The following is a 1,053,920-nucleotide window of genomic DNA, read 5'->3' on the forward strand; positions in this document are numbered from 1 at the left end:
ACCACTTTATTGTAGATAGAGATTTACAAAACAAAAACCCTGAGAAAAATAATAAATTTCTTGGGAAAAGACAAAGATAAAAAGAGATATATTTAGAAATCCAAACTATTGTTAAGTAAAAAGTTAAGCTAAGGAAAGATTAAAGAACATGTCAACTTCTACATGTCTGAACAGTCTTTCCTCAATAAAAAATGTTTTCCTAGGCACCAAAAAGAATGCAGGGCAGGTGTCAAAAGGTGGAATGTGGCAAAGTGTAGGTGCTGCCACGGGAAGGGATCGATTTCCACCTGTCCAGAATGAGCATTGTGTGGCACCAGCAGTGCTATTTTCTGGGGGTACGCAGTACTCCCCCCCAAAAAAATGTTAAAGGTGTGTTATGAAGTAACAACTTCATGGTGAGTACCAGCACTTTTTTTTAAACCTTTTTTAAAAAAAACAACAACAACATTGGGCACCAGCAATTGTGCCAGTTTTTCAACCTAAAGCAGATCCAATCCAGCCCAATGACAACATTTGCATGGCTGTGGTCCTCCAAAACTAGGCCAGAGACCCCCCATTGCTGAATGTTTGCCTAAGAGTGATTTCAGTGGATGGAGTGGAAGTGACTGTGTCTTTTGCCAAAAGGAAGCATTGGGACAGACACAAGGTGAGGTCATGTCAGCCCATTTCTCATTTTTAACTAGGGCAGAGTTCTTCTTTTAAATCCTTACTCCTAAACCAAGCTTTTTCATTTCTCCAAATATTTTGAATGTTTACCATTCCAGAACAGAGGGCACTAGCATGGTGTCCTCCAAATTTTGTTTGATTGTGGCTCCCAGCAGCCATCTGGAAGCCCATTGAATCCACCAGCCTCTGAAGAGGTCCTCTGTTTTTGCCAAGTGGAGAAGCTGCTGATTGCCAAAATCTCAACAGGAAGTAATCTGAACATGACAAAGGACTGGTGGCCATGTCCCCCACTTTCATATCACCCTCTTCCTGCCCAGTTGAGAAAACAAAGTCCAGAAGGTGGCCTCTCACATGCCTTGGGATGGTGACATGTTGGGACAGCCCCATGACCATCGTGGCAGCCATGTGTCAGGGAATTGGCAGAGGAGGAATTGTGGAGACCACCTCCTCAGCTTGATCCTTCTAGAAAAGAGGAAGACAGTTAAGAAGTACAACAGGGGTTTGAGGGAGGTCACAGTTTAGATGCAGATTAGGGGGAAAGTTATGAAATAATGGGATAGGAGGAGGAGGAAGAGGAAGTACCAGGGGGTGACAGCTGATGGACACAGTGTCTTTAGAAAGCATTCCAGACCCTGCCTCCCAGAACCTAGCAAGCCTTGAAAGTAGGGGAGCAAAGGGCTCAAAGGCAGAGGGCGCTTGTCAGCACCCATAGAGATGACGAATGAGGAAGTGGGAGAGACATGGAGGGTGGAGATTCTCTTGAGACAATGCCATTTTCCAAGAGGCTGGGTTCCAAATCCTCTCTGTAAATACTGAAGAAAAAGCCGATGGTAAGAAGCATTTTCTTGTATTTGTATGTTCCTGGCAACCAGCCATGAGAGTTGCTGGTACCCAACTGAGACCTTGTTTGATTATAGCTCCCAGCAGCCATCTGGAAGCCCCGGCCTCTGCCAACAGGAAGTGATCTGAACTTGACAAGGGACTGATGTCAATGTCCCACACTTTCAGATCACCCTCTTCCTGCCCAGTTCAGAAAACAAGGTCCAGAGTGTGGCCTGTCACATGCATTGGAATGATGATATGCTGGGACAGCCCCATGGTCATTATGGCAGCCATGAAGTCCTGAGCCACCCCAGAAACAGTTGCCTCAACATGGATGATGAAGTCCCCCAAGCCAACATTGTGAGAGTCCTCTACACCACCTCTGAGACCAGCTCTGTCAACTGAGGCAGGGAGACTGCTGGGCAGTAAACCATCACAGTCCCTAATCTGTCCAGACTGCCCAATGCCAGAAACACACATTTTATTTTTTTAAGAATATATATTTTATTAAAGTTTATATATAAAAAATTACAAAACTTCACATATTTTCCCATTTTCTAACCAAACCAATACTTTTATATAGATACAATAAAAACCTAGAAAGGTGGGGGGAGGGGAGAGAGAGAGAGAAGGAAGAAGAAAAACATTTTAAAAAATAGAAAAGAGAGGGGGAAAATAAGATTCAGAAAGATACTGAAGAAGCTGGTCTCTAAGGTGCTAATGGGAGGAATTTTTTTATTTTGTTTTGACTACGGCAGACCAACACGGCTACCTACCTGTAACTAAAACTAAAATCAGGTAACCTTTAAACAAGATCCCAACCAAAATGCTTTTAATACAGACCAAAGGAAAGATGGATAATCTCTCTCTCTCCGTTTATTTTTTTGCCGTCAGGTACTCCTTTGTGTTCAGTTCGGGCTTCAGTATAATAATGTAGCACTTGGGCATGAAGATGCAGCCCAGAAGCCCAGCACTGGAGGCCAACATAGAGAAGATCTGCACGGCTACCATGTATTTCCCCTTGGTGCTCAGGTAGGTGGGCACAAAGGACACCCAAACACTGCAGAAGACCAGCATGCTGAAGGTGATCAGCTTGGCTTCATTGAAGGCCCCAGGCAGCTTCCTGGCTAGGAAAGCCACCGTGAGGCAGATGGCAGCCAGGAAGCCCATGTAGCCGAGGGCAGCGTAAAACATGGCAACAGACCCTTCATTGCATTGCAAGATTATCACTCCAGGTAAGGAGCTCATGTCAGAGTTTGGGAATGGAGGAGAAAGTCCCAGCCAGGTGGTGCAGATGACAACTTGGACAGTGGAACAGGAAATGACAATGGAGTTGGCCAGACTCTTCCCCAGCCATTTCCTCAGTCTGTTCCCTGGCTTGGTGGCCAAGAAGGCCAACACCACAGTGATGGTTTTTGCCAACACTGAAGAGATGGCAGATGAGAAGACAATGCTGAAGACCGTTTGTCGGAGAAGACAGGTGACTTTCCTTGGCCGGCCGATGAAGAGGAAAGAGGACAAAAAGCAGAGCAGGAGGGAGAAGAGGAGGATGTAGGAGAGGTCTCTGTTGTTGGCCTTGACTAGGGGAGTTTCATTGTATTTCATGAATATTACCAAAATGCAGCCTGTGGTTGAAGATAAGAGTAGGGCAAAGGAAGCCAGGAGTTTCCCCAAATAATCTTCATAGGACAAGAAGTTAGTTGCTTTGGGGACACAATGATCTTGCTCCTTGTTTGGATGCTGATCTTCTGGACATTTGGTGCATTCATTGGCATCTGCACAGAGTAAGAGAGACTTCAGTATACTGACATTAGGCATACACCTATACCAGTCTGAATGCTGTTACAACTGTGGGGAATGGTTGGCATATGGGAGAGATCAAGAAAGAACGCTGTGTTCACTGGTAGAGAACTTTCAACCCATGGCTTCTTTCCACTGGCGTTGTGTCCTACCTTCCTGAGTGGAGATTGTCCCTTCTGAGCAGGGAGCACAGTCATAGCAGCACGGAGGTTTCCCTTCCTGAATCTTCTTGGCATATCCAGGGCAACAGCTCTTTGTGCATCTTGCATGAGGCGTGGTCTGGAAATCAATAGAAAGAGCAGCATCAAAGCTACGGATTGTTGAGTTCTGGAAGCATTATCATTATTGTTGTTGTTCATACCCAACCCATCTAGCTGGGTTTCCCCAGGCACTCTGAGCAGTTTCTAGCACATATACAAATATAACAAAGCGTGAAACTTTATTATATTCTTAAATATAATAAAGCATCTTTACTTCCAATGGCCCACAGTGAGCCCAGACCCAATTAGGAGTGATTTCTTTTTTGCTTTTCGTAGAGCAGCATGGCTGTGAAATCTCTTTAGTGTTTCTGCTTCTTCCCTTTAACATTGATATACTACAGTTTTTGACACATACAGACAATCCAGGCAACATGTGAATTGAACCAGCAACAATAAAAAAATTCCTACAAATGGGGCACTAAAACAACTCCTGACACAGTTGTGTTGTGCAGTTGAGAAATAAGACTGGACTGACTGATTTTTGCCTTGCTTGAAAGGCTAAATGGCATTGTTGAGGTTGGGATGAAGGCTGCACCTAGTGCAAAAATTGGCACCTCGTTTGCTCGTGAGGCATATCTGCACTTCCCATTTTCATTTTAGGAAGCTTTCCAGGCTAGATAATATATATATATTACAGCTGTTCATTCTGTAATTCATTTTATAAGTCTCTTATTCATTGTCAAATTTTATACATGCTTATTCAAGAGTGAGATCCAATCAGCGCAATGGGATTTAGCTCCAGGGAAGTGTCCATGATTGCAATAAAAGCCTCATATATACTTTTTTTTTTAAAGAATATTTTTTTATTAACCGACCAATCACATCAAATCAAACCAAATTACATAAATTCCAAATTACACAGCCGAATTTTAAATTTTTGTTGGGGGTACCCATATTTCAAGTTCCGAAGGGATCCAATCAACTTCTTGCTTCTTACTGCTGTTTTAATGTCCACAAATCTAAGCTTATGATGTTCACAGTACTATCCAGTCCTTTCTTATTATTTTTCCACATCTCTTGTTCTTATTTTCTCTTTGTGACCTCTGATAGTCTCCGCAAGCTGGTTAGAACAGTTTGTAATCCTGCGTGGATTTTTTTTTTTTTTATCCAGTAGCCATATCCAGACGTTTTCCATATAACATCACTTCCATACATCAAAACAGTCTTAGCATCATTAATCTTCACCAATCTGCCTCCTTCCTCAAAACCTCTGAGGAGATTCACTAGGAATGCAGTCTGAAAACAAGTCCATTCTTCCTCCCGGCTATAAATCCTTTGGCAAGATGGCGACTCCAAATTAATTGCTGAGCCATTCCCAAAAGCTCTTATTGCTTCTCGGTCTCCATAAAGCATACTTTTGGTTAAAGTTTATCTCCACACAGACCTTAATCATCCTGCTTGGGTCAGTTCAACCGATAATTCTAATGAGGAGGGGTTCTTGTAAATCACATAGAAGGAAAGTAAAAAAGTCCCCCCCCCCATTCAGCCCCGTTGTCAACATATCCCACCTTTGGTGTATCTTCATCGTAAAATATTCCTGTTTCTCCAGCCTGTCGTCTTCTTTTGCAGAGGTCACTTAAATTAGCAGACTTCACTCCCCTTCTTCACTTGAAATATGTGCATTTGCTTCTTTTGTAATTAATTATTCCAAATTGCTGCAACTAGTGCGCGATCAGAGACAGCGTCCAGGAGAGCCGAGGTCCACATGGGGGCATTCTGCCTAGGGCCCTCACCCCTTCTTTCGAATTAGGGGATGATTTATGGGCACAGCAGGCAAGGGCAGTGTTCCCCATTTCCTTGGGGCAACAAGGGAGGCTGCCTACTCCCATAACAGCCTCTTAATTACCCCGTGTGGGTCGGAGAGATGGTATTGTCGGCCATCTTCCAATGCACCCCCTAGTGGCCCCCCGCCTCATATATACTTTCAACTAGCTATTAGAGTGTAACAGAAATCATAATATTAAAAAAGCACAAAACATTTCTCCTACCTTCTTCCACAGCGTGGGCCATACTATTGTTTCTGGACTAATAGTGAACTTTAGATTTGAGGACTCCTGTCTCTCTATGCTCCCAATCTTCACACTAGCATGAGATTTATTAGGGAACAACACCCAATTCACAATATCAAAGTCAACGGCCAGTGCCCCATTCTCATCCAAGTACTGTCCATCAGTTGAAGTATTAGAAGACAGATGGACTTCTTTCAAGAATGAATGAAGCTAGAAAAACAGAGAAAACCACGTTGGATGGCATCCATTAGAAAAGACTGGTTATGATTCTGAGAAATTATGTAAAGAATAGTCATCATGGATTTAGTACATGTGGAACAGAAAGCTCTAAGAAGGATGGAGTCATCTTTCTACTATAGGATCAACAACATCGTAACAGGGCGGCCCCATTGCTAAAACCTAGACCGCTTCCAAGACAGTCTCTATCCCAAAACCACTCAAAGACAGCCTCAAAGTAGAATCATACCCACCCAATCTCGTTAATAAACCAAACTACAAGATATTCACATCAATCTTGGCTAACTGTCTAAAAATTTCCCTACACAAGTTAATACCATCAGACCACACTGGCTGTGTCCCAGGTTGCGATATGACAGACCCCATCAGGAAACTACTGAATCTGATTGAACACAGCAAGGTAACTAGACTCTGACTGACAGTTAGGTTCCTAGACATCTTCTAGGCTTTTGATTGCTTAGAATGGAAATACCTACTTTTTTTAAAAAAAATGTTTATTGGATTTTCACAAATTATAAAAACACAAACAATACACAATACAAACATACACACACACACACAAACATGTATAATTTCAAATCCTTCTTTTCTTAAAACTTACTTCACCGACTTCCCCATACCTCCCCTTTCTGTATCCCAATTCCCAAGTTTGTTTCAGCAAATCCTCCCCCTTAATTTTATTTAATTTTTCCTTATTCTTTTCTTTTACTTAATCTTTTACAGCTGTAATCCCCTATTTTTTGTAACCGCAACATTTTAGCACTCATTAATTTTACAATACTTCTTAAGATAAATTTTGAATTTCATCCAGTCTTCTTCCGCCGTCTCTTTCCCCTGGTCTCGGATTCTTAGAATGGAAATACCTACTAGCCATACTAACTAATATGAAATTTGGTCCCAACTTCTTACAAACCCTCAAGCAAATATGCTCCTGAGCCCCAGCAAAATGCAGGACTAACGGTCTGGACTCTAACACCATAACAATCCAAAGAGGCACAAAACCAGGATGCCCACTGTCTCCCTTCCTATTCATCCTGGCTCTGGAACGTCTAGCTATCCGAATCCGAGCAGCCACAGACATCAAGGGAATGGAAATAATTTAAAGGCAGAACCTTTAAATTAGGGCTCTTTGCATACAACCTGATGGTCACAACACCAGACCCCATAAACACAGCAACCACCCTAATCTGAGAACTCAACATGTTTGCAATGGCATTGGGCCTACAAGTAAACGTTGCAAAATCTGAGGCTATGTGTTTCAACACCCACATCCACACCCAAAAAGAATTTGCCAACATCACCAAGATAAAACTTTGGCACACCAAGTTCAGATACCTAGAAACCCCAACAAACTATACCTCCACAATTACAACCCCGTGTGGTGACAAATCAACAGAGACTTGAGGTAATGGAACAACACCAAATTCACCTTCTCAGACAAAGATAGCCATGATCAAAATTATCACCCTTCCAAAATTAACCTACTGATTCCAAACCCTCCCAATTTGGATTCAATCTGGAAACAGCCTTACAGTGGTGCCCAGCAAAACGAATGCCTCGCAAGACGGAAAACTCGCTAGACGAAAGAGTTTTCCGTTTTGGAGGTGCTTCGCAAAACGAATTTCCTATGGGCTTGCTTCGCAAGACGACAATGTCTTGCGAGTTCCTGCTGGTTTTTTTCCCTTCCCCCTCCCTTTTTCTAAGCCGCTAAGATGCTTATCAGATGATCCGATCAGCAGATAAGCCGCTAAAAGCCGCTAATAGCGCTAATAGCGCTAATCCGCTAATCCGTCAATGGGCTTGCTTCGCAAGACGAAAAAACCACTAGACGAAGAGAATCACAGAACGGATTCTTTTCGTCTTGCGAGGCACCACTGTATTAGAAAAACTAACCAATAAACTGAAATTGACATGGGGACAAATAGAAGAAGATACCTTCACCCCAGTATGGTTCCCCTTTAACATATACACAGCCCAACAAGACAACAAGAATCTGCCAACAGCATACGAATCAATCTGACTAACCTGATCCAAATACACACACACACACACACACACACACACACACCACTCACACAAAAAACAAATCTCACTACAGACAACCAGCCATAACCAGCCACACCCTATGCCACCCCCAAACATCTGTCACCTCCAAGGAAATACAAGTGAATTGTAAGAGAACCTATACAAGTGACGCTGGCAGAAAACCTCAAACATGCACTAAGTAGAAGAATAGAAACCTAGCCACCCTGCCCCACCCCACTCACCATTCCTCCTCCCCCTCTGCCCCCCCATTTCTTCCTAACTTAACTTGTATGCAACACTAATGTCTGACAACAAATGAAATTGACCTGTAGAAAACACAACTTGAAAAAAGGGACAATGTACGTATTTTATAAACCAATAAATCTTATACAGTGTGTGTGTGTGTGTGTAATATATATATATATATATAAAGTGAGAGGCCATACCTGCCATGGCTGTAGACTTTGAAGTTCCATCTCGTTTCCTCCACCCACCATCAACCCCAGAACTGGCCCTACTAAACATCTTCCCACTCACATTATAAAGAGCTCATAACCCACCTATTCTCAGCAGCCAGAAGCATCATAGCCAGATACTGGAGAGACCTGTCAGGAGTAAGAAGACCCCTTCACCCCGGTATCGTTCCCCTTTATTATATAAATAGCCCAACAAGTCAACAAGAATCCGCCAACAGCATAAGAATCAATCTGGCTAACTTGATCTAAAAATGCACACACACACACCACACTACAGCCAACCAACCACAACCAACCACACCCTAAGCCACGCCCAACCTCTCTCACCACCAAGTAAATACAACAAGCAAATAGTAAGAGAGCCTATACGAGTGACACTGACACAAAACCCCAAACATACACTAAGTAGAAGAATAGAAACATAACCACCCCACCCTACTCACCATTCCTCCTCCTCCTCTTTCCCCCTCCTTTCTTCCTCTCTTTCTCTTCTCTTTGGTGATCACTCATAGCCGAGTAAGATTGTCTTCCATAAACACAATGCTTGTTTATAAAGCTATTGTACTACCAACCTTTCTTCCTAACCTAACCCTGTATGTAACACTAATGTCTCACAACAAATGAAACTGATCTGTAGAAAACACAACTTGAAAAAAGAGACAATGCATGTATTTTTGTAAACTAAGAAATTGTGTGTGTGTGTGTGTGTGTATACAGACGCGGGTGGCACTGTGGTCTAAACCACTGAGCATCGGAAGGTCGGCGGTTCAAAATCCCCACAATGGAGTGAGCTCCTGTTGCTTTGTCCAAGGTCCTGCCAACCTAGCAGTTGAAAAGCACGCCAGTACAGGTAGATAAATAGGTACTGCTGTGGCAGAAAAGTAAACGGTGTTTCCATGCACTCTGGTTTCTGTCACGGTGTTCCGTTGTGCCAGAAGTGGTTTAGTCATGCTGGCCACTTGACTTGGAAAGCTGTCTGTGGACAAACATTGGCTCCCTTGGCCTGAAAGCGAGATGAGCGCCGCAACCCCATAGTTGCCTTTCACTGGACTTAACCGTCCAGGGGTCCTTTACCTTTTACCTTATACAGTAGAACCTCTACCACCTCTACTTGGGCCTGATCCAAGTCGCGACCACGGCAAACCTGGAAGTAAGCACCGGGTTTGCCACAATTCGCACGCACGCAGAAGTATATATATATATCGAGAGGCTATACCTGCCATGGCTGTAGCCTTTGAAGTTCCATCTTTTCGCCTCCTCCCACCATCAACCTCTGCTTTGATCTGGATGAATAAGCTGCATTCAAGGCCTGAGCCACAACTTGGACACTATTGTAAGTGATATAACTGTCTTGGGAGTGGATCCCTTCGATCTCCTTCTGGGGCAGCAGCATCTGATTCTCCTTCTCCCTGCATCTTTCCCAACTCCTCACAGATAAGGGATGCTTTAAATATGAACATACAAATGCATTTCGCCAAGAAGCAGAAGCTATTGGTTCATAGTAGTCCTTTTTTGCTCCCTTACTGGTCTTCATTACAAAGGACAAAGAACCATGGGCATATCGGAAGGCTTCCGTCTCATAAAACAAGATGTTGTCCTGACGACCGGTGGTGATCCAGACCTTCCCCCCAGTTTGTGTCCTTTCAAAGAAAGATTGTACCTCCATGATAGCATAAAATCCATCCTGAGAATCTGTATAGTAAACAAATACATTGACTTGTCTCCACATGGCAGATGGCTCATGAGGGAACCACAGGGAGGTTTTCCATTGTACTCTTTCTGTGAAGGCAGCACAAATTTCCCTTTTGTTCATCAGAGGTGTCAAGGTGCTCAGGAACTTTTCTCCATTGTCATTGTCTGAAGCAAAGAGGCCGACCCATGTCCATCTGAAGTGCAGGAGGAGTTCCACCACCCCCTGGTTCTGAGCTTCTTCATTTGGGGCCATTGAGTTGACAAAAGGGGACTGTTTTTTATCATGAAGAACAAAGCCAGAACTGAACTGGTGAAAGAAGGGAAAGAGACCAATGCTTTGCTTTTCAGGACAAATTTAATTATCAACAACAACCTTATTTGAAATAAACTATTTTTATTTTATTTTAGCAATGTATTCCACTTAACTGCCCAGTCCCTAAGCAGTTAAGAAAGAGTCGATAGGGAAAAAACCCAGGAAGGTACATCTATTAAACCAAATTTCAATTAAAATGCCTGCAGGAATAATAATAATAAATCTTCATCAGGCTGCATAAGGTCAATAAAGATGAGTCATAATGGATCAGGTTACCTCTGGAGTAATATTGTGGCTAAAAACATTAATAAAGGTATTGTACTAACTCAACTCTAACTCTTTCATTTGGCAAGATGTAGTTGTCCAAACATAATATTTTGTTAGATAGAGCTTCTGCAAGTTGTATTTTATCAATACTGGGGCACGATCAGCATAAGTCATTGGGTGGATTTCAGTTTCACTCATTTTTTCTACTGGGAATAAAGTAATTGTTGAAAATCTCTATGGATATATGAATTGTGGACATGAGAATAGAAAGAGAGGTCTTTATCAGTAGGATGGTAGACTCTCCAAATATCTATAAAGCCATTTTCTTCCACTGATGTTTTATCATGTTTTTAATATTCTGTTTGGAGCTGCTCAGAGTGGCTTTTGAAACCCAGCCAGATTGGCGGGGTATAAATAAAATAATAATAATAATAATAATAATAATAATAATAATAATAATAATAATAATAGTTATTTTAAAGGTATTGGCTATGTTGCCTTGCTTTAGATCATAGATGAAATCATACCATTGAAACATCTCCCAAGTATATATCCACCTTTAGCATTCCACCTTTTTATTACATTATTTGTAGATTTGGGGGGGAAATGGTTATTTATTGTTTTGTAAATGCATATTGAAGAAGATCTGTATTGAAACTGTTGTACATTTAGCATTAAGTTCCTTTCTTACTAACATTTTGCTCAATTTACTTCTTAAAATAGTTATATTATCCTCAGTATAACTTGTAGGTTCATGAAATGGCAAATGACTTGAAGCCCATTCTTACTTGTGGGATCTTGTAGATGCCCAACATGCCTGCAATGTGCCTGGAGATGTCGGATTCACCCCGTTCAAGAACAGCCAGTAATGTTTTCTGCCTTCCACAGGTGTAGTTTGGGATATTGATTTTCCCACCAGCAAGCAGATCTGTCAGGGCATCAGAAGTGGTTCTTCCATCAAAATGGGTCTCATAGATGCTGTAGCCCAGGGTGATGTTGGGTAGGAGCCTGGAGTTATGATTGACATCCTGAACAGCCAGCAAGAAGCTAAGAATTTGCCATTCCCTTTTAGTCACAAAACTGCGAAAAGAATTATGTCACATATTCATGTTAGATTCAGTGAAATTGAGAGTCACATTCTTTTTTGTATAAATCAAAGCCAATGGGAAAGGAGCCCAGTAAGTAGGGCAAAGAGCAGCAATGTCCACAAGTATCTTTGCAGGAGAGAAGAATGGAGAAAAAACCAGGACACAAATCAGCCCCCTGAACCCACCACCAGCTCCAGTGGCAGAGGTGCCAACAGCATTTTATTCTGTGAACTGGCCTGAGATCTTAGGGTGAATGGCAGTATATAAATTAATTGAATAAATAAATAAATAAATAAAAACTTGTACTTAAGAATGAGGAAGATGGCTGCGCATATGACATTTTAGGAGGAGCCAGGGAACAGAGCCAAACACAGTTGCCGATGGCTCCTCATTTCTCACGCTCAACACTTCCGGTCTGAGATGTCCATAAATAATGCTAAACTGCAAACAATGCTAATCTGTGTGAACAAAAATCATGGCTAATTGCGTAATATTGTATCTGCTACCTTATTTTACTCCTAATCTTGAAGAGGCTTAATTATGAGCAACTTAAATACCAGAACCCCCTTCATGGATCACTGCCTTGCTGTGGCGAAGGGGCTTGAATAACTCAGAGAAGCTATGAGCTATGCCATGCAGGGCCACCCAAGATGGACAGGTCATAGTGGAGAGTGATCCACCTGAAGCAGGAACCAGCAAGCCACTTCAGTATCCTTGCCAAGAAAACAGGTTTAAGGATTTAGATTTGGTGGACAGAATGCCTGAAGAACTATGGATGGAGGCTCGTAACATTATACAGGAGGCAGCAATGAAAACCATCCCAATGAAAAGGAAATGCAAGAAAGCAAAGTGGCTGTCCAACGAGACCTTACAAATAGCGGGGGAGAGAAGGCAAGCAAAATGCAAGGGAGATAGTGAAAGATACAGGAAATTGAATGCAGATTTCCAAAGAATAGCAAGGAGAGACAAGAAGGCCTTCTTAAGCGAGCAATGCAAAGAAATAGAGGAAAACAACAGAATGGGAAGAATCAGAGATCTGTTCAAGAAAATTGGAGATATGAAAGGAACATTTCGTACAAAGATTACCATAATAAAGGAAAAAGTGGTAAGAACCTGACAGAAGCAGAAGAGGTGGCAAGAGATCCTGATGGACTATTTGGATTACAATGTAGTTCTGCTGGGAGATATGAACGGAGTGGTATCTACATATATGGATAAGGCACAAAAACAGGTAGTCACCAAGGATGGTAGACTACCGAAGACCTTTTTTGAGATGACAGACAATTTGGATCTAGTGGACATTTGGAGAATAAAGAACCCCTTGGCTAAGGAGGGAACCTTCTTTTCTGAAGCCAAGATGACATGGACTAGAATTGACCAAATATGGGTAACTAGAGGAATGGCACCAAAGACTACGAAAGTGGAAATCTGCCCAAAAACCTGCTCCAACCACAATGCCGTTAAGATGGAGATGAAACTAATATCAACTGGCTCCTTCAGATGGAGGATGAATGGCACCTTATTTAGAGATGAAGAAGTTTTAAAGAAGGCACAAAAAACCTTGAGAGACTATTTTGAGATAAATATGAACACCGATGTGAAAAAAGAGTAATCTGGGACGCTAGTAAGGCAGTTATGAGAGGGTTCTTGATACAACAGAATACATTTAAAAAGAGAATCCAGAATGAGAAGAAGGAAAAAAATTTGGAGAAAATAAAAGAAGGTGAAAAAAATTTGAGAGTAAAACCCAAATCGCAGGAGATTTTGAGAGAAATAAAGCTATACCAAGTGCAACTTATGAAAATGATGAATCAAGAGATTGAGTGGAAAATTAAACAAATGAGGCAAAAGACATTTGAGTCAGCTAACAAATGTGGGAAATTGTTGGCTTGGCAAATGAAAAAAAGACAAAAACAAAATACAATTACAAACTTAGAAGTGGAAGGAAGGAATATATAGAACCCAGTGGAGATCAGAAATTGTTTCCAGGGGTACTTTAAACAACTATATACACAAGGAACACAGAGAGAAATAGACAGATTTTTGAAGAAAAATGGATTACAAAAAATCTCTCAAGAAAATAAATTAATGTTGAGTTATAAAATAACTGAACAGGAGATAGAAGGTGCCATTCAGAATATGCAATTGGGTAAATCTCCAGGACCGGATGGACTGACTTCTAGATACTACAGATCTTTAAAGGAATGGTTATTGCAACCTCTGAAAGAAGTCTGTAATGAAATAATGCAGGGGCAAATGGCACCAGAGTCGTGGAAGGAAGCATATATTACACTTGAACCGAAAACAGAGACTGAAAAGACTCAGCTTAAGAACTACCGTCCCATATCACTGCTTAATGTGGATTACAAAAATTTTGCAGACATTTTAGCAAAAAGATTAAAAAAAGTGTTAGTGGAAGAGATACATAAAGACCAAGCAGGTTTTCTCCCAGGAAGACATCTCTCTGATAATGTGAGAAATATAATTAACATTATAGAGAAATTGCAAGAGAATATAAACACTAAGGCAGTTTTGATATTTGTGGATGCGGAGAAAGCCTTTGACAATATTTCTTGGACTTTTATGAAAAAGAACTTACAAGGTATGGGGGTAGGCCAAGGTTTTGAAAATGGTATAAGTGCAATATACTCAGAACAAAAGGCAAAATTAATTGTGAATAATGTGGTGACGGAAGAATTTAAAATAGAAAAAGGAACACGACAAGGTTGTCCAATTTCCCCATTGCTTTTTATATCGGTTCTGAAGGTTTTGCTCAACATGATCAGAAGGGACCAGTTGGTTGAAGGTGTACGGGTCGGAGCTAGACAGTACAAACTGAGAGCTTTTGCAGACGACTTAGTATTGACTTTACAGGAGCCAGAATCTAGTACTAAAAGGGTTTTGGAACTGATTCAAGAATTTGGTCAGGTCGCTGGGTTTAAACTGAATAAGTTAAAAACCAAGGTTTTAGAGAAAAACTTAACACAAACCGAGAGAGAGATGTTTCAGAATATGACAGGGTTAACATTGGTCAAGAAAGTTAAATACCTGGGGATCAATATGACAGCAAAAAATGGGAACTTATTTAAAGATAACTATGAAAAATGCTGGGGTGAAGTGAAAAAAGATCTAGAAATATGGTCAAATTTGAAACTTTCTTTGCTGGGCCATATCACAGCTATAAAAATGAATGTATTGCCGAGAATGTTGTTTTTGTTTCAGGCATTGCAAATTGTGGATAGGATGGATTGTTTCAAGAAGTGGCAGAGAGATATTTCTAGATTTGTCTGGCAGGGCAAGAAGCCTAGAATAAAATTTAAAATATTAACGGATGCAAAGGAAGGATTTGCCCTGCCAGACTTTAAACTTTATTATGAATCAGCAGCTTTCTGCTGATTGAAAGAATGGCTACTTCATGAAAACACAGAAATTTTGGATTTGGAAGGTTTTAATAATGTATTTGGATGGCATGCATATCTATGGTACGATAAGGTCAAAGCGCATAAAGCATTTAAAAACCATATTGTTAGGAAAGCATTGTTTAATGTTTGGGGTAAGGTACAAGGATCTACTGGAAAATAAAACCCCAAGGTGGCTGTCACCGATGGAAGCGAAAGCTCAGAAAAAGCTCAATATAGAGGCTAAATGGCCGAAATATTGGGAAATTTTGGAACAAGATGGAGATAGATTAAAATTGCACAGTTTTGAGTAACTAAAGAACAAAGTGCGAGATTGGCTCCATTATTATCAGATAATGGAAGCATATAATCTGGACAAGAAAATTGGCTTCCAGGTGGAAAAATCAAAATTAGAAACAGAATTGCTAGAACCCAAAATTAAGAATTTGTCAAGGATGTATAACTTGCTGTTGAAATGGAATACACAGGATGAAACGGTTAAATCTGCTATGATAAAATGGGCACAAGATGTTGGTCATAATATTATGTTCGCTGACTGGGAACAGTTGTGGAACACCGGTATGAAATTTACGGCATGCATTGCCTTAAGAGAGAATATTATGAAAATGATTTATAGGTGGTACATGACCCCGGTCAAGCTTGCAAAAATTCATCATTTGCCCGATAACAAATGTTGGAAATGTAAAGAAAATGAAGGTACATTCTTTCACCTTTGGTGGACGTGCCCAAGGATTAAGGCTTTCTGGGGAGACGATATATAATGAATTGAAAAAGGTATTTAAATATACCTTCATGAAGAAACCAGAGGCCTTTCTTCTAGGCATAGTTGACCAATCGGTGTTAAAGAAGGACAGAACTTTCTTTTTGTACGCCACAACAGCAGCAAGAATACTTATTGCAAAAAACTGGAAGACACAAGATCTACCCACTCTGGAAGAATGGCAGATGAAGGTGGTGGATTACATGGAATTAGCAGAAATGACTGGCAGGATCCGAGACCAGGGGGAGGAGTCAGTGGAAGAAGACTGGAAGAAATTTAAAGATTATTTACAGAGACATTGTAAAATTAATGAATTTTAGAATAATGTTGGATCGAAATTAAGTGGTTTCTAGCTGTAATGGGTTAAAAGGATATGAAAAAATGGGTTTATATAAAAGTAAAATTTCCAGATTATAACAATTTAAGAATAAGGATTTGGGTAGAATAAAGAGGAAAACAAATTACTGAGCTAATAAATTGAATTGGAATACAAAAAAGAGAGGTATGAGGAGGTCCGAGAAACAAGTAAATGGAAAATAATGTGATGAAAAGATTGATTGTTTTTAACAATTCTTATTCTGTATTTTTTTTCTCTTTTTGTTTTATTTTTTGTAATGTAAATTTTTTAATAAAAATCTTATATATATATAAAAGAACCTGACAGAAGCAGAAGACATCAAGAAGAGGTGGCAAGAATACACAGAAGAATTATACCAGAAAGATATGGAGGTCTCATACAGCCCAGGTAGTGTGGTTGCTGACCTTGAGCCAGACATCCTGGAGAGTGAAGTCAAATGGGCCTTAGAAAGCATTGCCAATAACAAGGCCAGTGGAAGTGATGATATTCCAGCTGAACTATTTAAAATTTTAAAAGATGATGCTGTTAAGGTGCTACACTCAATATGCCAGCAAGTGTGGAAAACTCAGCAGTGGCCAGAGGATTGGAGAAGATCAGTCTACATCCCAATCCCAAAGAAGGGCAGTGCCAAAGAATGCTCCAACTACCGCACAATTGCACTCATTTCCCACGCTAGCAAGGTTATGCTTAAAATTCTACAAGGTAGGCTCAAGCAGTATGTGGACCGAGAACTCCCAGAAGTGCAAGCTGTATTTAGAAGAAGCAGAGGAACTAGAGACCAAATTGCAAACATGCGCTGGATTATGGAAAAAGCTAGAGTTTCAGAAAGACATCTACTTCTGCTTCATTGACTATGCAAAAGCCTTTGACTGTGTCGACCACAGCAACTATGGCAAGTTCTTAAAGAAATGCGAGTGCCTGATCACCTCATCTGTCTCCTGAGAAATCTCTATGTGGGACAAGAAGCTACAGTTAGAACTGGATATGGAACAACTGATTGGTTCAAAATTGGGAAAGGAGTACGGCAAGGCTGTATATTGTCTCCCTGCAACACTGGCAACATATGAACAGACAGCTTATAGACACAGACTTTCTTGGTATAAATGCAATAGTATTTGGAATGTGTTTACACAGAATATATTAGGTTATTGCATGGTATTGTAACAATATTTTTACTCTTTTTTCATTCTTACTCACTTTTTTCCTCATTTCTTTCTCACCCTATCTTTTTATAAATCAAATGCTTCTAATGCTTTTTTCAATAAAATCTCTGACACTCAGCAGCTTTTCATGGCTTAGAATCCTCCACCCCACGAGGGCCGGGAATATTGGGGAAGCCTGGCTCCGCTTTGTCCAGTGGTCAGTAGCTACCACTGTATCTAAGGTCTTCTCCAGGCATTATATATCTCACAAACATTGCTTCCCATTAAATGGTTGGCATGTTTGGAATCAAAGCATGAGAAGAGCACCTGCCTAAGCATACTAGAGAGCTACAGTTTTCAGTTGCAAAGATTACTTTAATAATAATAATAAATTTTATTTATACCCTGCCCTCCCCAGCCAAGACCAGGCTCAGGGCAGCTAACACCAGGTATAAAAACAATTGATTAAAATACAACTTAAAAACAAGATTAAAATACAACATTAACATACAGCCTCGTTTCAGTAGAAACTCAAATCAAAAACTTTTTGGGGATGAAAACGTCAAATTTTCACCAAGGCCAACTATCCAGACTGGTCCTAGGTGGGCCAGAAAAAATAGCCAGGGAAGTCCCCAAATAGAGTTCCATCACAGAAGGAGAAAAGAAAAAAGGAAAGAGGGGAAGGGGATCAAGTTGATTCCAAGCCAAAGGCCAGGCGGAACAACTCTGTCTTACAGACCCTGCGGAAATCAGATCCTTTGTGCCTATCACTGTACCCAGCTATAAAAGACAAGCCTGCCTTTCAACCTTCACTTCTGTGATTGAGAGAACCAATCTCCCGTTCATCTCCAGGTGGGGGTAGTGGCTCAGTTCTGGGGCACTAATTCATAAACTTCTAGAAGATTTTATTGGGTTGAGAGTGGGAGAACTCCACAGTTTTCATGCCAAGAAATGCTCCAAGGTTCCATGAGACACAATGAAAGAATGATTATCATTTGGCAAACTACAGAAAACCTGCAACAGGCACACCCCATAGACCTCCATTGACCTCTAGGAGCCCATAGACCTCCAGGAGCGACCCACCCTAGCTTCAGTCACTTTCATCTCAGAGGGCCTGACCAGGTGCATCATGAGACCAGGAGTGTAGCAGAAACACATCAATACATTACTCACGCAGAAACCCAGTTCAAGGGGGTGTTGTAGAAGGTGAAGGGGTACTGCTCTCCAATGGTTTTTGCAGATACTAATGCACTAATGAGATGGTTTCCTGGCCTGTAAAAATTCGAAACGTAACTGACATCCTTGATCAGATTCAGTGAGCATTTTGCCTTCTGCTGCATCCCGTAGGTTACAAGAGGGAGCAACAAGAGCAGTGTTATCATTCTGAATCCACCTGCTACACGTCCCTTCTGACTGTTCCTCTCAGCTCCATAGCCAGCTTTTCACAAGAAGCCTAAACTCCTGTAAAGACATTTCCAGCTCTGGCTCCCGAGACAAAGAGGAAAGGATATAGCTGAGGGGTAGAGCATTGGTTTGCACCCAAAAAGTGCCAGGCTCAACCTCTCCTAACTGTTCCTAACTGTTCCAGGTAGGGCTGAGGAGCTGTTACCAGTCAGTAGATAGTACTAAGCTAGAAGGCGGCTTCCTATATTCTGATTAAGCTACACAAGGACTTATCTCCTACATCCTTTTCACCTGACCTTGACTGCAAGGACTCTGTGGCACACAAAATATTTTATATATCAAACTTTTCAGGCACGGTGGAGTAAATAACCTCTTGCTGCTCTTGATTGTGAAGTTTGTGTTATTGTTCCTAAAGGCAACATTTGAAGGGTGTTCATGGGGGACAAAAATAGATCACTGTGGTTCTGATAATTATAAGGGAAGAAAGGTCTCCTCTGGGAGCAGGTGCAGAGCAGGAGAAAAACATGTTGACTCAAGAAACTGACAAGATTCAAGGAGGTAGAAAGTTGAGTTTGGCTGAACATGATTGACAACAAAAATGCCCTGAAGCTGGATCAGGCGAAGGGCCTATAAAGTCCAGCATCCTCTTCTCAAAATGGACAGCCAGTTGCCCCAATGGGAAGCCCACAAGAAAGGGGTCAGTGCAGCAGCCCTTTCCCTACATGGGATTCCCTATATGGGATTCAGAGTCTTCCTGCCTCAAACAGTGGAGGGAGGCCATATTCATAAGGGCTAGTAGCTGTTTATAGCCTTATCCACCTCCATGATGTGGCCTAAATTACTATTTTTATTTTAAACAAAATTCACATACCACTTTATTGTAGATAGAGGTTTACAAAAAATAATTCAAGAAGAATAATAAATTTCTGGGGAAAAGACGATAAAAACAGATATATTTAGAAATCCAAACTATTGTTAAGTAAAAAGTTAAGCTAAAGAAAGATTAAAGAACATGTGAACTGTTACATGTCTACATAGTCTATTAAGGTTTACAGAGAAAAATACAAAATTTATATACTTTCCACTCTTTAAACCAAACGAAGACTTTTATATAGGTACAGTAAAAACACAGAAAGGTGTGTGTGTGGGAGAGAGAGAGAGAGAGAGAGAGAGAGAGAGAGAGAGAGAGAATCTCTAAACCTATAAACAAAACTTATCTTCAAACCTCAAATCCAGATGTCATTATTTCAATTTCTTTTTCATGCAAAAAGTCTATGAGAGGTTTCCGGTCTTTAGAAATGTTAACAATGGCTTTCTCTGATTCAACATGTCAATTTTGCCAGCTCAGCTAAACCCTTTAGAATTAACAGCCATTATTCCATTGTTGGCAATGATGTTTCCTTGCATCTTGGTGCATATAAAAGTCTCGCAGTCTTGATCATATATTGTAACAAAGGAGAACACATATTGTAGATACTCCCCAACTGGACAGAGAGCTTGGAGACAGAGATGGGATCTCTTTAGACGCAGCTACTCCCCCTCCCCTACCCTCAGGCCTGCCCTGATGCTGCACTGAATAACCAGGTGGGCAAGGCTGGGTAAGACCAACTCCAGCCTGTTCACTCATCCAAGCAGGTCTCTGTGCTATAGATACAAGCAGCCTCACCCTCCCTCTCTCCCTCCCTCTCCCCCCTCTCCCTCCCCCTCCCTCCTTGCCTCCCTCCCTCCCTCTCTCTGTTTATTTTTTTGCCGTCAGGTACTCCTTCGTGTTCAGTTCGGGCTTCAGTATAATAATGTAGCACTTGGGCATGAAGATGCAGCCCAGAAGCCCAGCACTGGAAGCCAAGATAGAGAAGACCTGCACGGCTACCATGTATTTTCCCTTGGTGCTCAGGTAGGTGGGCACAAAGGACACCCAAACACTGCAGAAGACCAGCATGCTGAAGGTGATCAGCTTGGCTTCATTGAAGGCCCCAGGCAGTTTCCTGGCTAGGAAAGCCACTGTGAAGCAGATGGCAGCCAGGAAGCCCATGTAGCCGAGGGCAGCATAAAACATGGCCACAGACCCTTCATTGCATTGCAAGATGATCTCGCCAGGTAAGGAGCTCATGTCAGAGTTTGGGAATGGAGGAGAAAGTAGCAGCCAGGTGATGCAGATGACAACTTGGACAGTGGAACAGGAAATGACAATGGAGTTGGCCAGACTCTTGCCCAGCCATTTCCTCAGCCTGCTCCCAGGCTTGGTGGCCAGGAAGGCCAACACCACAGTGATAGTTTTTGCCAACACAGAAGAGACGGCAGATGAAAAGACAATGCTGAAGACCGTTTGTCGGAGAAGACAGGTGACTTTCCTTGGCCGGCCGATGAAGAGGAAAGAGGACAAAAAGCAGAGCAGGAGAGAGAAGAGGAGGATGTAGGAGAGGTCCCTGTTGTTGGCTTTGACTAGGGGAGTTTCATTGTATTTCATGAATAGTCCCAAAACAAAGCCTGTGGTTGAAGACAAGAGTAGGGCAAAGGAAGGCAGGAGGATCCCTAAATATTCTTCATAGGACAAGAAGTTGATTGCTTTGGGAACACATAGATCTTGCTCCTTGTTTGGATGCTGATCTTCTGGACATTTGGTGCATTCATTGGCATCTGCACAGAGAAAGAGAGACTTCAGTATGCTAACATTAGTCATACACCTAGGGCAGTCTTACAATTGTGGGGAATGATTTGCATATGGGAGAGATTAAGAAATAATAATAATAATAATACCCCACCCATCTGGCTGGGTTTCCCCAGCCACTCTGGGCGGCTTCCAACAAAACACTAAATTACAATAACCTATTAAACATTAAAAGCTTCCCTAAACAGGGCTGCCTTCAGATGTTTTCTAAAAGTTTGGTAGTTATTTTTCTCTTTGACATCTGGTGGGAGGGCATTCCACAGGGCGGGTGCCACCACTGAGAAGGCCCTCTGCCTGGTTCCCTGTAACTTGGCTTCTTGCAGTTAGGGAACCACCAGAAGGTCCTTGGCGCTGGATCTCAGTGTCCGGGCAGAACGATGGAGGTGGAGACGCTCCTTCAGGTATACTGTATTCTCTAGTAGAGAACCTTCTATCCATGGCTTCTTTCCACTGGCGTTGTGTCCTACCTTCCTGAGTGGAGATTGTCCCTTCTGAGCAGGGAGCACAGTCATAGCAGCATGGGGGTTTCCCTTCCTGAATCTTCTTGGCACATCCAGGGCAACAGCTCTTGGTGCATCTTGCATGTGGCGTGGTCTGGAAATAAATAGAAGGAACAGCATTGAGGAAATGGATTGTTCAGTATTGGAAGGATCCCTGGAATAACACTAATACTAACAATAAAATAATATCTATACCCTAACCATCTGGCTGGGTTACCCCAGCCACACTGGGCAGCTTCCCACACAGATCAAAATATAATAAAGCGTGAAACATTAAAAGCATCTTTACTTCCAATTGCCCAAAGTGAGCCCAGGCCCAATTAGGAGTGATTTCTTTTTTGCTTTCTGTAGAGCAGAATGGCTGTGAAATCTCTTTAGTGTTTCTGCTTCTTCCCTTTAACATTGATATACTACAGTTTTCGACACATACAGACAATCCAGGCAACATGTGAATTGAACCAGCCATTTCTACAAAATGGGGCACTAAAACAACTCCTGACACTGTTGCCATCGCACCTGCTATGTGTTGGTGCAGTTGTGAAATAAGGCTGGACTGACTGATTTCTGCTTTGCTTCCAAGGCAAAATGGCATTGTTGAGGTTGGCATGAAGGCTGCAGAACTTGGCACCTAGTTTGCTCGTGAGGCATATCTGCACTTCCCATTTTCATTTTAGGAGGCTTTCCAGGCTCGATAAAATATATATATTACAGCTGTTCATTTTGTAATTCATTTTGTAAGCCTCTTATTCATTGTCAGATTTTATACATGCTTATTCAACAGTGAGATCCATTAAGCTCATTATCTCCAAGGAAGTGTCCATGACTGCAATAAAAGCCTCATATGTAATGTTCAACAAGCTGTTAGAATGTAGAATATACCATAGATATTAAAAAGGCATCTAACATTTCTCCTACCTTCTTCCACAGCGTGGGCCATACTATTGTTTCTGGACTAATAGTGAACTTTAGATTTGAGGACTCCTGTCTCTCTATGCTCCCAATCTTCACACTAGCATGAGATTTATTAGGGAACAACACCCAATTCACAATATCAAAGTCAACGGCCAGTGCCCCATTCTCATCCAAGTACTGTCCGTCAGTTGAAGTATTAGAAGACAGATGGACTTCTTTCAAGAATGAATGAAGCTAGAAAGACAGAGAAAACCACGTTGGATGGCATCCATTAGAAAAGACCGGTTATGATTCTGAGAAATTATGCAAAGAATGGTCATCATGGATTTAATATATGTGGAACAGAAAGCTCTAAGAAGGATGGAGTCATCTTTCTACTATAGGATCAACAACATCATAACAGGGCGGCCTCATTGCTGAAACCTAGACCACCTCCAAGATAGTCTCTATCCCAAAGCCACTCAAGGTAAAGGTAAAGGGACCCCTGACCATTAGGTCCAGTCGTGACCGACTCTGGGGTTGCGCACTCATCTCGCTGTATAGGCCGAGGGAGCCGGCGTTTGTCAGCACACAGCTTCCGGGTCATGTGGCCAGCATGACTAATCTGCTTCTGGCAAACCACAGCAGCAAACGGTAACACCGTTTACCTTCCCGCCGGAGTGGTAACTATTTATCTACTTGCACTTTGACGTGCTTTCGTACTGCTAGGTGGGCAGGAGCTGTGGGAGGAGCTTATCAGAGCTAGCAGGGCAGCAGCTGAAGAAGGTGTAAAAAGGTTTTTCTTGTGTGTGTGTTTCTTTGTGGCTGATTAGCTGCTCTCCCTGTGCAAAGGTCAGAGGGGGCAGGGTTTCTGTTGAGGCAGGTGATTAGCTGTGGGAGGAGCTTATCAGAGCTAGCAGGGCAGTTTGATCCATCTTTTAGATTTAGGGGAGCTAGTCTCAAACGTTTGTTGGGGGAGACCTAGGTTTTTTTGGGGGGGAGTTATTTGTCCTGTCCATGCTTTTTGTGATGGAGGACCGCTGTAGCCACCCCCAACGACACGTTCTCAAGATGAAGGGGGAGGGAACAGCTGCAGTCGCCTGCGGTTCCTGCGCAATGTTTGCCATCTTGCCAAAGGTTGCAGGCAGCTTTACCTGCAGCAATTGCATGTTGATTGCCCTCTTAAAAGACAAAGTCCAGCAACAGGAGGAACGTGTAGCTATGCTCCAAAGAATTAGAGAGCTGGAGCTCTTCTTGGAAGCAACAGAGCACACCGTCTCCACCAAGGAGGAGACAGGGGACTCCCCTGAGAAGGAGGCTAGTTCACCAACACAGGAGCAAGATATATGGAGAAACGTGACTCAAAGAAGTAGGAGGCCCAGGGTTCGCTCTGATTGTTTAGAAATACACAATCGCTTTGAGGTCCTCTCCCCTAGCATGGAAGACGAAGAGCAGACTCCATTTGAGGATCTCTCCCTCATTACAGTCAATCAGGTATATGAAGACGAGCAGCAAAGTCAGTCCTCAGGGAATGTGCAGGCGACCTTGGAACGGACAGCTCACGGAAGAACCCTGACCAAACCTAAGAGGAGGCGTGTAATGGTGATAGGGGATTCCCTACTGAGGGGAACAGAAGCAGTGATCTGTGGGCCTGACAAGATGTCTCGGGAGGTGTGCTGTCTCCCCAGGGCTATGATCCAAGATGTAACTGAACGACTGCAAGGAATCATAAAACCCACTGACAAATACCCCTTCCTCTTGGTTCATGTGGGAACCAATGACACTGCAAGCAATAGCCTCCAGAAGATCAAAAGAGACTACGAGGCTCTGGGCAGGAAATTGAAGCAATTAAATGCACAAATTGTCATCTCATCTGTCCTCCCAGTTGAACGACGTGGCCCAGGGAGAGAGGGGGAAATAGCGGAAGTGAACAGCTGGCTTCGCAAATGGTGTAAACAGGAACGGTTTGGATTCTTAGATCACAGACTGCAGTTTCTTGAAGATGGACTTCTGGCAAGCGATGGGCTGCACCTCACAACGGTTGGGAGAAATGTTTTTGCCAAAAATCTCAGAAACCTCATCAGGAGGGCTTTAAACTGACTAATGTGGGGGAGGGAGACAGTGCTCCTGAAGGTAGGAGTCTATCAATTGATGAAGATGATCATCCAAATGTCATAGACCAAATGGAGCAAACAGCACGCAGACCTAGTGGTGGGAGGAAAAAATCCTTAAATAAGAGTCACGGGGGAATGATTAATGGACTTCAATGTCTGTACACTAATGCGCAAAGCATGGGAAATAAACAAGATGAGCTTGAGCTCTTGGTACAGCAAACTAAATATGACATAATAGGCATCACTGAAACCTGGTGGGATAAGTCCCACGACTGGAATGTAATAATGGAGGGATACAATCTATTTCAGAGAAACAGACCAGACAAGAAAGGAGGAGGAGTGGCGTTATATGTCAGGGATGTGTATACCTGTGAAGAGATCCAAGATTTAGAACCTCAAAGCCAAAGTGAGAGCATTTGGGTCAAAATTAAGGGAGAGAAGAATAACAGTGACCTCATAGTGGGACTTTACTATAGATCCCCAAGCTAAACGGAGGACATAGATGATGCCTTCCTGGAACAGATGGCCAAGCATGCAAAAGGAAGGGAGATAGTAGTAATGGGGGACTTCAATTACCCGGATATTTGTTGGATGTCAAACTCAGCCAAGAGTATAAGGTCAAACAGATTCCTCACTGGCCTTGCAGACAACTTCATTGTCCAGAAAGTGGGAGAAGCAACAAGAGGAACAGCCATTTTAGATCTGGTCCTAACCAATGTTGATGACCTGGTTAGTGGGGTAGAAGTGGAAGGATCATTAGGCGCGAGTGATCATGCTCTTCTGAAGTTTACTATACAGCGGAAAGGAGCAGCCAAGCATACTAGGACTCAATTTCTTGACTTTAAGAAAGCCGACTTCATAAAACTTAGGGAAGTGCTGGGTGAGATCCCATGGACAGTAATACTAAAAGGAAAGGGAGCTCATGATGGCTGGGAGTTTGTTAAGAGGGAGATAGTAAAAGCACAACGTCAGGCAATACCAATGAGACGGAAACATGGAAGGTGCCTAAAGAAGCCAGGGTGGCTATCTAAAGAACTTTTAACTGAGTTAAGATTAAAAAAGGATGTGTACAAAAAATGGAAAAGGGGGGAAACCACCAAAGAGGAATTCAAACAAATAGCCAGCACGTGTAGACACAAAGTCAGAAAAGCTAAAGCACAGAATGAACTCAGGCTTGCTAGAGAGGTTAAAAGCAACAAAAAAGGCTTTTATGGGTATGTCTGTAGCAAACAGACATATAATTCTGTATATCCTAGAAGACAAGATGAAACAATGGATACACCTGGAGACATAATCAAAAATATCTCCACCACTGCATACCTATTCCTCCCAATCAAACTACAGTGGAACCTCTACTTATGGACGTAATCAGTTCTGGAGGTCCGTCCATAAGAGGATCCGGGCCAATGGGAAAAGCACTGTTGTGCACAGGCATATTCGGTGGCACCACACTTCTGCGCATGCACAAATTGCGGCTAACCCGGTATTTACTTCTGGGTTTGCCGCAGTCGCAACTTGGATCGGGCCCAAGTGGAGGCAGTGGTAAGTAGAGGTTCTACTGTGAGGAAAATCCCCACAATACTAAACAGGTTCACACAGACCATGCTTAAAGCATGGAAGGAAGAAGCAGGTAAACTGTCCCCAACCCTGTCACCATTAATCCCCCTGGCTCACCACCCACTATTTCACCATGCAGCACAAAACCTCCAGATAAAAGCCTGGCAAACCAAAGGCCACATAATCCCGCATAATCCAGTATATCCTAGAAGATGAGATGAAACAATGGGTACACCTGGGGAGACACGATTGTAAATACCCCCATCTGTGGACAAACGCCTGAAAGGGAGATGAGTGCCGCAACCCCATAGTTGCCTTTCACTGGACTTAACCGTCCAGGGGTCCTTTACCTTTTACCTTATACAGTAGAACCTCTACTTACAACCGCCACTACTTGGGCCTGATCCCACGCGACCACGGCAAACCTGGAAGTAAATACCGGGTTTGCAGCTATTTGCGCACGTGCAGAAGTATATATATATCGAGAGGCTATACCTGCCATGGCTGTAGCCTTTGAAGTTCCATCTTGTCTCCTCCACCCACCATCAACCTCTGCTTTGATCTGGATGAATAGGCTGCATTCAAGGCCTGAGCCACAACTTGGACACTATAGTAAGTGATATAACTGTCTTGGGAGTGGATCCCTTCGATCTCCTTCTGGGGCAGCAGCATCTGATTCTCCTTCTCCCTGCATCTTTCCCAACTCCTCACAGATAAGGGATGCTTTGAATATGAACATACAAATGCTTTTCGCCAAGAAGCAGAAGCTCTTGGCTCATAGTAGTCCTTTTTTGCCCCCTTTTTGGTCTTCATTACAAAGGACAATGAACCATGGGCATATCGGAAGGCGTCAGTCTCATAAAACAATATGTTGTCTGGAAAACATGTGGTGATCCAAACTTTCCCCCCGGTTTGTGTCCTTTCAAAGAAAGATTGCACCTCTATGATGACAAAAAATCCATCCTGAGAGTCTGTGTAGTAAACAAATACATTGACCTGTCTCCACATGGCAGATGGCTCATGAGAAAACCACAAGGATGTTTTCTGTTGTACTCTTTCGGTGAAGGCAACACAAATTTCCCTTTTGCTCATCAGAGGTGTCAAGGTGCTCAAGAACTTTTCTCCATTGCCATTGTCTGAAGCAAAGAGGCCGACCCATGTCCATCTGAAGTGCAGGAGGAGTTGGACAAGCCCATTGTACATACTTTCTTCATTTGGGACCATTGAGCTGACAAAAGGGGACTGTTTTTTATCATGAAGAACAAAGCCAGAACTGAGCTGGAGAGATAAGGGAAAGAGATGGGTACCTTGCTTTTCTGAACAAAGATTAGATGACAACCTCTTAAGAAAGAGTCAAAAGGAAAAAAACCAAAGAAGGTACATCTATTAAACTAAAATAATGATAACAAGTCTTTATGAGGCCTCATAAGGTAAATAGAGAAGGGCCTTGTATGAGCTCAACTGGAAGGGAGTTATATAAAATTGTACCCACAATAATATGCACAAAGGTCATGTTGGAAACGAACTGTGCATCCGAGCCACTGGGGACCCCAAACCGTGATTCATCCTTAAAGCTCAGTGATTCAGGAGGATCCTAATGGATCAGGTGGTTCTTAACTATTCTGGACCCCAATAGTTAAGCACCTCTTAAAGAAATGCAAGGAACTTGAACCTAGCTCTGTAGCACAAGGGCAGACAGGGCAAATTTAGAGCACTGGTGTTAAATGCTGCCAATAGCCTGCTCCTGTCAGTGGTCTAGCTGTAGAATTTTGCTTCCCTTGCTGCCTCTAGACCAGTCCAGGGGTAGCCCTATATACAGCGCTTTGCACTAATCAGGTCTTGAGGGTCACCATGTACAAACTATCCCAAAGTACCAACTTGTTATTGTGTATGGAGTCCAACCCCATCCAGAACAATTGTATTGAGCGTCAATCCATTCTTTGAAGCTCCTGCTGAGATTCATGGTCAACCCTATGTCAGATAAATAACCTACTAGAACAGCTTTTTAATGTGTATATGATTTTATACTATTCTATTTTGTTCTGAGCTTTTAAATTTTGTAATTAGTGCTTTTATTAGTGCTTAAGGTTAATGCTGCCTCATCTCTAACTCTTTCCATTGGCAAGACATAGTTGTCCAAACATAATATTTTGTCAGATCGAGCTTCTGCAAGTTGTATTTTATCAATATTGGGGCATAATCAGCATAAGTCATTGAGTGGATTTCAGTTTCAGTCATTTTTGCTACTGGGAATGAAGTAATCCCTATGGATATATGAATTGTGGACATGAGAATAGAAAGTGAGGTCTTTATCAGTAGGATGGTAGAATCTCAAAATACCTATTAAGCTATTTTCTGCCATTACTTTTTTAAACACCTTGGCTAGATTGCGTTGTTTGAGATATGTCAATCATAGATGAAATCATACCATTGAAGAAGAAGAAGGAGAAGAAGAAGAGGAGGAGGAGGAGGAGGAGTTTGGATTTGATATCCTGCCTTTCACTCCCTTTAAGGAGTCTCAAAGCGGCTAACATTCTCCTTTCCCTTCCTCCCCCACAACAAACACTCTGTGGGGTGAGTGGGGCTGAGAGACTTCAGAGAAGTGTGACTAGCCGGAGGTCACCCAGCAGCTGCATGTGGAGGAGCGGAGACGCGAACCCGGTTCCCCAGATTACAAGACTACCGCTTTTAACCACTACACCACACTGGCTCTCAAAGTCACCTCCTAGTATTATTTCACCTTTAGCATGGCTTTTTATTACATTATTTGTAGATTTATGGGGGGGATTGGTTATTTATTGGTGCTTAAATGCATATTGAATGATATTTATATTGAAGCAGTTGTACATTTAGAATTATGTCCCTTTCTTCCTATCATTTTGCTCATCTTATTTGTTAGAATAGTTATATTAACATCAGCAAAACTTGTTGTTTCATGAGATGTGCCTGACTTGAAGCCCATTCTTACTTGTGGGATTTTGTAGATGCCCAACATGCCTGCAATGTGCATGGAGATGTCGGATTCACCGTGTTCAAGAACAGCCAGTAACCTTTTCTGCCTCCCACAGGTGTAGTTTGGGATATTGATTTTCCCACCAGCAAGCAGATCTGTCAGGGCATCAGAAGTTGTTCTTCCATCAAAATGGGTCTCATAGATGCTGTAGCCCAGGGTGATGTTGGGTAGGAGCCTGGAGTTATGATTGACATCCTGAACTGCCAGCAAGAAGCTAAGGATTTGCCATCCCCTTTTATTCACATAACTGCAGAAAGAAAATGCCACATAGTCATTGTCAGGGGTTCAGGGACAGAGGCACAGGTGAGGGGGGAGACGGAGAGCGATGGGGAAGAATCCCAGGACAGTGAGGAAGAGGATGACAATGACTTGAGGTCTTCCATGAGTCTCTCAAGTGAATCGGAGGATTCCCAGAAGGGGGCGCCCCTGGTCAAGCCAAGGGGGGGTCACAGGGGGGACTTGCCAGGAGCAGGGAAGCAGCAGGGAAACCCCGAGTGGGAGTGGGAGATCGGGGCCGGCTTCCCAGCAGGAACGGAGTGAAGAGGGTGGAGTTCCCAGTGTGACACACGGAGCAGAGCAGGAAGGAGACAGGGGAAGGAGATCGGGGCAGGACGTCCTGCCGGAAGGGGCGGAGAATAGTACAGGGAGTAGTGTAAAAGTCAAGAGGAAGGTCAGGGGTAGCGAACGCGCGCCAAGTTCAAATGTGGAGGCGCGCGGAAATGCAGAGAGCCCGGAGGAGGAGCCTGGTCCCAAAGCACGAAGGAGGGGGGAACAGGCATCTGAGGAATCCGCGTCAGGAGAAAGCAGGAGGGAAGGAACCCAGGGGGGCAGAAAGACCCTGCGGAAAAGGAAGGACAGGAAGAGGTGGTCTAGCACAAGCCTCTTAAGCTGGTGTAGAGGCGGGACAGATTCAGAGGGGACTTCAAACGTCTAAGGCTAAGAGACGCGGGGCTGCACGCCTCGGTTGTGGAACCAATAATGAACTGCAATAAACATCCTTGTATATAAGAAGAGCTTGGCGTTGGTCTTTTGTGAGCTGAGACCTGAGGCAGCCTCTGACAGTCATGTTTGATTTAGTGAATTTGAAAGTCGCATTCTTTTTTGTATAAATCAAAGCAAATAGGATAGAAGCCCAGTAAGTACGGTATCTTTGCAGGATAGAATGGAGAAAAAACCATTATAATCTCTAATACTAAACTGCAAGCAAAAATCATGTTTAATTGGGTAAATATCCTCCCTGCTGCCTTATTTTACTCCAAATTTTGAAGAGGTTTAATTATGAGCAACATAAATACAGTAGTGCCTCCGGTTGCAGACGGGATCCGTTCCGGAGCTCTGGTCAGATCCCGAGGTTTCTGCATCTGAAGGGATTGTTTCTGCGCATGCGCATGCATTGGTAGAGCGCTTCTGTGCATGCGCGCATGGCAAAAACCCAGAAATATACTTCCGGGTTTGCCGCTGGAACTTATTTGAATCCCACAGCCCTAAAATAGCTTAAGGAGACTCTTAAACTGATGCAGCAAGAGTTGGTTGTGATAAAACACAATACTACACAAGCTTCTTCCCTGCCTCCATTGCATCTGGAGAAAACAGCAGCAGGTGACACTTGCAGGTGGGTTGCAATGTAATGGAACCACCTCCACCACTGGGACCTTGTGAGGACCTCAATATCTCCTTGCAATGATTTCACAAAGTTTTTTTGCAGATTTCATTTTGTTAACTACAGAAAATGTGCAACAGCCACACCCCCAAAGACCTCCAGGATCCCATTGATCTCCAGCAGAGACCAACCCTAGGTTCAGTCACTTTTATCTCAGAGGGGCTGATCCAGGTGGATCCAGGGAACTGAAATGAAGCAGAAACACATCAATACATTACTCACGCATTAACCCTGTTAAAGGGGGTGCTGTTGAAGGTGAAGGGTAAACGATCTCCAATGAATCTTGAAGATACAATTCCACCAATGAGATGGTTTCCTGGCCTGTAAAAATTCACAGCATAATTGAAATCCCTGATCAGATTCAGTGAGCATTTGGCCTTCTGCTGCATCCCGTAGGTCACAAGAGGGAGCAACAAGAGCAGTGTTACCATTCTGAACCCACCAGCTACACTTCCTTTCTGATTGTTCCTCTCAACTCCACAGCCAGCTAATCAGAAGAAGCCTAAACTCTTGCAAAGATGGGTCCAGCTCCAGCTTCAGAGACAAAGAGGAAAGGATATAATGGAGTGTTAGAGCACTTGTTTGCACCCAAAAGTGCCAGGTTCAACCTCACCCAACTGTTCCAGGTAGGGCTGAGGATGTCCTCTACTTGGAGAGCTGCCACCAGTCAATAGATAGTACTAAGCTAGAAGGCGGCTTCCTATATTCTGATTAAGCTACACAAGGACTTATCCCCTATACCCTTTCACCTGACGTATATCTTGACTGCAAGGCCTCTGTGGCACACAAGATATTTTATATATCTAACTTCTCAGGCACGGTGGAGTAAATAACCTCCTACTGCTTTTGATTTTGATGTCTGGGTTATTGTTCCCAAAGGCAGCATTCGAAGGGTGTTCATGGGGGATAAGAAGAGATCACTGTGGTTCTGATAATTGTAAGGGGAAGAAAGGTCTTCTCTGGGAGCAGGTGCAGAGCAGGAGAAAAACATGTTGACTCAAGAGACTGACAAGGTACAAATCGGGAGAAAGTTGAGTTTGGCTGAACATGATTGACATCAGAAGAGCCCTAAAACTGGATCAGGTGAAGAGTCCATAAAGTCCAGCATCCTCTTCTCAAAATGGACAGCCCCAAAGGGAAGGCCACTAGCAGGGGGGTCAGTGCAACAGCCCTTTCCCTAAATGTGATGCCCAACAACTGGCACTCAGAGTCTTCCTGCCTCAAACAGTGGAGGGGGGTCATATTCATAAGGGCTATTAGCTGTTTATAGCCTTATCCACCTCCATGATGTGGCCTAAATATCTATTTTTTTCAGTTAATCCTTAAACAAGATCCCAATCCAAAATTTTGTTTAGCAGCCTCGGTTTTTGTAAAAAAAATTCCTTCCAGTAGCACCTTAAAGACCAACTAAGTTAGTTCTTGGTATGAGCTTTCGTGTGCATGCACACTTCTTCAGATACACTGAAACAGAAGTTGCCAGATCCTTCTATATAGTGAGAAGGTGGGGAGGGGTGTTACTCAGAAGGGTGGTGGGAATGGGAGATAGGCAGATAGCTGAGAGAGCCTCTTGACGACTCTTAACGACTGTAATAGGTCTTACAGGAAAAGGCAAGGGGTGGGAAGGTGAGAAATGGCTTAGTTATGTATAGTGAGATAAGAATCCAATGTCTTTGTTCAGCCCGGGTCTTTTCATGGTTTTAAGTTTGGTAATGAGTTGTAATTCAGCAGCTTCTCTTTCCAGTCTATTTCTGAAATTCCTTTGTAGTAAAACAGCTACTTTGAGATCTTGTATAGAATGTCCTGGGAGATTGAAGTGTTCTCCTACTGGTTTTCAGACCCTTCATTGCATTGCAAGATGATCTCGCCAGGTAAGGAGCTCATGTCAGAGTCTGGGAATGGGGGAGAAAGTCCCAGCCAGGTGATGCAGATGACAACTTGGACAGTGGAACAGGAAATGACAATAGAGTTGGCCAGATGTCGGGTTTTGTAGTTGGAGTCAGCCAGGACCCGTCCCTCCTCAGGCCATGTGGAAAAAGGCCTGTAAGGCAGGGAGCAGGTCTTCTGGGACTCAAAGCTGTGAGATAGTTGAGGAAAAGAAAGGGCATCATTTTTGTGACCATAAGATGTATATAATTTCTCATTTAAAAATTGAATTTATTTGTGATCCCATCAGATTTTGTTATACTCATTGGTCATTAATTGCTGGGCCAAATTATCATATTGGGTTAATAAAATAAAATAAAATCTAGCTGCTAAGGCCTGTAAGGCAGGGAGCAGGTCTTCCAGGACTCAGAGCCATGAGACAGTTGAGGAATAGAAAGGGCAGAGTGACTAAAGTGAGAAGGCAGTGATGCTGAAAGGTAAAACATCAACTGAGCAAAGTGAATGAGGTGTCATACTCAGAGGAAAATGGCAGTTTTAAACAACTGAACTCCTGAACTCCCTAGAGAAACACAAAAATTCAGCATCACCTGTTGAAAATGATTAACAATGCTTTTAATGCAGACCAAAGGAAAGATGGTGGGACAGTGTTCTCGAAGCTACCAGCATGAGTTTGACCAAACTGCGGGAGGCAGTGGAAGACAGGAGTGCCTGGCGTGCTCTGGTCCAGGGGGTCACGAAGAGTCAGACACGACTAAATGACTAAACAACAACAAAAAGAAAAATGGATTATCTCTCTCACTCTCTCTGTTTATTTTTTTGCCATCAGGTACTCCTTCGTGTTCAGTTCGGGCTTCAGTATAATAATGTAGCACTTGGGCATGAAGATGCAGCCCAGAAGCCCAGCACTGGAAGCCAAGATAGAGAAGACCTGCACAGCCACCATGTACTTCCCCTTGGTGCTCAGGTAGGTGGGCACAAAGGACACCCAAACACTGCAGAAGACCAGCATGCTGAAGGTAATCAGCTTGGCTTCATTGAAGGCCCCAGGCAGATTCCTGGCTAGGAAAGCCACCGTGAAGCAGATGGCCGCCAGGAAACCCATGTAGCCGAGGGCAGCGTAAAACATAGCAACAGACCCTTCATTGCATTGCAAGATGATCTCGCCAGGTAAGGAGCTCATGTCAGAGTCTGGGAATGGGGGAGAAAGTCCCAGCCAGGTGATGCAGATGACAACTTGGACAGTGGAACAGGAAATGACAATAGAGTTGGCCAGACTCTTCCCCAGCCATTTCCTCAGCCTGTTCCCTGGCTTGGTGGCCAAGAAGGCCAACACCACAGTGATGGTTTTTGCCAACACAGAAGAGACGGCAGATGAGAAGATGATGCTGAAGACCATTTGTCGGAGAAGACAGGTGACTTTCCTTGGCCGACTGATGAAGAGGAAAGAGGACAAAAAGGAGAACAGAAGGGAGAAGAGGAGGATGTAAGTGAGGTCTCTGTTGTTGGCTTTGACTAGGGGAGTTTCATTGTATTTCATGAATAGTCCCAAAACAAAACCTGTGGTTGAAGATAAGAGTAGGGCAACGGAAGCCAGGAGGATCCCCAGATATTCTTCATAGGACAAGAAGGTGATTGCTTTGGGGACACATTGATCGCGGTCCTTGTTTGGATACTGATCTTCTGGACATCTGATGCATTCGTTGGCATCTGCACAGAGTAAAAGAGACTTCAGTATGCTAACATAAGTCATACACCTACAGCAGTCTGGATGCTGTTACAATTGTGCAAAATTGTTGGCATATGGGAGAGATCAAGAAAGAACGCTGTGTTCACTGGTAGAGAACCTTCTATCCATGGCTTCTTTCCACTGGTGTCGTGTCCTACCTTCCTGAGTGGAGATTGTCCCTTCTGAGCAGGGAGCACAGTCATAGCAGCATGGAGGCTTCCCTTCCTGAATCTTCTTGGCATATCCAGGGCTACAGCTCTTTGTGCATCTTGCATGAGGCGTGGTCTGGAAATAAATAGAAGGAGGAGCAGCATCGAGGCTTTAGGAAATGGATTGTTGAGTTTTGGGGAGATTATCATTGTTGTTGTTGTTGTTGTTTATACCCCACCCATCTAGCTGGGTTACCCCAGTCACTCTGGGCAGCTTCCAAAATATAATAAAGTGTGAAACATTAAAAGCATCTTTACTTCCAATGGCCCAAAGTGAGCTCAGGCCAATTTAGAAGTGATCCCTTTTTTGCCATACTGTAGAGCAGCATGGCTGTGAAATCTCTTTAGTTTTTCTGCTTCTTCCCTTTAACACTTTTCTGTACATACATACAATCCAGGCAGCATGAAATATATGAGGAACAAGAGCTTAACGGCAATGCTAGGATCAAAATAAGAAAAAACATGAGAATTGAACCAGCCATCATAAAAAAACTCCTACAAAATGGAGCACTAAAACAACTCCTGATACAGTTCCCATCACATCTGCTATGTGTTTGTACAGTTGTGAAATACAGCTGGACTGACTGACTTCTGCTTTGATTCAAAGGCTAAATGGTGTTGTTGAGGTTGGCATGAAGGCTGCAGAACTTGACACCTAGTTTTCTCGTGAGGCATATCTGCACTTCCCATTTTCATTTTAGGAAGCTTTCCCAGCTGGATGAATAAATATTTATTACAGCTGTTCATTTTGTAATTCATTTTGTAAGCCTCATTCATTGTCAGACTTTATACATGCTTATTCAACAGTGAGATCCATTAAGCTCATTATCTCCAAGGAAGTTTCCATGACTGCAATAAAAGCCTCATACGTAATGTTCAACAAGCTGTTAGAATGTAGAATATACCATAGATATTAAAGAGGCATGTAACATTTCTCCTACTTTCTTACACAATGTGGGCCATACAGTACTATTGATTCTGGGTTAATGGTGAACTTTCTAACCTTTTTTATAGCACCAGTCTTAAAGGAAACTATATAAAATTGCTATAAGGTAAAAAAAGAAAAAGTTAAAGAAAAGAACCCCTGGATGGTTAAGTCCAGTCAAATTCAACTTTGGGGTGTGGCGCTCATCTCTGCTTTCAGGCCGAGGGAGCCGATGTTTGTTCCAAGTCATATGGCCAGCATGTCTAAACGACGTCTAGTGCAGGGAAGACTGTGACAAGATCCAGAGTGCACAGAAACATGGTTTACCTTCCCGCCACAGTGATACTTATTTATCTACTGGCACTGGGAAGCTTTCAAACTGCTAATGTTCAACAAGCTGTTAGAGTATAGCAGGAATCAGAGATATTAAAAAGGCACATAACATTTATCCTACCTTCTTACTCAGCGTGGGCCATACTATTGCCTCTGGATTAATGATGAACTTTAGATTTGAGGACTTCTGTCTCTCTATGCTCCCAATTTTCACACTAGAATGAGAATTATTAGGAAACAGCACCCAATTCACAATATCAAAGTCAATGGCCAGTGCCCCATTCTCATCCAAGTACTGTGCATCAGCTGAAGTATTGGAAGACAGATGGACTTCTTTCAAGAATGAATGAAGCTAGAATAACAGAGAAAACCACGTTGGATGGCATATATTAGTAAAGACTTATTAACTGGTAATGTATGTAAAGAATGGTCATAATGGATTTAGTAAAGGTGGAACACAAAAGTCTAAGAAGGGTGGAGTCATCTTTCTACTACAGGATCCTGTTTTCTATAGCATCAATCTTAAAGGAAAGTATATAAAGAATGATATAAGGTTTTTTAAAAAGGTAAAAGACCCCTGGAAGGTTAATTCCAATCAAATTTGACTTTGGGGTGTGGCGCTCATCTCCACTTTCAGGCCAAGGGAGCTGACATTGTCCACAGAGAGCAAGATGGCTATACAATGGCATCAGGACCTGGAAGTCACAGATTATAAAGACATTTGGAGGAGGAAATCATTGGTTGGATATTCCTTCACTTGGCATATGGGGACATGGCTGCTGTGCACACATGAGAAGAAAATGGGATGTCCCAGTTTTTCCGAAACACCTGTAGAGTATGTTCCTATTATGATTATTCCGGAGTTGGAAAATAAATCACAATCTTCAAAAGTGGGAGGCCATTTCTGTAATCTACCCCCCCCACTCTTTAACCCATATCTAATTCTACCCTTCCTTCCCCACCCATCACACTTTATGTTAGCGCAACTTAATAGGTTTGATAGACAGTACAAGGTGAGAGACACAGGTCAACCCAGACGGATTGGCATGGAATCATCCTATAAAGTAGATAAGCAAGATGGCTAGCTTAAAAGCAATTACAGTGGTGCCCCGCAAGACGAACGCCTCACAAGACGGAAAACCCGCTAGACGAAAGGGTTTTCCGTTTTGGAGGCGCTTCACAAAACGAATTTCCCTATGGGGTTGCTTCGCAAGACGAAAAAATCTTGCGCGTCCCCGCGGGTTTTTTCCGCTCCCCCCCTTTTCCTAAGCCGCCTATCAGCTGTTCCACTGAAAAACCCACTTAACAGCTGATCACGGAAAGCCGCTAGACCGCTGTAGCGCTAATCCACTAGGCTGTCAATGGGCTTGCTTCGCAAGACAAAAAAACCGCTAGACGAAGAGAATCGCGGAACGGATTCTTTTCGTCTTGCGAGGCACCACTGTACATTAAATGTGAGGGGGTTGGGAAACCCTATGAAAAGAAAACGCATCACCTCGTATGTGAACACCATGAAACCACACATTCCTTTCCTACAGGAAATACACAATCCACCGAAAAGAAGCAAACTCCTGGGTGATCCCTGCTTCAGTCAACAATGGATTGCACCTGGTTCAGGAAAGGCCCACAAAGTAGCCATAATACTCAGTAGAGACCTGAACGTCAAAGCCACGACAGTGCTAAAAAACAAAAGAGGCAGATTCATTTTTGCTAAAGGGACACTAGATAGCAAAACTAAACTGACAATTGGCTCCATATATGCCCCAAACACAAAGCAACTAGAGTTCATCCAAAAAACCTAAACAAATTCCTTTCCTTCTCCAAAGGGGAAGCAATCCTGGTAGGTGACCTCAACCTAAATATGAGAGGCATCTTTCTGAAAAACACCCACCCTACATCCCCATGGGCAACCTTCCTCTGAAGGCAACCCCAAACATTTAGGGACTCTTGCAAATTGCTACAGATTCCATCCTGGGTGCCACGGCACAGTGTGCAGACTAGATAGCATTCTGCTCACACTAGGTCTGATCCCCTTAGTTGGATCAGTGAACAAAGGCAGCATTAAAATCACAGATCCTGCCCCAGTAGAATTTGCCCTTAATATATGAGAAGAAACACAAACCACCCCATCATGGCCCTTCAGTCCCATCCTAACCACAAATGAGCTAATTAGAGGGAGTCTCACAAAAAACACTCCAAAACTACTACCAAAGAAAATGATGTAGACAATATAACCTTCGGGATGCAATAAAAGCGGTCACAAGAGGAGCCTGCATAAAAGAGAAAGCATCCCTTAAAAAAAAACCCTCTTCAAATATTAGCAAAAGAGAACAAGACATAATGGGCCTCTCATCACGCTACAAACAAACTGGAGCTAAAACCCCGCCCCCTTCCTTAAACCTATACCCCAAACATACACTAAGTAGAAGAATAGAAACATAACCACCCCACCCTACTCACCACTCCTCCTCCCCCTCTTCTCCCCCTTATTTCTTCCTAACCTAACTTATATGCTACACTAATGTCTCACAACAAATGAAATTGATCTGTAGAAAACACAACTTGAAAAAAGGAAAATGCACTTATTTTGTAAACTAAGAAATTTTATACAGTGTGCTTATATGAGTGTGTGTGTGTGTGTGTCTATTATATATCTATCTATATCTATATCATCTCTATCTCTATCTCTATCTCTATCTCTATCTCTATCTCTATCACGCTAGAGGCCATACCTGCCATGGCTGTAGACTTTGAAGCTCCATCTTGTCTCCTCCACCCACCATCAACCTCTGCTTTGATCTGGATGAATAGGCTGCATTCAAGGCTTGAGCCACAACTTGGACACTGTAGTAAGTGATATAACTGTCTTGGGAGTGGATCCCTTCGATCTCCTCCTGGGGAAGCAATGTCTCCTTCTCCCTGCATCTTTCCCAACTCCTCACGGATAAAGCATGCTCTGAATATGAACATTCATATGCGTTCCACCAAGAAGCAGAAGCTATTGGCTCATAGTAGTCCTTTTTTGCCCTTTGTTTGGTCTTTATTACAAAAGACAAAGAACCATGGGCATATCGGAAGGCCTCCGTCTCATAAAACAAGATGGTGTCCTGAAGGCCTGTGGTGATCCAGACTTTCCCCCCAGTTTGTGTCCTTTCAAAGAAAGACTGTACCTCTATGATGACAAAAAATCCATCCTGAGTATCTGTGTAGTAAACAAATACATTGACTTGTCTCCACATGGCAGATGGTTCATGAGAGAACCACATGGAAGTTTTCCGTTGTACTCTTTCGGTGAAGGCAACACAAATTTCGCTTTTGCTCATCAGAGGTGTCAAAGTGCTCAAGAACTTTTCTCCATTGCCATTGTCTGAAGCAAAGAGGCCGACCCATGTCCATCTGAAGTGCAGGAGGAGTTGGACCACCCCATCGTACTGAGCGTCTTCATTTGGGGCCATTGAGTTGACAAAAGGAGACTGTTTTTTATCATGAAGAACGAAGCCAGAACTGAGCTGGTGAGAGAAGGGAAAGAGACCGATGCTTTGCTTTTCAGGACAAATTTAATTATCAACCTCAACCTTATTTGAAATATAGTATTTTAATTTTATTTTAGCAATGTATAAACCACTTAAAAGCTTTGTGATTACAGAGGACCATACCTCAGCACCTTCGTTTAGCAAAGGAAGTGTTCTATATGATTCAGCTGGTTTAGGTCCATTTGCTAGGAATAGGTACATTTATAGCTTCTAAACTCTAGGAGGTTTTTGGGGGGTGGAAGATTTGTAGATAATTGTTGTATTAACTTGTTATTTTATTAGTGGAAAGTTTATATAGGTTGCTTTCATTTATCAATGAATAAATTATGCTTTGTACCTGTTCCTCGGTGACTTATTACTCTAAGAGTAAGACTTTGACGCAGGTGGCGCTGTGGGTTAAACCACAGAGCCTAGGACTTGCCGATCAGAAGGTCGGCGGTTCGAATCCCTGTGACGGGGTGAGCTCCCGTTGCTCAGTCCCAGCTCCTGCCAACCTAGCAGTTTGAAAGCACGTCAAAGTGCAAGTAGATAAATAGGAACCGCTCCGGCGGGAAGGTAAACGGCGTTTCCGTGCGCTGCTCTGGTTCACCAGAAGCGTCTTAGTCATACTGGCTACATGACCCGGAAGCTGTACGCTGGCTCCCTCGGCCAATAAAGCAAGATGAGCGCTGCAACCCCAGAATCTGTTAGGTATTCAAGGAAGATAGAGTTCTTTTGATGTTGCCCAGCCTGGCTGCCACTGCTATAACAGACTCAGCTTACCAGCTGTCCACCATTTCGGTTCTCACCAGCTGCCAAGCTGCCAGGAAACAGCAAGAGCTGTTTACATCAGATGTCTCACAGCGTGAGAAAGGAAGTGTGAGTCACTTCTCAGACTGTCTTCAGCGTAACTGGGGTGGAGTTACGTTCGTCCCTTCCGCTTCTGGACTGAAGCAGTGTTGAGTCGTAGTACTCACAGGGTGGGCTGTTTGAGACAGCCAGCCAAGCGTGTTGTTTTGTATGCAGTTTAATAAAGTAGATGAAATCTACGAACTGCCTATTCCTTCTGATGTTTTGTGCAGAAGGGAATTAGTGTGCTTTTCTCATAAGAGCGAAGTTGCTTAATTATCGGTCTCTCTGGACTGAAGGAGGATTCCTGAACGGCAGCCAGAGGATGACCACTGGAGTAATCGCCCTGGAGTGCTTCGGGATGCTGGCAGTGGTCCCGGGCGGGTGATAATCCAACAGCAACTTCCACCGGCCGCAGAGCTGCCTGAATGGTGGTGACTGGTGCAGCAGCAGCCTGGCACCTTCCTGCAGCTGTGCTGCCACAGAATGAGGAGGAAGTGCTTCCACCAGGGCTGGTAGTAGGATGGGCCCACAGCCATGGGGGCAGGAGAAAAGGTGTGCCCTCCTCACACACTTGCTATAGAAGCCAAGACTGGGGGCGGGGCTGTAGTGCAAGTACTGTGTACCAGTGAGCACCACTAGAAAAAAGTTTGCTATTTCTAAGGAAGTAGTTAATTTTTATGTCTTATACATACAATTAAGATTCTTGCTTGCCTATATTATAGCTGATATGAAAGTAATTTAGATGGCTATTTTCAAACCACCATTGTGGTATGCCTGAGTCAATGCATTGTCTTCCATTTTTCAGTCTGAAGTCTTTGGTATAACAATCTTATTTCATTTCTCCATTGACCCCGGACCTGGTCTTTGCTTATTAACTTTTTTTAAAAAATGATTTTTTCTGAATTAAATATTTCTCTTTTGGGGTAAACATTTTCCATTTTTCAGATATTTTTTGAATCAATATTGCACAACTATAGGTTTCTTCTGCATCCCAGCTTACTGGCCAGGTTACCTCTAGAGTAATATTTTGGCTCATTTCTAACTCTTTCAATTGGCAAGACGTAGTTGTCCAAACATAATAATTTGTCATATCGAGTTTCTGCAAGTTGTATCTTTAGCAATATTGAGGCATAATCAGCATAAGTCATTGGGTGGATTTCAGTTTTAGGCATCTTTGCTACTGGGCATGAAGCAATGAGAGAAAATCTCTATGGAAATATGAATTGTAGACATGAGAATAGAAAGTGAGATCTTTATCATTAGGATAGCAGATTCTCCAAATATCTATCAAGCTATTTCCTTCCATTATTCTATTAAAGGGATTGGCTAGATGGCCTTGCTTGAGATCTGTCAACCATAGATGAAATCATACCATGAAATCAAGTATTATTCCACCTTTAGCATGGCTTTTTATTACATTATTTGTAGATTTGGGGGGGGAAATGGTTATTTATTGTTTTGTAAATGCATATTGAAGAAGATCTATATTGAAACAGTGGTACATTTAGCATTACGTTCCTTTCTTACTATCATTTTGCTCAATTTATTTAATAAAATAGTTATAGTATCCTCAGCATAATTTGTTGTTTTGTGAGATGACAAATGTCAGGTGTGCCCATTCTTACTTGTGGGATTTTGTAGATGCCCAACATGCCTGCAATGTGCATGGAGATGTCGGATTCACCCCGTTCAAGAACAGCCAGTAACGTTTTCTGCCTTCCACAGGTGTAGTTTGGGATATTGATTTTCCCACCGGCAAGCAGATCTGTCAGGGCATCAGAAGTTGTTCTTCCATCAAAATGGGTCTCATAGATGCTGTAGCCCAGGGTGATGTTGGGAAGGAGCCTGGGGTTATGATTGACATCCTGAACGGCCAGCAAGAAGCTAAGAATTTGCCATCCCCTCTTATTCACAGAGCTGCAAAAAGAATTATGCCACATAGTCGTGTTCGATTCAGTGAAATTGAAAGTCACATTCTTTTTTTTTTGTAAATCAAACCCAAAGGTAAAGGAGCCCAGTAAGCAGAGAACAGTGGGGCAATGCCCATGGTATCTTTGCAGGAGAGGAGAATGGAGAAAAAACCAGGACACAAACCAGCCCCCTGAACCCACCACCAGCTCCAGTGGCAGAGGCTCCAACTGTATTTTATTCTCTGAACTGCCCTGAGATTTTAGGATGAATGGCAGCATATACCGTATTTTTCGCCCCATAAGGCGCACCGGCCCATAAGACGCACCTAGTTTTTTGGGGGGGAAATAAAGGGGAAAAAAATTATTTCCCCCCCAGGTGCGCTGCGCTACACCAGGAGCTTGGGGCGTGCGGAGCTCAGCGCGCCCCAAGCTTCTGCGTGCGCGCAAGCAGTCCGCTAGCCCTGGGAGAGCTGCGCGGCTCTCCCAAGGCTAGCGGACTGCTTGCGCGCACCTAGAAGCACAGGCTGCCGCCCCAAGCCTCGCGCACCCAGTGGGACCTCCTGCCGGGAGCGCGAGGCTTGCTGACACTCGCACGAAGCAGGGGAAGCCCTCCGGAGGGCTCCCCGTGCTTCGGGCGACAGGCTGCCGCCCCAAGCCTCGTGCACCCGGTGGGACCTCCTGCCGGGTGCGCGAGGCTTGCAGACACTCGCCCGAAGCAGGGGGAGCCCTCCGGAGGGCTCCCCGTGCTTCGGGCGACAGGCTGCCGCCCCAAGCCTCGCGCACCCGGTGGGACCTCCTGCCGGGCGCGCGAGGCTTGCAGGCATTCGCCCCATAAGACGCACCCCGATTTCCCCTTCATTTTTGGAGGGGAAAAAGTGCGTCTTATGGGGCGAAAAATACGGTAAGTTTAATAAGTAAATACAGAAAAACTTACGCCTAAGATTGAGGAGGACGGTTTCACATATGACATCACACACATGACATCACATGACATCGCATGACGTTTTGGGAGGAGCCAGGGAATGGAGCCAAACACAGTTGCTGATAGCTCCTCATTTCTGAGACTCGACACTTCCGGTCTTAGATGGCTCCATGAGCAGTTACTCTCTTCTCCTCTCCCTGCTAAATATCTTAAGGATTTCTAAAATACTTCTAGTATACTAAACTCTTAAAAATACATCTCTATGAAGCTGCTGGGAGAAACCATTGGGGGTTTGGGCTGGGTGTTCATCAGTATGCAAATTATACTCAGCTCTACCTCTCATTTAAATCGGAACCAATGAAAGCAGTGAATGTCCTGTGTGAGTGTCTGGTGGTGGTTGGAGGATGGATGACGGCTAACAGATTGAGGTTGAATCCTGACAAGGCAGAAGAACTGCTTTGGGGGGACAGGGGCTGGGCAGATGTGGGTCTTGGTCCTGAATGGGGTAACTGTGTCCCTGAAGGACCAGGTGTGCAGCCTGGGAGACTCAACAGCCTTCAAGGGCTTAGAATCCTCCACTCCACGGGCTCAGGGAAGATTTGGGAAGCCTGGCTCAACTTTGTCCAGTGGTTAGTAGCTACCACTGTATCTAAGGTCTTCTCCAGGCATTATATATCTCACAAACATTGCTTCCCATTAAATGGTTGGCATGTTTGGAATCAAAGCTTGAGAAGAGCACCTGCCTAAGCATAGTAGAGAGTTACAGTTTTCAGTTGCATAGATTGCTTTGTGCCTGGGGAAAATAATTGTGCATTGAACATTGTGTTCCCCATCTATCATTGCACCCAGCTATAAAGGACAAGCCTGCCTTTCAACATTCACTTTTCTGAGTGAGAGAAGCAATCTCCCGTTCATCTCCAGGTGAGGGTAGTGGCTCAGTCCTGGGGCCAGAAGATTTTATTGGGTTGAGAGCGGGAGAACTCCACAGTTTTCATGCCAAGAAATACTCCAAGGTTCCATGAGACACAATGAAAGAATGAATGTCATTTGCTAAGTACAGAAAACCTGCAACAGGCATACCCTATAGACCTCCAGGGCCCCAAAGATCCCCAAGAGAGACCCACCCTAACTTCAGTCATTTTCATCTCAGAGGGGCTCACCCACGTGCATCAAGTGCATTGAGTGTAGAAGAAACGCATCAATATATTACTCACGCATCAACAAAGTTAAAAGGGGTTTTGGAGAAGGTGAAGGACAAACGATTTCCAATGAATTTTGAAGATACGATTCCACTAATGAGATGGTCTCCTGGCCTGTAATAATTCACAGCATAATTGACATCCCTGATCAGATTCAGTGAGCATTTTGCCTTCTGCTGCATCCCGTAGGTCACAAGAGGGAGCAACAAGAGCAGTGTTACCATTCTGAATCCACCAGCTACACGTCCCTTCTGACTGTTCCTCTCAACTCCACAGTCAGCTAATCAGAAGAAGCCTAAACTATTGCAAAGACATGTCCAGCTCCAGCTTCAGAGACAAAGAAGACATGATATAATGGAGTGGTAGAGCACTCGTTTGCACCCAAAAGTGCCAGGTTCAACCTCACCCAACTGTTCCAGGTAGGGCTGAGGATGTCCTCTACCTGGAGAGCTGCCACCAGTCAGTAGATAGTACTAAGCTAGAAGGCGGCTTCCTATGTTCTGATTAAGCTACACAAGGACTTATCCCCTATACCCTTTCACCTGACGTATATCTTGACTGCAAGGCCTCTGTGGCATACAAGATATTTTATATATCTAACTTCTCAGACACGGTGGAGTAAATAAACTCCGGCTGCTTTTGATCATGATGTTTGTGCTATTGTTCCCAAAGGCAGCATTTGAAGGGTGTTCATGGGGGATAAGAAGAGATCACTGTGGTTCTGATAATTGTAAGGGGAAGAAAGGTCTCCTCTGGGAGCAGGTGCAGAGCAGGAGAAAAACATGTTGACTCAAGAGACTGACAAGGTACAAATCGGGAGAAAGTTGAGTTTGGCTGAACATGATTGACACCAGAAGAGCCCTAAAACTGGATCAGGTGAGGGGCCCATAAAGTCCAGCATCCTCTTCTCAAAATGGACAACCAGTTGCCCCAAAGGGAAGGCCACTAGCAGGGGGGTCAGTGCAGCAGCCCTTTCCCTAAATGTGATGCCCAACAACTGGCACTCAGAGTCTTCCTGCCTCAAACAGTGGAGGGAGGCCATATTCATAAGGGCTAGTAGCTGTTTATAGCCTTATCCACCTCCATGATGTGGCCTAAATATCTATTTTTTAAAAAAACAAAATTCATGTACTACTTTCTTGTACAAAACCCCCCCACAAGAATAATGATAAATTTATTGGGAAAAGATAAGATAAAAAAGATCTATTTGGAAATCCAAAATATAATTAAGTAAAAAGTTAAGCCAAAAATAGATTAAATAACATGTCAACTGCTACACATCTAAACAGATTTCCCTCAATAAAAATTGTTTTCCCAGGCATCAAAAAGAATACAGAGAGTGTGTCAAAAGGCGGAATGTGGCAAAGTGTAGGTGCTGCCACAGGAAGGGATCAATTTACCCCTGTCCAGAATGAGCATTGTGTGGCACCAGCAGTGCTTTTTTCTGGGGGTACTCAAGGGTGCGCAGTACTCCCCCCACCCCAAACAACTTCATGGTGAGTGCAAGCACCTTCTTTTCTTTCTTTAAAAAAAAGCCCTGGGCACCAACAATTATGCCAGTTTTTCAAACTAAAGCAGATGAGTGAATATATAGGGAAGATGACAATTCCTCGAATCAACTCTTCCCAAAGTGTTAGGAGCGTCCGTAAAACCTTGAGCTTGGCTCAGTAACAAAGGAGCCACCACTGAAGATCTCAGAGCAGAGTTGTAATCGGCTGATGAAGTCCCAATCCAGCCCAATGACCATCTCTGCATGGTTGTGGTCCTCCAACGCCAGGCCAGGGGCACCCCCCTCCCACTGCCAAGTGTTGGCCTAAGAGTGATTTCAGTGGATGGCGTGGAAGTGACTGTGTCTTGTGCCAAAGTGGAGCATTGGGACAGGCACGAGGTGAGGTCATGTCAGTCTGCTTCTCATTTTTAACTAGGGCAGAGTTCTTCTTTTAAATCTGTACTCCAAAGACAAACTTTTTCACTTCTCCAAATGTTTTTCATTCTAGAATAGGGGTCACAAACATGGTGTCCTTCAGATTTTGTTTGATTATAGCTCCCAGCAGCCATCTGGAAACCCCTGCCTCTGCCAAACAGAAAAGCTGCTGATAGCCTCGTTTTCAATTGGAAGTCATGTGAACTTGACAAGGGACTGATGTCAATGTCCCCCACTTTCAGATCACCCTCTTCCTGCCCAGTTGAGAAAACAAGGTCCAGCTGGGCAAAGGATGTAGGTTATAATATACCATTTAATTTATGGGAGAAGTTATGGAAAGGGGATTTAAAATTTATGGCTTGCTGTTCACTGAAAGAAAACTACATGAAGATGATGTATTATTGGTATTTGAGTCTGGTAAAATTAGCAAAAGTGTATAAAAGTATATAAAATGTATGTCGGAAACATAAGGACAAGGGAGGTACTTTTCATCATATGTGTTGGTCTTGCAGAATAGTAAAAGACTTCTTGGAAATAATATACAGTACAATGAATTAAAAAATATTTAAAATAACTTTTGCCAAAAAAAAACAAAACACCAGAAGCCTTTTTACTTGGATTAACAGGAGAAGAATTACCAAGGGACTTAAAAGGATTATTCATGTATGCAACAACAGCTGCAATAATGCGGCTTGTCCAGAACTGGAAAGAAGAGAAGGTACCAACAAAAGAAGAATGGATAACTAAGATGATGGACTATGCCAAAATGGCAAAGATGACCATGAAGATCAGATACCAAGATGAAGAAAAGTTCCATCAGGAATGGAAGAAATTTATAGACTATCTTAAAGACCACTGAGTTAGCAGGTTTGATATAACATTTATGAAAGTGTATAATCTAAAATCAGGGAAAATATGAGGGAAAACAAATAGTTTGGAGAAATATAATTAGATGCAAGAAACTGGGGGAGAGGGTTGGAAACCATGGGAGGGATGGGCGGAAGCCTATATGGTATTTTTGGAAAAGTTTTGAGTATATAAAATATTGTTTGAAATTTATTTTTTATGTGTGTGTGTGTGTGTGTGTGTGTGTGTGTGTGTGTGAGAGAGAGAGAGAGAGAGAGAGAGAGAGAGAGAGAGAGAGAGAGAACAAGGTCCAGAGTGTGGCCTGTAACATGCGTTGGGATGGTGATATGTTGGGACAGCCCCATGGTCATTGTGGCAGCCATGAAGTCCTGAGCCACCCCAGAACAAGTTGCCTCAACATGGATGCTGAAGTCCCCCCCCCCAAACCAACAGTCTGGGAGTCCTCTGCACCACCTCTGAGACCAGCTCTGTCAACTGAGGCAGGGAGACTGCTGGGCAGTGTGGTGGGTGGTAAACCAGCCAGTCCCTAATCTGTCCAGACTGCCCAATGCCAGAAACACACATTTTATTTTTTAAGAATATATATATATATATGTTTCTAGAGATAAATACAAAATTTATATACTTTCCAATTTTTTTACTTAACCAAGACTTTTATATAGATACAATAGAAACACAGAAAGGTGTGTGTGAGGGAGGGAGAGGGGGGGGGAGAGAACAAACATATTAAAATAAGATTCACAAAGCAAAGAACTTCCAATTCTTCAGCTGTCCACTATATATAAGCAATACTCACTTTGTCCAATTCACAATAACACCCCACAAAGCTACTTTCCGTAAACTAACATTATCTTCAACCCTCAAATCCAGATGTCATAATTTCTTTTTCTTTTTCACGCAAAATGTCTATGAAAGGTTTCCAATCTTTAACAAATGTTAACAATGGCTTTTCTCTGATTGAACATGTCAATTTCACCATCTCAGCTAAACCCATTACCTTTAACAGCCATTATTCCATTGCTGGCGATGATGTTTCCTTGCATCTTTGTGCATATAAAAGTCTCGCAGTCGTGTTCATATATTGTAACAAAGGAGAAGACATATTGTAGATACTCCCCCAACTGGACAGAGAACTTGGAGAAAGAGATGGGATCTCTTTAGACGCAGCTACTCCCCCTCCCCGACCCTCAGGTCTGCCCTGATGCTGCACCGAATAATCAGGTGGGCACAGCTGGGTACGACCAACTCCTGCCTGTTCACTCATCCAAGCAAGTCTCTGTGCTATAGATATAATCGGCCTCCTCATCCACAATCAAACCATAGAAGCAACAACAAACCCCCTCCCACAAATTAAAATCAGTTAACCTTTAAACAAGATCCCAACCCAAAATTCCGTTCAGCAGCCTCAGCTTTTGTAGTTGGAGTCAGTCAGGACCCCTCCCTCCTCAGGTCAGGTGGGGAAAGGCCTGTAAGGCAGGGAGCAGGTCTTCCAGGACTCAGAGCCATGAGACAGTTGAGGAATAGAAAGGGCAGAGTGTCTAAAGTGAGAAGGCAGTGATGCTGAAAGGTAAAACATCGACTGAGCAAAGTGAATGAGGTGTCATACTGAGAGGAAAATGGCAGTTTTAAACAACTGAACTCCTGAACTCCCTAGAGAAACGCAAAAATTCAGCATCACCTGTTGAAAATGAATAACAATGCTTTTAATACAGACCAAAGGAAAGATGGATAATCTCTCTCACTCTCTCTGTTTAGTTTTTTGCTGTCAGGTACTCCTTTGTGTTGAGTTTGGGCTTCAGTATAATAATGTAGCACTTGGGCATGAAGATACAGCCCAGAAGCCCAGCACTGGAAGCCAAGATAGAGAAGACCTGCACGGCTACCATGTATTTCCCCTTGGTGCTCAGGTAGGTGGGCACAAAGGACACCCAAACACTGCAGAAGACCAGCATGCTGAAGGTGATCAGCTTGGCTTCATTGAAGGCCCCAGGCAGATTCCTGGCTAGGAAAGCCACTGTGAGGCAGATGGCAGCAAGGAAGCCCATGTAGCCGAGAGCAGCGTAAAACATGGCAACAGACCCTTCATTGCATTGCAAGATTATCACTCCAGGTTGGGAGCTCATGTCAGAGTCTGGGAATGGGGGAGAAAGTCCCAGCCAGGTGATGCAGATGACAACTTGGACAGTGGAACAGGAAATGACAATGGAGTTGGTCAGACTCTTGCCCAGCCATTTCCTCAGCCTGTTTCCTGGCTTGGTGGCCAAGAAGGCCAACACCACAGTGATGGTTTTTGCCAACACAGAAGAGACGGCAGATGAGAAGACAATGCTGAAGACCGTTTGTCGGAGAAGACAGGTGACTTTCCTTGGCCGGCCGATGAAGAGGAAAGAGGACAAAAAGCAGAGCAGGAGGGAGAAGAGGAGGATGTAGGAGAGGTCTCTGTTGTTGGCCTTGACTAGGGGAGTTTCATTATATTTCATGAATATTCCCAAAATAAAGCCTGTGATTGAGGATAATAGTAGGGCAAAGGAAGCCAGGAGGATCCCCAAATATTCTTCATAGGACAAGAAGTTGATTGCTTTGGGGACACATTGATCGCGGTTCTTGTTTGGATGCTGTTCTTCTGGACATTTGATGCATTCGTTGGCATCTGCACAGAGTAAAAGAGACTTCAGTATGCTAACATAAGTCATACACCTACAGCAGTCTGGATGCTGTTACAATTGTGCAAAATTATTGGCATATGGGAGAGATCAAGAAAGAGCACTGTGTTCACTGGTAGAGAAGTTTCAATCCATGGATTCATCCCCCCAAAAAAGGAAAAACAAAATAGAAATGCCTTCATAGGAGTTGTGGAAGAGTAATCTAAGATTTACTGCTTGTTATACTTTAAAATAAAATTATATGAAGATGATTTATATATAGTATATATCAAAAGGACAAAAAAGCTGGCCAAAATGTATTAAACTAAGTATGTGTTGGAAGTGCAAAATGTGGCGGACTTGCAAAAAGGCTAAGGGTACTGGGGAAAGATATATGAGATTTTAATAATGTTTCAGCTGATGGGGAGGAGCTGATGATTCCCTATAAACCTGAAGCTTTGTTAAAGGAATTATTCCAAAAAACCTGGTTAACTTATTTATGCACTCAATGATGGGAGCATGAAAAATATTGCATGCCCAAAGGAAGATTGGCTTTTGAAAAAGATGGAGTATTTGGAACTGGCAAGAATGACAGAAAAGATCAGAGACCAAAATGACAAAAAAAAACCCACACCCTTTAAATAATCAGTAAAATGTTTCCAGTCTTAAAGAACTGCTTTAGCAAGATGAAAATGCAAGGAGGACATGAAATATGAGCAACAGTGTGAATTACTATGACATATAGGTTAACAAATACGGATGTACTGAATAGTATAGGTGAAATATCCAGCATTTAAGGGTAAATATGGAAACCATGGAGAAGGAGGATGGGAAGGCAACAGATAAAGTAACTTACATGTGTATCTGAAGAAGTGTGCATGCACACGAAAGCTCATACCAAGAACTAACTTAGTTGGTCTTTAAGGTGCTACTGGAAGGAATTTTTTTATTTTGACTATGGCAGACCAACACGGCTACCTATCTGTAAAAGTAACTTACAGTTTATGTTAAAATAGGTAAAGATTTCTTTTCTGTGGAAAAATTAATAAATAATCTTTTTAAACAAAAAGTTTTCTCTGTGAAATGTTTCCTAGTTGCTTCTATTGAGAGCACACAGGGAATGGCAAAGCAATTTTTGTCAGTTGTGTCGGTGGGGCTTCAAAGGTAAAATTGGAAGCTTAAGCAAGGCAGACGGTCTTCCACCCTTTATCTGAAGGGTGGTGCATGCATATATTGCTGAAGGAGGCGGGAACAGTTTCCATCTAGTGGAAACTGCTTCCTCCGGTTGTTGCTCTTTGATCCTCCGAAAACCAAGCAAAAGGACAGCCTTCCGGCTGGAGGAATGGCAGACTCAAATACCCACTGCTGGTGCTCCTGCAAGCCAAGATAATTAAGCAGTGGTGAGAGGTGATCAGCATATAAATGAGAAACCAGAGAGGCATTCCATTCATGAGGCATTCCGTTCATGGTGTTCCATCACAAACACGATTGTTCAGGCTGGCTCAGATATTTACCCCACCCTCCCATTGATGGCCCTTTCCAATGATGTAATGTCCTACCTTCCTGAGTGGAGATGGTCCCTTCTGAGCAGGGAGCACAGTCATAGCAGCACGGGGGCTTCCCTTCCTGAATCTGCTTGGCACATCCTGGGTGGCAGCTCTCTGTGCATCTTGCATGAGGCGTGGCCTGGAAATGAAGAGAAGGAGCATTGAGGATAAAGCATTAGGAAATGGATTGTTGAGTTTGGGAAGGATCCAGGAAAAGGCATCTTTACTTCCAATTGTGATTCCTTTTTCTTTTTTGTAGAGCAGCATGGCCATGAAAACTCATTAGAGTATCTGCTGCTTTCCTTTAACATGAATGCCTCCTTTTTCTATACATACAGATGATCGAGGCAGCATGAAAGATGCAAAGAACAAGAGCCTAACTTCATGATCTTTGAAGAAGCAATCATAAAACACTCCCACAAAATGCAGCACTCAAACAATCCTGATAAAGCTGCCATCACATCTGCTACTGGTTTATGCAGTTGTGCTTAAATATGAGTGGGGTCCATTAAGCTCAATGGGACTTGGCTCCAGGAAGTGTCTAGGACAGTGTTTCCCAACCACTGTTCCGCGGCACACTAGTGTGCCGCGAGATGTTGCCTGGTGTGCCGCGGGAAAAATTAAAAAATTCGAAAGATTTTTTTTTAAGTCAAATTTTCGATTGGGGCGCCGTCAGTAGATGGCCCCTGGGGTTCCCTCCCTCCCTCCCGCTCTGCGCCTCCCTCCTCCTCCTCCTCCTCCGGGGAGGCCCTTCCTGGCTCTCGGCCAAGGCTTGGCGGCTGCCACTCACTCACTCGCTCGCCCACCCGTCCCTCCATCCCTGCACCCGGCCTCTCCCCCTCCGTCCCCGGCGCGGGGGCTGCCAGGATCCATAGTCCCCTCGCCCTTGGGCTCTGCGCCCGCGCGGGGTGCGCAAACTACATTTCCCAGCGTGGCCTGGCGGGCCGGGCGTTTTGTTTGAAGCGCTCTTCTCCCAGCCATGGAATGAGCGCAGCGGCGGCGGCCGGGCGGGCAGGGGCTCTTCCGCGCAGACCCCACACAGCCTGCCTGCGCCCCCGCGGAGATCGGGCGGCAGGATGGAGCCCGGGGATCCCCGCGGAGGCGGAGCAGCGGAGGCGGAGGCTGCCCCCCAGGTAGGGCTGCGTCGGGGGTTTTTTATTTTTGCAATGCTGCATCCGCGCCCGAGGGGACGCATCGGACCGCGGGGAGACCCCTTGGCGGGCGTGCAAGGCAATGCATGCGTGCAGACGTTGCATGGAGTGCAGTGCAATGCAATGGCAACACGGCGCCCTGCATGCATGCATGCAACTTCCACCGGCGCTCCGGACTTGGCAGGTGAGGGGGGTCCCCAGTGGGCGGCAGAGAGAGCCGGGAGGGCGAAGGGGAGCCGGGGGGGAGCAGCGCTGCTCCCCGAGCCGAGCCCGGGGGGAAACTTCGGCGTCGTTGCGCCGGGTGTTGGAAGCGGAGGCTGGCGGGGGCCCCTCACCTGCAAAACCTGGTCGCCTCTCATATATTTCGTGCATTGCATTCATCGCCCGCTTTCTCCTCCAAGGAGCTCCCGGGGGCGCGCGTGGTTCTCCCCGTGTTATCCTCGCAACAACAGCCCTGCGAGGTGGGTCAGGCGAGTGGCCCAAGGGAGCACCCAGGGATTGTCCTGGCCAGGTGGGGTGATTTGAACCCTGCTCTCTGCCCGGTCTTCGTTCTCATTTAGCCCCCACATGTGCATGACTGTGCATGACTGAGGTTTTCCCCCCTCGTCTTGGCTATGGTGTGAGTCTGTGCTGTTAATTAATGGGGTTCTGCCTTCGGAGAAGATGAGCCAGCCCTCAAGGAGGTGATTATGTAATTTGCTAGCAATTCATGTCCCTCCCAGCGTGACGCTGCGCGCTGACGTCACGGGGCTGTAATGGTGGTGTGCCTCGAGATTTTTTTCATGAAACAAGTGTGCCTTTGCCCAAAAAAGGTTGGGAAACACTGGTCTAGGATTGCAATGAAAGCCTCATATGTACTGTTCAACTAGCTATTAGAGTGTAGCAGAAATCACATACTGTATATTTAAAGGTTAAATAAATTTATCCTACCTTCTTAAACACCGTGGGCCATACAGTTCCTTCCGAGTTAATGGTGAACTTTATATTTGAGGACTTCTGTCTCTCTATGCTCCCAATCTTCACACTAGCATGCGAATTATTTGGAAACAGCACCCAATTCACAATATCAAAGTCAATGGCCAGTGCCCCATTCTCATCCAAATACTGTCCATCAGCTGAAGTATCAGAAGACAGATTGACTCCTTTCAAGAATGAATGAAGCTAGAACAGAGGAAACTCCAGCTCTGAGATAATGTGAAACCACTTTGGATAATTCATCCTTGCTGTGTCTGCACCCTGATCTCTTTTGAATAAGGGCCAATACATCTTTCATCTGGGCTCCTAGGGACTATGATGCACGCTAAAGTCCCCTCATTTGGCTTCAACATTTAGTCAAAGACCAAAGTCAGTATTATTGCATATATTGGAAAAGACAGGTAATGGTTTTGGGAAATTTAGTGAAAAAAATTGTCAATATGGATTTATTAAAGGTGGAACACAATGTTGTTCAAGGGATGGATTCCAATTTCTACTACAGGGTCTCTTTTTCTAAAGGAAACTATGAAAATGTCGATCCAGTTGCATTAGGGCTCTGGTAGTCATAGATTATACGGAAGTTTGGAGGTAGAAAAAAATTGGTTGGATATTCCTTCCATTTATCATAGGGCTCCCTCAGAGCAAAGCAATTTTGGAGCTCTGTGGATGAATTTGTAACACAAAAGTTTGTAAATGTATTGATGTCTAATGATAATCCAGAATGGTAGTGTTTGAATCTCTGAATTTAATTCCCTCATGTTTTCTGAGTTAGGTCTAGTTTTAGACTGCTTATTAAATTTTGTAAAACAACCAGCCCCATCTTCATTTTACATCCAGATTCTCCTGAGTGGAGATATGAGAGCCATCTTCCAGTATCTGAAGGGCTGTCACATGGAAGATGGAGCAAACTTGGTTTCTCCTGCTCAGGAGGGTAGGACTCGAACCCATGGCTTCAAGTTACAAGAAAGGGGATTCTGGCCAAAGTAAAAACTTTCTGATGGTAAGAGCTATTTGATAATGGAATGGACTCTGTCAGAAAGTGGTGGAATCTCCTTCCTTGGATATTTTAAGGCAGCGGTTGGATGGCCATCTGTCATGGACGCTTTAGTTGGGATCCCTGCATTGAAGAAGGTTGGACTAGATGATGTCTGGGGTCCCTTCCAATTCTACAATTCTGTTACTCTATTATTCTACGTTTTTGACCTTTCAAAACTGCATTTGGTGATTTTTTTGAATTCCCAAGAAATGTAGTGTACAAAGCTGCTAATAATTATTATTATTCATATTATTTATTTTTAAAAAATTACTGTATTTTTTCATCTATAAGACTAGGGTTTTTTTTTACCAAAAAATTAGGTTTCAAAGTGGGGCTCGTCTTAAACACGGGTAGTGCTGAGGGGTGTTTTCTTAATTTGGAGTCCCCTCAAATAGTGGGCGTCTTATACATGGGGGCATCTTATAGATGGAAAAATACAGGAGTTGCTTTATCTTGCCCAGGGTACCCAAAGTGACTTACCAACAAACCAACAAACCCCCAATCTCTGTTAAGGCTTTATAAATGGAAACCAACACTTTGAATTGGGCCCAGAAACCAATTGGCAGCCAGTGTGGTTGGACCATTGCTCCAACCATCTAGCCCTGGTGAGTAACCTGTCTGCTGACTCTGACACCAGCTGAAGTTTCTGCACTGTCTTCAGAGGCAGCCCTGTGTGTAACACATGGTTGTGATCTAAGTAATCTAAAATAGGTAGATAACTGCAGACTCAGACCAATGGTCCAAACAGCTCTACGGTGCTCTCTATGTTGTGACGCCTGCCAATTTGTGGCTGGTACTTTTGTATGCCGGAATGTCACACTGGTTTTGTGGCTCTGAGGCATGAGAGGGCCATTTCTGTTGTTTGCTCCCCATCGTTCCAGTTTCTCCTTGCCTTATGAGTCTCTGGGAGGCAGGACTCTGGTAGGTTTCTGCCAGCAGGTGAAAACAATGTTATTGGATTATTTAAACATATGATCTGTTCATTGCATTTCAATGTGTTCCTGGAAACTGCCCTCAGGTATGATGAAGAGTGGCTTATACATTTGCAGAAATGTGTAGAAAGAAATGAATAAAATACACTGCCACAATGCTTGATTCTGACTGCGGGATAATGGGCAGAAAGGCATAATGGACTTGGTAGAACATCTGCTTTGAATGCAAAAGGCCACAGATTGAATCTCCAGTTGGGCTGGGAAATATTCCCTTTCAGAAACTCTGGAGAACCACAGGCAGGCAGTCAACGTGGAAAATACTAAGCTAGATAGATCAATGCTCTGCTTTGATGTAAGGCAGATTCCTATGTTCCTATCAGGATCATTCCAGAGCTGTGTTAATAAATCACAATCTTCAAAAGCGAGAGGCCATACCTGCCATGGCTGCAGACTTTGACGTTCCATCTCGTCTCCTCCACCCACCATCAACCTCTGCTTTGATCTGGATGAATAGGCTGCATTCAAGGCCTGAGCCACGACTTGGACAATGTAGTAAGTGATATAACTGTCTTGGGAGTGGATCCCATCAATCATCTCCTGCCTTGGCATCTTCAGATGCTCCTTCTCCCTACATTTTTCCCAACTCCTCACAGACAAGGGTTGCTCTGAATATGAACATGTAAATGCTTTCTGCCAAGAAGCAGTAGGTATTGGTTCATAGTGGCCAATTCTCCTGCTTTTTTTGGTCTTTATTACAAAGGACAAAGAACCATGGGCATGCCGGAAGGCTTCCGTCTCATATGACATGATTGTGTCCTGAAGACCTGTGGTGATCCAGACTTTCCCCCCGGTTTGTGTCCTTTCAAAGAAAGATTGTACCTCTACGATGACAAAAAATCCATACTGAGATTCTGCATAGTAAACAAATACATTGACTTGTCTCCACAAGGGAGATGGTTCATGAGGAAACCACAAGGAAGTTTTCCGTTGTACTCTTTCGGTGAAGGCAACACAAATTTCCCTATTGCTCATTTTAGGCGTCAAAGTGCTCAGGAACTTTTCTCCATTGCCGTTGTCTGAAGCAAAGAGGCCCACCCATGTCCATCTGAAGTGCAGGAGGAGTTGGACCACCCCATCGTACAGAGCTTCTTCATTTGGGGCCATCCGGTTGACAAAAGGGGACTGTTTTTTATCATGAAGAACAAAGCCAGAACTGAGCTGGAGAGATAAGGGAAAGAGATGGGTACTTTGCTTTTCTGAACAAAGATTAGATGACAACCTCAACCGTATTTGAAATAAAGTGTTTTTATTTTATTTTAGCAATGTATAGACAACTTAACTGCAGTAGTCACTAAGACATAAGGGAGAGAGAGACTGATGCTTTGCTTTTCAGGACAAAGATTGGATACTTCTATGTGAAAGAAGATGACAAATTTAATTATCATCATCTAACTTATTTGAAATGAAACATTTTATTTCTCTTTAAGCTATGTACATACCACTTAACTGCAATAGTTTGTAAGCAGTTAAGAAAGAGTCAATGGGGGGGGGACGGACCAAGGATCCAGTTCTCATTCTGGCCAATCAGATGCATGTGGGAAACACCAAGCAGTAGCTGAAAACAATAGCACTCTCTGCTCTTGTGTTTTCCAGAAACTGTGGTGACAGGAGCATGGTCATCATGGCCAGTAGCCAATGATAGCCTTCTCCTCCTCCATGAATTTGCCCAATCCCCTTTTAAAGTCGTCCAAGTTAGTGTCCATTGCTGCTACCTGTGGACAACAAGCTCCATCGTTTAATTATGAGTATATATGTAAAATTGGGATTTCTTTCTTGCCCCCCATCTGCAACACTTCATACTCATTTACACTTGCCATTTTGACCCCCTTTCTCTGAGTTTGGAGCATTTTCCACAATTTATTTATTAAAACATTTCTATATGCTTTCTCCTTCATGAAAAGCAGTGTTTCAAAGTGGTGTACATTATAAAGTAAGGAATAAAACCAGTTACATTATCCTTAGCATTACTTTTTTTTTCATGGGGAGGAAGATGTCAGGTATGCCTCACGTGAAGCCCATTCTTACCTGTGGGATTTTGTAGATGCCCAACATGCCTGCAATGTGCATGGAGATGTCGGATTCACCCCGTTCAAGAACAGCTAGCAGTTTTCTCCGCCTTCCACAGCTGTAGTTTGGGATATTGATTCTCCCACCAGCAAGCAGATCTGTCAGGGCATCTGAAGTCATTCTTCCATCAAAATTGGTCTCGTAGATGCTGTAGCCCAGGGTGATGTTGGCTAAGAGCCTGGGGTTTTTATTGACATCGTGAATGGCAAGCAAGAAGGTAAGAATTTGCAATCCCCTGCTATCTGTCTCACTGCATAAATAATGGTGTCACATTGTCACGTCCATTCAGTGAAATTGATAGTCACATTATTATTATTTTTATCAATCAAAGCAAATGAGAAAGGAGCCCAGCAAGTAGGGCACAGTGGGGCAGTGTCCGCACTATCCTTGCAAGAGAGGAGAATGGAGAAAAACACAAATCTGGCCCTATGTGGTGACCTACTTGGTTGTCCTACCAGGTCTGGTGGTTGTGTGCCCTGTGACCTCACAGTTCCCTAGGGTGATGAATAACCAGTCAAGACAGCAGCATATAGTTTTTGGGTTCAGCTCGGCCACAATTTTATTGGTTACAGATGTGAATGGTTTGGCATCAGTATTGAGTGAAGTCAATTATTCCAGCCGAGCACATCTGCAGGGAGTGCATCTGGGGGTAAACCACATCTTGGGGGTGGGGGCTACATCAAATAGAGGCATTGCTATTCTTCTAGAAAAAGAGGTGCCAGAACACCTCCCTTGTTTTCTTATAATGGCAAAGGCACCCACCTGAGAGATGCCAGAACTGAGTTCCAGTGACTTCTGGCTGCAAAAAAAGCCCTGAATAGGAGTATCCACCCCCAGGGGTCCCCCTTGAAAGAGTGCTATGACCTAGACGCTGCCTGGGTGTCGGACAGAAGCCACTCCTTTTGGATCCCTTCAAAGGGAAACCCTTAACCAAGGAGGGGCAAACAGGGGCTACAACCTCCCCTCCAGAGCCACAGGCAGCATTGCACTTGCCTAAGCATAGAAGGCTGTATATTGTACGACAAGGCTGTATATTGTCTCCCTGCTTATTTAACTTATATGCAGAATTCATCACGCGAAAGGCTGGGCTGGATGAATCCCAAGCCAGAATTAAGATTGCCAGAAGAAATATCAACAACCTCAGATATGCAGATGACACAACCTTGATGGCAGAAAGTGAGGAGGAATTAAAGAACCTTTTAATGAGGGTGAAAGAGGAGAGTGCAAAATATGGTCTGAAGCTCAACATCAAAAAAACGAAGATCATGACCACTGGTTCCATCACCTCCTGGCAAATAGAAGGGGAAGAAATGGAGGCAGTGAGAGATTTTACTTTCTTGGGCTCCATGATCACTGCAGATGGTGACAGCAGCCACGAAATTAAAAGACGCCTGCTTCATGGGAGAAAAGCAATGACAAACCTAGACAGCATCTTAAAAAGCAGAGACATCACCTTGCCAACAAAGGTCCGTATAGTTAAAGCCATGGTTTTCCCAGTAGTGATGTATGGAAGTGAGAGCTGGACCATAAAGAAGGCTGATCGCCGAAGAATGGATGCTTTTGAATTATGATGCTGGAGGAGACCCTTGAGAGCCCCATGGACTGCAAGAAGATCAAACCTATCCATTCTTAAGGAAATCTGCCCTGAGTGTTCACTGGAAGGACAGATCGTGAAGCTGAGGCTCCAATACTTTGGCCACCTCATGAGAAGAGAAGACTCCCTGGAATGTTGGGAAAGATGGAGGGCACAAGGAGAAGGGAACGACAGAGGACAAGATGGTTGGACAGTGTTCTCGAAGCTACCAGCATGAGTTTGACCAAACTGCGGGAAGCAGTGGAAGACAGGAGTGCCTGGCGTGCTCTGGTCCATGGGGTCACGAAGAGTTGGACACGACTGAACAACTAAATAACAACAACAAATAGGGTAAGATAGAATGTCAAGGATAGATAGGTTGGGGAAGTCCACAAACAATTAGATAGGAGAGGATGGATGGATGAAAACAAGTGTATCCAAATGTAACCAAAAAATGCATAAATAAGTAAAACAATAAAGGAATCAGAAACACATCAGTACATTACTCACGCATCAACCCAGATAAACGGGCTCTTGTCAAATGTAAAGGGAAATTGATCTCCAATGAATCTTGAAGATATGACTCCACTAAGGAGATGGCCTCCTGGCCTGTAAAAATTCACAGCATAATTTGTATCCCTGAGCAGGTTCAGTGGGCATTTTGCCTTATGCTCCATCCCACAGGTTACAAGAGGGAGCAACAGGAGCAGTGTTATCATTCTGAATGTGCCTGCTACACTTCCCTTCCAACTGTTTCTCCATAACCAGCTAATCAGAAGAAACCTAAACTCTTGCTGGACAGAGGTTGCTGGGACTTGTCCAGTGAACCAAAGAGGAAGGGCCATAGCTCAGTGGTAGAGCATTTCTTTTCCAGCCATAACGTGCCGGGTTTAACCTCTGCTAACTGCTCCAGGTAGGACTGAGGATGTCCTCTACCTGGAGAGCTTACAGTCAGTAGATAGTACTAAGCTAGAAGGCAGGTTCCTATGTTCTGATTAAGCTACACAAGGACTTATCCCCTAACCCTTTCACCTGACGTATATCTTGACTGCAAGGACTCTGTGGCACACAATATATTTTATATATCTAACTTCTCAGGCACAGTGGAGTAAATAACCTCCTGCTGCTCTTGATTGTGAGGTTTGTGTTATTGTTCCCAAAGGCAGCATTCAAAGCGTATGCAAGAGAGATAATAATAGATCACTGTGGTTCTGATAATTGTAAGGGGAAGAAAGGTCTCCTCTAGAAGCAGGTGCAGAGCAAGAGAAAAACATGTTGACTCAAGAGACTGACAAGGTACAAATCTGGAGAAAGTTGAGTTTGGCTGAACATGATTGACATCAGAAGAGCCCTGAAACTGGATCAGGCAAAGGGACCATAAAGTCCAGCATCCTCTTCTCAAAATGGACAACCAGTTGCCCCAAAGGGAAGAATGTTAAGATAATGCAGGATAGGAAATAATCTGGCATTAGTAACTTAGTGGAAAGTTGCATGAAAACAAGTGAACTATAAGAACAAAATTGAAGCTTTGATTAATATTATGTCAGATTTAAATTTCTAAATATTTGATAATAAAGTTTAAAATTGGTGACATAATATTTGTAAACTACAGAATAAGATTTGAAAGAAGGCGAAGAATTGCTGAATATAACTCCATAAATGGGAACGCAGGAAAGGGAGATGTGAGGAAGTCCAAAAGAAAAGTTATGGAAATTTGGTCTTACTTGTCAGGGGTACAGGGACAGAGGCACAGGGAAGGCAGGAAATGGAGAGCGATGGAGAGGAATCCCAGGACAGCGAGGAAGAGGATGGCAATGACGCAAGGGATTCCATGAGTCTCTCCAGCGAATCAGAGGATTCCCAGAAGGAGGCGCCTGTGGTCAGGGCAAGGGGAGCCCCAGGGGGAAAGTGTCAGGAGCGGGGGGCCAGCAGGGGACCCCAAAGCGGCAGCTGGGAGTCAGGGCCGGCTTCCCCACCAGAGCGCAGCGAGGGGGGGGAGGTTCCAGTGTGTCAGGGGAAACAGCTCCGGCAGCAGAGAAGGAGGAGGGGTCAGAGCAAGCCATTCTCCCGGAAGGGGAGGAGGGCAGTGAGGGGAGTAGCATAACTGTCAAAAGGAAGGTTAGAGGTTGGGCGCGCGTGCCAAGTTCAAATGAGGAGGTGCGCGGAAGAACAGGGAGCCCGGAGGAGGAGCCAGGTCCCAAAGCCCGCAGGAGGGGGGAAGAGCAGTCTGGGGATTCCGCGTCAGGGGAATCCAGGAGGGGCGGAACCCCAGCGGGCAGAAAGACCCTGCGGAAAAGGAAGGAGAGAAAGAGGTGGAGAAGCGTAAGCCTCTTAAACTGGTGTAGGGGAGGGACTGATTCAGAGGGGACTTCAACGGTCTAAGGTTAACAGACGTGGGGGCTGCACGCCTCGGTTGTGGAACTAACTATGAACTGCAATAAACATCCTTGTATATAAGAAGAACTTGGCGTTGGTCTTTTGTGAGCTGAGACCTGAGGCAGCCCTGACATTACTGAAATTTAATTATGTTATTTGTTTTGTGTCTATTTTTCTTTTTGTATGTTGGTGATGGTGTTTTATGTGTTTGGTGATGTATTGTTTAAAACTTTTAATAAATATTATTAAAAACAAAAAACAAAACAAAGGGAAGCCCACAAGGAAGGGGTCAGTGCAGCAGCCCTTTCCCTACAAGTGATGCCCAACAACTGGAACTCAGAGTCTTCCTGCCTCAAACAGTGGAGGGGGGTCATATCCATAAGGACTAGTTTCTGTTACTATCCTTAGCCACCTCCATGACTTGACCTAAACCTCTATTTTTATTTGAAATAAAATTCCCATACCACTTCATTGTAGACAGAGGTTTACAAATTTAAATAGTTAAATAATAAAAAAAAAGTTAAGCTAAAGATGGATAAATGGCTAGCAAAGGGAAAGCTGGGTTTGGCCTATCCTTAAGCATTTTTAGAACAGGAGTCACCAACATGATGCCCTTCAGATTTTGTTTAGGATTTAAATGTATTAACTTGATCCATGTCATAGATCCCCTGCGTAGCCCTATATAATCCAATACAGGCTATAAAAAGCCCATTCTAAACGATCAAAGGCTTTCTCTGCATAAAAAATAATAATATGCCATATAGTTGTTTCACTTTATTGGTAACATGAATGAAATGTAGAACCTTACATATGTTTCAAGAGAGTTTATGTCCCATAATAAATCCAGTTTGATCTGCTATATATTTATGTATTACTATATTTAATCTACTTGCTAGAATTGTGAAACAAAGCCCTGATTCAGCAATGCTGTAAGACAGTACGGCTGGACATTATATTTTTAAATATGTGATCACTATTCTAGCCATTTGCCATGTTTTAGGAAAAACAGTTCTTAGCATAATTTATTTAATGTCACTTTCAAAGATTACTCTAATTCATTCAATAATTTTTCATATTACTTGGCTATGAAACCATCCAGTCTGGGGGTTTCATTGCCTTTTAACACATTAACCATTCTGCAGAGTTTAGGGAGCATTGTAAGAGATTGGAGCTTATCACAAAGAGATTGGGTTAGACATTGTGTTTTTATTATTTTTAGATATAAAAAGGCTTCAATAGCATCTTTTTTGTGACAATCAGATGTATATGATTTCTTATTTTAAAAAATTAATTCATTTGTGATCCCATCAGATCTTGTTATCCTCTTTGGTCTTTAATTGTTGAAAGTATATAAGTGTGTGTTTGTGTAAAAATGTGCTAACAATTTGCCAGCTTTGTTCCCTTTTTCAAATAAACACTGTCTTACAACCTTAGCTTTTTCTATCTTTCTGAGCAAATATTAAGAGATTACTTTCTAAGTAGCTCTGATTTTCTATAATTATTTTAAGAGCAGCTAGTTAAAGGTTTTTAACAAATTCTAGTTTTTCAATTTCAACCTCATCATTCAGTGCTTTCTCCCTTGGTGTGTCCCCCCCAAAAATATGAAGCTTTTGAATTATTTGACCTCTCATTATTGCCATTGAAGTCTCCCATAAAGTATGTTTATCAGCTCTACAAAATTATTAATATTCTCTTAATATAGATGCCAGGTCGTGTGTAACATTTTCATTTTGTAATATAAAATTATCAATATGCCAGCAATTTTTGTTGTGGTTGTCCATGGCTTGTCCTTTCTATAATAATCAGAGCATGGCATGAAAACTCAACATCACCTGCTGAAAAGGACTGACAATACCTTGTTTACAGACAAATGGAAGGACAAATGATTTCACACAGAGACTCTCTCTCTCTCTATATATATTTAGTTTAGTCTTTTGCTGTCAGGTGCTCCTTCTTGTTCAGATCAGGTCTTAGCATAATAATGTAGCACTTGGGCATGAAGATACAGCCCAGAAGCCCAGCACTGGAAGCCAAGATAGAGAAGACCTGCACAGCTACCATATACTTCCCCTTGGTGCTCAGGTAGGTGGGCACAAAGGACACCCAAACACTGCAGAAGACCAGCATGCTGAAGGTGATCAGCTTGGCTTCATTGAAAGCCCCAGGCAGATTCCTGGCTAGGAAAGCCACCATGAAGCAGATGGCAGCCAGGAAGCCCATGTAGCCGAGAGCAATGTAAAACATGGCCACAGACCCTTCGGTGCACTTCAGGATGATCTCTCCAGGCTGGGAGCTCATGTCCGAGTCTGGGAACGGTGGAGAGATCCCCAGCCAGGTGATGCAGATGACAACTTGGACAGTGGAACAGGAAATGACAATGGAGTTGGCCAGACTCTTCCCCAGCCGTTTCCTCAGCCTGTTCCCTGGCTTGGTGGCCAAGAAAGCCAGAACCACAGTGATGGTTTTTGCCAAGACAGAAGAGACAGCAGATGAGAAGACAATGCTGAAGACCATTTGTTGGAGAAGACAGGTTGTTTTCCTTGGCTTACCAATGAAGAGGAAGGAGGACAAAATGGAGAGGAGGATGGAGATGAGGAGGATGTAAGAAAGGTTCCTGTTGTTGGCTTTGACTAGGGGAGTTTCACTGTATTTCATGAATATTCCCAAAATAAAGCCTGTGGCTGAGGATAAGAGTAGGGTAAAGGTAGCCAGGATGATCCCCAAATGCCCTTCATAGGCTAGGAAGGTGATCATCTTGGGAACGCATTGATCATGGTCCTTGTTTGGATGTTCCTCTTCCAGACATTTGGTGCAGTGGCTTGCATCTGAGGAAGAGAAAATTGAAACTGTCCAGAGGTGCATCGGGAGTCTTCATTGCACATCTTTCTCGGCATACTGGGGACACATCTCTTTACCTTGGGCTTTGACAGGTAAAGTATTTTGTGGGAGGTGATTTAAAAACAAGGGCAAAGCAAGAACCCTATTCAGAGACTGAGTGCGGCTGGGGCAACCCAGTTAAATGGGAGACATACAGTGGTACCTCGGTTTAAGAACTTAATTCTTTCTGGAGGTCCGTTCTTAACCTGAAACTGTTCTTAACCTGAATCACCACTTTAGCTAATGGGGCCTCCCGCTGCTGCCGTGCCACTGGAGCACAATTTATGTTCTTATCCTGAAGCAAAGTTCTTAACCCGAGGTAATATTTCTGGGTTAGCAGAGTCTGTAACCTGAAGCGTATGTAACCCAAGGTACCACTGTATAATAAATTAATGGTGGTGATGATGAAATACCTCTCAGTCCCTCCCAGAGTCTGTCTCTGAATGAATCTCTGCCCTCTGACCTTGATAAGGAGTCACCCACCTTTTCGAGTAGAGATTCTCCCTTCTGCACATGGGGAACAAGCATAGCAGCAAACTGGTTTTCCTTCTTCAACTGCCTTAGCATATCCAGGGCGACAGCTTTCAGTACATCTGGAGTGAGGGACAGCCTAAATGGTAACACAAGAAGGTGCAGTGAGGGGAAAGTGTTAGGAGTATACTGTACAGTGGTACCTCTGAATGAGAACAGGATCTGTTCTGGAGCCATGTTCGCATCCTGAACTGAACACAACCTGCGTCTGCGATTCGCTGCTTCCGCACATGCACGTGACGTCATTTTGAGCATCTGCGCATGCATGAGTGGCGAAACCTGGAAGTAACGCATTCCTCACTGAGCTCCACTCAACCCCAAGGCCATTTTCTTTTGATGCATACTATTTTGGTGTGTTTGTTTGCTTGTTTCTACATTTATTATTCCTCTTTTCTATGTCTTAGGGTCTTGCTAGATTCAACGTGCTGCCTTATTGCAGGGCAGATATGTGGGTATACCATATGGGCAGCGAGTCTGATAGAGGTGGAAACCGTCTCTCATATCTTGCTACGATGTTGTTTTTATGAGGCTGTACGCTCGGCCTTTATCATCCCTGTTATACAGAAAATTCCAAGTGGGTCTGAACCTCAATGCTTAAAATCCCTGATAGAGAATAAGGATCCAGAGATCATGCTAAGGGTGGCCAAATTTTGCACGGCTGCCATAAAACTCAGGGAACAAGCTGTGCTACTACAAAGACTAGTGCCTTAGATGCAAACCCTAGATACTATATTTTAGAGACTAAGACCTAAACCACAATTCTAATGGCTGTTATATTCACATTGTTTATTGTTGTATTCGATTGCAAATTCAAACTTAATTCTATTGTGTTTTATGTTTGCTTAGTACGGTATGTGAATCTGGTCTGGGACTGTAATAAACTTCATTTCATTTCATATGTCTTAGGGCTCATCCACACTTCCACTTCTCCTGTGTTTTCTTCTGCTTGTACCATTCCTTCTAGGCATGGGTCTGAGAAGATTTTTCTCTGCCCCACCCCTTTCCTTGAGAAAAAGGTGCTGTTTACCACTGAGAATCAGAGCGAAATCAATCCTCAGAAAACCCAACTGGCGTTTGTTACGATTCAGCAGTAAAGAATGGGTTTCGAAATGGAAAAACAACAACTCCTCTCATACCTGTGCCTAGGAAGCACAGGTCTAGCAGACGTGTGGAGGAGCTCTTATTGTCCTCAAGGTAAAGGACAAAAGGCACAAAATCCAAATCCAGGAATAAGAGCAACTGCAAAACAAAACTTGGGTGATGAACAACTATCTCAATGGGATGCACTTTTGTGGATTGATCCTTATCGTGTATTTATATGGTGGGCTAACATTTCATAGTTCTGTAGGGCGGGGGGTTACATGATGGGTAATTTAACATGGTGGACAGCCAGTGAGAATGGAAACCAAACACTGTTCCTTTTCAAAAGCAATGGCACTGCCTACTCTAAACAAAAAAATTCCTTCCAGTAGCACCTTAAAGACCAACTAAGTTAGTTCTTGGTATGAGCTTTCGTGTGCAAGCACACTTCTTCAGATACACTGAAACAGAAGTTGCCAGATCCTTCTATATAGTGAGAAGGTGGGGAGGGGTATTACTCAGAAGGGTGGTGGGAATGGGTGATTGGCAGATAGCTAAGATGAGCTTGTTGACGACTCTTAACGACTGCAATAGGTCTTACAGGAAAAAGCAAGGGGTGAGAAGGTGAGAAATGGCTTTGTCATGTATAATGAGATAAGAATCCAATGTCTTTGTTCAGGCCAGGTCTCTCCATTGTTTTAAGTTTGGTAATGAGTTGTAATTCAGCAGCTTCTCTTTCCAGTCTATTTCTGAAATTCCTTTGTAGTAAAACAGCTACTTTGAGATCTTGTATAGAATGTCCTGGGAGATTGAAGTGTTCTCCTACTGGTTTCTCTGTCTTGTGATTCTTGATGTCAGATTTGTGTCCGTTTATTCTTTGGCGTAAGGTTTGGCCTGTTTGTCCAATATAGAGAGCTGAAGGACACTGTTGGCATTTGATGGCATACACAATGTTTCGTGTGCTTGCACACGAAAACTCATACCAAGAACTAACTTAGTTGGTCTTCAAGGTGCTACTGGAAGGAATTTTTTTGTTTTGACTATGGCAGACCAACACGGCTACCTATCTGTAACTGCCTACTCTGTTGCTGAAGGAGCTGTCCAGCACCCTGAATAGCAGAGTGGTCAAGGTATCAGAGCTGAGCCAGGCTGGTGAGGGAACCTTCTGAGGTGCTGGGCCAATGGCTAACTGCTGTTGCTGTCAACTCTGAATTTCCACATTCCCAAATGGAATGTGGTTAATCCATGTCCCTTTCATGGATACAAAGCTCACTGTATGAACGGGAGACCCCTTTGTTTTTGTTTTAAAAAATTTTAATACTTTCATTTTGCTTTACCACACATACAGATACATTTGACGAACCAAAATTACAAAAGAAAAATCCTTAATAATAATGATGATGAAAAAAGCTTAAAAAAGCTACAAAAAATATCAAAGCACATGGCATAGAACATAAGCCATTATGGGAAAGAAAAAAGAAAAAGGAAAACAGAAAGGAGGAGGAGGAGAAAAAAAGAGAGAAGAAAAAAAAGAGGAAGCTGAGCCAAAACACAAGAAGGCTCATCTATTGCATGCTTCCATCAAGGTCACAACAGATCATTATTCTTATCAATTCTCTATATCTGCATTCCATAGAAATGGGAGACCCCTTTGATGCTGCTCCCATGTGGCACACTATTCTGTAAGTCTTGCTCCCTGGTAAGTGTTTAAAAGTTTGCAATCAAGTCCCATTTGCAGTCTTCAACAAATTGCTACATCTTAACAGGTGCCACATCAAATAAAGTATCCCCTACCTTTTTAAACCGTTGGGGCCAGGTAATAGCTTTGGGGTTAATCTTGAACTTTATGTCAGCGGATGTCTCTCTCTCTACACTCCCAACTTTCACTCTGGCGCGAGACATGTTGGGAAACATCACCCAGTTCACAATATCATAACTGCCAGGCAGCTCCCCATTCTCGTTCAAATACAGTTCACCCACTGAGGTATTAGAAAACTGGATTGCTCTCAAGAAAGGGTGAAGCTGGAATGACAAGGAAAGCACCAGGATATAGAAAGCATATTAGACCTCTCAGCCCTGCTCCCTTTGAGCTCCCATGAAGTTTGGCAAGTGTAAAACTCAGCTAGTGTATCTGAAGAAGTGTGCATGCACACGAAAGCTCATACCAAGAACTAACTTAGTTGGTCTTTAAGGTGCTACTGGAAGGAATTTTTTTATTTTGACTCAGCTAGTGTATATGCCATAATGAGTATCTGGGCTTTTAGTGTTCTTTGGGGCAAGAATGGTAAATGTGGTCTCAACAGCTGTGTTACTCAATTTTTAGAAAACAATTTAAGAGCAACACACATTTAGCTGAACAAAAGCAGTGCTGACTGCAACAATCAAAGGACGAAACAGAAATTTCCGCCTCCTTACACTCCTTACACTCCATGGTCATATAGACATTGATTTAGAAGCATTTCCAATAATTTAACAATATCTTCCTGGAAAAACATTTTTGCTTCAACAACTTTCCCCCGCATGATGAAAAGCTCTCTGTCTTAGACGGCCTTCTTGTATTATGTTTTATTCTACCCTCAGTTGTTTTGCATTTTTTTTCTAAAACCAACCACCCTGCCGTCTTTTGACAAAGAGCAGTATATAAGCATTTAAACAGAAATAACTCAATATAAAATGAGTACATTTCAACATTGTGTCACCAGGAGGCCTCTGTGCCTGCTGCATCTATGTTCTATGGGACATGGGTGGTGCTGTGGTCTAAACCACTGAGCCTCTTGGGCTTGCCAATTGGAAGGTCGGCGGTTCGAATCCCCGCGACAAGGTGAGCTCCCATTGCTCTGTCCCTGCTCCTGCCAACCTAGCAGTTCGAAAGCATGCCAATGCAAGTAGATAAATAGGTACTGCTGCAGTGGGAATGTAAACAGCATTTCCGTGCGCTCTGGTTTCCGTCATAGTGTTCTGTTGCACCAGAAGCAGTTTAGCCCTGCTGGCCACGTGACCTGGAAAGCTGTCTGTGGACAAACGCCAGCTCCCTTGGCCTGAAAGTGAGATGAGCACTGCAACCCCGTAGTCGCCTTTGACTGGACTTAACTGTCCAGGGATCACCAATTGCATTTGCCTTACAAATGGACATTTCCCTCCCCTCACTCCCGAATGTCGGAAAATGTCCAGTCGTTGCCGACTCTGGGTTTGTGGTGCTCATCTCGCTTTACTGGCCAAGGAAGCCAGCGTACAGCTTCCAGGTCATGTGGCCAGCATGACTAAGCCGCTTCTGGCGAACCAGAGCAGCGCACGGAAATGCCGTTTACCTTCCCGCCTCAGCAGTACCTGTTTATCTACTTGCACTTTGAGGTGCTTTTGAACTGCTAGGTTGGCAGGAGCAGGGACCGAGCAACGGGAGCTCACCGCAACGCAGGGATTCGAACCGCCGACCTTCTGATCCGCAAGTCCTAGTAATAAAGTTAGTGCCCTTCATTTATTCCCACAAGTGCCAATGCTGGAGACACTACTAAGTTAGATTCTACGGTTTGGAAAGTGCATTTCAGTTTGAAAAGAGGGAAAGGAAATACCTGCCATGGCTGCAGCCTTTGATGTCCCAACCTGTCTCCCCCATCCCCCATCAGCATCCATTTTGATCTCGACGAACGTGCAGCATGTAAAGCGTGTGCCACGGCCTGGACATGGAAGTAAGTGCTGTAGCTGTCTTGGGAGAGGGCCCTCTCCAGCTCCTCCCTGGGCAGAGGCTCCAGCTGCTGCTGCTGCTCCTTCTCTGTGCATCTTATCTGACCTTTCACAGACAAGGCGTGCTTTGAATACGAGCAACGATCTGATTCATCCCAAAACTGATAAAGAAGATAGGAATATGGCCCATAGTAGTCATGTGTGGTCCTTTTGGGGGTCTTAATTATAAAGGAGAAAGAACCATGGATGTACTGAAAACCTTTGCCTTGCAATACCATGTTGATGTCCTGAAAACCTGTTGTGATCCAGACCCTTGCTCCAACTTGTTCCCAAATCCTTCTTTGTAGTGTGATGATTGCCACCCATCCCATCCGCGTGTTTTCATAGTAAACAAACACACTGACTTGCCTCCATATGGCAAAGGGTACCCCGGATACGAACCCTTCATAGAGAGTGCCTTCTGTTAGTCGTTTTGTGAAGGCAACACAGATTCCACTCTGGATCATCAGAGATGTCAGGGCATTCATGAACCTCTCTCCATTCTCATTGTCTGGCGCAATGAGGCCAATCCACGTCCATCCAAAATGCAGGAGCAGCTTGACAATCCCCCGGTACTGGGAATCTTCTTTGGGGAGCAACCGGTAGACAAAAGGGAACTGGGATTTGTCATCCAGAGCCTGAGCATTGAAGCCGTAACTGATCTAGTGAGGAAAGGAAGAGATTCGTGCTTTGCTTTGGTCTCAGGATAAGAACCAGACATTTATTAACCTGAAATGATTAGTATTGGTCTGAAACATCAAGGGGTGGGATGCCAGGTGGGCAGAGACTGGGTTTGGGAGCCCTGGATCCAATCTGCAGCATTTTAACTTAGTTTTGGATGTCCTGCCTAGATTTCCCTGGAGAGAAAGTGGAATTTCATGCCTATGAATTTCTATTCTGTCCCTCCCTGCTGCCCCTTCACACCTGTGGTACTTTGTAGATGCTTGACATGATGGAAATGTGTTTGGAAATCACAGAATTGGCCCCTTCAAGAACAGCCAGCAGGTTATCATTCCCTTTTCCACAGGTGTAGTTTGGGATGTTGCTTTTCCCACCTGAAAGCAGGTTTAGCATGGCATCGGACGTTATCATTGCATTGAATAAGCTCTCATAGAGGTTGTAGCCCAGGGTGATGTTGGGTAAGAGCCTGGGGTCCCTGTTGATCTCCTGGATGGTGAACAAGAAGGACAAGATGTGCCAGTACATCCTACCTGAGAAACTGAAATAAATAAATACTTTTTAAAAAATGTGAAACAACTGTTCATCATTCAGCGACTATACAGTTGTTTTGATTCTCCCACATAATGGCCTGTACATCTGCTGTGAGGACTGAGAAAAGTCATATCCTTCTTGCAATATGAAAAACCCACTTGCCACTTAACAATAAAAGTAAGGAAATGAACACGCCATCACAGAAGGGAAAGAAACACACAGCCTAAAGGGACTAAGAAACTGAGGATATCCCTTGTAATTAGGAGCATCTAGAGTAAGGTTACCAGACATCCCCATTTCCCGGGGGCAGTCCCCGGATTTACAAATCAGTCCCCATACAAAATCCATTGAAGTTGAAAAGTGTCCTAGATTCATTGAAAAAAATCTGGTGACCTTAATCTAGATTGCAATTGAGGAAGCACCAAAACCATCAATACAACTTTACTTATGAACAAAGCTTAGTAGGTTGAAGTTGTTGTTTTGTGGTTGGTTGTTGTTCAAAAAACTGAATAGTTACTTCTCAAATTTTGGAGATTTGACACTGGTAATGAGGAGGTCCTATGACTTCCTGGCTTGATTTTTAAAAAATAAATTATTATTCATTTTGGCACTTCCGCCAAAAATGTCTCCCAGAGCAGGTTTAAAATGTCACTGTTACAAGGGCTCATCGCTGAAAAATACACGACACAAAAGCAAAAGGTCTCAGGAGGCAGGATGGAAATCTAGGAGGGATTTTTGCATGAGTTGCTGGGCCAGGAAGAAACCTATGTGTACCCAGAGAGAGAGAGAGAGAGAGAGAGAGAGAGAGAGAGAGAGAGAGAGAAGTTCTGACATCTGTTTGCCTTTAGGAAATTGCATGACTTGGGTGACACCCTCGCTTCAGTGCATAATTTTGCTTGCATTCTTCAACACTGCATCATAGCAGCTAGAACATCTTCCCAGGGCTGACAAAGGGAACTAGAAAATAGGACAGGCATCTTGGGAACCTGTGCCCCCACTGCAATTGTTGCTGGTCTCCCATAAGCCCCCAGCCAGCATGGCCAATGGCCCAGGATGACAGCCCAGCAACATTTGGGTGGTCCTCAGCCTTGATCCAGGGACAATTTCTGTTGTAAATTGGAGACGCATAACTTCCATCAGCATATAATGACTTACCGGTCAAAGCTGGTTACTGGGAGCCGAGAAAAGTCGTATAAGTTTTGCTTAAAAGGATATTGTGGAGATATGATCCCGCTAATGAGGAAATCTCCAGGCCGGTAGTAACTCCAAGCTTCTTCTTCTATGCTCAGATTCAAGGGGCATTTTGCCTTCAGGTTCCCACACACTCCGTGGGGTATCAATAGCAGAACCAGCAGAACCAGCAGAACCAGCAAGGGTACCATTCTGGCTCTGCCCCCTGCACCTGTCTCTCCTCCGGTGCCAGCTAATCAGAAGATGGCGAGAACTCTTGCAAGGCCAAACCCACAGCGGCTTCACCCCTACAGGGGCATCCAGCTTCAAGCAGACACATCCGTCCCTTTCACCTGCTCTGTGTCTCCTCAGTTTGTGTCTCACACAGGAGAGACGTTGTGCACCAACTCCCCACCCTCCCCCTGGAAGAACGCAACGGATAACCTCACGATGGCCTTTAATTCCAATGTCTAGGCGATCTCCAGAAATCTCTCTCGAGCTTTGGCAAGAATAAATCACTATGATTTTGATGTAATTATAATTAGGAGGGAAGCTCATCTCCACAACATCCTGAAATCATTGTGGCAGGTGCAGCACTGGAGGAAAATATGTTTGTGAGGGATTACAGATGCGGCTCCAAATTTGGCATGGGTTGTGTGTGAGAGAGTGTTTTGCCCAAACTTTGGTGACAAGAGCATTAGAAAAGCAGTGCACCTGGGTCAGTCCAAACAGCCAGTGGAGGGTTGTCCATATGAGCAAGGGGGGCACTGCCCAACCAACCTGTCTGCCTCCACCCTGTTTCCTGCCTCCTTTCTTACAAACAGCCCAGGTGATGGTCCTCGCTATCAGCTCCCACCTCCTCCTTAGTCTCCGTGTTGCCCTTGCAGAACTCAGCAAGGGAGGATGGCGAGAACAAAACCAGAATCGGTTGGTTCTGTCTGTTCCTGGCTCTGGTTCCAGTTATCTGCTGTGGTGCCATCTACTGTTGGGCTCCCTGCCTTCTGCCCTACCAGCCACAATGGAGTCAGAGTAGGACCTTGGAGGGAGGGTGAGATGGGAAAGGGATTCTTCTCTTTCCTTCACACGCTGGACCACCTCCCCTTGAGTTGGCTAGGAAGCATGCTGTGTGGTAGAGGAAGGCAGAGACATGTCACGTGGTGAATGGTACACCTGCCTGGTACACCAAAGCCACGTTTCTTGGGGAAGTTGGGAAGGTAGTGCCAAAGTAGCCATTTTGCCCTGTGTGGAAGGGTCAAAGCACAGTACCTACTTTTGCATGTGGAAGGTCCCAGGCTCTGTCCCTAGCATCTGGGAGAGAGCCTAGTCTGAAATCCTGGGTGGCTGCTGCCATTCAGGAAAGACAATGCTAGGCTTGATGGGCCAATGGCCTGACTTAATATAAGGCAGTTTTATACATGATGGTGCTGCTGTTCTGGGCTTTGTAGAAAAATTGAGGTCTAAAAAGGTGCATTAATCCAAAATTTGTGTTGTGCAGTGGTTAACGTGTTACGCTAGGGCTTGGGAGAAGAGGACTTAAATCTCCATACTGGGGATTTAAGGGCCAGACACTGTACCTCAGCCTAACATACCTCACAGGGATGTTCTTGTTGTGAGGAACAAGTGGGAGGAGGGGAACCATATAGGTCACCCTGAGTCCCTTAGAGGAAAGGGAATATAGGTGCAGCCAGGAGAGATCCCAGCCACAACTGGCAACTGAAGGAGCTGAACTGCTCAGGACCGCTACTTTAAATGGCTCAGGACCACAATGCCTAAAGGACCACCTCTCTCCATATGAACCTACCTGGACCCAGAGATCATCCTCTGAGGCCCTTCTCCGTGTGCCTCCTCCTCGAGAGCTCTGGAGGGTGACAACACAAGAACAGGCCTTCTCTGCAGTGGCTCCCTGTTTGTCGGATGCTCTCCCCAGGGAGGTTAGCCTGGTGCTTTCATTATACACCTTTAGGCACCAGACAAAAAACATTCTTTGGCTGACTGACATCTGATGCCCTTTTAAATGTGTTGTGGGAGAGGGGTTTGCTGGTTTGCTGTGGTTGTTATTTCTACTATGTGTTCTGCCGTTTTTATACTGTAATGTTATGTTGTGAACCCCCCTGGGCCACGGAAGAATCCAGAGCCCAGAAGGAATCATGGAGAGAAACAGGTTGGCTGTGACTGGAGCATTCAACACCCCGATTCATGGGGGTCCAGAGAGTTTTGGGACTGGAGGCATATATTTAGGAATGACAGAAACTGTTGCGGGCAGCGCAAGATACACATTTCACTGGTGGTGCTCAGAACACTCCCTCCCACAAAAGACTACACATGCAACACATATTTACATTCAAAACACAAAGAATGAATTCCCACGATTTAGGGAGGTAAAGAAAAAGACACTTAAAATGTGTATGCAGTCACACACACTACAAATGAGACACAGGCAACACCCTTCCAAAATGGGCAAAATCCCCCAGCCACACAACCCACCCAAACTATCCCCCCCCCCCACTGTGGGCTGGGCAGGGGTACTTGGCAGCAACTACAGGTGTGTGAGAGGCAGGAGATGTCCCTGGGTTGAAAGCACCACAAGCCCTTCACCTGGTTCGCCTCTCAGTGTTTCAGCTGGGCCTGACTCTGGGGTGCATGAGCTACTATTGCATTGCACACACCACAGATTGTTGTGGGGCCTGAGGAGGCTGCGAAGGTTGCCTTTGGCTGCTGCCTGCCTGTGGCGTCACAAAAGAAAAGGCAAGTGAGTGGATAGAGAGGTGGGCTGGTGAGGGCAGAGTTTTGAGAAATTGAAGGATAAAGTGCGGGATTGGTTACACTATGGTCAGATTAGGGAGGTTTTTAATAAGGACAAAAAAAACAGTCTTCCAGGTGGAAAAATCGAAACTAGAAACAGAACTGTTAGAACCAAAAACTAAGGTACTTTCAAGAATGTATAACTGGCTGTTAAAATGGAACACTCAGGATGAAACGGTTAAATCAGCCATGATAAAATGGGCGCAAGACATTGGCTATAATATTATGTTTGCTGACTGGGAACGATTGTGGACCATCGGTGTGAAATTCACGGCATGTAATGCCTTGAAAGAAAATATTATGAAAATGATTTACAGGTGGTACATGACCCCAATCAAGCTGGCAAAAATATATCATTTGCCAGACAATAAGTGTTGGAAATGTAAAGAAACTGAAGGAACATTCTTTCACCTTTGGTGGACGTGCCCAAAGGTTAAGGCCTTCTGGGAAATGATCTATAATGAACTAAAAAAGGTATTTAAATATACCTTCCTGAAGAAACCAGAGGCCTTCCTCTTGGGCATTGTCGGCCAAATGGTGCCAAAGAAGGACAGAACTTTCTTGATGTATGCGACAACAGCTGCAAGAATACTTATTGCAAAGTACTGGAAGACAGAAGATTTGCCCACTCTGGAAGAATGGCAGATGCAACTGATAGACTACATGGAATTGGCAGAAATGACTGGCAGAATCCGAGACCTGGGAGAAGAGATAGTGGAAGAGGACTGGAAGAAATTTAAAGACTATTTGCAAAAATATTGTAAACTGTATGAATGTTAGAATGATGCAGGATATGAAGATAACATGGCATTGGTGACATATTTGAGAGGAGTATGCAAAATTGGTTTATAAGAGCAAAGTTGAAATTTGAACAATATTATGTCAAGCTCAAATAATATAAAGGGGATAAATTTGGAGACATAATAGTTGAAATGTATAATATAAAATAAGATTTGAAAGAAGGTGAAGTTTTGCTGAATAAGATCTTGCAAATGAGAACACAGAAAAGGGAGATGTGAGGGAGTCAAGAAAGAGGGTTATGGAAATAATACTTAAGAAATTGAATCTTTTTTTTTCTTTTTTTATGCCTTTTTTATGCTTTTTCTCTGTTTTTTTGTATGTTTTGTATGTTTTTCTTGTATTGACTGTGATGGTGTTTTTTTTTCTTTGGTTGTGAATGTGAAGTTGGTTATATTGTTTAAAACCTTTAATAAATATTTTATGAAAAAAAAGAGAGAGGTGGGCTGGTGGGGGCAGAGGTGGGAGGAGAGAGGAGGGGGCTGATCTATTGGCTGCTGCCTGCCTGGGCAAGGGAAAAGAGGTAAAGGACAAGTTTCAGAATTCTATGATAATTTGAGAAAAAGCCCAGCTAGGTGATTTGTCCAGCTTAAAATCAGTGTGGGAATATGATTTAATAACAAATACTGACGATTCCACCAGAAAAGGGCTGTGGTTGGCAAGTATATTTCTGTTGGCAAATATTAGAAAACTCTCACACGAAATGTGGCATAGATGGTATGGGACATATATAGCCCAATTAGCACATTATTACATCAGCTGTAATAAGTCCTATGTGTTGCCATGGCTGTGATACTAAAGGGACCTACTTTCATCTATGGTGGAAGTGACCAAACATTCAAACATTCTGGTCCCTGATTCACACAGAACTATTAGCAATACATAGAAACTTTGCACCGGAGCGTTCTTTTTTAACATCGTTTCAAGGTACAAATAAAGATTTAACGTCCAAACAATTTATCACCTTCTCAGTATTTGCAGCTTAGATGAACTTTCGTACAGCACTGGAAGGAACTCACCAACTTGAATATGTAAATGTGGTACAAGACAGCAGAGAATATTGCAATTGGGGGGGATTTACATCAAATTTAAGACTAGTTCAAGGTAAAGCACGGCCACAGGACTTCTTTTCGGTGTGGTGGGGCTTCATGGAATATGCTAATGACAAAAAATCTATGTTATTTAATGCCACATAGAAATGTCTGGTTGTCATAAAAATCCTCTTAGGTTATTGTTTTGCTTAGCAAAAGGTTTGGTCCTTTTTCTCTCTTTTCTTCTACCTTATTCCTACCCTCATTTTCCTCAACTTGGGTTTTTTAAGTAGTGTATGTTTTATCAGGTCACAGCAAACCTACAGCAAACAATATGAAACGACATACAATACATCAGCATTGAAAAAATGTGCTGTTGCCTTTTGTATTTAGTTGGATATTTTGGAAAAATTATATGGGAAGCTAATTTTAAAAACCCATTATTTTTTTAAAAGCACCCCTTTTGGCCCTAAATGTTTTCCTCCAGTGTAGATAAATGGGGTTCTATTTAGCTAACGTTTACTCAGAGTAGACCCATTAAAATAAATGGACCTAAGAAAGTTATGGTCATTAGTGTCCATGAGTCTTCTTAGAGTAAAAGCTAGTTGAATACAACTCATGGTTTGTGCTAACTGAAACATTTTCTGCAGACAATGATTTGAAGTCCCGTAAGGTTCTCCTTATCCCAATCCTTAGCAAGATGATTGTATTCAAGGCGATGGTGCAGGGCAAGACAAACTCAAGGAAATGGAAGATTGTGAATCAGTTCTGTCTGCAGGTTCAGTTTCCATTTCTTCTGCGTTCACCTCGATGACCATGATCTCTTCCTTGATGGCAACTGCCTTTTCGGGAGGAACATAACCAGATGTGGAAGGCAAGGCTTCGAGATCAGAAGGGCTGTCTTTTGGTTCCCTGTGAAAAGGATCGTGGCCTGTGGGCTGCTTTGCCTCCCTCTGGTTTTTGTCATGGAGAAACGTATAGGGCTCCATTAATTCGTCAAGCATCAATTCTGTGTTTAGAGCACATTCGAAGTTGTTGTCATATTCCCCCGTCACAGACAGTAAGCCACCTTGCAGCGCCAACATCTGAGTTAGCGTCTTCATGCCAATAACTTTCTGTTCCTTTTCCTTGCCCTCACCCTTTTCCCTCTTCCCGCCAAAGCACTGCTCATCGAGCTGAATCAGCTCCTCGTTTGTAAGGCGTTCCGTGCGACTCGCAAGCACCTCTCGCACGTCCTTCTCATCCACACCCTCAAAGCCAGCCTGTGCTGCCAGGTCCACAATAGTCTTATGTGCAGCGGGCAAGTCCTTCGCCAGCGCTCTGTGATCACGAACATACTTGGGGCATAAGCTTTTCCAGGCAGCATTTAGAGTCTCTTTCGTAACCATCGACCAAGCTGTAGCAATGAAATCCACAGCCTTCCTTATGTTGAATTCTTTCCAAATGTCAACGAGGCTTCTGCTGTTGTCTTCGGCACTCTTCGTGACCATGTGTTTCATGACAAGCTGCAGATAGTAAGCCTTGAATTTGTCGGTCACTCCTTGGTCCATAGGCTGCAATGACGAAGTCGTGTTGGCAGGCAGAAACAGAACACGGACATTGTCGGAATAATCGTGGCTGCTGACAGGGTGGCCAGGGGCGTTGTCCAGCAGGAGAAGCACTTTGTTGTCCAGGTTGCTCTCCTGACAATAGTCAGCCGCAAAAGGAGAAAAGTAGCTCCTGATATAGTTGCTGAAAACTTCGCGGGTGACCCATGCCTTTTTGTTGGAACGCCACAAAATGGGCAGAGTTGATTTGGGGATCCCCTTCAGCGCCCTGGGGTTCTCTGAGTGGTACACAAGCAGGGGTTTTAGCTTCACATCACCCTCTAGATTACCCCCCAGCAGCAGCGTCAGGCGGTCCTTTGAAACCTTGGGCCCCGGCACCTTTGTCTCCTGGATGGAGATGCACGTCCGAGACGGCATGCGCTTCCAAAACAGCCCCGTTTCATCCATGTTGAAGATCTGCTTCGGGTGGTACCCGCCTTCCTCAATGATTTCCTGGAAATGTGTGGGGTAGGTTGATGCGACCGCAGTGTCAGCAGTAGCTACCTCTCCCCTTAGCTTAACGTTGTGAAGGTACGCCCTCCTCTTGAATCTGTCAAACCACCCCTTGCTCGCCTTGAACCCCATGCCTACAGCACTCGCATCCCCCTTCTCCGCCTTCTTCCTCTTCAGATCCTCAAACAAGGACAGCGCTTTCTCCTGAATGAGGAGGAAGGACAATGGGGCGCCCCGATCGCCGTGACAGTCAATCCACTGAACCAGCAGCCTCTCCAGAGTTTCGTAAATTTCTGCTCGCCCTGTTGTCACCTTGGTTAACTTTTCGCTCTGCAGATTTTCAGCGCTTGCTTTTATCCTCTCGCGGTTGTTGAATATGGTACGGACTGTAGACTTTGACAAGCCCATGGCTAAAGAAATGTCTTTGTTTCGCTCCCCGCGCTCTGCACGTTCCACCACCTCCAGCTTGACCTTCAGTGTGTGGGCTGTTCTAGCCCTCCTGCTCCTGGCCATGATGGCCAGTTTTTTCTCAGCTTTCTTCCTTTCTTTCAGGGACTTCCCAGTACACCTGAAGCACTTTCCACACATCGCACATTTATCTGGTTTCTCTTTTGTGTGAGTTCCTAGAGGTTTAGCAAGTGATCTGCTATCGCCAAGGCTCTTTCCGCACTCGGCACATACATATGGCTTCCACCCTGAATGTATTCTTTCATTACTAAAATTCCCACTGGTGCACAAGGTCTTTCCGCAAGCTATGCATTTATATGGTTTCTCCCCCTTGTGGATTATTTCATGTGTAGCAAGGTCTCCTCCATTGCTGAAGCTCTTTCCACACTCAACACATGTGTACGGTTTCTCCCCGGTCTGGATACTTATATTATTTTGACAATGTTGCTTATCCGGACTGATGATTTTGGGTCCCCTTTGGTTTCCAAATGTCTCTTTCCACATTCCGTACTCCGCAGATGATTGCACGTAATTCTCGCTGGACTGACCACCTTCTGCTTGGGAAACAAAAGGAAAAGGAAATCCTGTTAGGATGGCAAGGCAGAAACCAACAACCTCATCAGGGACAAGCCCAATCAGCTGCTTCTCTTTTATATGCATGCAAGGCCCACCCCCCCAAACCCACTTACAGGCACCAGCTCCCCTTCAGATCTTTCTGTATAGGGATAGAAGGTCTCAGTAGGGATTCTGACCCCTTTTCAAAAGGACACTGTTAGAATCGCGGAAGGAAGAATGCATTCAATGCACAGATCCTGAAAATAGGAAGGTGTCTTATACTGAGTGAGTTCATTGGTCCACAGCCAACAGTTCTCCAGGGTTTCAGGCAGCAGACCCACCGAGACAACCTGGAGATGCTGGAGACCAAACCTGGGAATTTCTATCTGGAAAGCAGAAGCTAATCTACTTTATTTACATATAATACACTCGGAGCATTCTGACTTAGCTCCTTCCTCTTTCTCATCAGACAGCAAAGAGGAAAAGACCAAAGTACAATAGTCCTACATCACGGAACATATTAACATCAAAACATCTTGTTTCTGTCACTTCCCACCCTGTGGAATGAAAACATACACTGTCATGTGATAGAAAACAATCCCATGACTGCAAACACGGAGCAAGAATCCTAACAGGGTCATCTAGTCCAACCCCTTGTCAGGGAAAGGTCTGGAGATGAGGACTGGGGAATGAATTCACAGGCAGATCAGCTCCTCTCAGAAGAGGAGGGGGGAGATTGGCTCGCTCCTTGCATCCAGCGTTTTCAGAAGCAGAGAGAGATACAGACGCAGAACACATTCCCCAGGAGTTGCCTAGCTACGAGATAATGAGAGACGAGAAGGATCAGCTAGCAGATACGTCATTGGAGAGTGTGGGGGGACCCCCCCTCCCCAAAATCTAGGAGGTCTGATCATATCAGAGAAGGCAGAGAGGGGGAGGAACTTCCCGTTGGCGCTCAGGATGTTGCTGGGGAAGTGCAAGGGAGGAGTCAGGCTAGCCTTGCGGAGAGATGTGTGTTTTGTGCTTGCAGCATGATGCTGTAATAAAAGGACTATAAGTCTATGAACTGCTCATTAATTCTTATCTGTGAAGTTACCGAAGAAGAAGAAGAGGAGTTTGGATTTGATATCCCGCTTTATCACTACCCGAAGGAGTCTCAAAGTGGCTCACATTCTCCTTTCCCTTCCTCCCCCACAACAAACACTCTGTGGGGTGAGTGGGGCTGAGAGACTTCAGAGAAGTGTGACTGGCCCAAGGTCACCCAGCAGCTGCATGTGGAGGAGCGGAGATGCAAACCCGGTTCCCCAGATTATGAGTCTACCACTCTTAACCACTACACCACACTGGCTCACACTGGAAGAGGAGTACTCTCCACGCCTGACACCCTGCAAGTTTGCGTTTAGTTTGAGTTGGATGTGAAGCAGGACTAGTTCAGTACCGTGGGAGCAGAAGTATAGTAGCCATTCTTGTCGTTGTACAGTCATACCTTGGGTTACAAACGCTTCAGGTTGTGTTTTTTCAGGTTATGGAAGCGTCAAAACCCGGAAGTACCGGAATGAGTTACTTCTGGGTTTTGGCATCATGCGTGCGCTAAATTGCGCTTCGCGCATGTGCAGCAGCACCGAATCGCAACCCGCGCATGCGCAGACGCGGCGCTGCAGGTTGTGAATGCTGCGGGTTGTGGAAGTGCCTCCCACATGGATCATGTTTGCAACCCAAGCGTGCACTGTAATAAACAAACAAATAAATGAAGACTGAAGCTATACCCTATAGAGGGGCCCCAAGCGTCATGTTGCAAAACACCTTATTTACAACTAAAAAGCCCCTGAGAGGCGGCCACCCAACCGCTGTTTAAAAACCTCCAAAGAATGAGGGTCCACCACCCCATCTCCAAACATTCCGCTATGCTTGGCTATGCTAGGGCAGGAGAATTCTGGAAAATGTTATCTGTGGTGGCCGCAGAAATAAAGGGGGTTAGCGAAACACGCATTAAGAAACCCAGCTCATGGCTTCACAGGTGGTGAAGGGTTTTTTGGTGTAGTGCCAAAGAGTGGGGGGGTGGACCCTCCCCCACTATTACCCTACATAGGTTTGCCTCAAACACCAGAAGACAGCTAAGAGTGATCCTTACCTAGAAAGCTCAGGTTCCCACAAATCTCCTCCATGACTTCCTTGTGCAGAGCTCTCTGGCCCAGATCCAACAGTGCCCACTCCTCCTCCGTGAAATGCACGGCCACCTCCTCAAAGGTCACTGGGCTCTGAAAGAAGAAAGAATAACCTATTTGCCCCCTGCCACACACACAGGTAACAGCAATTCCAAGCAAAGGCTTCCTACTGGGCAGGTGTGGAAGGATCAAAAGGGGAACCCAGAGACATCCAGCCTGCCCCTGCCTCCAATCTCTCGAACCGTTCTCCTCTTACCTGATCCGGGGGCTTGGTAAGAACTGCTTCTGCTCCATCCCAAAGAGGAAAAGGGCTGGAAGGACGCTCCAGGGTCATTTTGCCACCTGGGAGGGACACAAAAATGATGGCATGATGAGGCTGCCCTTGAGACTGACCCAGAAACTCCAGCGGGTGCAGAATGCTGCGGTGAGACTCCTTACGGGGTCCTCGCCACGGGATCACGTTCACCGGGGCTCTACCAGCTGCACTGGCTCCTGGTGGAGAACAGGGTCAGGTTTAAGGTGCGGGTTTTAACCTTTAAAGCCCTATACAGCCTAGGACCCTCGTACCTACAGGACCGTCTCTCCTGGTATGTCCCACGGAGGACCTTACGGTCTTCAAACAAGAACATCTTGGAGGTCCCGGGCCACAGGGAGGTTAGGCTTGCCTCAACCAGAGCCAGGGCTCTTTTGGCAGTGGCCCCAATCTGGTGGAACACTCTGTCACAAGAGACCAGGGCCCTGCGGGACTTGACATCTTTCCGCAGGGCCTGCAAGACAGAGCTGTTCCACCAGGCCTTTGGACAAGGCACAGCCTGATTCTCTCCTTTGGTAATCCTCACAGAACTCTAGCCCAATGGTTGTCATTAATTTGATTTTGAATTGATTTTAGAATGTATTTTAATTAACTGACTGTGATTTTATGTAAATTGTGCTGTTTTTACTGTTGTTAGCCACTCTGAGCCCGGCTTCGGCTGAGGAGGGCGGGATATAAAATTATTATTATTATTATTATTATTATTATTATTAACCCTGTTAGCTGCCCATTCGAGGTGCTGAACCTTAGTAGCAAAGGCCCTCAATGGCCATTGCTAGCCTTCTTCTGAAGAGTAGACAGATTTGAGAGACAATGAAGTGACCTCTGCAAGACGCAAGCCTGGGCAGTGTGTGGTGGTCCGGGGCTACCTAGATAAGACTGATGTGGTCCAAGCGAAAGCAGAGCAAGACTTTGGGCACCAGCTTGGCTGCAGGAGTTGCTGGAAGGAGGCGGACAAGGCGCCATCCAACCACCCTAGGGGCTGCCCCCAGGAGGATCTGCTCCACAAGAAACCAAACCATGGAAGAAACACATTCTCATCCAGACACCTTTGACAGTTCAGCACCTGGTGAGAAAAACAACCCTTCCTCCTCACATCACAGCTTTGCTTCCTTTCAAAGCGATGGATTGGAGCTAAATAAGGTGTGTGTGTTTTTTAAGCTCCAGTCCATCTCCTTGAGTGGAAGCAAAGCTTTTGTAGATGAGCACATCTTCATAAACCGTGGGAGGAGATGGAGTCAAATGTTTCTGCCCCGCCCATAGCTGCCAACCTTCCCTTTTTTTGCGGGAAATTCCCTTATTCCAGTGCCGCTTCCCGCTGCTTCCCGCTGCCCTCCCGGATTGTTAGATATCCCGTAGACTGTCCCCAGGACAGGCAAGGCTGCTGATCCCTTATTTTCAAATTTGAAAGTTGACAGCTAAGGCCCCGCCACCCAGCTCCAGGGGAACAGGGAGAGCAATTGGCACATCTGAGAGATTCAAGATCACCTGTGGACCCTCACCTGGCGAGGCAGCTCCTACGTCACCCTCCAGCACAATCCACCTAAACTGTGGCCTCTGCATGGGACCCAGGATATCCTCCTCTGCCTCGAGAGGACCTCTGGCCACTTCTCTCCACCCCTCCACCTGAAATAATAAATAATAATAATAATAAATTTTATTCATACCCTGCCCTCCCTGGCCACAGCCGGGCTCAGGGCGGCTAACAACAGTAATATTACAGTAAAAACATAATAGGAAGAAGAAGAAAAAACCAATTTAAAATGCAGGTTAAAATGCAATTTAAAATGCAGCCCCATCAAAACCATAAGGGGAGGGACACATAAGGGTCAGACTGAGTCCAAACCAAAGGCCAGGCAGAACAGCTCTGTCTTGCAGGCACTGTGGAAAGATGTCAAGTTCTGCAGTTCCACCAAGTCAGGGCCAGTGCTGAAAAGGCCCTGGCCTTAGTTGCGACCATTAGTTGCGAGGCATTAGAAGAGGAAAGAGGCAGGGAAAGGGAGGGCAAAAGGTGTGGATTTCAGAATCCTATGGCTCATGCCATCCACCTGTCAGGGAATGGACTGAAGAGGAGGAGGAATGGTGGAGATCACCCAACCCTTCTCCTGTAGCTTCCAGAGAAGAAGATGGCAGCATTGAATTACAGCAGGGTTTTGAGGAAGATCACAGCACAGAGGCAGACGAACAAACGAGTTGGGAGGTGATAGGAGAAGTGGGAAGGGAGACAGAGCCAGCTGACACATTGTCACTGGACAACATAGCTGATCCCCCGTCCCCTAGAACTCGGCGTTCATTAAGAGCGCAAGAACAAAGGGCACAGAGACAGCTGACCACTGAAGACACCGTAGAAACAGATGCTGTTGCTAGAAAGGGAAGGGGGTGGAGCTCAGTGTGAGCAATGTTGGGAATCTGAGTACGTGCAGCTACTCACACAGTCAATTAGGGTTTGGCAGACAGCCAAGACAATGTGAAGAAGTCTGCCTGGTGATACAGAGGCATGGAGACAGCTCCATGATTGGTCAAGCTCTCTCCCGGGAATAATGATTAATGCCCTACTAACTAGAATGTGTGCTAGTACGTGTTTGAGAGTCGGAGTTGGAGGTTGAGAGTTGTGAGTTGTGCATGAGAGAGTTAGTTAAAGATCCGTGTTCTGTTCTGCTCCTGTAAATAGTCCACTGTATAGAATAAACACCTAACTACAAGTTCCTGGTTCCTGCTTCGTCCATCCTGTCTGCAGCCAAGTTGCCAATTGCTTTTGTGAACTCTGCGTTTACTCTGCTAGGTCTGGCTAAGGTCCTGCAACTAGTCAGAAAGTTGCGAAACACCAATAGGTTTTGCCAATAAGCAACGCCATTATTGAGGAATGACTGGATTTCTTTGTCTCTCACCATGATGGCTGAATAAACTCCCTTCTTCTTGCTGCCATCGGGGGAGGGAGAGAAATCCTCAAGCCTAACCCCACCTTTTGGCCCTGCAAGGATTAAACAGCTCTCACCTGCTTCTTCTCCTCCTGCTTCTTCCCCTCCGCCTGGCTCAGGAGGAAGCCTTCTGCCAGGGCCACCGCCTGGGAACTGGTCTCCGCTCCGCACTCCCTGACCCAGTTCTCCATCTCTGGGGGGAGGACAGCCAGGAACTGCTCCAGAACCACCAGGTCCAGCATCTGGGCCTTGGTGTGGCTTTTTGGCTTCAGCCACTGGCGGCAAAGACTGTGGAGTCGGCTGCAAACCTCTCGGGGCCCCTCAGCCTCCTGGTAGCCAAACTCCCTGAAGCACTGGCGCTGAGCGTCTGGGTTGGCAGTGTCCTCATCGAGGGTCTTCTGTTGTGCCCTTTCCCAGAAGTCCCCGCTGCTCCCAGCTTGGGTTAAATGGGGTCCTTTTCCTGCCTCAGGTCCAGCTAACCATCTTTGTTCTCTTCCATCTTTGTTCTCTTCCATCTTTGTTCTCTGCAGTAGCTGAGCTTCCAAGAAGACCTGAAGAATAAGAACATTTGTTTGTTCGTTTTAGATATTTCTACGTTGTCATTTGCCCAAACGCCCCCAGCTTAGCACACAATTAAAACATCGGAACCGTATTTGACAAATGCATAAAGGTAATACAGGAATGAATCAACAAAGTTGTAAAATTCAACACCTATCCTCTGTGCTATTTAACATCTATGTGAAACCACTGGGAGGGGTCATCCGGAGGTTTGGAGTACGCTGTCAGCAGTCTGCTGATGACCCTGAGGTCTTGCCTTGGTAATGGACTGGAAGAGAGCCAACAAATCAAACTTCAATCCAGAAAAGATTGAGGCAGTGTTAGTGGGCGGTTACTTGAACCGGATGGGTGGGAGGTGACCTGCTCTTGATGGGGTTACCCTCCCTCTGAAGGAGCGGGTTGGTAGCTTGGGGGTCCTCCTGGATCCTAAACTGCCTCAGTCCAGTATACCTGAAGGAGCGTCTCCACACCCATCGTTCTGCCCAGACACTGAGGTCCAGTGCCGAGGGCTTTCTGGCGGTTCCCTCCCTGCAAGAAGTGAGGTTACAGGGAAGCAGGCAGAGGGCCTTCTCAGTAGTGGTACCTGCCCTGTGGAACGCCCTCCCACCAGATGTCAAAGAGAAAAACAACTACCAGACTTTTAGAAGACATCTGAAGGCAGCCCTGTTTAGGGAAGCTTTTAATGTTTAATAGGTTATTGTATTTTAATATTCTGTTGGAAGCCACCCAGAGTGGCTGGGGGTAACCCAGCCAGATGGGCAGGGTATAAATAAATTATTATTATTATTATTATTATTATTATTATTATTATTATTATTATTATTCTGTTGCTCGAGGCTCAGGTGGCCTCAGTGGCCCGGAGTGCCTTCCATCATCTTCGGCTGGTGGCCCAGCTACGCCTCTATCTGGACAGGGATAGCCTAACTACTGTTGTCTATGCTCTGGTAACCTCAAGGTTAGATTACTGCAATGCGTTATACGTAGGGATTCCTTTGAAGACGGTTCGGAAACTTCAGCTGGTGCAAAATCCAGCAGCCAGGTTGCTCGCCAGAGCAAGACGGTTTGAGTATAGCCTTACACCGATCCTGGTCCGACTGCACTGGCTACCAATTAGTTTCTGGACACAATTCCAAGTGCAAGTTTTGACTTATAAAGCCTTAAATGGCTCAGGAGTACAATGCCTCGAGGACCACCTCTCTCCCTGTGAACTGGCCCGGACACTAATATAACCTTCTGAGGCCCTTCTTCATGTGCCTCCTCCTCCAGAGGTCCAGAGGGTGGCAACACAAGAAAGGGCCTTTTCTGCAGTGGCCCCCCATTTGTGGAATGCTCTCCTCGGGGAGCTTCAGCTGGTGCCTTCACTGTACATATTTAGGCGCCAGGCAAAACTTTTCTCTACTACCAGGCTTTGGGCTCATTAACAGTCTGTTAATGGGCCTGTTCTGTTCTTATTATATATTTTGTGTGTGTGGGTGTGTGTTGTGTTTTATGCCTTGAGATCTTTGGATAAAGGGTGGTATACGATTGTTGTTATTGTTAACACCTGCAGACATCAGTAAACAGTTACCTGGAAAATGAAAGAGGCAGACAATTCAGTTCTGAAGAGCTCAGAGCGCTTGGTGTTGTGAAGTATTTGGCTTTTTAAAGCAGAAATAAGGGAAGGCAGAATAGCAGGTTGGGGGGCGTGATTCAGTGGAGAAGACGGCAGGGACTTCTGAGCACAGGATCGAGAGTGATAGGCAGAATTCTATCAGCAAAACTAACGCCATATAAAACTCGCATCTTGCAGAAGTTGTACCCATAACTCTCAAGGTGTGGGGGCATAGCTGACAACTTCTCCCTCTTCTTGTGAGGAATCCTATTCGGAATAAGGGAATTTCCCTTAAAAAAAGGAAAACGTTGACAGCTGAGGGGTGGGGGAGGTAACAAAACATATCAATAAGGGAAATGAGGGGAAAGAAAAGTTAGGTAAATCTGCTTAATCTTTGCCTTGGGCTCACATTGTTTTGTTTAAGGGAAAGAGCGAGCTCACATAAAAATTGAGATTCATAGCTAGGCCAAAAAAGAGACGAAAACAGATTAAAGGATGAAGCCGGCTTGGTCTTCTTAAACTGGTGTCCTCACGCAGAGTTGTTTTGAGCCCAGTCATATTGGAGACTATCGAAAAGACATGCTTTGAGTATCTGTATAAATGCTTTGAATATTTTTATATGCTTTTGAGCTCGCTTGCCTTTCTTTTTGTTATGCCTCCATTCACCGTTCAGATCTTTGCATCCAAATCCCCCCCCCTTTGCACCTCCCTCCCTGGCCCCGGGACGCCCCTCGAGCCCAAGTTGCGGGGAAGTGGGATTGGGGGAGAGCAGCTGTCACTCACCTCATCCAGGGATGCAACCCGTGGGAAGATCTTTTCTTTCTTTCCCACATGCAAAGCGCAGAGAGGAGAGGAATTGAATCTTGCAAAGCTCAGCTGCTCCTCTCCTCCTCCTCCCCCCCCAGCTGCCTCTCTGGGCATCCGGCCGCCCCTTTCTCAGTGGCTTTCCCCCCACCCCGCCTTTATTTATTTTTTGCAAAGGAAATGCACGCCCCCCCAAGGGTTAAAAGCAATTGCTCGCAGCCCTAGAGAGGTTCCTGGGGATAGTCACTTCCTCCTCCCAAATCTTGGTGGGAAAGGGAGGGGTGTGGGTGGGTGCGATTTGCAGGAAATCCTGCAGTGCTGGTGGGGGTTTCTCAAGGCGGGGGGGGGGGGGAAAGCAAAGGGAGATCATGGAATGAGTTGCATGGGGCACGGAGGGGTCATCTAGCCCAACCCCCTGTGGTGCAGAGATCACAGCTAGATCATACATGACCCAACCGCTGCTTAAAAGTCTCCCGTGAAGGACAGGGCAGCCACGTCGGAGGCTGGAGCCTAGGAAGTCTGCCTTATGCTGAGACCTATTGCCTGCACTGACTGGCAGCAGCAGCAGCTCTCCCAAGATTTCAGATGAGGGGTGCTTAAAGTCCTGAGCAGGCTCTGTCTGCCCAGGACGCAAGTGAAGCAGGTAGAAGGCGGCACTGCCACCCTAAAATAAGTATACGGTGTGGACATGGCCACAGTTAAAAAATAAAAGACAGGGAGAAAGAGTTCGGCCCTGGCAAGGGAGCAGAGAGGGAGGTGGAAGGAGGGCTCTTGGTTGTGAATGGTAGAGTTGGAAGGGGTCCCCAGGGTCACCTGGAATGCAGGTGTCACAGTTAAAGAACCCCCGACAGATGGACAGCCAACCCTGTTTTTACAAAACCTCTGATGAAGGAGCCCTTGGAACAATTTTGCCCTTCTGCCAAGTCGCAGGAATCATAGAATCATAGAATTATAGAGTTGAAAGAGACCACAAGGGCCATCGAGTCCAACCCCCCTGCCAAGCAGGAAACACCATCAGAGCACTCCTGACATATGGTTGTCAAGCCTCTGCTTAAAGACCTCCAAAGTAGGAGACTCCACCACACTCCTTGGCAGCAAATTCCACTGTCAAACAGCTCTTACTGTCAGGAAGTTCTTCCTAATGTTTAGGTGGAATCTTCTTTCTTGTAGTTTGGATCCATTGCTCCGTGTCCGCTTCTCTGGAGCAGCAGAAAACAACCTTTCTCCCTCCTCTATATGATATCCTTTTATATATTTGAACATGGCTATCATATCACCCCTTAACCTCCTCTTCTCCAGGCTAAACATGCCCAGCTCCCTTAGCCGTTCCTCATAAGGCATCGTTTCCTCATAAGGCATCATTTCCTCATAAGGCATCTGAATCAGATGCAGCCCACGGTGCGATTTTCATAGAATCAAATATTCGGGGAGTTAGAAGGGGGACACAAAGTGGTCATCTAGTCTGAACCCCGGCAGGGCCGGAATCACAGGTCATTTTGCATTCTAAACTCGACTGGCATTTCTGTTCTCTCCTCCCACCAACCAGCCCCTTCCAAAGCATTCATTCCATTCTTTGCTCCCTCACTCCTATTAGGAGTGAATAAAAACAAACTTTTAAGGATTGCAAACCCCAATGGAAAAAAAAAGTGCAGCTGAAGATTTTAAAAGCTCAAACTGCTATTATCATTTATGTTTTGAAAGTGGGGGAAGTAAGCCTGTTGCTGTCACAGTTTGAGGTCTTGTGCTTTCCCCTGTGTTTTAGGCCAGTTTAACAGTAGATGCTTCAGTGCCACACAAGCACACATAGCTTACCGCAAATATAGGAACTCTAACCCCTCTTAATTAGTGAGTATGCTTCCCTCAGGCAGAAGTACAAACTTCTGCTAAGATGGAAAAAACAGAAAGCAGAAAAACATGCTTGGAATATCTCAATAAAGGCCCCCCGCCTCCCTCTTCTGGCGTACAACGTTAGGCCTGCTGGAGAATGCTTGCAATGTGTGTACTATCGGACTCAATGAATGGATGCAATATTCTCATTCTCTCTATCAAGGGCAGGATAGTAAGGTCAACCAAATAACAGAATCTTTGGGAAACTTTCCAGACTGGCCTCCAGTATCTATAACCAAGGTCAAGAACCTTCTTTCAGTTAAAAAATAATAAAGCACCCAGCATAGACTATTTGCCCCCAGAACCGTTGAAATCTTACATCGGTTGGTGGGCTTCCCTGCCGGCGGTAATATTCTCATTTATCGATTCATCCAGGTTATCTCCTGAAGGTATGCTGTGGTCATCCCTTTATTCAAAAAGGGCCTTCCATCCGATCTGGCTAGTTATAGACCAATTAGTTTGCTACCTGTAATTAGCAAATTATATGCACAGCATCTTTACCATAAGCTAGTTGATTGGATAACCTGATAGAGCTATTCTTGCCAAAGAGCAAGCAGGATAAGATAAGTATGTTAAGAAACCAAGTGGTGTGCTATATGTAGCTTTCATTGATCTGAAAGCTGCATTCGATTCAGTCTCTCGAGAAAGTCTGTGGGATAAGATGAACTCTTCAAGTATAGATAAAAGATTATTGTTATTGATTAAATGTCTATATAAAAACTGCTGAAAGTGCATTGCTCTACAAATGGGCAGCTCACAGGATCTGTACTGTAGCCTTTCTAGGCCTTTTTAACCATGGGTAGGAAAGCGTTGCACCTGGGCAGGGACGAAAAGAGTCAAACGACACCAAGGGGTTAAATCCAGAGAAAGAGCTTTATTCTGCCATTGGGGGGGGGGGCAGAGGACCTGTGTGATGGATTCACAAAAACAGGCTGCAGAAAAAACATTTTACAGCAGGTTTTTATCCTTTTTCCCAACCCCCCTTTTTCCCTCTCCCCCTTCACAGAATTGCATAGAAAATGTTTCGCTCTTGTTCCCTGGCTCTGCTCCCGGAAGAGTTTGCAACAATCTAAAGGTGCTTGGACAAGGTCAGCTAGCCTGAGAAGCAAAAGACATTGTTCTCTACCTTTGTTACATAGAAAGATGCTGAGCTAAAAGCTTTTAGCCTTAGATAGAGAAAAAAACTTTGAGAAGTGCAGTTTGAAAAGTGTTTGAGGCTTTGAGGCCTGGCTGGGGCGGGGGGGGGGGGGATTCACAGTTTTTTAGGGTAAGCTAACTGTTCCCCTTCAGTACCAGCCACAAAGGGAGTTAAGCAAGGTTGTATCCTAGCTCCCACACTGTTTAATTTATGTATAAATGATATTGTTCAGAGTTTAACATCTCCAGAGTATCATGCCTCAAAATTGGCCACAAAAGCCATCTCTGTATTACTATTGGATGGATTTCCCCCTAAATTGATTTTTGAATTCTGAATTTATTGTTACTCATGTTTTATACTGTATTTTATGCTGGTTTTTGTTGCATCAATTAAGTGTTTTAAATTTGTTGTTAGCAGCCCTGAGCCCGGTTTTCTGAACCAGGAAAGGCGGGGTATAAAAAAAATGTATTATTTATTATTATACGCAGATGATGTGGTACTTTTATCCCAAACAAAAGTAGGCCTAAAAAGATGGATGAGGGCATTCTCAGGATACTGCCAAAGAGAACAGCTGGCTGTCAATTGCAAGAAAACTAAAGTTTCAAGAAAGGATAGTCACGTTGATGCTGATTGGTCTGGGACGGAATGCATCAAGACCCTGATTGGCCAGCAAAGAAAAGGGAGTTGACTGACAGCTGGCAGAAACAGTGACAGTTGGGAATGTCAGTTGGTGAGGGAAGGTGTGAGGAAAGAGCGCTGAGAGGAAGCTGAGGGCTGGATATGAAGCTGCCATTAGGGCCAGGAAAGGGGAGCTGGCAGTTGTGCCAGGCCGAGGCTGCCCTGCTTTTTTTGAAAAGCCTTCAAAACAGTTTTTTCAGAAATTGGTTAAGCTAGCCAAGCAGCCAGAAGTACAACCGGAGGAGCTTTGGGGGGCGGTCAGAGGCAGGAGAACCAGGGGAGTTGGCCCCAGGGAGTTGGCACCTATGGCCAGAGGCAGATTGTCCCCAGTAGCTAAACCGGGTTGTGAGCATATATGGCCAAGGTGGAGTTTTAGGGTCTTTGGCCTGAGGTAAATTTGCCTTCTAGAGGCTGCTGTCAGCAACTGCTATTGAGTCCAGTCCACAGAAACTGTCACTGAGCACATCAAAAGCCGCCAAGTCAGTATCAGTGTACTCTGGATGGCATTAATGTGCCTTTAAAAAACAGTCTTAGTTAATGGTTCGTTCTCTCCAGTGTTAGCTGGATATAATAGATTTGGCCACTGCGAGAACAGGATGCTGGCCTGATCCAGCAGGGTTTATTAAAAGGTGGGACCGAAGGAAACTTTTTTGTGGTGATAGTTGAGGGAACAGTTTTCCACACAGAAGAAGCGGAGGAGTTTGGATTTGATTTCCCGCTTTATCACTACCCGAAGGAGTCTCAAAGCGGCTAACATTCTCCTTTCCCTTCCTCCCCCACAACAAACACTCTGTGAGGTGAGTGGGGCTGAGAGACTTCAAAGAAGTGTGACTGGCCCAAGGTCACCCAGCAGCTGCATGTGGAGGAGCGGAGACGCGAACCCGGTTCCCCAGATTACGAGTCCACCGCTCTTAGCCAGTGCACCACAGTGGCTCTCTGGGTGGTCATTTGAAGGCCTTGTGGGCTGTAGGCCCCTGAAGTTTGTCCCCATATGCCAGACCTGACTGCAACACAGAGCCAGTGAAGTAATTCTTCCTCAGAGTGTGGAGTTTGAGACCTTTCACATTAGGAAGGGCTCTTCTAGATGGATCCGCCCCCCTCCCGGTGAGTGAGGGAGATGGTGTCAACAAAACCGTATCTCTTTACCCATTCTAGTTAATTCTCACAAATAATTTCTCCAAGTCTTCCTGGGACTTTGGAGAGCTTAGAGGACTCCCTCAGTGAAGGAGGTGAGGACAGGTGACCCCACCTAGACCCGAAGTCACCCCCCCCCAACCAGGCCTCAAAACTGTCCAAAATTCCTTTCTCTCTTCTAAAAATCCACAGCTAAAGTTTTCCTCACAAGATGCTGTGGCAAAGGCAAACCGTTACTTTTATCAGTACAAGAAGGCTTCAAAAGGCTAATGAATAGGCTCTGTCATTGCCAAGAATACTCAGACCTGAGAACTGACTCTTATCTCATTCGGTTGTCACATCTTGAACATGCTGAACCGATCCCCCTTTGAAAGCTTCTCATCCCCCTTTCCTGGGAAGAGTCCAAAAGAGTCCCAAGACAGGAGCTTTCTATTCATGCTCAGGAAACCCATCATGGGGCAGGACTCCTGAGGGGAGGAGAAAGGGGAGGGAACTGAAGAGGAATATATACTCTGTGCAAATGGCTGTGAACTCGTGCTTTTTCTCTGAAACTATTCCTTGAGTGTCTGTTGGCTCCCATTTCCCTCTCCCGGGCGCAAAACTCTTTTCACCCGAGGCTAAAAAGGCTACATCAGAAGGTGGACTCTTCTTCCTCGAAGGTTTTTTAACGGAGGTTGGCTAGCCACCTGTCAGAGATTCTTCAATCCCTGCATTGCAGGGGGTTGGACTAGATGTACCTTATGCACTCTGATTCTATGGATTGTAGGCCACCACGTCTGGTGTGGCCTATGCCAGGGTTGGATTTGCCTGGAGCCTCCTATTTTTTGCATTATTGATGGCTGTAGCATCAAAGCCACATCCTGCAAGCTTCTGTTTGATGTACATCTGTACTCAGGCACTGTTTTCAGGTTCTGGAAAGCAGGAACGGATACGGAACGCCCAGACACCCCACAAGAATCCTGGGACTCCTCAAACCCAAACAAGAAAGCAGCGACTCCAAAATTAGCTAAATGTGTTTTAATGTGCGTTGACTACAAAAGGCAGGGCACAGTCAGAATTCCAGGCCAATGGAAAGAAATAGTTTCCATCAAATGTGTGTGTGTGTGTGTGTATATATATATATCATAATAATTTTTAATAAAAAAACTAAGGCACAGGGGAAATAAAAGGAAGCTTCATGCAAACCAGTCAAGAAATAATAACAGGACCCAGTAAGGCATAAAAACATGCATTATAGCAGCCTCCCTCAGAGGTTTTTGGACTGCAATGGGCGTACTAGTGTGCAGCTGTTAGGTGCTGTAGTCCAAAATCACCTGAAGGGTGCCATAGGCTATAATATACCCAAGTAAATAAATGTGGGGCCTACTCTTTTTTTTTCCCCCAGAAGGGTGACAGCTACCGGCATCAGTCTGTGTCTGCATTGATGTCTGGTTTATTTTAAGAAGTCTGCATATTTAAATAGCTTGATCCTTTTCCACACCTCAAATATTTATTTGGGGGAACTAGGAGGGAGCCTCTTGGGAGTCCCATGGACTGCAAGAAGATCAAACCTATCCATTCTGAAGGAAATCAGCCCTGAGTGCTCACTGGAAGGACAGATCCTGAAGCTGAGGTTCCAATACTTTGGCCACCTCATGAGAAGAGAAGACGCCCTGGAAAAGTCCCTGATGTTGGGAAAGATGGAGGGCGCAAGGAGAAGGGGACGACAGAGGACGAGATGGTGGGACAGTGTTCTCGAAGCTACCAGCTTGAGTTTGACCAAACTGCGGGAGGCAGTGGAAGACAGGAGTGCCTGGTGTGCTCTGGTCCATGGGGTCCCGAAGAGTCGGACACGACTAAACGACTAAACAACAACAGGAGGAGCCTCTGCTATGTGGATTCCTCAATGACTAACAAGGGGTGATTCAGCAGCATCTCAGGGGTGACATACTGGCTCTCCTGGGCGAATTCTCTGATAGGACGCAAGACCGATACCCCTTCTGAAGGCATCTCAACGTTCCAGGAAATTATGGGGTTCCCCGCCCCGACGTGAATCCTCTGGTGCCTGTTTAGATCGGCTTTCCTATAGAACCTCTTCCCGCATTCCAGGCACTGGTACGGCTTCTCTCCCGTGTGGATTCTCTGATGGGAAGTGAGGTCCGTCTGCTGGCGGAAGTACTTCCCGCACTCCAGGCACTGGTAAGGTTTTTCGCCGGTGTGGATGCTCTGGTGGCAAGTCAGGTTCTTCTTCTGGCTGAAGCTCTTCCCGCACTCCAGGCACTTGTACCGCTTCTCCCCGGTGTGGATTCTTTGGTGGGTGAGGAGGTTGGACTTGTCGTAGAAGCTCTTCCCGCAGTGGGAGCACATGAAGGGCCTCTCCCCCGTGTGGATTCTCTGGTGGGACGTGTAGCTCGTGATCTGGCTGAAGCTCTTCCCGCACACCAAGCATTTGTACGGCTTCTCGCCGGTGTGGACTCTTTGGTGCCTGGTGAGGTGCGGCTTGTCGTAGAAGCCCTTCCCGCAGTACGAGCAGACGTAGGGCTTCTCCCCCGTGTGGATCCTCTGGTGAGAGGTGAGGCCGAAGCTCTGGTGGAAGCTCTTTCCACACACCAAGCACTGGTATGGCTTCTCGCCCGTGTGGATTCTTTGGTGGATAGCGAGACTCGATTTGTCGTAGAAGCCCTTTCCGCACTCGGCACATTTGTACGGCCGCTCCCCCGTATGGATCCTCTGATGCGACGCAAGGTTTGCACGCTGGGTGAAGCTCTTGCCGCATTCCGGGCATTTAAACGGCTTCTCTCCCGTGTGGATTCGCCAGTGAACGTTAAGGTCTGATTTGTGACTGAACCCTTTCCCGCACACCGGGCAGACGTTCCTCTTTGCTCCTTTCTGCTTTTCTTGCTGAATAGGAACTTTGGGGAAGCTGCTGCCCTGCCAATTAACTGATTCGTTCATCCACACCTCCAGCTGATTCTGCTCCTGATTTTTTGGCCCTTCGTGATTCCTGATTTCCTCTTCTGTCTCTTGATACTTGCTCCTTTCCAACGACTCTCTGGATGGTCCCTCCTCATCCTTACTGGGCCACCCATCACCTTCTGGAATAAAGGAGAGGAGCCTGGTTAGAAAGGGCGGAAAGCTGATATATAATGAACTGAAGAAAATGTTTAAAATGACATTTGTAAAAAAACCAGAAGTGTTTCTGTTAGGGACTGTAGGACAAGACCTGCCAAGGAAAATAAAGAATTTGTTTATGTATGCTACAACAGCGGCAAGAGTCTTGAAAGCACAAGGATGGAAGAATGAGGAAACCCTGACAAAAGAACTGTGGCAAGAGAAATTGATGAACTATGCAGAACTGGCTAAACTGGCATACAAACTGCGAGATAAGGACAACTGTGACTTCAAAGAAGAATGGGAACTTTTTACAAATTATCTAAAAAGACAACAAAATGAACTGGACTCCTTGGCAGGTTTTGAATAAACATACACAAATTTATTGATGGTTAATATAGTAGATAGATAAATATAAGGATTTATATAATTTTACAGTATGCAGAGAACAATATGTGCTGAGAAATCAGAGAGAGGAGCTGAGGGAAGTCTTGGGGGGGGAAGGGTTTGTTGGGGAAGTGGGGGGAAAGGGGAAAAATAATGAATATGATATGTTTTGATATTTTGTTATGTTGAAATTGTTAATAAAAATTTTTTAAAAAGAAAAGAAATGGCGGGAAGCTTTTCATCAAACCAAATTCACTCCCATAGAGAAGAGGCTGCACATATGTGGTTTAGTCAAGGCACATCAGGTTTATCCAAACCAATGGATTCAAGGTACAGTGGTACCTCTGGATACGCTAGAAAGGAGATTCCGACTAAACCTCAGGAAGAACTTTCTGACAGTAAAAGTGCTTTGACTGTGGTCCTTGGGAGGTTTTTAAGTAGAAGTTGGATGGCCAACTGTCAGGGATGCTTTGGCTGAGATTCCTGCACTGCTGGGGGTTGGACTAGAGGACCCTCGGGGTCCTTTCCAACATTCAAGCTTCCTCAAATGAATCCTGGGAACCGTAGCTTATCAAGGGTGCTGGCAACTGTAACTCTGTCTGAATGGAACGGCTGTTCTCAGGATTCGAGGGAAGTCCTGTGCTTTGAATGTGTGTTTTGAATGCACGTTTTTAATGGATCTGCCCTTAGAGGTGTTGTGTATAATTCAACAGAAGTGGGTTCCTAGACTGGGCTCCCTTCTTTATCATTTAATAAAATTATCTCTTTAAACTAAAATTATTGCTTTACTAAAATGAGAAGTACATTGCCATGCAACACATAGTTGAACTATGGGGCTTCTTCCCACAGGAGGCAGTGATGCCCATCAATGTGGATGGCTTTATGGAGGTAAGGGCTATCAATGGCTACTTGCCATGTTGCTGCTGCTTCTAAGTACTAGTTGCTGGAAACAGCAGAGGCTACCTAAACTCGGAGCAAAGATTGATCCTTAAAGTGAATTCTTAATTCACCATTTTAACTAATTATTTGAATCTTCCTTGAACTGCATTTATTGTACACAGATTATAGACTTATGCACTCAGGGCAATACGGAAACTGCTGAAGTAAAATAATAATATGAAATCCTTTACCCAGCAAGGCCACATTCCGGGAATTCTCCAGCATGACTTCTCTGTACAATGTTCTTTGGCCCGGGTCCAGCAGAGACCACTCATCCTCGGTGAAACACACAGCCACCTCCTCAAAGGACAGGGGACCCTGGAAGAAGAAGAGGAGGAGGAGGAAGAACATGATGTTCCCCTATTAACAGGCAAGTCAAAGAATAATGGTAGTCCTTCACTCCCAAATGAGGAGAGAGATGTTTGATGTGTGCAGGGAAAGGTAATTTCCCTACAGGGGCAATTTAATATAATATTTTTTAAAAAATTGTGCTTTTCCAATAATAAATGCTGGTGTCAAAGCAGTTCATTAATAATAATAATAATAATAATAATAATAATAATAATAATAGTAATAATAATAATAATAATAATAATAATAATAATAATAATAATAATATTTATACCCCCACCCATCTGGCTGGGTTTTCCCAGCCACTCTGGGCGGCTCCCAACAAAATAATAAAAACATGTTAAAACATCAAACATTAAAAACTGGGACATGAAGATGGCAGGTAGCCTATTATAATGCACATCAATCTCTGACTTTTGTCTTCTGGGTTTCTGGGGGTTTTCCCCGTTGTTATTCTGTCTCTCACAGCTACAGTAAACCTACCATTAAAATTATGGACTGGTCATTTCTTTGTCAGAGGGCAAACGGGCAAATTTAGCAGGGGATCAAATACTTTCCCCCCTCACTATACACACACAGTTTTGATATCAATCAGTCTCTCCCTGCCTTGCAAATCTTTTTCAATGATCCTTTCCTTACCTGAGCCGGCTGCACAGCAGCTGCTTCTGCTCCGCCGTTAAGAGACATTTCAGGGGGTGGCGGTGATGTCATCCTGTTCCCTGTGAAGAGGTGGTGGAGGCAAAATGTGGAAAGCAGTAGTACGTCAGCAAACTGTGGGTGAATTCCAGGCCCCCACAAGAGGAGAAGGGGAGCTGGACTTTATCCTGGGAACTTTGCACCCATAAGTGTCAACTTTTCCCTTTTCTTGCAAGGAATCCTATTCGCGATAAGGGAAATGTTGACAGCTAGGTGTACCCCCACCAAGAAGGAATCCTCCCTTACCCGGTAACATGTTCCATGGACGATCCTCTTGGTTGATTACCCCAAATAACGGGACCTGACAGGTACTGGGCAGGCCAAACTCTGCCTTGGGGGAATCGATGATCACTTCCAACACCTGAAACAGAAGGATCCCATGCAGGGAAATGGGGAGGAGTTGAGAGAAGCAATACCGATCGAGGGACAGATTCACGCCTCCCTCCCCATAGTCTCTGCAAAACCCTGCTGAAATCAATGGGGCAGGCAGAATGTCTGGGCCTCCCCACCCAGCGCATCGTGGATAACTATCTGGCAATCCATGGTGGCCATGCTCTGCTCTCCACGGTTGCAGCCAGCAGGGCTTCTGAAAACCAGCTGTTGGAAACCTCAGGGGTTAAGAGGGCTCTCGTGCCCGTGTCCTGCTTGCAGGTTTGCCACAGGCAAAGTCAGATGGCCTTGTCTGACCAGCGGAACAATCGGCCTCTAGAGGTAGTGAAATCTCTCCATTGCAAGGAACTACATGTCAAAATACAACCCTTCCTTTTAATTTGGAAATCCGCCATGATGGAATAAGACCGAGCTACAGAGTTATAAATAGTCATAGCGGGAGGTGAGCCCTTAATATGTCATTATATTTGTATTTCAAGTCTGATTTGGTCAATCTCCCCTGGAAAGGCTAATGTTTGATGCAACCGGTCAGGGGAAATTCATGAGCAGACACCTTGAATTGTTTCATCGGAACTGAGAGAAGATGGCGGCTGCCAGCAGCGAAAAGACTTTTGGATTGATTCGGCAGAAATACCAGCGTGTGGGGAGATGCTGCACGGACAGAGGGGTATCATACACATAAAACCCACACAGAAACACATCATTTTACTTCGACTCACTTGTGGAAACAACTCAGAGGCAGTGAAAGAAGGAAAACAACAGGAAGATTTAAAGGAACTATTAGAAATGACTATCAAAAGCAGCAGAGATATGAGATAATCAGAGCCCCCCCCCCCGAATTCGAAGCGTGGGAAGCCCCAACAAAAAAATTATAATTCGGCAGAATATTTGGATTATTTTATATGTATAATTTGGAATATTTAATGTGACCTGATTGGATTGTTAAAATGGAAAACCTAATAAAAATGAATTAAAAAACAAAAAACAACCCCTCCTTAGGTACAATCCCAGCTCCCTAGAACTGTCAGGGTGTTCAACTTTCTCACCTGCTCCTCTTCCTGCTTTCTGTCTTCCTCCCGACTCAGAAGGAAACCTTCGGCCAGGGCCACCGCTTGGGAACTGGTCTCTGGCCCACACTCCCTGACCCAGTTCTCCATCTCCGGGGGGAGGACAGCCAGGAACTGCTCCAGGATCACTAGGTCCAGCATCTGGGCCTTCGAGTGCCTTTCTGGCTTCAGCCACTGGCGGCAGAGACGGTGGAGTCGAGTGCAGGTCACGCGGGGGCCCTCGGCCTCCTGGTAGCGGAAACGCCTGAAGCGCCGGCAGAGAGTGTTTGAACTCACTGCTCCTTCATCCAGGATCTTCTGTTCTCTTCTTTTTTGGAATTCCCCAGAGTTCTCAGCCAAAAATGAGCCAGGGCCTTTTCCTGATGCCTCCCTTGCTGGGCCTGGAAGACCCATTTTACCTCCGACATCCATCTCAGCTCCCTTCCAGACCAAAAAGTCCTTTTGCTGCAAAGTTCCTTCCATTCCCAGGACAAAGGTTTTTTTGAAGAGGCCCCTGATTAGTCTCAAAAGACCTAAAAGGGTGCAATCCTATATGCGTTCACCTGGGAGTGGAGTCCTGTTGAAATCAGCAGGGCTTACGTCTGAGTAGACGCACGCAGGAAATGCACTGCTGGTCTACAGGCAAGCAGGTGAGTTTTAGGCAAAACAGGAGGTTTTCAGCAGTCAGTTCAAGATTCTCCCTTTGGAAAAGAAAATAAGAACGAGAGATTGTGTCACATATCGATGTACTGTTGTATTCACTCACTCATAAATATTCCCTTTGCATTGCTGGGGGTTGGAACAGATGACAATTGGGGTCCCTTCAAACTCTACAGTTCTATTATTAGAACGTGGCCACCGTGGCTGGTAGCCATTGACAACCCTCTCTACAAATTTATTCAATTCTCTTTTAACTCTATGCAAGTTGGTGTCTACTTCTTCCTGTGGGAGGGAGTTCCACAGTTTAACTCTGGGCTGTGTGAAAAGGGGCTTCCTTTTATCTGCCCCGGATCTCCCAACATTCACCTTCATTGGACGCCCACGAGTTGCTGGTGTTATGAGAGAGGATGAACTTGTTCTCTCCTTTCCCACTTTCTCACCCGTTTATAAACTTCTATCACGTCTCCTCCGACTCGCCTTTTCCCCAGACTAAAAAGTCCCAAAGGCTGCAACCTTTCCTTACGTCGCTCCATCCCCTTGAACATTTGAGCTGCCTTTTTCTGAACCTTTCCCAACTCTGCGATCTCCTTTTGAAGGTGAGACATGACCAGAACCATACACAGGATTACAAACACGGTCACACCATATATCTGTACAATGGCAAGTCCACTTAGAAGAAAGTGTCTTGTACAATTGCTTCTAGACCGCCCTGAGAGTCCTACCACCAATTTAACAGGTCAGTAACTGGATTTTTTAAAAAATTGCTATTACATTTCTACCCCACCTTTTCTCCAAAGAGCTCAAGGGGATGTACACACTTTGCCCCCTCTCAATTTTTTCGTACGGAGCCCCCAGTCGTCTCGCGGACTATTGACCCATACACCACTAATCCTCTGCCGCCAACCAGGTCTTCCCCGGTAAATCACTTAGTCTCAGTCAGGTTCTCAAGTTAACCAAGAAGAGTGTAGTTTATTGCAGACACAAACAAACTTTAACTGCATTCCAAACGCAGTGGTGCCTCGCAAGATGAAATTAATTCGTTCCGCGAGTTTTTTCGTCTTGCGGAGCACGGTGTTGGAAAAGTTTTGGAAAAGCTTCAAAAATCACCAAAGTCTTCAAAAACCTCAAAAAAGGCTACCACACCGCGTTCTATGAGTTGCTCCTCGAAGTCAAGTCGCAACTGTATTAACGGTTTTAAGAAAAAGGAAACAAACTTGCAAGACGTTTCCGTCTTGCGAAGCAAGCCCATAGGGAAAATCGTCTTGCAAAGCAACTCAAAAAACCAAAAACCCTTTCGTTTTGCGAGTTTTCCGTCTTGCGAGGTACCACTGTATTTTATCCTGTCTCTATCTCTTCTACCTACCCTCACACAAGAACCAACTGCACTAACTGTCTCTCTGTTTCCAACTGCCTGCCAACTGCTTTTCCCAACCAACCAACCCACTAAAACCAGCCTGCGCTAAGCCCTTTTATAAACAGGTAGGCTCCGCCTCCAGCTTTCCTATTGGTCTACATATTAACCCTTTCTCTCCCCCTGTACAGACATTTTCAAACAAACGGGCAAATGCCACACCTCACCACAACCCTGCGGCGTAGGTCAGCCTGACCGACCCAAAGTCACCCAGTGGGCTTCGTGGGTGAGCAGGGATTCGAATCCTGATCTCCCATGTCCTGGTCTGGCACACTAACCACTACTCTGCGCTGCCTCTCAGGCAGTGCGGTGTGAGCACTCCCCCAAGTCCAAGAAAATTGTTTATACAGTGGGACCTTGGTTCTGAAATGACTTGGTTCCCAAACACCAAAAACCCAGAAGTAAGTGTTACGGTTTTCGAACATTTTTCGGAAGCTGAACGTCCAATGTGGCTGTCGGCTATTGTTTCCGGGGCGCATGCACCAGTTTTGAGGCTTTTCCGGTTAATTTGTTTTTGTGACTGCGTGGAACCCAGTTCAGCTACTGAACGATTGATTGTGTGACTGCGGAAATGGATAAAAGCAATCATCAGGTAAGGGGGAAAAGTAATTTTAACTTATTGTATTGTATTGTAAAATTTGTATAAGGAAAATAATAATTTATTTTCTACGAACATGAGTTTGACCAAACTGCGGGAGCTTAGACCAAACTGGCGTGCTCTGGTCCATGGGGTCACGACTAAACAACAACAACAACTAAGAGCTGTTTGAAGGAGGAACGGGCTAACTCTCTTTCGCCCACATGCCAGGGATTCCTCGCCTGGGATTCCCGCGGGGGGTTGGACTGGATAGCCCCTGGGGGTCCCTTCCAGCTCTGTGGGCGGTTTAAAACACGCAAAGGAGGAGGCGCCCTGCAAAGCGGGTCCTTCCCCCAAAGGCTTGCCTGGCAGAGTGGCCTTGTCATGGAGGGAGGGGGGCTTCGGCGAGACGGGGGCGTCTCTTTTCCCGGGAAGGGGGGGGAGCTGGGAAGACTTTCCCCTTTCTCAACTTGCTTCCCAAAGAACCCTTCCCCCCCCTCCCGCCTCAACCCGACAAAACCCCCCCATCATTTCCACCCCCCTCTAAAAAAAAACCCCACATTGCAAACTCACCCGAGACCCCACCCACCTCTTCCTTCCTCTCTATCTCTCTGAGTTGGGGAGGGAGGAGGGCAGGGGAGTGAAGGGAGGAAGTGACGTAACCCTATCTCATTTCCTCCTCTTCCTCCCCCCCCAACCCTCTCTAGGACTTTGCAGCACGTGGCTTTAACCCTTGCAGGGGCGAGCAGCAAGTGGCGCCGCTGCAAATTACCCTCATTTTGTGCTTTTGCTGGTAGCTTTTTTTGTGGGGGTGGGGAGGTGCAAGCCAAGGGTTACGCCGGCTTTTTCTAAAACTTTTCCACCGGCCTGGGTGCCCCGAAAGCCTTATTCAGAACAGCGATATGCAAGAGAATATCACGAGGAGATTTAAGAGCAGCAGCAGCAGCAATTAATTGCATATTTGTGCCAAATCCAATTTAAATTATTTCGCTTAATTCAACAAAAGTGATGAACTACCACTGTTCAGTAGTGGAAGACGACAATGTGATTTTATGTGAACTGTGTTGCTTTTATTGTTGTTGTCCGCTCTGAGCCAGGCTTCGGCTGGGGAGGGCGGGATATAAATAAAATTTTATTTTTATTTATTTATTTTTTATTATTATTTTATTTATTTTATTATTATTATTATTATTATTATTATTATAACAACAGGAGACTGATAGTGAGATATAGTGGGGTAAGGTCTGGGGTATGCCATGTACAGAAAAGGCTTGCAGGACATGGAATTCTCTTGTCCGGTAGGACTAAGCCGGAAGCCTTTGATAAGTTTTGGAGATATATCATTTAATATAGTAACAGGGTACAGCTGCCACACACCTTGAAAGCAGCCTCGGTAGACGCATGGAATATGTGATAACAGTGTCACTGATATTATTTATGCTTCCTGTTTTGCCATGGATGTAGCCAGGGGTGGGTGGGGAGGTACAGGGACGTAGGAAGTGGGGGACAGAGGAGGCGGTGCGCCCCGGGTGCCACTCTTGGGGGGGGTGACAAGATGGCCCCTGCCTCCCCCCAGCTGTAGAGCGGCCAAAGGCGCACGGTGTCCATATGTGCTGCCTCTCGCACAGCAACCGGACAGGCTGCCGCATATTCGCACTCCATAAGGGATGCCACACATGCGCAGTCCGTACAGGATGCCACTCGCATGGCAGCCTGTATGGTCGCTGTGCGCGAGTGGCATCCTGTACAGAGTGTGCATGTGCGGCATCCCATATGGTCGCTGCACATACACAGTCCATACAGGATGCCGCACATGCGCACTCTGTACGGGATGCCCTGCCCTGGGTGTAATAGAGGGTTCCTCCACCACTGGGGAGGCAGCTCCCTCTCCTAAATCAAGTAAAAATAAATAAAAATGCTCAACTAAAAGTAGAAAATGCAAAAAGATTTTGACATATTTTTCTGAGCACCTAGGGTCAAAAGAAAGTAATATAAAACAACTGTTGTTGAGACATTTCATTCTGAATCTGCTAGACAAGAGTCAGAGAGAGGATGAAAACAGGTGGTTATCCTGCCTTGCCCCACTCCAATATCCTGGTTATGCCTTTCCCGCTTTTTCTGTTCTCGTTTCTTATGTTCCTAGCACCGGTGCCAGGCTATTTTGCACCCTAGGCAAGGCTAACTACTTGCGCGCACACACACACCCCACCCCCAAAATTTGCTAACTTCAGTTTTCAGAATCAGGTGTCTTGCAGCGAGTAGATGAAGAGCACAAAACTTGAAATTGCCAAGTTTATTTTAAATTGCCAGTGTAAGTAGCACAGCAAATACCAAAGAAAATGTTCCAGCGCACAGATCATTTGGAATAACCTTGCAAACTGTGGTGTTAAAATTCAAGGCACTGAAAAAGTTTCCATTTCAGGCACATCAAAATCTCACTCGACGTGCCTGTTCCTTTGCAGATTTTGTCTCCAATTCCTTCAGATCCAGCGCTGATGCTGTGTGTGCGTGTTCAACAGATACAATTGCCAAGCTGAATAATCTCTTTAGCAACAATGTTTTTATAAGTTTGAGCGTTGAGAAACTTGAGTTCAAAATACACAAGAAAAGTAAAACGTTGCCTGAAATTTGTAAGCTGTAACAAAAAACTAACCTGTAACTCAGCCCTCCCCAGCCTGGTGCCATCCAGATGTTTGGGACTACAAGTCCCATCAGACCCTCTTCTTGGGTCCATCTCAGCATCTCTTCCTGGGATGAGGAACGGAGGAGGGCAAAGTGGTGGCCCAAGGAAGAGCTTTCACTGCCAGCTCCTCTTGCCTGCCTGGCCTCAAAGTAGGTTGGGGACAGCGTCAGACTTAGGGTGGTGCAGATGATTCCCCAGCCACTCTTGGCAGCTCCTAACAGAATACAGTCATACCTCGGGTTACAGACCCTTCAGGTTGCGTTTTTTCGGGTTAGGTAAAGGTAAAGGTACCCCTGCCCGTACGGGTCAGTCGTGTCTGACTCTAGGGTTGTGCGCCCATCTCACTTAAGAGGCCGGGGCCAGCGCTGTCCGGAGACACTTCCGGGTCACATGGCCAGCGTGACAAAGCTGCTCTGGCGAGCCAGCACCAGCGCAGCACACGGAAACGGCCGTTTACCTTCCCGCTAGAAAGCGGTACCTATTTATCTACTTGCACTTTTAGGGGTGCTTTCAAACTTCTAGGTGGGCAGGAGCTGGGACCGAACGACGGGAGCTTACCCAGCCGCGGTGATTCGAACCGCCAACCATGCGATCGGCAAGCCCTAGGCGCTGAGGATTTACCCACAGCGCCACCCACGTCCCTTTTTCAGGTTATGGACCGCCAAAACCTGGAAGTACTGGAATGGGTTACTTCCGGGTTTCGGCGGCTGCACATGTACAGAAGTGCTAAATCGCACTTTGCGCATGCGCAGAAGCGCCGAATCGCAACCTGTGTGAGTGCAGACACGCCATTGCAGGTTTCGAATGCTGCGGGTTGTGAATATGCATCCCGTATGGATCACGTTCGCAACCTGAGCATCCACTGTATTAAAAGCACGATAAATACATCAAACATTTAAAACTTCCCTAAACAGGAAAATATATATATATATAAAATATATGCAGTGATACCTCGGGTTAAGTACTTAATTCGTTACGGAGGTCTGTTCTTAACCTGAAACTGTTCTTAACCTGTAGCACCACTTTAGCTAATGGGGCCTCCTGCTGCCACCTCTGTGTGATTTCTGTTCTTATCCTGAAGCAAAGTTCTTAACTCAAGGTACTATTTCTGGGTTTGCGGAGTCTGTAACCTGAAGGCATGTAACCCAAGGTACCACTGTAAACCTATATTTATTTGGGCAGCCCAGGGCCTCCATACACACTGGTAGGCCACTTAGGGGCTGCCAACACAACAGTTGGGCTTCACCCCTGGAGGCGTACTCCATTGTCTCTTGAGACAGGCGGAGGCCAACAACAACAATTTATTTGTGTGCCTACTCAAAGTTAGGCCCTGGCCAGACGGGTGATTGAGTTGCCACAACTATGACATGGTGCACTTGAGAGCATGGGCAGAGTGAAATGGGGAGGAGATCGGTGCCTGTTGAGGAGATCTACTTAAAAAAACAACTGTACCAAAAGGAATTATTGTGAAATAGGAAATATTTTTTTGGGGGGGGGTGTCAAATTTTGCCTCCCTCCCTTCAGGTTCCGTATTGCCAAAGTCTGCTCCTGCTTGGGGTGCCATGGTGGGCAGCCGTGGCAGAGCAGAGAAATCCTTGCCAATGAAAAAGCACCCTGGTAAAATGGGCAAAGATCTATAAAAAATATTCAGACCTTTGTTGGAGATGTGAAGCGGAAGTGGGAACAATGCACCATATGTGGTGGGGGTGTAAGGCGATTAAACAGTTTTGGACCAAGATACATGAAGCGTTGAAAAGAATATTTAAGAGCACAATTCTCAAAAAACCAGGAACATATCTGTTAAGCTTAATGACCAACGATATCCCCAAAGATAAAAAGAACATATTCCTCTATGTGACAGCAGCAGCTAGATTACTAGTGGCAAAAAACTAGAAAACAGGAAAAATACCAGAATTATCAGAATGGTGAATTAAGATCTGTGGATTTATGGAGATGGCAAAATTAATGGCCTCCATTAGGGGCTGCCCCAAGCAAAAAAATTAAGAGAGAGTGGGAGTGTGTTGAGATATATATGAAAAAATATGGATATGGAAATTGAGTTTAACATAAACATGAAAGGAAAGACTCGCAAGGATACAAGATGATATTATAAAGGATATGGCTATTAAGTATAAATAACCGCTAACACAGCAAGAAACAATAATACAATTGCCAATAAGATCTCACATGGGGGAGGGGAAGTCGGGAGTGGGGGAGGGACGTAGAGGGTGGTACTTGGAAAATTATTGGGGGGGGGAGAAGGGAAAAATATAAAAAGCACCCTGGCGAACAGACCGTTGTGGAGTGAAACATCCTCAGGCAGGAGCAGGAACAGGATAGAAAGTTATTTTGGGCATTGTAGGGGTGGAGTGTGTATGTGAGAGAGAGGGGGGGGGGAGAGAACTAGAAGTGTCCTTTAACCCAAGAGGCTGCTAGGGTTTCCCCTCTCACTTCCATAGGGGTCTCCTCAATTACCAGGTCCAGTGTCTGAGATGTGCAGAGGGAACAGGGTGCTGGTTAGAGAGCTGCCCCCTTTTTGGGGTGGGTGGGGTGGCCTTCTTCCTAAGTCCCCAGGGTCAACCAAGATGTGTATTGGTGGGTGCAGGGATGACCCCCACCAGCTGTCGTTCTTCTGCTGTGGTGGGAAGGTAAATGGCGTTTCCGTCCGCTCTGGCTTCCGTCACGGTTTAGCCATGCTGGCTACATGACCCGGAAAGCTGTCTGTGGGCAAACGGCGGCTCCCTCGGCCTGAAAGCAGAGAGCAGTTCTGTACCCCATAGTCAGATTCAACAGGACTTAACCACCCAGGGATCCTTTACCTTTACCTTTTACCTCCACTAAAAACCCATGAAGGGACTCACACTGCTTCTGGGGAAGAGCCCAGAGCTCTCAACTTTCCACCAGTCGAACATGATTATCATGAACCTGTTACAGTGGTACTGTAACGTGATCCGTTCCGGAGGCCCGTTCGCAACATGATAAGAGCACAACCCACAGCGGCGCATCTGCGCATGCACGATGGTGACTCGCTGCTTCTGCGCATGCCGTCATTTTGCGCATCTGCGCATGCGGCGAAACCCGGAAGTAACCCTTTCCAGTACTTCTGGGTCGCCGCGAGACGTAACCTGAAAGAACGTAACATGAGGTATGACTGTATAACAGAGCGCTAGTGAGATGGACCCCTGCCCAATATTCTTGTTTTATTTATTAGACAATTAATTTGTGAAATATTAACAATATAAGAGGGCTTCAAGATTACACTCTGCATATAAGATGCTCTGAGTCTTCCTTGTTCCTTTATTGCAACTACAATGGGAGTAATGCAGCTGTTCCTATCATACTAATCTCACCAGCCCTGCTTCCAACTCTCTCCACCAAAGACCAAAATCCATCTGTCTCTCATCCCATCCCACCACCAGCACTCCAGATTCACACTCTCCCCCTTCCTAACATTACATTGCATCTTATATTATACCTACTATTGTAAGACGTTATCTGCACGTTTTAAATATGCTGTAAGCTGCCCAGAGTAATAATAGAAATAGTAATAGTAATAGTAATAATAATAATAATAATAATAATTAATAATAATTACATACAAGTTTATATACAAATACCAGAACATCACATAGACTTCTATGCATTTAACATTTAAAGGTAAAGCCGCGGTGCAGTCGCGGACGACTCTGGGGTTGCGGCGCTCATCTCGCTCTATAGGCCGAGGGAGTTGGCGTTTGTCCAAAGGCAGCTTCCGGGTCATGTGGCCAGCATGACTAAGCCACTTCTGGTGAACCAGAGCAGCGCAAGGAAATGCCATTTACCTTCCCACCAGAGCGGTACCTACTTATCTACTTGCACTTTGACGTGCTTTCGAACTGCAAGGTTGGCAGGAGCAGGGATCAAGCAACCGGAGCTCGCCCCATCGCGGGGATTCAAACCGTCAACCTTCTGATCAGCAAGCCCTAGGCTCTGTGGTTTAGACCACAGCGCCACCTGTGACCCACCATTAAATAAATAACATTTATTTCCCCCTAATTAGGTTCAATGATGTGAAGAAGAGTGAACTCTAAGGGAAACATGTTTTATACTCCAGACATCTAAATGATTTCGCGCCTCTGAGTGTCTGTTGATGTTTTCTAAGTGTCCCACTATAAGCGAAGCTCCTTCCGCATTCCATACATTTGAATGGTTTCCCCCCTCTGTGAGTCCATTGATATTTTCACAGTGTTCCACCAACAGTTAAGATTTGTCCACACTCTGTTTTTAAAGGGTTTTCTCCCTATGTGGATGGTTTCTTTCCCATGTGAGTTTGTTTATGTTGTCCAAGGTTTCTTTTTTGACTGAAGGTCTTTCCACATTCCATACATTTAAATGGTTTTCCCCCTGTGTGAGTTTGTTGATGTTCTCCAATATTTCCAGTATCAGGGAAGTTTTTTCCACATTTCAATGGTTTTTCCCTTGTGTGAGTCCGTTGGTGTTGTCTGAATGTTGAATTAAACGTGAAGCTTTTCCCACAATCCACGCATTTAAATGGTTTATCCCCGGTGTGAGTTCGTTGATGTTCTCTAAGGTTTCCCTTCTGACTGAAGCTCTTTCCACACTCTGTACATTTAAATGGTTTCTCCCCTGTGTGAGTCCGCTGGTGTTTTCTAAGTGTCCCACTTTCAATGAAGCTCTTCCCGCACTCCATACATTTAAATGGTTTCTCCCCCGTGTGGATCTGTTGATGTTTTCTAAGTGTCCCACTTTCACCGAAGCTCTTTCCACACTCCATGCATTTAAAGGGTTTCTCCCCTGTGTGAGTTCGTTGGTGTTGTCTTAGGTTTCCATTCTGACTGAAGCTCTTTCCGCACTCCAAACATTTAAATGGTTTAACCCCTGTGTGAATTCGTTTATGTTTTCTAAGATTTCCACTGTAAGTGAACTGCTTTCCACACTCCATGCATTTAAATGGTTTCTTCCCTGTGTGAGTCTGCTGATCTGCTGTAAGGAAGCCCTGCAGAATTCTGACTTTCTTCTCCATCGCCTGCTTTAGAGTGCAGGAAAATAGAATCCTGTAGGTGTTTTAAGGAACAGAACAAAGGAATGTGACACAAATCAAGTGCAATTAGCATATTGTCTTATTTTAACATCTTATACATCCCCCCGCATCCTCCCTATGTCCCACATGTTTAGAAAATGAAAAGGAGATTAATGTTAAATAATAGTAATGCATCATCAACTTTTCACAATCCTTATGAAAACAGCATGATCTTAGAAAATGGTTTGCTGCGGAATAGCCTTTTTAAGGAAAGTAGTTCCTCACAGGTAAGTGAGCCGCTTTCTGCCCCCTATTTCTCAGCTTCAGCGTTCCTAATGCAATTTTTCATCCTCTGCCTTGCATGATAATCCTCCATCTCCTGGGCCACATTTTAACCCCTTTATCCCCTAGATGTTTATTAATCACCTGCACAGTCCCTTTCACCTCAGTACAGTGGCACCTCTCGTTGCGAACGGGATCTGTTCTGGAGCCCCGTTCGCAGCATGAGCAGAACGCAACCTGCGTCTGCATGCGTCGCGATTTGCTGCTTCTGCGAATGTGCGTGGTGTCATTTTGAGTGCATGCGGTGAAACCCGGAAGTAACCCTTTCCGGTACTTCCGGGTCACCGTGGGATGCCACCTGAAAAGATGTAACCTAAACCGAACGTGACAAGAGGTATGACTGTAGGCCCATAGTAACCATCTTGGGATACCCAGGTCTGAGTCACTTCTAGGGACTGTGGTATGGGTCTGTCAGCGAAATAGTGGTAAGGGTTGGTGCCTGGAGACGGCTAAATGAGTGCTCAGGAAGGAAAATGTTCTTGGATCTGAACCGCTCCTTATCAGCCTTGCATTGCACGGGAAGAGCTGGAAATGCAGAAGGAAAGCAGGTTTCAATTTAGAGAATCTGAAACTGAAACACCCACCCCAATTGTTGTTTATAATTATGATGTGCCACCTGATCTCATGTTCATCTTGTGACACTGGAATATCCCAGTGGAAATTCTCTGTGCAGGCCTCTCTCACGTTCCTTTCTCCTTTGGAGTGGGTGGTCAAGGATTTCTGGATGTACCACCTATGCTTCAATGGGGAATATGTATGGCACTGAAAAACCTCGATATTAAATGTCAATATAAAGAGCCCCCGTGGAACATGTGTCCTCTGTATCCATGGGGCCTCTTTTAAAGGACTCACCGTGTATAACTGTACTTAATGGAAACTTCAACCTTGGATATATAGGATTGATTCATTCATGGGATGAAGCTGTTAACTGTTATTTCTGGAGGCACAAATTTATTCCTAATCTATCTTAAATACATTGATAGTATTATGTCACTGGGTGGTGGGGCAGGGGTAGTACCTCTCGTGGGGGACATATAGGGCTCCTTCGGTCCCCACCCGGCACTCAGCTCTCTCCGGTGGGCCCTAGAAGCTGGCAGCATGCAACAGCGGACACAACCCAGGGAATAGTTTTGACCGGCTGGCTAAACCTGTTGAGGATAGTCAATGGGTCTCAAACCCTCAGGGAGTTAGGGCCTTCCGCTGTATGTGAAGACAGGTTCTGGTGGATTTAGCGGATGACACCAAGCGTGGATCCAACAGTCAAGAAATTGGTTTCTGCACATTATTCCAGGTACACTCCAACCAACAGCACACATTCCCTAATCCTGAAACCATTTAAGCCCTGAGGCTACTGCCTTGTGAACCACCCACCATTTCAGTAGCAGTCCTTCAGTTCCCAGCTATTTTACTCCCCCTCCCCCCTACGGAGGAATTATTCATCTGAATCCCAGGGGCTGGGAGTCCTGAGTGGGGAGACAGCTGTTGGCCCTGCTGGGGGGTTTCTCCTTGGCTGGTTCTTGTGAGAAGAGGATGCTGGACGAGGTGGGCCCTGATCCTAATCCAGCAGGACTTTTCTTATGCTCCCACAAACTGAAACGAGACCTACAAAGATACAGTCTCCCAGGCAAGAGGAAGGACATACCTCTCAATTGGTCCAGGAAAAAGATCTCTGTATTTTTCTGTTTCAAGCGAGGTGTTGATTGCAGATTTGCAGACCAGAGTCTCTCCTGTTCGGAATGAGTAAAACGGAAGTGCCATTTATGTCACTGTAAAAGTATTCTGTTGAAGAAAGTTATAACAAAGTAGCTGGTGTCCCGTTAAGAGCTAATAAAAGTATGATGGTCTCAGCATTTGTGGGCTGCAGGCTGAGGATGTGGACCAGGAAAGCTCACGCCACCATTAACCTGCAAGTCTCTTTGTAGATTTTGCATAGTTATTTTGGAATTCCTACCGCAATATCGGCTCATGAAAAGTTACGGATGGAGAAACTTACACGGTTGCTGTAAACTATCACCCCACACACAAACTCTCACTCACACACAGTCTGTAAATTTGGCAAGTTCCCAACCCTTTCCTATAATACTGGCAATTCCAGGCCTGCAGATGCACATCCGTGGGTGTAGAGCCTCCAGTCACAGGCATTGTCTATCATGGAAATGCCCCAGACTGGGACGGATTGTGGATCTTTGTATGCTGATAGATTATATGTCCGTTAGTAACCCACTCTGACATTGCCTACAAAAAATAAAACTAATGCTTTCAGGATATACTTACGGATAAACCCTGAAAACCTTTCTATAGCATCCTTCCCCCATATTCCTGGATTGGTATATATACATCATCAGCACCACCACCAATTAACCAACTTTTTCTCCTTTCTATAGCATCCTTCTCCCATATTCCTCGATTGGTATATATACAGCAGCAGCAGCAGCACTATCATCGATTAACCAAGCAGTGGAATGGGAGCCTGAGAGAGAGGAAGAGGTATCTGGCTACTTCCTGGGCGGGGCTTCCAGAAGCAAAGAGCCGCTTTGGAGAAGGCCTTCTCCTCCCTCCTCCCCCTCAGGACCTTCCAGCTTTTTCTCTCTTCTCCTCTCCAAGGTGGACCAAGGGTTTGACTATTTGGAAAACTCAGCAGTGATGTTTCCTTCCAATTTGCATTTTCTAAACATAGCACTTCAACAAGATTATCAATTTTTGCAGTTTGATGAACCAGAAAAGATCCATTTTTGCCCTTCTCAATTTGCATGGATAAGTAATTTTTAGCTATGCCTAATTCCACCACTAAGCCAAACATCCTGGAGAGTGAAGTCAAATGGGCCTTAGAAAGCACTGCAAATAACAAGGTCAGTGGAAGTGATGGTATTCCAACTGAACTATTTACAATTTAAAAAGATGATGCTGTTAAGGTGCTACATTCCATATGTCAGCAAATTTGGAAAACTCAGCAGTGGCCAGAAGATTGGAGAAGATCAGTCTATATCCCAATCCCAAAGAAGCGCAGTGCCAAAGAATGCTCCAACCACCACACAATTGCACTCATTTCACATGCTAGCAAGGTTATGCTTAAAATTCTACAAGGCAGGCTTAAGCAGTATGTGGACCGAGAACTCCCAGAAGTGCAAGCTGGATTTAGAAGAGGCAGAGGAACCAGAAACCAAATTGCAAACATGCGCTGGATTATGGAGAAAGCTAGAGAGTTCCAGAAAGACATCTAATTCTGCTTCATTGAATATGCAAAAGCCTTTGACTGTGTCAACCACAGCAAACTATGGCAAATTCTTAAAGAAATGGGAGTGCCTGATCACCTCATCTGTCTCCTGAGAAATCTCTATGTGGGACAAGAAGCTACAGTTAGAACTGGATATGGAACAACTGATTGGTTCAAAATTGGGAAAGGAGTACGACAAGGCTGTATATTGTCTCCCTGGTTATTTAACTTATATGCAGAATTCATCATGCGAAAGGCTGGGCTGGATGAATCCCAAACCGGAATAAAGATTGCCGGAAGAAATATCAACAACCTCAGATATGCAGATGACACAACCTTGATGGCAGAAAGTGAGGAGGAATTAAAGAACCTTTTAATGAGGGTGAGAGGAGAGCGCAAAATATGGTCTGAAGCTCAACATCAAAAAAACGAAGATCATGGCCACTGGGCCCATCACCTCCTGGCAAATAGAAGGGGAAGAAATGGAGGCAATGAGAGATTTTACTTTCTTGGGCTCCATGATCACTGCAGATGGTAACAGCAGTCATGAAATTAAAAGATGCCTGCTTCTTGGGAGAAAAGCAATGACAAACCTAGACAGCATCTTAAAAAGTAGAGACATCACCTTGCCAACAAAGGTCCGTATAGTTAAAGCCATGGTTTTCCCAGTAGTGATGTATGGAAGTGAGAGCTGGACCATAAGGAAGGCTGATCGCCGAAGAATGGATGCTTTTGAATTATGGTGCAGGAGGAGACTCTTGAGAGTCCCATGGACTGCAAGAAGATCAAACCTATCCATTCTTCAGGAAATCAGCCCTGAGTGCTCACTGGAAGGACAGATCCTGAAGCTGAGGCTCCAATACTTTGGCCACCTCATGAGAAGAGAAGACTCCCTGGAAAAGACACTGATGTTGGGAAAGATGGAGGGCACAAGGAGAAGGAGACGACAGAGGACGAGATGGTTGGACAGTGTTCTCGGAGCTACCAGCATGAGTTTGACCAAACTGCGGGAGGCAGTGGAAGACAGGAGTGCCTGGCGTGCTCTGGTCCATGGGGTCACGAAGAGTCGGACACGACTAAACACAACAATGCAGCTTCCAGGGAGGAAAGAATGGGGGAATCAGTAGACCCCCCCTTTATCAGGCATCTCCCTCTGGTCAATTTGAACGAGTGGGCAGAAGGGAGAAGCCAAGACAGACCCACCACCAGAGATTCCTCTTCCAGCGCCCAAGGATGGAGACATCTCTCCAAAAGGAAGAGTCTCTCTCCTTTCCTCCCTCACCCTCCCTCTCTGCTCGGCTGGCCTTCTATCCCCCAGGGATGCTGCCATTCCTCCCTCAGCCCCACAGTATCCTCTGCCCTCCTCCCTCCGTCCCACAGTCTCCCCTGCGCCCAGAATCCCCCTTGGCACTGCTCACCCCTCTCCCGGGCGCACCAACCTCTCCATCCGGAGGAGCCTCCCAAGACGGACAGGGAGGCGGGAGAGGGGGGGGTCTCTATCCAGGCCTATTTCACTTCCTTTAACCCTTTCGTGGCCTCCACCTCTCCCTCAAGGCGCAGGAGCTTTTTTACGGGGAGGGGTGAAACTAGGCTGGATTTCCCCCAAGTCAAAGACCCGATTGGAGACATTTGCGTCCCCACAAAGACATCCTCAACGGCGCCCTGCTGGAGGCGTCACCTGGTGCAACCCCCCCCCCCCGTATAGCCCACCCCCATAGCTATGGCTCTGTTTCCGGGAGGGGTCTCTGTCTTTTCCTCTCTACCTTCCCCCTAAATCGCCCCCTTTCCCACGCAGCGTCTTTACCTCTTTGTCCTCTCTGGACCTCCGCCTCCCTTGCTCGCTGTTCCGGTGTCCTTCCCCGCAATATAAAGCGGAGTGGGGGGGGGGTGAGGGGAATCAGTCAACCCACACCCCTCCTCCCCTTCGGGAAACCTCCCACTTTTCACTTTGCCCCCCCTGGAAACTTCCGACCTATAGACACTTCGGGTTCCTTGTCGCAGGCGCGCGCCTCTAGAGCTACGTTCGCAGAGCAGCCCCTGCCTGTGTTGGGATGGAAACAGGAAGAGATGGCGCTGCCTTTGGCCTCCTGCTCTTGGGGCTCCGTCGGGAAAGGGCCCCCTCCTCCTCCCCCCAAGTCGCCTCTCTCCCCACAGCGGAATGTATAGAATGTGGGGTGGAAAGTCGAAATGGGGGCGGGAGCGGGTGGCTTCCTATTCCTGTGTGAGCTGATGGATTTATGTTTCCCTCCACAGCAGGGTGGCAGCTGCACACTTATTTTTTCCTTATTTACTTTTGTTATTGTATCATTTCAATAGAGTTAAGTTGAGGGTCTTACGGAGACTCTTCCTGGCTCCTCAAAAAGGCCAGAAGAACAGGAAAGGCAGAATCCATGTCTGCTTAAGACTGGGCTAGGTAAAAGGGAGGCAGTAATAAGACGCAGGGGCCGTGCTGATTTATTACAATTATTTGTATAGTTTAAATAATATACGTATATACGTATGTGTGACTATTATTGTTTATTTACACGATGAAACATCAACATAAAAATCTTCCCTAAGCTGGGTTGCCTTCATAAATATATATCAATATTTATTTGTTTTCCAATGATTGTTTTTCCTATGTCTTTAGCAGTTGTCTTCAGGGGCACAGTTACCCGTTTCAGGACCAGGAATTCTCCAATCTTGCCTGCCCCATCCCCCAAAATAGTACATCTGTCTTGTCAGGATTCAACCTCAATCCGTTAGCCGCTATATATCCTCCAACTGCCTCCAGACACTCACACAGGACTTTCACCACCTTCACTGGTTCCGATTTGAAAGAGAGGTAGAACTGGGTATCATCCACATATTGATGAACACCCATCCCACCCCCTTGAAGATCTCTCCCAGCAGCATGTGGAAGAGGATGGAACCCTGTGGCACCCCACAAGTGAGAGCCCAGGGGTCCAACACTCATCCCCCAACACCACCTTCTGGAGAAAGGAGCGGACCCACTGCACAACAGTGCCACCAGCTCCCAGCTCCTCTACACATTCCAGGAGGTTGTTGTGGTCAATGGTATTAAAGGCCTCTGAGAAATCCAGCAGAACTTTTTATTGAGGGCGAAAGAGGAGAGCGCAAAAATATGGTCTGAAGCTCAACATCAAAAAAACAAAGATCATGGCCACTGGTCCCATCACCTCCTGGCAAATAGAAGGGGGAGAAACGGAGGCAGTGAGAGATTTTACTTTCTTGGGCTCCATGATCACTGCAGATGGTGACAGCAGCCACAAAATTAAAAGACGCCTGCTTCTTGGTAGAAAAGCAATGACAAACCTAGACAGCATCTTAAAAAGTAGAGACATCACCTTGCCAACAAAGGTCCTTATAGTTAAAGCCATGGTTTTCCCAGTAGTGATGTATGGAAGTGAGAGCTGGACCATAAAGAAGGCTGATGGCCGAAGAATTGATGCTTTTGAATTATGGTGCTGGAGGAGACTCTTGAGAGTCCCATGGACTGCAAGAAGAACAAACCTCTCCATTCTTCAGGAAATCAGCCCTGAGTGCTCACTGGAAGGACAGATCCTGAAGCTAAGGCTCCAATACTTTCGCCACCTCATGAGAAGAGAAGACTCCCTGGAAAAGACCCTGATGTTGGGAAAGATGGAGGGCACAAGGAGAAGGGGACAACAGAGCGCAAGATGGTTGGACAGTGTTCTCAAAGCTACCAGCATGAGTCTGACCAAACTGCGGGAGGCAGTGGAAGACAGAAGTGCCTGGCGTGCTCTGGTCCATGGGGTCACGAAGAGTTGGACACGACTAAACGACTAAACAACAACAACATTCCTGGCCCCTCTCCTTCTGTCTCTGAGCTAAGATTGGTATCTGCTGCTTGCTCTCTGTTCTCTGAAGCTATGCCACTCGGCTGCCCCTCCTCCCTCTCCCATTCCAGTGTCCTTATCTCCCGTTGCCTGCTTGGATTCCCAGCCTCTGTCAGCTCCGGAACGAAGATGACACCTAACAATGCTTAATGTTAATGCTAAAGTAAAGCCGGCCTTTCAGGGATCAAATTGTGAACTGAAAGGTGAGTAAAATTTTTGTTACTTTTTAAGGAAAGACTCTTGTGTCTTTTAAGAGGGATAAAAGGGGACACGAGGAATAATCCACCTGGGCAAGGCAGATTGGATGACTTAACTAAAGAGATTCAAATGAATCTGCAAACTATCTTCCTGCTATATTGTGGGGAAACTGCTCTGCTACATCACTCACCAGCGTGAGTGAAGGAAGAATATCACTTATTCAACATATCCATTCCTACTATCCTTAACATTCCCACAGTTGTCCCTTAGCATTCCAAGTTTGGACCTGCCTGAACATGTTTCCACATAATCATCATCCGTATGGTTTCTCCACTGTGTCTGTTATTTGGGGGATAATGGGCTAGGAGCTTACAGTGAAGCATTTAACACACACCTGTGCCACCGCCGGGCACAAATTTATTTAAAGAAAAGCATCGTTGCAAGCTTGGGGGAGCTATTCAGGCACACCCAGGTCAGAAGAACACAGGCATTTATCCTCCCCCCGGGGGCAAATGTCCCTCCTCTGTCCTCCAATTGGCTGGAGGGTGGCGTAGAGGTTACAGCCTATCAGACCGCCCAATTATACCCGATGCCCATCCCTTATTGCCCTTATTTGGTCCAAGCCCCACCCCCAGAATTTACCTATTGACAAAAGCAGCACACGCAGAGCTGCCCTAGTTTTGTGTGTTAACCACTGTGGGTTCCAATTGCAAGCATAATCAAGTTTCATATCTTATAAAGCTAAAAAGGCAAACCACATTTAGACTACCACTTTGTTCCAATCACGGGTGCAAGCAGGCTTCATATGTGGGTCCCAGCTACAAGCTATATGATGCCACCAGAGGTCATGTTTTATTTCAACACTTCACCCTTGACGTAGCCCAAAATGAGGAAGTGCAGTAACACATTTAATTCGTACAATATAAACTATATACAAGGGTTTCAAGACTACCATCTGCATGTAGGAAGATGCTTTCAGATTTCTGTGTCTTAATTGTTCCTTTATTGCAATTATAGCAATGGTAGTGATGCGACTCTTCGTATATTAAACAACTGTACATCCAAAGCAACACAAAAAGTCTCACACTCCACTTTTCACAACTCTCACATCCCAAATTCAAACATGAACATTTCCTCTTTTTTAAAAATAATATTTATTAAAGTTTTAAACAATACAATAGAGAAAAGAGACAACAACAGAAAAACAGAAAAAATAAAAACAATTAGACAAAAAATACACACACACACACACAAAATACAACGAACCTTCCATAACTTAACTTTTATTTGCTTGTTTCTTTGACCTCCTCACACCTCCCTTTTTTGTATTCTACTTCAATTAGCTATTTCAGCAAATCCTTTCCATCTTTCCCATATTTTTTCCATTAATTTATCTTAATATAACTTTACCTTTCCTTCTTTCCTTCAACAATCTATTTTTACTTAAATCCTTTATAATATTCTGCTAAAGTCACATAACTTCATTCCAGCCTCCTTCTAACATTCCTTAATTTTACTATATTTCTGTAAATAAACTTTAAATTTCTTCCAATCTTCTTCCACCAACTCTTCTCCCTGGTCTCAGATTCTGCCAGTCATTTCCGCCATTTCCATGAGGTCCATCACCTTCATCTGCCATTCTTCCCGAGTGGGTAGATCTTGTGTCTTCCAATACTTTGCGATGAGTATTCTTGCTGCTGTTGTGGCATACATAAAGAAAGTTCTGTCCTTCTTTGGCACCAATTGGCCGACCATGCCCAGGAGGAAGGCCTCTGGTTTCTTCAGAAAAGTATATTTAAATACCTTTTTTATTTCATTACAGATCATTTCCCAGAAGGTCTTGATCCTTGGGCATGTCCACCAAAGGTGAAAGAATGTACCTTCAGTCTCTTTACATTTCCAACATTTATTATCAGACAAGTGGTAAATTTTTGCAAGCTTGACTGGTGTCATGTACCACCTATAGATCATTTTCATTATATTCTCTCTTAAGGCACTACATGCCGTGAATTTGATACCTGTGGTACATAACTGTTCCCAGTCAGCCATCATAATATTATGTCCAACATCCTGTGCCCATTTAATCATAGCTGATTTCACCGTCTCATCCTGGGTGTTCCATTTCAACAGCAAGTTATACATTCTTGACAAATTCTTACTTTTGGGGTCTAACAGCTGTGTTTCCAATTTTGATTTTTCCACCTGAAAACCAATTTTTTTATCCAGATTATATGCCTCCATTATTTGATAATAATGGAGCCAATCACACATTTTGTTTTTTAATAATAATAATAATAATAAATTTTATTTATATCCCGCCCTCCCCAGCCGAAGCCGGGCTCAGGGCGGCTAACAACACTAAAACAATGCAACATTTTAGTTTTTCAAAACTCTGTAGTTTCAATCTATCTCCCTCTTGTTCCAATATTTCCCAATATTTCGGCCATTTGGCCTCCATATTGAGTTTTTTCTGAGCCTTCGCTTCCATTGGAGACAGCCACCTTGGAGTTTTATTTTCAAGCAAATCCTTATATCTTGTCCAAACATTAAACAAAGCTTTCCTGACAATATGATTTTTAAATGCTTTATGTGCTTTGACCTTATCATACCACAAATATGCATGCCATCGAAATACATTATTGAAACCTTCTAAGTCCAGCACGTCAGTGTTTTCAAGAAGCAACCATTCTCCCAGCCAGCAAAAAGCGGCTGATTCATAATAAAGTTTAAAGTCTGGCAGGGCAAATCCACCTCTTTCTTTAGCATCTGTTAATATCTTAAATTTTATTTGAGGTTTCTTGCCCTGCCAGACAAATCTAGAAATATCTCTCTGCCACTTCTTGAAACAATCCATTTTATCAATAATTTGCAATGCTTGAAACAAAAACAGCATTCTAGGCAATACATTCATTTTTATCGCAGCAATTCGGCCCAGCATTGATAACTTCAATTTGACCATATTTCTAAATCCTTTTTCACTTCCGTCCAACATTTTTCATAGTTATCCTTAAATTCACATTTTTAGCTGTCATATTAACCCCTAACTATTTCACTTTCTTAACCAATGTTAATCCTGTCTCTTTCTGGAACCTCTCTCTCTCAATCCCTGTTAGGTTTTTCTCTAGCACCTTAGTTTTCATTTTGTTCAGCTTAAAACCTGCTACCTGGCCAAATTCTTGAATTACTTCCAGTACTCTTTTAGCACTAGACTCTGGCTCCTGTAATGTCAATACCAAATCATCAGCAAATGCTTTCAACTTGTACTGTTTAGCTCCGACTTGTATACCTTTAACCAATTGGTCCCTTCTAATCATATTTAAAAGGACCTCCAGGACCGATATGAAAAGCAATGGAGAGATTGGGCAACCTTGTCATGTTCCTTTCTCTATCTTAAATTCTTCTGTCACTACATTGTTCACAATTAACTTAGCCTTTTGTTCTGAATAAATTGCACCTATACCATTTTCAAACCCTTGACCAACCCCCATCCCTTGTAGATTTTTCTTCATGAAGCTCCAAGAAATGTTGTCAAAGGTTTTCTCCGCGTCCACAAATATAAGAACTGCTTTAGTGTTGATATTCACTTGTAATTTCTCTTAAAATATTAATTATGTTCCTTGTATTGTCAGACAAATGTCTGCCTGGGAGAAAGCCCGCTTGATCTTTATGAATTTCTTCTGCTAACACCTTTTTTAATCCTTTAGCCAAAATATCTGCAAAAATTTTATAATCCACATTGAGCAAAGATATGGGGCAGTAGTTCTTAAGCTGTGTCTTTTCAGATTCTATTTTCGGTATAAGTGTAATATTCCTTCCACGACTCTGGTGCCCTTTTCCCTTCCAATATTGCATTACAGACTTCCTTTAAAGGTTGTACTAGCCATTCTTTCATGGATCTATAATATCTTGAAGTCAAACCATCTAATTGCATGTTCTGAATGGCCCCTTCTACCTCCTGATCCGTTATTTTGTAGTTCAACATTAACTTGTTTTCTTGAGAGATTTTTTGTAATCCAATTATTTTCAAAAAGCAGTCAATGTCTATTTCTTTCTGCGTCTCCTGTGTATATAGTTGTTTAAAATACCTCTGGAAGCACTTTCTTATCTCCACTGGATTCTGTATATTCTTTCCTTCCACTTCCAAGTTTGTAATAGTATTGAGTTTTTGTCTTTTTTTCATTTGCCAAGCCAGCAGTATCCCGCATTTATTTGCCGATTCAAACGTCTTTTGTCTCATCTGTTTAATTTTCCATTCAATTTCCTGATTCATCAATTTTGTATATTGTACTTGGTATAGCTTTATCTCTTTCAGGATCTCCTGCGACTTTGGTTTCACTCTCAATTTCTTTTCTCCTTCCTTTATTTTCTCCAGAATTTTATCTTTTTTCTCATTTTGGAGTCTCTTCTTGATTGCATTCTGTTGTATCAAGAAACCTATCATAACCGCTTTGCTTGCGTCCCAAATTACTCTTTTTTTTCAACCGTAGTGTTCATATTTATCTCGAAATAGTCTCTCAAGACTTTTTGGGCCTTCTTGGTCACTTCTTCATTTCTAAACAAAGTGTCATTCATCCTCCATCTAAAGGAACCAATTGGTGTTAGTTTCATTTCCATCTTCACAGCATTATGGTCGGAACAAGTTTTAGGGCAAATTTCCACTTTTCTGATCTTTGGAGCCAGCCCTCTAGTTGCCCAGATTTGGTCAATTCTTGTCCATGTCATTTTAGCCTCAGAGAAGAAAGTTCCCTCTCTTCCCAGAGGGTTCTTCAATCTCCAAGTGTCAATTAAGTCCAAATTGTCAGTCATGTCAAAGAAAGTTTTTGGTAATCTTCCATCCTTGGTGACTACCTGTCTCTGTGCCTTATCCATATTTGTAGAAACCACTCCATTCATGTCCCCCATCAAAATTATATTGTAATCCATATAGTCCAACAGAGTCTCATGCAGCTTCTTAAAGAATTCCGATTTTCCCTCATTTGGTGCATAAATGCCTACAATTAGAAATTTCTCTCCTTGTGATTGAATTTCAATTGCCACAAGACTTCCTTGATCGTCTTTAAATATAAATTTCGGTGATAGGCTCTCCTTTGCATAGATTACTACTCCTCTTTTTTTAACTTTGTCTGATGAAATAAATTCTTGTCCCAATCTTTTATTACTCAGAATTTTCCTATGTAGCCTAGTCACACGTGTTTCTTGTAGGCAAATCAAGTCCAATTGTTCCTTTTTCAATAAATGAAAGACTCTGCGTCTTTTCTCGGGATAGTTACAACCATTAATGTTCCAGCTTAATATTTGCAGTGCCATGATGTGGTTACTTTGATTTTCCTCCAAGTGCACCCTGTAGTTGCTCTTCTTCTGTTGGTTTCACTAAATTGTCCAGTCCATAGGATAGGTTTGCTACATCCAGTATTGGTGATCCTTTTTCCAGCGCTTTTTGTTCTAGTCCTCTATCAAGTGGTCTTCTGTCCGATACTCTTGGCTTTTGCCCCAGCTCCTTCTGTAAATCGTCTCCGTGCTTGTCCAAAAATTTAGCTTTATCTTCCACTGATTTTATCTTTATCTTCTTTCCTCTGAAATTGAAGGATAGGCCTTGGGGGAATTCCCACCTGAAGTTGATTTTGTTCTTTTTCAATAAGCCAAACAGGTCACTGTAGTCCAACCTAAGATCCAAAAGATATTTCGGAATGTCCTTAAAGATCTCCACTCTTGACTAGTATTACCAGAGGGTTCTGATAGTGCCAGCCCAAAATTTTGTCTCTCTCTTCTTTAGATCGGAGGGTAATCAAACAATCTCTTATTCTATTCTTCTCTTTCCTCCCTACTCTTCCGAGTCTAAAGGCACTCACAATTTTAAAATCATCTTGATCCAATTGCAAGTCCCAAAAATCAGCAAATTCCTGAGTAAGAAAGTCTATCAAACTGTCCTTCTCCACCTCCACATGAACATTTCCAATCTCTCCACCAAAGACCAAAAACCATGTGACACTCAGCCCACCATTATTCACCACCAGCTCTCCAGATGACACACTCCTCCCTAACATTACACTGCATCTTGTATTCTACTATTTTAAGATGTTACCCGCATTACTTTCCGTACTCCTTACATTTAAAGCGTTCCACCCATGTGAATTTGTAGATGAATTTTATAGTGCCCACTTCGACTGAAGCTCTTTCCACACTCTGTACATTTAAATGGTTTCTCCCCTGAGTTTGATGATGTGTTCTAAGGTTTTCACTTCAACTGAAGCTCTTTCCACACTCTATGCAGTCAAATGGTTTTTCCCGTGTGTTCGTTGATGTCGTTTACAGTGTCCACTATGACTGAAGCTCTTTCCACACTCTATACATTCAAATGGTTTTTCCCCTGTGTGAGTTCGTTGATGTTGTCTTAAGTGTCCACTTTGACTGAAGCTCTTCCCACACTCTATACATTTAAATGGTTTCTCCCCTGTGTGAGTTCGCTGATGTTTTCTAAGGGTTTCACTTAGATTGAAGCTCTTTCCACACTCTATACATTTAAATGGTTTTTCCCCTGTGTGAGTTTGATGATGTAGTCGAAGTTTCCCACTATCAGCGAAGCTCTTTCCACACTCTATACATTCAAATGGTTTTTCCCCTGTATGAGTTCGCTGATGTACTTTATAATGCCCACTTTTATTGAAACTTTTACCACACTGCATACATTTAAACGGTTTCTCCCCTGTGTGAGTTTGATGATGTTGTTGAAGTTTCTCACTTTGACTGAAGCTCTTTCCACACTCTATACATTTAAATGGTTTCTCCACTGTGTGAGTTCGTTGATGTAGTCTATAATGTCCACTTTGACTGAAGCTCTTTCCACACTCTATACATTTAAATGGTTTTTCCCCTGTATGAGTTCGCTGATGTACTTTATAGTGTCCACTTTTCTTGAAACTTTTACCACACTGCATACATTTAAACGGTTTCTCCCCTGTGTGAGTTCGATGATGTTGTTGAAGTTTCTCACTTTGACTGAAGCTCTTTCCACACTCTATACATTTAAATGGTTTCTCCACTGTGTGAGTTCGTTGATGTAGTCTATAGTTTCCACTTTGAGTGAAGCTCTTTCCACACTCTATACATTTAAATGGTTTTTCCCCTGTATGAGTTCGCTGATGTACTTTATAGTGTCCACTTTTCTTGAAACTTTTACCACACTGCATACATTTAAACGGTTTCTCCCCTGTGTGAGTTCGATGATGTTGTTGAAGTTTCTCACTTTGACTGAAGCTCTTTCCACACTCTATACATTTAAATGGTTTCTCCACTGTGTGAGTTCGTTGATGTAGTCTATAGTTTCCACTTTGAGTGAAGCTCTTTCCACACTCTATACATTTAAATGGTTTTTCCCCTGTATGAGTTCGCTGATGTACTTTATAGTGTCCACTTTTCTTGAAACTTTTACCACACTGCATACATTTAAACGGTTTCTCCCCTGTGTGAGTTCGATGATGTTGTTGAAGTTTCTCACTTTGACTGAAACTCTTTCCACACTCTATACATTTAAATGGTTTCTCCACTGTGTGAGTTCGTTGATGTAGTCTATAATGTCCACTTTGACTGAAGCTCTTTCCACACTCTATACATTTAAATGGTTTTTCCCCTGTGTGAGTTCGTTGATGTTCTCTATAGTGTCCACTATCACTGAAGCTCTTTCCACACTCCATGCATCTGAATGGTTTCTCCCCTGTGTGAGTTAGATGATGCCGTCGAAGTTTCCAACTATTAGAGAAGCTCTTTCCACACTCTATACATCTGAATGGTTTCTCCCCTGTGTGAGTTCGCTGATGTATTCTAAGGTTTCCCCTTAGACTGAAGCTCTTTCCACACTCTATACATTCAAATGGTTTTTCCCCTGTGTGAGTTCGTTGATGTTGTCTTAAGTGTCCCCTTTGACTGAAGCTCTTTCCACACTCTATACATTCAAATGGTTTCTCCCCTGTGTGAGTTCGATGATGTCGTCGAAGTTTCCCACTATGAGAGAAGCTCTTTCCACACTCTATACATTCAAATGGTTTCTTCGTTATTCCTTTTGAATTTACAGATGGCCCCCCAGAATTATTGCCTGATTTCTCCATCGTCTGCTTCAGAGTGCAGGGAGACAAAATCCTGTTGGTGTTTCAAGGGAGAGAACAAAGGAATATGACACACATCAAGTTCAATTACCACTCATTCCAATTAATATTTATAATTATGATGTGCCACCTGACCTCGTTCCCGTTTTCTGACACTGGACTATCCTAGTGTAAATTCTCTGCCCAGGCCTCTCTCACTGTCTTTTCTCCATTTGCCTCACTCCTGGACGTACCTCCTCTATTTCAATGCGGAATCTGTGTCACACTGAAGAAGCTCAATATTAAACATCAATATATAACTGTACTTAATGGAAACTTCAGCCTCCCATATTTAGCACTGATTCATTCATAGGATGAAGCTATTAGTTTTATTGCTGGAGACACAAATTTATTCCTGAGATATCAAATACATTAATAATATTATGTCATGGGGTGTTGGGGCTGGGATAGTACCTCTCGTGGGAGACATATAGGGCTCCTTCTGGGATGATTGGTCCACCATTAATCCCCAACCTGTACTCTCACCTGTGGGTCCTAGAAGCTGTCAGCATGCAACAGCACACACAACCCAGGAAAAGCTTTGACAGGCCATCTAAACCAGTTGAGGATAATTGATGGGTCTCAATCCCTTGATGAGTCGGGGACTTTCACTGCATGCGATGACAGGCTCTGGCACACTGAGCAGATGAGACCAATAGTGTCTCCAATGGTCAAGCAGGTGGTTTCTGCAAGTGCCGTAGAGGGAAGTGAGGGGCTCATCAACCTGGGAAGGGAGGCCAAGCAGCAGAAGGAAAACTCTGATCCTAAACCTCTTCAGCCTTGCGTGAATATCTTCAGGAAAAGAAGAGGCTAAGCAGTAAACCCTACACGAATCGGGAGTGGAGTCCTTAAGACGATTGTGTTGGAGTGTTGTGGGTATCAAGGAGTGAACACTATGCTAAGTGGAAATGCTGACTCAGTTTCATGTGGTGAGTCAGCATCCCAAGAGATGGTCTATAGCCAGCTTGTATACAGAGGTATGCTTGACTTCACACTGGCTTCTCCCCCCCGTATGTAGGAAGGCTGATTTGTGGAACTTTATGATGCTGCAGGACTGCAGCTGGAATAAAGCTCTCCTTGCTACACAGCTGGACTCCTGAGTGCTTTATATGGAGCTTCTATCGGTCCAAATACATTGCAACATGTTGGGTGGAGTCCTTGTACACCTCCTTCCGGTAACTCCTGGGGCCAAGCTGGGGCCAAAAATATTGCTCTGCTTCCCTTTGGACCATATCAAGAAGGTTGAGAAGGTAGGGCTGCCATAGGTCTGCTCCCCCCCCCCCCCAGGAATCGAGGAGGATTTTCACAAGATCGGCAAAAGGTCCACCCAGATGTATGGCAAGGCGGCTGTTTCTTGTGAGGAGAACCAGAACTTACAGGGTTAAACAGTTCTATGTGACCGTCTCACATCTTGAGGCCTGGTTTTGTTCACATACGGGAATCTTTCTTTGCGTGTGAGTTACTTTCGCTTTTAGCTGTTGAGCCGGAGGGAATGTCCGCCCGATCTCCGGGGTGATTTATGATGGTTTTTCTGAACATAATAAAGCCTTTTTAGATTAAGCAATAAGCCTGTGTACAGACTGGGATTTATCACCCACACAAGGCAAAACCGCTGCTGCAATACTCCATTACATTCCGAAGATTTCTATGGTGGGAAACATCAGGAAAGCTCAAAAGCTGTTTTTTGGGGGGAGAATTTGTATTTTTAAAAAGCCCAACAACTCTGTCCGGATTTTTGCATTTTTAAACAGGGCCACCCTGCTGGAGAAGATGGCCTTGTCGTGTAGGCAGCCCAGGACCTCCACACACACTGCCCTGTATTCTGCAGGGGTCACGTCTGTGCTTCTAACACCCCTGTTTGACTTCAACCTCATGGAGACTCTACATTGTGTCTCGAGGCAGATGGATGTCAACAAAAGGGGGTGGAAGGACAGAATCTGACTTTTGAGAGAGGAGGTGCAGTCAGAGATGCTTCCACCAGAAGAGAGCCTGAGGGGGGAAACCACCATTAGATGACATTTAGGATCCCTGCCTCCATTTCTCAGCCTGAATTGTAACTCAGAATATTGATTCTGAACTCAGTTCAGAACCTTCAGATCTATCCTCTGGTTGGCCGTCTTCTGGAATATAAACCAGACCTCTTTGAGGGTATCATCCAGACCTTCATTTAGTGTGGGCACCTTGGATTTGGAGTCTAGGTATCAATCATAATCCCTGAAAACATGTCTCAGTGACCCTTGGTATCTATACCCACCCGGACCTCCCAAGTGAGTCTGAGCTCCTAGAGGAACCATCTATGGTGAGGTGCGACACCTCTGGCCCTCCAGATGTGGTTGGACTCAAAGCACCATCAGCCCAAGCAAGGATGGCCAACGACCAGGGATGATGGGAGTTCTACTGGAACAACATCTGGAGGGACACACTTTCTCCATCTTCCTCCTTTTCTGAAAAAGCTAAATATCTGTATTGTTCCCTCCTTCCTCCGTGATGTGTAACATCTTCCTGATACACTCCAAGCAACTACACACATTCCCTAATCCTGCACCATTTACTTCCTGAGGCTGCTCCATTGTGTCCACCTTCTCAGAACCACCCACCATTTCAGTAGCAGTCCTTCAGTTCCCAGCTATTAGTCCCCCCACCCTACGGAGGAATTATTCATCTGAATCCCAGGGGCTGGGAGTCCTGAGTGGGGAGACAGTTGTTGGCCCTGCTGGGGGGGGGGTTCTCCTTGCCTGGTCCTTGCGAGAAGAGGATGATGGACGAGGTGGGCCCTGATCCTAATACAGCAGGACTTTTCTCATGTTCCCACAAACTGAAACAAGACCTACAAAGATACAGTCTCCCAGGCAAGAGGAACGACATACCTCTCAAAGTCTCTGGATTTTTCTGTTTCAAGGAAGAAGTTGAGCTCAGACTTGCAGATCAGATTCTCTCCTGTGCGGAATAAGTAAAATGGAAGTGCCATTTACATCACTGGAAAAGTATTCAATAATGTGTTGAAGAAAGTATAACAAAGTAGCTGGTGTCCCATTAAGTGCTAATAAAAGTATTATGGCCTCAGCATTTGTGGGCTCCAGGCTGAGGGTGTGAACTGTGGAGCAGGAAGACTCGCAATCTCCATTATCCTGAGAGTCTCTTTGTAGATTTTGCATAATTATTTTGGAATTCCTACCGCAATATCGGTTCATGAAAAGTTACGGATGGAGTAAATTACACGGTTGCTGTAAACTATCATCCCAAACACAAACTCTCACTCACATACTGTCTGTAAATTTGGCAATCTCACACCCATTGCCTATAATACTGGCAATTCCAGGCCTGCAGATGCACAGCCCAGGGTGTAGAGCCTCCAGCCACAGGTATTGTCTACCGTGGAAATGCCCGAGATTGGGGCGGATTATGGATCTTTGGATGCTGATAGATTGTATCTCAGTTTGTAACCCACTCTGACATTGCCTACAAAAAATAAAAGTACAGTGGTACCCCGCTAGATGAATGCCCCGCTAAACGAAAAGCGCGCAAGACGAAAGGGCTTTCCGATTTTTTTTTCTGCTTCGCAAGATGAATTTTTCTATGGGGTTGTCTTGCAAAACGAAATTTTTTGGGGGGTCTTGCGTTTATTTTGTCTTTTCTGAAAGCCGCTAAGCCGCTTATCTGCAAATTGCCGCTTATCCGCTAATAGCCGCTAAGCCGCTTATCTGTCAATTACCGCTTATCCGCTAAGCCTTTGATAGCGGTGCTCCGCAAGACGAAAAACCCTGCAAGATGAAGACACCCACAGAACAGATTAATTTCATCTTGCGGGGCACCACTGTAATAGAAATGCCTTCTGGATATACTTATATATAAACCCTGAAAGCCTTTCTATAGCATCCTTCTCCCATATTCCTAGATTGGTATATATACATCATCAGCACCACCACCATCGATTAACCATGCAGTGGAAACACTTAAGAATGGGAGCCAGAGAGAGAGGCAGAGGTATCTGGCTACTTCCTGGGCGGGGCTTCCAGAAGCAAAGAGCCGCTTTGGAGAAGGCCTTCTCCTCCCTCCTCCCCCTCAGGACCTTCCAGCTTTTTCTCTCTTCTCCTCTCCAAGGTGGACCAAGGGTTTGACTATTTGGAAAACTCAGCAGTGGCCAGAGGATTAGAGAAGATCAGTCTACATCCCAATCCCAAAGAAGGGCCGTGCCAAAGAATGCTCCAACTACCGCACAATTGCACTCATTTCACATGCTAGCAAGGTTATGCTTAAAATGCTACAAGGCAGGCTTAAGCAGTATGTGGACCGAGAACTCCCAGAAATGCAAGCTGGATTTAGAAGAGGCAGAGGAACCAGAGACCAAATTGCAAACATGCACTGGATTATGGAGAAAGCTAGAGAGTTCCAGAAAGACATCTACTTCTGCTTCATTGACCAATCAAAAGCCTTTGACTGTGTCGACCACAGCAAACTATGGCAAGTTTTTAAAGAAATGGGAGTGCCTGATCACCTCATCTGTCTCCTGAGAAATCTCTATGTGGGACAAGAAGCTACAGTTAGAACTGGATATGGAACAACTGATTGGTTCAAAATTGGGAAAGGAGTACAAGGCTGTTTGTTGTCTCCCTGCTTATTTAACTTATATGCAGAATTCATCATGCGAAAGGCTGGGCTGGATGAATCCCAAACCAGAATTAAGATTGCCGGAAGAATTATCAACCACCTCATATATGCAAATGACACAACTTTGATGGCAGAAAGTGAGGAGGAATTAAAGAACCTTTTAATGAGGGTGAAAGAGGAGAGCGCAAAATATGGTTTGAAGCTCAACATCAAAAAGAAGATCATGGCCACTGGTCCCATCACCTCCTGGCAAATAGAGTTGGTCACGACTAAACAACAATAACAGCAATGCAGCCGAGGATCAGTGGGGAGAGGACTGAGCTTCCCGGGAGGAAAGGGTGAGGAAAATCAGTGGACCCCCCCCCCCCTTATCAGACCCACCACCGGAGATTCCTCCTCCTGCGCCCAAGGATGGAGACATCTCTCCAAAAGGAAGAGTCTTCCTCCCTCCCTCTCTGCTCGGCTGGCCTCCTATCCCCCAGGGATGCTGCCATTCCTCCCTCAGCCCCCCATCTTCCTCTGCCCTCCTCCCTCCGTCCCACAGTCTCCCCTGTGCCCAGAAAGCCCCTTGGCACCGCTCACCCCTCGCCCTCTGCGCCGCATCTCTCCCGGGGCGCCAACCTCTCCATCCGGAGGGGCCTCCCAAGACGGAGATGGGGGGGAGAGGGGGGGTCTCTATCCAGGCCTATTTCACTTCCTTTAACCCTTCCGTGGCCTCCATCTCTCCATCAAGGCGCAGGAGCTTTTTTGCAGGCAGGGGTGAAACTAGGCTGTATTTCCCCCGAGTCAAAGACCCGATTGGAGACATTTGCGTCCCCACAAAGACATCCTCAACGGCGCCCTGCTGGAGGCGTCACCTGGTGAACCGCCCCCCCCCCCCGTCTAGCCCACCCCCATAGCTATGGCTCTGTTTCCGGGTCCTTTGGGCCCCCTGGAAACTTCCGACCTATAGACACTTCGGGTTCCTTGTCGCAGGCGCGCGCCTCTAGAGCTACGTTGGCAGAGCAGCCCCTGCCTGTGTGGGGATGGAAACAGGAAGAGATGGCGCTGCCTTTGGCCTCCTGCTCTTGGGGCTCCGTCGGGAAATGGCCCCCTCCTCCCCCCAAGTCGCCTCTCTCCCCACAGCGGAGAGTGGAAATGGGGGCGGGAGCGGGTGACCTCCTATTTAGGTATGAGCTGATGGATTTATGTTTCCCTCCACAGCAGGGTGGCAGCTGCACACTTATTTTTCCTTATTTACTTTTGTTATTGCATCATTTTAATAGAGTTAAGTTGAGGGTCTTACGGAGACTCTTCCTGGCTCCTCAAAAAGGCCAGAAGAACAGGAAAGGCATAATCCATGTCTGCTGAAGACTGGGGTAGGTAATAAGGAGGCAGTAATAAGACGCAGGAGCCGTGCTGATTTATTACAATTATTTGTGTATATATATATATGTATGTGTGACTATTATTATATATTTATCTATTTATTATTTATACCATGCCCATCTGCCTTGATTTCCCCAGCCACTTTGGGTGGCTCCCAACTGAATATTAAAAACACAATGAAACATCAACATAAAAATCTTCCCTAAGCTGGGCTGCCTTCATAAATATATATCAATATTTATTTGTTTTCCAATGATTGTTTTTCCTATGTCTTTAGCAGTTGTCTTCCAAAAAGAGATGGAAACCCAGGTTTGTGAAACCCTTGTGTACACAGTGGTCTGCTTGCAGGAAGACTCCCCAGAAGCATGACTGAAGAATTAGTTCAATATTATTATTATTATTATTATTATTATTATTATTATTATTAACCCCAGCCATTCTGGATGGCTTCCAACAGAATATTAAAAATACATGAAAACATCCATCATTAAAACCTTCCTTAAACAGAGCTGCCTTCAGATGTCTTCTAAACATCAGGTAGTTGTTTATTTCTTTGATATATGATGGGAGCGTGTTCCACAGAGCGGGCGCCACTACTGAGACGGCCCTCTGCCTGGTTGCCTGTAACTTCGCTTCTCACAGTGAGGGAACCGCCAGAAGGCCCTCGGAGCTGGACCTCATTGTCCTGGCAAAACGATGGGGGTGGAGATGCTCCTTCAGCTCTACTGGGCTGAGGCCGCTTAGGGTTTAAAGGTCAGCACCAACACTTTGAATTGTGCTCGAAAAAATACTGGGAGCCAGTGTAGGTCTTTGTTATGTGGTCTTGGCCGCTCCCAGTCACCTGTCTAGCTGTCGCATTCTGGATTAGTTGTCGTTTCCAGGTCACCTTCAAAGGTAGCCCCACGGAGAGCGCATTGCAGTAGTCCAAGCGGGAGATAACTGGAGCATGCACCACTCTGGAGAGACAGTCTGCAGGCAGGTAGGGTCTCAGCCTGCATACCAGAGGCAGCTGGTAGACACTGCCATGGACACAGAATTGACCTGTGCCTCCATGCACAGCTGTGAGTCCAAAATGACTCCCAGGCTGCACACCTGGTCCTTCAGGGGCACAGTTACCCCTTTCAGGACCAGGAATTCTCCAATCTTGCCTGCCCCGTCCCCCAAAACAGTACATCTGTCTTGTCAGGATTCAACCTCAATCCGTTAGCCGCTATATATCCTGCAACTGCCTCCAGACACTCACACAGGACTTTCACCACCTTCACTGGTTCCGATTTGAAAGAGAGGTAGAACTGGGTATCATCCACATATTGATGAACACCCATCCCACCCCCTTGAAGATCTCTCCCAGCAGCATGTGGAAGAGGATGGAACCCTGTCACACCCCACAAGTGAGAGCCCAGGGGTCCAACACTCATCCCCCAACACCACCTTTTGGATACGACCCAGGAGAAAGGAGCGGACTCACTGCATAACACTGCCGCCAGCTCCCAGTTCCTCTACACGTTCCAGGAGGTTGTTGTGGTCAATGGTATTAATGGCCTCAGAGAAATCCAGCAGAACTTTTTATTGAGGGTGAAAGAAGAGAGCAAAACAATATGGTCTGAAGCTCAACATCAAAAAAACGAAGATCATGACCACTGGTCCCATCATCTCCTGGCAAATAGAAGGGGAAGAAATGGAGGCAGTGAGAGATTTTACTTTCTTGGGCTCCATAATCACTGCAGATGGTGACAGCAGCCACAAAATTAAAAGATGCCTGCTTCTTGGGAGAAAAGCAATGACAAACCTGGACAGCATCTTAAAAAGTAAAGGCATCACCTTTCCGACAAAGGTCCGCATAGTAAAAGCTATGGTTTTCCTAGTAGTAATGTATGTAAGTGAGAGCTGGACCATAAAGAAGGCTGATCGCCCAAGAATGGATGCTTTTGAATTATGGTGCTGGAGGAGACACTTGAAAGTCCCATGGACTGCAAGAAGATCAAACCTATCCATTTTTAAGGAAATCAGCCCTGAGTGCTCACTGGAAGGACAGATTGTGAAGCTGAGGCTCCAATACTTTGGCCACCTCATGAGAAGAGAAGACTCCCTGGAAAAGACCCTGATGTTGGGAAAGATGGAGGGCACAAGGAGAAGGGGGCGACAGAGGACGAGATGGTTGGATAGTGTTCTCAAAGCTACCAGCATGAGTTTGACAAAAGTGCGGGAGGCAGTGGAAGACAGGAGTGCCTGGCGTGCTTTGGTCCAGGGGGTCACGAAGAGTTGGACACAACTAAATGACTAAACAACAACAACATTCCTGGCCTCTCTCCTTCTGTCCCTGAGCTAAGATTGGTATCTGCCGCTTGCTCTCTGTTCTCTGAAGCTATGCCACTCGGCTGCCCCTCCTCCCTCTCCCATTCCAGTGTCCTTATCTCCCTTTGCCTGCTTTAGATTCCCAGCCTCTGTCAGCTCCGGAACGAAGATGACACCTAACAATGCTTAATGCAGTGTTTCCCAACCTTTTTTGGGCAAAGGCACACTTGTTTCATGAAAAAAATCTCGAGGCACACCATCATTAGAAAATGTTTAAAAAATTAACTCTGTGCCTATATTGACTATATATAAAGTAACTCTCTTTAATAGGAATCAAATAAACACAAAGATAGTATTTTATAATTACTTTATTATGAAATAGTAAGTAAACAGAAATATGAAAAATTATAAAATACTTTATTCAGTGCGCAACCTGGGCCTGTTTGGCTGAAAGTAATGCAAAATGGATTAATCCATTCCAGACATTTAAAAACAACCCTTAAAACAGCAATTTAACATGAATTTTACTATCGATAAAGACCATTGATCCATAAAATGAAAGCAATAAACAATGTACTGCAGTCACACAATCAGTCAATCAATCAGTCACAAAAACAAAACAAAAAAGTCAGAAAGACAAAAATGCAAAATAAACAGCAAAAGCAGACAGACCGCAAAACAGAAGCATGGCACGCAAAATGGAGCACGTTTGGCTTCTGAAAAATGTTCGCAAACCAGAACACCTGTGGCCCACCGCCTTCCATAACCAGTCTTCAGCTTCCTTGCCTATAGCGGGGGGGGGGGGGGGAATTAGTTTCGGTCAATAACGACTGGAATCGAGCTGCGTGGCTGCTTTGCTTGCAATTCCCAACCGCACTCCTTGCAAAGAGGTGGGCCGGCCATGCAATTTAAAGGAGATGGAATCCCAGCCCGCGCCCCTGCCCCGCGCAGTCCAGTCTCGAGGCGCGCCCACCTGCCCGCCGGCAGCGAAGCAGTGAGCGGGCCTCCTGCGCCGTCCGCCTGCGGCTCGGGCGCTCCTATAACAGCGGGTGCCGGTAACGTTTCGGGAAGCGGTGCTTCGCCACAGTTGGCCGGCCTAGGAAGAGGCCCCGGTAGACCCGGGCTTCGGCTCCCTGCTGGACCATCTCCAGCCCCGCCATGGGCGGAACAGCCGCTGCCTCGGACTCGGCGCCGCCCGCGCTCCCCTCAGCCAGCACAGCCGCCATCTTGGACGCCAACGGCCGCTCTATCCGAGGAGGAATGCGCCTGCGCCTTTCCTCGAGAATTCTTACGTACGGCGCGGGATCGGCGAGTTGGGCCGGCGGAAACAGCCGAGTCCGGAATCTGCACTTGCCGAAAACAGCCGAGACCCGAATCTGCACTTGCCGGAAACAGCCGAGACCCGAATCTGAACCTGGCAGACTTCGCAATCCATTTGCTTCCTAGCCTCTTGCCGCCCGACTCGCCCACCTCCCTCCCACGGCACAGCAGGCAACGTCTCGCGGCACACTAGTGTGCCGCGGAACACCGGTTGGGAAACACTGGCTTAATGTTAATGCTTAATGTTAATGCTAAAGTAAAGCCGGCCTTTCAGGGATCAAATTGTGAACTGAAATGTGAGTAAAATTTTTGTTACTCTTTAAGGAAAGACTCTTGTGTCTTTTAAGAGGGATAAAAGGGGACACGAGGAATAATCCACCTGGGCAAGGCAGATTGGATGACTTAACTAAAGAGATTCAAATGAATCTGCAAACTATCTTCCTGCTATATTGAGGGGAAACTGCTCTGCTACATCACTCACCAGCGTGAGTGAAGGAAGAATATCACTTATTCAACATATCCATTCCTACTATCCTTAACATTCCCACAGTTGTCCCTTAGCATTCCAAGTTTTGGACCTGCCTGAACATCTTTCCACATAATCATCATCCGTATGGTTTCTCCACTGTGTCTGTTATTTGGGGATAATGGGCTAGGAGCTTACAGTGAAGCATTTAACACACACCTGTGCCACCGCCGGGCACAAGTTTATTTAAAGAAAAGCATCGTTGCAAGCTTGGGGGAGCTATTCAGGCACACCCAGGTCAGAAGAACACAGGCATTTATCCTCCCCCCAGGGGCAAATGTCCCTCCTCTGTCCTCCAATTGGCTGGAGGGTGGCGTAGAGGTTACAGCCTATCAGACCGCCCAATTATACCCGATGACCATCCTGTATTGCCCTTATTTGGTCAAAGCCCCACCCCCAGAATTTACCTATTGACAAAAGCAGCACACCAAAAGCTGCCCTAGTTTTGTGTGTTAAGCACTGTGGGTTCCAATTGCAAGTATAATCAAGTTTCATATCTTATAAAGCTAAAAAGGCAAACCACATTTAGACTACCACTTTGTTCCAATCACGGGTGCAAGCAGGCTTCGTATCTGGGTCCCGGCTACAAGCTATATGATGCCACCAGAGATAATGTTTTATTTCAACACTTCACCCTTGACGTAGCCAAAATGAGGAAGTGCAGTAACATATTTAATTCGTACAATATAAACAATATACAGTGTTACCCCGCAAAACGAACGCCTCGCAAGACGGAAAACCCGCTAGACGAAAGGGTTTTCCGTTTTGGAGGCGCTTCGCAAAACGAATTTCCCTATGGGCTTGCTTCGCAAGACGACAGCCCATAGGGAAATCTCTGGGACAGCGGGGAAACGCAGCGCGTCTTCCCCACTGTCCTCGGACCTCCTCCGAAGCCTGGCGGCGGGGCGGGGACACCTCCTCCCGCCGCCGTGGGGCTTCGGAAGGCTCCTCCGAAGCCGGGCGGCGGGGAGGGAACACCTCCCGCCGCCGCGGGGCTTCGGAATGATGCTCCAAAGCTGGGCGGCGGGGAGGGAACACCTCCCACCGCCGCGGGGCTTCAGAACGACGCTCCGAAGCCGGGCAGCGGGGAGGGAACACCTCCCGCCGCCGCGGGGCTTCGGAACGACGCTCCGAAGCCGGGCGGCGGGGCGGGAAGTCCTCCCGCCGCCCGGCTTTGAAACGAAACTCCGAAGCCGGGCGGCGGGGCAGGAACGCCTTCTCCCGCCGCCCGGCTTCGGATGGCTTTCCTGAAGACTTGGGGTGGGAGGAGGGTTTTCCTTCCCACCGCCAACATTCAGAACGCTGTTCTGAATGCTGGCGGTGGGGAGGAAAAACCCTCCTCCCACGCAAGCCCCGGGAACAGAGGGAAAGTGCTGTGCGCCTTTCCCTCTGTTCCCGTACCTGTCCTGAAGGCTTGCGGTGGGGAGAAAAGCCCTTCTCCGCACCGCCAGCCTGGCAAGCGGTTTCCCTAGGAACGCATTTGTCAGGGGCTCAGGAGCAGAGGGACAGGAAAGGGAGGAAATAGAGAGCGAGGGGGAGGAATCCGAAGGAAATGTTAGCGATGACAGCGGTCCGAGGTCTCTGAGTCTCTCCAGCGAATCGGAGGATTCACAGAAAGGGGCTCCCATGGTCAGAGCAAGGGGGTTGCCTAGGGGGACACCCCAGGAAGAAGGGGCCAGAGGGGACTCAGAGAGCAGCAGTTGGAAATCAGGACCAGCTTCTCCACCAGAGCGCAGTAGGGGGGAGGAGTCCCAGGTATCGGGATCAGGCGGCTCACCGCCAGCGGGAGGACATGAGTCAGGATTGGCCACGCCTCCATCGGAGAGCGAGGAAACGGTCAAAAGGAAGGTCGGAGACTGGGCGCGCGCGCCAAGTTCAAATGTACAAGAGGGCGGCGCAGTTGGCAGCCCGGATAGGGAGCTAGGTCCTAAAGCCCGCCGAAAGGAGGGAGAAGAGTCAGGGGGGTCAGCGTCAGAAGAGTCCAGGAAGGAAGGGACCCCGGGGGGTAGAAGGACCCAGAGGAGAAAGGAGAGACGGAAGAGGTGGAGTAAGGTTAGAGTCTTAAACTGGTGTACAGGGGGTGGAGACTCAGATGGAGCTTCGCCGGTCTAGCTTCTAGACGTAGAGCTGCGCGCTGCAGCTTGAAAATGGAAACTGTACTTAATAAAGACTTTTGTACGTTACTACCAGCTAGCGTTGGTCCTCTGTGAGCTGGGACCTGGAGGCAGTTCTGACAGCATTAATTGATTTTCAATGCATTCCTATGGGAAACTGTGCTTCGCAAGACGAAAAACTCGCAAGAAGAAAAAACTTGCGGAACGAATTAATTTCGTCTTGCGAGGCACCACTGTACAAGGGTTTCAAGACTACCATCTGCATGTAGGAAGATGCTTTCAGATTTGTGTCTTAATTGTTCCTTTATTGCAATTATAACAATGGTAGTGATGCGACTCTTCGTATATTAAACAACTGTACATCCAAAGCAACACAAAAAGTCTCACACTCCACTTTTCACAACTCTCACACCCCAAATTCAAACATGAACATTTCCAATCTCTCCACCAAAGACCAAAAACCATGTGACACTCAGCCCACCATTATTCACCACCAGCTCTCCAGATGACACACCCCTCCCTAACATTACACTGCATCTTGTATTCTACTATTTTAAGATGTTACCCGCATTACTTTCCGTACTCCTTACATTTAAAGCGTTTCACCCATGTGAATTTGTAGATGAATTTTATAGTGCCCACTTTGACTGAAGCTCTTTCCACACACTGTACATTTAAATGGTTTCTCCCCTGTGTGTTTGATGATGTACTCTATGTAGCTATTTGGATTGGAGCCTGGCACACTTCCTTGCGCCGCTCTGCTCTCTCCTTCAGCTACTTGTAGCAGAGTAATCGTCGCAGCAGGAGAAATCTGTTGCCCTCTGTGTGTGGGTAATAACTCAAGCTGGACGCAGGCTGTCTTTCTTATCTCCAACAGTCTTTATTCGTGTAGAAAAAACATCATAAATTCAGACCCGGTGATGGAGCGCTCATCTTGCTTTCTCACCGCCAGTGAACGGAACAACAAAGAACAAAGACACACAGAGAAACACTCCCCTCTGTGGACAAAGCCACGCCTCAGAATGTGAGACGTCACTCAGAACTTCTTAACCCTGTAAGTTCTGATTCTCTCCACATTCTGAGGCGTGGCTTTGTCCACAGAGGGGAGTGTTTCTCTGTCTTGCATTCTGAGGGAAACTGTGAACACACATTTACAGACCTCTGAGAGTTCAACCCCTTTTTCATTGCCTTTCGCCCCTTTCTGACATCTTTTCCAGGCAACTGTTGAACCTCCTCACAACTCACAGGTTCGCACTGTGCGAAACCAACCCACGCAGTGGTGACCTGAAACCTCTCAGGTGGAACTCCCTTTGTTGCGCGAGTGGACCGTCTGAGTACAAACTCAGAAGCTCCGTCTGACCCACTGGGGCCAGCAAGTGTGTCTTCCACATCAGATGACTCCCCCTCTGACTTACTGTGAGCCTTCTGCATTCTGCCAACAGGAGATGAAGGCTCACTCTTGGGCTCTCTTTTAACCACCTGTGGAGACGCCCAATCCTGTTTTTGACCCTGGTCATCGACCTGGTCTTCATCATCAGGTTCAGCTTCTGGCTCTCCCTCATCCTCAGAATCAGACAGACATTCTGAGAGAACGTCAGGATTCACATGGATCCTTGACCAACTATCCTGTTCACAAAACTCAGCATGTTTACTGATCAGAAGCTGTCTGATCACCTTCTGGATATGCAAACCTCCACCCCTTTGTTGCAGGTTCATATCCACAGAAGATCATTTTCTGGGACCTCGGGCCACCCTCCTTCTGTTGAGCCTTTGGTACAGGCACCCAGGCTTTCGTACCAAATACATGGAAGAAATGCACTTTCGGTTTCTCTCCATGGAGCACATAATACGGGGTTTCACCTACTACTGAATTGTAGGACCTGTTCATCGTAAAATTCACCATTTTCATCGACTCCCCCCAAAAGCTTTGAGGCAAACCAGAGTCACATAGTAGAATCTCTGTTGCTTGAACCAGAGCTCTACTCCTAAGCTCTGTCACTCCCCTCTCCTGAGGAGAAGTAGCACCCGTCTCCTTGTGACGTATCCCTTTCTGGCGAAAGAATTTCTGCAGAGCAGACCCAATAAACTCTGCGCATCTGTCACTTTTGAACCCCTGCACCTTGGTGGAGAACCGTAGTTCTACCTCTGCCACCCAGTCTTTGATCAGTTGCGTTGCATCTTCTTTCATTTTCAGCGGATAACACCAGGTAACTCTGCTAAAATCATCCTGCAGTGTCAGCACATGTCTGGCCCCGCCCAGACTTGGCTTTGGCATGGGCCCAAAAAGGTCTGTGTGCACTAGCTCAAAAGGTTTCGTGGTTACCCTCTCCACCCTGGGATAACTGCACCTTTTTACCTTTGCTTTCCTGCATGCCCTGCAATTTAGGGATTTGCCACATTCTTTAATTTTGCAACCTTTAGTGCACTCCAGCAACACCTGGATATCTTCCCAAGAACTATGTGACATGTTCTTGTGCCACACGCAAGCACATGAAACATGAGTGGGAATGGTTGCACACGTCGCCTGTGCATTCTAAATGTTCCCCTTACCCTCCAGAGGTGTCTACAGAACAAAGAGGTTGTTCTGCCCTTTTGCAACACTGACCAGTTGCTTCCCCCCTCTGGAAATTGTACAGACATTGTTTTCAAAGCACACCTTATACCCCTCCTGTAAGAGACAAGGGACAGATAAAAGACAATGTTTTATCTCTGGTGCCACGTAGACTTCCAGCTCCGCCTGCAAGACAGAAACATAAACATTTCCCACGTTAGACAAGGGCTCTTTTGACCCATCAACAAATACAACTGTTTTCCCAGCTGAAACAGCTCTGCAGTTCCACATCTCGACACCAGGTGTCGCTGTTATCAGATGCCGACTCGCTCCAGAGTCAATTATCCAGCGCATCACTCTGTCCTCACTAGAGTAGTCCTCAAGCGTTGCCATGGAGGCAGTTAGCTGATAAGCGCCGTCTTCACTCTGAGTCATGTCCTCTCTGCGCTTTCCCATGCCTGCCTCCTCTTCTAGACTGGTTGCCATGGAAACCTGGCTGATTCCCATGGGAAGCGACCTTGGAAGCATCCTGCCCAGCCTCCCTGGCTCTCTGGGGGCAGGAGCGACGCAGATGGTCAGGAGAATTGCAAACAAAGCAGCGACGAGTGGAAAAACACTGGGGTGAGCTTCCAGCTGGCTTGGCTTCCGGGCTCGCTCTGCCAGCCCCGCCCCCTCTGAAATGGCGTTCCTCCTCATCACACACAGTGGAAAATTTTCCAAACTTGCTTTTGGGCTTCTCTGCCCCCCCAACTCTGCCAACAGCTATCCTTGAGGCTGTAACATCAGGGCATTCATGGCTTTTCACCCGGCTCTGGCCTTCTGCTGAGCTTTCACATAAATGCCTCAGCACTTTCCAAGCATCATAAGCCGACTCAACGCCCTCCAAATGAGGCAGCAACTTAGCGTGTATGCTTGCTCTCAACATGCAGAGCTCATCTTTCTCTCTCTGCTCTCTGTCCAACAGTTCTGCATCTCCAGCAGCAACTGGCTCTTTCTGGGCTATGCTCCAAAGCCCTGTGGCTAAAAACCACCCTCTCACTTTTCTGGCCCAGGTATGCCATGACTGGGTAGTGAGCTTTTCAAACGGTACTTCAAACACCTCCTGGCCATCTGCCATCTTCTCCCCGGGGCCCAGTGTACTCACGTAAACAGTAGCAGCTCTCCAGCACCCGGCTCAGCAGATCAGCTCCTCCCAGCGAGCTCCATTGCCTTCAAACGGTAGGCAGGACTCCAGCTGGCCTCCAGCGTCTTCAGCTTGCCTCCACACACACCGGCACGTTCTTGGCAACAGATTCAAAGTGTTTGCTGACCACCCATGACCTGTAGCTATTTGGATTGGAGCCTGGCACACTTCCTTGTGCCGCTCTGCTCTCTCCTTCAGCTACTTGTAGCAGAGTAATCGTCGCAGCAGGAGAAATCTGTTGCCCTCTGTGTGTGGGTAATAACTCAAGCTGGACGCAGGCTGTCTTTCTTATCTCCAACAGTCTTTATTCGTCTAGAAAAAACATCATAAATTCAGACCCGGTGATAGAGCGCTCATCTTGCTTTCTCACCGCCAGTGAACGGAACAACAAAGAACAAAGACACACAGAGAAACACTCCCCTCTGTGGACAAAGCCACGCCTCAGAATGTGAGACGTCACTCAGAACTTCTTAACCCTGTAAGTTCTGATTCTCTCCACACTCTATAGTGTCCACTATCACTGAAGCTCTTTTCACACACTATACATTTAAATGGTTTCTTCCCTGTGTTAGTTAGATGATGTCGTCGAAGTTTCTCACTTTGACTGAAGCTCTTTTCATACTCCACAATACGCAGTGCACTAGAATCTGAAGGTTACGTTTACAGTATGAAAAGAAACTAATTGCTAATGAAATGATTGTATTTCAATATGTTCCAGGTGACAATCAAATTGCAGACATTTTTACTAACGCTCTTCCAAAGGTTACACATGAAAGACATGTACAAAATATGCTTTATGTTTTTGTTGCACAATAATGAACCGCAGGGGAAATGTTGAATGGCCACTTTAAAATGTGAAAGTTCATTATTGTTTCACATGTCTTGAAGGGCCAGAGCCAGGGCAAATAACGAGACCCGGTCTTGCAGCTGTGAAACATAACAGGTGCTGCTGAGTTGTGTTAATCAAGCTGTGTCAGCATTTGGGCATAGTATATGATGAGCAGCAACTAGCTCCCTCATTACCCTGGGGGATGGGTTGGTGGTTGGGTCGGGTTTGTTGTTGATGTATTTAGTGTATAAGGAGTTTTTGTTTTCGTTATTAAAACTTTGTTTAAGTTATTTTTGAGTCCCTTTTTAATGCATGGTCCCCCCAGCAAGCTCTCTGCAGCGCTACTAAACAGCAAATAGCAAAGAGTTTTCACTTCAACTGAAGCTCCTTCCACACTCTATACATTCAAATGGTTTTTCCAGTGTGTTCGTTGATGTCGTTTACAGTGTCCACTATGATTGAAGCTCTTTCCACACTCTATACATTCAAATGGTTTTTCCCCTGTGTGAGTTCGCTGATGTTGTCTTAAGTGTCCACTTTGACTGAAGGTTTTCCCACACTGCATACAATTAAATGGTTTCTCCCCTGTGTGAATTCGCTGATGTTTTCTAAGGGTTTCACTGAGACTGAAGCTCTTTCCACACTCTATACATTTAAATGGTTTTTCCCCTGTGTGAGTTCGCTGATGTTTTTTAAGGGTTTCACTTAGACTGAAGCTCTTTCCACACTCCAAACATTTAAATAGTTTTTCTCCTGTGTGAGTTTGATGATGTAGTCGAAGTTTCTCACTATCACTGAAGCTCTTTTCATACTCCATGCCTCTGAATGGTTTCTCCCCTGTGTGAGTTCGCTGATGTATTCTAAGGTTTCCCCTTTGACTGAAGCTCTTTCCACACTCTATACATTCAAATGGTTTTTCCCCTGTGTGAGTTCGTTGGTGTAGTCGAAGTTTCCCACTATCAGCAAAGCTCTTTCCACACTCTATACATTCAAATGGTTTTTCCCCTGTGTGAGTTCGCTGATGTACTTTATAGTGTCCACTTTTATTGAAACTTTTACCACACTGCATACATTTAAACAGTTTCTCCCCTGTGTGAGCTTGATGATGTTGTTGAAGTTTCTTACTTTGACTGAAGCTCTTTCCACACTCTATACATTTAAATGGTTTCTCCACTGTGTGAGTTCGTTGATGTAGTCTATAGTGTCCACTTTGACTGAAGCTCTTTCCACACTCTATACATTTAAATGGTTTTTCCCCTGTGTGAGTTCGTTGATGTACTCTATAGTGTCCATTATCACGGAATCTCTTTCCACACTCTATACATTTAAATGGTTTTTCCCCTGTGTGAGTTAGATGATGTTGTCGAAGTTTCCAACTATTAGAGAAGCTCTTTCCACACTCTATACATGTGAATAGTTTCTCCCCTGTGTGAGTTCGCTGATGTATTCTAAGGTTTCCCCTTTGACTGAAACTCTTTCCACACTCTATACATTCAAATGGTTTCTCCCCTGTGTGAGTTCGTTGATGTTGTCTTAAGTGTCCCCTTTGACTGAAGCTCTTTCCACACTCTATACATTCAAATGGTTTCTCCCCTGTGTGAGTTCTATGATGTAGTCGAAGTTTCCAACTATCACTGAAGCTCTTTCCACACTCTATACATTCAAATGGTTTCTTTGTTATTCCTTTTGAATTTACAGATGGTCCCCCAGAACGCTTGCCTGTCTTCTCCATCGTCTGCTTCAGAGTGCAGGGAGACAAAATCCTGTTGGGGTTTCAAGGGAGAGAACAAAGGAATATGACACACATCAAGTTCAATTGGCACTCATCCCAATTAGTATTTATAATTATTATGCGCCACCTGACCTCGTTCCCATTTTCTGACACTGGACTATCCTAGTGTAAATTCTCTGCCCAGGCCTCTCTCACTGTCCTTTCTCCATTTGCCTCACTCCTGGACGTACCTCCTCTATTTCAATGCGGAATCTGTGTCACACTGAAGAAGCTCGATATTAAACATCAATATATAACTGTACTTAATGGAAACTTCAGCCTTGGATATTTAGCACTGATTCATTCATGGGATGAAGCTGTTAGTTTTATTGGTGGAGACACAAATTTATTCCTGAGACATCAAATACATTAATAGTATTATGTCATGGGGTGTTGGGGCTGGGGTAGTACCTCTCTTGGGGGACATATAGGGCTCCTTCTGGGGTAATTGGTTCACCATTAATCCCCAACCTGTACTCAGCTCTCATCTGTGGGTCCTAGAAGCTGTCAGCATGCAAAAGCTGACACAAGCCAGGAAAAGCTTTGACAGGCCAACTAAACCAGTTGATGATAATTGATGGGTCTCAATCCCTTGGTGAGTCGGGGACTTTCACTGCATGCGATGACAGGTTCTGGCACATTGAGCAGATGAGGCCAATAGTGAGTCCAATGGTCAAGCAGATGATTTATGCAAGTGCTGTAGAGGGAATTAAGGGGATCATCAACCTGGGAAAGGAGGCCAAGCAGTAGAAGGAAAACTCTGATCCTAAACCTCCAGCTCTGCTGTCTCAAGCTTCAGATGAAAGCAGCAAACATCCAAAGGAATAAGAAAAGACTTTAAAATGCTTACAGGATATATTTATCCTGGGAAAATTGTAATAAAGGTAAAGAAAATTCGGATGCTGAGGGATGTAAAAAGGGAGTCCATCCCTGCGGCGGTGAGAAAATGGTGCAGAGATTAAAGTCACAAGATCAAAGAAAGAAGTGAAAGTTCCTGCTGAGTGAGTACAAAACAAAACAATGTACTGAGGCAAAGGACATTTTGAAACAAGTTATTAGAGAAGAGTTAAAAAGAAGGACTTTGTAAACTTTTATTGGGAATATTTTTGAGGTGGAGGAAAAGTAACACTCCAGGTCTGAAAAGGCTTCAAGCAGAAAGGGGGGGGAGGGAGGGAGAACCCATAAAGTCTTCAGAGACTGCAATAAATCCTTTTACAACATCGTTTATCTTTGACTAAAACCATCTGCTTGTGGAGGTTTCAAGGTTGCATTTGTGGTTTTTCTGCTACGTCCTTGCCGACCAAAGCCTGGAGAAAGAGAAAGAGAGTTTATTACTTATCCCTTCTTTGATATATTAGACCGGCAAAGGGGAGAAAGAGATTGAATTTTAGGTGAAGAAGAAACAGACTTGGCAGTCTTATTTTTTGTGGACCGTTAAGTTCTTAATTATTAGAAACGTTGCCACAACCATAAGCACTTTAAAGGCTGTGCTGCTATCATTCACTGCAATTTTCCCCAGGAAAAAACAACCCCACTCCCCTCCTGAAACTTGGCTGTTTGATACAGTCCCCTTCCTGAACTTTTTTTGCGGATTAAGCCAGCAAGAGGCTAGAAAAAACTGAGTTTGGAGTAAAGGGAGGGTCTGTTCCCTAGTATCTGATAATTCTACATCTCCTTGTGGATTAAGCCAGCAAGTGGCTAGAAATAAAGACTGAACTGGGATACAAGAATAAAAAGTGCTTCCTGTATTTACACTCTGGTGGATTCGGCCAACAAGTGGTTGAAGACCAGAGGAAACTTCATCAAAGGACTGACTTGTCAAGTTGCAGAAGAGCAGAAGAAGAGGACCTCTGATGGACTTTGAGTTGGACTAATATTTAAAGTAGATATGTACTATTGACACTGGTGTAACCTGAATTAGGAACAAAAAGAGATAAAAAGTGAAAGTCATTGTGGGGGGTGGAGGAAAACCGAGGGTGACACCTGGAGGCATAGAGTGAAATTGCAAGCAAGGATTATATTTTATACTGCTTATCTTTATTCTGGACCACATCACATTACTTTTGGACCACATCACAGGTTGAATCATATACCCCCCTGGTGGACAGAATATTTTCCTGCAGTAATTAATCTAAAATGGCAGGGGGAAATGGGAGAAAAATTGGGAGGGGGAAACCAGGAGAAAGGAAAATTTCCAGACAGGAAGAGATCAAGGATTTGGATATTTTGTGATTAAAAATAAAGGAAGAATTTAAACAAAATGAACAACATATGGAGAACAAATTAGGAGAAGTACAGGAAACGTTGGATAAGAAAATAGAGGGAGTGGGAGGAGAACTTTCAAATAAAATTTAAGATTTGACAGATCCAAGACGATTGAGGAATCAACGAAAAGTATTCAAAAAGAAGTCAAAGAAAATAAGAGAGAGATGGAGAAAATCAAGGATGAAGTAGTAGATTTAAATAAAACACAGGAGCAGGTCTGGGACAGTTTAGCTCTATTGGAGATGCGTCAGAAACAACTTAATTAGAGGCGTAGGTGAGGAAATGAATGAAAATATAAAGATAAAAATGATCCAAGGAATTGGCAAGATGGATGGATATGAAAGAAGAAGAAATTGAATGCACAGTTGAGAATGTATTTAGAATAAAAGTAAGATCTTTAAAGGCTAAATAAAAAAAACTACCAGGCGACTGTCTAATGATTTTTAATTCATTAGATATGAGAAACACAATCTTGAGAATGAGTTACCAAAATAAATTGGTAATCGATGGTAGGCCAATTATCATCTTTAAAGAAATTCCCACTAGATTTTTACGAAAGAGGGTCGGATACAAACCATTAGTGAGTTTGTTGAAGAGAAATGGAATACAACATAGGTGGGAATTCCCCGAGGGGATTTCTTTTTATTATAAAGATAAAAGATTTAGGCTAACTGATATTCAAGAGGTAAAGAAATTCTCAAGGAGATATGAGAGAGAGTTGGGAAAGTTGGAAGGAGATAGAGCTGTTCACAGACCTGGGGGAAAGGAGACTGACTCAGAGGAAGAAAGAAGGAAGGAAGGAAGGAAGGAAGGAAGGAAGGAAGGAAGAAAGAGGAAGAGGAGGAAGTAGAGGACAAAGAGGAAGAGGAAGAGGAGGAGGAAGTGAACCTTGGGGACAGAACCTCCCAAATTTGAATATAATTCATAGCTGAGAACTAAATACGTAAAAATGACTTTGAAACTGTTAACATGGAATATGAATGGATTAAATGAGAAATCTAAGAGAAATAAAGTTGAAAACGTTTTGAAGAAAAAATATCTTGATGTAATTTTTTTACAAGAAACCCATGTAGCTAAAAAACATAAACATATTCTGAAAAACAAAAGGTTGGGTACAAAATTTATTAATTCAAATGTTAACACAAAAAGAGGGTGGTGTTATATATTAAAGAGAAATGGGAGCCTAAATTTATTTTTAAGGATGAAGAAGGGAGAATAATTGTAGTCCAAATTACTTACCAGGGGGAGAAAATCAGTGTGGTTGGGATTTGTGCGCCAAATACAAATAAGGGGGAATTTTACAGGAAGCTGGAAGAAAGACGGATAGAAACTGTTGATCAAAAGATAATACTAATGGGAGATTGCAATGGTGTGGTGATGCCAGAAGTAGATAAATCAAGAAAAAAGAAAAAGTTTAAGCAAGGCAAGCTACCAGGGACTTTTTTTGATCTTGTTGATAATCTTGACCTAATAGACATTTGGAGACTTAAGCACCCAATCACAAAACAATTTACTTTCTTCTCTGAGCCACATCAAAGCTGGGGAAAAACAGATTATATCTGGATTTCAAGGGATATAGCTCCAAGAATAGCAAAAAGTGAGATACTACCATGAACATTATCAGATCACAACCCTATGATTTTAGAACTAAGAAGTAAAGAACAACATTCATTCAGATGGAGGATGAACGAAAATCTTTCTGAGAATCAAGAAGTGATTGAAAAAGCAAAAGAGACTTTAAAAGAATATTTTAAATGGAATTTATATAAAGAAACAAGTTTGGACATAGTTTGAGACGGGAGTAAAGCTGTCATGAGAGGCTTCTTAATACAGCAAAATAGTTATAGGAAAAAGTTGAGAGAAAAGAAAAAAGAAGAAATTTTGGCTCAGTTGGTAGAGTGTGAAAGGAAACTAACAATAAAACCTAAAGATGAACAGATAAAGCAAACAATTAAAATGCTACAAACTAAATTTTCAATATTGGTAAATCAAGAAGTCGAATGGAAAATAAAATTTATGAGACAGAAATTTTTTGAATCAGCTAATAATGCAGGGAGACTCCTCGCATGGCAACTAAGAAAAAAAACAAAACCAGAATACGATAAATAAAAGGAGGAGAACATCAAATAGAAGATCTGAGAGAAATAAAGAAGATCTTCCAGGAAATTTACAAAGAATTATATAAGAAAGAGAACGAAGAAGCAAGAAAAATAGGAAAGTATTTAAAAGATCATAAAGGGAAACAAATAACAGCTGAAGAAAGGGAGAAATTAAATAAATCAACAACAGCAGAAGAGATTCAAATTGCAAAAAGATGAAAGTAGGTAAAGCTCCATGAATAAGTGTTGGGAAAGCATTGGAGGAATTAGAGGAATTTGGTAAGCTATCAGGATTTAAACTAAGCAAAACAAAGACAAAAATGATGGTTAAGAACATGGATAGAAAAGAGACAGAACAGCTGGAACAAAAGTGCAGAATTAATGTGGTGAAAAAAGTAAAATATTTAGGGATTTGGCTAATGACAAAAAACATCAATTTATTTAGTGACAATTATACCCCAGTATGGAAAGGAATTAAAAGAGACTTGGATATTTGGAATAGATTAAAGTTATCCTGGAGCAGAAGAACGGCAGCAATTAAAATTAACATTCTACCGAAGATGCTGTTTCTCTTTCAAACGATTCCTGTTATTAAAGGGTCGTCTCAGTTTCGGGACTGGCTAGAAGTCTTATCAAGATTCATATGGCAAGGGAAGAGACCCAGGATAAAATTTCAACTATTGACTGACAGGAAGGAGAGAGGAGGATTTTCACTACCAAATTTGAAATTATATTATGAGGTGTCTTGCTTGTGCTGGATAAAAGAATGGATAGTTTTGAAAAATACTGATTTGTTGGATCTTGAAGAGTATAATAATAAATACGGGTGGCACTCCTATCTATGGTATAATGTGAAAATACATAAAGGTTTTACAAACCATATTTTTAGGGGTGCCCTGTATGATGTATGGGACAAGAACAAAAACCTACTAGAAAGAACCACACCCTGGTGGTTATCCCCAACAGATGTGTTAACAATAAAAAAAGGAAATATGGAGGGAAAGAGAGTAACTTATGAAGATATATTAGTGAAAACGGAGAATGGTGGAAATTAAGACCATATGAGAATATAACAGATGGCTTTATGGGATGGCTACAGTATCAGCAGGAGAAATGGTTTGTTAAAAGAGGATTCAAAAATGGGATTCTGTGAGAAAAAGTCCAAATACCAGATAGAAATTTTGGAGGGCAGAACAAAACTCTTGTCTAAAATGTATCATTACTTGCTGGAATGGGACACTAAGGATGAGTTAACAAAAGAAGTCATGATAAAGTGGGCGGTCTTTACGATAAATGGGTAAGATTATGGAACGAAGGTATGAAGTCTACAGCGTGCTCCAGCTTAGGAGAAAATTTAGGAAAATGATGTACCGGTGGTATATCACCCCAGTTAAATTGGCAAAAATGTACAAATCGAGCAATAAAGCCTATTGGAAATGTAAACTAAAGGATGGGGATCTCTACCACATGTGGTGGGCATGTGATAAGATGAAAAAGTTTTGGGATCTAATATATAATGAACTGAAGAAACTTTTAAAGTATATATTCCCTAAAAAACCAGAGGCTTTCCTATTAGGGATAATAGGGGAGGAGGTGAAAAAGGAGGATCGTAAACTATTTCAATATGCTACGGCTGCAGCTAGGATCCTCGTGGCTCAAAAGTGGAAATTACAGGAGACCCCAACAGTAATGGAGTGGCAGACTAAATTTTTTGAGTATACAGAATTAGCTAAAATGACTTATAAAATTCGAGACCAAAATGGACAAAGATTGAAGAAGAGTGGGGTATATTTCTTGCATATATAAGAATTAACTGTAGAAGTCTAAATACTGTAGCAAGGTTAACATAAATCCTGTGATGTGTATAGAAGGTAAATAAGAATCTGCAAGAGAAGATATAAAGTAAGAAAACCGAAGCAGGGAAGGAAGGAAGTCTGGGTGTGAACTTGCGCAGTGTAAATAAGACGACATAAAAAGATGGCTGTAAAAGATTAAGTTGTATTTATGTTTGTGAAAAATCAATTAAAAGATCCTAAACCTCTGCTGCCTTGCGTGAATATCTGACTCAGTTTCATGTGGGGGGTCAGCATCCCAAGAGATGGTCTATAGCCAGCTATGTCGAGGGCCTGCTCGACATCCGAAGAAATCAGTCTCACACCAAGATTGGATTCAATGAGCCTAATAACCAGCCTTTTTTTTGCACAGCAAAAAATACATCCTCTCTACCTCCAGCCCAACGTTTGTTCTGCCTGGTACTCGAAAAAGTAACAACCTCAAGAATGCAACCTTGTTCCAAGCCAGCAGACAAAGAGAGTACTATCCTACGTGAGCCAATCATTTAGGACTGCACGAGCTATTCACGCGCTGTTCATGCTCCAAGGATGCTTTTAGCTATAAAATCACCCTGCAATAAGAGGAAGAACTTTGCTCATGCTCTTATGTACAAGCAATCATTTTCCCACACAGCTAGTATACAGAGGTATGCTTGACTTCTCCACAATGGCTTCTCCCCCTGTATGTAGGAAGGCTGATTTATGGTACTTTATGATGCTGCAGGACTGCAGCTGGAATAAAGCCCTCCTTGCAACACAGCTGGACTCCTGAGTGCTTTATATGGAGCTTCTATTGGTCCAAATACATTGCAACATGTTGGGTGGAGTCCTTGTACTCCTCCTTCCGGTAGCTCCTGTGGCCAAGCTGGGGCCAAAAATATTGCTCTACTTCCCTTTGGACCATATCAAGAAGGTTGAGAAGGTAGGGCTGCCATAGGTCTGTTCCCCCCGGGAATCGAGGAGGATTTTCACAAGATCGGCAAAAGGTCCACCCAGACGTTTCTTGTGAGGAGAACCAGAACTTACAGGGTTCTACGGTGAGGTGGGGCACCTCTGGCCCTCCAGATGTGGCTGGACTCAAAGCACCATCAGCCCAAGCAAGGATGGCCAACGACCAGGGATGATGGGAGTTCTACTGGAACAACACCAGGAGGGACACACTTTCTCCATCTTCCTCCTCCTCTGAAAACGCTAAATATCTGTATTGTTTCCTCCTTCCTCCGTGATGTGTAACATCTTCTGATACACTCCAACCAACTGCACACATTCCCTAATCCTGCACCATTTACTTCCTGAGGCAGCTCCATTGTGTCCACCTCCTCAGAACCACCCACCATTTCAGTAGCAGTCCTTCAGTTCCCAGCTATTAGTCCCCCTCCCCTACGGAGGAATTATTCATCTGAATCCCAGGGGCTGGGAGTCCTGAGTGGGGAGACAGCTGTTGGCCCTGCTGGGGGGTTTCTCCTTGGCTGGTCCTTGTGAGAAGAGGATGCTGGATGAGGTGGGCCCTGATCCTAATCCAGCAGGACTTTTCTCATGTTCCCACAAACTGAAATGAGACCTACAAGATACCGTCTCCAGGCAAGAGGAAGGACTTACCTCTCAAAGTTTCTGTATTTTTCTGTCTCAAGGAAGGAGTTGAGCTCAGACTTGCAGATCAGATTCTCTCCTGTGCGGAATGAGTAAAATGAAAGTGCTATTTACGTCACTGGAAAAGTATTCAAAAATATTCATGTGTTGAAGAAAGTCTAACAAAGTAGCTGGTGTCCCGTTAAGGGCTAATAAAAGGTTTATGGCCTCAGCATTTGTGGGCTGCAGGCTGAGGATGTGAACTGTGGACCAGGAAGACTCACAATCTCCATTATCCTGAGAGTCTCTTTGTAGATTTTGCGTAGTTATTTTGGAATTCCTACTGCAATGTCGGTTCATGAAAAGTTACGGATGGAGAAAATTACACGGTTGCTGTAAACTATCATCCCAAACACAAACTCTCACTCACATACTGTCTGTAAATTTGGCAAGTTCCCAACCCTTTCCTGTAATACTGGCAATTCCAGGCCTGCAGATGCACATCCCTGGGTGTAGAGCCTCCAGCCACAGGCATTGTCTATCATGGAAATGCCCCAGACTGGGGCGGATTGTGGATCTTTGGATGCTGATAGATTGTATCTCCGTTTGTAACCCACTCTGACATTGCCTACAAAAAATAAAAGTAATACAATTGCTTTCAGGATATACTTACCGATAAACCCTGAAAACCTTTTTGTAGCATCCTTCCCCCATATTCCTGGCTCCCTCAGCACCACCACCATCAATTAACCATGCAGAGGAAACACTTAAGGATGGGAGCCTGAGAGAGAGGAATAGGTCTCTGGCTACTTCCTGGGCGGGGCTTCCAGAAGCAAAGAGCTGCTTTGGAGAAGGCCTCCTCCTCCCTCCTCCCTCCCAGGACCTTCCAGCTTTTTCTCTCTTCTGCTCTCCAAGGTGGACCAACGGTTTGACTTGGTATAATGCAGCCCACAGCCAGCCATGCAGTAGCTTTCGAGGATCAGTGCGGAGAGGATGTTGCTTCCATGGGGGAAATGTGGGGGAATCAGTGGAAAAACCCCCACCATCAGGGACAACTCTCTCTCTCCGGTTGACTTGAAGAAGTGGCAGATTCCTGGGCAGGAGGGAGAAGCCAAGGCAGACCCACCACCGGAGATTCCTCCTCCAGCACCCAAGGACGGAGACATCTCTCCAAAAGGAAGTGTCTCTCTCTCTCCCCCCCTCTCTGCTCGGCTGGGCTTCTATCTCCCAGGGATGCTCCCCAAGTTCCCCTGCCCCCTCCGTCCCACAGTCTCCCCTGCGCCCAGAGACCCCCTTGGCACCGCTCACCCCTCGCCCTCTGCGCCGAATCTCTCCCGGGCGCACCAACCTCTCCTCCCTCCGTCCCACTCTCCATCCGGAGGGGCCTCCCGAGGCGGGGGGGGGGGTGTCTCTATCCAGGGCTATTTCCCTTCCTTTAACCCTTTCGTGGACTCCGTCTTTCCCTCAAGGCGCAGGAGTACTTCGAGGGATTCCTGCCAGGGGGGAACGGCAGAGGGCGTCATGTTTGGGTCCTGGGATCAAATCCAGGGCTGCTTGGGAACGGGGGGCTTCGTGGGGACCCCCTTGGTGGGCATCACGTTTCAGTTAGGACAAGAGAGCCCAGGGGGTGCAGGGCAGTTCAGCCTCGCTTGAGCCCCCGGGGGAAAGAGACGCGTGTGGAGGGGAGGGCGCTGCAAAGGAGAGGGCAGCTGGATTGCATGGATCGGGGGCCTTGAGCACCTCCTGGACCCCCAGGAAAAAAGAAATATGGGGGGGGCTCCAAAGGAGATCCTGCCACGCAATCCCTGCAGGTGTTGGGCCCCCCCTTCGCAGCAGGATTGCGGGGATCGGAGCCCCTGCTTATGAGGCCCAGGAGAGGGGCTTTTTTGCGGGCAGGGGTGAAACTAGGCTGGATTTCCCCCGAGTCAAAGACCCAACTGGAGACATTTGCGTCCCCACAAAGACATCCTCAACGGCGCCCTGCTGGAGGCGCCACATGGTGCAAAAAAACAACCACCCCCGCCTGGCCACCCCCATAGCTATGGCTCTGTTTGCAGGAGGGGTCTCTGTCTTTTCCTCTTTACCTCCCCCCTAAATCGCCCCCTTTCCCCACGCAGCGTCTTTACCTCTTTGTCCTCTCTGGACCTCCGCCTCCCTTGCTCGCTGTTCCGGGTTCCTTCCCCGCAATATAAAGCGGAGTGGGGGGTGAGGGGAATTAGTCAACCCACACCCCTCCTCCCCTTCCCCTCCCACTTTCCACTTTGGGCCCCCTGGAAACTTCCGACCTATAGACACTTCGGGTTCCTTGTCGCAGGCGCGCGCCTCTAGAGCTACGTTGGCAGAGCAGCCCCTGCCTGTGTGGGGATGGAAACCGGAAGAGATGGCGCTGCCTTTGGCCTCCTGCTCTTGGGGCTCCGTCGGGAAATGGCCCCCTCCTCCCCCCAAGTCGCCTCTCTCCCCACAGCGGAGAGTGGAAATGGGGGCGGGAGCGGGGGGCTTCCTATTTGTGTGCGAGATGATGGATGGATGTTTCCCTCCACAGCAGGGTGGCAGCTGCACACTTATTCTTTCCTTATTTACTTTTGTTGTTGTATCATTTCAATAGAGTTAAGTTGAGGGTCTTACGGAGACTCTTCCTGGCTCCTCAAAAAGGCCAGAAGAACAGGAAAGGCATAATCCATGTCTGCTGAAGATTGGCATAGGTAATAAGGAGGCAGTAATAAGACGCAGGGGCTGTGCTGATTTATTACAATTATTTGTATAGTTTAAATAATATACATATATATGTATGTGTGACTATTATTATTTATTTCTCTATTTATTATTTATACCCTGCCCATCTGCCTGGGTTTCCCCAGCCACTTTGGGTGGCTCCCAACCAAATATTAAAAACACGATAAAACATCTTCCCTAAACTGGGCTGCCTTCATAAATATATATCAATATTTATCTGTTTTCCAATGATTGTTTTTCCTATATCTTTAGCAGTTGTCTTCCAAAAAGAGATGGAAACCCAGGTTTGTGAAACCCTTGTGTACACAGTGGTCTGCTTGCAGGAAGACTCCCCAAAAGCATGATTGAAGAATTAGTTCATCATCATCATCATCATCATTATTATTATTCCCAGCCATTCTGGATGCCTTCCAACAGAATATTAAAAATACATGAAAACATCAATCATTAAAACCTTCCTTAAACAGAGCTGCCTTCAGATGTCTTCTAAACGTCAGATGGTTGTTTATTTCTTTGATATATGATGGGAGGGCTTTCCACAGAGCGGGCGCCAGTACTGAGACGGCCCTCTGCCTGGTTGCCTGTAACTTCGCTTCTCACAGTGAGGGAACCGCCAGAAGGCCCTCGGAGCTGGATCTCATTGTCCTGGCAAAACGATGAGGGTGGAGATGCTCCTTCAGGTCTACTGGGCCAAGGTCGTTTAGGGTTTAAAGGTCAGCACCAACACTTTGAATTGTGCTCAAAAACATACTGGGAGCCAGTGCAGGTCTTTCAAGACTGGTGTTGTTATGTGGTCTTGGCCGCTCCCAGTCACCTGTCTAGCTGCAGCATTCTGGATTAGTTGTCGTTTCCAGGTCACCTTCAAAGGTAGCCCCACGGAGAGCGCGTTGCAGTAGTCCAAGCGGGAGATAACTAGAGCATGCCCCACTATGGAGAGACAGTCTGCGGGCAGGTAGGGTCTCAGCCTGCATACCAGAGGCAGCTGGTAGACACTGCCATGGACACAGAATTGACCTGTGCCTCCATGCACAGCTGTGAGTCCAAAATGACTCCCAGGCTGCACACCTGGTTCTTCAGGGGCACAGTTACCCCTTTCAGGACCAGGAATTCTCCAATCTTGCCTGCCCCGTCCCCCAAAACAGGGCATCTGTCTTGTCAGGATTCAACCTCAATCCGTTAGCCGCCATATATCCTCCAACCGCCTCCAGGCACTCACACAGGACTTTCACCACCTTCACTGGTTCCGATTTGAAAGAGAGGTAGAACTGGGTCTAGATCTCTCCCAGCAGCATGTGGAAGAGGATGGAACCCTGTGGCACCCCACAAGTGAGAGCCCAGGGGTCCAACACTCATCCCCCAAGACCACCTTCTGGATACGACCCAGGAGAAAGGAGCGGACCCACTGCATAACAGTGCCGCCAGCTCCCAGCTCCTCTACATGTTCCAGGAGGTTGTTGTGGTCAATGGTATTAAAGGCCTCTGAGAAATCCAGCATAACTTTTTAATGAGGGTGAAAGAGGAGAGCGCAAAAATATGGTCCGAACCTCAACATCAAAAAGAAGATCATGGCCTCTGCTTCCATCACTGCCTGGCAAATAGAAGGGGAAGAAATGGAGGCAGTGAGAGATTTTACTTTCCTGATCTCCATGATCACTGCATATGGTGACAGCAGCCACAAAATTAAAAGACGCCTGCTTCTTGGGAGAAAAGCAATGACAAACCTGGACAGCATCTTAAAAAGTAAAGGCATCACCTTGCCAACAAATGTCTGTATAGTAAAACCTATGGTTTTCCCAGTAGTGATGTATGGAAGTGAGAGCTGGACCATCAAGAAGGCTGATCGCCAAAGAATTGATGCTTTTGAATTCTGGTGCTGGAGGAGACTCTTGAGAGTCCCATGGACTGCAAGAAGATCCAACCTCTCCATTCTGAAGGAAATCAGCCCTGAGTGCTCACTGGAAGGACAGATCCTGAAGCTAAGGCTCCAATACTTTGGCCACCTCATGAGAAGACACCCTGGGAAAGACCCTGATGTTGGGAAAGATGGAGAGCACAAGGAGAAGGGGACGGCAGAGGACGAGATGGTTGGACAGTGTTCTCGAAGCTACCAACATGAGTCTGACCAAACTGCAGGAGGCCGTGGAAGACAGGAGTGCCTGGCGTGCTCTGGTGCATGGGGTCACGCAGAGTCAGACACACCGAAACAAAAAAAATTGTGAAACGCCCCCTGAGGAGGTTCCCCTGGAAGAGACAATTGTCTATACCAGAGTTCAACATGAGGGTCAAGCTGGAGAAACAACTGTAACTTGTTTCTAAGCTTGAAAGGGGGGAATGTGGCAAGGCCACCGGGAAGAGTTTACCTTTGTGCCTTATGTATCCTAACAGTAATGGCTTGGCTCTCGCACAGACGCAAGACACCGACAGTTATTATCTCAAGGTTTATTGCTCAAACACATAAATCACTCTGGAGTTCCTTCACTCCGTGTCTGACTCCAAGTTTGCAGTTGCCAAGTTTAAACTCCGCCCCTTCCTCTTCTTCCAACAGAGGAAAAAACCCTTTCGCTTCTGCACTTCTTTTTTATAATAATTTTTATTAAGTTTTCCATTTAACAATCCAATCAAATCACATTAATTGTTCCAAATTATACCAATACATATTACATAATCCTGAATTTTTTGTTGGGGGTCCCCATGTTTCGAGCTCGGTAAGGGTCCAATCATCTCATATTTCTACTGCTTTTGCTGTTCACAAATCCCATCTTCCAGTCTTCTTGTTGTTATCATTTTTCTTCTTAATAGCCTCTGAGTTGTTTCTGCAGGCGAGTTAAACCAAACATTGTTATGTTTCTGTGTGAACTTTGTAAGGCTCTCCTTAAATCACCACACGCTGATCCAACAGTCCTGTTCGAGCGGCAGGCGCCATTTTAGTCTGTTCTGACGTAATAAAGTCTTACGCGTCTGCTCATTAATTTTCCCAGACCAGTTGGACCATAAATCAGTCTTTCCAGGGGAGGGTTTGCTGACTCAAAGACACAATCCAAACATGTTAACAAAGCAATGGCTCACCTCCCCCTTCTGACTATCAGTCTCGCAACTTAGTCTGTCTCATAATGGTGGATCCCGGTTAAGTGCGTCATCAGAGAGCCTTTCATTTTCTTCATACCTTCTAAAAAGGAAATCCTTTAGTTAATATTTTTGTTTCCACACAGTTGTTTTCCCATCTCGCTTGCTATCAGTCATATGACGGTTCTTCTAGGGGAGGGTTTGTTAGGCAGTATCGTAAATAAAAGAAGAGGCTCCCCCCCCCTTTCGGTTCCGTTTTTACATACCAACATAGCTGTAATTCTTAGAAGTAATCTGCTGTTCAGTTCATTCCCATCGCTTTTAACTTCTCAGTGGCTGGCTTAATTAGCAGTTAAAATATCCTTTCCTTCGCTCAAAACATGTGCATTTACTTTTTATATCCAATTGTTAATCTTAAGTAATGCAACCAGCGTCGCTCTCAGAAGTAGCTTCAGGGAGATCCAGAGCTCACTCGAGGGCTTTCCGTCCAGTGCCCCCACCCCCTCCTTCTTTTGAACTCAGAGGTGATTTATGGGCAACCGCGGGCGAGGCAGCATCTTCTCATCCCCTGGGAAGAAATCGGGAGGCTGATATACTCCCATAATCAGCCCCTAAACTACCTCGTGTGAGCCGGAGAGATGGTATTGTCGGCCATCTTCCCAGGCGCCCCTAGCGGCCCCCCGCCTCCGCTCTTTTCCCCTCCTCTCACTGACCTTTTTGCACCTTCGAGTTTTGGGGCTAGCTATTCCTGGCCCCTCTCCTTCTGTCTCTGAGCTAAGATTGGTATCTGCTGCTTGCTCTCTGTTCTCTGAAGCTATGCCACTCGGCTGCCCCTCCTCCCTCTCCCATTCCAGTGTCCTTATCTCCCTTTGCCTGCTTGGATTCCCAGCCTCTGTGAGCTCCGGAACGAAGATGACACCTAACAATGCTTAATGTTAATGCTTAATGTTAATGCTAAAGTAAAGCCGGCCTTTCAGGGATCAAACTGTGAACTGAAAGGTGAGTATTTTTTTTATTATTTTTTAAGGAAAGACTCTTTTCTCTTTTAGGAGGGATAAAAGGGGACACGAGGAATAATCCACCTGGGCAAGCCAGATTGGATGACTTACCTAAAGAGATTCAAATGAATCTGCAAACTATCTTCCTGCTATATTCAGGGGAAACTGCTCTGCTACATCACTCACTAGCATGAGTGAAGGAAGGATATCACTTATTCAACATATCCTTTCCTACTATCCTTAACATTCCCACAGTTGTCCCTTAGCATTATAAGTTTGGGACCTGCCTGAACATCTTTCCACATAATCATCATCCGTATGGTTTCTCCCCTGTGTCTGTTATTTGGGGGATAATTGGCTAGGAGCTTACAGTGAAGCATTTAACACACACCTGTGCCACCGCCGGGCACATTGCTGCCAGAGGCTCTGATGGTGCCCACTCTGCTCTATGTGAGGAATAAAACACTGGCTCCTAAAGCTGAAAGGCCTAGGAGCCTTTCATATAAATTCTGAGCCCATTGGTGAAATAGTAAAATTTATTTAAAGAAAAACATTGTTGCAAGCATGGGGGAGCTATTCAGGCACACCCAGGTCAGAACAACACAGGCGTTTAACTTCCCCCCGGGGTAAATGTCCCTCCTGTAACCTGGCGCAGAGGTTACAGCCTATCAGACCGCCCGATCATACCTGATGCCCATCCCTTATTGCCCTTATTTGGTCAAAGCCCCACCCCCAGAATTTACCTATTGACAAAAGCAGCACACCGAAAGCTGCCCTAGTTTTGTGTGTTAACCACTATGGGTTCCAATTGCAAACATAAGTGAGTTTCATATCTTATAAAGCTAAAAAGGCAAAACACATTTAGACTACCACTTTGTTCCAATCACGGGTGCAAGCAGGCTTCGTATCTGGGTCCCAGCTACAAGCTATATGATGCCACCAGAGATAATGTTTTATTTCAACACTTCAACCTTGACGTAGCCAAAAATGAGGAAGTGCAGTAACACATTTAATTCGTACAATATAAACTATATACAAGGATTTCAAGACTACCATCTGCATGTAAGAAGATGCTTTCAGATTTCTGTCTTAATTGTTCCTTATTGCAATTATAACAATGGGAGTGATGCGACTCTTCGTATATTAAACAACTGTACATCCAAAGCAACACAAAAAGTCTCACACTCCACTTTTCACAACTCTCGCATCCCAACTTCAAACATGAACATTTCCAATCTCTCCACCAAAGACCAAAAAATCATGTGACTCTCAGCCCACCATTATTCACCACCAGCTCTCCAGATGACACCCCCTCCCTAACATTACATTGCATCTTGTATTCTACTATTTTAAGATGTTACCTGCATTACTTTCCGTACTCCTTACATTTAAAGGGTTTCACCCATGTGAAATTGATGTATTTTATAGTGTCCACTTTGACTGAAACTCTTTCCACACTCTGTACATTTAAATGGTTTCTCCCCTGTGTGAGTTCGCTGATGTATTCTAAGGTTTCTTTGGCTATTAAATCCTGCTGTCCAGTCAGCGCTTCCCTGTGTAGCTCTGCTGGGGGGCTGACCTGGGCAGGAAAGCAGAGTCGCAGCGGTCCTGCAGTCCGTGTGAGATAGAGGGATAAATCAAGTCCAGAGACAGTTCGTTGCCATCTCTAAAAAGTGTTTATTTACAAGCCATAAATCAGTCTCATTCCATCAGAGCTTTCCGGCATCTTTCCCGTGCTAAAAGCACACACAGTCTCTCTTGCAGTGTCTCTCAGTCTAGAGTGAAACCAACTCTCACAGACAAAGACAGACAAAGCCTGTGACGTACGGCCCTGCTTCAGGCCCCTCCCAGATACAGGTCACCAAGGAGTTTTAACCCTGTAAACTCCAAACTCCATAGTTTCCACTTCAACTGAAGCTCTTTCCACACTCTATACATTCAAATGGTTTTTCCCGTGTGAGTTCGTTGATGTAGTTTACAGTGTCCACTTTGATTGAAGCTCTTTCCACACACTATGCATTTAAATGGTTTCTCCCCTGTGTGAGTTCGATGATGTAGTTTATAGTGTCCACTTTGATTGAAGGTTTTCCCACACTGCATACATTTAAATGGTTTCTCCCGTGTGAGTTCGATGATGTATTCTAAGGTTTCCACTTCGACTGAAGCTCTTTCCACACTCTATACATTCAAATGGTTTTTCCCCTGTGTGAGTTCGATGATGTATTCGAAGATGTCCTCTATGAGTGAAGCTCTTTCCACACTCTATACATTCAAATGGTTTCTCCCCTGTGTGGGTTCGATGATGTAGGTGAAGTTTCCCACTTTCACGGAAGCTCTTTCCACACTCCATACAACTGAATGGTTTCTCCCCTGTGTGAGTTCGCTGATGTATTCTAAGGCTTGAACTATGACTGAAGCTTTTCCCACACTCCAAACATTTAAATGGTTTTTCCCCTGTGTGAGTTCGATGATGTAGTCGAAGATGTCCTCTATGGGTGAAGCTCTTTCCACACTCTATACAGTCAAATGGTTTCTCCCCTGTGTGAGTTTGTTGATGTAGTCTATAGTTTCCACTATGATTGAAACTTTTCCCACACTGCATACATTTAAATGGTTTCTGCCCTGCGTGGGTTCGATGATGTTGTTGAAATTTCTCACTTTGACTGAAGCTCCTTCCACACTCTATACATTTAAATGGTTTCTCCACTGTGTGAGTTTGTTGATGTAGTCTATAGTGTCCACTTTGACTGAAGCTCTTTCCACACTCTACACATTTAAATGGTTTTTCCCCAGTGTGAGTTTGTTGATGTTGTCTTAAGTTTCCCCTTTGACTGAAGGTTTTCCCACACTGCATACATTTAAATGGTTTCTCCCCTGTGTGAGTTCGATGATGTAGTCGAAGTTTCCCACCACGAGAGAAGCTCTTTCCACACTCTATACATTTAAATGGTTTCTCCCCTGTGTGAGTTCGATGATGTAGGCGAAGTTTCCCACTTTCACTGAAGCTCTTTCCACACTCCATACATATGAATGGTTTCTCCCCTGTGTGAGTTCGCTGATGTATTCTAAAGTTTCCCCTTCGACTGAAGCTCTTTCCACACTCTATACATTCAAATGGTTTTTCCCCTGTGTGAGTTCGTTGATGTAGTCTTAAGTGTCCGCTTTGACTGAAGGTCTTCCCACACTGCATACATTTAAATGGTTTCTCCCCTGTGTGAGTTCGATGATGTATTGTAAGGGTTTCACTTCGATTGAAGCTCTTTCCACACTCTATACATTTAAATGGTTTCTCCCCTATGTGAGCTCGATGATGTAGTCGAAGTTTCCCACTATGAGCGTAGCTCTTTCCACACTCTATACATTTAAATGGTTTCTCCCCTGTGTGAGTTCGATGATGTATTCTAAGGTTTTCACTTCGAATGAAGCTCTTTCCACACTCTATACATTCAAATAGTTTCTTCGTTAATCCTTTTGAATTTACAGATGGCACCCCAGAACTCTTGCCTGACTTCTCCATCGTCTGCTTCAGAGTGCAGGGAGACAAAATCCTGTTGGTGTTTCAAGGGAGAGAACAAAGGAATATGACACACATCAAGTTCAATTGGCACTCATCCCAATTAGTATTTATAATTATGATGTGCCACCTGATCTCGTTCCCGTTTTCTGACACTGGACTATCCTAGTGTAAATTCTCTGCCCAGGCCTCTCTCACTGTCCTTTCTCCATTTGCCTCACTCCTGGACGTACCTCCTCTATTTCAATGCGGAATCTGTGTCACACTGAAGAAGCTCGATATTAAACATCAATATATAAGTGCACTTAATGGAAACTTCAGCCTTGGACATTTAGCATTGATTCATTCATGGGGTGAAGCTGTTAGTTTTATTGCTGGAGACACAAATTTATTCCTGAGATATCAAATACATTAATAGTATTATGTCATGGGGTGTTGGGGCTGGGATAGTACCTCTTGTGGGGGACATATAGGGCTCCTTCTGGGATGATTGGTCCACCATTAATCCCCAACCTGTACTCAGCTCTCACCTGTGGGTCCTAGACGCTGTCAGCATGCAACAGCACACACAACCCAGGAAAAGCTTTGACAGGCCAACTAAACCAGTTAAGGATAATTGATGGGTCTCAATCCCTTGGTGAGATGGGGACTTTCACTGCATGTGATGACAGGCTCTGGCACATTGAGCAGACGAGACCAATAGTGACTCCAATGGTTAAGCGGGTGGTTTATGCAAGTGCCGTAGAGGGAACTGAGGGGCTCATCAACCTGGGAAGGGAGGCCAAGAAGCAGAAGAAAAACTCTGATCCTAAACCTCTGCAGACTTGCATGAATATCTTCAGGAAAAGAAGAGGCTAAGCAGTAAACCCTACACAAATCGGGAGTGCCGTCCTTAAGACGATTGTGTTGGAGTGTTGTGGGTATCAAGGAGTTAACACTATGCTAAGTAGAAATGCTGACTCAGTTCCATGTGGTGAGTCAGCATCCCAAGAGATGGTGTGCTGCCTAATTGGTCTATAGCCAGCTTGTATACAGAGGTATGCTTGACTTCTCCACAATGGCTTCTCCCCCGTATGTAGGAAGGCTGATTTATGGTACTTTATGATGCTGCAGGACTGCAGTTGGAATAAAGCCCTCCTTGCAACACAGCTGGACTCCTGAGCGCTTTATATGGAGCTTCTATCGGTCCAAATACATTGCAAGATGTTGGATGGAGTCCTTGTATGCCTCCTTCCGGTAACTCCTGGGGCCAAGCTGGGGCCAAAAATATTGCTCTGCTTCCCTTTGGACCATATCAAGAAGGTTGAGAAGGTTGAGATAGGTCTGCTCCCCCCCGGGAATCGAGGAGGATTTTCACAAGATCGGCAAAAGGTCCACCTAGACGTCTGGCAAGGCTGCCGTTTCTTGTGAGGAGAACCAGAACTTACAGGGTTAAACAGTTCTGTGTGACCGTCTCACATCTTGAGGCCTGGTTTTGTTCACATACGGGAATCTTTCTTTGCGTGTTAGTTACTTTTGCTTTTAGCTGTTGAGCCGGAGAGAATGTCCGCCCAATCTCCGGGGTGATTTATGATGGTTTTTCTGTACATAATAAAGCCTTTTTAGATTAGGCAAGAAGCCTGTGTACAGACTGGGATTTATCACCCACACAAGGCAAAACCGCTGCTCCATTACATTCCGAAGATTTCTATGGTGGGAAACATCAGGAAAGCTCAAAATCTGCTTCTTTTGGGGAGAATTTGTATTTTTAGAAAGCTCAACAACTCTGTCCGGATTTTTGCATTTTTAAATGGGGCCACCCTGCTGGAGAAGATGGCCTTGTCGTGTAGGCAGCCCAGGACATCCACACACACTGCCCTGTATTCTGCGGGGGTCACGTCTGTGCTTCTAACACCCCTGTTTGACTTCAACCTCATGGAGACTCTACATTGTGTCTCGAGGCAGATGGATGTCAACAAAAGGGGGTGGAAGGACAGAATCTGACTTTTGAGAGAGGAGGTGCAGTCAGAGATGCTTCCACCAGAAGAGAGCGTGAGGGGGGAAACCATCGTTAGATGACATTTAGGATCCCTGCCTCCATTTCTCAGCCTGAATCGTAACTCAGAATCTCGATTCTGAACTCAGTTCAGAACCTTCAGATCTATCCTCTGGTTGGCCGTCTTCTGGAATATAAACCAGACCCCTTTGAGGGTATCATCAAAACCTTCATTTAGTGTGGGCACCTTGGATTTGGAGTCTAGGTATCAATCATAATCCCTGAAAACGTGTCTCAGTGACCCTTGGTATCTATACCCACCCGGACCTCCCAAGTGAGTCTGAGCTCCTAGAGGAACCATCTATGGTGAGGTGCGACACCTCTGGCACTCCAGATGTGGTTGGACTCAAAGTGCCATCAGCCCAAGCAAGGATGGCCAACGACCAGGGATGATGGGAGTTCTACTGGAACAGCATCTGGAGGGACACACTTTCTCCATCTTCCTCCTCCTCTGAAAAAGCTAAATATCTGTATTGTTTCCCCCTTCCTCCGTGATGTGTAACATCTTCCTGATACACTCCAACCAACTGCACACATTCCCTAATCCTGCACCATTTACTTCCTGAGGCGGCTCCATTGTGTCCACCTTCTCAGAACCACCCACCATTTCAGTAGCAGTCCTTCAGTTCCCAGCTATTACTCCCCCTCCCCCTACGGAGGAATTATTCATCTGAATCCGAGGGGCTGGGAGTCCTGAGTGGGGAGACAGTTGTTGGCCCTCCTGGGGGGTTTCTCTTTGGCTGGTCCTTGTGAGAAGAGGATGATGGACGAGGTGGGCCCTGATCCTAATACAGCAGGACTTTTCTCATGTTCCCACAAAATGAAACGAGACCTACAAGATACAGTCTGCCAGGCAAGAGGAAGGACATACCTCTCAAAGTCTCTGCATTTTTCTGTTTCAAGGAAGAAGTTGAGCGCAGACTTGCTGATCAGATTCTCTCCTGTGTGGAATGAGTAAAATGGAAGTGCTATTTACGTCACTGGAAAAGTATTCAAAAATATTCATGTGTTGAAAAAAGTCTAACAAAGTAGCTGGTGTCCCATTAAGGGCTAATAAAAGGTTTATGGTCTCAGCATTTGTGGGCTGCAGGCTGAGGATGTGAACTGTGGACCAGGAAGACTCGCAATCTCCATTATCCTGAGAGTCTCTTTGTAGATTTTGCATAATTATTTTGGAATTCCTACCGCAATATCGGTTCTTGAAAAGTTACGGATGGAGAAACTTACACAGTTGCTGTAAACTATCACCCCCCACACAAACTCACTCACATACAGTCTGTAAATTTGGCAAGTTCCCAACCCTTTCCTGTAATACTGGCAATTCCAGGCCTGCAGATGCACATCCCTGGGTGTAGAGCCTTCAGCCACAGGCATTGTCTATCATGGAAATGCCCCAGACTGGGGCGGATTATGGATCTTTGGATGCTGATAGATTGTATCTCAGTTTGTAACCCACTCTGACATTGCCTACAAAAAATAAAAGTAATAGAAATGCTTTCAGGATATACTTACCAATAAACCCTGAAAACCTTTTTGTAGCATCCTTCCCCCATATTCCTGGATTGGTATATATACATCATCAGCACCAGCACCATCGATTAACCATGCAGAGGAAACACTTAAGAATGGGAGCCTGAGAGAGAGGCAGAGGTATCTGGCTACTTCCTGGGCGGGGCTTCCAGAAGCAAAGAGCCGCTTTGGAGAAGGCCTCCTCCTCCCTCCTCCCTCTCAGGACCTTCAACCTTTTTCTCTCTTCTGCTCTCCAAGGTGGACCAAGGGTTTGACTTGGTATAATGCAGCCCACAGCCACCAATGCAGTAGCTTGAGAGGATCAGTGGGGAGAGGATTGAGCTTCCATGGGGGGAAAGGTGGGGGAATCAGTGGAAAGAACCCCACCATCAGGGACAACTCTCTCTCTCGGGTCGACTTGAAGGAGTGGCAGATTCCTGGGCAGGAGGGAGAAGCCAAGGCAGACCCACCACCGGAGATTCCTCCTCCAGCGCCCAAGGATGGAGACATCTCTCCAAAAGGAAGAGTCTTCCTCCCTCCCTCTCTGCTCGGCTGGCCTCCTATCCCCCAGGGATGCTGCCATTCCTCCCTCAGCCCCCCAACTTCCTCTGCCCACCTCCCTCCGTCCCACAGTCTCCCCTGCGCCCAGAGACCCCCTTGGCATCGCTCACCCCTCGCCCTCTGCGCCGCATCTCTCCCGGGCGCGCCAACCTCTCCATCCGGAGGGGCCTCCCAAGACGGAGATGGGGGGGGTCTCTATCCAGGCCTATTTCACTTCCTTTAACCCTTTCGTGGCCTCCGTCTCTCCCTCAAGGCGCAGGGATTCCTGCCAGGGGGGAACGGCAAAGGGCGGGGGGGCGTCGTGTTTGGGTCCTGGGTTCAAATCCAAGGCTGCTTGGGGACGGGGGTCTTCGTGGGGACCCCCTTGTTGGGCATCACGTTTCAGTTCAGGCAAGAGAGCCCGGGGGGGGGGGTGCAGGGCAGTTCAGCCTCGCTTGAGCCCCCGGGGAAAAGAGACGCGTGTGGAGGGGGGGGCGCTGCAAAGGAGAGGGCAGCTGGATTGCATGGATCGGGGGCCTTGAGCACCTCCTGGACCCCCAGGAAAAAGAAACATGGGTGGTGGTGGGGGGCTCCAAAGGAGATCCTGCCACGCAATCCCTGCAGGTGTTGGGCCCCCCCCTTCGCAGCAGGATTGCGGGGATCGGAGCCCCTCCTTATGAGGCCCAGGAGGGGGGCTTTTTTGCGGGCAGGGGTGAAACTAGGCTGTATTTCCCCCGAGTCAAAGACCCAACTGGAGACATTTGCGTCCCCACAAAGACATCCTCAACGGCGCCCTGCTGGAGGCGCCACCTGGTGCAAAGAAACAACCCCCCCCCCCGGCTAGCCCACCCCCATAGCTATGGCTCTGTTTGCAGGAGGGGTCTCTGTCTTTCCCTCTTCCCCCTAAATCGCCCCCTTTCCCACGCAGCCTCTTTACCTCTTTGTCCTCTCTGGACCTCCGCCTCCCTTGCTCGCTCTTCCGGGTTCCTTCCCCGCAATAGAAAGCGGAGTAGGGGGGGTGAGGGGAATTAGTCAACCCACACCCCTCCTCCCCTTCGGAAAACCTCCCACTTTCCGCTTTGGGCCCCCTGGAAACTTCCGACCTAGAGACACTTCGGGTTCCTTGTCGCAGGCGCGCGCCTCTAGAGCTACGTTGGCAGAGCAGCCCCTGCCTGTCTTGGGATGGAGACAGGAAGAGATGGCGCTGCCTTTGGCCTCCTGCTCTTGAGGCTCCGTCGGGAAATGGCCCCCCCTCCCCCCAAGTCGCCTCTCTCCCCACAGCGGAGAGTGGAAATGGGGGCGGGAGCGGGGGGCTTCCTATTTGTGTGTGAGATGATGGATGGATGTTTCCCTCCACAGCAGGGTGGCAGCTGCACACTTATTCTTTCCTTATTTACTTTTGTTATTTTATCATTTCAATAGAGTTAAGTTGAGGGTCTTACGGAGACTCTTCCTGGCTCCTCAAAAAGGCCAGAAGAACAGGAAAGGCATAATCCATGTCTGCTGAAGATTGGCATAGGTAATAGGGAGGCAGTAATAAGACGCAGGGGCCGTGCTGATTTATTACAATTATTTGTATAGTTTAAATAATATACGTATATACGTATGTGTGACTATTATTGTTTATTTACACGATGAAACATCAACATAAAAATCTTCCCTAAGCTGGGTTGCCTTCATAAATATATATCAATATTTATTTGTTTTCCAGTGATTGTTTTTCCTATGTCTTTAGCAGTTGTCTTCCAAAAAGAGATGGAAACCCAGGTTTGTGAAACCCTTGTGTACACAGTGGTCTGCTTGCAGGAAGACTCTCCAGAAGCAGGACTGAAGGATTAGTTCAAAATTAGTATTTTTTATTATTATTATTAACCCCAGCCATTCTGGGTGGCTTCCAACAAAATATTAAAAATACATGAAAACTTCAATCATTAAAACCTTCCTTAAACAGAGCTGCCTTCAGATGTCTTCTAAATGTCAGATAGTTGTTTATTTATTTGATACATGATGGGAGGGCTTTCCACAGAGTGGGCGCCAATACTGAGACGGCCCTCTGCCTGGCTCCCTGTAACTTCGCTTCTCACAGTGAGGGAACCGCCAGAAGGCCCTCGGAGCTGGACCTCATTGTCCAGGCAAAATGATGGGGGTGGAGATGCTCCTTCAAGTCTACTGGGCTGAGGCCGTTTAGGGTTCAAAGGTCAGTACCAACACTTTGAATGGTGCTCGAAAACATACTGGGAGCCAATGTAGGTCTTTCAAGACTGGTGCTGTTATGTGGTCTTGGCCGCTTCCAGTCAACTGTCTAGCTGCCGCATTCTGGATTAGTTGTCGTTTCCAGGTCACCTTCAAAGGTAGCCCCACATAAAGCGCATTGCAGTAGTCCAAGCGGGAGATAACTAGAGCATGCACCACTCTGGCGAGACAGTCTGGGGGCAGGTAGGGTCTCAGCCTACATACCAGATGCAGCTGGTAGACACTGCCATGGACACAGAATTGACGTGTGCCTCCATGCACACCTGTGAGTCCAAAATGACTCCCAGGCTGCACACCTGGTCCTTCAGGGGCACAGTTACCCCTTTCAGGACCAGGAATTCTCCAATCTTGCCTGGAATGTCCCACCAAAACAGTGCATCTGTCTTGTCAGGATTCAACCTCAATCCGTTAGCCGCCATACATCCTCCAACCGCCTCCAGGCACTCACACAGGACTTTTTTTTATAAATATATTTATTGAAAAACATTTTTTGAATATAAGCAAAAATAAAAAATAAACATACAAAATAATAAGCAATTAAAAACACACATTAATTTTCAATAACATAACTTCCATACCCTTATTTTCTCCGACCTCCTACTTCCCTTCTTTGTATTCCAGTTCAATTTGTTAATTCAGCAAATCCTTACCATTAAACTTTTACCCATTTTATACTCCTTTTTTCATAATAAAAAATTCCTTCCAGTAGCACCTTAAAGACCAACTAAGTTAGTTCTTGGTATGAGCTTTCGTGTGCATGCACACTTCTTCAGATACACTGAAATAGAAGTTGCCAGATCCTTCTATATAGTGAGAAGGTGGGGAGGGGTGTTACTCAGAAGGATGGTGGGAATGGGAGATAGGCAGATAGCTGGGAGAGCCTGTTGACGACTCTTAACGACTGTAATAGGTCTTACAGGAAAAGGCAAGGGGTGGGAAGGTGAGAAATGGTTTAGTTATGTATAGTGAGATAAGAATCCAATGTCTTTGTTAAGCCCAGGTCTTTTCATGGTTTTAAGTTTGGTAATGAGTTGTAATTCAGCAGCTTCTCTTTCCAGTCTATTTCTGAAATTCCTTTGTAGTAAAACAGCTACTTTGAGATCTTGTATAGAATGCCCTGGGAGATTGAAGTGTTCTCCTACTGGTTTCTCTGTTCTGTGATTCTTGATGTCAGATTTATGTCCGTTTATTCTTTGGCGTAAGGTTTGGCCTGTTTGTCCAATATAGAGAGCTGAAGGACACTGTTGGCATTTGATGGCATACACAATGTTAGACGATGAGCAATTAAATAGTCCCGAGATGGTATGTGTGATGTTGTTGGGGCCAGTAATGGTGTTGTCCGGGTGTATGTGGCAGCAAAGTTGGCATCTGGGTTTATTGCAGGCTCTGGTGCCAGTGTCTGTGTTAAGTCTGGTTGTAGTATTATTGTGGGTTAGGAGTTGTTTAAGATTGGGTGGCTGTCTGTAGGCAATGAAAGGTCTTCCTCCCAGAGCTTGAGAAAGAGAACTGTCATTGTCCAGGAGAGGTTGTAGATCTCTGATGATGCGTTGTACTGTTTTAACTTGGGAGCTGTATGTGATGACTAGAGGTGTTCTGTTATTTTCTTTTTTGGGTCTGTCTTGCAGCAAGTTCTCTCTGGGTATCAGTCTGGCTCTGTTGATCTGTTGTCTAACTTCATCTGCTGGGTATTTTAGTTCTGAGAAGGTTTGCTGTAGATCCCTTAGGTGAGAGTCTCTGTCTGTAGAATTGGAACAGATGCGGCTGTAACGTAGTGCCTGGCTATATACAATGGACTGTTTGGTATGTTTGGGATGGTAGCTAGAGGCATGTAGATATGTTTGTCGGTCAGTTGGTTTGCGGTATAAGGTGGTGTCTATGCGCCCATCCTGTATTTTTATAGTAGTGTCCAAAAAATGTATTTCTTGCATAGATTGATTCATTGTAAGGTTGATTGTGGGGTGAAAATCATTAAATTTCTGGTGAAAGGTGTCCAGGGTCTGTTGACCATGTGTCCAGATGATAAAAATATCATCAATGTATCGCAGGTACAAGAGAGGTTTGAGTGGGTAGGAGTTCAGGAAACGTTGTTCTAAATCTGCCATGAAGATGTTGGCATACTGTGGGGCCATGCGGGTGCCCATTGCTGTGCCGCTGATCTGAAGAAACAGGTCATCACCGAATTTGAAGTTGTTGTGGGTAAGGACAAATTGGCAGAGTTTGGTGGCAAGGTCCGCTGTGGTTTTATCTGATATGGTGTTCCTTATGGCTTGTAAACCATCGTTGTGTGGGATGTTGGTGTACAGAGATTCCACATCCATAGTAGCTAGTATAGTGTTGTTGGGAAGATTATTTAAAGATTGTATTTTCCTCAGAAAATCTGTGGTGTCACGTACATAGCTGGGAGCATTGATGGCATATGGTTTCAGAACAGAGTCCATATAACCGGAGACACCCACTGTAACAGTGCCAATACCTGAAATGATGGGGCGTCCTGGATTTCCTGGTTTGTGTATTTTGGGTAGAAGATAGAAAGTTCCTGGTCGAGGTTCTGTTGGTGTGTTGGTGAGGATCTGTTCTTGGATGTGTGGGGGTAGCTCCTTAACAATCTTGTTTAGTTCTTTCTTGTATTCTTGTGTGGGGTCTGAGTCCAATTTTGTGTAAAAGGCGGTATTGGAAAGTTGTTTGTGAGCCTCCTGAATGTAGTCAGTTTTGTTCATGATGACGACAGCTCCACCTTTGTCTGCTTCTTTAATTATAATGTCTGGGTTGTTTCTGAGATTATTTATGGCTCTCCTTTCAGCATGGTTTAGATTTTGTTGTAAGTGATGGTGTTTTCTGGTCACATCTGTTTGGATTCTGTGGCGGAAGCAGTCAATGTACAAGTCCAGTGTGGTATTGCGTCCCTCAGGAGGGGTCCATGTGGAGTCCCTGTTCTGAAACCATATGCCATCAATGCTCCCAGCTATGTACGTGACACCACAGATTTTCTGAGGAAAATACAATCTTTAAATAATCTTCCCAACAACACTATACTAGCTACTATGGATGTGGAATCTCTGTACACCAACATCCCACACAACGATGGTTTACAAGCCATAAGGAACACCATATCAGATAAAACCACAGCGGACCTTGCCACCAAACTCTGCCAATTTGTCCTTACCCACAACAACTTCAAATTCGGTGATGACCTGTTTCTTCAGATCAGCGGCACAGCAATGGGCACCCGCATGGCCCCACAGTATGCCAACATCTTCATGGCAGATTTAGAACAACGTTTCCTGAACTCCTACCCACTCAAACCTCTCTTGTACCTGCGATACATTGATGATATTTTTATCATCTGGACACATGGTCAACAGACCCTGGACACCTTTCACCAGAAATTTAATGATTTTCACCCCACAATCAACCTTACAATGAATCAATCTATGCAAGAAATACATTTTTTGGACACTACTATAAAAATACAGGATGGGCGCATAGACACCACCTTATACCGCAAACCAACTGACCGACAAACATATCTACATGCCTCTAGCTACCATCCCAAACATACCAAACAGTCCATTGTATATAGCCAGGCACTACGTTACAGCCGCATCTGTTCCAATTCTACAGACAGAGACTCTCACCTAAGGGATCTACAGCAAACCTTCTCAGAACTAAAATACCCAGCAGATGAAGTTAGACAACAGATCAACAGAGCCAGACTGATACCCAGAGAGAACTTGCTGCAAGACAGACCCAAAAAAGAAAATAACAGAACACCTCTAGTCATCACATACAGCTCCCAAGTTAAAACAGTACAACGCATCATCAGAGATCTACAACCTCTCCTGGACAATGACAGTTCTCTTTCTCAAGCTCTGGGAGGAAGACCTTTCATTGCCTACAGACAGCCACCCAATCTTAAACAACTCCTAACCCACAATAATACTACAACCAGACTTAACACAGACACTGGCACCAGAGCCTGCAATAAACCCAGATGCCAACTTTGCTGCCACATACACCCGGACAACACCATTACTGGCCCCAACAACATCACACATACCATCTCGGGACTATTTAATTGCTCATCGTCTAACATTGTGTATGCCATCAAATGCCAACAGTGTCCTTCAGCTCTCTATATTGGACAAACAGGCCAAACCTTACGCCAAAGAATAAACGGACATAAATCTGACATCAAGAATCACAGAACAGAGAAACCAGTAGGAGAACACTTCAATCTCCCAGGGCATTCTATACAAGATCTCAAAGTAGCTGTTTTACTACAAAGGAATTTCAGAAATAGACTGGAAAGAGAAGCTGCTGAATTACAACTCATTACCAAACTTAAAACCATGAAAAGACCTGGGCTTAACAAAGACATTGGATTCTTATCTCACTATACATAACTAAACCATTTCTCACCTTCCCACCCCTTGCCTTTTCCTGTAAGACCTATTACAGTCGTTAAGAGTCGTCAACAGGCTCTCCCAGCTATCTGCCTATCTCCCATTCCCACCATCCTTCTGAGTAACACCCCTCCCCACCTTCTCACTATATAGAAGGATCTGGCAACTTCTATTTCAGTGTATCTGAAGAAGTGTGCATGCACACGAAAGCTCATACCAAGAACTAACTTAGTTGGTCTTTAAGGTGCTACTGGAAGGAATTTTTTATTTTGACTATGGCAGACCAACACGGCTACCTATCTACTCCTTTTTTCATATCTCCTAAAGCATTACAGCTGGAAACCGCTTAGTTTCTATCCAACATCTTTCTAACATTCATTAATTTTACAGTATTTCTTTAAATAGTCTTTAAATTTCTTCCAGTCTTCTTTCACCGACTCTTCTCCCTGGTCTCGGATTCTGCCAGTCATCTCAGCCAATTCCATGTAGTCGATCACCTTCATCTGCCATTCTTCCATAGTGGGTAGATCTTGTGTCTTCCAATACTTAGCGATTAGTATTCTTGCTGCTGTTGTAGCATACATAAAAAAGTTCTGTCCTTCTTTTGCACCAGTTGGCTGACAATGCCCAGGAGAAAGGCCTCTGGTTTCTTCAAGAAGGTATATTTAAATACCTTTTTCAATTCATTATATATCATTTCCCAGAAAGCCTTAATCCTAGGGCACGTCCACCAAAGGTGAAAAAATGTACCTTCAGTTTTCTTACATTTCCAACATTTACTATCGGGTAAATGATAGATTTTTGCAAGCTTGACTGGGGTCATGTACCACCTGTATATCATTTTCATAATATTCTCTCTTAAGGCATTACATGCCGTAAACTTCATACCTGTGGTCCATAACTGTTCCCAGTCAGCAAAAATATTATATCCAACATCTTGTGCCCATTTAATCATAGCAGATTTCACCGTTTCATCCTGAGTATTCCATTTCAACAGCAAGTTATATATTCTTGACAGATTCTTAGTTTTGGGATCTAACAGTTCTGTTTCTAATTTTGACTTTTCCACCTGGAAGCCAATTTTCTTATCCAAATTATATACCTCCATTATCTGATAATAATGGAGCCAGTCTTTCACTTTATCCTTTAATTTTTCAAAACTCTGCAATTTCAATTTATCTCCTTCTTGCTCCAAAATCTCACAATATGTCGCCATTTGGCCTCCATATTGAGCCTTTTCAAAGCTTTTCTTCCATTGGTAACAGCCACCTTGGGGTTTTATTTTCCAACAAATCTTTATATCTTATCCAAATGTTAAACAAAGCTTTCCTGACAATATGATTTTTAAATGCTTTATGGGCTTTGACCTTGTCATACCACAAGTATGCATGCCATCCAAATACATTGTTAAAACCTTCTAAATCCAAAATGTCTGTGTTTTCAAGAAGTAGCCATTCCTTCAACCAGCAAAACGCTGCTGATTCATAATAAAGTTTCAAGTCTGGCAGGGCAAATCCACCTCTTTTCTTTGCATCTGTTAGTATTTTAAATTTTATTCTAGGCTTCTTGCCCTGCCAGACAAATCTAGAAATATCTTTCTGCTCCTTCTTAAAACAGTCCATCTTGTCCACAATTTGCAATGTCTGAAATAAAAACAACATTCTCGGCAATACATTCATTTTTATCGCAGCAATTCGGCCCAACAGTGAAAGCTTCAAATTTAGCCAAATTTCTAAATCTTTTTTCACTTCCGTCCAACATTTTTCATAGTTATCTTTAAACAAATTCCCATTTTTGGCTGTCATATTAATTCCCAAATATTTCACTTTTTTTACCACAGTTAGTCCTGTCTCATTCTGAAATCTATCTCTTTCAATCGGTGTTAATTTTTTCTCTAAAACATTGGTTTTTAACTTATTTAGTTTAAAACCTGCCACTTGACCAAATTCCTGAATTAATTCTAAAACCCTCTTGGTACTGGATTCTGGCTCCTGTAGCGTCAATACTAAGTCATCTGCAAATGCTCTCAGTTTATATTGTTTAGCTCCGACCTGTATACCTTTAACCAACCGGTCCCTTCTAATCATATTTAGCAAGACCTCCAGGACCGATATGAAAAGCAATGGGGAGATTGGGCACCCCTGTCGTGTCCCTTTTTCTATTCTAAATTCTTCCGTAACCACGTTATTTACAATTAGTTTAGCCTTTTGTTCAGAGTATATTGCACCTATACCATTTTCAAAACCTTGGCCCACCCCCATCCCATGTAGGTTCTTCTTCATAAAATTCCACTGGCCTTGTTATTTGCAGTGCTTTCTAAGGCCCATTTGACTTCACTCTGCAGGATGTCTGGCTCAGGGTCTCCAGGATGTCTGGCTCAAGTGGTGGAATTAGGCATAGCTAAAAATTACTTATCCATGCAAATTGAGAAGGGCAAAAATTGATCTTTCCTGGTTCATCAAACTGCAAAAATTGATGATCTTGTTGAAATGCTATGTTTAGAAAATGCAAATGGGAAGGAAACACCTATGGTGTGTGGTTTCACCTTTACAGGTGAAGATAAGCCATTTCCTAACAAAACTTTGTATTGTTCAGCTATAGGCAAGCTAAATTTCATTCAAAGAATCTCAAGACCAGATATAACTTATGATTTTCACTTTCTGGCAAAATTTGTGGAAAAGCCCACAACGTCCCTTTTTAATGCATGGTCTCCCCAGCAAGCTCTCTGCAGCGCTACTAAACAGCAAATAGCAAAGAGTTTTCACTTCAACTGAAGCTCCTTCCACACTCCATACATTCAAATGGTTTTTCCCATGTGTGTTCGTTGATGTCGTTTACAGTGCCCACTTTGACTGAAGCTCTTTCCACACTCTATACATTCAAATGGTTTTTCCCCTGTGTGAGTTCGCTGATGTTCTCTTAAGTGTCCCCTTTGACTGAAGGTTTTCCCACACTGCATACAATTAAATGGTTTCTCCCCTGTGTGAGTTCGCTGATGTTTTCTAAGGGTTTCACTTAGACTGAAGCTCTTTCCACACTCTATACATTTAAATGGTTTTCCCCCTGTGTGAGTTCGTTGATGTTGTCTATATTGTCCACTTTGACTGAAGCTCTTTCCACACTCTATACATTTGAATGGTTTTTCCCCTGTGTGAGTTCGTTGATGTAGTCGAAGTTTCCCACTATGAGCGAAGCTCTTTCCACACTCTATACATTCAAATGGTTTTTCCCCTGTATGAGTTCGCTGATGTTCTCTATAGTGTCCACTTTTATTGAAACTTTTCCCACACTCTATACATTTAAATGGTTTCTCCCCTGTATGAGTTCGATGATGTTGTTGAAGTTTCTCACTTTGGCTGAAGCTCTTTCCACACTCTATACATTTAAATGCTTTCTCCACTGTGTGAGTTTGTTGATGTAGTCTATAGTGTCCACTTTGACTGAAGCTCTTTCCACACTCTATACATTTAAATGGTTTTTCCCCTGTGTGAGTTAGATTATGTCGTCGAAGTTTCCCACTGTGAGAGAAGCTCTTTCCACACTCGATGCATCCGAATGGTTTCTCCCCTGTGTGAGTTAGATGATGTCGTTGAAGTTTCCCACTATTAGAGAAGCTCTTTCCACACTCTATACATTTAAATGGTTTCTCCCCTGTGTGAGTTCGATGATGTAGTCGAAGTTTCCCACTATCACTGAAGCTCTTTCCACACTCCATGCATCTGAATGGTTTCTCCCCTGTGTGAGTTCGCTGATGTATTCTAAGGTTTCCCCTTTGACTGAAGCCCTTTCCACACTCTATACATTCAAATGGTTTCTCACCTGTGTGAGTTCGTTGATGTAGTCTTAAGTGTCCGCTTTGACTGAAGGTTTTCCCACACTCTATACATTTAAATGGTTTCTCCCCTGTGTGAGTTCGCTGATGTATTCTAAGAGTTTCACTTCGATTGAAGCTCTTTCCACACTCTATACATTTTAATGGTTTCCCCCCTGTGTGAGCTCGATGATGTACTCTAAGGGTTTGACTTCGACTGAAGCTCTTTCCACACTCTATACATTCAAATGGTTTCTTCGTTATTCCTTTTGAATTTAAAGATGGCCCCCCAGAACTCTTGCCTGTCTTCTCCATCGTCTGCTTCAGAGTGCGGGGAGACAAAATCCTGTTGGTGTTTCAAGGGAGAGAACAAAGGAATATGACACACATCAAGTTCAATTGTCACTCATCCCAATTAGTATTTATAATTATGATGTGACACCTGATCTTGTGCCCGTTTTCTGTCACAGGACTATCCTAGTGTAAATTCTCTGCCCAGGCCTCTCTCACTGTCCTTTCTCCATTTGCATCACTCCTGGACTTACCTCCTCTATTTCTATGCAGAATCTGTGTCACACTGAAGAAGCTCAATATTAAACATCAATATATAACTGTACTTAATGGAAACTTCAGACTTCCATATTTAGCACTGACTCATTCATAGGATGAAGCTGTTAGTTTTATTGCTGGAGACACAAATTTATTTCTGATCTATCAAATACATTAATAGTATTATGTCATGGGGTGTTGGGGCTGGGATAGTACCTCTCGTGGGGGACATATAGGGCTCCTTCTGGGGTGATTGGTCCACCATTAATCCCCAACCTGTACTCAGCTCTCACCTGTGGGTCCTAGAAGCTGTCAGCATGCAAAAGCAGACACAAGCCAGGAAAAGCTTTGACAGGCCAACTAAACCAGTTGAGGATAATTGATGGGTCTCAATCCCTTGGTGAGACGGGGACTTTCACTGCATGTGATGACAGGCTCTGGCACATTGAGCAGACAAGACCAATAGTGAGTCCAACAGTCAAGCAGATGATTTATGCAAGTGCCGTAGAGGGAAGTGAGGGGCTCCTCAACCTGGGAAGGGAGGCCAAGCAGTAGAAGGAAAACTCTGATCCTAAACCTCCAGCTGTGCTGTCTCAAGCTTCAGATGACATTAGCAAACATCCAAAGGAATAAGAAAAGAATTTTAAACGCTTACAGGATATATTTATCCTGTGAAAATTGCAATTCTAGTAAAGAAAATTCGGATGCTGTGGGATGTAAAAAGGGAGTCCGTCCCTGCAGCGGTGAGAAAATGGTGCAGAGATTAAAGTCACAAGGACAAAGAAGGAAGTGAAAGCTCCTGCTGAATGAGTACAAAACAAAACAATGTACTGAGGCAAAGGGCATTTTGAAACAAGTTATTAGAGAAGAGTTAAAAAGAAGGACTTTGTAAACTTTTCTTGGGAATATTTTTGAGGTGGATGAAAAGTAACACTCCAGGTCTGAAAAGGCTTCGAGCAGAAAGGGAGGAAAAGGGAGGGAGAACCCATAAAGTCTTCAGAGACTGCAATAAATCCTTTTACAACATCGTTTATCTTTGACTAAAACCATCTGCTTGTGGAGGTTTCAAGGTTGCATTTGTGGTTTTTCTGCTACGCCCTTGCCGGTAAAAGACAGGAGAAAGAGAAAGAGAGTTTATTACTTATCCCTTCTTTGATATGTTAGACCGGCAAAGGGGAGAAAGAGATTGAATTTTAGGTGAAGAAGAAACAGACTTGGCAGTCTTATTTTATGTGGACCTTTAAGTTCTTAATTATTAGAAATGTTGCCACACCCATAAGCACTTTAAAGGTTGTGTTGCTATCATTCACTGCAATTTTCCCCAGGAAAAACAACCCCACTCCCCTCCTGAAACTTGGCTGTTTGATACAGTCCCCTTCCTGAACTTTTTTTGCGTATTAAGCCAGCAAGAGGCTAGAAAAAACTGAGTTTGGAGTAAAGTGAGGGTCTGTTCCCTAGTATATGATAATTCTACATCTCCTTGTGGATTAAGCCAGCAAGTGGCTAGAAATAAAGACTGAACTGGGATACAAGAATAAAAAGTGCTTCCTGTATTTACACTCTGGTGGATTCGGCCAACAAGTGGTTGAACACCAGTGGAAACTTCATCAAAGGACTGACTTGTCAAGTTGCAGAAGAGCAGAAGAAGAGGACCTCTGATGGACTTTGAGTTGGACTAATATTTAAAGTAGTTATGTACTACTGACACTGGTGTAACCTGAATTAGGAACAAAAAGAGATAAAAAGTGAAAGTCATTGTGGGGGGTGGAGGAAAACCGAGGGTGACACCTAGAGTAATAGAGTGAAATTGCAAGCAAGGATTATATTTTATACTGCTTATCTTTACTCTGTTGGCTCTTTTGGACCACATCACAGGTTGAATCATCTACCCCCCCCCCCGGTGGACAGAATATTTTACTGCAGTAATTAATCTAAAATGGCAGGGGGAAATGGGGAAAAAATTGGGGGGGAACCAGGAGAAAGGAAAATTTCCAGACAGGAAGAGATCAAGGATTTGGATATTTTGTGGTTAAAAATAAAGGAAGAATTTAAACAAAATGAACAACATATGGAGAAAAAATTAGGAGAAGTACAGGAAACGTTGGATAAGAAAATAGAGGGAGTGGTAGGAGAAATTTCAAATAAAATTAAAGATTTGACAGTTAGATCCAAGACGACTGAGGAATCAACGAAAAGGATTCAAAAAGAAGTCAAAGAAAATAAGAGAGAGATGGAGAAAATCAAGGATGAAGTAGTAGATTTAAATAAAACACAGGAGCAGGTCTGGGACAGTTTAGCTCTATTGGAGATGCGTCAGAAACAACTTAATTTGAAATTTAGAGGTGTAGGTGAGAAAATGAATGAAAATATAAAGATAAAAATGATCAAGGAATTGGCAAGATGGATGGATATGAAAGAAGAAGAAATTAAATACACAGTTGAGAACGTATTTAGAATAAAAGTAAGATCTTTAAAGGCTAAATCAAAAAAACTACCAGGCGACTGTCTAATGATTTTTAATTCATTAGATATGAGAAACGCAATCTTGAGAATGAGTTACCAAAATAAATTGGTAATCGATGGTAGGCCAATTATCATCTTTAAAGAAATTCCCACTAGATTTTTAGGAAAGAGGGTTGGATACAAACCATTAGTGAGTTTGTTGAAGAGAAATGGAATACAACATAGGTGGGAATTCCCCGAGGGGATTTCTTTTTATTATAAAGATAAAAGATTTAGGCTAACTGATATTCAAGAGGTAAAGAAATTCTCAAGGAGATATGAGAGAGAGTTGGGAAAGTTGGAAGGAGATAGAGCTGTTCACAGACCTGGGGGAAAGGAGATTGACTCAGAGGAAGAAAGAAGGAAGAAGAAAAAAAGAAAGAGAGGAAGAGGAAGAAAAAGAGGAAGGAGAAAAGGAGGAAGTAGAGGACGAAGAGGAAGAGGAAGTGAACCTTGGGGACAAAACCACCCGAATTTGAATTTAATTCATAGCTGAGAACTAAATATGTAAAAATGACTTTGAAACTGTTAACGTGGAATGTGAATGGATTAAATGAGAAATCTAAGAGAAATAAAGTTGAAAACGTTTTGAATAAAAAAAATCTTGATGTAATTTGTTTACAAGAAACCCATGTAGCTAAAAAACATAAACATATTCTGAAAAACAAAAGGTTGGGTACGGAATTTATTAATTCAAATGTTAACATGAAAAGAGGTGTGGTGTTATATATTAAAGAGAAATGGGAGCCTAAATTATTTTTTAAGGATGAAGAAGGGAGAATAATTGTAGTCCAAATTAATTACCAGGGGGAGAAAATCAGTGTGGTTGGGATTTATGTGCCAAATACAAATAAGGGGGAATTTTACAGGAAGCTGGAAGACTGATGGAAACCGTTGATCAAAAGATAATACTAATGGGAGATTGCAATGGTGTGGTGATGCCAGAAGTACATAAATCAAGAAAAAAGAAAAAGTTTAAGCAAGGCAAGCTACCAAGGACTTTTTTTGATCTTGTTGATAATCTTGACCTAATAGACATTTGGAGACTTAAGCACCCAACCACAAAACAATTTACTTTCTTCTCTGAGCCACATCAAAGCTGGGGGGAAAAAAGATTATATCTGGATTTCAAGGGATATAGCTCCAAGAATAGCAAAAAGTGAGATACTACCATGAACATTATCAGATCACAACCCTATGATTTTAGAACTAAGAAGTAAAGAACAACATTCATTCAGATGGAGGATGAACGAAAATCTTTCTGAGAATCAAGAAGTGATTGAAAAAGCAAAAGAGACTTTAAAAGAATATTTTAAATGGAATTTATATAAAGAAACAAGTTTGGACATAGTTTGAGATGGGAGTAAAGCTGTCATGAGAGGCTTCTTAATACAGCAAAATAGTTATAGGAAAAAGTTGAGAGAAAAGAAAAAAGAAGAAATTTTGGCTCAGTTGGTAGAGTGTGAAAGGAAACTAACAATAAAACCTAAAGATGAACAGATAAAGCAAACAATTAAAATGCTACAAACTAAATTTTCAATATTGGTAAATCAAGAAGTCGAATGGAAAATAAAATTTATGAGACAGAAATTTATTGACGCAGAAAAAGCATTTGACAATGTGTCGTGGCAATTTTTATTGAAAAGTATGGAAGCAATGGGGGTGGAAGGTTCATTTATGAAGGGCATAGAAGCAATCTATTCTAATCAGACTGCCAAATTAATTGTAAATAATACTCTGACAGAGTCTTTTGACATTATGAAAGGCACGAGACAGGGATGCCCTTTGTCTCTGTTGCTGTTCATAATGGTCTTAGAGGTATTAGCAGATAAGTTACGAAAATCACCAGAAATACGAGGAATAAAAATTGGAACAAAGGAATTTAAACAGAAGGCCTATGCCGATGATCTTGTATTATCTTTAGAGGAACCACGAATAAGTGTTGGGAAAGCATTGGAGGAATTAGAGGAATTTGGTAAGCTATCAGGATTTAAACTAAACAAAACAAAGACAAAAATGATGGTTAAGAACATGGATAGAAAAGAGACAGAACAGCTGGAACAAAAGTGCGGAATTAATGTGGTGAAAAAAGTAAAATATTTAGTGATTTGGCTAACGACAAAAAACATCAACTTATTTAGTGACAATTATACCCCAGTATGGAAAGGGATTAAAAGAGACTTGGATATTTGGAATAGATTAAAGTTATCCTGGAGCGGAAGAATGGCAGCGATTAAAATTAACATTCTACCGAAGATGCTGTTTCTCTTTCAAACGATTCCTGTTATTAAAGGGTCGTCTCAGTTTCGGGATTGGCAAGAAGTCTTATCAAGATTCATATGGCAAGGGAAGAGACCCAGGATAAAATTTCAACTATTGACTGACAGGAAGGAGAGAGGAGTATTTTCACTACCAAATTTGAAAATAAAATTATGAGGCGTCTTGCTTGTGCTGGATAAAAGAATGGATAATTTTAAAAAATACTGATTTGTTGGATCTTGAAGGGTATAATAATAGATACAGGTGGCACTCCTATCTATGGTATAATGTGAAAATACATAAAGGTTTTACAAACCATATTTTTAGGGGTGCCCGATAGATGTGTTAACAATAAAAAAAAAAAATATGGAGGGAAAGAGAGTAACTTATGAAGATATATTAGTGAAAACGGAGAATGGGTGGAAATTAAGACCATATGAGAATATAACAGATGGATTTACGGGATGGCTACAATATCACCAGGTGAAATGGTTTGTTAAAAGAGGATAAAAAAATGGGATTCTGTGAGAAAAAGTCCAAATACCAGATAAAAATTTTGGAGGGCAGAACAAAACTCTTGTCTAAAATGTATCATTACTTGCTGGAATGGGACACTAAGGATGAGTTAACAAAAGAAGTCATGATAAAGTGGGCGGTCTTTACGATAAATGGGTAAGATTATGGAACAAAGGTATAAAGTTTACAGCGTGCTCCAGCTTAAGAGAAAATTTAGGAAAAATGATGTACCGGTGGTATATCACCCCAGTTAAATTGGCAAAAATGTACAAATCGAGCAATAAAGCCTATTGGAAATGTAAACTAAAGGATGGGGATCTCTACCACATGCGGTGGGCATATGATAAGATGAAAAAGTTTTGGGATCTAATATATAATGAACTGAAGAAACTTTTTAAGTATATATTCCCTAAAAAACCGTAGGCTTTCCTATTAGGGATAATAGGGGAGGAGGTGAAAAAGGAGGATCGTAAACTATTTCAATATGCTACGGCTGCAGCTAGGATCCTCGTGGCTCAAAAGTGGAAATTACAGGAGACCCCAACAGTAATGGAGTGGCAGACTAAATTTTTTGAGTATACAGAATTAGCTAAAATGACTTAAAACATTCGAGACCAAAAAGGGACAAAGTTTGAAGAAGAGTGGGGTAAATTTCTTGCATATATAAGAATTAACTGTAGAAGTCTAAATACTGTAGCAAGGTTAACATAAATCCTGTGATGTGTATAGAAGGTAAATAAGAATCTGCAAGAGAAGATATAAAGTAAGAAAACCGAAGCAGGGAAGGAAGGAAGTCTGTGTGTGAACTTGCGCAGTGTAAATAAGACGACATAAAAAGATGACTGTAAAAGATTAAGTTGTATTTATGTTTGTGAAAAATCAATTAAAAGATCCTAAACGTCTGCTGCCTTGCGTGAATATCTTCAGGAAAAGAAGAAGCTAAGAAGTAAACCCTACACGAATCGGGAGTGGAGTCCTTAAGATGATTGTGTTGGAGTGTTGTGGGTATCAAGGAGTTAACACTATGCTAAGTGGAAATGCTGACTCAGTTTCATGTGGGGCGTCAGCATCCCAAGAGATGGTCTATAGCCAGCTAGTATACAGAGGTATGCTTGACTTCTCCACACTGGCTTCTCCCCTGTATGTAGGAAGGCTGATTTGTGGAACTTTATGATGCTGCAGGACTGCAGCTGGAATAAAGCCCTCCTTGCAACACAGCTGGACTCCTGAGTGCTTTATATGGAGCTTCTATCGGTCCAAATACATTGCAACATGTTGGGTGGAGTCCTTGTATGCCTCCTTCCGGTAACTCCTGGGGCCAAAGATATTGCTCTGCTTCCCTTTGGACCATATCAAGAAGGTTGAGAAGGTAGGGCTGCCATAGGTCTGTCCCCCCCCCCCCCCGGGAATCGAGGAGGATTTTCACAAGATCGGCAAAAGGTCCACCCAGACGTATGGCAAGGCTGCCGTTTCTTGTGAGGAGAACCAGAACTTACAGGGTTCTACGGTGAGGTGGGGCACCTCTGGCCCTCCAGATGTGGCTGGACTCAAAGCACCATCAGCCCAAGCAAGGGTGGCCAACGACCAGGGATGACAGGAGTTCTACTGGAACAACACCTGGAGGGACACACTTTCTCCATCTTCCTCCTCCTCTGAAAACGCTAAATATCTGTATTGTTTCCTCCTTCCTCCGTGATGTGTAACATCTTCCTGATACACTCCAAGCAACTGCACACATTCCCTAATCCTGCACCATTTACTTCCTGAGGCTGCTCCATTGTGTCCACCTTCTCAGAACCTCCCACCATTTCAGTAGCAGTCCTTCAGTTCCCAGCTATTAGTCCCCCTCCCCCTACGGAGGAATTATTCATCTGAATCCCAGGGGCTGGGAGTCCTGAGTGGGGAGACGGCTGTTGGCCCTGCTGGGGGGTTTCTCTTTGGCTGGTCCTTGTGAGAAGAGGATGATGGACGAGGTGGGCCCTGATCCTAATACAGCAGGACTTTTCTCATGTTCCCACAAACTGAAATGAGACCTACAAGATACCGTCTCCCAGGCAAGAGGAAGGACTTACCTCTCAAAGTCTCTGCATTTTTCTGTTTCAAGGAAGAAGTTGAGCTCAGACTTGCAGATCAGATTCTCTCCTGTGTGGAATGAGTAAAATGGAAGTGCTATTTACGTGACTGGAAAAGTATTCAAAAATATTCATGTGTTGAAGAAAGTTTAACAAAGTAGCTGATGTCCCATTAAGGGCTAATAAAAGTATTATGGCCTCAGCATTTGTGGGCTGCAGGCTGAGGATGTGAACTGTGGAGCAGGAAGACTCGCAATCTCCATTATCCAGAGAGTCTCTTTGTAGATTTCGGAATTCCTACAGCAATATCGGTTCATGAAAAGTTACGGATGGAGTAAATTACACGGTTGCTGTAAACTATCACCTCACACACAAACTCTCACTCACACACAGTCTGTAAATTTGGCAAGTTCCCAACCCTTTCCTGTAATACTGGCAATTCCAGGCCTGCAGATGCACATCCCTGGGTGTAGAGCCTCCAGCCACAGGCATTGTCTATCATGGAAATGCCCGAGACTGGGGCGGCTTATGGATCTTTGGATGCTGATAGATTGTATCTCAGTTTGTAACCCACTCTGACATTGCCTACAAAAAATAAAAGTACAGTGGTACCCCACTAGACGAATGCCCCGCTAAACGAAAAGCGTGCAAGACGAAAGGGCTTTCCGGTTTTTTTTCCGCTTCGCAAGACGAATTTTTCTATGGGGTTGTCTCACAAAACGAAATTTTTTTCGGGGTCTTGGGTTGTTGTTTTTTGCCTTTTCTGAAAGCCGCTAAGCCGCTTATCTGCAAATTGCCGCTTATCCGCTAATCCGCTAATAGCCGCTTATCTGTCAATTACCGCTTATCCGCTAAGCCTTTGATAGCGGTGCTCCGCAAGACGAAAAACCCTGCAAGACGATGACACCCACAGAACAGATTAATTTCGTCTTGCGGGGCACCACTGTAATAGAAATGCCTTCTGGATATACTTATATATAAACCCTGAAAGCCTTTCTATAGCACCCTTCTCCCATATTCCTAGATTGGTATATATACATCATCAGCACCACCACCATCGATTAACCATGCAGTAGAAACACTTAAGTATGGGAGCCTGAGAGAGAGGAAGAGGTATCTGGCTACTTCCTGGGCGGGGCTTCCAGAAGCAAAGAGCTGCTTTGGAGAAGGCCTTCTCCTCCCTCCTCCCCCTCAGGACCTTCCAGCTTTTTCTCTCTTCTCCTCTCCAAGGTGGACCAAGGGTTTGACTATTTGGAAAACTCAGCAGTGGCCAGAGGATTAGAGAAGATCAGTCTACATCCCAATCCCAAAGAAGGGCCGTGCCAAAGAATGCTCCAACTACCGCACAATTGCACTCATTTCACATGCTAGCAAGGTTATGCTTAAAATGCTACAAGGCAGGCTTAAGCAGTATGTGGACCGAGAACTCCCAGAAATGCAAGCTGGATTTAGAAGAGGCAGAGGAACCAGAGACCAAATTGCAAACATGCACTGGATTATGGAGAAAGCTAGAGAGTTCCAGAAAGACATCTACTTCTGCTTCATTGACCAATCAAAAGCCTTTGACTGTGTCGACCACAGCAAACTATGGCAAGTTTTTAAAGAAATGGGAGTACCTGATCACCTCATCTGTCTCCTGAGAAATCTCTATGTGGGACAAGAAGCTACAGTTAGAACTGGATATGGAACAACTGATTGGTTCAAAATTGGGAAAGGAGTACAAGGCTGTTTGTTGTCTCCCTGCTTATTTAACTTATATGCAGAATTCATCATGCGAAAGGCTGGGCTGGATGAATCCCAAACCAGAATTAAGATTGCCGGAAGAATTATCAACCACCTCAGATATGCAAATGACACAACTTTGATGGCAGAAAGTGAGGAGGAATTAAAGAACCTTTTAATGAGGGTGAAAGAGGAGAGCGCAAAATATGGTCTGAAGCTCAACATCAAAAAGAAGATCATGGCCACTGGTCCCATCACCTCCTGGCAAATAGAGTTGGACACGACTAAACAACAATAACAGCAATGCAGCCGAGGATCAGTGGAGAGAGGACTGAGCTTCCAGGGAGGAAAGGGAGAGGGAATCAGTAGGACCCCCCCCCCTTATCAGACCCACCACCAGAAATTCCTCCTCCAGCGCCCAAGGATGGAGACATCTCTCCAAAAGGAAGCGTCTCTCTCCTTTCCTCCCCCCCTCTCTCTGCTCTGCTGGCCTTCTATCCCCCAGGGATGCTGCCATTCCTCCCTCATCCCCCCAACTTCCTCTGCCCACCCCCCTCCGCCCCACAGTCTCCCCTGCGCCCAGAAATCCCCTTGGCACCGCTTACCCCTCTCCCGGGCGCACCAACCTCTCCATCCGGAGGGGCCTCCCAAGACGGGCAGGGAGGCGGGAGAGGGGGGGTCTCTATCCAGGCCTATTTCACTTCCTTTAACCCTTTCGTGGCCTCCATCTCTCCATCAAGGCGCAGGAGCTTTTTTGCAGGCAGGGGTGAAACTAGGCTGTATTTCCCCCGAGTCAAAGACCCGATTGGAGACATTTGCGTCCCCACAAAGACATCCTCAATGGCGCCCTGCTGGAGGCGTCACCTGCTGAACCGCCCCCCCCCCCGTCTAGCCCACCCCCATAGCTGTGGCTCTGTTTCCGGGTCCTTTGGGCCCCCTGGAAACTTCCGACCTATAGACACTTCGGGTTCCTTGTCGCAGGCGCGCGCCTCTAGAGCTACGTTGGCAGAGCAGCCCCTGCCTGTGTGGGGATGGAAACAGGAAGAGATGGCGCTGCCTTTGGCCTCCTGCTCTTGGGGCTCCGTCGGGAAATGGCCCCCTCCTCCCCCCAAGTCGCCTCTCTCCCCACAGCGGAGAGTGGAAATGGGGGCGGGAGCGGGTGACTTCCTATTTAGGTATGAGCTGATGGATTCATGTTTCCCTCCACATCAGGGTGGCAGCTCCACACTTATTTTTCCTTATTTACTTTTGTTATTGTATCATTTTAATAGAGTTAAGTTGAGGGTCTTACGGAGACTCTTCCTGGCTCCTCAAAAAGGCCAGAAGAACAGGAAAGGCATAATCCATGTCTACTTAAGACTAGCATAGGTAATAAGGAGGCAGTAATAAGACGCAGGAGCCGTGCTGATTTATTACAATTATTTGTGTATATATATATATATATGTATGTATGTGTGACTATTATTATATATTTATCTATTTATTATTTATACCATGCCCATCTGCCTTGATTTCCCCAGCCACTTTGGGTGGCTCCCAACTGAATATTAAAAACACGATGGAACATCAACATAAAAATCTTCCCTAAGCTGGGTTGCCTTCATAAATATATATCAATATTTATTTGTTTTCCAATGATTGTTTTTCCTATGTCTTTAGCAGTTGTCTTCCAAAAAGAGATGGAAACCCTGGTTTGTGAAACCCTTGTGTACACAGTGGTCTGCTTGCAGGAAGACTCCCCAGAAGCAGAACTGAAGAATTAGTTCAATATTATTATTATTATTATTATTATTATTATTATTATTATTAACCCCAGCCATTCTGGATGGCTTCCAACAGAATATTAAAAATACATGAAAACATCCATCATTAAAACCTTCCTTAAACAGAGCTGCCTTCAGATGTCTTCTAAACATCAGGTAGTTGTTTATTTCTTTGATATATGATGGAAGCGTGTTCCACAGAGCGGGCGCCACTACTGAGACGGCCCTCTGCCTAGTTGCCTGTAACTTCGCTTCTCACAGTGAGGGAACCGCCAGAAGGCCCTCGGAGCTGGACCTCATTGTCCTGGCAAAACGATGGGGGTGGAGATGCTCCTTCAAGTCTACTGGGCTGAGGCCGCTTAGGGTTTAAAGGTCAGTACCAACACTTTGAATTGTGCTCGAAAACATACTGGGAGCCAGTGTAGGTCTTTGTTATGTGGTCTTGGCCGCTCCCAGTCACCTGTCTAGCTGTCGCATTCTGGATTAGTTGTCGTTTCCAGGTCACCTTCAAAGGTAGCCCCACGTAGAGCGCATTGCAGTAGTCCAAGGAGGAGATAACTAGAGCATGCACCACTCTGGAGAGACAGTCTGCAGGCAGGTAGGGTCTCAGCCTGCATACCAGAGGCAGCTGGTAGACACTGCCATGGACACAGAATTGACCTGTGCCTCCATGCACAGCTGTGAGTCCAAAATGACTCCCAGGCTGCACACCTGGTCCTTCAGGGGCACAGTTACCCCTTTCAGGACCAGGAATTCTCCAATCTTGCCTGCCCCGTCCCCCAAAACAGTACATCTATCTTGTCAGGATTCAACCTCAATCCGTTAGCCGCTATATATCCTGCAACTGCCTCCAGACACTCACACAGGACTTTCACCACCTTCACTGGTTCCGATTTGAAAGAGAGGTAGAACTGGGTATCATCCACATATTGATGAACACCCACCCCACCCCCTTGAAGATCTCTCCCAGCAGCATGTGGAAGAGGATGGAACCCTGTCACACCCCACAAGTGAGAGCCCAGGGGTCCAACACTCATCCCCCAACACCACCTTTTGGATACGACCCAGGAGAAAGGAGCGGACTCACTGCATAACACTGCCGCCAGCTCCCAGTTCCTCTACACGTTCCAGGAGGTTGTTGTGGTCAATGGTATTAATGGCCTCAGAGAAATCCAGCAGAACTTTTTATTGAGGGTGAAAGAAGAGAGCGAAACAATATGGTCTGAAGCTCAACATCAAAAAAACGAAGATCATGACCACTGGTCCCATCACCTCCTGGCAAATAGAAGGGGAAGAAATGGAGGCAGTGAGAGATTTTACTTTCTTGGGCTCCATAATCACTGCAGATGGTGACAGCAGCCACAAAATTAAAAGATGCCTGCTTCTTGGGAGAAAAGCAATGACAAACCTGGACAGCATCTTAAAAAGTAAAGGCATCACCTTTCCGACAAAGGTCCGTATAGTAAAAGCTATGGTTTTCCTAGTAGTAATGTATGGAAGTGAGAGCTGGACCATAAAGAAGGCTGATCGCCCAAGAATGGATGCTTCTGAATTATGGTGCTGGAGGAGACTTGAAAGTCCCATGGACTGCAAGAAGATCAAACCTATCCATTCTTAAGGAAATCAGCCCTGAGTGCTCACTGGAAGGACAGATCGTGAAGCTGAGGCTCCAATACTTTGGCCACCTCATGAGAAGAGAAGACTCCCTGGAAAAGACCCTGATGTTGGGAAAGATGGAGGGCACAAGGAGAAGGGGGCGACAGAGGACGAGATGGTTGGATAGTGTTCTCGAAGCTACCAACATGAGTTTGACAAAAGTGCGGGAGGCAGTGGAAGACAGGAGTGCCTGGCGTGCTTTGGTCCAGGGGGTCACGAAGAGTTGGACACAACTAAACGACTAAACAACAACAACATTCCTGGCCTCTCTCCTTCTGTCCCTGAGCTAAGATTGGTATCTGCTGCTTGCTCTCTGTTCTCTGAAGCTATGCCACTCGGCTGCCCCTCCTCCCTCTCCCATTCCAGTGTCCTTATCTCCCTTTGCCTGCTTTAGATTCCCAGCCTCGTCAGCTCCGGAACGAAGATGACACCTAACAATGCTTAATGTTAATGCTTAATGTTAATGCTAAAGTAAAGCCGGCCTTTCAGGGATCAAACTGTGAACTGAAATGTGAGTAAAATTTTTGTTACTCTTTAAGGAAAGACTCTTGTGTCTTTTAAGAGGGATAAAAGGGGACACGAGGAATAATCCACCTGGGCAAGGCAGATTGGATGACTTAACTAAAGAGATTCAAATGAATCTGCAAACTATCTTCCTGCTATATTGAGGGGAAACTGCTCTGCTACATCACTCACCAGCGTGAGTGAAGGAAGAATATCACTTATTCAACATATCCATTCCTACTATCCTTAACATTCCCACAGTTGTCCCTTAGCATTCCAAGTTTGGACCTGCCTGAACATGTTTCCACATAATCATCATCCGTATGGTTTCTCCACTGTGTCTGTTATTTGGGGATAATGGGCTAGGAGCTTACAGTGAAGCATTTAACACACACCTGTGCCACCGCCGGGCACAAATTTATTTAAAGAAAAGCATCGTTGCAAGCTTGGGGGAGCTATTCAGGCACACCCAGGTCAGAAGAACACAGGCATTTATCCTCCCCCCGGGGGCAAATGTCCCTCCTCTGTCCTCCAATTGGCTGGAGGGTGGCGTAGAGGTTACAGCCTATCAGACCGCCCAATTATACCCGATGCCCATCCTGTATTGTCCTTATTTGGTCAAAGCCCCACCCCCAGAATTTACCTATTGACAAAAGCAGCACACGCAGAGCTGCCCTAGTTTTGTGTGTTAAGCACTGTGGGTTCCAATTGCAAGCATAATCAAGTTTCATATCTTATAAAGCTAAAAAGGCAAACCACATTTAGACTACCACTTTGTTCCAATCACGGGTGCAAGCAGGCTTCATATGTGGGTCCCAGCTACAAGCTATATGATGCCACCAGAGATAATGTTTTATTTCAACACTTCACCCTTGACGTAGCCAAAATGAGGAAGTGCAGTAACATATTTAATTCGTACAATATAAACAATATACAGTGTTACCCCGCAAAACGAACGCCTCGCAAGACGGAAAACCCGCTAGACGAAAGGGTTTTCCGTTTTGGAGGTGCTTCGCAAAACGAATTTCCCTATGGGCTTGCTTCGCAAGACGACAGCCCATAGGGAAATCTCTGGGACAGCGGGGAAGCGCAGCGCGTCTTCCCCACTGTCCTCGGACCTCCTCCGAAGCCTGCGGCGGGGCGGGGACACCTCCTCCCGCCGCCGTGGGGCTTCGGAAGGCTCCTCCGAAGCCGGGCGGCGGGGAGGGAACACCTCCCGCCGCCGCGGGGCTTCGGAACGATGCTCCAAAGCCGGGCGGCGGGGAGGGAACACCTCCCGCCGCCGCGGGGCTTCAGAACGACGCTCCGAAGCCGGGCGGCGGGGAGGGAACACCTCCCGCCCTTCGGAACGACGCTCCAAAGCCGGGAGGCGGGGAGGGAACACCTCCTGCCGCCGCGGGGCTTCGGAACAAAGCTCTGAAGCCGGGCGGCGGGGCGGGAAGTCCTCCTCCCGCCGCCCGGCTTTGGAACGAAGCTCCGAAGCCGGGCGGCGGGGCGGGAACGCCTTCTCCCGCTGCCCGGCTTCGGATGGCTTTCCTGAAGACTTGGGGTGGGAGGAGGGTTTTCCTTCCCACTGCCAACATTCAGAACGCTGTTCTGAATGCTGGCGGTGGGGAGGAAAAACCCTCCTCCCACGCAAGCCCCGGGAACAGAAGGAAAGCGCTGTGCGCCTTTCCCTCTGTTCCCGTACCTGTCCTGAAGGCTTGCGGTGGGGAGAAAAGCCCTTCTCCGCACCGCCAGCCTGGCAAGCGGTTTCCCTAGGAACGCATTTGTCAGGGGCTCAGGAGCAGAGGGACAGGAAAGGGAGGAAATAGAGAGCGAGGGGGAGGAATCCGAAGGAAATGTTAGCGATGACAGCGGTCCGAGGTCTCTGAGTCTCTCCAGCGAATCGGAGGATTCACAGAAAGGGGCTCCCATGGTCAGAGCAAGGGGGTTGCCTAGGGGGACACCCCAGGAAGAAGGGGCCAGAGGGGACTCAGAGAGCAGCAGTTGGAAATCAGGACCAGCTTCTCCACCAGAGCGCAGTAGGGGGGAGGAGTCCCAGGTATCGGGATCAGGCGGCTCACCGCCAGCGGGAGGACATGAGTCAGGATTGGCCACGCCTCCATCGGAGAGCGAGGAAACGGTCAAGAGAAAGGTCGGAGACTGGGTGCGCGCGCCAAGTTCAAATGTACAAGAGGGCGGCGCAGTTGGCAGCCCGGATAGGGAGCCAGGTCCTAAAGCCCGCCGAAAGGAGGGAGAAGAGTCAGGGGGGTCGGCGTCAGAAGAGTCCAGGAAGGAAGGGACCCCGGGGGGTAGAAGACCCAGAGGAGAAAGGAGAGACGGAAGAGGTGGAGTAAGGTTAGAGTCTTAAACTGGTGTACAGGGGGTGGAGACTCAGATGGAGCTTCGCCGGTCTAGCTTCTAGACGTAGAGCTGCGCGCTGTGGCTTGAAAATGGAAACTGTACTTAAATAAAGACTTTTGTACGTTACTACCGGCTAGCGTTGGTCCTCTGTGAGCTGGGACCTGGAGGCAGTTCTGACAGTAAGCTCCATCTCACCAGTTTTTTTCACCAAAAACCTCGCAACGTGAGTGGACGCAGCGAGGGAAGAAGATTGGTGCTTCGCGAGCTCACAAAAGTCAGGCAAGATGACTACCGAACAGCAAATAGCAGCCCTACAAAATGCAGTGACACAACTCAACGCGGAGATAATCGCATCCAGGAAGAGGGAAGACGAAGCGGCTGCCGCCTGCAGGGATCTCCAAGCCAGGTTGGAAGTGCTTACTAAGCAGGGGCAACCGGGACCCAAATCAGAGGGGATTGGGCTGGGGAGACGAGGAGGCAGCCTTGTATCTCATTTCGATGGGAATTTACAGCAGTACCCCAACTTCCGAGCAGACGTGCTGTTTGCGCTGCAACTGCTGGATAAAGACTTTAGAGATGAGCAAGAGAAGGTGGGGTTTATCTTATCTCATTTGCATGGAGACGCTAAAGCGTGGCTGCGCAATCTGTGGAGAGATAAGGATCCGGCGCTCCGAAGTGCGGATGCATTCATTAAAGCGATGGATTCCTGTTTTTTATCAAATATAGACATTGATATCGCTAGGAAAGACATACATGGGCTGAAACAAGGGAGAGCCAGTGTAAGGCAGTATCATTCACGCTTTTTTGCATTGGTCAATGCGCTGGGATGGGAGAAAGACTCTGCTCCAGTCAGAGACCTTTTTTGGGAAGGATTGAATGCAAATGTGAAAGACGAAATTGCAAGGGGGGAGAGACCCCAGAGCACTCAGGAAGTGGTCCAGCTAATTGAGGGCCATAAATCAATTAGCGGGAGTCACGTCTGATAACAAATGTCACAGGTTATGGGTGACCTACATCATCGCTTGTAAAACTGTCACGGGAGCTGTGAAATCTGCGGTGTCGAGCAGAGACGGCAGGAGACGCAAGCAAGCAAGCAAGCTGGAAAACGCAGAGATTTGCCTGTGTTGCTGTGGAGCCAAGAGCAAGGTACCGTTTCTCCACGGAGCTGAGGAGCCGGAGGAGCTGGTGCGTTTGTAAGTACAGCTTGGGGCCCCTTGGGAGAACGGGAGGAGATGGCAGAGAGCCAGGATGTACCGGTGGAAAAGCTCACTCTAAAGAGTTGGCCAACCTGGAGGCAAAGAATAAAGGGGTGGTTCCTGGTCCATGGGCTTTGGGAAGCAAGCCAGAGGGAGCCACTACCACCACCACCCAGCGCTAAAGCGGCTGGAGACGTTGCAGGCTGTGAGGCTGCGTTGCCTGAAGATAGCCAGCAGAAAATGCAAAGAGAGCTGGAGATGCTCAAGGCATGCGTTGATGCATCACTGAGACCCCACTTAGAGGGTGTGAAATCAGCGTGGGCTGCCTGGAATATACTGAAGGGTTTGTGTCAAGCTTCAGCGGGAGGCCAGAGCCCTGCAGACGCTGGTCTAGAAGCCCCTATTCCCCAATCAGCCTCAAGGAGTGCTGGTGCGCAGATCGGGGGGGCCAAGAGTTCCAAAGGCGAGTTTAAAGGACTTTCAACTTGTGCTGAAGAGAAGAGCAGCTTCAGAGGGGGCGAGGCTGGTGGGAGGCGCCGTTCCAGAAGGAGGAAGGCCAAGCCAGCTGGGAGCCCCGGGCAGTGTTTTTCCACTGGAGTTCAACGTCTGCGTGGCAGTTGCCCCCACCGGAGTACACAGGCGCGGCAGGATGTTGTCAAGGACACTTTTCATGGGAGCCAGTCGGGTTTCCATGGCAACAGGCCTGGGAAGGCAGGCAGGCGTAGAGCTGAACCAGGTGGTCGTGGTAAACAACACGAGTCTTATCAAGTCTCTGCGAGCATGGCTTTGTTCGAAGACGGCCGTGTGGAAAATTCCAAGTTTCGTTTTGTTATTGACTCTGCAGCTAATCGCAATTTGATTCCAGAGACACCTGCTGTCGAGAGGTGGAACTGCACGGCAATTCCTGCCGGGAAATCTGTACTGTTTGCAAATGGACAGAAAGGAAATTTGACTAACGTTGTAAATCTGCATTTTCGTATTTTACAGGAAACGCTGGAGTGTTGTACCGTTCCTGGGATGAACCACTGTCTTTTATCTGTGCCTTATTTACTGAAAAAGGGATTTATGGTTTGTTTTCAGAATGATGTGTGCACAATCTCCAAAGGAGGGAGGATGCTTGCCAAGGTTAAAAAGGGGCAGAATGATCTCTTCATTCTTAAAACGTCTCTGGAGGGTGAGGGGAAGGTTGAGAAAGCACAAGCCCTGTGTGCTGAAATTCCCGCTCATGTGCAATGTGCCCATATTTGGCATGCTAGGACGGCTCATAGTTCAGTAGAAGAACTACAGGTGCTGCCGGAAGTTTCTAAAGGGTGTAAGATTTTAGAATGTGGACATGCTGTAAGTTGTGAAACTTGCAAGCTGGCAAAGGTAAAAGGATGCAGTTATCCAAAAGTTGAGAGGACAACCACTAGGCCTTTTGAACAAATTCACGTAGATTTGTGGGGTCCTGTAAAAGAACCAAGTCTGGGAGGGTCGAGGTTTCTGCTCTCGATGCAGGATAATTTTACACAGAATTCCTGGACACACGGTCTCAAATCCAAGGGTGATGCAGCACAGCTGATCAAACGTTGGATTGAGGAGGTGGAAGTAAGGTTTTCCACCAAAGTGCAAGCTGTCACAAGTGACAGGGGAGCTGAGTTTACAGGTTCTGCTTTGCAGAAGTACTTTCGCAAGAAAGGGATACGTCACACAGTGACTTCACCCAATCAGAGGGGGGAGGCAGAGCTCAAGTGTCAGGCTCTGGTTAAAACTGCACAGGTGTTGCTGAAAGATTCTGGGTTACCTCCAAGGTTTTGGCTGGAGGCAATCAAGTATGTGAGCTTCACCTGGAATCGGACCTACAATTCCATGGTAGGGGACACACCGTTTGGGCTGTTGCATGGCAGGAAACCCCAGATTCATTTTTTGCGTATGTTTGGGTCACGTGCATCTGTGTCAGTACCTGCTGCTTTGCAGGGGCCAGATGGATCCAAGTGCCGGAAAATGATCTTCTGTGGGTATGAGCCAACAGCGAGTGCATGGAGGTTTGCATTTCCATCAGGTGATCAGAGTAAGTTACTGATCAGCAAGCACGCTGAGTTCTATGAGCAGGATGAAAAGTCAAAACCTGCTGACAAGCGTGATGTTCTTTCAGAATGTCTTTCTGATTCAGAACAGGAAGATTCTGAGGGGGAGGAAGAAGAAACTGAGTCTGAAGATGACGATCAGGTAACTGACCAAAGTCAGGAACAGGAGGAGATATCTGTAATTTCTCCACAGGTTAAGAGAACACCCAAAAGCGAGCCCAGTTCTCCTGTGAGTGTAATGGAGAGGATTCGAAAACGTTTTAAGTCAGAGGGGGAATCCCGTGAGGCTGAGGACACAGGTCCTGGTGGCAGTGAGTCAGAGGTAACATCTGAGTTTGTGCCCAGAAGGTCTAGTCGCTCAACAAAGGGCATTCCGCCGGAAAGGTACCAAGCGACAAGTGCGTGGGCCTGGTTCGCACAGTGTGATTCTGGGAGTGTTGAAGGGGTTCAACAGGTGCCTGGGAAAGATGCTGGGAAGGAGCACAAGGCAAAGGGAAAGGTGTTGAACTCAAAAGGGTCTTGTCAGAAGGTGCGGCAAAGGGGGGTGTTGGAGCTGGAACTTAACGAGTTAAGTTCTTCCCATGATGCCACACCATTCTGACGTCAATTTTGGAAGCCTGGGAGGAGCTTGGGCAAAGATTGCCAGTCCCACTCTGTGTTCCGTGGGGAAAAGACGCAGTTTTGGCATGGCTGCAAATAGTCCTGGAAATTCCTGAGAAATGTTGGAATAAAAGCTGTAAATAGGCAAACTGGACTCTATGTGTGTTTGTCTGGAAACCAAGACACGTGACAGTTTACACCGCTGTGCAAAACTCTGCTATGGCGTGACTGAGAGTTCGGAGCAGAGCGTGCCGCAAGGGAAGTGTGCCGGGCTGTGAAAAGCTAATTGAGGGCCATAAATCAATTAGCGGGAGTCACGTCTGATAACAAATGTCACAGAGGGCGCTGACGGTCGGGGTGCGTCTGGAAGAACGTCCATGGAGCAAAGAAGAAGGGCGTTGGGGACGCACGCCAGCGAGAGTGCCCGCCCTCTTGCCCAGGGATGCAGCGTGTGCGCAATCCACGCCTCCGCTGGGAGGAGGAGAGGAACCGATGGAGATTGGAGGTGCCAGGGCTCAGTCAGCAACCAGAGCCTTAACACCGGGAGCAGTCAAAGCGAAGCCTCCTAGAGGGAACAGGAAGTGCTACATCTGCGACAGTGCTCAGCACATGGCGAAAGAGTGTCCCCAGAGGCTCCACAAGCACACTGCAGCCTCCGCAACAGTAACGGAAGCAACTCAACAGAGAGAACCACAGCAGGGAAACGACAGAGTCTGGCTGGAGGCAGAGGCACTGGGGCCCAGCCAGACGAGTCAGTGAAGCAGTCCCCAGAAATTTTGCAGCCCACAGACCCCCTCCCGCCCAAACCAGTGGTGCAGCTCACCGCATCGCTCCAGCTACCCAATGGACTCACAATGGAAGTGCCAATTACCATTGACTCTGGCAGTAACACAGACTTTATAGGACTGGAGTTCATTCAACAACACAACATAGCGCTACTGCCAGCCACGCTGCCCCTGAAGGTTGTCACGGTGGATGGCAGGGAATTGCTGGGGGGGCAGGTGGTGCAGCAAACGCCACCGATGGTGATGCAAACTGGGAATCACCAGGAAGTCATCAGCTTCAATGTCACCCAACTGTCGGACACGCCTGTAGTATTGGGCATGAGTTGGCTGCACAGGCACAGCCCAGCATTGGCTTGGTACCAGCACCAACTGACTTTCGGCTCCTCCTACTGTGCGGAACATTGCATTATGCCTAGCCCAGAAGGGGAAGAGGATGACCCGCAGCTACAATTGGGCACGCTGCAAGCAGTGCCCCTCAAGTACGCAGAGTTTTTGGAGGTTTTCTGCGAGAAGGAAGCGGACAAGCTACCTCCCCACAGGTCCCATGACTGCAAGATTGACCTCCTGCCGGGGGCGACGCTGCCGACCGGGAAACTGTATTCCATGTCTGAAGACGAACTGCAGGAACTCAGGGAGTTCATAGATCACAACTTGAAGCACGGTTTCATCCGGGAGTCGAAGGCAGTGGGGGGCAGTCCCGTATTCTTTGTGAAGAAAAAGGACACGCCCCAAAAAAGGCTTGTGGTGGACTATCAAATTTTGAACTCGAAAACCAAGCCCTCGGCCTTCCCCATGCCCAAGATAGACGACCTGCTCGCGACGGTGAGGAAAGGACGCGTTTTCACCAAGTTGGATCTGCGAGGGGCGTACAACCTGATTCGCATACGGGAGGGTGACGAGTGGAAGACGGCCATGTTCACGCCCCTGGGCACCTATGAATACAGAGTTATGCCCTTCGGATTACAAAATGGTTCACACTGTTTTCAAGCCTTCATGCATCATGTGTTGGCAGGACTCCTCTACAAGAAGTGCGTCTGCTTCCTGGACGACATCCTGATATTTTCAGCATCGCAAGAGGCTCACAAGAGAGACATCAAGGAAGTTCTGCAGAGACTGCAGGAGCACAGACTGTACGCCAAGCTGGAGAAGTGCCAGTTCGACATGACGGAGGTGGATTTCCTGGGCTACAAATTGTCGGACAAGGGGCTCGCCATGGACAGCGCCAAGGTTCGCTCAGTATTGGACTGGAAGAGCCCGCGCAATCGGAAGGAGGTCCAGCGGTTTGTCGGCTTTGCCAACTTTTACCGCAAGTTCATCAAGGGGTTCGCTATGCAGACGGCGGCCATTACCGACATGCTCAGCTCCAAGAAGAAGAAGTTCATCTGGACGGAGCAAGCGGAGCAGTCCTTTCAGAAACTCAAGCGTCTCTTCTCGTCCGAAGAGCAACTACTGCATGTGAATCCCAGCAGACCGATGAGGGTTGAAACGGACGCCTCAGACAGGGCCGTGGGAGCAGTCCTGTTGCAGCAAGACCCGCATGGGGACTGGAGACCGTGCGCCTTCTACTCCAGGAAGCTCAGCAAGTCAGAGCAAAACTACACCATCTGGGACAGGGAGTTGCTAGCTATTCATGCAGCATTCAAGGCGTGGCGGCACTTCCTTATCGGAGCCAAACACACAGTGCAGGTCCGCACAGACCATAAGAACCTGGAGTACTGGCGCACGGCAAGGTTCCTGAACCAGAGGCACATACGATGGGCAGAGTTCTTTGCGGACTTTGACTTCAGGATAGAGTACATCCCAGGCGACAACAACGTCATGGCGGATGCACTGTCCAGGAAGCCGCAATACCTCGAGGAGGCAGCACCGTCGGCGGCCAAGCACATTTTCGCACCGAAAGCGTGGGCGTGCGCTTCGGCAACCGTGGACCTGGATGCCGTACGTCGCGCGCTGCAGGAGGACCCCTTCGCACAAGCCAAGATGGAGGAGGTGCACAGGGGCAAGGCGAAGGATGACGAGTTCCAGATACGCGACGGATTACTCATCCGCAAGGGGGCACTCTACGTACCGGGAGACGACCTCCGTGCGAAGGTACTGCAGCAGTTGCACGACGCACCTACCACCGGGCACTTTGGCAAAGAGAAGACTGTAGAATTAGTAGCCAGAGATTTTTGGTGGCCCAAGATGCGGGGGGAAGTCGCGGATTACGTCTCGAGGTGCAACACCTGCCAAAGGGCCAAGTCAGTGCACAAACCGCCGGCGGGACTGCTGGAACCGCTGCAGACACCGCTCGAACCGTGGGAGAGGGTGGCCCTGGACTTTGTCACGGATCTGCCCAGCTCGAGGGGCAAGACAGCAGTGCTAATGGTGGTGGACATGTTCACCAAAATGGCACACTTCATTCCGTGCGCGAAGGTGGCCACGGCGGAACAGACCGCCAAACTGTTCATAGACCACGTGTTCAGGGTTCACGGTCTACCAAGGTCTATCCTGTCCGACCGGGGGCGACAGTTCATCTCGAACTTCTGGCAGAAGCTGATGGGCATCCTGAACGTCAAGATCAATCTAGCGTCGGCGAGACACCCGCAGACCAACGGACAAGCGGAGCGGGTCAACGCCATCATGCAGCAGTACCTGAGATGCTACGCAAATCAGCAGCCTGCAACATGGGTGGACTACCTGCCACTCGCCGAGTTCGCTTACAACAATACGAAGCACGTGTCCACGGGGGTGACACCGTTCTTCGCCAACAACGGGAGGCATCCCAGAACCTTCCCGGGATTAGAGAGAGTGGGGGAGGGGGAGCCACAGGCAGCGGAAGCCTTAGCGTCAGAGTTGCAGGAGGTCCACGAACAGCTTCGGAGGCAGTTAGAACTAGCAAAGCACGCATACAAACTGCAGGCTGACAGACACAGAAGAGTTGGGGAAGACATACAGGTGGGAGACTGGGTTTGGTTAGCAGCTCAGGCAGTGCCGGCCAGATCGTTAGCGAAGAAGAAGCTCGGACATAAGCAACTAGGGCCTTACCAAGTCCAGGCACAGGTCAATCCAGTGGCCTTCCGGTTGACACTTCCGGAGGGATCCAGAATGCACCCGGTTTTCCATAGATCAGTGCTCACGCCCTACAAAGCACCTCACAGATTTCAGGAGCCAGGCACGGCACCAGACCCGCTCAGAGAAACGCCCACAAAGGGGGGTCGCCAAAGGGGGAGCACATCAACGAGGTCACAGAGATTTTAGACTCGAGATGGGGGGAAGAGGGAGTAGAATATCTCCTCGCCAGAGAAGGTACCCCGGCCAGTGCCAACAGTTGGGTGCCGGACTATGCCTTGGAGGAACCTCTGCTCAAAGACGAATTTCATGCCCTTTTCCCACACAGGCCCATGCCAGCCGAGTATTTCGATGACTGGCTTTTCACACCCACACTTTCAACCAGCACATTCCAGGGGTTCGCCTCGGACGAGGAACCGGCTCCAGACACACGCTCTCCGGAGGGATCACCCTCGGGGTCTGCCTCTGACCGCTCTTATTGGTGGGACGATCAACCAGAGGAGCAGTGGCGCAGGAAGTGGCTGGGGGGTCCTTGGCAGGCAACACCCTCAGAGGAGAACGGGGGAGAGACGGACATAGACGTGTTGGGGGAGGACGTTGGGTTCGAGCACGGAGGCAGAGAGATGGAGGCAGAGGAGATCGACGTCGGCGAGAGCACGGAGAACGAGCCGGACTTATCCGGCTGGATGTACGACACGGGGGACGAACTGTATCCGGCACTCACCCCCACAACGACGGAGCACCCAGTACCCACACCGGAAGGAGGGGAGGGGGGCTTCGAGGGGGGGATGGATGTCAGGGGCTCAGGAGCAGAGGGACAGGAAAGGGAGGAAATAGAGAGCGAGGGGGAGGAATCCGAAGGAAATGTTAGCGATGACAGCGGTCCGAGGTCTCTGAGTCTCTCCAGCGAATCGGAGGATTCACAGAAAGGGGCTCCCATGGTCAGAGCAAGGGGGTTGCCTAGGGGGACACCCCAGGAAGAAGGGGCCAGAGGGGACTCAGAGAGCAGCAGTTGGAAATCAGGACCAGCTTCTCCACCAGAGCGCAGTAGGGGGGAGGAGTCCCAGGTATCGGGATCAGGCGGCTCACCGCCAGCGGGAGGACATGAGTCAGGATTGGCCACGCCTCCATCGGAGAGCGAGGAAATGGTCAAAAGAAAGGTCGGAGACTGGGCGCGTGCGCCAAGTTCAAATGTACATGAGGGCGGCGCAGTTGGCAGCCCGGATAGGGAGCCAGGTCCTAAAGCCCGCCGAAAGGAGGGAGAAGAGTCAGGGGGGTCAGCGTCAGAAGAGTCCAGGAAGGAAGGGACCCCGGGGGGTAGAAGACCCAGAGGAGAAAGGAGAGACGGAAGAGGTGGAGTAAGGTTAGAGTCTTAAACTGGTGTACAGGGGGTGGAGACTCAGATGGAGCTTCGCCGGTCTAGCTTCTAGACGTAGAGCTGCGCGCTGCGGCTTGAAAATGGAAACTGTACTTAAATAAAGACTTTTGTACGTTACTACCGGCTAGCGTTGGTCCTCTGTGAGCTGGGACCTGGAGGCAGCTCTGACAGCATTAATTGATTTTCAATGCATTCCTATGGGAAACTGTGCTTCGCAAGACGAAAAACTCGCAAGAAGAAAAAACTTGCGGAACGAATTAATTTCGTCTTGCGAGGCACCACTGTACAAGGGTTTCAAGACTACCATCTGCATGTAGGAAGATGCTTTCAGATTTGTGTCTTAATTGTTCCTTTATTGCAATTATAACAATGGTAGTGATGCGACTCTTCGTATATTAAACAACTGTACAACCAAAGCAACACAAAAAGTCTCACACTCCACTTTTCACAACTCTCACATCCCAAATTCAAACATGAACATTTCCAATCTCTCTACCAAAGACCAAAAACCATGTGACACTCAGCCCACCATTATTCACCACCAGCTCTCCAGATGACACACCCCTCCCTAACATTACACTGCATCTTGTATTCTACTATTTTAAGATGTTACCTGCATTACTTTCCGTACTCCTTACATTTAAAGCGTTTCACCCATGTGAATTTGTAGACGAATTTTATAGTGCCCACTTTGACTGAAGCTCTTTCCACACACTGTACATTTAAATGGTTTCTCCCCTGTGTGTTTGATGATGTACTCTATGTAGCTATTTGGATTGGAGCCTGGCACACTTCCTTGCACCGCTCTGCTCTCTCCTTCAGCTACTTGTAGCAGAGTAATCGTCGCAGCAGGAGAAATCTGTTGCCCTCTGTGTGTGGGTAATAACTCAAGCTGGACGCAGGCTGTCTTTCTTATCTCCAACAGTCTTTATTCGTCTAGAAAAAACATCATAAATTCAGACCCGGTGATGGAGCGCTCATCTTGCTTTCTCACCGCCAGTGAACGGAACAACAAAGAACAAAGACACACAGAGAAACACTCCCCTCTGTGGACAAAGCCACGCCTCAGAATGTGAGACGTCACTCAGAACTTCTTAACCCTGTAAGTTCTGATTCTCTCCACATTCTGAGGCGTGGCTTTGTCCACAGAGGGGAGTGTTTCTCTGTCTTGCATTCTGAGGGAAACTGTGAACACACATTTACAGACCTCTGAGAGTTCAACCCCTTTTTCATTGCCTTTCGCCCCTTCCTGACATCTTTTCCAGGCAACTGTTGAACCTCCTCACAACTCACAGGTTCGCACTGTGCGAAACCAACCCATGCAGTGGTGACCTGAAACCTCTCAGGTGGAACTCCCTTTGTTGCGCGAGTGGACCGTCCGAGTACAAAATCAGAAGCTCCGTCTGACCCACTGGGGCCAGCAAGTGTGTCTTCCACATCAGATGACTCCCCCTCTGACTTACTGCGCCTGTGAGCCTTCTGCATTCTGCCAACAGGAGATGAAGGCTCACTCTTGGGCTCTCTTTTAACCACCTGTGGAGACGCCCAATCCTGTTTTTGACCCTGGTCATCGACCTGGTCTTCATCATCAGGTTCAGCTTCTGGCTCTCCCTCATCCTCAGAATCAGACAGACATTCTGAGAGAACGTCAGGATTCACATGGATCCTTGACCAACTATCCTGTTCACAAAACTCAGCATGTTTACTGATCAGAAGCTTAGTCTGATCACCTTCTGGATATGCAAACCTCCACCCCTTTGTTGCAGGTTCATATCCACAGAAGATCATTTTCTGGGACCTCGGGCCACCCTCCTTCTGTTGAGCCTTTGGTACAGGCACCCAGGCTTTCGTACCAAATACATGGAAGAAATGCACTTTCGGTTTCTCTCCATGGAGCACATAATACGGGGTTTCACCTACTACTGAATTGTAGGACCTGTTCATCGTAAAATTCACCATTTTCATCGACTCCCCCCAAAAGCTTTGAGGCAAACCAGAGTCACATAGTAGAATCTCTGTTGCTTGAACCAGAGCTCTACTCCTAAGCTCTGTCACTCCCCTCTCCTGAGGAGAAGTAGCACCCATCTCCTTGTGACGTATCCCTTTCTGGCGAAAGAATTTCTGCAGAGCAGACCCAATAAACTCTGCGCATCTGTCACTTTTGAACCCCTGCACCTTGGTGGAGAACCGTAGTTCTACTTCTGCCACCCAGTCTTTGATCAGTTGCGTTGCATCTTCTTTCATTTTCAGCGGATAACACCAGGTAACTCTGCTAAAATCATCCTGCAGTGTCAGCACATGTCTGGCCCCGCCCAGACTTGGCTTTGGCATGGGCCCAAAAAGGTCTGTGTGCACTAGCTCAAAAGGTTTCGTGGTTACCCTCTCCACCCTGGGATAACTGCACCTTTTTACCTTTGCTTTCCTGCATGCCCTGCAATTTAGGGATTTGCCACATTCTTTAATTTTGCAACCTTTAGTGCACTCCGGCAACACCTGGATATCTTCCCAAGAACTATGTGACATGTTCTTGTGCCACACGCAAGCACATGAAACATGAGTGGGAATGGTTGCACACGTTGCCTGTGCATTCTAAATGTTCCCCTTACCCTCCAGAGGTGTCTACAGAACAAAGAGGTTGTTCTGCCCTTTTGCAACACTGACCAGTTGCTTCCCCCCTCTAGAAATTGTACAGACATTGTTTTCAAAGCACACCTTATACCCCTCCTGTAAGAGACAAGGGACAGATAAAAGACAATGTTTTATCTCTGGTGCCACGTAGACTTCCAGCTCCGCCTGCAAGACAGAAACATAAACATTTCCCACGTTAGACAAGGGCTCTTTTGACCCATCAACAAATACAACTGTTTTCCCAGCTGAAACAGCTCTGCAGTTCCACATCTCGACACCAGGTGTCGCTGTTATCAGATGCCGACTCGCTCCAGAGTCAATTATCCAGCGCATCACTCTGTCCTCACTAGAGTAGTCCTCAAGCGTTGCCATGGAGGCAGTTAGCTGATAAGCGCCGTCTTCACTCTGAGTCATGTCCTCTCTGCGCTTTCCCATGCCTGCCTCCTCTTCTAGACTGGTTGCCATGGAAACCTGGCTGATTCCCATGGGAAGCGACCTTGGAAGCATCCTGCCCAGCCTCCCTGGCTCTCTGGGGGCAGGAGCGACGAAGATGGTCAGGAGAATTGCAAACAAAGCAGCGACGAGTGGAAAAACACTGGGGTGAGCTTCCAGCTGGCTTGGCTTCCGGGCTCGCTCTGCCAGCCCCGCCCCCTCTGAAATGGCGTTCCTCCTCATCACACACAGTGGAAAATTTTCCAAACTTGCTTTTGGGCTTCTCTGCCCCCCCAACTCTGCCAACAGCTATCCTTGAGGCTGTAACATCAGGGCATTCATGGCTTTTCACCCGGCTCTGGCCTTCTGCTGAGCTTTCACATAAATGCCTCAGCACTTTCCAAGCATCATAAGCCGACTCAACGCCCTCCAAATGAGGCAGCAACTTAGCGTGTATGCTTGCTCTCAACATGCAGAGCTCATCTTTCTCTCTCTGCTCTCTGTCCAACAGTTCTGCATCTCCAGCAGCAACTGGCTCTTTCTGGGCTATGCTCCAAAGCCCTGTGGCTAAAAACCACCCTCTCACTTTTCTGGCCCAGGTATGCCATGACTGGGTAGTGAGCTTTTCAAACGGTACTTCAAACACCTCCTGGCCATCTGCCATCTTCTCCCCGGGGCCCAGTGTACTCACGTAAACAGTAGCAGCTCTCCAGCACCCGGCTCAGCAGATCAGCTCCTCCCAGCGAGCTCCATTGCCTTCAAACGGTAGGCAGGACTCCAGCTGGCCTCCAGCGTCTTCAGCTTGCCTCCACACACACCGGCATGTTCTTGGCAACAGATTCAAAGTGTTTGCTGACCACCCATGACCTGTAGCTATTTGGATTGGAGCCTGGCACACTTCCTTGCGCCGCTCTGCTCTCTCCTTCAGCTACTTGTAGCAGAGTAATCGTCGCAGCAGGAGAAATCTGTTGCCCTCTGTGTGTGGGTAATAACTCAAGCTGGACGCAGGCTGTCTTTCTTATCTCCAACAGTCTTTATTCGTCTAGAAAAAACATCATAAATTCAGACCCGGTGATAGAGCGCTCATCTTGCTTTCTCACCGCCAGTGAACGGAACAACAAAGAACAAAGACACACAGAGAAACACTCCCCTCTGTGGACAAAGCCACGCCTCAGAATGTGAGACGTCACTCAGAACTTCTTAACCCTGTAAGTTCTGATTCTCTCCACACTCTATAGTGTCCACTATCACTGAAGCTCTTTTCACACACTATACATTTAAATGGTTTCTTCCCTGTGTTAGTTAGATGATGTCGTCGAAGTTTCTCACTTTGACTGAAGCTCTTTTCATACTCCACAATACGCAGTGCACTAGAATCTGAAGGTTACGTTTACAGTATGAAAAGAAACTAATTGCTAATGAAATGATTGTATTTCAATATGTTCCAGGTGACAATCAAATTGCAGACATTTTTACTAACGCTCTTCCAAAGGTTACACATGAAAGACATGTACAAAATATGCTTTATGTTTTTGTTGCACAATAATGAACCGCAGGGGAAATGTTGAATGGCCACTTTAAAATGTGAAAGTTCATTATTGTTTCACAAGTTTAAAATGTGAAAGTTCATTATTGTTTCACATGTCTTGAAGGGCCAGAGCCAGGGCAAATAACGAGACCCGGTCTTGCAGCTGTGAAACATAACAGGTGCTGCTGAGTTGTGTTAATCAAGCTGTGTCAGCATTTGGGCATAGTATATGATGAGCAGCAACTAGCTCCCTCATTACCCTGGGGGATGGGTTGGTGGTTGGGTCGGGTTTGTTGTTGATGTATTTAGTGTATAAGGAGTTTTTGTTTTCGTTATTAAAACTTTGTTTAAGTTATTTTTGAGTCCCTTTTTAATGCATGGTCCCCCCAGCAAGCTCTCTGCAGCGCTACTAAACAGCAAATAGCAAAGAGTTTTCACTTCAACTGAAGCTCCTTCCACACTCTATACATTCAAATGTTTTTTCCAGTGTGTTCGTTGATGTCGTTTACAGTGTCCACTATGATTGAAGCTCTTTCCACACTCTATACATTCAAATGGTTTTTCCCCTGTGTGAGTTCGCTGATGTTGTCTTAAGTGTCCACTTTGACTGAAGGTTTTCCCACACTGCATACAATTAAATGGTTTCTCCCCTGTGTGAATTCGCTGATGTTTTCTAAGGGTTTCACTGAGACTGAAGCTCTTTCCACACTCTATACATTTAAATGGTTTTTCCCCTGTGTGAGTTCGCTGATGTTTTTTAAGGGTTTCACTTAGACTGAAGCTCTTTCCACACTCCAAACATTTAAATAGTTTTTCCCCTGTGTGAGTTTGATGATGTAGTCGAAGTTTCTCACTATCACTGAAGCTCTTTTCATACTCCATGCCTCTGAATGGTTTCTCCCCTGTGTGAGTTCGCTGATGTATTCTAAGGTTTCCCCTTTGACTGAAGCTCTTTCCACACTCTATACATTCAAATGGTTTTTCCCCTGTGTGAGTTCGTTGGTGTAGTCGAAGTTTCCCACTATCAGCAAAGCTCTTTCCACACTCTATACATTCAAATGGTTTTTCCCCTGTGTGAGTTCGCTGATGTACTTTATAGTGTCCACTTTTATTTAAACTTTTACCACACTGCATACATTTAAACAGTTTCTCCCCTGTGTGAGCTTGATGATGTTGTTGAAGTTTCTTACTTTGACTGAAGCTCTTTCCACACTCTATACATTTAAATGGTTTCTCCACTGTGTGAGTTCGTTGATGTAGTCTATAGTGTCCACTTTGACTGAAGCTCTTTCCACACTCTATACATTTAAATGGTTTTTCCCCTGTGTGAGTTCGTTGATGTACTCTATAGTGTCCATTATCACGGAATCTCTTTCCACACTCTATACATTTAAATGGTTTTTCCCCTGTGTGAGTTAGATGATGTTGTCGAAGTTTCCAACTATTAGAGAAGCTCTTTCCACACTCTATACATGTGAATAGTTTCTCCCCTGTGTGAGTTCGCTGATGTATTCTAAGGTTTCCCCTTTGACTGAAACTCTTTCCACACTCTATACATTCAAATGGTTTCTCCCCTGTGTGAGTTCGTTGATGTTGTCTTAAGTGTCCCCTTTGACTGAAGCTCTTTCCACACTCTATACATTCAAATGGTTTCTCCCCTGTGTGAGTTCTATGATGTAGTCGAAGTTTCCAACTATCACTGAAGCTCTTTCCACACTCTATACATTCAAATGGTTTCTTTGTTATTCCTTTTGAATTTACAGATGGTCCCCCAGAACGCTTGCCTGTCTTCTCCATCGTCTGCTTCAGAGTGCAGGGAGACAAAATCCTGTTGGGGTTTCAAGGGAGAGAACAAAGGAATATGACACACATCAAGTTCAATTGGCACTCATCCCAATTAGTATTTATAATTATTATGCGCCACCTGACCTCGTTCCCATTTTCTGACACTGGACTATCCTAGTGTAAATTCTCTGCCCAGGCCTCTCTCACTGTCCTTTCTCCATTTGCCTCACTCCTGGACGTACCTCCTCTATTTCAATGCGGAATCTGTGTCACACTGAAGAAGCTCGATATTAAACATCAATATATAACTGTACTTAATGGAAACTTCAGCCTTGGATATTTAGCACTGATTCATTCATGGGATGAAGCTGTTAGTTTTATTGGTGGAGACACAAATTTATTCCTGAGACATCAAATACATTAATAGTATTATGTCATGGGGTGTTGGGGCTGGGGTAGTACCTCTCTTGGGGGACATATAGGGCTCCTTCTGGGGTAATTGGTTCACCATTAATCCCCAACCTGTACTCAGCTCTCATCTGTGGGTCCTAGAAGCTGTCAGCATGCAAAAGCTGACACAAGCCAGGAAAAGCTTTGACAGGCCAACTAAACCAGTTGATGATAATTGATGGGTCTCAATCCCTTGGTGAGTCGGGGACTTTCACTGCATGCGATGACAGGTTCTGGCACATTGAGCAGATGAGGCCAATAGTGAGTCCAATGGTCAAGCAGATGATTTATGCAAGTGCTGTAGAGGGAAGTAAGGGGATCATCAACCTGGGAAAGGAGGCCAAGCAGTAGAAGGAAAACTCTGATCCTAAACCTCCAGCTCTGCTGTCTCAAGCTTCAGATGAAAGCAGCAAACATCCAAAGGAATAAGAAAAGAATTTAAAATGCTTACAGGATATATTTATCCTGGGAAAATTGTAATAAAGGTAAAGAAAATTCGGATGCTGAGGGATGTAAAAAGGGAGTCCATCCCTGCGGCGGTGAGAAAATGGTGCAGAGATTAAAGTCACAAGATCAAAGAAAGAAGTGAAAGTTCCTGCTGAGTGAGTACAAAACAAAACAATGTACTGAGGCAAAGGACATTTTGAAACAAGTTATTAGAGAAGAGTTAAAAAGAAGGACTTTGTAAACTTTTATTGGGAATATTTTTGAGGTGGAGGAAAAGTAACACTCCAGGTCTGAAAAGGCTTCAAGCAGAAAGGGGGGGGAGGGAGGGAGAACCCATAAAGTCTTCAGAGACTGCAATAAATCCTTTTACAACATCGTTTATCTTTGACTAAAACCATCTGCTTGTGGAGGTTTCAAGGTTGCATTTGTGGTTTTTCTGCTACGTCCTTGCCGACCAAAGCCTGGAGAAAGAGAAAGAGAGTTTATTACTTATCCCTTCTTTGATATATTAGACCGGCAAAGGGGAGAAAGAGATTGAATTTTAGGTGAAGAAGAAACAGACTTGGCAGTCTTATTTTTTGTGGACCGTTAAGTTCTTAATTATTAGAAACGTTGCCACAACCATAAGCACTTTAAAGGCTGTGCTGCTATCATTCACTGCAATTTTCCCCAGGAAAAAACAACCCCACTCCCCTCCTGAAACTTGGCTGTTTGATACAGTCCCCTTCCTGAACTTTTTTTGCGGATTAAGCCAGCAAGAGGCTAGGAAAAAACTCAGTTTGGAGTAAAGGGAGGGTCTGTTCCCTAGTATCTGATAATTCTACATCTCCTTGTGGATTAAGCCAGCAAGTGGCTAGAAATAAAGACTGAACTGGGATACAAGAATAAAAAGTGCTTCCTGTATTTACACTCTGGTGGATTCGGCCAACAAGTGGTTGAAGACCAGAGGAAACTTCATCAAAGGACTGACTTGTCAAGTTGCAGAAGAGCAGAAGAAGAGGACCTCTGATGGACTTTGAGTTGGACTAATATTTAAAGTAGATATGTACTATTGACACTGGTGTAACCTGAATTAGGAACAAAAAGAGATAAAAAGTGAAAGTCATTGTGGGGGGTGGAGGAAAACCGAGGGTGACACCTGGAGGCATAGAGTGAAATTGCAAGCAAGGATTATATTTTATACTGCTTATCTTTATTCTGGACCACATCACATTACTTTTGGACCACATCACAGGTTGAATCATATACCCCCCTGGTGGACAGAATATTTTACTGCAGTAATTAATCTAAAATGGCAGGGGGAAATGGGAGAAAAATTGGGAGGGGGAAACCAGGAGAAAGGAAAATTTCCAGACAGGAAGAGATCAAGGATTTGGATATTTTGTGATTAAAAATAAAGGAAGAATTTAAACAAAATGAACAACATATGGAGAACAAATTAGGAGAAGTACAGGAAACGTTGGATAAGAAAATAGAGGGAGTGGGAGGAGAACTTTCAAATAAAATTTAAGATTTGACAGATCCAAGACGATTGAGGAATCAACGAAAAGTATTCAAAAAGAAGTCAAAGAAAATAAGAGAGAGATGGAGAAAATCAAGGATGAAGTAGTAGATTTAAATAAAACACAGGAGCAGGTCTGGGACAGTTTAGCTCTATTGGAGATGCGTCAGAAACAACTTAATTTGAAATTTAGAGGTGTAGGTGAGAAAATGAATGAAAATATAAAGATAAAAATGATCAAGGAATTGGCAAGATGGATGGATATGAAAGAAGAAGAAATTGAATGCACAGTTGAGAATGTATTTAGAATAAAAGTAAGATCTTTAAAGGCTAAATAAAAAAAACTACCAGGCGACTGTCTAATGATTGTTAATTCATTAGATATGAGAAACACAATCTTGAGAATGAGTTACCAAAATAAATTGGTAATCGATGGTAGGCCAATTATCATCTTTAAAGAAATTCCCACTAGATTTTTACGAAAGAGGGTCGGATACAAACCATTAGTGAGTTTGTTGAAGAGAAATGGAATACAACATAGGTGGGAATTCCCCGAGGGGATTTCTTTTTATTATAAAGATAAAAGATTTAGGCTAACTGATATTCAAGAGGTAAAGAAATTCTCAAGGAGATATGAGAGAGAGTTGGGAAAGTTGGAAGGAGATAGAGCTGTTCACAGACCTGGGGGAAAGGAGACTGACTCAGAGGAAGAAAGAAGGAAGGAAGGAAGGAAGGAAGGAAGGAAGGAAGGAAGGAAGAAAGAGGAAGAGGAGGAAGTAGAGGACAAAGAGGAAGAGGAAGAGGAGGAGGAAGTGAACCTTGGGGACAGAACCTCCCAAATTTGAATATAATTCATAGCTGAGAACTAAATACGTAAAAATGACTTTGAAACTGTTAACATGGAATATGAATGGATTAAATGAGAAATCTAAGAGAAATAAAGTTGAAAACGTTTTGAAGAAAAAATATCTTGATGTAATTTTTTTACAAGAAACCCATGTAGCTAAAAAACATAAACATATTCTGAAAAACAAAAGGTTGGGTACAAAATTTATTAATTCAAATGTTAACACAAAAAGAGGGTGGTGTTATATATTAAAGAGAAATGGGAGCCTAAATTTATTTTTAAGGATGAAGAAGGGAGAATAATTGTAGTCCAAATTACTTACCAGGGGGAGAAAATCAGTGTGGTTGGGATTTATGCGCCAAATACAAATAAGGGGGAATTTTACAGGAAGCTGGAAGAAAGACGGATAGAAACTGTTGATCAAAAGATAATACTAATGGGAGATTGCAATGGTGTGGTGATGCCAGAAGTAGATAGATCAAGAAAAAAGAAAAAGTTTAAGCAAGGCAAGCTACCAAGGACTTTTTTTGATCTTGTTGATAATCTTGACCTAATAGACATTTGGAGACTTAAGCACCCAACCACAAAACAATTTACTTTCTTCTCTGAGCCACATCAAAGCTGGGGAAAAACAGATTATATCTGGATTTCAAGGGATATAGCTCCAAGAATAGCAAAAAGTGAGATACTACCATGAACATTATCAGATCACAACCCTATGATTTTAGAACTAAGAAGTAAAGAACAACATTCATTCAGATGGAGGATGAACGAAAATCTTTCTGAGAATCAAGAAGTGATTGAAAAAGCAAAAGAGACTTTAAAAGAATATTTTAAATGGAATTTATATAAAGAAACAAGTTTGGACATAGTTTGGGACGGGAGTAAAGCTGTCATGAGAGGCTTCTTAATACAGCAAAATAGTTATAGGAAAAAGTTGAGAGAAAAGAAAAAAGAAGAAATTTTGGCTCAGTTGGTAGAGTGTGAAAGGAAACTAACAATAAAACCTAAAGATGAACAGATAAAGCAAACAATTAAAATGCTACAAACTAAATTTTCAATATTGGTAAATCAAGAAGTCGAATGGAAAATAAAATTTATGAGACAGAAATTTTTTGAATCAGCTAATAATGCAGGGAGACTCCTCGCATGGCAACTAAGAAAAAAAACAAAACCAGAATACGATAAATAAAAGGAGGAGAACATCAAATAGAAGATCTGAGAGAAATAAAGAAGATCTTCCAGGAAATTTACAAAGAATTATATAAGAAAGAGAATGAAGAAGCAAGAAAAATAGGAAAGTATTTAAAAGATCATAAAGGGAAACAAATAACAGCTGAAGAAAGGGAGAAATTAAATAAATCAACAACAGCAGAAGAGATTCAAATTGCAAAAAGATGAAAGTAGGTAAAGCTCCACGAATAAGTGTTGGGAAAGCATTGGAGGAATTAGAGGAATTTGGTAAGCTATCAGGATTTAAACTAAGCAAAACAAAGACAAAAATGATGGTTAAGAACATGGATAGAAAAGAGACAGAACAGCTGGAACAAAAGTGCAGAATTAATGTGGTGAAAAAAGTAAAATATTTAGGGATTTGGCTAATGACAAAAAACATCAATTTATTTAGTGACAATTATACCCCAGTATGGAAAGGAATTAAAAGAGACTTGGATATTTGGAATAGATTAAAGTTATCCTGGAGCAGAAGAACGGCAGCAATTAAAATTAACATTCTACCGAAGATGCTGTTTCTCTTTCAAACGATTCCTGTTATTAAAGGGTCGTCTCAGTTTCGGGACTGGCTAGAAGTCTTATCAAAATTCATATGGCAAGGGAAGAGACCCAGGATAAAATTTCAACTATTGACTGACAGGAAGGAGAGAGGAGGATTTTCACTACCAAATTTGAAATTATATTATGAGGTGTCTTGCTTGTGCTGGATAAAAGAATGGATAGTTTTGAAAAATACTGATTTGTTGGATCTTGAAGAGTATAATAATAGATACGGGTGGCACTCCTATCTATGGTATAATGTGAAAATACATAAAGGTTTTACAAACCATATTTTTAGGGGTGCCCTGTATGATGTATGGGACAAGAACAAAAACCTACTAAAAAGAACCACACCCTGGTGGTTATCCCCAACAGATGTGTTAACAATAAAAAAAGGAAATATGGAGGGAAAGAGAGTAACTTATGAAGATATATTAGTGAAAACGGAGAATGGTGGAAATTAAGACCATATGAGAATATAACAGATGGCTTTATGGGATGGCTACAGTATCAGCAGGAGAAATGGTTTGTTAAAAGAGGATTCAAAAATGGGATTCTGTGAGAAAAAGTCCAAATACCAGATAGAAATTTTGGAGGGCAGAACAAAACTCTTGTCTAAAATGTATCATTACTTGCTGGAATGGGACACTAAGGATGAGTTAACAAAAGAAGTCATGATAAAGTGGGCGGTCTTTACGATAAATGGGTAAGATTATGGAACGAAGGTATGAAGTTTACAGCGTGCTCCAGCTTAGGAGAAAATTTAGGAAAATGATGTACCGGTGGTATATAACCCCAGTTAAATTGGCAAAAATGTACAAATCGAGCAATAAAGCCTATTGGAAATGTAAACTAAAGGATGGGGATCTCTACCACATGTGGTGGGCATGTGATAAGATGAAAAAGTTTTGGGATCTAATATATAATGAACTGAAGAAACTTTTAAAGTATATATTCCCTAAAAAACCAGAGGCTTTCCTATTAGGGATAATAGGGGAGGAGGTGAAAAAGGAGGATCGTAAACTATTTCAATATGCTACGGCTGCAGCTAGGATCCTCGTGGCTCAAAAGTGGAAATTACAGGAGACCCCAACAGTAATGGAGTGGCAGACTAAATTTTTTGAGTATACAGAATTAGCTAAAATGACTTATAAAATTCGAGACCAAAAAGGGACAAAGATTCAAGAAGAGTGGGGTAAATTTATTGCATATATAAGAATTAACTGTAGAAGTCTAAATACTGTAGCAAGGTTAACATAAATCCTGTGATGTGTATAGAAGGTAAATAAGAATCTGCAAGAGAAGATATAAACTAAGAAAACCGAAGCAGGGAAGGAAGGAAGTCTGGGTGTGAACTTGCGCAGTGTAAATAAGACGACATAAAAAGATGGCTGTAAAAGATTAAGTTGTATTTATGTTTGTGAAAAATCAATTAAAAGATCCTAAACCTCTGCTGCCTTGCGTGAATATCTGACTCAGTTTCATGTGGGGGGTCAGCATCCCAAGAGATGGTCTATAGCCAGCTATGTCGAGGGCCTGCTCGACATCCGAAGAAATCAGTCTCACACCAAGATTGGATTCAATGAGCCTAATAACCAGCCTTTTTTGTGCACAGCAAAAAATACATCCTCTCTACCTCCAGCCCAACGTTTGTTCTGCCTGGTACTCGAAAAAGTAACAACCTCAAGAATGCAACCTTGTTCCAAGCCAGCAGACAAAGAGAGTACTATCCTACGTGAGCCAATCATTTAGGACTGCACAAGCTATTCACGCGCTGTTCATGCTCCAAGGATGCTTTTAGCTATAAAATCACCCTGCAATAAGAGGAAGAACTTTGCTCATGCTCTTATGTACAAGCAATCATTTTCCCACACAGCTAGTATACAGAGGTATGCTTGACTTCTCCACAATGGCTTCTCCCCCTGTATGTAGGAAGGCTGATTTATGGTACTTTATGATGCTGCAGGACTGCAGCTGGAATAAAGCCCTCCTTGCAACACAGCTGGACTCCTGAGTGCTTTATATGGAGCTTCTATTGGTCCAAATACATTGCAACATGTTGGGTGGAGTCCTTGTACTCCTCCTTCCGGTAGCTCCTGTGGCCAAGCTGGGGCCAAAAATATTGCTCTACTTCCCTTTGGACCATATCAAGAAGGTTGAGAAGGTAGGGCTGCCATAGGTCTGTTCCCCCCGGGAATCGAGGAGGATTTTCACAAGATCGGCAAAAGGTCCACCCAGACGTTTCTTGTGAGGAGAACCAGAACTTACAGGGTTCTACGGTGAGGTGGGGCACCTCTGGCCCTCCAGATGTGGCTGGACTCAAAGCACCATCAGCCCAAGCAAGGATGGCCAACGACCAGGGATGATGGGAGTTCTACTGGAACAACACCAGGAGGGACACACTTTCTCCATCTTCCTCCTCCTCTGAAAACGCTAAATATCTGTATTGTTTCCTCCTTCCTCCGTGATGTGTAACATCTTCTGATACACTCCAACCAACTGCACACATTCCCTAATCCTGCACCATTTACTTCCTGAGGCAGCTCCATTGTGTCCACCTCCTCAGAACCACCCACCATTTCAGTAGCAGTCCTTCAGTTCCCAGCTATTAGTCCCCCTCCCCTACGGAGGAATTATTCATCTGAATCCCAGGGGCTGGGAGTCCTGAGTGGGGAGACAGCTGTTGGCCCTGCTGGGGGGTTTCTCCTTGGCTGGTCCTTGTGAGAAGAGGATGCTGGATGAGGTGGGCCCTGATCCTAATCCAGCAGGACTTTTCTCATGTTCCCACAAACTGAAATGAGACCTACAAAGATACCGTCTCCCAGGCAAGAGGAAGGACTTACCTCTCAAAGTCTCTGCATTTTTCTGTTTCAAGGAAGAAGTTGAGCTCAGACTTGCAGATCAGATTCTCTCCTGTGCGGAATGAGTAAAATGGAAGTGCTATTTACGTCACTGGAAAAGTATTCAAAAATATTCATGTGTTGAAGAAAGTCTAACAAAGTAGCTGGTGTCCCGTTAAGGGCTAATAAAAGGTTTATGGCCTCAGCATTTGTGGGCTGCAGGCTGAGGATGTGAACTGTGGACCAGGAAGACTCACAATCTCCATTATCCTGAGAGTCTCTTTGTAGATTTTGCGTAGTTATTTTGGAATTCCTACTGCAATGTCGGTTCATGAAAAGTTACGGATGGAGAAAATTACACGGTTGCTGTAAACTATCATCCCAAACACAAACTCTCACTCACATACTGTCTGTAAATTTGGCAAGTTCCCAACCCTTTCCTGTAATACTGGCAATTCCAGGCCTGCAGATGCACATCCCTGGGTGTAGAGCCTCCAGCCACAGGCATTGTCTATCATGGAAATGCCCCAGACTGGGGCGGATTGTGGATCTTTGGATGCTGATAGATTGTATCTCCGTTTGTAACCCACTCTGACATTGCCTACAAAAAATAAAAGTAATACAATTGCTTTCAGGATATACTTACCGATAAACCCTGAAAACCTTTTTGTAGCATCCTTCCCCCATATTCCTGGCTCCCTCAGCACCACCACCATCAATTAACCATGCAGAGGAAACACTTAAGGATGGGAGCCTGAGAGAGAGGAATAGGTCTCTGGCTACTTCCTGGGCGGGGCTTCCAGAAGCAAAGAGCTGCTTTGGAGAAGGCCTCCTCCTCCCTCCTCCCTCCCAGGACCTTCCAGCTTTTTCTCTCTTCTGCTCTCCAAGGTGGACCAACGGTTTGACTTGGTATAATGCAGCCCACAGCCAGCCATGCAGTAGCTTTCGAGGATCAGTGCGGAGAGGATGTTGCTTCCATGGGGGAAATGTGGGGGAATCAGTGGAAAAACCCCCACCATCAGGGACAACTCTCTCTCTCCGGTTGACTTGAAGAAGTGGCAGATTCCTGGGCAGGAGGGAGAAGCCAAGGCAGACCCACCACCGGAGATTCCTCCTCCAGCACCCAAGGACGGAGACATCTCTCCAAAAGGAAGTGTCTCTCTCTCTCCCCCCCTCTCTGCTCGGCTGGGCTTCTATCTCCCAGGGATGCTCCCCAAGTTCCCCTGCCCCCTCCGTCCCACAGTCTCCCCTGCGCCCAGAGACCCCCTTGGCACCGCTCACCCCTCGCCCTCTGCGCCGAATCTCTCCCGGGCGCACCAACCTCTCCTCCCTCCGTCCCACTCTCCATCCGGAGGGGCCTCCCGAGGCGGGGGGGGGGTGTCTCTATCCAGGGCTATTTCCCTTCCTTTAACCCTTTCGTGGACTCCGTCTTTCCCTCAAGGCGCAGGAGTACTTCGAGGGATTCCTGCCAGGGGGGAACGGCAGAGGGCGTCATGTTTGGGTCCTGGGATCAAATCCAGGGCTGCTTGGGAACGGGGGGCTTCGTGGGGACCCCCTTGTTGGGCATCACGTTTCAGTTCAGGCAAGAGAGCCCGGGGGTGCGGGGCAGTTTAGCGTCGTTTGAGCCCCCGGGGGAAAGAGACGCGTGTGGAGGGGAGGGCGCTGCAAAGGAGAGGGCAGCTGGATTGCATGGATCGGGGGCCTTGAGCACCTCCTGGACCCCCAGGGAAAAGAAACATGAGTGGTGGGGAGGGGCCGTAAGGAGATCCTGCCACGCAATCCCTGCAGGTGTTGGGCCCCCCCTTCGCAGCAGGATTGCGGGGATCGGAGCCCCTGCTTATGAGGCCCAGGAGGGGGGCTTTTTTGCGGGCAGGGGGGAAACTAGGCTGGATTTCCCCCGAGTCAAAGACCCGATTGGGGACATTTGCGTCCCCACAAAGACATCCTCAACGGCGCCCTGCTGGAGGCGCCACATGGTGCAAAAAAACAACCACCCCCGGCTAGCCCACCCCCATAGCTATGGCTCTGTTTGCAGGAGGGGTCTCTGTCTTTTCCTCTCTACCTTCCCCCTAAATCGCCCCCTTTCCCACGCAGCCTCTTTACCTCTTTGTCCTCTCTGGACCTCCGCCTCCCTTGCTCGCTGTTCCGGGTTCCTTCCCCCGCAATAGAAAGCGGAGTAGGGGGGGTGAGGGGAATTAGTCAACCCACACCCCTCCTCCCCTTCGGGAAACCTCCCACTTTCCACTTTGGGCCCCCTGGAAACTTCCGACCTATAGACACTTCGGGTTCCTTGTCGCAGGCGCGCGCCTCTAGAGCTACGTTCGCAGAGCAGCCCCTGCCTGTGTTGGGATGGAGACAGGAAGAGATGGCGCTGCCTTTGGCCTCCTGCTCTTGGGGCTCCGTCGGGAAATGGCCCCCTCCTCCCCCCAAGTCGCCTCTCTCCCCACAGCGGAGAGTGGAAATGGGGGCGGGAGCGGGTGACTTCCTATTTGGGTATGAGCTGATGGATTTATGTTTCCCTCCACAGCAGGGTGGCAGCTGCACACTTATTTTTTCCTTATTTACAGTACTTTTGTTATTTTATCATTTCAATAGAGTTAAGTTGAGGGTCTTACGGAGACTCTTCCTGGCTCCTCAAAAAGTCCAGAAGAACAGGAAAGGCATAATCCATGTCTGCTGAAGACTGGGGTAGGTAATAAGGAGGCAGTAATAAGACGCAGGGGCCGTGCTGATTTATTACAATTATTTGTATAGTTTAAATAATATACCTATATACGTATGTGTGACTATTATTATTTATTTACACGATGAAACATCATCATAAAAATCTTCCCTAAGCTGGGTTGCCTTCATAAATATATATCAATATTTATTTGTTTTCCAATGATTGTTTTTCCTATGTCTTTAGCAGTTGTCTTCCAAAAAGAGATGGAAACCCAGGTTTGTGAAACCCTTGTGTACACAGTGGTCTGCTTGCAGGAAGACTCTCCAGAAGCATGACTGAAGAATTAGTTCAATATTATTATTATTAACCCCAGCCATTCTGGATGGCTTCCAACAGAATATTAAAAATACATGAAAACATCAATCATTAAAACCTTCCTTAAACAGAGCTGCCTTCAGATGTCTTCTAAATGTCAGATAGTTGTTTATTTATTTGATACATGATGGGAGTGCTTTCCACAGAGCGGGCGCCACTACTGAGACGGCCCTCTGCCTGGCTCCCTGTAACTTCACTTCTCACAGTGAGGGAACCGCCAGAAGGCCCTCGGAGCTGGACCTCATTGTCCAGGCAAAATGATGGGGGTGGAGATGCTCCTTCAAGTCTACTGGGCTGAGGCCGCTTAGGGTTTAAAGGTCAGTACCAACACTTTGAATGGTGCTCGAAAACATACTGGGAGCCAATGTAGGTCTTTCAAGACTGGTGTTGTTATGTGGTCTTGGCCGCTTCCAGTCAACTGTCTAGCTGCCGCATTCTGGATTAGTTGTCGTTTCCAGGTCACCTTCAAAGGTAGCCCCACGTAGAGCGCATTGCTCTCTACACTGCCATGGACACAGAATTGACGTGTGCCTCCAGGGACAGCTGCGAGTCCAAAATGACTCCCAGGCTGCACACCTGGTCCTTCAGGGGCACAGTTACCCCTTTCAGGACCAGGAATTATCCAATCTTGCCTGCCCTGTCCCCCCAAAACAGTGCATCTGTCTTGTCAGGATTCAACCTCAATCCATTAGCCGCCATACATCCTCCAACCGCCTCCAGGCACTCACACAGGACTTTCACCACCTTCACTGGTTCCGATTTGAAAGAGAGGTGGAACTGGGTATCATCCGCATATTGATGAACACCCAGCCCACCCCCTTGAAGATCTCTCCCAGCGGCTTCGTATTGATGTTAAAAAGCATGTGGAAGAGGACTGAACCCTGTGGCACCCCACAAGTGAGAGCCCAGAGGTCCAACACTCATCCCCCAACACCACCTTCCGGATACGACCCAGGACAAAGGAGAAGACCCACTGCATAACAGTGCTGCCTGCTCCCAGCTCCTCTACACGGTCCAGGAGGTTGTTGTGCTCAATGGTATTAAAGGCCCCTGAGAAATCCAGCAGAACTAGGAAACAGCTGTCACATTTGTACCTAGCCCACCAGAGATCATCAACCACCGCAATCAAGGCACTTTCAGTCCCATAGTGAGGCCTGAATCCCGATTGGAAGGGATCCAAATGGTCCGCATCCTCCAGGTGTGCCTGGAGTTCTTCCACAACCACCCGCTCACTCACCTTGTCCAAGAATGGAAGATTTGAGCAGGATCTTCCCCTAAACCCAAAGGAAGAAGAAGCCCTGGGGCTGCCACATGGTGCCTCTGAGCGAAAATAGGCTCACGAGGAGACTTCTCTGGTACCTGCAGCCCCTCCTTCCCCGTCTCAAAGTAGAATTAGAAAAAGTCTTTTCATTATTCAATTGCAGTATGAAGAAAGCACTGTGGGAGTTAAGTTGTGGGTGAACATATCAGACGACACAGCGATTCTTCAAACAGCTCTTGTTTATTCACAGGCCAGAACAGAACTGAACTGAAGGGTTCAGCCAGCCTGCTTATATTCAGCTCCAGTACAACGCAACTGTAACCATTTTCTCTAACTATCCAATCACTGAACATCATTTTCAATCCCTTAGTTGCATATGTGGACCTGAGTGAAAACTATCTACAGTACATAACACTGGGTGTGTTTGTGCCATGGATGGCATGGTAAGAGTTAACTTTCCCCTTATACGTGGACCCTCCCTTGACCCTATTAGGTGCAAAGGATGCTTCCTGTCTGTGCCTTAAGTCCAGTTGCAAAGGTGGGGAGAGGATTTCCATCCTCAATGCCCAGAGGTAGCTGGTAGTTCATGTGGGATGTAATCCATTGGAACAGTCCAATGCAACATTCCTTGTTTCCTGAGAGTGGGCACAGGCAGGGGGAGGTTACCCCAGTCAGTGTAAATTCCTGTTCCACTGGTCTGGAGCATCCTCCCCCTGGGAGATGGGCGTGGCCCTGGCTGACTCCATAAAAGAGCCAAATCGCGCAGCCATTTTCTCTCTCTTGCTGCCATGCTCCTCTCCTGCAGCCATTTTCTTATCTTAATGTAATTTGGCTGGAATTAAGATTGCCAGAAGAAATCTCAACAACCTCACATATGCAGATGACACAACCTTGATGGCAGAAAGTGAGGAGGAATTAAAGAACCTTTTAATGAGGGTGAAAGAGGAGAGCGCAAAATATAGTCTGAAGCTCAACATCAAAAAGACGAAGATCATGGCCACTGGTTCCATCACCTAGCAAATAAAAGGGGGAGAAATGGAGGCAGTGAGAGATTTTACTTTCTTGGGCTCCATGATCACTGCAGATGGTGACAGCACCCACGAAATTAAAAGACGCCTGCTCCTTGAGAGAAAAGCAGGAGATTGCATATACGATAGAAAACACTTTTAGAATAAAAATAAGGTCCAAACAAGTAGCGATATACGTCAAAGAAAAATGGGAACCCAAATTGATTTGTAAAGATGATGAAGGTAGGATTTTGGGGGTACAAATTAATTTCCAGGGTGAAAAACTTAACGTGATAAACATATATGCCCCAAACCTGAATAAACTGGAATTTTTTAAGAAACTGGAACAAATATTACTAGAGTTAGAGTGTAACAAGATGATATTATTGGGAGATTTTAATGGAGTGCCGGCACCAGAAATTGACAGACAAACAGAAAGGAAAAAACCACATAAGAGCTGGGGCAGAATTGATCAAATCTGGGTCTCAAGAGAACTTACATTAAGAACTCTAAAATGTGAAATTCAACCGAGAACCCTCTCTGATCACAATTCGATAATGTTGGAAATAAAAGGTGTATCACAGAGCGGGTTCAGATGGAGAATGAATGAATATTTATTGGAGAATGAAGAAGTCATTGAAAAGGCCAAAGCTACTTTAAAAGATTATTTCAATTTGAATCTTAATAAAGAAACAAGTATAGATGTAGTCTGGGATGCTAGTAAAGCGGTCCTAAGAGGTTTTTTTATTCAGCAAAATAGCTATAAGAGGAAAGTAAGAGAACAAAAGAAAGGAAATTCTTAGTTAGTTAAGAGAATGCGAGAAAAAATTAATAGCAAATCCGAAAGACGAACAAAATATACAAATAACAAAAATATTACAAACACAGTATTCAATGCTAACAAGTCAAGAAATTGAATGGAAAATTAAGTTAATGAAACAAAAATACTTCGAATCAGCTAACAAAACAGGTAAATTATTAGCTTGTCAATTGTGAAGAAGGCAAAAACAAAATGTGATAAATAAGATAAAAATGGAGGAGCAATTGATAGAAGACCCAAAAGAAATACAGGAAAATTTCCTCAAATTTTATAAAAAGGTAGAGGAAGAAATAATCCGAATAGAAAAATACTTAGAAGACTGCAGCGGGAAGACTATAACAGAGGAAGAAAGAACCCAACTAAATAAACCCATAAAAGTAGAAGAGGTCCAGGATGCGATAAGAAAGATGAAATTAGGAAAAGCCCCGGGACCGGATGGCTTGTCAGCTAAATATTATAAAGTATTAGAAAATCAATTAACACCAGTGCTATATGACATTATGAATAATATATTGAGAGGAGGAAGGATACCAGAAACATGGAAAGAGGCCTACATCATGATGATCCCTAAACCCGATACGGATGGCAAGTAGACTCAAAAGATGTCTAGCAAATCTAATTCATAAGGATCAAGCAGGATTCCTTCCAAATAGGTTACTCAAAGACAATGTAAGGCATACCATAAATATCATTGAATATTTGGAGTGTAAGAATGAAGTACCTGCGGCGCTGATTTTTATCGATGCGGAGAAGGCATTCGACAATGTCTCATGGCCGTTCCTACTAAAAAGCATGGAGAAAGCAGGGCTAGAGGGTGAATTTATGGAAGGAATAAAAGCAATCTATACGAATCAATCTGCCAAATTGATTATAAACAACAATTTAACAAATTCATTTAAAATTGAAAAAGGAACAAGACAAGGTTGCCCTCTATTCCTGCTTTTATTCATTATGGTATTAGAGGTAATTACGAACAAAATAAGAGCAACACCAGAGATTCGAGGGATCAAAGTAGGAAGGAAAGAACACAAACTAAAAGCGTATGCAGACGATTTGATGTTATCCCTAGAAGAGCCGCAAAAAAGCGTCAGTAAGGCTCTGGAAATATTAGAAGAATATGACAAACTATCCGGTTTTAAATTGAATAAATCAAAGACAAAAATGCTGACTAAAAATCTGGGAAAAGATGAAAGAGAAAAATTAAGAGATACAGAATGGAATCAAGGTGGCTAAAATAATAAAATATCTAGGAATTTGGCTAACTACAAAAAATATAAACTTAATTCAGGATAATTACTTGACAACATGGAAGGAAATTAAAAAAGCTCTAGATACGTGGAACAGAGTGAAACTTTCGTGGCCGGGAAGGATGGTGGCAATAAAAATGAACATACTCCCAAGAATGTTATTCTTGTTCCAAAACATCCCTGTGATTAGAGGTTCCACAATGTTTAAGGATTGGCAAAAAACTCTTTCGAAATTTATATGGCAAGGGAAAAGACCGAGAATTAGATTCAAATTACTCACAGATCGAAAAGAAAGAGGGGGATTCTCGGTGCCAAATCTGAAATTATACTTCGAGGCCTCCTGCCTTTGTTGGATCAAAGATTGGATTAATTTGGAAAACACCGACCTCTTAGACCTAGAAGGTTTCAACAATAGGTTCGGTTGGCACGCCTACTTGTGGCTAAATAAAGAAAAGGTACATAAATGATTTTCAAGTCATATTATTAGAGGGCCACTATATGAAGTTTGGGAGAAAAATTAAAAACTTTTAGAATGGAAGACGCCCTGGTGGTTATCACCAATTGACATTTGAACAACCAAAAAAGCAAATATGGAAGGAGAAAGATTGACCTACGAAGACTTACTGATAAGATCAGATAATAACGAGTTTAAAAAAAAATTTAAATACACTTTCCCTAAAAGACCAGAGGCCTTCCTAGTAGGAATAATTGGGGATGAAATTAAAAAAGAAGATAAAACAGTATTCCAATATTCGACAGTAGCGGCTAGAATATTAATTGCACAAAATTGGAAAAGTCCAAATACCCCAATGGTCAGAGATTGGCAAACAAAATTATTTGAATATGTTGAATTAGCAAAAATGACGCAAAAAAATTAGAAACTAAAAAAATACAAAGTTTATTAGCGATTGGAATAAATTTATGGTATATATTGAAGGAAACTATAGAAACTTAAAAACTACAGCAGGTCTGATATAAATCTTATGATGCGCAAACCATTTACAACTCTTAGCTGCAGAAAAAAGAAAGAATTTTTATCAAGAAGCCCGAAATCGGGAGGGAAGGAGGTCAATACGTGTGTAGAGGAAAGATCTAAATATCCAAAGATATAAAGATTTAAGGAGTAAGACAAGGAACTGTAATGGAAATTGATGCTATTTTTGTGTTATGTATGGATATTTTTTCTTTTTTTCCCTTTCTTTTTTCTGTAACTGTTGTTTTGTTTTTTCTTTTGGTTATTTAAGTGAAATTCAATAAAAAGAAATTAAAAAAAACAAAGGCTTTTGCATATTCAATGAAGCAGAATTAGATGTCTTTCTGGAGCTCTCTAGCTTTCTCCATAATCCAGCGCATGTTTGCAATTTGGTCTCTGGTTCCTCTGCCTCTTCTAAATGCAGCTTGCATTTCTGGGAGTTCTCGGTCCACATACTGCTTAAGCCTGCCTTGTAGAATTTTAAGCATAACCTTGCTCGCGTGTGAAATGAGTGCAATTGTGCGGTAGTTGGAGCATTCTTTGGCACTGCCCTTCTTTGGGATTGGGATGTAGAGTGTTCTCCAATCCTCAGGCCACTGCTGAGTTTTCCAAACTTGCTGGCATATTGAGTGTAGCACCTTAACAGCATCATCTTTTAAAATTACCTCTCCTTTAAATCAGAACCAGTGAAGGCGGTGAAGGTCCTGTGTGAGTGTCTGAAGGCTGTTGGAGGATGGATGGCGGCTAACAGATTGAGGTTGAATCCTGACAAGACAGAAGTACTGTTTTTGGGGGACGGGGCAGGCGGGTGTGGGGGATTCCTTGGTCCTGAATGGGGTAACTGTGCCCCTGAAGGACCAGGTGCGCAGCCTGGGAGTCATTTTGGACTCACAGCTGTCCGTAGAAGCGCAGGTTAATTCTGTGTCCAGGGCAGCTGTCTACCAGCTCCACCTGGTACGCAGGCTAAGACCCTACCTGCCCGCGGACTGTCTTGCCAGAGTGGTGCATGCTCTAGTTATCTCCCGCTAAGACTACCGCAACACGCTCTACGTGGGGCTACCTTTGAAGGTGACCCAGAAACTGCAATTAATCCAGAATGCGGCAGCTAGACTGGTGACTGGGAGTGGCCGCCGGGACCAGATAACACCAGTTCTGAGAGATCTGCATTGGCTCCCAGCACGTTTCCGAGCACAATTAAAAGTGTTGGTGCTGACCTTTAAAGCCCTAAACGGCCTCGGTCCAGTATACCTGAAGGAGCGTCTCCACCCCCATCGTTCAGTCCAGACACTGAGATCCAGCACCGAGGGCCTTCTGGCGGTTCCCTCATTGCAAGGTTACAGGGAACCAGGCAGAGAGCCTTCTCGGTAGTGGCGCCTGCCCTGTGGAACGCCCTCCCAGCAGATGTCAAAGCAATAAACAACTATTTTACTTTTAAAAGTCATCTGAGGGCAGCCCTCTTTAGGGAAGTTTTTAATGTTTGATGCTTTACTGTTTTTAATATTCAGTTGGAAGCCGCCCAGAGTGGCTGGGGAAACCCAGCCAGATGGGCAGGGTATAAATAATAAATTGTTGTTGTTGTTGTTGTTGTTGTTGTTGTTGTTATTAATAGTTCAGCTGGAATAGCATCACTTCCATTGGCCTTGTTATTTGCAGTGCTTTCTAAGGCCCATTTGACTTCACTCTACAGGATGTCTGGCTCAGGGTCTCCAGGATGTCTGGCTCAAGTGGTGGAATTAGGCATAGCTAAAAATTGAGAATGCAAATTGAGAAGGGCAAAAATGGATCTTTCCTGGTTCATCAAACTGCAAAAATTGATGATCATGTTGAAATGCTATGTTTAGAAAATGTAAATGGGAAGGAAATGCCTATGGTGTGTGGTTTCCCCTTTACAGGTGAAGATAAGCCATTTCCTAACCAAACTTTGTATCATTCTGCTATAGGCAAGCTAAATTTCATTCAAAGAATCTCAAGACCAGATATAACTTATGCTTTTCACTTTCTGGCAAAATTTGTGGAAAAGCCCACTACGCAATGTTTCTCTGCTCTTAAGAGAGTGGTAATGTACCTTAAACATACCAAACATTATAGGTTGCAGTTTACAAGTATTGACAAAGGTTTTGAAATTTTCTGCGATGCATCTCATGCAGTGGAACAAAATAGTTGCAGGGGTGTGTCTGGTATGGTGTTTTGTTATAACGGTTGTCCATTTGAATGGAGGTCCCAGACACAAACTATTATTTGTCTCTCCACAACAGAGAATGAATTATGTGCATGCGTTCAGGCCACTCGTGATATAGAATGGTATCTGCAAGTATTTGCTGACCTACAGATGCAAGTAACACTACCAGTAAACGTTTACCTTGATTCCCAGAGTGGACTCGCTATCCTGTGTTCAGAGACCAATATGCAGCGCACTAGAGTCTTAAGGTTACGTTTACAGTTTGTAAAGAAACTAATTGCTGATGAAATGATTGTATTTCAGTATGTTCCAGGTGACATTCAAATGGCAGACATTTTTACTAAAGCTCTTCCAAAGGTTACACATGAAAGACATGTAGAAAATATGCTTTATGTTTTTGTTCCACAATAATGAACCGCAGGAGAAATGTTGAATGGTCACTTTAAAATGTGAAGGTTCATTATTGTTTCACAAGTTCTGTATGTCTTTAAGGGTCAGAGCCAGGGCAAATAACGAGACCCAGTCTTACAGCTGTGAAACATAGCAGGTGCTGCTGAGGTGTGTTAATCAAGCTGTGTCAGCATTTGGGTATAGTATATAATGAGCAGCAACCAGCTCCCTCATTACCCTGGGGGATGGGTCGGTGGTTGGGTCTGGTTTGTTGTTGATGTATTTAGCGTACAAGGAGTTTTTGTTTTTGTTATTAAAACCTTGTTTAAGTTATTTTTGAGTCCCTTTTAAATGCATGGTCTCCCCAGCAAGCTCTCTGCAGCGCTACTAAACAGCAAATAGCAAAGAGTTTTCACTTCAACTGAAGCTCCTTCCACACTCTATACATTCAAATGGTTTTTCCCATGTGTGTTCGTTGATGTCGTTTACAGTGTCCACTTTGACTGAAGCTCTTTCCACACTCTATGCATTCAAATGGTTTTTCACTTGTGTGAGTTCGTTGATGTTCTCTTAAGTGTCCCCTTTGACTGAAGGTTTTCCCACACTGCATACAATTAAATGGTTTTTCCCCTGTGTGAGTTCGCTGATGTTTTCTAAGGGTTTCACTTAGACTGAAGCTCTTTCCACACTCTGTACATTTAAATGGTTTTTCTCCTGTGTGAGTTCGTTGATGTTGTCTATATTGTCCACTTTGACTGAAGCCCTTTCCACACTCTATACATTTAAATGGTTTTTCCCCTGTGTGAGTTCGCTGATGTTTTCTAAGGGTTTCACTTAGACTGAAGCTCTTTCCACACTCTATACATTTGAATGGTTTCTCCCCTGTGTGAGTTCGTTGATGTAGTCGAAGTTTCCCACTATGAGCGAAGCTCTTTCCACACTCTATACATTCAAATGGTTTTTCCCCTGTATGAGTTTGATGATGTTGTTGAAGTTTCTCACTTTGACTGAAGCTCTTTCCACACTCTATACATTTAAATGCTTTCTCCACTGTGTGAGTTCGTTGATGTAGTCTATAGTGTCCACTTTGACTGAAGCTCTTTCCACACTCTATACATTTAAATGGTTTCTCCCCTGTGTGAGTTTGATGGTGTAGTCGAAGTTTCCCACTATCACTGAAGCTCTTTCCACACTCCATGCATCTGAATGGTTTCTCCCCTGTGTGAGTTCGCTGATGTATTCTAAGGTTTCCCCTTTGACTGAAGCTCTTTCCACACTCTATACATTCAAATGGTTTCTCACCTGAGTGAGTTAGAGTATGTCGTCGAAGTTTCCCACTATTAGAGAAGCTCTTTCCACACTCCATGCATCTGAATGGTTTCTCCCCTGTGTGAGTTAGATGATGTCGTTGAAGTTTCCCACTATTAGAGAAGCTCTTTCCACACTCTATACATTTAAATGGTTTCTCCCCTGTGTGAGTTCGATGATGTAGTCGAAGTTTCCAACTATCACTGAAGCTCTTTCCACACTCCATGCATCTGAATGGTTTCTCCCCTGTGTGAGTTCGCTGATGTAGTCTTAAGTGTCCGCTTTGACTGAAGCTCTTTCCACACTCTATACATTCAAATGGTTTCTCACCTGTGTGAGTTCGTTGATGTAGTCTTAAGTGTCCGCTTTGACTGAAGGTTTTCCCACACTGCATACATTTAAATGGTTTCTCCCCTGTGTGAGTTCGATGATGTATTGTAAGGGTTTCACTTCGATTGAAGCTCTTTCCACACTCTATACATTCAAATGGTTTCTTCGTTATTCCTTTTGAATTTACAGATGGCCCCCCAGAACTCTTGCCTGTCTTCTCCATTGTCTGCTTCAGAGTGCAGGGAGACAAAATCCTGTTGGTGTTTCAAGGGAGAGAAGAAAGGAAGATGATACACATCAAGTTCAATTGGCAGTCATCCCAATTAGTATTTATAATTATGATGTGCCACCAGATCTCGTGCCCGTTTTCTGACACAGGGCTATCCTAGTGTAAATTCTCTGCCTAGCCCTCTCTCACTGTCCTTTCTCCATTTGCATCACTCCTGGACGTACCTCCTCTATTTCAAAGCGGAATCTGTGTCACACTGAAGAAGCTTGATATTAAACATCAATATATAACTGCACTTAATGGAAACTTCAGCCTTGGATAATTAGCATTGATTCATTCATGGCATGAAGCTGTTAGTTTTATTGCTGGAGACACAAATTTATTTCTGATCTATCAAATAGATTAATAGTATTATGTCATGGGGTGTTGGGGCTGGGATAGTACCTCTCGTGGGGGACATATAGGGCTTCTTCTGGGGTGATTGGTCCACCATTAATCCCCAACCTGTACTCAGCTCTCACCTGTGGGTCCTAGACGCTGTCAGCATGCAACAGCAGACACAACCCAGGAAAAGCTTCAGCAGGCCATCTAAACCAGTTGAGGATAATTGATGGGACTCAATCCCTTGATGAGTCGGGGACTTTCACTGCATGCGATGACAGGCTCTGGCACAATGAGCAGACGAGACCAATAGTGTCTCCAATGGTCAAGCAGGTGGTTTCTGCAAGTGCCGTAGAGGGAAGTGAGGGGCTCATCAACCTGGGAAGGGAGGCCAAGCAGCAGAAGGAAAACTCTGATCCTAAACCTCTGCTGCCTTGCGTGAATATCTTCAGGAAAAGAAGAGGCTAAGAAGTAAACGTTACACAAATCGGGAGTGGAGTCCTTAAGATGATTGTGTTGGAGTGTTGTGGGTATCAAGGAGTGAACACTAAGCTAAGTGGAAATGCTGACTCAGTTTCATGTGGTGAGTCAGCATCCCAAGAGATGGGGCCCTGCCTGTCTATAGCCAGCTAGTATACAGAGGTATGCTTGACTTCTCCACACTGGCTTCTCCCCTGTATGTAGGAAGGCTGATTTATGGTACTTTATGATGCTGCAGGACTGCAGCTGGAATAAAGCCCTCCTTGAATCAAAGAATCATAGAGTTGGAACAGACCACAAGGGCCATTGAGTCCAACCCCCTGCCAAGCAGGAAACGAAATACAGCTGGACTCCTGAGTGCTTTATATGGAGCTTCTATCGGTCCTAATACATTGCAAGATGTTGGATGGAGTCCTTGTACGCCTCCTCCGGTAACTTCTGTGGCCAAGCTGGGGCCAAAAATATTGCTCTGCTTCCCTTTGGACCATATCAAGAAGGTTGAGAAGGTAGGGCTGCCATAGGTCTGTCCCCCCCCCCCCCAGGAATTGAGGAGGATTTTCACAAGTTCGGCAAAACGTCCACCCAGACGTATGGCAAGGCTGCCGTTTCTTGTGAGGAGAACCAGAAATTACAGGGTTAAACAGTTCTGTATGACGTCTCACATCCTGAGACATTCCTTTACAAATATTTTCTCCCAGTCCGATTTCTTCCATTAATTTTTTCATAAATTTCCAGGACACCTCAAAAGCTTTTTCAGCGTCCAGCAACATAATAGCTGCTGGTTTATCAATTTTAATATCCAAATATTCTAATACATTAATCACACATCTCATGTTGGATTGCATAAATCGTCCGGGAAGAAATCCAGTTTGATCTTTATGAATTATCGCTTTCAGCACCATTTTTAATCTATTTGCAAGAATGTCTGCAAATATCTTGTAATCGTTATTTAGCAGTGCAATGGGTCTGTAATTGGCCATGTTTGAGGCATCTGTTCCCTGTTTGTGGATAAGAGTAATAAAGCTGTCCTTCCAGGTTTTCGGTAGCTTTCCAGTTGCCAGATTATTCATTAGGTCTTTCATGGGAAGAAATAATGCTTGTTCTAACTTTTTATAGTAATTAGCTGGGAGACCATCTGGGCCCAGTGTCTTTCCTAATTTTGATCTCTGTATAGCTTGTTGCACCTCCATAGCTGTTATTGGTGAATTCAAGATTTCAGTATTATTGGTAGTTTATTTCTGCCCAAATAATCAATTATTTTTTCTAGAGTCTCTGGACCTTCGTTATATAGTTTTCCGAAATAACTAGCAAAAGTTTTACTAATTTCCTTCGGTTCTTGAATCCATTTGTCTTTAATTTTAATTTTATTGATAATTCTATCTTCCTTTTTCTTCTCTAATTGCCAGGCCAGAAGTTTGCCAGGTTTATTTGCAAACTCAAAATTTCTATGTTGCAACCATTTTATCTTCCATTCTGTCTCATTTGGTGCATAAACTCCAATAACTATCACTTTTTCATTATTGATCTTAACTTCTATAATCACTGTTTGACCTTTTTCATCATTGTAAAGCAGTTTTGGCTCCAGCTGAGGTTTTACATAGATTACCACCCCTCTCTTTTTTTCTTTACTTGATGCAATAAACTCAAGCCCCAATCTTTTTTTTATGAATACTCTTTTATGTTTTTCCGCTGCATGGGTTTCTTACAGACAGATTAGATCATATTTTTGCTTTACCAGAATATGTTCCACCTTGTTCCTTTTTGATTTTTCATTTAAACCCTTTACGTTCCAAGTAATAAATTTATAATCCATACTTTATTTCTTATGATACGTGAACGGATTAATAAAAAATAATAAATAAATAAATTTACACATTCAAGGTCTCAGTATACGTTTAATAAATTCCCTTCTTAGCTCTGTCTCCTAACTCTCAACTGCTTATTCAATTTCCTCTGATTCTCCCAACAATTGCCTTTTCCCTCCGAGCTCTTTCCGGTACTTTCTCCAGAACTTGTCCGCATTTAATGCCAACAAGCACTTTAAAGAAAAGGGAGATGCCTTCAGGGTACTCCCACGTATAGTCCACTGCCTTTGCCTTTAGTGCCTCGGCTAGAGGTTTGTAAGATTCTCTCTTTTTTATCAATTGATTTGGAATAATCTTGTGGACAATAATATCATTTCCTTCCGACTTGAATTTCTTCTTGTTGCTAGCTTGTAAAATTCTATTTCTGAAATCCATAGAGTTAAAAGAGACCAAACAGTCAGCCGGCCAGTTATTTGCTTTTGCTGCATTAGATTTGACTCTAAATGCTTTTTCTATTTTTTGTGTTACTTCTGCTTCTTCTAGGTCTAACCAAGCTGCTAGCTCTTTTGAGATTTTTTTCTCAATTATTTCCTCTGCGTCCTCTGTTCTTCCTCTGAATCTTAGGGTATTCTCCCTTCTCTGAATTTGCAACATCACAATAGAGTCCAAAGTTGAATCTTGCTGCTTCTGCAATAGAAGCCGTAGCAGTAAAACGGAAAAATACTCAGGAAAGCTGGCCAACATATAAAACACTTCTAAAAAATGAAGATAACCAAATAAAATTTAAAAACTTTGAGGAAATAAGAGAACACATCTCAGACTGGTTCCAATACCATCAGTTATTTGAAAAATTTAAATCTGACAAACAAAAGGGGTTCTCAACAGAAATTTCCCGATTCGAATCTGATCTTGTAAATTCTAAAAGAAAAACTCTTTCCAAAACTTATCAACTCCTTCTTGACTGGACAGTCAAGGAGGAGGAGGTAACAGTGGCAATGGTGAGGTGGTCCCAGGATTTTGGCCATTCAATAACCATGGCCCAATGGGAAAAATTATGGAAGATCAATTGGAAATTCACAAATTGTTACACGATTAGAGAGAACTTTCAAAAAATGCAACATCAATGTTATCTAACACCATGGAAACTTTCAAAAATGTATAAAAATGTGTCAAGTAATTGTTGGAGATGCGGTGAATCAGGAACATTCTACCATATGTGGTGGACATGTAGGAAAATACAGGTATTCTGGGAGAGTATCCATGTAGAACTGCAAGAAATGCTAAAGATCTCTTTCAATAAAAAACCAGAGGCCTACCTCCTGGGAATAACAGATTTGGCTATTCCACAAAAGAGAAAGGGTATCTTTTTATATGCAACGGTGGTAGCAAGAGTTTTGATTGCAGCAAAATGGAAGAGTAATGAAATCCCCTCTATACAAGATTGGATCCAAAAGCTGACAGAATATGCCGAATTAGATGGTTTATCAGAAAAAAATAAAGAATAAATCAAAACAGGAATTTGTTTCAAAATGGGAGGTTTTCAAAGATTATCTGAAAAATAAATACAGTAGTTTAAATTCTGTTGCAGCATTCGAGGAACTTCAGTAATGCTTGCAAGGTAGATATAAGAAATTAGATTTATTGAGAATAAGTTTAATTATGATAAAAGTGTGTACTGGCAAAAAGTAATATGAATTTGAAATATGGAATAGACGGGAGGTTGGGTCTTTAGTGTTAAGACCATTAGATGTTTTATTGTTTGCTAAGAAAATTATGTGTATATGGTTATTTTTGTAATTTGTGTGTAATATGGTATTTGTGTGTGTGTGTGTGTTTTCTTGTTGTATAAATAAAAAACTTTTTTTAAAAAAGGATCCCTGACTCCATTTTTCAGCCTGAATTGTAACTCAGAATCTCGATTGTAACTCAGTTCAGAACCTTCAGATCTATCCTCTGGTTGGCCATCTTCTGGAATATAAGCCAGACCTCATTAAGGGTATCATCCAGACCTTCATTTAGTGTGGGCACCTTGGATTTGGAGTATAGGTATTAATCATAATCCCTGAAAACATGTCTCACACCCACCTGGACCTCCCAAGTGAGTCTGAGCCTCTAGAGGAATCCTCTATGCTGCGGTGGGCACCTCTGGCCCTCCAGATGTGGTTGGACTCAAAGTACCGTCAGCCCAAGCAAGGATGGCCAATGTCCAGGGATGATGGGAGTTCTACTGGAACAACATCTGGAGGGACACACTTTCTCCATCTTCTAAAAAAGCTAAATATCTGTATTGTTTCCTCCTTCCTCCATAATGTGTAACATCTTCTGATACACTCCAAGCAACTACACACATTCCCTAATCCTGCACCATTTACTTCCTGAGGCTGCTCCATTGTGTCCACCTTCTCAGAACCACCCACCATTTCAGTAGCACTCCTTCAGTTCCCAGCTATTAGTCCCCCTCCCCCTACGGAGGAATTATTCATCTGAATCCCAGGGGCTGGGAGTCCTGAGAGGGAAGACAGTTGTTGGCCCTTGTGAGAAGAGGATGATGGACGAGGTGGGCCCTGATCCTAATACAGCAGGACAAAATTAAACGAGACCTACAAAGATACAGTCTCCCAGGCAAGAGGAACGACATACCTCTCAAAGTCTCTGTATTTTTCTGTTTCAAAGAAGGAGTTGAGCTCAGACTTGCAGATCAGTGTCTCTCCTGTGCGGAATAAGTAAAACGGAAGTGCTATTTACGTCACTGGAAAAGTATTCAAAAATATTCATGTGTTGAAGAAAGTCTAACAAAGTAGCTGGTGTCCCGTTAAGAGCTTATAAAAGTATTATGATCTCAGCATTTGTGGGCTGCTGGCTGAGGATGTGGACTGTGGAGCAGGAATACTCGCAATCTCCATTATCCTGAGAGTCTCTTTGTAGGTTTTGCATAGTTATTTTGGAATTCCTACCGCAATATCGGCTCTTAAAAAGTTACGGATGGAGAAAATTACATGGTTGCTGTAAACGATCATCCAACACACACTCACTCACATACAGTCTCTAATTTTGGCAAGCTCCTGTAATACTGGCAATTCCAGGCCTGCAGATGCACAGCGCTGAGTGTAGAGCTTCCAGCCACAGGTATTGTCTATCATGGAAATGCCCCAGACTGGGACGGATTATGGATCTTTGGATGCTGATAGATTGTATCTCACTCTGACATTGCCTACAATAAATAAAAGTAATAGAAATGCCTTCAGGATATACTTATATATAAACCCTGAAAGCCTTTCTATAGCATCCTTCTCCCACATTCCTGGATTGGTATATATACATCATCAGCACCACCGATTAACCATGCAGTGGAAAGGATTATCTTTTAAAGAAAAATGGAACCCCAAATTGTTGTTTAAAGATGAGGAAGGGAGGTACACTGCAGTTGAAATTACGGCACAAGGCGATAAATTTCTTTTTCTGGGAATTTATGCACCAAATGATGGCAAAGTGGAATTTTTAAAGAATCTGGACTTAAAACTCATGGATTACAAACTGATTTTAATGGGAGACCTGAATGGAGTAGCATCAGCATTAATGGATAAAACACGGGGTCAGAAAAATCCAAGTTCCGGCAGACTACCAAAGATTTTCTTTGATATGATTGATAAATACGATTTGTGGGATATATGGAGGCTACGAAATCCAATGGAGAGAGATTTCACTTTTTTATCAAATTCAAATCAACCTTTCTCTCCGAATCGACTATTTATGGATATCCAGAGATTTGGTTCCTAAGGTTACTAAAACAGAAATTTGCCCTAAGACTTGCTCAGATCATAATGCAGTGGTTTTGCAGATGAAATTATACCTGCAGGGTTCCTTTAGATGGAGGATGAATGATGAGTTGTTGAGGAATGAACAGATGATTAGTAAGGCCCAAAAGACTCTTAAAGATTATTTTGAACTAAATATGAACACAGAGGTTGAAACAAGAGTCATTTGGGATGCAAGTAAGGCAGTAATGAGAGGTTCCCTCATACAACAGAATTCGATAAGGAAAAAGATACAGAATGAGAAAAAAGAGAAAATTCTGTCTCAAATAAAAGACAAAGAGTTTAAGATTAATTCCAAAGAGTCAACAGATTCCAAAAGAAATTAAAAGCATTGCCGATTCAATTTTCTCAAATTATTAACCAGGAAATAGAATGGAAAATTAAAATGATGAAACAGGAAAATTTTGAATCTGCGAATAAATGTGGAAAATTGTTGGCTTGGCAATTAAAAAAGAGACAGAAGCAAAGTACTATTACAAACATTGTATCTGATGGAAAATCTATGGAAAACCCTGCAGATATAAGTAAATGTTTTCAGAAATACCTTAAACAGCTGTATAAAAAAGGTAAAGAAGATAAGGATAAAATTGAGCAATTTCTTGCGGTGAATGAAATGCAGAAAATTCCCGAGGATAAAAGGTTCCTACTAAATGGCATGATCACAAGACAGGTTGAGATGGCAATAAATAAGATGCAGTTAGGCAAAGCCCCGGGACCGGATGGTCTTTCTGCAAAAATATTATAAAATATTGAAAGATTGGCTAATTCAACCATTGGCAGATGTGTGTAATAAGATTTTAAGAGGGGACAAAGCTCCCGAAACCTGGAAAGATGCATTTATCACTCTGATTCCAAAAATAGACCAAGATAGATCTGATGTAAAAAATTATAGACCAAGTTCATTACTTAATGTGGACTATAAAATCTTCACAAACATTTTGGCCAATAGATTAAAAAAGGTTCTATCTAATTATATACATAAGAACCAGGCAGGATTTCTGCCTGGGAGACATATGAAAGATAACATTAGAAATATAATTGATATAATAGAAAGGTTGGAAGTGAAAAGAAATTGTAAAGCAATGTTAATGTTTACTGATGCTGAAAAGGCCTTTGATAATGTTTCTTGGTTATTTATGATGAAAAACATAGAAAGAATTGAGGTTGGCCAGGAATTTTTAAATGGTATCAATGCGATCTATTTTGAACAAAAACCAAAAATCATAGTTAATAATGTGGTCTCAGAGGAAATCAGAATTGAGAAAGGAACCAGGCAAGGGTGCCCACTTTCCCCTCTGCTATTTATTTCTGTTCTGGAGGTTTTGTTAAACATGTTGAGGAAAGAGGAGGAGGTTAAAGGCATTGTAGTAGGATCCAAGCAATATAAATTAAAAGCCTTTGCTGATGACTTGGTTTTAACTTTACAAGATCCAGAAACCAGTGCAGTAAAAGCACTGGAGCTGATTCAAGAGTTTGGGCAGGTAGCAGGATTTAATTAAAAACCAAAGTTTTAGGGGGAAAAACTTAGATAATGAGGAAAGAAAAAACCTTTTTGAAAGGACAGGCCTTGTTTCTATGAAAAAGTTAAATATTTGGGTGTGAACTTATCGGTAAAGAGTTTGAATCTTTATAAAGATAACTATGAAAAATTATGGAATGAAATCAAGAGAGATCTTGAGATATGGTCAAACCTAAAACTTTCATTGATTGGCCGAATATCGGTGGTTAAGATGAATGTATTGCCGAAGATGCTGTTTTTATTTCAAGTTTTACCAATCATTGATAATGTTAAATGTTTTAAAGAATGGCAGAAGGCATTGTCTAAATTTATCTGGCAGGGGGAAAAACCTAGAATTAAATATAAATTACTTACAGATATAAAAGAAAGAGGGGGCTCCAAAATCAAAAGAAGTTTTAAGAGAAATAAAACTTTACCAAGTACAATACACAAAATTGATAAACCAAGAAATTGAATGGAAAATTAAACAGATGAAACAAAGATCATTTGAATCGGCGAATAAATGTGGGAAGCTGCTGGCATGGCAGCTGAAGAAGAGACAAAAATTGAACTTTGTTACCAATCTGGAGGTTGAAGGAGAATGTATTCAGAAACCAGAAGAAATTAGAAAGTGTTTCCAGAGATACTTTAAAAAGTTGTACACCCAAGGACCACAAGCAGAGATGGAAATAAAGAATTTCTTAAAAAGACATGGCCTGCAAAAGTTAACACAAGACAAACAAACAGCCCTGAACTATAGAATAACACAACAGGAAATTGAAAGAGCCATTCAGAATATGCAAATAGGCAAATCCCCAGGCCCGGATGGGCTTACCTCCAAATATTATAAGACACTGATGGAATATTTGACACAGCCATTAATGGAGGTATGCAATCAGATTATGGAAGGGAAGGGGGCACCTGAATCGTGGAAAGAAGCATTCATCACTCTGATACCAAAATTGGAATCTGAAAAGACTCAACTTAAAAATTATCGCCCCATCTCACTCCTAAATGTGGATTACAAAATTTTTGCCGATATCTTAGCAAACAGACTGAAAAAAGTTTTGAATGAAGTAATTCATAAGGACCAAGCAGGCTTTCTCCCTGGCAGGCATTTGTCTGATAATACCAGGAATATTATTGATGTTTTGGAGTTACTACAGACAAATATGAATACGAAAGCAGTTCTGATTTTTATAGACGCGGAGAAGGCCTTTGACAATATATCTTGGAAATTTATGAAGAAAAATTTGGAAGGGATGGGAGTGGGAGGGGCGTTTCAAAATGGTATCGAAGCAATCTATTCAGAACAAAAGGCTAAATTGATAGTAAATGGTGTGGTGACAGAGGAGTTTAAAATTGAAAAAGGGACACGACAGGGGTGCCCCCTATCACCCTTGCTATTTATCTCTGTCCTGGAGGTGTTGCTGAACTTGATTAGGAGGGATCAGCTGGTGGAAGGAATACAGGTCGGAGAAAAGCAATACAAACTTAAGGCCTTTGCAGACGATTTGGTTTTGACACTACAGGAGCCAGAAACCAGTACAAAAAGAGCTTTAGAACTAATTTCTGAGTTTGGTCGGGTGGCGGGATTCAAGTTGAACAAACAAAAAACTAAGGTTTTGGCAAAAAACTTGACATCTTCAGAAATAGATGGGTTCCAGAAGGAAACAGAATTAAATGTGGTTACAAAAGTGAAATACCTGGGGGTTAATCTGACTGGGAGAAATTTGAATTTATTTAAGGATAATTATGAAAAATGCTGGTCGGAAATTAAAAAGGATCTAGAAATCTGGTCAAGATTGAAACTCTCCTTGTCGGGAAGAATTGCAGCAGTAAAGATGAATGTATTGCCAAGAATGTTGTTTTTGTTTCAAACCCTTCAGATCGTGGACAGAGTGGAATGTTTTGGAAAGTGGCAGAGAGATATCACGAAGTTTGTCTGGCAGGGCAAAAAGCCCCGAATAAAATTTAAGATTTTAACAGATGCAAAGGAAAGAGGGGGGTTTGCCCTGCCGGACTTAAGACTGTATTATGAAGCTGCATCTCTCTGCTGGATGAAAGATTGGTTTCTGTTAGAAAACACTGATGTCCTAGATCTGGAAGGGCATAGTAATGCCTATGGGTGGCATGCATATCTGTGGTACGACAAGGCAAAGTCTCATAAATTGTTTAAAAACCATATTGTCAGGAAAGCTCTATTTATTGTCTGGACTAAATACAAGGACTTATTTGAAAGTAAGACCCCGAGGTGGTTATCACCGACGGAGGCTAAGGCCATAAAATTACGTAATATGGAGAGTGGCTGGTTGAAATATTGTGAGATAATTGAAAGAGATGGTGATACTTGGAGGTTGCAGAGTTTTGAAAAATTGAAAGGAAAGGTGCGAGACTGGTTCCATTATGCCCAAATTTTAGAGACTTTTAAAAAAGACAAAAAAATTGGTTTCCAGGTGGAAAAATCAAAATTAGAGACAGAATTACTTGAACCCAAGACGAAAGTGCTTTCAAGAATGTATAACTTGCTGCTTAAGTGGAATACTCAAGATGAGATAGTCAAATCAGCTATGATAAAATGGGCACAAGACATTGGGTACAACATTATGTCTGAAGACTGGGAAAGGTTGTGGACCACCGGTATGAAATTCACGGCATGTAGTGCCTTAAAGGAAAACATTATGAAAATGGTATACAGGTGGTACATGACCCCAGTCAAACTCGCAAAGATATATCATTTGTCTGATAATAAATGTTGGAAATGCAAGGAGGCTGAAGGAACTTTTTTTCACCTCTGGTGGACATGCCCGAGGGTGAAGGCTTTTTGGGAAATGATTTATAATGAGTTGAAAAAGGTGTTTAAATACACCTTTCACAAGAAACCAGAGGCCTTCCTCCTGGGCATTGTGGGCCAGAGAGTGTTAAAAAAAGATAGAACTTTCTTTTTATATGCAACCACAGCAGCAAGAATCCTTATAGCCAAATACTGGAAGGCACAGGAGTTACCCACGCTGGAAGAATGGCATTCGCAGCTGATCGACTACATGGAATTAGCCGAAATGACAGGCAGAATCCGAGATCTGGGAGAAGATGCAGTGGAAGAGGACTGGAAAAGATTTAAGGACTATTTACAAAAACATTATAAGTTATATGAATGTTGAGAATTTGCTAAGTGCCCTGGAAAAACATGCTTCAGTATTGAAATTGGTAAATGATGGAAATTAAGTTAAAGATTTAGAAATGCATAAATTGTGGATTATATAACTAAATGAAAACACAAAAACATTTGAAATAAGGTATTAATTTGCTGTTTATTTTTATATATATTTTTTTTGTAAAGAAAGCAGGGGATGGAGGACGTGGGGAAGTCTGGTTGATTATGAAAATTGATGTGAAAAAGTGAACTTCTTTTTTCTTTCTATACTTTCTTTCTTTTCTGTAAAATCGCTTTTGTTGTGTCATTGATGATGTATTTTTACCCTGGAAAAAAGCAAATAAAAAATTATTATAAAAAAAAATAAAAGAAAGAGGGGGCTTTTCCCTACCAGATTTGAAGATATACTTTGAAGCTGCCGCATTCTGCTGGATCAAGGATTGGATTCAATTAGAGAATGACGATGTGTTAGACTTGGAGGGATTGGGTAATCGTTTTGGATGGAATGCGTATCTATGGTATGACAAGGTAAAGGCCCACAGTGGTTTTAAGAATCATGTAACTAGAAAGGCATTATACAATGTATGGACTAGATTCTTAGTAAGAAAAACACCAAAATGGATTTCACCAATGGAAGCACAGGCCCCAAAAAAGTTAAATATGGAAAACAAATGGTGGAGGTATTCAGATTTGTTGTTAGAGAATCAGGAAGGCTTTAAATTAAAACCTTTTGAACAAATTAAAGATAAAGTGAATTGGTTGCAATATTATCAAATTAACGAATTATATAAGATGGATAAGAGAAATGGTTTTGCAACAGAAAAAACCAAATTGGAAACAGAGTTGTTAGATACTAATGATAAGAATATGTCTAAAATGTACAGTTTGTTGTTGGAGTGGCATACAAAGGATGAACAAGTTAAATCGGTTATGATTGATAGGGCAAGGGATGTGGGACATAACATAATGATGGAGGACTGGGAGAGGCTATGGAGGAAAGGGGTTAAGTTTGCTGCATGTACGATGTTAAAGGAAAACATTATGAAGATGATGTATAGATGGTACTTGACCCCTGTAAAACTAGCAAAGATTTATCACAAAAGTGATAACCTTTGTTGGAAATGTAAAGAAAAAGAAGGTACTTTTTTCCATATGTGGTGGACTTGTCCCAAGGTGAAAGACTTCTGGGAGAAGATATATAACGAACTGAAAAAAAATGTTGAAATATACATTTATTAAGAAACCAGAGGCCTTTCTCCTTGGAATAACAGGTTTAGAATTGCCCAAGAAAGATGTTAAATTATTTCTGTATGCCACAACAAACGCTCGAATATTACTTGCTAAAAATTGGAAAACACAAGAACTACCAACAGTGGAAGATTTGGCAGATGAAGATGATGGACTTTTTGGAGCTAGCTGACCTGACTGGAAGAATCCACGACCAGAAAGAAGAGGAGTTTCAAGAGGACTGGAGGAAATTTAAGGACAATTTGAACAAATATTGTTATTGTATTGTATAAAAAATTAGAAATTACTTGAAAGAAACAAATAGGCCTAGGATAAGTTAAGTTATAATTAAATAAATAGGATTTAGAATGTTAAGAAAAGTGAATAAGATGACTATAATTGGAAATTGTTTTAGTCTAATAAGGATATTGGAAAGCTGTTACTGTTAAATTACAAGGAAACTCAGAAGGGAGGGACTTGAGGAAGTCAATTAAGATGTTTAAAAAGTTGGATTTGGGAAGAATTACGTTTGTTTTTATTGTATATTTGTTTATTGTTACAGATAGGTAGCCGTGTTGGTCTGCCATAGTCAAAATAAAAAAATTCCTTCCAGTAGCACCTTAAAGACCAACTAAGTTAGTTCTTGGTATGAGCTTTCGTGTGCATGCATGGTATCTGAAGAAGTGTGCATGCACACGAAAGCTCATACCAAGAACTAACTTAGTTGGTCTTTAAGGTGCTACTGGAAGGAATTTTTTTATATTTGTTTATTGTTCTCCCTTTCCTTTCCTCCCCCCTTTTTTGTTTGTTTGTTTTTGTGTATCATTTTGCTTTGTGGTTTGTGTTATTATGATGGAAAACTTAATAAAAATTTATTTTAAAAAGAAGAAGAAATACTTAAGAAAGGGAGCCTGAGAGAGAGGAAGAGGTATCTGGCTACTTCCTGGGCGGGGCTTCCAGAAGCAAAGAGCCGCTTTGGAGAAGGCCTTCTCCTCCCTCCTCCCTCCTAGGACCTTCCAGCTTTTTCTCTCTTCTGCTCTCCAAGGTGGACCAACGGTTTGACTTGGTATAATGCAGCCCACAGCCATCAATGCAGTAGCTTGAGAGGACCAGTGGGGAGAGGATTGAGCTTCCATGGGGGGAAAGGTGGGGGAATCAGTGGAAAGAACCCCACCATCAGGGACAACTCTCTCTCTCTCTGGTCGACTTGAAGGAGTGGCAGATTCCTGGGCAGGAGGGAGAAGCCAAGGCAGACCCACCACCGGAGATTCCTCCTCCAGCGCCCAAGGATGGAGACATCTCTCCAAAAGGAAGAGTCTTCCTCCCTCCCTCTCTGCTCGGCTGGCCTTCTATCCCCCAGGGATGCTGCCATTCCTCCCTCAGCCCCCCATCTTCCTCTGCCCTCCTCCCTCCGTCCCACAGTCTCCCCTGCGCCCAGAAAGCCCCTTGGCACCGCTCACCCCTCGCCCTCTGCGCCGCATCTCTCCCGGGCGCGCCAACCTCTCCATCCGGAGGGGCCTCCCAAGACGGAGATGGGGGGGGGAGAGGGGGGGTCTCTATCCAGGCCTATTTCACTTCCTTTAACCCTTTCGTGGCCTCCATCTCTCCCTCAAGGCGCAGGGATTCCTGCCAGGGGGAAACGGCAGAGGGCGGGGGGCGTCGTGTTTGGGTCCTGGGTTCAAATCCAGGGCTGCTTGGGGACGGGGGGGCTTCGTGGGGACCCCCTTGATGGGCATCACGTTTCAGTTCAGGCAAGAGAGCCCGGGGGGTGCAGGGCAGTTCAGCCTCGCTTGAGCCCCCGGGGGAAAGAGACGCGTGTGGAGGGGAGGGCGCTGCAAAGCAGAGGGCAGCTGGATTGCATGGATCGGGGGCCTTGAGCACCTCCTGGACCCCCAGGGAAAAGAAACATGGGTGGGGGGGAGGGGCCGTAAGGAGATCCTGCCACGCAATCCCTGCAGGTGTTGGGCCCCCCCTTCGCAGCACGATTGCGGGGATCGGAGCCCCTCCTTATGAGGCCCAGGAGGGGGGCTTTTTTGCGGGCAGGGGGGAAACTAGGCTGGATTTCCCCCGAGTCAAAGACCCGATTGGGGACATTTGCATCCCCACAAAGACATCCTCAACGGCGCCCTGCTGGAGGCGCCACCTGGTGCAAAAAGCCAACCCCCCCCCCGGCTAGCCCACCCCCATAGCTATGGCTCTGTTTGCAGGAGGGGTCTCTGTCTTTCCCTCTCCCCCCTAAATCGCCCCCTTTCCCACGCAGCCTCTTTACCTCTTTGGCCTCTCTGGACCTCCGCCTCCCTTGCTCGCTGTTCCGGGTTCCTTCCCCGCAATAGAAAGCGGAGTAGGGGGGGGTGAGGGGAACTAGTCAACCCACACCCCTCCTCCCCTTCGGGAAACCTCCCCCTTTCCACTTTGCCCCCCCCCCTGGAAACTTCCGACCTATAGACACTTCGGGTTCCTTGTCGCAGGCGCGCGCCTCTAGAGCTACGTTGGCAGAGCAGCCCCTGCCTGTGTTGGGATGGAGACAGGAAGAGATGGCGCTGCCTTTGGCCTCCTGCTCTTGGGGCTCCGTCGGGAAATGGCCCCCTCCTCCCCCCAAGTCGCCTCTCTCCCCACAGCGGAGAGTGGAAATGGGGGCGGGAGCGGGGGGCTTCCTATTTGTGTGCGAGATGATGGATGGATGTTTCCCTCCACAGCAGGGTGGCAGCTCCACACTTATTCTTTCCTTATTTACAGTACTTTTGTTATTGTATCATTTCAATAGAGTTAAGTTGAGGGTCTTACGGAGACTCTTCCTGGCTCCTCAAAAAGGCCAGAAGAACAGGAAAGGCATAATCCATGTCTGCTGAAGACTGGGCTAGGTAACAGGGAGGCAGTAATAAGACGCAGGGGCCGTGCTGATTTATTACAATTATTTGTATAGTTTAAATAATATACGTATATACAGTGGTGCCTCGCAAGACGAAATTAATTCGTTCCACAATTCTCTTCGTCTTGCGGTTTTTTCGTCTTGCGATGCACGGTTTCCCATAGGAATGCATTGAAAATCAATTAATGCGTTCCTAGGGAAACCACCTTCAGGCCAGACTGTCCCCGGACCTCTTCTGAAGGCTGGGGGGGGGGACAAGGGCTTTTCTTCCCACCCCCAGCATTTTAAAAAACCCTGGGACAGCGGAGGACTTCTCCGCTGTGCAGGGCTATCTTAAAATGCTGGCGGGCGGCATTTTAAAATCGCCCCGGACAGCGGAGGACTTCTCCGCTGTCCGGGGCGATTTAAAAGCCCCTGGGAAGGCAGGCAGGGGGGACAAAGACTTTCGCCCCCTGCCCGCCTTCAGAAGGTGTTCCCGCCCCCCGCCCCACTTAGGAACAGCTTTCCGAAGTGGGGCGGCTGGGGCAGGTGCCCCGCCCCCCCTCCCCACTTCGGAACAGCTTTCCGAAGTGGGGCGGCGGGGCCAGGTGTCCCCCCCCCGCCCCACTTCGGAACAGCTTTCCGAAGTGGGGCGGCGGGGCCAGGTGTCCCCGCCCCCCCTCCCCACTTCGGAACAGCTTTCCGAAGTGGGGCGGCGGGGCCAGGTGTCCCCGCCCCCCCTCCCCACTTCGGAACAGCTTTCCGAAGTGGGGCGGCGGGGCCAGGTGTCCCCGCCCCCCCTCCCCACTTCGGAACAGCTTTCCGAAGTGGGGCGGCGGGGCCAGGTGTCCCCGCCCCCCTCCCCACTTCGGAACAGCTTTCCGAAGTGGGGCGGCGGGGCCAGGTGTCCCCGCCCCCCCTCCCCACTTCGGAACAGCTTTCCGAAGTGGGGCGGCGGGGCCAGGTGTCCCCGCCCCCCTCCCCACTTCGGAACAGCTTTCCGAAGTGGGGCGGCGGGGCCAGGTGTCCCCGCCCCCCCTCCCCACTTCGGAACAGCTTTCCGAAGTGGGGCGGCGGGGCCAGGTGTCCCCGCCCCCCCTCCCCACTTCGGAACAGCTTTCCGAAGTGGGGCGGCGGGGGCAGGTGTCCCCGCCCCCCCGCCCCACTTCGGAACAGCTTTCCGAAGTGGGGCGGCGGGGCCAGGTGTCCCCGCCCCCCTCCCCACTTCGGAACAGCGTTTTAAAATGCTGGGGGTCGGGAGCGAAGCGCTGCCGACCCCCAGCATTTTAAAATCTCCCCGTGTCCCGGGGAGATTTTAAAATGCTGAAACATCAACATAAAAATCTTCCCTAAGCTGGGTTGCCTTCATAAATATATATCAATATTTATTTGTTTTCCAATGATTGTTTTTCCTATGTCTTTAGCAGTTGTCTTCCAAAAAGCGTGGAAACCCAGGTTTGTGAAACCCTTGTGTACACAGTGGTCTGCTTGCAGGAAGACTCCCCAAAAGCACAATTGAAGAATTAGTTCAATATTATTATTATTATTATTATTATTATTATTATTATTATTATTAACCCCAGCCATTCTGGGTGGCTTCCAACAGAATATTAAAAAATACATTAAAAAATAAATCATTAAAACCTTCCTTAAACAGAGGTGCCTTCAGATGTCTTCTAAACGTCAGATAGTTGTTTATTTATTTGATATATGATGGGAGTGCTTTCCACAGAGCGGGCGCCACTACTGAGACGGCCCTCTGCCTGGTTGCCTGTAACCTCGCTTCTCACAGTGAGGGAACCGCCAGAAGGCCCTCAGAGCTGGACCTCATTGTCCAGGCAAAATGATGGGGGTGGAGATGCTCCTTCAAGTCTACTGGGCTGAGGCCGTTTAGGGTTTAAAGGTCAGTACCAACACTTTGAATGGTGCTCGAAAACATACTGGGAGCCAATGTAGGTCTTTCAAGACTGGTGTTGTTATGTGGTCTTGGCCGCTTCCAGTCAACTGTCTAGCTGCCGCATTCTGGATTAGTTGTCGTTTCCAGGTCACCTTCAAAGGTAGCCCCACGTAGAGCGCATTGCAGTAGTCCAAGGAGGAGATAACTAGAGCATGCACCACTCTGGAGAGACAGTCTGCGGGCAGGTAGGGTCTCAGCCTACATACCAGATGCAGCTGGTAGACACTGCCATGGACACAGAATTGACGTGTGCCTCCAGGGACAGCTGTGAGTCCAAAATGACTCCCAGGCTGCACACCTGGTCCTTCAGGGGCACAGTTACCCCTTTCAGGACCAGGAATTCTCCAATCTTGCCTGCCCTGTCCCCCCAAAACAGTGCATCTGTCTTGTCAGGATTCAACCTCAATCCGTTAGCTGCCATACATCCTCCAACCGCCTCCAGGCACTCACACAGGACTTTCACCACTTCCACTGGTTCCAATTTGAAAGAGAGGTGGAACTGGGTATCATCCACATATTGATGAACACCCAGCCCACCCCCTTGAAGATCTCTCCCAGCGGCTTCATATTGATGTTAAAAAGCATGTGGAAGAGGACGGAACGCTGTGGCACCCACAAGTGAGAGCCCCGAGGTCCAACACTCATCCCCCAACACCACCTTCTGGATACGACCCAGGAAAAAGGAGAAGACCCACTGCATAACAGTGCTGCCAGCTCCCAGCTCCTCTACATGGTCCAGGAGGTTGTCGTGCTCAATGGTATTAAAGGCCTCTGAGAAATCCAGCAGAACTAGGAAACAGCTCTCACATTTGTACCTAGCCCACCAGAGATCATCGACCAGCACAATCAAGGCAGTTTCAGTCCCATGGTGAGGCCTGAATCCCGATTGGAAGGGATCCAAATGGTCCGCATCCTCCAGGTGTGCCTGGAGTTCTTCCACAACCACCCGCTCACTCACCTTGTCCAAGAATGGAAGATTTGAGCAGGATCTTCCCCCATACCCAAAGGAAGCAGAAGCCCTGGGGCTGCCACATGGTGCCTCTGAGTGAAAATAGTCTCACGAGGAGACTTCTCTGGTACCTGCAGCCCCTCCTTCCCCGTCTCAGAAGTAGAATTAGAAAAAGTCTTTTCATTATTCAATTGCAGTATGAAGAAAGCACTGTGGGAGTTAAGTTGTGGGTGAACATATCAGACGACACAGCGATTCTTCAAACAGCTCTTGTTTATTCACAGGCCAGAACAGAACTGAACTGAAGGGTTCAGCCAGCCTGCTTATATTCAGCTCCAGTACAACGCAACTGTAACCATGTTCTCTAACTATCCAATCACTGAACATCACTTTCAATCCCTTAGTTGCATATGTGGACCTGAGTGAAAACTATCTACAGTGAGAACTTCAGTACATAACACCGGGTGTGTTTGTGCCATGGATGGCATGGTAAGAGTTAACTTTCCCCTTATACGTGGACCCTCCCTTGACCCTATTAGGTGCAAAGGATGCTTCCTGTCTGTGCCTTAAGTCCATTTGCAAAGGTGGGGAGAGGATTTCCATCCTCAATGCCCAGAGGTAGCTGGTAGTTCATGTGGGATGTAATCCATTGGAACAGTCCAATGCAACATTCCTTGTTTCCCGAGAGTGGGCACAGGCAGGGGGAGGTTACCCCAGTCAGTGTAAATTCCTGTTCCACTGGTCTGGAGCATCCTCCCCCTGGGAGATGGGCGTGGCCCTGGCTGACTCCATAAAAGAGCCAAATCGCGCAGCCATTTTCTCTCTCTTGCTGCCATGCTCCTCTCCTGCAGCCATCTTCTTATCTTAATGTAATTTGGCTGGAATTAAGATTGCCAGAAGAAATCTCAACAACCTCAGATATGCAGATGACACAACCTTGATGGCAGAAAGTGAGGAGGAATTAAAGAACCTTTTAATGAGGGTGAAAGAGGAGAGCGCAAAATATGGTCTGAAGCTCAACATCAAAAAGACGAAGATCGTGGCCACTGGTTCCATCACCTCCTGGCAAATAGAAGGGGGAGAAATGGAGGCAGTGAGAGATTTTACTTTCTTGGGCTCCATGATCACTGCAGATGGTGACAGCAGCCACGAAATTAAAAGACGCCTGCTCCTTGGGAGAAAAGCAAGAGATTGCATATACAATAGAAAACGCTTTTAGAATAAAAATAAGGTCCAAACAAGTAAAATCAAAAAAGGTTCTAGGAGATTGTTTAGTCATATTCAACTCGATAGAGATGGAAAATACAATATTGAGACTAAGTTACCAAAAGAAATTAATAGTTGAAGGAAGACCAATTATCATCTTTAAAAAAATACCAACCAGACTCCTACGCAAAAGAGAAGGATATAAACAGCTAGTAAGTGTTCTAAAAAGAACGGCATACAACATAGATGGGAGTTCCCGCAAGGGATCTCCTTTTTCTATAAAGATAACAGATTTAAGATCACTGAGATTCAAGAAGTGAGCAAATTTCTGCACAGATATGAGAAAGATCTTGGAAAAGTAGAGGAGAGATATGGAGGAAGAAATGGAGACCTAGAGGAGAGAAGAAGAAGAAGAGAGAAAGGAAAAGAACAGGAAGATAAGAGAGGGAAGGAAGAAGTGTATGAAGAAGAAGAGGGAGTAGTGGAAGAAGAAGAGGAGGAGGAGGAGGAGGATACAGAAAACAAAACCACTCAAATTTAAATTATTAGTTGCTTGTAGATTGGAAAGTAAACATAACAATGAATCTGAAAATTTTGTCATGGAATGTGAACGGGATGAATGAAAAAACCAAAAGGAATAAAATTGTGAATGCCCTGAAAAGAAAGAATCTGGATTTAATCTGTATACAGGAGACACATGTGACCAAAAAGCACAAACATATTTTGATAAACAAAAAACTTGGGGTTGAGTTTATAAATTCTATTGCGGGGGGGGGGGGAGAGGGGTAGCGATATACGTCAAAGAAAAATGGGAACCCAAATTGATTTGTAAAGATGATGAAGGTAGGATTTTAATGGAGTGCCGGGACCAGAAATTGACAGACAAACAGAAAGGAAAAAATGTAACCAAGGGAAACTGCCAAGATCCTTTAATAACTTGGAGGAAAATTTGAATTTAGTAGACATCTGGAAACACAAACACCCAATAGAGAAGCAATTCACCTTTTTTTCAGAACCACATAAGAGCTGGGGCAGAATTGATCAAATCTGGGTCTCATTAGGAACTCTAAAATGTGAAATTCAACCGAGAACCCTCTCTGATCACAATTTGATAATGTTGGAAATAAAAGGTGTATCACAGAGCGGGTTCATATGGAGAATGAATGAATATTAAGAGAATGCGAGAAAAAATTAATAGCAAATCTGAAAGACGAACAAAATATACAAATAACAAAAATATTACAAACTCAGTATTCAATGCTAACAAGTCAAGAAATTGAATGGAAAATTAAGTTAGTGAAACAAAAATACTTCGAATCAGCTAACAAAACAGGTAAATTATTAGCTTGGCAATTGTGAAGAAGGCAAAAACAAAATGTGATAAATAAGATAAAAATGGAGGAGCAATTGATAGAAGACCCAAAAGAAATACAGGAAAATTTCCTCAATTATTATGAGAAATTGTATAAAAAGGTAGAGGAAGAAATAATCCGAATAGAGAAATACTTAGAAGACTGCAGCGGGAAGACTATAACAGAGGAAGAAAGAACCCAATTAAATAAACCCATAATGGCAGAAGAGGTCCAGGATGCGATAAGAAAGATGAAATTAGGAAAAGCCCCAGGACCGGATGGCTTGTCAGCTAAATATTATAAAGTATTAGAAAATCAATTAACACCAGTGCTATATGACATTATGAATAATATATTGAGAGGAGGAAGGATACCAGAAACATGGAAAGAGACCTACCTCACGATGATCCCTAAACCCGATACGGACAAACTTAATATTAAAAACTATAGGCCCATATCATTATTAAATAACGATTACAAAACCTTCACAGAGGTAATGGCAAGTAGACTCAAAAGATGTCTAGCAAATCTAATTCATAAGGATCAAGCAGGATTCCTTCCAAATAGGTTACTCAAAGACAATGTAAGGCATACCATAAATATCATTGAATATTTGGAGTGTAAGAATGAAGTACCGTATTTTGCGCCCCATAAGACGCTCCGGCCCATAAGATGCACCTAGTTTTTTGGGGGGGAAATAAAGGGAAAAAAATTTATTTTTCCCCCCAGGTGCGGGGCTGGAAGAACCAGGTCGGGGAACAGTGGGAAGGCACGCTCTGCCTCCCCGCTGTCCCCCGAGCTTGTGGGGCTGGCGATGGGGAGAAGTGCACCAGTCCCAGGAGGGCAGGCAGCTCTGCGCCGCCATCCCGAGCGGGACAGGACTTAGCGCCCCGCTCGGGATGGCGGCGCAGAGCTGCGCTGGTCCCAGGACCGCAGGCAGCTCTGCACGGCCACCGGGAGCGGGGCGGAGCTTCTCCCCGGGCTCCCGGTGGCCGGGCAGAGCTGCGCTGGTCCCAGGACCGCAGGCAGCTTTGCGCGGCCATCTGGAGCGGGGAGGGCTTCTCCCCCGGCTCCCAGTGGCCGCGCAGAGCTGCGCTGGTCCCGGGACTGCAGGCAGCTCTGCGCAACCCTCGGAGCCGGTCTCCGGAGGGTTGCGCAGAGCTTCCTGAAGCCTGGAGAGTGAGACGGGTCGGTGCGCACCAACCCCCCTCGCTCTCCAGGCTTCAGCAAAAGCCTGCATTCACCCCATAAGACGCAGGCACATTTCCCCTTCATTTTTGGAGGGGAAAAAGTGCGTCTTATGGGGCGAAAAATACGGTACCTGCGGCGCTGATTTTTATCGATGCGGAGAAGGCATTTGACAATGTCTCATGGCCGTTCCTACTAAAAAGCATGGAGAAAGCAGGGCTAGAGGGTGAATTTATGGAAGGAATAAATGCAATCTATACGAATCAATCTGCCAAATTGATTATAAACAACAATTTAACAAATTCATTTAAAATTGAAAAAGGAACAAGACAAGGTTGCCCTCTATTCCTGCTTTTATTCATTATGGTATTAGAGCAGTGTTTCCCAACCTTTTTTGGGCAAAGGCACACTTGTTTCATGAAAAAAATCTCGAGGCACACCACCATTACAGCCCCGTGACGTCAGCGCGCAGCGTCACGCCGGGAGGGACATGAATTGATAGCAAATTACATAATCACCTCCTTGAGGGCTGGCTCATCTTCTCCGAAGGCAGAACCCCATTAATTAACAGCACAGACTCACACCATAGCCAAGACGAGGGGGGAAAACCTCAGTCATGCACAGTCATGCACATGTGGGGGCTAAATGAGGACGAAGACCGGGCAGAGAGCAGGGTTCAAATCACCCCACCTGGCCAGGACAATCCCTCGGTGCTCCCTTGGGCCACTCGCCTGACCCACCTCGCAGGGCTGTTGTTGCGAGGATAACACGGGGAGAACCACGCGCCCCCCCCCCAGGAGCTCCTTGGAGGAGAAAGCGGGCGATGAATGCAATGCACGAAATATATGAGAGGCGACCAGGTTTTGCAGGTGAGGGGGCCCCTCCAGCCTCCGCTTCCAACACCCGGCGCAACGACGCCAAAGTTTCCCCCCGGGCTCGGCTCGGGGAGCAGCGCTGTTCCCCCCGGCTCCCCTTCGCCCTCCCGGCTCTCTCTGCCGCCCACTGGGGACCCCCCTCACCTGCCAAGTCCGGAGCGCTGGTGGAAGTTGCATGCATGCATGCAGGGCGCCGCGTTGCCATTGCATTGCACTGCACTCCATGCAACGCCTGCACGCATGCATTGCCTTGCACGCCCGCCAAGGGGTCTCCCCGCGGTCCGATGCGTCCCCTCCGGCGCGGATGCAGCATTGCAAAAATAAAAAACCCCCGACGCAGCCCTACCTGGGGGGCAGCCTCCGCCTCCGCCGCTCCGCCTCCGCGGGGATCCCTGGGCTCCATCCTGCCGCCCGATCTCCGCAGGGGCGCAGGCAGGCTGCGCAGGGTCTGCGCGGAAGAGCCCCTGCCCGCCCGGCCGCCGCCGCCACGCTCATTCCATGGCCGGGAGAAGAGCGCTTCAAACAAAACGCCCGGCCCGCCAGGCCACGCTGGGAAACGTAGTTTGCGCACCCCGCGCGGGCGCGGAGCCCAAGGGCGAGGGGACTACGGATCCCGGCAGCCCCCGCGCCGGGGACGGAGGGGGAGAGGCCGGGTGCAGGGATGGAGGGACGGGTGGGCGAGCGAGTGAGTGAGTGAGTGGCAGCCGCCAAGCCTTGGCCGAGAGCCAGGAAGGGCCTCCCCGGAGGAGGAGGGAGGCGCAGAGCGGGAGGGAGGGAGGGAACCCCAGGGGTCATCTAGTGACGGCGCCCCAATCGAAAATTTGACTTAAAAAAAAAATCTTTCGAATTTTTTAATTTTTCCCGCGGCACACCAGGCAACATCTCGCGGCACACTAGTGTGCCGCGGAACAGTGGTTGGGAAACACTGTATTAGAGGTAATTACAAACAAAATAAGAGCAACACCAGAGATTCAAGGGATCAAAGTAGGAACGAAAGAACACAAACTAAAAGCGTATGCAGACGATTTGATGTTCCCCCCTAGAAGAGCCGCAAAAAAGTGTCAGTAAGGCCCTGGAAATATTCGAAGAATATGGCAAACTATCCGGTTTTAAATTGAATAAATCAAAGACAAAAATGCTGACTAAAAATATGGGAAGAGATGAAAGAAGAAGAAGAAGAAGAAGAGTTTGGATTTGATATCCCGCCTTTCACTCCCCTTCAGGAGTCTCAAAGCGGCTAACAATCTCCTTTTCCTTCCTCCCCCACAACAAACACTCTGTGAGGTGAGTGGGGCTGAGAGACTTCAAAGAAGTGTGACTGGCCCAAGGTCACCCAGCAGCTGCAAGTGGAGGAGCGGAGACGCGAACCCGGTTACCCAGATTACGTGACTACCGCTCTTAACCACTACACCACACTGGAAAGAGAAAAATTAGAGATGCAGAATGGAATCAAGGTGGCTAAAAAAATAAAATATCTAGGAATCTGGCTAACTACAAAAAATATAAACTTAATTCAGGATAATTACTTGACAACATGGAAGGAAATTAAAAAAGATCTAGATATGTGGAACCAGAGTGAAACTTTCGTGGTCAGGAAGGATGGTGGCAATAAAAATGAACATACTCCCAAGAATGTTATTCTTGTTCCAAAACATCCCTGTGATTAGAGGTTCCACAATGTTTAAGGATTGGCAGAAAACTCTTTCGAAATTTATATGGCAAGGGAAAAGACCAAGAATTAGATTCAAATTACTCAGATCGAAAAGAAAGAGGGGGATTCTCGGTGCCAAATTTGAAATTATACTTCGAGGCCTCCTGCCTTTGTTGGATCAAAGATTGGATTAATTTGGGAAACACCGACCTCTTAGACCTAGAAGGTTTCAACAATAGGTTCGGTTGGCACGCCTACTTGTGGCTAAATAAAGAAAAGGTACATAAAGGGTTTTCAAGTCATATTATTAGAGGGCCACTATATGAAGTTTGAGAGAAAAATTAAAAACTTTTAGAATGGAAGACCAATTGACATTTTAACAACCAAAAAAGCAAATATGGAAGGAGAAAGATTGACCTACAAAGACCTACTGATAAGATCAGAAAGTGGCTGGAAATTGAGAACATATGAAGAGCTGAAAGACAAATTAACAGGCTGGCTGCAGTATCATCAAATATACGCAATATGAATGGAAGACAAAAAAGTAGGGATAAGTGAGAAAAAAATCTAAATTTCAAATAGAAATAATTGAAGGCAAAACCAAGTTATTATCCAAAATGTATGATATATTATTGGAATGGGACACTAAAGATGAAGAAATAAAGGAGGTTATGACAAAATGGGCAATGGATTTGGGATACAATATAGAATATGAAAAGTAGTCGAAATTATGGAGTTATGGAATGAAATTCACGGCAAGCGTCACGCTTAGAGAAAATTTAGAAAAAAAGATGTATAGGTGGTACATCACACCAGCAAAATTAGGAAAAATGTACAAAACAGGAAATAAGACCTGCTGGAAGTGTAAAATTAAAGAAGGCAATTTCTACCATATGTGGTGGACTTGCGAGGAAATGAAGAAATTTTGGGACCTGATTTATAACGAGTTAAAAAAAATATTTAAATACACTTTCCCTAAAAGACCAGAGGCCTTCCTATTAGGAATAATTGGGGATGAAATTAAAAAAGAAGATAAAACAGTATTCCAATATTCGACAGTAGCGGCTAGAATATTAATTGCACAAAATTGGAAAAGTCCAAATACCCCAACGGTCAGAGATTGGCAAACAAAATTATTTGAATATGTTGAATTAGCAAAAATGACGCAAAAAATTAGAAAATAAAGAAATACAAAGTTTATTAGCAATTGGAATAAATTTATGGTATATATTGAAGGAAACTATAGAAACTTAAAATCTACAGCAGGTCTGATATAAATCTTATGATGCATTAACAACTCTTAGCTGCAGAAAAAAGAAAGAATTTTTATCAAGAAGCCCGAAATCGGGAGGGAAGGAGGTCAATACGTGTGTAGAGGAAAGATCTAAATATCTAAAGATATAAAGATTCAAGGAGTAAGACAAGGAACCGTAACGGAAATTGATGCTATTTTTGTTTTATGTATGGATATTTTTTCTTTTTTTCCTTTCTTTTTTCTGTAACTGTTGTTTTGTTTTTTCTTTTGATTATTTAAGTGAAATTCAATAAAAAGAAATAAAAAAACAACAAAGGCTTTTGCATATTCAATGAAGCAGAATTAGATGTCTTTCTGGAGCTCTCTAGCTTTCTCCATAATCCAGGGCATGTTTGCAATTTGGTCTCTGGTTCCTCTGCCTCTTCTAAATGCAGCTTGCACTTCTGGGAGTTCTCGGTCCACATACTGCTTAAGCCTGCCTTGTAGAATTTTAATCATAACCTTGCTAGCGTGTGAAATGAGTGCAATTGTGCGGTAGTTGGAGCATTCTTTGGCACTGCCCTTCTTTGGGATTGGGATGTAGAGTGTTCTCCAATCTTCTGGCCACTGCTGAGTTTTCCAAACTTGCTGGCATATTGAGTGTAGCACCTTAACAGCATCATCTTTTAAAATTACCTCTCCTTTAAATCAGAACCAGTGAAGGCGGTGAAGGTCCTGTGTGAGTGCCTGGAGGCTGTTGGAGGATGGATGGCGGCTAACAGATTGAGGTTGAATCCTGACAAGACAGAAGTACTGTTTTTGGGGGACAGGGGGCGGGTGGGTGTGGGGGATTCCTTGGTCCTGAATGAGGTAACTGTGCCCCTGAAGGACCAGGTGCGCAGCCTGGGAGTCATTTTGGACTCACAGCTGTCCGTAGAAGCACAGGTTAATTCTGTGTCCAGGGCAGCGGTCTACCAGCTCCACCTGGTACGCAGGCTAAGACCCTACCTGCCCGCGGACTGTCTTGCCAGAGTGGTGCATGCTCTAGTTATCTCCCGCTTGGACTACTACAACGCGCTCTATGTGAGGCTACCAATTAATCCAGAATGCGGCAGCTAGACTGGTGACTGGGAGTGGCCGCCGGGACCACATAACACCGGTTCTGAGAGATCTGCATTGGCTCCCAGTACGTTTCCGAGCACAATTCAAAGTGTCGGTGCTGTCCTTTAAAGCCCTAAACAGCCTCGGTCCAGTATACCTGAAGGAGCGTCTCCACCCCCATTGTTCAGCCCGGACACTGAGATCCAGCACCGAGGGCCTTCTGGCGGTTCCCTGATTGCGAGGTTACAGGGAACCAGGCAGAGGGCCTTCTCGGTAGTGGCGCCTGCCCTGTGGAACGCCCTCCCAGCATATGTCAAAGCAATAAACAACTATTTTACTTTTAAAAGTCATCTGAGGGCAGCCCTCTTTAGGGAAGTTTTTAATGTTTGATGGTGTACTGTTTTTAATATTCAGTTGGAAGCCACCCAGAGTGGCTGGGGAAACCCAGCCAGATGGGCGGGGTATAAATAATAAATTATTATTATTATTATTATTATTATTATTATTATTATTATTATTAATTTTAAATAGTTCTGCTGGAATAGCATCACTTCCATTGGCCTTGTTATTTGCAGTGCTTTCTAAGGCCCATTTGACTTCACTCTACAGGATGTCTGGCTCAGGGTCTCCAGGATGTCTGGCTCAAGTGGTGGAATTAGGCATAGCTAAAAATTACTTATCCATGCAAATTGAGAAGGGCAAAAATGGATCTTTCCTGGTTCATCAAACTGCAAAAATTGATGATCTTGTTGAAATGCTATGTTTAGAAAATGCAAATGGGAAGGAAATGCCTATGGTGTGTGCTTTCCCCTTTACAGGTGAAGATAAGCCATTTCCTAACAAAACTTTGTATTGTTCAGCTATAGGCAAGCTAAATTTCACTCAAAGAATCTCAAGACCAGATATAACTTATGCTTTTCACTTTCTGGCAAAATTTGTGGAAAAGCCCACAACAGAATGTTTCTCTGCTCTTAAGAGAGTGGTAATGTACCTTAAACATACCAAACATTATAGGTTGCAGTTTACAAGTATTGACAAAGGTTTTGAAATTTTCTGCGATGCATCTCATGCAATGGCACAAAATAATTGCAGGGGTGTGTCTGGTATGGTGTTTTGTTATAATGGTTGTCCATTTGAATGGAGGTCCCAGACACAAACCATTATTTGTCTCTCCACAACAGAGAATGAATTATGTGCATGCGTTCAGGCCACTCGTGATATAGAATGGTATCTGCAAGTATTTGCCGACCTACAGATGAAAGTAACACTACCAGTAAAAGTTTACCTTGATTCCCAGAGTGGACTCGCTATCCTATGTTCAGAGACCAATACGCAGCGCACTAGAGTCTTAAGGTTACGTTTACAGTTTGTAAAGAAACTAATTGCTGATGAAATGATTGTATTTCAGTATGTTCCAGGTGACAATCAAATTGCAGACATTTTTACTAAAGCTCTTCCAAAGGTTTCACATGAAAGACATGTACAAAATATGCTTTATGTTTTTGTTCCACAATAATGAACCGCAGGAGAAATGTTGAATGGTCACTTTAAAATGTGAAGGTTCATTATTGTTTCACAAGTTCTGTATGTCTTTAAGGGCCAGAGCCAAGGCAAATGACGAGACCCAGTCTTACAGCTGTGAAACATAGCAGGTGCTGCTGAGGTGTGTTAATCAAGCTGTGTCAGCATTTGGGCATAGTATATAAGGAGCAGCAACTAGCTCCCTCATTATCCTGGGGGATGGGTTGGTGGTTGGGTCTGGTTTGTTGTTGATGTATTTAGCGTACAAGGAGTTTTTGTTTTTGTTATTAAAAACTTGTTTAAGTTATTTTTGAGTCCCTTTTTAATGCATGGTCTCCCCAGCAAGCTCTCTGCAGCGCTACTAAACAGCAAATAGCAAAGAGTTTTCACTTCAACTGAAGCTCCTTCCACACTCTATACATTCAAATGGTTTTTCCCATGTGTGTTCGTTGATGTCGTTTACATTGTCCACTTTGACTGAAGCTCTTTCCACACTCTATACATTCAAATGGTTTTTCCCCTGTGTGAGTTCGTTGATGTTCTCTTAAGTGTCCCCTTTGACTGAAGGTTTTCCCACACTGCATACAATTAAATGGTTTCTCCCCTGTGTGAGTTCGCTGATGTTTTCTAAGGTCTCCACTCTGACTGAAGCTCTTTCCACACTCTATACATTTAAATGGTTTTTCTCCTGTGTGAGTTCGTTGATGTTGTCTATATTGTCCACTTTGACTGAAGCTCTTTCCACACTCTATACATTTGAATGGTTTTTCCCCTGTGTGAGTTCGCTGATGTTCTCTATAGTGTCCACTTGTATTGAAACTTTTCCCACACTCTATACATTTAAATGGTTTCTCCCCTGTGTGAGTTTGCTGATGTTTTCTAAGGGTTTCACTTAGACTGAAGCTCTTTCCACACTCTATACATTTAAATGGTTTTTCCCCTGTGTGAGTTCGCTGATGTTCTCTATAGTGTCCACTTTGACTGAAGCTCTTTCCACACTCTATACATTTGAATGGTTTTTCCCCTGTGTGAGTTCGCTGATGTTCTCTATAGTGTCCACTTTTATTGAAACTTTTCCCACACTCTATACATTTAAATGGTTTCTCCCCTGTATGAGTTCGATGATGTTGTTGAAGTTTCTCACTTTGACTGAAGCTCTTTCCACACTCTATACATTTAAATGCTTTCTCCACTGTGTGAGTTCGTTGATGCAGTCTATAGTGTCCACTTTGACTGAAGCTCTTTCCACACTCTATACATTTAAATGGTTTTTCCCCTGTGTGAGTTTGTTGATGTCGTCGAAGTTTCCCACTATTAGAGAAGCTCTTTCCACACTCTATACATCTGAATGGTTTCTCCCCTGTGTGAGTTAGATGATGTCCTCGAAGTTTCCCACTATTAGAGAAGCTCTTTCCACACTCTATACATCTGAATGGTTTCTCCCCTGTGTGAGTTCGCTGATGTATTCTAAGGTTTGCCCTTAGACTGAAGCTCTTTCCACACTCTATACATTCAAATGGTTTTTCCCCTGTGTGAGTTCGTTGATGTCGTCTTAAGTTTTCCCTTTGACTGAAGCTCTTTCCACACTCTATACATTCAAATGGTTTCTCCCCTGTGTGAGTTCGATGATGTAGTCGAAGTTTCTCACTTTGACTGAAGCTCTTTCCACACTCTATACATTCAAATGGTTTCTCACCTGTGTGAGTTCGTTGATGTTGTCTTAAGTGTCCCCTTTGACTGAAGCTCTTTCCACACTCTATACATTCAAATGGTTTCTCCCCTGTGTGAGTTCGATGATGTAGTCGAAGTTTCTCACTTTGACTGAAGCTCTTTCCACACTCTATACATTCAAATGGTTTCTCACCTGTGTGAGTTCGTTGATGTTGTCTTAAGTGTCCCCTTTGACTGAAGCTCTTTCCACACTCTATACATTTAAATGGTTTCTCCCCTGTGTGAGTTCGATGATGTTGTTGAAGTTTCTCACTTTGACTGAAGCTCTTTCCACACTCTATACATTCAAATGGTTTCTTCATTATTCCTTTTGAATTTACAGATGGCCCCCCAGAACTCTTGCCTGTCTTCTCCATCGTCTGCCTCAGAGTGCAGGGAGACAAAATCCTGTTGGTGTTTCAAGGGAGAGAACAAAGGAATATGACACACATCAAGTTCAATTAGCAGTCATCCCAATTAGTATTTATAATTATGATGTGCCACCAGATCTCGTTCCCATTTTCTGACACAGGACTATCCTAGTGTAAATTCTCTGCCCAGGCCTCTCTCACTGTCCTTTCTCCATTTGCCTCACTCCTGGACGTACCTCCTCTATTTCAAGGCGGAATCTGTGTCACACTGAAGAAGGTCGATATTAAACATCAATATATAACTGCACTTAATGGAAACTTCAGCCTTGGATATTTAGCACTGATTCATTCATAGGATGAAGCTGTTACTTTTATTGCTGGAGACACAAATTTATTTCTGATCTATCAAATACATTAATAGTATTATGTCATGGGGTGTTGGGGCTGTGGAGTTTGGAGCTGACAGGGTTAAAACTCCATGGTGTCCTGTATCTGGGAGGAGCTTGACGCAGAGAAGCACGTCACAGTCTGTGTCACTCTCCAGACTTGCTTTCAATTCTGGCTGAGACGCAGCTCAGCTTGGAGGCTGTGTGTGTGTGCTTTTGGAGCACAGTGAGAAATGTCGGAAGTTTCTGATGGATTTACTGCTTTGTAAATAAACGCTTCTAGAGATAAGAACCAAACTGTCTTTGGACTTGATTTATCCCTCATCTCACACGGACGCAGGACCGCTGCTACTCTGCTCTCCTGCCAGGTCAGCTCCCTAACAGAGACGCACAGGGAAGCCTGACTGGACGCAGGATTTATTTACGCAAAAGCATAGGTTATGGAAGTTCCGCGTTTCCTGACAAGTGTGAGAAGGGAGGAAGACTGCCAGCGTTATGTCGCTGAAAGCTCCTGCCAGGAAGGGCAGTGAGGAATGCTGGAGAGCGGAGCCAAAAGCCAGGAAAGACGGCTGTTTCAGAGGTCCAGCTTGCTGGCAAACGTGTGAGTACGCTTAAAGCCCTGGTGGGTGGAAGATGGCTGCTGCTGACTTCTGGGGGCAGCGCGAACGGCAATGGCGGTCCTCTTTACTTTGTGAAGAGGAAGCTCCTGCAGAAACGGGTCGTCTGCTACGGCGAAGCGGAGACCCAGCTCGGAAAACCACAGGCAGCGTTAGCCTGTGGCCGTGGGACTTGGCGGGCACCGGGAGCGCCCCCTGAAACGTCAAAGGAACCCCGTAAGGGGCTCCGGAGCGTGAAAGGGCTGGCGCGGTGCTGTGAGTCGATCGCTCTTTCTGAGGAGTGAAGCCGCTAAGCTGCTGTCGGTGAGCGCTGACCCTTTTCCTGGGACCATTCGGCTCTAAAGGAAACTTCCCGTGAGTAAGTGAAGCTTAATTATCGGGTCCAAATTTGAAATTTGGCACTGCGGGAGACGCAACCAGGAAGTCCGTCTCCCGGCTCTGCTTAAAGATCAAAGCAAAGACAGAAACTTCTAATGCCTTTGAATTTGAGATCTTTAAAAGGAAATAATCTTGGCAACAACTGAACTGTTTTACACCTTTTATGTTTGCGGACTTTACCTTATACTGGTGGATATTCCTTTTAACCTTTTTTCCTCTTCCTCTATGGATTTATAAAACTTTCTTTTTCAAGAAACCCAGGCAGCCGGGCTGCCAGACTATTGGAATTTTGGACTGACTGTCTTTGTTACATTGGACTGTTACATTGCATTGCAGCTGATTTGTTATATTGAAACTGGCACTTTCTAGAGACATTGTGACTAACCTGAGACCAACTCTGCTAAGGCTAAAAAAACTGGAGGACTTTTTGAGACTTTGAAGCTGTCTGATACCGTCACTAACTTGTAAAGGCATGTGGATTAATTTGGAATCTTTGCATGAACAACAACTTTTTTCTTTGTAGGATATATTTAAACTCCCCCTAGAGGAGCTTTGAAAGTCTACAACTACCGGGGGTTGTTTTTCTCTTATTTGGGGACTTGTGGATTCCCACGGGAATTGCAATTTGACTGACTTTGAATCATAGACAGAAGTGGAATGAGTGGAACTGGGAGAACAAGATCAGCTAAAACTAGATCACAACTAGCTACCCTAATCTCACAATTGCGCAGATCATCTGTTCCCACTATTTCTGCGGCACAGGAGGAAGAGACAGAGCAAGCTAGGCTGGAGGGAATGGCCGCAGGTGGGGACATAACTTCATTATTGGAAAAAATCTATGAAAAATTGGAAGGCCTGAGTAACCAAGTGACTAAACAATCTTCTAAAATTGACCAAAATACAGTTAGTATTAATCATCTGACTCAACAAGTTGCTTTAAATGCACAATCAATTGGGAAACTTTTGGAAGCCACTACAGAAAATCGTAAACTAGCCGAGGAGGCAAAACAGAAAGCAGAGGCCGTGCATGAGGAAGTAAAACCTATGTGCAAACAGATTGATGAGCACCAAGCATACCTGTCTATGATAGATTTAAAAAGCAAGGAGAATAATCTGAGGCTGAGATCAGTTCCAGAACTTGAAAAAGGAGATTTAACTGAATATTTGACAAAAGAATTCACTGAATATTGGTCTTTGGAAGAAGATAAGGACTTTAAAATTGTAAGTGCATTCAGACTTGGAAAAGGAGGGAGGAAAGGCAAGTTCAGAGACTGCCTGATCTCTCTCAGAACAAAGGCAGAGAGAGACAAGATACTGAGTGCACATTTTCAAAAGACACTTGAAATTCAGGATTTGAAAGTGGAAATTTACAAGGATATCCCTAAACACTAACTGGATCTCAGATCTAGCTACGGAGATCTGGCGAAATTATTGAGAAGCAACGGAATTGCATTCAGGTGGGAGTTCCCCCAGGGACTTTCCTTCACCTTTAGGGGTAAGAAAGTTAAAATCAAGACAGTGGATGACAAATAAAAATTCTTGAACGACCACGGAGAAGACCTTCAGAAAGGGATCGGAGGGGAACTTGGAGCCTTAGGACATGAACTATCAAGTTTGACACCTACACCTCAGGGTACTGACGAATTGGAAGTGATACCACCCCAGGTGAAAGAATAAATAGCCCAACATGTCTCTGCAACTTCTAAGTTGGAACATTCATGGTTTCAACTCTCCAGAGAAAAGAAGGAAGATTTTTCATTTATTAAAAAAGGAACAATTGGACATTATCTGTTTACAGGAAACACACGTGATTAGGCTGCACAGGAAGGTGCTAATCAACAAGAGACTAGGCCAAGAATTTATATCATCTGACAGAGTGAAAAAGAGAGGAGTTGTGATTTATGCAAAAGAAGGCCTATCACCTAAATTTCTTTTTAAAGATGAGCAAGGAAGAATTTTGGCTATTGAAATTCAAACACAAGGAGAAAATTTTTTGATTTGGGGGATTTATGCACCAAATGAGGGGAAATCGGAATTCTACAAGAAGCTGCATGATATAATGTTGGACTACATGGACTATAACAACATCATTATGATGGGCGACATGAATGGGGTGGTATCTACGAACATGGATAAAGCACAAAGCCAAAGTATGACAAAAGAAGGCAGACTACCAAAGACTTTCTTTGAATTAACTGACAATATGGATCTAATTGACATCTGGAGAACAAAGAACCCCTTAGGAAGAGAGGGGACATTCTTTTCTGAAGCCAAAATGACATGGACAAGAATCGACCAAATATGGATAACTAGAGGTCTGGCACCCAAGATTAGAAAGGTGGAAATCTGCCCAAAAACCTGCTCCGACCACAATGCAGTAAAGATGGAAATGAGACTAATTTCAACTGGTTCCTTCAGATGGAAGATGAATGACACCTTATTAAGAGACCAGGAGATAGTTAAGAAGGCCCAAAAGAATTTGCGTGATTATTTTGAAATAATTTTGAAAACTACAGTTGAAAAAGAGTAATCTGGGATGCAAGCAAGGCAGTCATGAAGGGGTTTCTGATACAACAGAATGCGGTAAAGAAAAGAGCTTTGAATGAGAAAAAAGATAAGATTTTGGAAAAAATAAAAGAAGGAGAGAAAAAACTAAGATCGAAACCAAAGTCACAGGAGATCTTGAGAGAAATTAAACTCTATCAAGCACAATATACAAAACTGATAAACCAGGAAGTTGAATGGAAAATTAAACAAATGAGACAAAGGACTTTTGAATCGGCAAATAAATGTGGGAAACTGCTAGCATGGCAGTTGAAAAAAAGACAGAAATTGAATACAGTTACTAACTTAGAGATTGAAGGGAGAAACATTCAGAACCCTGTGGAGATCAGAAAATGCTTCCAGAGATATTTTAAACAACCTTATACCCAAGGGCCGCAAAAGGAGATTGAGATAGATCAATTTTTAAGAAACAACGGATTATCAGAACTATCCCAAGAAAACAAGACAATATTGAATTACAAAATAACAGAACAAGAGATTGAAGGTGCCATTCAGAACATGCAATTGGGTAAATCTCCAGGGCCGGATGGGTTAACCTCCAAGTATTATAGGACTTTGAAGGACTATTTGATTCAACCACTGAAGGAGGTTTGTAACGAGATTATGGAGGGGAAGAAGGCACCGAAGTCGTGGAAAGAAGCTTTCATCACACTTATACCTAAATCTGAAACTGAAACTGAAAAGACACAACTACCGCCCCATTTCCCTTTTAAATGTGGATTACAAAATTTTTGCAGATATTTTAGCTAACAGACTAAAGAAAGTGTTAAATGAAGTGATTCATAAAGACCAGGCAGGCTTTCTCCCAGGCAGACATTTGTTGATAACACAAGGAACATTATTGACATTTTGGAACTATTACAAATGAACACTAATACAAAAGCAGTACTGATCTTTATTGATGCAGAGAAAGCCTTTGATAATATTTCTTGGATTTTTATGAAGAAAAATCTTAAAGGGATGGGAGTGGGACGGGGGTTTGAAAATGGTATAGATGGAATTTATTCAGAACAAAAAGCAAAATTGATAGTTAACAATGTGGTGACAGGAGAGTTTAAAATTGAGAAAGGAACACGACAGGGTTGCCCTATCTCTCCACTGCTATTTATTTCGGTCCTGGAGGTGCTCTTGAACATGATCAGAAGGGACAGGTTGATTGAAGGAATTCAGGTCGGAGCTAAACAATATAAATTAAAGGCTTTTGCAGATGACCTGGTTTTGACACTACAGGAGCCATAATCTAGTACAAAAAGAGTTTTAGAATTGATTCAAGAATTTGGTCGGGTGGCGGGATTTAAATTAAATAAACAAAAAACTAAGGTTTTGGAGAAAAACTTGACAACTACGGAAAAAGAAAGGTTTCAGAAGGAGACAGAGTTAAACGTGGTTAAAAAGGTGAAATATCTAGGGGTGAACATAACGGCTAAAAATTTGAACTTATTTAAAGATAACTATGAAAAATGCTGGTCAGAATTCAAAAAAGATTTAGAAATTTGGTGAAAATTGAAGCTTTCCTTGTTGGGTCGAATTGCCGCTATAGAAATGAATGTATTGCCAAAAATGTTGTTTTTGTTCCAGACTCTACAGATTGTGGACAAGATGGATTGTTTCAAGAGGTGGCAGAGAGACATCTCTAAGTTTGTCTGGCAGGGCAAAAAGCCCAGAATAAAATTTAAAATACTCACTGATGCTAAAGAAAGAGGGGGGTTTGCCCTGCCAGACCTGAAACTGTATTATGAAGCAGCAGCCTTCTGCTGGTTGAAAGATTGGCTACTTCTAGAGAACACTGACACTTTGGATTTGGAAGGGTTTAACAATGTGTTTGGATGGCATGCATTATTTGTGGTACGACAAGGTTAAAGCTCATAAAGCATTTAAGAACCATATTGTCAGGAAAGCAATATTTAATGTCTGGACAAGATATAAAGATTTATTGGAAAATAAGACCCCAAGGTGGTTGTCACCAATGGAAGCTAAGGCTCAGAAAAGACTCAATATGGAGGCCAACTGGCCAAAATATTGGGAGATATTAGAAAATGATGGAGACACTTGGAGATTGCAGAGTTTTGATAAACTAAAAGATAAAGTGTGAGATTGGTTACACTACTGCCAGATCAGGGAGGTCTTTAATGAGGACAAAAAAACAGGTTTCCAGGTGGAAAAATTGAAACTGGAAACAGAAGTGTTAGAACCTAAAACTAAGGTACTATCAAGAATGTATAACTTGTTGTTAAAATGGAACACTCAGGATGAAACCGTTAAATCAGCTATGATAAAGTGGGCTCAAGATATTGGTTATAACATTATATTTGCTGACTGGGAACGGTTATGGACCACCGGAGTAAGGTTCACGGCATGTAATGCCTTGAAAGAAAACATGATGAAAATGATATATAGGTGGTACATGACCCCAGTCAAGCTTGCAAAAATATACCATTTGCCAGACAATAAGTGTTGGAAATGTAAAGAAACTGAGGGAACATTCTTCCAACTTTGGTGGACATGCCCTAGGGTTAAGGCTTTCTGGGAAATGATATATAATGAATTGAAAAGGGTATTTAAATATACCTTTCCTAAGAAACCAGAGGCCTTCCTTTGGGGCATTGTTGGCCAAATGGTGTTAAAAAAGGATAGAAATCTTTTCATGTATGCAGTAACAGCAGCAAGAATACTTATTGCAAAGCACTGGAAGACTCAAGATTTACCCACCCTGGAAGAATGGCAGATGCAAATGATAGACTATATGGAACTGGCAGAGATGACTGGCAGAATCCGAGACCTGGGAGAAGAGCTGGTGGAAGAGGACTGGAAGAAATTTAAAGACTATCTGCAAAAGTACTGCAAACTGTATGAATGTTAGAATGTTGCGGGGTATAAAGACAACGGGGTATTAGTGATTCAGCTGAATGTAAAAAAGGTTATCAGAACAGAGGTGAAGTCAGAACAACATTATGTCAAACCTAAACAAAATGAAAAATGGGGAAAAATTGGAGACATAATAGTGGAAAGGTATAATATGAAATACGATTTTTTTAAAAAAGGTGAGGTATTGCTGAACAAAACCTTGTAAAAGGGGAATGCAGAAAAGGGAGATGTGAGGGAGTCTGGAAAGAAGATTATGAGAATAACATCTGAGAAAATGGTTTTTTCTTTTTTATGTCTTTTTATGTACTTTTTCTCTTTGGTTTTTTTGGTTTTTTTCTGATTTTTGAGGGGTGTTTTTTCTTTTTTCTTACTGTGTATTGTGAAGTCTGTTTTATTATTCGAAACTTTAATAAATATCTTTTTTTAAAAAAAAGGAAGATGGCTGCTGCTCAGCCACAGCAAGGCCAAGACAGCTACCCCGGTGAAAGACTGAATGGGGCCAATTGGGAGGCCTGGAGCAAGCGCATGTATTATTGGCTGGAGGGAAATCAGCTGTGGGAATGCACCCAGGCCGATTCAGTCCTTGCCCAGCCCAGTGAGAAGTCTGCAGGAGCAGTGGAAGCTTGTGAAGCAGACGTGGCTGATGCTCTGGAGAAAGAGCAAAGGGTGCTAGCCATTTTAAGGGCCAGCGTTGAGGCTTGGCTGTTGCCAAAGCTGCAAGGGAGGAAGCCCGAGTCACATGGCGGGCACTGAAGACGGCATGTCAGGCCACAGTGGGAGCTAGAAGATGCCCAGACAGAGCACTAAGCCCAGAGGGGGTTGGGACTGTTCCTGGAAGCTGTTGCAATGCTTCAACACGTCTGTGTGATGGTCCGGGAGAGGGGCTAAGAGCTGGGAAGAGGAAGGCAGTTGCAGTCCGTTCCTCAGGAAGCTATGCACCCAGGAGTGGGGGTGCAGGCCGTTCCAAGAGCTCTGGGAAAGCCAAAGTCTCCAAGACTTGTTTGTGCTCTGAGGCAAAGTCCAACAGCAAAGGGCATTGTTCTGCAGAGGCGATGGAATGCAAGGTCAGCCACCTGCTAAAGCAGATCAGCAACAGTTACCAGACGGCGGAGCCGCAGAGAACACCGTTGGGTGTAGGTTCAAGGCATGTGACAGATACCTAGATTGTCAAGCCTGTAAGCAATCGAAGGTCACAACATGCACATACCCCAGGTCAGAGAGGAGAACCAGCAAACCCTTTGAGCTTGTGCATGCAGATTTATCAGGGCCCATGCCAACACCTTCTTTAGCTGGGTTGAAATGGGTTTTGGTTCTGATTGACGATTTTTCAAAGCATTCTTGGGTTTTCTCGCTTAAACAGAAATCAGAGGCAGCTGCACTGATCAGAGATTGGATCACAGCGGTAGAGCTACGGTTCTCTACCAGGGTGGTTTCCTTTCAATCTGATCGCGGGGGGGGGGGGGGGAGTTCACAGGTTCTGCGCTGCAATCATTTTTCAGGCAGAAGGGTATCAGTCATCGACTGACGGCCCCCCACTCTCCGCAACAGAATGGGGTTGCAGAGAGAAAGTTTCGCACGCTACAGGAAGCTGCAAACGCTATGTTGGCAGACTTGGGTTTGCCACAGCGCTTTTGGGCTGAGAGTTATAAGACAGCATGTTTTCTGCAGAACAGGGTGTACAATTCCAGTGTAGGCAACACACCATATTTCTTACTGCATGGGAAGAAACCGAAAGTGCACTTTCTGCACGTTTTCGGCTGCCAGGCTTGGGTTCTCATTCCAAAGGCCATGCACAGAAAGGGTGAGCCAAGATCTAGGAAGATGATCTTTGTAGGCTATGAGCCGGGTTCAAAAGCGTGGTGTTTTGCATACCCTACTGGCAACCAGTCTAAGCTGCTCATTAGCGGCAGTGCTGAGTTTTGCGAGCAGAGTGGGTGGAAACGTCTTCACGGGAACCCGGATGTTCTTTTAGACTCAGATGAGGAAGAGGAGGAGGACGAGGCTGAACCTGTTGCTGAGGTGCACGGTCTACAGCCACAGAGTCCAGAGCCGGGATCTCCAAGGGAGAGGCTCCATATCTCTCCAAAAGGGAGTCCCAGGACCCCTCCACAGGTCTCTGTCAAGTCTGAGCCAAGGAGTGAGCCATCCTCGCCTGCAGAGCCAGTTGTGAGGCCTAAAAGGCGCAGCAGGTCAGAGGGGGAGGTTTCTGACACAGGGGATGGTGTGGCTGATCCAGATGAATCAGGTGCAGTTCCAGAATTCACGCTGAGCAGGTCAGCAAGATCAACGAAAGGAAAGCCACCTGAAAGGTATGAAGCCACTAGTGTCTGGGTTGGTGTGGCTAGGTGTGAACCTGAATCCTTTTGAGGATGTTCAGAAGTTGCCTCAGGAAGAAGCTAGCAAATGGTGTGAGGCAATGCAGAAGGAGATGAACTCAATGGAGTCTCTTGGTGTGTTCTCACTCACTCAGCTGCCGGCTAAAAAGCAAGCTGTCAGCTGCAGATGGGTTTATCGACTTAAACCCACAGAAATGGGAGAACCACAGTATAAAGCGAGTTTGGTGGCCCGAGGATTCACACAGAAGGGTGTCCACTTCACGGAGGTCTATTCGCCGACCTCGAGAGAGGAGACTTTGAGAACGCTTTTGGCGATAGCAGCACAGAGAGGTTGGAAGGTGAACCATTTTGATGTAGATGTCGCCTACCTGAACTCAGGTCTCCAGGAGGAGTTGTACATGCTTCCTCCTCCAGGGTTTGAAGTCAGTGAGCCAGGCGTAGTGTGGCGGTTGCACAAATCCATCTATGGATTACGCCAATCTGCCAGGAATTGGAAGATGTGTCTACATGAAGCCTTAGAAGAGCTAGGTTTTAAGAGATCTCTTGCAGACAGTTGTCTTTACATTAGAGATTCAGGCTTGAAACAGCAAGTGGTTCAGGTGTTTGTTGATGATATCTTGATCATGGCACAGACAGGTGAACAGGTGGAGAAGTTTGCTAAAGAGCTTGGAAAGTGGTTCAAGCTAAAGCAGCTTGGAGATGTCAAGTCCTATTTAGGCGTAGAGATCACAAGAGCAAGTGATGGAAGCTTTTTGCTTCGCCAGAAAGGTAAGATTGAACAGTTGCTTGAGAAGTTCAGGATGTCTGATTGTGCAGGTGCCAGATCACCCTGGAGGCTGGATACGTGAAGGAGTGTCAGCAAGTAGAACGCGTGGTGTTTGAAAATACTGAACTCTTTCAGTCAGCTCTGGGTAGTCTGTTGTATCTGTCACAGTGGAGCAGACCAGACATAGCATTCGCTGTCAATCTGCTCAGTAGAGAGGCTTCAAGTCCTAGTGTGCAGGCCTGGAATGGTATTAAGCGGGTGCTACGTTACCTGCAAGATACCAAAGACTTTTGCCTCAAGATGTCAGCTGAGGGTGGTGTCAAGCTGACTGTGTGGGTGGATTCGAGTTGGGCTAACCTTGAGGACCGCAAATCAGTGTCAGGTTTAGTGGTGAAGTTTGGGGACTCAGTAGTTGGGTGGAGGTCCCGGAAGCAAAGTCTCATAGCGCTTTCATCTACTGAAGCTGAGTTCAGTGCGCTATCAGAGGTTTGCAGAGAGCTGGAGTTCTATGTGTGTTTGGTCGAAGAAATCTGTGGAGAGAATTGTCTGCCCGTTGTGGTGCATGAAGACAATCAACCAATGCCTCAAATTGGCCGAGACGGGGCAGTTCAAGGCGAGGACCAAACATTTGGACATACGTTTCCAGAATGTATGTCAGAGCGTTCATGAGGGGCTAGTTGCTCTGAAATACTGTCCCTCAACCAAGAACCTCGCTGATGGTTTCACAAAACCATTAACCTTCCAGAAGCACGAGGGGTTCTGTGAGGGTCTGTGTATGGGGAAAGCATTGTTGGCTATTGTCCCCAGATGCAGGACAAGAGGGGGTGTGGAGTTTGGAACTGACAGGTTTAAAACTCCGTGGGGTCCTGTATCTGGGAGGAGCTTGGCGCAGAGAAGCACGTCACAGTATGTGTCACTCTCCAGACTTGCTTTCGATTCTGGCTGAGACGCAGCTCAGCTTGGAGGCTGTGTGTGTGTGCTTTTGGAGCACAGTGAGAAATGTCGGAAGTTTCTGATGGATTTACTGCTTTGTAAATAAACGCTTCTAGAGATAAGAACCGAACTGTCTTTGGACTTGATTTATCCCTCATCTCACACGGACGCAGGACCGCTGCTACTCTGCTCTCCTGCCAGGTCAGCTCCCTAACAGAGACGCACAGGGAAGCCTGACTGGACACAGGATTTATTTACGCAAAAGCATAGTACCTCTCGTGGAAGACATATAAGGCTCCTTCTGGGGTGATTGATCCACCATTAATCCCCAACCTGTACTCTCACCTGTGGGTCCTAGACGCTATCAGCATGCAACAGCAGACACAACCCAGGAAAAGCTTCGACAGGTCAACTAAACCAGTTGAGGATAATTGATGGGTCTCAATCCCTTGGTGAGTCGGGGACTTTCACTGCATGCGATGACAGACTCTGGCACATTGAGCAGACGAGACCAATAGTGACTCCAACAGCCAAGCAGGTGATTTATGCAAGTGCCGTAGAGGGAACTGAGGGGCTCATCAACCTGGGAAGGGAGGCCAAGCAGTAGAAGAAAAACTCTGATCCTAAACCTCTGCAGGCTTGCATGAATATCTTCAGGAAAAGAAGAGGCTAAGCAGTAAACCCTACAAGAATCGGAGTGACGTCCTTAAGACAATTGTGTTGGAGTGTTGTGGGTATCAAGGAGTGGAAATGCTGACTCAGTTTCATGTGGGGAGTCAGCATCCCAAGCGATGGTCTATAGCCAGCTAGTATACAGAGGTATGCTTGACTTCTCCACACTGGCTTCTCCCCTGTATGTAGGAAGGCTGATTTGTGGAACTTTATGATGCTGCAGGACTGCAGCTGGAATAAAGCCCTCCTTGCAACACAGCTGGACTCCTGAGTGCTTTATATGGAGCTTCTATCAGTCCAAATACATTGCAACATGTTGGGTGGAGTCCTTGTATGCCTCCTTCCGGTAACTCCTGGGGCCAAAGATATTGCTCTGCTTCCCTTTGGACCATATCAAGAAGGTTGAGAAGGTAGGGCTGCCATAGGTCTGTCCCCCCCCCCCGGGAATTGAGCGTTTAAAATAGCGTCCAGGAGGATTTTCACAAGATCGGCAAAAGGTCCACCCAGACGTATGGCAAGGCTGCCGTTTCTTGTGAGGAGAACCAGAACTTACAGGGTTAAACAGTTCTGTGTGACGTCTCACATCCTGAGGCCTGGTTTTGTTCACATACGGGAATCTTTCTTTGCGTGTGAGTTACTTTCGCTTTTAGCTGTTGAGCCGGAGAGAATGTCCGCCCGATCTCTGGGGTGATTTATGATGTTTTTTCTGTACATAATAAAGCCTTCTTAGATTATGCAAGAGGCCTGTGTACAGACTGGGATTTATGACCCACACAAGGCAAAACCGCTGGTGCGATACTCTGCTTGGAGCCAGGAAGAGAGCGTGAGGCTCAAGTCAGCACAGGGAAGCTGTGCCCGACTCCATTACATTCCGAAGATTTCTATGGTGGGAAACATCAGGAAAGCTCAAAAGCTGCTTCTTTTGGGGAGAATTTGTATTTTTAGAAAGCTCAACAACTCTGTCCGGATTTTTGCATTTTTAAACGGGGGCACCCTGCTGGAGAAGATGTTCTTGTCGTGCAGGCAGCCCAGGACCTCCACACACACTGCCCTGTATTCTCCGGGGGTCACGTCTGTGCTTCTAACACCCCTGTTTGACTTCAACCTCATGGAGACTCTACATTGTGTCTCGAGGCAGATGGATGTCAACAAAAGGGGGTGGAAGGACAGAATGTGACTTTTGAGAGAGGAGGTGCAGTCAGAGATGCTTCCGCCAGAAGAGAGCCTGAGGGGGGAAACCACCTTTAGATGACATTTAGGATCCCTGCCTCCATTTCTCAGCCTGAATTGTAACTCAGAATCTCGATTGTAACTCAGTTCAGAACCTTCAGATCTATCCTCTGGTTGGCCGTCTTCTGGAATATAAACCAGACCTCTTTGAGGGTATCATCCAGACCTTCATTTAGTGTGGGCACCTTGGATTTGGAGTCTAGGTATCAATCATAATCCCTGAAAACGTGTCTCCATAACCCTTGGTATCTATACCCACCCGGACCTCCCAAGTGAGTCTGAGCTCCTAGAGGAACCATCTATGGTGAGGTGCGACACCTCTGGCCCTCCAGATGTGGCTGGACTCAAAGTGCCATCAGCCCAAGCAAGGATGGCAAATGTCCAGGGATGATGGGAGTTCTACTGGAAAAACATCTGGAGGGACACACTTTCTCCATCTTCCTCCTTTTCTGAAAAAGCTAAATATCTGTATTGTTTCCTCCTTACTCCGTGATGTGTAACATCTTCCTGATACACTCCAAGCAACTGCACACATTCCCTAATCCTGCACCATTTACCTCCTGAGGCGGCTCCATTGTGTCCACCTTCTCAGAACCACCCACCATTTCAGTAGCAGTCCTTCAGTTCCCAGCTATTACTCCCCCTCCCCTACGGAGGAATTATTCATCTGAATCCCAGGGGCTGGGAGTCCTGAGTGGGGAGACAGCTGTCGGCCCTGCTGGGGGGGGGGGGTCTCCTTGGCTGGTCCTTGTGAGAAGAGGATGGTGGACGAGGTGGGCCCTGATCCTACTCCAGCAGGACATTTCTCATGTTCCCACAAAATGAAACGAGACCTACAAGATACCGTCTCCCAGGCAAGAGGAAGGACTTACCTCTCAAAGTCTCTTTATTTTTCTGTTTCAAAGAAGGAGTTGAGCTCAGACTTGCAGATCAGATTCTCTCCTGTGCGGAATAAGTAAAATGGAAGTGCTATTTACGTCACTGGAAAAGTATTCAAAAATATTCATGTGTTGAAGAAAGTCTAACAAAGTAGCTGGTGTCCCATTAAGGGCTAATAAAAGGTTTATGGTCTCAGCATTTGTGGGCTGCAGGCTGAGGGTGTGAACTGTGGACCAGGAAGACTTGCAATCTCCATTATCCTGAGAGTCTCTTTGTAGATTTTGCATAATTATTTTGGAATTCCTACCGCAATATCGGTTCATGAAAAGTTACGGATGGAGTAAATTACACGGTTGCTGTAAACTATCATCCCAAACACAAACTCTCACTCACATACTGTCTGTAAATTTGGCAATCTCACACCCCTTGCCTATAATACTGGCAATTCCAGGCCTGCAGATGCACAGCCCTGGGTGTAGAGCCTCCAGCCACAGGTATTGTCTACCGTGGAAATGCCCGAGACTGGGGCGGATTATGGATCTTTGGGTGCTGATAGATTGTATCTCAGTTTGTAACCCACTCTGACATTGCCTACAAAAAAAAAAGTACAGTGGTACCCCGCTAGATGAATGCCCCGCTAAACGAAAAACGCGCAAGACGAAAGGGCTCTCTGATTTTTTTTCTGCTTCGCAAGATGAATTTTTCTATGGGGTTGTCTCGCGAAACGAAAATTTTTGGGGTGTCTTGCGTTTATTTTGCCTTTTCTGAAAGCCGCTAAGCCGCTTATCTGTCAATTACCGCTCATCCGCTAAGCCTTTGATAGCGGTGCTCCACAAGACGAAAAACCCTGCAAGATGAAGACACCCACAGAACAGATTAATTTCGTCTTGAGGGGCACCACTGTAATAGAAATGCCTTCTGGATATACTTATATATAAACCCTGAAAGCCTTTCTATAGCATCCTTCTCCCATATTCCTAGATTGGTATATATACATCATCAGCACCACCACCATCGATTAACCATGCAGTGGAAACACTTAAGAATGGGAGCCTGAGAGAGAGGAAGAGGTATCTGGCTACTTCCTGGGAGGGGCTTCCAGAAGCAAAGAGCCGCTTTGGAGAAGGCCTTCTCCTCCCTCCTCGCCCTCAGGACCTTCCAGCTTTTTCTCTCTTCTCCTCTCCAAGGTGGACCAAGGGTTTGACTATTTGGAAAACTCAGCAGTGGCCAGAGGATTGGAAAAGAACAGTCTGCATCCCAATCCCAAAGAAGGGCCGTGCCAAAGAATGCTCCAACTACCGCACAATTGCACTCATTTCACACGCTATCAAGGTTATGCTTAAAATTCTACAAGGAAGGCTCAAGCAGTATGTGGACCGAGAACTCCCAGAAGTGCAAGCTGGATTTAGAAGAGGCAGAGGAACCAGAGACCAAATTGAAAACATGCACTGGATTATGGAGAAAGCTAGAGAGTTCCAGAAAGACATCTACTTCTGCTTCATTGACTATGCAAAAGCCTTTGACTGTGTCGACCACAGCAACTATGGCAAGTTGGAGTACTGTGTCCAGTTCTGGGCACCACAATTCAAGAAGGACACTGACAAACTGGAACGTGTCCAGAGGAGGGCAACCAAAATGGTCAAAGGCCTGGAAACGATGTCTTAGGAGGAACGGCTAAGGGAGCTGGGCATGTTTAGCCTGGAGAAGAGGAGGTTAAGGGGTGATATGATAGCCATGTTCAAATATATAAAAGGATGTCACATAGAGGAGGGAGAAAGGTTGTTTTCTGCTGCTCCAGAGAAGCGGACACGGAGCAATGGATCCAAACTACAAGAAAGAAGATTCCACCTAAACATTAGGAAGAACTTCCTGACAGTCAGAGCTGTTCGACAGTGGAATTTGCTACCAAGGAGTGTGGTGGAGTCTCCTACTTTGGAGGTCTTTAAGCAGAGGCTTGACAACCATATGTCAGGAGTGCTCTGATGGTGTTTCCTGCTTGGCAGGGAGTTGGACTCGATGGCCCTTGTGGTCTCTTCCAGCTCTATGATTCTATGATTCTATGAAGTTTTTAAAGAAATGGGAGTGCCTGATCACCTCATTTGTCTCCTGAGAAATCTCTACGTGGGACAAGAAGCTACAGTTAGAACTGGATATGGAACAACTGATTGGTTCAAAATTGGGAAAGGAGTACGGCAAGGCTGTATATTGTCTCCCTGCTTATTTAACTTATATGCAGAATTCATCATGCAAAAGGCTGGGCTGGATGAATCCCAAACCGGAATTAAGATTGCCGGAAGAATTATCAGCCACCTCGGATATGCAAATAACACAACCTTGATGGCAGAACGTGAGGAGGAATTAAAGAACCTTTTAATGAGGGTGAAAGAGGAGAGTGCAAAATATGCTCTGAAGCTCAACATCAAAAAAACCAAGATCATGGCCACTGGTCCCATCACCTCCTGGCAAACAGAGTCGGACACGACTAAACAACAATAACAGCAATGCAGCCAAGGATCAGTGGGGAGAGGACTGAGCTTCCAGGGAGGAAAGGGTGGGGGAATCAGTGGACCCCCCCCCTTATCAGGCAGAGTGGGCAGAAGGGAGAAGACCCACCACCGGAGATTCCTCCTCCAGCGCCCAAGGATGGAGACATTTCTCCAAAAGGAAGAGTCTTCCTCCCTCCCTCTCTGCTCGGCTGGCCTCCTATCCCCCAGGGATGCTGCCATTCCTCCCTCAGCCCCCCATCTTCCTCTGCCCTCCGTCCCACAGTCTCCCCTGCGCCCGGAAACCCCCTTGGCATCGCTCACCCCTCGGCCTCTGCGCCGCATCTCTCCCGGGCGCGCCAACCTCTCCATCCGGAGGGGCCTCCCGAGGGGGGGGGGGTCTCTATCCAGGCCTATTTCACTTCCTTTAACCCTTTCGTGGCCTCCATGTCTCCCTCAAGGCGCAGGGATTCCTGCCAGCAGGAAACGGCAGAGGGCGGGGGGCGTCGTGTTTGGGTCCTGGGATCAAATCCAGGGCTGCTTGGGGACGGGGGTCTTCGTGGGGACCCCCTTGGTGGGCATCACGTTTCAGTTCAGACAGGAGAGCCCGGGGGGGGGGTGCAGGGCAGTTCAGCGTCGCTTGAGCCCCCGGGGGAAAGAGACGCGTGTGGAGGGGAGGGCACTGGAAAGGAGAGGGCAGCTGGATTGCATGGATCGGGGACATTGAGCCCCTCCTGGACCCCCAGGAAAAAGAAACATGGGGGGGAGGGGCTCCAAAGGAGATCCTGCCAAGCAATCCCTGCAGGTGTTGGGCCCCCCCCCCCCTTCGCAGCAGGATTGCGGGGATCGGAGCCCCTGCTTATGAGGCCCAGGAGGGGGGCTTTTTTGCGGGCAGGGGGGAAACTAGGCTGGATTTCCCCCGAGTCAAAGACCCAACTGGAGACATTTGCGTCCCCACAAAGACATCCTCAACGGCGCCCTGTTGGAGGCGGCACCTGGTGCAAAAAACCAACCCCCCCCCCCGCCTGGCCACCCCCATAGCTATGGCTCTGTTTGCAGGAGGGGTCTCTGTCTTTCCCTCTTCCCCCTAAATCGCCCCCTTTCCCACGCAGCCTCTTTACCTCTTTGGCCTCTCTGGACCTCCGCCTCCCTTGCTCGCTGTTCCGGGTTCCTTCCCCGCAATAGAAAGCGGAGTAGGGGGGGGGAGAGGGGAACCAGTCAACCCCCACCCCTCCTCCCCTTCGGGAAACCTCCCCCTTTCCACTTTGCCCCCCCCCCTGGAAACTTCCGACCTAGAGACACTTCGGGTTCCTTGTCGCAGGCGCGCGCCTCTAGAGCTACGTTGGCAGAGCAGCCCCTGCCTGTCTTGGGATGGAAAGAGGAAGAGATGGCGCTGCCTTTGGCCTCCTGCTCTTGGGGCTCCGTCGGGAAATGGCCCCCTCCTCCCCCCAAGTCGCCTCTCTCCCCACAGCCGAGAGTGGAAATGGGGGCGGGAGCGGGGGGCTTCCTATTTGTGTGTGAGCTGATGGATGGATGGTTCCCTCCACAGCAGGGTGGCAGCTGCACACTTATTCTTTCCTTATTTACTTTCGTTATTGTATCATTTCAATAGAGTTAAGTTGAGGGTCTTACGGAGACTCTTCCTGGCTCCTCAAAAAGGCCAGAAGAACAGGAAAGGCATAATCCATGTCTGCTGAAGACTGGGCTAGGTAATAAGGAGGCAGTAATAAGACGCAGGGGCCGTGCTGATTTATTACAATTATTTGTATAGTTTAAATAATATACGTATATACGTATGTGTGACTATTATTGTTTATTTACACGATGAAACATCAACATAAAAATCTTCCCTAAGCTGGGTTGCCTTCATAAATATATATCAATATTTATTTGTTTTCCAATGATTGTTTTTCCTATGTCTTTAGCAGTTGTCTTCCAAAGAGTGGAAACCCAGGTTTGTGAAACCCTTTTGTACACAGTGGTCTGCTTGCAGGAAGACTCCCCAAAAGCAGGACTGAAGAATTAGTTCAAAATTATTATTATTATTATTAACCCCAGCCATTCTGGGTGGCTTCCAACAGAATATTAAAAAATACATTAAAAAATAAATCATTAAAACCTTCCTTAAACAGAGCTGCCTTCAGATGTCTTCTAAACGTCAGATAGTTGTTTATTTATTTGATATATGATGGGAGGGCTTTCCACAGAGCGGGCGCCACTACTGAGACGGCCCTCTGCCTGGTTGCCTGTAACTTCGCTTCTCACACCGCCAGAAGGCCCTCGGAGCTGGACCTCATTGTCCAGGCAAAATGATGGGGGTGGAGATGCTCCTTCAAGTCTACTGGGCTGAGGCCTTTAAGGGTTTAAAGGTCAGCACCAACACCTTGAATTGTGCTCGAAAACATACTGGGAGCCAGTGCAGGTCTTTCAAGACTGGTGTTGTTATGTGGTCTTGGCCGCTCCCAGTCACCTGTCTAGCTGCAGCATTCTGGATTAGTTGTCGTTTCCAGGTTACCTTCAAAGGTAGCCCCACGGAGAGCGCGTTGCAGTAGTCCAAGCGGGAGATAACTAGAGCATGCCCCACTATGGAGAGACAGTCTGCGGGCAGGTAGGGTCTCAGCCTGAATACCAGAGGCAGCTGGTAGACACTGCCCTGGACACAGAATTGACCTGTGCCTCCATGCACAGCTGTGAGTCCAAAATGACTCCCAGGCTGCACACCTGGTTCTTCAGGGGCACAGTTACCCCTTTCAGGACCAGGAATTCTCCAATCTTGCCTGCCCCGTCCCCCAAAACAGGGCATCTGTCTTGTCAGGATTCAACCTCAATCCGTTAGCCGCCATATATCCTCCAACCGCCTCCAGGCACTCACACAGGACTTTCACCACCTTCACTGGTTCCGATTTGAAAGAGAGGTAGAACTGGGTCTAGATCTCTCCCAGCAGCATGTGGAAGAGGATGGAACCCTGTGGCACCCCACAAGTGAGAGCCCAGGGGTCCAACACTCATCCCCCAAGACCACCTTCTGGATACGACCCAGGAGAAAGGAGCGGACCCACTGCATAACAGTGCCGCCAGCTCCCAGCTCCTCTACATGTTCCAGGAGGTTGTTGTGGTCAATGGTATTAAAGGCCTCTGAGAAATCCAGCATAACTTTTTATTGAGGGTGAAAGAGGAGAGCGCAAAAATATGGTCCGAACCTCAACATCAAAAAGAAGATCATGGCCTCTGCTTCCATCACTGCCTGGCAAATAGAAGGGGAAGAAATGGAGGCAGTGAGAGATTTTACTTTCCTGATCTCCATGATCACTGCATATGGTGACAGCAGCCACAAAATTAAAAGACGCCTGCTTCTTGGGAGAAAAGCAATGACAAACCTGGACAGCATCTTAAAAAGTAAAGGCATCACCTTGCCAACAAAGGTCCGTATAGTAAAACCTATGGTTTTCCCAGTAGTGATGTATGGAAGTGAGAGCTGGACCATCAAGAAGGCTGATCGCCAAAGAATTGATGCTTTTGAATTCTGGTGCTGGAGGAGACTCTTGAGAGTCCCATGGACTGCAAGAAGATCCAACCTCTCCATTCTGAAGGAAATCAGCCCTGAGTGCTCACTGGAAGGACAGATCCTGAAGCTAAGGCTCCAATACTTTGGCCACCTCATGAGAAGACACCCTGGGAAAGACCCTGATGTTGGGAAGGATTGAGAGCACAAGGAGAAGGGGACGGCAGAGGACGAGATGGTTGGACAGTGTTCTCGAAGCTACCAACATGAGTCTGACCAAACTGCAGGAGGCCGTGGAAGACAGGAGTGCCTGGCGTGCTCTGGTGCATGGGGTCACGCAGAGTCAGACACACCGAAACAAAAAAAATTGTGAAACGCCCCCTGAGGAGGTTCCCCTGGAAGAGACAATTGTCTATACCAGAGTTCAACATGAAGGTCAAGCTGAAGAAACAACTGTAACTTGTTTCTAAGCTTGAAAGGGGGGAATGTGGCAAGGCCACCGGGAAGAGTTTACCTTTGTGCCTTATGTATCCTAACAGTAATGGCTTGGCTCTCGCACAGACGCAAGACACCGACAGTTATTATCTCAAGGTTTATTGCTCAAACACATAAATCACTCTGGAGTTCCTTCACTCCGTGTCTGACTCCAAGTTTGCAGTTGCCGAGTTTAAACTCCGCCCCTTCCTCTTCTTCCAACAGAGGAAAAAACCCTTTCGCTTCTGCACTTCTTTTTTATAATAATTTTTATTAAGTTTTCCATTTAACAATCCAATCAAATCACATTAATTGTTCCAAATTATACCAATACATATTACATAATCCTGAATTTTTTGTTGGGGGTTCCCATGTTTCGAGCTCGGTAAGGGTCCAATCATCTCATATTTCTACTGCTTTTGCTGTTCACAAATCCCATCTTCCAGTCTTCTTGTTGTTATCATTTTTCTTCTTAATAGCCTCTGAGTTGTTTCTGCAGGCGAGTTAAACCAAACATTGTTATGTTTCTGTGTGAACTTTGTAAGGCTCTCCTTAAATCACCACACGCTGATCCAACAGTCCTGTTCGAGCGGAAGGCGCCATTTTAGTCTGTTCTGACGTAATAAAGTCTTACGCGTCTGCTCATTAATTTTCCCAGACCAGTTGGACCATAAATCAGTCTTTCCAGGGGAGGGTTTGCTGACTCAAAGACACAATCCAAACATGTTAACAAAGCAATGGCTCACCTCCCCCTTCTGACTATCAGTCTCGCAACTTAGTCTGTCTCATAATGGTGGATCCCGGTTAAGTGCGTCATCAGAGAGCCTTTCATTTTCTTCATACCTTCTAAAAAGGAAATCCTTTAGTTAATATTTTTGTTTCCACACAGTTGTTTTCCCATCTCGCTTGCTATCAGTCATATGACGGTTCTTCTAGGGGAGGGTTTGTTAGGCAGTATCGTAAATAAAAGAAGAGGCTCCCCCCCCCTTTCGGTTCCGTTTTTACATACCAACATAGCTGTAATTCTTAGAAGTAATCTGCTGTTCAGTTCATTCCCATCGCTTTTAACTTCTCAGTGGCTGGCTTAATTAGCAGTTAAAATATCCTTTCCTTCGCTCAAAACATGTGCATTTACTTTTTATATCCAATTGTTAATCTTAAGTAATGCAACCAGCGTCGCTCTCAGAAGTAGCTTCAGGGAGATCCAGAGCTCACTCGAGGGCTTTCCGTCCAGTGCCCCCACCCCCTCCTTCTTTTGAACTCAGAGGTGATTTATGGGCAACCGCGGGCGAGGCAGCATCTTCTCATCCCCTGGGAAGAAATCGGGAGGCTGATGTACTCCCATAATCAGCCCCTAAACTACCTCGTGTGAGCCGGAGAGATGGTATTGTCGGCCATCTTCCCAGGCGCCCCTAGCGGCCCCCCGCTTCCGCTCTTTTCCCCTCCTCTCACTGACCTTTTTGCGCCTTCGAGTTTTGGGGCTAGCTATTCCTGGCCCCTCTCCTTCTGTCTCTGAGCTAAGATTGGTATCTGCTGCTTGCTCTCTGTTCTCTGAAGCTATGCCACTCGGCTGCCCCTCCTCCCTCTCCCATTCCAGTGTCCTTATCTCCCTTTGCCTGCTTGGATTCCCAGCCTCTGTCAGCTCCGGAACGAAGATGACACCTAACAATGCTTAATGTTAATGCTAAAGTAAAGCCGGCCTTTCAGGGATCAAACTGTGAACTGAAAGGTGAGTATTTTTATTATTATTTTTTAAGGAAAGACTCTTTTCTCTTTTAGGAGGGATAAAAGGGGACACGAGGAATAATCCACCTGGGCAAGCCAGATTGGATGACTTACCTAAAGAGATTCAAATGAATCTGCAAACTATCTCCCTGCTATATTCAGGGGAAACTGCTCTGCTACATCACTCACTAGCATGAGTGAAGGAAGGATATCACTTATTCAACATATCCTTTCCTACTATCCTTAACATTCCCACAGTTGTCCCTTAGCATTATAAGTTTGGGACCTGCCTGAACATCTTTCCACATAATCATCATCCGTATGGTTTCTCCCCTGTGTCTGTTATTTGGGGGATAATTGGCTAGGAGCTTACAGTGAAGCATTTAACACACACCTGTGCCACCGCCGGGCACATTGCTGCCAGAGGCTCTGATGGTGCCCACTCTGCTCTATGTGAGGAATAAAACACTGGCTCCTAAAGCTGAAAGGCCTAGGAGCCTTTCATATAAATTCTGAGCCCATTGGTGAAATAGTAAAATTTATTTAAAGAAAAACATTGTTGCAAGCATGGGGGAGCTATTCAGGCACACCCAGGTCAGAACAACACAGGCGTTTAACCTCCCCCCGGGGTAAATGTCCCTCCTGTAACCTGGCGCAGAGGTTACAGCCTATCAGACCGCCCGATCATACCTGATGCCCATCCCTTATTGCCCTTATTTGGTCAAAGCCCCACCCCCAGAATTTACCTATTGACAAAAGCAGCACACCGAAAGCTGCCCTAGTTTTGTGTGTTAACCACTATGGGTTCCAATTGCAAACATAAGTGAGTTTCATATCTTATAAAGCTAAAAAGGCAAAACACATTTAGACTACCACTTTGTTCCAATCACGGGTGCAAGCAGGCTTCGTATCTGGGTCCCAGCTACAAGCTATATGATGCCACCAGAGATAATGTTTTATTTCAACACTTCAACCCTGACGTAGCCAAAAATGAGGAAGTGCAGTAACACATTTAATTCGTACAATATAAACTATATACAAGGATTTCAAGACTACCATCTGCATGTAAGAAGATGCTTTCAGATTTCTGTCTTAATTGTTCCTTATTGCAATTATAACAATGGGAGTGATGCGACTCTTCGTATATTAAACAACTGTACATCCAAAGCAACACAAAAAGTCTCACACTCCACTTTTCACAACTCTCGCATCCCAACTTCAAACATGAACATTTCCAATCTCTCCACCAAAGACCAAAAAATCATGTGACTCTCAGCCCACCATTATTCACCACCAGCTCTCCAGATGACACCCCCTCCCTAACATTACATTGCATCTTGTATTCTACTATTTTAAGATGTTACCTGCATTACTTTCCGTACTCCTTACATTTAAAGGGTTTCACCCATGTGAAATTGATGTATTTTATAGTGTCCACTTTGACTGAAACTCTTTCCACACTCTGTACATTTAAATGGTTTCTCCCCTGTGTGAGTTCGCTGATGTATTCTAAGGTTTCTTTGGCTATTAAATCCTGCTGTCCAGTCAGCGCTTCCCTGTGTAGCTCTGCTGGGGGGCTGACCTGGGCAGGAAAGCAGAGTCGCAGCGGTCCTGCAGTCAGTGTGAGATAGAGGGATAAATCAAGTCCAGAGACAGTTCGTTGCCATCTCTAAAAAGTGTTTATTTACAAGCCATAAATCAGTCTCATTCCATCAGAGCTTTCCGGCATCTTTCCCGTGCTAAAAGCACACACAGTCTCTCTTGCAGTGTCTCTCAGTCTAGAGTGAAACCAACTCTCACAGACAAAGACAGACAAAGCCTGTGACGTACGGCCCTGCTTCAGGCCCCTCCCAGATACAGGTCACCAAGGAGTTTTAACCCTGTAAACTCCAAACTCCATAGTTTCCACTTCAACTGAAGCTCTTTCCACAGTCTATACATTCAAATGGTTTTTCCCGTGTGAGTTCGTTGATGTAGTTTACAGTGTCCACTTTGATTGAAGCTCTTTCCACACACTATGCATTTAAATGGTTTCTCCCCTGTGTGAGTTCGATGATGTAGTTTATAGTGTCCACTTTGATTGAAGGTTTTCCCACACTGCATACATTTAAATGGTTTCTCCCGTGTGAGTTCGATGATGTATTCTAAGGTTTCCACTTCGACTGAAGCTCTTTCCACACTCTATACATTCAAATGGTTTTTCCCCTGTGTGAGTTCGATGATGTATTCGAAGATGTCCTCTATGAGTGAAGCTCTTTCCACACTCTATACATTCAAATGGTTTCTCCCCTGTGTGGGTTCGATGATGTAGGTGAAGTTTCCCACTTTCACGGAAGCTCTTTCCACACTCCATACAACTGAATGGTTTCTCCCCTGTGTGAGTTCGCTGATGTATTCTAAGGCTTGAACTATGACTGAAGCTTTTCCCACACTCCAAACATTTAAATGGTTTTTCCCCTGTGTGAGTTCGATGATGTAGTCGAAGATGTCCTCTATGGGTGAAGCTCTTTCCACACTCTATACAGTCAAATGGTTTCTCCCCTGTGTGAGTTTGTTGATGTAGTCTATAGTTTCCACTATGATTGAAACTTTTCCCACACTGCATACATTTAAATGGTTTCTGCCCTGCGTGGGTTCGATGATGTTGTTGAAATTTCTCACTTTGACTGAAGCTCCTTCCACACTCTATACATTTAAATGGTTTCTCCACTGTGTGAGTTTGTTGATGTAGTCTATAGTGTCCACTTTGACTGAAGCTCTTTCCACACTCTACACATTTAAATGGTTTTTCCCCAGTGTGAGTTTGTTGATGTTGTCTTAAGTTTCCCCTTTGACTGAAGGTTTTCCCACACTGCATACATTTAAATGGTTTCTCCCCTGTGTGAGTTCGATGATGTAGTCGAAGTTTCCCACCACGAGAGAAGCTCTTTCCACACTCTATACATTTAAATGGTTTCTCCCCTGTGTGAGTTCGATGATGTAGGCGAAGTTTCCCACTTTCACTGAAGCTCTTTCCACACTCCATACATATGAATGGTTTCTCCCCTGTGTGAGTTCGCTGATGTATTCTAAAGTTTCCCCTTCGACTGAAGCTCTTTCCACACTCTATACATTCAAATGGTTTTTCCCCTGTGTGAGTTCGTTGATGTAGTCTTAAGTGTCCGCTTTGACTGAAGGTCTTCCCACACTGCATACATTTAAATGGTTTCTCCCCTGTGTGAGTTCGATGATGTATTGTAAGGGTTTCACTTCGATTGAAGCTCTTTCCACACTCTATACATTTAAATGGTTTCTCCCCTATGTGAGCTCGATGATGTAGTCGAAGTTTCCCACTATGAGCGTAGCTCTTTCCACACTCTATACATTTAAATGGTTTCTCCCCTGTGTGAGTTCGATGATGTATTCTAAGGTTTTCACTTCGAATGAAGCTCTTTCCACACTCTATACATTCAAATAGTTTCTTCGTTAATCCTTTTGAATTTACAGATGGCACCCCAGAACTCTTGCCTGACTTCTCCATCGTCTGCTTCAGAGTGCAGGGAGACAAAATCCTGTTGGTGTTTCAAGGGAGAGAACAAAGGAATATGACACACATCAAGTTCAATTGGCACTCATCCCAATTAGTATTTATAATTATGATGTGCCACCTGATCTCGTTCCCGTTTTCTGACACTGGACTATCCTAGTGTAAATTCTCTGCCCAGGCCTCTCTCACTGTCCTTTCTCCATTTGCCTCACTCCTGGACGTACCTCCTCTATTTCAATGCGGAATCTGTGTCACACTGAAGAAGCTCGATATTAAACATCAATATATAAGTGCACTTAATGGAAACTTCAGCCTTGGACATTTAGCATTGATTCATTCATGGGGTGAAGCTGTTAGTTTTATTGCTGGAGACACAAATTTATTCCTGAGATATCAAATACATTAATAGTATTATGTCATGGGGTGTTGGGGCTGGGATAGTACCTCTTGTGGGGGACATATAGGGCTCCTTCTGGGATGATTGGTCCACCATTAATCCCCAACCTGTACTCAGCTCTCACCTGTGGGTCCTAGACGCTGTCAGCATGCAACAGCACACACAACCCAGGAAAAGCTTTGACAGGCCAACTAAACCAGTTAAGGATAATTGATGGGTCTCAATCCCTTGGTGAGATGGGGACTTTCACTGCATGTGATGACAGGCTCTGGCACATTGAGCAGACGAGACCAATAGTGACTCCAATGGTTAAGCGGGTGGTTTATGCAAGTGCCGTAGAGGGAACTGAGGGGCACCTCAACCTGGGAAGGGAGGCCAAGAAGCAGAAGAAAAACTCTGATCCTAAACCTCTGCAGACTTGCATGAATATCTTCAGGAAAAGAAGAGGCTAAGCAGTAAACCCTACACAAATCGGGAGTGACGTCCTTAAGACGATTGTGTTGGAGTGTTGTGGGTATCAAGGAGTTAACACTATGCTAAGTAGAAATGCTGACTCAGTTCCATGTGGTGAGTCAGCATCCCAAGAGATGGTGCGCTGCCTAATTGGTCTATAGCCAGCTTGTATACAGAGGTATGCTTGACTTCTCCACAATGGCTTCTCCCCCGTATGTAGGAAGGCTGATTTATGGTACTTTATGATGCTGCAGGACTGCAGCTGAAATAAAGCCCTCCTTGCAACACAGCTGCACTCCTGAGTTCTTTATATGGAGCTTCTATCGGTCCTAATACATTGCAAGATGTTGGATGGAGTCCTTGTACGCCTGCTTCCGGTAACTTCTGGGGCCAAGCTGGGGCCAAAAATATTGCTCTGCTTCCCTTTGGACCATATCAAGAAGGTTGAGAAGTTTGAGATAGGTCTGCTCCCCCCCGGGAATCGAGGAGGATTTTCACAAGATCGGCAAAAGGTCCACCTAGACGTCTGGCAAGGCTGCCGTTTCTTGTGAGTAGAACCAGAACTTACAGGGTTAAACAGTTCTGTGTGACCGTCTCACATCTTGAGGCCTGGTTTTGTTCACATACGGGAATCTTTCTTTGCGTGTGAGTTACTTTCGCTTTTAGCTGTTGAGCCGGAGAGAATGTCCGCCCAATCTCCGGGGTGATTTATGATGGTTTTTCTGTACATAATAAAGCCTTTTTAGATTAGGCAAGAAGCCTGTGTACAGACTGGGATTTATCACCCACACAAGGCAAAACCGCTGCTCCATTACATTCCGAAGATTTCTATGGTGGGAAACATCAGGAAAGCTCAAAATCTGCTTCTTTTGGGGAGAATTTGTATTTTTAGAAAGCTCAACAACTCTGTCCGGATTTTTGCATTTTTAAATGGGGCCACCCTGCTGGAGAAGATGGCCTTGTCGTGTAGGCAGCCCAGGACATCCACACACACTGCCCTGTATTCTGCGGGGGTCACGTCTGTGCTTCTAACACCCCTGTTTGACTTCAACCTCATGGAGACTCTACATTGTGTCTCGAGGCAGATGGATGTCAACAAAAGGGGGTGGAAGGACAGAATCTGACTTTTGAGAGAGGAGGTGCAGTCAGAGATGCTTCCACCAGAAGAGAGCGTGAGGGGGGAAACCATCGTTAGATGACATTTAGGATCCCTGCCTCCATTTCTCAGCCTGAATCGTAACTCAGAATCTCGATTCTGAACTCAGTTCAGAACCTTCAGATCTATCCTCTGGTTGGCCGTCTTCTGGAATATAAACCAGACCCCTTTGAGGGTATCATCAAAACCTTCATTTACTGTGGGCACCTTGGATTTGGAGTCTAGGTATCAATCATAATCCCTGAAAACGTGACCCTTGGTATCTATACCCACCCGGACCTCCCAAGTGAGTCTGAGCTCCTAGAGGAACCATCTATGGTGAGGTGCGACACCTCTGGCACTCCAGATGTGGTTGGACTCAAAGTGCCATCAGCCCAAGCAAGGATGGCCAACGACCAGGGATGATGGGAGTTCTACTGGAACAGCATCTGGAGGGACACACTTTCTCCATCTTCCTCCTCCTCTGAAAAAGCTAAATATCTGTATTGTTTCCCCCTTCCTCCGTGATGTGTAACATCTTCCTGATACACTCCAACCAACTGCACACATTCCCTAATCCTGCACCATTTACTTCCTGAGGCGGCTCCATTGTGTCCACCTTCTCAGAACCACCCACCATTTCAGTAGCAGTCCTTCAGTTCCCAGCTATTACTCCCCCTCCCCCTACGGAGGAATTATTCATCTGAATCCGAGGGGCTGGGAGTCCTGAGTGGGGAGACAGTTGTTGGCCCTCCTGGGGGGTTTCTCTTTGGCTGGTCCTTGTGAGAAGAGGATGATGGACGAGGTGGGCCCTGATCCTAATACAGCAGGACTTTTCTCATGTTCCCACAAAATGAAACGAGACCTACAAGATACAGTCTGCCAGGCAAGAGGAAGGACATACCTCTCAAAGTCTCTGCATTTTTCTGTTTCAAGGAAGAAGTTGAGCGCAGACTTGCTGATCAGATTCTCTCCTGTGTGGAATGAGTAAAATGGAAGTGCTATTTACGTCACTGGAAAAGTATTCAAAAATATTCATGTGTTGAAAAAAGTCTAACAAAGTAGCTGGTGTCCCATTAAGGGCTAATAAAAGGTTTATGGTCTCAGCATTTGTGGGCTGCAGGCTGAGGATGTGAACTGTGGACCAGGAAGACTCGCAATCTCCATTATCCTGAGAGTCTCTTTGTAGATTTTGCATAATTATTTTGGAATTCCTACCGCAATATCGGTTCTTGAAAAGTTACGGATGGAGAAACTTACACAGTTGCTGTAAACTATCACCCCCCACACAAACTCACTCACATACAGTCTGTAAATTTGGCAAGTTCCCAACCCTTTCCTGTAATACTGGCAATTCCAGGCCTGCAGATGCACATCCCTGGGTGTAGAGCCTTCAGCCACAGGCATTGTCTATCATGGAAATGCCCCAGACTGGGGCGGATTATGGATCTTTGGATGCTGATAGATTGTATCTCAGTTTGTAACCCACTCTGACATTGCCTACAAAAAATAAAAGTAATAGAAATGCTTTCAGGATATACTTACCAATAAACCCTGAAAACCTTTTTGTAGCATCCTTCCCCCATATTCCTGGATTGGTATATATACATCATCAGCACCAGCACCATCGATTAACCATGCAGAGGAAACACTTAAGAATGGGAGCCTGAGAGAGAGGCAGAGGTATCTGGCTACTTCCTGGGTTGGGCTTCCAGAAGCAAAGAGCCGCTTTGGAGAAGGCCTCCTCCTCCCTCCTCCCTCTCAGGACCTTCCACCTTTTTCTCTCTTCTGCTCTCCAAGGTGGACCAAGGGTTTGACTTGGTATAATGCAGCCCACAGCCACCAATGCAGTAGCTTGAGAGGATCAGTGGGGAGAGGATTGAGCTTCCATGGGGGGAAAGGTGGGGGAATCAGTGGAAAGAACCCCACCATCAGGGACAACTCTCTCTCGGGTCGACTTGAAGGAGTGGCAGATTCCTGGGCAGGAGGGAGAAGCCAAGGCAGACCCACCACCCGAGATTCCTCCTCCAGCGCCCAAGGATGGAGACATCTCTCCAAAAGGAAGAGTCTTCCTCCCTCCCTCTCTCCTCGGCTGGCCTCCTATCCCCCAGGGATGCTGCCATTCCTCCCTCAGCCCCCCATCTTCCTCTGCCTTCCTCCCTCCATCCCACAGTCTCCCCTGTGCCCAGAAAGCCCCTTGGCACCAACCTCTCTATCCGGAGGGGCCTCCCAAGACGGGCAGGGAGGCGGGAGAGGGCGGGGGTCTCTATCCAGGCCTATTTCACTTCCTTTAACCCTTTCGTGGCCTCCGTCTCTCCCTCAAGGCGCAGGGATTCCTGCCAGGGGGGAACGGCAAAGGGCGGGGGGGCGTCGTGTTTGGGTCCTGGGTTCAAATCCAGGGCTGCTTGGGGACGGGGGTCTTCGTGGGGACCCCCTTGGTGGGCATCACGTTTCAGTTCAGGCAAGAGAGCCCGGGGGGGGGGGTGCAGGGCAGTTCAGCCTCGCTTGAGCCCCCGGGGGAAAGAGACGCGTGTGGAGGGGAGGGCGCTGCAAAGCAGAGGGCAGCTGGATTGCATGGATCGGGGGCCTTGAGCACCTCCTGGACCCCCAGGAAAAAGAAACATGGGTGGTGGTGGGGGGCCCCAAAGGAGATCCTGCCACGCAATCCCTGCAGGTGTTGGGCCCCCCCTTCGCAGCAGGATTGCGGGGATCGGAGCCCCTGCTTATGAGGCCCAGGAGAGGGGCTTTTTTGCGGGCAGGGGGGAAAAACTAGGCTGGATTTTCCCCCCCGAGTCAAAGACCCAACTGGAGACATTTGCGTCCCCACAAAGACATCCTCAACGGCGCCCTGCTGGAGGCGCCACCTGGTGCAAAAAGCCAACCCCCCCCCCCGGCTAGCCCACCCCCATAGCTATGGCTCTGTTTCCGGGAGGGGTCTCTGTCTCTTCCTCTCTACCTTCCCCCTAAATCGCCCCCTTTCCCACGCAGCCTCTTTACCTCTTTGGCCTCTCTGGACCTCCGCCTCCCTTGCTCGCTGTTCCGGGTTCCTTCCCCGCAATAGAAAGCGGAGTAGGGGGGTGAGGGGAAGTAGTCAACCCACACCCCTCCTCCCCTTCGGGAAACCTCCCCCTTTCCACTTTGCCCCCCCCCCTGGAAACTTCCGACCTATAGACACTTCGGGTTCCTTGTCGCAGGCGCGCGCCTCTAGAGCTACGTTGGCAGAGCAGCCCCTGCCTGTGTTGGGATGGAAAGAGGAAGAGATGGCGCTGCCTTTGGCCTCCTGCTCTTGGGGCTCCGTCGGGAAATGGCCCCCCCTCCCCCCAAGTCGCCTCTCTCCCCACAGCCGAGAGTGGAAATGGGGGCGGGAGCGGGTGGCTTCCTATTTGTGTGTGAGCTGATGGATTGATGTTTCCCTCCACAGCAGGGTGGCAGCTGCACACTTATTTCCCCTTATTTACTTTTGTTATTGTATCATTTCAATAGAGTTAAGTTGAGGGTCTTACGGAGACTCTTCCTGGCTCCTCAAAAAGGCCAGAAGAAGAGGAAAGGCATAATCCATGTCTGCTTAAGACTGGGCTAGGTAAAAGGGAGGCAGTAATAAGACGCAGGGGCCATACTGATTTATTACAATTATTTGTATAGTTTAAATAATATACGTATATAAGTATGTGTGACTATTATTGTTTATTTACACGATGAAACATCAACATAAAAATCTTCCCTAAGCTGGGTTGCCTTCATAAATATATATCAATATTTATTTGTTTTCCAGTGATTGTTTTTCCTATGTCTTTAGCAGTTGTCTTCCAAAAAGAGTGGAAACCCAGGTTTGTGAAACCCTTGTGTACACAGTGGTCTGCTTGCAGGAAGACTCTCCAGAAGCACAATTGAAGAATTTGTTCATTATTATTATTATTATTATTATTATTATTATTATTATTATTAACCCCAGCCATTCTGGGTGGCTTCCAACAAAATATTTAAAATACATGAAAACTTCAATCATTAAAACCTTCCTTAAACAGAGCTGCCTTCAGATGTCTTCTAAATGTCAGATAGTTGTTTATTTATTTGATACATGATGGGAGGGCTTTCCACAGAGCGGGCGCCAATACTGAGACGGCCCTCTGCCTGGCTCCCTGTAACTTCGCTTCTCACAGTGAGGGAACCGCCAGAAGGCCCTCAGAGCTGGACCTCATTGTCCAGGCAAAATGATGGGGGTGGAGATGCTCCTTCAAGTCTACTGGGCTGAGGCCGTTTAGGGTTCAAAGGTCAGTACCAACACTTTGAATGGTGCTCGAAAACATACTGGGAGCCAATGTAGGTCTTTCAAGACTGGTGCTGTTATGTGGTCTTGGCCGCTTCCAGTCAACTGTCTAGCTGCCGCATTCTGGATTAGTTGTCGTTTCCAGGTCACCTTCAAAGGTAGCCCCACGTAGAGCGCATTGCAGTAGTCCAAGGAGGAGATAACTAGAGCATGCACCACTCTGGAGAGACAGTCTGCGGGCAGGTAGGGTCTCAGCCTGCATACCAGAGGCAGCTGGTAGACACTGCCCTGGACACAGAATTGACCTGTGCCTCCATGCACAGCTGTGAGTCCAAAATGACTCCCAGGCTGCACACCTGGTCCTTCAGGGGCACAGTTACCCCTTTCAGGACCAGGAATTCTCCAATCTTGCCTGGAATGTCCCACCAAAACAGTGCATCTGTCTTGTCAGGATTCAACCTCAATCCGTTAGCCGCCATACATCCTCCAACCGCCTCCAGGCACTCACACAGGACTTTTTTTTATAAATATATTTATTGAAAAACATTTTTTGAATATAAGCAAAAATAAAAAATAAACATACAAAATAATAAGCAATTAAAAACACACATTAATTTTCAATAACATAACTTCCATACCCTTATTTTCTCCGACCTCCTACTTCCCTTCTTTGTATTCCAGTTCAATTTGTTAATTCAGCAAATCCTTACCATTAAACTTTTACCCATTTTATACTCCTTTTTTCATATCTCCTAAAGCATTACAGCTGGAAACCGCTTAGTTTCTATCCAACATCTTTCTAACATTCATTAATTTTACAGTATTTCTTTAAATAGTCTTTAAATTTCTTCCAGTCTTCTTTCACCGACTCTTCTCCCTGGTCTCGGATTCTGCCAGTCATCTCAGCCAATTCCATGTAGTCGATCACCTTCATCTGCCATTCTTCCATAGTGGGTAGATCTTGTGTCTTCCAATACTTAGCGATTAGTATTCTTGCTGCTGTTGTAGCATACATAAAAAAGTTCTGTCCTTCTTTTGCACCAGTTGGCTGACAATGCCCAGGAGAAAGGCCTCTGGTTTCTTCAAGAAGGTATATTTAAATACCTTTTTCAATTCATTATATATCATTTCCCAGAAAGCCTTAATCCTAGGGCACGTCCACCAAAGGTGAAAAAATGTACCTTCAGTTTTCTTACATTTCCAACATTTACTATCGGGTAAATGATAGATTTTTGCAAGCTTGACTGGGGTCATGTACCACCTGTATATCATTTTCATAATATTCTCTCTTAAGGCATTACATGCCGTAAACTTCATACCTGTGGTCCATAACTGTTCCCAGTCAGCAAAAATATTATATCCAACATCTTGTGCCCATTTAATCATAGCAGATTTCACCGTTTCATCCTGAGTATTCCATTTCAACAGCAAGTTATATATTCTTGACAGATTCTTAGTTTTGGGATCTAACAGTTCTGTTTCTAATTTTGACTTTTCCACCTGGAAGCCAATTTTCTTATCCAAATTATATACCTCCATTATCTGATAATAATGGAGCCAGTCTTTCACTTTATCCTTTAATTTTTCAAAACTCTGCAATTTCAATTTATCTCCTTCTTGCTCCAAAATCTCACAATATGTCGCCATTTGGCCTCCATATTGAGCCTTTTCAAAGCTTTTCTTCCATTGGTAACAGCCACCTTGGGGTTTTATTTTCCAACAAATCTTTATATCTTATCCAAATGTTAAACAAAGCTTTCCTGACAATATGATTTTTAAATGCTTTATGGGCTTTGACCTTGTCATACCACAAGTATGCATGCCATCCAAATACATTGTTAAAACCTTCTAAATCCAAAATGTCTGTGTTTTCAAGAAGTAGCCATTCCTTCAACCAGCAAAACACTGCTGATTCATAATAAAGTTTCAAGTCTGGCAGGGCAAATCCACCTCTTTTCTTTGCATCTGTTAGTATTTTAAATTTTATTCTAGGCTTCTTGCCCTGCCAGACAAATCTAGAAATATCTTTCTGCCCCTTCTTAAAACAGTCCATCTTGTCCACAATTTGCAATGTCTGAAATAAAAACAACATTCTCGGCAATACATTCATTTTTATCGCAGCAATTCGGCCCAACAGTGAAAGCTTCAAATTTAGCCAAATTTCTAAATCTTTTTTCACTTCCGTCCAACATTTTTCATAGTTATCTTTAAACAAATTCCCATTTTTGGCTGTCATATTAATTCCCAAATATTTCACTTTTTTTACCACAGTTAGTCCTGTCTCATTCTGAAATCTATCTCTTTCAATCGGTGTTAATTTTTTCTCTAAAACATTGGTTTTTAACTTATTTAGTTTAAAACCTGCCACTTGACCAAATTCCTGAATTAATTCTAAAACCCTCTTGGTACTGGATTCTGGCTCCTGTAGCGTCAATACTAAGTCATCTGCAAATGCTCTCAGTTTATATTGTTTAGCTCCGACCTGTATACCTTTAACCAACTGGTCCCTTCTAATCATATTTAGCAAGACCTCCAGGACCGATATGAAAAGCAATGGGGAGATTGGGCACCCCTGTCGTGTCCCTTTTTCTATTCTAAATTCTTCCGTAACCACGTTATTTACAATTAGTTTAGCCTTTTGTTCAGAGTATATTGCACCTATACCATTTTCAAAACCTTGGCCCACCCCCATCCCATGTAGGTTCTTCTTCATAAAATTCCACTGGCCTTGTTTTTGCAGTGCTTTCTAAGGCCCATTTGACTTCACTCTGCAGGATGTCTGGCTCAGGGTCTCCAGGATGTCTGGCTCAAGTGGTGGAATTAGGCATAGCTAAAAATTACTTATCCATGCAAATTGAGAAGGGCAAAAATTGATCTTTCCTGGTTCATCAAACTGCAAAAATTGATGATCTTGTTGAAATGCTATGTTTAGAAAATGCAAATGGGAAGGAAACACCTATGGTGTGTGGTTTCACCTTTACAGGTGAAGATAAGCCATTTCCTAACAAAACTTTGTATTGTTCAGCTATAGGCAAGCTAAATTTCATTCAAAGAATCTCAAGACCAGATATAACTTATGCTTTTCACTTTCTGGCAAAATTTGTGGAAAAGCCCACAACGTCCCTTTTTAATGCATGGTCTCCCCAGCAAGCTCTCTGCAGCGCTACTAAACAGCAAATAGCAAAGAGTTTTCACTTCAACTGAAGCTCCTTCCACACTCCATACATTCAAATGGTTTTTCCCATGTGTGTTCGTTGATGTCGTTTACAGTGCCCACTTTGACTGAAGCTCTTTCCACACTCTATACATTCAAATGGTTTTTCCCCTGTGTGAGTTCGTTGATGTTCTCTTAAGTGTCCCCTTTGACTGAAGGTTTTCCCACACTGCATACAATTAAATGGTTTCTCCCCTGTGTGAGTTCGCTGATGTTTTCTAAGGGTTTCACTTAGACTGAAGCTCTTTCCACACTCTATACATTTAAATGGTTTTCCCCCTGTGTGAGTTCGTTGATGTTGTCTATATTGTCCACTTTGACTGAAGCTCTTTCCACACTCTATACATTTGAATGGTTTTTCCCCTGTGTGAGTTCGTTGATGTAGTCGAAGTTTCCCACTATGAGCGAAGCTCTTTCCACACTCTATACATTCAAATGGTTTTTCCCCTGTATGAGTTCGCTGATGTTCTCTATAGTGTCCACTTTTATTGAAACTTTTCCCACACTCTATACATTTAAATGGTTTCTCCCCTGTATGAGTTCGATGATGTTGTTGAAGTTTCTCACTTTGGCTGAAGCTCTTTCCACACTCTATACATTTAAATGCTTTCTCCACTGTGTGAGTTTGTTGATGTAGTCTATAGTGTCCACTTTGACTGAAGCTCTTTCCACACTCTATACATTTAAATGGTTTTTCCCCTGTGTGAGTTAGATTATGTCGTCGAAGTTTCCCACTGTGAGAGAAGCTCTTTCCACACTCGATGCATCCGAATGGTTTCTCCCCTGTGTGAGTTAGATGATGTCGTTGAAGTTTCCCACTATTAGAGAAGCTCTTTCCACACTCTATACATTTAAATGGTTTCTCCCCTGTGTGAGTTCGATGATGTAGTCGAAGTTTCCCACTATCACTGAAGCTCTTTCCACACTCCATGCATCTGAATGGTTTCTCCCCTGTGTGAGTTCGCTGATGTATTCTAAGGTTTCCCCTTTGACTGAAGCCCTTTCCACACTCTATACATTCAAATGGTTTCTCACCTGTGTGAGTTCGTTGATGTAGTCTTAAGTGTCCGCTTTGACTGAAGGTTTTCCCACACTCTATACATTTAAATGGTTTCTCCCCTGTGTGAGTTCGCTGATGTATTCTAAGAGTTTCACTTCGATTGAAGCTCTTTCCACACTCTATACATTTTAATGGTTTCCCCCCTGTGTGAGCTCGATGATGTACTCTAAGGGTTTGACTTCGACTGAAGCTCTTTCCACACTCTATACATTCAAATGGTTTCTTCGTTATTCCTTTTGAATTTAAAGATGGCCCCCCAGAACTCTTGCCTGTCTTCTCCATCGTCTGCTTCAGAGTGCGGGGAGACAAAATCCTGTTGGTGTTTCAAGGGAGAGAACAAAGGAATATGACACACATCAAGTTCAATTGGCACTCATCCCAATTAGTATTTATAATTATGATGTGACACCTGATCTTGTGCCCGTTTTCTGTCACAGGACTATCCTAGTGTAAATTCTCTGCCCAGGCCTCTCTCACTGTCCTTTCTCCATTTGCATCACTCCTGGACTTACCTCCTCTATTTCTATGCGGAATCTGTGTCACACTGAAGAAGCTCAATATTAAACATCAATATATAACTGTACTTAATGGAAACTTCAGACTTCCATATTTAGCACTGACTCATTCATAGGATGAAGCTATTAGTTTTATTGCTGGAGACACAAATTTATTCCTGAGATATCAAATACATTAATAGTATTATGTCATGGGGTGTTGGGGCTGGGATAGTACCTCTCGTGGGGGACATATAGGGCTCCTTCTGGGGTGATTGGTCCACCATTAATCCCCAACCTGTACTCAGCTCTCACCTGTGGGTCCTAGAAGCTGTCAGCATGCAAAAGCAGACACAAGCCAGGAAAAGCTTTGACAGGCCAACTAAACCAGTTGAGGATAATTGATGGGTCTCAATCCCTTGGTGAGACGGGGACTTTCACTGCATGTGATGACAGGCTCTGGCACATTGAGCAGACAAGACCAATAGTGAGTCCAACAGTCAAGCAGATGATTTATGCAAGTGCCGTAGAGGGAAGTGAGGGGCTCCTCAACCTGGGAAGGGAGGCCAAGCTGTAGAAGGAAAACTCTGATCCTAAACCTCCAGCTGTGCTGTCTCAAGCTTCAGATGACATTAGCAAACATCCAAAGGAATAAGAAAAGAATTTTAAACGCTTACAGGATATATTTATCCTGTGAAAATTGCAATTCTAGTAAAGAAAATTCGGATGCTGTGGGATGTAAAAAGGGAGTCCGTCCCTGCAGCGGTGAGAAAATGGTGCAGAGATTAAAGTCACAAGGACAAAGAAGGAAGTGAAAGCTCCTGCTGAATGAGTACAAAACAAAACAATGTACTGAGGCAAAGGGCATTTTGAAACAAGTTATTAGAGAAGAGTTAAAAAGAAGGACTTTGTAAACTTTTCTTGGGAATATTTTTGAGGTGGATGAAAAGTAACACTCCAGGTCTGAAAAGGCTTCGAGCAGAAAGGGAGGAAAAGGGAGGGAGAACCCATAAAGTCTTCAGAGACTGCAATAAATCCTTTTACAACATCGTTTATCTTTGACTAAAACCATCTGCTTGTGGAGGTTTCAAGGTTGCATTTGTGGTTTTTCTGCTACGCCCTTGCCGGTAAAAGACAGGAGAAAGAGAAAGAGAGTTTATTACTTATCCCTTCTTTGATATGTTAGACCGGCAAAGGGGAGAAAGAGATTGAATTTTAGGTGAAGAAGAAACAGACTTGGCAGTCTTATTTTATGTGGACCTTTAAGTTCTTAATTATTAGAAATGTTGCCACACCCATAAGCACTTTAAAGGTTGTGTTGCTATCATTCACTGCAATTTTCCCCAGGAAAAACAACCCCACTCCCCTCCTGAAACTTGGCTGTTTGATACAGTCCCCTTCCTGAACTTTTTTTGCGTATTAAGCCAGCAAGAGGCTAGAAAAAACTGAGTTTGGAGTAAAGTGAGGGTCTGTTCCCTAGTATATGATAATTCTACATCTCCTTGTGGATTAAGCCAGCAAGTGGCTAGAAATAAAGACTGAACTGGGATACAAGAATAAAAAGTGCTTCCTGTATTTACACTCTGGTGGATTCGGCCAACAAGTGGTTGAACACCAGTGGAAACTTCATCAAAGGACTGACTTGTCAAGTTGCAGAAGAGCAGAAGAAGAGGACCTCTGATGGACTTTGAGTTGGACTAATATTTAAAGTAGTTATGTACTACTGACACTGGTGTAACCTGAATTAGGAACAAAAAGAGATAAAAAGTGAAAGTCATTGTGGGGGGTGGAGGAAAACCGAGGGTGACACCTAGAGTAATAGAGTGAAATTGCAAGCAAGGATTATATTTTATACTGCTTATCTTTACTCTGTTGGCTCTTTTGGACCACATCACAGGTTGAATCATCTACCCCCCCCCCCGGTGGACAGAATATTTTACTGCAGTAATTAATCTAAAATGGCAGGGGGAAATGGGGAAAAAATTGGGGGGGAACCAGGAGAAAGGAAAATTTCCAGACAGGAAGAGATCAAGGATTTGGATATTTTGTGGTTAAAAAGAAAGGAAGAATTTAAACAAAATGAACAACATATGGAGAAAAAATTAGGAGAAGTACAGGAAACGTTGGATAAGAAAATAGAGGGAGTGGTAGGAGAAATTTCAAATAAAATTAAAGATTTGACAGTTAGATCCAAGACGACTGAGGAATCAACGAAAAGGATTCAAAAAGAAGTCAAAGAAAATAAAAGAGAGATGGAGAAAATCAAGGATGAAGTAGTAGATTTAAATAAAACACAGGAGCAGGTCTGGGACAGTTTAGCTCTATTGGAGATGCGTCAGAAACAACTTAATTTGAAATTTAGAGGCGTAGGTGAGAAAATGAATGAAAATATAAAGATAAAAATGATCAAGGAATTGGCAGGATGGATGGATATGAAAGAAGAAGAAATTAAATACACAGTTGAGAACGTATTTAGAATAAAAGTAAGATCTTTAAAGGCTAAATCAAAAAAACTACCAGGCGACTGTCTAATGATTTTTAATTCATTAGATATGAGAAACGCAATCTTGAGAATGAGTTACCAAAATAAATTGGTAATCGATGGTAGGCCAATTATCATCTTTAAAGAAATTCCCACTAGATTTTTAGGAAAGAGGGTTGGATACAAACCATTAGTGAGTTTGTTGAAGAGAAATGGAATACAACATAGGTGGGAATTCCCCGAGGGGATTTCTTTTTATTATAAAGATAAAAGATTTAGGCTAACTGATATTCAAGAGGTAAAGAAATTCTCCAGGAGATATGAGAGGGAGTTGGGAAAGTTGGAAGGAGATAGAGCTGTTCACAGACCTGGGGGAAAGGAGATTGACTCAGAGGAAGGAAGAAGGAAGAAGAAAAAAAGAAAGAGAGGAAGAGGAAGAAAAAGAGGAAGGAGAAAAGGAGGAAGTAGAGGACGAAGAGGAAGAGGAAGTGAACCTTGGGGACAAAACCACCCGAATTTGAATTTAATTCATAGCTGAGAACTAAATATGTAAAAATGACTTTGAAACTGTTAACGTGGAATGTGAATGGATTAAATGAGAAATCTAAGAGAAATAAAGTTGAAAACGTTTTGAATAAAAAAAATCTTGATGTAATTTGTTTACAAGAAACCCATGTAGCTAAAAAACATAAACATATTCTGAAAAACAAAAGGTTGGGTACGGAATTTATTAATTCAAATGTTAACATGAAAAGAGGTGTGGTGTTATATATTAAAGAGAAATGGGAGCCTAAATTATTTTTTAAGGATGAAGAAGGGAGAATAATTGTAGTCCAAATTAATTACCAGGGGGAGAAAATCAGTGTGGTTGGGATTTATGCGCCAAATACAAATAAGGGGGAATTTTACAGGAAGCTGGAAGAAAGACTGATAGAAACTGTTGATCAAAAGATAATACTAATGGGAGATTGCAATGGTGTGGTGATGCCAGAAGTAGATAGATCAAGAAAAAAGAAAAAGTTTAAGCAAGGCAAGATACCAAGGACTTTCTTTGATCTTGTCGATAATCTTGACCTAATAGACATTTGGAGACTTAAGCACCCAATCACAAAACAATTTACTTTCTTCTCTGAGCCACATCAAAGCTGGGGAAAAACAGATTATATCTGGATTTCAAGGGCTCCAAGAATAGCGAAAAGTGAGATACTACCATGAACATTATCAGATCATAACCCTATGATTTTAGAACTAAGAAGAACAAAATTCATTCAGATGGAGGATGAATGAAAATCTTTTTGAGAATCAAGAAGTGATTGAAAAAGCAAAAGAGACTTTAAAAGAATATTTTAAATGGAATTTATATAAAGAAACAAGTTTGGACATAGTTTGGGACGCGAGTAAAGCTGTCATGAGAGGCTGCTTGATACAGCAAAATAGTTATAGGAAAAAGTTGAGAGAAAAGAAAAAAGAAGAAATTTTGGCTCAGTTGGTAGAGTGTGAAAGGAAACTAACAATAAAACCTAAAGATGAACAGATAAAGCAAACAATTAAAATGCTACAAACTCAATTTTCAATATTGGTAAATCAAGAAGTCGAATGGAAAATAAAATTTATGAGACAGAAATTTTTTGAATCAGCTAATAATGCAGGGAAACTCCTCGCATGGCAACTAAGAAAAAAACAAAACCAGAATACGATAAATAAAATAAAAGGAGGAGAACATCAAATAGAAGATCCGAGAGAAATAAAGATCTTCCAGGAATTTTACAAAGAATTATATAAGAAATAGAATGAAGAAGCAAGAAAAATAGGAAAGTATTTAAAAGATCATAAAGGGAAACAAATAACAGCTGAAGAAAGAGAGCAATGAAATAAATCAACAACAACAGAAGAGATTCAAATTGTGAAAAGATGAAAGTAGGTAAAGCTCCAGGTCCGGATGGACTTTCTACTAAATATTACCCTAATTCCCAAACAAGAAACTGATAGGTTAAACATCAAGAACTAGAGGCCGATATCATTGTTGAATAACGATTATAAGCTGTTCACAGAAATACTGGCAAGTAGATTGAAAAGAAGCTTGAAAGAGTTTATTCACAAAGATCAAGTGGGCTTTCTTCCTGACCGACAACTTAAAGACAATGTAAGACACCTTGTAAATGTAATAGAATATTTGGAAGTTAGAAATGAAGTACCAGCGGCGTTAATATTTATTGACGCAGAAAAAGCATTTGACAATGTGTCGTGGCAATTTTTATTGAAAAGTATGGAAGCAATGGGGGTGGAAGGTTCATTTATGAAGGACATAGAAGCAATCTATTCTAATCAGACTGCCAAATTAATTGTAAATAATACTCTGACAGAGTCTTTTGACATTATGAAAGGCACGAGACAGGGATGCCCTTTGTCTCTGTTGCTGTTCATAATGGTCTTAGAGGTATTAGCAGATAAGTTACGAAAATCACCAGAAATACGAGGAATAAAAATTGGAACAAAGGAATTTAAACAGAAGGCCTATGCCGATGATCTTGTATTATCTTTAGAGGAACCACGAATAAGTGTTGGGAAAGCATTGGAGGAATTAGAGGAATTTGGTAAGCTATCAGGATTTAAACTAAACAAAACAAAGACAAAAATGATGGTTAAGAACATGGATAGAAAAGAGACAGAACAGCTGGAACAAAAGTGCGGAATTAATGTGGTGAAAAAAGTAAAATATTTAGTGATTTGGCTAACGACAAAAAACATCAACTTATTTAGTGACAATTATACCCCAGTATGGAAAGGGATTAAAAGAGACTTGGATATTTGGAATAGATTAAAGTTATCCTGGAGCGGAAGAATGGCAGCGATTAAAATTAACATTCTACCGAAGATGCTGTTTCTCTTTCAAACGATTCCTGTTATTAAAGGGTCGTCTCAGTTTCGGGATTGGCAAGAAGTCTTATCAAGATTCATATGGCAAGGGAAGAGACCCAGGATAAAATTTCAACTATTGACTGACAGGAAGGAGAGAGGAGGATTTTCACTACCAAATTTGAAATTATATTATGAGGTGTCTTGCTTGTGCTGGATAAAAGAATGGATAATTTTAAAAAATACTGATTTGTTGGATCTTGAAGGGTATAATAATAGATACGGGTGGCACTCCTATCTATGGTATAATGTGAAAATACATAAAGGTTTTACAAACCATATTTTTAGGGGTGCCCGATAGATGTGTTAACAATAAAAAAAAAATATGGAGGGAAAGAGAGTAACTTATGAAGATATATTAGTGAAAACGGAGAATGGGTGGAAATTAAGACCATATGAGAATATAACAGATGGATTTACGGGATGGCTACAATATCACCAGGTGAAATGGTTTGTTAAAAGAGGATAAAAAAATGGGATTCTGTGAGAAAAAGTCCAAATACCAGATAAAAATTTTGGAGGGCAGAACAAAACTCTTGTCTAAAATGTATCATTACTTCCTGGAATGGGACACTAAGGATGAGTTAACAAAAGAAGTCATGATAAAGTGGGCGGTCTTTACGATAAATGGGTAAGATTATGGAACAAAGGTATAAAGTTTACAGCGTGCTCCAGCTTAAGAGAAAATTTAGGAAAAATGATGTACCGGTGGTATATCACCCCAGTTAAATTGGCAAAAATGTACAAATCGAGCAATAAAGCCTATTGGAAATGTAAACTAAAGGATGGGGATCTCTACCACATGCGGTGGGCATATGATAAGATGAAAAAGTTTTGGGATCTAATATATAATGAACTGAAGAAACTTTTTAAGTATATATTCCCTAAAAAACCGTAGGCTTTCCTATTAGGGATAATAGGGGAGGAGGTGAAAAAGGAGGATCGTAAACTATTTCAATATGCTACGGCTGCAGCTAGGATCCTCGTGGCTCAAAAGTGGAAATTACAGGAGACCCCAACAGTAATGGAGTGGCAGACTAAATTTTTTGAGTATACAGAATTAGCTAAAATGACTTAAAACATTCGAGACCAAAAAGGGACAAAGTTTGAAGAAGAGTGGGGTAAATTTCTTGCATATATAAGAATTAACTGTAGAAGTCTAAATACTGTAGCAAGGTTAACATAAATCCTGTGATGTGTATAGAAGGTAAATAAGAATCTGCAAGAGAAGATATAAAGTAAGAAAACCGAAGCAGGGAAGGAAGGAAGTCTGTGTGTGAACTTGCGCAGTGTAAATAAGACGACATAAAAAGATGACTGTAAAAGATTAAGTTGTATTTATGTTTGTGAAAAATCAATTAAAAGATCCTAAACCTCTGCTGCCTTGCGTGAATATCTTCAGGAAAAGAAGAAGCTAAGAAGTAAACCCTACACGAATCGGGAGTGGAGTCCTTAAGATGATTGTGTTGGAGTGTTGTGGGTATCAAGGAGTTAACACTATGCTAAGTGGAAATGCTGACTCAGTTTCATGTGGGGCGTCAGCATCCCAAGAGATGGTCTATAGCCAGCTAGTATACAGAGGTATGCTTGACTTCTCCACACTGGCTTCTCCCCTGTATGTAGGAAGGCTGATTTGTGGAACTTTATGATGCTGCAGGACTGCAGCTGGAATAAAGCCCTCCTTGCAACACAGCTGGACTCCTGAGTGCTTTATATGGAGCTTCTATCGGTCCAAATACATTGCAACATGTTGGGTGGAGTCCTTGTATGCCTCCTTCCGGTAACTCCTGGGGCCAAAGATATTGCTCTGCTTCCCTTTGGACCATATCAAGAAGGTTGAGAAGGTAGGGCTGCCATAGGTCTGTCCCCCCCCCCCGGGAATCGAGGAGGATTTTCACAAGATCGGCAAAAGGTCCACCCAGACGTATGGCAAGGCTGCCGTTTCTTGTGAGGAGAACCAGAACTTACAGGGTTCTACGGTGAGGTGGGGCACCTCTGGCCCTCCAGATGTGGCTGGACTCAAAGCACCATCAGCCCAAGCAAGGATGGCCAACGACCAGGGATGACGGGAATTCTACTGGAACAACACCTGGAGGGACACACTTTCTCCATCTTCCTCCTCCTCTGAAAACGCTAAATATCTGTATTGTTCCCTCCTTCCTCCGTGATGTGTAACATCTTCCTGATACACTCCAAGCAACTGCACACATTCCCTAATCCTGCACCATTTACTTCCTGAGGCTGCTCCATTGTGTCCACCTTCTCAGAACCACCCACCATTTCAGTAGCACTCCTTCAGTTCCCAGCTATTACTCTCCCTCCCCTACGGAGGAATTATTCATCTGAATCCTAGGGGCTGGGAGTCCTGAGTGGGGAGACAGTTGTTGGCCCTGCTGGGGGGGGGGGTTCTCCTTGCCTGGTCCTTGTGAGAAGAGGATGATGGACGAGGTGGGCCCTGATCCTAATCCAGCAGGACTTTTCTCATGTTCCCACAAACTGAAACGAGACCTACAAGATACAGTCTGCCAGGCAAGAGGAAGGACATACCTCTCAAAGTCTCTGTATTTTTCTGTCTCAAGGAAGAAGTTGAGCTCAGACTTGCAGATCAGATTCTCTCCTGTGCGGAATGAGTAAAATGGAAGTGCTATTTACGTCACTGGAAAAGTATTCAAAAATATTCATGTGTTGAAGAAAGTCTAACAAAGTAGCTGGTGTCCCATTAAGGGCTAATAAAAGGTTTATGGTCTCAGCATTTGTGGGCTGCAGGCTGAGGATGTGGACTGTGGACCAGGAAGACTCGCAATCTCCATTATCCTGAGAGTCTCTTTGTAGATTTTGCATAGTTATTTTAGAATTCCTATCGCAATATCGGTTCATGAAAAGTTACGGATGGAGAAACTTACACGGTTGCTGTAAACTATCACCCCACACACAAACTCACTCACATACAGTCTGTAAATTTGGCAAGTTCCCAACCCTTTCCTGTAATACTGGCAATTCCAGGCTTGCAGATGCACAGCCCTGGGAGTAGAGCCTCCAGCCACAGGCATCGTCTATCATGGAAATGCCCCAGACTGGGGCGGATTATGGATCTTTGGATGCTGATAGATTGTATCTCCGTTTGTAACCCACTCTGACATTGCCTACAAAAAATAAAAGTAATAGAAATGCTTTCAGGATATACTTACCGATAAACCCTGAAAACCTTTTTGTAGCATCCTTCTCCCATATTCCTTGATTGGTATATATACAGTGGTGCCCCGCAAGAAGAATGCCTCGCAAGACAAAAAACTCGCTAGACGAAAGGTTTTTCCGTTCGCGATTTGCCTCGCAAGACGAATTTCCCCTATGGGCTTGCTTCGCAAGACGAAAACGTCTCGCGACTTTTTTTCTTTGACTAAAAACAAATACATGTTTTGTTTACAAAGTTAATTTATTTTCCCTTAAATTTTCGAACTGCTCTTTACAGTATGTGTGACTTTAAAGAGCAGTTAATAAACTGTTGTTGTACCAAATTTGGCTTTGTTTGGACTTTTTTTGACCATAGGAACGCATTAATTGATTTTCAATGCATTCCTATGGGATTTCGTGCTTCGCAAGACGAAAAATTCGTTAGACAACAAAAATTGCGGAACGAATTAATTTCGTCTTGCGGGGCACCACTGTACATCATCAGCACCACCACCATCAATTAACCATGCAGAGGAAACACTGAAGACTGGGAGCCTGAGAGAGAGGGAAAAGTCTCTGGCTACTTCCTGGGCGGGGCTTCCAGAAGCAAAGAGCCGCTTTGGAGAAGGCCTCCTCCTCCCTCCTCCCTCTCAGGACCTTCCAGCTTTTTCTCTCTTCTGCTCTCCAAGGTGGACCAAGGGTTTGACTTGGTATAATGCAGCCCACAGCCATCAATGCAGTAGCTTTCGAGGACCAGTGGGGAGAGGATTGAGCTTCCATGGGGGGAAAGGTGGGGGAATCAGTGGAAAGAACCCCACCATCAGGGACAACTCTCTCTCTCTCTGGTCGACTTGAAGGAGTGGCAGATTCCTGGGCAGGAGGGAGAAGCCAAGGCAGACCCACCACCCGAGATTCCTCCTCCAGCGCCCAAGGATGGAGACATCTCTCCAAAAGGAAGAGTCTTCCTCCCTCCCTCTCTGCTCGGCTGGCCTTCTATCCCCCAGGGATGCTGCCATTCCTCCCTCAGCCCCCCATCTTCCTCTGCTCTCCTCCCTCCATCCCACTCTCCATCCGGAGGGGCCTCCCAAGACGGAGATGGGGGGGGTCTCTATCCAGGCCGATTTCACTTCCTTTAACCCTTTCGTGGCCTCCGTCTCTCCCTCAAGGCGCAGGGATTCCTGCCAGGGGGGGAACGGCAGAGGGCGGGGGGCGTCATGTTTGGGTCCTGGGATCAAATCCAACCCTGCTTGGGGACGGGGGTCTTCGTGGGGACCCCCTTGGTGGGCATCACGTTTCAGTTCAGGCAAGAGAGCCCGGGGGGGGTGCAGGGCAGTTCAGCCTCGCTTGAGCCCCCGGGGGAAAGAGACGCGTGTGGAGGGGAGGGCGCTGCAAAGGAGAGGGCAGCTGGATTGCATGGATCGGGGGCCTTGAGCACCTCCTGGACCCCCAGGAAAAAGAAACATGGGTGGTGGTGGGGGGGCCCCAAAGGAGATCCTGCCACGCAATCCCTGCAGGTGTTGGGCCCCCCCTTCGCAGCAGGATTGCGGGGATCGGAGCCCCTGCTTATGAGGCCCAGGAGAGGGGCTTTTTTGCGGGCAGGGGGGAAAAACTAGGCTGGATTTCCCCCCCGAGTCAAAGACCCAACTGGAGACATTTGCGTCCCCACAAAGACATCCTCAACGGCGCCCTGCTGGAGGCGCCACCTGGTGCAAAAAGCCAACCCCCCCCCCGGCTAGCCCACCCCCATAGCTATGGCTCTGTTTCCGGGAGGGGTCTCTGTCTTTCCCTCTCCCCCCTAAATCGCCCCCTTTCCCACGCAGCCTCTTTACCTCTTTGGCCTCTCTGGACCTCCGCCTCCCTTGCTCGCTGTTCCGGGTTCCCTCCCCGCAATAGAAAGCGGAGTGGGGGGGGGTGAGGGGAACTAGTCAACCCACACCCCTCCTCCCCTTCGGGAAACCTCCCCCTTTCCACTTTGCCCCCCCCCCGGAAACTGCAGGCGCGCGCCTCTAGAGCTACGTTGGCAGAGCAGCCCCTGCCTGTGTTGGGATGGAGACAGGAAGAGATGGCGCTGCCTTTGGCCTCCTGCTCTTGGGGCTCCGTCGGGAAATGGCCCCCTCCTCCTCCCCCCAAGTCGCCTCTCTCCCCACAGCGGAGAGTGGAAATGGGGGCGGGGGCGGGTGGCTTCCTATTTGTGTACGAGATGATGGATTTATGTTTCCCTCCACAGCAGGGTGGCAGCTGCACACTTATTTTTTCCTTATTTACAGTACTTTTGTTATTGTATCATTTCAATAGAGTTAAAATAAAAAATTCCTTCCAGTAGCACCTTAAAGACTGTTAAGTCGTGGGTTGACATAGCAGCCGGCACAGCGATTTCTTCAAGTAGCTCTTTATTATGGTAAGCTGGAATAGAACTGACTGCGAACAGCTCAGCCGGCCTGTATTTATAGGCAGCCGGCTGTCAACATTGTAACCACAACAGCCCAGAGTTCCCGCCTAAAATAACTGCCGCGGACCTGAGTGAAAACTATCTACAGACCTGAGTGAAAACTATATACAGTATCCCCCTGTTGGCCCAGGTGAAACTACACTACATAACACCCCTCCCCACCGAGATAAGGCGTTAGTTACAATCGTAATGGTTTCCTTATATACAGCACTACGCGTAATGGTTCAATTAAGCACAAAAGCATATCGGGTACATTTCCCATACTTAGACCAACAGTGATACCTGTCCAACAACATAGTCCTTTAAATAAGTTGGGCGCTTGGAAACTCTGCCAGACCGCCGGGGACTGGTAGCCAAGTCCGGAGGGCCACACAGTTCTCGCTGAGGCTGTGGTGCGACCCTAGGTGGCGTTGGAACCAACTCCCCTGGATCCGCTGCTGTGGGTGGAGCCTCCGCAAGTGGAGTGGTCTGAGTCTGTTCTGAAACGGCTTAGTTCGGCTCCACGCTGGCAGTTTGCGAGGGAGGTGTAGGTGGGGCCTCGCCATCTGTATGTGTCTCTTCTGGAGCCGCAAGCGCAGTTGGGGGCACCTCGGTAGTGTCCAAGTCCCCAACCCTGCGCCTAAGCTGGTCTATGTGCCGTCGCCACAAGCGTCCGTCTTCGAGTGCCACCTGGTACGAGCGAGGTCCAGTGACTCCCACTACTGTGGCTGGCACCCAAGGGATGTCCCCCACATAGTTCCGGGCAAAGACCTGGTTCCCTGGGACAAATGACCGTGGTGCGTTGGCACTGCCTGGGGGTTCAGCCACGGCAAAGTCTGGGTGTAGCCGGTCGAGCGGTGACCTGAGGCGGCGGCCCATAAGCAGTTCAGCAGGACTCCTCCCTGTGGCCGCATGAGGGGTGATGTGTTGCACGAACAAGTATTCGGCGACCCGCTCATGCCAGTCTCCCCGGTCCAGGCGCGCCAGTGCCTCTTTTGTCGAGCGCACCATTCTTTCCGCTTGCCCGTTGCTGGATGGATGAAAGGGTGCCGTTAGGGCATGGCGGATGCCCAGTCCCAAAAGATACCGCTCAAACGTGCCTGACGTGAACTGCGGTCCGTTGTCAGAGACAAGGACATCAGGACACCCATGCGTTGCAAACAGGCCTCGCAGCACCCGGATGACAGCTTCGGTAGTGGTGGAGGGCATCAGGGCGACCTCCAGCCATTTGGAATAGGCGTCCACCACTACCATAAAGGTCCGGCCGTGAAAGGGGCCAGCCAGATCGATGTGCACCCTCGACCAGGGTGTCTTTGGCGTCTCCCAGGTGTGTCCCTTAGCTGCCGGTGGTGCAGGCCTCGACTCCTGGCACGCTTGACAGGCGGACACCCAGGCAGTGATGGCATCATCCATATTAGGCCACCAGACGTAACACCGAGCCAACGCCTTCATTTTGACAATTCCCGGGTGGCCAACGTGCAGAGCCTCCAGGACGCGCTGACGGAGTCCCTGGGGAATCACGACGCGGTCTCCCCACAGCAGGCAGCCGCGATGAGCTGAGAGTTCATGTTGTCTGGTTGCGAAGGGCTGGAACATAACAAAGACCAACTAAGTTAGTTCTTGGTATGAGCTTTCGTGTGCATGCACACTTCTTCAGATACAGTGTGCATGCACACGAAAGCTCATACCAAGAACTAACTTAGTTGGTCTTTAAGGTGCTACTGGAAGGAATTTTTTATTTTGACTATGGCAGACCAACACGGCTACCTATCTACTACTGGATCAATAGAGTTAAGTTGAGAGTCTTACGGAGACTCTTCCTGGCTCCTCAAAAAGGCCAGAAGAACAGGAAAGGCATAATCCATGTCTGCTTAAGACTGGGCTAGGTAACAGGGAGGCAGTAATAAGACGCAGGGGCCATACTGATTTATTACAATTATTTGTATAGTTTAAATAATATACGTATATACGTATGTGTGACTATTATTGTTTATTTACACGATGAAACATCAACATAAAAATCTTCCCTAAGCTGGGTTGCCTTCATAAATATATATCAATATTTATTTGTTTTCCAATGATTGTTTTTCCTATGTCTTTAGCAGTTGTCTTCCAAAAAGAGTGGAAACCCAGGTTTGTGAAACCCTTGTGTACACAGTGGTCTGCTTGCAGGAAGACTCTCCAGAAGCATGACTGAAGAATTAGTTCAATATTATTATTATTAACCCCAGCCATTCTGGATGGCTTCCAACAGAATATTAAAAATACATGAAAACATCAATCATTAAAACCTTCCTTAAACAGAGCTGCCTTCAGATGTCTCTAAATGTCAGATAGTTGTTTATTTATTTGATACATGATGGGAGTGCTTTCCACAGAGCGGGCGCCACTACTGAGACGGCCCTCTGCCTGGCTCCCTGTAACTTCGCTTCTCACAGTGAGGGAACCGCCAGAAGGCCCTCAGAGCTGGACCTCATTGTCCAGGCAAAATGATGGGGGTGGAGATGCTCCTTCAAGTCTACTGGGCTGAGGCCGTTTAGGGTTTAAAGGTCAGTACCAACACTTTGAATGGTGCTCGAAAACATACTGGGAGCCAATGTAGGTCTTTCAAGACTGGTGTTGTTATGTGGTCTTGGCCGCTTCCAGTCAACTGTCTAGCTGCCGCATTCTGGATTAGTTGTCGTTTCCAGGTCACCTTCAAAGGTAGCCCCACGTAGAGCGCATTGCAGTAGTCCAAGCGGGAGATAACTAGAGCATGCACCACTCTGGAGAGACAGTCTGCGGGCAGGTAGGGTCTCAGCCTACATACCAGAGGCAGCTGGTAGACACTGCCATGGACACAGAATTGACATGTGCCTCCAGGGACAGCTGTGAGTCCAAAATGACTCCCAGGCTGCACACCTGGTCCTTCAGGGGCACAGTTACCCCTTTCAGGACCAGGAATTATCCAATCTTGCCTGCCCTGTCCCCCCAAAACAGTGCATCTGTCTTGTCAGGATTCAACCTCAATCCATTAGCCGCCATACATCCTCCAACCGCCTCCAGGCACTCACACAGGACTTTCACCACCTTCACTGGTTCCGATTTGAAAGAGAGGTGGAACTGGGTATCATCCGCATATTGATGAACACCCAGCCCACCCCCTTGAAGATGTCTCCCAGCGGCTTCATATTGATGTTAAAAAGCATGTGGAAGAGGACGGAACCCTGTGGCACCCCACAAGTGAGAGCCCCGAGGTCCAACACTCATCCCCCAACACCACCTTCTGGATACGACCCAGGACAAAGGAGAAGACCCATTGCATAACAGTGCTGCCAGCTCCCAGCTCCTCTACACGGTCCAGGAGGTTGTCGTGCTCAATGGTATTAAAGGCCCCTGAGAAATCCAGCAGAACTAGGAAACAGCTCTCACATTTGTACCTAGCCCACCAGAGATCATCAACCAGCGCAATCAAGGCAGTTTCAGTCCCATAGTGATGCCTGAATCCCGATTGGAAGGGATCCAAATGGTCTGCATCCTCCAGGTGTGCCTGGAGTTCTTCCACAACCACCCGCTCACTCACCTTGTCCAAGAATGGAAGATTTGAGCAGGATCTTCCCCTAAACCCAAAGGAAGAAGCAGCCCTGGGGCTGCCACATGGTGCCTCTGAGCGAAAATAGGCTCACGAGGAGACTTCTCTGGTACCTGCAGCCCCTCCTTCCCCGTCTCAAAGTAGAATTAGAAAAAGTCTTTTCATTATTCAATTGCAGTATGAAGAAAGCACTGTGGGAGTTAAGTTGTGGGTGAACATATCAGACGACACAGCGATTCTTCAAACAGCTCTTGTTTATTCACAGGCCAGAACATGCTTCCTGTCTGTGCCTTAAGTCCAGTTGCAAAGGTGGGGAGAGGATTTCCATCCTCAATGCCCAGAGGTAGCTGGTAGTTCATGTGGGATGTAATCCATTGGAACAGTCCAATGCAACATTCCTTGTTTCCCGAGAGTGGGCACAGGCAGGGGGAGGTTACCCCAGTCAGTGTAAATTCCTGTTCCACTGGTCTGGAGCATCCTCCCCCTGGGAGATGGGCGTGGCCCTGGCTGACTCCATAAAAGAGCCAAATCGCGCAGCCATTTTCTCTCTCTTGCTGCCATGCTGCCCAGGAAGACTCCCTGAGTGAGTGCTTGTGGGCCCTGCTCTTGCCACTTACCATCTGGCTTGGGGCGGGGCCTGGGGCCTCATAAGGACTGTGTGCTGCTCGCGGCCTGCTGCCCAGGAGGACTCCCTGAGTGAGTGCTTGAGGGCCCTGCTCTTGCCACTTACCATCTGGCTTGGGGCGGGGCCTGGGGCCTCATAAGGACTGCGTGCTGCTTGCGGCCTGCTGCCCAGGAGGACTCCCCTGAGTGAGTGCTTGAGGGCCCTGCTCTTGCCACTTACCATCTGGCTTGGGGCGGGGCCTGGGGCCTCATAAGGACTGCGTGCTGCTTGCGGCCTGCTGCCCAGGAAGACTCCCTGAGTGAGTGCTTGAGGGCCCTGCTCTTGCCACTTACCATCTGGCTTGGGGCGGGGCCTGGGGCCTCATAAGGACTGTGTGCTGCTTGCGGCCTGCTGCCCAGGAGGACTCCCCTGAGTGAGTGCTTGAGGGCCCTGCTCTTGCCACTTACCATCTGGCCTGGGGCGGGGCCTGGGGCCTCATAAGGACTGTGTGCTGCTTGCGGCCTGCTGCCCAGGAAGACTCCCTGAGTGAGTGCCTGAGGGCCCTGCTCTTGCCACTTACCATCTGGCTTGGGGCGGGGCCTGGGGCCTCATAAGGACTGTGTGCTGCTTGCGGCCTGCTGCCCAGGAGGACTCCCCTGAGTGAGTGCTTGAGGGCCCTGCTCTTGCCACTTACCATCTGGCTTGGGGCGGGGCCTGGGGCCTCATAAGGACTGTGTGCTGCTTGCGGCCTGCTGCCCAGGAAGACTCCCTGAGTGAGTGCCTGAGGGCCCTGCTCTTGCCACTTACCATCTGGCTTGGGGCGGGGCCTGGGGCCTCATAAGGACTGCGTGCTGCTTGCGGCCTGCTGCCCAGGAAGACTCCCTGAGTGAGTGCTTGAGGGCCCTGCTCTTGCCACTTACCATCTGGCCTGGGGCGGGGCCTGGGGCCTCATAAGGACTGCGTGTGGCTTGCTGCCTGCTGCCCAGGAAGACTCCCTGAGTGAGTGCTTGAGGGCCCTGCTCTTGCCACTTACCATCTGGCTTGGGGCGGGGCCTGGGGCCTCATAAGGACTGTGTGCTGCTTGCGGCCTGCTGCCCAGGAGGACTCCCCTGAGTGAGTGCTTGAGGGCCCTGCTCTTGCCACTTACCATCTGGCTTGGGGCGGGGCCTGGGGCCTCATAAGGACTGTGTGCTGCTTGCGGCCTGCTGCCCAGGAGGACTCCCCTGAGTGAGTGCTTGAGGGCCCTGCTCTTGCCACTTACCATCTGGCTTGGGGCGGGGCCTGGGGCCTCATAAGGACTGCGTGCTGCTTGCGGCCTGCTGCCCAGGAAGACTCCCTGAGTGAGTGCCTGAGGGCCCTGCTCTTGCCACTTACCATCTGGCTTGGGGCGGGGCCTGGGGCCTCATAAGGACTGCGTGCTGCTTGCGGCCTGCTGCCCAGGAAGACTCCCTGAGTGAGTGCTTGAGGGCCCTGCTCTTGCCACTTACCATCTGGCCTGGGGCGGGGCCTGGGGCCTCATAAGGACTGCGTGTGGCTTGCTGCCTGCTGCCCAGGAAGACTCCCTGAGTGAGTGCCTGAGGGCCCTGCTCTTGCCACTTACCATCTGGCTTGGGGCGGGGCCTGGGGCCTCATAAGGACTGCGTGCTGCTTGCGGCCTGCTGCCCAGGAAGACTCCGTGAGTGAGTGCTTGAGGGCCCTGCTCCTTCCTGCCACTTACCATCTGGCCTGGGGCGGGGCCTGGGGCCTCATAAGGACTGCGTGCGGCTTGCTGCCTGCTGCCCAGGAAGACTCCGTGAGTGAGTGCTTGAGGGCCCTGCTCCTCCCAGCCACTTACCACCTGGCCCAGGGCGGGGCCTGACAGGCCTCACTAGGACAGTTGTTACTGCCGGAGAGGCACAGAGTGTTTTTAAAATGTTTAAAAAAAATTTTTTCTGGATTTTTTGTATGTGGGGGGTGGGATTGATGTTTGGTTGGGCTTGGGGAATTATTATTTTTTTATTCTGATGTTTTTGTAATTTTTATATTTTTTGTTTGTATTGTTTTATTGGTTTTGTTTGTTTGTTTAAGGTGTTATTTTGTTTTTAGGGGGAGGGGGCAGGGCTGCCGGGGAGTGGGCCCCAGCCCACAAAATGGCTGGGGCATGTTCCACAGGGGGGGATGCACTGGGACAACTGATCTCAGTGATCACGGGTAGGAGGAGGAGTTACGCTAAGACCAGACCATGTCATTACAGAGGAGGCAGGTTTAGTCGTTGTCTGAGGACTATCCCTGCCTCCGGGTCTGGTCCTGTCCGGACGGATACTAGAATCAGCAAGGGATACCCACATGGCCTGAAGGTGCTGCTGTGCAATGCCAGGTCAATGATTCAGAAGACCACTGCCATCCATGACTTGATCATGGATGGAGGATTTGACCTGGCTTGTGTAACAGAGACTTGGTTGGATGAAGCAGATGGGCCTGTTCTTGCCGCTGCTTGTCCACCAGGTTTCTCTTACGCACAGCAACCCAGGTCATGCGGGCGGGGAGGGGGGGTTGCAGTGATTTTTAGGAAGTCATTAGTTTGCACCAGGTGTCCTATTGGGAAGACCCAGTTTTCTGAGTGCATGTTCTGGAAGTTGGGCAATAGGGGCAGTACAGGATTCCTTTTGGTGTACCGACCTCCCCGCTGCGCCAAGGATTCCCTGCCCGAGCTGCTTCAGGTCATGGCGGATGTTCTCCTGGAGACACCTAGCTTGGTCGTCCTAGGGGATTTTAACATCCATGCCGACACGACCTTACAAGGGGCCGCTCGGGACTTCGTGGAAAGCATGGCCTCCATGGGGCTGTCCCTGAATAAGTCTGGCCCAACCCATAGCCGCGGACATGCCTTGGACCTGGTGTTTACTGTTAAGTTGTGGGTTGACATAGCAGCCGGCACAGCGATTTCTTCAAGTAGCTCTTTATTATGGTAAGCTGGAATAGAACTGAACTGCGAACAGCTCAGCCGGCCTGTATTTATAGGCAGCCGGCTGTCAACATTGTAACCACAACTGCCCAGAGTTCCCGCCTAAAATAACTGCCGCGGACCTGAGTGAAAACTATCTACAGACCTGAGTGAAAACTATATACAGTATCCCCCTGTTGGCCCAGGGTGAAACTACACTACATAACACCCCTCCCCACCGAGATAAGGCGTTAGTTACAATCGTAATGGTTTCCTTATATACAGCACTACGCGTAATGGTTCAATTAAGCACAAAAGCATATCGGTTACATTTCCATACTTAGACCAACAGTGATACCTGTCCAACAACATAGTCCTTTAAATAAGTTGGGCGCTTGGAAACTCTGCCAGACCGCCGGGGACTGGTAGCCAAGTCCGGAGGGCCACACAGTTCTCGCTGAGGCTGTGGTGCGACCCTAGGTGGCGTTGGAACCCACTCCCCTGGATCCGCTGCTGTGGGTGGAGCCTCCGCAAGTGGAGTGGTCTGAGTCTGTTCTGAAACGGCTTGGTTCGGCTCCACGCTGGCAGTTTGCGAGGGAGGTGTAGGTGGGGCCTCGCCATCTGTACGTGTCTCTTCTGGAGCCGCAAGCGCAGTTGGGGGCACCTCGGTAGTGTCCAAGTCCCCAACCCTGCGCCTAAGCTGGTCTATGTGCCGTCGCCACAAGCGTCCGTCTTCGAGTGCCACCTGGTACGAGCGAGGTCCAGTGACTCCCACTACTGTGGCTGGCACCCAAGGGATGTCCCCCACATAGTTCCGGGCAAAGACCTGGTTTCCTGGGACAAATGACCGTGGTGCGTTGGCACTGCCTGGGGGTTCAGCCACGGCAAAGTCTGGGTGTAGCCGGTCGAGCGGTGACCTGAGGCGGCGGCCCATAAGCAGTTCAGCAGGACTCCTCCCTGTGGCCGCATGAGGGGTGATGTGTTGCACGAACAAGTATTCGGCGACCCGCTCATGCCAGTCTCCCCGGTCCAGGCGCGCCAGTGCCTCTTTTGTCGAGCGCACCATTCTTTCCGCTTGCCCGTTGCTGGATGGATGAAAGGGTGCCGTTAGGGCATGGCGGATGCCCAGTCCCAAAAGATACCGCTCAAACGTGCCTGACGTGAACTGCGGTCCGTTGTCAGAGACAAGGACATCAGGACACCCATGCGTTGCAAACAGGCCTCGCAGCACCCGGAGGACAGCTTCGGTAGTGGTGGAGGGCATCAGGGCGACCTCCAGCCATTTGGAATAGGCGTCCACCACTACCATAAAGGTTCGGCCTTGAAAGGGGCCAGCCAGATCGATGTGCACCCTCGACCAGGGTGTCTTTGGCGTCTCCCAGGTGTGTCCCTTAGCTGCCGGTGGTGCAGGCCTCGACTCCTGGCACGCTTGACAGGCGGACACCCAGGCAGTGATGGCATCGTCCATATTAGGCCACCAGACGTAACACCGAGCCAACGCCTTCATTTTGACAATTCCCGGGTGGCCAACGTGCAGAGCCTCCAGGACGCGCTGACGGAGTCCCTGGGGAATCACGACGCGGTCTCCCCACAGCAGGCAGCCGCGATGAGCTGAGAGTTCATGTTGTCTGGTTGCGAAGGGCTGGAACTCCGATGCAAAAGGCCCTTGTGGCCACCCCCTCCACACCCAGTTGAGCACCCGGCTGATGGTGCGATCCTGGGCAGATGCGGAGGCCACAGTGGCAGCCGATACAGGCGCTGCCGGAAGATCCTCAATCAGAAGGAGCGATGAAGCTGGAGCCGGGTCTTCCACAAATGCTGGAAGAGGGCAACGGCTGAGGGCGTCGGCATGGCCCATCGATTTCCCCGGGCGATGGATGAGCCGGTAGTGGTAGGCAGCCAGGAAAGCAGTCCATCGCAGCATGCGTGGTGAGAGGACCGGTGGAGTTGGACGATCACCGGCGAGGAGGCCCAGGAGTGGCTTGTGGTCAGTGATGAGGTCAAAAGTCCTGCCATAGAGGTATTCATGGAACCTCTTCACTCCAGCCACAAGTGCCAATGCCTCCTTGTCGAGCTGGCTGTAATTCCGTTCCGTCGGAGATAGTGTCCTGGAAAAGTAGGCGAGCGGTGCTTCTCTTCCATCTGGAAAACGGTGACTAAGGACAGCACCGATGCCAAAAGGTGAGGCGTCGCAGGCAAGGACCAGCGGCCTGGATTCACTGTACTGTACCAGCACACTGTCTGAAGAAAGGAGAGCCTTGACCGCGTTGAAGGCCGCCGTCTCCCGATGACCCCAGGCCCAAGGCGTCTTAGTGCTAAGGAGTCGGTGAAGAGGCTCAGCCACTGTGGCTTTGTGGGGCAGGAACATGTTATAAAAGTTCAGCAGCCCCAGGAATGCCTGCAACTCCGTTTTGTTCTTTGGGGTGGGGGCCTGCTGGATAGCGCGGATCTTGGATGTGGTTGGATGAAGACCGGAGGCATCGATAAGATAGCCCAGGAACTCTACCTGTGGAACGGCGATCTGGCACTTCTCCCTCTTTACCTTGAGCCCGGCCTCCTGGAACCTGGTCAGCACGGCACGGAGGCGCTCGAACAGCTGCTGGTGTGAGTCTGCAGACACCAAGACGTCATCAAAATATGGTACCACGCCCGGAAGCCCTTGCAGGAGACGCTCCATAAGGCTTTGGAAGATGCCAGGAGCCACACTCACCCCGAACTGCAACCGGCGGCAACGGAATGCCCCCCGGTGGGTGACGATCGTCTGGGCTTCAGCAGTGGCATCATCGACTGGCAGTTGTTGATAGGCTTGGGCAAGGTCCAGCTTAGCGAAGACCTTACCCTCACCCAGGGAATGCAGCAGGTGTTGGACAACAGGAACCGGATAAGCGTGCTGCTGAAGTGCCTTGTTGATCGTGCACTTGTAGTCAGCGCAGATTCTCACCGACCCATCTGGCTTGACAGGCGTGACGATGGGGGTTTCCCACTTTGCGTGGTCAACCGGCTCCAAAACTCCTTGGGCGATCAGTTTGTCCAGTTGTTCGTCCACCTTAGCCTTGAGAGCAAAGGGAACCCGGCGTGGCTTTAGCTTGATGGGGGCGACTTGTGGATCAAGGCTAAAGGAGATGGGCGTACCTGTATATTGGCCCAAGGTGCCGTCAAAAACCTCGGCAAAGTCTTTGACCAGACCCTCAGTCTCTGCGTTAGAGATGCAGTTGATGCCGGTGACTTCCAGGCCGAGGGCATCAAACCAGTCTAGCCCTAGGAGGCTTGGCCGCTGACCTTCGACCACCACCAACCGGAGCAGGCCCGAAAAATCCTTGAAGGCGATCCGGAACCGGCCAACGCCTACCACGGGAATGTCGTTTCCCTGGTAGTCTCTCAGGTGTACGCGGTGAGAGTCGAGTTGCCTTTTGGACACTCTGGGTACCAGTCTTTTGATGGTGCTCCATGACACGATGGACAGGGCAGACCCGGTGTCGATCTCCATGTCACATGGAGCTCCTTCAATGAGCACCGTGACGTTCAGCTTGCGTCGCGTAGGTGAGTCGGTTTGGCCAATCGTGGTTCCAGACGGGCAGCGGCAGTTGGTGAGAGCGAAACAACTTTCCTTGGCAGACTGGAGTGAAGACTTGGACTTGCGAGTCGATGAAGGGGGGGTGTCAGACGGAGCCGATCGGCAGACCTTAGCGATGTGGCCCCTTCTGGAACACTTCCTACAGATGGCGTCTCTGAATCGACACTTGGCACGGGAATGGTTGCCTCCGCAGCCAGCACATTCCGGTTGGCCCTTGGACTTCTGTTGGAACTTCCTGCGCTCCCGCTTTGTCTGGTGCACGTCATCGTCTTCACTGGAGGATGCCTCCTCACTGCTGGCCTCTTCATGATGCACCGGAACTGGCTCCCTAGCAAGATGCGGGCTGCTGGACTTGCGGATCTCCTGGGCGGAGCGTTCAGCAGCTTCTGAGGCCACAGCCTCCTCAATGGCTTTCTGTAGCGTGAGGTCTGGCTTGGCTAGGAGGCGCCGTTGCAGATGGATGTCCCGGACCCCGCAGACGATTCGATCCATCAGGGCATCGTCTAAGTCTCGGAACTCACAGTGCATTGCAGCCTGTCGCAGGGCGGTGGTGTAGTTGTTGATTGACTCCCCCTCTGCCTGGTTCCGGTGGTAGAACGCATGGCAGGCAGCAATCTTGGACGGCTTTGGTGCGTAGTGGTTGCGGAGCTTCTCTTGGATCGTGTCCCATGGTGTTGCCTGGACTGCTTCAGGCGCAACCAACGCTCGGGCCGTCTCAAACACCTCAGGCCCACAGAGGCTGAGGAATAGGCCCCGCTTCCGATCCTTTGATACTGCTGTCAGCTCGTTGGCTTGGAGGTAGCAGTCGAACCGAGCGAGGTAGGAGTCCCATGATTCAGAGGCTGGCGCAAACGGCGGTAGAGGCACAAGTGAAGCCATGATTCCGATGCCGGCGTGAAGGGCGATGGATGGAACACAGTGCTCTAGCCAGAACAGTCAGCTCTGAATTGGTTCTGCCCAGTGATTTCGCTCAGTGATTTCGCTCTGTGATTCAGCTCAGTGATTCAGCTCAGTTCAGAGGCTGGCCGCATCTGGCTGTGCTCTGATGTCCATCTATCCCATCCTCATCGCCAGTGTTAAGTTGTGGGTTGACATAGCAGCCGGCACAGCGATTTCTTCAAGTAGCTCTTTATTATGGTAAGCTGGAATAGAACTGAACTGCGAACAGCTCAGCCGGCCTGTATTTATAGGCAGCCGGCTGTCAACATTGTAACCACAACTGCCCAGAGTTCCCGCCTAAAATAACTGCCGCGGACCTGAGTGAAAACTATCTACAGACCTGAGTGAAAACTATATACAGTATCCCCCTGTTGGCCCAGGGTGAAACTACACTACATAACATTTACCTCTATGGATGTTGGTGATCTGACACTAAGTAAAAGCGAAACGAAAGAAGTGCCATGGTCAGATCACTTCCTGGTGCAACTGGACTTCTCTGCGACCCATCCCCTCTGCAGGGAGGTGGGACCAATTCGGATGGTCCGCCCCCGCCACTTAATGGATCCAAATGGTTTCCAGAAAGTGGTAGGGGATGCTTTATCCCATGTTGATGGCCTTTCAGCTGATTCCCTGGTGGCCCGCTGGAATGTGGAGTTAACCAGGGCTATTGACTGTTTGGCTCCGAAGCGCCCTCTCCGATTGCATGGAGCCCGGACAGCCCCGTGGTTTTCCACGGATCTGAGGGCAATGAAACAATCGTTGAGACGGCTAGAGCGCCGGTGGCGGAGAACTCATTCCGAATCTGACCGGACACAGGTTAGAGCTCAACGTCGAGCCTACCAAGTGGCGATAGCGACGGCGAAGAAGAATTTCTTCACCGCCTCTATTGCATCTGCAGAAAACAGCAGCAGGAGACTTTTTCAGGTGGTTCACAATTTAGCGGAACCACCTGCAACATCGGGGCCCAGTACGGGCCACATGTTCTCCTGCAATGATTTTGCAAAGTTTTTTGCAGATAAAATCGCTCAGATTCGGGAAGAAGTAGACTCCACCGTGAGAGCAGGGCCGGGGCGGGAGAGTGCAAGAGTTCTGTCTGGTCAAGTTGAGTGGGATCAATTCCAATCTGTTACCTCCGAGGATGTGGACAGGCTGCTTGGACGAGTGAAACCAACCACCTGTCTCCTGGATCCTTGCCCATCCTGGCTAATAAAAGCAAGCCGGGAAGGGCTGGGCGATGGGCTTCGTGGGGTGGTGAATGCTTCCCTCCGTGAGGGAGCCTTCCCAGACCCGCTGAAATAGGCGGTTATTAAACCGCTTCTTAAAAAACCATCTTTAGATGCGGCCACGATGGCCAACTATCGCCCAGTCTCAAATCTTCCATTCCTGGGCAAGGTGATTGAGCGAGCGGTTGCCGAACAACTCCAGGCACGCCTGGAAGAAGCGGACCATTTGGATCCCTTCCAGTCGGGATTCAGGCCTCATCATGGGACTGAAACTGCCTTGGTCGCACTGGTTGATGATCTCCGGCGGGCTAGGGACAAAGGTGAGAGCTGTTTCCTAGTTCTGCTGGATCTCTCAGCGGCGTTCGATACCATCGACCATAGCATCCTTCTGGACCGTCTTGAGGGGCTGGGAGCTGGGGGCACTGTTATACAGTGGTTCCGCTCCTTCCTCCTGGGCCGTGTTCAGAAAGTGGTGGTGGGGGATGAGTGTTCAGACCCCTGGGCTCTCACTTGTGGGGTGCCTCAGGGTTCTGTCCTCTCCCCCATGCTTTTCAACATCTACATGCGGCCGCTGGGAGAGATCATCAGGAGGTTTGGGCTGGGTGTTCATCAGTATGCGGATGATACCCAGCTCTACCTCTCTTTTAAATCAGAACCAGTGAAGGCGGTGAAGGTCCTGTGTGAGTGTCTGGAGGCGGTTGGAGGATGGATGGCGGCTAACAGATTGAGGTTGAATCCTGACAAGACAGAAGTACTGTTCTTGGGGGACAGAAGGCGGGCAGGTGTGGAGGATTCCCTGGTCCTGAATGGGGTAACTGTGCCCCTGAAGGACCAGGTGCGCAGCCTGGGAGTCATTTTGGACTCACAGCTGTCCATGGAGGCACAGGTCAAATCTGTGTCCAGGGCAGCTGTTTACCAGCTCCATCTGGTACGTAGGCTGAGACCCTATCTGCCTGCGGACTGTCTCGCCAGAGTGGTGCATGCTCTGGTTATCTCCCGCTTGGACTACTGCAATGCACTCTACGTGGGGCTACCTTTGAAGGTGACTCGGAAACTACAACTAATCCAGAATGCGGCAGCTAGACTGGTGACTGGGAGCGGCCGCCGAGACCATATAACACCGGTCTTGAAAGACCTGCATTGGCTCCCAGTACGTTTCCGAGCACAATTCAAAGTGTTGGTGCTGACCTTTAAAGCCCTAAACGGCCACGGTCCAGTATACCTGAAGGAGCGTCTCCACCCCCATCATTCTGCCCGGACGCTGAGGTCCAGCGCCGAGGGCCTTCTGGCGGTTCCCTCATTGCGAGAAGCAAAGCTACAGGGAACCAGGCAGAGGGCCTTCTCGGTAGTGGCGCCCGCCCTGTGGAACACCCTTCCAGCAGATGTCAAGGCGATAAACAACTACCTGACATTCAGGAGACATCTTAAGGCAGCCCTGTTCAGGGAAGTTTTTAACATGTGATATTTTATTGTATTTTTGGTTTTTATGGAAGCCGCCCAGGGTGGCTGGGGAGGCCCAGCCAGATGGGCGGGGTATAAATAATAAATTATTATTATTATTATTATTATTATTATTATGCTCCTCTCCTGCAGCCATCTTCTTATCTTAATGTAATTTGGCTGGAATTAAGATTGCCAGAAGAAATCTCAACAACTTCACATATGCAGATGACACAACCTTGATGGCAGAAAGTGAGGAGGAATTAAAGAACCTTTTAATGAGGGTGAAAGAGGAGAGCGCAAAATATGGTCTGAAGCTCAACATCAAAAAGACGAAGATCATGGCCACTGGTTCCATCACCTAGCAAATAGAAGGGGGAGAAATGGAGGCAGTGAGAGATTTTACTTTCTTGGGCTCCATGATCACTGCAGATGGTGACAGCAGCCACGAAATTAAAAGACGCCTGCTCCTTGGGAGAAAAGCAAGAGATTGCATATACGATAGAAAACGCTTTTAGAATAAAAATAAGGTCCAAACAAGTAAAATCAAAAAAGGTTCTAGGAGATTGTTTAGTCATATTCAACTCGATAGAGATGAAAAATACAATATTGAGAGTAAGTTACCAAAAGAAATTAATAATTGAAGGAAGACCAATTATCATCTTTAAAGAAATACCAACCAGACTCCTACGCAAAAGAGAAGGATATAAACAGCTAGTAAGTGTTCTAAAAAAGAACGGCATACAACATAGATGGGAGTTCCCGCAAGGGATCTCCTTTTTCTATAAAGATAAAAGATTTAAGATCACTGAGATTCAAGAAGTGAGCAAATTTCTGCGCAGATATGAGAAAGATCTTGGAAAAGTAGAGGAGAGATATGGAGGAAGAAATGGAGACCTAGAGGAGAGAAGAAGAAGAGAGAAAGGAAAAGAACAGGAAGATAAGGGAGGGAAGGAAGAAGTGGATGAAGAGGAAGAGGGAGTAGTGGAAGAAGAAGAAGAGGAGGAGGAGGAAGATACAGAAAACAAAACCACTCAAATTTAAATTATTAGTTGCTTGTAGATTGGAAAGTAAACATAACAATGAATCTGAAAATTTTGTCATGGAATGTGAACAGTGTGAATGAAAAAACCAAAAGGAATAAAATTGTGAATGCCCTGAAAAGAAAGAATCTGGATTTAATCAGTATACAGGAGACACACGTGACCAAAAAGCACAAACATATTTTGATAAACAAAAAACTTGGGGTTGAGTTTATAAATTCTATTGCGGGGGGGGGGGGAGAGGAGTAGCGATATACGTCAAAGAAAAATGGGAACCCAAATTGATTTGTAAAGATGATGAAGGTAGGATTTTGGGGGTACAAATTAATTTCCAGGGTGAAAAACTTAACGTGATAAACATATATGCCCCGAACCTGAATAAACTGGAATTTTTTAAGAAACTGGAACAAATATTACTAGAGTTAGAGTGTAACAAGATGATATTATTGGGAGATTTTAAAGGAGTGCCGGCACCAGAAATTGACAGACAAACAGAAAGGAAAAAACCACATAAGAGCTGGGGCAGAATTGATCAAATCTGGGTCTCAAGAGAACTTACATTAAGAACTCTAAAATGTGAAATTCAACCGAGAACCCTCTCTGATCACAATTCGATAATGTTGGAAATAAAAGGTGTATCACAGAGCGGGTTCAGATGGAGAATGAATGAATATTTATTGGAGAATGAAGAAGTCATTGAAAAGGCCAAAGCCACTTTAAAAGATTATTTCAATTTGAATCTTAATAAAGAAACAAGTATAGATGTAGTCTGGGATGCTAGTAAAGCGGTCCTAAGAGGTTTTTTTATTCAGCAAAATAGCTATAAGAGGAAAGTAAGAGAACAAAAGAAAGGAAATTCTTAGTTAAGAGAATGCGAGAAAAAATTAATAGCAAATCCGAAAGACGAACAAAATATACAAATAACAAAAATATTACAAAGACAGTATTCAATGCTAACAAGTCAAGAAATTGAATGGAAAATTAAGTTAATGAAACAAAAATACTTCGAATCAGCTAACAAAACAGGTAAATTATTAGCTTGTCAATTGTGAAGAAGGCAAAAACAAAATGTGATAAATAAGATAAAAATGGAGGAGCAATTGATAGAAGACCCAAAAGAAATACAGGAAAATTTCCTCAAATTTTATGAGAAATTGTATAAAAAGGTAGTGGAAGAAATAATCCGAATAGAAAAATACTTAGAAGACTGCAGCGGGAAGACTATAACAGAGGAAGAAAGAACCCAACTAAATAAACCCATAAAAGTAGAAGAGGTCCAGGATGCGATAAGAAAGATGAAATTAGGAAAAGCCCCGGGACCGGATGGCTTGTCAGCTAAATATTATAAAGTATTAGAAAATCAATTAACACCAGTGCTATATGACATTATGAATAATATATTGAGAGGAGGAAGGATACCAGAAACATGGAAAGAGGCCTACATCATGATGATCCCTAAACCCGATACAGACAAACTTAATATTAAAAACTATAGGCTCATATCATTATTAAATAACGATTACAAAATCTTCGCAGAGGTAATGGCAAGTAGACTCAAAAGATGTCTAGCAAATCTAATTCATAAGGATCAAGCAGGATTCCTTCCAAATAGGTTACTCAAAGACAATGTAAGGCATACCATAAATATCATTGAATATTTGGAGTGTAAGAATGAAGTACCTGCGGCGCTGATTTTTATCGATGCGGAGAAGGCATTCGACAATGTCTCATGGCCGTTCCTACTAAAAAGCATGGAGAAAGCAGGGCTAGAGGGTGAATTTATGGAAGGAATAAAAGCAATCTATACGAATCAATCTGCCAAATTGATTATAAACAACAATTTAACAAATTCATTTAAAATTGAAAAAGGAACAAGACAAGGTTGCCCTCTATTCCTGCTTTTATTCATTATGGTATTAGAGGTAATTACGAACAAAATAAGAGCAACACCAGAGATTCGAGGGATCAAAGTAGGAACGAAAGAACACAAACTAAAAGCGTATGCAGACGATTTGATGTTATCCCTAGAAGAGCCGCAAAAAAGCGTCAGTAAGGCTCTGGAACTATTAGAAGAATATGGCAAACTATCCGCTTTTAAATTGAATAAATCAAAGACAAAAATGCTGACTAAAAATCTGGGAAAAGATGAAAGAGAAAAATTAAGAGATACAGAATGGAATCAAGGTGGCTAAAATAATAAAATATCTAGGAATTTGGCTAACTACAAAAAATATAAACTTAATTCAGGATAATTACTTGACAACATGGAAGGAAATTAAAAAAGATCTAGATACGTGGAACAGAGTGAAACTTTCGTGGTCGGGAAGGATGGTGGCAATAAAAATGAACATACTCCCAAGAATGTTATTCTTGTTCCAAAACATCCCTGTGATTAGAGGTTCCACAATGTTTAAGGATTGGCAGAAAACTCTTTCGAAATTTATATGGCAAGGGCAAAGACCGAGAATTAGATTCAAATTATTCACAGATCGAAAAGAAAGAGGGGGATTCTCGGTGCCAAATCTGAAATTATACTTCGAGGCCTCCTGCCTTTGTTGGATCAAAGATTGGATTAATTTGGAAAACACTGACCTCTTAGACCTAGAACAGGGGTCTGCAACCCGTGGCTCCGGAGCCGCATGTGGCTCTTTTACACCTTTGCTGCGGCTCCGGGGCGGATACTAGCGAGGGGAGAAGGCGCATTGTGCGCCCCAACACCTCCCCACTGTGGCGGGCACTGTTCTGGCTGTGACGTCGCATGGGGGCGGTGCGTGCGTTAGTCATGCACTGTCCTGACGTCACCTTCCCGCCCGCTGTCAGATCGCGGCTCTGGAGATATATTTGTTTTAAATGTTGCAATGGTTTTGCGGCTCCCAGGTGTTTTTTTTCCTTCAGAAACGGGTCCAAGTGGCTCTTTTTGTCTTAAAGGTTGCAGACCCCTGACCTAGAAGGTTTCAACAATAGGTTCGGTTGGCACGCCTACTTGTGGCTAAATAAAGAAAAGGTACATAAAGGATTTTCAAGTCATATTATTAGAGGGCCACTATATGAAGTTTGGGAGAAAAATAAAAAACTTTTAGAATGGAAGACGCCCTGGTGGTTATCACCAATTGACATTTTAACAACCAAAAAAGCAAATATGGAAGGAGAAAGATTGACCTACGAAGACTTACTGATAAGATCAGATAATAACGAGTTAAAAAAAAAAATTAAATACACTTTCCCTAAAAGACCAGAGGCCTTCCTAGTAGGAATAATTGGGGATGAAATTAAAAAAGAAGATAAAACAGTATTCCAATATTCGACAGTAGCGGCTAGAATATTAATTGCACAAAATTGGAAAAGTCCAAATACCCCAATGGTCAGAGATTGGCAAACAAAATTATTTGAATATGTTGAATTAGCAAAAATGACGCAAAAAAATTAGAAACTAAAAAAATACAAAGTTTATTAGCGATTGGAATAAATTTATGGTATATATTGAAGGAAACTATAGAAACTTAAAAACTACAGCAGGTCTGATATAAATCTTATGATGCACAAACCATTTACAACTCTTAGCTGCAGAAAAAAGAAAGAATTTTTATCAAGAAGCCCGAAATCGGGAGGGAAGGTGGTCAATACGTGTGTAGAGGAAAGATCTAAATATCCAAAGATATAAAGATTCAAGGAGTAAGACAAGGAACTGTAATGGAAATTGATGCTATTTTTGTGTTATGTATGGATATTTTTTCTTTTTTTCTCTTTCTTTTTTCTGTAACTGTTGTTTTGTTTTTTCTTTTGGTTATTTAAGTGAAATTCAATAAAAAGAAATTAAAAAAAACAAAGGCTTTTGCATATTCAATGAAGCAGAATTAGATGTCTTTCTGGAGCTCTCTAGCTTTCTCCATAATCCAGCGCATGTTTGCAATTTGGTCTCTGGTTCCTCTGCCTCTTCTAAATCCAGCTTGCACTTCTGGGAGTTCTCGGTCCACATACTGCTTAAGCCTGCCTTGTAGAATTTTAAGCATAACCTTGCTCGCGTGTGAAATGAGTGCAATTGTGCGGTAGTTGGAGCATTCTTTGGCACTGCCCTTCTTTGGGATTGGGATGTAGAGTGTTCTCCAATCCTCAGGCCACTGCTGAGTTTTCCAAACTTGCTGGCATATTGAGTGTAGCACCTTAACAGCATCATCTTTTAAAATTACCTCTCCTTTAAATCAGAACCAGTGAAGGCGGTGAAGGTCCTGTGTGAGTGTCTGAAGGCTGTTGGAGGATGGATGGCGGCTAACAGATTGAGGTTGAATCCTGACAAGACAGAAGTACTGTTTTTGGGGGACAGGGGGCAGGCGGGTGTGGGGGATTCCTTGGTCCTGAATGGGGTAACTGTGCCCCTGAAGGACCAGGTGCGCAGCCTGGGAGTCATTTTGGACTCACAGCTGTCCGTAGAAGCACAGGTTAATTCTGTGTCCAGGGCAGCTGTCTACCAGCTCCATCTGGTACGCAGGCTAAGACCCTACCTGCCCGCGGACCGTCTTGCCAGAGTGGTGCATGCTCTAGTTATCTCCCGCTTGGACTACTGCAACACGCTCTACGTGAGGCTACCTTTGAAGATGACCCGGAAACTGCAATTAATCCAGAATGTGGCAGCTAGACTGGTGACTGGGAGTGGCCGCCGGGACCACATAACACCGGTTCTGAGAGATCTGCATTGACTCCCAGTACGTTTCCGAGCACAATTCAAAGTGTTGGTGCTGAAGGAGCATCTCCACCCCCATCGTTCAGCCAGGACACTGAGATCCAGCACCGAGGGCCTTCTGGCGGTTCCGTCATTGCGAGAAGTAAGGTTACAGGGAACCAGGCAGAGGGCCTTCTCGGTAGTGGCGCCTGCCCTGTGGAACGCCCTCCCAGCAAATGTCAAAGCAATAAACAACTATTTTACTTTTAAAAGTCATCTGAGGGCAGCCCTCTTTAGGGCAGTTTTTAATGTTTGATGCTGTACTGTTTTTAATATTCAGTTGGAAGCCACCCAGAGTGGCTGGGGAAACCCAGCCAGATGGGCGGGGTATAAATAAATTATTATTATTATTATTATTATTATTATTATTATTATTATTATTATTATTATTATTATTATTATTATTATTATTTTAAATAGTTCAGCTGGAATAGCATCACTTCCATTGGCCTTGTTATTTGCAGTGCTTTCTAAGGCCCATTAGACTTCACTCTACAGCAGTGTTTCCCAAACGTTTTTGGGCAACGGCACACCTGTTTACCGGAAAAAAATCTCGCGGCACACCACCATTAAAGCCCCGCCCCCGTGATGTCATTCGGGGAGCCAGCGGCCCGGGCCTGAGCTGGAGAAGGAGAGGCGGTGCTTTTCGGCACAAGGCAATCGGCCTGGAATTGTTTCCCGCGCGCTGCGAAAGGGAACAGCTGCGGTCGCGCGAACCCTCCGGCGCTGGGAGGGGAAAGGGCGGAGTCGCAGAGCACCAGCTGGCCGAGCGGTTGCGCGCAGCGTTGCGCTTTTGGAGAGCGTGCGGCTGCTGCTAGGGGATCCGGGGACGTGAGCAGGCCTGGCCCGACCCGGGTTGAAGGAGGACAAGCTGGCAGCGCGCCAAGTGAGTTCGGTTGCGCGCGACGGCCCCCGCTCCCCCCACCCCCGCCGGATCCTCGCCGCCGCCGCCTCTCGCCCGCCTCCCTCCCACGGCACACCAGCCGATGTCTCACGGCACAGTAGTGTGCCGCGGAACACCGGTTGGGAAACACTGCTCTACAGGATGTCTGGCTCAGGGTCTCCAGGATGTCTGGCTCAAGTGGTGGAATTAGGCATAGCTAAAAATTACTTATCCATGCAAATTGAGAAGGGCAAAAATGGATCTTTCCTGGTTCATCAAACTGCAAAAATTGATGATCTTGTTGAAATGCTATGTTTAGAAAATGCAAATGGGAAGGAAACGCCTATGGTGTGTGGTTTCCCCTTTACAGGTGAAGATAAGCCATTTCCTAACCAAACTTTGTATCATTCTGCTATAGGCAAGCTAAATTTCATTCAAAGAATCTCAAGACCAGATATAACTTATGTTTTTCACTTTCTGGCAAAATTGGTGGAAAAGCCCACTACGCAATGTTTCTCTGCTCTTAAGAGAGTGGTAATGTACCTTAAACATACCAAACATTATAGGTTGCAGTTTACAAGTATTGACAAAGGTTTTGAAATTTTCTGCGATGCATCTCATGCAGTGTAACAAAATAATTGCAGGGGTGTGCCTGGTATGGTGTTTTGTTATAATGGTTGTCCATTTGAATGGAGGTCCCAAACACAAACCATTATTTGTCTCTCCACAACAGAGAATGAATTATGTGCATGCGTTCAGGCCACTCGTGATATAGAATGGTATCTGCAAGTATTTGCTGACCTACAGATGCAAGTAACACTACCAGTAAATGTTTACCTTGATTCCCAGAGTGGACTCGCTATCCTGTGTTCAGAGACCAGTATGCAGCGCACTAGAGTCTTAAGGTTACGTTTACAGTTTGTAAAGAAACTAATTGCTGATGAAATAATTGTATTTCAGTATGTTCCAGGTGACAATCAAATTGCAGACATTTTTACTAAAGCTCTTCCAAAGGTTACACATGAAAGACATGTACAAAATATGCTTTATGTTTTTGTTCCACAATAATGAACCGCAGGAGAAATGTTGAATGGTCACTTTAAAATGTGAAGGTTCATTATTGTTTCACAAGTTGTGTATTTCTTTAAGGGTCAGAGCCAGGGCAAATAACGAGACCCAGCCTTACAGCTGTGAAACATAGCAGGTGCTACTGAGGTGTGTTAATCAAGCTGTGTCAGCATTTGGGTATAGTATATAATGAGCAGCAACTAGCTCCCTCATTACCCTGGGGGATGGGTCGGTGGTTGGGTCTGGTTTGTTGTTGATGTATTTAGTGTACAAGGAGTTTTTGTTCTTGTTATTAAAACCTTGTTTAAGTTATTTTTGAGTCCCTTTTTAATGCATGGTCTCCCCAGCAAGCTCTCTGCAGCACTACTAAACAGCAAATAGCAAAGAGTTTTCACTTCAACTGAAGCTCCTTCCACACTCTATACATTCAAATGGTTTTTCCCATGTGTGTTCGTTGATGTCGTTTACAGTGTCCACTTTGACTGAAGCTCTTTCCACACTCTATACATTCAAATGGTTTTTCCCCTGTGTGAGTTCGTTGATGTTCTCTTAAGTGTCCCCTTTGACTGAAGGTTTTCCCACACTGCATACAATTAAATGGTTTCTCCCCTGTGTGAGTTCGCTTATGTTTTCTAAGGGTTTCATTTAGACTGAAGCTCTTTCCACACTCTATACATTTAAATGGTTTTTCCCCTGTGTGAGTTCGTTGATGTCGTCTATATTGTCCAATTTGACTGAAGCTCTTTCCACACTCTATACATTTAAATGGTTTTTCCCCTGTGTGAGTTCGCTGATGTTTTCTAAGGGTTTCACTTAGACTGAAGCTCTTTCCACACTCTATACATTCAAATGGTTTCTCACCTGAGTGAGTTAGATGATGTCGTTGAAGTTTCCCACTATTAGAGAAGCTCTTTCCACACTCTATACATTCAAATGGTTTTTCCCCTGTATGAGTTTGATGATGATGTTGAAGTTTCTCACTTTGACTGAAGCTCTTTCCACACTCTATACATTTAAATGCTTTCTCCACTGTGTGAGTTCGTTGATGTAGTCTATAGTGTCCACTTTGACTGAAGCTCTTTCCACACTCTATACATTTAAATGGCTTCTCCCCTGTGTGAGTTTGATGGTGTAGTCGAAGTTTCCCACTATCACTGAAGCTCTTTCCACACTCCATGCATCTGAATGGTTTCTCCCCTGTGTGAGTTCGCTGATGTATTCTAAGGTTTCCCCTTTGACTGAAGCTCTTTCCACACTCTATACATTCAAATGGTTTCTCACCTGAGTGAGTTAGAGTATGTCGTCGAAGTTTCCCACTATCACTGAAGCTCTTTCCACACTCCATGCATCTGAATGGTTTCTCCCCTGTGTGTGTTAGATGATGTCGTTGAAGTTTCCCACTATTAGAGAAGCTCTTTCCACACTCTATACATTTAAATGGTTTCTCCCCTGTGTGAGTTCGATGATGTAGTCGAAGTTTCCCACTATCACTGAAGCTCTTTCCACACTCCATGCATCTGAATGGTTTCTCCCCTGTGTGAGTTCGCTGATGTATTCTAAGGTTTCCCCTTTGAGTGAAGCTCTTTCCACACTCTATACATTCAAATGGTTTCTCACCTGTGTGAGTTCGTTGATGTAGTCTTAAGTGTCCGCTTTGACTGAAGGTTTTCCCACACTGCATACATTTAAATGGTTTCTCCCCTGTGTGAGTTTGATGATGTTTTCTAAGGGTTTCACTTCGATTGAAGCTCTTTCCACACTCTATACATTCAAATGGTTTCTTCGTTATTCCTTTTGAATTTACAGATGGCACCCCAGAACTCTTGCCTGTCTTCTCCATCGTCTGCTTCAGAGTGCAGGGAGACAAAATCCTGTTGGTGTTTCAAGGGAGAGAACAAAGGAAGATGATACACATCAAGTTCAATTGGCAGTCATCCCAATTAGTATTTATAATTATGATGTGCCACCAGATCTCGTGCCCATTTTCTGACACAGGACTATCCTAGTGTAAATTCTCTGCCTAGGCCTCTCTCACTGTCCTTTCTCCATTTGCATCACTCCTGGACGTACCTCCTCTATTTCAAAGCGGAATCTGTGTCACACTGAAGAAGCTCGATATTAAACATCAATATATAACTGTACTTAATGGAAACTTCAGCCTTGGATATTTAGCATTGATTCATTCATGGGATGAAGCTGTTAGTTTTATTGCTGGAGACACAAATTTATTTCTGATCTATCAAATACATTAATAGTATTATGTCATGGGGTGTTGGGGCTGGGATAGTACCTTTCGTGAGGGACATATAGGGCTCCTTCTGGGGCGATTGGTCCACCATTAATCCCCAACCTGTACTCAGCTCTCACCTGTGGGTCCTAGACGCTGTCAGCATGCAAAAGCAGACACAACCCAGGAAAAGCTTCGACAGGCCAACTAAACCAGTTGAGGATAATTGATGGGTCTCAATCCCTTGGTGAGTCGGGGACTTTCACTGCATGGGATGACAGGCTCTGGCACAATGAGCAGACGAGACCAATAGTGTCTCCAATGGTAAAGCAGGTGGTTTATGCAAGTGCCGTAGAGGGAAGTGAGGGGCTCATCAACCTGGGAAGGGAGGCCAAGCAGCAGAAGGAAAACTCTGATCCTAAACCTCTGCTGCCTTGCGTGAATATCTTCAGGAAAAGAAGAGGCTAAGAAGTAAACGCTACACAAATCGGGAGTGGAGTCCTTAAGATGATTGTGTTGGAGTGTTGTGGGTATCAAGGAGTGAACACTAAGCTAAGTGGAAATGCTGACTCAGTTTCATGTGGTGAGTCAGCATCCCAAGAGATGGGGCGCTGCCTAAGTGGTCTACAGCCAGCTAGTATACAGAGGTATGCTTAACTTCTCCACACTGGCTTCTCCCCTGTATGTAGGAAGGCTGATTTATGGTACTTTATGATGCTGCAGGACTGCAGCTGGAATAAAGCCCTCCTTGAATCATAGAATCATAGAGTTGGAAGAGACCACAAGGGCCATCGAGTCCAACCCCCTGCTAAGCAGGAAACAAAATACAGTTGGACTCCTGAGTGCTTTATATGGAGCTTCTATTGGTCCAAATACATTGCAACATGTTGGATGGAGTCTTTGTACGCCTCCTTCCGCTAACTCCTGTGGCCAAGCTGGGGCCAAAAATATTGCTCTGCTTCCCTTTGGACCATATCAAGAAGGTTGAGAAGGTAGGGCTGCCATAGGTCTGTCCCCCCTCCCGGGAATCGAGGAGGATTTTCACAAGATCGGCAAAAGGTCCACCCAGACGTATGGCAAGGCTGCCGTTTCTTGTGAGGAGAACCAGAACTTACAGGGTTAAACTGTTCTGTATGACGTCTCACATCCTGAGGCCTGGTTTTATTCACATACGTGAGTTACTTTCGCTTTTAGCTGTTGAGCCGGAGAGAATGTCCGCCCGATCTCTGGGGTGATTTATGATGTTTTTTCTGTACATAATAAAGCAGATAAAGCAAGAAACCTGTGTACAGACTAGGATTTATCACCCACACAAGGCAAAACCGCTGCTGCGATACTCTGCTTGGAGCCAGGAAGAGAGCTTGAGGGTCAAGCTGGCACAGGGAAGCGTGCCAGACTCCATTACATTCCGAAGATTTCTATGGTGGGAAAGATCAGGAAAGCTCAAAAGCTGCTTCTTTTGGGGAGAATTTGTATTTTTAGAAAGCTCGACAACTCTGTCCAGATTTTTGCATTTTTAAATGGGGCCACCCTGCTGGAGAAGATGGCCTTGTCGTGTAGGGAGCCCAGGACCTCCATACACACTGCCCTGTATTCTGCGGGGGTCACGTCTGTGCTTCTAACACCCCTGTTTGACTTCAACCTCATGGAGACTCTACATTGTGTCTCGAGGCAGATGGATGTCAACAAAAGGGGGTGGAAGGAAAGAATCTGATTTTTAAGAGAGGAGGTGCAGTCAGAGATGCTTCCACCAGAAGAGATTGTGAGGGGGAAAACCATCTTTAGATGACATTTAGGATCCCTGCCTCCTATTGGAGAAGTCCACCACGGGACTTTAGATTCCATCAGGTCTTTATATTTTTCCCATACAGCAAAGAGTGATTTTCTTATTATATGGTTGGTAAATTTTTTTATGAATTTTCGCTTTTCCATATATCAGGTAGGCGTGCCATCCCCAACGGTTGTCAAAACCTTCCAGGTCCAAGAGGTCCGGATCCTGCAACGTGCACCAATCTTTTAGCCAGGTGAAACAGGCTGCCTCGTAGTAAAGTTTTAAGTCTGGTAGGGAAAAGCCTCCTTTCTCTTTTATGTCTATTAAGATCAGGTGTTTAATCCTAGGTTTCTTCCCTTCCCACAGGAATTTGGAAATTTCTCTTTGCCATATCCTAAGACAACCTGCTTCGCCCAGTATTGGAATAATTTGAAATAAAAAGATTAACTTTGGAAGCACATTCATCTTTATAATGGAAATCCTACCCAGAAATGTTAATTTTAGTTTACTCCAGGTTACAAAGTTTTTTCTAATCTCTAACCAAGTTTTGGTGTAATTATCCTGAAATAAGTTTATGTTCTTGGGGGTGATCCAAATACCCAAGTATTTCACTTCTGAGGAGATTTTCAGGCCCGATATTTTTTCTAAGCATTTTTGTTTTTGTTATATTCAGCTTAAAGCCTGCCACTTCTCCAAATTCTATAATCAATTCCAGCACTCTTTTCAGACTTTCTTTAGGGGTTTCAGTCATAACAAGTAAATCCGCAAAAGCTTTAATTTTATATGTTTTGTTTCCCAGAGTGATGACTTTAACAAGCTGATCCTTTCTTATCTGATTGTTCAAGACTTCCATCACCAAGATAAATATTAGTGGTGACAGTGGGCAGCCCTGTCTGGTTCCCTTGTTTATTTTGCACTCCTCAGTAATTCTTCCGTCGATTATCAATTTTGCATATTGTTCTGAATAGATGGCATTTATTCCTTCACAAATATTTTCTCCCAGTCCGATTTCTTCCATTAATTTTTTCATAAATTTCCAGGACACGTCAAAAGCTTTTTCAGCGTCCACCAACATAATAGCTGCTGGTTTATCAATTTTAATATCCAAATATTCTAATACATTAATCACACATCTCATGTTGGATTGCATAAATCGTCCGGGAAGAAATCCGGTTTGATCTTTATGAATTATCTCTTTCAGCACCATTTTTAATCTATTTGCAAGAATGTCTGCAAATATCTTGTAATCGTTATTTAGCAGTGCAATGGGTCTGTAATTGGCCATGTTTGAGGCATCTGTTCCCTGTTTGTGGATAAGAGTAATAAAGCTGTCCTTCCAGGTTTTCGGTAGCTTTCCAGTTGCCAGATTATTCATTAGGTCTTTCATGGGAAGAAATAATGCTTGTTCTAACTTTTTATAGTAATTAGCTGGGAGACCATCTGGGCCCAGTGTCTTTCCTAATTTTGATCTCTGTATAGCTTGTTGCACCTCCATAGCTGTTATTAGTGAGTTCAAGATTTCAGTATTATTGGTAGTTTATTTCTGCCCAAATAATCAAATATTTTTTCTAGAGTCTCTGGACCTTCTTTATATAGTTTTCCGAAAAAACTAGCAAAGGTTTTACTAATTTCCTTCGGTTCTTGAATCCATTTGTCTTTAATTTTAATTTTATTGATAATTCTATCTTCCTTTTTCTTCTTTAATTGCCAGGCCAGAAGTTTGCCAGGTTTATTTGCAAACTCAAAATTTCTATGTCGCAACCATTTTATCTTCCATTCTGTCTCTCCGTTTATTATCATGGAGAATTGCGTCTGTAAAATTTTTATATTTTGCTTAATTAGTTCATCATCTGATTTTTGGAAAAGGATCCTTTCCTTTTTTCTAATTTCCTCCCAAATCTCCATTTTCTTCTTCTCCTTTATTTTCCTTTGGAATGCGTTTTGTTGGATAAAGAAGCCTCTTATGACGGCTTTACCCGCGTCTCAAACCGTCTCTAGATCTACTCCTTGATTTAAATTAAACTTAAAATATTCTTCTAAGATTTGCTTGGCCTTCTGTACAGTTTTTTCATCGTTTAACATACTCTCATTAAGTTGCCACCTTTTAATCTTTTCTTCTTTTCCTTTAAAGTTAACCCAGACTGTGCTATGATCTGAAATTGTCCTTGGATGGATTTCTGCTTTTGTAATATTATTTAATAAATCCTTTGTTGTCCAGATCGTGTCGTTTCGTCCCGCCGATTTATGTGGCTCTGAATAGTGTGTAAATTCTTTCTCTGTTGGATTCTTAAACCTCCAAGCGTCAAACAAATTCAGGAGTTCTATTAATTGGAAAAATGTAGTTGGGAGTTTGTTCTGCCTCTTTTTCTTCTTCTTTATTGTTCTGTCCATGTTTGGATTGACTACTCCATTAAAATCTCCTAATAATATAATTTCTCCCCCTAGATATTCTATGACTTTTTCTTCCAAGAATTGATAGAATTTGGATTTTCTTTCATTTGGTGCATAAACTCCAATAACTATCACTTTTTCATTATTGATCTTAACTTCTATAATCACTGTTCAACCTTTTTCATCATTGTAAAGCAGTTTTGGCTCCAGCTGAGGTTTTACATAGATTACCACCCTTCTCTTTTTTTCTTTACTTGATGCAATAAACTCAAGCCCCAATCTTTTGTTTATTAATACTCTTTTATGTTTTTCCGTTACATGGGTTTCTTGCAGACAGATTAGATCATATTTTTGCTTTACCAGAATATGTTCCACCTTGTTCCTTTTTGATTTTTCATTTAAACCATTTACGTTCCAAGTAATAAATTTATAATCCATACTTTATTTCTTATGATACGTGAACGGATTAATAAAAAATAATAAATAAATAAATTTACACATTCAAGGTCTCAGTATACGTTTAATAAATTCCCTTCTTAGATCTGTCTCCTAACTCTCAACTGTTTGTTCAATTTCCTCTGATTCTCCCAACAATTGCCTTTTCCCTCCGAGCTCTTTCCGGTACTTTCTCCAGAACTTGTCCGCATCTAATGCCAACAAGCACTTTAAAGAAAAGGGAGATGCCTTCAGGGTACTCCCATGTATAGTCCACTGCCTTTGCCTTTAGTGCCTCGGCTAGAGGTTTGTAAGCTTCTCTCTTTTTTATCAATTGATTTGGAATAATCTTGTGGACAATAATATCGTTTCCTTCCGACTTGAATTTCTTCTTGTTGCTAGCTTGTAAAATTCTATTTCTGAAATCCATAGAGTTAAAAGAGACCAAACAGTCAGCCGGCCAGTTATTTGCTTTTGCTGCATTAGATTTGACTCTAAATGCTTTTTCTATTTTTTGTGTTACTTCTGCTTCTTCTAGGTCTAACCAAGCTGCTAGCTCTTTTGAGATTTTTTTCTCAATTATTTCCTCTGCGTCCTCTGTTATTCCTCTGAATCTTAGGGTATTCTCCCTTCTCTGAATTTGCAACATCGCAATATAGTCCAAAGTTGAATCTTGCTGCTTCTGCAATAGAAGCCGTAGCAGTAAAACGGAAAAATACTCAGGAAAGCTGGCCAACATATAAAACACTTCTAAAAAATGAAGATAACCAAATAAAATTTAAAAACTTTGAGGAAATAAGAGAACACATCTCAGACTGGTTCCAATACCATCAGTTATTTGAAAAATTTAAATCTGACAAACAAAAGGGGTTCTCAACAGAAATTTCCCGATTCGAATCTGATCTTGTAAGTTCTAAAAGAAAATCTCTTTCCAAAACTTATCGACTCCTTCTTGACTGGACAGTCAAGAAGGAGGAGGTAACAGTGGCAATGGTGAGGTGGTCCCAGGATTTTGGCCATTCAATCACCATGGCCCAATGGGAAAATTTATGGAAGATCAATTGGAAATTCACAAATTGTTACACGATTAGAGAGAACTTTCAAAAAATGCAACATCAATGGTATCTAACACCATGGAAACTTTCAAAAATGTATAAAAATGTGTGAAGTAATTGTTGGAGATGCGGTGAATCAGGAACATTCTACCATATGTGGTGGACATGTAGGAAAATACAGGTATTCTGGGAGAGTATCCATGTAGAACTGCAAGAAATGCTAAAGATCTCTTTCAATAAAAAACCAGAGGCCTACCTCCTGGGAATAACAGATTTGGCTATTCCACAAAAGAGGAAGGGTATCTTTTTATATGCGACGGCGGTAGCAAGAGTTTTGCAAGAGCAAAATGGAAGAGTAATGAAATCCCCTCTATACAAGATTGGATCCAAAAGCTGACAGAATATGCCGAATTAGATGGTTTAGCAGAAAAAATAAAGAATAAATCAAAACAGGAATTTGTTTCAAAATGGGAGGTTTTCAAAGATTATCTGAAAAATAAATATAGTAGTTTAAATTCTGTTGCAGCATTCGAGGAACTTCAGTAATACTTGCAAGGTAGATATAAGAAATTAGATTTATTGAGAATAAGTTTAATTATGATAAAAGTGCGTACTGGCAAAAAGTAATATGAATTTGAAATATGGAATAGATGGGAGGTTGGGTCTTTAGTGTTAAGACCAATAGATGTTTTATTGTTTGCTAAGAAAATTATGTGTATATGGTTATTTTTGTAATTTGTGTGTAATTTGGTATTTGTGTGTTTTTTCTTGTTGTATAAATAAAAAACTTTTTTTAAAAAAGGATCCCTGACTCCATTTTTCAGCCTGAATTGTAACTCAGAATCTCGATTGTAACTCAGTTCAGAACCTTCAGATCTATCCTCTGGTTGGCCGTCTTCTGGAATATAAGCCAGACCTAATTGAGGGCATCATCCAGACCTTCATTTAGTGTGGGCACCTTGGATTTGGAGTCTAGGTATCAATCATAATCCCTGAAAACATGTCTCACACCCACCTGGATCTCCCAAGTGAGTCTGAGCCTCTAGAGGAATCCTCTATGCTGCGGTGGGCACCTCTGGCCCTCCAGATGTGGTTGGACTCAAAGTACCGTCAGCCCAAGCAAGGATGGCCAATGGCCAGGGATGATGGGAGTTCTACTGGAACAACATCTGGAGGGACACACTTTCTCCATCTTCTAAAAAAGCTAAATATCTGTATTGTTTCCTCCTTCCTCCGTGATGTGTAACATCTTCCTGATACACTCCAACCAACTACACACATTCCCTAATCCTGCACAATTTACTTCCTGAGGCTGCTCCATTGTGTCCACCTTCTCAGAACCACCCACCATTTCAGTAGCACTCCTTCAGTTCCCAGCTATTACTCCCCCTCCCCCCTACGGAGGAATTATTCATCTGAATCCCAGGGGCTGGGAGTCCTGAGAGGGAAGACAGTTGTTGGCCCTGCTGGGGGGGAGGTTCTCCTTGGCTGGTCCTTGTGAGAAGAGGATGCTGGACGAGGTGGGCCCTGATCCTAATCCAGCAGGACTTTTCTCATGTTCCTGCAAACTGAAACGAGACCTACAAGATACAGTCTCCCAGGCAAGAGGAACGACATACCTTTCAAAGTCTCTGTATTTTTCTGATTCAAGGAAGGAGTTGAGCTCAGACTTGCAGATCAGTGTCTCTCCTGTGCGGAATAAGTAAAACCGAAGTGCTATTTACGTCACTGGAAAAGTATTCAAAAATATTCATGTGTTGAAGAAAGTATAACAAAGTAGCTGATGTCCCGTTAAGAGCTTATAAAAGTATTATGGTCTCAGCATTTGTGGGCTGCAGGCTGAGGATGTGGACTGTGGAGCAGGAATACTCGCAATCTCCATTATCCTGAGAGCCTCTTTGTAGGTTTTGCATAGTTATTTTGGAATTCCTACCGCAATATCGGCTCATGAAAAGTTACAGATGGAGAAAATTACACGGTTGCTGTAAACGATCATCCCACACGCAAACTCTCACTCACATACAGTCTCTATAAAAAAATTCCTTCCAGTAGCACCTTAAAGACCAACTAAGTTAGTTCTTGGTATGAGCTTTCGTGTGCATGCACACTTCTTCAGATACACTGAAACAGAAGTTGGCAGATCCTTCTATATAGTGAGAAGGTGGGGAGGGGTATTACTCAGAAGGGTGGTGGGAATGGGAGATAGGCAGATAGCTGGGATAGCTGCATGCACACGAAAGCTCATACCAAGAACTAACTTAGTTGGTCTTTAAGGTGCTACTGGAAGGAATTTTTTTATTTTGACTATGGCAGACCAACACGGCTACCTATCTGTAACTGATACAGTCTCTAATTTTGGCAAGCTCCTGTAATACTGGCAATTCCAGGCCTGCAGATGCACAGCGCTGAGTGTAGAGCCTCCAGCCACAGGTATTGTCTATCATGGAAATGCCCCAGACTGGGATGGATTATGGATCTTTGGATGCTGATAGATCGTATCTCACTCTGACATTGCCTACAATAAAAAAAAGTAATAGAAATGCCTTCAGGATATACTTATATATAAGCCCTGAAAGCCTTTCTATAGCATCCTTCTCCCACATTCCTGGATTGGTATATACACATCATCAGCACCACCAGCACCTCTGATTAACCATGCAGTGGAAAGGATTATTTTTTAAATTTCAAGGAAGGAAACAAAGAATAACAACTGTCGGAGAGAAAGAAAGATTTTTGGAGAAAAACGCAAAAGAGCTTGGACTGGAAAGTTCTTCTTCATTAGGAGCAGGGGCAGTGGGCCCCTAACAAATCAGGATGTCTTTGAAAATCTACTCCTGGAATGTGAATGGTCTAAATTCGCGTTTTAAGAAGAATCAAGTTTATCACGTACTGGCAAGACAGAATTTGGACATAATTTGTCTACAAGAAACACATGTTACAAGGCTTCATAGGAAAATTCTCCAAAATAAGAAACTTGAGCAGGAATTTATTTCATCCGACAAAGTGAAAAAAAGAGGTGTGTTTTTTTATGTTAAAGAAAAATGGAACCCCAAATTGTTGTTTAAAGATGAGGAAGGGAGGTACACGGCAGTTGAAATTACGCCACAAGGCGATAAATTTCTTTTGCTGGGAATTTATGCACCAAATGATGGCAAAGTGGAATTTTTTAAGAATCTGGACTTAAAACTCATGGATTACAAATTGATTTTAATGGGAGACCTGAATGGAGTAGCATCAGCATTAATGGATAAAACACAGGGTCAGAAAAATCCAAGTTCCGGCAGACTACCAAAGATTTTCTTTGATATGATTGATAAATACGATTTGTGGGATATATGGAGGCTACGAAATCCAATGGAGAGAGATTTCACTTTTTTATCAAATTCAAATCAATCTTTCTCCCGAATCGACTATTTATGGATATCCAGAGATTTGGTTCCTAAGGTTACTAAAACAGAAATTTGCCCTAAGACTTGCTCAGATCATAATGCAGTGGTTTTGCAGATGAAATTATACCTGCAGGGTTCCTTTAGATGGAGGATGAATGATGAGTTGTTGAGGAATGAACAGATGATTAGTAAGGCCCAAAAGACTCTTAAAGATTATTTTGAACTAAATATGAACACAGAGGTTGAAACAAGAGTCATTTGGGATGCAAGTAAGGCAGTAATGAGAGGTTTCCTCATACAACAGAATTTGATAAGGGAAAAGATACAGAATGAGAAAAAGGAGAAAATTCTGTCTCAAATAAAAGACAAAGAGAAGAGTTTAAGATTAATGCCAAAGAGTCAACAGATTCCAAAAGAAATTAAAGCATTGCCGATTCAATTTTCTCAAATTATTAACCAGGAAATAGAATGGAAAATTAAAATGATGAAACAGAAAAATTTTGAATCTGCGAATAAATGTGGGAAATTGTTGGCTTGGCAATTAAAAAAGAGACAGAAGCAAAGTACTATTACAAACGTTGTATCTGATGGAAAATCTATGGAAAACCCTGCAGATATAAGAAAATGTTTTCAGAAATACTTTAAACAGCTGTATAAAAAAGGTAAAGAAGATAAGGATAAAATTGAGCAATTTCTTGCGGCAAATGAAATGCAGAAAATTCCCTAGGATAAAAGGTTCCTACTAAATGGCATGATCACAAGACAGGTTGAGATGGCAATAAATAAGATGCAGTTAGGCAAAGCCCCGGGACCAGATGGTCTTTCTGCAAAAATATTATAAAATATTGAAAGATTGGCTAATTCAACCATTGGCAGATGTGTGTAATAAGATTTTAAGAGGGGACAAAGCTCCCGAAACCTGGAAAGATGCATTTATCACTCTGATTCCAAAAATAGACCAAGATAGATCTGATGTAAAAAATTATAGACCAATCTCATTACTTAATGTGGACTATAAAATCTTCGCAAACATTTTGGCCAATAGATTAAAAAAGGTTCTATCAAATTATATACATAAGAACCAGGCAGGATTTCTGCCTGGGAGACATACGAAAGATAACATTAGAAATATAATTGATATAATAGAAAGGTTGGAAGTGAAAATAAATTGTAAAGCAATGTTAATGTTTACTGATGCTGAAAAGGCCTTTGATAATGTTTCTTGGTTATTTATGATGAAAAACCTAGAAAGAATTGAGGTTGGCCAGGAATTTTTAAATGGTATCAATGCGATCTATTTTGAACAAAAACCAAAAATCAAAGTTAATAATGTGGTCTCAGAGGAAATCAGAATTGAGAAAGGAACCAGGCAAGGGTGCCCACTTTCCCCTCTGCTATTTATTTCTGTTCTGGATGTTTTGCTAAACATGTTGAGGAAAGAGGAGGAGGTTAAAGGCATTGTAGTAGGATCCAAGCAATATAAATTAAAAGCCTTTGCTGATGACTTGGTTTTAACTTTACAAGATCCAGAAACCAGTGCAGTAAAAGCACTGGAGCTGATTCAAGAGTTTGGGCAGGTAGCAGGATTTAAATTAAAAACCAAAGTTTTAGGGGGAAAACTTAGATAATGAAGAAAGAAAAAACCTTTTTGAAAGGACAGGCCTTGTTTCTGTGAAAAAGTTAAATATTTGGGTGTGAACTTATCGGTAAAGAGTTTGAATCTTTATAAAGATAACTATGAAAAATTATGGAATGAAATCAAGAGAGATCTTGAGATATGGTCAAACCTAAAACTTTCATTGATTGGCCGAATATCGGTGGTTAAGATGAATGTATTGCCGAAGATGCTGTTTTTATTTCAAGTTTTACCAATCATTGATAATGTTAAATGTTTTAAAGAATGGCAGAAGGCATTGTCTAAATTTATCTGGCAGGGGGGAAAACCTAGAATTAAATATAAATTACTTACAGATATAAAAGAAAGAGGGGGCTTTTCCCTACCAGATTTGAAGATATACTTTGAAGCTGCCGCATTCTGCTGGATCAAGGATTGGATTCAATTAGAGAATGATGATGTGTTAGACTTGGAGGGATTGGATAATCGTTTTGGATGGAATGCATATCTATGGTATGACAAGGTAAAGGCCCACAGTGGTTTTAAGAATCATGTAACTAGAAAGGCATTATACAATGTATGGACTAGACTCTTAGTAAGAAAAACACCAAAATGGATTTCACCAATGGAAGCACAGGCCCCAAAAAAGTTAAATATGGAAAACAAATGGTGGAGGTATTCAGATTTGTTGTTAGAGAATCAGGAAGGCTTTAAATTAAAACCTTTTGAACAAATTAAAGATAAAGTGAATTGGTTGCAATATTATCAAATTAACGAATTATAGAAGATGGATAAGAGAAATGGTTTTGCAACAGAAAAAACCAAATTGGAAACGGAGTTGTTAGATACTAATGATAAGAATATGTCTAAAATGTACAGTTTGTTGTTGGAGTGGCATACAAAGGATGAACAAGTTAAATCGGTTATGATTGAGTGGGCAAGGGATGTGGGACATAACATAATGATGGAGGACTGGGAGAGGCTATGGAGGAAAGGGGTTAAGTTCACTGCATGTACGATGTTAAAGGAAAACATTATGAAGATGATGTATAGATGGTACTTGACCCCTGTAAAACTAGCAAAGATTTATCACAAAAGTGATAACCTTTGTTGGAAATGTAAAGAAAAAGAAGGTACTTTTTTCCATATGTGGTGGACTTGTCCCAAGGTGAAAGACTTCTGGGAGAAGATATATAACGAACTGAAAAAAAATGTTGAAATATACATTTATTAAGAAACCAGAGGCCTTTCTCCTTGGAATAACAGGTTTAGAATTGCCCAAGAAAGATGTTAAATTATTTCTGTATGCCACAACGAACGCTTGAATATTACTTGCTAAAAATTGGAAAACACAAGAACTACCAACAGTGGAAGATTTGGCAGATGAAGATGATGGACTTTTTGGAGCTAGCTGACCTGACTGGAAGAATCCACGACCAGAAAGAAGAGGAGTTTCAAGAGGACTGGAGGAAATTTAAGGACAATTTGAACAAATATTGTAATTGTATTGTATAAAAAATTAGAAATTACTTGAAAGAAACAAATAGGCCTAGGATAAGTTAAGTTATAATTAAATAAATGGGATTTAGAATGTTAAGAAAAGTGAATAAGATGACTATAATTTGAAATTGTTTTAGTTTAATAAGGATATTGGAAAGCTGTTACTTTTAAATTACAAGGAAACTCAGAAGGGAGGGACTTGAGGAAGTCAATTAAGATGTTTAAAAAGTTGGATTTGGGAAGAATTACGTTTGTTTTTATTGTATATTTGTTTATTGTTCCCCCTTTCCTTTCTTTTTTTTCCTCCCCCCCTTTTTTGTTTGTTTTTGTGTATCATTTTGCTTTGTGGTTTGTGTTATTATGATGGAAAACTTAATAAAAATTTATTTTAAAAAGAAGAAGAAATACTTAAGAAAGGGAGCCTGAGAGAGAGAGGAAGAGGTATCTGGCTACTTCCTGGGCGGGGCTTCCAGAAGCCAAGAGCTGCTTTGGAGAAGGCCTCCTCCTCCCTCCTCCCTCCCAGGACCTTCCAGCTTTTTCTCTCTTCTGCTCTCCAAGGTGGACCAAGGGTTTGACTTGGTATAATGCAGCCCACAGCCAGCCATGCAGTAGCTTTCGAGGATCAGTGCGGAGAGGATTGAGCTTCCATGGGGGAAAAGGTGGGGGAATCAGTGGAAAAAAACCCACCATCAGGGACAACTCTCTCTATCTCTGGTCGACTTGAAGGAGCGGCAGATTCCTGGGCAGGAGGGAGAAGCCAAGGCAGACCCACCACCGGAGATTCCTCCTCCAGCGCCCAAGGATGGAGACATCTCTCCAAAAGGAAGAGTCTTCCTCCCTCCCTCCCTCCCTCTCTGCTCGGCTGGCCTCCTATCCCCCAGGGATGCTGCCATTCCTCCCTCAGCCCCCCAGTATCCTCTGCCCACCTACCTCCGTCCCACAGTCTCCCCTGCGCCCAGAAACCCCCTTGGCACGGCTCACCCCTCGCCCTCTGCGCCGAATCTCTCCCGGGCGCGCCAACCACTCCATCCGGAGGGGCCTCGCAAGACGGGCAGGGAGGCGGGAGAGGGAGGGGGGGGTCTCTATCCAGGCCTATTTCACTTCCTTCAACCCTTTCATGGACTCCGCTCCTGCGCTTTGAGGGATTCCGGCCAGGCGGGGAACGGCAGAGAGCGGGGCGCGTCATGTTTGGGTCCTGGGATCAAATCCAGGGGGGACCCCCTTGGTGGGCATCACATTTCCGTTCTCGCGAAGGCGCCCAAGGGGTGCAGGGCTGCCGAGAATCGCTTGAGCCCCCGGGGGAAAGAGACGCGTGTGGAGGGGAGGGCGCTGCAAAGGAGAGGGCAGCTGGATTGCATGGATCGGGGGCCTTGAGCACCTCCTGGACCCCCAGGAAAAAGAAACATGGGTGGGGGGGCTCCAAAGGAGATCCTGCCACGCAATCCCTGCAGGTGTTGCCCCCCCCCCTTCGCAGCAGGATTGCGGGGATCGGAGCCCCTCCTTATGAGGCCCAGGAGGGGGGCTTTTTTGCGGGCAGGGGGGAAACTAGGCTGGATTTCCCCCGAGTCAAAGACCCGATTGGGGACATTTGCGTCCCCACAAAGACATCCTCAACGGCGCCCTGCTGGAGGCGCCACCTGGTGCAAAAAACCAACCCCCCCCCGGCTAGCCCACCCCGATAGCTATGGCTCTGTTTCCGGGAGGGGTCTCTGTCTTTCCCTCTCCCCCCTAAATCGCCCCTTTCCCACGCAGCCTCTTTACCTCTTTGTCCTCTCTGGCCCTCCGCCTCCCCTGCTCGCTGTTCCGGGTTCCTTCCCCGCAATAGAAAGCGGAGTAGGGGGGGGAGAGGGGAACCAGTCAACCCACACCCCTCCTCCCCTTCGGGAAACCTCCCCCTTTCCCCTTTGCCCCCCCCCCGGAAACTTCCGACCTAGAGACACTTCGGGTTCCTTGTCGCAGGCGCGCGCCTCTAGAGCTCCGTTGGCAGAGCAGCCCCTGCCTGTGTTGGGATGGAGACAGGAAGAGATGGCGCTGCCTTTGGCCTCCTGCTCTTGGGGCTCCGTCGGGAAATGGCCCCCTCCTCCCCCCAAGTCGCCTCTCTCCCCACAGCCGAGAGTGGAAATGGGGGCGGGAGCGGGGGGCTTCCTATTTGTGTGCGAGATGATGGATGGATGTTTCCCTCCACAGCAGGGTGGCAGCTCCACACTTATTCTTTCCTTCTTTACTTTCGTTATTGTATCATTTCAATAGAGTTAAGTTGAGGGTCTTACGGAGACTCTTCCTGGCTCCTCAAAAAGGCCAGAAGAACAGGAAAGGCATAATCCATGTCTGCTGAAGATTGGCATAGGTAATAAGGAGGCAGTAATAAGACGCAGGGGCCGTGCTGATTTATTACAATTATTTGTATAGTTTAAATAATATACGTATATACGTATGTGTGACTATTATTGTTTATTTACACGATGAAACATCAACATAAAAATCTTCCCTAAGCTGGGTTGCCTTCATAAATATATATCAATATTTATTTGTTTTCCAATGATTGTTTTTCCTATGTCTTTAGCAGTTGTCTTCCAAAGAGTGGAAACCCAGGTTTGTGAAACCCTTGTGTACACAGTGGTCTGCTTGCAGGAAGACTCCCCAAAAGCAGGACTGAAGAATTAGTTCAAAATTATTATTATTATTATTAACCCCAGCCATTCTGGGTGGCTTCCAACAGAATATTAAAAATACATGAAAACATCAATCATTAAAACCTTCCTTAAACAGAGCTGCCTTCAGATGTCTTCTAAACGTCAGATGGTTGTTTATTTCTTTGATATATGATGGGAGGGCTTTCCACAGAGCGGGCGCCAGTACTGAGATGGCCCTCTGCCCGGTTCTCTGTAACTTCGCTTCTCACAGTGAGGGAACCGCCAGAAGGCCCTCGGAGCTGGACCTCATTTAAAAGCCCCTGGGAAGGCAGGCAGGGGGGACAAAGACTTTCGCCCCCTGCCCGCCTTCAGAAGGTGTTCCCGCCCCCCGCCCCACTTCGGAACAGCTTTCCGAAGTGGGGCGGCGGGGCCAGGTGTCCCCGCCCCCCCGCCCCACTTCGGAACAGCTTTCCGAAGTGGGGCGGCGGGGCCAGGTGTCCCCGCCCCCCTCCCCACTTCGGAACAGCTTTCCGAAGTGGGGCGGCGGGGCCGGGTGTCCCCGCCCCCCGCCCCACTTCGGAACAGCTTTCCGAAGTGGGGCGGCGGGGCCGGGTGTCCCCGCCCCCCTCCCCACTTCGGAACAGCTTTCCGAAGTGGGGCGGCGGGGGCAGGTGTCCCCGCCCCCCGCCCCACTTCGGAACAGCTTTCCGAAGTGGGGCGGCGGGGCCAGGTGTCCCCGCCCCACCGCCCCACTTCGGAACAGCTTTCCGAAGTGGGGCGGCGGGGCCAGGTGTCCCCGCCCCCCCTCCCCACTTCGGAACAGCGTTTTAAAATGCTGGGGGTCGGGAGCGAAGCGCTGCCGAACCCCAGCATTTTAAAATCTCCCCGTGTCCCGGGGAGATTTTAAAATGCTGAAACATCAACATAAAAATCTTCCCTAAGCTGGGTTGCCTTCATAAATATATATCAATATTTATTTGTTTTCCAATGATTGTTTTTCCTATGTCTTTAGCAGTTGTCTTCCAAATAGCGTGGAAACCCAGGTTTGTGAAACCCTTGTGTACACAGTGGTCTGCTTGCAGGAAGACTCCCCAAAAGCACAATTGAAGAATTAGTTCAATATTATTATTATTATTATTATTATTATTATTATTATTATTATTATTAACCCCAGCCATTCTGGGTGGCTTCCAACAGAATATTAAAAAATACATTAAAAAATAAATCATTAAAACCTTCCTTAAACAGAGGCGCCTTCAGATGTCTTCTAAACGTCAGATAGTTGTTTATTTATTTGATACATGATGGGAGGGCTTTCCACAGAGTGGGCGCCACTACTGAGACGGCCCTCTGCCTGGTTGCCTGTAACCTCGCTTCTCACAGTGAGGGAACCGCCAGAAGGCCCTCAGAGCTGGACCTCATTGTCCAGGCAAAATGATGGGGGTGGAGATGCTCCTTCAAGTCTACTGGGCTGAGGCCGTTTAGGGTTTAAAGGTCAGTAGCAACACTTTGAATGGTGCTCGAAAACATACTGGGAGCCAATGTAGGTCTTTCAAGACTGGTGTTGTTATGTGGTCTTGGCCGCTTCCAGTCAACTGTCGTTTCCAGGTCACCTTCAAAGGTAGCCCCACGTAGAGCGCATTGCAGTAGTCCAAGGAGGAGATAACTAGAGCATGCACCACTCTGGAGAGACAGTCTGCGGGCAGGTAGGGTCTCAGCCTACATACCAGATGCAGCTGGTAGACACTGCCATGGACACAGAATTGACGTGTGCCTCCAGGGACAGCTGTGAGTCCAAAATGACTCCCAGGCTGCACACCTGGTCCTTCAGGGGCACAGTTACCCCTTTCAGGACCAGGAATTCTCCAATCTTGCCTGCCCTGTCCCCCCAAAACAGGGCATCTGTCTTGTCAGGATTCAACCTCAATCCGTTAGCTGCCATACATCCTCCAACCGCCTCCAGGCACTCACACAGGACTTTCACCACTTCCACTGGTTCCAATTTGAAAGAGAGGTGGAACTGGGTATCATCCACATATTGATGAACACCCAGCCCACCCCCTTGAAGATCTCTCCCAGCGGCTTCATATTGATGTTAAAAAGCATGTGGAAGAGGACGGAACGCTGTGGCACCCACAAGTGAGAGCCCCGAGGTCCAACACTCATCCCCCAACACCACCTTCTGGATACGACCCAGGAAAAAGGAGAAGACCCACTGCATAACAGTGCTGCCAGCTCCCAGCTCCTCTACATGGTCCAGGAGGTTGTCGTGCTCAATGGTATTAAAGGCCTCTGAGAAATCCAGCAGAACTAGGAAACAGCTCTCACATTTGTACCTAGCCCACCAGAGATCATCGACCAGCACAATCAAGGCAGTTTCAGTCCCATAGTGAGGCCTGAATCCCAATTGGAAGAGATCCAAATGGTCCGCATCCTCCAGGTGTGCCTGGAGTTCTTCCACAACCACCCGCTCACTCACCTTGTCCAAGAATGGAAGATTTGAGCAGGATCTTCCCCCATACCCAAAGGAAGCAGAAGCCCTGGGGCTGCCACATGGTGCCTCTGAGCAAAAATAGGCTCACGAGGAGACTTCTCTGGTACCTGCAGCCCCTCCTTCCCCGTCTCAGAAGTAGAATTAGAAAAAGTCTTTTCATTATTCAATTGCAGTATGAAGAAAGCACTGTGGGAGTTAAGTTGTGGGTGAACATATCAGACGACACAGCGATTCTTCAAACAGCTCTTGTTTATTCACAGGCCAGAACAGAACTGAACTGAAGGGTTCAGCCAGCCTGCTTATATTCAGCTCCAGTACAACGCAACTGTAACCATGTTCTCTAACTATCCAATCACTGAACATCACTTTCAATCCCTTAGTTGCATATGTGGACCTGAGTGAAAACTATCTACAGTGAGAACTTCAGTACATAACACCGGGTGTGTTTGTGCCATGGATGGCATGGTAAGAGTTAACTTTCCCCTTATACGTGGACCCTCCCTTGACCCTATTAGGTGCAAAGGATGCTTCCTGTCTGTGCCTTAAGTCCATTTGCAAAGGTGGGGAGAGGATTTCCATCCTCAATGCCCAGAGGTAGCTGGTAGTTCATGTGGGATGTAATCCATTGGAACAGTCCAATGCAACATTCCTTGTTTCCCGAGAGTGGGCACAGGCAGGGGGAGGTTACCCCAGTCAGTGTAAATTCCTGTTCCACTGGTCTGGAGCATCCTCCCCCTGGGAGATGGGCGTGGCCCTGGCTGACTCCATAAAAGAGCCAAATCGCGCAGCCATTTTCTCTCTCTTGCTGCCATGCTCCTCTCCTGCAGCCATCTTCTTATCTTAATGTAATTTGGCTGGAATTAAGATTGCCAGAAGAAATCTCAACAACCTCAGATATGCAGATGACACAACCTTGATGGCAGAAAGTGAGGAGGAATTAAAGAACCTTTTAATGAGGGTGAAAGAGGAGAGCGCAAAATATGGTCTGAAGCTCAACATCAAAAAGACGAAGATCGTGGCCACTGGTTCCATCACCTCCTGGCAAATAGAAGGGGGAGAAATGGAGGCAGTGAGAGATTTTACTTTCTTGGGCTCCATGATCACTGCAGATGGTGACAGCAGCCACGAAATTAAAAGACGCCTGCTCCTTGGGAGAAAAGCAAGAGATTGCATATACAATAGAAAACGCTTTTAGAATAAAAATAAGGTCCAAACAAGTAAAATCAAAAAAGGTTCTAGGAGATTGTTTAGTCATATTCAACTCGATAGAGATGGAAAATACAATATTGAGACTAAGTTACCAAAAGAAATTAATAGTTGAAGGAAGACCAATTATCATCTTTAAAAAAATACCAACCAGACTCCTACGCAAAAGAGAAGGATATAAACAGCTAGTAAGTGTTCTAAAAAGAACGGCATACAACATAGATGGGAGTTCCCGCAAGGGATCTCCTTTTTCTATAAAGATAACAGATTTAAGATCACTGAGATTCAAGAAGTGAGCAAATTTCTGCACAGATATGAGAAAGATCTTGGAAAAGTAGAGGAGAGATATGGAGGAAGAAATGGAGACCTAGAGGAGAGAAGAAGAAGAAGAGAGAAAGGAAAAGAACAGGAAGATAAGAGAGGGAAGGAAGAAGTGTATGAAGAAGAAGAGGGAGTAGTGGAAGAAGAAGAGGAGGAGGAGGAGGAGGATACAGAAAACAAAACCACTCAAATTTAAATTATTAGTTGCTTGTAGATTGGAAAGTAAACATAACAATGAATCTGAAAATTTTGTCATGGAATGTGAACGGGATGAATGAAAAAACCAAAAGGAATAAAATTGTGAATGCCCTGAAAAGAAAGAATCTGGATTTAATCTGTATACAGGAGACACATGTGACCAAAAAGCACAAACATATTTTGATAAACAAAAAACTTGGGGTTGAGTTTATAAATTCTATTGCGGGGGGGGGGGGAAGAGGGGTAGCGATATACGTCAAAGAAAAATGGGAACCCAAATTGATTTGTAAAGATGATGAAGGTAGGATTTTAATGGAGTGCCGGGACCAGAAATTGACAGACAAACAGAAAGGAAAAAATGTAACCAAGGGAAACTGCCAAGATCCTTTAATAACTTGGAGGAAAATTTGAATTTAGTAGACATCTGGAAACACAAACACCCAATAGAGAAGCAATTCACCTTTTTTTCAGAACCACATAAGAGCTGGGGCAGAATTGATCAAATCTGGGTCTCATTAGGAACTCTAAAATGTGAAATTCAACCGAGAACCCTCTCTGATCACAATTTGATAATGTTGGAAATAAAAGGTGTATCACAGAGCGGGTTCATATGGAGAATGAATGAATATTAAGAGAATGCGAGAAAAAATTAATAGCAAATCTGAAAGACGAACAAAATATACAAATAACAAAAATATTACAAACTCAGTATTCAATGCTAACAAGTCAAGAAATTGAATGGAAAATTAAGTTAGTGAAACAAAAATACTTCGAATCAGCTAACAAAACAGGTAAATTATTAGCTTGGCAATTGTGAAGAAGGCAAAAACAAAATGTGATAAATAAGATAAAAATGGAGGAGCAATTGATAGAAGACCCAAAAGAAATACAGGAAAATTTCCTCAATTATTATGAGAAATTGTATAAAAAGGTAGAGGAAGAAATAATCCGAATAGAGAAATACTTAGAAGACTGCAGCGGGAAGACTATAACAGAGGAAGAAAGAACCCAATTAAATAAACCCATAATGGCAGAAGAGGTCCAGGATGCGATAAGAAAGATGAAATTAGGAAAAGCCCCAGGACCGGATGGCTTGTCAGCTAAATATTATAAAGTATTAGAAAATCAATTAACACCAGTGCTATATGACATTATGAATAATATATTGAGAGGAGGAAGGATACCAGAAACATGGAAAGAGACCTACCTCACGATGATCCCTAAACCCGATACGGACAAACTTAATATTAAAAACTATAGGCCCATATCATTATTAAATAACGATTACAAAACCTTCACAGAGGTAATGGCAAGTAGACTCAAAAGATGTCTAGCAAATCTAATTCATAAGGATCAAGCAGGATTCCTTCCAAATAGGTTACTCAAAGACAATGTAAGGCATACCATAAATATCATTGAATATTTGGAGTGTAAGAATGAAGTACCGTATTTTGCGCCCCATAAGACGCTCCGGCCCATAAGATGCACCTAGTTTTTTGGGGGGGAAATAAAGGGAAAAAAATTTATTTTTCCCCCCAGGTGCGGGGCTGGAAGAACCAGGTCGGGGAACAGTGGGAAGGCACGCTCTGCCTCCCCGCTGTCCCCCGAGCTTGTGGGGCTGGCGATGGGGAGAAGTGCACCAGTCCCAGGAGGGCAGGCAGCTCTGCGCCGCCATCCCGAGCGGGACAGGACTTAGCGCCCCGCTCGGGATGGCGGCGCAGAGCTGCGCTGGTCCCAGGACCGCAGGCAGCTCTGCACGGCCACCGGGAGCGGGGCGGAGCTTCTCCCCGGGCTCCCGGTGGCCGGGCAGAGCTGCGCTGGTCCCAGGACCGCAGGCAGCTTTGCGCGGTCATCTGGAGCGGGGAGGGCTTCTCCCCCGGCTCCCAGTGGCCGCGCAGAGCTGCGCTGGTCCCGGGACTGCAGGCAGCTCTGCGCAACCCTCGGAGCCGGTCTCCGGAGGGTTGCGCAGAGCTTCCTGAAGCCTGGAGAGCGAGACGGGTCGGTGCGCACCAACCCCCCTCGCTCTCCAGGCTTCAGCAAAAGCCTGCATTCACCCCATAAGACGCAGGCACATTTCCCCTTCATTTTTGGAGGGGAAAAAGTGCGTCTTATGGGGCGAAAAATACAGTACCTGCGGCGCTGATTTTTATCGATGCGGAGAAGGCATTCGACAATGTCTCATGGCCGTTCCTACTAAAAAGCATGGAGAAAGCAGGGCTAGAGGGTGAATTTATGGAAGGAATAAATGCAATCTATACGAATCAATCTGCCAAATTGATTATAAACAACAATTTAACAAATTCATTTAAAATTGAAAAAGGAACAAGACAAGGTTGCCCTCTATTCCTGCTTTTATTCATTATGGTATTAGAGGTAATTACAAACAAAATAAGAGCAACACCAGAGATTCAAGGGATCAAAGTAGGAACGAAAGAACACAATCTAAAAGCGTATGCAGACGATTTGATGTTCCCCCCTAGAAGAGCCGCAAAAAAGTGTCAGTAAGGCCCTGGAAATATTCGAAGAATATGGCAAACTATCTGGTTTTAAATTGAATAAATCAAAGACAAAAATGCTGACTAAAAATATGGGAAGAGATGAAAGAAGAAGAAGAAGAAGAAGAAGAGTTTGGATTTGATATCCCGCCTTTCACTCCCCTTCAGGAGTCTCAAAGCGGCTAACAATCTCCTTTTCCTTCCTCCCCCACAACAAACACTCTGTGAGGTGAGTGGGGCTGAGAGACTTCAAAGAAGTGTGACTGGCCCAAGGTCACCCAGCAGCTGCAAGTGGAGGAGCGGAGACGCGAACCCGGTTACCCAGATTACGTGACTACCGCTCTTAACCACTACACCACACTGGAAAGAGAAAAATTAGAGATGCAGAATGGAATCAAGGTGGCTAAAAAAATAAAATATCTAGGAATCTGGCTAACTACAAAAAATATAAACTTAATTCAGGATAATTACTTGACAACATGGAAGGAAATTAAAAAAGATCTAGATATGTGGAACCAGAGTGAAACATTCGTGGTCAGGAAGGATGGTGGCAATAAAAATGAACATACTCCCAAGAATGTTATTCTTGTTCCAAAACATCCCTGTGATTAGAGGTTCCACAATGTTTAAGGATTGGCAGAAAACTCTTTCGAAATTTATATGGCAAGGGAAAAGACCAAGAATTAGATTCAAATTACTCAGATCGAAAAGAAAGAGGGGGATTCTCGGTGCCAAATTTGAAATTATACTTCGAGGCCTCCTGCCTTTGTTGGATCAAAGATTGGATTAATTTGGGAAACACCGACCTCTTAGACCTAGAAGGTTTCAACAATAGGTTCGGTTGGCACGCCTACTTGTGGCTAAATAAAGAAAAGGTACATAAAGGGTTTTCAAGTCATATTATTAGAGGGCCACTATATGAAGTTTGAGAGAAAAATAAAAAGCTTTTAGAATGGAAGACCAATTGACATTTTAACAACCAAAAAAGCAAATATGGAAGGAGAAAGATTGACCTACAAAGACCTACTGATAAGATCAGAAAGTGGCTGGAAATTGAGAACATATGAAGAGCTGAAAGACAAATTAACAGGCTGGCTGCAGTATCATCAAATATACGCAATATGAATGGAAGACAAAAAAGTAGGGATAAGTGAGAAAAAAATCTAAATTTCAAATAGAAATAATTGAAGGCAAAACCAAGTTATTATCCAAAATGTATGATATATTATTGGAATGGGACACTAAAGATGAAGAAATAAAGGAGGTTATGACAAAATGGGCAATGGATTTGGGATACAATATAGAATATGAAAAGTAGTCGAAATTATGGAGTTATGGAATGAAATTCACGGCAAGCGTCACGCTTAGAGAAAATTTAGAAAAAAAGATGTATAGGTGGTACATCACACCAGCAAAATTAGGAAAAATGTACAAAACAGGAAATAAGACCTGCTGGAAGTGTAAAATTAAAGAAGGCAATTTCTACCATATGTGGTGGACTTGCGAGGAAATGAAGAAATTTTGGGACCTGATTTATAACGAGTTAAAAAAAATATTTAAATACACTTTCCCTAAAAGACCAGAGGCCTTCCTATTAGGAATAATTGGGGATGAAATTAAAAAAGAAGATAAAACAGTATTCCAATATTCGACAGTAGCGGCTAGAATATTAATTGCACAAAATTGGAAAAGTCCAAATACCCCAACGGTCAGAGATTGGCAAACAAAATTATTTGAATATGTTGAATTAGCAAAAATGACGCAAAAAATTAGAAAATAAAGAAATACAAAGTTTATTAGCAATTGGAATAAATTTATGGTATATATTGAAGGAAACTATAGAAACTTAAAATCTACAGCAGGTCTGATATAAATCTTATGATGCATTAACAACTCTTAGCTGCAGAAAAAAGAAAGAATTTTTATCAAGAAGCCCGAAATCGGGAGGGAAGGAGGTCAATACGTGTGTAGAGGAAAGATCTAAATATCTAAAGATATAAAGATTCAAGGAGTAAGACAAGGAACCGTAACGGAAATTGATGCTATTTTTGTTTTATGTATGGATATTTTTTCTTTTTTTCCTTTCTTTTTTCTGTAACTGTTGTTTTGTTTTTTCTTTTGATTATTTAAGTGAAATTCAATAAAAAGAAATAAAAAAACAACAAAGGCTTTTGCATATTCAATGAAGCAGAATTAGATGTCTTTCTGGAGCTCTCTAGCTTTCTCCATAATCCAGGGCATGTTTGCAATTTGGTCTCTGGTTCCTCTGCCTCTTCTAAATGCAGCTTGCACTTCTGGGAGTTCTCGGTCCACATACTGCTTAAGCCTGCCTTGTAGAATTTTAATCATAACCTTGCTAGCGTGTGAAATGAGTGCAATTGTGCGGTAGTTGGAGCATTCTTTGGCACTGCCCTTCTTTGGGATTGGGATGTAGAGTGTTCTCCAATCTTCTGGCCACTGCTGAGTTTTCCAAACTTGCTGGCATATTGAGTGTAGCACCTTAACAGCATCATCTTTTAAAATTACCTCTCCTTTAAATCAGAACCAGTGAAGGCGGTGAAGGTCCTGTGTGAGTGCCTGGAGGCTGTTGGAGGATGGATGGCGGCTAACAGATTGAGGTTGAATCCTGACAAGACAGAAGTACTGTTTTTGGGGGACAGGGGGCGGGTGGGTGTGGGGGATTCCTTGGTCCTGAATGAGGTAACTGTGCCCCTGAAGGACCAGGTGCGCAGCCTGGGAGTCATTTTGGACTCACAGCTGTCCGTAGAAGCACAGGTTAATTCTGTGTCCAGGGCAGCGGTCTACCAGCTCCACCTGGTACGCAGGCTAAGACCCTACCTGCCCGCGGACTGTCTTGCCAGAGTGGTGCATGCTCTAGTTATCTCCCGCTTGGACTACTACAACGCGCTCTATGTGAGGCTACCAATTAATCCAGAATGCGGCAGCTAGACTGGTGACTGGGAGTGGCCGCCGGGACCACATAACACCGGTTCTGAGAGATCTGCATTGGCTCCCAGTACGTTTCCGAGCACAATTCAAAGTGTCGGTGCTGTCCTTTAAAGCCCTAAACAGCCTCGGTCCAGTATACCTGAAGGAGCGTCTCCACCCCCATTGTTCAGCCCGGACACTGAGATCCAGCACCGAGGGCCTTCTGGCGGTTCCCTGATTGCGAGGTTACAGGGAACCAGGCAGAGGGCCTTCTCGGTAGTGGCGCCTGCCCTGTGGAACGCCCTCCCAGCATATGTCAAAGCAATAAACAACTATTTTACTTTTAAAAGTCATCTGAGGGCAGCCCTCTTTAGGGAAGTTTTTAATGTTTGATGGTGTACTGTTTTTAATATTCAGTTGGAAGCCACCCAGAGTGGCTGGGGAAACCCAGCCAGATGGGCGGGGTATAAATAATAAATTATTATTATTATTATTATTATTATTATTATTATTATTATTATTATTAATTTTAAATAGTTCTGCTGGAATAGCATCACTTCCATTGGCCTTGTTATTTGCAGTGCTTTCTAAGGCCCATTTGACTTCACTCTACAGGATGTCTGGCTCAGGGTCTCCAGGATGTCTGGCTCAAGTGGTGGAATTAGGCATAGCTAAAAATTACTTATCCATGCAAATTGAGAAGGGCAAAAATGGATCTTTCCTGGTTCATCAAACTGCAAAAATTGATGATCTTGTTGAAATGCTATGTTTAGAAAATGCAAATGGGAAGGAAATGCCTATGGTGTGTGCTTTCCCCTTTACAGGTGAAGATAAGCCATTTCCTAACAAAACTTTGTATTGTTCAGCTATAGGCAAGCTAAATTTCACTCAAAGAATCTCAAGACCAGATATAACTTATGCTTTTCACTTTCTGGCAAAATTTGTGGAAAAGCCCACAACAGAATGTTTCTCTGCTCTTAAGAGAGTGGTAATGTACCTTAAACATACCAAACATTATAGGTTGCAGTTTACAAGTATTGACAAAGGTTTTGAAATTTTCTGCGATGCATCTCATGCAATGGCACAAAATAATTGCAGGGGTGTGTCTGGTATGGTGTTTTGTTATAATGGTTGTCCATTTGAATGGAGGTCCCAGACACAAACCATTATTTGTCTCTCCACAACAGAGAATGAATTATGTGCATGCGTTCAGGCCACTCGTGATATAGAATGGTATCTGCAAGTATTTGCCGACCTACAGATGAAAGTAACACTACCAGTAAAAGTTTACCTTGATTCCCAGAGTGGACTCGCTATCCTATGTTCAGAGACCAATACGCAGCGCACTAGAGTCTTAAGGTTACGTTTACAGTTTGTAAAGAAACTAATTGCTGATGAAATGATTGTATTTCAGTATGTTCCAGGTGACAATCAAATTGCAGACATTTTTACTAAAGCTCTTCCAAAGGTTTCACATGAAAGACATGTACAAAATATGCTTTATGTTTTTGTTCCACAATAATGAACCGCAGGAGAAATGTTGAATGGTCACTTTAAAATGTGAAGGTTCATTATTGTTTCACAAGTTCTGTATGTCTTTAAGGGCCAGAGCCAAGGCAAATGACGAGACCCAGTCTTACAGCTGTGAAACATAGCAGGTGCTGCTGAGGTGTGTTAATCAAGCTGTGTCAGCATTTGGGCATAGTATATAAGGAGCAGCAACTAGCTCCCTCATTATCCTGGGGGATGGGTTGGTGGTTGGGTCTGGTTTGTTGTTGATGTATTTAGCGTACAAGGAGTTTTTGTTTTTGTTATTAAAAACTTGTTTAAGTTATTTTTGAGTCCCTTTTTAATGCATGGTCTCCCCAGCAAGCTCTCTGCAGCGCTACTAAACAGCAAATAGCAAAGAGTTTTCACTTCAACTGAAGCTCCTTCCACACTCTATACATTCAAATGGTTTTTCCCATGTGTGTTCGTTGATGTCGTTTACATTGTCCACTTTGACTGAAGCTCTTTCCACACTCTATACATTCAAATGGTTTTTCCCCTGTGTGAGTTCGTTGATGTTCTCTTAAGTGTCCCCTTTGACTGAAGGTTTTCCCACACTGCATACAATTAAATGGTTTCTCCCCTGTGTGAGTTCGCTGATGTTTTCTAAGGTCTCCACTCTGACTGAAGCTCTTTCCACACTCTATACATTTAAATGGTTTTTCTCCTGTGTGAGTTCGTTGATGTTGTCTATATTGTCCACTTTGACTGAAGCTCTTTCCACACTCTATACATTTGAATGGTTTTTCCCCTGTGTGAGTTCGCTGATGTTCTCTATAGTGTCCACTTGTATTGAAACTTTTCCCACACTCTATACATTTAAATGGTTTCTCCCCTGTGTGAGTTTGCTGATGTTTTCTAAGGGTTTCACTTAGACTGAAGCTCTTTCCACACTCTATACATTTAAATGGTTTTTCCCCTGTGTGAGTTCGCTGATGTTCTCTATAGTGTCCACTTTGACTGAAGCTCTTTCCACACTCTATACATTTGAATGGTTTTTCCCCTGTGTGAGTTCGCTGATGTTCTCTATAGTGTCCACTTTTATTGAAACTTTTCCCACACTCTATACATTTAAATGGTTTCTCCCCTGTATGAGTTCGATGATGTTGTTGAAGTTTCTCACTTTGACTGAAGCTCTTTCCACACTCTATACATTTAAATGCTTTCTCCACTGTGTGAGTTCGTTGATGCAGTCTATAGTGTCCACTTTGACTGAAGCTCTTTCCACACTCTATACATTTAAATGGTTTTTCCCCTGTGTGAGTTTGTTGATGTCGTCGAAGTTTCCCACTATTAGAGAAGCTCTTTCCACACTCTATACATCTGAATGGTTTCTCCCCTGTGTGAGTTAGATGATGTCCTCGAAGTTTCCCACTATTAGAGAAGCTCTTTCCACACTCTATACATCTGAATGGTTTCTCCCCTGTGTGAGTTCGCTGATGTATTCTAAGGTTTGCCCTTAGACTGAAGCTCTTTCCACACTCTATACATTCAAATGGTTTTTCCCCTGTGTGAGTTCGTTGATGTCGTCTTAAGTTTTCCCTTTGACTGAAGCTCTTTCCACACTCTATACATTCAAATGGTTTCTCCCCTGTGTGAGTTCGATGATGTAGTCGAAGTTTCTCACTTTGACTGAAGCTCTTTCCACACTCTATACATTCAAATGGTTTCTCACCTGTGTGAGTTCGTTGATGTTGTCTTAAGTGTCCCCTTTGACTGAAGCTCTTTCCACACTCTATACATTCAAATGGTTTCTCCCCTGTGTGAGTTCGATGATGTAGTCGAAGTTTCTCACTTTGACTGAAGCTCTTTCCACACTCTATACATTCAAATGGTTTCTCACCTGTGTGAGTTCGTTGATGTTGTCTTAAGTGTCCCCTTTGACTGAAGCTCTTTCCACACTCTATACATTTAAATGGTTTCTCCCCTGTGTGAGTTCGATGATGTTGTTGAAGTTTCTCACTTTGACTGAAGCTCTTTCCACACTCTATACATTCAAATGGTTTCTTCATTATTCCTTTTGAATTTACAGATGGCCCCCCAGAACTCTTGCCTGTCTTCTCCATCGTCTGCCTCAGAGTGCAGGGAGACAAAATCCTGTTGGTGTTTCAAGGGAGAGAACAAAGGAATATGACACACATCAAGTTCAATTAGCAGTCATCCCAATTAGTATTTATAATTATGATGTGCCACCAGATCTCGTTCCCATTTTCTGACACAGGACTATCCTAGTGTAAATTCTCTGCCCAGGCCTCTCTCACTGTCCTTTCTCCATTTGCCTCACTCCTGGACGTACCTCCTCTATTTCAAGGCGGAATCTGTGTCACACTGAAGAAGGTCGATATTAAACATCAATATATAACTGCACTTAATGGAAACTTCAGCCTTGGATATTTAGCACTGATTCATTCATAGGATGAAGCTGTTACTTTTATTGCTGGAGACACAAATTTATTTCTGATCTATCAAATACATTAATAGTATTATGTCATGGGGTGTTGGGGCTGTGGAGTTTGGAGCTGACAGGGTTAAAACTCCATGGTGTCCTGTATCTGGGAGGAGCTTGACGCAGAGAAGCACGTCACAGTCTGTGTCACTCTCCAGACTTGCTTTCAATTCTGGCTGAGACGCAGCTCAGCTTGGAGGCTGTGTGTGTGTGCTTTTGGAGCACAGTGAGAAATGTCGGAAGTTTCTGATGGATTTACTGCTTTGTAAATAAACGCTTCTAGAGATAAGAACCAAACTGTCTTTGGACTTGATTTATCCCTCATCTCACACGGACGCAGGACCGCTGCTACTCTGCTCTCCTGCCAGGTCAGCTCCCTAACAGAGACGCACAGGGAAGCCTGACTGGACGCAGGATTTATTTACGCAAAAGCATAGGTTATGGAAGTTCCGCGTTTCCTGACAAGTGTGAGAAGGGAGGAAGACTGCCAGCGTTATGTCGCTGAAAGCTCCTGCCAGGAAGGGCAGTGAGGAATGCTGGAGAGCGGAGCCAAAAGCCAGGAAAGACGGCTGTTTCAGAGGTCCAGCTTGCTGGCAAACGTGTGAGTACGCTTAAAGCCCTGGTGGGTGGAAGATGGCTGCTGCTGACTTCTGGGGGCAGCGCGAACGGCAATGGCGGTCCTCTTTACTTTGTGAAGAGGAAGCTCCTGCAGAAACGGGTCGTCTGCTACGGCGAAGCGGAGACCCAGCTCGGAAAACCACAGGCAGCGTTAGCCTGTGGCCGTGGGACTTGGCGGGCACCGGGAGCGCCCCCTGAAACGTCAAAGGAACCCCGTAAGGGGCTCCGGAGCGTGAAAGGGCTGGCGCGGTGCTGTGAGTCGATCGCTCTTTCTGAGGAGTGAAGCCGCTAAGCTGCTGTCGGTGAGCGCTGACCCTTTTCCTGGGACCATTCGGCTCTAAAGGAAACTTCCCGTGAGTAAGTGAAGCTTAATTATCGGGTCCAAATTTGAAATTTGGCACTGCGGGAGACGCAACCAGGAAGTCCGTCTCCCGGCTCTGCTTAAAGATCAAAGCAAAGACAGAAACTTCTAATGCCTTTGAATTTGAGATCTTTAAAAGGAAATAATCTTGGCAACAACTGAACTGTTTTACACCTTTTATGTTTGCGGACTTTACCTTATACTGGTGGATATTCCTTTTAACCTTTTTTCCTCTTCCTCTATGGATTTATAAAACTTTCTTTTTCAAGAAACCCAGGCAGCCGGGCTGCCAGACTATTGGAATTTTGGACTGACTGTCTTTGTTACATTGGACTGTTACATTGCATTGCAGCTGATTTGTTATATTGAAACTGGCACTTTCTAGAGACATTGTGACTAACCTGAGACCAACTCTGCTAAGGCTAAAAAAACTGGAGGACTTTTTGAGACTTTGAAGCTGTCTGATACCGTCACTAACTTGTAAAGGCATGTGGATTAATTTGGAATCTTTGCATGAACAACAACTTTTTTCTTTGTAGGATATATTTAAACTCCCCCTAGAGGAGCTTTGAAAGTCTACAACTACCGGGGGTTGTTTTTCTCTTATTTGGGGACTTGTGGATTCCCACGGGAATTGCAATTTGACTGACTTTGAATCATAGACAGAAGTGGAATGAGTGGAACTGGGAGAACAAGATCAGCTAAAACTAGATCACAACTAGCTACCCTAATCTCACAATTGCGCAGATCATCTGTTCCCACTATTTCTGCGGCACAGGAGGAAGAGACAGAGCAAGCTAGGCTGGAGGGAATGGCCGCAGGTGGGGACATAACTTCATTATTGGAAAAAATCTATGAAAAATTGGAAGGCCTGAGTAACCAAGTGACTAAACAATCTTCTAAAATTGACCAAAATACAGTTAGTATTAATCATCTGACTCAACAAGTTGCTTTAAATGCACAATCAATTGGGAAACTTTTGGAAGCCACTACAGAAAATCGTAAACTAGCCGAGGAGGCAAAACAGAAAGCAGAGGCCGTGCATGAGGAAGTAAAACCTATGTGCAAACAGATTGATGAGCACCAAGCATACCTGTCTATGATAGATTTAAAAAGCAAGGAGAATAATCTGAGGCTGAGATCAGTTCCAGAACTTGAAAAAGGAGATTTAACTGAATATTTGACAAAAGAATTCACTGAATATTGGTCTTTGGAAGAAGATAAGGACTTTAAAATTGTAAGTGCATTCAGACTTGGAAAAGGAGGGAGGAAAGGCAAGTTCAGAGACTGCCTGATCTCTCTCAGAACAAAGGCAGAGAGAGACAAGATACTGAGTGCACATTTTCAAAAGACACTTGAAATTCAGGATTTGAAAGTGGAAATTTACAAGGATATCCCTAAACACTAACTGGATCTCAGATCTAGCTACGGAGATCTGGCGAAATTATTGAGAAGCAACGGAATTGCATTCAGGTGGGAGTTCCCCCAGGGACTTTCCTTCACCTTTAGGGGTAAGAAAGTTAAAATCAAGACAGTGGATGACAAATAAAAATTCTTGAACGACCACGGAGAAGACCTTCAGAAAGGGATCGGAGGGGAACTTGGAGCCTTAGGACATGAACTATCAAGTTTGACACCTACACCTCAGGGTACTGACGAATTGGAAGTGATACCACCCCAGGTGAAAGAATAAATAGCCCAACATGTCTCTGCAACTTCTAAGTTGGAACATTCATGGTTTCAACTCTCCAGAGAAAAGAAGGAAGATTTTTCATTTATTAAAAAAGGAACAATTGGACATTATCTGTTTACAGGAAACACACGTGATTAGGCTGCACAGGAAGGTGCTAATCAACAAGAGACTAGGCCAAGAATTTATATCATCTGACAGAGTGAAAAAGAGAGGAGTTGTGATTTATGCAAAAGAAGGCCTATCACCTAAATTTCTTTTTAAAGATGAGCAAGGAAGAATTTTGGCTATTGAAATTCAAACACAAGGAGAAAATTTTTTGATTTGGGGGATTTATGCACCAAATGAGGGGAAATCGGAATTCTACAAGAAGCTGCATGATATAATGTTGGACTACATGGACTATAACAACATCATTATGATGGGCGACATGAATGGGGTGGTATCTACGAACATGGATAAAGCACAAAGCCAAAGTATGACAAAAGAAGGCAGACTACCAAAGACTTTCTTTGAATTAACTGACAATATGGATCTAATTGACATCTGGAGAACAAAGAACCCCTTAGGAAGAGAGGGGACATTCTTTTCTGAAGCCAAAATGACATGGACAAGAATCGACCAAATATGGATAACTAGAGGTCTGGCACCCAAGATTAGAAAGGTGGAAATCTGCCCAAAAACCTGCTCCGACCACAATGCAGTAAAGATGGAAATGAGACTAATTTCAACTGGTTCCTTCAGATGGAAGATGAATGACACCTTATTAAGAGACCAGGAGATAGTTAAGAAGGCCCAAAAGAATTTGCGTGATTATTTTGAAATAAATTTGAAAACTACAGTTGAAAAAGAGTAATCTGGGATGCAAGCAAGGCAGTCATGAAGGGGTTTCTGATACAACAGAATGCGGTAAAGAAAAGAGCTTTGAATGAGAAAAAAGATAAGATTTTGGAAAAAATAAAAGAAGGAGAGAAAAAACTAAGATCGAAACCAAAGTCACAGGAGATCTTGAGAGAAATTAAACTCTATCAAGCACAATATACAAAACTGATAAACCAGGAAGTTGAATGGAAAATTAAACAAATGAGACAAAGGACTTTTGAATCGGCAAATAAATGTGGGAAACTGCTAGCATGGCAGTTGAAAAAAAGACAGAAATTGAATACAGTTACTAACTTAGAGATTGAAGGGAGAAACATTCAGAACCCTGTGGAGATCAGAAAATGCTTCCAGAGATATTTTAAACAACCTTATACCCAAGGGCCGCAAAAGGAGATTGAGATAGATCAATTTTTAAGAAACAACGGATTATCAGAACTATCCCAAGAAAACAAGACAATATTGAATTACAAAATAACAGAACAAGAGATTGAAGGTGCCATTCAGAACATGCAATTGGGTAAATCTCCAGGGCCGGATGGGTTAACCTCCAAGTATTATAGGACTTTGAAGGACTATTTGATTCAACCACTGAAGGAGGTTTGTAACGAGATTATGGAGGGGAAGAAGGCACCGAAGTCGTGGAAAGAAGCTTTCATCACACTTATACCTAAATCTGAAACTGAAACTGAAAAGACACAACTACCGCCCCATTTCCCTTTTAAATGTGGATTACAAAATTTTTGCAGATATTTTAGCTAACAGACTAAAGAAAGTGTTAAATGAAGTGATTCATAAAGACCAGGCAGGCTTTCTCCCAGGCAGACATTTGTTGATAACACAAGGAACATTATTGACATTTTGGAACTATTACAAATGAACACTAATACAAAAGCAGTACTGATCTTTATTGATGCAGAGAAAGCCTTTGATAATATTTCTTGGATTTTTATGAAGAAAAATCTTAAAGGGATGGGAGTGGGACGGGGGTTTGAAAATGGTATAGATGGAATTTATTCAGAACAAAAAGCAAAATTGATAGTTAACAATGTGGTGACAGGAGAGTTTAAAATTGAGAAAGGAACACGACAGGGTTGCCCTATCTCTCCACTGCTATTTATTTCGGTCCTGGAGGTGCTCTTGAACATGATCAGAAGGGACAGGTTGATTGAAGGAATTCAGGTCGGAGCTAAACAATATAAATTAAAGGCTTTTGCAGATGACCTGGTTTTGACACTACAGGAGCCATAATCTAGTACAAAAAGAGTTTTAGAATTGATTCAAGAATTTGGTCGGGTGGCGGGATTTAAATTAAATAAACAAAAAACTAAGGTTTTGGAGAAAAACTTGACAACTACGGAAAAAGAAAGGTTTCAGAAGGAGACAGAGTTAAACGTGGTTAAAAAGGTGAAATATCTAGGGGTGAACATAACGGCTAAAAATTTGAACTTATTTAAAGATAACTATGAAAAATGCTGGTCAGAATTCAAAAAAGATTTAGAAATTTGGTGAAAATTGAAGCTTTCCTTGTTGGGTCGAATTGCCGCTATAGAAATGAATGTATTGCCAAAAATGTTGTTTTTGTTCCAGACTCTACAGATTGTGGACAAGATGGATTGTTTCAAGAGGTGGCAGAGAGACATCTCTAAGTTTGTCTGGCAGGGCAAAAAGCCCAGAATAAAATTTAAAATACTCACTGATGCTAAAGAAAGAGGGGGGTTTGCCCTGCCAGACCTGAAACTGTATTATGAAGCAGCAGCCTTCTGCTGGTTGAAAGATTGGCTACTTCTAGAGAACACTGACACTTTGGATTTGGAAGGGTTTAACAATGTGTTTGGATGGCATGCATTATTTGTGGTACGACAAGGTTAAAGCTCATAAAGCATTTAAGAACCATATTGTCAGGAAAGCAATATTTAATGTCTGGACAAGATATAAAGATTTATTGGAAAATAAGACCCCAAGGTGGTTGTCACCAATGGAAGCTAAGGCTCAGAAAAGACTCAATATGGAGGCCAACTGGCCAAAATATTGGGAGATATTAGAAAATGATGGAGACACTTGGAGATTGCAGAGTTTTGATAAACTAAAAGATAAAGTGTGAGATTGGTTACACTACTGCCAGATCAGGGAGGTCTTTAATGAGGACAAAAAAACAGGTTTCCAGGTGGAAAAATTGAAACTGGAAACAGAAGTGTTAGAACCTAAAACTAAGGTACTATCAAGAATGTATAACTTGTTGTTAAAATGGAACACTCAGGATGAAACCGTTAAATCAGCTATGATAAAGTGGGCTCAAGATATTGGTTATAACATTATATTTGCTGACTGGGAACGGTTATGGACCACCGGAGTAAGGTTCACGGCATGTAATGCCTTGAAAGAAAACATGATGAAAATGATATATAGGTGGTACATGACCCCAGTCAAGCTTGCAAAAATATACCATTTGCCAGACAATAAGTGTTGGAAATGTAAAGAAACTGAGGGAACATTCTTCCAACTTTGGTGGACATGCCCTAGGGTTAAGGCTTTCTGGGAAATGATATATAATGAATTGAAAAGGGTATTTAAATATACCTTTCCTAAGAAACCAGAGGCCTTCCTTTGGGGCATTGTTGGCCAAATGGTGTTAAAAAAAGATAGAAATCTTTTCATGTATGCAGTAACAGCAGCAAGAATACTTACTGCAAAGCACTGGAAGACTCAAGATTTACCCACCCTGGAAGAATGGCAGATGCAAATGATAGACTATATGGAACTGGCAGAGATGACTGGCAGAATCCGAGACCTGGGAGAAGAGCTGGTGGAAGAGGACTGGAAGAAATTTAAAGACTATCTGCAAAAGTACTGCAAACTGTATGAATGTTAGAATGTTGCGGGGTATAAAGACAACGGGGTATTAGTGATTCAGCTGAATGTAAAAAAGGTTATCAGAACAGAGGTGAAGTCAGAACAACATTATGTCAAACCTAAACAAAATGAAAAATGGGGAAAAATTGGAGACATAATAGTGGAAAGGTATAATATGAAATACGATTTTTTTAAAAAAGGTGAGGTATTGCTGAACAAAACCTTGTAAAAGGGGAATGCAGAAAAGGGAGATGTGAGGGAGTCTGGAAAGAAGATTATGAGAATAACATCTGAGAAAATGGTTTTTTCTTTTTTATGTCTTTTTATGTACTTTTTCTCTTTGGTTTTTTTGGTTTTTTTCTGATTTTTGAGGGGTGTTTTTTCTTTTTTCTTACTGTGTATTGTGAAGTCTGTTTTATTATTCGAAACTTTAATAAATATCTTTTTTTTAAAAAAAGGAAGATGGCTGCTGCTCAGCCACAGCAAGGCCAAGACAGCTACCCCGGTGAAAGACTGAATGGGGCCAATTGGGAGGCCTGGAGCAAGCGCATGTATTATTGGCTGGAGGGAAATCAGCTGTGGGAATGCACCCAGGCCGATTCAGTCCTTGCCCAGCCCAGTGAGAAGTCTGCAGGAGCAGTGGAAGCTTGTGAAGCAGACGTGGCTGATGCTCTGGAGAAAGAGCAAAGGGTGCTAGCCATTTTAAGGGCCAGCGTTGAGGCTTGGCTGTTGCCAAAGCTGCAAGGGAGGAAGCCCGAGTCACATGGCGGGCACTGAAGACGGCATGTCAGGCCACAGTGGGAGCTAGAAGATGCCCAGACAGAGCACTAAGCCCAGAGGGGGTTGGGACTGTTCCTGGAAGCTGTTGCAATGCTTCAACACGTCTGTGTGATGGTCCGGGAGAGGGGCTAAGAGCTGGGAAGAGGAAGGCAGTTGCAGTCCGTTCCTCAGGAAGCTATGCACCCAGGAGTGGGGGTGCAGGCCGTTCCAAGAGCTCTGGGAAAGCCAAAGTCTCCAAGACTTGTTTGTGCTCTGAGGCAAAGTCCAACAGCAAAGGGCATTGTTCTGCAGAGGCGATGGAATGCAAGGTCAGCCACCTGCTAAAGCAGATCAGCAACAGTTACCAGACGGCGGAGCCGCAGAGAACACCGTTGGGTGTAGGTTCAAGGCATGTGACAGATACCTAGATTCAGTGGCGTAGCGTGGGGGGTGCCAGGGGTGCCAGCCGCACCGGGCGCAACATTTTGGGGGGCGCGTTTGGCCGGCCCCCCTCAAGGAAGCGGGAACCTCTCCAAGGCACAGCGTGCCGTCGGTAGAGGAAAAAAGCCGAGCAGCAGCAGCAGCAAAGTCGGGAGGAGGAGGAGGTGGAGCGAGCCTGCTAATTCCTTGCAAAGTCGGGAGGAGGAGGAGGTGGAGCGAGCCTGCTAAGAATTCCTCGCAGCTGGCCATCCAACCTCCAGCGAAGGAGGGCCCCGCTCCACCTTCCGAGGGAGCCTGCTAGGACCCCCGGCTCCCTGCAGGTGGCTCACAACCCCCGCTAGCCTGGCCGGGGCTCGGGGAGGATGGGAGCCGCCTGCTGGGCTGGCACAGCTGCGTGTGAAGGCGCGGAGGGAGGCGCTCCCAGGGCTGCCGGCGGCCTTTCCCCGCACGCGAAGGAGCAAGGGCGGCGGCGGCGGCGAGGCTGCGCAACAGCGGCTGCGTGAGAACGAGCCCTTGCCCAGCCCGGGGGACGATCCGGAGGCCCTCTCCGAGCGCGTCGCGTGTAGCCAGCCTGCCAGCCTGCCTGCCAGGGTGGAGCAAAGCGGCGGAGTGGGGAGAGGTTGCCCTTCTTCGCACGCAACCCCCCCCGTCACGCCTTAAATCCACCCTCCCACAAACTAGGAGCGAGCAGCTGAGAGGGAACAGCTGAGAGCCATGAGCAGCTTTTTCTGAAAATGCCCTTTAAAAAAAAAAAATCCTAAAATTTATAAACCGCTTGACAGCTACAAAAGCGGTTTGCCAAGAGAATAAAACTGCCAGGAAACAGTGGTGTAGCGTGGGGGGTGCAGGGGGGGCCGGCCGCACCGGGAGCAACATCTGGGGGTTAGGGTTAGGGGGCGCAAATCCACGGGTTAGGGGGCGCAAATTACTTGCCTTGCCCCGGGTGCTGACAAGCCACGCTACGCCACTGCCTAGATTGTCAAGCCTGTAAGCAATCGAAGGTCACAACATGCACATACCCCAGGTCAGAGAGGAGAACCAGCAAACCCTTTGAGCTTGTGCATGCAGATTTATCAGGGCCCATGCCAACACCTTCTTTAGCTGGGTTGAAATGGGTTTTGGTTCTGATTGACGATTTTTCAAAGCATTCTTGGGTTTTCTCGCTTAAACAGAAATCAGAGGCAGCTGCACTGATCAGAGATTGGATCACAGCGGTAGAGCTACGGTTCTCTACCAGGGTGGTTTCCTTTCAATCTGATCGCGGGGGGGGGGGGGAGTTCACAGGTTCTGCGCTGCAATCGTTTTTCAGGCAGAAGGGTATCAGTCATCGACTGACGGCCCCCCACTCTCCGCAACAGAATGGGGTTGCAGAGAGAAAGTTTCGCACGCTACAGGAAGCTGCAAACGCTATGTTGGCAGACTTGGGTTTGCCACAGCGCTTTTGGGCTGAGAGTTATAAGACAGCATGTTTTCTGCAGAACAGGGTGTACAATTCCAGTGTAGGCAACACACCATATTTCTTACTGCATGGGAAGAAACCGAAAGTGCACTTTCTGCACGTTTTCGGCTGCCAGGCTTGGGTTCTCATTCCAAAGGCCATGCACAGAAAGGGTGAGCCAAGATCTAGGAAGATGATCTTTGTAGGCTATGAGCCGGGTTCAAAAGCGTGGTGTTTTGCATACCCTACTGGCAACCAGTCTAAGCTGCTCATTAGCGGCAGTGCTGAGTTTTGCGAGCAGAGTGGGTGGAAACGTCTTCACGGGAACCCGGATGTTCTTTTAGACTCAGATGAGGAAGAGGAGGAGGACGAGGCTGAACCTGTTGCTGAGGTGCACGGTCTACAGCCACAGAGTCCAGAGCCGGGATCTCCAAGGGAGAGGCTCCATATCTCTCCAAAAGGGAGTCCCAGGACCCCTCCACAGGTCTCTGTCAAGTCTGAGCCAAGGAGTGAGCCATCCTCGCCTGCAGAGCCAGTTGTGAGGCCTAAAAGGCGCAGCAGGTCAGAGGGGGAGGTTTCTGACACAGGGGATGGTGTGGCTGATCCAGATGAATCAGGTGCAGTTCCAGAATTCACGCTGAGCAGGTCAGCAAGATCAACGAAAGGAAAGCCACCTGAAAGGTATGAAGCCACTAGTGTCTGGGTTGGTGTGGCTAGGTGTGAACCTGAATCCTTTTGAGGATGTTCAGAAGTTGCCTCAGGAAGAAGCTAGCAAATGGTGTGAGGCAATGCAGAAGGAGATGAACTCAATGGAGTCTCTTGGTGTGTTCTCACTCACTCAGCTGCCGGCTAAAAAGCAAGCTGTCAGCTGCAGATGGGTTTATCGACTTAAACCCACAGAAATGGGAGAACCACAGTATAAAGCGAGTTTGGTGGCCCGAGGATTCACACAGAAGGGTGTCCACTTCACGGAGGTCTATTCGCCGACCTCGAGAGAGGAGACTTTGAGAACGCTTTTGGCGATAGCAGCACAGAGAGGTTGGAAGGTGAACCATTTTGATGTAGATGTCGCCTACCTGAACTCAGGTCTCCAGGAGGAGTTGTACATGCTTCCTCCTCCAGGGTTTGAAGTCAGTGAGCCAGGCGTAGTGTGGCGGTTGCACAAATCCATCTATGGATTACGCCAATCTGCCAGGAATTGGAAGATGTGTCTACATGAAGCCTTAGAAGAGCTAGGTTTTAAGAGATCTCTTGCAGACAGTTGTCTTTACATTAGAGATTCAGGCTTGAAACAGCAAGTGGTTCAGGTGTTTGTTGATGATATCTTGATCATGGCACAGACAGGTGAACAGGTGGAGAAGTTTGCTAAAGAGCTTGGAAAGTGGTTCAAGCTAAAGCAGCTTGGAGATGTCAAGTCCTATTTAGGCGTAGAGATCACAAGAGCAAGTGATGGAAGCTTTTTGCTTCGCCAGAAAGGTAAGATTGAACAGTTGCTTGAGAAGTTCAGGATGTCTGATTGTGCAGGTGCCAGATCACCCTGGAGGCTGGATACGTGAAGGAGTGTCAGCAAGTAGAATGCGTGGTGTTTGAAAATACTGAACTCTTTCAGTCAGCTCTGGGTAGTCTGTTGTATCTGTCACAGTGGAGCAGACCAGACATAGCATTCGCTGTCAATCTGCTCAGTAGAGAGGCTTCAAGTCCTAGTGTGCAGGCCTGGAATGGTATTAAGCGGGTGCTACGTTACCTGCAAGATACCAAAGACTTTTGCCTCAAGATGTCAGCTGAGGGTGGTGTCAAGCTGACTGTGTGGGTGGATTCGAGTTGGGCTAACCTTGAGGACCGCAAATCAGTGTCAGGTTTAGTGGTGAAGTTTGGGGACTCAGTAGTTGGGTGGAGGTCCCGGAAGCAAAGTCTCATAGCGCTTTCATCTACTGAAGCTGAGTTCAGTGCGCTATCAGAGGTTTGCAGAGAGCTGGAGTTCTATGTGTGTTTGGTCGAAGAAATCTGTGGAGAGAATTGTCTGCCCGTTGTGGTGCATGAAGACAATCAACCAATGCCTCAAATTGGCCGAGACGGGGCAGTTCAAGGCGAGGACCAAACATTTGGACATATGTTTCCAGAATGTATGTCAGAGCGTTCATGAGGGGCTAGTTGCTCTGAAATACTGTCCCTCAACCAAGAACCTCGCTGATGGTTTCACAAAACCATTAACCTTCCAGAAGCACGAGGAGTTCTGTGAGGGTCTGTGTATGGGGAAAGCATTGTTGGCTATTGTCCCCAGATGCAGGACAAGAGGGGGTGTGGAGTTTGGAACTGACAGGTTTAAAACTCCGTGGGGTCCTGTATCTGGGAGGAGCTTGGCGCAGAGAAGCACGTCACAGTATGTGTCACTCTCCAGACTTGCTTTCGATTCTGGCTGAGACGCAGCTCAGCTTGGAGGCTGTGTGTGTGTGCTTTTGGAGCACAGTGAGAAATGTCGGAAGTTTCTGATGGATTTACTGCTTTGTAAATAAACGCTTCTAGAGATAAGAACCGAACTGTCTTTGGACTTGATTTATCCCTCATCTCACACGGACGCAGGACCGCTGCTACTCTGCTCTCCTGCCAGGTCAGCTCCCTAACAGAGACGCACAGGGAAGCCTGACTGGACACAGGATTTATTTACGCAAAAGCATAGTACCTCTCGTGGAAGACATATAAGGCTCCTTCTGGGGTGATTGATCCACCATTAATCCCCAACCTGTACTCTCACCTGTGGGTCCTAGACGCTATCAGCATGCAACAGCAGACACAACCCAGGAAAAGCTTCGACAGGTCAACTAAACCAGTTGAGGATAATTGATGGGTCTCAATCCCTTGGTGAGTCGGGGACTTTCACTGCATGCGATGACAGACTCTGGCACATTGAGCAGACGAGACCAATAGTGACTCCAACAGCCAAGCAGGTGATTTATGCAAGTGCCGTAGAGGGAACTGAGGGGCTCATCAACCTGGGAAGGGAGGCCAAGCAGTAGAAGAAAAACTCTGATTCTAAACCTCTGCAGGCTTGCATGAATATCTTCAGGAAAAGAAGAGGCTAAGCAGTAAACCCTACAAGAATCGGAGTGACGTCCTTAAGACAATTGTGTTGGAGTGTTGTGGGTATCAAGGAGTGGAAATGCTGACTCAGTTTCATGTGGGGAGTCAGCATCCCAAGCGATGGTCTATAGCCAGCTAGTATACAGAGGTATGCTTGACTTCTCCACACTGGCTTCTCCCCTGTATGTAGGAAGGCTGATTTGTGGAACTTTATGATGCTGCAGGACTGCAGCTGGAATAAGGCCCTCCTTGCAACACAGCTGGACTCCTGAGTGCTTTATATGGAGCTTCTATCAGTCCAAATACATTGCAACATGTTGGGTGGAGTCCTTGTATGCCTCCTTCCGGTAACTCCTGGGGCCAAAGATATTGCTCTGCTTCCCTTTGGACCATATCAAGAAGGTTGAGAAGGTAGGGCTGCCATAGGTCTGTCCCCCCCCCCCCCGGGAATTGAGCGTTTAAAATAGCGTCCAGGAGGATTTTCACAAGATCGGCAAAAGGTCCACCCAGACGTATGGCAAGGCTGCCGTTTCTTGTGAGGAGAACCAGAACTTACAGGGTTAAACAGTTCTGTGTGACGTCTCACATCCTGAGGCCTGGTTTTGTTCACATACGGGAATCTTTCTTTGCGTGTGAGTTACTTTCGCTTTTAGCTGTTGAGCCGGAGAGAATGTCCGCCCGATCTCTGGGGTGATTTATGATGTTTTTTCTGTACATAATAAAGCCTTCTTAGATTATGCAAGAGGCCTGTATACAGACTGGGATTTATGACCCACACAAGGCAAAACCGCTGGTGCGATACTCTGCTTGGAGCCAGGAAGAGAGCGTGAGGCTCAAGTCAGCACAGGGAAGCTGTGCCCGACTCCATTACATTCCGAAGATTTCTATGGTGGGAAACATCAGGAAAGCTCAAAAGCTGCTTCTTTTGGGGAGAATTTGTATTTTTAGAAAGCTCAACAACTCTGTCCGGATTTTTGCATTTTTAAACGGGGGCACCCTGCTGGAGAAGATGTTCTTGTCGTGCAGGCAGCCCAGGACCTCCACACACACTGCCCTGTATTCTCCGGGGGTCACGTCTGTGCTTCTAACACCCCTGTTTGACTTCAACCTCATGGAGACTCTACATTGTGTCTCGAGGCAGATGGATGTCAACAAAAGGGGGTGGAAGGACAGAATCTGACTTTTGAGAGAGGAGGTGCAGTCAGAGATGCTTCCACCAGAAGAGAGCGTGAGGGGGGAAACCACCTTTAGATGACATTTAGGATCCCTGCCTCCATTTCTCAGCCTGAACTGTAACTCAGAATCTCAATTGTAACTCAGTTCAGAACCTTCACATCTATCCTCTGGTTGGCCGTCTTCTGGAATATAAACCAGACCTCTTTGAGGGTATCATCCAAACCTTCATTTAGTGTGGGCACCTTGGATTTGGAGTCTAGGTATCATCCATAATCCCTGAAAACGTGTCTCAGTAACCCTTGGTATCTATACCCACCTGGACCTCCCAAGTGAATCTGAACCCCTAGAGGAATCCTCTATGCTGAGGTGGGGCACCTCTGGCCCTCCAGATGTGGCTGGACACAAAGTACCATCAGCCCAAGCAAGGATGGCCAACGACCAGGGATGATGGGAGTTCTACTGGCACAAAACCTAGAGGGACACGCTTTCTCCATCTTCTAAAAAAGCTAAATATCTGTATTGTTTCCTCCTTCCTCCGTGATGTGTAACATCTTCCTGATACACTCCAAGCAACTACACACATTCCCTAATCCTGCACCATTTACTTCCTGAGGCGGCTCCATTGTATCCACCTTCTCAGAACCACCCACCATTTCAGTAGCAGTCCTTCAGTTCCCAGCTATTAGTCCCCCCTCCCCCTACGGAGGAATTATTCATCTGAATCCCAGGGGCTGGGAGTCCCGAGTGGGGAGACAGCTGTTGGCCCTGCTGGGGGGGGGGGTTCTCCTTGCCTGGTCCTTGTGAGAAGAGGATGATGGACGAGGTGGGCCCTGATCCTAATCCAGCAGGACTTTTCTCATGTTCCCACAAACTGAAACGAGACCTACAAGATACAGTCTCCCAGGCAAGAGGAAGGACATACCTCTCAAAGTCTCTGTATTTTTCTGTCTCAAGGAAGAAGTTGAGCTCAGACTTGCAGATCAGATTCGCTCCTGTGTGGAATGAGTAAAACGGAAGTGCTATTTACGCCACTGGAAACGTATTCCAAAATATTCATCTTTTGAAGAAAGTATAACAAGGCATCCGGTGCCCCTTTAATAATAATTATACTAATATTAATAATTTATTTCTTATACCTTGCCCATCTGATTGGGCCTCCCCAGCCACTGTGGGCAGCTCCCAATAGAGCATTAAAAATACATTAAAACAGCAATCATTAAAAACTTCCCTAAACTGCCTTCAGATGTCTTCTAAATGTCAGATAGTTGTTTATTTCTTTGATATATGATGGGAGGGCTTTCCACAGAGTGGGCACCCCTACCCAGAAGGCCCTCTGTCTGGTTCCCTGTAACTTCACTTCTTGTAGTGAGGGAACCGCCAGAAGGCCCTCAGTGCTGGGCCTCAGAGTCCGGGCTGAATTATGGGGGTGGAGATGCTCCTTTAGGTATACTGGGCCGTTTAGGGCTTTAAAGATCAGCACCAACACTTTGAATTGTGCTCGGAAACATCCTGGGAGCCAATGTAGGTCTTTCAGGTGTTATGTGGTCTCGGTGGCCACTCCCAGTCACCAGTCCAGCTGCTGCATTCTGGATTAGTTGTAGTTTCTGGGTAATCTTTAAAGGTAGCCCCACGTAGAGTGCATGGCAGTAGTCTGAGCGGAAAATAACCAGTTGAGAGAGTCTGCAGGCAGGTAGGGTCTCATCCTGCGTACCAGATGGAGCTGGTAGAGAGCTGCCCTGGACCCAGAATTGACCTGTGCCTCCATGGACAGCTGTGAGTCCAAAATGACTCCCAGGCTGTGCACCTGGTCCTTCAGGGGCACAGTTACCCCATTCAGGACCAGGGAGTCTTCTATACCTACCCGCCTTCTGTCCCCCAAAACAGTAGTTCTGTCTTGTCAGGATTCAACCTCAATCTGTTAGCCACAATCTTCCAACTGCCTCCAGGCACTCACACAGGACCTTCACCGCCTTATCTGGTTCTGATTTGAAAGAGTGGTAGAGCGTGAGAGAGAGGAATAGGTCTCTGGCTACTTCCTGGGAGGGGATTCCAGAAGCAAAGAGCCGCTTTGGAGAAGGCCTCCTCCTCCCTCTCAGGACCTTCCACCTTTTTCTCTCTTCTCCTCTCCAAGGTGGACCAAGGGTTTGACTTGGTATAAGGCAGCCCACCCATAAAAAGGCTGATCGCCAAAGAATTGGTGCTTTTGAATTCTGGTGCTGGAGGAGACTCTTGAAAGTCCCATGGACTGCAAGAAGATCAAATCTCTCCATTCTGAAGGAAATCAGCCCTGAGTGCTCACTGGAAGGACAGATCATGAAGATAAGGCTCCAATACTTTGGCCACCTCATGATAAGACTCCCTGGAAAAGACCCTGATGTTGGGAAAGATGGAGGGCACAAGGAGAAGGGGACGACAGAGGACGAGATGGTTGGACAGTGTTCTCGAAGCTACCAGTCTGACCAAACTGCGGGAGGCAGTGGAAGACAGGAGTGCCTGGCGTGCTCTGATCCATGGGTCACAAAGAGTCGGACAAGACTAAAGCTAAACAACAAAAGGCGGCCCACAGCCAGCCATGCAGTAGCTTGCGAGGATTAACGGGGAGAAGATTGAGCTTCCTGAAAGAAGTGGGGAAATCAGTGGGAACCCCCCCCCCCCGCCCTTGATCAGGCATCTCTCTCTGGTCAACTTGAAAGAGTGGCAGATTCCTGGGCAGGAGGGAGAAGCCAAGGCAGACCCACCAGACAGTCCTCCTCCAGTGCCCAAGGATGGAGACATCTCTCCAAAAGGAAGAGTCTCTCTCTCTCTCTCTCTCTCTCTAGAGAGCCAGTGTGGTGTAGTGGTTAAGAGCGGTAGTCTCGTAATCTGGGGAACCGGGTTCGCGTCTCCGCTCCTCCACATGCAGCTGCTGGGTGACCTTGGGCCAGTCACACTTCTTGAAGTCTCTCAGCCCCACTCACCTCACAGAGTGTTTGTTGTGGGGGAGGAAGGGAAAAGGGGAATGTTACCCGCTTTGAGACTCCTTAGGGTAGTGATAAAGCGGGATATCAAATCCAAATTCTTCTTCTTCTTCTCTCTCTCTCTCTCTCTCTTCAGCAGGGCTCTCCCCCAGTGGCGTAGCGTGGGGGGTGCCAGGGGTGCCGGCCGCACCGGGCGCAACATCTGGGGGGCGCGAGTCCAGAGGGAAGGGACAAGTTCCTTCCTCCGCAGGGCTCCCCGCCGCCACCGCCAGCCTTGCGCCCTAGCGCGCGCGCGCGCCCCCCGCCGCCGCCGCCGCTGCGGCTGCGCTCCACTCACTGCTCGCAGGAGGAGCAGCCGCTGCAGCAGCGCCAACGCCGCCACCGACGCCTGGAGGGGGCACCGCTGGCTCCGGCTCTCAGCGCAAGTCTCAGCCGTGGGGGGGGGCAAGGACGGAGCGCGGCTGGAAGCCCCCAGACCCGGCCGGGAAGAGGAGAGGCGCTCACCAAGCCCAGATCTGGAGCTCCACCTACAGCCCAAGGAGAGGAGGGGGCGGGGAGGCGCCCGAGGGGAGGGGGCTTCGGCTGCCTCAGCCCGCGGGGGCTCCGCAAATAATAAATTTAATAAATTCCTGCTGAGCCTTTGGGGGGGGTCCTTGGCTCCTTCGCTCACCCCCAGCCCCAGTGGCGTAGCGTGGGGGGTGCAGGGGGGGCTGGACGCAACATCTGGGGGGGCGCTCACACTCGAGTGCTAAAATCCACGGGTTAGGGGGCGCAAATTATTTGCCTTGCCCCGGGTGCTGACAACCCACGCTACGCCACTGCTCTCCCCCCCCCAGGGCTGCTGCTATCCCTCCCTCAGCCCCCCCCCCAATTTCCTCTGCCCTCCTCCCTCCACCCCACAGTCTCCCCTACGACCAGCTCACTCCTTGCCCTCTGCACAGAATCAAATCTCTCCCAGGCGCACCAACCTCTCCATCCAGAGGAGCCTCCCAAGACGGGCAGGGAGGGGGGGGGGTCTTTTATCCCGGCCTATTTCACTTCCTTTAACCCTTTCATGGACACCCTCTCTCCATCAAGAGCGCCTTGAGGGATTCCGGCCAGGCGGGGAAAGGCAGAGGGCGGGGCGCGTCATGTTTCGGTCTTGGGGTCAAATCCAGGGCTGCTTGGGGATAGGGGTCCTCGTCGGGACCCCCTTGGTGGGCATCACATTCCAGCTGCTGCAAAGGCGCCCCAGGGGTCCAGGGCAGTTGAGCATCGCTTGCCCTCAAGCGGTGGGGCCGCTGCAAAGGAGATCGTGCAATGCAATCCCTGCAGGTGTTGGGTCCCCACTTCGCAGCTGGGTCGCGCGGATCAGAGCCCCTGCCCATGGGGCCCCAGAAAGGCGCTTGCATTGCGGGGGGGGGGGTGTCTCTCTCTGTCCTTTTCTCCCCGCCCGCTCCAATCTCCCTCTTCCCGCCGCACCTTTACCTCTTTGTCCTTACTTTGACAGTCAGAGCTGTTCGACAGTGGAATTTGCTGCCAAGGCGTGTGGTGGAGTCTCCTTCTTTGGAGGTCTTTAAGCAGAGGCTTGGCAACCATATGTCAGGAGTGCTCTGATGGTGTTTCCTGCTTGGCAGGGGGTTGGACTCGATGGCCCTTGGGGGGTCTCTTCCAACTCTTCTATGATTCCTCTCTGGTGATCCTCGCGTGCTTTGCTCGCGAAACCCGTTTTCTTCCCGGAAATACGGGGGCGGAGGCGCGTTATTCCACCGACACCCTTCCTCCCTTTTGCAAAACCTCCCACTTCTCGGGGGGCGGGTTTCCTTCCTTTGGGCCACCAGGAATCTCCCGACACTTCCAGGTTCTTTTCGAACGCAGGAGCCCATAGAGCTACGGCAGCACAGAGCAGCCCGTGTGTGTGTGTGTGTGTGTGTGTGTGTGTGTGTGTGTGTGTGTGTGTGTGTGTGTTAGGGGATGGGGACCAGCCGTGAAGGCGCAGCCTTTTGCGTCCTGCCCCCCCCCCCGTGTTGCCTCTCCTCCCCACAGCGGAGTCTCCAAATAGAGCAAAGCAAAACCTACTCAAAGAGAAGCTGCTCCTGCTCCACCTTCCCAATCGCAGCAGAAATATATATACAATAATTTCCAGGTTTATACATTTCAATAATTTTACAGTCATTTTAACATTTCGAAACGTGACTTCCTTCCCCCTCTTTCTGAGGTTCCTTATATTTACCATACTTTCCCATGGAAAAGGCAATGAATTTTTATTTAAAAATTATGTTTAAAAATAGGGGGCGCCTTACACACGGGGGCGTGTTATACATGTTAAAATATGGTATTTTTTATATTTTCTGCATATCCAAATTAACTTAATTTGGTCATTTATTTCATCTTCTTTCAATATATACTCTTATAAAACTGCAGGTTATTACAACAAAATCCTGCCAATGTTCTTATCTGTTCACAATTTGTTTGTAAATAATAAATCATTTCCATTCTTTTATATAAAAAAGTTTTTTATCTTGATTTTTCATTTTTCTGGTAAGCTTCACCATTTCTGCATATTCCATAAGTTTTTGTGAGAGAGCCAGTGTGGTGTAGTGGTTAAGAGCGGTAGTCTCCTAATCTGGGGAACCGGGTTCGCGTCTCCGCTCCTCCACCTGCAGCTGCTGGGTGACCTTGGGCCAGTTACACTTCTCTGAAGTCTCTCAGCCCCACTCACCCCACAGAGGGTTTGTTGTGGGGGAAGAAGGGAAAGGAGATTGTTAGCCGCTTTGAGACTCCTGAAGGGGAGTGATAAAGTGGGATATCAAATCTAAACTCTTCTTCCTCGTTCTTGCTATTATCAGATGCCAGCTTTGGAGTCCGATTCGTGCTTCCGGCTGGATGGGAGAGAGTGCCTCTGGGCACATGCAGAGTATGCTCATGCTTTTGGGGTTAGGGGCAGAGACCAGCACAGCCCCCAGGATTTCATCCGCCCCAATGCCTTCGCTTTTATGAATTGTGAACAGCATTGCAGGGGGTTGAATTGGTGGCCCTTGGGTCCCTTCTGTGATAAGAATTTTAAGGTCTTAGATATATATTAAATGTTCGTAAATGTACCAACCAAGCACGTACATAAATCAGCACAGGAAGACTGACCTGAAACCACTTTTGATTCCCAAACTGGCCAAATGTTTTCTTGGAAAATGGAAAAGCCTCCCCATTGTCTTTTCCTTCACAAATCCTGTCTTAAAGGTATGTCTATGTTTGAATAGGGTGAGCCTGTGACCTGACTCAGGAACTAAGTATTTATCATTACAAAAGACTAGCCAGGCTCCCCAGGGTATCCAATCAAGTGAGCATTAACAGGTAACCTGTCAGACAAGATAAACAACGCACTCAGATTTTTGCTGTAGACTGCCTTTTCTGTGATGTAGGTATGATGTATCTGGGGTGGTGGTCTTGGGCTACACCCCTTCTGTGTGATGTAGGTATGATGTATGGAGGGGTGGTCTTGAGCTCCAGGGCAGGGAATTTAAAATGTCTATATAAGGGCAGGCACACCTTTGTTCTGGGTCCTCCTCCTTTCCTACGTGTGAGTGGAGCACCCTGTTGCAACAGATCAATCAAGATCAGGCTTACTAGCTGCTTTGCTTCTCAATATTATCTGGTTGGCCTCTGTTATTTTCTCCTACCAATAGGGAACCTACATAAGGACTCTATATGGGCTCTTGGATACCCCATAAGGGAAAAAGGGCAGATTCTGTTTACAACACTTCCAATTCTACGATTCTATGATTCCTGAGCCTGAGTCCTGTTGCCTTGCTGTGCTCAGGCAGAGTCTGCCGGCAACTGGTGATGCTGGCCTCGCTCCGTTAGCAGACTGGGCAGGAATTTATTTGAAGGTGGGGAAGGTTGCTGTTCTCAGAAAAGCAGTGCTGTTCCTGGAAATGGCTGGTGGCGGCTGGGAGGGAGCCCAGCGCTAATTCTGTAAAAAGGAGCTTGTTTGTTTGCTCAGAGAACTTCCACTTTCAGCCGAAGGAGGTCTAGCTGACATCGATTAAAACACACACACAACTTTGCTGTTTTCCTCTCCCCCATCCTCGCCCCCCTGCTAGATTTGTGCATTATCTGTTGCTGAACAGCCTAACGATAGATACAGCACAATAAAAACAATCACTGAGCGGAATCCAATTTTTGTTGATTTGTTTTTAATTCCAGTACCTTAACCTGGTCTCCCTGTCCGCATTGCCTGCAACTGAGTAGTGTCCCTGAGCATGCACAAAGTGAATTTACTTCGCTGTAAATAGAGTCACACAAGGCTTTCAGGCTGCGGAGACTTTTCTTTCTTTCTTTCTTTCTTTCTTTCTTTCTTTCTTTCTTTCTTTCTTTCTTTCTTTCTTTCTTTGAAAGGTAGCAGGGGCAGGCTGATTAACCCGATTCAGATATAAAAATGTGACGTAAGTTAATTTCTAAAATGTATAAACTTTCATTAGCTTGGCAAACGAAAGATGAACAGGTCAAATGGGTTATGGGCGAAGGATTTTGGTTATGATACTGAATTGGCAACATGGGAGAGACTACAGACAACAGGGTTAAAATGTACAGCTTGTTACACTTTGAAGGAGAACTATATGAAAATGATGTATCATTGCTTTTCACTCCTAGTAAATTAGCTAAAATGTATAAATCAAAGTCTAAAACTGGGAATGTAAATAGAAGAGGGTACTTTTTATCACATGTGGTGGTCATGTAAGGTGATAAAAGACTTCTGAGAAATGATAGATAATAAATTGAAAAAATATTGGAAATAACTTTTCCTAAGAAACCAGAGGGACGCAGGTGGTTCTGTGGGTTAAACCACAGAGCCTAGGACTTGCCGATCATAAGGTTGGCGGTTTGAATCCCTGCGACGGGGTGAGCTCCCGTTGCTCGGTTCCTGCTCCTGCCAACCTAGCAGTTCGAAAGCAGGCCAAAGTGCAAGTAGATAAATAGGTACTGCTCCGGCGGGAAGGTAAACGGCGTTTCTGTGCGCTGCTCTGGTTCACCAGAAGCGGCTTAGTCATGCTGGCCACATGACCCAGAAGCTGTATGCCGGCTCCCTCGGCCAATAAAGCGAGATGAGCGCCGCAACCCCAGAGTCGGCCACGACTGGACCTAATGGTCAGGGGTCCCTTTACCTTTAAGAAACCAGAAGCATAAATTTTCGGTATTATAGGCCCAGAGATCCCGAAGGACCAGATGAAACTATTCATGTATGCGACCATGGCTGCACAGATTCTGTTAGCCCAGAAATGGAAAGATGGTACAACTCCAGCCAATGAAAAGTGGCAGATAAAACTGATGGACTAGGCCAAAATGGCAAAACTTACATGAAGAATTAGAAACCAGGAAAAGGTGGTCTGTAATAAAGACTGGGGAAAGTTTATAAACTATTTGGGGGGAAAACTATTGCAAACAATTACACACATTGGTAGGATTGACAGAAAACTTGTAGCAAAAAATTGAACTATGAAATGAAAAAGGATTTATAAGAACAGAAGAAGAGGAAGAAGAAGAGTTTGGATTTGATATCCTGCCTTTCACTCCCCTTCAGGAGTCTCAAAGCGGCTAACATTCTCCTTTCCCTTCCTCCCCCACAACAAACACTCTGTGGGGTGAGTGGGGCTGAGAGACTTCAGAGATGTGTGACTGGCCCAAGGTCACCCAGCAGCTGCAGGTGGAGGAGCAGAGACGCGAACCCGGTTCCCCAGATTACGCGACTACCGCTCTTAACCACTACACCACACTGGCTCTCAGAGCTATGAAAGAGCTGCAGGGGGGGGGGGATCATTATATTAAGATCCACAATGGCGGGGGGGGGAGTCAAAGGGGATTGTATGTTTATGTTTTTATTTTGCTTGTATATGCAAAACAGAAAATGCAAATAATAAGAATAAGAATAAGGAAAATGGCATCATGGCAAATTAATCTGCTCTTTTTATGATGATCAGTAAATGTACAGAGGAATCATGGTTCTTGGGTTGGTGGCAAAGCAGGTCTGTTGCTGGTGGCCTGGCCTTTCTGCCCTCCCCCTTTCCCCCTCCCCTCCCTTCTCCCAGCCCTGGCCCCCTGCTGTGTCCTCCTCTGATTGGGTAGCAGCAGGGCTGGGGACTTTCCTGGAGCTGAGCTTTGCTCCGAGCCAATGAGAGGCTCCGAAGTTGGCTGGTCATCAGTTACTAGGCAGGGGAGGTTTAGCATTTGCAAAAACCAACACTTGGTTTTCCTCTCTGACTGTATCCCAGGCAGCTGGAGGGTAGAAAGAGCCTTTCTCTGGGCAACGGGTGGGGTGGGGCAGCAGGAGTGGGGCAAGAAAAGGCTTCAAGACAGCCTCGCTAGGGCAACCAGGCTAATGGGCAGCGTGTGAATAATGAAATTATTGTTTCAATTATTATTGCATAGATTAGGCCAACCAGCCCACCACCCCACTCTTTCTGCTGAGTTGGGACCCTGGCCGTCTGCCCCAAATTATTGCTCTGGTGCCCCCCCCCGCCCTGCCCCCATTAACAGGTTCTCCATTGTCTCGCTGCATTCGTTAACTCTCACCAGTTTGGTTCCCGTCCATTTGAGATCTAGAAGTGAAGGGAGAGGGGAACGGTTAATCATTAATATTATCTATACATAGTAAATTCCTGCACTCTGCTAAGATGGTTACACAGCTAAAAAAATGCAGTTATTTGCAAAAGCCTAAAACAGACAGGTTAGGAGGCCGCTTCCTGCCTAATCAGCTATTTGGAACTGCTGATGTTAGCTACAGGTCAGAAGGTCGCTTCCTGCCCAGCCAGAAACTGCTGTTAACTGAAAAACCACTAGCAAGATGTTTCCTGTTTTGCTTCTGCCTTTAGCTGTTAACTGAAAAACCACTAGCAAGATGTTTCTTGTTTTGCTTCTGCCTTTAGCTGTTAACTGAAAAACCACTAGCAACCACCAGCAAGATGTTTCCTGCTTTGCTTCTGCTTTTAAGTAATGCAAGATAAGAAGAAGAGGAAATGCTTTGCTAGCAAAAGAAGACACGTGTACAAGGAGGTGGGAGGGGGTGCTTACTGAGCAGAGAAAATGCTTAACCAGCAGAGGAAGTGCTTAGCTAGCAGCCTTAGCCAGCAAATATAGATATGCCCTAAAAGGTAATGAGTTGAAAACTTGCCAGCTGATTGGGGGAGTTTTGGGGGGAGGTATGGGAGGAGGGTGAATGCTTTCAGGTATAAAAATGCTTGCTGAACATGGTAACAACACAGTCAGATTTCAGAAACTATATTCTGCTGACTGTCACTGTGCACAGATTTGCAATAAAACTCTTTTCTCCAAAGAAGAAACTTTCCTGGAATTTTTTATTCTCTTCTCGGCCCTGGGGACGCGGGTAAGCAATTCTCTGGCAAAGTAAAAGGCATAAGCCTACAGAAGAATGTTTGTTCTTTCGGTGAAAGGTAACCTGCAATAAGATGACAATTCCCCTGCATTCTGCTAACTTTGCAACTTTGCTGCTTGAATGTTTGTGCTCAAGCCTTGGCTCCAGAAAGGACGCCTCTCGCGAACGCCGCTGGGAGCTCTTAACCAAAACCCAAATATTTGATCTTAGGCGAAAGGCCACGATTTGGCAGGGAGGGGTTCTGAATCTTGAAGGAGGACGGACAACTCTTTCAACTTACAGTATACTTTTAAAAAATGAAGTATTCCCCATATTTCATGCCCCACCCCTCAGTCTCTGAGTGATGCAAGATTCCCGGGGTTCCATGCACTTACCTAGAGTTTGTGATTCCTTTTGGGAATTAGTCACAGGGGAGACTGTAGTGTCTTTATGATATATGGTTTATTTACACACACACACACACACACACACAACCTGAGTCTGCGATGGAGGAGTTCATAGCATTAACAAAAAGGGGTTTTGTTTCTCCCGTAGCTGCAGCCTTGGGTTCAAACAGAAATCAAACCTTGATCTTTCTCTCAAGCTCGCTGCTTTCCCCTCTGGCTCACATCACTGCAACTCAACTCTGAACTATGGCTTTTGTCCTTCTCACTATCTGCAAGTTGAGGGAGCGGGGAGGGTACCACTTGCCATCTCACAGAGAGCCCCTTTCCTTTGTGCCCTCAATGGCCCATCACCCAGGTGATCGTCTCATTCAGAAGCTAGCCTGGCTTACAGTTTATCACTTGCTGGATCCAGCTATTAGAAGGGTCTAACATGCCCAACACATAAAAAAATAGTGGCAAAATAGGGAGAGGATGGAGTGCTGGTCAAATCTCGGAAGCTGGAAGGTATAAGATTGCACAGCAGGCTGGGCCTTGTCTGTTGGCCACCGTAATGTCCCTGAACAAGCCTTGGCACCAGAAAGGACGCTTCTCAAAAACTCCACTCTCAGGTATCATTTAACATCTGGAGACTTACAGGTCGGGAGGAAGAGCTGAACAACTGTTTTTCAACTAACATTAATTCTTTTTTTTTAATGAGGCACACAAAAAATAGGGGCAAAATAGTGAGAAGAGGGAAAACACTAGATGTTGTTGTTGTTGATGTTCTCTCCCAGATGCGTGCGGTGGATGTGTCACTTTGAAAAAACCAAGCTAGTCAGGAAGCTATACTGAATCAAATTATTGGTCCAACCAACTCAGTGCTGTCTGCACTGACTGGCAGTGACTCTCCAGGGTTAATAATAATAATAATAATAATAATAATAATAATAATAATTTATTTTTAGCCCGCCCATCTGGCTGGGTTTCCCCAGCCACTCTGGGCAGCTCCTAACATAATATTAAAAACAGAATAAAACATCAAACATTAAAAATTTCCCTAAACAGGGCTACATTCAGATGTCTTCTAAATGTCAGATACTTGTTTATTTCCTTGACATCTTCTGGGACGGTGTTCCACAGGGCGGGCGCCACCACCGAGAAGGCCCTCTTCCTGGTTCTCTGTAACCTCACTTCTTGCAGGGAGGGAACCACCAGAAGGCCCTTGGAGCTGGACCTCAGTATTCGGGTAGAACGATGGGGGTGGAGACACTCCTTCAGATGTACTGGACCGAGGCCGTTTAGGGCTTTAAAGGTCAGCACCAACACTTTGAATTGTGCCTGGAAATGTACTGGGACCCAGTGTAGGTCTTTCAAACCCAGGGATTCCTCCACCTGGAATTGCCATCCGGGAATGGACCTGGGACTTTCTGAATGCCAAGCAGATGTTCTGCACCTGCAATCCTTTGTGCTAATCCTTTCTGCTTGGGTTGGGGTGGGGGTCCTTCCTAGTGGGAAGCAGAAATGGCTCCTCTGTGAGGAGGTTTTGCTACGCTCACAGTTGACCTCAGCCTCCTGGATCGTGGCCAGCTTCCCTCTTTCATTTCCCTGAATGCTGAGCTGTGCTTGACGCATGGGGAAGCGTCCCCTCGGCTGCCGGGGGGGGGGGGGGCTGAAGGAAGGAGGGGGTGGGGGACACACAAACTCTGCGCCTAGAGGTCCTGCTTCTGTTGTCAGGGACTGTGACCAGTGAGTCACAGTCCTCCTTCCCTGCCTCAGGCAGGGTCTGCACATAGATGAAATTGGCACTCCCTGCAGTGAGAAATCTAGCACATCAGGGAGAAATGTTGCACGCCAATCTGTTGCCAGGACACTTTTTTCTTCTTCTTCACATGGGGGAGGGCATTAAAAATGTGACACAGCAGCTGCACTGTTCTCCCATTTAAGGTCTCTGCCTCCTCATCTTCCACCTCATCCATCTCTGTGGATGCCAGGGGAGTTGAGTGGGAATTCAGTTTGGAAGCTCAAGGGGACTCAGTGGGAAACTGGGGTATGTGAGGGAGTTGTTCTCTCCTGCTAAAGGGGAACCGTCACCTCCCTCCCAGCCTCTTCTGGCACCTCAACGAAAACGTTGTCCTGCTTTTTATTCTGGCTTGCCATGGCTGAAAAACAAAACTGCCACCTGCCCTGGTTTTCAGCCCAGGCTGGGGGGACTCCATCGCTCTGAAGTGCAGGAATGTTAGTTCAAGAGGACCCTTTTAAAAAATTTCCCAGACCTGATTTCCAGTTTCTTGCTATTATCAAAACCTTGTGGTTAGTGTCTGTCTCAGGAGACAACGGAGGAGGGCATCATCACAGCTGAAGTCAAACCCTTGGGGAGTTGTTAATAATAATAATAATAATAATAATAATAATAATAATAATAATTTATACCCCGCCCTCCCTGGCCAGAGCTGGGCTCAGGGTGGCTAACACCAATAAAATTTCAGTAAAAACATAATAAGAAAAAAAGAAAAAGAAAAAACAATTTATAATACAGGTTAAAATGCAATTTAAAATGCAGCCTCATTTTAAAAGTCAAAACCATAATGGGAGGGAAACATAAGGGTCAGACTGAGTCCAAACCAAAGGCCAGGCGGAACAGCTCTGTCTTGCAGGGCCTGCGGACAGATGTCAAGTCCCACAGGGCCCTGGTCTCTTGTGACAGAGCGTTCCACCAAGTCGGGGCCAGTACTGAAAAGGCCCTGGCCGTAGTTGAAACCAACCTAACCACCTTGTGATTTGGGACCTCCAAAATGTTGTCGTTTGTGGACCTTAAGGTCCTCCATGGGGCATACCAGGAGAGGCGGTCCCGTAGGTACAGCACCTGCTTTCCCACCTTTGGGCTGGCTGGACAGGACAGTGCCCCTGAGCACATGCAGAGTATGCTTACGCCTTTGGGCTTAAGGACAGAAACCCATATGCAGTGGCGTAGCGTGGGGGGTGCCAAGGGTGCCGGCCGCACCGGGCGCAACATCTGGGGGGGGCGCGAGTCCAGAGGGAAGGGACAAGTTCCTTCCTCCGCCGGGCTCCCCGCAGCCACCGCCAGCCTTGCGCCTTAGCGCGCGTGCGCCGCCGCTGCCGCTGCGCTCCACTCACTGCTCGCAGGAGGAGCAGCCGCTGCAGCAGCGCCGACGCCGCCACCAACGCCTGGCCGGGCACGGGCAGCCTCCGCACCCTGACGCGCCACCCGCGCCACCGGGCCTCGCCGCGCCCTGCGCTCCCCAAAAACCTCCAAGAGGAAGCCGGTGGGCGGGCGAGGCCCGGCTAAGCCTCTCGCCAGCGGGTTAAGAGGCTTTCGGTTTCGTCAGCAAGTTTGGCGGGCTTGCTCACGAGTAAATGAGTGGTGGATCATCCCCCTAAGGGTGCGTGTGTGTGCTAAAGAAAGGCTTCCGGTTTAAGTTCTTTGTTACGCTGAATGTTTATCTTTTAAAGATACATAGTAATAATAAAAATAAATGAGAAAAAATGAAAGGCGTTGGATTTTGCTGTGCATGGTGCCCTTTGGGAACTTGCAAGGTGGGTTTTGAAGCTACTGCTGCAGAGTGGCGTAGCGTGGGGGGTGCAGGGGGGGCCGGCCGCACCGGGCGCAACATCTGGGGGTTAGGGTTAGGGGGCGCAAATCCACTGGTTAGGGGGCGCAAATTACTTGCCTTGCCCCGGGTGCTGACAACCCACGCTACGCCACTGCCCATATGCAGCCCAGACGTCAGGCTTTCCTTCCCCTTCAGAAACGATGAACAGCCAGCCCTTAGCCCGAGTCCTCAGATCTTGCCGCGCTCAGGCAGAGCTCACTGGTCACCCTGAGAGTGGATTTGTCAAGAATGCTTCAGGGGAGGCAAGAGGGGGAGGATTACTGACTACAAGCCCCAAAATGTGGGTTTCCCTCCGAACCTGTGCCAAAGCTTTGCCGTTGTTTTGCAGCGAGAGAGAAAAAGCAGGGCTCTTCCTGGAACGGGGTGGTAGGTGGCTGAGAGTGGAAGCAAAATAAATTCTGCAGAGTTAAAATGGAGGTTGTTTGTTTAGGGAACTTTCACTTCCTCCCGAAGGTTCAGAGGAAGTCTGGCCACAGGGATTAAAAAAAAACCCAAAAAACTCCCCCGCCTTCCCCTCCCCACACCCACGCCGTGCATTGCCTGCTATATAAGGATAGCTACAGCACAGGCTTCCTCCACCTCGGCCCTCCAGATGTTTTGAGACTACAATTCCCATCATCCCTGGCCACTGGTCCTGCTAGCTAGGGATCATGGGAGTTGTAGTCCCAAAACATCTGAGGAAGCCTGCTATAGCACGATCCACATGATCAAAGGTTGAGCACGATATTGCCATTCTGTGTTTAAGAGATAAACAACTGACATTTAGAAGACATCTGAAGGCAGGCCTGTTCGGGGAAGTTTTTAATGTGTGACATTTTAATGTATTTTTAATCTTTGTTGGAAGCCGCCCAAAGTGGCTGGGGAGACCCAGCCAGATGGGCAGACAGGGTACAAATATTATTATTATTATTATTATTATTATTATTATTATTATTATTATTATTATTCCAGGGCCATAACCTGGCATTCCCACCTCGTCCTGATGCCCTGGTTGCTAACAAACACACTCAGAATCTCCATTTCCCTCCAAGGTCCCTGGATGTGGTCCGAAGGAGGCACATAAGCACATATACGGAGAGCCCTAAACCTGGATCAGGCCAAAGGCAGACTCCCCCCCCCCCCTCAAGTCCAGCATAGTCTATTTTCACAATGAGTCATGACATACACGGTGGAATACGAATGTATGTGGAAAGGAGTAAATACACGAAAATATGTGCCAATAAAGACTGATTGCCGAAGAATTGATCCTTTTGAATTCTGGTGCTGGAGGAGACTCTTGAGAGTCCCATGGACTGAAAGAAGATCAAACCGATCCATTCTGAAGGAAATCAGCCCTGAGTGCTCACTGGAAGGACAGATCCTGAAGCTGAGGCTCCAAGACTTTGGCCACCTCATGAGAAGAGAAGACTCCCTGGAAAAGACCCTGATGTTGGGAAAGATGGAGGGCGCAAGGAGAAGGGGAGGACAGAGGACGAGATGGTGGGACGGTGTTCTGGAAGTTACCAGCATGAGTTTGACCAAACTGCGGGAGGCAGTGGAAGACAGGAGTGCCTGGCGTGCTCTGGTCCATGGGGTCACGAAGAGTCAGACACGACTGACAGGCACCCCAAGGCACTGGGCACCACAATTAGTTGTCTGTTGTTCTTTTCACCTATGTGGTTGGACCGACCAGCCTAGGATTCAGGAAGCTAAACTGCAGATTTTTATTTTTATTTATGTACCACAGAAATAAATAAACTGGAACGTGTCCAGAGGAGGGCAACCAAAATGGTCAAAGGCCTGGAAACGATGCCTTATGAGGAACGGCTAGATCAAGGGAAGTAATAGTGCCACTGTATTCTGCTCTGGTCAGACCTCACCTGGAGTACTGTGTCCAGTTCTGGGCACCACAGTTCAAGAAGGACACTGACAAACTGGAACGTGTCCAGAGGAGGGCAACCAAAATGGTCAAAGGCCTGGAAACGATGCCTTATGAGGAACGGCTAAGGGAACTTGGCATGTTTAGCCTGGAGAAGAGGAGGTTAAGGTGTGATATGATAGCCATGTTCAAATATATAAAAGGATGTCACATAGAGGAGGGAGAAAGGTTGTTTTCTGCTGCTCCAGAGAAGCGGACACGGAGCAATGGATCCAAACTACAAGAAAGAAGATTCCACCTAAACATTAGGAAGAACTTCCTGACAGTAAGAGCTGTTCGACCGTGGAATTTGCTGCCAAGGAGTGTGGCGGAGTCTCCTACTTTGGAGGTCTTTAAGCAGAGGCTTGACAACCATATGTCAGGAGTGCTCTGATGGTGTTTCCTGCTTGGCAGGGGGTTGGACTCGGTGGCCCTTGTGGTCTCTTCCAACTCTATGATTCTATGATTCTAAATAAGGCAGCTGACCCAACTGCAAAACTGTGTGAACCTATAATTAATTATATGAAAGCAATAGAAGGCCTAATTTGAATTACGCAGTTGCTGTGGCTGTTAGAGCTCTCAGCCAGCTGCCGTGAGTGTGTGGGCAGCGGCAGTGGGAGGTGGAGGTGGGGCACCCACAGCAATAATTTTGTGGGACCCCAGGACACCCTAGAAAATTATGTACTGAAAAAAGAAGGGAGAATAAGGATAATGGCGTCCTGGTAAATTAATCCGCTCTGGTTACACAGCTCAGCACATTCCAAAATGCGTGTGTGCATGCGAAGTTTGTTTTTTCCTACTGAAGCCAAAACTCTCGGTTGGGCAAGTGGAGAAGGAAGTCTGTTGCTGCTCTTGTTGTTGCTGTTGCTGCTCACTACGCCTTGCTTGCTTTCTGCCCCCCCCCCCCCCCCCGGCCGCTCATGCTGAAGCCCGTGCTGGGGATTTCCAGACCTGCCCTTGGTGAGCCTTGTGTTGTCTGGCTGGGGACTTTCCCTGCAGCTGAGCTTTGATCCCTGCCAATCACAGGCTGCCTGGTCATCAGTTGCTCGGTAGGGAAGGTGTCACTTTTGCAAAAACCGAGCACTTGTCCCTATCCTCGCTGAACAGAGAGAGAGAGAGAGAGAGAGAGAGAGAGAGAGAGAGAGAGAGAGAGAGAAAGCACTTTCCCTCAACTCTGCTTCTCTGGGTCAGTCCTTGTCAAACTTCTGACTTTGGGGGATTAACCTTTCTGCTGCTGTGCACCTTCTGTCGAATCTCAGGTGTTCTCCAGCCTTTCCAAATGGGAACAGGGAGATTTTGCCATGCTCTTCCCAAGGATCAGGGCGCAAGGATTCCTTCTCGCTCACTAACAATGCTAGACCAGTGCGACCAAACCAGTTGTGGTCCCCCAATTCTCCCTCTGGTGAGGACAGTTTTCACTGGGGAGCTTACATCAGCCATGGGACCCTGTGCAGCCCCTATGCAGCTGAGCAGATAGACTCTCATGCAACTCAGGAGAGAGAGACAACTAACCCTTCCTGGGCCAGAGTCATCATAAGGGTCTGTGTTCTGCCCCTGATATTGCCTACACAATTTAGCAGCCTGAATCATTTAATCTTCCATGAGAGAAAACCATACACTTATGTCTCTGCGAAGGTGGCATCAGGCTTCCAAAGGTAGAAAACACGCTTACTAAAATCAGAGCAGTCGGGGGGGGGGACGACCACTGAGTGGGTGGGAACAGGAGGACTCCAAGGCCCCTCAGAGGTCCTAAAAAAAACCCACCCCATGGCAAGCAGAAGCATTTCTTAAAAGTTCTTACTGTCAGAAAGTTTTCCCGAATGTTTAGTCGGAATCTCGTTTCTTGCAACTTGAAGCCATTGGTTTGAGTCCTACCCTGCAAAGCAGGAGAAAACAAGCTTGCTTCATCTTCCATGAGACGGCCCTTTAGATATTGGAAGATGGCTCTCGTTATCTCCTCAGTCTCCTGTTTCCCAGGCTAAACATCCCCATCTCCTTCAACTGTTCCTCATAAGGCTTGGTTTCCAGACCCTGGATCATTTTGGTTTCCCTCCTCTGCACAACTTCCAGCTTGTCAGCATCCTTCTTAAATTGTGGTGCCCAGAACTGGACACAGTATTTCAGGTATGCTCTGAACAACATAGAATAGAGTGAGTGGTATTACTACTTCCCTTGATCTGGACACTAGACCTCTGTTGATGTAGTCTAGAATAGTGTTAGCTTTTTTTGCTGCTGCATCACACTGTGGACTCATGTTCAGCTTGTGATTCACCAAGACCCCTAGATCCTAAAAAGGGTTTAAAGATAGATAGATAGATAGATAGATAGATAGATAGATAGATAGATAGATAGATGATAGATAATTTATTACAGTTGGAGACCAGCTCATAAATCACACTTGGGGGTACAGTCACAGAAGGAAAGAAAAAATTAGAACAATGTACAACAATAAATTTAAAATTTATAAATGTGATAATCGTATAGGCACCTGAAACTTTAAGATAAACTACCGCAGGGCGCTGACTCAGATTCACCCATGGAACCGCGTTTGGGGATTTTCTTAATGAACTAGTTTTGAATGGGGAGATGGTCTGCACCTACAGAAGGGTTTAAATAAATGAACAACCAAAGGTGTAAAAAGTGTCAGAACCTGCGTTCGACCAAGCTCCTCCGAAATCGCCTCCGACGTGATTAACGACCTGAGCCTCTGATAAGGCTCCAGGCGCATTCCCATTACGCAGAGTTTCAAAGCAGCAGAAGTGATGAGAAGTTTGAGCTACATTGCTAGGTTTTGTTTTCTAGGCTACGCAGACAGAAAAGAAATACATCCTCTCTCTGTGAGAGACAGAGAGCAACTGAAAAACAAAGGAACAGGAAACCAGTAACATCACATCCGTCTCCTGTCTTCCGTGAAACTTCCAACAGCCTGGAATCTCTGGAATGTAAACAGAGTCCTGTGACTCCAAGAGCACTGAGCAGTGGCAACACACAGAAACCAAGAAAAACCACCTTTTCACAGGTGAAGTTGTGTGGAAATGGGCAGATTTCCTCCCTCCAGGATGGACAAGTGACGCACTCTGTGAATATTGACCTTTAATTGAAGGAAACAGTTCAAAGACAAACAGAGGGAGGTTGAGGACAATCTTTATTAGTGCAGCTCAGAGCAAGACATCCCAAGGCTTAACATCGTTATCACCACAAAATAGCTGGATCTTTACAGAGCAATTAAGAAATCACCAGCTCAGTGGAGACAAAAGCATCAGGGCAAAAGGAGGAGATGGGCTGTCCCTGGAAATGGACTCATGTTGCGAGGGAGGGGGGGGGAGAGAGATTGAGGAGGAATAATAGGGGTGTGCACATTTATTGTTATATTGGGGGGGCGGCACCCCCTAAATTCCTGGAACCAGTAATGGGTTGAATCATGGTCTCTGAATCTCCAGATTCAAAAGCTGGAATACTGAGAATGGCTGCTAAGAATGAGCCATGAAGAAAGTGGGGGGAGCCCCACCCTGAGGTCCAAATTAGTGAGAAGGGACAAGAGTTTTGAGGATTTCAGTTGCTGTGGCCTGATGGGGGGGGGAGGTTTCAGTCTGTCAGCAGCAAGCTGGAAGGAGAGTTTCGGAACATGGCTGGTGTCTGTCTGAATCCAAATCTGCTTTGGCTAGGGACCTCTTGGGGTTTTCATGCTGTGAGCCCAGCATAGGCTCAGGATGTATATATGTGTCAATAAACCATATAACCTAAAGACACCAGAGTTTTCGCTGCTCCTCATTTCCTGGACCCCTGGAACCTCACTCAAAGATTGGGGTGGAGTGTATCAATAGTTGGGTAATGCCCACTTGGATCACGAGGAAGTTGTTGGGACTAATTTGCAACAAGGGGAAACGGGTCTTTGACTCTGGCTATTTTCTCCAGAAGGCAGGTCCTTCCGAGAAGGGGCTTGCTGAAAGTGAGTCAAAGTTTACGAGGAGGAAAACTTACGGGGAAATTCTGTGAGCTCCAGATCCCATCATGTGCCTTTCCAGGAAAGCATGCATTGCTGGTTTACTGCACTTTAAGTATCGTACATGGAAGGGCAGCTGCTTGGAGTGTAGAAGGTTCAGTCCCCAGAACGTCCAAGAAGGGCTAGAAAGACTCGCTCTCTGAAACATCAATTGAGCCACTGCCAGTCAGTGTGGGCATGTGGGACCAGACCTAGTGCGGACACTGCTAAGCCAGATGGACTCGGTCTAAGGCAGTTTCCAGTGACCCTGTGTTCCCAGGTCACCCAAGGGGCAGCTGGGAGGGGGGGAGCCATCTTAGTCCACAGCAAGGAGAGCAACAAAGGAATTGGGTGTGGGGAACCTTCTCCAGCCCAAGGGCCACGTTCTCTTCTGGGGAACCTTCTGGGGGCCACACACCATTGGTGGGCAGGAGCAGAGCATCAAAGGCCAGTGTGAAGTTTTCACAGGAGACCAGTCTCTGCACTAGCTCACCCTCCCCTCTCCATCCTCCGTCAAGGCAAGCAAGAAACATGATTGGAGTAGAAGGACAAATCCCAGCCAGGCAAAGAGTCTAAAGGAAGGGGCGACACAAGGCTGGGGAGAGTCCCAGGGGCCACATGGAGAGATTTGGGAGGCCACATGAGAAACCTCCCCAATTCAGTTGTAAGGCTCCCCATCAGGGCTTGAAGGACCAGTCCTGGCAGTCTGACCAGATTCATGGTCGTTTTCAGGGACAGCTCAGGCTCCTCCAGGAGATTCAAGGCACAAATTCTCTAGCAGAGAGGTGCAAAGAAGGAATCAGGTTGCCATAACTTGCAATCCACAAGCGGAAAGGGAAACAGAAAAAGAAACTTTCCCCAAATCACAAGCAAGCAACAGAGGTGGGGGAGGGGTGGACACTGTTGTTCTTGATCTGTGACTCCTTTCATCCACCTTCCAAGGAGATTTCCACCTCTGAGCATGGACAGAGGGCAACTGGCAGGAAGAACAGAGCTTCTCCACATCCCCGGATCCTGATGGAGCAGCGAAGTCTAACTGATGAGTCCTGCAGGCAGAGAAGAGAGAGACAACCTATCACTGTGGGGTGAGGAACGGGGAGAAAGGGGTAGAAGAATCCCTGGCAAGATTGGGGGGACACTCCATAGAGCGGCCATCAGATATTGTGAACTACAATTCCCATCGCCTCCAGTTATGGGCCTGGCAGGGGGGGCTCTGAGGAGGGAAGGAGGCAGAGGGAGGGAGACTTGGCTGGCTTTGGCAGTGGAGAAGAGGAGCTTCAGAAGAGACCAAGGAGATCTGTCTAGATCAGAAATGGGGAACCACGGAACCTGGACCAAATGTGGCCAAACACCAGCCCTGGTCTCCCCACTTGGCCTTCAACTTTGCTTGACTGTCTCCCAGATGGGACATTCCCCTGGAGACCCCCTTCCAGGACATGATATTGGAGTGTCTGCATCAGGGGATGGATTGATCCATAGAAAGCCCCTCCCCTCTGTTCTACAAGGAAGCCATGGTGGGGGCACAGCAAGCAGCCAGGAGAAGGGGGTTGGGGGAGGAGGAGGAGGATGGAAGAGCAGAGAGGAAAGTTACCTGCAGGCTGAGGAACAGCTTGCCCTGGGAGAGAAAATAAAGAATAGAAAGATTCAGTCAGCATCAGATATCCCCTGAAATAGCTTCTCTGGGAACACCCCCCCCCCAAGATCAAGATGACACACTCCAGGCACAGCTAGGAACTCCCCCCCCCCCTCATTCTGTCCTAAGGAGTATAAGGGGGTGAAAGAAGAGTCTTTGTAGGAAATAAATATTTCCTTCCCGATACAGAAATGACCCTGGAGAACATCTTGCCAACTAATCTCTTTCCCATTACCCAATGCCCCCACCACACAAACCCTCCCATCTTCCCTTAGCTGCCTCTTTTGGGGTCAGCATTGCCCAGTTGCCCTGCAGGTAATTCTAGCCCTGGAGCCGTTTATGTGATAAAATGATACTCCAGTCATAAAATAAAATTTCCTATTTGCTAGATAAGCAAGGGTTAAGGCACACAGAATCTCCTGTAAAAATCCTAGACCGCATTCTGTCAGGTCATATCCTCTTGTTTGCACAGGGCAGGGAGAGAACAATAGGAACATATTCGTTAATACTTCCTTCCTCTCCAAAGCTCAACTCTCTACCATCTTAGCTAAGACTACCAATTTTTATTTTATTGCAACTTAGCAGTATTAGTTGGCATACTATTTTATACTGTGTATTCTGCCTGCAATAAAATGTAAGTAAACATTTCCTTCCATTTCTCTGTAGATGTATGTTTCATTCTCTGCAATGTGGGATGAAGAGGGGGAGGTCATCCAATCCCAAATTTAATTCCTAATTACTAGTGCTGGGACCAGGAAGCTGCAAAACGTCTGTGTCCTTACTCTGCTCAAAGGCTTCAGAGCCAGAGATGCTTTTGAATTTCTCCCTCATATGTTGGCTAGAACCCTCTCCAGAGCCTCTGCCTAAGAAGAGGAGGAGAGCCCAGAGCCCAATCCAGCCCCACACCCAGCCCTCCCTCTCCCCTGGCACACCCCACCCTCACCTTTCTTGTTTTTCAGGTAAAGGGCGAGTCCAGTGGCCCCAAAGACCAGCCCCAGCACAATCCCCACAATCCCCGTCCACATCTTGCTCCTGGCAGAGTCTGACTGTGGCTCTGAAGAAAGAAAAAGCCATTAGTGGGGGAGCAACCCATCTAGCCCCCTAGGAATGCCCCCCACTCCCTTGGGCAGTGGTGGGTCAGGGCTGGCAAGGCGTCCTACCCCATTTCACCGTGACGGGGCCTTCGAAGCTGGCGTGCTCCACCTGGCAGGTGTAGACGTCTCCACGTTCTGGATTTGTCTCCAGTATCACCTCAATATTGAAGGTCCAGTCCCCATTCTCAAGACGATCTGTGGTCCACACTTTGGGTTCCTCCTTCCCGTTCTTGAACCACTTGATCTCGATCTCCACAGGGAAGAAGCGGCTCACCTTGCAAATCAGCAGAGTGTTGTGTGGTGAAGATCCATAGTTGTCTGAGCGGGTGATCTTCACCTTGGGCTGGACTGTGGGAGGGAGGCAAGGAAGGTCAGAGGGAGGGAGGGACCTAGAGGCTTCAAGGGAGGGAGGAGAGGGAGGAGAGGGGAAGGAGGGATCCTCTCCCACCATCCCAGTGAACAGTCCAGTTAACGGGAGTAGCCAGGGTCTCAGCCCTGCGTGAAGCCTTTAGAGGGGTGCCACCTTGACTCCAGCATCTGCTGAGGACCAGAGTGATGCTAATTTACAAAGGGAAGCAGGAAAACCTGGAAAACCTCTTTCCCCTTTCCCTCCCAAGCTGTTTTTGGAACTGTGTGTGAAAGAGAAATCCTGGAGAAGGTTGTTCTCCAAGAAAAGCTGAAAAGGGAAAGTTTTCTTTCTTTCTTTCTTTCCTTTCTTTCTTTCTTTCTTTCTTTCTTTCTTTCTTTCTTTCTTTCTTTCTCTCTCTCTCTCTCTCTCTCTCTCTCTCTCTCTCTCTCTCTCTCTCTTGTTTCCCTCAACATAAATTAAATTAAAAGTGGTGCTTGTGTGTTCTCTCTCTCTTTGTGTGTTTGAATCAAGAGGACAACATACATGTTTACAACCATGTGAATACATAAAGAGGGCACTGCTGCCTACAATCAGCTTCAAAAACTGAGTCTTCTTTATACTGAAAATAAAATTCCTGCAATGAAAGAAATGTGATGCTGACATACAAAGCACTTTGTAATTATCCCTTTCTGTAATCTGGAAGGAAAATGTAGGAAATCCACTTTAAATTCTTTAATTGCAATGGTTCAGCAGCCAGCAATTTTTGAAGGAAGCTTGTGGAGTATTTCTTCTTTTATTTTATTCTTTAGTGCCTTAAACTGCAAATCTTTACTACTCAGAAGTACCACTGAATTCAATGGAGCTTACTCAAGAGATAACTGTGTAAAGATTCTGCAGACTTATACTGTAATCTTAGGCGTTTTTTCTCAGAAGTAAGTCCCACTCAGTTCAATAGGACTTACTCTCTGGTTGTGCCTGATCATTATCACAGTTTCCATGATTTTATTTCTATTTCTATTACATACAGTCATGATATTGCTTAGAATTCCTCAGATGATCTACTACACTCTGAAAAGATCTACTTAAGATTGAATGAAAGCCAGATACACACACAGACAAGTTTACTATTTGGAGAGACTATCTCTTCTCCAGCTTATTTCAAACTACTTTTATGCCCTTTATGAACAAATGTGTCAAGTTGTGCGGTGTGTGTGTGTGTGTGTGTCTGTGTATGTACGCAAATGCACGTGGTGTGTGTGTGTGTGTGTGTGAAAACTGGGTCTTTGCCCCGGGTGACAGAAAGCCTAGTTTCAGCCTTGGGGCATCAGTAAATCTTATGTTCCCAGACCCCAACTTCCCACTCTCACCAGTGGGATTTCTGACCTGCCCCCCCCAAATCAGCCCAGTTTCCTCAGTGGTCAAGCTGGGCATTCCACAAACAGGGAACTGCTACTCCCTGGGGGTCCTTAGGATGCCCCCCCCTTCCCAGGGCACTTTCTATCCTTCTGTCTCATTTCTTAGTTCTGGAAATCTCGGAAGTTTGTCCCTTATTTGTTTCCTGCCAAACAAGGTTCTCTCCTTGCCGTGGTGAAGGGGCTTTAACAGCTCAGAGAAGCTATGATCTCTGCCGTGCAGGGCCACCAAGGATAGACAGGTCATAGTGGAGTGCTCTTGCCACTTACCATCTGGCTTGGGGCGGGGCCTGGGGCCTCACAAGGACTGCTCTGCTGCCCAGGAAGACTCCCCTGTGGTGAGTGCCTGAGGGCCCTGCTCCTTCTTGCCACTTACCACCTGGCCCAGGGAGGGCCTGACAGGCCTCACAAGGACTGCTCCTGCCACTTACTATCTGGCCCAGGGTGGGGCCTCACAAGGATGGTTGTTGCCATTGATGCTGCTACTGCCCAGGAGGACCCGGAGGAGTGCAGAGCTCTTTTTAACATGTTTTGTTTTGTTTTTGTTTTTTAATATTTCCCTTTCCCTTTCGATTCTATATATGGGGGTGGGATGGATGTTTGGGTGGGCGGGGGAATTTGTTAGATTTTGATGAATTTGTAATTTTTGCAGTTTTTGTTTGTATTGTTTTATTGTTTTCTGGGTTGTTTTTGTTTTTTTGTTTTTTTTGTTTTAAGGTTTTATTGTTCTAGGCTGCGAAAGAATAATATTAATTGCCATCAATGGAGGCCACTATGAGGCCTGGGATTGCTACCGTGGAGGGGCGAGGGAGGTATGGCGGTGGGGGCAGATGTTACAGGCGAAGGGGATCGAGATATGGATATGCTCGTACCCTTTCCAATCTGCGCCCCATCCCGAGGGACGAGGGTAGGGTGAGCAAGGATTACTCACCTCCGTCACTGGTGCTGTGCAATGCCAGGTCTATAGGCAATAAAACCGCCACCCTGCGAGATTTCTTTATCTTGCAGGGGGTCGACCTGGCTTGTGTGACGGAGACCTGGGTGCGCGAAGGGGCAACAGTTACCTTACGAGAGATGGCGCCCCCGGGTTTCTCCGTCCTCCACCAGTCGCAGACTGTGGGCCGGGGGGGAGGGGTGGCATTATTAATCCGGGAAGATTGTCCTTTCAGGGCTCTACCATCGCCATCGATCCCCGGCATTGAATGTGTTGGCCTAGTGTGGGGCTCCGAGGAGAGCTTGGCTGTCTGGCTGGTGTACCGCCCACCTAGCGCACCAGCAGCCACCCTGTCAGGCCTATTGGAGGCGGTGGCCGGCTGGGCCTTGGAGTTCCCTAACCTATTGGTATTGGGGGACTTCAACATCCATGCTGATGCCACTCCCTCCTCACAGGCTCTGGACCTGGTGTCTTCCATGGCGACACTAGGGCTCTCCCAGTTTGTTTCGGGCCCCACACATCAAGCAGGCCACACGCTGGATTTGATCTTTGGCGTCGGTATAGATGTGATCATGTCTCCTTCGACGAAGGTGCCATGGTCTGATCACTATGCTCTGAAAGCCAGGATTGACTTTCCACCCCCACCCTGCTTAGGTGGCGAGCCAATTTGGGCTCGCCCGCAGAGGCTGATGGACCCTGAGAGATTCCGCCAAGCCTTGCGGGACCTTGCTCCCCCTGGCGACTCATTGACTGAGCTTGTTGAGGGCTGGAATGCCCAGCTCCTGGCAGCCATCGATGAGATCGCACCTAAGCGCCCTCTGCGACCCCGCAGAAACCGGGCTCCCTGGTTTACCGAGGAGCTCCGGAAAATGAAGCGGCACCTCAGACGGCTAGAGCGAGTATGGCGGGGTGCCCGTGACAGAGCCTCAAGAACATCTTATAGGGCTTTTATGAAAACCTACGAGATGGCGGTGAAGGCTGCTAAGAAGTCATACTTCTCGGCCTCCATTGCATCCGCTAGCTCTCGCCCAGCGCAATTATTTAGTATAATCAGGTCTTTAACGTCCCTTGAGGGACAGCCAAATTTAAATAACAAATTGACACACGGCTGTGAGGCATTTGCGAGCTTTTTTGCGGAGAAGGTCTTGTCGCTCCGCCATGACCTCCCTGCCAATTTGGATACAATAAAGGAACTGGAGGCCCCTCGACTGTCCTCGGGTCCAGTATTGGACCACTTCGACCAGATATCCCCAGCCGATGTGGACAGACTCCTCCGAGCTGGAAAGCCCACCACCTGTCCTCTCGACCCGTGCCCGTCTTGGCTGATTAGAGCGTGTCCAGACGAGGTGCGGGCCCTCCTGGGGGATATCATCAATTTGTCCCTTGGCACGGGGACATTCCCAGGGGAACTGAAGGAGGCAGTGGTGCGCCCGCTCTTAAAGAAAACATCATTAGATCCTTTAGATCTATCCAATTACCGCCCGGTTTCGAATCTTCCGTTCCTGGGTAAGGTGATTGAGAGAGCGGTTGCTGAACAGCTTGGTGGGTTTCTGGATGAAACATCGGCTCTGGATCCATTCCAGTCCGGCTTCCGCGCTGGTCATGGGACCGAGACGGCTCTGGTCGCCCTAACAGATGACCTTCGTAGACAGCTGGATCGAGGCGGGTCGGGGCTGCTGATTCTTCTAGATCTATCAGCAGCTTTCGACATGGTCGATCACGAACTTCTGGACCACCGCCTTGCCGACGTGGGGATCCAGGGCACAGTCCTTCAATGGCTGCGCTCGTTTCTCTCTGGTCGGGGACAGAGGGTGGCGCTTGGGGGGGAATTGTCATCGCGCCACTCCTTGGTGTGTGGAGTACCTCAGGGTGCGATACTCTCCCCGATGCTTTTCAACATCTTTATGCGCCCCCTCGCCCAGCTTGTTCGGAGTTTTGGGCTGGGTTGTCATCAGTATGCCGATGACACCCAACTCTATCTGTTGATGGATGGCCATCCTGACTCGGCCCCAGACACACTGACCAGATGTTTGGAAGCTGTGGCTGGATGGTTACGTGGGAGCCGGTTGAAGCTAAATCCTTCGAAGACAGAGGTCCTGTGGCTGGGACGGGGCGATATGGGATTGGGGGGGGGCAGCTCCCATCTCTTGCGGGGGCGCAATTAGTGCCAGCACCGTCCGTTAAGAGTTTGGGTGTAATCTTCGACACCTCCCTTTCCATGGAGGCGCAGATTGCAGCTATAACAAAGGCGGCATTTTTCCATCTCCGCCAAGCTAAGCAGTTGGCTCCTTACCTCTCTCGCCCTGACCTAGCCACTGTGATCCACGCGACGGTCACCTCCAGACTGGATTATTGTAACTCGCTCTACGTGGGGCTGCCCTTGAGACTGACCCAGAAACTCCAGCGGGTGCAGAATGCTGCAGCGAGACTCCTTACGAGGTCTTCGCTGCGAGATCACATTCACCCGGTGCTATACCAGCTGCACTGGCTCCCGGTGGAGTACAGGATCAGGTTTAAGGTGCTGGTTTTAACCTTTAAAGCCCTATATGGCCTAGGACCCTCGTACCTACGGGACCGCCTCTCCTGGTATGCCCCACAGAGAAACCTACGGTCTTCAAATAAAAACATCTTGAAGGTCCCAGGCCACAGAGAAGTTAGGCTGGCCTCAACTAGAGCCAGGGCTTTTTCGGCTGTGGCTCCGATCTGGTGGAACACTCTGTCACAAGAGACCAGGGCCCTGCGGGACTTGACATCCTTCCGCAGGGCCTGCAAGACAGAGCTGTTCCACCAGGCCTTTGGCCAGGGCACAGCCTGACTCCCTCCCTCGGCAATCTTCGCAGAGCTCTGGCCCAATGGTTGCTAGTGGCTTGAATTAATTAATTTTTACAATGAATGATTTTAGAATGTTGTTTATGTTGTACTTTTGTACTGTTTTATTGTTGTTAGCCGCCCTGAGCCTGGCTTCGGCTGGGGAGGGCGGGATATAAATAAAATTTATTATTATTATTATTAAACGTGATCCACCTGGAGCAGGAACCGGCAAGCCACTCCAGTATCCCTGCCAAGAAAACTCCATGGACAAAGACAACAGGCATATAAAAGTTATGACGCTGGAAGATGAGCCCCTCAGGTCGGAAGGCGTCCAACATGCTACTAAGGAAGAGCGGAGGACAAGGACAAGTAGATTCGGAGCTGATGAAGCAGCTGGGCTAAAGCCAAAAGGACGCTCAGTTGCGGATATGCCTGGAAGCGAAAGGAAAGTCCAATGCTGTAAAGAAAAATATTGCAAAGGAACCTGGAATTTAAGAACCATGAACCTTGGTAAGTTGGATGTGGACAAAAATGAGATGGCAAGAATAAATATTGACATCCTGGGCATCAGTGAACTAAAATGAACGAGAATGGGAGAATTCAGTTCGGCTGACCATCATATCTACTACTGCAGGCAAGAATCCCATAGAAGAAATGGAGTGGCCCTCATAGTCAACAAAAGAGTGGCGAAAGCTGTACTGGGATGCAATCTCAAAAATGATAGAATGATCTCGATACGAATCCAAGGCAGACCTTTTAACATCACAGTAATCCAAGTTTACACAACAACTACTGGTGCTGAAGAAACTGAAATTGACCAATTCTATGAAGACTTACAAAACCTTCTAGAAATGACACCAAAGAAGGATGTTCCCAATGAAAAGGAAATGCAAGAAAGCAAAGTGGCTGTCCAACAAGGCCTTACAAATAGCGGGGGAGAGAAGGCAAGCAAAATGCGAGGGAGATAGTGAAAGATACAGGAAATTGAATGCAGATTTTCAAAGAATAGCACGGAGAGACAAGAAGACCTTCTTAAACGAGCAATGCAAAGAAATAGAGGAAAACAACAGAATGGGAAGAACCAGAGATCTGATCAAGAAAATCGGAAATATGAAAGGAACATTTCGTACAAAGAAATAATAATAATAATAACCATAATAAAGGACAAAAGTGGTAAAGACCTAACTGAAGCAGAAGACATCAAGAAGAGGTGGCAAGAATACACAGAGGAATTATACCAGAAAGATATGGATGTCTCGTACACCCCAGGTAGTGTGGTTGCTGACCTTGAGGCAGACATCCTGGAGAGTGAAGTCGAATGGGCCTTAGAAAGCACTGCAAATAACAAGGCCAATGGAAGTGATGGTATTCCAGCCCCTGCCCCTCAGCACAGCCTCCCTTACAGGGGTGTTGTGGGGATGGAATGAGGAGAGGGAGAATCATATAGCACACCATCTCGAGCTCCTGGGGGGGGGGGGGGAATGGTGGGAATGAATCTGCAGTAAATGAAGTTTAGGGAAGTTTTTAATGTTTGTTGTTCTATTGCGCTTTTCATTCTGTTGGGAGCTGCCCAGAGTGGCTGGGGAAACCCAACCAGTTGGGTGGTGTATAAATATTATTATTATTAATAAAAAATAATAATAACACTGCAATTTTGAGTTGCAAACTGCCCTGAGCCCTATGGGTACAGGGTGAGATGCAAATGTAAATAATAATAAATAAACTAAGATAAACACCCTCCACATTTCAATACACGAAATAGTTTATGACGTCTCCAGCGACCACAGAAACTCCTCCTGCCTCTGCCTCTGGAGTGGGGCGTCAGGAAAGGCCCCTTTATCTCTCTGAAAAGCGGGAGGGGAGGGGGCCAAGGAGGGGCAGCAGCGACAGGGGCTTCGAGGTGATACGGAACGGAAGGGGGGGGGCTCCTTTCCCCCTTCCTTCTAGGAACATCCGAGGCCCCGCTTATTCCTATGGCCCCGCTTTAGCCAATCACAGCCATGCATTCGTCCTGCAGAAGCATGGATCCGAAACCAGGGACCTCCTGTTACAATGTATCCATTCTGTTTCTGCTTTTGCCCTATAGTACAGAATGGGTTTGAAATCATTGAAATCTTTAGAAATTGATATAAAATCAACCGTAACTCCGATTTCTTCGCTCTCAGTGTCATTCAACTCAGTTCCCCGTGGACTCCATGATGCTATCCCTACTTCCATAATCCCTGAAGCGGCAGGTCACGTACGCAGGAACTTCTTAATTCGCCAAACCTTCCCTCTAGGCAATATTAGGTGGCAGACGATGCATATCTCTGACCCATTGTCTTGCCACCACCGGTACTCAATAAATGTGTATCTATGTATATTTCCCGCTCCGCATATCCCCCCTCCCTCATCCGAAAATGCTAATTAATGTAATCCCACCTTTTCATAATGTATTCATGACGTGTAAAGTATATTCATGATGTAACTTGTGAAACCCAACCTTCCCATAATGTATTCGTGACGTTTCATGCACTGTATTCTGGGATATGGAGGGAAATTTCAAAAGTTCATGTCACCCCTTTCTCTGGGTTCAATCTCGCCTTGAACCTGTTGCGCAATAAACTTGGATCTTCTGCAGTTTGCTCCTGCGTCCGGCTGAGCTCATTTTCTTCCGCAGGGACCCACGGACTTAGTCCGATGAGCTGGGTGGCAGAGTAACCCCGCACCCAGATTTTTCCGTAACAGTTGGCGCCCAACGTGGGGCTTGCGGTTCTCCCGAGCTGCTGACTGGGGGCCCCGAAATCTTCAGCCGGCTCCGGGCCATTTTGCCTGGGAAGATCCTTTTGGACCCGCAGCCATCTTCCGGGCGGTAATCGAAAGCCCTAGGAGTTCAGCCGGGGAGCAAAAGAGGGATCCAGCCGGCTTATTCATCGATCCCGGGATCATCATAGAAGACGCGTGAGTATAAGGAAAAAGGAAAATCCAGTGCACTGGTGGGAAGGGGGTGGAATCTCCTGGCAACTGAATTCTCTGCCCTCCTCTCTATCGCTCCTTCTTGCCTTTCTCTTGGTCCGGTTAGTGAGAGAGACCGTGGACCGCTGCTCAACCCGAAAGGGGGGTTCTGAGCTCTATCTCTTTTCCTTAAAATCTCCAGCCAGCCGCACCAATTGGGAGTCCGAAAGTAAGACGGTGAGACCCGGCTTGGAAAGACAGCCGACTTTCCGCAACGGGCATCCCAGTTGAAAGCAAGGGGTTGGAGCTCTCTTTCCGAACTTCCCGAGCGCCCTTACGGAGGGGGCAGGAAGGGGTCTGGCTTTCTATCCCAATCCCAGCCGCACTGGTCGGTGCCACGTAACCGTGCGTGAGCCCGCTTCCAAAAGCAAGGGGGATTTTCAGTTCGAAATTCTATCCAGGGACCACCCGATCTGGCACTGCATGGCGCGGGCGTCCAGTAGAGCCCCTTTTCCTGAGATGTGATGATAGGTAGGAGGTTGCCAGGAGGGATAGCCCATGAGGAATTGGGCAGAACCGGCAGAGTGGAAAGAGACCCCAGGTTATAGGAAATAAGGAAATAGGAAATACTATACGTCCCTGTACTAAGCATACCAAACCCCTAGACATACCAATCCTAATCAACCCCTCTTTTTTCCCCTTCTCTATCCCAGAAACCCCCCCCAAAAGGAAAAAGCAAAAAAGCAACAACAGCAACGCATGCATCTATAAAGGGGTACCCAGTCAACCAAGCGTTGTGAGCCCTACCAGTCTGATTACCTGGTGGTGTGTTTGAAGAGGCAAGGAGGCTCATAAAACCATGTGGGACCTTCCTACTAATTTCACTTAATGAAGCCAAAGGTAGTGGCCCATCTCCTTGCAATAACCAACTAAAGGATGAGAAAATATATGTTTACATGTTGTCTGTTATGTGTGTTGTCTGTTAATACATATATGAGAATATGTATGTTTACATGTTGTCCGTTATGTGTGTTGTCTGTTCCTTCTGTCTCTGGCAGACTGCCTTTCTTAAGTGTGCATAGTTTAAACTGCAAGCTTGCTTCAAAATTTAAATCTAAGGAAGCCATGCTGGATCTTAGCAGTCCTAAATAAGAGAAAATGAGAATGAAGTGTGCAAATGTTTACCCCACCCCTTGCTTTGCCCCAACTTTTGAGATTGTGAGTCTACAGTCTTATTTTGGAAGGTGCTGATAACCTAATGTTTCTGCTGCAAAAGCCTAGTTGAGCCAACTGCTCTCTCAAGCTAAAATGCAGTGTATGTATTTCATTAAGCATATGCCTATGAAAGTATGGTGTTCCTTCTAAGAAAAATATCTGAGTCCAGTTTTAACTTTGATTTGGTTGGACAGAAGAGTTATTGTAAGGCTCCTGATATCAGTCTCTATAAGACTTCCTGGCCTCTTTTCTTAGAAAATGCCCCCCCCTTGTTTCATTCTGTCTCTTTCAGGGTTTTTTTTCCCCCTTCTCCTTCTTATTCTGTGCCAGGTAAATTTACTCCTGAGTAAGCTTCCTTTAAAGGAAACTGCAAGGGGGGGGCATAGATTAGGCTTACTATTGCTCTGCAAGTTCAACAAAATTGTCAAATCTATGGCTGTTGTAATTATTTGTGAGTGATTATATCAATTGAATTAACTTTGCTTTATAAAAGATCCTCTCCCTATCTTAGGAAAAATGTTAACTTCAATCTTCCTTTAAAGATAATTTTTATAGGTATGTGTGTGTTTCTGGTAGTACAAATCTTGCTATGAACCCTGTATTTTAGGGTTGGACTAGATGACCCCAGGTCCCTTTCAACTTTCCCAATTTGTGGCTGATGAGTTGAAATTCAGCCCAGGTTGGCTCTTTGTTTTTTTAAAAGGTGTGATGAGAGGTGAAAGCCATGATGTTTGAAGCAGAACTGGTGATATCAGGCATTTAAGTGATTACAATGTTTATCATTTTGTCTATTATTTACAAAAATCAGACTTAAAAGTCTACTCAAAGTTTAAGCACATACAAATGGATAATCAAGTAGAATTAGCCTTGACCAATCCATTTGTCTGCAAATGGTAAGGCCGAAATGACTGAGAATGTTTAAAAAAAAAAAAAAAATTCCTATGAATTCTAACTCTCTGGCCATTTTTACTCATAAATAAGAGAGCGGTTGATTGTTCCGCGAATGGCCAGAGGGATATTAGCCCTTTCCTGTACATAAAGGAAGCAGTCTCGTTCGCTTGGGCTGAAATCGCTAGCTTTGGTGAATACTTAAATTGCTGAGTTTCTCTTTTTTGTTTAAAATCAAACCCTGTTTTCAAAATCTACTCCATACCCTTCCCTTCCCTTATTCAAATGTTAATTTAGCCAAAGGATGCAACATTTTCAATAGTACAAAAGGTTTGCTGAGACATGAACTCTGCACATGCACAGAGGCTAGATCAGCTAAAGAAGAGAGAGAGAGAGAGAGGACGGGGGGGGGGACTGTAAGGAGGGAGAGGAGGTTTCTTCCAAATGTAAAAGAAAAGTCGGAACCATTGAGGGAAATCACCCTTAATCTGTCTTTGCTCCAGGGGCTACTTAAGACAAAAGGCTACAAAAAAAAAAAAAAAAAAAAAAAACACTAGCCCATCAAAAGTCAAGAGCTTTCCAGGTTCCAAATCTTAACATGCCAAATTCTTTTCACAGGTAAATATCAAAGCATTCCCCCCTCAATGGGAATTTTAGGAACAGCATTTCCTGACAGGCTTCTCACATGAAATAATTTTCCCTTTTAACAGGCTATGTGAACCCCGATAACAAAGTGTTTGTCCCTTTTTCCTCCCACAGCAACTTTCTTTCTGTTCTGTGAAACACGTCTGAATCCCTGCTATATTAGTGACTTCCATCTCTTTGTGGCTTTGACACTTTTTTTAAAGTTACAAATAATCTGTTTTCATTTATTTAATCCGTTTCTCCATGATGTCTATGAAGTTAATCGAAGCACAACCAAACATTGTTTGTGGAATGGTATTTGTTTACCTTTTTGCCTGAGCATTTCTTATTAATTCTGTCATTTTGGCTAGTGCAAGGTACTTGCACAACTTTAAATTGCCATTCATTTTTTCCTTGGTATTAAGTCATTTTCCAGTATTGTCCTATTAACATTCTAGCCGATGTTGTCACATCAAGAAACACTCTTTTATTTTCATTGTTACTTCAGATTTCTTAAAATTGTGTGTCTTAGCATTTATTTATTTTTCGTTCCTCATAAGTCATTGTGTGTGTTTCATTATTATTTTAACCTTGTATTTTTTTTACAGTTCTCTTTCCCTCCAAAGTGAAGGAAAGCAAACAAACTTGGCAGATAATAACAGTAGTTATAGGAAAATGTGATAATAATATTGGGATGAATGAAACGCTTAATTCGCTAAGATTTTATTATTTGCAACTTCCATCAGAAACCGAAGGACATCCTTTTCGCCTTTTGCCCCCTCCCTTTTCTAACTGTCTTTAAGCCCCAAAACCCTGCCCCTTACAGGATATCACTTCTACAGATGTGCAATGATGAAAAGCAGCAACAACCCCTCATGGCTAAGGGGAGGAGTTGAATTGCAAGGACATTTTCTCACTTTTGAACCTTAAGACTGTGCTCCAGGATTCAAAAGATACATGCATAAAAGATCACAATTGTGTCAAGATATGTAACTGATATTTAATTAGTTTGTTTTGTATTATGTGTTATTATGTAAGAATGTTGAAATGTGTCTGACAGTGTGATTTCCACAAAGGGGGGCAATTTTTGTGTGAAATTGTTTTAATGTTTTATGTCTTATTGCTTACACGCCAATGGAGAATTCTCATGCATTTTATACTTTCTAATAGCTCACACTATTGTGTAGTCCAATGTTTAGATCAACTTATAACCACATTTAATTGTTCCACCTGGCACCCTGCCAACTTTCCCTATCCATTTTAAAATGTGTTAAACCTCATTTTGCCAAGGACAAGCTTCTGGATCCATAAAACACCAGGTACATGAAGGTGCATATGCTTTGGTTTAGCAGGAATGATCCCTTATAGAGTTAAATTGACTTATTTGGACAACTGCCTTTGTTAAGAATGGTTTTCTTTTAACAGATTGGTTTGAAGAGTTGAGAACCATGGGGCAAGATAAATTCAAATTGGACTCAGTTTGAATTGGGCACGTGTATCCAGGCTGCAATTAGCCTTTTGGTCCTTTAAGTGCAAGTGAGCAACCCCCATGCGTGCAAAACCACAGCCTATAATAAAATCCCATAGCTAAAGGCCAAGGCGAAGACATCTCCCTCACGAGATGCCCAAACCTGTGCCAGCTATGGTGAATGCCAGGCAACATGGTTAAATGAAAGCCCCGAGGGGATTCAACAGACAGGATGTGTTGCTGTAGCACTATGTCAGTGTGAGACCACAGAAGAGCTAGCTTGACACCTGAGAAATACACAAAAATGGCGAAGGACAAAACACCAACTGCATTTTTCAGTCAATTAGACCTTCCTGCTAGGTGTAAAGCATAAAACACTATTGAGAATGCCACAAGTAATTTAGCAACAAAATACAAGAGGTGTTCTTTATATAATACCCTATATGCAGCTACCTGCACTGCTATACTTGCAAATGACCGTAAGAGGCATGGCTTGCAAGTCCCTTTCAGGTTTGCATAAAGCCACACATCCCATTCACCGAGATTTAGGGTGCGGAGAAAAGATTTGCAAGTTCTTACAGAACTTTAATGCAAATCTATCTCCGAATGGGGGACTGATACGGAACGGAAGGGGGGGGGCTCCTTTCCCCCTTCCTTCTAGGAACATCCGAGGCCCCGCTTATTCCTATGGCCCCGCTTTAGCCAATCACAGCCATGCATTCGTCCTGCAGAAGCATGGATCCGAAACCAGGGACCTCCTGTTACAATGTATCCATTCTGTTTCTGCTTTTGCCCTATAGTACAGAATGGGTTTGAAATCATTGAAATCTTTAGAAATTGATATAAAATCAACCGTAACTCCGATTTCTTCGCTCTCAGTGTCATTCAACTCAGTTCCCCGTGGACTCCATGATGCTATCCCTACTTCCATAATCCCTGAAGCGGCAGGTCACGTACGCAGGAACTTCTTAATTCGCCAAACCTTCCCTCTAGGCAATATTAGGTGGCAGACGATGCATATCTCTGACCCATTGTCTTGCCACCACCGGTACTCAATAAATGTGTATCTATGTATATTTCCCGCTCCGCATATCCCCCCTCCCTCATCCGAAAATGCTAATTAATGTAATCCCACCTTTTCATAATGTATTCATGACGTGTAAAGTATATTCATAATGTAACTTGTGAAACCCAACCTTCCCATAATGTATTCGTGACGTTTCATGCACTGTATTCTGGGATATGGAGGGAAATTTCAAAAGTTCATGTCACCCCTTTCTCTGGGTTCAATCTCGCCTTGAACCTGTTGCGCAATAAACTTGGATCTTCTGCAGTTTGCTCCTGCGTCCGGCTGAGCTCATTTTCTTCCGCAGGGACCCACGGACTTAGTCCGATGAGCTGGGTGGCAGAGTAACCCCGCACCCAGATTTTTCCGTAACAGAGGGGATAAAGTCCCGGGTCCACCCCCCTTTTGGGTTCTCCCGGGGGGCCCGTTTCCCATGACGCCCCCCCCCGATTCTGGACTCACCGCGCTGGGCCTGGGCGAAGGGCTCTGCGAGCCCGTAGTTGTTCCGGCATAAGCGATCCACGTCGGCCATCTGCCGCCGCAGGATGTCCTTGTCCTGGTTCAATCTCTTGACTATGGGCTCCCCCAGTTCAGCCACAGCCACGAACTTCCCTCGGTCGCTGTCAAAGTAGAAGAGCTCCTGCCGGTCGAAAAAGTGCCTATCTAGGTAGTGGATCCGCTGCGTCCCGTTGAAGAAGTGGCACTCGGACTTCCTCTGGTGCAGAAAATGCTCTGCGGGGGGAGGGCGGGGGAGAAAGAAAAGGGGGTATCACGGAGGGTCAGCTGCAGGCAGGGTGCGAGAACTTCTGGGGGTGGGCGGCAGAGACATTCTCTCTCTCTCTCTCTCTCTCTCTCTCTCTCTCTCGTGTCTCATGATCCCATGGGGAAGGGAGGCTGAGTGGGGGGGAGAGGGAGGAGCAGGAAAGGAAAGGAAAGGGAGAGAGCGGCTGTAAGGCCATGGGGGTGGGGTGGAGGCCCCAGACCCCATGGGCATAGCCAGGATTTATGGCGGGGGGGGGGAGAACCGAGCTATCTGCTTTATTTATTTACTTTATGGGGGGGGCAGCTCCGCTGGCTACGCCCATGCTTAACTCCATTTTAAAAAAAGAAACAAAAACGTAACCCCCCTTTCCCCATTTTGGTTTTTTTTTTAAATAATATTTATTATATTTTCCAAAAACACTAAAAAAGAAGAAGAAAAGAAAAGAAAAACAAAACAATACAACACATCAAATTAACAAAACAAGACAAAGACACTAAAATAAATAAAACAATTTCATTATCCCATCTTTCATTTACTTATTTCCACGACCTCCTCACACCTCCCTTTTTGTATTCCACTTCTGTTAATTATTTCAGCAATTCCTTTCCATCTTCCTCTGTTTTCTATCCTGTAATTATCTTAACTCATTCTAACCTTATTTTTTCCTTTAATGCTCTATTAACCTATCTGTACTTAATTCCTTATAATATTTCTACTAAAGCCATATAACTTCATTTCAACATTTTTCTAACATTCATTATTTTTACAATATTTCTGTAGATAGTCTTTAAACTTTTTCCAATCTTCTTCCACCGACTCCTCTCCCTGGTCTCGGATCCTGCCAGTCATTTCTGCCAGTTCCGTGTAGTCCATCAACTTCATCTGCCATTCTTCCCGGGTGGGCAAATCTTGTGTCTTCCAGTATACTTCACAATGAGTATTCTTGCTGCTGTTGTGGTGTACATAAAAAACGTTCTATCCTTCTTCTGGGGTGGCACCATCGGTAATGGCGGACTCCCTCTGATCTGGAGGGACCAGCTCCACGGGAAATGGGTCTTTTCCGCTACGGCGAAGCGGGGACCCATTCAAAAATCACAGGCGGATGAAGCCTGTGACCATGGGACTCGGCGGGCACCTTTAGCGGCCCCCCCAACCCGCAAAGGAACCCACTAATGGGCTCCAGAGCGAAGAGGGGGAAGTGGTGCGGTGCTGAGAGTCAACTGCTTCTTCCATGGAGTGAAGCCGCACAGCCGTTGCCAAAGAGCGCTGCCTTTTTCCTGGGACAATTTGGCTTTTAAAACAATCACCCGTGAGTACTTAAATTTCGGACAATTGGATTTTAAATAAGGATTTGTGAGCTGAAAGGAAAATTGGACTTAAAAGTTTATTTTAATTTGGCACTGAAACGGGAAGGTCTAAACAGGAAGTCAGCCTTCCGTTTCTTTGTAGATAGATTAAAATAGATTAAGGTAAAGTAATGACAGAATATTATGAAATATGGAAAGGATATGCTGCAACAATTAATAACTAGGATACAAAAAAAGGGAGGAGGAGGAGGTCAAAGAAAGAAGGTTAAGGATTTGAGAATATTGGATTTGTTTTTAAATGTTTGTGGTATATTTTTGTTTTTTGAGCGTGTTGTGATATTTTTCGATTTTGATTTCTATTAATCTGTATTGTTTGACTGTGGTTTGTTTTTTCTTTGTTTTTTCTTTTTCTTTTTCTTCTTTGTTTTCTTTTGTAATTTTCAATAAATATCGTTTTTTTTTAAAAAAGTTCTATCCTTCTTTGGCACCAATTGGCCGACCATGCCCAGGAGAAAGGCCTCTGGTTTCTTCAAGAAGGTATATTTAAATACCTTTTTAATTTCATTATAAATCATCTCCCAGAATGTCTTAATCCTTGGGCACGTCCACCAAAGGTGAAAGAATGTGCCTTCAGTCTCATTACATTTCCAACATTTATTTTCAGGCAAATGGTAAATTTTTGCAAGCTTGACTGGTGTCATGTACCACCTATAAATCATTTTCATTAAGTTTTCTCTTAGGGTATTACATGCCGTAAATTTCATACCTGTGGTCCATAACTGTTCCCAGTCAGCCATCATTATATTATGTCCAACATCTTGTGCCCATTTAATCATAGCTGATTTCACCATTTCATCCTGAGTGTTCCATTTCAACAGCAGGTTATACATTTTTGACAAATTCTTAATTTTGGAATCTAGCAATTCTGTTTCCAATTTTGATTTTTCCACCTGGAAACCAACTTTTTTGTCCAAATTATATGCCTCCATTATTTGATAATAATGGAGCCAATCTCGCACTTTATTTTTCAGTTTTTCAAAGCTCTGCAATTTCAATTTGTCTCCCTCTTGTTCCAGAATTTCCCAATATTTCGGCCATTTGGCCTCCATATTGAGTTTTTTCTGTGCCTTCGCTTCCATTGGTGACAACCATCTTGGGGTTTTCTTTTCTAGCAAATCTTTATACCTTATCCATACATTAAACAATGCTTTTCTGACAATATGATTTTTAAACGCTTTATGCGCTTTTACCTTATCGTACCACAAATATGCATGCCAACCAAATACATTATTAAAACCTTCTGGGTCCAACACATCGGTGTTTTCAAGTAGTAGCCATTCTCTCAGCCAACAAAAAGCAGCTGATTCATAATAGAGTTTTAGGTCTGGCAGGGCAAATCCACCTCTTTCTTTAGCATCAGTTAATATCTTAAATTTTATTCGAGGCTTCTTGCCCTGCCAAACAAATCTGGAAATATCTTTCTGCCACTTCTTGAAACTATCCATCTTATCTAAAATTTGTAATGTTTGAAACAAGAACAACATCCTTGGCAGCACATTCATTTTTATCACAGCAATTCGGCCTAACAATGATAACTTTAAATTTTACCATATTTCTAAGTCCTTTTTCACTTCAATCCAACATTTTTCATAATTATCCTTAAATAGATTTACATTTTTAGCAGTCATATTAACCCCTAAATATTTCACTTTCTTAACCAATGTTAGTCCTGTCTCTTCCTGAAATTTCTCTCTCTCATTTACAGTTAATTTTTTCTCTAAAACCTTAGTTTTCATTTTATTCAGCTTAAAACCTGCTACTTGCCCAAATTCTTGAATCAGTTCCAATACCCTTTTAGTACTAGATTCTGGCTCCTGTAAGGTCAATACTAAATCATCAGCAAATGCTTTCAGTTTATAGTGTTTAACTCCCACTTGTATACCTTTGACCTCTTGGTCCTTTCTTATCATGTTTAACAACACCTCAAGGACCGCCCCTTTCTCCATTTTTGTACCCCACGGCGGAAGGAAGAAATGCTGGGGGTGGGAGAGAGACCAGGAAAAGGGTGAGGGGCCGAGAAGGGTGGGAGACAACCCGGTTTCACTTTCGCTTTCCCTACCAGAGCGCAGGAAGCGACGCCTGTCTACGCCGGAGCCTATTTCAGCACCCAGAGGACCCCAAGGGGGGCGGGGGGCTGGGAGATGGGACCTGCCACGAGGTGCAGGGGGGAGGAGTTGAGGTTCCCCTGAGCAGGGAGGCATTTCCCTCAGTTTTGCTGCTGGTTTCATGGAGGCAACCCAAGGGGGGCGGGGAGGGGCAGCTGCCCCCCCAAATCAATAAACAAAATACTTAGCAAACGGATGTTCTGCCCCTCCTAACAAAAGGCCTGCCCCTCCAAAAAAACCCCACAAAACACACACAAACCCTTGCTACACCCAGTTTTATTTTAATTTTTATACCCCACCTATCTGGCTGCGTTTCCCCAGTCACTCTGGGCGGCTTCCAATAAAGATTAAAAATACAATAAAACATCAATCATTAAAAACTTCCCTATACAGGGCTGCCTTCAGATGTCTTCTAACTGTCAGATAGTTGTTGATCTCTTTGACATCTGATGGGAGGGTGTTCCCCAGGGTGGGTGCCACTACGAAAAAGGCCCACCGCCAGAAGGCCCTCAGCACTGAATCTCAGTGTCCGGGCTGAACGATCGGGGTGGAGACGCTCCTTCAGGTCTACTGGGCCGAGGCAGTTTAGGGCTTTAAAGGTCAACACCAACACTTTGAATTGTGCTCGGAAACGTACTGGGAGCCAACGTAGGTCTTTCAAGACCGGTGTTATGTGGTCCCAGCGGCCACTCCCAGTCACCAGACTGGCTGCCGCATTCTGGATTAATTGTAGTTTCCGGGTCACCTTCAAAGGTAGCCACACGTAGAGCGAGTTGCAGTAGTCCAAGCGGGACATAACTAGAGCATGCACCCCTTTGGTGAGGCAGTCTGTGGGCAGATAGGGTCTCAGCCTGCATACCAGATGGAGCTGGTAGACAGCTGCCCTGGACACAGAATTAACCTGTGCCTCCATGGACAGCTGTGAGTCCAAAATGACTCCGAGGATGTGCACCTGGTCCCCCACATCTGCCCACCTCCTGTCCCGCAAGAACTGTACTTCTGTCTTGTCTGGATTCAACCTCAATCAGCCATCATCTATCCTTCAGCCACCTCCAGGAACTCACGCAGGACCTTCACTGCCTTCACTGGTTCTGATTTGAAAGAGAGGTAGAGCTGGGTATCATCTGCATATTGATGGACACCCAGTCCAAACCCCCTGATGATCTCTCCCGGCAGCTTCATATAGATGTTGAAAAGCATGGAGGAGAGGACGGAACCCTGAGGCACCCCACAACTGAGAGCCAAGGGTTCGGACACTCATTTCCCAACACCACTTTCTGAACATGGCTCAGGAGAAAGGAGCGGAACCACTGTATAACAGTGCCCCCAGCTCCCAGCCCCTCTAGACGGTCCAGAAGGATGTTATGGTCGATGGTGTCAAAAGCTGCTGAGAGATCCAGCAGAACTAGGAAACAGCTTTTACCTTTGTCCCTAGCCCGCCAGAGATCATCGACCAGCGCAACCAAGGCAGTTTCAGTCCCGTGATGTGTCCTGAATCTCGACTGGAAGGGATCCAAATGATCCGCATCCTCCAGGCGTGCTTGGAGTTGTTCAGCAACCACCCACTCAATCACCTTGCCCAAGAATGGAAGATTTGAGACTGGATGATAGTTGGCCATATTGGCCAGGTCTAAAGATTTTTTTTTAAGAAGCGGTTTAATGACCACCTCTTTCAGCAGGTCTGGGAAGGCTCCCTCACAGAGGGAAGCATTCACCACCCCACAGAGCCCATCACCCAGCCCTTCCCAGCTCACTTGTATTAGCCAGGATGGACAAGAATCAAGGAGACAGGTGGTTGGCTTCACTTGTCCAAGCAGCCTGTCCACATCCTCGGAGGTAACAGATTGGAATTGATTCCATGCAACTCTACTAGACAGGACTCTAGCACTCTCCCTCCCCGGCCCTGCTCCCATGGTGGAGTCTACCTCCTTCCGAATCTGAACGACTTTATCTGCAAAAAAACTTCGCAAAATCATTGCAGGAGATCTTGGGGTCTTTACCAGGCCCTGATGGCAAAGGTGGTTCCATTAAATTGCTAACCACCTGAAATAGTCTCCTGCTACTATTTTCTGCAGATGCAATAGAGGCGGTGAAGAAAGTTCGCTTCGCTGTTACTATCGCCACTTGGTAAGCTCAACGTTGAGCTCTAACCTGTGTCTGTTCTGATTCAAAATGAGTTTTCCGCCACCGGCGCTCTAGCCTTCTAAGCGATTATTTCATCATCCTCAGCTCTGGTGAAAACCATGGGGCTGTCTGGGCTCCATGCAATCGGAGAGGGCGTTTCGGAGCCAGACAGTCAATAGCCCTGGTTAACTCTGCATATGGCAGGTCACCTGAAAGGCCATCAACATGGGATAAAACATCCCCTACCACTCTCTGGAAGCCATTTGGATCCATTAAGTAATGGGGGCGGAAAATCTGAATTGGTCCCACCTCCCTGCAGAGGGGAAGGGTTGCGGAGAAGTCCAGTTGCACCAGGAAGTGATCTGACCATGGCACTTCTTTTGCTTCACTTTTACTTAGTGTCAGATGACCCACATCCATAGAGGTAAACACCAGGTATAAGGCATGTCCGCGGCTATGAGTTAGACCAGACTTATTCAGGGACAGCCCCATGGAGGCCAAGCTTCCCACAAAGTCCAGAGCGGCCCCTTGTAAGGTTGTGTTGGCGTGGATGTTAAAATCCCCCTAGGACAACTAAACTAGGTATCTCCAGGAGAACATCCACCATGACCTGAAGCAGCTTGGGCAGGGAATCCTTGGTGCAGTGGAGAGGTCAGTACACCAAAAGGAATCCTGTACTGTCCCTATTTCCCAGCTTCCAGAACATGCACTCAGAAAACTGGGTATTCCCAACAGGACGCCTGGTGCAAGTTAATGACTTCCTAAAAATCACTGCAACCCCCCCTCCCCGCCCACATGACCTGGGTTGCTGTGAGTAAGAGAAACCTGGTGGACAAGGAGCGGCAAGGACAGGCCCATCTGCTTCATCCAACCAGGTCTCTGTTGCATATGCCAGGTCAAGTCCTCCATCCACATGGATGGCGGTGGTCTTATGAATCATTGACCTGGCATTGCACAGCAGCACCTTCAGGTCATGTGGGTCTCCCTTGCTGATTCCAGTATCCATCCGGTCAAGACCAGACCCGGAGGCAGGGATAGTCCTCAAACCGTGACTAAATCTGCTTCCTCGGTAATGACATGGTCTGGTCTTAGTGTAACTCCTCCTCCTGCCCATGATCACTGAGATTGGTTGTTCCAGTGCATCCCCCCCCCCCCCCCGTGGAACCTGCCCCAGCCATTCAGTTGCCTGAGGCCCACTCCCAGGCAACCCTGACCCCGCCCCTTAAAACAAAACGCAAACTACATAACAGCTAATAAAACAATAAAAAACAAAACAGCAACAACAATTATACTGAAATTAATTCCCAACCAGATGTCCATCTCATCCACAACAAAGCAAAAGTGGAGAAAAGAAGAAGAAAACTTAAAATACCACAGACTGCTTAAGAACATTTTAAAACACATTGGACACTTGGAACAGGGAAGCAAACCCACCCCCCCAGCACTTCCCCAAGAGTTTGTTCCAGTGAATCCAACCCCACCCTCTAGGCTCTGCAGCCGGAGTCCTTTTGTAGCTGGGAGTGTGAGGGCCTGGCCCCGCCCCCCAGGCCAGTTGGGAAAGGCCTTGGAAGGGAGCAGGCTCGACATTCCATTCGTCACCACAGCTGATGGTCCAAGCACTTTTGAGACTGGGCAGATGAAAGGTATATTTATGTGTTACGTGGAGTCATTTAGAGAGTTAATAATTGGTTATGAGATCTCTTGGAAATGATGGGAGAGAATGGACTACAGTGGTACCTCGGGTTACAGACGCTTCAGGTTACAGACTCCGCTAACCCAGAAATAGTACCTCGGGTTAAAAACTTTGCTTCAGGATGATGAGAACAGAAACCGTGGCAGCGGGAGACCTCGTTAGCTAAAGTGGTACCTCAGGTGAAGAACAGTTTCAGGTTAAGAATGGACCTCCAGAACGAATTAAGTTCTTAACCAGAGGTACCACTGTAATAAAGAGGAGGAAGTTTTTGAGAAGCCAGTGAAGAAGCACTCAGGGCCAAATTCAGCTGTGCTCCCTCCCCACCCAAAAATCCCTTAGGGCTGCCTGCCATCAGCTCTGCTGCAGGAAGACTATTTAATGTGTCAATACTGTGGTTTTATTAAAATTCAGTTGAATTTTATTTGTAAGCTGCTATGGTAGGATTTTATTCCAGAAAAGTGGGATATAATTAATAGCAATAAATAAATGCGTTCTCTAAGCTGCTCTATTTCAGTGGGAAGAGTGTTTCCCATTTCCCTCCTGTCCCTTTGCCCCCCCCCCCCCCCGTACTAGAAGAAGCAAAGATCGCCAGCATTGAAGCAATGATTCTTCAACATCAACTTTGTTGGACTGGTTACAGATAGGTAGCCGTGTTGGTCTGCCATAGTCAAAATAAAAGAATTCCTTCCAGTAGCACCTTAAAGACCAACTAAGTTAGTTCTTGGTATGAGCTTTCGTGTGTGTGCACACTTCTTCAGATACACTGAAACAGAAGTTGCCAGATCCTTCTCTATAGTGAGAAGGTGGGAATTTCAGAAATAGACTGGAAAGAGAAGCTGCTGAATTGCAACTCATTACCAAATTCAAAACCATGGAGAGACCTGGTCTGAACAGAGACATTGGATTCTTATCTCATTATACATGACTAAGCCATTTTTCACCTTCTCACCCCTTCCCTTTTCCTGTAAGACCTATTGCAGTCGTTAAGAGTCGTCAAGAGGCTCATCTCAGCTACCTGCCAATCTCCCATTCCCACCACCCTTCTGAGTAATACCCCTCCCCACCTTCTCACTATATAGAAGGATCTGGCAACTTCTGTTTCAGTGTATCTGAAGAAGTGTGCACACACACGAAAGCTCATACCAAGAACTAACTTAGTTGGTCTTTAAGGTGCTACTGGAAGGAATTTTTTCGTTGGACTGGTCATGTTGTTTGGATGCCTGATTATCGTCTTCCAAAACAAGTACTCCATTCCAAACTTAAAAGCGGAAAGCTTAATGCTGGTGGTCAACAAAAGAGATTTAAAGACTGTCTCAAGGCAAAGCTTTAAAAATGCAGTATAAACATCGGCAACTGAGAAACACTGGCCTGCCAGCGCTCCAACTGGAGAACAGCCTCTCCCAAAGGTGTCATGGGCTTTGAATACGCTGGAACTCAGGACGAAAGGGAGATCAACTCCCGCCCGGAAACCTCAGTCCACACTGTGGAAGGACGTGGGGATCCAGAATTGGCCTCCACGGTCACTTACGGACTCCCTGTTAAGATCATGGAAGACCATCTACGAGGCATCGTCAAATGAGCTCCCATGATAGGGGTCCCGCTAAGCGGAGTTTCCCCTTACTTCTTCCATTGCAGACTCTTTGCTCACCTGGAGGCGCCTCCACGCCCAGCCCCTCCGAAGCGGAGACCACCAGCGCCCCCAACCCCAGCAGGAGCCCCCCAAAGGCCAAAGGCGCAGCGCCGGAGCCCCCCATCCTTCTCTCTCCTTCGCCCCCCGAAGACTCCCAAATGGGACTTTCTCCGTTCAGCCCCGGGGGAAACTCCTGCCCAAGCCCCGCCCACCCCACCTCTCCGCCCTGCGAGCGTCCAATCCGCCTCCGAGCCCAGGCAGCGTCATCGGTCGCCAGGCAGGGAACTCCTGGCAAGAGCATTAGCAAGGGCTCTCTCTGCTCTCGCTCGATCTGCAAGTTCCTCTTTGCCTTTTCTGCTTCTTCTGATCTCTCCATTGTTGTTGCGTCGCGGGTAAATCAAGATCTTCCCGGAAGCCCCCCGGAAAACCTGAGGGGGGGGGCGAGATATAAAGCTTAAGAGGAATCTGTTAGTTCCATCCAAAACTTTACTAAGGCAGCAAAAAGGGAAATTTCAGACTCAGGCTTCAAAAGAGCGAGATGCGCTTTTCTTCTGCTGCGTTTTAAGCCGCTAAAGCTTCGTTCCTTCAATGTATCCGGAAAGAGGAAGGAAGTTAACTGCTTGTCATCACGGGCTCATAAGGGCCATGTCCCCCCAGGGGAAACCAGAAAGCCTCCCCCCCTTGATTTCAAGCCCCGGGGGAAACTTCTGCAGGCCCCGCCCAGTCCACCTCCCCGCCCCGCGAGCGTCCAATCCGCCTCCGAGCCCAGGCAGCGTCACCCGTCGCCAGGCAGGGAACTCCTGCAAAGAGCATTCTCAAGGGCTCTCTCTGCTCTCGAAAGACCTGCAAGTTCCTCTTTGCCTTCTCAGCTGCTTCTGATGTCTCCATTGGTGTTGCGTCGCGTGTGAATCAAGATCTTCCCCAGAAAACCTTTGGGGGGATATAATGCTTAACAAGAATCTGTCAGTTCCAACCAAAAGTTTACTCTGGCAGCAAAAAGGGAAATTTCAGACTCAGGCTTCAAAACAGCGAGATGCGCTTTTCTTCTGCTGCGTTTGAAGCCGCTAAACCTTCGTTCCTTCATGTATCCGGAAAGAGGAAGGAAGTTAACTGCTTGTCATCACGGGCTCATAAGGGCCATGTCCCCCCAGGGGAAACCAGAAAGCCCCCCCTTGATTTCAAGGGGGGAAGAACTGTCTGCTGAGGGAGGGGGGCTGCTCCCCCCTTCGACCCCCAGCCTACATCCCGAGGAGACCTGGCAGCCCCCCAATAAGGAGACCCCCTCCCCCCAATAAAAGCCCCCTCCTGCCCCCAGCTCCCCTTTGCAAGAAAGTTCTCTGGCGCTGGTGTCTGAGGAGCCCCATGAAGAAACACACAAGGGGGAGACAGAGAGGAGCCCCCGCAGCCCCTTCCCTGGAGGAGACCCCTCCCTTCTTCGGGAGATCCAGCCCCCCACCCCAAATGCTGCTCTTTTCGCTCCGTCTCCGGCTGAGGCTCCTGCCTGGGGGTGGTTTACCTGGAGACAGACTGGTCATCGCCAGGGCGCTTTCTCATTGGCCGAGCTGGCAGGGACTTTCCTGCTCCGCCAAAGCCGCCCCCTGGCCGCCCCCGCCCCACAGCCACTTGGAGGGCGAGCATCCAGGAGGAAGGGGCAAGGGACACTTGGGCTTGAATCGCCCCTCGCCCGCCTCGGCCCAGGAAGAGCTGCAGAGATGGAGCCCAGAGGAGGAAGAGGAGGAGGAGGAGGAGGAAGAGCCCTTTGCTGCCTCTGGGTGACCCTCCTCCTCGCCCCGCCAAGGGGGGCCGGAGCCCTGAAAGGTCAGGGGGCGCAGGAGGGAGGGGGAGATGTCTGGGGAGGGGTCCCTGGAGGTGGGCTAGGGGTCCCCGCAAAGAAGCCGGGTGGGGGGATTGGGGGTGAAATATTGTGCCCCTGAGCGTTGCTTGTGGGCAAAGCTGGAGGGCTACAGGGAGGAGAAGCCCCCTCCCCCTGACAGGTGCAGAAGCTTCACCCGGGAATACGGAGGGATGGGGGGAGGAAGGAAATTGGACGTTCCCCCAGGCCCACGAAAGAGTGCTGGGAGGTGCGTGGAATGGGAGGATGACGAGCAAGGAGAATTCGGTCCCTCATGGAAGGTGGTCTAGGTTTTTTTAATGAGAGAGGGAAAAGGTGCAAACAGCAGCACCCACCACACGCACACACCTAGCTTAGAAGATCGGAGTCTGTGCCCCCAGCCTTTCCTGTTACAAGGAGGGAAAGGGAAATGAAACAAGAATTATTATTCCTCTCTGTGCTCTTGGCTGCCACAGAGACCTGCCCCCAGTGGTCGCCCCCAAAAGGCATCAGCCCCTCACATCCCTAATGCCCCCCCCCCGAAAACAGAGTCGTCTCTCTCCTACCCAGCAGCGAAAATAGGGCCAGGAACTCTGGCGGTCCCTTAAAACCTCGGAGCAGAATCCGCTCTCTTCGGCTGCCCCTCCATAGCCCCACTTGGCTGGCAAAAGCACTTACTCCCGAGAAGACGCGGTTTAGTTTGATTGAGTTACAGATAGGTAGCCGTGTTGGTCTGCCATAGTCAAAACAAAAAAATTCCTTCCAGTAGCACCTTAAAGACCAACTAAGTTAGTTCTTGGTGAAGAAGTGTGCTTGCACACGAAAGCTCATACCAAGAACTAACTTAGTTGGTCTTTAAGGTGCTACTGGAAGGAATTTTTTAGTTTGATTGAGTGAGTGAACTCCAGAAGGAAGTCGCTTCAGGAAAGGAAAGAGGTGCGTGGCCAATGGCTCCGTCTGTGTGTCCAACAGTTTTATCTCTTTTAAAAATAAGCCCAAAGCTTTTATTCGCGGCATGAGGCAACTCAAGGGGAAACGGTGGATGATCCACGGTTGAGAGAGGAAATCCATTTATTACTGGTTTCACTTTGGGGCAAAGGAGCAAAGTGGAGAGCTACTTCCATGTTATCTTCACAAAAAACCTGCAAGGTCAGCTAGGCAATAGGGGGACATGGATTGGTCTCTTGAAAAATTACCCACGTTCAAGTGCAGTGGCGTAGCGTGGGTTGTCAGCACCCGGGCAAGGCAAGTAATTTGCGCCCCCTAACCCTAACCCCCAGATGTTGCGCCCGGTGCAGCCGGCCCCCCCTGCACCCCCCACGCTACGCCACTGTTCAAGTGCACTCCAGGATCACATTTTCGGGCTGTTATGGCTCGAGAATTAGGGGATTCTAAAACTGACGTGTGTGTGTGAGCAGATGAAGCACTTAGAGAGCCTTCCTGGTGGTGGCCCCATTCATAGCAATGGAGCATGTTCTCCCTCATCTTGCTGTGGGGTCCTAAAGCCTCCCTCTCTCTCTCCCACCCCTGCAGTGGAGGACACCCATATATGTCTGAACTACTTCCAGGAGAGCTTCCCTTCAGAGAAGAAGTCCGGGGAGTTCCTGCTGGAGTTTGACAACCAGGAGATCCTGCACGTGGACTGGGAGAAGAAGCAGAACGTCTGGAGGCTGCCGGACTTCCAGCGCTTCGCCAGCTTCGAGGTGCAGGGCGCCCTGGCCAACATCGCCGTCATGAAGAACAACATGGAGGTGCTCATGAAGCGAAGCAACCGCACCCGTGCCCTGAACGGTAGGACACACGAGGGGGGCAGGGGAGAGAGCTGGGGGGCAGGCAGGGGGTGGTCTCTTGGCTTCTGACCCGGAAGAACCTTCAGGACCCCTTTCTGCCTCCCCAGAGGGAACTCTGCTCGAGGGAGCCAGTCCTTGGCTGACGGAGACAGGCTAAAAGGGAAGGGAAGCCTGACGGGAGGGGCAGCACTGCACTCTGTACAAGCTCAGAGGCATTCCCAAACCTGAACACCAGGTGCGAAAAAACCCACAGCAGCTAATGTAGGGCACATGGAGTGGGAGATTTTGCAGTCAAATCTAACAATGCATATTCTTGCTAGTTAGCATGCGAAGGGGTCAAGTCCACAGAGCTGTACTGGTGACAGAGGGACTCAGACCATAGAAATGTAATTGGTAGAGAGGAATTTGGGTGATGTCATGGGGGGGGGGGAGAAAGTAGTATTTTCTCCTCTTTCTTCCTTTGACCAATGGTGGAAGCAGACAGGCCCCCACTTGCTCCAAATTCAGGCACATGCCCGAAGTTGTTTTTTGCTGTAAAATCAAATATTTTGTCAGTGTTGTTTTAATGCTGTTGGTGCTGAGGATGAATGCTTGAGTGTGAGCAAATATATGTTTTGAACTTACTTTACAGCATGTAGCCTGTTTCTTTGATTAACTGGGGGGAACAAAGGGGGAGATCAGCCTAACTGCTAATACCTATGCTTTCCATTTCTAGACTGCTTAAAATGGGTTTTAATCCCCTTTCTTTCTCCATCTCCTTCCTCAGTTGCTCCTGTGGCCAATGTGTACACGGAAAACACAGTGGAACTGGGGGAACCCAACGTCCTCATCTGCTTTGTGGACAGGTTCTCTCCTCCAGTGCTGAACGTCACCTGGCTGAAGAACAACGAGGTGGTCTCTGAGAACCTGGCGGAGACGGGTTTCTACCCCAGCGTGGACAACACTTTCCGCAAGTTCTTCTACCACACCTTCATCCCTGAGCAGGGGGACATCTACGTCTGCCAGGTGGAGCACTGGGGCATCCCAGAGGGAAAGATGGAGAAGATCTGGGGTAAGCATCGGGTAGGATTGGGGTTTTCTCTGGGACTTGAACTCAGAAACCCAGATTCATGGCTTATAAGAAACATGTTCTGATGATCAGAGTAAGTTTCAAATAATTTATTCTGCTCTTGCTAGCTGTGGTCACAAAAAGGTGCTCTGTTGCCTTTTGGGGGTTCCTTGAGGTAGTTTCTCTCAGTTTAACTTAAAAATGTATATTAAGGGGTGGGGGGGTGGCGTCAGGATTTCTGGGTTCTTTCTTCCGCTGAACACACACAGAGAAACAGAGCCCCTCCTAAGCCTGTCCTCTCTCTCTCTCCATCCCAGTTTCCAATGCACCCTCTCCCATCCCGGAGACGATGGAGAACGTGCTGTGTGCCCTGGGCTTGGCCTTTGGCATCCTGGGCATCATCGCTGGCACCATCCTTTTCTTCAAGGCCATGAGGATGAACAATCGCAGGGGCTTCATGTGAGTCGAACCCGTTTCCCTTCATGGGCTGAGAGACAAATGCAAGGGAAGCCAAAATACACAGCAAAGGGGTGGGGTGGGCCTCATCCTGCCCAGAAGGTGCTCAGCCTCCATACTCCCAGCTCACCAGCTCCCTTCTCCTTCCTTTTCAGATAATGGAGGATTCCTTTCCTGACAGCCTCTTACTTAAACCCTCTCAGCTCATCTCCTTTGCCAAGAGTCTCTTCTGCTACAAATCAGCTGGAAGGAGTTGCTTCCTCCATGTGCAGCTTGTCCTTAGAAGCTTTTCGGATAATATGTTTAACTTTCGAGAACAATTATGATAGCCAAAGATGCTTAGGCAGACTTACATTACTTTTCTCCCTTTTATGTTTCCCTCTTAACAAAGAAATTGCTCTAGGAATGTTTAAGCAAATAGGAAAAGTATATGGTTTACTCACATTTAATGTCTTGCCATGGTGCAACATTTACAGCTCCCTCCATGCAGGTTCTGAAACTCCCTGGTGCCTTTGCTTCTGGCTGTCCAGTAATTGTGCATTTTATAGAATCATAGAATTGTAGAGTTGGAAGGGACCCTTAGGGTCATCTAGTCCAGCCCCCTGCATTGCAGGAATCTCAGCTAAATCATCTCTGACAGAGGGGCTTGTGGTTTGGCTTCAGATCCTCCCACAAACTCCATGGTTGAGTCAGGATAGGTTTTGTGGGGGCTTCCTGCTTTGCCTCGCCTTCCATCTGCATGGCTCAAGGAGACCCCCTGCCAACAGAGTGTCAGGCGTACTAATTCATATCTCCACCCCACTTACCCCAAACCATTCACCTTCCTCTCCAGTTTTTGGAGAGAGCCTTACTCAGTTCTGTGCATTGCACTGCAGGAATACACCCCTCAGGTGTTTCGTTGATCCCAAAGAGGATTCATCCAGCTTGTTGGGGAAGCAAAGTTGAAATAGACCCCAAACACCTTTCTCGTCCACATAAAGAAGAGTTGTATCTATCTGTGTAGAGGAAAATATCCCTTCTTCTTCTGCAAATCTTTCCCAATGGCTTCTATGCAGCCCAGTTGCTATTTTTCTTACATGCTCCCATATTTCCAAAAGCAATGAATAAATCTTACAGTTTGTTGATTTGTTTCTAGTGCTGTTTTCTTTGCCTATAAGCTCTGGATATATTTATTATTTCAAAGCAAAAAGGTGAACCATTGAGGAAATGGGTAGCATTGCAACCAGAGTGGCTACACTGACTCCTCGCGTCTCTAGGCCCAGATTCTGGGAGATGATCAGAGATCAGGAGAGCCAGCGCTGGTGCCTCCCTGCCTCTGCCCTGGTCTGCCTGTCTGTCCCCTGCTGGGAACAGGATGCTGGGGCAGGACTCTTCTGGTCTTCAAGGCCTGCTGTGGGTTGTGTGATGCCCCAAACCATTATCCCACAGGACCCGTGGATTCCCCCTCTGGGGGAAAAGATGAACAGAACAGCCCATCCCCCTGTCCTAAAATGCCTCACCAGATCCAAGCACCTGCTCTTCCTGAGACTGGAGTGATTGATCAGGGGGAGGGGTAGAAAATGTGCAGAGACTCCCTCCAAATTCAGGGTGGATGAATGAAGGTCTTCTTCCAGGGGCAACAACACTCTAGAGAGGTGTGTGTTTCAGGACCTGCAAGGTCAGGATGTGACCCAGTCAGCCTGGCCAGTCCTCCATCATGAGTTGACTGTGTTGCCTGGAACATGCCTTAAAAACCTCAGAGAAGGCTTCACTCTTTTCTGGTAGCTCCCTGTTTTGCCCCTATTTTTGTGTGCGTTATTAAAATAAATTAATGCAAGGAGTTGTTGAGCTCCTCCCCCCCCCCCTTGCAAGAGTCTCCAGAAGGTAAATGACACCACCGAGTGGGGTTTGGGAGAGGCGTCCTTCCTGGTGCCAAGCCTTGAGAAGGAACATCACAGAGGCCAACAGACAAGGCCCAGCTTGCTGTGCAATCTCATACCTTCTTCTGGATCTCAAATGAGGGGGATCCAAATTGGGAGGGAGTCAATTAATGCAGCAAGACAGAAGGCAGAGTTTGGCAGAGGGGCAGGGCAGGAGTGCCGTCTGGGCAAGACTTGGGGGCAGAAGGCCAGGGCCCCAGTCGGCAGAAGGAGCAGGAGGCCCCTCAAGGCTGGAGGGCTGACTCTCCACATCTGGAAGCAGCTGAAGGAACACATGCTACCAGTAAGGGGGGGGTAAGAGTCAGAGTCTAGCATTGCCAAGAGACCCCAAGTGGGCAAGAAGGGGCCCCTGAGCAGTGATCCTTCCCTATGGCAGCATTTCTCAAATCTGGGATAAGTCTGGTCTGGTGCAAGTGAACAGGGGCCTCCACAGCAGGAGGGCTGATCCCCAAAAGTCAGAAGTTGGAAAAGGGCTGATCCAGAGGGAAAGGGCTAGGGAGAAAGTGGGGTGCGGGTGGCCTGATCTTTGCAGGCTGTCTTCCTCCTCCTTCCTCCCTCTTGCCTATCAAAGGCTCCTTCTCCCCTTCAGCAGCCCAGGACACAGTCAGAGACCAGCAAGTGCTGCACTCGAAGGGGTTGGGCAAGAGCAACGCGTTTCCTGCCCAGCAACCGATGACCAGGCAGGGTCGGGACCTGTAATTGGCTCTGATCAAGCCTCCCCTCCAGGAAAGTCCCCAGAAAGACAACACTATAGACGCCCCCCCCCCAAGCAGCAATAGCAACTCTGCTTTACCCCTCCCCCAACCCTGTTTTGTGCTTCAAGGCAGAAGTGGAGATTGTGACATTTGGGTTCCCTCAAAACAGGAACTTTTTAAACAAGTCATTGGTTGGAGCAGCTCTTACTTTAAGAATTACCGGGGGGGGGGGGAGATCTTCTCCCCACTGTCAATAATCATCCCATGTAAAATGTGAAATTCAACACTCTAATCCAATACTCTGATTTCTATTTTTGCGCTTAAATGCAGAACTGCAAATGGCAGACTCTTCATGTTAATCACCGTATTTTTCGCTCCATAAGACGCACCTTTTCCCTCCTAAAAAGTAAAGGGAAATGTGTGTGCGTCTTATGGAGCAAATGCAGGGGGGAGGCAGGCAGGAAAAGCCCCCAATAGCCGCACACAAGCTCTGCGCGGCTCTTGCGGTCTTTTCCCCAGGAGGGAGAATGGACTGACGCGGCTAGTCAGTCCCTTCTCCCTCCTCGTAGAAAAGCCCACAGGAGCTGTGCACCCTTTAAGGATTTTGCGAGAGGTGGGGGGTATTGCCATAGCCGCGTGCAGCCCCTCCGGCCATGAGAGGCTGCACACAGCTATGGAAGAAGGCAAGACAGCAAGCGCATGGATCCTGCTCGCTGTCTTGGCTTCTTTGCTCTTTGGGGCTGGGGGTGGAAATAGGATTTTTTTTTCTTGATTTCCCCCTCTAAAAACTAGGTGTGTCTTATGGTCCGATGCGCCTTATGGAGTGAAAAATACGGTACCAACAATGTTTGCAAGCTGTGAGCTTGCATTTTGCATTTTGCATTTTGCATTTTGCTTCAAAGAGGAAGGAGGCAATTTCCCCCCAGCACTCACACCCCCCCCACCCATAGTGGGAATTCTCTGCATCCTGTTTTTCTGAGGGGAAAAAATGCTTCAAAAAAGGACCAATCAAATAGGATGTAAGCATGGGCATAGCCTGGGGGGGGGGTTGGACATTTGCCCCCAATCAATAAAAATCAAATACAATACAAAGCAAACTGAGGTTCTGCCCCCTAACAAAAGGCCTGACCCCCAGAAAAATAATCATGGCTACGCCCACGGTTGCAGGTTATCTGTACATGAGCTTCCAATCCAATAACTAGATTTGCACATTGGCCCAGTTCCTGGTGGGGGCACAAAAGAGCAGCAACACCTGAGGGCAAAGGCTCAGTTTAAGAGTGGAGGAGTCACTTCCACAGAGAAGGACCTTGGCTGGAGAGAGAGAGAGAGAGAGAGAGAGAGAGAGAGAGAGGAGGAAACTCTGGGTCAAAATCTCTTTGGAATACAAGGGCCATCGAGTCCAACCCCCTGCCAAGCAGGAAACACCATCAGAGCACTCCTGACATATGATTGTCAAGCCTCTGCTTAAAGACCTCCAAAGTAGAAGACTCCACCACACTCCTTGGCAGCAAATTCCACTGTCAAACAGCTCTTACTGTCAGGAAGTTCTTCCTAATGTTTAGGTGGAATCTTCTTTCTTGTAGTTTGGATCCATTGCTCCGTGTCCGCTTCTCTGGAGCAGCAGAAAACAACCTTTCTCCCTCCTCTATGTGACATCCTTTTATATATTTGAACATGGCTATCATATCACCCCTTAACCTCCTCTTCTCCAGGCTAAACATGCCCAGCTCCCTTAGCCGTTCCTCATAAGGCATCGTTCCCAGGCTTTTGACCATTTTGGTTGCCCTCCTCTGGACACGTTCCAGTTTGTCAGTGTCCTTCTTGAACTGTGGTGCCCAGAACTGGACACAGTACTCCAGGTGAGGTCTGACCAGAGCAGAATACAGTGGCACCATTACTTCCCTTGATCTAGATGCTATACTCCTATTGATGCAGCCCATAATTGCATTGGCTTTTTTAGCTGCCGCGTCACACTGTTGGCTCATGTCAAGTTTGTGGTCAACCAAGACTCCTAGATCCTTTTCACATGTACTGCTCTCAAGCCAGGTGTCACCCATCTTGTATTTGTGCCTCTCATTTTTTTTGCCCAAGTGCAATACTTTACATTTCTCCCTGTTAAAATTCATCTTGTTTGTTTTGGCCCAGTTCTCTAATCTGTCAAGGTCGTTTTGAAGTGTGATCCTGTCCTCTGGGGTGTTAGCCACCCCTCCCAGTTTGGTGTCATCTGCAAATTTGATCAGGATGCCCTTGAGTCCATCATCCAAGTCGTTGATAAAGATGTTGAATAAGACCGGGCCCAAGACAGAACCCTGTGGCACCCCACTAGTCACTCTTCTCCAGGATGAAGAGGAACCATTGATGAGCACCCTTTGGGTTCGGTCAGTCAGCCAGTTACAAATCCACTGAGTGGTAGCGTAGTCAAGACCGCATTTTACCAGCTTCTTTACAAGAATATCATGGGGCACCTTGTCAAATGCCTTGCTGAAATCAAGGTAGGCTACATCCACTGCGTTCCCTTCATCTACCAGGCTTCTAATTCTGTCAAAAAATGAGATCAGGTTAGTCTGACATGACTTATTTTTCAGAAATCCATGCTGACTATTGGTGATCACAGCATTCCTTTCTAGGTGCTCACAGACCGTTTGCTTAATGATCTGATCCAGAATCTTCCCTGGTATTGATGTCAGACTGACTGGGCGGTAATTCTTTGGGTCCTCTCTTTTCCCCTTTTTGAAAATAGGGACAACATTTGCCCTCCTCCAGTCTGCCGGGACTTCGCCTGTTCTCCAGGAATTCTCAAAGATGACTGCCAGTGGTTCTGAGATCACATCTGCCAGTTCTTTTAATACTCTTGGATGCAGTTCATCTGGCCCTGGAGACTTGAATACATCTAGACTAGCCAAGTATTCTTGTACTATCTCCTTAGTTATTCTGGGCTGTGTTTCCTCTGCTGAATCATTTGCTCCAAATTCTTCAGGTCGGGCATTGTTTTCTTTATCGGAGAAGACTGAGGCAAAGAAGGCATTGAGGAGTTCAGCCCTTTCTGTGCCCCCTGTTTGCATTTCACCATCTTCTCCTCTGAGTGACCCCACTGTTTCTTTGTTCTTCCTTTTGTTAAGAACATATCCATAAAAGCCTTTTTTGTTGCTTTTAACCTCTCTAGCAAGCCTGAGTTCATTCTGTGCTTTAATTTTTTTGACTTTGTGTCTACACATGCTGGCTATTTGTTTGAATTCCTCTTTGGTGGTTTCCCCCCTTTTCCATTTTTTGTACACATCCTTTTTTAATCTTAACTCAGTTAAAAGTTCTTTAGATAGCCACCCTGGCTTCTTTGGGCACCTTCCATGTTTCCGTCTCATTGGTATTTCCTGACGTTGTGCTTTTACTATCTCCCTCTTAACAAACTCCCAGCCATCATGAACTCCCTTTCCTTTTAGTATTACTGTCCATGGGATCTCACCCAGCACTTCCCTAAGTTTTATGAAGTCGGCTTTCTTAAAGTCAAGAAATTGAGTCCTAGTATGCTTGGCTGCTCCTTTCCGCTGTATAGTAAACTTCAGAAGAGCATGATCACTCGCGCCTAATGATCCTTCCACTTCTACCCTACTAACCAGGTCATCAACATTGGTTAGGAGCAGATCTAAAATGGCTGTTCCTCTTGTTGCTTCTCCCACTTTCTGGACAATGAAGTTGTCTGCAAGGCCAGTGAGGAATCTGTTTGACCTTATGCTCTTGGCTGAGTTTGACATCCAACAAATATCCGGGTAATTGAAGTCCCCCATTACTACTATCTCCCTTCCTTTTGCATGCTTGGCCATCTGTTCCAGGAAGGCATCATCTACGTCCTCCGTTTGGCTTGGGGATCTATAGTAAACTCCCACAATGAGGTCACTGTTATTCTTCTCTCCCTTAATTTTGACCCAAATGCTCTCACTTTGGCTTTGAGGTTCTAAATCTTGGATCTCTTCACAGGTATAAATATCCCTGACATATAACGCCACTCCTCCTCCTTTCTTGTCTGGTCTGTTTCTCTGAAATAGATTGTATCCCCCCATTATTACATTCCAATTGTGGGACTTATCCCACCAGGTTTCAGAGATGCCTATTATGTCATATTTAGTTTGCTGTACCAAGAGCTCAAGCTCATCTTGTTTATTTCCCATGCTTTGCGCATTAGTGTACAGACATTGAAGTCCATTAATCATTCCCCCGTGTCTCTTATTTAAGGATTTTTTCCTCCCACCACTAGGTCTGCGTGCTGTTTGCTCCATTTGGTCTATGACATTTGGATGATCATCTTCATCAATTGATAGACTCCTACCTTCAGGAGCACTGTCTCCCTCCCCCACATTAGTCAGTTTAAAGCCCTCCTGATGAGGTTTCTGAGATTTTTGGCAAAAACATTTCTCCCAACCATTGTGAGGTGCAGCCCATCGCTTGCCAGAAGTCCATCTTCAAGAAACTGCAGTCCGTGATCTAAGAATCCAAACCGTTCCTGTTTACACCATTTGCGAAGCCAGCTGTTCACTTCACTATTTTTCCCTCTCTTCCTGGGCCACGTTGTTCAACTGGGAGGACAGATGAGATGACAATTTGTGCATTTAGTTGCTTCAATTTCCTGCCGAGAGCCTCATAGTCTCTTTTGATCTTCTGGAGGCTATTGCTTGCAGTGTCATTGGTTCCCACATGAACCAAGAGGAAGGGGTATTTGTCAGTGGGTTTTATGATTCCTTGCAGTCGTTCAGTTACATCTTGGATCTTAGCCCCGGGGAGACAGCACACTTCCCGAGACATCTTGTCAGGCCCACAGATCACTGCTTCTGTTCCCCTCAGTAGGGAATCCCCTATCACCACTACACGCCTCCTCTTAGGTTTGGTCGGGGTTCTTCTGTGAGCTGTCCGTTCCAAGGTCGCCTGCACATTCCCTGAGGACTGACTTTGCTGCTCGTCTTCATATACCTGATCGACTGTACTGAGGGAGCTGCTCGTCTTCATATACCTGATCGACTTTGCTGCTCATCTTCATATACCTGACCGACTGTAATGAGGCACAGGGGAGACTGTAGCGTCTTTATGATATATGGTTTATTTACACACACACATATATATATACAACCTGAGCATGCGATGGAGGAGTTAATAGCATTAACAAAAAAGGGTTTTGTTTCTCCCAAGGCTGGAGCCTTGGATTCAAACAGAAATCAAAACTTGATCTTTCTCTCAAGCTCGCTGCTTTCCCCTTTGGCTCACATCACTGCAACTCAACTCTAAACTCTGGCTTTTGTCCTTCTCACTATCTGCAAGTTGAGGGAGCGGGGAGGGTACCACTTTCCATCTCACAGAGAGCCCCTTTCCTTTGTTCCCTCAATGACCCATCACCCAGGTGATCATCTCATTCAGAAGCTAGCCTGGCTTACAGTTTATCACTTGCTGGATCCAGCTATTAGAAGGGTCTAACATGCCCAACACATAAAAAAAATAGTGGCAAAATAGGGAGAGGATGGAGTGCTGGTCAAATCTCGGAAGCTGGAAGGTATAAGATTGCACAGCAGGCTGGGCCTTGTCTGTTGGCCACCGTAATGTCCCTGAACAAGCCTTGGCACCAGAAAAGACACTTCTCAAAAACTCCACTCTCAGGTATCATTTAACATCTGGAGACTTACAGCTTGGGAGGAAGAGCTGAACAACTGTTTTTCAACTAACATTCTTTCTTTCTTTTTTTTAATGATGCGCACAAAAAATAGGGGCAAAATAGCGAGAAGAGGGAAAACACCAGATACAGATTCCATAAAAGAGCGAATACTTCCCTGGGCTGTATGGGACATGTTCTAAATCTAGACCACTGGTCTTCAGTGGGTGGGTTGGAACCCATACTAGTGGATTATGGCCTGATCCAAGGTTAGTCACAATAGGAGCACAATCACGATGACAAAGAAGTTGAGGGAGTTGTGCATGTTTAACCTGGAGAAGAGGAGACTGAGAGCAGATATGAGAGCCATCTTCAACCATCTGAATGGCTGTCCCATGGAAGATGGAGCAAGTTTGTTTTCTCCTGCTCTTGAGGGTAGGACCTGAACCAATGGATCCAAACCTCAATCAAATGGCGCTGGAACAGATTCCTTAGGAAGGTGGTGGCCTCTCCTTCCTTGGAGGTTTTTAAGCTGGTGTTGGATTGCCATCTGCCAGGGATTTTTTTGTTGGAATTCAAGGGGCTGGGCTAGTCACTTAGACAATCATTATGGTCCCTTCCAAGTCTATGATTTTATGAGTAGCCAAAATAAAATCTTGTGACTTGGAGGGAAAGCATTCATAGAAATACCCCCCTCTGCTTTGAATAAGGGATGCGGGTGGCGCTGTGGGTTAAACAACAGAGCCTAGGACTTGCTGATCAGAAGGTTGGTGGTTCGAATCCCCGCAACGGGGTGAGCTCCCGTTGCTCGGTCCCTGCTCCTGCCAACCTAGCAGTTCGAAAGCACGTAAAGTACAAGTAGATAAATAGGTACCGCTCAGGCGGGAAGGTAAACGGCATTTCCGTGCGCTGCTCTGGTTCGCCAGAAGCGGCTTAGTCATGCTGGCCACATGACCCGGAAGCTGTACACCGGCTCCCTCGGCCAATAAAGCGAGATGAGCGCCACAACCCGAGTCGGCCACGACCGGACCTAATGGTCAGGGGTCCCTTTACCTTTACCTTTATTTTGAATAAAGGGGCCAGTGCCCCATTCCTCCAGTAGGGCCTGTCCCCCCCCCCCCCGTTATGCTTGCCTTCAGCTCTAGCATTCCCAAAGGCTTCCTTCCTCAGTGATTAGGAGCATCATAGGAACAATCTGGGTGCTCTGTGCAGGGTCAGAACATTGGTCCATTAGCCCAGTACTATTGGTGACAGTGGAAAAGCACTGAGGACATTTACCTGTCTTGGAAACTCAGAAGAGCTGGACGGATGGATCAAGACAAAGGCTGATTTAATCCAGCAGGTCTCCTTTCTCAATGCTTTCCCATATGCGTGAGGTGGATGTGTCACTTCAAAAAAGCCAAGCTAGTCAGGAAGCTATACCAAATCAAAATATTGATATTGATGATGATGATGATGATAATAATAATAATAATAATAATAATAATAATAATAATAATAATTTATTATTTATACCCCGCCCATCTGGCTGAGTTTCCCCACCCACTCTGGGCGGCTTCCAATCAAGTGTTAAAAACAATACAGCATTAAGTATTAAAAACTTCCCTAAACAGGGCTGCCTTCAGATCCAACCAACTCAGTGCTGTCTGCACTGACTGGCAGTGACTCTCCAGGGTTAATAATAATAATAATAATAATAATAATAATAATAATAATAATAACAATTTATTATTTATACCCCGCCCATCTGTCTGGGTTTCCCCAGCCACTCTGGATGGCTCCCAACAGAATATTAAAAACAAGATAAAACATCAAACATTAAAAACTTCCCTGTCGTCTTCTAAAAGTCAGATACTTGTTTATTTTCATAGCATCTGATGGGAGGGCGTTCCACAGGGCGGGAGCCACCACCGAGAAGGCCCTCTGTCTGGTTCCCTGTAACCTCACTTCTTGCAGTGAGGGAACTGCCAGAAGACCCTCAGAGGTGGACCTCATTGTCTGGGCTGAACGATGGGGTGGAGATGCTCCTTCAGGTATACTGGGCTGAGGCCGTTTAGGTCTTTCAAGGTCAGCACCAACACTTTGAATTGTGCTCGGAAACGTACTGGGAGCCAATGTAGGTCTTTTAGGATCAGAGGTTCCTCCACCTGGAATTGCCATCAGGGAATGAACCTGGAACCTTTTGAATGCCAAGCAGATGTTCTGCACCTGCAATCCTTTGTGCTAATCCTTTCTGCTTGGGTTGGGGTGGGGGTCCTTCCTAGTGGGAAGCAGAAATGGCTCCTCTGTGAGGAGGTTTTGCTACGCTCACAGTTGACCTCAGCCTCCTGGATCGTGGCCAGCTTCCCTCTTTCATTTCCCTGAGTGCTGAGCTGTGCTTGACGCATGGGGAAGCGTCCCCTCGGCTGCCAGCGGGGGCTGAAGGAAGGAGGGGGTTGGGGGGACACAAACTCTGCGCCTAGAGGTCCTGCTTCTGTTGTCAGGGACTGTGACCAGTGGGGGGGGGAGGGGAAGGTCGAGAAGTCCCCCCCCCTTGCCAAGATAGAAGCTTAAGAGAGTCTCCTGTCCAGAGCCCCTCTTTGCACCCACACACCCCTCCATCTGTTTACCCAATAAGAGTCCTCCTTCCCTGCCTCAGGCAGGGTCTGCACGTAGACCAAAATTACATTGGCACTCCCTGCAGTGAGAAATCTAGCACATCAGGGAGAAATGCACGCCAATCTGTTGCCAGGACACTTTTTTCTTCTCCTTCACATGGGGGGGCATTAAAAATGTGACGCAGCAGCTGCACTGTTCTCCCATTTCAGGTCTCTGCCTCCTCATCTTCCACCTCATCCATCTCTGTGGGTGCCAGGGGAGTTGAGTGGGAATTCAGTTTGGAAACTCAAGGGGACTCAGTGGGAAACTGGGGTATGTGAGGGAGTTGTTCTCTCCTGCTAAAGGGGAACTGTCACCTCCCTCCCAGTCTCTTCTGGCACCTCAACAAAAACGTTGTCCTGCTTTTTATTCTGGCTTGCCATGGCCAAAAAACAAAACTGCCACCTGTCCTGGTTTTCAGACCAGGCTGGGGGGACTCCATCGCTCCGAAGTGCAGGAATGTTAATTCAAGAGGACCCCTTTTTAAAATTTGCCAGACCTGATTTCCAGTTTCTTGCTATTATCAAAACTTTGTGGTTATCGTCTGTCTCTGGAGACAACGGAGGAGGGCATCATCGCAGGTCAAGTCAAACCCTTGGGGAGTTAATAATAATAATAATAATAATAATAATAATAATAATAATAATAATAATAATATATTTTATTTATACCCCGCCCTCCCTGGCCAGAGCTGGGCTCAGGGTGGCTAACACCAATAAAATTTCAGTAAAAACATAATAAGAAAAAAAGAAAGAGAAAAAAAAATTAAAATACAGGTTAAAATGCAATTTAAAATGCAACCTCATTTTAAGAAATGATGAACAGCCAGCCTTAGCCTGGTCCTGCTAGCTAGGGATCATGGGAGCTGTAGTCCCAAAACATCTGTAAGGCCAAGGCTGAGGAAGCCTGCTATAGCACGATCCACATGATCAAAGGTTGAGCAAGATATTGCCATTCTGTGTTTAAGAGATAAACAACTGACATTTAGAAGACATCTGAAGGCAGCCCTGTTCAGGGAAGTTTTTAATGTGTGACATTTTAAATGTATTTTTAATCTTTGTTGGAAGCCGCCCAGAGTGGCTGAGGAGACCCAGCCAGATGGGCAGACAGGGTACAAATAATAATAATTATTATTATTATTATTATTATTATTATTATTATTATTATTATTATTCCAGTGCCATAATCTGGCATTCCCACCTGGTCCTGATGCCCCGGTTGCTAACAAACACACTCAGAATCCCCATTTCCCTCCGAGGTCCCTGGAGGAGGCACATAAGCACATATACGGAGAGCCCTAAACCTGGATCAGGCCAAAGGCAGACTCCCCCCCCCCTCAAGTCCAGCATAGTCTATTTTCACAATGGCTGTTCAGGTGCCCCAAATTGGAAGACACCCGTTAGCAGGAGGAGCTGAGCGGAACAGCAGCATCAACTCTCCCCACTTGAAACTCCCAGGAAGTGGTATTCTTCAGAGGCGTTTATTGCCTCAGACAGTGGTGGGGTAAGGAGGGGTAGAAATGTAATCTAAATGTGAAAAAGAATAGAAATTTTATTTATTCATTCATTCAATTTATAGACCACCCTTTCAAGATCCCGGGTGGGGAAATGAGTCATGACATACACGGTGTAGTAGGAATGTATGTGGAAAGGAGTAAATACACGAAAACATTTGCCAATAAAGGCTGATCACCGAATAATTGATGCTTTTGAATTCTGGTGCTGGAGGAGACTCTTGAGAGTCCCGTGGACTGCAAGAAGATCAAATCGATCCATTCTGAAGGAAATCAGCCCTGAGTGCTCACTGGAAGGGCAGATCCTGAAGCTGAGGCTGCAATATTTTGGCCACCTAATGTGAAGAGAAGACTCCCTGGAAAAGACCATGATGCTGGGAAGATGGAGGGCACAAGGAGAAGGGGAGGATGAGATGGTGGGACAGTGTTCTCCAAGCTACCAGCATGAGTTTGACCAAACTGCGGGAGGCAGTGGAAGACAGGAGTGCCTGGCGTGCTCTGGTCCAGGGGCTCACGAAGAGTCGGACACGACTGACAGGCCCCCCGAGGCACTGGGCACCACAATTAGTTGTCTGTTCTTTTCACCTATGTGGTTGGACCGACCAGCCTAGGATTCAGGAAGCTAAACTGCATTTTTTTCTTTCTTTTTTATATACCACAGAAATAAATAAGGCATCTGACCGAGCTGCAAAACTGTGTGAACCTATAATTAATTATATGAAAGCAATAGAAGGCCTAATTTGAATTACGCAGTTGCTGTGGTCTGCTGTGGTTGTTAGAGCTCTCAACCAGCTGCTGTAAGTGTGTGGGCAGTGGCAGGGGGGGTGGAGGTGGGGCACCCACAGCAAGAATTTTTTGGGACCCCAGGACCCCCTAGAAATGGCGCCAATGCTTGCTGGACCTGATTCAATTACTGAAATAAGAAGGGAGAATAAGGATAATGGCGTCCTGGTAAATTAATCCGCTCTGGTTATACAGCTCAGCACATTCCAAAATGCGTGTGTGCATGCGAAGTTTGTTTTTTCCTACTGAAGCCAAAACTCTAGGTTGGGCAAGTGGCCAAGGAAGTCTGTTGCTGCTGCTGCTGCTGTTGCTGCTGCTCTATACGCTTTGCTTGCTTTCTGCTCCCCCCTCCCCTCCCCCTCCCCCCCCCCCGCGCTCATGCTGAACCCCGTGCTGGGGATTTCCAGACCTGCCCTGGCTGAGCCTTGAGTTGTCTGGCCGGGGACTTTCCCTGCAGTTGAGCTTTGATCCCTGCCAATCACAGGCTCCGAGGCTGCCTGGTCATCAGTTGCTAGGTAGGGAAGGTGTTACTTTTGCAAAAACCCAACACTTGTCACTATCCTCGCTGAACAGCCCAGGCTGCTGCGAGAGAGGAGAAGCTTTTCTTTGGGAAATGACGGCAGCGGGTGCAAAGCAGGCAGAGAGAGAGAGAGGGAGAGGGAGAGGGAGAGGGAGAGAGAGAGAGAGAGAGAGAGAGAGAGCTTTCCCTCAACTCTGCTTCTCTGGATCAGTCCTTGTCAAACTTCTGACTTTGGGGGATTAACCTTTCTGCTGCTGTGCACCTTCTGTCGAATCTCAGGTGTTCTCCAGCCTTTCCACAGATGGGAACAGGGAGCTTTTGCCATGCTCTTCCCAAGGATCAGGGCGCAAGGATTCCTTCTCGCTCACTGACAGTGCTAGACCAGTGCGACCAAACCAGTTGTGGTCCCCTAATTCTCCCTCTGGTGAGGACAGTTTTCTTTAAAAAAAAAAAAAATTATTGGTTTTTCACAGTTTTTATAAACACAAACAATACACAATACAAACAAACAAACACACAAACATGTATAATTTCATATCCCTTTTTCTTAAACCTTACTTCGCCGACTTCCCCATACCTCCCCTTTCTACATCCCAATTTCCAAAATTATTTCAGCAAATCCTAACACTTAGTTTTGTCAAATTTTCCCTTATTCTTTTCTTTTACTTAATCTTTTACAGCTGTAGTCTCTTTTTTCCCCCTTAAAACCACGACATTTTAGCATTCACTAATTTTACAATGTTTCTTAAGATAAACTTTAAATTTCTTCCAATCTTCTTCTGCCGTCTCTTTCCCCTGATCACGGATTCTGCCAGTCATTTCAGCCAGTCCCATATAGTCTATCACCTTCATCTGCCATTCTTCCAAAGTGGGTAGATCTTGGTTCTGGTGAGGACAGTTTTCACTGGGGAGCTTTGGCCACCCACATCAGACATGGGACACTGTGCAGCCCCTATGCAGCTGAGCAGATAGACTCTCATGCAACTCAGGAGAGAAAACTAACCCTTCCTGGGCCGGAGTCATCATAAGGGTCTGTATTCTACCCCTGATATTGCCTACACAATTTGGCATCCTAAATCATTTAATCTTCCATGCGAGAAAATCATACACTTATGTCCCTGCGAAGGTGGCATCAGGCTTCCAAAGGTAGAAAACATGCTTACTAAAATCAGAACAGTTGGGGGGGGACGACCACTGAATGGGTGGGAACAGGAGGACTCCAAGGCCCCTCAGAGGTCCTTAAAAAAAAAATACCCCATGGCAAGCAGAAGCATTTCTTAAAAGTTCTTAATGTCAGAAAGTTTTCCCGAATGTTTAGTCGGAATCTCGTTTCTTGCAACTTGAAGCCATTGGTTTGAGTCCTACCCTGCAAAGCAGGAGAAAACATGCTTGCTTCATCCTCCATGAGACAGCCTTTGAGATATTTGAAGATGGCACTCATATCTCCTGGGTCTCCTCTTTCCCAGGCTAAACATCCCCAGCTCCTTCAACTGTTCCTCATAAGGCTTGGTTTCCAGACCCTGGATCATCTTGGTTGCCCTCCTCTGCACAACTTCCAGCTTGTCAACATCCTTCTTAATTTGTGGTGCCCAGAACTGGACACAGCATTTCAGGTATGCTCTGAACAAGACAGAATAGAGTGGTATTACTACTTCCCTTGATCTGGACACTAGACCTCTGTTGATGTAGCCTAGAATAGTGTTAGCTTTTTTTGCTGCTGCATCACACTGTGGACTCATGTTCAGCTTGCGGTTCACCAAGACCCCTATTTCCTAAAAAGGGTTTAAAGATATACCGTATTTTTTGCTCCATAACACTCACTTTTTTCCTCCTAGAAAGTAAGGGGAAATGTCTGTGTGTGTTATGGAGCGAATGCCTGCGGATAGCGGGGGGTCTGCTGCAGTCGTGAGCAGAGGATCCATGGTTCCCCTTCCTTCCCTCCTCCGTGGCTCACTTTGAAACAGCAAAGCGGGAGAAGAGCCGCTGAGTGGGGAGGAGAGAGGGACAGAGAGCCTGCTTACTTTAAAGGAGCAAAGTGGGAGAGGAGAGGAGCCGCTTACACAAGTGTAAGCGGCTCCTGGCCGGTTGGCTTCTTTAAAGCAAGCAAGCTCTCTGTCCCTCTCTCCTCCCCACTCAGCTGGCTAAATAGCAGCAAAGTTTTTCAACTCGCTAAGCTGGGGAGGTGGGAGAGAAGCAGAGCCTGCTTGCTTTAAAGGAGCAAAGCGGGAGAGGAGAGGAGCCTTCTCCTCTTATACCCCTTGCCTGCATTATTAGCAGCATCCTTCTCCACACACCCCATGCGTGCTCCTTGTCCCTTGAGTGCTTTTCCTTCCCTCCCCACTTAAAATGTGGTTACAAAGCACAGATCCACACGGATCCTCAGGATTTTTGCATTGGGCTGCCCCAAACTCACCGTCAGATCACATGTCTGTGGCCACAGCATGAACCACAAAAATCATACACCCACTGTTTCATTTAGAATATTTTTTTCTTGTTTTCATCCTCTAAAAACTATGTGCGTGTTATGGTCGGGTGCGTGTTATAGAGCGAAAAATACGGTAGATAGATAGATAGATAGATAGATAGATAGATAGATAGATGATAATTTCTTATGGTTGGAGAAACATACTTGGGGGTACAGTCACAGAAGGAAAGAAAAAATTAGAACAATGTACAACAATAAATTTAAAATTTATAAATGTGATAATCGTACAGGCACTTGAAACTTTAAGATAAACTACCACAGGGCGCTGACCCAGATTCACCCATGGAACTGAGTTTGGGGGTTTTCTTAATGAACTAGTTTTGAGTCGGGAGATGGTCTGCGCCTACAGAAGGGTTTAAATAAATGAATAACCAAAGGTGTAAAAACTGTCAGAACCTGCGTTCGACTGAGCTCCTCCGAAATTGCCTCTGACTTGATTAACGACCTGAGCCTCTGATAAGGCTCCAGGCAGATTCCCATTACGCAGAGTTTCAAAGCAGAAGTGACGAGACGGTGAAATCTGCTATGATTAAATGGCACAAGATGTTGGACATAACATAATGATGGCTGACTGGGAACAGTTATGGACCACAGGTATGAAATTCACGGCATGTAATGCCCTAAGAGAAAATTTAATGAAAATGATTTATAGGTGGTACGACACCATTCAAGCTTGCAGAAATTTACCATTCGCCCGATAAGAAATGTTGGAAATGTAATGAGACTGAAGGTACATTCTTTCACCTTTGGTGGATGTGCCCAAGGATTAAGACATTCTGGGAGATGATTTATAACGAAATGAAAAAGGTATTTAAATATACCTTCCTGAAGAAACCAGAGGCCTTTCTCCTGGGCATGGTCGGCCAATTGGTGCCAAAGAAGGATAGAACTTTTTTTATGTATGCAACAACAGCAGCAAGAATACTCATCGCGAAGTATTGGAAAACACAAGATTTACCCACCCGGGAAGAATGGCAAATGAAGTTGATGGACTATATGGAAATGGCGGAAATGACTGGCAGAATCCGAGACCAGGGAGAATTGGTGGAAGAAGACTGGAAAAAGTTTTTTTGCTGCTGCATCACACTGTGGACTCATGTTCAGCTTGCGGTTCACCAAGACCCCTATTTCCTAAAAAGGGTTTAAAGAGATAGATAGATAGATAGATAGATAGATAGATAGATAGATAGATGATAATTTCTTATGGTTGGAGAAACATACTTGGGGGTACAGTCACAGAAGGAAAGAAAAAATTAGAACAATGTACAACAATAAATTTAAAATTTATAAATGTGATAATCGTACAGGCACTTGAAACTTTAAGATAAACTACCGCAGGGCGCTGACCCAGATTCACCCATGGAACTGAGTTTGGGGGTTTTCTTAATGAACTAGTTTTGAGTCGGGAGATGGTCTGCGCCTACAGAAGGGTTTAAATAAATGAACAACCAAAGGTGTAAAAACTGTCAGAACCTGCGTTCGACCGAGCTCCTCCGGAATCGCCTCCGACATGATTAACGACCTGAGCCTCTGATAAGGCTCCAGGCGCATTCCCATTACACAGTTTCAAAGCAGCAGAAGTGATGAGAAGTTTGAGCTACATTGCTAGGTTTTGTTTTCTAGGCTACGCAGACAGAAAAGAAATACATCCTCTCTCTGTGAGAGACAGAGAGCAACTGAAAAGCAAAGGAACAGGAAACTGTAACATCACATCCGTCTCCTGGCTTCCGTGAGACTTCCAACAGCCTGGAATCTCTGCAATGTAAACAGAGTCCTGTGACTCCAAGAGCACTGCACAGTGGCAACACACAGAAACCATCAAAAACCACCTTTTCACAGGTGAAGTTGTGTGGAAATGGGCAGATTTCCCCCCTCCAGGATGGACAAGTGACACACTCTGTGAATATTGACCTTTAATTGAAGGAAACAGTTCAAAGACAAACAGAGGGAGGTTGAGGACAATCTTTATTGGTGCAGCTCAGAGCAAGTCATCCCAAGGCTTAACATCGTTATCACCACAAAATAGCTGAACCTTTACAGAGCAATTAAGAAATCACCAGCTCAGTGGAAACAAAAGCATCAGGGCAAAAGGAAGAGATGGGCTGTCCCTGGAAATGGACTCATGTTGCGAGGGAGAGGAGAGAGAGAGATTGAGGAGGAATAATAGGGGTGTGCACATTTAATTTATTGTTATATTGGGGGGGCGGCACCCCTAAATTCCTGGAACCAGTAATGGGTTGAATCAAGGTTTCTGGATCACCAGATCTAGCAGGGATTCAAAAGCTGGAATACTGATAATGGCTGCTAAGAATGAGCCATGAAGAAAGTGGGGGGAGCCCCACCCTGAGGTCCAAATTAGTGAGCAGGGACAAGAGTTTTGAGGATTTCAGTTGCTGTGGCCTGATGGGGGGGAGGTTTCAGTCTGTCAGCAGCCAGCTGGAAGGAGAGTCTCGGAACATGGCTGGTGTCTGTCTGAATCCAAAGCTGCTTTGGCTAGGAACCTCTTGGGGTTTTGATGCTGTGAGCCCATCATAGACTCAGGATGTATATATGTGTGTCAATAAACCATATGACCTAAAGACACCAGAGTTTTCGCTGCACCTCATTTCCTGGACCCCTGGAACCTCACACCACTCAAACATTGGGGTGGAGTGTATCAATAGTTGGGTAATGCCCACTTTGATCACGAGAAAGTTGTTGGGACTAATTTGCAACAAGGGGAAATGGGTCTTTGACTCCTATTTTCTCCAGAAGGCAGGTCCTTCCAAGAAGGGGCTTGCTGAAAGTGACTCAAAGTTTACGAGGAGGAAAACGTACGGGGAAATTCTGTGAGCTCCAGATCCTATCATGTGCCTTTCCAGGAAAGCATGAATTGCTGGTTTGACTGCACTTTAAGTATCATACATGGAAGGGCAGCTGCTTGGAGTGTAGAAGGTTCAGTCCCTGGAACGTTCAAGAAGGGCTAGAAAGACTCGCTCTCTGAAACATCAATTGAGCCACTGCCAGTCAGTGTGGGCATATGGGGCCAGACCTAGTGCGGACACTGCTGAGCCAGATGGACTCGGTCTAAGGCAGTTTCCAGTGACCCAGTGTTCCCAGTTCACCCAAGGGGCAGCTGGGGGGGGGGAGCCATCTTAGTCCACAGCAAGAAGAGCAAAAAAGGAATTGGGTGTGGGGAACCTTCTCCAGCCCAAGGGCCACGTGCTCTTCTGGGGAACCTTCTGGGGGCAAGGGGCAGCTGGGGGGGGGGAGCCATCTTAGTCCACAGCAAGAAGAGCAAAAAAGGAATTGGGTGTGGGGAACCTTCTCCAGCCCAAGGGCCACGTTCTCTTCTGGGGAACCTTCTGGGGGCTACACTCCAATGGTGGGCAGGAGCAGAGCATCAAAGGCCAGTGTGAAGTTTTCAGAGGAGACCAGTCTCTGCACAAGCTCACCCCCCCCCCTCTCCATCCTCCGTCAAGGCAAGCAAGAAACATGATTGAAGGACAAATCCCAGCCAGGCAAAGAGTCTGAAGGAAGGGGCAACGCAAGGCTGGGGAGAGTCCCAGGGGCCACATGGAGAGGTTTGGGAGGCCACATGGGACCCCTCCCCAATTCAGTTGTGAGGCTCCCCACCAGGGGTTGAAGGACCAGTCCTGACACTCTGACCAGATTCATGGTTGTTTTCAGGGACAGCTCAGGCTCCCCCTGGGAGATTCAAGGCACAAATTCTCTAGCAGAGAGGTGCAAAGAAGGAATCAGGTTGCCATAACTTGCAATCAACAAGCGGAAAGGGAAACAGAAAAAGAAACTTTCCCCAAATGACAAGCAAGCAACAGAGGTGGGGGAGGGGGGACACTGTCGTTCTTGATCTGTGACTCCTTCCATCCACCTTCCAAGGAGGTTTCCACCTCTGAGCATGGACAGAGGGCAACTGGCAGGAAGCAAAAAGCTTCTCCACATCCCAGGATCCTGATGGAGCAGCGAAGTCTAACTGATGAGTCCTGCAGACAGGAGAGAGAGACAAGCCCATCACTGTGGGGTGAGGAACGGGGAGAAAGGGGTAGAAGAATCCCTGGCAAGATTGGGGGGGGGACACTCCATAGAGCGGCCATCAGATATTGTGAACTACAATTCCCATCGCCTCCAGTTATGGGCCTGGCAGGGGGGCTCTGAGGAGGGAAGGAGGCAGAGGGAGGGAGACTTGGCTGGCTTTGGCAGTGGAGAAGAGGAGCTTCAGAAGAGACCAAGGAGATCTGTCTAGATCAGAAATGGGGAACCACGGACCCTGGACCAAATGTGGCCCCCAAGGGCCAAACACCAGCCCTGGTCTCCTCACTCTGCTAAGGAACTTTGCTTGACTGCCTCCCAGGTGGGATATTCCCCTGGAGACCCACTTCCTGGACCTGACCAATATCCAATGAGTGTGTGCATCAGGGGATGGATTGATCCATAGAAAGCCCCTCCCCTCTGTTCTACAAGGAAGCCATGGTGGGGGCACAGGAAGCAGCCAGGAGAAGGGGGCTGGGGGAGGGGGAGGAGGATGGAAGAGCAGAGAGGAAAGTTACCTGCAGGCTGAGGAACAGCTTGCCCTGGGAGAGAGAGAAAAGAATAGAAAGATTCAGTCAGCACCAGATATCCCCTGAAATAGCTTCTCTGAGAACATGCCCCCCAATCAAGATGACACACTCCAGGCACAGCTAGGAGCTTTCCCCTCCTCATTCTGTCCTAAGGAGTATGAGGGGGTGAAAGAAGAGTCTTTGTAGAAATAAATATTTCCTTCCCAATACAGAAAGGACCCTGGGGAACATCTTGCCAACTAATCTCTTCCCCATTACCCAATGCCCCCACCACACAAACCCTCCCATATTCCCTTATCTGCCTCCTTTGGGGCTCTGCATTGCCCAGTTGTTGATTTATTTCAGAGACACAAACAGCGGAAAGACCCAAGGGAGATGAATTCTGCCTCCTGACTGTCAGTGTCTCAAAGGCCCTTCGCTCAGTAGAGAGAGAGAGCCTTTGACTTACTGCTGGGACCAGGAAGTCAGCCTCTTAAGAGATCCTGCAAGTAATTCTAGCCCTGGAGCCGTTTATGTGATAAAAGGATACTCTATTCATAAAATAAAATTTCCTATTTGCTAGATAAGCAAGGGTTAAGGCACACAGAATCTCCTGTAAAAATCCTAGACTGCATTCTGTCAGGTCATATCCTCTTGTTTGCACAGGGCAGGAAGAGAACAATAGGAACATATTCGTTAATACTTCCTCTCCAAAGCTCAACTCTCTACCATCTTAGCAAAGACTACCAATTTTTATTTTAATGCAGCTTAGCAGTATTAGTTGGCATACTATTTTATGCTGTGTATGTTGCCTGCAATCAAATGTAAGTAAACATTTCTTTCCATTTATCTGTAGATGTATGGTTCATTCTCTGCAATGTGGGATGAAGAGGGGGAGGTCATCCAATCCCAAATTTAATTCCTAATTACTAGTGCTGGGACCAGGAAGCTGCAAAACATGTGTGTCCTTACTCTGCTCAAAGGCTTCAGAGCCAGAGATGCTTTTGAATTTCTCCCTCATATGTTGAATGGGAGGTTTAGGTCTTCATCTACAGATGTGAACCTCAGACCATCTCCATAAGAGCTGAGGCTCCATTTGAGACACCAAGAGGTACCTCCTAGGAGTGAACAGAACCTTCTCCAGATCCTCTGCCTAAAAACAGGAGGGGAGCCTGGAGCCCAATCCAGCCACACATCCAGCCCTCCCTCTCCCCCTGGCACCCCACCCTCACCTTTCTTGTTCTTCAGGTAAAGGGCGAGTCCAGTGGCCCCAAAGACCAGCCCCAGCACAATCCCCACAATCCCCGTCCACATCTTGCTCCTGGCAGAGTCCGACTGTGGCTCTGAAGAAAGAAAAAGCCCAGAGTGAGGAAAGGCAGGCCTGGGATCAGCCCCCTGAGGGGGGAGCAACCCATCTAGCCCCCCAGGAATGCCCCCCACTCCCAGTAGGAAGGGGTCCTACCCCATTGCACCGTGACGGGGCCTTCGAAGCTGGCGTGCTCCACCTGGCAGGTGTAGACGTCTCCACGTTCTGGCTTTGTCTCCAGCATCACCTGAATATGGAAGGTCCAGTCCCCGTTCCGGATGAGGTCCGTGGTCCACACTTTGGGCTCCTCCTTCCCGTTCCTGAACCACTTGATCTCGATCCCCGCAGGGAAGAAGCGGTTCACGGTGCAAATCAGCAGAGTGTTGTGTGGTGAAGATTCAACGTTGTCTGTGGGGGTGATCTTCACCTTGGGCTGGACTGTGGGAGGGAGGCAAGGGAGATGTGGAAGGAAGGTCAGAGATTTAGGCAGGGACCTGGAGGCTTCAAGGGAGGGAGGAGAGGCCACAGTTAATGTGGGAGGGGGGCTAGCCAGGGTGAAGCCTCTAGGGGGTGCAACTGAGGCTCCCAGCTTGCAGGGGGGGCCCTTTCTCTGACCACAGCCTTAAACTGCCTTTACTACTCAAAAGTCCCACTGAATTCAATGGAGCTTACTCTGAGATAACGGTGTAAAGATTCTGCAGTCTTATACTGCAATCAAGCATTTTTACTCAGAAGTAAGCCGCACTGAGTTCAGTAGGACTTACTCACTGGTCATTATCACTGCCTGATCATTATCACTGCCAACCTAGCAGTTCAAAAGCACGTCAAAGTGCAAGTAGATAAATAGGTACCGCTCTGGCAGGAAGGTAAACGCCGTTTCTGTGCCCTGCTCTGGTTTGCCAGAAGCGGCTTAGTCATGCTGGCCACATGACCCGGAAGCTGCACGCCGGCTCCCTCGGCCAGTAAAGCGAGATGAGCGCCGCAACCCAACCCCAGAGTCGGCCACACTGGACCTAATGGTCAGGGGTCCCTTTACCTTTACTTATGTGCCTGATCATTATCACAGTCTATTTTATTATTTATTATTATTATTATTATTATTATTATTAGTCATGATATTCCTTAGAATTCCTCAAATTATCTACTACTCTCTGAGGAGATCTACTTAAGGGTGAATGAAAGCCAGATACGCACACAGACAATTTTACTATTTGGAGAGACTATCTCTTCTCCAGCCTCTTTTTATGCCCTTTATGAACAAATGTGTCAAGTTTTGTGTGTGTATGCAAATACACATGGGGTGTGTGTGACAAAACAGGGTCTTTGCCCGGGTGACAGAAAGCCTAGGTTGCCCCCCCCCCTCGGAACAGTCAGTCAATCCTATGCTCCGAGCCCCCAACTTCCCACTCCCACCAGTGGGATCTCTGACCCTCCCCCCAATCTACCCAAAGCCAGCCCAGTTTCCCCAGTGTCAGGCTGCACATTCCGCAAACTGGGGGTTCCTGGGATGCCCCTCCCCTTCCTAGGACACTTTCCATCCTTCTGTCTCATTTCCCAGTCCTGGGAATCTCAGGAATTTGTCCTTCCTTTTCCCCTAGCAAACAGGATGATCTTCAGAATTCACTGCACAGTATCCTTCACTTAACACTACAATGGTCTCCTCAGTGTTTCCCACACTTGGGTTGCCAACTCTTTCTGGACTACAATTCCCATCCTCCCTGACCACTGGTCCTGCTCGCTAGGGATGATGGGAATTGCACAAAGACAGCTGAGGTTCTTGTGCCTTTGAGAGCTGAGTGGAAGGCAGAAATTCAACAGGTTAAGCCCTTTTTCTCCTGTGGAAATGGAATTATTGGGAAAGCTTCACCTGTTCACATTGGGAAAGCTTCACCTCTCAGACATCTAGGTGTGTGTGTGTGTGTGTGTGTGTGTGTGTGAGAGAGAGAGAGAGAGAGAGAGAGAGAGAGAGAGAGAGACCTGAGAGAGAGAGAGACCTGAGAGAGAGACCAGAGAGAGAGAGAGAGAGAGAGAGAGACCTCCAATTTATTTATGGGCCCTTCCCTCCAACTGAAAAACAGCACATTAATTTGTGTGTGATATAGAGCAGATGTTATGCAAATCCACAAGCACCCCCCAAGTGATTATAGTAATTTTCCTTTCAATATACTTTTGATTTAGGGATGATCCCTGGAGAATGGGGGGGGGGGGAGGGGGAGCTGGAGGGGAGCCTGGTGGCTGAAAACAGTAATGAGTGGGTGGGAAGGAAATGGACCATGTTTATCATAATAATTATTTAATCCTAAATGTGTGTGATTTTGAGATTGTGGGGTTAATTGCTAAACACCCCCGCCCCCGATTTAAACACCTCGATTCCCTGGAAAACCTGGACATATGGCAGCCTGACCTGAATCCATGTCAGGAGTGCAAGAAATGACATGCTAAGGCATCACAATTATTAATTGAGTGATGTCCAAATAACATCATTTTGTACTTTAATAATGTTCAGAGTTTCTGCTTGAAATGCACTTTCTCTCCTCCCCCTGAAAGGCTGCCTATTCCCCCCTTGCAGCCCCCCACTCTAATGGAGTCCAACGTTGGACTGTGTCCTGGGTTCAAATCCCCCCGGGCCTTGAGCCTCCTGGGTGTCCCTGGCCAGCCCCCCCCCTCAGCCTGGCCTCCCTCACAGGGCTGTTGTGGGGGTGGAGAGAGGAGAGGGAGAACCAGAGACAGCACAGGCAGTAAATGAAGTTTAGGGAAGTTTATAATGTTCTATTGTGCTTTTAATTCTGTTGGGAGCTGCCCAGAGTGGCTGGGGAAACCTAGCTAGATGGATGGGGTATTATTATTATTAATAATAATAAAATCATTACTTCTATTATTATTATTATTATTATTGTGTTGCAAGCTGCCCAGAGACCTACTGGTACAGTATAGGGCGGGATGCGAATTTAATTAATAATAAATAAACTACGACAGACACCCTCCACATTGCAATACAGGAAACGGGTTATGCTGCTTCCAGGGACATAAACTCCTCCTGCCCCCCATCCCAGCATCTGCCTCTGGAGTGGGGCGTCAGGAAAGGCCCCTCTTCCTCTCTGAAAAGCGGGAGGGGAGGGGGCGGGGGCGGCAGCAGCGACAGGGGCTTCGGGGGGAGAAAGTCACGTGTCCACCCCACGCCCCCCCCCGTTTTGGGTTATTCCGGGGGCCCGTTTCCCATGACGCCCCCCCTCTCCGAGTCTGGACTCACCGCGCCGGGCCTGGGCGAAGGGCGCGTCGATCTCGTAGTTGTGCCGGCAGAAGCGATCCACGTCGGCCATCTGGCCCCGCAGGATGTCCTTGTCCTGGTTCAATCTCTTGACGTCGGGCTCCCCCAGTTCAGCCACCGCCACGAACTTCCCTCGGTCGCTGTCGAAGTAGAGGAGCTCCTGCCGGTCGAAGAAGTAACTATGTAGGAGGCGGACCCGCTGCGTCCCGTTGGAGAAGTGGCACTCCTCCCTCGACTGGAACAAAAAATGCTCTGGGGAGGGAGGGGGGGGAGAAAGAAAATTGGGGGGTGGAGACTTCCGGTTCCCGGTTGCCTTGAGGGCGCAGCTCCCACGGTCTGTCTCTCTCCCATTCTCTCTCTCTCGTGTCACGTGATCTCATGGCGGGGGGGGGGCTGAGCAGAGAGACTCCCCCCCCCTTCACCTCCTCCCAAAGGAAAGGGAGAGAGCGATAGCAAAAGGCCGTTGGGGTGTGTGTGTGGAGGAATCACCTCCAAGGCCCGGGACCCCATGGGCATAGCCAGGATTTATGTTGGGGGGGGACAGAACCGAGCTATCTGCTTTGTTTAATTAATTTATTTGGGGGCAGCTGCTCCCTGCCCCTGATGGCTACGCCCATGCTTATCTCCCCCCCTCCCCCCTTTGATTGCCCTCCGGCTGGAAGAGGAAATGTTGGGGGGTGGGAGAGAGACCAGGAAAGGGGCGAGATGCCGAGGAGGGGGGGAGACGCTTGAAGGGGGTTCACTGCCTCCTCTCTCCCACGAGACCCGCCCTCCTCCAAGAGACCCAGTTTCACTTTCGCTTTCCCTGCCACAAAGCAGGAAGCGACGCCTGTCTACGCAGGAGCCCATTTCAGAACCCAGAGGACCCCAAGGGGGGGGACTGGGAGAGGGGGCCTGCCGCGAGGGGGGGTCAGGTTCCCCTTTGTCCCAGTTTTGCTGCCGGCGTCACGGGCGTAGGCAGGGAGGAGCAGCTGCCCCCCCCCAAATCATTAAACATCAATAAAAATACATAGCAAACTGAGGTGTCTCCCCCCCCCCAAACAAGTCCTGCACAGCCAACAAAAATCCTGGCTATGCCTATACCTAGGTTAGGAGCAGAAGAAAGGTACATTTATTTATGCGTTATGTGGAGTCCTTTATAGAGTTAATACTTTAATTGGTTATGAGATCTCCTGGAAATGATGGGAGGTAAATGGACTAATAATGATGAGGATCATTTTGAGAGGCAGGTGAAGAAGCGCTCAGGGCCAAATTCAGCTGCGCTCCCCCCTCCACGCCCCCCCAAGTCCCCTAGGGCTGCCTGCCATCAGCTGTCCTGCAGGAAGACTATTTAATGTGTGAATATTGTGGTTTTGTTAAAATTCAATTGAATGTTACTTGTAAGCTGCTGGGGTAGGATTTTAATCCTGAAAGGTGGGATGTAATTAATTGCAAGAAATAAATGCACTCTCTTTCCCAATCCCAGAAGCCTGAGCTGCTCTTTTTCAGAGGGGGGAGTGTTTTCCCTTCCCTCCTGCCCCTTTGCCCCAGTGTCCTGGAAGAAGCAAAGATCCCCCGTGGGGAAGCAAGGATTCTTCAACACCAACTTCGCTGAACTGAACCATGTTCTTCGGATGTCTGATTATCGCCTTCCAAAGCAGCTACTCTAGTCCTAACTTAAAAACGGAAAGCGAAATGCTGGTGGTCAACAAAAGAGGTTTAAAGATTCTCTCAAGGCAAATCTAACAAAATGTAGAATAAACATCGACAACTGGGAAACACTGGCCTGCGAGCGCTCCAATTGGAGAACAGCCTTTACCAAAGGCGTCATGGGCTTTGAAGACACTTGAACTCAGGACACAAGGGAGAAACGTGCTAAGAAGAAAGCACGCCTGCCAAACCCTCGAGGGATCAATCCCCCCCCCCCAACCTCTGTCCCCACTGTGGAAGGACGTGGGGATCCAGAATTGGCCTCCACAGTCACTTACGGACTCCCTGCTAAGATCATGGAAGACCATCTACGAGGCATCGTCAAATGAGCTCCCATGATGGGGGTCCCGCTAAGCGGAGTTTCCTCTTCCTTCTCCCCCCATTGCAGATTCTTTGCTCACCTGGAGGCGCCTCCACGCCCAGCCCCTCCGAAGCGGAGACCACCAGCGCCCCCATCCCCAGCAGGAGCCCCCCAAAGGCCAAAGGCGCAGCGCCGGAGCCCCGCATCCTTCTCTCTTCTTCGCCCCCAAATGGGACTTTCTCCGCTCAGCCCCGGGGAAAGTCCTGCAAGCCCCGCCCACCCCACCTCTCCGCCCCGCGAGCGTCCAATCCGCCTCCGAGCCCAGGCAGCGTCATCGGTCGCCAGGCAGGGAACTCCTGGAAAGAGCATTATCAAGGGCTCTCTCTGCTCTCGAAAGACCTGCAAGTTCCTCTTTGCCTTCTCAGCGTCTTCTGATCTCTCCATTGTTGCTGCGTCGCGTGTGAATCAAGATCTTCCCCAGAAAACTTTTGGTGGGATATAAAGCTTAACAAGAATCTGTCAGTTCCATCCAAAACTTTACTCTGGCCGCAAAAGGGGAAATTTCAGTCTCAAGCGAGATGCGCTTTTCTTCTGCTGCGTTTTAAGCCGCTTCGTTCCTTCATGTATCCAGAAAGAGGACGGAAGTTTCAAGGGGGGAATAACTGTCTGCTGAGGGAGGGGGCTCCCCCTCTTCGCCCCCCAGCCTGCATCCCCAGGAGACCTGGCAGCCCTCCAACGAGGAGACCCCTCCCCCCAATAAAAGCCCCCTCCAGCCCCCAGCTCCCCTGTGCAAGAAAGTTCTCTGGCGCTGGTGTCTGAGGAGCCCCATGAAGAAACACACAGGGGGGAGACAGAGAGGAGCCCCCGCAGCCCCTTCCCTGGAGGAGACCCCTCCCCTCTTGGGGAGATCCAGCCCCCCCCCCCACCCCAAATGCTGCTCTTTTCGCTCCGTCTCCGGCTGAGGCTCCTGCCTGGGGAGGGTTTACCTGGAGACAGGCTGGTCATCGGCAGGGCGCTTTCTCATTGGCCGAGCTGGCAGGGACTTTTCTGCTGCGCCAAAGCCGCCCCCTGGCCTCCCCCGCCCCACAGCCACTTGGAGGGCGAGCATCCAGGAGGAAGGGGCAAGGGACACTTGGGCTTGAGTCGCCCCTCGCCCGCCTCGGCCCAGGAAGAGCGGCAGAGATGGAGCCCAGAGGAGGAAGACGAGGAGGAGGAGGAGGAGGAAGAGCCCTTTGCTGCCTCTGGGCGACCCTCCTTCTCGCCCCGCCAAGGGGGGCCGGAGCCCTGAAAGGTCGGGGGGCGCAGAGGGAGGGGGAGATGTCTGGGGAGGGGTCCCGGGAGGGGGCCTGGGGGGGAATGGGGGAGAAAGATTGCGCCCCTGGGCGTTGCTTGTGGGTCTCTTGGGCTACAGGGAAGAGAAGCCCCCTCCCCCCGACAGGTGCAGAAGCTGCGCCCGGGAAGACGGAGGGATGGGGGGGAGGAAGGGAATTGGACGTCCCCCCCACCACCACGAAAGAGTGCTGGGAGTTGCGTGGAATGGGAGGATGATGGACTAGGAGGATTTGGTCCCTCAAATAAGGTGGTCTAGGTTTTGTTTAAAAAAAGAAGAAGGGGAAAACGGGGTGAAAACAGCCCCCCCCCCACCTACCTACCACACAGATCGGAGTCTGTGCCTTTCCTGTTACAAGGAGGAAAAGGGAAATAAAACAAGAATTTTTATTCCTCTCTCTGGGCTCGGCTGCCACAGAGACCTGCCTGGTCCGGAAGCCCCCAGTGGTCGCCCCCAAAAGAATTCAGCCCCCCACCCCACCCCATTGCCCCCGAAGACAGAGTGGTCTCTCTCCTGGCACAAAAGGGGCCAGAAACTCTGGCGGACTCTAAAAAAACTCGGAGCAAAACCTGCTCTCTTCGGCTGCCCCTTCATAGCTAGGAACCCAGCCGGACGTAAAGGGATTTCACTCCCGAGAAGACGCGATTTAGTCTGAGTGAGTGAGTGAACTCCACAAGAAAGTCAATTTAGGAAAGGAAAGAGGCGCATGGCCAATGGCTCTGTCTGTGTGTCCAACAGATTTATCTCTTTTAAAAGCATGCCCAAATTTTAATTCGTGGCATGAGGTAAGTCAAGAGGTGACTGTGGATGATCCACGGTTGAAAGAGGAAATGTAATTATTACTGGTTTCACTTTGGGAACAAAGTGGAGATCTAGGCACATGGAGACATGGATTGTTCTCCTGAATGATTATTCCAACTTTCTACGAGAGTCACCCACATTCAAGTGCACCCAGGACCACCTTTTGGGGCTTGGAAATGAGGGGATTTTAAAACTGACGTATTTGTGTGTTTGGGAGCAGATGAAGCCCCCCCCCCTTCTTAGAGAGCCTTCCTGGTGGTGGCCCCATTCCTAGCAAGGGGCAGGTTCTCCCTCATCCCGCTGCGGGGTCCTAAAGCCTCACTCCCTCTCTCCCACCCCTGCAGTGGAGGACACCCTGGTGGAGCTGGACTTCTTCCAGGAGAGCTTCCCTTCGGAGAAGAAGTCCGGGGAGTTCCTGCTGGAGTTTGACAACGAGGAGATCCTGCACGTGGACTGGGAGAAGAAGCAGAACGTCTGGAGGCTGCCGGACTTCCAGCGCTTCACCAGCTTCGAGGTGCAGGGCGCCCTGGCCAACATCGCCGTCATGAAGAACAACATGGAGGTGCTCATGAAGCGAAGCAACCGCACCCGTGCCCTGAACGGTAGGACACGCGAGGGGGGCAGGGGAGAGAGCTGGGGGGCAGGCAGGGGGTGGCCTCTTGGCATCTGACGCAGAAGACCCTTCAGGACCCCTTTCTGCCTCCCCAGAGGGAACTCTGCTCCAGGGAGCCAGTCCTTGGCTGACGGAGACAGGCTAAAAGGGAAGGGAAGCCTGACGGGAGGGGCAGCACTGCACTCTGTACAAGCTCAGAGGCATTCCCAAACCTGAACACCCGATGCAAAAATACCCACAGCAGCTAATTACTATGCTTTCCATTTCTAGACTGCTTCAAATGGGTTTTAATCCCATTTCTTTCTCCATCTCCTTCCTCAGTTGCTCCTTCGGCCACTGTGTACCCAGAAAACGCCGTGGAACTGGGGGACCCCAACGTCCTCATCTGCTTTGTGGACAGGTTCTCCCCCCCAGTGCTGAACGTCACCTGGCTGAAGAACAACAAGGAGGTCTCCGAGGGCGTGGAGGAGACAGACTTCTACCCCAGCGTGGACAACACTTTCCGCAAGTTCTCCTACCTCCCCTTCGTCCCTAAGCAGGGAGACATCTACGTCTGCCAAGTGGAGCACTGGGGCATCCCAGAGGGAAAGATGGAGAAGATCTGGGGTAAGCACCGGGCAGGATTGGGGCTTTTCTCTGGGTCTTGAACTCAGAAACTCAGATTCATGGCTTATAAGAAACAAGTTCTGAAGATCAGAGTAATTTATACAGGTGAAGTACACTTGCAGTTTTGAATAATTTATTCCTATTGAGGTAGTTTCTCTCCGTTTAACTTAACAGTGTGTATTAAGGAGTGTGGGGCGGGTGTGTCAGGACTCCTGGGTTCTTTCTTCCGCTGAAAACACACAGAGAAACAGAGTCCCTTCTTAGCCGTGTCCCCTCTCTCTCCATCCCAGTTTCCAAGGCGCCCTCTCCCATCCCGGAGACGATGGAGAATGTGCTGTGTGCCCTGGGCTTGGCCTTTGGCATCCTGGGCATCATCGCTGGCACCATCCTTTTCTTCAAGGCCATGAGGAAGAACGATCGCAGGGGCTTCATGTGAGTCGAACCCGTTTCCCTTCAGGGGCTCAGAGACAAATGCGAAGGAACCCAAAATACACAGCAAAGGGGTGGGGTGGGCCTCATCCTGCCCAGAAGGTGCTTAGCCTCCATACTCCCAGCTCACCAGCTCCCTTCTCCTTCCTTTTCAGATAATGGAGGATTCCTTTCCTGACAGCCTCTTCCTTGAACCCTCTCAGCTCAGCTCCTTTGCCAAGAGTCTCTTCTGCTACAAATCAGCTGGAAGGAGTTGCTTTCTCCGTGTGCAGCTCATCCTTAGAAGCTTTCCTGATAATATGTTTAGCTTTTAAGAACAATTATGATAGCCAAAGATGCTTAGGCAGACTTACATCACTTTTCTCCCTTTTATGTTTCCCTCTTAGGAAAGAAATTGCTCTGACTGTTTAATTAAATAGGAAAAGTATATGGTTTACTCACATTTAATGTCTTGCCATGGTGCAACATTTAAAGCTCCCTCCATGCAGGTTCTGAAACTCCCTGGTGCCTTTGCTTCTGGCTGTCTAGTAATTGTGCATTTCAAAGAATCATAGAATTGTAGAGTTGGAAGGGACCCTAAGGGTCATCTAGTCCAACCCCCTGCATTGCAGGAATCTCAGCTAAATCATCTCTGACAGAGGGGCTTGTGGTTTGGCTGCAGATCCTCCCACAAACTCCATGGTTGAGTCAGGATAGTTTTTTGCCTGGCCTTCCATCTGCATGGCTCAAGGAGACCCCCTGCCAACAGAGTGTCAGGCATACTAATTCATATCTCCACCCCACTTACCCAAACCATTCACCTCCCTCTCCAGTTTTTGGAGAGAGCCTTACTCAGTTCCGTGCATTGCACTGCAGGAATACACCCCTCAGGTGTTTCGTTAATCCCAAAGATCCATATTCTTGGGGAAGTTTAGCTGCTAAGAGACCCCAAACACCTTTCTCGTCCACATAAAGCAGAGTTGTATCTGTCTGTGTAGAGGAAAATATCTCCTCTTCTTCTGCAAAACTTTCCCAATGGCTTCTGTGCAGCCCAGTTGCTGTTTTTCTTACATGCTCCCATATTTCCAAAAGCAATGAATAAATCTTACAGTTTGTTGATTTGTTTCTAGTGCTGTTTTCTCTGCTTATAAGCTCTGAATATATTTATTATTTCAAAGCAAAAAGGTGAACCGTTGAGGAAATGGGTAGCACTGCAACCAGAATGTCTACATTGACCCCTCGTGTCTTTAGGGCCAAATTCTGGTAGATAAAAGAAGACCACAGAAGCCAGCTGGAGCAGAAGGACCGTTATCAGTCTCAAAACCCAACTCTGTTGATCCTCAGGCTTGCTATGGGTCGTGTGATGCCCCAAACCATTATCCCACAGGACCTGTGGATTCCCACTCTGGGGGAACAGATGACAGAAACAGAACAGCCCATCTCCCTGTCCTAAAATGCCTCACCAGATCAAAGCACCTGCTCTTCTTGAGACTGGAGTGAGTGATCAGGGGAGGGGTAGAAAATGTTCAGAGCCCCCCTCCAAATTCAGGGTGGATGAATGAAGGTATTCTTCCAGGGGCAGCAACACACTAGAGAGGGGTGTGTTTCAGGACATGCAAGATCAGGATGTGACCCATTCAGCCTGGTTGACCTCCATCATGAGTTGACTGTGTTGCCTGGAACATGCCTTAAAAGCCTCAGAGAAGGATTCACTCTTTGCTGGTTTATCTGGTGTTTCCTTCCTCTCTGTATCTTGCTGCTATTTTTGCTGCCGTATAAAAATAAATTAATGCAAGCAGTTGTTGAGCTCCTCCTCTCCCCCCCCCCTTGAAAGAGTCTCCAGAAGGTAAATGACACCACCGAGTGGGGTTTGGAAGAGGCGTCCTTCCTGGTGCCAAGCCTGGAGCAGGAACATCTCAGAGGCCAAAGGACAAGGCCCAGCTTGCTGTGCAATCTCATACCTTCTTCTGGATCTCAGATGGTGGGACCCAAATTCAGGGGGAGCCAATTAACGCAGTAAGACAGAAGGCAGAGTTTGGCAGAGGGGCAGGGCAGGAGTGCCGCCAGGGCAAGACTTGGGGGCAGAAGGCCAGGGCCCCAGTCGGCAGAAGGAGCAGGAGGCCCCTCAAGGCTGCAGGGCTGACTCTCCACATCTGGAAGCAGCTGAAGTAACACATGGCACCAGTAAGGGGGGTAAGAGTCGGAGTCTAGCATTGCCAAGAGACCCCAAGTGGGCAAGAAGGGGCCCCTGAGCAGTGATCCTTCCCTATGGCAACATTTCTCAAATCTGGGATAAGTCTGGTCTGGTGCAAGTGAACAGGGGCCTCCACAGCAGGAGGGCTGATCCCCAAAAGTCAGAAGTTGGAGAAGAGCTGATCCAGGGGGAAAGAGTTAGGGAGAAAGTGGGGTGCGGGTGGCCTGATCTTTGCAGGCTGTCTTCCTCCTCCTCCCTCCCTCTTGCCTATCAAAGGCTCCTTCTCCCCTTCAGCAGCCCAGGACACAGTCAGAGACCAGCAAGTGCTGCACTCGAAGGGGTTGGGCAAGAGCAACGCGTTTCCTGCCCAGCAACCGATGACCAGGCAGGGTCGGGACCTGTGATTGGCTCCCATCAAACCTCCCCTCAAGGAAAGTCCCCAGAAGGACAACGCCAAAGTCCCCCCCCCCCAGCAGCAGCAATAGCAACTCTGCTTTACCCCTCCCCCAACACTCTGTTTTTTTGCTTCAAGGCAGAAGTGGAGATTGTGACATTTGGGTTCCCTCGAAACAGGAACTTTTTAAACAAGTAATTAGTTTGTTGGAGCAGCTCTGGCTTTAAGACCCACTTCAAAGAATTATGGAGAATTAATTAGTTTAATGCTAATCAAATGTCCAGTGCGCTTCCGATGCGACAATGTCCCATTACAGCAGAGCTTTTCGCACAGCGGCTCAAGAAGGGCTGGAGAGTCAGCATCTTTTCAATAAAGGAATCTTGGAGCAAGCGGTTTGGAACTCAAATAAAAGGTTTATTTACACAAAACAAAAAACCCTGGTGAAGAACCACACATTTCAGCAAACACGCCCCAAAAGAAAGGGGAAAGGGGGGCAAACACACGAGTGAGCTGACTATTTATACAAACTCACATTCCTGGAAGCTTAAGGACCTCCAGCTGCTCAGTGATTAGAGCGTCTTGATTAGAGCTTCTTAACCCTTTAATTTCAACAGGGACATTTGTGAGGAACCTGGTCAGAGACAAGGGAGTCTCCTTCTGCCTGAGGTGTTTCCCGCTCTTCTCTCCTGAGGGAGCCCAAACATGAGGAGAAAATGGCTTCCCTGTGGAGATTGGCATCCTTCCCTCCTCAGGGCCTGAAGGGTCAAGGAAGGGATACCAAGGGGGGGGGGGCAACGGACTCCATGTTTCCTCCTCCAAGGGGCCCACAGTCTGATAAATGGAGGAACAGAAAATTCCCTCAGGAGTTTTAGTCACAGGAGGATTCAAAACATGTTATTTTCCTCCCCCTGAAAATTTCACGTTTGTGGAAACACTGGAGAAGGCATTTGGCTCTCCTGAATAGCTAGTTTGAAATCAAATTCATAGTAGAATGACCTCAGGAGACCATGCGGTGTGTGGAGGGTTTTCCCAGGGGAAAATGGCTCCCAAATCAGTTCCACTTGATGATTGCCACACAGACTGGATTGAAACAGACTTTTCTTGCTTTTATTGGGATGTTTGTGTGGTAAACCATCTTGGGGTGTTGAATGGTTACATTAAAAGGCCTTAAAGAAGTCACTAACCCAAAGGTGGGGAAGTGCTAGAGGTATGACTGAAGGTCACCTTCTTTCAGGTGAAGTTGTGTGGAAATGGGGGCAGATCAACCCTTTTTCTAACAGCCAGGATTGTCAAGTGTGGTGCTCCTTGAATGCTGACATCTAAACAAATAAAATAGTTCAAGGACCACAGAGGGAAGCTGAAGAAAAACTTCACTGGTGCAACTCAGAGGAAATACTCTCAAGGCTGTGAAATCTGCTTCTGCCTTGTTTTGTCCCAAAGACATGTACTCACTGTTGAATGTAAGGAAAAGTTTATGAAGAGCCTTTTGGATCAGCCAGACGTCCTGTGGGGAGGAGGTTCATTTTGTGGATTGGTATTACTCGTGGGTAATGTCCACTGCATTTCAGAGTTGCTTCCCTTCTGGGGGCCACATGCAATGGTGGGCAGGAGCAGAGCATCAAAGGCAAGTGTGAAGTTTTCAGAGGAGACCAGTCTCTGCACAAGCTCACCCTCCCCTCTCCATCCTCCATCAAGGCAAGTGAGAAACATGATGGGAGTAGGAGGACAAATCCCAGCCAGGCAAAGAGTCTGAGAGAAGGGGCAATGCAAGGCTGGGGAGAGTCCCAGGGGCCACATGGAGAGGTTTGGGAGGCCACATGGGATCCCTCCCCAACCCAGCTCTGAGTCTCCCCATCTGGGCTTGAAAGACCAGTCCTGAAAGTCTGACCAGATGCATGGCTGTTTTCAGGGACAGCTCAGGCTCCTCCAGGGAGATTCAAGGCACAAATTCTCTAGCAGAGAGGTGCAAAGAAGGAATCAGGTTGCCATAACTTGCAATCAACAAGTGGAAAGGGAAACAGAAAAAGAAACTTTCCCCAAATGACAAGCAAGCAACAGAGGTGGGGGAGGGGGGACACTGTTCTTCTGGATCTGTGACTCCTTCCATCCACCTTCCAAGGAGGTTTCCACCTCTGAGCATGGACAGAGGGCAACTGGCAGGAAGAACAGAGCTTCTCCACATCCCAGGATCTAACTGATGAGTCCTGCAGGCAGAGGAGAGAGAGACAAGCCCATCACTGTGGGGTGAGGAATGGGGAGAAAGGGGCAGAAGAATCCCTGGCAAGACTGGGGGGGACACTCCATAGATTGACCATCAGATATTGTGAACTACAATTCCCATCGCCACCAGTTATGGGCCTGGCAGGGGGGGCTCTGAGGAGGGAAGGAGGCAGAGGGAGGGAGACTTGGCTGGCTTTGGCAGTGGAGAAGAGGAGGTTCAGAAGAGACCAAGGAGATCTGTCTAGATCAGAAATGGGGAATCACGGACCCTGGACCAAATGTGGCCAAATGCCAGCCCTGCTCTCTTCATGGTCTCTGCTTGACTGTCTCCCAGGTGGGACATTCCCCTGGAGACCCCCTTCCAGGACCTGATATTGGAATGTGTGCATCAGGGGATGGATTGATCCATAGAAAGCCCCTCCCCTCTGTTCTACAAGGAAGCCATGGCGGGGGCTCACCAAGCAGCCAGGAGAAGGGGGTTGGGGGAGGAGGAGGAGGATGGAAGAGCAGAGAGGAAAGTTACCTGCAGGCTGAGGAACAGCTTGCCCTGGGAGAGAGAGAAAAGAACTGATACGGACCGGGAAAGGGGGGGGGTACCTCCTTCCCCTTCTCCTTTTGAACAACCGAGGCGATGACCTCGAGGGTGCCCACAATGCACCCACCCTCAGTCCCCTCACCGTTACACAAGCACCACACGTCTCCCGTCACCCCTTTTTCCTTCTTTCTTTCTTGAGCGAAATAAGCTCAAATATATGAACATATCCTCCTATCTCTTCCTATGGCTATTTGCGCTCCATTCTTAGAACGGGTAGACCTGGCGTTCCAGCTTCTCCGCTAATTCCTATGGCTGCGCCTTAGCCAATCACAGCCATGCATTTATCCTGCACGAGCTAGCTCACGGAGCCCTTGCACGCCTCGTTGAACCTACTGACAAGCTGCTGACGGCCCCCCACGGCGAGAACAATGGATCCGAAACCAAAGACCTCGTAAAACTGTCAAAATGTATCCATTCTTGCTACAATGTGTCCATTTTGTTTCCGCTTTCAATCACCAATACCGAATAGGTCAGACAGCATAGGAAACCTTTGGAAATTGATATAAAATCAACCATAACTCCGATTTCTTTCATCTGGGTGTCATTCAACTCGGCTCCCTCTGGACTCCATGATGCTGCCCCTACCTCCATGATCCCCTGAGCGGCAGGTCACGTACTCAGGAAGACCTTAATCCTGTCAGATCGTTCTGCCGAACCCTCCCTCCGGGCGATGCCAGGTGGCAGACGATGCATATCTGCGCCATTGTCTTGCCATCACCTGTACTCAGGAAACGTTTATCTGTGTTTATCTGTGCATATCTCTTACTCTGCATATTTTCCCCCTCCCTTCCTAAAATGCTAATCCATGTAATCCCACCTTCCTGTAATGTATTCATGATGTAACCTGTAAAACCCAGCCTTCTTTTAATGTATTCATGACGTTCTGTTGCACTGTATTCTGGGACTTGGAGGGAACTTTTAAAAGTTCATGTCGCCCCATTCTCGGGGTTCAATTCCACTTTGAACCTGTTGCGCAATAAACTTGGATCTTCGCATTTTGCTCCTGCGTCCGGCTGAGCTTCCTTTTCTTCCGCTAGAATCCACGGACTTGGTCCGATTGACTGGGTGGCAGGGTAAATACGCACCCAGATTTTCCGTAACAGCACAGAAAGATTCAGTCAGCACCAGATATCCCCTGAAATAGCTTCTCTAGGAACACCCCCCCCCCCCCAGATCAAGATGACACACTCCAGGAACAGCTAGGAACTTTCCCCTCCTGTCCTATGGACTTTGAGGGGTGAAAGAAGAGTCTTTGTAGGAAATAAATATTTCCTTCCCAATACAGAAAGGGCCCTGGAGAACATCTTGCCAACTAATCTCTTTCCCATTACCCAATGCCCCACCCCACAACCCCTCCAATATTCCTTAGGCTGCCTCCTTTGGGGCTCTGCATTGCCCAGTTCTTTATTTGGGGATTTATTTCAGACCCAAGGGAGATGAATTCCGCCTCCTGACTGTCAGTGTCTCAAAGGCCCTTCGCTCAGCAGGGAGAGAGAGCCTTTGACTTACTGCTGGGACCAGGAAGCTGCAAAACATGTGTGTCCTTACTCTGCTCAAAGGCTTCAGAGCCAGAGATGCTTTTGAATTTCTCCCTCATATGTTGAACAGGAGGTTTAGGTCTTAATCTACAGATTTAAACCTCAGACCATCTCCATAAGAGCTGAGGCCCCATTGGAGACACCAAGAGGGACCTCCTAGGAGTGGAGAAGGAACAGAACCCTCTCCAGAGCCTCTGCCTAAGAAGAGGAGGGGAGCCCGGAGCCCAATCCAGCCCCACACCCAACCCTCCCTCTCCCCCTGGCACCCCACCCTCACCTTTCTTGTTCTTCAGGTAAAGGGCGAGTCCAGTGGCCCCAAAGACCAGCCCCAGCACAATCCCCACAATCCCCGTCCACATCTTGCTCCTGGCAGAGTCCGACTGTGGCTCTGAAGGAAGAGAAAGCCCAGAGTGAGGAAAGGAAGGCCTGGGATCAGCCCCCTGAGGGGGGAGCAACCCATCTAGCCCCCCCCCAGGAATGCCCCCCACTCCCAGTAGGAAGGCGTCCTACCCCATTTCACCGTGACGGGGCCTTGGAAGCTGGCGTGCTCCACCTGGCAGGTGTAGACGTCTCCACGTTCTGGCTTTGTCTCCAGCATCACCTCCATATGGAAGGTCCAGTCCCCGTTCCGGATGAGGTCCGTGGTCCACACTTTGGGCTCCTCCTTCCCGTTCCTGAACCACTTGATCTCAATCCCCGCAGGGAAGAAGCTGCCCACAGTGCAAATCAGCAGAGTGTTGTGTGGTGAAGATTCAATGTTGTCTGTGGGGGTGATCTTCACTTTGGGCTGGACTGTGGGCAAGGGAGATGTGGAAGGAAGGTTAGAGATTAGGCAGGGAGGGACCGAGAGCAGGAACGTCCAATTTCCAAGAGACTCCTCCAAGAGACTCTGATCTACTCCCACTATAAACTGGCAGTGATCTACCCATTGGATTTTTGAGGATCCCAGCTTGTGGGGGGGGGGGGTGATGGGGTGGGCTTCCTCCGACCACAGCCACTACTGGTGGCTCCAGAGTCTAAAAGCATCTGTGAGCACCAGAGTGATGCTAATCTTCAAGGGGAAGCAGGAAAACCTGGAAAATGACCCTCCTTCCCCTTTCTCCCTCTCTGTTTTTGGAAGTATGGGCGAAAGAGAAATCCTGGAGAAGGTTGCTCTCCAAGCAAAGTTGAATTGGGCAAGTCTTATTTTTCTTTCCTCTTCTTTTGCTTCACTTAAAGTCTCAGAGATGAATTACAAGTGGTGAAGAGATCAAAACACCCCTCCTGCCCTTTGGGGAACAGAAGCCCTTTGGAGTATTGCTTGCTTGTGTGTTCGTGTGTGTGTGTGTGTGTGTGTGTGTTTGGATCTCTAGAAGACAACATACAGTGGTGCCTCGCAAGACGAAAAGAATCCGTTCTGTGATTCTCTTCGTCTAGCGTTTTTTTCGTCTTGCGAAGCAAGCCCATTGACGGATTAGCGGATTAGCGCTATTAGCGGCTTTTAGCGGCTTATCTGCTGATCGGATCAGCTGATAAGCAGCTTAGCGGCTTAGAAAAAGGGGGGGAAAGGGAAAAAAACCAGCAGGAACTCGCAAGACATTGTCGTCTTGCGAAGCAAGCCCATAGGAAATTCGTTTTGCAAAGCACCTCCAAAACGGAAAACTCTTTCGTCTAGCGAGTTTTCCGTCTTGCGAGGCATTCGTCTTGCGGGGCACCACTGCACATGTTTACACCACGTGAATACATAGAGAGGGCACTGCTGCCTACAATCAGCTACAAAAACTGAGTCCTTTTTATAGTGAAAATAAAATACCTGCAATGAATGAAATGTGATGCTGGCATACGAAGCTCTTTATATTTATCCCTTCCTGTAATTTGGAAATAAAATGTAGCCAATTCACTTTAAATTCTTTAATTGCAATGGTTCAGCAGCCAGCAATTTTTGAAGGAAACTTGTGGAGTATTTATTCTTTTATTTTATTCTTTAGAGCCTTAAACTGCCTTTACTACCCAAAAGTCCCACTGAATTCAATGCAGCTTACTCGGAGATAACTGTGTAAAGATTCTGCAGTCTTATACTGCAATCAAGCCTTTTTACTCAGAAGTATACCACTGAGTTCAGTAGGACTTACTCTCTGGTATGTGCCTGATCATTATCACTGCCAACCTAGCAGTTCAAAAGCACGTCAAAGTGCAAGTAGATAAATACGAACCGTTCCAGCGGGAAGGTAAACGGTCTTTCCGTGCGCTGCTCTGGTTCGCCAGAAGCGGCTTAGTCATGCTGGCCACATGACCCGGAAGCTGTACACCGGCTCCCTCGGCCAATAAAGTGAAATGAGCGCCGCAACTCCAGAGTCCCTGACTGGACCTAATGGTCAGGGGTCCCTTTACCTTTACTTATATGCCTGATCATTATTACAGTTTCTATTATTTATTTATATGATTATGATTATTTATAGTCATGATATTCCTTAGAATTCCTCAAATGATGTACTACTCTCTGAGGAGATCTACTTAAGGGCGAATGAAAGCCAGATACACACACAGACAATTTTACTATTTGGAGAGACTATCTCTTCTCCAGCCCTTTTTATGTCCTTTATGAACAAATGTGTCAAGTTTTGTGTGTGTATGCAAATACACATGGGGTGTGTGTGACAAAACTGGGTCTTTGCCCGGGTGACAGAAAGCCTAGATTTGACACTGGGACAGTCAGTCAATCCTACGCTCCCAGCCCCCAACTTCCCACTCCCACCAGTGGGATCTTGACCCCCCCCCCAATATACCCAAAGTCATCCCTTTTTTTTTTATAAAATTTTTATTTGGTTTTCTGCTTTTATAAAAACAAAACATACACAAAGAAAGGACAAAAGACAAAAACATGTATAAAATCAGCATATCCCCGTTTCATGACCTTGTTCCCTGACTTCCCCCCACCTCCCCTCGTGCATCCCAGCTTCAAGATTATATCAGCAAGTTGGTATTTCTCCTCTTAACAATCTTATTCATCTTATTACCTTTTTTATAATAAAAATTGATTTTCATAAGTTGGACTTAAGTTCTCCTCCATTGATTTTCATTTTATCTTAATTAAGAGTCATCTTAACCAAACCTAGAAGTCTTAAGAGTTTTTAAGAGTCTCTTCTTCCCTCCCTCCCATCCCCGGTTTTTGTCCCTTCCCAATAAAAATCCAAATTCGAGATTCTCAGCCTGGGTTCCTCACGTCCGAGGCTTTCAAATCTCTTTCAGTCCCTCTCCGCCTGTCCTGTTGGTAGTCCTTTATGTCAGTCGTCGGGTCTGGGAAAAGTTCTTTCACCATCAAAGTGTATCCTCTTCCCACAAGGAGATTCAAACGTAACTGCTGAAGAATTTCCCCAAAGTCTATCTCTTCAAAGTCTAAGTCCAAACGGAGGCCCCAATCATATTTCTTTATTTTACAATCCTGTATTCCATTTTGTCTTGGGACCTCCTCCTTCTTCTTCTGTGTCTTTCGCAGACTTGTGGTAGATATGTTCCCAGCGTCTCCTTGCTTGTATTCCACAGATGTCAACTTTTGGTTGTTACTTCCCAGGATTACTTCTTCTTTTTCTTGTTGTTTAGTCTCTTCCAGCTCTGTAGATATTGTTTCCCAATCCGCTGTGGATTCTTTCTCATTGAGGTCCTCAATACAAAGAGCAGAGTTGCCTGTTCCCAAGGTCATAGTCTCAAGTTGTTTATTCATGGTCAAGCTCTGCTCTTGTAAGATTCCCACCAATTGAAACATCCTTTCGATTTCCACTAGTAACTTTCCTTCCACAGCCATTGTATCCATTGTAGTTTCACAGAATTCCCCCTAGGGGGAATCTGGTTACTTATTTGCCTTTTCACCAACAATCCTTTAACTGATTATTATTACTTTGTTTCCAACAGTTTTAGCTCAATTATAACTCGTCTTAGTCCAGAGGGATCTTAAATGACAATTTCTCACTTTAAACCGCCCGTTTGGCAGCTTTGACAGCTGTCAAACTCCGCAGCTCTTACGCAGGCACAAAGGCAGGACGTTCCCGAGCCCGGGAGGGGGGGTTGTTTAAAACAAAAGAAGGGTTTCCAAAACTCCACTCTCCAGCCCAAAATTTCCTTTAGTTAAATCTTGGAAGTTAATGTCCTTTTTAACTCACCCCGCCAAGGGTAGGCTCTCCAGCTTAGCTCTTGTGTCGTTGCTTAGATCGTCTGCAAGGGGGGGGGTGCGGACTTCCTTTTAGCACACCCCCCGGTCGTCTCCAATTTAAGGTAAATTTTTTAAAGTCCCAATCCGTCTTACTCACAGGTGATTCTTTCAGTCCAAATTTTCAAGGAAGGAAGTCAGCGCTCTCTGGTCATGGCTCGCGGCTTCGCTCTACCAAGGTAGCGATCGACTCTCAGTGCCACGCCACCCCCGTATCCCCTCCGCAGCCTTTAAAAAGGCTCTTTGCGAATCAGGGGGGGCGCTTAAGGCACCCGCCGAGTCTTCAGTCCGCAGGCTTCCGCGCCTGCGGTTTTTAAGGGTCCCCGCGTTGCCGGCGCGGCAAAGACCCATCCTCGGTAGAGCCGATTCCCTCCGCAGCTCGGAGGGAATCCGCCATTCCCAGATCGCATCAACCCGGAAGTCCCCAATATACCCAAAGTCATCCCAGTTTCCCCAGGGGTCAGGCTGGGCATTCCACAAACTGGGAACTGCTCCTCCCTGGGGGTCCTGGGATGCCCCTCCCCTTCCTAGGACACTTTCCATCCTTCTGTCTCATTTCCCAGTCCTGGGAATCTCAGGAGTTTGTCCTTCCTTTTTTCCTAGCAAATAGGATGATCTTCAGAATTCACTGCACAGTATCCTTCACTTACAGCACAATGGTCTACTCAGTGTTTCCCAAACTTGGGTTGCCAACTCTTTCTGGACTACAATTCCCGTCCTCCCTGACCATTGATCCTGCTCGCTAGGGATGATGGGAATTGCACAAGAACAGCTGCGGTTCTTGTGCCTTTTAGAGCTGAGTGGAAGGCAGAAATTCAACAGGTTACGCCATTTTCTCCCGTGGAAATGGAATTATTGGGAAAGCTTCCCCTGTTCACTTTGGGAAAGCTTCACCTGTCAGATATCTGTGTGTGTGTGTGCGTGTGTGTGTGTGTGTGTGTGTGTGAGAGAGAGAGAGAGAGAGAGAGAGAGAGAGAGAAATAATAATAATAATAATAATAATAATAATAATAATAATAATTTTTATTGATATCCTGCCCTCCCCAGCCGAAGCCGGGCTCAGGGCGGCTAACAACAATAAAATAGTACTTATATCTTATAAGTCAATGAAAGATAAGATATTGAAACTATTTGATGTGTTTTAAATTGTTTTTGTTTTGTTTTGCTAGTTTAATTGTTTTTGTTAGCTTAGTGTTATGTATTGTTTTTGTTTTGTATTGTATTGTTTATTTTTCTTTTCTTTTTTTGTAATGCTTAAATTGTAGGAAAAGTAATAAATATTATTTTTTAATAAAACAACAATAAAATAGTACAAAATTCTAAAATCTTCTAAAAGAGAGAGAATCACCAATTTATTTATGGGCCCTTCACTCCAACTGAAAAACAGCACATCAATTTGTGTGTGATATAGAGCAGATGTTATGCAAATCCACAGCCCCCCCCCCCCGTGATTATACTAATTTTCCTTTCAATATACTTTTGATTTAGGGATAATCCCTTGAGAAGGGGGGGGGGCAGCTGGAGGGGAGCCTGGTGGCTGAAAATAGTAATGAGTGGGTGGGGAGGAAATGGACCGTGTTTATAATAATTATTATTTAATCCTGAATGTATGTGATTTTGAGATTATGGGGTTAATTTCTAACCCACCCACCCCCCGATTTAAACACCCCGATTCCCAGGGAAACCTGGACATATCGTAGCCCTACCTGAATCCATGTCAGGTGTGCAGGAAACAACAGGTTAATGAGTCACAATTAATAATTGAGTAATGTCCAAATAACATCATTTTGCACTTTAATAATGTTCAGGGTTTCTGTTTGAAATGTTCTCTCTCTGCCCCCCCCTGCAGCCCCCCACTCTAATGTAGTCCAGCGTTGGACTGTGTCCTGGGTTCAAATCCCCCCTGGGCCTTGAGTCTCCTGGGTGTCCCTGGCCAGCCCCCCCCCCCTCAGCCTGGCCTCCCTCACAGGGTCGTTGTGGGGGTGGAGAGAGGAGAGGGAGAACCAGAGACAGCACAGGCAGGAAAGGAAGTTTAGGGAAGTTTTTAATGTTTGATGTTCTATTGTGCTTTTAATTCTGTTGGGAGCCACCCAGAGTGGCTGGGGAAACCCAGCTAGATGGGTGGGGTATAAATAATAATAATAAATAATAATAATAATAGTAGTAATAATAAAAATCATTACTTCTATTATTGTTGTTGTTATTGTTGTTGTTATATTATTATTAGTAGTAGTAGTAGTAGTATTGTAAATACTGCAATTTTGTGTTGCAAGCCGCCCAGAGACCCACAGGTATAGGGTGGGAGGCGAATTTAATTAATAATAAATAACTAAACCAAGGCAGACACCCTCCATATTACAATACACGAAACGGGTTATGATGCTTCCAGGGACACAGAAACTCTGCCTCTGGAGTGGGGCATCAGGATAGGTCCCTTTATCTCTCTGAAAAGCAGGAGGGCGGGGGGGGGGGGCAGCAGCGACAGGGGCTTCGGGGGGAGAAAGTCCCGGGTCCACCCCACCCCCCATTTTGGGTTCTTCGGGGGGCCCGTTTCCCATGACGCCCCCCTCCCCGATTCTGGACTCACCGCGCCGCGGTTTGAAGATGGGCGCCTGGATCTCGTAGTTGTTCCGGCAGAAGCGATCCACCTCGGCCTTCTGGATGCGCAAGTAGTCCTTGTTCTGGTTCCATGCCTTGACTATGGGCTCCCCCAGTTCAGCCACAGCCACGTACTTCCCTCGGTCGCTGTCGAAGTAGTCGAGCTCCTGCCGGTCGAAGAAGTGCCTTTGTAGGTAGTGGATCCGCTGCGTCCCGTTGGAGAAGTGGCACTCGGCCCTCTTCTGGAACAGGAAATGCTCTGGGGGGGGGGAGAATGAAATTGGGGGGGATGCAGACTTCCGGTTTCAGGTTGCCTTAAGGGCGCAGCTCCCACCGTAGCGGAGAGTTGCCCCTGCCGGGCAGGAGAGAGGCTGTCTGTCTCCCATTCTCTCTCTCTCGTGTCACGTGATCCCATGGCCGGGGGGGGCGGGGAGCTGAGCTGGGAGACCCCCCCTTCACCCCCCCGAAGGAAAGAGAGAAATCAGAAGGAAGGCCGTTGTGGAGAGGGAGCCACAACCTCCAAGACCCTGGACCCCATGGGCGTAGCCAGGACTTAGGGGGGGGGGGTCGGAGAGAGAACAGACCTATCTGCTTTTATTTACTCATTTATTTGAGGGGGGCAACTGCTCCCTGCCCCCCATGGCTACGCCCATGCTTATCTCCCCCCTCCCCCCTTTTATTGCCCTCCGGCTGGAAGAGGAAATGTTGGGGGTGGGAGAGAGACCAGGAAAAGGGCGAGATACTAAGGAGGGTGGGAGACGATTCTCTGCTCTGAAGGAGGCTTCACTGCAACCCCCCCCCCCCACGAGACCCCCTCTACCGGGTAGACCCGGTTTCACTTTCGCTTTCCCTGCCAGAGCGCAGGAAGCGACGCCTGTCTACGCAGGAGCCCATTTCGGCACCCAGAGGACCCTGGGGGGGGGCGGGAGACTGGGAGAGGGGGCCTGCCGCGAGAGTGTGGGGGAGGGGTTCAGGGTCCCCTTTTCTCCAGTTTTGCTGCCGGTGGCATGGGCATGGGCAGGGAGGGGCAGCTTACCCCCCCCCAATGATATCAATAAACATCAATAAAAATACATAGCAAACTGAAGTTCCCCCTCCTAACAAAAGTCCTGCCCCTCCCCAATAAAAATCCTGGCTACGCCCATGCCTGCGTTAGGAGCAGAAGAAAGGTATATTTATGCTTTATGTGGAGTCCTTTATAGAGTTAATAATTGGTTACGACATCTCTTGGAAATGATGGGAGATAAATGGACTAATAATGATGAGGATGATTTTGAGAGGCAGGTGAAGAAGCGCTCAGGGCCAAATTCAGCTGTGCTCCCCGCCCACCCCCAAAAAAGTCCCCTAGGGCTGCCTGCCATCAGCTGTCCTGCAGGAAGACTATTTAATGTGTAAATACTGTGGTTTTATTACAATTCAATTGAATGTTACTTGTAAACTGCTGGCGTAGGATTTTAATCCTGAAAGGTGGGATATAATTAATTGCAATAAATGAATGCTTTCTCCTTCCCAGTCCAAGAAGCCTGAGCTGCTCTTTTCCAGTGGGGGGAGTGTTTTCCCTTCCCTCCTGCCCCTTTGCCCCCCCCCCCGTGTCCTGGAAGAAGCAAAGATCCCCCGTGGGGAAGCAAGGATTCTTCAACATCAACTTCGCTGAACTGAACCATGTTCTTCGGATGCCTGATTAACTACTCCAGTCCTAACTTAAAAACGGAAAGTGTAATGCTGGAAGTCAACAAAAGAGGTTTAAAGATTCTCTCTCAAGGCAAATCTAATAAAATGTACTATAAACACTGACAATTGGGAAACACTGGTCTGCGAGCGCTCCAATTGGAGAACAGCTTTATAAAGGCGTCCTGGGCTTTGAAGACGCTAAAACTCAGGACGCAAGGGAGAAACGTGCGAAGAGGAAGACACGCCTGGCAAATCCACACTGTGATCTACTCCCGCCCGAAACCAATGCCCCCCTGTGGAAGGACGTGAGGATCCAGAATTGGCCTCCACAGTCACTTACGGACTGACTGCTAAGACCATGGAAGACCATCTAGGAGGGATCGTCAAAGGAGCCCCACCGATGGGGGTCCCGCTAAGCGGAGTTTCCCCTTACTTCTTCCAGTGCAGACTTTGCTCACCTGGAGGCGCCTCCACGCCCAGCCCCTCCGAAACGGAGATCATCAGCATCCCCAGCAGGAGCCCCCCAAAGGCCAAAGGCGCAGCGCCGGAGCCCCCCATCCTTCTCTCTTCTTCGCCCCCCGAAGACTCCCAAATGGGACTTTCTCCGCTCAGCCCCGGGGGAAACTCCTGCCCAAGCCCCGCCCACTCCACCGCCCCGCCCCGCGAGCGTCCAATCCGCCTCCGAGCCGAGGCAGCGTCATCGGTCGCCAGGCAGGGAACTCCTGGAAAGAGCATCAGCAAGGGCTCTCTCTGCTCTCGCTCGACCTGCAAGTTCCTCTTTGCCTTCGCAGCTGCTTCTGATCTCTCCATTGTTGCTGCGTCGCGGGTGAATCAAGATCTTCCCCAGAAAACCTTTGGGGGGCTATAAAGCTTAACAAGAATCTGTCAGTTCCATCCAAAACTTTACTCTGGCAGCAAAAGGGAAATTTCAGACTCAGGCTTCAAAACAGCGAGATGCGCTTTTCTTCTGCTGCGTTTTAAGCTGCTAAACCTTCATTCCTTCTTGTATCCGGAAAGAGGAAGGAAGTTTCAAGGGGGGAATAAGTGTCTGCTGAGGGAGGGGGCTCCCCCTCTTGGCCCCCCAGCCTGCATCCCGAGGAGACCTGGCAGCCCCCCAGTAAGGAGACCCCCCTCCCCCCAATAAAAGCCCCCTCCAACCCCCAGCTCCCCTGTGCAAGAAACATCCCTGGCGCTGGAGTCTGAGGAGCCCCATGAAGAAACACACGGGGGGGAGACAGAGAGGAGCCCCCGCAGCCCCTTCCCTGGAGGAGACCCCTCCCCTCTTGGGGAGATCCAGCCCCCCACCCCCAAAAATATCAGCTGCCCTTTTCCTGCTGCCCTTTTCGCTCCGTCTCCGGCTGAGGCTCCTGCCTGGGGAGGGTTTACCTGGAGACAGGCTGGTCATCGCCAGGGCGCTTTCTCATTGGCCGAGCTGGCAGGGACTTTCCTGCTCCGCCAAAGCCGCCCCCTGGCCGCCCCCGCCCCCCAGCCACTTGGAGGGCGAGCATCCAGGAGGAAGGGGCAAGGGACACTTGGGCTTGAGTCGCTCCTCGCCCGCCTCGGCCCAGGAAGAGCTGCAGAGATGGAGCCCAGAGGAGGAGGAGGAGGAGGAGGAGGAGGAAGAGCCCTTTGCTGCCTCTGGGCGACCCTCCTCCTCGCCCCGCCAAGGGGGGCCGGAGCCCTGAAAGGTCGGGGGGCGCAGAGGGAGGGGGAGATGCCTGGGGAGGGGTCCCGGGAGGGGGGCTGGGGGAGAAAGATTGGGCCCCTGGGCGTTGCTTGTGGGCAAAGGAGGAGGGGTCTCTTGGGCTAAGGGAGGAGAAGCCCCCTCCCCCTGACAGGTGTCAAAGCTGCACCCGGGAAGACGGTGGGATGGGGGAGGAGGAAGGGAGTTGGACGTTTCCTCAGCCCCATGAAAGAGTGCTGGGAGGTGCGTGGAATGACGGGCAAGGAGGATTTGGTCCCTCAAATAAGGTGGTCTAGGTTTAAAAAAAAAAAAATGAAGGCGAAAACGGGGTGAAAACAGCATTTCCCTCTACACACACCAACTTAGAAGATCGGAGTCTGTGCCCCCAGCCTTTCCTGTTACAAGGAGGGAAAGGGAAATAAAACAAGAATTACTATTCCTCTCTCTGGGCTCAGCTGCCACAGTACCTGCCTGGTCCGGAAGCCCCCAGTGTTGGCCCCCAAAAGCCATCAGCCCCCTCATAGCCTCCGAAGACAGAGTGGTCTCTCTCCTGGCACAAAAGGGGCCAGAACCTGCTCTCTTCGGCTGCCCCCCATATCGCCACTTGCCTGGCAGGGAACCCAGCCGGACGCAAAGGGACTTCACTCCCGAGAAGACGCGATTTAGTCTGAGCGAGTGAGTGAGTGAACTCCAGAAGGAAGTCGCTTTAGGAAAGGAAAGAGGCGCATGGCCAATGGCTCTGTCTGTGTGTCCAACAGATTTATCTCTTTTAAAAGCATGCCCAAATTTTAATTCGTGGCATGAGGTAAGTCAAGAGGTGACTGTGCATGATCCACGGTTGAAAGAGGAAATGTAATTATTACTGGTTTCACTTTGGGAACAAAGTGGAGATCTAGGCACATGGAGACATGGATTGTTCTCTTGAATGATTATTCCAACTTTCTAGCAGAGTCACCCACATTCAAGTGCACCCAGGACCACCTTTTGGAAATGAGGGGATTTTAAAACTGACGTATTTGTGTGTTTGGGAGCAGATGAAGCCCCCCCCCGCGTCTTCTTAGAGAGCCTTCCTGGTGGTGGCCCCATTCCTAGCAACAGGGCAGGTTGCTGGGGTCCTAAAGCCTCCCTCTCTCTCTCCCACCCCTGCAGTGGAGGACACCCTGGTGGAGCTGGACTTCTTCCAGGAGAGCTTCCCTTCGGAGAAGAAGTCTGGGGAGTTCCTGCTGGAGTTTGACAACGAGGAGATCCTGCACGTGGACTGGGAGAAGAAGCAGAACGTCTGGAGGCTGCCGGACTTCCAGCGCTTCACCAGCTTCGAGGTGCAGGGCGCCCTGGCCAACATCGCCGTCATGAAGAACAACATGGAGGTGCTCATGAAGCGAAGCAACCGCACCCGTGCCCTGAACGGTAGGACACGCGAGGGGGGCAGGGGAGAGAGCTGGGGGGCAGGCAGGGGGTGGTCTCTTGGCTCCTGACACGGAAGACCCTTCAGGACCCCTTTCTGCCTCCCCAGAGGGAACTCTGCTGGGGGGAGCCAGTCCTTGGCTGACTGAGACAGGCTAAAGGGAAGAGAAGCCTGACGGGAGGGGCAGCACTGCACTCTGTACAAGCTCAGAGGCATTCCCAAACCTGAACACCCGGTGCAGAAATACCCACAGCACCTGGTTGTTATGCTTTCCATTTCTAGACTGCTTCAAATGGGTTTTAATCCCATTTCTTTCTCCATCTCCTTCCTCAGTTGCTCCTACGGCCACTGTGTACCCAGAAAATGCCGTGGAACTGGGGGACCCCAACGTCCTCATCTGCTTTGTGGACAGGTTCTCCCCCCCAGTGCTGAACGTCACCTGGCTGAAGAACAACGAGGTGGTCTCCAAGGGCGTGGAGGAGACAGACTTCTACCCCAGCGTGGACAACACTTTCCGCAAGTTCTCCTACCTGCCCTTCGTCCCTGAGCAGGGAGACATCTACGTCTGCCAGGTGGAGCACTGGGGCATCCCAGAGGGAAAGATGGAGAAGATCTGGGGTAAGCACCGGGCAGTATTGGGGCTTTTCTCTGGGACTTGAACTCAGAAACCCAGATTCATGGCTCATAAGAAGGAAGTTCTGATGATCAGAGTAATTTATGCAAGTGAAGTACACTTGCAGTTTTGAATAATTTATTCTGCTCCTTCTAGCCATAGGAGACAATAAGGTGCTCAGCCGCCTTTTGGGGGTTCCTTGAGTTAGTTTCTCTCAGTTTAACTTAACAGTGTGTATTAAGGAGTGTGGGGCGGGTGTGTCAGGACTCTTGGGTTCTTTCTTTTGATGAACACCCACAGAGAAACAGAGTCCCCCCTTAGCCCTTTCCCCTCTCTCTCCATCCCAGTTTCCAAGGCGCCCTCTCCCATCCCGGAGACGATGGAGAACGTGCTGTGTGCCCTGGGCTTGGCCTTTGGCATCCTGGGCATCATCGCTGGTACCATCCTATTCTTCAAGGCCATGAGGATGAACGATCGCAGGGGCTTCATGTGAGTCAAACCCGTTTCCCTTCATGGGCTCAGAGACAAATGCAAGGGAAGCCAAAATACACAGCAAAGGGGTGGGCTGGGCCTCATCCTGCCCAGAAGGTGCTCAGCCTCAATACTCCCAGCTCACCTATTCCCTTCTCCTTCCTTTTCAGATAATGGAGGATTCCTTTCCTGACAGCCTCTTCCTTGAACCCTCTCAGCTCAGCTCCTTTGCCAAGAGTCTCTTCTGCTACAAATCAGCTGGAAGGAGTTGCTTCCTCCGTGTGCAGCTTATCCTCAGAAGCTTTTCTGATAATATGTTTAACTTTTAAGAACAATTATGATAGCCAAAGATGCTTAGGCAGACTTACATTACTTTTCTCCCTTTTATGTTTCCCTCTTAACAAAGAAATTGCTCTGACTGTTTAAGTAAATAAGAAAAGTATATGGTTTACTCACAATGTAAGTCTTGCCATGTTTCAACATTTACAGCTCCCTCTATGCAGGTTCTGAAACTCCCTGTTGCCTTTGCTTCTGGCTGTCTAGTAATTGTGCATTTTATGGAATCATAGAATTGTAGAGTTGGAAGGGACCCTAAGGGTCATCTAGTCCAACCCCCTGCATTGCAGGAATCTCAGCTAAATCATCTCTGACAGAGGGGCTTGTGGTTTGGCTGCAGATCCTCCCCAAAACTCCATGGTTGAGTCAGGATAGTTTTTGTGGGGGTTTCCTGCTTTGCCTGGCCTTCCATCTGCATGGCTCAAGGAGACCCCCTGCCAACAGAGTGTCAGGCATACAAATTCATATCTCCACCCCACTTACCCAAAACCATTCACCTTACTCAGTTCCGTGCATTGCACTGCAGGAATACAACCCTCAGGTGTTTCCTTAATCCCAAAGAGGATTCATCCAGCTTGCTGGGGAAGTTTAGCTGCTAAGAGACCCCAAACACCTTTCTCATCCACATAAAGCAGGGTTGTATCTGTCTGTGTGGAGGAGAAGATCCCTTCTTCTTCTGCAAAACTTTCCCAATGGCTTCTGTGCAGCCCAGTTGCTGTTTTTCATACATGCTCCCATATTTCCAAAAGCAATGAATAAATCTTACACTTTGTTGACTTGTGTCTAATGCTGTTTTCTCTGCCTATAAGCTCTGGATATATTTATAACAGCATTTCAAAGCAAAAAGGTGAACCATTGAGGAAATGGGCAGCATTGGAATCAGAGTGGCTATATTGACCCCTCGTGCTTTTATGGTCACATTCTGGGAGATAAAAGAAGACCAGGCGAGCCAGCAGGAGCTGTGGGGCCCTTATCAGTCTGATAACCCAACTCTTCTAATCCTCAAGGCCTGCTGTGGGTTGTGTGATGCCCCAAACCATTATCCCACCCGACGCGTGGATTCCCACTTTGGGGGAACAGAGGAGAGAAACAGAACAGCCCATCCCCCTGTCCTAAAATGCCTCACCAGAGCAAAGCACCTGCTTTTCCTGAGATAGGAGTGAGTGATGGGGGGGAAGAGGAAGAAAATGTGCAGAGACCCCCTCCAAATCCAGTGTGCATGACTGCATGTCTTCTGACAGGGGGAACAACCCAAAGGGGAGGTGTGTGTTTCAGGACATGCAAAGTCAGGATGTGACCCAGTCAGCCTGGCCAGACCTCCATCATGAGTTGACTGTGTTGACTGTGTTGCCTGGAACATGCCTTAAAACCCTCAGAGAAGGATTCACTCTTTGCTGGTAGCTCCCTGTCTTGCCCCTATTTTTGTGTCAACGCAAGGAGTTGTTCAGCTCTTTCTCTCCCCTTGCAAGAGTCTCCAGAAGGTAAATGACACCACCGAGTGGGGTTTGGGACAGGCGTCCTTCCTGGTGCCAAGCCTTGAGCAGGAACATCACAGAGGCCAACAGACAAGGCCCAGCTTGCTGTGCAATCTCATAGCTTCTTCTGGATCTCAAATGAGTGGGATCCAAATTAGGGGGAAGCCAATTAATGCAGCAAGACAAAAGGCAGAGTTTGGCAGAGGGGCAAGGCAGGAGTGCTGTCAGGGCATGACTTGGGGGCAGAAGGCCAGGGCCCCAGTTGGCAGAAGGAGCAGCAGGCCCCTCAAGGCTTTAGGGCTGACTCTTCACATCTGGCAACATATGTCAGCATCGCCCTTGAGCCAGTGGCACCAACTGGACTCATCCACTTCAGCCCCGACTGGGCTAGGCGAGCTGGGTAGCACTTCCAGAGACCACCTTCTGCACAGGAACAGGTCAAAGTGCCGTGGACTCACAGCTTAAAGTTGTGAGCACCGGATTCACTCCCACAAGAAGACAGTCGTCGCACAGCAGAGTACAGCAGTCTAGCAGAGTATATAAATAACTCAGAGAGCAGCTCTGTAGAATATCTTCTTTATTATATCTACAACTATTATACAACTATATACAGAGCTTAATAGGTCTAAGCATAAATGAATGCTGCACTGCACTGAGTGTCTGCAGCTGCTCTTAGCAGCAACCTTATCTCTACACACGATCTCTAACACTCTGTCTCTCTCTCACTCTCTCTCTCTCACTGACTGACCGACTGACTGACTGACTCGGTGCTGGAGCAGAATAAGTAGAGAGCAGAACACGTCGTCTCCTCTCTGGAGAATCAGGAGATTCTTGGATATGGGAGGGGTGAAATCTCCTCAACATGTGCTATCAGTACCTCTGTAAGGAGGGTATCAGTTGGAGTCTAGCAGAAGGGGCCCCTGAGCAGTGATCCTTCAGTATGGCAACATTTCTCAAATTTCATCTGGGATAAGTCTGGTCTGGTGCAAGTGAACAGCAGGTGGGCTGATTCACAAATGTCAGAAGTTGGAGTGTTATGTACTGAGTTGAATAGAATCCAAACTGTAGCCGTCTGATTGGTCCTAGAACAATAGCATCCAAAATGCAGCAGTCTGATTGGTCCTAGAACAATAGGCTTCAGAATGTAGCAGTCTGATTGGTCCTAGAACAATGCAACAGTATGATTGGTTGGCAGGAGCCACCCAATCCAGCTCCAGATAGAAGTGAATCCACAACCTGATTGACCTACAGGAGAATTCCGGAATTAGCCAATCACGTGCAGCCCATTGTGTAAATAATGTATATAAAGCAGATACTTTGAGGGGACATTCATTCCCTCCTCACCACTATGAACTGAATAAAGAGCATGAAATCCACTCTCGACTCTGAGTATATTTCCAGTAGGGGGGGGTAAGAGTCGGAGTCTAGCATTGCCAAGAGACCCCAAGTGGGCAAGAAGGGGTCCCTGAGCAGTGATACTTCCCTATGGCAACATTTCTCAAATCTGGGAAACGTCTGGTCTGGTGCAAGTGAACAGGGGCCTCCACAGCAGGAGGGTTGATCCCCCAAAGTCAGAAGTTGGAGAAGGGCTGATCCAGAGGGAAAGAGCTAGGGGGAAAGTGGGGTGGGGGTAGCCTGATCTTTGCAGGCTGTCTTCCTCCTCCGTCCCCCCTCTTGCCTTTCAAAGGCTCCTTCTCCCCTTCAGCAGCCCAGGACACAGTCAGAGACCAGCAAGGGCTGCACTCTAAGGGGTTCGGCAAGAGCAATGTGTTTCCTGCCCAGCAACCGATGACCAGGCAGGGTCGGGACCTGTAATTGGCTCCCATCAAGCTTCCCTTCCAGGAAAGTCCCCAAAAGGACAACACTATAGACCCCCACCCCACCCCAAAGCAGCAGCAATAGCAACTCTGCTTTCCCCTCCCCCAAGCCTGTTTTGTGCTTCAAGGCAGAAGTGGAGATTGTGACATTTGGGTTCCCTCGAAACAGGAACTTTTAAAACAAGTCATTGGTCGGAGCATCTCTGGCTTTACAACCCGCTTCAAATAATTATGGGGGGGGGAGTTAAGAGGCTGTCTTCTCCCCACTGTCAATAATCATCCATGTAAAATGTGAAATCCAATACTCTAATTTCTATTTTGGGGCTTAAATGCAAAACTGCAAATGGCAGACTCTTCATATTCCAACAACAACGTTTGCAAGCTGTGAGCTTGTGACAGCCTCTGCATTTTGCATTTTGCTTCAAAGAGGAAGGAGGCAATTTTTCCCCAGCACTCAGCCCCCCCCCCCCATGGTGGGAATTCTCTGCATCTTGTTTTTCTGAAGGAAAAAAATGCTTCAAAAAAGGACCAGTCAAATAGGTTGTAAGAATGGGCACAGCCATGGGGGGAGGGTTGGACATTTGAATCCAATCAATAAAAATCAATTGAAATACAAAGCAAGCTGAGGTTCTGCCTCCTAACAAAAGGCCTGCCCCCCCAAAAAAAACCACAATCATGGCTACGCCCACGGTTGCAGGTTATCTGTACATGAGCTTAAATCCCATAACTGGATTTGCACATTGGCCCAGTTCCTGGTGTTAAGTTGTGGGCAAACATATCAGACGACACAGCGATTCTTCAAACAGCTCTTCTTTATTCAGATGCCAGAACAGAACTAAGCTGAGGGGCTCAGTCAGCCTGCTTATATAGAGCTCCAGAACAATGTAACTGTTGCCATTTTCTAAAACTATCCAATCACTGAATGTCACTTTTCGATCCTTCATTTGCATAACTATCTACAGTATCCCCCTGCTGGCCCAGGGTGAGAATTTCAGTACATAACACCTGGTGGTGGCACAAAACAGCAGCAACACCTGAGGGCAAAGGCTCAGTTTAAGAGTGGAGGAGTCACTTCCACAGAGAAGGACCTTGGCTGGAGAGAGAGAGAGAGAGAGAGAGAGAGAGAGGAGGAGGAAACTCTGGGTCAAAATCTCTTCATAATACAAGATGCTCAGGGATGGGCTGCCAGGGGACAAACTGGGTGTGAGAAATGTGGGTTTTGTGGACCCCCAGAGGCAATGAGGCTGTGAACTTCAGATCTATATTCCACAAGCGTTTCCATGGGAGAAAGGTAGAAAGGACTGCTCCACTGTAGCTGCAGCTTCATGTTTTTACTGTCATTTCACCAGTGTGAAGGAAAATAACCTCCTTGCAAGCAGGAAACTGGGGCAACGGTTTGGCCTGCAGCCTTTCTCCCTGCTGTGCTAGATTTCTCCTTAGGCTGGGAAGGAGGCCTCTTGGAGGAAGAAACAGACCAAGAGGAGGGGGCCAAGGGGGTCCCTGGACAGGAGGGGCAGGATCCAGTCAGCCTGCTCCCTGGTGACAGAAGCAGGACTTCTGGGCCCATAGCACAGGTCTCCCTCCCCACCTCTCCCTCCTTCTGCCCCCTTGTTTCTGGCAGCAGAGGAGACGCTGCAGAAAGGCGCTGGGGGGAGTTTTGCTTCCCCCCACATGGAGGCCTGGAGCTCAGCTCAGCATTCAGGGAAATGAAAGAGGGAAGCTGGCCACGATCCAGGAGACTGAGGTCAACCGGGAGCGCAGCAAAACCTCCTCACAGAGAAGTAGCTTCCAGCCCCCCCCCCACAGCACAGCCCCCCCCCCTTCAGCCCAGCAGCAATGGCTTAAGAGGAATTGCCATTTGAGGGAAGGACCCCTTTGGGAATGGCTGAGCTGAATGGAGTGGGGCTGGGCAAGCCCCATAGCATCCTCTACTAGAGGAATCGGGGCCACATCCTGGCCTTGGCTCAAGGAGGGGTTGATATTTCCTTGGAGAGCAGCCCCCTCCCTCTTGCATCAGGAGAGCAATGTGGGTCATCTCTTCCTAAGGCAGGAGGGAGGAGGAAGAGGAGAGAATGGGCAGAAACCCCTCCAAGTCCTCTAGGCTATGGGGCACAACCCACAGGAGAGGGTGTTGGTGTTTCAGGTCAGCCAAGGCCAGGATGTGGCCCAGTCAGGCTGGCCAGACCTTCTTCGTGAGTCGGCTGTGGGGCAGAGACAGGTCTCTTCAACCTCTCCAGACCCAAGACCCCCTTTCAACCCAACTTGCATTTCTCCATCTTTTTATCTGCGAGGTTTCAGGGCTCCTGTTTCAGCCCACATGGGATCAGGCTGCGACCCACCAGTGGAAGACCAGGGGCACAGAACATGTCCCAACACCCCCAGGGAAGGATTCACTGCTTTCGGGGGGGGGGTCTTGATCTGCTGTTTTCCCTCCTCTCCCCATTCTGCCCCTATTCTGTGTGTGCCTTGTAGAAATGCCTCCTTCCAAAAATGAATGCCAGTCGAAAGAGTCGTCCAGCTCTTCCTCCCCCTGGCAAGAGGCTCCAGGAGGGACATGACCCCCCAGAGAGGGGTTTGGGAGAGGCGTCCCTTCTGGGGCCAAGGCTTGTGCAGGGACATCACAGGGACGGATATTATACCTTGCAGTTGTCACGGTTTCTCTAGAAGGGGGAATGGGGTCTGTTTTGCAGATCCTCTCTCAGCAAAATAGCAAACATTCTCCTGGGTCTCAAGGCAGAAGCAAAGGAGAACCTTCAGCAAAGTATCGTATGGGGAGGGGGGCCAGGGGAGCTGCCAGGGCAAGGCTGTGGGGCAGGAGGCCGGGGCCCCACTCAGCAGAAAGAGCCACAGGTCCTGTGAATGTGAAAGGGCCGATTTGCCTTGAAATGGGACCATTAGAAGGAGAGTCTGCCAAGGGCACTTGGTCCCAAGAATCTAAAGTTATCCAAGGGGCTTTTAAGTGGTGGTGGGGGCCTCCTTGGGATGAGCAGAGGAGCCACTCCCAAATTTCATCCCTGAAAAGGCTGGTCCTCTAGCAGAGACACAGGGATGGAGGGCTCCACAGCAAGGGGGCTGTTCCCCCAAACAGGATTCTGTGAAGGTCGTCCGATTCTGTCTTCATCGGCATTGTTACCCTCCCAGTTTGACGTAACCTGCAAATTGGGTGAGCATCCCCTCAATTCATTCATCCAAGTCATTTATGAAGACACTGGACTATAGCAGGCCCAGGACAGAACCCAATGGCAGCCCAATGATCACTTTTTCCCACGATGAGAAGGAACCAGTCATGAGCAATCTTTGGGTTCGGTCAGTTGACCAGCCGCAAATCCACCTAGCAGTTGCCTTAGCTAATAACCCTAAGAGAACTTGGAATTTAATTTAATTTAATTTAATTTAATTGGAAGTATTATTGCTCATATATATTATGCTGGAAGGAAGGATGAAAGGAGTCTGTGAACTGCCAAGGAACAAATAAGGTTCTTTATTGAGTCATCTGCAAGGACAGGAAGGAACACCATGCACAGAATAATTGCCACACACAGGAAGAACAACATTGCAGTTGTTGTATAAGGGATTATTTTTATGACCAGAATGTAATTGAAATTAATAAGATTTTGGAATGCAGAAATAAAGAAAACCATGAAATATAGTACGGGGGGGCACTTTATCTAAATTATACAATTTGGTATTTGAACAATTGGCATTAATAATTGTATTATATATTGGTATTGTTATAATGAGACTATTATTGGACTGTAATTGAAAACTATAAACAATATATTTAAAAAAGCAGTTACCTTGCCCAGCCCAAATTTGACTAGTGTCTCTGCAAGAATATCATGGGGGACTTTGTCAAAAGCCTTACTGAAATCAAGATACACTATGTCCACAGCATTCCCCTGATCCACCAACCTTGTAACTCTTATCAAAAAAAGAAATGAGATTGGTCTGGCATGACTTGTTTTTGATAAACCCGTGCTGGGTCTTAGTAATCACAGAATGTTGAGTTTTTTGGGACAATGTTGTGGAGCTTTTTGGTCAAAATCGCAGTATTCCAGATATGTCCTGGAAAATCCAGGCGCATGGCAACCCTAACTCTGCCCCTATTATTTCTGCTTCACTAAAAACTAGGAGTGCAATCTTCTGGTTCCAAGGCTTGGGCAGGGACAACACGGCTGCCAAGGTCTCTTCTGAACCTCTGGCAGCCCAGTGTGGGCCAACCGGGATCCTTTTGCAGATCATCTTTTGACAGAGGAACAAATTTTTTTTTCTGTTTCTCAGACTGGGGGAGACAGTCAAGACACTCAAGACAGAAGAATAAAGGAGAAGAATAAAGAAAAAAGTTTTAATGGGCTGGGTGGGAGGTGAAGTCTTTGGGTCAGGAGACCAAGGCCCACTCAGCAGAATGAGTTGGGGGCAGCCCGATATTTGCAATGCGGTCTTGGGCCTTTTTCTCCCCTGACCCATTGCAAGGGAGGGCGGCCCCCTTGCTGTTCACCTTCTCAGTGAGGGGCTCTTGAGAACATTGACCACGACATCCTCAGGACCGACTCAGTGGCGCAGATGTTGGGGGCAGAAGAGGAAGGTGGTTTGCCAGGTGCTGCTGGAGGACATTCCTGGTCCCTGGGATGAGGCCTGCTCCTGGGAGGATCAAGCAGGGTCCCCAGAAGCCCTTTTCCTCCTCTCCAGGTGGAGGAGGGGATAGTCACCCCTCAAAGACTCATGGAGTTGTAGAGTTGGAATATCTAGTCCAACCCCCTATAATTCATTAACCAGAGCACCCCCTGCAATCCCTCTCTTCCGCAGACCAACCCTGCCTGCGGCTGGTGATGCCTGAGTCTTTTTCCCTCTGAGGAAATCCCTTCTCGTCTGCAGTCTTAGGGTGAGCTTGATGACCCTGCTTCCTCCTCTGCCATCACATTGTGAACCGCCCTGAAATCTACAGTTGAAGTATAGAAATTTTAAAAATAAATGAATACATGTAGATATGGGCCCCTGGGAATGTTTCCCCCTCCTTTCTCTCCTTCAGCACACTTTGGAACTCCCTGCCTAATGAGACCAAGAGGCGCCTTCTTCATTCTTCTCTTTTTGACACCTGATGGAAACATCCTTGCTCAGACAAGTCTACCCACATGGCAAGAAAGCTGAGGTGGTTTTAATCTGTTTTCGTGTTTTGCTTTAAAGCACTGTTGCAATTTTTCTCTTGGTTTTCTTGGTTTATCCTTTTGTAAAGCACTTTGAGGTGTTGCTTTTTTCCACAATTAAGTGACGTATAAATTTTGTGAAATAAACAAACCAACCAGAGCATTTCCCCCTCACCTGCCTCCTGTGATTCTTGGCAGGCTGAAGGGGTTTATTACCCGCCCATGTCACTAGAAAAAGTGGTTTTGAAATGGTGTCTGGTCTGCTGCTCTGCTGGCTGACGCTGCCTCCCAGTCTCATCAAGGGGGGCAAAGGGGGCTAATGGAGGTTTGGGGAGATTGTGTCAATCCCTCGGGAGGACTATGGTGAATAAAGTCAGGACCCACCATGGGGGGCACAGGGTTTCCTTTCCTCCTTGCTTCCCAGACTCCAAATGCTCGGGGTTTGAGGCCAAGGAATGGAGCTGTGGGGTTTGTGGAGGTGCCATCACTGTGTTACAGAAAAGGAGCAATGCGGCAGCGAGCTGCAGCTGGCTGGAAAGCAAAACAGGAAGGGAATGTTTGGGACTGTACCGTGGGAACAAAGGGACAGTCTATTCACTGTGCTGAGCACTGGATTTAGCTCAGAGTGTAATTTGACCTGTACAGGAAGTACAGGAGGTGGAGTTTGTCTCTCTACTGTTGGAGTCTGAAGAGAGCAGACGTGTTTCTCTGTAATGCAGCAAAGACAGAAATAAAGGCATGTAAATACATTTCTGTCTATCTTTTTCCCCTCCCTGGGGGGAGCAGGGAGCAGGGAAGAGTGGTGTGTTCTTCTCACGCTTGAGGAGGATCGCCGATCGTGACGTAGCCTGTATCCTGCCGGGAATGCAGACAGGGAGGTCAACAGGAGATTGAGCCGGTTGCGTGGAGAATGGCCAGTTTCTCCTGATAAGGCTTGAATTTCCTTACATCTGGTAGCAGCCGATGGTTTGATCCATGCAAGTCTGCAAGAGAGGTTGATGGATCGTTCTTCATCCTCTACACCAAGGGGAAAGAAGATACAGTGAACTTGCAGCTGGAAGCTACACACATGGCTGGGCACCGAGAGAAGGTGATCGCCGAGCAACGGAGCCCCAAAGGTATGGTGATTTTATGGCTGTGAGAGTGAACGCGTAAAGAAGCAATCTTCGGTTCACTGAAGTGTCTGCGTTTGAAAGAAACCAGCACTGGGAGAAACAGCCGAATACCTCGCATACCTAGATAAGACTGGTATGCACAGTTGCTAAGCAACGAGTCGTCAGTGAAGTGGAAACTTACTGACTAGGGGCTGGAACACGAAGTTTGTTGTGTCTACTTCGCTGTTGTTTTTTTAAAGGACTTTCAAACAGCTTGCGTTTGTCTGCCAACTGGTGAGGCAGAAAACAACCAAGAGAGACTATTGGATTTTACAGGCTCGAGAGTGAGAGCTGAGGCTTGGATTCAAAATGGATGCCAAGAAGGGGGGAGGCTTACCTTACCCACCTCCACTGACTAATGACAATTATTCATCATGGTCTATAAAGATGAAAGCCCTGCTTCAGAATCGGAGGATTTTTGGGGTGATTGAGAACCCCATCCCTGCAGCACCAACGCCAGGTTGGAATTCACAGAATGTGAAAGCCAGAACGGCTATAATTCTGTGTGTCTCGGATGACCAGCTCGTGCATATCCAGAGTTTCGATAACGCACGAGAGATTTGGGAGACGCTGCGTAGAATACATCAAAGAGATGCTGGTTCTTCAGCGTTGCTGCATTTTGAAAAGCTGACCAATCTGAGGCTTGCGCCTGATGGAGATGTACAAGCGCATTTGACAGAGATGAAGTTCCTACGCCAGCAGATGGCGGAACGCAATTTCCCTCTACAGGAGGAGATATTCTGCTTCATGATTATAAACAGCCTAAATCGGACTTATAAAACGGTTGCAAGTCAGCTTGGTTCCCTACCGGCCGCGGATCTCATGGCGGAGAGAGTGTGCGCCGTCGTGCTGAATGAAAGAGACAGACTTGCTGCAATGGATGTCAAAGACAGGGGGAGAGAAGCTCGGAGTTCTGACTCCCCCACTGCTGTTGCTAATGAAGAGCAGGCTGTAGCTTTTAACGTTGTCCGATGTTTCAATTGTGGACAGACTGGGCATCTTCAGCGGAACTGTAAGAAGCCACGTCAACAGAAAGGAGCTAAGGGAGCTCTGCAAAGCCTGAGGCGTCAGGCAAAAGTCATACCAAGTCCCAGGTGAAACCTGCAAAAGCTTTGATGTCGAAAGGAACCACACCAGAAGTGGAGAACACGTTTGTCATTGACACTGGAGCGACGCAACACATGACGTCACACAGAACTCTGTTTTCGATGTTTAAGAAGCAAAGCTTCACTGTGAAGCAGGCCAATGGTCAGGAGCTGGAAGCGACCGGGTTTGGAACTGTATATCTTGAGAGTCTGAACTTGACTATTAACAATGTGTACTTGGTTCCTGATTTAAAGTTCAATCTGCTGAGTGTTTCGCAGATCGCAAAGAAAGGACTGACTTTGTCCTATGATAGTGAAAGCTGCAAGATCTTCAAAGATGGAGAGTTGTATCTTTCTGCCAGAGAGAAAGATGAACTGTATTTGTTGACTTTTGATCAAAGTGATTACATGAAATGTAATTCATCTGATTCTAACATGACTTCTCTCGCAGGTGTGACGAAGAACGTCAGGAAGGAGACAAGGGTCGACAGCGCATTTCAGCGGGTGTATGCTGATGTGATTGGTCCTCTAGCACCATCTAAAGGCAATGCAAGATATCTTGTGTGTGTGGATTGTTTCTCTCATTTTGTCTGGGTATATGTGTTAGAGAATCCACAAGAAGCCTTAGAAAGGTTTAAAGAGTTTTGTGACAAAGTTAAGAATGTTCATGATGCTAACATTGATTGTCTTTTCACAGATGAAAAGCCAGTTTTTCTTTTACAGGATTTTCAGGAGTTCCTGGAAAAGAAAGGGATAAGGCACAGGGTTGCTGTTTCTGCTGAAGCGTGGAACAGAGGTGTCTGTGTACAAGTGAACAAAGAATTGCAAAAAGGGATGCAGGCACAATTGCTGAGTTCACATTTGCCACATGAGTTTTGGGCGGAGTCGTTAATGTGTTATTGTCACACGTGGTTAAGAAAGGTTTCAAAAGATTTGGGAAGTTCTCCTTTTGAGAAGCTGTTCCATAGAAAACCTTCTGTTGCCCATTTTAAGGTTTTTGGGTCTCATGTGAGAACAGAAGCTCCAGGTGGAGTAAAGAGTGCCAGAGGCATTTTTGTGGGTTATGAAAAGGGTCTCTACAGAGTAATTTTGTCTGAATCTGGTCAGGTGATTCTCACAAAGTTTCTAGAGAGTGCTCCTGAACAGGAGAGAGTAATTGTTCACACATTTCCCACAGAGGACAATTCAGATGATGATGATGATTTTACTGATTACAGTGGTACTGAAGATGACAGTGGTAGCTCACACAGCTCAGTTGACACAGTCATTGAGAGGAAATCTCACACAATGGATAGACCTTCACAGATGAAGGATGAACCACTGTTTACTATTGGAACTGGTTCTCCAAAGAGTCCTGAGACTGAACCAGTGAGCAGAGAGGATCAGCACCTCATACGCAGGTCTGAGAGAGGTACAAAGGGTGTACCACCCAAGAGGTATTCAAAAGAGTTTGCTAACTTAGCTGTTGCATGTGTTACTATTGTTAACAACCCAAGACAGGTTGAAGCTGTGTCTAAGTCAGAGACAAAGACACAACAGGGAGTTGCTGAGCGTAACACTACATTCCCTAGCCAAGGTAATGCAGATGCACTCATTCCTTGGAAGACAGACAACCAGAGAGGTACACTGGGGATACCAGTGGCAGGTAGTTGCAAGGGTGGAACTGAAACAACAGGGGAGTGTTATATGTATAACAACTGTTTGTTTTCTTCTCTGGATCACGCTTTGCTCGCAACACACATTGAATCTTTTGGGGGAGTATGTTACGGAAAAGAAGCAATGCGGCAGCGAGCTGCAGCTGGCTGGAAAGCAAAACAGGAAGGGAATGTTTGGGACTGTACCGTGGGAACAAAGGGACAGTCTATTCACTGTGCTGAGCACCGGATTTAGCTCAGAGTGTAATTTGACCTGTACAGGAAGTACAGGAGGTGGAGTTTGTCTCTCTACTGTTGGAGTCTGAAGAGAGCAGACGCGTTTCTCTGTAATGCAGCAAAGACAGAAATAAAGGCATGTAAATACATTTCTGTCTATCTCTTTCCCCTCCCTGGGGGGAGCAGGGAGCAGGGAAGAGTGGTGTGTTCTTCTCACGCTTGAGGAGGATCGCCGATCGTGACGTAGCCTGTATCCTGCCGGGAATGCAGACAGTGAGGTCAACAGGAGATCGAGCCGGGTGCCTGGAGAATGGCCAGTTTCTCCTGATAAGGCTTGAATTTCCTTACACACTGCGGGGGGTCATGAGGTGTGACATGTGGGGGGTTTGTCTGGACACCCATCACATTTCCCTCTGAGTCTTGAGGGGATACTAGAAATTCCCTGAGACCTTGGTCAACCTTGAGGTCTCCTGTCAGCTTCCCCCAGAAGCAACAAAGGAGGCTGAGGAGTCTGGTGGGGAATCCTGGAGAGTTTCTGTGGAGAGAAGTGTGATAATGGGGGGGTGCACTTCCACTGCGACTCAGCTTGTACAGATCCTCCTTCAGGTCTGAGTTCAAATAGGCTACATCCACATCAAAATGATACACCTGATGACCTCTTTCTGCAGCAGTGGCTAAGAGCATGTGCAGGGTTTCACTTCTGGAAGTAGGAGCATACACTTCAGTGTAATACAATTCAGTGTAATGCAGCTCCTTCCGCTGCGTGAAACCTCTGGCTACTAGCCTAGTCTTCTACTGTAGTTCCCCAGTTGCTGTGGGTTTAAGACAGTAAACCCAACGACTGCCCACGGCCTGCTTGCCTGCAGGCAGCGTCGTGATGGAGAACACACCCAGAGGCTCCGTTGAGCTCACTCTTTCTTCAAGCCACACTGAGCCCGGTCTTGGCTGGGGAGGGCGGGTATAAATAAAATTTATTATTATTTATTATTCATTGCCTTTTGCCATTTCCTGGCTTCTTCTTCAGGCAACTGTTGAACTTCCTCAAAGCTCTCTGGTTAACATTGAGCCATACCAACCCACACGCTAGTGACCTCAAACCTATCGGGCAGCTTCCCTTTCGTAGTGCGAGCTGAACGCCTGGGCACTATGCTTGATGCCCCCTCTGACCCGCTGGGGCCAGCTAGTGTGTCCTTGTCCTCAGAAGACTCCCCCTCTAACTTATTGCATCTTCTGGACTTCTCAACTGGACTGGTGGCAGAAGAAGGTGAACTCCTTTGCTCTAGCTTTACAGCCTTTGGAGATGCCCTTTCCTGTTCCTGCTCTAGGTCAGGGACCTGATCCTCAGCAGCAGGTTCAGTTTCTACTTCTCCCTCCTCAGCAGAGTCAAGCAGACTCTCTGAGAGAATGTCAGGATTCCCATGGATGCGTGTCCACCCACTTTGCTCACTCCTGCTGACCAGAATCCTAGACTGATTGCCTTCTGGATAGGCAAATCTCCACCCCTTGGTCTCTGGCAGATACCCACAAAAGATCATTCTCCAGGACCTAGGGCGCCCTTTCTGCGTTTGCCTTTGGCACAAGGACCCAAACCTTGCACCCAAACACACGGAAGAAATGCACCTTGGGCTTGTTACCGTGCAGCAGAAAATATGGTGTGTCCCCTACTACAGAACTGTATGAGCGGTTCAGAGTGAAATTTGCAGATTTCCACGCTTCTGCCCAAAAGCACTGTGGCAACCCTGTGTCAAAAAGCATGGCTTCCATTGCTTCCTGCAGTGTTTGGTTATGCCTTTCTGCAACTCTGTTCTCGTGAAGAGAATTTGTGACTGTCAACCTGTGCCGTATCCCTTTTTGGTGGAAGTAGTTCTGCAACGCAGACCCAGTGAACTCCCCACCATGGTATGATTGAAAACTGTGGACCCCGAGTGAAAACTGTAATTCCACTCTTTCACTATTGCAGCAGCCTCTCCTTTGTGCTCCAGAGTAATCACCCACCCATTTCTAGAATAATCATCTATCAGCGTGAGAGCAAACCTAGCCCCACCCAGACTAGCAACTGGCATAGGGCCACAGAGGTCTGCATGGACTAGCGCAAAAGGTTTTGTGGTTACCTTATCAGACCTAGGATAAGTGTATGTTTTAACCTTAGCTTGCTTGCACGCTCTGCAATCCAGGTACTTGGCACATGCCTTCATCTTGCACCCCTCCATGCACCCTGGGATTTTCTTCACATAACCCCAGTTGCAGTGGGACATCCTTCTGTGCCACAGATGATGGCACCCATTGTGGATGGGAACGTTAGCACATTGTGCTTGTGCTGGCTCAGTGGGACCTTTACCTACTATAGGCGTTTCCAGAACAGCCTGTTCTTGGATTCAACACTGACCTGTTGTTGCGCACCCCTGGAAATAGAGCACACATTGTTTACAAAACGCACTTTGAACCCATCATTGACAAGAGAAGAAACAGACAGAAAACAGCATTTCTCAGCACAGCAGTAGCTCTAGCTATCACTGCCGCGTCTGCATCGTTCGGTGCAGGGACTGGAGCATTCTGCATACAGTCCCAGAGCCCCTTGGCTGTAAGCCAGGCCCTGACTCTTTGGGACCAATCCTCCCAGTTGTGCCCATTGAGCCTCTCAAATGGGACATTGTAGGTCTCCTGGGCCTCTGCCATCTTCTCCTCCCCCGGAGCTTAGCCTACTCACACTGCTCCTGGTCCTGAAAAGGTGATCTCCAGCGAGGTCCTCCTTCACCAGTGAGTTCTACTGCCTATGCCCTAAGCACATAGCATGGCAGGATCTCCAGCTGGGCTCTGCTGCTCTTCACAAGCAGACACAGTGTGGCTGACACCTCCATAATCTGTGATAATGGGGAGGGGTGTCCGGTGTGCTTCCACTGCGACTCAGCTTGCCGGACTTGTAGCAGAGTAAAAACACAGCATGTGCTCTGTGTGCAGGCATGCAAAAAAGAGTCTGTACACAGCTTCTTGGTCTAATCTGAGAAGCGTTTATTTGTACAGCAGAAATAAATCAGAAACTCCAGAGATAGCATATTGTCTCCCTTTGTCGGTTAAAACCCAAACCAGTCTAACACAACACAGAACAAAGAACAGATCCCTGGATGGAGACCACCCCAGTGGGCAGAAAGCTCACTCTAAGCTGTTTAACCCTATAAGCTCTGAGTCTCTTCACAAAAAGGGCAGACATTTCGTTTCTCCTCAGAACAGGCAGGGAAATTTCTAAGGAACCTGGTCAGAGCCAAGTGAGTCTCCCTCTGCCTGAGGTGTTTCCTGCTCTTTTCGCCTGAGGGAGCCCAAATATGAGGAGAAAATGGCTTCCCTAAACGGTCTCGGTCCAGTATATCTGAAGGAGCGTCTCCACCCCCATCATTCTGCCCAGACGCTGAGGTCCAGCGCCGAGGGCCTTCTGGCGGTTCCCTCATTGCGAGAAGCAAAGCTACAGGGAACCAGGCAGAGGGCCTTCTCGGTAGTGGCGCCCGCCCTGTGGAACGCCCTTCCAGCAGATGTCAAAGCGATAAACAACTACCTGACATTCAGGAGACATCTTAAGGCAGCCCTGTTCAGGGAAGTTTTTAACGTGTGATATTTTATTGTATTTTTGGTTTTTATGGAAGCCGCCCAGAGTGGCTGGGGAGGCCCAGCCAGATGGGCGGGGTATAAATAATAAATTATTATTATTATTATTATTATTATTATTATTATTATTATTATTATTCCCTGTCGAGATTGGCATCCTTCCCTCCTCAGGGCCTGAAGGGTCAAGGAAGGGATGCCCAGGGGGGCAACGGACTCCATGTTCCCTCCTCCAAGGGGCCCAATGTCAGATAAATGGAGGAACAGAAAATTCCCTCAGGAATTTTAGTCACAGGAGGATTCAAAAGATGTTTTTCCTCCTCCTGAAAAGTTCACGTTTGTGGAAACACTGGAGAAGGCATTTGGCTCTCCTGAATAGCTAGTTTGAAATCAAATTCATAATAGAATCACCTCAGGAGACCATGTGGTGTGTGGAGGGTTTTCCCAGGGAAAAATGGCTCCTAAATTACCGTATTTTTCACTCCATTGGACGCACTTTTTTACTATTAAAAAGTAAGGGGAAATGTCTGTGCGTCCTATGGAGCGAATGTGTGGTCCCTGGAGCCAAATTGCCGCAGTGCGGCACACTCTTGGACTGCTCTTTGGTGGTGGTGGTGGGGCCGCGCTCCCCTGCCGGCAGCCTCGGCTGCCCCCTGCAGCCCCGGGAAGCTTTGGACAAAAGGGGAGGGCTGTGCGCCCATGCCCCGTGCTTCTGGGCTGCTGAATGGGGGAGGTGGGGAGAGCCGCGATCGTCTGCCGGCAGCCTCAGCTTCCCTCTGCAGCCCCGGGAAGCTTTGGAGCAACGGGAAGAAGAAGAAGAAGAGTTTGGATTTGATATCCCGCCTTTCACTCCCCTTCAGGAGTCTCAAAGCAGCTAACAATCTCCTTTCCCTTCCTCCCCCACAACAAACACTCTGTGAGGTGAGTGGGGCTGAGAGACTTCACAGAAGTGTGACTGGCCCAAGGTCACCCAGCAGCTGCATGTGGAGGAGCGGAGACGCGAACCCAGTTACCCAGATTACATGACTACCGCTCTTAACCACTACACCACACTGGCTCTCCAAGTGGGAGGGCTGTGCGTCCATCCCCTGCGCTTCTGGGCTGCTGAATGGGGGTGGGGGGTGCTGCTCTGCCAGCAGCCTGCCCTTCCCCTCAAGGTTTGGAGCAGCGGGCAGGCTGTTCACTGAGAGAGGGGAGGAAGAGGATGGAGAGGAGGGGTACCAAGAAGCTGGGTGAAGAGAGAGGAGGTACCATAAGTTGCTGTGAGTGGAGAGTCATGGTAGAGGGCAAAGGAGAGGGAGCAGTGATGGGGAGAAATTGCAGGTGTCACCTGAGGAGTTTGGGTGAAAGGGATGAAGAGGAGGAGGCTGGAAAAGAGGACTGTTCTGCTTGGGGGTGGGGGAGAAAAAAGTGGGGGAAAGGAAAGCCTCCCAAGCCCACCGCTGAGAGGCTCTGCTCAGCTGTTTCTTGACTGTAATTCAAGTAAAGGGAATGTTTGCGAGCAGCGGGCAGGCTGTTCGCTGAGAGAGGGGAGGAAGAGGATTGAGAGGAAAAAATGTGGCATTAGCAATGCTTTGGATGGAAACAAAGATGGTATTTTACATGAAGATAGAGAAGAAAGTGATGTCAGTGATTGTGAGCAACTGAGCTTCATAAATTCTGACTTTAGCAGTGATGAGTTCTTGGGGTTCACAGAAGACTAGAAGAGTACTCAAACCTTAAGAGTCTCTCTTCATTTGTTAATGACAGTGATGATGGTTCTTAATGCCATTTTTGACTGATGTTCACTTTACATGGCTGTAATATGATTCTGATATACCGGTTGTTTATTAAATACAGTAGTTTATACAACATTTGATTCAGAATATTTTTTTCTTGTTTTCCTCTAAAAACTAGATGCGCCCTATGGTCGGGTGCGTCCAATGGAGCGAAAAATACGGTATTCCCCTTTGATGGTTTCCACATAGACTGGATTGAAACATGACTTTTCTTTCTTGTATTAGGATGTTTGTGTTGTAAACCACCCTGCGGTGTTGAATGGTTACATTAAAAGGCCTTAAAGAAGTCAATAGCCCAAAGGTGGGGAAGTGCTAGAGGTATGACTGAAGGTCACCTTCTTTCAGGTGAAGTTGTGTGGAAATGGGCAGATCAACCCTTTTTCTTACACCCAGGATTGTCAAGTGTGGCGCTACTTGAATGTTGAAATTTAAAAGAAATAAAATAGTTCAAGGACTACAGAGGGAAGCTGAAGAAAAACTTCATTGATGTAACTCAGAGGAAATACTCTCAAGGCTGTGAAATCTGCTTCTGCCTTGAAGTGGGTCAGATGAGGATCCCAGTCAGAGGGCTGATCCTTAAGATCACAAAAGAGCAGGATATTTACAGAGAAATTAACAAACTACTCCCCCTGAGGAGATAAAGCCAGAAGCGTGAGGGTGGGGAGCAGGGACTCTGTCCTAAAACGGGACTCATCCTCCATGTCACAGGGCTGTGGGGAGAAGCTTTCAATAAATGCATTTAGCCATTCACCATTTTATGGAATCGTAGAGAAGGGACCCCAAGGTCATCTAGCCCAACCTCCTGCAATGAGGAATCTCTTTTTTAAAAATAAATTTTTATTAGTTTTCCAACATAAGTACTTAAAAACATATCAAAATTTAACACATATTTTCTCTTTTAGACTTCCTTCAGCCTCTCTGACAATCGTCCATTATTCATTTTTTAATACCGCATTTCCTAATTTTAATATTGCATTTTATATACCCTCTCCCCCTTATTATCTTCATACAATATTCCATATACCATCACAGAGCCTCTTGAAATCCCACTAGCGTTATTTGCTCATCACATACACTTTTCAGATAATCTACAAATTTTCCCCAGTCCTCGATGAACTTATGGTCTTTTGAATATCTGATTTTCCCTGTTATTTATCCAATTCTGCATAGTCCGTCAGTTTCATTCTCCATTCTTCGAGCGTCGGTAATTGCTCCTGTTTCCATTTTGGGGCCAATAATATTCTCGCTGCTGTTACTGCGTATTGGAAAAGTTTACAGTCCTTTCTGTTTATTTCATTTCCTACTATTCCTAGAAGAAAAGCCTCTGGTTTCTTAACAAATGTATATTTTAAGATCTTTTTCAATTCATTATATATCAATTCCCAGAAACCTTTCACCTTCTTACATTCCCACCACATATGGTAAAATGTTCCTTCTTTTTCTTTACATTTCCAACACTTATTACATGTTTTGTACATTTTGGCTAGTTTTACAGGTGTAATGTACCATCTATAAACCATTTTCATAACATTATCCTTTAACGCAGTACATGCCGTAATTTTTTTACCTTCATTCCATAATTTTACCCAGTCATTAAATTGAATATTGTACCCAAAGTCTTTGGCTCAATGTATCATAACCAATTTGACTTCCCCATCTTTTGTGTACCAGTCCAGCAACATTTTATACATCTTAGATAAAATTTTATAGTCATTGTTTATTATTTCTGTTTGAAATTTTGAGTCTTTTTCATCAAAACCTCTTCCTTTTAAATCCTTTTTAAACATTTCATTAACCTGGCAATAATGCAACCAATCCTATACATACTCTTTTACTTCTTCATAGGGTTTCATTTTCCATTTTCCTTCTTCTTTTACAATCAACTCTCTATATGTAATCCAGTTCCCTCTCATGTTAACATTTTTAAGACTCATTACCTCTAATGGTGATAACCAGTGCGGAACCTTTGGTTCTAGTAGGTTTTTATACCTTTCCCATATTTCTATAAGAGATCTTCGGAAAATGTGGTTTTCAAAACCTTTATGAATTTTTTTCTTCTCACACCATAAATATGCGTGCCAACCAAATCTGTTATCAAAACCTTCTAAATCTAACAAATCTGTATTTTTTAATTTTATCCATTCCTTCAACCAACAGAGACATGATGCTTCATAATATAATTTCAAGTCTGGCAGGGCAAAGCCTCCTCTTTCTTTCGCATCTGTTAATAACTTAAACTGAACTCTTGGCTTCTTTCCCTGCCAGATATACCTTGAAATTACTCTTTGCCATTCTTTAAAAATCACTGTCCCTTTAATTATTGGAATTGTCTGAAATAAAAATAACATCTTTGGCAGCACACTCATCTTTATCGTTGAAATTATTCCCCATAACGATAATTTCATTCAACCCTACACCTCCAAATCTTTCTTTATTCCAGCCCACACTGGTATATAGTTATTCTGAAACAAATCAATATTCTTAGGAGTTAACCAGATTCCCAGATATTTAACTTTCTTCACCACTTCTATCCCTGTTTGTTGTTGCATCATTTCAATCATACCTTGATCTATATTTTTTGCAATTATTTTAGTTTTTTTCTTATTTAATATAAACCCTGCCACTTTACCAAATTGTTCAATTTCCTGTATCACAACTTTTACACTTCTCAATGGTTCTTCCACTGTTATTACCAGATCATCAGCAAAGGCTTTTACTTTATACTCATTCTGTCCTACTGATACCCCTTTTATTGCTTCATTTTCTCTTATTGATTTTAAAAAGACTTCCAGAACCATTATAAATAACAATGGCGAAAGAGGACATCCTTGTCTAGTACCCTTAGTAATTCTAAATTCTTCAGTAGTCATATTGTTTACAGTTAGCTTCGCTCTCTGTTCCGTATATATTGCTTTTATTCCGTTGAAGAGTTCCTTCCCTACATCCATATATTCCAGGTTTTTCAACATAAAATCCCATGATATGTTATCAAAGGCCTTTTCTGCGTCGACAAATATTAAAATAGCTTGTTTCTCATTCCTGGCTGTCAGATAATTAAAAATATTAATTATATTCCTAATATTGACTTTCATCTGTCTGCCAGGAAGGAAACCCGCTTGATCTTTATGAATAATATGCAATGAGGAATCTCAAGGATCAAGCTCCCCACCTTCCAAGGAGGTTTCCACCTCTGAGCATGGACAGAGGGCAACTGGCAGGAAAAACAGACCTTCTCCACATCCCAGGATCCTGATGGAGCAGCGAAGTCTAACTGATGAGTCCTGCAGGCAGAGCAGAGAGAGACAAGCCCATCACTGTGGGGTGGGGAATGGGGAGAAAGGGGTAGAAGAATCCCTGGCAAGATTGGGGGGACACTCCATAGAGCGGCCATCAGATATTGTGAACTACAATTCCCATCGCCACCAGTTATGGGCCTGGCAGGTGAGGCTCTGAGGAGGGAAGGAGGCAGAGGGAGGGAGACTTGGCTGGCTTTGGCAGTGGAGAAGAGGAGCTTCAGAAGAGACCAAGGAGATCTGTCTAGATCAGAAATAGGGAATCACGGACCTTAGAACAAATTTGGACCCCAGGCCTCCCTTTCTGCTTTGAACCCTCTTTGAATGATTCCCCCTCCTTTGAACTCTGAGGATGCCCCTTGCTTGCCTGGACCAAGAACAGAGAGGGGCAGAAACTAGTCCACTCAGCAATACGGAAATTGGCACGTTTTTCTTCACCTACATCTGCCCAGAAGTGGCATGTGGGCCCCAGAAGGAGAGGATGCAGCCCTTGGGGCGAAAGAGGACCCCCCCAGAACAGATGCCCTGAAATGGGCAGAAGAGCTTTGTCCCCCAAGGGCCAAACACCAGCCCTGGTGTCCCCACTTTGCTTGACTGCCTCCCAGGTGGGACATTCCCCTGGAGACCCACTTCCAGGACATGATATTGGAGTGTGTGCACCAGGGGATGGATTTATCCATAGAAAGCCCCTCCCCTCTGTTCTACAAGGAAGCCATGGCGGAGGCACAGGAAGCAGCCAGGAGGGGGGGTTGGGGGAGGAGGATGGAAGAGCAGAGAGGAAGGTTACCTGGAGGCTGAGGAACAGTTTGCCCTGGGAGAGAGAGAAAAGAATAGAAAGATTCAGTCAGCACCAGATATCCCCTGAAATAGCTTCTCTGGGAACACCCTCCCCCCCACCAAGATCAAGATGACACACTCCAGGCACAGCTAGGAACTCCCCCCCCCCATTCTATGCACTATGGAGGGTGAAAGAAGAGTCTTCATAGGAAAGAAATATTTCCTTCCCAATGCAGAAATGACCCTGGAGAAAATCTTGCCAACTAATCTCTTTCCCATTACCCAATGCCCCCCCCCCACAAATCCCCCCCCCATATTCATTCAGCCGCTTCTTTAGGGGCTCTGCATTGCCCAGTTGTTGATTTATTTCAGAGACACAAACAGCAAAAAGAACAAAGGAAGATGAATTCTGCCTCCTGACTGTAAGTGTCTCAAAGGCCCTTCGCTTAACAGGGAGAGACAGCCTTTGACTTACTGCTGGGACCAGGAAGCTGCAAAACATGTATGTCCTTACTCTGCTCAAAGGCTTCAGAGCCAGAGATGCTTTTGAATTTCTCCCTCATATGTTGAACAGAAAGTTTAGGTCTTAATCTAGAGATTTAAACCTTAGACCATCTCCATAAGTGCTGAGGCTCCACTTGAGACACCAAGAGGGACCTCCTAGGAGGGGAGAAGGAACAGAACCCTCTCCAGAACCTCTGCTGAAGAAGAGTACGGGGAGCCTGGAGCCCAATCCAGCCCCACACCCAACCCTCCCTCTCCCCCTGGCACCCCACCCTCACCTTTCTTGTTCTTCAGGTAAAGGGCGAGTCCAGTGGCCCCAAAGACCAGCCCCAGCACAATCCCCACAATCCCCGTCCACATCTTGCTCCTGGCAGAGTCCGACTGTGGCTCTGAAGGAAGAAAGGAAAGACAACCCATTGAGTGAGGAAAGGCAGGCCTGGGATCAGCCCCCTGAGGGGGGAGCAACCCATCTAGCCCCCCAGGAATGCCCCCCACTTCTTTGGGCAGTAGGTGGGTCAGGGCTGGGAAGGCATCCTACCCCACTGCACTGTGATGGGGCCTTCGAAGCTGGCGTGCTCCACCTGGCAGGTGTAGACGTCTCCACGTTCTGGCTTTGTCTCCAGCATCACCTCAATATGGAAGGTCCAGTCCCCGTTCCGGATGAGGTCCGTGGTCCACACTTTGGGCTCCTCCTTCCTGTTCCTGAACCACTTGATCTCGATCCCCGCAGGGAAGAAGCGGTTCACGGTGCAAATCAGCAGAGTGTTGTGTGGTGAAGATTCAACGTTGTCTGTGGGGGTGATCTTCACCTTGGGCTGGACTGTGGGAGGGAGGCAAGGGAGACTTCAAAGGAAGGTCAGAGATTTAGGCAGGGAGGTGGGCAGTCCAGGGCCATAGTTAAGGGTGGGGCTAGCCAGGGTCTCATCCACTCAGAGGGGCACCACCTCCAACCGCACCACCTCCTGGTGGCTCCACTTTAAATTCTTTATTTGCAGTGGTTCAGCAGCCAGCAATTTTTGAAGGAATCTTGTGGAGTATTTATTCTTTTATTTTATTCTTTAAAGCCTTAAATTGCAAGCCTTTACTACGCAGAAGTCCCACTGAATACAATGGAACTTACTCCCAGGTAACTATGTAAAGATTCTGTAGTCTTATAAGGCAATCTTAAGCATTTTTACTCAGAGTTCAATAGAACAGTGTTTCCCAACCTTTTTTGGGCAAAGGCACACTTGTTTGATGAAAAAAATCTCGAGGCACACCACCATTACAGCCCCGTGACGTCAGCGCGCAGCGTCACGCCGGGAGGGACGCACGAAAGTGTAAGTTTCAATTTTTTCCCCTCCCCCTTGCCGGGGAACCTCCAAGCTTTGGGGTTGGGGGGGAGGAGGCAGCAAAGCGAGGCAGGAAGGAGAGCGCGGCTTGGCTGGGTGAGCTTTGGCAGGGGCAGGGAATGAGAGCCGCGAGGCGGGCGCTGCGGATGGAGGCGCTGCCCGCCGAGCTCGCAGGCAGCCAGGCAGGCAGACGGCGAGAGCCCTGCGCTGGGCGGCCTCTCCTCACCACCGACGCCCCGCCTCTCGCCGCCCGACTCGCCCGCCTCCCTCCAGGCAACATCTCGCGGCAGGAACAGTGGTTGGGAAACACTGCAATAGAACTTACTCTCTGGTATGTGCCTGATCATTATCACAGTTTCCTTTATTTATTTATTTTATTTTATTTTACATACAGTCATAAGATTTATTAGAATTCCTCAAATGATCTACTGCTCTCTGAGGAGATCTTCTTAAAGTTGAATGAAACCCAGATACACAAACAGACAATGTTACTATTTCGAGAGACTATTTCTCTTTTCCAGCCTCTTTCAAATCTCTTTTTAAGCCCTTTATGTACAAATGTGTCCAGGTGTGTGTGTGTATGCAAATGCATGTGGGAGGTGTGTGACAAAACTGGGTCTTTGCCTCAGGTGACAGAAAGCCTAGATTTGGCCCTGGGACAGTCAGTCGATCCTACGCTCCCAGCCCCCAACTTCCCACTCCCACCAGTGGGATCTCTGACCCCCCCCCTCTACCCAAAGTCAGCCCAGTTTCCCCAGTGGTCAGACTGGTCATTCCACAAACAGGGAACTGCTCCTCCCTGGGGGTCCAGGGATGTCCCTCCCCTTCCTAGGACACTTTCCATCCTTCTGTCTCATTTCCTAGTCCTGGGAATCTCAGGAGTTTGTCCTTCCTTTTTCCTAGCAAACAGGATGATCTTCAGAATTCACTGCACAGTATCCTTTGATTTAGGGATGATCCATGGTGAACGGGGGGGGGGGGAGCTGGAGGGGAGCCTGGTAGCTGAAAATAGTAATGAGTGGGTGGGAAGGAAATTGACCCTGTTTATAATAATTATTATTTAATCCTGAATGTATGTGATTTTGAGATTATGGGGTTAATTTCTAACCACCACCCCCGATTTAAACACCCCGATTCCCTGGACATATGGCAGCATTTTGTACTTTAAAAATGTTCGTGGTTTCTGCTTGAAATGCACTCTCTCTCCTCCCCTCCCCCCACTCTAATGTATTCCAGTGTTGGACTGTGTCCTGGGTTCAAATCCCCCCTGGGCCTTGAGTCTCCTGGGTGTCCCTGACCAGCCCCTCCCCTCAGCCAGGCCTCCCTCACAGGGCTGTTGTGGGGGTGGAATGAGGAGAGGGAGAACCATGGACAGAACACCATCTCAAGCTCCTCTGGGGAAACAGTGGGAATGCACAGGCTGTAGATGAAGTTTATGTTGGATAAAAGCAGCAATGCAAAAGCCAGCTGCAAGTGGCTGGAATGCAAAACAGGATGTTGTTGTCTCGAACTGTACTGTTGGGAAAAAGGGGGAGTCTATTCTCTGTACTGAGCACCGGATGTTAGCTCAGAGTGTCATCTGACCCGTACTGGTAGTACAGGGGTGGAGTTGTGACTCTTCTGATGGAGTCTGAAGGGTGCAGTCACGTTTCTATGTACTGCTGAATGACAGGAATAAAAGACATGTAAATAGGACTCCTGTCTGTCTCATTTCCCCTCCCTGGGGGGGAAAGCTGAGAGAGAGAAGCAGAGGGTGTGTTCTCCTCACGTCTAATGAGGAGAATCGCCGGTTTACGACCTAGCCTGCCGGGAGACGCAGACGGAAGGTAAACAAGTATCTCACTCAGTTTGCCCCGGGGGAGGCCAGTTACCTCTGACTGTGAGCTGAGATACTGACATATGGCAGCATTCGGATGGTTGCGATTCATCGAACATCTGCATGAGAGGCTGGTGGATTGTCCTCCTCTGCTCCAAGGGAGGAGATAAGCGTCTGAGAGCAGCCAGAAGCTGAACAGACGGCTGGACCCAGAGGAAAGTGTTTTCCAAGCAACGGAGCTCAAGGTATGCTGCATTTCGGGCTAAAAGTGTGAACGCAGATTGATTTATTCTCTGGTTCACGGGAGCTGCTGCGTTTGGGAAAAACAACGGCTCTGAGAGAGGGCCTGGGAAGCGAAAGTTTGTTTTGACTATGTTTTCGATGCTGTGCAAGGTCTGAGAAACAGCTTGCAGTTTGCCTGGAAAGGCAGTAAACAATCCAGCAGAGGCTATTGGAGTTTTAGCAAGGCTGGAAAGTGAGAAAGAGGCTTGGCTTCAAGATGGATGCCAAGAAGGGGGGAGCCCTGCCTTATTCATCTCCCCTGACCAGTGGCAGTTATTCATCATGGTATGGAAAGATAACAACCCCAGAAAGGGTGAGCCAAGATGATGCTGGCCACGTTCTTAAGAGCTCATCGAAAGCTGAGGAGAGCTTTGACCCCAGTTGGGGGAGCGAAGGAACTGTTCAAGCTGCAGTGGAAGTGAAGGACTGGGGGAGGGAGGAACAGAGTTCTGACTCCCCCACAGCTGAAGCTACTGAGGAGCGTGTTGTAGCATTGAGTGCTGTCCGATGTTACAATTGTGGACAGACTGGGCATCTACAGCGAAACTGTAGAAAGCCACGCCAGTCTAAAGGAGCCAAGAGCAGCTCTACGAAGCCTGAGGCGTCAGGCAAAAGCCGTACCAAGTGCCAGGTGAAACCTGCAAAGGCTATGATGGCGAAAGGAACCACGCCAGATGTTGGGAACTCGTTTATAATCGACACTGGCTGTACAAAACACATGTGCCCGCACAGAGAACTGTTTTCGACGTTGAAGAAGCAAAGCTTCACTGTGAAACAAGCCAACGGTCAAGAGTTGAAAGCGACCGGGATTGGGACTGTGTATCTTGAGAGTCTGAACTTGACTATAAGCAATGTTTACCTGGTTCCAGAATTGAGATTTAATCTGCTGAGTGTGTCGCAGATTGCAAAGAAAGGACTGAAACTGTCCTATGATGCTAAAAGCTGCAAGATCTACAAAGATGGAGAACTGCATCTTACTGCCAGAGAGAAAGATGGACTGTATTTGTTGTCTTTTGATCAAAGTGATTACATGAAATGTAATTCTTCTGATCCTAACGAAATCTCTCTTGCAGGTGTGACCGGTGTGAGCACCAGGAAGGTGACCAAGAAGATCGACAGAGCATTTCAGCGGGTGTATGCTGATGTGATTGGTCCTCTAGAACCATCTAGGGGCGGTGCACGATTTTACCTTGTGTGTGTTGATTGTTTTACTAATTATTCTTGGGTTTTTGTGATGGAGAAACCACAAGAGACCTTGGAAAGGTTTCAGGAGTTTTGTGACAAGGTTAAAAATATGCATAATGCTAACATTGATTGTCTTTTCACAGATGAGAAGCAAATTTTTCTGTTACAGAAGTTTCAGAAGTTCCTGGATGGAAAAGGAATAGACCACAAAGTTGCTGTTTCAGCCGAAGCGTGGAACAGAGGGGTCTGTGTGAGGGTGAACAAAGAATTGCAAAAGGGGATGAATGCGCAATTGCTAAGTTCACATTTGCCACATGAATATTGGGCCGAGTCGTTATTGTCCTATCTTCACGTGTGGGTGAGAAAAGTCTCAAAAGAGTTGGGAAGTTCTCCTTTTGAGAAGCTGTTCAATAGAAAACCTTCTGTTGCCTATTTCAAGGTTTTCGGGTCTCATGTGAGAACAGAAGCTCCAGGTGGAGTAAAGAATGCCAGAGGCATTTTTGTGGGATATGAAAAGGGTCTCTACAGAGTAATTTTGTCTGAATCTGGTCAGGTGATTCTCACAAAGTTTCTGGAGAGTGCTCCTGAACAGGAGCAGGTTATAGTACACTTATTTCCCACAGATAACAATTCAGATGATGATGATTTTTCTGATGTCACAGATTACAGTGGTACTGATGATGACAGTGATAGCTCAGAGAGTTCAGTTGTAACAGTCATTGAGAGGAAATTCACACAATGGATAAACCTTCACAGGTGAAGGAAGAACCACTGTTTGCCATTGCTACTGGTTCTCAACAAAGTCCAGAGGTTGAACCAGTGAGCAGAGAGGATCAGAACCTCATACGCAGGTCTGAGAGAGTTACAAAGGGTGTACCACCAAAGAGGTACTCAAAAGAGTTTGCTAACGTAGCTGTTGCATGTGTTGCTATTGTTAAAAACTCAAAGCAGGTTAAAGCAGTGTCTAAGTCAGAGACAAAGACACAACAGAGAGTTGCTAGCCAAGGTAATGCAGAAGCACTCATTCCTTGGAAGCCAGACAACCAGAGAGTTACACTGGTGAAACCAGTGGTGGGGAGTTCCAAGGATGGAACTGAAACAACAGGGGACTGTTATGTGTATAACAACTGTTTGTTTTCTTCTCTGGATCGTGTTTTGCCTATTGATGCTTTTGGGGGAGATTGTTGGATAAAAGCAGCAAGGCAAAAGCCAGCTGCAAGTGGCTGGAATGCAAAACAGGATGTTGTTGTCTCGAACTGTACTGTTGGGAAAAAGGGGGAGTCTATTCTCTGTACTGAGCACCGGATGTTAGCTCAGAGTGTCATCTGACCTGTACTGGTAGTACAGGGGTGGAGTTGTGACTCTTCTGATGGAGTCTGAAGGGAGCAGTCACGTTTCTATGTACTGCTGAATGACAGGAATAAAAGACATGTAAATAGGACTCCTGTCTGTCTCATTTCCCCTCCCTGGGGGGGAAAGCTGGGAGAGAGAAGCAGAGGGTGTGTTCTCCTCACGTCTAATGAGGAGAATCACCGGTTTACGACCTAGCCTGCCGGGAGACGCAGATGGAAGGTAAACAAGTATCTCACTCAGTTTGCCCCGGGGGAGGCCAGTTACCTCTGACTGTGAGCTGAGATACTGACAGTTTAGGGAAGTTTTTAATGTTTGATGTTCTGTTGTGCTTTTAATTCTGTTGGGAGCCGCCCAGAGTGACTGGGGAAACCCAGCCAGATGGATGGGGTATAAATATTTATTTATTTATTATTGTAAATACTGCAGTTTTCTGTTGCAAGCCATCCTGAGACCTATAGCTATAGGGTGGGATGCAATTTTAATTACAGTGGTACCTTGGGTTAAGAACTTAATTCGCTCTGAAGATCTGTTCTTAACCTGAAACTGTTCTTAACCTGAAGCACCACTTTAGCTAATGGAGCCTCCTCCTGCTGCTGCTGCGTGATTTCTGTTCTTATCCTGAAGCAAAGTTCTTAACCCGAGGTAATATTTCTGGGTTAGCGGTGTCTGTAACCTGAAGTGTCTGTAACCCGAGGTACCACTGTAATAATAAATAACTGAAGTAAGGCATAAACCACCCACATTGCAATACACGAAGTGGTTTATGATGCTTCCAGGGACACAGAAACTACTCCTGCCCCACAGGCCAGCATCTGCCTCTGGAGTGGGGCATCAGGAAGGGCCACTTTATCTCTCTGAAAAGCGGGAGGGCGGTGGGGGGGTTGGGAGGGGAGAAAGTCCTGGGTCCACCCCACGCCCCTCCCATTTTGGGTTCTTCCTTGGGCCCCGTTTCCCATGACGCCCCCCCTCCCCGGTTCTAGACTCACCGCGTCGGGCCTGGGCGAAGGGCGCGTTGACCTCGTAGTTGGGCCGGCAGAAGACATCCACGTTGGCCATCTGGCGCCGCAGGCGCTCCTTGTCCTGGTTCAATCTCTTGACGTCGGGCTCCGTCAGTTCAGCCACCGCCACGTACTTCCCTCGGTCGCTGTCGAAGTAGGAGAGCTCCTGCCGGTCGAAGAAGTGCCTTTCTAGGAAGTGGATCCGCTGCGTCCCGTTGAAGAAGTGGCACTCGAACTTCGCCACGTACAGGAAATGCTCTGCGGGGGGAGGGAAAGAAAATTGGGGGGAATGGACACTTCTGGTTCCCGGTTGCCTTAAGGGCGCAGTTCCCACGATAGCGGATAGTTGTCCCGGCCCGGCAGGAGAGCAATGGTCCGTCTCTCTCCCATTGTCTCTCCTCGTGTCACGTGATCCCATGGCGGGGGGAGGGGAGACTGAGCAGGGAGATCCCCCTTTCACCCCCTCCCAAAGGAAAGGGAGAGAGCGGCAGCGACAGGCCGCTGGGGGTGTCTATGAAGGAACAACCTCCAAGGCCCCGGACCCCATGGGCGTTGTCAGGATTTATGTGGGGGTTGGAGAAACCGAGCTATCTGCTTTATTTAATTAATTTGGGGGGGAGCTGCTCCCTGCCCCCGATGGCTACGCCCATGCTCCAGTTTTTAAAAAACCTTAAACCTCCCCCCCCCTTTATTGTCCCCTGCTGGAAGAGGAAATGTTGGGGGTGGGAGAGAGACCAGGAAAGGGGCGAGATGCCAAGGAGGGGGGGGGAGACGCTTCTCTGCTCTGAAGGGGCTTCACTGCCCCCTCCCTCCCACGAGACACTCCTCTCGCTGCTGGAGACGCAGTTTCACTTTCGCTTTCCCTGCCACAGAGCAGGAAGCGACGCCTGTTTACGCAGGAGCCCATTTCAGAACCCAGAGGACCCCAAGGCGGTGGGGCGGGGGGACTGGGAGAGGGGACCTGTCGGAGCAGGGAGCCATTTGCCCCAGTTTTGCTGCCGGCGTCACGGGTGTAGGCAGGGAGGAGCAGCTGCCCCCCCCCAAATCAATAAACATCAATAAAAATACATAGCAAACTGAGGTGTCCCCCCCAACAAGTCCTGCACAGCCAACAAAAATCCTGGCTATGCCCATACCTAGGTTAGGAGCAGAAGAAAGGTACATTTATTTATGCGTTATGTGGAGTCCTTTATAGAGTAAATGCTGTAATTGGTTATGACAGGGGTCTGCAACCTTTAAGACAAAAAGAGCCACTTGGACCCGTTTCCGAAGAAAAAAAACCTGAGAGCCGCAAAACTCGTCATTGTAAAAATAACTTTTTTGTCACTTTTTTATTATTTCTTTGTTTGACCCTGTAGTAGTTGGGAGTTACTCGTGCGTAAACTGTCCCCTTTTGGAGCTTGGCTGCCTGGGTTAAACCGTCCTGACTGCACAGCCCATCTCAGCGTGGCTGCCTCAGTCGCTCGCAGAGTCTGTCTGTGGGCGTTTCTTAAACCGTTGCCAGCATAAGAGTTGTTTGACTCCCAATCGTCTCCGCCTCTCATTGCGCGGGAGTCTCCTGCGCAGGGAGGGCGTGGGTAGTGGAGGACCAGGGCTCTCCTCACTGACTTCCAAGGAAGAATCCCGGAGCCCTTCCACCTCTTCTCCCATTGCTCTCCTGGCTCCTTGGTGTTACGCTGATTTCCTTCCCCCTCCATCAAGCTAGTGCTTGTTCCTTCCCCTGCAGAATCAGAGAGCCTCTCCTTCTCCTCTTGCTCTGATGTCAGTTCCCTGACAGACCCCTCAGAATTACTCCTCCTCATAGAAATAAACGTTAAATTTACAAGTTACCTTTTTGTGTGTGGGTGTTCTTCACTCCCCTTCAAAACAGTGACCAGCATACACGCCCCCTTTCAATGCAGTGACCAGCGTACATGCCCCTTTACAATGTAGCAGGCGGGAAGGTGACATCGGGACGATGCGTGACTAACGCACGCACCGCCCCCATGAGACGTCACAGCCAGTACAGCACCCGCCACAGTGGGGAGTGTCGGGGCACACAATGCGCCTCCTCCCCTCGCTAGTATCCACCCCAGAGCCGTGGCAAAGGTGTAAAAGAGCCACATGCGGCTCCGGAGCCGCGGGTTGCAGACCCCTGGGTTATGAGATCTCCTGGAAATAATGGGAGGTAAATGGACTAATAATGATGAGGATGATTTTGAGAGGCAGGTGAAGCGCTCAGGGCCAAATTCAGCTGCGCTTGCCCCCCCCCCGCGCCCCCCAAAAGTCCCCTAGGGCTGCCTGCCATCATCTGTCCTGCAGGAAGACTATTTAATGTGTGAATATTGTGGTTTTGTTAACATTCAATTGAATGTTACTTGTAAGCTGCTGGGGTAGAATTTTAATCCTGAAAGGTGGGATATAATTAATTGCAAGAAATAAATGCACTCTCCTTCCCAATCCCAGAAGCCTGAGCTGCTCTTTTCCAGTGGGGGGGAGTGTTTCCCGTTCCCTCCTGCCCCTTTGCCCCCCGTGTCCTGGAAGAAGCAAAGATCCCCCGTGGGGAAGCAAGGATTCTTCAACACCAACGTCGCTGAACTGAACCATGTTGCTCAGATGTCTGATTAACTACTCCAGTCCTAATTTAAAAACGGAAAGTGTAATGCTGGAAGTCAACAAAAGAGGTTAAAAGACTCTCAACGCAAATCTTGAAAAATGTAGTATAAACATTGACAACTGGGAAACACCGGCCTGCGAGCGCTCCAATTGGAGAACAGCCTTTATCAAAGGCATCATGAACTTGGAAGACACTCGAACTCAGGACGAAATGGAGAAATGTGCTAAGAGGAAGGCACACCTGGCAAACCCTCAAGGGATCAACTCCCCCCGGAAATCAATGTCCACACTGTGGAAGGACGTGGGGATCCAGAATTGGTTCCACAGTCACTTACGGACTGACTGCTAAGATCATGGAAGACCATCTAGGAGGGATCTTCAAAGGAGCCCCACCGATGGGGGTCCCGCTAAGCGGAGTTTTCTCTTCCTTCTCCCCCCATGGCAGAATCTTGGCTCACCTGGAGGCGCCTCCACGCCCAGCCCCTCCGAAGCGGAGACCACCAGCGCCCCCATCCCCAGCAGGAGCCCCCCAAAGGCCAAAGGCGCAGCGCCGGAGCCCCCCATCCTTCTCTCTTCTTCGCCCCCCGAAGACTCCCAAATGGGACTTTCTCCGCTCAGCCCCGGGGGAAACTCCTGCCCGCCCCGCCCACTCCACCGCCCCGCCCCGCGAGCGTCCAATCCGCCTCCGAGCCGAGGCAGCGTCATCGGTCGCCAGGCAGGGAACTCCTGGAAAGAGCATTATCAAGGGCTCTCTCTGCTCCGGATAGATCTGCAAGTTCCTCTTTGCCTTCTCAGCGTCTTCTGGTGTCTCCATCGTTGTTGCGTCGCGTGTGAATCAATAACTTCCCGGAAGCCCCCCCCCCCGGAAAGCCTCAGGCTTCAAAACAGCGAGATGCGCTTTTCTTCTGCTGCGTTTTAAGCCGCTAAACATTCGTTCCTTCTTGTATCCGGAAAGAGGAAGAAAATTTCAAGGGGGGAAGAACTGTTTGCTGAGAGAGGGGGCTCCCCCTCTTCGCCCCCCAGCCTGCATCCCCAGGAGACCTGGCAGCTCCCCAATGAGGAGACCCCTCCCCCAATAAAAGCCCCCTCCAACCCCCAGCCCCCCCTGTGCAAGAAACATCCCTGGCGCTGTTATCTGAGGAGCCCCATGAAGAAACACCCAGGGGGGAGACAGAGAGGAGCCCCCGCAGCCCCTTCCCTGGAGGAGACCCCTCCCCTCTTGGGGAGATACAGCCCCCCCACCCCAAAAATATTCGCTGCCCTTCTCCTGCTGCTGTTTTCGCTCCGTCTCCGGCTGAGGCTCCTGCCTGGGGAGGGTTTACCTGGAGACAGGCTGGTCATCGCCAGGGCGCTTTCTCATTGGCCGAGCTGGCAGGGACTGTTCTGCTCCGCCAAAGCCGCCCCCTGGCCGCCCCCGCTTCCCCACAGCCACTTGGAGGGCGAGCATCCAGGAGGAAGGGGCAAGGGACACTTGGGCTTGAGTCGCCCCTCGCCCGCCTCGGCCCAGGAAGAGCTGCAGAGATGGAGCCCAGAGGAGGAAGAGGAGGAGGAGGAGGAAGAGCCCTTTGCTGCCTCTGGGCGACCCTCCTCCTCGCCCCGCCAAGGGGGGCCGGAGCCCTGAAAGGTCAGGGGGCGCAGGAGGGAGGGGGAGATGTCTGGGGAGGGGTGGCTATGGCGTCAAGATGGCGATGAGGTAAGACGCATTTGCCGGAGTTCATTTCGAATCCTCTCTATAATCTGTGTTGTGGCTCCCAGCCTTTCAAGTTTTTGCTGAAGATTGTGTCAGGGTGTTGGAGCCCACGCCAGGAGTTTACATTGTTGATAACTGTAAAGCCTGCATCGTAAATCAGCTTTAATGAGCAGATAATTGTATTCTCCGGCAGCCTTGGAAGCAGCCTCCGACTTACCGGTTTCCGCCAGCTCACATCCAGTTGTATTTTTATTTCTTCCACCTTTTATTACCTTTTAAGCACTGTTATTTTAAAAGACTTTTAAAAGACTCATAACGATGGGCCAAGGCAAACGCCTAAGGGATTGTGACGAGGCTCTGCCCTCCCCAAGAGCCAAACAATTAAAAACCGACCCCCTCGTGCCTGGCAATCGGACTGACCCCACTGAACACTGCTATAGGGTGAAAACTCAGAACCGTTTCTACCCTCTAATGTCTCCAGAAACAACGTCAACATCAGAGGAATTATTTTTACCCCAGATTAAAACTGTGGCCGGCAAGCTTGGAGAAAGAGGGAGTGTCCCACTGAGGGTGGTGCAGGACGCCGGAGCTGAGGACTGCGCAAGACAAGAACAACACGAACATCTCCATCTTGTGGTCAGAACCCTTAATTGCATATTTAAGAAGATTGATGTGCTATCCTCCCAGCTATGTAACCTCGAACAGAAAATTGATAACTTCTGGCCAAAGTTTAAACCAACTGTAGATACGGGGGAATTGAAGTGCCAGAGGTCCTTGCCTTCAACCAAAAAAAGAAGTGTGATCCCTAAATATAAACCCAATCCTGCACTGAAACACCAAGCGTTGTTCCTGCAACCCAAGAAAATCTGCCTAAACATCGGGGCAGGGTCACCAAGGTGGCTTACTCTGAGTGGGGTTAAAAAGCATCTAAGCAATCTCCTAAACATTGAAATATCACAATGTGATCTCATTGCAGTATTACCCTTGAACCAGCACCTCAGGCAACAGAAAGTGATGCTTGCGTTTTACTCTCCAAGGATCCCTTCAGCTATCATCAGGCAGAAACCACTCTTGGCTAGGTATGATATCATCCCAACAAGAGTTTTTATGGATAGCATGACCCACCCCCTCCTACTTGCCGGTCACGGCACGGAGCGGACTCTGTCGGAGAGGTCGGGAGTACCCCAGGACATCGAGCCTCCTCTCCCGGAGGATATCCATCCGCACCGAAACTGGACTTACCCTACGTCCCCACGAGCCCTAAAGAAACCCACTGGCACAAACAATTCTCTGACCCCGCCGGAGGAAAGAGAGCTTTTAGCCACCTTTGGCGACCTTCCACCGAGAGAACAACAAGAAATAATTGGAAGACTAGAAGTACTTAATCATCAGCTCTTACAGGTCCAGAAGAACGGAAGAGTCCTGCCCACTCCTCAGGATAACCTTGCCAGCTTTTCGGAGTCGTGTTTTAAGGAAGCAGGAAGTCTTCCATACCTTAGCCCAGCTCCTAAACCCATGCCTCCCCCACTTGTGGGCAAAACCCACCGACGCTTGGCAGACCCAGGTCTTGCCCCACAAGTTGGCCCCTCATCCCAACTCTTGATAAATTTTGACTCGCCCTCCAAGAGTCCCCCGCTGAGGAGTGTAACTCAGAGTCCCTTCCACCAAAACAATTCCTTACCATCTAACCCATCAATGCCGGAACTGGAGTCCTCTTATTCCCCTGAGCGGCATAGACCCGACATACAAACGGTACCAGTACGCCAAGCATCCCCTGTACCTTCGCCAGCATCAGGTCATGGGAATGTTCCACCTACATCAAAAAATGGCCCGGATTTGATTGAAGACCCGGCCGGACATATAAACCAAATGGTTTCATCGGCGACCTTTAGACCTTGCGGTGGGGCAGTCTCAGCAAATCCTGTGGAGTTTCCCACTGAAGTGTCCGCCCTTGGGTTAGCCAGCGGGAGACCCGTTTTGTCGCCCCAGTCAGAATTCTTCACTACCAACTTCAAGACTAGGTACCCTCAGCAGGTGCCTGCCATGCAAAGTAAAATAACTGACTTTTTTGTGGGGTCTGCCTTGCCTCCAAAGGACTCACATCTCTCCCTGAAATGACAGCGAATTGGTCACAACAGGAACTCCCCCCTATCAGTCCTCAGCTGGAACATTGCGGGCTGGAGGGGAAAAAAACTTGACCCAGAATTCTTGGAGTATATTAACCTGTTTCATATCATCTTGTTCCAAGAATCATGGGAAGTAGAGAAAATTGCCCTAAATGGCTTTGAGCTTCTAGAACTCCCTGCCTGCCCCTCCCTGAAAGGAGGCCGCCCTAAAGGGGGCCTAATAATAGGCATCTCCCTCAACCTACGCTCTAAACTTACTCTAGTACAGGCCTTGCCTCCTTACGCCCTTACCGGACTGATTGCGGGGGAAAAGATCTCTCTTCTAGTTACAAATGTTTACTTGCCACCTGGGGGCTCTTCCTCCGAACTGGGCTCCAAATGGGACTCGCTAGAAGAGCATTTGCTCTCATGCTATGTTAAGTTTCCTAACACCCCGGCCATATTAGGTGGCGATTTTAATGCCCGCACAGCAGCAAATTGGGACTCGCTGACCAAAACCAAATGGTGGGTTACCCCAAACCTTAATAATTATGAGCTGGAACATATCATGAGGAGAACTTCTAAAGACCAACGAGCTAATGAGGCTGGAGTACTCCTCTATCAAATGGCCATCCGTTTAAATCTGGTCCCCCTAAATGGAACATGCCTCCCTGATATTCCAGGGGATTTCACTCACCTGAGCGTTAAATCAAACAGCGTCCTCGATTACCTGTTGGTCTCCAGTGATCTACTTAAGTGTATTTCCACCTTTAAGATCGAGAATGTACAATCTAGTGATCATCTTCCCCTTGTAGCCAAGATTTCCCTGAACTGGCAGTCGGAGGCCCATGCGACCCAGATGGCAACCAACAAATCCTCTCTCCAAGTAAGAGGAATCAAATGGTCGGAGACCCAGGCTCAAAAGTATCAGGAATTCTTTCAAAAAGAAATCCTCGGGCCTCACTCCAGCATAGGCTCTGCCTCAGACGAGTATAGCATAGTGTTGAAACGCTTTCACCATCATACGACTGAACTTACGTCCTTCTTCAGGTTACCACCCAAAATATTAAATCGAAACGAGTATACTTACGGTGCCCCCTGGTATAATTCTCAGTGCAGACAAGCAAGACAGCGCCTTCGTGCTATATATGATGCATATAAGACCTCCGATGCATCTACTCTGCCAGCTAGTTATGCACAAGCCAAGCAAGTTTACAAACGCACGCAGAAAACTGCCAAACGCGAGTGGCAACACAATCGCTGGCAGGCCTTGATTACTGCTTCAAAATCACACAGATCCAGGGAATTCTGGTCGCTGATTAACAGAAGGGCGAGGAAATACCCAAGGGCAGTCATCCCTGCACCGACATGGGAATTGTTCCTGAAGAAATGTTTCTCACAGGCAGATGCTCCCTCCGACCATCTGATGCATTTGTTTTCCCACCTACCTATTTGGCCTCCCACCGATCCTGATGAGATAGCCAAGCTAATAGCCCAGCTGAAATCGGGCAAAGCCCCAGGGCCCGACCTGATCCCTGCTGAAGCCATCAAGCTACACCCAAAATGGTGGGCTGGCATCTTGGCCAAAACCTTCGACGCAATCAACGCTTCTGGACTCATCCCCAAAATATGGAAGGAGGCCATTATAGTACCAATTCATAAAAAAGGTTCTCCAATGGAGCCGGAAAATTACCGTAACATCAGCCTCCTTTCGATCATAGGGAAAATCTATGCCAGCTTTTTGCTGACGAAACTATTGCGATGGGTAGATGAGACTAACCAGATTGGCCACGAACAAGCAGGGTTCAGAATTAAACGCTCTACAACTGATCATGCGATAGTTCTTTACCATCTGGCACGGAAGTACTCCTCCCCTCCCCGGGGCTACCTGTGTGCTGCCTTCCTAGATCTTAAGGCAGCCTTTGACAGTGTTCCTAGAAATATTCTTTGGGAGAAACTTGCGAAACAGGGCATCGACAGAAGACTCTTATGGCTTATAAGTCAGCTCCACGAAGGTACCCTTGCCAGAGTGAGACTTACTCCTGCGGGCGACCTCACAAATTCGATACCAATAAACAAGGGAGTGCGCCAAGGATGTATATTGGCTCCCTGCCTATTCAATCTATTCATCAGCGACATGCGAGCATCCCTAGTCAACTCATCTCCAAGTACACATGCGCCTAGACTAGCGGATTACCGCTGTCCACTCCTTTTATACGCGGATGACGCGGTAATTCTATCTTATACACGTGTTGGACTAACCAGAGCTCTGAAGATCTTTGCCACGTATTGTCAACTCAACCAATTAACCATCAACCATGCTAAATCTAAGATTCTGATTTTCGCCAGAAGTCGGAGATTATACGAATGGAAGCTTGGTGGAGCAAAAATAGAGCAAGTCCTAAAATTTCAATACTTAGGAGTTATTTTTCAATACAATTTGGGGTGGAAAGCACAAATTCAACACCTACTTAACAAGGCCAAAACTCTGTCATATGCGCTCCTCCGATTTTTCTTTTCGGATGGAGCTTTGCATGTTCCCTCGGCCCTAAAGGTGTTCAAGGCAAAAGTGGTTCCCGTGCTAGCTTATGCTGCCCCGCTCTGGGCCGTGATGACAGATCTTGCTCCTCTTGAGACTCTGCAAAACCAATTCCTACGTCGGCTCCTAATGCTCCCCCTGTGCGTAAGCAACGCAGCCATGCGACTAGAATTGAAGATCGCATCCTTAGAAACTTGCCTGTGGAAGCAAGTCTTCAATTATTGGTTATCATTGTGGCATAGATTACCAGACCATTATCTTGTCCAATGCTTATGGCGAGATGAATTCTCCAGCCTTTGGACTAGTAGAATTCATGCCAAACTCTTGAGCTATGGAATCTCTCCCTTAGATTCCCTAAAACTAGATCAAATCACTGCTCAAAGACTGATCCGCCAAAGACTGGATGACATCGATTTACAGCGAAATTATTCGCTGGGGGGAGGTGTTTGTTCGCCCCAGAACATTGGTATCACTTTAACTTACTGCGTTCCATCATACCTCTCCTCCCTTTCGACCGTTGCCCACAGGCTGGCCTTCACCAAAGCGAGGTTTAACGTTTTTCCCTCCAATGTCCTGAGACATAGATTCTCAAAGGGCCAAGCCTCCGCCATGTGTGTATGTGATAAGGAGACGCCGGAGTCGCTTCAGCACATTATGTTTACTTGCCCCTTGTTTAATGTGCCACGGGCAAATTTGTTGGGATCAATCATACAGAAGCTAGAGGGTACCCCACCAAAATTCCATCTTGCCCAAATCCTGCAGGATAAGGATATCCATACGACCCTGAGAGTGGCTAGGTTTCTGGTCGCTGTCCTTACCCAAAAGCGCTGCCAAGGTGCACTACAAGCTAATTAAGGCGCACTATGTCATTCCATCTTACAGTATTTTATTGTTATAGTGATGTTTTAGCGGCTGTTTTTTCCCACGTGCACAAGCTGTTATTTATGTCTTGTTTTTTATCTGTATGGGCCTATGGCCGTAATAAATATCTATCTATTCTGGGGAGGGGTCCCAGGAGGGGGGCTGGGGAAGAAAGATTGCGCCCCTGGGCGTTGCTTGTGGGCAAAGGAGGGGGGTCTCTTGGGCTAAGGGAGGAGAAGCCCCCTCCCCCTGACAGGTGCAGAAGCTGTACCCGGGAAGACGGAGGGATGGGGGGAGGAAGGGAATTGGACGTTCCCCCACCTCCACGAAATAGTGCTGGGAGGTGAGTGGAATGGGAGGATGACGGACTAGGAGGATTTGCTCCCTCAAATAAGATGGTCTAGGTTGTCATTAAAAAATGAAGGGGAAAACGGGGTGAAAACAGCATCCCCCCCCCACACACCTACCTTAAAAGATCGGAATCTGTGCCTTTTCTGTTACAAGGAGGAAAAGGGAAATAAAACAAGAATATTTATTCCTCTCTCTGGGCTCGGCTGCCACAGAGACCTACCTGGTCCGGAAGCCCCCCGTGGTCGCCCCCAAAAGAATTCAGCCCCCCACCCCATTGCCCCCAAGACAGAGTGGTCTCTCTCCTGGCACAAAAGGGGCCAGAAACTCTGGCGGACTCTAAAAAAACTCGGAGCAAAACCTGCTCTCTTTGGCTGCCCCTTCATAGCAAGGAACCCAGCCGGACGTAAAGGGACTTCACTCCCGAGAAGACGCAATTTAGTCTGAGTGAGTGAGTGAACTCCACAAGGAAGTCGCTTTAGGAAAGGAAAGAGGCGCATGGCCAATGGCTCTGTCTGTGTGTCCAACAGATTTATCTCTTTTAAAAGCATGCCCAAATTTTAATTCGTGGCATGAGGTAAGTCAAGAGGTGACTGTGGATGATCCACGGTTGAAAGAGGAAATGTAATTATTACTGGTTTCACTTTGGGAACAAAGTGGAGATCTAGGCACATGGAGACATGGATTGTTCTCCTGAATGATTATTCCAACTTTCTACCAGTCACCCACATTCAAGTGCACCCAGGACCACCTTTTGGGGCCGTTCTGGCTCAGAAATGAGGGGATTTAAAAACTGACGTGTGTCTGCTTGGGAGCAGATGAATCCCCCCCCCCCCGTCTACTTAGAGAGCCTTCTTGGTGGTGGCCCCATTCCTAGCAATGGGACAGGTTCTCCCTCATCCTGCTGCGGGGTCCTAAAGCCTCCCTCTCTCTCTCCCTCCCCTGCAGTGGAGGACACCCTGGTGGAGTTGGACTTCTTCCAGGAGAGCTTCCCTTCGGAGAAGAAGTCCGGGGAGTTCCTGCTGGAGTTTGACCACGAGGAGATCCTGCACGTGGACTGGGAGAAGAAGCAGAACGTCTGGAGGCTGCCGGACTTCCAGCGCTTCACCAGCTTCGAGGTGCAGGGAGCCCTGGCCAACATCGCCGTCATGAAGAACAACATGGAGGTGCTCATGAAGCGAAGCAACCGCACCCGTGCCCTGAACGGTAGGACACGCGAGGGGGGCAGGGGAGAGAGCTGGGGGGCAGGCAGGGGGTGGTCTCTTGGCTTCTGACACAGAAGACCCCTCAGGACCCCTTTCTGCCTCCCCAGAGGGAACTCTGCAGGAGGGAGTCAGTCCTTGGCTGACGGAGACAGGCTAAAAGGGAAGGAAAACCTGATGGGAGGGGCAGCATTGCACTCTGTACAAGCTCAGAGGCATTGCCAAACCTGAACACCCGGTGCAAAAATACCCACAGCAGCTAATTGCTATGCTTTCCATTTCTAGACTGCTTCAAATGGGTTTTAATCCCCTTTCTTTCTCCATCTCCTTCCTCAGTTGCTCCTTCGGCCACTGTGTACCCGGAAAATGCCGTGGAACTGGGGGACCCCAACGTCCTCATCTGCTTTGTGGACAGGTTCTCCCCCCCAGTGCTGAACGTCACCTGGCTGAAGAACAACGAGGTGGTCTCCGAGGGCGTGGAGGAGACAGACTTCTACCCCAGCGTGGACAACACTTTCCGCAAGTTCTCCTACCTCCCCTTCGTCCCTGAGCAGGGAGACATCTACGTCTGCCAGGTGGAGCACTGGGGCATCCCAGAGGGAAAGATGGAGAAGATCTGGGGTAAGCACCGAGCAGGATTGGGCCTTTTCTCTGGGACTTGAACTCAGAAACCCAGATTCATGGCTCATGAGAAGCAAGTTCTGATGATCAGAATAAGTTATGCAAGTGAAGTACATTTGCAGTTTTGCATAATTTATTCTGCTCCTTCTAGCCATAGAGACAAAAAGGTGCCCAGCTGCCTTTTGGGGGTTCCTTGAGTTAGCTTCTCTGTTTAACTTAAAAGTGTGTATTATGGGCTGTGGGGCGGATGTGTCAGGACTCCTGGGTTCTTTCTTCTGCTGAACACACACAGAGAAACAGAGTCCCCCCTTAGCCCTGTCCTCTCTCTCTCCATCCCAGTTTCCAAGGCGCCCTCTCCCATCCCGGAGACGATGGAGAACGTGCTGTGTGCCCTGGGCTTGGCCTTTGGCATCCTGGGCATCATCGCTGGCACCATCCTTTTCTTCAAGGCCGTGAGGATGAACGATCGCAGGGGCTTCATGTGAGTCGAACCTGTTTCCCTTCATGGGCTCAGAGACAAATGCAAGGGAAGCCAAAATACACAGCAAAGGGGTGGGGTGGGCCTCATCCTGCCTGGAAGGTGCTCAGCCTCCATACTCCCAGCTCACCAGCTCCCTTCTCCTTCCTTTTCAGATAATGGGGGATTCCTTTCCTGACAGCCTCTTCCTTAAACCCTCTCAGCTCAGCTCCTTTGCCAAGAGTCTCTTCTGCTATGAATCAGCTGCAAGGAGTTGCTTCCTCCGTGTGCAGATTATCCTTAGAAGCTTTTCAGATAATATAACTTTCGAGAACAATTATGTTAGCCAAAGATGCTTAGGCAGACTTACATTACTTTTCTCCCTATTATGTTTCCCTCTTAGCAAAGAAATTGCTCTAGGAGTGTTTAATTAAATTGGTAAAGTATATGGTTTACTCACATTATAAGTCTTGCCATGGTGCAACATTTAGAGCTCCCTCTATGCAGGTTATGAAACTCCCTGGTGCCTTTGCTTCTGGCTGTCTAGTAATTGTGCATTTTATAGAATCATAGAATTGTAGAGTTGGAAGGGACCCTAAGGGTCATCTAGTCCAGCCCCCTGCAGTGCAGGAATCTCAGCTAAATCATCTCTGACAGAGGGGCTTCTGGTTTGACTGCCGATCCTCCCCCAAACTCCATGGTTGAGTCAGGATAGTTTTTGTGGGGGTTTCCTGCTTTGCCTGGCCTTGCATCTGCGTGGCTCAAGGAGACCCCCTGCCAACAGAGTGTCAGGCATACTAAATCCTATCTCCTCCCCACTTACCCAAAACCATTCACCTCCCTCTCCAGTTTTTGGAGAGAGCCTTACTCAGTTCCGTGCATTGCACTGCAGGAATACACCCCTCAGGTGTTTCGTTAATCACAAAGAGGATTCATCCAGCTTGTTGGGGAAGCAATGTTGAAATAGACCCCAAACACCTTTCTTGTCCACATAAAGCAGGGTTGTATCTGTCTGTGTGGAGGAAAAGATTCCTTCTTCATCCGCAAAACTTTCCCAATGGCTTCTGTGCAGCCCAACTGCTGTTTTTAATACATGTGCCCATATTTCCAAAAGCAATGAATAAATCTTACAGTTTGTTGATTTGTTTCTAGTGCTGTTTTCTTTGCCTATAAGCTCTGGATATATTTATTATTTCAAAGCAAAAAGGTGAACCATTGAGGAAATGGGTAGCATTGCAACCAGAGTGGCTACACTGACTCCTCGTGTCTCTAGGCCCAGATTCTGGGAGATGATCAGAGATCAGGAAAGCCAGCGCTGGTGCCTCCCTGCCTTTGCCCTGGTCTGCCTGTCTGTCCCCTGCTGGGAACAGGATGCTGGGGCAGGGGGACCCTAATCAGCCTGATGATGCAACAGGACTCTTCTGGTCTTCAAGGCCTGCTGTAGGTTGGTGATGCCCCAAACCATTATCCCACAGGACCTGTGGATTCCCCCTCTGGGGGAAAAGATGAACAGAACAGCCCATCCCCGTGTCCTAAAATTCCAAGCACCTGCTCTTCCTGAGACTGGAGTGATTGATCAGGGGGAGGGGTAGAAAATGTGCAGAGACCCTCCTCCAAATTCAGGGTGGATGAATGAAGGTCTTCTTCCAGGGGCAACAACACACTAGAGAGGTGTGTGTTTCAGGACATGCAAGGTCAGGATGTGACCCATTCAGCCTGGTTGACCTCCATCATGAGTTGACTGTGTTGCCTGGAACATGCCTTAAAACCCTCAGAGAAGGATTCACTCTTTTCTGGTAGCTCCCTGTCTTGCCCCGATTTTTGTGTGCCTCATTAAGATATATTAATGCAAGGAGTTGTTGAGCTCTTTCTCCCCCCCCCCCCCTTGCAAGAGTCTCCAGAAGGTAAATGACACCACCGAGTGGGGTTTGGGAGAGGCGTCCTTCCTGGTGCCAAGCCTGGAGCAGGAACATCTCAGAGGCCAACAGACAAGGCCAAGCTTGCTGTGCGATTTCATACCTTCTTCTGGATCTCAGGTGGTGGGATCCAAATTTGGGGGGAGCCAATTAATGCAGAGAGACAGAAGGCAGAGTTTGGCAGAGGGGCAGGGCAGGAGTGCTGATCCCCAAAAGTCAGAAGTTGGAGAAGGGCTGATCCAGAGGGAAAGGGTGAGGAAGAAAGTGGGGTGCGGGTGGCCTGATTTTTGCAGGCCGTCTTCCTCCTCCTTCCTCCCTCTTGCCTTTCAAAGGCTCCTTCTCCCCTTCAGCAGCCCAGGACACAGTCAGAGACCACCAAGTGCTGCACTCTAAGGGGTTGGGCAAGAGCAACGCGTTTCCTGCCCAGCAACTGATGACCAGGCAGCGTCTTGACTTGTGATTGGCTCTGATCAAGCCTCCCCTTGAGGAAAGTCCCCAGCAGGACAACGCCAAAGCCACCCCCCCACCCAGCAGCAGCAGCAGCAGCAACAGCAACTCTGCTTTTGCCCTCCCCCAACCCTGTTTTGTGCTTCAACACAGAAGTGGAGATTGTGACATTCGGGTTCCCTCAAAACAGGAACTTTTTAAACAAGTCATTGGTTTGAGCAGCTCTTACTTTAAGAATTACCGGGGGGCTGGGGAAGAGTTAGAAGGCTGTCTTCTCCCCACTGTCAATAATCATCCCATGTAAAATGTGAAATTCAACACTCTAATCCAATACTCTGATTTCAATTTTTTTGCTTAAATGCAGAACTGCAAATGGCTGACTCTTCATGTTAATCACCGTATTTTTCGCTCCATAAGACGCACCTTTTCCCTCCTAAAAATTAAAGGGAAATGTGTGTGCGTTTTATGGAGCGAATGCAGGGGGGAGGCAGGCAGGAAAAGCCCCCAAGAGCCGCACACAAGCTCCGTGCGGCTCTTGCGGGCTTTTCCCCAGGAGGGAGAAGGGACTGACTCCTTAAAGGGTGCACAGCTCCTGTGGGCTTTTGCGGGAGGTGGGGGTATAGCCATAGCCGCGTGCAGCCCCTCCAGCCGGGAGAGGCTGCGCGTGGCTATGGCAGAAGGCAAGACAGCGAGCGCATGGATCCCGCTCGCTGTCTTGGCTTCTTTGCTCTTTGGGGCGGGGGGGGGGGATAAGATTATTTTTCTTGATTTACCCCTCTAAAAACTAGGTGCGCCTTATGGCCTAGTGCGCCTTATGGAGTGAAAAATACAGTACCAACAACATTTGCAAGCTGTGAGCTTGTGACAGCCTCTGCATTTTGCATTTTGCTTCAAAGACGAAGGAGGGAATTTTATCCCAGCACTCAGGGCCCCCCCCCACCTATAGTGGGAATTCTCTGCATCTTGTTTTTCTGAAGGAAAAAAATGCTTAAAAAAAGGACCAATCAAATACGTTGTAAGAATGGGCACAGCCGTGGGGTGAGGGTTGGACATGTGATAGGAGTTTAAGTGCAAGTAGATAAATAGGGACCGCTCTATAGCGGGAAGGTAAACAGCGGTTCCGTGTGCTGCGCTGGTGCTGGCTCGCCAGAGCAGCTTCGACACGCTGGCCACGTGACCCGGAAGTGTCTGCGGACAGCGCTGGCTCCTGGCCTCTAGAGTGAGATGAGCGCACAACCCTAGAGTCTGTCAAGACTGGCCCGTACCTTTAACTTTACCCCCCCCCCCAAAAAAAAAGCAGCAGCAGCAACAGCAGCAACTCTGCTTTACCCCTCCCCCAACCCTGATTTGTGCTTCAAGGCAGAAGTGGAGATTGTGACATTCGGGTTCCCTTGAAACAGGAACTTTTTAAACAAGTAATTAGTTTCTTGGAGCAGCTCTGGCTTTAAGACTCGCCTCAAAGAATTACGGGGGGGGGGGGCGGAGTTAAGAGGCTTTCTTCTCCCTACTGTCAATAATCATCCCATGTAAAATGTGAAATCCAAAACTCTGATTTCTATTTTTGCGCTTAAATGCAAAACTGCAAGTGGCAGACTCTTCATGTTAATTACCGTATTTTTCACTCCATAAGACGCACTTTTTCCCTCCTAAAAAGTAAGGGGAAATGTATGTGCGTCTTATGGAGCGAATGCAGGGGGAAGGCAGGCGGGAAAAGCCCCCAAGAGCTGCACACAAGCTCCGCGCGGCTTTAGCGGGCTTTTCCCCAGGAGGAAGAAGGGACTGACTCCTTAAAGGGTGCGCGGCTCCTGTGGGCTTTTGCGGGAGGTGGGGGTATTGCCATAGCCACGTGTAGCCCCTCGCTGTCTTGGCTTCTTTGCTCTTTGGGGCTGGGGGGGTGGGAACCGGGTTTCACCAGGCAGCCGCAGAAGCTCTGGGAGAATCAGACAGGCTGCATGCATATATTTTTTCTTGATTTCCCCCTCTAAAAACTAGGTGTGCCTTATGGTCCTGTGCGCCTTATGGAGCGAAAAATACAGTACCAACAACGTTTGCAAGCTGTGAGCTTCTGACAGCCTCTGCATTTTGCATTTTGCTTCAAAGAGGAAGGAGGCAATTTTATCCCAGACCTCAGCCCCCCCCCCCAATAGTGGGAATTCTCTGCTTCTCGTTTTTCTGAAGGAAAAAAATGCTTCAAAAAAGGACCAGTCAAATAGGTTGTAAGAATGGGCACAGCCGTGGGGGGGGGGGGTTACACAGCTGCCCCTAATCAATAAAAAACAATTAAAATACAAAGCAAACTGAGGTTCTGCCCCCTAACAAAAGGCCTGCCCCCCCCCAATAAATCATGGCTACGCCCACGGTTGCAGGTTATCTGTACATGAGCTTCCAATCCCCTAACTGGATTTGCACATTGGCCCAGTTCCTGGTGGTGGCACAAAAGAGCAGCAACACCTGAGGGCAAAGGCTCAGTTTAAGAGTGGAGGAGTCACTTCCACAGAGAAGGACCTTGGCTGGAGAGAGAGAAAGAGAGAGAGAAAGAGAGAGAGAGAGAGAGAGAGAGGAGGAGGAGGAAACTCTGGGTCAAAATCTCTTTGGAATACAAGTTGTTCAGGGATGGGCTGCCAGGGGACAAAATGGGTGTGAGAAATGTGGGTTTTGTGGACCCCCAGAGGTACTGAGGCTGTAAACTTCAGATCTATATTCCACAAGAGCTCCCATGGGAGAAAGGGAGAAAGGACTGCTCCACTGTAGCTGCAGCTTCATGTTTTTACTGCCCTCTCCCCAATGTGAAGGAGAAGCAGAATAACCTCCCTGCAAGAAGGGGACCAAGAGGAGGGGGGCAAGGGGGTCCCTGGACAGAAGGGGCAGGATCCAGGCAGCCTGCTCCCTGGTGACAGAAGCAGGACTTCTGGGCTCATAGCACGTGTCTCCCTCCCCCACCTCTCCCTCCTTCTGCCCCCTTGTTTCTGGCAGCAGAGGAGACGCTGCAGAAAGGCGCTGGGGGGAGTTTCGCTTCCCCACACATGGAGGCCTGGAGCTCAGCTCAGCATTCAGGGAAATGAAAGAGGGAAGCTGGCCATGATCCAGGAGACGGAGGTCAACAGGGAGCGCAGCAAAACCTCCTCACAGAGAAGTAGCTTCCAGCCCCCCTTCAGCCCAGCAGCAATGGCTTAAGAGGAATTGCAGTTTTAGGGAAGGACCCCCTTGGGAATGGCTGAGCTGAATGGAGTGGGGCTGGGCAAGACCCATAGCATCCTCTGCTAGAGGAATAGGGGCTCCTTGGCTCAAGGGGGGGGGAGATTTCCTTGGAGAGCAGCCCCCTCCCTCTTGCGTCAGGAGAGCAAAGTGGGTCCTCTCTTCCTAAGGCAGGAGGGAGGAGGAAGAGGGGAGAAGGGGCAGAGACCCCTCCAAGTCCTCAAGGCTATGGGGCACAACCCACAGGGGAGGGTGGGGGGTGTTTCAGGTCAGCCAAGGCCAGGATGTGGCCCAGTCAGCCTGGCCAGACCTCCTTCATGAGTTGGCTGTGGGGCAGAGACAGGTCTCTTCAACCTCTCCAGACCCCAGACCCCCTTTCAAGCCAAACATGCATTTCTCCATCTTTATATCTGCGAGGTGCCAGGGCTCCTGTTTCAGCCCATGTGGGATCAGGCTGAGACCCACCAAGTGGAAGACCAGGGGCACAGAACATGTCCCCCCAGGGAAGGAGTCACTGCTTTCGGGGGTCTTGATCTGCTGTCCCCCCCCCTCTATTCTGCCCCTATTCTGTGTGTGCCTTGTAGAAATGCCTCCTTCCAAAAATGAATGCCAGTCGAAAGAGTCGTCCAGCTCTTCCTCCCCCTGGCAAGAGGCTCCAGGAGGGACATGACCCCCCAGAGAGGGGTTTGGGAGAGGCGTCCCTTCTGGGGCCAAGGCTTGTGCAGGGACATCACAGGGACGGACAGACAAGGCCCAGCCTGCGGTGCAATATTATACCTTGCAGTTGTCACGGTTTCTTTAGAAGGGGAAATGGGATCTTTTTGCAGATCCTCTCTCAGCAAAAGAGCAAACATTCTCCTGGATCTCAAGGCAGAAGCAAAGGAGAACCTTCAGCCAAGTATCGTGTGGGGAGGGGGGGCCAGGGGAGCTGCCAGGGCAAGGCTGCGGGGCAGGAGGGCAGGGCCCCCCTCAGCAGAAAGAGTCGCAGGTCCTGTAAATGTGAGAGGGATGGCTTGCCTCATTTGAAAGTAAGTGAAGCAAGACATGTGACCATTAGAAGAAGGAGAGTCTGCCAAGGGCAGTAAGTGCCAAAAGTCTAAAGTTATCCCAGGGGCTTCTAAGTGGGGTTTGGTGGGATGAGCAGAGCAGCCTCTCCCAAATTTCATCCCTGAAGAGGCTGGTCCTCCAGGAGAGACACAGGGAGGGGGGGTGAGGGCTCCACAGCAGGTGGGCTGATCCCACAAAGTAGGACTGATTCTATGCGAGGGGTGAGGAGCGGCAATGGGGTGGAGGTAAGCTGGCTTTTCCTTCTTTTCTCTCCCCTTTCCCTAGCCTAGAGAAAGATTCCTTGTTGCCTTCAGCAGCCAGGGACAGAGTCAGAGAGGAGAACAAGAAGTGTTGGGTTTGGCAACAGCTGGATCTTCCCTGCCCAGCAACTGATGATCAGGCAGCCTCAGAGCCTGTGATTGGCTCTGGTTGAAGTTCAACGGCAGGAAAGTCCCCAGCCACTTAGCCCTCCCAGAAGACAACAGCAAGGTCAGAAATGCCTCAATCACCAGCTCTTCCTGGGGGTAGAGTGATGGGGGGCAGAGAGAGAGCATGCGCAGAGAGACCCCTCCAAATCCAGTGCAGATGAATGGAGGTCTTCTCCCAGGGGATACAACACACAGGGGAGGACAGGGGTGTGCCGTAAAGTCAAATATCTTTAATACGGTCAGTGACCAGAAAGCAATTTATAAAAAATATGACATTAAAAGTAGTATTGTACTACAAATAACAGTAGAAATATGTCAACTCACAGAATTGGTGCTTATATTTATGACCAGTTTTCGACTTTTAAGGTTTTAAGAATTCAATTCAGGTGTCACTACTGTTTATTATTGTTCCTTCGATGTTTACAATTTGAACTCCTTTGTTGACATCATTGCTCGTCTTATTCTTGTTGCAATGTAACAGTACTTTGCCACGGACCTGTTAATTTCAGGGTGTGCCATATTTTAGGTCCGTCAAGGCCAGGATGTGGCCCAGTCAGACTGGCCAGACGTCCATCATGAGCTGGACATGCCCTGCAACCGGCAGGGGAGAATTTGCTGCTTTCTGGTGATATAAAAATTTAATAATAATAATTTATTATTTATTATTTATACCCCACCCATCTGACTGGGTCTCCCCAGCCACTCTGGGCGGCTTCCAACAAAGTATTAAAATACAGTGGTCTGTTAAACATTAAAAGCTTCCCTAAACAGGGCTGCCTTCAGATGTCTTCTAAAAGTCTGGTAGTTGTTGTTCTCTTTGACATCTGGTTGGAGGGTGTTCCACAGGGCAGGTGCCACTACTAAGAAGGCCCTCTGCCTGGTTCCCTGTAACTTGGCTTCTTGCAATGAGGGAACCACCAGAAGGCCCTCGGAGATGGACCTCAGTGTCCGGGCAGAATGATGGGGGTGGAGACGCTCCTTCAGATATACAGGACTGAGGCCTTTTGACCTGGGGGGCCAAGTCGGCGCCGTTTAGGGCTTTAAACACTTTGAATTGTGCTCAGAAACGTACTGGGAGCCAATGTAGGTCTTTCAAGATGGGTGTTATATGGTCCTGGCGGCCGCTCTCAGTCACTATAGTCTAGCTGCCGCATTCTGGATTAATTGCAGTTTCCGGGTCACCTTCAAAGGCAGCCCCACGTAGAGAGCATTGCAGTAGTCCAAGCGGGAGATAACCAGAGCATGCACCACTCTGATGAGACAGTCTGTGGGCAAGTAGGGTCTCATCCTGCGTACCAGATGGAGCTGGTAAACAGCTGCCCTTTTTCCACTATTGATAGCCACTCATTCAATGCAGTGTGACTAATAAAGGACTTTATTTGGAGTGTTTGAGGTGTTGAAACATAGTTGCAAGCATGTGTGTTACTTCATATTCTTTTACATGTTACCTTTTGTTCAATGAATATTCCCCACAGATTATTGTAACAGTTTACTGCAAATGTTACTGCTTGAGACAAATGTATTCGTTTCAACGGAAATTGTTTGTTGCTGTTGTTACTGTTCCACTGGATAAATGTGAAGAAGCCTTGAGTCGGGGGGAAAGGCGGGGTAAAAACAGGCTGACAAACAAGCCGCCTGAGGTGGGAAACGGTCCACCCGTTTAGACTTGTGAATGGCAGTCCTTAACTGGCCAACCAAAGCTATGAACTTGACAAAGGACCTGGTTTGGCTCCTTTCCTCCTCGAGATTCTACCCCACGTGCCCAGATTTTGGGAAGGGGCGCAGAGAGGCACGCACACTTGCAAACGCAGATAATAGGATTGCAGGCTGTCACTAAACAAAGAGCAACGTTTCTTCTGGATTTCAGTTTGGTGGGATTCCAAGTACAGTGGTACCTCGGGTTAAGTACTTAATTCGTTCCAGAGGTCCGTTCTTAACCTGAAACTGTTCTTAACCTGAAGCACCACTTTAGCTAATGGGGCCTCCCGCTGCCGCGGTGCAATTTCTGTTCTCATCCTGAAGCAAAGTTCTTAACCCGAGGTACTATTTCTGGGTTAGCGGAGTCTGTAACCTGAAGCGTATGTAACCCGAGGTACCACTGTATGGCTTTCGGGTGGGGGTGTCGTCAGGGTCAGACTTGGGGGAAGGGGCAGGAGGCTTATAGGGTTCCACATAGCAGAAGGACCAGGGCTTGCTCCAAAACTCCTTTCCTCTCTCGGAAGTGGAGCTTATTGGAGTTTCACTGCTCTGCAACCTTACCTCCCGAGGTGCGCGCGTTCCAAAAAGAACCTGAAGTGTCGGAAGTTTCTGCGCAATTGGGGGGGGGCAAAAGGAGCCCCTTGAGAGACGGGAGATTTCACAAAGGGGCGGGTGGGCAACAGTGGGCAACCCCCTCCCCCTTATATTGCACGAAAGGAAATCGGGAAGGCCATGTTACCAGGCCCTAAGGAAGTTAGATTGGCTTCAACCAGAGCCAGGGCCTTTTCAGCACTGGCCCCAACTTGGTGGAACGCTCTGCCTCATGAGACCAGGGCCCTGCAGGATCTGATTTCTTTCCGCAGGGCCTGTAAGACAGAGTTGTTCCGCCTGGCCTTTGGCTTGGAGCCAATTTGATTCCCTCCCCCCCTCTTTCTTTTTTCTTTTCCTTCTCCTGCAATGAGGCTACATTTTAATATTTTAATGTTCCATTATTTTAATGTTGTATTTTATTTTTGTTTTTAAGTTGTAATCATTCATCTTGTTTTTATTATTGCTTGTAAGCCGCTCTGAGCCCGGCCTTGGCTGGGGAGGGCGGGGTATAAATAAAAAAGTAATATTATTATTATTATTATTATTATTATTATTATTATTATTATTATTATTATGTTACCGAGGAGGACTCTTCGCCGGAATTCACAAAGATCAGACAACGAATCCTGTTTCCCCGCCGTTTCCCCTTTTGTCTTCCCTTCAGCGAGTCGGGATAACGTGAAATAAAACCACATCCATTCAAGACCTTCCCCCCCCCACACACACCTTAGAAAAGCCCAGCCATTTCATGTTACCATTTCAACAGCATCCCAAACCGCGGACCAATCGGAAGCTTCTGTTCTGACAGCCGCTATGACTGTTTAGCCAATGAGAAGCGCTCGGCTCCTGACAGTTGTGAAGCAGCGCCCCCTAAAAAAGGAAAGGGCTACGCAGGTACTGCACCACTCAAAGCGTTGCTTCTTCAAACGGAGCTCAGCCAAGTTTCACAGCAGAGGATGCCCGCTGGGTTCCAGCGAAATTGTGAATTCCAACTTGCAACCAAGTTGCATCAAATGTAATCCCTAGATTTTCTCTGCGCCTATTCCTCTAGGTGCAGAGCTCTAAAAAGTCATATAAAATCACCCTTGTAATTGATTTTCATCATTCTGAGCTTATTCAGATCAGAGGGGGAATGGGCAACAGGAGAGGGCTCAGAGATTCTACTGGGGTCAGCCATAATCCACAGGAATCATGTCCACAGGAATCTTCCTCTAAGGCCATGATCTGAGATCCCAGGCAAGACAAAGGGGGGCATTTGACTTGACTCAGGGAGCAAGTGTCACAGTGAACACAGGTATGAAAGGTATGTTTGATTGACTGCGACTCAGATTTCTGCCTGTCACCACACCTCTTTTTCAACATAACCAATGACGTATTTATGATCGGATCGAAATCATAGACCAGCGTAAGGTAGTAGCAGCTACAACCATACATACAACTGTAGAAATTAGGGGCACACGTTCTCTTACAGTAGACCAGCACCAGATAAAAAAAACATAAAACACATACAGTTGCATACAAATTATTCAACCCCCATTGCAAATCAGGTTTATTATGAAGATTTACAGACTTTCAGCTGTTTGCCATGAGCAAATCAAACAAAAGAAATTGAAACAGCTCAACACAATGGATGCATCAGTTGGTTCCCCCAAATTCAGCTGAAAACGTTGTGTTAGTGGAACACTCAGAAAACCTCAGCAGACTCACGCAGGGGAAGTCCTTCTCAATGGGACTTAATAATAATAATAATAATAATAATAATAATAATAATAATAATAATAATAATAATTTATTATTTATACCCCGCCCATCTGGCTGGGTTTCCCCAGCTACTCTGGGCGGCTTCCAAAAAAATATTAAAATACTGTAATACATCAAACATTAAAAGCTTCCCTAAACAGGGCTGCTTTCAGATGTCTTCTAAAAGTCTGGTAGTTGTTTTTCTCTTTGACATCTGGTGGGAGGGCATTCCACAGGGTGGGCGCCAATACCGAGAAGGCCCTCTGCCTGGTTCCCTGTAACTTGGCTTCTCTCAGTGAGGGAACCGTCAGAAGGCCCTCAGTGCTGGACCTCAGTGTCCGGGCAGAACGATGGGAGTGGAGACGTTCCTTCAGATATACTGGACCGAGGCCGTTTAGGGCTTTAAAGGTCAGCACCAACACTTTGAATTGTGCTTGGAAATGTATTGGGAGCCAATGTAGGTCTTTCAAGACCGGTGTTATATGGTCTTGGCGGCCGCTCCCAGTCACCAGTCTAGCTGCCGCATTCTGGATTAGTTGTAGTTTCCGGGTCACCTTCAAAGGTAGCCCCACGTAGAGCGCATTGCAGTAGTCCAAGCGGGAGATAACCAGAGCATGCGCCACTCTGGCGAGACAATCCGCGGGCAAGGAGGGTCTCATCCTGCGTACCAGATGGAGCTGGTAGACAGCTGCCCTGGACACACAATTTGACCTGAGGCTCCAGGGACAGCTGTGAGTCCAAAATGACTCCCAGGCTGCGCATCTGGTCATTCAGGGGCAAAGTTACCCCATTCAGGACCAGGGAATCCTCCACACCTGCCCGCCTCCTGTCCCCCAAAAACGGTACTTCTGTCTTGTCAGGATTCAACCTCAATCTGTTAGCTGCCATCCATTCTCCAACTGCCAACTTAAGACATACAGTGGTGCCCCGCAAGACGAATGCCTCGCAAGACGAAAAACCCGCTAGACGAAAGGGTTTTCCATTTTGGAGGCGCTTCGCAAAACGAATTTCCCTATGGGCTTGCTTCGCAAGACGAAATGTCTTGCGAGTTTTTCCGACTTCCCCCCCTTTTTCTAAGCCGCTAAGACGCTTATCTGCTTATCCGCTAAGCTGATAAGCTGCTAATAGCCGCTAATAGCGCTAATCCGCTAAGCCGTCAAGGGGCTTGCTTCGCAAGATGAAAAAACCGCTAGACGAAGAGCCTCACGGAACGGATTAATTTCCTCTTGCGAGGCACCACTGTACCTGTTATTGCAGGCAATGCTTCACAGCCTAACCTACTTCACAGGGCTATTGTCAGGATTAAATTAGGAGCGGGGGGACGGGGCCCTGTAACACCACCTTGAGATCCTTGGAGAAAAAGCTGTTCTATGAATACAATAAATCAATCTCAAAAAGGTCAGGTGTGTAAGGCTCTCCACACAGACAGGAACAACTACCTGCACAAATATAAGATAAGGAACAACAGGCTTGCCAGTACTACATATGAAAAGGATCTAGAGGTCTTGGAGGACCACAAGCTGAACATGAGTCAACCGTGTGGTGCAACAACAACAAAAAAGGCAAATGCTATTCCAGGCTGTATGAAGAAGAAGAGGAAGAAGTTAACAATGAAGATTGTAATTTATTGCAAGCACAAATAAACTTTAAATGCATTGAAAACACTGTTACTCTTTACCTTCTCAGTCTTATTTTATTCTGTCCCTACCTCCCTTCACACAAGAACCAACTGCACTAACTGTCTCTCTATTTCCAACTGCCTGCCAACCGCTTTCCCAACTGCCTTAACCAACCAACCAACCAACCCACTAAAAGCAACCTGGGGCTAAGCCCTTTTATAAACAGGTAGGCTCCGCCTCCAGCTTTCCTATTGGTCTGCCTAGTAACCCTTTCTCTCCCCCTCTACAGACATTTCCAAAAGAGAGGGCAAACGCCACAGCATCTTACACATACACATTAATATTCAAACTCTCATATATTGTTTATATTTTATAAATTAATTGTGTCGCAACACCTCCTCATTCTTGGCTATGTGAAGTGTTCAGATAAAACATTATCTCTGGAGGCATCAGGAATAAAAGGGCTGTTTAGTGGCATAACCAGGAAGAAGAGTTTGGATTTGATATCCCGCTTTATCAGTACCCGAAGGAGTCTCAAAGCGGCTAACATTCTCCTTTTCCTTCCTCCCCCACAACAAACACTCTGTGAGGTGAGTGGGACTGAGAGACTTCAGAGAAGCGTGACTGGCCCAAGGTCACCCAGCAGCTGCAGGTGGAGGAGCGGAGACACAAACCCGGTTCCCCAGATTATGAGTCCACTGCTCTTAACCACTACATCATGCTGGCTCTCTCAAGATACTTACTTTTATTTTTCAAGAGAAATACAACATCTAGGTCAAGGGAAGTCATAGTCCCACTCTCTTCTGCCTTGGTCAGACCACACCGGGAATACTGTGTCCAGTTCTGGGCACCACAATTTAAGGAGGACGTTGACAAGCTGGAAGGTGGGCAGAGGAGGGCAACCAAGATGATCAAGGTTGTGGAAACTAAGCCTGATGAGGAATGGTTGAAGGAGCTGGGTATGTTTAGCCTGGAAAAGAGGAGACTGAGAGGAGATATGATAGCCATCTTCAAGTATCGGAAGGGCTGTCACATGGAAGATGGGAGAGCAAGCTTGTTTTCTCCTGCCCTCGAGGGCAGGACTCGAACCAGTGGCTTCAAGTTGCAGGGAAGGAGATTTTGACTAGACACACAGGAAATTTTTCTGACGGTAGGAGCTGTTTTTACTGTTACTATTATTATTAAAGTTTTCTTGGTTTACAAAGGTATGTGCAATGTCTTTTTTTTTCAAGTTACATTTTCCATTGGTCAGTTTCATCTGTTGAGACATTAGGGTTACGTTAGGAAGAAAAGGGGGGAGGAAGAGGTGGAGGGGGGGAAAGTGAGTGGGGGGTGGGCTCGGGAAGCAATGTTTCTAATTTGCTTAATGTGTGGGGTTTTGCATCAGCGTTGTTTGTGTGGGTTCTCTTTGCTACTCACTTGTGTTCCTTTGGCGGTGAGAGAAATTGGGGTTGGCCTAGGGTGCGGTTGCTTGTTTGTGATTGGCTGTGGTGAACTTTGTTTTCGTGTGTGAGTATGGTGGGTGGGTGTTTTTGAATCAGGTTAGCCATATTGATTTGTATGCTGTTATGAGTTATTTGTGGTGTAAGTGGCAATTATTGTCTTGGAAGATGTTTACCAAGGCCAGTTCTGGGGTGGTTTCTAATACTTGTTGGCTATTGTCTAGAATAGTTGGATTTTGGGCACTCCCACCACACGTGGAGGTATGTGCCTGTGGAGGTACACCCTCTCCAGCATTTTGGTGAGGTTCCTGGGCGTATTAGCGCTAGTTTTCTTGGTGTTAGGTACCACATGTAGGTGAGCTTCAGAGTGAGTTCTTTTCTTTTCGTTGATATGGATTTAAATTGGGGTTTAGAGCACATTCTGGTCCATTGAGTGGAGTTAAACTCATAGCCTATGTCATCCTCCCATTGTTTTTTGATTGTGTCTACGGAGTTCGTGGGATTTTTAAGTCGTATTTTGTATATTGCAGATACCATCCCTTTACCGTTTCCCTTTGTTGTTAGGAGGAGGTTTTCAACGGTTGTCAGGGGCCTAGTTGCTGCTGATTTTACTACTGGATTGTTTAAGAGGGCTTGTAATTGGTGTTGTGTTAACCAGGGCATTTGGGTGTCTTCTAGTGTGTCTTGTATTTCTTGTGTTGACAAAGGTTTGTTATTTTTGTAGAAGTCTATTAGGCAATATAAGCCTTTGGTTTGCCAGGTTTTTATCTGGAGGTTTTGTGCTGCATGATGGAATAATGGGTGGTACGCCAGGGGGATTAGTGGGGATGGGGTTGGGGATAGTTTGCCTATTACTGTTTTGGAAAAGGCTTTGGAAGGGAGCAGGCCCTGCAGTCCTCCCCACAGCCGATGGTCCGAGGCCTCACCGCATCAGGAGTCCCTTTATAGCTGGGAGAGAGGGCCTGGGCCACGCCCCCTGGGCCAGTTGGAAAAGGCCCTGGAAGGGAGCAGGCCCTGCAGTCCTCACCAAGCCGATGGTCCGAGGCCTCACCGCAGCAGGAGTCCATTTATAGCTGGGAGAGAGGGCCTGGGCCACGCCCCCTGGGCCAGTTGGAAAAGGCCCTGGAAGGGAGCAGGCCCTGCAGTCCTCACCCAGCCGATGGTCCGAGGCCTCACCGCAGCAGGAGTCCCTTTATAGCTGGGAGAGAGGGCCTGGGCCACGCCCCCTGGGCCAGTTGGAAAAGGCCCTGGAAGGGAGCAGGCCCTGCAGTCCTCCCCACAGCCGATGGTCTGTGCATGTAAAATTATATACATATAAAGTAATAGAAGCATTTCCTGCACACTCCTTCCATTTAAATCACTTCTGCTTTTTCAGTTTGTTGGTAGATTGTTGGGTTTCAACTCTTAAAGCTTCTCCTCCTTGTGAGACCATTGATGTTTTGTAAGAACATCAGGACTGAAGCGCTATCTACACTCCATATACGTAAGTGGTTTTCCCTTTTTGAGTTTGCTGGTGTTTGCTAAGGTTTCCACTTCTATTGAAGCTCTTTCCACACTCCATACATTTATTTGTTTCTCCCCGAGTGAGTCTGTTGATGTCATCTAAGGGGTCCACTCTGACTGAAGCTCTTTCCACACTCCATGCATTTAAATGGTTTCTCTCCTGTGTGAGTCCGTTGATGAATTCTAAGGTGTTCACTTCGCCTGAAGCTCTTTCCACACTCCATGCATTTAAATGGTTTCTCTCCTGTGTGAGTCCGTTGATGAATTCTAAGGTTTCCACTAGTAGTGAAGCTCTTTCCACACTCCATGCATTTAAATGGTTTCTCCCCCGTGTGAATCCGTTGATGAATTCTAAGGTTTTCACTAGTAGTGAAGCTCTTTCCACACTCCATACATTTAAATGGTTTCTCCCCTGTGTGAGTCCGTTGATGAATTCTAAGGCTTCTGCTAGTAGTGAAGCTCTTATCACACTCCATGCAATTAAATGGTTTCTCACCTGTGTGAGTCCGTAGATGAATTCTAAGGTTTCCACTAGTAGTGAAGCTCCTTCCACATTCCATGCATTGAAATGGTTTCTCCCCTGTGTGAGTTTGATGATGTACATTCAGGGATCCACTCTGACTGAAGCTCTTTCCACACTCCATGCATTTAAATGGTTTCTCTCCTGTGTGCCTCCGTTGATGAATTCTAAGTTTTCCACTCTCAGTGAATCTCTTTCCACATTCCATGCATTGAAATGGTTTCTCCCCTGTGTGAGTTTGAAGATGTGCATTCAGGCATCCACTCTCAGTGAATCTCTTTCCACATTCCATGCATTGAAATGGTTTCTCCCCTGTGTGACTCCGTTGATGAATTCTAAGGCTTCCGCTAGTAATGAAGCTCTTTCCACATTCCATGCATTTAAATGGTTTCTCCCCCGTGTGACTCCGTTGATGAACTCTAAGGTCTCCACTCTGACTGAAGCTCTTTCCACACTCCATACATTTAAATGGTTTCTCCCCTGTGTGAGTCCGTTGATGAACTCTAAGGTGTCCACTCTGACTGAAGCTCTTTCCACACTCCATGCAATTAAATGGTTTCTCCCCTGTATGAGTCCGTTGATGAATTCTAAGTGTTCCACTCTCAATGAAGCTCTTTCCACACTCCATGCAATTAAATGGTTTCTCCCCTGTATGAGTCCATTGATGAATTCTAAGTGTTCCACTCTCAGTGAAGCTCTTTCCACACTCCATGCAATTAAATGGTTTCTCCCCTGTGTCACTCCATTGGTGTTTTCTAAGGTTTCCACTGTCAGTGAAGCTCCTTCCACACTCTATACTTTCAAATTGTTTATGTTCTCTGTTTTCACACTCCATGTATTTAAATGGTTTCTTCGTTATTCCCATTTCACATGGCCCACCAGAATTCTGATTGCCTTCTCCATTGTCTTCTTTCGATGGGGTGGGGTAGGGAGAAAATCCTATTTGTTTTCTAGGAAGAGAACAAAGGAATATTACACACATCAATTAGCACCTGCTCTTATTTTAACGTCTTGTACAATCTCTCCTGTCTTCCATATGTTCCAAATTTTTAGGCAAATGAAATAATGTAAAATAATGGTCATGCATCATCAGCCTTTTATAACCCTTAATTATTGTTAATGAAGCAGCATTATCTTAGAATACGGTTGAACTGTGGGGTTTACGTTTTATAAAAAGTGGTTTCTCACAGGAAAGGGAGCAGCTGTATGTTCCATGAACCTGGCCAATATTCCTCAGGGTCCTAAGTTCATCATGAAATTCTTCATCCTCTGCACAATAATCCTCCACCCCTTGGGCTGCATTTTGTCCCCTTCAATCTCTAGATCTTTATTAATCACCTGCACATTCCCTTTCGCCTCAGGAGGTCCATACTGACCATTTTGGGAGACCCATATATAAGTCTAGTGACAAGGCTTTGTGCTTGTGGTCGGTTGAAGGAGTGCTCAGTTGGTGAATGTTCTTGGGGCTGGACCTCCATCTCTCAGCCTTGCATTATTGAATGGAGAGAGCTGGAGATGCAGAAGGAAAGCAGCTGGAGCCTGACTGCTGGGAAGGCCAGATTGAGACACTCACCCCAATTATGATTTATAATAATTATATGCCACCGGGTCTCGCACCCGCCTCCTGACACTGGCTTATCTTAGTGGAGATTCCATGTCCAGGCCTCTCTCACTGTTCTTCCTCCTTTGCCGTGGGTGGACAAGGGCTTCTGGATATTCTATTTTTTTTTTTATATATAAAATTTTTATTGGTTTTACAAAGTTTTTAAAGGAAACAAACAAACACTTAAAAAGACAAACATACACGTATAATTTCAAAGATATTTTCATAAACCTCTTTTCTTGGACTTCCCCATACCCCCCCCCTTTCTGCATCCCAATGTCCATAATCTCATAGCAACTCCCAATTGTTACTTTCCAACCTCTGTCATCTTAGTCCTCTTTGTATTCTGACCTTATATCACTGTACCCCTTTGTTTCTGAAAACCATAACATTTTAACATTCATTAAGTTTATAGTAGTACTTAAGATAACTTTTAAATTTCCTCCATTCTTCTTCCACCGTCTCTTTTCGTTGGTCACGGATTCTGCCTGTCATCTCGGCCAATGTCATATAGTCCATCACTTTCATCTGCCATTCTTCCAGAGTGGGTAAATCTTGTGTCTTCCAATACTTTGCGATGAGTATTCTTGCTGCTGTTGTAGCGTACATAAAAAAAGTTCTATCCTTCTTTGACACCAATTGGCCGACAATGCCCAAGAGAAAGGCCTCTGGTTTTTTAGGGAAAGTACATTTAAGTACCTTTTTCATTTCATTATAGATCATTTCCCAGAAGGCCTTAATCTTCGGGCACGTCCACCAAAGGTGGTAGAAGGTACCTTCAGTCTCTTTGCATTTCCAACATTTGTTATCGGGCAAATGATAAATTTTTGCCAGCTTGACTGGAGTCATGTACCACCTATAAACCATTTTCATAATGTTTTCCTTTAAGGCATTACATGCCGTAAATTTAATACCGGTGTTCCATAACCATTCCCAGTCAGCTGACATAATGTTATGTCCAACATCCTGTGCCCACTTAATCATAGCCGATTTAACTGTTTCATCCTGTGTACTCCATTTCAGCAACAAGTTATACATTCTTGATAAATTCTTAGTATTGGGTTCTAACAGTTCGGTTTCTAGTTTTGATTTTTCCACCTGGAAACCAATTTTCCTATCCTGTTTGTAAAATTCCATTATTTGACGATATTGAAACCAATTTTGTACTTTATGTTTCAGTTTCTCATGACTTTGTAGTTTAAACTTATCTCCATCCTGTTCTAAAATTTCCCAATACTTCGGCCATCCGACCTCCATATTGAGTTTCAGGGCTTCTGGATATTCTAGCTCTGCTCCAACTGGGAATTATTTATTAAATTTGTATACCTCTCTTCATATGAAGATCAGAAGATAAAAATATGTGTGACACTGAAAAAGGTGAGTATTAAAGGTGAATAACACTTATTGTGGGAAAGAAAAGAAGAAGATGAAACCAGTGGTGTGTCCAGCTGAATGTAATATAATAATAATAATAATAATAATAATAATAATAATAATAATAATGTGTAAAGAAGAAACCAATCTTCAAATCAGTTTCATATTCCCTGGCTGTATTTCTCAGTCACGATTGTGACTCAGAATCTTAGCCACAATTTATTCTAGAATATCAACTGGATCTCTTTGTAATAGGAGCCAGACATCCCTGGGATTTCATCCAGACATTCCTTTAGTGTGGGCAGCAGCAGCGGAGGAAGGAAGGAAGCAACTTTGGGGGAAAGGATTTCCTTCAGAAGGTCTTCCCCAGTGGCCGGCAGAGTTGATAAACTGCTCAGTGGGGACACCTTGGATTTATAGTGTTAGGGTCTGGATAGCAATCACAATCCCTTGGAAATGTCTCAAGAACCGTTAAGATCCAGTTCCACCAACTCCCAAGTAACACTGAGCCCTAGAGGAACCTTCTATGCTGAGAGGAGGCATCTCTGGCCCTCCAGATGTGGTTGGACTCAAAGTAGCACCTGCCCAAGTAAGGATGGCCCATGGCCAGGGAGGATGGGAGTCTTATCTGGTGGGACACACTTTCCCCTTCTTCCCCCTCCTCTGAAAATGCGGAATGGGGGAGGCGGGTCACATTGACACACCAACAATATTTCAATATCGAAAAATTATATTCGTGTTGCAACATCACCAAAATGTGCCTATACATGTGTGAGTAGAACAGTTGCGACTGTGCTGCCCGCCAGTTTAGCCGTTGGCATTTGACGAGAGAACCAACTAAAAAATTATGTGAAATGTAAAAGTGTTCCAACACTTTTTTACGTCATTTAGTTAAGATTTAAAAATACCAAAGGTAAGTTTTTCCACTCAGTAATCAGGATTACACGTGATTTTCAAATAAATTCAGTGGTTTTATTAACAATTGTTAGTTTTTTGAAAATGTCTGTTGGGGCACTTTGATACACTAAGACATGGGACGCATTGATATGTATATAAGTGCCCCGCTTAGTGTACAATAATCTCAAAACAAGTGTCATATCTAAGGAAAAAACCAGGATCTTGTATGTTTGCTTCCGCGTTGCAAGCGTTGATTTCAAGGATGTTGTTTTGCAGTTGCCAAAACCAAATTTCCCAAAGGGCACATCTTGAACATCATCTCTTGATACTTTTTCTATTGACTTATGTGGATATAATGTGTAACAGAAGCTAAATGTTAAGTAATTATCTTATTTTTATAAGCATTTTGTTTCAATTACTATTTTTTGACCACCTAATGTGAGTTCCTATACTTTTTAAAGTTTTTCCAAACTTCTGGCCCATGGGCCTTAGGGTGCCTATGCCTGAGATAGACGGTTAAATCAGGGCTGGCCAAATGGGACTCCGCTCCGTCCCCTCCCTGCATCTGCTGCCTGAGGGGGCTGCCTCAGTTTCCCTCATGGTGGAGCAGGCCCTGAGAACAGCCTTCCCGCTGCCTTCCAAAATACAGTCATACCTCGGGTTACAGACGCTTCGTGTTCACAGCGCCGAACCCAGAAGTACCAGAACAGGTTAATTCCAGGTTTCAGCCCTCGCGCATGTGCAGAACCGCTAAATCATGCTTTGCGCATGTGCAGAAGCACTGAATTGCAACCCGCACATGCACAGACACGGCACTGCAGGTTGTGAATGTGCCTCCCGCACAGATCACGTTCGAAACCTGAGTGTCCACTGCACAGGAAAGATGACACAGAAGACCTTGGAGTCTCACTGTGGAAAACAACAACAACAACGATTGGTTATACGTCACTTTGGGCTGCCCTGGGCGGTGGCTTTGCTAATGTTACGGAATTGGCAGGGGGGGGCACTTGTGGGAGAGCAGGTTTCTTTGGCAGTCTCCCCCTTCCTTGCTAGCCCCTTCTGCGTTCCCATGGCAAGTCCAGCCAAATTCGACTATGGCATGTGGTGCATATCTCCGCCTTCAGACTGAGGGAGCCAGGCAGCTTTCCGGGTCATGTGCCCAACATGAGCTGATATTAAATCCCAAAAGAACTACAGCTGCTTGTTACAAAGGGAGGGGGCCGATTCCGGTAGGTTAATGATATTAACTCTTTCCATGCTCATTTCTGATGCTCAGAAGCAGGTGACCCTTTCCTAGACCTTCCTGATGACATTCTCAGTCTGACACACAGTATTTACACAGAAACACGGATCAAACACAAAAAACCCTTTACATAACTCCCTTTCTAAAATACACTGAGACTACCTTATAACATATCCCCGCTATGACACACAAGTTCTAATTAAATCCTAATATTTACTATACCTAAACATTGAGCACCACAGATCTATAATAATAATAATAATAATAATAATAATAATAATAATAATAATTTATTATTTACACCCTGCCCATCTGGCTGAGTTTCCCCAATCACTCTGGGCGGCTCCCAATCGAGTGTTAAAAACAGTAAAGCATTAAATATTAACAACTTCCCTAAACAGAGCTGCCTTCAGATATCTTTTAAAAGTAAGATAGCTGCTTATTTCCTTGACATCTGATGGGAGGGCATTCCACAGGGCAAGCACCACTACCCAGAAGACCCTCTGTCTGGTCCCCTGTAACCTCACTTCTCGCAATGAGGGAACCGCCAGAAGGCCCTTGGCGCTGGATCTCAGTGTCCAGGTTGAACGATGGAGGTGGAGACGCTCCTTCAGGTATACAGGACTGAGGCCGTTTAGGGCTTGAAAGGTCAGCACCAACACTTTGAATTGTGCCCGGAAACGTACTCAAATATTCCTCTGCAGTAAAGGAGGCAAATGGAAGCCTTCCCATTTTGTTTGTGCTTACGAATACTGTGTTAAGGAGGGATGAACAGGGTGGGCCTGTGACCTGGATTCAGGAACTAAAGTATTTACCATCACAAAAGAATGCCCAGGCTGCCCAGGTAATGCAGTCAGTGACCATTAACAGGTATCCTTGGGGACAGGTTTTCTGCTGTAGACCGCCTCCTGTGATGTATTCCTGCTGTAGACAGTCTCCTTCTGTATGATATTGGGGGGGGGGTGGTCTTGGGTGGGCAATTTGAAAAGACTGTATAAGGCCTTGCACACCTCCCTCCTGGTTGTGGTGAGGGGGGGACACTGTTGCAATAAAGATCAGGCTTACTAGCCGCTTTGCTTCTCAGTATACTCTGGTTGGCCTCTGTTATTTTCTCCTACCTATATGGAACCCACTTAAGGACTATATGGGCTCTTGGATACCCCATAAGGGGAAAGGAGCAGGTTTCTTCTTATAACAAAGGTCGTAAGACTATGTTTGGTTGGCATGCTTATTTATGGCAGGATAAAACTAAAACACACAAGAGCTCTATGAATCAGATTATTCAGAAAATCCTTTTTACAGTATGGGATAAATATAATAATCTTCTGGAAAGAAAAACACCTCTTTGGCTCCAACCCACAAAAGCAACAGCTTTTTTAAAAATGCAATACAGAAGAAGCAATGGGTAACTTACAGAGATCTTTCGGACTTTTCGGAAGAAAAAATAAAACTGAATAAACAGGATGAGGTGGGAGGTGTGATGGCGGATTGGTTTCAATACCATCAAATCATCTTGTTTGGACAAGATAAAGGGAGAGGTTTTTGGACTGAAAGTTCACAGTTTGAAAGAGATATTATTGCAAGGAAAGAGAAAGTGTTTCCCAAATTTCAGGTAGAAGAATGTCCAATCTGAAGAAGTGTGCATGCACACAAAAGCTCATCCCCAGAACAAGCTCAGCTGGTCTCTTGGGGACCCAGCCAGGCGCCCCACGACCCCAGGGATTTCTGCCAGGGGCAAACCGGGAGAATGGAGGGCCTCAGCCCCACCCGCAGCCCGGCTTGGGCTCCTCCTTCCCCTTCCCGCCAGGGCAGCTGAGCCTCTCTCGGCCCCCCAGGAAGGAGGAAGGGGAGTCTGGCGGGGCTGCTGCTGCTGCTGCCCAGGAGACCTTGCAGGTCTTGGGTCCCCCCTTCCCCCCCCCCTGGGTCGGGGCCTGGATCGGGGCCCCTGTCGACGGGCCCCAGGGAGGGCGCTTTCCTTAGGGGGGGGTCTCTTCATCCTCCTCCCCCCTTGTCCCCCCCTCTATCCCCCCCTTCTCTCCCTCCCCCTTTACCTCTTGGTCCTCCGCCTCCCTGGCTCCGGATTAGTCCGCTCTCCTTGTCTGCAAGAGAAAGGGCGGCGGCGACGGGGGGAGGGGGGGCTCTTCAGCGACGCTCCTCCTCCTTTTCCGGTCAGGAAACTTCCGGCGCATTTCGCAGCGACACTTCCGGTTCCTTTTGGGATTCGCTTGCCCCTAGAGCTACATCTACAGAGCAGCCCCTCCCTGTCTTGGGATGGGAAGCGGACGGGGCGGCGCTGCCTCGGGGGCTCCATGGGGACCTGGCCCCCCTCCTTCCTCCTCCCCACAGCAGGGGGCGAGATGGCGGCCAGGGGGGGGGCATCATATCTGGGGGGGACCTGGGTTTGCGGGGAGAGAAGGAGGTGGTTCTCAATCTGCAAAGAGGGAGGCTGGGAGGGGAGGGGCTGAGTGAGGAGGAGGGAAGGGCTGCCCCTCCCCCTGTGGGTCAGGAGAGTGGGGGAGGGGCTGAGCCAGGGAAGCCAGGGGGGTCCCTCCCCCCCCCAGCCCAGGGGGGGGTCCTCTGTGAAGCCCAGAGATGGACCCAGCCTCGGGGGGGGGGGAGAGACATGGGGCTGCCTGAGAGAGAGAGAAGGGGCGCTTCTTCTCCTCCCCCCCTCCTCCCCCCAGGCTCTCCTGCGCCCAGAGACCCCCTTGGCCCGGCAGGGAGAGGGTGGGCTCCCCTTCCGCCATGAGAGGAGTGCAAGGGGGTTGTGAGGGGGGGAGACCCCTTTCTGCCCCCCTCCCAAGAGGGTCCCCGTCGTGTCTCTGAGGGGCGAGAGAGGAGGAGCCCCTCCCCCCGCGGCTTCTTCCCCTCAACGACTTTTCCCGCCTTTTCCCAACTTCCCGCCCTTCGAAATCTCAGCCTCGCCTCAGTTTCAGGCGCAGAGGAGGCAGATTCCCCGGGATCCCTGCTTTATTAGTGGATTTCTTCTCATTCGCCCTGATTTCTGCTCATATATCTTGCTTTTGGAGCTTCTCTCTGCTTCTTTAGTAAGAAGGCTGTATAAAACCCCCCTCACCACTGCCTGCAGCCCATACAGTATGTAAAAGTCAGATTTCTTCCCATTTGCTGTGTATAATTCTTCCTCCAGGACTGTTCTTCCTTCCTGGCAATGTCACTTCTGTCGCCGGAAACCCCCCCCCCAACTCACAGACACGTGTTACACAAGCACCACACTCACACACGCACACATCTCCCCCCCCCGACCCTGGAGATGTCCCCTTTAGAGGGCCATCCCTTAAAGCCTTCCGTAAATAAGGAAGCGCTAGTTTGACAGCTTATCGCCATAGCGCTCCGCACAGCCCTATTTTTATTGTGAGTAGACCGGCCGACCGAAATTCCGCTGTCAATCGGCGCCCGCCTCAGCCAATCAACATTACCGAACAGCGCCCCTTGCGGCGGCCACGCAGGTACTGCAGGCTACTGCCGCTTTCCCCCTTTCCCTTGACAGCTCTCAATACAAAGTTTCCGAGTTCAATTGACCGTGACTGATCTAATCAAAATGTAGCAAGCCGCTTCCTGAAGGCGAAAGTGCTTTGAACTTCAAAGACAATATTCTTCATAAATTCACTAAAAATCAGCCGTACTTCGGATTTTCACCGGACCACTTTTATTCTGCTGGATATTACAAAGACTATCAAAGGGAGGGTGGTCCGAAATCAAGCGGCCATAATCCCTTAACCGAGCAGTCACGTACTCTGTGTTCCTTCCTACTAGACGTGACCACCTTGATAGCCATCAGTGATGGGCTCAGACAGGAGACTATCAAAGACACAATGAACTGCATATCTTGGTGTATTCCGCGCAGACACACACAAAAGACTATGATCGGACTCTCCTCAGGGGGCAGGAAACTTCGCCCTCTTCCTTTGTTTTTGTATATGACTCATGCGGGGAGGGGGAAGGGGGCCCCGGCCAGGTGTCAGGACACTCGGGTTACCTGTGCGGCCCCTCCCCAACTCCTCCTATTTTTAATATAATCGTGATGTAAATGTGATGTAATTCTGAGGGTGTATCTTAGGGGATTAGCAACTAATAAAAGTTAGGGTCTCCCTTTGTTCGGGGCTTCCATTTTGCTTCACCTTGTGGGCGGTGGGAGTCCTGTCGTGACAGTCTTTTTCTAAATAAAGACCGAGCCTACTGGCTGCTGATTTGCTCTGACTTGCTCTGGTCGGTGTCTTCATTTGCCCAAGAGGACCCTTGAATTTCCGTTAACAGTTGGCGACCGCGACTCAGGGACACTTGGTTCTCCTGTAAAGGTGAGAGGGGAGATAGAGGGGATCGGGCGCCATCGGGCAACCTTAGCCCGGGGATCCTTTTCTTCCTCTCCCTGCCTTCCCTTTGATGGCGGTAATCAACCGTCACCAGAAGCCCAACCAGAGAGAGCAAAGGCGAGGTAAAGCCGGCTAAGGAAGATCCCGGGATCTGCGAGGGACATCAACGAACGTGAGTATGGTTTGAAGTAAATACAGAGGGAGGGGGGTTGGAAAGGGAATATCTCCACGACAGCCAGACTTTCTTCTTTCATTTCTGACGTTACCCTAAACTTTCCCTTCTCTCCCTGATTTCCCCTTCGGAAAGTGGCCAAGGAAATCGTGGTACTTTTACTGGTTTTCTGGTGTTACCTCTCGGAGTCGTCCAGGAACGCCTTAATCTCTTCCTCTCTCCTTTTCTCCCCCGTTTTCCGTCTTGGAACTGAGTCCGGGAAAGCGTGGCTCTTTTACTATTTTCCCTGACGTCCTTCCCTCGGAGTCGTCCGGAGGCGCCTTTCAAATATTCTCTTACTCTTCCCTGCCCTAACCATGCAAACGAAGCCGCCCCTCCTGCCTGGCGACCTTTGTTAGGGATGACCCGGGTACGTGAGAACGCAAGGTCGTTTGCTTCCTTTCAAACTTTGGTTCTTCTCGGACCCCGATCTGGCATTGCACTGCGCAAGCGTTCAGTAGGGAATTCCGAACCTAGTCTCAAAGGATAGGCAGGAGGCTGTCGTGGAGGGTAGAAGGGGTGGTTCACGAATTGGGGCCCCACACTAGGATTAGTCTTGTGAACAGCGCTGAGGTAGTGAGAAAAGAAAATAGATGTACTGAAACTTTCTCGGGCCAAGGTGTCCCGTGGCAGACGGGCCAAGGTGTCCCGTAACTAAAACTTTCTCGGGCCAAGGTGTCCCGTGGCAGACGGGCCAAGGTGTCCCGTAACTAAAACTTTCTCGGGCCAAGGTGTCCCGTGGCAGACGGGCCAAGGTGTCCCGTAACTGAAACTTTCTCGGGCCAAGGCGTCCCGTGGCAGACGTTTTCTTAAGTTCTATTCTTGAGGTTTACTAGAAACAAAAAATTGTATTCTGAAGATAGGAACATTAAAAAAAAAAAAATACTGAAAGGAAATTTTCCCCTTCCTCTTCTTCCTCCCGTTCCCTCTCTCTTCCCCTCGTGTGTGTCTCTACCCCCTCTATCTTTAACGTAGGAAGAATGGGAACCCAGGCTTCCAAACATTCTGACTGGGCTCCTCCAGGCGATAAGGCTTTCGCGAAGCCTTCCCACCAGAAAGAGGACTCCGATACCCCTCTCCAATTTGTTCTTTTAAACTGGAAGGAGCTGAGAGGGAGGAAAGGACTCTCAAAATCCAAATTGAGAGACCTCTGCAACATTGCGTGGGTCACCTTTACTCACCATCTAGATCCGGCCCAGAGATGGCCACCTCACGGCTCTTTTAACGTCACAAGGATGCAAGCACTTAAGTTTTATCTAGCCGACGAGAAGCCCCGCCAACTTTACTATCTGAATGCCTTTGCCGAAGCCCGTGAATTATTCCAACAACAACAAGCTAGGATAGCCCGGCAGATGGCCGTCTTAAAACCTACGAGACCCCCTCCATATGATGAGATCAGGGCTCAAGAGGAACAACTGGATAGGACCCTCGTCCCTTTCTACTACCCAGAACCACGAGTCCCCCCTTCACCGGGACCTGGGACAGGGGCTGGAAGGGGGGGTGCGGGACCCAGGGAAGATACCGCGAACGTCACCCCGGCCCCTTCTTCGAGTGCATCGAATACACCGCCGATAGTTACCCAGCCGGCTAAGCCCCTTCCAAGTATGCCCAACTTAACCGAAGACCAGACAAATCTAGACGTGGAACCTCTACTTAATGGGCAACTTCTAAACGGGGAAAGGGAGGGTCCCGTCGCCAGTAGAACACGAAACAAAGATAATCCGCCAAATGGAGAAGTGGAGGGTGCTTTCCCCTTGCGAGCGTTACCCATACCTCCGGAAAGGGCAGGGGGTCCACCCCGTATGGTCTTCACACACCAACCCTTCCTTACATCGGATTTAATGAATTGGTCCGACAAAATGCCGTCCTTGCGGGATGACCCCGACAAATGCCACCGCCAGGTGGCCACCATTTTCTCAACCCACAACCCCACGTGGGCAGATGTGCACATGCTCCTGGGGGCTCTCTTTAATGAAGCGGAGAAAAGAGAAATCTTAGCCAAGGCAGGGGAAGCCCTGACTCGAGAGGGCTACCAACCAAATCGACCGGCATCTATGGCCCCTCTAACTACTCAGTCGATCCTTAACGACCCGGACTGGGATTATAATACAACGGACGGGCTATGGGGCTTAAAGATTTTCAAGAAAGCCATCCTAGATGGAATCAAGGCTGCTGGTCAGCGAACTGTAAACTGGACAAAGGTCCAAGCTGTCCTTCAAGGACCTGAGGAACACCCATCCGACTACTACTCCCGCCTAGTTTCTGCCATTAAAACCTGGGGTGGGATATATCCGGAAAGCCCGCAACACGAAGTGATAGTCAAAGGGTTCTTTAAGGACCAAGCCACTGCCGACATTCGGAAGGCTTTAAATTCCCATTTAGGTTATGACGGAAAAACCATAAGCGAAATCCTTTCCATCGCAAAATCCGTCTTCAACTCGAGAGACGAACGGAAAAGGAAAGACCAAAAACCCGATTCCCCGCGTGTGCTAGCTTATGCAGCCGGGGTACCAACCTCCAAAGAAAGGTTTAACTCAAGGGGATCTGAACTAATAGATGACCGCGTCTGTTACAACTGTGGGGAAATAGGACACATCCGGAGAAATTGCTCCGTCCGGGTAGGAACCAAGCGAAATGAGTATAAGGACGCCCGACCCTACAACCCAGATTATAGGGAGACGGCACATCTGAGATACAGAGAGCCTACCCCTTCACACAGCCCCAGCCAACTCCAAAACCAAATACAACCCCGCGTTGACCCATCACTACCACAACCTCGCCCACGCAGCCAACCCCATGGCACAATCAACCCCTACAAACAGGGAAACCGCACTACAGACCCAACTCATGAAATGGTAATGGAAGAATATCAGCCACATTGACAATTAGAAGCAGATCCCGCCTCCTTTTCTTTCCTCTGCCCAATATTACAACTTTCCTCTTCCGACCCCATCTGCACCATGCAAATTGATGGCCAATCCTATAACTGTCTTTTGGATACCGGGGCCACCTACTCCACCCTCACAAACAGCCACCTAACCCCTGGGGAAGAGACCAGAACTGTAATGGGACTCGATGGAATTCCTCGGAATTGCCCTCTTTCTAGACCTGCAAACGTCTCCGTTGGACCCCTATCCGTAAAACATACCTTCCTATTAACCTCCAGCCCAGTCAACCTCCTCGGTAGGGATCTGCTATGTAAACTAAATGCTACTATTCAATGCGGCCAGGAAGGAATTTACTTACATATGCCAAACGACTCCATATTCAACTTCCAAGGAGTCCTGCAAGAATCTAACAACAAACCCATTGATCTTCCTCCTGAACTTCTAAATAGTGTCCCTTCCTGGCTATGGGGAACTGAATCGACCTCTGTCGGACTCCTAAAGTCTGCGACCCCAGTTAAAGTCAACTATAGGAAAGATCTACCCTTTCCCTGTACTAAACAATATCCCCTACCTCCCGAAGCAATCGACGGCCTCACTCCGATGATTGATGAGTTTCTCAAAATGGGAGTTCTGGTTCCCTGTGCCTCACCATGTAATACCCCCCTGCTTCCAGTCAAAAAGCCGAATACCCACCCCGTAAAATGGCGCTTGGTACAAGATCTTCGATTGATCAATTCCTTCGTTATCCCCAGACATGCCGTGGTAGCAAACCCACACCACCTTTTAAGCACCATCCCGGAGGGAACTGTAGTTTATTCCGTAATAGACCTATGCTCCGCTTTCTTCAGTATCCCCGTGGATCCAGAAAGTCAGTTTCTCTTCGCTTTTACCTGGCAAACAGGCCAATTAACGTGGACCCGGTTACCCCAGGGATACGTAGAATCCCCAGCAATTTTCTCCTCCATATTACACCAAGATCTCCTCGATGTGAACCTTCCGGGTGGCTCTGCCCTCAGACTTTACGTAGATGACATCTTACTCTGCGGGCGAGATTTGGAATCCTGTAAATCAGATACCATAGCTCTCCTGACAATATTAGCACACAAAGGCCACAAAGTATCCCCTAAGAAGATACAGTACTGCCAAAAGGAGGTAAAATATCTTGGCCACATCCTCGGACAAGGTACCCGTGCCCTCGCCACCGATAGGATCGAGGCCATAACGAGACTACCCCTTCCAAAAACCAAGAGACAACTCAGGGGTTTCATTGGGATGAGTGGATTTTGCCGAGCATGGATTCCCCGTTATGGCGAGTTCACCCGGCCCCTCACTGCAATGACGCACGATAGCGCCCCTGATCAATTGCAATGGACTGCAGAGGCGCTCGAAGCCTTTGAATCAATCAAACGCGAGCTAAGGTCTTCGCCTGCCCTCGGACTTCTGGACTACAGATTACCCTTCTCCTTGTTTGTCCACGAAAACAAAGGAGTAGCCTCTGGAGTCCTGACCCAACCATTTCAAGGAAAGAACAGACCCGTTGCTTACTATAGTCTTCAGCTAGACACAACGGTATTGGGGAATGTGGGATGCCTTAGGGCAGTGGCAGCAGCAGCATTACTCTTAGAAAAAGCCCAAGAAACTGTTTTGGGACATGAATTGATCGTAAACGTTCCCCATGCTGTGGCCACCCTTCTTAGCCTACAAGGCTGCCAACGCTTCACGATACAGAGACTGAATAGATACGAGGCCATCCTCCTCAGTCCATCAAACGTCACCATAAAAAGAGTGAATTCCCTAAATCCCGCAACCCTCCTTCCCCTTCCTGACGACGGCACCCCACACCACGACTGTAGCCAAGTAGTACGACATGCCGAGAAACCACGAGAAGACCTTGACTATGTCCCTTTGGATAACCCTCACTTAGTACTGTACACTGACGGGAGCTCTAGAATAGTAGGGGGGAGCGAAAGAGCGGATACGCGGTTGTTAGTGACACAGATGTCTTGGAAGCGCGTCCTGTCCACGCCAAGTATAGTGCACAAGCGGCCGAACTCATCGCTTTAATTCGAGCATGTGAATTAGCGGCAGGGAAAAGGGTCACAATCTATACAGACTCCAAATACTGCTTCGGTCTAGTTCACGCCACTGGACAAATCTGGCTGCAGAGAGGCTTCCTAACTGCCGCGGGCACTAAGATCGCCCATGCACCCCTAGTACAGCGCCTTATGGACTCCATTCACCTCCCTGAGGAAATAGCGGTAGTCCACTGTAAAGCTCACACCAAGGGGAAAGATCCAGTATCCACAGGGAACCGCTGCGCAGATCATATGGCACAAGAAGCAGCCCTCCAACCACTGTCTCCTGATAATGAATTCCAGGGACCCCAAATTCCATCGGACATAGACTTTGACCTAATGTATAAAACCGCCACCCCTGAAGAAAGGCAAGGGTGGGAAGATCACGGAGCTATCCTTGAGAATGGCATCTGGTACCTTCCCGACAAGAGACTTATAATGCCTAGACTGTGGGTACCCAAGCATGTCAGAATTCTCCATCAGTGTACTCACTGGGGAAGAGACAAGCTTATAGACTCAGTGCAACGCTGCTGGTATGCCCCCGGACTAGCCCTTGCCGCTAAAACGGCAGTAAAGAACTGTCACACTTGTCAAACCTTTAATCCTAAACATACTGCCAGAAGTCCACCTGGAGCCAGACCATGGGCTTTTGTCCCCTTTGAAAGTCTTCAAATTGATTTCATAGATTTGCCCCCTTGTCAAGGCTATAAACACGCCCTCGTCATCATTGACCAGTTGACTGGATGGGTAGAATGCCTCCCAGCCCGCCGAGCTACTGCCCAAATGGTTGCAAAAACTGTACTGCACGAAATAATACCACGCTTCGGGGTGCCGAGACATATAGACAGCGACAGGGGCTCCCACTTCACCTCAGAGATAGTTCAGCAAGTCGCCAAAGCCCTAGGGATCAAATGGAAACTGCACACCCCATACCATCCCCCATCCTCAGGGCAGGTTGAAAGAATGAATCAACAGCTGAAGTCACAACTAGGAAAGCTTTGTAACGACTCCGGAATCAAGTGGATCAACGCTCTCCCCTTAGTTTTACATAATCTCAGAGCTTGTCCCCGGGGAAACTTAAACTTATCCCCCTATGAAATACTTTTTGGTAGGCCCTCCCCTGTATATAATACTCAATTTCCAACATCCGAGTTAGAGGTAGGCGAGTCAGAACTAACACAATATGTGATGCACCTACAGAGGCAACTCATTCGTCTGCACAGATATGCTGCCTCAAGCCAAAACATCCCTCTAGATGAAAACATCCACTCGTACCTACCAGGGGACTGGATATTAGCAAAAACATATCACAAGGTACCCCTACAGCCCACCTGGGAGGGCCCCTACCAAGTACTGTTAACCACTCCAACTTCTGTTAAGGTAGCGGAAAAGACAGCCTGGTTGCATCACACCCGCTGCAAGCCGGCTTTGCCACCTGAACCCACACCGGACGACTCGCCCTACCACGTCCCACGCCAACCAGCAGACGACGACAACTGCAACGAGCAAAACCAACAGACCGGACCAGATCGGGGCACGAATCGAGCCCAACAGACCGGACCAGATCGGGGCACGAATCGAGCCCAACAGACCGGACCAGATCGGGGCACGAATCGAGCCCAACAGACCGGACCAGATCGGGGCACTAATCGGGCCCAACAGACTGGACCTGACTCACCTCTCACATCAACATTGTGGTCTTCCGAACTCATCACTACACCTAGCCAGAAAGATAAACCCCCCATCCGCCTGAAACTCCGCAAGGTATCACCGCTCCCCATCTGACAGCTCTGCAGTTTGACAGCTCCACCGTCCGCCGCTCCCCATCTGACAGCTCTGCAGTTTGACAGCTCCACCGTCCGCCGCTCCCCATCTGACAGCTCTGCAGTTTGACAGCTCCACCGTCCGCCGCTCCCCATCTGACAGCTCTGCAGTTTGACAGCTCCACCGCCCGCCGCTCCTCATTTGACAGCTCGACTATGACAACCACCATACCCATCCTGCTCCTCCTTCATCTCACCACCGTACTCTCCCAAAACACCACGAGCACACATGCCTCTTGTCCTGGATTACAAACTGAATACAAATACCTGGACTTTGGGATTGTCGACATGGTGAGAAAAGGGACATTAGACCGCCTTGGAGATTTTGAATTCTGCCTACCAGAGACTCGCGTCCTCCTTCGACACTCCATCTCACCTGTCCTCGACACACACCAAGCCTGGGAACTTTTTGTTCGCTCACCATCGTTCAGACCTCTAGGGAAACTCACCCTTACCAGAGACGGCCCTTGGAACCGTGCCCATTGCCTCAATGGTTCTTACGTGCTTTTCTCGGACGGTACACCTGAACAATCACTGAACTGGACTGCCCTCGATAACGGTGGTGGAGAATCAGTTTATACTGACCAGAACCACCCCACTGATCGTTTGATCCACGGATTTTACTGCCAAAGGGTAGATTCCACCCCCCGCCAAACCGTTTTACAAGGCATCTGCCTCCGAAGGTACTGCTGCGTCTGGGATATTGGATTAGCCTCCAATTGGGACGGCAAAGCATACCTAGAAGGATGGCATCACTCTGTACCGCCTACAGCAGAATGGGACACCACCGGGCCACAGAGATGCGGAGGCCTAACCACCAATTTGACCTACTTGTTGCGCCAAGACCCCCTTCATCCTGCCGGCACCGCACCTCGACAAAGGGGGGAACTGTCAATGTCCCAAGACCCCAACAACAACGACCTCCTGTCCACCTGGCATTCCAACACCTATGTGAAACTCATCTCCCAAATCGCAAAACAAACAACCACCAACGAATGCTGGATCTGCGCCAACGCTCCCTCACACCTCCACAGTGGCATACCATTCCTTGGAGTGCCCCTCACCTTGGAACAACATCTTTCCGCTGATGTACGGTCCTGGAACCTGACCGCTGTGAACTTAACCCACCAGTACATCTACCTCACCGGACCCGCTACAGGCGACCTCTGCTGAAAATTCAGCGGCAACGACAAAGTCATCGGTGAGAGTACCTGTAAGTACACCATTGATATTACCTTAAGCGGCAGAGTTACCCTATGGCACCAAGGCAACCCTTCTACCCACCCTACTTTACTGTCCGCATGGAAGCGTGTGATGAACTTGCCTGATCCCTGGAACCCTTCCCCAATTTCCCAGTGTTTCTTCCGCACCTTCAATACTGGGCGCATATGTGGGAAAATGATTGCTTGTATATGAGAGCATGAGCAAAGTTCTTATTGTTGCAGGGTGATCTCATAGCTAGAAGCATCCTTGGAGCATGAACAGCGCGTGAACAGCTCGTGCTGTCCTATATGATTGGCTAACGTAGCATGGCCTGATCGCTCGCACGGTCTAGTACGAAGGTCCTTATCTGCTGGCTAGAACAAATTGCTTGGCTTGTATTTTGTATCTTTCCTTGGCTTGTATCTTTCTGATTTCACACAATAAAAGCTGTGCTGCATTAGCCCTAGGAGCAGCCATATTTCGGAACCCCTTATGGTGTGAGACTGATTTTTCCCTGGATGCCGAGCTGCAACTCGACAATTGGTGCCCCGTGTGACTGCCTTCGGACTTCACGTTGTTTTTCATTATTCAGCACTCACCAACACGTCGTTCATCCACGTAGTGGATCCCTGGTGAGTGCTCCCGTGTGACTGCCTGTTTTTCATTATTCAGCACTCACCAACACGTCGTTCATCCACGTAGTGGATCCCTGGTGAGTGCTCCCGTGTGATTTCTTTCGGACTTCATGCTGTTTTACAACGTTCAGCCTCACCTCGCCCGACAGGGCTGCAGACGCGTCGTTCATCCACGTAGTGGATCCCTGGTGAGAGCTCCCGTGTGAATGTGATTCTGGACTACGTTACGGACTTATCAGCACTTATCTCCGCCCGGACAGGGCAAAAAGGCGCCTCCCTCATCCTCCTAAGGATCCCTCGGTAAGTGCTCCCTGCTCTTTTTGCAACTCTTGCAATCATGGGAAAGTCTCTCTCTGCACCACAGAAAAATTTTTTTAAAGACCTTAAATTCCTTTTGGCCAGTAACAACCTTGCTGTTCGGAAAGCTGACCTTAAGTCCCTTATAAAAGCCCTGGACACTCACTGCCCGTGGTTCCCCCAGGACGGAAATTGGGAGTTAGATGATTGGAAAAAAATTGGACACTTCTTTCAAAATCATCCCCAAATTGATGTCAAGGTTTTGCATGCCTGGTGTAACGTCTACAAAGCTATGTCGTGTTTAACTCCTTCAAACATTCTTCTGGCTGCTGCGACAGCTTCTTCGCCCGCCCTCCAGGTACCTGTTTTGCCTGCCTCAAACCTACCTCCTAAACCGCCGGACATTTTCCCTTCGGCTCCTCCTGTCGTCCCTCCCCTGCATTCTCCGCATTCTTCACTTCCTGCACCTCCCATTACTACTCCTCTCCAAGAATCTTCGCATTCAGCACCCCCCACTCTTCCAACTCCTGCGCCCAAGGCCTCTGGCACCGCTTCTACTACTCCTCTCCAAGAATCTCTCCGTGCCGCTGCCCCATTGTTGGGTTTTGACTGTACAACTCCTAATCTCTTCCCTGTGATTCCTCCTGCACCCCCAGCCCCCGTCATGCTGACCCAAACTGATGTCCTCGATGGGCTGACGGGAGGAGGCAATTTTCTTCCTATTGCCCAACAGTTGGCCCTCGATCCTATGTATTGGGCAGCCACCACAGCCTCAGCCCAAGAGACTTTGGCCTCTGTCCCTGATGACAAGAATGAGCGCGATGGCCGATGTGGAAGCATCAGACAGGGCCTTGCAAAGCCCTATGGACAATTTGTTGATCGCTTGTACAATACCTTCAAGCGGCAAGTTCAGGACCTGGCAGCACAAGAACTGGCTGTACGCCAGCTTGCAAATGAGGACCGTAAGCAAGCACTGCACCCTTTGATGACAACAGCAAATATAGCCATTGCTGATATCCTTACAGCCTGCCAGTCAGTGGGCAGTGTGACGCATAAAGCTTGCCTGTTAGCCACGGCCTTGTCCTCCGCCGTGTCCCAAAATCCTGTAAAGGCTACAACCTGTTGGATTGACAGTGGCTAAAGAAAAAATCCAGCGGACTTTACCCATTACGTACCTGGGACACAAGCTGACAGCATCTGCAGCCATTCCAGTTACGCCTCAACTACAGTTTCCTGGTTATCTTAGATTGGTGGATTTACAACAAATCCTTGGACAGCTGAATTGGATAAAGAGTTATTTGGACCTGCCCACCTCTACTTTGTCTCCACTAATTCCTGCCCTTAAAGGACATAAGGATCCAGCAGACAAGATCACAATCACCTCTGCAATGGAAGAGGCTCTTCCACAGCTGTTCCAGTGTTTCCTGGCACGCTGAAAGGCCATCTTCACCCCTACTGCATTGACCCCCCTTTTTCTTGGGAAGCCACTTCAACCACCAAACATCATTACAGCTTTGCTGCCTCCTAATAGCAACCATCCCATCTGTGTCATCACGCTTCACTGGGCTTGGACTTTTGACTCAGCAGTACAAGGAGCAATACGTCAGACTTATTTACAGCAAATGGGCTCCTGTATCTGCAGAAATGGTTGTGTGACTTCTTCTGGATTGTGGTTTTTACATGCCAATAATCGAGCCACGAAATATTACACAGGTTGCTCGGAAATAGCCATTGGACTAATTTACCATTCTCATCCTTATTGGCATCACTTGGATTTTACCCCCCAGATATTCTTTTTTCTCCTCCCTCACGAGTCCTGCCTTATGATGTGTTCCCCTGAGCATGTACAGAGGGCTGTCTTGGAACTATTGTGGACTCTTGGCAGGGAGGGGGTGAGGGGAGTTCGGTGTGTTCCAGTTGTTTCATTTTTGTGCTTTGGCATGGTTCCCGGACAGAAATCAAGTTGCAATATGGTTCTTTAACAAGGCCTGCGAACAATGGGCTCTGTTCTCGACCTTGTTGCAATCTTTTTAGTTACAGCAAGCGAAATATGCTTGGCTAGTGCCTTTAGCTGCTGAGAAAAATGATTTTAAAAAAGCTTCTCAAAGCTTTGAGCTTTTTTTGGTGATGGTATTCTAGCATTCCAGTAAATGCTTCATATAAGATAAGCAATAATATGAAGGATAATCGTATAAGTTTATCCCCTTTTTTTTATCGCTTGTAAAAATAATGCCTTATTGTTTTCGTTATAATCATAATAGAAAAAAAAAAATTTTAGGTCATTATCCATATTGTAATTGGACCTATGAGTATTTTGATGGATTTTTTTTGTTTTTTGTTTTTTTTTTAATTACCACTATGAGTGATAGGCCGAAAGTCTCAGTTAATAATGTCACAACCTACATGACTTATGAACAACAAGCTGCGTGTAGAGATTTTTATGTTTGGTTGGACTGGATGAGAAAAAGCAGTAAATCTACATGTTTGCTTCAATCTGATTCATGGTTACTTTGTGGCACAAAGGCCTACAAAGAAATAACCTTTGCCTTTTCTGGAACCTACACTCTAGGAATACTGATACCCCTGATATAAAAAATAGATAAGCTCCCAGTTGTTTGTTTGCATAACAGAAGGGAAGTATAATCACCTATTTTTCATTATACAGGAACAGTCATCTCTAGATCCCTTTTTCCCTCTTTAGGTGTAGGGATGAATTACCGTGATTTGCATAGATTGGCAAATTCGACCGAAGCCTTGTTTAATTCTACTATCTTGGCTTTAAAAATGATTAACAAAGAAATGTCAGAAATAAGAAATGTAGTTCTTCAACATCGTTATGCTTTAGATGTGATCCTTGCTTCTAAAGGTGGAATTTGTGCCTTAATTCATTCTCATTGCTGTATGTATATAACCGATCAATCGACCAATATCTCTGCTACTATTGATTATATGGAACAAATGATAGCTCATAATCCTTTGAATCCACCTGAAGGTTTTGATCCATGGGAGTGGTTGTTTTCTTGGTTGCCTAATGGATTATGGTTAAGAAAAATATTATTGATTGTAATTGCATGTATTGCTGGCTTCATTATGGTGTGTTGTTGCATTCAATGCATACCCTCTTTGATTTCCCAATGCACTGCATGGTGGTACCGACCACGGCCCACCACAGGGGTTACAAGAGGAATTTATGTTGCAAAGTGTAGACGCTTAGGCAATGAAGTGTACTAATGGTCCCTCTTTTTTCCTCTAACAATATAAACAAGAAAAGAGGACATGTGGGAAAATGATTGCTTGTATATGAGAGCATGAGCAAAGTTCTTATTGTTGCAGGGTGATCTCATAGCTAGAAGCATCCTTGGAGCATGAACAGCGCGTGAACAGCTCGTGCTGTCCTATATGATTGGCTAACGTAGCATGGCCTGATCGCTCGCACGGTCTAGTACGAAGGTCCTTATCTGCTGGCTAGAACAAATTGCTTGGCTTGTATTTTGTATCTTTCCTTGGCTTGTATCTTTCTGATTTCACACAATAAAAGCTGTGCTGCATTAGCCCTAGGAGCAACCATATTTCGGAACCCCTTATGGTGTGAGACTGATTTTTCCCTGGATGCCGAGCTGCAACTCGACACGCATAGACTCGTGCCTGCAAGGGTTGTTCTGGATCTGTGGCCACCGCGGCTACGTATGGGCTAGCCCCCACTCCCGTGGCACCTGTTATCTTGGACTGATTTTACCTGGGGTCCGCGTTACCCAAGAGCTTCCCCCTGGAAAGAGGCGAAATAAGAGAGCAAAAGACTTGTCGGAGCTCTCCGATGTTGCAGCCAACGGGGAAACTTACGGCCGAGCCCTCTTTCCCGCCTATGGGGCCGGCTCAAACCACGTTGACATCCTTAAACTGACTGACATACTGCTGAACTTTATGGAAGAATCCAATGCAGCTACCCAATCCATCTTAACTGAACTAACCGAGGTCAGGCAAAATTCGATCCAGAACCGCCTTGCTTTGGACTACGTACTCGCCTCGACTGGAGGAGTTTGTGCCCTCATAGGAACCGAATGCTGCACGCACGTCACTGACCAGACCCTGAACATCACAGAACACCTTAATAACATCTACAAATTGACCGATAAACTTAGAGATATCCAACATGAGGGCCTGTCGGACACTCAACTCTGGAGCTGGCTACCCGGGTCGACTTGGATAAAACAACTTCTGGGGAACGGCCTCTTAATACTGATCACGGTTGCCATCTGCGTTGCCTTCTTCTGCTGCATGATTCACTGCTTCCCGATGTGCTGTCAAACTTGCGGCTCCTGTCTTCCTGCCCTTCGTCCGCGATCAACCACCATCTATAGGCCACCGACGGCAGAGATCCAGTCAACTCCCATCGAATTGGGACCTTTGCATAACCTCCGGACCCTGGACTCTAGGTATGACATCCCAAGCCTCTATTGATTATGCGGAGAAAAGGATTGCACGGCTTCCCTGCCCTTGCAATCTTATCTCCGAAGGGGGGAACTGTCGCCGGAAACCCCCCCCCAACTCACAGACACGTGTTACACAAGCACCACACTCACACACGCACACATCTCCCCCCCCCGACCCTGGAGATGTCCCCTTTAGAGGGCCATCCCTTAAAGCCTTCCGTAAATAAGGAAGCGCTAGTTTGACAGCTTATCGCCATAGCGCTCCGCACAGCCCTATTTTTATTGTGAGTAGACCGGCCGGCCGAAATTCCGCTGTCAATCGGCGCCCGCCTCAGCCAATCAACATTACCGAACAGCGCCCCTTGCGGCGGCCACGCAGGTACTGCAGGCTACTGCCGCTTTCCCCCTTTCCCTTGACAGCTCTCAATACAAAGTTTCCGAGTTCAATTGACCGTGACTGATCTAATCAAAATGTAGCAAGCCGCTTCCTGAAGGCGAAAGTGCTTTGAACTTCAAAGACAATATTCTTCATAAATTCACTAAAAATCAGCCGTACTTCGGATTTTCACCGGACCACTTTTATTCTGCTGGATATTACAAAGACTATCAAAGGGAGGGTGGTCCGAAATCAAGCGGCCATAATCCCTTAACCGAGCAGTCACGTACTCTGTGTTCCTTCCTACTAGACGTGACCACCTTGATAGCCATCAGTGATGGGCTCAGACAGGAGACTATCAAAGACACAATGAACTGCATATCTTGGTGTATTCCGCGCAGACACACACAAAAGACTATGACCGGACTCTCCTCAGGGGGCAGGAAACTTCGCCCTCTTCCTTTGTTTTTGTATATGACTCATGCGGGGAGGGGGAAGGGGGCCCCGGCCAGGTGTCAGGACACTCGGGTTACCTGTGCGGCCCCTCCCCAACTCCTCCTATTTTTAATATAATCGTGATGTAAATGTGATGTAATTCTGAGGGTGTATCTTAGGGGATTAGCAACTAATAAAAGTTAGGGTCTCCCTTTGTTCGGGGCTTCCATTTTGCTTCACCTTGTGGGCGGTGGGAGTCCTGTCGCGACAGTCTTTTTCTAAATAAAGACCGAGCCTACTGGCTGCTGATTTGCTCTGACTTGCTCTGGTCGGTGTCTTCATTTGCCCAAGAGGACCCTTGAATTTCCGTTAACACTTCCAAACTCATAATTCTTCCCTCACTGCCCTTAAATAGCTGCTTGGGGTCTAGTTTGGGGCCTGCATAAAGAACCTCTTCTCTTTTCTCATTTTAGCTGTAGGTATAAATTCATGGCCAAAAGCCTTATTGATACACAATTTTCCATCCGATGCCTGCTTACTCGGAACAGTTACAGATAGGTAGCCGTGTTGGTCTGCCATAGTCAAAACAATTTTTTCCCCCTTCCAGTAGCACCTTAAAGACCAACTAAGTTAGTTCTTGGTATGAGCTTGGTATGAGCTGAAGAAGAGTGCATGCACACGAAAGCTCATACCAAGAACTAAGTTGGTCTTTAAGGTGCTACTGGAAGGAAAAAAAAAATTGTTTTGCTTACTCGGAAGTAAGTCCTACTCTGCTCCCATGTGCGGAGTCAGCAGTTCAGGCAGTTCTGCTAGCAGGAGGCCAAAGGACCCAGAGTGGTTTGCAACCAGGTGGTTTCCAAATGCTGCCCTTTTTGATACGTTTGCATTTATTCTTTTGCGTGGGGACTGGCCAGATTGAACGCCCCCCCCTCCATTCAAAAGAAAGACTTGCAAAAGATTTCAAAGGCAGAATTTCCAAAAGATGACACTTTGTCCTGAATTTAAGACAAGTCAGTCGAAAAATCATGGGCTTTTTTGGCGTTTATTTGGGGCCTTGTCTAAAAAAAAAAAGCTCTACAGTTTTGGGGTTGTCCTGGTTTTTACTTTTTGAAATATGGCAACCCTAATTATTCTGGGCTCTGCTTGAACTGAAACTCCCTTTTAGAGCTCAGCCGGTAGAGCATGAGACTCTGAATCTGGGTTAGGAGTTTGAGCCCCACTTTGGGCAAAATACCTTAATTCCAGGGGGTTGGGCTAGATGACCCTTGTGGTCCCTTCCAACTCTGCAATTCTAGGATTCTACCATGTGTAGAGGAAAGATCGCCCTCTTGTGGGCAGTGGAGGAATGATGTAACGTTGGTTGGTGGGAACTGTTCTTGAGTGTTGCCTTGTCACACACAAGCAACACCACAACAGTCCTGTGAAAGGAAGGGGGGGTGCGTTTCTGCAGGCTCCATCCATCCAGCTGCCCATGTCCCAGCACCTCCCCCTAACAGTGAAGGGTCCCAGTCTGGAAATCCTCCCTTCCTGCTGGAGATGAGGCAGTGAGGGATTCCAGACAGACAGAGGCGCCCTTGCTCTGGAATTCCCTTGCCAGCAGGGAGACTTCAAAAGCCCCCCCCCCCATGCCTCCCCCTTCCCTCATTAAGTATGGAGACTTTTCATCTTGTGGTTGGGTCATTTTTAATCCAGTTTTTTTCTCTCTTCCTGCAATTTTAATACTGTTGTTGGTTTCCTTGTTTAAATTATTCTGTTTACTAGTGATATTTCACATAGTGTTTGTGAATGCAAAGCAATTGTGGCTCTTGGGTAGAAATCTGTGATCCAGACATGGCCTAGTCAATCACACCTTGTTTCAACATCCATCTAACACAAGGAAAAGAAAACCCCCCCATCATTTAGCCCGGACACTTGAGGTCCACTTCCGAGGGTCTTCTGGCAGTTCCCTCATAATTACAGGGAACCAGGCAGAGGGCCTTCTTGGTAGTGGCGCCCTCCCTGTGGAACACACGCCCCCATAATAATTTATTAATAATAATTATTATCATCATCATCATCAGATGTCAGAGAGAAAGTAACTTTTGGAAGACCTCTGAAGGCCTTCAGGGAAGTTCTTGATGTTTGACATTTTACATGTTCCTTTGTCATAGAACCAAGCTGGCACCATCCATTGGTTCTGGCAGGGTTCCAGTTCATGGTCAAAAAGATTAAACAGATGCACGTTGGATTGATGAGGAGGAGGTGAGGGACCAGGAGTGAGACCTTGGGGTCATGTTAGGTAACTCTGGGAAATTGTTGACCCTGTGTGCACTGGCTTGGGAAAACTGCAAATCTCACGCTGGGGATGTTTAGGGAACCGTTTGAAAATACACCTGCTACTCTCCTAATGGTTGTAGTGCAGATCTTGGTGGCATGCAGAGGGTCGCAAGGCCAGCTGGCTAGCCCCAGGTGGGTCATCTCCTTCCAGCCGTCCCGCTGCGAAGACCCATCAGCCTCTGCTCCAATGTAAATCAGCGACCCAGGCTTCAAAGCCAGGGCACACTATATCAGCAGAGCGAACTGCGGACACAGAATAGGCGTGAGGCTTGTGGAAGCATACTACAACTACGGATTTATTAATCATAAATCAGGACAAAGAAACATTCCACCTCTCTCTTTGTATTCTCAGAGAGACAGAGAAAAGCAAAAGCTATACGCACAACGGAAATTCCCAGCATACTGTGCTGGAATGTAAACCGACATGTGACACATAACAAACCCATATCTGCTCCTTGAGGAATGGAAATTCTCAACAGACCTATGGTGTGAACACATTTGGAGTACTGTGCACAGTTCAGTATCTGGGACCTTTCAGTTTGGAGAGAAGACGAGGAAGGATGCACATGTCAGATAGAATGGAGAAAGAGGATAGAGAAAAGCCCCCCCCCCCCCAATAAAAATAGAACTCATGGAATCCAGTGAAGCAGGAATGGTGGAAGATTTAGGAGAGCAAAAAGAAGGGTCTCCCCCCTTCTCTGCATCCAGCCAGTCCATGATGGCAACAGCAACAATAAGATAATTACATCAATAGTATGCATTGTGCTCTGCTGGCAGGACGACTCCCTCGGATCATGTCCAGTTGCAAAAGTGCAAGGAGACTTTCCACCCTCAGGGCCCAGAGGGGGATCGTGCCTTGGGGCAGCTGGTGGAATTGGAGGAAGCTGACCCTTAGCACTCTGGGTTTGGGACCTACCTGAAACTCCTTCCACATTATACTCATCCATATTGTTTCTCGCCTGCGTCATTTTTGGGATAGCATTCTACACACACTTGCGTCACCATGTGTCCCCCTCCCAACATTGCTTTGAGATGCTCTGGTACGGCCCCTTCTTCCCTGTGCCCCCTTCCCTCCCCATGCAAGACGTGCAGCTGGGAACAGAGCCTTTCCTGGTTATGCCAGGGAATGCCCCTTTTATTTCTCCTGCCACAAAATATATCTATACACATTATATCTGACATAATGCATCTATAAATCAAAAGAATAGATCAGGGTTTCAAGATTACCTTTGGCATATAAGTAGGTGTCTTCAATCTTTCTGTGTCTTCATGGTTCCACTATTGCAACTATAACAATGGGAGTTATGCTGCTGTTCCTATAATATTAGTCTAACTCTGCTTCCAAAGCAACACCACCAGTCTCGGCTCCACTTTGAGCAACTCTCCATTCCCAGATACAAACATTTCCAGCTCCCTCCACCAAACACCAAAACCAGCTCAGTCTCAGTACATCCTCATTCAGAATCAACACTACAGATTCACGTTAAATATTATATTCTACTTACTATTGTGAAATGTTACCTTCATTATTTAAATACATGTCTATTTTTTTTAAATGATATTTATTAAGGGTTTGGAAAATACAGAAAAAGAAAAAGAACAATAAAAAATAAACAAATCAAACAATACCTTACAATACATCAATAAAAGCAAACAAAAAAACAAAAAGAACAAAAAACAATACAATAAGACAGCAAAACAGCAAAAAGAGAACACAAACATCTTTCAATAACCTTTCAACTCATTTCCTTAGTTCTTTGACCTCCTCACACCTCCCCTTTTGTATTCCCGTTTAAAAGTCCTTTCAGCAAATCCTTACCCTGTCCTTTATCTTTACTCAGTATCTTAACCTATTATAACCATGTGTTTATAACCATTATCAATCCATATTTACATATTCTTAATAATCTTTTTACCAATACCACTTATTTTCCATCCGATATCATTTTAACATTCCTTAATTTTACAGTATTTCTGCAAGTAGTCTTTAAATTTCTTCTAGTCTTCTTCCACCGACTCTTCTCCCTGGTCACGGATTCTGCCAGTCATTTCTGCCAATTCCATGTAGTCCATCACTTTCATCTGCCATTCTTCCAGTGTGGGTAAATCCTGTGTCTTCCAATACTTTGCAATCAGTGTTCTTGCTGCTGTTGTTGCATACATAAAAAAGGTTCTATCCTTCTTTGGCACCAATTAGCCGACTATGCCCAGGAGAAAGGCCTCTGGTTTCTTCAGAAAGGTATATTTAAATACCTTTTTCATTTCATTAGAGATCATCTCCCAGAAAGCCTTAATCTTTGGGCACGTCCACCAAAGGTGAAAGAATGTACCTTCAGTTTCTTTACATTTCCAGCATTTATTATCAGGCAAATGATAGATTTTTGCAAGCTTGACTGGTGTCATGTTACCACCTGTATATCATTTTCATAATATTCTCTCTTAAGGCATTACATGCCGTAAATTTCATACCTGTGGTCCACAACTGTTCCCAGTCAGCAAACATAATGTTATGTCCAACATCCTGTGCCCATTTAATCATAGCGGATTTGACCGTTTCATCCTGAGTGTTCCATTTTAACAGCAAGTTATACATTCTTGAAAGCATCTTTGTATTGGGATCTAGCAATTCTGTTTCCAACTTTGATTTTTCCACCTGGAAGCCAATTTTTTTGTCCAAATTATATACCTCTCTTATTAGATAATAATGAAGCCAATCTCGCACTCTATCTTTTAATTTCTCAAAACTCTGCAATTTCAATTTATCTCCTTCTTGCTCTAAGATCTCCCAATATTTTGGCCACTTGGCTTCCATATTGAGCCTTTTCTGAGCTTTTGCCTCCATCGGTGACAACCACCTTGTGGTTTTATTTTCAAGTAAGTCTTTATATCGTATCCAGACATTAAACAGTGCTTTCCTGGCAATATGGTTTTTAAATGCCTTATGTGCTTTAACCTTGTCGTACCACAAATATGCATGCCACCCAAAAACATTGTTGAAACCTTCTAAGTTCAAAATGTCTGTGTTCTCAAGAAGCAGCCAGTCCTTCAACCAGCAGAAAGCTGCTGATTCATAATAAAGTTTAAGGTCTGGCAGGGCAAATCCCCCTCTTTCTTTTGCATCCGTTAGTATTTTAAATTTTATTCTGGGCTTCTTGCCCTGCCAGACGAATTTAGAAATGTCTCTCTGCCACTTCTTGAAACAGTCCATTTTATCTAAAATTTGTAACGATTGGAACAAAAATAGCATTCTTTGCAATACATTCATCTTTATAGATTATTTAAATACATGTCTAGACAACATTACATGCAAACAACAAAAGCTCACATACGCTGCATGCGTTTAAGATTGATTTCCTGTTATTGATGTGAACGAAAGTATATAAACTTATATAAGGACACTTATGAGAAGTGGAAGGAAATAAAAAAAGAATTAGAGACTTGGGGAAAATTGAATTTGTCCCTGTGGGGGAGAATATCCACAGTTAAAATGATGGTATTGCCAAAGATGATTTTTATGTTCCAAACAATACCTATAATTAGAGGCGTAAAGTGTTTTAAGGATTGGCAGAAAGACCTTGCCAAGTTTATTTGGCATGGGGAAAAACCACGCATAAAATTTAAGCTACTAACAGATTTGAAGGAAAAAGGAGGCTTCGCGGTCCCTGACCTTAAACTGTACTTTGAGGCAGTGTGCTGGACATGGATAAAGGAATGGATATTAATTAAAAACATGGAAGTCCTAGATCTGGAGGGATGGGATATTGTGTACGGGTGGCATGGCTACATAGGCTATAACAAGGTTAAATCTCACAAAGGATTTTAAAATCATATTGTGAGAAGGGCATTATATGAAGTATGGGAGAGGAGTAAAAAATCAGTAGTAACCAAAACACCATGGTGGCTGTCACCAATGGAATCTGTTCCGGTCCACAGGCTGAATATGAACAGCGATTAGCTAACATATAAGGATTTAGTAGAGGAAACAAGTAGTGATCCGAAAATAAAGGACCTAGGCGAATTGAAACAGAAGGGAATAACCTGGCTGGAGTATTATCAATTAAAAGCCGCCCTTGAAAAGGATAAAAGAACCAAAGGATTTGACAAAAAAAATCCTATCTAGAGAAGGATGTTTTATATAATAATCAAAAGGCACTTTCTAAAATGTACAAACTACTTTTGAATTGGCAAAGAAAGGAGGAAGATATCAAAGAAATTACAGTAAAATAGGAGAGGGACCTGGGACATACGATCAAACCCAATATTTGGAACAAATTATGGACTAAAAATATAAAATTCACGGCTTGTCTCCTTATAAGGGAAAATCTTATGAAAATGTACTATAGGTGGTACGTGACCCCTGTAAAACTTGCAAAAATAAATAAATCAAATAATAAGTGCTGGCGATGTAAGGAACAGATAGGAATATACTACCATATGTGGTGGTCCTGTCTAGAAATACAAAGATTTTGGAACATGATTTATGAAGAGATAAAGAGATTGATAAAAACTACATTTAGCAAGAAACCGGAAGAATTTTTACTAGGAATGGTTTCAGATAATATTCCCAAAAACAAAACTAGGCTATTTATGTATGCAACGTCAGCAGCAAGGGTTATAGTGGCAAAACACTGGAAAGATAAAAATATACCCACTAAAGAGGAATGGGTAGTCAAATTGTGCGAGTGCTTGGAGCTCGCAAAGCTGACAGATGCAATAAGAGATAAACCTAAAAAGATGGTGAAAGAAGAATGGGAATGTTTAAATAATTATTTAGGGGACAAGGGCTCAGCAAGAAAGATCTGGCTATGTTTAGAATGATATCGCATAGAGAAATGCTCCCTGATACCAAGATGAGGGATTCCTTTGGAATGCAGATAAAGTTAATTGATAAGAATAATGATCTGTTGAGTTTGACGGAAGTGTACAATAGATGAGCTTTCCTGCTTTGGCTCATCTTCCTTTTTCTTTTTCTATTTTTCTTTTTTCTTTTCTTTTATCTCTCCCATAGTTGCTTATGTTCTGTGTCATGTACTTCAATATTTTTTGTGTTTTTGTAGGTTTTTTTTCATTACTATTAAGGAATTTTCTTTTGTAATTTTTGGCTGTTTATATGTACCTGTTTAAGCAAAATAAAAGCTATTAAAAAAAAAGTGTCAACTTGGAGAGAAACAGGTCCTACACTCTAAAAAGTGTTGCATAATAACCAAAGCAGGATGAACACTCCTTCTGTCTAAATCCTTTCTCTTCTTTGAGTTAATTGATGGCCTGAAGGTGTTTCCACTATTACGGTTCTTACCCCTCGAAGTCTTTTGATGGTTTGTAAGACTTCCACTACAACTGAATCTCGGTCCACTTCCCTAGGACTTATATTGTTGCTCCCCTGTATGAGTTTGTTGATGTTTTGTAAGAACTCCATTTGTACTGAAACTCTTTCCACACTCCATGCATTTAAATGATTTCTCCCCCATGTGACTCCGTTGATGAAGTCTAAGTTTTCCACTCTGAATGAAGCTCTTTCCACATTCCATGCATTTAAATGGTTTCTCCCCTGTGTGACTCCGTTGATGAATTCTAAGATGTCCACTCTGACTGAAGTTCTTTCCACACTCCATACATTTAAATGGTTTCTCCCCTGTGTGAGTCCGTTGATGAATTCTAAGGTGTCCACTCTTACTGAAGCTCCTTCCGCACTCCATGCATTGAAACGGTTTCTCCCCTGTGTGAGTCCGTTGATGGTTTCTAAGTGATCCACTCTCAGTGAAGCTCATTCCACATTCCATGCATTTAAATGGTTTCTCCCCTGTGTGAGTCCGTTGATGAATTCTAAGGTGTGCACTTTGACTGAAGCTCTTTCCACACTCCATACATTTAAATGGTTTCTCCCCTGTGTGAGTTCGTTGATGAATTCTAAGATGTCCACTTTGACTGAAGCTCTTTCCACACTCCATACATTTAAATGATTTCTCCCCTGTGTGAGTCCGTTGATGAAGTCTAAGTTTTCCACTCTGACTGTAGCTCTTTCCACACTCCATGCATTTAAATGTTTTCTCCCCTGTGTGAGTCCGTTGATGAATTCTAAGGCTTCCGCTAGTAGTGAAGCTCTTTCCACACTCCATGCAATTAAATGTTTTCTCCCCCGTGTGAATCCGTAGATGAATTCTAAGTTGTCCACTCTGACTGTAGCTCTTTCCACACTCCATACATTTAAATGGTTTCTCCCCTGTGTGCGTCCATTGATGACTTCTAAGTTTTCCACTCTCTGTGAAGCTCTTTCCACATTCCATGCAATTAAATGGTTTCTCCCCCGTGTGAGTCCGTTGATGAATTCTAAGGCTTCCGCTAGTAGTGAAGCTCTTTCCACACTCCATGCATTTAAATGGTTTCTCCCCTGTGTGAGTCCGTTGATGAATTCTAAGGCTTCCGCTAGTAGTGAAGCTCTTTCCACACTCCATGCAATTAAATGTTTTCTCCCCCGTGTGAGTCCGTAGATGAATTCTAAGTTGTCCACTCTGACTGTAGCTCTTTCCACACTCCATACATTTAAATGGTTTCTCCCCTGTGTGCGTCCATTGATGACTTCTAAGTTTTCCACTCTCTGTGAAGCTCTTTCCACATTCCATGCAATTAAATGGTTTCTCCCCCGTGTGAGTCCGTAGATGAATTCTAAGGCTTCCGCTAGTAGTGAAGCTCTTTCCACACTCCATGCAATTAAATGGTTTCTCCCCCGTATGAGTCCGTAGATGAATTCTGAAGCTTCCACTAGTAGTCAAGCTCTTTCCACACTCCATACATTTAAATGGTTTCTCCCCTGTGTGAGTCCGTTGATGTCTTCTAAGGTGTCCACTCTTACTGAAGCTCATTCCACATTCCATGCATTTAAATGGTTTCTCCCCTGTGTGAGTCCGTTGATGAATTCTAAGTTTTCCACTCTGACTGTAGCTCTTTCCACACTCCATACATTTAAATGGTTTCTCCCCTGTGTGAGTTCGTTGATGAATTCTAAGTTGTCCACTCTGACTGTAGCTCTTTCCACACTCCATGCATTTAAATGGTTTCTCCCCTGTGTGAGTCCGTAGATGAATTCTAAGGCTTCTGCTAGTAGTGAAGTTCTTTCCACACTCCATGCAAGTAAATGGTTTCTCCCCTGAGTGAGACCACTGATGTTTTCTAAGGTTTCCATTGTCAGTGAAGCTCCTTCCACACTCCATGCTTTCAAATAGTTTATGTTGTCTGTTTTCACACTCCATGTATTTAAATGGTTTCTTTGTTATTGGACATGGCCCACCAGAATTCTGATTGCCTTCTCCATTGTCTTCTTTCAATGGGGTGGGGAGAAAATCCTATTTGTTTTCTAGGAAGAGAACAAAGGAATATTACACACATCAATTAACAGCTGCTCTTATTTTAATTTCTTGTACAATCTCTCCTGTCCTCCACATGTTCCAAATGTTTAGGAAAGGCAAATGAAATAATTTAAAATAATGGTCATGCATCATCAGCCTTTTATAACCCTTAATTATTGTTAATGAAGCAGGATTATCTTAGAATACGGTTGAACTGTGGGGGTTTACGTTTTATAAAAAGTGGTTTCTCACAGGAAAGGGAGCTGCTCTATGTTCCATGAACCTGCCCACTATTCATCAGGGTCCTAAGTTCATCATGAAGTTCTTCATTCTCTGCACTATAATCCTACACCCCTTGGGACACATTTTGTCCCCTTCGACCTCTAGATCTTTATTCATCACCTGCACAGTCCCTTTGGCCTCAAGACGTCCATACTGACCATTTTGGGAGACCCATATATAAGTCTAGTGACAAGGCTTGGTGCTTGTGGTCGGTTGAAGGTGCGCTCAGTTGGAGAATATTCTTGGGGTTGGACCTCCATCTCTCAGCCTTGCATTCTTGAATGGAGAGAACTGGAGATGCAGAAGGAAAACAGCTGGAGCCTGACTGCTGGGAAGGCCAGATTGAGACACCCACGCCAGTTATGATTTATAATAATTATATGCCGCCGGGTCTCGCACCTGCCTCCTGACACTGGCTTATCTTAGCGGAGATTCCATGTCCAGGCCTCTCTCAGTGTTCTTCCTCCTTTGCCCTGGGTGGCCAAGGGCTTCTGGATATTCTAGCTCTGCTCCAACTGGGATTTATTTATTAAATTTGTATACCTCTCTTCAACTGAAGATCACAAGATAAAAATATATGTGACACTGAAATAGGTGAGTATTAAAGGTGAATAACACTGATTGTGGGAAAGAAAAGAAAGGAGATGAAATCAGTGGTGTGTCCACCTGAATGTAATAATAATAATAATAATAATAATAATAATAATAGGATTTATAATTTCCCAAAGGGCACATCTTGAACATCATCTCTTTATGCTTTTTCTATTGACTTATGTGGATATAATGTGTAACAGGAGCTAAATGTTAATTATCTTATTTTTTTTAAGCATTTTGTTTCAATTACTATTTTTTGACTACCTAATGTGAGTTCTTATACTTTTTAAAGTTTTTCCAAACTTCCTGCCTATGGGCCTTAGGTTGCGTATGCCTGGGATAGAGGGTTAAATCAGGGCTGGCCAAATAGGACTCAGCTCCGTCCCCTCCTTGCCCCTCCCTGCACCTTCTGCCTGAGGGGGCTGCCTCAGTCTCCCTGACGGTGGAGCAGGCCCTGAGGACAGCCTTCTCACTGCCTTCCAAAATAGTGATACCTCGGGTTACAGATGCTTCGAGTTGTGTGTTTTCGGCTTGCGGGTTATTTCCGGGTTTCAGCGCTCGCACATGTGCAGAACCACTAAATCACGCTTTCTGCGTGTGCAGAATCACCAAATCGCAACCCACACATGTGCAGACACAGCGCTGTAGGTTGTGAATGAGCCTCCCACACGGATCACGTTCACAACCTGAGCGTCCACTGCACAGGAAAGATGACACAGAAGACCTTGGAGTCTCACCATGGAACACAACAACAACAACAACGAGTGGTAATACATTACTTTGGGCTGCCCTGGGCGTAGGGGGTCCCCGTTACAACAGCCCTGCAAAATAGACCGGAGTTGCTACGTGCTTTGGGACTTGGAAGAGTAACTTACGGCAACCGTTCAGTGTCGTCATTACGGGGGCCTCTTTTAAATAGGGGCTGGTGTTTGAACTTGGGCTTTGCTAAGGTTACGGAATTGGCAGGGGGGGCACTTGTGTGAGAGCAGGTTTCTTTGGCCGTGTCCCCCTTCCTTGCTTGCCCCTTCTGCGTTCCCATGGCAAGTCCAGCCGAATTCGACTATGGCGTGTGGTGCATATCTCCGCCTTCAGACTGAGGGAGCCAGGCAGCTTTCCGGGTCATGTGCCCAACTTTTCATGAGCTGATATTAAATCCCAAAAGACCTACAGCTGCTTGTTACAAAGGGAGGGGGCCGATTCCGGTAGGTTTATGATATTAACTCTTTCCATGCTCATTTCTGATGCTCAGAAGCAGGTGCACCCTTTCCTAGACCTTCCTGATGACATTCTCAGTCTGACGCACAGTATTTACACAGAAACACGGATCAAACACGAAAAAAACCCTTTACATAACTCCCTTTCTAAAATACACTGAGACTATCTTATAACATATCCCCGCTATAACACACAAGTTCTAATTAAATCCTAATATTTACTATGCCTAAACATCGAGCACCACAGACCTATAATAATAATAATAATAATAATAATAATAATAATAATAATAATAATAATATTTATTATTTATACCCTGCCCATCTGGCTGCGTTTCCCCAATCACTCTGGGCGCCTCCCAATCGAGTGTTAAAAACAGTAAAGCATTAAATATTAACAACTTCCCTAAACTGGGCTGCGTTCAGGTGTCTTTTAAAAATAGGATAGCTGCTTAATTCCTTGACATCTGATGGGAGGGCATTCCACAGGGCAACCGCCACTACCCAGAAGACCCTCTGTCTCGTTCCCTGTAACCTCACTTCTTGCAATGAGGGAACCGCCAGAAGGCCCTCGGCGCTGGATCTCAGTGTCCAGGTTGAACGATGGAGGTGGAGACGCTCCTTCAGGTATACAGGACTGAGGCCGTTTAGGGATTGAAAGGTCAGCACCAACACTTGGAATTGTGCTCAGAAACGTACTCAAATATTCCTCTGCAGTAAAGGAGGCAAATGGAAGCCTTCCCATTGTCTTTGTGCTTACAAATACTGTGTTAAGGAGGTGTGAACAGGGTGGGCCTGTGATCTGGATTCAGGAACTAAAGTATTTACCATCACAAAAGAATGCCCAGGCTGCCCAGGTAATGCAGTCAGTGACCATTAACAGGTATCCTTGAGGACAGGTTTTCTGCTGTAGACCGCCTCCTGTGATGTATTCCTGCTGTAGACAGTCTCCTTCTGTATGATATTTTGGGGTGGTGGTCTTGGGTGGGCAATTTCAAAAGACTATATAAGGCCTTGCACACCTCCCTCCTGGTTGTGGTGAGGGGGGGACACTGTTGCAATAAAGATCAGGCTTACTAGCCGCTTTGCTTCTCCATATACTCTGGTTGGCCTCTGTTATTTTCTCCTACCTACCGTATTTTTCGCTCCATAAGGCACACCTGATCATAAGGGGCACCTAGTTTCTAGAGGGGGAATTCAAGAAAAAAAATATTATTTAAAGGGAGCGCTGAGCAGAGCTCCCTGGTGCCCTGCGGAGGCTTTGCGCCACTAAGGCAGAAGCTAAAACAGCTAGAGGGAGTGCTGTGCAGCGCTCTCTCTAGCTGTTCTAGCTTCTTGGGTAGCCTGTATAAATATACAGAGTTGAGGGAAAACCTTAATCCCATTGTTCCTTTGCAGATTTATATACACAGAATCAACCCCTTAAATTCTAAGTTCTAAGAGGTTCAATGAACAGATGGTTTGCAGTGGAAGAGATCTGCACAAGTAGCTAAGTGTGAAGCAGTAAAAATGAAAGTGCAACCTTGTGAGCAGAATACTCCACACATCTTGGGGTCTTTGTGTAATAATTGTGCAAGTCAGACTTGAGGCAAGCGCTGAAGGCTCTTCAGGGCTGGCAACCTCTTCCCAATCCCACTGGGTTCCAACAACCGCACTAACACTTAACTGTACAGAATAGGCACCTGGATGCAGAAGCCAATCCAAAGGGGTGGCTGGTAGTGGAGGAGGTGAAACGCTTAAGTTCTGAGTTTTTCATGTGCGCTAAAACTCAGTCTGCTTGGTTGTTGTTTTTTATTAAAAAAATATTTTTACCAACATGCTATAATATTATTGTTTTAGTTAAATAAATTGCTTAAGTTGTGATTAAGGAAATGATTATTTTTCTCCTTCCAATAAATTACAGCAGAAATGTTGTCCAAATATAGACAGTAAACTTATTAAACCTCAGAATGATTTCATAATTATCTGTCTATGTATTTCTAATAGTGTAACCAAATCAGAAATTTTTGATTTAAATAGAATCATACTGACTAGTGATTTATTGTAAATTGTGATTGAAATCAATTTGATTTATATCAAACCCACCCTGATTGCAATCTACCACAATGTCTGAAATAAGGATGGAACTATACAGAGGCGAACAGGACAATGTCCTGCCAGCTGCTACTACTTAGGGGTCTGAAACGGATAAATGAAAATATTATCAATCATCACACACTCAGTTTCATCAGCAGGAAAGCCAAGATGCATCCTAGCAGGACTTTTGGGTTTGCGCTAGGCTATAATTGGTGGTATTCAGGACAATCCAAACTATGGAGATGAGTCCTAGTGAATGCAGATGATCTGGGACAGCCAACACCCTCAGCAGGGAGGCTGGGTGATGGGGGGCTCAGGGGTGCTGGAAGGGGCGGGGTCTCTGTCGAGGCTCCTCCCCTTCCTTTAACCCTTCCATGGACTCCCTCTCTCCGTTTCCCTAGCCAGGCGCCCCACGACCCCAGGGATTCCTGCCAGGGGGAAGCCGGGAGAATGGGGGGGCCTCAGCCCCACCCCCAGCCCTGCTTGGGGTCCTCCTTCTCCTTCCCGCCAAGGCCTGGGGGGGGCGGGCAGGGCAGCTGAGCATCTCTCGGCCCCCCAGGAAAGAGAAAGGGGAGTCTGGCGGTGCTGCTGCTGCTGCCCAGGAGACCTTGCAGGTCTTGGGTCCCCCCTCCCCCCCCCCTGGGTCGGGGCCTGGATCGGGGCCCCTGTCGACGGGCCCCAGGGAGGGCGCTCTCCTTGCGGGGGGGTCTCTTCCTCCTCCTCCCCCCTTGTCCCCCCCTGTATTCCCCCCCCTTCTCTCCCTCCCCCTTTACCTCTTGGTCCTCCGCCTCCCTGGCTCCGGATTAGTCCGCTCTCCTTGTCTGCAATAAAAAGGGCGGCGGCGACGGGGGGAGGGGGGGCTCTTCAGCGACGCTCCTCCTCCTTTTCCGGTCAGGAAACTTCCGGCGCATTTCGCAGCGACACTTCCGGTTCCTTTTGGGATGCGCTTGCCCCTAGAGCTACGTCTATAGAGCAGCCCCTCCCTGTCTTGGGATGGGAAGAGGACGGGACGGCGCTGCCTCGGGGGCTCCATGGGGGCCTGGCCCCCCTCCCTCCTCCTCCCCACAGCAGGGGGCGAGATGGCGGCCAGGGGGGGGCATCATATCTGGGGGGGACCTGGGTTTGCGGGGAGAGAAGGAGGTGGTTCTCAATCTGCAAAGAGGGAGGCTGGGAGGGGAGGGGCTGAGTGAGGAGGAGGGAAGGGCTGCCCCTCCCCCTGTGGGTCAGGAGAGTGGGGGAGGGGCTGAGCCGGGGAAGCCAGGGGGGGTCCCTCCCCTCCCCCGCCCAGATTTGCCTCGCAAGGTCCTCTGTGAAGCCCAGAGATGGACCCAGCCTCGGGGGGTGGGAAGAGACATGGGGCTGCCTGAGAGAGAGAGAAGGGGCGCTTCCTTTCCTCCCCCCCTCCTCCCCCCAGGCTCTCCTGCGCCCAGAGACCCCCTTGGCCCGGCAGGGAGAGGGTGGGCTCCCCTTCCGCCATGAGAGGAGTGCAAGGGGGTTGTGAGGGGGGGGGAGAGAGAGACCCCTTTCTGGGAGAGACCCCTTTCTGCCCCCCTCCCAAGAGGGTCCCCGTCGTGTCTCTGAGGGAGGAGAGAGGAGGAGCCCCTCCCCCCGCTGCTGCTTCCCCTCAACGACTTTTCCCGCCTTTTCCCAACTTCCCGCCCTTCGGGATCTGAGCCTCGCCTCAGTTTCAGGCGCCAAGGAGGCAGATTCCCCGGGATCCCTGCTTTATGAGGGGATTTCTTCTCATTCGCCCTGATTTCTGCTCATATATCTGGCTTTTGGAGCTTCTCTCTGCTTCTTTAGAAAGAAGGCTGTATAAAACCCCCCTCACCACTGCCTGCATCCCATCTGATTTCTCCCCATTTGCTGTGTATAATTCTTCCTCCAGGACTGTTCTTCCTTCCTGGCTTCCCAACTAATAATTCTTCCCTCACTGCCCTTAAATAGCTGCTTGGGGTCTAGTTTGGGGCCTGCATAAAGAACCTCCTCTCTTTTCTCATTTTAGCTGTAGGTATAAATTCATGGCCAAAAGCCTTATTGATACACAATTTTCCATCCGATGCCTGCTTACTCGGAACAGTTACAGATAGGTAGCCGTGTTGGTCTGCCATAGTCAAAACAATTTTTTTCCCCCTTCCAGTAGCACCTTAAAGACCAACTAAGTTAGTTCTTGGTATGAGCTTGGTATGAGCTGAAGAAGTGTGCATGCACACGAAAGCTCATACCAAGAACTAACTTAGTTGGTCTTTAAGGTGCTACTGGAAGGGGGGGAAAATTGTTTTGCTTACTCGGAAGTAAGTCCTACTCTGCTCCCATGTGCGGAGCCAGGAGCTCAGGCAGTTCTGCTAGCAGGAGGCCAAAGGAGCCAGAGTGGTTTGCAACCAGGTGGTTTCCAAATGCTGCCCTTTTTGATACGTTTGCATTTATTCTTTTGCGTGGGGACTGGCCAAATTGAACGCCCCCCCCCTCCATTCAAAAGAAAGACTTGCAAAAGATTTCAAAGGCGCAATTTCCAAAAGATAATAATAATAATGATTTTTTTATTTATATCCCCGCCCTCCCCAGCCAAGGCCGGGCTCAGAGCGGCTTACAAGCAATAATAAAAACAAGATGAATGATTACAACTTAAAAACAAAAATAAAATACAACATTAAAATAATGGAACATTAAAATATTAAAATGTAGCCTCATTGCAGGAGAAGGAAAAGAAAAAAGAAAATGGGGGGGAGGGAATCAAATTGGCTCCAAGCCAAAGGCGAGGCGGAACAACTCTGTCTTACAGGCCCTGCGGAAAGAAATCAGATCCTGCAGGGCCCTGGTCTCATGAGACAGAGCGTTCCACCAAGTTGGGGCCAGTGCTGAAAAGGCCCTGGCTCTGGTTGAAGCCAATCTAACTTCCTTAGGGCCTGGGACCACTAGGGTGTTGTTATTTATGGACCTTGAGGCTCTCCGTGGGGCATACCAGGCGAGGCGGTCCCGTAGGTACAAGGGTCCTAGGCCGTGAAGGACTTTAAAGGTCAAAAGCAGCACCTTAAATCTGACCCTGTACTCCACCGGGAGCCAGTGCAGCTTGTAAAGCACTGGATGAATATGCTCCCATGGCAGAGACCCCGTGAGGAGCCTCACTGCAGCATTCTGTACCCGCTGGAGTTTCTGGGACAGCTTCAAGGGCAGCCCCGCATAGAGCGAATTACAGTAGTCAAGCCTGGAGATGACTGTCGCATGGATCATTGTGGCCAGGTCGGGGCGGGAAAGGTAAGGGACCAACTGCTTGATGCGGCGAAGGTGGAAAAATGTCGCCTTGGCTGTTGCTGTAACTTGCGCCTCCTTGGAAAGGGAGGCGTCAAGGATTACACCCAAACTCTTAACGGAAGGCAATGGCACTAACTGGGCCCCCTCAAGAGAAGGGAGTTGGTCCCTCATCCCCATACCATCCCGACCCAGCCATAGGACCTCTGTCTTCGAAGGATTTAGTTTCAATCGGCTCCCACGAAACCATCCAGCCACAGCTTCCAAGCATCTGGTCAGTGTGTCCGGGGCCGAGTCAGTTTGGCCATCCATCAGCAGATAGAGCTGAGTGTCATCAGCATATTGGTGACAGCCCAGCCCAAAGCTCCGGATAATCTGGGTAAGGGGGCGCATAAAGATGTTTAAAAGCATCGGGGAGAGAATTGCGCCCTGTGGCACTCCACACACCAAGGAGTGGCGTGACGACATTTCCCTCCCTAGTGCCACCCTCTGTCCCCGACCAGAGATAAAAGAGCACAACCAGTTATGGGCTATGCCCTGTATCCCCACGTCTGCGAGGTGATGGTCCAGAAGATCATGATCGACCATGTCAAAGGCTGCTGACAAATCTAAAAGGATCAGCAGCCCTGACCCGCCTCGATCCAGTTGTCTACGGATATCATCTGTTAGGGCAACCAGAGCCGTCTCCGTCCCAAAACCAGGACGGAAACCGGACTGAAATGGATCTAATGCCGATGTTTCCTCCAGAAACCTACCAAGCTGTTCAGCAACCGCTCTCTCAATTACCTTACCCAGGTATGGAAGATTTGAAACTGGGCGGTAATTGGATAGGTCTAAGGGATCTAATGAAGTTTTCTTTAAGAGTGGACGCACCACTGCTTCCTTCAGTTCCCCTGGGAATGTCCCCGTGTCAAGGGACAAATTGATAATTTCAACCAGGGGGGTCCGCGCAACATCTGGACACTCCCTAATCAGCCAAGATGGGCACGGATCAAGGAGGCAGGTGGTGGGCCTACCAACTTGGAGGAATCTATCCACATCAGTAGGGAGTATCCGATCGAAATGGTCCAACACTGGACCTGAAGTCAGTCGAGGGGCCTCCAGTTCAGTTACTGTATCTAAATTGGCAGGGAGGTCACGGCGGAGCAACAGGACTTTCTCCGCAAAAAAAGCTCGCGAATGCCTCACAGCTGTGGGTCGAATTTGTGCTTAAATTTGGTTGTCCTCCTAAGGACGTTATTGACCTAATTATTCTAAAAAGTTGTGCCGGGCGAGAGCTAGCGGATGCAATGGAAGCTGCAAAGTAAGATTTCTTAGCAGCTTTCATAGCCATCTCATAGGCTTTCATAAGCGTCCTATAAGATGTTCTTGAGGCTCCGTCACGAGTCCGTCGCCATACTCGCTCTAGCCGTCTGAGATCCCGCTTCATTTTCCGGAGCTCCTCAGTAAACCAAGGGGCCCGGTTTCGACGGGGTCGCAGAGGGCGCTTAGGCGCGATCTCATCAATGGCTGCCAAGAGCCGGTTATTCCAGTCCTCAACAAGGTCATCTAATGAGTCGCCAGGAGGAGCAGGGTTCCGCAAGGCTTGTCGGATCAGGATCCATCAGTTTTCGCGGACGAGCCCAAATAGGTTCGCCACCCGAGCCGGGGAGGAGCGGGAAGTCAATCTTGGCTTTCAGGGCGTAGTGATCAGACCATGGCACTTCCACAGCAGGGAGCATGATCACATCTATGCCAGCCCCAAAGATCAGATCCAGCGTGTGGCCTGCTTGATGAGTGGGGCCCAAAACAACCTGGGAGAGCCCTAGTGTTGCCATGGAAGTCACTAGGTCCAGAGCCTGTGAGGAGGGAGCGGCATAGGCATGGACGTTGAAGTCTCCTGAAACCAGTAGGTTTGGGAACTCCAAGGCCCAGCCCGCCACCACCTCCAGCAAGTCTGACAGGGTGGCTGCAGGTGTGCTGGGTGGTCGGTACACCAGCCAGACAGCCAAGCTCTCCTTGGTGCCCCACACGAGACCAACACATTCAATGCTGGAGATCATTGGTGATGGCAGAGCTCTGAAAGAGCAATCCTCCCAGAATAACAACGCTACTCCTCCCCCCCGACCCACAGTCCGCGATTGATGGAGGACAGAGAAACCTGGGGGTGTTATCTCATGTAGGGAGACTACTTCACCTTCCCGTACCCAGGTCTCCGTCACACAAGCCAGGTCAATCCCCTGCGAGACAAAAACGTCACGCATGGTGGTGGTTTTGTTGCCTATGGACCTGGCATTGCACAGCACCAATGACGGAGGTGTGTAATCCTTGCTCTCCCTACCCTCATCCCTTGGGATGGGGCGTAGATTGGAAGGGGTTCAAGGATCACTGCATCTCGAAACCCTTCACCGATAGAGATATCTAGCCCCACCACCATTCCTCCCTAGCCCTTCAATTATGGAAATCCCAGATCCCATACTAGCCTCCCCAGTAAATGGGTAACATCCCCTCAATAACAAGTCATCCTTGGGCCAGGACTCATGGGTCAAAATGGTATGGGAAAGAGGTGGAGGTTTGATAGGGTAAGTATCCCTAGAAGATAAAACCCAACCAACCGCACACCAAGCGGGGGGGGGGGGGACAGTCCCATGGTGTTTCATTGTCAATCCCCCTCTCCCTCCTGGGTTAATTGGAGGATTGTTGGTTCTATCTGTGGCTGTGGAAGTATTAATGAGGTATGTGTTATAAAATGTGGATCACTGGCCAACAAAGAGCCAGGTTCGAATTCGGAAGATCTGTCCATCCTGTCTCGCCAGGAGTACAGTAGAGAAGGCTGATCATTCTGGTAAGTTTTTGGAACATTAGGCAAAGGCACTATCAAGGGAAGTAATAGTGCCACTGTATTCTGCTCTGGTCAGACCTCACCTGGAGTACTGTGTCCAGTTCTGGGCACCACAGTTCAAGAAGGACACTGACAAACTGGAACGTGTCCAGAGGAGGGCAACCAAAATGGTCAAAGGCCTGGAAACGATGCCTTATGAGGAACGGCTAAGGGAGCTGGGCATGTTTAGCCTGGAGAAGAGGAGGTTAAGGGGTGATATGATAGCCATGTTCAAATATATAAAAGGATGTCACATAGATAGAGGAGGGGAAAAGGTTGTTTTCTGCTGCTCCAGAGAAGTGGACACGGAGCAATGGTTCCAAACTACAAGAAAGAAGATTCCACCTAAACATTAGGAAGAACTTCCTGACAGTAAGAGCTGTTCGACAGTGGAATTTGCTGCCAAGTAGTGTGGTGGAGTCTCCTACTTTGGAGGTCTTTAAGCAGAGGCTTGACAACCATATGTCAGGAGTGCTCTGATGGTGTTTCCTGCTTGGCAGGGGGTTGGACTCGATGGCCCTTGTGGTCTCTTCCAACTCTATGATTCTCTGATTCTCTGATTCTAAGGTCCAGATGTAGAATTGGTGCTGGATATCTCCAGATTGTCAGCAACATAGAATTCTTTATGTGTTGTTGCCATAGAAATATCGGAGGCGCCAAATTCCTCATCTAATTTGGTGTCGTTTGAAAAGGGAACAGGGAGTTGCACTGATGTCTTTCGATGGGATAAAGAGCTGTTGGACGTCTTTAAATATTGTGCTCTAGGCTCTACTGTCCTTATATTTTGGGTAGTCTTTATACTCATTAGCCTCTTCTTCAGGTCTTGTAATTCTAGGCTTACAGAGTTCTTTTCTTCCTTCGGGCAATTAGTATTTCTAGTGTTGAGCTTGGTTTCCTTTATCCGCATTAGCTTTGACTCTATGCAAGGGACCAATTGCCTCCTTGTTTCGTCTTTAAATACCCTCACTGGGCGGAGAGAATGGAACCACCATAGGGTATCCTTTATCTCCATGAGTCGAGATGGGAGGGTTGATGACCTAAAGGTCATAAATAGGCGCATGGTGTTTCTCAAGGTAGGCAGGAAGTGGAAATTTTCTAGATCTACATTTCGGTAATGGTAATTCAGGAGCTGAGACAAGGACATAGTAATTTGTCTGCGGTTCATCCACCTATGAGTGTATCGGTGAATCTCAAGCATTATCTGGTTCATTTGCAAGACTTGACAGGACCTCACTTCATCCATAGTTTGAGTTGGTGAGTTGTTAACAGAGTCATTTCTTATCATCCTTTTAAGCCCTTGGGCATTTAAAAGGGAGGAACTAGTATCCAATTGTTTCTCAATGTTAACTATTCTGGTGAGGATTTCATCCAGTCTTTGGAGAACCAGAACCATAGTTTCTTTTTTATATATATAAATATTTATTAAGTTTCAGAAAAGACAACAAACATAAGAAAAAAACCCAAAAACAGATACACAAAAATACAAAATACATAAGTAAAAAGAAAAAATAGTTTCAAAAAAGAAAAGAAAAAACACATTTTAAGAAAAAAGAAGAAAAAACACAAAAATCCCTCTTTTACTTCTCATCTTTGATTCACTTATTTCCTTGACTTCCTCACATCTCCCTTTTTTGTATCCCTGTTGAAAATTAATTCAGCAAATTCATATCCAATTTATTTGTCTAATCATCCATCCAATCTTATTTTTAACCTCGTTGCTAGTACCCCTTCAGTTCATTTCAATGCCATTAACTTTCAAAAATTTTACAATATTTCTGTAAATAAATTTTAAATTTCTTCCAATCTTCTTCCACCAACTCTTCTCCCTGGTCTCGGATTCTGCCAGTCATTTCCGCCATCTCCATATATTCTATTACTTGCATCTGCCATTCTTCCAGGGTGGGTAGGTCTTAAATTTCCCAATATTTTGGCCATTTAGTCTCCATATTAAGTTTTTTCAAAGCCTTCGCTTCCATAGGTGAGAGCCACCTTGGGGTTTTACTTTCCAGAAAATCTTTATATCTCGACCATACATTAAACAATGCCTTCCTGACAATATGGTTTTTAAAGGCCTTGTGTATTTTAACCTTGCCATACCACAAATATGCATGCCACCCGAATACATTATCATAACCTTCAAGATCTAAGATGTCTGTGTTCTCAAGAAGTAGTCATTCCTTCAACCAGCAAAAAGCTGCTGATTCATAGTAGAGTTTGAAATCTGGCAGGGCAAACCCCCCTCTATCTTTAGCATCCGTTAGTATCTTAAATTTTATTCTGGGCTTTTTGCCCTGCCAGATAAATCTAGAAATATCTCTTTGCCACCTCTTGAAACAATCCATCTTGTCAATAATTTGCAAAGATTGAAACAAAAACAGCATTCTCGGCAATACATTCTTCTTAATAACAGCAATTTGACCTAGCAAGGAAAGCTTCAAGTTTGTCCAAATTTCCAAATGTTTTTTTCAGTTCTGACCAGTATTTTTCATAATTGTCTTTAAATAAATTAACATTCTTAGAAGTCATATTCACCCCCAGGTATTTTACCTTCTTTACCAATGTTAAGTCTGTCTCCTTCTGAAACCTTTCTCTCTCAGTCGGAGACAATTTTTTTTCCAAAACTTTGGTTTTTGTCTTGTTTAACTTAAATCCTGCCACTTGACCGAAATCCTGGATTAATTCTAGTGCCCTCTTAGTGCTAGCTATTGGCTCCTGTAATGTCAAAACAAGGTCGTCTGCAAAAGCTTTAAGTTTGTAATGTTTAACTCCGACCTGAATACCCTGTATCAAGTGGTCCCTTCTTATCATGTTTAGCAAAACTTCCAGGACTGAAATAAAAAGTAATGGGGAAATTGGGCAGCCTTGTCGTGTTCATTTCTCAATCCTAAACTCTTCTGTCACCACATTATTAACTATCAGTTTAGCCTTTTGCTCAGAGTAAATCACACCTATACCATTTTCAAAATTTTGTCCTACCCCCATCCCCTGAAGATTTTTCTTCATAAAGCTCCAAGAGATATTGTCAAAGGCTTTCTCCGCGTCTACAAATATCAAAACTGCTTCTGTATTGATATTCACTTGTAACTTTTCCAAAATATTAATTATATTCCTCATATTATCGGATAAGTGTCTACCAGGGAGACACCAGGGAGGCCTGGTCTTTATGTATCATTTCAGCCAATACTTTTTTCAATCTTTTAGCCAAAATGTCTGCAAAAATTTTGTAATCCACATTTAAAAGGGATATGGGACGGTAGTTCTTAAGTTGTGTCTTCTCAGTCTCATTTTTCGGTATAAGTGTGATATATGCTTCTTGCCACGACTCTGGCGCTTTTTCCCCCTCCATAATTTCATTACAAACCTCCCTTAGTGGTTGAATTAAATAGTCTTTCAGAGTTCTATAATATTTGGAGGTTAGTCCATCAGGCCCTGGGGATTTGCCTAGTTGCATATTCTGAATGGCACCTTCCACCTCTTGTTCTGTTATTTTATAGTTCAAAAACTATTTATTTTCTTGAGAAATTTTTTGTAATCCATTAATTTTCAAAAATTGGTCAATTTCAATCTCATTCTGTGGCCCTTGTGTGTAAAGTTGTTTGAAGTATCTCTGAAAACAACTTCTTATCTCCTGTGGATTCTGTATGTTCTTTCCATCAACTTCAAGGTTAGTTACCGTGTTCAATTTTTGTCTCTTCTTCAACTGCCATGCTAGCAACTTCCCACATTTATTTGCTGAATCAAAAGTCTTTTGTCTCATCTGTTTAATTTTCCATTCTATTTCTTTATTTATCATTTTCATATATTGTACTTGATGTAGCTTAATTTCTCTTAAGATCTCTTGTGACTTCAGTTTGGATCTAAGTTTCCTCTCTCCTTCTCTTATTTTTCCCAATATCTTTTCTTTTTTCTCCTCTTGAATTCTCTTTTTTATTGCATTTTGTTGAATCAGAAATCCTCTCATTACAGCTTTGCTAGTGTCCCAAATTACTCTTTTTTCCACAGAAGTCTTCAAATTTATCTCAAAATAGTCTCTCATAATTTTTTGGGCCTTCTTAATAATTTCCTGATCTCTAAACAAGGTGTCATTCATCCTCCATCTGAAGGAGCCAGTCGATGTTACTTTCAATTCCATTTTCACAGGGTTATGGTCGGAGCAAGTTTCTTCAGAAAAGAAGGTTCCCTCTCTGCCTAGGGGGTTCTTAGTTCTCCAAGTATCAATCAAGTCCATATTGTCTGTCATTTCAAAAAAAGGTTTCGGTAGTCTTCCATCTTTAGTTACCACTTGTCTTTCTGATTTATCCATATTTGTCGAAACCACTCCATTCATATCTCTGAGCATGATGATTTTGTAATCCATAAAGTCCAACAGTGTCTCATGCAGTTTCTTAAAAAATTCTGATTTCCCCTCATTTGGTGCATATATCCCTACAATCAAAAAGTTCTCTCCTTGAAATTGTATCTCAATTGCCACAAATCTTCCTTGATCATCTTTAAAAACAAATTTGGGTAGTAGGCTTTCTTTTGCATAAATCACGACTCCTCTCTTTTTAACTTTATCTGATGAAATAAATTCTTGACCTAATCTTTTGTTAATTAAAACTTTTCTATGTGATCTGGTCACGTGAGTTTCTTGCAAACAAATCAAGTCCAATTTCTCCTTTTTCAGCAAATGAAAAATTTTCTTCCTCTTATCAGGGGAGTTCAGCCCTCTAATGTTCCAACTTAATACCTGCAGAGACATTGTGTAGTTATTCTGTTCCTCCAACTGCTCCCAGTAGTTTTTCTTGGTCTGTTGGTGGTCTCGCTTTCTCTAGTTTGTCCGGTCCCAGTGGTAACTTTGCTGTGTCCAAAGCTCCTGGCTTTGGTATCTTCGGTTCTCCTTCCTCTGACTCTTTCCGTAAATGTTCCTCGTGGTCTTTCAAAAATCTCTCTTTATCTTCCTCTGATCTTATTCTCACTTTTTTCCCTTTATAGGTAAAGGACAAACCCTGGGGGAACTCCCACCTGAAAATGATGCTATTTCTTCTTAACAAATACACCAAGTCTCCGTATTTGGCCCTGAGGTCCAAAAGATGTTTTGGGGTGTCTTTATAAATCTCAATCCTGGAGTCCTCTATCTCCAGTGATTTCTTGTAGTGCAGGCTCAATATTTTGTCTCTCTCTTCCTTGGATCTGAGTGTAATCAAACAATCTCTTGCTCTATTCTTTTTTCCTTTACCACCTTTGCCAAATCTAAAGGCCGTCACTATCTTAAAATCTTTATCCTGGTCCAGGCCCCAGAATTCTTCAAATTCCTGTGTCAAATATTCACTCAAATTCTCTTCTTCCAATTCTGGGACCGCTCTGATCCTTAAGTTGGCCTGTTTATCTCTAACTTCAAATAAAGACAATTGCGTCTTGTGGTCTTCTAGTTGTCTATTGATTGGCTGAATCTTTCCTTCTACTTCCAATACCTTTTCTTTAGCGTCCTCTGCAATCCTTCTTGTCAATTTAGATTCCTGCAGCAGCCTATCGATGGCCTGTGTTAGAACTGATAGTTGTAGTATTTAAATCAATTTTAGCTGACAACTTTTCCAATGCTCCAAAGATTTTTATCTAATGATGCATTAAGTGTCTCATCAGAGCCCCCACCTTTTGCCCCAGATTGGCCAGTTTCTTCCTTTTCTATAGTTGGAGGGGCTACAATTGATTGTCTTCGCTGCTGCAGCCTAGTTTTTACTCTTGGAGGTTTTTCCTGGGGGTTTTCCTGAGGTTGAAGTTGATCCATTACTTTATCTCCCTAAAGGTCACTCTCACAGTCAAATTCTTTGTTATGGGAGAAGTTTCCTAGCCAGCTGCAATGGAAAAACCCCAGTTATAACACAGACCTCCTCTAGTCAAAACAAAAAAAATTCCTTCCTGTAGCAGGTTTTTTTTTGCGTTTTTTTTTTTACTATGGCAGACCAACACGGCTACCTATCTGTAACTAGACCTCCTCTAGGGGAGCTTGGCAACAATGTTCACTTTAAAATGGATTGCTTCTATATACAATAGTATCCTTCAGTCAAAGGCAACAGTTACAAAGAGAGTCTCTCAAAATTTCCAATTCAAAAACAGAGTAACCATATAATGTAGCAATAAACGGTGCAGGGCTTTCCTTGCTGTTTCTGGCAGCCCAATAGCAGGGATTGAGCGGTGGTCTTAATTTCCTCCCTTTTTTTCCTTTTAAATAACAAGTTTCTTCTTCCCCCCAACTTTAAGGGGGGTTCTTTCTACAGGCATTGGAATTAAGCTCCTTATATCTCCACTTTCCCTGGTTCTTAGCATCCAAAGTCTTTGCTTTGATCCTATTTACAAAATCGGAAGACGGACTTCCCTTTTGCGCCTTCCCGCTTCAGAGCCAAATTCAAGTTCTTGTGCCGATCAAAGGAAGCAAGTCCCTTGATCCCCCGTTTTTATCAAGTTCTTACTCACGGGTTGTAGTTTAAAGCCGAATTTTCAAAAGAAGAAAGGTCAGCGCTCTCCGGCATCAGCTGTGCAGCTTCACTCCGCAGAAGTAGCGATTAACTCTCAGCACCGCGTCACACACCCTGTCCTGTTCCGGGGCTTTTTTCCAAGCCCCTTCTCAAAGCGGGGGGAGCGCAAAGGTGCCCGCCGAGTCCCACGGTCGCAGGCTTCACCCGCCTGCGGTTTTTGGAAGGGTCCCCGCTTCGCTGTAGCGGGTAGACCCGATTTCTGTGGAGCTTCCCCTTCTTACTCAGAAGGAGTCCGCCATTGCCGATGGCGCCGCCTCCAGAAGTCCAGAACCATAGTTTCTGCAGACAACATGCAAATCTCTTGGTAGGGGAGCGTATCCCGAATTGGTTGAAAGCAGGCTCCTCTGATATCTTGTTCTAGAGGCATGGGTGGGTCAGCGTTAGGAGTGGGAGGAATCCCTCCTGCTCCTGCCCTCTTGGACGGATTAGCTTTTTCTGGGAGGAGGGGGGTCGGGTCATTGACATCCTCCTTAAGGGGGGGTGAGGTTCCCCCAACATTGTCACTCACTGTTTGTTCTATTTGCTCCGTTTTTCTCGGTTTCCTCAACCCGCTCTGTTTCTGAGCCAGGGCAGATAGCGTTGGCTCTCTGCCGATTCTTTGTTTTAGAGGAATTGTGAGTCTCAATAATGGTCTTCTGGCTCTTTGCACCTCGTTTTCTCCTTCCAGCAGGCATTCACTTTTCATGCGAAAAGTGGCTCTGAATCTGAAAGTCCCAGTCCCAAATCTTAATCCTGCCACCCTAAGATATTATAAGCAAGCCCCACATTCCTCTTTCCACCTGCAATAGGGAGGTTAGAACAACACTTAATACCCGGCAGGGATCATAAGAGCCAGAATTGCTTAATATTGCAGGGAGAGAGAGAAAAAGTGGATTTGAAATGACCAAACCACAAGATGAAAAGTCTCCCTCCTAAATGAGGGAAGGGGGAGGCATGGGGGGGGGGCTTTTGAAGTCTCCCTGCTGGCAAGGGAATTCCAGAGCAATGACACCACTGTCTTGTCTGGAATCCCTCACTGCCTCATCTCCAGCAGGAAGGGGGATTTCCAGACTGGGACCCTTCACTCTTAGGGGGAGGTGCTGGGGCCTGGGCAGCTGGATGGATGGACATCAGCCTGCAGAAATGCACACCCCCGCTTCCTTTCACAGGACTGTTGTGGTGTTGCTTGTGTGTGACAAGGCAACACTCAAGAACAGTTCCCACCAACCAACATGACATCATTTCTTCACTGCCCACAAGAAGGCGATCTTTCCTCTACACATGGTAGAATCCTAGAATTGTCAAGTTGGAAGGGACCACGAGGGTCATCTAGTTCAGCCCCCTACAATGCAGGAATATTTTGCCCAAAGTGGGGCTCAAACCCCCGACCCATAGATTCAGAGTCTCATGCTCTACTGACTGAGCTCTAAAAGGGAGTTTCCATTCAAGCAGAGCCCAGAATAATTAGGGGTGCCATATTTCAAAAAGGGAAAACCAGGACCCCCGAAAACTGTAGAGCTTTTATTTAGACAAGGCCCCAAATAAACGCCAAAAAAGCCCATGAGTTTTCGACTGACTTGTCTTAAATTCAGGACAAAGTGCCATCTTTTGGAAATTCCGCCTTTGAAATCTTTTGCAAGTCCTTCTTTTGAATGGGGTGGGGGGTTTCAATCTGGCCAGTCCCCACGCAAAAGAATAAATGGAAACGTATCAAAAAGGGCAGCATTTGGAAACCACCCTGGTTGCAAACCACTCCGGGTCCTTTGGCCTCCTGCTAGCAGAACTGCCTGAACTGCTGGCTCCGCACATGGGAGCAGAGTAGGACTTACTTCCGAGTAAGCAGGCATCAGATGGAAAATTGTGTATCAATAAGGCTTTTGGCCGTGAATTTATACCTACAGCTAAAACGAGAAAAGAGAGGAGGTTCTTTATGCAGGCCCCAAACTAGACCCCAAGCAGCTATATAAGGACAGTGAGGGAAGAATTAATAGTTTGGAAGTGACACTGCCAGGAAGGAAGAACAGTCCTGGAGGAAGAATTATACACAGCAAATGGGGAGAAATCAGACTTTTACATACTGTATGGGCTGCAGGCAGTGGTGAGGGGGGGTTTTATACAGCCTTCTTACTAAAGAAGCAGAGAGAAGCTCCAAAAGCAAGATATATGAGCAGAAATCAGGGCGAATGAGAAGAAATCCCCTCATAAAGCAGGGAGCCCGGGGAATCTGCCTCCTCTGCGCCTGAAACTGAGGCGAGGCTCAGATCCCGAAGGGCGGGAAGTTGGGAAAAGGCGGGAAAAGTCGTTGAGGGGAAGAAGCAGCGGGGGGAGGGGCTCCTCCTCTCTCGCCCCTCAGAGACACGACGGGGACCCTCTTGGGAGGGGGGCAGAAAGGGGTCTCCCCCCCTCACAACCCCCTGGCACTCCTCTCATGGCGGAAGGGGAGCCCACCCTCTCCCTGCCGGGCCAAGGGGGTCTCTGGGCGCAGGAGAGCCTGAGGGGAGGAGGGGGGAGGGGAGAGGAAGCGCCCCTTCTCTCTCTCTCAGGCAGCCCCATGTCTCTCCCCCCCCCCCCGAGGCTGGGTCCATCTCTGGGCTTCACAGAGGACCCCCCCCCTGGGCTGGGGGGGGGAGGGACCCCCTTGGCTTCCCCGGCTCAGCCCCTCCCCCACTCTCCTGACCCACAGGGGGAGGGGCAGCCCTTCCCCCCTCCTCACTCAGCCCCTCCCCCACTCTCCTGACCCACAGGGGGAGGGGCAGCCCTCCCCCCCTCCTCACTCAGCCCCTCCCCCGCTCTCCTGACCCACAGGGGGAGGGGCAGCCCTTCCCTCCTCCTCACTCAGCCCCTCCCCCACTCTCCTGACCCACAGGGGGAGGGGCAGCCCTTCCCTCCTCCTCACTCATCCTCTTCCCTCCCAGCCTCCCTCTTTGCAGATTGAGAACCACCTCCTTCTCTCCCCGCAAACCCAGGTCCCCCCCAGATATGATGCCCCCCCCTGGCCGCCATCTCGCCCCCTGCTGTGGGGAGGAGGAAGGAGGGGGGCCAGGCCCCCATGGAACCCCCGAGGCAGCGCCGTCCCGTCCTCTTCCCATCCCAACACAGGGAGGGGATACTCTATAGACGTAGCTCTAGGGGCAAGCGAATCCCAAAAGGAACCGGAAGTGTCGCCGCGAAATGCGCCGGAAGTTTCCAGGAAAGGGGAGGAGGGGCGTCAGTGGAGAAACCCCCCCGCCGCCCTTTCTATTGCAGACAAGGAAAGCGGACTAATCCGGAGCCAGGGAGGCGGAGGACCAAGAGGTAAAGGGGGAGAGAAGGGGGGGGATAGAGGTGGGGGGAATGAGAGGGGGAGGAAGATACCCCCCCCTAAGGAAAGCGCCCTCCCTGGGGCCCGTCGACAGGGGCCCCGATCCAGGCCCCGACCCAGGGGGGGGAAGGGGGGACCCAAGACCTGCAAGATCTCCTGGGCAGCAGCAGCAGCAGCCCCGCCAGACTCCCCTTTCTCTTTCCTGGGGGGCCGAGAGATGCTCAGCTGCCCTGGCGGGAAGGGGAAGGAGGAGCCCAAGCAGGGCTGGGGGTGGGGCTGAGGCCCCCCATTCTCCCGGTTTGCCCCTGGCAGGAATCCCTGGGGTCGTGGGGCGCCTGGCTGGGTCCCCAAGAGACCAGCTGAGCTTGTTCTGGGGATAAGCTTTCGTGTGCATGCACACTTCTTCAGATTGGACAGTCTTCTACCTGAAATTTGGGAAACACTTTCTCTTTCCTTGCAATAATATCTCTTTCAAACTGTGAACTTTCAGTCCAAAAACCTCTCCCTTTATCTTGTCCAAACAAGATGATTTGATGGTATTGAAACCAATCCGCCATCACACCTCCCACCTCATCCTGTTTATTCAGTTTTATTTTTTCTTCCGAAAAGTCCGAAAGATCTCTGTAAGTTACCCATTGCTTCTTCCGTATTGCATTTTTTAAAAAGCTGTTGCTTTTGTGGGTTGGAGCCAAAGAGGTGTTTTTCTTTCCAAAAGATTATTATATTTATCCCATACTGTAAAAATGATTTTCTGAATAACTTGATTCATAGAGCTCTTGTTTTAGTTTCATCCTGCCATAAATAAGCATGCCAACCAAACATATTCTTACGACCTTTGTTATAAGAAAAAACCTGTTCCTTTCCCCTTATGGGGTATCCAAGAGCCCATATAGTCCTTAAGTGGGTTCCATATAGGTAGGAGAAAATAACAGAGGCCAACCAGAGTATATGGAGAAGCAAAGCGGCTAGTAAGCCTGATCTTTATTGCAACAGTGTCCCCCCCCCTCACTACAACCAGGAGGGAGGTGTGCAAGGCCTTATATAGTCTTTTGCAATTGCCCACCCAAGACCACCCCCCCCAAATATCATACAGAAGGAGACTGTCTACAGCAGGAATACATCACAGGAGGCGGTCTACAGCAGAAAACCTGTCCCCAAGGATACCTGTTAATGGTCACTAACTGCATTATCTGGGCAGCCTGGGCATTCTTTTGTGATGGTAAATACTTTAGTTCCTGAATCCAGGTCACAGGCCCACCCTGTTCATCCCTCCTTAAGGCAGTATTTGTAAGCACAAAGACAATGGGAAGGCTTCCATTTGCCTCCTTTCCTGCAGAGGAATATTTGAGTACGTTTCTGAGCACAATTCAAAGTGTTGGTGCTGACCTTTCAAGCCCTAAATGGCCTCAGTCCTGTATACCTGAAGGAGCGTCTCCACTCCCATCGTTCAACCTGGACACTGAGGTCCAGCTCCAAGGGCCTTCTGGCGGTTCCCTCCCTGCGAGAAGTGAGGTTACAGGGGACCAGACCATTGCCCTGTGGAACGCCCTCCCATCAGATGTCAAGAAATTAAGCAGCTATCTTACTTTTAAAAGACATCTGAAGGCAGCCCTGTTTAGGGAAGTTGTTAATATTTCATGCTTTACTGTTTTTAACACTCGATTGGGGAGTGATTGAGGAAACTCAGCCAGATGGGCAGGGTATAAATAATAAATTATTATTATTATTATTATTATTATTATTATTATTATTATTATTATTATTATAGGTCTGTGGTGCTTGATGTTTAGGCATAGTAAATATTAGAATTTAATTAGAACTTGTGTGTTATAGCGGGAATATGTTATAAGATGGTCTCCTTGAATTTTAGAAAGGGAGTTATGTAAAGGGTTTTTCGTGTTTGATCCGTGTTTCTGTGTAAATGCTGTGTGTCAGACTGAGAATGTCATCAGGAAGGTCTAGGAAAGGGTCACCTGCTTCTGAGCATCAGAAATGAGCATGGAAAGAGTTAATATCATTAACCTACCCGAATCGGCCCCCACCCTTTGTAACAAGCAGCTGTAGTTCTTTTGGGATTTAATATCGGCTCATGAAAAGTTGGGCACATGACCCAGAAAGCTGCCTGGCTCCATCCGTCTGGAGGCGGAGATATGTACCACACGCCATAGTCGAATTCGGCTGGACATGCCATGGGAAAGCAGAAGGGGCAACCAAGGAAGGGGGACACGGCCAAAGAAACCTGCTCTCACACAAGTGCCCCCCCACCAATTCCGTAACATTAGCAAAGCCCAAGTTCAAACACCAGCCCCTATTTAAAAGAGGCCCCCGTAATGACACACTGGACTGCCCTTTATGGTTGCCGTAAGTTACTGTCCAGGGACGCGGGTGGCACTGCGGGTTAAACCACAGAGCCTAGGGCTTGCTGATCAGAAGGTTCGAATCCCCGTGACAGGGTGAGCTCCCCTTGCTCGGTCCCTGCTCCTGCCAACCTAGCAGTTCGAAAGCACGTGCAAGTGCAAGTAGATAAATAGGTACCACTCCAGCGGGAAGGTAAACGGCGTTTCCGTGCGCTGCTCTGGTTCGCCAGAAGTGGCTTAGTCCTGCTGGCCACATGATCCAGAAGCTGTACGCCGGCTCCCTCGGCAAATAAAGTGAGATGAGAACCGCAACCCCAGAATCGGCCATGACTGGACCTAATGGTCAGGGGTCCCATTAGCTTTAAGTTACTCTCTAAGTCCCAAAAGTGTGTAGCAACTCCGGTCTACTTTGCAGGGCTGTTGTAACAGGGACATCCTACGCCTCGGCCCTGCCTTCCCCCCCCCATCGGGAAATGGGTGTGAAACTGACCGGACCCCCCCTCTCCCGGCAAGGGATTAAAAGAGATGAAGGGGGGATGTCACCTGCCTGCCCCGGAGGGCTTTTTCCCAGTAAGGGGGGGGTCTCTTTCCCTGCTGCCTCCGGGGATTGAACCCGGGACTTTCTCAGGAGAGAAACAGGAAAACGGAGCTTGTTTGGAAGGAGGAGAATTTGTCTCTCCTGGGAGGGAGGGGCCACTCATTCCCCCCCCATCAGTGAGCTCCGCTTCCTAGAGAGGCAGGGAGGTTTGGAGGGGGTAAGGGGGGAGGGGAGGGGCCTGATCCACATTCCCGGAAGAGGAGCAGCTCTGCAGAGGAGGAGGGAAAAGAGGTGCGAAATATATCTATATATTGGGGGGGGGGAGAGAGACTGATGAGTCCATGGAAGGGTTAATGGGGGCGAGAGAGGCCGGGATGAAGACCTCCCCCCCCTCCTGGGATGGGGAGAGATTTGGCAGGAAGCTGAGCCGACCAGGGGTCCTCTGGGGAAAGGGGTCCCTCGGGGGTGGAGGGAGGAAGTGGGAAAAATTTGTCCCCCCAGATAAGACTCCCATCATCCCTGGCCAGGGAATATGAAACTGATTTGAAGATTGGTTTCTTCTTTACACATTATTATTATTATTATTATTATTATTATTATTATTATTATTATTATTAATTACCTTCAGGTAGACACACCACTGGTTTCATCTTCTTACTTTTCTTTCCCACAATGGATGGATGTTGCTGTTTAGTCGTTCAGTTGTGTCCGACTATTCGTGACCCCCTGAACCAGAGAACGCCAGGCACTTCTGTCTTCCACTGCCTCCCGCAGTTTGGTCAAACTTATGCTGGTAGCTTCAAGAACACTGTCCAACCATCTGTCGTCTCCTTCTCCTTGCGCCCTCCATCTTTCCCAGCATCAGGGTCTTTTCCAGTCCAGGGAGTCTTCTCTTCTCATGAGGTGGCCAAAGTCTTGGAGCCTCAGCTTCAGGATCTGTCCTTCCAGTGAGCACTCAGGGCTGATTTCCTTAGGAATGGAGAGGTTTGATCTTCTTTCAGTCCATGGGACTCTCAAGAGTCTCCTCTAGCACCAGAATTCAAAAGCATCCATTCTTCGGCGATCAGCCCTCTTTATGGTCCAGCTCTCACTTCCATACATCACTACTGGGAAAACCAGAGCTTTAACTATACGGACCTTTGTTGGCAAGGTGATGTCTGTGCTTTTTAAGATGCTGTCTAGGATTGTCATTCCTTTTCTCCCAAGGAGCAGGCGTCTTTTAATTTTGTGGCTGCTGTCACCATCTGCAGTGATCATGGAGCTCAAGAAAATAAAATCTCTCACTGCCTCCATTTCTTGCCCTTCTGTTTGCCAGGGGGTGATGGGCCCAGTGGCCATGGTCTTCGTTTTTTTGATGTTGAGCTTCAGACCATATTTTGTGCTCTCCTCTTTCACCCTCAATAAAAGGTTCTTTAATTCCTCCTCACTTTCTGCCATCAGGGTTGTGTCATCTGCATATCTGAAGTTGTTGATATTTCTTCCGGCAATCTTAATTCCGGCTAGGTATTCATCCAGCCCAGCCTTTCGCATGATGAATTCTGCATATAAGTTAAATAAGCAGGGAGACAATATACAGCCTTGCCGTACTCCTTTCCCAATTTTGAACCAATCAGTTGTTCCATATCCAGTTCTAACTGTAGCTTCTTGTCCCACGTAAAGATTTCTCAGGAGACAGATGAGGTGATCAGGCACTCCCATTTCTTTAAGAACTTGCCATAGTTTGCTGTGGTTGACACAGTCAAAGGCTTTTGCATAGTCAATGAAGCAGAAGTAGATTTCTTTCTGGAACTCTCTAGCTTTCTCCATAATCCAGCGCATGTTTGCAATTTGGTCTCTGGTTCCTCTGCCTCTTCTAAATCCAGCTTGCACTTCTGGGAGTTCTCGGTCCACATACTGCTTGAGCCTACCTTGTAGAATTTTAAGCATAACCTTGCTAGCGTGTGAAATGAGTGCAATTGTGTGGTAGTTGGAGCATTCTTTGGCACTGCCCTTCTTTGGGATTGGGATGTAGACTGATCTTCTCCAATCCTCTGGCCACTGCTGAGTTTTCTAAACTTGCTGCCATATTGAGTGTAGCACCTTAACAGCATCATCTTTTAAAATTTTAAATAGTTCAGCTGGAATATCATCACTTCCACTGGCCTTGTTATTAGCAGTGCTTTCTAAGGCCCATTTGACTTCACTCTCCATGATGTCTGCCTCAAGGTCAGCAACCACACTACCTGGGGTGTACGAGCCATCCATATCTTTCTGGTATAATTCCTCTGTGTATTCTTGCTACCTCTTCTTGATGTCTTCTGCTTCTGTTAGGTCCTTACCACTTTTGTCCTTTATTATGGTAATCTTTGTACGAAATGTTCCTTTCATATCTCCAATTTTCTTGAAGAGATCTCTGGTTCTTCCCATTCTGTTGTTTTCCTCTATTTCTTTGCATTGCTCGTTTAAGAAGGTCTTCTTGTCTCTCCTTGCTATTCTTTGGAAATCTGCATTCAATTTCCTGTATCTTTCACTATCTCCCTCGCATTTTGCTTGCCTTCTCTCACCCACTATTTGTAAGGCCTTGTTGGACAGCCACTTTGCTTTCTTGCATTTCCTTTTCATTGGGATGGTTTTAGTTGCTGCCTCCTGTATAATGTTACAAGCCTCCATCCATAGTTCTTCAGGCACTCTGTACACCAAATCTAAATCCTTAAACCTGTTCCTCACTTCCACTGTGTATTCATAAGGGATTTGACTTAGATTGTATCTTACCAGCCCAGTGGTTTTTCCTACTTTCTTCAGTTTAAGCTTGAATTTTGCTATAAGAAGCTGATGATCTGAGCCACAGTCAGCTCCAGGTCTTGTTTTTGCTGACTGTATAGAGCTTCTCCATCTTTGGCTGCAGAGAATATAATCAGTCTGATTTCGATGCTGCCCATCTGGTGTTGTCCATATGTAGAGTCGTCTCTTGTGTTGTTGGAAAAGCATGTTTGTGATGTCCAGCTTGTTCTCTTGACAGAACTCTTAGCCTTTGCCCTGCTTTGTTTTGATCTCCAAGGCCAAACTTGCCAGTTATTCCTTTTATCTATTGATTCCCTACTTTAGCATTCCAATCCCCTATAATGAGAAGAACATCCTTCTTTGGTGTCACTTCTATAAGGTGTTGTAAGTCTTCATAGAATTGGTCGATTTCAGTTTCTTCAGCACCCGTACTTGGTGTATAAACCTGGATTACTGTGATGTTAAAAGTTCTGCCTTGGATTCATATCGAGATCATTCTATCATTTTTGAGATTGCATCCCAGTACAGCTTTCGCCACTCTTTTGTTGACTATGAGGGCCACTCCATGTCTTTTATGGGATTCTTGCCCACAGTAGTAGATATGATGGTCATCCGAACTGAATTCGCCCATTGCCGTCCATTTTAGTTCACTGATGCCCAGGATGTCAATATTTATCTTGCCACTTCATTTTTGACCACATCCAACTTACCCAGGTTCATGGTTCTTACATTCCGGGTTCCTATGCAATATTTTTCTTTACAGCATTGGACTTTGCTTTCACTTCCAGGCATATCCGCAACTGAGCGTCCTTTCGGCTTTGGCCCAGCCGCTTCATCAGCTCTGAATCTACTTGTACTTGCCCTCCGCTCTTCCTCAGTAGCATGTTGGACGCCTTCTGACCTGAGGGGCTCGTCTTCCAGCGTCATAACTTTTATATGCCTGTTGTCTTTGTCCATGGAGTTTTCTTGGCAGGTATACTGGAGTGGCTTGCCGGTTGTTCCTCCAGGTGGATCACGTTTGGTCAAAACTCTCCACCATGACCTGTCCATCTTGGGTGCCCTGCTCGGTATAGTTCATAGCTTCTCTGAGTTATTTGAGCCCCTTTGCCACGGCAAGGAAGTGATCCATGAAGGGGACAATGGGTATTATTCACCTTTAATACTCACCTTTTTCAGTGTCACACATATTTTTATCTTGTGATCTTCAGATGAAGAGAGGTATACAAATGTAATAAATAATTCCCAGTTGGAGCAGAGCTAGAATATCCAGAAGCCCTTGGCCACCCACGGCCAAGGAGGAAGAACAGTGAGAGAGGCCTGAACAGGGAATCTCTGCTAAGATAAGCCAGTGTCAGGAGGCGGGTGCGAGACATGGCGGCATATAATTAGTATAAATCATAATTGGGGTGGGTGTCTCAGTCTGGCCTTCCCAGCAGTCAGGCTCCAGCTGCTTTCCTTCTGCATCTCCAGCTCTCTCCATTCAATAATGCAAAGCTGAGAGATGGAGGTCCAGCCCCAAGAACATTCACCAACTGAGCACTCCTTCAACCGACCACAAGCACAAAGCCTTGTCACTAGACTTACATATGGGTCTTCCAAAATGGTCAGTATGGACATCCTGAGGCCAAAGGGACTGTGCAGGTGATTAATAAACATCTAGAGGTCGAAGGGGACAAAATGTGGCCCAAGGGGTGGAGGATTATAGTGCAGAAGATGAAGAACATCATGATGAACTTAGGACCCTGAGGAATATTGGAACATACAGCAGCTCCCTTTCCTGTGAGAAACCACTTTTTATAAAACGTAAAGCCCACAGTTCAACCGTATTCTAAGATAATGCTGCTCCATTAACAATAATTAAGGGTTATAAAAGGCTGGTGGTGCATGACCATTATTTTACATTATTTCATTTGCCTTTCCTAAAAATTTGGAACGTATGGAGGACAACACGTTAAAATAAGAGCAGGTGCTAATTGATGTGTAATAGTCCTTTGTTCTCTTCCTAGAAAACAAAAAGGATTTTCTCCCTACCCCTCCCTATTGAAAGAAGACAATAGAGAAGCCAATCAGAATTCTGGTGGGCCATGTCTAATGGGAATAACGAAGAAACCATTTAAATGCATGGAGTGTGAAAACAAAGAACATAAACAATTTGAAAGTATGGAGTGTGGAAGGAGCTTCACCGACAGTGGAAACCTTAGAAAACATCAATGGTCTCACACAGGGCAGAAACCATTTAAATGTATGCAGTGTGGAAAGAGCTTCAGTCAGAGTGGAGACCTTAGAATTCATCAACGGACTCACACAGGAGAGAAACCATTTCAATGCATGGAATGTGGAAAGAGCTTCACTACTAGTGGACACCTTAGAATTCATCAACGGACTCACACAGGGGAGAAACCATTTAAATGCATGGAGTGTGGAAAGAGCTACAGTCAGAGTGGAAACCTTAGAATTCATCTACGGACTCACACAGGGGAGAAACCATTTAAATGTACGGTGTGTGGAAAGAGCTACAGTCAGAGTGGAAACCTTAGAATTCATCAACGGAGTCACACAGGGGAGAAAACATTTAAATGTATGGAGTGTGGAAAGAGCTTCAGTCAGAGTGGAGACCTTAGAATTCATCAACGGACTCACACAGGGGATAAACCATTTAAATGCATGGAGTGTGGAAAGAGGTTCAGTCAGAGTGGACACTTTAGAATTCATCAACGGACTCACACAGGGGAGAAACCATTTCAATGCATGGAGTGTGGAAAGAGCTTCACTGAGAGTGGAAAACTTAGAATTCATCAACGGACTCACACAGGGGAGAAACCATTTAAATGCATGGAGTGTGGAAAGAGCTTCAGTCAGAGTGGACACTTTAGAATTCATCAACGGACTCACACAGGGGAGAAACCATTTCAATGCATGGAGTGTGGAAAGAGCTTCACTGAGAGTGGAAAACTTAGAATTCATCAACGGAGTCACACGGGGGAGAAACCATTTCAATGCATGGAGTGTGGAAAGCGCTTCAGTCAGAGTAGATACCTTAGAATCCATCAACGGAGTCACACAGGGGAGAAACCATTTAAATGTATTGAGTGTGGTAAGAGCTTCAGTTGGAGTGGAGACCTTAGAATTCATCTACGGACTCACACGGGGGAGAATTCATTTAAATGCGTGGAGTGTGGAAAGAGCTTCACTACTAGCGGAAGCCTTAGAATTCATCTCCGGACTCACACAGGGGAGAAACCATTTAATTGCATGGAGTGTGGAAAGAGCTTCACTTATAGTGGACACCTTAGAATTCATCAACGGACTAACACGGGGGAGAATTCATTTAAATGCGTGGAGTGTGGAAAAAGCTTCACTACTAGCGGAAGCCTTAGAATTCATCTCCGGACTCACACAGGGGAGAAACCATTTAAATGCATGGAATGTGGAAAGAGTTTCACTGGTAGTGGATACCTTAGAATCCATCAACGGACTCACACAGGGGAGAAACCATTTAAATGCATGGAGTGTGGAAAGAGTTTCACTGATAGTGGATACCTTAGAATTCATCAACGGAATCACACAGGGGAGAAACCATTTAAATGCATGGAGTGTGGAAAGAGCTTCAGTCAGAGTGGACACCTTAGAATTCATCAACGGACTCACACAGGAGAGAAACCATTTGAATGCATGGAATGTGGAAAGAGCTTCACTACTAGTGGAAACCTTAGAATTCATCAACGGACTCACACAGGAGAGAAACCATTTCAATGCATGGAGTGTGGAAAGAGCTTCACTGATAGTAGACATCTTAGAAAACATCAACGAACTCACATAGGGGAGAAATCATTTCAATGCATGGAGTGTGGAAGGAGCTTCAGTACAAGTGGAGTTCTTACAAAACATCAACAAACTCATACAGGGGAGTAACAATATAAGTCCTAGGGAAGTGGACAGAGGTTCAGTTGTAGTGGAAGTCTTACAAACCACCAAAAGACTCCGAGGGGTAAGAGCTGTAAGAGTGGAAACACCTACAGGCCATCAATTAAAGAAGAGAAAGGGTTTAAATAGAAGGAGTGTGGATCCTGATTTGGTTATTATGCAACACTTTTTAGACTGTGGAACCTTTTTCTCTCCGAGTCGACACTTTCTTTCACATCAATAACAGGAAATCAGTCTTAATTGCATGCAGTGTATGTGAGCTTCTGTTGTTTGTATGTAACGCGGTCTAGACATTTATTTAAAGTAATGAAGGTAACATTTCACATTAGTAAGCATAATATAATATTTAATGTGAATCTGTAGTGTTGCTGCTGAATGAGGGTGGACTGAGAGTGAGCTGGTGTTGGTGTTTGGTGGAGGGAGTTGGAAATGTTTGTATCTGGGAATGGAGAGTTTCTCAAAGTGGAGCTGAGACTGGTGGTCTTGCATGAGGAGGGAAGGGGGCACAGGGAAGAAGGGGCCGTACCAGAGCATCTCAAAGCAATGTGCTGGGGGGCGGGAACCATGGTGACACAAGTGTGTGTAGAATGCTATCCCCAAAATGAAACTGTAAGGATGTGTATAATGGGGAAGGAGGTTCAGGCAGGTCCCCAACCCAGAGTGCTAAGGGTCAGCTTCCTCCAAATCCACCTTTGCGACTGGACATGTTCTGAGGGCAGTGATGGCGAACCTTTTGGAGACGGAGTACCCAAACTGCAACGCAAAACCCACTTTTTCATCACAAAGTGCCAACTATTGCAATGCACTCTGTGTGGGGCTACCTTTGAAGGTGACCCGGAAACTACAACTAATGCAGAATGCGGCAGCTGCACTGGTGACTGGGAGCGGCCGCTGAGGCCACAGAACACAGGTCTTGAAAGGCCTAAATTGGCTCCCAGTAGGTTTCCGAGCACAATTCAAAGCGTTGGTGCTGAACTTTAAAGCCCTAAATGGCCTCGGTCCAGTATACCTGAAGGAGCATCTCCACCCTCGTCGGTTCTGTCCAGACACCGAGGTCCAGCGCCAAGGACCTTCTGGCAGTTGTCTCCCTGTGAGAAGGCAAGTTACAGGGAACCAGGCAGAGGGCCTTCTTGGTGGTGGCACCCGCCCTGTGGAACACCCTCACACCAGATGTCAAAGAGAACAACTACCACCAGACTTTTAGAAGACATCTGAAAGCAGCCCTGTTTAGGGAAGCTTTTAACGTTTGATGCATTATTGTAATCTAATATTTTGTTGGAAGCCGCCCAGAGTGGCCCAGCCAGATGGGCAGGGTATAAATAATAAATTATTATTATTACTATAACGCGGCAATTCTACCTGTATACAGTGGTACCCCGCAAGACGAACGCCTCGCGAGACGAAAAACTCGCAAAACGAAAGGTTTTTTCGTTTTAGAGTTGCCTCGCAAGACGAATTTCCCTATGGGCTTGCTTCGCAAAACGAAGCTTGCCCCGGGGACAGCGGGTCTTCTCTTTTGAAGCAAGGGGCGGCGGGGAGAAGCGATCTTCTCCCCGCAGCCCCAGGTCCGGGGACAGCGGGAAGCGCTTCCCGCTGCCCCCGGACCTCTTTTGAAGCTAGGGGCTGCGTTGAGATCGCTTCTCCCGGTGCTCCGAAGCCGGGCGGGGGGGAGGGAACACCTGCCCCCACCGCCTGGCTTCGGAACGCTGCTCCGAAGCGAGGCGGGGGGCGGGAACACCTGCCCCAGCCGCCCCGCTTCGGAACGCTGCTCCGAAGCGGGGCGGGGGGGCGGGAACACCTGCCCCAGCCGCCCCGCTTCGGAACGCTGCTCCGAAGCGGGGCGGTGGGGCGGGAACCTCTCACCCCGCCGCCCAGCATCGGAACGAGGTCCTGGACCTCTTCTGAAGGCAGGCGGGGGCAAAAGTCTTTGCTCCCCCCGCCTGCCTTCCCGGGACAGCGGAGACTTCTCCGCTACCCCGGGCAATCTTAAAATGCTGGCGGGCGGGAGCGAAGCGTTCGCTGCCGACCCCCAGCATTTTAAAATCTCCCCGGGGCAGCGGAGACTTCGCTCCCGCCTGCCAGCATTTTAAACTCGCCCCGGGACAGCAGGGGCTTTTAAAATGCTGGCGGTCGGCAGCAAAGCCCTCCTGTCCCCGGAGCTTGCGGGGCGGGAGGTGGGAAGAAGGGCTTTTCTTCCCACCGCCAGCTTTCAGAACAGCCTTCTGAAGGCTGACAGTGGGAAGAAAAGCCCTTGTCCCCCCCCCCCAGCCTTCAGAAGAGGTCGGGGGACAGACTGTCCCCGGACCTGGTCTGAAGGCGGTTTCCCTAGGAACGCATTAATTGATTTTCAATGCATTCCTATGGGAAACCGTGCATCGCAAGACGAAAAACTCGCAAGACGAAGAGACTTGCGGAACGAATTAATTTCGTCTTGCGAGGCACCACTGTATTTAATTTTTTTCTGTTTTGTTTCACATTTCTTCTTTATGACTACTGTTGTAATAAATAATCCTTCATAAAAGTTATTGCCTTACATTCTTCATTAAATTGTCTTTCCATTGATCTGTAATGTTATGGTATAACTCAGTGCTTTTTTTCTTTAAAAAAAATGCTTAGGGGGTACTTGTTGCGTTTGCAAAGTAAAGGAAGGATTGAACTCTGATTAAAAAGAATACACACAGCAAGACTCTGGGAAGGGTGCATATAATCGTTTCTCTCTGTGCTTGTCCGATTCCCACAGCCCCCGGCCCAGGCCGTTTTATTCACAAAATAACTTTTTACAGAGTGTTCGTAAGAACTAATCAGATTTCAGCAAACCCACGTGGGGAGAAAGTTAAGCTACTAAAACGAATTAAGCACAAATATTTCTGGGGTAAACAAAGAACAGAACTACAAAGAAGAGCATCTGGCAACCCCGCAGGTCATAAGGAGGGTGGCCAGGAGGACAGCGGATCATTATCCCCTTCATGTGAGATCTGTTTCCTGGCCCTAAGATTAACATCCTAAGATTACCATATAGAAGCCTACTTCAAAGAAACTTGCCCACTATCTTTATGGCCCAGGATGCCTGCCTGGCGAAGCAAGAAGCAACTGGGCTGTGTACGTGACAGGAGAAATGGGCAACAGGGAAAAGGGCACGAATGTAGAATCTTATGGGATTTAATCAGAAATTATCGTCAATATATCAAACCCAGTCAACACAATGTCTTCATCGTGGACGCGATGGCTTGATGTATATTTTATAATTCCACATGATAATCCCATCTGATCCCTACAGTACTCTCATTTTCACCACTGGGGGAGGGGAAAAAGACAGTTGTAATTGAGAAAAATAAATACAGTGGTACCTCAGTTTTCAAACAGCTTAGTTCTCAAACTGCTTGCAACCTGAACTCTTCAAACCCAGAAACGAGTGTTCCAGTTTTGGAACTTTTTTCGGAAGCCGAACATGCTCTGTTCTGAGTATAACTTCCCTTTTGAGTGCCATACTTCTGTTTTCCTTGTGAGGGAAGGCGGGCCGGGCGGCAAGTAGGAATGGGATGGGGCTGCTCCGCTAGGCAGCGTTGCTGCTTGCACGGGAAGAGGAGCTGGATGGGGGCTGCTGAGCTGGGGAGGGACAGGCTCCGTCACCCTTTCCGTTGAGGGGTTTGAGGCTGCACTCCGCTCAAGGGAGAATTTGAAAGGAGCCCCCCCTCTGCCTCAGAGCCCCTGCAACCCCGTGAAGGCAGCCAGGCTGAATAGTTGCTGGGGTTGGGGAAGGTGGAGGCAGCCCGGAAGCTGCACCTGAGAGCCCCTGCACCACCTGAAGGCAGCCAGACCGCTCCTCAGCGGAGCTTCCCACTCCCGCTCCTACTTGTGTGCAAGGAGGAGTGGAGGCAGGGATCTCTCAGCGCAAAGCCTCCAGTTCTGAGAGATCTCCGCCCTGCTCCTGAACAGGGCTGCCTTCAGAGGTCTTCCAAAAGACATCTCTTTGACATCTGATGGGGGCGTGTGTTCCACAGGGAGGGTGCCACTACCGAGAAGGCCCTCTGCCTGGTACCCTGTAAATGTGAGGGAACTGCCAGAAGACCCTCGGAAGTGGACCTCCGTGATGATGGGGGGATATTTTCTTTTCCTTGTGTTAGATGGATGTTGAAACAAGGTGTGATTGACATGGGCATGTCTGGATCACAGATTTCTGCCCAACACCACTCCTCTTCTGGGACATACCTGTGATGTTTTGATGACCCACTGAGAAATGTGTTGTGGGAACTATTAAAAACTCATGTCACCTTTGTTCTGGAATTTTTCTTTTTTGCTTTTCTTAGAGATTGAGACCTTTGTTGCAGCAAATAAATGATCAGACCTTCTGGCCACTGATTTCCTTCCTCATTGCTTGCCTCCCATCTCGCGTTTTCTGATCAATCCAGCATCCGCAGGGCTAGACTCCAGCAAAGTTGGAAAGCTGCGCCGGGGCTGCTGCTTCTGTCTTCTCCGGCCAACGCAGCCTCCAACCTGCCCTGGAGAAGCCCAACTGGGGCTACTGGGACGGCAACTGGGACAGGTAAAGCCAAACATCTTCAGGCCTCTTTGCGGGCGGGCCAAAATCGCTCATTTCCCCCCGAAATATAGTCCGGCCCCCAACAAGGTCTGAGGGACAGTGGACTGGCCCCCTGCTGAAAAAGTCTGCTGACCCCTGATCTAGTAGATCCATTGTTTTAACCATATCAAAAAAGTATTTGGTATTTTGCCTTCTTCTGAGATACTTTCCCTCAGTGTTCTGTCATAGTCCAGTGATATTACTCCATTAAATTCACCCGTAATAATTATATTTTTAATCATAAACCTCAGACATACTTTCCTCCAGTAGTTGGAAGAAATCTCATGCGAAAAGTGGCTCTGAATCTGAAAGTCCCAGTCCCAAATCTTAATCCTGCCACCCTAAGATATTATAAGCAAGCCCCACATTCCTCTTTCCACCTGCAATAGGGAGGTTAGAACAACACTTAATATCCTGCAGGGATCATAAGACCCACAATTGCTTAAAATTGCAGGGAGAGAGAGAAAAAGTGGATTTGAAATGACCCAACCACAAGATGAAAAGTCTCCGTACTGAATGAGGGAAGGGGGAGGCATGGGGGGGGGGGCTTTTGAAGTCTCCCTGCTGGCAAGGGAATTCCAGAGCAAGGACGCCTCTGTCTGTCTGGAGTCCCTCACTGCCTCATCTCCAGCAGGAAGGGAGGATTTCCAGACTGGGACCCTTCACTCTTAGGGGGAGGTGCTGGGGCCTGGGCAGCTGGATGGATGGACATCAGCCTGCAGAAATGCTCCCCCTTCCTTTCACAGGACTGTTGTGGTGTTGCATGTGTGTGACAAGGCAACACTCAAGAACAGTTCCCACCAACCATCATTACATCATTCCTCCACTGCCCACAAGAGGGCGATCTTTCCTCTACACATGGTAGAATCCTAGAATTGCAGAGTTGGAAGGGGCCACGAGGGTCATCTAGTCCAGCCCCCTGCAATGCTGGAATATTTTGCCCAAAGTGGGGCTCAAACCCCCGACCCATAGATTCAGAGTCTCATGCTCTACCGACTGAGCTCTAAAAGGGAGAGTTTCCGTTCAAGCAGAGCCCAGAATAATTAGGGTTGCCATATTTCAAAAAGTAGAAACCAGGACAAGCCCAAAATTGCAGTGCTTTTTTTTTTTTAGACAAGGCCCCAAATAAACTGAGAGCCAGTGTGGTGTAGTGGTTAAGAGCGGTAGTCTCGTAATCTGGGGAACCGGGTTCGCATCTCCGCTCCTCCACATACAGCTGCTGGGTGACCTTGGGCCAGTCACACTTCTTGAAGTCTCTCAGCCCCACTCACCTCACAGAGTGTTTGTTGTGGGGGAGGAAGGGAAAGGAGAATGTGAGCCGCTTTGAGACTCCTGAAGGGGAGTGAAAGGCGGGATATCAAATCCAAACTATTCTTCTTCTAAACGCCAAAAAAGTCCATGAGTTTTCAATTGACTTGTCTTTAATCCAGGGCAAAGTGCCTTCTTTTGGAAATCCCCCCCCTATTCTGCCCCTATTCTGTGTGTGCCTTGTAGAAATGCCTCCTTCCAGAAATGAATGCCAGTCGAAAGAGTCGTCCAGCTCTTCCTGCCCCTGGCAAGAGGCTCCAGGAGGGACATGACCCCCCAGAGAGGGGTTTGGGAGAGGCGTCCCTTCTGGGGCCAAGGCTTGTGCAGGGACATCGCAGGGACGGACAGACAAGGCCCAGCCTGCTGTGCAATATTATACCTTGCAGTCGTCACGGTTTCTCTAGAAGGGAGAATGGGATCTTTATTGCAGATCCTCTTTCAGCAAAAGAGCAAACATTCTCCTGGATCTCAAGGCAGAAGCAAAGGAGAACCTTCAGCCAAGTCTCGTGTGGGGAGGGGGGCCAGGGGAGCTGCCAGGGCAAGGCTGTGGGGCAGGAGGCCAGGGCCCCCCTCAGCAGACAGAGCCGCAGGTCCTGTGAATGTGAAAGGGCCCATTTGCCTTGAAATGGGACCGTTTGAGGAAGGAGAGTCTGCCAAGGGCACGTGGTCCCAAGAGCCTAAGATCATCAAAGGGCCTCTCCCAAATTTCCTCCCTGGTATCTGGGATGAGGCCTGCTCCTGCTCTGAAGCCCTTTTCCTCCTCAAAGACTCATGGAGTTGGAGGGACCTCAGGGGTCATCTAGTCCAACCCCCTACATTCCCTCTCTTCTGCAGACCAACCCTGCCTGCGGTTGGTGATGCCTGGGTCTTTTTCCCTCTGAGGAAATCCCTTCTTGTCTGCGGATTTTGTAGCGTTTCCTCCCTGTCTTAGGGTTAGCTTGATGGCACTGCTTCCTCCTCCGCCATCACATTGTGAACCTCCATGAAATCTACAGTTGAAGTATAGAAATATTAAAAATGAATGAATACATGTAAATATGGGCCCCTGGGAGTGTTTTCCCCTCCTTTCTCTCCTTTGGAACTCCCTGCCTAAGGAAACCAAGAGGCGCCTTCTTCATTGTTCTCTTTTTGGAACCTGATGAAAATATTCTTGCTCAGACAAGTTGACCCAGATGTTAAGGAAGCTGAGGTGATTTTAATGTTTTTTTTATGTGTTTGTGCTTTAAAGCACGGTTGCGATTTCCCCCTTGTTTTATATTTTTGTAAAGCACTTTGAGGTGTTGCTTTTTCCCCACAATGAACTGATGTATAAATTTTATGAAGTGAAATAAACAAACTCCCCCGAGTGTTTCCCCCTCACCCTCAGCCTCCTGGGATTCTTGGCAGGCTGAGGGGGTTTATGACCCGCCCTCCCCACTAGCAAAAAGTGGCTTTAAAATGGCGTCTGGTCTGCTGCTCTGCTGGCTGACGCTGCCTCCCAGTCTCTCATCAAGGGTGCAAAGGGGGCTAATGGAGGTTGTGTCAATCCCTCAGGAGGACTGTGGTGGATAAAGTCAGGACCCACCATGGGGGGCACAGGGTCTCCTTCCTCCTTGCTTCCCAGCCCCCAAATGCTGGGGGTTTGGGGCCAAGGAGTGGGGCTGGGGGGTTTGTGGAGGCGCCATCACTTCAGGGGGGTCGTGAGGTGGGGCAGGTGGGGGTTTCATCTGGACATCCATTGTGTTTCCTTCAGAGTCCTGAGGGGATACTATAAATTCCCTCAGACCTTGGTCAGCCTTGAGATTTCCTGTCAGTTTCCCCCAGAAACAACAAATGGGACAGAGGAGTCTCTTAGGGAATCCTGGAGAGTTTCTGTGGACAAGAGGGCAGACATTTTTCCCCCTCACAACACGCAGGGACATTTGTGAGGAACCTGGTCAGAGACAAGGGAGTCTCCCTCCGCCTGAGGTGTTTCCCGCTCTTTTCTCCTGAGGGAGCCCAAACATGAGGAGAAAATGGCTTCCCTGTGGAGACTGGCATCCTTCCCTCCCCAGGGCCTGAAGGGTCAAGGAAGGGGTGCCCAGGGGGGCAACGGACTCCATGTTTCCTCCTCCAAGGAGCGCATAGTCTGATAATTGGAGGAATAGAAAATTCCCTCAGGAGTTTTAGTTACAGGAGGATTCAAAACATGTTATTTCCCTCCCCCTGAAAAGTTCACGTTTGTGGAAACACTGAAAAAGGCATTTGGCTCTCCTGAATAGCTAGTTTGAAATCAAATTCATAATGGAATCACCTCAGGAGACCATGCGGTGTGTGGAGGGTTTTCCCAGGGAAAAATGGCTCCCAAATCAGTTCCCCTTTGATGGCTGACACACAGACTGGATTGAAACAGACTTTTCTTGCTTTTATTAGGATGATTGTGTGGTAAACCACCTTGGGGTGTTGAACTGGTTACATTAAAAGGCCTTAAAGAAGTCAATAACCCAAAGGTGGGGAAGTGCTAGAGGTATGACTGAAGGTCACCTTCTTTCAGGTGAAGTTGTGTGGAAATGGGCAGATCAGCCCTTTTTCTTACACCCAGGATTGTCAAGTGTGGTGCTACTTGAATGTTGACATCTAATTGAAATAAACTAGTTGAAGGACCACAGAGGGAAGCTGAAGAAAATCTTCATTGGTGCAACTCAGAGGAAATATTTTCAAGGCTGTGAAATCTGCTTCTGCCTTGATGTGGGTCGGGTGAGGATCCCAGTCAGAGGGTGTAGGGATCAGATGGGATTACCATGAGGAATTATAAAATATACATCAAGCCATCGTGTCCACGATGAAAGCATTGTGTTGACTGGGTTTAAATCCCATAAGATTCTACATTCATGCCCCTTTCATGCCCTTTTGACTCTACTGCCCATTTCTCTCTCCTCACATGTCACGTACACAGCAGTACACAGCAGTTGCTTCGCCAGGCAGGCATCCTGGGCCATAAAAGATAATGGGCAAGTTACTTTGATGTAGTTTCTTATATATAATCTTAAAATGTTAATCTTGGAGCCAGGAAACAGATCTCACATGAAGGGGATAGTGATCTGGTCTTTCTGGCCATCCTTCGTATCATGTTTATTTCTTACCTCTGGGGTTGCCAGATGCTCCCCTTTGTAGTTCTCAACTTATTTACCCCAAAATATTTGCATGCTAATTAGTGATGTAGTGTAACTTTTTCCCCACGTGGGGTTTGATGAAATGCTCAGAGGAAATATGATTGGTTCTTATGAGCACTGTGTAAAAGATTATTTTGCTAATAAAATGGCCTGGTGAGGGGTGTGGGTTACGCACTTTTCTCCGAGAGCTTCGTGTCTTGTTTTTTAATCAGGGTCCAGTCCTTCCTTTGGCCACAGAACGCAACAAGAGGGCACATCCTTAAGATCACAAAAGAGCAGGATTACTTACAGAGAAATTAACTAACTACTCTCCCTGAGGAGATAAAGTCAGCAGGGTGAGGGTCTGGAGCAGGGACTCTCTCCGAAAACGGGACTCATCCTCCGTGTCACAGGGCTGTGGGGAGAAGCTTTAAATAAATATATTTGGCCATTCACCATTTTATGGAATTGTAGAATTGGAGGGGACCCCAAGGTCATCTAGCCCAACCTCCTGCAATGAGGAATCTCAAGGATCAGGCTCCCCATCAGGGCTTGAAGGACCAGTCCTGGCAGTCTGACCAGATTCATGGTTGTTTTCAGGGACAGCTCAGGCTCCTCCAGGGAGATTCAAGGCACAAATTCTCTAGCAGAGAGGTGCAAAGACGGAATCAGGTTGAGATAACTTGCAATCAACAAGCGGAAAGGGAAACAGAAAAAGAAACTTTCCCCAAATGACAAGCAAGCAACAGAGGTGGGGGAGGGGTGGACACTGTCGTTCTTGATCTGTGACTCCTTCCATCCACATTCCAAGGAGGTTTCCACCCTCTGAGCATGGACAGAGGGCAACTGGCAGGAAGAACAGAGCTTCTCCACATCCCAGGATCTTGATGGAGCAGCAAAGTCTATCTGATGAGTCCTGCAGGCAGAGTAGAGAGAGACAAGCCCATCACTGTGGGGTGAGGAATGGGGAGAAAGGGGTAGAAGAATCCCTGGCAAGATTGGGGGGACACTCCATAGGGCGGCCATCAGAGATTGTGAACTACAATTCCCATCGCCTCCACTTATGGGCCTGGCAGGGGGGGCTCTGAGGAGGGAAGGAGGCAGAGGGAGGGAGACTTGGCTGGCTTTGGCAGTGGAGAAGAGGAGCTTCAGAAGAGACCAAGGAGATCTGTCAAGATCAGAAATGGGGAACCACGGACCCTGGAACAAATGTGGCCAAATTCCAGCCCTGCTCTCTTCATGGTCTCTGCTTGACTGTCTCCCAGGTGGGAAATTCCCCTGAAGACCCACTTCCAGGACCTCATATTGGAGTGTGTGCATCCGGGGTGGATTGATACATAGAAAGCCCCTCCCCTCTGTTCTACAAGGAAGCCATGGTGGGGGCACAGCAAGCAGCCAGGAGACAGGGGGGGTGGGGAGGAGGAAGATGGAAGAGCAGAGAGGAAAGTTACCTGCAGGCTGAGGAACAGTTTGCCCTGGGAGAGAAAAAAAGAATAGAAAGATTCAGTCAGCACCAGATACCCCCTGAAATAGCTTCTCTGGGAACATGCCCCCCCAAGATCAAGATAACACACTCCAGGCACAGCTAGGAACTCTCCCCCCCCCCCTCATTCTGTCCTAAGGAGTATGAGGGGTGAACGCAGAGTATTTGTAGGAAATAAATATTTCCTTCCCAATACAGAAAGAACCCTGGAGATCATCTTGCCAACTAATCTCTTTCCCATTACCCAATGCCCCCACCCCACAAACCCTCCCATATTCCTTCGGCTGCCTCCTTTGGGGATCTGCATTGCCCTGTCGTTGATTCTGGGATTTATTTCAGACACACAAACAAGGAAGAGACCCAAGGAAGATGAATTCCCCCTCCTGCCTGTAAGTGTCTCAAAGGCCCTTCGCTCAGGAGGGAGAGAGACCCTTTGACTTACTGCTGGGACCAGGAAGCTGCAAAACATCTGTGTCCTTACTCTGCCCAAAGGCTTCAGAGCCAGAGATGCTTTTGAATTTCTCCCTCATATGTTGGCTAGGAGGTTTAGGTCTTAATCTACAGATTTAAACCTCAGACCATCTCCAGAATAGCTGAGGTTCCATTTGAGGCACCCAGAGGGAGCTCCTAGGAGTGGAGAAGGCAGGAAACACTCTCCAGAGCCTCTGCCTAAGAAGAGGAGGGGAGCCTGGAGCCCAATCCAGCCCCACACCCCACCCTCCCTCTCCCCCTGGCACCCCACCCTCACCTTTCTTGTTCTTCAGGTAAAGGGCGAGTCCAGTAGCCCCAAAGACCAGCCCCAGCACAATCCCCACAATCCCCGTCCACATCTTGCTCCTGGCAGAGTCCGACTGTGGCTCTGAAGGAAGAAAAAGCTGTGAGTGAGGAAAGGAAGACCTGGGATCAGGCCCCTGAGGGGGGAGCAACCCATCTAGCCCCCCAGGAGTGCCCCCCACTCCCTTGGGCAGTACATGGGTCAGGGCTGGGAAGGTGTCCTACCCCATTTCACCGTGACGGGGCCTTCGAAGCTGGCGTGCTCCACCTGGCAGGTGTAGACGTCTCCACGTTCTGGATTTGTCTCCAGTATCACCTCAATATTGAATGTCCAATCCCCATTCTCAAGACGGTCTGTGGTCCACACTTTGGGCTCCTCCTTCCCATTCTTGAACCACTTGATCTCGATCTCCACAGGGAAGAAGCGGCTCACCTTGCAAATCAGCTGAGTGTTGTGTGGTGAAGATCCATAGTTGTCTGAGCGGGTGATCTTCACTTTGGGCTGGACTGTGGGAGGGAGGCAAGGAAGGTCAGAGATTTAGGGAGGGAGGGGCCTAGAGGCTTCAAGGGAGGGAGAGGGGAAGGAGGGATCATCTCCCACCATCCCAGTGGACAGTCCAGTTAAGGGGAGTAGCCAGGGTCTCAGCCCTGCATGAAGCCTCTAGAGGGGTGCCACTGAGACTCCAGCATCTGCTGAGGACCAGAGTGATGCTAATTTACAAGGAGAAGCAGGAAAACCTGGAAAACGATCCTCTTTCCCCTTTCCCTCCCAAGCTGTTTTTGGAACTGTGTGTGAAAGATAAATCCTGGAGAAGGTTGTTCTCCAAGTTGAAAAGGGAAAGTTTTCTTTCTTTCTTTCTTTCTTTCTTTCTTTCTTTCTTTCTTTCTTTCTTTCTTTCTTTCTTTTGTTACGGAAGGGGGGGGCATGTCTTCTTCACTACAATATATTTGCTCAATTTCTCTAGGACTCCATCACCCCTCCCCTGTCCTCCATAATCTCTCAAGTAATCCAGTCAAAATCACTCTGCCAAACCTTCCTCCGGGCAATGCCAGGTGACAGCATTTCTTATTAATTCTGTCATTTTGGCTAGTGCAAGGTACCTGCACAACTTTAAATTGCCATTCATTTTTCTTGGTATTAACTCATTTCCCAGTATTCCGCTATTAACATTACAGCTGATGTTGTCACATCATTTGGGATGTTAAAAATGCCAAAACAGATTACTTCAGGTTACTTTAAGTTTCTTATTAATTGCGTGTCTTAGCATTTATTTATTTTTGGTTCCTCATAGGTAATTTTGTGTGTGTGTTTTCTACTTTGGGGACATGTTCATCACATGTTGAAAGTCAGTTTCATGAAGTTCTTTTATCAGATAGCACATGGTGAATTTAAAGTTTTTTCCCCATGGTTTTCCCATTTTTTTCAGTCTAGTAGTAATCTCCGTGGTTTTGATAACATATTTAATAATAATTCTTTTCTAAATCTGATGTCTTTGTGTCAAGTTTGTTTTCATCTGACTGGTAATCTAATTTTTTGCTTTCTTTTGTATTTTTTAACCTTTGTATTCTTTACAGTTCCTCTTTCTATACATGTGGAGTAATTTTTATTTTATAATATGAAAAGAACAAGAACAACAAAAACTAAGTGAAGGAAAGCAAACAAACTTAGCAGATAATAACAGTAATTATGTGGAAATGTGATAATAATATTGAAATGAATAAAATGCTTAATGTGCTAAGATTGTTATTATTTGCAGCTTCCCATGGAAACTGGAGGACATCCTTTTTGCCTTTTGCCCCTTCCTTGTCTAACTGTGTTTTTTAAGTCCCCAAAACCCTGCCCCCTTACAGGATATCACTTCTACAGATGTGCAATGATGAAAAGCAGCAACAACCCCTCAACTCAGCCATCACAAGACCTGCAACACCAGAGTTTTCAAAGTGCCCACAGCTATCTCTTTCAAAGGATATAGACGGGGGAGTGGGGCTGACAAAGGGGGGGGGAGTTGAATTGCAAGGACATTTTCTCACTTTTGAACCTTAAGACTGTGCTCCAGGATTCAAAAGATACATACGTAAAAGATCACAATTGTGTCAAGATATGCAACTGATATTTAATTAGTTTGTTTTGTATTAAGTGTTATTATATAGGAATGTTGAAATGTGTCTGACAGTGTGTTATTTCCACAAGGGGGGGGTATTTTTGTGTGTAATTTTTATGTTTAATGTCTTATTGCTTGCACACCAATTCTCATGCATTTTATACTTTCTAATAGCTCACACTATTGTGTAGTCCAATGTTTAGATAACCACATTTCCTTGTCCCACCTGGCACTCTGCAGAGTCCAACCTTCCCTACCTATTTATTTATGTATTTAATGTTTTTCTATACATGAAGTTCCCAGATTTTTACTATTTCTTTCTTTCTGTTCCAGAAAACTATTTCAAATCTTTTCTATGACTTCTCTGCATCTCTTGCAGATTCAGTACTGTCTTCAAGTAGCAATTGTTCTGTATTTATTTACTTATTAATCTTGGGTTTCCCGTATAGATGTGAAATTAATCTAACCACAACCAAGTATTATTAGTGTTTGTTGTGGGGGGGGGAAGGGAAAGGAGAATGTTAGCCGCTTTGAGACTCCTGAAGGGGAGTGAAAGGCGGGATATCAAATCCAAACTCTTCTTCTTCTTCTTCTATTATCGAAACCATATTTTATCAGGTAGATTTGAAGCAACGCTCCTTATTATTATTTGAGATGTTTGATTAGGATGCCAGATGAAATTGGGTGTAGATCATGTCCTAAATTTTATTTATTTATTTGAGGACACGACTACCATATGTTATATTATTATTGATAACAAAAAATGTGTATATGCCTTGATGTAGCAAGAATGGTCCCTTATAGAGTTAAATTGACTCATTTGGACAAATGCCCCCTTAAAGAATGGCTTTGGTTTTAACATATTGATTTTGAAAAGTTGAGAACCACGGGGCAAGATAAATTCAAATTGGACTTTACTGGAATTGGACACGTGTATCCAGGCTGCAACTAGCTTTTGGTCCTTTAAGAGCAAGTGGACAACTTTCCATGAGTGCGAGACCAGAGCCTGCAATAATGAAAAATCCCATAGCCAAAGGCCAAGGCGAAGACCTTTCCCTCACGAGAGGTCCAAACCTGTGCCAGCTATGGTGAATGCCAGGCGACATGGTAAATTGAAAGCCCTGAGGGGATTCAACAGACAGGATGTGTTGCTGTACCACTATGCCGGTGTGAGACCACATAAGAGCTAGCTTGGCACCTGAAAACACAAAAACGGTGGGGCTAAAAAAAAGCAAACTGCATTTTTTTTTCCAGTCAGTAGTAGACCTTCCTGCTAAAATGTAAGGCATACACCACTATTGAAAATGTTTCTCCCACAAGTAATTTAGTAACAAAATACAACAGATGTTCTTTTATATAATACCCTATATGCAGCTACCTGCACTGCTATACTTGCAAATGACCGTAAGAGGCATGGCTTGCAAGTCCCTTTCAGGTTTGCATAAACCCACACATCCCATTCACCGAGATTTAGGGTGCGGAGAAAAGATTTGCAAGTTCTTACAGAACTTTAATGCAAATCTATCTCCGAATGGGGGACTGTTACGGAAGGGGGGGGCATGTCTTCTTCACTACAATATATTTGCTCAATTTCTCTAGGACTCCATCACCCCTCCCCTGTCCTCCATAATCTCTCAAGTAATCCTGTCAAAATCACTCTGCCAAACCTTCCTCCGGGCAATGCCAGGTGACAGACTACGTGTACATGGACCATTGTCTTCTCAGGATGTGCTTATCTGCGCATATCTCCAGCTCTGCATATTTCCCCCCTCCCTCCTCCATATCTCCAGCCCTCTGCATATTTCCCCCCTCCCTCCTCCATATGTTAATCTGTGTAACCCAACCTCTCCTTAATGTATTCATGATGTAACTGGGATGTATTTTGCACTGTATTCTGGGACATGGAGGGAGTTTCAAAAGTTCATGTCACCCCTTTCTCGGGGTTCAATCTCGCCTTGAACCTGTTGCGCAATAAACTTGGATCTTCTGCAGTTTGCTCCTGCGTCCGGCTGAGCTCATTTTTCTTCCGCAGGGACCCACGGACTTAGTCCGATGAGCTGGGTGGCAGAGTAATCCCGCACCCAGATTTTTCCGTAACACTTTCTTTCTTTCTCTCTCTCTCTCTTTCTCTCTCTCTCTCGCTTCCCTCAACATAAATTAAAAGTGGTGCTTGTGTGTTCTCTCTCTTTTTGTGTGTTTGAATCAAGAGGACAACATACATGTTTACAACCATGTGAACACATAAAGAGGGCACGGCTGCCTACAATCAGCTTCAAAAACTGAGTCCTCTTTATACTGAAAATAAAATTCCTGCAATGAATGAAATGTGATGCTGACATACGAAGCACTTTGTAATTATCCCTTCCTGTAATTTGGAAGGAAAATGTAGCCAATCCACTTTAAATTCTTTAATTGCAATGGTTCAGAAGCCAGCAATTTTTAAACCTTGTGGCGTATTTATTCTTTTATTTTATTCTTTAGAGCCTTAAACTTCAAGTCTTTACTACTCAGAAGTCCCACTGAATTCTATGGAGCTTACTCCGAGATAACTGTGTAAAGATTCTCCAGTCTTATACTGCAATCTTCAGCATTTTTACTCAGAAGTAAGTCCCACTCAGTTCAATAGGACTTACTCTCTGGTATGTGCCTGATCATTATCACAGTTTCCATTATTTTGTTTTTATTTCTATTACATACAGTCATGATATTGCTTAGAATTCCTCAGATGATCTACTACTCTCTGAAGAGATCTACTTAAGATTGAGTGAAAGCCAGATACACACACAGACAAGTTTACTATTTGGAGAGACTATCTCTTCTCCAGCCTATTTCAAACTACTTTTTATGCCCTTTATGAACAAATGTGTCAAGTTGTGTGGTGTGTGTGTGTGTGTGTACGCAAATGCACGTGGTGTGTGTGTGTGTGTGTGTGTGTGTGTGAAAACTGGGTCTTTGCCCCGGGTGACAGAAAGCCTAGTTTCAGCCTTGGGGCAGTCAGACAATCCTATGTTCCCAGCCCCCAACTTCCCACTCTCACCAGTGGGATTTCTGACCTCCCCCCCCCCAATCTACCCAAAGTCAGCCCAGTTTCCCCAGTGGTCAGACTGGGCATTCCACAAACAGGGAACTGCTCCTCCCTGGGGGGTCCTTGGGATGCCCCTCCCCTTCCCAGGGCACTTTCTATCCTTCTGTCTCATTTCTTAAAATAAAAGAATTCCTTCCAGTAGCACCTTAAAGACCAACTAAGTTAGTTCTTGGTATGAGCTTTCGTATGCATGCACACTTCTTCAGATACACGAAGAAGTATTTCTTAGTTCAGGGAATCTCAGGAGTTTGTCCCTCCTTTGTTTCCTACCAAACAAGGTTCTGGTGAAGGAGCTTGAACAACTCAGAGAAGCTATGAGCTATGCCATGCAGGGCACCCAAGATGAACAGGTCATAGTGGAGAGTTTTGACCAAACGTGATCCACCTGGAGGAGGAACCGGCAAGCCACTCCAGTATACCTGCCAAGAAAACTCCATGGACAAAGACAACAGGCATATAAAAGTTATGACGCTGGAAGGTGAGCCCCTCAGGTCGGAAGGCGTCCAACATGCTACTGAGGAAGAGCGGAGGGCAAGTACAAGTAGATTCAGAGCTGATGAAGCGGCTGGGCCAAAGCCGAAAGGACGCTCAGTTGTGGATATGCATGGAAGCGAAAGGAAAGTCCAATGCTGTAAAGAAAAATATTACATAGGAACCTGGAATGTAAGAACCGTGAACCTTGGCAAGTTGGATGTGGTCAAAAATGATATGGCAAGAATAAATATTGATATGGGAAATTGAATGCAGATTTTCAAAGAATAGCACGGAGAGACAAGAGGGCCTTCTTAAACAAGCAATGCAAAGAAACAGAGGCAAACCGTAGAATGGGAAAAACCAGGTATCTGTTCAAGAAAATTGGAGATATGAAAGGAACTTTTCGTACAAAGATTACCATAATAAAGGACAAAAGTGGAAAGGACCTAACAGAAGCAGAAGACATCAAGAAGAGGTGGCAAGAATACATAGAGGAATTAAACCAGAAAGATATGGATGTCTCGTACACCCCAGGTAGTGTGGTTGCTGACCTTGAGGCAGACATCATGGAGAGTGAAGTCAAATGGGCCTTAGAAAGCACTGCAAATAACAAGGCCAGTGGAAGTGATGGTATTCCAGCTGAACTATTTATTTGAGCTATACTCAATATGCCAGCAAGTTTGGAAAACTCAGCAGTGGCCAGAGGATTGGAGAAGATCAGTCTACATCCCAATCCCAAAGAAGGGCAGTGCCAAAGAAAGCTCCAACTACCGCACAATTGCACTCATTTCACATGATAGCAAGGTTATGCTTAAAATTCTACAAGGCAGGCTTAAGCAGTATGTGGACCGAGAACTCCCGGAAGTGCAAGCTGGATTTAGAAGAGGCAGAGGAACCAGAGACCAAATTGCAAACATGCGCTGGATTATGGAGAAAGCTAGAGAGTTCCAGAAAAACATCTACTTCTGCTTCATTGACTATGCAAAAGCCTTTGACTGTGTCGACCACAGCAAACAAAGGCAAGTTCTTAAAGAAATGGGAGTGCCTGATCACCTCATCTGCCTCCTGAGAAATCTCTATGTGGGACAAGAAGCTACAGTTAGAACTGGATATGGAACAACTGATTGGTTCAAAATTGGGAAAGAAGTATGGCAAGGCTGTATATTGTCTCCCTGCTTATTTAACTTATATGCAGAATTCATCATGTGAAAGGCTGGGTTGGATGAATCCCAAGCCCAAGCCAGAATTAAGATTGCCGGAAAAAGTATCAACAACCTCCGATACGCAGATGACACAACCTTGATGGCAGAAAGTGAGGAGGAATTAAAGAACCTTTTAATGAGGGTGAAAGAGGAGAGCGCAAAATATGGTTTGAAGCTCAACATCAAAAAACTAAGATCATGGCCACTGGTCCCATCACCTCCTGGCAAATAGAAGGGGAAGAAATGGAGGCAGTGAGAGATTTTACTTTCTTGGGCTCCATGATCACTGCAGATGGTGACAGCAGTCACGAAATTAAAAGACGCCTGCTTCTTGGGAGAAAAGCAATGACAAACCTAGACAGCATCTTAAAAAGCAGAGACATCACCTTGCCAACAAAGGTCTGTATAGTTAAAGTTATGGTTTTCCCAGTAGTGATGTATGGACGTGAGAGCTGGACCATAAAGAAGGCTGATCGCCGAAGAATTGATGCTTTTTAATTATGGTGCTGGAGGAGACTCTTGAGAGTCCCATGGACTGCAAGAAGATCAAACCTCTCCATTCTTAAGGAAATCAGCCCTGAGTGCTCACTGGAAGGACAGATCCTGAAGCTGAGGCTCCAAGACTTTGGCCACCTCATGAGAAGAGAAGACTCCCTGGAAAAGACCCTGATGCTGGGAAAGATGGAGGGCACAAGGAGAAGGGGACAACAGAGGAAGAGATGGTTGGATAGTGTTCGCGAAGCTACCAGCATGAGTTTGACCAAACTGTGGGAGGTAGTGGAAGACAGGAGTGCCTGGCATGCTCTGTGCCAGGGGGTCACGAAGAGTCTGGACACGACTAAACGACTAAACAACAACAAAACAACAAAAAACAAGATGCTATTCAGAATTCAGTGTACAGTATTCTTAACTTACAGCACAGCCTCCCTCACAGGGGTGTTGTGGGGATGGAATGAGGAGAGGGAGAACCATAGACAGAACACCATCTTGAGCTCCTGGGGGGGGGGGAATGGTGGAAATGAATGTGCAGTAAACTTCATTTACTGCACATTCATTTCCAGTTTAGGGATGTTTAGGGAAGTTTTTAATGTTTGTTGTTCTATTGCGCTTTTCATTCTGTTGGGAGCTGCCCAGAGTGGCTGGGGAAACCCAACCAGTTGGGTGGGGTATAAATATTATTATTATTATTATTATTATTATTATTATTATTATTATTAACACTGCAATTTTGTGTTGCAAACTGCCCTGAGACCTATGGGTATAGGGTGGGATGCAAATGTAAATAATAATAAATAAACTAAGATAAACACCCTCCACATTTCAATACACGAAATAGTTTATGATGCTTCCAGCGACCACAGAAACTCCTCCTGCCTCTGCCTCTGGAGTGGGGCGTCAGGAAAGGCCCCTCTTCCTCTCTGAAAAGCGGGAGGGTGGGGGGCCGGGGAGGGGCAACAGCGACAGGGGCCGAGAGGGGAGAAAGTCCTGGTCCACCCTACGCCCCCCATTTTGGGTTGTTCTGGGGCGGCCGTTTCCCATGACACCCCCCCTCCCCGATTCTGGACTCACCGCGCCGGGCCTGGGCGAAGGGCTCGAAGCCCCCATAGTTGTGCCGGCAGAAGACATCCACCTCGGCCTTCTTGCGCCGCAGGTAGTCCTTGTCCTGGTTCCATGCCTTGACTGTGGGCTCCCCCAGTTCAGCCACAGCCACGTACTTCCCTCGGTCGCTGTCAAAGTAGAGGAGCTCCTGCCGGTCGAAGAAGAGCTTATGTAGGTAGCGGACCCGCTGCGTCCCATTGAAGAAGTGGCACTCGTGCTTCCCCTGGTACAGGAAATGCTCTGGGGGGGGGAGAGAAAGAAAATGGGGGTATCACGGAGGGTCAGCTGGAGGCAGGGTGCGAGAACTTCTGGGGGTGGGCGGCAGAGACATTCTCTCTCTCTCTCTCTCTCTCTCTCTCTCTCTCTCGTGTCTCATGATCCCATGGGGAAGGGAGGCTGAGCAGGGAGAAGGGAAGGGAAGGGAAGGGAAGGAAAGGAAACGGAGAGAGCTGCTGTAAGGCCGTGGGGGGGGGGTGGAGGCCCCAGACCCCATGGGCATAGCCAGGATTTATGGGGGGGGGACAGAACCGAGCTATCTGCTTTATTTATTTACTTTATTGGGGGGGGAGCTCCGCTGGCTACGCCCAGGCTTAACTCCATTTAAAAAAAACCACACAAAAACGTAAACCCCCTTTCCCCATTTTCTCACCCCACGGCTGAAGGAGGAAATGTTGGGGGTGGGAGAGAGACCAGGAAAAGGGTGAGGGGCTGGGAGACACGTCTGTGAACGGGGCTTCACTGCCCCCTCCCTCCCGCTGCGGGAGACCCAGTTTCACTTTCGCTTTCCCTGCCAGAGCGCAGGAAGCGACGCCTGTCTACGCCGGAGCCTATTTCAGCACCCAGAGGACCCCAAGGGGGGAGGGGGGCTGGGAGATGGGACTTGCCGCGAGGTGGGGGGGAGGAGTTGAGGTTCCCCTGAGCAGGGAGGCATTTCCCCCAGTTTTGCTGCTGGTTTCATGGACGTAAACCAAGGGGGGCGGGGAGGGGAGGGGCAGCTGCCCCCCCAAATCAAGAAACAAAATACTTAGCAAACGGAGGTTCTGCCCCTCCTAACAAAAGGCCTACCCCTCCAAAAAAAACAAACAAAAAAAACCTTGCTACACCCAGTTTTTTACTTTTAATATAATAATAATTTAATATTTATACCCCACCTATCTGGCTGCGTTTCCCCAGTCACTCTGGGCGGCTTCCAATAAAGATTAAAAATACAATAAAACATCAATCATTAAAAACTTCGCTAAATAGGGCTGCCTTCAGATGTCTTCTAACTGTCAGATAGTTGTTTATCTCTTTAACATCTGATGGGAGGGCGTTCCACAGGGTGGGTGCCACTACCAAAAAGGCCCATCGCCAGAAGGCCCTCAGCACTGAATCTCAGTGTCCAGGCAGAGCAATTGGGATGGAGACGCTCCTTCAGGTATACTGGGCCGAGGCAGTTTAGGGCTTTAAAGGTCAGCACCAACACTTTGAATTGTGCTCGGAAACGTACTGGGAGCCAATGTAGGTCTTTCAAGACCGGTGTTATATGGTCTTGGCGGCCGCTCCCAGTCACCAGACTGGCTGCCGCATTCTGGATTAGTTGTAGTTTCTGGGTCACCTTCAAAGGGAGCCCCACGTAGAGCGTGTTGCAGTAGTCCAAGTGGGACATAACTAGAGCATGCACCACTCTGGCGAATCAGTCCGTGGGCAGGTAGAGTCTCAGCCTGCGTACCAGATGGAGCTGGTAGACAGCTGCCCTGGACACAGAATTAACCTGTGCCTCCATGCACAGCTGTGAGTCCAAAATGACTCTGAGGATGTGCACCTGGTCCTTAAGGGGCACAGTTGTCCGATTCAGGACCAGGGAGTCCCCCACATCTGCCCACCTCCTGTCATGCAAGAACTGTATTTCTGTCTTGTCTGGATTCAACCTCAATCAGTCGCCATCTATCCTTCAGCCACCTCCAGGCACTCACGCAGGACCTTCACTGCCTTCACTGGTTCCGATTTGAAAGAGAGGTAGAGCTGGGTGTCATCTGCATACTGATGAACACCCAGCCCCAACAACAATTGTACTAAAATTAATTCCCAACCAGATGTCCATCCCATCCCCAACAAAGCAAAAGGGGAGAAAAGAAGAAGAAGAAAACTTAAAATGCCACAGACTGCTTAAGAACATTTTCAAACACATTAGACACTTGGAACAGGGAAGCAACCCCCCCCCCAGCACTTCCCCAAGAGTTTGTTCCAATGAATCCAACCCCACCCTCTAGGCTCTGCAGCCGGAGTCCTTTTGTAGCTGGGAGTGTGATTCTCCCCTCATGGCAGAATCTTGGCTCACCTGGAGGCGCCTCCACGCCCAGCCCCTCCGAAGCGGAGACCACCAGCGCCCCCACCCCCAGCAGGAGCCCCCCCAAGGCCAAAGGCGCAGCGCCGGAGCCCCCCATCCTTCTCTCTCCTTCGCCCCCAAATGGGACTTTCTCCGCTCAGCCCCGGGGGAAACTTCTGCCCAAGCCCCGCCCACTCCACCGCCCCGCCCCGCGAGCGTCCAATCCGCCTCCGAGCCCAGGCAGCGTCATCGGTCGCCAGGCAGGGAACTCCTGGCAAGAGCATTCTCAAGGGCTCTCTCTGCTCTCGCTCGACCTGCAAGATCCTCTTTGCCTTTTCAGCTGCTTCTGAGGTCTCCATTGTTGCTGCGTCGCGTGTGAATCAAGATCTTCCCCGGAAGCCCCCCGGAAAACCTGAGGGGGGGCGAGATATAAAGCTTAAGAAGAATCTGTCAGTTCCATCCAAAACTTTACTAAGGCAGCATAAAAGGAAATTTCAGACTCAGGCTTCAAAAGAGCGAGATGCGCTTTTCTTCTGCTGCGTTTTAAGCCGCTAAACATTCGTTCCTTCTTGTATCCGGAAAGAGGAAGGAAGTTAACTGCTTGTCATCACAGGCTCATAAGGGCCATGTCCCCCCAGGGGAAACCAGAAAGCCCCCCCCCCTTTGATTTCAAGGGGGGGAGAACTGTCTGCTGAGGGAGGGGGGCTGCTCCCCCCTTCGCCCACCAGCCTGCATCCTAAGGAGACAGCCCCCCAATAAGGAGACCCCCCTCCCCCCAATAAAAGCCCCTCCAGCCCCCAGCTCCCCTTTGCAAGAAAGTTCTCTGGCGCTGGAGTCTGAGGAGCCCCATGAAGAAACACACGGGGGGGGAGACAGAGAGGAGCCCCCGCAGCCCCTTCCCTGGAGGAGACCCCTCCACTCTTGGGGAGATCCAGCCCCCACCCCCCAAAATATCAGTTGCCCTTTTCCTGCTGCTCTTTTCGCTCCGTCTCCGGCTGAGGCTCCTGCCTGGGGATGGTCTACCTGGAGACAGGCTGGTCATCGCCAGGGCGCTTTCTCATTGGCCGAGCTGGCAGGGACTTTCCTGCTCCGCCAAAGCCGCCCCCTGGCCGCCCCCGCCCCACAGCCACTTGGAGGGCGAGCATCCAGGAGGAAGGGGCAAGGGACACTTGGGCTTGAGTCGCCCCTCGCCCGCCTCCGCCCAGGAAGAGCTGCAGAGATGGAGCCCAGAGGAGGAAGAGGAGGAGGAGGAGGAAGAGGAGGAGGGGGAGGAAGAGCCCTTTGCTGCCTCTGGGCGACTCTCCTCCTCGCCCCGCCAAGGGGGGCCGGAGCCCTGAAAGGTCGGGGGGCGCAGAGGGAGGGGGAGATGTCTGGGGAGGGGTCCCAGGAGGTGGGTTAGGGGTCCCCGCAAAGAAGCCGGGTGGGGGGATTGGGGGTGAAAGATTGTGCCCCTGGGCGTTGCTTGTGGGCAAAGCTGGAGGGCTACAGGGAGGAGAAGCCCCCTCCCCCTGACAAGTGCAGAAGCTGCACCCGGGAAGACGGAGGGATGGGGGGAGGAAGGAAATTGGACGTTCCCCCACCTCCACGAAAGAGTGCTGGGAGGTGCCTGGAATGGGAGGATGACGGGCAAGGAGGATTCGGTCCCTCATGTAAGGTGGTCTAGGTTTTTTTAATGAGAGAGGGAAAAGGTGCAAACAGCAGCACCCACCACAGGCACACACCTAGCTTAGAAGATCGGAGTCTGTGCCCCCAGCCTTTCCTGTTACAAGGAGGGAAAGGGAAGTAAAGCAAGAATTATTATTCCTCTCTCTGGGCTCGGCTGCCACAGAGACCTGCCTGGTCCGGAAGCCCCCAGTGGTCGCCCCCAAAAGGCATCAGCCCCCCACATCCCTAATGCCCCCTCCCCGAAAACAGAGTCGTCTCTCTCCTACCCAGCAGCGAAAATGGGGCCAGAAATTCTGGCGGCCCCTTAAAACCTCGGAGCAGAACCCGCTCTCTTCGGCTGCCCCTCCATAGCCCCACTTGCCTGGCAAAGGCACTTACTCCCGAGAAGACACGGTTTAGTTTGAATGAGTGAGTGAACTCCAGAAGGAAGTCGCTTTAGGAAAGGAAAGAGGCGCGTGGCCAATAGCTCCGTCTGTGTGCCCGACAGTTTTATCTCTTTTAAAAATAAGCCCAAAGCTTTAATTCGTGGCATGAGGCAACTCAAGGGGTGACTGTGGATAATCCACGGTTGAGAGGGGAAATCCATTTACTGTATTCCTGGTTTCATTTTGGGGCAAGGAGCAAAGTGGAGAGGTACGTTACTTCCATGTTATCTTCACAAAAAACCTGCAAGGTCAGCTAGGCAATAGGGGGACATGGATTGGTCTCTTGAAAAATTACCCACATTCAAGTACAGTGGCGTAGTGTGGGTTGTCAGCACCCGGGGCAAGGCAAGTAATTTGCGCCCCTAACCCTAACCCCCAGATGTTGCGGCCAGTGCGGCCGGCCCCCCCCTGCACCCCTCGTGCTACGCCACTGTTCAAGTGCACTCCAGGATCACATTTTTGGGCTGTTGTGGCTCGAGAATTAGGGGATTCTAAAACTGACGTGTGTGTGTGCGTGTGTGCGCGCGCGCGCCCCCGCAGATGAAGCACTTAGAAAGCCTTCCTGGTGGTGGCCCCATTCATAGCAATGGAGCATGTTCTCCCTCATCTTGCTGTGGGGTCCTAAAGCCTCCCTCTCTCTCTCTCCCACCCCTGCAGTGGAGGACACCCATATATGTCTGAACTACTTCCAGGAGAGCTTCCCTTCAGAGAAGAAGTCCGGGGAGTTCCTGCTGGAGTTTGACAACCAGGAGATCCTGCACGTGGACTGGGAGAAGAAGCAGAACGTCTGGAGGCTGCCGGACTTCCAGCGCTTCGCCAGCTTCGAGGTGCAGGGAGCCCTGGCCAACATCGCCGTCATGAAGAACAACATGGAGGTGCTGATGAAGCGAAGCAACCGCACCCGTGCCCTGAATGGTAGGACACGCGAGGGGGGCAGGGGAGAGAGCTGGGGGGCAGGCAGGGGGTGGTCTCTTGGCTTCTGATGCGGAAGACCCTTCAGGACCCCTTTCTGCCTCCCCAGAGGGAACTCTGCTCCAGGGAGCCAGTCCTTGGCTGAGACAGGCTAAAAGGGAAGGGAAACCTGGTGGGGGGCATAGCACTCTGTACAAGCTCAGAGGCATTCCCAAACCTGAACACCCGGTGCAAAAATACCCACAGCAGCAAATGTAGGGCACATGGTGTGGGAGATCTTGCAGTCAAATCTAACAATGGATATTCTTTCTAGTTAGCATGCGAAAGGGTCAAGCCCACAGAGCTGCACTGGTGATAGAGGGACTCAGACCATAGAAATGTAATTGATAGAGAGGAATTTGGGCGATGTCATTGGGGGGGGGGGAAGAAAGTAGTATTTTCTCCTCTCTCCTCCTTTGACCAATGATGGAAGCAGACAGGCGTCCACCTGCTCCAATTTCAGGCACATGCCTGAAGTTGTTTTTTTGCTGTAAAATCAAATATTTTGTCTGTGTTGTTTTAATGCTGTTGGTGCTGAGGATGAATGCTTGACTGTGAGCAAATATATGTTTTAAACTTACTTTTCAGCCTTTAGCCTGTTTCTTTGATAAACTGGGGGGAACAAAGTGGGAGATCAGCCTAACAGCTAATTGCTATGCTTTCCATTTCTAGACTGCTTAAAATGGGTTTTAATCCCCTTTCTTTCTCCATCTCCTTCCTCAGTTGCTCCTGTGGTCAATGTGTACACGGAAAACACAGTGGAACTGGGGGAACCAAACGTCCTCATCTGCTTTGTGGATAGGTTCTCTCCCCCAGTGCTGAACGTCACCTGGCTGAAGAACAACGAGGTGGTCTCTGAGAACCTGGCGGAGACGGGTTTCTACCCCAGCGTGGACAACACTTTCCGCAAGTTCTTCTACCACACCTTCATCCCTGAGCAGGGAGACATCTACATCTGTCAGGTGGAGCACTGGGGCATCCCAGAGGGAAAGATGGAGAAGGACTGGGGTAAGCACCAGGCAGGATTGGGGCTTTTTTCTGGGTCTTGAACTCAGAAACCCAGATTCATGGCTTAAAAGAAACACGTTCTGACGATCAGAGTAAATTATGCAAGTGAAGTACACTTGCAGTTTTGAATAATTTATTCCTCTTGAGGTAGTTTCTCTCACTTTAACTTACAAGTGTATATTAAGGTCTGTGAGGCGGGTGTGTCAGGACTCCTGGGTTCTTTCTTCCGCTGAACACACACAGAGAAACAGAGTCCCTCCTTATCTCATCCTCTCTCCATCCCAGTTTCCAAGGCGCCCTCTCCCATCCCGGAGACGATGGAGAACGTGCTGTGTGCCCTGGGCTTGGCCTTTGGCATCCTGGGCATCATCGCTGGCACCATCCTTTTCTTCAAGGCCATGAGGATGAACGATCGCAGGGGCTTCATGTGAGTCGTACTTGTTTCCCTTCATGGGCTCAGAGACAAATGCAAGGGAAGCCAAAATACACAGCAAAGGGGTGGGGTGGGCCTCATCCTGCCCAGAAGGTGCTCAGCCTCCATACTCCCAGCTCACCAGCTCCCTTCTCCTTCCTTTTCAGATAATGGGGGATTCCTTTCCTGACAGCCTTTTCCTTGAACCCTCTCAGTTCAGTTCCTTTGCCAAGAGTCTCTTCTGCTACAAATCAGCTGGAAGGAGTTGCTTCCTCCGTGTGCAGCTTGTCCTTAGAAGCTTTTCTGATAATATGTTTAACTTTTAAGAACAATTATGATAGCCAAAGATGCGTAGGCAGACTTACATCACTTTTCTCCCTTTTCTGTTTCCCTCTTAGCAAAGAAATTGCTCAGACTGTTTAAGTAAATAGGAAAAGTATACATTTTGCTCACATTAAATGTCTTGCCATAGTGCAACATTTACAGCTCCCTCTATGAAGGTTCTGAAACTCCCTGGTGCCTTTGCTTCTGGCTGTCCAGTAATCATGCGTTTTATAGAATCATAGAATTGTAGAGTAGGAAGGGATCCTAAGGGTCATCTAGTCCAGCCCCCTGCATTGCAGGAATCTCAGCTAAATCATCTCTGACAGAGGGGCTTGTGGTTGGACTGCCGATCCTCCCCCCAAGCTCCATGGTTGAGTCAGGATAGTTTTTGTGGGGGTTTCCTGCTTTGCCTGGCCTTGTATCTGCATGGCTCAAGGAGACCCCCTGCCAACAGAGTGTCAGTCATACTAATTCATATCTCCTCCCCACTTACCCAAAACCATTCACCTTACTCAGTTCCATGCATTGCACTGCAGTAATACAACCCTCAGGTCTTTCCTTAATCACAAAGAGGATTCATCCAGCTTGTTGGGGATGTTTAGCTGCGAAGACACCCCAAACACTTTTCTCGTCCACATAAAGAAGAGTTGTATCTGTATGTGTAGAGGAAAATATCCCTTCTTCATTCGCAAAACTTTCCCAATGGCTTCTGTGCAGCCCAATTGCTGTTTTTCATACATGCTCCCATATTTCCAAAAGCAGTGAATAAATCTTACAGTTTGTTGATTTGTTTCTAGTGCTGTTTTCTTTGCCTATAAGCTCTGAATATATTGTATTATTTTAAAATGAAAAGGTGAACCGTTGAGGAAATGGGTAGCATTGCAACCAGAGTGGCTACACTGACTCCTCGCGTCTCTAGGCCCAGATTCTGGGAGATGATCAGAGATCAGGAGAGCCAGCGCTGGTGCCTCCCTGCCTTTGCCCTGGTCTGCCTGTCTGTCCCCTGCTGGGAACAGGATGCTGGGGCAGGACTCTTCTGGTCTTCAAGGCCTGCTGTGGGTTGTGTGATGCCCCAAACCATTATCCCACAGGACCCGTGGATTCCCCCTCTGGGGGAAAAGATGAACAGAACAGCCCATCCCCCTGTCCTAAAATGCCTCACCAGATCCAAGCACCTGCTCTTCCTGAGACTAGAGTGATTGATGGGGGGGAGGGGTAGAAAATGTGTAGAGAGCCCCCCAAAATTCAGGTGGATGAATGAAGGTCTTCTTCCAGGGGCAACAACACATTAGAGACGTGTGTGTTTCAGGACATGCAAGGTCAGGATGTGACCCAGTCAGCCTGGCCAGACTTCCATCATGAGTTGACTGTGTTGCCTGGAACATGCCTTAAAACCCTCAGAGAAGGCTTCACTCTTTCCTGGTAGCTCCCTGTTTTGCCCCTATTTTTGTGTGCGTTATTAAAATAAATTAATGCAAGGAGTTGTTGAGCTCCTCCCCTCCCCCCCCTTGCAAGAGTCTCCAGAAGGTAAATGACACCACCGAGTGGGGTTTGGTACAGGCGTCCTTCCTGGTGCCAAGCCTTGAGCAGAAACATCACAGAGGCCAACAGACAAGGCCCAGCTTGCTGTGCAATCTCATACCTTCTTCTGGATCTCAGATGGTGGGATCCAAATTCAGGGGGAGCCAATTAACGCAGAGAGACAGAAGGCAGAGTTTGGCAGAGGGGCGGGGCAGGAGTGCCGCCAGGGCAAGACTTGGGGGCAGAAGGCCAGGGCCCCAGTCGGCAGAAGGAGCAGGAGGCCCCTCAAGGCTGCAGGGCTGACTCTCCACATCTGGAAGCGGCTGAAGGAACACATGCTACCAGTAAGCGGGGTAAGAGTCGGAGTCTAGCATTGCCAAGAGACCCCAAGTGGGCAAAAGGGGCCCCTGAGCAGTGATCCTTCAGTATGGCAACATTCCTCAAATCTGGGATAAGTCTGGTCTGGTGCAAGTGAACAGGGGCCTCCACAGCAGGAGGGCTGATCCCCAAAAGTCAGAAGTTGGAGAAGGGCTGATCCAGAGGGAAAGAGCTAGGGAGAAAGTGGGGAGCGGGTGGCCTGATCTTTGCAGGCTGTCTTCCTCCTCTGTCCTCCCTCTTGCCTATCAAAGGCTCCTTCTCCCCTTCAGCAGCCCAGGACACAGTCAGAGACCCACAAGTGCTGCACTCTAAGGGGTTGGGCAAGAGCAACGCGTTTCCTGCCCAGCAACCGATGACCAGGCAGCATCTTGAGCTGTGATTGGCTCCCATCAAGCCTCCCCTCCAGGAAAGTCCCCAGAAGGACAACACTATAGACCCCCCCCCCAAGCAGCAACAACAGCAACTCTGCTTTACCCCTCCCCCAACCCTGTTTTATGCATCAAGGCAGAAGTGGAGATTGTGACATTTGGGTTCACTCAAAACAGGAACTTTTTAAACAAGTCATTGGTTTGAGCAGCTCTTACTTTAAGAATTACCGGGGGGGGGGGGGGAGAGAGTTAGAAGGCTGTCTTCTCCCCACTGTCAATAATCATCTCATGTAAAATGTGAAATTCAACACTCTAATCCAATACTCTGATTTCTATTTTTGCGCTTAAATGCAGAACTGCAAATAGCAGACTCTTCATGTTAATCACCGTATTTTTCGCTCCATAAGACGCACCTTTTCCCTCCTAAAAAGTAAAGGGAAATGTGTGTGCGTCTTATGGAGCAAATGCAGGGGGGAGGCAGGCAGGAAAAGCCCCCAAGAGCCGCACACGAGCTCTGCGCGGCTCTTGCGGTCTTTTCCCCAGGAGGGAGAAGGGACTGATGCGGCCAGTCAGTCCCTTCTCCCTCCTCGTAGAAAAGCCCGCAGGAGCTGTGCACCCTTTAAGGATTTTGCGAGAGGTGGGGGGTATTGCCATAGCCGCGTGCAGCCCCTCCGGCCATGAGAGGCTGCGCACAGCTATGGAAGAAGGCAAGACAGCAAGCGCATGGATCCCGCTCGCTGTCTTGGCTTCTTTGCTCTTTGGGGCTGGGGGTGGAAATAGGATTTTTTTTCTTGATTTCCCCCTCTAAAAACTAGGTGTGTCTTATGGTCCGATGCGCCTTATGGAGCGAAAAATACGGTACCAACAATGTTTGCAAGCTGTGAGCTTGTGACAGCCTCTGCATTTTGCATTCTGCTTCAAAGAGGGAGGAGGCAATTTTCCCCCAGCACTCTGCCCCTCCCCAGCTATAGTGGGAATTCTCTGCATCCTGTTTTTCTGAGGGGAAAAAATGCTTCAAAAAAGGACCAATCAAATAGGGTGTAAGCATGGGCATAGCCTGGGGGGGGGGTTGGACATTTGCCCCCAATCAATAAAAATCAAATACAATACAAAGCAAACTGAGGTTCTGCCCCCTAACAAAAGACCTGACCCCCAGAAAAATAATCATGGCTACGCCCACGGTTGCAGGTTATCTGTACATGAGCTTCCAATCCAATAACTGGATTTGCACATTGGCCCAGTTCCTGGTGGTGGCACAAAAGAGCAGCAACACCTGAGGGCAAAGGCTCAGTTTAAGAGTGGAGGAGTCACTTCCACAGAGAAGGACCTTGGCTGGAGAGAGAGAGAGAGAGAGAGAGAGAGAGAGAGAGAGAGAGAGAGGGAAACTCTGGGTCAAAATCTCTTCGGAATACAAGATGTTCAGGGATGGGCTGCCAGGGGACAAATTGGGTGTGAGAAATGTGGGTTTCATAGAATCATAGAGTTGGAAGAGACCACAAGGGCCATCGAGTCCAACCCCCTGCCAAGCAGGAAACACCATCAGAGCACTCCTGACATATGGTTGTCAAGCCTCTGCTTAAAGACCTCCAAAGCAGGAGACTCCACCACACTCCTTGGCAGCAAATTCCACTGTCAAACAGCTCTTACTGTCAGGAAGTTCTTCCTAATGTTTAGGTGGAATCTTCTTTCTTGTAGTTTGGATCCATTGCTCTGTGTCCGCTTCTCTGGAGCAGTAGAAAACAACGTTTCTCCCTCCTCTATGTGACATCCTTTTATATATTTGAACATGGCTATCATATCACCCCTTAACCTCCTCTTCTCCAGGCTAAACATGCCCAGCTCCCTTAGCCGTTCCTCATAAGGCATCGTTTCCAGGCCTTTGACCATTTTGGTTGCCCTCCTCTGGACACGTTCCAGTTTGTCAGTGTCCTTCTTGAATTGTGGTGCCCAGAACTGGACACAGTACTCCAGGTGAGGTCTGACCAGAGCAGAATACAGTGGCACTATTACTTCCCTTGATCTAGATGCTATACTCCTATTGATGCAGCCCAGAATTGCATTGGCTTTTTTAGCTGCCGCGTCACACTGTTGGCTCATGTCAAGTTTGTGGTCAGCCAAGACTCCTAGATCCTTTTCACATGTACTGCTCTCAAGCCAGGTGTCACCCATCTTGTATTTGTGCCTCTCATTTTTTTTGCCCAAGTGCAATACTTTACATTTCTCCCTGTTAAAGTTCATCTTGTTTGTTTTGGCCCAGTTCTCTAATCTGTCAAGGTCGTTTTGAAGTGTGATCCTGTCCTCTGGGGTGTTAGCCACCCCTCCCAGTTTGGTGTCATCTGCAAATTTGATCAGGATGCCCTTGAGTCCATCATCCAAGTCGTTGATAAAGATGTTGAATAAGACTGGGCCCAAGACAGAACCCTGTGGCACCCCACTAGTCACTCTTCTCCAGGATGAAGAGGAACCATTGATGAGCACCCTTTGGGTTCGGTCAGTCAGCCAGTTACAAATCCACTGAGTGGTAGCATAGTCAAGACCGCATTTTACCAGCTTCTTTACAAGAATATCATGGGGCACCTTGTCAAATGCCTTGCTGAAATCAAGGTAGGCTACATCCACTGCGTTCCCTTCATCTACCAGGCTTGTAATTCTGTCAAAAAATGAGATCAGGTTAGTCTGACATGACTTATTTTTCAGAAATCCATGCTGACTATTGGTGATCACAGCATTCCTTTCTAGGTCTCACAGACTGTTTGCTTAATGATCTGCTCCAGAATCTTCCCTGGTATTGATGTCAGACTGACTGGGCGGTAATTATTTGGGTCCTCTCTTTTCCCCTTTTTGAAAATAGGGACAACGTTTGCCCCCCTCCAGTCTGCCGGGACTTCGCCTGTTCTCCAGGAATTCTCAAAGATGACTGCCAGTGGTTCTGAGATCACATCTGCCAGTTCTTTTAATACTCTTGGATGCAGTTCATCTGGCCCTGGAGACTTGAATACATCTAAACTAGCCAAGTATTCTTGTACTATCTCCTTAGTTATTCTGGGCTGTGTTTCATTTGCTGAATCATTTGCTCCAAATTCTTCAGGTCGGGCATTGTTTTCTTTATCGGAGAAGACTGAGGCAAAGAAGGCATTGAGGAGTTCAGCCCTTTCTGTGTCCCCTGTTTGCATTTCACCATCTTCTCCTCTGAGTGACCCCACTGTTTCTTTGTTCTTCCTTTTGCTAAGAACATACCCATAAAAGCCTTTTTTGTTGCTTTTAACCTCTCTAGCAAGCCTGAGTTCATTCTGTGCTTTAGCTTTTCTGACTTTGTGTCTACACGTACTGGCTATTTGTTTGAATTCCTCTTTGGTGGTTTCCCTCCTTTTCCATTTTTTGTACACATCCTTTTTTAATCTTAACTCAGTTAAAAGTTCTTTAGATAGCCACCCTGGCTTCTTTAGGCACCTTCCATGTTTCCGTCTCATTGGTATTGCCTGACGTTGTGCTTTTACTATCTCCCTCTTAACAAACTCCCAGCCATCATGAACTCCCTTTCCTTTTAGTATTACTGTCCATGGGATCTCACCCAGCACTTCCCTAAGTTTTATGAAGTCGGCTTTCTTAAAGTCAAGAAATTGAGTCCTAGTATGCTTGGCTGCTCCTTTCCGCTGTATAGTAAACTTCAGAAGAGCATGATCACTCGCGCCTAATGATCCTTCCACTTCTACCCCACTAACCAGGTCATCAACATTGGTTAGGACCAGATCTAAAATGGCTGTTCCTCTTGTTGCTTCTCCCACTTTCTGGACAATGAAGTTGTCTGCAAGGCCAGTGAGGAATCTGTTTGACCTTATGTTCTTGGCTGAGTTTGACATCCAACAAATATCCGGGTAATTGAAGTCCCCCATTACTACTATCTCCCTTCCTTTTGCATACTTGGCCATCTGTTCCAGGAAGGCATCATCTACGTCCTCCGTTTGGCTTGGGGATCTATAGTAAACTCCCACAATGAGTTACAGATAGGTAGCCGTGTTGGTCTGCCATAGTCAAAATAAAAAAATTCCTTCCAGTAGCACCTTAAAGACAAACTAAGTTAGTTCTTGGTATGAGCTTTCATGTGCATGCACACTTCTGAAGAAGTGTATCTGAAGAATACACTTCTTCAGAAGTGTATCTGAAGAAGTGTATCTGAAGAAGTGTGCATGCACACGAAAGCTCATACCAAGAACTAACTTAGTTGGTCTTTAAGGTGCTACTGGAAGAAATTTTTTTATTCCCACAATGAGGTCACTGTTATTCTTCTCTCCCTTAATTTTGACCCAAATGCTCTCACTTTGGCTTTGAGGTTCTAAATCTTGGATCTCTTCACAGGTATACACATCCCTGACATATAACGCCACTCCTCCTCCTTTCTTGTCTGGTCTGTTTCTTTGAAATAGATTGTATCCCCCCATTATTACATTCCAATTGTGGAACTTATCCCACCAGGTTTCAGTGATGCCTATTATGTCATATTTAGTTTGCTGTACCAAGAGCTCAAGCTCATCTTGTTTATTTCCCATGCTTTGCGCATTAGTGTACAGACATTGAAGTCCATTAATCATTCCCCCGTGTCTCTTATTTAAGGATTTTTTCCTCCCACCACTAGGTCTGCGTGCTGTTTGCTCCATTTGGTCTATGATATTTGGATGATCATCTTCATCAATTGATAGACTCCTACCTTCAGGAGCACTGTCTCCCTCCCCCACATTAGTCAGTTTAAAGCCCTCCTGATGAGGTTTCTGAGATTTTTGGCAAAAACATTTCTCCCAACCATTGTGAGGTGCAGCCCATCGCTTGCCAGAAGTCCATCTTCAAGAAACTGCAGTCCGTGATCTAAAAATCCAAACCGTTCCTGTTTACACCATTTGCGAAGCCAGCTGTTCACTTCCACTATTTTTCCCTCTCTTCCTGGGCCACGTCGTTCAACTGGGAGGACAGATGAGATGACAATTTGTGCATTTAGTTGCTTCAATTTCCTGCCGAGAGCCTCATAGTCTCTTTTGATCTTCTGGAGGCTATTGCTTGCAGTGTCATTGGTTCCCACATGAACCAAGAGGAAGGGGTATTTGTCAGTGGGTTTTATGATTCCTTGCAGTCGTTCAGTTACATCTTGGATCTTAGCCCCGGGGAGACAGCACACTTCCCGAGACATCTTGTCAGGCCCACAGATCACTGGTTCTGTTCCCCTCAGTAGGGAATCCCCTATCACCACTACACGCCTCCTCTTAGGTTTGGTCAGGGTTCTTCCATGAGCTGTCCGTTCCACGGTCGCCTGCACATTCCCTGAGGACTGACTTTGCTGCTCGTCTTCATATACCTGATCGACTGTACTGAGGGAGCTGCTCGTCTTCATATACCTGATCGACTTTGCTGCTCGTCTTCATATACCTGATCGACTGTAATGAGGCACAGGGGAGACTGTAGTGTCTTTATGATATATGGTTTATTTACACACACACATATATATACAACCTGAGCATGCGATGGAGGAGTTAATAGCATTAACAAAAAAGGGTTTTGTTTCTCCCGTAGCTGGAGCCTTGGATTCAAACAGCAATCAAAACTTGATCTTTCTCTCAAGCTCGCTGCTTTCCCCTTTGGCTCAGATCACTGCAACTCAACTCTAAACTCTGGCTTTTGTCCTTCTCACTCTCTGCAAGTTGAGGGAGCGGGGAGGGTACCACCCACTTTCCATCTCACAGAGAGCTCCTTTCCTTTGTTCCCTCATTGGCCCATCACACAGGTGATCATCTCATTCAGAAGCTAGCCTGGCTTACAGTTTAACACTTGCTGGATCCAGCTATTAGAAGGGTCTAACATGCCCAACACATAGCACCCCACAAGGCACACACAAAAAATAGTGGCAAAATAGGGAGAGGATGGAGTGCTGGTCAAATCTCGGAAGCTGGAAGGTATAAGATTGCACAGCAGGCTGGGCCTTGTCTGTTGGCCACCGTAATGTCCCTGAACAAGCCTTGGCACCAGAAAGGAAGCTTCTCAAAACCTCCACTCTCAGGTATCATTTAACATCTGGAGACTTACAGGTCGGGAGGAAGAGCTGAACAACTGTTTTTCAACTAACATTGTTTCTTTCTTCTTTTTTTAATGATGCGCACAAAAAATAGGGGCAAAATAGCGAGAAGAGGGAAAACACCAGATACAGATTCCATAAAAGAGCGAATACTTCCCTGGGCTGTATGGGACATGTTCTAAATCTAGACCACTGGTCTTCAGTGGGTGGGTTGGAACCCATACTAGTGGATTATGGCCTGATCCAAGGTTAGCCACATTAGGAGCACAAGCACAATGACAAAGAAGTTGAGGGAGTTGTGCATGTTTAACCTGGAGAAGAGGAGACTGAGAGCAGATATGAAAGCCATCTTCAACCATCTGAATGGCTGTCCCATGGAAGATGGAGCAAGTTTGTTTTCTCCTGCTCTTGAGGGTAGGACCTGAACCAATGGATCCAAACCTCAATCAAATGGCGCTGGAACAGATTCCTTAGGAAGGTGGTGGCCTCTCCTTCCTTGGAGGTTTTTAAGCAAATGTTGGATTGCCATCTGCCAGGGATTTTTTTGTTGGAATTCAAGGGGTTGGGCTAGTCACTTAGACAATCATTATGGTCCCTTCCAAGTCTATGATTTTATGAGTAGCCAAAATAAAATCTTGTGACTTGGAGGGAAAGCATTCATAGAAATACCCCCCTCTACTTTGAATAAGGGATGCGGGTGGCGCTGTGGGTTAAACAACAGAGCCTAGGACTTGCTGATCAGAAGGTTGGTGGTTCGAATCCCCTCGACGGGGTGAGCTCCCGTTGCTCGGTCCCAGCTCCTGCCAACCTAGCAGTTCGAAAGCACGTAAAGGGCAAGTAGATAAATAGGTACCGCTCCAGCGGGAAGGTAAATGGCATTTCCGTGCACTGCTCTGGTTCGCCAGAAGCGGCTTAGTCATGCTGGCCACATGACCCGGAAGCTGTACACCGGCTCCCTCGGCCAATAAAGCGAGATGAGCGCCACAACCCAAGTCGGCCACGACCGGACCTAATGGTCAGGGGTCCCTTTACCTTTACCTTTATTTTGAATAAAAGGGCCAGTCCCCCATTCCTCCAGTAGGGCCTGTCCCCCCCCCCCCCGTTATGCTTGCCTTCAGCTCTAGCATTCCCAAAGGCTTCCTTCCTCAGTGATTAGGAGCATCATAGGAACAATCTGGGTGCTCTGTGCAGGGTCAGAACATTGGTCCATTAGCCCAGTACTATTGGTGACAGTGGAAAAGCACTGAGGACATTTACCTGTCTTGGAAACTCAGAAGAGCTGGACGGATGGATCAAGACAAAGGCTGATTTAATCCAGCAGGTCTCCTCTCTCAATGCTTTCCCATATTTGTGAGGTGGATGTGTCACTTCAAAAAAGCCAAGCTAGTCAGGAAGCTATACCAAATCAAAATATTGATATTGATGATGATGATGATGATGATGATAATAATAATAATAATAATAATTTATTTATACCACGCCCATCTGGCTGAGTTTCCCCACCCACTCTGGGCAGCTTCCAATCAAGTGTTAAAAACAATACAGCATACAGCATTAAATATTAAAAACTTCCCTAAACAGGGCTGCCTTCAGATCCAACCAACTCAGTGCTGTCTGCACTGACTGGCAGTGACTCTCCAGGGTTAATAATAATAATAATAATAATTTATTATTTATACCCCGCCCATCTGGCTGGGTTTCCCCAGCCACTCTGGATGGCTCCCAACAGAATATTAAAAACAAGATAAAACATCAAACATTAAAAACTTCCCTGTCGTCTTCTAAAAGTCAGATAATTGTTTATTTTCTTAGCATCTGATGGGAGGGCGTTCCACAGGGCGGGAGCCACCACCGAGAAGGCCCTCTGTCTGGTTCCCTGTAACCTCACTTCTCACAGGGAGGGAACCGCCAGAAGGGCCTCAAAGGTGGACCTCAGTGTCCAGGTAGAATGATGGGGGTGGAGACGCTCCTTCAGGTCTTCAGAGACAAGGCTGTTTAGGGCTTTAAAGGTCAGCACCAACACTTTGAATTGTGCCTGGAAATGTACTGGGACCCAGTGTAGGTCTTTCAAACCCAGGGATTCCTCCACCTGGAATTGCCATCAGGGAATGGACCTGGGACCTTCTGAATGCCAAGCAGATGTTCTGCACCTGCAATCCTTTGTGCTAATCCTTTCTGCTTGGGTTCGGTTGGGGGGTCCTTCCCTGTGGGAAGCAGAAATGGCTCCTCTGTGAGGAGGTTTTGCTGTGCTCACAGTTGACCTCAGCCTCCTGGATCGTGGCCAGCTTCCCTCTTTCATTTCCCTGAATGCTGAGCTGTGCTTGAGGCATGGGGAAGCGTCCCCTTGGCTGCCAGCGGGGGCTGAAGGAAGGAGGGGGTGGGGGACACACTCTCTGTGCCTAGAGGTCCTGTTTCTGTTGTCAGGGACTGTGACCAGTGGAGGGGAGGGGGGGAGGGGAAGGATGAGAAGTTTCTCCCCTTGCCAAGATAGAAGCTTAAGAGAGTCTCCTGTCCAGAGCCCCTCTTTGCACCCACACACCCCTCTGTCTGTTTACCCAACAAGAGTCCTCCTTCCCTGCCTCAGGCAGGGTCTGCACGTAGATGAAAATTACATTGGCACTCCCTGCAGTGAGAAAGCTAGCATATCAGGGAGAAATGCACGCCAATCTGTTGCCAGGACACTTTTTTCTTCTCCTTCACATGGGGGGGGGGGGCATTAAAAATGTGATGCAGCAGCTGCACTGTTCTCCCATTTCAGGTCTCTGCCTCCTCATCTTCCACCTCATCCATCACTGTGGATGCCAGGGGAGTGGAGTGGGAATTCAGTTTGGAAACTCAAGGGGACTCAGTGGGAAACTGGGGTATGTGACAAACGGTCCAAAGCACAGATTGAGAAGGGTCTCAGCCCCCAAGATGTGTATGAGGAGAGAGAGGGAGTTGTCCTGCTTTTTATTCTGGCTGGGGGGGACTCCATTGCTCTGAAGTGCAGGAATGTTAATTCAAGAGGACCCCTTTTTAAAAATTCCCAGACCCTACTAGTTTCTTGCTATTATCAAAACCTTGTGGTTGATGTCTGTCTTTGGAGACAACGGAGGGCACCTTCGCAGGTGAAGTCAAACCCTTGGGGAGTTAATAATATTAATAGTAGTAATAACAATAAGAATAAATTTTATTTATACCCCGCCCTCCCTGGCCAGAGCTGGGCTCAGGGCGGCTAACACCAATAAAATTTCAGTAAAAACATAATAAGGAAAAAAGAAAAAGAAAAAAACAATTTAAAATACAGGTTAAAATGCAATTTAAAATGCAGCCTCATTTTAAGAAATGATGAACAGCCAGCCTTAGCCTGGTCCTGCTAGCTAGGGATCATGGGAGTTGTAGTCCCAAAACATCTGGAGGGCCAAGGCTGAGGAAGCCTGCTATAGCACGATCCACATGATCAAAAGTTGAGCACGATATTGCCATTCTGTGTTTAAGAGATAAACAACTGACATTTGTTGGAAGCCGCCCAGAGTGGCTGAGGAGACCCAGCCAGATGGGCAGACAGGGTACAAATAATAATTTGTTGTTGTTGTTGTTGTTGTTGTTGTTGTTGTTGTTATTCCAGTGCCATAATCTGGCATTCTCACCTCGTCCTGATGCCCCGGTTGCTAACAAACACACTCAGAATCCCCATCTCCCTCCGAGGCCTCTGGATGTGGTCTGAAGGAGGCACATAAGCACATATACGGAGAGCCCTAAACCTGGATCAGGCCAAAGGCGGATTCCCCACCCCACCCCTCAAGTCCAGCATAGTCTATTTTCACAATGGCTGTTCAGGTGCCCCAAATTGGAAGACACCTGTTAGCAGGAGGAGCTGTGCAGAACAGCAGCATCAACTCTCCCCACTTGAAACTCCCAGGAAGTGGTATTCTTAAGAGGCGTTTATTGCCTCAGACAGTGGTGGGGTAAGGAGGGGTAGAAATGTAATATAAATGTGGAAAAGAATAGAAATTTTATTTATTCATTCATTCAATTTATAGACCACCCTTTCAAGATCCCGGGTGGGGAAACAAGTCATGACATACACGGTGTAGTAGGAATGTATGTGGAAAGGAAAACATGTGCCAATAAAGGCTGATCACCGAAGAATTGATGCTTTTGAATTATGGTGCTGGAGGAGACTCTTGAGAATCCCATGGACTGCAAGAAGATCAAATCGATCCATTCTGAAGGAAATCAGCCCTGAGTGCTCACTGGAAGGGCAGATCCTGAAGCTGAGCCTGCAATATTTTGGCCACCTAATGTGAAGAGAACACTCCCTGGAAAAGACCCTGATGCTGGGAAGATGGAGGGCACAAGGAGAAGGGGAGGATGAGATGGTGGGACAGTGTTCTCCAAGCTACCAGCATGAGTTTGACCAAACTGCGGGAGGCAGTGGAAGACAGGAGTGCCTGGCGTGCTCTGGTCCAGGGGCTCACGAAGAGTCGGACATGACTGACAGGCACCCCGAGGCACTGGGCACCACAATTAGTTGTCTGTTCTTTTCACCTATGTGGTTGGACCGACCAGCCTAGGATTCAGGAAGCTAAACTGCATATTTTTTTTTCTTTTTTATGTACCACAGAAATAAATAAGGCATCTGACCCAACTGCAAAACTGTGTGAACCTATAATTAATTATATGAAAGCAATAGGAGGCCTAATTTGATTTACGCAGTTGCTGTGGTCTGCTGTGGCTGTTAGAGCTCTCAACCAGCTGCCGTAAGTGTGTGGGCAGTGGCAGTGGGGGGTGGAGGTGGGGCACCCACAGCAATAATTTTGTGGGACCCCAGGACCCCCTGGAAATGGCGCCAATGCTTGCTGGACCTGATTCAATTTGTTACGGAAAAATCTGGGTGCAGTGTTACTCTGCCACCCAGCTCATCGGACTAAGTCCGTGGGTCCCTGCGGAAGAAAATGAGCTCAGCCGGACGCAGGAGCAAACTGCAGAAGATCCAAGTTTATTGCGCAACAGGTTCAAGGCGAGATTGAACCCAGAGAAAGGGGTGACATGAACTTTTGAAATTTCCCTCCATATCCCAGAATACAGTGCATGAAACGTCACGAATACATTATGGGAAGGTTGGGTTTCACAAGTTACATCATGAATATACTTTACACGTCATGAATACATTATGAAAAGGTGGGATTACATTAATTAGCATTTTCGGATGAGGGAGGGGGGATATGCGGAGCGGGAAATATACATAGATACACATTTATTGAGTACCGGTGGTGGCAAGACAATGGGTCAGAGATATGCATCGTCTGCCACCTAATATTGCCTAGAGGGAAGGTTTGGCAAATTAAGAAGTTCCTGCGTACGTGACCTGCCGCTTCGGGGATTATGGAAGTAGGGATAGCATTATGGAGTCCACGGGGAACTGAGTTGAATGACACTGAGAGCGAAGAAATTGGAGTTACGGTTGATTTTATATCAATTTTTAAAGATTTCAATGATTTCAAACCCATTCTGTACTATAGGGCAAAAGCAGAAACAGAATGGATACATTGTAACAGGAGGTCTGTGATTGGCTAAAGCGGGGCCATAGGAATAAGCGGGGCCTCGGATGTTCCTAGAAGGAAGGGGGAAAGGAGCCCCCCCCCTTCCGTTCCGTATCAGTCCCCCATTCGGAGATAGATTTGCATTAAAGTTCTGTAAGAACTTGCAAATCTTTTCTCCGCACCCTAAATCTCGGTGAATGGGATGTGTGGCTTTATGCAAACCTGAAAGGGACTTGCAAGCCATGCCTCTTACGGTCATTTGCAAGTATAGCAGTGCAGGTAGCTGCATATAGGGTATTATATAAAGAACACCTCTTGTATTTTGTTGCTAAATTAGTTGTGGCATTCTCAATAGTGTTTTATGCTTTACACCTAGCAGGAAAAATGCAGTTGGCTTCCCCCCCGCCATTTGTGTGTTCTCAGGTGTCAAGGTAGCTCTTCTGTGGTCTCACACTGACATAGTGCTACAGCAACACATCCTGTCTGTTGAATCCCCTCAGGGCTTTCATTTAACCATGTCGCCTGGCATTCACCATAGCTGGCACAGGTTTGGGCATCTCGTGAGGGAGAGGTCTTCGCCTTGGCCTTTAGCTATGGGATTCTATTATAGGCTGTGGTTTTGCACGCATGGGGGTTGCTCACTTGCACTTAAAGGACCAAAAGGCTAATTGCAGCCTGGATACACTTGCCCAATTCAAACTGAGTCCAATTTGAATTTATCTTGCCCCATGGTTCTCAACTCTTCAAACCAATCTGTTAAAAGAAAACCATTCTTAACAAGGGCAGTTGTCCAAATAAGTCAATTTAACTCTATAAGGGATCATTCCTGCTAAACCAAAGCATACGCACCTTCATGTACCTGGTGTTTTATGGATCCAGAAGCTTGTCCTTGGCAAAACGAGGTTTAACACATTTTAAAATGGATAGGGAAAGTTGGCGGTGGAACAATTAAATGTGGTTACAAGTTGATCTAAACATTGGACTACACAATAGTGTGAGCTATCAGAAAGTATAAAATGCATGAGAATTGGTGTGCAAGCAATAAGACATTAAACATAAAAATAATTACACAGAAAATAGCCCCCCCCCCCTTGTGGGAATAACACACTGTCAGACACATTTCAACATTCCTACATAATAACACTTAAAACAAAACAAACTAATTAAATATCAGTTGCATATCTTGACACAATTGTGATCTTTTACGCATGTATCTTTTGAATCCTGGAGCACAGAGGCTTGAGGTTCAAGTGAAAAGATGTCCTTGCAAGTCAACTCCACCCCCCTTTGTCAGGCCCACTCCCCTGGCAGTCTATATCCTTTGAAAGAGATAGCTGTGGGCACTTGAAAACTCTGGTGTCTTGTGATGACGGAAGAACTGAGTTGAGGGGTTGTTGCTGCTTTTCATCATTGCACATCTGTATAGGTGATATCCTGTAAGGGGCAGGGTTTTGGGGCTTAAAGACAGTTAGAAAAGGGAGGGGGCAAAAGGCAAAAAGGATGTCCTTCGGTTTCTGTTGGAAGCTGCAAATAATAAAAATCTTAGCGAATTAAGCGTTTCATTCATTCCAATATTATTATCACATTTTCCTATAACTACTGTTATTATCTGCCAAGTTCATTTGCTTTCCTTCACTTTGGAGAGAAAGAGAACTGTAAAAAATACAAAGGTTAAAAAATACAAAAGAAAGCAAAAAATTAGATTACCAGTTAGATGAAAACAAACTTGACACAAAGACATCAGATTTAGAAAAGAATTATTATTAAATATATTATCAAAACCACGCAGATTACTACTAGACTGAAAAAAATGGGAAAACCATGGGGAAAAAACTTTAAATTCACCATGTGCTATTTGATAAAAGAACTTCATGAAACTGACTTTCAACATGTGATGAACATGTCCCCAAAGTAAAACACACACACACAAAATGACCTATGAGGAACCAAATAAATAAATGCTAAAACACACAATTAATAAGTAACCTGAAGTAATCTGTTTTGGCATTCTAACATCGCAAATGAAAATAAAATAGTGTTTCTTGATGTGACAACATCAACTGTAATGTTAATACTGGGAAATGAGTTAATACCAAGAAAATGAATGGCAATTTAAAGTTGTGCAGGTACCTTGCACTAGCCAAAATGACAGAATAAGAAATGCTCAGGCAAAAAGGTAAACAAATACCATTCCACAAACAATGTTTGGTTGTGGAAGTCACTAATATAGCATGGATTCAGACTTGTTTCACAGAACAGAAAGAAAGTTGCTGTGGGAGGAAAAAGGGACAAACACTTTGTTACCGGGGTTCACATATCCTGTTAAAAGGGAAAATTATTTCATGTGAGAAGCTTGTCAGGAAATGCTGTTCCTAAAATTCCCATTGAGGGGGGGGGATGCTTTGATATTTACCTGTGAAAAGAATTTGGCATGTTAAGATTTGAAACCTGGAAGGCTCTTGGCTTTTGATGGGCTAGTTTTTTGTTTGTTTGTTTTTTTTAAAAGCCTTTTGTCTTACGTAGCCTCTGGAGCAAAGAAACATTTAGGGTGATTTCCCTCAATGGTTCAAAGTTTTTGCATTTGGATAAATTTCTCTCTGTAGTTGTCGAAGAAACCTCCTCTCCCCCTTACAGTTCCCCCCTTCCTCTCTCTCTCTTCTTTAGCTAATCTGGCCTCTGTGCATGTGCAGAGTTCATGTCTCAGCAAACGTTTTATACTATTGAAATGTTGCATCCTTTGGCTAAATTACCATCCTTTGGCTAAATTACCATTTGAATAAGGGAAAGGAAGGGTAAGGAGTAGATTTTGAAAACAGGGTTTGATTTTAAACAAAAAAGAGAAACTCAGCAATTTAGGTATTCACCAAAGCTAGCAATTTCAGCCCAAGCAAACTGAGACTGCTTCCTTTATGTACAGGAAAGGGCTAATATCCCTCTGGCCATTCGCGGAACAATCAATCGCTCTCTTATTTATGAGTAAAAATGGCCAGAGTTAGAATTCATAGGATTTTATTTTTATTTTTTTTTTAACTTCTCAGCCATTTCAGCCTTACCATTTGCAGACAAAAAAATATTATTATTATTATTAATATTATTATTATTTCCTGCCCTTTATTTACAGGAATGGTCAAGGCTAATTCTACTTGATTATTCATTTGTATGTGCTTAAACTTTGAGTAGACTTTTAAGTCTGATTTTTAAATAGTAGACAAAATGATAAACACTGTAATCACTCAAATGCTTGGTATTACCAGTTGGGCTTCACCTCTCACCTTTTAAAACTAAAGAGCAAAGCTAGGCTGAATTTCAACTCCATTACCACACCAGAATTTAAGAATTACCCTCCAATGCTTGCAGACACATGGTCTTCCACACAGCCACAAATTGGGAGAGTTGAAAGGGACCCTGGGGTCATCTAGTCCAACCCTCCAAAATATAGGGTTCACAGCAAGATTTCACAGCAAGATTTGTACTACCAAAGAGGCATACACATTTAAGTACAGATTTACAGCTGGGAAAGGAAACATCTATACTCCTGAGAGGATCTCTTATAAAGCACAGGTAAAGCAGCCCTAGATTTGATTTTTTTTTTTTTAAAGGGAATACACAAGTGTTGCCCCCTCCCCTCTTTGCAGTTTCCTTTAAAGGAAGCTTACTCGGGAGTAAATTTACCTAGCACAGAAGTAAGAAGGGAGAAACCAACTGAAAGAGGCAGAGTGAAACAAGGGGGAGGGGGGGGCATTTTCTAACAAAAGAGGCCATGAAGTCTTATAGAGACTGATATCAGGAGCCTTACAATAACTCTTCTGTCCAACCAAATCAAAGTTAAAACTGGACTCAAATATTTTTTCTTAGAATGAACACCATACTTTTATAGGCATACGCTTAATGAAATACATACACTGCATTTTAGCTTGAGCGAGCAGTTGTGCTCAACTAGGCTTTTGCAGCAGAAACATTAGGTTATCATCACCTTCCAAAATAAGACTGTAGACTCACAATCTCAAAAGTTGGGGCAAAGCAAGAGGTGGGGTAAACATTTGCACACTTCATTCTCATCTTGTCTTATTTAGGACTGCTAAGATCCAGCATGGCTTCCTTAGATTTAAATTTTGAAGCAAGCTTGCAGTTTAAACTATGCACACTTAAGAAAAGCAGTCTGCCAGAGACAGAAGGAACAGACAACACACATAACAGACAACATGTAAACATACATATTCTCATATATGTATTAACAGACAACACACATAACAGACAACATGTAACATATAAACAGATATATTCTCATCCTTTAGTTGGTTATTGCAAGGAGTTGGGCCACTACCTCTGGCTTCATTAAGTGAAATTAGTAGGAAGGTCCCACATGGTTTTATGAGCCTCCTTGCCTCTTCAAACACACCACCAGTTAATCAAACTGGTAGGGCTCATAACGCTTGGTCGACTGGGTACCCCTTTATAGATGCATGCGTTGCTGTTGTTGCTTTTTTTGCTTTTTCCTTTTTTTGGGGGGGTGTGTCTGGGATAGAGAAGGGGGAAAGAGAGGGGTTGATTAGGATTGGTATGTCTAGGGGTTTGGTATGCTTAGTACAGGGACGTATAGTAAAGAGGAGAAGGGGCTTCTAGTTGCCTGGCAACTTCCTTAGTGGGTTTTAGAGAGCTCTAGCTATCCGGTTCCTTGCGTTCCCTTTCCTATTTCCTTATTTCCTATTTCCTTATTTCCTATAACCTGGGGTCTCTTTCCACTCTGCCGGTCCTGCCCAATTCCTCATGGGCTATCCCTCCTGGCAACCTCCTACCTATCGTCACATCTCAGGAAAAGGGGCCCTACTGGACGCCCGCGCCATGCGGTGCCAGATCGGGTGATCCCTGGATAGAATTTCGAACTGAAAATCCCCCTTGCTTTTGGAAGCGGGCTCACGCACGATACACGTGTTACCGACCAGTGCGGCTGGGATTGAGATAGAAAGCAAGACCACTTCCTGCCCCCTAGCAAGGACGCTCGGGAAGTTCGGAAAGAGAACTCCAACCCCTTGCTTTCAACTGAGATGCCCGTTGCGGAGAGTCGGCTGTCTTTCCAAGCCGGGTCTCACCGTCTTACTTTCGGGCTCCCAATTGGTGCGGCTGGCTGGAGATTTTAAGGAAAAGAGATAGAGCTCAGAACCCCCCTTTCGGGTTGAGCAGCGGTCCACGGTCTCTCTCACTAACCGGACCAAGAGAAAGGCAAGAAGGAGCGATAGAGAGGAGGGCAGAGAATTCAGTTGCCAGGAGATTCCACCCCCTTCCCACCAGTGCACTGGATTTTCCTTTTTCCTTATACTCACGCGTCTTCTATGATGATCCCGGGATCGATGAATAAGCCGGCTGGATCCCTCTTTTGCTCCCCGGCTGAACTCCTAGGGCTTTCGATTACCGCCCAGAAGATGGCTGGGGGTCCAAAAGGATCTTCCCAGGCAAAATGGCCCGGAGCCGGCTGAAGATTTCGGGGCCCCCAGTCAGCAGCTCGGGAGAACCGCAAGCCCCACGTTGCGGCGCCAACTGTTACGGAAAAATCTGGGTGCAGTGTTACTCTGCCACCCAGCTCATCGGACTAAGTCCGTGGGTCCCTGCGGAAGAAAATGAGCTCAGCCGGACGCAGGAGCAAACTGCAGAAGGAACTTCCGGTCGGTGCCAGCGCTTAATGGCGGTCCTCTCTCCGAGCTCCGGAGAAGGACTGCTCCGCAAGTTCGGGTCTTACCCGCTACGGCGAGCGGGGGACCCCTAAAATCTCAGGCGCGGAAGCCTGAGAGCAAGGAGATTCGGTGGGCACCTTTGCGCCCCCCGGTACTGTGAAAGAGCCTTTTTAAAGGCTCCGGAGCGGCATCGGGAGTGAGCGCGGTGCTGAGAGTCGTTACCCAGCCTGCGGAGTGAAGCCGCGTCGCCATAAGCGGAGAGCGCCGATTTCTTCCTGAAAGGAAAATCTGGACTGGATTCCCGTGAGTAAGAGCAGAAAAAGAATCGGGACCCTTTAAACTTGAAAACTTGGCTGAAAACGGGAGGGAATAAAATAAGGAAGTCTGCCCCCCCCGGACTGCAGAAATTTAAAGCAACGAAAGATCTCGCTGCAGTTACAAGAAACTTAGTTGCGAACTGTCAACCCTGAGCTGTCAAAAGTATCTCCTTCCCCCTGATCGGAGGAGAAGGGGGGGGAAAAGACAATTTGGTGAAGATACTTTTAACTTAAAGGAAACAAAGCTTTCCACTGCCCTGATCCCTTGGTGACGATCTGCCAGGAATTAACACCGGGAAAATTGTCCTTTAAAATAGGTATGAAGTGGAAATAGATTAGACCTTAAATGGTGAACGAATTTTAAGACTTAACGGGACTTTGTTACAGATATTTTGATATTTGATTCTACCTGGAGAAAAAGTTTTAAAGAACTTTAATGGCGGATTTTTGATTCTTTACATCCGGCTTTCTGTTTCTTTGTCTCCTTCAATCTGGACACTATTAATTGCTCCCTCTGGAGGATCAAGAGGGAAAACTGCGAAGTAACTGGCTGACAGTGGAATTTTCCATTAGAAGCTTTTCCTGTGAGAACGGCCTTGGGATATGAGTGGCACGGCAGAGGAGATAAGAACCAGATCTAAGGCTAAAGTGACACAAAAGAAAAGAGGCTCAATCTCTGGCAGTACAGTGCCTGCGCCGGAAAGTGTGACAACAGCATCAATGGAATCTATGACACAGGCACTGCTTAAAATAAATCAATCCCTAGAGGCCTTAACAAAGCAATCTACAGAAAATTCAAAGAAATTGACAGAACTCACAGCAAGACTGGACTTGAATACCACATCAGTGGCAACTAATACAGAATCTATAAATAGGTTGATTCAGGAATCTACAGAAACTAAGAAAATCGCAGAGAGTGCAAGATCCATTGCTGAGGAGACACAGGGAAAATTTGCACCGATAGAGAAAAAGGTGAATGAGCATGAAGCGGCCCTCTCCTTACTGGAGCTACAACGGAAAGAACGGAATTTGAAATTAAGACAGGTGCCAGAGAATGAAAAGGACAACCTGAAGGAATTTCTCACAGAGGCAATTTTAGAAAATTGGCAAGGAGATCTCGAGGAGGATGAACTAGAGATAACAACTGCTTTCAGACTTGGTAGGAAGCAAAGTGTGAAGCCAAGGGATTGCCTGATTACCTTTAGAACCAAAGAGGAAAGAGACAAGATATTGGACCTTCACTATCAAAAAGCTTTGGTAATTGGAAACACTCAAGTCCAAATCTTTAAGGACATTCCCAAATATATCTTGGAAGTGAGGACTTTTTATAGAGACTTAGCCAATTTGTTGAGGAAGAACTTTATTCCTTTCAGGTGGGAATTTCCACAGGGGTTGTCCTTCAACTACAAAGGGAAGAAAAGAAGAATAAGATCAGTACAGGAAAAAGAAAACTTCTTGGAAAGGAATCTAGAGGACCTACAGAAAGGTACGGTGGGCCTAGTAAGAGGAGGACAAGAATCAACACCAGAAGGAGGAGGGCTAACAGACATTGCAAATCTATCATTTGGATTACCACAACCGCCAACTGAAGAGGAAGAAAAGCTTGGAGCAGTCGGAGGGTCAAATATCTAATAAACAAAATGTCGCTGCAACTTCTTAGTTGGAATTGCAATGGTTTGAACCATCCCAGGAAAAAACGACAAGTTTTTCATATTTTGAAAAGGGAACAATTGGACCTGATATGTCTACAAGAAACTCATATAACCAGAGCACACAGGAAACTGTTGGTGAACAAAAGATTAGGACAAGAATTTATATCTTCCGATAAAGTAAAAAAGAGAGGAGTAGTGATTTATGCAAAAGAAAAATTGGACCCAAAAATGAAATTTAAGGATGAAGAAGGAAGATATGTGGCAATTGAAGTACAGATTCAGGGAGAAAAGTATTTGATAATTGGAATATATGCACCTAATGATGGGAAGGCCGAATTCTTTAAGAAGTTGCATGAAACTCTACTGGACTACCTCGACTGCAAAATAATATTGATGGGGGACATGAACGGAGTGGTCTCCACAAACATGGACAAGGCACAAAGACAGGTAATTTCTAAAGAAGGAAGATTACCAAAAACTTTCTTTGAAATGACGGAAAACATGGACTTGATTGACATCTGGAGGACAAAGAACCCTCTGGAGAGAGAGGGAACCTTTTTTTCAGAATCTAAAATGACATGGACAAGAATCGACCAAATCTGGGTATCTAGCGTGATGGCTACGAAGATAAAGAAAGTAGAAATCTGCCCAAAAACCTGCTCCGACCACAATGCAGTAAAGATGGAAATGAAAATGACAACAACTGGATCCTTTAGATGGAGAATGAATGACTCCCTATTCAGAGACGAACAATTCTGCAAAAAGGCCCTAAAAACATTGAAAGACTACTTTGAGATAAACCTCAGAACAGAAGTGGAAAAAAGAACAATTTGGGACGCGAGTAAAGCCGTAATGCGAGGCTTCCTGATACAACAGAATTCAATTAAGAGGAAAAAGCAAAATGAAAGGAAAGAAAAAATCTTAGAGAAAATGAAGGAAGGAGAAAAGAAATTGAGATCTAATCCAAAGTCTCAAGAAATTTTGAGAGAAATAAAGTACCACCAGACGCAATATATGGAATTGACAAACCAAGAGATAGAATGGAAAATTAAACAAATGAGACAAAGGACTTTCGAGTCAGCAGATAAATGTGGGAAGCTTCTTGCATGGCAATTGAAAAAGAGGCAAAAATTGAATACAGTCACTTGTTTGGAGGTAGAGGGAAAGAATATCCATAAGCCAAATGAGATAAGTAATTGTTTCCAAAGCTTTTTTAGGAAGCTATATACACAAGGGCCAGTGAATGAACAAGAAATAGATGAATTTCTTAAAAATCATGGACTACCTAAAATTTCAGAACAAAGCAAATTGACTTTGAATGAGAAAATAACAGAACAAGAAATAGAGGAGGCCATTCAAAAAGCGCAATTGGGAAAGTCTCCAGGACCAGATGGTCTGACGGCCAGATACTATAAAGCTTTGAAAGAATGTTTAGTGCAACCATTGAAAGAAGTTTGCAATGAAATACTGGAGGGGAAAAAGGCACCTGAAACGTGGAAAGAGGCTTTTATTTCGCTTATACCAAAAACTGAGACTGAAAAGAACCAGGTTAAGAACTACCGCCCGATATCATTATTAAATGTGGATTACAAAATATTTGCAGATATTTTAGCAAAAAGATTGAAGAAAGTACTGATAGGTGAGATTCATAAGGACCAAGCTGGCTTTCTCCCGGGAAGACATATGTCTGACAACGTGAGAAACATAATAGACATTGTGGAATTGCTGGAAATAAATATCAACAGAAAGGCAGTTTTGATTTTTGTGGACGCGGAGAAAGCCTTTGACAATATTTGCTGGAGTTTTATGAAAAAGAATCTCCATGGGATGGGGGTAGGCCAAAGTTTTGAAAATGGTATAGGGGCAATATACTCTGAGCAGAAGGCAAAGCTAATTGTGAACAATGTGGTAACGGAAGAGATAGCTATAGAGAAAGGAACACGACAGGGATGCCCTATCTCCCCTCTACTTTTTATACTGGTCCTGGAGGTCTTGTTAAATATGATTAGAAAGGACCAGTTGGTTAAAGGAATCCAGCTCGGAGTGAAAGAGTATAAACTGAGGGCATTTGCAGATGACCTAGTTTTGACCTTACAGCAGCCAAGCACCAGTATAAAAAGAGTTTTAGAACTGATTGAGATATTTGGTCAAGTTGCAGGATTTAAATTGAATAAACAAAAAACTAAAGTGCTGGAGAAAAATTTAACAAATGAGGAAAAAGAGACATTTCAGAAGGAAACAGGTTTGGAGATAGTAAAAAAAGTGAAGTACTTGGGGGTGAACTTGACAGCTAAAAATATGAACTTATTTAAAGACAATTACGATAAATGTTGGACAGAAGTTAAGAAAGATCTAGACATATGGTCAAGGCTGAAACTTTCCTTGTTAGGCAGAATTGCTGTTATCAAAATGAATGTATTGCCTAGAATGTTATTCCTGTTTCAGACACTGCAAATAATAGACAAGATGGACTGTTTCAAGAGGTGGCAGAAAGATATATCGAAATTTGTTTGGCAGGGCAAAAAGCCAAGAATAAAATTTAAGACATTAACAGATGCAAAAGATAGAGGAGGGTTTGCCCTGCCGGACTTAAGACTTTACTATGAATCAGCAGCATTTTGCTGGCTGAAAGACTGGCTGCTCCTCGAGAATACAGACATTTTGGATCTTGAAGGGTTTGATAATAGACATGGTTGGCATGCATATATATGGTATGACAAGGTAAAAGCGCATAAAGGCTTTAAGAACCATATGGTAAGGAAAGCTTTGTATAATGTCTGGATAAGGTATAAAGACTTGCTTGAAAGTAGAACCCCCAGGTGGCTGTCACCAATGGAGGCAAAAGAGGTGAAAAAATTGAATATGGATTCTAATTGGCCTAAATATTTTGAAATGATAGAACAAGATGGCGAAAAAGTAAAACTGCAGAGTTTCGAGAAATTGAAGTTTAAGGTGAGAGATTGGTTGCATTATCGTCAGATAAATGAGCTATTCAAACAGGACAGAAAGAAAGGCTTCCAATTGGAGAAGTCGAAACTAGAAACAGAACTGTTAGAACCCAATACTAAAAATTTGTCAAGAATGTACAATTTGCTGTTGAAATGGAATACCCAAGATGAAATGATGAAATCTAGTATGATTAAATGGGCACAGGATATAGGGCATGACATTGAGTTTGCTGACTGGGAGCAGTTATGGACCACTGGTGTTAAATTTACGGCATGTAATGCCTTAAGAGAAAACATTATGAAAATGATCTACAGGTGGTACATGACTCCGGCTAAGTTAGCAAAGATTTATCATTTGCCCAATAACAAATGTTGGAAGTGTAACGAAACGGAGGGAACCTTCTACCACCTTTGGTGGACCTGCCCGAGGATTAAGGCTTTCTGGGAAATGATCTATAATGAAATTAAAAAAGTTCTGAAGAGAACCTTTAATAAAAAGCCAGAAGCCTTTCTCCTGGGTATGGTGGGCCAAATGGTGCCAAAGAAGGATAGGACATTCTTTATGTATGCCACAACAGCAGCAAGAATTCTTCTAGCAAAGTATTGGAAGACACAAGATCTACCCACGTTGGAAGAATGGCAGACGAAGGTGATTGACTATATGGGACTGGCAGAGATGACTGGCAGAATACGAGACCGAGGGAAAGAGGCGGTGGATGAAGACTGGAACAAGTTTAAAGTTTACCTTAAAAATTGTTGTAATTTGGAAAATTAGAGGATCAGGGTTATAAGAGATAAAGAACTACAGTTGTTTTAAATATATTTTGGAAGTTAAATTCATGAAATAGAAATAAGTGTAATACAAAAGGGTTGCTGGAAAATCTTGAAACAAGAATGCAGAAAAGGGGTGGTATGGGGAAGTCATTTTTGTGTTTATTTATGTTTTTGTTTTGTTTTATTCTTTATTTATGGAAAATCAATAAAAATTTATATAAAAAAAAAAAAACTGCAGAAGATCCAAGTTTATTGCGCAACAGGTTCAAGGCGAGATTGAACCCAGAGAAAGGGGTGACATGAACTTTTGAAATTTCCCTCCATATCCCAGAATACAGTGCATGAAACGTCACGAATACATTATGGGAAGGTTGGGTTTCACAAGTTACATCATGAATATACTTTACACGTCATGAATACATTATGAAAAGGTGGGATTACATTAATTAGCATTTTCGGATGAGGGAGGGGGGATATGCGGAGCGGGAAATATACATAGATACACATTTATTGAGTACCGGTGGTGGCAAGACAATGGGTCAGAGATATGCATCGTCTGCCACCTAATATTGCCTAGAGGGAAGGTTTGGCAAATTAAGAAGTTCCTGCGTACGTGACCTGCCGCTTCGGGGATTATGGAAGTAGGGATAGCATTATGGAGTCCACGGGGAACTGAGTTGAATGACACTGAGAGCGAAGAAATTGGAGTTACGGTTGATTTTATATCAATTTTTAAAGGTTTCAATGATTTCAAACCCATTCTGTACTATAGGGCAAAAGCAGAAACAGAATGGATACATTGTAACAGGAGGTCTGTGATTGGCTAAAGCGGGGCCATAGGAATAAGCGGGGCCTCGGATGTTCCTAGAAGGAAGGGGGAAAGGAGCCCCCCCCCTTCCGTTCCGTATCAAATTACTGAAAAAAGAAGGGAGAATAAGGACAATGGCGTCCTGGTAAATTAATCCGCTCTGGTTATACAGCTCAGCACATTCCAAAATGCGTGTGTGCATGCAAAGTTTTTTTCCTACTGAAGCCAAACTCTCGGTTGGGCAAGTGGAGAAGGGAGTCTGTTGCTGCTCTTGTTGTTGCTGTTGCTGTTGCTGCTCGCTACGCCTTGCTTGCTTGCTGCCTCCCCCCTCTCCCCCCCCCCCCCCCCCGCTCATGCTGAAGCCCGTGCTGGGGATTTCCAGACCTGCCCTGGCTGAGTCTTGAGTTGTCTGGCCGGGGACTTTCCCTGCAGTTGAGCTTTGATCCGTGCCAATGGCAGGCTCCGAGGCTGCCTGGTCATCAGTTGCTAGGTAGGGAAGGTGTTACTTTTGCAAAAACCCAGCACTTGTCACTATCCTCGCTGAACAGCCCAGGCTGCTGCGAGAGAGGAGAAGCTTTTCTTTGGGAAATGACGGCAGAGGGTGCAAAGCAGGCTTGGAAAGATTAGGTCACACACACACACACACACACACACACACACACACAGAGAGAGAGAGAGAGAGAGAGAGAGAGAGAGAGAGCACTTTCCCTCAGCACTGCTTCTCTAGATCAGTCCTTGTCAAACTTCTGACTTTGGGGGATTAACCTTTCTGCTGCTGTGCACCTTCTGTCGAGTCTCAGGTGTTCTCCAGCCTTTCCACAGATGGGAACAGGGAGATTTTGCCATGCTCTTCCCAAGGATCACGGCGCAAGGATTCCTTCTCGCTCACTGACAATGCTAGACCAGTGCGACCAAACCAGTTGTGGTCCCCTAATTCTTTTTTTTATATATAAAATATTTATTGAAAATTTCAAAATATTACAAAAGAAAAATAGAAAAAAGAAAAATACAAAATAAAAATAGTTAAGAACAACTCAATCTTTCCATTACTTATTTTTCATTAGCTTATTTCCCGGACCTCCTCACGCCTCCCTTTTTTGTATTCCAGTTCGATTTGTTGGTTCAGCAAATCCTTCCCCTCTTTGTTTATCCAAGTCTTAAATCTTAAAATATTGTAACGTTAAATTTTTACCTATTAGTAATCCATTTTTCATATTCCCTTATAGTATTACAGCTAGAAACCACTTACTTTCTATCCAACATCATTCTAACATTCATTTTACAATATTTCTGTAAATAGGCTTTAAATTTCTTCCAATCTTCTTCCACCGACTCTTCTCCCTGGTCTCGGATTCTGCCAGTCATTTCCGCCAGTTCCATATAGTCCATCACCTTCATCTGCCATTCTTCCAAAGTGGGTAGATCTTGTGTCTTTCAATACTTTGCAATGAGTATTCTTGCTGCTGTTGTAGCATACATAAAAAAAGTTCTGTCCTTCTTTGGCACCAATTGGCCGACAATGCCCAGGAGAAAGGCCTCTGGTTTCTTCAGGAAGGTATATTTAAATAACTTTTTCATTTCATTATAGATCATCTCCCAGAAAGCCTTAATCCTTGGGCACGTCCACCAAAGGTGAAAGAATGTACCTTCAGTTTCTTTGCATTTCCAACATTTATTATTGGGCAAATGATAAATTTTTGCAAGCTTGACTGGGGTCATGTACCACCTGTATATCATTTTCATAATATTCTCTCTTAAGGCATTGCATGCCGTAAACTTCATACCTGTGGTCCATAACTGTTCCCAGTCAGCCATCATTATGTTATGTCCAACATCTTGTGCCCATTTGATCATAGCAGATTTCACCGTTTCATCTTGAGTATTCCATTTCAACAGCAAGTTATACATCTTTGCCAAAATCTTAGTTTTGGGTTCTAACAGTTCTGTTTCTAATTTTGATTTTTCCACCTGGAAGCCAATTTTCTTGTCCAAATTATATGCCTCCATTATCTGATAATAATGAAGCCAATCTCGCACTTTGTTTTTTAGTTTCTCAAAACTCTGCAATTTCAGTCTATCTCCCTCTTGTTCCAAAATTTCCCAATATTTCGGCCATTTGGCCTCCATATTGAGCTTTTTCTGTGCTTTTGCTTCCATCGGTGACAGCCACCTTGGGGTTTTGTTTTCCAATAAATCCTTATATCTTATCCAGACATTAAACAATGCTTTCCTGACAATGATTCTTAAATGCTTTATGTGCTTTGACCTTATCATACCACAAATATGCATGCCATCCAAATACATTATTAAAGCCTTCTAAATCCAAAATGTCTGTGTATTCAAGAAGCAGCCATTCTTTCAGCCAGCAAAAAGCTGCTGATTCATAATAAAGTTTAAGGTCTGGCAGGGCAAATCCACCTCTTTCCTTTGCATCCGTTAATATTTTAAATTTTATTCTGGGCTTCTTGCCCTGCCAGACAAATCTAGAGATATCTCTCTGCCACTTCTTGAAGCAATCCATTTTGTCCACGATTTGCAATGTTTGAAACAGAAATAACATTCTAGGCAATACATTCATTTTTATCGCAGCAATACGGCCTAGCAATGAAAGCTTCAAATTTGACCAAATTTCTAAGTCTTTTTTCACTCCCGTCCAACATTTTTCATAATTGTCTTTAAATAAGTTCCCATTTTTAGCTGTCATATTAATCCCAAGGTATTTCACTTTCTTAACCACTGTTAAACCTGTCTCATTCTGAAACCTTTCTCTTTCAATCACTGTTAAATCTTTCTCTAAAACCTTTGTTTTTAACTTATTCAGTTTAAATCCTGCAACTTGACCAAATTATTGAATCAATTCCAAAACTCTTTTAGTACTAGATTCTGGCTCCTGTGATGTCAATACTAAGTCATCTGCAAAAGCTCTCAATTTATACTGTCTAGCTCCAACTTGTATACCTTTAACCAACTGGTCCCTTGTGGTCCCCTAATTCTGCCTCTGATGAGGAGTTTTCACTGGGGAGCTTTGGCCAACCACATCAGCTATGGGACCCTGTGCAGCCCCTATGCAGCTGAGCAGATAGACTCTCATGCAACTCAGGAGAGAGAGAACACTAACCCTTCCTGGGCCAGAGTCATCATAAGGGTCTGTATTCTGCACCTGATATTGCCTACACAATTTGGCATCCTAAATCATTTAATCTTCCATGAGAGAAAATCATACACTTATGTCCCTGCGAAGGTGGCATCAGGCTTCCAAAGGTAGAAAACACGCTTACTAAAATCAGAGCAGTCGGGGGGGGGGGACTACCACTGAGTGGGTGGGAACAGGAGGACTCCAAGGCCCGTCAGAGGTCCTAAAAAAACCCCACCCCATGGCAACCAGAAGCATTTCTTAAAAGTTCTTACTGTCAGAAAGTTTTCCCAAATGTTTAGTTGGAATCTCGTTTCTTGCAACTTGAAGCCATTGGTTTGAGTCCTACCCTGCAAAGCAGGAGAAAACAAACTTGCTTCATCCTCCATGTGACAGCCTTTGAGATATTTGAAGATGGCGCCCATATCTCCTGGGTCTCCTCTTTCCCAGGCTAAACATCCCCAGCTCCTTCAACTGTTCCTCATAAGGCTTGGTTTCCAGACCCTGGGTCATCTTGGTTGCCCTCCTCTGCACACCTTCCAGCTTATAGAATCATAGAATCATAGAGTTGGAAGAGACCACAAGGGCCATCGAGTCCAACCCCCTGCCAAGCAGGAAACACCATCAGAGCACTCCTGACATATGGCTGTCAAGCCTCTGCTTAAAGACCTCCAAAGCAGGAGACTCCACCACACTCCTTGGCAGCAAATTCCACTGTCGAACAGCTCTTACTGTCAGGAAGTTCTTCCTAATGTTTAGGTGGAATCTTCTTTCTTGTAGTTTGGATCCATTGCTCCGTGTCCACTTCTCTGGAGCAGCAGAAAACAACCTTTCTCCCTCCTCTATGTGACATCCTTTTATATATTGGAACATGGCTATCATATCACCCCTTAACCTCCTCTTCTCCAGGCTAAACATGCCCAGCTCCCTTAGCCGTTCCTCATAAGGCATCGTTTCCAGGCCTTTGACCATTTTGGTTGCCCTCCTCTGGACACATTCCAGTTTGTCAGTGTCTTTCTTGAACTGTGGTGCCCAGAACTGGACACAGTACTCCAGGTGAGGTCTGACCAGAGCAGAATACAGTGGCACTATTACTTCCCTTGATCTAGATGCTATACTCCTATTGATGCAGCCCAGAATTGCATTAGCTTTTTTAGCTGCCGCGTCACACTGTTGGCTCATGTCAAGTTTGTGGTCAACCAAGACTCCTAGATCCTTTTCACATGTACTGCTCTCAGCATCCTTCTCTCAGCTTGTCAGCATCCTTCTTAATTTGTGGTGCCCAGAACTGGACACAATATTTCAGGTGTGGTCTGAACAAGATAGAGTGGTATTATTACTTCCCTTGATCTGGACACTAGATCTCTGTCGATGTAGCCTAGAATAGTGTTAGCTTTTTTTGCTGCTGCATCACACTGTGGACTCATGTTCAGCTTGTGATTCACCAAGACCCCTAGTTCCTAAAAAGGGTTTAAAGATAGATGGATAGATAGATAGATGGATAGATAATTTATTATGGTTGGAGAAACACACTTGGTACAGTCACAGAAGGAAAACAAACAATTAGAACAATGTACAACAATAAATTTAAAATTTATAAATGCGATAATCGTATAGGCACTTGAAACTTTAAGATAAACTACCGCAGGGCGCTGACCCAGATTCACCCATGGAACAGAGTTTGGGGATTTTTTTTTAAAATAATGTTTATTATTTTTATAGATTACAAAAAGAGAAAAAAGAAGAGAGAAAAAAACAAAGAAAAAGACAAAGAAGGAAAGAAAAAAGAAAAAAAAATACAATATATAAACAATGCAAAACACAACCTAAACTCAAAAACTAAACACATTAAACTAAACTAAACTAAACAAACCCCACTATACTAAACAAACCCAACTCCCTAACCTTAGCCCTAAATGAAATAAAACAAAAACAATTAAAAAAATACATCCTCTCTTTTCCGTACTCTATCTTTCATTCCCTTGTTTCCTCGACCTCCTCTCACCTCCCTTTTTGTATTCCACTTCTTTTAATTGTTTCAGCAAATCCTTTCCATCTTTCTCCATTTTCTATCATATTGTAATTAACTCCTCATAACATTTCTGCTAAGCCCATAAAAAATCATTCCACCATTTTTCTATCACTCATTAATTTTACCATAAGTCTATATATAAACTTTAAATTTTCCAATCTTCTTCCACCATCTCCTCTCCCTGGTTTCAGATTCTGCCAGTCCTTTCCGTCACCTCCATAGAGTCCATCAACCTGGTGATCTTATGTCCGAGGCTCTTAACTCTTTTCCAAGTCCCTTCTGCAGGTCTTCTTCATTTTCTTTAATGCTAAAGAGCAAATCTCGGGGAAACTCCAACCTGTCAATCCTTTTCTTCCTTCTGAACAGATCAGCCAAATTTCCATAGTTAAAGCTACAGTCCATAAAGTATTTCAGAGCATATTTCAAGATTCCTCCAAGTCCAAAGGCCCCCAAAACTTCAATCTCCTCCAGGCCCGAGTCCATGTCCCAAAAGTCAGTTAATCCCTGCATAGAGGGATCTTTCCAACTTTCCTTCTTTCGTCCAAGCCGGGGTCCGTTCCTCAGAGTCTGACTTTTCCTAGATTCAATCATAAAAGGCCTCAACTTCGGCCCAGTATACCTGAAGGAGCGTCTCCACCCCCATCTTTCTGCCTGGACGCTGAGGTCCAGCGCCGAGGGCCTTCTGGCGGTTCCCTCATTGCGAGAAGCAAAGCTACAGGGAACCAGGCAGAGGGCCTTTTTGGTAGTAGCGCCCGCCCTGTGGAACGCCCTTCCATCAGATGTCAAAATGATAAACAACCACCTGACATTCAGAAGACATCTTAAGGTAGCCCTGTTCAGGGAAGTTTTTAATGTATGATATTTTAGTGTTTTTTGGTTTCTATGGAAGCCGCCCATAGTGGCTGGGGAAACCCAGCCAGATGGGCGGGGTACAAATAATAAATTATTATTATTATTATCAACTTATAGTCCTCAATTTGCTTCTGTAAAGCCACGGATCTCTCTTGTACTACTTGATGTTCAACTTTATGTTCAACAACAGCAGCATTCTCCTTCTCCTCCACCATTTGTCCTGCCAAAATGGATTCCTGTACCAAGTCCTGAATTATTTCTGTGTTGATGTTCGCTTTTTGACTCAAATTAGTCACTTTCTGTTCCAATCGGGAGATGGTCTGAACCTACAGAAGGGTTTAAATAAATGAACAACCAAAGGTGTAAAAAGTGTCAGAACCTGCGTTCGACCGAGCTCCTCTGGAATCGCCTCCGACATGATTAACGACCTGAGCCTCTGATAAGGCTCCAGGCAGATTCCCATTACGCAGAGTTTCAAAGCAGCAGAAGTGATGAGAAGTTTGAGCTACATTGCTAGGTTTTGTTTTCCAGCCTACGCAGACAGAAAAGAAATACATCCTCTCTCTGTGAGAGACAGAGAGCAACTGAAAAACAAAGGAACAGGAAACCGTAACATCACATCCGTCTCCTGTCTTCCGTGAGACTTCCAACAGCCTGGAATCTCTGGAATGTAAACAGAGCCCTGTGACTCCAAGAGCACTGCACAGTGGCAACACCCAGAGACCATCAAAAACCACCTTTTCACAGGTGAAGTTGTGTGGAAATGGGCAGATTTTCCCACTCCAGGATGGACAAGTGAAGCACTCTGTGAATATTGACCTTTAATTGAAGGAAACAGTTCAAAGACAACAGAGGGAGGTTGAGGACAATCTTTATTGGTGCAGCTCAGAGCAAATCATCCCAAGGCTTAACATCGTTATCACCACAAAATAGCTGAATCTTTACAGAGCAATTAAGAAGCCAGCAGCTCAGTGGAGATAAAAGCATCAGGGCAAAAGGAGATGGGCTGTCCCTGGAAGTGGATCCAGTTGTAGATAGGTAGTGGAGTCATGTTGCGAGGGAGGGGGTAAAGAGAGATTGAGGAGGAATAATAGGGGTGTGCACATTTAATTTATTGTCATATTGGGGGGGGCGGCACCCCTGAATTCCTGGAACCAGTAATGGGTTGAATCAAGGTTTCTGGATCTCCAGATCTAGCAGGGATTCAAAAGCTGGAATACTGATAATGGCTGCTAAGAATGAGCCATGAAGAAAGCGGGGGGAGCCCCACCCTGAGGTCCAAATTAGTGAGCAGGGACAAGAGTTTTGAGGATTTCAGTTGCTGTGGCCTGATGTGGGGGGGGGGGAGGTTTCAGTCTGTCTGCAGCAAGCTGGAAGGAGAGTTTCGGAACATGGCTGGTGTCTGTCTGAATCGAAAGTTGCTTTGGCTAGGAACCTCTTGGGGTTTTGATGCTGTGAGCCCATCATAGACTCAGGATGTACCGTATTTTTCGCTCTATAACACGCACCTGACCATAACACGCACGTAGTTTTTAGAGGAGGAAAATCCGTAGGCATGCCACCCGTAGGCATTCCCTCCATAACACGCACAGACATTTCCCCTTACTTTTTAGGAGGAAAAAAGTGAGTGTTATGGTGCAAAAAATACGGTATATATGTGTGTCAATAAACCATATAACCTAAAGACACCAGAGTTTTCACTGCACCTCATTTCCTGCACCCCTGGAACCTCACACCACTCAAAGATTGGGGTGGGGTGTATCAATAGTTGGGTAATGCCCACTTTGATAACGAGGAAGTTGTTGGGACTAATTTGCAACAAGGGGAAACGGGTCTTTGACTCCTATTTTCTCCAGAAGGCAGGTCCTTCCAAGAAGGGGCTTGCTGAAAGTGAGTCAAAGTTTACGAGGAAAACTTACGGGGAAATTCTGTGAGCTCCAGATCCTATCATGTGCCTTTCCAGGAAAGCATGCATTGCTAGTCTGACTGCACTTTAAGTATCGTACACAGAAGGGCAGCTGCTTGGAGTGTAGAAGGTTCAGTCCCCGAAACGTTCAAGAAGAGCTAGAAAGACTCGCCCTCTGAAACATCAGTTGAGCCACTGCCAGTCAGTGTGGGCATATGGGACCAGATCTAGTGGAAAAGCTGCTGAGCCAGAGGGACTCGGTCTAAGGCAGTTTCCAGTGACCCTGTGTTCCCAGGTCACCCAAGGGGCAGCTGGGAGGGGGGAGCCATCTTAGTCCACAGCAAGAAGAGCAACAAAGGAAGTGGGTGTGGGGTACCTTCTCCAGCCCAAGGGCCACGTCCTCTTCTGGGGAACCTTCTGGGGGCTACACTCCAATGGTGGGCAGGAGCAGAGCATCAAAGGCGAGTGTGAAGCTTTCACAGGAGACCAGTCTCTGCACAAGCTCACCCCCCCCCCTCTCCATCCTCCGTCAAGGCAAGCAAGAAACATGATTGAAGGACAAATCCCAGCCAGGCAAAGAGTCTGAAGGAAGGGGCAACACAAGGCTGTGGAGAGTCCCAGGGGCCACATGTAGAGGTTTGGGAGGCCACATGGGACCCCTCCCCAATTCAGTTATGAGGCTCCCCATCAGGGCTTGAAGGACCAGTCCTGGCAGTCTGACGAGATTCATGGTTGTTTTCAGGGACAGCTCAGGCTCCTCCAGGGAGATTCAAAGCACAAATTCTCTAGCAGAGAGGTGCAAAGAAGGAATCAGGTTGCCATAACTTGCAATCAACAAGCGGAAAGGGAAACAGAAAAAGAAACTTTCCCCAAATGACAAGCAAGCAACAGAGGTGGGGGAGGGGTGGACACTGTCGTTCTTGATCTGTGACTCCTTCCATCTACCTTCCAAGCAGGTTTCCACCTCTGAGCATGGACAGAGGGCAACTGGCAGGAAGAACAGAGCTTCTCCACATCCCCGGATCCTGATGGAGCAGCGAAGTCTAACTGATGAGTCCTGCATACAGAGGAGAGAGAGACAAGCCCATCAGTGTGGGGTGAGGAATGGGGAGAAAGGGGTCGAAGAATCCCTGGCAAGATTGGGGGGACACTCAACAGAGCGGCCATCAGATATTGTGAATTACAATTCCCATCGCCTCCAGTTATGGGCCTGACAGGGGGGCTCTGAGGAGGGAAGGAGGCAGAGGGAGGGAGACTTGGCTGGCTTTGGCAGGGGAGAAGAGGAGGTTCAGAAGAGACCAAGGAGATCTGTCTAGATCAGAAATGGGGAACCACGGACCCTGGACCAAATGTGGCCAAATGCCAGCCCTGCTCTCTTCATGGTCTCTGCTTGACTGTCTCCAGGTGGGACATTCCCCTGGAGACCCCCTTCCAGGACATGATATCGGAGTGTGTGCATCAGGGGGTGGATTGATCCATAGAAAGCCCCTCCCCCCTGTTCTACAAGGAAGCCATGGCGGGGGCTCACCAAGCAGCCAGGAGAAGGGGGTTGGGGGAGGAGGGGGAGGATGGAAGGGCAGAGAGGAAAGTTACCTGCAGGCTGAGGAACAGCTTGCCCTGGGAGAGAGAGAAAAGAACAGAAGGATTCAGTCAGCACCAGATATCCCCTGAAATAGCTTCTCTGGGAATAACCTCCCCCCCCCCCCCCCAAGATCAAGATGACACACTCCAGGCACAGCTAGGAACTTTCCCCTTCTCATTCTGTCCTAAGGAGTATGAGGGGGTGAAAGAAGAGTCTTTGTAGGAAATAAATATTTCCTTCCCAATACAGAACATCTTGCCAACTAATCTCTTTCCCATTACCCAATACCCCCACCCCACAAACCCTCCCATATTCCCTTATCTGCCTCCTTTGGGGCTCTTCATTGCCCAGTTGTTGATTTATTTCAGAGACACAAACAGCAAAAGACCCAAGGGAGATGAATTCCACCTCTTGACTGTAAGTGTCTCAAAGGCCCTTCGCTCAGCAGGGAGAGAGAGCCTTTGACTTACTGCTGGGACCAGGAAGTCAGACTCTTAAGAGATCCTGCAGGTAATTCTAGCCCTGGAGCCGTTTATGTGATAAAATGATACTCTATTCATAAAATAAAATTTCCTATTTGCTAGATAAGCAAGGGTTAAGGCACACAGAATCTCCTGTAAAAATCCTAGACCGCATTCTGTCAGGTCATATCCTCTTGTTTGCACAGGGCAGGAAGAGAACAATAGGAACATATTCGTTAATACTTCCTTCCTTTCCCTCAACTCTCTACCATCTTAGCTAAGACTACCAATTTTTATTTTAATGCAACTTAGCAGTATTAGTTGGCATGCTATTTTATGCTGTGTATGTTGCCTGCAATCAAATGTAAATAAACATTTCTTTTCATTTATCTGTAGATGTATGGTTCATTCTCTGCAATGTGGGATGAAGAGGGGGAGGTCATCCAATCCCAAATTTAATTCCTAATTACTAGGTGCTGGGACCAGGAAGCTGCAAAACATCTCTGTCCTTACTCTGCTCAAAGGCTTCAGAGCCAGAGATGCTTTTGAATTTCACCCTCATATGTTGGATAGGATTAGGTCTGAATCTACAGGTTTAAACCTCAGACCATCTCCATAAGAGCTGAGGCTCCATTGGAGACACCCAGAGGGACCTCCTAGGAGTGGAGAAGGAACAGAACCCTCTCCAGAGCCTCTGCCTAAGAAGAGGAGGGGAGCCTGGAGCCCAATCCAGCCCCACACCCAACCCTCCCTCTCCCCCTGGCACCCCACCCTCACCTTTCTTGTTCTTCAGGTAAAGGGCGAGTCCAGTGGCCCCAAAGACCAGCCCCAGCACAATCCCCACAATCCCCGTCCACATCTTGCTCCTGGCAGAGTCCGACTGTGGCTCTGAAGGAAGAAAAAGCTGTGAGTGAGGAAAGGAAGGCCTGGGATCAGCCCCCCCGAGGGGGGAGCAACCCACCCAGCCCCCCAGGAATGCCCCCCACTCCCAGTAGGAAGGCGTCCTACCCCATTGCACCGTGACGGGGCCTTCGAAGCTGGCATGCTCCACCTGGCAGGCGTAGACGTCTCCACGTTCTGGCTTTGTCTCCAGCATCACCTCAATATGGAAGGTCCAGTCCCCGTTCCGGATGAGGTCCGTGGTCCACACTTTGGGCTCCTCCTTCCCGTTCCTGAACCACTTGATCTCGATCCCCGCAGGGAAGAAGCGGTTCACGGTGCAAATCAGCAGAGTGTTGTGTGGTGAAGATTCAACGTTGTCTGTGGGGGTGATCTTCACCTTGGGCTGGACTGTGGGAGGGAGGCAAGGGAGATGTGGAAGGAAGGTCAGAGATTTTGGCAGGGAGGGACCTGGAGGCTTCAAGGGAGGGAGGAGAGGCCACAGTTAACGTAGGAGGGGGCTAGCCAGGGTGAAGCCTCTAGAGGGGGGCAACTGAGGCTTCCAGCTTGCAGGGGGGGCCCTTTCTCTGACCGCAGCCTTAAACTGCCTTTACTACTCAGAAGTCCCACTGAATTCAATGGAGCTTACTCCCAGGTAACTGTGTAAAGATTCTGCAGTCTTATACTGCAATCAAGCATTTTTACTCAGAAGTAAGACTTACTCTCTGGTATGTACCTGATCATTATCACTGCCAACCTAGCAGTTCGAAAGCACGTCAAAGTGCAAGTAGATAAATAGGTACCGCTCCGGCGGGAAGGTAAACGGCGTTTCTGTGCGCTGCTCTGGTTCGCCAGAAGCGGCTTAGTCATGCTGGCCACATGACCCAGAAGCTGTACGCCAGCTCCCTCGGCCAATAAAGCGAGATGAGTGCCACAACCCCAGAGTCGGCCACACTGGACCTAATGGTCAGGGGTCTCTTTACCTTTACTTATGTACCTGATCATTATCACAGTCTATTTTATTATTTATAACAACAACAACAATTTATTATTTATACCCCGCCCATCTGGCTGGGCCTCCCCAGCCACTCTGGGCGGCTTCCATAGAAACCACAAATACATTAAACTATCATACGTTAAAAACTTCCCTGAACGGGGCTGCCTTAAGATGTCTTCTGAATGTCAGGTAGTTGTTTATCGCTTTGACATCTGCTGGAAGGGCGTTCCACAGGGCGGGCGCCACTACTGAGAAGGCCCTCTCCCTGGTTCCCTGTAGCTTTGCTTCTCGCAATGAGGGAACCATAGAATCATAGAATCATAGAGTTGGAAAAGACCACAAGGGCCATCGAGTCCAACCCCCTGCCAAGCAGGCCCTCGGCGCGGGACCTCAGCGTCCGGGCAGAATGATGGGGGTGGAGACGCTCCTTCAGGTATACTGGACCGAGGCCGTTTAGGGCTTTAAAGGTCAGCACCAACACTTTGAATTGTGCTCGGAAACGTACTGGGAGCCAATGTAGGTCTTTCAAGACCGGTGTTATATGGTCTCGGCGGCCGCCCCCAGTCACCAGTCTAGCTGCCGCATTCTGGATTAGTTGTAGTTTCCGGGTCACCTTCAAAGGTAGCCCCACGTAGAGCGCGTTGCAGTAGTCCAAGCGGGAGATAACTAGAGCATGCACCACTCTGGCGAGACAGTCCGCAGGCAGATAGGGTCTCAGCCTACGTACCAGATGGAGCTGGTAAACAGCTGCCCTGGATACAGATTTGACCTGTGCCTCCATGGACAGCTGTGAGTCCAAAATGACTCCCAGGCTGCGCACCTGGTCCTTCAGAGGCACAGTTACCCCATTCAGGGCCAGGGAATCCTCCACACCTGCCCGCCTCCTGTCCCCCCAAAGCAGTACTTCTGTCTTGTCAGGATTCAACCTCAATCTGTTAGCCACCATCCATCCTCCAACCGCCTCCAGACACTCACGCAGGACCTTCACCGCCTTCTATTATTATTATTATTATTATTATTATTATTATTATTATTATTATTATTTACAGTCATGATATTCCTTAGAATTCCTCAAATTATCTACTACTCTCTGAGGAGATCTACTTAAGGGTGAATGAAAGCCAGATACACACACAAACAATTTTACTATTTGGAGAGACTATCTCTTCTCCAGCCTCTTTTTATGCCCTTTATGAACAAATGTGTCAAGTTTTGTGTGTGTATGCAAATGCACATGGGGTGTGTGTGACAAAAATGGGTCTTTGCCCAGGTGACAGAAAGCCTAGGTTGCCCCCACCCAGGACAGTCAGTCAATCCTACGCTCCCAGCCCCCAACTTCCCACTCCCACCAGTGGGATCTCTGACCCCCCCAATCTACCCAAAGTCAGCCCAGTTTCCCCAGTGTCAGGCTGCGCATTCCGCAAACTGGGGGTTCCTGGGATGCCCCTCCCCTTCCTAGGACACTTTCCATCCTTCTGTCTCATTTCCGAGTCCTGGGAATCTCAGGAGTTTGTCCTTCCTTCTTTCCTGGCAAACAGGATGATCTTCAGAATTCACTGCACAGTATCCTTCACTTAACACTACAATGGTCTCCTCAGTGTTTCCCAAACTTGGGTTGCCAACTCTTTCTGGACTACAATTCCCATCCTCCCTGACCACTGGTCCTGCTCGCTAGGAATGATGGGAGTTGCACAAAGACAGATGAGGTTCTTGTGCCTTTTAGAGCTGAGTGGAAGGCAGAAATTCAACAGGTTAAGCCCTTTTTCTCCTGTAGAAATGCAATTATTGGGAAAGCTTCACCTGTTCACATTGGGAAAGCTTCACCTGTCAGACATCTGTATATATGTGTGTGTGTGTGTGTGTGAGAGAGAGAGAGAGAGAGAGAGACCACCAATTTATTTATGGGCCCTTCACTCCAACTGAAAAACAGCACATCAATTTGTGTGTGATATAGAGCAGATGTTATGCAAATCCACACACACCCCACACAAGTGATTATAGTAATTTTCCTTTCAATATACTTTTGATTTAGGGATGATCCCTGGAGAACGGGGGGGGGGGGTTGGGGGGGGGAGCCTGGTGGCTGAAAACAGTAATGAGTGGGTGGGAAGGAAATGGACCATGTTTATAATAATAATTATTTAATCCTGAATGTGTGTGATTTTGAGATTGTGGGGTTAATTGCTAAACACCCCCCCCCCCCCGATTTAAACACCTCGATTCCCTGGAAAACCTGGACATATGGCAGCCTGACCTGAATCCATGTCAGGAGTGCAAGAAATGACATGCTAAGGTGTCACAATTATTAATTGAGTGATGTCCAAATAACATCATTTTGTACTTTAATAATGTTCAGGATTTCTGCTTGAAATGCGCTCTCTCTGCTCCCCTGAAAGGCTGCCTATTCCCCCCTTGCAGCCCCCCACTCTAATGCAGTTCAGTGTTGGACATTGTCCTGGGTTCAAATCCCCCCTGGACCCTGAGTCTCCTGGGTTTCCCTGGCCAGCCCCTCCCCTCAGCCTGGCCTCCCTCACAAGGTCGTTGTGGGGGTGGAGAGAGGAGAGGGAGAACCAGAGACATCACAGGCAGTAAAGGAGGTTTAGGGAAGTTTTTAATGTTCTATTGTGCTTTTAATTCTGTTGGGAGCTGCCCAGAGTGGCTGGGGAAACCCAGCTAGATGGGTGGGGTATAAATAATAATAATAAATAATAATAATAATAGTGTCAGGGGTTTAGGAGCAGAGGCACGGGCAAGGGAGGAAACAGAGAGCGAAGGGGAGGAGGCAGAAGAAAAGATGAGTGATGACGACGACCCGAGATCTCCTAGTCTTTCCAGTGAATCAGAGGATTCACAGAAAGGAGCACCAGTGGCCAGGGCAAGGGGGGAGTCTAGGGGGGCACCCCAGGAAGATAGAGCCAGAGGGGACTCAGGGGGGAGCAGCTGGAAATCGGGACCAGCGTCACCGCCAGGAAGCAGGGAAGAGGAAGGGAGCCAGGGGGGAAACGCTGGCAGCTCACCACAGGAGGGAGGACATGAGTCAGGAGTGGCCACACCTCCATCGGGGAGCGAAGAAACGGTTAAGAGGAAAGTGGAAGGTTGGGCGCGCGCGCCAAGTTCAAATGCAGAGGAAGGCGGCGCAGTAAGCAGCCCCGAAAGGGAGCCAGGTCCTAAAGCCCAGCGCAAGGAGGCAGGAGGGTCCGGGTCAGCGTCAGAAGAATCCTGGAAGGAAGAAGCCCCGGGGGGTAGAGGGACCCAGAGGAGGACAGTCAGGAGGAAAAGGTGGAGCAAGGCTAGGATATTAAGTTGGTGCACACGGGGCGGAGACTCAGACGGAGCTTCGCCGATCTAGCTACTAGACGTAGAGTTGCGCGCAGCAGCGTGAGAATGGAAACTGTAATTCAATAAAGACTTTTACTTAATGATCGCTGGCTAGCGTGATCCTCTGTGAGCTAGGATCTTCAAGCAGCTCTGACAGTAAGCTCCGTCTCCCGATTGTGGGCATCTACAGCCTCGAGGAGGGGAGAGAAACAGGTGCCTACTAGCGAGCTCACGAACGGCAGACGACATGACGGCTGAGCAGCAGATAGAGGAACTCAGAAAAGCAGTGGCACAACTGAACGCCGAGGCTCTCGCATCCAGGAAGAGAGAGGAGGAGGCAGCTGCCGCCTGCAGGGATCTCCAGGTCAGGTTAGACGTGCTGACAAAGCAGACACCCCGGCAGGAGGGAATTGGGTTGGCGAGACGGACAGGCGGGCTGGTCTCTCACTTCGATGGGAACCTGCAACAGTATCCCAACTTTAGAGCCGACGTACTGTGCGCACTGCAACTGCTGCATAAAGACTTTAGAGATGAACAAGAGAGAGTGGGGTTCATCATGTCCCATTTGCATGGGGATGCGAAAGCATGGCTACGCAATTTATGGAGAGATAAGGATCCGGCGCTCCAGAATGCAGATGCCTTTATTAAAGCGATGGATGGGTGTTTTTTATCAAGTATTGACGTGGATCTTGCACGGAAGGAGGTGCATGGGCTGAGACAAGGGAGGGCCAGCGTCAGGCAGTATCATGCCCGCTTTTTCGCCTTGGTCAGTGCCCTGGAATGGGACAGAGATTCGGCTCCTGTAAGAGACCTCTTTTGGGAGGGGCTGCACAACTCGATTAAAGATGAGATCGCGAGGGGGGAGAGACCCCGAACCACCCAGGAGGTCGTTCAGAGGGCGCTGGCAGTGGGGGTGAGGCTGGAAGAACGTCCGTGGACCAGGGACGAAGGGCGTGGAGGGCGCGAACCAGCCAGGGGCCCCTCCTTCCTTCCCAGAGAAGCAGCGCGGGCGCAATCCACGCCTCCGCCAGGAGGAGGAGCCGAACCTATGGAGGTTGGAGGTGCAAGGGCTCAGTCAGCAACCAGAGCCCTAGCACCGGCAGCAGTGAAAGCGAAGCCTCCTAGAGGGAACAGGAAGTGTTACGTCTGTGAGGAGCCAGGGCATATGGCAAAAGAGTGTCCCCAGAGGCTCCACAAGCTTACTGCAGCCTCGGCAATGGTGACTGCAGCACCGCAGCAAGGGGGACCACAGCAGGGAAACGACGCAGTCTGGCTGGAGGAAGAGGCCCTGGGGCCCAGCCAGACGTGTTAGTGACGCAGTCCCCAGAGGTTTTACAGCCCGTGAACCCCCTCCCGCCCAAACCAGTGGTGAGGCTCAACGCATCTCTCCAGCTGCCCAATGGAATCACCACTGACGTGCCCATCACAGTTGACTCGGGCAGCAACGCGGACTTTATAGGGCAGGACTTTGTCGACAAGCACGCTATACAGTTGCTGCCGGCCACACTGCCCCTGCAGGTTGTCACGGTGGATGGCAGGGAGTTGCTAGGGGGGCAAGTGGTGAAGCAGACGCCGCCCATGGCGATGCGACTTGGAAATCACAAAGAAATCATCAGCTTCAATGTCACTCAACTATCGGATACGCCCATTGTATTGGGAATGAGTTGGCTGGACAAGCACAGCCCAACGCTGGCTTGGTACCAGAGGCAGCTGATCTTCGGCTCTTCCTTTTGTGCTGAACACTGCATCGTGCCCCGGCAGGAAGGAGAGGAAGAGGAGTCACAGCTGCTGCTAGGCACGCTGCAAGCGATTCCCCACAAGTACGCAGAATTTTTGGAAGTTTTCTGCGAGAAGGAGGCGGACAGGCTGCCCCCTCACAGACCATATGACTGCAAGATTGACCTGCTGCCGGGGGTGGCGCTGCCTAAGGGGAAACTGTATTCCATGTCAGAGGACGAGCTGCAGGAACTCAAACAGTTCATAGATCATAATTTGGAGCGCGGTTTCATCCGAGAGTCCAAGGCAGCGGGGGGCAGCCCAGTATTCTTTGTTAAAAAGCGAGACACGCCCCAGAAAAGACTGGTCGTGGACTATCGCATTTTAAACAATGGGACCAAGCCGTCGGACTTCCCCATGCCCCGAATCGACGACCTCCTGGCGAAGGTGCGGAAGGGAAAAGTGTTCACCAAGTTAGACCTGCGAGGGGCGTACAACCTCATTCGTATGCGGGAGGGAGATGAGTGGAAGACGGCCATGTTCACGCCACTGGGTACCTACGAATACAGAGTTATGCCCTTTGGATTGCAAAATGGCTCCCATGTTTTTCAAGCTTTCATGCATCACGTGTTGGCGGGACTTCTCTACAAGACGTGCGTCTGTTTCTTAGATGACATCCTGATCTTTTCGGAATCGCAGCAGGAGCATGACAGACACGTCAAGGAAGTGCTGACCAGACTAAAGCAACATAGGCTCTACGCCAAGCTGGAGAAGTGCCAATTTGACGTGACGGAGGTGGATTTTCTGGGCTACAAGTTGTCTGACAAGGGGCTCGCCATGGACAGCGCCAAGGTTCGCGCGGTATTGGATTGGAAGAGTCCACGCAACCGGAAGGAAGTCCAGAGGTTTGTCGGCTTTGCGAACTTCTATCGCAAGTTTATCAAGGGCTTCGCGATGCAGACAGCGGCCATCACAGACACGCTTAGCTCCAAGAAAAAGAAGTTCGTTTGGACAGAGGAGGCGGAGCAGTCCTTTCAGGCACTCAAGCGTCTCTTCGCGTCGGAAGAGCAGCTGCTTCACGTCAACCCCAGCAGGCCGATGAGGGTGGAGACAGACGCCTCGGACAGAGCCGTGGGGGCGGTCCTGCTGCAAACGGACCAGCAGGGGGTGTGGCGACCGGCAGCGTTTTACTCCAGGAAGCTCAGCAAGTCCGAGCAGAACTACACCATCTGGGACAGGGAGTTGCTGGCCATTCATGCAGCGTTCAAAGCGTGGAGGCACTTCCTGATCGGCGCCAAGCACACGGTGCAGGTTTGCACGGACCACAAGAATCTGGAGCACTGGCGCACGGCACAGTTCCTAAACCAGAGGCAGATACGTTGGGCGGAGTTTTTTGCGAACTTCGACTTCCGCATAGAGTATGCCCCGGGGGACACTAACATCATGGCGGACGCCCTCTCCCGTAAGCCACAGTATCTGGAGGACGCAACGCCAGCGGCCGCCATGCACATCTTCGCACCAACAGTATGGGCGTGCGCCGCGGCCACTGTGGACCTGGAGGCGGTGCGACGAGCGTTGCAGGATGACTCCTTCGCGCAAGCAAAGATGGCAGAGGTGCAAAGGGGCACGGCTGCGGCCGACGGTTTCCAGCTACGAGATGGTTTGCTCATCCGTAAGGGGGCCATCTACGTGCCGGGAGACGACCTTCGCGCCAAGGTGCTGCAGCAGCTGCACGACGCGCCCACGGCCGGGCACTTTGGCAAGGAGAAGACGGTGGAATTAGTAGCCAGGGATTTCTGGTGGCCTGGAATGAGAGGGGAGGTCGCAGACTACGTGGCGAGGTGTGACACCTGCCAGAGGGCCAAACCAGTGCACAAACCGCCGGCCGGACTGTTGGAACCGCTGCAAACTCCGGTCGAACCTTGGGAAAGGGTGGCCCTGGACTTTGTCACGGATCTGCCCAGCTCGAGGGGCAAGACGGCAGTGCTGGTGGTGGTGGACCTGTTTTCCAAGATGGCGCATTTCATTCCGTGTGCTAAGGTGGCCACGGCGGAGCAAACCGCCAAACTGTTCATAGACCACGTGTTCAAGGTTCACGGTCTGCCACGGTCTATTCTGTCCGACCGGGGGCGGCAGTTCATCTCGAATTTCTGGCAGAAGCTGATGGGCTTCCTGAACGTCAAGATCAACCTGGCGTCGGCGAGACACCCGCAGACCAACGGGCAAGCAGAGCGGGTCAATGCCATCATGCAGCAGTACCTGAGATGTTATGCAAATCAACAGCCTGCGACGTGGGTGGATTACCTGCCGCTTGCCGAGTTCGCCTACAACAACACGAAGCACGTGTCCACGGGGGTCACGCCGTTCTTCGCCAACAACGGGAGGCACCCCAGAACCTTCCCGGGACTGGAAAGAATGGGGGAGGGGGAGCCGCAGACAGCAGATGCGTTCGCGTCGGAGCTGCAGGAAGTCCACGATCAGCTGAGGCGCCACCTGGAGCTGGCCAAACACGCATACAAGGTACAAGCGGACAAGCACAGAAGGGTTGGCGAAGAGCTCCACGTGGGAGACTGGGTTTGGTTAGCAGCCCACGCAGTGCCGGCCAGGTCGTTGGCCAAGAAGAAACTAGGGCATAAACAACTGGGGCCCTACCAAGTCGAAGAGCAGGTCAACCCGGTAGCTTTCAGACTGGCACTTCCGGAGGGTTCCAGAATGCATCCGGTATTCCACAGATCGGTGCTCACTCCCTACAAGGCACCGCACAGGTTCCAGGAACCCGGAACAGCGCCGAGTCCGGTCAGAGACAGAACAGGGCACGCGGGAGTGGCACAGAAGGAGCGCATCAACGAAGTCACGGAGATTTTGGACTCCAGATGGGGGGAAGAGGGGGTAGAATACTTTCTCGCCAAGGAGGGCACCCCGGCCAGTGCGAACAGCTGGGTGCCGGGCTACGCCTTGGACGAACCTCTCCTCAAAGACGAGTTTCATGCCCTCTTTCCCCATAGACCTATGCCAGCAGACTTTTTCGACGACTGGCTTTTCACGCCCACGCTTTCGGCCAGCACTTTCCGGGGGTTCGACTCGGACGAGGACCCGACACAAGACGTCCGTTCCCCGGAGGGGTCACCCTCGGGATCTGCATCAGAACCCTCGTATTGGTGGGACGATAGACCAGAGGAGCAGTTCCGCAGACGGTGGCTGGAAGGCCCAGGACGAGCAACACCGCCAGGAGGAAGTGAGGGAGAGACGGACATGGACGTTTTCGGGGACGACCCTGGTTTCGAGCACGGCGGCACAGAGATGGAAGCGGAGGTGACCGTTGTCGACGAGAGCAGGGAGGAAGACCCGCGAGACTTCAGATGGAGGCCCGCCACGGGAAGCGACCGATATCCGACGTTCGTCCCTTTGCAACAGCAGCCCCCAGCTCCGGCACCGGAAGGAGGGGAGGGGGGAATGGGGGGCTTCGAGAGGGGGGATGGATGTCAGGGGTTTAGGAGCAGAGGCACGGGCAAGGGAGGAAACAGAGAGCGAAGGGGAGGAGGCAGAAGAAAAGATGAGTGATGACGACGACCCGAGATCTCCTAGTCTTTCCAGTGAATCAGAGGATTCACAGAAAGGAGCACCAGTGGCCAGGGCAAGGGGGGAGTCTAGGGGGGCACCCCAGGAAGATAGAGCCAGAGGGGACTCAGGGGGGAGCAGCTGGAAATCGGGACCAGCGTCACCGCCAGGAAGCAGGGAAGAGGAAGGGAGCCAGGGGGGAAACGCTGGCAGCTCACCACAGGAGGGAGGACATGAGTCAGGAGTGGCCACACCTCCATCGGGGAGCGAAGAAACGGTTAAGAGGAAAGTGGAAGGTTGGGCGCGCGCGCCAAGTTCAAATGCAGAGGAAGGCGGCGCAGTAAGCAGCCCCGAAAGGGAGCCAGGTCCTAAAGCCCGGCGCAAGGAGGCAGGAGGGTCCGGGTCAGCGTCAGAAGAATCCCGGAAGGAAGAAGCCCCGGGGGGTAGAGGGACCCAGAGGAGGACAGTCAGGAGGAAAAGGTGGAGCAAGGCTAGGATATTAAGTTGGTGCACACGGGGCGGAGACTCAGACGGAGCTTCGCCGATCTAGCTACTAGACGTAGAGTTGCGCGCAGCAGCGTGAGAATGGAAACTGTAATTCAATAAAGACTTTTACTTAATGATCGCTGGCTAGTGTGATCCTCTGTGAGCTAGGATCTTCAAGCAGCTCTGACAAATAGTAATAATAAAAATCATTACTTCTATTATTGTTATTATTGTTTGTTGTTGTTATATTATTATTATTGTAAATACTGCAATTTTGTGTTGCAAGCCGCCCAGAGACCCACAGGTATAGGGTGGGAGGCGAATTTAATTAATAATAAATAACTAAACCAAGGCAGACACCCTCCATATTACAATACACGAAACGGGTTATGATGCTTCCAGGGACACAGAAACTCTGCCTCTGGAGTGGGGCATCAGGATAGGTCCCTTTATCTCTCTGAAAAGCAGGAGGGCGGGGGGGCAGGGAGGGGGCAGCAGCAACAGGGGCTTTGAGGGGAGAAAGTCCCGGGTCCACCCCCACCCCATTTTGGGTTCCTCCTTGGGCCCCGTTTCCCAAGACGCCCCCCCCTCTCCGATTCCTGACTCACTGCCCCGGGCCTGGGAGAAGGGCTCGAAGATCCCGTAGTTGTGCCGGCAGAAGCGATCCACGGCGGCCTTCTTGCCCCGCAGGAGGTCCTTGTCCTGGTTCCATGCCTTGACTGAGGGCTCCCCCAGTTCAGCCACAGCCACGTACTTCCCTCGGTCGCTGTCGAAGTAGGAGAGCTCCTGCCGGCCGAAGAAGTTCCTTTGTAGGAAGCGGACCCGCTGCGTCCCGTTGAAGAAGTGGCACTCGTTCTTCCCCTGGTACAGGAAATGCTCTGCGGGGGGGGGGGAGAGAATGAAATTGGGGGGGAAGGAGACTTCAGATTTCCGGTTGCCTCAAGGGCGCAGCTCCCACGATAGCAGATAGTTGCAGCTGCTGGGCAGGAGGGAGATGGTCCGTCTCTCTCCCATTCTCTCTCGTGTCACGTGATCCCATGGCGGGCGGGCGGGGGGAGGCTGAGCAGGGAGACACCCCCCCATCGCCTCCTCCCAAAGGAAAGGGAGAGAGCAATAGCGAAAGGCCGTTGTGGAAAGGGAGCCACAACCTCCAAGACCCTGGACCCCATGGGCGTAGCCAGGACTTGGGGGGGGGGTCGGAGAGAGAACAGACCTATCTGCTTTTATTTACTCATTTATTTGAGGGGGGCAACTGCTCCCTGCCCCCCATGGCTACGCCCATGCTTATCTCCCCCCTCCCCCCTTTTATTGCCCTCCGGGGCTGGAAGAGGAAATATTGGGGCTAGGAGAGAGACCAAGAAAAGGGCGAGATAGTGAGGAGGATGGGAGACGCTTCTCTGCTCTGAAGGAGGCTTCACTGCAACCCCCCTCCACGAGACCCCCCTCCGGCTGCGAGACACCCGGTTTCACTTTCGCTTTCCCTGCCAGAGCGCAGGAAGCGACGCCTATCTACGCAGGACCCATTTCAGCTCCCAGAGGTCCGGGGGGGGGGTGCGGGAGACTGGGAGAGGGGGCCTGCCGCGAGCGGGGGGGGGAGTTCAGGGTCCCCTTTTCCCCAGTTTTGCTGCCGGTGGCATGGGCATGGGCAGGGAGGGGCAGTTTACCCCCCCCCATGATATCAATAAACATCAATAAAAATACATAGCAAACTGAGGTTCCCCTCCTAACAAAAGTCCTGCCCCTCCCCAACAAAAATCCTGGCCACGCCCATGCCTGTGTTAGGAGCAGAAGAAAGGTATATTTATTTATGCGTTAAGTGGAATCCTTTATAGAGTTAATAATTGGTTACGACATCTCTTGGAAATGATGGGAGATAAATGGACTAATAATGATGAGGATGATTTTGAGAGGCAGGTGAAGAAGCGCTCAGGGCCAAATTCAGATGTGCTCCCCGCCCACCCCCCAAAAAGTTCCCTAGGGCTGCCTGCCATCAGCTGTCCTGCAGGAAGACTATTTAATGTGTGAATACTGTGGTTTTATTACAATTCATTTGAATGTTACTTGTAAACTGCTGGCGTAGGATTTTAATCCTAAAAGGTGGGATATAATTAATTGCAAGAAATAAATGCACTCTCTTTCCCAATCACAGAAGCCTGAGCTGCTCTTTGTCAGAGGGGGGAGTATTTCCCCTTCCCTCCTGCCCCTTTGCCCCCCTCCCCCTGTCCTGGAAGAAGCAAAGATCCCCCGTGGGGAAGCAAGGATTCTTCAACATCAACTTCGCTGAACTAAACTATGTTGTTCGGACGCCTGATTAACTACACCAGTCCTAACTTAAAAACAGAAAGTGTAATGCTAGTGGTCAACAAAAGAAGTTAAAAGATTCTCTCAAGGCACATCAAACAAAATGTAGTATAAACACCGACAACTGGGAAACACTGGCCTGCAAGTGCTCGAATTGGAAAGCAGCCTTGACCCAAGGTGTCATGGACTTTGAAGACACTCGAACTCAGGACTCAAGGGAGAAACGTGCTAAGAGGAAGGCACGCGTGGCAAAACCTCAAGGGACCAATCCCACACACACACACCCGGAAAAACCTCTGTCCCCACTGTGGAAGGACGTGGGGATCCAGTCCGTGGGGATCACGGACTGACTGTTAAGACGCTGTTCATGAAGACCATCCAGGAGGGATCTTCAAAGGAGCCCCACCGATGGGGGTCCCGCTAAGCGGAGTTTCCTCTTCCTTCTCCCCCCATGGTAGACTCTTTGCTCACCTGGAGGCGCCTCCACGCCCAGCCCCTCCGAAGCGGAGACCACCAGCGCCCCCATGCCCAGCAGGAGCCCCCCAAAGGCCAAAGGCGCAGCGCCGGAGCCCCCCATCCTTCTCTCTCCTTCGCCCCCCGAAGACTCCCAAATGGGACTTTCTCCGCTCAGCCCCGGGGGAAACTTCTGCCCAAGCCCCGCCCCCTCCCCGCGAGCGTCCAATCCGCCTCCGAGCCCAGGCAGCGTCATCGGTCGCCAGGCAGGGAACTCCTGGAAAAAGCATTCTCAAGGGCTCTCTCTGCTCTCGCTCGACCTGCAAGTTCCTCTTCTTCTGATCTCTCCATCGTTGTTGCGTCGCGTGTGAATCAAGATCTTCCCCAGAAAACCTATGGGGGGATATAAAGCTTAAGAGGAATCTGTCAGTTCCATCCAAAACTTTCCTTTGGCAGCAAAAAGGGGAATTTCAGACTCAAAAGAGCGAGATGCGCTTTTCTTCTGCTGCGTTTTAAGCAGCTAAACCTTCGTTCCTTCTTGTATCCGGAAAGAGAAAGGAAGTTTCAAGGGGGGAATAATTGTCTGCTGAGGGAGGGGGCTCCCCCTCTTCGCCCCCCCCAGCCTGCATCCCTGGCAGCCCCACAGCAAGGAGACCCCCTCACCCCAATAAAAGCCCCCCAGCTCCCCTTTGCAAGAAACATCCCTGGTGTCTGAGGATCCCCATGAAGAAACACAGGGGGGAGACAGAGAGGAGCCCCCGCAGCCCCTTCCCTGGAGGAGACCCCTCCCCTCTTGGGGAGATCCAGCCCCCCACCCCCAAATATCAGCTGCTGTTTTCGCTCCGTCTCGGGCTGAGGCTCCTGCCTGGGGATGGTTTACCTGGAGACAGGCTGGTCATCGCCAGGGCGCTTTCTCATTGGCCGAGCTGGCAGGGACTTTTCTGCTCGGCCAAAGCCGCCCCCTGGCCGCCCCCGCCCCACAGCCACTTGGAGGGCGAGCATCCAGGAGGAAGGGGCAAGGGACACTTGGGCTTGAGTCGCCCCTCGCCCGCCTCGGCCCAGGAAGAGCGGCAGAGATGGAGCCCAGAGGAGGAAGAGGAGGAGGAGGAAGAGCCCTTTGCTGCCTCTGGGCGACCCTCCTCCTCGCCCCGCCAAGGGGGGCCGGAGCCCTGAAAGGTCAGGGGGCGCAGGAGGGAGGGGGAGATGTCTGGGGAGGGGTCCCAGGAGGGGGGCTGGGGGAAATGGGGGAGAGAGATTGAGCCCCTGGGCGTTGCTTGTGGGTCTCTTGGGCTAAGGGAGGAGAATCTCCCTCCCCCTGACAGGTGCAGAAGCTGCACCCGGGAATACGGAGGGATGGGGGGAGGAAGGGAATTGGACGCCCCCCCCCCCAGGAAAGAGTGCTGGGAGGTGCGTGGAAAGGGAGGATCACGGGCTAGGAGGATTTGCTCCCTCAAATAAGGTGGTCTAAGAAATGAAGGGGAAAACGGGGTGAAAACAGCACACTCCCCCCCCTACACACACCTAGCTTAAAAGATCGGAGTCTGTGCCCCTTCCTAGCCTTTCCTGTTACAAAGAGGGAAAGGGAAATAAAACCAGAATTATTATTCTTCTCTGTGGGCTCGGCTGCCACAGAGACCTGCCAGGTCCGGAAGACCCCAGTGGTCGCCCCCAAAAGGCACCAGCCCCCCACCCCATTGCCCCCGAAGACAGAGTGGTCTCTCTCCTGGCACAAAAGGGGCCAGAACCTGCTCTCTTCGGCTGCCCCCCATATCGCCACTTGCCTGGCAGGGAACCCAGCCGGACCCAAAGGGACCTTCACTCCCCAGAAGACGCGGTTTAGTTTGAGTGAGTGAGTGAGTGAACTCCACAAGGAAGTCGCTTTAGGAAAGGAAAGAGGCGCATGGCCAATGGCTCCGTCTGCGTGTCCAACAGATTCATCTCTTTTAGAAATAAGCCCAAAGTGTTAATTCGTGGCATGAAGCAACTCAAGAGGTGACTGTGGGTGATCCACGGTTGAAAGAGGAAATGCATTTGTTACTGGTTTCACCTTGGGGCAAGGAGCAAAGTGGAGATCTAGGCACATGGAGACATGGATTGTTCTCTTGAATGATTATTCCAACTTTCTACCAGAGTCACTCACATTCAAGTGCACCCAGGACCACCTTTTGGGGCTTGGAAATGAGGGGATTCTAACATTGACATATGTGTGTGTTTGGGAGCTGATGAAGACCCCCCCCCCGTCTACGTAGGGAGCCTTCTTGGTGGTGGCCCCATTCCTAGCAATGGGGCAGGTTCTCCCTCATCCTGCTGCGGGGTCCTAAAGCCTCCCTCTCTCTCTCCCACCCCTGCAGTGGAGGACACCCTGGTGGAGCTGGACTTCTTCCAGGAGAGCTTCCCTTCGGAGAAGAAGTCCGGGGAGTTCCTGCTGGAGTTTGACAATGAGGAGATCCTGCACGTGGACTGGGAGAAGAAGCAGAATGTCTGGAGGCTGCCAGACTTCCAGCGCTTCACCAGCTTCGAGGTGCAGGGCGCCCTGGCCAACATCGCCGTCATGAAGAACAACATGGAGGTGCTGATGAAGCGAAGCAACCGCACCCGTGCCCTGAACGGTAGGACACGCGAGGGGGGCAGGGGAGAGAGCTGGGGGGCAGGCAGGGGGTGGTCTCTTGGCTTCTGACACGGAAGACCCTTCAGGACCCCTTTCTGCCTCCCCAGAGGGAACTCTGCTCCAGGGAGCCAGTCCTTGGCTGACTGAGACAGGCTAAAAGGGAAGGGAAACCTGGTGGGAGGGGCAGCATTGCACTCTGTACAAGCTCAGAGGCATTGCCAAACCTGAACACCTGGTGCAAAAATACCCACAGCACCTAATTGCTATGCTTTCCATTTCTAGACTGCTTAAAATGGGTTTTAATCCCCTTTCTTTCTCCATCTCCTTCCTCAGTTGCTCCTTTGGCCACTGTGTACCCGGAAAACGCTGTGGAACTGGGGGACCCCAATGTCCTCATCTGCTTTGTGGACAGGTTCTCCCCCCCAGTGCTGAACGTCACCTGGCTGAAGAACAACGAGGTGGTCTCCGAGGGCGTGGAGGAGACAGACTTCTACCCCAGCGTGGACAACACTTTCCGCAAGTTCTCCTACCTCCCCTTCGTTCCTCAGCAGGGAGACATCTATGTCTGCCAGGTGGAGCACTGGGGCATCCCAGGGGGAAAGATGGAGAAGATCTGGGGTAAGCACTGGGCAGGATTGGGGCTTTTCTCTGGGACTTGAACTCGGAAACCCAGATTCATGGCTTATAAGAAAGAAGTTCTGAAGCCCTGTCCCCTCTCTCTCCATCCCAGTTTCCAAGGCACCCTCTCCCATCCCGGAGACGATGGAGAACGTGCTGTGTGCCCTGGGCTTGGCCTTTGGCATCTTGGGCATAATCGCTGGCACCATCCTTTTCTTCAAGGCCATGAGGATGAACGATCGCAGGGGCTTCATGTGAGTCGAACCCGGTTCCCTTCATGGCTCTCCCAGTTTGTTTCGGGCCCCACACATCAAGCAGGCCACATGCTGGATTTGATCTTTGGCGTCGGTATAGATGTGATCATGTCTCCTTCGACGAAGGTGCCATGGTCTGATCACTATGCTCTGAAAGCCAGGATTGACTTTCCACCCCCACCCTGCTTAGGTGGCGAGCCAATTTGGGCTCGCCCGCAGAGGCTGATGGACCCTGAGAGATTCCGCCAAGCCTTGCGGGACCTTGCTCCCCCTGGCGACTCATTGACTGAGCTTGTTGAGGGCTGGAATGCCCAGCTCCTGGCAGCCATCGATGAGATCGCACCTAAGCGCCCTCTGCGACCCCGCAGAAACCGGGCTCCCTGGTTTACCGAGGAGCTCAGGAAAATGAAGCGGGACCTCAGACGGCTAGAGCGAGTATGGCGGGGTGCCCGTGACGGAGCCTCAAGAACATCTTATAGGGCTTTTATGAAAACCTACGAGATGGCGGTGAAGGCTGCTAAGAAGTCATACTTCTCGGCCTCCATTGCATCCGCTAGCTCTCGCCCAGCGCAATTATTTAGTATAATCAGGTCTTTAACGTCCCTTGAGGGACAGCCAAATTTAAATAACAAATTGACACACGGCTGTGAGGCATTTGCGAGCTTTTTTGCGGAGAAGGTCTTGTCGCTCCGCCATGACCTCCCTGCCAATTTGGATACAATAAAGGAACTGGAGGCCCCTCGACTGTCCTCGGGTCCAGTATTGGACCACTTCGACCAGATATCCCCAGCCGATGTGGACAGACTCCTCCGAGCTGGAAAGCCCACCACCTGTCCTCTCGACCCGTGCCCGTCTTGGCTGATTAGAGTGTGTCCAGACGAGGTGCGGGCCCTCCTGGGGGATATCATCAATTTGTCCCTTGGCACGGGGACATTCCCAGGGGAACTGAAGGAGGCAGTGGTGCGCCCGCTCTTAAAGAAAACATCATTAGATCCTTTAGATCTATCCAATTACCGCCCGGTTTCGAATCTTCCGTTCCTGGGTAAGGTGATTGAGAGAGCGGTTGCTGAACAGCTTGGTAGGTTCCTGGATGAAACATCTGCTTTGGATCCATTCCAGTCCGGCTTCCGTGCTGGCCATGGGACCGAGACGGCTCTGGTCGCCCTAACAGATGACCTTCGTAGACAGCTGGATCGAGGTGGGTCGGGGCTGCTGATTCTTCTAGATCTATCAGCAGCTTTCGACATGGTCGATCACGAACTTCTGGACCACCGCCTTGCCGACGTGGGGATCCAGGGCACAGTCCTTCAATGGCTGCGCTCGTTTCTCTCTGGTCGGGGACAGAGGGTGGCGCTTGGGGGGGAATTGTCATCGCGCCACTCCTTGGTGTGTGGAGTACCCCAGGGTGCGATACTCTCCCCGATGCTTTTCAACATCTTTATGCGCCCCCTCGCCCAGCTTGTTCGGAGTTTTGGGCTGGGTTGTCATCAGTATGCCGATGACACCCAACTCTATCTGTTGATGGATGGCCATCCTGACTCGGCCCCAAACACACTGACCAGATGTTTGGAAGCTGTGGCTGGATGGTTACGTGGGAGCCGGTTGAAGCTAAATCCTTCGAAGACAGAGGTCCTGTGGCTGGGACGGGGCGATATGGGATTGGGGGGGCAACTCCCATCTCTTGCGGGGGTGCAATTAGTGCCAGCACCGTCCGTTAAGAGTTTGGGTGTAATCTTCGACACCTCCCTCTCCATGGAGGCGCAGATTGCAGCTATAACAAAGGCGGCATTTTTTCATCTCCGCCAAGCTAAGCAGTTGGCTCCTTACCTCTCTCGCCCTGACATAGCCACTGTGATCCACGCGACGGTCACCTCCAGACTGGATTATTGTAACTCGCTCTACGTGGGGCTGCCCTTGAGACTGACCCAGAAACTCCAGCGGGTGCAGAATGCTGCAGCGAGACTCCTTACGGGGTCTTCGCTGCGAGATCACATTCACCCGGTGCTATACCAGCTGCACTGGCTCCCGGTGGAGTACAGGATCAGGTTTAAGGTGCTGGTTTTAACCTTTAAAGCCCTATACGGTCTAGGACCCTCGTACCTACGGGACCGCCTCTCCTGGTATGCCCCCCAGAGAAACCTACGGTCTTCAAATAAAAACACCCTAAAGATCCCAGGCCTCAGAGAGGTTAGGCTGGCCTCAACTAGAGCCAGGGCTTTTTCGGCTGTGGCTCCGATCTGGTGGAACACTCTGTCACAAGAGACCAGGGCCCTGCGGGACTTGACATCTTTCCGCAGGGCCTGCAAGACAGAGCTGTTCCACCAGGCCTTTGGCCAGGGCACAGCCTGACTCCCTCCCTCGGCAATCTTCGCAGAGCTCTGGCCCAATGGTTGCTAGTGGCTTGAATTAATTAATTTTTACAATGAATGATTTTAGAATGTTGTTTATGTTGTACTTTTGTACTGTTTTATTGTTGTTAGCCGCCCTGAGCCTGGCTTCGGCTGGGGAGGGCGGGATACAAATAAAATTTATTTTTATTTTTATTATTATTATTATTATTATTATTATTATTATGGGCTGAGAGACAAATGCAAGGGAACCCAAAATACACAGCAAAGGGGTGGGGTGGGCCTCATCCTGCCCAGAAGGTGCTCAGCCACAATACTCCCAGCTCACCAGCTCCCTTCTCCTTCCTTTTCAGATAATGGGGGATTCCTTTCCTGACAGCCTCTTCCTTAAACCCTCTCAGCTCAGCTCCTTTGCCAAGAGTCTCTTCTGCTATGAATCAGCTGGAAGGAGTTGCTTCCTCCGTGTGCAGTTTATCCTTAGAAGCTTTTCGGATAATATGTTTGACTTTTAAGAACAATTATGATAGCCAAAGATGCTTAGGCAGACTTACATCACTTTTCTCCCTTTTCTGTTTCCCTCTTAGCAAAGAAATTGCTCAGACTGTTTAAGTAAATAGGAAAAGTATATGGTTCACTCACATTAAATGTCTTGCCATGGTGCAACATTTACAGCTCCCTCTATGCAAGTTCTGAAACTCCCTGGTGCCTTTGCTCCTGGCTGTCCAGTAATCGTGCATTTTATAGAATCATAGAATTGTAGAGTTGGAAGGGACCCTTAGGGTCATCTAGTCCAACCCCCTGCATTGCAGGAATCTCACCTAAATCATCTGTGACAGAGGGGCTTGTGGTTTGACTGCAGATCCTCCCCCAAACTCCATGGTTGAGTCAGGATAGTTTTTGTGGGGGCTTCCTGATTTGCCTTGCCTTCCATCTGCATGGCTCAAGGAGACCCCCTGCCAACAGTGTCAGGCATACTAATTCATATCTCCACCCCACTTACCATTCACCTCCCTCTCCAGTTTTTGGAGAGAGCCTTACTCAGTTCCGTGCATTGCACTGCAGGAATACACCCCTCAGGTGTTTCGTTAATCCCAAAGATCCATATTGTTGGGGAAGTTTAGCTGCTAAGAGACCCCAAACACCTTTCTCGTCCACATAAAGCAGAGTTGTATCTGTCTGTGTAGAGGAAAATATCTCCTCTTCTTCTGCAAAACTTTCCCAATGGCTTCTGTGCAGCCCAGTTGCTGTTTTTCTTACATGCTCCCATATTTCCAAAAGCAATGAATAAATCTTACAGTTTGTTGATTTGTTTCTAGTGCTGTTTTCTCTGCTTATAAGCTCTGAATATATTTATTATTTCAAAGCAAAAAGGTGAACCATTGAGGAAAAGGGTAGCACTGCAACCAGAGTGGCTACATTGACCCCTCGTGTCTTTAGGGCCAAATTCTGGTAGATAAAAGAAGACCACAGAAGCCAGCTGGAGCAGAGGGACCCTTATCAGTCTGAAAACCCAACTCTGCTGATCCTCAGGCCTGCTGTGGGTTGTGTGATGCCCCAAACCATTATCCCACAGGACCTGTGGATTCCCACTCTGGGGGAACAGATGACAGAAACAGAACAGCCCATCCCCCTGTCCTAAAATGCCTCACCAGATCAAAGCACCTGCTCTTCCTGAGACTGGAGTGTGTGATCGGGGGAGGGGTAGAAAATGTGCAGAGCCCCCCTCCAAATTCAGGGTGGATGAATGAAGGTCTTCTTCCAGGGGCAACAACACATTAGAGAGGGGTGTGTTTCAGGACATGCAGGATCAGGATGTGACCCAGTCAGCCTGGCCAGACCATCATGAGTTGACTGTGTTGCCTGGAACATGCCTTAAAACCCTCAGAGAAGGATTCACTCTTTGCTGGTTTATCTGGTGTTTTCCTTCCTCTCCATATCTTGCTGCTATTTTTGCTGCCTTATAAAAATAAATTAATGCAAGGAGTTGTTCAGCTCTTTCTCTCCCCCCCCCTTGCAAGAGTTTCCAGAAGGTAAATGACACCACCGAGTGGGGTTTGGGAGAGGCGTCCTTCCTGGTGCCAAGCCTTGAGAAGGAACATCACAGAGGCCAACAGACAAGGCCCAGCTTGCTGTGCAATCTCATACCTTCTTCTGGATCTCAAATGAGGGGGATCCAAATTGGGGGGGGAGTCAATTAATGCAACAAGACAGAAGGCAGAGTTTGGTAGAGGGGCAGGGCAGGAGTGCCACCAGGGCAAGACTTGGGGGCAGATGGCCAGGGCCCCAGTCGGCAGAAGGAGCAGGAGGCCCCTCAAGGCTGCAGGGCTGACTCTCCACATCTGGAAGCAGCTGAAGGAACACATGCTACCAGTAAGGGGGGTAAGAGTCGGAGTCTAGCATTGCCAAGAGACCCCCAAGTGGGCAAGAAGGGGCCCCTGAGCAGTGATCCTTCAGTATGGCAACATTCCTCAAATCTGGGATAAGTCTGGTCTGGTGCAAGTGAACAGGGGCCTCCACAGCAGGAGGGCTGATCCCCAAAAGTCAGAAGTTGGAGAAGGGCTGATCCAGAGGGAAAGAGCTAGTGAGAAAGTGGGGTGCGGGTGGCCTGATCTTTGCAGGCTGTCTTCCTCCTCCTTCCTCCCTCTTGCCTTTCAAAGGCTCCTTCTCCCCTTCAGCAGCCCAGGACACAGTCAGAGAGCAGCAAGTGCTGCACTCGAAGGGGTTTGGCAAGAGCAACGCCTTTCCTGCCCAGCAACCGATGACCAGGCAGCGTTGGGACCTGTAATTGGCTCTGATCAAGCCTCCCCTCCAGGAAAGTCCCCAGAAAGACAACACTATAGACCCCCCCCCCCAGCAGCAGCAGTAGCAACTCTGCTTTACCCCTCCCCCAACCCTGTTTTGTGCTTCAAGGCAGAAGTGGAGATTGTGACATTTGGGTTCCCTCGAAACAGGAACTTTTAAAACAAGTCATTGGTCGGAGCATCTCTGGCTTTACGACCCACTTCCAAGAATTATGGGGGGGGGGAGTTAAGAGGCTGTCTTCTCCCCACTGTCAATAATCATCCATGTAAAATGTGAAATCCAATTGAGAGCCAGTGTGGTGTAGTGGTTAAGAGCGGTAGTCACGTAATCTGGGAAACCGGGTTCGTGTCTCCACTCCTCCACATGCAGCTGCTGGGTGACCTTGGGCCAGTCACACTTCTGTGAAGTCTCTCAGCCTCACTCACCTCACAGAGTGTTTGTTGTGGGGGAGGAAGGGAAAGGAGAATGTTAGCCGCTTTGAGACTCCTGAAGGGGAGTGAAAGGCGGGATATCAAATCCAAACTCTTCTTCTTCTTCTTCTACTCTGATTTCTATTTTGGGGCTTAAATGCAAAACTGCAAATGGCAGACTCTTCATGTTCCAACAACAACGTTTGCAAGATGTGAGATTGTGACAGCCTCTGCATTTTGCATTTTGCTTCAAAGAGGAAGGAGGCAATTTCCCCCCAGCACTCACCCCCCCCCCACCCATAGTGGGAATTCTCTGCATCTTGTTTTTCTGAAGGAAAAAAATGCTTCAAAAACGGACCTGTCAAATAGGTTGTAAGAATAGGCACAGCCGTGGGGGGAGGGTTGGACAGCTGCCCCCAATCAATAAAAAATCAATTGAAATACAAAGCAAACTGAAGTTCTGCCTCCTAACAAAAGGCCTGCCCTCCCCCCAAAAAAACCACAATCATGGCTACACCCACAGTTGCAGGTTATCTGTACATGAGCTTCCAATCCCATAACTGGATTTGCACATTGGCCCAGTTCCTGGTGGGGGCACAAAAGAGCAGCAACACCTGAGGGCAAAAGCTCAGTTTAAGAGTGGAGGAGTCACTTCCACAGAGAAGGACCTTGGCTGGAGAGAGAGAGAGAGAGAGAAGGAGGAGGAGGAGGAGGAGGAGGAGGAGGAAAGTCTGGGTCAAAATCTCTTCGGAATACAAGATGCTCAGGGATGGGCTGCCAGGGGACAAACTGGGTGTGAGAAATGTGGGTTTTGTGGACCCCCAGAGGCACTGAGGCTGTAAACTTCAGATCTATATTCCACTATGGCTCCCACGGGAGAAAGGGAGAAAGGACTGCTCCACTGTAGCTGCAGCTTCATGTTTTTGCTGCCCTCTCCCCAATATGAAGCAGAATAACCTCCCTGCAAGCAGGAAACTGGGGCAACGGCTTGGCCTGCAGCCTTTCTCCCTGCTGTGCTAGACTTCTCCTTGCAGGCAGTGCCAATGTAATTTGGGTGTCCATGCAGCTCCTGCCTGAGGCTGGGGAGGAGGCCTCTTGGAGGAAGAAACAGACCAAGAGGAGGGGGGCAAAGGGGGTCCCTGGACAGGAGGGGCAGGATCCAGGCAGTCTGATCCCTGGTGACAGAAGCAGGACTTCTGGGCCCATAGCACGTGCCTCCCTCCCCCACCTCTCCCTCCTTCTGCCCCCTTGTTTCTGGCAGCAGAGGAGACGCTGCAGAAAGGCACTGGGGGGAGTTTCGCTTCCCCACACATGGGGGCCTGGAGCTCAGCTCAGCATTCAGGGAAATGAAAGAGGGAAGCTGGCCACGATCCAGGAGACGGAGGTCAACCGGGAGCGCAGCAAAACCTCCTCACAGAGAAGTAGCTTCCAGCCCCCCTCCAGCCCAGCAGCAATGGCTTAAGAGGAATTGCCATTTTAGGGAAGGACCCCCTTGGGAATGGCTGAGCTGAATGGAATGGGGCTGGGCAAGCCCCATAGCACCCTCTGCTAGAGGAATAGGGGCTCCTTGGCTCAAGGTGGGGGGAGATTTCCTTGGAGAGCAGCCCCCTCCCTCTTGCGTCAGGAGAGCAAAGTGGGTCATCTCTTCCTAAGGCAGGAGGGAGGAGGAAGAGGGGAGAAGGGGCAGAGACCCCTCCAAGTCCTCAAGGCTATGGGGCACAACCCACAGGAGAGGGTGGGACTGTGTTTCAGGTCAGCCAAGGCCAGGATGTGGCCCAGTCAGGCTGGCCAGACCTCCGTCATGAGTCGGCTGTGGGGCAGAGACAGGTCTCTTCAACCTCTCCAGACCCCAGACCCCCTTTCAACCCAAACATGCATTTTTCCATCTTTATATCTGCGAGGTTTCAGGGCTCCTGTTTCAGCCCACATGGGATCAGGCTGTGACCCACCAGTGGAAGACCAGGGGCACAGAACATGTCCCCCCAGGGAAGGAGTCACTGCTTTCGGGGGTCTTGATCTGCTGTTTTCCCTCCTCTCCCCATTCTGTCCCTTGCAGAAATGCCTCCTTCCAGAAATGAATGCCAGTTGAAAGAGTCGTCCAGTTCTTCCTCCCCCTGGCAAGAGGCTCCAGGAGGGAAATGCCCCCCCAGAGAGGGGTTTGGGAGAGGCGTCCCTTCTGGGGCCAAGGCTTGTGCAGGGACATCACAGGGACGGACAGACAAGGCCCAGCCTGCTGTGCAATATTATACCTTGCAGTCGTCACGGTTTCTTTAGAAGGGGAAATGGGGTCTTTTTTGCAGATCGTCTTTCAGCAAAAGAGCAAACATTCTCCTGGATCTCAAGGCAGAAGCAAAGGAGAACCTTCAGCCAAGTATCGTGTGGGGAGGGGGGCCAGGGGAGCTGCCAGGGCAAGGCTGTGGGGCAGGAGGGCAGGGCCCCCCTCAGCAGAAAGAGCCGCAGGTCCTGTGAATGTGAGAGGGATGGCTTGCCTCATTTGAAAGTAAGTGAAGCAAGACATGTGACCATTAGAAGGAGAGTCTGCCAAGGGCAGTAAGTGCCAAAAGTCTAAAGTTATCCCAGGGGCTTCTAAGTGGGGTTTGGTGGGATGAGCAGAGCAGCCTCTCCCAAGTTTCATCCCTGAAGAGGCTGGTCCTCCAGGAGAGACACAGGGAGGGGGGGTGAGGGCTCCACAGCAGGTGGGAAAGTAGGACTGATTCTATGCAAGGGGTGAGGAGCGGCAATGGGGTGGGGGTAAGCTGGCTTTTCCTTCTTTTCTCTCCCCTTTCCCTAGCCTAGAGAAAGATTCCTTGTTGCCTTCAGCAGCCAGGGACAGAGTCAGAGAGGAGAACAAGAAGTGTTGGGTTTGGCAACAGCTGGATCTTCCCTGCCCAGCAACTGATGATCAGGCAGCCTCAGAGCCTGTGATTGGCTCTGGTTGAAGTTCAACGGCAGGAAAGTCCCCAGCCACTTAGCCCACCCAGAAGACAACAGCAAGGTCAGAAATGCCTCAATCACCAGCTCTTCCTGGGGGTAGAGTGATGGGGGGCAGAGAGAGAGCATGCGCAGAGAGACCCCTCCAAATCCAGTGCAGATGGATGGAGGTCTTCTGCCAGGGGATACAACACACAGGGGAGGACAGGGGTGTGCCGTAAAGTCAAATATCTTTAATACGGTCAGTGACCAGAAAGCAATTTATAAAAAATATGACATTAAAAGTAGTATTGTACTACAAATAACAGTAAAAATATGTCAACTCACAGAATTGGTGCTTATATTTATGACCAGGTTTCGACTTTTAAGGTTTTAAGAATTCAATTCAGGTGTCACTACTGTTTATTATTGTTCCTTCGATGTTTACAATTTGAACTCCTTTGTTGACATCATTGCTCGTCTTATTCTTGTTGCAATGTAACAGTACTTTGCCACGGACCTGTTAATTTCAGGGTGTGCCGTATTTTAGGTCCGTCAAGGCCAGGATGTGGCCCAGTCAGACTGGCCAGACGTCCATCATGAGCTCGACATGCCCTGCAACCGGCAGGGGAGAATTTGCTGCTTTCTGGTGATATAAAAATTTAATAATAATAATTTATTATTTATTATTTATACCCCGCCCGTCTGACTGGGTCTCCCCAGCCACTCTGGGCGGCTTCCAACAAAGTATTAAAATACAGTGGTCTGTTAAACATTAAAAGCTTCCCTAAACAGGGCTGCCTTCAGATGTCTTCTAAAAGTCTGGTAGTTGTTGTTCTCTTTGACATCTGGTTGGAGGGCGTTCCACAGGGCAGGTGCCACTACTAAGAAGGCCCTCTGCCTGGTTCCCTGTAACTTGGCTTCTTGCAATGAGGGAACCACCAGAAGGCCCTCGGTGCTGGACCTCAGTGTCCGGGCAGAATGATGGGGGTGGAGACGCTCCTTCAGATATACAGGACTGAGGCCTTTTGACCTGGGGGGCCAAGTCGGCGCCGTTTAGGGCTTTAAACACTTTGAATTGTGGTCAGAAACGTACTGGGAGCCAATGTAGGTCTTTCAAGATGGGTGTTATATGGTCCTGGCGGCCGCTCTCAGTCACTATAGTCTAGCTGCCGCATTCTGGATTAATTGCAGTTTCCGGGTCACCTTCAAAGGCAGCCCCACGTAGAGAGCATTGCAGTAGTCCAAGCGGGAGATAACCAGAGCATGCACCACTCTGATGAGACAGTCTGTGGGCAAGTAGGGTCTCATCCTGCGTACCAGATGGAGCTGGTAAACAGCTGCCCTTTTTCCACTATTGATAGCCACTCATTCAATGCAGTGTGACTAATAAAGGACTTTATTTGGAGTGTTTGAGGTGTTGAAACATAGTTGCACACACGTGTGTTACTTCATATTCTTTTACATGTTACCTTTTGTTCAATGAATATTCCCCACAGATTATTGTAACAGTTTACTGCAAATGTTACTGCTTGAGACAAATGTATTCCAGTTTCAACGGAAATTGTTTGTTGCTGTTGTTACTGTTCCACTGGATAAATGTTAGAGGGTATGAAGAAGCCTTGAGTCGGGGGAAAGGCGGGGTAAAAACAGACTGTCAGACAAACAAGCTGCCTGAGGTGGGAAACGGTCCACCCATTTAGAGTTGTGAATGGCAGTCCTTAACTGGCCAACCAAAGCTATGGAACTTGACAAAGGACCTGGTTTGGCTCCTTTCCTCCTTGAGATTCTACCCCATGTGCCCAGGATCAGATTTTGGGAAGGGGCGCAGAGAGGCACGGACACTCGCAAACGCAGATAATAGGATTGCAGGCTGTCACTAAACAAACAGCAACGTTTCTGCTGGATTTCAGTTTGGTGGGATTCCAAGTACAGTGGTACCTCGGGTTAAGTACTTAATTCGTTCCAGAGGTCCGTTCTTAACCTGAAACTGTTCTTAACCTGAAGCACCACTTTAGCTAATGGGGCCTCCCGCTGCCGCGGTGCAATTTCTGTTCTCATCCTGAAGCAAAGTTCTTAACCCGAGGTACTATTTCTGGGTTAGAGGAGTCTGTAACCTGAAGCGTATTTAACCAGAGGTACCACTGTATGGCTTTCGGGTGGGGGTGTCGTCAGGGTCAGACTTGGGGGAAGGGGCAGGAGGCTTATAGGGCTCCACACAGCAGGACCAGGGCCTTCTCCAAAACTCCTTGCCTCTCTCGGAAGTGGAGCTTATTGGAGTTTCACTGCTCTGCAACCTTACCTCTGGGGGTGCGCACGTTCCAAAAAGAACCTGAAGTGTCGGAAGTTTCTGCGCAATGGGGGGGGCGCAAAAGGAGCCCCTCGAGAGACGGGAGATTTCACAAAGGGGCGGGTGGGCAACAGTGGGCAACCCCCCCCCCTTATATTGCACGAAAGGAAATCGGGAAGGCCATGTTACCAGGCCCTAAGGAAGTTAGATTGGCTTCAACCAGAGCCAGGGCCTTTTCAGCACTGGCCCCAACTTGGTGGAACGCTCTGCCTCATGAGACCAGGGACCTGCAGGATCTGATTTCTTTCCGCAGGGCCTGTAAGACAGAGTTGTTCCACCTGGCCTTTGGATTGGAGCCAATTTGATTCCCTCCCCCCCTCTTTCTTTTTTCTTTTCCTTCTCCTGCAATGAGGCTACATTTTAATATTTTAATGTTCCATTATTTTAATGTTGTATTTTATTTTTGTTTTTAAGTTGTAATCATTCATCTTGTTTTTATTATTGCTTGTAAGCCGCTCTGAGCCCGGCCTTGGCTGGGGAGGGCGGGGTATAAATAAAAAATTATTATTATTATTATTATTATTATTATGTTACCGAGGAGGACTCTTCGCCGGAATTCACAAAGATCAGACAACGAATCCTGTTTCCCCGCCGTTTCCCCTTTTGTCTTCCCTTCAGCGAGTCGGGATAACGTGAAATAAAACCACATACATTCAAGACCTTCCCCCCCCCCCCACACACACACCTTAGAAAAGCCCAGCCATTTCATGTTACCATTTCAACAGCACCCAAACCGCGGACCAATCGGAAGCTTCTGTTCTGACAGCCGCTATGACCGTTTAGCCAATGAGAAGCGCTTGGCTCCTGACAGTTATGAAGCAGCGCCCCCTAAAAAAGGAAAGGGCTACGCAGGTACTGCACCTCTCAAAGCGTTGCTTCTTCAAACGGAGCTCAGCCAAGTTTCACAGCAGAGGATGCCCGCTGGGTTCCAGCGAAATTGTGAATTCCAACCTTGCAACCAAGTTGCATCAAATGTAATCCCTAGATTTTCTCTGCGCCTATTCCTCTAGGTGTGGACCTCTAAAAAGTCATATAAAATCACCCCTGTCATTGATTTTCATCATTCTGAGCTTATTCAGATCAGAGGGGGAATGGGTAACAGGAGAGGGCTCAGAGATTCTACTGGGGTCAGCCATAATCCACAGGAATCATGTCCACAGGAATCTTCCTCTAAGGCCATGATCTGAGATCCCAGGCAAGACAAAGGGGGGCATTTGACTTGACTCAGGGAGCAAGTGTCACAGTGAACACAGGTATGAAAGGTATGTTTGATTGACTGCGACTCAGATTTCTGCCTGTCACCACACCTCTTTTTCAACATAACCAATGACGTATTTATGATCGGATCGAAATCATAGACCAGCGTAAGGTAGTAGCAGCTACAACCATACATACAACTGTAGAAATTAGGGGCACACATTCTCTTACAGTAGACCAGCACCAGATAAAAAAAACATAAAACACATACAGTTGCATTCAAATTATTCAACCCCCATTGCAAATCAGGTTTATTATGAAGATTTACAGACTTTCAGCTGTTTGCCATGAGCAAATCAAACAAAAGAAATTGAAACAGCTCAACACAATGGATGCATCAGTTGGTTCCCCCAAATTCAGCTGAAAACGTGTTAGTGGAACACTCAGAAAACCTCAGCAGACTCACGCAGGGGAAGTCCTTCTCAATGGGACTTAATAATAAATAATAATAATAATAATAATAATAATAATAATAATAATAATAATTTATTATTTATACCCCGTCCATCTGGCTGGGTTTCCCCAGCCACTCTGGGCGGCTTCCAAAAAAATATTAAAATACTGTAATACATCAAACATTAAAAGCTTCCCTAAACAGGGCTGCCTTCAGATGTCTTCTAAAAGTCTGGTAGTTGTTTTTCTCTTTGACATCTGGTGGGAGGGCATTCCACAGGGCGGGCGCCAATACCGAGAAGGCCCTCTGCCTGGTTCCCTGTAACTTGGCTTCTCTCAGTGAGGGAACCGCCAGAAGGCCCTCAGTGCTGGACCTCAGTGTCCGGGCAGAACGATGGGAGTGGAGACGTTCCTTCAGATATACTGGACCGAGGTCGTTTAGGGCTTTAAAGGTCAGCACCAACACTTTGAATTGTGCTTGGAAATGTATTGGGAGCCAATGTAGGTCTTTCAAGACCGGTGTTATATAGTCTTGGCGGCCGCTCCCAGTCACCAGTCTAGTTGCCGCATTCTGGATTAGTTGTAGTTTCCGGGTCACCTTCAAAGGTAGCCCCACGTAGAGCGCATTGCAGTAGTCCAAGCGGGAGATAACCAGAGCATGCGCCACTCTGGCGAGACAATCCGCGGGCAGGGAGGGTCTCATCCTGCGTACCAGATGGAGCTGGTAGACAGCTGCCCTGGGCACACAATTTGACCTGAGGCTCCAGGGACAGCTGTGAGTCCAAAATGACTCCCAGGCTGCGCATCTGGTCATTCAGGGGCAAAGTTACCCCATTCAGGACCAGGGAATCCTCCACACCTGCCCGCCTCCTGTCCCCCAAAAACGGTACTTCTGTCTTGTCAGGATTCAATCTCAATCTGTTAGCTGCCATCCATTCTCCAACTGCCAACTTAAGACATACAGTGGTGCCCCGCAAGACGAATGCCTCGCAAGACGAAAAACCCGCTAGACGAAAGGGTTTTCCATTTTGGAGGCGCTTCGCAAAACGAATTTCCCTATGGGCTTGCTTCGCAAGACGAAATGTCTTGCGAGTTTTTCCGACTCCCCCCCCTTTTTCTAAGCCGCTTATCTGCTTATCCGCTAAGCTGATAAGCTGCTAAAAGCCGCTAATAGCGCTAATCCGCTAAGCCGTCAAGGGGCTTGCTTCACAAGACGAAAAAAAAACGCTAGACGAAGAGCCTTACGGAACGGATTAATTTCGTCTTGCGAGGCACCACTGTACCTGTTATTGCAGGCAATGCTTCACAGCCTAACCTGCTTCACGGGGCTATTGTCAGGATTAAATTAGGAGCGGGGGTACGGGGCCCTGTAACACCACCTTGAGATCCTTGGAGAAAAAGCTGTTCTATGAATACCATAAATCAATCTCAAAAAGGTCAGGTGTGTAAGGTTCTCCACACAGACAGGAACAACTACCTGCACAAATATAAGATAAGGAACAACAGGCTTGCCAGTACTAGCCAGTGTGGTGTAGTGGTTAAGAGCGGTAGTCACGTAATCTGGGAAACCGGGTTCGTGTCTCCGCTCCTCCACATGCAGCTGCTGGGTGACCTTGGGCCAGTCACACTTCTGTGAAGTCTCTCAGCCCCACTCACCTCACAGAGTGTTTGTTGTGGGGGAGGAAGGGAAAGGAGAATGTTAGCCGCTTTGAGACTCCTGAAGGGGAGTGAAAGGCGGGATATCAAATCCAAACTCTTCTTCTTCTACTACTACTACATATGAAAAGGATCTAGAGGTCTTGGAGGACCGCAAGCGTCAACTGTGTGGTGCAACAACAAAAAAGGCAAATGCTATTCCAGGCTGTATGAAGAAGAAGAGGAAGAAGTTAACAATGAAGATTGTAATTTATTGCAAGCACACATAAACTTTAAATGCATTGAAAACACTGTTACTCTTTACCTTCTCAGTCTTATTTTATTCTGTCCCTAACTCTTCTACCTCCCTTCACACAAGAACCAACTGCACTGTCTCTCTATTTCCAACTGCCTGCCAACCGCTTTCCCAACTGCCTTAACCAACCAACCAACCAACCCACTAAAAGCAACCTGGGGCTAAGCCCTTTTATAAACAGGTAGGCTCCGCCTCCAGCTTTCCTATTGGTCTGCCTATTAACCCTTTCTCTCCCCCTCTACAGACATTTCCAAAAGAGAGGGCAAACGCCACAGCATCTTACACATACACATTAATATTCAAACTCTCATATATTGTTTATATTTTATAAATTGTGTCGCAACACCTCCTCATTCTTGGCTATGTGAAGTGTTCAGATAAAACATTATCTCTGGAGGCATCAGGAATAAAAGGGCTGTTTAGTGGCATAACCAGGAAGAAGAGTTTGGATTTGATATCCCGCTTTATCAGTACCCGAAGGAGTCTCAAAGCGGCTAACATTCTCCTTTCCCTTCCTCCCCCACAATAAACACTCTGTGAGGTGAGTGGGGCTGAGAGACTTCAGAGAAGCGTGACTGGCCCAAGGTCACCCAGCAGCTGCAGGTGGAGGAGCGGAGACACGAACCCGGTTCCCCAGATTATGAGTCTACTGCTCTTAACCACTACATCATGCTGGCTCTCTCAAGATACTTACTTTTATTTTTCAAGAGAAATACAACATCTAGGTCAAGGGAAGTCATAGTCCCACTCTCTTCTGCCTTGGTCAGACCACACCCGGAATACTGTGTCCAGTTCTGGGCACCACAATTTAAGGAGGACGCTGACAAGCTGGAAGGTGGGCAGAGGAGGGCAACCAAGATGATCAAGGTTGTGGAAACTAAGCCTGATGAGGAATGGTTGAAGGAGCTGGGTATGTTTAGCCTGGAAAAGAGGAGACTGAGAGGAGATATGATAGCCATCTTCAAGTATTGGAAGGGCTGTCACATGGAAGATGGGAGAGCAAGCTTGTTTTCTCCTGCCCTTGAGGGCAGGACTCGAACCAGTGGCTTCAAGTTGCAGGGAAGGAGATTTTGACTAGACACACAGGACATTTTTCTGACGGTAGGAGCTGTTTTTACTATTACTATTATTATTAAAGTTTTCTTGGTTTACAAAGGTATGTGCAATGTCTTTTTTTTTCAAGTTACATTTTCCATTGGTCAGTTTCATCTGTTGAGACATTAGGGTTACGTTAGGAAGAAAAGGGGGGAGGAAGAGGTGGAGAGGGGAAAGTGAGTGGGGGTTGGGCTCGGGAAGCAATGTTTCTAATTTGCTTAATGTGTGGGGTTTTGCATCAGCGTTGTTTGTGTGGGTTCTCTTTGCTACTCACTTGTGTTCCTTTGGCGGTGAGAGAAATTGGGGTTGGCCTAGGGTGCGGTTGCTTGTTTGTGATTGGCTGTGGTGAACTTTGTTTTCGTGTGTGAGTATGGTGGGTGGGTGTTTTTGAATCAGGTTAGCCATATTGATTTGTATGCTGTTATGAGTTATTTGTGGTGTAAGTGGCCATTATTGTCTTGGAAGATGTTTACTAAGGCCAGTTCTGGGGTGGTTTCTAATACTTGTTGGGTTATTTTACTTATTTCTTGTATGGCTATTGTCTAGAATAGTTGGATTTTGGGCACTCCCACCACACGTGGAGGTATGTGCCTGTGGAGGTACACCCTCTCCAGCATTTTGGTGAGGTTCCTGGGCGTATTAGCGCTAGTTTTCTTGGTGTTAGGTACCACATGTAGGTGAGCTTCAGAGTGAGTTCTTTTCTTTTCGTTGATATGGATTTAAATTGGGGTTTAGAGCACATTCTGGTCCATTGAATGGAGTTAAACTCATAGCCTCTGTCATCCTCCCATTGTTTTTTGATTGTGTCTACGGAGTTCGTGGGATTTTTAAGTCGTATTTTGTATATTGCAGATACCATCCCTTTACCGTTTCCCTTTGTTGTTAGGAGGAGGTTTTCAACGGTTGTCAGGGGCCTAGTTGCTGCTGATTTTACTACTGGATTGTTTAAGAGGGCTTGTAATTGGTGTTGTGTTAATCAGGGCATTTGGGTGTCTTCTAGTGTGTCTTGTATTTCTTGTGTTGACAAAGGTTTGTTATTTTTGTAGAAGTCTATTAGGCAATATAAGCCTTTGGTTTGCCAGGTTTTAATCTGGAGGTTTTGTGCTGCATAATGGAATAATGGGTGGTACGCCAGGGGGATTAGTGGGGATGGGGTTGGGGATAGTTTGCCTATTACTGTTTTGGAAAAGGCCTTGGAAGGGAGCAGGCCCTGCAGTCCTCACCAAGCCGATGGTCCGAGGCCTCACCGCAGCAGGAGTCCATTTATAGCTGGGAGAGAGGGCCTGGGCCACGCCCCCTGGGCCAGTTGGAAAAGGCCCTGGAAGGGAGCAGGCCCTGCAGTCCTCACCCAGCCGATGGTCCGAGGCCTCACCGCAGCAGGAGTCCCTTTATAGCTGGGAGAGAGGGCCTGGGCCACGCCCCCTGGGCCAGTTGGAAAAGGCCCTGGAAGGGAGCAGGCCCTGCAGTCCTCCCCACAGCCGATGGTCTGTGCATGTAAAATTATATACATATAAAGTAATAGAAGCATTTCTTGCACACTCCTTCCATTTAAATCACTTCTGCTTTTTCAGTTTGTTGGTAGATTGTTGGGTTTCAACTCTTAAAGCTTCTCCTCCTTGTGAGACCATTGATGTTTTGTAAGAACATCAGGACTGAAGCGCAATCTACACTCCATATACGTAAGTGGTTTTCCCTTTTTGAGTTTGCTGGTGTTTGCTAAGGTTTCCACTTCTATTGAAGCTCTTTCCACACTCCATACATTTATTTGTTTCTCCCCGAGTGAGTCTGTTGATGTCATCTAAGGGGTCCACTCTGACTGAAGCTCTTTCCACACTCCATGCATTTAAATGGTTTCTCTCCTGTGTGAGTCCGTTGATGAATTCTAAGGTGTTCACTTCGCCTGAAGCTCTTTCCACACTCCATGCATTTAAATGGTTTCTCTCCTGTGTGAGTCCGTTGATGAATTCTAAGGTTTCCACTAGTAGTGAAGCTCTTTCCACACTCCATGCATTGAAATGGTTTCTCCCCCGTGTGAATCCGTTGATGAATTCTAAGGTTTTCACTAGTAGTGAAGCTCTTTTCACACTCCATACATTTAAATGGTTTCTCCCCTGTGTGAGTCCGTTGATGAATTCTAAGGCTTCTGCTAGTAGTGAAGCTCTTTCCACACTCCATGCAATTAAATGGTTTCTCGCCTGTGTGAGTCCGTAGATGAATTCTAAGGTTTCCACTAGTAGTGAAGCTCCTTCCACATTCCATGCATTGAAATGGTTTCTCCCCTGTGTGAGTTTGATGATGTGCATTCAGGGATCCACTCTGACTGAAGCTCTTTCCACACTCCATGCATTTAAATGGTTTCTCTCCTGTGTGCCTCCGTTGATGAATTCTAAGTTTTCCACTCTCAGTGAATCTCTTTCCACATTCCATGCATTGAAATGGTTTCTCCCCTGTGTGAGTTTGATGATGTGCATTCAGGCATCCACTCTCAGTGAATCTCTTTCCACATTCCATGCATTGAAATGGTTTCTCCCCTGTGTGACTCCGTTGATGAATTCTAAGGCTTCCGCTAGTAATGAAGCTCTTTCCACATTCCATGCATTTAAATGGTTTCTCCCCCGTGTGACTCCGTTGATGAACTCTAAGGTCTCCACTCTGACTGAAGCTCTTTCCACAATCCATACATTTAAATGGTTTCTCCCCTGTGTGAGTCCGTTGATGAACTCTAAGGTGTCCACTCTGACTGAAGCTCTTTCCACACTCCATGCATTTAAATGGTTTCTCCCCTGTATGAGTCCGTTGATGAATTCTAAGTGTTCCACTCTCAATGAAGCTCTTTCCACACTCCATGCAATTAAATGGTTTCTCCCCTGTATGAGTCCGTTGATGAATTCTAAGGTTTCCACTGTCAGTGAAGCTCCTTCCACACTCCATACTTTCAAATTGTTTATGTTCTCTGTTTTCACACTCCATGTATTTAAATGGTTTCTTCGTTATTCCCATTTCACATGGCCCACCAGAATTCTGATTGCCTTCTCCATTGTCTTCTTTCGATGGGGTGGGGTAGGGAGAAAATCCTATTTGTTTTCTAGGAAGAGAACAAAGGAATATTACACACATCAATTAGCGCCTGCTCTTATTTTAACGTCTTGTACAATCTCTCCTGTCTTCCATATGTTCCAAATTTTTAAGCAAATGAAATAATGTAAAATAATGGTCATGCATCATCAGCCTTTTATAACCCTTAATTATTGTTAATGAAGCAGCATTATCTTAGAATACGGTTGAACTGTGGGGTTTACGTTTTATAAAAAGTGGTTTCTCACAGGAAAGGGATCAGCTGTATGTTCCATGAACCTGGCCAAGATTCATCAGGGTCCTAAATTCATCATGAAGTTCTTCATCCTCTGCAAAATAATCCTCCACCCCTTGGGCCACATTTTGTCTCCTTCGACCTCTAGATCTTTATTAATCACCAGCACAGTCCCTTTGGCCTCAGGAGGTGCATAGTGACCATTTTTGGAAACCCATATATAAGTCTAGTGACAAGGCTTGGTGCTTGTGGTCGGTTGAAGGAGTGCTCAGTTGGAGAATGTTCTTGGGGTTGGACCTCCATCTCTCAGTCTTGCATTATTGAATGGACAGAATAGAGATGCAGAAGGAAAGCAGCTGGAGCCTGACTGCTGGGAAGGCCAGATTGAGACACCCACCCTAATTATGATTTATAATAATTATATGCCACCAGGTCTCGCACCTGCCTCCTGACACTGGCTTATCTTAGCGGAGATTCCCTGTCCAGGCCTCTCTCACTGTTCTTCCTCCTTTGCCCTGGGTGGCCAAGGGCTTCTGGATATTCTAGCTCTGCTCTAAATGGGAATTATTTATTAAATTGTTATACCTCTCTTCATTCGAAGATCAGAAGATAAAAATATGTGACACTGAAAAAGGTGAGTATTAAAGGTGAATAACACTGATTGTGGGAAAGAAAAGAAAGAAGATGAAACCAGTGGTGTGTCCAGCTGAATGTAATATAATAATAATAATAATAATAATAATAATAATAATAATAATAATAATGTGTAAAGAAGAAACCAATCTTCAAATCAGTTTCATATTCCCTGGCTGTATTTCTCAGTCACGATTGTGACTCAGAATCTTAGCCACAATTTATTCTAGAATATCAACTGGATCTCTTTGTAATAGGAGCCAGACATCCCTGGGATTTCATCCAGACATTCCTTTAGTGTGGGCAGCAGCAGCGGAGGAAGGAAGGAAGCAACTTTGGGGGAAAGGATTTCCTTCAGAAGGTCTTCCCCAGTGGCCGGCAGGGTTGATAAACTGCTCAGTGGGGACACCTTGGATTTATAGTGTTAGGGTCTGGATACCAATCACAATCCCTTGGAAATGTCTCAAGAACCGTTAAGATCCAGTTCCACCAACTCCCAAGTAACACTGAGCCCTAGAGGAACCTTCTATGCTGAGAGGAGGCATCTCTGGCCCTCCAGATGTGGTTGGACTCAAAGTACCACCTGCCCAAGTAAGGATGGCCCATGGCCAGGGAGGATGGGAGTCTTATCTGGTGGGACACACTTTCCCCTTCTTCCCCCTCCTCTGAAAATGCGGAATGGGGGAGGCGGGTCACATTGACACACCAACAATATTTCAATATCGAAAAATGATATTCGTGTTGCAACATCACCAAAATGTGCCTATACATGTGTGAGTAGAACAGTTGCGACTGTGCTGCCCGCCAGTTTAGCCGTTGGCATTTGACGAGAGAACCAACTAAAAAATTATGTGAAATGTAAAAGTGTTTCAACACTTTTTTACGTCATTTAGTTAAGATTTAAAAATACCAAAGGTAAGTTTTTCCACTCAGTAATCAGGATTACACGTGATTTTCAAATAAATTCAGTGGTTTTATTAACAATTGTTAGTTTTTTGAAAATGTCTGTTGGGGCACTTTGATACACTAAGACATGGGACGCATTGATATGTATATAAGTGCCCCGCTTAGTGTACAATAATCTCAAAACAAGTGTCATATCTAAGGAAAAAACCAGGATCTTGTATGTTTGCTTCCGCATTGCAAGTGTTGATTTCAAGGATGTTGTTTTGCAGTTGCCAAAACCAAATTTCCCAAAGGGCACATCTTGAACATCATCTCTTGATACTTTTTCTATTGACTTATGTGGATATAATGTGTAATAGAAGCTAAATGTTAAGTAATTATCTTATTTTTATAAGCATTTTGTTTCAATTACTATTTTTTGACTACCTAATGTGCGTTCTTATACTTTTTAAAGTTTTTCCAATCTTCCGGCCCATGGGCCTTAGGGTGCCTATGCCTGGGATAGAGGGTTAAATCAGGGCTGGCCAAATGGGACTCAGCTCCGTCCCCTCCTTGCATCTGCTGCCTGAGGGGGCTGCCTCAGTTTCCCTCATGGTGGAGCAGGCCCTGAGAACAGCCTTCCCGCTGCCTTCCAAAAGACAGTCATACCTGGGGTTACAGATGCTTTGAGTTGTGTTTTCGGGTTGCACACCGCACAGAATCCAGAAGTACCAGAACAGGTTAATTCTGGGTTTTGGCAGTCGCGCATGTGCAGAACCACTAAATCACGCTTTGCGCATGTGCAGAAGCACTGAATTGCAACCCGCACATGCACAGACACGGCACTGCGGGTTGTGAATGTGCCTCCCGCACAGATCATGTTTGCAACCTGAGCATCCACTGCACAGGAAACATGACACAGAAGACCTTGGAGTCTCACCGTGGAAAACAACAACAACAACAACAATTGGTTATACAGTGGTGCCTCGCAAGACGAAAAGAATCCGTTCCGCGATTCTCGTCGTCTAGCGGTTTTTTCGTCTTGCGAAGCAAGCCCATTGATTAGCACTACAGCGGTCTAGCGGCTTTCCCTGATCAGCTGTTAAGCGGGTTTTTCAGCGGAACAGCTGATAGGCGGCTTAGGAAAAGGGGGGGAGCGAAAAAAAACCGCGGGGACTCGCAAGATTTTTTCGTCTTGCGAAGCAACCCCATAGGGAAATTCGTTTTGCGAAGCGCCTGCAAAACGGAAAACCCTTTCGTCTAGCGGGTTTTCCGTCTTGCGAGGCGTTCGTCTTGCGGGGCACCACTGTACGTCACTTTGGGCTGCCCTGGGCAGTGGCGTAGGGTGTCCCTGTTACAACAGCCCTGCAAAATAGACCGGAGTTACTACGCGCTTTTGGGACTTGGAAGAGTAACTTACAGCAACCGTAAAGGGCAGTCCAGTGTCGTCATTACGGGGGCCTCTTTTAAATAGGGGCTGGTGTTTGAACTTGGGCTTTGCTAATGTCACGGAATTGGCAGGGGCGGCACTTGTGTGAGAGCAGGTTTCTTTGGCCGTCTCCCCCTTCCTTGCTTGCCCCTTCTGCGTTCCCACGGCAAGTCCAGCCGAATTAGACTATGGCGTGTGGTGCATATCTCCGCCTTCAGACGGAGGCAGCCAGGCAGCTTTCCGGGTCATGTGCCCAACTTTTCATGAGCCGATATTAAATCCCAAAAGAACTACAGCTGCTTGTTACAAAGGGAGGGGGCCGATTCCGGTAGGTTAATGATATTAACTCTTTCCATGCTCATTTCTGATGCTCAGAAGCAGGTGACCCTTTCCTAGACCTTCCTGATGACATTCTCAGTCTGACGCACAGTATTTACACAGAAACACGGATCAAACATTTATATATATATATATATATATATATATATATATATATATATATATATACACCCCGCCCTCCCCAGCCAAGGCCGGGCTCAGAGCGGCTTACAAGCAATAATAAAAACAAGATGAATGATTACAACTTAAAAACAAAAATAAAATACATTAAAATAATGGAACATTAAAATATTAAAATGTAGCCTCATCGCAGGAGGAGAAGGAAAAGAAAAAAAGAGAGAGAGAGAGAGCCCCCCCTGCCAGGCCCATAAGTGGAGGTGATGGGAATTGTAGTTCACAATCTCTGATGGCCGCCCTATGGAGTGTCCCCCCAATCTTGCCAGGGATTCTTCTACCCCTTTCTCCCCATTCCTCACCCCACAGTGATGGGCTTGTCTCTCTCTTCTCTGCCTGCAGGACTCATCAGTTAGATCCTGGGATGTGGAGAAGCTCTGTTCTTCCTGCCAGTTGCCCTCTGTCCATGCTCAGAGGTGGAAACCTCCTTGGAAGGTGGATGGAAGGAGTCACAGATCAAGAACGACAGTGTCCACCCCTCCCCCACCTCTGTTGCTTGCTTGTCATTTGGGGAAAGTTTCTTTTTCTGTTTCCCTTTCCGCTTGTGGATTGCAAGTTATCTCAACCTGATTCCGTCTTTGCACCTCTCTGCTAGAGAATCTGTGCTTTGAATCTCCCTGGAGGAGCCTGAGCTGTCCCTGAAAACAACCATGAATCTGGTCAGACTGCCAGGACTGGTCCTTCAAGCCCTGATGGGGATCCTGATCCTTGAGATTCCTCATTGCAGGAGGTTGGGCTAGATGACCTTGGGGTCCCCTCCAATTCTACAATTCCATAAAATGGTGAATGGCCAAATATATTTATTTAAAGCTTCTCCCCACAGCCCTGCGACACGGAGGATGAGTCCCATTTTCGGAGAGAGTCCCTGCTCCAGACCCTCACCCTGCTGACTTTATCTCCTCAGGGAGAGTAGTTAGTTAATTTCTCTGTAAGTAATCCTGCTCTTTTGTGATCTTAAGGATGTGCCCTCTTGTTGCGTTCTGTGGCCAAAGGAAGGACTGGACCCTGATTAAAAAACAAGACACGAGGCTCTCGGAGAAAAGTGCGTAACCCACACCCCTCACCAGGCCATTTTATTAGCAAAATAATCTTTTACACAGTGCTCATAAGAACCAATCATATTTCCTCTGAGCATTTCATCAAACCCCACGTGGGGAAAAAGTTACACTACATCACTAATTAGCATGCAAATATTTTGGGGTAAATAAGTTGAGAACTACAAAGGGGAGCATCTGGCAACCCCAGAGGTAAGAAATAAACATGATAAGAAGGATGGCCAGAAAGACCAGATCACTATCCCCTTCATGTGAGATCTGTTTCCTGGCTCCAAGATTAACATTTTAAGATTATATATAAGAAACTACATCAAAGTAACTTGCCCATTATCTTTTGTGGCACAGGATGCCTGCCTGGCGAAGCAACTGCTGTGTACTGCTGTGTACGTGACATGTGAGGAGAGAGAAATGGGCAGTAGAGTCAAAAGGGCATGAAAGGGGCATGAATGTAGAATCTTATGGGATTTAAACCCAGTCAACACAATGCTTTCATCGTGGACACGATGGCTTGATGTATATTTTATAATTCCTCATGGTAATCCCATCTGATCCCTACACCCTCTGACTGGGATCCTCACCCGACCCACATCAAGGCAGAAGCAGATTTCACAGCCTTGAAAATATTTCCTCTGAGTTGCACCAATGAAGATTTTCTTCAGCTTCCCTCTGTGGTCCTTCAACTAGTTTATTTCAATTAGATGTCAACATTCAAGTAGCACCACACTTGACAATCCTGGCTGTAAGAAAAAAGGCTGATCTGCCCATTTCCACACAACTTTACCTGAAAGAAGGTGACCTTCAATCATACCTCTAGCACTTCCCCACCTTTGGGTTATTGACTTCTTTAAGGCCTTTTAATGTAACCAGTTCAACACCCCAAGGTGGTTTACCACACAAACATCCTAATACAAGAAAGAAACGTCTGTTTCAATCCAGTCTGTGTGTCAGCCATCAAAGGGGAACTGATTTGGGAGCCATTTTTCCCTGGGAAAACCCTCCACACACTGTGTGGTCTCCTGAGGTGATTCATTATGAATTTGATTTCAAACTAGCTATTCAGGAGAGGCAAATGCCTTCTCCAGTGTTTCCACAAATGTGAACTTTTCAGGGGGAAGAAAAAACACATCTTTTGAATCCTCCTGTGACTAAAACTCCTGAGGGAATTATTGGTTCCTCCATTTATCTGACATTGGGCCCCTTGGAGGAGGGAACATGGAGTCCGCTGCCCCCCTGGGCATCCCTTCCTTGACCCTTCAGGCCCTGGGGAGGGAAGGATGCCAGTCTCCACAGGGAAGCCATTTTCTCCTCATGTTTGGGCTCCCTCAGGAGAAAAGAGCGCGAAACACCTCAGGTGGAGGGAGACTCCCTTGTCTCTGCCCAGGTTCCTTGCAAATGTCCCTGCGTGTTGTGAGGGGGGAAAATGTCTGCCCTCTTGTCCACAGAAACTCTCCAGGATTCCCTAAGAGACTCCTCTGTCCCATTTGTTGCTTCTGGGGAAAACTGACAGGAAATCTAAAGGCTGACCAAGGTCTGAGGGAATTTCTAGTATCCCCTCAGGACTCGGAGGGAAACACAATGGATGTCCAGATGAAACCCCCACCTGCCACACCTCACGACCCCCCTGAAGTGATGGCACCTCCACAAACCCCCAAGCCCCACTCCTTGGCCCCAAACCCTGGCATTTGGGGGCTGGGAAACAAGGAGGAAGGAGACCCTGTGCCCCCCATGGTGGGTCCTGACTTTATCCACCTCCATTAGCCCCCTTTGCACCCTTGATGAGACTGGGAGGCAGCGTCAGCCAGCAGAGCAGCAGACCAGACACCATTTTTAAACCACTTTTTGCTAGTGGGGAGGGCGGGTGATAAAACCCCCTCAGCCTGCCAAGAATCCCAGGAGGCTGAGGGTGAGGGGGAAACACTCGGGGGAGTTTGTTTATTTCACTTCATAAAATTTATACATCAGTTCATTGTGGGGAAAAAGCAACACCTCAAAAAGCTTTACAAAAATATAAAACAAGGGGGAAATCGCAACCGTGCTTTAAAGCACAAACACATGAAAAAAAGCATTAAAATCACCTCAGCTTCCTCAACATCTGGGTCAACTTGTCTGAGCAAGAATATTTTCAAAAGGTGCCAAAAAGAGAAGAATGAAGAAGGCGCCTCTTGGTTTCATTAGGCAGGGAGTTCCAAAGGAGAGAAAGGAGGGGAAAACACTCCCAGGGACCCATATTTACATGTATTCATTTATTTATTAAATTTCTATACTTCACCTGTAGATTTCAGGGCGCTTCACAGTGTGATGGCAGAGGAGGAGGCAGGGCCATCAAGCTCACCCTAAGACAGGGAGGAAACGCTACAAAATCTGCAGACAAGAAGGGATTTCCTCAGAGGGAGAAAGACCCAGGCATCACCAACTGCAGGCAGGGTTGGTCTGCGGAAGAGAGGGAATGTAGGGGGTTGGACTAGATGACCCCTGAGGTCCCTCCAACTCCATGAGGAGGGAAAAGGCTTCAGAGCCCCCTGCTTGGTCCGCCCAGGAGCAGGCCTTGTCCCAGATACCAGGGATGAAATTTGGAAAAGGCTCCTCTGCTCATCCCAAGGAGGCCCTGGGAGGATCTTAGGCTCTTGGGACCACGTGCCCTTGGCAGACTCTCCTTCTTCAAATTGTCCTATTTCAAGGCAAATGGGCCCTTTCACATTCACAGGACCTGCGGCTCTTTCTGCTGAGGGGGGCCCTGGTCTCCTGCCCCACAGCCTTGCCCTGGCAGCTCCCCTGGCCCCCCTCCCCACATGATACTTGGCTGAAGGTTCTCCTTTGCTTCTGCCTTGAGATCCAGGAGAATGTTTGCTCTTTTGCTGAAAGAGGATCTGCAAAAAAGATCCCATTTCCCCTTCTAAAGAAACCGTGACGACTGCAAGGTATAATATTGCACCGCAGGCTGGGCCTTGTCTGTCCGTCCCTGCGATGTCCCTGCACAAGCCTTGGCCCCAGAAGGGACGCCTCTCCCAAACCCCTCTCTGGGGGGTCATGTCCCTCCTGGAGCCTCTTGCCAGGGGCAGGAAGAGCTGGACGACTCTTTTGCATTCATTTTCGGAAGGAGGCATTTCTGCAAGGCACACACAGAATAGGGGCAGAATAGGGGGGGGGGGATTTCCAAAAGAAGGCACTTTGCCCTGGATTAAAGACAAGTCAATTGAAAACTCATGGACTTTTTTGGCGTTTAGAAGAAGAAGAGTTTGGATTTGATATCCCGCCTTTCACTCCCTTTAAGGAGTCTCAAAGCGGCTCACATTCTCTTTTCCCTTCCTCCCCCACAACAAACACTCTGTGAGGTGAGTGGGGCTGAGAGACTTCAGAGAAGTGTGACTGGCCCAAGGTCACCCAGCAGCTGCAGGTGGAGGAGCGGGGATGTGCATTTCTGCAGGCTGATGTCCATCCATCCAGCTGCCCAGGCCCCAGCACCTCCCCCTAAGAGTGAAGGGTCCCAGTCTGGAAATCCTCCCTTCCTGCTGGAGATGAGGCAGTGAGGGATTCCAGACAGACAGTGGTGTCCTTGCTCTGGAATTCCCTTGCCAGCAGGGAGACTTCAAAAGCCCCCCCCCCCCATGCCTCCCCCTTCCCTCATTTAGTAGGGAGACTTTTCATCTTGTGGTTGGGTCATTTCAAATCCAGTTTTTCTCTCTCTCCCTGCAATTTTAAGCAATTGTGGGTCTTATGATCCCTGCAGGATATTAAGTGTTGTTCTAACCTCCCTATTGCAGGTGGAAAGAGGAATGTGGGGCTTGCTTATAATATCTTAGGGTGGCAGGATTAAGATTTGGGACTGGGACTTTCAGATTCAGAGCCACTTTTCGCATGAGATTTCTTCCAACTACTGGAGGAAAGTATGTCTGAGGTTTATGATAAAAATATAATTATTACGGGTGAATTTAATGGAGTAAGATCACTGGACTATGACAGAACACTGAGGGAAAGTGTCTCAGAAGAAGGCAAAATACCAAATACTTTTTTGATATGGTTACAACAATGGATCTACTGTTGAATGGTTTCTTTAAATGTAAAGGTTCATCATTGTTCCACTCCATGTGTATGTCTTTAAGGGGCCAGAGCAAGGGCCAGAGCAAGATAACGAGACCCAGCTTTACAGCTGTGAAACATAGCAGGTGCTGCTGAGTTGTATTTGATTAAGGCGTGTCAGCATTTGGGTAGAGTATATAAGGAGCAGCACCTAGCTCTCCCTTTTACCCTGGGGGATGGGTTGGTGGTTGGGTCATGTTTGTTTGTTAATGTATTTAGTGTAAATGGAGTTTTTGTTTTTCTTATTAAAACCTTCTTTAAGTTATTTTTGAGTCCTTTCTTTTTAATGCATGATCTCCCCAGCAAGCTCTCTGCAGCGTCACTATACTGCAAAAAGCCAACATCTACTAGATCAGGGGTCAGCAGACTTTTTCAGCAGGGGGCCAGTCCACTGTCCCTCAGACCTTGTTGGGGGCCGGACTATATTTCGGGGGGAAATGAGCGATTTTGGCCCGCCCGCAAAGAGGCCTGAAGATGTTTGGCTTTACCTGTCCCAGTTGCTGTCCCAGTAGCCCCAGTTGGGCTTCTCCAGGGCAGGTTGGAGGCTGCGTTGGCCGGAGAAGACAGAAGCAGCAGCCCCGGCGGAGCTTTCCAACTTTGCTGGAGTCTAGCCCTGCGGATGCTGGATTGATCAGAAAACGCGAGATGGGAGGCAAGCAATGAGGAAGGAAATCAGTGGCCAGAAGGTCTGATCATTTATTTGCTGCAACAAAGGTCTCAATCTCTAAGAAAAGCAAAAAAGAAAAATTCCAGAACAAAGATGACATGAGTTTTTAATAGTTCCCACAACACATTTCTCAGTGGGTCATCAAAACATCACAGGTATGTCCCAGAAGAGGAGTGGTGTTGGGCAGAAATCTGTGATCCAGACATGCCCATGTCAATCACACCTTGTTTCAACATCCATCTAACACAAGGAAAAGAAAATATCCCCCCATCATCACGGAGGTCCACTTCCGAGGGTCTTCTGGCAGTTCCCTCACATTTACAGGGTACCAGGCGGAGGGCCTTCTCGGTAGTGGCACCCTCCCTGTGGAACACCCCCCCCCCAAATATCAGATGTCAAAGAGAGAATTCCATACCTTTTGGAAGACCTCTGAAGGCAGCCCTGTTCAGGAGCAGGGCGGAGATCTCTCAGAAGTGGAGGCTTTGCGCTGAGAGATCCCTGCCTCCACTCCTCCTTGCACACAAGTAGGAGCGGGAGTGGGAAGCTCCGCTGAGGAGCGGTCTGGCTGCCTTCAAGTGGTGCAGGGGCTCTCAGATGCAGCTTCCGGGCTGCCTCCACCTTCCCCAACCCCAGCAACTATTCAGCCTGGCTGCCTTCACGGGGTTGCAGGGGATCTGAGGCGGAGGTGGGGGGTTCTTTAAAATTCTCCCTTGAGGGGAGTGCAGCCTCAAAGCCCTCAACAGAAAGGGTGGCGGAGCCTGTCCCTCCCCAGCTCAGCAGCCCCCTTCCAGCTCCTGTTCCCGTGCAAGCAGCAAGGCTGCCTAGCGGAGCAGCCCCATCCCATTCCTACTTGCCGCCCGGCCCACCTTCCCTCACAAGGAAAACAGAAGTATGGCACTCAAAACGGAAGTTATACTCAGAACAGAGCATGTTCGGCTTCCGAAAAAATTCCAAAACTGGAACACTCGTTTCTGGGTTTGAAGAGTTCAGGTTGCAAGTAGTTTGGGAACTAAGGTGTTTGAAAACTGAGGTACCACTGTATTTATTTTTCCCCTCCCCCAGTGGTGAAAATGAAAGTACTGTAGGGATCAGATGGGATTACCATGTGGAATTATAAAATATACATCAAGCCATCGTGTCCACGATGAAGACATTGTGTTGACTGGGTTTGATATATTGACGATAATTTCTGATTAAATCCCATAAGATTCTACATTTGTGCCCTTTTCATGCCCTTTTCCCTGTTGCCCATTTCTCCTGTCACGTACACAGCCCAGTTGCTTCTTGCTTCGCCAGGCAGGCATCCTGGGCCATAAAGATAGTGGGCAAGTTTCTTTGAAGTAGGTTTCTATATGGTAATCTTAGGATGTTAATCTTAGGGCCAGGAAACAGATCTCACATGAAGGGGATAATGATCCGCTGTCCTCCTGGCCATCCTCCTTATCATGTGTATTGCTTGTTTATGACCTCCAGGGTTGCTAAATGCTCTTCTTTGTTTACCCCAGAAATATTTGTGCTTAATTAGTTTTAGTAGTTTAACTTTCTCCCCACAGTGGGTTTGTGGAAATGCTCAGAAGAAATCTGATTAGTTCTTACCGAACACTCTGTAAAAAGTTCTTTTGTGAATAAAACGGCCTGGGGCGGGGGCTGTGGGAATCGGACAAGCACAGAGAGACGATTATACGCACCCTTCCCAGGGTCTTGCTGGTTCAAGTCTCTGTGTGTATTCTTTTTAATCAGAGTTCAATCCTTCCTTTACTTTGCGAACGCAACAAGTACCCGCTAAGCATTTTTTTAAAAGAAAAAAAGCAATGAGTTATACCATAACATTACAGATCAATGGAAAGACAATTTAATGAAGAATGTAAGGAAATAACTTTTATGAAGGATTATTTATTACAACAGTAGTCATAAAGAAGAAATGTGAAACAAACAGAAAAAAATTAAATATACAGGTAGAATTGCCGCATTATAGTAATGATAATAATTTATTATTTATACCCTGCCCATCTGGCTGGGCCACTCTGGGCGGCTTCCAACAAAATATTAAATTACAATAATGCATCAAACGTTAAAAGCTTCCCTAAACAGGGCTGCTTTCAGATGTCTTCTAAAAGTCTGGTGGTAGTTGTTCTCTTTGACATCTGGTGTGAGGGTGTTCCACAGGGCGGGTGCCACCACCAAGAAGGCCCTCTGCCTGGTTCCCTGTAACTTGCCTTCTCGCAGGGAGACAACTGCCAGAAGGTCCTTGGCGCTGGACCTCGGTGTCTGGACAGAACGATGAGGGTGGAGACGCTCCTTCAGGTATACTGGACCGAGGCCATTTAGGGCTTTAAAGGTCAGCACCAACGCTTTGAATTGTGCTCGGAAACCTACTGGGAGCCAATTTAGGCCTTTCAAGACCTGTGTTCTGTGGCCTCAGCGGCCGCTCCCAGTCACCAGTGCAGCTGCCGCATTCTGCATTAGTTGTAGTTTCCGGGTCATCTTCAAAGGTAGCCCCACACAGAGTGCATTGCAATAGTTGGCACTTTGTGATGAAAAAGTGGGTTTTGCTTTGCAGTTTGGGTACTCCGTCTCCAAAAGGTTCGCCATCACTGCCCTCAGAACATGTCCAGTCGCAAAGGTGGATTTGGAGGAAGCTGACCCTTAGCACTCTGGGTTGGGGACCTGCCTGAACCTCCTTCCCCATTATACTCATCCTTACGGTTTCATTTTGGGGATAGCATTCTACACACACTTGTGTCACCATGGTTCCCGCCCCCCAGCACATTGCTTTGAGATGCTCTGGTACGGCCCCTTCTTCCCTGTGCCCCCTTCCCTCCTCATGCAAGACCACCAGTCTCAGCTCCACTTTGAGAAACTCTCCATTCCCAGATACAAACATTTCCAACTCCCTCCACCAAACACCAACACCAGCTCACTCTCAGTCCACCCTCATTCAGAAGCAACACTACAGATTCACATTAAATATTATATTATGCTTACTAATGTGAAATGTTACCTTCATTACTTTAAATAAATGTCTAGACCGCGTTACATACAAACAACAGAAGCTCACATACGCTGCATGCAATTAAGACTGATTTCCTGTTATTGATGTGAAAGAAAGTGTCGACTCGGAGAGAAAAAAGGTTCCACAGTCTAAAAAGTGTTGCATAAAACCAAATCAGGATCCACACTCCTTCTATTTAAACCCTTTCTCTTCTTTAATTGATGGCCTGTAGGTGTTTCCACTCTTACAGCTCTTACCCCTCGGAGTCTTTTGGTGGTTTGTAAGACTTCCACTACAACTGAACCTCTGTCCACTTCCCTAGGACTTATATTGTTACTCCCCTGTATGAGTTTGTTGATGTTTTGTAAGAACTCCACTTGTACTGAAGCTCTTTCCACACTCCATGCATTGAAATGATTTCTCCCCTGTGTGAGTTCGTTGATGTTTTCTAACATGTCCACCATCAGTGAAGCTCTTTCCACACTCCATCCATTGAAATGGTTTCTCCCCAGTGTGAGTCCGTTGATGAATTCTAAGGTTTCCACTAGTAGTGAAGCTCTTTCCACATTCCATGCATTTAAATGGTTTCTCTCCTGTGTGAGTTCGTTGATGTTTTCTAAGATGTCCACTAGTAGTGAAGCTCTTTCCACACTCCATGCATTGAAATGGTTTCTCCCCAGTGTGAGTCCGTTGATGAATTCTAAGGTTTCCACTAGTAGTGAAGCTCTTTCCACATTCCATGCATTTAAATGGTTTCTCCCCTGTGTGAGTCCGTTGATGAATTCTAAGGTATCCACTACCAGTGAAACTGTTTCCACATTCCATGCATTTAAATGGTTTCTCCCCTGTGTGAGTCCGGAGATGAATTCTAAGGCTTCCGCTAGTAGTGAAGCTCTTTCCACACTCCACGCATTTAAATGAATTCTCCCCCGTGTTAGTCCGTTGATGAATTCTAAGGTGTCCACTATAAGTGAAGCTCTTTCCACACTCCATGCAATTAAACGGTTTCTCCCCTGTGTGAGTCCGGAGATGAATTCTAAGGCTTCCGCTAGTAGTGAAGCTCTTTCCACACTCCATGCATTTAAATGAATTTCCCCCCGTGTGAGTCCGTAGATGAATTCTAAGGTCTCCACTCCGACTGAAGCTCTTACCACACTCAATACATTTAAATGGTTCCTCTCCTGTGTGAGACCGTAGATGACTTCTAAGGTCTCCACTTCGCCTGAAGCTCTTTCCACACTCCATGCATTTAAATGGTTTCTCCCCTGTGTGAGTCCGTTGATGAATTCTAAGGTTTCCACTAGTAGTGAAGCTCTTTCCACACTCCATGCATTGAAATGGTTTCTCCCCTGTGTGAGTCCGTTGATGAATTCTAAAGTGTCCACTCTGACTGAACCTCTTTCCACACTCCATGCATTTAAATGTTTTATCCCCTGTGTGAGTCCGTTGATGAATTCTAAGGTCTCCACTCTGACTGAAGCTCTTTCCACACTCCATACATTTAAATGTTTTCTCCCCTGTGTGACTCCGTTGATGAATTCTAAGGTTTCCACTCTGACTGTAGCTCTTTCCACACACCGTACATTTAAATGGTTTCTCCCCTGTGTGAGTCCGTAGATGAATTCTAAGGTTTCCACTCTGACTGTAGCTCTTTCCACACTCCATGCATTTAAATGGTTTCTCCCCTGTGTGAGTCCGTTGATGAATTCTAAGGTGTCCACTAGTAGTGAAGCTCTTTCCACATTCCATGCATTTAAATGGTTTCTCTCCTGTGTGAGTCCGTTGATGAATTCTAAGGTCTCCACTCTGACAGAAGCTCTTTCCACACTGCATACATTTAAATGGTTTCTGCCCTGTGTGACTCCGTTGATGAATTCTAAGTTTTCCACTGTCAGTGAAGCTCCTTCCACACTCCATACTTTCAAATTGTTTATGTTCTTTGTTTTCACACTCCATGCATTTAAATGGTTTCTTCGTTATTCCCATTAGACATGGCCCACCAGAATTCTGATTGGCTTCTCTATTGTCTTCTTTCAATAGGAAGGGGTAGGGAGAAAATCCTTTTTGTTTTCTAGGAAAAGAACAAAGGACTATTACACATCAATTAGCACCTGCTCTTATTTTAACGTGTTGTCCTCCATACGTTCCAAATTTTTAGGAAAGGCAAATGAAATAATGTAAAATAATGGTCATGCACCACCAGCCTTTTATAACCCTTAATTATTGTTAATGGAGCAGCATTATCTTAGAATACGGTTGAACTGTGGGCTTTATGTTTTATAAAAAGTGGTTTCTCACAGGAAAGGGAGCTGCTGTATGTTCCAATATTCCTCAGGGTCCTAAGTTCATCATGATGTTCTTCATCTTCTGCACTATAATCCTCCACCCCTTGGGCCACATTTTGTCCCCTTCGACCTCTAGATGTTTATTAATCACCTGCACAGTCCCTTTGGCCTCAGGATGTCCATACTGACCATTTTGGAAGACCCATATGTAAGTCTAGTGACAAGGCTTTGTGCTTGTGGTCGGTTGAAGGAGTGCTCAGTTGGTGAATGTTCTTGGGGCTGGACCTCCATCTCTCAGCTTTGCATTATTGAATGGAGAGAGCTGGAGATGCAGAAGAAAAGCAGCTGGAGCCTGACTGCTGGGAAGGCCAGACTGAGACACCCACCCCAATTATGATTTATACTAATTATATGCCGCCATGTCTCGCACCCGCCTCCTGACACTGGCTTATCTTAGCAGAGATTCCCTGTTCAGGCCTCTCTCACTGTTCTTCCTCCTTGGCCGTGGGTGGCCAAGGGCTTCTGGATATTCTAGCTCTGCTCCAACTGGGAATTATTTATTACATTTGTATACCTCTCTTCATCTGAAGATCACAAGATAAAAATATGTGTGACACTGAAAAAGGTGAGTATTAAAGGTGAATAATACCCATTGTCCCCTTCATGGATCACTTCCTTGCCGTGGCAAAGGGGCTTGAATAACTCAGAGAAGCTATGAACTATACCGAGCAGGGCACCCAAGATGGACAGGTCATGGTGGAGAGTTTTGACCAAACGTGATCCACCTGGAGGAGGAACCGGCAAGCCACTCCAGTATACCTGCCAAGAAAACTCCATGGACAAAGACAACAGGCATATAAAAGTTATGACGCTGGAAGACGAGCCCCTCAGGTCGGAAGGCGTCCAACATGCTACTGAGGAAGAGCGGAGGGCAAGTACAAGTAGATTCAGAGCTGATGAAGCGGCTGGGCCAAAGCCGAAAGGACGCTCAGTTGCGGATATGCCTGGAAGTGAAAGCAAAGTCCAATGCTGTAAAGAAAAATATTGCATAGGAACCTGGAATGTAAGAACCATGGATCTGGGTAAGTTGGATGTGGTCAAAAATGAAGTGGCAAGATAAATATTGACATCCTGGGCATCAGTGAACTAAAATGGACGGCAATGGGCGAATTCAGTTCGGATGACCATCATATCTACTACTGTGGGCAAGAATCCCATAAAAGACATGGAGTGGCCCTCATAGTCAACAAAAGAGTGGCGAAAGCTGTACTGGGATGCAATCTCAAAAATGATAGAATGATCTCGATATGAATCCAAGGCAGAACTTTTAACATCACAGTAATCCAGGTTTATACACCAAGTACGGGTGCTGAAGAAACTGAAATCGACCAATTCTATGAAGACTTACAACACCTTATAGAAGTGACACCAAAGAAGGATGTTCTTCTCATTATAGGGGATTGGAATGCTAAAGTAGGGAATCAATAGATAAAAGGAATAACTGGCAAGTTTGGCCTTGGAGATCAAAACAAAGCAGGGCAAAGGCTAAGAGTTCTGTCAAGAGAACAAGCTGGACATCACAAACATGCTTTTCCAACAACACAAGAGACGACTCTACATATGGACAACACCAGATGGGCAGCATCGAAATCAGACCGATTATATTCTCTGCAGCCAAAGATGGAGAAGCTCTATACAGTCAGCAAAAACAAGACCTGGAGCTGACTGTGGCTCAGATCATCAGCTTCTTATAGCAAAATTCAAGCTTAAACTGAAGAAAGTAGGAAAAACCACTGGGCCGGTAAGATACAATCTAAGTCAAATCCCTTATGAATACACAGTGGAAGTGAGGAACAGGTTTAAGGATTTAGATTTGGTGTACAGAGTGCCTGAAGAACTATGGAGGGAGGCTTGTAACATTATACAGGAGGCAGCAACTAAAACCATCCCAATGAAAAGGAAATGCAAGAAAGCAAAGTGGCTGTCCAACAAGGCCTTACAAATAGTGGGTGAGAGAAGGCAAGCAAAATGCGAGGGAGATAGTGAAAGATACAGGAAATTGGCAGGAAACCAAGATGGCGAACGGCACTTAGTCAGCGTGAGTGTGAGCTCCTTGATTTATCTTTTAACATTGTTTTAATGAGTATAGAAACCTTTTAACTTTTATCTTTTAACTTTAGTTTTTAGTTTTTAGTCTTTTAACTTTAGTTTTTAGTCTTAGTTTTAAATTAGTAAGTAGGAGGACGCCTTTTTCTATCGGGGAGACAACCATTAACCTTGAAACTGGGGCGGTTGCATGAAGAGTGAAATGACTAAGCAACTATACAGCCCTGCTTGTGGGAGAGGAACTGGGAAACGTACCAGAGATTCCAGAGATATAGACGACACAGAGGAACTGAGATGCCTGCCTCTTGCTAAACAAACAAAAATTAGTGAATCTGAAAGTACAAAGGATATCTTTAATATCCCGGTTTCAAACTCTTTCACACTGCTAGCAGAGATGAATGACGAGGAACCCAGTGTGAAAGAACCTTTTGATAACCTGCCTACTAAACCTTCAAGCAACAATAATACTGGCATCCACTCGAATGTTTGCACTAGAGCCCGTGAAAGCTGCATTGACGAGATACTATTTGAACACTCGACTACTTTAGACCTGGTTGCTAGAACAGTGGACTATATCTTTAAATACATAAAAGACATCCGAGGATCCTTGGAGAAGATTATCTCGCTTGTATCCCTACCAGGTAAAGACAGTTCCCCTGATGTACCACCTGAGATGAAGCCCTTACAAATGCCCAGAGCACCCGTTTTACCTCATACCTCCTGTATAACTCCTCAAGCTGCTGGCAATCAGAAAAGTGAGCAAGGTGAGCAAAATAAGAAGGAACAACACTCTGCACCTCCTCACAAACTGCTGCTGCAAGCTACCAAAATCTGCCTAACGGTTTGCCCCTTTAGAGGCAAGGTAATAAACTGGCATTATAAGAGTGATATAAGGAGACACCTAGCGGAGCTTCTGAGGGTAACCCCTAGCTCTATCGACCTGAAGCATATTGATCATATTAGCAGCAGACCTCAGAGGCAGAGAGTGCTGCTCTCCTTTAAAACCAAAAAGCTCCCTGCACTCATTATGTCCTCAAGAAGCCTTCTAATTAACTATTGAATCCTTGCTACAAGAGTCTTTACCAATACCAAGATCTGCCCCCTCTTACCAAACTGCTTGTTCAAAAAGAAAGCAGATAAGTCTGAGGGTCCGCCAATTGCCACGACCCCAACTCCCCTGGCCGCAGATCTAATCAGCTGGACTGACGCCCCCCTGCCTCCACTGACAAAGGCTATACATCTGGAGAATTCTACGGAGCGTGAGTTACTTCTATCCTTCTCCCAATTGCCAAAACTGGAGCGAACAGAGATAACGGACAGATTGGACGAGTTGCTACTCTGTCTCCGTAACTCAGAAGATCATGCTCATGTAAATAAGATGAATTCCTCACCAATTGTAGATCAGTCTACACAAGCCCAAGTGGTACCTGCTTTAACGACCTTTGATCTGCAACCTGGCTGTGCACGGCCTCGGGATGTCAAGTCCGGGCAGGATACAGTGGAAGATTCGACAACCCTCTGGTCAAACTCGGAAGCTGTGGCAAGACTGGATGCTCTTTTGGAGGCAAACCGAAAAGGATGCCTTCCACCTGCCTTACACTGCATGTTCCCTACAGCATCTGCAGATCCAAAAGGCCCACCCCCCTCAATCTTAGAGCACACATTAAATGTAGAGTCTATGGACCTGTCGTTAAGTGATACTCCTGTGCACCAGAATCCATCCCTGCAGCTACCAATAATTAAGCCTCAATCCATGGCTGCTGCTGCGGTAAGTGGTGCTCGGAAATTGCCTGGTAAGCAAGCTACAATTACTTCCTTCTTCCAGCCTATTGTCCCCCCTCGCCGCATGCATTCCCAGGTGGATTCTGCCGTGCTGGTTCCGCAAGGCCCAGCATGACTCGAAGGGGTGACCAGGAGATTACTTACTTTCTTATCCTGGAATGTAGCTGGCATTAAACCTAAGCTGATGGATCCATCCTTTGTCGCCTACATAAAAGGCAGTCATATTCTTTTGCTGCAAGAGACCTGGGCTTGTGAGGGCTTCTCCCTATCAGGGTATAAGGGCTTCTACCTGAATGCACAACAGAATTTACTATCACCTGGCAGACCACAAGGTGGGTTGGCTACCCTAGTTTCTTTGGCCTTAAACCTGCAGGTGGAACAAATCGACATCCAGTCGTCATCCATGCTGGGTGTAAAGCTACAAACAGCGGAGGAAGAGTTTGTGGTGATTAATGTTTATTTGCACCCAATCTATAAGAAAAACCTGGTGGACCAAAGATGGAGGGAAATTCAACAGACTCTTGAAACTCTCCTAGAGAAATATCCTGAAGCCACCTTCCTAGTTGCAGGAGATTTCAATGGCCGATTGTCTCACTCTGATAAATCATTATTTGCTAAATATAATAAATATCCCTCACTACCCATTTTAACCTCAGACCTTTTACCCAGGAATTTTAAAGACAGTGTTGCTACATATGCAGGTTTTAAATGTAGACAAACTTTGATGGCTCTTAATTTTCACCTTTTAAACGGAGCTCTCAGTTCTGATTACCCTGCCGAATTTACTTTCTGGTCAGGCTCCCGAGCCTCTACCATAGACTTTATCTGGACATCAGTAGACCTAATTCCCAAAATTTCCAACTTTAGGGTGGTAACGAGGCTGGAAAGTGACCATTTTCCATTAGAACTTTCTCTGACCCTGGATGGAGAATTGGCTACCTATTCCTGTGTGCCTATTACAAATAACCAGCTTCAGATGAGGCCCACTGCCTTAAAATGGACCGACAATATGGCTCAACGGATAAATGAACTCCTTTGGTCTGACCAACTGCAAGAGACAAGGGACTCCCTTATCCAGGCAGTTGAGCCACTGCCAATATATGACAATTTAGTAGAACTGCTAAAACCTTCGTTGGCTAAGACCCCGGTAATGAATAGTAACCATTTCTCTCATAAAAAGTGGTTTGACGAGGAATGTAGGCACTTCAAGAACAACCTATATAATGAATTCTTGGCATATAGGGCATCAAATGACTCCGCACCTAGCAGTCACCTTATGAACCTCAAGAGAAGGTATAAAGCACTATTAAAGGAAAAGAAGCGTGCGGCAGAAAGAAATGATTGGAAGAACCTTCTAAAAGCTGCAGAAAATAGAAATCCCTCCTCCTTTTGGCACCAAATTTCCAGATACCTGGGTAGACCGTTGTCAAGGATAGAACCCCAAATTTCAGCTGACACCTGGGAAAGCTTCTTCTCCATTTTATATGCAGCTCACGCAGCCAGCGGAGGAAGGTTAGATTTGGCCCCCTTGCCAGAGTGGGATCCTGTTACCTGCTCTGAAGTGGAAGCACTTATAGGCCAATTTGAGGCGGGCAAGGCACCCGGAGACGATCTTATTTCCATAGATGTTATTAAAGCCAATAAGGATTGGTGGTGTCCACCCCTAGCAGCTCTTTTTACTTATATAAACAAAACAGCACAATTTCCTCCAAGCTGGAACTCTGCACTGATTGTGTTAATTCACAAGAAAGGGCCGCGCACAGACCCGGCCAATTTTAGACCAATTAGCCTGCTAAATGTTATCGGGAAGATCTATTCAAGATTTCTACTTAACAAATTAACGACCTGGATGGAAAGCAACAATATCATCGCAGAGGAACAGGCGGGTTTCCGCCCCGGAAGATCAACAACAGACCAAATCTTAATCCTAAATCACTTGGCCACCAAGTACGCTGGCAATGGCCTAAAAGCCCTCCACGTCGCCTTTATAGACTTTAAGCAGGCCTTTGATCTAATCCCCAGGAACCAGCTATGGACAAAATTGGCAGCGACATCTATCGACCGCCGCCTTCTCTTGCTGATTATTAATTTGCATACAAATACCCTCTTGAGGATTAGGATAGATAGTAAGGGGCTAGTCTCCAATCCGGTTGCCACCACTAGGGGGGTAAGACAGGGCTGTTTGCTTGCCCCTGCTCTGTTTAACTTCTATATTAATTCGCTAGTGGTGCACATGGCAAATGCTGATTTCCATCCACCAAAACTGGCAGGACGAGCCTTAAATGTCCTACTGTATGCGGACGATGCCGCCCTATTAGCTACCTCCCCCATCGGATTAAGGAGGATGCTTCGAGCTCTTCATGAATATGAGACCCAACACGAGCTCCAATTAAATTATGCCAAGACCAAAATAATGGTCTTTGCTGCTCGACCGAAACCTAATTTATGGTCAATTAATGGTATTCCTTTAGAGCAGGTCAGTTGCTTCAAGTACCTGGGTCAGGTTGTAAGATCAAATAGGTCCTTCCTGGCGCACAGAGAATACATAGCCTCGAACGCATCCAAAGCAGCCCTGATGATTAGAACCCTGTACTCCAAGGAACAGGCACAAACTGTCAATGTTGCCTTACGTCTCTTTAAAATGAAAGTCCTCCCTCTTCTGCTGGTGGGCATTGCCTTGGGCTCACGTAGGGATTTTGAAAAATTGGAATCTATCCAAACCCAATTCCTCAGGGCCATACTCAGGATCCCCCCCCTCGGTGGCAGGCGCGATCATGAGATTGGAAACCGGTTGCCAAGCCTTTAGGTATGTGGCCCTGAAAGCGAAGCTATGGCTATGGCTCAAGCTCTGTTTCAGACCGGTGGGTTTGGCCCCCTTGATTCTGAGGGATAACTTTAAATCTCCATGGGAAGGGGAGATAGTGGAGGAAGTGCAGAAGTGCGGGTTGTCCTCCCTTTATATAGAGTCCATGACGTATAGCCACGCAAAGGCGGTGATCGCGCAAAGATTAAGGGATATTGCCAGACAGGAGGACATAGCCCGTGTGAAACCTGGGTTGTTTCTGGGGGAGCAGTTGTATCGGGCTGCTCCAGCTCGCTACCTGGCGGATATCCACTACGTGGAATACCGCAGACTATTTACTGCGGCTAGGCTGAATGTTCTTGACTCGGCGGTCCTGAAGGGAAGATATGGAGGAGTCCCATATGACCAGAGATTATGCCACTGTGCATTGGGTGAGGTAGAATCCACAGAGCACATTTTATTGAGCTGTCCCTTCTACAACGATTTAAGACAGTATCTTATAACTCCATACTTAACCCAGCTCAGTTCCCGACAAAGAGGAAAGCAGACAGCATATCTGCTAAATAAGTCTTCTGGGAAAACAACCTTGTCAGTGGCTAAATTTCTTTTCCTGGCACTCAAGTGTCGGAAACGTATAACTGAATGCCTTGATGTGGGTTATCTGTGAGAGGTCTAGTACTGTGGCCCTACCTTACTTATGTACCTCCCATGATGTTATAGTTTATAATTATTGTGTAATGTTTTAATTCTGACTATCGGTCGAATAAAGATATTGATTGATTGATTGATACAGGAAATTGAATGCAGATTTCCAAAGAATAGCAAGGAGAGACAAGAAGACCTTCTTAAACGAGCAATACAAAGAAATAGAGGAAAACAACAGAATGGGAAGAACCAGAGATCTCTTCAAGAAAATTGGAGATATGAAAGGAACATTTCGTACAAAGATTACCATAATAAAGGACAAAAGTGGTAAGGACCTAACAGAAGCAGAAGACATCAAGAAGAGGTAGCAAGAATACACAGAGGAATTATACCAGAAAGATATGGATGGCTCGTACACCCCAGGTAGTGTGGTTGCTGACCTTGAGGCAGACATCATGGAGAGTGAAGTCAAATGGGCCTTAGAAAGCACTGCTAATAACAAGGCCAGTGGAAGTGATGATATTCCAGCTGAACTATTTAAAATTTTAAAAGATGATGCTGTTAAGGTGCTACACCCAATATGGCAGCAAGTTTAGAAAACTCAGCAGTGGCCAGAGGATTGGAGAAGATCAGTCTACATCCCAATCCCAAAGAAGGGCAGTGCCAAAGAATGCTCCAACTACCACACAATTGCACTCATTTCACACGCTAGCAAGGTTATGCTTAAAATTCTACAAGGTAGGCTCAAGCAGTATGTGGACCGAGAACTCCCAGAAGTGCAAGCTGGATTTAGAAGAGGCAGAGGAACCAGAGACCAAATTGCAAACATGCGCTGGATTATGGAGAAAGCTAGAGAGTTCCAGAAAGAAATCTACTTCTGCTTCATTGACTATGCAAAAGCCTTTGACTGTGTCAACCACAGCAAACTATGGCAAGTTCTTAAAGAAATGGGAGTGCCTGATCACCTCATCTGTCTCCTGAGAAATCTTTACGTGGGACAAGAAGCTACAGTTAGAACTGGATATGGAACAACTGATTGGTTCAAAATTGGGAAAGGAGTACGGCAAGGCTGTATATTGTCTCCCTGCTTATTTAACTTATATGCAGAATTCATCATGCGAAAGGCTGGGCTGGATGAATACCTAGCCGGAATTAAGATTGCCGGAAGAAATATCAACAACTTCAGATATGCAGATGACACAACCCTGATGGCAGAAAGTGAGGAGGAATTAAAGAACCTTTTATTGAGGGTGAAAGAGGAGAGCACAAAATATGGTCTGAAGCTCAACATCAAAAAAACGAAGACCATGGCCACTGGGCCCATCACCCCCTGGCAAACAGAAGGGCAAGAAATGGAGGCAGTGAGAGATTTTATTTTCTTGAGCTCCATGATCACTGCAGATGGTGACAGCAGCCACAAAATTAAAAGACGCCTGCTCCTTGGGAGAAAAGGAATGACAATCCTAGACAGCATCTTAAAAAGCACAGACATCACCTTGCCAACAAAGGTCCGTATAGTTAAAGCTCTGGTTTTCCCAGTAGTGATGTATGGAAGTGAGAGCTGGACCATAAAGAGGGCTGATCGCCGAAGAATGGATGCTTTTGAATTCTGGTGCTGGAGGAGACTCTTGAGAGTCCCATGGACTGAAAGAAGATCAAACCTCTCCATTCCTAAGGAAATCAGCCCTGAGTGCTCACTGGAAGGACAGATCCTGAAGCTGAGGCTCCAAGACTTTGGCCACCTCATGAGAAGAGAAGACTCCCTGGACTGGAAAAGACCCTGATGCTGGGAAAGATGGAGGGCGCAAGGAGAAGGAGACGACAGATGGTTGGACAGTGTTCTTGAAGCTACCAGCATAAGTTTGACCAAACTGCGGGAGGCAGTGGAAGACAGAAGTGCCTGGCGTTCTCTGGTTCAGGGGGTCATGAATAGTCGGACACAACTGAACGACTAAACAGCAACATCCATCCATTGTGGGAAAGAAAAGTAAGAAGATGAAACCAGTGGTGTGTCTACCTGAAGGTAATTAATAATAATAATAATAATAATAATAATAATAATAATAATAATGTGTAAAGAAGAAACCAATCTTCAAATCAGTTTCATATTCCCTGGCCAGGGATGATGGGAGTCTTATCTGGGGGGACAAATTTTTCCCACTTCCTCCCTCCACCCCCGAGGGACCCCTTTCCCCAGAGGACCCCTGGTCGGCTCAGCTTCCTGCCAAATCTCTCCCCATCCCAGGAGGGGGGGGAGGTCTCCATCCCGGCCTCTCTCGCCCCCATTAACCCTTCCATGGACTCCTCAGTCTCTCCCCCCCCCAATATATAGATATATTTCGCACCTCTTTTCCCTCCTCCTCTGCAGAGCTGCTCCTCTTCCGGGAATGTGGATCAGGCCCCTCCCCTCCCCCCTTACCCCCTCCAAACCTCCCTGCCTCTCTAGGAAGCGGAGCTCACTGATGGGGGGGGGAATGAGTGGCCCCTCCCTCCCAGGAGAGACAAATTCTCCTCCTTCCAAACAAGCTCCGTTTTCCTGTTTCTCTCCTGAGAAAGTCCCGGGTTCAATCCCCGGAGGCAGCAGGGAAAGAGACCCCCCCCCTTACTGGGAAAAAGCCCTCCGGGGCAGGAAGGTGACATCCCCCCTTCATCTCTTTTAATCCCTTGCCGGGAGAGGGGGGGTCCGGTCAGTTTCACACCCATTTCCCGATGGGGGGGGGAAGGCAGGGTCGTGGCGCAGGGGGTCCCTGTTACAACAGCCCTGCAAAGTAGACCGGAGTTGCTACACACTTTTGGGACTTAGAGAGTAACTTAAAGCTAATGGGACCCCTGACCATTAGGTCCAGTCATGGCCGATTCTGGGGTTGCGGTTCTCATCTCACTTTATTTGCCGAGGGAGCCGGCGTACAGCTTCTGGATCATGTGGCCAGCAGGACTAAGCCACTTCTGGCGAACCAGAGCAGCGCACGGAAACGCCGTTTACCTTCCCGCTGGAGTGGTACCTATTTATCTACTTGCACTTGGACGTGCTTTTGAACTGCTAGGTTGGCAGGAGCAGGGACCGAGCAAGGGGAGCTCACCCTGTCACGGGGATTCGAACCTTCTGATCAGCAAGCCCTAGGCTCTGTGGTTTAACCCGCAGTGCCACCCGCGTCCCTGGACAGTAACTTACGGCAACCATAAAGGGCAGTCCAGTGTGTCATTACGGGGGCCTCTTTTAAATAGGGGCTGGTGTTTGAACTTGGGCTTTGCTAATGTTACGGAATTGGCGGGGGGGCACTTGTGTGAGAGCAGGTTTCTTTGGCCGTGTCCCCCTTCCTTGGTTGCCCCTTCTGCTTTCCCATGGCATGTCCAGCCGAATTCGACTATGGCGTGTGGTACATATCTCCGCCTCCAGACGGATGGAGCCAGGCAGCTTTCTGGGTCATGTGCCCAACTTTTCATGAGCCGATATTAAATCCCAAAAGAACTACAGCTGCTTGTTACAAAGGGTGGGGGCCGATTCGGGTAGGTTAATGATATTAACTCTTTCCATGCTCATTTCTGATGCTCAGAAGCAGGTGCACCCTTTCCTAGACCTTCCTGATGACATTCTCAGTCTGACAAACAGCATTTACACAGAAACACGGATCAAACATGAAAAACCCTTTACATAACTCCCTTTCTAAAATTCAAGGAGACCATCTTATAACATATTCCCGCTATAACACACAAGTTCTAATTAAATCCTAATATTTACTATGCCTAAACATCAAGCACCACAGACCTATAATAATAATAATAATAATAATAATAATAATAATAATAATAATAATAATTTATTATTTATACCCTGCCCATCTGGCTGAGTTTCCTCAATCACTCCCCAATCGAGTGTTAAAAACAGTAAAGCATGAAATATTAACAACTTCCCTAAACAGGGCTGCCTTCAGATGTCTTTTAAAAGTAAGATAGCTGCTTAATTCCTTGACATCTGATGGGAGGGCGTTCCACAGGGCAATGGTCTGGTCCCCTGTAACCTCACTTCTCGCAGGGAGGGAACCGCCAGAAGGCCCTTGGAGCTGGACCTCAGTGTCCAGGTTGAATGATGGGGGTGGAGACGCTCCTTCAGGTATACAGGACTGAGGCCATTTAGGGCTTGAAAGGTCAGCACCAACACTTTGAATTGTGCTCAGAAACGTACTCAAATATTCCTCTGCAGGAAAGGAGGCAAATGGAAGCCTTCCCATTGTCTTTGTGCTTACAAATACTGCCTTAAGGAGGGATGAACAGGGTGGGCCTGTGACCTGGATTCAGGAACTAAAGTATTTACCATCACAAAAGAATGCCCAGGTAATGCAGTTAGTGACCATTAACAGGTATCATTGAAGACAGGTTTTCTGCTGTAGACCTCCTCCTGTGATGTATTCCTGCTGTAGACAGTCTCCTTCCGTATGATATTTGGGGGGGTGGTCTTGGGTGGGCAATTGCAAAAGACTATATAAGGCCTTGCACACCTCCCTCCTGGTTGTGGTGAGGGGGGGGGGACACTGTTGCAATAAAGATCAGGCTTACTAGCCGCTTTGCTTCTCCGTATACTCTGGTTGGCCTCTGTTATTTTCTCCTACCTATATGGAACCCACTTAAGGACTATATGGGCTCTTGGATACCCCATAAGGGGAAAGGAGCAGGTTTTTTCTTATAACAAAGGTCGTAAGAATATGTTTGGTTGGCACGCTTATTTATGGCAGGATGAAACTAAAACAAGAGCTCTATGAATCAAGTTATTCAGAAAATCATTTTTACAGTATGGGATAAATATAATAATCTTCTGGAAAGAAAAACACCTCTTTGGCTCCAACCCACAAAAGCAACAGCTTTTTTAAAAATGCAATACAGAAGAAGCAATGGGTAACTTACAGAGATCTTTTGGACTTTTCGGAAGAAGAAATAAAACTGAATAAACAGGATGAGGTGGGAGGTGTGATGGCGGATTGGTTTCAATACCATCAAATCATCTTGTTTGGACAAGATAAAGGGAGAGGTTTTTGGACTGAAAGTTCACAGTTTGAAAGAGATATTATTGCGAGGAAAGAGAAAGTGTTTCCCAAATTTCAGGTAGAAAATTGTCCAATCTGAAGAAGTGTGCATGCACACGAAAGCTCATCCCCAGAACAAGCTCAGCTGGTCTCTTGGGGACCCAGCCAGGCGCCCCACGACCCCAGGGATTTCTGCCAGGGGCAAACCGGGAGAATGGAGGGCCTCAGCCCCACCCGCAGCCCGGCTTGGGCTCCTCCTTCCCCTTCCCGCCAGGGCAGCTGAGCCTCTCTCGGCCCCCCAGGAAGGAGGAAGGGGAGTCTGGCGGTGCTGCTGCTGCTGCCAAGGAGATCTTGCAAGGTGTAGATCCCTGCAGGTGTTGGGTCCCCCCTTCCCACCTGGATCGGGGCCTGGATCGGGGCCCCTGTCGAGGGGCCCCAGGGAGGGCGCTTTTCTGGGGGGGGTATCTTCGTCCTCCCCCTCTATTCCCCCCCCCCTTCTCTCCCTCTTTACCTCTTGGTCCTCCGCCTCCCTGGCTCCGGATTAGTCCGCTTTCCTTGTCTGCAAGAGAAAGGGCGGCGGCGACGGAGGCTCTTCAGCGACGCTCCTCCTCATTTTCCGGTCAGGAAACTTCCGGCGCATTTCGCAGCGACACTTCCGGTTCCTTTTGGGATTCGCTTGCCCCTAGAGCTACATCCACAGAGCAGCCCCTCCCTGTGTTGGGATGGGGAGAGGACGGGACGGCGCTGCCTCGGGGGCTCCATGGGGACCTGGCCCCCCTCCCTCCTCCTCCCCACAGCAGGGGGGCGAGATGGCGGCCAGGGGGGGGGGCATCATATCTGGGGGTGACCTGGGTTTGCGGGGAGAGAAGGAGGTGGTTCTCAATCTGCAAAGAGGGAGGCTGGGAGGGGAGGGGCTGAGTGAGGAGGAGGGAAGGGCTGCCCCTCCCCCTGTGGGTCAGGAGAGTGGGGGAGGGGCTGAGTGAGGAGGAGGGAAGGGCTGCCCCTCCCCCTGTGGGTCAGGAGAGCGGGGGAGGGGCTGAGTGAGGAGGAGGGAAGGGCTGCCCCTCCCCCTGTCGGTCAGGAGAGCGGGGGAGGGGCTGAGTGAGGAGGAGGGAAGGGCTGCCCCTCCCCCTGTGGGTCAGGAGAGTGGGGGAGGGGCTGAGCCGGGGAAGCCAGGGGGGGTCCCTCCCCCCCCCAGCCCAGGGGGGGTCCTCTGTGAAGCCCAGAGATGGACCCAGCCTCGGGGGGGTGGGAAGAGACATGGGGCTGCCTGAGAGAGAAGGGGCGCTTCCTTTCCTCCCCCCCTCCTCCCCCCAGGCTCTCCTGCGCCCAGAGACCCCCTCGCCAGGCAGGGAGAGGGTGGGCTCCCCTTCCGCCATGAGAGGAGTGCAAGGGGGTTGTGAGGGGGGGGAGAGAGAGAGACCCCTTTCTGCCCCCCTCCCAAGAGGGTCCCCATCGTGTCTCTGAGGGGCGAGAGAGGAGGAGCCCCTCCCCCCGCTGCAAGGGGGTTGTGAGGGGGGGGAGAGAGAGACCCCTTTCTGCCCCCCTCCCAAGAGGGTCCCCGTCGTGTCTCTGAGGGGCGAGAGAGTAGGAGCCCCTCCCCCCGCTGCTGCTTCCCCTCAACGACTTTTCCCGCCTTTTCCCAACTTCCCGCCCTTCGGGATCTGAGCCTCGCCTCAGTTTCAGGCGCCGAGGATGTGAGTTCTTATACTTTTTAAAGTTTTTCCAAACTTCCTGCCTATGGGCCTTAGGTTGCGTATGCCTGAGATAGAGGGCTAAATCAGGGCTGGCCAAATGGGACTCAGCTCCGTCCCCTCCTTGCCCCTCCCTGCATCTGCTGCCTGAGGGGGCTGCCTCAGTTTCCCTCACAGTGGAGCAGGCCCTGAGAACAGCCTTCCCGCTGCCTTCCAAAAGACAGTCATACCTGGGGTTACAGACGCTTTGAGTTGTGTTTTCGGGTTGAACACCGCACAGAATCCAGAAGTACCAGAACAGGTTAATTCTGGGTTTTGGCACTCGCGCATGTGCAGAACCACTAAATCACGCTTTGCGCATGCGCAGAAGCACTGAATTGCAACCCGCACATGCACAGACACGGCACTGCGGGTTGTGAATGTGCCTCCCGCACAGATCACGTTCGCAACCTGAGCGTCCACTGCACAGGAAACATGACACAGAAGACCTTGGAGTCTCACCGTGGAAAACAACAACAACAACAATTGGTTATACGTCACTTTGGGCTGCCCTGGGCAGTGGCGTAGGGGGTCCCTGTTACAACAGCCCTGCAAAATAGACCGGAGTTGCTGCGCGCATTTGGGACTTGGAAGAGTAACTTACGGCAACCCTAAAGGGCAGTCGTGTCGAAATTACGGGGGCCTCTTTTAAATAGGGGCTGGTGTTTGAACTTGGGCTTTGCTAATGTTACGGAATTGGCGGGGGGGGGCACTTGTGTGAGAGCAGGTTTCTTTGGCCGTCTCCCCCTTCCTTGCTTGCCCCTTCTGCGTTCCCATGGCAAGTCCAGCCAAATTCGACTATGGCGTGTGGTGCATATCTCCGCCTTCAGACTGAGGGAGCCAGGCAGCTTTCCGGGTCATGTGCCCAACTTTTCATGAGCTGATATTAAATCCCAAAAGAACTACAGCTGCTTGTTACAAAGGGTGGGGGCCGATTCCGGTAGGTTTATGATATTAACTCTTTCCAAGCTCATTTCTGATGCTCAGAAGCAGGTGCACCCTTTCCTAGACCTTCCTGATGACATTCTCAGTCTGACGCACAGTATTTACACAGAAACACGGATCAAACATTTATTTATTTATTTATTTATTTTTATATATATATTTATACCCCGCCCTCCCCAGCCAAGGCCGGGCTCAGAGCGGCTTACAAGCAATAATAAAAACAAGATGAATGATTACAACTTAAAAACAAAAATAAAATACAACATTAAAATAATGGAACATTAAAATATTAAAATGTAGCCTCATCGCAGGAGGAGAAGGAAAAGAAAAAAAGAGAGAGAGAGAGAGAGAGGGAGGGAGGGAGGGAGGGAATCAAATTGGCTCCAAGCCAAAGGCCAGGCGGAATAACTCTGTCTTACAGGCCGTGCGGAAAGAAATCAGATCTTGCAGGGCCCTGGTCTCATGAGGCAGAGCGTTCCACCAGGCCGGAGCCAGAGTTGAAAAGGCCCTGGCTCTGGTTGAAGCCAATCTAACTTCCTTAGGGCCTGGGACCACTAGGGTGTTGCTATTTATGGACCTTGAGGCTCTCCGTGGGGCATACCGGGAGAGGCGGTCCCGTAGGTACGAGGGTCCTAGGCCGTGAAGGGCTATAAAGGTCAAAAGCAGCACCTTAAATCTGACCCTGTACTCCACCGGGAGCCAGTGCAGCTTGAAAAGCACTGGGTGAATATGCTCCCATGGCAGAGACCCCGTGAGGAGCCTCGCTGCAGCATTCTGTACCCGCTGGAGTTTCTGGGACAGCTTCAAGGGCAGCCCCGCCTAGAGCGAATTACAGTAGTCAAGCCTGGAGATGACCGTCGCATGGATCACTGTGGCCAAGTCAGGGCGGGAAAGGTAAGGGACCAACTGCTTGATGCGGCGAAGGTGGAAAAATGTCGCCTTGGCTGTTGCTGTAACCTGCGCCTCCATGGAAAGGGAGGCATCAAGGATTACACCCAAACTCTTAACGGAAGGCAATGGCACTAATTGGGCCCCCGCAAGAGAAGGGAGTTGGTCCCTCATCCCCATGCCATCCCGTCCCAGCCATAGGACCTCTGTCTTTGAAGGATTTAGTTTCAATCGGCTCCCACAAAACCATCTAGCCACAGCTTCCAAGCATCTGGTCAGTGTGTTCAGGGTCGAGTCGGTGTGGCCATCCATCAGCAGATAGAGCTGAGTGTCATCAGCATATTGGTGACAGCCCAGCCCAAAGCTCCGGATAATCTGGGCAAGGGGGCGCATAAAGATGTTAAAAAGCATCGGGGAGAGAATTGCGCCCTGCGGCACTCCACATACCAAGGAGTGGCGCGACGACATTTCCCTCCCTAGTGCCACCCTCTGTCCCCGACCAGAGATAAAAGAGCACAACCAGTTACGGGCTATGCCCTGTATCCCCACGTCTGCGAGGCGGTTGTCCAGAAGATCATGATCGACCATGTCAAAGGCTGCTGACTAATCTAAAAGGATCAGCAGTCCTGACCCGCCTCGATCCAGTTGTCTACGGAGATCATCTGTTAGGGCAACCAGAGCCGTCTCTGTCCCAAAACCAGGACGGAAACCGGACTGAAATGGATCTAATGCCGATGTTTTCTCCAGAAACCTACCAAGCTGTTCAGCAACCGCTCTCTCAATTACCTTACCCAGGTATGGAAGATTTGAAACTGGGCGGTAATTGGATAGGTCTAAGGGATCTAATGAAGTTTTTTTTAAGAGTGGACACACCACTGCTTCCTTCAGTTCCCCTGGGAATGTCCCCGTGTCAAGGGACAAATTGATAATTTCAACCAGGGGGGTCCGCACAACATCTGGACACTCCCTAATCAGCCAAGACGGGCACGGATCGAGGAGGCAGGTGGTGGGCCTACCAACATGAAAAACCCTTTACATAACTCCCTTTCTAAAATACACTGAGACTATCTTATAACATATCCCCGCTATAACACACAAGTTCTAATTAAATCCTAATATTTACTATACCTAAACATTGAGCACCACAGACCTATAAATAATAATAATAATAATAATAATAATAATAATAATAATAATAATAATAATATAATTTATTATTTATACCCTGCCCATCTGGCTGCATTTCCCCAATCACTCTGGGTGGCTCCCAATCAAGTGTTAAAAACAGTAAAGCATTAAATATTAAGAACTTCCCTAAACTGGGCTGCCTTGACATCTGATGGGAGGGCATTCCACAGGGCAAGCGCCACTACCCAGAAGGCCCTCTGTCTGGTCCCCTGTAACCTCACTTCTCGCAGGGAGGGAACCGCCAGAAGGCCCTTGGAGCTGGACCTCAGTGTCCGGGCAGAACGATGGGGGTGGAGATGCTCCTTCAGGTATACAGGACTGAGGCCGTTTAGGGCTTGAAAGGTCAGCACCAACACTTTGAATTGTGCTCAGAAACGTACTCAAATATTCCTCTGCGGTAAAGGAGGCAAATGGAAGCCTTCTCATTGTCTTTGTGCTTACAAATACTGTCTTAAGGAGGGATGAACAGGGTAGGCCTGCGACCTGGATTCAGGAACTAAAGTATTTGCCATCACAAAAGAATGCCCAGGCTGCCCAGGTAATGCAGTCAGTGACCATTAACAGGTATCCTTGAGGACAGGTTTTCTGCTGTAGACCGCCTCCTGTGATGTATTCCTGCTGTAGAGTCTCCTTCTGTATGATATTTGGGGGGGTGGTCTTGGGTGGGCAATTTCAAAAGACTATATAAGGCCTTGCACACCTCCCTCCTGGTTGCGGTGAGGGGGGGGGGACACTGTTGCAAAAAAGATCAGGCTTACTAGCCGCTTTGCTTCTCCATATACTCTGGTTGGCCTCTGTTATTTTCTCCTACCTACCGTATTTTTCGCTCTATAAGCACACCTGATCATAAGGGGCACCTAGTTTCTAGATGGGGAATTCAAGAAAAAAAATATTATTTAAAGGGAGCGCTGAGCAGAGCTCCCTGGTGCCCTGCGGAGGCTTTGCGCCACTAAGGCAGAAGCGAAAACAGCTAGAGGGAGCACTGCGCAGCGCTCTCTCTCGCTGTTCTGGCTTCTGGGGTAGCCTGCGAAGCCTCCGCAGGGCAGCAGCAAGCCTTCATCCCGGACTTCCCCCGCCAGCCCTGACAGTATTCCCCACCTCCCGCAAAAGCCCACAGGAGCTGCACACCCTTTAAGGAGCGCACGGCTCCTGCGGGCTTTTTTACGAGGTGGGAGAAGGGACTGATGCAGCCAGTCAGTCCCTTCTCCCTCCTCAGGGAAAAGCCCCCAAGAGCGGCGTGCTTTTTAAAGGGCGCGCGGCTTCTGCGGGAGGTGGGGTAATTCTGTAAGATTATTTGGGGAAGTTTTTCTAATGAGAAGATATTGTCACAGATGCTCGTTTTTGCCATTCTCAAAAGTGTGAATTTCTGTATCTGCAGAGATAACATGCCTTTTCTTCACAGGAAAAATGTTATAAAATAAATATACAGAGTTGAGGGAAAACCTTAATCCCATTGTTCCTTTGCAGATTTATATACACAGAATCAACCCCTTAAATTCTAAGTTCCAAGAGGTTCAATGAACAGATGGTTTGCAGTGGAAGAGATCTGCACAAGTAGCTAAGTGTGAAGCAGTAAAAATGAAAGTGCAACCTTGTGAGCAGAATACTCCACACATCTTGGGGTCTTTGTGTAATAATTGTGCAAGTCAGACTTGAGGCAAGCGCTGAAGGCTCTTCAGGGCTGGCAACCTCTTTCCAATCCCACTGGGTTCCAACAACCGCACCAACCTCACTAACACTTAACTGTACAGAATAGGCACCTGAATGCAGAAGCCAATCCCAAGGGGTGGCTGGTAGTGGAGGTGGTGAAATGCGTAAGTTCTGAGTTTTTCATGTGCGCTAATGGTTGTTGTTTTTGATATAAAATAATATTTTTACCAACATGCTATAATATTATTGTTTTAGTTAAATAAATTGTTTAAGTTGTTATTAAGGAAATGATTATTTTTCTCCTTCCAATAAATTACAGCAGAACTGTTGTCCAAATATAGACAGTAAACTTATTAAACCTCAGAATGATTTCATAATAATCTGTCTATGTATTTCTAATAGTGTAACCAAATCAGAATTTTTTGATTTAAATAGAATCATACTGACCAGTGATTTATCGTAAATTGTGATTGAAATCAATTTGATTTATATCAAATCCACCCTGATTGCAATCTACCACAATGTCTGAAATAAGGCTGGAAGTATACAGAGGCGAACAGGACAATGTCCTGCCAGCTGCTACTACTTAGGGGTCTGAAACGGATAAATGAAAATATCATCAATCATCACACACTCAGTTTCATCAGCAGGCAAGCCAAGATGCATCCTAGCAGGACTTTTGGGTTTGCGCTAGGCTACCAAATGGTGGAATTCAGGACAATCCAAAGTATGGAGATGAGTCCTAGTGAATACAGATGATCTGGGACAGCCAACACCCTCAGCAGGGAGGCTGGGTGATGGGGGGCTCAGGGGTGCTGGAAGGGGAGGGGTCTCTGTCGAGGCTCCTCCCCCTTCCTTTAACCCTTCCCTGGACTCGCTCTCTCCGTTTCCCCAGCCAAAAGGGACCCAGCCAGGCGCCCCACGACCCCAGGGATTCCTGGGGAGAAACTGCTAAAATCAGCAAAGGTACACTGGGTCAGAAATATAGGTCATGATTGGAGCTGGGCGATATATTGGTATATTGCCCAAGACTGGCTTGAAGTTTACATCGTGATAACTGTTTCCTAATACTGAGCTGGCAATATATTACGAATCACACTGTCTGCAAGGGCTAGACAACACCTGCTAAACGCTGTAATGTTAGTAGCAGCTAAACCTCACAATATCACCTGCTAAGTATTGCAGGGCTATTAGCAGATAAAGATCGTAATGTTATCATTACCAAAACTCACAATATCACTTGTGGTTTATCACCAGCTAAACCTCACAATATCACCTGCTAAACGTTGCCATGTTATCAGCAGCTAAACATTTAAATCAGCCACAAGGTCTGAAATAAGGGTGGAACTGTGCAGAGGAGAGCAGCACAATGTCCTTGCAATTGCTACTACTTAGGGGTCTAAAATGGATAAATAAGAATATTATCAATCATCATCTCAGCGGGACTTTTGGGTTTGGGCTTGGCTAGCAAATGGTGGTATTCAGGACAATCCAAAGTATGGCTAGGAGTCCTACTGAATACAGATAACCTGGTAGTGTCATCAGGGAAGGGGGGGAGAAGGGGGGGTCAGGGGTGCTGGAGGGGGAGGGGTCTCTGTCGAGGCTCCTCCCCTTCCATTAAGCCTTCCATGGACTCCCTCTCTCCGTTTCCCCAGCCAGGCGCCCCACGACCCCAGGGAGAATGGGGGGCCTCAGCCCCACCCCCAGCCCTGCTTGGGGTCCTCGTTCCCCTTCTCGCCAAGGCCTCCAGGGGGGGCAGGGCAGCTGAGCATCTCTCGGCCCCCCAGGAAAGAGAAAGGGGAGTCTGGCGGTGCTGCTGCTGCCCAGGAGATCTTGCAAGGTGTAGATCCCTGCAGGTTTTGGGTCCCCCCCCTTCCCCCCTGGGTCGCCTGGATCGGGGCCCCTGCCGACGGGCCCCAGGGAGGGCGCTTTCCTTGGGGGGGTCTCTTTGTCCTCCCCCTCTCATTCCCCCCACCTCTATTCCCCCCCCCCTTCTCTCCCTCTTTACCTCTTGGTCCTCCGCCTTCCTGGCTCTAGATTAGTCCGCTTTCTTTGTCTGCAATAGAAAGGGCTGGGGGGGGTTCTCCACTGACGCCCCGGCTCCTCCCCTTTCCTGGAAACTTCCGGCGCATTTCGCAGCGACACTTCCGGTTCCTTTTGGGATGCGCTTGCCCCTAGAGCTACGTCCATAGAGCAGCCCCTCCCTGTGTTGGGATGGGAAGAGGACGGGACGGCGCTGCCTCGGGGGCTCCATGGGGGCCTGGCCCCCCTCCTTCCTCCTCCCCACAGCAGGGGGCGAGATGGCTGCGGGGGGGCATCATATCTGGGGGTGACCTGGGTTTGCGGGGAGAGAAGGAGGTGGTTTTCAATCTGCAAACAGGGAGGTTGGGAGGGGAGAGGCTGAGTGAGGAGGAGGGAAGGGCTGCCCCTCCCCCTGTGGGTCAGGAGAGTGGGGGAGGGGCTGAGCCAGGGAAGCCAAGGGGGGTCCCTCCCCCCCAGCCCAGGGGGGGTCCTTTGTGAAGCCCAGAGATGGACCCAGCCTCGGGGGGTGGGAAGAGACATGGGGCTGCCTGAGAGAGAAGGGGCGCTTCCTTTCCTCCCCCCCTCCTCCCCCCAGGCTCTCCTGCGCCCAGAGACCCCCTTGGCCCGGCAGGGAGAGGGTGGGCTCCCCTTCCGCCATGAGAGGAGTGCAATGGGGTTGTGAGAGAGAGAGAGAGACCCCTTTCTGCTCCCCTCACAAGAGGGTCCCCGTCGTGTCTCTGAGGGGCGAGAGAGGAGGAGCCCCTCCCCCCGCTGCAAGGGGGTTGTGAGGGGGGGGAGAGAGAGAGACCCCTTTCTGCCCCCCTCCCAAGAGGGTCCCCGTCGTGTCTCTGAGGGGCGAGAGAGGAGGAGCCCCTCCCCCCGCTGCAATGGGGTTGTGAGGGGGGGGAGAGAGAGACCCCTTTCTGCCCCCCTCCCAAGAGGGTCCCCGTCGTGTCTCTGAGGGGCGAGAGAGTAGGAGCCCCTCCCCCCGCTGCTCCTTCCCCTCAACGACTTTTCCCGCCTTTTCCCAACTTCCCGCCCTTCGAAATCTGAGCCTCGCCTCAGTTTCAGGCGCCGAGGAGGCAGATTCCCCGGGCTCCCTGCTTTATTAGTGGACTTCTTCTCATTCGCCCTGATTTCTGCTCATATATCTGGCTTTTGGAGCTTCTCTCTGCTTCTTTAGAAAGAAGGCTGTATAAAACCCCCCTCACCACTGCCTGCATCCCATCTGATTTCTTCCCATTTGCTGTGTATAATTCTTCCTCCAGGACTGTTCTTCCTTCCTGCCAGTGTCACTTCCCAACTAATAATTCTTCCCTCACTGTCCTTAAATAGCTGCTTGGGGTCTAGTTTGGGGCCTGCATAAAGAACCTCCTCTCTTTTTTCCTTTTAGCTGTATAAATTCACGGCCAAAAGCCTTATTGATACGCAATTTTCCATCCGATGCCTGCTTACTCGTGTAGCAGGAACCCCCCCACCCCAATCATTCTGTTTTACAAACTTCACACACACACTCACACACTACATACGCCACATTTCTGTTATAAATTCATAGAAAATCAACCATACATTGGATTTGCACTGTTCCATTTTTGTGTTACTCCATATGACAAGAACTAACAAAGGGGGGGGGGTTGGCCCTGGTCAGCCAAAATCCCTTCACTGTCTCAGCACATCTGCAGGAGCCCTGCCCAGATGATCCCAGACAGAAGACAATCAAGATCACAAAGAACTTGCATATGGGAGTGGATTCAGCATGGACTGAAACAAAGGACAATGATCAGATCTTCCCTCAGGGGGCAGGAAACTGCAAACTCCCCTTTGTCTCCTGGAAGTGACTCATGGGGAGGGGGGAAAGGAGGAACCAGCCAGGTGACAAGATACTCAGGTTACCACCAACTCCTCCCTCAACCCCTCCTTTCTGTAATATATGCATGATGTTTCTGGGGGTGGGCTTGACCTAGAGGAGGGGAATTTCAAAAGTTTTTATAAGACCTGGCACACTATTTTTCTGGGTCTTTTCCTCTCACCTGCAAGTGAGGGGAACACCCTGTCGCGACAGTCTTTCTTCAATAAAGACCAGGCCTACAGGCTGCTGATTTGCTTCAATTTGCTCTGGTTGGTGCTTTATTTTTGTCCAAGGGAGCCCTCAGATTTTTCCGGTAACAGTTGGCGACCACGAAGGTACACTTGGTTCTCCTGCAAAGGTGAGGAGGGAGATAGAGGGGATCGGGCGCCACTGGGCAACCTTAGCCCAGGGATCCTTCTTCCTCTCCCTGCCTTCTCTTTGCGGGCGGTAATCAATCGTCACCAAAAGCTCAACCAGGGGAAGCAAAAGCAAGGTCAAGCCGGCTAAGGGGAAAGGATCCCGGGATCCGCAGGGGACATCTTCGAACGTGAGTATGGTTTGAAGTAAAACACATTGGGAGGGGGGTTGGAGAAGCAGTGTCCCCACGACAGCCAGACTTTCCTTCTTTCATTTCTGACGTAGCCCCTCGGAGTTGGCCGGGTACGTTTAAATTCTGTCCTTTTCTACTCCGATTCTCCCCTTTCGGAAAGTGGCCAGGGAGATCGCGGAACTTTACTGTCTGGCGTTACCCCTCGGAGTCGTCTAGGAACGTCAAAACCTTTCTCTGTCTCTCCCCTCAATTTCTTACGCGGAACGTGTCCGGGGAAATTGTGGTACTTTTACTGTTTTCCGGCGTTACCCCTTGGAGTCGTCCGGGTACGTCTTAATCTATCTGTCCTTTTCTCCCCCGTTTCCCGTCTTGGAATTGAGTCCGGGGAAGCGTGGCCCTTTATTGTTTTTTTTTTCTCTGACGTCCCTCTCTCGGAGTCGTCCAGAGGCGTCCATCCAAGCATTTTCTCTCTCTCTCTCTTTTCTCGTCTAATTATGCAAATGAAGCCGCCCCTCCTGCCCGGCGACCTTTGTTAGGGATGACCCGGGTACGTGAGAACGCAAGGTCGTTTGTTTCCTTTCCAAACTCTCATTTTCTGGGACCCCGATCTGGCACTGCATTGCGCAGGCGTTCAGTAGGGGACTCCAAACTTAGTCTCAAAGGCTAGGCAGGAGGCTGCCATGGATGGTAGAGGGGGAAATTGGGGCCCCACACTAGGATTAGTCTTGTGAACAGCGCTGAGGTAAAGGAATTCCGGGCAGAGGGACCCGTGGTTTGAGTTTCCGGGCAGAGGGACCCGTGGTTTGAGTTTCCGGGCAGAGGGACCCGTTGTTTGTTTCAGGTTCAGGTTTGAGATTTCCAGAAATTAATTTGTGGTTTATAAATAAGTAGGAATTGTGTTAGTCAAGGGTACTTTGAGTACTGAAAGGATCTTTTATCTGTCCCCCCTTTCTTTCCCATTGTCCCTCCTCCCTTGTGTGTGTGTTTCCACTCTTTCTGTCTTTAGCGTACTTCGTTAATGAAAAAAAGCCCAATAATAACATATGAGAGAATGGGAGCTCGCTAAACCCCCTAGCTGGACTCCTCCTGGCAACAAAGCTTCCATGAAGCCTTTTTGCCCCAGAGAGGATTCTAATATGCCCCTCCAGCATCTCCAGTTGAGAAAAAAAAAATAAAAAAATTAAGGGGCAATATGGTCTTTCAAGTACAAAGTATGAGACCGTTGTAACTTTTAGTGGGTGGCTAAGCTCACCACCTGGAACCCAGGGCACAACAGCCACCTCAGGGATCCTTCAACAAAATCAGGGTGTGAACCCTTAGGGAGAGCTGAACACATCAAATTTGTGTTGTTAAACTATAACCTAAAACTAGAACATGAAACCGTAAACTTAATGGTGCTCAGAAGGCAGTAGATATAATAACAGCCCAGCCTGAGAGCCCACGCATTAGAGATCTTAGTTTCTCTTATAAAAAAAAGTAAAAAAAAGTAATAATAAATGAATAAGAGATGTACTCAAAGATTTAGAAATATTTCAAGGGTTTGTATTTACATTGGCCTCGGCATCCACAGACTGTTCTTAAATGCACATAGTTTAAAATTGCAAGCTTGCTTCAAAAATTTAAAATCTAAGGAAGCCATGTTGGGCCTTATCAATCTTAAACAAGACAAAATGGAGAATGAAGTGTGCAAATGTTTGTTATTTGAGAAAAGCTCTAAAATAGAGTTTTCCTCCCAAGTGGTAAAATCCTGTATACATGCTACCTGTGTTCTGAAAGGAGGATTACCCCACCTCCTTCCTCTAGTTTAAGTGAGGAGGGTGATTTTAAGTCTAGTGGTAAATGATGTTTTGTTGTAACTTTTGAGTTTGTGAGTCTACATCCGTGTTCCAGTCTTTTGTTCCAGTATTTTGAAATGTGCTGTGAAAAAACAGTAATGTTTCTGCTGCAAAAGCCTAGTTGAGCCAACTGCTCTCTCAAGCTAAAATGCAGTGTATGTATTTCATTAAGCACATGCCTATGAAAGGATGATGTTCTTTCTAAGAAAATTGTTATTAAATGTAGAGTCTTCCATGGCCAGCAAAATTCTATGAGTCCAGTCCAAATATCAGTCTCTATAAGACTTCCTGGCCTCTTTTCTCAGAAAATGCCCCCCCCCCTTGTTTCATTCTATCTGTTTCAGTTTTTTTCTCCCTTCTTACTTCTGTGCCAGGTAAATTTACTCCCGAGTAAGCTTCCTTTAAAGGAAACTGCAAAGAGGGGGGGAGCAATCTTTCCCAAGGTACCATGCATCTCACTTTCCTATTCACTTTTGTGTTCCCTTTAAATCAAATCTATGGCTGTTTTAATTATTTGTGAGTGGTTATATCAATTGAATTAACTTTGCTTTATGAGAGATCCTCTCCCTATCTTAGGAAAAATGTTTACTTCAATCTTCCTTTAAAGATAATTTCTCTAAGAACTTGCATTCTTTAGTCTAAGGAAGCAAACTCACTCAAACTACCTCAAGATCTGCTAAAAGGGTTCTGTGTAAAGTTGGGTACTTTTATTTTCCTCTTCCTTAGTACATGATAGGAGCATAGATGTTTCCTTTCCCAGTTGTAAATCTGTACTTAAATGTATATGTCTCTTTGATAGTACAAATCCTGCTGTGAAATCTTGCTGTGAACTCTATATTTGGAGGGTTGGACTAGATGACCCCAGGGTCTCTTTCAATTCTCCCAATTTGTGGCTGTGTGGAAGGAACATGTGTCTGCAAGCATTGGAGGGTAATTCTTAAATTCTGGTGTGCTGATGGAGTTGAAATTCAGCCTAGCTTTGCTCTTTAGTTTTAAAAGGTGAGAGGTGAAGCTGTGATGTTTTGAAGCACAACTGGTAATATCAAGCATTTGAGTGATTACAGTGTTTATCATTAGGAAAAAAAAATCAGACTTCAAAATCAATTCAAAGTTTAAACATATACAAATACATATGGGGGCCTTGACCAATCCTGTAAATAAAGGGCAGGAAAATTTTTTTTTGTCTGCAAATGGTAAGGCTGAAATGACTGAGAATAATATATATATATATATATATATATATATATTGCTTTCGTAGATTTTCACGGGTACAGGAATGCAGGTTTTGGTGTCTTCGGGTGTCTTCCCGTGTAAGAGTTGGGGTGTCTAGGCGACGTTTCGACGAGGTCTCACTCGTCATCTTCAGGCTGGTGCTTTCGGCTTCTTGTTACTGGAACAGAGCAGGATCTCAGTGTTTGAGTTCCTATAAATACTGTTGAGGGGGTGTGGTGTATAGCCTCCGACGTTCTGGGCAGAGAGGAAGTTCCCAGGTTAATGTGACTTTTCTTCTTTTGTTCCTTAATTACTTGAGGGATATCTTGAGTGATTTCTTGAGTGATATTCTGAGTACCTCTTAGGAGGGTCATTAAGTGTGGATTAGTTGCTAAAGCTTTCGTGTCTTGACCTCTTGAGCTTGTGAAGAGTTTTTCTGAGAAGATGGCTGTACTGCACTTAGTTGTGCTCTGGCTTGGCTTCGTGTATAGGGGCGAGCTGTGGTTTTGTGCCCTGTGCCAGCCAGATCTGTGTAGGGATTGCAGGGGGGTGCAGCATCCGGAGGTGCCACTATGGTTTGGCTACTGGATGGTGTCTGTAATTTATCTGTGGAGAGGGTCTGGGTTTGGGTCTGGTGTGGTTGATTGGTGATGGCGTTCTGTGTGCCTCTGGTTCTGGTGTCGGTTTTTGTGGGGAGGGCTAATTTCCAGATGTCTGGCAGGCGGGACGTGTCGTCACACTTGTTCATGTTGTGAGGGTGTTTCTCTATCTCGATGGCTTCCATGATTATTCTCTTGTGGTGATGTTCCATGTTAAAGAGCAATTTGGAATCTGCAAAATTAATTTCGTGTCCTGTTTCTTTCATGTGTTGGAAAAGAGAGGAAGTTTTTTCTTCTTTTTTGACGGCATTCTTGTGTTCTGCGATACGTGCATTTATTCGTCTGTTTGTTTGTCCAATGTACGTGGCTGGGCAGACTTTGCAGGGTATTTCATAGACCCCTTGGTTTTCCAACTGGATTTTATCTTTGGGGTTTCTGAGGATATTGGCTATTTTTTGGTTGGTGCAAAAGGCTGTTTTGATATTGTGTTTATGGAGGATTTTGCTAATTTTATCTGTAGTGCCCTTGATATAAGGAAGGAGGGCCATGCCATTGTTTTCTTCTGTGTCTTGGTTTTTGGGGGGTGTTTCTTTTTGGATTAGCTTCGTAACCCTGTTTTGCTGGTATCCATTGGCGATTAACACATTTGAGAGATTCTGTAACTCAGTTGTCAAGTGGTCTTTGTCAGCCAGGCGTTTGGTTCTGGAGATGAGAGTCTTGGCTACGGAGTTTATTTGTGCAGGGTGGTGGTGTGATTGTGCATGTAAGTAGCGGTTGGTGTGTGTTTTTTTCCGGTAGATAGTGTGTCCTAGGGAGCCATCAGGTTTTTTGTAGATTAGGACGTCAAGGAAGGGAAGTTGGTTGTTGGCTTCTATTTCCATAGTGAATTGTATTTTGGGGTGTAGGCTGTTGAGATGTGTGAGGAAGCTATCTAGTTTTTCTTTCCCGTGTGGCCAAATTACAAAGGTGTCGTCAACATATCTGCCCAGCCACGTACATTGGACAAACAAACAGACGAATAAATGCACGTATCGCAGAACACAAGAATGCCGTCAAAAAAGAAGAAAAAACTTCCTCTCTTTTCCAACACATGAAAGAAACAGGACACGAAATTAATTTTGCAGATTCCAAATTGCTCTTTAACATGGAACATCACCACAAGAGAATAATCATGGAAGCCATCGAGATAGAGAAACACCCTCACAACATGAACAAGTGTGACGACACGTCCCGCCTGCCAGACATCTGGAAATTAGCCCTCCCCACAAAAACCGACACCAGAACCAGAGGCACACAGAACGCCATCACCAATCAACCACACCAGACCCAAACCCAGACCCTCTCCACAGATAAATTACAGACACCATCCAGTAGCCAAACCATAGTGGCACCTCCGGATGCTGCACCCCCCTGCAATCCCTACACAGATCTGGCTGGCACAGGGCACAAAACCACAGCTCGCCCCTATACACGAAGCCAAGCCAGAGCACAACTAAGTGCAGTACAGCCATCTTCTCAGAAAAACTCTTCACAAATTCAAGAGGTCAAGACACGAAGGCTTTAGCAACTAATCCACACCTAATGACCCACCTAAGTGGTACTCAGAATATCACTCAAGTAATCACTCAAGATATCCCTCAAGTAATTAAGGAACAAAAGAAGAAAAGAACACTAGCCTGGGAACTTCCCCTCTGCCCAGAACTTTTGAGGCAATACACCACACCCCTCTACAGTATTTATAGGAACTCAAACACTGAGATCCCGCTCTGTTCCAGTAACAAGAAGCCGAAAGCACCAGCCTGAAGATGACGAGTGAGACCTCGTCGAAACGTCGCCTAGACACCCCAACTTTTACACGGGAAGACACCCGAGGACACCAAAACCTGCATATATATATATATATATATATCCTATGAATTCTGACTCTCTGGCCATTTTCCCCATATATAAGGGTGTGGCATTGTTCCGCGAATAGCCAGAGGGATATTAGCCCTTTCCTGTACATAAAGGAAGCAGTCCTTTGCTTGGGCTGCAATTGCTAGCTTTGGTGAATACTTGAATTGCTGAGTTTCTCCTTTTTGTTTTAAAATCTAACCCTATTTTTAAAATCTACTCCTTACCCTTTCCTTCCCTTATTCAAATTCTAATTTAGCCAAAAGATGCAACATTTTCAATAGTATAAAAGGTTTGCTGAGACATGAACTCTGCACATACACAGAGGCTAGATCAGTCAAAAAAAAGAGAGGAAAGGGGGGAACTGTAGGGTGGAGAGAGGAGGTTTTGAGAGCTTGCCTGCAGGGAGAAACTTATCCAAATTTCCTTATGAAAAAAAAAAACTTGGAACCATTGAGGGAAATCACCCTTAATGTGTCTTTGCTCCAGGGGCTACGTAAGACAAAAGGGTTAAAAACAAACAAAAAACAACCAAACAAACAAAAAACTAGCCCATCAAAAGTCAAGAGCTTTCCAGGTTCCAAATCTTAACATGCCAAATTCTTTTCACAGGTAAATATCAAAGCATTCCCCCCCTCAATGGGAATTTTAGGAACAGCATTTCCTGACAGGCTTCTCACATTAAATAGTTTTCCCTTTTAACAGGATATGTGAACCCCGATAACAAAGTGTTTGTCCCTTCCCCCCCCCCCCAGCAACTTTTCTTTCTGTTCTGTGAAACAAGTCTGAATCCCTGCTATATTAGTGACTTCCATCTCTTTGTGGCTTTGACACTTTTTAAGTTACAAATAATCTGTTTTCATTTATTTAATCCGTTTTTCCATGATGTCTATGAAGTTAATCGTAGCACAACCAAACATTGTTTGTGAAATGGTACTTGTTTACCTTTGCCTGAGCATCTCTTATTAATTCTGTCATTTTGGCTAGTTCATGGTACTTGCACAACTTTAAATTGCCATTCATTTTTTCTTGGTATTAAGTCATTTCCCAGTATTTTGCTATTAACATTCTAGCCAATGTTGTCACATCAAGAAACACTCTTTTACTTTCATTGTTACTTCAGATTTCTTAAAATTGTGTGTCTTAGCATTTATTTATTTTTCGTTCCTCATAAGTCATTGTGTGTGTGTGTTTCATTATTATTTTAACCTTGTATTTTTTTCAGTTCTCTTTCTCTCCAAAGTGAAGGAAAGCAAACGAACTTAGCAGATAATAACAGTAATTATATGGAAATGTGATAATAATATTAAAATGAGTAAAATGCTTAACATGCTAAGATTTTATTATTTGCAGCTGATAACTCAAGGAGATTTTCTTGGGGAGGGGGCTTTTGCCCCTTCTTTTTCTAACTCTTGTCTTTTAAGTCTCCAAAACCCTGCCCCTTACAGGATATCACTTCTACAGATGTGTTACTACAGATCCAATGAAAAGCTTCGCCACCACAAGACTATTACCTGCAGCAGCAACAACAGACACCAAAGTTTTCAAAGTGGCCACAGCTATCTCTTTTAAAGGATATAGACTGCCGGGGAAGTGGGGCTGACAAAGGGGGGGAGGAGTTGAATTGCAAGGACATTTTCTCACCTTTGAACCTCAAGACTGTGCTCCAGCATTGAGAAGATACATGTGTAAAATATCACAATTGTCTCAAGATATGCAACTGATAATTAGTTTGTTTTGTATCATGTGTTATTACGTAAGGATGTTGAAATGTGTCTGACAGTGTGTTATTACCACAAAGGGGGGGGGGCTATTTGTGTGTGTAATTGTTTTTATGTTTAACGTCTTATTCCTTACACCCCAGTGGAAGATTCTCATACATTTTATGCGTTCTAATAGGGGGGGCTAATTGTGTAGCCCAATGTTTAGATTGTCCCACCTGGCACTATGCCAACCTTCCCTACCCATTTTAAAATGTGCTAAAACTCACTTTACCAAGGAGAAGCTTCAGGAAGGTGTATATGCTTTGGTTTAGCAGGAATAATCCCTTATAGAGATAAATTGACTTATTTGGACAAGTGCCCTTTAAGAATGGTTTTGTTTTAACAGGTTGGTTTGAAAAGTTGAGAACCATGGGGCAAGATAAATTCAAATTGGACTCAGTTTGAATTGGGCAAGTGTATCCAGGCTGCAATTAGCTTTTTGGTCCTTTAAGTGCTAGTGAGCAACTTCCCATGAGTGCAAGACCACAGCCTATAATAAAAAATCCCATAGACTGGCCAAGGCGAAGACACTTCTCTCATGACGTGCCCAAACCTGTGCCAGCTGTGGTGAGTGCCATGCAACATGGTTAATATGAAAGCCCTAAGTGGATTCACCAGGGATTGCCACTACTGTGACACCAGGCCGGTGTGAGACCACAGAAGAGCTACCTTGACACCTGAGAACACAAAAATGGCGGGGGACAAAGCAAACTGCATTTTTCAGTCATTAGTGGACCTTCCTGCTAAATGTAAAGCATACGCCACTATTGAGAAAATATCTCTTCCAAGGTACTAGAATGCCACAAGTAACTGAGCAACAAAATATTAATTTTACATGATATCCTATGTCTAACTATGTGCACTGTTACACCATTATATTTCTATGCAAATATCCTTAAGAAGCATGACATCCAAGTCCCTTTCACGTTCACATGGACACACGCATCTGGGACGGAGAATAGCAGGTTAATATTTACCACCTTAAATTGTGCGGAGAAAAGGATTGCAAAGTAGCCACCTTTGCAATCTTATCTCCGAAGGGGGGAACTGTAGCAGGAACCCCCCCACCCCAATCATTCTGTTTGTACAAACTTCACACACACACACACACTACATACGCCACATTTCTGTTATAAATTCATAGAAAATCAACCATACATTGGATTTGCACTGTTCCATTTTTGTGTTACTCCATATGACAAGAACTAACAAAGGGGGGGGGTTGGCCCTGGTCAGCCAAAATCCCTTCACTGTCTCAGCACATCTGCAGGAGCCCTGCCCAGATGATCCCAGACAGAAGACAATCAAGATCACAAAGAACTTTCATATGGGAGTGGATTCAGCATGGACTGAAACAAAGGACAATGATCAGATCTTCCCTCAGGGGGCAGGAAACTGCAAACTCCCCTTTGTCTCCTGGAAGTGACTCATGGGAGGGGGAAAGGAGGAACCAGCCAGGTGACAAGACACTCAGGTTACCACCAACTCCTCCCTCAACCCCTCCTTTCTGTAATATATGCATGATGTTTCTGGGGGTGGGCTTGACCTAGAGGAGGGGAATTTCAAAAGTTTTTATAAGACCTGGCACACTATTTTTCTGGGTCTTTTCCTCTCACCTGCAAGTGAGGGGAACACCCTGTCGCGACAGTCTTTCTTCAATAAAGACCAGGCCTACAGGCTGCTGATTTGCTTCAATTTGCTCTGGTTGGTGCTTTATTTTTGTCCAAGGGAGCCCTCAGATTTTTCCGGTAACATTCGGAAGTAAGTCCTACTCTGCTCCCATGTGCGGAGCCAGCAGTTCAGGCAGTTCTGCTAGCAGGAGGCCAAAGGACCCAGAGTGGTTTGCAACCAGGTGGTTTCCAAATGCTGCCCTCTTTGATACGTTTCCATTTATTCTTCTGCGTGGGGACTGGCCAGATTGAACGCCCCCCCCCTCCATTCAAAAGAAAGACTTGCAAAAGATTTCAAAGGCAGAATTTCCAAAAAATGACACTTTGTTCTGAATTTAAGACAAGTCAGTCGAAAAATCATGGGCTTTTTTGGCGTTTATTTGGGGCCTTGTCTAAAAAAGAAAAAGTTCTACAATTTTGGAGTTGTCCTGGTTTTTACTTTTTGAAATATGGCAACCCTAATTATTCTGGGCTCTGCTTGAACTGTCCTGTGAAAGGAAGGGGGGGTGCGTTTCTGCAGGCTGATGTCCATCCATCCAGCTGCCCATGTCCCAGCACCTCCCCCTAACAGTGAAGGGTCCCAGTCTGGAAATCCTCCCTTCCTGCTGGAGATGAGGCAGTGAGGGATTCCAGACAGACAGAGGCGCCCTTGCTCGGGAATTCCCTTGCCAGCAGGGAGACTTCAAAAGCCCCCCCCCCCATGCCTCCCCCTTCCCTCATTAAGTATGGAGACTTTTCATCTTGTGGTTGGGTCATTTTTAATCCAGTTTTTTTCTCTCTTCCTGCAATTTTAATACTGTTGTTGGTTTCCTTGTTTAAATTATTCTGTTTACTAGTGATATTTCACATAGTGTTTGTGAATGCAAAGCAATTGTGGCTCTTGGGTAGAAATCTGTGATCCAGACATGGCCTAGTCAATCACACCTTGTTTCAACATCCCTCTAACACAAGGAAAAGAAAACCCCCCATCATTTAGCCCGGACACTTGAGGTCCACTTCCGAGGGTCTTCTGGCAGTTCCCTCATAATTACAGGGAACCAGGCAGAGGGCCTTCTTGGTAGTGGCGCCCTCCCTGTGGAACACACGCCCCCATAATAATTTATTAATAATAATTATCATCATCATCAGATGTCAGAGAGAAAGTAACTTTTGGAAGACCTCTGAAGGCCTTCAGGGAAGTTCTTGATGTTTGACATTTTACATGTTCCTTTGTCATAGAACCAAGCTGGCACCATCCATTGGTTCTGGCAGGGTTCCAGTTCATGGTCAAAAAGATTAAACAGATGCACGTTGGATTGATGAGGAGGAGGTGAGGGACCAGGAGTGAGACCTTGGGGTCATGTTAGGTAACTCTGGGAAATTGTTGACCCTGTGTGCACTGGCTTGGGAAAACTGCAAATCTCACGCTGGGGATGTTTAGGGAACCGTTTGAAAATACACCTGCTACTCTCCTAATGGTTGTAGTGCAGATCTTGTTGGCATGCAGAGGGTCGCAAGGCCAGCTGGCTAGCCCCAGGTGGGTCATCTCCTTCCAGCCGTCCCGCTGCGAAGACCCATCAGCCTCTGCTCCGATGTAAATCAGCGACCCAGGCTTCGAAGCCAGGGCACACTATATCAGCAGAGCGAACTGCGGACACAGAATAGGCGTGAGGCTTGTGGAAGCATACTACAACTACGGATTTATTAATCATAAATCAGGACAAAGAAACATTTCGTCTCTCTCTTTGTATTCTCAGAGAGACAGAGAAAAGCAAAAGCTATTCGCACTGAGGCAAGGAAGGAAGGGCTACCCCTATATTATCCATATAACCAGTTATCAATAATCAATATATTCAATATATATTCATATATGCTTACACGAATCAAGGATTACAGTACTTTATAAATCCACTTGAATCAAAAGGGAAGCTGTGCTGCAAACTGCTTGAGACAGCAAGTTAGGAACCGACCTTTCCCCTAGAAACATCTGTGCACCCCGGACAAAGACATGAATCAGAGAGTCTGGTACAAATTCCCCATCAGAAACAGGCTAAATTAATCCACAGAACAGGAAGAGCAAAACCACAAAATGTCCAAGCTCCCTGTCCTGTCATAACTAGGGGAAAGGTTAGACGGAGCGTCACTGGGAGCATTGGAAAGCGGAACTGGAACCCTGTGCTTGACCAGTGCTATACCAGTAGCTAGGAGCGTGACAACTGCTTGCTGATTGGCTGATATTTTTGCTGACCAAGTATGAGTCCTTCATGATTGTCTTATGATCTATGATTTGCTGTGATTTGCTCAGGTATAAAGACCCCTGTATTTCTGTCAATCGAGGTCCCAGTTCTTTGGAAGAGATTCCAACTGGGTCCTTATTGCCTGGCAATAAACTTCACCTTCTTATTCTCCATTGCTGCGTCTGTCTGATCCTTATCTTGCAACAGCACAACGGAAATTCCCAGCATACTGTGCTGGAATGTAAACCGACATGTGACACATAACAAACCCATATCTGCTCCTTGAGGAATGGAAATTCTCAACAGACCTATGGTGTGAACACATTTGGAGTACTGTGCACAGTTCAGTATCTGGGACCTTTCAGTTTGGAGAGAAGACGAGGAAGGATGTGTTGGTTTCTGCATTCCTTCACTGTGCAGCGAAAGGGCTTGTCACGAGACAGGTGTTTACATTCCACAGTCTGTACTGTTGGAGTTTCTCACGGGAAAGGGAGGCTGGATGTGACGTACACTGGTTTCCTGTTTTTCACTGTGTGATTCTCTCCAAGCTGTTGAGGAGAGAGGATGCATTTTTCTGCTCCGGCAGAGGCAAGATGTCTCTCTGTAATATGCCAGCTTTGAACTGTAAATAATAAAGCAATATAGAGTATGCAGCACGTACTCCTCATCCTTCCGCTGGGCACGGGACTCTGCTTTAAATCAACACGTGGTTATGGGCCCAGAAGTCGAATCGGAGTGCCGGCAAAGGATCGGAATGCAGAGGGACAGATCGGAACGGTATCTGCTCTGCGCGTAAAAGTGATTGATGAGGTATGTGCTACTGCTCCGGGCAGCCTGCCAGCTTCTAGTTAATTGCTTTATGGCTGGACTTTGGACTTTTAAAGCCGTTTTTGCCGGGAACAGGCAAAAGGCTCCCAGGCTCAAGTTACTATGCTGGGGAAATCGAAAGTAACTTTTAAGTGCGCTTTTGGAATGAAGCAGCTGCAGCAGTGACGCAGCAAGATTTAAAGCAGCATATATGACGCTGAAGGCTAATGCCAGAGTCATGATGGCCCTTCAGGATGCTTGTGGGATTCCTAAGCTCAACAAGAAAAACTATGCAGACTGGGTTCTATATGCAGAGGCAATTCTGCGGAAAGAGGGTTTGTTTGAGGTGATTACAGAAACCCCCCCAGTTCCAGTTACAGATGCATGGGAAGCTAAAGATTCCAAAGCACGGGGAACTCTTACATTGATAGTATCCCCAGAAGAGCTCTGTCTATTGCGTGATAAGACCTCAGCCAGAGAAATTTGGGACGCTTTGAGAGAGGCTCACTTAAGGACAGAAGCTGGATCTACTATGTTTTACTTTAACAAGCTGCATAATATGGCTCTTGCTGAAGGTGGAGATGTGCGTTTACATCTGATGGAGATGCAAAATCTGAGACATGAGCTGCAACAGAGAGGGCTCAACTTTCCAGAGGCTGTGTATTCTTTCATGATACTACAATCTTTGGGTTCAGGTTGGGAGTCTGTTGCAACCCAGATTGCTGTGCAGCCAACCGCTCAGCTGACAGTGGACTATGTAACTGCCGTGATATTAAATGAAGCGGATCGCCGGGGTGCTAGCTGCATGGGCAAGGGGGAGTCTTCACAGACGTCGTCCCTTAGTGCAGTGGAACCACCAGATGGCGCCAAAGCTTTGAAGGCAGTGAAATGCTACTCTTGTGGACGTCTAGGCCATATGAAGAGGGAATGCAGATATCCCAGGGCCAAGACAGAGCAGCGCAGCGAAAGCTCATCGCGTGGAAAAGGCCGAGGCAAAGGCAAAGGTCCGGTGTCTAGGACAACGCAGCACAAGGCTATGGTTTCACGCTTCACTCCAAAGGTTGCAGAGGTCCAGAAGACGTCTAGATCTTTCTTCGTGGTTGATTCAGCAGCAACTCACCACATGTGCAACGATAAGAGACTGTTTGTGTCTTTTATGCCGCAAGAAGGTGCGATTCACCAGGCGGATGACCACACTATTCCCAGTAAAGGCTACGGAACTGTTGTTCTTCACAGTTTGGACTTATCGATACAGAACGTGCTTTACGTGCCAGACGCCAAACATAATCTGCTCAGCGTTGGACAGCTGAATGAGCGGAACATTGACGTGTCCTTCAAGAACAAGAAGTGCATCATCACAAAGAAAAATGATTATGTATTGCATGCTGAATATGTTGATCGTTTGTTTGTTTTGTATTATGATGATGTTGAAAAGGATGACACTTGTTGCATTGCAGGTTCTAACAAAAGTTTGCATGCAGAATGTATTCATGATTTTCATAGAAAATTTGGTCATTTGCATTTTGAGGCAGTATCTAAAATGCCTGCCTTGGTTGAAGGTATGACTATTAAACCCTGCAGGTACCACATGAAGTGCAAAGCATGCGCAGCAAACAAGGTGAAAATGGCTGCGAAAGGTAAGGTGTCTAGTAGGCAAGCTACAGAACCATACCAGATTGTTCATGCAGATTTGGTTGGACCACTAGCGCCCTCTTTGGGTGGAAATAGGTACTTCATGGTTCTCATTGATGCATTTTCTAGATATATTTTTGTGTACAATCTCAAGCAGAAATCAGAGGCTTTTCCTAGGTTCAAGGAATTCTGTGCTTGGTTGGAAAATGTGCATGGTAAGAAGATAAAGACTCTTTTCAGTGATCGTGGGGGAGAATTCACTTCTCAGCAGTTTGAAGCTTTTCTGACTGAGAAAGGAATTCAACACGATTTGTCTAGTCCTCGCTCGCCATGGCAGAATGGACTTGCGGAACGGGCAAATCAGACATTGCTTCAAGGGTTAAAAACCTTGCTGCATGATGCCAATCTTCCAGAGAGTTATTGGGCCGAAGCTCTCTCGTGTTTTGTTTACAGTTACAATCGCAGGTTATCTTCAGCGATTGGTTGTACCCCCTATGAGAAGATGTTTGGCAAGAAGCCATACATCAAACACATGAAGATTTTTGGTTCTGACATGTGGGTTCACTCACCACAAAACTCCAAGTTAGACAAGCGTGGATTGCATGGTATCTTTCTAGGTTATCAGAAAGGGTCTTACAGAATAATGATGACTGACTCTAAGACAATTAAGCTCACGAGAAGTGTTGAGTACAATGCAAAGTGGGGGGAGAATGTGGGAATTTTCCAATGTTATCCTGATGACGGTGATGAGACTGACGATAGTCAAAAGCAACCACAACAACCCACTGATGAAGGTTCTGAGTCTGAATCTGAAACTGAATCGGGTGATTCAGAGGATTTCAAGAGTGCGAAAGCCTCTATGCGACCCTCTGAAAGCTCTGATCAAGAATTGGAGGAACCATTGTTCACAATAGGTCGTTTTTCTCCCAAGAAGGAAGAGGAGAGTGTTGAAGACTTAAGGCTAATTCGCAGGTCACAAAGAGCCACAAAAGGCAAACCTCCAAAGAGATTTGCTGATGAATTTGCTACGATAGCAGTAACAGCTGTTAAAAGCTCCAAGAAGGTATTTGAACCTTCAAGTTTCCAAGAAATCCAGGGTTTGGATTCAAAGGAAGCTGAGCCATGGTTAAATGCCATGAAGGCTGAGCTTGATTCCTTAGAAAGGAACAAAACATGGGAGCTAGTTCCAGTAGTTCCAGGAATGAAACTGCTTGGAAGCAAATGGGTCTTCAAAGCGAAGACAGATCAAAATGGCAAGATAGTCAGACACAAAGCCAGATTGGTAGCCAAAGGTTTTGCACAGGTACCAGGTGAAGACTATCACGAGACCTACTCGCCCACAGTGAGATATGAGAGCATTAGGCTTATGCTCAAGCTAGCTGCAGAGGAAAATCTACACATTAGTCACCATGATATTAATACAGCTTTTCTGTACGGATCTCTAGATGAATCACTTTATATGCTTCCACCTGATGGCGTACAGGTAAAACAGGGATTTGTTTGTGCTCTGAAGAAATCCCTTTATGGTCTCAAACAAAGTGCACGGTGTTGGCACACAAAACTCACTGAAGTATTGTTTTCTTTAGGTTTTCAGCAAGGGAAAGCTGATCCATGTGTATTTGTCAAAGAGGAGGGGCAAAAGAAACTGTACTGTTTGTTTTATGTTGATGATTTATTATTCTTTTGGAAAGATGTCGCAATGTACAATAACGCCCTAGCTCAACTGAAAGAGCACTTTGACATGAAAGATCTTGGTGAGGTAAACAACTACCTATCTCTGGAGATAGAGAGAGATCAAGATGGTAACATTCTAGTACACCAATCACGGAAAATTGCTGATATGTTAAGCAAACTAAACCTGATGGATGCTAACCCTGTAGACACACCGATGACAACAGGTTATCAGGTAGATAACACTGAAGAAGCATTTTCTGACACTACAATATACAGAAGTGTGCTAGGCAAGCTAAACTTCATTGCCAGATGTTCAAGACCAGACATTGCTTTTAGCTGTAATTTGCTAAGCAGACAAGTCAACAATCCTAGTGTCAAGGATTGGAAAGCTCTGAAACGCATAGCGCGGTATTTGAAAGGCACTATGCATGGTGGTTTCCGGGGGCGGCGCGAAACTGTAATGGCGGTCCTCTTCGAGCTCTGAAGAGGGGCTCCGCGGAAAAGGGTCGTTCGCTGCGGCATAGCGACGACCCATTAAGATAAACCACGGGTAGAGTGAGCCCGTGGCCGTGGGACTCGGCGGGCACCAGAAGCTGCTCTGAAAACACAGAAGGGACCCCGTAAGGAGACCCGGAGTGAAGGAGGGGTAGCGGTGCTGTGAGTTCATCGCTCTTTCCGCGGAAGTGAAGCCGCGCGGCCGTTGCAGATGAGCGCTGATCCTTCTTCCTAAATTCAACACCAAACTGCAAGTAACATACCCGTGAGTAAAGGGCTTAAAATTGGCAAAGAATTTGTTAAATCTGGCTGAAAACGGGAGACGAGAAAAGGGAAGTCCGTCTTCCGACATTGCTGACAAGATCAAAGCAAAGCTTTAAAAAGCGGAAAGCGCTTGAAATGGGACTGTGGGAAGTTCTAACTTTTTCGTGCTATTAAACCCGCTCTTTTTCCTGCTGAACTGAAGGTGGAAAGGGACTTTGATTATAAGAAGGAGTAACGGGGGTTTTTCTCCTACCTCCCCCTTCCTTTGGGTTGTATTTTTAAAGAGCCAGATCGTCGGGCTGCCGGAGAGAGAGTCTGTGTCAAACTGCGGAAACAGTTGCAAACTTTGTAAAAACTTTGTTGGAGCATAACTGATACATCTGAGCAGGAAAGTCTGGATGTGATATTGTTGCAAGCACCTTTTGTGAAACTTGGCTGAACTTTAAAAGGTGCTTTGGGGAACTTTGAATCTTTGAAGGGACTGTTGGATTATTGAACTTACTGAGTCGAAAAAATCTGGAACTTTAATGGCGGACTACTTCCTTCTTTGTCTTTGAAACTTGGTGGCACTCCCCCTACAGGGCTTTCGGATTATAAAATCCTGGGAACTGACTTTTGTTTTGAATTCCACTTTACCGGTTGTTTATAATTGAATTTGTCTCTCCCATGGAACAATAGACAATTTGACCTTGAACACTGACAGATGTGTAATGAGTGGTGCAGGGAGAACAAGAGCATCTAAAGCTAAGGAATCTAAAGAGGCCAAGGAAAAAGAAAAGGAAAGAAAACCAGCACAATTTGTACAAACAACACTGACCCAAGGACGCCGATCGTCGGTTCCAGCTGTACTGGTGACCCAAAGGGAACAAGGGGAAACAACTGAGAAGTCCACTGAGGAAGAGATGGCAGCAGGTGGGTCAGATATATTATTTAAACAAATATTGGAGCAATTATCAAGTTTAAACCAGAAGGTGGACGACCAGTCTTTGAAGATAGATAAAGCAACTTCCTCGATTCAAAAATTGACTGATCAAGTTTCCCAGCACACGCAAGCTATAGAGAATTTGCAAGGAGCAACAGCGGAAAATCGGGAATTAGCTGGAGAAGCAATCCAGAAAGTGGGAGCTTTACAAAAAGAAGTGGAAGAAATAAAAGGAGAAGTTAAGCCCCTGCACAAACAGGTGGGTGAACAACAAGTTTATCTGTCAATGGTGGAACTGAAAAATCGCGAGAGTAACATCAAATTGAGAGGTATCCCGGAACTCGAGCAAGGAGATTTGATTGGGTACTTAACACAGGAATTCTCGAAGTTCTGGGGTTTAAAGGAAGATACAGACTTCAGGATTGTTTCGGCATATAGACTGGGAAGATTGGTAAGGAAAGACAGATCCAGAGACTGTTTGATAATTTTAAGATCAAAGGAAGAGAGGGACAAGATCCTAGGTCTCCATTTCAAAAAAGCAATTGAAATACAAGACAAAAGGGTGGAAATTTATAGAGATATCCCGAGACAGCTGTTGGACCTTAGAGCCACCTATTCAGAACTAGCAAAATTGCTGAGACACAACGCCATTCCCTATAGGTGGGAGTTCCCACAAGGATTATCCTTTACCTACAAAGAAAGGAAGGTTAAAATCAGAACACCTGAAGATAACCAAAAGTTCCTTCACGACCACGGAGAAGATCTCCAAAAAGGAGTGGATTGGCTTCCAGCCGTACCAGCACCAATACTGCCTGGAAGCGGGCCTACGCCTGCACCCTCGGGATCTGAGCAAAAGGAAGGCACCCCATCTTAAGAACGTCTTAAATAGAACAGGATGTCTCTGCAGCTACTTAGCTGGAACATAAATGGCGGGAATTCTCCGGAAAAAAGAAGGAGGATATTTCATATTTTGAAAAAAGAACAATTGGATGTAATATGCCTTCAAGAAACACATGTGACTAGGCTCCACAGGAAAGTATTAATTAATAAAAGACTTGGCCTAGAATTTATCTCATCAGACAAAGTCAAAAAAAGAGGCGTTGTAATTTATGCAAAGGAGAACCTGTCACCAAAATTCTTATTTAAAGATGATCATGGAAGAATTCTCGCAATTGAAATCCAAACACAAGGGGAAAAGATTTTGATATTAGGAGTTTATGCGCCAAATGATGGAAAATCAGAATTTTATAAGAAGCTGCATGAGACAATGATGGACTACTTGGACTATTCTAATATTATTGTGATGGGAGATATGAATGGGGTGGTGTCTACAAATATGGACAAATCTCAAAATCAAAACTTAACAACAGACGGCAGACTTCCTAAAACCTTTTTTGAAATGACAGACAATATGGACTTGATTGACATTTGGAGGACAAGGAACCCCTTGGGTAAGGAAGGAACCTTCTTTTCTGAGGCCCACTTGTCATGGACACGAATCGACCAAATTTGGATATCTAGAGGGCTGGCCCCGAAAACGAGAAAGGTGGAAATCTGCCCAAAAACCTGCTCCGACCATAATGCCTTAAAAATGGAATTGAGACTTTTCCCAACTGGATCCTTCAGATGGAGAATGAATGACACCTTGCTAAGAGATCAAGAGATCGTTAAGAAGGCCCAAAAAACGCTAAAGGACTACTTTGAAATAAACTTGAACACCACGGTGGAGAAAAGAATAATCTGGGATGCAAGTAAAGCTGTAATGAGAGGGTTTCTGATACAACAAAATACAATAAAGAGAAAATTTTGGAATGGAAAAAAGGAAAAATTTTTAGAGAAAATAAGTGAAGGAGAGAAAAAGTTGAGAACCAAACCGAAGTCAAAAGAGGTGCTAAGAGAGATCAAATTCCACCAAGCACAATATTCGAAACTGATCAATCAAGAGATTGAGTGGAAAATTAAACAAATGAAGCAGAGATCGTTTGAATCAGCAAATAAATGTGGAAAGTTGTTAGCTTGGCAGTTGAAAAAAAGACAAAAGTTAAATACGGTTACAAACTTGGAGATTCAAGGAAAAATAGTTCAGAAACCAGAAGAAATAAGAAAGTGCTTCCACAGATATTTCAAAGAGCTTTATGCACAGGGGCCTCAGAAAGAATCGGAAATAGACCAATTCTTGAGGACAAATGGACTATCTAAAATAAGTCAAGATAAAAGATCAATTCTTAACAGTAAAATAACTCAACAGGAAATTGAAGGTGCCATCCAAAATATGCAACTTGGCAAATCTCCAGGCCCAGATGGTCTCACCTCCAAATATTATAAGATTTTGAAGGATTGTTTGATACAACCGTTGTTGGAGGTTTGTAACCAGATTATGGAGGGGAGAAGGGCACCGGAAACGTGGAAAGAAGCATTCATCACATTGATTCCCAAGTCAGAGAGGGAAAAGACTCAGCTTAAGAACTACCGTCCCATCTCACTCCTGAATGTGGATTACAAAATATTTGCAGACATTTTAGCAAGTAGACTTAAAAATGTATTAAATGAAGTAATTCACAAGGACCAAGCAGGCTTTCTCCCTGGTAGACACATGTCCGACAACACCAGGAATATTATTGATATATTGGAGCTGTTGCGAATTAGAAACACAAGGGCTGCTTTAATCTTTATTGATGCGGAGAAAGCATTTGACAACATTTCTTGGATGTTTATGAAGAAAAACTTGAAGGGTATGGGAGTGGGACGGGGGTTTGAAAATGGGCTAGAAGCAATTTACTCAGAGCAAAAAGCCAAATTGATAGTGAACAATGTGGTGTCGGAAGAACTTCAAATTGAAAAAGGGACACGACAGGGGTGCCCTCTATCCCCTCTGCTATTTATTTCTGTTCTGGAGGTATTGCTGAATATGATCAGGGAGGACCAGTTGGTGCAAGGTATAGAGGTCGGAGCGAAACAATACAAACTGAAAGCCTTCGCAGATGACCTAGTCTTGACAGTACAGGAGCCAGAATCTAGCACAAAAAGAGTTTTGGAACTTATCTTGGAGTTTGGTCGGGTGGCGGGATTTAAGCTAAACAAACAAAAAACTAAGGTTTTGGTCAAAAATCTGACACCTACAGAGATAGAGGGGTACCAGAAAGAGACAGAGTTAAGTGTGGTTAAAAAAGTGAAATACCTGGGGGTATACTTGTCCGCTAAAAACTTAAATCTTTTCAAAGATAACTATGAAAAATGTTGGTTGGAAATTAAAAAAGACTTGGATATCTGGTCAAGATTGAAACTTACCTTGTCAGGCCGAATCGCAGCTATAAAGATGTGTGTTTTGCCAAAAATGTTATTCTTATTTCAAACCCTTCAGGTCGTGGACAGAATGGAATGTTTTGGAAAATGGCAGAAGGATATTTCTAAGTTTGTCTGGCAGGGCAAAAAGCCCCGAATAAAATTTAAAATACTAACTGACTCAAAAGAAAGAGGGGGGTTTGCCCTGCCGGATTTAAGGTTGTACTATGAAGCTGCAGCCTTCTGCTGGTTGAAGGATTGGCTCCTGTTGGAAAACACCGATGTCCTAGATCTGGAAGGGTTTGATAATGTGTACGGTTGGCATGCATATTTGTGGTATGACAGGGCGAAGGTTCATAAATTGTTCAAAAACCATATTGTCAGAAAATCAATTTTTGCCGTCTGGATGAAGTACAAGGATTTATTAGAAAGTAAGACCCCGAGGTGGTTATCACCTGTGGAAGCCAAGATTTCTAAAAAAAAGCCCAATATGGAGGCCTATTGGCCAAAATATTGGGAGTTGATTGAAAGAGTTGGAGATAATTGGAAGCTCCAAAGCCAGGATAAATTAAAAGGTAAGGTGCGAGATTGGTTACATTATGCTCAAATTCAGGAGGTATTCAAAATGGACAAAAAAGTGGGTTTCCAGTTGGAGAAATCGAAACTGGAGACGGAGTTACTAGAACCAAAGACTAAGGTACTTTCGAGGATGTATGACTTGCTGCTTAAATGGAACACACAAGATGAGACAGTTAAATCTGCTATGATAAAATGGGCACAGGATGTAGGACATAACATTATGTCTGAGGACTGGGAATGGTTATGGAACACCGGTATGAAATTCACGGCATGCAGTGCCTTGAAAGAGAACATTATGAAAATGGTATACCGGTAGTACATGAACCCAGTCAAGTTGGCTAAAATATACCATCTTTCTGATAATAAGTGTTGGAAATGCAAGGAGGCAGAAGGGACTTTCTTTCACCTCTGGTGGACCTGCCCGAAAGTAAAGGCCTTTTGGGAAATGATACATAATGAGCTGAAAAAGGTATACAGATATACCTTCTCTAAGAAACCAGAGGCCTTTCTCTTGGGCATGGTGGACCGGAAGGTGCCAAAGAAGGACAGAACCTTTTTTATGTATGCAACCACAGCAGCTAGGATTCTTATTGCAAAGTTCTGGAAGACACCAGATTTACCCACACTGGAGGACTGGCAGACGCAGCTGATGGACTATATGGAGTTGGCAGAAATGACTGGCAGAATTCGAGATCTGAGCGAAGAAACAATGGAGGAGGACTGGAAAAAATTTAAGGACTATTTGCAAAAATATTATAAGTTGTATGAATGTTAAGATTGTGCACGACTAAGAAATGTTATGCTTCTGCAATTTATCTAAGTAAATGATAAAGCAAGTGTTGATGGAAAAAGACGAGACAAAATAGAAACAATATATTATGTTTATTAAGAGTCTTAAAATTAAATTACAAATTTTAGAAATTGGTAACATAATAAATTCAAAGGTATAATAAGTTGGGAAACAAGATAATAAATTGCTGAACTGGCTAGAATGATGAATGCAATGCTGAGAGGATGTGAGGAGGTCCAAAAAGATGTTGTGAAAATTTCTCGATGATTTTTTCTTTTTATCTGTTTTTCTTTATATATATAGAAAATGTTTCTTGTATGCTGCTGTTTAAACAAATCTGTTTACCTATGGAAAGAAACGCAATAAAAATTTTTATTAAAAAAAATAAAAAAAAATGAAAGGCACTATGCATTACAGACTGAGACTTAACAATCAGAAGTCTGGTGGTCTTGAGATATTTGCAGATGCAAGTTTTGGAAGTGACACTACAGACAGGAAAAGTACGTCTGGAGTTTGCTACATGTACAATCAGGGTCTGTTTGATTGGTCATGCAAGAAGCAAACAACAGTTAGCTTAAGTACTTGTGAAGCTGAACTGAATGCACTGTCTTATTCACTTAAGGATTGTGAGTGGTTAGTACAATTGTGCAAAGATATGAAAATTCCTGTCAAATGTCCAATCCAGGTTTACCAGGACAACAAAGCATGTTTGGCTTTGCTGAAGTCTGAAGGTTGTAAGCAAAGCACGAAGCACTTGCAATTAAAGTTGCAGCATGCTAGGGAATGTATTCAGAAGGGACTCGTAACGGTGTCCTATATGCCAGGTAATGAAATTCCTGCTGATGTATTATCCAAGATTGTATCAAGGGATCAACACTGTACCTATGTGCAGAAGTTGGGTTTGTACTGATATTGTACGAACACGCTGCCCAGTGATGTTCACAGAAAGGGGGAGGATGTTGGTTTCTGCATTCCTTCACTGTGCAGCGAAAGGGCTTGTCACGAGACAGGTGTTTACATTCCACAGTCTGTACTGTTGGAGTTTCTCACGGGAAGGGGGGCTGGATGTGACGTACACTGGTTTCCTGTTTTTCACTGTGTGATTCTCTCCAAGCTGTTGAGGAGAGAGGATGCATTTTTCTGCTCCGGCAGAGGCAAGATGTCTCTCTGTAATATGCCAGCTTTGAACTGTAAATAATAAAGCAATATAGAGTATGCAGCACGTACTCCTCATCCTTCCGCTGGGCACGGGACTCTGCTTTAAATCAACAGGATGCACATGTCAGATAGAATGGAGAAAGAGGATAGAGAAAAGCCCCCCCCCCAATAAAAATAGAACTCATGGAATCCAGTGAAGCAGGAATGGTGGAAGATTTAGGAGAGCAAAAAGAAGGGTCTCCCCCCTTCTCTGCATCCAGCCAGTCCATGATGGCAACAGCAACAATAAGATAATTACATCAATAGTATGCATTGTGCTCTGCTGGCAGGAGGACTCCCTCGGATCATGTCCAGTTGCAAAAGTGCAAGGAGACTTTCCACCCTCAGGGCCCAGAGGGGGATCGTGCCTTGGGGCAGCTGGTGGAATTGGAGGAAGCTGACCCTTAGCACTCTGGGTTTGGGACCTACCTGAACCTCCTTCCACCTTATACTCATCCATATTGTTTCTCGCCTGCGTCATTTTTGGGATAGCATTCTACACACACTTGCGTCACCATGTGTCCCCCTCCCAACATTGCTTTGAGATGCTCTGGTACGGCCCCTTCTTCCCTGTGCCCCCTTCCCTCCCCATGCAAGACGTGCAGCTGGGAACAGAGCCTTTCCTGGTTATGCCAGGGAATGCCCCTTTTATTTCTCCTGCCACGAAATATATCTATACACATTATATCTGACATAATGTATCTATAAATCAAAAGAATAGATCAGGGTTTCAAGATTACCTTTGGCATATAAGTAGGTGCTTTCAATCTTTCTGTGTCTTCATGGTTCCACTATTGCAACTATAACAATGGGACTTATGCTGCTGTTCCTATAATATTAGTCTAACTCTGCTTCCAAAGCAACACCACCAGTCTCGGCTCCACTTTGAGCAACTCTCCATTCCCAGATACAAACATTTCCAGCTCCCTCCACCAAACACCAAAACCAGCTCAGTCTCAGTACATCCTCATTCAGAATCAACACTACAGATTCACGTTAAATATTATATTCTACTTACTATTGTGAAATGTTACCTTCATTATTTAAATACATGTCTTTTTTTTTTAAATGATATTTATTAAGGGTTTGGAAAATACAGAAAAAGAAAAAGAACAATAAAAAAATAAACAAATCAAACAATACCTTACATCAATAAAAGCAAACAAAAAAACCAAAAGAACAAAAAAACAATACAATAAGACAGCAAAACAGCAAAAAGAGAACACAAACATCTTTCAATAACCTTTCAACTCATTTCCTTAGTTCTTTGACCTCCTCACACCTCCCCTTTTGTATTCCCGTTTAAAAGTCCTTTCAGCAAATCCTTACCCTGTCCTTTATCTTTACTCAGTATCTTAACCTATTATAACCATGTGTTTATAACCATTATCAATCCATATTTACATATTCTTAATAATCTTTTTACCAATACCACTTATTTTCCATCCGATATCATTTTAACATTCCTTAATTTTACAGTATTTCTGCAAGTAGTCTTTAAATTTCTTCCAGTCTTCTTCCACCGACTCTTCTCCCTGGTCACGGATTCTGCCAGTCATTTCTGCCAATTCCATGTAGTCCATCACTTTCATCTGCCATTCTTCCAGTGTGGGTAAATCCTGTGTCTTCCAATACTTTGCAATCAGTATTCTTGCTGCTGTTGTTGCATACATAAAAAAGGTTCTATCCTTCTTTGGCACCAATTAGCCGACTATGCCCAGGAGGAAGGCCTCTGGTTTCTTCAGAAAGGTATATTTAAATACCTTTTTCATTTCATTAGAGATCATCTCCCAGAAAGCCTTAATCTTTGGGCACGTCCACCAAAGGTGAAAGAATGTACCTTCAGTTTCTTTACATTTCCAGCATTTATTATCAGGCAAATGATAGATTTTTGCAAGCTTGACTGGTGTCATGTTACCACCTGTATATCATTTTCATAATATTCTCTCTTAAGGCATTACATGCCGTAAATTTCATACCTGTGGTCCACAACTGTTCCCAGTCAGCAAACATAATGTTATGTCCAACATCCTGTGCCCATTTAATCATAGCGGATTTGACCGTTTCATCCTGAGTGTTCCATTTTAACAGCAAGTTATACATTCTTGAAAGCATCTTTGTATTGGGATCTAGCAATTCTGTTTCCAACTTTGATTTTTCCACCTGGAAGCCAATTTTTTTGTCCAAATTATATACCTCTCTTATTAGATAATAATGAAGCCAATCTCGCACTCTATCTTTTAATTTCTCAAAACTCTGCAATTTCAATTTATCTCCTTCTTGCTCCAAGATCTCCCAATATTTTGGCCACTTGGCTTCCATATTGAGCCTTTTCTGAGCTTTTGCCTCCATCGGTGACAACCACCTTGTGGTTTTATTTTCAAGTAAGTCTTTATATCGTATCCAGACATTAAACAGTGCTTTCCTGGCAATATGGTTTTTAAATGCCTTATGTGCTTTAACCTTGTCGTACCACAAATATGCATGCCACCCAAAAACATTGTTGAAACCTTCTAAGTTCAAAATGTCTGTGTTCTCAAGAAGCAGCCAGTCCTTCAACCAGCAGAAAGCTGCTGATTCATAATAAAGTTTAAGGTCTGGCAGGGCAAATCCCCCTCTTTCTTTTGCATCCGTTAGTATTTTAAATTTTATTCTGGGCTTCTTGCCCTGCCAGACGAATTTAGAAATGTCTCTCTGCCACTTCTTGAAACAGTCCATTTTATCTAAAATTTGTAACGATTGGAACAAAAATAGCATTCTTTGCAATACATTCATCTTATTTAAATACATGTCTAGACAACATTACATGCAAACAACAAAAGCTCACATACACTGCATGCGTTTAAGATTGATTTCCTGTTATTGATGTGAACGAAAGTATATAAACTTATATAAGGACACTTATGAGAAGTGGAAGGAAATAAAAAAAGAATTAGACTTGGGGAAAATTGAGTTTGTCCCTGTGGGGGAGAATATCCACAGTTAAAATGATGGTATTGCCAAAGATGATTTTTATGTTCCAAACAATACCTATAATTAGAGGCGTAAAGTGTTTTAAGGATTGGCAGAAAGACCTTGCCAAGTTTATTTGGCAAGGGAAAAAACCACGCATAAAATTTAAGCTACTAACAGATTTGAAGGAAAAAGGAGGCTTCGCGGTCCCTGACCTTAAACTGTACTTTGAGGCAGTGTGCTGGACATGGATTAAGGAATGGATATTAATTAAAAACATGGAAGTCCTAGATCTGGAGGGATGGGATATTGTGTACGGGTGGCATGGCTACATAGGCTATAACAAGGTTAAATCTCACAAAGGATTTTAAAATCATATTGTGAGAAGGGCATTATATGAAGTATGGGAGAGGAGTAAAAAATCAGTAGTAACCAAAACACCATGGTGGCTGTCACCAATGGAATCTGTTTCGGTCCACAGGCTGAATATGAACAGCGATTAGCTAACATATAAGGATTTAGTAGAGGAAACAAGTAGTGATCCGAAAATAAAGGACCTAGGCGAATTGAAACAGAAGGGAATAACCTGGCTGGAGTATTATCAATTAAAAGCCGCCCTTGAAAAGGATAAAAGAACCAAAGGATTTGACAAAAAAAATCCTATCTAGAGAAGGATGTTTTATATAATAATCAAAAGACACTTTCTAAAATGTACAAACTACTTTTGAATTGGCAAAGAAAGGAGGAAGATATCAAAGAAATTACAGTAAAATAGGAGAGGGACCTGGGACATACGATCAAACCCAATATTTGGAACAAATTATGGACTAAAAATATAAAATTCACGGCTTGTCTCCTTATAAGGGAAAATCTTATGAAAATGTACTATAGGTGGTACGTGACCCCTGTAAAACTTGCAAAAATAAATAAATCAAATAATAAGTGCTGGCGATGTAAGGAACAGATAGGAATATACTACCATATGTGGTGGTCCTGTCTAGAAATACAAAGATTTTGGAACATGATTTATGAAGAGATAAAGAGATTGATAAAAACTACATTTAGCAAGAAACCGGAAGAATTTTTACTAGGAATGGTTTCAGATAATATTCCCAAAAACAAACTAGGCTATTTATGTATGCAAAGTCAGCAGCAAGGGTTATAGTGGCAAAACACTGGAAAGATAAAAATATACCCACTAAAGAGGAATGGGTAGTCAAATTGTGCGAGTGCTTGGAGCTCGCAAAGCTGACAGATGCAATAAGAGATAAACCTAAAAAAATTGGTGAAAGAAGAATGGGAATGTTTAAATAATTATTTAGGGGACAAGGGCTCAGCAAGAAAGATCTGGCTATGTTTAGAATGATACCGCATAGAGAAATGTTCCCTGATACCAAGATGAGGGATTCCTTTGGAATGCAGATAAAGTTAATTGATAAGAATAATGATCTGTTGAGTTTGACGGAAGTGTACAATAGATGAGCTTTCCTGCTTTGGCTCATCTTCCTTTTTCTTTTTCTATTTTTCTTTTTTCTTTTCTTTTATCTCTCCCATAGTTGCTTATGTTCTGTGTCATGTACTTCAATATTTTTTGTGTTTTTGTAGGTTTTTTCCCATTAGTATTAAGGAATTTTCTTTTGTAATTTTTGGCTGTTTATATGTACCTGTTTAAGCAAAATAAAAGCTATTAAAAAAAAAGTGTCAACTTGGAGAGAAACAGGTCCTACACTCTAAAAAGTGTTGCATAATAACCAAAGCAGGATGAACACTCCTTCTGTCTAAATCCTTTCTCTTCTTTGAGTTAATTGATGGCCTGAAGGTGTTTCCACTATTACGGTTCTTACCCCTCGAAGTCTTTTGATGGTTTGTAAGACTTCCACTACAACTGAATCTCGGTCCACTTCCCTAGGACTTATATTGTTGCTCCCCTGTATGAGTTTGTTGATGTTTTGTAAGAACTCCATTTGTACTGAAACTCTTTCCACACTCCATGCATTTAAATGATTTCTCCCCCATGTGACTCCGTTGATGAAGTCTAAGTTTTCCACTCTGAATGAAGCTCTTTCCACATTCCATGCATTTAAATGATTTCTCCCCTGTGTGACTCCGTTGATGAATTCTAAGATGTCCACTCTGACTGAAGTTCTTTCCACACTCCATACATTTAAATGGTTTCTCCCCTGTGTGAGTCCGTTGATGAATTCTAAGGTGTCCACTCTTACTGAAGCTCCTTCCGCACTCCATGCATTGAAACGGTTTCTCCCCTGTGTGAGTCCGTTGATGGTTTCTAAGTGATCCACTCTCAGTGAAGCTCATTCCACATTCCATGCATTTAAATGGTTTCTCCCCTGTGTGAGTCCGTTGATGAATTCTAAGGTGTGCACTTTGACTGAAGCTCTTTCCACACTCCATGCATTTAAATGGTTTCTCCCCTGTGTGAGTTCGTTGATGAATTCTAAGATGTCCACTTTGACTGAAGCTCTTTCCACACTCCATACATTTAAATGATTTCTCCCCTGTGTGAGTCCGTTGATGAAGTCTAAGTTTTCCACTCTGACTGTAGCTCTTTCCACACTCCATGCATTTAAATGGTTTCTCCCCTGTGTGAGTCCGTTGATGAATTCTAAGGCTTCCGCTAGTAGTGAAGCTCTTTCCACACTCCATGCAATTAAATGTTTTCTCCCCCGTGTGAGTCCGTAGATGAATTCTAAGTTGTCCACTCTGACTGTAGCTCTTTCCACACTCCATACATTTAAATGGTTTCTCCCCTGTGTGCGTCCATTGATGACTTCTAAGTTTTCCACTCTCTGTGAAGCTCTTTCCACATTCCATGCAATTAAATGGTTTCTCCCCCGTGTGAGTCCGTAGATGAATTCTAAGGCTTCCGCTAGTAGTGAAGCTCTTTCCACACTCCATGCAATTAAATGGTTTCTCCCCTGTGTGAGTCCGTTGATGAATTCTAAGGCTTCCGCTAGTAGTGAAGCTCTTTCCACACTCCATGCAATTAAATGTTTTCTCCCCCGTGTGAGTCCGTAGATGAATTCTAAGTTGTCCACTCTGACTGTAGCTCTTTCCACACTCCATACATTTAAATGGTTTCTCCCCTGTGTGCGTCCATTGATGACTTCTAAGTTTTCCACTCTCTGTGAAGCTCTTTCCACATTCCATGCAATTAAATGGTTTCTCCCCCGTGTGAGTCCGTAGATGAATTCTAAGGCTTCCGCTAGTAGTGAAGCTCTTTCCACACTCCATGCAATTAAATGGTTTCTCCCCCGTATGAGTCCGTAGATGAATTCTGAAGCTTCCACTAGTAGTCAAGCTCTTTCCACACTCCATACATTTAAATGGTTTCTCCCCTGTGTGAGTCCGTTGATGTCTTCTAAGGTGTCCACTCTTACTGAAGCTCATTCCACATTCCATGCATTTAAATGGTTTCTCCCCTGTGTGAGTCCGTTGATGAATTCTAAGTTTTCCACTCTGACTGTAGCTCTTTCCACACTCCATACATTTAAATGGTTTCTCCCCTGTGTGAGTTCGTTGATGAATTCTAAGTTGTCCACTCTGACTGTAGCTCTTTCCACACTCCATGCATTTAAATGGTTTCTCCCCTGTGTGAGTCCGTAGATGAATTCTAAGGCTTCCGCTAGTAGTGAAGTTCTTTCCACACTCCATGCAAGTAAATGGTTTCTCCCCTGAGTGAGACCACTGATGTTTTTTAAGGTTTCCATTGTCAGTGAAGCTCCTTCCACACTCCATGCTTTCAAATAGTTTATGTTGTCTGTTTTCACACTCCATGTATTTAAATGGTTTCTTTGTTATTGGACATGGCCCACCAGAATTCTGATTGCCTTCTCCATTGTCTTCTTTCAATGGGGTGGGGAGAAAATCCTATTTGTTTTCTAGGAAGAGAACAAAGGAATATTACACACATCAATTAACACCTGCTCTTATTTTAATTTCTTGTACAATCTCTCCTGTCCTCCACATGTTCCAAATGTTTAGGAAAGGCAAATGAAATAATTTAAAATAATGGTCATGCATCATCAGCCTTTTATAACCCTTAATTATTGTTAATGAAGCAGGATTATCTTAGAATACGGTTGAACTGTGGGGGTTTACGTTTTATAAAAAGTGGTTTCTCACAGGAAAGGGAGCTGCTCTATGTTCCATGAACCTGCCCACTATTCATCAGGGTCCTAAGTTCATCATGAAGTTCTTCATTCTCTGCACTATAATCCTACACCCCTTGGGACACATTTTGTCCCCTTCGACCTCTAGATCTTTATTCATCACCTGCACAGTCCCTTTGGCCTCAAGACGTCCATACTGACCATTTTGGGAGACCCATATATAAGTCTAGTGACAAGGCTTGGTGCTTGTGGTCGGTTGAAGGAGCGCTCAGTTGGAGAATATTCTTGGGGTTGGACCTCCATCTCTCAGCCTTGCATTCTTGAATGGAGAGAACTGGAGATGCAGAAGGAAAACAGCTGGAGCCTGACTGCTGGGAAGGCCAGATTGAGACACCCACGCCAGTTATGATTTATAATAATTATATGCCACCGGGTCTCGCACCTGCCTCCTGACACTGGCTTATCTTAGCGGAGATTCCATGTCCAGGCCTCTCTCACTGTTCTTCCTCCTTTGCCCTGGGTGGCCAAGGGCTTCTGGATATTCTAGCTCTGCTCCAACTGGGATTTATTTATTAAATTTGTATACCTCTCTTCAACTGAAGATCACAAGATAAAAATATGTGTGACACTGAAATAGGTGAGTATTAAAGGTGAATAACACTGATTGTGGGAAAGAAAAGAAAGGAGATGAAATCAGTGGTGTGTCCACCTGAATGTAATAATAATAATAATAATAATAATAATAATAATAATAATAATAATAATAGGATTTATAATTTCCCAAAGGGCACATCTTGAACATCATCTCTTTATGCTTTTTCTATTGACTTATGTGGATATAATGTGTAACAGGAGCTAAATGTTAATTATCTTATTTTTTTTAAGCATTTTGTTTCAATTACTATTTTTTGACTACCTAATGTGAGTTCTTATACTTTTTAAAGTTTTTCCAAACTTCCTGCCTATGGGCCTTAGGTTGCGTATGCCTGGGATAGAGGGTTAAATCAGGGCTGGCCAAATAGGACTCAGCTCCGTCCCCTCCTTGCCCCTCCCTGCACCTTCTGCCTGAGGGGGCTGCCTCAGTCTCCCTGACGGTGGAGCAGGCCCTGAGGACAGCCTTCTCACTGCCTTCCAAAATAGTGATACCTCGGGTTACAGATGCATCGAGTTGTGTGTTTTCGGCTTGCGGGTTATTTCCGGGTTTCAGCGCTCGCACATGTGCAGAACCACTAAATCACGCTTTCTGCGTGTGCAGAATCACCAAATCGCAACCCACACATGTGCAGACACAGCGCTGTAGGTTGTGAATGAGCCTCCCACACGGATCACGTTCACAACCTGAGCGTCCACTGCACAGGAAACATGACACAGAAGACCTTGGAGTCTCACTGCGGAAAACAACAACAACAACAATTGGTTATACGTCACTTTGGGCTGCCCTGGACAGTGGCGTAGGGGGTCCCTGTTACAACAGCCCTGCAAAATAGACCGGAGTTGCTGCGCGCATTTGGGACTTGGAAGAGTAACTTACGGCAACCGTAAAGGGCAGTCCAGTGTCGAAATTACGGGGGCCTCTTTTAAATAGGGGTGGTGTTTGAACTTGGGCTTTGCTAATGTTACGGAATTGGCAGGGGGGGGCACTTGTGGGAGAGCAGGTTTCTTTGGCTGTCTCCCCCTTCCTTGCTTGCCCCTTCTGCGTTCCCATGGCAAGTCCAGCCGAATTCGACTATGGCGTGTGGTACATATCTCCGCCTTCAGACGGAGGGAGCCAGGCAGCTTTCTGGGTCATGTGCCCAACTTTTCATGAGCTGATATTAAATCCCAAAAGAACTACAGCTGCTTGTTACAAAGGGTGGGGGCCGATTCCGGTAAGTTTATGATATTAACTCTTTCCATGCTCATTTCTGATGCTCAGAAGCAGGTGCACCCTTTCCTAGACCTTCCTGATGACATTCTCAGTCTGACGCACAGTATTTACACAGAAACACGGATCAAACATTTATTTATTTATTTATTTATTTATATATATATATATATTTATACCCCGCCCTCCCCAGCCAAGGCCGGGCTCAGAGCAGCTTACAAACAATAATAAAAACAAGATGAATGATTACAACTTAAAAACAAAAATAAAATACAACATTAAAATAATGGAACATTAAAATATTAAAATGTAGCCTCATCGCAGGAGAAGGAAAAGAAAAAGAGAGAGAGAGAGAGAGAGAGAGAGAGAGAGGGAGGGAATCAAATTGGCTCCAAGCCAAAGGCCAGGCGGAACAACTCTGTCTTGCAGGCCGTGCGGAAAGAGATCAGATCCTGCAGGGCCCTGGTCTCATGAGGCAGAGCATTCCACCAGGCCGGAGCCAGAGTTGAAAAGGCCCTGGCTCTGGTTGAAGCCAATCTAACTTCCTTAGGGCCTGGGACCTCTAGGTGTTGCTATTTATGGACCTTGAGGTTCTCCGTGGGGCATACCGGGAGAGGCGGTCCCGTAGGTACGAGGGTCCTAGGCCGTGAAGGGCTATAAAGGTCAAAAGCAGCACCTTGAACCTGACCCTGTACTCCACCGGGAGCCAGTGCAGCTTGAAAAGCACTGGGTGAATATGCTCCCATGGCAGAGACCCCGTGAGGAGCCTCGCTGCAGCATTCTGCACCCGCTGGAGTTTCTGGGACAGCTTCAAGGGCAGCCCCGCCTAGAGCGAATTACAGTAGTCAAGCCTGGAGATGACTGTTGCATGGATCACTGTGGCCAAGTCGGGGTGGGAAAGGTAAGGGACCAACTGCTTGATGCGGCGAAGGTGGAAAAATGTCGCCTTGGCTGTTGCTGTAACCTGCACCTCCATGGAAAGGGAGGCATCAAGGATTACACCCAAACTCTTAACAGAAGGCAATGGCACTAATTGGGCCCCCGCAAGAGAAGGGAGTTGGTCCCTCATCCCCATGCCATCCCGTCCCAGCCATAGGACCTCTGTCTTTGAAGGATTTAGTTTCAATCGGCTCCCACAAAACCATCTAGCCACAGCTTCCAAGCATCTGGTCAGTGTGTTCAGGGTCGAGTCGGTGTGGCCATCCATCAGCAGATAGAGCTGAGTGTCATCAGCATATTGGTGACAGCCCAGCCCAAAGCTCCGGATAATCTGGGCAAGGGGGCGCATAAAGATGTTTAAAAGCATCGGGGAGAGAATTGTGCCCTGCGGCACTCCACATACCAAGGAGTGGCGCGACGACATTTCCCTCCCTAGTGCCACCCTCTGTCCCCGACCAGAGATAAAAGAGCACAACCAGTTACGGGCTATGCCCTGTATCCCCACGTCTGCGAGGCGGTTGTCCAGAAGATCATGATCGACCATGTCAAAGGCTGCTGACTAATCTAAAAGGATCAGCAGTCCTGACCCGCCTCGATCCAGTTGTCTATGGAGATCATCTGTTAGGGCAACCAGAGCCGTCTCTGTCCCAAAACCAGGACGGAAACCGGACTGAAATGGATCTAATGCCGATGTTTTCTCCAGAAACCTACCAAGCTGTTCAGCAACCGCTCTCTCAATTACCTTACCCAGGTATGGAAGATTTGAAACTGGGCGGTAATTGGATAGGTCTAAGGGATCTAATGAAGTTTTCTTTAAGAGTGGACGCACCACTGCTTCCTTCAGTTCCCCTGGGAATGTCCCCGTGTCAAGGGACAAATTGATAATTTCAACCAGGGGGGTCCGCACAACATCTGGACACTCCCTAATCAGCCAAGACGGGCACGGATCGAGGAGGCAGGTGGTGGGCCTACCAACATGAAAAACCCTTTACATAACTCCCTTTCTAAAATACACTGAGACTATCTTATAACATATCCCCGCTATAACACACAAGTTCTAATTAAATCCTAATATTTACTATACCTAAACATTGAGCACCACAGACCTATAAATAATAATAATAATAATAATAATAATAATAATGATATAATTTATTATTTATACCCTGCCCATCTGGCGGCGTTTCCCCAATCACTCTGGGTGGCTCCCAATCAAGTGTTAAAAACAGTAAAGCATTAAATATTAAGAACTTCCCTAAACTGGGCTGCCTTGACATCTGATGGGAGGGCGTTCCACAGGGCAATGGTCTGGTCCCCTGTAACCTCACTTCTCGCAGGGAGGGAACCGCCAGAAGGCCCTTGGAGCTGGACCTCAGTGTCCGGGCAGAACGATGGGGGTGGAGATGCTCCTTCAGGTATACAGGACTGAGGCCGTTTAGGGCTTGAAAGGTCAGCACCAACACTTTGAATTGTGCTCAGAAACGTACTCAAATATTCCTCTGCGGTAAAGGAGGCAAATGGAAGCCTTCTCATTGTCTTTGTGCTTACAAATTCTGTCTTAAGGACTTCCGGTCGGTGCCAGCGCTTAATGGCGGTCCTAGCCCCGAGCTCCGGGGAAGGACTGCTTCGCAAGTTCGGGTCTTACCTGCTACGGCAAGCGGGGGACCCCTAAAATCCCAGGCGCTGAAGCCTGAGAACAAGGAGACTCGGTGGGCACCTTTGCGCCCCCCGGTACCGTGAAAGCGACACCGGGAGCGAGCGCGGTGCTGAGAGTCGCTACCCAGCCTGCGAAGTGAAGCCGCGTCGCCATTAGCGGAGAGCGCCGATTCCTTCCTGAAAAGAAAATTCGGACTGAATTCCCGTGAGTAAGACTTGAAAAACAACTGGGACCCTCTAAATTTTAAAATTTGAACTAAAAACGGGGGAGATCTAAACAAAGGAAGTCTGCCTCCCCCCGACTGCATGAAAGTGAAAGCAACGGAGCTCTAAACTTGCATCCGTTTAAACCAGCTCTTTAATCAGCTAAACCGGACATTTGGACCTTTGATCTCCCCTCTAGCTAGCAGGGCAGAGGGGAGGTGAATTGGACTAATAATTGCATGATCTATTGGAAGTTAAAAATCTCTGCCGTCTAACCCATCTGAAAGCATGAAACGGTCTGCCTTTTTTTTTCTTAGCACACTGAACTGACTTTTCCCTGTAGAGTGATATCTTGATACAAAGTTCCCACAGTGTCTGGCTACTCTGCAGTATAAGAAGAAATAATACAAACTGGATAACTGTGGCAGCTTAAAGCTACAAGCTTTCTAGCAACATTGATTTGGACTGTGTTAAGCTCTTGTTTGGTATTCTGGACAATCTCCCCTGTTTTTTGTACTTGGAACATTGTTCTATGGCCATTTTGATTTGCTCCCTCTAGAGGATAAAGTAGAGTTTGCCACAGCTTGACAGTGGAACTTTCCAAGGGAGAAAATTCCCGTGGGAAGTGACCTTGACATGAGTGGCTCACAAGAAGAGATAGTCACAAGAGCTAAAACCAAGCACCATCAGCAACAACAACAGCTGCAGCAACAACAGGCAAAGAAAAGAGGATCAATTTCAGGCCCAACAACTGGAGCAGCAGGAACAACAGGACAAGATAAAGGGACAGCCGCCTCTATGGAAGCTGTGACAGATGCGCTGCTTAAGATCAACCAAACTTTGGAGTCTTTAACAAAACAGACCTCAGAGAACACACTAAAATTAGCAGAAATTTCAGTAAGATTAAACCAGAATACAGAATCTATAAATAAACTGGTGGAGGAAAATGCCACTACGCGTCAAATTGCGGAAGATGCCAAGGCTACGGCGGGAGAGACACAGGAGAAATTAGAGCCGATTGCCAAGAAGGTCTATGAGCATGACTCAACTTTGGCCTTGTGGGACTTACAGAGGAAAGAGAGAAACTTAAAATTAAGACTGATTCCGGAGAACGAAAGAGACAACCTTGTGGAATATCTGACACGGGAGTTTGTGGACTGCTGGGACCTTGAGGAAGACGAATTCAAAATTACGACTGCTTTTAGATTGGGAAAAAAGCAAGACAGAAAGACCCCGAGAGACTGTTTGATCACATTCAGATCCAAGGAGGAAAGAGACAAAATATTAAGACTACACTTTGAAAAGGCCTTGCAAGTTGGAAATTCAACTGCACAGTTCTTTAAAGACATCCCAAAACATATTTTGGATTTAAGAAACTTCTACAAGGACTTAGCTCTTCTGCTAAAGAAAAATTCTATCCGTTTCAGGTGGGAGTTCCCACAAGGACTGTCATTTGACTACAAGTTAAAGAAGGTAAAAATAAAGACAATTCAAGATAAAGAAAAATTTTTGGCAAGATATCAGGAGGAGCTACAGAAGGGGATTGTGGACGTACTTGGAGAACAGAGGAGAGCACTGGAGATCCTGAATCTCTCGACTGGACAAAAACCACCACCATCAGAAGAAGAGCAACAACTTGGAGCTGTTGGAGGAGCCTTAGAAAAATAACAAGATGGCTCTGCAATTCCTTAGTTGGAATTGTAATGGACTCAACGTCCCTTTGAGGAGAAGACAAGTATTTCACATACTGAATAGAGAACAATTGGACTTGATATGTCTACAAGAAACCCACATAACCAGAGCCCACAGGAGACTACTTATAAATAAAAGGCTAGGACAAGAATTTATCTCATCAGACAAAGTCAAGAAGAGAGGAGTTGTAATATATGTTAAGGAAAAATGGGCTCCAAAAATGATATTTAAGGATGAACAAGGGAGATATCTGGCAGTGGAAATACAAATTCAAGGAGAAAAATTTTTAGTGGTTGGAATTTATGCGCCAAATGAAGGCAAATCTGACTTCTTTAAGAGACTTCATGAAACTCTTTCTGACTATTTGGATTACAATATGATAATCATGGGAGACATGAATGGTGTGGTCTCCACCAATATGGACAAGGCACAAAGACTAACAGTCAGTAAAGAAGGGAGACTCCCTAAGACTTTTTTTGAAATGACAGAAAATATGGACTTGATAGACATATGGAGAACAAGGAACCCTCTGGAGAGAGAGGGAACCTTCTTCTCCCAAGCAATGACGACCTGGACCAGAATTGATCAAATTTGGGTTACTAGTGGAATGGCTCCAAAGATTAAGAAAGTGGAAATCTGCCCAAAAACTTGCTCCGACCATAACGCCGTGAAGATGGAGATGAAACTGACAACAACTGGTCAATTCAGATGGAGAATGAATGACACCCTCTTTCGGGACAAGGAGATTCTTATGAAGGCCCAAAAGACTTTAAAAGATTATTTCGAAATAAATATGAGGACCGACGTGGAGAAAAGAGTGATCTGGGATGCAAGTAAAGCGGTCATGAGAGGATTCTTGATTCAACAAAATTCAATAAAGAGGAAAAAACAAAACGAGAAAAAAGAGAAGCTATTGGAAATGATAAAGGAAGGAGAGAGAAAATTAAGAATAAAACCAAAATCTCAGGACATCTTAAGAGAGATCAAGTTATATCAAACACAATATATGGAATTGATGAACCAAGAGATTGAATGGAAGATAAAGCAAATGAAGCAAAAGACTTTTGAATCAGCAAATAAATGTGGCAAACTCTTGGCATGGCAATTGAAGAAAAGGCAGAAACTAAATACAGTTACAAGCCTGGAGGTGGATGGAAAGAATATATCTAAACCTAATGAAATTAGAAACTGCTTCGTAAGTTATTTCAAAAAGCTTTACACTCAAGGCCCTCAAAATGAAGAAGATATAGACAAATTCCTGGGAAAATATGGATTACAAAACATCTCTCATCAAAGTAAGATGGACTTGAACCAGAGAATCTCAGAACAAGAGATAGAGGCTGCTATTCAGAACATGCAATTGGGCAAATCTCCGGGACCAGATGGATTGACTTCCAGATACTACAAATCGTTGAAGGAATGGCTAACTCAACCACTAAGAGAAGTGTGCAATGAGATCCTTGAGGGAAAAAGGGCCCCTGAATCGTGGCAAGAGGCATATATTTCACTCATACCAAAGTCAGAGACTGAAAAGACCCAACTTAAGAACTACCGCCCAATAATCTTCATGGGATGGGGGTAGGCCAGGGTTTTGAGAATGGTATGGCTGCAATATATTCTGAACAAAAAGCTAAACTGATTGTAAATAATGTTATGACGGAGGAACTTAAGATAGAAAAAGGAACACGACAGGGGTGCCCGATTTCCCCATTACTTTTTATTTCAGTTCTGGAGGTGTTGCTGAACATGATAAGAAATGACCAGCAGGTTAAAGGTGTGCAGGTCGGAGCTAAACATTACAAGTTAAGAGCGTTCGCAGATGACCTGGTATTGACTTTGCAAGAGCCAAACACTAGTACAAAAAAGGTTTTAGAAATAATACAACAGTTTGGCCAGGTAGCTGGATTTAAGTTGAACAAGCAAAAAACTAAAGTTTTAGGGAAAAATTTAACAGATATGGAAAAGGAGAAATTTCAAGAGGAAACAGGTTTGACTGTGGTAAAGAAGGTGAAATACCTAGGGGTTTATTTAACACCTAAAAATCAGAATTTGTACAAGGACAATTATGAAAAATGTTGGTCAGAAATTAAAAAAGATCTAGAAATATGGTCAAATTTGAAACTGTCAATGCTAGGCCGAATCGCTGTGATTAAAATGAATGTATTGCCTAGAATGCTTTTTCTGTTTCAGACCTTGCAGATTCTCGACAAGATGGAATGTTTCAAGAGGTGGCAGAAAGATATTTCGAAATTTGTCTGGCAGGGCAAAAAGCCCAGAATTAAATTTAAAATACTAACAGATGCTAAAGAAAGAGGGGGTTTTGCCCTGCCGGACTTAAAATTGTATTACGAGGCAGCAGCTTTCTGCTGGCTGAAAGAATGGATGCTCCTCGAGAATACTGATATCTTGGATCTGGAAGGTTTTAACAATGCTTTTGGTTGGCATGCATATCTTTGGTATGATAAAGTAAACAGCGCTTTTAAAAATCACATTGTTAGGAAAGCATTGATTAATGTTTGGATAAGATACAAAGATCTATTGGAAAATAAAACCCCTAGATGGGTGTCGCCAGTGGAGGCCAAAGCAGTGAAGAGACTCAATACGGAGGCCGGATGGCCGAAGTATTGGGAAATCTTAGAACAGGATGGAGACAAGTTCAGACTACAAAGTCAGGAGAAATTGAAGTATAAAGTTGGAAACTGGTTTCAATATCGTCAAATAATGGAATTTTTTAAACAGGACAGGAAAATTGGTTTCCAGGTGGAAAAATCAAAATTAGAAACTGAACTGTTAGAACCCAATACTAAGATTTTATCTAGAATGTATAACTTGCTGTTGAAATGGAACACACAGGATGAAATAGTAAAATCTGCTATGATTAAGTGGGCTCAGGATGTTGGACATAACATCATGTCAGCTGACTGGGAATGGTTATGGAACACCGGTATCAAATTTACGGCATGTAACGCCTTAAAGGAAAACATTATGAAAATGGTATATAGGTGGTACATGACCCCAGTCAAGCTGGCAAAAATCTATCATTTGCCTGATAATAAATGTTGGAAGTGTAAAGAGACTGAAGGTACCTTTTATCACCTTTGGTGGACTTGCCCGAAGATTAAGGCCTTCTGGGAAATGATCTATAATGAAATGAAAAAGGTACTTAAATGTACCTTTCCCAAAAAGCCAGAGGCCTTTCTTTTGGGCATTGTCGGCCAATTGGTGACAAAGAAGGATAGAACTTTTTTTATGTATGCTACAACAGCGGCAAGAATACTCATCGCAAAGTATTGGAAGACACAAGATTTACCCACTCTGGAAGAATGGCAGATGAAAGTGATGGACTATATGACATTGGCCGAGATGACAGGCAGAATCCGTGACCAACGAAAAGAGACGGTGGAAGAAGACTGGAGAAAATTTAAAAGTTATCTGAAGGACTATTATAAACTTAATGAATGTTAAAAATGTCGTGGTTTTCAGAAACAAGGGGGTACAGGGATATATGGTTAGAAGATAGAAAAGAACTAAGTTGACAGAGACTTGAAAGCAATAATTGGGAGTTGCTAGTTGAAGTATGGACATTGGGATGCAGAGAGTGGGGGGTATGGGGAAGTCCAAGAAAAGAGGTTTATAAGAAAATATGTATGAAACTATGCGTGTTTGTTTGTCATTTTTATTGTTTGTTTGTCTTTTTAAAACGTTGTAAAACCAATAAAAAATTTATTAAAAAAAAAAAAAAAATACAAATTCTGTCTTAAGGAGGGATGAACAGGGTGGGCCTGTGACCTGGATTCAGGAACTAAAGTATTTGCCATCACAAAAGAATGGCCAGGCTGCCCAGGTAATGCAGTTAGTGACCATTAACAGGTATCCTTGAGGACAGGTTTTCTGCTGTTGACCGCCTCCTGTGATGTATTCCTGCTGTAGACAGTCTCCTTCCGTATGATATTTGGGGGGGGGGTGGTCTTGGGTGGGCAATTTCGAAAGACTATTTAAGGCCTTGCACACCTCCCTCCTGGTTGCGGTGAGGGGGGGGGACACTGTTGCAAAAAAGATCAGGCTTACTAGCCGCTTTGCTTCTCCATATACTCTGGTTGGCCTCTGTTATTTTCTCCTACCTACCGTATTTTTCGCTCCATAAGGCGCACCTGATCATAAGGCGCACCTAGTTTCTAGAGGGGGAATTCAAGAAAAAAAAATATTATTTAAAGGGAGCGCTGAGCAGAGCTCCCTGGTGCCCTGCGGAGGCTTTGCGCCACTAAGGCAGAAGCGAAAACAGCTAGAGGGAGCACTGCGCAGCGCTCTCTCTCGCTGTTCTGGCTTCTGGGGTAGCCTGCGAAGCCTCCGCAGGGCAGCAGCAAGCCTTGATCCCGGACTTCCCCCGCCAGCCCTGACAGTATTCCCCACCTCCCGCAAAAGCCCACAGGAGCTGCACACCCTTTAAGGAGCGCACGGCTCCTGTGGGCTTTTTTACGAGGTGGGAGAAGGGACTGACGCAGCCAGTCAGTCCCTTCTCCCTCCTCAGGGAAAAGCCCCCAAGAGCGGCGTGCTTTTTAAAGGGCGCGCGGCTTCTGCGGGAGGTGGGGTAATTCTGTAAGATTATTTGGGGAAGTTTTTCTAATGAGAAGATATTGTCACAGATGCTCGTTTTTGCCATTCTCAAAAGTGTGAATTTCTGTATCTGCAGAGATAACATGCCTTTTCTTCACAGGAAAAATGTTATAAAATAAATATACAGAGTTGAGGGAAAACCTTAATCCCATTGTTCCTTTGCAGATTTATATACACAGAATCAACCCCTTAAATTCTAAGTTCCAAGAGGTTCAATGAACAGATGGTTTGCAGTGGAAGAGATCTGCACAAGTAGCTAAGTGTGAAGCAGTAAAAATGAAAGTGCAAGCTTGTGAGCAGAATACTCCACACATCTTGGGGTCTTTGTGCAATAATTGTGCAAGTCAGACTTGAGGCAAGCGCTGAAGGCTCTTCAGGGCTGGCAACCTCTTCCCAATCCCACTGGGTTCCAACAACCGCACTAACACTTAACTGCACAGAATAGGCACCTGGATGCAGAAGCCAATCCAAAGGGGTGGCTAGAAGTGGAGGTGGTGAAATCCACAAGTTCTGAGTTTTTCATGTGTGCTAAAACTCAGTCTGCTTGGTTGTTTTTTATAAAAAAAATATGTTTACCAACATGCTATAATACTATTGTTTTAGTTAAATAGTTTAAGTTGTTATTAAGGAAATTATTATTTTTCTCCTTCCAATAAATTACAGGAGAACTGTTGTCCAAATATAGACAGTAAACCTATTAAACCTCAGAATGATTTCATAATTATCTGTCTATGTATTTCTAATAGTGTAACCAAAAGAGAATTTTTTTATTTAAATAGAATCATACTGACCAGTGATTTATTGTAAATCGTGATTGAAATCAATTTGATTTATATCAAATCCACCCTGATTGCAATCTACCACAATGTCTGAAATAAGGATGGAACTATACAGAGGCGAACAGGAGAATGTCCTGGCAGCTGCTACTACTTAGGGGTCTGAAACGGATAAATGAAAATATTATCAATCATCACACACTCAGTTTCATCAGCAGGGAAGCCAAGATGCATCCTAGCAGAACTTTTGGGTTTGCGCTAGGCTATAATTGGTGGTATTCAGGACAATCCAAAGTATGGAGATGAGTCCTAGTGAATACAGATAACCTGGTAGTGTCATCAGGGAAGGGGGGAGAAGGGGGGTCAGGGGTGCTGGAAGGGGAGGGGTCTCTGTCGAGGCTCCTCCCCTTCCTTTAACCCTTCCATGGACTCCCTCTCTCCGTTTCCCCACCCAAAAGGGACCCAGCCAGATGCCCCATGACCCCAGGGATTCCTGGGGACAAACTGGTAAAATCAGCAATGGTACACTGGGTCAAAAATATAGGTCATGATTAGAGCTGGGCGATATATTGGTATATTGCCCAAGACTGCCTTGAAGTTTACATCGTGATAACTGTTTCCTAATACTGAGCTGGCAATATATTATGAATCAGAGTGTGTGCAAGGGCTAGGCAACACCTGCTTTTCAACATTGCAATAACTTACCAGCTAAACGCTGTAATGTTAGTAGCAGCTAAACCTCACAATATCACCTGCTAAATATTGCAGGGCTATTAGCAGATAAAGATTGTAATGTTATCATTACCAAACCTCACAATATCACTTGTGGTTTATTACCAGCTAAACCTCACAATATCACCTGCTAAATATTGCAGGGCTATTCGCAGATAACGATCGTAATGTTATCATTACCAAAACTCACAATATCACTTGTGGTTTATTACCAGCTAAACCTCCAATATCACCTGCTAAACGTTGCCATGTTATCAGCAGCTAAACATTTAAATCAGCCACAAGGTCTGAAATAGGGATGGAACTGTACAGAGGAGAGCAGCACAATGTCCTTGCAATTGCTACTACTTAGGGGTCTAAAACGGATAAATGACAATATTATCAATCATCATCTCAGTGGGACTTTTGGGTTTGGCTAGCAAATGGTGGTATTCAGGACAATCCTGTATGGCAATGATGATCTGGGACTGCCAGCAGGGAGACTGGGGAATAAGATGTGCTGGAAGGGGCGGGGTCTCTGTCGAGGCTCCTCCCCCTTTTCCATTAACCCTTCCCTGGACTCCCTCTCTCCCTTTCCCCAGCCAGGCGACCCCAGGGAGAATGGGGGGCCTCAGCCCCACCCCCAGCCCTGCTCGGGCTCCTCCTTCCCCTTCCCGCCAGGGCAGCTGAGCCTCTCTCGGCCCCCCAGGAAAGAGGAAGGGGAGTCTGGCGGTGCTGGTGCTGCTGCTGCCCAGGAGACCTTGCAGGTCTTGGGTCCCCCCTTCCCCCCCCCTGGGTCGGGGCCTGGATCGGGGCCCCTGTCGACGGGCCCCAGGGAGGGCGCTTTTCTGGGGGGGGTATCTTCGTCCTCCCCCCCCCTATTTCCCCCCTTCTCTCCCTCTTTACCTCTTGGTCCTCCGCCTCTCTGGCTCCAGATTAGTCCGCTTTCCTTGTCTGCAATAGAAAGGGCTGGGGGGAGGGTTCTCCACTGACGCCCCTCCTCCCCTTTCCTGGAAACTTCCGGCGCATTTCGCAGCGACACTTCCGGCGCCTTTTGGGATGCGCTTGCCCCTAGAGCTACGTCCACAGAGCAGCCCCTCCCTGTGTTGGGATGGGAAGAGGACGGGACGGCGCTGCCTCGGGGGCTCCATGGGGGCCTGGCCCCCCTCCTTCCTCCTCCCCACAGCAGGGGGCGAGATGGCGGCCGGGGGGGGGCATCATATCTGGGGGGGACCTGGGTTTGCGGGGAGAGAAGGAGGTGGTTTTCAATCTGCAAAGAGGGAGGCTGGGAGGGAAGAGGATGAGTGAGGAGGAGGGAAGGGCTGCCCCTCCCCCTGTGGGTCAGGAGAGTGGGGGAGGGGCTGAGCCGGGGAAGCCAAGGGGGGTCCCTCCCCCCCCAGCCCAGGGGGGTCCTCTGTGAAGCCCAGAGATGGACCCAGCCTCGGGGGGGGGGGAGAGAGACATGGGGCTGCCTGAGAGAGAGAGAAGGGGCGCTTCCTCTCCTCTCCCCCCTCCTCCCCCCAGGCTCTCCTGCGCCCAGAGACCCCCTTGGTCCGGCAGGGAGAGGGTGGGCTCCCCTCCCGCCATGAGAGGAGTGCAATGGGGTTGTGAGGGGGGGGGGAGAGAGAGAGACCCCTTTCTGCCCCCCTCCCAAGAGGGTCCCCATCGTGTCTCTGAGGGGCGAGAGAGGAGGAGCCCCTCCCCCCGCTGCAAGGGGGTTGTGAGGGGGGGGAGAGAGAGAGAGACCCCTTTCTGCCCCCCTCCCAAGAGGGTCCCCGTCGTGTCTCTGAGGGGCGAGAGAGGAGGAGCCCCTCCCCCCGCTGCTTCTTTCCCTCTGCGACTCTGAGGGCAACGACTTTTCCCGCCTTTTCCCAACTTCCCGCCCTTCGAAATCTGAGCCTCGCCTCAGTTTCAGGCGCCGAGGAGGCAGATTCCCCGGGCTCCCTGATTTCTTAGTGGACTTCTTCTCATTCGCCCTGATTTCTGCTCATATATCTTGCTTTTGGAGCTTCTCTCTGCTTCTTTAGAAAGAAGGCTGTATAAAAAGCCCCTCGCCACCGCCTGCATCCCATCTGATTTCTTCCCATTTGCTGTGTATAATTCTTCCTCCAGGACTGTTCTTCCTTCCTGGCAGTGTCACTTCCAAACTAATAATTCTTCCCTCACTGCCCTTAAATAGCTGCTTGGGGTCTAGTTTGGGGCCTGCATAAAGAACCTCCTCTCTTTTTTCCTTTTAGCTGTATAAATTCACGGCCAAAAGCCTTATTGATATGCAATTTTCCATCCGATGCCTGCTTCCACCGTTATTGGTTCATTTAGTAGTGCCTTTTCTTCCTCTGACAGCTGTTCCCCTCCATTCCTTTCCAAATACCTTCCTATCTCATTTATGTCTTCGTCCTCCTTTTTTTTGTACAAGGTTTCATAGTACTGGAGGAACTTTTCCTTTATCTCATTGGGATCTTCTGTTATTTGGTCTTCCCATTTAATTTTATTGATTACATTTTGTTTTTTCCTTTTTCTCAGTTGCCATGCTAACAACTTACCCGTTTTATTTGCCGACTCAAAATACTTTTGTTTCATCGTTTTTATTCCCCATTCTATCTCTTGATTTAGGAGTGTTGTGTATTGGGTTTGTAATAATTTGCAGAGCTGTTTAGTCCTCTCATCCTCAGGATTTATTATTAGTTTCCCCTCTGCTTCTTTTAGTTGCTTGAGTATTTCTTCCTTCTTTGCTTCTCTTAAGTTTTTTCTATGTTTATTCTGTTGAATCAGGAAGCCTCGTCGTGTCTCTGAGGGGCGAGAGAGGAGGAGCCCCTCCCCCCGCTGCTTCTTCCCCTCAACGACTTTTCCCGCCTTTTCCCAACTTCCCGCCCTTCGGGATCTCAGCCTCGCCTCAGTTTCAGGCGCCGAGGAGGCAGATTCCCCGGGATCCCTGCTTCCTGAGGGGATTTCTTCTCATTCGCCCTGATTTCTGCTCATAGATCTGGCTTTTGGAGCTTCTCTAGAAAGAAGGCTATATAAAAAGCCCCTCACCACCGCCTGCCTCCCATACAGTATGTCAAAGTCTGATTTCTTCCCATTTGCTGTGTATAATTCTTCCTCCAGGACTGTTCTTCCTTCCTGGCAATGTCACTTCCAAACTAATAATTCTTCCCTCACTGCCCTTAAATAGCTGCTTGGGGTCTAGTTTGGGGCCTGCATAAAGAACCTCTTCTCTTTTCTCATTTTAGCTGTAGGTATAAATTCATGGCCAAAAGCCTTATTGATACACAATTTTCCATCCGATGCCTGCTTACTCGGAACAGTTACAGATAGGTAGCCGTGTTGGTCTGCCATAGTCAAAACAATTTTTTTTCCCCTTCCAGTAGCACCTTAAAGACCAACTAAGTTAGTTCTTGGTATGAGCTTGGTATGAGCTGAAGAAGTGTGCATGCACACGAAAGCTCATACCAAGAACTAACTTAGTTGGTCTTTAAGGTGCTACTGGAAGGGGGGGGGAAATTGTTTTGCTTACTCGGAAGTAAGTCCTACTCTGCTCCCATGTGCGGAGCCAGCAGCTCAGGCGGTTCTGCTAGCAGGAGGCCAAAGGAGCCAGAGTGGTTTGCAACCAGGTGGTTTCCAAATGCTGCCCTTTTTGATACGTTTGCATTTATTCTTTTGCGTGGGGACTGGCCAGATTGAACGCCCCCCCTCCATTCAAAAGAAAGACTTGCAAAAGATTTCAAAGGCGCAATTTCCAAAAGATAATAATAATAATAATTTTTTTATTTATATCCCCGCCCTCCCCAGCCAAGGCCGGGCTCAGAGCGGCTTACAAGCAATAATAAAAACAAGATGAATGATTACAACTTAAAAACAAAAATAAAATACAACATTAAAATAATGGAACATTGAAATATTAAAATGTAGCCTCATTGCAGGAGAAGGAAAAGAAAAAAGAAAATGGGGGGGAGGGAATCAAATTGGCTCCAAGCCAAAGGCGAGGCGGAACAACTCTGTCTTACAGGCCCTGCGGAAAGAAATCAGATCCTGCAGGGCCCTGGTCTCATGAGACAGAGCGTTCCACCAAGTTGGGGCCAGTGCTGAAAAGGCCCTGGCTCTGGTTGAAGCCAATCTAACTTCCTTAGGGCCTGGGACCACTAGGGTGTTGTTATTTATGGACCTTGAGGCTCTCCGTGGGGCATACCAGGCGAGGCGGTCCCGTAGGTACGAGGGTCCTAGGCTGTGAAGGACTTTAAAGGTCAAAAGCAGCACCTTAAATCTGACCCTGTACTCCACCGGGAGCCAGTGCAGCTTGTAAAGCACTGGATGAATATGCTCCCATGGCAGAGACCCCGTGAGGAGCCTCGCTGCAGCATTCTGTACCCGCTGGAGTTTCTGGGACAGCTTCAAGGGCAGCCCCGCCTAGAGCGAATTACAGTAGTCAAGCCTGGAGATGACTGTCGCATGGATCATTGTGGCCAGGTCGGGGCGGGAAAGGTAAGGGACCAACTGCTTGATGCGGCGAAGGTGGAAAAATGTCGCCTTGGCTGTTGCTGTAACTTGCGCCTCCATGGAAAGGGAGGCGTCAAGGATTACACCCAAACTCTTAACGGAAGGCAATGGCACTAACTGGGCCCCCTCAAGAGAAGGGAGTTGGTCCCTCATCCCCATACCATCCCGACCCAGCCATAGGACCTCTGTCTTCGAAGGATTTAGTTTCAATCGGCTCCCACAAAACCATCCAGCCACAGCTTCCAAGCATCTGGTCAGTGTGTCCGGGGCCGAGTCAGTTTGGCCATCCATCAGCAGATAGAGCTGAGTGTCATCAGCATATTGGTGACAGCCCAGCCCAAAGCTCCGGATAATCTGGGTAAGGGGGCGCATAAAGATGTTAAAAAGCATCGGGGAGAGAATTGCGCCCTGTGGCACTCCACACACCAAGGAGTGGCGTGACGACATTTCCCTCCCTAGTGCCACCCTCTGTCCCCGACCAGAGATAAAAGAGCACAACCAGTTACGGGCTATGCCCTGTATCCCCACGTCTGCGAGGTGATGGTCCAGAAGATCATGATCGACCATGTCAAAGGCTGCTCACAAATCTAAAAGGATCAGCAGCCCTGACCCGCCTCGATCCAGTTGTCTACGGATATCATCTGTTAGGGCAACCAGAGCCGTCTCCGTCCCAAAACCAGGACGGAAACCGGACTGAAATGGATCTAATGCCGATGTTTCCTCCAGAAACCTACCAAGCTGTTCAGCAACCGCTCTCTCAATTACCTTACCCAGGTATGGAAGATTTGAAACTGGGCGGTAATTGGATAGGTCTAAGGGATCTAATGAAGTTTTCTTTAAGAGTGGACGCACCACTGCTTCCTTCAGTTCCCCTGGGAATGTCCCCGTGTCAAGGGACAAATTGATAATTTCAACCAGGGGGGTCCGCGCAACATCTGGACACTCCCTAATCAGCCAGGATGGGCACGGATCAAGGAGGCAGGTGGTGGGCCTACCAACTTGGAGGAATCTATCCACATCAGTAGGGAGTATCCGATCGAAATGGTCCAACACTGGACCTGAAGTCAGTCGAGGGGCCTCCAGTTCAGTTACTGTATCTAAATTGGCAGGGAGGTCACGGCGGAGCAACAGGACTTTCTCCGCAAAAAAAGCTCGCGAATGCCTCACAGCTGTGGGTCGAATTTGTGCTTAAATTTGGTTGTCCTCCTAAGGACGTTATTGACCTAATTATTCTAAAAAGTTGTGCCGGGCGAGAGCTAGCGGATGCAATGGAAGCTGCAAAGTAAGATTTCTTAGCAGCTTTCATAGCCATCTCATAGGCTTTCATAAGCGTCCTATAAGATGTTCTTGAGGCTCCGTCACGAGTCCGTCGCCATACTCGCTCTAGCCGTCTGAGATCCCGCTTCATTTTCCGGAGCTCCTCAGTAAACCAAGGGGCCCGGTTTCGACGGGGTCACAGAGGGCGCTTAGGCGCGATCTCATCAATGGCTGCCAAGAGCCGGTTATTCCAGTCCTCAACAAGGTCATCTAATGAGTCGCCAGGAGGAGCAGGGTTCCGCAAGGCTTGTCGGAATCTATCAGGATCCATCAGTTTTCGCGGACGAGCCCAAATAGGTTCGCCACCCGAGCTGGGGAGGAGCGGGAAGTCAATCTTGGCTTTCAGGGCGTAGTGATCAGACCATGGCACTTCCACAGCAGGGAGCATGATCACATCTATGCCAGCCCCAAAGATCAGATCCAGCGTGTGGCCTGCTTGATGAGTGGGGCCCAAAACAACCTGGGAGAGCCCTAGTGTTGCCATGGAAGTCACTAGGTCCAGAGCCTGTGAGGAGGGAGCGGCATAGGCATGGACGTTGAAGTCTCCCAAAACCAGTAGGTTTGGGAACTCCAAGGCCCAGCCCGCCACCACCTCCAGCAAGTCTGACAGGGTGGCTGCAGGTGTGCTGGGTGGTCGGTACACCAGCCAGACAGCCAAGCTCTCCTTGGTGCCCCACACGAGACCAACACATTCAATGCTGGAGATCATCGGTGATGGCAGAGCTCTGAAAGAGCAATCCTCCCAGAATAACAACGCTACTCCTCCCCCCCGACCCACAGTCCGCGATTGATGGAGGACAGAGAAACCTGGGGGTGTTATCTCATGTAGGGAGACTACTTCACCTTCCCGTACCCAGGTCTCCGTCACACAAGCCAGGTCAATCCCCTGCGAGACAAAAACGTCACGCATGGTGGCATTGCACAGCACCAATGACGGAGGTGTGTAATCCTTGCTCTCCCTACCCTCATCCCTTGGGATGGGGCGTAGATTGGAAGGGGTTCAAGGATCACTGCATCTCGAAACCCTTCACCGATAGAGATATCTAGCCCCACCACCATTCCTCCCTAGCCCTTCAATTATGGAAATCCCAGATCCCATACTAGCCTCCCCAGTAAATGGGTAACATCCCCTCAATAACAAGTCATCCTTGGGCCAGGACTCATGGGTCAATATGGTATGGGAAAGAGGTGGAGGTTTGATAGGGTAAGTATCCCTAGAAGATAAAACCCAACCAACCGCACACCAAGCGGGGGGGGGGGGAACAATCCCATGGTGTTTCATTGTCAATCCCCCTCTCCCTCCTGGGTTAATTGGAGGATTGTTGGTTCTATCTGTGGCTGTGGAAGTATTAATGAGGTATGTGTTATAAAATGTGGATCACTGGCCAACAAAGAGCCAGGTTCGAATTCGGAAGATCTGTCCATCCTGTCTCGCCAGGAGTACAGTAGAGAAGGCTGATCATTCTGGTAAGTTTTTGGAACATTAGGCAAAGGCACTATCAAGGGAAGTAATAGTGCCACTGTATTCTGCTCTGGTCAGACCTCACCTGGAGTACTGTGTCCAGTTCTGGGCACCACAGTTCAAGAAGGACACTGACAAACTGGAACGTGTCCAGAGGAGGGCAACCAAAATGGTCAAAGGCCTGGAAACGATGCCTTATGAGGAACGGCTAAGGGAGCTGGGCATGTTTAGCCTGGAGAAGAGGTTAAGGGGTGATATGATAGCTATGTTCAAATATATAAAAGGATGTCACATAGATAGAGGAGGGGAAAAGGTTGTTTTCTGCTGCTCCAGAGAAGTGGACACGGAGCAATGGTTCCAAACTACAAGAAAGAAGATTCCACCTAAACATTAGGAAGAACTTCCTGACAGTAAGAGCTGTTCGACAGTGGAATTTGCTGCCAAGTAGTGTGGTGGAGTCTCCTACTTTGGAGGTCTTTAAGCAGAGGCTTGACAACCATATGTCAGGAGTGCTCTGATGGTGTTTCCTGCTTGGCAGGGGGTTGGACTCGATGGCCCTTGTGGTCTCTTCCAACTCTATGATTCTCTGATTCTCTGATTCTAAGGTCCAGATGTAGAATTGGTGCTGGATATCTCCAGATTGTCAGCAACATAGAGTTCTTTATGTGTTGTTGCCATAGAAATATCGGAGGCGCCAAATTCCTCATCTAATTTGGTGTCGTTTGAAAAGGGAACAGGGAGTTGCACTCATGTCTTTCGATGGGATAAAGAGCTGTTGGACGTCTTTAAATATTGTGCTCTAGGCTCTACTGTCCTTATATTTTGGGTAGTCTTTATACTCATTAGCCTCTTCTTCAGGTCTTGTAATTCTAGGCTTACAGAGTTCTTTTCTTCCTTCGGGCAATTAGTATTTCTAGTGTTGAGCTTGGTTTCCTTTATCCGCATTAGCTTTGACTCTATGCAAGGGACCAATTGCCTCCTAGTTTCATCCTTAAATACTCTCACTGGGCGGAGAGAATGGAACCACCATAGGGTATCCTTTATCTCCATGAGTCGAGATGGGAGGGTTGATGACCTAAAGGTCATAAATAGGCGCATGGTGTTTCTCAAGGTAGGCAGGAAGTGGAAATTTTCTAGATCTACATTTCGGTAATGGTAATTCAGGAGCTGAGACAAGGACATAGTAATTTGTCTGCGGTTCATCCACCTATGAGTGTATAGGTGAATCTCAAGCATTATCTGGTTCATTTGCAAGACTTGACAGGACCTCACTTCATCCATAGTTTGAGTTGGTGAGTTGTTAACAGAGTCATTTCTTATCATCCTTTTAAGCCCTTGGGCATTTAAAAGGGAGGAACTAGTATCCAATTGTTTCTCAATGTTAACTATTCTGGTGAGGATTTCATCCAGTCTTTGGAGAACCAGAACCATAGTTTCTTTTTTATATATATAAATATTTATTAAGTTTCAGAAAAGACAACAAACATAAGAAAAAAAACCAAAAACAGATACACAAAAATACAAAATACATAAGTAAAAAGAAAAAATAGTTTCAAAAAAGAAAAGAAAAAACACATTTTAAGAAAAAAGAAGAAAAAACACAAAAATCCCTCTTTTACTTCTCATCTTTGATTCACTTATTTCCTTGACTTCCTCACATCTCCCTTTTTTGTATCCCTGTTGAAAATTAATTCAGCAAATTCATATCCAATTTATTTGTCTAATCATCCATCCAATCTTATTTTTAACCTCGTTGCTAGTACCCCTTCAGTTCATTTCAATGCCATTAACTTTCAAAAATTTTACAATATTTCTGTAAATAAATTTTAAATTTCTTCCAATCTTCTTCCACCAACTCTTCTCCCTGGTCTCGGATTCTGCCAGTCATTTCCGCCATCTCCATATATTCTATTACTTGCATCTGCCATTCTTCCAGGGTGGGTAGGTCTTGTGTCTTCCAATGCTTTGCGATAAGTATTCTTGCTGCTGCTGTTGCGTACATAAAAAAAGTTCTATCCTTCTTTAACACCAATTGGCCGACTATGCCCAGGAGAAAGGCCTCTGGTTTCTTAGGGAAAGTGTACTTGAGTACCTTTTTTAGTTCATTATATATCGTCTCCTAAAAGGCCTTAATCCTAGGGCACGTCCACCAAAGGTGAAAGAATGTACCTTCTGTTTCCTTACATTTCCAACATTTGTTATCGGGTAAATGATATATTTTTGCAAGCTTAACTGGGGTCATGTACCACCTATACATCATTTTCATAATATTCTTTCTTAAGGCATTACATGCCGTAAATTTAATCCCGGTGGTCCACAACTTCTCCCAGTCAGCAAACATAATATTATATCCTATATCTTGTGCCCACTTTATCATAGCAGATTTTACCGTTTCTTCCTCAGTGTTCCATTTCAACAGCAAATTATACATTCTTGATAATATCTTAGCATTGGGTTCTAACAATTCTGTCTAACTTAGATAGAGCTTAGATTTCCACCTGGAAACCCACTTTTTTATCCTGGTTATAAGCCTCTCTTATTTGAAAATAATGTAGCCAGTCTCGCACCTTATCTTTAAGCTTCTCATAACTCTGCAGTTTCAATTTGTCCCCTTCCTGTTCCAAAATTTCCCAATATTTTGGCCATTTAGTCTCCATATTAAGTTTTTTCAAAGCCTTCGCTTCCATAGGTGAGAGCCACCTTGGGGTTTTACTTTCCAGAAAATCTTTATATCTCGACCATACATTAAACAATGCCTTCCTGACAATATGGTTTTTAAAGGCCTTGTGTATTTTAACCTTGCCATACCACAAATATGCATGCCACCCGAATACATTATCATAACCTTCAAGATCTAAGATGTCTGTGTTCTCAAGAAGTAGTCATTCCTTCAACCAGCAAAAAGCTGCTGATTCATAGTAGAGTTTGAAATCTGGCAGGGCAAACCCCCCTCTATCTTTAGCATCCGTTAGTATCTTAAATTTTATTCTGGGCTTTTTGCCCTGCCAGATAAATCTAGAAATGTCTCTTTGCCACCTCTTGAAACAATCCATCTTGTCAATAATTTGCAAAGATTGAAACAAAAACAGCATTCTCGGCAATGTTGTTGTTTAGTCGTTTAGTCGTGACCGACTCTTCGTGACCCCATGGACCAGAGCACGCCAGGCACTTCTGTCCTCCACTGCCTCCCGCAGTTTGATCAAACTCATGCTAGTAGCTTCAAGAACACCATCCAACCATCTCATTCTCTGTCGTCCCCTTCTCCTTGTGCCCTCCATCTTTCCCAACATCAGGGTCTTTTCCAGGGAGTCTTCTCTTCTCATGAGGTGGCCAAAGTATTGGAGCCTCAGCTTCACAATCTGTCCTTCCAGTGAGCGCTCAGGGCTGATTTCCTTCAGAATGGAGAGGTTTGATCTTCTTGCAGTCCATGGGACTCTCAAGAGTCTCCTCCAGCACCATAATTCAAAACCATCAATTCTTCGGCGATCAGCCTTCTTTATGGTCCAGCTCTCACTTCCATACATCACTACTGGGAAAACCATGGCTTTTACTATACGGACCTTTGTTGGCAAGGTGATGTCTCTGCTTTTTAAGATGTTGTCTAGGTTTGCCATCGCCTTTCTCCCAAGGAGCAGGCGTCTTTTAATTTCGTGACTGCTGTCACCATCTGCACTGATCATGGAGCCCAAGAAAGTAAAATCTCTCACTGCCTCCATTTCTTCCCCATCTATTTGCCAGGAGGTGATGGGCCCAGTGGCCATGATCTTCGTTTTTTTGATGTTGAGCTTCAGACCATATTTTGCGCTTTCCTCTTTCACCCTCATTAAAAGGTTCTTTAATTCCTCTTCACTTTCTGCCATCAAGGTCGTGTCATCTGCATATCTGAGGTTGTTGATATTTCTTCCGGCAATCTTAATTCCAGCTTGGGATTCATCCAGCCCAGCCTTTCGCATGATGAATTCTGCATATAAGTTAAATAAGCAGGGAGACAATATACAGCCTTGCCGTACTCCTTTCCCAATTTGGAACCAATCAGTTGTTTCATATCCAGTTCTAACTGTAGCTTCTTGTCCCACATTCTCGGCAATACATTCATCTTAATAACAGCAATTCGACCTAGCAAGGAAAGCTTCAAGTTTGTCCAAATTTCCAAATGTTTTTTCACTTCTGACCAGTATTTTTCATAATTGTCTTTAAATAAATTAACATTCTTTGAAGTCATATTCACCCCCAGGTATTTTACCTTCTTTACCAATGTTAAGTCTGTCTCCTTCTGAAACCTTTCTTTCTCAGTCGGAGACAATTTTTTTTCCAAAACTTTGGTTTTTGTCTTGTTTAACTTAAATCCTGCCACTTGACCGAAATCCTGGATTAATTCTAGTGCCCTCTTAGTGCTAGCTATTGGCTCCTGTAATGTCAAAACAAGGTCATCTGCAAAAGCTTTAAGTTTGTAATGTTTAACTCCGACCTGAATACCCTGTATCAAGTGGTCCCTTCTTATCATGTTTAGCAAAACTTCCAGGACTGAAATAAAAAGTAATGGGGAAATTGGGCAGCCTTGTCGTATCCCTTTCTCAATCCTAAACTCTTCTGTCACCACATTATTAACTATCAGTTTAGCCTTTTGCTCAGAGTAAATCGCACCTATACCATTTTCAAAATTTTGTCCTACCCCCATCCCCTGAAGATTTTTCTACATAAAGCTCCAAGAGATATTGTCAAAGGCTTTCTCCGCGTCTACAAATATCAAAACTGCTTCTGTATTGATATTCACTTGTAACTTTTCCAAAATATTAATTATATTCCTCATATTATCGGATAAGTGTCTACCAGGGAGAAAGCCGGCCTGGTCTTTATGTATAATTTCAGCCAATACTTTTTTCAATCTTTTAGCCAAAATGTCTGCAAAAATTTTGTAATCCACATTTAAAAGGGATATGGGACGGTAGTTCTTAAGTTGTGTCTTCTCAGTCTCATTTTTCGGTATAAGTGTGATATATGCTTCTTGCCACGACTCTGGCGCTTTTTCCCCCTCCATAATTTCATTACAAACCTCCCTTAGTGGTTGAATTAAATAGTCTTTCAGAGTTCTATAATATTTGGAGGTTAGTCCATCAGGCCCTGGGGATTTGCCTAGTTGCATATTCTGAATGGCACCTTCCACCTCTTGTTCTGTTATTTTCTAGTTCAAAAACAATTTATTTTCTTGAGAAATTTTTTGTAATCCATTAATTTTCAAAAATTGGTCAATTTCAATCTCATTCTGTGGCCCTTGTGTGTAAAGTTGTTTGAAGTATCTCTGAAAACAACTTCTTATCTCCTGTGGATTCTGTATGTTCTTTCCATCAACTTCAAGGTTCGTTACCGTGTTCAATTTTTGTCTCTTCTTCAACTGCCATGCTAGCAACTTCCCACATTTATTTGCTGAATCAAAAGTCTTTTGTCTCATCTGTTTAATTTTCCATTCTATTTCTTTATTTATCATTTTCATATATTGTACTTGATGTAGCTTAATTTCTCTTAAGATCTCTTGTGACTTCGGTTTGGATCTAAGTTTCCTCTCTCCTTCTCTTATTTTTCCCAATATCTTTTCTTTTTTCTCCTCTTGAATTCTCTTTTTTATTGCATTTTGTTGAATCAGAAATCCTCTCATTACAGCTTTGCTAGTGTCCCAAATTACTCTTTTTTCCACAGAAGTCTTCAAATTTATCTCAAAATAGTCTCTCATAATTTTTTGGGCCTTCTTAATAATTTCCTGATCTCTAAACAAGGTGTCATTCATCCTCCATCTGAAGGAGCCAGTCGATGTTACTTTCAATTCCATTTTCACAGGGTTATGGTCGGAGCAAGTTTTTGGGCAGATTTCCACCCTTCAAATCTTGGGAGCCAGTCCTCTGGTAATCCAGATTTGGTCAATTCTTGTCCAGGTCTTTTGGGCTTCAGAAAAGAAGGTTCCCTCTCTGCCTAGGGGGTTCTTAGTTCTCCAAGTATCAATCAAGTCCATATTGTCTGTCATTTCAAAAAAAGGTTTCGGTAGTCTTCCATCTTTAGTTACCACTTGTCTTTCTGATTTATCCATATTTGTCGAAACCACTCCATTCATATCTCTGAGCATGATGATTTTGTAATCCATAAAGTCCAACAGTGTCTCATGCAGTTTCTTAAAAAATTCTGATTTCCCCTCATTTGGTGCATATATCCCTACAATCAAAAAGTTCTCTCCTTGAAATTGTATCTCAATTGCCACAAATCTTCCTTGATCATCTTTAAAAACAAATTTGGGTAGTAGGCTTTCTTTTGCATAAATCACGACTCCTCTCTTTTTAACTTTATCTGATGAAATAAATTCTTGACCTAATCTTTTGTTAATTAAAACTTTTCTATATGATCTGGTCACGTGAGTTTCTTGTAAACAAATCAAGTCCAATTTCTCCTTTTTCAGCAAATGAAAAATTTTCTTCCTCTTATCAGGGGAGTTCAGCCCTCTAATGTTCCAACTTAAAACCTGCAGAGACATTGTGTAGTTATTCTGTTCCTCCAACTGCTCCCAGTAGTTTTTCTTGGTCTGTTGGTGGTCTCGCTTTCTCTAGTTTGTCCGGTCCCAGTGGTAACTTTGCTGTGTCCAAAGCTCCTGGCTTTGGTATCTTCGGTTCTCCTTCCTCTGACTCTTTCCGTAAATGTTCCTCGTGGTCTTTCAAAAATCTCTCTTTATCTTCCTCTGATCTTATTCTAACTTTTTTCCCTTTATAGGTAAAGGACAAACCCTGGGGGAACTCCCACCTGAAAATGATGCTATTTCTTCTTAACAAATACACCAAGTCTCCGTATTTGGCCCTGAGGTCCAAAAGATGTTTTGGGATGTCTTTATAAATCTCAATCCTGGAGTCCTCTATCTCCAGTGATTTCTTGTAGTGCAGGCTCAATATTTTGTCTCTCTCTTCCTTGGATCTGAGTGTAATCAAACAATCTCTTGCTCTATTCTTTTTTCCTTTACCACCTTTGCCAAATCTAAAGGCCGTCACTATCTTAAAATCTTTATCCTGGTCCAGGCCCCAGAATTCTTCAAATTCCTGTGTCAAATATTCACTCAAATTCTCTTCTTCCAATTCTGGGACCGCTCTGATCCTTAAGTTGGCCTGTTTATCTCTAAGTTCAAATAAAGACAATTGCGTCTTGTGGTCTTCTAGTTGTCTATTGATTGGCTGAATCTTTCCTTCTACTTCCAATACCTTTTCTTTAACGTCCTCTGCAATCCTTCTTGTCAATTTAGATTCCTGCAGCAGCCTATCAATGGCCTGTGTGTTAGAACTGATAGTTGTAGTATTTAAATCAATTTTAGCTGACAATTTTTCCAATGCTCCAAAGATTTTTATCTAATGCATTAAGTGTCTCATCAGAGCCCCCACCTTTTGCCCCAGATTGGCCAGTTTCTTCCTTTTCTATAGTTGGAGGGGCTACAATTGATTGTCTTCGCTGCTGCAGCCTAGTTTTTACTCTTGGAGGTTTTTCCTGGGGGTTTTCCTGAGGTTGAAGTTGATCCATTACTTTATCTCCCTAAAGGTCACTCTCACAGTCAAATTCTTTGTTATGGGAGAAGTTTCCTAGCCAGCTGCAATGGAAAAAACCCCAGTTATAACACAGACCTCCTCTAGTCAAAACAAAAAAAATTCCTTCCTGTAACAGGTTTTTTGTTTTTGTTTTTTTTGACTATGGCAGACCAACACGGCTACCTATCTGTAACTAGACCTCCTCTAGGGGAGCTTGGCAACAATGTTCACTTTAAAATGGATTGCTTCTATATACAATAGTATAGTCAGTCAAAGGCAACAGTTACAAAGAGAGTCTCTCAAAATTTCCAATTCAAAAACAGAGTAACCATATAATGTAGCAATAAACGGTGCAGGGCTTTCCTTGCTGTTTCTGGCAGCCCAATAGCAGGGATTGAGCGGTGGTCTTAATTTCCTCCCTTTTTTTCCTTTTAAATAACAAGTTTCTTCTTCCCCCCAACTTTAAGGGGGGTTCTTTCTACAGGCGTTGGAATTAAGCTCCTTATATCTCCACTTTCCCCGGTTCTTAGCTTCCAAAGTCTTTGCTTTGATCCTATTTACAAAATCGGAAGACGGACTTCCCTTTTGCGCCTTCCCGCTTCAGAGCCAAATTCAAGTTCTTGTGCCGATCAAAGGAAGCAAGTCCGTTGATCCCCCGTTTTTATCAAGTTCTTACTCACAGGTTGTAGTTTAAAGCCGAATTTTCAAAAGAAGAAAGGTCAGCGCTCTCCGGCATCAGCTGTGCAGCTTCACTCCGCAGAAGTAGCGATTAACTCTCAGCACCGCGTCACACACCCCGTCCTGTTCCGGGGCTTTTTTTCCAAGCCCCTTCTCAAAGCGGGGGGAGCGCAAAGGTGCCCGCCGAGTCCCACGGTCGCAGGCTTCACCCGCCTGCGGTTTTTGGAAGGGTCCCCGCTTCGCTGTAGCGGGTAGACCCGATTTCTGTGGAGCTTCCCCTTCTTACTCAGGAGTCCGCCATTGCCGATGGCGCCGCCTCCAGAAGTCCAGAACCATAGTTTCTGCAGACAACATGCAAATCTCTTGGTAGGGGAGCGTATCCCGAATTGGTTGAAAACAGGCTCCTCTGATATCTTGTTCTAGAGGCATGGGTGGGTCAGCGTTAGGAGTGGGAGGAATCCCTCCTGCTCCTGCCCTCTTGGACGGATTAGCTTTTTCTGGGAGGAGGGGGGTCGGGTCATTGACATCCTCCTTAAGGGGGGATGAGGTTCCCCCAACATTGTCACTCACTGTTTGTTCTATTTGCTCCGTTTTTCTCGGTTTCCTCAACCCGCTCTGTTTCTGAGCCAGGGCAGATAGCGTTGGCTCTCTGCCGATTCTTTGTTTTAGAGGAATTGTGAGTCTCAATAATGGTCTTCTGGCTCTTTGCACCTCGTTTTCTCCTTCCAGCAGGCATTCACTTTTCATGCGAAAAGTGGCTCTGAATCTGAAAGTCCCAGTCCCAAATCTTAATCCTGTCACCCTAAGATATTATAAGCAAGCCCCACATTCCTCTTTCCACCTGCAATAGGGAGGTTAGAACAACACTTAATACCCGGCAGGGATCATAAGAGCCACAATTGCTTAATATTGCAGGGAGAGAGAGAAAAATGGGATTTGAAATGACCCAACCACAAGATGAAAAGTCTCCGTACTGAATGAGGGAAGGGGGAGGCATGGGGGGGGGGCTTTTGAAGTCTCCCTGCTGGCAAGGGAATTCCAGAGCAATGACACCACTGTCTGTCTGGAATCCCTCACTGCCTCATCTCCAGCAGGAAGGGAGGATTTCCAGACTGGGACCCTTCACTGTTAGGGGGAGGTGCTGGGGCCTGGGCAGCTGGATGGATGGACATCAGCCTGCAGAAATGCACACCCCCGCTTCCTTTCACAGGACTGTTGTGGTGTTGCATGTGTGTGACAAGGCAACACTCAAGAACAGTTCCCACCAACCAACATGACATCATTCCTTCACTGCCCACAAGAAGGCGATCTTTCCTCTACACATGGTAGAATCCTAGAATTGTCAAGTTGGAAGGGACCACGAGGGTCATCTAGTCCAGCCCCCTGCAATGCAGGAATATTTTGCCCAAAGTGGGGCTCAAACCCCCGACCCATAGATTCAGAGTCTCATGCTCTACTGACTGAGCTCTAAAAGGGAGTTTCCGTTCAAGCAGAGCCCAGAATAATTAGGGTTGCCATATTTCAAAAAGGGAAAACCAGGACAACCCCAAAACTGTAGAGCTTTTATTTAGACAAGGCCCCAAATAAACGCCAAAAAAGCCCATGAGTTTTCGACTGACTTGTCTTAAATTCAGGACAAAGTGCCATCTTTTGGAAATTCCGCCTTTGAAATCTTTTGCAAGTCCTCCTTTTGAATGGGGTGGGGGGGTTCAATCTGGCCAGTCCCCACGCAAAAGAATAAATGGAAACGTATCAAAAAGGGCAGCATTTGGAAACCACCTGGTTGCAAACCACTCCGGGTCCTTTGCCCTCCTGCTAGCAGAACCGCCTGAACTGCTGGCTCCGCACATGGGAGCAGAGTAGGACTTACTTCCGAGTAAGCAGGCATCAGATGGAAAATTGTGTGAGGGAAGAATTATTAGTTTGGAAGTGACACTGCCAGGAAGGAAGAACAGTCCTGGAGGAAGAATTATACACAGCAAATGGGAAGAAATCAGATGGGATGCAGGCAGTGGTGAGGGTTTTTTTATACAGCCTTCTTTCTAAAGAAGCAGAGAGAAGCTCCAAAAGCCAGATATATGAGCAGAAATCAGGGCGAATGAGAAGAAGTCCACTAATAAAGCAGGGATCCCGGGGAATCTGCCTCCTCGGCGCCTGAAACTGAGGCGAGGCTCAGATTTCGAAGGGCGGGAAGTTGGGAAAAGGCGGGAAAAGTCGTTGAGGGGAAGGAGCAGCGGGGGGAGGGGCTCCTCCTCTCTCGCCCCTCAGAGACACGACGGGGACCCTCTTGGGAGGGGGGCAGAAAGGGGTCTCTCTCTCCCCCCCCCTCACAACCCCATTGCAGCGGGGGGAGGGGCTCCTCCTCTCTCGCCCCTCAGAGACACAACGGGGACCCTCTTGGGAGGGGGGCAGAAAGGGGTCTCTCCCCCCCACAACCCCATTGCACTCCTCTCATGGCGGAAGGGGAGCCCACCCTCTCCCTGCCGGGCCAAGGGGGTCTCTGGGCGCAGGAGAGCCTGGGGGGAGGGAGGGGGCAGAGGAGAGGAAGCGCCCCTTCTCTCTCTCTCAGGCAGCCCCATGTCTCTCTCCCCCCCCCCCCCGAGGCTGGGTCCATCTCTGGGCTTCACAGAGGACCCCCCCCCCTGGGCTGGGGGGGGGAAGGACCCCCCCTGGCTTCCCTGGCTCAGCCCCTCCCCCACTCTCCTGACCCACAGGGGGAGGGGCAGCCCTTCCCTCCTCCTCACTCATCCTCTTCCCTCCCAACCTCCCTCTTTGCAGATTGAAAACCACCTCCTTCTCTCCCCGCAAACCCAGGTCCCCCCCAGATATGATGCCCCCCCCTGGCCGCCATCTCGCCCCCTGCTGTGGGGAGGAGGAAGGAGGGGGGCCAGGTCCCCATGGAACCCCCGAGGCAGCGCCGTCCCGTCCGCTTCCCATCCCAACACAGGGAGAGGCTGCTCTATTGACGTAGCTCTAGGGGCAAGCGCATCCCAAAAGGAACCGGAAGTGGCGCTGCTGAATGCGCTGGAAGTGGCCAGACAGGGAAAGGAGGAGGAGCGTCGCTGAAGAGCCCCCCCTCCCCCCGTCGCCGCCGCCCTTTCTCTTGCAGACAAGGAGAGCGGACTAATCCGGAGCCAGGGAGGCGGAGGACCAAGAGGTAAAGAGGGAGAGAAGGGGGGAAATAGGGGGGGGGAGGACGAAGATACCCCCCCCCAGAAAAGCGCCCTCCCTGGGGCCCGTCGACAGGGGCCCCGATCCAGGCCCCGACCCAGGGGGGGGAACGGGGGGACCCAACACCTGCAGGGCTGGCCTTGCAAGATCTCCTGGGCAGCAGCAGCAGCACCGCCAGACTCCCCTTCCTCTTTCCTGGGGGGCCGAGAGAGGCTCAGCTGCCCTGGCGGGAAGGGGAAGGAGGACCCCAAGCAGGGCTGGGGGTGGGGCTGAGGCCCCCCATTCTCCCGGTTTGCCCCTGGCAGAAATCCCTGGGGTCGTGGGGCGCCTGGCTGGGTCCCCAAGAGACCAGCTGAGCTTGTTCTGGGGATGAGCTTTCGTGTGCATGCACACTTCTTCAGATTGGACAGTCTTCTACCTGAAATTTGGGAAACACTTTCTCTTTCCTTGCAATAATATCTCTTTCAAACTGTGAACTTTCAGTCCAAAAACCTCTCCCTTTATCTTGTCCAAACAAGATGATTTGATGGTATTGAAACCAATCCGCCATCACACCTCCCACCTCATCCTGTTTATTCAGTTTTATTTTTTCTTCCAAAAAGTCCGAAAGATCTCTGTAAGTTACCCATTGCTTCTTCTGTATTGCATTTTTAAAAAAGCTGTTGCTTTTGTGGGTTGGAGCCAAAGAGGTGTTTTTCTTTCCAGAAGATTATTATATTTATCCCATACTGTAAAAAGGATTTTCTGAATAACTTGATTCATAGAGCTCTTGTTTTAGTTTCATCCTGCCATAAATAAGCATGCCAACCAAACATATTCTTACGACCTTTGTTATAAGAAAAAACCTGTTCCTTTCCCCTTATGGGGTATCCAAGAGCCCATATAGTCCTTAAGTGGGTTCCATATAGGTAGGAGAAAATAACAGAGGCCAACCAGAGTATACTGAGAAGCAAAGCGGCTAGTAAGCCTGATCTTTATTGCAACAGTGTCCCCCCCCCCTCACCACAACCAGGAGGGAGGTGTGCAAGGCCTTATATAGTCTTTTGCAATTGCCCACCCAAGACCACCCCCCCAAATATCATACGGAAGGAGACTGTCTACAGCAGGAATACATCACAGGAGGCGGTCTACAGCAGAAAACCTGTCCTCAAGGATACCTGTTAATGGTCACTAACTGCATTATCTGGGCAGCCTGGGCATTCTTTTGTGATGGTAAATACTTTAGTTCCTGAATCCAGGTCACAGGCCCACCCTGTTCATCCCTCCTTAAGGCAGTATTTGTAAGCACAAAGACAATGGGAAGGCTTCCATTTGCCTCCTTTCCTGCAGAGGAATATTTGAGTACGTTTCTGAGCACAATTCAAAGTGTTGGTGCTGACCTTTCAAGCCCTAAATGGCCTCAGTCCTGTATACCTGAAGGAGCGTCTCCACTCCCATCGTTCAACCTGGACACTGAGGTCCAGCTCCAAGGGCCTTCTGGCGGTTCCCTCCCTGCGAGAAGTGAGGTTACAGGGGACCAGACCATTGCCCTGTGGAACGCCCTCCCATCAGATGTCAAGAAATTAAGCAGCTATCGTACTTTTAAAAGACATCTGAAGGCAGCCCTGTTTAGGGAAGTTGTTAATATTTCATGCTTTACTGTTTTTAACACTCGATTGGGGAGTGATTGAGGAAACTCAGCCAGATGGGCAGGGTATAAATAATAAATTATTATTATTATTATTATTATTATTATTATTATTATTAGTCTGTGGTGCTTGATGTTTAGGCATAGTAAATATTAGGATTTAATTAGAACTTGTGTGTTATAGCGGGAATATGTTATAAGATGGTCTCCTTGAATTTTAGAAAGGGAGTTATGTAAAGGGTTTTTCGTGTTTGATCCGTGTTTCTGTGTAAATGCTGTGTGTCAGACTGAGAATGTCATCAGGAAGGTCTAGGAAAGGGTCACCTGCTTCTGAGCATCAGAAATGAGCATGGAAAGAGTTAATATCATTAACCTACCCGAATCGGCCCCCACCCTTTGTAACAAGCAGCTGTAGTTCTTTTGGGATTTAATATCGGCTCATGAAAAGTTGGGCATATGACCCAGAAAGCTGCCTGGCTCCATCCGTCTGGAGGCGGAGATATGTACCACACGCCATAGTCGAATTCGGCTGGACATGCCATGGGAAAGCAGAAGGGGCAACCAAGGAAGGGGGACACGGCCAAAGAAACCTGCTCTCACACAAGTGCCCCCCCGCCAATTCCGTAACATTAGCAAAGCCCAAGTTCAAACACCAGCCCCTATTTAAAAGAGGCCCCCGTAATGACACACTGGACTGCCCTTTATGGTTGCCGTAAGTTACTGTCCAGGGACGCGGGTGGCACTGCGGGTTAAACCACAGAGCCTAGGGCTTGCTGATCAGAAGGTTCGAATCCCCGTGACAGGGTGAGCTCCCCTTGCTCGGTCCCTGCTCCTGCCAACCTAGCAGTTCGAAAGCACGTGCAAGTGCAAGTAGATAAATAGGTACCACTCCAGCGGGAAGGTAAACGGCGTTTCCGTGCGCTGCTCTGGTTCGCCAGAAGTGGCTTAGTCCTGCTGGCCACATGATCCAGAAGCTGTACGCCGGCTCCCTCGGCAAATAAAGTGAGATGAGAACCGCAACCCCAGAATCGGCCATGACTGGACCTAATGGTCAGGGGTCCCATTAGCTTTAAGTTACTCTCTAAGTCCCAAAAGTGTGTAGCAACTCCGGTCTACTTTGCAGGGCTGTTGTAACAGGGACCCCCTGCGCCACGACCCTGCCTTCCCCCCCCCATCGGGAAATGGGTGTGAAACTGACCGGACCCCCCCTCTCCCGGCAAGGGATTAAAAGAGATGAAGGGGGGATGTCACCTTCCTGCCCCGGAGGGCTTTTTCCCAGTAAGGGGGGGGGGTCTCTTTCCCTGCTGCCTCCGGGGATTGAACCCGGGACTTTCTCAGGAGAGAAACAGGAAAACGGAGCTTGTTTGGAAGGAGGAGAATTTGTCTCTCCTGGGAGGGAGGGGCCACTCATTCCCCCCCCCCATCAGTGAGCTCCGCTTCCTAGAGAGGCAGGGAGGTTTGGAGGGGGTAAGGGGGGAGGGGAGGGGCCTGATCCACATTCCCGGAAGAGGAGCAGCTCTGCAGAGGAGGAGGGAAAAGAGGTGCGAAATATATCTATATATTGGGGGGGGGGAGAGAGACTGAGGAGTCCATGGAAGGGTTAATGGGGGCGAGAGAGGCCGGGATGAAGACCTCCCCCCCCTCCTGGGATGGGGAGAGATTTGGCAGGAAGCTGAGCCGACCAGGGGTCCTCTGGGGAAAGGGGTCCCTCGGGGGTGGAGGGAGGAAGTGGGAAAAATTTGTCCCCCCAGATAAGACTCCCATCATCCCTGGCCAGGGAATATGAAACTGATTTGAAGATTGGTTTCTTCTTTACACATTATTATTATTATTATTATTATTATTATTATTATTATTATTATTATTAATTACCTTCAGGTAGACACACCACTGGTTTCATCTTCTTACTTTTCTTTCCCACAATGGATGGATGTTGCTGTTTAGTCGTTCAGTTGTGTCCGACTATTCGTGACCCCCTGAACCAGAGAACGCCAGGCACTTCTGTTTTCCACTGCCTCCCGCAGTTTGGTCAAACTTATGCTGGTAGCTTCAAGAACACTGTCCAACCATCTGTCGTCTCCTTCTCCTTGCGCCCTCCATCTTTCCCAGCATCAGGGTCTTTTCCAGTCCAGGGAGTCTTCTCTTCTCATGAGGTGGCCAAAGTCTTGGAGCCTCAGCTTCAGGATCTGTCCTTCCAGTGAGCACTCAGGGCTGATTTCCTTAGGAATGGAGAGGTTTGATCTTCTTTCAGTCCATGGGACTCTCAAGAGTCTCCTCTAGCACCAGAATTCAAAAGCATCCATTCTTCGGCGATCAGCCCTCTTTATGGTCCAGCTCTCACTTCCATACATCACTACTGGGAAAACCAGAGCTTTAACTATACGGACCTTTGTTGGCAAGGTGATGTCTGTGCTTTTTAAGATGCTGTCTAGGATTGTCATTCCTTTTCTCCCAAGGAGCAGGCGTCTTTTAATTTTGTGGCTGCTGTCACCATCTGCAGTGATCATGGAGCTCAAGAAAATAAAATCTCTCACTGCCTCCATTTCTTGCCCTTCTGTTTGCCAGGGGGTGATGGGCCCAGTGGCCATGGTCTTCGTTTTTTTGATGTTGAGCTTCAGACCATATTTTGTGCTCTCCTCTTTCACCCTCAATAAAAGGTTCTTTAATTCCTCCTCACTTTCTGCCATCAGGGTTGTGTCATCTGCATATCTGAAGTTGTTGATATTTCTTCCGGCAATCTTAATTCCGGCTAGGTATTCATCCAGCCCAGCCTTTCGCATGATGAATTCTGCATATAAGTTAAATAAGCAGGGAGACAATATACAGCCTTGCCGTACTCCTTTCCCAATTTTGAACCAATCAGTTGTTCCATATCCAGTTCTAACTGTAGCTTCTTGTCCCACGTAAAGATTTCTCAGGAGACAGATGAGGTGATCAGGCACTCCCATTTCTTTAAGAACTTGCCATAGTTTGCTGTGGTTGACACAGTCAAAGGCTTTTGCATAGTCAATGAAGCAGAAGTAGATTTCTTTCTGGAACTCTCTAGCTTTCTCCATAATCCAGCGCATGTTTGCAATTTGGTCTCTGGTTCCTCTGCCTCTTCTAAATCCAGCTTGCACTTCTGGGAGTTCTCGGTCCACATACTGCTTGAGCCTACCTTGTAGAATTTTAAGCATAACCTTGCTAGCGTGTGAAATGAGTGCAATTGTGTGGTAGTTGGAGCATTCTTTGGCACTGCCCTTCTTTGGGATTGGGATGTAGACTGATCTTCTCCAATCCTCTGGCCACTGCTGAGTTTTCTAAACTTGCTGCCATATTGAGTGTAGCACCTTAACAGCATCATCTTTTAAAATTTTAAATAGTTCAGCTGGAATATCATCACTTCCACTGGCCTTGTTATTAGCAGTGCTTTCTAAGGCCCATTTGACTTCACTCTCCATGATGTCTGCCTCAAGGTCAGCAACCACACTACCTGGGGTGTACGAGCCATCCATATCTTTCTGGTATAATTCCTCTGTGTATTCTTGCTACCTCTTCTTGATGTCTTCTGCTTCTGTTAGGTCCTTACCACTTTTGTCCTTTATTATGGTAATCTTTGTACGAAATGTTCCTTTCATATCTCCAATTTTCTTGAAGAGATCTCTGGTTCTTCCCATTCTGTTGTTTTCCTCTATTTCTTTGCATTGCTCGTTTAAGAAGGTCTTCTTGTCTCTCCTTGCTATTCTTTGGAAATCTGCATTCAATTTCCTGTATCTTTCACTATCTCCCTCGCATTTTGCTTGCCTTCTCTCACCCACTATTTGTAAGGCCTTGTTGGACAGCCACTTTGCTTTCTTGCATTTCCTTTTCATTGGGATGGTTTTAGTTGCTGCCTCCTGTATAATGTTACAAGCCTCCATCCATAGTTCTTCAGGCACTCTGTACACCAAATCTAAATCCTTAAACCTGTTCCTCACTTCCACTGTGTATTCATAAGGGATTTGACTTAGATTGTATCTTACCAGCCCAGTGGTTTTTCCTACTTTCTTCAGTTTAAGCTTGAATTTTGCTATAAGAAGCTGATGATCTGAGCCACAGTCAGCTCCAGGTCTTGTTTTTGCTGACTGTATAGAGCTTCTCCATCTTTGGCTGCAGAGAATATAATCAGTCTGATTTCGATGCTGCCCATCTGGTGTTGTCCATATGTAGAGTCGTCTCTTGTGTTGTTGGAAAAGCATGTTTGTGATGTCCAGCTTGTTCTCTTGACAGAACTCTTAGCCTTTGCCCTGCTTTGTTTTGATCTCCAAGGCCAAACTTGCCAGTTATTCCTTTTATCTATTGATTCCCTACTTTAGCATTCCAATCCCCTATAATGAGAAGAACATCCTTCTTTGGTGTCACTTCTATAAGGTGTTGTAAGTCTTCATAGAATTGGTCGATTTCAGTTTCTTCAGCACCCGTACTTGGTGTATAAACCTGGATTACTGTGATGTTAAAAGTTCTGCCTTGGATTCATATCGAGATCATTCTATCATTTTTGAGATTGCATCCCAGTACAGCTTTCGCCACTCTTTTGTTGACTATGAGGGCCACTCCATGTCTTTTATGGGATTCTTGCCCACAGTAGTAGATATGATGGTCATCCGAACTGAATTCGCCCATTGCCGTCCATTTTAGTTCACTGATGCCCAGGATGTCAATATTTATCTTGCCACTTCATTTTTGACCACATCCAACTTACCCAGGTTCATGGTTCTTACATTCCGGGTTCCTATGCAATATTTTTCTTTACAGCATTGGACTTTGCTTTCACTTCCAGGCATATCCGCAACTGAGCGTCCTTTCGGCTTTGGCCCAGCCGCTTCATCAGCTCTGAATCTACTTGTACTTGCCCTCCGCTCTTCCTCAGTAGCATGTTGGACGCCTTCTGACCTGAGGGGCTCGTCTTCCAGCGTCATAACTTTTATATGCCTGTTGTCTTTGTCCATGGAGTTTTCTTGGCAGGTATACTGGAGTGGCTTGCCGGTTCCTCCTCCAGGTGGATCACGTTTGGTCAAAACTCTCCACCATGACCTGTCCATCTTGGGTGCCCTGCTCGGTATAGTTCATAGCTTCTCTGAGTTATTCAAGCCCCTTTGCCACGGCAAGGAAGTGATCCATGAAGGGGACAATGGGTATTATTCACCTTTAATACTCACCTTTTTCAGTGTCACACATATTTTTATCTTGTGATCTTCAGATGAAGAGAGGTATACAAATGTAATAAATAATTCCCAGTTGGAGCAGAGCTAGAATATCCAGAAGCCCTTGGCCACCCACGGCCAAGGAGGAAGAACAGTGAGAGAGGCCTGAACAGGGAATCTCTGCTAAGATAAGCCAGTGTCAGGAGGCGGGTGCGAGACATGGCGGCATATAATTAGTATAAATCATAATTGGGGTGGGTGTCTCAGTCTGGCCTTCCCAGCAGTCAGGCTCCAGCTGCTTTCCTTCTGCATCTCCAGCTCTCTCCATTCAATAATGCAAAGCTGAGAGATGGAGGTCCAACCCCAAGAACATTCACCAACTGAGCACTCCTTCAACCGACCACAAGCACCAAGCCTTGTCACTAGACTTATATATGGGTCTTCCAAAATGGTCAGTATGGACATCCTGAGGCCAAAGGGACTGTGCAGGTGATTAATAAACATCTAGAGGTCGAAGGGGACAAAATGTGGCCCAAGGGGTGGAGGATTATAGTGCAGAAGATGAAGAACATCATGATGAACTTAGGACCCTGAGGAATATTGGAACATACAGCAGCTCCCTTTCCTGTGAGAAACCACTTTTTATAAAACGTAAAGCCCACAGTTCAACCGTATTCTAAGATAATGCTGCTCCATTAACAATAATTAAGGGTTATAAAAGGCTGGTGGTGCATGACCATTATTTTACATTATTTCATTTGCCTTTCCTAAAAATTTGGAACGTATGGAGGACAACACGTTAAAATAAGAGCAGGTGCTAATTGATGTGTAATAGTCCTTTGTTCTCTTCCTAGAAAACAAAAAGGATTTTCTCCCTACCCCTCCCTATTGAAAGAAGACAATAGAGAAGCCAATCAGAATTCTGGTGGGCCATGTCTAATGGGAATAACGAAGAAACCATTTAAATGCATGGAGTGTGAAAACAAAGAACATAAACAATTTGAAAGTATGGAGTGTGGAAGGAGCTTCACCGACAGTGGAAACCTTAGAAAACATCAATGGTCTCACACAGGGCAGAAACCATTTAAATGTATGCAGTGTGGAAAGAGCTTCAGTCAGAGTGGAGACCTTAGAATTCATCAACGGACTCACACAGGAGAGAAACCATTTCAATGCATGGAATGTGGAAAGAGCTTCACTACTAGTGGACACCTTAGAATTCATCAACGGACTCACACAGGGGAGAAACCATTTAAATGCATGGAGTGTGGAAAGAGCTACAGTCAGAGTGGAAAGCTTAGAATTCATATACGGACTCACACAGGGGAGAAACCATTTAAATGTACGGTGTGTGGAAAGAGCTACAGTCAGAGTGGAAACCTTAGAATTCATCAACGGAGTCACACAGGGGAGAAAACATTTAAATGTATGGAATGTGGAAAGAGCTTCAGTCAGAGTGGAGACCTTAGAATTCATCAACGGACTCACACAGGGGATAAACCATTTAAATGCATGGAGTGTGGAAAGAGGTTCAGTCAGAGTGGACACTTTAGAATTCATCAACGGACTCACACAGGGGAGAAACCATTTCAATGCATGGAGTGTGGAAAGAGCTTCACTGAGAGTGGAAAACTTAGAATTCATCAACGGAGTCACACAGGGGAGAAACCATTTAAATGCATGGAGTGTGGAAAGAGCTTCAGTCAGAGTGGACACTTTAGAATTCATCAACGGACTCACACAGGGGAGAAACCATTTCAATGCATGGAGTGTGGAAAGAGCTTCACTGAGAGTGGAAAACTTAGAATTCATCAACGGAGTCACACGGGGGAGAAACCATTTCAATGCATGGAGTGTGGAAAGCGCTTCAGTCAGAGTAGATACCTTAGAATCCATCAACGGAGTCACACAGGGGAGAAACCATTTAAATGTATTGAGTGTGGTAAGAGCTTCAGTTGGAGTGGAGACCTTAGAATTCATCTACGGACTCACACGGGGGAGAATTCATTTAAATGCGTGGAGTGTGGAAAGAGCTTCACTACTAGTGGAAGCCTTAGAATTCATCTCCGGACTCACACAGGGGAGAAACCATTTAATTGCATGGAGTGTGGAAAGAGCTTCACTTATAGTGGACACCTTAGAATTCATCAACGGACTAACACGGGGGAGAATTCATTTAAATGCGTGGAGTGTGGAAAAAGCTTCACTACTAGCGGAAGCCTTAGAATTCATCTCCGGACTCACACAGGGGAGAAACCATTTAAATGCATGGAATGTGGAAAGAGTTTCACTGGTAGTGGATACCTTAGAATTCATCAACGGACTCACACAGGGGAGAAACCATTTAAATGCATGGAGTGTGGAAAGAGTTTCACTGATAGTGGATACCTTAGAATTCATCAACGGAATCACACAGGGGAGAAACCATTTAAATGCATGGAGTGTGGAAAGAGCTTCAGTCAGAGTGGACACCTTAGAATTCATCAACGGACTCACACAGGAGAGAAACCATTTGAATGCATGGAATGTGGAAAGAGCTTCACTACTAGTGGAAACCTTAGAATTCATCAACGGACTCACACAGGAGAGAAACCATTTCAATGCATGGAGTGTGGAAAGAGCTTCACTGATAGTAGACATCTTAGAAAACATCAACGAACTCACACAGGGGAGAAATCATTTCAATGCATGGAGTGTGGAAGGAGCTTCAGTACAAGTGGAGTTCTTACAAAACATCAACAAACTCATACAGGGGAGTAACAATATAAGTCCTAGGGAAGTGGACAGAGGTTCAGTTGTAGTGGAAGTCTTACAAACCACCAAAAGACTCCGAGGGGTAAGAGCTGTAAGAGTGGAAACACCTACAGGCCATCAATTAAAGAAGAGAAAGGGTTTAAATAGAAGGAGTGTGGATCCTGATTTGGTTATTATGCAACACTTTTTAGACTGTGGAACCTTTTTCTCTCCGAGTCGACACTTTCTTTCACATCAATAACAGGAAATCAGTCTTAATTGCATGCAGTGTATGTGAGCTTCTGTTGTTTGTATGTAACGCGGTCTAGACATTTATTTAAAGTAATGAAGGTAACATTTCACATTAGTAAGCATAATATAATATTTAATGTGAATCTGTAGTGTTGCTGCTGAATGAGGGTGGACTGAGAGTGAGCTGGTGTTGGTGTTTGGTGGAAGGAGTTGGAAATGTTTGTATCTGGGAATGGAGAGTTTCTCAAAGTGGAGCTGAGACTGGTGGTCTTGCATGAGGAGGGAAGGGGGCACAGGGAAGAAGGGGCCGTACCAGAGCATCTCAAAGCAATGTGCTGGGGGGCGGGAACCATGGTGACACAAGTGTGTGTAGAATGCTATCCCCAAAATGAAACCGTAAGGATGAGTATAATGGGGAAGGAGGTTCAGGCAGGTCCCCAACCCAGAGTGCTAAGGGTCAGCTTCCTCCAAATCCACCTTTGCGACTGGACATGTTCTGAGGGCAGTGATGGCGAACCTTTTGGAGACGGAGTACCCAAACTGCAACGCAAAACCCACTTTTTCATCACAAAGTGCCAACTATTGCAATGCACTCTGTGTGGGGCTACCTTTGAAGGTGACCCGGAAACTACAACTAATGCAGAATGCGGCAGCTGCACTGGTGACTGGGAGCGGCCGCTGAGGCCACAGAACACAGGTCTTGAAAGGCCTAAATTGGCTCCCAGTAGGTTTCCGAGCACAATTCAAAGCGTTGGTGCTGAACTTTAAAGCCCTAAATGGCCTCGGTCCAGTATACCTGAAGGAGCATCTCCACCCTCGTCGGTTCTGTCCAGACACCGAGGTCCAGCGCCAAGGACCTTCTGGCAGTTGTCTCCCTGCGAGAAGGCAAGTTACAGGGAACCAGGCAGAGGGCCTTCTTGGTGGTGGCACCCGCCCTGTGGAACACCCTCACACCAGATGTCAAAGAGAACAACTACCACCAGACTTTTAGAAGACATCTGAAAGCAGCCCTGTTTAGGGAAGCTTTTAACGTTTGATGCATTATTGTAATTTAATATTTTGTTGGAAGCCGCCCAGAGTGGCCCAGCCAGATGGGCAGGGTATAAATAATAAATTATTATTATTACTATAACGCGGCAATTCTACCTGTATACAGTGGTACCCCGCAAGACGAACGCCTCGCGAGACGAAAAACTTGCAAAACGAAAGGTTTTTTCGTTTTCGAGTTGCCTCGCAAGACGAATTTCCCTATGGGCTTGCTTCGCAAAACGAAGCTTGCCCCAGGGACAGCGGGTCTTCTCTTTTGAAGCAAGGGGCGGCGGGGAGAAACGATCTTCTCCCCGCAGCCCCAGGTCCGGGGACAGCGGGAAGCACTTCCCGCTGCCCCCGGACCTCTTTTGAAGCAAGGGGCTGCGGGGAGATCGCTTCTCCCGGTGCTCCGAAGCCGGGCGGGGGGGAGGGAACACCTGCCCCCACCGCCCGGCTTCGGAATGCTGCTCCGAAGCAAGGCGGGGGGCGGGAACACCTGCCCCAGCCGCCCCGCTTCAGAACGCTGCTCCGAAGCGGGGCGGGGGGGCGGGAACCTCTCACCCCGCCGCCCGGCATCGGAACGATGCCCCGATGCCGGGCGGTGGGGCGGGAACCTCGCACCCTACCGCCGGGCATCGGAACGATGCCCCGATGCCGGGCAGTGGGGCGGGAACCTCTCACCCAGCCCCCCAGCATCGGAACGATGCCCCGATGCCGGGCGGGGGGGCGGGAACCTCGCACCCCGCCGCCCAGCATCGGAACGCTGCTCCGAAGCGGGGCGGGGGGGCGGGAACCTCGCACCCCTCCGCCGGGCATCGGAACGATGCCCCGATGCCGGGCGGTAGGGCGGGAACCTCTCACCCCGCCGCCCAGCATCGGAACGAGGTCCTGGACCTCTTCTGAAGGCAGGCGGGGGCAAAAGTCTTTGCTCCCCCCGCCTGCCTTCCCGGGACAGCGGAGACTTCTCCGCTGCCCCGGGCGATCTTAAAATGCTGGCGGGCGGGAGCGAAGCGTTCGCTGCCGACCCCCAGCATTTTAAAATCTCCCCGGGACAGCGGAGGCTCCGCTCCCGCCCGCCAGCATTTTAAACTCGCCCCGGGACAGCAGGGGCTTTTAAAATGCTGGCGGTCGGCAGCAAAGCCCTCCTGTCCCCGGAGCTTGCGGGGCGGGAGGTGGGAAGAAGGGCTTTTCTTCCCACCGCCAGCTTTCAGAACAGCCTTCTGAAGGCTGACAGTGGGAAGAAAAGCCCTTGTTCCCCCCCCCCCCCCCAGCCTTCAGAAGAGGTCGGGGGACAGACTGTCCCCGGACCTGGCCTGAAGGTGGTTTCCCTAGGACCGCATTAATTGATTTTCAATGCATTCCTATGGGAAACCGTGCATCGCAAGACGAAAAACTCGCAAGACGAAGAGACTTGCGGAACGAATTAATTTCGTCTTGCGAGGCACCACTGTATTTAATTTTTTTCTGTTTGTTTCACATTTCTTCTTTATGACTACTGTTGTAATAAATAATCCTTCATAAAAGTTATTGCCTTACATTCTTCATTAAATTGTCTTTCCATTGATCTGTAATGTTATGGTATAACTCAGTGCTTTTTTTCTTTAAAAAAAATGCTTAGGGGGTACTTGTTGCGTTCGCAAAGTAAAGGAAGGATTGAACTCTGATTAAAAAGAATACACACAGCAAGACTCTGGGAAGGGTGCATATAATCGTTTCTCTCTGTGCTTGTCCGATTCCCACAGCCCCCGGCCCAGGCCGTTTTATTCACAAAATAACTTTTTACAGAGTGTTCGTAAGAACTAATCAGATTTCAGCAAACCCACGTGGGGAGAAAGTTAAGCTACTAAAACGAATTAAGCACAAATATTTCTGGGGTAAACAAAGAACAGAACTACAAAGAAGAGCATCTGGCAACCCCGCAGGTCATAAGGAGGGTGGCCAGGAGGACAGCGGATCATTATCCCCTTCATGTGAGATCTGTTTCCTGGCCCTAAGATTAACATCCTAAGATTACCATATAGAAACCTACTTCAAAGAAACTTGCCCACTATCTTTATGGCCCAGGATGCCTGCCTGGCGAAGCAAGAAGCAACTGGGCTGTGTACGTGACAGGAGAAATGGGCAACAGGGAAAAGGGCACGAATGTAGAATCTTATGGGATTTAATCAGAAATTATCGTCAATATATCAAACCCAGTCAATATTTTATAATTCCACATGGTAATCCCATCTGATCCCTACAGTACTCTCATTTTCACCACTGGGGGAGGGGAAAAAGACAGTTGTAATTGAGAAAAATAAATACAGTGGTACCTCAGTTTTCAAACAGCTTAGTTCTCAAACTGCTTGCAACCTGAACTCTTCAAACCCAGAAACGAGTGTTCCAGTTTTGGAACTTTTTTTGGAAGCCGAACATGCTCTGTTCTGAGTATAACTTCCCTTTTGAGTGCCATACTTCTGTTTTCCTTGTGAGGGAAGGCGGGCCGGGCGGCAAGTAGGAATGGGATGGGGCTGCTCCGCTAGGCAGCGTTGCTGCTTGCACGGGAAGAGGAGCTGGATCAGGGCTGCTGAGCTGGGGAGGGACAGGCTCCGTCACCCTTTCCGTTGAGGGGTTTGAGGCTGCACTCCGCTCAAGGGAGAATTTGAAAGGAGCCCCCCCTCTGCCTCAGAGCCCCTGCAACCCCGTGAAGGCAGCCAGGCTGAATAGTTGCTGGGGTTGGGGAAGGTGGAGGCAGCCCGGAAGCTGCACCTGAGAGCCCCTGCACCACTTGAAGGCAGCCAGCCGCTCCTCAGCGGAGCTTCCCACTCCCGCTCCTACTTGTGTGCAAGGAGGAGTGGAGGCAGGGATCTCTCAGCGCAAAGCCTCTACTTCTGAGAGATCTCCGCCCTGCTCCTGAACAGGGCTGCCTTCACGGGGTTGCAGGGGATCTGAGGTCTTCCAAAAGTTATGTAGTTCTTTCTCTCTTTGACATCTGATATTGGGGGGGGGTGTTCCACAGAGAGGGTGCCACTACCGAGAAGGCCCTCTGCCTGGTACCCTGTAAATGTGAGCGAACTGCCAGAAGACCCTCGGAAGTGGACCTCCGTGATGATGGGGGGATATTTTCTTTTCCTTGTGTTAGATGGATGTTGAAACAAGGTGTGATTGACATGGGCATGTCTGGATCACAGATTTCTCCCCAACACCACTCCTCTTCTGGGACATACCTGTGATGTTTTGATGACCCACTGAGAAATGTGTTGTGGGAACTATTAAAAACTCATGTCATCTTTGTTCTGGAAATTTTCTTTTTTGCTTTTCTTAGAGATTGAGACCTTTGTTGCAGCAAATAAATGATCAGATCTTCTGGCCACTGATTTCCTTCCTCATTGCTTGCCTCCCATCTCGCGTTTTCTGATCAATCCAGCATCTGCAGGGCTAGACTCCAGCAAAGTTGGAAAGCTGCGCCGGGGCTGCTGCTTCTGTCTTCTCCGGCCAACGCAGCCTCCAACCTGCCCTGGAGAAGCCCAACTGGGGCTACTGGGACGACAACTGGGACAGGTAAAGCCAAACATCTTCAGGCCTCTTTGCGGGCAGGCCAAAATCGCTCATTTCCCCCCGAAATATAGTCCGGCCCCCAACAAGGTCTGAGGGACAGTGGACTGGCCCCCTGCTGAAAAAGTCTGCTGACCCCTGATCTAGTAGATCCATTGTTTTAACCATATCAAAAAAGTATTTGGTATTTTGCCTTCTTCTGAGATACTTTCCCTCAGTGTTCTGTCATAGTCCAGTGATATTACTCCATTAAATTCACCCGTAATAATTATATTTTTAATCATAAACCTCAGACATACTTTCCTCCAGTAGTTGGAAGAAATCTCATGCGAAAAGTGGCTCTGAATCTGAAAGTCCCAGTCCCAAATCTTAATCCTGCCACCCTAAGATATTATAAGGAGGCCCCACATTCCTCTTTCCACCTGCAATAGGGAGGTTAGAACAACACTTAATACCCGGCAGGGATCATAAGACCCACAATTGCTTAAAATTGCAGGGAGAGAGAGAAAAAGTGGATTTGAAATGACCCAACCACAAGATGAAAAGTCTCTGTACTGAATGAGGGAAGGGGGAGGCATGGGGGGGGGGCTTTTGAAGTCTCCCTGCTGGCGAGGGAATTCCAGAGCAAGGACGCCTCTGTCTGTCTGGAGTCCCTCCCTGCCTCATCTCCAGCAGGAAGGGGGGATTTCCAGACTGGGACCCTTCACTCTTAGGGGGAGGTGCTGGGGCCTGGGCAGCTGGATGGATGGACATCAGCCTGCAGAAATGCTCCCCCCTTCCTTTCACAGGACTGTTGTGGTGTTGCTTGTGTGTGACAAGGCAACACTCAAGAACAGTTCCCACCAACCAACATTACATCATTCCTCCACTGCCCACAAGAAGGCGATCTTTCCTCTACACATGGTAGAATCCTAGAATTGCAGAGTTGGAAGGGGCCACGAGGGTCATCTAGTCCAGCCCCCTGCAATGCTGGAATATTTTGCCCAAAGTGGGGCTCAAACCCCCGACCCATAGATTCAGAGTCTCATGCTCTACTGACTGAGCTCTAAAAGGGAGTTTCCGTTCAAGCAGAGCCCAGAATAATTAGGGGTGCCATATTTCAAAAAGTAGAAACCAGGACAAGCCCAAAATTGCAGTGCTTTTTTTTTTTTAGACAAGGCCCCAAATAAACTGAGAGCCAGTGTGGTGTAGTGGTTAAGAGCGGTAGTCTCGTAATCTGGGGAACCGGGTTCGTGTCTCCGCTCCTCCACATGCAGCTGCTGGGTGACCTTGGGCCAGTCACACTTCTCTGAAGTCTCTCAGCCCCACTCACCTCACAGAGTGTTTGTTGTGGGGGAGGAAGGGAAAGGAGAATGTGAGCCGCTTTGAGACTCCTGAAGGGGAGTGAAAGGCGGGATATCAAATCCAAACTATTCTTCTTCTAAACGCCAAAAAAGTCCATGAGTTTTCAATTGACTTGTCTTTAATCCAGGGCAAAGTGCCTTCTTTTGGAAATCCCCCCCCCCCCCTATTCTGCCCCTATTCTGTATGTGCCTTGCAGAAATGCCTCCTTCCAAAAATGAATGCCAGTCGAAAGAGTCGTCCAGCTCTTCCTCCCCCTGGCAAGAGGCTCCAGGAGGAACATGACCCCACAGAGAGGGGTTTGGGAGAGGCGTCCCTTCTGGGGCCAAGGCTTGTGCAGGGACATCACAGGGACGGACAGACAAGGCCCAGCCTGCGGTGCAATATTATACTTTGCAGTTGTCACGGTTTCTTTAGAAGGGGAAATGGGATCTTTCTTGCAGATCAGCAAAAGAGCAAACATTCTCCTGGATCTCAAGGCAGAAGAAAGGAGAACCTTCAGCAAAGTCTCGTGTGGGGAGGGGGGCCAGGGGAGCTGCCAGGGCAAGGCTGTGGGGCAGGAGGCCAGGGCCCCCCTCAGCAGAAAGAGCCGCAGGTCCTGTGAATGTGAAAGGGCCCATTTGCCTTGAAATGGGACCGTTTGAGGAAGGAGAGTCTGCCAAGGGCACGTGGTCCCAAGAGCCTAAGATCATCAAAGGGCCTCTCCCAAATTTCACCCCTGGTTTCCGTAGTCAGAGTTCACAAGATGAGAGGCGAGGTCCGAAACAGGGAGCCGGACGGGAACAGGAACACTGGAAGGTCTGAAGCCAACAACGACATTGCTCCCGCAACCTGGGACCGGGCTGACTGACCTTTATCTTCTCTGAGGCCGGGGGCGGTCCCGGCCCCCAGGAGCCCCGCCTCTCCTGGCCTTAAGGCGAGCACTCCTCCTGGGGGAAACCAGTTCCCTTCGCCTCTCTGCCCTAAGCCTCTGCAGATCAGGAGAGGCCGAAGGGTTACTGGGCCCAGGGGGAGGCTCACCTGTGGCCACTGAGTCATCCAGCACCTCTGGGGCCAGAATGGTCTCACCTGGTGCCTGCCCCTGAGGATCTGGCACAGGTGCAGGCTCCTCAGCATCTAGGCCTTGCCCCAGTTCAGCCGGCCCTGGAGGCGGGGACTCCTGTGCCGGCTGGGATTCCTCCGGTTCACTCTCAGACTCGGAATCCCAGGCCATCACACCGGGATTGTAAAGTTGCAGGGACCTCAGGGGTCATCTAGTCCAACCCCCTACATTCCCTCTCTTCCGCAGACCAACCCTGCCTGCGGTTGGTGATGCCTGGGTCTTTTTCCCTCTGAGGAAATCCCTTCTCGTCTGCAGATTTTATAGTGTTTGCTCCCTGTCTTAGTGTGAGCTTGATGGCACTGCTTCCTCCTCCGCCATTACATTGTGAACCGCCCTGAAATCTACAGTTGAAGTATAGAAATTTTAAAAATGAATGAATACATGTAAATATGGGCCCCTGGGAGTGTTTTCCTCTCCTTTCTCTCCTTTGGAACTCCCTGCCTAATGAAACCAAGAGGCGCCTTCTTCATTGTTCCCTTTTTGGCACCTGAGGAAAACATTCTTGCTCAGACAAGTTGACCCAGATGTTGAGGAAGCTGAGGTGATTTTAATGTTTTTGCGTTTGTGTGTTTGTGCTTTAAAGCACTGTGGCAATTTTTCTCTTGGTTTATCTTTTTGCATAGCACTTTGAGGTGTTGCTTTCCCCCCACAATTAAGTGATGTATAAGGTTTATGAAGTGAAATAACAAACTACCCAGAGTGTTTGCCCCTCACCAGCCTCCTGTGGTTCTTGGCAGGCCTCCCCAATTCAGTTGTGAGTCTCACCATCAGGGCTTGAAGGACCAGTCCTGGCAGTCTGACGAGATTCATGGTTGTTTTCAGGGACAGCTCAGGCTCCTCCAGGGAGATTCAAGGCACAAATTCTCTAGCAGAGAGGTGCAAAGAAGGAATCAGGTTGCCATAACTTGCAATCCACAAGCGGAAAGGGAAACAGAAAAAGAAACTTTCCCCAAAGGACAAGCAAGCAACAGAGGTGGGGGAGGGGTGGACACTGTTCTTCTTGATCTGTGACTCCTTCCATCCACCTTCCAAGGAGATTTCCACCCTCTTAGCAAGGACAGAGGGCAACTGGCAGGAAGAACAGAGCTTCTCCACATCCCAGGATCTTGATGGAGCAGCGAAGTCTAACTGATGAGTCCTGCAGGCAGAGGAGAGAGAGACAAGCCCATCACTGTGGGGAGAGGAACGGGGAGAAAGGGGTCAAGAATCCCTGGCAAGATTGGGGGGACACTCCATAGAGCGGCCATCAGATATTGTGAACTGTCGGAGCCTGCCGTTACAAATGGTGCTTTTTAGGCATAAAATAAAGACCCAGAGGCTAGTAATCTTTCCATGGATGGAGGCAGCTCAATATCAGACTTCACCTCTTCCTCCAGTCCGTTTATTCTTATAGCCCTTTGTTCCTCTCCAGCCGCATGGCTGCATTCCAATGTCTCACGTTACCTACATCCGGTCAAGGCTTTTACCCACCCACAAACCAGATATAGGGTTACACTGCCCAGAGGGGGGGGAACATAACTCCATATGAGGTCATGCATTCCAATACATTGTAAAGCTCAGAGTGCTGGTCACCGAGGTCAGCAAGGCACCCTGCAATATTACAAGCCTCTGCCGTGGCTATGACTCCCACATGCCCTCTTTCTTTATTTAATTAATCAGACTCTTGTGAGACCGGAAGCGGGCCGCAGACTGGAGAACCATGCAGTACATACAGAAATTATAGAAATAATACATTGTATACAGCAACACAAAATAATGCAAATAACTACTATAATGATCACTAAAATCAATAAATGTCGAAGCCAACTTCCATCCGGAAGCCAAGAATATAAGAATTCTGATTCCAAGCTGCATGGTAGCTTCTTTTCTACTTTATTAGCCATGCACTGGTGTCACTTAGATAGCACTGAGATTGGTCATTGTATGTTCCTGTAAGAGAACAAGAGCTATTAAAGGTGAAATTCAATGTATATTGACAGTTTGGATATATGCCCCATGATTCTTTCCCCTCCTTATTTTGAAAACAAATGGGTGCAGACTCATGGAGGGTCAAGTGTACTGGAGGCCAAAAAGATTGCTTAGGGGATATAATATTTGTAAATTGAAAAGATCCATTGACAGGCACATCATGAAGCATTATGCCTGAATGACTCGCAAAAGGGTGGCATGTGCATACATAACCAACATTTAGAAGCATGCAATAAACTGGTAAACATAATCATATCTTGTACAAAAATATTATTCCTCCATATCTTATGATAATTTTCTCCCCTAAAAGTCTTATTCAACAATGCTGTTCTTATAGTTCGAGAGTGGCTGAGCCGTGAATACTGCCAGCCAGAGTAGGATTCAGGCGACAGCTGCTTGCCAGCCGATAAGGTGAAATATGGTGGTTTCAACTGGATTGTGTCGTCTGCTTCTCTTCCTTGTATAATGGTGCAGCAAAGGATGGCAAGGCAAATGGTTAGGAAGGCACTTCTGTAGTTGAAGGGACTCGCCATGGCCGCACGCATCGAGCTGGAACCCACAAAGGCTTGTCCTCAATGTCCACTGCTGCGTACCCTCGTCCCCACATGATCAGCAGGACAGGTCCATGCCACGCGGGATCAGGCAAGCGTCGATACAACACCAAAGGGCAGGGGAGTGCCTCCTCCTTCCTAAAATGCAATTCCGCGGGAGTATGGGTCCTATTATGTGGATATAAAAAATGGTTAGGTACACAAAGAACTTGGTGAACAGCCGAAGGGATATCTGCTGTTGGTATGCTTCGGCCGCCAAGCTGTTTAAGCAATAGTGTTTTGAACGTCAGGTGTGCTCTTTCCACCTGCGGAGTTAAAGGGTATGCCATGAGTTAATTTCACATTCCACAACATACAAAATTCTGAAACTGTTTTAGAAATATATGCTGGACCATTATCAGTTTTGATACGCGCAGGTTTACCCATGACTGAGAAACAGCGGATAGTGTGCTGAATGACATGTTATAGTATAGGATCAGAAAAGAGAGAAAAAGCAGAAATGTTCTTCAGTGCTGCATCTGCTCTGGCATTGCCCTCTGCTAAATACCCTGGGTGCGATGTGTGGGAGCGAAGATGTGCAACATAATAAGGGAACTCTCTGTGCTGAAGTAAGACTTACAGGGTAAGAAACAAGGAAAACAAGTCAGAATCCAAGGAAGGAGTTATATAAGATAATGGTAAAATAGCAAAAAGGCGATATACATACTGAGTATCCACAATAAGATTGAAAGGTTGAGTAGGAAAGGATTGAAAGGCAAGAATCACAGCCGCTAGCTCGGCTCGCTGGGCAGAGGACTGTGGAGGGGTAAATAAGCATTTCCATTTTCCTCCCTCCTCCCATGTCACCACCCCCCTACTTTTCGTTCCATCCGTGAAGAGGGTTAGTGCAGAGGGGAGAGGTGTGAGAGACAAGGAGGTAGCCAAAACATAGGTGACCTGTGTCAGAAATGTCAAACGGTCATCCTTTGGAGGGTTAAAAATGATGACACCTATAAAATCAGCTAAAGCAATTTGCACGTGAACGTCCTTTGATAACAATGTCTGATGTGGATTCAATTTTGGAATAAATGTTCTTTGGTGGGATGTGCGGTAGATGTAACCATTCTATAATGCAGATAGTCTTCTTCTTGTTCCGCCTGAGCATATAAAATTCCTGTTGGCAATAGTGGTGTAGCAAATACGGCCAGGTGCAGCTCGTGTGCAGCACCTCTAGGTGGCGCATGCGGAAAGGTTTCAATGCTTCACCCACAAAATGTTGACAAAGTGTAGGGGAGTTCCGCATGCCTTGAAGTAGGACAATCCACTGATATCGCTTGGTGGGCTACGAATTGTGATATGCTGGCAATGTAAAAGCAAACTGTTCCCTGTCTGCTGGAGCCAGTGGGATGAAGATGGTTCAATGTGGCCGAAAGTCAATTGTTCAGAAATAAGCTGTTCAGAAACAGGATGGCGTCATTGCTGCGGATTTTCCTTTTGGTGGAGGCCACCGTTCTACCCACACTGAGGTATCAGTGATCCTGGTTTGCCACGCTGGAAACGTTGTATCGGTGGCTACAGGCTGGTTTTCATTGAGCGCTGCTGCCAGCAGATGAGCTGCTGTACCTACAGACTGACAAATGCGAAGCATGGCTGCTGTATCTGTGGCAGGATTGTGTATTTTTGGTCTCAATGCAACTTTACAATCCTCTTTGGCATTTTCCAAGGGCAATTGTTTTATAATAATTTGTTTGGCTTCAGGATTTTCAATTCGATGACTCACTGCTGTAAGCAGCCTGTCCATAAAGGAAGAATATGATTCTCTAGGTTCTTGCCTGATTGAACTCCACCTTGACTGAATACTGGTGGGTTCTGGGATTTTTCTCATTGCTTGTTTAGCAGCAAGAGCAGTATCCCTCAATAAGATCTGCAACAGTGTGGCTTGTACTGAAGCCTGAGCGAAAGGATCACGCCCCATCATGGCATCCATGACGTCTGCGAGGGTAATATTTGGATTATTTCCCCTGATTTGTTGTAACAAGGCTGGAGCATCTGCATAGCAAGCAGTTTCCCATTCGTGGTCAAACAAAACACCTGCTGATGGGGGTAACACTGTACGTGCCAAAAGCTTGATGTCATCTGGAACCAAAGGCTGGGCTAATGTGGCTTCCAAAAGAGCCTGTATGAATGGTGCTTGAAATCCATTTGTCCTGACTGACAATTGGAGCTCTTTCAAGATTTTAAAGTCAAAAGGTTGGTGCTGGGCTTGAGTTCCTGCTGGAGCACCAGCAGGGGGCACAATAACAGGGAATGCCATGGTATCCTGAGATAAGGAACAGGCAAGGGCTGCACGTTGAAAGGGGGTAGCTGGTTCTGCTGCTGAAAGAGCAGGGTCATTTCCAGCCAGACCACGGTATTTTTGCAGGATTGGGTCCTCTGGTGAGGAACTGTAATCCGGAGGCTTGGGTTCTGGAGCTGCTGGCAGGGCAAGGATTGGGACAGATGGCAGAACAGCAGGCTGAATTAAAGAAGCTGGAGGTTGTGCTGGCAATGCAGCCAGGGAGATATTTTTTGGTGATAAAGAACCCATAGCATATCGAACCTTGCACCAAGCATTTAAAATTCGAATACTGATGCTGGGGAGCTCATGAAAATGTTCACCAATCTTGTCCCAAAGTTTCAATTCCCAAGTCCCATTTGCAATTACCCCCAAGTCCCAGGGAGAATGTTCATCAATAGCAAGAATGAGCTGTATCAAATCACCCTCTGGAACTTCCAATTTGTTGGAGGAGAGGAGAAATTTTAAGTCTGTTAAAAATTTCTGTTGGGGAGTAGTCAAGGAACTGCCCATTTTTCAAAAATCAATATAATAGAAGAGAAGAGAAGGGATCAGACTCACCGGGATCTTTTTAAGATGATTAGCGCTTGCAATCCTTGCCGGACGTAGTGAGTCGATGATAACCACTGCTTGGATCGAAAATCCTCTCACAGCTTCCTTTAAAATCCTCTTAGTCTGCCTCAGACTGTTTGCTTCCAGTTGCTTCTTTTTTCCCTTTTAAAAACCTCAGCCGTATCCTTTTATTCTTCCTCAGAGAGGGCACCACTTGTCGGAGCCTGCCGTTACAAATGGTGCTTTTTAGGCATAAAATAAAGACCCAGAGGCTAGTAATCTTTCCATGGATGGAGGCAGCTCAATATCAGACTTCACCTCTTCCTCCAGTCCGTTTATTCTTATAGCCCTTTGTTCCTCTCCAGCCGCATGGCTGCATTCCAATGTCTCACGTTACCTACATCCGGTCAAGGCTTTTACCCACCCACAAACCAGATATAGGGTTACACTGCCCAGAGGGGGGGGAACATAACTCCATATGAGGTCATGCATTCCAATACATTGTAAAGCTCAGAGTGCTGGTCACCGAGGTCAGCAAGGCACCCTGCAATATTACAAGCCTCTGCCGTGGCTATGACTCCCACAGTGAACTACAATTCCCATCGCCTCCAGTTATGGGCCTGGCAGGGGGTGCTCTGAGGAGGGAAGGAGACAGAGGGAGGGAGACTTGGCTGGCTTTGGCAGTGGAGAAGAGGAGCTTCAGAAGAGACCAAGGAGATCTCTCCAGATCAGAAATGGGGAACCACATGCCCTGGACCAAACTTGGCCCCCAGGCCCCTCTTTCTGGCCCTCAGGGCACTCTCCAGACACTCTTCCTGTCCCCGCTTTGAACCCTCCAGGAGTGATTCCACCTCCCTTGAACTCTGAGGATGCCCCTTGCTTGCCTGAACCAAGAACGGAATGGGGCAGAAATTAGTCCACTCAGCAATACGGAAATTGTAGTCCCTGGAAGGAGGGGATGTTGAATAGGAGTTTTAGGTCTTAATCTACAGATTTAAACCTCAGACCATCTCCATAATAGCTGAGGCTCCATTGGAGGCACCCAGAGGGACCTCCTAGGAGAGGAGAAGGAACAGAACCCTCTCCAGAGCCTCTGCCAAAGAAGAGGAGGGGAACCTGGAGCCCAATCCAGCCCCACACCCAACCCTCCCTCTCCCCCTGGCACCCCACCCTCACCTTGTTCTTCAGGTAAAGGGCGAGTCCAGTGGCCCCAAAGACCAGCCCCAGCACAACCCCCACAATCCCCGTCCACATCTTGCTCCTGGCAGAGTCCGACTGTGGCTCTGAAGGAAGAAAAAGCCCAGAGTGAGGAAAGGCAGGCCTGGGATCAGCCCCCTGAGGGGGGAGCAACCCACCCAGCCCCCCCCCCAGGAGTGCCCCCCACTCCCAGTAGGAAGGCATCCTACCCCATTTCACCGTGACGGGGCCTTGGAAGCTGGCGTGCTCCACCTGGCAGGTGTAGACGTCTCCACGTTCTGGCTTTGTCTCCAGCATCACCTCAATATGGAAGGTCCAGTCCCCGTTCCGGATGAGGTCCGTGGTCCACACTTTGGGCTCCTCCTTCCCGTTCCTGAACCACTTGATCTCAATCCCCGCAGGGAAGAAGCGGTTGACGGTGCAAATCAGCAGAGTGTTGTGTGGTGAAGATTCAACGTTGTCTGTGGGGGTGATCTTCACCTTGGGCTTGACTGTGGGAGGGAGGCAAGGGAGATGTGGAAGGAAGGTCAGAGATTTAGGCAGGGAGGGACCTGGAGGCTTCAAGGGAGGGAGGAGAGGCCGTAGTTAACAGGGGAGGGGGGCTAGTCAGGGTGACGCCTCTAGGGGGCGCAACTGAGGCTCCCAGCTTGCAGGGGGGGCCTTTCTCTGACTGCAGCCCCCCCTGTGGCTCCAGAGTCTAAAAGCATCTCCTGAGCACCAGAGTGATGCTAATCTGCAAGGGGAAGCCGGAAAACCTAGAAAAGTATCTCCCATTCCCTTTCCGCCTGTCTGTTTTTGGAACTGAGTGCGAAAGAGAAATCCTGGAGAAGGTTGCTCTCCAAGCAAAGTTGAAATGGGGAAGTCTTATTTTTCTTTCTTTCTTCTTTTGCTTCCATTAAAGTCTCAGAGATGAATTAGAAGTGGTGAAGAGTTCAGAACACCCCTCCTGCCCTTTTGGGAACAGAAGAAGCACTTTGGAGTATTGCTTGCTTGTGTGTTCATTTTGTGTGTGTGTGTTTGTGTGTGTGTTTGGATCTCTAGAAGACAACATACATGTTTACACCACGTGAACACATAGAGAGGGCACTGCTGCCTACAATCAGCTACAAAAACTGAATCCTCTTTATGCTGAAAATAAAATACCTGCAATGAATGATATGTGATTCTGGCATACCAAGCTCTTTGTATTTATCCCTTCCTGCAATTTGGGAGGAAAATGTAGCCAATCCACTTTAAATTCTTTACTTACAATGGTTCAGCAGCCAGCAATTTTTAAAGAAAACTTGTGGAGTATTTATTCTCCCCCATATGAAACATACTCCCCCATATGAAACAATGTGCGCTGCAAGCAAAGCGTGATCCAGAGAAGAAAACAAACAGTTGTTATACATATAACACTCCCCTGTTGTTTCAGTTCCACCCTTGGAACTACCCGCCACTGGTTTCCCCAGTGTACCTCTCTGGTTGTCTGTCTTCCAAGCAATGAGTGCATCTGCATTACCTTGGCTAGGGAATGTAGTGTTCCGCTTAGCAACTCCCTGTTGTGTCTTTGTCTCTGACTTAGACACACCTTTGACCTGTCTTGAGTTGTCAACAATAGTAACACATGCTACAGCTGAGTTAGCAAACTCTTTTGAATACCTCTTGGGTGGTACACCCTTTGTTCCTCTCTCAGACCTGCGTATGAGGTGCTGATCCTCTCTGCTCACTGGTTCAGTCTCAGGACTCTGTTGAGAACCAGTAGCAATGGCTAACAGTGGTTCTTCCTTCATCTGTGAAGGTCTATCCATTGTGTGAGATTTCCTCTCAATGACTGTGTCAACTGAGCTCTTTGAGCTATCACTGTCATTTTCAGTACCACTGTAATCAGTAAAATCATCATCATCATCTGAATTGTCCTCAGTGGGAAATGTGTGAACAATTGCTCTCTCCTGTTCAGGAGCACTCTCTAGAAATTTTGTGAGAACCATCTGACCAGATTCAGACAAAATTACTCTGTAGAGACCCTTTTCATAACCCACAGAAATGCCTCTAGCATTCTTTGCTCCACCTGGAGCATCAGTCTTCACATGAGACCCAAAACCTTAAAATAGGCAACAGAAGGTTTTCTGTGGAATAGCTTTTCAAAAGGAGAACTTCCCAAACCTTTTGAAACCTTTCTCATTCTGATTCTGAAGCAGGGCTTTCATCTTTATAGACCATGAGGAATAATTGTCATTAGTCAGTGGAGGTGGGTAAGGTAAGCCTCCCCCCTTCCTGGCATCCATTTTGAATCCAAGCCTCAGCTCTCACTCTTGAGCCTGTAAACTCCAAGAGTCTATTGGCTGTTTACTGCCTCACACTTGGCAGCTAAATGCAGGCGGTTTTGAAAGTCCCTCCGAGAGCAGTGAGATAATATAGACAAAACAAACGCTGTTTTCACAGAATCACAGAACTGTAGAGTTGGAAGGGACCCTGAGGGTCATCTAGTCCAACCCCCTGCAATGCAGGAATATGCAGCTGGTCCATACAGGGATCGAACCTGCAACCTTGAGTGTTATCAGCACCACGGTCTAACCAACTGAGCTATCCAGGCTCATCTCAGTGTTTTTCCAGCCTCTCACAGTGCCAGCCTCACTTCCGTGTTAACTAGTAACTTTCCACTTTACTGACGTTTCGTTGCTTAGCAACTGGACATTCCAGGTTTGAGCAGCAAACCTTATCAATCTCAGGAATGCGAAATATGAAGGCTATTTCTCTCAGTGCTGGTTTCATCCAAAAGCAGACACTCAGTGAACCGAAGAATGCTTCAATTCGCGTTCACTCTCACAGCCATAAAATCACCATACCTTGAGGGAATCCGTTGCTCAGCAAAAACTCCTCCTCCGGTGCTCAGCCGTCCTTGTAGTTTCCATCCGCCCGATACCACATTCTTTCTTTATCTTCTTGCAGAGGATGAAGTACGATCCATCAACCTCTCTTGTTGCTTTCATGGATCAAAACCATCGGCTACGTGCTACCAGATGTTGGGAATCAAGCCTTTATGAGGAGAAACTGGCCACTCTCCAGGCACCTGGCTTGATCTCCTGTTGACCTCCCTGTCTGCATTCCCCAGCAGGATACAGGCTAGGTCGTGATAGGCGATCCTTCTCAGCGTGAGAAGAACACACCCCTCTTTCATGGCCCCCCCCCCCCCCGGGCAGGGGAAAGAGATAGACAGAAATGTATTTACATGCCTTTATTTCTGTCTTTGCAGTGTTACAAAAATCATGACTGCTCTCTTCAAGCTTCAGCAGTCGAGAGAGAACAAAACACTTGCTGTACTTCCTGTACAGCTCATATTACACTCTGGGCTAATTCCGGTGTGTCGCACTTTGAATAGACTGTCTCTCTCTGTTTCCCACGGAACAGTCCCAACATTCCCATTATGTTTTGCTTTCAAGCTACCAGCAGCTCGCGGGTGCATTGCTTCAATATCGTAACAGTTTATAATAATAATTATTTAATCCTGAATGTATGTGGTTTTGAGGTTAATTTCTAAACCCCCCCCCCAATTTAAACACCCCAATTTCCTGGGAAACCTGGACATATCGTAGCCCTACCTGAATCCTTGTCAAGTGTGCAAGAAACGACATGCTAAGGTGTGGGAAAATGATTGCTTGTACATGAGAGCATGAGCAAAGTTCTTATTGTTACAGGGTGATTTCATAGCTAGAAGCATCCTTGGAGCATGAACAGCGCGTGAACAGCTCGTGCTGTCCCATATGATTGGTTAACGTAGCATGGCCTGATGCTCGCATAACCTAGTGCGAAGGTCTTTATCTGCTGGCTAGAACAAATTGCTTGGCTTGTATTTTTTGTATCTTTCTATTTCACACAATAAAAGCTGTGCTGCATTAGCCCTAGGGGCAGCCATATTTCGGAACCTATCATGGTGTGAGACTGATTTTTCTTTGGATGCCGAGCTGTAACTCGACACTAAGGTGTCACAATTATTAATTGAGTGATGTCCAAATAACATCATATTGTACTTTTAAAATGTTCAGGGTTTCTGCTTGAAATGTGCTCTCTCTGCTTCCCCTGAAAGGCTGCCTATTCCCCCCTTCCAGCCCCCCACTCTAATGGAGTCCAGCCTTGGACTGTGTCCTGGGTTCAAATCCCCCCTGGGCCTTGAGTCTCCTGGGTGTCCCTGGCCAGCCCCCCCCTCAGCCTGGCCTCCCTCACAGGGTCGTCGTGGGGGTGGAGAGAGGAGAGGGAGAACCAGAGACAGCACAGGCAGGAAAGGAAGTTTAGGGAAGTTTTTAATGTTTTATGTTCTATTGTGCTTTTAATTTTGTTGGGAGCTGCCCAGAGTGGCTGGGGTATTATTATTATTAATAATAATAATAATAATAATAATAATAATAATAATTCATTACTTCTATTATTGTTTTTGTTTTTATTATATTATTATTATTATTATTATTATTATTATTATTATTATTATTATTAATACTGCAATTTTGTGTTGCAAGCTGCCCTGAGACCTACAGGTATAGAGCGGGATGCGAATTTAATTAATAATAAATAAATAAATAAAGTAAGAGAGACACCCTCCAGATTGCAATACACAAAATAGTTTGTGATGCTTCCAGGGACACAGAAACTCTGCCAGGAGCGGGGCATCAGGAAAGGCCCCTTTATCTCTCTGAAAAGTGGGAGGGGAGGGGGCCGGGGGGGGGGAGTCCCGGGTCCACCCTGTTATGTACTGATGTTCTCACCCTGGGCCAGCAGGGGGATACTGTAGTTATGCAAATGATGGATCGAAAGTGACGTTCAGTGATTGGATAGTTTGTATGCAAATGAAGGATCGAAAAGTGACGTTCAGTGATTGGATAGTTTTAGAAAGTTGCAACAGTTACAATTGTTCTGGAGCTCTATATAAGCAGGCTGACTGAGCTCCTCAGTTAAGTTTTTGTTCCAGCTTACAAATAAAGAGCTGCTTTGGAAGAATCGCTGTGTCATCTGATATGTTCGCCCACAACTTAACACACCCCACACTCCCCCTCATTTTGGGTTCTTCCGGGGGGGGCGTTTCCCATGACGCCCCCCTCCCCCATTCTGGACTCACCGTGCCGGGACTGGGAGAAGGGATCAAAGATCCCGTAGTTGTACCGGCAGACGGAATCCACGGCGGCCTTCCTGCTCTGCAGGAAGTCCTTGTCCTGGTTCCAACTCTTGACTTGGGACTCCGCCAGTTCTGCCACAGCCACGAACTTCCCTCGGTCGCTGTCGAAATACATGAGCTCCTGCCGGTCGAAGAAGTGCCTTTCTAGGAAGCGGATCCACTGCGTCCTATTGGAGAAGTGGCACTCGAACTTCCCCATGTACAGGAAATGCTCTGCGGGTGGGAGGGGGGAATTAAAATTGGAGGGTGGAGAACTTCCGGTTTCCAGTTGCCTTGAGGGCGCAGTTCTCACTATAGCAGAGAGTTGCCCCCGCCGGGCAGGAGACAGATGGTCTGTCTCTCTCCCATTCTCTCTCTCTCTCGTGTCACGTGATCCCATGGCGGGCGGGGAGGAGGGCACCAGAGACTGAGCTGGGAGACCCCCCCTCACCTCCTCCCAAAGGAAAGGGGGAAATCAGAAGGAAGGCCGTTGTGAACCTCAAAGACCCGGGACCCCATGAGGGTAGCCAGGATTAAGGGAGGGGTGGGAGAGAGAACCAAGCTATCTGCTTTTATTTGTTTGTTTGTTTGTTTGTTTGGGGGGGCAGCTGCTCCCTGCCCCCGATGGCTCTGCCCATGCTTCTCCCAGTTTTTTAAAAAAGTAAAGCTCCCTCCCCCCTTTGATTGCCCTCCGGCTGGAAGAGGAAATGTTGGGGGTGGGAGAGAGACCAGGAAAAGGGCGAGATGCCGAGGAGGGTGGGAGACGCTTCTCTGCTCTGAAGGGGGCTTCACTCCAAAAAAACCCTCCCCTCGAGGAGACCCGGCCCCCCCCTGCGGGAGAGCCGGTTTCACTTTCGCTTTCCCTCCCAGAACGCAGGAAGCAACGCCTGTCTATGCAGTAGCCCGTTTCAGCACCCAGAGGACCCCAAGGCAGGGTGGGGGGGTGGCTGAGAGAGGGGACCTGCCGCGAGGGGGGGGGAGTTCAGGGTCCCCGGAGCAAGGACCCATATGCCCCAGTTTCGCTGCTGCTTCATGGGCGTAGCCAAGGGGAACAGGGAGGGGCAACTGCCCCCATCAATAAAAACCAATAAAAATACATAGCAAACTGAGGTTCTGCCCCTCCCTAACAAAAATCCTGACTACACACTTGCCTGGGTTTCTTACTATTGAGAAAGAGCAGATAGATGAAAGGTATATTTATGCCTTATGTGTAGTCCTTTATAGACTTAATAATTGGTTATGGACTAATAATGATGAGGATCATTTTGAGAGGCAGGTGAAGAAGAGCTCAGGGCCAAATTCAGCTGCGCTCCCCCCTCCCCGCCCCCCAAAAGTCCCCTAGGGCTGCCTGCCATCAGCTGTCCTGCAGGAAGACTATTTAAGGTGTGAATATTGTGGTTTTATTAAAATTCAATTGACTGTTATTTGTAAGCTGCTGGGGTAGGATTTTAATCCTGAAAGGTGGGATATAATTAATAGCAATAAATAAATGCTCTCTCCTTCCCAGTCCAAGAAGCCTGAGCTGCTCTTTTTCAGAGGGGGGAGTGTTTCCCCTTCCCTCCTGCCCCTTTGCCTCCCCCCTCGTGTCCTGGAAGAAGCAAAGAGTCCCCGTGGGAAAACAAGGATTCTTCAACATCAACTTCACTGAACTAAACCATGTTGTTCGGATGCCCGATTATCATCTTCCAAAGTAACTACTCTAGTCCTAACTTAAAAGCGGAAGCGTAATGCTGGTGGTCAACAAAAGAGGTTAAAAGATTCTCTCAAGGCAAATCTAAAAAAACGTAGCATAAACACTGACAATTGGGAAACACTGTCCTGCAAGCGCTCCAATTGGAGAACAGCCTTTACCGAAGGTGTCATGGGCTTTGAAGACACTCGAACTCAGGACAAAGGGAGAAACATGCTAAGAGGAAGGGACGCTTGGCAAACCCTCAAGGGATCAACTCCCGCCCTGAAACCAATGTCCCCACTGTGGAAGGACGTGGGGATCCAGAATTGGCTCCACAGTCACTTACGGACTCCCTGCTAAGATCATGGAAGACCATCTACGAGGGATCGCCAAGGAAGCCCCACTGATGGGGGTCCTCTTCCTTCTTCCCCATTGCAGAATCTTTGCTCACCTGGAGGCGCCTCCACGCCCAGCCCCTCCAAAGAAGAGACCACCAGCGCCCCCATCCCCAGCAGAAGCCCCCCAAAGGCCAAAGGCGCAGCGCCGGAGCCCCCCATCCTTCTCTCTTCTTCGCCCCCAAATGGGACTTGCTCCGCTCAGCCCAGGGGGGAACTCCTGCCCAAGCCCCGCCCACTCTACCGCCCGCCCCGCGAGCGTCCAATCCGCCTCCGAGCCGAGGCAGCGTCATCGGTCGCCAGGCAGGGAACTCCTGGAAAGAGCATTCTCAAGGGCTCTCTCTGCTCTCGCTCGACCTGCAAGTTCCTCTTCGCCTTCTCAGCTGCTTCTGATCTCTACATTGTTGCTGCGTCGCGGGTGAATCAAGATCTTCCCCAGAAAACCTTTGGGGGGATATAAAGCTTAACAAGAATCTGTCAGTTCCATCCAAAAGTTTACTCTGGCAGCAAAAAGGGAAATTTCAGACTCAGGCTTCAAAACAGCGAGATGCGCTTTTCTTCTGCTGCGTTTTAAGCCGCTAAACCTTCGTTCCTTCTTGTATCCGGAAAGAGAGAGGAAGTTTCATGGGGGGAATAACTGTCTGCTGAGGGAGGGGGCTCCCCCTCTTGGCCCCCCAGTCTGCATCCCCAGGAGACCTGGCAGCCCCCCAATAAGGAGACCCCTCCCCCCAATAAAAACCCCCTCCAGCCCCCAGCTCCCCTGTGCAAGAAACATCCCTGGCGCTGGAGTCTGAGGAGCCCCATGAAGAAACACCCAGGGGGGAGACAGAGAGGAGCCCCCGCAGCCCCTTCCCTGGAGGAGACCCCTCCCCTCCTGGGGAGATCCAGCCCCCCCACCCCAAAAATATCAGCTGCCATTTTCCTGCTGCTGTTTTTGCTCGGTCTCCTGCTGAGGCTCCTGCCTGGGGAGGGTCCCCGTCTCTGGAGGGGCTGCCGGAGCTTCTCCCTCCTGCGTCAGAGAAAGGGATCCCTGAAAATCAGCTGCCCCCCATGTCTTCTTTCCTGGCAGCTTCATCCTCTCCCTCGAACCCCCAGGCTAGATTCTGTTTCCAATGCTGCTGCTGCTGTGTTGTCTCAAGTCCAGCCATGAGGAAGGAGAAGAGGAAATACAATTTACATCAAAATCTATTAATTTATCTTGGCGACTTCCCATTGTGGCGTCAGAAATTATTATTGATCCTGTTTTTATATAAAATAACCAGCTATATTCACTTCTGTATAACTGTGCTTGCTTAAATGTCTCTGCTTCTCTGCTGGAGAATCTATCAAGTGTTATGCTAAAGAAAGCTAGTTGGCAGTCCATCAATCTGGTCTTTTGAAGTTGAATCTCTTCCTTTGTCTATTTGGTAAAGGTAAAGGGACCCCTGACCATTAGGTCCAGTCGTGGCCAACTCTAGGATTGTGGCGCTCATCTCGCTTTACTGGCTGAGGGAGGCGGCATACAGCTTCCGGTCATGTGGCCAGCATGAATAAGCCGCTTCTGGCGAACCAGAGCAGCGCACGGAAACACCGTTTACCTTCCCGCTGGAGCGGTACCTATTTATCTACTTGCACTTTGACGTGCTTTCGAACTGCTAGGTTGGCAGGAGCAGGGACCGAGCAACGGGAGCTCACCCTGTCGCGGGGATTCGAACCGCCGACCTTCTGATCGGCGAGTCCTAGGCTCTGTGGTTTAACCCACAGCGCCACCCGCGTCCCCTGTCTATTTGTTAGGGACTCGTTAGCTACCTCTTATCAGTTTACCAGGGATGTGTTAGGGAGTCATTTTATTGCTCAAGACCTTTAGATAGCCAAGAGTGAAATATTTACAATACAAGATAACAAGGAGAATTAGCAGATGCTGGGTTTAAGACAGTGTTGTTGTCGTTGTTGTTGTTGTTTAGTCGTGTCCGCCTCTTCGTGACCCCCTGGACCAGAGCACGCCAGGCTCTTCTGTCCTCCACTGCCTCCCGCAGTTTGGTCAAACTCAAATACCTCTTGAATATTAAAAGACACACACCTTGCCCTTAAATTACTAATTTAAATGTACGTGGGATGTATGTGACTGTGTGTAACGGTGGGGGCACATATCAAGGAGTATGGTGTGCAAGAGGCATTCAAGGAAGTCTGTCCGCTGAAAGTTCTTAAACCAATAGGAATTAGGGGAGGTAGAAAGGAGGAGTAAGGAGAATGAATGTTTAAAAGCATGTTACCAAGAGTCTGCCGGGGCGGCCAACTTTTCTCTGTACTTTTATTCAGTTGAATAAAACAAAGTATATACAGGGCTCTTATTGGCATCAGCAGTGCCTGAGACAATTTAAGGTTTGATTAGCAAACCCAACACCATCCTTACATCTGTGCTGGTCTAATTCTCTCTCTTCCCTGCTGCCTATCTAACCTCTTAAGCTAAAATCCTATATTACAATCTGGTGTATTTTCTTTCCATTCATAAGTCTGTTACCGGAAAAATCCGAGGGCTCCCTTGGACAAAAAGTAAAGACACCAACCAGAGTGAATTGGAGCAAATCAGCAGCCTGTAGGCCTGGTCTTTATTGAAGAAAGACTATCGCGACAGGGTGTTCCCCTCACTTGCAGGTGAGAGGAAAGACAAAGAAAAATAGTGTGCAAGGTCTTATAAAAACTTTTGAAATTCCCCTCCTCTAGGTCAAGCCCACCCCCCAGAAACATCATGCATACATTACAGAAAGGAGGGGTTGAGGGAGGAGTTGGTGGTGGTAGCCTGAGTGTCCTGTCACCTGGCTGGTTCCTCCTTTCCCCCTCCCATGAGTCACTTCAGGAGACAAAGGGGAGTTTGCAGTTTCCTGCCCCCAGAGGGAAGATCTGATCATTGTCCTTTGATTCAGTCCATGCTGAATCCACTCCCATATGCAAGTTCTTTGTGATCTTGATGGTCTTCTGTCTGGGATCATCAGGGTTGGCATAGCAACTGGGCAGGGCTCCTGTGGATGTGCTGGGATGGTGAAGGGATTATGGCTGACCAGAACCAAGCCACCCTGTTACGGAAAATTCCGGGTGCGGAGTTACCCTTGCCACCCGGCTCGTCGGACGAAGTCCGCGGGTCCTAGCGGAAGAAATGAGCTCAGCCGGAGACAGGAGCAATAAACGGAGAGCCAAAGTTTATTGCGCAACAGGTTCAAAATGGCATTGAACCCCGAGAATGGGGCGACATAAACTTTTAAAAGTTCCCTCCAAGTCCCAGAATACAGTGCAACAAAACGTCATGAATACATTAAAAGAAGGTTGGGTTTTACAGGTTACATCATGAATACATTACAGGAAGGTGGGATTACATGGATTAGCATTTTAGGAAGGGAGGGGGAAAATATGCAGAGTAAGAGATATGCACAGATAAACACAGATAAACGTTTCCTGAGTACAGGTGATGGCAAGACAATGGCGCAGATATGCATCGTCTGCCACCTGGCATCGCCCGGAGGAAGGGTTCGGCAGAACGATCTGACAGGATTAAGGTCTTCCTGAGTACGTGACCTGCCGCTCAGGGGATCATGGAGGTAGGGGCAGCATCATGGAGTCCAGAGGGAGCCGAGTAGAATGACGTCAAGATGGAGGAAATCGGAGCTTTGGTTGATTTTATATTAATTTCCAAAGTTTCGGCACTTTGCCGGTCAAGTGTATGTTGAATATCAGAAGCGGAAACAAAATGGATGCATTGTAACAAGACTTTGACAGTTTTACGAGGTCGCTGGTTTCGGTTCCATTGTTCTCGCAGCAGGGGGCTGTCAACAGGTTAAATGAGGCGTGCAAGAGCTCCCTGAGCTGGCTCCTGCAGGAGAATGCACGGTCCTGATTGGCTGAGGCGCGGCCATTATAGTCAATGGAAAATGCGGTTCGATACGGTCTACCCATGTTAAAAATAGGGCGAAAGGAAGGCTTAAGGAAGAAAGGGCTTATTTCGCCCGTATATAGAAAGAAAGGATACTAATTTATAAGGTCAGGGGGTATAGTGTGGTGCTTGTGCGACAGTGTGGGGGTTGGGGCGTCACGGTAGAGTTGGGCGCTGTCGAGGTCATCGCCTCGGGCCCCTTGTAAGGAGGAGGAGGGCTGAGGAAAGGTGCCCCCCTCTCCTTCCGTATCACACCCCCTTTTGATAGTCCTTGTCATATTGTTACGGAAGGGGGGGCATGTCTTCGTCACCTTCTTCACTACAATATATCCATTTATTCCCAATTGTCAATGTCAAAGGGGACTAAAATCTATAAAATCCATAGAAAATCAACGTGCCAATTTGCTCAATTTCTCTAGGACTCCATCACCCCCCCCCCCCGTCTTCCATAATCCCTCAAGTAAAGTGTCAAGACCCTAATCCTGTCAAAATCACTCTGCCAAACCTTTCCTCCGGGCAATGCCAGGTGACAAACTATGCATACATTGGCCATTGTCTTCCCATCTGGCACTCAGGATGTGCTTATCTGCACATATCTCCAGCTCTGCATATTCCCCCTCCCTCCTCCATATGTTAATCCTGTGTGACCCAACCTCTCCTTAATGTATTCATGATGTAATCTGTGTAACCCAACCTTTCCTTAATGTATTCATGATGTAACTGGGATGTATTTTGCACTGTATTCTGGGACATGGAGGGAGTTTCAAAAGTTCATGTCGCCCCTTTCTCGCTGTTCAATCTGGTCTTGAACCTGTTGCGCAATAAACCCTGGACCTCTGCATTTTGCTCCTGTCCGGCTGAGCTCATTTTCTTCCGCAGGGACCCGCGGACACTTAGTCCGACGAGCTGGGTGGCAGTGTAGCCCCGCACCCAGATTTTAGCCGTAACAATATGGAGTAAAATAAAAATGGAACAGTGCAAATCCAATGTATGGTTGATTTTTCTATGAATTTATAACAGAAGTGTGGCGTATGTAGTGTGTGAGTGTGTGTGAAGTTTGTACAAACAGAATGATTGGGGGGGGGGGGGTTCCTGCTACAAGTCAAAACCAGTTAAAGAAATTATTTGGCGGTATTGCGTTCTTATATTGACCGAAAAGGGTCTCCATTCTTCTTTCTGTATTTTCGTCTTTCTGGTTGCCCCAAAGAGCAAGAATCAAAAGGCAGCTCCGTCATGTCCGCTTCGCACAGGCCGGGGGGGGGCTCCTCTACGGCCATAGCTCTAGGGGCACGCGAAGTGTTCCCAGGCAGGAGGGACGAGAGGCGGGAAGTTTGGGGAAGGGGAGGAGGGGCGACAATGGAACAACGCCCCCCTTTATATTGCAGGAAAGGAAATCGGAGTAATATCAGCAAGGGAGTCGGAGGGCAAGAGAGGACCCAGAGGTAAGGAGGCCAAGTGGGGGGAGGAGGAGAAGGGGCAGAGGGAAAGGGGCAGAGACTCCTGTCCTGGGACCCACCGACAGGGGCCCAGATCCATGCATAACCCCCGCAGGGTCTGCATTGCACCATCTCCTTGGAAGCCCCACCACCAAACTCCCGTTTCTCTTTCCTGGGGGGCCGAGAGATGCTCGGCTGCCCTGCAACCCCTTGGACGCCTTGGCCCCCATCCCTTGGTCCCCATCCCCAAGCAGGACTGGGGCGAGGCCGCCTTGGTGGGTCCCTTTGGGGGGGGGGGAGAGGGAATCGATGTAAGAGTTAAAGGAAGCGAGAGAGCCTGGACTGGGTGCTGCCTAGAGAGGCCAGGAAAGAGACCCCCTCCTTCTCTCCGCCCCCTCCCCTTGGGTGGTCCCTCTGGATGGAGAGGGGGGTGCGCTGGGGAGAGAATGGGCGCGCAGGGTGAGTTGGGCCAAGGAGAGACAGGGGGCAGAGGAAGTTGTGGGGGGGCTGAGGAGAGAGGAATGGAAGCAACATCCCTGGGGCAGGGAAGCCCAGCTTGCCAGATTTGGAGACTCCATGTAAATGAGAATTGGTGGGTGGGATTATAGTGTACAGCAGCCCTGTGATATTCTCCTTCTATAACTTTTCATGAGCTGATATTGCCATACAAGTTCCAAAATAACTACGCAAAATCTACAAAGAGAATCAAAGGTCAATGGTGGCGTGAACTTTCCAGGTCCAGAATCCTCAACCTCAGGCTTAAGCACACAAAAGCTGAAGCCATAATAATGTAATAGGTCTGTGGTGCTCAGTGTTTAGGTATATTAAATATTTGGATTTAATTAGAACTTGTGTCTTATAATGTGGATATGTTTCTAAATGTATCTTAGAAAGGGAGTTCTGCAAAGGGTTTTATGTGTTTGATTCGTGTTTCTGGGTAAATGCGGTGTGTCAGACTCTGAGAATGTAATCAAGAAGGTATAGGAAAGTGTGCACCTGCTTCTGAGCATCAGAAATGAGCATGGAAAAAGTTAATTAACTCGTGTAAATGCCTTAAGTGTGTACCAGTTCTTTAATCCTCCTCAAACAAAAAGTGCTGATGAACACAGGGAAACTCCTTTGTTAGGTGACACCTGGGGGGGATTAATAATTAATACTTCAAAGCATCAAAAGAAGTAAATTGGTGCAGGATGATTTGGGAATGTGTGCAGTTGATTGGACTGTATCAGGAAGATGTTGAAGATCACAGAGGAAAGAAGAAATGAAATACAGATATTCAGCATTTTCAAAAGAGGGGGAAGATGGAGAAAGTGCGTCCCCCCCCAGATAAGACTCCCATCCTCCCTGGGCATGGGCCATTCTTGCTTGGGCAGGTGGTACTTTGAGTCCAACCACATCTGGAGGGCCAGAGATGCCTCAACTCAGCATAGAAGGTTCCTCTCCAAGGTGTCCACATTCAGCAGTGTAGCAACCCCTGCCAGCACAAGGGAAAGAGCTTTTTAAAGGAAATTGTTCACCCCCAAAGCTACTTGCTTAGGATCATACAGTGGGTCCGCCAACCTGAAGCGCCAGAGCTGCCCCTCCCCCCGCCCTGCCTTCCTCCACTGCTGCCCACACTTAAGGAATGTCTGTATGAAATCCCAGAAATGTCTGGCTCCTGTTCCAAAGAGGTCCAGTGGATATTCTAGAAAAAAGTGTGGCTAAGATTCTGAGTCACAATTGTGGCTGAGAAATACAGCCAGAGAGTATGAAACTTTATTATTATTATTATTATTATTATTATTATTATTATTATTATTATTACACTCAGGTGGACACACCACTGTTTTCATCATTTTTCTTTTCTTTCCCACAATCAGTGTTATTCACCTTTAATATCCACCTTTTTCAGTGTGACACATATTTTTATCTTGTGATCTTCAGATGAAAAACAATATACAAATGTAATAAATAATTCCCAGTTGGAGCAGAGCTAGAATATCCAGAAGCCCTTGGCCACCCACGGGAAAGGAGGAAGAACAGTGAGAGAGGCCTGGACAGGGAATCTCCGCTAAGATAAGCCAGTGTCAGGAGGCAGGTGCGAGACATGGCGGCATATAATTATTATAAATCATAATTGGGGTGGGTGTCTCAATCTGGCCTTCCCAGCAGTCAGGCTCCAGCTGCTTTCCTTCTGCATCTCCAGCTCTCTCCATTCAAGAATGCAAGGCTGAGAGATGGAGGTCCAACCCCAAGAACATTCTCCAACTGAGCACTCCTTCAACCGACCACAAGCACCAAGCCTTGTCACTAGACTTACGTATGGGTCTCCCAAAATGGTCAGTATGGACCTCCTGAGGCCAAAGGGAATGTGCAGGTGATGAATAAAGATCTAGAGGTTGAAGGGGACAAAATGTGGCCCAAGGGGTGGAGGATTATAGTGCAGAGGATGAAGAACTTCATGATGAACTTAGGACCCTGATGAATAGTGGGCGGGTTCATGGACATAGAGCAGCTCCCTTTCCTGTGAGAAACCACTTTATTTAAAAAGTAAACCCCACTGTATTCTGAGAGAATGCTGCTTCATTAACGTTGATTAAGGGTAATGAAAGGCTGATGATGCATTACCATTATTCAACATTATTTCATGTGCATTTCCTAAAAATCCAGAACATATGGAGGACAGGAGAGAATTTACAAGATGTTAAAATAAGAGCAGGTGCTAATTGATGTGTGTAATATTCCTTTCTTCTCTTCCTAGAAAACAAATAGGATTTTCTCCCCCCCCCCCCATCGAAAGAAGACAATGAAGAAGGCAGTCAGAATTCTGGGGGCCCATGTCCAATGGGAATAACAAAGAAACTATTTAAATGCATAGAAAGAGTGGAAAGAGAGATAGTGTGGAAAGACAGAGGAGAAACAATTTGAAAGTATGGAGTGTGGGAAGAGCTTCAGTGACAGTGAAACACTTAGAAAACATCAACGGACTCACACAGGAGAAAAGCCATTTAAATGCATGGAATGTGGAAAAAGCTTTGGTTGGAGTTCAAACCTTCGTATACATAAACGCACACACACAGGGGAGAAACCATATAAATGTACTGAGTGTGGAAAGAGTTTCAGTCAGATTGGACACCTTAAAAACCATCAACGGACCCACACAGGGGAAAAACCTTTTAAATGCATGGACTGTGGAAAGAGCTTCACTGATAGTGGAACATTCAGAAAACATCAACGAACTCACACAGGCGAGAAACCATTTAAATGCATGGATTGTGGGAAGAGCTTCACTGATAATAAAGTACTTAGAATTCATCAACGGACTCACACAGGGGAGAAACCATTTAATTGCATGGAGTGTGGAAAGAGCTTCACTTATAGTGGAACACTTAGAAAACATCAACGGACTCACACAGGGGAGAAGCCATTTAAATGTATGGAGTGTGGAAAGAGCTTCACTTATAGTGGAACACTTAGGAAACATCAACGGACTCACACAGGGGAGAAGCCATTTAAATGTATGGAGTGTGGAAAGAGCTTCAGTAGAAGTGAAAGCCTTAATTTACATCACCAAATTCACACAGGGGAAAAACCATATCAATGTATGGAGTGTGGAAAGAGCTTCACTTATAGTGGAACACTAAGAAACCATCAACGGACTCACACAGGGGAGAAACCATTTAAATGCATGGAATGTGGAAAGTGCTTCAGTTGGAGTGGGCAACTGAATTCACATAATCAAACTCACACAGGGGAGTGACTATTTAAATGTATGGAGTTTTGAAAGAGCTTCTTTCAGAGTGGAACCTTTAATTCACACACGGGAAACTTAGAAGACATCAACAGACACACCTGGGCAAAAGCATATAAATGTATAGAGTGTGGAATGTGGAATTCCTGGAATGTGGAAAGAGCTTTTATTGGAGTGGAAACTTTAGCAAACACCAGCAAATTCACAAAGGGGAAACCACTTACTAAAATGGAGTGTACGTAGAGCTTCAGTTCTGCTGTTCTTACAAAACATCAATGGACTCACAAGGAGGAGGAGCTTTAAGAGCTGAAACCCTACAAACCCCCAAAACTGAAAATGCCAAAATGATTTGAATGAAAGGAGTGCAGGAAGTGCTTCTGTTAAATTATATATATACATATATATTATTTTATTTACAGATTGCAACATACTTTCGAGGTACACATTTGTTTCACATATGACTTCCTCTCCATGGTTTCCCCACATAATTTTAAAAATTGCTGTATATTTCAGATTTTCTACAGCTTACCTTTTCTACACTCTTCTCCAACAAGTATTCAACTGTTTTTTTTTATTCAGCTCCTACCTGTGTTTGTACATGTTTACAAAAATGCTTTAAATATTCAACAAAAGGTTTCTACTCCTCCTTAAAGTCTGCCTTGATCTCTTATTTTCATAGTTAAATTTGCCAAGTCGGCATATTCCATCACTTTTAACTGCCACTCTCTTGATCAAGTGTAGGAATCTCTTGATTTTGCCATTTTTGTGCATAAAGTACTCTTGCTGTTGTCGTTCATCTGTCTTCTTGGAACATCTAACCCAGTTATCCCTAAAAGAAATGCTTCATGGTTTCTGCAGGAGCATCACCTTAAGTAATTTTCCCCCTCGTTATAATTCATCTCCCCAAAGCACCTAACCGCTTTACATGTCTAGCAGATATGGAGAAAAGTACCTTCTGTTTCTTTACATTTCCAAGATATATATCTGACTCAAGCTTACTCAGTTTCAGATACTGCGTATAAACCATTTTCATAAAATTTTATTTCAAAGCCTAACACACTGTGAATTTTACATTCAATTTCCTCAGTTTTTCCCATGCTTCCATCTCTAGACCAATGGATTGTAGATCATTTGTCTATAATTTGCCATTGTAAGAGCATCTTCTAAATGAATTTTTCTTTGTTCTCTAGTAACTCTTTTTCAAACTGAGAACTTTGCTTAATAAACCCACACTTCTTATTTTGTTTTAAGACTTCAGTCAGTTGATAGTATTCCAACCAATCTGTCTCCTGATCTTAATATCCTCTGACTTCTTTAACATTGCACCCTCTTCTGTGACGGCCGATAGCTCCCTATAGGTCACCCATCTCTTTTCCATGTTCAGCTTCTTTTGTGAGATTGCTTCTATGGGCGAAAGCCAGAAATATGTTTTCCTTTTCAACTAATCTTTATACATTTCCAAAACTCTAAATAAGTTTTTCCTAATTACATAATTTATTTTTAAAAAAACATACCTTCGCTTTACATGCATCAACATGCATGCCAGCCAAATTTATTACCGTATGCTTCTACAGTGGAACCTCACTTATCCAGGCTAAACTTATCGAAATAATAACCGTTAAGAGGGACCAACTGGCCAAAGACTTGCCTCATGTTGTAATGTTTAGTTTTGCTCCTTATGTTATTTTCTTACAGTTTTCTTTATTATTAAAGCTTAGTTTACATTTACATAAACGACTTATTTTTCTCAAAGAAAAAGGAACTCTACTGCAGAAAGGTGTGGAATGTCCTAAACGTGGGTGGGCAAGGAGGGTTGAATTTTATCTGTGTGAACCACCCCCCTTCCCCACACAGCCAACACTGCTCAGCATTCAGGGAAATGGAAGAGGGAAACTGGCCACGATCCAGGAGGCAGGTCACCAGAAAGCAAAGCAAAACCTACTGAATAATAATAATAATAAAATTTTATTTATACCCCGCCTTTCCTGGTTCAGAAAACGGCTCAGGGCGGCTAACAACAAATTTAAAACACTTAACTGATACAACAAAGAACGGCATAAAATACAATATAAAACGTGAATAATGATAAATTCAGAATTCAAAAATCAATTTAGGGGGAATGGCGGAGCTGAAGTAGGCGGGGAAGCCCCACAAGCCCCCCTACTAGAGGAATAGTAGCACTGACCCCATACTCAAAGCCGATGGCCACTTCTGAGACCAGGAAATAATTCCATCCACCTTGTCACATGCAGCTGGGCTCACTTGCCAGAGCCCACTAGAGAGCTTGTCTCCACAGGCAACTGGGTGCAGCCCACTTGCTCCCTGCTTGTGGCTCAGGGTGGCCTGCACTGCAGGGGGCTCCTCTCTCAGGTGTGGGGAACTTCTGCAGAGGGAGGGGTGTGTGACATGGCCTCTTTCTCCCTGTCCACCTCCCATCACCCAATCCCGGGAGGTACCTCATGGCTCTCCCACCTATCAGCACCTAGGGGGAAAAAGAGTGCCCTTTTTGCTCCAGGCGAAGTGCTGATATATTTGGTGCTGAAAGGGTGGGGAGTGGCGAGAGAGATCTTTGTGCCCAAAGTCTCTGCCACCTCCTCACCCCCAGGGGTTTGGCCTGTGTCTGGACTGCACCACTTCAGCCTGCAAGGAAGACCCTGTTGTGGCCTTGCATGTGAGTGACAAGGCAACACTCAAGAACAGTTCCCACCAACCAACATTACATCATTCCTCCACTGCCCACAAGAGGGCATCTTTCCTCTACACATGGTAGAATCCTAGAATTGCAGAGTTGGAAGGGACCACGAGGGTCATCTAGTCCAGCCCCCTGCAATGCAGGAATATTTTGCCCAAAGTGGGGCTCAAACCCCCGACCCATAGATTCAGAGTCTCATGCTCTACCGGCTGTGCTCTAAAAGGGAGAGTTTCAGTTCAAGCAGAGCCCAGAATAATTAGGATTATCATACTGTAAAAACCAGGACACCCCCAAAATTGCAGAACTTTTTCTTTTTTTAGACAAGACCCCAAAATGCCAAAAAAGCCCATGAGTTTTCAGTTGGCTTTTCTTAAATCCAGGACAAAGTGCCATCTTTTGGAAATCCCCCCCCCCCCCCCGGACGTCAATTCCACCTTTGAAATCTCAGGAAAATCCAGACGTATGGCAGACCCACAATAATACACCTGGGGGGGAAATGGTTCCGCAGGTTTTCAGGGAGGGGAAGACTCACTGGGACCTGCAGGAAACCTCTGAGCCTGTAGGGAGGGAGGGGGGCAGAGGAAGTTGGGGGGCTGAGGGAGGAAAGGAAGCATCATCCCTGGGGGAGGGAAGCCCAGCCCAGCATTGCCAGGAGGGCAGGGAGAGAGACAGAGGGAGGTCTCTGTCCCAGAACAGAACCATCCAGATTGCGCCCCCCAGCAATGGACAAATTAGCTCTTCTTTCTGAGGAAGCAGGTGGTCTAACTCTAAACCACTGAGCCTCTTGAGCTTGCCAGGAAGGTTGGCAGTTCGAATCCCTGCGATGAGCTCCCGTTGCTCTGTCCCTGCTCCTGCCAACCTAGCAGTTCGAAAGCACGCCAGTGCAAGTAGATAAATAGGTACTGCTGTAGCAGGGAGGTAAACGGTGTTTCCGTGCGCTCTGGTTTTTGTCACACTGTTCCATTGCACCACCAGAAGCTGTTTAGTCTTGCTGGCCACATGACCCAGAAAGCTGTCTGTGGACAAACACCGGCTTCAATGTATTCCTCTTGTGTTTTATGATTTTCCTGGTATTGTAAGTGAGCTGGAACTGGTATGTGACCGTAATAATAAAATTCCATTCAATTCAAACACCCGCTCCCTCGGCTTGGAAGAGAGATGAGCACCACACCCCATAATCAACTTTGACTGGACTTAACCGTCCAGGAGTCCTTTACCTTTTTACCTTAGCTCTTCTTTCTGCCTCTCTTCCTTTTTTAATATAATTTTTAAAATTAATTTTCAACATATCCTTTTCATCAGTAATTAAACATATTTTAACATCTTATACAATTTTTTGACTTCCATCAATCTCACCTAAAAGTTATCCAAATTAATCTCTAAATACACATTTCCCACTTCTTCCATTACGTTTAGTTCATAACTAATTATCACTACTCTTTCTCTAACTTGCAATGCTTCATACATTTCTCCTTACACACTTCTTGTAGTCCTACTAGCGTAATTTGCTGGTTACAGCTGCACTTCATTCGTATATTTCTTCCAATCTTCTGTAAATCTCTGGTCCTGCAGGTTTCGAATCCTTCCTGTCATTTTGTCTAATTCTGCGTAGTCCATTAAATTTGTCTGCCATTCTTTTGTCGGACTTTCTGCCTCTCTTCCAACCCCAACCCCCTCCACCCATTTAATTCACCCTCTATTTAAAACCTTTGCTTATGAGGTAATACTCGGTATTTTTCTTCATAGACATTTTTATGGACATATTTTTAAGCCGATTTTGCGCCTCCCCACCCATTAGCAACGCCCCGAAGGGGCTGCCTGGGCTTCTCCTGCCCAGGGATCTTATATGGGGTCCGTATGCCCCCCAGACCTTCCCGGAAGCTCCATCCTCTCCCCTCTCTCTGTGGGGAGGGAGGGGGGAGAAAGGAGACCCCCCTCTCTCTCAGGCAGCCCCATGTCTCTTCCCACCCCCCGAGGCTGGGTCCATCTCTGGGCTTCACAAAGGACCTTGCAAGGCAAACCTGGGCGGGGGGGGGGAGGGGAGGGACACCCCTGGCTTCCCTGGGTCAGCCCCTCCCCCACTCTCCTGATCCTAAGAAAGAAGTTGGGGTCCCTTACTTTTCACCCCCATCCCCTCCCAACCGTTCTGTTTGCAGATTGAAAACCACGTCCTTCTCTCTCCCCCCCCAAACCCAGGTCACCCCCATATATGATGCCCCTCCCGCAGCCATCTCGACCCCCTGCTGTGGGGAGGAGGAAGGAGGGGGGCCCCAGAGGCAGCGCCGTCCCGTCCGCTTCCAATCCCAACACAGGAAAGTGCTGCTCTGCGGACGTAGCTCTAGGGGCAAGCGCATCCCAAAAGGAACCGGAAGTGTCGCTGCGAAATGTGCCGCCAAAAGTGTAGATTCGGAATAGGGAGGAGGGGCGTCAGTGAAGATCCCCCCCCAATCCCTTTCTATTGCCGACAAAGAAAGCGGACTAATCTGGAGCCAGGGAGGCGGAGGACCAAGAGGTAAAGGGGGAGAGAAGGGGGGGAAATAGGGGAGGGGGGGATAAGGGGAGACCCCCCGTAAGGAAAGCGCCCTCTCTGGGGCCCGTCGACAGGGGCCCCGATCCAGGTGGGAAGGGGGGACCCAACACCTGCAGGGCTGGCCTTGCAAGATCTCCTGGGCAGCAGCAGCACCGCCAGACTCCCCTTTCTGTTTCCTGGGGGGGCCGAGAGATGCTCAGCTGCCCTGGCGGGAAGGGGAAGGAGGACCCCAAGCAGGGCTAGGGGTGGGGCTGAGGCCCCCCATTCTCCCTGGGGTCGTGGGGCGCCTGGCTGGGGAAAGGGAGAGAGGGAGTCCAGGGAAGGGTTAATGGAAGGGGAGGAGCCTCGACAGAGACCCCTCCCCTTCCCTGCTGACAATACCATGTTATCTGTATTCACTATGAATGCTTGCTATACTTTGGATTGTCCTGAATACCACCATTTGCTAGCCAAGCCCAAACCCAAAAGTCCCGCTGAGATGATGATTGATAATATTGTCATTTATCCGTTTCAGACCCCTAAGTAGTAGCAATTGCTAGGACATTGTGCTTCTCTCCTCTGTACAGTTCCACACCTATTTCAGACCTTGTGGCTGATTTAAATGTTTAGCTGCTGATAACATGGCAACATTTAGCAGGTGATATTGTGAGGTTTAGCTGGTGATAAACCACAAGTGATATTGTGAGTTTTGGTAATGATAACATTACAATCTTTATCTGCTAATAGCACTGCAATATTTAGCAGTGCTACTAACATTACAGCATTTAGCTGGTAAGTTATCGCAATGTTGAAAAACAGGTATCGCCTAGCCCTTGCAGACATTGTGATTCATAATATATTGCCAGCTCAGTATTAGGAAACAGTTATCACGATGTAAACTTGAAGCTAGTCTTGGACAATATACCAATATATCGCCCAGCTCTAATCATGACCTATATTTCTGACCCAGTGTATCATTGCTGATTTTACCAGTTTGCTCTTTGTTTCCCATTCTGATAGCATCTTGTACATTTTGGAAATCGCTTTCTCTCTACTCACAATAACAGCTCTTTCAAACTTTGAGTAAAATAAACCTCTCCTTTTATCTTGTCTAAACAAGATGATTTGATGGTATTGAAACCAATCTGCCACCACACGTCCCATCTCATCCTGTTTATTCAATTTTATTTCTTCTTCCAAAAATTCCAGAATATCTCTGTAAATTGCCCATTTTCCTTCCGTATTCCATTTTTTTAAAAAAAGGTATTGTTTCTGTGAGTTCCTTTTCTGCTTATACTTTTACTACTTCTACTTTTTTGTCTGTTGTTTGTATTTTCTTTTATTTATTTATACTTTTCACAATCTTTATATTGTACAGATTGTATAGGATGTATGTTAGTACTGTATGTTCTGTGTGCATTTTAAGATTTGTTTTGCTTAATAACATTCAATTTAAAAAGAAAAAGAAACATATAGAGGTTGATTGAGGAAAAATATGGCCCAGAGCTGGAGGATTAGTGTTCATGGACATTTCTGCACTGCTGGGGGTTAGATTAAATGGCCCCCAGGGTCTCTTCCAACTCTCCAGTTCTATGATTCTATGACATGTGGGGGACGGACGGACATGGAAGGATGTACGAGATGTAAAAATAGGAGAAGGTGCTAATTGAACTTTTATGTGCTTCATATTCTTTTGTTTTCTTCTTTGAAACACGAACAGGAGTTTATGTTCCATGCACTCCAAAGAAAGCAGTAGAGAAGACAGTCAGAATTCTGGGGGACATCTGAAATTTCCTTAGGCTTAACAAAGAAACAATTTAAATGCATTGAAAGTGGCATGTGATTCAGTCACTGAACACACAAACTTCACATCAATGAACTCAAAGAGTGGAGAAACCATTTCAGGCTATGGAGCGTGGAAAAAGCTTCAGTGATAGTGGAACACCTGGAAAACATCAACAGACTAACACAGGGAAGAAATCATTTAAATGTGTGGAGTGTGGGAAAAGCTTCACTGGTAGCGGAACACTTAGAAGACATCAACGAACTCACACAGGAGAGAAACCATTTAAATGTATGGAGTGTGGAATGAGCTTTACTGATTATAGAACACTTAAAAAACACCATCGGATTCACACAGGGGAGAAACCATTTGAATGTATGGAGTGTGGAAAGAGCTTCAGAGAGAGGTCGTACCTTCACGCACACCAACGAATTCACACAGGGGAGAAACCATATAAATGTATGGAGTGTGGAAAGAGCTTCAGTGATGGTGGAACTCTTAGAGTTCATCAACGGATTCACACAGGGGAGAAACCATATAAATGTACAGAGTGTGGAAAGAGCTTCACTGATAATAGAACACTTAGAAAACATCAACGGATTCACACAGGGGAGAAACCATTTGAATGTATGGAGTGTGGAAAGAGCTTCAGTCAGAGTTCAAGCTATAGAAAGCATCAAAGGACCCACACAGGGGAGAAACCATTTAAATGCATGCAGTGTGGAATGAACTTCACTAATAGTTCACACCTTCGGTCACATGAACGAACTCACACAGGGGAGAAGCCATTTAAGTGCATGGATTGTGGAAAGAACTTCAGGGACATTTCACACCTTCGTGTACATCATCGAACTCACACGGGGGAGAAACCATTTGAATGCATGGAGTGTGGAAAGAGGTTTAATCGGAGTGAAACACTTAGAATCCATCATCGAACTCACACAGGGGAAAAACCATTTAAATGCATGGAGTGTGGAAAGAGCTTCAGTGACAGTGGAACACTTAGAATTCATCAACGAATTCACACAGGGGAGAAACCATATAAATGTACAGAGTGTGGAAAGAGCTTCACTTATAATAGAACACTTAAAACACACCAACGGATTCACATGGAAGAAACCATGTAAATGTATGGAGTGCGGAAAGATCTTCAGTGACAATGGTAAATATAGAATTCATCAATGGATTCACACAAGGGAGAAACCATATACAGTCATATCTTGGATCCTGAACGCCTTGCAAGTTGAACGTTGTGGCTCTCGAACACCACAAACCTGGAAATAATTGTTCCGATTTGCAAGTGTTCTTTGGAACTGAACATCTGACACGGCTTCTGCAGCTTCCAATAGGTTGCAGGAGCTTCCTGCAGTTAATCAGATGTTGTGCTTTGTATCCGAACATTTTGGAAGTCAAACAGACTTCCGGAACGCATTATGTTTGACAGAATAATATGAAATTACTTTCTAAAATGTATAAATTATTTCTGGAAGGCTTTACAAAGATGAACACGTTCAATTTGTCATATGTGGTGGACATGCATGATAGTAAAAGCATTTTGGTAAATGATATATAGTGAATTGAAAAAAAAATGTTTAAAATAACTTTTATAAAAAAACCAAAGCTTCTCTTTTAGTACTCAAAGGTGGAGAAATTTCAAGGGAGCAGGAAAGGTTATTTATGTACACAACAATGGCTGCGCAGATGGTATTAGCCCAGAGATGGAAAGAAGACAAAGTCCCTACCAGAGAAGAATGGCAGATTAAGTTGATGGACTGTGCCAAATTGGCATGTGGATTTAAATAATAATTTGGAAAATTTAATAAATAGATTTCCAGAAAAAGAGAGGAAAACACAGAATTCATTAACAGATTCACACAGGGGAGAAACCATATAAATGCATGGAGTGTGGAAAGAGCTTCACTGAGACTTGAAACCTTAGAACTCACGTGGAAAAAACCATTTAAATCTATAAAGAAAAAGCTTCAGGCAGAGTACAGAGCTTGATATGCATCAATGGACCCACAGAGGAGAGAAAGCATTTAAATGCATGGTGTGTGGAAAGAACTTCAGTAGAAGTGAAAACCTCAGACAACATCAATGGACTTTCAAAGGGGAGAGACCATTTCAATGTATTCAGTGAGGAAAGAAGTTTATTGATACTGTAATGGAAAACTTAAGAAGACCTCAAGAAGCTCAGACAAGGGTGAAATCATGTAAATATCAGGAATATAAATAGAATTTCATTCAAAGTTTCAGTCTTTAATGTATAGACATGTAGGTAGGGTCTCACAATAGCAAGCATAATGTAAGATTGAATGTACTGTAATGTTACATAGGGAGGGAGAGAGTGTGAATCTTCTTACATCCCCAAGGTAATATTGCAAACCACATATATTCTTTATATTTTATAAATTAATTGTGTTGCAACACCTCCTCATACTCCGCTACATGAAGTGTCCAGATAAAATGTTATCTCTGCACAACCTGCATGAGGGAGGGGAGGCAGTGCCTGAACATCTCAAAGGAATGCCAGGGCGGAGTGTGTTGACACAGGTTTGTGCAAAATGCTTCACTGTGAGCTCGAATATCTATCTATTCCCTGAATAACAGACAGGGGAAAACCATACAGATGAGTGTAATGATGGCTTATACTGTATTTTTCGCTCTATAAGACGCACCAGACCACAAGACGCACCTAGTTTTTGGAGGAAGAAAACAAGAAAAAAAATATTCTGAATCTCAGAAGCCAGAACAGCAAGAGGGATCGCTACACAGTGAAAGCAGCAATCCCTCTTGCTGTTCTGGCTTCTGGGATAGCTGCGCAGCCTGCATTCACTCCATAAGACGCACACACATTTCCCCTTACTTTTTAGGAGGGAAAAAATGAGTCTTATAGAGCAAAAAATACAGTAAATGTTTAACATGGAATGTGAATGGACTAAATACAAAAGCCAAAAGCCATAAGATAACATGCATTAAGAAAGCAGAAATTAGATTCAATAAGCTGGATCCATCTCTGGGCTTCACATAGGGTCCTGCAGTGTACACCAGGGTGGGGGTGGGAAACCCCACTTTGCGGCTAGCTTGCCTGGATCAGCCCCTCCCCTGCCCTCCTGGCAGCTGCCCCTCCCTGCCCCCCATGGCTATGTCCATGTGCTGAGACCCAATCCATCTGCATCCAAAGATGGTAAATGCATGAACATTTCCAGCTTGGGTGCTTCCTGGGCAAAGGACCCATTTTCATGATAGACAATACCTGTGGCTGGAGGCTCTACACACAGGTGTGCATATTCAGGCCAAAGATTGCCAGTATTATAGGCAAGGTGGGTGAGTTTGCCAAATTTACAGGCTGTACACAAGTAAGAGTTAGTGCAGAGGTTGGCAACCTATGGCCCATGGGCCGGTAGTGGCCCGTAGAGGTCACCCGACCGGCCCGTGATGACCCCTGCCACCCGCCGCCATCCACTCTTACCGACACGGCACAGCGTGGGGACCGACTTCTGGGTTGATGGCGCCTTTGCGCTTGTGCACAGGCGCTCCTCCGAGCTGGACGTGTGCCTGAAATAATGTGTGCACATGCATGTGGGATGGAGATGCGCCCATGTGCACTTGCTATTGCCGTGCACATCTGGGTCGTTATTTCCGTGCACACCAACCCAGAAGAGTGCGCATGCGCACATGCTCCAGTCCATCCTCTGACCGGCGGAGTGTGGACCGGCCCATCAGCTGATAAGCTTGCTGTCCCCTGAGTTAGTGGATGAATTATAGGTCACAGCAACCCTGTTATATTTTCCCGTCTGTGAGTTTGATCAAACTACGGGAGGCAGTGGAGGACAGAAGTGCCTGGCGTGCTCTGGTCCATGAAGAGTCAGACACGACTAAACGACTAAACAACAACAACAACTTTTCATAAGCTGAAATTACAGCACAAATTCCAAAATAACTGCAAAATCTATGAAGAGAACCACAGGTGAATGGTGGTGTGAGCTTTCCTGGTACAGAGTCCACATCATCAGCCTGCAGTCTTGTCACTAGTTCTCTGACAAACCCCCAACCCCAGAAACAACTCAGACGTGGGTCTCCAAAAATGGTCAATATGGACCTCCTTCAGCCAAAAGGACTGAGCAGTTGATTCATAAATTTCTCAAGGTCAAGGGGGAGTGGGGAATGTGGCTCAAGGGGTGGAGGATTATTATGCAGATATTTTTTAAAAAGTAATTAGGAACAGAGGGCATGTACATAGACAGAGAGCAGTTCCCTTTCCTGTGAGGAACCACTTAATTAATCATGCTCCTTTATTATCGATATATATAAGACCTTAAATTTTCTTTTTCAGCCTCCCTCATAATGCAGCTGAATAATGGGATACTTTTATCAAAGTCTACTTCCAACAGGGAAAAGGAGGAGCTCCAGGGCAGGCTCTTGGTGGCTCCATTTTCCCTCATCATCCCCATGTGGCAACCCCATGGCTCCTGCTTTTGGGGTTTGGAGAAGATTGGGCTTTTCTATAATCCCAAATGTTATTCTACAGCCATGCTGAAGGGAGTCCTGCTGCCAGCAGACTACACTTTTTATTTTTATTTTTATTATTATCCCATCTTATTCCCTGATGGGACTTAAGGCAATTAAGAACTGCTAAAAACATAAGAAAACCATCATACGGGTGGTAATTTGTTTATACCCCGCCCATCTGGCTGGGTTGGGTTTCCCTAGCCACTCTGGGCAGCTTCCAACAAAACACTAAAATACAATAACCTATTAAACATTAAAAGCTTCCCTAAACAGGGCTGCCTTCAGATATCTTCTGAAAGTTTGGTAGTTATTTTTCTCTTTGACATCTGGTGGGAGGGCATTCCACAGGGTGGGTGCCACTACCGGGAAGGCCCTCTGCTTGGTTCCCTGTAACTTGGCTTCTCGCAGCGAGGGAACCGCCAGAAGGGTCCGGGCAGAACGATGGGGGTGGAGACGCTCCTTCAGGTATACTGGACCGAGGCCGTTTAGGGCTTTAAAGGTCAGCACCAACACTTTGAATTGTGCTCGGAAACGTTCTGGGACCAATGTAGATCTTTCAAGACTGGTGTTATGTGGTCTCAGCGGCCGCTCCCAGTCACCACTCTAGCTGCTGCATTCAGGATTACAGTGGTGCCTCGCAAGACGAAATTAATTCATTCCGCGAGTTTTTTCTTCTTGCGAATTTTTCGTCTTGCTAAGCACGGTGTCGGAAAAGTTTTGGAAAAGCTTCAAAAATCACCAAAAACCTTAAAAAGGCTACCCCACCGCGTTCTATGAGTTGCTCCTCGAAGTCAAGTCGCAACTGTATTAACGGTGCTAATAAAAAGGAAACAAACTTGCAAGACGTTTTCGTCTTGCGAAGCAAGCCCATAGGGAAATTCGTCTTGCGAAGCAGCTCAAAAAACGCAAAACCCTTTTGTCTAGCGAGTTTTTTGTCTTGCGAGGCATTCGTCTTGCGGGGCACCACTGTAGTTGCAGTTTCCGGGTCACCTTTAAAGGTAGCCCCACATAGAGTTCATTACAGTAGTCTAAGCGGGTGATAACCAGAGCATATAGCACTCTGGCAAGACACTCTGCAGGCAGGTAGGGTCTCAGCCTGAGTACCAGATGGAGCTGATAAACAGCTGCCCTGGACACACATGTTGAATAGCATGGGGCGCAGAACAGACCCCAGAGGCACGCCTCAGGAAAATGGCCAACATATGGAACACGAGTCGCTCCTCCAGGAAGGAACTCACATGGGGAAAACAATTTAAATGTATGTTTGGTTGCAGAATAAATCCAGGCATATCTAGAGGATGTGGACCATTTAGACTGCATTTGTCCCAATTGAGTTTTAGGCCCTTCTATTGGACTGAGACCACCCTGGTGATTATCTCTGGCGGGCTAGGGACAGAGGTAAAAGCTGTTTCCTGGTTCTGCTGGATCTCTCAGTGGCTTTTAATACAATTGACCACAGTATCTGGATAGCTGTTTGTGATAAAAAATATATGCCTTACCCAATTTGTTGAAAATAAATATTTACTTGTCAGGCTGGCAACAGTTGAAACACTAGTATTATTTACAAACCCCTCCAGACAGCGTGTACATGAAGTCCCCACACCTCTCAGCTTGACCTCTCAGCAGTCAAGACACAGCGAACTGAATTAACCAAACAAGTGCCATTTCCCCAATGCCACCTCTGCTTTCTGAAATACTGTATTTTTCGCTCTATAAGGCACACTTTTTCCCTACTAAAAAGTAAGGGGAAATGCGTGTGCGTCTTATGGAGCTATTGCAGACTGCACAGCTATCGCTGGCTTCAGTGATAGCCACACGAAGCCTCTTCAGTGCAGCAGGAGCATTCCTCCCGCTGCACTGAAGAGGCTTTGCATTGCTCTCGCAGCTGTTTGTTCTGGCTTCAGGGATAGAAGCAGAAGAAGAATTTGGATTTGATATTCCGCTTTATCACTACCCGAAGGAGTCTCAAAGCGGCTGACATTCTCCTTTCCCTTCCTCCTTTCCCTTCCTCCCCCACAACAAACACTCTGTGGCATGAGTGGGGCTGAGAGACTTCAAGAAGTGTGACTGGCCCAAGGTCACCCAGCAGCTGCTTGTGGAGGAGCCAAGACCCAAACCCGGTTCCCCAGATTACGAGTCTCCCGCTCTTAACCACACCACCACGCTGGCTCTCATAGCCACGTGAAGCCTCTTCAACAACATTTCATTCAGAATGTTTTTTCCCCTTGTTTTGCTCCTCTGAAAACTAGGTGCACCTTATAGAGCGAAAAATACGGTACATTCCCAATGAAATGACATTCCAAATACTAACACATCCTCCTGGACGGTCTAGGACGGTAGGGAGTTAGGGGCAGGGTTATGCAGTGGTTCCGCTCCTTCCTCCTGGGCCGTGTCCAGAAAGTGATGTTGGGGGACCCCTGGGCGCTCACTTGTGGGGTGCCTTAGGGCTCCGTCCTCTCCCCATGCTTTTTAACATTGCCTTCCCTCTGGGAAGCAGGTCACAGGTTGTGCCAATGCCTATATTTTCTCAATCCTTGAATCAGATCATTTATTTTAAAAAGTTTGTAATCAGTTATGTAATCACTACTAACAGTGCCTTTTTGCCTGTGTTAAGAAAAGCTGAAACCTCTATAATAGGCATAGGCAACCTTGAGCCCTCCAGATGTTTTGGACTACAATTCCCATCATCCCTGACCACTGGTCCTATTAGCTAAGGATGATGGGAACTGTAGTCCAAAACATCTGGAGAGCCGAAGGTTGCCTATGCCTGCTCTACAAAAATATTCCTCCACCATCATTCATTCCGTAACACCTCCAAAAGTTCCCCGAGGGTCATCTAGTCCAACCCCCAGCATTGCAGGAATATTCGGATGTCCTTTACGGGGATTGAACCCGCAACCCTGGCATGATGAGCACCACACTCTAACCAACGGAGCTATTGCAGCCTCAAATCAAAGCTTGATTTCGGTTCCGGCTGATGTCCCTCCTGAGGGTGTTCTTTCCTGAAGCAGGATCCTAATCCTGGCCACTTAATTCGGAGGAAACCTTGACTTCTGAGTCAAAGTGGCAGGTTACCCTGTGGATCTCCTAAGTCTCTGCCCTGCGCACTTCCATCCATGCGCCCTTGTGCCTTCCTCATTCTGACTCTCCAAGGGCCAACCCAGTATCGTGTTTTTTTGTGGAAAGTCATAACCAAAAAGGGAAGTTTAAAAATTATTTGACATGTTAGGAAAACAGTACTCAGTCCATTCAGAATTTCTCATACGCTTATTTATTTATCGACAGACAGGAGGCAGTGTGGGTCTCCAAAGTTTGTACACACACACACACGTGGCTACAGTCCATTTATTTATTTATTATATAAATAATAAATAAATTATTATATTATAGCAGTATTAAATTTGGACGCTGCCCCGTCCTCAAAGATCCCAGGGCGGCTCACAGCATGAAAATACATAATAGAAGTAGAAAAACAAGAAAAAAGGGGAAAACCAATAACAAAAGCGTGCAAACCCGATTACACGTGGCCCAGCCAGACACGTGGATCGCATTCACACGATGCATTCAAAAACACTTTACTTTTCTCCACTCTACCATCCCCCCCCCCCCACACAAGAAAATCTCCTCCTGGGAACTGTAGTTTGTCAAGGGCTCCGGGAACCGGAGCTCCGCTGGGGGACAAACTACACTTCCCGGTATCCTTTGCGGCGGGGAAGCGTTCGTAGCCCCCGGGACTTCGAGGCGACCGCTCTAGGACTACACTCTCGTCCTGTGTTAAGCCGCCATCTTGGTGGGGGGCGGAAGTGACGCGTCCAAAGGCTCTGGCGGCCTGTCTGCGCCTGTGCGGGAAGGAGCGAGACCGCGAGGGATCCTGGGTGACGCGGAGGTGCTGCGGGCGGAAGTTCCTCGGGAGGAGGAGCTTTAGCGGAACGTGAGTCGGGGAGGGGGCAGGTGTTGGGGGTGGGGGCAGAGAGAGAGAGAGGGGCAGGTGGGTGGGGGCACCAAGGGGCGAGGAGGGGGCGCCATGGGTGCTGGGGGGGCTGAATGGGGGAGGGGCTTGGGTGGGGAGGGGGCTCCAGGGGTGCCTGGGGGATCCATTGGAGGAGGTGGGGGAGAAAGGGGAGCTGGGGGGGGAGGGACCCTGGGGGTGGCTGCCCCCTTGCCCCGTCTCCACACACCCAGAGGGGAGATGGGGAGGGGGCCAGAAGATGCCCCTGGGAGTTGGGGCGGCCCCTGGGGTGACCCATAGGCAGAGGGCATCTTCACCATGCAGAGCCCCCCCTCCGGGTTCAGTCCTCCCACACGGGCTTTTGTTCTGAGGATAGAGACCCGCCCAGGAGCTGGTGGCCAGGGGCTGCTCCAAGCTGGAGCCCTGAGGGGGACGTAAGCAGAGCCCTTTGACAGCTGGATCTGCCCTGTGTTTTCTCCTAGCTGCAGCTTCTTGGGGGCTTTTGGCTTTTCTGCAAGCAAAGCTGCTCTGGCGGTTACTTGCTTTTTCTGCAGAGAGTGCTACCCCCACCCCTGCTCCTGAGCCAAGTGAGAGGAGGAGGCGATGGCTGAAGCCCTGCAGAAGAAGCTCCAGGGAGAGCTGGAGAAATACCAGCAGCTGCAGAAAGGTAAATTCCACCACCACCTCTCATTATACACACACACACAGAGCTATTCATAAGAAAGTATCAGAGCACCTTAGAATAGCTGTACATGAAACAGTTCTAAAAGTTGAAATCAGACAGCAGAAAAGCTCTCATCAGGCCTTTGAGAGCTGGCTGAACTCCAGTGGCAGGGAGTCCCGCAGGACGGTACCAATAACTCAAAAGGCTCGGATTCTCCTTGTTGCCAAATGGGCCTCACCAACTTGGGGAATGAAGAGCGACGCTCCTGCAGGTGACCTGAGTGGGAAATTGGGGTTCAGGCGGCCCCTGAAGCACCCTAGACCCATGTTGCCCAGGGCTTTGTAAATTAATGCAAGGACATAATTATTATTATAAAAAAAATTTCCTTCCAGTAGCACCTTAAAGACCAACTAAGTTAGTTCTTGGTATGAGCTTTCGTGTGCATGCACACTTCTTCAGATACCAATATCTGAAGTATCTGAAGAAGTGTGCATGCACACGAAAGCTCATACCAAGAACTAACTTAGTTGGTCTTTAAGGTGCTACTGGAAGGAAAAAAAAATTATTTTGACTATGGCAGACCAACACGGCTACCTATCTGTAACTATTATTATTATTATTATTATTATTATTATTATTATTAATTAAATAATTTTTATTATTGATTTATTATTCTATTAAATAATTTATTAAAAACAATACAGCATTAAATATTAAAAACTTTCCTAAACAGGGCTGTCTTCAGATATCTTTTAAAAATAAGATAGCTGCTTATTTCCTTGGCATCTGATGGGAGGGCGTTCCACAGGGCGGGAGCCACCACCGAGGAGGCCCTCTGCCTGGTTCCCTGTAACCTCACTTCTCGCAAGGAGGGAACCGCCAGAAGGCCCTTGAACCTGGCTCAGGAAGTGAGTCAGAAGAGCACCTCAGAATCCCATTTCCCTGCTCCAGAACGTTATAGCAGCATCTCTCAGTTCTGGGCTTGCGTTTAAAATGTGGGAGTCTTTCTTCCCCCCCCCCCCATTTCTTATATGTGCTGTCTAGACCAGTGTTTCCCAACCGGTGTTCCACGGCACACTAGTGTGCCGCCGGACGTTGCCTAGTGTGCCGTGGGAGGGAGGCGGGCGAGTCGGGCTAATCCTCCGACGAGCTCCACCTCCAGACCCATTGCTCAAATCCTTTAACCCAGGAGGGCGGGGAGGGGGGGGAGAAAGAGAAAAAAGAAAGGGTGGAAAAAAAGAAGGGGAAGAGAAAATATTTTTTTAAAAAAAGGAAAGAGAGGAAAAAAAGCGAGGGATGGAGGAAGGGGAATAAACAGAAGGGGAGGACAATGAAGAGGGGCGGGGCTTGGCAGGCAGCAGATAACTGGGGAGGGGGGCGCGGCTGGCGGCGGCTCAAGGCAGGAAGGGAGGAGCTGCCTCGCGGAGAGTCTTGGGCTGCAGAGATTTCCCGTTCAGGAGCGCGGGAGGCCACGCCGTGGATGGGAATCTCCTCCTCTTCCTCCTCCTCCTCCAGGAGAGAGGGTGGTCCGCCCCACCGAGTCGGGCCTGCTCAAGCGTGGGAGCCTATAGTTAGAGCTCAGCTCCTTTTCTTGCCTTCCCCGCCCCCCCCACGGAGCACATTTTCCTCGCCCCCCCAACCCCCGCATGTAGAATAGAAGCCCTCCAGCCTCCACGGTGCACAAACTCTCCCCTCTGCAACGAAGTGCTTTGTTGCATATCTTTGGTGAGGTTTTTAGGCAGTCTTGGTGCACCTTAAATCAGCGCTAATTGCGCCTGGACGCAGTATTTACTTCCGAGTAGGCCCCCTTCTCCCCCCCCCCCCCCAGTAGCACCTGACGTTGCTATTCGTATCATCAGGTTTGTTTGTTGATAATTTAATTGTTTTAAAAGCATCATGCTAAAGAGCTCTCTCCCACCCCCAGACCCTTGGGCAAAACAGAAACACACACATACACAAACACAGAGATTGAGCCCTGCAGGTTTTATGAAATGGATGGATTCTGAATGCCTGTTTCAGTGGCTTGTCCGCCTTAGGCTGCTGGGCCAGACACCTGTTACACGGTGCAGTCCGTAAGCTGTGAGCGCTGCTACCTGCCGCCGAGACCACGTAACGACAGTCTTGAAAGACCTACATTGGCTCCCAGTACCTTTCCGAGCACAATTCAAAGTGTTGGTGCTGACCTTTAAAGCCCTAAGCGGTTTCGGTCCAGTATACCTGAAGTAGCGTCTCCGCCACCATTGTTCAGCCCAGACACTGAGATCCAGTGCCAAGGGCCTTCTGGCAATTCCCTCACTGTGAAAAGTGAGGTTACAGGGAACCAGGCAGAGGGCCTTCTCGGTAGTGGCGCCCGCCCTGTGGAATGCCCTCCCATCAGACATCAAAGAGATAACCATTACCTTCTATGCTGTTACTATTTTTTTATTTTTTTTTACATAAGTAAAAAGTGACCTTTCCCCATCTGGCATGGTGGTGTGCCTCGAGATTTTTTTTCATGAAACAAGTGTGCCTTTGCCCAAAAAAGGTTGGGAAACACTGGTCTAGACACCTGTCACGCCTTGACCTCCCACCAAGAAGTAGCTGGGCCCACTTAAAAGTTAAGTTCTTGGAAGTTTTGAAGCACAAGTTGGGCGGCCATCTCTCATGGATGCTTTAGTTGAGATTCCTGCATTGCTGGGGGTTGGACTAGATGACCCTCGGGGTCCCTTCCAATACTATGCTTTTGGGTTGGATTTCATTCATTCCTGTGGACTGCCGGTCTATGTTGTGTTGGTTCCAATATTTTTCCATGTGTGTTTTACACTTTTAACTGTGTGGATTTCCTTTTTTTGTTTGTTTTACTGAGGGGAACTCTTCCTCGTCCCCGCTAATAGTAGTAGTAATAATAATAATAATAATTTTATAAGCTTTTACAAAGTACAGAAAAAAGGAAAAAATAACCAAAAATTTAAAACACAAATGATATTCCATATTTCTCTTATTATGTCTCCCTTCCCCCTCTTCTTGGGTTCCTTATATTTTATATTATTTCCTGCATTTCCCAATTAAGTTAAATTGTTATTTACAATCTCTTCTACATACATAAGTGTGTGTGTGTGTGTGTGTGTGTGTGTAAAATGTATACTGCACGTTATTTATATTAAACCTGCTAGCGTCTTTATTTGTTTAGAGTAATTTTGCTTTGTTTAGAGTAAATGATTTCCATTCTTTCTTATGAACTTGATCTTCTTGATTCTTCTTGTTATTTCGGTGAGCTTCGCCCTTTCTGCATAGTCCATCAATTTCTGTGCCCGTTCTTCTTCCCCGCTTCCAGATATCAGCAAGTGCATGACGGCCCGGCAGAAACTGGAGGCTCAGCTGACCGAGAACAACGTGGTGAAGGAGGTGAGCCCCCCCCCGACCTTTACAGAAGCCGCCGCTTGAGCCGCCTCCCTCCCTGCTGACCTTTCCTTCCTCTGCAGGAGCTGGACCTGTTGGATTCGTCCAACACCGTCTACAAGCTGATTGGGCCCGTCTTGGTGAAGCAGGACACAGATGAGGCCAAAGCCACAGTCGCGAAACGGCTGGACTACATCGCAGGGGAGATGTGAGTGCCGCCTCCATCCCGCGGGGAGGCTCTGCTACTGTGGTGTATATATATATATATATATATATATATATATATATATATATATATAACACACGCACACACACTGTCATATCTCTGGTTGAAGTTGCTTCAGGTTGAGCTCTTTTGGGTTGCGCTCTGCAGTCACCCGAAGTAAGAGAACACATTACTTCCGGGTTTCGCCGCTCGTGCATGCACAGACGCTCAAAATGACGTCATGCACATGCGCGGAAGCGGCGAATCCCCACATGCACAGGCATGGGTTGCGTTCGCTTCAGAATGCGAACGGGGCTCCGGAACGGATCCCATTCATATCCAGAGGTACCACTGTATATATACATAATTTTATTGGGATTATTCTAGTAAAGGAAAGGAGAAAAGGGGGGGGGAGAGAATAGGGGAAATTGTGTGCACTTGAATACGTGGGCAGCATTAAGATAAATTCAAAAGTGTAAATAAGTTTTGATGGATGTGATAATGGAAAACTGATTTGTTTATTTTATGTAAAATGTGCAGGATTTGTGTTATGCAAAATGAACTATGGAAAGAGAAGAAGGGAAGTCATTGATATTCTAAGGTTGTTTAAATGAATATTCTAAATTGTTAAACAGAAAATTTACATATGTGTGTGTGTGTGTGTGTGTGTGTGTATGAATGAAAATACAGTGGATTCTCAGGTTGCGAACGTGATCCGTGCAGGATGCACGTTTGCAACCCGCAGCGGCGCATCTGTGCACGCACGGGTTGCGATTCGGCGCTTCTGCGCATGCGCAAAGTGTGCTTTAGTGTTTCTCGCATGCAACCTCTGAAACCCAGAAGTAACCTGGGTTTTGGAGCATCCATAACCTGAAACCCAAGGTATGACTGTATGTAAAAACATTTTAAAAGCAGAAAAAAATGTTTTTTGTGAGGATGAAGTGGAGAGGAGGAGAGCTGTGCACCTTGAGCTCCTCAAAAGATAAAGCTGGCATCAGTCCATCAAGGTTGAATCCTGACAAGACAGAAGTACTGTTTTGGGGGGACAGGGGCGGGCGGGTGTGGGGGACTCCCTGGTCCTGAATGGGGTCACTGTGCCCCTGAAGGACCAGGTGAGCAACCTAGGGGTCAGTTTGGACTCACAGCTGTCCATGGAGGCGCAGGTCAACTCTGTGTCCAGGGCAGCTGTTTACCAACTCCACCTGGTACGCAGGATGAGACCTACCTGCCCGCGGACTGTCTGGCCAGAGTGGTGCATGCTCTGGTTATCTCTCGCTTGGACTACTGCAATGCACTCTATGTGGGGTTACTTTTGAAGGTGACCCGGAAACTGCAACTAATCCACAATGTGGCAGCTAGACTGGTGACTGGGAGTGGCCGCCAAGACCACATAATACCGGTCTCAGAACATTTCCGAGCACAATTCAAAGTTTTGGTGCTGACCTTTAAAGCTCCAAACGGCCTCGGCCCAGTATACTTGAAGGAGCGTCTCCACCCCCATCGTTCTGTCCAGACACTGAGGTCCAGCGCCAAGGGCCTTCTGGCAGTTCCCTCCCTGCGAGAAGCAAAGCTACGGGGAACCAGGCAGAGGGCCTTCTTGGTGGTGGCGTCTGCCCTGTGGAACACCCTCCCACCAGATGTCAAAGAGATAAACAACTACCTGACATTTAGAAGACATCAGGGAAGTTTTTAATGTGTGACATTTTAATGTATTTTTAATCTTTGTTGGAAGTCGCCCAGAGTGGCTGGGGAAGCCGCCCCAGATGGGCAGGGTACAAATAATAAATTATTATTATTATTATAACCAATTAAAAACTAAAAATAAGATAAAAGGACAACTGTAGTGTTGGGAGGGCTCCCTGGGTGTCATCTAGCCGAACCCCCTTGCAGTGTGGGGCTCGCGGTGTTCTCGGCCTCCCCGGGACTTCTGAAGCCACATGCGCTGACGCCGCCTCCACTGTGTCCTGTCGTTTCAGCAAGCGCTACGAGGGCCAGATGCAGGATTACGAGAAGAAGTCGGACCAGCAGCGGGAGACGCTGGCGCGGCTGCAGCAGGAGTTCCAGAAGGCCCAGGCCAAGGGGGCCGTCAAGGCCTGAGGGGAGTTGGAGGGTCTTCCTGGACTGTGGGGGGAGGGATGGGGACACGGTTGCGAGGCCTGCTCCGCTGGGCATAAATAAAAGCTAGGACCAAGTTTCCCAACTCTCTCTCTCTCAGCTGATGCCTTCCTCTTTCGCACTCGGACCTCGCCATGCACAAAGGGGAGGGGGAGGCCCCTGGAAAGGAGACACCCCCCCAACACAAAGCCGACACACAAAATCCGTTCCTGTGGCCTGGCCCTTGTAGGGCGTCCATATCGCTGCCTCCCGGGGAGCTCTCTCTAGGGTCAGGCTGCGGCAGCTTCGAAGGGTGGCTGGTCTGGGATCCTGGAACGGTAGCGATGGAATGGGGGACCCCCAGGGCCATCTAGTCCAGCCCCCTGCCAAGGCGGGAGCAGAGCACGTTCTTCGGATGAGACCCTCCTTCGGCCAACAGCCACTTCCGCAAGGGCTGCAGAAAAGCCGAGGAGGACGGGGTTTCTGGCAATTCCCGCTGCACTGGCAGAGCTTTTTAGGAAGCAGGGACATCCGGTTCGCTCTCTAGGGAACGGATGGAAATGTAGAGTTCGGTGGGACCTCGGGGGGGGGGTCATCCATTCCAACCGCCTGCTAAGGCAGGAATCTCAGCTAAAGCATTCCTGGTGGATGACCACCAAACCTCTGCTTAAAAACCTCCAAGGAAGGAGAGCCCACCGTGGAACAGCTCTTCCTGTCAGAAATCCTCTTTTATCGTAACCTGAAGCCCTGTGTTCGAGTCCTCCCCTCCAGAGCAGGAGAAAACAACCTTTCTCCCTATTCCATGTGACAGCCCTCGAGATATCTGAAGACGGCTATCATATCTCACATCTCCAGGCTTGGAGAGGTCCTGCCCCTCCTCGGGTCTCTAGGGCCAGGCTGCAGCTGCCTGCCGGCTTCTCTGGGGCTGGCAGAGAGCCCTGTGTTGCCCCCTACGTCAGGCTCACCTCCCCGCCAGGGACAGGTGCCTGGGAATGTTTCCAACTTTGCTGCTGTAGGCAAGAAGAGGCGAGAGGCACCTAGAAGCTGGCAGAGGAGATCCTTGGGACAGGTCCAAAAGGCTAAGAGGCAGCTAAGGACTCTTGCTTGTAAACAGAACCTCTGAGCACTTTGTGAAGATGGCCCAAATATTGCCATTCTGTTTAGTGCACTCTTCACGTCCTCAGAGGTACTCCCATCTCAGTCTGGGTCCCCAAGCACAAAGCTTTTCATACCACAAACCTTTTTATAATAATATTTTATAGAAAGTTTCAGTGTCCCTGATGCAGCCGAGTACAAATGTTTTTAACATTCAAAACATCGTTTTTCCTCCAGAGAAAGAGGGGGGGGGGAGTTATAGGCAGCAGGTAGAAAGTGCTGGTTGCCCATGGGCAGCTGTGAGACGGTGGCAAGGGGGAGGCAGCAGCCCAATCGGTGCAGCTCGGCCCACAGAGGTGTTAAAAGGCTCCCGTGAAGAAGGCGTTTCTTGTGCTGAAACTTAAATAGTATAAAAATATATCGGGGACTCTGCAGAGTTTCAGACATGCTGGTGTGGAGGGACAGGAATTGCCTCCAAACAGTACAGGAAAGACGAGAGCCAATTTGCAAGCTATTTAGGATAGCATATAAAACGTTAGCTGCGCGGTGAGAAGGAGCAGCCTGCAGGAGAAGAAAAAGTGGGGAAACTCCCAACCTTCCTCGACCTGAGATCTCCACTGGGGTTTTAAACTACAACTCCCCATCGGGTGCTGGTGGGAACTGTAGTCCAAAAGCCCTGGAATATCAGAACTGTGACATTGGGAGGGGACACCCAGGGTCATCTAGTCCAACCCCCTGCAATTCAGGAACCAGAGCTCAATGATACCTGACAGAAGCCCGCCCAACCTCCAATGAATCATAGAATTCAAGTGTTGGAAGGGAACCCCAAGGGCCATCTAGCCTAACCTCAAGACAGACGGCCACCCAACCTTGGCTTAGAAACCTCTGAGGAAGGAGAAGGCGGTTCAGAAAGACGTTTACGTGGAACCTCCTTTCTTGTAACTTGAAGCCATTGGTTGGGGCTGATGGGAAATTCAGTGCAAAAGCCCTGGAGGAGATCCTAACCGGAGGGTGGATGGAGCGGAATTTGCAAAGTGGCTGTCTGTGTAAAACGGCCGCGAAAAGTCACCATCTTCCCACCAGCATCAGGATTCACAGGTGACGTTTCCCCCTCGCTTTAGGAAGGACAGATTTGGCCCTGGGTCAGGCCGAACCCTTCCCCACAGCCTCACAACATAGCGCCGTCTTTTTTTAAAAAATTAGTGTTAATTTGCACTCAGCGCAGTGCCAAGTGCATCTTAGAGTCACACACACCCTCCCTGAGATATGGGGCAGCTGAGCTTAGCAGAGGGGGCAGTTTGCATCTGGGATCTGCGAGAAACAGCCTCCGACAGGCACAGAATTGCTCCACATTCCCACCGCTCCAAAAAGAGGGAGCCGTTAACGGGGCAATCCGCCAAGCCCTCCCTCCCCGCAGCAGGAAACGAAGTGCCTCAGGCCTACTTGGCAACCCTCCCACTGACAGCTAAGGCACTTGGGGCAGGCGGGGGGGGGGTGGGAGGAGCCCAGAGCGAGAGGAGAAGGCGCCCACGGCAAAGAAACAGGAAGCGGTGGTGACGGCAACAGGAAGCGCACAACGCAGATGGAAACTCTTCCAAGCGCGACACAACATCCGTGTCTTCGACAGCGCAGCCTTCCCCCCTGAGCCAGAGGGGAGGGATTTCACTAGAATCGCAGAGTTCGAAGGCCCCTGAGGATCACCCAGTCCAAGGTGGGACTGCAAACCTTATCGGCCCCATGCTCTACCCGACTGAGCTGTGAACGGCATGATGAAGGAAAGGTGCTGACACTGGAAATCGGACAACGGACTCAGAAACGGAGGATCAGGAAGGGCCCGCAGGAACATCTAGTCCAGCCCCCCTGAGATGGCAGAATCATAGCTAAAGGAAGCTGCGCTTAAAAAATGGAGGAGACTCTGCCACCTCCGGTTCCACCATCAAACGGAAAGTTCTTCCTAACGTTTAGCCGGAATCTCCTTTCTCGTCGGTTGCATCCATCGGATCGCATCCTGCCCTCTGGTTTCCTTTTCCCCTGGTCCAAGCAGTTAAGGACATCGAGTTCCTCAAAGACTCTGGAAAACCAGGGTTCTCCACCAGCCAGGGCGCGCAGCGAGGCCTGCCAACGCAGCTCTGCCAACATTTTGCCACTTCTGACACCGCGTTGCAACCCTATGCTGTCCCCAGTCTCAAGGGCAGCGTGGGCCGCCAGCCCCGAGCGAGTGGAAACCGAGGCAGCGCTCTGTCCTCCTGCCGCCCAACTCAAAAGAGGGCTCTGGCTATCTTCCGCCCGGTGGCCTTAATCTTCGGGAAGGTGGCGCTGATCTCCACCCCCTTGGGCGGCTTGGGCTTGGGCGGGGGCGGCGGAGGAGGCGGCTTCTCCCGCGGGCGCTTGGGTCGCAGCATGAAGTCCAGGCAGGTGCTGCTCATTGCGTAGAAGACGTTCGCCGTGGTGGGGAAGGCCAGCTCTGCAGGGGTGGTAGGAAGAGAGAGGGCAAGAGAGTGAGGAGGGGTCAAGGTGGAAGAATGAGAGGAACTGCTCATTTTTGGAGTTCCCTAGTGGAAAAGGAATGGCGCGCCCAAAGCCAGAACCAGGGACTCCTGGGGGCACAGCTCATCTCCCATCTTAAAAAAAACCACCTCTATTAGCATTGCTTTCCCAAACCTCTGTTGCTCTGCAGCTTTGCAGAACCCGAGCTGCCGTTTTCTTAAAAACCCAAATACAAAGCCGCAAGATTTTTGCCACTTTGTCAACAGCAGAAGACGGTTCGATTAGAATCTGCTGACAAACAAGGGGAGGATAATAAAGACTTTGAAGTCCATTGGGCAGCCTTGAAGCAGGGGAAATGTTTAAAAGACATCATCCTCTGTGCTGGTACCTCGGGTTACAGATGCTTCAGGTTACAGACTCTGCTAACCCAGAAATAGTACCTCGGGTTAAGAACTTTGCTTCAGGATAAGAACAGAAATCGTGCTCCGGCAGCGCAGCGGCAGCAGGAGGCCCCATTAGCTAAAGTGGTGCTTCAGGTTAAGAACAGTTTCAGGTTAAGAACGGACTTCCAGAACGAATTAAGTTCTTAACCCGAGGTACCACTGTATAAGCTGCCAGGGAAGCACCGGAAAGCTAATTGTAACCTAAAAGCAATTTGACGCACTGCAAAATCCCGCAGGCAGTAGTTAAAACTAGTGGCGTAAATGCTTGCAACAGATTTGGAAGGGACCCCCCAGAGCTCATCTAGTCCAACCCCCTTTGCAATGCAGGATTCACATCCCCTCAGATTCCCCCCTCCCCACTCTAAAGCACAGAGGCGGGCCTCACCTCGGCCTTCCGGCAGGAGCTGCACCAGTTCGTAGTTGGGGGCCAGGACCCGATCCTGGTTGTGCTTCTCCAGCGCCTTCGCGATCACAACCGGTGCCTTGTCTTGGCTCGTGACCTGCAGAGGGCAGGCAGCAATAGCACAGGGGGAGAGAGAGAGAGAGAGAGAGTGAGAGAGAGAGAGAGAGAGAGAGAAGAAAGAGGATTTTCAGCCTTTGCCAATTGGGTGCCCCTCAGGATTTTTTGGACCAGGGCCGATTGTGAGTTTATTTCATAAAATTTACAGGCCACTGGATTGTAACAAAACAAACAAGCCTCAAAGCCGTTTTGAAAAACAATGAAACTATTGGCAGAAACGGTGTGTAAATAACTATGTAAAACCTTAAAAATGAAACAAAAACCTTTGCGGCAAACAGATTAAAACACACCAACGTTCTACCTTATCTGGGTAGGTCTGTCCAAAATAAAAAACGTTTTAGGAGGCGCTGTTAAGATCACAGCAAAGGCTGAGTGCCCATCTGTCGGGGGCGCTTGAGCCGAGATTCCTGCATTGCAGGGGGCTGGACTAGATGATTTTGGGGGTCCCTTCTGATTCTATGGTATCTGCTTGGTGTCACTCAGCAGGGAGTTCCACAGTCAGGAGCTGCCATGCCGGAAAATCCATTTTATTACAGATGCAGAACGAGCGTTACATAGCCCCTGAGAATGGGCCACTTCAGCCAATCACAGAATCATATTGAGTTAGTGGGAAGGGACCCCTGAGGGTCATCCAGCCCAGCCCTTGCAGTCTAAGCAGCTGAGTGGCTGCATGTGGGGTCAGGCCACGACACAGGTAACCTGGTCCCGCGCCATAGCACGAAAGAGCTGGCAGGCACCTGGCTGGGGAACCGTAGAGCTGCAGCCCGGGAAGGGCAGGGGTTCTCAACCTGTGGGTCCCCAGATATTGTTGGACTACAACTCCCATCATCCCTGGCCTTGCTAGCTAGGAGTGATGGGAGTTGTAGTTCAACAACATCTGGGGACCCACAGGTTGAGAAAGGCTGCCCTAGGGCCATCTAGGCCAGGCACCCCCAAACTCGGCCCTCCAGACGTTTTTTGGGACTACAACTCCCATCATCCCTAGCTAACAGGGCCAGTGGTCAGGGATGATGGGAACTGTAGTCCCTCAGTATTTATCACTCCTGTTATACAAAAATCTCCAAATGGGTCCGAATGTCAATGTCTAAAACTCCTGGTAGAGGGCAAGGACCTGGAGATCACGCTAAGGGTGGCCAAATTCTGTGCGACTGCCGTAAAACTTAGGAAACAAGCTGTACTGCCAAAATGATTGAGGTTTTAAATGATAATTTTAGGTTATATTTTAGTGATCAAGATTATACACACACAAACACACACACACACACACACACACACACACACACACTGCCGCTATACAGTGGTACCTCAGGTTACATACGCTTCAGGTTACAGACTCCATTAACCCAGAAATAGTACCTCGGGTTAAGAACTTTGCTTCAGGATGATAACAGGAATCGTGCTCCAGCGGCGCAGCTGCAGCAGGAGGCCCCATTAGATAAGTGGTACCTCAGGTTAAGAACAGTTTCAGGTTAAGAACAGACCTCTGGAACAAATTAAGTTCTTAACCAGAGGTACCACTGTATCTGAACTGTCTCTGTTGTACCCAATTGCAATTCAATGTATCCCTGTTGTGTTTTACGATTTTCCTGATATCGTAAGTAAGCCAGAACTGATCTGTGACTGTAATAACAACATCCATTCGATTGTAGTCCCGAAACATCTGGAGGGCCGAGTTTGGGGGTGCCTGGTCTAGATCAACCTCCTGCCGCGCACGGGGGGACAGCTAACGGCTGTTCCTGCGCCCCCCTCCCTGGCCACGCCCTCTCTTCCCCAGGGGTCCTGCCCCCTTCGCTCACCAAGATGCTCTTGTAGAGGGTGCCGTTGTGCAGAGCCATGCTGACGCGGATGATGCGGCAGTCCGAGGGGAGTCCGCTGTCCGGGGCGGGGGCCGTGGGGTAGGCTGACCCACAGGATGCCGAGCGCCGGTGGCCCCGGACGAAGGTGCCCCCCACGGCAGGGGGTGGGGCCAAGCCCTCCGGAGAGGAGGGAGAGGCGTTCTCTGGGGCTGTGTCCAGTGAGGAGACGGACGGCCACTTCATACGCTGGGGAGGCAGCGGGAGGCAAGGGTTAGCGAGGGATGCGTCCGGCTCAGTGCTGTCTACACGGGCCGGCAGCAGCGGGGGACTTCGAGAAATCTCCCCCCACAGTTCTAATATTCACAACGCTGCCCCTTTTGGCACAGTTGCTTCTTATGGGTCCTCAGTAGGTACCTCATTTATTTGTTTGTTAAATTTCCACAGATCCCAGGGCAGTTAACAGCATGAAAAAAAGCAACATAAAAGCACCAACAGGCAGCTGCTGGGAGGGTAAGGCGGCCTCATTCCAAACCCAGGTACTTTTGAAGGTGGCTTACAAATAAAATGGAAACAGATAAAAGCGTCATAGGAAAGACAATTGTGAAAAAGCAATTAAACAAAAATAGGTAGGTGGATAAGATACATTAGGGTTGCCATATTTCCAGACAGAGCTGCTGATTTTCTGGAGCTTTTTTCTGCAGATTTTATCGCCGTTTTCATCCCTTTTGCCATACTTCCGGGTTTCCCTCGACATTTTGCTGGCTTCAGGAAAATCCCCCCACCCCCGGACGCCATTTTCCAGGCCCAAATCCCGGAAGCGTCTGGGAAACCCTGGAGGTATGGCAGCCCTAAGATGGAAACCAGGTGAGAGATTAAAGGTACAGAAAATCATTGTAAAAGCAGCATAGCACCAGCCCTTTCCTTTAAAACCGATACTAAGCAGGAACCCCGTTCTGCTTACAAAGTGAAAATTCCCGCAGAGCTCACAAACCGCAGCTGGGAAAGGACATCGTCCCGGCCCCCCCCCCCAACTCACCTGGGTCTGGTGTGGTTGCCCCTGGGGGGTGGGGGAAGCAGGTGGAGGCAGCAGGAGGTCTGGCGGGGCTTGCGGGGAGCTGGGCTTGTCCCAGCAGACAAGGGTGCTCATCCCAATCGAGGTGGCCAGGCTGGAGGAGAAAGGAGAAACGTCTGGTGGTTGGGAAAGGACCAGGAGAAGACGTTTCAGCAGGTGAGACCCAGCTCTACCGCGCTAGGGTTTTAAGATTCCAGCTGGACCCCTGCGATTTGGACTCTCCTTCATGGGAGCAGAGGTTGGGTGGCCATTTGAGCACCAGCAGTGCTTGAGCTGAGATTCCCGCATTGCAGCGGGTTGGGCTAGATGTCCCTCAGGGGTCCCCCTTCCAGCTCCACAATTCTATTATTTGAAAAGAAAGCTTCGAAATTAGAGGGCGGGGGGAGAGAAGAGGTGGGGCTGGACTTCCTCTTTTGCTGGAGGTTTCTAAAGTAGAGGACGGGTGGCCAGCTGTCGTGGATTCTTTTCTGGCAAGGGGTTGGGCTAGATGTCCCTCGGGGGTCCCTCCCATCTCTCCCGGGCCCTTCCCGCCTCTCACTCTGCGCAGTGGGTGATCACCACTGTGGGCTTCACGGGGCGGCCAGGGGTCGCTGCTTCCGCAGGCGGCTCGATTGTGCAGGACAGCTGGTAGCTGGCAGAGAGAAAGAGGGAGAATGTCTGCTTTAAATATTTTACTTTTTAAAATAATAATAATAATAATAAATTCCCAGAAGAGAAAACAGCAGCTGTGTTTCAGTCTGTTGCAGCAAAAACTACAGGACAAGATGCACCCTGCCCCCCATAAACCCCCTAAATCTGTTCCAGGGGCTCCCCCAAACCTCCAGACCAGACTGGGAAGGGGGGGGGGGGCGGGAAAACCTTCCTTGGAGGTTTCTGACAAGCTGTCTGTCAAGGATTCTATAGCTGAGTTTCCTGCATTGAAGGGCTGGGTGGTCATAAAATCATAGAATCTTCTGAGTCGGAAGGGACCCAGGGGTCATCTAGTCCAACCCCTGCCTTGCAGGAATCTCGGCTCTAGCCTCCATGATAGAGGCAAGGAAGGAGAGCTCACCGCCTGTCGGGGGAGACCACTCCACTGCCTGCAGTTATCTCCCGTCTGGATTACTGAAGGTGACCCGGAAACTGCAACTAATCCAGAATGTGGCAGCTAGACTGGGGACTGGGAGCAGCCACCGAGACCATATAACACCAGTTTTGAAAGACATAAATTGGCTCCCAGTACATTTCCAAGCACAATTCAAAGTGTTGGTGCTGACCTTTCAAGCCCTAAACTTGGCCCAGTAGATCTGAAGGAGCGTCTCCACCCCAATCGTTCTACCCGGACACTGAGGTCCAGCACCGAGGGCCTTCTGGCGGTTCCCTCACTGCGAGAAGCCAAGTTACAGGGAACCAGGCCGAGGGCCTTCTCGGTAGTGGCACCCACCCTGTGGAACACCCTCCCACCAGACGTCAAAGAGAAGAACAACCACCAGACTTTTAGAAGACATCTGAAGGCAGCCCTGTTTAGGGAAGCTTTTAATGTATAACAGACCACTGTATTTTAATTGTTGGAAGCCGCCCAGAGTGGCTGGGGAAACCCAGCCAGATGGGCGGGGTATAAATAATAAATTTATTATTATTATTATTATTATTATTATTATTATTATTATTATTATTATTATTATTATTATTTCACTGCAATGTGAACCGCTCTGAGGTTTACAGATAAAGAGCAATATACAAACTTTGATGCTGCTGATATATGGTCATGGGCTTTTGAGGGGTCAGTCTGCATGATATCTGGGGCGTCCCCTCCACAAATTCCAGCTAAACATTTGCAGAAACGGAGGGGCTCAGGCCATGTCAGGGGGGTGGACCGCGTGACCTCCGGGAACCCCCTTCCGACCGATTTAGGATTCTAGGGCCAAAGAGCGGACTGGGTTTCGGGTGGGACCCTGAGACCCACCTCTGGCCCTCGCTGAGTCGGGGCAGGCGCTGCAGCCATCGCTGGAGGTGCCGGTCGGGGCTCAGGGCGTAGTTGCGGCAGTTGGCCTGCAGGAGTCGCAGCTGGGTGAGGATCTCAAATTCCTATTTTGGGGGGGGGAGAGACACAAAGAAAAATGGGCATTAATAATAGAAGGTGCCCCCCATTTTTAAGGGGGTGCCCATTGCATGCTCCTCCCCTCTTCCAATGCGGCACGTACCTTGCGGTGCTTCTCAAAGTTGATGTACCCGTTCTGCAAAGAGAAAGAGTCACAGAATTATAGATTTAGTCGAACGCCGAGCAACTCGGGGGGAAGAGAGACGTAATTATTCCAGAAATGAGCGCAAATGCCTCCCACGAGACAGCTCCAGCCCCACCAGGGCCAGCGAAAGTGGCTTTCCTCCTGCTTTCCCCAGAAGTAATTCCCAAATTGCACTTGTTTTTGGAGCGCAGCCTAAGATCTCCTGATTTGCCCCAATGAAATTGGCTCGCTCATTCATTCATTCATTCATGACTGCTGGGATTCCCACCCCAAAGTTCTCTCCCAGGGAAGGGACTCCCTGGTTGTCTCTCTGTGCGAGTTGCCGTTCCGTCATTTAAAATCTCCAAGGAAGGAGAGCCCACCGCCTTCCGAGAGAGTTGAGATTCCTGCATTGCAGGGGGTTGGCCTGGATGACCCTTGGGGGTCCCTTCAAAACCCAAAATTCTGTAGTTCTACGAGTCTGCTCCCCTGCCGAACGGCCTGCCCGGGGTTGGCATCTCCCCGCCTGCCACCTGGTCCTCACCTGCAGCCTGTTCCGTGTCGCTGCGTCCAGCATCACCAAGTCCTTAAGGAAAGTGCCCAGGTAGGGGACCACGCCCTGCGGGGAAGAGATCGAGGGAGGAAGGAGGTCAGAGACGGGGAGACCTGCATCCCTGGCCCCTCGGCCCTAGCCCGCCTCCCCTCCTCTTGAAGTCTGGGTACCACGGGGCGATGCTCCAAAGATCTCCGCTGCTGCCTGCGCTGGATTGGGTCCGCCCCAGCCCCTCGAGGGTAGCCATCCTGTGGGGAGCAGGAGGAGAGGAGAGAATTCAGAACTGCATTATTTTAGGATAAATTGCATGGCGAAATGTGCAAATCGGTCCAAATTGCATTCCAAAACATGTTCAGTAGTAGGGTAGCAGGAGACTCCCTCGAAAGGCGAACGTCTCTCCCCCATTGGAGGTTTTCAAGCAGAGGCCTAGGACCCTCGTACCTACGGGACCACCTCTCCCGGTATGCCCCACAGAGGACCTTAAGGTCCATAAACAACAACACCCTAGAGGTCCGGGGCCCTAAGGAAGTCAGATTAGCCTCAGCCAGAGCCAGGGCCTTTTCAGCACTGGCCCCAGCTGGTGGAACGCTCTGCCTCATGAGACCAGGGCCCTGTGGGATCTGATTTCTTTCTGCAGGGCCTGTAAGACAGAGCTGTTCCGCCTGGCCTTTGGCTTGGAATCAACTTGATCCCCTTCCCCTCTTTCCTTTTTCATTTCTCCTTCTGTGATGGAACTCCTATTTGGGGACTTCCCTGCCTTTTTTGCTGGCCCACATAGGACCAGTCCGGATAGTTGGCCTTGGTGAAGACTTGACGTTTTCATCCCCAATTAAGTTTTTGATTGAGTTTCCACTGAAATGAGGCTGCATTTTAATGTTGTATTTTAATCTTGTTTTTAAGTTGTATTTTAATCAATTGTTTTTATACCTGGTGTTAGCCGCCCTGAGCCCAGTCTTTGCTGCAGAGGGAGGGGTATAAATAAAAATGATTATTATTATTATGATAGAGGCTGGATGGCCGCCTGCCAGGGACTCTTTCGCTGCAATTCCTACAAAGCCCTGAGTCTCAGACCATGTCCCGGATGTCGGAGACAAGCAGAGGAACACTTGACACACCCCATCTGGTTTTATTTCGGCACCTGAACTTCAATGTTTGTTTTCATGGGCTGTTTTCTTTCCTGTGTTCCCTTTCCGCTCGTGAGGAGCCGCCTCGGAAGAGTTTGTTGCCCGGAAAGTGAGGACTGTAAGCACCGATGGTGCAAAAACAAACAAGCCGAGTGAGAAGGTTGGCTCAGAGATGCAAGGGATTGCCTCAGGATAGGATATGCAATAGATTAGGAACTGCAATTCACAAAAAGTCAAAGCCCTGAACATTTTTATGCCAGTGGAAAGCTGGTGTGGTGTGTGTGCGTTTAAAAGTCCACTAGACATCGAGAGCCAGGGTAGTGCAGTGGTTAGAGTGGCAGAATGCGACCTGGGAGAGAATCATAGAATCTTAGAGCTGGAAGGGATCCCGGGGTCATCTAGTCCAACCCCCTGCCATGCGGGAGTCTCAGCTAAATCATCCATGACAGATGGCCACCCAACCTCTGCTTTAAAATCTCCAAGGAAGGAGAGTCCATCATCTCTCCTGGGAGTCTGTTCCACTGTCAATCAGCTCTTACTGTCGTATATTGGAATCTCCTTTCTTGTAACCTGAAGCCATGGGTTCGAGTCCTACCCTCCGGAGCAGGAGAAAACAAGCCTGCTCCCTCCTCCGTGGGACAGCCCTTCAGATATTTGAGGTTTCCCCTCAAGTCTCCTCTTTTCCAGCTCCTTCAACCATTCCTCATGAGGCTTAGTTTCCAGACCCTTGACCATCTTGGTCACCCTCCTCTGCACACCTTCCAGCTTGTCAACGTCCTTCTTGAATTGTGGTGCCCAGAACTGGACGCAGGGTTCCTAGTGTGGTCTGAGTAAGGCAGGATAGAGTGCGACTATCACTTCCCTTGATCGGGACACTAGACTTGATGCAGCCTAGAATAACATTAGCTTTTTTTGCTGATGCCACCACACTGTTATGTTAAGACCCCTAAACCATGGGTAGGCAAACTAAGGCCCGGGGGCCGGATCTGGCCCAATCGTCTTCTCAATCCGGCCCGCGGATGGTCCAGGAATCAGTGTGTTTTTACATGAGTAGAATGTGTCCTTTTATTTAAAATGCATTTCTGGGTTATTTGTAGGGCATAGGATTTCATTCTCTCCCCTCCCCCTTCAAAATATAGGCCGGCCCCCCGCAAGGTCTGAGGGACAGTGGACCGGCCCCCTGCTGAAAAGCTTTGCTGCCCTGGATCCTACCCACATACACTGCTAGTCAGCCAGGTGTCCCCCATCCTCTATTTGTGCATCTGCTTCTCCCTTCCTAAGTGCAGGATCTGACATTTGTCCCTGTTGAAATGCATTCTGTTAGCCTGGGCCCAGTTCTCCAATCTGTTAAGGTCATTTTGGATCCCGATTCTGCGGAGAACGTGGAATAAACACCTGGAAGAGGAGTCTCCGGCTCTGGCTGTAGTTGTCCTCCTCCGAGCAGACGGCGCTCAGCTCCTCATAGCAGCGGAGGGAGTCCCTGGGGGGGGGGAGAGAAGCTGAGTAGGGCAGTCTCAAAAGGGAACCCCCTCCCTCAACCCACCCCAGCACTAAAATACGATAGAGACAAAAGGTCAGCCAGGCCACCTTTAGATATTTAATGGGCTTCACCCCGCCTAAGAGGGATCAGGCTCGTGTCTTTGTAGGGACCTCCCTAGACACCTCTGCTGCATTGGTTAGCTGTGATTCTGGGGTTGGACTAGATGACCCAGAGGTGTCTCAACCAACCCTACAATTCCAGAGGGTGCCTGGCAGGGAAGAGAAGCGCTTTGGGAGGAGGGCCTAAGGACCTGGGCAAGAAGAGGGGAATGGCCAGGGCAGGTGGCTGCCTGGTTTTTGTTGCGGCCAGGAAGAAGCTCAAGGTCTCAGAGACGGGTGTGTGTGTTGTGTGTGTGTTGTGTGTGTTGTGTGTGTGTGTGTGTGTGTGTTTCTGCAAGGGGAAGGAGCTCTGAAGCAGAGGATCGGGGCCCACCTGGATGTCTCCTCCCAGGTCCTCTTGAGGCGATGCAAAGGGGTGGACTTCAGGGCAGAGACGACGGCATAGAGAGAGGAGAAATTGCGGAGGAGAAAACACTCCTGGGATGGGAAAGAGAAAAGAAGAAAAGGGTCTGTCAGCCGCCTTCCTGGGAGGTTTTTATGCAAAGGCCACGTGTTTAAACCTAAACAACAACGACAAATGCAGCTTATAAACATTCCAAATAAATAGATAAAGCAGCAGTTGGCAAAAACTATTATTATTCCTGCCTTCCCATTCCAACTCCACGATTGCATTCTGGATTGCTCAGTCAGTAGAGCACAAGACTCTGAGAATCTGAGGGTCACGGGTTCGAGTGCCGCGTTGGGCAAGAGATTCCTGCATTGCAGAGTGTAGGGGAGTGGGGGGGGGGTCCGGTGGGATTGCTATGAGGAATTATGAAAAATGAAGCAAGCCATTGTGTCAGCAATGCGTTGACTGGGTTTGATTCATTGACAACAGTTTCTGATCAAATCCTACAGGCCTCTCCACCTCGGCCATTTGCTTTCTCTACACCTGACAGACACATATAAGTATTCTGAACCACAGGGCAGTTGCTTCATCAGGAATCCTCAGTACATAAAGTTAGTAGGTTACTTTGATGTAGTTTAATCTTTAGATAGATCTTAAGGGCCAGGAAGAGAGTTCACAAGGAGATGGCAAATACTGCCATCCCAACTCCTGTTTATGACCTCCAGGGTTTTGCATTCCTCTAGTCCTGTTTTATTTACTCTCAGATATGTATGCATGCTCAATGTAGTCTTTGTAGTTAAAAGAATTTCTTTTAACCCCCCACGTGGGCTTTTTTGAAATACTCAGAGGAAATCTGATTGGTTCTTATGAACACTGTGTAAAAAGTTCTTTTGTGAATAAAACGACCTGGGCCAAGGGGTGGACAGAGGAGAATTATTATTATTGGCACCTCCTCCCAGTCTTGCTGGTAAAGCCTTGGGTGTATTTTATTAATCAGAATCCAATCCTTCCTTGCTTTGGGAACGCTACAGCAGAGGGCTGGGCTGGATGACCCTTGGGTGGCCCATTCCAACCCTAACCCTCCGACGGTTCTATGAATTCCATCATTCTGTTATGATTTCAGCTTAATCCAGCACGAGGCCGGAAAGGGACAGAAGGAACCGCGACGCCCTCCTTGCGAGGAGGACCCACCTCTGCCACGCGGATCCACTTCTCCAGCAGCCGCGCCCTCTGCGCCGCCCGCAGCTCCGTGTCGCCCAGGCAGGAGGAGACGACGGCGTTGGCCACGCGGTTGAATTGGGCCACGGTGGCGCGGACGGAGGGGCAGGCCCCCTCGTGGCCTCTCTTGTCCCGCTGCGACCACAGCTGGCCCTGGCACTCGTGGGGCACCAGGCGCAGGAAGAGCTCCTGCGGGGAGAGAAGAAACTGAAGGGGGGAGGAAGAGAGGAGAACCCCCCCAAAAGCCCCCAATCCCTGGCAGGCTGGCTTAAAAGGAACCCGAAACCTGTGCCCCTCAAAGGCAGGCTGGGCAAATGGCGAGGGATTCTCTGATCAGGAAGAACAGCTTCTGTTTTTATTATTATTATTATTATTATTATTATTATTATTATTATTATTATTATTATTATCATCATCATTATTTTTACCAACCACCCAAACACAAACAGTGAAAACCCCCAGGCGGCTGATACATTGGGTATACAATATTCAATAATATACGTTTTCAATAATATACATATTCAAATCAACCATATGTACACTTCTATATGCCTTAACACTCCTCCCTCCACAAGGTTTATTTAACTTTTAACATTTCAATTTCCCCAAATGGTTCAAACCTACCCAAATAATTCAATAATATCTCAACATATTCAATAATAATATATTCAAATCAACCATATGTACACTACTATATACCTTAACACTCCTCCCTCCACAAGGTTTATTTAACTTTTTAATTACCCCAATAATTCAATATCTTTTCAGACCAGTCCTCCTCTTTCTCACTGACCAAGAACAGCTTTCATTGACGGAAAGCAAAATCTCCTAAATCTCCAGTCCTCATGCCCGAAGAGGTGGAGGGTGGGCTGTGACAGAGGCAGAACGAGGGTTGTGGAGCTCATCCAGACCCCCTGCAGGATCCCCCCCAGGCCCTCTCCCCTGCCCCACCCCCGTCACACTCACAGCATCCTGCGCGGTGAGATGAGCGGCCACGTCTTCCGCCTGGAGCCCCAGGATGTAGTGGGGGTCGGGGGGCCCTTCGTCCGTGGTGCCCTCGTCCTCACGGGGGTCCTCCTGGCCCTTGGGGGCTCCCTCTTGGCCAGCCTCCAGGAGGGTCTTCTCAGGGTCCGATCCGCTACCCAGCGCCCAGCGTAGCCAGGCTCCCAGCTGCTCCTTCAGGCCAGCGTCCAGCCCCACAAAGTCCTCCGGGTACCCGTCCAGCCAGGAGCACAGCAGAGACCCCAAGGCCCTGGGGGGAGGGGAAAGGGGGGAGTCTGTGACTGCTGGGATCCCAGGAAGCCCCCCCCCCGCACAGCAGCCAGTCAGAGAGGCCCATTATGGGAAACAGGCAAGTGGGATTCGAACCCAAGAGCCCTCTCTCCCTTTCTGTGGTTTCCAGCATAAAATCATAGAATCGTTGGAAGGGTCCTACTGGTCATCTAGTCCAACCCCGTTTTCCTCCAGTTGTATCAGCCTCTTCGCCTTCCCTCCGAATGAAAAACCCCCAAATGGATGGGTGAAAGATTCCTGAATTGCATTTGACTACATTGCAGAGAGGCACAGGTCAAATTCTGTATCCAGGGCAGCTGTCTCCCAGCTCCATCTGATACGCAGGATGAGACCCTCCCTGCCCGCGGACTGTCTCGCCAGAGTGGTGCATGCCCTGGTTCTCTCCCGCTTGGACTACTGCCATGTGCTCTCCGTGGGGCTCCCTTTGAAGGTGACCCGGAAACTACAACTAATCCAGAATGCGGCAGCCAGACTGGTGACTGGGAGCGGCCGCCAGAACCACATAGCATCGGTCTTGAAAGACCTACATTGGCTCCCAGGACGTTTCCGAGCACAATTCAGAGTGTTGGTGCTGGCCTTTAAAGCCCTAAACGGCCCAGTAAACCTGAAGGAGCATCTCCACCCCGGACACCTGGGTCCATCTCCCGAGGGCCTGCTGGCGGTTCTCTCCCTGCAAGAAGTGAGGTTGCAGGGAACCAGGCAGAGGGCCTTCTCGGTGGTGACGCCTGTCCTGTGGAACGCCCTCCCATCAGATGTCAAGGAAATAAACAACTATCTGACTTTCAGAAGACATCTGAAGGCAGCCTTGTTCAGGGAAGTTTTGACGTTTTAGTCTGTTTTTAATGCTCTTTTGAAAGCCGCCCAGAGTGGCTGGGGAAACCCAGCCAGATGGGCGGGGTATAAATAATAATAATAATAATAATAATAATAATAATAATAATAATAATAATTACTATTATTATTATTTGACTGGATCCCTCTGGTGTCCCTCCAAACTCTCCCATTCTATGGCTCTATGACCTTTCCAGTTGCCCTGTTCTGAACCCGTCTCAGAGACACCCTACCCTCCCAGATCAGGGAGTCTCTGGTGACTCACTCGTGCGAGGGAGCCAAGCCCACGTGCCCTGGCCTCGCCCCCGCCCCCCACCCCAGTCCACGTGGCTCACCGCCAATCCCTCCCGGGAGCCCACGGCAAGACCAGACGCAGCCGGCAAGTGCCTCGTCTCTCTGCAGGGCGTTTCAGGGAGGGTGTCGTCTCCCGCACCCGCTTCCCACTGAAGGCTCAAAGGAGCAGCCCTGCTTGACCCTCTCCTGACCTAATGTCCTGTCTCCGAAAGGGGACAGCCCAGGAGGACAGTCTCCCAGGCCAGCAGCAGAAAATATCTATATTCTGCAAGCCGGGAGGAAAGGGGGGGGAATGACTGGCTATTTTTGTGTTCGTTTGGCTTTTTTTTGCTTAAACTACTTATTTGTGTTTTAATCTTGTATTTTTATCTAGTGAATTGCCCTGAAAGCTTTTGATGGATGATATATAAATCCTAATCCTAATAATGGAATAGATGTAAATCCTTCATCAGTGGTGAACTGATGGATGGTTTTTTATTTATTTATGAAAAATATGCATATACCAACCTATCATTTAAAAAAAGAGGTTTGCAACAAGATAACAAGGTAACTTTTTAACATGGTCTTGTGAGAAGAAGGTTTTATTGCTATAAACGGCTTGGATTATCCTTTTCGTATGATACAAAGCTGTACAAATATTTTCACCAAGGCGTAAACAAGCGGGATTTACTCCTGAGTAGACATGCGAGAGCCACTTCGGAAGGTTGCAGGACCACCTGTCCTGGATGCTTTCGCTGAGATCCCTGCCTGTCGGGGGCTGGACTAGATGACCACACGGGGGCCCCTTCCAACTCTACCCTTCTCTGTTTCTAAGCATGTGAGGCCGTTCAGAAGCAAGGCTGGAGACGGAGCTCAAACCCGGAACCCAAAGGCTTGCGACGACCACTGTGCCTCTGAGCATGTGCCGAGTTCAGGGTCCTCTGAGGTTCCTGCACGGCAAGGGGTTGGGCTAGATGACCGCCAGGGGGCCTTCCAGTGCTACGATTCAATGACCGTACCCAGTTCATAATCATAACACGAACACAGGCAGCCATCCTTCTGGTAGAGAGAGGAGAGAGCCCAGAAGCAGCTTAGGAATTAGCTCGGAAAATGGGATTTGGGCTGCGGAGGGGGATATTTCTTTTGGGGAGGGGGCTGTTATTAAGTGCTCAGGGGAGCAGGGAAAAGGAAGCAGGCACCCACTCACCGCTGAAGGTCTGCTGTTTCCGGGGTAGCGTCTGAACTCGAACCCACAACCGCCTGCAGCCTGTGGGGGGGGGGGCGGTGAGAAAAACCAAGGGACTCAATAAATTAAGTAATCCTTCTACTCTCTCGCCCGGCCAGCAACCCGCCACCTCTCCACAGCCTCAGACGGCTGCCCAGCAGGCAGAAACCCAACCGGTGATGTTCTGTTCTTACCATGAAAACTCAGCAATGTTAACGATGCCGCACAAGCTGCACCTGCTGGGTTTCCGCCTGCGGACCAAACAAACAGCACTGCCAACGTTCCCCCCCCAATCTCCCCTCCATTGCAAACCTCTCGAGCAGGAGCCCCAGGACCAGGCCGGTCGTGGCGAACGTCCGGTAGGTGGCCAGGAAGGCCGGCACGTAGCAGGTGTCCCCGAGCGAAGGGGCTTCCAGAAGGTGCCTGACCAGGCGGGGCAGCGATCCAGCCTTCAGCACCCGAGAGCGGCCGGCCGGGGACTCCGATACCCCCAGGGCCGAGGCATCAGCAGCCCCCGGGTGACCAGAGGCGCTTGGCGGCTCCTCGCCCTGCGGGGGGGGGGGGGCAGAAATTGAAAGGGGTGGGCTCCAATGACAAGGAAGGAGGCTCTCTTTGTGAGCTGCAAGTTGTGGATTTCTTAGAAGCGGTTCCCTGCATGGCAGGCGGGTTGAGCTGGATGACCTCTGGGGGGTCCCAACCAATTTTTCCATTTTATGTAAACAGAGGCAGTCGCCGCCTCCTCACCCTAATCTGGCCTGTGGAGGGCAGGGCATGCCATTCCCTTGCCTGGCTTGCGCACCATCAGGGCCTCTAACTGTTGCACAGCAGGCAGAAATTCAACAGGTGACGCTTCACCAAATACCACAAAAACTCAGCAATGTAAGTGATACGCCTTTTAATGCTTCTCTTCCTTTGGCAATATACACCCCCAAGATGGAGGGCACAAGGAGAAGGGGACGATGGAGGACGAGGTGATTAGACAGTGTTCTCTAAGCTACCAGCATGAGTTTGACCAAACTGCGGGAGGCAGTGGAAGATTGGAGTGCCTGGCGTGCTCTGGTCCATGGGGTCACGAAGAGTCGGACACGACTAAACGACTAAACAACAACAACACCCCCACCCACCCCCCAGGCATGGGGCACGACTTACCCCAGAGAACAGGCTGGCTTTGTTGGTGCCCCCCGGCAGCCGAGAGCTGACGGTGTAGATGGCGCCTTCCTCCTTCTCCTCCCACAAGGTCACTGGGGGCTGCAGTGGGGGGAGAAAAAAGAGACATTTTACCCGTGTGCAATTCCTGCCCACCCCCCAAGTTGCCACCAGAGTGCTCCTTCATTTATGCCTATTTATTTGTGGGTCTGCGGCATTTCCGTCCCTCAAGCCTCCCCCTCAACAACCCTGAGAGGGAGGCCAGGCTGGGAGAAGGCAGCCTGCCAGGATTTGAACCCAAGTCCTCAAACCACGGCACCACCTTGGCTTCTGACCCCCCCCCCATAAAACCCTCCGAGCCTTACCTTCACAGGCAGGCAGTACCAACGGGTGCGGGTGAGGATCCCCCCCTCTGCAGAGCCCCCTCCCGGCTCCAGGCAGCCCCCCAGGCGGAGGAAGACCTTCATGGGGGTGGCAGATCACGCACCCCCTTTGCACCCCTCCTGCCCCCAGATGGAGAAAGTGGGGGGGTGTCCTCTTTGCTTCAGAAGATGGGCAGAAAGAGGGTTGGGATGGGGGGGCCCAGGCTGAACTCCCGGCCCCCCACCCAGGCCTCGTGTGTGTTTCTCTCCTGCCTCCCTTTCGGTGTCGGTTCCTCTCCTTCCGCTTCGCAGGATTGGGCCCGGCCCCTTCCCCGCCCTGCAGAGGACTTCCCCAAAAACAGGCCGAACCAGATTCCACTTCTCTCTCTCAGCCAACCCCCCCAACAACAACAAGAGGGCCTTTGCCTGGAAGCCCCGCCATACACCTGCACACCTAGGCAGCAGGCAGGCAGGCCGGAGTCCAACAGGTGCAGCTGCCAGCTGGGAAGGCGTGCCCACAACACCGGATCAAAGGTGCTCGCCTCCAGAGACGGAGCTTTGTCACCCGGGCAACGGAGCCACACAGTGGGTCAACAGAGAGCAGCAGGCAGACACGCAAACACGCACACACACACACACACACACACACAAACACACACCTGTCCCAGCCTGCACACCGGCAATGCAAACAGACGCACTGCGCCAACCCTGCAGTGAAGGCCGGCAGAGGAGGAGGGGGGCAGCGCGATCACGACCCCCAAGCGGACCAGCCCCACACAATGAGGCGGGCGGGCGGGACTCCTGTCTGCAAAGGGGGGTCACCTCTGGAAGCAGCCGGCGGGGGTTGGACTAGATGACCCTGGGCAATGCTGGGATTGGCCAGAGGTTTTTAAACAGGGCTTTGTAAGGGACCGTGGCTAGGGCTGGGCTGGATGACCCCGGGGGTCCCTTCTATGGCTCGTGGGCACGGGCGAGGGAACTCTTGAACCCAGCACCTGCCAAGCATACCCGCAGAGAGTAACTCCTGCATGCGTCCCCCCACCCCAACAAACACCTCCCTGCTGCTACTGACCTGCTCAGGAGTTGGGGGTCCTCCGCGCTCCGACTCGGGGGTCCTGCTCCGGAAAGCGCTGAGGGTCACACCGGCGTCGCCTCCCCCGTCCAGCAGGTGGCGAAGAGAGCGGGGGAACATCCGGACCCCCTCTCCTCACGCCCGAGGGCAGCTGGGGGGGGGGGAGAAAAGCAGGGGAGGGGGTGTTTTTCCCCAAGGTTGTTTTTGGGGGGGTGTCTCCCACCCTATTGCCCGTTTTCACCCCAAAGCCTAACTGCAAACCCGCCTCCTCTTAAGGGTGCTTGCGACGAGGGTCCCACAGGCAAGAATCCCACCCCAAAACTTTGTTTTTTAAACACCCTCAGCCCCTAAACCGCTTGCAAGAAACTCTTGCCGCCTTCCCTCCGTTAACTTGCACGGGGTTGGAATGGATGACCCCTGGGGTCCCCGCCCTCCAACTCCACTCCAGCTCCTGCTGATGATGCCTCGCCCCCCCCCTCCCATGGGGGCCAGCCCTCTCCCTGCTGGGTCTCACCTGGGTGCTGGAGGGCAGGACCCCATGGGGTGCTGCTGGGCTACAGGGCAGGGACCCAGGAGTGCCCCGTTGCTTTCCCAGGCGCCGGCCAAGGGAGGGGGCAGGATGGAAAGTCCGGAAGCGGAGCGAGCTGGGAGCGGAGCCAGGGACAAAGTGAAGGAAGGGGAAACCGGAGCCGGACTCCCTGGGAGCGGAGCCAGGAGGCTGGGGAAAGCCCGGGACTGGATTTCGCCTCAGGAAGGGAGCGGGAGAGGCCGAGTAGAGGAAGCCCTGAGCAGCCCCAAACCACGGAGCTGGAGTTTGCCCAGGAATGGCTAAGGGAGATCTGGAATCGGAGTCAGGAAGCAGAAGGAAAACCTGGAACCGGCCTCCACGGACTGAGGGTGGCAGGTGCAGAGCCCAGAGGGGAAGTCGATGCAAACGAGGCCAGCTTCAGCAAAAGCCTGGGGTGGAGCGCAAGGAGGATCTGGCTGGCGTGAATTATGCCAAACGCAGAACTGGATTCTGAGTGTGGAGCCCCAGTATTGAGAGAGGGATTGGTCCTCTGACTTGACAGGAGAGGGCGGGTGGAAAACGTGGAACCGGCTCGGGCAGGGAAGCTGGAGAGGTGTGCAAATTGCTGGAACAGCTGAGACTGCCGCCTGTGTGTGTGACTCCACAAAATGGTGTGGACACATCCCATGAACTGAAGATGTGGAATTCAGAAATATAACGATGGACACTGTTGAGAGCTATTTTAAACATGGGAAGAATATGCCAACATCCTACGCATCTCGGCCAAGCAATAATGTTTTCAGCAGGTGCCAAAAGCTGTACCAGTGAAGGAGCCTCCCTGGGTGTCAATAGGCAAGGAGTTCCAAAGCTCCATTTCCTTACAGATGCAGAAATGGAATTACGTGGCACCAGCAGCACTGCCAATTCTACCGATCAAAGTCGCAAAGCGGGTGCATTGGGGTCCATGCAGACCCCAGTCATGTGCCAATCCAGCGTTTGCCAACCTGGTGCCCTCTAGCGGTTGTGGAACAGTATGCCCACCGGCTGGCCAGGCCTGATGGGAGTTGCAGTACACACATCTAATAAATAAATACAGCAGTCCACAACTTCTGGGGAACACCAGCCTGGCCCCTTTCTCTTAACAATGGAGAAATGGCCTGCCAAGACGGGGTTGGACTAGATGAGCCTTGGGGGACCCCTTTGCAAATCTACAAAGGGAACTGAGGCCAAGGATTCTGGTTGCGAGGACACAGAAGAAATCCAGTCTCCATTGCCCAGCCTTTGGCTGCAGCTTCAAAAATATATTCCCCTGGGAATCCAGTCCTGGGGAGAGAGATTCTGTTGTGTTCTGCACCCGCGTTTTCCCTTTGCCCCACAGCAGGATTTGGCCTCTCCCTCTCCCCCAGGACTCCTTCCTTCTCCCTCAGAGCAGGAAGGAGCACAATGGGGGTCTGGAAACCCAGTTTCCTGTCTCCAGGAAGGGGTTGCGTCACCCAAGCAGGGAGGGGCTTCCTTCAGCCTCTCCCTCCCTTCCCTTGCTGATTTAACACCTTCGATCCCAGTATCAAAGTGCACCTTTCCCTAGACCAGAGCTTTCCAAACTGTGTGTTGGCTGCAGTGCGTAGGTGTGTCCTGTGAATGCTCATTTATAATCCTCGTTGGAAGCCGCCCAGAGTGGCTGGGTACAAATTATTATTGTTGTTGTTGTTGTTGTTGTTGTTGTTGTTTTTTATAAAAAAAATTATTGCATTTTTCCAGATAAAGATGAACAGTCAAGTATACAAAGAAACAAAGACAACAAGAAAAGAAAAGAAAAAAGATGAATCGCCTCAAGGCTTATTTCAGTCTTCTATCGGACTTCCCCACATCTCCCACACAGTGCATTCTTAATAATAAAATTGTAAGCAAATTATTACCTTGTTTCATGTGTTTCTTTTGTACTTTCCAATCATTGCATTTTGAGTTTAAATTACTTATTATCCATTTACTTTGGAAGCAGATATAATATCATTTTAAACATTTAAACATTTAATCCTTTCATTGGTATTACCTAATTTCATAAATCATACACTCTCTTGCTGGAGCTAACCTTTCCAAGTTGTTGTTGTTGTTGTAAAACTGAATTACTGTGTTGCAAAATGATGCACGTCCAAAAAGTGTGTCGCCAACAAGAAACGTTTGAAAAGCTCTGTCCCACATTAATAGGGATGGCCAGCATGCCCCGCGGGCTGAGAGCTGCGTGACAGGCAGGAGTCCCACTGGTATAGTTCCTGCTGGCATCGTTCTGCTTCTTCACGCAGCTAACTTGCGGAGTTCGCTGGAGCAGGAGGCAGGGATGGCTTTGGAAGAGGATCAGACAAATCCACGGAGGAGGAGTTGGGAGTCCACGGTTGGAGGTTCTGGACCCCAGTTGCTGGAAACCCCCAGGGGGAAGTCCTCTTGCACCCGGGCCCTGCTTGTGAGAACAGGACTCTGGACCAGGCTGAAGCTTCCCCTCTTGAACTTCCACCTGCACGGCCCGACTTTAAAGTCACCAAAACTCCTTTCTGTCCTGAGTCTCATCCCACCAGGTTCCAGTAATGCCTCCCAGGCCATCTTGGCCATCCTTTATTTTAAAAAAGCATGTTCGGTGCAACCGGACCAGAGCTTCTGAAGGAATTGTTTCATTTGTTTATGTATCCTAGGGCGGCAGCGGCGGCGGCAAGAAGAGGGATATAAGATTTGGGAGAAACGTGAAATTAAGTAATGCTAGGATTGGGATTATTTGTGGTTTGGAGAGGGAGAAATATAAAATGCAAAGGGATTCATGGGTAGTGTTGAATAGTGGGTAGACATGGCAGACGACACAGCGATTCCTCCAAAGCAGCTCTTTATTTGTAAGCTGGAACAGAACTGAACAGCAAACAGCTCAGCCGGCCTGCTTTTATAGGCAGCCGGCTGTCAACATTGTAGCAACAACAACCCAGGGTTTCCCACCTAAAATAACTGATGTGGACCTGAGTGAAAACTATCTACAGTATCCCCCTGCTGGCCCAGGGTGAGAACTTCAGTACATAACAGGTAGCCTGGCCAAACTAGGGCTGTTAAGCGGGCAGCAGAGACCCATGGAGAGCCATTGAAGGTCCTCAGCAAGACCTCTTGCCCCTGGTGTGACCAGAGACGGGGGGGGCAGATTTGGGAGGTTGCAGGGTAACTGCTCCAGGGGAGGGCAAGGGGTTTGGGGGAAGGAAAAGGGGGAGAAGGGCAGAGAGCCATCTTGGCGAGGGAGAAGGAAGGGCTGCCTGCAACGCTTTGGGCTTCTCTTCTCCAGAGACGCAGGTCCTGTGGGGGCACCTGAAAGCCCATGGGCTCCTGGCCAGAGAGAGGGGCAGGAGCCAGCCTTTCTCCACGAGGGTCCGCGTGCAAAAATGGAAAGGGGCCCTTGCCCTAACGAAAGGGGGGGAAAGGCTTATGAAGATGGTGGAAGAATATGCCGAGATGCCATGAGAATGAAAGAATTTTGTTACGGAAAAATCTGGGTGCAGTGTTACTCTGCCACCCAGCTCATCGGACTAAGTCCGTGGGTCCCTGCGGAAGAAAATGAGCTCAGCCGGACGCAGGAGCAAACTGCAGAAGATCCAAGTTTATTGCGCAACAGGTTCAAGGCGAGATTGAACCCAGAGAAAGGGGTGACATGAACTTTTGAAATTTTCCTCCATATCCCAGAATACAGTGCATGAAACGTCACGAATACATTATGGGAAGGTTGGGTTTCACAAGTTACATCATGAATATACTTTACACGTCATGAATACATTATGAAAAGGTGGGATTACATTAATTAGCATTTTCGGATGAGGGAGGGGGGATATGCGGAGCGGGAAATATACATAGATACACATTTATTGAGTACCGGTGGTGGCAAGACAATGGGTCAGAGATATGCATCGTCTGCCACCTAATATTGCCTAGAGGGAAGGTTTGGTGAATTAAGAAGTTCCTGCGTACGTGACCTGCCGCTTCAGGGATTATGGAAGTAGGGATAGCATCATGGAGTCCACGGGGAACTGAGTTGAATGACACTGAGAGCGAAGAAATCGGAGTTACGGTTGATTTTATATCAATTTCTAAAGATTTCAATGATTTCAAACCCATTCTGTACTATAGGGCAAAAGCAGAAACAGAATGGATACATTGTAACAGGAGGTCTGTGATTGGCTAAAGCGGGGCCATAGGAATAAGCGGGGCCTCGGATGTTCCTAGAAGGAAGGGGGAAAGGAGCCCCCCCCCTTCCGTTCCGTATCAGTCCCCCATTCGGAGATAGATTCGCATTAAAGTTCTGTAAGAACTTGCAAATCTTTTCTCCGCACCCTAAATCTCGGTGAATGGGATGTGTGGCTTTATGCAAACCTGAAAGGGACTTGCAAGCCATGCCTCTTACTGTCATTTGCAAGTATAGCAGTGCAGGTAGCTGCATATAGGGTATTATATAAAGAACACCTCTTGTATTTTGTTGCTAAATTAGTTGTGGCATTCTCAATAGTGTTTTATGCTTTACACCTAGCAGGAAGGTCTAATTGACTGAAAAATGCAGTTGGCTTCCCCCCCGCCATTTGTGTGTTCTCAGGTGTCAAGGTAGCTCTTCTGTGGTCTCACACTGACATAGTGCTACAGCAACACATCCTGTCTGTTGAATCCCCTCAGGGCTTTCATTTAACCATGTTGCCTGGCATTCACCATAGCTGGCACAGGTTTGGGCATCTCGTGAGGGAGAGGTCTTCGCCTTGGCCTTTAGCTATGGGATTCTATTATAGGCTGTGGTTTTGCACGCATGGGGGTTGCTCACTTGCACTTAAAGGACCAAAAGGCTAATTGCAGCCTGGATACACTTGCCCAATTCAAACTGAGTCCAATTTGAATTTATCTTGCCCCATGGTTCTCAACTCTTCAAACCAATCTGTTAAAAGAAAACCATTCTTAACAAGGGCAGTTGTCCAAATAAGTCAATTTAACTCTATAAGGGATCATTCCTGCTAAACCAAAGCATACGCACCTTCATGTACCTGGTGTTTTATGGATCCAGAAGCTTGCCCTTGGCAAAACGAGGTTTAACACATTTTAAAATGGATAGGGAAAGTTGGCGGTGGAACAATTAAATGTGGTTACAAGTTGATCTAAACATTGGACTACACAATAGTGTGAGCTATTAGAAAGTATAAAATGCATGAGAATTCTCCATTGGTGTGTAAGCAATAAGACATTAAACATAAAAACAATTACACACAAAAATTGCCCCCCTTTGTGGAAATCACACTGTCAGACACATTTCAACATTCTTACATAATAACACATAATACAAAACAAACTAATTAAATATCAGTTACATATCTTGACACAATTGTGATCTTTTATGCATGTATCTTTTGAATCCTGGAGCACAGTCTTAAGGTTCAAAAGTGAGAAAATGTCCTTGCAATTCAACTCCTCCCCTTAGCCATGAGGGGTTGTTGCTGCTTTTCATCATTGCACATCTGTAGAAGTGATATCCTGTAAGGGGCAGGGTTTTGGGGCTTAAAGACAGTTAGAAAAGGGAGGGGGCAAAAGGCGAAAAGGATGTGATGTCCTTCGGTTTCTGTTGGAAGTTGCAAATAATAAAATCTTAGCGAATTAAGCGTTTCATTCATTCCAATATTATTATCACATTTCCTATAACTACTGTTATTATCTGCTAAGTTTGTTTGCTTTTCTTCACTTAGTTTTTGTTGTTGTTGTTCTTTTCGTATTATAAAATAAAAAATTACTCCACATGTATAGAAAGAGAACTGTAAAAATACAAAGGTTAAAAAATAAAAAGGAAGCAAAAAAAATTAGATTACCAGTTAGATGAAAATGGACTTGACACAAAGACATCAGATTCAGAAAATAACTATTATTAAATAGTACAAAGATATTATCAAAATCACACATATTACTACTGGACTGAAAAAAAGGGAAAACAATGGGGAAAACTTAAAATTCACCATGTGCTATCCAATAAAAGAACTTCATGAGACTGGCTTTCAACATGTGATGAACATGTCCCCAAAGTAAAACACAAACACACAAAATGAGCTATGAGGAACCAAAAATAAATAAATGCTAAGACACACAATTAATAAGTAATCTGTTTTGGCATTCTAACATCCCAAATGAAAATAAAAATGTTTCTTGATGTGACATCATCAGCTGTAATGTTAATACTGGGAAATGAGTTAATACCAAGAAAAAATGAATGGCAATTTAAAGTTGTGTAAGTACCTTGCACTAGCCAAAATGACAGAATTAATAAGAGATGCTCAGGCCGAAGGTAAACAAGTACCATTCCACAAACAATGTTTGGTTGTGCTTCGATTAACTTCATAGACATCATGGAGAAACGGATTAAATAAATGAAAACAGATTATTTGTAAGTTAAAAAAAAAGTGTCAAGGCCACAAAGAGATTGGAGTTACTAATATAGCAGGGATTCAGACTTGTTTCACAGAACAGAAAGAAAGTTGCTGTGGGAGGAAAAAGGGACAAACACTTTGTTATCGGGGTTCACATATCCTGTTAAAAGGGAAAATTATTTCATGTGAGAAGCTTGTCAGGAAATGCTGTTCCTAAAATTCCCATTGAGGGGGGGAATGCTTTGATATTTACCTGTGAAAAGAATTTGGCATGTTAAGATTTGGAACCTGGAAAGCTCTTGACTTTCGATGGGCTAGTTTATTTTTGGTTTTTTTTTTCTATTGTGGTTTGAATTTGGCATGTTAAGATTTGGAACCTGGAAAGCTCTTGACTTTCGATGGGCTAGGTTTTTTTTTTGGTTTTTTTTTTCTATTGTGGTTTTTTTGTTTTTGTTTGTTTTTGTTTTTGTTTTTTTTTTTTTTAGCCTTTTGTCTTGTAGCCCCTGGAGCAAAGACAGATTAAGGGTGATTTCCCTCAATGGTTCCTCAATGGTTCCAAGTCTTCTTTTCTTCCTTTTTTTTTTTTTTGGAAGAAACCTCCTCTCCCCCCTTACAGTTCCCCCCTTCCTCTCTTTCTCTTCTTTAGCTGATCTAGCCTCTGTGCATGTGCAGAGTTCATGTCTCAGCAAACCTTTTATACTATTGAAAATGTTGCATCCTTTGGCTAAATTACCATTTGAATAAGGGAAAGGAAGGGTAAGGAGTAGATTTTGAAAACAGGGTTTGATTTTAAACAAAAAAAAAAAAAGAAACTCAGCAATTTAAGTATTCACCAAAGCTAGCAATTTCAGCCCAAGCAAACTGAGACTGCTTCCTTTATGTACAGGAAAGGGCTAATATCCCTCTGGCCATTCGCGGAACAATCAACCGCTCTCTTATTTATGAGTAAAAATGGCCAGAGTTAGAATTCATAGGATTTTTTTTTTTTTAACTTCTCAGCCATTTCAGCCTTACCATTTGCAGACAAAAAAATATTATTATTATTATTAATATTATTATTATTTCCTGCCCTTTATTTACAGGAATGGTCGAGGCTAATTCTATTTGATTATTCATTTGTATGTGCTTAAACTTTGAGTAGACTTTTAAGTCTGATTTTTAAATAGTAGACAAAATGATAAACACTGTAATCACTCAAATGCTTGGTATTACCAGTTGGGCTTCACCTCTCACCTTTTAAAACTAAAGAGCAAAGCTAGGCTGAATTTCAACTCCATTATCACACCAGAATTTAAGAATTACCCTCCAATGCTTGCAGACACATGGTCTTCCACACAGCCACAAATTGGGAGAGTTGAAAGGGACCCTGGGGTCATCTAGTCCAACCCTCCAAAATATAGGGTTCACAGCAAGATTTCACAGCAAGATTTGTACTACCAAAGAGGCATACACATTTAAGTACAGATTTACAGCTGGGAAAGGAAACATCTATACTCCTGAGAGGATCTCTTATAAAGCACAGTTAAAGCAGCCCTAGATTTGATTTTTTTAAAGGGAATACACAAGTGTTGCCCCCTCCCCTCTTTGCAGTTTCCTTTAAAGGAAGCTTACTCGGGAGTAAATTTACCTAGCACAGAAGTAAGAAGGGAGAAACCAACTGAAAGAGGCAGAGTGAAACAAGGGGGAGGGGGGGCATTTTCTAACAAAAGAGGCCATGAAGTCTTATAGAGACTGATATCAGGAGCCTTACAATAACTCTTCTGTCCAACCAAATCAAAGTTGAAACTGGACTCAAATATTTTTTCTTAGAATGAACACCATACTTTTATAGGCATACGCTTAATGAAATACATACACTGCATTTTAGCTTGAGCGAGCAGTTGTGCTCAACTAGGCTTTTGCAGCAGAAACATTAGGTTATCATCACCTTCCAAAATAAGACTGTAGACTCACAATCTCAAAAGTTGGGGCAAAGCAAGAGGTGGGGTAAACATTTGCACACTTCATTCTCATCTTGTCTTATTTAGGACTGCTAAGATCCAGCATGGCTTCCTTAGATTTAAATTTTGAAGCAAGCTTGCAGTTTAAACTATGCACACTTAAGAAAAGCAGTCTGCCAGAGACAGAAGGAACAGACAACACACATAACAGACAACATGTAAACATACATATTCTCATATATGTATTAACAGACAACACACATAACAGACAACATGTAACATATAAACAGATATATTCTCATCCTTTAGTTGGTTATTGCAAGGAGTTGGGCCACTACCTCTGGCTTCATTAAGTGAAATTAGTAGGAAGGTCCCACATGGTTTTATGAGCCTCCTTGCCTCTTCAAACACACCACCAGTTAATCAAACTGGTAGGGCTCATAACGCTTGGTCGACTGGGTACCCCTTTATAGATGCATGCGTTGCTGTTGTTGCTTTTTTGCTTTTTGCTTTTTTTGGGGGGGGGTGTCTGGGATAGAGAAGGGGGAAAGAGAGGGGTTGATTAGGATTGGTATGTCTAGGGGTTTGGTATGCTTAGTACAGGGACGTATAGTAAAGAGGAGAAGGGGCTTCTAGTTGCCTGGCAACTTCCTTAGTGGGTTTTAGAGAGCTCTAGCTATCCGGTTCCTTGCGTTCCCTTTCCTATTTCCTTATTTCCTATTTCCTTATTTCCTATAACCTGGGGTCTCTTTCCACTCTGCCGGTCCTGCCCAATTCCTCATGGGCTATCCCTCCTGGCAACCTCCTACCTATCGTCACATCTCAGGAAAAGGGGCCCTACTGGATGCCCGCGCCATGCGGTGCCAGATCGGGTGATCCCTGGATAGAATTTCGAACTGAAAATCCCCCTTGCTTTTGGAAGCGGGCTCACGCACGATACACGTGTTACCGACCAGTGCGGCTGGGATTGGGATAGAAAGCAAGACCACTTCCTGCCCCCTAGCAAGGACGCTCGGGAAGTTCGGAAAGAGAACTCCAACCCCTTGCTTTCAACTGAGATGCCCGTTGCGGAGAGTCGGCTGTCTTTCCAAGCCGGGTCTCACCGTCTTACTTTCGGGCTCCCAATTGGTGCGGCTGGCTGGAGATTTTAAGGAAAAGAGATAGAGCTCAGAACCCCCCTTTCGGGTTGAGCAGCGGTCCACGGTCTCTCTCACTAACCGGACCAAGAGAAAGGCAAGAAGGAGCGATAGAGAGGAGGGCAGAGAATTCAGTTGCCAGGAGATTCCACCCCCTTCCCACCAGTGCACTGGATTTTCCTTTTTCCTTATACTCACGCGTCTTCTATGATGATCCCGGGATCGATGAATAAGCCGGCTGGATCCCTCTTTTGCTCCCCGGCTGAACTCCTAGGGCTTTCGATTACCGCCCAGAAGATGGCTGGGGGTCCAAAAGGATCTTCCCAGGCAAAATGGCCCGGAGCCGGCTGAAGATTTCGGGGCCCCCAGTCAGCAGCTTGGGAGAACCGCAAGCCCCACGTTGCGGCGCCAACTGTTACGGAAAAATCTGGGTGCAGTGTTACTCTGCCACCCAGCTCATCGGACTAAGTCCGTGGGTCCCTGCGGAAGAAAATGAGCTCAGCCGGACGCAGGAGCAAACTGCAGAAGATCCAAGTTTATTGCGCAACAGGTTCAAGGCGAGATTGAACCCAGAGAAAGGGGTGACATGAACTTTTGAAATTTTCCTCCATATCCCAGAATACAGTGCATGAAACGTCACGAATACATTATGGGAAGGTTGGGTTTCACAAGTTACATCATGAATATACTTTACACGTCATGAATACATTATGAAAAGGTGGGATTACATTAATTAGCATTTTCGGATGAGGGAGGGGGGATATGCGGAGCGGGAAATATACATAGATACACATTTATTGAGTACCGGTGGTGGCAAGACAATGGGTCAGAGATATGCATCGTCTGCCACCTAATATTGCCTAGAGGGAAGGTTTGGTGAATTAAGAAGTTCCTGCGTACGTGACCTGCCGCTTCAGGGATTATGGAAGTAGGGATAGCATCATGGAGTCCACGGGGAACTGAGTTGAATGACACTGAGAGCGAAGAAATCGGAGTTACGGTTGATTTTATATCAATTTCTAAAGATTTCAATGATTTCAAACCCATTCTGTACTATAGGGCAAAAGCAGAAACAGAATGGATACATTGTAACAGGAGGTCTGTGATTGGCTAAAGCGGGGCCATAGGAATAAGCGGGGCCTCGGATGTTCCTAGAAGGAAGGGGGAAAGGAGCCCCCCCCCTTCCGTTCCGTATCAAATTTATTGGAGGATGGAAATGTTTGCCAGATGGAGGGGGAAGCCATTGCTGACAGGAACAACTCTCCTCCTGGAGGAGGCAGGGCCTTCCACTTGCAAAGTCATTTCCAGAGGGAAGGGAGGCAGGAATGGCTGGGTCTTCGTGTGTGTGTGTGTGTGTGTGTGTGTGTGTGTGTGAGAGAGAGAGAGAGAGAGAGAGAGAGAAATGCTTGCTGGAGGGCCAGTTTTGTGAGGATTTTCCCTTGTCCTCTCCTTCGCCCGCTTTCCTGAGGGAGTTTTCCCCCTGAGTTTCCCTCTTGGCTGCTCCCCCTCCCAGCTTCTCCTTCATTTCTCCTGCCTTCTCTCCATGTTTCTCTCTCCCCCCCCCCATTGTTTGGGGCCAGCTGGATTCCCCCCCCCCCCCTCGGCCAGGCAGGCCCAAGAGGAGCCCACGGAGGCGGCAGGGCCAGGAGACGCCATTTCCCGCCCTTTTGTTTTTCCCCGCAGGCCCCAGCCACTCCCTGAGACGCCATGGCTCCCCTGTGGGCCTCGGGGGTCCCACGATCTCGGGGTCTCTCCTCCCGGATGAAGGAGGGCGGCACCTTTGGTCCTCAGCCGCCTTCCTGCCATGATGGCTTGGCCTCCGCAGGGCAGCCTCTCTCCTCGCCATGTTGGCCCCACGGAGGAGGCCTCCCCATTGGGAGATGCCAGGCAAGCGGCCTAGGGGGATCCGCCAGGTTCTGCGAAGGGGGCCAGGAGGGAAAGGCCCTCTCTGTCTTGGAGGCCCAAGAAGAAGAATAAGGGCTTTATCTCCTCAGAGGTGGAGGGTTCCCTCAGGGGAGTTTGACCCCCAGACCAGCTTCCTTCGTCACCCCAAGAGTCAGCGCTAGGAGAAGGGCTCCACCTGCAGGCCTAGGGGAAAGGGGGGCTCTTCCCAGACCAGGCTGGAGAATCCCCTTCTGGCCCCTCGGGGTCCCAGGAGCCCTTTCTGGATGGCCCTCACTTGCCCCCAAAACGGGCTAAGATGTCTGTTCCTCTCCCTCAGGCAGTAGTTCAACAGGAGAAGTTGCTCCCACTCCAGATCCCTGCAGGTCTCATGGGGCCACTGCAGCCCAGTGCAGGGGACTCTGGGGTGAAGGAAGGTGAGGACAGGTGACCCCACCTAGGCCCGAAGTCACCCCCCCCCAAAGCAGGCTCAAAGCTTCTCAAAGCTTTTCAAAATCATTTTCTCAGCAGCTAAGCATCAGAAACATTCCGCTCTGCTGTAACAAAGGTAGAGAACAGTCCATTGTTCCTCAGGCCTTTCTCATGCCTTCTGGCCTTGCTAAAGAACCACATTGCAACTTGCTTTCTGTCCGGGAACCATGCCAGAACAAGAGATTGAAACATATCTGAACATGCTGAAAACCCCCTCGGCTTCTCATTCCCCCTTTCCTGGGAAGAGTCCAATAGTCCCAAGACAGCTTTCTGTACATGCTCAGGAACCTCAACATGGGGCAGGACTCCTGAGGGAGGAGAAAGGGGGAGGGAACTGGAAAGGGGTATATATATGCTTGTGCAGATGATTGTGAACTCATGCATGCTTTTTGTGACTTATCACACTTGCTCCTTCTACCAGTTCATGGATGGTAGAAATAAAAAGCCTTTTCTCCTCTCCAAAACTATTCCTTGAGTGTCTGTTGACTCCCACTTCCCTTTCCCAGGCGCAATATTTTTCCCACCCGAGGGCAAAGCCTCATAAGGCTACAGGGCAACTGGTTGAACTGGAGTCCTCCCAGTCCAGCCCAGACAAGAAAGAGAGGGAGCTCTCAAAAGAGGAAGCCATTGCGGAGAAGAACCAGACATGGCTGCTCCCTGCTGCGGGTCTCCTGCCTTTCTTCCAGGCTTCCTGGGGGCTGCCATGGCCAGAGGAAGAGGCAGGCCCCCCACCCTGAATCCCCTGCAGGGCCCTGGGGGGCAGCCAGATCTCTTCCTCTTGCCATGGCCAGGCCTGCCTCAGTTTCCTTCCCCAAGGCCTTGGAGGAAACTTGGGTTGTGGAATAAGGAACCCCAAAAGGAGCTTAGGTTCCTGGCCAATGGGGAAAGGAACATTATATTGCATCTTTCCAGAGGAGTCCAGGCATTGCCTCCAAGGTCCAGGGACTGATCCGCCCTGGCTTCCTCCTCCTTGGAGGTCCCTCCTGGAGAAGGGGTCCCAGGTCTCTATGGGGGGGAACGGAGAGAAGCGTCCCTGAGGCCAATGCTTTTGCCTTTTACACCCCGGCCACCTTCCCTCTGGTGTTTATGTGAGCTCTAGAGATGGGATCACATACAGATCCTCCCCTTTAGGGATTCCTGCTCCTTCCTTGCCCAGGGAAGCAGCCTCTCTGGCATGTAGGGGGAGGTGGGGCACATTGATGTAAGGGGCACATTGATACACCAACAATATTCCAATTTCGAGAAACATGTCTATAGATGTGTGAGTACAACAGTTGTGACTACGCCGCCCACCAGTTAGCTGTTGGCGTTTGACAAGAGTAGGTGTGTTTATAGTGCAGCCAAATGAAAAATTATGAGAAATGTAAAAGTGTTCCAACGCTGTTTTAAATTGTTAAGATTTAAAAAGACCAAAGGTAAGTTATTCCACCTAGTTATCAGGATTACATGTGATTTTTAAATAAATTCAGTGGTTTTATTAATAAGTGTTAATTTTTTGAAAATGTCTGTTTCGGGCACTTTGATACACTAAGACATGGGGCACATTGATACGTATAGAAGTGCCCTGCTAGTGTACAATTTTTGATGTTCCCAATCCTGAAAATAAAATTGTTGGAGATTTCCTACTCATTATATTTGAAAAGAAAAATACTGTTGTTTACTACGTGGCCAAAATCATTTCTAAATATAATACAACCGATTTTCAAGTGTCATATCTCAGGGGAAAACCAGGATCTTGTATGTTGTTTTGCAGTTGCCAAAACCAAATTTATCAAAGGGCTCATCTCTTTATCCTTCATCTCTTTACAGTGGTACATCGGGTTAAGAACTTAATTCGTTCTGGAGGTCCGTTCTTAACCTGAAACTGTTCTTAACCTGAAGCACCACTTTAGCTAATGGGGCCTCCTGCTGCTGCTGCGCCGCCGGAGCATGATTTCTGTTCTCATCCTGAAGCAAAGTTCTTAATCTGAGGTACTATTTCTGGGTTAGCGGATTCTGTACTCTGAAGCGTCTGTAACCTGAAGCGTATGTAACCTGAGGTACCACTGTATACTTTTTCTATTGACTTCAGTGGATATAATGTACAATAGAAGCTAAACGTTCAGTAATTATCTTATTTGTTACAAGCCTTTTGTTTAAATTACTATTTTTGACTACCTAATGTGAGTTCTTATACTTTCTAAAGTTTCTCCAAAGTTCTTTCTTAAATGGATGTGTTTGAGGAAAGATTAATATGTTTTGATGCTTTGTAAGAAAACCTGCCGTAAAGTCTATGATATATGTGAAACACTGTTAGTTTTGATAAGTTATTTAGATTTTAAGTAACCAATTGTAAGGCTGATTATGATCTCTCACAATAAAAAGTTTTTTCATTAAATTTTTGTAAATACTTAACATTCTCATAAAATTTACACTTTGTATCAAAGTGCCACATCCAATGTATCAAAGCTCTCTGTAGGTGGGGCAGAATGATACAAAACCCATTTTTTACTCAAGTCGTCATATTCTCATTATCTTCTAACTATAATTGTTCTTTTGATTGCTATTATAATATTAATTAGTTATGCCATGCATAAAGCAAAAAAATTTATTATTTGACTCGTTTTTGTTACATAAAATACGAGATTGAATTTTTCTGCATCAGTCTGCCCCGCTTCCCCCTAAGGAAGGTTTTCCAATAATAATAATAATAATTTTTATTTATACCCCGCCTTCCCCAGCCAAGGCCGGACTTAGGGCGGCTAACAAGTAACAATAAAAACAAGTTGAATGAATACAACTTAAAAACAAGATTAAAATACATTAAAATACTGAAACATTAAAATATTAAAATGGAGCCTCATCACAGGAGGAGAAAGAAAAGGAAAAAAAGAAAGAGAGGGAGGGAATCAAATTGGCTCCAAGCCAAAGGCCAGGCGGAACAACTCTGTCTTACAGGCCCTGCGGAAAGAAATCAGATCCTGCAGGGCCCTGGTCTCATGAGGCAGAGCGTTCCACCAGGCCGGAGCCAGTGTTGAAAAGGCCCTGGCTCTGGTTGAAGCTAATCTAACTTCCTTAGGGCCCGGGACCACTAGGGTGTTGTTATTTATGGACCTTGAGGCTCTCCGTGGGGCAGACTGGGAGAGGCGGTCCCGTAGGTACAAACTTCTTCGGATGCTGCAGAGAGGAGTTCCACAGGGATCTGGAGGCAGAGGAAGCCCTCCCCAATGCTGGGATACTGTTCTGGCAGATCCCTATCAGGAATGGCGCCCCCCTCCGTCTAGTAAAAACATATTTTTTTCTTACCATGAATTTCAGTTTACAGATGGGGGGACGACATTCCACCCTCCTCTACTTTCCTCCGCTTCAGTGCATTGCAGCATTTGTTGCCTCCAGTGGAGGCGGCTGTTGGTTTATACATTGACATGGGGAGCAACTTATGGGGCACTACCTTTGGCATGCTGTTTAGCCACCTGCTTTTTGTACGAGTGTCCTTTTTTTTAAATAAAATTTTTATTGGGTTTTCAAAATTTACACAAACACAGACAATACACAACACAGGCATACAAACACAAAGACAAACACATGTAATTTCAAATCCCTAATTTCTTAACCACTTTCCCTGACTTCCCCACACCTCCCCCTCCTGCATCCCAACTCCAATAGTTTACTCAGCAAGTTCTTATCTCCAACCTTTACCTTATTGATATTTTACTTAATTCTACTTAGTTAACCAAATTTAACTTATAAACCTCAATTAAACCAAAATACACATCCTTTACATATTTTTCTAAGGTCGACCCCATTTCCCTTCCACAAATTTCCCAATTTTCATATTATTTACAAAACAAAATAACAGAAAACAACATATAATTATACACCCTTTGGGTTCCAAAACTCTCACCCCCTCCCTTCCCGGTTTTGATCACTAAAAAATGTCCATCAGTCCATCAACTATCAGCCTGGAGATCTCACATCCGAGGCCCTCAAATCTCTCTCAGTCCCTCTCTGTCAAATTCTTTGTATCTCCTCAACAGGCTCTCTCGCGGATCATTCCCGGGTCTCGGGGGGTTGCACTTCAGCTCTTAAAGTCAGTTCTTATCCTCCAGCAAAGTTACTTATATTGCCAAATCGTAGAATTAATAACTTTTCTCCCGTAAAGAGAAGGATGTTCTCTCAACCTTAGTTATCAGTTCTTGATTTAATTTATCTACAGGAGGGGGAGACGGACTTCCTTTTAGCACCTCCCCCGATCGTGCCAAATTCAAAAAAGATGATTTTTAATTCCGATTTCCGTATTACTCACGGGTTGTTACTTTTAGAGTCCAAATGTTCCAAGGAAGAAGTCAGCGCTCTCTGGTCATGGCTTGCGGCTTCACTCAGCAGAAGAAGCGGTCTATTCACAGTACCAGGCCACTCTCCGTCCCCCGCTCCGAAGCCTTTAAAAAGGCTTCTTTGCAGGTCGGGGGGGGGCGCAAATGGTGCCCGCCAAGTCACTAACTCCCCAGGCTTCAGCGCCTGTGGTTTCTGAGGGTCCCCGCGTCGCCAAGACCCGTCAGACCACACCTGGAGTACTGTGTCCAGTTCTGGGCACCACAATTCAAGAAGGACACTGACAAACTGGAACGTGTCCAGAGGAGGGCAACCAAAATGGTCAAAGGCCTGGAAACGATGCCTTATGAGGAACGGCTAAGGGAGCTGGGCATGTTTAGCCTGGAGAAGAGGAGGTTAAGGGGTGATATGATAGCCATGTTCAAATATATAAAAGGATGTCACATAGAGGAGGGAGAAAGGTTGTTTTCTGCTGCTCCAGAGAAGCGGACACGGAGCAATGGATCCAAACTACAAGAAAGAAGATTCCACCTAAACATTAGGAAGAACTTCCTGACAGTAAGAGCTGTTCGACAGTGGAATTTGCTGCCAAGGAATGTGGTGGAGTCTCCTACTTTGGAGGTCTTTAAGCAGAGGCTTGACAACCATATGTCAGGAGTGCTCTGATGGTGTTTCCTGCTTGGCAGGGGGTTGGACTCGATGGCCCTTGTGGTCTCTTCCAACTCTATGATTCTATGATTCTATGATTCTATGATTCTATGATTCTTCTACTGAGCCGATTCCCTCCGGAGCTCGGAGGGAATCCGCCATTCCCTTTCGCGCTAACCCGGAAGTCCCGTGAAGCAAGCCTCTTCAGAGACGGAAGAGAAAAAGCAGATAGACTGTGAGTACAGCGGCTGCCGAAAAGTGAAAGTAGGCTACCTGGAACGTTTGTGCAGCTGCCAAGTAGCTTGAACAGAGAAGCTTTGATTTATTGTTTAGGGAAGCTTTTAATGTTTGATGTATCACAGTATTTTAATATTCTTTTGGAAGCCGCCCAGAGTGGCTGGGGAAACCCAGCCAGATGGGCGGGGTATAAATAAATTATGATGATGATGATGATGATGATGATGATGACTGCTTCTGAGTGTTCTTGTTTCCGTTTAATCTCTGGGGCAGAGAATGAGCAGGAATGGATCCCATTCCCTAGGTTTCCATGGAGGGAACTGGGAGGAAGAAGTCCCATCCCCTGAGTTAGGGAAATGGGGGAGGTAAAGGACAAAAGTGGTAAGGACCTAGCAGAAGCAGAAGACATCAAGAAGAGATGGAAAGAATACACAGAGGAAATATTCCAGAAAGATATGGATGTCTCATACACCCCGGAGTAGTGTGGTTGCTGACCTTCAGCCAGACATCCGGGAGAGTGAAGTCAAATGGGCCTTAGAAAGCACTGCTAATAACAAGGCCAGTGGAAGTGATGGTATTCCAGTTGAACTATTAAAAATTTTAAAAGATGATGCTGTTAAAGTGCTAGTTTGGAAAACTCAGCAGTGGCCAGAGGATTGGAGAAGATCAGTCTACATCCCAATCCCAAAGAAGGGCAGTGCCAAAGAATGCTCCAACTACCGCACAATTGCACTCATTTCACACGCTAGCAAGGTTATGCTTAAAATTCTACAAGGCAGGCTTAAGCAGTATGTGGACCGAGAACTCCCAAAAGTGCAAGCTGGATTTAGAAGAGGCAGAGGAACCAGAGACCAAATTGCAAAAATGTGCTGGATTATGGAGAAAGCTAGAGAGTTCCAGAAAGACATGTACTTCTGCTTCATTGACTATGCAAAAGCCTTTAACTATGTTGACCACAGCAAACTATGGCAAGTTCTTAAAGAAATGGGAGTGCCTGATCACCTCATCTGCCTCCTGAGAAATCTCTACGTGGGACAAGAAGCTACAGTTAGAACTGGATATGAAACAACTGATTGGTTCAAATTTGGGAAAGGAATACGACAAGGCTGTATATTGTCTCCCTGCTTATTTAACTTATACGCAGAATTCATCATGCGAAAGGCTGGACTGGATGAATCCCTAGCTGGAATTAAGACTGCCGGAAGAAATATCAACAACCTCAGATATGCAGATGACACAACCTTGATGGCAGAAAGTGAGGAGGAATTAAAGAACCTTTTAATGAGGGTGGAAGAGGAGAGTGCAAAATATGGTCTGAAGCTCAACATCAAAAAAACGAAGATCATGGCCACTGGTCCCATCACCTCCTGGCAAATAGAAGGGGAAGAAACGGAGGCAGTGAGAGATTTTACTTCCTTTCTGATCACTGCAGATGGTGACGACAGTAGTCACGAAATTTTAAAAGACGCCTGCTTCTTGGAGGAAAGCAATGACATTGGAGGAAAGCAATGACAAACCTAGACAGCATCTTAAAAAGCAGAGACATCACCTTGCCAACAAAGGAACATATAGTTAAAGCTGTGGTTTTCCCAGTAGTGATGTATGGAAGTAAGAGCTGGACCATCAAGAAGGCTGATCGCCGAAGAATTGATGCTTTTGAATTATGGTGCTGGAGGAGACTCTTGAGAGTCCCATGGACTGCAAGAAGATCAAACCTCTCCATTCTTAAGGAAATCAGCCCTGAGTGCTCACTGGAAGGACAGATCCTGAAGCTGCAAGACTTTGGCCACCTCATGAGAAGAGAAGACTCCCTGGAAAAGACCCTGATGTTGGGAAAGATGGAGGGCACAAGGAGAAGGGGACAACAGAGGACGAGGTGGTTGGACAGTGTTCTTGAAGCTACCAACATGAGTTTGGGGTCATGAAGAGTCGGACACGACTAAAAAACTAAACAACAATATTTGATTTTTTATCATGTTTTCAATAGTCTGTTGGGAGCTGACCAGCGTTAAGAACTTTTCAAATTTTCTTTTGATTATGGCAGACCAACACAGCTACCTACCTGTATCTGTTATTATTATTAGTTCTTTAAACATTCTAAGCACTATTAGGGTTTCTCCTCTTCATGAATTCTTTGATGGGAAGTGAGATAATCCTTCCGAATGAAGCTCTTTCCACATTCCAAGCATTGATAGGGTTTCTCCCCTTTATGAATTCTTTGATGGGAGGTGAGAGCATCCTTCCGACTGAAGCTCTTTCTACATTCCAAGCATTGATAGGGATTCTCCCCTGTATGAATATTTTGATGGAAGGTGAAACTAATCTTCCATCTGAAGCTCTGTCCACATTCCAAGCACTGATAGGGTTTCTCCCCTTTATGAATTCTTTGATGGGAAGTAAGACTATCCCTCCGACTAAAGCTCTTTCTACATTCCAAGCATTGATAGGGTTTCTCCCCAGTATGAATTCTTTGATGGGAAGTGAGTTTACCCTTATCACGAAAGCTCTTTCCACATTCCAAGCATTGATAGGGTTTCTGACCTGTATGAGTTTTTTGATGGCTCAGGAGATGGGCCCTTTGGGTGAAGCTCTTTCCACATTCCAAGCATTGATAGGGTTTCTCCCCTGTATGAATTCTTCGATGAGCAGCAAGTTTTCCCGTCTCACGAAAGCTCTTTCCACATTCCTGGCACTGATAGGGTTTCTCACCTGTATGCATCCTTTGATGGATGTTGAGTTCCTGGCTGTGACTGAAGCTCTTTCCACATTGGAAGCATTTATATGGTTTCTGACCTGTATGAATTCTTTGATGGGAGGTGAGATTACTCTTCTGAATGAAGCTCTTTCCACATTCATGGCACTGAAAAGGTTTCTCCCCTGTATGAATTCTTTGATGGGAAGTAAGACTAGTCCTAAAATTGAAGCTCTTTCCGCATTCCAAGCACTGATAGGGTTTCTCCCCTGTATGAATTCTTTGATGGGAAGTGAGAATTTGGCGGTTACTGAAGCTCTTTCCACATTCCAAGCACTGATAGGGTTTCTCCCCTGTATGAATTCTTTGATGGTAAGTGAGACCGTTCCTCTGTCTGAAGCTCTTTCCACATTCCAGGCACTGATAGGGTTTCTCCCCTGTATGACTTATTAGATGGGAAGTGAGGCTGTGGCTCTGACTGAAGCTCTTTCCACATTCCAAGCACTGATAAGGCTTCTCCCCTGTATGAATTCTTTGATGGGAAGTGAGCTCTGAGCTCAATCTGAATCTCTTTCCACATTCCAAGCACTGATAGGGTTTCTCCCCTGTATGAATTCTGTGATGGGAAGTGAGCTCTGAGCTCTGTCTGAATCTCTTTCCACATTCCAAGCACTTATAGGGTGTCTCCCCTGTATGAAGCCTTTGATGGGTTGTCAGATTGCTCCTCTGACTGAAGCACTTTCCACACTGCATACACTGATAGGGTTTCTCTCCTGTATGAATTCTTTGATGGGAAATGAGAGAATCCTTCCGACTGAAGCTCTTTCCACATTCCAAGCACTGATACAATTTCTCTCCACTGTGAGTTCTTTCGTGTGACGTAAGGCTATCCCTCTGGATGAAGCTGTTTCCTTGATGGGAGGTGGACTGGGAGCTCTGGCGGATGTTCTCTCCACACCCTGAATATTTATTTGACTTCTCCGCTATGTGGATTCTGTTGTGGTCCCCTTTGTTCTTCCCTTCCAATTCATCACCATCTGCAATGAAGAGAGAAGCTAATTAGAGCCTCAGGAAGATTATTCCCCAGATTATTGAACGATGTTAATGAATTAAAAAATTCCTTCCAGTAGCACCTTAGAGATCACCTAAGTTTGTTATTGGTATGCCCTTTTGTGTGCATGCACACTTCTTCAGATACACTGACACCGAAGTCACCAGACCCTTATATATAGTGAGAGGGTGGGGAGGGGTATTACTCAGAAGGGTGGTGGGAATGGGTGATTGTCTGATAGGTGTGGGAAATCTGTTGAAGACTGTTAAAGACTGCAATTGGCCTTACAGGAAAAGCAAGGGGTGAGATGGCTAAAAATAGCTACATATACCATGTATAATGAGATAAGAATCCAATGTCTCTATTCAGACCAGGTCTCTCCAGGGTTTTAAGTTTGGTAATAAGTTGCAATTCAGCAACTTCTTTTTCCAGTCTATTTCTGAAATTCTTTTGTAATAAGACAGCTACTTTGAGATCTTGTTTAGAATGTCCTGGGAGATTGAAGTGTTCTCCTACTGGTTTCTCTGTCTTGTGATTCCTGATATCAGATTTATGTCCATTTATCCTTTGGCGTAGGGCTTGGCCTGTTTGTCCAATATAGAGAGCTGAAGGGCACTGTTGGCATTTGATGGCATACATAATGTTAGAAGATGAGCAATTAAATAGTCCTGAGATGGTATTTTTGATGTTGTTGAGGCCAGTAATTAAGAATGTTAATGAATACTTGTGATAGAGGAAGAACTGAAAATAATTAGTTATGAGGCCTTACTATTATTTCTACTACCTTTGCCCGTAGGCATTCCCTCCATAACATGCACAGACTTTTTAGGAGAAAAAAAGAGTGTTATGGTGCAAAAAAATACGGTAATACAGAATCATATTAATAGCAACCACCAGGTTAGAGTTCTATGAAGATTACAGAAGGAGAGAGGGGGTCAGACTGTGCCCTGGCCAAAGGCCTGGTGGAACAGCTCTGTCTCGAAGGCCCTGAGGAAAGATGTCAAGTCCCGCAGGGCCCTAGTCTCTTGTGACAGAGCATTCCACCAGATTGGAGCCACTGCTAAATCTGGTTGAGGCCAGCCTAACCTCCCTGTGGCCCGGGACCTCCAATATGTTTTTGTTTGAAGACCGTAAGGTCCTCCGTGGGACATACCAGGAGAGGCGGTCTCATAGGTACGAGGGTCCTAGGCTGTATAGGGCTTTAAAGGTTAAAACCCGCACCTTAAACCTGACCCTGTACTCCAGCGGGAGCTAGTGCAGCTGGTATAGCACTGGGTGAATGTGATCCTGCTGTGAGGACCCCGTAAGGAGTCTATCACGGGGCTGCCAGGGAATGCGCCAGAGCTGAGGGAGGGGGAAGAACAAGAGCCGTTAGAAAAGACAGGAGAGGGAGAGGAGGACAAGTAAGCGGAAGGAACTCAAGCGGCGAGGATGCTCCCGGATGCTGGAGACCATCAACACCACTCAACCAGTTCAGAGGGAGGAGAGAGTGAGAGTCAATGCCCACTCCTTCAGCACAGGACAGAAGGGGGTTAAAATGTAGGGAACAAAGGAGGCGCTTGGGGCTTCCCAAGCTCCTCTGCTGGAGGAGGAGCCAAAAGCTCCCACTGCCTGGATCTGCTACCGAGAATTCAGATGCTTGAAAGCTATGTCCTGTACCTTGTAAATATGTATGTAAATAAAGACTGTAAATATATCTCCGAGTGAGCAGAGGTATTTCTTGCGAAAGGCTTCCAGACCCACCACAGAGTCCTGCCACGTCATTCTGTACCTGCTGGAGTTTCTGGGTCAGTCTCAAGGGCATCCCCACGTAGAGTGAGTTACAATAATCAAACCTGGAGGTGACTGTTGCGTGGATCACAGTGGCTAGGTCAGGGCGAGAGAAGTAAGGAGCCAACTGCTCAGCTTTTCATCTCCATCAAAAAAGCGAAGGCTCGTCACACAGAGCAGGGCTCAGGAAGGTTTACCTTGCCTGGGTCGGTTCAGCCCTGCGAAGATCCCGCCATGGTCTGGATCGCTCATGTGTCTGCGTCTGGTTTCCGGCACCATGGAAGCGAGTCTCCGCTCTGGACTGGTTTAGTGCAGCACGGGGGGACTCGCTGAGCGGGCAGCTTGGTTCGGGGGTGGCTTGTGGCCCACTTAAATGACCCCCATGGGCCGCAGGTTGCTGACCCCTGACAGAGGCATGTATGGAATTTCAAAACTGATTTTATGATCCAGCAGGGAGTTTTACTGAGAGGGTCCATGATCCTACGATTCTCCTCCTTTACTTCCTTATGCAGAGCTCTTTGGACAGGATCCATGCCTTGTCTGTGAAACCTACACGCCATCAGCAGTTGCCTCACTCTGATTGGTCTAAATTTAAATTTATACGCAAATCACTTTCTTCAGTTTGAACCCCCCTCCCGTGTTGATGAGGAGACCAACTCTGTATTGTTTCATTGGTAACAGAAGAGGAAAAGTGACTATAACTCACACTAAATCTAAGCACAACGGCCACAAGAGCTCCTGACTAGGCATTCAGCTATGCAATGTAGAATGCTCTCTGTTCTCTCCTGTTTCCTCATTTTTTGCTCCAGTTTAAAACATTTCATGAACCCAGAACTCACACACTGACCGCTAATGATGAATTGTATGCTATAGATATTCCTGCAAATAGATTCTGCTAGTTTTGAGATATACAAATGACATGAGAAGACTCGGTCTACATCAGGGGTTGGCAAGCTTTACCTCGCCTGGGCTAGTTCACTCTCACGGAGATCGCTCCGTGGGCAGGATCACGTGTGTACACACAGGACTCACCGAGCGGACGGCTCAGGGGCAGCTGAAATGACCCCCGTGAGTCGCTTGTGGCCCATGAGCCATAGATTGCTGACCCCCGGTCTACATATTTCATCATTTAGTGGTCCTATGATCCTTGTTTTTAAAAGCAAAAAAAAGTTATTCCAAAAAGAAAGAAAAAGGCAACACACGGAGGATGCAGGATTAGGATTCAGTTCCAGAAATTTGTGTACAGAAGTCTGATCCATGGAAAATGTGTAAAAGGAAGTAACCTTAAACCTAAACAGCATACAGCCTATAACTTTAGACTGTATTCAAGTTAATAGAAAAAAACAACAGCACTCTTTGTTCCATTTCTGTGGAAGAATAAGAACCAAAATTTCTTGTTGAAAAGTTTGTTTGCCACCTGTTTTCCCAAAGAAAACCCAGAGTCGCTCATGATTTATACTCCATTGGGGGAAAATCAAAATTAGAAACACAACTGTTAGAACCTAAAACTAAGACTTTGTCAAGGATGTATAACTTGCTGCTGAAATGGAATAGTCAGGATGAAACGGTGAAATCTGCTATGATTAAATGGGCACAAGATGTTGGACATAACATTATGTTTGCTGACTGGGAACAATTGTGGACCACAGGTATGAAATTTACGGCATGTAATGCCCTAAGAGAGAATATTATGAAAATGATATACAGGTGGTACATGACACCAGTCAAGCTTGCAAAAATCTATCATTTGCCCGATAATAAATGTTGGAAATGTAAGGAAACTGAAGGTACATTCTTTCACCTTTGGTGGACGTGCCCAAGGATTAAGGCTTTCTGGGAGATGATTTATAATGAAATGGAAAAAGTATTTAAATATACCTTCCTGAAGAAACCAGAGGCCTTTCTCCTGGGCATGGTCAGCCAATTGGTGCCAAAGAAGGACAGAACTTTCTTTATGTATGCCACAACAGCAGCAAGAATACTCATCGCAAAGTACTGGAAGACACAAGATCTACCCACCTTGGAAGAATGGCAGATGAAGGTGATGGACTATATGGAACTGGCAGAAATGACTGGCAGAATCCGAGACCAGGGAGAAGAGTCAGTGGAAGAAGATTGGAAAAAGTTTAAAGACTATTTACGGAGATGCTGTAAAATTAATGAATGTTAGAATGATGTTGGATTGAAACTAAGTGGTCTTTAGCTGTAATGCTATAAAGGAATATGAGAAAATGGGTATTAATAGGTAAACAAAATTATTCTTATAATATTTAAAAATTGAAGATTAAGATGAATAAAATGGGGAGGGATTTGCTGAAATAATACTTTGAACTGGAATACATAGAAGGAAGGCGTGAGGAGGTCCGGGAAATAAGTAAATGAAAAATATGTTATGACAGAATTGTTTTTTTTTAAAACTATTTTTACTTTGCATTTTTCTTTTTTGTATTTTTGTCTTTTCTTTTTTACTTTGTAATTTTTCTTTTTTGTATTTTTGTCTTCTCTTTTTTTACTTTGTAATTTCTTGAAAATTTTAATAAATATCTTTTTTTAAAAAAAAACAATTGCAAGAGCCAATCAAAAGTCGCGCCTCGGAAGTCGAAGAGGCTTCAGGAAGGGATTCTGTTCGACTTCTGAGGTTCAGCTGTATTCCTAGCTCAAAATGCCTGCAGATTACAAAGGCGCAGGCAGGAAGCAGGTGGAGGAGCCCAAAAAAGTGCTCCCCTTCTCCATCTCCATCCGCCTGCCTGCCTCCTCCCACCCCCAAGCTGAGCAAAACCCAATACCTCTCCGGCTCCATCCATCCAGGTCCCCATCTCCACTCCCTTGGGACTCACCAGATCTCTCGGAGGTCCCTGGGAGGGAACGCTCAGAGGTTGTGGGGAGGGATGCAGGAGACAACCTGACCAGGTCAACCGTCCATCTTCCCCCTTCCATCTTCCTTAGGTTTGCAGGGTCCGTCTCTTTAATCCTTCCTGAGGAGTCAAGGAGCCAAAAGAAGCTGCAGGGTTCTGGGAGAGAGGAAGAAGCAAAGGGAGCCTCAGAGGCCCTGCAGGGATTCTCCTGCCTAGATATTCCCCTGCCCTGGAGAAGCACAAATGGGGCAGCCCCTTCCCAACAGAAGTCCCATTTCTAAACATCTCCAGTGATTCCAATTTCCTCTGTTTGCCCCTCACTCCACTTTGTAAGGCTGGCATGGTCTGCACAGTAGTGACCTGAGAGTAGATCCCATTGAACTCAGTGGGGATAATTGACAGAACTTGGTGCAAAAACCAGTCACCATCCTGTCCCCAAGCCTGAAAACTGAAACCCCAGAGCATGGGCAGAAAAGAGAAGAGTAGATATTACATGTAGGTGCCCCCATGCTAGGTGCTTTGTATGGAGAGCCCTGTTCACAATCTTTGAGCTCTTCATCACAAGCCAGGCAGATGGTGTAGCCGTATCCACCTCTGTCAGGGGTTGCATGGGGACCAAATCTGTATGTGGAAGCAGAGGAGCTGGTGATGCCACATTTTTGAAATATCAGGAAACTAATACACCCCTCCTCCTTAGATATCGTCTGTGCTTATACACCATCTTCACAATTCTCCAGTCCCAAAATGTGGCCCCCACCCTGGCATGGAAGCCATCAAAATATAGATCTTCCACATGTCCTAAATCTCTTCTGTTCTTAAGACACCAGGCATGTAGACCCTTTAAAAAAACTCCTGAGGTGAGCTTTGCACTCCTCTTCTGACAAGATTCCCAAAGGCTTAGGGTAGCTTGAGAGAACTAGTCTATTTTGAGATAACACCAATTTCCATTTCTTGTTTATCAAAACCCACAGACCCTCTGCTAGATGTTCTCCCAGAAGGTTTTACAAGTACCTATCAGGATAGTAAGGATTTTATCACAGTCAGGGGGGAAAAGGATTTTATGCGTTCCATGTCCTCTGTTAGTAGCACAAGGCACCCAGTTATTGATAATCGCTCCTCATTTGTCCCAGGATGTTGGGAGAAGGAGTCTTTTATCCTTGCTTTAGCATTTCCTGAAAATACATCTGAAATTTGCTTTGACATTAGTTTGTCTACTTGTTTAGCCTGAATAGGGGAGAGACACGTGTTGTTGCACCTGGGACAGAGGAAGTGGTCTGGTTGTGCTGCTGCAGATGCAGACGGGCTTTTCTTCTCCCTGTGCTCCCCCCATGTGCAAATGTTCCCTTCTGGCTGCAGCCTCTGTTCACAAAAGTGACTTACTCCTCAGTCTGAAGGGGGTTTCTTTGCATGCCCAGTTTTCCTTTACCCAAAGCCCCCTCCCCAAAAAGGAAGGCAGCATCTGGATCCCAAGGAAGAACAGAGCTGCAGACCTCCTGCGAACTCCTCCCCTCCCTGGCTTGGCAGAGAGGACAAGGGAGGACCAGTGTGGTGTGGTGGTAAAGAGCGGTGGACTCGTAATCTGGGGAACCGGGTTCGCGTCTCCGCTCCTCCACCTGCAGCTGCTGGGTGACCTTGGGCCAGTCACACTTCTTGAAGTCTCTCAGCCCCACTCACCCCACAGAGTGTTTGTTGTGGGGGAGGAAGGGAAAGGAGAATGTTAGCCGCTTGGAGACTCCTGAAGGGGAGTGATAAAGTGGGATATCAAATCCAAACTCCTCCTCTTCTTCTCTCTTCTCCCCCCACCGTGCATGATCTGAACAGGGACCCCATGCCCCCTCCCTGCACCTCTAGGACCCCCGACTTCCCAGGACACCCTCAGGGGGAAGAGAGAGGAGACTCACGGATTCCAGGAGGGGCCCCAAGGACGCTTTTGCAAAGGAGAGAGAAGAAAGCAGCCTCCTCTCGGCTTGCAGGAAGGGATGTGGGAGGGAGGGAATTTAGCCATGGAGGACCTTGACCCCCCTTCACTTCCTGTCCTCTCTAGGAATCCAGCTTTGCTCCTTTTAACCCTTGCAAAGCCGAGGGCACCCCCTCCCTCTCCGCAGTTTTCCTGCTTCTGCGCCTGCGCCTGCGCTCAAGGGGCTGCCCCCGTCTGTGCCAAGGACTCTGCCCCAAGGAGCCCACATCTGGTCCAGACTAACCGAAAGAGAGACGGGGGTGGCCATGGGGGGGGGGTTACCTTGGCTCTCCCCCTCCTCCAACATAGAGGCTCCTGAATCCCAAGGAAAGGCTGGGAGGGAGAAGAGGCTAAGAAATGGCTCCATCAAGACACCCCTCAAAAAAACAAAACACCCTCCCGATCAGCGAGTAGGGGGAAGAATGGAGGGGGGGGGGCTTCCCAGCCAGGAGATCCCTCCCCCTCCGAAAATAATCTCTGCAGCCCAGGAAGAGAGACAGATGAGGAAGTGTCCCATGCGAGGAATGAAACAGACACGCGAATCTGGGGGGGGGGGGAGGTGTGGAAGCCCCCCCCCCCGTAAAAGCACCACAGGCAGGAAAGGCGAAGCCCACTGTTGGGGAGGGAGGGAGAGGGGCACATGCTGCTCAGGGGGCAGGGCCCCCCCACTCTGGGACTCTTCCCCCCCTCCCAACTCCATCCCTTCCCTGCCTTTCCTGTCAGAAAACCAGTTTATACTGGGCTCTCAGAACCATTTGACCCCATTTCCCACCCCAGAGCAGGGCCAATCAGAAGCCTCTCCATTTGAGAGCTGGCCAATCCCCTTTCAGATTCCCCTGGGCCTCATCCTCTCCTTTGCCAGGTTTCCTGAGGGAGTTTCCCCCCTGAGTTTCCCTCTTGGCTGCTCCCCCTCCCAGCTTCTCCTTCATTTCTCCTTCTCTTAATGTTCCTCCCCACCCTCAATGTCTGGGGAAGGGAAGAGTTTGGGGGCAGCTGCACCCCCCCCCCCATGGCCAGGCAGGAACCCACGGAGGCGACAGGGCCAGGAGGTGGCATTTCCCGCTCTTTTCCGAAAAAGGCGGGAACGCCATTTTGTTTCATCTGGAGGCCCCGCTGCTCCCAGAGACGTCATGGCTCCCTGTGGACCTCGGGGGTCCCACGCTCTCAGGGGTCTCTTCTCCCAGCGAAGGAGGGTGGCAGCTTCGGGGGCCAGCGCTCACGGGGCGTCCTCAGCCGCCTTCCTGCCATTATGGCTTTGCCTCCGCAGAACAGCCTTGCTCCTCACCAGACGCCTTCTGGCTCCTCAGGATCCCAGGAGCCCTTTCTGAACGGCCCTCGCTTGTTCTTCCCCCTCAGGCGGTAGTTCAACGGGAGAAGTCGCTTCCACTCCAGATCCCTGCAGGTCTCAGGGGGCCACTGGAACCCAGTGGGGAGACTGAGGGGAACTGGCTGAACTGGGGTCCTCCCAGTCCAGCCCAGAGAATAAAGAGAGGGAGCTCTCAGAAGAGGAAGCCATTGCGGAGAAGAACCGGACTTGGCTGCTCTCTGCTAAGGGTCTCCTGCCTTTCTTCCAGGCTTCCTGGGGACTGCCATGGCCAGAGGAAGAGGCAGGCCCCCCACCCTGAATCCCCTGCAGGGCCCTGGGGGCAGCCAGAGCTCTTCCTCTTGCCATGGCCAGGCCTGCCTCAGTTTCCTTCCCCAAGGCCTTGGAGGAACCTTGGGGGTGTGGAATGACAACCCCAAAAGGAGCTTAGGTTCCTGGCCAATGGGGAAAGGAACATTATATTGCATTTTTCCAGAGGAGTCCAGGCATTGCCTCCAAGGTCCAGGGACTGATCCACCCTGGCTTCCTCCTCTTCAGAGGTCCCTCCTGGAGAAGGGGTCCCAGGTCTCTATGGGGCGAACGGGGAGAAGCGTCCCTGAGGCCTGCGTTCGAGGCCAATGCTTTTGCCTTTTACGCTCCGGCCACCTTCCCTCTGGTGTTTATGTGAGCTCTAGAGATGGGATCACATACAGATCCTCCCCTTTAGGGATTCCTGCTCCTTCCTTGCCCAGGGAAGCAGCCTCTCTGGCATGTAGGGGGGAGGGGGACACATTGATGCAAGGGGCACATTGATACACCAACAATATTTCAGTTTCGAGAAACGTGTCTATAGATGTGTGAGTACAACAGTTGTGACCACGCCGCCCACCAGTTAGCTGTTGGCGTTTGACAAGAGTAGGTGTGTTTTTAGTGCAGCCAAATGAACAATTATGAGAAATGTAAAAGTGCTTCAACGCTGTTTTAAATCCTTAAGATTTAAAAAGACCAAAGGTAAGTTATTCCACTCAGTAATCAGGATTACACATGATTTTTAAATAAATTCAGTGGTTTTATTAATAAATGTTATTTTTTTGAAAATGTCTGTTTTGGGCACTTTGATACACTAAGACATGGGGCACATTGATACATATAGAAGTGCCCTGCTAGTGTACAATTTTTGATGTTCCCAATCCTGAAAATATAAATGTTGGAGATTTCCTACTCATTAAATTTGGAAAGAAAAATACTGTTGTTTACTACAAGAGCCACTGTGGTGTACTGGTTAAGAGCGATAGACTCGTAATCTGGGGAACCGGGTTCGCGTCTCCGCTCTTCCACATGCAGCAGTTTGGTGACCTTGGGCTAGTCACACTTCTCTGAAATCTCTTAGCCTCACTCACCTCACAGAGTGTTTGTTGTGGGGGAGGAAGGGAAGGGAGAATGTTAGCCGCTTTGAGACTCCTTCGGGTAATGATAAAGCGGGATATCAAATCCAAACTCTTCTTCTACGTGGCCAAAATCATTTCTGAATATAGCGACTTCCGGTCGGTGCCAGCGCTTAATGGCGGTCCTACCTCCGAGCTCCGGAGAAGGACTGCTTCGCAAGTTCGGGTCTTACCCGCTACGGCGAGCGGGGGACCCCTAAAATCCCAGGCGCTGAAGCCTGAGAACAAGGAGACTCGGTGGGCACCTTTGCGCCCCCCGGTACCGTGAAAGAGCCTTTTTAAAGGCTACGGATCGACATCGGGAGTGAGCGCGGTGCTGAGAGTCGCTACCCAGCCTGCGAAGTGAAGCCGCGTCGCCATAAGCGGAGAGCGCCGATTCCTTCCTGAAAAGAAAATTCGGACTGAATTCCCGTGAGTAAGAGCTGGAAAATAATCGGGACCTTTTAAATTTTGAAAATTGGGCTAAAAACGGGGAGATTTAAATCAAGGAAGTCTGCCTCCCCCCGACTGCATGAAAGTGAAAGCAACGGAACTCTAAACTTGCATCCGTTGAAACTCGCTCTTTGATCAGCTAAACCGGACATTTAGACCTTTGATCTCCCCTCTAGCTAGCAGGGCAGAGGGGAGGTGAATGCGATTAGTAATTGCACGATTTACTTGAAGTAAAAATCCTCTGCTGTCTCACCTATTGAAAGCATGAAACGGTCTGCCTTTTTAGGACACTGAACTGACTTTTTTCTGCAAAAGTGATACTGTGATACAAAGTTTTCACAGTGCCTGGCTACAGTACGTTATAAGAAGAAACAGTATAAATTGGGCAACTGTGGCAATTTGAAGTTATAAGCTTTTAGCAACATTGACTTTGACTGTGTTAATCTCCTTTTTTACATCTTTGGATATTCTCCTTTGTCTTCGTATTTGGATATTTTGTTCTATGGCCATTTTGATTTGCTCCCCCTAGAGGATAAAGTAAAGTCCGGCATGGCCTAAGACAGTGGAATTTTCCAACGGAGAACAGATCCCGTGGGAATTGACCTTGACATGAGTGGCTCACAAGAAGAGATAGTCACAAGAGCCAAGACCAAGCAACAACAACAACAACAGCTGCAGCAGCAACAGACAAAGAAAAGAGGCTCAATTTCAGGCGTAACAGCCGGATCAGCAGGAACAACAGGACAAGAAAAAGGAACAGCTGCCTCTATGGAAGCTGTGACAGATGCTCTGCTCAAGATAAACCAAACTCTGGAGTCTTTGACAAAACAGACTTCAGAGAATACACAAAAATTAACAGAAATATCAGTAAGACTAAACCAGAACACAGAATCTATAAATAAATTGGTGGAGGAAAACGCTACCACGCGTCAAATTGCCGAAGATGCTAAAGCTACTGCTGGAGAGACACAAGAGAAATTAGAGCCGATTGCTAAGAAGGTTTATGAGCATGATGCAACTTTGGCCTTGTGGGAGTTACAGAGAAAAGAGAGAAATTTGAAATTAAGACTGATTCCGGAGAATGAAAGAGACAATCTGGTGGAATATCTGACACGGGAGTTTGTGGATTGTTGGGACCTTGAGGAAGATGAATTCAAAATCACGACAGCTTTTAGATTGGGTAAAAAGCAAGACAGAAAGACCCCGAGAGATTGCTTGATCACACTTAGATCCAAGGAGGAAAGAGACAAAATACTAGGACTACACTTTGAAAAGGCCTTGCAAATTGGAAATTCAGCTGTACAGATCTTTAAAGACATTCCAAAATATATTTTGGATCTAAGAAACTTCTACAAGGATTTGGTTCTTTTGTTAAAGAAAAATTCCATCCGCTTCAGGTGGGAGTTCCCACAAGGACTGTCATTTGACTATAAGGCAAAGAAGGTGAAAATAAAGACAATTCAAGATAAGGACAAATTTTTGGCAAGAAACCAGGAGGACCTGCAGAAGGGGACTGTGGACGCACTTGCAGAACAGAGGAGAGCACTAGAGATTTTGAATCTCTCGATTGGACAAAAACCACCACCATCAGAAGAAGAGCAACAACTTGGAGCTGTTGGAGGAGTTTTAGAAAAATAGTAAGATGGCTCTGCAATTCCTTAGTTGGAATTGTAATGGGCTCAATGGGCCTTTGAAGAGAAGACAAGTATTTCATATATTGAACAGAGAACAACTGGACCTGATATGCCTACAAGAAACTCACATAACTAGAGCCCACAGGAGACTACTCATAAATAAAAGGCTAGGACAAGAATTCATTTCATCAGATAAAGTTAAGAAAAGAGGAGTTGTAATATACGTGAAAGAGAAATGGGCCCCAAAAATGATATTCAAAGACGAACAAGGGAGATACCTGGCAGTGGAGATACAAATACAAGGAGAAAAATTTTTAGTGGTTGGAATTTATGTACCAAATGAAGGCAAATCTGACTTCTTTAAGAGACTTCATGAAACCCTGACTGACTATTTGGATTACAATATGATAATCATGGGAGACATGAATGGCGTGGTCTCCACTAATATGGACAAGGCACAAAGACTAACAGTTAGTAAGGAAGGGAGACTTCCTAAGACTTTTTTTGAAATGACAGAAAATATGGACTTGATAGACATATGGAGAACAAGGAACCCTCTGGAGAGAGAGGGAACTTTTTTCTCCCAAGCAATGATGACCTGGACCAGAATTGATCAAATTTGGATTACTAGTGGTATGGCCCCAAAGATTAAGAAAGTGGAAATCTGCCCAAAAACTTGCTCCGACCATAATGCCGTGAAGATGGAGATGAAACTGACAATAACTGGTCAATTTAGATGGAGAATGAATGACACCCTCTTTCGAGATAAGGAGATCCTCACGAAGGCCCAAAAGACTCTAAAAGACTATTTTGAAATAAATCTGAGGACCGACGTGGAGAAAAGAGTGATCTGGGATGCAAGTAAAGCGGTGATGAGAGGATTTTTGATTCAACAAAATTCAATAAAGAGGAAAAAACAAAATGAGAAAAAAGAAAAGATTTTGGAAATGATAAAGGAAGGAGAGAGAAAATTAAGAACAAAACCAAAGTCTCAGGACATTTTAAGAGAGATCAAGTTATATCAAACACAATATATGGAATTGATGAACCAAGAGATTGAATGGAAGATAAAGCAAATGAAGCAAAAGACTTTTGAATCAGCAAATAAATGTGGCAAACTTTTGGCATGGCAACTGAAGAAAAGGCAGAAATTAAATACAGTTACAAGCCTAGAGGTGGATGGAAAAAATATATCTAAACCCAATGAAATTAGAAACTGCTTTCTGAGTTACTTCAAAAAACTTTACACTCAAGGGCCCCAAAATGAAGAAGATATAGACAAATTCCTTGGAAAATATGGATTACAAAACATCTCTCACCAAAGTAAGATGGATCTGAACCAGAGAATCTCAGAACAAGAGATAGAGGCTGCCATTCAGAATATGCAATTGGGCAAATCTCCAGGACCAGATGGACTGACTTCCAGATATTACAAATCGCTGAAGGAATGGCTGACTCAACCATTAAGAGAAGTTTGTAACGAGATCCTTGAGGGAAAAAGGGCACCTGAATCCTGGAAAGAGGCATATATTTCACTCATACCAAAGTCAGAGACTGAAAAGACCCAACTTAAGAACTACCGCCCAATATCATTGCTTAATGTGGATTACAAAATTTTTGCAGACATTTTGGCAAAAAGATTTAAAAGAGTGTTGATGGAGAAGATTCATAAGGACCAAGCAGGCTTTCTCCCTAAAAGACACCTAGCAGATAATGTAAGGAATGTAATAGACATTCTGGAAAAGCTAGAGGTGAATATAAACACTAAAGCAGTACTGATCTTTGTGGATGCGGAGAAAGCCTTTGATAATATTTCTTGGAGTTTTATGAGGAAGAATCTTCATGCGATGGGGGTAGGCCAGGGTTTTGAGAATGGTATGGCTGCAATATATTCTGAACAAAAAGCTAAACTGATTGTAAACAATGTAGTGACTGAGGAACTTAAGATAGAAAAAGGAACACGACAGGGGTGCCCAATTTCCCCATTACTTTTTATTTCAGTTCTGGAGGTGCTGCTGAACATGATAAGAAATGACCAGCAGGTTAAAGGTGTGCAGGTCGGAGCTAAACATTATAAGTTAAGAGCATTTGCAGATGACCTAGTATTGACTTTGCAAGAGCCAAACACTAGTACGAAAAAGGTTTTAGAAATAATACAACAGTTTGGCCAGGTAGCTGGATTTAAGTTGAATAAACAAAAAACTAAAGTTTTAGGGAAAAACTTAACAGATATGGAAAAGGAGAAATTCCAAGAGGAGACAGGTTTGACAGTGGTCAAGAAGGTGAAATACCTAGGGGTTTACTTAACATCTAAAAATGTGAATTTGTACAAGGACAACTATGAAAAATGTTGGTCAGAAATTAAAAAAGATCTAGAAATATGGTCAAATTTGAAATTGTCAATGTTAGGCCGAATCGCAGTGATCAAAATGAATGTATTGCCTAGAATGTTATTTCTGTTTCAGACCTTGCAGATTCTTGACAAGATGGAATGTTTTAAGAGGTGGCAGAAAGATATTTCGAAATTTGTCTGGCAGGGCAAAAAGCCCAGAATTAAATTTAAAATATTGACAGATGCTAAAGAAAGAGGGGGTTTTGCCCTGCCGGACTTAAAATTGTACTACGAGGCAGCAGCTTTTTGCTGGCTGAAAGAATGGATGCTCCTCGAGAACACGGACATTTTGGATCTGGAAGGTTTTAATAATGCTTTTGGTTGGCATGCATATCTTTGGTATGACAAAGTTAACAGTGCCTTTAAAAATCACATTGTCAGAAAAGCATTGTTTAATGTTTGGATAAGATATAAAGATCTATTGGAAAATAAAACCCCTAGATGGGTGTCACCAGTGGAGGCTAAAGCAGTGAAGAAACTCAATATGGAGGTCGGATGGCCGAAGTATTGGGAAATTTTAGAACAGGATGGAGATAGGTTCAAACTACAAAGTCATGAGAAATTGAAACATAAAGTACAAAATTGGTTTCAATATCGTCAAATAGTGGAATTTTACAAACAGGACAGGAAAATCGGTTTCCAGGTGGAAAAATCAAAATTAGAAACCGAACTGTTAGAACCCAATACTAAGAATTTATCTAGAATGTATAACTTGTTGCTGAAATGGAATACACAGGATGAAACAGTTAAATCGGCTATGATTAAGTGGGCACAGGATGTTGGACATAACATTATGTCAGCTGACTGGGAATGGTTATGGAACACCGGCATTAAGTTTACGGCATGTAATGCCTTAAAGGAAAACATTATGAAAATGGTTTATAGGTGGTACATGACCCCAGTCAAGCTGGCAAAAATTTATCATTTGCCCGATAACAAATGTTGGAAGTATAAAGAGACTGAAGGTACCTTCTACCACCTTTGGTGGACATGCCCGAAGATTAAGGCCTTCTGGGAAACGATCTATAATGAAATGAAAAAGGTACTTAAATGTACCTTTCCTAAAAAACCAGAGGCCTTTCTCTTGGGCATTGTCGGCCAATTGGTGACAAAGAAGGATAGAACTTTTTTCATGTACGCTACAACAGCAGCAAGAATACTCATCGCAAAGTATTGGAAGACACAAGATCTACCCACTCTGGAAGAATGGCAGATGAAAGTGATGGACTATATGACATTGGCCGAGATGACAGGCAGAATCCGTGACCAACGAAAAGAGACGGTGGAAGAAGAATGGAGAAAATTTAAAAGTTATCTTAAGGACTACTATAAACTTAATGAATGTTAAAATGTTGTGGCTTTCAGAAACAAAGGGGTACAGGGATATAAGGTTAGAATACAAAAGAGGACTAAGATGACAGAGATTGGAAAGTAACAAACTGGGAGTTGCTAGTAGATTATGGACATTGGGATGCAGAGAGGGGGGGTATGGGGAAGTCCAAGAAAAGAGGTTTATGAAAATATGTTTGAAACTATACGTGTATGTTTGTCTTTTTAAGTGTTTGTTTGTTTGTTTGTTTTTTAAAAAAATTCTGTAAAACCAATAAAAATTTTATAAATATAAAATCATTTCTGAATATAATACAGCCGATTTTCAAGTGTCATATCTCAGGGAAAAACCAGGATCTTGTATGTTGTTTTGCAGTTGCCAAAACCAAATTTATCAAAGGGCTCATCTTCCTGGTGATTAGAGTTGTTTGACAGTGGACTGGTCTCCCTCTGGAGTTTGTGGTCTCTTCTTCACTGGCGGCTTTTGAGAAGAGGTTGGATGGCCATCTCTCAGGGATGCTAGAAATGAGATTCCTGTGTTGCAGAGGGTTGGACTGGATGACCCCAGGGTACTTGCAACTGTGGTCTAAACCACTGAGCCTCTTGGGCTTGCTGATTGGAAGGTTGGCGGTTCAAATCCCCACGATGGGGTGAGCTCCCATTGCTCTGTCCCAGCTCCTGCCAACCTAGCAGTTTGAAAGCACACCAGTGCAAGTAGATAAATAGGTACCACAGCAGTGGGAAGGTAAACTGTGTTTCTGTGCGCTCTGGCACTCGTCACGGTCCTCTGTGTGCCAGTAGCGGTTTATTCATGCTGTCCACATGACTCAGAAAGCTGTCTGTGGACAAACAACAGCTCCCTCGGCCTGAAAGCGAGATGAGCGCTGTAACACAGTCTCCTTTGACTTAAACGTCCAGAGGTCCTTTACCTTTTACTTTTACTTGCAACTCTACAATTCTACTGCAAGAAGATCAAACCTCTCCATTCTGGAAATCAGCCCTGATTGCTCACTGGAAGGACAGATCGTGAAGCTGAGGCTCCAGTACTTTGGCCACCTCATGAGAAGAGAAGACTCCCTGGAAAAGACCCTGATGTTGGGAAAGATTGCAGGCACAAGGAGAAGGGGACGACAAGAGAGAATATTATGAAAATGATATACAGGTGGTACATGACCCCAGTCAAGCTAGCAAAAATCTATCACTTGCCTGATAATAAATGTTGGAAATGTAAAGAAACTGAAGGTACATTCTTTCACCTTTGGTGGACATGCCCAAGGATTAAGGCTTTCTGGGAGACGATATATAATGAATTGAAAAAGGTATTTAAATATCCCTTCTTGAAGAAACCAGAGGCCTTTCTCCTGGGCATAGTCGATCAATCGGTGTTAAAGAAGGATAGAACTTTCTTTATGTACACGACAACAGCAGCAAGAATACTTATTGCAAAGTATTGGAAGACACAAGATTTACCCACTTTGGAAGAATGGCAGATGAAGGTGATGGATTACATGGAATGACTGGTAGAATCCGAGATCAGGGAGAAGAGTCGGTGGAAGAAGACTGGAAGAAATTTAAAGATTATTTACAGAAATATTGTAAAATTAATGAATGTTAGAATGATGTTGGATTGAAATTAAGTGGTTTCTAGCTGTAGTGGTATAAAAGAACATGAAAAAATGGTTTTTCTTTATAAGTAAAAATTTAATGATATAACTTAAGATTTAAGATCTGGGTTGAATTAAAGAGGGAAAGAAACTGCTAAGTTAATAAATTGAACTGGAATACAAGAAAGGGAGGTATGAGGAGGTCCGGGAAATAAGTTAATGGGGAAAAAATGTGATGAAAAGATTGATTGTTTTTAACTATTTTTATTTTGTATTTTTTCTTTTTCTTTGTCTATTTTGTAATGTAAAACACTAATAAAAATTTTATAAAAAAGAGAGAGAGAGAAGGGGACGACAGAGGATGAGATGGTTGGACAGTGTTCTCAAAGCTGCCAGCATGAGTCTGACCAAAGTGCGGGAGGCAGTGGAAGACAGGAGTGCCTGGCGTGCTCTGGTCCATGGGGTCACGAAGAGTCGGACACGACTCAACGACTAAACAACAACGCTTGATGTTTTATCATGTTTTCAATATTCTGTTGGGAGCTGCCCAGCGTATCTGTGGAACAGATACTGTGGAACACCAGTACAAGTAATAAATTATTATTTTTTTAAAAAAATTCTTCCAGTAGCACCTTAAAGACCAACCAAGTTTATTCATGCATGGTATCTGAAGTAGTGTACATGCACATGAAGGTTCATACCAATAGCAAACTTTTTTATTTTGTTTCAATTATGGCAGATCAACATGGCTACCTACCTATATCTGTTATTATTGTTTCTTCTTTAAACATTCCAAGCACTGTTAGGGTTTCTCCCCTGTATGAATTATTTGATGGGAAGTAAGACTATCCCTCCGACTGAAGCTCTTTCTACATTCCAAGCATTGATAGGGTTTCTCCCCTGTATGAATTCTTCGATGAGAAGCGAGTTTTCCCCTCTCACGAAAGCACTTTCCACATTCCAAGCATTGATAGGGTTTCTCACCTGTATGAATTCTTCGATGAGAAGCGAATTTTCTCCCCTCACGAAAGCTCTTTCCACATTCCAAGCATTGATAGGGTTTCTCACCTGTATGAATTCTTCGATGAGAAGCGAGTTTTCCCCCCTCACGAAAGCTCTTTCCACATTCCAAGCATTGATAGGGTTTCTCACCTGTATGAATTCTTCGATGAGAAGCGAGTTTCCCCCCCTCACGAAAGCTCTTTCCACATTCCTGGCACTGATAGGGTTTCTCACCTGTATGAATTCTTTGATGGGAAGTGAGAGAGTTGCTCCGACTAAAGCTCTTTCCACATTCAAAGCATTTATATGGTTTCTGACCTGTATGAATTCTTTGATGGGAAGTGAGATTGGCCCTCTGAGTGAAGCTCTTTCCACACTCATAGCACTGATAGGGTTTCTCTCCTGTATGAATTCTTCGATGGGAAGTGAGATTTCTCCTCTGACTGAAGCACTTTCTGCATTGCAAACACTGATAGGGTTTCTCCCCTGTATGAAATCTTTGATGGGTTGTCAGAATCCTACTATGGCTGAAGCTCTTTCCACATTCCAAGCACTGATAGGGTTTCTCCCCTGTATGAATTCTGTGATGGGAAGTGAGCTCTGAGCTCAGTCTGAATTTCTTTCCACATTCCAAGCACTGATAGGGTTTCTCCCCTGTATGAATTCTGTGATGGGAAGTGAGCTCTGAGCTCAGTCTGAATTTCTTTCCACATTCCAAGCACTGATAGGGTTTCTCCCCTGTATGAATTCTGTGATGGGAAGTGAGCTGTGAGCTCAGTCTGAATTTCTTTCCGCATTCCAAGCACTGATAGGGTTTCTCCCCTGTATGAATTTTGTGATGGGAAGTCAGCTGTGAGCTCAGTCTGAATTTCTTTCCGCATTCCAAGCACTGATAGGGTTTCTCCCCTGTATGAATTCTGTGATGGGAAGTGAGAGTATCCTTCCGACTGAAGCTCTTTCCACATTCCAAGCATTGATAGGGTTTCTGATCTGTATGAGTTTTTTGATGCATCAGGAGATGGGCCCTTTGGGTGAAGCACTTTCTACATTCCAAACATTGATAGGGTTTCTCACCTGTATGAATTCTTCGATGGGAAGTGAGAGAATCCTTCCGACTGAAGCTCTTTCCACATTCCAAGCACTGATGCAGTTTATCACCACTGTGAGTTCTTTCGTGTGAAGTAAGGCTATCCCTCTGAATGTAGCTCTTTCTTTGATGGGAGGTGGACTGGGAGGTCTGACGGGTGTTCTCTCCATACCCTGAATATTTACTTGACTTCTCCGCTATGTGGATTCTGTTGTGGTCCCCTTTGTTCTTCCCCTCAAATTCATCACCATCTGCAATGAAGAGAGAAGCTAATTAGAGCCTCAGGAAGAAATGAAGCACCAGATTAATGAACAATGTTAATGAATTAAAAAAATTCCTTCCAGTAGCACCTTAGAGACCAATTAAGTTTGTTATTGGTATGAGCTTTCGTGTGCATGCACACTTCTTCAGACACACTGAAACAGAAGTCACCAGAGCCTTATATATAGTGAGAGGCTGCGGAGAGGTATTTCTCAGAAGGGTGGTGGGAATGGGTGATTGGCTGGTAGGTGTGGTAAACCTGTTGATGGCTGTTAATGACTGCAATTGGTCTTACAGGAAAAAGCAAGGGGTGAGATGGGTAAAACAGCTTTATCATGTATAATGAGATAAGAATCCAATGTCTCTATTCAGACCAGGTCTCTCCAGGGTTTTAAGTTTGGTAATAAGTTGCAATTCAGCAACTTCTCTTTCCAGTCTATTTCGGAAATTATTTCGTAATAAGACAGCTCCTTTGAGATCTTGTATAGAATGTCCTGGGAGATTGAAGTGTTCTCCTACTAGTTTCTCTATCTTATGATTCCTGATATCAGATTTATGTCCATTTATCCTTTGGCGTAGGGTTTGGCCTGTTTGTCCAGTATAGAGAGCTGAAGGGCACTGTTGGCATTTGATGGCATACACCAGTGTTTCCCAACCGGTGTTCCGCGGCACACCAGTGTGCCGTGAGACCTTGCCTGGCGTGCCGTGGGAGGGAGGCGGGAGAGGCGGGGCGGCGGCGGCATCTCCTGCTGGATGCAAATCCAAACATGGCGGGCGCCTCCCTCGCTCCTTTGTAGGCGGACCATCGAGAGAGAAAGAAAAGGAGGCGAAAGAGCGAGAGAAGGCGCCTGCGCGGAAAGAGGAGCGAGCAGTGCGCCTGCGCGCCGCGGCGCCCGAGATCGCTTCTCCCCACCGCCCCTTGCTTCAAAAGAGGTCCGGGGACAGCGGGAAGCGCTTCGCGCTGCCCCCGAACCTCTTTTGAAGCAAGGCTTTGCGGGGAGAAGCGATCTCCCCGCAGCCCCTTGCTTCAAAAGAGGTCCGGGGGCAGCGGGAAGCGCAGCGCTTCTTCCCCGCTGCCCCCGGACCTCTTTTGAAGCAAGGGGCTGCGGGGAGATCGCTTCTCCCGGTGTTCCGAAGCGGGGCGGGGGGGCGGGAACACCTGCCCCAGCCGCCCCGCTTCGGAACTCTGCTCCGAAGCGGGGCGGGGGGCGGGAACACCTGCCCCAGCCGCCCCGCTTCGGAACTCTGCTCCGAAGCGGGGCGGGGGGCGGGAACACCTGCCCCAGCCGCCCCGCTTCGGAACGCTGCTCCGAAGCGGGGCGGGAACACCTGCCCCAGCCGCCCCGCTTCGGAACGCTGCTCCGAAGCGGGGGGGGGGGGCGGGAACACCTGCCCCAGCCGCCCCGCTTCGGAACGCTGCTCCGAAGCGGGGCGGGGGGCGGGAACACCTGCCCCAGCCGCCCCGCTTCGGAACGCTGCCCCGAAGCGGGGCGGGGGGCGGGAACCTCGCACCCCGCCGCCCGGCATCGGAACGATGCCCCGATGCCGGGCGGTGAGGCGGGAACCTCGCACCCCGCCGCCGGGCATCGGAACGAGGTCCTGGACCTCTTCTGAAGGCAGGCGGGGGCAAAAGTCTTTGCTCCCCCCGCCTGCCTTCCCGGGACAGCGGAGACTTCTCTGCTGCCCCGGGCGATCTTAAAATGCTGGCGGGTGGGAGCAAAGCGTTCGCTGCCAACCCCCAGCATTTTAAAATCTCCTCGGGGCAGCGGAGACTTCGCTCCCGCCCGCCAGCATTTTAAAATCGCCCCGGGACAGCAGGGGCTTTTAAAATGCTGGCGGTCGGCAGCAAAGCCCTCCTGTCCCCGGAGCTTGCGGGGCGGGAGGTGGGAAGAAGAGCTTTTCTTCCCACCGCCAGCCTTCAGAACAGCCTTCTGAAGGCTGGCAGTGGGAAGAAAAGCCCTTGTCCCCCCCCCCCAGCCTTCAGAAGAGGTCGGGGGACAGACTGTCCCCGGACCTGGTCTGAAGGCGGTTTCCCTAGGAACGCATTAATTGATTTTCAATGCATTCCTATGGGAAACCGTGCATCGCAAGACGAAGAGACTTGCGGAACGAATTAATTTCGTCTTGCGAGGCACCACTGTACTTTTTATATAGTCAATATAGGCGCAGAGTTAAATTTTTTAACATTTTCTAATGGTGGTGTGCCTCGAGATTTTTTTCATGAAACAAGTGTGCCTTTGCCCAAAAAAGGTTGGGAAACACTGGCATACACAATGTTAGAAGAAGAGCAATTAAATAGTCCTCAGATGGTATGTATCACAGGTACAAGAGAGGTTTAAGTGGATAGGAGTTTAGGAAATGTTGTTCGAAATGTGCCATGAAGATGTTGGCATACTGTGGGGCCATGCGGGGGCCCATTGCTGTGCCGCTGATCTGGAGGAACAGGTCATCACCAAATTTGAAGTTGTTGTGGGTAAGGACCAAATGGCAGAGTTTGGTAGCAAAGTCCGCTGTGATTTTATCTGAAATGGTGTTCCTTATAGCTTGTAAGCCATCGTTGTGTGGGATGTTGGTATACAGATTCCACATCCATAGTGGCTACTATAGTATTGTTAGGAAGATTATTCAACTCTGTGGTGTCACGTACGTAGCTGGGAGCACGGATGGCATATGGTTTCAGAACAGAGTCCATATAACCATATAGTAAGAGTAATAGTGCCAATACCTGAGATGATGGGGCGTCCTGGATTTCCTGGTTTGTGTATTTTAGGTAGAAGATAGAAAGTTCCTGGTCGAGGTTCTGCTGGTGTGTTTGTGAGGATCTGTTCTTGGATGTGTGGATGTAGCTCCTCAACAATCTTGTTCAGTTCTTTGTTATATTCTTGTGTGGGGTCTGAGTCCAATTTTATGTAAAAGGCGGTATTAGAATCTGTGAGCCTCCTGGATGTAATCAGTTTTGTTCATGATGACGACAGCTCCACCCTTGTCCGCCTCTTTAGTTATAATGTCTGGGTTGTTCCTGAGATTATCTATGGCTCTCCTTTCAGCATGGTTTAGATTTTCTTGTAAGCGATGGTGTTTTCTGGTTACATCCGTTTGGATTCTGTGGCGGAAGCCCAATGCAAAAATCCTCAGGATCCATGGGGCTCTGTGCTTTGTAACCACGTTTTTGCACCATTGTGGCCCCAGGCAACACTGGGTGCGTGCTTTTTCTGGTGCAGGCTGTAGCCATGGACATGCTATGTGATCTGATGGTGAATTTGAGGTGACCCAATGTAAAAATCCTTAGGATCCATAGACTTTTACCTCCCCCCTCCCAGGCAGCCTCCTTTATCGCTAGCGTCCCTTATCTCCCTCCCGATCCCTTACCGATCAGCTGCTTCCTTTCAACACTCCCTTCCCTCTTGTTTGCCTTAGTGTCTTTTCCTTAGCTGGAGCAGTTCTTTGCTACTCCCTTTCTTCTAATTACTCTCCTCATTGCTTTAGTCTTCCTGTCTCCTCTCCTTGCAAGTTTGCTGTCTTTACCTCCCCCCTCCCAGGCAGCCTTCTTTATTGCTAGCGTCCCTTATCTTGCTCCCAGTCGCTTGCCGATCAGCGGCTTTGTTTCAACACCCACTTCCCTCTTTCAAAAAACAAAAACAAAAAAAGCATGATCTGCTTTTTGCCCCTGGGCACTTCGGCTCCAAGGACCACACATTCGCCCCATAAGACATACAGACATTTCCCCTTGCTTTTTAGGAAGAAAAAAGTGTGTCTTATGAAGCAAAAAATAAGGTAATTAAAATACATTCTAGAATCAATTCAGAATGAAATTAATGGCAACCATCGGGTTAGAGTTCTATGAAGATTACAGGAGAGAGGGGTTCAGACAGTCCATGATCCCACGATTCTCCTCTGTAGGAATATTTGCCTCTACACATTTGCCTCTACACATTTGCTTCTACACATGACTGTGGCATGCTGGGATAGCCTCACCGCCAAGCTTTGTTTCTGTACATAATACTGCACAAACCGTTCTTGGGACATTCTCTCATCATCCCAAAATGTTCCAGTTCAGTTTGAGTTCAAGACAACATTACACTTTGACCTATTCCTTAATGCTTAGTTGACCACATATATTGAAAGGTAATTGTTTTAGTCTTAATATATTAATCATTGGTTATATTTTAATTAGGAGGCTTTCATGCCTGTCTAGTTCCAGCTCCCTTTCCCAGCCTTTAATCTATTGGTGATTAATGATCGTATGTAATTCCCGCCTTGTACTTATGTTAACCAATCAGCAACAAGTTGCTTTGTGTTTGTATCAACCAATCAGCCACAAGCACACCTGTGGCAATGTTTCTAATATTCAATAAAAGAGAGTTCCCGGGGCTTGCCCCGGCAGACGCCTCTCACATGACACCTGCGACTCGTCTGTCCTGATTTTCATTCCTACACTCCTCCTTTACACTTCCTTATGCATAACTCTTTGGTCACAATGCATTAACGTCCATGCCTTGTCTGTGAAACCTACACCCCATCAGCAGCTGCCTCAATCTGATTGGTCTAAATTTAAATTTATACGTAAATCACTTGCTTCAGTTTGAACCCCTGTCCTGTGTTCATGAGGAGACCAACTCTGTATTGTTTCATTGGTAACAGAAGAGGAAAAATGACTATTAATCACACTTAACCTAACACACCAGCCGCAAGAACTCCTGACTAGGCATTCAGCTATGCAATGTTGAATGCTCTCTGTTCTCTCCTGTTTCCCTATTTTTTGTTCCAGTTTAAAACATTTCATGGGACTTCCGGGGTGGCGCCATCGGTAATGGCGGATTCCCTCTGATCCGGAGGGACTGGCTCCACGGAAAACGGGTTTGTTCTGCTACGGCGAAGCGGGGACCCTTTAAAAAATCACAGGCGGATGAAGCCTGTGACCATGGGACTCGGCGGGCACCTTTCGCGCGCGCCCAATCCGTAAAGGAACCCAACTACGGGTTCCGGAGCAAAGAGGGGCAAGTGGCGCGGTGCTGAGAGTCAACTGCTTCTTCTGTGGAGCGAAGCTGCACAGCCGTTGCCGGAGAGCGCTACCTTTTTCCTGGGACAATTTGGCTACAAAAACAACTACCCGTGAGTAGACTAAATTTGGACAATTGGACTTTAAACAACGACCAGTGAGTAGAACGGAAAATTGGATTGAGAAATTCTTCTTAAATTGGCACTGAAGCGGGAAGGTCTAAACAGGAAGTCAGCCTTCCGTTTCTTGTAGATAGATTAAAGCAAAGACATGGTAAACTAGAGTTCAAAAAATCGTTCGCAAAGGATCAACTTTCATCATTTAAAAGTACTGAACCCCCTTCGGAAGCAGGAGAAGAGGGGGGATTTTTTCTGGATTGTTTAAGCCTGCAGAAGAGAGTGTAAAGAAAAGTAATTCTCCACCGTCTTGAACCTGGGAGCGGGGTGTCAGGACAGAAGCTTTTGGGAAGTTCATTGACTACAGACAAACGTTTTTGACAGACAGTCAAAAGAAGAGAAACATAGTGATTCCATTGTTCTCCTTCGCATTTTAAAGGAACAAATATTGACAAAATATCTGAAAAAGGAAACTTTGTTGTTAGATCTGCTTTTGAGGGAAAAAAGAGATGGATACAAATAGAAGTTTTTCCCCTAGAGGGAGCTTGTGAAACTGTTATTGAATTTGAACTGGGGAGCTTTGCAGCTGCAAATAGATTAAGACCGTGGGAACAGACTTCTGACCTTGCATAACAATGTACTCAGAGGCTATGGTGCGTGCTTTCTGCAAGACAAGTGCTTTACTGGAACAGTTACATGAGAAGACGGATTTGATGACTGTTGTGATTAGAAATTTTGGACAGGCAGTGGGTATCTATATAGAACCCACCCAGGAACCAACTTGTGCTCTGACAGATCAGATGAGGGAGGAGGTTGTTGTTGGACCTCGGGTGGCAGAGATGGAGGGAGCTGTGGCCAGCAGGAACATGAGTTGTTGGATCTGACAAATGAACTTGGAAAAAGCCAGATTTGGAGAGATAGAGTTGTATTTGGCTTGGAGATGGGGGGCTGGATAGACCCCCCTATGCAGGGATGTTTTGACTTTTCAAGTCTGGCAATGGGCCGTGAGGAGTTTGGGGATGTGGGGGTCCTCAACTCTGGAGGGGGTTTGAAACATGTCTTTAAAAATCACATGGAGTTCAGTGATTTGTCGAGAAGGGACAAAAATATTGTTAAGTTGGAGTTTCCACAAGTGAAAGGAGCAGGAGACAAAGTAAAGTACAGGTATAAATATGAAGAAGATCTGCGGAAGGGACATGGAAGAGACTTAAGGGCCTCGGACATAAGATTACCAGGTTAATGAACTAGATGGATGGGATAGAAAGGACTGACTAAACCCGGTACCAGGAGGAAGAGACGTTGGATGAAGATTGGAAGAAAGTTTTTAAAAAAATTTATTTAGGATTGTTTTGAAAAATTAATGAATATTAGAAAAATCTTGGAACGAAATTATTTGGCTTTAGCAGAAATGTTAAAAAGAACTTTGAAAGAAAATGCTAAGGTCAGGAGAAATTGGTATAAATAAAATTAAAGTTTTAAATTTTAGGGTTTTTTATGTAATATAGGTCAAAATAGATCAAGGTAATTTAACGACAGGATATTATGAAAAATGGAAAGGATATGCTGTTATAATTAACAACTAGAATACAAAAAGGGAGGTGTGAGGAGGTCGATGAAATAAGGTCATGACAGTTAAGGATTTGGGAATATTGGATCTGTTTTTAAATTTTTGTGGTTTATTTTTGTTTTGTGATTTTGATGTGTTATGTGTTTTGTTTTTGTTTTTTGATTTTGACTTTTATCGATTTGTATTGTTTGACTGCTGTTTGTCTTTCTATTGTTTTTATTTTTTTCCTTCTTTTTCTCTCGATTTCTTTGTAATTTTAAAATTCTTAATAAATATCATTTAAAAAAATAATAAAAAATAAAACATTTCATGCACCCAGAACTCACACACTGACCACTAACGATGAATCGTATGTTATAGATATTCCTGCAAATAGATTCTGCTAGTTTTGAGATCTACAAATGACATGAGAAGACTCGGTCTACATCAGGGGTTGGCAAGCTTTACCTCGCCTGGGCTAGTTCACTCTCACGGAAATCGCTCCATGGGCAGGATCAAGTGTGTACACACAGGACTCACTGAGCGGACGGCTCAGTTCGGGGGCAGCTCAGTTAAATGACCCCTATGAGCCGCTTGCGGCCTGTGGGCCATAGATTTCTGACCCCTGGTCTACATATTTGCATCATTTAGTGGTCCTATGATCCTTGTTTTTAAAAGCAAATAACAGTTAGTCCAAAAAGAAAAGAAAAAGGCAACACACGGAGGACGCAGGATCAGGATTCAGTTCCAGAAATGTGTGTGGATAAGCCTGATCCATGGAAAATGTGTACAAGGAAGTAACCTTAAACCTAAACAGCATACAGCCTATAACTTGAATCCGTATTCATGTTAATAGAAAAAAACAACAGCACTGTTTGTTCCATTTCTGTGGAAGAATAAGAACCAAAACTCCTTGTTTACATCTGTTATAATAAGGTTTGTTTGCAACCTGTTTTCCCAAAGATTTTTTTTAACATATAGACACATCTCATCATATCTTTTTTCTTAACATCTTCTGCTCGAAGGAGCTTTGTGACTTCCTTCTATCACGTCTAATAGTTTACCAATTAATTGCATTCTGTTTTGTTTCTTTTTTCAGTTACATCAATACCTATCTCATAACATTGTTCAGCATAAATAAGTGATATTTTAATCTTACAAATCTTCCGACAGTCAGATTTCAGCTGAGGGAAAGGGAAGCGGTGCCAGGGAGAGAAAGTGACGTTGCGTCAGCTTCCGATCTGCTCTTCCCATTGCAAGAGCCAATCAAAGGTCACGCATCGGAAGTCGAAGAGACTTCAAGAACGGATTCTGACTATACGACTGTATTCCTAGCTCAAAATGCCTGCAGGAGACAAAGGCGTAGGCAGGAAGCAAGTGGAGGAGCCCAAAAAAGTGCTCCCCTTCTCCATCTCCATCCGCCTGCCTGCCTCCTCCCACCCCCAAACTGAGCAAGCCCTGATACCTCTCTGGCTCCGTCCATCCAGGTCCCCATCTCCCCTCCTCTGGGACTCACCAGATCTCTCGGAGGTCCCTGGGAGGGAACGCTCAGAGGTTGTGGGGAGGGATGCAGGAGACAACCTGACCAGGTCAACCGTCCATCTTCCCCCTTCCATCCTCACTAGCTTTGCAGGATCCGTCTCTTTCATCCTTCCTGAGGAATCGAGAAGCCACAACAAGCTGCAGGGTCCTGGGAGAGAGGAAGAAGCAAAGGGAGCCTCAGAGGCCCTGCAGGGATTCTCCTGCCCTAGATATTCCCCTGCCCCTGGAGAAGCACAAATGGGGCAACCCCTTCCCAAGAGAAGCCACATTTCTAAACATCCCTAGGATGGCATGGTCTGCACACTAGTGACCTGACAGTAGATCCCTTTGAACTCAGTGGGGATAACTGACAGAACTTGGTGAAAAACCACTCACTGTCCTGTCCCCAAGCCTGAAAACTGCAACCCCAGAGCATGGGCAGAAAATAGCAGAGCAACTATTACATGTAGGTGCCCCCATGCTAGGTGCTTTGTGTGGAGAGCACCGTTGACACGCTTTAGAAGCCTCTAATTGCTCTGTTCTTTTCTGCCTCTTAATAGCTGCACTGTTTTAATTCTATTCTTTTCCTGCATGCTTATTTCAACATCGTAATGGAACAATTTTAATGATGGGTACTATTCTTTGTGTAAATGGAATTCCACATTGTAATAATTTTATTATTATGATTATACGGCACTCATCTTTACATAATTCTTCAAAGTGTTCCCATTTTCCAGATGGAAGGACCTCCTCTCTCAGCATCTGGTGGGGTGGACTCCCCCCCCCTAACGTCCTCAAGGCATCAGGAGGAGGAGGGGAAGGAAAGCCCCATTGTGCATTGTGAGGGGGTGGGAATGGTTCCTTGGTCTCCATCTGTCTTGGGAGACCATGGAAGAGAGTGCCTTTGGGAGTGAGATCCAGCTGTTGGAAGGTAACAGCGCCAGCTGTGGGTGGAGAGAGAACAGGAGAGGGACATGTGTTGTTGCATCTGGGACAGAGGAAGTGGTCCAGTTGTGCTGCTGCAGATGCAGAAGGGCTTTTCTTCTCCCTGTGCTCCCCCAATGTGGGAATGTTCCCGTCTGTCTACATCCTCTGTTCACAAAGGTGACTTATCCCTCCATCTGAAGGGGGTTTATTTTCTTGACTCAAAGCCCCCTCCCCCAAAAGGAAGGCAGCATCTGGATCCCAAGGAAGAGCAGAGCTGCAGACCTCCTGCGAAGTGGCCCCCTCCCTGGCTTGGCAGAGAGGACAAAGAGGACCCACTACTCCCTGACTTGGGTGTCTCCCCCCACCGTGCATGATCTGAACAGGGACCCCCATGTCCCCTCCCTCCCCCCCCCGGGACCCCTGAGGGGAAAGAGAGAGGGGACTCACCGAGGAAGCTTTTGCAAAGGAGAGAAAACAAAGCAACCTCCTCTCTGCTTGCAGGAAGGGAGGTGGGAGGGAGGGATTTTGGCATGGAGGACCTTGACCCCCCCTCCCCCTTCACTTCCTGCCCTCTATAGGAATCCGGCTTTGCTCCTTTTAACCCTTGCAACCCCTCCCTCTTCCTTCCTGCAGTTTCCCTGCTTCTGCGCTCACGGGGCTGCCCCCCTCCCCCCTCTGTGCCAAAGACAGGGATGGCAATGAGGGGGGGGGTTACCTTGGCTCTCCCCCTCCTCCAACATAGAGGCTCCTGAATCCCAAAGAAAGGCTGGGAGGGAGAAGAGGCTAAGAAATGGCTCCATCAAGACACCCTTTCAACGCCCCCACGATCAGCGAGTGTGGGGAATAATGGAGGAGATCCCCCCCTCCGAAAATAATCTCCCCCCCCCCCGCCAAGCGGAATTTCCTGCTTCTGCAGCCCAGGAAAAGAGACAGATGGAAAAAGGTAAAAGGCGGATCTACACGGATCCTCGTGAATTCATATGATTTTTTCATTCAAATTAAAGAGACAGATGAGGAAATGTCCAATGAGAGGAATGAAACGCAGACGCGATCTGGGGGGGGGGAGGAGGTGTGGAAGCCCCCCCCCCCGTAAAAGCACCACAGACAGGAAAGGGGAGGGAGGGAGAGGGGCACATGCTGCTCAGGGGGCAGCCCCCCCCCCACTCTGGGACTCTTTCCCTCCTTCCCAACTCCATCCTTTCCCTGTGTTTCCAGTCAGAAAACCAGTTTATACTGGGCTCTCAGAACCATTTGACCCCATTTCTCACCCCAGAGCAGGACCAATCAGAAGCCTCTCCATTTGAGAGCTGGCCAATCCCCTTTCAGATTCCCCTGGGCCTCGTCCTCTCCTTTGCCAGGTTTCCTGAGGGAGTTTCCCCCCTGAGTTTCCCTCTTGGCTGCTCCCCCTCCCAGCTTCTCCTTCATTTCTCCTTCTCTTAATGTTCCTCCCCACCCTCAATGTCTGGGGAAGGGAAGAGTTTGGGGGCAGCTGCATCCCCCCCCCCCATGGCCAAGCAGGAACCCATGGAGGCGACAGGGCCAGGAGATGGCGTTTCCCGCTCTTTTCCGAAAAAGGCGGGAACGCCATTTTGTTTCATCTGGAGGCCCCGCTGCTCCCAGAGACGTCATGGCTCCCTGTGGACCTCGGGGGTCCCACGCTCTCAGGGGTCTCTTCTCCCAGCGAAGGAGGGTGGCAGCTTCGGGGGCCAGCGCTCACGGGGCGTCCTCAGCCGCCTTCCTGCCATTATGGCTTTGCCTCCGCAGAACAGCCTTGCTCCTCACCAGACCCCTTCTGGCTCCTCAGGATCCCAGGAGCCCTTTCTGAACGGCCCTCGCTTGTTCTTCCCCCTCAGGCGGTAGTTCAACGGGAGAAGTCGCTTCCACTCTGGATCCCTGCAGGTCTCAGGGGGCCACTGGAGCCCAGTGGGGAGACTGAGGGGAACTGGCTGAACTGGGGTCCTCCCAGTCCAGCCCAGACAAGAAAGAGAGGGAGCTCTCAGAAGAGGAAGCCATTGCGGAGAAGAACCGGACTTGGCTGCTCTCTGCTGCGGGTCTCCTGCCTTTCTTCCAGGCTTCCTGGGGGCTGCCATGGCCAGAGGAAGAGGCAGGCCCCCCACCCTGAATCCCCTGCAGGGCCCTGGGGGCAGCCAGAGCTCTTCCTCTTGCCATGGCCAGGCCTGCCTCAGTTTCCTTCCCCAAGGCCTTGGAGGAACCTTGGGGGTGTGGAATGACAACCCCAAAAGGAGCTTAGGTTCCTGGCCAATGGGGAAAGGAACATTATATTGCATTTTTCCAGAGGAGTCCAGGCATTGCCTCCAAGGTCCAGGGACTGATCCACCCTGGCTTCCTCCTCTTCAGAGGTCCCTCCTGGAGAAGGGGTCCCAGGTCTCTATGGGGCGAACGGGGAGAAGTGTCCCTGAGGCCTGCGTTCGAGGCCAATGCTTTTGCCTTTTACGCTCCGGCCACCTTCCCTCTGGTGTTTATGTGAGCTCTAGAGATGGGATCACATACAGATCCTCCCCTTTAGGGATTCCTGCTCCTTCCTTGCCCAGGGAAGCAGCCTCTCTGGCATGTAGGGGGGAGGGGGACACATTGATGCAAGGGGCACATTGATACACCAACAATATTTCAGTTTCGAGAAACGTGTCTATAGATGTGTGAGTACAACAGTTGTGACCACGCCGCCCACCAGTTAGCTGTTGGCGTTTGACAAGAGTAGGTGTGTTTTTAGTGCAGCCAAATGAACAATTATGAGAAATGTAAAAGTGTTCCAACACTGTTTTAAATCCTTAAGATTTATTAAGACCAAGTAAGTTATTCCACTCAGTAATCAAGATTACACGTGATTTTTAAATAAATTCAGTGGTTTTATTAATAATTTTTTTGAAAATATCTTTTTCGGGCACTTTGATACACTAAGACATGGGGCACATTGATACGTATAGAAGTGCCCTGCTAGTGTACAATTTTTGATGTTCCCAATCCTGAAACTATAAATGTTGGAGATTTCCTACTCATTAAATTTGGAAAGAAAAATACTGTTGTTTACTACAAGAGCCACTGTGGTGTACTGGTTAAGAGCAATAGACTCGTAATCCGGGGAGCCAGGTTTGCATAACCGCTCTTCCACATGCAGCTGCTGGGTGACCCTGGGCTAGTCACACTTCTTTGAAGTCTCTCAGCCCCACTCACCTCACAGAGTGTTTGTTGTGGGGGAGGAAGGGAAGGGAGAATGTTAGTTGCTTTGAGACTCCTTCAGGTATTGATAAAGCGGGATATCCGTGTGCCGGTAGCGTGACAGAGACTTGGTTGAAGCAGATGGACCTGTCCTTGCCACTGCTTGTCCATCGGGTTTCTCTTATGCACAGCAACCCTTTCAGCTGATTCCCTGGTGGCCTGCTGGAATAGTGGCGGTAAAAGGGACCGCCTCTATTGCATCTGCAGAAAACAGCAGCAGGAGACTCAGGTGGTTCATAATTTAACAGAACCACCTGCGCCATCGGGACCTGAAAAGGCCCCCAGGATCTCCTGTTATTATTTTGCAAAGTTTTTTTGCAGATTCACTCAGATTCAGAAGGAGGTAGACTCCACTGTGGGAGCAGGGACAGGGTGAGAGTGCTAGAGTCCTGTCTAGTCAAGCTCCATGAGATCGATTCCAACCTGTTACCTCTGAGGATGCAGACAGGCTGATTGGACAAGTGAAAGCAACCACATGTCTCCTTCATCCTTGACCATCCTGGCTCATAAAAGCGAGCCAGGAAGGGCTGGGCGATGGGCTCTGTGGGGTGGTGAATGCTTCCCTCTGCGAGGGAGCCTTCCCAGACCCACTGAAAGAGGCAGCTATTAAATCACTTCTTAAAAAACACCTTTAGACCCGGCTAATATGGCCAACTATCGCCCAGTCTCAGATCTTCTATTCTTGGGCAAAGTGATAGAGCAGGTGTTTGCTGGACAACTCCAGGCACGCATTGAGGATGTGAACCATTTGGATCCCTTCCAACCAGGGATTCAGGCCTCATCATGGAACTGAAACTACCTTGGTCGTGTTGGTCGATGATATCCGACATACTAGGGACAAAGGTGAAAGCTGTTTCCTAGTTCTGCTGGATCTATCAGCGGCCTTTGATACCATCAACCATCACATGCTTCTCAACCACCTAGAGGAGATGGGAGCAATGTTATACAGTAGTTCCGCTCCATCCTCCTGGGCCGTGTCCAGAAAGTGGTGTTGGGATCCTTGGTTCTCACTTGTCGGGTGCCTCAGGGTTCCATCCTCTCCCCCATGCTTTTCAACATCTATATGAAGCCACTGGGAGAGATCATCAGGGGATTAGGGCAGGGTGTTCATCGGTATGCAGATAATACCCAGCTCTACCTCTCTTTTACATCAGAACCAATGAAGGCAGTGAATGGTCTGTGTGAGTGTCTGGAGGCAGTTGGAGGATGGATGGTGGCTAAGAGATTGAGGTTGAATGCTGACAAGACAAAAGTACAACGCGACCCTTTTCTGCAGAGGGGAAGGGTCGTGGAGAAATCCAGTTGCACCAGGAAGTGATCTGACCATGGCACTTCTTTCATTTCGCTTTTACTTAGTGTCAGATCACCAACATCCATAGAGGTAAACACCAGGTCCAAGGCATGTCCGCGGCTATGGGTTGGGCCAGATGTATTCAGGGACAGCCCCATGGAGGCCATGCTTTCCACGAAGTCCTGAGCGGCCCCTTGTAAGGTCGTGTTGGCATGGATGTTAAAATCCCCTTGGACAACCAAATTAGGTGTCTCCAGGAGAACATCCGCCACGACCTGAAGTAGCTCAGGCAGAGAATCCTTGGTGCAGCGTAGAGGTCAATACACCAAAAGGAATCCTGTACTGCCCCTATTGCCCAACTTCCAGAACATGCACTCAGAGAACTGGGTCTTCCCAATAGGACGCCTGGTGCAAACTAGTGACTTCCTAAAAATCACTGCAACCCCCCCTCCCCGCCCACAACGCCTGGGTTGCTGTGCGTAAGAGAAACCGGGTGGACAAGCAGCGGCAGTGTCTGGAGGCGGTTGGAGGATGGATGGCACTTAACAGATTGAGGCTAAATCCTGACAAGACAGAAGTGCTGTTGGGGGGGGCAGGGAGCAGGCAGGTGTGGGGGACTCCCTGGTCCTAAATGGGGTAATTGCCCCTCAAGGACCAGGTGTACAGCCTGGGATTCATTTTGGACTCACAGGTGTCCATTGGGGTGCAGGTCAATTCTGTGCCCAGGGCAGCTGTTTACCAGCTCCACCTGGTATGCAGGCTGAGACCCTCCCTGCCCGCAGACTGTCTCACCAGATTGCTGCATGCTCTGGTTATCTCCCTCTTGGATTACTGCAATGCATTCTGCGTGGAGCTACCTTTGAAGGTAACCTGGAAAATACAACTAATCCAGAATGTGGCAGGTGGACTGGTGACTGGGAGTTGCCGCCATATAAGACCGGTCCTGAAAGACCTACATTGGCTCCTAGTACATTTCCCTCACTGCGAGAAGTGCGGTTACATGGAACCAGGCAGAGGGCCTTCTTAGTGGTGCTTGATGCTTCTTCACGGATCAGTGCCTTGTCGTGGCGAAGGGGCTTAAATAACTCAGAGAAACTATGAGCTAGGGTCCTGAAATGTAAGAACCACCAACCTTGGTAAGCTGGATGTGGTCAAAAATGAGATAGGAATAATAAATATTGACATCCTGGGCATCACTGAACTAAAATGGACGGGAACGGGCAAATTCAGTTCGAATGACCATCGTATCTACTAATGTGGGCAAGAATCCCATAAAAGAATCCCAGCTGGAAAAGACTGGGGGCTGTTTTTGTCCCGGTTGGAGTTTCCTGAAACCGGCACCGTGAAGCAAGCCTCTTCAGAGACGGAAGAGAAAAAGCAGATAGACTGTGAGTACAGCGGCTGCCGAAAAGTGAAAGTAGGCTGCCTGGAACGTTTGTGCAGCTGCCAAGTAGCTTGAACAGAGAAGCTTTGATTTATGACTGCTTCTGAGTGTTCTTGGCTCTGTTTAATCTCTGTGACAGACACTGAGCAGGAACGTATCCCATTCCCTAAGTTTATGTGGAGGGAACTGGGAGGAAGAAATCCCACCCCCTGTGTTAGGGAAATGGGGGAGGTAAAGGACAAAAGTGGTAAGGACCTAACAGAAGCAGAAGACATCAAGAAGAGATGGAAAGAATACACAGAGGAAATATTCCAGAAAGATATGGATGTCTCGTACACCCCAGGTAGTGTGGTTGCTGACCTTCAGCCAGACATCCTGGAGAGTGAAGTCAAATGGGCTTTAGAAAGCACTGCTAATAACAAGGCCAGTGGAAGTGATGGTATTCCAGTTGAACTATTGAAAATTTTAAAAGATGATGCTGTTAAGGTGCTACACTCAATATGCCAGCAAGTTTGGAAAACTCAGCAGCGGCCAGAGGATTAGAGAAGATCAGTCTACATCCCAATCCCAAAGAAGGGCAGTGCCAAAGAATGCTCCAACTACCGCACAATTGCGCTCATTTCACATGCTAGCAAGGTTATGCTTAAAATTCTACAAGGCAGGCTCAAGCAGTAGGTGGACTGACAACTCCCAGAAGTGCAAGCTGGATTTAGAAGAGGCAGAGGAACCAGAGACCAAATTGCAAACATGCGCTGGATTATGGAGAAAGCTAGAGAGTTCCAGAAAGACATCTGCTTCTGCTTCATTGACTATGCAAAAGCCTTTGACTGTGTCGACCACAGCAAACTATGGCAAGTTCTTAAAGAAATGGGAGTGCCTGATCACCTCATCTGTGTCCTGAGAAATCTCTACGTGGGACAAGAAGCTACAGTTAGAACTGGATATGAAACAACTGATTGGTTCAAATTTGGGAAAGGAATACGACAAGGCTGTATATTGTCTCCCTGCTTATTTAACTTATACTCAGAATTCATCATACGAAAGGCTGGGCTGGATGAATCCCTAGCCGGAACAACCTCAGATATGCAGATAGCACAACCTTGATGGCAGAAAGTGAGGAGGAATTAAAGAACCTTTTAATGAGGGTGGAAGAGGAGAGCGCAAAATATGGTCTGAAGCTCAACATTAAAAAAACGAAGATCATGGCCACTGGTCCCATCACCTCCTAGCAAATAGAAGGGGAAGAAATGGAGGCAGTGAGAGATTTTACTTCCTTGCGTTCCATGATCACTGCAGATGGTGACGACAGTAGTCATGAAATTAAAAGACGCCTGCTTCTTGGGAGAAAAACAATGACAAACCTAGACAGCATCTTAAAAAGCAGAGACATCACCTTGCCAACAAAGGTCCGTATAGTTAAAGCTGTGGTTTTCTCAGTAGTGAAGTATGGAAGTGAGAGCTGGACCATCAAGAAGGCTAATGGCCAAAGAATTGATGCTTTTGAATTCTGGTGCTGGAGGAGACTCTTGAGAGTCCCATGGACTGCAAGAAGATCAAACCTCTCCATTCTGAAGGAAATCAGCCCTGAGTGCTCACTGGAAGGACACATCCTAAAGCTGAGGCTCCAAGACTTTGGCCACCTCATGAGAAGACTCCCTAGAAAAGACGCTGATGTTGGGAAAGATTGCAGGCACAAGGTGACGGGCACAACAGAGGACGAGATGGTTGGACAGTGTTCTTGAAGCTACCGTCTTCACTGTGAAACAGGCCAACGGTCAAGAGATGGAAGCGACCGGAATTGGAACTGTGTATCTTGAGAGTCTGAACTTGACTATAAGTGATGTTTACCTGGTTCCAGAACTGAGATTTAATCTGCTGAGTGTGTCGCAGATTGCAAAGAAAGGGCTGAAACTGTCCCATGATGCTAAAAGCTGCAAGATCTACAAAGATGGAGAACTGTATCTTACTGCCAGAGAGAAAGATGGACTGGATTTTATTGACTTTTGATCAAAGTGATTACATGAAATGTAATTCTTCTGATTCTAACGAAATCTCTCTTGCAGGTGTGACCAACACGAGCACCAGGAAGGTGAATAAAAAGGTCGACAGAGCATTTCAGCGGGTGTATGCTGATGTGATTGGTCCTCTAGAACCATCTAGGGGCGGTGCACGATTTTACCTTCTGTGTGTGGATTGTTTCACTAGTTATTCTTGGGTTTTTGTGATGGAGAAACCGCAAGAAACTTTAGAAAAGTTTCAGGAGTTTTGTGACAAGGTTAAAAATATGCATAATGCTAACATTGATTGTCTTTTCACAGATGAGAAGCAAATTTTTCTGTTACAGAAGTTTCAGAAGTTCCTGGATGGAAGAGGAATAGACCACAAAATTGCTGTTTCAACCGAAGCGTGGAACAGAGGTGTCTGTGTGAGGGTGAACAAAGAATTGCAAAAGGGGATGCATGCGCAATTGCTGAGTTCACATTTGCCACATGAATATTGGGCGGAGTCTCTAGCGTCCTATCTTCATGTGTGGGTCAGAAAGGTCTCAACAGAGTTGGGATGTTCTCCTTTTGAGAAGCTGTTCAATAGAAAACCTTCTGTTGCCTATTTCAAGGTTTTCGGGTCTCATGTGAGAACAGAAGCTCCAGGTGGAGTAAAGAATGCCAGAGGCATTTTTGTGGGATATGAAAAGGGTCTCTACAGAGTAATTTTGTCTGAATCTGGTCAGGTGATTCTCACAAAGTTTCTAGAGAGTGCTCCGGAACAAGAGCGGGTTGTAGTACAGACATTTCCCACAGATGACAATTCAGATGATGATGATTACACAGATTACAGTGGTACTGATGACGACACTGATAGCTCAGAGAGTTCAGTTGTAACATGCATTGAGAGGAAATCTCACACAATGGATAGACCTTCACAGATGAAGGAAGAACCACTGTTACCCATTGCATCTGGTTCTCAACAAAGTCCAGAGGTTGAACCAGTGAGCACAGAGGATCAGAACCTCATACGCAGGTCTGAGAGAGTTACAAAGGGTGTACCACCAAAGAGTACTCAAAAGAGTTTGCTAACTTAGCTGTTGCATGTGTTGCTATTGTTAACAACTCAAAGCAGGTTAAAGCAGTGTCTTAAGTCAGAGACAAAGGCACAACAGAGAGTAGCAAGCCAAGGTAATACAGAAGCACTCATTCCTTGGAAACCAGACAACCAGAGAGGTACACTGGTGGAACCGGTGGTGGGGAGTTCCAAGGGTGGAACTGAAACAACAGGGGACTGTTATATGTATAACAACTGTTTGTTCTCTTCTCTGGATCATGTTTTGCCGATTGATGCTTTTGGGGGAGGTTGTTGGGAAAAAGCAGCAAGGCAAAAGCCAGCTCCAGATAGCTGGAATGCAAAACAGGATGTTGTGTTTTGCAGATGTATTGTTGGAGAAAAGGAGGAGTCTATTCTCTGTACTGAGCACCGGATGTTAGCTCAGAGTGTCATGTGACCTGTGCTGGAAGTACAGGGGAGAGTTGTGACTCTTCTGATGGAATCTGAAGGGTGCAGTCACGTTTCCTATGTACTGCTGAAAGACAGGAATAAAACATGTAAATAGGACTCCTGTCTGTCTCATTTCCCCTCCCTGGGGAGAATGCAGGGAGGGAGAGAAGCAGAGAGAAACAGAGGGTGTGTTTTCCTCACGTCTAATGAGGAGAATCGCCGGGTTTATGACCTTGCCTGCCGGGAGACGCAGTGGAGGCCAGTTACCTCTGACTGTGAGCTGAGATACTAACAAAAGAGTCGGACACGACTAAACAGCAACAATACTTTATTTTTTATCATGTTTTCAATAGTCTGTTGGGAGCTGCTCAGCGTTAAGAATTTTTTAAATTTTGTTTTGATTAAGGCAGACCAACACGGCTACCTACCAGTATCTGTTGTTATTATTATTAGTTCTTTAAACATTCCAAGCACGGTTAGGGTTTCTCCCCTTTATGAATTCTTTGATGGGAAGTGAGAGCATCCTTTCGACTGAAGCTCTTTCTACATTCCAAGCATTTATAGGGTTTCTCCCCTGTATGAATTCTTTGATGAACAGCAAGTTTTCCCCTCTCACGAAAGCTATTTCCACATTCCTGGCACTGATAGGGTTTCTCACCTGTATGAATTCTTCGATGAACAGCGAGTTTTCCCCTGTAACGAAAGCTCTTTCCACATTCCTGGCACTGATAGGGTTTCTCACCTGTATGAATTCTTTGATGCATATTGAAACTGTTGTTGTGACTGAAGCTCTTTCCACATTCGAAGCATTTATATGGTTTCTGACCTGTATGAATGCTTTGATGGGAAATGAGATTGGCCCTCCGAGTGAAGCTCTTTCCACATTCATAGCACTGAAAAGGTTTCTCCCCTGTATGAATGCTTTGATGGGAAATGAGATTGGCCCTCCGAGTGAAGCTCTTTCCACATTCATAGCACTGAAAAGGTTTCTCCCCTGTATGAATGCTTTGATGGGAAATGAGATTGGCCCTCCGAGTGAAGCTCTTTCCACATTCATAGCACTGAAAAGGTTTCTCCCCTGTATGAATTCTTCGATGGGAAGCGAGTAATCGACTCTCACGAAAGCTCTCTCCACATTCCAAGCACTGATAGGGTTTCTCCCCTGTATGAAATCTTTGATGGGTTGTCAGGTGGCTCTTCTGACTGAAGTTCTTTCCGCATTCCAAGCACGGATAGGGTTTCTCTCCTGTATGAATTCTTTGATGGGAAGTGAGAGAGTCACTCCGACTGAAGGTCTTTCCACATTCCAAGCACTGATAGGGTTTCTCCCCTGTATGAATTCTTTGATGGGAAGTGAGAGAGTCGCTCTGACTGAAGGTCTTTCCACATTCCAAGCACTGATAGGGTTTCTCCCCGGTATGAATTCTGTGATGGGAAGTGAGCTCTGAGTTCTGTCCGAATCTCTTTCCACATTCCAAGCACTTATAGGGTTTCTCCCCGGTATGAATTCTGTGATGGGTTGTCAGACGGCTCTTCTGACTGAAGTTCTTTCCGCATTCCAAGCACGGATAGGGTTTCTCTCCTGTATGAATTCTGTGATGGGAAGTGAGAGTATCCTTCCGACTGAAGCTCTTTCTACATTCCAAGCATTGATAGGGTTTCTCCCCTGTATGAATTCTTCGATGGGAAGTGAGAGCATCCTTCCGACTGAAGCCCTTTCCACATTCCAAGCACTGATGCAATTTCTCTCCACTGTGAGTTCTTTCGTGTGAAGTAAGGCTATGCCTCCGAATGAAGCTGTGTCCTTGATGGGAGGTGGACTGGGAGCTCTGACGGATGTTCTCTCCACACCCAGAATATTTATTTGACTTCTCCACTATGTGGATTCTGTTGTGATCCCCTTTGTTCTTCCCTTCCAATTCATCACCATCTGCAATGAAGAGAGTGTTGAATGGTTACTTTAAATGTAAAGGTTCATCATTGTTCCACCCGATGTGTGTGTCTTTAAGGGGCCAGAGCAAGGGCCAGAGCAAAATAATGAGACCCAGCTTTACAGCTGTGAAACACAGCAGGTGCTGGTGGGTTGTACTGATTAAGCTGTGTCAGCAATTGGGTGTAGTATATAAGGAGCAGCACCTAACTCTCCCATCACCCTGGGGGATGGGTTGGTGGTTGGGTCATGGTTGTTTGTTGTTGTCTTTAGTGTAAATGGAGTTTTTGTTTTTCTTATTAAAACCTTGTTTAAGTTATTTTTGAGTCCCTTTTTAATGCATGGTCTCCCCAGCAAGCTCTCTGCAGCGCTACCATACTGCAAATAGCCAACAGAGAGAAGCTAATTAGAGCCTCAGGAAGAAATGAAGCACCAGATTACTGAACGATGTTATTGAATTAAAAAATTCTTTTCCTTAGAAGGAGCAGTTCTTTACTCCTCCCTTTCTTCTAATTACTCTCCTCATTGCTTTAGTCTTCCTGTCTCCTCTCCTCTCCTTGCAAGTTTGCTGTCTTTACCTCCCTCCTCCTGGGCAGCCTTCTTTATTGATAGCATCCCTTATCTCGCTCCGGATCGCTTGCTGATCAGTGGCTTTGTTTCAACACCTACTTCCCTCTTTCAAAAAAGAAAAAGAAAAACATGTTCTGCTTTTTGCCCCTGGGCAATTCGTCTCCAAGGACCATGCATTCACCCCATAAGACACACAGACATTTCCCCTTGCTTTTTAGGAAGAAAAAAGTGTCTTATGGAGCAAAAAATACGGTAATTAAAATACATTCTAGAATCAATTCAGAATGAAATTAATGGCAACCATTGGGTTAGAGTTCTATGAAGATTACAGAAGGAGAGAAGGGGTCAGACTGTCCTTGATCCTTGATTCTCCTCCTTTACTTCCTTAGGCAGACCTCTTTGGTCAGGATCCATTAACATCCACGCCTTGTCTGTGAAACCTACACCCCATCAGCAGTTGCCTCAATCTGATTGGTCTAAATTTAAATTTATAAATAAATCACTTTCTTCAGTTTGAACCCCTGTCCTGTGTTCATGAGGAGACCAACTCCGTATTATTTCATTGGTAACAGAAGAGGAAAAATGACTATAACTCACACTTAATCTAAACACAACAGCCGCAAGAGCTCCTGACTAGGCATTCAGCTATGCAATGTTGAATGCTCTCTGTTCTCTCCTGTTTCCCTATTTTTTGTTCCAGTTTAAAACATTTCATGAACCCAGAACTCACACACTGACCACTAATGATGAATTGTATGCTATAGATATTCCTGCAAATAGATTCTGCTAGTTTTGAGATATACAAATGACATGAGAAGACTGGGTCTACATCAGGGGTTGGCAAGCTTTACCTCGCCTGGGCTAGTTCACTCTCACGGAAATCGCTCCATGGGCAGGATCAAGTGTGTACACACAGGACTCACCGAGCGGACGGCTCAGGGGCAGCTGAAATGACCCCCATGAGTCGCTTGTGGCCCATGAGCCATAGATTGCTGACCCCCGGTCTACATATTTCATCATTTAGTGGTCCTATGATCCTTGTTTTTAAAAGCAAAAAAAAGTTATTCCAAAAAGAAAGAAAAAGGCAACACACGGAGGATGCAGGATTAGGATTCAGTTCCAGAAATTTGTGTACAGAAGTCTGATCCATGGAAAATGTGTAAAAGAAGTAACCTTAAGCCTAAACAGCATACAGCCTATAACTTGAATCCGTATTCATGTTAACAGAAAATAATAAACAGCACTGTTTGTTCCATTTCTGTGAAAGAAGAAGAACCAAAACTCCTTGTTTACATCTGTTATAATAAGGTTTGTTTGCAACCTGTTTTCCCAAAGATTTTTTTAAACATATAGACACATCTCATCATATCTTTTATCTTAACATCTTCTGCTCAATTGAGCTTTGTGACTTCCTTCTATCACGTCTAATAGTTTACCAATTAATTGCATTCTGTTTTGTTTCTTTTTTCAGTTACATCAATACCTATCTCATGACATTGTTCGGCATAAATAAGTGATATTTTAATCTTACAAATCTTCTGACAGTCCTACTCTGTTTTCCCAAAGAAAACCCACAGTCGCTCGTGATTCCTACTCCATTGGGGATTTCACCTGAGGGAAAGGGAAGCAGAGGGCTGGCCCAGCGGTGCCAGGGAGAGAAAGTGATGTGGCGTCAGCTTCAGATCGGCTCTTCCCATTGCAAGAGCCAATTAAAAGTTGCGCCTCGGAAGTCGAAGAGACTTCAAGAACTATATCACTGTATTCCTAGCTCAAAATGCCTGCAGATTACAAAGGCGCAGGCAGGCAGGTGGGGGAGCCCGAAAAGGTGCTCCCCTTCTCCATCTCCATCCGCCTGCCTGCCTCCTCCCACCCCCAAACTGAGCAAGCCCTGATACCTCTCTGGCTCCGTCCATCCAGGTCCCCATCTCCACTCCCCTGGGACTCACCAGATCTCTCGGAGGTCCCTGGGAGGGAACGCTCAGAGGTTGTGGGGAGGGATGCAGGAGACAACCTGACCAGGTCAACCGTCCATCTTCCTCCTTCCATCCTCACTAGCTTTGCAGGATCCGTCTCTTTCATCCTTCCTGAGGAGCCAAAACAGTGGGAGATAAGGAACTGCTTACAGCCATGGAGACGTAGTTACAAATTGGCTCTGACTTTTGGAACTGTTCCCTTCTTTTGGATACCAGTTAAAAACTACTGTATCCAGCTGTCCTTTGGGATTAAAAGATGTTAGCTTGAGGAATCTGAACAGTCTTTTGGAAACTGGTGGTACAGAAGAAGGGGAAAGGAAAAACTCCAAATTTTGGGGTTTGGAGGTTTAAGAGGGAGCTAGCAGGGAACTCTTGGCACTATTGAGGGGATACCTCAGGAAGTGGAAAGAGCCTGGATTAGCTCTCAAAGCAACCTCATTGCCTCATTATCAGCGGCTGCCAAGAAAGACCTGCTGACTGGAACTCCAGCATATCTGTGATTTAAACATCAAATCAAATTTGCCATGGGATTACAGTAAGGCTTAAAGTGGAGACACAACTTTTGGAACTATTGCAAATCACCACTGTCTGGGACAATACAAGCAGATAAGGACAAATTAAGTACAACTTTGCCCTTAAATACATAAAACTGGAATAGCACTGTGCTGACCTCTCTTTATTGGACCTTTTAATTTTGTTTTTTGTCTCTCCCTTATAATTGTATATTTTAAGTTTCTGAACTTTATTGGATGTTCTTCTTCCTCTTTGCTATTTTTTTGTGATATTGTATGACTGTAATACTTGCTGCTGTGTGGAGGGAGAAGGGAGAAGGTAGACAAAAGCGAAAGAGAAACTGGAAAATAATTTTGGAAGGGGGGAAACAATCTCACGGTCAGACAGAGTTGGAACTGGCAGGTGTGACCTTGAACAGCTTAAATAACACTGGGAACCAACTGATATAGAGATGACGGGGAAGGAAGGAACAATAACTAGAAAAGCCGCAGCTGCGGCTGCAACTAGACAGGCAAGTGTCCAAGAAGAATTGCCTGATAAGGGGGGAAGAGAACAGACAGATTTGCTTGCACAGCAACTTTTGGAATTCAGGAAAGAAATGGTTCAATCGATGCAAAACTTTACACAACAGGTCCATAGTGATAAGGAAAAATCTAATCAAACCTTGATTGAACAAGTCCATAGAGATATTGAAAACTCCAACAGAGTTTTGAAAGAACAATTTGGGATACTGGGAGATAAGGTTAACAAGTTGGAAACCGCAGTAGATAAATTGGAAAAGACCAAAGAGGAGACAGGAGAATTGAGAGAGGAACAAAAAGGGATGAGGGGGACTTTGGGAGGGGTTCAAGGGAAGCAGAATGAATTGGAGTATCAGATTCTTCTTTTGCAGCTAAAGGAAAGACATAGAGAGATTAAGATTAAGGGGATTCCCATAATATGATACGGAGTCAAACTTAGAAACATGTTACAAGACAATCTTGATGGGAGAAAGGAGGGATTAGCTGGATGGTCTTTCAGAGAGCTGTTTCAGAATTAGGACAAGAGAGCGAAGGCAGCCAGGAGACCATTTTATTAACATTAGTATAAAAAAGAAGAAGGATGCAATCCTTCAAAAGAGTTTTGAAGACAATCTCATGGTTGCTGGGCAGAAAGTAGATATTTTTCAGGAAATTTCACTGAAATTGAGACTTAGAAGGACCAGATATAGGTTTTTAACAACAGCACTTAGGAGAGTTGACATCAGACACAAATGGGAATTTCCAGAAGGCATATCTTTTACATTTATGAAAAAGAGATACAGGCTAACATCAGAATTTCAAGTGAAAGAGTTCTTTGAAAAATATAAAAGAGACTTTGAGCCAAAACAACACCGGGGGGGGGGGGGGTCCAGTAGCAGAACAAAGAGCTGCTTTGGAGCGGTTATCATTGGAAGGGGCAATGCCCCCCCCCAAATAATATTGTAACTGACTCTGACAATGACCAATCTTAAAATATTGAGCTGGAATGTTAATGGATTAAACTGTAAAGCCAAATGCATTCAGCATGTAATAGCAAAGCAGAAATTAGATATAATCTGTCTCCAAGAAACACATACTGCAAAAAAAAGTCCTAATTAATAAAAAATTAGGTTTGGACTTCATCTCATCAGACAAAACAAAAAAGAGAGTAGTTTTTTACATTAATCCTGCACTTGAACCCAAACTGATTCAGAAGGATGAAAAAGGTAGAATATTAGTAATACAAGTTAAAATCCAGGGGGAGGAAGTGATATTGGTTGGTATTTATGAACCCAATGACAAAAAAGCAATATTCTTCAAAAAGTTAGAAACAGAACTACTCGAATTTGCAGATCAAAAGATGATCTTAATGGGAGACTTAAATGGAGTTCCATCTCTAGATAAAGACAGGTCAGCCAGGAAAAAAGAGACAAAGGAAGGTAAATTACCAAAGACTTCTTTTGATATGGCTCAAAACTTAAATTTGATAGATATATGGAGAATCAAACATATGTTTGATAAGGAGTTCACCTATTACAGCTATGTACATGACAGCAGCTCGAGAATAGATTCCCTATGGCTCTACAAAGAATTGGAGACAAAAGTCAAAGAAAAATGAAATCAATCCCAGAACCTTTTCAGATCATAATTCCTTGATTATGGAATTACAAAAAGAAAGTCAAATTTCTTTTAGATGGAAGTTAAATGATGATTTACTTGATGATCAAAAATTTATGGAAAAAGCAAAAAAGGCCTTGACTGACTATTTTGAAATAAACTGCCAAGGACAGACAAAAATCACAGACAGTCTGGGACGAAAGTAAGGCAGTAATGAAAGGACTCTTTATACAACAAAATTCATACAAAAGGAAGTTGAGAGAGAAAAGGAAAAAGGAAATCCTAGCAGAAATTACAGAAAAGGAGAAAGAGCTGTCAGACAAAACAAACAAAGTGGCAGTGAAACAGGTAATTAAAACTTTACGAACTCAATACTCAATGATCATTAATGAGGAAAATAGTTGGAAAATAAAAAGAGTGCAACAAAAATATTTTGAGCATTGAAATAAACGGGGAACAGCTAGCTTGGCAGTTAAAGAAAAGTGAACAGAGGAACTCCATAAATAAAATCAATCTAAATGGGAAGATCACAGATAAATTGTTTTTTTTTAATTAATATTTTATTAAGTTTTATCAATAAAATAATTCAGAACAAAAATACAAAACAGAAAAATACAAAATCACAAAATCCAAAAATACAAACATTAAACACAAAAAGGGAAAGAAAAAGAAAAAAGAAAAAAAATAAACACATAAAAACAAAACTCCCTCTTTTTTAATTTTTCATCTTTAGTTAACTTATTTTCCTGACTTCCTCACGCCTCCCTTTTTTGTATCCCATTTTTTAAAATTTGGTTCAGCAAATTCATGTCCAATTTAGCTTATCTGTTATCAATCCCATCTTACTTTTTACCTTGTTGCTAGAACCCCTTCAGTTCATTTCAACGTCATCAGCATTCAAAAAATTTACAATGTTTCTGTAAATAAATTTTAAATTTCCTCCAGTCTTCTTCCACAAGCTCTTCTCCCTGGTCTCGAATTCTGCCAGTCATTTCCGCCATTTCCATGTAGTCTATTAGTTGCATTTGCCATTCTTCCAGGGTGGGTAGATCTTGTGTCTTCCAGTGCTTTGCGATGAGAATTCTTGCTACTGCTGTAGCATACATAAAGAAAGTTCTATCCTTCTTTAACACCGATTGGCCAACTATGCCCAGGAGAAAAGCCTCTGGTTTCTTCAGAAAGGTATATTTAAATACCTTTTTCATTTCATTATAGATCATTTCCCAGAAGGCCTTAATCCTTGGGAACGTCCACCAAAGGTGAAAGAATGTGCCTTCAATCTCCTTACATTTCCAGCATTTATTATCGGGCAAATGATATATTTTTGCATGCTTGACTGGAGTCATGTACCACCTGTACATCATTTTCATAATATTCTCTCTTAAAGCATTACATGCCGTGAATTTAATCCCGGTGGTCCACAACTTCTCCCAGTCAGCAAACAAAATATTGTATCCTATATCCTGTGCCCATTTTATCATTGCAGATTTTACCGTTTCTTCCTCAGTATTCCATTTCAGCAGCAGATTGTACATTCTTGATGGTATCTTAGCATTGGGTTCTAACAATTCTGTTTCTAACTTTGATTTTTCCACCTCGAAACCAATTTTTTTATCCAAGTTATAAACCTCTCTTATTTGAAAATAATGTAACCAATCTCGCACCTTCTCTTTAAGTTTGTCATAACTCTGCAATTTCAATTTGTCACCTTCCTGTTCTAAAATTTCCCAATATTTTGGCCATTTGGCCTCCATGTTAAGTTTTTTCAAAGCTTTCGCTTCCATAGGTGATAGCCACCTTGGGGTTTTACTCTCCAAAAAGTCTTTGTACCTTATCCAAACATTAAACAATGCTTTCCTGACAATATAGTTTTTAAATGCCTTATGTGCTTTTACCTTGCCATACCATTAATAATAATAATAATAATAATAATAATAATAATAATAATTTATTTATACCCCACCCATCTGGCTGGGTTTCCCCAGCCACTCTGGGCGGCTTCCAAAAGAATATTAAAATACTGTGGTACATCAAACATTAAAAGCTTCCCTAAACAGGGCTGCCTTCAGATGTCTTCTAAAAGTCTGGTAGTTGTTGTTCTCTTTGACATCTGGTGGGAGGGCATTCCACAGGGAGGGCGCCACTACGGAGAAGGCCCTCTGCCTGGTTCCCTGTAACTTGGCTTCTCGCAGTGAGGGAACCGCCAGAAGGCCCTCGGTGCTGGACCTCAGTATCCGGGTAGAACGATGGAGGTGGAGACGCTCCTTCAGGTATACTGAACCGAGGCCGTTTAGAGCTTTAAAGGTCTGCACCAACACTTTGAATTGTGCTCGGAAACGTACTGGGAGCCAATGTAGGTCTTTCAAGACCGGTGTTATATGGTCTCGGCGGCCGCTCCCAGTCACCAGTCTGGCTGCTGCATTCTGGATTAGTTGTAGTTTCCGGGTCACCTTCAAAGGTAGCCCCACGTAGAGCGCATTGCAGTAGTCCAAGCGGGAGATAACCAGAGCATGCACCACTCTGGCGAGGCAGTCCGCAGGCAGATAGGGTCTCAGCCTGCGTACCAGATGGAGCTGGTACACAGCTGCCCTGGACACAGATTTAACCTGTGCCTCCATAGACAGCTGTGAGTCCAATATGACTCCCAGGCTGCGCACCTGGTCCTTCAGGGGCACAGTTACCCCATTCAGGACCAGGGAATCCTCCACACCTGCCCGCCTCCTGTCCCCCAGAAACAGTACTTCTGTCTTGTCAGGATTCAACCTCAATCTGTTTGCCGCCATCCATCCTCCAACCGCCTCCAGACACTCACACAGGACCTTCACCGCCTTCACTGGTTCTGATTTGAAAGAGAGGTAGAGCTGGGTATCATCCGCATACTGATGAACACCCAGCCCAAATCCCCTGATGATCTCTCCCAGCGGCTGCATGTAGATGTTGAAAAGCATGGGGGAGAGGACAGAACCCTGAGGCACCCCACAAGTGAGAGCCCAGGGGTCTGAACACTCATCCCCCACCACCACTTTCTGAACACGGCCCAGGAGGAAGGAGCAGAACCACTGTATGACAGTACCCCCAGCTCCCAGCCCCTCAAGACGGTCCAGAAGGATGTTATGGTCGATGGTATCAAACGCCGCTGAGAGATCCAGCAGAACTAGGAAACAGCTCTCACCTTTGTCCCTAGCCCGCCGGAGATCATCAACCAGTGCGACCAAGGCAGTTTCAGTCCCATGATAAGGCCTGAATCCCGACTGGAAGGGATCCAAATGGTCCGCTTCTTCCAGGCGTGCCTGGAGTTGTTCGGCAACCACTCGCTCAATCACCTTGCCCAAGAATGGAAGATTTGAGACTGGGCGATAGTTGGCCATCGTGGCTGCATCTAAAGATGGTTTTTTAAGAAGTGGTTTAATAACCGCCTCTTTCAGCAGGTCTGGGAAGGCTCCCTCACGGAGGGAAGCATTCACCACCCCACGAAGCCCATTGCCCAGCCCTTCCCGGCTAGCTTTTATAAGCCAGGATGGGCAAGGATCAAGGAGACAGGTGGTTGGTTTCACTCGTCCAAGCAGCCTGTCCACATCCTCGGAGGTAACAGATTGGAATTGATCCCACGCAATTTGACTAGACAGGAGTCTAGCACTCTCCCGCCCTGGCCCTGCTCCCACGGTGGCGTCTACCTCTTCCCGAATCTGAGCGACTTTATCTGCAAAAAAACTTTGCAAAATCATTGCAGGAGATCATGTGGCCCATACTGGGCCCCGATGTAGCAGGTGGTTCTGCTAAATTGCGGACCACCTGAAAAAGTCTCCTGCTGCTGTTTTCTGCAGATGGAATAGAGGCGGTGAAGAAAGCTTTCTTCGCCGTCGCTACCGACACTTGGTAGGCTCAACATTGAGCTCTAACCTGTGTCCGGTCAGCTTCAGAATGGGTCATCCGCCACCGGCGCTCTAGCCGTCTCAACGATTGTTTCATTGCCCTCAGATCCGTGGAAAACTACGGGGCTGTCCGGGCTCCATGCAATCGGAGAGGGCGCAAATATGCATGTCACCCAAATATGTTATCATACCCTTCAAGATCCAAAACATCTGTATTCTCCAGAAGTAGCCATTCCTTCAGCCAGCAAAAAGCTGCTGACTCATAATAAAGTTTAAGGTCTGGCAGGGCAAACCCCCCTCTGTCTTTAGCATCAGTACCGTATTGTGCGCCCCAGAGGACGCTCCGGCCCATAGGACGCACCTAGTTTTTTGGGGGGGAAATAAAGGAAAAAATTTTATTTCCCCCCCAGGTGCGGGGCTGGAAGAACCAGGTCAGGGAACAGTGGGAAGGCACACTGCCTCCCCGCTGTCCACCGAGCTTGTGGGGCTGGCGATGGGGAGAAGTGCGCTGATCCCGGGACGGCAGGCAGCTCTGCGCCGCCATCCGGAGCGGGGCGGGACTTAGCGCCCCGCTCCCGATGGCCGCGCAGAGCTGCGCTGATCCCAGGACTGCAGGCAGCTCTGCGCGGCCATCGGGAGTGGGGCGGGGCTTCGCCCCCGGCTCCCGCGCAGAGCTGCGCTGATCCCGGGACGGCAGGCAGCTCTGCACCGCCATCTGGAGCGGGGTGGGACTTAGCACCCCGCTCCCGATGGCCGCGCAGAGCTGCGCTGATCCCGGGACTGCAGGCAGCTCTGCGCCGCCATCCGGAGCGGGGCGGGACTTAGCGCCCCGCTCCCAATGGCCGCGCAGAGCTGCGCTGAGCCGGGGACTGCAGGCAGCTCTGTGCAACCCTCGGAGCCGGTCTCCCGGTGGCCGCGCAGAGCTGCCCTGATCCCGGGACGGCAGGCAGCTCTGCGCCGCCATCCGGAGCGGGGCGGGACTTAGCGCCCCGCTCCCGATGGCCGCGCAGAGCTGTGCTGAGCCGGGGACTGCAGGCAGCTCTGTGCAACCCTCGGAGCCGGTCTCCCGGTGGCCGCGCAGAGCTGAGCTGATCCCGGGACGGCAGGCAGCTCTGCGCCGCCATCCGGAGCGGGGCGGGACTTAGCGGGACATCAAAAAAACGAAGATCATGGCCACTGGTCCCATCACCTCCTGGCAAATAGAAAAGGGGAAGAAATGGAGGCAGTGAGAGATTTTACTTTCTTTGGCTCCATGGTCACTGCAGATGGTGACAGCAGCCACAAAATTAAAAGACGCCTGCTTCTTGGGAGAAGGGCAATGACAGGCCTAGACAGCATCTTGAGAAGTAGAGACATCACCTTGCCAACAAAGGTTCGTATAGTTAAAGCTATGGTTTTCCCAGTAGTGATGTATAGAAGTGAGAGCTGGACCATAAAGAAGGCTGATCGCCGAAGAATTGATGCTTTTGAATTATGGTGCTGGAGGAGACTCTTGAGAGTCCCATGGACTGCAAGAAGATCAAACCTCTCCATTCTGAAGGAAATCAGCCCTGAGTGCTCACTGGAAGGACAGATCGTGAAGCTGAAGCTCCAGTACTTTGGCCACCTCATGAGAAGAGAAGACTCCCTGGAGAACACCCTGATGTTGGGAAAGATGGAGGGCACAAGGAGAAGGGGGCGACAGAGGACGAGATGGTTGGATAGTGTTTTCGAGGTTACCAGAGTGAGTTTGACCAAACTGCGGTAGGCAGTGGAGGACAGAGGTGCCTGGCGTTCTCTGGTCCATGGGGTCACGAAGAGTCGGACACAACTAAACAACTAAACAACAACAAGGGATCTAGTGAAGTTTTCTTTAAGAGAGGACACACCACTGCTTCCTTCAGTTCCCCTGGGAATGTCCCCGTGCCAAGAGACAAATTGATAATTTCAACCAGGGGGTCCGCGCGACATCTGGACACACCCTTATCAGCCAAGATGGGCACGGATCAAGGAGGCAGGTGGTGGGCAGGGAGGTCATGGCGGAGGAACAGGACTTTCTCCACAAAAAAAGCTCGTGAATGCCTCACAGCTGTGGGTCGAATTTGTGCTTAAATTTGGTTGTCCTCCGAAGGACGTAGACAAATGAAGGAGAATATAAGGAATATTCTGAATATAATAGAATACCTGGAGGTTAAAAACAAAAAGAAATTAAATGCGCCCCTAAATTTTTAAAAGGAATATCAGCAATTTACTCAGAGAAAAGGCAAAACTAATTATAAATCAGGTAATAATGGATGAATGTAAGATACAAAAAGGAACCAGACAAGGATGTCCATTATCACCACTGTTGTTCATTCTGGTACTGGAAGTACTTGCCAGAAATATTAGAGGAGATAAAGAGATCATAGGTGTAAAAACTGGGGAAAGCGAATTTAAATTAAAAGCATATTCTGATGATTTAGTGATAACTGTGGAAGACCCAAAAACTTCACTCCCTAAAGTCATAGAAAAGATCCAGAATTTTGGGGAAGTGGCAGGATTTAAATTAAACAGGAATAAAACAAAATTACTACTTAAAAATTTGAAGGATGAAAAAAAAAAGGAATTGGAGCAAAACACTGAGATAGAAGTCCATAAAAAGGTTAAGTATTTAGGGACATGGCTAACATCAAGAAATATAAATTTATACAAGGATAATTATGGGGGGAAATGGCTTGAGGTAAAAAGAAATTTATAAATATAGAGCAGAATGAATCTCTCACTGTTAGGGAAAATAGCAGCGGCCAAAATGAATGTGCTGCCAAAAATGCTATTCCTCTTCCAATCAGTCCCAATAATTGTGAAAGACGAATGTTTTAAAAACTGGCAGAAAGAAATTTCTAAGTTTATCTGGGGGGGGGGGGGGCAAAAGGCCAAGGATAAAATATAAGATACTTACAGACATAAAAGATAGAGGCGGTTATGCTCTCCCAGACCTTAAATTATACTATGAAACTGCCTGCCTGGTTTGGATTAGGGACTGGATGAACTTGGAAAAACAAGAAGCATTAGAATTGGAAGGGCATGACAACAGATTTGGCCGGCACGCATACTTATGGTATGGGAAAGGGAAGGTACATAAAAGTTTCTACAATCACATAATTAGGAAATCATTAATGAGAGTATGGGAGAGAGATAAAGATCTGTTAGAACAAAAGACTCCTTGGTGGCTTTCACCACACAAAGCTTTACTGCTCAAACCACTCGGAAAGAAAGGAAAGTGGCTTATGTATGCTGATCTGTTAAAAGACCAAGAAGGAAAATGGAAATTAAGAGACTATGAGGAAATAAAAGACCATTTTCAGAGTTGGTTACATTATTGGCAACTACATGAAATATACAAAGAAGATAATAAGAAAGGATTTAGCTATACGACATCCAGATCCCAAAAGGAAGTCGTAGAAGGGAAGGTGAAGCTGCTGAAAGCTGCATATAGTATTCTGTTAGAATGGGAAACAAAAGATGAAGAGGTGAAAACAGTAATGATTAAATGGGCACAGGATATAGGTCGCAATATAATGTTTGAAGACTGGGAAAGATTGTGGAAAACTGATTTAAAATTTACAGATTGCTCTCTGTTGAAAGAAAATTATATGAAAATGATGTACAGATGGTATATAACACCAGTAAGGATAGGAAGAATGCATAAATCCAGTTCAAACATGTGTTGGAAATGTAAGGAAAAAGAAGGGACTTTTTTCCATATGTGGTGGGATTGCAGTAAGATTAGAAATTTTTGGGAAACAATATATAATGAGTTGAAGAAAATGTTCCAATTAACATTTGTTAAAAAAACCTGAAGTATTTTTGTTAGGGATTTTAGGGAAAGACCTGCCAAGGAAATTTAAGACTATCTTTATGTATGCAACAATGGCAGCAAGAGTCTTAATAGCACAAGGATGGAAGAATGAAGAAACCCCAACTAAAGAACTATGGCAAGAGAAACTGATGGACTAAGCGGAATTGGCGAAATTCACATACAAACTACGTGATAAGGACAACTGTGACTATAAAGAAGAATTGGAACCCTTTACAAAGTATTTAAAGAGACAACAAAATGAACTGGACTCCTTGGCAGGTTTTGAATCAACATTCACATTTTTATTATTAAGAACATATAGTCAGATAGCTTAGGATTTTTACAATTTTATAATATGCAGAGAATTATAAGTATGGAAAAACCAGAGAGAGGAGCTGAGGGAAGTCTGGGAGTGGTGGGAGGGGGGTTTCTATTTTGGGGAGGGGGAAATGGAGGGGGGAATGAGGATGATATGTTTTATTGATAAAATGTTATGTTGTAATTCCTAATAAAAAATCTTATATAAAAAGAAGAACTCACCAGATCTCTCGGAGGTCCCTGGGAGGGAACGCTCAGAGGCTGTGAGGAGGGATGCAGGAGACAACCTGACCAGGTCAACCGTCCATCTTCCTCCTTCCATCCTCGCTAGCTTTGCAGGATCTGTCTCTTTCATCCTTCCTGAGGAGTCAAGGAGCCAAAAGAAGCTGCAGGGTCCTGGGAGAGAGGAAGAAGCAAAGGGGGCCTCAGAGGCCCTGCAGGGATCCTCTTTCCCTAGATATTCTCCTGCCCCTGGAGAAGCACAAATGGGGCAGCCCCTTCCCAAGAGAAGCCCCATTTCTAAACATCTCCAGTGATTCCAATTTCTTCTGTATGCTCCTCACCCCACTTGCAAGCCTGGCATGGTCTGCACAGTAGTGACCTGAGAGTAGATCCCATTGAACTCAGTGGGGGTAATTGACAGAACTTGGTACAAAAACCAGTCACCGTCCTGTCCCCAAGCCTGAAAACCGCAACCCCAGAGCATGGGCAGAAAAGAGCAGAGTAGATATTACATGTAGGTGCCCCCATGCTAGGTGCTTTCTATGGAGAGCCCTGTTCACAATCTTTGAGCTCTCTCATCACAAGCCAGGCAGATGGTGTAGCCGTATCCACCTCTGTCAGGAGTTGCATGGGGTCCAAATCTTTGGGGAAGTTTTTCATCTCCAAGAAGGTTGGAAGGTAAGAAGGTTCAGTAACCTGCTGTTAGTGGGGGGGGGTGGCTTTTCAGCCCATAAATCTAACTCACTGTGTTATATCTAGTGGGCTGGATCTGGAGCACAAAGGGTCAAGTTTTGCTTGCATGAGGCCTTTGCTCCTTCTTCAGACTTATCAGTCAGGAACGTAAGAGGTCAAATCTGGAGAGTATTTCATTCTGGGCGTCTTGTGGCAAAGCACAGAAGGATTGTAATAAATTCTTTTCAGTTCTGTCAATGAGGTCATTTTCCAGATTCCTCAAGTACAAGGACCCTGGGGTGTCTGAGTAATCGGGGCCTGGCAGGGACCCCAGGATCTCCTGCAATGCTTTTGCAAAGTTTTGGTGGAAGAATATTCCCAGATAAAACAGGAGATACCCCCCCCACACACACACACATCGATACTTTTCCATTCAAGGAAAGTTGTGGGTGTGTTAAAATCTCAGACGCTGTAGCTGGCGCTATTGGGCTCCCTCAAAATTGCAGAGGTTTGTCCTGCAGAGATCTGTATGGAATTTCAAAACTGATCTGATGATCCAGCAGGGAGCCTTACCAGAGAGTCCAGGATCCCACACTTCACCCCCTTGACTTCCTCCTGCAGAGCTCTCTGGTCAGGATCCAGGTCTTTGTGTGTGAAACGAAAAGCTACGTCTTCCAAACACACTGGACCCTAAGAGAGAAAGGGAGAATGAAGATGATCTTCTACACATTGCGCCGTTCTTTTCTGCCTTTTAATAGCTGCACTGTTTTAATTCTATTCTTTTCCTGCATGCTTATTTCAACATTGTAATGGAACAATTTTAATGATGAGTATTAATCTTTGTGAGAGCTGGACCATAAAAAAGGCTGATCGCCGAAGAATTTATGCTTTTGAATTCTGGTGCTGGAGGAGACTCTTGAGAGTCCCATGGACTGCAAGAAGATCCAACCTATCCATTCTTAAGGAAATCAGCCCTGAGTGCTCATTGGAAGGACAGATCCTGAAGCTGAGGCTCCAATACTTTGGCCACCTCATGAGAAGAGAAGACTCCCTGGAAAAGACCCTGATGTTGGGAAAGTTGGAGGGCACAAGGAGAAGGGGACGGCAGAGGACGAGATGGTTGGATAGTGTTCTCGAAGCTACAAACATGAGTCTGACCAAACTGCGGGAGGCAGTGGAAGACAGGAGTGCCTGGCGTGCTCTGGTCCAGGGGGTCACAAAGAGTCAGGCACGACTAAACAACAATTAATCTTTGTGTAAATGGAGGAATTCCACACTGTAATAATTTTATGATTATGATTATACGGCACACATCTTCACATAATTCTTCAAAGTGTTCCCATTTTCCAGATGGAAGGACCTCCTCTCTCAGCATCTGGTGGGGTGGACTCCCCCCCCCCAACCTCCTCAAGCCAACTTCAGGGGGCACCAGGAGGGGGAGGAAAGCCCCATTGTGCATTGTGAGGGGGGGAATGGTTGGTTAGTTGGCCTCCATCTGTCTTGGGAGACCATGGAAGAGAGTGCCTTTGGGAGTGAGATCCAGCTGTTGGAAGGTAACAGCGCCAGCCGTGGGTGTGGAGAGCGACAGGAGAGAGACATGTGTTGTTGCATCTGGGACAGAGGAAGTGGTCCGGTTTTGCTGCTGCAGATGCAGAAGGGCTTTTCTTCTCCCTGTGCTCAAAGCCCCCTCCCCAAAAGGAAGGCAGCATCTGGATCCCAAGGAAGAACAGTCTTTTTCCTTTCTTTTCGGAATAACATTTGGGGGGGTTATTAACAAGGATTGTAGGAATAATGAAAGATACAGATAAATAGACTTGAGTCTTTTCATGCCATTTGTATCACAAAAATAGCAGGAGGATCTCCGACATATAGTTCATTACTGCTGGTCGCTGTATGAGTTCTTGGTTGGTGAATTAAACAGAAGCAGAAAAAATGGAGATAGGACAGAACAGAGTTTACAGAACAGCCCACATTGCATAGCCAAATGGCTAGTCAGGAGTCCTTGTGGGTGTGTTCCTGTGTCCAAGGCGTTGGGAGTAGAGGGGAAAGTGCCTGATTCATCTCTGTGGCGAGAGGGAATTCCCCAGCGAAGGATCCGCCACCAGGGGAAACTACCAAGAGGGCCCCCTCTGCCAACCTGAACACGCAAGAGGGTTCCTGAACACCCAGGAAGGTCTGTAGGGAATCACAGGATCTGTGAGGTGGAAGTCATTGGCCAAGGTGTTGAATTCAGGCTTTTCTCTGTGGCAAGGTTACATCTAGGATTCACTGGCTGCTGTTCTTCAGCAAGAGTTTGCTTCAGCCAAATCCAGTTCACATCTGCACACGTCCAACACAAGGTAGGAGGTTTGGATGGAACTGAGAGCAACACGAGTCACCCCAGTAGCAGTGTCTGAGTCCTTTTTCCATGCCATGTGGAAAGAGCACCAGATCTTGACCAGGGGGACATTTTTGTCAATGTCTGACACTTTCCCCGCAAGCTGCTCAAGAAAGTTTTTATGGTTTTCTTTTTACCATTGTTGATCTGCAGTGTTGAGGGTCATGGGCCCAGTGACTAGTGATTCAGACTCAAGTGCCTTCAAATAGGCGGGCCATGAGGAGGACCTCCCGAACAAGGGTCTATGGATGCTTTCTTCTTCTTTCTCTTCCTCTTCTTTAATGTGTTTACTTTTAAGTACAGTGGTACCTCGGGTTACAAACACTCCGCTAACCCAGAAGTAATACCAAAAACAAACAAGATGAATTTTAACAGGGAGAAATGTAAAGTATTGCACTTGGGCAAAAAAAAACGAGAGGCACAAATACAAGATGGGGGACACCTGGCTTGAGAGCAGTACATGTGAAAAGGATCTAGGAGTCTTGGTTGACCACAAACTTGACATGAGCCAACAGTGTGACGCGGCAGCTAAAAAAGCCAATGCAATTCTGGGTTGCATCAATAGGAGTACAGTGGTGCCTCGCAAGACGAAATTAATTCGTTCCGCAAGTCTCTTCGTCTTGTGAGTTTTTCGTCTTGCGATGCACGGTTTCCCATAGGAATGCATTGAAAATCAATTAATGCGTTCCTAGGGAAACCGCCTTCAGACCAGGTCCAGGGACAGTCTGTCCCCGGACCTCTTCTGAAGGCTGGGGGGGGGGGACAAGGGCTTTTCTTCCCACCCCCAGCATTTTAAAAAACCCCGGGACAGCGCAGGACTTCTCCGCTGTCCGGGCGATCTTAAAATGCTGGCGGGCGGCATTTTAAAATCGCCCTGGGACAGCGGAGGACTTCTCTGCTGTCCGGGGCGATTTAAAAGCCCCTGGGAAGGCAGGCAGGGGGGACAAAGACTTTCGCCCCCCGCCCGCCTTCAGAAGGTGTTCCCGCCCCCCCCCCGCGCCCGGCTTCGGAGCAGCGTTCCGAAGCCCGGCGGCGGCGGGAGGAGGCGTTCCCGCCCCACCGCCCGCCTTTGGAGGAGGTCCGAGGACAGTGGGGAAGACGTGCTGCGCTTCCCCGCTGTCCCGGATATTTCCCTATGGGCTGTGGTCTTGCGAAGCAAGCCCATAGGGAAATTTTGCGAAGCGCCTCCAAAACGGAAAACCCTTTCGTCTAGCGGGTTTTCCGTCTTGCGAGGCGTTCATCTTGCGAGGTACCACTGTATAGCATCTAGATCAAGGGAAGTAATAGTGCCACTGTATTCTGCTCTGGTCAGACCTCACCGGGAATACTGTGTCCAGTTCTGGGCACCACAATTCAAGAAGGACACTGACAAACTGGAACGTGTCCAGAGGAGGGCAACCAAAATGGTCAAAGGCCTGGAAACGATGCCTTATGAGGAACGGCTAAGGGAGCTGGGCATCTTTAGCCTGGAGAAGAGGAGGTTAAGGGGTGATATGATAGCCATGTTCAAATATATAGAAGGATGTCACATGTCCCTTCTCCTCTCCCCTTTCCCGCCTTTTTCGTTCCCCTCAGCTCACGGGCGCGGCGAATTTCGAGATCCCCTTGCGGCATGACGTCACCCACCAGCCGTTGGATTGAGGGAGCGGAGGAGGCGCGGCTCAAGACCGCCCTCATCCGAGAGGGTTAGGGCGCAGGCGCAGAAGCAGGCGACATGGAAGAAAAGGAGGCGAGCTGGAATCCTAGAGAGGCCAGGAAGTGGGGGCGGGGGTCCCAGGTCCTCCAGAGCGGAAGCCCCTCCTCCTTCGTCCTCTGCCAAGGCTGCCTCGGTGGCCCCTCCTGGGATCCAGTGAGTCTCCTCTCTCTTTCCCCTTGGGGCGCCCCGGGGAGAAGGGGGGTCCCAGGGCTGCAGGGGGAGGATGCCCAAGGGGGGGGGGAGCATCTTTCCTCTTCTTCCTTTGCCCCTTTGGGGGGGGGAAGTGGCATGCCAATGCCCGCCCTTCTGAGGGAGGAGCCCCCACCAGGCCGTCCTTTGCTTCTGGAACAGCCTTTCCCCCTACACGCTGCTGCCTTACAACGGGTCCCCACCCTCCCCAGAAGAAAGCCCCTCTCTGTGGGCTCCTGCTCTCCATAGAGGGGGGAACTGGGTGCGTTCGGCTCATGAAGGGTTAAAAGGAACTAAGCTGGATTCCTAGAGAAGGGAGGACAAGGGGGCGGGGTCCCTCAGAGCAAAAGCCCCCCCCCCGTCCTGAAAGGGGTGGGGTTGCTTTCCTCTCTCTCCTTTGCCAGAGCTGCCTGGGTCCCCCTTCTGGGATCTGCAGTCTCCTCTCTTCCCCCTTGGGGTGCCTTGCATAGAAGGGGGGTCCCCAGGCTGTAGGATGAAGGTGCATGGGGGGCAGAGACCCACAAATCAACGAGCTTTCCCTGCACCCTCATCACACTACAGTTCCCCTGATTCTTTGGAGGAAGCCAGTACTCTTTAAAGTGGCCTCATCCTGCTTTGTAGATGGGGGGGGGGCCTGTGTTTGTCTTTTTCCTTTCTTTTGGAATAACTCTTAATGGGGTCACGTAAACAAGGATAATGGGAACAGTAAATGATACAAATGAATAGACTGAGTCAGTCAGTAAAGCATGAGACTCTTAGACTCCTAGTCATGGGTTTGTGCCTCAAGTTGGGTGAATATTTCTGCATCACAGGGGGTTGGACTAGATGGTCCTCAGGGTCCCTTCCCATTCAATAGTTTTCCGATTGTAAATCCTCTCCCTTCATTTGTATATCACAAAATATCATAATAAATGTGCAGGGATATCTGCAACATATATTTCATTATTAGTGGTCACTGTACAGTGGTACCTCGGGTTAAGTACTTAATTCGTTCCAGAGGTCCATTCTTAAGCTGAATCTGTTCTTAACCTGAAGCACCACTTTAGCTAATGGGGCCTCCTGCTGCTGCTGCACCGCCGGAGCACGATTTCTGTTCTTAACCTGAGGTACTATTTCTGGGTTAGCGGAGTCTGTAACCTGAAGCGTCTGTAACCTGAGGTACCACTATACTGAGTTCATTCATTCATTCCCCACCCATCTGGCTTGGTTTCCCCAGCCACTCTGGGCAGCTCCCAACTGAATATTAAAAACACAATACAGCATTAAACATTAAAAACTTCCCTAAACAGGGCTGCCTTCAGGTGTCTTCTAAAAGTCTGGTAGTTGTCTATTTCCTTGACATCTGACAGAAGGACGTTCCACAGAGCAGGCGCCACCACCAAGAAGGCCCTCTGCCTGGTTCCCTGGAACCTCACTTCTCACAGCGAGGGAACCGCCAGAAAGCCCTTGGCGCTGGACCTCAGTGTCTGGGCAGAACAATGGGGGTGAAGACGCTCCTTCAGGTATACAGGACCAAGGCCGTTTAGGGCTTTAAAGGTCAGCACCAACACTTTGAATGTGCTCGGAAACGTACTGCCACTCCCAGTCACCAGTCTAGCTGCCGCATTCTGGATTAATCGCAGTTTCTGAGTCACCTTCAAAGGTAGCCCTACGCAGAGCACATTGCAGTAGTCCAAGCGGGAGATAAAACTAGAGCATGCACCACTCTGGCGAGACAGTCTGTGGGCAGGTAGGGTCTCAGCCTTCATACCAGATGGAGCTGATAAACAGCTGCCCTGGACACAGAATTGACCTGCATCTCCATGGACAGCTGTGAGTCCAAAATGACTCCCAGGCTGCACACCTGGTTCTTCAGGGGCACAGTTACCCCATTCAGGACAAGGGAGTCCCCCACACCCACTTGTCCCCTGTCCCTCCAAAACAGAACTTCTATCTTGTCAGGATTCAACCTCAATCCGTTAGCCACCATCCCTCCTCCAACCGCCTCGAGACACTCACACAGGACCTTCACGGTCCAGAAGGAAGTTATGGTTGATGGTATCAAAAGCCGCTGAGACCCAGCTAGGAGAATAATTGCTCTACTGATGCAGAAACATTTTTAATGTTTGATGCCTTACTGTGTTTGATGTTCATCTTATTGGAAGCCGCTCAGAGTAGCTGAGATAACCCAGTCAGATGGGCGGCATAATAGTAGTAGTAGTAGTAGTTATAGTAGTAGTAGTAGTAGTAGTAATGTATTACTATTACTATGCTTAAATTTTTATTTAGACCAGCCAGACTGAGCCAAATTCTGATGATTTGTGTGTGTGTTTTCCGCAGATAATAACTTCTTCTTATACTTAAATTTAGACCAGCCAGATTAAGACAAATTCTGATGGTGTGTTGTTGTTTTTCTGGAGTCTTTATTTTTCTCTCACGGAGCTGTAATAAGTTTAAAAACAGCTTAAAACAACTTACAACCACAATATGTTCAGAGCCTGGGCTTTAGTGCAGTGCAGCCTTGATTGCTAGCAAAAGCCATCCACGTTTGTCTGGGGACATTTTTCTGATCATGACAGAGTGCCAATTTTATAACAGAACAATGCATTTGCTTTGTAGGGTTTGCCAGCACCTCTAATTCGGATGGGAAGAACTTTGCAGAAGAAAAAAGGGGCTCCTTCTAATCTCTTGGAAGCTTCCTGAGAGGAAAGATGGATGAGCAAGACTCGGCTGGACCTAAAGCAGGAAGAGGCCATGCCACTGAAGATGGGAGCACTGGGGGATTCTGGGAAAACGCTATGCTCCGCTCAGATGTTCAGAGCCAGCAGCTCAAGCAGTTCTACCAGGCGGCCAAAGGACCCCGAGAGGTTTGCAGCCGACTCTACCACCTTGTCTGTCAGTGGCTGAAGCCAGAAAGGAACACGAAAGCTGAGATGCTGGACATGGTGATCTTGCAGCAGTTCCTGGCTGTCCTTCCCCCTGAGATAGAGAGCTGGGTGAGGGAATGTGGAGCAGAGACCAGTTCCCAGGCAGTGGCTCTCACTGAAGGTTTCCTCCTGAGTCAGGCAGAGGAGAGGAAGCAGGCAGAGCAGCAGGTGAGAGAGACTTTCCTCTGGGTTTTCCCAAGGGGCTCCAAACCAGAGCAAGAGTATCCCAAAATGTGGTACTAATGTCCCATCCCATTATGGATCGGATCCAAGGAATGAGATCTGCTACCCCTAAAGTGTTTGCCTCTACCATTGCTTTTCTAATCCCCCTTCCCATTTTGTTTTGAATCTTCGTTGCTCTTTCAGGTTCAGGATCTGTTGACAGAAATGGGTCCTGATTCCTCTGAGGCAGAGAGGACTCCGATGGACACCAGAGAGAGACCACTAGGTAAGGAGCGAGTTATTTCTCTCCTTGGTCACATCCTGGGGATTTGGAAATTAATCTGTCAGTTCTTTCCGTCTTTTGTGGGGAGGCAGTTGGGGCCAAGAGCCCAAAGGAGGTGGGATATATTTTTACATAACTAAAAGACGAAAGGTGTACGGATGTCAAAAGGCACTCAATAGGTACACCTGTAATTAGAGATACACTCCTGAACATCGGAGAAAAGCAGGCATTCATGGCTTCTCACTTCTCTTTGTCTCTGGAAGGTGACAGGATGATGCCCACAAGACCTCCTCATCTGTCTTTTCATGAGCCTGAAGGGGAAGCAGCAGCTATGGAAGCAGATCAGGTAGGGGGCAGGAGACATGTAGGGAGAGAGGCTGAGGGGTGGGGCTGGCAGGGTGACTCCCTCTACCTCCTGTCAACGGTGCCCTGAAGAAAATGAGGAAATGCCATTCAAGATGGTTTATGTGCTGAGAATATGGGACATCCACCTCATCCTTATCGCCTTCTCAATGTCGCCAATATTATTTATCAGCAGTTGCTGTTTCATTTCTATATTTACATTGAAGACTAAATAGGTTTCTAAGCAGTTGACAAACCATAAAAATGGGCCAGGATATATCTAACTAACCCATCACCCTTATTTGTTTAGGATTTGGTATGCTTTGAGGATGTTGCTGTTTATTTCACGGACAAGGAGTTGGCGTTGCTGGATCCTGACCAGAGAGCTCTGCATGAGGAGGTCATGGAGGAGAATCGTGGGCTCCTGGATTCTCTGGGTAAGGCTCTCTGAGGATCATCATATCTGTTTTGAAATTCCATCTCTCTCTCCTTGCGATGAATCTCCAAGGTTTGGCTGGAAGTCAGTAGCGCTATCTACACCACCTGGAAATCTAACGCCCCCAGAAATCACTTGGAATGAGGGGCGATTGGCAGTGTTGTCTGTGAATATCCATCAGAGTGGGTAGGGAGGTTGAAGTAGCTTCTGCCAGATTTGTGTTTTTGCTTCTGTTGATTTTGGTTGACTAAAGAGATAACTGACAATGGATACAGAGCAGATTCCGTGATTGGGCCAAACAAAATTAATTGAATCTCAGGTTCCCATAAATATATCAGCTAATACCAGCAAACAAAGGCAGTGAACTCCATAGTAAAAATTCCCATCTAATTCCCTTCAGTTATTTCTCTTTCACAGTTGTTCACTGGCAATGTTGAAGAATGAACAGTTGTGAACGGTTGTTCTTCCTGAGGCTCTAATTACTGTATTTTTCGCACCATAGGACGCACCGGACAATAGGACTCACCTTGTTTTAGAGGGGGGAGAACAAGAGAAAAAAAATCTCCCCCTCTCTGCCCAGCGCCTCGTCAGCGAAGCGGCAGGAGGCGCTGCGCAGAGAGGGGAAGAATTTTACCCCTCTAAAACAAGGTGCCATTTAAGGTGCGTTCAGTCGCCTTCAGGCGGCTACCTTGGAAGGCTGGAGAGAGAGAGGGGTCGGTGCGCACCGACCCCTCTCACTCTTCAGGCTTCAGGTTCCTTTCAACCTGCTCTTTGGGGCTGGCGGGGGGAAGCCCACCGCCAGCCCCAAAGAGCAGGTCGAGGAGCAGCGGAAAGGCGCGCAGCGGAGAGGCTGCTGCCATAGTTGCACGTCACCTCTCCAGCTGGGAGAGGGTCGCGGGACTATGGCTTCTTTAGCCCCGTACGAGCTCTCCCAGCTGGAGAGGTGGTGTGCGGCTAAAGAGGCTCTTGCCATAGTCGCGCGTCACCTCTCCAGCCGGGAGAGGGTTGTGGGGGGCTTCTTTAGCCCCGTGCGCGCTCTCCCGGCTAGAGAGGTGGCACGCGGCTAAAGAGGCTCCTGCCATAGCCGCGCGTCACCTCTCCAGCCGAAAGAGGGTAAGCGGGGCTATAGCGTCTTCACTCCATAGGACACACACACATTTCCCCTTCATTTTTGAAGGGGAAAAAGTGTGTCCTATAGAGCGAAAAATACGGTAGTTTCTCTCTATATATATAAATAAGTGTTACAATACCACTTAAAATCTATATAATAACATATAGAAGTGAAATTGATTTTATTTGATCTGTTATACTGTATTTTTCCAACATTCTTTTCCTCTTTCAAAAATTATTCTTCCACACTTTTCTCTTTTTATTTATTCCTCTAATCATATTATATTTTCATGAATGTAAAACATTTAAATAAAATGTTAATGTTTAAAAATTATTGTTTTTTACATTCCAGGGGGTGATGAATTGGAAATTAGTAACAAGGGGGACCAGGACAGAATCCACACAGTGAAGAAGCCATATAAATACTTGGAGAGTAAAGAGAACTTTAGTCAGAGTTCCCAGTCCACTTCCCATCAAAGAAATCCCATTGGAAAGAAACCCTATCAGTGCTTGGAATGTGGAAAGAGCTTCAATCAGAGCAGCCATCTCACTTCTCATCAAAGAATTCATACTGGGGAGAAACCCTACCAGTGCAAGGAATGTGGAAAGAGCTTCAGGTGGAAGGTCAGTTTCATTTCTCATCAGAGAATTCATACAGGGGTGAATCCATATCAGTGCTTGGAATGTGGAAAGAGCTTCAATCAGAGCACCCATCTGACTTCCCATAAAAGAATTCATTCTGGGGAGAAGCCCTACCAGTGCAAGGAATGTGGAAAGAGCTTCAGGTGGAAGGTCAGTTTCATTTCTCATCAGAGAATTCATACAGGGGAGAATCCATATCAGTGCTTGGAATGTGGAAAAAGCTTCAGTCAGAGCACACATCTCACTTCTCATCAAAGAATTCATACTGGGGAGAAACCCTATCAGTGCCAAGAATGTGGAAAGAGCTTCAGTCAGAGCTCCTCTCTCACTTCCCATCAGAGAACTCATACTGGAGAGAAACCCTATCAGTGCTTAGAATGTGGAAAGAGCTTCACCTGGAAGAACAATCTCACTTCCCACCAAAGAATTCATACAGGGGAGAAACCCTATCAGTGCTTCGAATGTGGAAAGAGCTTCAGCCACAACCACAGTCTCACTTCCCATCAAAGAATTCATACAGGCGAGAAACCCTATCAGTGCTTGGAATGTGGAAAGAGCTTCAGTAAGAATGCCCATCTCACTTCCCATCAAAGAAGTCATACAGGGGAGAAACCTTATCAGTGCTTTGAATGTGGAAAGAGCTTTAGTCACAAAAACAGTCTGACATCCCATCAAAGAAGTCATACAGGGGAAAAACCCTATAAGTGCTTTGAATGTGGAAAAACTTTCAGAAAGAGCTCAGATCTCACTACCCATCAAATAATTCATACTGGAGAGAAACCCTATCAGTGCTTGGAATGTGGAAAGAGCTTCAGTCAGAAGTGTGGTCTCATTTTTCATAAAAGAATTCATACAGGGGAGACACCCTATCAGTGCTTGGAGTGTGGAAAGAGCTTCAGTCACAACAGCTCTCTCACTTCCCATCAAAGAATTCATACAGGGGAGAAGCCTTATCAGTGCTTGGAATGTGGAAAGAGCTTCAGCCAGAGTAGCCATCTGACATCCCATCAAAGATTTCATACAGGGGAGAAACCCTATCAATGTTTGGAATGTGGAAAGAGCTTCCGTCACAGCTACAATGTCACTTCTCATCAAAGAATTCATACAGGGGAGAAACCATATCAATGTTTGGAATGTGGAAAGAGCTTCACTCAGAAGAGTAGTCTCACTTCTCATCAAAGAATACATAAAGGCGAGAAACCATATCAGTGCTTGGAATGTGGATATAACTTCAGTAGTAGCAGCAATCTTACTTCCCATCAAAGAATTCATACAGGGGAGAAACCCTATCAGTGTCAGGAATGTGGAAGGAGCTTCAGTCACAATTCCTCTCTCACTTCCCATCAGAGAATTCATACTGGAGAGAAACCCTTTCAGTGCTTCGAATGTGGAAAGTGCTTTAGCCACAGCTACAAACTCACTTCCCATCAAATAATTCATACAGGGGAGAAACCATTTAAATGTCAAGAGTGCGGAAAGAGATTCACACAGAGCACAGGTCTCACATCCCATCAAAAGATTCATATGGTGCAGAAACCATATCATTGCTTGGAATGTAGAAAGTGGTTCAGTCGGAAGGATAGTCTCATTTCCCATCAAAGAATTCATACAGGGGAGAAACCCTATCATTGCTTGGAATGTGGAAAGAGCTTCCGTCACAACTCCACTCTCTCTTCCCATCAAAGAACTCACTCTGGGGAGAAAGCATAGCATTTGCTAAGTTGTGATTGTATTTTAGTAGACTATAATTTGTATCGCAACAGTGTTCTTGTGCTTCTTCAACCCAGCAGAGAAGTCAGCCTTGCCTCTCAAATCCATGGAGTGCAAACCTGGTGTCCCATATTATTCACACTATGTATCCAGATCTGTAAGGTGGAAGTCAAGGTGTTGATTTCAGACTTTTCTTTGTGGGAAGGTTAGGTCTAGAAATCTCTCACTACTCTTCTCCTTGATCCTTAAAAGTCCTTAGCGCATGCCAGGAGCAAAGAATTGCATCCACGAGGGAGAAAGAGTTCTCTGTATATTACATGTTGTGAACAGCAGTAAGCGGTTTGCTTCAGCCAAATCCAGTTCTCCTCTGCACACATATGATACATGGAAGGAGACTTAGACTGAACAGAGATTCAGAGCAGTGTGATTCACCCCAGTGGCAACGTCTGACACCTTTTTCCATTCCTGTTGAGTGAGCACCAGATCTTGACCGGGGGACATTTTTGTCATTGTGTGGCATAAATTCCTTGAACTGGCGACCCTGTTTCCCTTCCTCCTTAGTGTTAGTGGAGTGTCAGTCCGTCACAACAGATGAAGTATTTTTAGGGTTACTTCTTCATTGAAATTTCTCTCTGCCTGTTGAGGTCAGGCAGCAACCTTGACTGTACTCTTTTTGATCCTTGCTTAAAATATTTTGTTATACAAACCTTTCCAGAAACAGAGGTATTGATTTGTTTTAATATTATACATTTAATATTAATGTTTTTACTGTTTTCTTCCATTTTTTATTTATTTTTCTCTTATATCACACCAACAAAACATACTATGTTAACGTCATAGACAAATACTAATACTACTACTACTGCTACTACTACTAATAATAATGGCATATCTATATTATTCTAAATTATTTAAATCCTATACAGTATATCTTTACTTTTACTTCCCTTCCACTCTTTCCATGGTTTCCTGTCTGCACCTGTTATGATTCTTGGTATAAAATGTTTCTATATAATCTGTATATGATATCCAGTCACCTTTCAAGTCTTTTATCGTATTTCTTTCTTAACCTGTTTGTCATATTGGCTACTTTGATATATATATCTAGTATTTTGAGATTCCATTCTTCTTTTGATGGGACATTTTTGTGTAATTATAATTTGAATGAATGTCCTCACGTACATCCATAAGTTAATTTTTATTTTACTTTTTAGATTTCTGTCATTATTCCCAGAAGAAAAGCTTGTGGATTATTGGGTACTGTTTCTAAAAAAAGCTTTTCTTAAGCTCATTGTACACCATCTCCCCAAATTTTTTGTTACCCTACAACATGAACACCGTAAGTGATCAAATGTACCAACTGTTCCCTTACATTTGCAATTACATTTCCAATTATACTTTTAGATCTAAACATTTTGGCTAGTCTGTTTGGTGTCAAATACCACCTGTGGATCATTTTTAAATACTTCTTCTTTAGAGCATAGCTGACAATGAATTTGATTTGTTTTCTACAATTGCACCCATAAATTTAAATCACTATTGTGACCCACATCCCACCCAAACTTATCAAAGATGATTTCACTAGCTCTTCTTTCATTTCCCACTCGAACAATATTTTATACATTTTACAGAGGTTTTTAACCGTAAATCTTAATATCTTTTTCAAATTGTGATTCTTTTTCTGTAAATCTGTTTTTTATCTGCCTTAAATCTTGAGTTAATTTGATTATAGTTTAGCCAGTCCGACACATTTTTTTCCTAATTTCATTTTTGTTTCTCCCTCAAGTCTAACAGATGTAGCTACCCCATTTGTAACCCATATTGATTTTTTCCTTGTCTTTGCTTCTATTGAGGATACCCACCTTGGTGTTTTGTTTTCCAGAAAGTTTCTATGTTTCCCCCAAACTCTAATTATTTTGTCCTGGTAACATGATTTTGTTGTTTAGTCATTTAGTCGTGTCCGACTCTTCGTGACCCCATGGACCAGAACATGCCAGGCACTCCTGTCTTCCATAGCCTCCCGCAGTTTGGTCAAACTCATGCTGGTAGCTTCAAGAACACTATCCAACCATCTCGTCCTCTATTGTCCCCTTCTCCTTGTGCCCTCCATCTTTCCCATCATCAGGGTCTTTTCCAGGGAGTCTTCTCTTCTCCTGAGGTGGCCAAAGTCTTGGAGCCTCAGCTTCAGGATCTGTCCTTCCAGTGAGCACTCAGGGGTGATTAGAGAAGCTTTTATGTATTCCAGCTTTACCATACCAGATACATGAATGCCAACCATGTCCCTCTAGCTCTTAACAACTATGTGTTTTCCAGCAGTATCTAGCCTTTTATCCAACACAGATAGAACGCTTCAGAAGATGATTCTAAATCTGGAACTGTGGAGCCCACACTCACCCTGAACAACTAAAAGGCTCCTGGGAGGCCAGAGGGGCATTGCTGTTGCCCTGAGTGCTGGAAGGAAGACTGCTCCCTGGTGCAAGGCCCATTTCCATGTGGCGTAAAAGGCTCCTGGGAGACCAAGGGGACATTGCCGGAACAGCTGATTGAGGCAACTTGCTAAAATGTTTTAAATGGTTCTAATTTTGGTTCCCCTGTTTTGATTTTGTCGAGTTGGTGTTGGATAAATGTTTTTATTTGGGGTTGATGGTTACTTTAATTAGGGTATAAATGTAAACTGGTTGTTGTTACTGTTTTCCATTGATTTATCGGTTAGTTTGTTGCTTGTATAGGTTTTTTTAATGTTTGTTGTTGTGCTGTGTTTTTATAGTTTTATATTGTTTTTATATTGTTGTTGTGCTGTTTTTATATTTTAAATGTTTGTTGTTGTGCTGTGTTTTAAGCCAAAGAGAGTGGCTGTGGAAACCCAGCCAGATGGGAGGGATGTAAATTTAAAAAATATTATTTATTATCATTATATTCATTTTTATCGCCGGTATTCTCCCCATCAATGATAGTTTCATTCTTTTCAATATTTCTAAATCTTTTAATTCCCCCACCCCAAATATTCACATAATGCTAAACCTAGGTGAACACATAATGCTCACCAAAAAGCTGCCAGACCCAATCTTTACATCTTCACGCTACAAAAGTAGAGGTCAGACTAAGCATCTCTCTGGTCAGCCCAGAAGCAACGCATGTGTAGAACATTCTTTGGAGTGAACTTGCACCTGTTGTAAATAACCCATCTTCTGGAAACTTCACATAGTGTTGTTTCTGTGAATAAATGAATCTAATCCAGCACATTAAACAGGGCAGGTGGCAACCCTGCACGATGTGACTGTTGCTTAGCTGGGGTGGGGGGCAGATGGGGTCCTGCCACAATAGGGGGGTCTCCTTTGGCATGAAGGAGCAGGGGGTGCCTGTCCCCCCGGAGTTCCCTTCCCCCACCTGACCTTCCTTGATGGCACCCTGCCCCTTGCAATAACATGTCCTGTACCAGATGAAGCAGGATTGCCACTTCTTGCAACGGCATGCAGCGAGTTCACTACCTGTACAGGTACTTCTTTGACTGGCAGGAGTTCTTCCATTTCGCCATCGACCAAGGAAGGTTTGTGGCCATATTCCCAGAGGAGGACCCCACATCCAAAAGTGGGACAAGGACTACCTGCAGGGCTTCAGGTCCATGGTGGATGGCTTCTGCTGGGGCCACTACAGGATCCTTGGGCCCTTTTTGCACCCCCGTTTTCTCTCTCACACACAGACACACATGCAACGCCTGAGGCGGAGGAGCCTCTTCATTTCTCCTCAGTGACACCAGAGGGGCAGAGAGAGAAGGAAGAGGGTGGCACTATAAAGGACTATTTTGGAATCCATTTGAATAAATGAATTTAAATACTGGATAGAATGCAGGCAAAGCAGTGGTGAAAGGGTCTTATTAATAAAGCAAAATGCCTTTCTAAAGAAGCAGATAGAAGCTCCAAAAGCAAGAGATATGAACAGAAATTACGCAGAATGAAAAGAAATCCCACCATAAACGAGGGAGCCCAGGGAAACTGCCACCTGGTCTGCCAGGAATCGGCCTCCTTGGCGCCTAAAACTGAGGGGAAGGTCAGGTTTCGAAAGGCGGGAAGTTGGGAAAAGGCGGGAAAAGCCGCTTGCCTCAGAGCAGCCACCGCCGCCTTCCCGACGGAGAGGCGGGGCCATGGCTGTTTCGTCACGGGTACTTGCCCCGCCCTCCCTCCGCCTCCCCCTTTCCCCGCTTCCTGCTTTGAGAGAAGACCCTGTGTCGCCCGCAGGGAGCATGCGCAGCTCCTCAGATTCGCCTCTGCCCTCTGCCCCCTCACCTCGCCAAGGGTTAACAGGAGGCGAGCTGGAATCCCAGAGAGGCTAGGAAGAGGGGCTGGGGTCCCCGGTCCTCCAGAGCGGAAGCCCCTCCTCCTCCGTCCTCCGCCAAGGCTGCCTGGTGGCCCCTCCTGGGATCTAGTGAGTCTCCTCTCTCTTTCCCCTTGGGGCGCCTGGGGGAGAAGGGGGCTGCAGGGGGAGGATACTCAAGGGGGGGGGGAAAGACCCCCAAGTCAGGGAGCATTCCCCCCTCCTTCCTTTGCCCCTTTGGGGAGGGGAAAAGTGGCATGCCATTGAAGCCCCGCCCCCTTCCCCTTGCTTCTGTCACAGCCTTTACCCCTACAAGCTGCTCCTCTGCCAAGGGGTCCCACCCTCCCCAGAAGAAAGCCTCTCTGTGGGCTCCTGCTCTCCATAGAGGGGAGAGCTGGGTGCCTTTCGTTCGCCAAGGGTTAAAAGGAATTAAGCTGGATTCCTAGAGAAGGGAGGACAGAAGGGGGGGGGAGGGAGAGGCCCCCCAGAGCTAAAGCCCCCCCCCCCCGTCCTTGAAAGGGGAGGGTGTTACTTGGTCATGTTTATGTGCCCGAGTTGGGTGAAGATTTCTTCATCGCAGGGGACTGGACAATATGGTCCTCAGGGTCCTTTCCCATTCAATAGTTATCCGATTGTAAATCCTCCCCCATCGTTTGTATATCACAAAATATCGTAATACAGTGGACTCTCGGGCTACATTTCCTTCTTTCGGGTTGCGAACATGGCAACTCCGGAAGTGTATTCTCCCGGGATTTGCTGCATGCGCAAAGTGCTTTATGTACATGCACAGAAGCAGTGACTCTACTTGCAGAGTTTTTGCAGTACGTACGGACCCCGGGAACAAATTACATTCGTATCCAGAGGGTCCTCTGTAAATGTGCAGGGATATATGTGACATGTTCTGTTATTAGTGGTCATTGTTTTGAGTTCTGGGTTCGTGAATTGTCTTAAACAGAAGAAAAGGAAACAGGATAGAGAAGAATTAACAGGTTAGCAGTTCACATCGTATAGCCAAACACCTAGTCAAGAGGCCTTTTGGTTGTGCTTAGATTAAGTGTAAGTAAGAGTCATTTTTCCTCTTCTGCTACCAATGAAACAGCATAAAGTCTTGGTCTATTGATGAATTTGGGGGTGGGGTGGGGTTCAAAGCGAGGAGAATAATTGCTCTATAGATGAAGAAAAGTTTTTAATCTTTGATGCCTTACTGTGTTTGATGCTCATCTTATTGGAAGCTGCTCAGAGTAGCTGGGGCAACCCAGTCAGATGAGCAGCATAACAGAAGTAGTAGTAGTAATAGTAATAGTAATAGTAATAGTAATAATTATTACAGTGGTACCTTGGGTTAAGAACTTAATTCGTTCTGGAGGTCTGTTCTTAACTGTTCTTAACCTGAAGCACCACTTTAGCTAATGGGGCCTCCTGCTGACACTGCGCCACCAGAGCACGATTTCTGTTCTCATCCTGAAGCAAAGCAAAGTTCTTAACCCAAATTACTATTTCTGGGTTAGAAATAGTAACCTGAAGTGTATGTAACCTGAAGTGTATGTAACTCGAGGTACCACTGTAATTCGTTCCGGAGGTCCATTCTTAACCTGAAACTGTTCTTAACCTGAGGTATGCTTTCGCTACCGGCACATGATTTCCTATCTCATCTTGGGGCAAAGTTCTCAACTTAAGGTAATTCTTCCAGGTTAGCGGACTTTATAACCTGAAGCACTACTGATTCCTGAGACTACAGATGGATGAGCAAGACTCGGCTGGACCTAAAGCAGGAAGAGGCCATGCTACTGAAGATGGGAGCACTGGGGCATTCTGGGAAAACGCTATGCGGAAGATCCTATGTGAGGAGGACACCCTCCGCTCAGATGTGCATTGCCAGCAGCTCAGGCAGTTCTGCTACCAGGAGGCTGAAGGACCCCGAGAGGTTTGCAGCCGACTCTACCACCTTGTCTGTCAGTGGCTGAAGCCAGAAAGGAACACGAAAGCTGAGATGCTGGACATGGTGATCTTGCAGCAGTTCCTGGCTGTCCTTCCACCCGAGATAGAGAGCTGGGTGAGGGAATGTGGAGCGGAGACCAGTTCACAGGCAGTGGCTCTCACTGAAGGTTTCCTCTTGAGTCAGGCAGAGGAGAGGAAGCAGGCAGAGCAGCAGGTGAGAGAGACTTTCCTCTGGAAACTCCCAAGGGGCTCCAAACCAGAGCTAGAGTATCCCAAAATGTGGTACTACTAATGTCCCATCCCTTTATGGATCGGATCCAAGGAATGCGATCTGCTACCCCTAGAGTGTTTGCCTCTTCCATTACTTTTCTAATCCTCCTCCCAATTATCTCTTTTGAATCTTTGTTGCTTTTTCAGGGAAAGGATCTGATGGCAGAAATGGGTCCCGATTCCTCAGAGGCAAGGAGGACTCTGATGGAAACCAGAGAGAGACCACTGGGTAAGGAGAGTGTTATTTCTCTCTTTGGTCACATCCTAGGGATTCGATTCCGTGGGTTCTTTTCCTCTTTTATGGGGATGTGGTTGGGCCCAAGAGCCCAAAGGAGCAGAGACGTATTTTTGCACAACTAAAATATGAAGTTGTACGAATGTCTCAGTAGGGTAGACTTCTTCAAAAGTCCATCTGAAATTAGAGATGCAGTCCTGAACATCGGAGAAAAGCAGGCATTCATGGCTTCCCACTTCCCTTTGTCTCTGGCAGGTGACCGGATGATGCCAGCAAGACGTCATGCGTCTTTTCATGGTGGAGAAGGAGAAGCAGCGGCTATAGAAGCAGATCAGGTAGGGGGCATGAGACTTGTAGGGAGAGACTATGGGGTGGGGCAGCCAGAATGCTTGGAAGAAAAAAATGTGGAGTTCCACCCATTTACACAAAGATTGTTGTTGTTGTTTAGTCGTGTCCAGCTCTTTGTGACCCCATGGACCAGAGCACGCCAAGCACTCCTGTCTTCCACTTCCTCCCGCAGTTCGGTCAGACTCATGTTTGTAGCTTCGAGAACACTGTTCCACCATCTTGTCCCCTGCTGTCCCCTTCTCCTTGTGCCCTCCATCTTTCCCAACATCAGGGTCTTTTCCAGGGAGTCTTCTCTTCTCATGAGGTGGCCAAAGTATTGGAGCCTCAGCTTCATGATCTGTCCTTCCAGTGAGCACTCAGGGCTGATTTCCTTAAGAATGGATACGTTTGATCTTCTTGCAGTCCATGGGACTCTCAAGAGTCTCCTCTAGCACCATAATTCAAAAGCATCAATTCTTCGGCGATCAGCCTTCTTGATGGTCCATTATATGCCTGTTGCCTTTGTCCATGGAGTTTTCTTGGCAGGGATACTGGAGTGGCTTGCCGGTTCCTGCTCCAGGTGGATCACGTTTGGTCAAAACTCTCCACTATGACCTGCCCATCTTGGGTGGCCCTGCACGGCATAGCTCATAGCTTATCTGAGTTATTCAAGCCCCTTCGCCACAGCAAGGCAGTGATCCATGAAGGGGACACAAAGATTAGGACCCATCATTAAAATAATAAAGTAATTCCAGCGAGATGTTAAAATAAGCATTCATACCATGTGGAGCAAAACAATCCCATTTAAACAACACAACAATTAACAGGCAGTAAACAACGGAGCAATGTGTGGTAGATCATCTTTATGATGTCTAAGAGAAGGACATTTCCCTTTTTCTTTTAGGGTCTGGTGTGCTTTGAGGATGTCGCTGTTCATTTCACGGACAAGGAGTGGGCGTTGCTGGATCCTGACCAGAGAGCTCTGCATGGGGAGGTCATGGAGGAGAACCGTGGGCTCCTGGATTCTCTGGGTAAGATTCTCTGAGGATCATCATATCTGTTTTGAAATTCCATAAATCTCTCCTTGCGATGAATCTCCAAGGTTTGGATGGACCTCAGTAGCGCCACCTACATCACCTGGAAATCTAACGCCCCCAGAAATCACTTGGAATGGAGGGTGATTGGCGGTGTTGTCTGCGAATATCTGTCAGTCAACGGAGACAGAGCAGATTTCGTGATTGGGCCAAACAAAATTAATTGAATCTCAGGTTCCCGTAAGTATGTCAGCTAATACCAGCCAACAAAGTCAGTGAACTCTGTAGTAAGAATTCCCATCTAATTCCCTTCATTTCTTCTTTTTTCACAACTGTTCATTAGCACTCTTCAGCAATGAACAATTGTGAAGGGTTGTTCTTCCTGAGGCTCTAATTAGTTTCTCTCTATATATACAGTCATACCTTGGAATTTGAATGCCTTGGTACGTGTATGCTTTGGCTCCCAAATAACTGAAAATTCAAAATGAGTGTTCCGGTTTTCGAACGATTTTCGGAAGTCAAATGGTCAGCGCAGCTTCCGATTGAGTACAGGAAGCTAAGTCAATTGGAAGCAGCGCCTTGGTTTTTGATCGGTTCTGGGAGTCAAACAGAACCATTCGAGAACCAAGGGACAACTGGATATTAGTGTAACAATACCACTTAACATCTATATGACATAAAAGGGAAATTTATTTTTATTACGCTGCATTTGTTCCACAATTTTTTTCCTCTTTTAAAAATCATTCTTCCAGACACTCCTTCCCGTTTTTGTTCCTTTCTCTTGTATTACCGTATTTTGGGCCCCATAGGACGCTCCGGCCCATAGGACGCACCTAGTTTTTTGGGGGGGGGAAATAAAGGGGGGGGAATTATTTTCCCCCCAGGTACGGGGCTGGAAGAACCAGGTCGGGGAACAGCGGGAAGGTGCGCTCTGCCTCGCCGCTGTCCCCCGAGCTTGTGGGACTGGCTATGGGGAGAAGATCCCGGGACTGCAGGCAGCTCTGCGCGGCCACCAGGAGCGGGGCAGGACTTCGCGCCCGGCTCCCGGTGGCCGCGCAGAGCTGCGTTGAGCCAGAGACTGCAGGCAGCTCTGCACGGCCATCCGGAGCTGGGCGGGACTTCGTGCCCCGCTCCCAATGGCCGTGCAGAGCTGCGCTGATCCCGGGACTGCAGGCAGCTCTGCGCTGCCATCGGGAGCGCGGCGGGACTTCGCGCCCGGCTCCCTGTGGCCGCGCAGAGCTGTGCTGAGCCCAGGACTGAAGGCAGCTCAGCGCGGCCATCGGGAACGGGGCGGGACTTCACGCCCAGCTCCCGGTGGCCGCGCAGAGCTGCGCTGATCCCGGGACTGCAGGCAGCTCTGCACAACCCTCGGAGCCAGTCTCCCGCGGGTTGCGCAGAGCTTCCTGAAGCCTGGAGAGCGAGAGGGGTCGGTGCGCACCTACCCCTCTCGCTCTCCAGGCTTCAGCGAAAGCCTGCATTCGCCCCATAGGATGCACACACATTTCCCCTTCATTTTTGGAGGGGAAAAAGTGCGTCCTATAGGGCGAAAAATACGGTACATCTTTATGAACAAAATATATTTCAATAAGATGTTAATATTTTAAAATGCAGTGGTACCTCGGTTTTCAAACAGCTTAGTTCTCAAACTACTTGGAACCCGAACACTTCAAACCCAGAAATGAGTCTTCCAGTTTTTGAACCCTTTTCGGAAGCTGAACGTGCTCCAATTTGAGTGCACACTTCTGTTTTGAGCGAGCAGCTTGTCCCAGCAGTGACTGCCACCACTACCTTCCCTTCCCTTACCTCTGATGGGAAGCACCTCTTTCCTTGCTACAAAGTGGAGTTGGGTGGCTTCACAGAATGTAAGTGACTCCGGAGTAGGGAGACTTGGAAGTTGGCAACTCTCCCCCAGTGGTGGGGGAACTATCCTGGGCAGGTTGACCTTCCCATCCCTTTGCCTTCCCTCCCTCCCCTCGTTCCCAAGCCTGACCCCAAGCGAGATCCAGGCGAAGCAGTGTGGGTGCCACATTCCCGAGCAGGAGATAGGGGCGCTCGCACTGTGTGCAGGCTCCAGCCCACCTGACTCAGCATCTGGCAGCTAGGAGAGCAGCAGCTGCCGCCTCCTCTCTGCACTCTAGTGCTGCTGCCACATTCCTGTTCTTTCACGCCAGGGATGTGCAGGCAGTACTGCCCTGGCTGGCACTTTGACATGCTGCCCAAAGTGGAGACAGAAGCCCTGGGACCCGCCCAAGTGAATGGGGAGCATGGGCAGATGCTGGAAAACATGCAGAGGGGAGAGCAAGCAAGCAAGAGAGCTGCTTTGGGGAGAGAGAACTTTTGCCTCCCTTTCCTTCCTCCCTCTTAAACTCCCCCCCCCCCGCATCCAGTTAGCCACATCCTTCCCCACATGCATCCTACGCACACTCCTCTTTCCTCTAGTTTGAGTGTTTTTCCTTCCCCCCACTTAAACGTGCACCCCTTGTCCCTCCAGTTTGAGTCCCCCCCTTAAACTCGCCTCTTCCACCCCTGTCCCTCCAATGGCAATGGGTAGATCACTGCCAGTTTTTGATACTGGGTAGTAGATGGCACCCTGGTTTATTGCTTTCATTTTATGGATCAACGGTCTCATTAGAGAGTAAAATTCATGTTAAACTGCTGTTTCATGGGTTGTTTTTAATTGTCTGGAACGGATTAATCCATTTCGCATTACAGTGGTACCTCTAGTTACTTAATTTGTTCCGGAGGTCCTTTCTTAACCTGAGGCATGCTTTCACTAATGGGGCCTCCCGCTGCCGCCGCACCGCCGGCACACAATTCCCATTCTCATCCTGGGTCGAAGTTCTCAAGTCAAGGTAACTACTTCCAGGTTAGCAGAGTTTGTTACCTGAAGCATTTGTAACCTGACACATTTGTAACTCGAGGTACCACTGTACTTTCTATGGGAAAGCTCGCTATGGTTTTGGGATACAATTCCAGAACAGCTTAAGTTTGAGAACCAAGGTACCACTGTAATCGGTTTTATAATTGCAGGTGGTGATGAAATGGAAATTAATAACAAGTGGGAGCAATACAGAAGCCACACAGTGGAGAAGCAATATAAATACTCAAAGTGTGAAGAGAGCTTTAGTCAGAGGTCCCAGTCCACTTCTCATCAAAGAAATCCCATTGGGAATAAACCCTATCCATGTTACGAATGTGGAAAGAGCTTCAGCCAGAGCACCCGTCTCACTTCCCATCAAATAATTCATACAGGGGAGAAGCGCTATCAGTGCTTCGAATGTGGAAAGAGCTTCAGTCAGAGCGCCGCTCTCACTTCCCATCAAAGAAGTCATACAGGGGAGAAACCCTATCAGTGCTTTGAATGTGGAAAGAGCTTCAGTCATAGTAGCAATCTTACTTCCCATCAAAGAATCCATAATGGGGAGAAACACTATCAGTGCTTGGAATGTGGAAAGACCTTTAGTCGGAGCGACTCTCTCACTTCCCATCAAAGAAGTCATACAGGGGAGAAACCCTATCAGTGCTTGGAATGTGGAAAGAGCTTCAGTCAGAGCAGCAATCTCACTTCCCATCAAAGAAGTCATACAGGAGAGAAACGCTATCAGTGCTTAGAATGTGGAAAGACCTTCAGTCGGAGTGACTCTCTCACTTCCCATCAAAGAAGTCATACAGGGGAGAAACCCTATCAGTGCTTGGAATGTGGAAAGACCTTCAGTCGGAGTGACACTCTCACTTCCCATCAAAGAAGTCATACAGGGGAGAAACCCTATCAGTGCTTGGAATGTGGAAAGTCCTTCAGTCAGAGTAGCAATCTTGCTTCCCATCAAACAATTCATACAGGGGAGAAACGCTATCAGTGCTTGGAATGTGGAAAGACCTTTAGTCGGAGCGACTCTCTCACTTCCCATCAAAGAGTTCATAGCGGGGAGAAACCATATCAGTGCTTAGAATGTGGAAAGAACTTCAGTCAGAGCACCCATCTCACTTCCCATCAAATAATTCATACAGGGGAGAAGCACTATCAGTGCTTCGAATGTGGAAAGAGCTTCAGTCAGAGCGCCTCTCTCACTTCCCATCAAAGAAGTCATACAGGGGAGAAACCCTATCAGTGCTTCGAATGTGGAAAGAACTTCAGTCAGAGCACACATCTCACTTCCCATCAAAGAATTCATACAGGGGAGAAACCCTATCAGTGCATGGAATGTGGAAAGAGCTTCATTCAGAAGAATAATCTCACTTCCCATCAAAGAATTCATAGTGGAGAGAAACCCTATCAGTGCTTGGAATGTGGAAAGAGCTTCAGTCACAGCTACAAATTCACTTCCCATCAAAGAACTCACAGTGGGGAAAAACCATAGCAATTGCTATGTAGTAATTTTATTTCAGGAAACTTTAATTTCTATTCCAACAATGTTCTTGTGCTTCTTCAGCTCAGCAGAGAAGTCAGCCCTGCCTCTCAAAGCTATCGAGTGCTAACCCAGTGCCCAATATTCTTCAAATACGTATCCAGATCAGCAGTGTGGAAGTCAATGGCCAAGATGTTGAATTCAGGCTTTTCTTTGTGGGAAGGCTAGGTCTAGAAATCTCTTGCTACTCTTCTCCTTCGATCCTTCAAACCATTTCCTGAGTGCATGCCAGGAGCAAAGAATTGCGTCCCCGAGGGAGAAAGAATTATCTGTGTATTATACATCAAAGGCTGTTGGGAACAGCAGTAAGCTTGTGGAGTGAGCACCAGATCTTGACCGGAGACATTTTTGTCAGTGTCTGGCATATATTCCTTGAGCAGGTGACTCTGTTCCCTTTCCTCCTCAGTGTTAATGGAGCGTCAGTCCATCACAACAGATGAGGTAGTTTTGATGATGATTTATCCTGCCCATCTGGCTGGGTTTCCCTAACCACTTTAGGTAATAGCAACAACCGGGAAAAGATAAACATAACATTTTACAAGGACAGGAAGGAACACTACAGACAGGATAATTGCCACACACTAGAAGAACAAGGAGGTAGTTTGAATCCTTCAAGTAATTTCGTTATCCCTGAGAGGGGGCAATGACAATAAAGATATTATTATTATTATTATTATTATTATTATTATTATTATTATTATTATTATTATCATTTGTAGTCTTATAAATCATTTAATGTGTCAACACAAACAGAAGTTATTAATATTGCAGTTGTTGTATAAGGGATTATTATTATTACTGTAATGTAATTGAAATTTGTAAGATTTTGGAATGCCGAAGTAAAGAAAATAATCAATTATACAACAAACCAACAACACCAAAGCTGGCTTATGAATACAAATATAAAGGACAATTTTACTAGAATAGGCATATAAACTCATAAGCCTACTAAACAATAAACAAACTAAAGTGCAATGTGCATAACCAAGCCTGCAGATACTCATAAACATAGAATGAACTAATGTCTCTCTTTACTATATCGGTTGTGTATGCGGTAAGTATTACATTACACGGCTGGAGCAAACAAATCGTTCTGCAGATAGTCATTCACTGGAAGCACAAAACCATAAACGTAGGAGCAGTTGCGAGATAGCGTTCTTCCAATAGTCATTCCTCTTCATTAAGAGATAGAGGCTATCCGCAGGAGTGAATTATAACAGCCTTTGAAAGGGCTAAAAGAACTAGGCAGGATTTGTTGGTACCGAAACCTAAAAACAAACAGGACAGGGTTTTTTGTTCTATAGAGTACAATTATTTATCTTCTCCTATTTAAAGGGTGATTAAGCGACCGTGTAATTGATAACTAATAAAGAATATTATTAAACAAATCTGATGATAGCTTGTCCAATACAAAAATAATTTCTTAATTTTTACATTTTTGTTTCTCCCTCAAATGTCTTAGCAGATCATTGTAGGTATCCCATGTAAGGAATGATAATTGGAGCTTTTCATATTGCTTTTCCAGAATAAATGATGCTTTTATTGCTTTTTCATAAAGGTCATAAGGTTGCAACAGCTAGGGCGTAGGTTTCAACAGTTAGCATATTTCTACAGGGAAGTTGTATCTTTAGAACAAATTGTGGTTAAGATGTTAGCAAGAAGAACAGAACTAGGGAGCTAATGTCTTGAAAGTGGCCAGGATGTGGCTTTCTTGCTAAAACTAGTATGTCAAGGGTTGAAGAGGTAAGACCCAAAAAGGGAATTTACAAATACAGTGGAACCTCAGCTCCTGTATGCCTTGGGAGCCAAACGCTCCAGCTCCCAAATGAATGAAAACCGGGAGTAATTGTTCCGGTTTTTGAACAGTTTCTGGAAGCCAAATGCTTGGTGCTGCTTCCATGGCTTCTGCTTGGCTGCAGGAGCTTCCAATCAGAAGCCATGAATGCGTGGCGTGGCTTCCACATCTTCTGATTGGCTGCAGGAAGCTTTTGTAACCAATCAGAAGCCGCGCCTTGGTTCCTGAACTGTTTCAGGAATCTTACAGACTCACGGAATGGAATGAGTTTGGAAACCAAGGTTACACTGTATGAGAGAATGTCGATGAATTCATGGGAATGGGAAATGTCAACAGTGGTGGAGAATTTACTATTTTAATTAGGTGGTCATGATAGGCTGTAAATCTTGCACACCCCCAAACAATGGGGAGACAAGGGAGGGAATTTTGCAGTCATTGAAAGGATATATGGCAGTGTTTCACTGAATCTGGGTGAGCCTGAAAACAAAACACCAAGGTGGTTTTTCCCAATAGAAGCAAAGACAAGTAAGGGAAATCAACATGGGGGACAAATGAGTGTGAGATATAAAAGTCCAGGTCTCAAAATTATTTATTATTACATTCATTTTTATCGCCAAGATTCTCACCATCCATGATAGTTTCATTCTTATCACTATTTCTATTTCTATTTCTTTCCAAATCTTCACATCATTATCATTTTTTATATTAGGATTATTTGCCGAAAAGACCCTGATGTTGGGAAAGATGGAGGGCACAAGGAGAAGGGGACGATGGAGGACGAGGTGATTAGACAGTGTTCTCTAAGCCAGTGTTTCCCAACCTTTTTTGGGCAAAGGCACACTTGTTTCATGAAAAAAATCTCGAGGCACACCACCATTACAGCCCCGTGACGTCAGCGCGCAGCGTCACGCCGGGAGGGACATGAATTGCTAGCAAATTACATAATCACCTCCTTGAGGGCTGGCTCATCTTCTCCGAAGGCAGAACCCCATTAATTAACAGCACAGACTCACACCATAGCCAAGACGAGGGGGGAAAACCTCAGTCATGCACAGTCATGCACATGTGGGGGCTAAATGAGGACGAAGACCGGGCAGAGAGCAGGGTTCAAATCACCCCAACTGGCCAGGACAATCCCTGGGTGCTCCCTTGGGCCACTCGCCTGACCCACCTCGCAGGGCTGTTGTTGCGAGGATAACACGGGGAGAACCACGCGCGCCCCCGGGAGCTCCTTGGAGGAGAAAGCGGGTGATGAATGCAATGCACGAAATATATGAGAGGCGACCAGGTTTTGCAGGTGAGGGGCCCCCGCCAGCCTCCGCTTCCAACACCCGGCGCAATGACGCCGAAGTTTCCCCCCGGGCTCGGCTCGGGGAGCAGCGCTGCTCCCCCCGGCTCCCCTTCGCCCTCCCGGCTCTCTCTGCCGCCCACTGGGGACCCCCCTCACCTGCCAAGTCCGGAGCGCCGGTGGAAGTTGCATGCATGCATGCAGGGCGCCGTGTTGCCATTGCATTGCACTGCACTCCATGCAACGCCTGCACGCAGGCATTGCCTTGCACGCCCGCCAAGGGGTCTCCCCGCGGTCCGATGCGTCCCCTCCGGCGCGGATGCAGCATTGCAAAAATAAACCCCCTCCCCCGACGCAGCCCTACCTGGGGGCAGCCTCCGCCGCTCCTCCTCCGCAGGGATCCCCGGGCTCCATCCTGCCGCCCGATCTCCGCGGGGGCACAGGCAGGCTGCGTGGGGTCTGCGCGGAAGAGCCCCTGCCCGCCCGGCCGCCGCCGCCGCGCTCATTCCATGGCCGGGAGAAGAGCGCTTCAAACAAAACGCCCGGCCTGCCAGGCCACGCTGGGAAACGTAGTTCACGCACCCCATGCGGGCGCGGAGCCCAAGGGCGAGGGGACTACGGATCCCGGCAGCCCCCGCGCCGGGGACGGAGGGGGAGAGGCCGGGTGCAGGGATGGAGGGACGGGTGGGCGAGCGAGTGAGTGAGTGGCAGCCGCCAAGCCTTGGCCGAGAGTCAGGAAGGGCCTCCCCGGAGGAGGAGGAGGGAGGCGCAGAGCGGGAGGGAGGGAGGGAACCCCAGGGGTCATCTAGTGACGGCGCCCCAATCGAAAATTTGACTTAAAAAAAAAAATCTTTCGAATTTTTTAATTTTTCCCACGGCACACCAGGCAACATCTCGCGGCACACTAGTGTGCCACGGAACAGTGGTTGGGAAACACTGCTCTAAGCTACCAGCATGAGTTTGACCAAACTGCGGGAGGCAGTGGAAGATAGGAGTGCCTGGCGTGCTCTGGTCCATGGGGTCACGAAGAGTCAGACACAACTAAATGACTAAACAACAACAACATCACACTCCTAAACATTTCACTTTTTTCCTCTATTTTCCTTGTACCTGTTATAATAACCCATTATAATAACCCATCTTCTGGAAACTTCACACAATGTTGTTTCTAGGAATAAATGACTCTGATCCATCCAATGTATTATACAGGGCAGGTGGCAACCCTGCATGATGTGACTGTTGATCCTTAGCTGGGGTGGGGGGCAGATGGGGTCCTGCCACGATGGCAGGAGGGAGCAAGGGTATCTGCCTGTTCCCGCTCCCCTCCCACACCTGACCTTCCTTTACGCCCCTCCTGCCCCCCCCCCAATACATCCTATACCAGATGAAGCAGGGTTGCCACTTCTCCCAACAGCATGCAGTGGGTTCGCTACCTGTACATGTACTTCTTTGACTGGCAGGAGCTCTTCCATTTCGCCATCAACCAAGGGAAGATTGTGGCCATGTTCCCAGAGGAGCCCCACATCCAAAAGTGGGACAAGGACTACCTGCAGGGCTTCAAGGCCATGTTGGATGGCTTCTGCTGGGGCCACTACAGGATCCTTGGGCCCTTCTTCCACCCAGTTTCTCTCTCCCACACAGACACACATGCAACGCCTGAGGGGGAGGAGCCTCTTTATTTCTCCTCAGTGGCAGCGGAGTAGGAGTTGGGGAAAGGGATGGCACTATAAAGGATTATTTTGGAATCCATTTGAATAAATGGATTTAAAAGCTTGGTGAAAGGGACTTTTTAATAAAGCAAAATGCCTTTCTAAAGAAGCAGAAGCTCCAAAAGCAAGAGATATGAACAGAAATTACGCAGAATGAAAAGAAATCCCCCGATAAACGAGGGAACCCAGGGAAACTGCCACCTGGTCTGCCAGGAATCGGCCTCCTTGGCGCCTAAAACTGAGGGGAAGGTCAGGTTTCGAAAGGCGGGAAGTTGGGAAAAGGCGGGAAAAGCCGTTTCCCTCAGAGCAGCCGCCGCCGCCTTCCCGGCGGAGGGGCGGGGCCAGGGCTGTTTCGTCACGGATCCTTGCCCCGCCCTCCCTCCGCCTCTCCCTTTCCCCGTTTCGTGCTCTGAGGCGTCCGGGTCGCCGGCAGGGAGCATGCGCAGCTGCTCAGAGCCTCCTCTGCCCTCTGTGCGGTCGGCTTGCCAAGGGTTAACAAGAGCCGAGCTGGAATCCTAGAGCCCCTCCTTCGTCCTCTGCCAAGGCTGCCTCGGTGGCCCCTCCTGGGATCCAGTGAGTCTCCTCTCTCTTCCCCCTTGGGGCGCCCCGGGGAGAAGGGGGGTCCCAGGGCTGCAGGAGGAGGATACGCAAGGCAGGGAGCATCCTTCCCCCCTCCTTCATTTGCCCCTTTGGGGAGGGAAAAAGTGGCATGCCATTGGAACCCCCCCCTTCCAAAGGGAAAAAGTGGCATGCCATTGAACCCCCTTCCCCTTGCTTCTGACACAGCCTTTAACCCCTACAAGCTGCTCCTCTGCCTGCCAAGGAGGTCCCACCCTCCCCAGAAGAAAACCTCTCTCTGTGGGCTCCTGCTCTCCATAGAGTTAAAAGGAACTAAACTGGATTCCTAGAGATGAGAGGAAAGAAAGACTTGGGGAGGAAGGTCCCCCAGAGCAAACGCCATGAAAGGGGAGGGGGTTGCTTGGTCATGGGTATGTGCCCGAGTTGGGTGAAGATTTCTTCATCGCAGGGGACTGGACAATATGGTCCTCAGGGTCCTTTCCCATTCAATAGTTATCCGATTGTAAATCCTCTCCCATCGTTTGTATATCACAAAATATCGTAATACAGTGGACTCTCGGGCTACATTTCCTTCTTTCGGGTTGCGAACATGGCAACTCCGGAAGTGTATTCTCCCGGGATTTGCTGCATGTGCAAAGTGCTTTATGTACATGCACAGAAGCAGTGACTCTACTTGCAGAGTTTTTGCGGTACGTACGGACCCCGGGAACAAATTACATTTGTATCCAGAGGGTCCTCTGTAAATGTGCAGGGATATATGTGACATGTTCTGTTATTAGTGGTCGTTGTATTGAGTTCTGGGTTCGTGAATTGTCTTAAACAGAAGAAAGGGAAACAGGATAGAGAAGAATTAACAGGTTAGCAGTTCACATCGTATAGCCAAACACCTAGTCAAGAGGCCTTTTGGTTGTGCTTAGATTAAGTGTAAGTAAAAGTTATTTTTTCCTCTTCTGCTACCAATGAAACAGCGTAAAGTCTTGGTCTGTTGATGAATTCGGGGGTGGGGGTGAGGTTCAAAGTGAGGAGAATAATTGCTGTATTGATGAAGAAAAGTTTTTACTCTTTGATGCCTTACTGTGTTTGATGTTCATCTTATTGGAAGCTGCTCAGAGTAGCTGGGGCAACCCAGTCAGATGGGCGGCATAACAGAAGTAGTAGTAGTAGTAGTAGTAATAGTAATAGTAATAGTAATAATTATGTATTACTATTACAGTGGTACTTTGGGTTAAGAACTTAATTCGTTCTGGAGGTCTGTTTTTAACCTGAAACTGTTCTTAACCTGAAGCACCACTTTAGCTAATGGGGCCTCCCACTGACGCTGCGCCGCCAGAGCAGGATTTCCGTTCTCATGATGAAGCAACGTTCTTAACCCAAATTACTATTTCTGGGTTAGCGGAGTCTGTAACTTGAAGCGTATGTAACCCGATGTACCACTGTAATTCGTTCCGGAGGTCCATTCTTAACCTGAAACTGTTCTTAACCTGAGGCATGCTTTCGCTACCGGCATACGATTTCCGTTCTCAACTTGGGGCAGAGTTCTCAACTCAAGGTAATTCTTCCAGGTTAGCAGAGTTTGTAACCTGAAGCATTTGTAACCTGACGTGTTTGTAAGTCGAGGTCCCACAGTACTGCGCTGAAATTTAAATTTAGACCAGCCAGACTGAGCCAAATTCTGATGGTGTGTGTTCCCCGGCCCAAGAGATAGTAACTTCTGCTTATATTTAAATTTAGACCAGCCAGATTAAGACAAATTCTGATGGTGTCTCCCCCCCCCCCCGAGTGTTTATTTTTCTCTCGTGGAGTTTAAAAACAGCTTAAAACAACTTACAACCACAATATGTTAAGAGTCTGAAGTGCAGCCTTGATTGCTAGCAAAAGCCATCCACGTTTGTCTGGGGACATTTTTCTGATCCTGACACAGTGCCAATTTTATAACAGAACAATGCATTTGCTTTGTAGGGTTTGCCAGCACCTCTAATTCGGATGGGAAGAACTTTGCAGAAGAAAAAAGGGACTCCTTCTCATCTCTTGGAAGCTTCCTGAGAGCACAGATGGATGAGCAAGACTCGGCTGGACCTAAAGCAGGAAGAGGCCATGCTACTGAAGATGGGAGCACTGGGGGATTCTGGGAAAACGCTATGCGGAAGATCCTATGTAAGGAGGACACCCTCCGCTCAGATGTTCAGAGCCAGCAGCTCAAGCAGTTCTACCAGGCGGCCAAAGGACCCCGAGAGGTTTGCAGCCGACTCTACCACCTTGTCTGTCAGTGGCTGAAGCCAGAAAGGAACACGAAAGCTGAGATGCTGGACATGGTGATCTTGCAGCAGTTCCTGGCTGTCCTTCCACCTGAGATGGAGAGCTGGGTGAGGGAATGTGGAGCGGAGACCAGTTCCCAGGCAGTGGCCCTGGCCGAAGGTTTCCTCCTGAGTCAGGCAGAGGAGAGGAAGCAGGCAGAGCAGCAGGTGAGAGAGACTTTCCTCTGGAAACTCCCAAGGGGCTCCAAACCAGAGCAAGAGTATCCCAAAATGTGGTACTACTAATGTCCCATCCCTTTATGGGTCGGATCCAAGGAATGAGATCTGGTACCCCTCAAGTGTTTGCCTCTACCATTGCTTTTCTAATCCTCCTCCCAATTATCTCTTTTGAATCTTTGTTGCTTTTTCAGGGAAAGGATCTGATGGCAGAAATGGGTCCCGATTCCTCAGAGGCAAGGAGGACTCCGATGGAAACCAGAGAGAGACCACTGGGTAAGGAGAGTGTTATTTCTCTCTTTGGTCACATCCTAGGGATTCGATTCCGTGGGTTCTTTTCCTCTTTTATGGGGATGTGGTTGGGCCAAAGAGCCCAAAGGAGCAGAGATGTATTTTTGCACAACTAAAATATGAAGTTGTACAAATGTCTCAGTAGAATAGACTTCTTCAAAAGTCCATCTGAAATTAGAGATGCAGTCCTGAACATCGGAGAAAAGCAGGCATTCATGGCTTCCCACTTCCCTTTGTCTCTGGCAGGTGACCGGATGATGCCAGCAAGACCTCATGCGTCTTTTCATGGTGGAGAAGGAGAAGCAGCGGCTATAGAAGCAGATCAGGTAGGGGGCATGAGACTTGTAGGGAGAGAGGCCGAGGGGTGGGGCAGCCAGAATGCTTGGAAGAAAGAAATGTGGAGTTCCCCCCATTTACACAAGGATTAGGACCCATCATTAAAATAATAAAGTAATTCCAGTGAGATGTTAAAATAAGGAGTCATACCATGTGGAGCAAAACAATCCCATTTAAACAACACAACAATTAACAGGCAGAAAACAACAAAACAATGTGTGGTAGATCATCTTTATGCTGCCTAAGAGGAGGGCATTCCCCTTTTTCTTTTAGGGTCTGGTGTGTTTTGAGGATGTCGCAGTTCATTTCACGGACAAGGAGTGGGCGTTGCTGGATCCTGACCAGAGAGCTCTGCATGGGGAGGTCATGGAGGAGAATCGTGGGCTCCTGGATTCTCTGGGTAAGATTCTCTGAGGATCATCATATCTGTTTTGAAATTCCATAAATCTCTCCTTGCGATGAATCTCCAAGGTTTGGATGGAATCAGTATCGCCACCTACACCACCTGGAAATCTAACGCCCCCAGAAATCACTTGGAATGGAGGGTGATTGGCGGTGTTGTCTGCGAATATCTGTCAGTCAACGGAGACAGAGCAGATTTCGTGATTGGGCCAAACAAAATTAATTGAATCTCAGGTTCCCGTAAGTATGTCAGCTAATACCAGCCAACAAAGGCAGTTAACTATGTAGTAAGAATTCCCACCTAATTCCCTTCATTTCTTCTTATTTCACAACTGTTCATTAGTCGTTCTTCCTGAGGCTCTAATTAGTTTCTCTCTATATATGCAGTCATACCTTGGAACTTGAATGCCTTGGTACGTGTATGCTTTGGCTCCCAAATGATTGAAAATTCAAGATGAGTGTTCCGGTTTTCGAACGATTTTCGGAAGTCAAATGGTCAGCGCAGCTTCCGATTGAGTACAGGAAGCTAAGTCAATTGGAAGCAGCGCCTTGGTTTTTGATCAGTTCTGGGAGTCGAACAGAACTGTTTGAGAACCAAGGCACAACTGGATATTAGTGTAACAATACCACTTAACATCTATATGATATAAATGTGACTTTTGGTTATTAGCCGTGACCCCCGCTAATTGATTTACGAACCTCGATTAGCGATTTATGGCTGCCCGGTCCGGCGCGCTTCCCTCAGCTGCGCCACTCAGTCACGGCTCAGCAGAGTTTCACACAGCGGTGTAGAACTGTCACCAGCTTGATTCAGCTTCCAGACAAACACACAGAGTCCAGTTTGTCTATTTACAGCTTTTTATTCCGACATTCCCCCAGGGATTTCCTGGGCTCCTCTCCGCCATTACAGGCTACGTCTTTTCCCCACGGAACACAGAGTGGGACTGGCAATCTTTTGCCCAAACTCCTCCCAGCTTCGAAAGCTGACGTCAGAATGCTGAGGCATCATGGGAACAACTTAACCAGTTAAGTTCCAACTCCCACACCCCCTCTTGCATCACATTCTGACAAGACCCTCTGAGTTCAACACCTTCCCCTTTGCCTTGTGCCCCTTCCCGGCATCTTTCCCAGGCACCTGTTGAACCCCTTCAACACTCCCAGAATCACACTGTGCGACACTTTTCCACGCACCTGTGACCTGATACCCTACTGACCCATTAGGGCCAGCAGTTGTGTCTTCTCCGTCAGACTCTTCCCCCTCTGACTTGACAACCCTTCCGTGAGCTTTCTCCATTACCGGAGATGAAGCCTCACACCTGGACACTCCTTTCACAACCCTTGGAGATGCCCAAACCTGCCCTGACCCCTGATTCCGGACCTGGTCCCCATCACCGGGTTCTGAACCCTGATTCTGGACCTGGTCCCCATCACTGGGTTCAGCCACAGCCTCCCTTCTCCCTTGAGAAGACTTTGCACCCGTCACCTGGTGACGTATTTCCTTTTCCTTGAAAAATTCCTCCAGAGCAGACCCAGTAAACTGTGACCCTTGGTCGCTCTTGAACCCCTTGCACCCTGGTGGAGAACCTTAGTTCCACCTCCGCAACCCAATCTTGGAACAGTTGCGCCACCTCCCCCTGTGATTTGAGAGAGAAACACCAGCCAACCTGGCTGTGGTCACCTGTCAGCGACAGCACATACCTGGCCCCACCCAGACTCTCAGACCTCATGGGTCCTGACAGATCTGTGTGAACAAGCTCAAAGCTTCCTTGGCTACCCTCCCAAACCCGGGAAAACCAAGCACCTTTGCACCTTTGCATGCCCTGCACCCTTGGGACCTCCTCCCACACCTCCGGAGCTTGTACCCTTTTGTGCACCTGTGCAACTTTTGCACATCTTTGGGAACCTTAGCACACTGCGCCTGTGCTTTTTCAGCATTCCCACCACCCTCCATAGGTGTCTCCAGAACAAAGACATTGTTCTTGCTCTTCGCCATGTTGACCCGTTGTCGCCCCCCTCTGAAAATGGAACAGGTGTCATTTTCAAAGCGCATTTTTGAACCCCTGCTTCGTTAGAGCAGATACAGATAACCGACTATTCAGTCCCGGCACAACGCAGATCTCTAGCTCCTCCTGTGAAGGAGAGAAAAAACACGTTAGCCAATAAAACAATTGTTCCTGTTGAAAACAGCCCTGCAGTTCCGCAGTTTGCCTATCAGGTGCTGCCTGATAGCAGAAACCAAAACACCCAGCGTGTCATCGTGTCCTGGCTGGAGTTGTTTTTCACAGTTGCCATAGAAGCAACAAACGTCCCGCTGCCTCAGTCCTTGGCAACGTCCGAAAACCGCAACATCCTGTGTTGCTCTGAAGACTGGACTTATCTCAGAGTTCCCAGACAACTCTGCAGCACGTATCTCCCGCTGCAGCAGATGGCTGGCCTTGAAGCCTGTAGCAATGACGAACTCCAGTGGAAAAACACTGCTCCGGGGCTCCTCCCAGCTGGCCTCCTTCTCCTTCTTCCAGAAAAGCACTCCTTGCCAGCTCCGCCCCCTTTGAACCTCCACTTCATTCCAGCACGTACAGTGGAAAACTTTAGACGTGCCTTTGGAAACCTTCCGCCCCCCCTACCTGCTCAGCAGCACTCCTTGTGGCTAAAGCATCAGGGACAGGGGCTCCAGCCATCTTTAGGCTTTTGTAGTCCTTCTCCAGGGCTCTGGCCTCCTGCTGAAGCTTCACAGCAAACACAGCAGTACATTTCCAAGTGCCAATAGTCCCTTTGCCCCCCCTCTGGGGCCCACAGCCTTTCCCAGCTGTGCACCGGCTCTCACGTAGGTGATCAGCGCCATCTTGTCTTTCTGTTCTGAAGCAGCCATCTCCCGGCCCTTGCTTTCCGCCTCCAGCCTCACAAACACCCTGGAGCGCTGAACGGCCTTTGGCTTCCTGGCACCCGGAACAGTAGACTTCAGATCAGCAGCCAGGTTGCCCAACTTCTTAAAGTGAGCCTCCCACAGTCCTCCAAGACCTGGCAGCCTGCCATCCTCTTCCGTTCTCCCAAGGGGCCCCAAGCTGTACTCACAAGATCACCAGCTCATCCAGCACCCGTCCGGAGAAACGATTCCCTGCTGCTCTCAGCTCCTTGGCTCCACAGCAGTCCTCTGCGTTTTTCAGCCAGCCGCTTTTTTAGCTCCGCAGCTCTCCTTGCCTCTTAACACCAGGCAAAAACCAACCACCATCTCCTGCCGAACTTCAAACGCATTCCGGCAGCCTCTTGTGACAGTTTTACAAGCGATGATGATCCATAACCTGTGACTTTTGGTTATTAGCCGTGACCCCCGCTAATTGATTTACGAACCTCGATTAGCGATTTATGGCTGCCCGGTCCGGCGCGCTTCCCTCAGCTGCGCCACTCAGTCACGGCTCAGCAGAGTTTCACACAGCGGTGTAGAACTGTCACCAGCTTGATTCAGCTTCCAGACAAACACACAGAGTCCAGTTTGTCTATTTACAGCTTTTTATTCCGACATTCCCCCAGGGATTTCCTGGGCTCCTCTCCGCCATTACAGGCTACGTCTTTTCCCCACGGAACACAGAGTGGGACTGGCAATCTTTTGCCCAAACTCCTCCCAGCTTCGAAAGCTGACGTCAGAATGCTGAGGCATCATGGGAACAACTTAACCAGTTAAGTTCCAACTCCCACAATAAAAGGGAATTTTATTTTTATTACACTGCATTTGTTCCACAATTTTTTTCCTCTTTTAAAAATCGTTCCTCCACACACTCTTTCCCTTTTTTATTCCTTTCTCTTGTATTACGTCTTTATGAACAAAATATATTTCAATAAGATATTAATATTTTAAAATGCAGTGGTACCTCGGTTTTCAAACAGCTTAGTTCTCAAACTACTTGGAACCCGAACACTTCAAACCCAGAAATGAGTCTTCCAGTTTTTGAACCCTTTTCAGAAGCCAAACATGCTCCAATTTGAGTGCACACTTCTGTTTTGAGCGAGCAGCTTGTCCCAGCAGTGACTGCCGCCACTACCTTCCCTTCCCTTCCCTTCCCTTCCCTTCCCTTCCCTTCCCTTCCCTTCCCTTCCCTTCCCTTCCCTCTGATGGGAAGCACCTCTTTCCTTGCTACAAAGTGGAGTTGGGTGGCTTCGCAGAATGTAAGTGACTCCGGAGTAGGGAGACTTGGAAGTTGGCAACTCTCCCCCAGTGGTGGGGGAACTATCCTGGGCAGGTTGACCTTCCCATCCCTTTGCCTTCCCTCCCTCCCCTCGTTCCAAGCCCGACCCCAAGCGAGATCCAGGCGTAGCAGCGTGGGTGCCACATTCCCGAGCAGGAGATAGGGGCGCTCGCACTGTGCGCAGGCTCCAGCCCACCTGACTCAGCATCTGGCGGCTAGGAGAGCAGCAGCTGCCGCCTCCTCTCTGCACTCTAGTGCTGCTGCCACATTCCTGTTCTTTCATGCCAGGGATGTGCAGGCAGTACTGCCCTGGCTGGCACTTTGACATGCTGCCCAAAGTGGAGTCAGAAGCCCTGGGACTCGCCCAGGTGAATGGGGAGCATGAGTGTTTTTCGTTTCCCCCACTTAAACTCCCCTCCCACATCCAACTAGCCACCTCCTTCCCCACATGCACCCCTTGTCCCTCCAGTTTGAGTCCCCCCCCCTTAAACTCCCCTCTTCCACCCCTGTCCCTCCAATGGAAATGGGTAGATCACTGCCAGTTTTTGATACTGGGTAGTAGATGGCACCCTGATTTATTGCTTTCATTTTATGGATCAACGGTCTCATTAGAGAGTAAAATTCATGTTAAACTGCTGTTTAATGGGTTGTTTTTAATTGTCTGGAACGGATTAATCCATTTCGCATTACAGTGGTACATCTAGTTACGAACTTAATTTGTTCCGGAGGTCCTTTCTTAACCTGAGGCATGCTTTCGCTAATGGGGCCTCCCGCTGCCGCCGCGCCGCTGGCACACAATTCCCATTCTCATCCTGGGTCAAAGTTCTAAAGTCAAGGTAACTACTTCCAGGTTAGCGGAGTTTGTTACCTGAAGCATTTGTAACTCGAGGTACCACTGTACTTTCTATGGGAAACCTCGCTTTGGTTTTGGGATACAATTCCAGAACAGCTTAAGTTTGAGAACCAAGGTACCACTGTAATTGGTTTTATAATTGCAGGTGGTGATGAAATGGAAATTAATAACAAGTGGGAGCAATACAGAAGCCACACAGTGGAGAAGCAATATAAATACTCAAAGTGTGAAGAGAGCTTTAGTCAGAGGTCCCAGTCCACTTCTCATCAAAGAAATCCCATTGGGAATAAACCCTATCCAAGTTACGAATGTGGAAAGAGCTTCAGCCAGAGCACCCGTCTCACTTCCCATCAAATAATTCATACAGGGGAGAAGCGCTATCAGTGCTTGGAATGTGGAAAGACCTTTAGTCGGAGCCACTCTCTCACTTCCCATCAAATAATTCATACAGGGGAGAAACCCTATCAGTGCTTGGAATGTGGAAAGACCTTCAGTCGGAGCGACTCTCTCACTTCCCATCAAAGAGTTCATACAGGGGAGAAACCCTATCAGTGCTTCAAATGTGGAAAGAGCTTCAGTCAGAGCACCCATCTCATTTTCCATCAAATAATTCATACAGGGGAGAAACCATATCAGTGCTTGGAATGTGGAAAGACTTTTAGTCGGAGCAACTCTCTCACTTCCCATCAAATAATTCATACAGGGGAGAAACCCTATCAGTGCTTGGAATGTGGAAAGACCTTCAGTCGGAGCGACTCTCTCACTTCCCATCAAAGAAGTCATACAGGGGAGAAACCCTATCAGTGCTTTGAATGTGGAAAGAACTTCAGTCATAGCACCCATCTCACTTCCCATCAAAGAATTCATACAGGGGAGAAACCCTATCAGTGCTTTGAATGTGGAAAGAGCTTCAGTCATAGTAGGAATCTCACTTCCCATCAAATAATTCATACAGGGGAGAAACCATATCAGTGCTTGGAATGTGGAAAGACCTTTAGTCGGAGCGACTCTCTCACTTCCCATCAAAGAAGTCATACAGGGGAGAAACCCTATCAGTGCTTGGAATGTGGAAAGACCTTCAGTCGGAGTGACTCTCTCACTTCCCATCAAAGAAGTCATACAGGGGAGAAACCCTATCAGTGCTTGGAATGTGGAAAGAGCTTCAGTCACAACGGCTCTCTCACTTCCCATCAAAGAGGTCATACAGGGGAGAAGCCTTTTGAGTGCTTGGAATGTGGAAAGAGCTTCAGTCATAGTAGGAATCTCACTTCCCATCAAATAATTCATACAGGGGAGAAACCATATCAGTGCTTGGAATGTGGAAAGACCTTTAGTCGGAGCGACTCTCTCGCTTCCCATCAAAGAACTCATACAGGGGAGAAACCCTATCAGTGCCAGGAATGTGGAAAGAGCTTCAGTCAGAACGGCTCACTCACTTCCCATCAAAGAAGTCATACAGGGGAGAAACCCTATCAGTGCTTGGAATGTGGAAAGAACTTCAGTCAGAGCACACATCTCACTTCCCATCAAAGAATTCATACTGGGGAGAAACCCTATCAGTGCTTGGAATGTGGAAAGACCTTCAGTCGGAGTGACTCTTTTACTTCCCATCAAAGAAGTCATACAGGGGAGAAACCCTATCAGTGCTTGGAATGTGGAAAGAGCTTCAGTCACAGCTACAAATTCACTTCCCATCAAAGAACTCACAGTGGGGAGAAACCATAGCAATTGCTGCGTAGTAATTTTATTTCAGGAAACTTTAATTTCTATTCCAACAGTGTTCTTGTGCTTCTTCAGCTCAGCAGAGAAGTCAGCCCTGCCTCTCAAAGCTATCGAGTGCTAACCCGGTGCCCAATATTCTTCAGATACGTATCCAGATCAGCAGTGTGGAAGTCAATGGCCAAGATGTTGAATTCAGGCTTTTCTTTGTGGGAAGGCTAGGTCTAGAAATCTCTTGCTACTCTTCTCCTTCGATCCTTCAAACCATTTCCTGAGTGCATGCCAGGAGCAAAGAATTGCGTCCCCGAGGGAGAAAGAATTATCTGTGTATTATACATCAAAGGCTGTTGGGAACAGCAGTAAGTTTGTGGAGTGAGCGCCAGATCTTGACCGGAGACATTTTTGTCAGTGTCTGGCATATATTCCTTGAGCAGGTGACTCTGTTCCCTTTCCTCCTCAGTGTTAATGGAGCGTCAGTCCATCACAACAGATGAGGTATTTTTGATGATGATGATTTATCCTGCCCATCTGGCTGGGTTTCCCTAACCACTTTAGGTAACAGCAACAACCGGGAAAAGATAGACATAACATTTTACAAGGACAGGAAGGTATCAAAGTAATCTTTATTTGCTTCAGCCATTGGCCATAGCAATAAAACAACAATATGATATACAAAGAATAGAAATAAAAAGTCAATTATATAAAATACATTTTAGGGTTTTGAATCAGTAGTCAAATAGTGGATCTTATTCCAGTGCCAAGAATCTAAAATGCGGATGTATATAAAGCATAAAATGGCCCCCAAAATAGGCTCGGCACATTGGGTTAAAAAGTAATAAAAGAATTTAAAACAGGTCCAGGTCTAGGACACACTACCCAGTCAGAGTAGCCCTGAGTTTCAGAGCCTGCACAATAAAGATTGCCACCCCACGTGAAATTTGGGGATTTGCGTCCACAAGAAGCGATTTCAAACAGTCTTCCTTAGATGTAATGGTGGACGGGATCAAAAGTAGGAGCTTAGGTCTTATTGGCTCATAAATTGGGCAGTAGAAGAAGAAATGTATGAAGTCCTCTACTTCACTCATTGTGCATGGACATAAACGCTGAGTAATAGGGGTCTTAGAGTAAATCCCCTGCAGGAAGGCCGTGGGTATAGAGTGGAAACGGGCCATAGTGAACGCTCTTCTCAAATTGGGCTCCGTCAGTTCTATCAAGTAGTTAGCAAGTGATCTTACCACTTTCACTTTAGGGAGCCACATGGAGAGGCGGGCTGTGGAGGACTGTGCCCGGTCCATGGCCTCGTCTCTTGTAAAAATCCAGGCCCGGATTTTATGTTGGTCCCAAGATGACAGCGTGTCGAGATCTGGGAGGGAGTAGCGTGCAGTAATAGTCTCCATGGCCTTGGACCATTTGTTGGTATGAGAACAAGTTAAAAAGGCTTGCCTAGCTAGTAGGGAACCTGGGACATTGATTAATTTACAGTAAAAACTAATGATTCTAATGTGGGCTCTCGCAACAATGGAGGGGAGGCCCAGTTCTGTTCTTAACTGTGCAGCAACTGAGCCCTTGGGGAGACCCAGTAACTTTCGTGCAAAAGTGTTTTGTAGAATCTCGAGCCGTTGTAGTGTTTTTAAATTCCACCCCCAGATTTCAACCCCATACAGTAACATCGGGAGGACTTTGCTGATAAATGCTTTTCTGATTGGTGGAACCAACTGGCCGCCTTTTGCATAGAAGAATTTCTCCAAGGCTTTGATGGTTCTACGGGCAGCCAGGATGGTCATATTTAGGTGAGCTGACCAGCTAAGCCCATGCTGAAAAGTGATACCCAAATACTTGAATGCTGAACAGTATTCAATAGAGTGACCCTCAAAATTCCAGAAAGGCTTCCGAGTTTTCGTGCCAAAAGTAAGAATTTTGGTTTTGGCGAAATTGATTTTGAGGGAGTTGGTATCACAATATGTCATGAGCACTCTGAGCATGTTGTTTAGGCCCTGCTTGGTTAAAGACAGTATCACCATGTCGTCCGCATAGAGTAATATGGGGATCTTGAGCTGTTGTAAAGAGGGGGCAGATTGAATTAGGGCCTTCATGGTTGTAACGATGTCATTGATGTAGAAATTGAATAGAAAAGGGGCCAAGAGGCAGCCCTGTTTGACCCCTTTATTCAGAGGGAAGACAGGAAGGAACACTACGGACAGGATAGAATCATAGAGTTGGAAGAGACCACAAGGGCCATCGAGTCCAACCCCCTGCCAAGCAGGAAACAACATCAGAGCACTCCTGACATATGGTTGTCAAGCCTCTGCTTAAAGACCTCCAAAGAAGGAGACTCCACCACACTCCTTGGCAGCAAATTCCACTGTTGAACAGCTCTTACTGTCAGGAAGTTCTTCCTAATGTTTAGGTGGAATCTTCTTTCTTGTAGTTTAGATCCATTGCTCCGTGTCCGCTTCTCTGGAGCAGCAGAAAACAACCTTTCTCCCTCCTCTATGTGACATCCTTTTATATATTTGAACATGGCTATCATATCACCCCTTAACCTCCTCTTCTCCAGGCTAAACATGCCCAGCTCCCTTGGCCGTTCCTCATAAGAAGAAGAAGAAAAGTTTGGATTTGATATCCCGCCTTTCACTCCCTTTAAGGAGTCTCCAAGCGGCTAACATTCTCCTTTCCCTTCCTCCCCCACAACAAACACTCTGTGAGGTGAGTGGGGCTGAGAGACTTCAAAGAAGTGTGACTGGCCCAAGGTCACCCAGCAGCTGCATGTGGAGGAGCGGAGACGCGAACCCGGTTCCCCAGATTACGAGACTACCGCTCTTAACCACTACACCACACTGGAAACACTGGCATCGTTTCCAGGCCTTTGACCATTTTGGTTGCCCTCCTCTGGACACGTTCCAGTTTGTCAGTGTCCTTCTTGAACTGTGGTGCCCAGAACTGGACACAGTACTCCAGGTGAGGTCTGACCAGAGCAGAATACAGTGGCACTATTACTTCCCTTGATCTAGATTCTCTACTCCTATTGATGGAGCCCAGAATTGCATTGGCTTTTTTAGCTGCCGTGTCACACTGTTGGCTCATGTCAAGTTTGTGGTCAACCAAGACTCCTAGATCCTTTTCACATGTACTGCTCTCAAGCCAGGTGTCCCCCATCTTGTATTTGTGCCTCTCATTTTTTTTTTGCCCAAGTGCAATACTTTACATTTCTCCCTGTTAAAGTTCATCTTGTTTGTTTTGGCCCAGTTCTCTAATCTGTCAAGGTCGTTTTGAAGTGTGATCCTGTCCTCTGGGGTGTTAGCCACCCCTCCCAATTTGGTGTCATCTGCAAATTTGATCAGGATGCCCTTGAGTCCATCATCCAAGTCGTTGATAAAGATGTTGAATAAGACCGGGCCCAAGACAGAACCCTGTGGCACCCCACACTGGATAATTGCCAGAACAAGGAGGTAGTTTGAATCCTTCATTTGTAGTCTTATAAATCATTTAATGTGTCAACACAAACAGAAGTTATTAATATTGCAGTTGTTGTATAAGGGATTATTATCATGACTGTAATGTAATTGAAATTTATAAGATTTTGGAATGACGAAGTAAAGAAAATCATCAATTATAGAACAAACCAACAACACCAAAGCTGGCTTATGAATACAAATATAAAGGACAATTTTACTAGAATAGGTATATAAACTCATAAACCTACTAAACAAAAAGCAAACTAAAGTGCAATGTGCATAACCAAGCCTTGAGAAACTCATAAACATAGAATGAACTAATGTCTCTCTTTACTACAGTGGTGCCCCGCAAGATGAATGCCTCGCAAAACGAAAAACCCGGTAGACGAAAGGGTTTTCCATTTTTGCGTCACTTCGTAAGACGTTTTTCCCTATGGGCTTACTTCGCAAAACAAAGGGCATGATCCGCGCCGCGCGCAAACCTCTTTCACCGCCAATCTATCTATGCAGCAGCGGGGAATCTAATAGTAATAGCAATCGATACATTATTAGCGTCTGGAAACACAGCCGGTGGTGATGCTGCCCCGCGCCGCTTCAAAAAGTTCCTAGGCTTCAACCTTAGAACTGGGAGGGGACCTGGCGGCGACACCCGGCTCGGGGTGGGATTTCCCCGTCTGCGCTCTTAGCGCGCGCGGCGACCGCTAGATCCCGAGGACGGCAGACTGGGCGGGGGGGCATGAAAAGTTTTGCCTGCCCATCTCCGAGGAAGCGGGGGGAGATGATCCCTGTTAAGGGAAGAAGGGGGTACCCATTTGCCAGCAGCCGGTGCCCCCGAACCGAGGCTGGCGCCATCGCCTGTCAGTGTGACCACAAAGGCGAGCTCCGGTCGCGCGGCTGAGGGAAGCCCTGCTGTGAGTCGTCCAAAGGCCATGGTGGATGGCTTCTGCTGGGGCCACTACAGGATCCTTGGGCCCTTCTAAGGCTACACTTCCACCCAGTTTCTCTCTCCCACACGGACAGACACACATGCAATGCCTAAGGTGGAGGAGCCTCTTCATTTCTCCTCAGTGACAGCGGAGGAGAGAGAGAAGGAAGAGGGTGGCACTATAAGGGACCATTTTGGAATCCATTTTGATACGGAAGGGGGGGCATGTCTTCTTCACCTTCTTATTTGCTACAATATATCCATTTATTTACAATTGTCAATGTCAAAAGGGACTAAAATCTATAAAATTCATAGAAAATCAATGTGCCAATTTGCTCAATTTCTCTAGGACTCCATCATACCTCCCCTGTCCTCCATAATCCCTCAAGCAAGGTGTCAAGACCCTAATCCTGTCAAATCACTCTGCCAAGCCTTTCCTCCAGGCAATGCCAGTACATGGACCATAGTCTTCTCATCAGGATGTGCTTATCTGCGCATATCTCCAGCTCTGCATATTCCCCCTCCCTCCTCCATATGTTAATCCGGTGTAACCCAACCTCTTCCTAATGTATTCGTGATGTAATCTGTGTAACCCAACCTCTCCTTAATGTATTCATGATGTAACTATGATGTATTTTGCACTGTATCCTGGGACATGGAGGGAAGTTTTAAAAGTTCATGTCACCCCTTTCTCGGGGTTCAATCTTGCCTTGAACCTGTTGCGCAATAAACTTGGATCTTCTGCAGCTTGCTCCTGTCTCCGGCTGAGCTCATTTTCCTCCGAAGGGACCCGCGGACTTAGTCCGACGAGCTGGGTGGCAAAGCAGTCTCGCACCCAGATTTTACCGTAACAGATGGCGCCCGAACGTGGGGCTTTGCGGTTCTCCCGTGTTGCTGACCGGGGGCCCTGAAATCTTCAGCCAGCACCGGGCCATTTTGCCTGGGAAGATCCTTTGGACCCCCGGCCATCTTCCGGGCGGTAATCAAAAGCCCCAGGAGTTCAGCCGGGGAGCAAAGAGGGATCCAGCCGGCTTATTCATTGATCCCGGGATCATCATAGAAGACGCGTGAGTATAAGGAAAAGGAAAAATCCAGTGCACTGGTGGGAAGGGGGTGGAAATCTCTTGGCAACTGAATTCTCTGCCCTCCTCTCCATCGCTCCTTCTTACCTTTCTCTTGGTCCGGTTAGTGAGAGAGACCGTGGACCGCTGCTCAACCCGAAAGGGGGGTTCTGAGCTCTATCTCTTTCTCTTAAAAATCTCCAGCCAGCTGCACCAATTGGGAGCCCGAAAGTAAGACGGAGAGAGCAGACTTGAAAGACAGCCGACTCTCCGCAACGGGCATCTCAGTTGAAAGCAAGGGGTTGGAGCTCTCTTTCCGAACTTCCATAGCGCCCGGCAAGGGGGCAGGAAGGGGTCTGGCTTTCTGTCTCAATCCCAGCCGCACTGGTCGGTGCCACGTAACACGTGTATCGTGCGTGAGCCCGCTTCCAAAAGCAAGGGGGATTTTCGGTTCAAAACTATCCAGGGATCACCCGATCTGGCACCGCATGGCGGGGGCGTTCAGTAGGGCCCCTTTTCCTGAGATTGTGACGATAGGTAGGAGGTTGCCAGGAGGGATAGCCCATGAGGAATTAGGCGGGATCGGCAGAGTGGAAAGAGACCCCAAGATTTGGAATAGGAAGTAAGGAAAGGAATGAGAGGTAACCAGATAGCTAGAGCTCAATAAACCACTAGGAAGTTGCCAAGCAACAAGGAAAAGGAAAACCCTAAATAGCCCCCTGTACAAGTTACCCAAATCCTAATCAACCCCTCTCTTTCTCCCTTCTCTATCCCAGACACCCCAAAAAAGAAAAACAACAAAAAAGCAACAACAGCAGTGCATGCATCTATAAAGGGGTACCCAGTCAACCAAGCGTTGTGAGCCCTGCCAGTTTGATTAACTGGTGGTGTGTTTGAAGAGGCAAGGAGGCTCATAAAACCATGTGGGACCTTCCTACTAATTTCACTTAATGAAGCCAAAGGAAGCGGCCCAACTCCTTGCAATAATCAACTAAAGGATGACTTCTAAGGCTACACTTCCACCCGGTTTCTCTCTCCCACAGGGACAGACACAAGTCCAACGCCTGAGGGGGAGGAGCCTCTTCATTTCTCCTCAGTGGCAGCGGAGGAGGAGAGAGAGAAGGAAGAGGGTGGCACTATAAGGGACTATTTTGGAATCCATTTGAATAAATGGATTTAAATGCTTAATGGCATGCAGGCAAAGCTTGGTGAAAGGGACTTTTTAATAAAGCAAAATGCCTTTCTAAAGAAGCAGAAGCTCCAAAAGCAAGAGATATGAACAGAAATTACGCAGAATGAAAATAAAACCCCCGATAAACGAGGGAGCCCAGGGAAACTGCCTCCTGGTCTGCCAGGAATCGGCCTCCTTGGCGCCTAAAACTGAGGCGAGGCTCAGATTTTGAAGGGCGGGAAGTTGGGAAAAGGCGGGAAAAGCCGTTTCCCTCAGAGCAGCCGCCGCCTTCCCGGCGGAGAGGCGGGGCCAGGGCTGTTTCGTCACGGGTCCTTGCCCCGCCCTCCCTCCGCCTCCCCCTTTCCCCGCTTCATTCTCTTAGGCGTCCGCGAGAGAAGACTATGGGTCGCCCGCATGGAGCATGCGCAGCTCCTCAGAGCCTCCTCTGCCCTCTGTGCGCTCGGCTCGCCAAGGGTTAACAGGAGCCGAGCTGGAATCCTAGAGAGGCCAGAAAGTGGGGGCGGGGGTCCCAGGTCCTCCAGAGCGGAAGCCCCTCCTTCGTCCTCCGCCAAGGCTGCCTGGTGGCCCCTCCTGGGATCCAGTGAGTCTCGTCTCTCTTCCCCCTTAGGGCGCCTGGGGGAGAAGGGGGGGTCCCAGGGCGCCTGGGGGAGGATACTCACGGGGGGTGAAGACCCCCAAGGCATGGAGCATCCTCCCCCTTCCTCTCTGTTCAAGCTGCTCCTCCTCTCTGCCTGCCAAGGGGGTCCCACCCTCCCCAGAAGAAAGCCCCTCTCTGTGGGCCCCAGCTCTCCATAAAAGGGGAGGGGTTGCTTTCGTCTCTCTCCTTTGCCCATAGCTGCCTATGTGCCCCTTCTGGGATCTGCAGTCTCCCCTCTCTTCCCTCTTGAGGTGCCTTGGAGAGAAGGGGGGTCCCAGGGTTGTAGGATGAAGGTGCATGGGGGGGGGCAAAAAACCCCAAATCAGGAAGCTTTCCCTGCACTCTCAACAAACTATGATTCCCATGATTCTTTGGAGCAGGGGTCAGCAAACCTTTTCAGCAGGGGGCCGGTCCACTGTCCCTCAGACGTTGTGGGGGGCCAGACTATATTTTGGAGGGGGAAAATGAACAAATTCTTATGCCCCACAAATAACCCAGAGATGCAGTTTAAATAAAAGGACACATTCTACTCATGTAAAAATACGCTGATTCCTGGACCGTCCACAGGCTGGATATAGAAGGCGATTGGGTCTGATCCGACCCCCGGGCCTCAGTTTGTTCATGAATTGGCTTAAACAGAAAAAGGGGAAATGGGATAGAGAGGAATTAATAGATTAGTAGTCCACATCCCATTGTCAAACGCCTAGTCAGGAACCCTTGTGGTTGTGCTTAGATTTTTCCTCTTCTGCTACCAATGAAACAACAGGTAGGAAGCCGTGTTGGTCTGCCATAGTCGAGACAACATTTTAAAAAATTCCTTCCAGTAGCACCTTACAGATCAGATAAGTTTGTTATTGGTATGAGTTTTCGTGTGCATGCACACTTCTTCAGATAGACTGAAACAGAAGTCGCCAGATGCTTATATATAGTGAGAGGGAGGGGAGGGGTATTTCTCAGAAGGGTGGTGGGAATGGGTGATTGGCTGATAGGTGTGGTAAACCTGTTGACGACTGTTAATGACTGCAATTGGTCTTACAGGAAAAAGCAAGGGGTGAGATGTCCAAAAATAGCTTAGCATGTGTAATGGGATAAGAATCCAATGTCTCTATTCAGACCAGGTCTCTCCATAGTTTTAAGTTTAGTAATAAGTTGTAATTCAACAACTTCTCTTTCAAGTAAATGAAACAAGGCATAGTGTTGGTCTGTTGATGAACTTGGGGGATGATATTCAAAGCTAGGAGTATAATTGCTCTGTTGATGGAGAAACAATTTTAATGTTTGATGCCTTGCTGTCTTTGATGTTCATTTTGTTGGAAGCTGCTCAGAGTAGCTGGGGCAACCCAGTCAGATGGGCAGCATAGTAGTAGTAGTAGTAGTAGTAGGAATAATTGTTGTTGTTTAGTCGTGTCCGCCTCTTCGTGACCCCTTGGACCAGAGCACGCCAGGCACTCCTATCTTCCACTGCCTCCCACAGTTTGGTCAAACTCATGTTAGTAGCTTCGAGAACAATGCTGATGGTGTGTGTGTTTTCTGCAGTCTTTATTTTTTCCTCATGATGCTGCAATGTGTGTGTGCTCAGTTGTACCAAAATCTCAAGCTGTCGGGGGGGGGGGGTGTGGAGAGACTTCAAATTTCTCCACCCCCTTTCTGAAGGCTCTGTGTGTATTTCAAGGTTTTATCTTTCTGCACGCTTGAGGCTTGATTTTGTAGCTGGTCTGATTGTTGTTGTTATTATTATTCCTCTTATTCCTATGACTTCATTACAACCACATTTATAAGTTCAGACTCAGCTTTAGTGGAATCCAGCCTTGATTCCTAGCAAAACTCACCCACATTTACTGAAAGGACATTTTTTCTGATCCTGACAGAGTGCCAATTTTATAACAGAACAATGCATTTGCTTTGTAGGGTTTGCCAGCATCTCTAATTCGGACAGGAAGAACTTTCCAGAAGAAAAAAGGGACTCCTTCTGATCTCTTGGGAGCTTCCTGAGAGGAAAGATGGATGAGCAAGACTCGGCTGGACCTAAAGCAGGAAGAGGCCATGCCATTGAAGATGGGAGCACTGAGGGATTCTGGGAAAACTCTGTGGGGAAGATCCTGGGTGAGGAGGACACCCTCCACTCAGATGTGCATTGCCAGCAGCTCAGGCAGTTCTGCTACCAGGAGGCTGAAGGACCCCGAGAAGTTTGCAGCCGGTTCTACCACCTTGTCTGTCAGTGGCTGAAGCCAGAAAGGCACACAAAAGTTAAAATGCTGGACCTGGTGATCTTGGAGCAGTTCCTGGCTGTCCTTCCCCCAGAGATGGAGAGCTGGGTGAGGGAATGTGGAGCAGAGACCAGTTCCCAGGCAGTGGCCCTGGCCGAAGGTTTCCTCCTGAGTCAGGCAGAGGAGAGGAAGCAGGCAGAGCAGCAGGTGAGTGTGACCTTCCTCTGGAAACTCCCAAGGGCTCTGAACAAGAGATAGAGTATCTCAAAATGCGGTACTAATGTCCCACTGTTTATGGCTAGGATAAGTAAAGGTAAAGGGACCCCTGACCATTAGGTCCAGTCGTGGCCGACTCTGGGGTTGCGGCGCTCATCTCACTTTATTGGCCGAGGGAGCCGGCGTACAGCTTCCGGGTCATGTAGCCAGCATGACCTAAGCCGCTTCTAGCAAACCATAGCAGCGCACGGAAACCTCATTTACCTTCCCACCGGAGCAGTACCTATTTATCTACTTTTGCAGTGCTTTCGAACTGCTAGGTTGGCAGGAGCTGGGACCAAACAACGAGAGCTCACCCCGTTGTGGGGATTTGAACCGCCGACCTTCTGATCGGCAAGTCCTAGGCTCTGTGGTTTAACCAGGCATAGGCAAACTCCGGCCCTCCAGATGTTTGGGACTACAATTCCCATCATCCCTGACCACTGGTCCTGTTAGCTAGGGATGATGGGAATTGTAGTCCCAAACATCTGGAGGGCCGGAGTTTGCCTATACCTGCCTTAAAGTGTTTGCCTCTGCCATTGTTTTCTAATCCCCCTTCCCATTTTGTTTTGAATCTTTGTTGCTCTTTCAGGTTAAAGATCTGTTGACAGAAATGGGTCCTGATTCCTCGGAGGCAGAGAGGACTCCGATGGACGCCAGGGAGAGACCACTAGGTAAGGAGGGAGTTATTTCTCTCCTTGGTCACATCCTGCAGATTCGGAAATTAATCTGTGGGTTCTTTTCCTCTTTTGTGGGGAGGCTGTTGGGGCCAAGAGCCCAGAGGAGGAGAGATGTATTTTTACGCAACTAACAGATGAAAGGTGTATGAATGTCAAAAGGCACTCAGTAGGGTAGACTTCTTCACAGGTCCATCTGTAGTTAGAGATGCACTCCTGAACGTAGGAGAAAAGTAGGCATTCATGGCTTCCCACTTCCCTTTGCCTCTGGCAGGTGACAGGATGATACCCGCAAGACCTCCGCATCCAACTTTTCATGGTACTGAAGGGGAAGCAGCAGCTATGGAAGCAGATCAGGTAGGGGGCAGGAAACTTGTAGGGAGAGAGGTTTTTAAATAAATAAATAACTTTATTGTTAAAATAATTCAGCATTATTACACACATGTTATGAATATACAAACATACATTTCATACAATCCTTAAAAATATTCATACAGTCCTTAAAAATATTCATACACCCCCACACTCAATCCCACAGATACTTCTTTTTCCCACCACCATCTCTTACCCCTCACCCCACTCGTGTTGAACTTCCAATCTAATCAACTGCAATTTCTTTCCACTTCTATTACCTTCTTTCACACACTTTTAAACCAATTTTCTGCTTCTTTTTCTGTTACACATTGTTATCCATCTTATTATTTCAGTATTTATAACGGAACTTATTTATTCTAATAGTTCTGATTTTTCAATATTGTTTTGCAAGTATCCTTTAAACACTTTCCAGTCCTTGTCTATCTTCTCTTTTGAGATCCTTCCAATTTCTCCCATTGTTTTGGATATATTGTAATACTCCAATAATTTGGCAAGCCACTCTGTCGGTATAATACCACTTTTCCAATTTTTCGCAATCAGTAGCCTTGCGGCTGCTGTTGCATATAAATATAATGTCTTGTCTTCTTCCTTTAGACTTCCTGGTACTATTCCCAATAGAAAACCTTCTGATAATTTCCTAAATGAATATCTGAACATTTTTTTTCATTTCATTGTATATTGTTTCCCAAAATTGTTTGATGTTTAAACAATTCCACCATATATGTATCATAGTACCTTTTCCAGTGTTGCATCGCCAGCAGACATCGTTACAATTTTTATTCATTTTTGCTATTCTTTCAGGTGTTAAATACCATCTATGTTGTATTTTAAGGTAATTTTCTTTCAATATATAACACATAGTGAATTTCATATCTTCTTTCCACAATTTTCCCCATTGTTCGAGCATAATATTTTCCCCAATATCTTGCGCCCATTTAATCATGGATGCTTTAACCAGTTCATCCTTTGTTTCCCACTCTAAGATCAGATTATATAATTTAGATTTTTTTTCTTGTATTAAGTATCTATCGAATTTTTATATTTCTTTTTCAAATCCTATCTTCTTGTCTTTCGCTAATCTATACTTAATTTGAATATATTGGAACCAATCACTAATATGAGCTTTAATTTCTGTATAATCCTTTTTTAAGATAATATTTTAAGATAATATTTATTGCGGCCATAGGCCCATACAGGTAAAAACAACACATAAGTGACAGCTTGTGCCGTGGGGGAAAAGAAAAAAAAAGAAAGAAAAAAAAACAGTCGCTAAAACACCACTATAACAATAAAATACTATAAGATGGAAAGGCATGCTACGCCTTAATTTGCTTGTAGCGCTCCTTGGCGTCGCTTTTGGGAGAGGACAGCGACCAGGAACCTAGCCACTTTCAGGGTCGTGTGGGAATCCTTGTCCTGCAAGATTTGGGCAAGGTGGAATTTTGGTGGGATACCCTCTAGTTTCTGTATGATTGATCCCAACAAATTTGCCCGTGGCACATTGAACAAGGGGCAAGTGAACATAATGTGCTGAAGCGACTCCGGCGTCACCTTATCACATTCGCACGTGGCGGGGTCTTGGCCCTTTGAGAATCTATGTCTCAGGACATTGGAGGGGAAAACGTTGAACCTCGCTTTGGTGAAGGCCAGTCTATGGGCAACAGTCGAAAGGGAGGAGAGGTATGATGGAACGCAATAAGTTAAAGTGATACCAATGTTCTGGGGCGAACAAACACCTCCCCCCAGCATATAATTTTGCTGTAAGTCGATGTCATCCAGTCTTTGACGGATCAGTCTTTGAGCAGTGATTTGGTCTAGTTTTAGGGAATCTGAGGGAGAGATTCCATAGCTCAGGAGTTTGGCATGAATTTTACTAGTCCAAAGGCTGGAGAATTCATCTCGCCATAAACATTGGACAAGGTAATGGTTTGGTAATCTATGCCACAATGATAACCAGTAATTGAAGACTTGCTTCCACAGGCAAGTTTCTAAGGATGCGATCTTCAATTCTAGTCGCATGGCTGCGTTGCTTACGCACAGGGGGAGCATTAGGAGCCGACGTAGGAATTGGCTTTGCAGAGTCTCAAGGGGAGCAAGGTCTGTCATCACGGCCCAGAGCGGGGCAGCATAAGCAAGCACTGCAACCACTTTTGCCTTGAACACCTTTAGGGCCGAGGGAACATGCAGAGCTCCGTCCGAAAAGAAAAATCGGAGGAGCGCATATGACAGGGTTTTGGCCTTGTTAAGTAGGTGTTGAATTTGAGCTTTCCATCCCAAGTTGTATTGAAAAATAACTCCTAGATATTGAAATTTTAGGACTTGCTCTATTTTTGCTCCACCAAGCTTCCATTTGTATAATCTCCGGCTTCTGGAGAAAATCAGAATCTTGGACTTAGCATGGTTGATGGTTAATTGGTTGAGTTGGCAATACGTGGCAAAGATCTTCAGAGCTCTGGTTAGTCCAACACGTGTATAAGATAGAATTACCGCGTCGTCCGCATATAAAAGGAGTGGGCAGCGGTAATCCGCTAGTCTAGGCGCGTGTGTACTTGGAGATGAGTTAACTAGGGGTGCTCGCATGTCGCTGATGAAAAGGTTGAATAGGCAGGGAGCCAATATACATCCTTGGCGCACTCCCTTGTTTATTGGTATCGAATTTGTGAGGTCGCCCGCAGGAGTAAGTCTCACTCTGGCAAGGGTACCTTCGTGGAGCTGACTTATGAGCCATAAGAGTCTTCTATCAATGCCCTGTTTCGCAAGTTTCTCCCAAAGAATATTTCTAGGAACGCTGTCAAAGGCTGCCTTTAGATCTAAGAAGGCAGCACAGAGGTAGCCCCGGGGAGGGGAGGAGTACTTCCGTGCCAGATGATAAAGAATTATCGCATGATCTGTTGTAGAACGTTTAGTTCTGAACCCTGCTTGTTCGTGGCCAATCTGGTTAGTCTCATCTACCCATTGCAATAATTTAGTCAGCAAAAAGCTGGCATAAATTTTCCCTATGATCGAAAGGAGGCTGATGTTACAGTAGTTTTCCGGCTCCGTTGGGGAACCTTTTTTATGAATTGGTACTATAATGGCCTCCTTCCATATTTTGGGGATGAGACCGGAAGCGTTGATTGCATCGAAGGTTTTGGCCAAGATGCCGGCCCACCATTTTGGGTGTAGTTTGATGGCTTCAGCAGGGATCAGGTCGGGCCCAGGGGCTTTGCCCGGTTTCAGCTGAGCTGTATAATCCTTTAATTCCAATTCTCCATTTTCTTCCTTTAATACAGTTTTATAAGTAGCCCAATTTTCTTTCATATTTAATTTTTTCACTGCGACAATTTCTGCCGACAATGCCCACCAAGGAGTTTTTGGTTCTAGGTCTTTTATATTTCTCCCATATTTTAGATATCGACTTTCTGACTATATGCCCTAGGAAGCCTTTATGTACTTTGACTTTCTCATATATTAGATAAGGAGAGAGGTTGAGGGGTGAAGTAGCCAGAATTCTTGGAAGAACAAAATGTGGCATTCCACCCATTTACACAAAAACTCATCATTACAATAATAAAGTAATTCCAGTGAGATGTTAAAATAAGCATTCATACCATGTGGAGCAAAACAATTCCATTAAAACAACACAACAATTACCAGGCAGAAAACAACGGAGCAATGTGTGGTAGATCATCTTTATGGTGTCTAAGAGAAGGACATTTCCCTTTTTCTTTTAGGGTCTGGTGTGCTTTGAGGATGTCGCTGTTCATTTCACAGACAAGGAGTTGGCGCTGCTGGATCCTGACCAGAGAGCTCTGCATGAGGAGGTCATGGAGGAGAATCGTGGGCTCCTGGATTCTCTGGGTAAGGCTCTCTGAGGATCATCATATCTGTTTTGAAATTCCATGTCTCTCTCCTTGCAATGAATCTCCAAGGTTTGGCTGGAACTCAGTAGCGCTACCTGCACCACCTGGAAATCTAACGCCCCCAGAAATCACTTGGAATGGCGGTGTTGTCTGTGAATATCCGTCAGAGTGGGTAGGGAGGTTGAAGTAGCTTCTGCCAGATTTGTGGTTTTGCTTCTGTTGATTTTGGTTGACTAAAGAGATAACTGACAATGGATACAGAGCAGATTCCATGATTGCACCAAACAAAATTAATTGAATCTCAGGTTCTCATAATAATGTCAGCTAATACCAGCCAACAAAGGCAGTTAACTCCATAGTAAGAACTCCCATCTAATTCCCTTGTTCTTCCTCTTTCACAACCGTTCATTAGCACTGTTCAATAATGAACAGTTGTGAAGGTTTGTTCTTCCTGAGGCTCTAATTAGTTTATCTCTCTCTATATATACAGTGGTACCTCTGGATGCGAACGGGATCCGTTCCGGAGCCCCGTTCGCATCCTGAACAGAACGCAACCCGTGTCTGCGCAGGTGGCAATTTGCTGCTTATGCACATGTGTGTGACTTCATTTTGAGCGTCTGCGCATGCGCGAGTGGCAGAACTTGGAAGTAACCCGTTCCGTGACTTCCGGGTCGCCGTGGAACGCAACCTGAAAACGCTCAACCTGAAGCTACTTTAACCCGATGTATGATTGTATTAGTATAACTCTTTTCTCTTTTTATTCCTTTCTCTTATCATATTATTTCTTTATGAATCAAAACTCATTTGAATAAAATATTAAGATTTAAAAAATAATTAGTTTTTTTTATTGCAGTTGGTGATGAATTGGAAATTAATAACAAGGGGGACCAAGAAGGAATCCACACCGTAGAGAAGCCATATAAATACTCGGAGTGTGAAAAGAACTTTAGTGAGAGCTCCCAGATCACTCCTCCACAAAGAAATCCAATTGGGAATAAACCCTATCAGTGCTTAGAATGTGGAAAGAGCTTCAGTCACAAAGCCAGTCTTTCTTCCCATCAAAGAATTCATACAGGGGAGAAACCTTTTCAGTGCTTGCAGTGTGGGAAGACTTTCAGAAAGAGCTCAGATCTCACTTCCCATCAAAGAATTCATACAGGGGAGAAACCCTATCAGTGCTTGGAATGTGGAAAGAACTTCAGACACAGTAGCCATCTCACTTCCCATCAACGAATTCATACAGGGGAGAAACCGTATCAGTGCTTGGAATGCGGAAAGACCTTCAATCAGAAGAGCAGTCTCACTTCTCATCAAAGAATTCATAAAGGTGAGAAGCCCTATCAGTGCTTGGAATGTGGAAAGAACTTCAGTCACAACGTATCTCTCACTTCTCATCAAAGAATTCACACAGGGGAGAAACCCTATCAGTGCCTGGAATGTGGAAGAAGCTTCAGTCACAGTGCCTCTCTCACATCCCATCAAAGAATTCATACAGGGGAGAAACCCTATCAGTGCTTGGAATGTGGAAAGAGCTTCAATCAGAAGAGTAGTCTCACTTCCCATCAAAGAATTCATACAGGAGAGAAACCCTATCAGTGCCTGGAATGTGGAAGGAGCTTCAGTCACAACACATCTCTCACTTCCCATCAAAGAATTCATACAGGGGCAAAACCCTATCAGTGCTTGGAATGTGGAAGGAGCTTCCGTCACAACACATCTCTCACTTCCCATCAAAGAACTCACAGTGAAGACAAACAATAGCAATTGCTGTGTAGTAATTTTATTTTCGGAGATTTTAATTTGTATTGCAGCAGTGTTATTGTGCTTCTGTCATTCATATCAAAAACAATATTATGTTTTATTCTGGGTTTGTTCCCCTTTCGTATGAAACCTGACATGGGAGAACATTGCTGCTGCCCTGAGTGCTGGAACGAATACCGCTTCCTGCTGCAAGACCAATTTCCACCTGACTTTGAGGGCTGAGCCCACACTCACCCCAAACAATTAAAGGACTCCTGGGAGGCCAGAGGGACATTGCTGGAACAGCTCTTTGATTGGGGCAACTGGCTGAAATGTTTTACACGGTTCTAATTTTGGTTCCTCTGTTTTGATTTTGTCAGGTTTCTGTTGGTTAAATGTTTTTAGATGGTGTTGATGGTTACTTTAATTAGGGTATAAATGTAAACTGTTTATTGTTGTTGTGGTTGTTGTTATTGGTTAGAAGAGTAGTATCTTGGATCCCAAATTTAATCTGTTCCATAAGTCTGTTCCAAAACCAAAGCGTTCTAAAACCAAGGTGTGCTTTCCCATAGAAAGTAATGCAAAATGGATTAATCCAGAGGTTGGCATTCTAAGGCCCATGAGCCGGAAGTGGCCCGTGAGCCGCCCCCGAACCGAGCTGCCTTGGGCCCTTCTTCCACCCCACTTTTTTCTCTCACACACGGACAGACACATTTGCAATGCCTGAGAGAGGGGGGGAGAAGGGGGTGGCACTATATAAGTCTAATATAAATGGAATGAAAGGGGTTACGGATGAGGTTTCAGTGACATTGTTAAATAAAGGCACCATAATTCACTTCTCCAATGGTATAACATTGTTGAAGTCCTATGAGAATGTATACTATATGATTGTGTAATAAAAATACAATGTTCATAACTATGTAACCACCTGAATGTTACCTTGGAAAATACATTAACTATAAAAGTAGGGAGTCAAGAGATTAAAGGAATAACTGGCAAGTTTGGCCTTGGAGATCAAAACGAAGCAGGACAAAGGCTAATAGAGTTCTGTCAAGAGAACAAGCTGGTCATCACAAACACTCTTTTCCAACAACACAAGAGACGACTCTACACATGGACATCACCAGATGAGCAGCATCAAAATCAGATTGATTATATTCTCTGCAGCCAAAGATGGAGAAGCTCTATACAGTCAGCAAAAGCAAGACCTGGAGCTGACTGTGGCTTAGATCATCAGCTTCTTATAGCAAAATTCAAGCTTAAACTAAATAAAATCCCTTATGAATGTTAGGAGCATCCTACTCTAATGTAGGACCCTGGCAGAGACACATGCCCGACTGGCATGTTCTCTCCCTCCTGGTCGATCGTTTGGGAGCTTCAAAAGCTTTCTCCAACCCGAATATCACAGTGACTGATGCCTTGGAGACATCAGGGATCCACAGAGTCATCGCAGTTTGCATAACAGACCTCAGTAGCACAGCATTTTGGCTAATCTACATTTATTTACATATAATACACTCAGAGCATTCTGCTTTAGCTCCTTCTTCTTTCTCATCAGACAGCAAAGACAAAGAACAAGGGACAATAGTCCCACTTCACAGAATACAGTAATACCAAAACATCCTGTCTCTGCCACTTCCTACACTGTGGAATGAAAACATACGCTGTCATGTGATAGACAACAATCCCATGACTGCAGACACAGAGCAGGAATCCCCAACATCCTCCCCTAATTCATGAACTGTGTTGTAGTCATCAGTGTAACTGCAACAAACATACAGATGTCATACACACAGTATACCCCTGTGATACGGAACGGGGGGGGGCATGTTTTCTTCACCCCTTCTGCCAGTCACCAGAGGGTCTGAGGTGATGACTTCTACGGCACCCAGCCCCATATGGACCCCTCAGCCCCCACACTGTTACACAAGCACCACACTTAACTCCGAACCCCATAAATAAAAGTGCCTTTCTCCTTTCCCTACGTCCATTCGCTAGAATAAATAGACCGGGCGAAAATAAGCCCAAACCGCCTTATGTCTCCCATTAGTAGACCGTGTATACAGACATTTTGTATCTCTTGAATGGGTGCGTTCTACCCAATCAGAACCATGCATTCGTCTTTGCAGAGCTAGCTCAGCGAGCTCCTGCACGCCTCATTTAACCTCTTGACAAGCTGCTGACGGCTCCCCGCTGGGAGAACAATGGAATCGAAACTTGTGAACCCATAAAAGTGTCAAATCTTGCTACAATGTATCTATTTTGTTTCCGATCTCAATTATCAATATAAAATAGACTAAAATCTTTAGAAATTCACATAAAACCAACCACAACTCCGATTTTCTTGCTTCTGATGCCAATCGCCTCAGTTTCTCTAGGACTCCATGACACCTCCCCTGTCTTCCATAATCCCTCAAGCGAAGTGTCATGTACTCTCAGGAAGAGTCTAATCCTATCAAATCACCCTGCCAAGCCTTTCCTCCGGGCAATGCCAGATGGCAGGCTATGCATACATGGACCATTGTCTTCTCATCACCGGTACTCAGGATGTGCTTATCTGCGCATATCTCCAGCTCTGCATATTCCCCCCTCCCTCCTCCATGTTAATCCGGTGTAACCCAACCTCTTCCTAATGTATTCGTGATGTAATCTGTGTAACCCAACCTCTCCTTAATGTATTCATGATGTAACTATGATGTATTTTGCACTGTATCCTGGGACATGGAGGGAAGTTTCAAAAGTTCATGTCACCCCTTTCTCGCTGTTCAATCTCGCCTTGAACCTGTTGCACAATAAACTTGGATCTTCTGCAGCTTGCTCCTGTCTCCGGCTGAGCTCATTTTCCTCCGCAGGGACCCACGGACTTAGTCCGACGAGCTGGGTGGCAGAGCAGCCTCGCACCCAGATTTTACCGTAACACCTGTATCCCCCGTTCCACCCTTGGAGCTACCTGCTACTGGATAAGCCTTGGGCCTTACCATCTTGCACTTCTGACTAGTCTTGGTGTCATAGCTCTCCTGACTATCAAAAAGTTTCACACCTGGCTTTGTTGGGACTCAAAGCCTAGCCTTGTTCCTCTCTGAGGAATCAGTGTTCACCCTTACAGTCCTTGGGTGTGGTTTCCCACCCTTTGAGGACAAACCCTGTACCCCTTTCAATACTTCTGGTTCTAAGACCTGTGTCAAGCCACAGCTAAATCTGCAACAGCTGTGTTAGCAAACTCCTGAGCATACCTGGTGGTAGCTGTCTCAGATCTGCACATCAGGTGCACATCCTTCACTGTATCAATGGGACTCACCTCACTTTCAGCAACAGCAGTAGACTCAGTATTGCCCATATTGCCTCCCCCTTTTCCTTTGTCTTGAGCACTGGTACACCTGACTATCTTCATGTCAGACACCAGCAATCTGGAAGACCCATACATTACAACATAGTAAGAACAAGCCATTTATAATGTCGCTTTCATTCTTCTGGATGGTCGCACACTGTTTGTTGACATAAACATAACAGCCACGTTGCATCAGCTGGGCTTCTCGACCTGGAATGAAAAACATGTTAGACATCACAATGTTACAGCTTTTCAGTTCCACGGTCCAGACTTGCCACTGGTGGCAAATACCACAAACAAAACGTAGCAGCCGTTGAAGCTTCATATTTGGTGGCACTTAGAATCGTCAGTGCTATGAAACTTCACACCATCGCTGAGGATTTCCTGTTGCCAGCAGCCAAAGACATTGTTCGAGATATGACTGGAGAGGAATTTGTTATTAAATTGAGTACAATTTCCTTATCTAATGACACTGTCCGCAGAATTATAGATGACATGTCTGCTGATATTCTTGATCAGGTAATCCAGGAAATTGAATCTGATCCACTTCCAATATTTAGTATCCAGCTTGATGAATCTACAGACATTGCAAACTGTTCACAGTTACTGGTTTACATGAGGTATATTAGTGATATAATGATGGTGACTTTAAAGATGAGTTTCTTTTTTGCAAACCTCTTGAAATGACAACTGCTGCACATGATGTATTTGAAACAGCTGGTTCATTTCTGAAAGAGGATAAGATGTATTGGGAAAAGGTTTGTGGTGTTTGCACAGATGGTGCTCCAGCTATGCTAGGATGTCGATCTGGATTTCAACGTTTGGTACTGAATGAGTCACCAAAATCATTGGAACTCACTATATGATTCATCGGCAAATATTAGCAACAAAGATGCTGCCGCAAGAGTTACAAGAAGTAATGAAAAGCGTCATAAGTTCTGTCAGTTTTGTAAAGGCGAGCACTTTAAGCAGTCGCCTGTTTTCGCAAGTGTGCGATGAGTTGGATGCGCCGAACAATGCTCCGCTATTTCACACTGAAGTGAGATGGTTGTCGAGAGTAAAAGTTTTAAAACATGTTTTTGAGCTTCCTGGTGAACTCAAAACGTTTTTAAATCAGAAAACAAGACTGCCGTTCAAAGCACTTTTCAGCAATAAAAGTGAACTGCAGAAAATAGCTTACTTGGTTGCCATCTTTGCCATCTTGAATGAGTTAAATTTATCATTGCAAGGACCAAATGCAACTTGCCTCGATTTGTCTGAAAAGATCTGATCATTCCAAATTAAACTTCAGCTTTGGCAAAAAAAATTGGATGAAAATAAAATTTACATGTTGCTTACCTTATCTGCTTTCTTTGAGGAACATGACATTGAACCAGACAAAAGGATTTCTGTGAAAGAAAACTTGCACTTGCTTGCAGATGAAATTTCATTGTACTTTCCAAATCTACCTGACACCCCATTTCCACTTGCCAGAAGCCCATTCACAGTCAAAGGTGAAGATGTTCCTGAGACAGCAGAAGAGGAGTTTGTTGAAGTTATCAACAGCGATGCAGCGAGAACTGATTTCTCTACAATGCCAGTTACAAAATTCTGGATCAAGTGTTCGCAGTCATATCCTGTTCTGAGACTGTGTTGTGCCTTCTTCTTCCATTTCCCACAACATATCTTTGTGAAACAGGGTTTTCCAGCTTGTTGGTTATCAAGTCTAAATAGAGAAGTAGACTTGTTGTGGAAGATGATCTTCGTTGTGCTCTTGCAAAGACGGCCCTGAGAATTTCTGATCTGGTGATAAAGAAGCAATCTCAACCCACACACTGATGTTGGCTTTTTACACATACTGTTGCAAAATGTAGCACTGTAGTTTACTGTTGTTATATTAAGACTGTTACCCATGCTAGACCATGCTTCAAGACAAAATTTCATTTATTTGTAATTAGAAATAAATATTTCACAGTATATAATTACATATTGTTTTTGCGATCAATCACTATGCTTTAATTATGTTCAATTTGTAATAATTAAAATACATCCTGCATATCAGATATTTACATTACGATTCATAACAGTAGCAAAATCACAGTTATGAAGTATCAACGAAAATAATTTTATGGTTGGGGGTCACAACATGAAGAACTGTATTAAAGGGTCGCGGCATTAGGAAGGTTGAGAACCACTGCCTTAAGAGATCGCTGTTGAACCAGCTGCCCAGGAGAGCCACTGGGGGTGCGTGACAATGGCACCTGCCCCGGGTCCTTGCCCCGCCCTCCCTCCGCCTCCCCCCTTCCCCGCTTTAAGAGAAGGCCCCGGGTCGCCCGCAGGGAGCATGCGCAGCTCCTCAGAGCCTCCTCTGCCCTCTGTGCCCTCGGCTTGCCAAGGGTTAACAGGAGGCGAGCTGGAATCCTAGAGAGGCCAGGAAGTGGGGGCGGGGGTCCCAGGTCCTCCAGAGCGGAAGCCCCTCCTCCTCCGTCCTCTGCCAAGGCTGCCTGGTGGCCCCTCCTGGGATCCAGTGAGTCTCCTCTCTCTTTCCCCTTGGGGCGCCTGGTGGAGAAGGGGGGCTGCAGGGGGAGGATACTCAAGGGGGGGGTGAAGACCCCCAAGGCAGGGAGCATCCTCCCCCCTTCCTCTCTGTTCAAGCTGCTGCTCCTCTCTGCCTGCCAAGGGGGTCCCACCCTCCCCAGAAGAAAGCCTCTCTCTGTGGTCTCCTGCTCTCCATAGAGGGGAGAGCTGGGTGCCTTCCGTTCGCCAAGGGTTAAAAGGAACTAAGCTGGATTCCTAGAGAAGGGAGGACAGAAAGGGGGGGAGGAGAGCCCCCCCCCAGAGCTAAAGCCCCCCCCCCGTCCTTGAAAGGGGAGGGTGTTACTTGGTCATGGGTATGTGCCCGAGTTGGGTGAAGATTTCTTCATCGCAGGGGACTGGACAATATGGTCCGCAGGGTCCTTTCCCATTCAATAGTTCTCTGGTTGTAAATCCTCTCCCATCGTTTGTATATCACAAAATATCGTAATAAATGTGCAGGGATATCTGCGACATACGTTTCATTATTAGTGGCCACTGTAGTGAGTTCCAGCTTCGTGAATTGGCTGGAAAAGAAAAAGGCGAAGCAGGATAGAGAAGAATTAACGGATTAGGAATCCACATTCCATAGTCAGACGCCTCCTCAGGAGCCTTTGCGGTTGTGCTTAGATTAAGTGTGAGTAAGAGTCGTTTTTCCTCTTCTGCTACCAATGGAACAACATAAAGTCTTGGTCTATTGATGAATTCGGAGGAGGGGGGATTCAAAGGGAGGAGAATAATTGCTCTATTGATGAAGAAAAATTTTAATGTTTGATGTCTTACTGTGTTTGATGTTCATCTTATTGAAAGCCACTGAGGCAACCCAGTCAGATGGGCGGCATAGTAGTAGTACTATTACTAGTAATAATATTTCTTGTGCTATGCTTAAATTTATATTTAGACCAGCCAGATTGAGAAAAATTCTGATGGTGTGTTGTTGTTTTTCTGGAGTCTTTATTAAAACAACTTACAACCACAAGATGTTCAGAGTCTGGACTTTAGTGCAGTGCAGCCTTGACTGCTAGCAAAAGTCACCCAAAGTCCCCCCAGACACCCAAAAGTCTGGGGACATTTTTCTGATCCTGACAGAGTGCCGATTTTATAACAAAACAATGCATTTGCTTTGTAGGGTTTGCCAGCACCTCTAATTCAGACACAGCTTTGCAGAAGAAAAAAAGGACTCCTTCTCATCTCTTGGAAGCTTCCTGAAAGCACAGATGGATGAGCAAGACTCGGCGGGACCTAAAGCAGGAAGAAGCCATGCGATTGAAGATGGGAGCACTGGGGGATTCTGGGAAAACTCTGTGGGGAAGATCCTGGGTGAGAAGGACATCCTCCACTCAGATGTGCAGAGCCAGCAACTCAGGCAGTTCTGCCAGGAGGCCAAAGGACCCCGAGAGGTATGCAGCCGACTCTACCACCTTGTCTGTCAGTGGCTGAAGCCAGAAAGGCACACGAAAGCTGAGATGCTGGACCTGGTGATCTTGGAGCAGTTCCTGGCTGTCCTTCCCCCGGAGATAGAGAGCTGGGTGAGGGAATGTGGAGCAGAGACCAGTTCACAAGCGGTGGCCCTGGCCGAAGGTTTCCTCCTGAGTCAGGCAGAGGAGAGGAAGCAGGCAGAGCAGCAGGTGAGATATATTTTCCTCTGGGTTTTCCCAAGGGGCTCCAAACCAGAGGGAGAGTATCCCAAAATGCATTACTGATGTCCGATCCCTTTATGGATAGGATCCAAGGAATGAGATCTGGTAAAGTGTTTAGCTCTGCAAAATCCTTTTCTAATCGTTCTCTCCATTCTCTCATTTGAGTCTCTGTTGCTCTTTCCGGGAAAGAATCTGATGGCAGAAATGGGTCCTGACTCCTCTGAGGCAGAGAGGACTCCGATGGACACCAGGGAGAGACCACTAGGTAAGGAGGGAGTTATTTCTCTCTTTGGTCACATTGTGGGGATTTATAAACTACCGTAATCTGTTAGTTCTTTTCTGCTGTCTGCGGAGGAGCTGCCGGCTCTGGAAAGGGGGTGGAGAGCAGGCGGGGGCATGGCTGGTGCACATCCTGGGGGCGGGGCACCCAGCACGGGGGGGGGGGTGTACGGCACACATCCAGAAGTGCACATCCTGGGGGCGGGTGCACATCCTGGGGGCGGGGCACCCAGCACGGGGGGGGGGGTGTACGGCACACATCCAGAAGTGGCCGCGATAGCACTCCACTGCCATGGGGCGGTACACTCCCCTGCCCCTCCCGTCCTCCACCAGTGGAGGCTGTTGTTGCCAAGAACTCAAAGGAGCAGAAAGGTGTACAAATGTCAAAAGGCACTCAGTAGGGTGTTGTTGTTTAGTCGTTTAGTCGTGTCTGACTCTTCGTGACCCCATGGACCAGAGCACGCCAGGCACTCCTGTCTTCCACTGCCTCCTGCAGTTTGGTCAAACTCATGCTGGTACCTTTGAGAACACTGTCCAACCATCTCGTCCTCTGTCGTCCCCTTCTCCTTGTGCCCTCCATCTTTCCCAACATCAGGGTCTTTTCCAGGGAGTCTTCTCTTCTCATGAGGTGGCCAAAGTATTGGAGCCTCAGCTTCACGATCTCAGTAGGGTAGACTTCTTCAAAAGTCCACCTGTAATTAGAGATGCACTCCTGAACCTCAGAGAGAAGCAGGCATTCATGGCTTCCCATTTCCATTTGTCTCTGGCAGGTGACCGGATGATGCCAGCAAGACCTCATGTGTCTTTTCATGGTGGAGAAGGGGAAGCAGCGGCTATAGAAGCAGATCAGGTAGGGGGCATGAGACTTGTAGGGCGAGACCGAGGGGTGGGGCAGCCAGAATGCTTGGAAGAAAAAATGTGGAGTTCCCCCCATTCACATAAAGATTAGGACCCATCATTAAAATAATAAAGTAATTCCAGCAAGATGTTAAAATAAGCATTCATACCATGTGGAGCAAAACAATTCCATTAAAACAACACAACAATTAACAGGCAGAAAACAACGGAGCAATGTGTGGTAGATCATCTTTATGGAGTCTAAGAGAAGGACATTTCCCTTTTTCTTTTAGGGTCTGGTGTGCTTTGAGGATGTCGCTGTTCATTTCACGGACAAGGAGTTGGCGTTGCTGGATCCTGACCAGAGAGCTCTGCATGAGGAGGTCATGGAGGAGAATCGTGGGCTCCTGGATTCTCTGGGTAAGGCTCTCTGAGGATCATCATATCTGTTTTGAAATTCCATGTCTCTCTCCTTGCAATGAATCTCCAAGGTTTGGCTGGAAATCAGTAGCACTACCTGCACCACCTGGAAATCTAACGCCCCCAGAAATCACTTGGAATGGCGGTGTTGTCTGTGAATATCCGTCAGAGTGGGTAGGGAGCTTGAAGTAGCTTCTGCCAGATTTGTGTTTTTGCTTCTGTTGATTTTGGTTGACTAAAGAGATAACTGACAATGGATACAGAGCAGATTCCGTGATTGGGCCAAACAAAATTAATTGAATCTCAGGTTCCCATAAATATATCAGCTAATACCAGCCAACAAAGGCAGTTAACTCCATAGTAAGAATTCCCATCTAATTCCCTTCAGTTATTCCTCTTTCACAGTTGTTCATTAGCAATGTTGAAGAATGAATAGTTGAACGGTTGTTCTTCCTGAGGCTCTAATTAGTCTGTCTATATATACTGTATTAGTGTAACAATACTACTCAGTACCTATATAATAACTTATTATACCCTATAGAATATAATAACCTACTTAGTCTATTACACTGCATTTTTCCACCATTTTTCCCTCTTTAAAAATTATTTTCTCTTATTTCTTTCTCTTATCATATAATTTCTTTTTTTGTTAGAGCATTTATTAATTTTCCAATAAAAAACATCCAATCAACATATCAAATCATAATCCAATAAAAATAAAAAAGATCAATTTGTCTTCCAAATTGTAATTTTGATTTTACGACTTCCCACAGTCTGAACCTCGAAGCATATCCAAATCTCAGTCCTGCATCTCATCGATATTTCCATATCTTGAATTTATCTCTCCAACTTTCTTTGTCTCTGGCTCTGCAATCCTGTCATGTCAGTATCAGTCATTTGGCGATCGATCAGCCTTCCTGGAAGCCACCCAGTCCCCCCTCCGGGCCCTAGAGGGGGGCTGCTAGACATCCATTTAGCCTTTTCTCATGTTCATAATGGAAAAAATCTTTTGCAAACAGCTGCACTGTATATTATCCAAAATATTGTCTCAAACCATTGTAGTCAGCCAACAATTATTTCCTGTTTCTCTTAATCAGGGAGGGATTTCAAATTTTCCATAACTGCGTAATAGGGGGCCGCCATTTTAATCCTTTGTTCTCCTCATTAACAAACATTTCAAGTCTTAAAAAAAAGAAGCTGCTCATGAGTCCCAATTGTTTAAATGAGGCTTAGCATGAAAAACCAATTGTTGATCTTAAGAAAGGAGAAGAAGAACAGCATACCAATCACCTCCACAATCCACACACCATGATGAGGATCTCTTTGAAGTCCGAGCTTATACACCAGAGACTACATTCAGCAGGTGTCCCGTCCCCCCAGCTTTTTCCATTCAGACCATGTCTGTTTCTTTTTCAAATCTATTTTAATTCCCAAACAGATGTGTCTGGCTCTAGGAGTGACATCGGAGAGTGCCAGCCGTGACCATGCTCTTTGACCCAGTGTCCTGCTGGCTGTACCTTAGAGTATGCCGGCGATCTCGGACAATCCATGGGTCTTTGAGACAGTCCTCCCCTACCCTGAGGAGGCCGCCACGGCTAATTGCCCCCATATCTGCCCTGAATTATCAGCACGGCTGGGGTCCGATCTTGTGGGAGTCAGCCATTTCCCACCGCCGGAAACATAATTTCTTTATGATTGAATAATCTTTCAATAACAAACAAATATTTAAAAATAATTGTTGTTTTTTTTCATTGCAGGGGGTGATGAAATGGAAATTAATAACAAGGGGGACCAAGAAAGAATCCACACTGTAGAGGAGCCATATAAATACTCAGATTGTGAAGATAACTTTATTCAGAGCTCCCAGACCACTTCTCATCAAATAAATCCCATCACGAATAAACCCTATCAGTGCTTGGAATGTGGAAAAAGCTTCATTCAGAGCATTCATCTCACTTCCCATCAAAGAAGTCATACAGGGGAGAAACCTTTTGAGTGCTTGGAATGTGGAAAAAGCTTCATTCAGAGCATTCATCTCACTTCCCATCAAAGAAGTCATACAGGGGGGAAACCCTATCAGTGCTTGGAATGTGGAAAGAGCTTCAGTCAGAGCTGCTCTCTCACTTCCCATCAAAGAATTCATACAGGGGAGAAACCTTTTGAGTGCTTGGAATGTGGAAAGAGCTTCAGTCGGAGCACTTCTCTCACGTCTCATCAAAGAATTCATACAGGGGAGAAACCCTATCAGTGCTTAGAATGTGAAAAGAGCTTCAGTCAAAGTGCACATCTCACTTCCCATCAAAGAATTCATACAGGGGAGAAACCCTATCAGTGCTTGGAATGTGGAGAGAGTTTCCGTTTGAATCGTCATCTCACTTCCCATCAAAGAAGTCATATGGGGGGGAAACTCTATCAGTGCTTGGAATGTGGAAAAAACTTCACTCAGAGCATTCATCTCTCTTACCATCAAAGAAATCATACAGGGGAGAAACCTTATCAGTGCTTAGAATGTGGAAAGAACTTCAGTCACAAAACCAGTCTTTCTTCCCATCAAAGAATTCATACAGGGGATAAACCTTTTCAGTGCTTGCAATGTGGGAAGGCTTTCAGAAAGAGCTCAGATCTCACTTCTCATCAAAGAATTCATACAGGGGAGAAACCCTATCAGTGCCAAGAATGTGGAAAGAGCTTTAGTCAAAGTTCACATCTCACTTCCCATCAAAGAGTTCATACAGGAGAGAAACCGTATCAATGCTTGGAATGTGGAAAGAGTTTCCGTCTGAATGGTCATCTCACTTCCCATCAAAGAAGTCATACAGGGGAGAAACCCTATCAGTGCTTGGAATGTGGAAAGACTTTCAGCCACAGTAGTCATCTCTCTTATCATCAAAGAGTTCATACAGGAGAAAAACCGTATCAGTGCTTGGAATGTGGAAAGAGTTTCCGTCACAGTAAGACTCTCATTTCTCATCAAATAATTCATACAGGGGAGACACCCTATCAGTGCTTGGAATGTGGAAAGTGTTTCCGTCACAGCTGCACTCTCACTTCCCATCAAAGAACTCACCGTGGGGAGAAACCATAGCAATTGCTGTGTTGTGATTGTATTTTAGTAGACTATAATTTGTATCGCAACAGTGTTCTTGTGCTTCTTCAACCCAGCAGAGAAGTCAGCCTTGCCTCTCAAATCCATGGAGTGCAAACCTGGTGTCCCATATTATTCATACTATGTATCCAGATCTGCAAGGTGGAATCAGTGGCCAAGGTGTTGAATTCAGACTTTTCTTTGTGGGAAGGTTAGGTCTAAGAATCTCTTGCTACTCTTCTCCTTGATTCTCCAAAGTCCTTAGCGCATGCCAGGAGCAAAGAATTGCATCCACGAGGGAGAAAGAGTCCTCTGTGAATTACATGTTGTGAACAGCAGTAAGCAGTTTGTTTGCTTCAGCCAAATCCAGTTCTCATCTGCACATATATGATACATGGAAGGAAACATCTCTATTCAGCCAGACCAGAGGACACCCCCTACAAGTGTCTTTTGATGCTAGTTTTTGTTTTGTTTGTTTGTAATGTTGGCTTTTAACTAGTTTTTAACTTCTTGTGATGCTATTGTTCAGTTTTATGTTTTTGCCTTATCTCCCAGGTCCTGCGCCATGGAATAAAACACACAATCCTGTAATGTTTAAAATGAATTAATAGATATGCACAATTGTTTATGTTGCAAAGTGAAAAATGTCAAGCATATAGCACAGTCGTCAAAACAACCACGTGAAATAAAAATAAAACATTTCAGAAGTTCCTGAAAGAATGGATCATTGGTCCAAAGACAGGGGCCACGACGCTGGGCTTTGCTGCTGCCAAAGATGAGTCTGGCAGATCACGGTTCTGTTGGAGATTAATTCCCTGTGCCTGCAGTCATGGGATTGTTGTCTATCACATTACGGTGTATGTTTTCATTCCACAGCGTGAGAAGTGGTGGAGACAGGATGTTTTGGTATTACTGTGTTCTGTGAAGTAGGGCTATTGTCCTTTGTTCTTTCTCTTTTTGCTGTCTGATAGAAAGATGGAGCTAAAGCAGAATGCTCTGAGTGTATTATATGTAAATAAATGTAGATTAGCCAAAATGCTGTGCTTCTGAGTTTGTTACGCAAACTGCGAAGACTGCGGATCCCTGAGTGTGCTGATGTCTCCAAGGCATCAGTTGCTGTGATGTTCGGGTTGGAGAAAGCTTTTGAAGCTCCTGATCAATCAGGAGGAAGAGAACATGCCAGTCAGGAATGCCTACACGAGAGTAGGACGATCTTAACAGGTTCCTGTGCCTGGACTGGAACACCCAGCTTCAAACTGGACTTAAACAACCATTGCAGGAATCATCTCTAAAGGTTAAAGGGAGCCTCTTCAGTCACCCACAACCCATGGGGGAAACCCCCCTAACCAAAACCTGTTGTGGTTATGAGGTGGGACCAGCCTGCGCCCATAGCACTTGGCCCCTTTGTGGCAGAGTAACACGCAGCTTCCAAGTGCGCAGGAGTCCCAAGTCTGGTCCAGAGAATGGAAGGAAATTACAGGAAACATCCAAGTACAGACAGAATTTTTTTACTCCTGGTCTCAGGCCTGCTGGCTTAGCCCTGGCACCAGGTGTCTGGGGTTGTGCATGCTGTGGGGCATGTGCATCTGACATCAGCGGGCAGTGACATCGGGCACTCATGCCCCCACCGGGCCATGCATGGCACTGGCACAAAAGTTGTGGGTGCCCAGCCCCTCCATTGGGGGGTGTAGGGGCTGCCAGGGCCCTGGAGAGCCTGTGCCTATGGTCTGTCTTCAGCGTAATGGTTACAAACCATACATAAAGTAAGCATCTTTGCTTCAACACTGGTGATCTTTGCTTCTTCCAGTACACTGATTTTAGTTCACCTTTCTTCCCAAGTGATGCGTAAGATTTTTTTGGAGACACTGTTGGAATCTTTCAAGGAGTTGGAGATGGTGTTTATAAGTGGTCGACATTTTCCAACTTTACACCATTGAGTTGGATTTGTTGCCCTGCCCCGCGCACAACACATCCTGTACCAGATGAAGCAGGATTCCCACTTCTTGCAATGGCATGCAGCGAGTTCACTACCTGTACAGGTACTTCTTTGACTGGCAGTTCTTCCATTTTGCCATCGACCAAGGGAAGATTGTGGCCATGTTCCCAGAGGAGGAGCCCCACATCAAAAAGTGGGACAAGGACTACCTGCAGGGCTTCAGCTCCATGGTGGATGGCTTCTGCTGGGGCCACTACAGGATCCTTGGGCCCTTCTTGCACCCCCGTTTTCTCTCACACACACAGACACAAGTGCAACGCCTGAGGCGGAGGAGCCTCTTCATTTCTCCTCAGTGACACCAGAGGAGCAGAGAGAGAAGGAAGAGGGTGGCACTATAAAGGACTATTTTGGAATCCATTTGAATAAATGAATTTAAATACTGGATGGAATGCAGGCAAAGCAGTGGTGAAAGGGTCTTTTTTAATAAAGCAAAATGCCTTTCTAAAGAAGCAGATAGAAGCTCCAAAAGCAAGAGATATAAACAGAAATTACGCAGAATGAAAAGAAATCCCCCGATAAACGAGGGAGCCCAGGGAAACTGCCGCCTGGTCTGCCAGGAATCGGCCTCCTTGGCGCCCAAAACTGAGGGGAAGGTCAGGTTTCGAAAGGCGGGAAGTTGGGAAAAGGCGGGAAAAGCCGTTTCCCTCAGAGCAGCCGGCGGAGGGGCGGGGCCAGGGCTGTTTCGTCACGGATCCTTGCCCCGCCCTCCCTCCGCCTCTCCCTTTCCCCGCTTCCTTCTCTGAGGCGTCCGCGAGAGAAGACTATGGGTCGCCCGCATGGAGCATGCGCAGCTCCTCTGTGCCCTCGGCTGGCCAAGGGTTAACAGGAGGCGAGCTGGAATCCTAGAGAGGCCAGGAAGTGGGGGCGGGGGTCCCAGGTCCTCCAGAGCCGAAGCCCCTCCTCCGTCCTCTGCCAAGGCTGCCTGGTGGCCCCTCCTGGGATCCAGTGAGTCTCCTCTCTCTTTCCCGCCTGGGGGTCCCAGGGCTGCAGGGGGAGGATACTCAAGGGGGGAAGACCCCCAAGGCAGGGAGCATCCTCCCCCTTCCTCTCTGTTCAAGCTGCTGCTCCTCTCTGCCTGCCAAGGGGGTCCCACCCTCCCCAGAAGAAAGCCTCTCTCTGTGGGCTCCTGCATCATAGAGGGGAGAGCTGGGTGCCTTCCGTTCGCCAAGGGTTAAAAGGAACTAAGCTGGATCCCTATAGAAGGGAGGAGAGGTGTCTGGGGTTGTGCATGCTGCGGGCATGTGCATCTGACATCAGCGGGCAGTGACATCGGGCACTCATGCCCCCACTGGGCCATGCATGGCACTGGCGCAAAAGTTGTTGGTGCCCAGCCCCTCCATTGGGGGGATGTAGGGGCTGCCCGGGCCCTGGAGAGCCTGTGCCTGTGGTCTGTCTTCAGCGTAATGGTTACAAATCATACATAAATTAAGCATCTATCGGAGCCCTGATAGAGATTCAGCTTAATAACTTAACAGTTTGAGAGTAGAGTTCTGACTTGGCTACAATATCATCAACTATGTTTAAAACAGACAGAAAAACATTTTTTGGACCAAAGCTCACCTTTTACAAAACAAAGAAAAATATTATCTATAATGTACAAACTGTTGTTAGATTGGGAAACAAAAGATGAGCTTGTTAAAGCTTCTATGACACACTGGCAATAGAGAAAGGATATAAATGATAATTAATAATAATAATAATAATGATAATAATAGTGGCGTTTGCCTCCTAGGTGGGTCATAAGGAAAGGGTTAAATGAGTGTGATGTGATTGGCCAGAGAGAGGAGGAGTGAGAGTGGAGCTGTGTGGACATCAGTTGAGAGTTGGGAGTTGAAGAGGGAAGAGGGAGGTTAAGTCTGTGGGTTGGTCGAGTTGTGTTGTGAGTGAGTGAGAGGAATTGTTAGGTGGAGTCTGATAGATAGTTGGAATAATCAGTTTGAAGTTGTTAGGAACGCATAGGACGGTTAAGGAACTAAGATTAAGAAACTGCCAAGAAAAATTAACTGTAACCATAAGCTTGTTCATGCCTATAAATAAACTTGATTATTTGTTAATGTTGACAGCTGTCTGGACTCTGTGTGTACCCGTGAGGAGAAATGGGTTGGTGGAAGCGAAGAAAGCAATCAGTGGTGGCACAGGGTCAATAGACCGTCAAATGTCTGGGGACCCTGTGTGATCACCACAATTAATCTGAGCCTCTGGGAAAATCTGTGGAAGAGCGATTTGAAGTACACAGCATGTAATTCTTTGAAGGAGAACTAATGAAAATGATTTCCTGATGGTATTTAACTCTGAGCAGACTTGCTAAAATGTGTAAGTCTGAATCAGAGAAGTGCTGGAGATGTAATGAAGTTGAGGGTACATTTTATCATATGTGATGGACTTGTAAAAGGGTAAGAGTATTGGGAAATGATATACAGTGGTGCCTCGGTTATTGAACATTTCGGTTTTTGAATGCCAAAAACCTGGAAGTAAATGCTTCCATTTCCAAACACACCTTAGAAATCGAACTACTTCCGAGGCGTTTTTCAATTTTCTCAATAGAATTTGCCACCTGCCCATTGCGCCCCGGTTGTCGAATGTTTCAGAACTTCCGGAATGGATAACATTTGACAACCAATGTACCACTGTATCATGAACTGGAAAAAAACATGTTTAAAAGTTCATTTTCAAAAAAAACAAAAACAAACCCCAGTGTTATTTTTGTTGGAGATAATTCAAAGGGAAATTCCCAGGTGTCAAAAAAGGCTATTCATGTACGCCACTACCGGGGCCTGTGTCTTGTGAGCCCAAAGAAGTAAAATGAGGTCCCAACCAAAGAAGAATGGAAACTTAAACTGATGAAAAATGTGCAGCTTGCAGACTTAATTTATAGAATGAGAGCAAGGATGCACGTTTAAAGAAGCCCGGAAAACGTTTACTGAATAGATGGGTGTCAGGGGAGTGTCATCGGAACAGGGAAGGGAGGCAGAGAGGCTGCTGGGATACAGGGAGTCCCCAAAGATCTTGCGAAGCAGTTCCTTTTCCTGTGGTGGGGAAAGCCAAGCCTCCAGTGGGGAAGAGGGATTGGGGGGGGGGGTTGCTGGGAGCCCCAGCACCGCACCTTGCCCAGGAGGGAAACACGCATCTTCAGTTGCCCACCTTGCGCAGAGGGGTAAAATGCAAGGAAGGAAGGAAATGGCTGGGGGTGACGAAGTTCTTATGTTGGAGTAAAAACCGGAAAGAGCCACTCCTGGATTGAGGCAGGCATGAACTTTGGGGTTCTGCACTGTAAATAAGTTTTGCACCAAAATAAAACCTGTAAAAGACAGGTCAGAGTCCTGCCTGCTAACTCACGAGCAACCACCACTGCCACCTGACAATGGGTAAAAATTGTGTTCATTTAAAAATGCTGGTAGCATTAAGATAAATTCAACAGCGTAAATAAGTTTTGATGGATGCAATAATGGAATACTGAATGGTTTAGTTCATGTAAAATATGCAGGGATATATGGTATGTAAAATAAACCACCGAAAGAGAAGGGAGGACATTGATTTAAGGTTGTTTAAATGATTATTTTGAAATGTCATTTGGAAAATGTAACAAAAATTATATATACCGATGTATATATATATATAATTTCGCCAGCGAAAGGGCAAACCATTTTAGTTTCTATTCTTGACCCTGTTTTCGTAGAGGGGGGAAAGAAGCAAGCGCCAAACTTACCCTCAGCTGGGAGTCAGACCCACCCCATGCATTTTGGAGCACACAGCCTCTCTCCAAAGAACCCTGGGAACTATAATTTGTTGAGGTGCTGGGAACTGCAACACTGAGGAGGGGTAAACCAGTTCCCAGGATTCCTTGGGCACAGTCAAGTGCTTTAAATGGGGTGCACATGAACCTTTATCCTTCCGTCTCCTGGCTAAAAATTCCCCAAGCTATTTAGACTTTCCTTGTAAGGGATTCTCCCAGTCCCTGGCAGTGCTGCTTTTAATCAGGCGTTTTTTAATTATTTTATTTACTGGGGGGAAAAATTCCTTCCAGTAGCACCTTAAAGACCAACTAAGTTAGTTCTTGGTATGAGCTTTCGTGTGCATGCACACTTCTTCAGATATCTGAAGAAGTGTGCATGCACACGAAAGCTCATACCAAGAACTAACTTAGTTGGTCTTTAAGGTGCTACTGGAAGGAAATTTTTTTTACTTTGACTATGGCAGACCAACACGGCTACCTATCTGTAACTTTATTTACTGGAACATCTTCCCCCCAAAAGAGGGATCCCTGCTCACGTACATTCTGCCGCTGTCCCTGAGCATTGATGCTGTGCCCTCTGAGGCCCCTGGGCTAGCCAAGACACCCCTCCCTCCTTTGCCAGGAAATGTGCAGAGATGGGAAACCCACTGTCCAGCCCCCCCCCCCCACCAGAGACAAAGGAGGAGACAAGAGCATTGAGAAAACTCTTTTTTATTATTATCTGCATGGGGAAAGATTTACTTCTTCTTTGAGACGCCCACGGTTCTGCCACGACGGCCGGTGGTCTTGGTGTGCTGGCCACGGACACGTAGGCTGGGGTGGGGAGAGAAGAAAAGTGTGGGGTATCAGCAAGGTGGGGGGAGGAGAGAGATGACAGGCATGCCCCCCCCAGCTCAGCCCTCATGACCCAATTTCTCAACCTACCAATGAGGGGCCTGCCAGATATCAACAGGCAGGGAATTTGCCACCCAGGAAGCTTTCTTATGCTCCCCGTGTCGCCCCTCTGCCCCCCAACACCTGCTCGCTGCTGCTTGAACCCGCACAGACACCCTCTTCCTAGCCCCCTCCCTCTCGGCTACTCACCCCCAGAAGTGGCGCAGGCCCCGATGCGCCCGGATCTTCTTCAGCCGCTCCAGGTCCTCGCGGAGCTTGTTGTCCAGCCCGTTGGCCAAGACCTGTTGGGGCAGAGAAAAGGGGTTGGCAATGGGGCAGTTCCCATCTCAGAACAGAAGCCCTGCATCCATGGGGCAGAGGATACACAGCCGCCAGCCCGGGAGGCAGATGTCCACCTAGCATGGCCTTTGGGGCTTGCATGGGAGAAGAGTTTGGATTTGATATCCCGCTTTATCACTACCCAAAGGAGTCTCAAAGTGGCTAACATTCTCCTTTCCCTTCCTCCCCACAACAAACCCTCTGTGGGGTGAGTGGGGCTGAGAGACTTCAAAGAAGTGTGACTGGCCCAAGGTCACTCAGCAGCTGCAGGTGGAGGAGCGGAGACGTGAACCCGGTTCACCAGATTACGAGTCCACTGCTCTTAACCACTACACCACACTGGCTCTCAGTGCAGGAAGAGGTCTGGGCAACCGCGCCTGGTCCTAGCCCCTGCTGAACTCGTGAGACAATTTCATGCTCACTTCTTGAGTCCCTTTTGCAGATTTTACAAACCATAAGGACCTAGGAAGAGCCCTGAGGTTGAACCAGGCCAGAAGGGACCCTTCTGGACTCTCAGCAGCTAACCAGATCCCTGTTAAGGGACTCTTGCAAGCAGGATCCAAGCTGAAGAGTAGCTCCTGAGATTCCTAGCAGATAGCATGCAGGAGGATCATTGCCTCTGAGCAGGGAGGAAGTGTGGAAATGGCCTTCACTACAAATCTGTCCAGTCTTCTGGTAGCCAAAGCTATCAACGTTTGTGGGTCAAACTCTCAGTCTGAATAGGCTCTCCTCTCCTCTCAGCTTTTCAAGTCCAACCGTCGCCACTGTCCCATGGATTTCTCTTTGGCAAGGTTTCAAATTGACGGCCCACCAGCTGCTCCTCAGAGGAGGCAGGCCTTTCGCTTCTTGCCGTCCCCCTGGCTCTCACCTGGCTATACTTCCCGTCCTTGACGTCCTTCTGCCTGTTCAGGAACCAGTCAGGGATCTTGTACTGACGAGGGTTTTGCATTATGGTAATGACACGCTCCACCTGCGAGGGAGAGGGCCAAGAGCGTCACAGATGCGTTCCGTGTTACGTTTGAATCAATCCCAAACATCAGATCGATTGTATAATAACTACAACGGACAAAAACCCAAGTAAACAATAACAATCATATTGTGTTAAGTAAAATAAAGAAGATCAAGGTACACATATATTTAAAACCCTGTTTTATATTTCAGGTTCGGGAGACAGGAGTACCAAAAAGAGAGAGAAGACACTAAGATTTATCCCAACAACAATGAAAACTTCACCCTCCAGGCTTTCTGCAAGGACACACATCCACACACTCACCTCATCTTCGGTGAGCTCTCCAGCCCTCTTGGTCAGGTCGATGTCCGCCTTCCTCAGCACCACGTGGGCATAACGCCTGCCCACCCCCTGCAAGCAAGGAGAGGGGAGGATCAGGGGAGAAGGACCAAAGAGACACTCAGAGAAAAGGCCACACGAAGGGATGCGACGGAGAGCACAGAAGTAGTTAACCGAATCTGCTTACTCAAGACCGTGCTAGGGAACAACTGTGCAAATAATTTTTTTTGCAGACGCACTGAGTGCATTTGTGCATGAAGAGCTCGGCCTTGAGCTAGTTTGATGAGAGGGAGAAAGGAGGCCCGCTGCTTTCGCCGAATCACAAACCCAGCCCCGGTCACAGAGGCCTGCTTTCCCCCTGAGAATGCACAGGGGTTCCTACACAGGGGTTATGTAAAGGCGAAGGGACACCATGTCATTTACTGACCATTGCAGGTCTCCCAATGGCCGCCGCCGCCTCAAACGTCACAACTGCTGTGAGAGCGGCATTGCAGGGGGTGGGCTGGACTAGATGACCCATGGGGTCCCTTCCCGCTCTATAATTCTACGATTAACTGGAGGAAACACGCAACAACTGCCCCATTACGGACCTTGATGGCGGTGATGGCAAAGGCGATCTTCCGCCGCCCGTCGATGTTGGTGTTGAGGACTCGCAGGATGTGCTGGAACTTCTCGGGGATGACGAGCGACTTGGGGAGGAGGAGAGAAGCAAAGATTTATTGAGACTCTGGAAAGGGCAACAAATCCTGGCAGCTCTGCAAAAGAAACAGTCTCCCCCATTGACACTGAAAGCTTGGAGGGCTCAGAGATGGGGGCCCAGACCCCTAAGAATGACTTAAAACCAGGCTTCCTGCACACTGAGTGTGTGTAGAAAGTGAAGCTGGGGAAATACATGTTTGCAGGTGTAAACAATTCCAGGCCTCCATTTCACAGATGGAGAAACTGAGGCTGAGATGAGCCACAAGTTGCCCATTTCCAGCCTCAGAATCCAGAATCCCACTTCTCCCAGCAGCCCAAAAGGGAAACCTAGAAGTAATAGTAATAATAATAATAAATTCTTCTGCGGTTTCCAGAAACATCGCTGCCTCTGACTGCAGAGACAGAACATACTACTCTGAACCGCCCTGAGACCTGTGGGTCTAGGGTGGTATATAAATTTACTGTAATGATAATAATAGCAGCTGCCACATGGATTTGCACTGTTTCAGCCTCACTACCACCTGTGAGGAAGGCTAGCCTGATGGTTGCTGGAGCCACCCAACCAGATGGGCAGGTTATAAACAATAAAAGTATCATTACTGTTGTTATTTAGAGTATGAGCTTGCAACCAGTAAGCCCCAGAGCCCCAAGAGGGCTTCACCCCAGATGAAGCCCCTGCCCACAAATGTCCCCCATCTCCCTCTCTGCAAAGTTGAGCCGCAGCACGGCGGTTCCCGCCTCCCTCGCAGGGCTGTCGCCAAAAGCATCTGGAGCGACTTGAGGACTAGGAACCTGCCAGGCCCGTTTGCCCTCAGCAAACCCTCAGACTTGGTCTGACCCTTATGTTTCCCTCCCCTTACGGTCTTGATTTATCAGCTACTTTAAAATGAGGCTGCATTTTAAATTGCCTTTTAACCTGTACAGTGGTACCTCAGGTTAAGTACTTAATTCGTTCTGGAGGTCTGTACTTAACCTGAATCTGTTCTTAACCTGAAGCACCACTTTAGCTAATGGGGCCTCCTGCTGCTGCCGTGCCGCCGGAGCACGATTTCTGTTCTCATCCTGAAGCAAAGTTCTTAACCTGAAGCACTATTTCTGGGTTAGCGGAGTCTGTAACCTGAAGCGTATGTAACCTGAGGTACCACTGTATTTTAAACTGGTTCCCCCCCTCTTTTCCCATTATGTTTTTACTGTGATTTTATTGCTGTTAGCCGCCCTGAGCCCGGCTATGCCCGGGGTGTAAATAAAATTTAACGTTATTATTAGCGAAGGGAGCTGAAGTGGGCTGTGCGATTGAGGCTCCTCGAGGGGCAGCGCCTGCCAGGATCAAGGAGGCTGCCCCCCAAGGAAGCCCCCCACAGAACTCGGCCAGGCCCCCTCTCAGGCTCAGCGGCCCATTCGCCCACATTTCCCAATGGGGGGGCTGATCATCACACGACTGGCCTGCCTAGCAGGCTCGTTGTGAGGCTCGCAGCTTCACCGGAGCTCCCAGCTGCGGCCACGCAGGCAGGAGTTCACCGGGTGCAGCGCTTCGCCCGTCTCCATGCTTGGGAGCGAATCTGGGGAACTCCTTCCTTCGCCCACCGGGAAGACCCCCCCCCCCGCCCTTAATAGCTCCCCGAAACCGGAGCCCGTTTTGCACCCTCCCCGCGGAACCCCCCAGTCCCGCTCCCGGCGCTCCCCCCGCGGCGGATGGCGGCGGATTCCCGGTCCCCCCCCCCTCGGACTCACCATGGCTGCGGCGCCTGCTTCTCTCTCCTGCTGTGGCCGGAAAAGGAAGTAGAACCGGCGCCGCGGCCTGCATATAAGACCCTCCCACCGAAGCGAAAACGACTTCCGGTGGAGGCGGGGGCCGTTCTCTAGAAGGCTCTCTAACGGGTTGAAGTCATAGCCGAGTAAGGGCAGGCCCACTTCCGGAACCATAGAGATAGAAATGTAGAGCCGTGAAAGGGAAGCCCTTTGCTCAGCGACGTTGATCGGGTCGTCCCGCTTGGATAATCCCTCTCATTTACAAATGTGTCAGGGGTGAAGCGGGTAAAGTGGGGTGCCGCCCCATTTCTGCTGGGAAATGCAATTACGTGCTAAGACGTTTTCTATATCTATGGTCCAGGGAGGAGTTCCTCCAGCTGTGCTCCGCCTTGCAGTGCCCGAGTAGGAAACAAGGAGGTGGAGTGGAAGGTTCCGTGAGAGCCAGAGGAAACAAGGCGTCCTTTTGGGGGTGTCATGGGGAGGAGGAAGAGAAGTGCACGACCCCCCCAACCCCTTCGAAGCTTCCGCCGCCTCAGCAGCCGACGAAGGGGTCGCCTATCGGGCCACTTCCGCAAAGCGGCCGCTGGGCATTCTGGGGCTTGTGGTTCTTCGTGTCGAAAAACCGGAAGCCGTTCCCCTGGAAGTCCCGGATGAGGAAGGCAGCGGCCCCGGGCGAAGCGGGGCCCGAAGAACAGCGGCGGCGGCGGCGGCGACAGCAGCAGCAGGAGTAGCAGCAGCTCCGGGCGGGAGACATGGACGAGGAAGAGGCGGGGGACGGATCGGTGAGGGTCACGGACCTGCCCCCGTTTCCGGTCTCTGAGCCCCCGACTTCCGGTGTCTCATAAATAAAGGACACCCTCCTCTCGCTCCCCCTCTTTATTTTATTTCTCTTCAATCGCGAAAAGAATATTTGGGCTGGGGGTGGGGAATGTTCTGGTGACCTTTGACCCCGCCCCCTCAGCCCCTCGTCTTTGGCCAGTGCGCATGCGCGGTGGGGCTTCCCCCTCTGCACCTGTTGGGCTCCTGCCTGTCGCTTTTTAAGCCGACGGCGCCCCTTTGGGCTGCAAAGAGGGAAAGCAGGGCAGAAACGCAGCTGGACGAGCCATCACGGGGAAGGCGGGCTGAATAGTAGTAGTAGTAGTAATAGTAATAATAATAATAATAATAATAATAACTAATAATAGTATTTTACATTATTTGCACCCTGCCCATCCGGCTGAGTCGCCCCAGGCCCTCGGGGAAGCTTATACAGCATATACAGAAACATAATGAACCATCAGACATTGCAGACTTCCCTCTCTTGGGCTGCGTTCTGGTGCCTCTAATCTGCCCCTTGAAAGCAGCCTTTTCCCTGGCTTTTTTCTGGCCCATGTAGGACCAGTCTGGATAGTTAGCCTTGGTGAAGACCTGATGTTTTCATCCCCAAAAAAGTTTTTGATTTGAGTTTCCATTGAAATGAGGCTGCATTTTAATGTTTTAATGTTGTATTTTAATCTTGTTTTTTAAGTTGTATTTCAATCAATTTGTTTTTATATTGGTTGTTAGCTACCCTGAGCCTGGTCTTGGCTGGGGAGGGAGGGGTATAAATAAAAAAAATTATTATTATTGTTATCATGGGCACCTGGTTGGCCACTGTGAGAACTCGATGGGTTCTTTTTGTTAGTTTCTGTTTGCCACTGTTCAGTGCTCTTGGAGTCACAGGACTCTGTTTACATTCCTGGGATTCCAGGCTGTTGGAAGTCTTACGGAAGACAGGAGACGGATGTGATGTTACTGTTTTCCTGTTCCTTTGTGTTTCAGTTGCTCTCTGCTCTCACAGAGAGAGGATGTATTTCTTTCTGTCTGTGTAGCTTAGTAATAAAGCATAGCATGTAGCCATAAATCTCATCAGTTCTGCTGCTTTGATTCTCTGTGTAATGGGGGAGGTGCCTGGAGCCTTATCAGAGGCTCAGGTCGTTAATTATCGTCTGAGGCGATTCCGAAGGACTCGACCGGAGGAGGGGTCACTCGGTCGAACGCAGATTCCGACATTTTTCTTGCGTCCTTAACTTTCCTTCCTCTGCCCTTCAGGGTCCGAGCGAGGAGGCCTTGCAGCTGAACCTCGGCGAGCTAGACCTGACCTCAGATGAGTTCATCCTGGATGAAGTGGACAGTAAGTTCTCTTCCTTCCCTCTCCTTCAGAGCTACTTGGGGTCATCCAGTCCCTGCAAGGCAGGCAGCACAGGTAGGAGACTGACCTTTGTTCAAGGGAGGGCTAGGAAACTGTTCCACCTCCTCCTGGAGAGGAAGCAGGGTTCAAAATCAGCGTTTTGTGACTGGCGCGGGTCCAATCGCGATCTCTGGGTTCCCGGTTGGCGACTGACATCTCCACCTGCCTGAGCCCTTCCTTAAGCAGGTCAGCAGATTTGGATCAAATCTATGCTTCCAGGTGCCATAAGAAAGCTGCAGAGATATCGCAGGATAGTGCGCACCCCGGAAATGATCTCTTTCAGCTTCTGCCTTCTGGAAGAAGGTCCAGGGTTATAAAGAGCAGGACTAGCCGCCTGAGAAACACTTTCTACCCAAATGCGATTTTGGTTTTAAACGCATTGTAAGGACTCTCTATGGGAGTATATTGTATTTAAAAATGGGGTATCAGAGTTTTTAGGGGGCTAACCAGGCTAGGATAGCAGGCTTGTTGGTTTTTGAATGTCTTATGTAGATTTTTCAGTTTTGTTGTTCCGTATGGGACAATGTCAATAAAGAGTATCGTATCGAAGAAGAGCTGATTTACTGCGTTTCGGATCCACCTTTTTCTCCAAGGAGTACATGGTGGTGCTGTGTTCTAAACTACTTATCCCCTTGGGCTTGCTGATCAGAAGGTTGGCAGTTCGAATCCCCGTGACAGGGTGAGCTCCTGTTGCTCGGTCCCTGCTCCTGCTCACCTAGCAGTTGGAAAGCACACCAGTGCAAGTACATAAATAGGTACCGCTGTGGCGGGAAGGTAAACGGTGTTTCCATGCACTCCGGTTTCCGTCATGGTGTCCCGTTGCGCCAGAAGTGGTTTAGTCATTCTGGCCACGTGACCTGGAAAGCTGTCTGTGGACAAACGCCGTCTCCCTAGCCTGAAAGCGAGATGAGCGCCACAACCCCATAGTCTCCTTTGACTTAACTGTCCAGGGCACCTTTACCTTCTTTGCCTTACATGGTTCACTCCCCTCCTCCTGTGAGGTAGGTGAAGAGACTGCACGACTGGCTCCCAGCTCACCCTGTGAGCTTCATCATGTCTGAGCGGGGATTTGAACCCTGATTTCCCAGATCCTAAACTGACACTCTAAACCGTGGGTAGACAAACTAAGGCCTGGGGGTTGGATCAGGCACAATCACCTTCTATCAGCATGTTTTTACAGGAGTAGAATGTGTCCTTTTATTTAAAATGCATCCCTGGGTTATTTGTGGGGCATAGGAATTCGTTCATTTCCCCCACCCTCCAAATTATAGTCTGCCCCCCCACAAGGTCTGAGGGACAATGGACCGGCCCCCTGCTGAAAAACGTCACTGACCCCTGCTCTAACCACTACACCCCACTGGCTTCCTAGAGTCCTTCCGCTGTGGGAATTAAGCAAGTTGATAAATACGGGGAAAGGCAAATGTCTCTTTGAGAAGGATCTGAAATATTTCCCTCGGAGCTTGACTTTTTTCTGGGTGGTTTCATTTGATGTTTTAACGGGTTGTAAACAGCGTTGAGATTTTCCCCCTTTAAAATATAAAGCAGCATTTTGGGGGGCAGCAGGGGTTTTTTTTGGGGGGGGGCTACCTGCCTTGAAAACAAGGGGAGTGTTTTCCTCCTGCTCATGCCCTGCTCTGAGTCATGACCAGTGGGAAAACCTTCCGTCTTGGCACGATTGCTCTGTCACTCCCCCATCAATTTTGGGGGAGAGAGGCAGAGCAGCTGTGTCCTGCCCCCCCCCCCCCGTCCTGACCTTGTTCTTTCTCTCCCCCCCCCCAGTTCACATCCAGGCCAACTTGGAAGATGCTCTGGTGCAGGAGGCGCTGAAGACGGTGAGAGGGGGGAGGCCTGCCAGGGCTGGGAGGTGGGGAAGGGACAGTGCTCCCCCCCAGGTGGTGACCCCTCCCCATTCCGTCCCGCAGGGGGTGGACCTGAGGCACTACTCCAAGCAGGTGGAGCTGGAGCTGCAGCACATCGAGAACGCCTCCATCAAGGACTGTATCCTCAGAAGCAGAAGGGTTGAACGGGGCACCCAGAGGTCCTCTAGCTGAACCCGTGCAAAGTGGAAAAGGCTCACCAGAGCCCAGGAACAGAGCTGGCTTGGCCTGGCTTTCTGCACGGGGGGCGGGGTCTGTGCAGTTTTGGGCGTGTACCCAAATGTTTGGGGGGGGTGGGCTTTCGTCGGCTGTCTCCTCCCAGCAGGCATTTCTCCTTAGTGGCCTCATCCAGACATCAAGGAGAGCAAGAACATTGCATCGCTCCACACGCAGATCACGGCCTGCGACGCCGTCCTGGAGGTGAGGAGGGTCCCCACCTGTAATAATAATAATAATAATAATAATAATAATAATAATAATAATAATAATAATAATAATTAATATATTTATTTATACCCCACCCTTCCTGGTTCAGAAAACTGGGCTCAGGGCGGCTAACAACAAATTTAAAACACTTAATTGATGCTACAGAAAACAGCATAAAATACGGTATAAAACGTGAAGAACAATAAATTCAGAATTCAAAAATCAATTTAGGGGGGAAATCCATCCAATGAACATTAGATAATCACCAGGGCTAACTGGCTAAATTAGTCCTATTTGGGCCAGCAAGGAGACCAGGGGAGAATTAGCTGTGGGATCCCAGAGCGGGTGATCTTCATTAAAGGGGAGAAGGAGGGAAGGAAGGGGAATAAAAGATCAGGCTAAGTTCAAATGGAAAGCCAGGCGGACTAGCTCTGTCTTACAGGCCCTGCAGAAGGAGGTTAAATCCTGTAGGGCCCTAGTCTCATGGGACAGAGCATTCTACCAGGTCAGAGCCATCACTGAGAAGGCCCTGGCCCTGGTGGAGGATAGTCTGACTTCCTTAGGGCCCGGGACCTCTAAATTACGATTATTCATGGACCTTAAGGTCCTCTGCGGGGCAGACCAGGAGAGGCGGTCCCGTCAATACGAGGGCCCTAAGCCACAAAGGGCTTTAAAGGTCAAAACCAGCACCTTAAAGGCACCTTAACTGTTTTTAATCTCATCCTGCCTGCCTTGGGAAGGGGAGAGGGAAAGTCACAAAGCTGTATTTCACCCAAGCGCCAGTGTGGGGTGTTGTGCTCTGCTCTCCCTCTTCACGATGCCCCGATCTCTGCGTGGCAACAAGACCCCACCCTGTTCTCACCAGATCACTGTGAGGCTCCTCCCTCCCAGAATCATAGGACTGCTGTTGGAAGGGACCCCCGGGGGTCATCTAGCCCAACCCCCTTTAACACAATAATCGCAGCTAAAGAATTTCCGATAGGTGGCCATCCATTACAGTCATACCTCTTTTTACGTTCGGCTCAGGTTACGTCTTTTCAGGTTGCGTTCCGTGGTGAACCGGAAGTACCTGAAAGGGTTACTTCTGGGTTTCGCCACTTGTGCACGCGCAGACACTCAAAATGGCGTCATGTGCAGAAGCGGTGAATCGCGGGACGCACAGACGAGGGTTGTGTTCTGCTCGTGTTGCGAATGGGGCTCTGGAACGGATCCCGTTCGCAACCAGAGGTACCACTGTATTATCTGTTATTAAGGTGTTTGTGTTTCTCATATTGCGATCCACCCTGAGGTCTGAGGGTGTAGGGTGATATGCAAAATTGATTGATGGATTAATAATATCGTCGCCATCGTCCAACCACTGCTTCAAAACCTCCAAGGAAGGAGAGTCTACTGCCTTCCATCCCACGGTCAAACAGATCTGGCTGTCAGAAAGTTCTTCCTGTTGCTTAGCTGGAATCTCTTTCGAAGCCACGGGTTCAAGTCCTGCCCTCCGAACAGCCCTTGATATATTGAAGATGGCTCTCTGGTGAGGCCCCCAACGGGGAAGTTCAGGGGCAGGCAGCCGTCTCCCACTGTCTTTGTCCTCCGCTGCCCACCTGCAGCTCCTCGTCGTTCCCAGAGGTAGACTTCTCCTGCGCGAGGAGGTTCTGCTTTAGGCATCCTGGCCGAGGGACATTCCCAGGGAGAGTGTCTGTCTCCTTACGTAGGTCTTGCCAGCGGGCAAGTGGAGACTCTGCTTCCTTCAGCCCTTTCTCCCTGAGCACAACCCCGCCTTTCCTTCCTCCCGCATGTTGCAGCGCATGGAGGCCATGCTGAGCTCCTTCCAGTCCGACCTGAGCAGCATCAGCTGTGAGATCCAGACCCTGCAGGAGCAGTCGGTGGCCATGAACGTCCGGCTGCGCAACCGCCAGGCCGTCCGGGGCCGCCTCTCCCAGCTGGTGGACGAGCTGGTGGTTCCCAACATCATGATCAGGTCAGTGGCGCAGGTGGAGGGCGGGAGAAGCGCCAGGCAAAACAAAGACTGAAAAGTGCATAAGCAGTATTCGCTGCTAGTCAGTCTTTCAGTGGGGCAGCAACGATGCACTCTGGAACTCCCTGCCACTTGAGTTTCAATCTCTTTTTTTAATCTTATTTTCAATTTTTGGGGGAGGAGTGGGTGGGAGACGGGAAGTCCTAAGGGTGAAGGTATGACACACACACACACCCTGCATTGTCCTCCCAGCACCATCCTGGAGTCGCCCGTGACGGACCAGGCCTTTCTGGAACAGCTTCATGAGCTGAACAACAAGATCAACGCTGTCAAGGAGCAGGCTTTCCGTGAGACCATGGCCTGTACGGACGTGACCGACATCCTGGACAAGCTGAAAGCCAAGGTGAGGGGTGAGGGGACCCCACCCCAGCTGAGCTCCCCCCCCCCATGACCCCCCATTCAGGGTTGGCACCTTGGTGAGTTGTCTCGTCAAACGCAGCCCCTGGCAGGTATCTTCTATCCATTGCTTGAAGGGTGGATTTTTTGTTCTTCCGGTTCATCAACGCCAGTCTTTTTGTTCCGTCAAAAGGACATGGAAAGTCCATCCATGCCGTCCACAGTATCCCTGTTGTGTTTTAAGATTTTTCTGATATTGTAAGTAACCCAGAACTGGTCTGTGACCGTAATAATAAAAATTAAATTCAATCATCCATGCCATCCCTTAGCTAGACGGGGATATAATTCAAAAGGTTTTTTTCCTCTGCAAACATAACATTATTCCTGTCCAGTTAATAATTTCTGTCACCCTGTCCCAAAAATTTACCAACGTGGGACATTGAACGAACGTCTTTTTTTTAAGAAGCGATGTCACAAGGGGAGCAGTTTCTTTTGTCCTTCCCAGAGTCTCCGCTTGGCTGTCATAGAGGCCAAGTTCCTGTTTTTATGTGCATTCTATGCCCACCTCTCTCCCTCCGGCTAAAACCTCTGTTGTTATTGCCGTATTTTTCGCTCTGTAAGACGCACCTGACCATAAGACGCACCTAGATTTTAGAGGAGGAAAGCCCTGTTTTGGGGGGGAGCAGCTCAAAGTTGCGCAGCTTCTTTTGCAAAGGGGATCATTTTTTGGAGGATCAGCTCAAAGTTGTTGAGTTTACTTTGCAAAGGGGGAAAAATCCTGTTTTTATGGATTCAGCTCACCGTTCTGCAGCTTCTTTAGGAAAGGAAAGGGAGCCGTTTCTACAGTTTCCTGACAGATAATCTAATCAGCCAGTCGCATGTCGCCGGGGAAACAAAGGGCTTCCGTCTGCAGAACATTCAGCCATGGAAGCCTGGGCAAGGGAGCCAGCGAGCTCCATAAGACGCACAGACATTTCCCCTTACTTTTTAGGAGGAAAAAAGTGTGTCCTATGGAGCGAAAAATACAGTGGTTATTAAATTTCTACCGTGCCCTTCGTGATTGACCTCATATGGGGAGAAGCTGTCCTCGCAGTCCTGAGCTTTTTAAGGCTTTATGGGTAAAAACCCACCCTATGAATCGGACCCAGAAACTACTTGGCAGCCAGTGCAGAATTTTTTTTAATGGGGAGCTGCTCCCTCCTCGCTCTGCGTTGCCCTGGAAGAAAGGCTGAGTCTGGGGGCTCTTCAGGACACAAGCCCCCCCGCCCTCAGTCCTCTTCCCTGACCTGCCCCCCTCTCTCCCGCTCCTGCCAGGCGGTGGCCAAGATCCGGGAATTCATCCTACAAAAGATCTACTCCTTCCGCAAGCCCATGACCAACTACCAGATCCCCCAGAATGCCCTGCTCAAGTACAGGTAGGCAAATGCGGCGCCCCTTCAGGAGTCTCCCAGCATTCCCTGCTGCTGGCTGGGCCAATAAGAGAGCAGCCTCCCACAATCCCCTGCTTACTTTCGTTTTCTGGCCACCCGCTGGGGACTGCAACTCCCAGCAGCCCTTGCTCAGCCTCATCAGAAACACCAGGCACCTGTGTGTGTTCGTGTGCCCTGCGTTACGACCACTTGCTATATTTTCTTATTTATTCCATTTGCGTAGCGCCCTTTCTCCAAAGATCCCAGGGCAGTGTGCAACTTTCAGAGCATCACTTTTAGAAAACACCTGAAGGCTTTATTATGCTTTATTCTGCTTCATTATTTGTTGGAAGCCGCCCAGAGTGCCTGGGGCAACCCAATCAGATGGGTGGGCTGCTGCTGCTGCTGCTGCTGCGACTGCTGCTGTTGTTGTTGTTTATTTTACACAGCATAGTAATAAGATCAGCACAGTAGTAGTCCCCCCTGACTTGCTCAAAGTGTTGGTGCTGACCTTGAAAGGCCTAAACAGCCTCAGTCCAGTATACCTGAAGGAGCGTCTCCACCCCCATCGTTCTGCCCAGATGCTGAGGTCCAGCGCCGGGGGCCTTCTGGCGGTTCCTTCACTGCGAGAAGCCAAGTTACAGGGAACCAGGCAAAGGGCCTTCTCGGTGGTGGCACCTGCCCTACCACCAGATGTCAAAGAGAACAACTACCAGACTTTTAGAAGACATCTGAAGTTTAGGGAAGCTTCTAATGTTTGATGCATTACTGTATTTAAATATTTTGTTGGAAGCTGCCCAGAGTGGCTGGGGAAACTCAGCCAGATGGGCGGGGTATTATTATTATTATTATTATTATTATTATTATTATTATTATTATTATTCAATGCCCAAAGACCTGGGAATGTTTTTGTCTGGCACCTAGAGACATGCAATGATGGTGCCACCACAGAAAAGGCCCCCTCTGGCATCATCCTGGCTCCTGAATTTCCCAGCATGCCTTGCTCAGGGCCAGGTCTGGAAGCGAAGTCTCCTCACTCGCCATGTCCCCCCCCCCCCTCTCTCTCTCTCTCCCCCCCGCCTTCTCTCTGCAGGTTCTTCTACCAGTTCCTCCTGGGCCACGAGCGCTCAGTGGCCAAAGAGGTCCGGGACGAGTATGTTGAGACCATGAGCAAAATCTACCTCAGCTACTTCAAGTCCTACACCAGCCGCCTCATGAAAGTGCAGGTGACTCTCCTTTGGATGACTCGTGCCACCAAAGAGTAGGAAAGGACCCCAAGGTCATCTAGTCCAACCCCCCTTGCAACGTGGGACTGTTTGTGGGGCTCAAAGCCACGACCCAGCGATTAAGAGCCTCATGCTCTGCCGACGGAACTACCTGCTCTTGTTTTTGCCATAAAGGAATTCTAAATCATATTTACAAAACGCTTTGGTAAAGATTCTGTGACGCGTCTGAAGAGCAGTGGTCATAAACAGAAAAACCAAATGTCAGATAAATAAACTGTGAAATGTGGGTTGCGCTCACTGAGCCTTGGGGACATAGCTTTTCCCTTTTCTTGTGAGGAATCCTATTCGGAATAAGGGAATTTCCCTTAAAAAAAGGGAAACGTTGACAGCTATGCTGGGGGGTCCTGTCCAACTCTGCAATTCCATGATTTTAAGTACGGTTGCCCAAGGGCTGGAATAACAAAGTCCAAGTTAAAAAGTAGGAATGAATGTTGCATTCACAAAAAGAGGTACCGTATTTTTCGCACCATAGGACGCACCGGACAATAGGACGCACCTTGTTTTAGAGGGGGGAGAAAAAATTCTTCCGCTCTCTGCCCAGCACCCCTTCAGTGAAGCGGCAGGAGGCGCTGCGCAGAGAGTGGGAGAATTTTCCCCCTCTTGTTTTCCCGCTCTAAAACAAGGTGCCCCTTAAGGTGCGTTCAGGCGGCTACCTTGGAAGCCTGGAGAGCGAGAGGGGTCGGTGCGCACCCACCCCTCTCGCTCTCCAGGCTTCAGGTTCCTTTCGACCTGCTCTTTGGGGCTGGCGGGGGGGAGGAGCCCACCACCAGCCCCAAAGAGCAGGTCAGGGAGCAGCGGAAAGGCGCAGCAGAGAGGCTGCTGCCATAGTCACGCATCACTTCTCCAGCTGGGAGAGAGTCACGGGGCTATGGCTTCTTTAGCCCCGCGCGCGCTCTACCAGCTGGAGAGGTGGCGCACGCCTATGGAGGCTCCTGCCATAGGCTGCATCACCTCTCCAGCCGGGAGAGGGTCACAGGGGGCTGCTTTAGCCCCGCGCCCGCTCTCCCGGTTGGAGAGGTGACGCGCGCCTATGGAGGCTCCTGCCATAGGCACGCGTCACCTCTCCAGCCGGGAGAGGGTCGCAGGGGGCTGATTTAGCCCCGCGCGGGCTCTCCCAGCTGGAGAGGGTCGCGGGGGGCTGCTTTAGCCCCGCGCGGGCTCTCCCGGCTGGAGAGGTGACGCGCGCCTATGGAGGCTCCTGCCATAGGCGCGCGTCACCTCTCCAGCCGGGAGAGGGTCGCAGGGGGCTGATTTAGCTCCGCGCGCGCTCTCCCGGTTGGAGAGGTGACGCGCGCCTATGGAGGCTCCTGCCATAGGCGCGCGTCACCTCTCCAGCCGGGAGAGGGTCGCAGGGGGCTGATTTAGCTCCGCGCGCGCTCTCCCAGTTGGAGAGGTGACGCGCGCCTATGGAGGCTCCTGCCATAGGTGCGCGTCACCTCTCCAGCCGGGAGAGGGTTGCGGGGGGGGGGCTGCTTTAGCCCCGTGCGCGCTCTCCCGGCTGGAGAGGTGACACGCGGCTATAGAGGCTCCTGCCATAGCCCCGCGTTACCTCTCCAGCCGGGAGAGGGTCGCCGGGCTATGGCGTCTTCGCTCCATAGGACGCACACATTTCCCCATCATTTTTGAAGGGGAAAAAGTGCGTCCTATAGAGCGAAAAATACGGTAATATCAGTGTTACCTGATGATCGAGTCTAGTTCCAGGTTTTCCAGGCTCATCTGGAAAACGTGCATGCCGTAAAGGAATGCCAGATCACGTAAAACGTGCTTGGAGGTGCCAGTCCTCATGGAAATCTCAAATTACACATCATTTCCTCCATTGTTTCAGTATCCCTAGTGAGTGGCGTAAGGTTTCGAGGTGCTTCCCAGCCAACTGCAATTAATATTTGAGCTGGCAAGATTACAAGATTGCTAAATATACCTATGCTGGTCTCATCAAAAGTATTTTGTGTTAATTTCGGATGACAGCCGCCTGTCCATTCCTTCAAACGCCTTCTCTCTCTCTTTCTCCCTGCCCACAGTACGAAGAAGTGGCTGAGAAGGACGACCTCATGGGGGTAGAGGACACGGCCAAGAAGGATATCCTTTTTGCGGGGGGGGGGGCGACACTCGCACTGAAGGGGCAGAAAAGCAGGACCAGCCCTGCCCCTTTCCCAGCCTGGCCCCTGAAAACGGGGTTGGAATAGATGACCTTTGGGGTCCCCCTCCAGTTGGGCTGGCTGCCAAACGGGAGCCTCCTTGAACATTTCCCTCTTGTGAGGGGCTTGGATCCTGAGCAGAACTCTCATTATCGTCTATTAAATTCATCAGTCACAATTTTTTGCCATTGCAGCTCAGAAAAAGCCACAGGTGCGCACATTAAAACTGGGCAGGGACTGCATTTGAAACAGCCCACCTGCTCCCAAAGGCCACCATTGGCAGCCAAAGACCTGGCTAGGAATGAAATAATAATAATAATAATAATAATAATAATAATAATAATAATAACAATAGTAAATTAATTATATGCACCACCCATCTGACTAGGTTGCCCTAGCCACTCTGGGCAGCTTGAGGAGATGTAGTGATGGCACCAGGTGAGCCTCCCAGGGAGAGATTTCCACTAGTGGGGAGCCACCACCAAGAAGGCCCTGTTCCTGTGCTCCTTTGGGGGGGCACGCACAAGGTCTTGGTGGGGTCTGCCTCCCTGGGCACGTTTCTCCCTTGACTCTCCTTGCTGCCGCCACGCTTTTTCTCAAAGCCGCCCCTTCGGAACCGCAACACCATTTTCACGCTGGGGAACCGGGGCAGCGTCATTGGGGGGGCCGAGCTGGAGGGCCCCATCATCGTCCCCCACTCTGCCCAGAAGAGCGACGTCCGGGTGAGTCCCCCTCTTTTAACCCCCTCCTTTCTGGCTCCCCCTTTGGGACTGGGCCCTATGAAAAACATCTAAATATTAGGGATTCTTGGAGCAGCTGTTTTTCACCACTTTTGAGCATAGCTGCCAACGTTTCCCTTTTTTAAAGGGAAATTCCTTTATTCCGAATAGGATTCCTCGCAAGAAAAGGGAAAAGTTGACAGCTATGCTTTTGAGGCTTATCATCATCATTATTCAGTAAATTTGTATACTGCCCTTTATCCATAGATCTCAGGGCGGTTCACAACGTAAATGCTCTGAAGCCCTCCAATGGGAGGGAGTTCCACAGGTTACGTCCTTTTAATCGGTACCGATTCCACCAGCTCCAGAGTTAGCTCTCCTCCAAGCTGGGCAGGATTTTACAGACTCCAATTGTGTCGCCTTCCCCCAACCCTACAAGTCCCTTTTCGTGGGCTTCTTCCCAATTGGGGACATCGGTTGAGGACAGGCCAGATCCGGCAGCCGGCTCCTCCTCCTTATGGAGCCTCCAGCCCAGAGGCAGTCTACCTGGTTTCCCAGGTTCATTTGGCCCTCGCGAGAAAAGGCCCCTGGCCTGACCTAGCTGTCTTCTTGGAGAAGGAGTAGATTGGGGTGCCAGGCGTCTTCCCCTTGGGGTGCAGAGAAGGTCTGCCTGCTGCTCTCCTGGTCCTGATCCTGACCCCCTTCTCCCCCCCCCCAGTACCCCTTTGAGTCCCTCTTCCGCAGCCAGCACTTTGCCCTCCTGGACAACAGCTGCCGCGAATACCTCTTCCTCTGCGACTTCTTCCTGGTGACAGGGACCCCTGCCCTGGACCTCTTCAACGCCGTCATGGGGAAGACGCTTACCATGTTCCTCGTGAGTAGGGGTGCCGGGGGGGGGGAGGCTGCCAGTGATGGAGGAAGGAAAGGGACACCCCCTTCACGTTCCCTTTTCCCGCCTCCCCGAAGCATACGCTTCCAAGGAGCGTGACTTTGGAACTCCCTCCCTCTTGATACACAGTGGGCGACTTCCCTGTGTGTTTTTCGGTGCTGGCTGAAAACATTTGGGTTTGTCTGTGCAAAGAGTGGCTGGGGGAACTTTTTATTTGATTGGTATGTTATAACTGAAGTTAATTAATCTTATAATTGAAGTTAATTAATCTTATAATTCGGATGCAGGTGGCGCTGTGGGTTAAACCACAGAACCTAGGGCTTGCCAATCAGAGGTTGCCTGCTCCTGCCAACCTAGCAGTTCGAAAGCGCATCAAAGTGCAAGTAGATAAATAGGTACCGCTCTGGTGGGAAGTAAACGGCATTTCTGTGCGCTGCTCTGGTTTGCCAGAAGCAGCTTAGTCATGCTGGCCACATGACCCGGAAGCTGTACGCCGGCTCCCTCAGCCACTAAAGCAAGATGAGCGCCGCAACCCCAGAGTCGGCCACGACTGGACCTAATGGTCAGGGCTCCCTTTACCTTTACCTTTAATCTTATAATTGAAGTTAATTAAATTTTTTTGTAAACTTTAAAGTGGGTTTTTTAAAAACACACACACACACAAACAGACCATCAGGCAGCGTATAAATTTGTTGAAACAAATGACTAAATTGTTGATTTGCCCTTTGCGTTTGTCTCTCACTCTCCCCCCCCCCCAAAAAAACCAACAACAACGGCAGAAGCACATGGACGCTTACGTGAGCGACTGCTACGACAGCATCGCCGTCTTCCTCAGCATCCATATCGTCCTCCGCTTCAAAGCCATCATGGCCAAACGAAACGTCCCCGCCATTGACAAGTGAGTGGGGAAGGGGCCCCTTCCCAGGGGTGGGGGTCATAGCTGTCAACTCTCAGATTTGAAAATAAGGCATCAGCAGCCTCACCTGTCCCGGGGACAGCCTACGGGAAATCTAACAATCCGGGGTAGCAATGGGAAGCGGCGCTGGAATAAGGGAATTTCCCGCAAAAAAAGGGAAGGTTGACAGCTATTGCGGGGGGGGGGTCATCCAGTCCAATCCAGTTCAGGGATCTCAGCTCAAAAGATCCCTGGCAGACGGCTGAGCACCTCTTCTCCATCACCTCCTGCTCGACTGCTCCCCCAGCAGAGCAGGATTCCCCCTGGACCCGCCTGACAACGGAAGTCTTTCTTCCAGCCTTTCTCTCCTGCCGGGTTGAGGGCGATCTTCCCCCTGGCCAGCTGGACACTTCTGGTGTCCAGCTTTGAGGCCGTCCTAAGGCGCTATCTCCATCAAATATAAATATTAAGCGAGGAATCCTGTCCGCCCGCTCTCCCCTGCTCCCCGCCCGGACATGCAGGTATTGGGACACGCTCCTGGAGATGCTGTGGCCGCGCTTTGAGCACATCCTGGAGCTGAACATTCAGAGCATCCAGAACACCGACCCCCAGAAGCTGGGCTTCCTCGACACCCGGCCCCACTACGTAAGTCTGGGGAGGGGGCCCCACACCATTCGAATCCCTTCCGAGGGAATCGGGAACGAGGGATATAGCCCAGGGTTAGGTTTGTTCTTGGGCTTGCTTTTAGTATGTGTTTTGCGTCTTGTGTATATCAATCTCTGGCAGACAAGCAGCTTGATAAGCAGTAATGACTCCCCGTCAGTTTTATGTACGTTTATTTGCAAGAAAAGCGCATCCAGAGCACGGCTTTCTGCTTGCTCTCATTAACGACAGTTGATCATTCTGAATCATCGTCCCTCCCCCAACACGAAGCATGCCAAAATCCGGCTTTTCTTCCTCTTCCCTTCTGTTGCTCTCTGAGCTTCTCCCGCCTCCTAGTACAGGGACTGATCGGCTGGTCTGCCAACTCCCCACTCCCAGAAGACACAGTCTCGGACTCTGGCTTATCTCCTGGCTGCCTGGCAACGCTCTGGCCACCTTCCAACTCTCCCTCTCCTTGAGAGCTAAAAGTGTCTTCCCTGGGAAGGAGGGGGGCCGGGCTGCCCTTTCCAGACTCTGACAGCCAGCTCTCATCTGCAGAGTCAGCCCCTTGCTCGCTCAGCTCAATTTCAGAGGCCGACTCTTCCGCTGCACTCGGGGGGGGGGGGGGCATGTTCCTGACATTGTGTTTTTATGCTGCAAGCTGCCCTGAGACCTTCAGATGAAGGGGGTGGTATACCAATGTAATAATCATAATAACAATAACAAGAGTGCCATGTGAGGCTTCCCTCCTGACTGTTCAGAGCCTGGCCATGGGAAGAGCGAACCCGGAGGATGCCGGGCGGTTTGGTTTTATCTTCCTTAAAAGTTCTGTTTTTGTTTGTCGACAGCATTTTGGCCAACCCAAAAGAGGCTCCCGCAATGTGGCTTCAAAATGCCTTAGAGGTGGTGAAGGCAGCCCCTGCGCACACACACACAAAACTCAGGCTCACATCTCCAGTACACGACACAAAAGGAAAAAGGGCTGCGGGGGGATGAGGGGAAAGCAAGCTCAGGCGCCAACTTGCAGCCCCCTCAAAGTTGCTGGGCCTTGCCATTGCCCCTTCCCCACGAGCTTACCTGCAAACCGCCCCCCCCCCCAATATTTTATTCAAGTTGCCATCCCTGGTCCTCTCTCTCTCTCTCCCTTTCATGGAACTGGAAAAGGCTTCCATCTCTGGGTGGGAGTTGAGGGAAAAGCCTGACAGAGCTGCTCTGGGGTACACATTCCCCCCCCCCCGAAGCATGCTCAGCTCCTAACACTCTCCCTCCACCCCCAGATCACCCGGCGGTACGCAGAGTTCTCCTCAGCCATTGTCAGCATCAATCAGACATTCCCCCACGACCGGACGCTGACTCTGCTGGGGCAGTTGCAGGTAAGGTGGGGGCTAATTTAGTCATCATTACTTGTATTTAGAGCATTTGCACCCCACTCTCCGAGAAAGGGACTTGGGTTCAATCAGAACGAGACACGTAGGCTCTCAGTCTTAAAAAGGAAAAGGAAAACAGCAACAGCATGCAAGGGAAAAGGTACAGGGAGGGAAGAGGAAAAACTAAAACTCAGGCAGGAGCATGTAAACAGGTGTCCCTGTTGGCGTATGCTGGCTTATGGCTCCCTGGCAAATGGGGGCCTTCAGAGGGCCCCCCCACCCTGTGATGCTGTTGCTTCTTTTTTGGAGGGGGAACCATTTGAAGCACCCACCCCCTTTCTCTCTCTCTCTCTCTCTCTCTCTCTCTCTCTCTGTCTCTTCCAGACGGAGGTGGAGAACTTCGTCCTGCGGGTGGCGGCCGAGTTTTCCTCGCGCAAAGAGCAGCTCATCTTTCTCATCAACAACTACGACATGATGCTGGGCGTCCTCATGGTAAGGGGTGGGTCCCGGGGAGCTGGGCTCCTGAGCCCCTGCACTTGGGAGGCCGGAGGCCGAGATCTCCCAGCCCTGGGGGGTCTCCGGTTGACGCGCAGCCAGGCAGCCAGGGTTTCATTTCCTGCTCCCGGCGGTTGGACGATGAGAAGCCTTGGCTCCTTTTTTCCTCCTGTCCTGAATTAGGCTGTTGAAACCAAGAGAGCTTGAGAACATGGAGCCATAGACTCTCAGGGCTGGAAAGGGACCCCCAGCGGCCATCTAGCCAATGATTTATTAAATTTACGTACCGCCCTTTATCCAGGGACCGCAGTGCGGTTTGCAGCATAGGACACAAAATACGAAGGGTGTGTATACATATAAACTGCCCTGGCATGCCTTTTTATAATTGACCTCACCTACAAAGGGGGATTGTTGGGTTGATATTTATAATTATAATTTATTTATGCCCCGCCTTTTCCCCCTGACAGGGATTCAAGGTGGCTTACAGATAAATTATGCATTTTGTGTTTTTTACATTGTGATTTTATGTTGTGAGATCTATGGGCATTGGCCATTATACAAACAAACTAAACAAAGGTGCTCTCCTCCATCGTCTCCCAAGACAGACAGATGCCAACCACTGTCATTGAATATATATACAGTGGACGCTCGGGTTGCGGACGTGATCCGCGCGGAATGCATGTTCGCAACCTGCAGAGTTCACAACCCGCGTCTGCGCACGCGTGGGTTGCGATTCGGCACTTCTGCGCATGCGCAAAGGGCAATTTAGCGCTTCTGCGCATGTGCAAGTGCCGAAACCTGGAAGTAACCCGTTCTGGTACTTCTGGGTTTGGCGTGGTGCGCAACCCAAAATCATGCAACCTGAAGTGTCTGTAGCCTGAGGTACGACTGTGTGTGTGTGTGTGTGTGTGTGTGTGTGTGTGTGTGTGTGTATATATATATATATATGCAGGTTTTGGTGTCCTCGGGTGTCTTCCCGTGTAAAAGTTGGGGTGTCTAGGCGACGTTTCGACGAGGTCTCACTCGTCATCTTCAGGCTGAAGATGACGAGTGAGACCTTGTCGAAACGTCGCCTAGACACCCCAACTTTTACACGGGAAGACACCCGAGGACACCAAAACCTGCATTCCTGTACCCGTGAAAATCTACGAAAGCAAATATATATATATATATATATATATATATGGCGGTATACAAATTTGATTAACGTTAGCGTGGCAAAGGTGAAAGAGATCCACCATTCTGCTCCTGAGCCTCCAATCTGCCCCCTTGGCAGACCCAAGGGGGGGGGAGGGAAAAGCAGGAGCAGGTCATGTGGGGCAGACGTCTGCCCCCTCCCTGCCCTGGCGGAGAGAGGAAGGCCTGGCTCTGCTTGCGAGGGGAGGGGGCAGGGGTAGCAAAGGCCCCTTTCCCCCTGCCCCACTCTGACGCCCCTCTTCCCACCTTCCCAGGAGCGAGCGGTGGAGGAGAGCAAGGAGGTGGAGGGATTCCAGCAGCTCCTGAATGCTCGGACGCAGGTAAGCAAACGAAGTGCGTGGAGGGAGCTGCGCCCAAGGAGGGCGCAGTTGCACCCATACCTGTGCCCCCTCTCCTGGGTTCTGTGGGTGGGAGATGAGTTTGAGGCAGGCTCCAGGAAGGCCCTGTGCTGCTGGCTTCAGCCGTGGAGCCAGGCCGCAGTTTCCTCTCCCCGTCCTTTGGGGGGTTTGGCCCTCCTTCCAACATGAGGGCTAGGAACTTGAAGCCGATGCAGCTCGCCACTGATAATTTATCAGCTGCCCTTGTGGGCAGGGGTAGTCCCTCGGGGGTGGGGAGGACATGTCCTGCTCCTTTGGGGGTAAAGGTAAAGGGACCCCTGACCATTAGGTCCAGTCGCGGACGACTCTGGGGTTGCGACACTCATCTCGCTTTACTGGCCGAGGGAGCCAGCATACAGCTTCCGGGTCATGTGGCCAGCATGACAAAGCCGCTTCTGGCGAACCAGAGCAGCGCACGGAAACGCCGTATACCTTCCCGCCGGAGCGGTACCTATTTATCTACTTGCACTTTGACGTGCTTTCAAACATCTAGGTTGGCAGGAGCAGGGACCGAGCGACGGAAGCTCACCCCGTCACAGGGATTCAAACCGCTTATCCTTCTGATCGGCAAGTCCTAGGCTCTGTGGTTTAACCCACAGTGCCACCCGCGTCCCTCCTTTGGGAGTACTTTGTCCCTATCCTGCACTTGGCACTCGCCTGTGGCTCTCACCACAGCAGCCACAACCTAGCCACAACAGCAGCCACAACCTAGGGAACGGCTTTGACTGGCCAGCTGAGTCACCGCAGGAGAGGCTTTGGACTTCATTCCATTGCCAAAGACACACCTGAGGTCCCGGTTCTAGAAACGAGGGGAAGCCCTTTCAAAAGGCGCTGAAAGCGCATGAATGGGGTGGCCATAGGGGGAGCTTGGTCCCCGAGACGCCTGTAGGGCTGGGAGGGCATTTGAGCTTCCCAGAAATTCCAGTGGGGCTCTCCAACGGGGAGCCAGTTGTGATCTGGGTCCCTCCGCAACGGTTCTCCACCTGTGGGTCCCCAGATGTTGTTGGACTACAACTCCCATCATCCCTGAGCTCTGGCCTTTCTAGCTAGGGGTGATGGGAGTTGTAGTTCAACAACATCTGGGGACCCACAGGTGGAGAAAGGCTACTCCAGAGGTTCGCGGACTCCGGCTCCCATCACCCCCTGCGTTGCACACCCTCGTTTTCCGGGTGCTTCTGGGAGGTGGAGTCTAGCAAACGGAGGGCGGCTCCGCTGGGGGTCTCTTCCATCCTTCCTTCTCCCTCTCTCTCCCCTGCCCCTTTCTCCTTTGCAGGAGTTCATTGAGGAGCTCCTGGCGCCCGGTTTTGGGGGGATGATTGCCTTCGTGAAGGAGGCGGAGGCGCTGGCAGAACGAGGCCAGATGGAGAGGCTGCGCGGGGAGGAAGGTGAGGGGCCTGGCAGGAGCGGAGAAGCAAGGAGGCAGGAAACCGAGAGTTGGGACCCTGAGGGTCATCCAGCCCAACCCCCTGCAGTGCAGGGAATATTTTGCCCAAGGTGGGACTTGTACCCGTGGCCAGGGTGGATAAACAAACAATTTAAAAATAAATTAAAAATCGGATTTTTTAAAAAATTAAAACTTTCTTTTTATTTAAATTGGATTTTTAAAATAAAATTCTTTGGAGGAAAAAATCTTTCTAAATATAGTTTTCTATTTAAGTTGCATTAATGTCCAAAGGCTATTCATCAGGAAACAAGGATTTGTTTTAAGTTTTTCATGTGTGCTAAAACTCAATCTAAGGTGTTGTTGTTTTTTTAAAAAAAGGTTTAACCACATCAGTTGACAAACTATAATGCTATAATGTCATTGTTTCAGTTAAATAAATTGGTAAGGAAATGATTATTTTTCTCCTTCCAACAAAGTACAGCAGAAAAATTGTCCATATATAAACAGTTAATTTACTAAACCTCACAATGATGTCATTATTATCGGCCTCTGTATTTCTAATAGTATAACCAAATCAGTAATTTTTTATATGACTGTAAAAACGACTCCAGAAATTTATTATTCCAAAAAGGAAACCTTCGTCTGGTTGTAAATATTAAGATTATACCAGCAAGAATAAGTCTTTCTGTAAAAAAGAAAAGAAAAAAGATTTAAATCAAGTCTAGTGATTTAAATCGTGATTTGAATCGATTTGATTTAGAACATGGGTAGGCAAACTAAGACCCGGGGGCCGGATCCGGCCCAATCACCTTCTAAATCCGGCCCGCGGACAGTCCGGGAATCAGTGTGTTTTTACATGAGTAGAATGTGTGCTTTTATTTAAAATGCATCTCTGGGTTATTTGTGGGGCATAGGAATTGGTTCATTCCTCCCCCCCAAAAAAAAATAATTTAGTCCGGCCCCCCACAAGGTCTGAGGGACAGTGGACCGGCCCCCTGCTGAAAAAGTTTCCTGATTTAGATCAAATCCACCCTGCCCACGGCCCTGAGGCGAAGAGTCTCATTTGCTACCGATGATTTATGGAGTCGTAGGGACGGAAGTGGGTTCGCCAAAGGTCATCCAGCCCAACCCCGCCTCCTCCGTGCAATGCAGAAGTTGGTGTGCACCTGACCTCTGCTTCAAAAACCTCCCGGAGGAGGAAAGTCCCTCTTCAATGCCCCCCACCCAGATCTCCCCCCTTCCCCTCTCAGCCCGGGTGACGCAGCTGGTGCGCGGCTTCGCGGGGACCTGGAAGGCGGCGGTGGAGGCTCTCAGCCAGGACGTGATGCGCTCCTTCACCAACTTCAAGAACGGCACCACCATCATCCAGGTGGGCCCCGTGGGCACGGAAGGGTTAATGGGTGCCGTGGGGGGGGGGGAGGGGGCAGCCCCTTGGCTTGTGGGAGCCCCACCCTGAGCAATTTCAGGAAGAGCCTGGTGTGACTTGACATTTCCATCCCCCCAAAAAGTTTCTGATTTGAGTTTCCGTTGAAATGAGGCTGTGTTTTAATGTTGTATTTTAATCTTGCTTTTAAGTTTCAATCCATTTGTTTTTGTATCGGGTGTTAGCCGCCCTGAGCCCGGTCTAGGCTGGGGAGGGTGGGGTATAATTAAAATTTATTATTATTATTGTGTGTATTATTGCAGCATCCAGGTTTTCCCCTAAATCCGCCCCCCCCCAAGGAAACGGGGCAGGTTTTGGCTGAGGTCCCCCTGTTGCAGATCCCAGAAATCATCTTTAAACCCCCCCAGGCTCTCTCCCCACCCAATTTCAAATGGTTCTTTCAAACACCCCTCTCCAAAAAACCCCAGCTGCTTCCTGCTTGTAGAATCCCAAGGGACCCCCAGAGGTCATCCAGCCCAACCCCCCATCGCAGCGCTTAGCACAGGGGGTTTATTTCTTGCTGGTGGGGGGCTCTCTGCTGTGCCCTTGTGTGTTCTCTGGGGGTGGGGTGCCTGTGACCTTCTCCCCACCCCGTGTCTCTTATCTCACCCCCCTGACCCCCCTCTCTCTCCCCACAGGGGGCCCTGACGCAGCTGATCCAGTATTACCACCGCTTCCACAAGGTCATGGCGCTGCCCCCCCTCAAAGCCCTCCCCGTCCGCTCCGAGCTCATCAACATCCACCACCTGATGGTCGAAGTCAAGAAGCACAAGCCCAATTTCTGAGCTGGGGGGGGGCGGTTGGTTTTGTGCATGGCGAGTTGTGGTTTTTTTTGGGGGGAGGCCATATCACTGCTTCCCACCCCCTCCGTGATCTCCACGGGGTGGGGGGCAGCCCTGTTTTGGGACCGCGTCTCCCGTTTGTCCCTTCGTCTTGCTTTGTACAGTGGAAATAAATTCTCTAGCGACTCACGCCTGCGATCATTTGCCTCATTGCCCATAGGGGAAAAAGGGAGCAGCGAAGTTTATTTCTGTGCCAGAGAGTCACAGCGCTGGAAGGGGGCCTGGGGGTCATCTAGCCCAACCCCGAGAGGGGGAGGCGTGTTTGTGTGAGGAGGATGAGGACATGATAGTCTCCTGGATCAGGCCCATACAGTTCAGCCTCCTGTTCTCGCAGTAACCAATAGAAAAAAGACCGTCACAAAACCGAGAAATTGCGCAAAACAAATGAAATACCGTGAAAATCCTTGAAACAAGAAGTAGTCGACTAGAAATATTATCTTGTGGAAATAAACTAAGTAATAAAAATCAAAAAGATTAAGGGAAAAAAACCTAAGAATTGAACAAAGCCTTAATGGGATGCCCGCTACAAACCTCGTTTCACTGAACTATTCGGTTTCCTCAGAAGGAAATAGAAACATCACAAACTTTAAATGACCAAAATTCAAAAAGAGGGGTAGAAACCCCCGCAATTCTGAAGTGTTATAATCCTGGCTCGACCGAGGTAAAGCAAAACGCAGTAATAAAGGATTAAGGACTCAAAGGTACAGTTTCTAATACTGAATTTACAAAAAAGGGGTTTGAACACCTAAATGGCAAGTTTTAGACAAAACCCAGCTTGAAGAAAGCAAAGCACAGTAATAAAGGGTTGAGTGTGAAAATTCTAGTGCTGCTTTTACAAAAAGGTTTAAAAACCAAAATGGCACAAATTCAAAGAAAGGAATACATGAGGAGCTGTTTTAGATTTTAAACAAATGCAAGAGCAGGGCTGAAAGGCTCCCATGGTCTAGATGTTACTGCTGATGTTAAAGACTGAATCATAGAATTATAGAGTTGGAAGAGACCACAAGGGCCATCGAGTCCAACCCCCTGCCAAGCAGGAAACACCATCAGAGCACTCCTGACATATGGTTGTCAAGCCTCTGCTTAAAGACCTCCAAAGAAGGAGACTCCACCACACTCCTGGGCAGCAAATTCCACTGTCAAACAGCTCTGACTGTCAGGAAGTTCTTCCTAATGTTTAGGTGGAATCTTCTTTCTTGCAGTTTGGATCCATTGCTCCGTGTCCGCTTCTCTGGAGCAGCAGAAAACAACCTTTCTCCCTCCTCTATGTGACATCCTTTTATATATTGGAACATGGCTATCATATCACCCCTTAACCTCCTCTTCTCCAGGCTAAACATGCCCAGCTCCCTTAGCCGTTCCTCATAAGGCATCGTTTCCAGGCCTTTGACCATTTTGGTTGCCCTCCTCTGGACACGTTCCAGTTTGTCAGTGTCCTTCTTGAATTGTGGTGCCCAGAACTGGACACAGTACTCCAGGTGAGGTCTGACCAGAGCAGAATACAGTGGCACTATTACTTCCCTTGATCTAGATGCTATACTCCTATTGATGCAGCCCAGAATTGCATTGGCTTTTTTAGCTGCCGCGTCACACTGTTGGCTCATGTCAAGTTTGTGGTCAACCAAGACTCCTAGATCCTTTTCACATGTACTGCTCTCAAGCCAGGTGTCACCCATCTTGTATTTGTGCCTCTCATTTGTGCCTTTCTGATTTGTATTATTTAGTT

At 46.7% G+C, this 1,053,920-nt stretch overlaps 40 protein-coding genes, 6 long non-coding RNA genes and 2 pseudogenes across 111 annotated transcripts; 19 read left to right on the forward strand and 29 right to left on the reverse strand.

Annotated features, from left to right (window-relative positions):
- Positions 1-2,364: 2,364 nt before the first annotated feature.
- On the reverse strand, positions 2,365-18,674 carry LOC310699307 (vomeronasal type-2 receptor 26-like; the record flags this gene model as incomplete). Its single annotated transcript, XM_083486953.1, has 6 exons — positions 2,365-3,263; positions 3,441-3,567; positions 5,537-5,767; positions 9,512-10,294; positions 11,356-11,647; positions 18,508-18,674. The coding sequence occupies 6 exons, from the start codon at positions 18,672-18,674 to the stop codon at positions 2,365-2,367; spliced, it is 2,499 nt and encodes an 832-aa protein (XP_083343079.1).
- A 1,802-nt stretch (positions 18,675-20,476) lies between these two features.
- Positions 20,477-48,447, reverse strand: LOC310699308 (vomeronasal type-2 receptor 26-like; the record flags this gene model as incomplete). Its single annotated transcript, XM_083486954.1, has 7 exons — positions 20,477-21,375; positions 21,874-22,000; positions 22,822-23,052; positions 26,964-27,746; positions 29,437-29,728; positions 44,629-44,893; positions 48,402-48,447. 7 exons carry the CDS (start codon positions 48,445-48,447, stop codon positions 20,477-20,479), a joined length of 2,643 nt encoding a protein of 880 aa, XP_083343080.1.
- Positions 48,448-49,155: 708 nt separating this feature from the next.
- On the reverse strand, positions 49,156-62,235 carry LOC310699309 (vomeronasal type-2 receptor 26-like; the record flags this gene model as incomplete). Its single annotated transcript, XM_083486955.1, has 6 exons — positions 49,156-50,054; positions 51,606-51,732; positions 53,675-53,905; positions 56,123-56,905; positions 57,773-58,064; positions 62,228-62,235. The coding sequence occupies 6 exons, from the start codon at positions 62,233-62,235 to the stop codon at positions 49,156-49,158; spliced, it is 2,340 nt and encodes a 779-aa protein (XP_083343081.1).
- Positions 62,236-63,673: 1,438 nt separating this feature from the next.
- On the reverse strand, positions 63,674-71,336 carry LOC310701197 (vomeronasal type-2 receptor 26-like). Its single transcript, XM_083491690.1, has 5 exons — positions 70,896-71,336; positions 69,821-70,633; positions 68,046-68,273; positions 65,124-65,250; positions 63,674-64,588 (listed from the first exon to the last, which is right to left on the reverse strand). Exons 1-5 carry the CDS (start codon positions 71,175-71,177, stop codon positions 63,690-63,692), a joined length of 2,349 nt encoding a protein of 782 aa, XP_083347816.1. The 5' UTR covers positions 71,178-71,336; the 3' UTR covers positions 63,674-63,689.
- Positions 71,337-76,532: 5,196 nt separating this feature from the next.
- On the reverse strand, positions 76,533-88,471 carry LOC310701098 (uncharacterized protein). Its single transcript, XM_083491362.1, has 6 exons — positions 88,354-88,471; positions 85,499-85,972; positions 84,006-84,129; positions 82,447-82,532; positions 82,157-82,283; positions 76,533-80,027 (listed from the first exon to the last, which is right to left on the reverse strand). The coding sequence occupies exons 2-6, from the start codon at positions 85,934-85,936 to the stop codon at positions 77,695-77,697; spliced, it is 3,108 nt and encodes a 1,035-aa protein (XP_083347488.1). The 5' UTR covers positions 85,937-85,972; positions 88,354-88,471; the 3' UTR covers positions 76,533-77,694.
- Positions 88,472-94,213: 5,742 nt separating this feature from the next.
- Positions 94,214-103,822, reverse strand: LOC310700312 (uncharacterized protein). Of its 2 annotated transcripts, none has more exons than XM_083489577.1 (7): positions 103,332-103,822; positions 102,538-102,744; positions 100,111-100,811; positions 98,921-99,035; positions 98,618-98,697; positions 97,819-97,945; positions 94,214-96,285 (listed from the first exon to the last, which is right to left on the reverse strand). In XM_083489577.1, exons 3-7 carry the CDS (start codon positions 100,591-100,593, stop codon positions 95,081-95,083), a joined length of 2,010 nt encoding a protein of 669 aa, XP_083345703.1. In that variant the 5' UTR covers positions 100,594-100,811; positions 102,538-102,744; positions 103,332-103,822; the 3' UTR covers positions 94,214-95,080. The 2 variants fall into 2 exon arrangements, with proteins under 2 accessions (XP_083345703.1, XP_083345702.1); XM_083489576.1 differs by lacking the exon at positions 103,332-103,822 and adding an exon at positions 102,856-102,955.
- Positions 103,823-108,621: 4,799 nt separating this feature from the next.
- On the reverse strand, positions 108,622-113,106 carry LOC310701916 (uncharacterized protein). The gene is made up of 3 exons (XM_083493438.1): positions 113,078-113,106; positions 112,446-112,530; positions 108,622-110,495 (listed from the first exon to the last, which is right to left on the reverse strand). The coding sequence occupies exon 3, from the start codon at positions 110,462-110,464 to the stop codon at positions 109,721-109,723; it is 744 nt and encodes a 247-aa protein (XP_083349564.1). The 5' UTR covers positions 110,465-110,495; positions 112,446-112,530; positions 113,078-113,106; the 3' UTR covers positions 108,622-109,720.
- A 7,343-nt stretch (positions 113,107-120,449) lies between these two features.
- Positions 120,450-230,735, reverse strand: LOC310701328 (uncharacterized protein). 9 transcript variants are annotated; one of them, XM_083492071.1, is made up of 5 exons: positions 187,649-187,879; positions 153,852-153,891; positions 152,574-152,643; positions 129,081-129,150; positions 120,450-126,208 (listed from the first exon to the last, which is right to left on the reverse strand). In XM_083492071.1, exon 5 carries the CDS (start codon positions 126,175-126,177, stop codon positions 124,339-124,341), a length of 1,839 nt encoding a protein of 612 aa, XP_083348197.1. In that variant the 5' UTR covers positions 126,178-126,208; positions 129,081-129,150; positions 152,574-152,643; positions 153,852-153,891; positions 187,649-187,879; the 3' UTR covers positions 120,450-124,338. The 9 variants fall into 9 exon arrangements, with proteins under 9 accessions (XP_083348197.1, XP_083348196.1, XP_083348200.1 ...); XM_083492070.1 differs by lacking the exons at positions 153,852-153,891; positions 187,649-187,879 and adding an exon at positions 229,904-230,735; XM_083492074.1 differs by lacking the exons at positions 153,852-153,891; positions 187,649-187,879 and adding an exon at positions 167,873-168,083.
- On the forward strand, positions 137,656-138,509 carry LOC310702085. Its single transcript, XR_014523213.1, has 2 exons — positions 137,656-138,211; positions 138,291-138,509. It is a non-coding gene; the product is annotated as an uncharacterized lncRNA (long non-coding RNA).
- LOC310701649 (uncharacterized protein) lies at positions 157,974-167,115 on the reverse strand. The gene is made up of 3 exons (XM_083492876.1): positions 167,067-167,115; positions 165,758-165,827; positions 157,974-162,885 (listed from the first exon to the last, which is right to left on the reverse strand). The coding sequence occupies exon 3, from the start codon at positions 162,852-162,854 to the stop codon at positions 161,442-161,444; it is 1,413 nt and encodes a 470-aa protein (XP_083349002.1). The 5' UTR covers positions 162,855-162,885; positions 165,758-165,827; positions 167,067-167,115; the 3' UTR covers positions 157,974-161,441.
- LOC310699310 (uncharacterized protein) lies at positions 176,389-244,376 on the reverse strand (the record flags this gene model as incomplete). Its single annotated transcript, XM_083486956.1, has 4 exons — positions 244,012-244,376; positions 234,689-234,758; positions 228,062-229,407; positions 176,389-176,738 (listed from the first exon to the last, which is right to left on the reverse strand). Exons 3-4 carry the CDS (start codon positions 229,374-229,376, stop codon positions 176,389-176,391), a joined length of 1,665 nt encoding a protein of 554 aa, XP_083343082.1. The 5' UTR covers positions 229,377-229,407; positions 234,689-234,758; positions 244,012-244,376.
- LOC310701580 (uncharacterized protein) lies at positions 206,844-244,133 on the reverse strand. 3 transcript variants are annotated; one of them, XM_083492704.1, is made up of 4 exons: positions 244,031-244,133; positions 218,702-218,720; positions 216,602-216,671; positions 206,844-208,783 (listed from the first exon to the last, which is right to left on the reverse strand). In XM_083492704.1, the coding sequence occupies exon 4, from the start codon at positions 208,750-208,752 to the stop codon at positions 207,418-207,420; it is 1,335 nt and encodes a 444-aa protein (XP_083348830.1). In that variant the 5' UTR covers positions 208,753-208,783; positions 216,602-216,671; positions 218,702-218,720; positions 244,031-244,133; the 3' UTR covers positions 206,844-207,417. The 3 variants fall into 3 exon arrangements, with proteins under 3 accessions (XP_083348830.1, XP_083348831.1, XP_083348829.1); XM_083492705.1 differs by lacking the exons at positions 218,702-218,720; positions 244,031-244,133 and adding an exon at positions 243,203-243,434; XM_083492703.1 differs by lacking the exons at positions 218,702-218,720; positions 244,031-244,133 and adding an exon at positions 217,245-217,730.
- Positions 244,377-257,485: 13,109 nt separating the features above from the next.
- Positions 257,486-277,124, reverse strand: LOC310701509 (uncharacterized protein). Its single transcript, XM_083492512.1, has 3 exons — positions 276,937-277,124; positions 273,326-273,395; positions 257,486-259,742 (listed from the first exon to the last, which is right to left on the reverse strand). Exon 3 carries the CDS (start codon positions 259,709-259,711, stop codon positions 258,047-258,049), a length of 1,665 nt encoding a protein of 554 aa, XP_083348638.1. The 5' UTR covers positions 259,712-259,742; positions 273,326-273,395; positions 276,937-277,124; the 3' UTR covers positions 257,486-258,046.
- A 5,399-nt stretch (positions 277,125-282,523) lies between these two features.
- On the reverse strand, positions 282,524-377,684 carry LOC310701296 (uncharacterized protein). 12 transcript variants are annotated; one of them, XR_014522985.1, is made up of 6 exons: positions 377,414-377,684; positions 373,912-373,981; positions 371,488-371,725; positions 338,543-338,612; positions 304,008-304,077; positions 295,654-295,881 (listed from the first exon to the last, which is right to left on the reverse strand). XR_014522985.1 is itself a non-coding variant. In XM_083491983.1 (5 exons), the coding sequence occupies exons 1-5, from the start codon at positions 344,611-344,613 to the stop codon at positions 283,624-283,626; spliced, it is 1,803 nt and encodes a 600-aa protein (XP_083348109.1). In that variant the 5' UTR covers positions 344,614-344,631; the 3' UTR covers positions 282,524-283,623. The 12 variants fall into 12 exon arrangements, 5 of the variants coding, with proteins under 5 accessions (XP_083348109.1, XP_083348107.1, XP_083348110.1 ...); XR_014522988.1 differs by lacking the exon at positions 295,654-295,881 and adding an exon at positions 296,257-296,615; XM_083491983.1 differs by lacking the exons at positions 295,654-295,881; positions 304,008-304,077; positions 371,488-371,725; positions 373,912-373,981; positions 377,414-377,684 and adding exons at positions 282,524-284,813; positions 295,544-295,627; positions 330,662-330,915; positions 344,409-344,631.
- LOC310702107 lies at positions 325,186-606,415 on the forward strand. Its single transcript, XR_014523242.1, has 3 exons — positions 325,186-325,327; positions 483,437-484,009; positions 603,796-606,415. It is a non-coding gene; the product is annotated as an uncharacterized lncRNA (long non-coding RNA).
- On the forward strand, positions 391,625-443,136 carry LOC310702064. Its single transcript, XR_014523188.1, has 2 exons — positions 391,625-392,761; positions 442,987-443,136. It is a non-coding gene; the product is annotated as an uncharacterized lncRNA (long non-coding RNA).
- Positions 392,780-419,689, reverse strand: LOC310701789 (H-2 class II histocompatibility antigen, E-S beta chain-like). Its single transcript, XM_083493173.1, has 6 exons — positions 419,317-419,689; positions 410,079-410,348; positions 395,982-396,263; positions 395,765-395,875; positions 394,780-394,803; positions 392,780-394,234 (listed from the first exon to the last, which is right to left on the reverse strand). Exons 1-6 carry the CDS (start codon positions 419,672-419,674, stop codon positions 394,221-394,223), a joined length of 1,059 nt encoding a protein of 352 aa, XP_083349299.1. The 5' UTR covers positions 419,675-419,689; the 3' UTR covers positions 392,780-394,220.
- On the forward strand, positions 410,816-413,674 carry LOC310702269. Its single transcript, XR_014523421.1, has 3 exons — positions 410,816-411,316; positions 412,156-412,439; positions 412,802-413,674. It is a non-coding gene; the product is annotated as an uncharacterized lncRNA (long non-coding RNA).
- Positions 420,878-425,547, forward strand: LOC310701895 (HLA class II histocompatibility antigen, DR alpha chain-like). The gene is made up of 5 exons (XM_083493394.1): positions 420,878-421,116; positions 422,663-422,920; positions 423,686-423,970; positions 424,285-424,426; positions 424,579-425,547. The coding sequence occupies exons 1-5, from the start codon at positions 421,011-421,013 to the stop codon at positions 424,580-424,582; spliced, it is 795 nt and encodes a 264-aa protein (XP_083349520.1). The 5' UTR covers positions 420,878-421,010; the 3' UTR covers positions 424,583-425,547.
- LOC310702145 lies at positions 425,130-457,260 on the reverse strand. The gene is made up of 2 exons (XR_014523292.1): positions 457,116-457,260; positions 425,130-426,112 (listed from the first exon to the last, which is right to left on the reverse strand). It is a non-coding gene; the product is annotated as an uncharacterized lncRNA (long non-coding RNA).
- Positions 442,552-452,056, reverse strand: LOC310701846 (H-2 class II histocompatibility antigen, E-S beta chain-like). Its single transcript, XM_083493297.1, is given in 8 exon segments — positions 442,552-444,587; positions 445,152-445,175; positions 446,375-446,485; positions 446,605-446,886; positions 449,699-449,968; positions 451,807-451,930; positions 451,932-451,963; positions 451,966-452,056. Coding segments are annotated over 8 exon segments (933 nt in total). The 5' UTR covers positions 452,042-452,056; the 3' UTR covers positions 442,552-444,573.
- LOC310701893 (HLA class II histocompatibility antigen, DR alpha chain-like) lies at positions 452,108-476,142 on the forward strand. Its single transcript, XM_083493392.1, has 6 exons — positions 452,108-452,997; positions 454,182-454,439; positions 454,772-455,056; positions 455,347-455,488; positions 455,641-456,355; positions 475,908-476,142. Exons 1-5 carry the CDS (start codon positions 452,889-452,891, stop codon positions 455,642-455,644), a joined length of 798 nt encoding a protein of 265 aa, XP_083349518.1. The 5' UTR covers positions 452,108-452,888; the 3' UTR covers positions 455,645-456,355; positions 475,908-476,142.
- Positions 459,138-471,667, reverse strand: LOC310701792 (H-2 class II histocompatibility antigen, E-S beta chain-like; the record flags this gene model as incomplete). Its single annotated transcript, XM_083493178.1, has 6 exons — positions 459,138-460,256; positions 460,796-460,819; positions 462,683-462,793; positions 462,916-463,197; positions 469,176-469,445; positions 471,316-471,667. 6 exons carry the CDS (start codon positions 471,665-471,667, stop codon positions 460,243-460,245), a joined length of 1,053 nt encoding a protein of 350 aa, XP_083349304.1. The 3' UTR covers positions 459,138-460,242.
- On the reverse strand, positions 459,138-508,138 carry LOC310701841 (H-2 class II histocompatibility antigen, E-S beta chain-like). Of its 3 annotated transcripts, XM_083493287.1 has the most exons (7): positions 507,877-508,138; positions 504,812-505,081; positions 498,397-498,678; positions 498,137-498,247; positions 497,365-497,388; positions 496,514-496,565; positions 459,138-460,223 (listed from the first exon to the last, which is right to left on the reverse strand). In XM_083493287.1, exons 1-6 carry the CDS (start codon positions 508,121-508,123, stop codon positions 496,552-496,554), a joined length of 948 nt encoding a protein of 315 aa, XP_083349413.1. In that variant the 5' UTR covers positions 508,124-508,138; the 3' UTR covers positions 459,138-460,223; positions 496,514-496,551. The 3 variants fall into 3 exon arrangements, with proteins under 3 accessions (XP_083349413.1, XP_083349414.1, XP_083349412.1); XM_083493288.1 differs by lacking the exon at positions 497,365-497,388; XM_083493286.1 differs by lacking the exon at positions 459,138-460,223 and having other exon boundaries at positions 493,488-496,565.
- Positions 472,105-476,142, forward strand: LOC310701894 (HLA class II histocompatibility antigen, DR alpha chain-like). Its single transcript, XM_083493393.1, has 5 exons — positions 472,105-472,545; positions 473,691-473,948; positions 474,280-474,564; positions 474,907-475,048; positions 475,201-476,142. The coding sequence occupies exons 1-5, from the start codon at positions 472,440-472,442 to the stop codon at positions 475,202-475,204; spliced, it is 795 nt and encodes a 264-aa protein (XP_083349519.1). The 5' UTR covers positions 472,105-472,439; the 3' UTR covers positions 475,205-476,142.
- LOC310702054 lies at positions 475,750-518,195 on the reverse strand. Its single transcript, XR_014523172.1, has 2 exons — positions 518,061-518,195; positions 475,750-475,844 (listed from the first exon to the last, which is right to left on the reverse strand). It is a non-coding gene; the product is annotated as an uncharacterized lncRNA (long non-coding RNA).
- Positions 508,678-624,111, forward strand: LOC310701896 (mamu class II histocompatibility antigen, DR alpha chain-like). Of its 2 annotated transcripts, XR_014523123.1 has the most exons (6): positions 508,842-509,042; positions 515,910-516,167; positions 516,500-516,784; positions 517,124-517,265; positions 517,418-518,148; positions 623,877-624,111. XR_014523123.1 is itself a non-coding variant. In XM_083493395.1 (5 exons), the coding sequence occupies exons 1-5, from the start codon at positions 508,940-508,942 to the stop codon at positions 517,419-517,421; spliced, it is 792 nt and encodes a 263-aa protein (XP_083349521.1). In that variant the 5' UTR covers positions 508,678-508,939; the 3' UTR covers positions 517,422-518,382. The 2 variants fall into 2 exon arrangements, 1 of the variants encoding a protein (XP_083349521.1); XM_083493395.1 differs by lacking the exon at positions 623,877-624,111 and having other exon boundaries at positions 508,678-509,042; positions 517,418-518,382.
- LOC310701524 (uncharacterized protein) lies at positions 531,581-541,080 on the reverse strand. Its single transcript, XM_083492534.1, has 2 exons — positions 540,556-541,080; positions 531,581-534,337 (listed from the first exon to the last, which is right to left on the reverse strand). The coding sequence occupies exons 1-2, from the start codon at positions 540,813-540,815 to the stop codon at positions 532,963-532,965; spliced, it is 1,635 nt and encodes a 544-aa protein (XP_083348660.1). The 5' UTR covers positions 540,816-541,080; the 3' UTR covers positions 531,581-532,962.
- On the reverse strand, positions 559,612-730,671 carry LOC310701389 (uncharacterized protein). 4 transcript variants are annotated; one of them, XM_083492176.1, is made up of 3 exons: positions 571,807-572,869; positions 568,238-568,440; positions 559,612-566,875 (listed from the first exon to the last, which is right to left on the reverse strand). In XM_083492176.1, exon 3 carries the CDS (start codon positions 566,769-566,771, stop codon positions 564,882-564,884), a length of 1,890 nt encoding a protein of 629 aa, XP_083348302.1. In that variant the 5' UTR covers positions 566,772-566,875; positions 568,238-568,440; positions 571,807-572,869; the 3' UTR covers positions 559,612-564,881. The 4 variants fall into 4 exon arrangements, with proteins under 4 accessions (XP_083348302.1, XP_083348303.1, XP_083348300.1 ...); XM_083492177.1 differs by lacking the exons at positions 568,238-568,440; positions 571,807-572,869 and adding an exon at positions 730,626-730,671; XM_083492174.1 differs by lacking the exon at positions 568,238-568,440.
- Positions 586,476-598,124, forward strand: LOC310701246 (uncharacterized protein). 4 transcript variants are annotated; one of them, XM_083491836.1, is made up of 2 exons: positions 586,476-586,930; positions 594,599-598,124. In XM_083491836.1, exons 1-2 carry the CDS (start codon positions 586,686-586,688, stop codon positions 596,502-596,504), a joined length of 2,151 nt encoding a protein of 716 aa, XP_083347962.1. In that variant the 5' UTR covers positions 586,476-586,685; the 3' UTR covers positions 596,505-598,124. The 4 variants fall into 4 exon arrangements, with proteins under 4 accessions (XP_083347962.1, XP_083347963.1, XP_083347964.1 ...); XM_083491837.1 differs by having other exon boundaries at positions 586,867-586,930; positions 593,381-598,124; XM_083491838.1 differs by having other exon boundaries at positions 586,868-586,930; positions 594,580-598,124.
- On the reverse strand, positions 605,957-618,805 carry LOC310701848 (H-2 class II histocompatibility antigen, E-S beta chain-like; annotated as a pseudogene). Its single transcript, XR_014530080.1, has 6 exons — positions 618,553-618,805; positions 616,203-616,472; positions 607,996-608,277; positions 607,745-607,855; positions 606,965-606,988; positions 605,957-606,429 (listed from the first exon to the last, which is right to left on the reverse strand). The product of XR_014530080.1 is annotated as an H-2 class II histocompatibility antigen, E-S beta chain-like (transcript).
- LOC310701888 (HLA class II histocompatibility antigen, DR alpha chain-like) lies at positions 619,558-624,111 on the forward strand. Of its 2 annotated transcripts, XM_083493384.1 has the most exons (6): positions 619,560-619,778; positions 619,809-619,880; positions 621,288-621,545; positions 622,305-622,589; positions 622,875-623,016; positions 623,169-624,111. In XM_083493384.1, the coding sequence occupies exons 1-6, from the start codon at positions 619,760-619,762 to the stop codon at positions 623,170-623,172; spliced, it is 780 nt and encodes a 259-aa protein (XP_083349510.1). In that variant the 5' UTR covers positions 619,560-619,759; the 3' UTR covers positions 623,173-624,111. The 2 variants fall into 2 exon arrangements, with proteins under 2 accessions (XP_083349509.1, XP_083349510.1); XM_083493383.1 differs by having other exon boundaries at positions 619,558-619,880.
- On the reverse strand, positions 656,215-673,288 carry LOC310701741 (H-2 class II histocompatibility antigen, E-S beta chain-like). Of its 5 annotated transcripts, XR_014523097.1 has the most exons (7): positions 673,036-673,288; positions 670,872-671,141; positions 660,318-660,599; positions 660,087-660,197; positions 658,860-658,883; positions 657,009-658,323; positions 656,215-656,830 (listed from the first exon to the last, which is right to left on the reverse strand). XR_014523097.1 is itself a non-coding variant. In XM_083493058.1 (6 exons), the coding sequence occupies exons 1-6, from the start codon at positions 673,271-673,273 to the stop codon at positions 658,310-658,312; spliced, it is 939 nt and encodes a 312-aa protein (XP_083349184.1). In that variant the 5' UTR covers positions 673,274-673,288; the 3' UTR covers positions 656,215-658,309. The 5 variants fall into 5 exon arrangements, 4 of the variants coding, with proteins under 4 accessions (XP_083349184.1, XP_083349182.1, XP_083349185.1 ...); XM_083493058.1 differs by having other exon boundaries at positions 656,215-658,323; XM_083493056.1 differs by having other exon boundaries at positions 656,215-658,323; positions 660,087-660,213.
- Positions 673,895-680,150, forward strand: LOC310701899 (mamu class II histocompatibility antigen, DR alpha chain-like). Its single transcript, XM_083493398.1, has 5 exons — positions 673,895-674,193; positions 675,369-675,626; positions 675,959-676,243; positions 676,356-676,497; positions 679,199-680,150. Exons 1-5 carry the CDS (start codon positions 674,094-674,096, stop codon positions 679,200-679,202), a joined length of 789 nt encoding a protein of 262 aa, XP_083349524.1. The 5' UTR covers positions 673,895-674,093; the 3' UTR covers positions 679,203-680,150.
- On the reverse strand, positions 690,854-722,411 carry LOC310701723 (uncharacterized protein). Its single transcript, XM_083493021.1, has 2 exons — positions 722,095-722,411; positions 690,854-695,098 (listed from the first exon to the last, which is right to left on the reverse strand). The coding sequence occupies exon 2, from the start codon at positions 695,011-695,013 to the stop codon at positions 693,808-693,810; it is 1,206 nt and encodes a 401-aa protein (XP_083349147.1). The 5' UTR covers positions 695,014-695,098; positions 722,095-722,411; the 3' UTR covers positions 690,854-693,807.
- LOC310701436 (uncharacterized protein) lies at positions 724,877-805,012 on the forward strand. Of its 3 annotated transcripts, XM_083492262.1 has the most exons (4): positions 724,877-724,886; positions 728,435-730,480; positions 793,973-794,061; positions 801,719-805,012. In XM_083492262.1, the coding sequence occupies exon 4, from the start codon at positions 801,804-801,806 to the stop codon at positions 803,622-803,624; it is 1,821 nt and encodes a 606-aa protein (XP_083348388.1). In that variant the 5' UTR covers positions 724,877-724,886; positions 728,435-730,480; positions 793,973-794,061; positions 801,719-801,803; the 3' UTR covers positions 803,625-805,012. The 3 variants fall into 3 exon arrangements, with proteins under 3 accessions (XP_083348388.1, XP_083348387.1, XP_083348386.1); XM_083492261.1 differs by lacking the exon at positions 724,877-724,886 and having other exon boundaries at positions 727,956-730,480; positions 801,700-805,012; XM_083492260.1 differs by lacking the exon at positions 724,877-724,886 and having other exon boundaries at positions 727,956-730,480.
- Positions 760,328-776,437, reverse strand: LOC310701390 (uncharacterized protein). Of its 3 annotated transcripts, XM_083492180.1 has the most exons (3): positions 776,313-776,437; positions 764,097-764,299; positions 760,328-762,719 (listed from the first exon to the last, which is right to left on the reverse strand). In XM_083492180.1, the coding sequence occupies exon 3, from the start codon at positions 762,613-762,615 to the stop codon at positions 760,726-760,728; it is 1,890 nt and encodes a 629-aa protein (XP_083348306.1). In that variant the 5' UTR covers positions 762,616-762,719; positions 764,097-764,299; positions 776,313-776,437; the 3' UTR covers positions 760,328-760,725. The 3 variants fall into 3 exon arrangements, with proteins under 3 accessions (XP_083348306.1, XP_083348304.1, XP_083348305.1); XM_083492178.1 differs by lacking the exon at positions 764,097-764,299 and having other exon boundaries at positions 776,313-776,431; XM_083492179.1 differs by lacking the exons at positions 764,097-764,299; positions 776,313-776,437 and adding an exon at positions 763,393-763,830.
- Positions 805,013-811,657: 6,645 nt separating the features above from the next.
- On the reverse strand, positions 811,658-824,826 carry LOC310702034 (H-2 class II histocompatibility antigen, E-S beta chain-like; annotated as a pseudogene). The gene is made up of 4 exons (XR_014530081.1): positions 824,686-824,826; positions 822,527-822,796; positions 817,738-817,928; positions 811,658-811,993 (listed from the first exon to the last, which is right to left on the reverse strand). The product of XR_014530081.1 is annotated as an H-2 class II histocompatibility antigen, E-S beta chain-like (transcript).
- Positions 824,827-829,858: 5,032 nt separating this feature from the next.
- On the forward strand, positions 829,859-835,430 carry LOC310700314 (uncharacterized protein). 4 transcript variants are annotated; one of them, XM_083489579.1, is made up of 2 exons: positions 829,859-829,975; positions 832,710-835,430. In XM_083489579.1, exon 2 carries the CDS (start codon positions 832,881-832,883, stop codon positions 833,706-833,708), a length of 828 nt encoding a protein of 275 aa, XP_083345705.1. In that variant the 5' UTR covers positions 829,859-829,975; positions 832,710-832,880; the 3' UTR covers positions 833,709-835,430. The 4 variants fall into 4 exon arrangements, with proteins under 4 accessions (XP_083345705.1, XP_083345708.1, XP_083345707.1 ...); XM_083489582.1 differs by lacking the exon at positions 829,859-829,975 and adding an exon at positions 830,409-830,428; XM_083489581.1 differs by lacking the exon at positions 829,859-829,975 and adding an exon at positions 831,980-832,498.
- A 3,346-nt stretch (positions 835,431-838,776) lies between these two features.
- Positions 838,777-842,932, forward strand: LOC310701814 (uncharacterized protein). Its single transcript, XM_083493214.1, has 2 exons — positions 838,777-838,903; positions 840,621-842,932. Exon 2 carries the CDS (start codon positions 840,809-840,811, stop codon positions 841,808-841,810), a length of 1,002 nt encoding a protein of 333 aa, XP_083349340.1. The 5' UTR covers positions 838,777-838,903; positions 840,621-840,808; the 3' UTR covers positions 841,811-842,932.
- A 6,159-nt stretch (positions 842,933-849,091) lies between these two features.
- PFDN6 (prefoldin subunit 6) lies at positions 849,092-856,825 on the forward strand. 2 transcript variants are annotated; one of them, XM_083493620.1, is made up of 5 exons: positions 849,092-849,126; positions 849,699-849,811; positions 853,122-853,192; positions 853,270-853,394; positions 855,368-856,825. In XM_083493620.1, the coding sequence occupies exons 2-5, from the start codon at positions 849,748-849,750 to the stop codon at positions 855,486-855,488; spliced, it is 381 nt and encodes a 126-aa protein (XP_083349746.1). In that variant the 5' UTR covers positions 849,092-849,126; positions 849,699-849,747; the 3' UTR covers positions 855,489-856,825. The 2 variants fall into 2 exon arrangements, with proteins under 2 accessions (XP_083349746.1, XP_083349745.1); XM_083493619.1 differs by lacking the exon at positions 849,092-849,126 and having other exon boundaries at positions 849,631-849,811.
- Positions 856,725-876,917, reverse strand: RGL2 (ral guanine nucleotide dissociation stimulator like 2). 2 transcript variants are annotated; one of them, XM_083491722.1, is made up of 18 exons: positions 876,701-876,917; positions 876,187-876,337; positions 874,756-874,854; positions 873,919-874,154; positions 873,589-873,648; positions 870,951-871,236; positions 869,958-870,173; positions 868,752-868,855; positions 868,175-868,259; positions 865,826-865,903; positions 865,647-865,721; positions 865,082-865,114; positions 864,844-864,965; positions 863,437-863,529; positions 862,863-862,992; positions 861,827-862,072; positions 859,896-860,010; positions 856,725-859,044 (listed from the first exon to the last, which is right to left on the reverse strand). In XM_083491722.1, exons 2-18 carry the CDS (start codon positions 876,304-876,306, stop codon positions 858,839-858,841), a joined length of 2,304 nt encoding a protein of 767 aa, XP_083347848.1. In that variant the 5' UTR covers positions 876,307-876,337; positions 876,701-876,917; the 3' UTR covers positions 856,725-858,838. The 2 variants fall into 2 exon arrangements, with proteins under 2 accessions (XP_083347848.1, XP_083347849.1); XM_083491723.1 differs by lacking the exons at positions 876,187-876,337; positions 876,701-876,917 and adding an exon at positions 875,118-875,484.
- An 18,789-nt stretch (positions 876,918-895,706) lies between these two features.
- Positions 895,707-955,113, reverse strand: LOC310701070 (uncharacterized protein). Of its 6 annotated transcripts, XM_083491244.1 has the most exons (8): positions 955,032-955,113; positions 951,648-951,764; positions 950,403-950,576; positions 939,466-939,654; positions 935,729-937,000; positions 924,738-924,911; positions 902,097-902,270; positions 895,707-897,475 (listed from the first exon to the last, which is right to left on the reverse strand). In XM_083491244.1, exons 3-8 carry the CDS (start codon positions 950,533-950,535, stop codon positions 895,854-895,856), a joined length of 3,564 nt encoding a protein of 1,187 aa, XP_083347370.1. In that variant the 5' UTR covers positions 950,536-950,576; positions 951,648-951,764; positions 955,032-955,113; the 3' UTR covers positions 895,707-895,853. The 6 variants fall into 6 exon arrangements, with proteins under 6 accessions (XP_083347370.1, XP_083347372.1, XP_083347371.1 ...); XM_083491246.1 differs by lacking the exon at positions 955,032-955,113 and having other exon boundaries at positions 939,517-939,654; positions 951,648-951,924; XM_083491245.1 differs by lacking the exons at positions 951,648-951,764; positions 955,032-955,113 and adding an exon at positions 950,915-951,064.
- LOC310701139 (uncharacterized protein) lies at positions 955,077-965,838 on the forward strand. Its single transcript, XM_083491474.1, has 6 exons — positions 955,077-955,300; positions 957,935-958,410; positions 958,609-958,690; positions 958,951-959,033; positions 959,340-959,466; positions 960,928-965,838. The coding sequence occupies exons 2-6, from the start codon at positions 958,027-958,029 to the stop codon at positions 962,925-962,927; spliced, it is 2,676 nt and encodes an 891-aa protein (XP_083347600.1). The 5' UTR covers positions 955,077-955,300; positions 957,935-958,026; the 3' UTR covers positions 962,928-965,838.
- A 3,129-nt stretch (positions 965,839-968,967) lies between these two features.
- On the forward strand, positions 968,968-994,844 carry LOC310701095 (uncharacterized protein). Of its 4 annotated transcripts, XM_083491342.1 has the most exons (10): positions 968,968-969,390; positions 969,594-969,675; positions 969,937-970,016; positions 970,913-971,039; positions 982,779-983,281; positions 983,485-983,566; positions 983,828-983,907; positions 984,191-984,317; positions 989,499-991,680; positions 993,259-994,844. In XM_083491342.1, exons 1-9 carry the CDS (start codon positions 968,977-968,979, stop codon positions 991,076-991,078), a joined length of 3,075 nt encoding a protein of 1,024 aa, XP_083347468.1. In that variant the 5' UTR covers positions 968,968-968,976; the 3' UTR covers positions 991,079-991,680; positions 993,259-994,844. The 4 variants fall into 4 exon arrangements, with proteins under 4 accessions (XP_083347468.1, XP_083347470.1, XP_083347471.1 ...); XM_083491344.1 differs by lacking the exons at positions 968,968-969,390; positions 969,594-969,675; positions 969,937-970,016; positions 970,913-971,039 and adding exons at positions 980,822-980,944; positions 980,986-981,508; XM_083491345.1 differs by lacking the exons at positions 968,968-969,390; positions 969,594-969,675; positions 969,937-970,016; positions 970,913-971,039 and adding an exon at positions 981,533-981,743.
- On the forward strand, positions 980,769-1,020,616 carry LOC310701304 (uncharacterized protein). Of its 11 annotated transcripts, none has more exons than XM_083492015.1 (6): positions 980,769-980,813; positions 1,000,251-1,000,756; positions 1,001,397-1,001,478; positions 1,001,756-1,001,838; positions 1,016,369-1,016,495; positions 1,018,253-1,020,616. In XM_083492015.1, exons 2-6 carry the CDS (start codon positions 1,000,343-1,000,345, stop codon positions 1,019,578-1,019,580), a joined length of 2,034 nt encoding a protein of 677 aa, XP_083348141.1. In that variant the 5' UTR covers positions 980,769-980,813; positions 1,000,251-1,000,342; the 3' UTR covers positions 1,019,581-1,020,616. The 11 variants fall into 11 exon arrangements, with proteins under 11 accessions (XP_083348141.1, XP_083348138.1, XP_083348140.1 ...); XM_083492012.1 differs by lacking the exons at positions 980,769-980,813; positions 1,000,251-1,000,756; positions 1,001,397-1,001,478; positions 1,001,756-1,001,838 and adding exons at positions 997,557-998,285; positions 1,014,449-1,014,947; positions 1,015,125-1,015,224; positions 1,016,009-1,016,088; XM_083492014.1 differs by lacking the exon at positions 980,769-980,813 and adding an exon at positions 997,558-998,285.
- Positions 1,020,617-1,026,004: 5,388 nt separating this feature from the next.
- On the reverse strand, positions 1,026,005-1,030,604 carry RPS18 (ribosomal protein S18). Its single transcript, XM_083493520.1, has 6 exons — positions 1,030,240-1,030,604; positions 1,028,400-1,028,498; positions 1,027,795-1,027,881; positions 1,027,390-1,027,491; positions 1,026,393-1,026,484; positions 1,026,005-1,026,122 (listed from the first exon to the last, which is right to left on the reverse strand). Exons 1-6 carry the CDS (start codon positions 1,030,429-1,030,431, stop codon positions 1,026,047-1,026,049), a joined length of 648 nt encoding a protein of 215 aa, XP_083349646.1. The 5' UTR covers positions 1,030,432-1,030,604; the 3' UTR covers positions 1,026,005-1,026,046.
- A 37-nt stretch (positions 1,030,605-1,030,641) lies between these two features.
- VPS52 (VPS52 subunit of GARP complex) lies at positions 1,030,642-1,052,323 on the forward strand. The gene is made up of 20 exons (XM_083491920.1): positions 1,030,642-1,031,039; positions 1,032,328-1,032,409; positions 1,034,246-1,034,298; positions 1,034,389-1,034,464; positions 1,034,696-1,034,763; positions 1,036,566-1,036,741; positions 1,036,991-1,037,141; positions 1,038,449-1,038,549; positions 1,039,637-1,039,769; positions 1,041,848-1,041,905; positions 1,042,553-1,042,686; positions 1,043,402-1,043,557; positions 1,044,352-1,044,470; positions 1,044,989-1,045,112; positions 1,046,387-1,046,482; positions 1,046,861-1,046,968; positions 1,048,423-1,048,488; positions 1,049,819-1,049,930; positions 1,051,180-1,051,298; positions 1,051,991-1,052,323. The coding sequence occupies exons 1-20, from the start codon at positions 1,031,010-1,031,012 to the stop codon at positions 1,052,135-1,052,137; spliced, it is 2,109 nt and encodes a 702-aa protein (XP_083348046.1). The 5' UTR covers positions 1,030,642-1,031,009; the 3' UTR covers positions 1,052,138-1,052,323.
- The last annotated feature ends 1,597 nt before the right edge of the window (positions 1,052,324-1,053,920 follow it).

Source organism: Podarcis liolepis (genome assembly GCF_965112155.1).
Source record: "Podarcis liolepis genome assembly, chromosome: 2".
In the NCBI taxonomy this organism is placed as follows: Eukaryota; Metazoa; Chordata; class Lepidosauria; order Squamata; family Lacertidae; genus Podarcis; species Podarcis liolepis.

What these genes read in the sequence shown, in the direction of transcription:
- LOC310701296 (XM_083491981.1), bottom strand. Translation starts at nt 344,613, where the DNA reads ATGACGCGCCCCGCTCTCTGCCGTTCCCCGCCTGGCCGGAATCCCTCA. An exon ending in AAATACAGAGACTTTGAAAG is followed by an intron (nt 330,916 to 338,542) that starts GTATGTCGTTCC and finishes AAACACCAACAG; the next exon opens with GATTTTGTCTCCCTGCACTC. An exon ending in ACATACTCTAACTCACTCAG is followed by an intron (nt 284,814 to 330,325) that starts GTGAGAAACCAT and finishes GAGCTCACATAG; the next exon opens with GGGAGAAACCATTTAAATGT.
- LOC310700314 (XM_083489579.1), top strand. Translation starts at nt 832,881, where the DNA reads ATGGAGTGTGGGAAGAGCTTCAGTGACAGTGAAACACTTAGAAAACAT.
- LOC310701896 (XM_083493395.1), top strand. Translation starts at nt 508,940, where the DNA reads ATGGAGCCCAGAGGAGGAAGAGGAGGAGGAGGAGGAAGAGCCCTTTGC. An exon ending in GGGGGCCGGAGCCCTGAAAG is followed by an intron (nt 509,043 to 515,909) that starts GTCAGGGGGCGC and finishes CCTCCCCTGCAG; the next exon opens with TGGAGGACACCCTGGTGGAG. An exon ending in AAAGATGGAGAAGATCTGGG is followed by an intron (nt 516,785 to 517,123) that starts GTAAGCACCGAG and finishes TCTCCATCCCAG; the next exon opens with TTTCCAAGGCGCCCTCTCCC.
- LOC310701916 (XM_083493438.1), bottom strand. Translation starts at nt 110,464, where the DNA reads ATGGAGAAGAAAGTCAGAATTCTGCAGGGCTTCCTTACAGCAGATCAG.
- LOC310701509 (XM_083492512.1), bottom strand. Translation starts at nt 259,711, where the DNA reads ATGGAGAAGACAGGCAAGAGTTCTGGGGGGCCATCTGTAAATTCAAAA.
- LOC310701098 (XM_083491362.1), bottom strand. Translation starts at nt 85,936, where the DNA reads ATGGAAGAGAACAAAGATGGAAGAGAACAAAGATGGTTAGCTGGACCT. An exon ending in AGCAGGAGGAGAAGAAGCAG is followed by an intron (nt 84,130 to 85,498) that starts GTGAGAGCTGTT and finishes TTATTATTTCAG; the next exon opens with GTGGAGGGGTGGAGAGAAGT. An exon ending in CGTAGGAGCTGCCTCGCCAG is followed by an intron (nt 82,533 to 84,005) that starts GTGAGGGTCCAC and finishes TGTCCCTCCCAG; the next exon opens with GTGGCAAAATGACCCTGGAG.
- LOC310701328 (XM_083492067.1), bottom strand. Translation starts at nt 153,286, where the DNA reads ATGGTGGTGGTGCTGAGGGAGCCAGGAATATGGGGGAAGGATGCTACA. An exon ending in AAGGTTTTCAGGGTTTATCG is followed by an intron (nt 152,644 to 153,216) that starts GTAAGTATATCC and finishes CATTCCGCACAG; the next exon opens with GAGAGAATCTGATCTGCAAG. An exon ending in AAATACAGAAACTTTGAGAG is followed by an intron (nt 126,209 to 152,573) that starts GTAAGTCCTTCC and finishes AAACACCAACAG; the next exon opens with GATTTTGTCTCCCTGCACTC.
- LOC310701895 (XM_083493394.1), top strand. Translation starts at nt 421,011, where the DNA reads ATGGAGCCCAGAGGAGGAAGAGGAGGAGGAGGAGGAGGAAGAGCCCTT. An exon ending in GGGGGCCGGAGCCCTGAAAG is followed by an intron (nt 421,117 to 422,662) that starts GTCAGGGGGCGC and finishes CCACCCCTGCAG; the next exon opens with TGGAGGACACCCATATATGT. An exon ending in AAAGATGGAGAAGATCTGGG is followed by an intron (nt 423,971 to 424,284) that starts GTAAGCATCGGG and finishes TCTCCATCCCAG; the next exon opens with TTTCCAATGCACCCTCTCCC.
- LOC310701741 (XM_083493056.1), bottom strand. Translation starts at nt 673,273, where the DNA reads ATGACGCTGCCTGGGCTCGGAGGCGGATTGGACGCTCGCGGGGAGGGG. An exon ending in TTACCTGAAGAACAAGAAAG is followed by an intron (nt 658,884 to 660,086) that starts GTGAGGGTGGGG and finishes TCTCTCTCCCAG; the next exon opens with GGCAAGCTGTTCCTCAGCCT. An exon ending in AGCTGTTCCTCAGCCTGCAG is followed by an intron (nt 658,324 to 658,859) that starts GTAACTTTCCTC and finishes CTCTGTATGCAG; the next exon opens with GACTCATCAGTTAGACTTCG.
- VPS52 (XM_083491920.1), top strand. Translation starts at nt 1,031,010, where the DNA reads ATGGACGAGGAAGAGGCGGGGGACGGATCG. An exon ending in CATCCTGGATGAAGTGGACA is followed by an intron (nt 1,032,410 to 1,034,245) that starts GTAAGTTCTCTT and finishes CCCCCCCCCCAG; the next exon opens with TTCACATCCAGGCCAACTTG. An exon ending in CCTGCGACGCCGTCCTGGAG is followed by an intron (nt 1,034,764 to 1,036,565) that starts GTGAGGAGGGTC and finishes CGCATGTTGCAG; the next exon opens with CGCATGGAGGCCATGCTGAG.
- LOC310701139 (XM_083491474.1), top strand. Translation starts at nt 958,027, where the DNA reads ATGGATGAGCAAGACTCGGCTGGACCTAAAGCAGGAAGAGGCCATGCC. An exon ending in GGAAGCAGGCAGAGCAGCAG is followed by an intron (nt 958,411 to 958,608) that starts GTGAGAGAGACT and finishes TTGCTCTTTCAG; the next exon opens with GTTCAGGATCTGTTGACAGA. An exon ending in CACCAGAGAGAGACCACTAG is followed by an intron (nt 958,691 to 958,950) that starts GTAAGGAGCGAG and finishes TGTCTCTGGAAG; the next exon opens with GTGACAGGATGATGCCCACA.
- LOC310701894 (XM_083493393.1), top strand. Translation starts at nt 472,440, where the DNA reads ATGGAGCCCAGAGGAGGAGGAGGAGGAGGAGGAGGAGGAAGAGCCCTT. An exon ending in GGGGGCCGGAGCCCTGAAAG is followed by an intron (nt 472,546 to 473,690) that starts GTCGGGGGGCGC and finishes CCACCCCTGCAG; the next exon opens with TGGAGGACACCCTGGTGGAG. An exon ending in CCGCACCCGTGCCCTGAACG is followed by an intron (nt 473,949 to 474,279) that starts GTAGGACACGCG and finishes CTCCTTCCTCAG; the next exon opens with TTGCTCCTACGGCCACTGTG.
- RPS18 (XM_083493520.1), bottom strand. Translation starts at nt 1,030,431, where the DNA reads ATGGTTCCGGAAGTGGGCCTGCCCTTACTCGGCTATGACTTCAACCCG. An exon ending in AAGCAGGCGCCGCAGCCATG is followed by an intron (nt 1,028,499 to 1,030,239) that starts GTGAGTCCGAGG and finishes CTCCTCCCCAAG; the next exon opens with TCGCTCGTCATCCCCGAGAA. An exon ending in GAGAGCTCACCGAAGATGAG is followed by an intron (nt 1,027,492 to 1,027,794) that starts GTGAGTGTGTGG and finishes TCTCCCTCGCAG; the next exon opens with GTGGAGCGTGTCATTACCAT.
- LOC310701070 (XM_083491244.1), bottom strand. Translation starts at nt 950,535, where the DNA reads ATGAAAGAGACAGATCCTGCAAAGCTAGCGAGGATGGAAGGAGGAAGA. An exon ending in AGGGACCTCCGAGAGATCTG is followed by an intron (nt 939,655 to 950,402) that starts GTGAGTTCTTCT and finishes TTGGCTCCTCAG; the next exon opens with GAAGGATGAAAGAGACGGAT. An exon ending in AGGGACCTCCGAGAGATCTG is followed by an intron (nt 897,476 to 902,096) that starts GTGAGTCCCAAG and finishes TCTTCATTGCAG; the next exon opens with ATGGTGATGAATTGGAAGGG.
- LOC310701888 (XM_083493383.1), top strand. Translation starts at nt 619,760, where the DNA reads ATGGAGCCCAGAGGAGGAAGAGGAGGAGGAGGAGGAAGAGGAGGAGGG. An exon ending in GGGGGCCGGAGCCCTGAAAG is followed by an intron (nt 619,881 to 621,287) that starts GTCGGGGGGCGC and finishes CCACCCCTGCAG; the next exon opens with TGGAGGACACCCATATATGT. An exon ending in CCGCACCCGTGCCCTGAATG is followed by an intron (nt 621,546 to 622,304) that starts GTAGGACACGCG and finishes CTCCTTCCTCAG; the next exon opens with TTGCTCCTGTGGTCAATGTG.
- LOC310701841 (XM_083493287.1), bottom strand. Translation starts at nt 508,123, where the DNA reads ATGACGCTGCCTCGGCTCGGAGGCGGATTGGACGCTCGCGGGGCGGGG. An exon ending in GGGCGTGGAGGCGCCTCCAG is followed by an intron (nt 505,082 to 507,876) that starts GTGAGCCAAGAT and finishes CTCCCCCCGCAG; the next exon opens with AGCATTTCCTGTACGTGGCG. An exon ending in CTTCGCCCAGGCCCGACGCG is followed by an intron (nt 498,679 to 504,811) that starts GTGAGTCTAGAA and finishes TCCCTCCCACAG; the next exon opens with TCCAGCCCAAGGTGAAGATC.
- LOC310701580 (XM_083492703.1), bottom strand. Translation starts at nt 217,314, where the DNA reads ATGGTGGTGGTGCTGAGGGAGCCAGGAATATGGGGGAAGGATGCTACA. An exon ending in AAGGTTTTCAGGGTTTATCG is followed by an intron (nt 216,672 to 217,244) that starts GTAAGTATATCC and finishes CATTCCGCACAG; the next exon opens with GAGAGAATCTGATCTGCAAG. An exon ending in AAATGCAGAGACTTTGAGAG is followed by an intron (nt 208,784 to 216,601) that starts GTAAGTCCTTCC and finishes AAACCCCAACAG; the next exon opens with GATTTTGTCTCCCTGCACTC.
- LOC310701723 (XM_083493021.1), bottom strand. Translation starts at nt 695,013, where the DNA reads ATGGGAATAACGAAGAAACCATTTAAATACATGGAGTGTGAAAACAGA.
- RGL2 (XM_083491722.1), bottom strand. Translation starts at nt 876,306, where the DNA reads ATGTTCCCCCGCTCTCTTCGCCACCTGCTGGACGGGGGAGGCGACGCC. An exon ending in ACTTTGAGAAGCACCGCAAG is followed by an intron (nt 864,966 to 865,081) that starts GTACGTGCCGCA and finishes CCCCCAAAATAG; the next exon opens with GAATTTGAGATCCTCACCCA. An exon ending in GTGATCACCCACTGCGCAGA is followed by an intron (nt 862,993 to 863,436) that starts GTGAGAGGCGGG and finishes TTTCTCCTCCAG; the next exon opens with CCTGGCCACCTCGATTGGGA.
- LOC310701649 (XM_083492876.1), bottom strand. Translation starts at nt 162,854, where the DNA reads ATGGAGAAGTCAGGCAAGAGTTCTGGGGTGCCATCTGTAAATTCAAAA.
- LOC310701893 (XM_083493392.1), top strand. Translation starts at nt 452,889, where the DNA reads ATGGAGCCCAGAGGAGGAAGACGAGGAGGAGGAGGAGGAGGAAGAGCC. An exon ending in CCGCACCCGTGCCCTGAACG is followed by an intron (nt 454,440 to 454,771) that starts GTAGGACACGCG and finishes CTCCTTCCTCAG; the next exon opens with TTGCTCCTTCGGCCACTGTG. An exon ending in AAAGATGGAGAAGATCTGGG is followed by an intron (nt 455,057 to 455,346) that starts GTAAGCACCGGG and finishes TCTCCATCCCAG; the next exon opens with TTTCCAAGGCGCCCTCTCCC.
- LOC310701197 (XM_083491690.1), bottom strand. Translation starts at nt 71,177, where the DNA reads ATGTACTGGCACATCTTGTCCTTCTTGTTCACCATCCAGGAGATCAAC. An exon ending in AAAGGCTGCAGCCATGGCAG is followed by an intron (nt 68,274 to 69,820) that starts GTATTTCCTTTC and finishes TTGTCATTCCAG; the next exon opens with CTTCACCCTTTCTTGAGAGC. An exon ending in GAGAATCTCTACTCGAAAAG is followed by an intron (nt 64,589 to 65,123) that starts GTGGGTGACTCC and finishes TCTCTTCCTCAG; the next exon opens with ATGCAAGCCACTGCACCAAA.
- LOC310701246 (XM_083491836.1), top strand. Translation starts at nt 586,686, where the DNA reads ATGGAACCCCCGAGGCAGCGCCGTCCCGTCCTCTTCCCATCCCAACAC. An exon ending in GGGAGGCGGAGGACCAAGAG is followed by an intron (nt 586,931 to 594,598) that starts GTAAAGGGGGAG and finishes TTCTCTTCCTAG; the next exon opens with AAAACAAAAAGGATTTTCTC.
- LOC310701436 (XM_083492262.1), top strand. Translation starts at nt 801,804, where the DNA reads ATGGGAATAACGAAGAAACCATTTAAATGCATGGAGTGTGAAAACAAA.
- PFDN6 (XM_083493620.1), top strand. Translation starts at nt 849,748, where the DNA reads ATGGCTGAAGCCCTGCAGAAGAAGCTCCAGGGAGAGCTGGAGAAATAC. An exon ending in ATACCAGCAGCTGCAGAAAG is followed by an intron (nt 849,812 to 853,121) that starts GTAAATTCCACC and finishes CCCCGCTTCCAG; the next exon opens with ATATCAGCAAGTGCATGACG. An exon ending in AGAACAACGTGGTGAAGGAG is followed by an intron (nt 853,193 to 853,269) that starts GTGAGCCCCCCC and finishes CTTCCTCTGCAG; the next exon opens with GAGCTGGACCTGTTGGATTC.
- LOC310701095 (XM_083491342.1), top strand. Translation starts at nt 968,977, where the DNA reads ATGGATGAGCAAGACTCGGCTGGACCTAAAGCAGGAAGAGGCCATGCT. An exon ending in GGAAGCAGGCAGAGCAGCAG is followed by an intron (nt 969,391 to 969,593) that starts GTGAGAGAGACT and finishes TTGCTTTTTCAG; the next exon opens with GGAAAGGATCTGATGGCAGA. An exon ending in AACCAGAGAGAGACCACTGG is followed by an intron (nt 969,676 to 969,936) that starts GTAAGGAGAGTG and finishes TGTCTCTGGCAG; the next exon opens with GTGACCGGATGATGCCAGCA.
- LOC310701899 (XM_083493398.1), top strand. Translation starts at nt 674,094, where the DNA reads ATGGAGCCCAGAGGAGGAAGAGGAGGAGGAGGAAGAGCCCTTTGCTGC. An exon ending in GGGGGCCGGAGCCCTGAAAG is followed by an intron (nt 674,194 to 675,368) that starts GTCAGGGGGCGC and finishes CCACCCCTGCAG; the next exon opens with TGGAGGACACCCTGGTGGAG. An exon ending in CCGCACCCGTGCCCTGAACG is followed by an intron (nt 675,627 to 675,958) that starts GTAGGACACGCG and finishes CTCCTTCCTCAG; the next exon opens with TTGCTCCTTTGGCCACTGTG.
- LOC310701304 (XM_083492012.1), top strand. Translation starts at nt 1,014,537, where the DNA reads ATGGATGAGCAAGACTCGGCGGGACCTAAAGCAGGAAGAAGCCATGCG. An exon ending in GGAAGCAGGCAGAGCAGCAG is followed by an intron (nt 1,014,948 to 1,015,124) that starts GTGAGATATATT and finishes CTCTCATTTGAG; the next exon opens with TCTCTGTTGCTCTTTCCGGG. An exon ending in TGGGCTCCTGGATTCTCTGG is followed by an intron (nt 1,016,496 to 1,018,252) that starts GTAAGGCTCTCT and finishes TTTTCATTGCAG; the next exon opens with GGGGTGATGAAATGGAAATT.
- LOC310701789 (XM_083493173.1), bottom strand. Translation starts at nt 419,674, where the DNA reads ATGGAGAGATCAGAAGAAGCAGAAAAGGCAAAGAGGAACTTGCAGATC. An exon ending in GGGCGTGGAGGCGCCTCCAG is followed by an intron (nt 410,349 to 419,316) that starts GTGAGCAAAGAG and finishes CTCCCCCCGCAG; the next exon opens with AGCATTTTCTGCACCAGAGG. An exon ending in CTTCGCCCAGGCCCAGCGCG is followed by an intron (nt 396,264 to 410,078) that starts GTGAGTCCAGAA and finishes TCCCTCCCACAG; the next exon opens with TCCAGCCCAAGGTGAAGATC.
- LOC310701524 (XM_083492534.1), bottom strand. Translation starts at nt 540,815, where the DNA reads ATGGAGCCCCCGAGGCAGCGCCGCCCCGTCCGCTTCCCATCCCAAGAC. An exon ending in GGGAGGCGGAGGACCAAGAG is followed by an intron (nt 534,338 to 540,555) that starts GTAAAGGGGGAG and finishes TTCTCTTCCTAG; the next exon opens with AAAACAAATAGGATTTTCTC.
- LOC310701814 (XM_083493214.1), top strand. Translation starts at nt 840,809, where the DNA reads ATGGAGCGTGGAAAAAGCTTCAGTGATAGTGGAACACCTGGAAAACAT.
- LOC310701389 (XM_083492177.1), bottom strand. Translation starts at nt 566,771, where the DNA reads ATGGAGTGTGAAAACAGACAACATAAACTATTTGAAAGCATGGAGTGT.
- LOC310700312 (XM_083489577.1), bottom strand. Translation starts at nt 100,593, where the DNA reads ATGGAAGGAACTTTGCAGCAAAAGGACTTTTTGGTCTGGAAGGGAGCT. An exon ending in GAAAGCAGGAAGAGGAGCAG is followed by an intron (nt 99,036 to 100,110) that starts GTGAGAAAGTTG and finishes CTTCTGTTTCAG; the next exon opens with GTGTTGGAAGTGATCATCGA. An exon ending in CTGCTGTGCAGCCGGCTCAG is followed by an intron (nt 97,946 to 98,617) that starts GTAAGGAAAGGA and finishes TTCTTCTTCCAG; the next exon opens with GGTCCCCTGTCCTTTGAGGA.
- LOC310701390 (XM_083492180.1), bottom strand. Translation starts at nt 762,615, where the DNA reads ATGGAGTGTGAAAACAGACAACATAAACTATTTGAAAGCATGGAGTGT.